Source organism: Homo sapiens, chromosome 5 (assembly GCF_000001405.40).
Source record: "Homo sapiens chromosome 5, GRCh38.p14 Primary Assembly".
Classification (NCBI taxonomy): domain Eukaryota; kingdom Metazoa; phylum Chordata; class Mammalia; order Primates; family Hominidae; genus Homo; species Homo sapiens.
Genome location: NC_000005.10, coordinates 118,629,629 through 119,783,061, shown reverse-complemented (window position 1 = coordinate 119,783,061; position 1,153,433 = coordinate 118,629,629). Strand labels below are relative to the sequence as shown.

General features: G+C 38.6%; 5 protein-coding genes, 4 long non-coding RNA genes, 4 other non-coding genes and 15 pseudogenes across 67 annotated transcripts, besides 68 other annotated features; 13 read left to right on the top strand and 15 right to left on the bottom strand.

Moving 5' to 3' along the window:
• Positions 2,594-3,185: an enhancer, noted in NCBI's record as "OCT4-NANOG-H3K27ac-H3K4me1 hESC enhancer chr5:119115572-119116163 (GRCh37/hg19 assembly coordinates)". NCBI's record gives its function as "activates a minimal SCP1, AML or CMV promoter by ChIP-STARR-seq in naive H9 embryonic stem cells {active_cell/tissue: H9 hESC(naive)}" and the evidence as "EXISTENCE:reporter gene assay evidence [ECO:0000049][PMID:30033119]".
• LOC348958 (mitochondrial ribosomal protein L10 pseudogene) lies at positions 101,054-102,890 on the bottom strand (annotated as a pseudogene).
• TUBAP15 (tubulin alpha pseudogene 15) lies at positions 130,063-130,540 on the top strand (annotated as a pseudogene).
• FAM170A (family with sequence similarity 170 member A) lies at positions 147,240-153,504 on the bottom strand. 3 transcript variants are annotated; one of them, NM_001367956.1, is made up of 5 exons: positions 153,224-153,504; positions 150,174-150,314; positions 148,328-149,102; positions 147,976-148,034; positions 147,240-147,362 (listed from the first exon to the last, which is right to left on the bottom strand). In NM_001367956.1, the coding sequence occupies exons 1-4, from the start codon at positions 153,291-153,293 to the stop codon at positions 148,028-148,030; spliced, it is 993 nt and encodes a 330-aa protein (NP_001354885.1). In that variant the 5' UTR covers positions 153,294-153,504; the 3' UTR covers positions 147,240-147,362; positions 147,976-148,027. The 3 variants fall into 3 exon arrangements, with proteins under 3 accessions (NP_001354885.1, NP_877438.2, NP_001157463.1); NM_182761.4 differs by having other exon boundaries at positions 147,976-148,031; NM_001163991.2 differs by lacking the exon at positions 150,174-150,314 and having other exon boundaries at positions 147,976-148,031.
• Positions 153,505-172,756: 19,252 nt separating this feature from the next.
• LOC124901198 (small nucleolar RNA U13) lies at positions 172,757-172,860 on the top strand. Its single transcript, XR_007059162.1, has one exon. It is a non-coding gene; the product is annotated as a small nucleolar RNA U13 (small nucleolar RNA).
• A 25,182-nt stretch (positions 172,861-198,042) lies between these two features.
• LOC107986444 (uncharacterized) lies at positions 198,043-203,718 on the bottom strand. Its single transcript, XR_001742859.2, has 3 exons — positions 202,978-203,718; positions 201,034-202,277; positions 198,043-198,647 (listed from the first exon to the last, which is right to left on the bottom strand). It is a non-coding gene; the product is annotated as an uncharacterized LOC107986444 (long non-coding RNA).
• Positions 203,781-203,850: an enhancer, noted in NCBI's record as "active region_22991". NCBI's record gives its function as "activates an Ori minimal core promoter by ATAC-STARR-seq in GM12878 lymphoblastoid cells {active_cell/tissue: GM12878}" and the evidence as "EXISTENCE:reporter gene assay evidence [ECO:0000049][PMID:35858748]".
• Positions 227,404-227,814, top strand: FABP5P6 (fatty acid binding protein 5 pseudogene 6; annotated as a pseudogene).
• On the top strand, positions 235,417-235,963 carry RPL21P58 (ribosomal protein L21 pseudogene 58; annotated as a pseudogene).
• On the bottom strand, positions 240,730-330,565 carry HSD17B4 (hydroxysteroid 17-beta dehydrogenase 4). 14 transcript variants are annotated; one of them, NR_164654.1, is made up of 25 exons: positions 330,241-330,565; positions 326,694-326,747; positions 309,047-309,154; positions 308,602-308,661; positions 307,335-307,356; positions 307,192-307,238; positions 305,561-305,645; positions 304,041-304,228; positions 293,779-293,870; positions 290,938-290,962; positions 289,116-289,244; positions 287,249-287,346; positions 286,416-286,519; positions 283,509-283,745; positions 280,970-281,021; positions 276,173-276,244; positions 273,818-273,921; positions 268,016-268,081; positions 257,777-257,846; positions 257,039-257,145; positions 255,843-255,929; positions 253,082-253,168; positions 251,658-251,796; positions 246,512-246,639; positions 240,730-241,157 (listed from the first exon to the last, which is right to left on the bottom strand). NR_164654.1 is itself a non-coding variant. In NM_001374503.1 (25 exons), the coding sequence occupies exons 8-25, from the start codon at positions 305,581-305,583 to the stop codon at positions 241,068-241,070; spliced, it is 1,800 nt and encodes a 599-aa protein (NP_001361432.1). In that variant the 5' UTR covers positions 305,584-305,645; positions 307,192-307,238; positions 307,335-307,356; positions 308,602-308,661; positions 309,042-309,154; positions 311,362-311,426; positions 326,694-326,747; positions 330,241-330,565; the 3' UTR covers positions 240,730-241,067. The 14 variants fall into 14 exon arrangements, 12 of the variants coding, with proteins under 12 accessions (NP_001361432.1, NP_001186220.1, NP_001361429.1 ...); NM_001374503.1 differs by lacking the exon at positions 287,249-287,346 and adding an exon at positions 311,362-311,426 and having other exon boundaries at positions 309,042-309,154; NM_001199291.3 differs by lacking the exon at positions 287,249-287,346 and adding an exon at positions 311,362-311,426.
• Positions 244,856-244,935: an enhancer, noted in NCBI's record as "active region_22990". NCBI's record gives its function as "activates an Ori minimal core promoter by ATAC-STARR-seq in GM12878 lymphoblastoid cells {active_cell/tissue: GM12878}" and the evidence as "EXISTENCE:reporter gene assay evidence [ECO:0000049][PMID:35858748]".
• Positions 267,514-267,808: a silencer, noted in NCBI's record as "tiled region #15152; HepG2 Repressive non-DNase unmatched - State 15:Elon". NCBI's record gives its function as "represses a minimal TATA promoter and a strong SV40 promoter by Sharpr-MPRA in HepG2 cells {active_cell/tissue: HepG2}" and the evidence as "EXISTENCE:reporter gene assay evidence [ECO:0000049][PMID:27701403]".
• Positions 301,655-302,238: an enhancer, noted in NCBI's record as "OCT4-NANOG hESC enhancer chr5:118816519-118817102 (GRCh37/hg19 assembly coordinates)". NCBI's record gives its function as "activates a minimal SCP1, AML or CMV promoter by ChIP-STARR-seq in primed H9 embryonic stem cells {active_cell/tissue: H9 hESC(primed)}" and the evidence as "EXISTENCE:reporter gene assay evidence [ECO:0000049][PMID:30033119]".
• Positions 302,239-302,822: an enhancer, noted in NCBI's record as "OCT4-NANOG hESC enhancer chr5:118815935-118816518 (GRCh37/hg19 assembly coordinates)". NCBI's record gives its function as "activates a minimal SCP1, AML or CMV promoter by ChIP-STARR-seq in naive and primed H9 embryonic stem cells {active_cell/tissue: H9 hESC(naive and primed)}" and the evidence as "EXISTENCE:reporter gene assay evidence [ECO:0000049][PMID:30033119]".
• Positions 311,773-312,504: an enhancer, noted in NCBI's record as "OCT4-NANOG-H3K27ac hESC enhancer chr5:118806253-118806984 (GRCh37/hg19 assembly coordinates)". NCBI's record gives its function as "activates a minimal SCP1, AML or CMV promoter by ChIP-STARR-seq in naive and primed H9 embryonic stem cells {active_cell/tissue: H9 hESC(naive and primed)}" and the evidence as "EXISTENCE:reporter gene assay evidence [ECO:0000049][PMID:30033119]".
• Positions 312,505-313,236: an enhancer, noted in NCBI's record as "OCT4-NANOG-H3K27ac hESC enhancer chr5:118805521-118806252 (GRCh37/hg19 assembly coordinates)". NCBI's record gives its function as "activates a minimal SCP1, AML or CMV promoter by ChIP-STARR-seq in naive and primed H9 embryonic stem cells {active_cell/tissue: H9 hESC(naive and primed)}" and the evidence as "EXISTENCE:reporter gene assay evidence [ECO:0000049][PMID:30033119]".
• On the top strand, positions 314,007-314,103 carry LOC124901215 (uncharacterized; annotated as a pseudogene).
• Positions 321,273-321,490: a silencer, noted in NCBI's record as "fragment chr5:118797267-118797484 (GRCh37/hg19 assembly coordinates)". NCBI's record gives its function as "represses an EF-1alpha promoter that drives an FKBP-Casp9 reporter gene in an ReSE screen in HepG2 liver carcinoma cells {active_cell/tissue: HepG2}" and the evidence as "EXISTENCE:reporter gene assay evidence [ECO:0000049][PMID:32094911]".
• Positions 323,636-324,288: an enhancer, noted in NCBI's record as "OCT4-NANOG hESC enhancer chr5:118794469-118795121 (GRCh37/hg19 assembly coordinates)". NCBI's record gives its function as "activates a minimal SCP1, AML or CMV promoter by ChIP-STARR-seq in primed H9 embryonic stem cells {active_cell/tissue: H9 hESC(primed)}" and the evidence as "EXISTENCE:reporter gene assay evidence [ECO:0000049][PMID:30033119]".
• Positions 330,415-330,464: an enhancer, noted in NCBI's record as "active region_22989". NCBI's record gives its function as "activates an Ori minimal core promoter by ATAC-STARR-seq in GM12878 lymphoblastoid cells {active_cell/tissue: GM12878}" and the evidence as "EXISTENCE:reporter gene assay evidence [ECO:0000049][PMID:35858748]".
• On the bottom strand, positions 337,229-337,346 carry RNA5SP190 (RNA, 5S ribosomal pseudogene 190; annotated as a pseudogene).
• Positions 370,714-371,008: a silencer, noted in NCBI's record as "tiled region #10011; HepG2 Repressive DNase matched - State 4:PromP". NCBI's record gives its function as "represses a minimal TATA promoter and a strong SV40 promoter by Sharpr-MPRA in HepG2 cells {active_cell/tissue: HepG2}" and the evidence as "EXISTENCE:reporter gene assay evidence [ECO:0000049][PMID:27701403]".
• Positions 370,714-371,094: a biological region, named in NCBI's record as "Sharpr-MPRA regulatory region 10011".
• Positions 370,965-371,094: an enhancer, noted in NCBI's record as "active region_22988". NCBI's record gives its function as "activates an Ori minimal core promoter by ATAC-STARR-seq in GM12878 lymphoblastoid cells {active_cell/tissue: GM12878}" and the evidence as "EXISTENCE:reporter gene assay evidence [ECO:0000049][PMID:35858748]".
• Positions 372,481-372,750: an enhancer, noted in NCBI's record as "active region_22987". NCBI's record gives its function as "activates an Ori minimal core promoter by ATAC-STARR-seq in GM12878 lymphoblastoid cells {active_cell/tissue: GM12878}" and the evidence as "EXISTENCE:reporter gene assay evidence [ECO:0000049][PMID:35858748]".
• Positions 378,165-378,665: an enhancer, noted in NCBI's record as "H3K4me1 hESC enhancer chr5:118740092-118740592 (GRCh37/hg19 assembly coordinates)". NCBI's record gives its function as "activates a minimal SCP1, AML or CMV promoter by ChIP-STARR-seq in primed H9 embryonic stem cells {active_cell/tissue: H9 hESC(primed)}" and the evidence as "EXISTENCE:reporter gene assay evidence [ECO:0000049][PMID:30033119]".
• Positions 380,473-381,041: an enhancer, noted in NCBI's record as "OCT4-NANOG hESC enhancer chr5:118737716-118738284 (GRCh37/hg19 assembly coordinates)". NCBI's record gives its function as "activates a minimal SCP1, AML or CMV promoter by ChIP-STARR-seq in naive H9 embryonic stem cells {active_cell/tissue: H9 hESC(naive)}" and the evidence as "EXISTENCE:reporter gene assay evidence [ECO:0000049][PMID:30033119]".
• Positions 383,374-514,303, bottom strand: TNFAIP8 (TNF alpha induced protein 8). 10 transcript variants are annotated; one of them, NM_001286817.2, is made up of 3 exons: positions 514,155-514,303; positions 466,760-466,881; positions 383,374-390,246 (listed from the first exon to the last, which is right to left on the bottom strand). In NM_001286817.2, the coding sequence occupies exon 3, from the start codon at positions 390,179-390,181 to the stop codon at positions 389,681-389,683; it is 501 nt and encodes a 166-aa protein (NP_001273746.1). In that variant the 5' UTR covers positions 390,182-390,246; positions 466,760-466,881; positions 514,155-514,303; the 3' UTR covers positions 383,374-389,680. The 10 variants fall into 10 exon arrangements, with proteins under 10 accessions (NP_001273746.1, NP_001273744.1, NP_001273742.1 ...); NM_001286815.2 differs by having other exon boundaries at positions 466,760-466,877; NM_001286813.2 differs by lacking the exons at positions 466,760-466,881; positions 514,155-514,303 and adding exons at positions 426,941-427,039; positions 427,670-428,289.
• Positions 385,162-385,211: an enhancer, noted in NCBI's record as "active region_22986". NCBI's record gives its function as "activates an Ori minimal core promoter by ATAC-STARR-seq in GM12878 lymphoblastoid cells {active_cell/tissue: GM12878}" and the evidence as "EXISTENCE:reporter gene assay evidence [ECO:0000049][PMID:35858748]".
• Positions 385,492-385,541: an enhancer, noted in NCBI's record as "active region_22985". NCBI's record gives its function as "activates an Ori minimal core promoter by ATAC-STARR-seq in GM12878 lymphoblastoid cells {active_cell/tissue: GM12878}" and the evidence as "EXISTENCE:reporter gene assay evidence [ECO:0000049][PMID:35858748]".
• Positions 387,976-388,025: an enhancer, noted in NCBI's record as "active region_22984". NCBI's record gives its function as "activates an Ori minimal core promoter by ATAC-STARR-seq in GM12878 lymphoblastoid cells {active_cell/tissue: GM12878}" and the evidence as "EXISTENCE:reporter gene assay evidence [ECO:0000049][PMID:35858748]".
• Positions 391,839-391,996: a silencer, noted in NCBI's record as "fragment chr5:118726761-118726918 (GRCh37/hg19 assembly coordinates)". NCBI's record gives its function as "represses an EF-1alpha promoter that drives an FKBP-Casp9 reporter gene in an ReSE screen in HepG2 liver carcinoma cells {active_cell/tissue: HepG2}" and the evidence as "EXISTENCE:reporter gene assay evidence [ECO:0000049][PMID:32094911]".
• Positions 397,519-397,588: an enhancer, noted in NCBI's record as "active region_22983". NCBI's record gives its function as "activates an Ori minimal core promoter by ATAC-STARR-seq in GM12878 lymphoblastoid cells {active_cell/tissue: GM12878}" and the evidence as "EXISTENCE:reporter gene assay evidence [ECO:0000049][PMID:35858748]".
• Positions 397,659-397,808: an enhancer, noted in NCBI's record as "active region_22982". NCBI's record gives its function as "activates an Ori minimal core promoter by ATAC-STARR-seq in GM12878 lymphoblastoid cells {active_cell/tissue: GM12878}" and the evidence as "EXISTENCE:reporter gene assay evidence [ECO:0000049][PMID:35858748]".
• Positions 397,819-397,868: an enhancer, noted in NCBI's record as "active region_22981". NCBI's record gives its function as "activates an Ori minimal core promoter by ATAC-STARR-seq in GM12878 lymphoblastoid cells {active_cell/tissue: GM12878}" and the evidence as "EXISTENCE:reporter gene assay evidence [ECO:0000049][PMID:35858748]".
• Positions 415,302-415,401: an enhancer, noted in NCBI's record as "active region_22980". NCBI's record gives its function as "activates an Ori minimal core promoter by ATAC-STARR-seq in GM12878 lymphoblastoid cells {active_cell/tissue: GM12878}" and the evidence as "EXISTENCE:reporter gene assay evidence [ECO:0000049][PMID:35858748]".
• Positions 416,513-416,572: an enhancer, noted in NCBI's record as "active region_22979". NCBI's record gives its function as "activates an Ori minimal core promoter by ATAC-STARR-seq in GM12878 lymphoblastoid cells {active_cell/tissue: GM12878}" and the evidence as "EXISTENCE:reporter gene assay evidence [ECO:0000049][PMID:35858748]".
• Positions 426,214-426,508: a silencer, noted in NCBI's record as "tiled region #6110; K562 Repressive non-DNase unmatched - State 23:Low". NCBI's record gives its function as "represses a minimal TATA promoter and a strong SV40 promoter by Sharpr-MPRA in K562 cells {active_cell/tissue: K562}" and the evidence as "EXISTENCE:reporter gene assay evidence [ECO:0000049][PMID:27701403]".
• Positions 426,357-426,416: a silencer, noted in NCBI's record as "silent region_16266". NCBI's record gives its function as "represses an Ori minimal core promoter by ATAC-STARR-seq in GM12878 lymphoblastoid cells {active_cell/tissue: GM12878}" and the evidence as "EXISTENCE:reporter gene assay evidence [ECO:0000049][PMID:35858748]".
• Positions 427,137-427,296: a silencer, noted in NCBI's record as "silent region_16265". NCBI's record gives its function as "represses an Ori minimal core promoter by ATAC-STARR-seq in GM12878 lymphoblastoid cells {active_cell/tissue: GM12878}" and the evidence as "EXISTENCE:reporter gene assay evidence [ECO:0000049][PMID:35858748]".
• LOC102723444 (uncharacterized) lies at positions 427,289-443,276 on the top strand. Of its 2 annotated transcripts, XR_007058912.1 has the most exons (5): positions 427,289-427,364; positions 428,696-428,807; positions 432,597-432,680; positions 433,938-434,095; positions 436,618-443,276. It is a non-coding gene; the product is annotated as an uncharacterized LOC102723444 (long non-coding RNA). The 2 variants fall into 2 exon arrangements; XR_001742858.2 differs by lacking the exon at positions 432,597-432,680.
• Positions 427,947-428,086: an enhancer, noted in NCBI's record as "active region_22978". NCBI's record gives its function as "activates an Ori minimal core promoter by ATAC-STARR-seq in GM12878 lymphoblastoid cells {active_cell/tissue: GM12878}" and the evidence as "EXISTENCE:reporter gene assay evidence [ECO:0000049][PMID:35858748]".
• Positions 441,938-441,987: an enhancer, noted in NCBI's record as "active region_22977". NCBI's record gives its function as "activates an Ori minimal core promoter by ATAC-STARR-seq in GM12878 lymphoblastoid cells {active_cell/tissue: GM12878}" and the evidence as "EXISTENCE:reporter gene assay evidence [ECO:0000049][PMID:35858748]".
• Positions 442,048-442,177: an enhancer, noted in NCBI's record as "active region_22976". NCBI's record gives its function as "activates an Ori minimal core promoter by ATAC-STARR-seq in GM12878 lymphoblastoid cells {active_cell/tissue: GM12878}" and the evidence as "EXISTENCE:reporter gene assay evidence [ECO:0000049][PMID:35858748]".
• Positions 442,438-442,567: an enhancer, noted in NCBI's record as "active region_22975". NCBI's record gives its function as "activates an Ori minimal core promoter by ATAC-STARR-seq in GM12878 lymphoblastoid cells {active_cell/tissue: GM12878}" and the evidence as "EXISTENCE:reporter gene assay evidence [ECO:0000049][PMID:35858748]".
• Positions 442,718-442,857: an enhancer, noted in NCBI's record as "active region_22974". NCBI's record gives its function as "activates an Ori minimal core promoter by ATAC-STARR-seq in GM12878 lymphoblastoid cells {active_cell/tissue: GM12878}" and the evidence as "EXISTENCE:reporter gene assay evidence [ECO:0000049][PMID:35858748]".
• Positions 448,176-448,235: an enhancer, noted in NCBI's record as "active region_22973". NCBI's record gives its function as "activates an Ori minimal core promoter by ATAC-STARR-seq in GM12878 lymphoblastoid cells {active_cell/tissue: GM12878}" and the evidence as "EXISTENCE:reporter gene assay evidence [ECO:0000049][PMID:35858748]".
• Positions 449,613-449,662: an enhancer, noted in NCBI's record as "active region_22972". NCBI's record gives its function as "activates an Ori minimal core promoter by ATAC-STARR-seq in GM12878 lymphoblastoid cells {active_cell/tissue: GM12878}" and the evidence as "EXISTENCE:reporter gene assay evidence [ECO:0000049][PMID:35858748]".
• Positions 450,273-450,322: an enhancer, noted in NCBI's record as "active region_22971". NCBI's record gives its function as "activates an Ori minimal core promoter by ATAC-STARR-seq in GM12878 lymphoblastoid cells {active_cell/tissue: GM12878}" and the evidence as "EXISTENCE:reporter gene assay evidence [ECO:0000049][PMID:35858748]".
• Positions 453,479-454,166: an enhancer, noted in NCBI's record as "H3K4me1 hESC enhancer chr5:118664591-118665278 (GRCh37/hg19 assembly coordinates)". NCBI's record gives its function as "activates a minimal SCP1, AML or CMV promoter by ChIP-STARR-seq in primed H9 embryonic stem cells {active_cell/tissue: H9 hESC(primed)}" and the evidence as "EXISTENCE:reporter gene assay evidence [ECO:0000049][PMID:30033119]".
• Positions 453,705-453,754: an enhancer, noted in NCBI's record as "active region_22970". NCBI's record gives its function as "activates an Ori minimal core promoter by ATAC-STARR-seq in GM12878 lymphoblastoid cells {active_cell/tissue: GM12878}" and the evidence as "EXISTENCE:reporter gene assay evidence [ECO:0000049][PMID:35858748]".
• Positions 464,482-464,741: an enhancer, noted in NCBI's record as "active region_22969". NCBI's record gives its function as "activates an Ori minimal core promoter by ATAC-STARR-seq in GM12878 lymphoblastoid cells {active_cell/tissue: GM12878}" and the evidence as "EXISTENCE:reporter gene assay evidence [ECO:0000049][PMID:35858748]".
• RN7SL174P (RNA, 7SL, cytoplasmic 174, pseudogene) lies at positions 476,431-476,719 on the top strand (annotated as a pseudogene).
• Positions 492,478-492,667: an enhancer, noted in NCBI's record as "active region_22968". NCBI's record gives its function as "activates an Ori minimal core promoter by ATAC-STARR-seq in GM12878 lymphoblastoid cells {active_cell/tissue: GM12878}" and the evidence as "EXISTENCE:reporter gene assay evidence [ECO:0000049][PMID:35858748]".
• Positions 492,908-492,957: an enhancer, noted in NCBI's record as "active region_22967". NCBI's record gives its function as "activates an Ori minimal core promoter by ATAC-STARR-seq in GM12878 lymphoblastoid cells {active_cell/tissue: GM12878}" and the evidence as "EXISTENCE:reporter gene assay evidence [ECO:0000049][PMID:35858748]".
• Positions 493,416-493,655: an enhancer, noted in NCBI's record as "active region_22966". NCBI's record gives its function as "activates an Ori minimal core promoter by ATAC-STARR-seq in GM12878 lymphoblastoid cells {active_cell/tissue: GM12878}" and the evidence as "EXISTENCE:reporter gene assay evidence [ECO:0000049][PMID:35858748]".
• Positions 508,231-508,280: an enhancer, noted in NCBI's record as "active region_22965". NCBI's record gives its function as "activates an Ori minimal core promoter by ATAC-STARR-seq in GM12878 lymphoblastoid cells {active_cell/tissue: GM12878}" and the evidence as "EXISTENCE:reporter gene assay evidence [ECO:0000049][PMID:35858748]".
• Positions 508,703-509,202: an enhancer, noted in NCBI's record as "H3K4me1 hESC enhancer chr5:118609555-118610054 (GRCh37/hg19 assembly coordinates)". NCBI's record gives its function as "activates a minimal SCP1, AML or CMV promoter by ChIP-STARR-seq in naive H9 embryonic stem cells {active_cell/tissue: H9 hESC(naive)}" and the evidence as "EXISTENCE:reporter gene assay evidence [ECO:0000049][PMID:30033119]".
• Positions 509,277-509,326: an enhancer, noted in NCBI's record as "active region_22964". NCBI's record gives its function as "activates an Ori minimal core promoter by ATAC-STARR-seq in GM12878 lymphoblastoid cells {active_cell/tissue: GM12878}" and the evidence as "EXISTENCE:reporter gene assay evidence [ECO:0000049][PMID:35858748]".
• Positions 509,447-509,536: an enhancer, noted in NCBI's record as "active region_22963". NCBI's record gives its function as "activates an Ori minimal core promoter by ATAC-STARR-seq in GM12878 lymphoblastoid cells {active_cell/tissue: GM12878}" and the evidence as "EXISTENCE:reporter gene assay evidence [ECO:0000049][PMID:35858748]".
• Positions 513,648-513,717: an enhancer, noted in NCBI's record as "active region_22962". NCBI's record gives its function as "activates an Ori minimal core promoter by ATAC-STARR-seq in GM12878 lymphoblastoid cells {active_cell/tissue: GM12878}" and the evidence as "EXISTENCE:reporter gene assay evidence [ECO:0000049][PMID:35858748]".
• Positions 514,238-514,487: a silencer, noted in NCBI's record as "silent region_16264". NCBI's record gives its function as "represses an Ori minimal core promoter by ATAC-STARR-seq in GM12878 lymphoblastoid cells {active_cell/tissue: GM12878}" and the evidence as "EXISTENCE:reporter gene assay evidence [ECO:0000049][PMID:35858748]".
• Positions 514,688-514,737: an enhancer, noted in NCBI's record as "active region_22961". NCBI's record gives its function as "activates an Ori minimal core promoter by ATAC-STARR-seq in GM12878 lymphoblastoid cells {active_cell/tissue: GM12878}" and the evidence as "EXISTENCE:reporter gene assay evidence [ECO:0000049][PMID:35858748]".
• Positions 515,158-515,207: an enhancer, noted in NCBI's record as "active region_22960". NCBI's record gives its function as "activates an Ori minimal core promoter by ATAC-STARR-seq in GM12878 lymphoblastoid cells {active_cell/tissue: GM12878}" and the evidence as "EXISTENCE:reporter gene assay evidence [ECO:0000049][PMID:35858748]".
• Positions 526,754-527,310: an enhancer, noted in NCBI's record as "H3K27ac hESC enhancer chr5:118591447-118592003 (GRCh37/hg19 assembly coordinates)". NCBI's record gives its function as "activates a minimal SCP1, AML or CMV promoter by ChIP-STARR-seq in naive H9 embryonic stem cells {active_cell/tissue: H9 hESC(naive)}" and the evidence as "EXISTENCE:reporter gene assay evidence [ECO:0000049][PMID:30033119]".
• Positions 533,935-712,035, bottom strand: DMXL1 (Dmx like 1). 26 transcript variants are annotated; one of them, XM_011543213.3, is made up of 46 exons: positions 711,965-712,035; positions 711,406-711,507; positions 684,958-685,083; positions 681,056-681,127; positions 677,804-677,882; positions 672,779-672,911; positions 668,521-668,587; positions 666,726-666,904; positions 664,058-664,247; positions 661,923-662,091; positions 653,639-653,851; positions 649,677-649,930; positions 648,884-649,568; positions 648,673-648,794; positions 639,132-639,221; positions 638,424-638,526; positions 636,106-636,225; positions 635,592-635,813; positions 632,641-634,323; positions 631,026-631,133; positions 618,386-618,555; positions 617,782-617,879; positions 616,281-616,446; positions 615,198-615,459; positions 611,782-612,872; positions 611,093-611,284; positions 607,725-607,801; positions 605,578-605,705; positions 604,818-605,066; positions 604,374-604,487; positions 593,176-593,354; positions 589,092-589,234; positions 586,606-586,691; positions 585,106-585,307; positions 579,626-579,743; positions 576,166-576,228; positions 566,075-566,161; positions 562,469-562,590; positions 561,981-562,122; positions 558,293-558,353; positions 549,595-549,722; positions 545,648-545,740; positions 543,982-544,073; positions 542,591-542,643; positions 538,486-538,703; positions 533,935-536,067 (listed from the first exon to the last, which is right to left on the bottom strand). In XM_011543213.3, the coding sequence occupies exons 2-46, from the start codon at positions 711,490-711,492 to the stop codon at positions 535,843-535,845; spliced, it is 9,261 nt and encodes a 3,086-aa protein (XP_011541515.1). In that variant the 5' UTR covers positions 711,493-711,507; positions 711,965-712,035; the 3' UTR covers positions 533,935-535,842. The 26 variants fall into 26 exon arrangements, 23 of the variants coding, with proteins under 23 accessions (XP_011541515.1, XP_005271969.1, XP_047272790.1 ...); XM_005271912.3 differs by adding an exon at positions 701,365-701,488 and having other exon boundaries at positions 711,406-711,975; XM_047416834.1 differs by having other exon boundaries at positions 711,734-711,975.
• On the bottom strand, positions 628,346-628,425 carry MIR5706 (microRNA 5706). The gene has a single exon (NR_049892.1). It is a non-coding gene; the product is annotated as a microRNA 5706 (primary transcript).
• On the bottom strand, positions 644,097-644,203 carry RNU6-701P (RNA, U6 small nuclear 701, pseudogene; annotated as a pseudogene).
• On the top strand, positions 650,160-650,377 carry LAMTOR3P2 (late endosomal/lysosomal adaptor, MAPK and MTOR activator 3 pseudogene 2; annotated as a pseudogene).
• SEPTIN7P10 (septin 7 pseudogene 10) lies at positions 654,589-656,503 on the top strand (annotated as a pseudogene).
• Positions 661,129-661,979: an enhancer, noted in NCBI's record as "NANOG-H3K27ac hESC enhancer chr5:118456778-118457628 (GRCh37/hg19 assembly coordinates)". NCBI's record gives its function as "activates a minimal SCP1, AML or CMV promoter by ChIP-STARR-seq in naive H9 embryonic stem cells {active_cell/tissue: H9 hESC(naive)}" and the evidence as "EXISTENCE:reporter gene assay evidence [ECO:0000049][PMID:30033119]".
• Positions 699,152-699,231: a silencer, noted in NCBI's record as "silent region_16263". NCBI's record gives its function as "represses an Ori minimal core promoter by ATAC-STARR-seq in GM12878 lymphoblastoid cells {active_cell/tissue: GM12878}" and the evidence as "EXISTENCE:reporter gene assay evidence [ECO:0000049][PMID:35858748]".
• Positions 704,700-704,869: an enhancer, noted in NCBI's record as "active region_22959". NCBI's record gives its function as "activates an Ori minimal core promoter by ATAC-STARR-seq in GM12878 lymphoblastoid cells {active_cell/tissue: GM12878}" and the evidence as "EXISTENCE:reporter gene assay evidence [ECO:0000049][PMID:35858748]".
• Positions 711,539-711,818: a silencer, noted in NCBI's record as "silent region_16262". NCBI's record gives its function as "represses an Ori minimal core promoter by ATAC-STARR-seq in GM12878 lymphoblastoid cells {active_cell/tissue: GM12878}" and the evidence as "EXISTENCE:reporter gene assay evidence [ECO:0000049][PMID:35858748]".
• Positions 712,129-712,208: a silencer, noted in NCBI's record as "silent region_16261". NCBI's record gives its function as "represses an Ori minimal core promoter by ATAC-STARR-seq in GM12878 lymphoblastoid cells {active_cell/tissue: GM12878}" and the evidence as "EXISTENCE:reporter gene assay evidence [ECO:0000049][PMID:35858748]".
• Positions 712,172-786,750, top strand: DMXL1-DT (DMXL1 divergent transcript). Of its 2 annotated transcripts, NR_134249.1 has the most exons (9): positions 745,401-745,444; positions 748,716-748,792; positions 762,822-762,985; positions 775,857-775,988; positions 776,201-776,304; positions 776,432-777,771; positions 778,214-778,422; positions 781,464-781,599; positions 786,689-786,750. It is a non-coding gene; the product is annotated as a DMXL1 divergent transcript (long non-coding RNA). The 2 variants fall into 2 exon arrangements; NR_134250.1 differs by lacking the exons at positions 745,401-745,444; positions 748,716-748,792; positions 775,857-775,988; ... (3 more) ...; positions 781,464-781,599; positions 786,689-786,750 and adding exons at positions 712,172-712,256; positions 770,984-771,259.
• Positions 713,662-713,765, top strand: LOC124901209 (small nucleolar RNA U13). Its single transcript, XR_007059173.1, has one exon. It is a non-coding gene; the product is annotated as a small nucleolar RNA U13 (small nucleolar RNA).
• Positions 719,090-719,199: an enhancer, noted in NCBI's record as "active region_22958". NCBI's record gives its function as "activates an Ori minimal core promoter by ATAC-STARR-seq in GM12878 lymphoblastoid cells {active_cell/tissue: GM12878}" and the evidence as "EXISTENCE:reporter gene assay evidence [ECO:0000049][PMID:35858748]".
• Positions 732,843-733,343: an enhancer, noted in NCBI's record as "OCT4-NANOG-H3K27ac hESC enhancer chr5:118385414-118385914 (GRCh37/hg19 assembly coordinates)". NCBI's record gives its function as "activates a minimal SCP1, AML or CMV promoter by ChIP-STARR-seq in primed H9 embryonic stem cells {active_cell/tissue: H9 hESC(primed)}" and the evidence as "EXISTENCE:reporter gene assay evidence [ECO:0000049][PMID:30033119]".
• Positions 744,235-744,740: an enhancer, noted in NCBI's record as "H3K27ac-H3K4me1 hESC enhancer chr5:118374017-118374522 (GRCh37/hg19 assembly coordinates)". NCBI's record gives its function as "activates a minimal SCP1, AML or CMV promoter by ChIP-STARR-seq in naive H9 embryonic stem cells {active_cell/tissue: H9 hESC(naive)}" and the evidence as "EXISTENCE:reporter gene assay evidence [ECO:0000049][PMID:30033119]".
• Positions 751,171-751,220: an enhancer, noted in NCBI's record as "active region_22957". NCBI's record gives its function as "activates an Ori minimal core promoter by ATAC-STARR-seq in GM12878 lymphoblastoid cells {active_cell/tissue: GM12878}" and the evidence as "EXISTENCE:reporter gene assay evidence [ECO:0000049][PMID:35858748]".
• Positions 770,250-773,231, bottom strand: NANPP2 (NANP pseudogene 2; annotated as a pseudogene).
• CATSPER2P2 (CATSPER2 pseudogene 2) lies at positions 770,904-771,607 on the bottom strand (annotated as a pseudogene).
• RNU6-373P (RNA, U6 small nuclear 373, pseudogene) lies at positions 775,394-775,491 on the bottom strand (annotated as a pseudogene).
• On the top strand, positions 794,515-946,988 carry DTWD2 (DTW motif tRNA-uridine aminocarboxypropyltransferase 2). Of its 4 annotated transcripts, none has more exons than XM_011543338.4 (7): positions 794,515-794,768; positions 838,413-838,503; positions 843,772-843,866; positions 854,333-854,525; positions 856,024-856,083; positions 934,844-934,972; positions 941,975-946,988. In XM_011543338.4, exons 1-7 carry the CDS (start codon positions 794,551-794,553, stop codon positions 942,143-942,145), a joined length of 957 nt encoding a protein of 318 aa, XP_011541640.3. In that variant the 5' UTR covers positions 794,515-794,550; the 3' UTR covers positions 942,146-946,988. The 4 variants fall into 4 exon arrangements, with proteins under 4 accessions (XP_011541640.3, NP_775937.1, XP_011541642.1 ...); XM_011543340.3 differs by lacking the exon at positions 794,515-794,768 and adding an exon at positions 794,842-794,932; NM_173666.4 differs by lacking the exon at positions 856,024-856,083.
• Positions 794,602-794,931: a silencer, noted in NCBI's record as "silent region_16260". NCBI's record gives its function as "represses an Ori minimal core promoter by ATAC-STARR-seq in GM12878 lymphoblastoid cells {active_cell/tissue: GM12878}" and the evidence as "EXISTENCE:reporter gene assay evidence [ECO:0000049][PMID:35858748]".
• Positions 808,242-809,500, bottom strand: PTMAP2 (prothymosin alpha pseudogene 2; annotated as a pseudogene).
• On the bottom strand, positions 808,392-808,476 carry MIR1244-2 (microRNA 1244-2). Its single transcript, NR_036262.1, has one exon. It is a non-coding gene; the product is annotated as a microRNA 1244-2 (primary transcript).
• Positions 831,467-832,357: an enhancer, noted in NCBI's record as "H3K27ac hESC enhancer chr5:118286400-118287290 (GRCh37/hg19 assembly coordinates)". NCBI's record gives its function as "activates a minimal SCP1, AML or CMV promoter by ChIP-STARR-seq in naive H9 embryonic stem cells {active_cell/tissue: H9 hESC(naive)}" and the evidence as "EXISTENCE:reporter gene assay evidence [ECO:0000049][PMID:30033119]".
• Positions 833,063-833,564: an enhancer, noted in NCBI's record as "H3K4me1 hESC enhancer chr5:118285193-118285694 (GRCh37/hg19 assembly coordinates)". NCBI's record gives its function as "activates a minimal SCP1, AML or CMV promoter by ChIP-STARR-seq in naive H9 embryonic stem cells {active_cell/tissue: H9 hESC(naive)}" and the evidence as "EXISTENCE:reporter gene assay evidence [ECO:0000049][PMID:30033119]".
• Positions 835,401-835,920: an enhancer, noted in NCBI's record as "H3K4me1 hESC enhancer chr5:118282837-118283356 (GRCh37/hg19 assembly coordinates)". NCBI's record gives its function as "activates a minimal SCP1, AML or CMV promoter by ChIP-STARR-seq in naive H9 embryonic stem cells {active_cell/tissue: H9 hESC(naive)}" and the evidence as "EXISTENCE:reporter gene assay evidence [ECO:0000049][PMID:30033119]".
• Positions 835,921-836,441: an enhancer, noted in NCBI's record as "H3K4me1 hESC enhancer chr5:118282316-118282836 (GRCh37/hg19 assembly coordinates)". NCBI's record gives its function as "activates a minimal SCP1, AML or CMV promoter by ChIP-STARR-seq in naive H9 embryonic stem cells {active_cell/tissue: H9 hESC(naive)}" and the evidence as "EXISTENCE:reporter gene assay evidence [ECO:0000049][PMID:30033119]".
• Positions 960,187-960,714: an enhancer, noted in NCBI's record as "NANOG hESC enhancer chr5:118158043-118158570 (GRCh37/hg19 assembly coordinates)". NCBI's record gives its function as "activates a minimal SCP1, AML or CMV promoter by ChIP-STARR-seq in naive H9 embryonic stem cells {active_cell/tissue: H9 hESC(naive)}" and the evidence as "EXISTENCE:reporter gene assay evidence [ECO:0000049][PMID:30033119]".
• Positions 982,700-983,899: an enhancer, noted in NCBI's record as "P300/CBP strongly-dependent group 1 enhancer chr5:118134858-118136057 (GRCh37/hg19 assembly coordinates)". NCBI's record gives its function as "activates an origin of replication core promoter dependent on BRD2, BRD4, P300/CBP, MED14 and CDK7 cofactors, with strong dependence on P300/CBP, by STARR-seq in HCT116 cells {active_cell/tissue: HCT116}" and the evidence as "EXISTENCE:reporter gene assay evidence [ECO:0000049][PMID:35650434]".
• On the top strand, positions 1,020,067-1,023,472 carry LOC124901052 (uncharacterized). Its single transcript, XR_007058911.1, has 2 exons — positions 1,020,067-1,020,402; positions 1,022,210-1,023,472. It is a non-coding gene; the product is annotated as an uncharacterized LOC124901052 (long non-coding RNA).
• Positions 1,024,789-1,024,850, bottom strand: RNU7-34P (RNA, U7 small nuclear 34 pseudogene; annotated as a pseudogene).

Below are 1,153,433 nucleotides of genomic sequence, written 5' to 3'. Positions count from 1 at the left end.
CACAAACCTCTGGGAATACAAGTACTCTGGTTTGAAGAAATATCCTACCTATATTCTGCCTCTATTCTAGCTCTTAACATATCAATTATGGCTATTAGTCTAATTGTTTTTCCTCCTCCTTGACTGTAAAATACTTCAGGCAGGAGCTGCATCTTCTTTAGCTATGTCTTCCAGTATCTAGCATGGTGTTTGATATATAGTACATGCTAATTAAGTATGTTTCATGAATAAATGACTGCCTCTGCAAAGTAAACAAAATTTAGTTGAATGTCATATATTAGTGAGTTAAAACAGACAAAAACAGTATTTTAGTATGATCCCACTGTGATCAAAAGAAGCATATGCAAATATGTGTACAGCTGTACATAAACATATATATATAAATATATATATATAAATATATATATATATATATATATATATATATATATATATATATATAAAACATATCAGTAGATATTACTAGGTAGATACATTTTTTGGCCACTTTCTTTTTGGCAATCTCATTTATCTACAATCAACTTAAGCATGTTTTATAACACTTCATAAAGTATACAAACAAAGAAATAAGTAGAAGAGACAGGACTTCCATTTAGTGAATATCCCAGAACTGCTGAATGCTGCCCTCAGCTCAAACAAGGGAAGCTCTTGGTTATTAAAGAATATGATGTCCTGCCTTCCTGATTCTCAGATAAGCCACCATGAGCATGACAGGGATCTGGGCAATTCATGCAATGACACCTCACACAAAAATACCCAGAAACTCTGTCACTCTTTTTACCCATGCTCAAAGAATAGTTCTTTTAAAGAATAACTGCCTTATTGGTTTGAAACTGAGGAACTTCATATTTCTCAACTAACAAATCCAGGATCCCTATGTGTAAATTGTCTACAACCATGTGGCTATGAGAAGGAAAACACTTTAAGTTGGAAATGCTCCCATCAGATTGTTCAGGAAGAAAAATCAAGCTATCCCTGCATGCACCATGACCAAACATTGTCAACTTCACATTATTTTGTTCTTTTCAATAAAGTAAATTTGTTAAACCTATCACCAAACATTATTTAATGTTGATGACTTTGTAAGATTTTTTATAGAAATAAATTCACAAATAAAAAATAATGATTCAATTATAGTTACATATATGAAGTATTACTTAATAACAATATTTTTCTCACTTCCAACTATTTCTAAATTTACATTATTTTAGACACTTGGGAAATTAGCAGCCAAATATATTCTAACACAGCTCAGAACTGATTGGATTTTTGTTGCTGCTATTGTTTTAGATTTTCCAATTTAAGCAGATAGAGTCATCCCAAGAAACATGCAAAACTTTAAAAATCTTTTAAACCATTTAAAAACCACAATAATTACATATCTGGGAACATGTCTTTTTTCACCACTGTAGAATCTAAGTTTCTAAAATAAAGAAACTAGGCTATATGGATCCGTCACACTGTAACAACACCATAAAATTGACTAAACAGGAAAATTAACTAAAAATGATAATGCATTATAACTTCCAGGTAAGAGATAATATGACTGCACCTCCTGAATCCCTCAATCCTAATTACTCATAAAGTGAGAAACAGAATTTAAAAATTGGAAAATCAAGCATAAGGAATGGAAGCCACAGAAGGATGACACCTACACGTCAAAAATTTCTGGGCTTTCAACCCATATTTCTATGAGATGTATCACAGATAGGAATATGGAATAAAGGGATAAATAATGTCTTCTCAAATATACTTGTGAAGAAAGACTGAAAAGCCAAGAGAGTGGCAGGAGTATCCCACTACTGCCCCACAATGAGAGAGAAAGCTGGTGAACTGAATGAAGCGACAACACTTGTCAGAAGCTGTGGAAGATTTTCTTGGCTTCAGGACTAATCTGAGAAGGGTGTCTAAACCACATAATCTTCTGGCATATACTTCACTATATGTTCCTAACTACTGGTTGCCACACAAAATATGGAGAGAAACTCTTCTAAAGAAAGAAAAGGATCTTTACTGCAACTATTTCTTACTACATTGACTCCAGTGTCTCATCTCCCTTCATCACACCACCCCTACACACATTTTGGCTTCTGGACTTCTGACCTGGAAAAGTAATGGACAGTTAACATGAAATTTTACCTTTATTTTCCATCAAGGCATTACGTATTCAGAAATGGACAGGGATGTCTTACCAAACTCACTTTATCTGCCAATGTAGACAAAAGTAAACCTCCTTCTGTAAGGATAAGTAAAGAATCTTAGGGGGGAGGAGCCAAGATGGCCGAATAGGAACAGCTCCGGTATACAGCTATACAGCTCCCAGCGTGGGCGACGCAGAAGACGGGTGATTTCTGCATTTCCATATGAGGTACCGGGTTCATCTCACTAGGGAGTGCCAGATAGTGGGTGCAGGACAGTGGGTGCAGCGCACCATGCGCAAGCCAAAGCAGGGTGAAGAACTGCCTCACTCGGGAAGCTCAAGGGGTCAGGGAGTTCCCTTTCCTAGTCAAACAAAGGGGTGACGGTTGTCACCTGGAAAATCAGGCCACTCCCACCCGAATACTGCGCTTTTCCGACGGGCTTAAAAAACGTCGCACCACGAGATTATATCCGGCACCTGGCTCGGAGGGTCCTCCGCCCACGGAGTCTCGCTGATTGCTAGCACAGCAGTCTGAGATCAAACTGCAAGGCAGCAGTGAGGCTGGGGGAGGGGCGCCCGCCATTGCCCAGGCTTGCTTAGGTAAACAAAGCAGCAGGGAAGCTCTAACTGGGTGGAGCCCACCACAGCTCAAGGAGGCCTGCCTGCCTCTGTAGGCTCCACATCTGGGGGCAGGGCACAGACAAATAAAAAGAAAGCAGTAACCTCTGCAGACTTAAATGTCCCTGTCTGACAGCTTTGAAGAGAGCAGTGGTTCTCCCAGTAGCAGCTGGAGATCTGAGAAGGGGCAGACTGCCTCCTCAAGTGGTTGCCTGACCCCTGACCCCCAAGCAGCCTAACTGGGAGGCACCCCCCAAGAGGGGCACACTGACACCTCACACGGCAGGGTACTCCAACAGACCTGCAGCTGAGGGTCCTGTCTGTTAGAAGGAAAACTAACAAACCGAAAGGACATCCACACCAAAAACCCATTTGTACATCACCATCATCAAAGATCAAAAGTAGATAAAACCACAAAGATGGGGAAAAAACAGAACAGAAGAACTGGAAACTCTAAAAAGCAGAGCACCTCTCCTCCTCCAAAGGAACGCAGCTCCTCACCAGTAATGGAACAAAGCTGGACGGAGAATGACTTTGATGAGCTGTGAGAAGAAGGCTTCAGACGATCAAATTACTCTGAGCTACAGGAGGACATTCAAACCAAAGGCAAAGAAGTTGAAAACTTTGAAAAAAATTTAGAAGAATGTATAACTAGAATAACCAATACAGAGAAGTGCTTAAAGGAGCTGATGGAGCTGAAAACCAAGGCTCAAGAACTACGTGAAGAATGCAGAAGCCTCAGGAGCCGATGCGATCAACTGGAAGAAAGGGTATCAGCCATGGAAGATGAAATGAATGAAATGAAGCGAGAAGGGAAGTTTAGAGAAAAAAGAATAAAAAGAAATGAGCAAAGCCTCCAAGAAATATGGGACTATGTGAAAAGACCAAATCTACGTCTGATTGGTGTACCTGAAAGTGATGGGGAGAATGGAACCAAGTTGGAAAACACTCTGCAGGATATTATCCAGGAGAACTTCCCCAATCTAGCAAGGCAGGCCAACGTTCAGATTCAGGAAATACAGAGAACGCCACAAAGATACTGCTTGAGAAGACCAACTCCAAGACACATAATTGTCAGATTCACCAAAGTTGAAATGAAGGAAAAAATGTTAAGGGCAGCCAGAGAGAAAGGTCGGGTTACCTCAAAGGGAAGCCCATCAGACTAACAGCTGATCTCTCGGCAGAAACCCTACAAGCCAGAAGAGAGTGGGGGCCAATATTCAACATTCTTAAAGAAAAGAATTTTCAACCCAGAATTTCATATCCAGCCAAACTAAGCTTCATAAGTGAAGGAGAAATAAAATACTTTACAGACAAGCAAATGCTGAGAGATTTTGTCACCACTAGGCCTGCCCTAAAAGAGCTCCTGAAGGAAGCGCTAAACATGGAAAGGAACAACCGGTACCAGCCGCTGCAAAATCATGCCAAAATGTAAAGACCATCGAGACTAGGAAGAAACTGCATCAACTAACGAGCAAAATCACCAGCTAACATCATAATGACAGGATCAAATTCACACATAACAATATTAACTTTAAATGTAAATGGACTAAATGCTCCAATTAAAAGACACAGACTGGCAAATTGGATAAAGAGTCAAGACCCATCAGTGTGCTGTATTCAGGAAACCCATCTCACGGGCAGAGACGCACATAGGCTCAAAATAAAAGGATGGAGGAAAATCTACCAAGCAAATGGAAAACAAAAAAAGGCAGGAGTTGCAATCCTAGTCTCTGATAAAACAGACTTTAAACCAACAAAGATCAAAAGAGACAAAGAAGGCCATTACATAATGGTAAAGGGACCAATTCAACAAGAAGAGCTAACTATCCTAAATATATATGCACCCAACACAGGAGCACCCAGATTCATAAAGCAAGTCCTGAGTGACCTACAAGGAGACTTAGACTCCCACACATTAATAATGGGAGACTTTAACACCCCACTGTCAACATTAGACAGATCAACGAGACAGAAAGTCAACAAGGATATCCAGGAATTGAACTCACCTCTGCACCAAGCGGACCTAATAGACATCTACAGAACTCACCACCCCAAATCAACAGAATATACATTTTTTTCAGCACCACACCACACCTATTCCAAAATTGACTACATACTTGGAAGTAAAGCTTTCCTCAGCAAATGTAAAAGAACAGAAATTATAACAAACTATCTCTCAGACCACAGTGCAATCAAACTACAACTCAGGATTAAGAATCTCACTCGAAACCACTCAACTACATGGAAACTGAACAGCCTGCTCCTGAATGACTACTGAGTACATAACAAAATGAAGGCAGAAATAAAGATGTTCTTTGAAACCAACGAAAACAAAGACACAACATACCAGAATCTCTGGGATGCATTCAAAGCAGTGTGTAGAGGGAAATTTATAGCACTAAATGCCCACAAGAGAAAGCAGGAAAGATCCAAAATTGACACCCTAACATCACAATTAAAAGAACTAGAAAGGCAAGAGCAAACACATTCAAAAGCTAGCAGAAGGCAAGAAATAACTAAAATCAGAGCAGAACTGAAGGAAATAGAGACACAAAAAACCCTTCAAAAAATTAATGAATCCAGGAGCTGGTTTTTTGAAAGGATCAACAAAATAGATAGACTGTTAGCAAGACTAATAAAGAAAAAAAGAGAAGAATCAAATAGAGGCAATAAAAAAATGATAAAGGGGATATCACCACCGATCCCACAGAAATACAAACTACCATCAGAGAATACTACAAACACCTCTACGCAAATAAACTAGAAAATCTAGAAGAAATGAATAAATTCCTTGACACATACACTCTCCCAAGACTAAACCAGGAAGAAGTTGAATCTCTGAATAGACCAATAACAGGAGCTGAAATTGTGGCAATAATCAATAGCTTACCAACCAAAAAGAGCCCAGGACCACATGGATTCACAGCCAAATTCTACCAGAGGTACAAGGAGGAACTGGTACCATTCCTTCTGAAACTGTTCCAATCAATAGAAAAAGAGGGAATCCTCCCTAACTCATTTTATGAGGCCAGCATCATTCTGATACCAAAGCCGGGCAGAGACACAACCAAAAAAGAGAATTTTAGACCAATATCCTTGATGAACATTGATGCAAAAATCCTCAATAAAATACTGGCAAAATGAATCCAGCAGCACATCAAAAAGGTTATCCACCATGAACAAGTGGGCTTCATCTCTGGGATGCAAGGCTGGTTCAATATACACAAATCAATAAATGTAATCCAGCATATAAACAGAGCCAAAGACAAAAACCACATGATTATCTCAATAGATGCAGAAAAGGCCTTTGACAAAATTCAACAACCATTCATGCTAAAAACTCTCAATAAATTAGGTATTGATGGGACGTATCTCAAAATAATAAGAGCTATCTATGACAAACCCACAGCCAATATCATACTGAATGGGCAAAAACTGGAAGCATTCCCTTTGAAAACTGGCACAAGACAGGGATGCCCTCTCTCACCGCTCCTATTCAACATAGTGTTGGAAGTTCTGGCCAGGGCAATTAGGCAGGAGAAGGAAATAAAGGGTATTCAATTAGGAAAAGAGAAAGTCAAATTGTCCCTGTTTGCAGATGACATGATTGTATATCTAGAAATCCCCATTGTCTCAGCCCAAAATCTCCTTAAGCTGATAAGCAACTTTAGCAAAGTCTCAGGATACAAAATCAATGTACAAAAATCACAAGCATTCTTTTTTTTTTTTTTTTTTGAGATGGAGTCTCGCTCTGTCGCCCAGGCTGGAGTGCAGTGGCGCGGTCTCGGCTCACTGCAAGCTCCGCCTCCCGGGTTCACGCCATTCTCCTGCCTCAGCCTCCCGCGTAGCTGGGACTACAGGCGCCCGCCACCACGCCCGGCTAATTTTTTTGTGTGCTTTTTAGTAGAGACGGGGTTTCACTGTGTTAGCCAGGATGGTCTCGATCTCGTGACCTCGTGATCCACCCGCCTCAGCCTCCCAAAGTGCTGGGATTACAAGCGTGAGCCACCGTGCCCGGCCAAATCACAAGCATTCTTATACACCAACAACAGACAAACAGAGAGCCAAATCATGAGTGAACTCCCATTCACAATTGCTTCAAAGAGAATAAAATACCTAGGAATCCAACTTACAAGGGATGTGAAGGACCTCTTCAAGGAGAACTACAAACCACTGCTCAAGGAAATAAAAGAGGATACAAACAAATGGAAGAACATTCCATGCTCATGGGTAGGAAGAATCAGTATCGTGAAAATGGCCATACTGCCCAAGGTAATTTACAGATTCAATGCCATCCCTATCAAGCTATCAATGCCTTTCTTCACAGAATTGGAAAAAACTACTTTAAAGTTCATATGGAACCAAAAAAGAGCCCACATCACCAAGTCAATCCTAAGCCAAAAGAACAAAGCTGGAGGCATCACACTACCTGACTTCAAACTATACTACAAGGCTACAGTAACCAAAACAGCATGGTACTGGTACCAAAACAGAGATATAGATCAATGGAACAGAACAGAGCCCTCAGAAATCACACCGCATATCTACAACTATCTGATCTTTGACAAACCTGAGAAAAACAAGCAATGGGGAAAGGATTCCCTATTTAATAAATGGTGCTGGGAAAATTGGCTGGCCATATGTAGAAAGCTGAAACTGGATCCCTTCCTTACACCTTATACAAAAATCAATTCAAGATGGATTAAAGACTTACGTGTTAGACCTAAAACCATAAAAACCCTAGAAGAAAACCTAGGCATTACCATTCAGGACATAGGCATGGGCAAGGGCTTCATGTCTAAAACACCAAAAGCAATGGCAACAAAAGACAAAATTGACAAATGGGATCTAATTAAACTAAAGAGCTTCTGCACAGCAAAAGAAACTACCATCAGAGTGAACAGGCAACCTACAAAATGGGAGAAAATTTTTGCAACCTACTCATCTGACAAAGGGCTAATATCCAGAATCTACAATGAACTCATACAAATTTACAAGAAAAAAACAAACAACCCCATCAAAAAGTGGGCGAAGGACATGAACAGACACTTCTCAAAAGAAGACATTTATGCAGCCAAAAAACACATGAAAACATGCTCATCATCACTGGCCATCAGAGAAATGCAAATCAAAACCACAATGAGATACCATCTCACACCAGTTAGAATGGCAATCATTAAAAAGTCAGGAAACAACAGGTGCTGGAGAGGATGTGGAGAAACAGAAACACTTTTACACTGTTGGTGGGACTGTAAACTAGTTCAACCATTGTGGAAGTCAGTGTGGTGATTCCTCAGAGATCTAGAACTAGAAATACCATTTGACCCAGCCATCCCATTACTGGGTATATACCCAAAGGACTATAAATCATGCTGCTATAAAGACACATGCACACGTATGTTTATTGAGGCATTATTCACAATAGCAAAGACTTGGAACCAACCCAAATGTCTAACAATGATAGACTGGATTAAGAAAATGTGGCACATATACACCATGGAATACTATGCAGCCATAAAAAATGATGAGTTCATGTCCTTTGTAGGGACATGGATGAAATTGGAAATCATCATTCTCAGTAAACTATCGCAAGATCAAAAAACCAAACACTGCATATTCTCACTTATAGGTGGGAATTGAACAATGAGATCACATGGACACAGGAAGGGGAACATCACACTCTGGGGACTGTTGTGGGGTGGGGGGAGAGGGGAGGGATAGCATTGGGAGATACACCTAATGCTAGATGACAAGTTAGTGGGTGCAGCACACCAGCATGGCACATGTATACATATGTAACTAACCTGCACAATGTGCACATGTACCCTAAAACTTAAAGTATAATAATAAAAGAAAAAAAAACTTAAAAAAAGAAAAGAACCTTAAAATCACTAAGAATATGATGCAGTTTAAATGAAATTTCACTTGGCACAATCAGAAATAATGATTTCCTGGCTAAGAAATTTAGGAAACTACTAAATTAGTATCAATATTTTTTAAATATTTTAATTTGAGTTTTTGACAGGTATCAAAAGAATATTTTGTCCATGAAACTAGATCAGGTAGTCATAATAAAAATCTACATATATGTGAGGTCATGTAAAACTGCACATAAATGGAAAAATCTAATGGAAAATTTTAAATTGTATGAAAGCAATTTAAGAAAATGAAAGAAAATATAGAACTGGCTATTATAAAATAACCAATTAGTATAGTAGGAGACAAGTTCAAGGTTTTCTTTAAAGATTTAAAGAAAATCATAAGGGAATAAAATGATAAAAGGAAAAATACAGAAAATAATAAAAAGATCAAAGGTTTGTATAATTGGAAGTCCAGAAGAAAAAAAATGTAAACAAATGGGGTGGTAGTAATTACAAAAATAAGAGAAGAAATCTTCTCTGAGTTGATGACAAAATTGGGACAGATGAATGACTTACAATGTTTAAAAAAAGATGAGTAAAAATAATGATATATAAACATGTTCAATATTGTGTTAATTTTAAGAATAAATTTAAAATGTTTCAAATAAAAAATGAAAATGTTAAAAACAACATGCTATATAAAAGAAATAAAAAACAGACTGACCTTGCACTTTTCTTTTAAAAAAAAATCTAGAGAGCTGGCTACAATAAAATAATGTTTATAGTGTAGTAAAGGGAAAGATTGTAACCCACAAACTGTATACCTAAGAGTCAAATTTTTCACTCACGAAATGTGTTTTTTCACCTATGTTTGTGGAAAACGCTCACTTCCCCTTTATGAAAAGTAACTCATAGACTTACTACCCCAAGTTAAGGATAACTCAATATAAAAAATTTCAAAAATAAAAATGTCATAGTACAAGAGAAATAATTACTATTATGAAAATACAGCAATCATTTTGGAAAAAAATCTGTTGAAAATAATCTTTATCTAATATCTAAGAATCAGCCTTGCATCCCAGGGATTAAGCCAACTTGATCATGGTGGATAAGCTTTTCGATGTGCTGCTGGATTTGATTTGCCAGTATTTTATTGAGCGTTTTTGCATTGATGTTTGTCAGGGATATTGGCCTGAAGTTTTCTTTTTTTGTTGTTGTTTTGTCTCTGCCAGATTTTGGTATCAGGATGATGCTGGCCTCATAAAATGAGTTAAGGAGGAGTCCCTCTTTTCCTATTGTTCGGAATAGTTTCAGAAGGAATAGTAGCAGCTCCTCTTCGAACCTCTGGTAGAATTCGGCTGTGAATCCATCTGATCCTGGGCTTTTTTTGGTTGGTAGGCTATTAATTACTCCCTCAATTTCAGAACATGTTATTGGTCTATGCAGGGATTCAACTTCTTCCTGGTTTAGTCTTGGGAGGGTGTATGCGTCCAGGAATTTATCCCTTTCTTCTAGATTTTCTAGTTTATTTGCATAGAGGTGTTTATGGTATTCTCTGATGGTAGTTTGTATTTCTGTGGGATCAGTGGTGATATTCCCCTTATCACTTTTTATTGTGTCTATTGATTCATCTCTCTTTTCTTTTTTATTAGTCTTGCTAGCAGTCTTTTCTGTTAATCTTTTCATAAAACAAACTCCTGGATTCATTGATTTTTTTTAAGGGTTTTTCGTGTCTCTATCACCTTCAATTCTGCTCTGATTTTAGTTTTTTCTTGTCTTCTGATAGCTTTTGAATTTGTTTGCTCTTGCTTCTCTAGTTCTTTTAATTGTGATGTTAGGGTGTCAGTTTTAGATCTTTCCCACTTTCTCACGTGGGCATTTAGTGCTATAAATTTCCCTCTAAACACTGCCTTAGCTGTGTCCCAGAGATTCTGGTACATTGTGTCTTTGTTCTCATTGGTTTCAAAGAACTTACTTATTTCTGCCTTAATTTGTTATTTACCCAGTAGTCATTCAGGAGCAGGTTGTTCAGCTTCCATGTAGTTGTGCAGTTTTGAGTGAGTTTCTTAATCCTGAGTTCTAATTTGATTGCACTGTGGTCTGAGAGACTGTTTGTTGTGATTTCCGTTCTTCTGCATTTGCTGAGGAGTGTTTTACTTCCAATTATGTGGTAAATTTTAGAATAAGTGCAATGTGGTGCTGAGAAAAATATATATTCTGTTGATTTGGGGTAGAGAATTCTGTAGATGTCTATTAGGTCTGCTTGGTCCAGAGCTGAGTTCAAGTCCTGAATATCCTTGTTAATTTCCTCTCTCGTTGATCTGTCTAATATTGACAGTGGGGTGTTAAAGTCTCCCACTATTATTGTGTGGGAGTCTAAGTATCTTTGTAGGTCTCCAAGAACTTGCTTTATGAAACTGGGTGCTCCTGTATTGGGTGCATATATATTTAGGATAGTTAGCTCTTCTTGTTGCATTGATCTCTTTACCATTATGTAATGCCCTTTTTTGTCTTTTTTTATCTTTGTTGGTTTAAAGTCTCTTTTACCAGAGAAGAGGATTGCAACCCCTGCTTTTTTTTTCTTTCCATTTGCTTGGTAAATATTCCTCCATTCCTTTATTTTGAGCCTATATTTGTCTTTGCACTTGAGATGGGTCTCCTGAATACAGCACACTGATGGGTCTGGAATTTTATCAAATTTGCCAGTCCATGTCTTTTAATTGGGACATGTAACCCATTTACAGTTAAAGTTAATATTGTTATGTGTGAATTTGATCCTGTCATTATGATGCTAGCTAGTTATTTTGCACATTATTTGATGCAGTTTCTTCATAGTGTCGATGGTCTTTACATTTTGGTATGTTTTTGCAGTGGCTGGTACCAGTTTTTCCTTTTCATATTTAGTGCTTTTTTCAGGAGCTCTTGTAAGGCAGGCCTGGTGGTGACAAAAATCCCTCAGCATTTGCTTGTCTGCAAAGGATTTTATTTCTCCTTTGCTTATGCAGCTTAGTTTGGCTGGATATGAAATTCTGGTTGAAAATTCTTTTATTTAAGAATGTTGAATATTGGCCCCCACTCTCTTCTGGCTTGTATGGTTTCTGCAGAGAGATCCACTGTTAGTCTGATGGTCTTCCCTTTGTGGGTAACCCGACCTTTCTCTCTGGCTGCCCTTAACATTTTTTCCTTCATTTCAACCTTAGTGAATCTGATGATCACATCTCTTAGGGTTGCTCTTCTCGAGGAGTATCTTTGTGGTGTTCTCTGTATTTCCTGAAGTTGAATGTTGGCCTACCTTGCTAGGTTGGGGAAGTTCTCCTGGATAATATCCTGAAGAGTGTTTTCCAACTTGGTTCCATTATCCCTGTCACTTTCAGGAACACCAATCAAACGTAGATTCGGTCTTTTCACATAGTCCCATATTTCTTGGAGGCTTTGTTCTTTCCTTTTCATTATTTTTCTCTAATCTTGTCTTCAGGCTTTACTTCATTAAGTTGATCTTCAATCTCTGATATCCTTTCTTCCACTTGATTGATTCGGCTATTGATACTTGTGTATGCTTCATGAAGTTCTCGTGCTGTGTTTTTCAGCTCCATCAGGTCATTTATGTCCTTCTTGATACTGGTTATTCTAGTTAGCAGTTCCTGTAACCTTTTGTCAAGGTTCTTAGCTTCCTTGCATTGGATTAGAACATGCTCCTTTAGCTTGGAGGAGTTTGTTATTACCCACCTTCTGAAGCCTACTTCTGTCAATTCGTCAAACTCATTCTCCGTCCAGTTTTGTTCCCTTGCTGGCGAGGAATTGTGATCCTTTGGAGGAGAAGAGGCATTCTGGTTTTCGGAATTTTAGCATTTTTGTTCTGGTTTTTCCTCATCTTTGTGGATTTATCTACCTTTGATCTTTGATATTTTTGACCTTCAGATGGGGTTTTTGCATGGGTGTCCTTTTTGCTGATGTTGATGTTTTTGCTTTCTGTTTGTTAGTTTTCCTTCTAACAGTTAGTTTTCCTCTTCTGCAGGTCTGCTGGAGTTTGCTAGAGGTCCACTCCAGACCCTGTTTGCCTGGGTATCACCAGCAGAGGCTGCAGAACAGCAAAGATTGCTGCCTGCTTCTTCCTCTGGAAGCTTCGTCCCAGAGGGGCACCTGCCAGATGCCAGCTGGAGCTCTCCTGTATGAGGTGTCGACTGACCCCTGCTGGGAGGTGTCTCCAAGTCAGGAGGGACAGGGGCCAGGGCCCCACTTGAGGAAACAGTCTGTCCCTTAGCAGAGCTTGAGCATTGTGCTGGGAGATCAACTGCTCTCTTCAGAGCCAGTCAGCAGGGACCTTTAAGCCTGCTGAAGCTGTGCCTACAGCCGTCCCTTCCCCCAGGTGCTCTGTCCCATGGAGATGGGGGTTTTATCTATAAGCCCCTGAGTGGGGCTGCTGCCTTTCTTTCAGACATGCCCTGCCCAGAGAGGAGGAATCTAGAGAGGCAGTCTGGCTACAGCAGCTTTGCAGAGCTGCAGTGGGATCTGCCCAGTTCGAACTTCCCGGCAGCTTTGTTTACACTGTGAGGGGAAAACCGCCTAGTCAAGCCTCAGTAATGGTGGATGCCCCTCCCACCACCAAGCTCGAGGATACCAGGTAGACTTCAGACTACTATGCTGGCAGCAAGAATTTCAAGCCAGTGGATCTTCACTTAATGGGCTTCCTGGGGGTGGGATCCACTCAGCAAGACCACTTGACTCCCTGGCTTCAGCCCCCTTTCCAGGGGAGTGAACAGTTCTGTCTCGTTGACATTCCAGGCGCCACTGGGGTACGAAAAAAAAACTCCTGCAGTTAGCTTGGTGTCTGCCCAAATAGCTGCCCAGTTTTGTGCTTAAAACCCAGGGCCCTGGTGGTGTAGGTGCCCAGGGGAATCTCCTAGTCTGCGGGTTGCAAAGACCATGGGAAAAGCATAGTATCTGGGCCAGATAACATGATCCCTCATGCACAGTACCTCCTGGCTTCCCTAGGCTAGAGGAGGGAGTTCCCTGACCCCTTGTGCTTCCTGGGTGAGGTGATGACCCACCCTGTTTTGGCTCACCCTCTGTGGACTGCACCCACTGTCTAACCAGTCCCAGTAAGATGAGCCAGGTACCTCAGTTGAAAATGCAGAAATCACCTACCTTCTGTGTTGGTCTTGCTGGGAGCTGCAGGACCAGAGCTGTTTCCATTCGACCATCTTGCTAGCTGCCCAGAGCATCTTTAAAATACTATTGAAATGCTCTTTTACCCTATAACTATAGGTGAAATTACATATGTGTATATTTGTAAATATTTTACATTTTTTGTATACAACCTATGAGCTCTAAGAATAAAATACTGTCTGAATAGCATGATTCATCTTTAAGGAAAAAGAAAAAGATCCCATAATTTTAGTCACACAAGATGGTACATAATAGGATTACGTCGTGCTATGAATCTAGTGAATGCAGTTTAGGATAAATTACAGAATTTCCTTTCTACACAAAGCAATTTTTTCCAAACAGAGCTTTTATTGATGTTCATACTATTATTATTTTTTGTTCATTTCATGGTAAATTCCCAGGTTATCTGAAGCAATAATAAACTAACTTCTCCTTTGATTCTTCTTAAGGCAATTTAAGAAAAAAAAATACAGTCTGGAAAATAAATGGAAAAGAGTGTCCTTCTGACTCTCTGAAGTAGTTTTTGTGTTATTCTTTCCCCTCTTCTCATTTTCCCAATCAAAGTAATGGCACCATCTTTCCACTAACCATCATCTCTTTAACAGCATCTCCTTTATTTCCATGAATGCAGTGAGCAGCAGTTATAGTGAGAATATCAGCAAACAACAGAAACATTATGCCTTTAACCCACCATGACCGAAATGGGGACTTAATGTTAAAATGTAATAAAGCTCAAATTGGAAGGCAGTCTTCTTCATGCCTACAGCCCCTCACCATCTCTGGACCCTGCTGGAATTTAAAACCAGCATCACAACACGGATGGGCCTGATTCTAATGTATGACATGCCAAACCTGTCCAAAGAGACTGAATATATAAGTCATGTGTACACTGCAATTAAAACCATTCCCTGTTGAGCAGGGAAAGAACTGGCTTTTTTTAAAGAGTCCTGTGGACATCCATAGTCCTGTGGACATCCATGGCAGGTGGGGTCCTGTGCCAGAGTCACCTTCTCAATATTGCAGGATCAGAAAGGTCAACTAGAGGGTCCATTGATGCTAGTCAATATATTAAACAGAGCACCTATATATGAACTTATAGCTAGGAACCTAACAGCCTAGTACATGTCTACTGATCAGCACCTTCTTTCTCCAACAAGAACATCTTCATAGGGAAACAATTACTGCAATGAGAATGTTCCTGGTGAACATACAATCAGAGCAAGGGGAACTAGATGGATTGGATACCACTGAGACAGAAGAATCATTAGTCAAATGAAAAAAGCAAAGAATCATTAGTCTACATTTCCATCTCTATTGCAGAGAAGCACCTGCCAAATCAACTAGTGGGTTAGCTCTTTCTGCTGGATCTCAGTTAAAGGAAAATTTAAGCATTTCTTGCCCATCGACCTCACCTATCCAGATTATACAGTTTCATGTCATTTTTTAACTGAATTATAATTTATAAACAATAAACCGCATTTGTCTTAAGTGTACCACTCCGTGAGTTGTGACAATTTTATAAGCCCATGTAATCTTTACTTCAATAAAGAGAATGATTCCATTACTCCAAAATTTCCATATGCTCTTTTGCACTCTATTGCCACTCTCACTCAGAGACAACCACTATTCTGATTTCTATTACTATAGGTTTATTTTGTTGGTCCTTGAACTTAACATATATAAAATCATATTTATGTCCTCTTTCTGTCGGACTTCTTTTAGCTTGACATAATATTTTTGAGAATCATTGGTTTATTGATTTTGTATTTCTTTCCTTTTTACTGCTGAATAACATTCTATATTATGAACAATACTACAATTTGTTTACATATTTGCCTGTTGATGAACAGCTACATTGCTGACAATTTTTGGTTAGTATGAGTAAAGTTGCTATTAATATTCTTGTATAAGTCTTTTGTAGGCATGTAGTTTTGTTTCTCTCTTGAGTAACTCTTAGGATGGAATTGCTGTGTTATAGGGTAGGTATTATATTTAACTTTATAAGCAGCTGTCAAATAGTTTCACAAAAGAGTTGTACAATTTTACATTCCCTCTAGTAGTATATGAGACTTCCAGTAGTTCTACAACTTGCCAATATTTGATATTATCCTCTTTTTTTTTAATTTACTTTAGCCACTCCAATGGGTATATAGTGGTGTCTTATTGTGGCTATATTTTGCATTTCTCTGGTGACCACTGATATAAACTCCCTTTTCATGTGCTTATTAGCCATACTTATCTCTTCTTTTAAGAAATATTGAAGCCTTTTGCTCATTTTTTATTGGGTTAGTTTTCTTTTCATCATTGAGTTGCAGCAATGGTCAGATATACATATTGTAGATATTTTCTCCCAGTCTGTGGTTTGCCTTTCATATTTTACTAATAGTTTTTTATTTCAATAAGAATAAGTATAATGTTTCCATTTCAATAAAGTCTAGTTTATGGCTAGTGCTCTTTTTGCCCTGTGTGTATCCTTTTATTTTTTTTTAACAACCTCATATCACAATACTGCCAGGTCATTAAAATATGATTGTTAATAGTTGCATAGTATTTCACCACAAAAATATATGGATTTGCTTATTTTTGTGGAGATATAAGTTGTTTCCAATTTTTCACAAATATAAATAACACTATTATGAATATTCCTTCACAGATGTCTCTGTTCATCATTGTTTTGAAGAGAATGTTACTATGGGGCATACTGAATCAAAAGGGAAATATTGTGAGACATATTGCTAAATTGATTTTACCAATTTGTACCCCCACCAGCAGAGCAAGTGCTTACTCTCAGTTTTAAGCGTATTTGCACATATTTATTGGCTTCTCACATTTCTTCTTTTATGAATCAACTTTGCCTCTCTTGAACATCTGGAGGGAGATTTATTAGATGTTAATCCTTTGGATTTTTATGCTGCAATTTTTTTCAGATTCATTATTAATATTGTCCAGCAGAATTTTAAGTCTTTGTGTATCCAGGGCTATCAGAATTTTCCTTTATGTTTTCTGCATTATATTCTGTCTTTACAAAAGTATTTCCCAGAACTAAATCAGGTATACTTATGGATATTAGTGCCAGAGTCTCCCACTACTGATGATCAATGGTGTCAACAAAGTAATGTAAAGACAGACAGAGAGATTAGATAGATAGATAGATAGATAGATAGATAGATAGATAAATAGATATAGATAGATAGATAGATAGATAGATAGATAGATAGATAGATAAATAGATAAATGAGAAAAAGAGATATCAGCAGAAAACAATATGTATCCACTGAGACGCTCTCCACTCACTTTACTGGGTAGCTCCGAGACATGCCTTAAGAACTCTCTGGCTTCCCAAATCAATGGGACCATGTTAGGTTCTCCCAGGAATCATCTTCCTGTACTCTCTGTGGATCCCTTGGCTGTACCAGGACTTTAGGGACTTCCGTAGCTCACCCACACCCTATGAATGGTTTGCTCAAGTTGTCTGTTCACTCAGCGAAAAGTGAGCAGAGACACAGAACTCCAGTAACGCTCTCCAATAAAATCTTCTCACTTAGAGTCTCCTTACTTCTCATGTACTCATGATGTGGTTGATGAACTAAAAATCACCAGATCTGTTTTTAGTATCAATTATTTGAAACTCTTCACAGATGATCTACACTCTTTAAAACATATGATCCTTGAATGCTTTTTGTCCTCAGCTTCGGAACCCAAATTATAATTATGAAACTCATGAAAAAAAATAGTATTTAGACTGCTACACCTAAATTAGCTTCTTAATAAAGATTTACCCCTTTCCTAAAGCCCTTGACCACCAATGCGTGAACGAAATGAGAGTCTAATAGCAGAAGGAAGTATGGGAAGGAGGTTGGGTAAGCAGCCAAGGGTGTCTGTCACAGTGACAGTGTGGTGCTTACTACTGCCTTTAAAAGAAAAGTTTCCCATAGTCAGGTTGAGGAATATGGAACTTCTGAGCCAAATTCTTAAGTGTATTTAGTAGCCAAATTCTTAATGATATATAATGTCCATTTTTTTTGTGCAGAGACATAAAAAGAAGTCTCCCATTCTACACATCTTCCTGTCTTTTTTGCCTTCTGCTTTTATTTTTCTTCAAATTCTTTAATACTCCACAGCTTAAGATGTAGGAGAAAAAGCAAAAGGGGAATGGAAAAAGAAGAAGCTTTTGACATCTCCTCAGTGCCTTTGAAACATTCATTTTTATCTATTAGAGATCATAAAAAGCAAGAAGCTAGTGTCTAAGTAGTATAGGCAGGTGTAAAATAACATGTCTCTCTGCTTTTTTCCTCAGCAAGCTGACCTCTACTAATGACACCACCTGGGTTCCCTTACCCTCTGGCTTCCTCATTGGTACTGGCAGGAGATGGAGGGTGGGAAAAGGGAGAGGTCAGGGAATTTACTGCTGCATCCCTCCCTGCTGAGTAGAAGTGTGGCAGTGGCTATATTTTTCTCTCAAGGGTAATTTGTCACTCTGGATCTCCTCTTGCAGCTACAATTCTCCCCATCTTCCAATAACTATCACTTCCTTCATTCCTTTAAGTTCAAGAGGAGCAATAGCTTCCTGCTTCACCATCCTTTGTCAGTTTCTTTAACCCTACCATTACCATTGAAAATTGCCCCTTTATTAAACCTTTTCTCTTTTTTTTCACTTACCCTTTTGAATTTTTCATCTGTTTTCTGATGAATACCTAACTGATACCTCAAGTTACAGGTTAAGAAGGTATGTATCTGAGGTCACAGTGGATAAAAGTTCTGAAACACAAGCCAAAAAATAAATCAAGTCACCAGGAATCTGACTGCCAAGATAAGAACCTGATTCTTCTTACCCAAGATCTGATTAAACAGCAAACCTCTTCTAAGACAAACCGAAGCCAACATTGGTATGGGAGAGAACAACAGTAAATTCTGACAGAAGACACATGTAGAAGAAATTGGTAACAAGATCAGAGATAAATTACAAGAAAAACTGAACTCCATTCATCTACAGACTACCACCTTATTCTTCTTTTCTCCAAGTCTTCCAGTCCCTATCCTCAAACTTTCTCTCATTCTCTAATTTCATCCATTCTTCTCAAGGCTTCAACCATTACCTCCAGGCAGAATATTGCAGTTAAATGTTTTCTCTACCCTAAACATTACTTGGTTATTTCCTGAGCACTCAAAATTAATTTATCCCAAACCTATTATATCTTCACCTTCTCACAGTAATTGACAACTCCCATTGACTTTCTTATTTCTAGCATCAGCTATCTCCCATTCCTCCACGCTCAACACCTCAGGCATTTTTTATTACCTTCTCCTACAATCCTCACACTAAATCTGTCACCAGATCTTCTGGAATCCAGATGTGAATCATTGTTTATATTCTCATGTGGTTTCAGTCTTCCTCTCCAGCCTCAGTTCCCACCTCTTCTCTTCATGGTCTTCATCCTATTCTTGGAATATAATCTAGGATTTGCCTCTCCATTATTTATTCTAATAGAAGAGCATTTTGCTAAGTAATTAGATCTGTTAAAAAAAAATGTAAGGCATAAATGTCAGTGTCACTTCCTTCACAGTCCTTCCTCTCTTTTCTTCCCCCAACCAAATGATCACCTCCCTCTCTGAACCTCTATAATATTTGACTTATACTGCTCTTATAGAACTTATGATGCATTATAATTATGTCGTACTTGATTATACAGCACTTTTTTCTGTGCTAGATTGAAAATTGCTTGAAAGCAGGAAAAGTTCTGTTTGTTTTATACTCTGCAGTACCTATCTTTAATAAATAATTTCTGAATTGGATTCTGTTGCATTGAGTTTTCTGACACACATGTCAAATTGTCTGGCAAAATTATTCCTTAGAAACAAAAATTATCAAAAATCCAAAGTTGTACCTTATTTGTCTTTCTATACCTTGGTATGAAATTTCATTTTTACTATTTAAAAAATAATCAAAGAAAACAAGAATAAATTCACAAACAATGTTTAATTTTGACATGTTAACCAAGTCAATCCCTTGTGACAAGGTTTTTGTCTATAGTTCCAGAGTGACAAGCTTTTGTCTATAGTTCAAGTTAATGGGACTTGGTAACAACATGTTTTTTCTCTCCATGACAAATTAAGTTATTCTGGACAAACATGCAGTATTTTACCAGCAAAATGAAGCCACTTGTGCCTGCATTACAATTTTATTGAATGGCATATAAATAAGCAGAGACTGAAAAACAAATGTTGTCTTGTGAGGATGTTTTCTGTTTTCACAAATACACCCACTCTTGCTAAGAACAAATAATTTGGACCTAAAAGTTTCTCCTCAAAAACTTTGAGAATCCTTTAGTTTGATCAATCCTCCTCATATTTTTCTAATTATTTAAGACCTTTGCATGAAAATATGTTCTTTGCTTTAGCTATTCATTCTCTTAATAACCATTAACCAGGTATTAGCATTATAATTTTCTGAATAGTTTTTTCTTTAGATTCTCCTATAAAGGCACCAATGCCTGGTTTATATTTTCCCTGAAGCCCTTACTCCCTTAAGGACCATTCTTCATCCTGATATTATTTGCAACCGTATGCCATCAGCCCTCTTAATTGCTTTTCAGCTTATTGGCCTATTTCCTCTATTGCCCATTCATCTGTTATCAGTTCCCAAGTTTCTCTGGGAGAGCTTCCCTTCCCCACTCCCTCAGTCCTTGTGGTCTGGATGGGTGGGGCCAATTCCATTCCAAGCTCAAAAATGGACAGAGCAGTCAGGTCATTGCATCCTCTGACTACACTGTTTAGCTCACAAAGGACTAATGAATCAATTTGGACTTACAAATATTAGTCCAGAAACTAATGCAAATTGTTAGAAAAGCAGCTCTCTTTCCATTAGGGTTGGGAAACAAGGCAAATACAGCTCAGAAGCTTCTGAGGAGAGCTCAGCTGAGGATGGAACCAACACAGGAAAACACAATCAAGAGGTGAAGAAAGAGACATTTCTGACACAATTATATGCTTGCCTTTAGAGATGCCTTCTCTGGATTTCAATTATGTAAGCCCATAATTTGTTTTAATTAAGCCAATTTGTAAGTCAGCAGATTTTCTTTTTAATTAAGTCAGTTTGAATTGATTTTCTGTCACTTGCAAATAGAAATATTGGTATCTGGTATGCCACAGAGCACTCCACACTCTTCAATTGCCTTCCTCTCCGATCTAAGGCCAGTGTTAACCTGGCCTCCTCCCCATCTGAAGCTGACAAAATCATGTCTCTTTACATGATCCAATATATAACCTTCATTCACAAACTCAGGAAGCCCATCTGAGCTTTATTCTAATTATCCTCTACTTCTCTCTACATACCAGTGCTCTGTGCAATGTCATTTTTTTAATGTGGATTGCCTGATTCATCTCTGAATGTGTTTTAATTCTTTCTGCTTAAAATTATTATAAACAGTCAGAAACACAAGAAAACATGGAAATAATTCACAGGAAGCATATAAATTAATAAGATCACTGATGAAGGCTTTGAGATACCTGCTCAAAACAATGGCGATTATAAAGTAGACAGAGCAAGTAGCTAGCGCAGGTTGAGGAGCATTTAGAAGGGCCCCACCTCACTCTGAAACTGTATTACCTTGCTGTTTATTCTTTTTTCTGTGGAACCACAGGAAGTATTAACCATTAATAATCCTACTATTTAAGTTAAAAAAAAGTGAGCTGAGTACTGACACATTGATCATGTTTTGTACACTAAAAATCCAGATACATTCATGATAATCATAAGCATATTCATAAAATAGATAAGAAGGTTAAGAAGATAAAACAGAAAATAAGAAATGAAAACATGAGTATTCAAGAAAATCTGCTATACATGGATTCCAAAGGATACCACCATTCAGCTCCATATTGCACATAAATAAAATTTTCAATATGTATGACTGATATACCTTTAGAAGATCTGAATTTTTCTAGTTGAAATTATAAAATACTAGAATAGGACTTGAAATAAATTACTCTGCCTTGCCAAAAGCAAAAAAACAATTGAGAAATATAAATTTCCCAAGCTTCCTTTTCTTTATCAAGCCTATTGACAAGAGACTTTATATTATTTCTGACTTTCATCTCACTATTCAGAAAAGATAATCGAAGCAACCTTAATAATAGATCAGTCTCATTAATAAAACCTCTGCTCTACTCCAATTTACATGAGCTTCATTATGAAAAGTAATTGGGCACACTGAATTTACTGTGGGAGTCAGCTAATGCTGAATACAAAACCACAGGGAAATTTAGGAGGAAGGCTAGATGCAAGGTCAAGTATGTTGTAAGAAAGCTGAGTAGTCCTCAGAAGAAAAAGAAAATTGGGTATACAGAAAGGCCCTCAACCTAAAATTAAGCTTTAAATTTTGAATAAATAAATGCCTTACTGGACAGAAAAGTCTAGTCCCCCAAACCAAATGAGCAAAAGAAGATGATTTTGTGACAGTGGCATTGACTTGACATCAATGCCATAATAATTAAAAACAGGTTAATGGCTAATTTTACTATCCCTCCTCTTGTATCTCCCATGTTCCAATTATGCAGTTAAGGTAGCTGTCAGAGCTAGGACTGCTGACAAGAGTTCCAGTTGCATCTCTGTTACACAGTTAACTTTAAAAGCTTTTAATTTCACATGCAATGCCAAACAAACTTTTAAGTGAATGAGATCACTGATGCTCTATTCCAATACAATATTCCTAGTTCAAAATGCATATGGGAAGACATTTGGCTACAAATTTTTAAATAGCAAGTGCTAAGGTTATAAGATAACATTAGTATTCCTTCTTTCCCGATCATGTTATTGAAAAATGATAAGGAACAACAGTTAGAATTCACTCCAGTTAAGGGTGTATACGAATCAGAATAATGTGTACATTCCTTTACTTGGCATTTAGAAGTAAGTTTCAAAGACGTATGTTTTGCCCTCACTTGCAGACTGGAAATTGAAACACTGGTATATATCAGATATGCAAAACTGGTATATATCAGGGAAGATTCTGAAGTCATGTATTAAGAAGTAAGGCACTACATGTACATATTATGTGTATGTTTGTAAACACACACAGGCCACACACACACAGACAGAATATGCATGCCTGACCAAAAATAGCACTTTGTAGACGGATCTCTCCTCCAACAACATAAATTCTACCAAATCCTCTGTGTCTGTTCAAGTTCTACTTTCTCTGTTGTCTTCCCTAATAAATCCAGACCATGTCTATTCTTTTTCTCAAAAGCAATTTCTACTTCACCACCACCATCACACATTTATCAAGAAATACAGGACCTTATTCGTAAAGCCAATAGAATTTCCCTAAACCTGAAATAGTTTAAAGCTAGTTACAAAGACAAGATGCAGACGTAAAAAGTATAAACGGCAGCCTTGAAGTAACTGGATTATGGGGTGGGTGAAAACAGGAATGAAAAGGAAGATGGGATCACAGAGGCAGGGATAGCCAGAAGTGGAAAAGGTTTATGGAGGAGGAAGCGCTCAAGTTTGTCCTTGAGGAAGGGCCCTTCTCAAAGTTCCAGAGTGGAACGAAGAGCCCTGGCGGTAGGAACGAGATGTGGAGACAGATGGACCAATACAGGACAGTCAGGAAGGTGTAACGTGGGCTGCACCTAGCAGCCTCCCTTAAGGGAAGCTCACATGTTCTCTTCATCTGTGGATTCATCAGTTACTAAATGTGATATTACCTGTGCTTGATATAAACATCACTAACCAAAGACTAAAAATACAATAGCAGGCACTTCTAAAAAATTTCAGTAGCATTAGAAAGACAGAAAAAAAAGGATGCCAAACTCATGCCCACACTAACTGGAGTTCACTTATACTGCTTGTCTAAATTTGGGCAATGCACTCAATAGTTGCAAATGAGTCCAATTAACTCTCACATTCGAAGTGGGAGCCTTTCACGTATAAGCCATAACATAGACAGCAAAGGGGGAATAAAATTTCCTTAAAAGTTACAGTTGAACTTGAAATCTTCAGTGCATGAGTTGAACTAAACTAAAGCAACCTAAAAAACAAACAAGGTTAACTCCCAAGTGCTAGTTACTACCCTTGATGAAAACATGGATAAATTCACAATTTAGACCTTGTTAAGAGCAACTCTGCTAAAACCAAAGCTTCCATACAGACAACCCAGTGAGTCTCAATCTTGGTTGCATGGTAAACGCACTTGGAGAGCTTTTAGCACCCAGTCAGGACAGGTCCTTACCTGATCCATTAAACCAGAATCTTCAGGTATGGAGCTCAGGCAGGGTGATTCTCACAAGCAGCAGAGTTGAGAATCACTGATATCTCCCCTCTTACAACCATCAGTGGCCTTACCAGATTAGGAAGAGTTCATCAGTTTGTTCATCATCACTTTGTGGAAATGGAGTTGATCACAGCATAGCATAGATAAGCTTTTTAACTTTTGTCCTAGTGAGCAATAATTGGCATAATTCACTAAGTAATTCACTAAGTAAAAGAACCAGTAAAAATTAAGTACTCATAGCTTTTAAGGAAAGTGGCAAAAGAAGGCAATTGAGCCAAGAAAAAGTAAAAGTAATGAAACATTTTTGGAAATAAAATATCTGGGCCAGGCACAGTGGCTCCCATTTGTAATCCCAGCACTTTGGGAGGCCAAGGAAGGCGGATCACCTGAGGTCAGGAGTTCCAGACCAGCCTGGCCAACATGGTGAAGCCCATCTCTACTAAAAATACAAAAATTAGCTGGGTATGGTGGTGCATGCCTGTGATTCCAGCTACTTGGGAGGCTGAGGCAGAAGAATCACTTGAACCCAAGAGGCGGAGGTTGTGGTGAGCCAAGATTAAGCCATTGCACTCAAGAGTGAAACTCCATCTCAAAAAAATAAATAAATAAGAAGAAAAGAAATAAAATGTCCTGAAATTTACAAGTGTGTCTAATGGTTCATATTAACTCATTCACTTAATGTTTAGGGTGATAGATATATTAACCATCTAACAACATAATACTGATTTTTAATTCTTACTAGAGGCCACTAACAGTACTAAACATATTTTATATTAAAATTATTTAATATTGTAATCTTATGAGAGAACATACCCCATCTTAAAGATGAAGAAATAAGGTTCATAATGATTACATGATTTTTGCCTAATATAACCTGGCTAGTAACCAATTTTCTAACTTCTAACTGCCTCAAGAGCAATTCAGTTCAGTTATCATAAACCACTGTTATCCAAGGCTTAGACTACAGTCCTGACAAAGATGTGTTGGGATTAGATACGAATTGTTATAAATGACTTTTGAATCTATTTACCCTTAATTCATGGCAAAACTTGCAGGACTTTTCATTTATAAGGAAATTCAGCCAGGGTGATTATAATTTCTGACTTATTGGGTGGGCATTTAAATATTCCTGCCAGTTTCAAACTCCCTTTCCTTTAGGTTGATTTCACTCAGGGACCCAGTTTGTCAAGAAGTTCCAATGTGTTTGGAATAAGAAAGACTGGCACTTGATTTTTGGTGCCAATTCTTTCCACAATAATAATCTTTCAAACATCGTTCATTTTCAAAATAGAGGGGTACTTATAACAAGCCAGACCTTCAACACAGATTTAAGGAAAAGGATCATACTGAAAAGCTTCATGTGATGGCTTCAATACTTTCTTGAAAGTGTGCATAGGCATTAACAAGGCTCTGTAAATGAGTGACTGCATTCTGTTTATAGAATGGAGAACTGAGGTACACACTCCAATCTAACTCATCCAAGAAGGGGCAAAGCAGAGAATAAAAACAACTCCCTATGAATAGCACTAGGCCCCCATCCCAAGAGTACTCTGCTATTTAATTTAAAGCCTGGCTCACTCTACTTTTCCATTCGAATGCCAAGAGAAAACAAGCTGAACGGTTCAAGCTTGAAGATGAGAATGGGGCTCCCATAAGAATGAAGGAAAAACCATTTCAACACTGAAGATAGGCCCCCTATAAACCCTAATGTGGTTTTCTCATTTGTTGCATGGCATATCGGTCTGCTCCTCTTAATTTATTCCAACTGTTTCTCCTGAAAAATACGAGGTTTGCAATTTGCTAAGGGCCTCAAAAAGCACAAAGAAATGGTAAATCATTGAATGATGATTACCAAGTCAAAGGAATGAATATTGCTTTTACTAGAAGACACAGGAATGGTTATTGGCCATTTGTCATGCTAGATAATAGATTATTTCTTTCTATGCACAAAAACTTGACAATTTCATGATTATATACTCCAAATGTATTGCATGCACAAGTATTAAAATATGAAGTGTATAATCTCAGGATATGTTGTTTTCTGAATATGATAATTTTAATTGGCATGAAATTTGCATTTCATATAACTTTGTCTGAATATGAGCATATTTGATAGGAATCCAATATCACTCATCATTTTTCTTTATTTTGTATTCACATCTTGATTTAAAAAAACAGAAATCTATAATGCTAAAATCGTAATTTTAAAATGTCTCTATCAGCTTGCTAATCTTTCAGACTGAAGTGTAGATAAGTACATTTTAGTAATATTGGTTTAAAACACAATTAAGGCTGAACTTTTATATATTTTTCCATTTAAATGTTCACACTTCCTTTATATGCTTATAGATTAATTCATTTCTACATTTTTTTTCCGACACAGGCTCTCATTCTGTCTCCTAGGCTGGAATGCAGTGATGCAATCACAGCTCACTGTAGCCTCAACCTCCCAGTCTCAAGCAATCCTCCCACCCCAACTTTCTGGGTAGCTGGGACTAAAAGTGTGTGACACCACACTCAGCTAATTTTTTGATTTTTCATAGAGATGAGGTATCACTATGTTACCCAGGCTGGTCCCAAACTACTGGACTCAAGTGATCTTCCCACCTCATCTTCCCTAAGTGTTGGGATCACAGGCATGAGCCACCATACCCACCCTCTACATCTTTTTAAAGCAAAGAGAGAGATAAAGAAAGAAAACCTCAGTGCTTAGAACAATGCCAACGTAGTGAAAAAAAAACTGAAATAATGAAAGGAAAAGGAAAAAATTTATGCACATATTTCAGGTTAATATCTTTTCCAAGAAAAATATTTTTTTAAAAAAGAGTGAACAACAGATTGCCTACTAGATGCATCTCCTCCATTAAAATGATTAAAGAACAAAACAGAGTATCTGAAGTGTCATGATAAAATAAAAGCTGTTCATACTCACATTACAGTCTGCCACAATTTTTTTTAAAGTCAGTTTTTTTTTTAATTTCCATAGGATTTTGGGGGAACAGGTGGTATTTGGTTACATGAGTAAGCTCTTTTATCAATATTTTATTTCCATAGGTTATTGGGGAATAGGTGGTGTTTGGTTACATGAATAAGTTCTTTAGCGGTGATTTGTGAGATTTAGGTGCAACCACCACCGAGCAGTATACATTGCACCCTACTTGTAGTCTTTTATGCCTAACCCCCTCCCATCTTTTCCCCAAGTCTCCAAAGTCCATTGTGTCATTCTTATGCCTTTGCGTCCTCATAGCTTAGCTTCCACTTATGAGTGAGACCATACAATGTTTAGCTTTCCACTCCTGAGTTACTTCACTTAGATTAAGTCTCCAATATAATCCAAGTTGCTGTGAATGCCATTAATTCATTCCTTTTATGGCTGAGTAGTATTCCATGATATATACATACCACAGTTTCTTTATCCACTCGTTGACTGATGGGCATTTGGGCTGGTTCCACATTTTTGCAATTGCAAATTGTGCTGCTATAAACATGTGTGTGCAAGTATGTTTTTTGTATAATGGCTTATTTTCCTCTGGGTACATACCCAGTAGTGAGATTGCTGAGTCAAATGGTAGTTCTACTTTTAGTTCTTCAAGGAATCTCCATACTGTTTTCCACAGTGTTTGTACTGTAGCAGGACGAGCCGCAGACAAAACCTCTCAGACACTGAATTGTAGAAGGAAGGGCTTTATTCAGCTGGGAGCATCAGCAAGCTACTGCCTTAAAATCCAAGCTCCCCAAATGCACAGTTTCTGTCCCTTTTAAGTGCTCACAACACTAAAGATTTCACATGAAAGGGTCGTGATTGATTTGAGCAAGCATGCGGTACGTGATGGGGCAGCATGCACCGGTGGTCAGAGAGAAACAGAACAGGGCAGGGAGTTTCACAATGTTCTTCTATACAATGTCTGGAATCTATGAATAACATTGGTTTCTAAGTTATGAGTTGATTTTTAACTACTGGGTTTAGGCCAGGCAGGCCCAGACCTGGTTTCGGGCCTGGCGCCCAGCTGCCTGTCTTGGGTTTTACGTCCTTGGTTTTTTTTTTTTTTAAAAAAAACAGGTACTGAGTATGAAACAATATAAAACAATATGAGAGGGTCTCTCTCTTCCCTCAGTACTAGTTCCCACCAGCAGTGTAAAAGTGTTCCTGTTTACCATACCCATGCCAACATCTATATTTTTTTTTATTATGGCCATTCTTGCAGGAGTAAGGTGGTATCACATTGTGGATTTGATATGCATTTCCCTGATCATTAGTGATGTTGAACATTTTTTCATATGTTTGTTGGCCATTGTATATCTTCCTTGGAGAATTGTCTATTCATGTCTATTCATGTCTATTTTTATGGGATTGTTTGTTTTTTTCCTGATAATTTGCTTGAGTTCCTTGTAGATTCTGGATATTAGTCCTTTGCTGGATGTACAGATTGTGAAGATTTTCTCCCACTCGTTGGGTTGTCTGTTTACTCTACTGACTGTTCCTTTCACCATGCAAAAGGTCTTTAGTTTAATTAAGTCCCAAATATGTTTCCCCAACTTTTAGATTTCTCTTCTTCCTCAAGAATGCCAATTATTCTTAGGTTTGGTTGTTTAACATAATCCCGAACTTCTGCGGGGCTTTGTTCACTTTTTAAAGTTCTTTTTTCTTTGTCTTTGTTGGATTGGGTTAAATCAAAAACCTTGTCTTTGAGCTCTGAAGTTCTTTCTTCTGCTTGTTCGATTCTATTGCTGAGACTTTCCAGAACATTTTGCGTTTCTCTAAGTGTGTCCTTTATTTCCTGAAGTTGTGACTGTTTTTCATTTATGCCATCTATTTCACTGAAGATTTCTACCCTCATATCTTCTATCATTTTTTTTTATTTCCTTAAATTGTACTTCTCCTTTCTCTGGTACCTCCTTGATTAGCTTAATAATTGACTTTCTGAATTCTTTTTCAGGTTAAATCAAGGATTTCTTCTTGGTTTGGATCCATTGCTGGTGAGCTAGTGTGATTTTGATGGTGGGGGGTGCTAAAGAGCCTTGTTTTGTTATGTTACCAGAATTGTTTTTCTGGTTCCTTCTTATTGGGGTAAGCTATGTCTGAGGGGAGATCTGGGGCTCAAGCCTGCTGTTTACATTCTTTTGTTCTGCTGTTCACCATGGGGTGCTCCCTTGATGTAGTACTCTCCCCCTTTTCCTAGGATGTGACTCCCTGAGAGCTGAACTGTAGTAATTGTTATTTCTTTTCTGCATCTAGCCACCCAGCAGGGCTACCAGGCTCTGGGCTGGTACTGGGAGTTGTCTGCAGAGTCCTGTGATGTGAATCATCTTCAGGTCTCTCGGCCACGGATACCAGCAACTGTTCCAGTGGAGGTGGAAAAGGAGTGAAATGGACTCTGTGAGTGTCCTTAGTTTTGGTTGTTTAATACACTATTTTTGTGCTGGTTGGCCTCCTGCCAGGAGGTGGTACTTTCAAGAGAGTATCAGCTATGGTAGAATATGGAGAATCAGGAAGTGGGCAGCGCCCTCGAACTCCCAACAGATTATGCTCTTTGTCTTCAGCTACCAGAGTGGGTAGGGAAGAACCATCAAGTGCGGGCAGGGTTAGGCTTGTCTGAGCTCAGACTCTCCTTGGGCAACTCCTGCCCAAGGGGTGGGGCCATGGCTGCTGTGGGGAATGGGAGTGTGGTTTCCAGGTCAATGGAGTTATGTTCCCAGGAGGATTATGGCTACCTCTGCTGTGTCATGCAGGTTGTCAGGGAAGTGGGGGAAAGCCAGCAGTTACAAGCCTCACCCAGCTCCTATACATCCCAAAAGGCTGGTCTCACTCCCACTGTGCTCCCCCTGAGTTTGTTTCCAAGTAGTGGGTATGGCTGAGAACTTGCCCCAGGCTACCAGCTTTCCATCTGAGAAAGCAAGCAGGGCTTTCACGCCTCCCAGCCTGTTGAGTCTGCATTGAATTCACACCCTCCCCCGAATTCTGGCCAGGAGACTTCGCCTTTGGTTGGAATTGTTACCAAGTTTAGCTGGAGGTTTCCTTCTCCCTGTGGTCTCTTCCCAGTTACTCTGGCAGCCCTCCTCAAGGACCCCTGTGAGAGAAGTCAGAAATGGCTTCTCTGGGGACCCAGAGAGACCACAGGGCTTTTCCCGCCGCTTCTTACACCCCTGTAGTTCTCTCAGCTCTCTAAACTGACTCAGATCCAGGTAAGGTCAAATCCATTTTCCATGATCTATACCTCCAGGTTCCCCAGTGAGGGTGTGTTTGGGGGCAGACAATCCTCTTTTCCCACTGTCACAGTTTGGGCACTCACAGTATTTGGGCTGTTTCTTGGGTCCTGCAGAAGCAATCCACTTCCTTCAGAGGGTCTGTGGATTCTCTCAGCTTTCCTAGTATATTCCTGCAGCAGTTCTGTAGCAAAAGTTCACAATATGAGTGTTTACGTGTCTGTCCGAGCTGGAGCTGCAAGCTGGTCCTGCCTCCTATCCACCATCTTGCTAAGATCCCTGATTCTTAAAAGCAGTTTTAAAGTTCTTCATTGTTCATTCTTCTTTGGGCCCATTTATCTTAGTTATTGAAGTCACTAGTAGCACAGGATCATGCAGAAAAAGTGCCTGCTGCTATGGTTGTATCCACATAAACAAACCAGTTAAGTATCTGTTGAATTGCTGGATACATCAGGCCAAAATTCCAAACTAGTTCCAGCTTTAAATTATTTTACTTAATTGCTGTGGTGACTGATCGATCTCTCAAACTTGTTTATCTGTGTAGACATGACCTATATTATGGCTGAGGTAAAAAAACCAGTAACTGAGAAGTTGACAGCAGCATAATTGAATTCATCAACATAAGAGGGGCATAAACTCTACCATCTCTCAATCTAAGAACCAATTCTCACAGCTCTATCAACTGGTAGGCTGGACAAAATGAAGAATTTCTAACAATATTTCATTATTCTGACAAAAAAATTAGATATGTAACAGCCCAAGAAGTCCTCAAAAAAGCATATTTAAATTTATATATTTATTTATATATATATAAATTTATATATTTACATCCCCAGTGGGGATGTTACCGGAGGGTCCTTGCTCCCAGAGCTCCCCAGACGGTGGTGGGCTGCTTCCAAGATGGTGGTGGGCTGCTTCCAAGATGGCAGCGGGCTGCTTCCAAAATGGTGGCAAGCCTTGTGTTCTCTGACCTGGGATTCTTGGCCGCAGGGATTCAAAGGAATGGAATCTTGGGCCATGCAGTGAGTGTTATAGCTCTATTAGAAGCCGTGGGTCACGGAAGAGAACCGTGGAACCTAGTGACGAGTGTTCAGCTCAATTAGGATGAACCCGGGCACTTAGCCATGCAGGAACAATGGCAAGCCTCTAGCCCGATCGGGAGCAGCAATGGGCGCCTTGCTGGATCAGAAGCACAGCGGACACCCTGCCGGATCTGGAGGGATGGAAGTCGGTGGCGGGTCTGTGAGGGTGGCAAACAGCAGTGGCAGATGGCGAGCGAAAGCTCAGCTCCAGCCGTGACAAACACAGACCAGAAGAGCGTGCAGTTGCAAGATTTAGTAGAGTGAAAACAGAGCTCCCATACAAACGGAGGCGACCAAAAGAGTGTACCCGATGCCGGCTCGATTGCCTGGGTTTATATCCCGATCATTGTCCCTCCAGCTAAACTGTTAGTCAATAGATGACTGGCTATTTCTTTACTTCCTGTTTTTGCCTAATCAGCTTTTTAGTGAGCTCTCTTTACCACCTGATTGGTCGGGTGTGAGCTAAGTTGCAAGCCCCATGTTTAAAGGTGGATGTGGTCACCTTCCCAGCTAGGCTTAGGGATTCTTAGTCAGCCTAGAAAATCCAGCTAGTCCTGTCTCTCAGGCGCAGGCAATACAAAGTCCCTGAAGGGTGAATGAGTATGCTTGGTGTGCGAAGAATAGCAAGGAGGCCAGTGTGACAGTGAAGTGGAGTGGAGTAAAGTGGAGTGGATATGGGAGAGAGTAAAAGATAAAGGCAGAGAGGTAATGAGAGCGGAAGAGGAAATCCCCCTCTTTTTCTTGTTCCTTTCTTTGATTTTATTCTGGTTCCCTAGCACTACCACTCTTAGGGTGGTTATACTACCCCCTTAATTCCACAAACAAATTTACTTTACACAGCCACCGTTTATATCATTGTGCCATTTATGCATAGAAGTTGTTTGGTGTGTTGGATTACTCTGTCTGATAACTGACTTGTCCTGCCAGGTTGGTAGCCCTAAGCTAGTGGATTTTCTTCCAAGAATATGAAAGCAAAATATGCTTCGGTATAATATTGTGTAAAAAATTAATTGTATTTTCTAATATATCAGAGAGACACCAGCTGCTATTAAATAAAACTTCCTGAATTATCACTGTGCTGGCATTTTTTTGTCTGTTTTTTAGAAAAAAGTCTACTTTTTTAAGATTTTTACAAGTCTGCTTTCTACAATGTCTTTTAAATTAAACATACTGTTACATCTTATGATCATTTAAATTCATAATTTTGCTCATCAATCCTAGATATATTGAATTCAGGTTGATAATTTAAGAAATAGTGAACATATTAAAGATCCCCTTTTATTCTGTAACTTTGCTCCTTAAATATTTGGCACAGTGGTACTTTACTTTGGTTTTGCTATTCAGAGGACAGTCTTGATATATGAACATGAAATTTTAGGAAATGTCATGAATAAATGTAATCTAATTCCATTCAAACCACATTTATTGAGTACCTACTATCTTCCATGATTGGTTCTAATATTTCTCAATACAGCAAAGACCAAAACTGCAAATGGTGCTGTCATGATGAAGCTTTTCATTCTATTACGGTTGTCACAATAAAATGAGGAAATGGACATCAAGTAATAATAAATATTTTGAAGGAAAAAGAATAGAGTAAGGGGAATTCATGAGGTTGAATAAAATACTCTTTATATATGGAGGGAAGAAAATTCCTCTTTATTAGAAAGATATTTAAGCTGAGATATAAAAGAAGGAAGAAAGCAAATCAAGCAGTATGAGGGGTAGTGAGGAAGTTCTAGACAGTGGGGACAGGCAACACAAAGGCCCTGAGGGTGAATGAGTATGCTTAGTGTGCAAAGAATAGCAAGAAGGCCAGTTTGAGAGTGAAGTGGAGTGGAGTGAAGCGGAGTGCATATGGGAGAGAGTAAGAGATAAGGGCAGAGAGATAATGAGAGTGGAAGAGGAATGGGGAATAGATCATGTTAGGCATCACAGGACAAAATAACAGTTGTAGATATATGAAGCCATCAGAAGATTTTGAAAAAGAAAACTGTCATCTGCCTCCCATTTTAAAATGCTATATGGAAAATTAGTTTTAAAGACCGAGTTAGAGAAAAGAGATACATTAAGATACTGTTGCACTTCTAGGCAAAAGATGAGGATACCTTGGACCAGCATAGTAGTGGTAGAAGTAGTGAAAAATAATTTGACTTGAGAGAGACTTTGCAGGGAGAATTCTTTAAAACATTGTAGATGGATTATTGCATGTGAAGAATGAGAGAAAAAGAGGTGCAAGGATGACTCCAAAACTTTTGCCTGATCAACTGGAAAAAAATGGAATTTCAGGTACTAAGAAAGAAAATAGAGAAACAAGTATAGAGAAATAATTAAGAATTTGGCTTTGAATAAAATTTGGGATTCCCAGTAGTCATTCACAAGGGGATAGATGTTGAATAGGAAGTTGGCTGTGCAAGTCCAGCACTTGGTATGGGATTTGGACTAAAAATTAGCAATATCAGTATATAGATAATATTTGGTTTGGTTGGAGGAAACAACTCCAGCAGTGACAATTATGAAGAAGAGAGAGGACTAAGGACTGCAGGACTGCATTGAAAACCCTTATTTTTCCATACTCAGAAAGCTGGCAAAAGGTGAGAAGGAAACCCCCAATTTTTATATAATTCAGTATACTTCTTAACGTTAGAGAGCTCTTTTATAGCTATATACAATTGGTAGTTATAATAAGTCCTCTCACTTTCAGAAGAACCAGTACTAATAGAGCTGACACCTAATTTATTTGCTTGCTAAGCATCAGCTGCTAATCCCAGCTGATCTGAATCTGAATGAAATTAGTTTGAGGCAGAGTTGGACTTCACTAAAGGACATTGTGCCTTTGAATGATGTTTTTTAAGATAGACCAAAGGCTCCGCCCAGACACCTGGTGTTTCAGAAATTGATAGGGCTGCTCTACAGAGTAGTTTGATTCCAATGTAAGTTCCTCAAGAAAGCCACAAGCCTGGGATTTCATTATTTAGCCTACCAAGCATCCACTTTTGAAATCAGGACAAATCATTTATTCATTAGTATCCCATTGTAGCAGCCAAGACAGTCCCAATGATCCTAAACTCTTGGCATTAAGACTTTCGTAGTCCCCTCTCACATTGAATAGGGCTGACCGATATAACAAATAAGATATTGTGGAAATATTGGCATATAACTTAAGAGGCTACATCATGAAAGACATCAGAGCATCTACATTGCTCTCTTGAATTACTCAGGGGAAGCCAGCTGCCATGTTTCAAGAACCATCAAGCAGCCCTAGAGAGAGACAAAAACCACTTAGCAAGAAGCTGATGCTTCCTTCTTACAGTCAGTGAGAAACTAACTAAGATTGCCTATCAATAGCCATGTGAGTGAGCTATCTTGGAAGCAAATCCCCAGCCCCATTCAAGCCTTAAGATGACTGCAGCCTTGGCCAACACCTTATCAATACCTTGACTGTTGCTGGGCGCAGTAGTTCATGCCTGTAATCCCAGCACTTTGGGAGGCCCAGTCGGGCAGACCATGAGGATCCGTGTTAGCCAGGATCAAGACCATCCTGGCTAACACGGTGAAACCCCGTCTCTACTAAAAATACAAAAAAATTAGCTGGGCGTGGTGGTGGGCGCCTGTAGTCCCAGCTACTCGGGAGGCTGAGGCAGGAGAATGGCGTGAACCTGGGAGGCAGAGCTTGCAGTGAGCTGAGATCGCGCCACTGCACTCCAGCCTGGGCGACAGAGGGAGACTCCGTCCCATAAAAAAAAGAAAAAAAAAATACCTTGACTGTAACCGCAAGAAACACCCTTAGCCATAACCACCCACTAAGAACACCTGCTAAGCTTCTCCCAGATTTCTGATCCATGGAATCATAAAGGCCTGTTGTTGTTCTAAGTTTACTTGGGAAGCTTTGAAAATATTCATGCTTGGTTTCTATCCCCAGAGATTCTGACTTAATTGGCCTGGGATACGGGCTGGACAACAGGATTGAGTCTATCATCAAAGTTATGGTGTTCAAATAATATGTCACTCAATTTCAGATGAGATATGGAGCCAACCTGACCTACTAGACATTTACTTCTTTCCAAAAGTGAGAGGCAGGGCAAGTATTATATGGGTCATGGTGTTCTAGATGTGGACTCTGCAAAAAGGGTCAACAATGGTGGTACATTTCCCATCATTTGCTGCTAATTCTATTAAAGCACTTTAAAATGGAGACCAAGCCTAAAGAATCCCTGAACAGACAAAGCCAGTTAGGCCCTCATAAGGAACCTTAACCTTGCTTGCTTTGCAAACGTAAGTGAAACTTAACTTGAACTATTTCTTGTAAATGCCTAAGTTAAAGAAAAACAGAATTTAAGCTCGACAAGTCAGAAGCAACCAACAAACATATACTTATGTAACTAGGCATTTTCCAATGGGATACACCAAATAAGGCAACTGTATGACTGCAACCAATCAAATATTTTCTTTGTATTACTTTTGAGTTTGTCCTATAAATGCCTCCCACTTGTATTCTCTCTGTGGATCTCCTGAACCACTTCTGGTTTGAAACTGCTACTCTTGATTCATGAATCACTGTTTGCTCAAATAAACTCTTTAAAATTTTACTGTGCCTCCCTTTACTTTTTAACAATCCATGCAGGGCAAATAAACGTATGGCAGGAGGTACAGAGGAAAATCCAGGTAGATGTGGGCTGTTTTCCACCTGTTCTCAGCTTACATACCACCTAACGTATGCTGCCATATCCCTTCCATTTCATGAGGGATGACCTTAACTATTTCCTTCCTTTCACTCTGACTTCTACTGTATTTAATCCTCCTTGCATTCCCACATGCATACACACTACACACTTACCTGTCAGGATACTTTCAGCAGCAAGTAAAGAAAACCCAACTCAAGCAGCTTAAAAATAAAGAAAGTGTATTCTCTCATATAACACAAAGCTTAGAGGTAATTGAGTGGTTTATTGGCATAATGCACTCAGGATCATTCCATCTCTGCTATACTCAGGTGTTGTCTAAAGCTTCAGACTAATTTATTGAATGGACATGGACAACTGCCTCAGCTTCAGACATGAAGACTGAAAGAACAGAACAGAGAAATTCTCTTCCAATGTATCCCCTCTTATCAGGAAAGGAAAAAAAAGTTTTACACATGCACACACGCACACACACACACAGAAAGCCTCGCCACACATCTCATTGGTGGAAAAAACTAAGTTACATGCTCATTCCAACCATCAACAGGAAAAAGAATAGGAAAACATAATTGCTAAAGCTATGCAGCACTTAGTCCCAGTGAGCTAAAGATAGGATCACACACACACTTCATATTATCAACGTCTGCTGAAATACTTTAAATTGCGTATAACAGATACATATCAGTTAGCTGTTCCCACAGTAATGCTGCAAAACATAGACATGAAATCTCAGTAGCATAAAACAAAGTCATGTATGTCTCAGGAATCTACAGGTTAGCATGAGAGGTTTGGTTCTGCTAAACTCAACTGAACTCACACATCATTGATTCTTTTGACAGCCAACTAGTCTAGACTGGGCTTGGCAAATGGTGCTGATTCAAGTTGTGGTTCCAGCTGGACTTTGATACTCACTGATGTTTGAGCAATTCAATAGGTATTCATTCTAGGGTGCAGGATAAAGGAACAGAAGGTATCAAGGAGGTAACAGCAAAAGCATGAGAAGGCAGGCAGAAATGCAATGCCTTCTAAGGTCTAAACTAAAAACTGACACACTCCCACTTCCACTCACATTCCATTAGACAAAGCAAGTTATGGCTAAGCCCAAAGTCAAGGTACGAGGAAGAACACATTGCAACTGTGGGAAGGACTGCAAAGCCACAAGGCAAAAGGTTTGGATGTAAGGGGAGGTTAAGAATAGAGGCCAGTATTCCTATTTACCACTGATACTAAATCTAGCTCTGTCAACCAAAAATAAAATTATTGGAAAAATATTGAGGACTCTCAGCATTGATGAAAACTTAAGGATCAGGCTTAGAAAATATATATCTGAAAAACCAAGAAGCCAGAAGCACACAAACATTTTTAGCAGTATTAACCTGCCAGGATATTTCCACCACAGGATTTTCAACATCACTGCCACTTCTGTGAAGGAAACGCTATCATCCTTTCTTTTGTTTACTCATTCAAGATTTAAAATCCTCGGCAGGAGCATCCAATCAACTCAGGCTGGGTTATGTCTAGGCAGTATTATCAGGATCAGAGAAAAAGAGGACCTAGCCCTTTGCATTTTCATATTGAGAAGTGGACACTGACCCCATCAAGATAACATCTAATTAGGGATTCTCCTAAGATATAAGTGGTCTTAGATGCCAGAGAGACAAAGACACAATGTTCAATGGCTACACGGAACTGGAATGAAATAGGAATTCGGTGAATGAAGGAAGGACTTTCAACTATAACACGAAAACATCCCTCATTAAGGGAAGTATTTCCTGTTCACCAACAGGAGGGGGAATCTTTTTTTTTTTTTTGAGACGGAGTCTTGCTCTGTTTCCCAGGCTGGAGTGCCGGGGCGCGATCTCAGCTCACTGCAAGCTCCGCCTCCCGGGTTCACGGCATTCTCCTGCCTCGGCCTCCCGAGTACCTGGGACTACAGGCGCCCGCCATCACGCCCGCCTAATTTTTTATATTTTTAGTAGAGACGGGGTTTCACCGTGTTAGCCAGGATGGTCTCGATCTCCTGACCTCGTGATCCACCCGCCTCGGCCTCCCAAAGTGCTGGGATTACAGGCGTGAGCCACTGCGCCCGGCCAGGAGGGGGAACCTTTAGATCATTCATTATAAATCCTCTGAGGCCTAGCCAGCACCTACTGGCAATACACATTTGAACAACAGTTTCTTTGGGATTATGGAGGAAAAAGTCTGTTAGCCTTACAAATGTTTTTATAATAGTTTTATGCTGCTGAATAGACTTAAGGAAATCAAATATGTTTCCAATTTTGCACTCAGCATTTAAATAATCCGATGTACAAGCAAGAGATATATGGTTACCTCATGTTTAAACATACTCAGGAAAAACCACTGGGCATTGAAATGTACTGCCTCAAATGAATTTTTATGCTGAGAGATCTACACTAACGTGATAGGTCTTCAATTCTACTCGTGGCTTTAGGAAATCTATAAATTCAAATCACTATTATGCTTAAATAATGCAATTGCACTCAAGGGACATAGACTGTAATATCGGATTAGGTCATGAGATTAATGGATTTGGAGGGTCTCTTTTTTTTCCTCCATAATTCATTTTTGTACTAAATATTTATAGTAAATCAAGTCTGTGTCACAAAATAGCCATTTGGGTTAGTGAACAGAAGTGGAACAGGAGCAGAAAGGAAAGTTAGAAAAGGGAAGGGAGGAGCGAGAGTTGGCAAGGGAAGGGGGTAAGAAGGAGGCAAAGGGAAGAAAAAAAACGCCTCCTGTCCATCACCTCTCACTACTCTCAGGCATGGTGATTCTCTGTGTTTTCATTCCTTACTTAGGCCAAGCATGTCTTCTTAAGCAATTTTCCACTCAACCAGTTGGGGTCACTGTTGTCAGGTAAAACAGTATGGCCCTCATTAATCACACCCACAATTGATGCCCAGATTCCTGTAATCCCAAACCTACTCTTTTTTTAATCTATTTTTTTCTTCCTCTTCTTCTTTCTCCTCCTTTTCCTCCTCCTCCTCCTTTCTTCTTCTTCTTCTTCTTCCTCTTCTTCTTCATCTTCTTCTTCTTTTCTCCTTCTTCTCCTTCTTCTTCCTTTTCTTCCTCTTTCTTCAAAGAAAGGATATCCTTTATTTTAAAAGGCATAGCAAAAATAGACTTATCAAGATGTCCACTCAGATAAACTAATAAGAGTGAAGAGAAAGAAATGCAAAGGTGGGGTACTGCCATTTAGAATATGATATTGCATCTAAACAACCCTCTGGGCAGTGGTTTGGTCCCTATTAGTGTCCTCTTATAGATGGACTGTCCCCACACCAGTTCTTTGGTCTTTAAGTTGTTCCCAACCATATTAAGCAGAGGTCACTTCATTTCTTTCCAAATTCTTCTACTAGATAAAGTGTGCTGGGATGAAAAGAGTGAACCACTATTTTCTTGACTGAAAATGATAATAGACTCAGGCATTTCAAGACACATAATGGAGATGGCCCAACAATGCCCCAAAAGGTGATATCATAGAATAAGAAGAATGAATGCAATGAACTAATTCTGTTTAGTTGTGTAATCTAATGAAGTCATGCCACAGTTTGGAGCCTTCAGCAGTAAAATAAACGGCTTTCAAATTGAGGCTATTTTTAAGTTTCTCCATTAAATATAAGTATTTTTTTGAACATATACTTTTAAATAGGCTACCTAGTTCTAACTGGATATAAAATGAAAGTAAGGAGAATAACTGAAATGTCCACCCTTTATGCTCAATAAACTACAGTAATTAAATTGGGTGAGTGGGTCCTTCTCTTAAAAAAAACTTTCTATTAAAAATGATGTGTCCTTTCCTCATCTAATGCAATCCAAAGACTCCAAATAACTAGAACATGGACATTCTTTATTTATTCTTGACAGAAACTGGGCACATAGGGTTTGAAATCATTATACTTCTGGCCTAGACAACTCACCAACAAATTATGGTTTCAATGGTTACTACCAACAATGGGTTTTAGTCCTCAATTTTGCTAGTGATAAAAAAAACCTGATGCTAAAAAAAAGGGCTTTTTCTTTTCTTTAATTCCAGAGAAGTATTGGATAGATATAAACTTCATTACTTTCTTATTGTTTTCAACAGTCATATGCCACATAATGACATTTTGGTCAATGACAAACTGCATATAAAATAGCGGTCCCATAAAATTACAATGGTGCTGAAAAACTAGTATAGCTTAGTGATGTCATAGCCATGTGGTGATGCTGGTGTAAACAAACCTGCTGAACTGCCAGTCATATAAAAATGTAGCACATACAACTATGTGTGGTACATAAAGGTTATTACAAAAGGGTCAAATAGTTTTTTAAATGTTAAGTTTATAAAGTAAAAAGTTTCCAGTAAGCTAAGGTTAATTTATCATTGAAGAAAGAAAAACACTTTTTAACGAATTTAGTCTCGCCTAAGTGTAAAGTGTTTATAAAGTCTACAGTAGTGGACAGTAATGTCCTAGGCCTTCACACTCACTCACTGACTCACCCAGAGCAACTTCCAGTCCTACAGCTTCCTCAAAACGTAACCCTATCATTAAACAATGCATGACTGTATTTAGAGCGTCCAAAAGAATCTTTGTCATCATGGTATTCCTTAATTTACTCCAATAAATGTTCCTACAAGACTCAGATGTACTCAATTATTTGCATGCTTTACCTCTACTATTTAAATTCCTGCCAAATTCCAAATTAATTTTATTCAGCATTATTTCCTATAGTCAAGCAGTAAAAGAATATTGTCTAAATGCTAATCTGCTGTTTATTCATTTTCCTTGTACAGCTTCAGTCCCCCAGAGTTTGACAGTTCAATAAATCCTTAAAAGAGATTGTAATGCTGCCTTGCTATATATTGTTTTCTCCAAGAAAATAAATTAAGAAACTTTCCCACCTGTCACCCTTTAAAAATGAGAAAGAAGTGTATCTTTCTGCCTATAGAAAACAGGCTTTGAATATGGAATTAATTACAAGAATCTGGAATAAAAAATAGTCCCTGGCTAACAGAAAATGATTTCAATAGATTCTGGCAAAAGCTTTTCTATAATTTGTTTCCTTCAGAACAATCTGATCAGCCTCATTCTCATAGGATGCTAAAGCAGAGAATCCCATATGTGCTTATGCAATATGCAAAAGGTCTTTGGATTTTTTCTGCAGCTTTAACTACAGCCCTTGGGTTTGCCTGTCATTGAAGACAATCTGTGCACAGTTGATTGAAAATGCAATTCATTATATGACTCTTCTTAATGTCACAAATTGAGAAGAGTGGTTAAACTTTGAGTCATGATTGGGGGAAAGAAGACTTAATATGCAGGAGCTAATTAATATGAAAACAGCTAATGAATTAAGAGTTATACACAGTTGACAGGCTAAAATAGAGCAGGTTATGTAGAACTCAATTCAATCCTGTTATTCTCCTCATGCCCTCATCACCAAATACCCACACTGGGCAGGTAAAGGCTGTGTGGTGCACAATTGCCTGTGCTTTAAGGTTTATTCCACTAAGTAATCTACTCCCTTCACACATACCAGGTTTACTTTACAACTGCCTGAATTCATAAAAGCCTCACCATTGCCTCAGGTTGCCAGATGTTCACAAAGCATGGTCAGTTGTTTTTGTTTTTTTGTTTTGTTTTGTTGAGACAGCGTTTCATTCTTATTGCCCAGGTTGGAGTGCAATGGCGTGATCTCGGCTCACTGCAACCTCCACCTCCTGGGTTCAAGCGATTCTGCTGCCTCAGCCTCCCGAGTAGCTGGGATTACAGGAGGCTGCCATCCCGCCTAGCTAATTTTTTTTTTATATTTTTAGTAGAGACAGGGTTTCACCATGTTGGCCAGGCTGGTCTCAAACTCCTGACCTCAGGAGATCCACCAGTCTCGACCTCCCAAAGTGCTGGGATTACAGGCGTGAGCCACCACACCCGGCCGGTCAACCTTATCAAGAGAATTAACCCCTACAGCCAAGTCATTTCTACAGTTTGGCACTGTTCCACACATGTGGTAAACCCAGCATTTTAACGTGTACATTTAATATGTAAATGTTACATTAAAAACATAGAAACAAATTTAAAATAAAAAAGAAAGAAAGAAGATTTGCAGAAAAAGAGATTTCCTCCCATAGGACAGCTATTGATTGGCTCAGGGAACAAATATTTCACTACAATCAAATCATACATGCCGAACCAGTGTGGACCATCCTTTATATGTCAGCCAGTTCAGGGATTCAAACTCCAGAAAAATGTACAGAGTGGAACTCACTTCCCATCTCCAGCTTCAGCCCCACACGTGGAGTGCCTACTGGCTTGGCTGAATCCTTTGCTATCACTTCCAGTTCAATTTGTGTCAGGCCATAACCTAGGGGCATTAGGTGAGGAAGTCAGGAGATGGCAGAAACCACAAGTCTAGTTAGAAAAGAGAGTTGCACATGAAGATTTATAGCCATATGTCAATTTGGACAGGAACGAGAGTGCAAGGACTGACCATAGGCTAGGGAAGACAGAGAATGTATAATATCACCTGAGAGGTTTTCTAATAAATAGGACAGGGATGGCGGGATGTTCTACCAATACTTCATGGCCCCACCTAACTGTGAGGGTGGCTGAGATATATAGTCTAGCTGTGTGCCAAGGATAAGAAATAAGTGGATTAGGAAATTAGATTTCATGAGTACATGGCAGTCTTTGGATCATCAGTCTAAAAATTAAATAATTTTAAGTCTATCCATCAAGGCTTCACTAAATCTAATCCTATTATGAAAGTTTTCTATTCTACTCATTCAGAGGAAGATCTGCCCAGCTTCGGAGCACAAACACTTACGTCTTGTTTGGCAAATAACTCAACCTTATAACAGCGCTTTATTTTTATCCCATTGCTATCTAATTATCATGTCGCTTTTAACATTCTAAGAATAGAAGTTCTCACTCCCCACGTTGATAATGAGCTACTTATAGGTGAGCAGTAAGTATCTTGTATTTCTAGATCAGGTACATGCATGCACACAAACACACACACACACACACACACACACACCCTGACTCTGTCTCTTACTCAGATTAGGTATTTGAAAAGAATATAGTAAGTGAAAGCATAAGGTTCTGGATTTGTAAAATGAAATCTATCATCTACCAAGATAAGTACCTCCACAAAAAATAAACAAACAGAATAAATATATATCATCGATAAACACTGTTGGGTTTACAATGCAAAGTTCAGTGTTAGGAAAACTAAAGATGCAATAGATGTCAGCCATGGTCTATATCCTTAATGAAATTTGTAAAGAATGAATAGATGCATAAAGTAATTTTATTTTTAGTTGAGAATTAGAAGTTCCACTTGAAATGGTTTGACTACATACATTTATTTCCTGAAATACCTTTAGCATAACATAAAGGAATAAAAAACATTATAAACCTTAAAGGACAATGAAAACAGGAAAGGAGACAATAGCAAGCAAGATATTTCCATAAAACGTTAGAAGATGGGAATGAATTGAGAAGTGGTAAATGACTCAATGCATTAAAAAAAGCTGAAACCTAGACAGAAGGATATTGATTGGAGTCAGAACGAGAAAATCTTTAGAACCCTGGAAAGTGCTCAGGAATTGGAAGCATGGGCATTTTGGGAGGCAGAGGATGGGACTGTATAAGGATTTATTAGATACTAGATACCTCTTCTACCTTGTGCCAGGTGAGTTCTCCCTCCCCTTACCCATCACTTCAAGAGAAGAGAAAATTTAATCTCTAGAGAAATTGAGTCCAGAAAGACTTGGGACTCAAGGATACTAAGCTCAGCAGAGTGAGACAAAGGTGCTGTGTTGAAGACAGGGGATTAAGAGAATGTCCGTGAATGGTGAGGGAGGGAGGCGACAGAGCATAAGTCAAGGGTGAGATGTAAGAATGACACTGTATTTCTCAGCAGCATGACTAAAAGCTGGAAGATAATGGAGTAATGTCTCCAAAATTATGAAAGAAAAGTATTTTCAAACTAGAATTCTATATTGAGCTAACTTAAAGTGTGAGGGTAGGCTCTAAACATTTTTAGATTCTTCCCAAAAAATTAATTCCCACATACTTTTTTTTTAGGAACATATACAGGATGTGCTCCAAGTAAAGCTGTAAGCCCAGAAAAAGACACCATGAGATCCTGTTGCCTCCAGACAATTATTTAACCTTCCACAGTTTTAAAGAAATTAAACTACAGTATAGACAATTATTTTGCAAAGGATCTTGGAATAAGAATTACAAACAAAAGAAGTGGGGATCTCTAAAACGGTAAGAAATAATGTTTCCCTCATGTTGAATTGAGAAAAAAAAAAAAGCATTACATTTTATTAAACTTGTTTTGCACCAGCATTCAATATAATTGTTTACTTGTGTGAGCTTTTCAGTTTCTGAGTCATGGTAACCTGATGAGCAATTTTTCTTTTATATTTTCATAGAAATACTACATTGTCTTAAAGAGGACATAGAATAGGAGCCACCTTTAATTCAATCAACATATTAGTTAAATACCTTTTGTTGTATAATATATGTACCTTATTCATGCTATTTTGGCAAATAAAGGATGTATTGATCACAGAAATTAAAAATTCACATAAATGAATATATATATGAGAATATATATTTATTTATACGAATTTTAAAACCATATATATATAGATGGTTTGAGCCCAGGGTTTAAACTATATCAGCAAAACCAGGCTCTTTCTTTCTCTCTGCCTTGTTCTCTGATATAATGGCTTATTCTCAGGCTCTATGAAGAGGTAAGATAGTCAGTCCATGCCTTCCATGTTCAAGTCCAGCAGAAAATAAAGAGCATCGCTTGTAGAAAGCATCCTTAAGACTCAAATAATTGACTTTGATTGGCCCACTTCAGTCAGATCCCTTTTCCTGAAACAAATATGATATCCTTGGGAATCACTGTCACATTCTTCATGCTATAGAGCCCCATCTGGACACTTGGCCAGAGACCATGGAATTTGTTACCCCAAAGGAAAACTCATGTACTTTTTCTCATCAAGTGAGGATAAATGCTCAGCAAGCAAAAATAGCATATATCCATTGCAACCTTTTAATACATTCACAAATCCATTGTTCCACTGTCTCCAATGAGCAGAATTCCTATAGAAAGAAGGCTTGTTCTAAAACCAACTTCTTAACATTTCTCTTGGTTAAAACAAAAAAAAAAAGCCAAGTATTGGCTGGGCACGGTGGCACACCTGTAATCCCAGCATTTTGGAAGGCCAAGGCGGGTGATCACCTAAGATCAGGAGTTCGAGACCAGCCTGGGTAATATGGCAAAACCCTGTCTCTACTAAAAATACAAAAATTAGCTGGGCATGGTGGTGCATGCCTGTAATCCCAGCTACTCAGGAGGCTGAGGCACAAGAATCGCTTGAACCCAGGAGGCAGAGGTTGCAGTGAGCCAAGATCACATGACTGCACTCCGGCCTAGGCAACAGAGTGAGACTCTGTCTCAAAAAACAAAAAAAAAGCATTAATGCATCATTTCCTTTTTAATTTATGATCAAATCACATGCAAGTGTACATTTTCAAGTTCCATATGATCATTTGGGGTCTTTATAGAGTCCTTGCTCAATAGCACAAGTTTGTAGTAGCTTGTAGTGATGACAGAAACTACCTTTAATTGTGCAGAGGATAATTGTAATTTTCTTTTTCTAGAGGACACGCATTTTCACCTGAAGCTTTCCCTTGAATATCATCACATTCCAACTTCAGCTTTGCAGATTAAATATAAGGGATTTCCTCTACATCAATGCCTCCTGGACTATTGACTATAATCTGCCTTAGCAGGAAGCCAAGTATTTTAGAGAGCTATATTGTGTATCTCTGAGACCAAAAAAGAAGAGCAGCTTCACCTAGGCCTCCTGCAAGTTCCACGAAATGGCTAAACTGATGTGGTTCTGTCTTTCCAAATAAAGGAATTAATTTTCAAAAACTGACAAGAATCTCTGGTATTCCTGCATTTGTCTGAGAAAAAGCTCTCCTGTCATGTGCAGCTACACACCTGCCTCCGGAACCTGGGAGAAGTTATACCTGTCATTGCCAACCATGAAGGCTTGATGAGGGCTTAGGAGCTTTATTTCTACAGAAATAATCCATTCTCTGCCATCTCATCTGAAGTTCGGAGAAACAAGAATTGCTTCTCTATTTTCAAACCTTATGTTTTCTTTTACAAATAAAAATACATCAAATTTATTTATTGAGTACCTACTAAAATTACGGGATCTATGTCCTTAAGGAAATCATGCTGCTGTAGAAATTCTGATGTGTTATACAATGATTTAGAAATGTACTGTGGAATCTTATAAACTGCATTTGATATGTGTGGCTAACCTCCTAAGATAAAACTTTGTCTTTCATAATAAATAACTATTAAAAAAAATCATTGCCTTATGTAGTCATGGCAATACTGTGGAAATGGGTTCCAAGGGATATATATATATATATATATATATATATATATATATATATATATATATATATATATATATCTCTCTCCTTACTTGAAACTGGTTTTTGGTTCCTGTTGAACAAACCCCTGATCTTTACTCTCATCAAATCATAATTATAATTTATAAATTTTAAAAATAAAATTCATTTTAAACTCTTTTTGGGTATAAACTCTCTTTGGGTATAAACAGTTTGATAACTGTACATCTTTTGATGCTATTATCAAGTACTCATAATTTTTTTCCTGATAAAAGAGATCATACCCCACCAGGAAAAAAATGATGCTCTGCAGGGTTCAACTGCATCCAGGGTTGAGTGGGAGAAACAATCAGTTTCTTCCATCTATTTTCATTTAAGAAAGAAAATAAGTGCACTGTGAGGGTGCAAATTATCTGTGTATACATACAACATGGAGAAGTAGCCCTACAGTATCTCAGAGCTGCAAAGAACCTTAAAAGCCACCTAGCCATCTAATTTTACCCACATTCAACCAATGCCCAACTCACATTTACAACCCTCACGTGCCCATTCAGTCTACTCGAAGCACGAAGCACGTCTAGAGAATTGTTTACCTCCTGAGGCAGCCCATTTTATCTTGTCATCCATAATAATAGGCTCTTAATTTGTGGCCCCAAATAGTTGTAGTGCTCTCCAGGTTCTAGTTTCCCTGAGTTGTATTTGATGCTCTTGCTTAAATGGGTCCAAATAGGTGCCTGTAAGATTGAGGACAGAAAGATAGTTTGGTTTATAGCTCCAACTTATTACAATACCCCGAGGTCATGGGTCTTAATTCTAGACAGCTTAGCTAAATAAACTGGGGAAAGACTACAAAGTGTGTTGTTTCCCAGCTCAGCTATTTGCCACTGTGCAATTTTCCCAACTCAGTCACATTCAGTCCTCTTCCCTTCTCCAATGCCAGAATGGGAATTGGGAATAATGGCATTTCTGGGTCACTTAATTAGGAAAGAGCATTCAATGACTTACTCTTCTACTCTAGACTCCCTTCTCTTCCTAAGTATGACAAACTTCACAGATCAGGACTTATTATGTTCCTTCCTCTGTTAAGTTCACAGTTAAAAAATTATCTATTTTTCAGGTGAACACCACCAACATGTATGTGCTCTTAGAGAATAAACAAATGCAAAGGGAATAGGCAGTTTGTGTCCAGACTTTAAGAAACCTGTCAGAGAAACTATGTGAGTCTTTGAGGATCTACTCTCAAGATAGAATTTGAAACTTTCACTGGATCCTGAAAGGCTGAGAAAGCCCCGGGCAATGAAATGCTGATGGATGAGGAAGTAGAAATATGCAAGAAAATGCTATCAGCCATATTGGGGGTCTGTGTGACAAAATGAAAAAAAAGTGTCATCAAGCCTAAGACAAGCTTAAAAAGCCTAAAAGAAGCCAGGTCCAAAAATGAGACTTAATATTTGGCTTCAAGGGAACTCACTTAATTTATTCCCCCAGCTCTGTCCACTGAAAGGGCTGAGAAGTCCAGAAGCAATTACACCCCAGAAGCAATGAATATACCTCATACTTAGATCCTTAAATGAATGTCATTCTCTATTAAAAGGACTCACAGGTGAAATGGCAGATTCCAAGACTGGAGCAGAAAATGCACACAAGATGAACCTGAAGCATTTTCTGCCAGAAAGCAAGGAGCTGCTAAAAATAAAACAAAATAATAATAATAATTTTAAAAATAATAATAATAATAATGAAGACATGGCAAAAGGATACATGAAGCACCATGAAGTGGTTCCCTCTGGCCAAGCCAGAGACAATTTGAGCAACCAAAATCAATAACAACTATAACACATTATAACCCACTGAATAAAATAAGAATACATGAGTCCATACTGATAATAAATAGGATTCTCCAGAGAGACAGAACTAATAGGACGTAGACAGATAGATAAGTAAGAGAGGCTTTTCCAGGGAATTGGTTCACGTGATTACAGAGGCTGAGAAGTACCACAATAGGTCACCTGCAAGCTGAAGAAACAGGGAGGTTGGTAGCATGGTTCAGTCTAAGCACAAAGGCCTGAGAATCAAGGAAACTAATGATGTAACTCTCAGTCTGAAGCCAAAGGATTAAGAGCTCCAGGAGTCCCAAAGTCCAAAGACTGAATAACCTGGAGTTCTGATGTCTAAGGGCAGGAGAAGAAAAGTGTCCTGCTCCAGAAGAAAGAGAGAATTCACCCTTCTTCTGCATTTTTTTCCATCCTAGTCCCCAGCTGATTGGATGGTGCCCATCCACATCGAGGGTGGATCTTCCCCACTCAGTCCACCAATTCACAGGCCAATCTCCAAAAACACCTTCACAGCACACCAAGAAATGGTGTTTTACCAGTTCTCTAGGTATTCTTTAATCTAGTCAAGTTGACAGCTAAAATTAACCATCACAGATAGATAGATCTTTCTACCTGTAGAATGCTGGCTAATAAATCTAGAAAGTACAATTAGAAAATCAGCATGAAATCACATGCAACTATTATGATAAAAATTGACTTAGGCAAAACTATTCAATGGATACTAAATCTGGTGCAATAGAGATAAAGGAAGAATCTGGTGAACTGTAAAGCAAAAAACTATACAGTGGAGAAAACAGCACCTTATCCAAATGATCAAAATTAATGTTATTGATAAGGTACAATTGGACATGGTGTCCTTTCAGATGTGTTACTCTGAGAAAGACATAAGATCACTTATGTAGTATTTGAGTCAAAAATGTGTAGCTTCAATTTGATCTTGAAGAAACATCAGACATATCCAATATAATCAATGTTGTATAAAATAAGTGGCCTGTACTCAAGAATATTAAGGTTATGAATGGCAAGGAAAGACAGAAGAAATAGTTCAGATTGACAGAAACTAAAGAGACACAGTAATTGCATACAATACATCTTCTGAACTGAATCCTGTATGGTAGGAGTGGAAGATGTCATAAGGGATATTATTGTGACAGTTGGCATAGATTAAAGGATTGTGTTAGTGTTTAATTTCCTGGATTTGATGGTATTCTGTGGTTATATAAGGAAATATCCTTATTCTTAGGAAACATGCACCAAAATATCAAGGGGTAAAAGTACACGCTGAACGTAACCAACTCTCAAATCGTTCAGAAACGAGTATTATATATGTATTTAAAGTGAAAGAAAGCTAAAACAAGTGTGGCAAAATAGTAAAAATTTGTGTATCTTGGTAAAGAAAATATGAGAGTTCTTGGTATATCCTTGCAACTCTCTGTAGTTTGAAATTATTCAAAACAAAAAGTTAAAAACAAAAAGTTTCAGGTCCACCATAAGTATCCTGCTTACCCTTGCACACCTAGAAAGACTCACCCAGTCTACCTTAGAGATAAGTGTGTTACTCAAGAGATAGTGTGTGTGGAAACAACCCTAAACTAGGAGCCAAAAGAGCAAATATTGCTATTAATCGGCTAGGAGATGGTGAACAAGCTAAGTCATCTTTCTGTACCTCTGTTCCCAAATCTGTAAGTGAGGAGGCATGGTTTGGTTCAGTTTAAAAAAGACCTTCACAACAGTTAGTGCCTTGTTTCTGTCTGATGGTCTCCACAAGTGCAAGTCTTTAAGGACAGGCTTTGCAATCATTTCTTGGGGGTGCCATTTGTAGGGAAGAAGGTGCCAGGCTTCAAAGTGGAACTTGAGAATAATCTACGACACCTCTTCCAACCCTGAGATTATATGAGTTTAAAAGTAAGTGCCCTAAAAGAATTGCTCTGTGGGTCCAAGAAGACTCCGCAGAATATTAAATAAATAAAACTATTAGTAAATAGCTTTAACAATAATAAATAAATAAAGCTAATAATGTTTTTCACTTCAGCTCCTTTGGGTTATTTATTCATAGAACAAATTGACAACTCATGCCCTTATTTTATGGCTTTTAGCACACATGTATAGACTCACCAGTAGCATTTTAAGATACAAATGAAAATAGATACACTAGATTTTTTTAATTCAGAAAAGGTAAAGGATTTACTGAACTCCAAGGCCTAAATTTGATTTCTTGTCTATAGCAGACTTAATCTAGGCTTTTTCTATCATGTTCCTCAAAATTTTCAGCCTTCACCAACTACATGATCATAAAGCCACTTCCACATTTTTAAGTATTTGTTACAACAGCATCCCACTTCTAGGTACCAAATTTTGTAACAATTAGGGTTCAACTACAGAAGCGTAACTAGTAGGAGAAGAGGATGATGATAGATAGATAGACGATAGATGGATAGATAGATGATAGATAGATAGACAGACAGACAGACAGACAGACAGACAGATAGATAGATATTACAAGAAATTGAATTACACAATTGTGGAGGCTGGCTAAACAAATCTGAAATCTGTAGGGCAGGATGTCACGAAGGGAAGATCACAGGCAGGCTGGAAACCACAGGCAGGGGCTGAAGCTGCTGTCCACAGCAGAATCTCTCTCTCTCTCTCTCTCTCTCTCTCTGTGTGTGTGTGTGTGTGTGTGTGTGTGTGTGTGTGTGTGTGTGTGTCTCACCCCTCCAGCCCTGCTCTCACGGCTGTTCAACTGATTTAATCAGGCCCTAGATTATCCAGGATAGTCTCCCATCTCCCATATTTAAAGTCAACTGATTGAGGATTTCAGTTTCATCTGAAAATTCCTTTTACAGCAACACCTAGAATAGTGTTTTACTGAATAACTGGGAACGTAGCTTAGTAAAGCTGGCACATCAAAAAGAAAAAAAAAATCATCACACTATGAAAACCCATACATGAGAAAAAGCAGGTTAATAAATTATTTAAATTTATAAATTACAACCTTTCATTCAACATCCCTGCCATTGTGGCAAAACTTTAGTGATAAAAAGTCAAACCTCAGATTTTCTCTTGTAAAAGAATAAAGATGTTTCAGTAAGAACAAATTATAATCAATATCATTTTTTCTTGAAACAAAAGCAAGAAATTATTTTAAAAAACAGTCAAACTCCTAGCCATTTGCAATTTATTGTTTCTGCTTTCAGAAGGAAAGCATTAGCTTCAATATGGCTTCTGTGTCAGGTTCATTGTGATAAAGGACCAGAAATTGGAAAATATGAGACATCATAAATGACACAGCGGTTGAGAAACTAGAAGTTGTCATATTTTATCATGATTCAAAACAAAAAAATTCTCAGTCCTACATCTTGAAGGGGACAGAGGTTAGAAAAAAAATTAGCAGTTGTTTTATGACCATTTTGGAAAAGAAGTCCCTCAGGACAAGCAAAGCCTCTTTTCTCCCGTGATTTGAGGACTGACAGCAACTTATCATGGTGCACGAGGCTGATCCTTGTCTTTTGATGATGCGTGATGTTGATGTTCCACTGATGGAGATAAAGACAATGCTTTATCAGTGGTATGACCCTTTTCCTCTTTTACCCTGAGCCTATAGTGGCTACATAGTCTTCACCCCAGTGACCATTCTCTACAACCCATAGTTCATCCTTTTTTCTTTTCTTTTTGTTTTTTTGGACAGTTCACATTGGGAAAGAAAGCTACATAACATTTTTGTGACTCTCTATTACCAGAACAAAAGGAGTAAGGACAAGCATCAACAGTCCTTTCATATGGATACTTTTTATAGACTAAATGTTCTCATGAGAAGATAAAAAAAAAGTCACTTAGAAATGTATTGTGCAGGGAGAAAATTCCAGATGGCTTCTACCACTGTGTTATTGTTTTCCCATTAGATTGCTAAAGTTGCCACTCCTCACATTGGTGTGGACAATGCTTAATAAAGCCCTGTGAGTGATAACACTGTGCTCTCAGATTATCATCAGGTTGATTCTGTATGCACTTCTAAGAAATACTGCCCATACTGCCTACACTGAAAGAAGCAGAGAACAAGAAAATCTTGCTGAGATGGAGAGATTTCAGAGTGGTCAACTGGTTCACTTACTAACAGGTCTACTCTTACCCACCGGCATCCCTGGTGAGTAGTCCAGATTTAGCTTCAAGGCTTGTGTGTTGAAAGGGAAGAAAGACTCTCATAGAGTTATAGGCTGAACTTCAATTTATCCAAACCAGCCTTCTGTGTGGAGAGGGTGGGTAAGCCTATAGAAATGATATTACTAATGAATTAAGACACTGCAATAGATTCTCCTACCACCACTAAAAGTAAAGAGCAGGACGCAGTGGTGAAAACTTATTTCTTATTCTCCAGATAAAGGAATGAGCATGTAAGATTCATTCATAGGAAAGATGGCAAAGAGCTTGTAGTGCAGGTGTAGAAAGAAGAGTCCACAAGGAGCCTGAGAGGTCAAGAGTGAGTCAATGTCAGTGAAGTGATAGAGCAGAGTGCTGGTGACACAGAAGACACTGCAGGTGACAATAATAGGACATATTTTAATAATGTCCTGGAGAGATGACAGAAGCAGAGGCTAGAGCAGTTAGAGGAAGAGGCACACGCAAGACTTCTACTTGGGGTCTCCCAGAAAGACAAACAAAAGAAGACTAAGGTCTTTACAACTGTCAGGTGGAGAACATTACTCCCCAGTCTTGAAAATAAACTGTTAATAGCATTCCAACACTTGAGATTCTTTTGGTGGTAGGCAACAAGAAACTACTTTTGGCTTAATCAAAAAGGGATGCTGACACTTACAACTGTAGGTCCAGGAGCAAGGTCCTGACTTCAAAGTCAGGTGTCACTGGATTCAGGACTCAAACAATAATAACATTCAGCTCTATCTTCTCACTTTGTGTTCTACTACACGGCCTTCAACCTCAGACATCAGGGCAGAGCAGTTGGCAGCAGAAACTCTTGCACATGCATTCCTTAATTTAGAGTTCAGAGACAAAGAACAAATTTCTCCAGCAAAAGAATCATTTATCTTATTTACTTTAATTGGATCATATGCCCATCTCTGAGCCAAATACAGCTGCCAGAGCAATTCGATACTCTGATCAACTTAGAACCTATGCTCTATTTCTGAGCTTCATGAAAATTCTACAGATAAGAATGGGAGAAAAAAATCAAGGTCTGGTTATTAGAAAAAAGGTTAATGAGCTTGTTGGCAAATACATAAGATGACAAATCTATAAGATCATGCATACATATATATATATATAATTGTGTATTCAATCACTTTAAATTATATTTGTAGAACAATAAAACTTTTTAAATTTTAGAATTAAATATTTTGACAAATAATAATTGTACACATTCATGGGGTACATAGTGATGTTTCCGTACATATAATGTTCATGATCAGATCAGGGAAATTAACATATCCATCATCTCAAATATTTATCATTTCTCTGTGTTGGGAACATTAAATATCCTCCTTCTAGCTATTTGAAAGTATATGTATTAATCCATTCTCACTCTTCTATAAAGAAATACCCAAGACTGGATAATTTATAAAGAAAAGAACTTTAATTGGTTCACAATTCCACAGGCTCTACAAGAAGCAGGACAGGATCTGCTTCTGTTGGGGCCTCAGCAAACTTACAATTGTGTCAGAAGGCAAAGGGGAAGCAGGCATGCCTTACATGGCCAGAGCAGGAGGGTGGGCAGGTGCTACACATTTTTAAAACAACCAGATCTTCTGATAACTCACTCACTAACTATCAGGAGAATAGCACTGAGGAGATGGAGCTAAAACGTTCATGAGAACTTCACCCCATGATCAAATCACCTCTCACCAGGCCCACCCTGCAATACTTGGGATAACAATTTGACATGAGATTTGATGGGGACACATATCCAAACTATATCAGCATATAATATATTATTGTTGACTATAGTCATCCTAAAGTAGTATAGAACACTAGCACTTATTCTTCCTATCTAGCTGTAATTTTCTATCCTTTAACAAGTCTTGCCCTATCCCTCTGTATTAATCCGTTCTCAGACTGCTATAAAGATAATACCTGAGACTATGTAATTTATAAACAAAAGAGGGTTTAATTGACTCACAGTTATGTATGGCGGGGAGGCCTCAGGAAGCTTACAATCATGGTGAAAGGCGAAGGGGAAGCAAGGCATGTGTTACATGGTGGCAGGAGAAAGAGAGCACAGGAGAAACTGCCACTTTTAAATCATCATTTTCCTGAGAACTCCCTCACTATCATGAGAACAGAATGAGGGAAACTGCCCCAATGATCCATCACCTCCCACCAGGTCCCTCCCTCAATGCAGGGGAATTAAAATTCAATATAAGATTTGGGTGTGGACATGGAGTCAAACTATATCATTCTACCCCGACGCCTCCCAAATCTCATGTCCTTTTCACATTTCAAAACCAATCATGTCTTCCCAACAGTATCCCCAAAGTCTAAACACATTCCAGCATTAACCCAAAAGTCCAAGTCCAAAGTCTCATCTGAGACAGGCGTGACGCTTCCACCTATAAGCCTAAAAAATCAAAAGCAAGTTAGTTACTTCCAAGATACAATAAGGGCACAGGTATTGAGTATTTGTTCCCATTCCAAATAGAAGAAATTGGCCAAAACAAAGGAGCCAAAGGCCCCCTGCAAGTCCAACGTCCAGCAGGGCAGTCATTAAACCTTAAAGCCCCAAAATAATTTCCTTTGACTCCACATCTCACATCCAGAGCACACTGATGCCCTGATGGGCTCCCAAGGGCTTGAGCAGCTCCACCCCTGTGGCTCTGCAGGGTACAGCCCATGCTTTCATGGGCTGACCTTGAGTGCCTGAAGCTTTCCCAGGCACACAGTACAAGCTTTCAGTGGATCTACTATTCTGGAATCTGGAGGATGGTAGCCCTTTCTCACAGCTCCACTAGGTGATGCCCTGGGGGGGACCCTGTGTGTGGGCTCCAATCCCACATTTTCCTTTCACACTGCCCTAGCAGAAGTTCTCCATTAGGACTCTGCCCCTGCAGGAGACTTCTGCCTGGATATCCAGGTGTTTTCATACATCCTCTGAAATCTAGGCAGAGACTCCCAAAGCTCAACTCTTGTTTTCTGTGCACCTGCAGGCCCAACACCACATGGAAACCACCAAGGCTTGGGGCTTGCACCCTCTGAAGCAATGACCCAAGTTGTACCTTGGCCTCTTTTAGCCGTGGCTGAAGCCGGAGAAGCTGGGATGCAGGGCACCAAGTCCCAAGGCTGCACAGAGCAGCAGGGCCCTGGGCCCAATTAAGCCATTTTTCCCTCCTATAACTCCATGCCTGTAATGGAAGAGGCTACTGTGAAGGTCTCTGACATTACCTGGACACATTTTCCTCATTGTCTTGGCTATTAACATTCAGTTCCTTGTCACTTATGCAAATTTCTGCAGCCAGCTTGAATTCTTCCCCAGAAAAAAAAAAATTTTTTCTAACACATGATCAGGTTGCAAATTTTCCAAACCTGTATGCTCTGCTTCCCTTTTAAACATAAGCTCCAATTCCAAACCATCTCTGTGTGATCGCATATAACTGAACACTTTCAGAATAAGCCAGGTCAGCTCTTGAATGCTTTGCTGCTTAGAAATTTCTTCTGCCAGATACCCTAAACCATCTCTCTCAGTTCAAAGTTCCACAAATCTCTAGGGCAGGGGCAAAATGCCACGTCTCTTTGCTAATGCACAGCATGAGTGACCTTTACTCCAGTTCCCAATAAGTTCCTCCTCTCCACCTGAGACCACCTCAGCCTGGACTTTATTGTCCATATAACTATGAGCATTTTTGTCAAAATCATTCAACAAGTCCCTAGGAAGTTTCACACTTTCCAACATCTTCCTGTCTTCTCCTGAGCCTTTCAAACTGTTCTGACCACTACATGTTACCCAGTTCCAAAGTTGCTTCCACATTTTCAGGTTGTCTTTGTAGCTGTACCCCACTTCTGGTACCAATTCTCTGTATTAGTTCATTCTCACACTGCTACAAAGATAATACCTGAGACAGAGTAATTTGTAAACAAAAGAGATTTAATTGACTCACTTTCCTGAGGGGAGGCCTTAGGAAAGTTACAATCATGGAGGAAAGCAAAGGGGAACCAAGGCATGTCTTACCTGGTGGCAGGAGAGAGAGAGAGTACACAGGGGAAAATGCCACATTTAAACCATCAGATCTCTGGAAAATTTCCTCACTATCACAAGAACAGCATGGAGGAAGCTGCCCCCATGATCCAATCACCTCCCTCCAGGCCCCATCATCTTTAATTGTGGGGATTATAATTGGAGATAATGAGATTTTGGTGGGGACACAGAGCCAAATGATATTACCCTCCCTGCCCTGTACCCTTCCCTGACTCTGGTATCCTCTGTTCTACTTTTTACTTCTATGAGATCAACTTTTTCCAACTTGCATATATGAATGAGAAAATGTGTTGTTTACCTCCAGTTTCATTCATGTTGCTAAAAATGACAGAATTGGATTATTTTTCTATGACTGAATAATATCCCATTGTATATACATGCCATGTTTTCTGTATTATTTGTTGAATAACTAAGGTGATTTCATATCTGTTGTGAACAGTGCTGCAATAAACATAGAGGTGCAGATGTCTCTTCAATATACTGATTTCCTTTCATTTGGATAAATCCCAGTAGTGCAATTGCTGGATCATATGGTGGCTCCATTCGCAGTTTTTGAGGAACGTCCATATTATTCTCTGGAGTGGTTGTACTAGTTTACATTCCCACAAACAATTGCATAAAGGTTCCCTTTTTTCCTCATCCTCACTAATATCTGGGGTTTTTTTGTTTGTTTTGTTTTGTTTTTTGTTTTTGTTTTTGAGACTGAGTCTCGCTCTGTCACCCAGGCTGGAGTGTGGTTGCCCAATCTCGGCTCATGGCAATGTCTGCCTCCAGGGTTCAAGCAATTCTCCTGCCTCAGCCTCCCAGGTAACTAGGATTACAGGCACATACCACCAGCCTGGCTAATTTTTGTATTTTTAGTAGAGACAGGGTTTCACCATGTTGGCAAGGCTGGTCTCGAACTCCTGAACTCAAGTGATCTGCCAATCTCAGCCTCCCAAAGTGCTGGGATTACAGGCATGAGCCATCATGCCCAATCTGTTTTGTCTTTTCTATAATAACCATCCTAACTGGGGTGAGATGATACCTCATTGTGGTTTTGATTTGCATTTCCCTGATGATTAGTCATGAGCATTTTTTCCCATATTTGTTAGCCGTTTGTAAGTGTTCTTCTAGTGAATGTCTATGCAAGTCATTTGACTATTTTTTAATTGGATAGTTTTATTTTTTGCTGTTGAGATGTTTTGATTATTTGTATATTCTGGATCTGAATCCACTGCTGGATGGGTAGTTTGCAAATATTTTCTACCATTACGTGGGTTGTCTTTTCCCTCTGTTTCCTTTGTTGTGAAGAAGCTTTTTAGTTTGATATTATCTCATTTGTTTTTTATTTTGTTGTCTGTGCTTTTGAGGTCTGACTCCTAAAATCTTTTTCCAGAACAATGTCCTAAAGCATTTCCCATGTTTTCTTCTAGTAGTTTTATAGTTTCAGGTCTTACAGTTAGGTCTTTGATCCAAATTGAATTGAATTTTGTATAGGGTAAGAGGTAGGAGTCTAGGTTTATTCTTCTGCGTATGGATATCCAGTTTTTGCAGCTGCATTTATTCACAGCTGTCCTTTCCCCTGTGAGTGTTCTTGACGCCTTTTTAAAAAGTCAGTTGGCTGTAGATATATAAATTAATTTCTGGGTTTTCTACCCTGCCCCATGGGTCTACATATCTCTTTTTGTGCCAGTATCACATTCTTTTGATTACTACACCTTTGTAATAAGTCTTGAGGTTGGTAGTGTAATAACTCAAGATTTGTTCTTTCTGCTTAGGATTACATTGGCTATTTGGAGTCTTTTGTGGATCCATACAACTTACTTACTTACTTATTTATTTGTTTATTTATTTTTGAGGCAGGGTCTCACTCTGTAACCTAGCCTGAAGTGCAGTGGCGTGATTTTGGCTCACTGCAATCTTTGCCTCCTGGGCTCAATGTGATTCTCCCGCCTCAGCCACCTGAGTAGCTAGCATTACAGGTGTGTACCACTGCGCTCAGCTAATTTTTTTATTTTTTGTACAGACAGGGTTTTGCCATGTTGCTCAGGCTGGTCTCAAACTCCTGGACTCAAATGATCCATTTGCTTTGGCCTCCCAAAGTGCTGGGATTACAGGCATGAGTCACCACACCCAGCTCCATATGAACTTGAGGATTTTTTTCCTATTTCTGTGAAGAATGTCATTGGTATTTTGATACGGATTGCATTGAATCTCTAGATTACTTTGGGTAGTACTGTCATTTAACAATATTAATTCTTCCAATCTATAAACATGAAATGTCTTTTGTTTGTATCCTCTTCAATTTCTTTCAGCCCTGTTTTGTAGTTTTCTTTATAGTTGTTTTCACCTCTTTGCTTAAAATTATGTATAGATATTTTATTTTTTATAGCTATTGTAAATGAGGTTTCCTTCTTGATTTTTCAGCTGCTTTGTTGTTCATGTATAGCAATGCTACTAATTTTTGTATGTTAATTTTAGATCTTGCAAATTTACTGAATTCTTTTGTCAGTTCGAAGAGTTTTTGGTTGAGTCTTTAGGTTTTCCTATATATAAGATTATGTCATCTGCAAAGAGGGATGATGTGGCATCCTCCTTTCCAACTTGAATGTCCTTTATTTCTCTCCCTCATAATTGCTCTGACTAGGACTTCCAGAACTATGTTGAATAAAAATCGTGAAAGTGGGCATCCTTATCTTTTCCCAGTTTTGTTTTGTTTTTTGCTTTCTGGTAATTTTTTGTTTTTTGTTTTTTGTTTTTGTTTTTGTTTTTGTTTTTCCGAGACAGGGTCTTAGTCTCTCATATGGGATGGAGTGCAGTGGCATGATCATAGCTCACAAAGCTTCAAATTCTGAGCTCACGTGGTCCTCCAACCTCAACCTCCCAGGTAACTGGGACTACAGGAGCATGTCACAATGCCAGACCAAGTTTTTTAAAAAATATTTTTGTAGAGATGATGTCTCATCACTTTGTTGCCCGGGCTGGTCTTGACTCCAGGCTTCAAGTGATCCTTCCATTTCAGCTTCCCGAAGTGCTGCAATTACAAGCATTAGCCACCATGCCTGGCTTTGTTTCTGTTCCTAGAGGTAAAGCTTTCAACTTTTTCTCATTCAGTAGGATGTTAGCTGTGGGTTTTTCATATAGTGAGTACTGTCACAAAAATGTTCAAAACCATGATAGGAAACAAAGGGCATAAGAAACATCAGTGCTCTCTATTTACAATAGCAAAAACTTGGAACCAACTCAAATGCCCATCAATGATAGACTGGATAAAGAAAATGTGGCACATATATACCATGGAACACTATGCAGCCATAAAAAAGAATGAGTTCATGTGCTTTGCAGAGACATGGATAAAGCTAGAAGCCATCATTCTCAGCAAACTAACACAGTAACAGAAAACCAAACACTGCATGTTCTCACTCATAAGTGGGAGTTGAACAATGAGAACACATAGACACAGGAAGGGGAACATCACACAACGGGGCCTGTTGGGAGGTGGGAGGGAAGGGGAGGGAGAGCATTAGGACTAATACCTAATGCATGCAAGGGTTAAAACCTAAAATGACAGGTTGATAGGTGCAGCAAACCACCATGGCACATGTATACCTATGTAACAAACCTGCACGTTCTGCACATGTACCCTAGAACTTAAAGTAAAATTTTAAAAGAAGGAAAAAGAAAAGAAACATCAGTGCTCCCTGGGAATATGATTACAGAGAATGTTTGGATAAAGGTGTTATGGCAGGGTGGGAAGTTATCACAACCTCAGGTAATGAATAAATCAGAAAAGCAACTGCCAGTAATTGCTGTCAATAATGCATCTCCAGGGACCAGGTAACAAGCCCATTAGGATATTGCCTCCATTTGCATGCCAGCAGCACTCACTCTTGCTTGCCTCTCCAAATCTATCTTCCCCCTCCTTTGCTGGCAGAGCATAAGGTTTGCTCTAATATTCATCCTTCTCCATGTGGTCCAGGGAAGATGGGTGGATGTGAAGATGCACCTCCCAGATTATTCTTCAAGGGAAAACTTTGTCCTTCAACTGTTGCATTGCTGTCAGCAAACAGCCTTCAGCTGTCAGCCTTTTTGAGAGTTTCCTCAACTTAGAGAATCACATCACCAAGGTCACACCCTTCCAGGGGCAATTCACACTTAATGACTGGTCACAGTGGGAATAGGAAGGCCTTGTCACTTTGGCCCAAATGTGAGCCCACTCTGCTGACCCATTTCCATTCCAGAGCTCCCATGAGGGTTGGGCTGAGGGTGTCAAACATGCATTACAGGTGTCCTTTCCAATTCTACTTTACCTCCCACCATCCCTAGGGTGCTAACAAAAATCCTAAAACCTAAACTGTGTTTTAATTATCTTCCTGAAGAGCCCAAACTACACTAGGGGGTGGAACTTGACTACTGAGCAATCACAGGGAAACACTATCACTTTACCAAAGATTGCCTCAGGAAGGCATATTTATGGCCCAATTCTGGCCGATGGAACATGAGCAGAAGTTCACTTGTAATCAGACAGGAACTTATGGGGAAAGAGCTGGTTCCTTTTATGTCTCTTGATTCTGGTGTGACAGAATGGGACACCTGGAGCTGTTGTTGTCAACTTACGGGCATAAGGAAGTTAGCCAGCAACACAAGGATGGCAGAGCAGGAAGATAGAAAGAACACAGGCCTTTGATGATGTTACTGAACCATCATGTAAGCCTTTTAAAGTTACATTTCTGATATCTCCAAAAGTATCCTAACCAAATGGAAAGGGTAAAAATAGCACTATTAATAATAATAATAATATACCTCTACTGCAACACTGATAAGCACACAGATTATTCTTCAGCTTTTTAAACATTCAGATAGCTTCCCTGATAAAAACCCTGGCACTTGGGCCTCAGCTCTTCAAAGTCCAGATCCCAGAAGCAAAGGTCCAGAGAGCACAGGCTTTTCTGCCAACCTGAGTGCCCCACTTCCTGTCTGAGGGAGCTCTTTGGTTGAATCCAAGAATGTTTGTCCTCCTTTCCAAGACAGATACCTCTGAACACAAGAGTGCCTTTAATGCATGGTTTACAATTTTATCACCTCATCTCAATGCAATGTTAAATAAGAGAGATGTACTTATAATTGGGAAGAGCAGGACAATATCTAGTAATGCAGAGTCTCCAATCAGCCAGCAGCAAGGCTAATTGGGTAACTAGTTACTTGAGACACTTACTTCCCTGTTTCTCATGTTCCCCTAAGCAGAAACTGGACTGATAATAGTCTTTTGGGCCAATTAACCACACATGTATTCTGTTGGCCAGGGCAGCATTTTAAATTTTGATTCAGAATATCTTTAACTTAAGCATGCACACTCCAGTTCTTCAGGGCCCTACCACTCTTGATTGTCTTTTAGCAAGCTCATATTTTTCTGTCTTGGTGGCATTAACATTTGAAAGCTCCTGCAGTATGAGGCTCAATGGTAGATGGTTTAAGGAAAGGCCAGTTAAACTGTTAGGGCAGCACACCTGCTACCCCAGTTAACACATTTAATGAAAAGCAAGCTGAACTATTTTTCATGCTCTTCCAGGCCTGTCATCCAGGATGCCTACCAGAAAAATATGTAATTATGATTGCTCTCTTATAAGATACCAACATTCACAGAATCTTTTCTGTGTGATCCACATAACCACAGCATACGTTCATCTGTTTTACAATTTATTTGTTTAATTTGAGGTAAATTCTTTCTGCATAAATTAATGGATGAAGTACAGTTGACTCTTGGACAATGCAGGGGTTAAGGGCACCAATGGGCACAGTCAAAAATCCACGTGTAAATTTTTAACTTTTCCCCAAAAACATACCTAATTGCCTGCTGTCGGTCAACTGACACATATTTTGTATATGGCATGTATTATATACTGCATTCTTTTTTTTTTCTGATGGTTAGTTTTTTTTTTTAATTATGCTTTAAGTTCTAGGGTACATGTGCACAACGTGTAGGTTTGTTACATATGTATACATATGCCATGTTGGTGTGCTGCACCCATTAACTCATCATTTACATTAGGTGTATCTCCTAATGCTTTCCCTCCCCTCTCCCCCCAGCCCATGACAGGCTCCGGTGTGTGATGTTCCCCTTCCTGTGTCCAAGTGTTCTCATTGTTCAATTCCCACCTATGAGTGAGAACATGCGGTGTTTGATTTTTTGTCCTTGCGATAGTTTGCTGAGAATGATGGTTTCCAGCTTCATCCCTGTCCCTACAAAGGACATGAACTCATCATTTTTTATGGCTGCATAGTATTCCACGGTGTATATGTGCCACATTTTCTTAATCCAGTCTATCATTGTTGGACATTTGGGTTGGTTCCAAGTCTTTGCTATTGTGAATAGTGCAGCAATAAACACACGTGGGCATGTATCTTTATAGCAGCATGATTTATAATCCTTTGGGTATATACCCAGTAATGGGATGGCTGGGTCAAATGGTATTTCTAGTTCTAGATCCTTGAGGAATCACCACACTGTCTTCCACAACGGTTGAACTAGTTTACAGTCCCACCAACAGTGTAAAAGTGTTCCTATTTCTCCACATCCTCTCCAGCACCTGTTGTTTCCTGACTTTTTAATGATCGCCATTCTAACTGGTGTGAGATGATATCTCATTGTGGTTTTGATTTGCATTTCTCTGATGGCCAGTGATGATGAGCATTTTTTCATGTGTCTTTTGGCTGCATAAATGTCTTCTTTTGAGAAGCGTCTGTTCATATCCTTCACCCATATTGTGATGCGGTTATTTTTTTCTTGTAAATTTGTTTGAGTTCTTTGTAGATTCTGGATATTAGCCCTTTGTCAGATGAGTAGATTGTAAAAATTTTCGCCCATTCTGTAGGTTGCCTGTTCACTCTGACGGTAGTTTCTTTTGCTGTGCAGAAGCTCTTTAGTTTAATTAGATCCCATTTGTCAATTTTGTCTTTTGTTGCCATTGCTTTTGGTGTTTTAGACATGAAGTCCTTGACCATGCCTATGTCTAGAGAGAAGAAAATGTTATCAAGAAAACAATAAGGAAGAGACAATATACTATTCATTAAGTGGCAGTGGAACATCATAAGTTCTTCATCCTCATGTTCACATTGAGTAGGTTGAAGAGGAGGAAGAGAAGGGATTGGTCTTGTTGTCTCAGGGTTGGCAGGAGCGAAATAAAGTTTGTCTTTAAGTAGACCCAGACAGTTCAAACCCATGCTGTCCAGGGTCAACTATACTTACAAATCCTGACACAAAAGTACTTAATGTTCCTTTTCAGCTTAGCAATGTACAAACAAAGGGAAAACACTGAGAGCTGAGTTATTCTGAAATTGGTCACACAGAATTTCCAACTTCTTGTCAGAGGATTCTAAGCAATAGATTATGCAAACAATGCATATATTTACATAAATTTGGGAACATTTTTGTAGCTTCCTACAGTTAAAATATAGTGAGCCATAACAAGCCTCTATTCAACACTAAGATAAGTTCTATAATTTAAGTCCCTATTTGCAATAACTTCAGAGAATAGCATAGACATCAAAACATCCAATATTTATTGGCAGCAGAGATTCCATTATTCATTTATTCAGAGATTTTTAGTGGCAAACAAAAGAAACTGTTGTAGCATGTTGAAACAAGAAAACAGACATAAGTGTCTGAACCTCTGGGAAAGCCCCAGAAGCCGTCTTGAAGGCCATTCTTTCAGGAACAAACCTCCAAAATACAACACATGACTGTGCCAGCACTAGTGCTACAATGAGGCACAACGCCACAGCTTGTACTGATGACTCCAGACACCAAAGACAGCTCCTGGAATCTCCTGGACTGTGGCTCTGGAAGACTAGCTGTCACTGCCACTCACTGAGCAGAATGGTTTCTGCACAGCACCTGCCTCGTCACCTGCCCAGCTCACAAAGCAAGTCTGCACAGAGGCTTTACATCCAATTGGCTGAGCCCAGGTCACATGCTTGCAACTGGCTTCAAGGTATGGTGGCTGGGAAAGTAAGTTTCTGGGTTCTGCCACTGTGACAGATGGGCTCATAAAATGAATTCCCCATACACAAGAAAACTGTACAAAGGTATACTTTTTTTTTTTGCTGAAGACTCCAAATAAGTGACTAATTCCCACAACAAGCAACAAGGCACTAGGTACAATGCGAGGAAATGGTAAGAAAAAAATTAAAATGGCATGCTAAGGAACACATTCTTATGGAATTTGCTAGGAAGAACAAGACAGAAGTTAAGAAAATAATCGTATCAATAAATCTATAATTATGAACTGCATGTGTAATCCAAAGGAGTGAGATCCGGTTCTCTGAGAGCTTACATCAATGGGAAGTGACATAAATTGGGGATCCAGAAAACTTGAGGCAATGATGTCAGTCCTGAGATCCAAGGAAAAAATAAGAGTTACATTGGTGAAAAGGACTGAAGAACTTTCCAGTCAGCAGAAACACATAAGCACAGGGCCTCTGGTGAGAGAGTAAGTTTGAGGAGGTAGAAGGACCTAGGTTTGTCTGCTCTAGATGAAGGTCAGGGAGCTGGGAGGTGGGAGGAGTTAGTAAACTAAGGTTCAAAAAGTGTATGGAACTAGATCAGAGACTATCCATGTCTTTATTCTGACAGCAAATGTGGGATATGCAGGATAACTCTGATTAATCTCTTTTGATTTTTTATGAGATCACTCTGCTGTGTACCAAATGAGCACTGGGACACAGTGGACACTGTGGTTCAGGTGAGAGGTGACAGTGAAGAAAGCTCACAGACCACTTTGCAGTAGATTCTTGTTGCTTTCTTCAGCACATGAGTTCTATTTTAATCGATTTTCTCACATATCTGTTATTTTGCAAAATTAAGCTACATACATGCCTAAAATTTTTCTGATTTTGAGAAGTTTAATCCCATAAATGTTTCTTTTGGGGACACTGCATCTAAAATGGCACTGCAGAGTATTTGCAACTCATAGCCTAATGCATTTGGACAAGTTGAAGCTCTCCTCGAAATTCAAAATTTATTATAAAAATGTATCATAGTTTCCAAACAGTGGATGACCAGGGAATTACATGATTTATCATTGCTTTTCAGACTTCCACTAGAAAATTGTCTTTCTCTGGTTGTCATATCTACTGACTCTTTACCAATTAATTCTTGGTTAGTTTCTGCATAAATAGCAACAGAAAGCTCTATGAGAATTGCATTAATTTTTTTCCTTGAAATTCAATTATGACAGAAGGTTTCTTTTTGTTAAAGCAGCCTGAAGCATTGGATCTTAAGAGTAAAGTTTGGAGCCAGAAAACCTGATTTTAAATACTACTTCAGTCACTCCCCAGATATGACATTTGAAAGTTATTTAGTCTCCCTGGGCCTTTGTTTCCTCAACTGCAAAAGAAGCATGATAGGGCCTCCAGTTGGGTTGTGAAGATGAAATAAGAGGATGTTTCATCAAAGTGATTTGCAAACCGGAAAACTACAGAAGCATGAGTTGTTAGTAAACATGAAGATGGTTTACCAAATAAGTAGGAAAGAAATGCAAAAACATCAAGGTGCTTGAAAACAAAGACAATTTCTAAAATTTGTGTAGCATAACAACATGCACAAAAGCAGAGATCAGAACTGTTTTGATTGTGCTTGTGTTCCTTCTTTCTTGGAATTTCTCTTGCTGGTCTCTGACCTCGAAGCATATGAAAACCCTGAACTGGCCCGCGGCAGCGTCCCAGATCAGCCATACTCCAGATGGCAATCATAGTGGTAAATTTAAACAGAGGCAAGGATTAAGCAAGGTACACCTCTTCAATAGCTATGAACACTTAGGTTCTTCCAGCACACTTAGATTTTGTTTTATTTTATTATTTTATTTTATTTGTTCATCAGTTACACAAGGATAAATTATAACAGTAATACTCCTCAGTTGGAGGCAATTTATCATTATCGATCCATATGAGGCTCTCTAGTTTTAATCTTAATTTATTCCATTTTATTCCCATTTCCAAAGTAACCATTCTGTTGTATTTATTCCTTGTAAGCACCGTAAAGTGCATACAAATGTGATTCGTGATTTTGTTGGCATTTATTTTAAAGTTCGAAAGTCCTTAAAGATCTCATTCAGTTTCTTACTTTTTTGGACTAGGCACTATCTTTTAAAGATCCAGCCTTATTTCTATGTTTATATCACATGTGTTCCTTCCAATTGCTGCATAATGCCCCATGGTATGTATTCTCCAAGTCTTGCCTATCTACTCCACCAAAACTGCCACCAACTATAAACAACACTGCAAGAAATATCTTTATGTATTTCATGCTATGAACATGTCTGAAAATGTCTTTGGGATAAATATTCAGGAGAGGTATTGCTGGGTCACAGCATATATATATGTTTAATTTGCCTGCATCATGCCAGACTGTTCAGAACAGCTACACCAGTCTACCTCCACATGAAACTTCCTGCATGGCATCTTCCCTGACAACACTCAGCATTATCCAGCTTTCTAGCCTTTGCAACTTAATATTTTTAATTTAACCTGCATTTCTTTGATTATTATCTTCAGCATGCCTGTAAGTACGTGTTGGTTGTGAGAGTTTTTCTGCAAATTCCTTGTTCGTATTCTTTACCTATTTTCCTACCACAGTGACTGACATTGATTTAGAGAAGGTTCTTAGTTATTATTAATCCCTTGCCACTTTTAGATATTGCAAATACCTTCTCCCATTCAGTTGTCTATTAATTTGGTCGATGGTATCTTCATTGAATGGAAAGGCTAAATTTTCATATAATAATATTTCTCAATCTATTGCTTTGTGGTTATTTTTGAACTTTTTTGAAGTGTTTCTCTATTTCTATAGCATAAACATTATCTCATACATTCTCTTCTATTAGCTTTATAATTTTTCTTTTCCTACTTATATCTTTAATCTATCTGGAAGCCACCTTTTGTGTGCAACTACATAAAAATCCAATTTCATTTCTCTCCATACAGTGAACCAATTTTCAAAAAAAAACTTCAACTAAATTTCCATTTATTTGTGGTAATTTTTTAAGGTTTATTACATTTTGACATATAAACGAATCTCTGAGTGCATTATTTTCTTCCACTTTTATCTACTTATCTGATCTTGCAACAATAGTGCATTGTTTTTATTACTTCGGCCTCGTAGTATGTTTAATATTTGACACAGCAAGCTCTCCCTCTTTATGACTTCCCATGAGGAATAGATAGCATGGAATTTTATTTTTCTCTACAAATTTTACTGCAAGTTTAATGAATTTCTCAAAAATGACAAATTGTGATCAATACTTTATTGCATTTATATACTGAATTGAAGAAAATGTATATCTTATAAAGTCAACTCATTAAAGAGCATGAAATGTCACTCTTTTTATTTAAGTCATCTCTTACGTTTTTTACTAAAATTTCAAAGTAAGTCAGGAAAATTATTTAAAACTTGAAAATGATGCAAAAAGATGGGTGACACATCCTTTAAATATTACATGGGGACAAAGGGTACACAAGGTTTACCATGGGATATACTTAGTTCATCTCATTGTTTACTATTAACAAATGGTCCCAAACTTACTGAAATTATCTGAAACTTTTAGAATTTTGTCCACTGGATTCAAATAGCTATGTGTCTGATGGAAAGATAACCAGATTTATGATCTGTTGGACATTAGTTTATAACTAATAACAATCTCATCTTAATTATTCTCTGTTTAATTGCCCATAAATCCCTGCCTTCTTAAGTGCTCTTCAAATTGATCATGACATCTTACTGATTCTCTCATTAATTAATGAGTTTTAAAGTATCAACATATGTTCAATTTACATTTACATGGAAGATTATTTTACCTGTTTGAAAATGATAATTTAGCAAGTTTTTTCATAAAGCTCTTAGAAATTCTAGGTTGCTTTAAGTCCTGAGTACTATATAATTTCATTGCAATTATAAATGAGATATTACTTTTCTGGAGTTTTCTATTGATTGTTGTTGGTGTAGAGAAATGTTATTAATTTTGGTAAGTTACTGTTCTATGCAATAACTTTGTTAAACTCATATTGGTTCTGATAGTTTGTCTCTGGATTTTATTAGTTCTTTTAGGTAGAAAACCATAATATCAGCAATTAATGAACAATTATATGCTCTACACGAATAAGTCTGAAAAGTTGTATAAAGTGGACAAATTCCTTTAAAAAATTATCAAATTCCAAAATTAACACTAATTTCACAAATACTTCTTTGGAGTTCAATCCTAGTTTCAGCTTCTCATTCTTAATAAAAATGTGTATTTATAGTGTGCTTTCACATGAATTACCTCACTAGATATCAACTGAAACCCTATGAGGTAAGTGTTACACCAATTATAAATTGAAGAAAATAAATATATAAAGCACCGGTGAGAGCACTGTGCCAAGTCACAACACTGGCTGGAGTGCAGCCTTGTCAAAAACACAGCTCCTGTGTCTTGAAATTGGTGCAGTTTTTCCTATGTTACACTTTTTGACTTCAGAGGCAGGAAAAGTTCAGAAGAAAACATCACTTGCCTGGGACTTGAAGTTCTGTTATCATTAAATACTGCTGCTTTTCTGCTATTTTTTGAACTTCTATCTTATTTTTTTGTTCACTCAATATTCTTACTGGTTTGGAGCCACATAAGCAAATATCAGAAAGAGAATTATACTGGATGAGTAGGATGAAACTCTTTAGCATAAATAACTGAATTTGGTAAGGATTCTCCTAGTTAAGTCAAAATCTTAAACATTGCACTTGACAATATAATATTTGAATTCAAGGTGATTATAGCATCTTTTCCTGATGATTGTGAAAACCAGTTGTTTTGTGAAGATTTTATTTGTTCTTCCTTTAACAACATGTAGCAAAACCATAAAAAGCTTTATTTTTAAAAATTAACAATCTTTCTTTATCCCTACCCATCTCCAAGATAATAAATGTTAACATGTTGGTATGTGTTTTCACACATTTTCCCAGCACATTCAAAGACACACACACACACACACACACACACACACACATATATAGGTTGTATTGTTGTTGCTGTTGCTATTTGTTGTAACAAAAATTTGATCATGTTATATGCAACTAATTTTTATATTTCTATTGATAAATGTCAATTATAACTTAAAGAAAGGATCAGTAAATTATGGCCCATGGGCCAAATATGGCCTGCCTCCTGTTTTTGTAAATGAAGTTTTATTGAAACACAATCATACTCATTCATTTACATGATTTCACACTGCAATAGTAGAGGTAAGTTCCCACTGAGGCTATGTGACCTGAAAAGCTTAAAATATATGCTATCTGTTCATTTACAGAAAAGGTTTGTTTTGACCCTTAATTGGGAGTTTTTTGCCACTATCACATGACACAATAAAACTAGTTGAACATATATCCTTATTTTCTAGTGCTTTTACTTTTATACTATTTTACTTCTGTATTACCTATTAGATAGCTATCAGAAGATGATATTTGAGGTTAATGGTTTGTATATTTTATAGTTTAACATAGAATTCCATACTTCTTTCTGAAAATATTTTAGCAATTTGAATTGTCACCAGCAATTTTATGTGAGTGTTCATTTTCCCATATCTTCATCACCATTGGATACCATCATTATATATTTTTTCCCAATTAGGTGAGCAAAAACATGGCATCATATTGTTCATTCTACATTTCCCTGACAGTCAGCAAAGATAGCTCTCACATCTGAAAGATATTTTCCTTTTTTCAAATGTGTTGCAAGTTCTTTTCCAGTTTACTGTTTGCTTTTTGACTTGATTTTTCATGTCTTTTGCTGTACATTTCTCTTTAATATGATTGTTTTGAGTAAACTGCAGTTAAAATCTGGAGCAGAAATTTTGTGTGTCCCCCTACCCATCCCTTCAGGTTGTTTTCTCCTCTAGCAAGTCCATAAAAAATCAAATTGATTATAACAAAGAACTGTTCGTCAGCTAACAAGGTAACCGTATTCACACAGGGTTTTGGTTTTGTCACCCTTGGATGCATAAAGGAAGACCAATTTGTTATTGGAGAAAAGCAGGGAAAGCAAAATGGTACGATGATGCATCATTACAGGTCTTGTTTCCTCTTTAGACTCTGGAGGACACACCTAGGTTCCTACAGCTGACTTAAGCAGCTTTTAGAATCTGCTTGGGGTAAAATTGCCAAATGGAGGAAATAAATATACAAGCTTCCCAGTTAAATTTCAAATTCAGATAAACAATGAACACTATTTTAGTATAAGCAAGCCCCATGCAATATTGTGGGCCTTCTTATAGTAAAAAAGCATCCATTGTTATCTGAAATTCAGATTTGACTGAGCATCCTATATTTTATCTGGCACTCCTAGCTTGTAGAGACTGCTCATTTACTAAGAGCCAAGTGGCCTCATTCACAGGAAATGTTTAGTGTTAACCTATACCTATTTCAAAAGGGGTCAAATCTATACCATATCTCCTATTGATGAACATTATTCCAAAAGATTGATAGATGTTGCCTCAAAAGATGTAAAAGAATTAATACTTTTATTTCAAATGTCTTTTACAACCTATATAATTGGAATGCTTCAATTATTTAATTCTTCAAACAGAAAATTCAGCCCAGTAGAATGTTCTAAAGAGGCACTCTCCTAAATTAACTAAACTTAAACTAACCCCACTAATACATGATTCCAGTAATCACTTTTAAATAATTTCTTTACAATTATCAAACCTGCTAATGAAGATTCAATATCACCTCTTGAAGGAACCATCACAAAGATTCCTGTCTAGAGCACATAAGTCAAACTGGAAACTTTCAATATCACCTCAGAACAGTTTACAATCATGTCTATCTTCTCCTTGGGCCTTGGGATTTCCTCTCTTATTTAGGAAGTTTTTCTCTATACCTCCCAATTAATGTTGTTTAATTTTATACATTTAAATATCAATAGAAGTTTAACTTATTATAAATTATATCCACTCTAAGTGATTATCACAACAGAATGTAATTTTTGGAAAGTATTTTGCCTCTAATTACAATTTATTGCCTAATTGCAATGTACCAGATACTGGAGATATATATTCATATGTATATATGTAGCATTTTATATAGTATGTCTATAATATATATTCTAGTCTTTACAGCAACCCTGAAAGATGGTTATTATGAACCCCTTAAGACAGATACGGAAGTTGAGGCTCAGAGTCATTAAGTAGATCATTCAAGGTCACCCAGTGGTAACTGGCAAAGCTGATCAAGGTCATCTAAAGTCCATGCTCTGATATTGCCTCCTTACTTCCTCAAACAATCCCCTGCGGCAGGTATCATTTTTAGTTAACCTCAATCTCATTTCTAACCCTTCCTTCCCTTGCCCTACTCCATGGAAGAGGCTGGGAAAGCTAAACATTCCCTTTCCAACCTCCATGGCAGTGAAAGAAGTCATGTGACACAGTTCTGGCTAGAGATGTATAAGCAGAAGTCCACTGGAACGTCTGGAAAATCCTCTATTCTCTTTTCACGCTCAAAAGGACCAACATGACTTACTGCTCTTGCCCTCCTCTTCCTCCCAAAATCATAGATTCAACAATGGTAGATGTAGTCCCTACCTTGTGACTATGAAGAATAGGAAAGACAATCTACAGAGATGCTTCCCAACCCTAAAGTTGTTGATTCCACAAACCAAGAAGAGCACTACCTACCTCTAAGCATCCTGTTAGGTAAAGGTAAACTACTTGTTTAGCTACTATTTGGCAAGGTGTGAATTCTCTTTCCATACTAATTATTTGGGTGTTAGTAATTCTCGATAGATTCAAATTCAACCAACATATATTAGATGCTTAATATTTCCAGACTCATTGATAGATATCATTATAATTTCACCCTTACAAGACCCCCACATGGTGGAAATTAACTATTTCACAAACCTGTAATTTAGATAAGCCCAGAAGTTTGTGCAAAGGCTACACATGTCTGGTGGCAAAGTCAGGATACAAACCCATGTCCTCTGAATCTTAATTTTAGGGTCCTCTATTGTAAGCATCTGGAAATACTCAAATAATATTGAGATAACAGTTTGGTTTCATTTTTAAAGTATGCATTCAAGAGAATTTTTCTAGTTTTCAGAGATAAATATCCTAAAACTCATATTAAATTCATGGTGTACATTAAAATGTCTTGTGGGTTTTCATTTTTATGTAGAGCAAGCTGTGGTCTCTACCATAGAAAAATGATTTGCTGTAAAATAAAGACTGAAATTCAAGAAGCATTTTTGCAAGCAAACAAGAAATTATACAAAAATGCTATGTAATAAATGTCAACAAACACATAACATCATGGTAATAGTTTCATCTCACATGGGCCAAGTATGGAATATGTAATGCTGGAGAATTCTCTTACAAATGTTTTACCCTAAATTTATAACACTACACGGGGTGGCAATCCCTCTACATACGGGGAGTCTTCCAGCAAAGGAAAAGAAAAATAAGTTGTCATCTTTAAAAAAAAGTACTACAGAAACAGAAACTACAGAAAAAGATTTGGCACAGGGCCGTATGATAACAAGTTGTGAAAAGCCTTTACAAAGTCAAAGAGAGCTGGATAACTACTCATTTGCCCATAGTCTTAATAGGATAAATTCCTTCAGGCTCTTAAAAGATAATGAGGACACCAATTATTTTCTTGGGGCATGGGAGTATGACAAAGAATTACTGCTGTTTTCAGATGAAATAACGACAAGCTGAACAACTCAGAAATGTCATCCTCAAGCAGTTGCTCTTATTTGAGCAGAGATGTTAATCACAGGTGAGTCTCACCAGTGTCTCTCCAATCATAGAAGTCAGGGTTCGTTTGCAGTTCAAGCATGATGCTCTCAAATCAAATCTGATATTAATGAGATATCACAATAAGGAGTTTGCAGCAACCATAAATCTTTTGATTTCCCAGTCAGTTGTCTATATATCCTTGTAGGCAGAGAGCACATATTTACTATGTTTTCCGGGCAAAGTAATTCAGATAGATGCCAGTGGTAGAAGAAGATAACGTTGATTAATGAACACAGGTTGTTATGCAGTAGCTCTTTTGACATAATAATAATTGCTCCTTATTTTATACATTAAGAATAATTGCCAGATACAAACAAAAGTATTGCATTCTGTTGACATCTATTAAACTTTCAGAGAAAGTAACATAGATATTTTGATGGTATCAGCACTCCTCTGCAGTTCATTTGTCATTATTTCTGTTGCTGCTTATCTTAGGCTTTTAACCTTAATTTTTTATTTTTTAATCTGTAAAAAAAAAAACTTGAAAGAACAGAACAATAAACACCTTTTAATGAGGAGGGTACTTCAAGGTGGCTGACTAAAAATACTTCATGCCCACCCCCTGCACTTAGAAGAACCAAAATAGTGTATAGACAGTCACACTTTGAATACATTATCCAAGGGGAAACACTGGAATTCAGCAGAGAAATAACAGAAAGCACCAAACACAGGGAATAAAAACGGAGAGAGGCAGCCTGCCTGGCCAGGATTGGCTGGGAGCTGGGAAAGGGTAGGTGACAGAGTTCCAGTGGCCCACATCCTCACTGTAGAATTGTGCAAACCTAGCCACGAGAGAACCTCTCAACCTTCCGAACCCCTGAAATTAACATATGGAGCTGCCAGGAGAACACGGGATGGAACTACTCCAGGGAGGGAGCTCACACTGGGACTGGGTCCTCACACCCTTTCTGATATCTAACTGGCTATAGTAAGGAGCCATTTTCAAACCTAGCCTTTGGCAGACTGCATGCTGTCCTAGGACCCAGTAGTGCCAGATCCGAGGCATTAGGGAAACTTGGGCTGTCACTGCTAGAACTGAGGAGTGAGCTGGGAATGCTGCTGCAGCCAAGGGTAAGAAGCAGGCAAGGCATGCACTGCAGCTGCTGGTGCTGAGAAGTGAGCACAGCCAGGATGGAGACTGGGACATGAGTAGGGTGGAGGTTCCTGCAGCCAGAGTGGGGACACAAGCTAGACACAGGCTACCACTGCAAGGGCTAGTGGGTGAGCCCTGCTGGGACTGCAGCATTAGAGAAACATGTGTTTCCCACCCAACAGACTAGGCTGTGGCCACTGAGGAAGACTTCATCCCTTCCAGTGGCAGAGTCTTAGCACAACTGCTACCACCCCTCACCTGAACACTCTGCCTGGGGCCTGAGAATTGCCCCATCTCCACCCACAACAGCTGGTGCATGCTTTCACCATTGTGGACCTGAACACAAACCCACGCAGCCTAGTTTCACTACCCCTTCCAAGAAAGAGCATATAGCCTGGAATGCTGGGGATTCCCCAACCCAACCCAGCACTTTGGAAACCTGAGCACTCCTCTTGAGCACCTGAGGTTGGGCCTAAACACATAGTCACTACCACCTCTGATGGCACCTACCTGCAGGAACCAACTAAAAGGCCTAGACACAGGCCTGCCCAGCTCATCACAGCATGAAATTGTCCCTCCACCACTACTGCCATCATCAATGCTATGCCAGGTTCCCAGGAGCCTAAGAACCCGTCCACCCACCTGGTCCACCACTACCACTACCAGCATCCAAGCAAGCCACCATGAGACCCAAAACTCAGCCTACCAGTAACCACCAACATGAGTGCCAGAACACACTTCCCTGGGCAAAAAGATAGGCACACTCACCCCACTACTGCAACTGCTGGGACCCAAAGAGTGCCTCACTGGGCATCCTGATCCCTGGAAGAACTTCACCATAGCCTCCACTAATAACTGCACTCTAACCCAATGAGGAAATCACAGATGCCACTAATGCTATTTGTAGCTAAAGAAATCATACGGTGACTGCACTACTGTATGCAACCAGAATAAAAGCTAAAATATCCTACCCAACCACACCATAGCTACAACTTCAGGAAAAAGTCTTCCTCTTTCCAAGTAAACTCAAAAATAGGAAGAAGTGACTGTTACACCAGATACACAGATATCAATGTAAGATCAATGTAAGGACACAAGGAACATGAAAAGGCAAGGAAATATGAAACCTCCAAAGCAACACAAAGATTTTCCAGCATTTTTTTTTTTTTTGAGATGGAGTCTCACTCTGTCACCCAGGCTGGAGTGCAGTGGAATGATCTCAGCTCACTGCAACCTCCACCTCCCAAGTTCAAGCAACTCTCCTGCTTCAGCCTCCCGAGTAGCTGGGACTACAGGCATGGGCCACCACTCTCGGCTAATTTTTTGTATATTTAGTAGAGACGGGGTTTCACTGTTTTAGCCAGGATGGTCTCAATCTCCTGACCTTGTGATCCACCCCCCTCAGCCTCCCAAAGCACTGGGATTACAGGCGTGAACCACCACGCCCGGCCAATAGATTTAATCAAAAAGAAATTTTTGAAATCCCAGATAAAGAATTCAAAATATTGATTTTAAAGAAACATAGATAAAAGAGAATTCTGAAAACCAATACAAAGAAATAAGAAAAACAATTCAGAATATAAATGAGAAACTTACCAAAAAGAAAGATATTTGAAAAAAGAACCAAATAGAGAATAACAGGTCATCATGGCAGATGGGAGGCAGTATTAGATTGCAGCTCCAGACAGAGCAGTATGTGGAGGCTCACATTTTAGCTGAATTTTAGCTCCAGATTTTAGTGAATTTTAGCTCCAGATCAACTGCAAGAATAAACCAGCAATTCTAAGAGGATTCACAGACCCTCTGAAGGAAGCAGACTGCTCCTGCAGGATCCAAAAGACACCCCAAATACTGTGAGTGCCCCAACTGTGGAAATGGGAAAGGGAGAGCCTCCTCTCCCAAACACACACCCCCACTGGAGAAACTCAAGGTCTGTTTGTGGGAGAAGGCTCCAAATTTACCTAGAGCTGAGTCAATTTAGAGAGTCAAGTGAAATATAGGGGTAGAGAAAGCAGTAGAAAGGCCCTGGGAGCTCACTGGGTTCCCTAGCAGGCCATTCCTGCCTAGCAATACAGGGATCCATCAGGAGGGTGGCCAGAGGAGCAGGGGGTAAAACTCCACAGGGAGAAGGAAATCTCTAGCTGAACTTTGTAACAATTTGAATGGGGTGAGAAGTCACTGGCCAGAACTCAGGGGAGGGCGCAAATCCAGTGTGCACACTCCACAGGTGGGGGAAGAACCAAGTGCTTTTTTTCCCCCGCAGCTGGGAGGCGGTCAGCCTGGGGCAACTTTTCAAGTCCGTCTCACCCTCTACCTGGAAACAGACTCGGGGCTACTGGCGGGGGCAGGGCACAGTGGGAGTGAGACCGGCCCTTCAGTTTTTTATGGGAGCTGGGTGAGGCCTGTGACTGCTGGCTTTCTCCCACTTCCCTGAAAGTCTGTTGACTCAGCAGAGGCAGCCATAATCCTCCTAGGTACACAACTCCAGTGACCTGGGAATCGCACCCCAATCCCCCACAGCAGCCGCAGCAGGACCTGCCCAAGGAAAGTCAGAGCTCAGACATGCATAGCCCTGCCTCCACCTGATGGTCCTTACCTACCCATCCTGGTAGCGGAAGAAAAAGGGCATATAATCTTGGGAGTTCTAGGGCTCCGCCCACTGCCAGTCCCTCTCCATACTACTACAGCTGATACTCTCTGGAAAATGCCACCTCCTGTCAGGAGGACAACCGGCACAAAACTAGAGCATTAAATCACTAATGCTAAGAACCCTCACAGAGTCCATTGCACCCCCCCACACCACCTCCACCAGAACAGGTGCTGGTATCCACGGCTGACAGACCCATAGATGGTTCACATCACAGGATTCTATGCAGACAACCCCCAGTACCAGTCTGAAGCTGGGTAGACACACTGGGTGGCTAGACCCAGAAGAGAGACAACAATCACTGCAGTTCAGCTCACAGGAAGCCACATCCATAGGAAAGGGGAGAGAGTACTACATCAAGAGAACACCGCATGGGACAAAAGAATCTGAACAACAGCCTTCAGCCCTAAACCTTCCCTCTGACAGAGCCTACCCAAATGAGAAGGACCTAGAAAACCAACCCTGGTAATATGACAAAACAAGGGTCTTCAACACTGCCAAAATAATACACTAGTTCACCAGCAATGGATCCAAACCAAGAAGAAATCCCTGATTTACCTGAAAAAATAATTCAGGAGGTTAGTTATTAAGCTAATCAGGGAGGCACCAGAGAAAAGTGAAGCCCAGTGCAAGAAAATCCAAAAAATGAAACAAGAAGTGAAGGAAGAAATATTCAAGGAAATAGATAGCTTAAAGAAAACACAATAAAAAATTTAGGAAACTTTGGACACACTTTTAGAAATGCAACATGCTCTGGAAAGTCTCAGCAATAGAACTGAACAGGAGAAGAAAGAAATTCAGAGCTTGAAGACAAGGTCTGTGAATTAACCCATTCCAACAGAGACAAAAAAAAAAGAATAAGAAAATATGAACAAAGCCTCCAAGAAGTCTGGGATTATGTTAAATGACCAAACCTAAGAATAATCAGTGTTCCTGAGGAAGAAAAGAATTCTAAAAACTTGGGGGAATAATTGAGGACAACTTCCCTGGCCTTGCTAGAGACCTAGACATCCAAATACAAGCATCACAAAGAACACCTGGGAAATTCATCACAAAAAGATTATTGCTGTCAATGAAAAGAGTCAAACTCTGTAAAATTTAAGGAGATTTATTCTGAGCCAAATATGAATGACCATGGCCCATAACACAGCCCTCAAGAAGTCCTGAGAACATGTCCCCAGGGTGGTCAGGATGCAGCTTGGTTTTACATATTTTAGAGAGGCATGAGACACCAATCAAATACATTTAAGAAATACTTTGGTTTGGTCCAGAAAGGTGGGACAACTCAAAGCAGGGGCTTCCAGGCTGTAGGTGAATTTAAACACTTTCTGGTTGACAATTGGTTGAGATTGTCTAAAGACCAGGGATTCATAGAAAGGGAATGTTCAGGTTAAGATAAAGACTGTGGAGAACAAAGTTCTTTTGAAGTCTTATAGTGGCTTCCCTTAGAGAAAATAGATGACAAATGTTTCCAATGAAGATCTTAGTTAATGTCTTTAGGATTGGGAGGGTCTAGAAGAAAAAGATCTAGCTAAGTTAATAGAGATTCTTTACAGATGCAAATTGTCCCCCACAAAGAACAGCTTTGCAAGGCCATTTCAAAATATGGCAAAGAAACATGTTTTAGGGTAAAATATTTTGATCTTCTTTGTCTCGTAATGCTGTGCCAGAATCAGGTTGGAAAGTAAATCACGACATATAGGGTTAAATAAAACTTATCCAATAAGAATTTATGATTTGTAGGGCATGATTCCTCAGACTCCCTTAGATAGGAATTTGGGCAAAATAAAAAAAATCAGAGTTTATTCCTCATTGCCTAGGCACATTGTCATCAGCTTATTGAAAGTTAAGATAAAGGAAGGAAACTTAAGAGCTGTGAGACAGAAGCACCAGGTAACCTATAAAAGAAAACCTATCAGATTCACAGCAGATTTCTCAGCAGAAACTTTACGAGCCAGAAAGCATTGGGGCCCTATCTTCAGCCTCCTCAAACAAAATAATTATCAGCCAAGAATTTTGTATCCAGTAAAACTAAGCATCATATATGAAGGGAAAGATACATTCTTTTTCAGACAAACAAATGCTAAGAGAATTTGCCACTACCATGCCATCACAAGACCTGCGAAAAGGAGATCTAAATCTTGAAACAAATCCTGGAAACATATCAAAACAAAATCTCTTAGGCCAGGCACAGTGGCTCACGCCTGTAATCCTGACTCACCTGAGGTCGGGAGTTCAGGACCAGCCTGACCAACATGGAGAAACACCATCTCTACTAAAAATATAAAATTAGCCAAGCATGGTGGCACATGCCTGTAATCCCAGCTACTCTGGAGGCTGAGTCAGGAGAATCGCTTGAACCCAGGAGGCAGAGGTTGCAGTGAGCTAAGATCGTGCCATTGCACTCCACTCTTGTTACCTAGGCAACGAGAGCAAAACTCTGTCTAAAAAAAAAAAAAAAGAGAGAGCGAGAGAAAAGAAAAACAGAACTTCTTTAAAGCATAAATCACATAGGACATATAAAACAAAAATACAAGTTAAAAAGCAAAAACAAAAAACAAGAAAACAAAAGTACACAGGTAACAAAGAGCATAATAACTGCAACATACCTCACATTTCAATACAAACATTGAATGTAAATGGCCCAAATGCTTGACTTAAAAGATACAGAACCACAGAATGGATAAGAACTCACCAACCAACTATCTGCTGCCTTTAGGAGACTCACCCAACACATAAGGACTCACATAAAGTAAAGGAGTAGAAAAGGGCATTTCATGCAAAAGGACACCAAAAGCGAGCATGGGTAGCTATTCTTATATCAGACAAAACAAACTTTAAAGCAACAGCAGTTAAAAGAGACAAAGAGGGACATTAATAATTATAAAAAGCCTTATCTAACAGGAAACTATCACAATCCTAAACATATATGCTCCTAACACTGGAACTCCCAAATTTATAAAACAATTAGTAAGAGACCTAAGAAATGAGATAGACAGCAATAAAATAATAGTGGGGGACTTCAATACTCCACTGACAGCACTAAACAAGTCATCAAGACAAAAAGTCAACAAAGAAACAATGGATTTAAACTATACCCTGGAGCAAATGGACTTAACAGATATGTAAAGAACATTTTATCCAACGACCACAGAATACACATTCTATTCAACAGTCCATGGAACTTTCTCCAAGATAGACCATATGATAGGCCATAAAATGAGCCTCAATAAATTTAAGAAAATTGAAATTATATCAAGCACTCTCTCAGACCACAGTGGAATAAAACTGGAAATCAACTCTAAAAGAAACTTTCAAAACCATGAAAATACATGGAAATTAAATAACCTCCTCCTGAATGAGCACTGGGTCAAAAATGAAATCAAGATGGAAATTTAAAAGTTCTTCAAACTGAATGACAATAATGACACATCCTTCCAAAACCTCTGGGATTCAGCAAAAGGTAGTGCTAAGAGGAAAGTTCATAGCCCTAAACACCTCCATCAGAAAGACTGAAAGAACACAAACTGACATTCTAAGGTCACAGCTCAAGGAACTAGAGAAACAAGAACAAACTAAATCCAAACCCAGCAAAAGAAAGAAAATAACGAAGTTTAGAGAAGAACTAAATGAAATTGAACAAACAAACAAAAAAAAATGAAAGATAAATGAAACAAAAATCTGGTTATTTAAAAAAATAAATAAATTGACAGACCATTAGCAAGATTAATCAAGAAGAGAGGAAATCCAAATAACCTCACTAAGAAACAAAACAGGAGATATTACAACTGACACCACTGAAATACAAAAGATCATTCAAGTGTACTATGAACATCTTTAGACACATAAACTAGAAAACCTAAAAGACATACATAAATTCCTGGGAAAAATACAACCCTCCTAGCTTAAATCAGGAAGAATTAGATGCCTTAGATGCCCTGAACAGACCAATAACAACTACCGAAATTTAAATGGTAATTTAAAAATTACCAACAAAAAATATGTCCAGAACCAGAAGGATTCACAGCAGAATTCTACCAGACATTCAAAGAAGAATTGGTACCAATTCTTTTGACATTATTCTACAAGATAGAGAAAAAAGAGACCCTCCTTAATTCATGTTATGAAGCCGGCATCAGTCTAATACCAAAGCCAGAAAGGACATAACAAAAAAAGAAAACTACAGATTGATATCCCTAATGAACATAGATGCTAAAATCCTTAAGAAAATACTAGCTAACCAAATCCAACAACATATCAAAAAGATAATCCACCATGATCAAGTGGGTTTCATAACAGGGATGCAGGGATGGTTTAGCATACACAAGTCAATAAATGTGATACACCACATAAACAGAATTAAAAACAAAAATAACATGATCATCTCAAAAGATGCAGAAAAAGCATTCAACAAAACCCAGCATTGCTTCATGATTAAAACTCAGCAAAATCAGCATACAAGGGGCATACCTTAATGTAATAAAAGCTATCTATGACAAACCCACAGCCAAAGTAATACTGAATGGGGAAAAGGTGAAAGCATTCCCTCTGAAAACTGGAACAAGACAAGAATGCCCACTTTCATCTCTCCTGTTCAACATAGCACTACAAGTCCTAGCCAAAGCAATCAGACGAGCGAAAGAAATAAAGGGCATCCAAATCGATAAAGAGGAAGTCAAACTGTCACTGTTTGTGGATGATATGGTTGTTTGCCTTGAAAACCCTAAAGACTTCTCCAGAAAGCTGCTAGAACTGATTTTAAAAATTCAGCAAAGTTTCTGCATACAAGATTAATGTACACAAGTCAGTAGCTCTTCTATACACCAACAATGACCAAGTGAAGAATCAAATCAAGAACTCAACCCCTTTTACAATAGCTGCAAAAAAATAAAATACTTAGGAATACACCTAACCAAGGAGGCAAATAAACTCTGCAAGGAAAACTAAAAAACACTGCTGAAACAAATCACAGATGACACGAACAAATGGAAACACATCCCATGCTCATGGATGGGTAGAATCAATATTGTGAAAATGCCCATACTGCCAAAAACAATCTACAAATTCCATGCAATCCCCATCAAAGTACCACCATCATTCTTCACAGAATTAGGAAAAAAAATTCTAAAATTCATATGGAAACAAAGAAGAGCCTGCATAGCCAAAGCAAGACTAAGCAAAAAGAACAAATCTAGACACATTACACTACCTGATTTCAAACTATACTAGAAGGCCATGGTCACCAAAACAGCAAGGTACTGGTATAAAAATAGGCACATAGATCAATGGAATAGAATAGAGAACCCAGAAATAAACCCAAATACTTACAGCCAACTGATCTTCAACAAAGCAAGCAAAAACATGAAGTGAGGAAAGGACACCCTATTCAACAAATGGTGTTGGGATAATTGGCTAGCCACATGTAGGAGAATGAAACTGGATCCTCATCTCTCACCTTATGCAAAAATTAACTCAAAATGGATTAAGGACTTAAACCTAAGACCTGAAACTACAAAAATTCTAGAAGATCACATTGGAAAACACTTCTAGACATTGGCTTAGGCAAGGATTTTATGACCAAGAACGGCAAAGCAAATGCAATAAAAACAAAGATAAACTGCTGGACCTAATTAAACTAAAGAGCATTTGCATGGCAAAAAGAACAGTCAGCAGAGTAAACAGACAATCCACAGAGTGGGAGAAAATCTTCACAGTCTATACATCTGACAAACGACTAATATCCCGAATCCACAACAAACTCAAACAAATCAGTAAGAAAAAAACAATCCCATCAAAAAGCGGGCTAAGGATATGAATAAACAATTCTCAAAAGAATATATACAAATGGCCAACCAACATAAGAAAAAATGCTCAACGTCACTAATGATCAGGGAAAATCAAATCAAAACCACAATGCAATACCACCTTATTCCTGCAAGAATGACCACAATCAAAAAAATCAAAAAACAGTAGATGTTGGCATGGATGCAGTGATCAGGGGACACTTCTACACTGCTTGTGGGAATGTAAACTAGAACAACCACTATAGAAAACAGTGTGGAGATTCCTTAAAGAAAAAAAGTAGAACTACCATTGAATCCAGCAATCCCACAACTAGATATCTACCTAGGGAAAAAGAAGTTATTACATGAAAAAGATATATACACACACATGTTTATAGCAGCACAATTCACAATTGCAAAATCGTGGAACCAACCCAAATGCCAATCAGTCAATGAGTGGATAAAGAAACTGTGATAGATAGATAGATAGATAGATAGATAGATAGATAGATAGATAGATAGATAATATATATCTCTCACATATATATCACATATATATCTCATGTATATATATGATGGAATACTACTCAGTCATAAAAAGGAATGAATTAACAGCATTTGCAGTGACCTGGATGAGATTGGAGACCATTATTCTGAGTAAAGTAACTCAGGAATGGAAAACCATACATCTTACATTCTCACTGATACATAGGAGCTAAGCTAAGAGGACACAAAGGCATAAGAATGATATAATGGACTTTGGGGACTTGAGGAGAATAGTGGGAGGGGGTGAGGGATAAAAGACTACAAATACAGGGCAGTGTATACTGCTAGGGTGATAGGGGCACCAAATCTCACAAATCACCGCTAAATTACTTACTCATGTAACCAAATACCACTTGTACCCCAATAACTTTTGTTATAATAATAACACAAATAAATTTTAAAAAAAGAACCAAATAGAAATGTTGGAACTGAAGAATTCATTGAAGGACATACAAAATATATTTAAAAGTCTCAACAATAGACTAGATGAGTCAGGAGAAAGAATCTCAGATTTTGAAAACAGATCTTTTCAAATAACCATGATCAGACAAAAATAAAGAAAAAAGAATGAGCAGCGCCTTCTTGACATTTGGGACAACATAAAGTGATCAAATATATGAATTCTCAGTATCTCTGAGGGCAAAGAAACAAAGGAAATATTAGAACACCTATTTAATATGATAATATATTTAAAGTTCCAAGTCTAATAATGTATTAGACATTAAAATACAGGAGGCTCAGTGGTTCACAAGAAGAGACAACACAAAGGGTCTTTTACGTGAGTGACACATTATAGTCAGATTGTCTAAAATGAAAGAGAAAGAATGCATTCTTAAAACAGCAAGAGAAAAGCCTCTAGTACCTATAAAGGAAATCCCATCAAACTAACGGTGAATTTCTTAGCAAAAACCTTGTAAGCCGGAAGAGAACGGTATAATATATTCAAAGTAGTGAAAGAAATAAACTGGCAGACAAGAATATTGTATTCAGTAAAATTATCCTTCATAAATGAAAGAGGAAAAAAAGAGTCTTTTCCAGACAAACAAATGCCGATGGAATTCATTCTCACTAGACCAACCCTAAAAGAAATATTCAAGGAAGTATTCAAGGAAGTCCTATATCTGGAAAGTAAAGGATGACATTTCCCATCATGAAACCACATAAAAATATAAAACTCATTGGTAAAGCAGTCACAAAGGAGGAATAGAAAGAACTCAAATGGTGCCATTACAGAAATCGTCTAAACCACAACAATCAATAAGAGAAAAAGAAAGGAACAAAGACTATATAAAACAACCAAAAAACAATTAACAATATGACAAGAACAAAGACTCACATATCAATAATCTTCAACATAATTGAATTAAATTATCCACTGACAAGATATAGAATGGTTACATTGATTGAAAAAAACATAATTCAAATATATACTGCTTACAAGAAATTCACCTTACTAGTAAAGACACATATAGACTGAAAGTAAGGAATGGAAAAAGATACTCCCTACAAATGGAAACCAAAAGCAAGCAAGAGTAGATATATTTATATCACATAAAACGACTTTAAGTCAAGAACAGTAGAAAAAAAGACAAAGAAGCTCATTATATAACAATAAAGGGATCAATACAGCGATGTGATATAACAATTCTAAATATGTATGTCACCAACACTGAAGCACCCAGATTCGTAAAGCACATATTAGTAGATCTAAATAGAGAGATAGACAGCAATACAATAATAGTAGGATTTCAACACCACACTCTCAACATTAGACCGATTATCTAGACAGAAAATAAACAAAGAAGCATTGGAATTAAACTACGTAATGTATGAAATGGACTTAAAAGATATTTGCAGAACATTCTATCCAACAACTTCAAAATAACATTCTTTTCATCAGCACATGGAACATTCTCCAGATAGATTATCCAGTATGCCACAAAATAAGTCTCAATAAATTTTTTAAATTTTAATTATATCCAGTATCTTCTGAGGCCACAAGGGAATACAATAAGAAATCAATGCCTCGAAAACTACAAATACACAGAAATTAAACAACATGCTCTAAAGTGACCATTGGGTCAACAAAAAAAAGATTAAGGAGCAAATCAAAACATTTCATGAAACAAATGAAAATGGAAACAACATACCAAAACCCGTGGGATAACAAAAGCCATGCTAAAAGGGAAGTTTATAACAATGAATACCTACATCAAAAAAAAAGTAGAGAGTACAAATTAATAATCTAACAAAGCACTTAAAGAAACTAGAAAGGGAAGAACAACTCAAGCCAAAATTAGCAGAAATAAATAATAAAGATCAGAGCAGAAATTAATTAAAAATTTGTCCTTTAAAAGGTAAACAAAATGTATAAACCACTAGCTAGACTATTCAAGAATAGACCCAAATAAACAAAATCAGAAATGAAAAAAGAGACACAGCAACTGATACAGGAATACAAAAGATCATCAGAGACTACTATGAACAACTGTACATTGACAAACTGAAAAACCTAGAAGAGATGGATAAATTCCTGAAAACATACAACCTACCAAAATTGAATCAGGAAGAAATAGGAAGCCGGAAAAGATCAATAATCAGATGTGAGATTGAATAGGTAATATAAAATCTCCCAACAAAGAAAAGCCCAGGACCACAAGAATTCACGGCCAATTCTACCAAAAGTACGAAGAACTAATTCTAGTCCTCCTAAAACTTTTCCAAAAAATTGAAGAGGAGGAAATTTTCCCTAACTTTTTCCATGAGGCCAGCATCTACCTTATCCCCAAACCAGGCAAGGACACAACAAAAAAAGAAAACCACAGGCCAATATCCCTGATGAATATAGAATCAAAAGTGCTTAACAAAATATTAGGAAACTAAATCCAACAGTATATCAAAAATACAACACCTCACAATCAAGTGGGATTCTTTCCAGAGATGCAAGGACAGTTTAACATTTCCAAATTTAAAAATGTGATGCACTACATCAACACAAGAAAAGACAAAAACCATATGATCATCTCAATAGATGAAAATAAAGAATTGGATAAAATTCAGCATCCCTTCATACTAAAAGCTCTCAACAAACTGGGCATAGAAAGAACATACCTCAAGGTAATAAAGACCATACACAACAAACCCACATTTAGCATCATACTGAATGGAGAAAAGTTGAAAGCCTTTTTGTAAGAACCGAAACCAGACAAGGATGCACGTTTTCACCACTCTTAATTCAACACATTACTAAAACTTTAGCCAGAGCAATCAGGTAATAGCAAGAAACAAAAGACATCCTAATTGGAAAAGAGGAATTCAAATTGTCCCTCTTTGCTGATAATATGATTTTACATCTAGAAAAACCTAAAGACTCCACCAAAAAACCTCTTAAATTTGATAAATGAATTCAATAAAGTTGAAAGATACAAATTCAACATACAAAAATCAGTAGCATTTATACACACCAATAATGATCCAGTCAAGAAAGAAATCAAGAAAGCAATCCCATTTATAATAGCTACCAAAAAAGTAAAATACCTAAGAGTAAATTTAACTAAATAGATGAAAGATCTCTACAACGAAAATTATAAAACACTGGTGAAAGAAACTGGAGATGACAAAAACAAATGGAAAAATTCTCATGCTCGTGGATCACAAGAATTAATATCATTAAATTGACCATATTCCCCAAAACAACTTAGAGATTCATTGCAATTGCTATCAAAATGCCAACATCATTCTTAAAGGAAATAGAAAAAAAATGGGCAAATAACCAACCTGGCAAACAGCCAAAGCAATTCCGAGCAAAAGGAATAAAGCTGGAAACATCAAATTACCTGACTTCAAAATATATAATAAGGCTACAGAAACCAAAACAGCATAGTACTGCTATAAAAACAGATACATAGACCAATGGAACAGAATAGAGAACTTATAAATAAAGCCACATATTTACAGCCAACTGATCTTTGAAAAAGCTGATAAAAATTTATATTGGGAACACCCCTTGTAAAGGGCCACCATTTTCAATAAATGGTACTGGGAAAATATGTTATATAACCACGTGCAGAAGAATTAAACTGTACCTCTATCTTTCAACATATACAAAAATCAACTCAGGGTGGATTAAATACTTAAACATAGGACACAAAAATATAAATATGCTGGAGAAAACCCTAGAGAACACCCTCTTGAACTTCAGTCTAGGCAAAGAATTTATGACTAAGACTTAAAAGCACAGGCAACAAAAACAAAAATAGAGAAAAGGGACTACAAATTTGAAATCTTCTGCAGAGCAAAGAAAATCATCAACCGAGTAAAGAGACAGCCTGTTGAGTGGAAGAATATATTTAGTTGGAATGCCAAGTTTGATGACACATACCATGAGGCTATGAGAAGCTTTATTACTTACCTGAGGCTTTCTGGGAAGCAGGGCTGGCTTCCCAAGCTGAACTGAAAATGGCTTGCAAGAACAGGGAAAGGAGACTGGCATGAGGTTTTTATGGTGGTTAGGGGCTGAGGCTGGCGTGAGGGTTCCTGTGCCCAGGCAGGGGCTTATGTGATTTGAACTTCCCACAGGGGCCAAAGGAGGAAGTATCCAGGCTTTCTTATCAATGTGCACAAAACTGGGGCAGAAGGGAAAGAGGGAGGGGTGGGGCTTAAGCTATCAGCAGTCAATCTTCAAAAAAATGAATCAAGCTCTTCATTACATTGGGCTGCACTTACGATCTTTTATATAAGGCTATGAGACAGAGATCTGTTACATAGATGCTGTGTGTGCCCTAATCTCCTTCAAAGAGAACATGTGGCTTAAATGGAATAAAAATAAGGGCACATCAAACTCTTTGGGGGGAAAACTACTTTTATAAATACACAGCATTATCAAAATCATTATTCCTCTTCAAGGTATTTGACTTTTTAAGTCATTTCTAAATCAGCTACGGGCAGCGATAAGGTTTGGCTTTGTGTCCCCACCCAAATCTCAAGTAGAACTGTAATCCCCACGTGTCAGGGGAGGGACCGGGTGGGAGATGATTGGATCATAGGGGTGGATTTCCCCTATGCTGTTCTCATGATAGTGAGCGAGTTCTCACAAGCTCTGATAGTTTTAAAGTGTGGCAATTTCCCCCTCACTTGCTCTCTCTTTTTCTCTCTCCTGCTACCATGTAAGATGACATGCCTTGCTTCCCCTTTGCCTTTCACAATGACTGAAAGTTTCCTGAGGTCTCTCCAGCCATGTGTAACTGTGACTCAAGCCTCTTTTCTTTATAAATTAGCCAGTCTCAGGTAGTTCTTTATAACAGTGCTGAAACAAACTAATACAGGCAGGGATATCATTTTTCTGTTTAGAAAACCAACTTTAGAAAGGCTAAGTGCTTTCACGATGTCAGAAGTATTATCAAAGGGTCAAAAGATTTTATACTTAATATCTCTCAGTCAGGACATTAAGACAACTCTCAGAGCCTTTATGTTTTATATAAAATGTTAGATTAGAGAAGCTCATTATTTAATTGAATTAATAGAAATAACCACTACATTTAAACCCTCAGAAAATAAAGCTGCAGATCTTTGTCAAACAAATGGTGATAATAATTGTAATAATAGCAGCTAACCCTTATTGAATGTCTTTAAGTTTCGAGAACTCTTCCAAAGACATTATAGTTATCCTCATAACAAGTCATTGGATTAAATATTAATATTCCAATTTTGCAATGAGGAACTTGAAGCCCAGAAAGGTTCAACAATATGACCAACATCCCATAGTGGCTGAGTGAAGAAGTGAGAATTCAAGCATAAAGCAGGAAGACAACGCATTAGATTAAACATTTCAAAGTTGTATTTTAGTTTGGAAAACACAGATTGATTTAAACTAAAGAATAGGAAGTGCCACACTGCCTCTCATTTTAACCTAGTTAGGATAAACTTTTATTCTGTTCTATTTAATTTTTACCTCAGAATATTAGGGGTAGAGCATCCAAGAAAGTAAGTAGCCAAATGAGTAGGCATTAAACAGATTAATTATTTGAGCTTTTACAATTCAATGATCACATCAATGTCAATTTGGAATTTAGTCCTGTATGCCCTGTTGGGTCTTCAAAGCAATTTTCTTGTGCTGAAATCCATGTACAGTTATATAGTGAACTAAGAGGAGGCACTGATTTCACAAGTAACTACAGACTGATGAGTTAAAAAAAAAAAGTTCAACCACTGTTTAACTTTCAACTTTGGAGAACTTAATATAAAATGAACAGTTCTATATATGATTTATATTTCAGGGCACTCTCACACACATCTCATTTAATCTCCTCATTGACATAGTTCTAATAACAGAAAATGTACATCAACACATGTAGAGCAAATAACTTACATAATCAAACTATGTGTATGCTAATGTAAAGGAGTGTGCCAAATACATTTTATAACCCATCTTACATCCCCTTGGCCTGTCACTTTACTCAAGCCATTTATGTGGCAATCAGTGGTGCCTCAGATACATCTTGATAAAATGACCCTCAAGCTGCACTGCCTCTCATTTGTTTTCTGCCCCAGGCTTCTCTGTCCAGTGAGGTTTGGTCTATGCTGAGTCATGAGCAAACCTAGAAGTGTGAGAGCATTAACAACCCTGGAACAACCTTCGATCAAAGAGGATAGTAACTGGTAGATAAATATTTCCATCTTCCCCATGAGAGGTGCACACATCCCCATGGATGGATGATTCTGAAGCACATTGTATAGAGAAGCTTTGACCTCCATCTCCCCCCAGACGTTTTCTTAAAAATGCATCCTTAGATGGGCTGTCTTCCTTCCCATTTCACTCTTCCCAATTCATCACGCTTATTCTGCTTTATTGGATTAGGTTATGATAGTTAACAGTGTACATATATATATATACACTATATACATGGGAACTATTTCTCAAGCCATTGACATAGGATCTGCTTTATGAAGGAATTCAAGCCAAATCAGAGCATTTAAGTAACTTACAAAAGAGACTGCTAATATTAGCATTAGAATTACAAACCAGGTCTTCTATCTCCTTAGAGTATGATATGGTTTGGCTGTGCCCCCAACCCTCCAAATCTCATCTTGAACTGTAGTTCCCATAATCCCCACGTGTCAGTGGGAGGTAATTGAATCATGGGGACGGTTTCCCCATGCTGAATGAGTTCTCACAAGTTCTGATGGTTTTATAAGCATCTGGCATTTCCCCCACTGTGTCATTCTCTCTCATGCCACCCAGTGAAGAGGTGCCTTCCACCATGATTGTAATTTTCCTGAAGCCTCCCCAGCCATGCAGAACTGTGAGTCAATTAAATCTCTTTTGTTTATAAATCACACAGTCTTGGGTATTTCTTCATAGCAGCATGACAACGGACTAACACAGTACGTTGCTACTGCAGAGAATAGGACAATTATGTAAAGATACCCGAAAATGTGAAAGTGACTTTGCAATTGGGTAACACGCAGAGATTGCAACAGTTTGGAGGGCTCAGAAGAAGAAAGATGTGGGGATGTTTGGAACTTCCCAGAGACTTGTTGAATGGCCTTGACCAAAATGCTGATAGTAATACAGACAATGAAGTCCAGGCTAAGGTGGCCTCAGATGGAGGTGGGAAATGTGTTGGGAACTGGAGTAAAGGTCATTCTTGCTCTGCTTCAGCAAAAAGACTGATGGCTTTTTGCCCCTGCCCTAAAGATCTGTGGAACTTTGAACTTGAGAGAGATGATTTAGGGTACCTGGCAGAAGAAATTTCTAAGCAAAGCATTCAAGTGAAGATAGAGTATAGAAGTTTGGAAAATTTGCAGCCTGACAATGCAGAAGAAAAGAAAAACCCATTTTCTGGGGAGAAATTCAAGCTGGCTGTAGAAATTTGCTTAAGTAATGAGGAGTCAAATGCTAATCACCAAGATAATGGGGAAAATGTCTCCAGGGCATCTCAGAGAACTTGGCAGCAGCCCCTCCCATCACAGGCCCAGAGGTCTAGGAGGGAAAAATGGTTTCCTGGGCCAGGCCTAGGGTCCAGGGCCTCCCTGCTGTGTGCAGCCTCTGGACTTGGTGCCCTGCATCCTAGCTGCTACAGCCATGGCGAAAAGGAGCCAAGGTATAGCTCAGGCCATTGCTTCAGAGGATGCCAGCCCAAAGCCTTAGCAGTTTCCACACTGTGTGGGTCCTGCAGGTGCACAGTAGACAAGAACTGAGGTTTGGGAACCTCCACCTAGATTCAGAGGATGTATGGAAATGCCTAGATATCTAGTCAGCAGTCTGCTGCAGGGGCAGAGCCCTCACGGAGAACCTCTGCTAGGGCAGTGCAGAAGGGAAATGTGGGGTCAGGGTCCCCACACAGAGTCCCCAGTGGGGCACTGCCTAGTGGAGTTGTCAAAAGAAGGCCACTGTCCTCCAGACCCCAGAATGGTAGATCCACCAACAGCTTGCACCATGCACCTGGAAAAGCCACAGACAGTCAATGTCAACTATGAAAGCAGTGAGGGGGGCTGTACCCTGCAAAACCACAGAGGCAGAGCTGCCCAAGACCATGAGAGCCCACCTCTTGCATCAGCGTGCCCTGAATGTGAGACATGGAGTCAAAGATCATTTTGGAACTTTAAGGTTAAATGACTGCCCTATTGGATTTTAGACTTGCCTGGGGCCTGTAGCCGTTTTGTTTTGGCCAATTTCTCCCACTTGGAACAGGTGTATTTACCCAATGCCTGTACCCATATTGTCTCTTGGAAGGAACTAACCTGTGTTTGATTCTACTAGCTCATAAGTGGAAAGAACTTGTTTGTCTCAGATGAGACTTTGGACGTGAACTTTTGAGTTAGTGCTGGAATGTGTTAAGAATTTGGAGAGGAGGAGCCAAGATGGCCGAATAGGAACAGCTCCGGTATACAGCTCCCAGCATGAGCAACGCAGAAGACAGGTGATTTCTGCATTTCCATCTGAGGTACCGGGTTCATCTCACTAGGGAGTGCCAGACAGTGGGCGCAGGCCAGTGTGTGCGTGCACCGTGCGCGAGCCGAAGCAGGGCGAGGCATTGCCTCACCTGGGAAGCGCAAGGGGTCAGGGAGTTCCCTTTCCTAGTCAAACAAAGGGGTGACGGACGCACCTGGAAAATCGGGTCACTCCCACCCGAATATTGCGCTTTTCAGACTGGCTTAAGAAACGGCGCACCACGAGACTATATCCCACACCCGGCTCAGAGGGTCCTACGCCCACGGAATCTCGCTGATTGCTAGCACAGCAGTCTGAGATCAAACTGCAAGGCGGCAACGAGGCTGGGGGAGGGGCGCCCGCCATTGCCCAGGCTTGCTTAGGTAAACAAAGCAGCCGGGAAGCTCGAACTGGGTGGAGCCCACCACAACTCAAGGAGGCCTGCCTGCCTCTGTAGGCTCCACCTCTGGGGGCAGGGCACAGACAAACAAAAAGACAGCAGTAACCTCTGCAGACTTAAGTGTCCCTGTCTGACAGCTTTGAAGAGAGCAGTGGTTCTCCCAGCACACAGCTGGAGATCTGAGAACGGGCAGACTGCCTCCTCAAGTGGGTCCCTGAACCCTGACCCCCGAGCAGCCTAACTGGGAGGCACCCCCCAGCAGGGGCACACTGACACCTCACACGGCAGGGTATTCCAACAGACCTGCAGCGGAGGGTCCTGTCTGTTAGAAGGAAAACTAACAACCAGAAAGGACATCTACACCGAAAACCCATCTGTACATCACCATCATCAAAGACCAAAAGTAGATAAAACCACAAAGATGGGGAAAAAACAGAACAGAAAAACTGGAAACTCTAAAACGCAGAGCACCTCTCCTCCTCCAAAGGAACGCAGTTCCTCACCAGCAACGGAACAAAGCTGGATGGAGAATGATTTTGACGAGCTGAGAGAAGAAGCCTTCAGACGATCAAATTACTCTAAGCTACGGGAGGACATTCAAACCAAAGGCAAAGAAGTTGAAAACTTTGAAAAAAATTTAGAAGAATGTATAACTAGAATAACCAATACAGAGAAGTGCTTAAAGGAGCTGATGGAGCTGAAAACCAAGGCTCGAGAACTACGTGAAGAATGCAGAAGCCTCAGGAGCCGATGCGATCAACTGGAAGAAAGGGTATCAGCAATGGAAGATGAAATGAATGAAATGAAGCGAGAAGGGAAGTTTAGAGAAAAAAGAATCAAAAGAAATGAGCAAAGCCTCCAAGAAATATGGGACTATGTGAAAAGACCAAATCTACGTCTGATTGGTGTACCTGAAAGTGATGTGGAGAATGGAACCAAGTTGGAAAACACTCTGCAGGATATTATCCAGGAGAACTTCCCCAATCTAGCAAGGCAGGCCAACGTTCAGATTCAGGAAATACAGAGAACACCACAAAGATACTCCTCGAGAAGAGCAACTCCAAGACACATAATTGTCAGATTCACCAAAGTTGAAATGAAGGAAAAAATGTTAAGGGCAGCCAGAGAGAAAGGTCGGGTTACCCTCAAAGGAAAGCCCATCAGACTAACAGCTGATCTCTCGGCAGAAACCCTACAAGCCAGAAGAGAGTGGGGGCCAATATTCAACATTCTTAAAGAAAAGAATTTTCAACCCAGAATTTCATATCCAGCCAAACTAAGCTTCATAAGTGAAGGAGAAATAAAATACTTTATAGACAAGCAAATGCTGAGAGATTTTGTCACCACTAGGCCTGCCCTAAAAGAGCTCCTGAAGGAAGCACTAAACATGGAAAGGAACAACCGGTACCAGCCGCTGCAAAATCATGCCAAAATGTAAAGACCATGGAGACTAGGAAGAAACTGCATCAACTAATGAGCAAAATCACCAGCTAACATCATAATGACAGGATCAAATTCACACATAACAATATTAACTTTAAATATAAATGGACTAAATTCTGCAAGTAAAAGACACAGACTGGCAAGTTGGATAAAGAGTCAAGACCTATCAGTGTGCTGTATTCAGGAAACCCATCTCACGTGCAGAGACACACATAGGCTCAAAATAAAAGGATGGAGGAAGATCTACAAGCCAATGGAAAACAAAAAAAGGCAGGGGTTGCAATCCTAGTCTCTGATAAAACAGACTTTAAACCAACAAAGATCAAAAGAGACAAAGAAGGCCATTACATAATGGTAAAGGGATCAATTCAACAAGAGGAGCTAACTATCCTAAATATTTATGCACCCAATACAGGAGCACCTAGATTCATAAAGCAAGTCCTGAGTGACCTACAAAGAGACTTAGACTCCCACACATTAATAATGGGAGACTTTAACACCCCACTGTCAACATTAGACAGATCAATGAGACAGAAAGTCAACAAGGATACCCAGGAATTGAACTCAGCTCTGCACCAAGCAGACCTAATAGACATCTACAGAACTCTCCACCCCAAATCAACAGAATATACATTTTTTTCAGCACCACACCACACCTATTCCAAAATTGACCACATACTTGGAAGTAAAGCTCTCCTCAGCAAATGTAAAAGAACAGAAATTATAACAAACTATCTCTCAGACCACAGTGCAATCAAACTAGAACTCAGGATTAAGAATCTCACTCAAAGCCGCTCAAATACATGGAAACTGAACAACCTGCTCCTGAATGACTACTGGGTACATAACGAAATGAAGGCAGAAATAACGATGTTCTTTGAAACCAACGAGAACAAAGACACCACATACCAGAATCTCTGGGATGCATTCAAAGCAGTGTGTAGAGGGAAATTTATAGCACTAAACGCCTACAAGAGAAAGCAGGAAAGATCCAAAATTGACACCCTAACATCACAATTAAAAGAACTAGAAAAGCAAGAGCAAACACATTCAAAAGCTGGCAGAAGGCAAGAAATAACTAAAATCAGAGCAGAACTGAAGGAAACAGAGACACAAAAAACCCTTCAAAAAATCAATGAATCCAGGAGCTGGTTTTTTGAAAGGATCAACAAAATTGATAGACCGCTAGCAAGACTAATAAAGAAAAAAAGAGAGAAGAATCAAATAGACACAATAAAAAATGATAAAGGGGATATCACCACCGATCCCACAGAAATACAAACTACCATCAGAGAATACTACAAACACCTCTACGCAAATAAACTAGAAAATCTAGAAGAAATGGATACATTCCTCGACACATACACTCTCCCAAGACTAAACCAGGAAGAAGTTGAATCTCTGAATAGACCAATAACAGGCTCTGAAATTGTGGCAATAATCAATAGCTTACCAACCAAAAAGAGTCCAGGACCAGATGGATTCACAGCCAAATTCTACCAGAGGTACAAGGAGGAACTGGTACCATTCCTTCTGAAATTATTCCAATCAATAGAAAAAGAGGGAATCCTCCCTAACTCATTTTATGAGGCCAGCATCATTCTGATACCAAAGCCGGGCAGAGACACAACCAAAAAAGAGAATTTTAGACCAATATCCTTGATGAACATTGATGCAAAAATCCTCAATAAAATACTGGCAAACCGAATCCAGCAGCACATCAAAAAGCTTATACACCATGATCAAGTGGGCTTCATCCCTCGGATGCAAGGCTGGTTCAATATACGCAAATCAATAAATGTAATCCAGCATATAAACAGAGCCAAAGACAAAAACCACATGATTATCTCAATAGATGCAGAAAAAGCCTTTGACAAAATTCAACAACCCTTCATGCTAAAAACTCTCAATAAATTAGGTATTGATGGGACGTATTTCAAAATAATAAGAGCTATCTATGACAAACCCACAGCCAATATCATACTGAATGGGCAAAAACTGGAAGCATTCCCTTTGAAAACTGGCACAAGACAGGGATGCCCTCTCTCACCGCTCCTATTCAACATAGTGTTGGAAGTTCTGGCCAGGGCAATCAGGCAGGAGAAGGAAATAAAGGGTATTCAATTAGGAAAAGAGGAAGTCAAATTGTCCCTGTTTGCAGATGACATGATTGTTTATCTAGAAAACCCCATCGTCTCAGCTCAAAATCTCCTTAAGCTGATAAGCAACTTCAGCAAAGTCTCAGGATACAAAATCAATGTACAAAAATCACAAGCATTCTTATACACCAACAACAGACAAACAGAGAGCCAAATCATGAGTGAACTCCCATTCACAATTGCCTCAAAGAGAATAAAATACCTAGGAATCCAACTTACAAGGGATGTGAAGGACCTCTTCAAGGAGAACTACAAACCACTGCTCAAGGAAATAAAAGAGGATACAAACAAATGGAAGAACATTCCATGCTCATGGGTAGGAAGAATCAATATCGTGAAAATGGCCATACTGCCCAAGGTAATCTACAGATTCAATGCCATCCCCATCAAGCTACCAATGACTTTCTTCACAGAATTGGAAAAAAACTACTTTAAAGTTCACATGGAACCAAAAAAGAGCCCGCATCGCCAAGTCAATCCTAAGCCAAAAGAACAAAGCTGGAGGCATCACACTACCTGACTTCAAACTATACTACAAGGCTACAGTAACCAAAACAGCATGGTACTGGTACCAAAACAGAGATATAGATCAATGGAACAGAACAGAGCCCTCAGAAATAATGCCGCATATCTACAAGTATCTGATCTTTGACAAACCTGAGAAAAACAAGCAATGGGGAAAGGATTCCCTAATTAATAAATGGTGCTGGGAAAACTGGCTAGCCATATGTAGAAAGCTGAAACTGGATCCCTTCCTTACACCTTATACAAAAATCAATTCAAGATGGATTAAAGATTTAAACGTTAGACCTAAAACCATAAAAACCCTAGAAGAAAACCTAGGCATTACCATTCAGGACATAGGCGTGGGCAAGGACTTCATGTCCAAAACACCAAAAGCAATGGCAACAAAAGCCAAAATTGACAAATGGGATCTAATTAAACTAAAGAGCTTCTGCACAGCAAAAGAAACTACCATCAGAGTGAACAGGCAACCTATAAAATGGGAGAAAATTTTCGCAACCTACTCATCTGACAAAGGGCTAATATCCAGAATCTACAATGAACTCAAACAAATTTACAAGAAAAAAACAAACAACCCCATCAAAAAGTGGGCGAAGGACATGAACAGACACTTCTCAAAAGAAGACATTTATGCAGCCAAAAAACACATGAAGAAATGCTCATCATCACTGGCCATCAGAGAAATGCAAATCAAAACCACTATGAGATATCATCTCACACCAGTTAGAATGGCAATCATTAAAAAGTCAGGAAACAACAGGTGCTGGAGAGGATGTGGAGAAATAGGAACACTTTTACACTGTTGGTGGGACTGTAAACTAGTTCAACCATTGTGGAAGTCAGTGTGGCGATTCCTCAGGGATCTAGAACTAGAAATACCATTTGACCCAGCCATCCCATTACTGGGTATATACCCAAAGGACTATAAATCATGCTGCTATAAAGACACATGCACACGTATGTTTATTGCGGCACTATTCACAATAGCAAAGACTTGGAACCAACCCAAATGTCCAACAATGATAGACTGGATTAAGAAAATGTGGCACATATACACCATGGAATACTATGCAGCCATAAAAAATGATGAGTTCATGTCCTTTGTAGGGACATGGATGAAATTGGAAACCATCATTCTCAGTAAACTATCGCAAGAACAAAAAACCAAACACCGCATATTCTCACTCATAGGTGGGAATTGAACAATGAGATCACATGGACACAGGAAGGGGAATATCACACTCTGGGGACTGTGGTGGGGTCGGGGGAGGGGGGAGGGATAGCATTGGGAGATATACCTAATGCTAGATGACACGTTAGTGGGTGCAGCGCACCAGCATGGCACATGTATACATATGTAACTAACCTGCACAATGTGCACATGTACCCTAAAACTTAGAGTATAATTAAAAAAAAAAAAAAATTAAAAAAAAAATTAAAAAAAAAAAAAGAATTTGGAGAACAGTTGGGAAGGTATGATTGTGTTTTGAAATGTGAGTACATGAGATATGGGATGGACCAGGGGCAGAATGATATGCTTTGACTGGGTCCCCACCCAAATCTCATCTTGAATTATAGTTTCCATAATCCCCACGTGTCATGGGAGGGACTCAGTGAAAGGTAATTGAATCTTGGGGGCAGTCTCCTTCTGTTCTCATAATAGTGAGTGAGTTCTTACAAGATCTGATGGTTTTATAAGAATCTGGCATTTCCCCTGCTAGCTCTCATTCTCTCTCCTGCTGTCCTGTGAAAAGCTGCCTTCCACCATGATTGTAAGTTTCCTGAGGTCTCCCCTGCCATGCGGAACTATGAGTCAATTAAACCTCTTTTCTTTATAAATTGCCAAGTCTCGGGTATTTCTTCATAGCAGCATGAGAACAGACTAATACGGAATACATGAATTAAATGCATGGATCTTTAAGACAAATTCACCTGGATTTGACACTTGTTAAGACCCCCCTGAGAACATGCCTTGACTTTTGTAATATCAACTATTAAACTGGAATACTAATAAAAATAAAAATAATGGTCAACCTTCATTGAGTGCTTCCATGTGTGGACTCTGCTCTAAATGCTCTGTATATTAATCCTCACCCACCTATTAATCCAATTAATCCTCACCAGCCTATTAACCTCACCATAACCTTGTTAAGTATATGCCATTAGTATTATCACCATTTTACAGATGAAGAAACTGGGATACAGAAAGTTTACTATGCCCAAGATCACAAAGCCAGTAAGTGGCACCTCAGGGATTCCAACCCAGATATTCAAGCTCTAGGGTTCACACATTTAACACTACTAGCCATCAGACACAGTGACTCATGTCTGTAATCTCAGCACTTTGGGAGGCCGAGGTGAGAGGATTGCTTGAAGTCAGGCGTTCCAAACCAGCCTAGGCAACATACAAAGATAAATAGGTTTAAAAATTTGCCAGGCATGGTGGCACACACCAGCAGGTCCAACTACTCAGGAGGCTTAGGTGGGAGGATCGCTTGAGCCCAGGAGGTCAAGGCTGCAAAGAGCTATAAGCATACCACTGCACTCCAGCTTGAGCAACAAAGCAAGACTCTGTCTCTAAACAAATAAATACATAAACAAACACTATTAGCTTCACTGCTTCCTTATATGGTTGTAACAAGAAAATGTAATAATAAATTAAAAGACAAAGCATTTAGTACAGTGCCTGGTGCACAGAAATTTCTAACAAAAATCAACAAAAGAAAAAACAAAGTTTGAAACCTGATTTTTTTAATGGCACCAAATATTTCTTTTCGGTCCATTTATCTTTGTTTCTCTAATTTCTTCTTTTCTTGGACTCTCTTCCATTAAAATGTTTGTTAGGGCCCTTCCATCACTCTGACTTGTTGATATATTATCTTTTCCTTGTCCCTCATCCCCAGTTGCCTTCTCCAACTTCTCCCATTGCTTCCTTTCAAATCTCATTTTTCTCAATTTCACAACCATTGACAGATCAGCATGAGAAACATCAGAGATAGTTTACTTTCATGACATTCGCTTCAGAATCTCACTAGAATAAATGTTTTTGTGGTATTTATGACAAAGCACCCCAACCTACCTGCACAAACACAATCAGAGTTTATCAGATCTCTCAATATGTAAATGGAGACTCTCCAGTGATCAAAAGGGACCAACAAAAAAGACCTCCTCCATGCTGTTCTGTGTCTTTGTGGCAGTGTGTGTGCTGGCTACAGTCTGAGGTACAGGGCAAAAACATCAAGTTAATTAGATAAACCCTTTCTTTGATTCATTGGCAAGATCTTCTCTTTCTTTTTAATCAATAGTCTAAATGCTAACTCATTCGCCTTAACCTTTCCTCCCAAATGATAAACACTGATCATAATTTGCATATGCGAAGTAGTCACAAGGAGACCTTCAATTAAGGTGCCTGACAACTACTCTGATTACTACGTTTTTCACAACTGCCAAGAAATGTCTAACTGCAGACTGGAATTCTTTCCCAGTGTAGAAGAATATTGCTTATAGAAATGTGAATGATTCTGGTGATTACTAGTAAACGTCAGCAGATGGCACAGAGATGGTTCCACAATGGATGCACTTTGTCTCCTTAGGCAACCTTGAATTATCCTAAATTACAGAAAAGTTACATCAATGCTGACTTTACACTTTTTGGAACTAAACAGAGTATGAATTAATTTAATTTACTTTAAGTTAGATATTTTCCAATGAAGAAACATTCCCAGGTGTGGTAAGTAAACCTGCAATTTAATATCTTCCATTGAACAATCTTCTCAAGGTGGCCACATTTCCAGAATTTAAAGTAGTTCTATTTCTGTAGCAAGCAGCTGTTTGCTATGATTTGTGGACAGTGGTTAATTAATAAAAAATTAATCTACACATCAAGAGACTTTAATGTACACATCTTACACTGAAATATAACCCCAAATTAAGAGTTTATACCTTATTTGCTCTTTCAGACATAACTTGTTTCAAGTTTCAAATAAGTAACTTTTTTGTTGTTGTTGTTGCTGTTTGTTTGTTTGTTTGTTTGTCTTTGTTTTTCAAGTTAAGCACCCTATCTCCTTTATTAGGAATTTCTGGTTCATGAAGACTTGCTTGAGGCCTCCTACTCTAGAGCCCTCAGAATCCTCCATTAACAGAGAATCCTAGTTTCCCCCCAGCCCTTTTGTTCAGAACCACCAGAGAAATGTTAGCTAGTGGGCACAGCTGTCAGCTGCCTTTAATAGAGCAAGCATGTGCGGGATGCCATTTGTGGGAACAGATACAGGGGAAGAGGATTTTCCTAGGAAGGGAAGTGAGAGTGAGGAAAGTCAGAGGACAGAGAAGCCCCTGAGAATAAGCCTACAGGAAGGACAACCATGTAAACCACAAAATAGAGGAAGTAGAATGTATTTCCTTTCATCGTAAAGCAGTGCTCCCAAACTTTCCATAGCATGGCACAAGGGTGGAGAACTAACATCCAAGCACACCTGGATGGTGGATGGGACCCACTTCTGGGTAACCTGATGAGGAAACTATAGTGTAGAAATTCAGGATGCCGTCTTCAGAGCAGAGTGGGCCTGGTTCAAGTCCCTGTTCTGCCACTTACTAACTGCATAACCTTGTGCAAGCTACTTAATTTCTCGGCTCCTTCTCTGTGACATGGGTACAACGTGGTCAGGAATAAAGGAACTAATGCATATGCAGTGCTCAGCACAAAGCCTGACACACAGCAGGCTCTCACCAGGTGCTATCCTCAGCACGACTGCTTGGTTGAGCTACTGTGGCAGTGGCAGGTTGTGCCCCAAGGGGGTGGGCTCAGGAGCCCGTGCAGCAAGGGGCAGTGACCAAGGCGGCAGGGAGTAGTAGCCTTATCTTTTCAGCCTCTCTGCCTTGGACTTTGCTTCTATTGGGTCCCAAGTTAGGAAAACTAAGGACGAAGCCAGTGACTGACAGCCTCCATTTGAAATGGAATCCTCTGCATCTCCGAGTGGCCCTATACCTGACAATATCATTGTTAGTGAAAGCCCAGTGACAAATGCACTCCCCCACCCCAAGTTCTTCCACATCTCCCATGGAGGACAGCACAGCCAATAGGACAGAGTGTATTTATGGGCAGGGCTGGCTAAACAGGCTGGGTACGAGTCCGGAACAGGGTCAGGAGGATCTGGCTTCCCATTGGCCGACACGACAGAATCCTTCTCGCTTTGCTGTCTGATGTACTGGTCCAATAGGGTGGTCAACTTCAGGGGCTGGTGCTGGAGCAGGGAGTGGGTCTGGGCCATGAGTAGGGTGAGGCCTCCCACAAGCTCCCCCTATGCCAGGGGCAGGCTGGGAAGGCTGGAGTAGTTGATAAAGCCCTGCCTGCTGAGGATGGCATCTACGTCATTGATGCAGCCACCTAGCAGCAGCAGGAATGGCACAGTCCTTAAGATCCTTACCATCTCCTTGACCTTGGGCTCTTCACTGACCAGCAGCATGTTGTGCCCCACAAAAAGGGGCAGGAGATTTTGGTACTTGGAGTCCTCCAGGAAGGGCTTCAGGACCTGGTTGTGGAAGACCTTCATCAGGATCTTGTGTTTCCGCAGCTGGTGTCGCATAAGAAGCTTGTCTGCTACGCTCAGAGCCACGCTCTGGCAGATAGCTATCATTCGGTTGTCCTGGAAAACTGCTGCTCTCTCCCGGCAGAGAAGCCTGATGAGGCCCGTCTCCTGAAATTGGAAAGCAATAACCAAGGGTACATCAGCCGTCACTGCTCCTGGCAACCTTGCTCCCTCTGGGTAAGTTCTAGGGCTTCCAGTGATGCCTCCTGTGGGGGGCCAGGAGGAGATGGCAGGCATGTTGGGTTGACGGCTGGTGTCGGGGGGATATATTCAGTCACAGCCATCAGCTTCTGTCGCTGAAAGTGCATCACACGACGGTGGTGGGTAACAGCCTTGGAGCCATAGCGGACAGTCTGGAGGGCTGGCAGCCGGCCTGCCTGGGGCAGGAGACCCCCTCGCAGCAGCCCCGCCACAGCCGCAGCCATCTCCACCCCAAGAATGGACAGAAGAGTAACTTTTTAAAAAGCAAATATTTAAGGGCCAGTAGAATCCACATATCTTCCATACGGATTTATCTAATGTCAATAATCTACATTTCTTTGCATCTTAGGAAGTAGTATTCTCAGGCTGAATCGCAATAAGCCTCCATGGTAATCACATCAGTTATCAATAATTTCAATTCTGTGGGGATTTTTTTTAGCTTAGTTAACTCAAATATAAATCCCCATATTAAATATTCTCAAACACTATGTTCTCTGGCTTTATCACTAGAAGAAAGTTGTACCATGCTTTAAAATATAATGAAATACAATTTTTTAAGAGTGGCATTTTTAGCACCACTTTTATAGAGCACTTGGTGCAGGAATCAAAATTATTAGCAGTGCCTTTTTTGCTTGTTAAAGAGACTTCTCGGCCGGGCGCGGTGGCTCACGCCTGTAATCCCAGCACTTTGGGAGGCCGAGGCGGGTGGATCATGAGGTCAGGAGATCGAGACCATCCTGGCTAACAAGGTGAAACCCCGTCTCTACTAAAAATACAAAAAATTAGCCGGGCGCGGTGGCGGGCGCCTGTAGTCCCAGCTACTGGGGAGGCTGAGGCAGGAGAATGGCGTTGAACCCGGGAAGCGGAGCTTGCAGTGAGCCGAGATTGCGCCACTGCAGTCCGCAGTCCAGCCTGGGCGACAGAGCGAGACTCCGTCTCAAAAAAAAAAAAAAAAAAAAAGAGACTTCTCACTTTTGGCTGATGGCTGCATCTCTAAATAGATTTTACACTCCCTGCTCAGAGATGGAAAAGCACATACAGCTCTCTTCACATTCAAATAACAATCTCTTCACTCATCACCACCGAAGTCCAATACCCATCCAGAACCTATCAAATTAATTACCAAAGCTTTTCTGCTCTCAGGTTCTCACAGATAAAGCATGCCTGTGAGGGCATTTTACACGTTTTATCCCACTATTCCACAGGATAGTCTTACATTCCAGAATGTACCTAAATGGACTTAAAAGTTCCTCTCCTGTGATCCTGTGAATTAATCATAATGACTGCCCTGGGGAAAAAAGAGAGTCCTCGATAGGAGAGATCCAAAAAGAACTGCTGCTTGGTAAAAGCTCCAGGTTAGGGATATGTCATCATTTAGCCATTGGGAGTTTAATTTACTAGAGTTCAAAACAAGAAAGGGGTTATCCGCAAAACCCCATTCAAGATAGCAACAATTAAAGACGAAAGTCAGATCAAGGGACACACTGGCACCAAAGTTAAGCAGAGTCTTAGAAAGTAGCCAATATCTGAGGTCAGTAACCAGGTCATAAAGCAAGGGTATAAACAATGAGCACAGTGGAAAATCAGCTCAGCGAACACCTGCTTGCCAGGTGTGATTCATTCCCACGGGTTCTTAAAGACCTACCGTGGCCACAGTGTCTGGCAGGGAATATTCAGAGACTATTAACAAAGTAGGCAGAAAATACAATTTTATTGTTTCTGAAGAATATAAGTATTTACATATATGTGTTAATGGCACATATTAAAGAGAAGAGCAAAAGAAAGCTGAGGAAAATTTAAAAGTAAGGACAAACCCATGAGCAAATTCACGAATAATAATCAGAGTTGAGAAAACAGTCTGGGCCAAAGCTGAGGTAAAGGAAAACAATACTTAAAACATGTTCTTTATTGTTTAGTAGGCAAAAAGTAGACTCGTTTCAGAAGAGGTAGAGAAGAAAAAAAAAAGTGTATTATTGGGAAGATGTGAAGGCACCGAATGAAAATGTAAAATACTATTTTTGTTGCTAAAACTAGTTGAAAGCAATTCATATGACTATACAGAATATTAAAACCTAACACACTGTAAAAGCCTTGATTTTTAAAATTTGTTAAGTATGTAAGATTTGTTAGGTATGTAAAGGTAAATATATATACAAAATAGAAGCCACTGAGCATTGAAAGAATATATAGTATATGTAAGATTTGTTAGGTATGTGAGATTTGTTAGGCATATAAAGGTAAATATACATACAAAATAGAAGCCATTGAGCATTGAAAGAATATACAGTCATTGAACCTAGTTATAAAATCCTAAAGTGAAAAACTGATTTTCACATATACATATCTAAACGTACTTGTTTTTAAACCTGAACTTGCTTTTAAATTATACAAGTAAACACTTTGCTACAAAAAGTCACTTTAAAGTACACAAAATACAGCCCTTTTGTCAGGATTTTTACAACCCACAGCATCGTTACAGGATGAATGTGGATGGATACCATGAAAATAATTTCTATCTTCAATTATTATACCCAGCTATGATTTTTATAAAAATGACAGGAATTTGTGCAATAGCTGATTAACTCTACTAAATTAGATAACTTGCTTAATTTGCAATATTTTAAGTCTCTGTGCATGTCATAATTTGAATAGTTAACACCAAATCCCAAGATAATAGTCCATTTTCTGTAAATAATTACACTAAATAAAATTACAAATTTTAGTAATGGTACTTCTTCTTAATCCTAAACTATCTCCCTCATTTCCAGTTAATTCTATATTTCATTTAGTTATAAAACATATTAAAGGACTTTAAAAGACAGTCTGTTGTGAAGTGCAATGATTATAGAATGTTTCAATAATGCAAAAAATAGAGGCTGAAACAAGTTTTAAACAACACTAAAATAAAGAAGAAACTGTTTGACACAATTTTGTAAAAGTGCTAAAGATACCTGGCTAGCTTCCATATAAATCTGTAATGGATAAGTCTTGAAGCATTCTACAGCTTATCCACAATACCTCTCCCTTTTATCTTTGTGAAAAAATTAGCCCTGCCAACTTGGCTATAAAAGACTAACTGGACTTTAAAGATGCGTTAGAACTCAAATATATTTCTAGTTCTTATAATACGTAGTCTTAAAATAAATTCCACTTTCTTACACTTGTATAAGAGAATCTCTGGTCTTTTGTTTCAGAAGGCCTTTGAGCTAGCTAGAAGAAATCCTGTATCTGGGGAAAAAAGGATGATAATTACCATAAGGAAAACAAGTGAAGGTATAAAACTCACTGCTATAGCAGATACACAAATGAGAGAAAGAAAAGAATCAAACTTTATCAATACAGAAACACACCAAACCACAAAAATAAACAATAAAAAAGGAATAAAGGAACAAAGAATATTCAAAACAACCAGAAAAAAAAAACTAAATAAATACTGCCTGCAAAAACATACACCTGGAATGTCACACATAGGCTTAAAGTAAAGGGATGGGAAAAGATATTCTATGCAAATGTATACCAAAACCAAAGAGAAGTAGCTATATTTATATGAGATAAAATAGAGTTTAAGTCAGAAACTGTAAAAAAGAGACAAAGAAGATCATTATATAATGATAAAAGGATGAATTCATCAAGACACTATAATAAATATATATGCCCCCAACAATGAAGCACCCAGACACATGAAGCAAATATTGATAGATCTAAATGGGGAGATAAGCCCTAATATAATAATACTAAGGGACTTCAACATTGCACTTTTCAGTATTAGGAAGACCATCTAGACAGAAAATCAACAAAGAAACCCTAGATTTGAACTCCTCTATAAAACAAATGGACCTAATAGACATTTATAGAATATTTCATTCACTTTGGGCAGAATACACACTCTTCTCATCAGCATAAAACATTCTCCAGGATAGACTATATGTTAGGCCAAAAGTCACAACAAGTTTACAAAAATATAAATCATGTTACGTATTTTTTCTGGACTTAATGGAATAAAACTAAAAATCAATAACAAGAAGACCTTTAGAAACTACAAATACATGGAAATTAAACAACATGCTCCTGAATAGCCAATGTGCCATTTAAACTTTTTGAAACAAATAAAAATATAAATACAACATAGTAAAACATATGGGGTATAGGAAAAGCAGATAAGAGGAAAGTTTATAACACTAAATTCCTGCATCAAAAAAGTAGAAAACTTTTAAAGAAACACCTTAATAATGTATCTCAAGGAATTAGAAAAGCAAGAACAAAACAAACCCAAAACTACTAGAAGGATACAAATAATAAAGATAAGAGGAGAAATAAATGAAATTGAAATTAAATATATAATACAAAAGATCAACAAAATTAAAATTAGTTTTTTGAAAAGATAAAAAATAGAGACTAAAAAATACTAAATAAGAAATGCAAAGTTAGTTTTGTTTTTAAAATCATTATTAACAATTTTTTGTGTATCCTTCCATAAAGTATGCATAAACAAGCATACATAAGCAATATTTCCTTTCTTGTCTTCATTTTTTTGTAAACAAATGATATTATACTGAACATGTTATTCTATAACTTCCTTTCTTCACTCAATGATATATCCTGAATGTTGCAACATAGCATCACAAAAATATATACCTAATTATCTTGAATACCTGCATGGTACTACATTACATGGACATTTTGAAATTGATTTTTACCAGAGTAAAGTTAATTTTTTGAAAAATTAAGCAATATTGACAAATCATTATCTAGACTAAAAAACAAGAGAAGAACAAAATAAATAAAATTAGAAACAAAAAAGACATTACAACTGATAACACAATAATACAAAGGATTGTCAGAGACTATTATGAACAACTATACACCAAAAAATTGGAAAATCTAGAGAAAATGGATAAATTCCTGGACACACGCAATACATCAAAATTAAATCAGAAAGAAAGAGATTTCTGAACAGATCAATAACAAGTAATGAGATTAAAGCAGTATTAAAAAGTCTTCCAACAAAGAAAGACCACGACTGGATGGTTTCGCTGTTGCTGACTTGTAGCAAATATTTTTTAAAGAACTAACGCTAATTCTCAAACTATTCCAAAAAATTGGAAGGAAGAGAATTCTTTCAAACTCATTTTAAAATGTCAGTTTTACCCTGATACCAAGGCCAGACAAGGAACTTCAAGGAAATAAAATTACAGGACTATATCTTTGATGAACATAGATGCAAAAATCCTCAAAAAAATCCTCAGGGATCTAGAACTATAAATACTATTTGACCCAGCCATCCCATTACTGGGTATATACCCAAAGGATTGTAAATCATGCTGCTATAAAGACACATGCCCACGTGTGTTCATTGCAGCACTATTCACAATAGCAAAGACTTGGAATCAACCCAAATGTCCAACAATGATAGACTGGATTAAGAAAATGTGGCACATATACACCACGGAATACTATGCAGCCATAAAAAATGATGAGTTCATGTCCTTTGTAGGGACATGGATGAAGCTGGAAACCATCATTCTCAGCAAACTATCGCAAGGACACAAAACCAAACACCACATGTTCTCACTTATAGATGGGAATTGAACAATGAGAACACTTGGACACAGGGTGGGGAACATCACACACCGGGGCCTGTTGTGGGGTGGCGGCAGGGGGGAGGGATAGCATTAGGAGATATACCTAATGTAAATGACGAGTTAATAGGTGCAGCACACCAAAATGGCACAGGTATACATATGTAACAAACTTGCACGTTGTGAACATGTACCCTAGAACTTAAAGTATAATAAAAATATATAAATATATAAAGAAAATCCCATTTACTATGGCACCCAAAAGCATAAAATACATAAGAATAAATTTAACTAAGAAGGTGTAAAACAGACACCAAAAACTACAAAATATTGCTTAAAGAAAATACACACAAATAGGCATCTCATGCTCATGGATTGGAAGACTTAATATTGTTAAAATGTCCATATTACCCAAAGTGATCTACAAATTTAATGCAATTCCTATCAAAATTGCCATAGCATATTTTATGGATGTATTACAGAAAAAGAATTCTAAAATTCATATGGAATCTCAAGGAAACCCAAATAACCAAAACAATCCTGAAAAAGAAAACAAGATTGGAGGCCTCACACTTCCTGATTTCAAAATTTATTACAAAGTGACAGTAAGCAAAACAGTATGTTATGGCCATAAGACAGACATATAGACCAATGAAACAGAGGAGAGTCCAGAATAAACCCACATGTATATGATCAAGTCGTCTTTGACAAGGGTGCCAAGAATATACAATGGAAAAAGGATAATCTCTGCAACAAATGGTATTGAAACAATAGGATAGCCACATGCAAATGAATGAAGTTGGACACTTACCTTACAGCATATATAAAAATTAACTGAAAATGAATTAAAGACCTAAACACAGGACTTAACACTGTAAAACGCCTAAAAGATATCATAGGGGAAATGCTACAGGATATTGAATTTGGCAATGATTTCTTAGATATGACATCAAAGCACAGACCAAAAAGCAAAACAGACAAATAGGACTATGTCACAATTTAAAACAATTTCTCATCAAAAGAATAATCAACAGATAGAAAAGGAAAGTTAGGGAACAGGAGAAAATATTCACAAATTGTTTTCTGAAAAGGGGTTAATAACCAGAATATATAAAGAACTTCTACAACTCAACAAAAAAAAAAAACAAATAACCTGATTTAAAAATTGATAAATAACTTGAATAGATAATTCTCCAAAGAAAATATACAAATGGCCAACTAGCATATGAAAAGATCAATAATCACAAGAGAAATGCACATTAAAACCACAGTGAAATACCCTCACCCCCTGTTAAGATGGCTATTATCAAAATAATGAAAAAAAAAAAGTCTTGGTGAGGATGTGGAGAAATGGAACACCTTTGCAACTTGGCTGGGATTGTAAAACAATGCAGCCACTGTGGCAAGAAGTGTAAAGTTTCCTTAAAAAATTAAAAATAATTACCATATGATACAGCAATCCCACTTTTGGGTATATATCTAAAAGAATTCAAGGCAGGATCTCAAAGAGATCTCTGCACACTTATGTTCATAGCAGCATTTTTTACAATAGCTAAGAGGTGGAAGCAATCCAAATGTCCATTAAAAGATGAATGGATGGGCCGGACGCAGTGGCTCCCACCTGTAATCCCAGCACTTTGAGAGGCTGAGGTGGGCAGATCACAGGGTCAGGAGATCGAGACCATCCTGGCTAACATGGTAAAACCCCGTCTCTACTAAAAATACAAAAAAATTAGCCGGGCATGGTGGTGGGCGCCTGTAGTCCCAGCTACTCAGGGGGCTGAGGCAGGAGAATGGCGTGAACCCGGGAGGCGGAGATTGCAGTGAGCCAAGATCACACCACTGTACTCCAGCCTGGGTGACAGAGCGAGACTCCGTCTCAAAAAAAAAAGAAAGAAAAAAGATGAATGGATAAAGATAAAGTGGTATATACAATGGACTATTATGCCATTTTTAATAATTTCAACTTTTAGGTTCAGGAGGTATATGTGCAGGTTTGTTACATGAGTATGTTGGGTGATGCTGAGATTTGGGGTATGAATAATTCCAACACCCAGGAAGTAAGCATAGTACAAAATCATTTTTCAACTCTTATCCCCTCCCTCCTCTAATAGTTCCCGGTGTCTATTGTGGCCATCTTTATGTCCATGAGTACCCAATGTTTTGCTCCACTTATAAGTGAGAAAACCAAATGTAGTATTTGGTTTTGTGTTCCTGAGTTAATTCACTTAGGATGATGGTCTCCAGTTGCATCCATGTTGCTGCAAAGACATGACTGCATTCTTTTTTATGGCTTCATAGTATTCAATGGTGTATTTGTACCAATTTTTCTTTAAACAATCTGCCACTGATACGCACCTGAGCTAATTTTGTGTCTTTGCTACTGTGAGTAGTGCTTCAAGAACACACAAGTGCATGTGTCTTTTTGGTAGAATAATTTATATTCCTTTGGTATATACCCAGTAATGGGATTTCTGGGTTCAATGGTTATTCTGTTTTAAGTGCTTTGAAAAATCTCCAAACTGCTTTCCACAGTGGTTGAACTAATTTACCTTCCCACCAACAGTATATAAGCATTTCCTTTTCTCTACAACCTCACTGGCATCTGTTATTTTATGACTTTTTAACAATAGCCATACTGACTGGTGTGAGATGGTATCTCATTGTGGCTTTGATTTGCATTTCTCTGATGATTAGTGATGTTGAGCATTTTATATATTTCTTGGCCACATGTACATCTTCTTTTGAGAAGTGTCCATTCTTATCTTTTTCTCCATTTTTTAATGGGGTTATTTGTTTTTTTGCTTGCTCAATTGCTTAAGTTCTTTATATATTATCTGAAATGCCTTTGAAGCCTTTTCCCCATTGTCTTAACTACTTGACTCCTTTTTACTTACGCAAACTTTTACATAAGTAAAACTTGCTTGAATTCCTTCCATGAAAATGGGCTTTTCTACCACAAGGCCAGGCTGCACATTTTTTACACTTTTACATCCTGTGCCCCTTTTAAGTATCAGTTCAACTTTAGGTCATTTCTTTACTAACACATATAAGAACAGGATTTTAGAAGCAACCAGGCCACTTCTGGAATGCTTTGTTGCTTACAAATTTCTGCTACCAGATACCCTAAATCACCACTATCAATTTCAAAGTTCCAGATCCCTAGGACAGGGGCAAAATGCAGCCAAGTTTTTGCTAAGACATAACAAAAGTAACCTTATTCTAGTTCCCAATAAGTTCCTCATTTCTATCTGAGACCTCATCAGCCTGGACTTCATTGTACATATCACTATCAGCATTTTGATTATGACCATCCAGTTAGTCCCTAGGAAGTGTCAAACTTTCCCTCATCTGTCCTCTTCTGAGCCCCACACATTCTTCCCACCGCTGCCCAATACCCAGTTCCAAAGTCACTTTCACATTTTCAGGTTTATCTATAGCAATGCCCCACTTCTCAGTACCAATTTTCTGTATTAGTCTGATCTCAAGTGGCTACAAAAATTGCTATAAAATTTTTCTGTATTAGTCTGTGTTCACATTGTTTCCTGAGACTGGGTAATTTATAAAGAAAATAGGTTTAATTGGCTCACAATTATGCAGCCTGTACATGAAGCATGATGCTGGCATTTGCTTGCCCTCTAGGAAGGCCTCAAGAAACTTACAATCACGGTGCAAGATAAAATGGAGCAGACCCTTCACATGGCTGGAGCAGAAGGAAGAGAGACTGAGGAGGGAGTTGCTGCACAGTTTTATCGAACCAGATCTCATGAGAACTCACTATCATGAGAACAGCATCAAGGGGATGGTGCCAAACTATTCATGAGAAATCCACCCCCATGATTGAACCACCTCCCACCAGACCCCACCCCCAACATTGGTGCCTACAATTCAACATGAGATTTGGTGGGGACACACATCCAAACCATCAGGAACATCCACTTGAAATTTGCTTTTTTTGTTGGGTCTTTGCCAGATTTTTCTTTTTTTTGTTGTATCTTTGCCAGATTTTGATATCAGAATGATACTGGTTTTATAGAATGAGTTAGAAAGGAGTCATTCCTGCTTGATTTTTGGGAATAGTAAGTAGGATTCATATCAGCTCCTCTTTGTATGTTTGGTAGAATTGGTCTATGAATACATCTTGTCCAGGGCTTTATTTGGTTGGTAGAATTTTTATTACTGATTTAATTTCATTACTCATTGTTGACCTATTCAGGATTTCTGTTTCTTCATGGTATAGTCTTAGGAAGTTGTGTGTTTCCAGGAATTTTCTATTTCTGTGGGATCAGTTGTAATATCACCTTTGCCATTTCTGATTATGCCTATTTGGATCTTCTCTTTTTTTCCTTGTTAATGTAGCTAGCAGTCTATCAATCTTGTTTATCCTCTCAAAAACCAACTTTTGGTTTATGATGGTTTGTATGGATTTTGGGGTCTCAATTTCATTCAGTTCTCTAATTTTAGTTGTTTTTCTCCTGCTAGCTTTGTGGTTAGTTTGTTCCTTTTTTCTATTTCATTAGGTGTGATGTTAGATTCTTAATTTGAGATCTTTCTAAGTTTTTGAGGTAGGCATTTAGTGCAAAAAACTTTTCTCTTAACACTTCCTTTGCAGCATCCAAGAGATTTTAGTATGTTGGGTCTTTATTTTCATTTATCTCAAAGACTTTTTTTAATTTCTGTCTTAATTACATTGTTTACCCAAAATTAATTCAGGAGCAAGTTGTTTAATTTCCATGCAATTGTGTGGTTTTGAGGGATCTTCTTGGTATTTATTTCTATTTTTATTCCATTGTGATTGGAGACTACAGTTGGAATTATTTCATTTTTATAAATTTATTGAGACTTGCTTTTGGCCAGCATGTTGTAATCTTGGAGTATTTACCACATACAGATGAGAAGAATGTATATTCTGTGGTTGATGAGTGGAGTATTCTACTAGGTCTTTTAAGTCCAATTGGTCAAACATCAAATTTAAGTCTAGAATTTATTTGTTAGTTTTCTGCCTTGATGATCTGTTCAATACTGTCAGTAGGGTGTTGAAGTCTCCTATTATTATTGAGTGGCAGTGTAAGTCTTTTTTAGGTCTACAAGTACTTGTTTTATTAATCTGGGTGCTCCAATGTTGGTTGCGTACATATTTAAGATAGTTGTTTTCTTGTTGAATTAAACCCTGCATCATTATGTAATGTCCTTCTTTGTCTTTTTTACTGTTGTTGGTTTAAAGTATGATTTATCTGATACAAGAATAGCAACCTCGTCTCTTTTTTTGTTTTGTGTTTGAACGATAGATCTTTCTCCAGCTTTACTTTGAGCCTATGAATGTTGTCAGTGAGATGGGTCTCTTGAAGATAGCAGACAGATGGGTCCTGGTTTTTAATCTAAATTGCCACTTTGAGCCTTTTAAGTAGAGCATTTAGACCATTTACATTCAAGGTTTATATTGATATGTGAGGTTTGATCCTATTGCAAACTTGTTAGGTGGTTGCTTTATATTTTCTATTGGGTGGTTGCTTTATAGGATCTATGGACTATTTACTTAAGCACATTTCTGCAGTAACAGGTATTATACTTTTGATTCTATGTTTAGAACTCCCTTAAATATCTCTTGTAATGCTGGTGTACTGGTAACAAATTCCCTTAACACGTCCTTGTCTGGAAAAGATTTTATTTCTCCTTCACTGATGAAGCTTAGTTTGGCAAGATATAAAATTATTGGTTGAAATCTTTTCTTTAATATTGTTGAAAGTAGGCCTCCACTTTTGAAAAAAATCAACAACCCTTCATGCTAAAAACTCTCAATAAATTAGGTATTGATGGGACGTATCTCAAAATAATAAGAGCTATCTATGACAAACCCACGGCCAATATCATACTGAATGGGCAAAAACTGGAAGCTTTCCCTTTGAAAACTGGCACAAGACAGGGATGCCCTCTCTCACCACTCCTATTCAACATAGTGTTGGAAGTTCTGGCCAGGGCAATGAGGCAGGAGAAGGAAATAAATGGTATTCAATTAGGAAAAGAGGAAGTCAAATTGTCCCTGTTTGCAGATGACATGATTGTATATCTAGAAAACCCCATTGTCTCAGCCCAAAATCTCCTTAAGCTGATAAGCAACTTCAGCAAAGTCTCAGGATACAAAATCAATGTACAAAAATCACAAGCATTCTTATACACCAATAACAGACAAACAGAGAGCCAAATCATGAGTGAACTCCCATTCAGAATTGCTTCAAAGAGAATAAAATACTTAGGAATCCAACTTACAAGGGATGTGAAGGACCTCTTCAAGGAGAACTACAAACCACTGCTCAATGAAATAAGAGGATACAAAGAAATGGAAGAACATTCCATGCTCATGGGTAGGAAGAGTCAATATCATGAAAATGGCCACACTGCCCAACTTAATTTATAGATTCAATGCCATCCCCATCAAGCTACCAATGACTTTCTTCACAGAATTGGAAAAAACTACTTTAAAGTTCACATGGAACCAAAAAAGAGCCCGCATCGCCAAATCAATCCTAAGCCAAAAGAACAAAGCTGGAGGCATCATGCTACCGGACTTCAAACTATACTACAAGGCTACAGTAACCAAAACAGCATGGTACTGGTACAAAAACAGAGATATAGATCAATGGAACAGAACAGAGCCCTCAGAAATAATGCTGCATATCTACAACTATCTGATCTTTGACAAACCTGACAAAAACAAGCAATGGGGAAAGGATTCCCTATTTAATAAATGGTGCTGGGAAAACTGGCTAGCCATATGTAGAAAGCTGAAACTGGATCCCTTCCTTACACCTTATACAAAAATTAATTCAAGATGGATTAAAGACTTAAATGTTAGACCTAAAACCATAAAAACCCTAGAAGAAAACCTAGGCATTACCATTCAGGACATAGGCATGGGAAGGACTTCATGTCTAAAGCACCAAAAGCAATGGCAACAAAAGCCAAAATTGACAAATGGGATCTAATTAAACTAAAGAGCTTCTGCACAGCAAAAGGAACTACCATCAGAGTGAACAGGCAACCTACAGAATGGGAGAAAATTTTCGCAACCTACTCATCTGACAAAGGGCTAATATCCAGAATCTGCAATGAACTCAAACAAATTTACAAGAAAAAAACAACCCCATCAAAAAGTGGGCAAAGGATATGAACAGACATTTCTCAAAAGAAAACATTTATGCAGCCAAAAGACACATGAAAAAATGCTCATCATCACTGGCCATCAGAGAAATGGAAATCAAAACCACAATGAGATACCATCTCACACCAGTTGGAATGGAGATCATTAAAAAGTCAGGAAACAACAGGTGCTGGAGAGGATGTGGAGAAACAGGAACACTTTTACACTGTTGGTGGGACTGTAAACTAGTTCAACCATTGTGGAAGTCAGTGTGGCGATTCCTCAGGGATCTAGAACTAGAAATACCATTTGACCCAGCCATCCCATTACTGGATATATACCCAAAGGACTATAAATCATGCTGCTATAAAGACACATGCACACGTATGTTTATTGTGGCACTATTCACAATAGCAAAGACTTGGAACAAACCCAAATGTCCAACAATGATAGACCAGATTAAGAAAATGTGGCACATGTACACCACGGAATACTATGCAGCCATAAAAAATGATGAGTTCATATCCTTTGTAGGGACATGGATGAAATTGGAAATCATCATTCTCAGTAAACTATCTCAAGGACAAAAAACCAAACACCGCATGTTCTCACTCACAGATGGGAATTGAACAATGAGAACACATGGACACAGGAAGGGGAACATCACACTCTGGGGACTGTTGTGGGGTGAGGGGAGAGGGGAGGGATAGCGTTAGGAGATATACCTAATGCTAAATGACGAGTTAATGGGTGCAGCACACCAGCATGGCACATGTATACATATGTAACTAACCTGCACATTGTGCACATGTACCCTAAAACTTAAAGTATAATAATAATAAAAAAATTAAAAATAATAAAAAAAAAAGAAATAAAGTAGGCCTCCAATCTCCCCTGGCTTGCAAGGCTTCTGCTGAGAAATCTGCTGTTAGTCTGATGGGGTTCCTATTGTATGTGATCTGACCTTTTTATCTAGCTGCTTTTAAGATTTTTTCTTTAGCATTGACCTTGGATAGTCTGGTGACTGTATATTTTGATGATGTTCATACTGCAAATATTACACCATTTTTAAAAAGAAGGAAATTTGATCACATGCTATAACATGGATGAATCTCAAGGGTATTATGTTAAGCACAAAAAGTTTATGGCAGATGATAGAAGAACCTGACAGTGATAACTTAAGCCTATTCTGAGAATGCCCAAGTATGACAGATGTATAGGTGGGCATTGTGAGTTCAGACTTTTGAGCATCACCAACCTGGAGATTCATTCCTTATCTATAAGAAACATCTGAGGCCCTTGCCCATCCCATGGAACACAGGCCATACAGGCAATCAAGGCCCTCTGTTTTGGATTAACAAAGATTGTCAGGTGGAGGTAGTTGAGGGAAGGATGATAAGTGACATTGCTATATAATCTGTATGATTTCTGCAAGCTGTGGCAGTTCTGTCCCGCCCCCTCCCACTGGACCAACCCTGTAGGTTTCAAAAAGCGCTATGTCTAATTTCTGATTTTTTTAATGCTGTTGACTAATTTTTTAAATGCTATGTATACCAACACATCATTTGCAGCTTCTGGGCTAGGTGATCTCTGAGTTCCCTTCCAGTTTACAATTTCTATAATCAAAACTAAGAGTTGTGTGTCTTAGTAACTGGTCTCTTTGCCAGGTGACCCTCCTCTGAGTTTTGAATCTTCCCTGTGTGAGCTATTCACCTGGGTTAGTATCCACACTGGGGTGTCATAGAGCTGTATCATGGTTACAAGTCCTCAGCTCTATATGGATTGACGTTTTGGCCTGTGAACTAGATTGGAGGTCTTTGAACAGCTATTTCACACGGAGAATCCTGTTGTTTAAGTTGAACGTTACATGGACTTCTAAACCCGTTTAACATATGAAAGCAGAATTGCTTTGATGTAAGTAGGGCTGGGAAAGAAGGAGTGAATGACTGTGTTCCATTTCCTACCTTATCAGTGGGTCTTTCTCTTCTGAGTAGACTCCACAAAGCCTCTATCGAAGTTCAGAAGAAAAGCTTTAGGAACTGGAGGAGGGAAAGCGGGCGTCTGAACTTCTTTATCCCTTGCCCCAAACAGAGCAGCTGCTGCTCTTATCAGCTGTACTGAGTTTTCGCTTAAGCTTCTGTTTGAAAAAGTGGGTTTAGCTGCTTTAAAATATATATATTTAAAAAAAAAAAAACCTGGCCTTACAGCCCCTATGCTCAGGCCCACTCCCACACTGTGGAGTGTACTTTCATTTTCAATAAATCCTTTTATTCCTTCCTTGCTTTGTTTGTGCATTTTGTCCAATTATTTGTTCAAGATGCCAAGAACCTGGACACCCTCCACCGTTAACATATTTTGGCGAGCCAGCCCAGAGAAAGAGTCTTACAGTGGCTGTTTCCTGTTCTTATAAACCTCATAATATGCTTTGGAGGGGAAACCTGCATGTGGCGCCCACCTAAGGTCAGAGATGTCTGGAACTCTAAGATTGAACCCCACAGGAGGATGCTCCGTGGGTTCTGTGGACCTCAAACTCTCAAAAGGAGATGCTCTTGGGAGAGGTTCTGAGGCCTAGTATTAAACCCTCCTTAGAATTTTCTCTTGCAGTTGCAATACTGCTTGGCCCCAAATTTGTTTAAAATCTGAAGTTTCCTGTCTAATGGGAAAGTGGGATGGCATTGCATGTGCTTTTGTGCTCCTGTTGTAAGCAGGAAGCCTGGTTAATGTGTGATGCCCTCCTTTTGTACAGTTTGGCCCTAGTGTTCCTGGAGTCTGGGGAGGTTTTAGCCTTTAAAAATCAAACGGCCATGGAGACTGCTTTACCCAAAATTTTGGTTCACAGCCTTCTTTGGATTATCTATTAGGGCAAAGTAAAACCAGCAAGCTTATATTGCTATCTCATGGCTAAGGTGTCAAGCTATTGGATCTTTGTGTGTGTATACATGTCTAGATGTGTTTATTTGTATGTACACTTATTGTTATATGTTATGTCTACCAAATTGGCTTATAAGTAAAAGAACACTTATAAATTAAGTAAGTCTAAGCAACTTTCAAGTTAATGTGACTTAAAGTAAAACTTTACTAAACAAGCTAGCCTTAAAATTATTGATGGAATAAAAATAGAAATGCCTTCAGAATTTTCAGGATACATTTTGTCTGAATTTTATGTTTGTCTTTGCTAAATATTTTAAAATATCAGTATTAATGCAAGCTAGGAGCTGCTTAGGGTAAGTCTGCCTCCCATTCTATTCAAAGTCTCACTGAGATAAATTCATGTCTGATTGCTTCCTTTGGAAAGGCTAATTGGAAACTCAAAAGAATGCAACCATTTGTCTCCAACCTGTGATCTGAAAGCCCCCAAGACTCCTCACCTCAAGTTGTCCCACCTTTCCAGAACAAACCAATGATTATTTTACATACGTTAGTTGATGTCTCATTTCTCGTTTGTTAAAAGTAATAAGTACAGTGAATGGGATAAATGTCTTCGGTAAACTTTTTGCATAAATTAAAATCTTAAAGTTATTTTTAATGCTCATTTAATATCTGGGTCATTTCCAATTAAGAAGAGTTGTAATATGGGGAAAATATGTTTCTAAAATTGTGAATTGTTCTTACCTATAAATGCCCACTATTATTCAGGATTTCTTCCTTTTTAGGGTTCCACTAAAGTTTTAGGTTACTAAGGATAAAAATTTTAGTTAACACGTAATTCTGTACGCAAAGTGTGCCAGAAAGGGTTATAAGTGAGAAAAAAAAAAAGAATAATTCTGTCTAATTCAGAAGTTATCTAAGAGTTAGTTCAAATTACAGATTTGAAAAGGTTATTTATGAAACAACGTGGTAAGAAATCATTAAGTAGGGGAGAAAGATGTGGAAAAAGTTTAAATAATAAAATATTCAAAAAAAAACCAAACCTGACCTAGATGAGAGTATCAGGTATGATCATTAATTTTTCAGATGACACAAATAGGGATTAAACAAACTGCACAAATTGAAATTATAAGCACCAGGGAATGGTGAATAAATAGATGTAAAAGATGGTGGAATCCTGAGGCTATCAAGCCAACCAAATAAAGTGTTGCCTTTTAGAATAGAACTCCAATTTTGAAGAGAACATAAATAGAAGTCAACTTGGCCTGTAAGGTCCCTTGGCCCCATTGTCTGCTTGCTGGCACTCCATAAGGAGCTACAATTCAGGCTGGACATCAAAATCTACAGGAATGAAAAGCATCTCAGACAGCGAGGTTAATTAAAGGTCTGTAACATAAAGCTTAAGAAAACAGCGAAGTAACCAAAATTTTTCCATCAGGATAAAAACACTATGAAGACAGTCAACATTCATAAAACATGATGAGTTCATGTCTTTTGTAGGGACATGGATGAAATTGGAAATTATCATTCTCAGTAAACTATCGCAAGGACAAAAAACCAAACACCACATGTTCTCACTCATAGATGGGAATTGAACAATGAGAACACATGGACACAGGAAGGGGAACATCACACTCTGGGAACTGTTGTGGGGTGGGGGGATGGGGGAGGGATAGCATTAGGAGATATACCTAATGCTAAATGACAAGTTAATGGGTGCAGCACACCAACATGGCACATGTATACATATGTAACTAACCTGCACATTGTGCATATGTACCCTAAAACTTGAAGTATAATAATAAAAATAATAATAATAATAATAATAATAAAGGCTGCAAAGCCAGCAAAGGGAAATAGATAAATTGGATTACATCAAAATCTAAAACTGTTATGTACGAAGGACACTATCAATAGAGTGAGAAGGTAACCCATGGAAAGGAAAAAAATATATATCTGAGGCTAGGATGATGTGTCATGCCTGTAATCTTGGCACTTTGGGAGGCCAGAGTGGGAAGATTACTTGAGGTCAGGAGTTGAAGTTTGCAGGGAGCTGTGATCACACAACTGGACTCCAAGCTTGGAAAACAGGGCAAGATCCTGTCTCAAAAATAAAATAAATATATATATATGTACATAATATTATATATATATATGATAAGGGGTTTTATATATATATATATGAGAAGGGGTTAATATTCAGATAATACAAAGAACTCACTCCTACAACTCAACAACAAGAAAAACAACAAATTAAAAATGGGCACAGGAGTTGAATAGACGTTTTTCTAAAGAAGACATGCAAATGGCCAATAAGCACATGAAAAAGTGCTCAACATCACTAATCATTAAAGAAATACAAATTAAAAACCACAATGAAATAACATTTCACATCCATTCAAATGGCTATTATCAAAAAAAGAAACAGAAATAAATGTTAGCAAGGATGTAGAGAAACTGGAACACTTGTGCACTTTTGGTGGGAACGTAAAATAGTGAAGGCACTGTGAAAAACAGCATAGCAGTTCCTCAAAAGCTAAAAATAGAATCACCATATAATCCAGCAATTCCATTTCTGGGTATATACCTAAAGGGATTGAAAACAAGAACTTGAGCAGATATTTGTATACCCATGTTCATAGCAGAATTATTCACAGTAGCCAAAAGGTAGAAGCAACTAAAATGTCCATCAACAGATGATGAATAAAAAAAAATGTAGTACATACATAAAATAGAATATTATTTAGCCTTAAAAAGGAAGGAAATTCTGATACGTGTTACAACGTGAGCGAATCTTGAAGACATTACGCCAAGTAAAATAACCTGGTCACAAAATGTCAAAAGCCACATGATTCCACTTATATGAGGTATATCAAGCAGTCAAATTCATAAAGATAGTAAAATAGTGGTTTCCAGGGGTTAGGGGAAGGGAGAGATGTGGAGTTCTTATACAATGGGTACACAGTTTCAGTTTTGCAAGATAAGAAATGTTTTGGAGATGGTTGGTGGTGATGGAAGCAGAACAATGTGAATGTTCTAAATGTGAATGTCGCTAAACTGTATAGTTTTAAAAAATAGATAAAATGGTAACTTTTATGTTATGTATTACTTTTTCCACAACTTAAAACTGTTTTTTCTAAAGACAAAGACTATGAGAATCTTAAAAGCATATTGGCCAATATGCCAAGAGAGTCTCATGAGATGCCAGCCAGAAGAACTTGACATATTCTCTTTTCACAGTATATTCCCACTGTGTCTGGTAGACATGGATATCTATGATCCATCAGGGTGAATGAACTTTGAGTGTACCTGCTTTGGCAGTACTGGTTATAGGGACTCCGACTTGGAGGGAAATCTGTGGAAACAAGTAAGGAAGCTTAGACAGGCTAAGTTGAGCACAATGAGGTGAGTAGGATCAATGAATACATTCCAGGCCAAAAAGATTTTAGTGGACCTGATAATTCCAGAACATTATTTGCAAGGCTACTTATAACAGGCACCAAACTACTTATTATAACAGCATAAACAAAAGTCCTTATTATAACAGCATAAACAAAAGTCAGCCTGTATAATTTGTGAGAATAAAGTCTTTAAACTCCTAACAGAATGAATGTACAGGCACGGGGGATTATTTATCAGACACTGTATGTAATACAGAGAAACTAAATGATGTCCTTCTGAAACAAACAAAACTGCACTATAGATGCTTAAACAGTCTTGTGGTTTTAAACAGCAATTATTTTACACATTCTAGAATACTGGAAGGTCTGGTCCCACTTCCTCTAGAAAAGTGAAGATTCTTATTTTTTTCCATCTTCCCTGTTATGGAGGGCTCTAAGAACCTCAAAATTGTTTGTAATGGCCACTGCCACCATGAAACATGCTTAAAGAAGTTTAAATATCCATAGATATTGAGTTACATGAAATGAATGACAAATAAAGGGCACATCAATTTTGGCACTTGTGTGAATGGAGAATTAATAGAAAATTCATAAAACAATAATAGAAAATGCCAACAAAATAAGCTGGTTAAACCTTTAAAAAAATTAGTTGTCAAATGTTAAGAATAAGTTTTAAGAAAATGTTGTGCTCATTTAGCTTCTGGCAAGGTTTAAGTGTACAAATATTAAATGCTTGACACAATCAGCTTCAAGGACAGATGCCATGCTCCCAGGTTCACGGTGGTGCCAGGGGATAAAGCATCTGCTGTGCCTGAGGTGAGCAGTAGAAGAAGATGAAGGCATGACACCTCCTGGAGGGTAAGAACAGTAAGAAGATGCACAAGGAGCTGCCAGTGAGCTCCATCAGCAAACAGTCCCCCTAATCCACTGGCAGCATAGCAGTAACGAAATACCTGCCCACAATGGCTAAAGCACATCATGACAGAAGGATGCACTGTGTCCAAAGACATGCCAAGCTTCAGAGGCAAACACCTGTCCAGATGAGCAAAATGTAATTGACCTATGTGCTTTTCCTCTTTTTATTGAAACTCCTCTTGACCTCAAGTTGCTGAACATTCCCATCATAAAAGCCATGTTCCATGTGGTAAGACAACCATTTCAGTGTTTGGGATCTTAAACAAATCCCTGCCTGCCTAACAAAGATCTATTTCACAACAACCATCCATAGGGCCATCATTTCTCAGCATTCAACCTTCCTAAGCCCTCCAAGACAACTACCACATTTGATCCCAAAGACATCTGCCAATCCACAGGAACAGTGCTTCTTGGGGGAGCAATTGCTGGCACTGCCTGTGACTCTCCAGCCACATTTCTCTGGAGTAGACGTCACTGCTGCTGAATGCACTTTCTGTCTAGAATACTGAGAAGAATAAAATTACATTCTGTAATTAGATCTATATTTGCCCTTAATACATAGCAATGGTGAAGAATCAAACATTCACTGACTGTCAAGTCTCAAAAGGTGTCTTTACATTCTTCAGCTTTAGGGCTCAGGGGTCTTTTTTTATTGAATCATCATCAATTCATATTTGATGAAACAGGCACAATGCTATGGGAATAGTAACTATTCCAATCCCTGAGAATGCCTTCCCTTCTTCATATTGTTTCTTATTTCATTAACTTAAAGGTATTTTGAGATTCAGATTTATGGAATTCCTTTTTAACTCAAGTCAAAGACTTGGTCTCTTTTTCTCTAAACTTTTTTAAAGAAAACATTGATTTAAAGTTGATGCGTATCAATCAGGTGGGAGTAAAAGGCTTTTGCAGTGAGACATGGATTTGAACCTCAGCTGTATCACTTACTAGTTACAGAAACTTGCATGAGTTTCTTTACTCTCTTAGCCTCAGTTTCCTTTCTGTAAAATGGTGCCAATAATGCTTACCTCTGTTGTTTGTTGAGGGCATTAAGTGAGGTGATTAAGACTATATGCTTAGCAGAGGGCCAGGCACATGGTAAATATTTAAAGATAAAAGGAGTTTAGAAAATTTCCGCCTTCTTCTGTATGTTCTAAGGAGAAGGAGGAGAATGGGGAGAGAATAAAAGGGGAGAAGTATCACAGCACAGTGCACTGTAATATTGTAAATCCCCTATGACATGTAACTACTATCTTAATGTTCTGTCTAATACAGTAACTCAGGCTAGATAAAAAGACCCAATGTATGTAGCCATCTTATAAAGTAAGTATAGGACTCCCACCGTATAATCAAGAGTCCAACGGGTTCCATTGTGTTTAACATTCAGACTCAAGGATAAAATCATTTCTTAAGAAACTTAAAGGAATTTTTAATATGTCACTTTACTCCCAGCTTCTAGTGTAAGGGCTAACCAATTTTCATATTTTTGTCTCTTTTCTACTCACTCTAGACATGCCCTGCTCCAGAATAGGATGTATTTATCCTATTTGTGTCACTTTCATCTGTGTTTGGGTGAAAATAATAATCCATTCATATGTTAATCTAGTCTTTTGGGCCATTTTTAATCAGTTTTTTTCATATAGCACCACAGAACGCTAACTTCAGGCAAGTCTTTAAGACTAAGCTAGAGCTGACTAGCAGATGACCAGTGATTAAAGTCAGCAGTCACTATTGAGACCAGAGCTTATTATTTGGACGTTAGAAATGTTTGTCATTAAAATGAAAAGCAGGGTTAGTCAGTTAATGAATCTGGCACAACAGCATCTGGAATGCAGGAAGGACAAAATACTGAATAAGTTCAGAAATCAAGGAGACATTATGAGCCAACAAGGTCATTGCCTACATGTTCCCTTTTCTCTCCATAAGATTTGAACTTCCTATAAATCCTGTCATTTAAGATGGCAGCCTGTTCCAGCTCTGGAAAGCTTGAATGCCTGTGAAATGCCAACATAAATGAAAATTTAATAGCTTTCCAACTGCAGCACCTGTGCAGATAAATTGTACCAGGCTTCAAACAAGTGGAAGAGCCTCAATATGTTATATATGGAGCAGCTGGTTCAGTCAAAGTTCATTTGCTGAATGGTTTCTGTAATCCCAGCTTGAGCTGGAAAGGAATCTCTATAAAAGTAGTTAACTCAGAGAGTCCATGCAAGAAGCACCTGTCATCTAAACAACTTTGTGGGAGATGCCTGCCTTCTCAGCTGTGGCAAATGATGAGAAAGACTGCCATCAGAAAGAGCAACAATGTTCGTCAACACGTGCTTTCCGAAGTGACACAGCAAGTCTCTTTTGCCACTAGCTCAGGTTGTTAACACCTGGCCCTAAATCAGAGTCATTTACCCAACATCCTCCCTGGAATAAAATGAACACTTGGTTATTCGTGATACTTTTTGGCCCTATCCAATCAAAAGCTACTTTAATAACCTGTTTATCTACTAAGAATATATATTCTGTCATTGTTTCTACTCTGCCAAGTCTGTAAGTATTCTTGTCAAAAAGAAGAATGAAGAAAGAAAGTCATGTTTGGGAGCAGAACGTTTGAAGCCCTGCAACAACCCAACAAACTGCATTACACTGTCTTACTCCCAGAATTATCCCACTGGGGGCAAATACATATTATAGGGATAGTATATTTTTGACATAAAATGTTTCCTTTGGAATATAAATCATTCTATTGTAAAGATACATGCACGCCTATGTTCATTGCAGCACTATTCACAATAGCAGAGACATGGAACCAGCCCAAATGCCCATCAATGATATAATAGATAAAGCAAATGTGGTACATATATACCATGGAATACTATGCAGCCATAAAAAGGAATAAGATCACGTCCTTTGCAGGGGCATCGATGGAGCTGGAAGCCATTATCCTCAGCAAACTAACACAGCTACAGAAAACCAAACACCACATGTTCTCATTTATAAGTGGGAGCTGAACAGCGAGAACACATGGACACAGGGAGGGGAACAACACACACTGGGGCCTGTTGGGAGGGTTGGGGAAGGGAGAGCATCAAGATAAAGAGGTAATGCATGCAGGGCATAATACCTAGGCAATGGGTTAATAGGTGCAGCAAACCACCATGGCACACATTTACTTATGTAACAAACCTGCACATCCTGTACATGTATTCTGGAACTTAAAATTTTTTAAAATGTATCCTCTGTTTGTATGCAATGGCCTAAACATGCCCTATCTTCTCATGTGATTATTAGTTATTAATATTCTTTAATTGAACTGGTTTATAAGATCTGTTCCTTTGTTGATTTATACCCACTAACTATCACTGACCCTAATCCCTACATTATATCAAGGACTCTCAGTAAAAGGAAAAGAATGATTGCACATACATAAACATATGTTTATACCTACCTTCCAAAACTAATAAAATCACATGCTTGAAAATCAATAAATGTACGAGACCCTTTTATGCTCCGTGTCCACCTGCTTTCACATTGTCTCAATTCTACTATTGACTTTGTCTTCCATTTCTAGATCCTTTTTCATCCTTTCAACTTATCTTTTGAGTGAGCAAACTAAATGGCTTTATTGAATACTCACCCCATGCCTTCCTCCACTACTGAAACCTTGTCATGCATTTCCAAGGTGAGCACCTTGCCTGAGCCACCCCTTAAATCCCCATGATAGGGAGAGGGGGTGGCTCAAAATTTCCCATGAGAATGAGATTAGATGCAAATAACCACCCAAACCTTCAGTCTACAGTAGATTGTTCAAAATTTTACTTTGAGGAAAAGGATTTCTTTAAATGATGGTCATGTAAAATGATCATCTATTGGGAATGTACTTTAGCATTTGTTAAGGAAAAGCAAATGACACTTGGTTTTTTACAAACCCTTTATAATCTACCTGATGGCTCAAAAACTATTAAGAAGATTATTATGGATGATTTTATAGCCAAAGACAGTGGCTTACAATTTCTGCCAGTACTGGTTCTGCCTTCATAGCCTAATGATTATTTCTACACATAGCTTTACATTTCAATTGTTTATCATTCCCAAGCCATCAGACATGGATTAGGAAAAAAGTCAAAGTAATAGGAAATTATATCTTAGTATTATTTTTAAACAATTAATAGTTCCCAGCTGAGTTAAATGAATTTTGTTTTACACCAAATTACAATAATGCAGCTCTAATCTGTAACTTCTGTGCTAGGCTCTACTTACTGGAAGTTTAGTTCATTTGATTCCTGGACTTCAGCACAGAAGACCTCAGTTCCACTTTTCATTTCTGCCACTGAGTTCCTGAGTAATCATGCCTGTGTCAACTGAAATTCCTTAGACTTTTTTTTTTTTAGGGGGAGATGTTTGTTTTTTCTTTCTTCATTTGTAAAATGGCAATAATCCAAATTCAATCTGCAAACAGCCACCCAAAGTCAGGGACCTCATTTTAGGATATATTTTCAAGCTATGTTTCTAGAAGCTCTAAAATTCTGCATAGTTCAACATGTTTCATACAAACAATTTCACTCAAATTTTTTATTTTAATATATTTTAACACTTTGGGAATATACCAGAAAATACTAACTCACATGTATTATAGACATTTGAACACATTTTGGTGAACATCCTTTCAAGGTATTGCCTTGTTAACCCATTCTTGTGTGCACATCTCAGTATAAAGCTTCTATAGGCCAGGCATGGTGGCTCACACCTGTAATCCCAACACTTTGGGAGGCTGAGGAGGGCAGATTGCTTGATTTGAGCTCAGGAGTTCAAGACCAGCCTGACCAATATGGTGAAACCCATCTCTACTAAAAATACAAAAATTAGCCAGGCATGGTAGCAGGCACCTGTAGTCCCAGCTACTCAGGAGGCTGGTGCACAAGAATCGTTTGAACCCAAGAGGTGGAGGTAGTAGTGAGCCTAGATCATGCCACTGTACTCTAGCCTGGAGGACAGGATGAGACTCCATCTCAAAAAAAAAAAAGCTTCTGTAAAAATCTGTATGTATAGATGACCTTCTGTTAAGTATTTCTTAGTAAAAATATAGATTAGCCCTGGTCTTTTTCTTTTTTCAAAGTCAGTGCCTGATTTACTTTCATTCTTCAGATGTACAAGCAAGTCCCCACATATGTGAATGGCTTTATTGAGGCCTATACGCTAGGCCAGCCCATAGTGGGCATGCGCAACACCTGGCCATTATTACATAATCTGTGGCAGTGTAGCAAGATGATGCTAGTGGTGAAGTAAAAAAAACAATGTGACTAAGTTACTACAAGGGTTGGTTAATGGGATTTTGCAATCATGTTAGGGAATCATGCTGGAGTTTCAGGGTGACAAATTTGAATTATAAAGGGTTAGAAGAGGCCCTATTCTGGGTTTTTTGCAACCAGATAGAATTGTGTACAGGGAGAACCAAGGAGAATAGAGAATCCATGATCCTTGAATATCCCCCAGCCTGATCTGATACCTGTTGGTATGATTTGCTAAGTGCACATCCTTTGAGCATATCACAGTAAACTGTATTTCTATAAGATTTATATGATAACTCATTTTTCCCATATCAGTAACCCAGTCATGCAATAACATGACCCTCCCATGTTTACACCAAATGATATTCAGACTCATCTGCTTGGAACATAGTCTTATCATGTAATAGTCAATTTTTCAATAAGAATTTAATTTCTAGCAGGTCATGTCTCAGTTTTGTTGAATTATAAATTTTAGTACGTATTACAAGTTTTATGTGCTACCTGTCTGACTTTGATGTTTACAATAAGAAATACAAGCAGCAGTTAGATATTGTTGGTGATTAAATTTTGAAATGAAAATTTCTTACCATCTCTTTCATGTTTCTGGATAAATAATGAATGCAGTGAGAGTATATAGCAGGCTGTTACCATTTTCAGCTACCTTTCTGTTGAATCAGTGTTTTCATATATAATTATGTTTTGGAGTTCTACAGAATATTATATCTGAAAAAATTATTCAATTGCTGGGAAAATAAGAGTTTGAAAACTGCTATTTTGAAGGTACAACCACTGATATCATTTGCAAACCATCCTGATAGGCAAACACAAAACACTGAATGTATGGTCCCAGGTGTATTTGGAAGGCAGAATCATCCTGTGAGTAGGCAACACTAGTGAGAGACTTTTTACCTCTTGCCAACCTGACACACAGATGGAACAGCTCCCCAGAATCAAATGTGCAGTCAATGCATGAAACTAGAAAAGTAAACCTGGGAAGACATGAAACCTCAGAAAGAATGAAAAATAGGTGTCATGATGATAATATGTTATCAACATGTACTATAAATGTGGGGTGCTTCTGGCCTCGCTTTTATATTTACGATAAGGAAGCAGTTGTAAGATACTGATCTGTGATTATATATGGTTTCCAGCTGAGCCCTTAACCGTCCTGTCCCCTTCAGTCCCTTCCTATTGGTCTCTATTCATTTGCCTCCTAGAGATGGGCTCCAAATTCAAAATCAAGCTACTCCAATAAGTTATGCAGGTATAACCTTCTAATTAAAGTTGTATTGAGAATATAATCTGCTTTTTACTAAGAAAGAACTTATACTTTGCTTCCATTTTCACTCCTTTTATTCCTCAAATAAGAGAACAAAGTGAGAAATGTAGAGTCGCACTTTTTACTTTGCTTTTTAAATAATAAAGTAGTAAAAGAATATGAACTGACAGTCAATTCCCCTCCCATATCCATTCTTCTAAACTTTGTTAATAGCTGTCAATTTAATCTAGTGTTCCTAAGTTACCGATCACTACTGTGTGCAGACAATTGAATTCAGCAAGACTCCATGACTGTAGATGATATTGGAATTAAATGACATTGGACCTGTTTATCTTAGATTATTTACCCCTTAGCATTTCACATAAGTGATGCCTACTGTATTAGTCCATTTTTACACTGCTGGAAAGAACTACCCAAGGCTGGTAATTTATAAAGGAAGGAGGTTTAATTGACTCTCAGTTCCACGTGGCTGGGGAAGCCTCAGGAAACTTACACAATCATGGTGGGGAAATGGGAAGCAAAGGCACATCTTCCCACGGTGGCAGGAGAGAGAGGGAGCAGGGGAAATGGCCACTTTTAAAACCATCAGATCTCATGAGAACTCACTCACTATCATAGGACAGCATGGGGGAAACTATCCCTAGGATCCCATCACTTCCTACCAGGGCTCTCCCTTGACATGTGAAGATTATAATTTTGAGATGAGATTTGAGTGGGGACACAGAGCCAAACCATATCACCTACTCTTATATGCTTAAAGTGAATGCATTTAATTATAAATTTAATAGAGCCATTATGCTTTTTATATCACCTTTACACTGTATAATTATTTAAACAATACTGTAAGTAAATAACGTGTATAGGGAAATGTAAGTTAACCATAAAGGTAACTAGCAAGATCACCAGTGCTTGCTTTGAGGTAACTAGCAAGATCACCAGTGCTTGCTTTGAGGTAACTAGCAAGATCACCAGTGCTTGCTTTGAGCCAGCCATCCAGGTAGTGAAATGTGACCCTCACCATGGTAAATACATGGCTTGCTGTCTGTCATACCATGGTGACATGGTTCCCAAAGATGTCAATGCTGCCATTGCCACCATCAAGACCAAGTGTACTATCCAGTTTGTGGATTAGTGCCCCACTGGCTTCAGGGTTGGTATTAACTACCAACCTCCCACTGTGGTGCCTAGTGGAGACCTAGCCAAAGTACAGAAAGTTGTGTGCATGTTGAACAACACCACAGCTGTCGCTGAGGCCTGGGCTCACCTGGACCAAAACTTTGACCTGATGTATGCAAAGCATGCCTTTGTTCACTGGTACGTGGGTGAGGGGATGGAGGAAGAAGAGTTTTCTGGAGCCCCTGAGGACATGGCTGCCCTTGAAAAGGATTATGAGGAGGTTGGAGCAGATAGTGCTGAGGGAAAGGATGAGAGTGAAGAGTATTAACCTGTGTGCTATACTTTTATACTCCATTGTCTTGGGACTGTCTCATTTTTGTTCTGTGAAAATGTCCATTATATCCCTAAATTGTCAATAAAAGTAATAATTCCATTTTAAGTGTCAAAAAAAACCTCACTAAGCATCCTAGTTCAAGTAGTTAAATGTGAGAAATGGGGTAGGGGGAATCCAACAGGGGAGTAAGATGGTGAGAAAGAGAAGAGAAAAAAAAATCATTAAAGGGTCTGTTATTCACTGGGTAATATTATAGGCAACCGGAGCTAATCCGCAGAGAAACTCTGGGAATCAGAAAATTCCACGTGAAGGAGAAGGGTGCTAGGGCACTTGCGTATCCCTCCCATCAATCCCTGGCTGAGGGCTGTTCCTGGAGGGTTCTTAGCTCCCATCCCTTCCTCCCTGCCATCTACACAGACAGAGCAGACGTCAATAGCTTATGGAAGCTCTTGGGCTGGAAGATGGCAGACACCATCTGCCAGTTGGAAGTCTGCCAGAGTGCACCAAAGAGGTAAGGTCTAAGAGATACTGGAGGGACACTGAAAGAATTGCCAATAAAAGACAAATGCCAAGTGTAAATTCAGAGGGGTTCACAAGTCATCTAAGCAACTGAGCAAAGATAATAAGTCTCTTTTGACAAAAGCCTAAGATGAATTACTCTCTATGATTTTAATAATAATTGCTGGTTACCATTTATTAAGCAGCTCCTATGTGCCAGGTATTGCTCTGAGCAACCAATATCCATGATCTCATTTAAAATTCATAGCAACCCTATTATGATCATCACCAATTTACAAATGAGGAAGTTAGGGTTAGAGGGATTAAGAAATTTCCTGAAGTAACAAACCAGAGTAAGTTCTCTTTCTGCCTCCCATTGCTTTCTTAGGTCCTCAGATTGAGAGAGAAATATTTTCCTTAGAATGAGTATACACTAAGCTCTAGAAATTGTATCTAAAGAATGTGACCATCCACAACCTTCAGAGAAAGACCTGTGTCTTCACATCTTTGAAATGCCAGCCTGTGTACCAAAAATGAAGAAATTTCCCACCCTGGTGGCCCTGCCGGAAGGGTAGACTTTTATGAGAAGTCTCTCATTTCACACACTGTACCTGCTTCTTTCAAGTTAGCACTTTTTCTTTTTTCTTTTTTTTTTTTTTTTTTTTTTTGAGACAGAGTCTGACTGTCTCACCCAGGCTGGAGTGCACTGGTGCGATTTCAGCTCTCTGCAACCTCCACCTCTCGAGTTCAAGCGATTCTCCTGCCTCAGCCTCCCAAGTAGCTGGGATAACAGGCGTGTGCCACTACGCCCAGCTAATTTTTATTGTATTGTTAGTAGAGATGGGGTTTCACCATGTTGACCAGGCTGGTGTTGAACTCCCGACCTCAAGTGATCTGCCCACCTCAGCCTCCCAAAGTGCTGGGATTACAGGCATGAGCCACCACGCCCAGCCAAGTTTAACATTTTTAAAGAGCTGCAAGCTCCATTAATTACAAGACCATCTCTGCATCTGTTTCCTTTCCCATCTGACTTCCATTCACACTGCCTGGTCATTGATGGTGAAGTTTATTTTTTGTAGCATCCTTCCAATCTGACTTTTCTTTTACCTCTTCACATTCTGGCAATTTTATTCTAAAATCTCCAGTTAGAACTTTAAAATAGATTTTTAAAGAACATCTGGATGTTAGAACTTCAAAGACCTAATGTGTAACCATCTTCTGTAATAAACCTAAATTCAAATCCATTTTAAGTAGCATTTTGGGCAAAATAATATTTCATACTCACATGCATTTGTTCTCTTTTACTCCTGATTCTCCAAATCTTTCTTAAAACTTTCAAACTTTAAGTCCTTTTATGCTATCATACCCAATTTTCAATTATTTGTATCAAAGGAAAAGGATATCATAGGGGAAAACCCTTCTATATTATTTTACCAGTCTAATTTCTAGACAAAAGCTTTGAAGTGGTAACAGAAGAAATGTATGTCCAAATAAGCCATAAGCTAGGAACACAGACCAACAATTAGCAATGAAGGTCAAATCCGAGTACAACAAAAGCCATGGAGAATACTGATATCCTTTGTTGGAGTGACATTTCACAGACATTGGTACCTTGTTAAAGATTACATTTCCAAGATCAAAATGGACAACGATGAAACATGCTCAGGAATAGAAAGCAAGAGGGTTTTACTAACAGTAGCCCTCTAGAATTTATAAATGGTACTGAATGACTGACAGGAAGATAAGTAGCATATTACCGTTCAGGGAATTCTGTTACTTTCAAACCACGTGGGGTAGCAGGGAGGCAGTGGGGGTGTCTGCCACGATTAGTCTTCCTTCTTACACCTTGGTTGTGAAACACAATTCAGTGTTAATCTAAATGTAGACATAGGTGTGTGTGCACGTACACACACACACACACACACACGTACGCATACATATGGAGAAAGGGAAACCTTTCATACAGTCTGTGCTTGACAGAACTGAAGGTCTTTTATCAATGTGACTGGAGGCTTCCTTTACACCCTGGAATTCATTCCACAGGAATATTTTACCTTCCTCAAAAGTGAAGCTAAAGAGTCTTCCAGGAGTGGCTTCCTCCCCTGAGGTAGGCCTAAGTTTTCTTCTCTTAAAATAAAAACAAGGTAAATATTTTAGAAAGCCAAGAGACTTAGACCAGTCTATACACTAAAATGCATTGAAATTCATTCATATGCAGAATTCATTTCTTATTTAACATTACTTCTGAACTGTTTGAGTAGATCTGGATCACACACACACACACACACACACACACACACACACACAGCCTTTGGTGGAGAAGAGAGGTATTAAATAAGTGATGTATTCAGCAACTAGTTTTAAGAGGAGAGATGTTTTCTGGCTTTTTGATAACTTCTTCTGAAGCAAAAAATGGTTACCTGTGGTGAGGTCCAATCAAAACTCCATTGCCTCCTTTGAGGTGAGCCCACAAGGTCTGTCCTGCTCTGTTCTAGGGGAGCAGCACTGCATGCTGAGCTGGTGCAGATTTGGACCAGAGAGATTTCTTACAAGAAATTTACAACTACTCCACATTCGCCACTGCTTACAACGTGTGGCATACATTGCCTCAGGCGGTGCAACTCATTTTATCATCACGATCATTAATTTAATCTTTTTCTCATAACAAAGAAAGAAGCTATTGAATGTGTAGGAAGGGCCCATAAAAAGGAATATGATCAAAGGTCACTAAAATACCCTTTCATCCTCACAAGCTTGTGGGGGATAGAAAGAAAAGAAGGTAAAGAGGACCAGGAGTCATAAAGCTAGAAATTCTGCAAGTGTCTTGGCCCTTACTGTTATATACTTCTAGGTCCCTGCCCCAGAATTCCTTAAATTTCATTTTTTTCCATCAGTTGTTATTTTCACTTGGCTACTGTTGGGAAAAAGCCGAGTGTTGGGAAAAAAGCTGAGGCAGGACTTGTGGGTCTGACATAATGCCCAGGACTTGGGGCATAAAACCCCTCGTGGCCCCTGGACTCGTTAGTCCAGACTTGCAGGCTCCTTGCTTCTAGCTTAAACTAGAAGAACATGCTCCCCATCATCTCAAGTAGCAGAATATGTTCCACATGCTTCAAAGGAAATGCTAAACCATCACAACTGTAGATCATGTGCTTGCCCTTTCGACCCCCACATTCTCATCACCTGTTTCTTTGTTTGATCACCAATAAATAGTCTGGGCTTCCAGAGCTCGGGGCCTTCACAGCCTCCATTCTCGCTTTGGCCACCTGGACCCACTTGCTCTCTCAAACTGTCTTTCCTCATTCCTTTGACTCTGCCAGACTTTGTCACCCCCAAGACCTGGTGTTGGGACCCGATCACCCTAACAGGCTACTACATGTACCAGACCCTTTTTCATTTTTCTTTTTTTTTTTTTTTTTTTTTGAGATAGAGTCTCACTCTGTCACCCAGGCTGGAGTGCAATGATGCAATCTCAGCTCACTGCAACCTCTGTCTCCCAGGTTCAAGCAATTCTCCTGCCTCAGCCTCCCAAGTAACTGGAATTACAGGTGCCCACCACCATGCCTGGCTAACTTTTGTATTTTTAGTAGAGACAGGGTTTCACCATGTTGGCCAGGCTGGTCTCAAACTCCTGACCTCCTGATCCACCTGCCTCAGCCTCCCAAAGTGATGGAATTACAGGCATGAGCCACTGCACCCAGCCACCAGACCCTTTTTCTACAGTGATGGCCCTTTTGGATCCTAAGGTAATTTAGAATAATACAAAGAAAGATCTGCCTTGCAGAATCAGGAAATTTACTGAGCATGTTACTCTTAGTGGAATCAATGTGGTGGTGTAGCCTCCTGTAAGAAACCGAAAAACAAAAAACAAAACTCACTGCCCCCTACCCTCCACCTTAGCTCCAGCGACCTACCTAGTCCCATATGGGACACTGGTCCACACACAGAAGAATTCGAGCTTACTCCATGTTGGCTGATGCTCAGTTAAATCCACTCCATACCCAGGTACCTTAGTGACTTCTCTAAAACACACATCTGATGATGTCCCTTTTCTGCTTATTAGCCCACAGAACAAGTCCAAGCTTGTTAACACAGTCAACAGAGCTCTGTCTTTCTTCCCAGCCACTCTCTCCCTTGGATTTTATGCCCAGCCATACTGAAGAATGTGCACATTGTCTTCATCTTAGAGATTCTGTACAGACTTTCCCTCTGTCCAAAACTTTTCCATTTCTCCATCTTTGCCTGAGAAAGTCCTTGAAAATTCTTAGTCACCCTGCAGAACTCCAATGTCACTTCCGCTGAGAGCCTTTCCTGGGTCCCCCATTCCCTACCCTAACAACTAGACTTAATTAGCTGACGCTCCTGTTTGCCTCCACAGTTTACACTTACCTCTTCTATCTCCTATATTGTCATTGCCTATTTATCAGTCTCTCTGACTGAACTATAAGCTCCTTAAAGCCTAATAATTCGTTTTCTTCACTGTTGTATCTCAAAACCCAGAATACTACCTAACACATGACAGTTACTCAGTAAATACCTAGGAACAGATGAATGAATGACAAGCTGGCCAATCCCTAATGCTATTCCTCACTCCCTGGCCTGCAACCCAAATCACAGACCACTACCATCCCTCTTCATGTGCCATTTGTGAATTTCCAGCAACATTCTTCCCATTCCACACATCCCTATTTCACATTGTTCCCAGAACTCCTCAAGCAACTTGTGACTATTCAAAAACCAGTTTTTACCTTCCCTTAGCTGCCTCTACTATGGTCCAAAATATCCCTAATAATTTGCTCTCCTTGGCTCCTGTAATACCAGTGTTACATAAATATCGGCTATTTGTGCCATGAAAGGGAACAAAACAGATGAAAATTCTTTTGCACTGTACAGGGAGCAGCACCACATCTTCAGGGTCTGGGCAGTGCCATTGTCAGCCCAGAAAATTCATGTCTTTTCTATAGCCTCAGCCCTTCTTTTTCTCAGAAAGTGAGAGAGTCCAAAGAGTATATCAGAGAATTTCCTGGACCTCCAGAGTTGTAAACAAACTCCGTCTTTGAAATACCATCTAGACAGAACCAAATATAAGAGCCTACATGTGATGAAGCCAAGATCTCCTCTGTGATTTCCCTTCTGGAAACTGTGTAGTTCATTGTTGTTTCCACAGGCCATAAAAGGTGATCTTCAAACTCAAGTCTGTACCTGGTCCCATCTTGAAACTTGGGTATGTACCTGATCCTTATAAACATCTAAGTTTGCATCTGTCTGTGCACTCTGACCCACTAGAGCCTGATCATGCATCTAGATGTATAACAGGACTTTTTCTGTCTATCTGGGAACCTGGAATCTTTCACATCAATCCCATTAAATCTCCCAAGACAGAAAAACCACATAGGCATCAAAGCTGTGTTCATCCAGTTTCACAAGCCTCATCATCTCTTGTTGGCCACATGCAGCTATTTTTAGGAAGATTCCATTTTGAACTGGAAACAAAGTCATGAGGGTGAGAGTCACTTTGAGGGTCCCCCTTAGATGTGGGCTTCCAGACTTACTAGAAAGCTCGTAAGAGGAAGGTCAGGAAAGGTCACCTTAACTCAGGGAAGCACAAGGAAGTACTTGCAGTCAAGATTTCACATTGTTCCCCGAACTCCTCAAGCAACTTGTGACTATTTGTACCTTCCCTTAGCTGCCTCTGCTGTGGTCCATCAGTAGGTTGCCAGATTTGACCAATAAAAATATGATACCCAGTTAAATTTGAATTTCAGATAAACAACAGATAATTATTTTAATATAAGTATATCCTTTGTAATACTTAGGCATACTTAGACTAAAAATGGACTCACTATTTTTTTGACCCTCAAATTTAACTAAACAGCCTGTATTTTATGTGTCAACCCTACTCATTGGAAATGGTGGAGGCTCACCAGGATCAGTAATAAGGACCCCAAAGATGCCCCAAATAATCCTTGTCTTTTATTTATAGACTCTGAATTAGTAAGCATGAGCTTTTCATTCCAATTAACAGGCTGTAATGAATATCTTCAGTTTTAGGGCTTTATATACTTATCATTATCACAATCTTTCTTATTTTAAAGAGATGGTTATTTTTTCCAACCTTAATATCTCATCAAAAAGTATTCAAAAGTTCACTAGACAAATGAAAAACATGTATCTGAAAAATGAAGGCAAAACCCCTGGTGTTTAGCAAAAAAACAAAAACTACCAGGAAGGCGGAAGAAAACTAACTTAATAAGCAAATCTCTCCAGGGATATTTCCATAGTTTGATGTTCTCCCACACTCTGAAAATATTATTGCATCAAGAATGTAGAACTGCTAACCAAATTTAAGGCGTCCTTACGATTCTATCAAATTGAGGATACTACTATATCAACAAATGGGCCGAGTAGCTGACCCAGGGACCATGGCAGTTGGTGGAGCATATCCAAAGGCCTGAAATGGAACCAGGCAAGCTACTTCTGTGCATTTCCACCTGGGCCCCAGTAATACTAAGCTCCTAGTACTTGCCAACTTTAAGTACTTTTCTATGTATCTCCATTTTTCCCTGATTATTTGGACTACATCCTAGACTTGACATTACGTGAACTGCATACAAGAAGCTATTTTCTATAAAAGGGGAGGGGGGGTAGTGGGAACCCTGAATCTGTAGCTGTTTTCCTTCATCCAGCTACATGGAGTTTTATAAAATAAAGGGTCAGCTTAGTTAACCTCTTCCATATAACAGTACCATGCTTGTCTTAAGAGATGTAAAAATCTAACATGATTTTTAACAGTTTTTGTGGCAAAACCATCGTCTCCCAGATGGCGGCAATAGAGCAAAGTAATTAAAGGCATGGATTTTGACTTGCTCTTATGTCTTGGAGGAGTCACTTGACATCTGTGTATTGTCTGTACTTATCTGCACTTATCTGTCACATGGGGTCAATAATTATACCTATTTTATAAGGATGTGAAAATTACATGTGATAATATGTAATATTATCAAATATAAAGTATATATAATATATATAGTATATATAAAGTAGCTAGAGGAGTGCCTGACACACAGTAAGCACTCGGCAGATATTAACTATTAGCTATTGGAATTATTTCTCCATGAAAAGGACTATATTATCAGTGGATGACTCAGTGAGAGACAGTGAATCACAGAATCACAGCATTTTGGAGGTGACCTAGTTCATACTCTATGTGAAAAAAGAAAATTATATGTGTGCATAGGAAAATGTCTGAAAGTTAGCATAGTAAATGGTTAATGAGGTCAACTTTGAGGACTAAAATAAATTGGGGAAGGAGTATGGAAAAAAGTTAAATTTTACTCAATTTTTAAATCGTTTGAGTTTTTACAGTGAGACTTTCAATATATTGGTTGTGTGATTTTTTTAAAATGTGGCAGGATAAATGTTTTGAAGTTTTCCTGGTATGTCTGTGTTTTTTTTTTTTCTTTTTTTTGGAATGGCTGGTATTTCTTTCATCTTTGGATAGAAAGAAATACCCCACTGAGTTAGCAGGCTGCAGGAAAGAGATGACAGAACAAAAATGAATGGAGAGAAAGGAGTCTAGGAAATGGGAAAAACTCACAATGACAGTATTTTGGAGAAAGGATATGATGAGGGAAAATGAGCAAATGTCCTACCTTTATGAAGATAGGGACTCCCTGGGCTGAGGATGGAGGAAGGTCAGAGGTGGCTGAACAAGGGAGCCAGGCAGAAAAGGACACACAAATAAGTGCAGAGCAAGCATCCTGAGACACTCTGCTTGCCCCCATGCAAGCATGCATTTCCAGCAGCCAGCACTTCACCCGTGACTCCCCAGCAAGAATGACACTCAGGGGTGTCCCATCCAACTTATTCTGGATCCACTATGTCAGGACACTTATAAGCCCAGAGTTGTGGATGGCTCCAACACCTATAGGGGTGATAATGGTATAAAGGGGGATCGCCTGAACCCAAACTTCATGGGAAGAAACAGAACAACCTCAGAACTCCCCCAGGCCAGAGGTTTTCTGCACATGATTTCTGTCTGAAATCATGTGCCTTATCTGGAACAGGTGCACCTCACTGATCTTAGAATTTTTTCTTAGTAGCTGATGTGACTACAGTGTACAGTAACCTCATGACTACAGTGTACAGTAACCTCATGACTACACTGTACAGTAACCTCAGGCATGAACAAACTCTTCCTCCACCTTTTGTATGCTTCAGACTAGTGTGGTCCGGTCTCAGATGAATTCAAGTCTGCAGAAAAAGAACAAAGTTCCCAGATGGTTCCAGGAGTTGTGCCCACATTTCCTTAGACCACTAAGGTGCTCATCCTAAGATGAAAATAGCATCTGCCTCCTAGAGTCATTCTTCAGACTGATTGCATGAGTCAAACAAAGCTTAGAAGAGTGCTTGGCTCATGATCAGTTCTCAGTAATATCTAGCTAAATTTATTATTATATGTCCCTCCTTATCAGAGAGGTTTGAAGATCAAACTCCCATGACCTCTAAAAAAAGATAAACTAGTTTACCTATTGACAGTGATTTTAGCCCTAGGTTTAATGAGCCATCAAAACTACTATTGAAAAATAGGGGACTTTACAGTTTTGAAGAAGAAGTAGAATGCCTTGGAGAGGAAGAGCTTGGCCAAGAGACTTGGACAAATATTCCCCAGGAATGAGAAGAGAAGGGTCTGGGGACCCAGAAGCATGATCATCAAATTATAAATTCCCTGCAGTGGCATTTTAGGGGAACACTGGAAAGGGACAATAAATGCTCATAAGACTAGAATAACAAGTAGAAAGTGGTTTCAGGAGAAGATCACTCTTGTAGAGTGTGTATCAACAGCAGAGAAGCTGGCAAAAGGACAAGCATGAGCAAGGAATGAAATAAAGGGGGTACCTGGTTCCTTCACTGAGTGAACCCAGCCCCATGGCCAGCAGGCCTCCAGGAAACACTTGCAGCCCTGGAGCTATCGATCATTCATCAACTTTTGAGAAAATACACCCAGCTCTGAGATTATCTCTTCAACACCATCTTTCCTTCTTGAGTTTAGTTTGACCTCCTCCCTCACCTTCAAGCTATGGACTAATGCTGCCTAGCAAGAAGAGTCATTCGTGTCCCTGGTCCTCTAGCTATCATGATTCACATTAGTGAAGTACAAAAGGCAGTGACCAAATAATGAGAAACAAGAGTGTATGAATAAGAAGAGATACGCATAAAGCAGCAGATTTTTGTGACAATATGGTCCATGTCAGCTGTATGTGTCTGGCACCACCTTAATTACTAGCATTCCTGGGAAAGAAGTTCTCAGAAGGCAGAGCCAGGCCATCTGGTTGCACAGTGCCCTCACACTCCACTCAGAGATCTCAATAACAGCTTCAGCCCCCAAGATCACTCCCTTGGTCTGCTCATGGTTTTCGGATTCTCCTTTTCTCCACATTTGTTTTGAGGAGAGGCAGAAGGATGGAGGCGCAGGCCAGCCCAGATTCTCCCGAGGGCCCAACAGGATGCCTAAAATTAACCTGTTACCTTCTGGGCAGTGGCTTAGATCTCCCCATGTGGGTGAATTTTCCTTTCATCTGTGCTTCAAATTCCTGACAACTGTCATCCATGCTTGAAGTGTCTGACTGGAGGAAGCCTATGGAAGGGGGCTAAAGGCAAGCAGCAATCCTTCAAACAGCCTGACACTTTCTGAGTCTCAGGAGAAGTCTACACAGTGTTCTATTAAATCCTGTGTGTTCCAGAGAAGTAATGGAAACAATTCAATTGTTCGATAATATTTTAATGGAAAATAAATTAGTCTACATGCATATGATGGAACAGTATCAAATTGTTAAATGGGTCTTGATCCATGATTGACATGGATAAATCTTGAAAACATGTTGATTGAAATAAAATATGTTTCATAATGTTATAACAATCATGTAAATAGTCACATGAATTCTAAATATTGCTATGGATATATACATGCAAGAAAATAATTAAAACATGGACTGGATATATGCAGATCTTTTATATTAGTTACCTCTGTGTGGGGGTGGGGGGGGGTAGTCCTAAAAATGTATGAAAAACAGTTATCATGAGTTTTAAAAGTATATAAGATGCACTATAATGAGCTAAATTTCTTCATGGAATACATTATTTACATTTGATATCATCATTTATCTAGGAAATCCAAAATAATCCACAGGTAAAATAGTAAAAACTAATAATATAGTTCACCAAGGCAGATGGTTACCAGATCAAAAATTTAAAAATCAATCAAGTCCCTCTACAATAGAAATAGCAAATTAGAAAATGTAAGAGAAAATACAATGCTATTTAAAATAGTACCAAGGGCTATATAAAGTATTTAGAGCTAAAAATGTATGTAACATAACGTATAACTAAAAAGCTGTGTATGATTAAATTCTGCCCAATTCAAGGTTAAACACAACAATAAATGTTAACTATTATGATGCTCATGCTTCATGAGAAAACACTCTCTTCTCAAATAGCAGACAATTAAATGAGGGGGATTCAAAGACACACAGCATTCTAAATGTGAGCTAGCCCAAACCTTTTGATAACACATAAAGCCGAGGCCAGAGAAGTTAAGTTCTTTGATCAAGGGCCCAATGTCCTGACTGCAAGACTAGCATTTTTCAGTAATTCACAAGACACAGTCAAAATTAGTACCCTGGAGGGAGAAAGTAATTATATGAATCATGTAATTACTCAAACTTAAGTGAAGAAATAGCTAACAAAATTCTAGATATTGAGAGAGAATTGAAGTGCAGAGTTTAAAATTTTACTAATCCGTAGGGAAACTGCAGACCATTTAAAGTATTTTATTAGACAATGGTGATAACCATTGAATACTTAGGAGAAATGCAATCTGGTTAACAAAGTCGAGAGACAACTGCAGGAGAAAGGAACACCTTTCTCAAAATGGCCATCAATTAGGGGATAGTTAATTATATTATGATTTCTCACTGGAAGTAAATAAATTACACTTGCTTAAAAAAATGGGATGAATCTATATTAAAGATCCATGTTAAATATCTATATTAAAGGCATTAAAAGATCTTCAACAAAAATGTTGATTTAGATTACACATAGTATGATACAATTTATGAATCAAAAATCTCTATAAAGCTACATATATCATATAAAACAGCTATGTATGTAAATACATGGACCTAAGATCTTGAAACTAAACAACTAACAAAATCTCTGCAAAAGGAAGTAGGCTTGGGAGGAGAGTAGGGATAATTTGAAGGAGACTTTAATTTTATTTTTATACGTTGATTACTTTAATATCATTTGCATTTTTATGATGACAATATTTCTATATTGCTCCTAAAATTTAAAAATATGTAGCTGGATGCTACTTTGAAAAATTAACTGAAATATTTTTTATCACTTCTCTTTGCTGCTGGATTTTTCCCCATCCAGTCAGCTAAGCACTTCAAGTTCATTGCATTAGGAAGATAAAGACCCAGCAGAAACAAAGGAGAAAAAAAGGAAAATTCTTGGCTATGGAATGTCAAAAGCAGAAACCACAGGAGAACAGAAAAGACTTCTGTGAACAAACAATAAATCTCACCTCAATTGTAGAAAGATTTCCCTGTACTAGAAGGTCAGAGAGAGGGAGAAAAGTGTTGAGGGAGAAAGGTTAGCATGGCCAGGGACAAGGAAAACTACTTTAAAGACTATACATACAAGAAGAGAATCAGTATCTACAGACTAGCCAGCCTGCACTTGACCTGTACTCCAGCCACCACTCCCAATCACAGACACTTGGAGAAACCTAGAGAACTCTGCCTGCAGCTCGTTTGGAACCCATTCCATTAAGCATTTTATGCCTGCAGAACAAGCAAGAACTATATTAGACCCTTCTGTTGAACTCTCCATCTTTTAGAAACCTAAATCCTCCACATACTTCAGCAAAAAGGAGAAGAGAGAAGACTTAGATCATGTGGAAGATTTGGGGGGTCGGGGGGGCATGCCTGGAAGTGTGGCATTTATCTCTTCTACCATATACTATCAGAAAGTTCTGCCACATGGCCCCACCTAACTGTAACAGAGGATAGGAAATATACTTTATGTAAATGCTCAGGAGGAAAAGAAATACAGATTTTATGAGCACATAGCAGTGTGACAGCCACAGATGGCATATCAGTATGGTGTGCCCAACTAAAAGCATCTTCAACAGTAATGACATTACTGTTTCATAAAGTTCAGATTTGAGAGGTAGGTGACTCAATGACTATGGGTCCCAGAGTTGGATTTTCTGTAATTCTTTTGGCTATCCCCTCATGTTTAAAAGACAGTTGTCATACCTGTAGGCATTACACCTTCCAACATCTACCTTCAAAAACAAGAAGGAGGGGGTCAGGGTTTTTCACCGTGAGCCACTCCCCTTTTATCAAAGAGGAAAATCTCTGCCAGAAGTTCCCCAGCCAACTTCCCCTTACTACTTATTTGGTAAAATCAATCACTAAAAAAGTGGAATGAAGCAATATGACCAGCTTCAGTAAATCAAGATTCATCTCCTGAGGCTGTGCCCAGTAAAGCTCAAAACCTGAACAAAATCAGAATTCAGCTAGCAGGAAGCAGAGAGTGATATTAGGACATGATCTACCATAGATGGTAAGTGAAAAACACAGATGGAGATGTAGAAATCATTCCAAACCTCTCAGTCTTTGAAATAAGTATAATCAGCTAAACTCACCTACTAAAAAGCAGATTGAATATTGTAAATACAGCAAAACAGTTCTTAGACAAAAAGCATATTAAAGCAGACTAAATGGAATTTAAAGCAAGAAAGGAATTAATAGAGAAAAAGTGGGGGGAAATATTTGACAATAAGAAAACCCACCAAAAAAAGTACAAAACATTAATTTTCACATGACTTGTAATATAATTTCAAAATATATTAGCTAAATCTGTACAAATATAAGGAGAAATTGACAAGTTCACAATCATTGTAAAATACTTCAGGCTACCAGAAACTGGAAGATCAGACTTAAAAATAGAAAGGATAAAAAATATTTGAATAAAATAAAGGAGACTGATTAACAGATATGCATATGAACTTGAATCCAATAGAGAATACACATTCTTTTCAAGTACATATGAAACACTTTTTAAATTGATTATGCACCAGGTTACAATAAAACTTTGGCAACTTTAAAATGTATTCCTATGTGATCACAGATTAAAAAGAATATCAGAATAGAAATTATAAAACATTTAGAAATAAATAACAATGAAAGTATAACACAAAACTTGTGGAATACTACTAAAATGGCATTTCAGAAAATTTGCATAGCTTCATATGCATTTATTTAAAAATAAGAATGATTAAAAATCAGTAAGTTAATTGTTCAATAGATGCTGGAAAAAGAAAACATTGAGTAAACCTATAAAAGAAGGAAAGAAATAATAAAGGTATGATTAGAAAATCAAAAAAAGGAAATAATACAAAATATCAACACTACTAAAAGATTTCATTTTCAATTATTAAAATAACAAATCTCTGGCAACACTAATCAGTTGAACTAGGTGAGTAAATGTGCAAATAAAAAATTAGAAAAAAATGCAAACATAATTACAATAGAAGATTTTTAAATCACAGACTACCATGATAAAACTATGAACTACTTTGTGTTATTAAATGTAATTTGTAAAAAATATAAATTTGTTTCCGGAAAAACTGAAAACTTTAAACAACAAATTGAAATAATAAGAAAAATTATTCTCAACCCTCTCTCTATCCAAGAAAAGAAAAATCCTACGTAAGGCTTTTAAAGAAAAACTTTACCTAAACTTCAAGCATTAAATGGGAGGGGAGGGGCCAAGATGGCCAACTACAAACAGCTGCAAGTCGGTGGCTCCCACCAAAAAGAATCAACACAGCGTGTGAATCCTGCACTGACTGGATAAAGAAAATGTGGTACATACACACCATAGGATACTATGCAGCCATAAAAAGGAACAAGATCATGTCCTTTTCAGGGACATGGATGGAGCTGGAAGCCATTATTCCCAGCAAACTAACACGGGAACAGAAAACCAAACACTGTATGTTCTCAATTGTAAGTGGGAGCTGAGCAATGAGAACACATGGACACAGGGATGGGAAAAACACACACTGGGGCCTGTTAGGAGGGAAGAAGGGAGAGCATCAGGATAAACAGCTAATGCATGCAGGGCTTAACACCTAGGTGATAGGTTGACAGGTGCAGCAAACCACCATGGCACATGTTTAGCTATGTAACAAACCTGCACAGCCTGCACATGTATCCTGGAACTTAAAATAAAATTAAATTTAAAAAAAAAAGGACTAAGTGAACTCCCATTCCACAGAAGCTCTTTCAGGGATGAGAGGAAAAAAATCATGGCATAGGAGATAGCTAATTTTGGTTTTTTTAAAAAAAAAATGGACAAGGGTAATGTAAGAAAAAAAATTATACTCTGATTTTATTTGTGAATAGTCATAGAAATCCTAAATTTCTTAATAGCAGAGTGAATTCAACAGTTTAGTAAAAGAAAACAATAATGGTAAAATGAGGTTTATTTCAGGGAGGCCAGGATGGTTCATCATCCAAAAACCTCTGACGCATTACACAAAATTAACAACTAAAGGAATGAAATCATCTGAATAGATGCATCAAACCCACATAAAATTCAACAATCATTCTCACCTTTTTTTAAAAATTAGGTTATTTTTATGGTCACTATTATTTTATATTGTACCAGAGGTCCTAGCCTGTTCAGTAACAGAAGAAAAATAAAAGTGCCGTCTAGAAATAAAAAGGAAAAAACTAATTCTTTTTATTTGTATTTAATATGATTGAATATAGAAAAATACAGAATACTATATAGAAATACTTACACCTGAAAAATTTCAAAAAGGTTGCTAGATGTGAAATGAAAATTTAAAATATGCATCAGTAATAACCAATTCTAAGATATAATAGAAAAAACATACCATTTACAAGGAGAATGAAAAGAAAAGATATCTTGGACTGCATCGAATAAAAATTGTATATAACATTTGTGCAGAAAAGCATTAATCATTATTGAAGAATGAAGAAAGAAAAAAAATGCTTGAACAAAGAAAGAAATACACCACGGCAGTAACTACTAAACTGAAATATCTATATAATTCAGCACAGCAATGGATGTCTGGGTATACATTCTAGAGAGAGACACACATTCTGTGGTAATAGAGGAAATTTGGATGCAACTGAAATTTCATCAAAAAGACAATAAATAAAAAGTTGGCATATTCATAGAATGAACTATAATACAGTAGTAAAAATTAGTTAACTACAGATATGTGTATGACAATGGATAATCTTAAAAACCTGTTTTTTAATAAAAACAAGTTGAAAACTAATAATGAAGTACAATAGTATGTGAAACTTTCAAGATATTCAAAACACTTTATATATTTATATAATAGTATAAAACATGCACAGAAGTATTAAAAAATACTCAAAATCCATATGTAAGGCAATGGAACAGGGGACTATGGCTGTATTTGTAATCATTTTTACTTCAAAGCCATCTGAAGCAAACGTAGAAAAATGCTAAGCTTAATAAAGCGGGATGATGGAAACATAGGTATGTAGTGGAGTTTGTCATGGTCTCATATGAAATGTGATATCCAGCCTTGAAAAAATTGTCACACAGAAGTCTAATCAAACCCAGGAGCTTGGCTATTGCTGCCTCTGGAAAAGGCTGGTAGATATCTTTAGTGCTGATGTAAAACTTCGTTCACAAACCACTGGAGAGATAGATGAAAATAATGAATAGGGCTGGGCGCCGTGGCTCACGCCTGCAAACCCAGCACTTTGGGAGGCCCAGGCGGGTAGAACACTTGAGCCCAGGAGTTCGAGACCAGCCTGACCAACATGGTGAAACCTCATCTCTACTAAAAAAATACAAAATTAGCTGTGTGTGCTGGCACATGCCTGTAATCCCAGCTACTTGGGAGGCTGAGGCAGGAGAATCACTTTAATTCAGGAGGCAGAGGTTGCAGTGAGCCGAGATCATGCCATCGCACTCCAGCCTGGGCAACAAAAATGAAACTCCATCTCAAAAAAAAAAAAAGAAGAAGAAGAAGAAAAAGAAAAAGGAAAAAAAAAGAAAATGATGAATAGATAGGTAGATTAATTTGTTAATTAAATAATATATCCAGGTAAGGTTTGAAACACAACCTTTATTACGTATGATGTTTACATGTTAGACTGAGTGCTGGTCCCTCATCTGCTTCATACCTTGGGCAGCCTGTCTGCTACTATCTCCATGGCTCTTTCTTCTCCCTGGAAGTGAAGAAAACAATTGAGGCAGAAGAGGAAGAGGCAAGAAACAATACAAGCATTGCTAGTCAGTTACCCTTCACCTTTGTTTTGAAGCTCAGAGTCATGCAACCCACAGTGAGTTCATTTCCAGATCAAATGCAGCAAAATGAAGGTTCTGAAACATTTCCAGTTCTCTTGGTGTCTCATCAGGATGATGTTGTTACCTCTCCAAATTCCCCTTTTCCCCAAGGGCTATATCTATGGGCTCAGGTGGGATCCCAGCTCAGGCCAAAGGCTCTCAGACTCCACACCTCTGATCTTGCTGGCATCCTGTCCTTTCAGGCCAATCCTGGCCCTTGAGGTTACACTGAGCTTCCGCTGCCTAGAAGAGCTGCAGCACCTCCTCTTAGAATTGAGGACAATCATGCAGACATTGAGAAAGTTCCCAGTCAATGCTCTTCACCTTGTCATCTAAGCAAATGGAGGACAATTCCCCCAGAAGCACCAGGTGCACGATAAGTTGATGTGGCTGCAGAGCCACCAGGTGACCCAGTGCATCCCTGCAGCTCCTTCCCTTGGATTCCTCTGGGCCCTCACAACACAGCCTCAGAAAACTGCAAGTCTCACTCCTTACCTCTTGCAAGAGAAGGCCACACCATCTTCCAGTATCTTCTGGCCCATAAGTCTCAGCTGCTGTGTGAAAATCAAACCAAAGAAAGACACTTCTTAGTTAATGCGACTTTTGAAATTCTCAGAATTTCCTGCAGGAGCTGGAAAGGTCAAGACAAATCCTGACTTACAATCGAGACTTTATTAGATGCCTAGGCAAGAAGCAGGGATCCCAGTTATGTCCCCCTCCATTGTTCCCTGAGCCAATAAAGCCCCCAAATCTTCCTTACAGAGACCTAAGCCTGAACTGGGGAGACAGTACTGGCTCGGGGAAGCCATTGCTCCCTCAGCAGACCCACAACCCAGGCTTTGCTCACTTCCTGTCCTTTGGAGAATGAAACACACAGCCTGGACATTGGCTCCAGGATCTCCTCAGGCCAAGGTCTTCTTCTGTGGGCTGCCCCTCCTCCTCCTTTGCTTCTGGTTTCTCTTCCTCCTCCTTCTCATTTCCATTTTCCTCCTCCTGCTCATCTTGGGTGCTCTCTGATTCCATGTTGCCTGTCAGCTGAGCCATGGTGAGATGAAAGACGTGGCAGCTGAAGCCCTCTCTGATCCCAAACTGCACATGCTCCTGGAGGGCTTCCATGGTGGTGAACACCCGGCAGCAGGCCATGCACCTGAAGCCGTTCTCCATGGTCACCAGCCAGTCAGGAGTCTTGGCTCTGGGTGTGTCCTCAACGGTGGGTGAGCCTGGCAGGCTGTCTGATTCTGTCCTTTCCTCATGCTCTTTCTCCTCCCCACTGGGCTCACTGTCAGACAGGAGGTTTCTGGTGGACACATCAGAGGGGGGAGTACCTACCCTCACAACCTCAGAAAGGGTCACTTCTTCCATCCTTGGCTGCTTTTCTAAGGACTCCAAAGTTTCCTCTGTCTCCCAGGAGACAGCCACACCTTTGTTCATTTGTACCTGCATGTAGTATATTTTCATGCCCCTTTCCTCTTTGTTTACACACAGAGAGGACACACAAGTCTTATAGGATGAATAGGACGACAAGGAGACATGTTGTGAGCGGGGAGGAGTCTCTCCTCGTTCCTGAACCTGGGCCAGGGGTGATTGAGGCTGGGGGCTGTCTCGATGTATTCTCTGGATTCCTGGGAAAGGAAATTAGAAACATGAGCAGATGCATGGGCCATGCTAGGAGCTGAGGGAACGTAAGTTAAATATGTGTGGTGCAGGAGACAGGGACTGTGGTGAGATGCAGCTGTGTAGTGAGCTTGGTATTTGTTGTTCATATTGTGGGGTAGTGATTCTAGTGTCATTTGCGTGTAGGGATGTTGGTGGGGTGTCCATATACAGGGGTGTGGAGTATGGTGGTGAGGACTGCAGCATATGTGGAATGTCGGCAGCATGTGTGTGCTATGAGGATGTGAGTTGGTGCCATCATTGATGTGTTATTTGTGGAATGTGGGAGGTAGTGTGGGAGAATGGCACTGCAGGTCATGCATTTGGGTGGTGTGTGTGCAGAAAGTGTACCTGTGGAGCGTGTGGCTGTATGTGTGAGGTGTGTGGGCCTGAGCTAGAGTCCCGCTGCAGTGCTGGAGGCCTGGGCTGAGGAAATCTGTCTTTCTCTGGAAGGCAAAGGCAGAGCCCAAATAGTTCCGATGAAAGTGCTTAATCTGGTCCTGTGGCCCTACACCCCAACAGCAGACTTTTCTGGCCTCTGCTCCCTGACTGCCTGACTGCACACCAGGGCTCATGCTCTCCTACACTGAGCTTATATCCATGCTCTTCTAACAGCTCTGTCATCTTGCCCAGACACCTCTGCAGAGCTCTGATCATATCCAACTGCCCTGGGTTTCTTCTTAGCCTCATCCTTGGATCTATGGGCCTCCTGCCCCCTACCCAAGGAGCCCTGCACCCAATCCCATGCCTAAGGAGTCCAGCACCCAAAGAGTCACATACCCATAGCGCCCTGCATCCAGAGTCTCATGCTCAAGGAACCTCACACCCAGAGAATGTCACATCCAAGGAGCCCCACACCCAAAGACTGTCACACCGAAGGAGCCCCAAACCCAAAAAGCCCCACTCCCAAAGAGTCTTACACCCAAGCAGCACTGCAACCAAAGAGTCTCATGCCCACAGAGCCCCACACTCAAATATTTTCATGCCCAATGAACCCCACAGCCAAGGAGCCACGTGCCGAAGGAACCCTGCACCCTTACCACTGTGGATGAGCTTGCGTGAAGAAGAAACGCAGGAGCAGTATTCGGAGGTAGAAGTAACTTCTCCCACCCCTTGGCTCCAGCCTTTGGCCACTCTAGTGGATCCAGGCTGCAGGGCATCCTCTTGGGACTTTGACATTCCTGAGAAAGGTATGAAGGGAACAGAGATATGATGGATGGGTAATGTTTGTGCATCATTTACCATCCAACAAATATTTACTGAGTGGCTGACCTATGTCAGGTGTAGTGAACACACATGGTTTGTGAGACAGGCTTCTGGTGGATACTCCAGTATTTAATTACAGTCAACAGGTATTTTGATAGTGTATCAATAGGAACATAGGCCTGTGTGGTGACTATGAGTACGTCTGAAGCGTAAGAGTGATACATACCAGATAGCCTTTGATATGTGTAGATTTGTGTGGGTATATTGTAGAAACATGTGTCTGTGTCTGTGGAGTTTGTGTGCATAGTTTTGTGTTTACAACCCTGAAATTATGCAATATGTAATTTTTCCTGATTGTATGGTGTGGCTTGTATTTATAATGTACATTAATTCATTCATCTGGCAATATTTTCATGAACAGCTACCATGAATCAGACACCAGTCCACTCTTCTAGGCTCTAGGAATACTGAACAAAACAGTCCTTCTTCTAAGTGGACTTTCCATTCTAGACAAGGAAGACAGACATTAAGCAGAAATATATAAGTATATCATAGGTCAGCTCATTATGAATTTATAAGGGTCATCAGATTTAGCAAACAAAAATAGCTGATGCCAAGTTAAATTTGAATTTTAGATAAATTACAAATAATTTTTTTAGCGTAAGTATGTCCCGTGCAATATTTGTCATACTTATTTTTAGTGTCAGTATGTTCCATAAAATATTTGGGACACACTTATACTAAAAAATCATTGGTGGTTTATCTGATATTCAAGTTTAACTGAACATCCTGTATTTTATCCGGCAACCCTAATAAGGGGATGGTGGTGAATCTTTGTTTCGTTGTGGTCTATGCAAAGCAGGCCTGGCTCTGCTACACAATGTGTTGCAGATATGGCATGTATGATGTGTGACTGGCTCTTAAAGAGGTATTTAGAGATAGTTTAACATAGATGTGTTTGTGTGAGAGTTGAGGAGACACACACACACACTCCCCACACACAAGAAATCTCTGTAGGAAGAAAAGACTGTCACACACATGGGTTGTGTGAGTATGTAATAGAGGAACGGTATGTGTATATAACTATATCCACTGTGTGTGGAGGTGTGTGACTCTTTCTCTGTATCAGAGTATATATGGGCATATGAGTGACTGTCTCCTGGAATACCCTTAACAAAAATTCGGTATACACTGTTATGTGTATTGAGTGTTGCCCAGGCCCAGGCATGGTGATAGGAAGTTCACCCCGCAGACCCCACCACTGTGCTCCCATTATCTCCAGTCCTCCCCCTCCCAACACACACACACATGTGCACACACAGACACACACACAGGCAGACAAAACATTCTGAAATGTAAGGGTAGATGAAGGAGAGGAAAACCATTGCCTTCCCCTTCCTGTCCCAGCCCCCTGCTCTCCATGCCTACTCTCCACGCCTCCATTCCCAGGGCTCAACCTACAGGTCTTTATGCCTCATAGGCGCTGCTGAGCTCTAATCGGGGCAGAAGCCTCCAGGGCCATCTCTGGGGCAGGCTCCTTTCTGCCCTGTCTCCTGCATGTGAGCATCCCCCTTTCAGGATAAGTGGCTTGTTTACATTTAATACATGCCATTATCATGCAGCCTGGGAAGTAAATTGACAGCGATCTGAGGCCCTTACCCTGTGCTTCATTTCCTCTGGGAAGTCCCACACTGTGGATTCACAAACTCTATTGGATTAATTGGTTAATTCTTCCCGCTGAAGCAATCAAACCTCCGTGGTTTCACTATGACGCCATCCCTAAACAAGTGTTTAATCTACTTTCTAACAAGCATTTCACTTCTCAAGATATTTTTCAACAAGGCCTTTAACTCATTGGGCTACTCTCGTTTCTGCTAAAAGGTGTAGTGCAAATCATAGACTTCTACCAGCACCCTTCACACCTTCCACCTCAGTCACCCCAGAGAAAGAGCAAATAAAGAGAATACGAGAGAAAGATGAGACTCAGGCTGCATCACTGGGTCTTTGTAAGTGGGTCCCCCGCCTGCCTGAGACTGGCATAGTTCCAGGTACCAGCAGCCCCAGAGCAAAAGTTCTCAGCCCAGCAGGGTTGGCTTTCTGTGTGCCAGTGGCATCTGAACTTCCTGTCCGTCTCACATCTGGGTACCCTCAAGATGGATGTGCGGGCATCAGCCAACAGCCAGGTCTTCCCCTCCCTACTGCATAGGTGGTACATTCTCCTCAGTTTCTCCTCCCTAAAGAAGGCTCAGGCTGGCCGGGAGCGATGGCTCACGCCTATAATCCCAGCACTTTGGGAGGCCGAGGCAGGTGGATCATGAGGTCAGGAGATCGAAACCATCCTGGCTAACACGGTGAAACCCTGTCTCTACTACAAATACAAAAAAAAAAAAAAAAAAAAAAATTAGCCAGGCGTGGTGGCGGGCGCCTATAGTCCCAGCTACTCGGGAGGCTGAGGCAGGTGAATGGCGTGAACCTGGGAGGCGGAGCTTGCAGTGAGCCGAGCTCACACCACTGCACTCCAGCCTGGGCGACAGAGCAAGACTCTGTCTCAGAAACGAAAAAAAAAAAAAAAAGGAGGCCGAGGCAGGCGGATCAGGAGGTCAGGAGATCGAGACCATCCTGGCTAACACGGTGAAACCCCGTCTCTACTAAAAATACAAAAAATTAGCCGGGCGTGGTGGTGGGCACCTGTAGTCCCAGCTACTCGGGAGGCTGAGGCAGGAGAATGGCGTGAACCCGAGAGGCAGAGCTTTCAGTGAGCCAAGATCGCGCCACTGCACTCCAGCCTGGGCGATAGAGCGAGACTCCGTCTCAAAAAAGAAAAAGAAGGCGGCTCAGGCTGGCCAGTGACGCTTGTGCCCCAGAAAGTTTGCCCCGCACATACCTCCTCCCTTCTCAGCGGTTTCCTGGGACTCTTCATTTTCCAAATGTTTCCTCTTTTGTCGTCGTTTCATGATATCAGCTAGAAGAGTTTCTAGAAGATGCTTAATGTCCACCTCCCACTTTTTCCTGTAGATTGGCCCTTCTTGGCTCTCAGGAAATTCATTAAAAAGATTCAGTACGAGTAAACGTAGTTGAATCTCCGAGATAGCTAAAGAACTCAGACCGCTTAGTGAAGGAGCAGCACTGCCCAGTGCCCACTACACTGCAGGGCTGTTAAGGTTCAAAGGTCACCAGGCCCATCGCAGATTCTCTGACATCAATGATGACATCACGGCGTTCTACGGACCTAGGTCCAACACAGTCTGTGCAACTGCAGAGACATCATTTTCAAAAACAATTCCTTTTTTCCAATAGAAGTCCTCTAATGAATTCAACTCTCCCGTATTTCAAATGTGGCAGAATATTTTGAGATGTTAACATGTTCTGTTTAATTTTTTTCTTTTCTTCTTTTTTTTTCACCCTTTCCCTTCTGGACTCAAGCAGGTAGCAGGCTTTGTGTTCATTGCTCAGAGGAGGGGTATGGCAGGGCTGAAAGCAGCAATAGCATGTTAATCATCTTGACTTTTCTTTCTTTTTTTTTTTTTTGTTGTTTTTATTTTGTTTTGTTTGTTCAGAGACAGGGTCTCTCTCTGTTGCCCAGGCTGGATTGCAGTGGTGTGATCATAGGGTCACTTCAGCCCCTAGGCTCAAGTGATCATCACACTTCAGCCTCCCGAGTAGCTGGGACAACAGGCACCAGACACGAGGCACCACACCCGGCTAATTTTTTTTTTTTTTTTTTTTTTTGAGAAACAGGGTCTCAGTATGTTGCCCAGGTTGGTCTTGAACTCCTAGCCTCAAGCTATCCTCCTGCCTCAGGCTCCCAAAGTGCTAGGATTGTAGGCATGAGCCACCACACCCCACCTGACTTTTATTTCTAAAATCTCAAACTCTGTAGGAAAGAGGAAAGTTAGCAGAAACATAACGGAAGCAGGATTTTTTTTAACTAGGCATGCCCCCTTCTTGCTCTACTATAGTGTTGAGAGGTACTGATTAGGTCAGAGAGAGAGAGGGATCTTCAAACTATGGAGGAGAGGAGCCCTCTAAAATGTGGCTGAAGAGGTACATGTGGCAAAAACTTCAAGAAGGGCTGCCTGTATTATGCGTACAGGCAGAATCATGGCGACCTATCTCACACATGGCATAGGAGCCACACCACCTAAAGACTCCCTGGCAGCTGAGCTGATGGGCATCTAAACTTCAGCTGTATGCTCCAATAACCAGAGACTATGCTCTCACCCCACCCTCAAAACCTCAGCCCTGTATGATTTCCAAATAGGGAGGGGTGGAAATCCAAAGAGGACATCAACAGAACCAAGGCTTAAATTACAAATTAAATGGAGTTACATAAGAAAATTGCATACTATTTCCTGCACATCTCTGCTCATGGGCTGAAATGTATACCAGTTATAAGTGGCAACCCATCTGGATCTTCCTGATTCCAATCTAAAATTAGAGACACCTTATTTGGGGCAGTGGCCCCAGTCCAGTGGGACTATTAGTTGACAAGTATGAGGGGGACTCCCAGAAATCACTGCATTAAAAAAGCAGTAGAAATACCCAGAGGACCAAGATGGGCCCAAATTTGAAAGGGCACTGCAGACTGTCCCCAGGCAGAAGGAGAATGAAGATAGGGCAAATGTAGCCTTGTAAAAATTTGCTGATGAGATTAAATCTCCAGTTTCTTAAAGAATCCCTAAAAAAGAGGGGCCAAAGAGCATTTTTTTGGGTGGTAGAAATTTTCAGACTAAAGTAGAGAGAATTGTATAATAGGAATGCAGTTTCATGTACACATAATCCAGTTTCAACAGTTATCAGTATTCTGCCATTCTTGTTCCAACCACCACACACACAGACTTTTAGTCTTTTGTTCATTTCTTTTTATTTAGGTGTTTGAGATAGAGGAGTGGGGGACTTGCTGTATTTTAAAGCAAATTCCAGACATTATGTCATTTCTCCTTGAATGCAGCAGTATGTACCTACAAAGATATGAACTTTTAAAAAGCATAACAGAAATATCATTATCTCACCAAATGAATTTAATCATAATTCTTTTATATAATTTCATAACCAAGCCATACTCAATTTCCTCCAAATATGCTAAAATATCTTTGTATAACTGTATTGTTGAGATCAAGATCCAAACAAAGTCCACACATTGTGATTGGTTGATACATCTTTTAGTCTATAACAGTTCTCCCTCCCTTTTTAAGGCATTCACCTGTTGGAAAAAACTGAGTAATTTATCTTCTAGAATTTTCCACAGTTTGGAAATGGTTAATTGTATTCTTGTGATGTTATCTAGATGTTCCCCTATGAGCTGAATTGCCTTGTAAACAGGTAGTTAGGTCTAGATAATTGATTAGTTTTAGATTCAGTGACATGGGAAGCTTGCAGAGTTTTGCAGGAGAAATTACATTTGAAAAGATCACTCTGGTAACTGTGTTGAGAATAGACTTTTAGAAGGCAAAGGCTGAATCAGAGAGAACAGTGGGCCTATTGCAATAATCCAGGAGAGAGATGAGACTGGTTTGGATCACAATGTTAGATGTGAAAATAATGGATAGTGGTCATCTTCTGGATGTATTTTGTAGGAAGAGACAACAGAATTTGCTGAAAGATCAGATATTTTCCAGAAGCTAGGCTTGTGGACTCCTTCATCTGGTACCCCACCAAAAGAGGCCATTCTACATCTGCCCCTGAAGTCATAGCCTTCATGTGGGGAACATGTGGGGACACTAGATCAAAGGAGCCTCCTCTTGTAGCCGACAAAGATGGCTGTTTGTTCCTCCCTCTGACCTCCCCCTCTGGCTTTCCTCTGTTCCTCTTTGACTTCCCCCACCACCAGATTCATCATCAAAACTCCTTCTGATCCTTGAAGAGTCAGGGAAAAAATGTCCACCAGGTGACCAAATATTACTTAGGGGTAGGAGTCACAGTCCTGGAAGACATACCCCAAACTGTTCACTTTCCTTACCTCTGAGTCAAGAAGGAGGATGAGAGGAACAGGTGCAGAAGATAATGAAAGAGAACTCTACTCCTTATATTTCATACTCTGGATGATTAGAATTCTATAACAAAAATGTACTAACATATAACTTGTGTAACTAAAAATATACACATATTAAGAACAAACCAGCGAGCCTGCCACTCCTAGAAAATTGACAATATTAAGAATAAAGCAGAAGATATAATTACAGACCCTGTAGACATCAAAAAAATAGCAAGGAAACCCCACAAACAGAGCTATGGACTTGAATTTGACAACTTAGATGAAATGGACAAATTTCTCAAAAAACACAAACTGCTACAACTCGCTCAGTATGAAATAAGTAAATTTCATGCCCTATAACTATAAAGGAAATTGAATTTGTAATTGTTAAACTCCCAAAAAAGAAATCTCCATGACTACATGGTTTCACTGGGAAATTCTGTCAAATGTTTAAAGAAGAATTAACATTAATTCTACACAATCTCTTCCAGAAAAAGAGGAAGAGAGATGATTTCTCAATTCATTTTATGAAGTTAGTAATACCCTGATACCAAATCAGACAAAGATAGCAACAAAAAAGAAAACTACATACCAATATTCCTAATAAATATAGACGCAAAAATTCTTAATAAAATATTAGAAAACAGAATTCAGCAATATGTATAAAGAATTACATACCATGACCAAGTGGGGTCTATTCCAAGGATGCAAGACTGATCTATTCCAAGGATGCAAGACTGATTAAACTTCAAAATTCAATCCATATAATCCACTGTATTTATAGGCTAAAAAAGAAAAATCGCATAGGTTGAAGAAGAAAAGAAAATCAACTGATGCAAAACTTTTTAAAGCATTTTAAAATATTCATTCTAGCTGGGTTGGTTTGGTACTCCTATAGTCCAAGCTACTGTGGGGCTGAGGTGAGAAGATCACTTGAGCCCAGGAGTTTGAGGCCATCCTGACAACACAGCAAGACCACATATCTTTTTTTTTTAAAAGTTGTTCTTATAAAAATAGGAATAGAGAGGAAATTTCACAACTCAGTAGAGAGAATCTACGTAAAGCCTACCGCTAACATTGATGGTAAAACTGAATGTTTTTCTCCTAAGAACAGGAACATGGCAAAGCTGTCTACTCTCAATGTTCTTAATAATAATGCTCTTAGCATAAAACTGGATGTTCAAGCCAGTGCAAAGGGCAAAAAAAGGAAAACAAAAGTGACACAAGAGAGAATAAAAGAAATAAAACTTCCTATTTCCAGGTGACATGATTGTGTAGAAAATCCCAGAAAATCTACAGAAAGAAGAGGAGGAGGAGGGGGAGGAGAAGGAGGAGGAGGAGGAGGAAGAGGAGGAACAAAGGTAGAGAAGGAAGAAAAAAGAAAAAAGAAAGAGAGAGAGAGAACTTCTATAAATGAATGCAGCAAAGTTACAGGGCAGAAGATAAAATTACATCAATTGTATTTCTATATATTACCAACAGACACATGAACACCAAAATTAAAACAATACCACTGGCCATGCAGAGTGGCTCATGCCTGTAATTCCAGCATTTTGAGAGGAGGAGGCGAGAGAATCCCTTGAGCCCAGGAGTTCCAGACCAACCTGGACAACATAGCAAGAACACTTCTCTACAAAAGAAATTTTTAAAAATTAGCTGGGGGTGGTAGCACATGGCTCTGGTCCTAGGTACTCGGGAGGCTAAGCACATGAAATGATATTCAATATCATTATCCATTAGGAAAAGGCAAAGTAAAACCACAGTGTATCACTACACAACTATTGGAATGACTACAATAAAAAAGTGACAACATCAAATATTGATGAGGATGTTGGATCATTCATACATTGCTGCTAGAAATGTAAAATGTTATAGCCAAAAGTATGGCAGCTGAAACATATAACTACCTTATTACCCAGCAATTACATTATTGGGCATTTATCCCAAAGAAATGAAAAACCTGCATACAAAAACCTACATAACAGCTTGTTCATAATAGCCAAAAACTAGAAACAACTCAGATGCCCTTCAAGGGGTGAATTATTAAACAAACTGTGGTACTTTCTTACTTTGAATACTACTTAGCAATAAAATGGATCAAACTTGGATGAATCTTCAGAGAATTACGCAGAGAGGGGGGAAAAAAGTCAATGCCAAAATGTTATATACCGTGTAATTCCACTTATAAAACATTCCTGGAATAAGGAAAGTATAAAAATGAAAAATCAATTAATGGTTGCCAGTGGTGAAAAAGGGGGTGAGAGTGAGAGAAAAGCAAATGTGGCTATAAAAGAGCAACATGCAATATGGCTATAAAAGAGCATCCCACTGCCACTCACACCATGGGGTGTGGCTCCTCTTCCTTTGGAAAGGGGAGAGAAGAGTGGGAAAGACTGCATCTTGTGGTTTGAGTGCCAGCTCAGCTGCACAACAATAGGACACCAGGTAAACTTCTAAGGTTTTTGACTCTAGTCCCTGACTTCTGGACAGCACCTCTGAAAATGCGTAGGGCCTCAGGGAACTCGCCACCCTGAAGGGAAGGACACAAGGCTCTCTGGCTTTACCACCTGCTGACAGTAGAGTCCCAGGGCCTTAAGTGAACATAAGTGGTAGCCAGGGAGTGGTTACAGTAGGCCTTCGGTGAGACCCAGTGCTGTGCTGCCTTCAGGTCTGACCCAGTACAATCATAGTGGTGGTGGCCTCGTGGGAGTTTGTGTCACTTCATCCCCAGCTCTAGGTGGCTAAGAATAGACAGACTGTGTTTGTTTGGGAGAAAGTAAGGGAAGAGAACAAAAGTATCTGCCTGATAATACAGAGAATTTTTCCAGATCTTGTCCAAGACCATCAAGGTGGTACCTCTAGGAGTCTGCAAGGACCACAGCGTTACTGGGCTTGGGGTGCCCCCTAAAGCAGATACAGCTTAGATCACAACACCAAAGTCCTTTCAAAAAAAGTATTCTCAAGAAGGACAAGTACTAAGTCCAGACTGAGAAGACAACAGTAAATACTTATCTCTTCAATGCCCACACAGACGAACATCTACAAGTATTAAGACCATCCGAGAAAACATAACCTCATCAAATGAACTAAATAAGGCACCAGGAATCAATCCTGGAGAAACAGAAATATGTGATCTTTCAGAAAAGGAATTCAAAGTAACTGTTTTGAGGAAATTCAAATAAATTCAAGACAGCATGCAGAAGGAACTCAGAATTCTATACGTCAAATTTAACAAAGAGATTGAAATAATTAAAAATAATTAAGCAGAAATTGAAGACAAGAAAAACACAACTGGCATACTGAAGAATACACCAGAGTCCTTTAATAGAAGAATTGAACAAGAAGAAGAAAAAATTCATTGAGCTTAAAGACAGGCTATTTGAAAATATACAGTCAGAGGAGACAAAAGAAAAAAGATTTTAAAAAAACAATGAAGCACACTTGCAGGATCTAGAAAATAGTCTCAAAAGGGCAAAACTAAGAGTTGTTGGCCTTAAAGAGGAGGTAGAGAATGAGATACGAGTTAAAAGTTTATTCAAATGAATAATAACAGAAAGCTTTCCAAACCTAGAGAAAGATATCAATATCCAAGTATAAGAAGGTTATAGAACACCAAGCAGATTTAACCCAAAGAAGACAAGCTCAAGGCATTTAATCATCAAACACCCAAAGGTCAAGAATAAAAAAAGGATCTTAAAAGCAGCAAGCAAAAAAGAAAAAAACAAATAACATACAATGGAGGTCCAATACATCTGGCACCAGACTTTTCAGTGGAAACCTTACAAACCAGGAGAGAGTGAGTGGCATGACATATTTAAAGTGCTGAAGGAGAAAAGTTTACCCTAGAATAATATATCCATGAAAATATCCTTCAAACATGAAGGAAAAATAAAGACTTTTTCAGACAAACAAAAGTTGAGGGATTTAATCAACACCACACCTGTTCTACAAGAAATGCTAAAGGGAGTGCTTCAGTCAGAAAGAAAGGATGTTAATGAGCAATAAGAAATCATCTGAAGGTAAAAAAAATAAAACTTACTGGTAATAGTAAGTACACAGAATATTAAAAAACTGTGGCTGCAGAGTATAAACTATCTTAAGTAGAAAGACTAAATGATGGACAAATCAAACATAATTACTACAACAACTTTTCAAGACATAGAAAGTACAATAAGATATAAATAGAAATAACAAAAAGTTAAAAATCAGGAGACAAAATTAAGGCATAACATCTTTATTAACTTTCCTTTGGCTTGCTTGTTTATGCAAACAGTTGTTATCAACTTAAAATAATGGGTTATAAGATACTATTTGCAAGCCACATGGTAAACTCAAACCAAAAAGCATACAATGAATACAGAAAAAATGAAAAGCAAGAAACTAAATCATATCACCAAAGAAAAGTACCTTCACTAAAAGGAAAACAGAAAGAGAAGAAAGAAGGGAGAGAAGACCAGAAAACAAATAAAAAAAATTGTAGGAGTAAGTCCTTACTTATCAATATTAGCAATGAATATAAATGGACTAAATCAGTCTATCAAAAGACATGGAATGGCTGTGTGGATTTTAAAAAAAACAGGACCTAGTGATCTGTTGCATACAGGAAATACAATTCACCTATGAAGACACACATAGAAATAAAAGAAAGGGGAGAAATAAGGTAATCCATGCCAATAGAAACTGAAAAGGAGCAGGAGTAGCTATACTTACATCAGACAAAATAGATTTTAAGACAAAAACTATGCAAGGAGACGAAAAAGGCCACCATACAATAATAAAGGGGTCAATTCAGCAAGATTTAACAATATTAAATATATATGCACCCAACACTGGAGCACATAGATAGATATATAAAGGAAATATTAGTAGAGCTGAAGAGAGAGATAGACATCAATATAATAATAGCTGATGGCTTCAACACCCCACATTCAGCATTGGAAAGATCTTGCAGATGAATAAACAAAGAAACATCAAACTTAGTCTGCACTATAGACCAAATTGACCTAATAGATATTCACAGAACATTTCATCCAGTAGCTACAGAATACAAATTTTTTTCCTCAGCACATGGATTATTCCCAAGGACAGATCATATGTTAAGTCACCAAGGACGTCTAAAAACATTCAAAAAGATGAAATCATATCAAGCATCTTCTCTGATCACAATGAAATAAAACCAGAAATCAATAACAAGAGGAATTTTGGAAGCTATACAAATACATGGAAATTAAATATATGCTCCTGAATGACCAGTGGGTCAATGAAGAAATTAAGAAGGAAATTGAAAAAATTTTTGAAGCAAATGATAATGGAAACACAACATACCAAAACCTATGAGGCACAGCAAAAGCAGCTCTAAGAGAGAAGTTTATACCTACAAGTGCCTACAACATCAAAAAGGAAGAAAAACTTCAAACAAGCTAACAATGCACATTAAAGAACTAGAAAAGCAAGAGCATGCCAAATGCAAAATTAACCAAATAAACAACAAAAATCAGAGTAGAAATAAGTGAAAGTGAATGAAAACAATACAAAATATCAATGAAACAAAAAGTTGGGTTTTTGAAAAGTTAAACAAAATTGACAAACCTTTGGCCAGAGTAAGAAAATAAGAGAAAAGATCCAAATAAATCAGAGATGAAAAAGGAGACATTACAACTTACAGTGCAGAAAGTCAGACGATCATTAGTGGCTAGTATGAACAACTATATGCCAATAAACTGGAAAACCTAGAAGAAATAGACAAATTCCGAGATACATACAACCTACAAGATTGAACCATGAAGAAATCCAAAACCTGAACAGACCAATAACAAGAAACAAGATGAAACCATAATAAAATTTCTCCCAGTAAAGAAAAGCCCAGAACTCAATGACTTTACTGCTGAATTCTACCAAACATTTAAAGAAAAACTAATATCAATCCTACTTAAACTATTCCAAAAAATAGAGAAGGGACTACCTCCAAACTCATTCTATGAGGCCAGTGTTACCCCGTTACCAAAACCAACAAAGACACATCAAAAAAGAAAACTGCAGGCCAATATCTCTGATGAATATTGATGCAAAAATCCTCAACAAAATACTAGCAAACCAAATTCGATATGTTAAAAAGATCATTCACCATGACCAAGTGGGATTTATCCCAGGGATGCAAGCATGGTTCAACATATGCAAATAAATCAGTGTGATACATCATAGCAACAGAATGAAGGACAAAAACTATATGATCCTTTTAATTGACATCAGAAAACCATCTGATAAAATTCAAAATCCCTTCATGATAAAACCCCTAGAAAAACTAGGTATAGAAGGAACATACCTCAACATAATAAAAGCCATATGCAACAGACCCACAGGTAATATCATACTGAATGGGGAAAAACTGAAAGCCTTTCCTCTAAGATTTGGAATATAAGGATGCCCACTTTCAACATTGTTATTCAACATAGTACAGGAAGTACTAGCTAGAGAAATGAGACAAGACAAAAAATAATGGGCATCCAAATCAGAGAGGAAGAAGTCAAATTATCCTATTTGCAGATGATATGCTCTTATATTTGGAAAAACCTAAAAACTCTACTGAAAAACTATTACAACTGATAAACAAATTCAGTAAAGTTGCAGGATACAAAATCAACATACAAAAATCAGCAGCATTTTTATATACCAATATTGAACAATCTGAAAAAAAATTTAAGTAATCTCATTTACAACAGCCACAAATGAAATTAAATACCTAGGAATTAACCAAAGAAGTGAAATATCTCTATAATGAAAACTATAAAACATTGATTAAAGAATTTGAAGAGGATACAAAAAAATGGAAAGTTATTCCATGTTAACGGATTGTAAAATCAGTATTATTAAAATGTCAATACTACCCAAAGCAATCTATTGATTCAGTGCTATTCCTATATAAATAGTAATGACATTCTTCACAGAAATAGAAAAAACAATCTTAAAATTTATATGAAACCATAAAAGACACAGAATAGCCAAAGCTTCCCTGAGCAAAAAGAACAAAACTAGAGGAATCACATTACCTGATTTCAAATTATACTATTGAGATACAGTAACCAAAACAGCATGGTACTAGCATAAAACAGACACATTGACCAATGGAACAGAATAAAGAACCCAAAAACAAATCTACACAACCACAGTGAACTCATTTTTGACAACAGTGCTAAAAACATACACTGGGGAAAAGACAATCTCCTCAGTAAGTCGTGCTGGGGAAACTGGATATCCAAATTCCGAAGAATGAAACTAGACTCCTATCTCTCACCATATACAAAAATCAAATTGAAATTGATTAAAGACTTAAATCTAAGACCTCAAACTATAAAACTACTAGAAGAAAACATAGGGGAAACTCTCGAGGCCGTTGGTCTGGACAAAAATTTCTTGAGGCAAACACAGTCAGTCAAAGCAAAAATGGACAAATGGGATTACATCAAGTTAAAAAGCTTCTGTACAGCAAAGGAAACAGTCAACAAAGTAAAGAGACAACCACAGAATGTGAGAAAATATTTGCAAACTACCGATCTGACAAGGGATTAATAATCAGAATATATAGGGAGCTCAAAAACTCTAAGGGAAAAATCTAATAATCTGATTTTACCATGGGCCAAATATTTGAATAGACATTTATGAAAAGAAAACATACAAATGACAAACAGGCATAGGAAAAGGTGGTCAACATCACATCATTGATCATCAGAGAAATACAAATCAGAACTATAATGAGATATTATCTCTCCCTAGTTAAAATGGCTTAAATCCAAAAGACAGGCAATAAAAAATGCTAGTGAGGATGTAAAGCAAAGGGGACCTTTGTACACTGTTGGTAGGAAGGTAAATTAGTACAACCACTATGGAGAATGGTTTGATCGTTCCTCAAAAAATTAAAAATAGAGCTACCATATGACCCAGCAGTCCCATTACTGAGTATATACCCAAAAGAAAGGAAATCAGTATATTGAAGAGATAGCTGCACTCCTATGTTTGTTGCAGCACTGCTCACAATAGCCATAATTTGGAGGCAATCTAAGTGTCCATCAACAGATGAATAGATAAAGAAAATGTGGCACATATACACAATGGAGTACTATTCAGCCATAAAAAAAGAATGATCCTGTTATTTGCAACAACATGATGGAACTGGAGGTCATTATGCTAATTGGAATAAGCCAGGCAGGGAAAGACAAATATCGCATATTCTCACTTATTTGGGGGATTTTAAAATCAAAACAATTGAATTCACAGAGATAGAGAGTAGGAGGATAATTACCAGAGGCTGGGAGGGGTCGCGGGAGGTTGAGGGGATGGTGGAGATAGTTAATGTGTACAAAAAAAAAAATAGCTAGGAAGAACAAATAAGACCTAGTACTTGATAGCACAGCAGGTTGACTATAGTCAATAATAATTTATTTGCACATTTTAAAATAACTAATAGAATGTAATTGGATTGTTTGTAACACAGGGATAATGCTTGAGGGGATGGATATTTCATTTTCCACGATGTGATTATTCCACATTGTATGCCTATAGCAAAACATCTCATGTACTCCATAAATATGTATACCTACTATATACTCACAAAAATTAAAAAAAAATTTTTTTTAAAAGATTGAGGTTGGTCACTATGGGATTCAGGTAAAGAATTATCTTGCTTCTCCTACAAAATACATTTTTCTTAACACCTGTGCAAGTCTCCATGGAAGGCACAGTAGATAAAATTTCTTGCTATTCACAGGAGAGCAAATAAGTTAACACTGGAGAAAGCATTTTATAAACTATACCTGCTGCAAAAATGTAAGGTGCGAGAGTTACCCTCAGGAATTGCAAATCTAAATACCTTTAAACTAGAATGAACTTTGAAATTCTCTAACCACCATTTATTCTTCAATTTCTATAGCAACCTCCATCAAGAGGTTGCCCAGTCCACATTTCAATATTCCCACTGATAGGAAGCTTGCTTCCCCTAAAAGTAGTTTTAACATCTATCTATAGAAAGGTCTGTAAAATTTTAATTTAAGAAAAAAGATCTTCTTAAGTATGAAACTTTCCCTCATTCATCACCATTACACTCTTTAGAGACTATGTCAATCAAGAATAAGCTTGCTTATTCTATTGTTAACAAATAACCCATAAAAATCTCAGTGGCTTAAAACAACCAAGGTTTCCTGCTCCTAGTGCATGCTCTCTGTGGGTCAGCTGGGAGCTTGCTCCTCATTGTCCTCACTCTTGCACCCAGGCTTATAAAACCACCACTTTCTGGAAAATTTCCAGGCATTACAGAAGGAAAGAGAATTCTGGAAAGTCTCACTTGGGCATTAAATGTTCTGACCTAGAAGTCATACAGATCACTTCCACTCAAAATCATTGACCAGGAAATACAATCTTATCATGTGCCACCCCATATTCTAGAGTCCTGAGTCAAAAATACTTGTGACCAGGCACAGAAGCTCATGCCTAAAATCCCAGCACTTTGGAGGCAGAGGTGGGAAAGTCACTTGAAACCAGGAGTTCAAGATCAGCCTGGGCAACATAGCAAGCCCCTGTCTCTACAAAAAATAAAATAAAAAATTAGCCAGATGTGGTGGTGCACACCTGTAGAATCCATTACTTGAAAGGAAGCAGGAGGATCACTTGAGCCCAGGAGTTCAAGGCTGCAGTGAGCTAAACTATGATTGCACCACTGCACGGAAGCCTGGGCAACAGAGCAAGACCCTGTCTCTATTTTTTTAAATGCTTGTGAACAGTACTGCTGAATAGCACAGACACCAGATAAAAAAATCCTAATTCCTTATCATTAAATACAAAACTTGACAAACCCATCAAGCTACATTTTCACAAAACTAGGGCTGGAACTCAGATCTCTGAGATCACAATTTGGAACTTTTTCCATCATGCTGTGTTAGGATGTTTACATGAGGACAATGTAGCTGGGATTATATGGCATTTACTTAGTTTTTTGTTTTGTTTTTCTTATTCATAAATAGGAGGAAGATTGGAAGTTCCTAAAGCACATGCCTTAAACTGAGAAGCAACTGCAAAATAATTTTACTCCATTTTGAAATGTTTGACCTAGTAAAGATTGGATTTCTGAGAGGCTTTTATATTCTGAATATAGGGAATACAAAGGAAACAATCTTTCTAAGACTTCAAGAAACAACGGAAAAACTCTTGACTCTCACTTTGCTATTTCGATTATTTTTTTGACACATTGGGTCTTTGAGTAATTGTGGCAGCAGCAGCCACAGAGTTTTACCCAAGATAAAAGTATATATAATAGCATGGCAGCCTCTGCAGAACCACACAATATGGTAAATGCCTTAGCTCAATCCTATTTGCTCATAGTTCTGTGCAAAATAACAAATGGTTCTGAAACAATTATTCCAAATATGTTTTGCTCTTATTACTTTAAAGACTTGGCTGCCAAATATTTGCTCCAAGATAAAAAAGGAACACATATATGGGACGAAGATTATGCATTAAGATATGCTGCTTATTTTGCTTCTGTAGATACAATGCACATCTTATGAATTAGAGGTAGTCTTCCACCGTTCCCCAAATGGTGGACAAATGAGCATATCATTCCATCACTTTAATCCATCCTGGCTGGAGACACTTTTTTAAAGAATATTACTTTCCTGCTCAAATCTTAAATGCCTTCCTAATATGAGGAGAATAAAGTCTAAAATATTCAACCAAACATTCAAAGCCCTGCAGGGGTGGAATCCTTACTGAATTTTCTAGCCTACAGCACAACACTCCCCTTTAGCTTCTATTCAAGTAAGCCAAGCTTCCCTCTTGAAATAGAGTGCAGGTCCTTGCTCAAGTTATTTCTTTCAATAGCACAAATGTTCAAAGTACAATTTGTTTTAAAGTTCCACTTTCTATAAGAAGCCTTTTCAGATATCCCATTGGGAATGGACTACACATTTCTGGTTTTTTGGTTTGTTTTGGTTTTTGTTTTGTTTTGATTTGTTATGTTTTGTTTGAGACAGAGTCTTACTCTGTTGCCCAGGCTAGAGTGCAGTGGCGCAATCTCAGCTCACTGCAACCTCCACCTCCCGGGTTCAAGCAATTCTCCTGCCTCAGCCTCCCAAGTAGCTGGGATTACAGGCACCAGCCACCACACCCAGCTAATTTTTGTATTTTTAGTAGAGACACGGTTTCACCATGTTGGCCAGGCTGGTCTTGAACTCCTGACCACAGGCCTGCCTTGGCCTCCCAAAGTGCTGTGATTACAGGCATAAGCCCCCACGCCCAGCCTGGACTACACATATCTATAGCATGTTAGTTGTTCTTCTATGATAGCCCTTTTCATATTCTGCCTTCAGGTCAGTCTATTAATGAACGTATCTGATTTCCCCACAACGCAGGATATAAATCCTTGGAAAGTAGAGGCTATAATTTCTCATCTCTGGATTCTCCACAGCTCCTTGAACTTAGTTTAAGCTCCCCTACTCGCCACCTGCCCCTCAAAATAAAAACGAAAGCCTAAATAAATTGCTAAAGTACTGGATCTTGTTTCTCCCTGGCCCAAACAATGTCCCAACTGGTTTCTCTTTTACTTTTCTTCACACAAGCACAGAAGTGTAATCTCTGCATTTATCTGTAAAAGGAGGGATTTGTCAGGCCTGTCACCATACCCACGTATCTGAAGCAAAGTGAGAATGCTGCTTGTCTTGCGTAATAAACCCAACTCCCTTTATCTTTACCAAAAACTATTTTTTCCACTGCCTAAAATTTAACCATGGAGAGTCAGCACTTTGAATATTTAACTTTCAAAGTTTCTTATTAAAATACAAGTACTTTTGTGAGAAGTGATACCTTAATTTAAACCATTATCAACCAATGTTTTAGCAATTATTAGAGGAAAACAAGTCAGGAATTAAGCCATTTCTTAATGGAATAAAAGGTATGGAAACAGGGAAGAGAGGGAATAGTATCTGGTTAGCAGGTAGATGACGGTGGTGGTGAGAAAACAACAAAAATATTCAACTTCTGCGTAAATTTGCAACAGACTAGATCTTCCTGAGATGGTGTGCCTGTATGAAGCAATGTATTAAGAACATAAGGAACATATTTTATATATATACCCATAGCCAAATTAATAATGTTAACAGACATTATTACTGTTCAGTAGAACAGAGATTCACAGAAGTTCAAATAACTACACAGCAATCAAAATTTAATTATAGAAGAGCCCAGAGATTTGGATAAAACGCACAATTGTAAAGGAAACCTTCCCATCAGACACTTTGTTGCTGTGTATAAATGAGAAGCAAGAGAAGCAACCCTTACAAAGCAGGCTCAGATGATTGCTGGTGCCTAGGAAAACTCCTGGCCCAAAAGGATTACTCTGAAGTGAGCCACATCTTCCACTGAACCTGTTTTGTAGAGTTTGAAAATCTCCATGGACCTGAACCCTTGACATCAATCCATGAAAGTAAATGGGATTAACAGGCTCTGGCCAAGGTTTCAGTGTCCCTTCCAAGAGATGGGCAGTGTATCCACAGTGATAGGGGGAATATGAATTGCTGGCAAATCCCATGCTTACAATGCCTCTTGGTCTATAAATCATGCCTTCCTGCTGTTTATAGTTCTATAAATGATTAGAGAGAAACTTGTTCCTAGATGCAATAACTGAGGTCACTGAAGATTACATGCTGCATGAGCTCACAATATCTGCCCTGAGAAAAACAATAAAGTGGTCAACCTCCTACTCCTTTTGCTGGAATACTTACTGTTTGTCACTAAAGGAGTTTAGCTGTAACCTATGAGCAAAAACCTTCTGTCATTCACATTCAGTTCTTTAGTGGGTAGAAAGGGGTCAGAGAAGCTTAAGAGTATCTGAACAGTTGAAGATTCCAACCTGACACAGAGCTGGGAGCAGTGCATCTACCATGTGGGTAATTTTTAAGACTGCTTGGATGTGTGGAACCTTTTTATTGGTTCTCTGTCTTTCAGGTGTCCCAAAATTTCTATCTCATTCCAATTTTGGAAATGACTCAAGTTCTGTCTTCCTCCAGAGAAAGGAAGCAGCCACAAGTTTTATAAACCTAAAATTAGAGTAGCCAAGTTAGACTGTCATACCATTGAAGCCTGACAATATTTAATACCTGATAACATCATTGTCAAATAACATTTCTAAGAACCCAATTGCATGACATATTGAAGTTCTAAGTTGAAGATCACAAATTACATTGTTGTAGTCTCTGGGCCTCCTAGTTCCCACAGTCTAAAGCAGGTGTGTGCAGTGTATAGAAAAGTCAAAATAAAAAATGGCAGACCAGAATTAGAATGGACAAAGCAACTGCTCTATCACTGTGGATTCTTTCCATCTCCTGCCATCCATCATTCTTCCCCCAAAAGTATATCACAACCCTGGTGACCAGTCCCACCTCATTGAGGTGGAGGCAAAGCCTGGAAAGATAATCCAGCAGTTGCTGAGATGCTCAGGATTGGGAAGGACTCTGGTGTTTGTGAAATCCAGTCCCCATGCTACCCTTGAATTTCCTCTACAATGGCTCCACCAAGTAGTTACCTGGCAAATATTCACACACTTTCAGGGGCTGGTAATTCACCACTTTCTAAAGAAAACTATATCTCTGGGCAAGTATGATAGAAAACTTTTCTTTGTAAGGCCAAATCTACTTCCCAGAGTCTGTTGTTTCTAGTTGCTTCCTTTGGGGCCACAGAGAACAAGTCTACATTCCTCTTCCATAAGTCAGCCCTCCTAATATCTCAAGACTATTATCTCAGCCCTTTAAGTCTTTTCATAAGCTACACAGTCCTATCCTCCAAGCATTCAGATTTTATTAGCCTGTTGCCATCCAAGTTTCCCCTAAATGTGTCCTAGTTGCTTTATATTTGTCTTAATGTACATTTCCCACAACTGCCCACGACATTCCAACTAAGCCCTGACCAAAACAAAGTAAGAGTTGTATTCTTACTTTCTCCATCGTAAATACTTCATCTAAGACTAGTTCTTTGGTATACACATCACATTAACTCTTGCTTACCTGATCTAGGCATTTTGAAGTAGCCAAGTCAAAATTCAAAACCATTATTTATTCCCAAGTAATCTAGCCAAATGATAACTAGGACTCTTCTATCCCCAACCTGAAGACCATCCATAAGCCTTAGCCCAGAAACATAAAGGCACAATAAATGGGTGAAAGGTTTTGTTGTGTACTTTCCTTTTATTTTTTATAAGTAGAAAAATCTTTTAAAAATCAGCAAAATAAAACATTCATTTATTCAGCATTTATTGAGGACCCACTATGTACAGCTCTCAAAATTACTGGGGCCACAAAGATAAATATTTGCAATCAGTGCTGTAGAAACTCTTACCACCTGGTTTCATGGTTATTTCTTTATCCTATTCTTGAGTAGGTGATAGAGTATACTCTTGTGTTTAATGTAATTGTTCCATGCACTGAACAGATTCTAATGTTTTATGCCAGCCTAATCTTAATGCAACATTGACAACAATAATAATACCTAATATTTGTTAAATGTTTATTACATATTTGCTTTGATTTCTAGATTTGATTTGCTCAAGAGTCTTCCAAATCTCCTCAGGTCAAAAATAATTGTCTCAAAATGTCATGCAACTTGGTGAGCTACCTACATAAACCTTTAACTCCTGTGAAGGCATGCCTAATAAGTTAAACCATTAATTGCCAGATAATATTCTGTTTGGTTGATAGCAAAATGTAGGAGAAAGAGCACAAGTCTGGCATTAGAACCACCTGGGTTTGAATTTCAGCTGCACTAATAAACAAGCCATCAGCCCAGCACAAGTTTCCCTCCTCCCTGGAAATGCGGATAATACCCTTTACCTTGCCATGTTCCTGTATAAAGCGCTTGACACAATACTTGTAAATAGGCAGTAAATGGCATGCTTCCCTCACAGCACAGATTATTACAGCTTACATCTCATTTCCCTTAAAAAGATTACTCGCTCATAAAGAAGGGACTGAGACTTGCTTTTCTTCATATCCCTCATATTCCCGACACCTAGCATAAGTAGACACCCACATTCTTCTTGAATATAAATGTGAGCATCTGGCTTCAAGTTCAGTTGTGTATCATCTAGAAATAATCACATTTCTGTTCTGGTCTCTCATTTTCACAAGGGATGTTTGAAGATTTTCAGGGATTATCTAAGATCAACTATTATTTAAAAAAAAAAAAAATGCCCTCCTCAAGTCCCAGACAGTCGTGTTGAAGCTCTAGGTCCAATCTATTTGACAAACAGGTTGGCATTGACATTTATTATATTTTTAATGTTGAGCCAACTTTAAGCTCAACTTCTCTCCTAAATTAATGGTGTTCCAAGACATGGCTAAAGCAAGAGGAACAAGAAGTGGTTGATGGGGAAAGCCAACACCTGATATGTCCCATTTCTGACCTGTACCTCAGCAAGCTAAAGGAAAATGTTGTTGGTCTCCAGTGTCTACCCTGAGCAATAAAATTAAGAGGTTCACTCCCACACTGCCTTAACTAGGCTGAGGTAATTGTTATTGTTATGGCTTTAGCAGGTTGAATGGGAGAAGATGAGAATTCTGAAAGAGACTTATTTACTGCAAAGCATCCCAAATATCTCATTAATCTGCTTTTCATTTGGCAAACTTTTATTTCATTAAAAGTGCCATGCTGTGTGGTTTAAAACAAAGCAAAAATGCCTCTGGGAAGACAAAGCAGCAAAGTGGAAAGAGCTTGGGATCTGAAATGATTTTGATATGAGTTTGATTTCCAGGTGCGCTACTTACTTGCTCTGTGACCACAGGCAGTTTTCCATAGTTAGTTAGAACCCCAATTTCCTCATCTACAAACATAGGACAACTGTTATGTTGTTTGTGAATACTGAGGCCAGCTCTAGGACCTTGGGCTCTCTTTTGTTTATCTGTTTATTTCTTCATTTGCAAAATGAAGATCATAATAGTACCAACTCCATAGAGTTTGTGATGAGGATTTAGACAGGTAATATATGTAAACTGATTAGAACAGTGTCTAGCACAGAATATGTGCAGTGTGTTTGTCATCATCATCATCATCATCATCATCGCCATCACTACTAAGTGACACACGTAAAGTGTGCCTTGCACAATACCTGATACCTAGGAGGTGCTCTATAAATGTAAGAGAAAACATCTCCCCTCACAACTAGAAACTTTCCACTGGGGTCTGAAGAAACTCACTGGGTAGGAAGGCCTATTCCACAATTGTAGACTCTGCATTTTGGAGAAGGTGGGATCATGTAGATGAAGCCTGTTTACAAAAGAAAAGACCAAGGGAGGTAGAGAAGGGAGTTAACCCTGAAGAGGTGGCACAGTTAATAAAAAAGAGAAATTCCAGGCCTCCTGCACCCAGATTACTGCATTGTTCTGCCTTCTAAAAGTGTTATTTGGTTGAGTGATCCTCTTGTAGCTCATGAGCATGATGACTGGGTGTTCAAGCACGTGTGAGAGATGTGCCACCCTTGAACTTTGTTATGACATTGACACATTACCTGTCTGACCTGAAAACAAAATAAAAATAAAAGTAAAAGTATTACTTGGTTGAGAAACACCTTCCAACAAATAATTTGCAAACTGTCAGATGGCATCTGATCCTCTGCGATTTTCGTGAGCTTGAGGTAGCTTGAAGAGATGCCAGGAATATAAAGGGAGAGGGTGGCTCCTCAGCAATTTTCTTAGCAGTTCCAATTCAGAAAGGGGACATTCACCTCTCTCCAGACAGTAAAACAAGAACAGGGCCTCTAGATACTTGCCACCCACAAATGCAAATTCAGCAAGCTCTGCCTCCCTGGGTTAATTTTAAACACTGCTTTTTAATCCAAGTTTAGATTTGTTTTGTTGTATATGTACAACATCACTGAGTTTCAGAGTTCTTATTTCTTATCCCTAGGTAATGATATCCTTTTTTAGCTGATTTGATGTCACTCACCACTAGAAGGAAATAGAATGTCCCTCTTCTAATTGGAAATACATAACTGCTTCAGTGGGTTTTCCTTCATTCCTTCCCTTTTGTCAGTGAGATAGACCTGACCTAAGGAGTTTTGGCTTTCAAAGCAGCTTTCACAAACCAAGGATAAAAGAAATTCAATTAACCAAAGAATCAGAAGTCAAGAATACAAGAAAGAGAACAGAAAATAGAAGGGGAAAAAAGTCAGCCCTGGGTTGAGCACAAAATACTGACATTTTTGGACGCCCAAGCTTGAGTCTAGGTTCTATTTAGTGCTGGGATTCTGAGCCGCTCTGGCAAACTAATGGAACAAGTAAAGCTAAAGTCTGTTTTCATGAGGAGCCAAACGGAGGACCAGGTGATGGTCTTAACACAGCATTTAAGCTTTTTTCCAGCTTTGTCCATACCATACCTGCCCTCATGGCCTCAGATCTCAGTACTAAAAAGAGAGAAGGCTGTACATCTAAAAATAAATATATATATATATACTAAAAACCTTGCTTTGAGATCCGCGTGTATCCCCAAAGGGAGAAGAAGGCATTATCCCACTTCCACCCAGCTTACATCAAGAACTCCAAGAAAGAAATCAGAGGCATAGGCAAAAATGGTACCAGGAGAGGGTACTGACTGAGAGCAAAGGCTATCACCCCTCCGAAGGCAGCGCGCCTATCAACATGAGGCCAGAAGCAGGGCGGGGGGGAAATAACATCAGAAATTCACGGGTGGTTGATAGAACTAGCCAGCACAGACACACCACCCCTGGGGACTCCACTGGGGGTGGGTAGAAAGGACATAGAGGTTTGTAATAGCCAGAAGGATCAAAAGCCAAAAAATATGGGTTATTACCATTTATATGACCCCTTTTAAAACTCCAAGTTCATGCAGCCTGAGAAAATGAGCTTATATTCGTAATATCACCTCCTTTCCTTTTCCTACAATTTAAACTGCATACAGTGTTATAATGAGGATCCCTACTGAGCTGTGCTCATACAAACTAACTCTTCTGATGCAGGTGTTCTCTGTCAAAGATATACAATTTTTGATGCTTTGAATTTAATTAGCTGCTGCTCTTTATATATTAAAGTAATTCAAACTATTGTACCACCGGGTTATATGATTTCTGTTACTTTTCTTGTAAGTATGATGGGCTGGTACTGAATTATCCATTTTGTCATTCAGGTTCCCTTGAAACTAATCACATGTGTTTGAAAAAGAATAGGTCAGGGTTAGGGACCATCTATGACCATGAGAGCATTTCTCTATAAAGAAGCAATATAATATGGAGAATTAAGCAGCACTCGTTCAGAGGATAACAAAAAACTCATTGTTATCTAGAGCCTCAGTCTGGGCTTCAGTTTCTTCATTAGTGTAAACACATTTTTTGCAGATAATATGTCCTATGCTTCCCCTAGGAGTTCTTGAGAGTCAGAGGAGATCATCTGAAAGCTTTATTAACCTATAAGGGATCATGAAAAATAAGGAGCTGCTTAGTCCATTGGAGAAATAGAAACTTGTTTTCAGGTGAGTTAAGATACCTGCTTCCCTAACTGTTGGTATTAAAATTTAGTAATTTATAAAATTTAGCACTCCAGCTCACAATTCTCATGTAATTACATGAAATTCAGAGGGAAAGAAAATAAAGACCAATCCCCTCCCATCACAGTTTCTGGGCAATTTTAGCTCATATTAGGCATCTTTAAGCAATGCTGCATTCTAACATCCAATGCTAGGAGTTCTTTTGGAGAACAAAGAAAATATGTACCAATACAAAGCTGCTTTTGCCATTGTTATCTTAAATGCACATGGATGTCTTCTTAAGGAACTTTGCAAATCAATACGCCACCAACTTAGTGAAATCTGGCACCATACGGTAAATGTATGACTAAAGAGAAGCATCTTTCCCATGAAAAAACTAGTGGCTTTTAGTGGCCAGAATAAAAACAAAATTAAATTGGAGTCTGGGGATGGTGATAGCAGGAGAAATAGGTCATCCTTATAAACCCCATTCCTTTCAAAAGTTTGTGTTAATAGAAGCCCAATCTCCAAAATATGAGTTTCTATATTACCTAGGGGTAAATGATGTCAAAGTAATTTGAATATTTTTCAAATAACTTTCCTTAATACTTTATGCAACTGTGAAATCCCACAGGCCTGTAAATCTTAGCAAAGCCACTGTTTCCAGCTCAAAACCCTGCCTTTGGGTCTGCCTTTCTCGCTTCTTTTCTGGATGAGTAACATTTTCAATCAAGTCGTTTTTCTTGTTACTCTGGGAAACAGGCTCTTTCTGAATAAACATAATCCCCCATTTCAGGCTCACTGGTATTACCTTCTTCTCTTTCTCATATCAGCTGGAACATGAGGATTTACATCGTAGCAACTGTGTGGGTAGAGAAGAGATGCTGTAGGGTGGGACAATTCACTTCAGCAATCTTAAGAGTAGGGTCACCTCAGAAAAAAAATGCTTTACTTCTCTGAGTTGGATCCCTCAACTGCCAACTGCGGACAACAGTAACATTAGTAAGAATCAAATAGGACTTCACTCTATATGTTTCTAATAAGAACAGCCCCCACTGCCTGCCTTGTGACCCCACTGTGGTGTATACAGACTTCAATCACAACATTTTAGTCCACTTACTTGTTTATATTTCTGTCTCCCCTCACTCAACTGAAAGCCTTTGGAGAACAAGACCTTTCCCTTATTTATTTTAGGAATCCCCAAATCAAGCTTGTTGATATTCATTATGTAATGGTTTTAAAGGAATTTCGGTTAAAAGATTAATTTGCTAATTGACTAGTTGATTGGTTGAATGAATTCTGCAGATGAACGCACTTTGTAAACATCTGAGCACTAGACAAATGTAAAGCATTATTACATGGAATTCCGTAATTAGCTTTGAACTTAAGGTAATTAGATAGTTGCTCAAAGTCAAAATGTAATGAGCCTTATAAGTGGTCTTATTTCATAGCATTCTTAGTTTTTGTTTGCTTAATCCAGACAGTTGCCAAAAATTTACACACCCCAAAATAATACACTAAAAAAGCAGTTCATGCAATCAAAATAGTGGAAAGTATTTTGCTAGTTAAATTAGCATTGCCTCATAAAAACCCAATGATGGAATGACATATTTTAAATTCTTCCTTGGGTATAAAGTGGTGTCCTGGAGAGACCATTAATGCTAACACCAACACAACACAAAACACTCAGGGGACTGTCCTCAGATGCCCATTTTGTTTCTACAAATTGTCCTCTATATGAGAGTATTTAAATAAACCAATTAGGTTTGGGATTTTTCCCCCTATTTGATTCAATATCACAAATATTAGATGCCAACTTCATGTTGGCTAAGTACAACAGGACAAATAAGGATTTTAGGATGGGACGTAGCTTGCAAGAGGGAGTCTTGACAAGAACACAAATACCATAACCAAGGCAGAATGTAAATGCCATAAGACAAATACATAACTCTCTAGAGCTATGAATCTAGAGACAGAGAAGTAACAGGCCGCTGGGGAAGATCAGAAAAGGCATCATGGCAGAGGAGGTATCTGTAATAAAAGTTAAGCTTTGAGCAATATTGCAAGCCACACAGATAGGGAGGACAGTATGGTAGGGCTAGAGGAGTGGGTATTCCAGAAAGGCGGAAGACCAACTCCTCCAGCTATCTTTAGTCTGCATTTCCAGAAGTATCTACTTCATTGGTTCCTGGAATATCAGCTTGACTTTGCTAATAACTAGTCTGAGAGTACTCACATTTGATGAAAAATAACACTGATGTGATTACTGCCAACATTACTCCCTTTTAACAACAGCAGGAAATATTATTTTTCAAAAATGGAACAACTGCATTTTTATAATATCCCTGAGAAAGAATTAAAAATGTGAAATACATTCTAGGTGATTGTTTTTTATTATACTTTAAGTTTTAGGGTACATGAGCACAACGTGTAGGTTTGTTACATATGTATACATGTGCCGTGTTGGTGTGCTGCACCCATTAACTCGTCATTTAACATTAGGCATATCTCCTAATGCTATCAGCCCCCCTGCCCCCACCCCACAACAGGCCCCGGTGTGTGATGTTCCCCTTCCTGTGTCCATGTGTTCTAATTATTCAATTCCTATCTACGAGTGAGAACATGCGGTGTTTGGTTTTTTGTCCTTGTGATAATTTACTGAGAATGATGGTTTCCAGCTTCATCCATGTCCCTACAAAGGACATGAACTCATCATTTTTTATGGCTGCATAGTATTCCATGGTGTATATGTGCCACATTTTCTTTTTTTTTTTTTTTTTTTTTTTTTTTATTATACTCTAAGTTTTAGGGTACATGTGCACATTGTGCAGGTTAGTTACATATGTATACATGTGCCATGCTGGTGCGCTGCACCCACTAATGTGTCATCTAGCATTAGGTATATCTCCCAATGCTATCCCTCCCCCCTCCCCCGACCCCACCACAGTCCCCAGAGTGTGATATTCCCCTTCCTGTGTCCATGTGATCTCATTGTTCAATTCCCACCTATGAGTGAGAACATGCGGTGTTTGGTTTTTTGTTCTTGCGATAGTTTACTGAGAATGATGGTTTCCAATTTCATCCATGTCCCTACAAAGGATATGAACTCATCATTTTTTATGGCTGCATAGTATTCCATGGTGTATATGTGCCACATTTTCTTAATCCAGTCTATCATTGTTGGACATTTGGGTTGGCTCCAAGTCTTTGCTATTGTGAATAGTTCCACAATAAATATACATGTGCATGTGTCTTTATAGCAGCATGATTTATAATCCTTTGAGTATATACCCAGTAATGGGATGGCTGGGTCAAATGGCATTTCTAGTTCTAGATCCCTGAGGAATAGCCACACTGACTTCCACAATGGTTGAACTAGTTTACAGTCCCACCAACAGTGTAAAAGTGTTCCTATTTCTCCACATCCTCTCCAGCACCTGTTGTTTCCTGACTTTTTAATGATCGCCATTCTAACCGGTGTGAGATGGTATCTCATTGTGGTTTTGATTTGCATTTCTCTGATGGCCAGTGATGAGCATTTTTTCATGTGTCTTTTGGCTGCATAAATGTCTTCTTTTGAGAAGTGTCTGTTCATATCCTTTGCCCACTTTTTGATGGGGTTGTTTGTCTTTTTCCTGTAAATTTGGTTGAGTTCATTGTAGATTCTGGATATTAGCCGTTTATCAGATGAGTAGATTGCAAAAATTTTCTCCCATTTTGTAGGTTGCCTCTTCACTCTGATGGTAGTTTCTTTTGCTGTGCAGAAGCTCTTTAGTTTAATTAGATCCCATTTGTCAATTTTGGCTTTTGTTGCCATGGCTTTTGGTGTTTTAGACATGAAGTCCTTCCCATGCCTATGTCCTGAATGTATTGCCTAGGTTTTCTTCTAGGGTTTTTATGGTTTTAGGTCTAACATTTAAGTCTTTAATCCATCTTGAATTAATTTTTGTATAAGGTGTAAGGAAGGGATCCAGTTTCAGCTTTCTACATATGGCTAGCCAGTTTTCCCAGCACCATTTATTAAATAGGGAATCCTTCCCCATTGCTTGTTTTTGTCAGGTTTGTCAAAGTTCAGATAGTTGTAGATATGTGGCATTATTTCTGAGGGCTCTGTTCTGTTCCATTGGTCTATATCTCTGTTTTGGTACCAGTACCATGCTGTTTTGGTTACTGTAGGCTTGTAGTATAGTTTGAAGTCAGGTAGCGTGATGCCTCCAGCTTTGTTCTTTTGGCTTAGGATTGACTTGGCGATGTGGACTCTTTTTTGGTTCCATATGAACTTTAAAGTAGTTTTTTCCAATTCTGTGAAGAAAGTCATTTGTAGCTTGATGGGGATGGCATTGAATCTATAATCTACCTTGGGCAGTATGGCCATTTTCACAATATTGATTCTTCCTACCCATGAGCATGGAATATTCTTCCATTTGTTTGTATCCTCTTTTATTTCATTGAGCAATGGTTTGTAGTTCTCCTTGAAGAGGTCCTTCACGTCCCTTGTAAGTTGGATTCTTAGGTATTTTATTCTCTTTGAAGCAATTGTGAATGGGAGTTCACTCATGATTTGGCTCTCTGTTTGTCTGTTATTGGTGTATAAGAATGCTTGTCATTTTTGCACATTGATTTTGTATCCTGAGACTTTGCTGAAGTTGCCTATCAGCTTAAGGAGATTTTGGGCTGAGATGATGGGGTTTTCTAGATATACAATCATGTCATCTGCAAACAGGGACAATTTGACTTCCTCTTTTCCTAATTGAATACCCTTTATTTCCTTCTCCTGCCTGATTGCCCTGGCCAGAACTTCCAACCCTATGTTGAATAGGAGTGGTGAGAGAGGGCATCCCTGTCTTGTGCCAGTTTTCAAAGGGAATACTTCCAGTTTTTGTCCATTCAGTATGATACTGGCTGTGGGTTTGTCATAGATAGCGCTTATTATTTTGAGATATGTCCCACCAATACCTAATTTATTGAGAGTTTTTAGCATGAAGCGTTGTTGAATTTTGTCAAAGGCCTTTTCTGCAACTATTGAGATAATCGTGTTTTTTGTAGTTGGTTCTGTTTATATGCTGGATTACGTTTATTGATTTGCATACATTGAACCAGCCTTGCATCCGAGGGATGAAGCCCATTTGATCACGGTGGATAAGCTTTTCGATGTGCTGCTGGATTCGGTTTGCCTGTATTTTACTGAGGATTTTTGCATCAATGTTCATCAGGAATATTGGTCTAAAATTATCTTTTTTTGTTGTGTCTCTGCCCGGCTTTGGTATCAGGATGTTGCTGGCCTCATAAAATGAGTTAGGGAGGATTCCCTCTTTTTCTATTGCTTGGAATAGTTTCAGAAGGAATGGTACCATCTGCTCCTGTACCTATGGTAGAATTCGGCTGTGAATCCATCTGGTCCTGGACTTTTTTTGGTGGGTAAGCCATTAATTATTGCCTCAATTTCAGAGCCTGTTATTGGTCTATACAGAGATTCAAATTCTTCCTGGTTTAGTCTTGGGAGGGTGTATGTGTCAAGGAATTTATCCATTTCCTCTAGATTTTCTAGTTTATTTGCGGAGAGGCATTTATAGTATTCTCTGATGGTAGTTTGTATTTCTGTGGGATCAGTGGTGATATCTCCTTTATCACTTTTTATTGCATCTATTGGATTCTTCTCTCTTTTCTTCTTTATTCGTCTTGCTAGCAGTCTATCAATTTTGTTGATCTTTTCAAAAAACCAGCTCCTGGATTCGTTGATTTTTTGAAGGGTTTTTTGTGTCTCTATTTCCATCAGTTCTGCTCTGATCTTACTTATTTCTTACCTTCTGCTAGCTTTTGAATGTGTTTGCTCTTGCTTTTCAAGTTCTTTTAATTGTGATGTTAGGGTGTCAATTTTAGATCTTTCCTGCTTTCTCTTGTGGGCATTTAGTGCTATAAATTTCCCTCTACACACTGCTTTGAAGGTGTCCCAGAGATTCTGGTATGTTGTGTCTCTGTTCTCCTTGGTTTCAAAGAACATCTTTATTTCTGCCTTCATTTCGTTATGTACCCAGTAGTCATTCAGGAGCAGGTTGTTCAGTTTCCATGTAGTTGAGCGGTTTTGAGTGAGTTTCTTAATCCTGAGTTCTAGTTTGATTGCACTGTGGTCTGAGAGATAGTTTGTTATAATTTCTCTTCTTTTACATTTGCTGAGGAGAGCTTTACTTCCAACTATGTGGTCAGTTTTGGAATAGGTGTGGTGCTGAAAAGAATGTATATTCTGTTGATTTGGGATGGAGAGTTCCACAGATGTCTATTAAGTCCACTTGGTGCAGAGCTAAATTCAATTCCTGGATATCCTTGTTAACTTTCTGTTTCGTCGATCTGTCTAATGTTGACAGTGGGGTGTTAAAGTCTCCCATTATTATTGTGTGGGAGTCTAAGTCTCTTTCTAGGTCTCTAAGGACTTGCTTTATGAATCTGGGTGCTCCTGTATTGGGTGCATATATATTTAGGATAGTTAGCTCTTCTTGTTGAATTGATCCCTTTACCATTATGTAATGGCCTTCTTTGTCTCTTTTGATCTTTGTTGGTTTAAAGGCTGTTTTATCAGAGACTAGGATTGCAACCCCTGCCTTTTTTTGTTTTCCATTGGCTTGGTAGATCTTCCTCCATCCCTTTATTTTGAGCCTATGTGTGTCTCTGCACGTGAGATGGGTTTCCTGAATACAGCACACTGATGGGTCTTGACTCTTTATCCAATTTGCCAGTCTGTGTCTTTTAATTGGAGCATTTAGTCCATTTACATTTAAGGTTAATATTGTTATGTGTGAATTTGATCCTGTCATTATGATGTTAGCTGGTTATTTTGCTCATTAGTTGATGCAGTTTCTTCCTAGCCTCGATGGTCTTTACAATTTGGCATGTTTTTGCATTGGCTGCTACTGGTTGTTCCTTTCCATGTTTAGTGCTTCCTTCAGGAGCTCTTTTAGGGCAGTCCTGGTGGTGACAAAATCTCAGCATTTGCTCGTCTGTAAAGGATTTTTTTTCTCCTTCACTTATGAAGCTTAGTTTGGCTGGATATGAAATTCTGGGTTGAAAATTCTTTTCTTTAAGAATGTTGAATATTGTCCCCAACTGTCTTCTGGCTTGTAGAGTTTCTGCCGAGAGATCAGCTGTTAGTCTGATGGGCTTCCCTTTGTGGGTAACCCAACCTTTCTCTCTGGCTGCCCTTAACATTTTTTCCTTCATTTCAACTTTGGTGAATCTGACAATTATGTGTCTTGGAGTTGCTCTTCTCGAGGAGTATCTTTGTGGTGTTCTCTGTATTTCCTGAATCTGAATGTTGGCCTGCCTTTCTAGATTGGGGAAGTTCTCCTGGAAAATATCCCAAAAAGTGTTTTCCAACTTGGTTCCATTCTCCCCATCACTTTCAGGTACACCAATCAGACGTAGATTTGGTCTTTTCACATAGTCCCATATTTCTTGGAGGCTTTGTTCGTTTCTTTTTATTCTTTTTTCTCTAAACTTCTCTTATTGCTTTATTTCATTCATTTGATCTTCCATCACTGATACCCTTTCTTCCAGTTGATTGAATCGGCTACTGAGGCTTGTGCATTCATCACGTAGTTCTCGTGCCATGGTTTTCAGCTCCATCAGGTCCTTTGAGGACTTCTCTGCATTGGTTATTCTAGTTAGCCATTCGTCTAATTTTTTTTCAAGGTTTTTAACTTCTTTGCCATGGGTTGAAACTTCCTCCTTTAGCTCAGAATAGTTTGATCATCTGAAGCCTTCTTCTCTCAACTCATCAAAGTCTTTCTCCATCCAGCTTTGTTCCATTGCTGGTGAGGAGCTGCATTCCTTTGGAGGAGGAGAGGCACTCTGATTTTTAGAGTTTCCAGTTTTTCTGCTCTGTTTTTTTCCCCATCTTTGTGGTTTTACCTACCTTTGGTCTTTGATGATGGTGATGTACAGATGGGATTTTGGGGTGGATGTCCTTTCTGTTTGTTAGTTTTCTTTCTAATAGTCAGGACCCTCAGCTGCAGGTCTGTTGGAGTTTGCTGGAGGTCCACTCCAGACCCTGTTTGCCTGGGTATCAGCAGTGGAGGCTGCAGAACAGCGGATATTGGTGAACAGCAAATGTTGCTGCCTGATCGTTCCTCTGGAAGTTTTGTCTCAGAGGAGTACCCGGCTGTGTGAGGTGTCAGTCTGCCCCTACTGGGGTGTACCTCCCAGTTAGGCTACTCGGGGGTCTGGGACCCACTTGAGGAGGCAATCTCTCCATTCTCAGATCTCCAGCTGCATGCTGGGAGAATCACTACTCTCTTCAAAGCTGTCAGACAGGGACATTTAAGTCTGCAGAGGTTTCTGCTGCCTTTTGTTTGGCTATGCCCTGCCCCCAGAGGTGGAGTCTACAGAGGCAGGCAGGCCTCCTTGAGCTGCGGTGGGCTCCACCCAGTTCGAGCTTCCCGGCTACGTTGTTTACCTACTCAAGCCTCAGCAATGGTGGGCACCCCTCCCCCAGCCTCGCTGCCACCTTGCAGTTTGATCTCAGACTGCTGTGCTAGCAATCAGCAAGACTCCGTGGGCATAGGACCCTCCGAGCCATGCTCAGGATATAATCTTCTGGTGTGCCGTTTGCTAAGACCATTGGAAAAGTGCAGTATTAGGGTGGGAGTGACCCAATTTTCCAGATGCCATCTGTCACTCCTTTCTTTGACTAGGAAAGGGAATTCCCTGACACCTTGCACTTCCCGAGTGAGGCGATGCTTCGCCCTGCTTCGGCTCACGCTCGATGCACTGCACCCACTGTCCTGCACCCACTTTCCGACACTCCCCAGTGAGATGAATCTGGTACCTCAGTTGGAAATGCAGAAATCACTCATCTTCTGCGTCACTCACGCTGGGAGCTGTAGACTGGAGCTGTTCCTATTCAGCCATCTTGGCTCCCGGTGATTTTTAATAATTGTATTTTCTTCCATTTTTATTAGAATTCAGAACATATACTTCTTGGTCTTTTCCAAAAATGATCTGTGCCTAACGTTAAAGGACAGCAGAGTCTGCCTCCCCAAAATATACCACTTTGATGTAGGGATTATTTTGAGTGGAAAGCAATTGAGAAGAAACAGATACAAAAACAAAATATCTGCCCTCTTCCTAATTGCCTAAAAGCAAGGCATTAAGGAAACAAAGGTGTCCCTTCCTCCGCATTTCTACCAGGTATAACAAAGTTTGATCACCAGAGGTGATCTTTATCAGCCTAGAGATGGCACCAAAGGAATCCATGTTAAAAAATTTACTGACAAGGGGCTAGGCATGGTGGCTCATGCCTGTAATCCCAGCACTTTGGGAGGCCAAAGTGAGCAGATCACCTGGGGTTGGCAGTTCGAGACCAGCCTGACCAACATGGAGAAACCCCATCTCTTTTAAAAATACAAAATTAGTCTGGTGTGGTGGTGGGTGCCTGTAATCCCAGCTACTTGGGAGGCTGAGGCAGGAGAATCCCTTGAACCGGGGAGGTGGAGGTTGCAGTGAGCCAAGATTGCGCCATTGAACTCTAGCCTGGGCAGCAAGACCAAAACTCCATCTCAAAAACAAACAAAAAAAATTACTGACTAGCCTCTATCTACCATCAGTTTCCCACATATTTCCCACCTCACAATTTTCTGCCCCTAGAGAGTCAAGGTCCTTCTGCTTTATGTTGCCAGTTCTCTAAAAATGTTTTGTTCTTTGTTGAAGACACCGCATAAGCCACCATTCTAAGCTACCTCTTTAAGAGTTAGTCTTTCCCTGAGTTTTCTCTCAGGTATATATGAAATATACATGTTAGTAAACCTCTGTTTGTTTTTCTCTTGTATTAAAAGAAAAACTTTAGACAAATTAAATTTAACAGAGTTTAAGTGAGCAAGAAAAAATACAAAAACGACTTGTGAATCAGGCGGCCACTGGGGCTGCCACATGGTGGGATAAGATTTATGAAGAGAAAAAGGAAAGTGACATGCAGAAAACAGAAGTGAGGTTCAGAAACAGCTGGATTGGTTGCAGCTTGGTGTTTGCCTTATTTGAACACCATTTAAATCACTGACTGACTGTGAGTGGCTGAAGTATGACTGTCATGATTGGCTGAAAGTCAGCTACTATTACAGACACATTCTCCTAAGTGAGGTTTTCAGTTTGTATATGTGCTAGGTTAGGTTGTGATTCATACATAAGAACTCAAGTATGCAAATATGGAGGCTTTCTCAAGCCAGACTTTGGTTTGATTTAACAATTTCCCTCCTTTTGGTCAGCCTCTCAACTTTAGATATTAACCAAAACTTCGGACATTGGTGCCACTCTCTGTCACCATCATAAATAACTTATTTGGTCTCAGTATGAAATTCACACATCTTCTTTGGTCTCATTGTGGAATTCACACGTCACAGTGTCACACCAGTTGAATAATTCTTTATGTTCTTGCTGATCTAGTCAAAGTAAAATCATAAGACCATTCAATACTCAATGGATGGCTAAATACAAAACATTTAAGACTTGAGAGGATACAGTGTTACCAGGGGGACTATTAAAATTACTATCAAGAGTGTAATATCAAAAAACCAAAGTGTACTTCTTAAACAGATTTCTTATGAAATTAACCAAGTCAAATCAAACAAGTCAAAGTTCAGCAATATAGGCAGTTCAACAGTATTTGAGTCTAATTGGTCATAGTCTTTGTTCAGGGTGCCATGGTAATTAAGGACCATCATTCACTGTAAAATGTTCTGATTTAAAGAGGTACCCATTTTTGTTGTTATCCTGGTCACACAAGTTATAATAACCTGGAGACCTACCAGAAGAAATATAAAGATAAGAAAACTTTGGAAAACACCAGGTTGCTATCCACCATTTAGGATATCTGCAAACCAACTGTTAGTTGTTCCCACGAACACATTCTATGTTCCTTTCTCTTGAAAGATTTCCTTAATTTATTTGGTGGCAGTGTCTAAGGAAAGAATAGTATCTACCAGATTTTTAATTAAGCCTTCTGTAGTAATAAAATTAGGGGAAAGATAGGTCCAACATTCGGTTTTGTTCAATAGCAAACATAAGGCCTCAACTTGAGCTAAAAGGAAACATAAAGCTGCATGATGTGTTTTTGTTGAACACTTATGGTATCATTTACCTTTCAGAGAGTGGCTCCTACGCACCTCAAACCGTGGGAAGTCTGATTGGCTATAAACTTCAAGATTTCTCTCAATTTATGAATTAGCTTTAAATTCCATACAACTAGTACCCACTACCACCAAGAGTGAGTCCCCAGGAACCACGATGGAATGTCTCCTCAGTAGAATCTAATTTATCTTTCATCTATTTCAAGATTGGTGCTAATTTCAGTTATTGACTGCTTTGGTTTCTGATCATAGGAGCTATTACAGGAACTCTCACGAGAAGCTATTTAAAAGGCAGGAGTGAGCCAGACCAAATAGCAAGATCCAAACCAGCAAGGAGGTAGAATGAAATTCTGTGCAGACCAAATATAGTCCCTAAGGGATTGGAAAAGAGGGCCATCTAGTTGTATTTGAGCAAGGGTTAGTTAAATTTTTCACCCTTGTTCTGCCTAGCTCCTGAACAAAGTCCAGTGGAAAATTTACTTTTTTGTGGCCCTTTCATAAAACGTTGTAAGGATGTATAACCATATTTAGTTACAAAAAAAAAAAAAAAACAGGGGGATGGGGCAGGGGGACCTACTGGATTTAATCTAGTGACTTTCTATGAGCGATTACTTGTACCCACACGGATAATTCCCAGGCCTTGAGTGTGTGATGCCAGGAAGCACAAAATACATTTTGCAGACATTACTTGGATAGGTTTCCTATATTTGGTAATGATCAGGTTATTAAATATAAAAGATAGAATGTTGTTTCTAGTGAGTACTGGAAAGCAAGTAGCAGTGATATTTAGAACACCAAAGATAGCTTTCCACTCTTCTTCTGGCATCTCACAGTGATTGTCATTGAGAATGCAGAGAGGCATTGGCATCAGTGGGACTGTTTCCTGATTTTTTGGCATTAGCCCACAAACCCAGCAATTGTTCTAGTTTTATGCTAGAATACAAGCTTGAGCTACAGCCATCCACTGATTATGGCCTCATGAATCTTCCTGTAGGAAAAAAGCATCAGGGCAGCAGAAAATGAGGGAAAAAGACAAAAGCATAACGTTTTCATGATGGTACAGAAGTCTTGATCTGTGAATTTGAGAAAGCTGTTAACATTTAAGATGCCATTTACTTCTAGGGAGAAATTTCCATGGTCAGCTTTACCTTAAAGTCCCAACAGGAGTACTGTTCCAAGAATCTGAAAGGGCTCTTTTGAATTGCAACGTGGACCTAGGATTTAAGGCCTTCATTGCAGTGTCAGTGGTGAGAAAAACTTGATATGGTCCCTTCCAATAGGGGTCAGGGGCAGTCTTACTCTGATGTTATTTCCAAAACACCCAATCTCCAAGTTCTAGACCACGAAGTATTTGATTGACCTCAGATGGTGGATCATGTAAAGCTTTTTTTACCTGGTGAAAATACACTTTGGCATAATGCTTAAAGCCTTGCAGCATTTAATCATATCAGAGTTTAAGAGAGCAAGGAATGTGTGAGCTTTTATTATTAGGGACATAGGTTTTCCAGTGACTGTTTCCTAAGAGCTCAACTTACGATTTCTAGTCAGAGTGAATCTGATTACCATTAAAGCCAACAGCAGTGTCTTAGGCCAAGAAAATGCAATTGACTTAGTTAGCATTGCCAATTTCAGTTCTAATATGCCATTTGTTCTTTCAACCTTTCCAGAAGACTGAGGATGATAGAAACAATGATAATGCCATTATGTTCACAATACATTCTTTAATTGCTTTATAAATTGCCCAGTAAAATGAGTTCCCCTACTGCTAGAGATTTCTCTAGGAATGCCCCTTAAGGAAACACATTTTCCAATAATTTCTTAGTTACTGTTACAGCACCAGCTTTCCTACATAGGAAAGCCTCTACCAACCAGGAAACACACAGACTATTACAAGAACATACTAATACCCCACTGAGAGTGGCAACTGAATAAAATCCATCTTTAAGTGTTCAAATAGCCCATCTTATGGTAGGAATATGCTACCTGAAGTTTTGATTGTTTTCCCAGGATTATAAGTTTGACAAACCAAAATATTGGTTATGAACCATTTTAGAAATGTTAGCACAGTAACCCCAACAATATTTTTTCATAACTTGTATCACTTTGTCTTTTCCATGTTGAGTTGTGAAGTGCATAGCTTTTAACAATAGAAGCTTCAAAGACTCAGGAAGGACCAGGTGGCCATCTGGGCCCTCTGTGAGTCCATGCTTAACAATGAATTTGGATCCTTTTTTAACAATGAATTTGTGTCCTTTCAGAGATCACTTTTGTTTCTCCAAATCAAGTGCATTATACTGTTTTCTAAATAGGTCATCATAAGGAAGTTGACTTGGATCGATCTTAGGAGGTTCATTCAGAAAGCATACCCTAACCGTTCCAGCACTAAACGATTGAGCATAAAAACCTACTAGAGAATTCTGTTTTATGTTCAGGTTCAGTTTTATATGCATGAGAGTCAATCTTAATAATGACAATCTGTGATGGTAACAGGATAGTGGAAAGGAGTTCATCCGCATGGAGTCTATTTTTGATGAAGTTCCCACTAGAAATGAGAAACCTTTGGTGTTTCTATAACATACCAAAATTGTGTGCTATGCCAAAGGTATATCAGCCATCTGCATAAATATTTACTGACTTGCCCTCAGCTATATGACAAGCTCAGGTGGGGGCAAAAAGCTCCATGTCCTGAGCTGACTTAAATTGAGGAAGAGCTCCCTTCTCTCTCAACTTATTTTGGGTGGCAATGGCATACCCTGCCCAATATTTTCCTTCTGAATTTTTGGCACAGGGCTCATTGACAAAAACTTATGATTATCCAATGGTGTATCTCATAAATCAACACAAGAGGCAACTATTTCTGATATTATCCTTACAAAATTATAGGCTTCACCATCATCAGACAGGAGTAATGGAATAGCAGAGTTAAGTATGTTGCAGAATTTTAAATAGAGATTAGAAGGAGATTAATTTAACAAGATGTTGGTCTACTTTCTGAAAAATACTGAGTTTGGTTGGCATGTAAAGGACTTCCCACAGTATGTGGGACTTGCAAATTAAGTTTATTCCCTAAAATCAGCTCAGATGAAGCTTCTATCAACTTGGCTGCAGCTGCTTTTAAACAATTAGCATGTACCTTCACTACTAGGTCTAATTGAGGGCTATAATATGCAATGGGCCTATGTTTTCCTCTACGTTCTTGGATAAGAGCTCCTAATTCCTGATTGTTACATTCATGGACAAACAAGGTAAAAGGTTTAGTGTAATTTGGAAGTCCCAAAGCTGGAGGCTGTCGTAAGGCAAAATTCATTTGGTTAAAAGCCTGCTCATGACTGTCTTCCCAAGGTAAAGGCTCTGGTACTGTGTTTCTATCAAGCTCTTACAATGGTGAGGCCATTCAGAAAAAATGCAAGACACAGAATTGGCAATATCCTGCAAGTCCAAGAAAACTTCTTAATTGTCTTCTGGTTACAAGCTGAGGAAAACTTTAAATAGTTTTATTCTTTCAGGCAAGAGGGAAATCCCTTTAGCCGTCAAGTCATAATGGACTTGCTCTTTTGAAAACTGAAGTTTTTTCATCGAAGCCTTGTGACCCTTATATGTGAGTTGCTGTAAAAGGTAAATTTAGTCCATTTTATAGCACTCTTAATGGGAGAGCCTAAGAACAGATCATCTATATACTAAGTAACAGCAGAATTTTGAAGAAACTATAGGGGTATTAAGTCCTGATGCAATATTGGGGAAAAATACAAAGGGCCTTCAGTAAACCCTTGTGACATTACAGTCAAGGTGTACTGCTGGTTTTTCTAAGTAAAAGCAAACAAGTATTGACTCTATTTATGGATTGAAGTGCTAAGGAAGGCTGAGCAGAGGTCTCTGACCTTCCTGTACCTGATGTTCCGCTAGGCCTTAAAAGGTTTCTATTATCATTTTTTTGAATAAGCTTTCTACTTCTTCCTTTTTCACAACTTTCTTGAATTCCAGTGACTCTTAGATTTGTTTTCATTTTGTTTTGTTTGAGGTTATTCTCTATATCTTGTAAGTATTCTTAATTCCTTTCATTATTTTTCTTTTTTCTCCTCTGTGTATTTTCAAATAGCCTGTCTTTGAGGTTACTGATTCTTCATTCTGCTTGATTCATTCTGTTTTTGAGAATCTCTAATGTATTTTACAGTTTAGCAAATGTATTTCTTGGTTCCAGGATTTCTGTTTGATTTTTTATTATTATTTTGATCTCTTTCTTAAATTTCTTTGATAAATTTCTGAATTGCTTTTCTGTGTTATCTTGGAGTTCCCTGAGTTTCCTTAGAATTGCTATTTTGAATTATTGATCTGAGAGCTCACACATCACCATCTCATTAGGAACAGTCACTGGCTCCTTGCTTTGTCTGTTTGGGAGGTCATTGTTCCTTGTTTGCTGTTGTTTCTTGTGGACATACAGCTATAGCGTCACATTGCAGGATTAGTTATTTTTTTCCAGTTTTCACTGTACAGTTTGTTTTGCTCTTAGAGGGTATATTTACTTAGGGTATGTTTATTAGAGTATGTTTACTTAGAGGTTCTTTGCAGTTTCCTATTGAGTCTCCTTAATCCTAGACCACTGCTTCCTTTATGGGACTACATGGCACCTTAAGCTTAGGTTTGCCTCAGCTCTCCCAAATGTTCAGAGCACTGCCTGTCCCATATGGGAAGGGGGTCCCAAATGGGATACACCTGTTCTATGTAAGAAGGTGGCTGGAGGTTGTGTCCAGAAGACCTATGGAAGGTGCCTCCTACAGCATGGTGCTGCAGAACAGCTACTCTGATTGGAAATCTCCTTTGGCTGAGATAAAGAGCAGAATTCACAGGCTGGGATTGCTAGACTCACCTCCCTATTTTGTCTCTAGCTGCTCTTTGGGATTTTTCTCCCTACAGGCACTTGCAATGCTTCCTATGGGTGGAGGCAGGAACAGTTTTCTTGTAAGCGTACCCAAGATGGTGCAGAAGCTGGCTGTCTGCCTCAATCTCACTTTTTCCAGAGTAGAAACCATAAGTCTGAGAAGAATTTTCCATGTGTAATCCCTGGCAGATTGGGAGAGGGGCGTCACGGAGAGAGACGTCACTTTCTCTTACTCTCTGCTCGGAGTTTTGCACTTCTTTGTGGCCCTGGGGATCATCTCAGCCTCATATTTGAGTTCTAGGATATTGCTGGTGATAATCTGGATGCTGGATATTTAGTTTTTTGATGGGAAGAGTGGAGCCAGAATGCTTCTACTCCATTACTTTTGTGACATTACTCCTCCTGAGTAGAGGTCTACTACAGTGAACCACTTCAAATAAGCAGGAACATTAGATAATAAAGTATTGGGATTTGCAATTACAGGAAACCTTGGTATTATAATTGTATTAATTAACTGTAAATCTTGAACAAATCTCCAGCCTCATTCATTTGGCTTTTTTTTTTTTTTTTAATGGAGTTTCACTCATGTTGCCCAGGCTGGAGTGGAATAGCATGATCTCAGCTCACTGCAACCTCCGCCTCCCAGGTTCAAGCAATTCTCCTGCCTCAGCCTCCCAAGTAGCTGGGATTACAGGCATGCACCACCATGCCTGGCTATCTTTTTGTATTTTTAGTAGAGACGGGGTTTCACTGTGGCCAGGCTGGTCTTGAACTCCTGACCTCAGGTGATCCACCTGCCTCAGCCTCCCAGAGTGCTGGGATTATAGGCATAAGCCACCACACCCGGCCTCATTTGGCTTTTTAACTGGTAAAATTGGAGCATTACAAGAACTGGTACACAGAATTATGTCTTTTTAAAAGTAAATCTTTTACAGTTGGTGATGGCCCCTGAATTGCTTCAAGTTTTAGTGGATATTACAGTAATTTAGGCAAAGGTTTAGAATGATCTACTTGAATTTGTATAGGTTCCGTACTTTTAATCCTTCCTATATCAGTTGAGGAAGGGGCCCATAACATTCAGGTGTTTTAGAAAGGTTAGGTATATAACAGACCTGAGTTTCAATCTTATCAATTTCTGCCTGTAGAGAGCATAACTCTCCTGGTTCAGGAGAATCTGGAAACTCTGTCTCCCTCTGAGTAGAATCATATATGTTCTTTTAGTTTTGAAAGTGAGGCTCACCCTAGCAAGTTTATTGGAGTAGTATCATATGGTGAAAAGGTATAATTTTCTGAAAATGGCCCAAAAGTAAGGTGAATGAGTTGATATATGACAATCTCATGAATTGATTTGAAACCCCCACCAGAGAAATGACTTTTTTGCGTCAAGGGATCTGATGGCTTAATAAAGTGGAGTTTATGGTTCATAAGGTGGCTACAGTATCCACCAGGATGTACAAGATTCCTTATTTATTTTAACTTGTTTCTCCATGTTTATGTAAGGGTATTATGTCAGGGGCAATTTAACAGAGAATCCTTGGAGCCTAATAAATATTGATTATCATCATTAATGTTAAAATCTCTTGGGCTCATTCTAGGGGTAAAATGATCTAGCCTAAAGAAAGGAGGCTTATTGCAGACTAATATAAAACCAAGAAACCTCTTTCCACATGTCCTTGTTGTTTGCAATGAAGGCAAACATCTCAGGATAAAGAATTTCTTGTTCTAGGACCTGTTTGTTGTGATTTAAAATAAAAATGAGAAGGTCCCTTTAGCCTCAGCCCCTGTAACTGTTGTAATTGACGAGTCATAATTGTTAGCATTTTGGATATTTTTTTTTTTTGCTCCAGAGTCCTCTCAAAATGTTCAGCTGAGGCCACCAGTTCATACCTGTAACTCTCCATCCAGGTTTGTGTTTCTTAATTAAACAGGTAAGTTCAGGATGAAGTCCATTTACAAATAGAGGAATTAATATCATTTCAGTCCCTGCAGGAAATACTTCTTGCTGTATTTGGAGTCCAGAATATTTTACAAACCGCATTTCTAAGTAAGTTCTGTAATCAGAAAATGATTCATCCTTTTTTTTGTCTGCAAGACTGTATGATGAACCAATCAACCTTTGTTGGGAAAATCTTAGGAATTAAATATAAATGGTTTTCAGCAATTTTTCTAGCTCCTTTTGGCCTTTCTCATGAGGAAGTTTTGGAGAAGTCTAATACATGCCTCAGATTTGTCTCATCCCACTCCTGCCATCCATTTTTAAGCTTCACCAAACGTCAATATTGTATGAATATATTAGTAAAGGTCAGGGAGTCATGGATTATAGACTCCTATGAGGATTCTAAATTCTTCAGTAAATGATTGAGGATTTTTCCCTTGGGTTAGGGAAGTCCTTTACAATGTCTCTAAGATGAGTTTTAGACCATGAAGTAAAAATGGTTACAGCAGGAAAAACCTGGCTGATCAGAAGGTTTTACTAACTCCTCTTTTTTCATCACCTTCAGGATGAAAGGATAATGTTGCAAAAAGGTTAGCAGATTCAGAGTATTGAGGTAGAGATGGATAAAGGGAAGGAACAGCTGAAGTTAGTTCAGTAGACAACAGTCCTCTTTTATCATGTCCTTAAGCTGTTGCTTAAGCTTTTCATTTGCTTTTGCAAAGAATCTTTGAAGGAAGCAATTTTGATTTGTTTAGCCTGTTAGATGCTTCTGTATCCCATTGTTTTGTGTGGGTTTTTGATCTCCTTCTTTCTAATATGCCTCACAATAAACAATTTTATCCAACTTGAAATGTTACTGGTGTCATCACAATTCTAAGTTGTCTCTTGTAAAATTAACTCATTTTTCTGAAAATGCACACATTCTGGGCCCATAAGTTTTGTAGAAAACATTAGCTGCAGTACCAGAAGGTAGAGTCTTAGACTCCCTGGATTGAGATAAACCCATTATCCAAAAGGTATCTACCCAAACCCTTAGGCCTCTCACAGAATCCAATCTTGTTAAATATTTAATTCAATTAAATCCTGCACCCAGTCCAGTCTAAATATTGTTCAAATAAATTCAGAGAGTTCAAATCACAAAATAGTGGAGCTCAGAATTCAAAAGAAAATTCACTCATGATCTCCAGTTACAAACAAGAGAATAGTGAACACAGCTGGCTTCATGGGTACTTTGCCTGGTTGCCTAGTGTTCCTAGGGGTCACTGGTGTTTTACTTCAAATCCTCACTTCTGACATCAAATCTGTTAAAAGAAGGGCTTTAAACAAATTAAATTTAACAGAGTTTAATTGAGCAAGAAAAAAGACAAAATGATTTGCAAATTGGGTAGCCCTCAGAATCAGAAGAGATTCAAAGAGACTCGGGCTGCAACATGGTGTGATAAGATTTATGGACAGAAAAAGAAAAGTGACATACTTAAAACAAGAGTGAGGTACAAAAACAGCTGGATTGGTTACAGTTTGGTGGTTGCCTTATTTGAAACAGTTTGAACAGTTGGCCACCTTTGAGTAGTTAAGGTATGGCTGCTGTGATTGGCTGAGACTCAACTGTTGTTACAGAAGCATTCTCTTAAGATAGATTTTCAGCAGAATTCATATAAGAGTATGGAGGCTTTCTAAGGCCAGATTTTAATTTGATTTAACACTGGTTAATGTGTCTTCTTGTTATAGGGGTCCCAGTCAAGAATTAAGAAGGATGGAAAGGAAAATTATTTTTTCCACTTCTATATTGAAAAAACTCATTTAATATTTATAGCATTACATCTTGCCAACTTCTTTGTTATTCCATCCTTGCCAAATTCTGATGTCTAGCGTTAGAATTAACTTCCTCAGAATATTTTTAAGAGCTGGAAAATGAAAATGTTTAACTGTATTATATTTCTTAACTTCCTCAAACTCCAGAGCAATCTCTTCAATCTGTGATAGAAATAAAGAATTGGTTTAATAGAATGTCTCCCAAACTGGCATTTGCAGGATATTAATAGGTGTTTCATTAGGAAATGGGAAATGTAAATTGACCAAAGTTAATAAGCAAGTTTTCATTTTATCTATAAGACTTCTCAGTCTCTTTAATATGTTCTCATAAGTTGTGACTCTCCAGAGAAAGGACATATGTCTCCATACTTATTTTACAATGAAACATTTCTTAGCTACACCTATTAATTCCCAGAATGTTGTTTCAGGAAATACCATTCTGAGAAACACTTAGCTAATGAATTACTCCAGCTTAAAGATAGTTCCACAAGTCAGCTTTAGGAGTTTAGTTGAGCCTATGGAAATTTTTTCTTCATCCAACAAAGAGCATACTTAGCCAAAAAACAAATAGCAATTTAAAAAAAGAATTATATGTATCATGTAGCAAACATCACTATAGGTAATTCTTTCAAGATGCCAAAAAAGAATATTTAATCACTACTTTCAAAGAAAGACAGCCACTTTATACGGGTTTCTTCACTTGTTGAATACTTACCATTGGAATATCTACTCTAACAACTTAAAAAAGTGTTCACTCAAAATTTACTCTCCAAGTGAAAAATTACTTCAATGAATCTGCATATGCATGCCAGAAAAAACATTTTAGTGTCTCGAAAAAGCCTTAGTGAAAAGTGAAAAGCCTTAGTCTCAACTGTTCTCCAGACAGGTTTGCGATTTACGCATTTTTTGATTAAAAGTTTTGTGCATTATCACTTTCACCTCCCCTACATCACTAAAAGAAAAAGTTTATTGAAAGAATAGAAAAGTATAAAGGTCTTTGAATAAAGCAGGTAAGTCTAAGAGATGTGGGAAAGCCCATATATTAGAAGAAAGAGGTGAATAATGAGGCACGTGAAGAATAAACATGTAAAAGACATATGCTTGGCATGCATTTGTTTTCATCTGCCAAATCTATGATTTTTTGTAAGCATGAAAAATTTTAAAAGACATTTGCAATTGTGGTTGGTCCCAGAAAGCTTTACTGTTTTTCATATGTACACAGAATGATTTTGTCATTGTTCGTGTGTTTTGGGGTGAGCTAGAAATACTTTATAATTTCCCCCATTTAAAATAATGAGATATAGGCTACCACTATTCAAAAATTGTATATCCAAAATATTTGCTTAGATTTGGATAAAGATGCCTGAATATGTATTTCAACTATTCATGGAATAAGCAGAACAATATATGCCAAAAGAAAGGGTTATACATTTTCCAAGTAGATGCCTGGGGAATCTGTGACCTTAGTCTCACAATCCTGACATTACTCAAAATATTTTGAACACCTTTTAAAAAATCACCTTTAGTTTCTGACATAGACTTTTAAATCTTCTAAGTGGTGAGAAATTTTCATCATCAATAGTTTGATTTTATTTGGAAAATAGACAAAGACATTCAGAGCCAGATCTGGCAAATAAGATAAATGATCTTTCCAAGAAATGGTATTTTGATCAACTGTAGTTTCCCTATAAAGTAAAGTCACCAAATTTCATGTAAGTCTTATAAACTGCTTTGAAATCAGTAGGACAGAAGGAATTCCAAAGTGTTTTAATTAATGGCAGCATCATAAGAAAAGATACATCTTTTTCCAAAATGAATGTGAACAATAAAACTTTTTTTTGTTATGAACATTTAAATTTGGATGTTCAAAACTGTTCTCATTACTTTTTTTTGCATTTTGTTCAAAAATAACTTGTCAATGTCAGTAATTTGTCAATGGCAACTTAAGGCATACTTCTAAACAACTGGCTACCTACCTATTTTCATCCAAATGGATTATTTTCTATTCCAGTATTATTTGGGAGGAGAGATGAGGACTTACTCTGTCTGTTCTGGCTCTCTTCTATTTAAACAGCAAAGAAAAACCCTATACACCATAGAATACTATGCAGCCATAAAAAAGAATGAGTTCATGTCCTTTGCAGGGACACGGATGAAGCTAGAAGCCATCGTTCTCAGCAAACTAACACAGGAACAGAAAAGCAAAAACCATATGTTCTCACTCATAAGTGGGAGTTGAACAATGAGAACCCATGTACACAGGGAGGGGAACATCACACACCAGGGCCTGTTGGAGGGGTGGCGGGGAAGGGGAGGGAGAGCATTAAGACAAATATCTAATGCAAACAGGGCTTAAAACCTACAAGACAGTTGACAGGTGCAGCAAACCACCATGGCACATGTATACCTATGTAAGAAACCTGCACATTCTGAACTTGTATCCCAGAACTAAAAGTAAAATTTTAAAAAAAGAAAGAAAAACCCAAGAATTGTTGAAGAGAAGACAGGGTTGGGGGAAAGGGAGGTGGCCAGCAGGTATTATTGAACTGTCATTTGATGTAGAGTTTGGTCAGATTCTTAAGACAAAGATTGTTCCGGAATCTCCCAATACCTCCCAAAGCAGACAAAACACTAATGTCTTTCAATCATAATATTTACCTCATTTGAATTCCAAGCAACCTTAAAGTTACAGTCTTTTTGACCCCAACAATATAGCAATGGCATTTAAGACACCTGGCTTCCAGTTTCAATCCTGCCCCTGTGGGTGAGTCCTTAAGCCCCTTGGGGTGGAAATTTTTAACTGTTTTGTTTACTATTAATCCTAAGCATTTAGAATGTGTACTTTGTAGGCGTACTTGTAAAAGAATGCTTAATCTCCCTTATCTGTTATTTGATAATAGTTTCCTTATCTGTTAAATGCAAATACTAGCTTAGACTAGAGATTCCAACCATACGGATGTGCTTAATGGTAAGCCTCATCTTTTTTTTCTCTCCTCCCCTTTCCAGAGGCAGAAATCCCTCCCCAAATTATACCAAAAGGCAGATGGTCAGCTGTCTCTTCATGCCTGGTTACCATCTATATTATCAACAAGCACATAAACTCAAGATTTTCCATAAATGAAAATAAAGCGGGTAGAAACTACCAATTGCCCACTGACTATTCTTTTCTTCTCTCTTAGTAACAGAATTCCATTTCATAGGGACCACAATATGTTCAGCTGAAACAACCCAACAAAAAATATTTTCCAGTCCCACTTGTGGATGCTGGAGTTATGCAACGCAGCTCTGGCTAAGAAATGAAAGCAGGAAGAATCTCTACAAGAAGAGCAGAATTAGCTGATAGTACCACTGTTTGCTGGAAACATGGGTACAGTGCTGAGATGCTGGAGGTGGGACAGCCATTTGCAACCTCAAGTAGACCACTAAGAAAGGGCCAAGAGAAGAACTGCCAGTGGGAACCTCCAGGAAGCAAACACTGAGTCAGAAGTAAGACTGGGAGAGCTTTATTGTGACTGTAGAGGCAAAAAGCAAGGTGGGAGTAGGGATGTGGAATAGGATTGGGTGAGAAAAGTCTTTAGATTACAATGCTGATTTGACGCTTTGACATGCTGGACCCCTATGACTTCAGCAGAAACCGCACCATGTTTAAGAGGCCCAAGAAGAGACCTAGAGCCAGTGAAGAATACATAGGGTTTGTTGAGGAAACTTACATACAGGGGTGGTCCAGTGGCAGTGGGCTGGAGAGGAGAACTGCAACCACTTATTAAAAGCATGCAATTTATACAGCATTTTCACTTAGCAACCTCCACTTGGAAATCTTCATTTAATCTAAAACAATGGGCCTTGGTCCCCTGTATTGCCTGCATTCCACAGGATGGGCTGAAGGCTCAGATGTCCCTCATAGACAAGGAATGAATCTCCAGGTTGGCCACACCCAGATTCTGTAGCTCCCAACTCTGAATATGCATTCTTCTTAGACCATATGGTCATTCTCAGGGTATGCTTAACTTGTTGCTGTCAGGTTCATCTGCCATACAGTGTCATTCTTGGGATACACTTATGTTATTGCTGTCAGGTTCATCTGCCATACACCTTTATGAAAAGAAAAGCGGAAGGAGACAATATTGAGCAGGAGGAGCCTTGAACAATGATGCACATCTAACAAAATTTCAGCAAGCCCAATAGCAACCTCCAGAGCAAAGGTTGCCCATTAGAGGAGGTCTGCATTGGGCAGAAATGGCCATGGCCATGCCCAAGTGTCCCCTGCATGCTCTGCCATTGCTTGGGAGCTACCTGAAAAAAAGTGTAGCCTTGGATCAAAAGCTGAGGCAGATTCTGAAGGCACTGAATTTGGGGGCTCTCAAGATGGCAAATTCTTCCTTGAAGGAAGATCCAAACAGCACACCTCCATAGCCAGGGCTACCACCACCATGAAGGTCTCAGCCCTGAGCTGACTTCCATCCTTGAGCTGAAATTACTGCCAGCAACCCCCATCTCTGGCTTCCTATTGTGCAAGAAAAAATAAACCCCTAATTTGTTTAGTTCTAGGTATTGGGGTTTCAGTTCTCTGTGCTTCTACGAATTATTGACCCAGATTCTTTCCACTGAGTCTCTAGTTAATAGTAAATTAGGTGTCTGGGGAGATGCATCCATCATTCCGGGCTATGAAGGCTCTATGCAGTGAATAATAGCATGTGAGTAATGCTGCAACTAGGCAAATATGAACACCAGTTTCCCAGGAGAACTTAGTTGTGACAGCAACTTAAGTAATTTCTTGCAAAAACAGAAATAACAGGCTGAATGAAGGTCGGCTTACAGGGGTTGATGAATTAGTATTAGTGCAAGAATTTTTGCTAGCTACTCCCATTAAAGATGTTACAGTTTTCTTACTCCTGGGTGTTTAAATGTGTTGTCAGTGATTGAAATTGCTAGAAATCTGACTTCCAGATAGCTTTAGGAGGCATACTTTAATTGCTCTGATCTTCATATTTTTTCTTTATAAAATGAGGAGGTTGGATTATGTACCACTGAAAGTATTTATAACAGGGAATTTAATGCACAGAATGAGTTACACAGGTTACAGAAAAGCTGAGAGCCAAATGGGATGATGCAGTAACTCAGACATTACCTACAAAAGGAAGCCACTACAACCACTAGGCTGGAGAACAAAGAGGGAAGGTGGTATTGCTGGAGTTCAGGAGATTCAATCATCCAACAAAGGCTTGACCCATGCTGGGCCTGTACAATGGGAGTTGGAGCCACGGGATTAATGTGCCTGCTGCCAGAGAATCAGCCCAAGGCAGAAAGGAAGAAGGAGAAATACCCTGGCTTCTCCCTTCTGCTGTATCCCAGCCTCCCTCCAATCTCTAACCAGTGCCTCCTACTGGCTACACTAAGTGAGAATCCAGCTAACACAGGAATTTGATAAACAACAGCCTTCATGGCTCAGCCCCTTTGTGAAAAAACACAGCAGGGAAAAAACAAGAAAAGTATCTGAGGACAAGCAGGTCCTAGACAACCATAGTCTAGATCAGAGGCACTGACAATTTTGTAAGTAGCAGGTCTTATGAAAATAAAAACACAAGTAGGAGGGCTGCTTGAACTGATGATAGTCATAGTTAGAGAAGATCGGTGATTGGCATATAAATATGGAATTTTACTCAAATATAAGACAAATGCATACCAAAGCTTATTCATATTCACAATCTATTCATCAAATGGGTCTGGTATAATTTTAGCTGAATTAAATAGTTCAAAATTATGTAATTAACAAAACTCATTTCCATCCCATCTGTAACATGAATCCTGGCAGCAGCCAGCTATACAACAGGAGCTAGTTTATATGCACGCTCTTGTTTGGTCATTTTTTAATTGAACCAAAATTTTCAGGCAGCCAGGACCCAAAGATCAGGTGGCTGTGCTGGTCTGAGAGCCTCTTACTGGCCAAGACACCAAGATTCCTTCTAGTTGCAATGGTCTCCATTCCTCCAGGCTAAGTAATGGTGCCTGGACCATACACTGAGGGAAGGCTTCCAGGAGATTGAAGGGAGGTGGTCACACCTGGTCATGTCAACATTGTCAACCTCCACCAGGCCACAGAGCACTGACTCTTGGTTGGGAAATTCTTTAAGCCTGGTTCCTACAATCATGCAAACAATTCAAAAGGGTCCCGGAAGAGTTAGAAGAACTTCCTGGAGCAGTGAGCACTTACCTATCCCTAGCCCTTTTGGGGGTCAGACTTCTAAAGTGAAATCTTTGGGTGTCAAGAAGAGCTAAGCCAAAACTAAAATTCCTCACCGATTCTGTTCATTGTTGTTTTTTTTTTTATCGAGAAGCCTGCTTGACACTACACATCAGCCAACGTTCTGAAAGCATGCAGTTGAGGCATGGTACTTCTTTTTGTTTTATATATGCATCATTTTTTATGTTCCCAAAAAAGCATATGAATTAAAAATTATCTGCATAAACATGAACTTACGATTTTTTCTATATGTCCAAGGAGAGCATATAATTTTATGAATAAATGAATGCCCCATCCCCATCCTTCAGGTTCTACCCCAAAAAAGCTCCTCCTCTTCATCCAGAATTCCAGCCTTGAGATGACACAGCAACTGTGGCTCCAGGAGGGCAATAAACACCTATTAGTGAGATCACAGGCAAACAAATTTTCTTTGTGCCTTAAAAAATATACCCTCATGCATCCCAGTGCGCTGAACACAAGAATTTAGAAACAGTATTTAGGAGTAAATACTGTTTGGCCAATTATCAGGTTAAGGAGAGAAATCTATGAATCTGGGAAAATTAATTTGAGAAACAGTTGTTTTTGTTTTTGTTTTTTAAGGAAGGCATTTATTTAAGGCAACATAAGAGTCTGTTTACATTTAACATTTTAATAGTTGGAAGGTTAAGATTTTGAATCAAGTATTATTGCTATTCAACCAGAAGCAATGGATTCTGTTTTAGTGAACTTTACCCTTTCACAGGTATTTAAGGAGCCTGTTACAATGTCAAGCAATGAACATTTTCCTGAAAGGAAGCAAAAGACATAAGAATTAACTCTAAAAAATGGCACTGTGTCACAGGAGAGCAGCCTGCCCATCTACCCTCGGGGGAGTTAAAAAGGCAGAAAGAGCAGATAGTGAGTCTGAAAGGACAAAGAGGCACCTCAGGACTCAAATTTCATGAAAAGTTCGCTCTGCAGAAAAACAAGAAGCCAATGCTGATGAGAGGACTTCAAGTTGGAGTTCTGCAGCTGATTTCTCTCTGTTCTTTTTTCCCTGTTCTTTGTTCCCTTTTCCTCCCAACTTCATTCTCTTCCCTGCAGGATGCAGATAATTAACAAGTGCCTATAGATGGAAGGTCTTGTAATCATCCCTTAATGGCTTTTCCAATTGTCAAAGTTAACAAGAATCTGGAGTTTTCTAAACCAGTTCAACATACAGAACAGAAAAAAAAAAACAAAACCCACCTTATTCTTAAGACTACTGAGGATGACCTTTTCACAGTTAAATGTGTTGTCTTCAATCTTGTGCTGCTATTTAAATAGCTTCTTCTACAGAAAATTGTCCCTTTGGAGAAAGTGCTGCGATTTCCCGTTTGAGGGGTTAACAAAGCACTTTAAGGCAATTGATCTCAAAGTGAGAACAATATTTCAGCAGCCAAAAGTAAAAGTACACACTACCTTTGACAAAGACAGCTCCGGTGTGGACACAGGGGAGAAAGCTTGGTTTGAAGAAAACACAAGGAGGAAAGGTCAGCATAAAAAGGCACTAAGCACCCATCTTTCTACCAGATAGGAAGTTAAAATACATAATCTCATAAGGCAAAAGGAAAAACTTTAGGTTGTCAGACCCAACTTTCCCAACCTAGGCGTCAACGGTACTTTTTACAACAGATGTTCTCAGCAATGGGGCCATATTGTATTCACCTGGGAGCTTTAAAAAAGAAATCTGATGTCTGGTTCCATGCCAGATCAATGAAATAAAAATATTTTAGGCTAAGGGGCAAGCCTTGGGAAGTTTTTTAAAAACTAGCAATATAGGTGAGGGAGGGATAAGATCCACTGGACTCCAATGCCTGCCTTGATCCAGCAGCTACATCATGGGCACTTCTGGTGACAAGGAATTGACTACCCTCCTAAAAATTAATTCCTTTTAAAGACCATTCTAAAATCATTCTCATTACTAAAGGTTTTCCTTATGTTGTGGCTAAACCTGCTTTTCTGTAACTTTCGCCAATTTTTTCCTAGCTCGGCCCAAGAAATCTACATGATACATTTATCAAATTTGGAAATGATACAAACCTGGAGGAAATTTTTTGATAACACAATGAACAGTCTGAGGGCAAATCTGAGGTCAAATTTAATAAAAATCTAACAGATATCTACATCCTATATTTTACTCAGGGCTAAGAAACAACTCACCAAGAGAGGATAGGAGAGAAAGGGCTTTAGCAGCAGAGTTACACGATAGATTTCCAGGGTAGGGATGGAGGCTGGGTGGGTGGCGACGTGGCTGCTGAAACCACCCATGTCTTCCCAGCCTGCATTCACAGATGTGCCATCTCCAGAAGAGGGACGCATCAGAAACATACTTTCAGTAGGGTACTAAGGTGACCATACTTCAAAAGAGAAAGAAAAAAACAGGGGAGAATGAACACAATGGTGAAGGGTTTTGAAAGATTTCAAATAAAGAACTACTAGGTGAAAGGCAGATGAAAAAGAAAATATTAAAATGAGGAAGAGGAAACCAGTATTTGAGTATATACTCAGTGACAGATGTCTTTATACATTAATTCAGGTAATCATCAGAACAGCCTCTGGGGTTACCTAATTATCTAACAAGGAGATGTTTAAATGGCCTAAAGAGATAAAACTAGGAAGAGGTGGGTGGGCCTGAAGCTTGAAAGAGACATATACAGCTTCATCTCTTTTCTTCTTTTGTTTTTGTGTCTCCATTGGAGAAGGGTAAGGCAATTATACTCCTCAATTAGTGGGACTCAGTTCTTTGGTTCATGCAGAACCCCTTTCTTATTTATTCATTACTTACTTTGTTTTTTCACATGCATATTTGTTAAATCTCTATGCCCCACTAGCATATTCTTTCCTCTTCATAGGTAACAATGTATATTATTTGTATTAGTCTGTGTTGCTATAGAGGAATACATGAGGCTGGATAATTTATTTTTTAAAAAGAAGTTTATTTGGCTCACAGTTCTGCAGGCTACACAAGAAGCAGATGCAAGCTTCTGCTTCTGGTGAGGGCTTCAGGCTGCTTCCACTAGTGGTGGAAAAGGAGAGTTGGTGCATGCAGAAATCACGTGGTGAACAAGGAGAGGTGCCATGCTCTTTTTAACTACCAGCTCTCAGGAGAACAGTGAGAACTCACTCACTCTGCCCCCTGGAGGTCATTAATCTATTTATAAAGCATCTGCCCTCATAACCCAGACACCTCCCACTAGGCCCCACCTCCAACACTGGATAACAAATTTCAACATGAGATTTAGAGGGGTCGAACAAACCAAACCCTAGCATTCTTTTATTTGCATACTTTCTTGTAGAAATTTTGTACGTAGTATGTAAATTTTCTTTTCATATACTTTGCCGTTTTCCACTAGGATTTCTACCTTTTTCTTGTTATTTTAGTTATCTGTGTGTTCTAGGTATTAGTCCTTTGTTGGCATTAGAAACTTTACTTACAGACTACTGACATTCTAATCTTTGTAATAACATTGCCCAGATATAATCAAAATCAACTTTTCTTTCTTATGGATTTTACATTTGAATTATTATTTACTAAATCTTTCCCCATCTTAAAGTCACAAAGATATTATCCTACATTTTTCTTTAATTAACTGTATGGTTTTAAGTTTTACATTTAGATCTTTAATTCATCTAGAATCCACTTTTATAATGTGGTGTTATGATAAGATCAATCTTTTTTACTCCATTTAATGAGCCTGTTTTTCTATTAGCATTTACTACAAAATCCTTCCTCTCACTGTTGACTTATGGTACCACCTTCCTATTATATAAATTTCCAATCAATATGAATTCATTGTTGAGCTCTCTATTCAGTTTCAGTGACCTATTTGACTGTCCTTGCACCAATATCACACTGTTTTTATTGTGTACCATGGCTGCTTTGTAGTATGTCTTAATACCTTCAAGGGAAAGTTACCCCATATACTCTTCTTTTTTCAAAACTGGCTTACTACGAAAAAACTCTAGAGATCTGCTGTACAACATTGTGCTTAGGTTAGCAACATTGTACTGGACACTTACAATTTTGATAAGAAGGTAGATCTCTTGTTCACCACAATAGAAAAAAAGATTGGTTTGCTATTTTTTGACTTTCATTATTCTGTAAAATTTTATAATAAATGCCATCATCAAAAATGTCCAACTGGAATTTTTATTGGGGTTAAACTAAAGATTATAGAAGAATAACCCTTATTGCATAAGTCATCTTATCCAAGAGCATGAAATGTCTATTTATTCAGATTATCTACTATGTCCTTTATTTATATTTTAAACTTTTCTTCACAGAGAGCATGTATATTCTTGGATAAATTAATTCCTAGATTAAATCTGTCTTGGAGGACTTCCCATACATGGGCTGATATAGAAATGACATCAGTATAACAGCCTCTGGTTTGTGTGGATATTTTTCCCAGCACATTAATATCATGTGCTACCCAGCAACAGCCACTGTACGTGAAAAAGCTAGCCCAGCTGCCCTTTGACCCCTCCAGTCAAGACCCCTTACTGTCTTGGTCGTCCTCCATCTGCTTCAAGTACCTGTTGTGTAGCAGCCAGCACCTTCTTGGCACTTGGTGGGTAACCTATGCCCTCAAATTCTGAAGTCCCTGTTTCTTCCCAGCCAGTTGATGTTCGCCTTCCCATAGTAGCTCAATCTGTTCATGTTCTCAGGGAACACCCCCAGGGAAGTAGATTTCAACTCAGTCAAAGAAGGACTTTCTGACCCAGCTATCTTGGGAGGGAGCAGCTCCCAAGTAGTAGTGACCTCACCCCAGGGAAGAGGACATTCACTCAGCCTGGTCAGAGAGAAGCAACACCTGCAGTGGCCCAGAAACCGACATGGTGATCTCTGCAGTCACTTCCAACTCAGACATTTGGTACATAATCAGGCTCCAGGTGTCTCTTTTCATCTCCAAGCCTCACATGCAAAGATGCACTCTTCTTCTATGTGCCTCAGTTTCTTCTAATCAGGAGGTTCCAGTTTGATATTCAGTCCCCACCCACCACACTCAACCACACTCAGATACCTGTATCCAGCATTCCCTGGATTTTGCTGTCCCAGTGCTGCCAAAGACGTGCCTTTGCTACAGATTTCTTCAATAAATCCCTATTTTTAGTCCATGATCTTGAGGCTATTCTTGATCCCTCTATACTTCATCTATAAAATGGAGATATTATCCCTAAAGCATTGCCTTGAAGATCGTATAATATATAGAAACACTTGGCTTATTGTTGAAATATTAGACCCTCTTCCCTTCAATTTTTATCCCACTTCCTGCCTTCCAATGTCTAAATCTTTTATATTCTCATTGCTTAACTATAATGAAGGTTTTGATCCCGTACTCTAAAGCACAAATATTTTGGCCTGCTATGGGAAAAGGTAAAGGTATCTTTACCTAGTTGGATAACTATATATGTGTGTGTGCATGTGTGTGTGTCTGTGTGTGTGTATAACTATATATGTATGTGTGCATATATATATAACTATATATGTATGTGTGTGTGTATTATATATATAGAGAGAGGGATATGGATATGGATAGATAGATATAGATATAACTATACATGGCAAATATATATGTGTGTGTTTATGTTCTACAAGGTTAAAAACCAGCTCTCAGTTAAGAGCTAGCCTTGTTTTTTGACTACATTTCTAATTATGGTTTGTTGCTTGTCATTTATTTCCTATTGGTGTTGCTGAATGGACTTTTACCCTGAAGCTTCATTTGTTAAAAAGAACATTAACATAAAAGAATCTTTACTAGAGCTCCAAGGAAGAAACATTACTCCATTTTTTTTCTAGACATCTAGTAGCAGAAAGCATGTATTTTATTTAAAAAGATTCAAAAGACTATTGTTTATAAAAATGACATGAAAATCTGATTTATGTTTCATTTCTAAAGCACATGATGAGAAGAGTAAGTCACAAAGTGGACATATGAAGAATTGAGGAAGCCTTTCTTAGTCCATGTCTGATATTATATCCAGCCTTCTAAAAAACAATTTGTGTGTTCACTATTTCAGAGCAGTCATGATAGGGAATCAATTCAGCCTAAAAGGATGCTCCAGAAGGAATAATTATTTCAGCATTTAATATACATAGAAAGAAAAAAGTCATTTTAGAAAATTAAGTGCCCCATATCCCAAAGGCAAAGCATCTACAAAGTGATATTTTTAGTTTTAGATATGGTTTCTCCTTTATACAAAAAGGCTCTCATTTTCAAAAGCTTAGAGTTTGGCTTGAAGTCAGGTTTTCTTGTTTATTTGCCTTTACTTTTGTATCCTTTTTATTCTGATGTTAACCTGTAGTCAAATAGCTTACTATTGTTCACATGAATTTTTCCTTGGAGAAAGGGAGAGAACATTCTTACCCATTACCCACATCACAGCCACTTAATAAGGGCTGGTTTCACTGATGAAGAAAAACATTCATAAAAGTCCATATTCCAGTTGGAATTCCTTACATTACCATATGAATCAACCTGAATGTGAAGAACAACATTACGTGTATAATGATATGCAAGAGGGGTTTCATATTTAATCCTTATGCCATCAGATTCCCAACCATGGACCTGTAATATAACTGATTCAAGGGTGAAGGACTAAAAACCCCATTACTCTTTTCTACCATTAATGTTGTCTATGAGCTGGTACGGAGATAAAAATGTGATTTCTACTAATGGAAACTGCCTCTACTGAAATTCAACAATTTGATGGTAATCAACCATCTGTATTTAATTTTATATGCTTCATTTTGATACAAAATTTTATTTACTCTCATCGAATAAATTCCCTTTTCATGTTATCAACTTGATTACCATTAGTCAGGTCTGTGTCTTGGTGTTTCCCAGAATCACTCTTTTCCCCTTTCTTTCTTAAGCCAGTACTTTCTTTCTTAGGTTCAGAAGTATATTATTATTATTATTATTATTATTATTATTATTGTAAAATTTCTGACTCAGATGAAAGCCTAATGAGGAAAAATATAATCATGCTTTCTAAAGGCAGATAAAACTGCTCACCAGGTCATGATTCCTCTGTAGCACAAGCTTTTTAAGAGTTCAACACTAATTAGCAATTCAGTAAGTCCCTGCACATCTTAAAACATCTCCAAAATCATAGGGAGGTGAAGTGTCTGATATTAGCTTTCACCACTGCAAATACTTTAATAGCTTGTGAACAATTCAGAGAGGCTACAACGTGTCCTCAATGAGCTCATGCCTGAAATGGGGACTGCAGAATGACAGGAGTAAGGATAAGGCTAAGACTGAGAGAAGATAAGGCTGAGACTCATGTCCCCTTTATAGCCAACTTGATTTATCCCTTCTCATTTCAAGCCACTTACAAGTACACTTAAAATATAACTTAGGCTCTGTTACAGTCCTTGGCACAAAGGACATTTTGTATGAGGCACTGTTATTTTGGTCATGAAGCAAAATTATGTATTGATTACCTTGTGTCTAATCCTGTATGTAAGATAGCTCAGGTAGTAGTCATGGGTAATCTTTATTTAAAAAAAAAATCCTTTCTGGAACTAAAAGTAGATCTGCCATTCAACCCAGCAATCCCACTACTGGGGGTATCTACCCAAAGGAAAAGAAGTCATTATATTAAAAAGACACATGTACACTCATGTTTATAGCAGCACAATTTGCAATGGCAAAGATGTGAAAACAACTTAAGTGCCCAGCAGCCAAGGTATGGATAAAGAAAATGTGGTATATAACACCATAGAATACTATTCAGCCATGAAAAGGAATGAATTAATGGCTTTTGCAGCAACTTGGATGGAGTTGGAGGCCATTATTCTAAGTGAAGTAACACAGGAATGGAAAACCAAGTACCTTATGTTCTCACTTCTAAGTGGGAGCTAAGCTATAAGGAAGCAAAGACATACAGAGTAATATAATGGACTTTGGGGACTCAGCATGGGGATGTTGGGAGGGTGCTGAGGGATAAAAGACTACGTATTGGGTACAGCATACATTGCTTGGGTGCTGGGTGCACTAAAATCTCAGAATTCACCACTATAGAACTCATCCATGTAACCAAAAACCACTTGTATCCCCAAAGATATAGAAATTTTAAAAATTCTTTCTGAATTATCTTCTCACAACAAACACAGCTTAAGACAGTATCAAAGCACATTAACAATTAGAGTTAATTTATAGCAAAGAGCAAGGATTTAAAAACACAAGCACCCATATTAGGAATCATAGCTCAGCTGTTTTACGTATGCAACCCCAGTCTCTATATAACACAACCAGAGATAAAAACTCAATTGTTACAATATCCAAATGAGGTGACCATCCTAGCACCTAAGTACAAAGAGAACATGTGCCAGCCTTCCTAATTTACACTTGCCTTCTCCGAAGCTCTGAGACCCCCTCCCCAGTCGCATTTGGAGAAAGGAAAACTTCATACTCCAAAGCCATTACATTTATTTCCATAGGCCAAATACAGCAAGGATCCTCTGTGCTTCAAAAGCACACCTCGGGCTTCCCCTCAGGTCTTCCTTGCCTTAGGCAAAAAGGGCCAGAGAAGTGAGAACCGTCTTTGTGAGTCCACAGAGGAGAGTCAGAGCAGCCTCTTCTGCTTTCTAGAAGAAAATCCATGCACCATCCCCACCACCTTCTTTCCCTATCATTAGGAGAAGCTCTGATATCGCCACTAAATACTTGAGGACTGATTAGCCTTCGGGGCAAAGGAATTCCAGTGCTTCGTTTCAACCACTGTTTGCTTTTATATATTTCATCAATGACTGCTGATTAAAATGTATTCTCTCCTTACAGGCATTTTGCCCATCAGCAAGTAGATGAAGGGAAAATGTGTAGGGAGCGCTTAACGATTTTCTGGAGATGGAGGGGGAAATGGTGGGTGGAAGGCATGAGCCAGGGGCAAGTGGCATGCCATAAACACAGCTTGAGGGACTGGAACCCTTCCTTCCCCAGCATGAGGAGCCCAGCTTTCACGCAGTCTCAGTCTGAGTGCAGAGACTGCTCCTTCTTTCCCATCCTCTCAGCCCTACCCACCCTAGAACTAGCTACCCACATGCCAGGGGCCTGGGCCAATTTGGACATCTGGGGGTCATTCTGGTTGTCACAAAAACTGGGAAGTAGCGCTGGCATTTCTCAGACTTCCCTAGGTCACTCTGTCAATAGCCTTTGCTAGGTGACACAAATGCCAAGTGATTTCCCTAAATGAGGGGCTCTGGTAAACAGAATTGGAAAACATAGCTTAGGTCTAAGGCCACAGCAGGGCCTTTTACCTGAATCTGCTATGTCCTGGAATTCAGGGTGTTAGGGAAGAGAATTTAGTGTTAAATTGATATCAAGAGCCTGGGTGATGGGAACCTAAGAATTATGCTGAGTAAAAGAAAAAAGCAAAAAAAGAGCCTGAGCAGAACAGTCCTAAGAAGGCGCTATGGGAGAACCAGCAATGACTGCCATCTTGAATACAGGGCCCATGACTGCAACCTCATATATGCGTGGATTAGATCCATGCTTTGCATTATAGCATGCACATATATGAGGGGGCTAACTTTTTATTATGAAAATGTTCAAATATGCACAAAAGTAGAGAGAGTAGTATAAACAACTATCATATCACTTCAATGCTATAAAATTCAGTGTGCTTTTATATAACATGAGGATTTTTTACATAATTACAACACCAAAATAAAATAGAATTTTTATTACTATACTTAATAAAATTCCGTGATATCATCTAATACCTAGTCCATATTCAATCCTGAATTGGAGAGAAATGTTTTTACTTTGTATGAATAAAATAAAAATTGATAATATTGAAAAATCGATTACAGTAATGCTGATTATAGATAATGAACAGCTATCAAAGAGAAATAAAACTTACACATTTGATTTGCTTGGCTGTGTAGAAATACCACCAATTAAAACAGTTTATTTCAACTCCTTGCCATTTTTCCCCAGTGACCACAATTCACAATAACAATTATGCATGTCATTAAATGTGTGCCACATTATAGTTGGAATTAAAGTGTACAAAAGTAGTACAGAAATCTGCTTGCAACTTTAAAAGAAAATTGTTTACCTGCAAATAAATTGCATTGACCTAGATAATCTATATTCAGACGCAGGGAAATGTAGTTGATATCAAGAATACAAAAATATTTGAACTTTAGCAAACTCATGACAACCTTCTCTCATTACCTTTACAATGATATATTATGCTCTTAGGTAGGTGACAGAAATGCTGAGATGAAACTTCAGCACAATTACAGAAAATAGTTGTTCTGGGATCTCTGAGGAGGAACTGTTTTCATATGAAAACGTTGGATCCTGAAAAAAGTTTTGCACCCTCTAGCTTGTTAATAACTCCTCATCCTCCTCCTCCTACTCCCTAAGCCCACCTCAATTTGCAGGACTGCACATAGATGGGGGTTCAGAAAACTGAGATTCTATTCTGTGTGACTTGAGCAAGTTACTTTTTGTGACTCAATTTGTCATTGGGAAACACTGATCAGAGGCTTTCTGCAATGTTATTGTACTAACTTCACAAGAAATTAGCACTAACTCCTTTCTAAATCTAAAAATAAAAAGGATGTACTTGGATCAAAGGAAAAAGGATTAAACAGAAGGTGAAGGGGAGCTCCGTGCATGTAAGTCCCCATCCACTCTGGCAGCGGTGGTTGCTGTTAAGGCAGCGCCAGACATTTGTTCTCATCCCTGCCAGACTTGTGGCCCCTTGGCTCTTTGGACAGATAACCTACTGAACTCAAGGACCCCTGCCTGCCTCATACACCTGCCCCGCTGGTCAACCAGACTGGCTTAGAATACCTCTGGGAGAACTAACCTCTGAAGTGTTGACCTCAGTTCATTAGTGAGGTTGTAAGCTTTTGCTAGATTCATATTAGCCTCAGCCTTCTGCAAAAGGGAAAGGAAGAAAGGGGGGAGAAAAGAAGGAAGGGAGGGAGGAAAGGAGGAAGAAAGAAGGGAAGGAGGAGGAAGGGAGGGGAAGAAGAAGGGAAGGAGAGAGGGAGGGAAATCAAAGCTTTGCTTGGAAATGGATTCTGAAACCAAAGCACTGGTGAACTCATTAAAGATTTGAAGTCTGACAGCTCAGCTTTCCCAAACCATGGCAGCTATAAAGGGAATATAATTACATTTAACAGAAGCCACCTGCATTTTGAAGTGGCCTAAATTTAAAGCTTCTGGGAGACTTAATTAAATTTAATGAAAACCATAGCAGCTAAACAAAGATGTATTGTAGCTCCCATTTTGTTATTCCTGAGGAAATTAAGTAGAACACATGAAGCCCCACCTTAGCTTTCACATTTAAACCTCTGGATATTAATGCCAAAAGTCTATAAATAAGGTAATGTTCTCTTTTTTTCATTGGCTAATAACATTGTCAGACTACTCATCTGTTCCTGTGAGAAGAAAGGAAAACACAACTAGAAGGAAAACGAAGAGGAGAAAAGAAGAAAGTACAGGAAAGTTATCTTACGTGTGAAATAGGCTATTACCCTAACTGACTTCCCGCCCTTTGTGCCCCCTCACCCCAAGTCCAACATCTTCAGTGGCCTTTCTTTCATTTTTGAAGGAACTGTATGTTATGTGTCATTGCAATATAAGTGCCCAGTTAATTCAGATCAGGATGGACATCTGTAAATTAGAGCATCAAAATATGTGGGTCAACATGCCCCTGCGGTACTCTTAACCTAGACTATTTACTTTTCTTTTTATGATTCTTTTTTGTTGTTGTTAACCTAGACTATTTATATATAGATACAGTGGTGATCCTTTTGATGGATTTTAACAACAGGCTGGTAGAAATGCAGTGCAAGCTGACATCAAGCAGAAACCCTTCTCTGTGACTAGGACAGGGAGAAGGAGGAGGTGATGTGGCCTAAATTGCCTGCACAGAGGGCAACCAGACAGTCCAAGACAGCGCTCTCAAACCTTAATCAGCATAGGAATCCCCTGAAGGGCTTGTTAAAATACAGACTTCTGGATTCTATCCCCAGAGTTTCTGATTCAGTAGATCTGGACCGGGACCCCAAAACTTGCCTTTCTAACAAGTTCCCAGGGGATGTTGATACTACTGATTCAGGGACTATATATTTTGAGGACCAGTGGTCTAAGACATAGAATCTCAGAAGTTTAAAAACCTGAAGCATTGTTTAGAAAATGGTTTGATATTAGCTGAATCCCATCCAAAAGCAGAACATAGTGTTAAGAAAACTAAGCCACCAATGACAGGAGGTAGGCAGATAATGGTTGAGTCTCCGAAATCTGCTCCATAGGTCAGGCCCTTCACCCTCATGTGGGGATTAAAGTCTCACTGTGGAAAAGGTGGACAAAACTAGGCCGGGTCCTATAGTCACAATCCACCTGCTGGAATCAATCAGGTCCACAACCCTCAAGGGAATCAGGCTAAGGAACACAGAGCCTCGCCTGGGATCATCACCCATGAGAAGGATCTGACCCATCTGCAGGTAGATTGGAACATGTGTTCCTTCTTCTGGTGTCAGACCTTTGACAACCAGAACCCACCCCCATCCCCACACAGACAAACTTATGCCCACAGTGTCCATGTCTTGACAATTCTTGTGTAATTAAAGTTTCTGAATTACTGAACTCTAGACTTATCTGCTTACATTTAGAGCACTGTCTGCACCAATTTTATAAACCATAAAGGACAGCTATCAGCTGCTGTTATTAAGACACTTTCATATTTATTCTCATTTGACTCTTAAAGCAACCCCATGAGATGGGCAAAGAGAACAGTCAAGAGAACAGATCCTCAGGTATCGTACAACTGGCCCTGAGACCCAAGTCTAACATCATTTCTATTGGACCACATTCCCTCCCTTTTAAAAAGGATTTAGGAACCAGGTACGGTGTCTCAGCCTGTAATCCCAGCAACTCAGGAGGCTGAGGCAGAAGGATCACTTGGGACCAGGAGTTCAAGACTGCAGTGAGCTATGATTGTGTCCCTGCACTCCAGCCTGGACAACAGAGCAAGACCACATTTCAAAAAACGAAGGATTTAAACCAACACTACAGAGCAGGATAAATTTATTCTCCCATTTCATTAAGCAAAATCCAAAATGAACAGAATATATCAGGAAACACATTTTATCACTGCACTGAATTTTCTAATACTCACGACAGCCTACTTGCCTAAGACAAAACAGAGTTCTCCATCCACAGAGGGGACCAAGCAGAGGCTGCACAAACACATGTCAGGTACTTCAAAAAAAGGGACTGAAGCATTCATTGGGATGGCCCCGATGCATTAGAGTCAATTGGTTCTAAATTCTTTTCATTTCTCTGGTGGGCTACTCATTAAGAACAGACTCAAATTGCCTGTCAGCCTTTTCTGTAATTTTTACAGGTAAAATATTTCTGTGGGCATTCTAATTTCAAAAGACAGCAAAAACTCCGTATTTTAGTTGCAACATTTAAAATAACAACAATGTATGTTTTCATACTTGCCAGTTAATTTTCATCAAGTTAAAGCACACAGTAAGATGTTTCCTACTAGAATCCATGGGTTTAAAATCCTGAAATTAGCATACTAGTACCTCACAATCCCAACTGTGTGCATTTCTTGCCCAATTGTATCTTTACTATCTAAAGGTGTTTTCTTTCATCTTCTTTGAAGCATTCCTTCTCCTTTTCTTTCTATTGTTTACACTGTAAACGTAATGTTCTTTTTTTTTGAGACGGAGTCTTGCTCTGTCACCCAGGCTGGAGTGCAGTGACGCGATCTCGGCTCACTGCAAGCTCCGCCTCCTGGGTTCACGCCATTCTCCTGCCTCAGCCTCCCAAGTAGCTGGGACCACAGGCGCCCGCCACCACGCCCGGCTAAATTTTTTTTTTTTTTTTTTTTGTATTTTTAGTAGAGACGGGGTTTCACCGTGTTAGCCAGGATGGCCTCGATTTCCTGACCTCGTGATGTGCTCGCCTCGGCCTCCCAAGGTGCTGGGATTACAGGCGTGAGCCACCGTGCCTGGCAACTTAATGTTCTTAAGGAGCAAATCTGTGATGTTTATTACAAAACCTTGCAAAATTTTTAATAAAATTATTATAAATTCTGCTTGTTAAACTCAAGTAAAAGTATAGGTACATTAATATTTTCAGTGGAAAGCCTATCATGCCACATAGACTTTGGAGCTGAGTGAGCTGGGTTTGATTCCTGGTGCCATTACATCCTAACTTTGTGACTTTGGAAAAGTTTACTTTTCAGAAAATAATGATGAAAATTGCACGTAGCTCATGGGAATAAAATGCAATAATGTACGTGCCAGACCAGCATAATAGACAAAGCAGCATTTTACAGTGATTAAGCAAAAAGACTGCCTATATTCAGATCTCAAGTCTGCCACTTAATAGCAATATGATGTTGAGCAACTTAACCTCCCCAAACCTGTGTACTCATCTTTATAATGGGGGGCAATTACATAATCTACCTCATAGGTAGATTATATTGTTGAGATGATTGACTGGGATAATATTTGTAAGACCCTCAACACAGCATGCTGCCAGTGGTGGGCAACTCAGGGATAGTATTTCCCTTTCTTGGCCTCCTTCTTTCCAAGCCACCTCCATGTTTCCTGCTCACTCTTTCCTACCTTGCCATCCCACTTTGCCTAGAAGGAAAAAAACTTGTAACCTAGAGGCAGAATTCCTCATATGGAGAGAAACGTCTTTGTTTAGTTATCTACGTGTTAACACCATCATCAGCTGTGAAAAGAAACACTCTCATGGCCTGGTTGAGAAACAGAGCTAAACACTTATGCATAATAAAGTGGGAGAAGTTGGGAGCTTCTGGAGGTATGGGATATGAGGAGGGCAGATGTGAGAGGGGTCTCTGGTTTGTGACTTTTCAGCAGTGGGATTGGCCAAGCACTTCAAAGAATTAGAGTGCAAACAGCCTGCTAAGCTTAGCTGTATGTTGAGCCTAACACTTCAGTAAGTCTAGTACATATGGTGTGGTTTGGTGGAAAATATCAATGAAAAAGAATGCTATTCCACATTTGGATTCAATGCAATGATGAAAGAAGGGAATAGCTGAATGAGGTGAGATGAGAGACTAATAACTTCATGAAATCAGAAGTCGGGGTTTTAATTTCTCATGTAAGCAGAATAAGGACTCAAGCAAGCTCTTTTGATTTAAATATTAAATGAGAGGTGACCAGGAGGGCTAAAAAACTTGGGTTTCCACCACCTTCGCCCCACCAGTACTGTTAACATGTTAATCATACCATTTTCTCCTTTTCATCACTTGCTTTTCGTTATGTATACATATACAGTGTAACTCTTACTTGATAAAGTAAAATACTTGATTTCAAAGCAAGGCTGAAACTCTAATGCTTATGGACTCCTAAAATCTTGAAACCAGAAGACGTTCTAGCCATGACTTAGTGCAAGCTCTTAAATTAACAGCTAGGAAGCAAGCCTGGAGAGTGACTTTCCCAGTTCTCATGGCAAGTTGCCAGCAGCAAATGGACTTGAGCTTTCAGCCAAGGGAGACCATTCCCTTCTTTAAGTGAGAAAGGGAATATATATAAGCCTGAGCAGGTAAGGTAGCTCACAAAACTAGGGAGCTATTCCTAGCTGTCTGCATATTTTCTTGAGTTGAGACATTCATTAATCCATTTTAGCAATGGACAATCTCTTTATATTAATTCTACCAATTAATTATGTCAATACATTATTATATCAGATACCTTTATAATGATAAATTAATGCTCTCCTTGGAGTGAAATATCATGATGAAACCCATTCTTTGACATATAAAAGTGAAATTAAGCATGAAAACAGGTCCCATTGATCATCAGAACTTCTAATATATTCATTTGCTTTCCTGTGTTTTGAGCTGATTTTCAGTGGAGTTGAGTTGAAGTGAACTTAGAAAATTCAATGCCTTTACAAAGAATATGAAGCTCTGAATAATTCATTTCTGTTGTAGTTTAATTGTTGAATAAATGATTAGACTAATTATCATTGAATTTATAAAAAGCAACTAAACATTTTAATTAATTTAATTAGGAGATTTGAAAACTGATTTTTTTAAATGGCTGAATGATAAAATCATAATTCTACAGCAATTCAGTGTGTTTATAATGGTAATTATTTTACTTTTAAGATCCACAAAGAAAATATAGATAAGCTATTGTATAGAAATCGGAGTAAATAGCCCATGTCTCAGACTTGTAGCTGTTATTCTTTAAAATAGTTATAAACTGAATTTAATTCAAGAGACAATTTATCTTTGCCAACTGTGATGGTTAATATTGAGTGTCAACTTGATTGGATTGAAGGATGCAAAGTATTGTTCCTGGGTGTGTCTGTGAGGATATTGCCAAAGGAGATTAACATTCGAGTCAGTGGACTGGGAGAGGCAGACCCACCCTCAGTCTGGGTGGGCACCATCTTATCTAATCAGCTGCCAGCTCTGCTAGGATAAAAGCAGACAGAAGAATGTGGAAGGACTTGACTTCCTGAGTCTTCCGGACTTCATCTTTCTGCCATGCTGGATGCTTCCTGCCCTTGAACATCAGAGTCCAAGTTCTTCAACTTTTGGACTCTTGGACTTACACCAAAGATTTCCAGGGGTTCTCAGGCCTTTGGCCACAGACTGAAGGCTGCACTGTGGGCTTCCCTACTTAAGAGGTTTCAGGACTCAGACTGGCTTCCTTGCTCCTCAGCTTGGAGACAGCCTATTGTGGGACTTCACCTCGTGATCGTGTGAGTCAACTCTCCTTAATAAACTCCTCTTTATATATACATCTCTCCTGTTCTGTCCCTCTAGAGAACCCTGACAAATACCAACTATAAGATTTTATCAGTAAAAATACAAAATATATTTGTTTGCATATGGAGTGTAAAAGAGGGGGGTGGAGGTCTAGAAGAGATGAGTCCCTGAGGTGTTGTAAAAAGACACTTAAGGAATGAAACCTTAATACATAAAGAAAGGCACTAACAAGGTATAAGCTAGGGGCACATTTTCAACTCTGTAAGGAAAGTCAGAAGTTTAAAATGTCAAAGATAAAGGGACTTCTTTGGTCCAAGAATACCACAAATACCAAGAAATACAATCCCCAGCCCTTCAGTTAGATAATGTTCTATAATTCCAAAATTATGGAGTGAAAGTACAGCTAGCTTTTAGAGACAGCCCTCTTCACAGCACATTCGCCTTAAGGAGAGATTTTAAGACAAAGCATATTATCCTTTAAAATGAGGCTGAAAAGATATGTTTAGAGGTATCGCTTAGAATGCTTAGTAGAATCAACACAAACTAAGAGGCAGGTGACCTTGCTTCTTGATCTAACTTTGATACCTCTATCTCTCCCACTGTGACCTGGAACAACTCATTTAACTTCTCAGAGTTTCATTGCCATTTGCCAGATGGGACTTTTTAAAATTATCAACAGTAAGAATAGAAACTGATAATTCACATGTGGAGAAATGCATATTTCTTAAACAACTGTTGGAAAAGAATTTATTCTCTAAATAATTTAAAAATGCAACTTAAACCTGAGAAACCACCAAATGTCTGCTAAAGAGTAAGAATGTCTTTAAATGATCATAATCTTTAAGAAATAACGATAAAGTTGGATTCACTCATTCAATGCAATCAGCTGCTCAAAAGCAGATATTCTCTCTTCCTTATTTATATAGAAATCGCCAGGGCCTGTAAACATTAGTTCAGTAAATATTTGTTCAATCAGTACTAGCCATTGGTGGTGTTGAAAACTGCTATTTGAGAATCAGTATAGCCACATGGAGCACATATTTCTGGTAGAGCCAACTAATTAAGCTTCAAGGTAAAGCATGAGAGAAAATGGTTTGTTTCAGTCTGTCCTGACCTGCCCTCATGTGCCAAACTGTGTATTCTTAACCAGGCATAGGAAAAAGAAGAGAAGACTATTTTATAGTGTGCAGCGGGCCAGAAAGTAGCAGTACCAATCACCTCTAATATGCCAATCTGGGCTCCAATGTGAAATCTTCTCACTGTTCTGGTGTCCTCCCTTGGGACATGAGGGTGACCTGGGCTGAGGTTTGGTTGTCAGTGAGCCCCAACTTCAACTGATTATTCAAAAGGGCGAAAGATTCAAGTCATTTTAGCACACAGAACTACCGATATCCTTATAATATATTCTGTGAGCAGGACGGAATATTCTGATAGTGTCCATTCCCAATCAGAAGCAGGAGTCTCCTCCTGGTCCATCATCTGCACACAGAATTAGTGTGCTTACTTCTTGTCTCAGTTACTCCCACAGCCACCTCATTTGAATCAGAGGTCTAAGTCTTACTGCCTTTTCCTACTTGGACACAAAATTTAATAAACCTGGGAAATAAAGAATGCCTAATCAATAGGCTTTGACTTGTATAGGGTGTTACTTTTATTTTATGACAGAACTCACCATTCATAAACATAAAAACACGTGGTCTCCAACAATTCCATTCCTAAATGTTTTAATCTAAGAAAACAATTCAGAAGTGAAACATCTACAGCAGTATTTCCTATAATAGAATGTAGTGATTCATAAATGTTGATCGGGATGAAAAGGGAAGATCCAAGACATTATCTGAGCAGCCAGTTGGAAAACCGAGTGGATGCTGGGGCTGGGGCCACTCACTGATCTAGGGAATGCATACGGGTGGGCAGGTAGGAGCAGGGCCACATCATGTGCTGTGCCATTTTAACTGCACTACTGTGGGAGTGGGATGACCTTTTCTAATTTTCACAAGGCCCTACTTACCTGCAGCGGTGAGCATGTATTTTTAACACAAAAGAGTGCCCTGTGGCCTACAGGCAGCTCTGGATGAGAGGGAAAAAGTGTGCTTTCAGTTGTGAGTGTGTTCCGTTTTTGAAACACCTGAGGTATCTAGGGGAATTGCAGGGTAGGAAGCAGTGATCAGGACCGAGGTTTAGCTGGAGTTACATAAATGTGGAGCCATCAGTGTGCAGGAGAAGCAGTAACTACCCCATTGTACAGGGCTATATCTTCTATCATGGCTCATTGCACCTAAGAATCATCAATTGTAAGATACAAACTAATTTCAGAGATGTGAGAATGTGAAAAAACAAGCATCTTAGAATTTATATATATGATTAAGGGAAAGAACTGCTATTGTCCCTGGATGCTGTCTGTTTTTTTCAAGAGTATCAAAATTAAAATGAAAACAGAGACAAATCTCTAAATGTAATATTTTATTTGGGAATCACAGAATTGCAATTCAGGGCATACACAGACCAGGCAGTCTTCGGCATGTCCAAAGAACAAAGAGAAGATTGGGAGTTTTATTAGAAAGATCAATGTTATGTACTGTTTTGAAAGAAATCTCATCAGCACTAGAGAAGCTTTCGAAAGCTGGCAAGCTCTGACTGGTAAGTGACGGTGGTAGGTACAACTAGTCTTAGCGTCACACCCAGTCATTTCAGCAGCTACAAGGTAAAACTGCTCTTTGGGTTACAGCTAGCTGTTTCAGCAGCCAGGCTTGTGGAAAATTCAGTTCTTGGAGCAGGTGCTCTGTGCCTCAAGTGATTTTCCCGCCTGCCCTCTTGACTCAGATTTAGTTGGCTATGACAAGAATGACACAATTCATATTATCAACTTTCACAAGAGCCAAATAGAAAAGATATGGGAAGACTATTTGGAGGAACAGATGAACAGCTGGAACAGAAAGGAAGAAGAAGCCTTCAACTGTCCTTGGAGTATGTAGCTCCTTCCTAATTCAACTCACCTTTTCTGTGTTCTCCCTGCTGGCCACTTTTTTTAATTAATTGTTACTTTTATTTCAATAGTTTTTGGAGTATAGGTGGTTTTTTGTTACATAGATAACCAGGTAACCCTGTGGGTGAGTCTTTTATCCCTCACCCACCTCCCAATCTTCCCCTCCAAGTCTCCAAAGTCCATTATATTATTCTTATGCCTTTGCATCCTCATAGTTTAGCTCCCACTTATAAGTGAGAACATATGATATTTGATTTTCCATTCCTGAGTTACTTCACTTGGAATAATGGCCTCCAGCTCCACCCAAGTTGCTGCAAAAGACACTATTTCATTCCTTTTTATGGCTGAATAGTATTCAACAGTGTATATATACCATATTTTATTTATCTACCCATGGGTTGATGGGGACTTAGGTTGGTTCCATATGTTTGCAATTATAAATTGTGCTGCTATGAACATGCATGTGCATGTATCTTTTTAATATAATGACTTATTTTCCTCTGAGTAGATATTCACTAGTGGGATTGCTGGATCAAATGGTATTTCTATCTTTTGTTCTTCAAGGACTCTCCATACTGCTTTCCATAGTGGTTGTACTAATATACATTCCCCCCAGCTGAGTAAAATTGTTTTTCACCACATCCACACCAACATCTATTGTTTTTAGACTTTTTAATTATGGACATTCTTGCAGAAGTAAGGTGGTATCTCACTGTGGTTTTAATTTGCATTTCTCTAATAATTTGTGATGCTGAGCATTTTTTTCATACGTTTGTTGTCCATTTATATATCTTCTTTTATTGTCTATTTATATCTTTAGCCCACTTTTTGATGGGATTATTTGTTTTTTTCTTGCTGATTAGTTTGAGTTCCATGTAGATTCTGGATATTAGTCCACTGTCAGATGCATAGTTTGTGAAGATTTTCTCCCACTCTATGGGTTGTCTTTTACTCTGCTAATTCTTTCTTTTGTTGTACAGAAGCTTTTTAGTTTAATTATGTACCATTTATTTATTTTTATTTTTGTTGCATTTGCTTTTGGGGTCTTAGTCATGAATTAATTTCCTAAGCCAATATCTACAATAGTTTTCCCAATGTTATCTTCTAGAATTTTTATGGTTTCAGGTCTTGGATTTAAGTCTTTGATCCATCTTGAGTCGATTTTTGTATAAGGTGAGAGATGAGGATCCAGTTTCATTCTTCTACATGTGGTTTGCCAGTTTTCCCAGCACCATTTATTGAATAGGGTGCCCTTTCCCTAACTTATATTTTTGTATACTTTGTCAAAGATCAGTTGGCTGTAAGTATTTGGCTTTATTTCTGTGTTCTCTATTCTATTCCATTGGTGTATGTGCCTATTTTTATACCAGTACCTTGCTGTTTTGGTAACTATAGCCTTGTAGTATAATTTGAAGTTGGGTAATGTGCTGTCTCCAGATTTGTTCTTTTTGCTTAGTATTGCTTTGGCTATGTGGGCTCTTTTTTGGTTCCATATGAATTTTAGGATTGTTTTTTCTAGTTCCGTAAAGAATGATGATGGTATTTTGATGGGAATTGCATTGAATCTGTAGATTTCTTTGGGCAATATGGTCATTTTCACAGTATTGATTCTTCCCATTCATGAGCATAGGGTGTTTTTCCATTTGTTTGTGTTATCTATGATTTCTTTCAGCAGTGTTTTGTCATTTTCCTTGTAGAGATCCTTCACCTCCTTTGTTAAGTATATTCCTAAGAATCTTTTCTGTAGCTGTTGTAAAAGAGATTGAGTTCTTGATTTGATTCTCAGCTTTGTCATTGTTGATGTACAGCAGTGCTACTGATTTGTGTACATTGATTTTGTATCCTGAGACTTCACTGAATTCATTTATCAGATCTAGGAGCTTTCCAGAGGAGTCTTTAAGGGTTTCTAGGTATACGATCATATCATCAGCAAACAGTAACAATTTGACTTCCTCTTTCCCGATTTGGATGCCCTTTATTTCTTTCTCTTGTCTGATTGATCAGGCCAGGACTTCCAGTACCATGTTGAATAGAAGTGGTGAGAGTGGGCATCCTTGTCTCATTCCAGTTCTCAGGGATAATGCTTTCAACTTTTGCCCATTCAGTACAATGTTGGCTATAATTTTGTCATAGATGGTTTTTATCACTTTGAAGTAAGTCCCTTCCATGCCTATTTCGTTGAGAGTTTTTATCATAAAAGGATGCTGGATTTTATCTAATGCTTTTTCCACAACTATAGAGATGATCATATGTTTTTGTTTTTAGTTCTGTTTATGTGATGTATCACATTTATTGACTTGCATATGTTAAACCACCCCTGCATCCCTGGTATGAAACCCACTTCATCATGATGTATTATATTTTTGATATGCAGTTGAATTTGGTTAGCTAGTATTTTGTTGAGAATTTTTGCATCTATGTTCATCAGGTATATAGGTCTGTAGTTTTCTTTCTTTGTTATGTCTTTTCTTGGTTTTGATATTAGTGAGATACTGGCTTCATAGAACAACTTAGGGAGGATTCTCTAATTCTCATCTTTTGAAATAGTTTCAGTAGGATAGGTACCAATTCTTCTTTAAATGTCTAATAGAATTCAGCTGTTAATCCATCTGGTCCTGGAATTTTTTTTTTTCGCAATTTTTTTTATTACTATTTCAATCTCACTACTTGTTATTGGTCTTTTAGAGTTTCTATTTCTTCCTGGTTTAGTCTAGGGGGGTTGTATATTTCCAGAAGTTTATCCGTCTCCTCTAGGTTTTCTAGTTTGTCCACATAAAGCTGTTTACAATAGCCTTGAATGATCTTTTGTATTTCTGTGATATTGGTTGCAGTATCCCAAGTTTCGTTTCTAATTGAGCTTATTTGGATCTTCTCTCTTTTTTTCTTGGTTAATACTGCTAATGGTCCATCAATTTTGTTTATCTTTTCAAAGAAACAGTTTTTTGTTTCATTTATCTTTTGTATTTTGTTTATTTCAATTTCATTTAGTTCTACTCTGATCTTTGTTATTTCTTTTCTTCTGCTGGGTTTGGGTTTAGTTAGTTCTTGTTTCTCTAGTTTCTTGAGGTGTGACATTATGTTGTCAATTTGTGTTCTTTCATACTTTTTGATGTAGGAATTTAATGCTATGAACTTTCCTCTTGGCACTGCTTCTGCTGTGTCCCAGAGGTTTTGATAAATTGTGTCACTGTCATAATTGATTTCAAAGAATTTTTAAATTTCCATCTTGATTTCATTGTTAACCCAAAAATCAATCAAGAGCAGACTATTTAATTTCCATTTATTTGTACAGTTTTGAGGGTTCTTTTTGTAGTTGATTTCCAGTTTTTTCCACTGTAGTCTGAGAGGGTGCTTGGTATAATTTCAATTTTCTTAAATTTATTGAGACTTTTGTGGCCTATCTTATAGTCCCTCTTGGAGAATGTTCCATGTGCTAATGAGAAGAATGTATATTCTGCAGTTGTTGGGTAGAATGTTCTGTAAATATCTGTTAAGTCCATTTGTTCTAGGGTATAGTTTAAGTCCACTGTTTCTTTGTTGACTTTCTGTCTTCATGATCTGTCTAGTGCTGTCATTAGAATATTGGTCCCCACTATTATTGTCTTGTTTTCTATCTCATTTTCTAGGTCTAGTAGTAATTGTTTTATAAATCTGGGAACTCTTGTGTTAGGATATAAATTTAGGATTGTAATATCTTCCTGTTGGACTAATCCTTTTATCATTATATAATATTTTTCTTTGTCTTTTTTTACTGTTATTGCTTTAAAGTCTGTTTTGTCTGATATAACAATAGCTACTCCTGCTCACCTTTGGTTTTCATTTGCATGAGATATCTTTTTCCACCCATTTACCTTATGTTTATGTGAGTTCTTATGTGTTAGATGAGTCTGTTGGAGACAGCAGATATTTGGTTCGTGATTTTTTATCCATTCTGCCCTTTTGTATCTTGTAAGTGGAGGATTTAGGCCATTTACATTCAATGTTAATATTGAGATGTGAGGCACTATTCTATTCATCATATTACTTGTTACCTAGATATTTTGTTTTTTTCCTTGTGTCTTTGATTATTAAGCTACTCAAGGAGGTACCAGAAAAAGGTGAGAACCAACATAAATAAATAAAAAAAAATCCAGGATAAGAATGAAAAAGTTTCCAGAGAACTAGATATCATAAAGAAAAACAATCAGAACTTCTGGAAATGAAAGACACTCTTAGGAATATACAAAATGCAGTAGAAAGTTTCAAAAATAGACTAGAACAAGTAGAAGAAGGAATGTCAGAGCTTGAAGACAAGGTGTTTGAATTAACCCAATCATAACCCAAAAATAATACAATGAAAAAAACAAAGTATCTAGGTAACAAGTAACATGATGAATAGAATAGCACCTCACATCTCAATATTAACATTGAATGTAAATTTATAGGCCCTATAACATTTATGCTTTCAGGAGGTTCTATTTTGGTGTATCTCAAACTTTTGTTTCAAGATTTAGAACTTCTTTTAGCATTTCTTGTAGTGCGGGTTTGACATCATTTGTTTGTCTGAAAAAGACTTTATCTCTGCTCATTTATGAAGCTTAGTTTTGCTGGATACAAAATTCTTGATGAAAATTATTTTGTTTAATGAGGCTAAAGATAAGACCCTAATCCCTTCTGGCTTATAAGGTTTCTGCTGAGGAATCTGTTGTTACTCTGACAGGTTTTCCAGTATAGATTATCTGATGCTTTTGTCTCACAATTATTAAAATTTTTTCCTTTGTCCTAACTTTAAATAAACTGATGACTATGTGCCATGGTGATATTTTTCCAATGAATTTCCTAGGTGTTCTTCGAGCTTTTTGTATTTACATGTCCAGATCTCTAGCAAGGTCAGGGAAGTTTTCCTCAATTATTCCCTCAAATAAGTTTTCCAAACTTTTAGACTTCTCTTCTCCCTCAGAAATACCAATTATTCTGAGAATGGCGTGAACCCGGGAGGCAGAGCTTTCAGTGAGCCGAGATCACACCACTGCACTCCAGCCTGGGCGACAGAGCGAGACTCCATCTCAAAAAAAAAAAAAACAAATACCAATTATTCTTAGGTTTGGCCATTTTACATAATCCCATATTTCTTGGAGACTTTGTTCAGTTTTTAAAATTCTTTTTTCTTTGTCTGATTGGGTTAATTCAAATGCCTTGTCTTCAAGCTCTGACTTTCCTTTTTCTTCTTGTTCTAGTCTATTTTTGAAACTTTCTACTGCATTTTATATATTCCTAAGAGTGTCTTTCATTTCCAGAAGTTCTGATTGTTTTTATGATATCTAGTTCTCTGGAAACATTTTCATTCATATCCTGGACTTTTTAAATTTATTTATGTTGGTTTTCACCTTTTTCTGGTACCTCGTTGAGTAGCTTAATAATCAACCTTCTGAAGTCTTTATCTGGCATTTCAGAGATTTGTTCTTGATTTGGATCCATTGCTGGAGAGCTAGTGTGATATTTTGGGGGGTGTTATAGAACTCTGTTTTGTCATATTAGCCAGATTTACTTTTCTGCTTCCTTCTCACTTGGGTAGACTATTTCTTCAAATTGTTCTTGAATTTATTTTTAATTGGACTGTGTTTTTTTAAGCATATGACTTTAATGCTTATAGTTTATTTTAGCCTAATTTGATTCTTGGTGCTTTTAAGAGTGAACACTCTATATGAATTCCTTAGTTACAGAGAGTCTTGTGCACTGGCTTTCCCAGATGCTGGTTGTAGTAGTTATATACTTGGTGCATGGGCAAGTTCACTGTCTCCTATAGGGTTGGAATGGCAGGGATCTCTTGAAGCTTATCTCATTCTCTCAAGGTATACAGTTTATTTATTTATTTACTTTTTCCCCAGTATTTTATTTACTGAGTTGATGATTCAGGCTTTAGACCAATTAGGGGAGGTGTCCTTGGGTAAGCACTGGTAGTAGCTAAGGCAGATGTGTAGATGTAATACCCAATGGTTGGCAGAGGTCCCAGGCTTGATGAAGGTGGCCGGGGGAGCTCTCAGTGAGATGTGCTGAGGTTTTATCAGGGTGAAGGGTGGGAGCTACCTCAGCTCCTCTGTCAGGCCCCTGTTGACCATTATTAAAGTGATAGATAATGAAGTAAAAATAATCAAATTATTATGATACAGAGGGTTTCTACCTATATGATACAGAGGGACAAAGATTCCAAATGAAACATGAATAAAGGAAATGTAAGAAATAAAATCAAAGCAAAAAGTTAAATTAATGAATATAGTTTAGATGAAGAAAATGAAACCTTACAGATACACCGAAATCATCTTTGATAACTTCTGCACGCTCATTCAACAGAAGCAACCACTCTCATGAAGCAGGTGTGGATCCTCTCCAGTCCATGCTTTATCCCTTTATTACATGTAAATATAGCCATAGAAAGTATAATGTTTTTAAATTTTTACATGAATTGCATCATTCTACACATTTCTGGAGTGATTTTTTTTATTTTGGCCAACAATTGTGTTTTAGTTGGTTATATATTTAGGACCACAAACATGTCTACTATGAAACTGGAATATTTGCCTTCTAATTAAACAAGAAATAACTATATAATAACTAACAGGATCAAAGTGTCCACACAGAACAGTAGCAGATGCAGGTGACTGCTGGACCTCTTCCCAGCCTCTAGCTCCCTAAGGTGGGCACCATATCCAGGGACAGAGTCCACACAGGAAGGATCCTGAAGCATCTGAGGACACAGCCACACTCTTGTCATGCCATTGCCCTTCTATTCTTTCCTTATAACATCATGTAAGAGGGCACAGCATGTTTCCCATGCTGGACCCTGCTCTGCTCACTCCACACACCTTCTGACACCCACCATGGACACTGTTCAGCAACTGGAAGAAAGAGGGCACCTGATGGACAGCAAAGGCTTTGATGAATAATAAATACATGAAGGAACTAGGAGTGGGACTAGCCCTCTGCGAAAAAAAGGGTGCTATGGCCAAAAAAGATTGTATTAGCTTTTTTGATGGCAAAAACCTCACCATAAAAATGGAGAGTACTTTAAAATCATACAGTTTTCTCACACTCAGGGGAGGGAAATTCAAAGAAACTACAGGTGACGGCAGAAAAACTCAGACTGCACCTTTACATATGGCACATTGGTTCGACATCAGAAGTGGAATGGAAAGGAAGGCAAAATAAGAAAATTGAAAGACAGGAAATTAGTGGTGGACTGCATCATAAACAATGTCACCTGTACTCAGATCTATGAAAAAGTAGAATAAAAACTCCATCATCACTTTGGACAAGAATTAGTTATCAGAATGAACAAGCTCAGTTCAATGGACAAATCCCCTTACTACTGCTTTTTTTGTCATTACTGTATTCAATTACCTTTATCAAAAACATTTTACATGCAACTATTTCAAAGTGTTGGTTTAATTAGAACCCTCTCCAGTCCATGCTTTATCCCTTTATTACATGTAAATATAGCCATAGAAATATGGCTTTGATTAATAAATAATTGTGTTTGTATAAAAGAAAGAGAGAAAAAGAAAAAAAGAGAAAGAAAGAAAAAAGAAAAGAAAGAGAAATCATGTAATAGAATGTTAGAATATTAACAAATATATCAGTTAGAACACAACCTCATGTGTCAGTACCCTAGGGTCCCTGAACACCATCCCTGACTCAGGCTTTCCAGCATGCTTGTATCACTCAGTGCAATCCCTGACTCTGATTTTAGTACATGTCTATTTATATATCTGTTTCCTTTCCCTTTCCCACTTGTACTCACGAGTGCCACGAGGACAATGTTAAATAGTAGTGGTGACAGTGGACTTATCTTCCTGTCTATAATGAAATGTCCTTTGTATTTTACCATTAAAGGACAAGGGAGAGATAGAACAATCACTCAACTTAGGTTAAAGAAGTATCCCTTTATACCTATCACATTAAATGTCTTTATCAGCAACAAAAAAAGAAAACTTCAGGCCACTATCCCTGATGAACATTGATGCAAAAAATACTGACAAATCGAATCTGGCAGCACATCCAGAAGCTTATCCACCACGATCAAGTTGGTTTCATCCCTGGGATGCAAGGTTTGTTCAACAGGCAAATCAATAAACGTAATTCATCACATAAACAGAACTAAAGACAAAAACCACAAGATTATCTCAATAGACACAGAAAAGGCCTAATTCAACATCTCTTCATGTTAAAAACTCTCAATAAACTAAGTATTGATGGAACGTATCTCAAAATAATGAGAGACATTTATGACAAACCCACAGCCAATATCATACTGAATAGGCAATAACTGGACGCATTCCCTTTGAAAACCAACACAAGACAAGAATGCCCTCTCTCACCACTCCTATTCAACATAGTATTGGAAGTTCTGGCCAGGGCAATCAGGCAAGAGAAAGAAATAAAGGGTATTCAGGATGGGCACGGTAGTTCATGTCTGTAATCTCAGCAGTTTGGGAGGCCATGGTGGGCAGATCACGTGAGCCCAGGAGTTCAAGACCAGCCTGAGCAACATGGCAAAACCGTGTCTCTCCCAAAAATGCAAAAATTAGCTGGGCGTGGTGGCACATGCCTGTAGTCCCAGCTACTCAGGAGGCTGAGGCAGGAGGATCACTTGAACCCAGGAGGCAGAGGTTGCAGTGAGCCAATATCATGCCACTGGACTCCAGCCTGGATGACAGAGTGAGACACTAAGAAAGAAAGAGAGTAAGAGAGAGAGAGAAAAGAAAGAAAGAGAGAGAGAGAGAAAGAAAAAGAAAGAAAGAAAGAGAAAAAAGGAAGGAAGGAAGGAAGGAAAGAAGGAAGGAAGGAGTCGAATAGGAAGAGAGAAAGTCAAACTCTCTCTTTTGCGGATGACATGATCATATATCAGAAAATCCCATTGTCTCGGCCCAAAAGCTCCTTAGGCTGATAAGCAACTTCAGCGAAGTCTCAGGATACAAAATCAACATGCAAAAATCACAAGCATTCCTATACACCAACAAAAGACAAGCAGAGAGCCAAATCATGACTTAACTCTCATTCACAATTGTTACAAAGAGAATAAAATACCTAGGAATACAGCTAACAAGGGATATGAAGGAACTCTTCACGAAGAATTACAAAGCACTGCTTTGTAATAAGCACTGCTTTGTAATAAGTATTTGCTTTGAAATAAGAGGGGACACAAACAAATTGAAAAACATCCTATGCCCATGGATACAAAGAATGAATATTGTGAAAATGGTCATACCGAACAAAGTAATTTATAGATTTAATGCTACTCCCATTCAACTACCATTGACATTCATCACAGGATTAGGAAAAACTACTTTAAAATTCATATAGAACCAGAAAAGAGCCCGTATAGCCAAGACAACCCTAAGCAAAGAGATGCTGGAGGCATCATGTTACCTGATTTCAAACTACACTACAAGGCAAACATGAACCTGATCACAACAGCATGGTACTGGTACCAAAACAGATACATAGACCAATGGAAGAGAATAGAGACCTCAGTAATAAGACCACACATCTATAACCATTTGATCTTCGACAAACCTGAGAAAAACAAGCAATGGGGAAAAGATTCCCTATTTAACAAACGGTGCTGGGGGTGCTGGCTAGCCATATGTAGAAAATGGAAACTGGACCCCTTTCTTACACCTTATATAAAAATCAACTCAAGATGGATTAAAGACTTAAATATCAAAACCCAAACTATAAAAACCCTAAAGAAAATCTAGGCAATACCATTCAGAACAGAGGCACAGGCAAGGATTTCATGATGAAAACACCAAAAGCAATTGCAACAAAAGTAAAAATTGATGAATGGAATCCAATTAAACTAATGAGCTTCTGCACAGCAAAAGAAACTATCATCAGAGTGAACAGACAACCTACAGAATGGGAGAAAATTTTTGCAATCGCTCCATTTGACAAAGGTCTAATATCCAGAATCTATAAGGAACTTAAGCAAATTTACAAGAAAAAAACAACTCCATCAAAAAGTGGGCAAAGGATATGAATAGATACTTTTCAAAAGAAGACATACATGGGGCCAACAAACATGCAAAAAAGCTCAGCATCACTGATCATTAGAGAAATGCAAATCAAAACCACAATGAGATACCATCTCACAACAGTTAGAATTGTGATTATTAAAAAGTCAAGAAACAACAGATGCTGGGGAGGCTGTGGAGAAATAGGAAGGCTTTTACACTGTTGGTGGGAGCGTAAATTAGTTCAACCATAGGGGAAGACAGTGTGGTGATTTCTTAAAGACCTAAAACCATAAACACCATTTGACCCAGCAATGCCATTACTGGGTATATACCCCAAGGAATATAAATCATTCTATTATCTGTGCACATTTATGTTCATTGCGGCGCTATTCACAATAGCAAAGACATGAAATCAACCAAAATGCCCATCAATTATAGACTGGATAAAGAAAATATGGCATATATACACAATGGAATACTATGCAGCCATAAAAAGGAATGAGATCATGTCCTTCGCAAGGACATGGATGGAGTTGAAAGCCATTATCCTCAGCAAATAACACAGGAAGAGAAAACCAAACACCGCATGTTCTCACCTGTAAGTGGGAGCTGAACAATGAGAACATATGAACACAGGGAGGGGAACAACACAAACTGAGGCTTGTCAGGGGAGGCAGGTAGAGGGAGAGCATCAGGAAAAATAGCTAATGCATGCTGGGCTTCATACCTAGGTGATGGGTTGATAGGTGCAGCAAACCACCATGGCACATGTTTACCTATGTAACGAACCTGCACGTCCTGCATATGTATTCCAGAACTTAAAATAAAATTAAATTAAAAGCAAATGATGCTGAATTTTAAGTGCTTTTTCCAAATCTATGGAGATAATATAAATTTTTCTCCTTGTCCCCAGTAGCTCACCATGATCAAATAGCGGTTAGTACTCTGCATCGCAATCTATTAATGTGATTAATCCTATTAATGGAGTTTCTAATATTGAACCATAAGGGGTACGCTTTTAATGTGCTATTAGACACTTTTTTTAAAGGCCATTAGTCCATACTTTCTTTTGATTCTGTCACCTTTGAAGTTTTAGTATTGTTATTATATCAACTTAATGGACAAACATGGCAGCTCTCATTCCGTGCCCTCCAGAACAACAGAAGTAAGATTGGCATTTTCTGTTCATTAAGGGTTTGGCTGAATTCACATGTGAATCTGAGGCTTAGGAACTCAGGGAGAATAGTCGTTTCTCAAACTTTCTCAAATTCTATTTTTCTTCTTCTTGAGACAGGGTCTCACTCTATCATGGGTTGGGGTGCAACGGCATGATTACAACTCACTGCAGCCTCCACCTCCTGGGCTCAATTGATCCACCTGCCTCAGCTTCCCCAGTAGCTAGGACTACAGGCATGTGCCAGGCTGGCAATTTTTTTCATTTTTTGGAGAAAAGAGTTTCACTATGTTGCCTAGGCTGGTCTTGAATTCCTGGATTCAAATGATCCTCCCACCTCAGCCTCCCAAAGTGCTGGGATTACAGGTGCGAGCCACAATGGCCAGCCTCAAATTCTTTTATGTCAAGCCATCTGTTTAGATTTTCTATTTTGTGTCAATGATGTAAAAAAATCATTAAATTTATACAGCATTTGAAGTTCATTGGCATACAGTTAAGCAAAATACTCTCCTTTTTAAAAATTAATTAGGTAAGATTGTGAGTTAGCTATTTATTACACTTTGTAAAGATCAGCCTGTTGATTTGTTTGTTCATTTAATTATTTATTTACGCTAGATTTTTTATTTTCAACTCTCTTCTTTTTCTGCTTTTATTATAAATAATTCCTTTGCTCCGCTTTCTTTGGGTTTGTTGTTTTTCTAACTTACTAAGTTGAATGCTTAATTCATTTATTTATATTCCTATAATTAGTATAAGAATTTTAAACTATGAAATTTTCCTTTGATTACTGCTTTAACTGTATCCTGCAGTGTTATACCATTTCCATATATTCCCGTATGCAGACATAATTTTATAAAATAAATGTAATAATATGCAAGCTTTGTTAATATACCTTTTTCCTTCTCCTTTTGCTTGGTCTCCCTTTCTCCCTCCACTCCTCTCCCCTCCACTATAATCACCATACCCTAACTGCCACGGTAATCTTTGCTAACGACATAATGTGTTGGGATACATTTTTCCTATAGTGAAAAATCTTTCTCCGTCATTCTGCTTTAGGTGTGTATTATTTTATAGCATATAGTTGAATTTTCTTTTTTTATGTCACTATTGTATTTTCCCAATATTTAAATTGCAAAAATGTTTGAAAATACAGTAAACCTGAAAGAATTTTACACTAAGCACCTCTATAACCACCTCCTGAATAATTAACGTTGTACTATTGTTACCAGTGGAGGGTGTCCAGGTACTTGGCGTTTTGAACAAAGAATTGGACAAAATGCACAAAGCAAGGAAAAAATGAAGCAACAAAAGCAGAGATTTATTGAAAACAAAAGTACACTCCACAGGCTGGGAGTGGGCTTGAAGATAGGGGCTCAAAAGCCCTTTTACAGAATTTTCTGGGGCTTAAATACCCTCTAGAGGTTTCCCATTGGTTACTTGGTGTGCGCCCTATGGAAATGAAGATGGCACACAACTACTTCAGAGCCTGAAGTGAAGTTACAAAGGTTACACCCTACGCAAGCATGTGATTGGTTGTGGAAAGCAACCAAACAGAGGCTAAAGTGAAGTTACAAAGTTATACTTCTATGCAAACGAAGACTGGGCCTGCAGTCAGTCTGATTGGTTGTGGAAAGCAACCAATCAGAGGCTGAAGTGAAGTTACAAAGTTACACAAACTTACAAAGTTACACTCCTATGCAAATGTCCGATTGATTGCAGAAAGCAACCAATCACAGATATTTTCAATTTTCCATCTGCCACGCAGAAAAAGGCGGGGAGGGGTTGCAAAGGGAGTAGTCTCCATTTTTTTTGTTACTTATGTGTGGAAAGTTGGGGTTTTCCTTTTGATTTAGTTCTAGGAAGTCAGCGTGAATTGGCCTTAGGTTCCTTGCCTCCAGACTCCATTTTTCTGCCTCATTACGCTTGTGGCGTCACATCTGTCCATCTGTCTATCCCTCTATACATCCCTCTTATTTTTTTATGCATTTCAAAGTAAATTGCAGATATCAGTGCACTTTATCCTTTAGTGCTTTGGCAAGCATATCATGGATGAGAGTTTAATATTTGTTTATAGTTTTTTCTCTTAAGAAAAATTTATATATACAATCAAAGGTATAAATCTTCAGTGTAAAACTCAATGTGTTTTGACAAATGTATTTACCTGTGTAATGCAAATTCCTATTCAAGATGTAGGATATAACTACCAGAGTTCTCTCATGGTCCTTCCCAAGCAATCCAACCTTTCCTCCTCAGTGCAACTACTTTCTGAACTTTTCCACCATATTTTAATTTTCTTGTTCTAGAATGCCATATACTTTTTTTTCTTGTTTTTGAGATGGAGTCTCGCTCTGTCTCCCAGGCTGGAGTGCAGTGGCACGATCTCGGCTCACTGCAAGCTCCGCCTCCCGGGTTCATGCCATTCTCCTGCCCCAGCCTCCCGAATAGCTGGGACTACAGGCGCCCGCCACCACGCCTGGCTGATTTTTTGTATTTTCAGTAGAGACGGGATTTCACTGCGTTAGCCAGAATGGTCTTGATCTCCTGACCTCGTGATCCGCCTACCTTGGCCTCCCAAAGTGCTGGAATTACAGGCGTGAGCCACCGCGCCTGGTCATTCAGTATATTTTTGAGACTTATTCATGCTGCTTAACTATTTATTTTAGAGATGTAGGGGCAGTGGCTCTTCACAGGCATGATCATTGCACACTGCAGCCTCGAGCTCCTGGGCTTAAGCGATCTTCCTGCCTCAACCTCCTAAGTAGCTGTGACTACATGTGCACACCACTGAACCTGGCTTGTTAACTTTTTAAATGGTTGAGTAGAATCCCACTGTATCATATACCATCATCTGTTTATCCATTCCCTAGTGGATGGATTTTAGCTATTAAAAACAAAACTGTTGTAAAAATTCTTATATAAGCCTTTTTGTAATATGTTTTCATTTCTCTTGAGAAAGTAGCTAGAAATTGAATTGACTCACAGGAAAAGTGTATACTAGTTATAAAAAAAAATGCTAAAACTTTTTTCTAGACTGGTCATACCATTTTACACTGCTACCAGTGTATAAGACTTCCAGTTGATCCACATGCTTACCAAGATTTGGTATTGTCAGTCTTTTTAACTTTAATCATCTCAGTTAGTATGTAATGGTAGCTTACTATGGTTTTCATTTTCATTTCCCTGACTTCTCATGGTGTTGAGTACTTCTAATGTGACACGTGGCATGTCCTAATCATTTGCCCATTTTTAAAAATTGGGTTATTAATGAGCCTTACTATTTTTAATATTTAAAAAACAGTGGGAAGAATGGGATAAATTGTATGCATGGTAGTTCCAACATCTCAACAAGAATCGCAAGTTGTATGCCAATCATTTTGTTTCATTAATATACTTTATTTGGTTTAAAGATTATGAGATAGAAAGAGCCTTAAAGGAACAGGAAGCATATGAAAAGACAAGTTAAATGATGAGCAAAGTGACTTAAAATAGCTATTCTCTAATGGTGAAAATTTTACGTGAACATATTTAAATAAGAATGGCAAAAACAAAGCTCCATTAGTAAGCAAAATATAAATAAGCAACTTTTTTAAGTATTTGTTTCTTGACCCTAGTTCTGTCCCTTGACATTCATAATTGAAAAAATTTTCCTGAAAGGCATTCATACTTTCATAAATTGTTTAAGGCAAATAAATATGACAGTTCTTTCGGCTGGAACCACCATCTTCCAGTAATTCACCAAAATGATGAAGACAAAGGCAAAGAGGAGAGGCACCCGATATATGGTCTCTAAGCGTTTTAGAAAACAAGAGTTTTTCCTTTGGCCATGTATATGCAAATCTATAAGAAAGGTGATATTGTAGACATCAAGGGAATGGGTACTGCTCAAAAAGGAATGCCCCACAAGTGTTATCATGGCAAAACTGGAAGAGTCTACAATGTTACCTGGCATGCTGTTGGCCTTATTGTAAACAAACAAGTTAAAGGCAAGATTCTTGCCAAGAGAATTAATGCGCTTATTGAACACATTAAGCACTCTAAGAGCCAAGATAGTTTCCTGAAACGCGTGAAGGAAAATAATCAGAAAAAGAAGCCAAAGACAAAGGTACCTGGATTCAACTGAAGCGCCAGTCTGCTCCACTCAGCGAAGTACACTGTGAGAACCGATGGGAAGGAGCCTGAGCTGCTGGAACTTATTCCCTATGAATTCATGGCATAGTAGGTGTTAAAAAAATAAAAGACCTCTGGACTGTAAAAATGTTTCTACTCATTGAGTAGAAGTGTGGTGTCCTCTTCCCGAAAGAAATATTTAAAGTAAATTTTAATTGTCTTTATCCATTGAGTAATGTCTTTACTATTCCAATTTAATGTATTTCTTGCTCAAAGAGGTGAGGTGGCTTACTGTGGAACATATTACTCAATTGGTTAGAAAACAGCCAGATATTATTTATGAAATATTTGTACTGGTTTGAAGATAGTCCCACTAAATCATCATGGAAGAAATAAAATAATTTACAAAAATTTTTTAAAAATTAAATTTTTAAAAAAAATAAAGCTGACAGTTGAAAATTTTGTTTTCTAAACCAGTGGCTCTCAGCACCTATATCCAGTTTCCACCCTGCAAGCTAAATCCAGTTCCTAGCCTGTTTTTTGTCCAGCTAGCAAACTAAGAATGGCTTTTTCAATTTTAGGTTTTTCTTTTTGTTTTGTTTTTTTTTTAAGAAATACGGTACAGAGACCAAATGTGGCCCACAACGCCAAAAGTCTTTACTGTGTGGCCCTTTACGGAAAATGTATGCTGACCCCTGATTTAACCCATCATTGTTCTTTACTGACAGTCCTGTAACTTCAAGAGATTAAGGTGTATAGAGCTGTTCAACCTCACTTCAAATGACACTTCTTAGTCTGTTTTCTGGGTTAATTTTATGACTTCTTCCATGCTGCCTACAAAAACTACCCCCAGCCAGTGCTCCCTGCAACAACACATGGTTCTTTCTACTTGACTGTTTTTCCATTCTTGTGAGCTGTAGGCTTAAAAGTTATGTAACCAAGCTTCTTAAAAGATGGATTTTGAATGAAGCTACAAACAGATCTTACATGGTTAAATTTTGAATTTTAGTGCCTCAACACTCGGCAATCTCAGGTTATCTTTTTTTTTAAGCTACGTTAACCCTGATGTCTAGAAATCACTTAATTGGGCAACTTCAACCAACATACCATGTATACATGTAATATAAATCTAGACTCATTTTTAGCTAAGGCTTGCAATTTCTGTATTTTGCCTATTTATGCATTGTAAAATAGGTTATTTTCTATCCTCTCCCCTCATAAAAATAGCTTAGTCCACATTGACCTAAAATGTTCTTCTCTTCAGAAAATCACTTTCCATAACTGTCAGCTTTTGAAGTTTCTGAACTTCAGAATTTCTCAGTGGAACTGGATTATCTTTCAGTTTTTCTGCTTTATTTGTTGACCTAACAGGCAAAGTTAAAATGTTGGGGTAATACTATTCAAATCTATTTATTTCCAATGAAAAAAAAATCAGCTTTCTTATTGTTTGCTTTAAAATATATACAAAGTTCTGTGAGAAGTCAAGAGATTATTCTGTTAGGATCGATTGAGAACAGTCTCACACAGGTGACACTTGGAAGGCTTAGGGATATATAGTTTACCTGATGTTAAGGTAAAGAAGCAAATTAAGAGAGCTAAAGAACCTGTGGGGTGGATATTTGAGATATGGCTTTCCAGTCCTCCAAATTTCCTGATATCACACCTGATTTGCTCTTAGGCCATGTGGCTTGGTTGGGGCTGATCCTATCAGTGTAGAAAAAGAGCTAACAAAGCAGACCTTGAGCCTGCTGCCCTTAGAATGCTTCTGAGGTTGATGCCTGGCTGGTATCTGGGAACTTAAATTTTGGGAAGCTTCCCACCATTCCCTCACTGAGTGGCTCTCTGTGCCATGTTTGTACAAACAACGTGGTTTATGCTAAACACCTGCTTTCCTCCTGAGTCTGGAATTTGGGGATGTGTTCAGGTAGAGGAGCCCATGTGAATAAGACCCCAGTAAAAACCTAGGGAACTGACTCTCTAAATGAACTTCACTGGTAGTCAAAGGAAATCACAAAATAGACAAGTAGAAGTCAGATTAACAGGTTCATTAAGAAGTTAATATATTTCTCATTGAAAGGTAAGAAGAATTAAGGAAGATGGGGCATTTGATAATATTAAATATTACAGAAGGGTTAAGGAGCATGACTGATAAGTTGCCAAATTTGGATATGAGTAGTTCTCTGACCATAAATATTGACAGAGATGTGTAAGAAAATTAAAACATAACTTCCTTAAGTTTTAAGTATCTAGGGTATATAATCAACACTTTCATTAATATACAGTGGCATTTATTTTAATATGCTATTTCTATTGGACACGAAAGCTTTCCCAAGCTCAATATAAACAACTATTTAGTACAATAATAGACCAACATTAAAAATACTGCCATTGACTATTCACAATAGCAAAGACTTGGAACCAACCCAAATGTCCAACAATTAACTCAATTAATTCAATTGGTATAACAACAGATCACTCTGAAATAAATTTAAAAATACTATACAGTTCATGAGACAAAGGCATAATTGCCAAAAATATAATTTCTTCCTATGCCTTCTACTTATTCTGTTCACTCATTAAAATAAGTAACATATTGAGGTCTTCTACTGTTCCATCACTGTTCTAAGTATCACAGTTCCAAATTTCTGAAACCTTCTCCCCTGATCCCTGAATTTGCATTCTTGTTTCCTCAAATAAAGTGTGCTGAGTTCTACAAAGCCCCATCAGGATTGAAAGACATATTCCTCAGCATGATACTGGTACAAAACAGACATACTGAGCAACGTAACTAAACAGGGAACTCAGAAATAAGACTGCCCACCTACAGCCATCTGATCTTTATGAAACTTGACAAAAACAAGCAATGGAAAAAAGATTCTCTAATAGGTTTAATAAATGATGCTGTGAGTGCTGGTTAGCCACATGCAGAAAATTGAAACTGGACCCCTTTCTTACACCTTATACAAAAACCAACTCAAGATGGGTTACAGACTTAAATTTAAAAACCCAAAACTATAAACCCTAGAAAAAAATCTAGGCAATAACATTCAGGGCATAGGCATGGGCAAAGATTTCATGACAAAAACGCCAAAAGCAATTGCAATAAAAGCAAAAACTGGCTAATGAGATCTAATTAAACTAAAGAGCATCTGCACAGCAAAAGAAACTATCATCAGAGTGAACAGACAACCTACAGAATGGGAGAAAATTTTTGCAATCTATCCATCTGACAAAGGTCTAATACCCATAGTCTACAAGGAACCTAAACAAATGTACAGGAAAAAAACAACCCAACTAAAAAGTGGGCAAAGGACATGAACAGATACTTCTCAAAAGAAGACACACATGTGGCCAACAAACATGAAAAAAAGTTCAACATCACTGATCATTAGAGAAATCAAATCACAATGAGATACCATCTCATGCCAGTCAGAATGGCGATTACTAAAAAATCAAGAAACAATAGATGCTGGTGAGGCTGTGAATAAATAAGAACACTTTTACACTGCTGGGGGGAGTATAAATTAATTCAACCATAGTGGAAGACAGTGTGGCAATTCCTCAAAGACTTAGAGGCAGAAATACCATTTGACCTAGCAATCCCATTACTGGGTATTTACCCAGAGGAATATAAATTATTCTATTATAAAGGTACACGCATATAAATGTTCACTGCAGCACTATTCACAACAGCAAAGACATGGAATCAACCCAAATGCCCATCAATGATAGACTGGATAAAGAAAATGTGGTAGCTATATACAATGGAATACTCTGCAGCCATAAAAAGGAGTGAGATCATATCCTTTGCAGGGACATGGATGGAGCTGGAGGCCATTATCCTTAGCAAACTAACGCAGGAACAGAAAACCAAACACCGCATGTTTTCACTTATAAGAGGGAACTGAATGATGAAAACACATGGACACATGGTGGGGAACAACTCACACTGGGGCCTGTTGCAGGGGTGAAGGTGGGAGGAGGGAGAGCATCAGCATGAATAGCTAATGGATGCTGGGCTTAATATCTAGGTGATGGTATGAGCTGTGCAGCAAACCACCACGGCACATGTTTACCTATGTAACAAACCAGTACATCCTGCACATGTACCCCTGAACTTAAAAGTTTTAAGGAAAAAAAAAAAGACATATTCCCCCAACTGCTGGGCAAGCCAACTCCAGGAATTGCTCTGCCGCTTTGACCAAGGTCATGGCCCCCTTGCAGGGCAGGTCATAACCAATGACTACTTGCCTCAGGACAATTCTGAATGGCCATCCCAGCTTCAGAGCTCCCCAAAAGATCAGTCCAGGCCTTATGGTAACTGCAACCACAGCCTAATGTCTCCATCTGCCCAGCTCTGCTTCCTTTGCTTCTCCTGGCAGGTGCTGCTCATAAAAGCACCTCCCAAATCAACTTCCTGCACATGAATCTCCATCTGAAAGTCAGCTTCCTGGGAAACTCAGCCCATACTAGCCACCCACACATATTCTCCTCAGCTGTGTTACCTGATTGAAATTTACTCCATCTCTGAGCTTAGCATACCACCTGCTGCTGGTCACCTCTGCAGCCAACTCATCCAAAGAGCATCTCCCAGTGCACTTCATCAGAGCTAAATGCTGAGGAAAACAGTGATGTGGCAGTACTTGCTAGTGACTATCTTTCTGTTTTGAGACTGCTGATTCTTCAAGAAAGCTACACTTGGTAGATTTATAAACATTATATGTAGTAAAGAATTTCCAGCAAAGGGGAGGGGAGAAGAAAGAAAACTATTTGGGAGCACAAAGACTTTTCTCTTGCTTTAAAAGAGAATACTATCAGAACAAAGTATGAAAAATGAGTGCATACATGGAAATTCACATAAAAACTGGGGTATCAATAAATAAAAAAACAGAAAATCACAAAAAAACAAAGGTATCAAAGGCCTTTATTGATTTAATTTTCCTTTCAACTTATCAATGCTATCACAAATTCTAAGGAAACAGGACTTGGGCAAAATTTTTTATTATGAAGATACAGATCTAAGAACAGAAGGATAATTATGTGCTAGCTTATATATAGTTCCTTGTAAAAATAATGATACATGAAAAATTAGTAGAAAATGAAAATCTGCAGTTATCTGATATCTGAAAATGTTAAGCAATTTCCCCTGCATCTTAGTTCTAATCACTTTTGCAGAATAATCAAGCATATTTGGGTGAAGAGAGTATTTAATGATTCCATTTTTATTAATAGTGTAGTGTGCCCTTCAGAGCTTGGCGTAGTCTTTAAGAATCATCTGAAGTTTCTGGCTCAGCATGATGTTCCCTCTGGCCTTCAGCCTGCCACTAAAGAATGCCTGCAAGGAGAGGAGGGAAAAAGAGTGCCAACTGTTACCATGTTATAGTTTATTTCTTTTTTTTTTTTTTAAGATTATTCAGACTGAATACAATTGAGCTAATAATTCTGGACAACAAAGGCAACCTTTATTTAGCAATGACAATTTAATAACTACAGATAGCACATTTTTTTAGACATCTAAAAAAAAGAAAAATCATTCCTGTGTATTTTAGAAAACTATACAATAATTTATCTGAACTCATGGATCTGGGAGTTCTGTTTCAACCTACGTTTCTGGCTTTACTTTATGTTCTTACAATTTGAGACCATATTAATAAAAGGCTACACTGTATTCCTAATAAAAATATTCAATTCAGAACTTCTAAAAGCAGATTTAAAATATTTACTACAGTTTCATGAACTAGAAAGCCACGAAATGACAAATTAGAGAATATAACACAATGTTGAATAGATCACAGCTGTAGCATCAGAATGCCTGAGTTAAAATCCAGGCTGTGCCCCTTAATAGCAAGGTGAGCTTGAGAAAATGCTTAGATACGTGGCCTCTGTGAGTTTCAATCTCCTCATCTATAAAAGGCATAACAACAGTCCCTAAATAACACAACTCTGTTGTGCGTGTTAAATAAAGTAATGTGTAGAGTGCTTAGCTTAGTAGTTTGACATGTGATAAGAGAGTATTAATTCATCATTACCAAGCAAAAGCTGGTGTGTTAAAAACGAAGGGTTCCTGTAGCAGTTTTGTATCTAACCTGATACAGAAACTGGTGCAAGTTCCTTAAGTTCTCCTTCAGTGTAAATTCCCTATCAGTAAAATAAAAATAATCAATCATAGTTTTTATAGCTTACATAAAATATGAAGTGAAAAAGCCTCTAGATTTCTAGCTAAATGGAAAAAATAGTGATACCTACATACACTGAGCATTACAAAGCAGCTCCACAAATATAATCTCATTTAAGAATTACAGCTGTCAATTTGAAGTGGGCACATCAGCAGTTCTTACCCCAGTTGACAGATGAGAAACTGAATTTCAGAGAGCTTATTAAATAACCTGCTCAAGTCTACAGAGCCAGCAAGAAGTAGGGCCAGGGCTTAAACTCAGGTGTTCTTTGCTCAGCAATGCTTGTTAACAATACTTGTTAACGAGCAGCACTTAGTCTCAGAAGCAAACCCTCGTGAACTGGAGAAAAGGCAACAACTTTTTATTCCAGAAATAGTCAGAGAGAGCTCATTCAGTCACAATCAAATGCATTCAAACAGGAGACCAGAATTTCAAAACTAAGATTTCTTTCACTATGCAGTTACAAAAAACAAACAAACAAAACGATGGTCTGCAACTCATGCAGGGAAGGAGTCAGTACTTAGGCCAGCCTGCTATGTACTAAACTCTGAAAGAGATTTACAACCTAAAACAAGAACACCTAATTACTAGAAGTAAAAATATCAATTTTGGACATTTTTGAGCAGAAGAATTTTGTACATAAATCTTTCCTCCTATCTATTTTCTTATTTCTTAAAGCCCTTAACCATACGTCCATATTGCCAGTTTCCAAACTCTGCACTGCCATGCACCGGACATCACAGCAAACTCTCTCAGGGACACTTTCCCAATACTGTTAATTTGGGAGGGAAATACAGTCATACTGGTTGAACACAAAAAACTAATTGTTTTGAACTACTTCATAAATGAAACTGTTAGGTATATGGTTTGGCCTAGGAGTGCCATGCAAAAAGTAGTAAGACTATAAACTGCCATAAAGGAAGAAGGTCTGGAAGCACTGTGCTTTCCAGAAAGGCTATACCAACTACTGATTGATTGACACAGGGTCTTGCTCTGTCACCCAGGCTACAGCTGCATGATCACACTCACTGCAGCCTAAGCCTCCTGGGCTCAAGTGATCCTCCCAACTCAGCCTCTCAAGTAGCTGGGACTACAGGTGTGTGCCACCACACCAGGCTAATTTTTTTTTTTTTTTTTTTTTGGTAGAGACAGGGTCTCACTGTCTCACCCAGGCTCAAACTCCTGGACTCAAGCAATCCTCCTGCCTTGGCCTCCCAAAGTGCTGGAACTACAGGCACGAGACATTGTCCCTGGCCTATACCAATTTTATATTCCCTCCAGTTGTGTGTAAATTATCTTATCCCAACCTTAAAAATACTATTTTCTTACACTTTGAAAATATGAGGCAAAAATAACATGCTTTAATTTGTATTTTTGGATACTGGGAAAAATTTTTTTCTTTTGTATGTTAGTCATTTCTATTTATTTCATTAATTATTGTTCCATACCTTTTGTCCACTTCTTCTTTTTTATTATTATTATTATACTTTAAGTTCTAGGGTACATGTGCACAATGCGCAGGTTTGTTACATATGTATACATGTGCCATGTTGGTGTGCTGCACCCGTTAACTCGTCATTTAGCATTAGGTATATCTCCTAATGCTATCCCTCCCCCCCTCCCCCAACCCCATGACAGGTCCCCGTGTGTGATGTTCCCCACCCTCTGTCCAGGTGTTCTCATTGTTCAATTCCCACATGTGAGAACATGCGGTGTTTGGTTTTTTGTCCTTGCAATAGTTTGCTGAGAATGATGGTTTCCAGCTTCATCCATGTCCCTACAAAGGACATGAACTCATCCATTTCTATGGCTGCATAGTATTCTATGGTGTGTATGTGCCACATTTTCTTAATGCAGTCTATCATTGATGGACTTTTGTCCACTTTTTCTATTGAGGTTGTAGTGCTTTCCAGAATTTTTAGAATGATACTCTGTATCATCATTTTATTTTTTTCCCTCGATTTATGGAAATATACTATAGAGTCTGACATGCAGAAGTTTCTAATTTCTATACAGCCTAAACTTCTGACATTGAACTTTCATTCCTTCTATATTTGCTTTAATCTACCTGAGTATGAATGTCTACAGTATACTAGGCAATATTCTAGGCTAGGCTGAATATCTGTCCCTGTTCTCACAGAGCTAACATTAAACTAGGGGAGTCAAAAAGTAAAATGTAAACAAATAATTAAAGCCTGTTATAAATACAATGAAGGAGAAAACAGGATGTTATCAGAATATAACAGGAAGAAACTACTTTGGATGAAATGAAGCCAGCCATGCAAACAGCTAGGAGGAGAAATTCCAGAAAAGGCAAATGCATAGACATTGAAGGAGTAAAAGCTGATGGGAAGGAACTGAAAGGAAGGACAAAATAACAACAAAATAACTAGAATTAGCATTACAGGTGATGGGGCAAGTGGCATGGGATGAAGCCTGAAAAAGGAGCAAGGGAAAGAAACATCATACACGACATGGTAACAGCTAACTTGGATTTTATACACGTGCAAAAGGAAATGCTGGAGATTTTTTATCAAATGGGATGATAAATATGAACCAGTAATTAATGAAAGTAGTAGAAATGACTAACATACATAAATAATCTAATCTGATTTACATTTTTAAAGGATTACTCTGGCTCCTGGGTGGAGAACAACAGACTGAATGGGAGAGACAAGACTGGAAGAAGTAAGACAGGTGAGAGATGACAGAGGCTAGGATCACAGTGATATCCCTAGAGAGGAAGAGAAGATGAATTCAAGATATATTTTGGAGAAAGATCAGACAGAAGTAAGGAAGGAAAGGATACAGAAGGGCAGAAGGAATCTAAGATAATTTTTACATTTCTGGGCTTATTAATTTGGGTAAATAGATGATGGTGCCACTAATTAAGAAGGAAGAGACTGGGGGAGAAAAATAAATCACAAGTTCTATTTTGGTCACAGTAAGTTTGACATGCCAGAAAGTTTCCCATCAGAGTGGTCAAGTAGAGGGATGGTTCTCTCACTGTGGAGCTCAGAGAAGACTAAGTGGAGCCAAGTTCCTCGCACGGCAGGCCTTTGTATTAGTTGTTTCCTTAGTCTGATGACTCATTCTGATACTCTGTTCAAATCTCTGTCAGGCATTTCAGGTACCTTAGAAAACCCCAGAAGGTATTTTAAACAACCTATTTAAAATAGTTCCCCTGTCCTGTCACATTCTAACTCAAGGGTTGGCAAACAACAGCTGGAGAACCAGATCTAGTGGCTGTGTGTTTCTGTAAATAAAGTTTTATTGGAACACAGTCACACTCCATTGTTTACATATTCTCTATGGCTACTTTAAGGCTACAATGGCAAAGCTGAAGAGCTGCAACAGAGACCATCTTGCCCACAAAGCCTAAAATATTTACTGTGTAACCCTTTACAGAAAAAGTTTGCCAGTCATTGCTCTAACACTATACTCAGGCTTACTCTTCTCTAACTTGAGATTTTATTTCTTTTGCATTAGTACACTAAAAGAAGCTCCATACAGTAGGGTTTTGTCTTAATTCAGCCAATACCTACAACCTGAATAGGTACTAAATAAATTCCTGGAAAGAAATTAACAGAGGGTTCACTGCATTGCCAAGCACTGTACTAAGCTCTTCATACATATTATTGGGTTTAGTTCTTATAATAAGCCTTGTAAACATTAAAATTATTAAACTCATTTTACAAATGAGAAAATTAAGGTTTTTGGATGAAGTGACAGGGGCAAGATTCAAATTTAGATTTTATCTGATGCCAAAGACTACTTTTTACCTACTATACTACTTTACAATTCCTTTTAGTCTTTCTATACAGGAAAATCATATATTTCCTCATTTATTCAAATTACTCCTATGTGAAAGCTATTTTTAAATAACTGCACTCAGCCATTTGTTTGAACTCCTTCATTCTAAGAATCAATAAGTTAGTTCCCTTGGAATTTCTAGCTACATAATCACAAATTGAAAATAACAAATTTTTCTCCTCCATTCTAATTGCCACATCAATTACTTTAATTTTGTATATTTGTGGATTGGTCAAAAGTTTCATAATAATATTAACTAAATAATCGTCACAGAAGGCACTCTTCTGTTAATCATGATTTTCCACTGAAATGCCTCTAAGATTCACCCTAAGTAAGACATGGGCTATTAGGTTAAAATATCCTTCTAGTTCCAATATTCAATGATTTCTTAATCTTATTTATTGGGAATGTCTAATTTTATGTAGTACCTACTAATGTCATATGGTTTTTCACCTTTGAACACATAACAGAATATATTAAAAAATCTAGATGTGGGTTCAGTCTTAAAAAGTGTCAGGTGAAACTCCATTAAAAAAGAAATATATGACCTGTCAACCAGAGTATCAGTAGCAACTGTGTCATCTTCAGAGTTGTAAGAAACCTGGCTTATAAATCAGAATTTGGGCATCAGCTTAAAAACTGCAATTGTCAAAAGAGGAAACAATAAAACAATGAATAAATGAACATTTGAGAACATTACCTTCTGAGGGTCAAGCTTGCCCAGGACCACCTCCATGAAATCTTCATCTGAAAGTATGATTGTTGTATCAGCAGCACCTTTTGCAGGGCCTTGGTACACTTTTCCAGAACCACTTTTCAGGTCAATAGCTGGGAAAAATAGGAAGAAACCAATGTGTATCTTTTTCTCTCCAACAAAATGAGGGTAAAATAAACCAAGTAAAATGCAGACATTTCTATAGTTTCCATGTTAATGTGGCACTTATTCTACACATATTCTATCTATCAATTATACATTATCTGTCATTTAGAAAAAAAGCAAAATATAGAAATACAAGAATACAGAAATTTGAGGTAAAGAAGTGGAACTTCCAGTTCTGTAGTGGCTCAGGTCATGGTCTGCAACCACCACCATCACCTTGAGTTTATAGACACCTATAAGATCACAGCTAATCTTATTTCAGAAGTGAAGAAAGAGATTGTATTCATTTTCTCTTAGTGGCAGAATTCATTACAGGCATCTTACTGTTGATTTTTAGCTCTGTATTTATTAATAACTAAGCTTCTGAAAGAGTCCATAACAATTTCAGTCATACTTCACAGCATTTAATGAGGGAGGGGTGAGGTAACAGATGAGAATATGGCATTTGAAAACTTGGAGACCCCTGAGGATCTTATTAAGATATATACTTTACAAATCACAAAGGGTCACTACAGGAGAAAGAAGGAACTGTTTTTGTTTATGCTACCTTCCCTTAATATTAGGTCTTTGCTGGCACAAACATGTTTTGTCTTTGTATCCCCTATACTTCCTTGAAGAGAAAATACTTAGGAATTATTTGATAAATGGAAAAGCACATGAAAGAAGGATGTCTACCCCCAAAAATATATATATATATATAAAATATATATTAGTAATAACAAACACAAAGAAAAAAACCCAGGTTAAAAATTAAGTTTTTAAAAATCACACCAAGAGCATATTACTTTTGTGTTATTCCTGCCAAAAGTTCATAAACTAAAACTAAACATGAAAAAAGCATCAACTAAAAACAAACCAAGAAACAAGCTATAAAATAATTGGTCTCCAGCCTTCAAATATCTCAAAATTGGGAAAAGCAAAGACTGAGGAACTCATCCAGATTAAAGCAGACTAGAGACCTAAGAACCAAATGTAATGTATAATCCCAGATGGGACCCTGATCAATTCTTTTTCTTTCTTCATTTTAGTAATGAATAATAATTATTATTGTTTTGCTATAAAGGACATTATTGGGACAATTGAAATATTAACAAGATCTGCAGATTAGCTAACATACTGCATCAATGTTAATCTCCTGATATTGATCTTTGTTGTGTGAATAGATAAGAGAATGTCTTTGTTCTTAGAAAATGCTAGTAGCATAGTCTCTTAGGCATAAAGGGACATCATGTCTGCAAGTTACTCTTAAATGCCTCAGAAGAAAAAAACACATATGATGGAAAAAAATAGTAAAGAAGATGAGATACAAATTTTAACAATTTGAGGAAACTGGATGAAAGACAAAAGTTCTCTAGTATTTTTGCAACTTTTCTATAATTCTCAAATTGTTTCAAACAAAAAAAAGTACAAAATGATGTTATTAAGATGAATAACACAGAGAAGATGGAAAGTCAGAAATTGTTTTAAATGATTTTGTGCACTTGTGTGTACTTTTGAAGATAAATGTACATGAGCACGCAGTCAGGAGCTGCTGTTAGTAAGAGAAGAAACAGTCACTGTTGCTTTGGGAATAGAGAGTAACCCTGAGGCAGATACACCTCCAACAAACAGGCCCCCATTCCTAACTGGAGAGCATATTCCTTTTCAAGGAAAATCTTTCAAGACTTTTCTATAAATGCATGAGACACTCATTTCAATCCAAATCCAATGTTTGGAACCAACACCCTTGAGATTTAGTTTATATCCAAGTTGAGAATCCTAAGCGGCAATCTGGTTTGACTGCTAGAAGATGAGCACCAACCCAGGAGCTCAGAGGTTTTAATGATCACATGGTATCCTCAAGAATTAATTATTCTGGTATCAAAAGAATGCCAGTTCCCAAACCTCTGTACATTCTTACATACTGTGGCAAATGTCTAAGATTCAAAATAGATAACCTCTAACAGTCAAAGAACATCCTCATCCAGTCACATCATCATACAGTACATATATAGTACATAATGGAGGCTTGGATTTAGTCCAGATATGCAGACTTAACTCTACACAACTAATTATAGTACGTGCCTTTTAAAACTCGGCTCATTTTATTATTTATTCAAACAAAAACAATATTCAAACAAAAATCCATAGTATCTTGCCAACTAAATGTAAATTCCACTTATGTTCCTATAATGGAAATGATTACAAACATGTGAAAGGAAACCAAATTTAAATTCAGGAGGAAAACAACCAAACTGCTCAATGCTAACCAGCTTAAACCTATCATCCTAAAGAAAACAAAACAGATTTTGCTCAGCAACATTGTATTCAACACATGGAAATAAATCTTTATAAAAAGTTTCAGTAATATTATTTTACAGGTATTGGATACATACAAACAATATATTTCTATTTGAAAGTATAGGATTGTCTTTGCCTAAAATACTGACAAATTGCATATTTAAAACCTGTGGGCCAAATTCTATGATATTCATTTTGTTTACAGACAAATGGAAATTTTAGAACCATTATTCCATAAAGTGAACAGGAACAGCAGGACCAACAAAGATTTTCCTTCCATTTTCTTCCTGCATGTCATGAAGCAAGGTGGTGAATGAAGCCAACGTTCTTGGTTCCAACTACTAATTCCTCAAATATGCTTTCCAACTCTCTGCCTCTAGCTATGAAGTTACTCTTAAATTCCAGGCCCACAGTCCCCACAATCTAGTCCAGATCTTGGTTGGCTACAGTGTTGGTACCACAACTTACCTTCTTCTCTCCCAAACCTCCCTCCTCTACCTGTTTCATACTTCTAGTAATGCAGTCAACATCCTCAAGCACACAAGCTCAAAACCACAGTATTAGTTTTGACTCTTTCTCATTCCTCTTGATTTTTAGACATAATCAGTAGCTAAGTTAGCCAATTCAATCTTAGCAATAGTTCCACATAGGCCCTCTCCTCTCCATTATTACTATTTCCTTAATTGAGGTCTTCCTTTCACTCTGCAATGCAACAACCTTTGTTTCCTCAACCCCAGTATTTCACCTTTCCTGACACACAGCCTGTAAATAATTATCCCTATGGATTTAAAAAAAAAAAAAGGCATCCTGTCAATGCATATTTGTAGTCTCCACCTAGCAGAGAACTTGGCATATAAATACTCAAATGTTCATTGAATGAACCAATCCTCCCATTCTCTGAAAGCAGAGAGCACTTTTTTCCATGTCTCTTATCACTTGTGTTCTACAAGAATTATTTATATACATGTACAGGTCCACAAGTCCTTATCTGAATGAACTGCTTCAGGCTGATGTGTTTTGGAATTTGGAATCAGATTTTAGAAAGGAAATATAATACATAAAACATGTATTCCATATTACAAAAGGCCCCCAATGGTGCAACAATCTATAAACGTGCATATTACTTCTATACTTGTCTAACTCACACTAGCTGAGTTAAAGACAATCAACAGCATCATATAAGTTCAAGTCACACTTCACCACCAGTGAATCATGAGAAAAAAAACTGTTTATTTTTAGAGCTTTTTGGTTTCTGGAGTTTCAGATAAGAGTACCTATGTTTTAATTTTCAAGAGCAGACTATTCTGTAGGCCACATAAATCCTCTGATTCTTTATCTCCCTTATGCCTTTATGTCATCTTTCATTTCCTCCGATTTTTTACCGTTGCTTAGAACAATAAAATAGGATTCAAAGGGTTTACTACAACAACTTCTGGCTGGGTTTAGAAATTAATAGTAATAAATACTATAAAATATGTTAGTTATTTATGAAATATCTCAGTATCATATTATACTTACATATTTCACTCATACTAAACAAAAAATAAACATCACTATCCATACAATAAACATTATTTTAATAGAAGGTAAAGCATCAATTTCAGAACCTTTTTTTTAAAAGGCAGCCATACTATTTTCTAAAACTATGCTTTCTACATGGCTTTTAGCACTCATTCCAACATATACAGAATCAGGCTAGTTATTATGTGTTATTGACTATACTAGAAGCTAGAAATAGACAAACTGCAGCCATTTCTCAGGATTAAGCCCAAAGTCAAATGAGAGAAAACATACAATTATAAATGACCATAATACAGTAAGATAACTGTGACAAGCAACAGACTCTGCTGAAAGGGAATTCAGGGACTTACTGCTCTACCTCCTATCCATTTTCATCTTTTCAACCTAATTGAAGAATCTCTAGGAAAATAAAGGTGAGGTTAGAATATTCCATAATTAAAGTGTGTGCCATGATTAAGGATGTGAGTTACACAGCAGATGCAAAAGATCTGACAGAATATTTTTTCTTTATTCTTTTTATCCTCTAATTTCTCTTTCTTCACAAAATGGTACCAGGGTCTCTTTGGACCTCCACATCAGTGAAAAGAAATATGACTGCTTTCTTTCTGCGGCAAGATGTTTTATATTGGGTGCATGGCACTCTAATAGATAATTTCCCTAGATTAGATAAACAAACACCTTTGACCATAATCTGTATATATCTAGAAAATAGTGATTTTATATTGATAATTAAGATAATCCAAATTATTGTTTTGGTATGAATAAAATAATTTTGTAACTGTCAAATATCATGACTTAAAAATACTTCATTTTGACTTGATGAATTTGCCTTATGTTTAAGAAGCTGAAGATTAGATAAAGATGCATATAGCCAAGATGACTGTTTAAACTACTTTCAAGGATTACAATGAAATCTTAAAACAGGTTATTTTCATTTCAATTGATTCCCTACATCTCTTACACACACACACAAACACACACACACACACACACACACACACCCCCCTTTGGACATTCCCAAACCTATTCATTCCCACGGGAAAAGAAAAAAAACTTACCTAAAAAGGTAAGATTTACCTACCTTCAAAGGTCTTTAATTGTTAAAAAGATACTTTATTTACTAAGAATTACCTTAGAATATTATAAAATCAGGGCTATAACTTACTCCACTTAGCCCCAATATTTCCGCCTTTGGTTATATGCCACTCAAATACAGCATTTACTTTCTTCACCACCTCAGGCCCAATATCCTTTAGGCGGCGTCCTATTTCCTCAAATACAAAGGTACTCTGAAGCTTCCCGCCCTAACAACGACAACAAAATAAACTTTAAAAGTTCTGTAAAAATAACTCATGGAGAAAAGTGATTATAAAACATGTGCAAAAAAAAGATTTTTTAAAACTCTGTACATAAGTCAGTTTTCTTCATACAATGTGTCTTTCATACTTTCTTATTTGTATACATCACTCAGAACCTCAGTCCTCTTAATAACAGGATTTTACTTTTATTAGAATTCAGAAATAATATTTTAAAAGAAAAATAGGAACTGGACAACCTATGTTTTAGCTAACTTTAGAAAGATCCTGATCAAATTAATCAACTTCTATGGTCTCATTTTTTTTATTTATAAAATAATACTAAATTACATGAAGTCTGAATTTCTTTACAGCTCTAAAACTTAAGTTTTGGGTTTTTTTTGTTTTTTGTTTTTTTTTTTTTTTTTTGAGACAGACTTGTCGCCCAGGCTAGAATGCAGTAGTGCAATCTTGGCTCACTGCAACCTCCACCTCCCGGGTTCCCGTGATTCTCCTGCTTCAGCTTCTTGAGTAGCTGGGATTACAGGAGCCTGCCACCAAGGCTGGCTAATTTTTGTATTTTTAGTAGAGATGGAGTCTCACCATGTTGGCCAGGCTGGTCTTGAACTCCTGACCTCAAGTGACCTAACCACTTCAGCCTCCCAAAGGGCTGGGATTACAGGCGTGAGGCACCGAGCCCGCTCTAAGTTTTTTTTTTTCTTAGACTATTCTTAAGGGATTTTAATTTTCAGTCAGTTATATGGTTTATGACAGACAATTAAAGATCATGGGTATCGAAACCTCAACATTACAAAGTTAATATTTCAGAGATAGAATATAAACATTTTTATCAAAAGTCTCAGCATGCTAATAAATAATACAATGTTTTAATAAATTATACACGCTGCTGGTTTATATATTTGCATACAAAACTTTATATAAACCTTTAAATCAAGAAAAAGGTACAGGATATTCAACTTTTTAATCTATTTTTCTCCAAAACGCTGTTTGCTTAAGATTCTGATTAAACAACTGATTTATTTATTCTAAAACTAGAAAATTATGTTCTCTTGAAAGATATCCTAGTATCCTGCAAAACGAGTTTTTTAAAGTTCATAAATTGCCAGAGTATTCCTTCTATTCCAAGCTGTTTTGAATTAATGTTTTTCACTTCAAGAATTAAGAATAGTTTCATGGTTGTTAATTTTCTAACGTAGCCTAACCACTCTTAAAGTCACCTTAACTGAAATTCCTAAATGAGGAAGTGGCTTGGATACTAATTTTTATAACCTACCTCAGAGGGTGTCTTAGCTGAAGTACCAGATGTTGGTGCAAGATCCACATATGCATTTGAAATGACAATGTCTCCAGTTTCTTGGACCTTAGGAGGAGAAGAAAAAAAAAAGATTTATTCTGATTACAATGGAAGTGTAATTTCACTGTGAAACAGTACAAAGTTTAAAATTTATTATTTTTGCCTCATATGAAAAAGAATATAATAATCCAGATAAAATAAAAGGCTGCTAAAGTAAATGTCAAGATGAACAAACATAAAGGCTTTCTGATTTAATACAACTGTTACTAAACCTGGCTTTATAATCAGCTGGAGCCCTTTAAAACAAACAAACAAAGAAACCCTATGAGGTCCCATCCCCCAAAATTCTAATGTAAATACACTGATAGAGACTGGGCCTTGGTATTTTGGGCATTTTTTGGGGGGGAAGTGGGGATCAGGGGATGCACTCTTATAAACAGAATTCAGTCCATGCTGAATCCTTATAAATAGTAAAAGGCATAGCACAATAGCCACATGAGGTAATGGTACTCAAAGTACATTTGTTCTGCTAATATAGAATAAAATTGGCTAGGAACAAATCATAATAGTGTTTTTTAAGTAGTAATTCCAGGTCTTATTTCAAGAGGAAGTGTACACAGCATGAACTAAATGTCTAAATAGGCTTTTATCAAAATAGTCATTAAAGGAATTCAAATTCTAATTCCCAGTCCTTCATTTCAAATTATTCCAATGGCTATTCTTTCATAAAAATTGTTATTGCTACAAATGTATAGGATAAGTTTCTAAAGTTTAACATAGCGTTTATTAAAACTTTGATTTTTAACAATCAAGAAGATCATTCTCTTGACTACATCTCATCATATTTTGGAGGAAAAAAGATCTTTCAAGTAATTTGTTCACTTTACTTCAAATTACATACATTGAAAAGCATGGAAAGAGATAATTAATGAACAAAATGCACTTCAGTAAATTACTTTATTGTTACCAAATCAAGCAAATCATTTTAAAACACTGGTTTAAAATGTTTCTTATATCTTAAGAATAGAAAGGAAAGGAGGAAGGGAGGGAGAAAGTGAGAAAAGGAGGCAGGGAGAGAAGGAGTCCTAAAACTAATAGAAAAAGAATATCTATAATCACTGAAGAAAAATATAGCAAATATGCTGAAAAGATAAGACAGCATGCTTAGAATTTAACAAAATGGCAAGAATACATTATATTTAGACATTTAATCATTTCTCAGCCCTTCAAGTTTGTATCCATAGAAATTATTTACATACTATTCATCACCAGAATTGCAGGAAAATAAAAACCTGTAATATAGTCATGGTCCTTAACACTTTTAGAGTTCATAATCTTAATCAAAAAGCAAAACTTACTCATACAAAACAAATTAGAAAATGTGAGGGCTCCAAAATATGTGGCACAGATATTAGCTGCAAAGGCTTTCAGAGAACACCAATTTGAGTGTATCTATGGGTAGGAAAGTGGGGAATAGTAAGAGACTGTCTCTAAGAGCAAAGTGGAGCTTGAACTTAAGCCTGAAGGACAGGAGGAATTTGAAAAGTAAAATAAACAATATGTACAAATTAAGCAGGAAAATGATATTGCAACCAGCAGAAAGGAATTAGGAGTAAAGCAACCATGTAAGAAGAATTTTGCAGTTATCTATTTGTGAAAGAAAACATGATACAGAAAAGACATTTGGGGCCTGTAATCAAAGCTTTGAAGCCATGCTGATCGGGTTTCTATCCCAGCTCAACCACTTGCTGTGTGACCATGAGCAAGTTATTTAGGACACCTAGATTAGATTTTCTTAGGAACCTAGATTTTCTTATATTTACATACAGATTTATTATGCATATTAAAGAAAATACTATTGCCAGTTTATAGGTTCTCAATAAATGAAAGCTGTTCCTATTATCATTGGAGTTGTTTAATATGCTCTATATAGCATGAAATGATCAAGCCAAAAAGTATTAGCCTGGTCAACTGTGTTAACAAAAACTGTCTTTTAATAACTTGCAAATAAAACAATGATTGCATGTCCTTTTAGTATTTTACTGGAGCATTGCTAACAGCCTCACCCCAAAATAACCTCATTTACTATTTGTTAGGCCCAGACTCTGTGATGTAACTTGTTAATTTGTGGATTTTTTGTGTAATCAAGATGCATATGATTTCTGTCCAGAGAAAACTCATAAAGGATAAGATTTTATTGTTCTATAGGATATTAACTAATTTTGTCTCTAACTCTGCAAAATTATTTTAGAATAACTTTCCTATTGGACCATATAAACTGTTGTTCTAATTTTTTTTCGAACATGTTTTATCATATTGCAAGATCCTTCATTAATGAGTCAGATAGATTTCTGTCATGTTTTCACTGTATATCTGTCTGAGTCATGCCTTTAAATTTTTTAAGATGATATTTTGACAATGACTTGATTGACTAGTTGAGCCAAAAAGACATGGTTGGCTGGGTTTTCAGAATAGCTGGGCCACTGCTACATAGATAGCTACCAATTTAGTTGAAAATAAAAGAGAAAATAAAACACAGGGTGCAAAACACTTCTATTTTATTAAGTGTTGCCTGATAAATAAAAATTTTGAAAACACCAGACAAGCTGTATCTTATTTTTAATTAAAATTTACCATTACTTAAAAAGAACTTTCTATCCATAGTACTAACCAAAAAAAAATGGTAAGATGGAACACAATGATAAAGCATGTGAGAAGGGTGAAAAAGCAAAATTCATACCTTGGTTTGAAAATGAATTCTGTTTCCTTCCTTCCACATCTCAGTTTGTAGAGTTTGTCCTGGATATACTGGTTTTGCAAAACGAGCCTTTAAAAAAGAATTGTGGGGTTAAAAATGTTTTAAAAGGAAACTCTTTTACTTGTAGGAGGAAAAAATTGGAAAGGAAACTAGAGAGCACAAAAGAAAAAAAAAATCAAGGTTTAAAGATATTTAAATTCATAAAAGACCTAAGTATAATATGATAAAATTAGTAAAATAAAGATGTAACTAATATAAGTAAGCCAATTCTTTGTCTTTCAAAGTATGGAATCAAAAAATAGTGTTTTTTATCTTGACAAATCAAGAAATAAAACCATAATCATATTAGGTGAGTTATATAGGTACATCAGAACAACTTAAAGAAACAGTTAAAAGTGGTACAAATTAAGTCTAAGGAATGAGGCCTGGGGTGAGTATGCAGGGCAAAATAATTCCACTTTTTATTTCATAATTTTTTATATTATTTTCTCTGTGTATATATTACTGGATAATAAAAAATAGTTGTAACAAAATGAAAAGCATGAGAGTAATTAGTGTTATCAAAGGCAATGCATCAGAAAATATATTTTCACTACTGCATGGAGGATAAATTAAAAGCTTTTGGAGCTATTTGACAACCCCTTAAACTTTTTTAAGTGTACATCTTTTGGCTTAAACATACACAAAAATAATATGGGCATGGATATTTTTCCTTGTTATTTATAATGGATAAAAATTTGAAATCAACTAAAAAGTACAGAGTTAAAACAATATGCAGTCATTATATTGCTGTAGATGTATGTTTATTGGACTTAATCAGCCACTTAACATTTTTAATTAAATTAATGAAAATGATAAAACAGTTAAAAAAAGCAAATCTTGAGTTTTCAAGGCATACGTACTGATATATATATATATAATATATGCACCTAATTAATTTATAAAGCAACCCAGTTAATCTGTCAAAATTGCAACTGTGCATCCTTCCTGGTGCATGTGCAACAGAGCTATTTATAGCTACAAAAAGAAAGTGTGCTGATTGCCAGGTCAATGAAATAATAAAAATGTACATTGCTGTAGTACAATATCTATTTTCAATTAAATCACTAAAACCCCTTTTCTTCTCTAAAGATAGAAAAAGGAAGTAATATTCAAATTACGTAGTAATACACATTTACCTTAATTGCCTTGAATCTTGACACATCATTATCTGCAAACTGCTGTAACACACGCCTGGCAGAAAATCCAAATGTACATAATCCATGTAATATGGGCTTGTCAAAACCTAGGAAAAGAGAGAACACTGAGTTAGATACAGGTACCTTTAAAGTTTAAAAATCAAGTGTAGTTAATTCAGGACTTTAAAAATGTCCTTAGACTGCATTAGCAGGAATTATACCATCTATTTTAAGAAACACAGTAGATATTTTTTAAAGAGTATTTCCTGGGAGGAAATTATGAAATAAAGAAAGAAAGAAAAAAAAAAAACAAAACAGGAAAAGAATGTGAGAGATCTGGAAACACAATTGTTTTGTTTAGTTTTGGTTGTAACCATGAAATCATCCAGGGTACTCTCAACATCCACACAGGTACATGATCCTTCCCTAACCTTTCAGTTCCTTGCTCTCTCTCCAATGACCTTGTCCTTTGTGATAACTCACACACCCACCCTCGTGGTCCTATCCTAGACCTCGCACTAGCGGGAACTTCCCTCCACCATAATCTGAATTTCAAGTGCACTATTTTCTGAACACATTTCCTACCTTTCCATATCCTTTGCATAAATGTAATAAATAAAATAACATTTTTTTAAATGCTACTCAAACTACCAGTCATAAGTAGTAGTGTCTTTACATTATTTAATTAAATATCGAATAGCTAATATTTTTCATTGATACATATTAAAGACAACTCACCTGCTAGACTAGCAAAGTTAGGATCAATGTGTAAGGGATTCCAGTCTCCACTGAGGCGGTACAAAGCAGCCTGTGGAGAAAGCATAAACATAACTAGAACTCAGTGTTTTGTTAGAATACATTAAATGAAAAATAGGAAACATGGCTGGTTATTGGTATAAGCATTGTATCATAATGTACCTGAGGCTCTGATTTTAAAAATAATTATTTTTAACAATAAAGATTACCTATAATGAAATGTTTTTTTAACACTTGCCACTAAAATCAGTGGGAGGGAAAAAAATGTAGAAAGGGAAGCCAAGAATTATATTTAGGTAAAACACTGTTACTACTACCTAAGGAGAAATTCACAAAAAGAAGTCAGTCAATCTACTCCCATTTATACACAGATAAGGTAAATGTTTATAGTCTGCTCTAAGCAAGCAAAATTTATGCCAACTTTCTTACTGGGGTGTTTTAAATTGAAGCTTCTAAGACAATATCGGACATAGAAACATCAAAGACTTCTCACTAACTTTCATTCTGCTGGTACACTAAATCCTGAACATTAGCTCACCCTGCAAGAAAACTGACTGAACTGATAGCTTGCTATTATGATAAAAGTTCTGCTGAGTCCAGATTTCCACATCACTAGTTTACTTAGATAAAGTAGGATTAGCAGCGTGGCCTGGATAACAATAGGGAAAAAGTCACCATACTTTCTGGCGTTTAAATGGTACATTCTTCCAAGTTAGAAAGCACTTACCAGCACTGAAAGGAAGAAATTCACCAAACAGCTAATAGTAAGTGTATTTAATGTATCTGTAAACTTGACCGACCCTTTTAGGTCAGCCTCAAGACTTCTTCCCTTTCTCATTAATTGCTGTGCTGTTTTCCAAAGACTACTGAAATGCTGTGTAAAGACTAGCCATATCTTTTTAAAATTACTGATCTTTTATTACTTTTAAACTACTGATTATTTTTAACAAGTTTTATTTATAGAAAATATTCTATAATTCATAAGAAAGCATCATTCTTTTTAATATGCTTTGTATAATTCCAATAAGCTCTTTTCCTTCCCCATGACTCCATATAATGGTTCTATAGATTATTTACTTTCCCAATGACTCAATATTCTTTCCTTTACATGTCTTCTTAATATAATGAAATCAAATAAACAATTATTGAATACTGGTGACTTGCAAGGTCCCATATGAGATGCTAAGAGAAGTAAATGATAATTTTTTAAAAGCACTTTATATAATAAAATGTTAGCAAATATATATCATGATGTATACAAATGAAAGAAAAACACATTTCAGGGCCTGAAATTGTGACAGGAAATTATCAAACACATGCTAGATCATGGGATTTGGTACTAGTCAGATCTAGATTCAAAGCCAGCTCTACCATTAATGGGCAAGTTTCTTCACCATTCGAAGCCTCAATTGCTCATTTAGAAACATTTAGAGGCTAACAGAACTTACTCTCACAGAGTAGTTGGAAAAAGGTGGGATAAAGCTTACAAGGTATTATCTTTGATAAATAATACCTCAATAAATGTTAGTTATTTTTTAAAGATTATAGCAACAATACAAACAACCAAGTTTCTAAGATTAGTACTAGTATTCTTATCCCACATATATCATTCCTATAAATGAATACAGTGTTCTGAAGAAATCGTATTAATATGAAATATCTCACATTATTTCAATGATAGCATTGCTTTCTATAGATAACAGAGTTAAACGAAGACAAAAAAGGTTCATTATGAGAAATGACAAAAGCCAACTGACTAGATGTTTGACCCATTCAATCATAACACAAAATAAGCATTGTTCAATTAATAATGACCACTGCCAAAGCTTATCTTCTACGTATTTTGAAGAAATGGCATATTTCAGAAGGAAAGCTAAAAGTTTCTTGTTTCGTTTCATTTCTGCCTGGAAATAAGTCATTATAAATAACAACCACCAAAAAAATAAGAAAAAGAAAAATAGCTATATATTATTTTGCATATTAAAAGTAGGTGGGAGGATAATCTGCATACAGGTAAACTATTCCTTAATTTGATTTTTTAAAATTGTACCATTAAGTTAAACTAAATGCTAAATAAATAGGCTCAGGAAACTAGTGCTTTTTAAGTCCTCATATCCTCGAAAAAAAAAATACAAATAATGAGAACAAATAAAACTACACAAATCTCAAGCCTACAGTGTAACTAGAAGACAGAGAACACTGCAGAGTTCAAATTCCAGTAAGTCTCAAAATAAACACCACTTTTCTATCAGTGCTAACTTTTGAGCACCCTCTGAAAGCTACTGCAGAGTGGCAGGGCTTGGGGGGTGCAAAAGCAGTGCATGGAAGAGGGAAAAGGAAAATCACTCCCAGATAAATCCATCTTAAGGGCAAAAATACTGAAATGAATCCTGGAAGATTACAGCACTGACTACAATGAAAATAATTAATAGTACACTAGTCTTCCAGTGGCAATTCCAGAAAGGTATCACTTTCGGGGAGAACAGAATAAAACAAAGATATCACCTTTGGAGACTGGATGAAGAAAAAAAGAAGCAAGAGAGGAAATTAATGATCCTGAAAGATAATTTATTTTATTTTTAAAAATAAAACACCTCCCCACAGTGCCCCTTCTTTAAAGCCACCCACTAAAGAAATTGCATGTTGCTACACAGAGAGAAAGGGCAATTTTGAACTAAGAATCTTGGAAACCACCCCAAACCACAAAACGCACAGAGGTAAATATTCTTCATCTGTACAACACTAACATAAAACTAAAATTGCAATTCCTCAGGGATCTAGAACTAGCAATACCATTTGACCCAGCCATCCCATTACTGGGTATATACCCAAAGGATTATAATCATGCTGCTATAAAGACACATGCACACGTATGTTTATTGCAGCACTACTCACAATAGCAAAGACTTGGAACCAACCCAAATGTCCAACAATGATAGACTGGATTAAAAAAATGTAGCACATATACACCATGAAATACTATGCAGTCATAAAAAAGGATGAGTTCATGTCTTTTGTAGGGACATGGATGAAGCTGGAAACCATCATTCTCAGAAAACTATTGCAAGGACAAAAAACCAAACACCACATGTTCTCACTCATACGTGGGAATTGAATAATGAGAACACTTGGACACAGGAAGGGGAACATCACACACCGGGGCCTGTTGTGGGGTGGGGGAGGAGGGAGGGATATCATTAGGAGATATACCTAACGTAAATGACGAGTTAACGGGTGCAGCACACCAACATGGCACATGTATACGTATGTAACAAACCTGCACATTGTGCACATGTACCCTAGAACTTAAAGTATAATAAAAATACATATATATTTAAAAAAAAAAAACCAAAACTGAAAATGCAAAACAAAACCTTTTAGTAAATAAAATCCACCCCCCCTCCAAATAAACAAACTGCCAAACAGAAGAAAACTGTAACAAAACACTCAAGCATTTGGGGATGTAAAACAAACACTCTGAATCCAAAATCCAAAAACTAAGAAAATAAATGGATGACATACATGAAGAAATAAATAAGTAATGATTAAATTCAAGAAAGAAATGGAAAGAAAAAATCAAAATCATATAAGAAATGAAGACTAAATTATAAGGTACCCAAAGGAGAACACATTCAAATAAAAATTAAATAAGGGGATGGCAGAAAGGGCAGAAATGAACCATGAGAATGAAAATGAGATCAAGAAGCAACTAAAAAAGAACAGAAGAAAAGTAGTTGAAAGACATGAAAAGATTCAACATACATATAAATGGATACCCAAAGAAAGAAAAGCAAAACAGTGAAAGAGAACTAATATTTAAAATTTTAATACTATAAAACTAAAAGACATGAATATACATATTAAAAAGGCCCACCAGGTATATAAGGAAGACTGACCTGCAACATGCAAGACTGAGACATATCCCAGCAAAACCATTAGACTTTAAAAACGAAAATAATCTTGAGGGCCTCAGGGTAAAGATCAAGTAACTTACAGGGGAAGATAATTAGATTGGCATCAGACTTTTCAAAGGCAACATACAAAGTAAGACAACAATGATGCACCATTTTTAAGAAATAAGATTTTATATCCAACAATGCTGTCCCTTCAAGTATCTAGGGTAAATAGTTTTAAAGATATAGAAACCAAGGCAACACTATACACAGGAGCCGTTCTTGGGAAACCTTCCACAGAAGGAGCTTCATCCAACTAAGAGCTGACTAAGAAGCTTTGGCAAAAGGGTTGACATATTCAACTGCAAATCTAAAACTAAAAGATACAGAAAAGTGGAAATAATACATAAATGTTAAATGCTCTAAACAGTAAAAATAATGCATCCCCCAAAATGGGAACAATAAGAGGGGAAAAAGTAAAATAACCTCTTTTGACTGTTATACAAGAAACGAAGCCAAAGAACAGCAATCAAAACTAAAAAACTAGATAGTCATGGATTAAATGGGAAAATGAGGCATTAAGGGCATTAAAAAAGGTATACACGACTTTTGCTTCTGGCCATAATGAAGGACCTCGAATGGACTTATTCTTCTACCATAAACAACTAGAAAAATTATAAAGAAAAAAAAAGGTGGGGGTTACCACTGTTCCTAGACATTGGACAGCAGGCAATGCAGGACTACAATTCTTTACAGAAAAGAAACAAACAAGATGAGTTCTACAATTGTACAGCTTCCTTCTGACAGCAGTTCCCAGACTGCAATTCAGAAATCTCGAATATAGCAAAGTGGTCTCAATGAGTTACAAATATAGATTAGAATTCTGAAAGTATGATGCAGCTGAATTTGTGTGTACTGAAGAGGAGGAAGTTACACAGAAAAATAACTCCAGAAATCTAAATGGGGGTCTCACTGAGGGCTATAAAAAAAGGTCCTGGAAGATGATACACCACATGAAGAAAGAGGCCATGTAGGGAAGATTCGAAGCACCCCAGCCAACAGCTAGCACTAAGACCCCAGATATGCAAAAGAAGCCATCTTGGAACCTTCCAGCCCTGCCCAGCTGCCATCTAAAAGCAGCTACACCATTTGTAGCAGAAAGATCACCCAGTCAACCCAGAGTCTTGGAAAATAATAAATCATTGTTTAAAAAAAAAAAAACAGGTAGTAGTTATAAAATGTATGGTAATTTTTTTGGTTTCTCAATGATTTATTTTTGATTCCCAGTGATTTATCTGAAACTTTCACCCACAAATAATCAGTGAAGTGAAGGTGACACGTATTGGAAACTAAAGGCGATGGGTGCTATGGTAGCCTAGAGAAAAAGTTCAAAGGAGTCTTTTCTGGAGCTGCGAGTGGGACCTAGAACGTGGCTGTCAGTAATATCTCAGATTATGAGACCAGAGGATGTAAAAGAAGTTTTTTCTTTTAAAAATTGACAATTGGTGTATCATACTGTGATCGTTTAGTAGAAGCAGAATTATAAAAAATTATGAAAATATTCTAGTGAAACTAAATTAAATGCTGGGACTCTTCTAGATAAGATGAATGCTTGTGTTGCTTTCTTAATGACTTTACATGAGTTCTTTATGGTCCTAAAGGTCCAAATAAAAATGAGAGAAAGAATACTCCAGGAAATATGACTTGATATTTGCAAAATCTGGAATGCAATCAGTCTCTGCATCTAAAACATGGGCTGATCAGCAGTTCACTTTAGATGATCCCATCAGATAGTAAGCACTTTCTGGCAGTTACATGCAAGTGACTCAGATGGTCCAACTAGCATCCATGATTTCTCTACAGCTTTGTGGCCCCACAAAGGGGTGTTCTAAATCTGCAAAGATCTCCCACTAGAAGACATGTTTTTGAGCCTATGTCTGTTTTCAGTTCAAGATGACAGTAACTGTAATAAAGAATTATATTTTACTGGATACTAGAACTGATATGCCAAATATTAACTTTACTTAATAGGATATGTATAGTATAAGATATGTATCTGGGGAAACTATGGATATTTGTTCTCATTTTCCTCAAATACAAAGCCTGACATCTGATATTTACTTGCTGTTTGGTCTGTCTAGATTATTGCAGTGGAATTGTCTGTCTATTAATAATTATGAAAAACTACAAAGTACACTTGTATTGTCATACTCGTTTGTTTTGTTTTGTTTTGTTTTGAGACAGGGTCTTGCTCTGTTACCTAGACTGGAGTGCAGTGGTGTAATCACAGCTCACTGCAGCCTCGATTTACCAGGCTCAAGTGATCCTCCACCTCAGCCTCCTGAGTAGCTGGGACAATAGGCGTATGCCACCATGCTCGGCTAATTTTTTTATTATTATTATTACTTTTAGTGGAGACAAGTTCTTGCCCCAGGCTGGTCTCAAACTCCTGAGCTCAAGTGACTCTCCTGCCTCAGCCTCCCAAAGTGCTGGGATTTAAGGTGTGAGCCACTGTGCAGGCCTGTCATACCAGTTTCAAGATGAAGAAACTCTCCTGAAGACATTATAAACAGACATTCCAGAAGTGATACTGGTATAGTTAAAAATATATATTGCCAGTTTTCTTAATGATTGAAAAGTTACTTAGTTAATATAAATACCTAGCATAAAGTTTATGTATAATGGCATAATTTTTCCTCATTTCCATATCTCTTAAAGATCTGCCCATGCACAATCATCCTACACTAGTCTCCAATGTGAATGCTCTAATTCTTACCCCTTATACACACGTCATGCTCTTCTCCTCTCTTACACTCCATCATTACTTCTCAACACACTGCAAGCCCTACATATCCGGAGAGAAAACACCCACATACCATCTCCACTAAGTCCCATTCTTACTATCGAACCCTTCTGTGTCCGGAATTGGTGGGTTCTTGGTCTCACTGACTTCAAGAATGAAGCCGCGGACCCTCACAGTGAGTGTTACAGCTCTTAAGGTGGCACGTCTGGAGTTTGTTCCTTCTGATGTTTGGAGTTTCTTCCTTCTGGTGGGTTCGTGGTCTCGCTGGCTCAGGAGTGAAGCTGCAGACCTTCGCGGTGAGTGTTACAGCTCTTAAGGCAGCACGTCTGGAGTTGTTCGTTCCTCCCGGTGGGCTCATGGTCTCGCTGGCTTCAGCTCATAAAAGCAGTGTGGACCCAAAGAGTGAGCAGTAGCAAGATTTATTGCAAAGAGTGAAAGAACAAAGCTTCCACAGTGTGGAAGGGGACCGGAGCGGGTTGCCACTGCTGGCTTGGGCAGCCTGCTTTTATTCTCTTATCTGGCCCCACCCACGTCCTGCTGATTGGTAGAGCTGAGTGGTCTGTTTTGACAGGGCGCTGATTGGTGCGTTTACAATCCCTGAGCTAGACATAAAGGTTCTCCACGTCCCCATCAGATTAGCTAGATACAGAGTATCAACACAAAGGTTCTCCAAGGCCCCACCAGAGTAGCTAAATACAGAGTATCAATTGGTGCATTCACAAACCCTGAGCTAGACACAGGGTGCTGATTGGTTTGTTTACAAACCTTGAGCTAGATACAGAGTGCCGATTGGTGCATTTACAATCCCTGAGCTAGACATAAAGGTTGTCCAAGGCCCCACCAGAGCAGCTAGATACAGAGTGTCCACTGGTGCATTCACAAACCCTGAGCTAGACACAGGGTGCTGACTGGTGTGTTTACAAACCTTGAGCTAGATACAGAGTGCCCATTGGTGTATTTACAATCCCTGACATAAAGGTTCTCCATGTCCCCACCAGACTCAGGAGCCCAGCTGGCTTCACCCAGTGGATCCCACACCAGGGCTGCAGGTGGAGCTGCCTGCCAGTCCCGCGCGGTACGCTCGCACTCCTCAGCCCTTGGGTGGTCGATGGGACTGGGCGCCGTGGAGCAGGGGGTGGCACTCCTCAGGGAGGCTCGAGCTGCACAGGAGCCCATGGAGGGGGTGGGAGGCTCAGGCATGGCGGGCTGCAGGTCCCGAGCCCTGCCCTGCGGGAAGGCAGCTAAGGTCCAGCGAGAAATCGAGCACAGCACCGGTGGGCTGGCACTGCTGCGGGACCCAGTACACCCTCCGCAGCCGCTGGCCTGGGTGCTAAGCCCCTCATTGCCCGGGGCCAGCAGGGCCGGCCAGCTGCTCTGAGTGCCGGGCCCGCCAAGCCCACGCCCACCCAGAACTCAAGCTGGCCTGCGAGCGCCGCGCGCAGCCCCGGTTCCCGCTAGCGCCTCTCCCTCCACACCACCCTGCAAGCTGAGGGAGCCGGCTCTGGCCTTGGCCAGCCCAGAAAGGGGCTCCCACAGTGCAGCGGTGGGCTGATGGGCTCCTCAAGTGCCGCCAAAGTGGGAGCCCAGGCAGAGGAGGCGCCGAGAGCGAGCGAGGGCTGTGAGGACTGCCAGCACGCTGTCACCTCTCACTTCTACATGTCATTCCCTAATAAGTATCCCTTCTCTGACTGTCTGTTACACCTATACTACAAATCAAAGCCTTGTATTTAAACATTCATTGCTTGGAATAGGTGCCCTAGTTATCTCAGACATCTATATCTTGAGTATCCAAGTGTTCCTTCCCTTCCTTGACAATAGATGACACTTCTTCTAATTGACTTGTATTTCTTATAGCATGCATCCAATTTCAAATGTCCCACAAATTCCCTGAAATTTATGCAAAGTTTTATGCAAAATGTTTTTTAGGGAACTGGTATATAGCCTCCATTATATTCTCTAATTATCATACAATACAAAATGGCCAAGAACCTCTGCCAAATGATGAGTGCCCATTATTCACACAAAAATATTGTTGATTTAAAAACCGTCTTTTGTCACGCAGCAAAATATTAAAACCTACCTTAAAACTAACAAAAAGTTTTAGTCATCTGAAAAAAAAACAAAAGAAAGAAAACCCCACTACTTACTGTGCGTAGAAATTCAAACCTTGGAAACTATTCAGCTTTTATTTGTAGCAGATATATTTTTTATTTCAGTATAATAAAGAGGCATTTCTTGGGTTTTCTGAACCATGAAACCATGAGCCTTTTCTGTTTTTTAGTACTCTAACAGAATTAGTTTCTCAATTAAGCCTTATGTAAACATAAATATGAGCACATTCTTAAGAAATTCATAAGAAACAGTAATGGATGGAAAAAATATTTAAAAGCAAGAATAAAACAATGTTCCCTCCATCACCTGATTATATGGTACAGAAAAAAAATACATATGTACCAACTTTAATTCTCTCTGGCTTATGAGATTACAATTCTATTTGCTAGGAAACATAAGTCCTGCAGAAGTTTTCATATCAAACATACCAAAAAAAATTTTTTAACTTTTAAGTCCAGGAGTACATGTGCAGGATTGTTACATAGATAATTGTGTGTCATGGGGGTTTGTTGTGCATATTATTTAATCACCCAGGTATTAAACCTACTACCCATTAGTTATTTTTCCTGATCCTCTCCCTTCTCCTATCCTCTACCCTCCAGTAGGCCCCACTGTGTTGTTCTCTTCTAAAATACAACCAAAAATTTTTTTAAAGTGACCTTTCTGAACAATTTGCTGTTATTACATGCACACACACTGCGTTACTCCAGAGGTTTAAGGATTTTATGCTATATCTGCATGGTTAGTCTACTAGCCATCTTAGAGAAGAATCTTAAGGTCTCTCAAAAATAAACTTGCTTTTCTCACTTTTATGGTTGCCTTTTGTTTCTTAAACAAATTTTTCTATGGTCACAGAATTTGTGAACTGACAGGACATTTTATCTCCTTCACCAGAAAACAAATTCTTTATGTCAAACAAAAAAGATTAAATCACCTACTGCTTCTAAGATGCTTTATTTGCCTATCCTTTACAGTTGGTATAAAATAATCTGTTTCCAAGCAGTGTGGCATTGCTTTCTTTCCCAAAGAGGAAAGGATGACTAATACTTACTTGCCTTTTACCTAATTTTTATCCTGCACTTACTCTGAGGCTTTCATGAAATTCTTCACTCTTAAAGTGGGCGGCCTCTCCAAAGAAAGCACTCCATTACCAACAACATGCAATGCTTTTTAAATTGACTAATAAAAAACCATTTTATATTTTATTTTGGTATCTAGTGGGAAAACATTAATAACTAAAAATTAAAAAAATAACGTGCAATCACAGGAAACATGTCTGTATGTTTATTATGTTGAATAATAACATATTATTCATTATGCATTAGATGCATAATGTTATAAGGTATCAGAGCTATAAATTAAAAAGTGTCATCAACCAGGTGGATTTATCATTTTTCAAAAATACAATCTTACCTGATTAAGAGAGGTGGTATCTGTAAGTACAGCATCAGGAGGTCTATTAGGTATGGCTACAGCTACCTAAAATTAAGACATTACATGTTAAATCTTAAATACAAATTATCATTATTCTCTTTAACCAAACTCACATTTGATACACAATCATGTTTCAATACAATAAACTCTGCAAATTGGATAAAAGGGTTTAAAAAAAATCATGCTCAGGAAATAATGATATTTAAAATTTCATAACTCCTAGCTTCATCTACTCTATGATTTGCCTGAAATGACCTTTCTAAATGTAAAGAATTATGTAATCAGATAAATCCTCCAGGCCACAATGGAGAAAAAGTTAAGGACAGTTACTCCCTATGTAAAAGATGAAAACAACTACAAGAATTAGACATATAATTCACATCTAAATTGATTCAGTCTTTAAAACTGGTCTTTTAAATCCTTGCATATTTTAATTTGCCATCTTAACAAAATAATACATTTTAAAGTTGGTTACCAAAAATATTTGAATTATTATGATCCCTTAATGCCAACACTTAAAATTCCTTTTTGATGAAAAGTCTGCAACATCTACAAAGTAAGTATCTGAGTGCCAGTTTAGGGTTGATTTAAACCAAAGTAAACATAAAAAATTCAAGTAGCTAATATCTACTTCTCAATCATTTATAATAGAGGCAAAATTTTATTATAGAATAATTTAAGTAAATTTTCCACAACAAAGTAAGCTTTTATCCTTTCAGAGAGTTAAGAAATTAGTGATTTTTCATTACTAAAATGCCACACTTAGATATATTCCCAAACTTATCCTCACAAACCCCGCCACACCCAAAACATAAAAAAAGATCATGAGGGAAGTTGCTGCTTCTAAAAGCAAACAAAAGTCAGGCTGCCGTTTTTCAAAAATCATTGCATCAATTACACTCCTTTGTTTCAGTTGCATCCAGTGTATTTTGCAGGTTTTATTTACAAATTCATTTTCAATGCATTCTACTAGGTTTTGGAGGACCTGACTTCAATCTATAGGTCCCGAGCAGTCTTTTAAAATTTCTGAGTACCAAGAGTTCTCTGAACCTGTCTTGATTCTGAGGGCTGCCTGATTAAAAATAAACAAATAAAAATTAAAAATTAAAAAATTCTGAGTACCTTTTATTCCACAAAATCCATTGTATGCCATGTATACAAAGGGCATTTAAGATGGACAGTGCCGCGATGGTAGTTTTACTGTTAACAGACTAGAAACTCGTTTATGGCACAGGGCTTCACCATGACTTGACATCATCTCTGATTTTTTTCTCAAAGCAACAAGTGATACTTGTGATAAGTGCTTAGAGAATGGTATCTAGTTTAGATTACTTTCTGGTCTACAGTAATTCATTATTGCCCAATATTAAAAAGAACATACAGGGAGCACGAGGTGGATGGGACACCTGAGGTCAGGATTTCGAGACCAGCCTGGCCAACATGGTGAAACCCCGTCTCTACTGAAAATACAAAAATTAGCCAGGTGTGGTGGCGGGCACCTGTAATCCCAGCTACTTGGGAGGCTGAGGCAGGAGGATCACCTGAGTCTGGGAGGCAGAGGCTGCAGTGAGCTGAGATTGCACCACTGCACTCCAGGCTGGGCGATACAGTGAGATTCCATCTCAAAAAGAAAAAAGAACAAAGAAAAAGAACATACAGTTAAAAAGGAAAAACAAATAGCATGTTATATTTACTTCATCTAATATAGCCTCAGACTTGTATTTTACCCTTTCTAAAATAATATCTTCACTAAAAGCTTGGATGTTTTAAGAGTGAATATAACATTTCCAAGCTTTTCATTCAGAGAATGCCACTGCATGTTTCTGCATTGCACAACTTGCCTTAGGGTTCTTAATAACTCATAATTTGCTACCTGTGAATAGATACAACTTCACGTAAATAATACCCATTTAATACCTGTCAAGGTAATTTTTTCACATCCAAGCAATAAGTGAGGACAACTTTTTTTTAAATGCGGGCCCAGGACATTGTTTTCATATAGTATTGATCAATACTAATTTTTCAAACAGCTTTACTGACACAATACACATATAATTCACCTCTTTAAAATGTAAAATCCAGTCATTTTTAGTATATTCATAGAGTTGTCCAACCATCACCAGAATCAACTTAGGCACATTTTCATGTCCCCAAAAGAAAACCCTATAGCCATCAGCAGTCACTCTCCCTTGTCTCCTTTCTCCTCCAGCCCTTGGCAACATCTAACCTACTTTCTGACTCTACAGATTTGCCTAACCTGGGTATTTCATATAAACACAGTATGTGGTCACTTGCTATCAATCTGAAGAACTTTATTTAGGATTTCTTATAAGGCAAGACTGCTAACAACAAATTCTCTCAGTTTTTGTTGTCCAGGAATGTCTTTATTTTATATTTATTTTAGAAAGCTCATTTTGCTGGTTATAAAATTCTTAGTTGACCTTGTGGTATTTTTTTTTTTTCCTTTCAGCACTCTGAATACATTAGCCCACTATCTTCTGACTTCCATTGTTTCTGATGAGAAGTCAGAGGTCAGCTCTTAATCTTATTAGGGTTCCTTTGTAAGTAATGAGTCATTTTTTCTCTGATTATTTTCAACCTTTTCGTTTCTGGCTTTCAACACTTTTACTACAATGAAGAGAATATGGATTTCTTTAGATATATAATCTATTTGGAGTTGACTGAGCTTCTTGGATGTATAATGTTTTTCATCAGAAGCCATTATTTCCTCAAAATTTTTTTCTGTTCCTTTCTCTGTCTCTGATACACCCATTATATGAATGTTAGTGTGCTTAGTGATACTCCATCTTTCTCTAAGGCTCTTCATTCTTTTTCCTTTTCTTCACTGTGGTTCTCTCTGTTCTTTAGTTTGTATAATCACTATCAATCTATCTTTAAGCTTTTTTGATTCTTTCTTTTGTCAAATCTACATTTGGCCCTTCAACAGTAAATTTTTCATCTCAGTTATTATACTTTCAGCTCCAAATTTCCTATTTGAGTCTTTGTAATAATTTATATATATTTAGTAACATTTAAGCATGGTTTCCTTTAGTTCTTTGAACATAAATAACAGCTGCTGTGAAGTCTGTCTACTAAGTTCTCTCAAAGGCAGTTTCTGTTGCCTGTTTGTTTCTTCCGTCTATGCATCACACTCTCCTGTTTCTTCCATATCTTATAATTTTTTGTTGCTAACTGGGCATTTCAGATAATAGATTATAACAACTCTAGACACTAATCCCCCACCCCTTCCAGGGCTTGTTGTTATTGTTTATTTATTTAGTAACTTAGCTAGACTCTTACATGTGAGTCTATTCTCCCAATAGTGTACAGCCTCTGATATTGCTCCTCAGAGAGTGTACCTTGAGTAGGTGCAGTCACCCTACGATGACACTGGTTTTAGCAGGCTCTCTTTGACTGTCTCTCGTTGGTCTCTCTGTTAAACTGTCTGCCTCTTTTGGTATCATACCCAGTTGTAAGGTTCCACTAATTGCTAGATTACTGTTCTATTTTTTTCAACAGTGTCCTGGGGTATAAATTGTTCAACAATCTGATCCAATTAAATTCAAGCCTCTTTGCAAGGGTAGTCGTTGAGGCCAGACTTTGAGGTTTGTTACAATCCCAGGAGGGCTTTTCTTAGCTATCTCTTTCCCTGGTTCTTTCTAGTAAATGTCTAGCTGGGCTACACTTTAGCTCCCTGCTGTTACGGAACTACCAGCCTTCTCTTAATTGCTTATCACTACAGTCACACCTTGTTTTTGAGGGCATCCCTATGCTTGAACTTCCAAATACTTAGTTACAAAAAGACTCTGTTTCCTTGTGAAGAGGGTCAGAACTTTGTGTTATTACAGCCTTCCTCTCCCTCTAGGCAGAATTTCTGCAGGAGTAGTGACATACTTCTTTCCAAATGATACACTTGCTTTACAAGAAGGAAGCAGGGCAGGTGTAGTAGCTTCTGTTCTTCTCTGCTGACTCTCCAACCACGGAACCTCCACGCTACGGGAAAGCTAGGGCAAGTGCAATCAGGGCCCCAGTATTCTCAACCTGCCACAGGTAGGGTAAAGTCTCCACTCTGTAAGTGGGGGCTGGATGGAGAAATAGAGGCTCACAAGTCAGTCACTTTTACCTGGAATAGAGCATCTGCAATTCAGAGCTAGTGGGAAGGATAAGAAAAGTTAATAGTCTGCCCATCCTGGGAAGACAGCATGGCAGAGGGCTCCTACGTTCTTGGCTGCAAACGCCTGGGGTACAGTTTCTGTCATGCTCAGCCAGGAGAGGAAGAACAAAGGGAGGGGTTGTGACTCAAATGCCACACAGTCTCACTGTTCTTACCAAAATATAATAGATTTTCTTGAATAAATGTTTCTTCATTTGCTCTATACCCTTAGAACAATTTCCAGAGACATTAAATAGCTGTGTTTTAAAATAATTTTTTACAAGTCATGGTTGTTTCACTGACAAGAAAGTCCAAGGAGCTTCTTACGTCACCATTCCAGAAGTCTTTTCCCAATACTGCTTTAAATAATACTTTATTTACTACAGAAGAATATTGACTACAGTATAATCTTATTACCACAAGTAACTTAAAGGTAAAGCCAGATTAACGTGAAATCCAAATTAAATATTTTTAGGAAAAATATGTTTCTAGAATTTGAGAACAAAAGAATAACCAGAATTATCTTGCATAAGAGAAATACTTAGGTCCTTTAATAAATGAAGATTTTAATCTATACAAGGATCACTTGTGTTCAATTTTTCTAAAAACTTTTGGGGTCTGCAAAGATTGTACAAGAAAATAACAAATATTCCCATAATTATCTCAGATACATTATACTTAACTCAGCAAGGCTTTTCTATATATAAAATATGTTGTACAGAGAATATATAAACATAAACAGCACTTCAAATTCAAGGAACACACACAATTTCAAAGTACGTATTACCAAGTCTCTATGCTATAAGATTACATATATGGTAATATAAGATCAATATACAGTTGACCCTTAAACAATGTGCAGCTTGGGAGCACTGACTATGCAGTCAAAAATTCACGTATAACTTTTGACTCCCTAAAATCTTAACAACTGATAGCCTACTGTTAACCAAAACCCTTACCAATAACATAAACCATCAATTGATACATATTTTGTGTTATTATATTCTGCATTATTACAATAAAATGAGCTAGGAAACGTTTTCTACACTGGCTGCCACCTCATCTGAAATCAGCACATTCCATGGAGGAAGGAGTCCTGCTTTGCTGCATCGTCTATCCAAGGGTTTAATGTTGGTAAATGAGCAAATCGAGCATTTGTACAAGGCTCCCTAAGACTCCTGCAGCAGTCGACCAAGCCTGGGGACATAATGGAATCTGGAGTTTCCTGGGGCCTTGTTTTGAAAAAGACTTGACATACACATAGGAAGAAAGGCACAAAAATAAACATTCACTTGTCTCTGAGAAAAAGAAGAAGAGGAAGAAGAAACTAGGAAAAATAAAATGTCATGAAAAACATAAAAAATGAAAGAATATTTACTATTCAGTAAGTGGAAGTAGATCATCATAAAGGTCTTCATCCTCATCATCCTCACATTGGGTAGGCTGAGGAGGAGGAAGAGGAGGAGGAAGAAGAGGGACTGGTCTTGGTGTCCCAGGGGTGGCAGATGTATAAGAAAATTTGCCTATAAGTGGGCTCATGCAGTTCAAACTCATGCTGTTCAAGTCTCAATTGTATAGGTAAGAATCCTTAACTACACATATATTTTGCTTACAAAGTCATGGCTTACCTTGACTTTGTCTGATGTCCGTTTTCCACCAAAGCCTCCAGAGCCAACAAGAAAGAGAGAGAACTGATTGTGGCATATAAGTTCCTTCTCAGAATAAGAATAGACTGAAAAGTAAATAAAAGAAAAAATAAAAGAAGTTACCACCAAAAGGCATAACTAGTTAACCAAGATAGGTTCAACAATTCCTGTCAAGGTTTCAAAAACAAAATCCAATTACTGAAAGAGTTCTAACATGTAAAGGTGTCCAAGTTTGGATTACAAAGCATTCATTTTAATCCATTCATACCAGAATCTGAAAGGCAGAGAGAAGAGGAGCTTCAAAAATCCTTTCTTAACTATGAAATAGCAGTTCTTTCACTTTTCTTAAGGCTCTCCAACTGCTATTCAGATCCCAATTATTTCCACCTTAAACATTTCAAATAATCCCACTAGAAAGTACAGGTAACCACACTCGAACTTTCAAACATTCTGCCAAAGCAGTCAAGAAGAGCATGGAGAGGAAATAAGTGGGAATGAAGGTATAAGCCACATGAGGGCAGGATCATGGCTGTTCTGCTCACTCTTATTTTCCCATCAACTAGAATAGTTCCTGTACAGAAAAAAAGGCACCTAATAAGTGTTTATTAATTAATAAATCAGTGAATAAATGATATGAGTGAGCAAGTTAGCAAATAAGTGAGCAAGTAATGAATAAGACAGCTGTCCCTCTATTTACTAACTTACTAGGGACAGATTATTATCTGTTTCATATCTAGCTCTGCAAAACTAGAAATATGATTTTAAATTGCATACTAAAGAAAAATCTAATTATAAACAAAAATAAGGAAAGGCATGCCAATGTAGTTCAAATAAGATTTTTATTTTTATCACATAGGCAACTGAATAACCAATTTCACTTTGTCTACAAATTCTAATATACTAAGGACCATTACCAAGTTGTATTTCAATAAATGGAGCAGATCAAGAGAGAACAGTAAAAATTAAAGAAAGGTTTCGGCAGGACTTTTTTTTTTTGGTATGTTACATTTGGTTCAATGGTGAGAAGACTAAAAGAGAACTGGGAGAATAGTAGCCAAGTGTTGGCCAACATCTGGAATGACAAGTATGAAAACCTAAAAAGAGAAGAGAAAGGAAGAGGAAAAGGAGGAGAAGGAAGATAAAGAACATACATAATATTTAAGAGCATCAAAAATGTTCTCAATTGATTATTAAGCAAAAATAAAGCAAGTTCCAAAACAGCATATATAGTATAACCTCCTATGTATTTACAAGAAAAATGATAAACTTATATTCCAAATATTAAATAATGTCAAACTTTATACTGTTCTTGGGTTCCAAAATCACTGACAACAAATATCTACTTTTTTGTTCTTAAACTTTAAAACTTACAAATTTAAACTTAAATTTAAATTTAATTTTTAAAATTTAATTTATAAAATGTACAAATTTTTTTTTTTTTTTGGTACAGAGTCTTGCTCAGTCACCCAGGCTGGAGTGCAGTGGCACAATCTCAGCTCACTGCATGCTCTGCCTCCAGGGTTCACGCCATTCTCCTGCCTCAGCCTCCCAAGTAGCCGGGACTACAGGCGCCCGCCACCATGCCCGGCTTTTTTTTTTGTATTTTAAGTAGAGACGGGGTTTCACCGTGTTAGCCAGGATGATCTCGATCTCCTGACCTCATGATCCGCCCGCCTCAGCCTCCCAAAGTGCTAGGATTACAGGCGTGAGCCACCGCACCCAGCGTAAAATTTACAAATTTTAAGCATCATATCTTCACCTTATGTTTAATTACTAGTATTTCAACATTTATTAAACTACTACAATCTTTTTTCCCACTGCAAATAAAATGTGGCTGTGGTGTTTAAACCACATCATAAGTTCAAGTCTAGAAACTTATAAAAGCACAAGTCTAGGAGCCTAACTACCACTTATAAGAATAATTTAGTGTTCAAATATGTTCCAAGTTCCAAATAGCTAACACATTAAAGAATACCTAAAACACAGCCTAATTGTCAAGTGAGGACTATCTAATATTCCTTCCTGCCAAAAACATACTCCAGCAAGCTTAATTCTCCTCTACATTATCAATACAAGCCACATTTATCACCTTTGTGCTTTGGTTATGTTGTCTTAAATCCAATGAAATGCCTCACCCTTCCCAGCCTAAGCCCAGAAATAAATGCTTCTCCCCCTCCTTCTTTATTTTTCTTAAAGAGTTTAAAAATGCTTATCTTGTTTTCTAACAAATTGGAAGACAAATACTAACTTATTAATCAACTTCTATGGTGAAGTATTATGTCATACACAAAGCCTATCAATCTAACAATATTATTATAAGAATTGTAAATAAATTACCATCCATAATAATCACTACACCGGATCCTTTATCTAGGACATCAGCAACAACTGCTTCACATTTTAATTTTCCTAGAAAGAAAAGTAAAAGAAATACAGTGTCTTAAAAACCAAAGATTACTATAATAAGATGTGAAAGAATTTAATAGCATTTCCACTGTAAGCTCAGCAAAACTAAAAAACTATGGTTTGAAATAGTGTTCCTGAACAACAGATGCTGCAGAGGATGTGGAGAAATAAGAACGCTTTTACACTGTTGGTGGGAGTGTAAATTAGTTCAACCACTGTGGAAGACAGTGTGGCGATTCCTCAAGGATCTAGAACTAGAAATACCATTTGACCCAGCAATCCCATTACTGGGTATGTACCCAAAGGATTATAAATCATTCTACTACAAAGACACATGCACACGTATATTTATTGTGGCACTATTCACAATAGCAAAGGCTTGGAACCAACCCAAATGTCCATCAATAATAGACTGGATAAAGAAAATGTGGCACATATACACCATGGAATACTATGCAGCCATAAAAAAGGATGAGTTCATGTCCTTTGCAGGGACATGGATGAAGCTGGAAACCATCATTCTCAGCAAACTATCACAAGATCAGAAAATCAAACAACGCACGTTCTCACTCATAAGTGGGAGTTGAACAACGAGAACACATGGACACAGGGAGGGGAACATCACACACCGGGGCCTGTCAAGGTGTGCAGGACAAGGGGAGGGATAACATTAGGAGAAATACCTAATATAGGTGACGGGTTGATGTGTGCAGCAAACCACCATGGCACGTGTATACCTATGTAACAAAACTGCACATTGTGCACATGTACCCCAGAACTTAAAGTATAATAAAAAATAATAATAATGTTCCTGAACTCACTAGAAAAAATAATTCAACAGTAAAAGCAGTCAGAATACCGGAATCGCTAAATTTCAAACATCAATATTTGATACATTAGATTTTTTTAAATAACCATTGGCAATGTCAAGGACTCCTCTTGGTGTCTTTTGACCCTGTTATTCAACAAACATTTGTTGAGCATACAACCAATACTGTTTACCCCATTCTTTCTTAAATTTCTACTCCTATTCAACACAATACTGCAACTCCTACCCAGAGCAATCTGGCAATAAAAAAAAAAAAATGTTAAGACATCCAAACAGGAAAAGAAGTCAAATTATCTCTCTTCACCAATGATATCATTCTATACCTAGAGAACACTAAAGACTCCATCTACCAAAAGGCTCCTAGAACTGATAATGAGTCAAGTAAAAGTTTCAGGATACAAAATCAATGAACAAAAAAGAGTAGCATTTCCATACACCAACAATATTCAAGCTGAGAGCCAAATTAAGAATGCAATCTCATTTACAATAGCACAAAAAAATAAAATATCTAGGAATACATCTAATCAAGGTGGTGTAAGGTCTCTACAAGGAGAACTATAAAACACTGCTGAAAGAAATCAGATAACACAAACAAATGGAAAAAACATTCCATACTCATGGGTTGGAAGAATCAATATTGTTAAAATGGTCGTACTACTCAAAGCAATCTGCAGATTCAATGCTGTTCCTATGAAACCACCAATGTCATTTTTTACAGAATTAGAAAAAACTATTCTAAAACTCATATGGTACCAGAAAGAGCCAGAATAGTCAAAGCAATCCCAAGTAAAAAAAAAAAACAAAGCTGGAAGTATCATATTAACTGACTTGAAACTATACTATAAAACTACAGTAACCAAAACAGCATGGCACTGGTACAAGAAAAGACCAATGGAAAAGAACAGAGAACCCAGAAGTAAACCCACACACCTACAACCATCTGATCTTTGACAAAGTTGACAAATATAGGGAATGGGGAAAGGACTCCCTATTCAATAAACGGTGCTGAGATAACTGGCTAGCCATATGCAGAAAAATGAAACTAGACTCCCACCTTTCATCATATACAAAAATTAACTCAAGATGGATTAAATATTTAGATGTAAGACCTCAAAGTATTAAAATTCTAGAATAAAACATAGGAAATACCATCCTGGACATCAGCCTTAGGAAATAATTTATGGCTAAGTCCTCAAAAGCAATTACGATCAAAACAAAGATTAACAAGTAGGACCTAATTAAACTATGAACAGAGTAAACAGACAACCTAAAGAATGGGAGAAAATATTCTCACACTATGTATCCAATAGAGGTCTAATGTCTAGAATCTATGAGGAACGTAGTTCAACAAGCAAAAAACAAATAATCCCATTAAGAAATGGGCAAAGGACATAACAGACACTTCTCAAAAGAAGACACACAAGTGGCCAACAAACATAAAAAAAATGCTTCATAACACTAATCATCAGAGAAATGCAAATCAAAACCACAATGAGATACCATGTCACATCAGTCAGAATGGCTATTACTAAAAAGTCAAAAAAATAACAGATGCTGGTGAGGCTGCAGATAAAACAGAACATTTATACACTGTTGGAGGGAATGTAAATTAGTACAGCTACCATGAAAAGCAGTCTGGAGATTTCTCAAAGAACTTAAAACAGAACTACCATTTGACCCAGCAATCTCATTACTGGATATATACCCAAAGGAAAAGAAATCATTCCACCAAAAAGACATATGCACTCATATGCTCACTGCAGCACTATTCACAATAGCAAAGACATGGAATCAATCTAGGTGCCCATCAATGGTGAAATGGATAAAGAAAATGTGGTACATATATACCATGGAATACTACGCAGCCATGAAAAAGAACAAAATCATGTGCTCCGCAGCAACATGGATACAGTTGGACGTCATTATCCTAAGTGAATTAATGCAGGAACAAAAAACCAAATACTGTGTGTTTTCACTTACAAGTGGGAGCTGAACTCTGGGTACACGTGGACATAAAGATGGGAACAACAGACAATGGGGACTACTAGAGTAGGGAGAGCAAGAACTGAAAAACTACCTATTGGGTACTATGCTCACTACCTGAGTGATGGGATCATTCATATCCCAAAGTTTAGCATCACACAATACACCCACGTAATAAATCTGCACAGGTACCTCCTGAATCTAAAATAAAAGTTAAAATTCTTTTTTAAAATAATAAAGTTTATATAAAACCAAAAAAAAAAAACAGACAGAAAAGAAAGTACTGCTGCGTTCCTTCACTCCTTCTAGTGGTTATTTTTAACATGATTAGGGTAAGTCAGCCTATGACACTACCACTATAGCCAACAAATGAGCCATTAAGAGATGTTGTTATCAGTCTCCTGATGCTTGACACTCTGTGTCTCATCAATTGGTGTGTTTTATAAACAGTAGTAGATTATAAACAGTAGTCGTGACCTTGGTTTTCTGCAGTTTAAAAGGTTCCAAACCACAAATATCTCATATTTTGAACATTCACATTTACTACACAGTAAATTTTAAAACTGCTTAAAGAAAATGCACAGGCTGAGAAAAAATAATTCATGAGAAATATAACTTGAGGCTAAGGAGGTAAAAAAAAATGAAAAAGTTATTCTCTACACCTTCCTATTCACATCACTGTTCAGTTATCATCACTCTGGAGTATACATCTAATCTCTCTTTTCGTATTTTAAAATCCCTAACGGCAGAAACCTATCTTGCACATTTCTACTTCCCTTATAACAATGGTTTCCAAGTGGACCCATAGGGCTGGGTACATATGAAACATGTAAGGAGCTTCCTAGCCACTGTCACCAACACCACCACCCCACCACATACATACATGCACACATACACACACACACACACACACACACACACACACACACACAATTTCCAAGGTTGGGATTGAGAATCTACATTTTACTTAAATTAACAGATAATATAATGTAATAACTCGGGTGATTTTGATATACAGACAGGTTAGAAAATTACCTACTACCTAATACTGTGCCTTGCAAATACTGGGTATCCAGCAGATATTTGATCAATGCACAATCACCACAAAGTGTACTGTTTCACATAAAAAGAGCTGTTTTGAAACCTTATGCTATAATACTTACACTGAAATAAAGCTATTCAGCTTCAAGCAATAAAAATCTCATACATTTTTTAGAAAAATAAAAAGGTTTAAGAAAAATATTCAAGTAGGATTCTAGCTACTTGCCGACCTCTACATTGTATAACATGAAATGACAAATATTAACAAAACATTCCTTTTTGTATTCTACCACCTTATATGACCAGTATATAATTAGACAACATTCAAACATCAAAGTAGAGAAATAAATATATCCAATTATAGTGAAAAAAATTAAAAGAGATTTACTAAACAAGTAAGATATTTTTGAGAAAAGTAAAAATGATTATTAAAGACTTGTTTTTATTTTCTCCAAAAAAAAAGAAAAAAATGAATTACAAGAAATTCTGTATCTTTTAACATTGTTTGCTTTATGAAAATCAGTATAAAGATAAATACCTGAGAAAAGAACAATAATCATAAGAACCATAACAGATTATATGCAATCACTAAGTCTAGAGCACATACACGAACGTTCCTTTCAGTTGTTAATAACACATACATCAACAGAGATAAATTATGAAATAAATTTTTAAGACTATTAAAGGACAAAGCTTAAGGTGACCAAAACAGATACTAGTTAACATCAGTCTACTCTAATGGCTCACATGTGCATAACAATTTGTGATATGTTTCATTAGGTCACTCTATACCAGTTTAACACACTGATGTTGTTTAAAAGGTTAATCTGGAAATAAAAGTATGGTATTATGGAATTAGTATATCAATAACTCACCTGCTCTGGGAAGTGGTTTATATAACTCTAAGTACTGCTCTCCATGAAGAACCTATGTTAGGGTAAACAAAATTTTATTAGCAAACTTTCTTGCTCCACAGGTTCTGCCTATGGATACTGTTACTCGCAAGTGACATTTTACCATCCACAGGCTCACATTTCTCTCCAAGTTATCTATCTCTGTTTGGCTTCTTCTTAATCATGTGATTGAAAAATAATCAATCCCCCAATCTCAAGACAGTCAGCTCTTCTGGAGCAGAGAAGATATATTTGTGTTCTTTCTTGGCGTTCATAAAGCCTTGTTGACTGTTAATTACATATTATTTGCCAAGAGACAATAAACTAGGCTGTATTCCCAGAACTTATAACAGTGCCTGGAACATATTGGGCATCCAATAAATATTCATTGAATAAGAATGAACAAATGCGCCAGTGCTAGTAATTTCAGGTCACATATACCAAATACAAACGACACAACTAAAACACAAAGAAAAACCTTACAACCATGTTCAAAATGAAAGCACTGTCAATGTGAATATCCCTTTCTTATAATACTTTGTAAATTATCTACAAAGAGTAGATACTAAGGACACTGTGTAACTTAATAGCCACTTAACCTCAATGTATCAAACAAAGAATGCACCAAGGTATATAGGAAAACAACAGGACAGGAAAACCAAAACTTGAAGCATACACTCAAATGATCCCACTTTCACTGCAGAGGGCCAGTTTACCAGTCTTCCTCAGAACCCAAAAGGATTTTAAAAAAAAAAAAAAAGGAAGAAGAAGAAGGGGAGGTGGTTGATGAGAAGACAAATGAAGGTCAGCTTTACTGTGTCATACGGCTTGAAAAAGTCAAGGTTAAGAAGACTAGGATTCAAGTTCCAAGATGCATGAACACCATTTACGATTTCCAATTGTTAGGGGGAATTTTGAAACATTTGTTTTAATTTTTTGCATTTACATTGTTCAGAGTATATAGTAACTAACCATGGGAGTGTGAATGAAACAGCAAACTGCCCAGCACATATTTCTTGTCTTCCTCCCAACTTCATGAAACACTCTAATAAAATAAGTGGCCATCAACTCAGAGCAGCAATGGGCTAACTGATCCACCAGTAAATAAGTTCTCCAATCAGTCAAAGTTACAGATACCAGCTCATAGCCCCATGATTCAAAAATTATTACCAGGCTCATAACCTGAATCTTACTCCAAGAAATAAAATATACCCTGTCTCAAAGAACTTCTCACCACTGTTCCCTCCTCCTTCTTGACACACTTCATTCATTTGGCTTCTCAAATACCCTATTCTCATGATACTCCTCATACCTCACCAACCATTCCTGTGCAGTCTCTTTTTGCTAGTTCCTCTGTATCTCTTTACCCTCTCAACATTTCAGGGCCTCTAAACTCAGGCCTCTTCTCTACTTACTCTCACACATTAGGTGACTTCATCTAATCTCCAGTATTTAAACATCACGTAAATGCTAAGGACCCAGTTAGACCCCTCCCTGAACTCTAGACTCATATATTCAACTGTCCATCTTATATTTCCACTTAAATGTGTAACAGACACCTCAAACATATTTAAAACCAACTCCTGATCAACCCCACCTTAAAATAAATGTGTATGTATAAATTATACATAATGCCATATGTAATTACTATACATATTAAATACACTATACATAATTATACATTACATATAGATATGTGTAATGTATAACTATATACAATGTATAACTATATACAATGTATATATATGCACCCATCTCTCTCTCTATATATATATACATATCCCAATTATCCAGAACAAACATCTTCATCCTTGACTCCTCTTTTCTAACCCTCATATGCAGCACTTTTACTTGGATTACTATAATAGACTCTTAAGTGGTTTCTCTGCTTTCATGCTTGACTCCCTTATAACCTAGTCTCCAAAAGCAACAAGCTTGTACCAGTCTGTGAACATAGCCAGATCATGTCACTACTCAGCTCAGATCAACAAATGGCTTCACATGTTCATCAAAGTATATGCTGAAATCTTTACAATTACTCCATGACCTTCTCCTACCATTGCCCCCTTGCTCACTCTACAGCTATGCTGGCCCTATTACTGTTCCAAAAACAAGTCAAGTATGTGCTATTTGCTTTAAATACTCCTCCCTGGCTTGCTTCTTCACCAATGTCATGAGGTGAGGATTATCATATCCATTTTATAGATAAGGAAACTGAAGCCTAGAGATGTTATTTACCCTTGGTCAAGAATCAAGTAAATGGCAGAGAGAGAATAACATTATGCCAGGGTTATGGGACTACACATACTTGTTATTTTCTTCTTTTTGCTGGCATTTTGAACTAACTCTCCCCTCTTTTATTCTTAAAAAGAAAAATCAAAAGATATGCTAAACTAACCACTATAAATAATTATATAAATATATATACACACACTACACACACATATATATAAGATATGACATTAATGAATAATATTTACAGAAATAGAAAAGCAAAATAAAGGTTTTTTATTAGGCATACCTTTGCAAAGTTGATTGAAAGTCCAGGAATTTCTGCTAATCCTCCACCCATCATAGATTTCTGACCTATGATAACTCCGAAGGTGGGCAAACAGGAGAAATCAGAACTTCCTTCATAAATAAATTTCAAATCTTTTGGATCCTTGATTGACGCTCCCACTCCAAGGGCATACATAATAGCTTCCAGTTCCGTATAAGCATAAGAAAATGGAGGGAGTTTCTGGCCAATAGCTCCAGCCTAAGAACAGTTTTAAAAAGTAATTTATTTCATTGATAACTTTTCAAAACTATTAACTTCTTACATACCTAGTTTTGTTTTTGAATAGATGTGACTAGAATGTTAGTGAATTTGATGGAGCATAATTATTGCAATTATATTTTATTTTTTAATAGAAACTAATTAGGTAATGTGTAGAAAAGGACTTCATTTACAGTTAAGAAGTTTTTTATTGCTTGCTTCTTGCTAACAGACAGTATGCCTCATACTCAACTTTCCTGTCTCTAATTCAGCAACTATTAGCTACCCAAAAATCCAAAAAATAATGAATTTGTTATTAAGGATAGTAAATTGCTTGTAAGATCTAATGTATAAAGTTCACTGTAAACAGATGAGTAAAACACTGCTTAATGGATGTAAATTTGATTGCCTCATAATGGTTTCTGTTTGTTTGTTTTGAGATGGAGTCTCGCTCTCTCGCCCAAGCTGGAGTGCAGTGGCATGATCTTGGCTCACTGCAACCTCTGCCTCTCAGGTTCATGCAATTCTCCTGCCTCAGCTTCCCGAGTAGCTGGGACTACAGGCCCGTGCCACCATGCCTGGCTAATTTTTTTTTATATTTTCAGTAGAGACAGGGTTTCACCATGTTGGCCAGGATGGTCTGGAACTCCTGACCTCGTGATCCACCCACCTCGGCCTCCCAAAGTGCTGGGATTACAGGCGTGAGCCACTGCGCCCAGTCCCTCATAATGTTAAGTAAAATAAAATTAACTTGAATTTCCTTCCCAGGAATATCCTTTGTCTAACTGGATGTTGTCTTTTTCTACTTAGTGATAATATGCGTAGCTAATAAGTGAAGTACATATAAAAGAATAATGTCCAATTTTTCAATCATTTTTATTCTAAAGTAGAAGTTGGCAAACAAGGACTAAGAGCTAAAATGGTTTATACAGGTTGATTAAAAATAAGAAAAAGAGAAAGAATATGTACTAGAATAGAAGCACTATGTAGCCCACAGAGCCTAAAATATTTACTATATGGCCCTTCATCAAAAAGGTTTGCCAACCCTTATTTTGAGGAAAAATCACATTTCTATACTGACCACATTCTCAGGCTTAAAATTAGAATTTTAATTTTCTTTATCACAATGCCTACCATAGGTTACAAAACAACAGAATCTAATATGGCATATGATTTACTTCTTCCTATTTATCCAGTACAGTTTTTTTAAGAAAGAATACAAACAGGAACAGTAAATAGGCAAATTTCACATGAGCTATCACAATTGTTCTCGAATTTCTGACTCAATGGGAAGCATTTTACTTGCAGCCATGTTGAAATAGTTCTAAAATACAATATCGATGCTTCCCTTAAAAGAAACGGACCCAAAAGAGCACTAAACTAGATATCCTTTTCTAAAGAGTCAGAAAATGTTACTAAAGTAGGATTACTGATGGTCAAGAAAAAAAAATGATACTTGTCATACAGTTAGATACAGAAATCTAATGGTACTGAAAAAGAAAAAGCAAAAGTTTAATATCTGAGCTTATGTTCAAATTCTATCAATATTTAGTACATATTTTATACAGTTTTATCATCACTCATTTAGCAATAAATAGCTTAGAAAATAATTTTTTTGTATGTGAAAAAAGTTTCAAAATTATTTACATTTCAAACAAAATTTTGCTGATTATAGGCACTTCACTTTCAACATAGAGGTTTAAAGCCTTATGGGCATTAGGTAAAGGGGTAAAAAACACAACAAAGAACCTGGGAGCATATAACCTCCAGAAGTCATGGTGTCATAGTCTCCCCTCCCAAATACAAATTCCCACACAACTCAAATCTACTTAAAGTCAATTTAAAGCTATCCTTAAAGAGATAAAGAACTATGAACGGGTAGAATGAGAACTGTATATGGAAGACAGACAGTCCAGGCAGGCATACATATCTGGACTAGATATCAGTTTAGCCACAGTTCATTTTATCAACAGTTGAGGTACTACTCCCTTTTTTCCTCTTCCATTCAGTACCTCCCTGAGTCAATTTCCAAACAGCATTGCAGGGGGTAAAAATGAGGTTGGCTAAAGCACCACTCAGGCAGCTAACCTGATTCATCACACCCCCCAATGGAGCCTACCAAAAATTATATGCAAGTAAGGAGTATCCCTCTAAAAAGTTCATGATAAGCTTTCAGCAGCTCTGTTTCCAACCAGGAGAAGAAGCTGAGTGGGTTACCTCCATTCTCCAAGCCCCACTCGGCTACTAGGCAAAACCTTGGAAACTGATACCCAATCGCTCTGATCTCCTTTCCCATTAGGGAAAAGAAATGCAGGGTACAGTCCAGAGAAATCTAAGAGAGGGAAAAGGAGAAACTAAAAAGACAAATAAAGTACTCTGGACAGTGTTAGAATTCATCCTGAGCCATCTCTTCATGTGGCTCAACTGTCCTGAATACTCTGTATGTTGAAATCAGGCTGTATGTTATAAAGTCAATCATAAACGATTCCTGAATAAATCCTCTATTTTAAATTATCTCTGCCACTGCTTCTCTCCATTATTAGAGACTGAAAGAAAGTAACTGCATCCAAAAGAAAAGAGAAAGAAGTAGGGGAGGAAGAAAGCAGGGAGGGAAGAAGGGAGGGAAAGTCTCCAGAGAAGGCAAACGCTTTAGGCTTTTTTCCCACTTACAAATCCTGATGTTGCTGTAGACGTTGCACGACTAGTATGATTTGCTGAAACTCCTCCTTCTGAATCTATTTTACTCAGAACTTCAATTATACTGCCAGTTGATTCTAAAATGAAAAATGAAAAACAAAAAAAATAAAGCTTTGTTAAAGATGTGACTAAGAAAAGCTACAATATGCTACATAATTATTCCTATAACATTCAGCAAACCTGCTACAGAGCCTCCATTGCCACTCATGAACTGAATGTATGTCAGGCTATTGAAGGAAAAAATTGCGAAAGACTGAAATAGGCCAAAAATAAATGGACATCTTCAATGAAATACAAGACATTGTCTAGCATATCCTTCCCTGGTTATCTGATTCTAAGGCGGCACTGGGCTTTCCAATGTCTTTAAGCTATTTTACAACCTTTAAAGTGAAATACTTGTCTATAGACATGCAATTTGTCTGATGGAGAGATCACTGATTCCTCCTCTCAACTGATTTCCATTCTTCCCAGGATGAAAGAATGCCAAGATTACCTCCTCACCCCTACTCCCAGTTCTTTGTACAAGTAATAGCTCTGAAGATAGTACCAAAAATTCTTCCAGAGAAAATCATCATCATAACCAATGACTCCAGACAGGGATCAAAAGCTGCTTTTCTGCAGGTCTAAAAGGTTAATAAAGGAGGCTCATGGGGCATCCACATCTCCATAAGATATTCTGAAGGCCCTGGGACCTTTCTCACAAACCTTAGAGACATGGGCTTCCTTCTGAACTCAGACAAAACCATAACCAAAAATTTTTAATTTTTGTAAAAATACAAAAATTAGCCAGGCGTGGGGGCACACACCTGTAATCCCAGCTACTTGGGAGGCTGAGGTGGGAGAATCGCTTGAACCCAAGGGGCAGAGGTTGTAGTGAGCTGAGATCATGCCACCATACTCCAGCCTGGGAGACAGAACAAGACTCTGTCTTAAAAATAAATAAATAAATAACCAAATTACAGAGTCTGAGAAGACCAGAGATATCTGCCATTCCTGATGACACCAGTAGAGAGGTTTCTTGCCTATTAATCTTCTCCCTACCATCCCATTCATATTGCTATCTAGAGGGAAGACTATTTAGTTGAAAGCCACCTCCTTCCAGAAATAGACAACATGAATTACTTCTTGGCTCAAACACTGGCTAGTTTAGGTTTTCCTGGGATTTAGTTCCATCATCTGTAAAATAAAAACAGTAGAAGAGATGCTCTGGAAAGTCAATTCTTATCGAAAAGATCATTTTTTAAAAATTGTGCTTCAAATAGAGGTATCTTTTCACTTACAATTAGTTATAATAATTCAATTAGATAGCTTTTTAATAAGTTTAACACTTTTGAGGCAGAAATACTTTTTGAGATAAATATCAGAGGAAAGTTTTTCCTATACTTTTCTTTCATTTGTTTTCATGGATAAGTGACTGTTATTCATAGAATAAATTTCTCAAATGTCTAAATATAAAATACAAAAATGTTAACCATTTATGACATAACAATCATGTTATCATCTGATTGAGAATAAGCATAATGAAAATTTCAGTGAGTATTCCAGTAGGTAGGAAAGTATCATTAAGGAGAAAAAAAAAACCGAATAGTCATTTTTCAAATATATTCTTCTATCAAACTTTAAATATTACATTACTATGAGAAAAAAAAGTTTTTCTACAAAATGACCCTGACTCATGATCTTTTCAGAAAAATACTTCAAATTTCATATATTACATGTATATGTGAGTTATACTAGAAAAAAATAATCTGACTTTTATTTGGTTATCTATTTCTGTGGTATGTAACAGGAGATTAAATAATTCAAGTTAATAAGCAATTATTAAGTCCCTTCTATGAGTTCAGCACTATGCTAACACCAAATATATACAAGAAGTACAAACAAGATACAGTCTCTGCCTCAAAGGAACTTACCAGGCAATTAAGAAACCATACATTCATGAAACAAAAGAAGTGGAGAACAGTTAAAATTAGATGCTCAAGTGGTAGGAGCTCAGCTAACAGAAAGATCAATATACCCTAGAATATCTGGGCGGTTTTGTTGAACATCTGGGGCTTGAGTTTTTCTAAAGAAGCATTAAGATTAGCAGAGGAGATCAAAGGTAGAAGAACTATGTTAGAAAAGCAAAGAAACAGTAGCAAAGACAAAGTGCTAAAACAAAGCCACATTTATGCACTAAACAGAAAAGAGCTAAGCCTAAATAATAAAAAGGCTTAAATAATCTTTTTGAGAAAGAAAGAAAGAAAGAAAGAAAGAAAGAAAGAAAGAAAGAAAGAAAGAAAGAAAGAAAGAAAAGAAAGAAAGAAAGGAAGAAAGAGAAAAATATGGTAAGATTGGGAGCATATAGGTAGGTAATGGAAGACTTTGAAACCAACCATCAGTGAGGATGTAAGTGCATTCAGCACAAATGAGTAAACATCTTATGCCATCCATCCCCCAATCACACATAAACCCAAAAAACAGGATTATAATAAAGCTGAAAAACTGACAGTGAGAATAACATAAATATCTTAAATGTGAAGAATTCTAATACCTACTAGAGCAGAAAATATGCTATAGACGATTCAAGTGTCTTAACACTACAGTTAACATAGAAGACAACTACATAAGAGAAGAAAATGCTTGCTGCCTCTGATTCCCCAACCAGGGCTAAGTGACGGGGACTCTCTTTACCTTGGATACTCTGAGGCTTGCTGGCATTCTCAAAGTCACAGATCTTCTTCCAGTTAGCCTTGACTGCCTCAGGAGTCATTGGGTGATTCTTTTGTCTTACAATAGCTCCAAGAGTCCGCTCCCAGCGTACTGGTTATAGAAACAAAACTAACATACTGAGCACATAGTTGAGAGACAGAAAGTAAGATGCATAAGAACCCTTTCATTTTTAAAGAGAAAGGAAATTCAGAAAAAAAGGGATTCTAACTCCTAAAGAGTTTTACCATAAGCCTTAAAATGAATTTTTCCCAACAAACCCACTAGGATAAGGTCAATTTAAAGAAACATTTGAAGCTGAAGGGAAAAATTTCTCCTCTGACTATGCCAGACAGTACTAAAGGTAGAATGTTATGCTGTATGTGAAAAAGTTTAATTATATAATAATCACATCAAAAGACTGACTTCATGACCACAGATCCCCAAAGTAATATACTTCATTCTTCTTGTTTATAAAATGAAGATAACTGAATAGAGCTTCGCTGAGTTAGCAAACTGAAGACTAATAGTAAATAATAGGTCAAAGACTTCAGTTAACAAAAATTTAGTGTAACAGGTGGCCCCAAATAATTCTCCCTTACCTTCTCTTTGCTCTACCTCTATTTCCACAAGAAGTCAGTTAGAATGCACAGATTCATAAAAACCATTACTGCTGCATAAGGAGAATTTTTAACATTGTTTTCTTTTTAAAAACCAGAGGTATAAACAACTACTAATAACCTTATTTAAACATAATAGTCAGACACTGATGATTGTTAAACTGAAGATTTGTCTTTGGGAATGACAGAAATGCCTGTGTCTAGAGCTTTCCTATTGATAAAGTGCCAGATATAGCTTTTACTGCAAAACCTTATGTTCCTTTTTTAAATGAATGCAATAAGACACTCAAAAATGCTTCAAGAATATAAGCCACTTTAACAATTAGAGAAAATGACCATTAATTCTAAAAATATTATACTACTACAGCAATGCCCTCCAGAGATAGCAACCTTTTAACTGATTCAGTTAATTGGATTAATTTTGATACCCATAGCCAACTAAATATAAGCTGAGACACAGAAATTTTCACAATTTTTTTAATGCCATAAAGCAATTCTCAAATTTGGAGTTCACAAGGTTTGAGAGATGGGGTAGGAGAGGGTTGAAGCCAAGTAAATTTACTATTTAACTATTTAAAATATTTAATTTAAATAGTTATTTAAAATAACTATTTAAAATAATTTTACTATCTAAAATAACTATTGGGCTAAAGCGGAATAATTCCCATAGATCAGCTGCAATTTCTGTCCCAGTAAGTTGTCCAATGTGATTCCTCACTCCCCTTGACGTCTCCTGCTTCATGGAAGAAAATAATTACATGGGAAAATTGGAGAACTTGCCTGCTGCTCTAGAATAGGCTCAACCCATCTTTTTCCAAAACAGCTCTCCCTCCCACTCACTTCTCTGCTGAAACAGCAAGAACGAGCATGTGGGAAGTCAAAGACATGGGAGGATGATTATCAATATATGCTGTCTGAAGGAATAGCCAGTTCTGAATAAAACAGGACAAGTCCTGAATAAGGACTACCTACAGGAAGAATAGATAGGGTCTTGAAAGGGCCACAGACCTATAGGACAATCACAATGTTTAAAAATACCTGTTGCTATAGCAATGTTTAAGTTTGAATATGCAAGCACTATATCCAATGGTTAGGCATTTGACAAAAATCTTACCCATCTCAACTGGATATGTAGGTTTAAAGATAAGGAAATAATCTATACAAACCAAAAACTGAGAGAGACTTACATTTTCCAATCCATCCTGCTCCAACCTACCAAAAAGAGGGGGAAAACATTATACCATCTAATGTGAAATCACTAATACAATTGTTTTAATTAGAAAAAAGTCAGCTCCTCTACTAGCAGTATTAGAATTCAAGGCAACAGGAGATGAAAATAATACAGCTCTGTAAGAGTCCACTGGCCCCCATGACTTTGCACTGCTCATGTTATCGGAGCACAAACGTAAAACAGTACAATGAAGTAGAAATGCATGTAATAGAAAAGAATGAATCTGATGTCAGAGACCAAGGCTTGATACAAATTTGTCTACTGACTACCCTGGCCAAATTATGTGATCCAAGTTTCCTCAAATGTAAAATAAAAATGACAGTACATATTTCATGTGGTTACCATGAAGCAAACAATATAAATAGTACACTGCCTAGCATATCATGAGATCCAAATAAATGTCCCTCTTGAAGGACCTACTGAATTACAAAGAAAACCAAAGCCAAATAAAATGAGTATTTGACTTAGTGAACTACATATACTCATTTTAATGAAACATCTTTATGCAGAGATAAGACAAATGACCAAATAATAACTGCTACCCAGAAAGATAAATTTTCACTGCTATAATTTTTTCTAGAGGTCATTCAAGAAAAATCCTAAAAAAAAAAAAAAAAAAGTCTGATGAGTCTGATGTAAAGAAAATCTGTTTGTCACTTCAAACACCACAACTACAGTGTACCCAAACTTACCACAAAAATTTCATATGCATATGATAGAAGAAATGTATCAGCAGACATCTTAGTGGCTCTAAGTTCAAGGGTGTGGCTTTTCATCATCCTTTGCCTCTATATTAATATGCCTACACCTTTTATGATACAACCAGTCAGCCTTGATAAAGTTACACTAGACAAATCAGCAGTGGTTTTGATAACAGGCAAAATAACTACCACTTTTTACTGTATTTTGGAAGCGAAGTAATAAGCTACAAGTTCCTCTCAGGTGCTAAAAACAATTGCTCCAGCTGAGCCAAAAAATATTTGTATCTGCCACTCTAGATATCTATCAGAACTTCAAAAAGTGGCAATTTACTTTCAAGGTTTAAGTCAGGATATTATGCACAGCTCTTAGTATAGTTTATCAATCATGCATGCTAAATGTTCCTCACTAAAAATGTTCACAATATAGTAAAAGAAAACAGCAACATAACAAAACTTCATCTGCAGCATTATCCTAATTGTCTGTGTGTTTGGGTGTATAAAACGCCTATCTAGGCCAGGTGCGGTAGCTCACGCCTATAATCCCAGGACTTTGGGAGGCCAAGGCGGGCAGATTATTTGAGGTCAGGAGTTCCAGACCAGCCTGACCAACATGGTGAAACCCATCTCTACTAAAAATACAAAAATTAGCTGGGTTTGGTGGTGGGTGCCTGTAATCCCAGATACTCAGGAGGCTAAGGCAGGAGAATCACTTGAGTCCGGGAGGCGGAGGTTGCAGTGAATGAACCAAGATCACGCCACTGCACTTCAGCCTGGGCAACAGAGAAAGACTCTGCCTCAAAAAAAATAAAAATAAAAAATAAAACACATATCTAATAAAAGACTGGAAGGAAAAACATAAAAATATTCATACTAGTTCTCTCTGGATAGTGATAATGTAGGCAATTTTTATTTTATTTTTTATATGGTCTTATATATTCGAAATTTTCACAAACAGCACATATTATTTTTGTTCACAAAGTTAGTAATAAACATAACTGTAAAAGATAAATAGTTTTTAAAAATTCCTTAATGAGGTAAAAGTAGAGCAGGCAAAATTCTGAATTACAGATGGCTTGAGATTATTAAATTTTCCTCTTCTATAAAACAGAGTTGTAAAGTTCTTTCTACCTCTACTATGCCACAATTCACACCCAATGGCTGTGATTAGGAAAGTGGAGGTGCATATATCTGCTCAGAGATATGCAAACTGTTTTTTTTGTCTTAACTTACCCATCAGCTTTTCATTCAAATGAAATAAGCTAATATATCCCTCACTTTAAATTGAGCCAGGTTTACAACAGGTTCTGTATACAACAGGTTCATTATTACCACAGATAATTTAAAATGGGGGGGGGTCTAATATACAACAGTTTAGGCTAGAAAAAAGAGATCAAACTCAAATGAGTAATCAAAAATATATAAATTGGCTTTAAAAGGTCTAAAAGAACTTTCATCAAAGAGTGAACAATGGATCTCACTGCATGATGGGATTATGTGTGGATAATTATTTTTATAATAAACATTTAAAGCTCTGCAATAAAAAAAACAGAAAAGTTCATTTTTTATGTAAAAATAAATAATGTTATATTTATTGACCTATCACACAAGATTAAATTCCTGCTATACTGATAATTAAAATTGGTGGTTGAGTGCTATGTATTAGGCCTTATGCCAAGGGTTTAAAATATGACTTGTAGTTGTCACAAGAAAGCCCCAGAAAACTAAAGCTCACGAAGGTCAAATCTGCAATTCCCAGAATAAGAATTCAAAATCTGGCCTGGTTGACTCTAAACTCCAAGCTTCATCTTTCCACCTTATCATTCAGCTTCTTAAATAATGAAATTCCCCACATTTTGACCGAACAGATCAAACCAGCCACATTTTCATTTGGTAGGAATGTTACAAATGTAGAACTAAGTAAAAACAGAATTTATAAAGTTACTATTACTTTCCAAAAAATGGATATTAGTCAACACTTTTAATTATAACATAGACACAATATTTAAAAATATACAAGTGATGTCCACTGGTACAGATTTTTACAAATGTAAGCAACTGGAGAAAACTAATAAGAGAAAACAGGAAGGTGCAAATACCTCAAACAAGCCACCATTCTCCTCACAACTCTCGTGACAAAGCCAAAGGACAAGAGGTGCCACATACTCTGGCTTCAGGGCTTCCACAAGATCTGAAATAAAGAATATACACATATCTTATCAATCATTTTACTTTCTAAGAATTTCTTACTTATAAAATTATAGGTAATTCAGAGACCTTTAAAATAGGAACAAAATTAGTATGTATATAACTAGTCTAACATTTAAGTCTTTGCGAAGAACTTTTTGTAATCTCAACTGAGCCATTTCTAAAGGGCTCTCAAGCTTCTAAAATTGTAAGTATCAGACACACCTTTCCAAGATGAGTAACATATTAATACTGTTCAGAAGAAGAAAAGTTAGAACTGCCTAGACAAAGATTGGTGAGCAAAACTGTATTTAACATGAGAAATCTGGGTACCATTCATTCCCAAAATTATTCTACTCTCCCAGCTATTAACAACAATCTAGAAAATCACAAAACAGCCTAGACCATTACAGTGGCAAATAATGATTGAGAGTGCTGAATCCTAACCACTAGACCACCAGGGTAGGCAGATAATGATTGAAATAGACCTTGAAGACATCACTGGTGAGTGCACAAAGTATAAGAACTAATTTCCCACTGCATATGTTACCTTTTGAACTTTTTAAAAATTAATATATAATAGTTGTACATATTTTGAAGGTGCATGTGATATTTTGATACCTTATACAATGTGTAACGACCAAATCAGGGTAACTGGTATATCCATCAACTCAAACATTTATCTTGTCTTTGTGTTGAGAACATTATAAATCTTCTCTTCTAGCTATTTTGAAATACACAATAAATTATAGTTATCTATAATTTCTCTATTGTACTATCAAATACTAGAATTTATTCCTTCTATCTAAGCTTACTTTCGTAGCCCTTAGCCAACTTCTCTTTACCACTGCACCTTTTCTGTGAGTACCTTGGTGAAGCAGAAAGGTACTACATGAAGAACATGAAGACTTTGATTTTGGTACTGAACCTGCTATGCAAGCAACTTAGGAACCTGAGCCCATCATTCAACTTCCCTGGGCCTGTATCTTCATCAGTAAGCTAGTAATTTAAATGCTTCTGCTTCCTATTCCACCAAGTTGTTCCAAGGCTCAAATGAGATACAATTTGTGTCTTACAAATCATACAATTTTATCTAAAAGATCAAATAAATGCAAAAATTGTGAAATGACAAAATACAATTTTGTATTAATGTGTTAAAGTAAAAAAGATGGTGTATATAGTCCTGTAAATTAAAAAGTAGTTGCAAAAACTCTTCACTTTATAGCCTCTAAAAGCTCTCAAAAGTACACAAGCATTCCAATGGCACCCTGTCTTCCATTTTTCATTATATGCACGAGGAAAAAACAAAAGGAAGACTCCAACCATCTCAAATTGTACATTAAAACAAATTATTAACTTAAATATCCATTCATCTCAATACATAACATTCCTCTAATTTCCCATACATCAATTGACAAAACTAAATGTTAAAGGATATTTATGTACAGGGATTTGGATATTTGAGTTGGCTAACTTCAAACTGAATGAGAAATAAACATATCTATAAAATGCAACAGAGTATCTATTACCTTACGTGAGAAAAAAGAAAAGAACATAAGCCACATACAAAAAAATACGTCTGCCTTGCAGTTTATTTTATATATTATCACTAATAATATAAGCAAATATTCTTGCTTTCCAGTTCATTCTCAAACTCCTAGGTTAGCCAGCATCTATTAAACTCAATGTTATAAATAAAAAACCAACCTTAAGAGAGTAAATAAAAGATCAGAGAAGTCCCATAGCTATTAAGATATAAAGTTATATGAAATCAAAAATAGAAAGGTTTACTTACTCAACCCAGTGTTTCTTCCACAATACTAGATGTCAGGATATCTAGCATTACAGTGAGCCAAGTACTCTGAGGAATACTTCTGCTTCCAGAAATGAGATTCTTTTAAAGCATTACTGAGATAAAGAAGGTATCCTCCAACCAGAAAAAAAAAAAAAAAAAATAGAAAAGAGTCCCTAGTGCTACATGCTACAGGGAAGGCAGGGTTGCCCTGAGAATGATACAAATAACAATACTGATACCTAGGTACTCAGAGATAGGCCAGCATCAAGATGGGGTCCTAAACCTAAACTGTTCTACGCTGAACTTCAACTTTTAAGGAAGACTGAAGCAGAACAAAATTGGCTATGCTTCCTGGTAATCAGCAGTAGCAAAGACAGATCCTCTCTGAAGAAAACATTGCCAATTTAGAACACAGAACAAATACAGAAAAAGATCAGGTAAAGAGCTGGTAATTAGAAATCACCAAGCACACAATGAAGGGAAGCCACTATGAGTAAAAGTTAAAAGAAACAGCAGATTTGAACTACAATGGAATAGAAATGTTGGAATTTAAAATATATTATAAAGAAAAGTTAACTATTGATTAGCATTTGTACCCTTCCTGACTCAACAATTTTACTTTGAAGTACATATCCTAGAAAAATTCTTGTTCTTGTAATCCAGAACACATGTACAAGAATAAAAGCAGATTAATTAAAAAGCAACCGATATGTTCATTAATAATAATTAAGTAAATTCACATAACAGTCTTGCAGCAATATAATCGAATGAGCTACAGCTTTATATAAATCTTAGAGCCCTAAAATTGCATGGAAAGACAAAGTACAATTCCCCCAAATTTTTTTAAATGACAAATGTCATAAAGATCAAAAACAAGAAAACCAAACAATAAAGTGTTTATTCATGCAATTTTTATTAAAAAAAATTAAAGGTAAGGGAATGAATATTCTCTTTAAGTGATTACCTCCTGGGGGAAGAAATGGGGTGAGGTAAAAAGGTAACAAAAATAGACACAAGTTATGGAAATGCTCCAGTTTGGGGGCTGCATGACAGCAAGTCATCAAGATGACCTCCAATGACCCCCATGTCCTTTAATTTATCCCTTTTTGTAGTCCTTTTTCACAGTGTACCAAGGCTAGTCTGTGTGATCAACAGGATAGGACAAACGTGATGGTACATCTCTTCTGAAGTAAGTTATAAAAGACACTGCAGCTTCTGTCTTGGTGACCCTCTCTTTCAAATCGTTAGCTCTGGGGAAAGCCAGCTGCCATGTCAAGAGCAGTCCTATGGAAAAGCCACATGGTGAGAAACTGAGGCCTCCTGACAACAGGTAGGAAGGAACGGAGGCCTCTTGGCAACTGCCATGTGCACAAATGAGCTTGGAAGTAAATCCTCCAAGCCAAGCTTTCAAATGACTTCAGTGCCAGCAAACATCTTAATTAAAACATCATTAAAGACCTAGAAGCAGAACCTCCTAGCCAGGCTAAATTCCTGACCCCAGAAATTGAGTGAGATAATAAATGTTTGCTGTTTTAATCCACTAAGTTTTAGAGTAGTTTACTGCAGAGCAGTAAATAACTAATACAGCTTGGAAAGTTAGTTCCTGGATACTCATTATAGGGTTTTATTTTATTTCATGTAAGAAACATGTAAGTTATACACATTATTTTTCACGTATCAAGTGTATTTCAAAGGGGAAATGAAATAGCAAAAATGTCTCCACACATTACTCATAATATCTGGTTCTTTAACAAATAATTCCTTTAATTGCCCATAAGGAAATATTTTAGAGGAGGAGAAGAAAAGCTTCAGATCAAAATAAATTTTCAGATATTCTAAACTATAAAAGAGTAAGAAAAAAGCAGAATAAAAATAATGGAATTTTAGGACTAGAAATAATAGTCCCAAAATTAAAGGAAATTTAAAAATGATCTATAACTTTCTTACTTTGTGGAAGAGAAAACAGATCCAGAAAGATTAAGTCATTTGTCTAAAGTAGACTTTATTTTCTAAACTTCTTTTACTAGAGCATGGTAGGCATAAAGGATTAAACATTTACCTAATGCCTTTAGTGGTCCAGATCTGTTCAAATAAATGATACCATATTCCCAAAGAAAAACAAATTTAAAATCTGAAGTTTTAAGTACTTTCTTGAAAACGTACGGCTTCCCAAAAAGTCTAGAACCGATGGCAAAAAGTGACTAAAGGTAAAAATCTAACAAAGGGATGATCAGCACAAATTCTAACTAGTGGTTTGTCTCTTGGTATGAAGCAGGGGGGTAGAAAGAAGGTACAAAGTTAGATGCAAGTTATTGGCAATGTTCCAATTCTTGGGTTGAGAAGTGAGTTCATGAATATTCATTACATTTTCATGCTTTATTTCTTATCTATAACCTATACTGTTTTGTGTCTATATAGTATCATACTTGAAACAAATAAATTATATATCTTTCACATAATATGATTCTTCAACAAGAATTCCTTTGACACGACTATGAGAACATAAAGAGTTTTTAAAGAATAAGAGGCTTTAAAAATGGCTCTGCTGTCAAGGAAACAGGGGAAAAAATTAGATCTCAGGTCCAAATAGGTATTCTACACTAAAGAAAATTGGTTAGACACAGCTCTTGGCAAAGACTGCAAAGTACTGCTGTAGTATTACAAATCCCAAGTTCTAAAATGAATGTTAGTTCAAATGTGGAAAATATATGGTACCATAAGTATTTGTGTTCCATGGAGTAGCTTATTTTAAAATAATTTCATCAATTATTTTGTACCTTTTCACAGAAGCTACTTTTAAAGTATTATGTAGATTTTCTTTTCAGAAATATATAAAAACCAAGAGTACCAAAAGCCACAGTTCTCCATAGTCAACTATTATATATATATTGCATAAGTAAATAAAGGTAGGCTCTCAATTATCCATTCAAATGTTTAAAGAAAGTGGAAAGACTCACACTATCTCATTCCAAGACTTAATATAAAACTAGAGTAATCAAAACATCATAATATTGCTGAAAGGACAGGCACACAGATCAATGGAATAGAACAGAGAAGCCAGAAATAGACCCAGGTGTAAGCAGTCGATTGATTTTCCACAAAGGTGAAAAGGCAACCCAAATCAAGAATGAGGAATAGTCTATAGAACAAAAGAATTAGATTCTTGAATAAACGAACAGCTTTTTTTCTTTTTAAGGGAGGGTCTCAGTCCATTACCCAGGCTGGAGTGCAGAGGTGCAACCGTAGCTCACTGTAGCCTCGAATTGCTGGGCTCAAGCAATCCTTTCACCTCAGCCTTCCAAGTAGCTGTGACCACAGGCACAAACCACCCTGTCCAGCTTGACTTTTTTTAAAAAAAGAGAAGATGAACTATTATGTTTTAAAGGAAACTTAAGAGCTATAACAACAAAAATGTCTGTGGACCTTGTTTGGATCCTTAGTGGAATAAACCAACTCGAAAAATATCTCTTTCTAGACAACTAGAAAATTTTAATATGAATTTGGTAGGTAATATTAGCAAGTTATTTTGTTTGGTTGTGATAATGGCATTATGGTTACAATGTCCATATCTGTTAGATATTCATTTCCAAGTGTTCATTAGATAAAATATAATGTCTAGGATTTACTTTGAAATAATGCAGAAGAAAAGGGAGAAGGTGATCAAAAAATGAAACAAAATTGGCTGTTGACCATTTGCTGAAGCTGAACGATGGGTACAAACAGTTCTTAACTTTCTTTACTCTTATGTATATTGGAAAGCTACACAAAAAAGTCTTTCCTTTTACACAAAGAAACTATGACCATAAAAAGCATTTTTTAAAATTATGGAACATGAATAAGGTAAAATACAATGCAACCATTAAAAGATACCCTGCACTATTTTATTAAATGGGAAAATGTTCATGATATGGGAAAAGATAATAATAATTAGACTTCCAGTTTGCACTCCAACATAAAAAGAGCTTGGAAGTTGTTACTTCCATCCTCAAACCAAGATAAAAGCTTAACAAGCTAAAAATCAACAACTCTGCTTATCAGCACCAGAGAATTCAGGTCACAGGGCAAACCACCATCAGGAAAACTGGAGACACAGGCAAATTCAGAAAACCCAGCTTACTGAGATAGAAGCCCCCAGAGCCCAAGCAGTTAGAACACTTAAACAGTAACCGACAAATTGCTAGAGGCTGAATGTGGACTTGTTTCATCTTAGGAGGGCCCAATCTTAGGAGGAGACTCCAACACTTTTATAAGTTTTACCTCCAGAATTTCCCATCACACAGTGAAGATCAGAGAAAAATCCCCTCATGCTTTGGACAAGACAAGGGGGAAGAAACCATTTTGAAATATGCCCAGAGTATTCTGTTCTACTTAAGGCCTGCTCTGAAGAGAAACTACTTTACCAGAGCCTTGTCTGACCTAGGGGAAGAGTGATTAGACAGTTGGAACTTCTCTAGCTTTCCCATCTCAAATAAGGGAAGGAAAAGAAAAAAAGAAAAAAAAAAAGGCTAAAAAAGTCTTCTGAAGGTCCCAACCCAGGACTCTGACCCACTCAAAAAATGGAGATTTAATAATAAGGGTACAGAACACTTCCCCTCCCCAATACCTTACCACTCCATCAACAGGGCTCCAGTATAATAACAATTACAAGTGAGAGCTGCAAGATACAAACTCTACTTAACAAAGAGTTTCTAAGGAAACTCAAAGACAACAGAGTATAAAAAAACAAGAACAGAGAGGAAACAGAAGCCTGTGATACCCATAGCTATAGTAAATAATAAACACGGCCTAACTCCTAACGAGATAAACATAAAACCTCACACTAAAAGCCTATTAATCTCACTTGCTATTATTACTCAATAGTATTATTTTTTACTTTCAACAAAAAAATTGCAACCCATGTTAAAAGGCAAGAAAAAGCACAGGCTAAAGAGACAAACATTAGAACCAGATTCATATATGGCAGAGATTTGGAGAGTACCAGACAAGGAATTTAAAATAACTATGATTACTGTGCTTAGGGCTCTAATGGAAAAAGTGGATAATACACAAGAACAGATGGTTACTTTAAGCAGAGAGATAAAACTCTAAAAAAAATTAAAAGAAAATGCTAGAAATCAAAACCATCGTAAAAGAAATGAAGAAAAAATCAGTGACCTTGAAGATATGTCAATACAAACTTCCTGCACGGAAACGCAAAAAAAGAATGAGAAAAATGGAACAGAATATCTAAGAACTGTGGGACAATTACAGAAGATGTAACATGCATACAATGAGAACCCGAGAAGAAGAAAAAGAGAATAAGCAGAAGTATTTGAAGGAGTGATGGCTGAGAATGTTCTAAAATTAATGACAGACACCAAACCACAGGAATCTCAGAGGACACCAGGCAGCATAAATATCAAAAATCTCCACCTAAATACATCATACGCAAACTGCAGAAAACCAAAGATAAGGAGAAAATCTTGGAAGAAGACAGAGGGGGAAAAAAAATGCCTTACCTATAGAGGAATAAGGATAAGAATTATGTCACACTTCCTTTCTGAAACCATGTAACCAAGAGGAAAGTGATGTGAAATACAGGCATATCTCATTTTATTATATTCCACTTTATCATGCTATGCAAATATTGCGTTTTTCACAAATTGAAGGTTTGTGGCAACTCTACATCAGGCAAGTCTATCAGTGTCATTTTTCCAACAGCATGTGCTCACTCCATTTATCCATACTGGCATTTTTTAACAATGAAGTGGTTTTTAATTAAGGCATGTATATGGTTTAGATCTACACATAATGCTATTGCACATCTAATAAACTACAGCATAGTGTAAATATAACTTTTACATGCACTGAGAAACCAAAAAATTTATATGACTTGCTTTATTGCAATCTTAGCTTTATTGTGGTGATCTACAATCAAACCTGCAACATCTCCAAGATATGCCTGTATTTAAAGTGTTGAAAGAAAAAAGCCACCAACAGAGAATTCTGTATCCAACGAACTTATCCTTCAAAAGTAAAGGAGATTAAGAGAATAGAAAGACAAGGTGTTGAGGGAAGTCAGGGACCCCAAACAGAGAGACCGGCTGAAACCATGGCAGAAGAACGTGAATTGTGAAGATTTTATGGACATTTATTAGTTCCCCAAATTAATACTTTTGTAATTTCTTATGCCTGTCTTTACTGCAATCTCTAAACATAAATTGTAAAGATTTCATGGACACTTATCACTTCCCCAGTCAATACCCTTATGATTTCCTATGCCTGTCTTTACTTTAATCTCTTAATCCTGTCAGCCGAGGAGGATGTATGTCGCCTCAGGACTATGTGATAATTGCATTAACTGCACCAATTGTACAGCATGTGTGTTTGTGCAATATGAAATCTGAGCACCTTGAAAAAAGAACAGGATAACAGCAATTGTTCGGGGAATAAGAGAGATAACCTTAAACTCTGACCGCTGGTGAGCCGAGCAGAACAGAGCCATTATTTCTCTTCTTTCAAAAGCAAATGGGAGAAATATTGCTGAATTCTTTTTCTCAGCATGGAACGTCCCTGAGAAAGAGAATGCGCACCTAGGGGTAGGTCTCTGAACTGGCCCCCCCGGGGCGTACCTGTCTCTTACGGTTGAGACTGCAGGGGTGAAATAAACTCCAGTCTCCCATAGCGCTCCCAGGCTTATTAGGAAGAGGAAATTCCCACCTAATAAATTTTGGTCAGACCGGTTGATCTCAAAACCCTGTCTCCTGATAAGATATTATCAATGACAATGGTGCCCAAAACTTCATTAGCAATTTTAATTTCGCCTCAGTCCTGTGGTCCTGTGATCTCGCCCTGCCTCCACTTGCCTTGTGATATTCTATTACCCTGTTAAGTACTTGATGTCTGTCACCCACACCTATTCACACACTCCCTCCCCTTTTGAAAATCCCTAATAAAAACTTGCTGGTTTTTGTGGCTTGTGGGGCATCACAGATCCTACCAATGTGTGATGTCTCCCCTGGACACCCAGCTTTAAAATTTCTCTCTTTTGTACTCTGTCCCTTTATTTCTCAAGCCAGCCGATGCTTAGGAAAATAGAAAAGAACCTACGTAATTATCGGGGCAGGACCCCGATAACAAGCCACAGACTGAAAAAAAAATTTCTAAAACATATATCTGATAAAGGACTTGTTTCTAAAATATACAAAGAACCCTTAAAATTCAAGAAAACAAACAATCCAATTTAAAAATGGGTGAAAGATGTGAATAGACATCTCAACAAAAAAGACAAATAAATGCCAAATAAGCATAGGAAAAAAATGTTCAATAACATATGTCACTAGGTAAGTGCAAATTAAAACAATAAGATATCACTACATATCTATTAGAAAACCTAAAATCCAAAATACTGACAATAAAAAATGCTGGCGAGGATGTGAAGCAACAAGAACTCTCATTAATTGCTGGTGGGAATGCAAAATGATACAATCATTTTGGAAGATAGTTTGGCAATTTCTTACAAAGCTAAACCTAGTCTTATCATAGCATCCATCCAGCAATCACACTCCATGGTATTTACACGACTTAAAAACTTATGTCCACACAAAAACCTGCACATGAATGCTTATGGCAGCTTTATTAATAAGTGCCAAAAACTGGAAGCAACCAAGATCTCCCCCAATAGGTGTATGAATAAACAAATTGTAGTACATTCATACCACGGAATATTACTGAAAAATAAAAAGAAATGAGCTTCAATCCCTGAGAATTCAGGAAGAAAAGGGGAGAGACAAACAGGTGAAGCACAGGGGATTTTTAGGGCAGTAAAACCATTCTGCATGACATTATAACAGTGGATACATAACTTTATGCATTTGTGAAAACCCATACATTTGTACAACACAAAGGGTGAATCCCAGTGTAAACGACGAACTTTAGCTTATCATAACGGCTCCATACTGGTTCATCAATTGTAATAAATATACCACTCTGACCAAAGATGTTAATAACAGGGGAAACTGTGGGAGGTAAAGTATAGAAGAATTCTCTGTACAATTTTTCTGTAAATCTAGAACTGCTCTAAAAAATAATGTATTTTTACAATAATTATTATGAAACAGGAAGAATATTACCCCATTGTGTAAAACAAAAAAAAAATTATGAATATGCAGAGAAAAAGAATGAAAGTTTTTATCGATGTGGTAGAATTATGGGTCATTTTTTATTTTTTCCTTTGTGCTTTTCTAAATTTTCCACAATGAACACAATTTACAGATAATGCTTTCGAAATTGAAAAAAATAATAATTTTTAAGTATTCAGAAAATTAAATACTTTTGTAAAGCTCATTCCACATAGGTTTGTAAGTAACAGCACTGAAAAATATAAGCTTGCTTACTTACCTTCAGGCATAACTGTCTGAGTCATCCGTGATCCCGCATTAGGAGCAATGGTGTTACAATGAATGTTGCTTTTCCTGCCTTCAATTGCAAGAGAATTTGCAAGGCCCAGAAGACCCAACTTTGCAGCACTATAATTGGCCTGGCCAAAGTTGCCATATATTCCTGAAGCTGATGAAGTCATAATAATCCTAAAAAGAAAATCAATCTCTCAATATCATCTTTTCCATAATTTGATAACATTGCAACTCTAACTCTGTTTTGGTACTACTGCACCTATCAAAAGCAACTATGTGTACTGTCATTAGCTTCTTACGATCATGATTTATGTAACTAAAATAATATTAATATATAAGTAATCTCTCAAAATTCAACTACAAGATTTAACTGTTTTAAAAAGATTCTCTGGCCAGAACCAAATGATCTTAGACTTATGCTTTACAACCATAAAATAACCTGGTAACATGTAAGTTAAAATTTTAGCAAGAAATATTAAATCGAACAGTTCTAATTTTTCAGTCCTCATCACTTTGCCTCTCTCCCTTTCTGAATAATATTAAATGCCTCATTAAAACAATGCCATCTCAAAATCTGACCCAACCTCACTCACTCTACTTAGGCTAAGTAAAATAAATCATATTATTTATTTTCAGAAACTGTCAGGACCAGGATAAACTAGAAATCTCCAACAAAAACAGGCATCACAAGCAATTTGCTTCTATTAGGTATGTATGAATCCTAAATTAACAGGAATGACCTCAGCACTAGAGTGCAACAGAGGACATGGACTAAAGCATACTAGCACTGCCACAATGAGTTACTTATCTAGGAGCAATCATGAGGGGTCCTACAGTTCCTAAACAGTTTATAAAGACTAACTCACGTCTGACTAGCACCAGCCAGCAGGGACTAGCCATTCATCTCTCCCCAGCTGGTAAGACATGAAATAATATTCGGGTTACAGAATAAGGTATAACCGAATCCTCAATGTGTATACTATCTTCTAAAATGCCAGAAACTAAGGCAGGAAGATTACTTGGGCCCAAGAGTTTGAGACCAGCCTGGGCAACAAAACGAGATACTGTCTCTACCAAAAAATTAAAAAACTTGCCAGGCATGGTGACACATACCTGCAGTCCCAGCTACTTGGGAGGCTGAGGTGGGAGGACTGCTTGAGCCCAGGAGGTAAGGCTACAGTGAGCCATGTTCATGCCACTGTACTCCAGCCTGGACAAGAATGAAACTATGTCTCAAAATAAAATAAAAATTGCCAGAGAGCAGCAAGAAAATCTTTAATAACAAAAAGAGGTAAAAAATAAATATAAAGCTTTCCAGCTCAGCCAATCTGTGACTAAATTATACCAATTTAATGAGGGTATGTGCCAAAACCATATGTTAAAAGGTTGTACATATTCCTCAATGTCATAAATCATTTCACAACACTTCACATAATCTTTCCCTGTACACAAGAACCCCCAGACACAACATCTTAAATCCCCCTTGACAACCACATGCAACTCTACCTTCCATACTTCTGTTTCTTCATGTGTTCCCATGCTGCCCGTGTCACTTGGAATGAACCCCGCAAATGAACTCTGTGGATTATATCTAAAACAATAAATTATTTTTATTAAATATTTTGTAAAAACTTAGGCATGTCTAAGAATCAACATAAGCAATGTTGTATTTATACAAAGATGTTCATTTTATACCTAATGTATAAAATTGCCTACTGTCACACCCCAATGAGTATTTTGCCTTTATTCCAGTTATGCTACTAATCAATACTTCACACTTAGAACTACAACAGCTCTCCTCATAATTTGTAAAATTAATGTAATGCCTATACACATCTAAATATAATGCTACGCCCTTATTTTATGCCTACTTCATATAAAAATTTTGCTAATATAAAATCCAAGATTTTTATAAATATAACTGGCACCCAACACTAACATCAGTTAAGGCATAATCATAAATCACATAGCTCATTAAGAAATATTTACAAAATACTCACTAGATCCCTATTGTTACCATTTGCAAATGAGTTAGTGAGAGGCCTGTTTTCACAAATTTCAATCTAACGAACAGACCACTTATGAAACATTCAGACAGACAATTCTAGATTTTAATTGTCAAGTTTTTTAAGCATTCTTACTTATTTTTGGTAAAACAAATGTTTTCATGTGTATATTAGAAGAAGAATGTAAGAGTGAAAAAAGGAACTAAAAAAAAGAAAGAGAGGGAGAAGGGTAGTCAGGAGTAGTGGCTTAGTAGGATGGAATCAGAGAAGGAAATACCTCAGTCCCGTTGCAGCACCAAGAAAAGCACCAACATAGGCCCCCTTTGCCAGCAAATCCTATCTTTCTCAGCTTCTTTTTTACCCCAGTTGTTACAAGGGAAGCAGAAACTAAAAGCTCTTCTTAGCTTAATTCTAAATCAAAGACACTAACTCTTCTTCCAAAAGACAGTCAGGCACTATTCCCCCAAAACACACTCTATAAACAATGATACAATTGTTTCACCTCAGTTGCCATGCTTCCCTCTGTCTCAGCCACCACTGTTCATTTTAGTTCTGATGGCCAATGAAAGTAAGCACAAAGAGGAGCAAAAGAAAAAAAAAATTCTTAACTGTGATTTGTTCATTATCTAAACTCAATCTTTCCAATTCAGAAAGAATGGAAAACTTTCCTATTTACTAGAAGCTTCAAAATTATATCCAGGTTTTGTCCTAACCTGTTCTAAAATCTCCATCATTTTTAGTGCACTAGACTCCCTTAAATATCCTGCTCCTGTTCTTGAAAAAGATTCACACAGCTGGATAAGCACGTTAAAGGCTGTTAAGAGTTAATACCTCTAGAAAATGCTGACAACCTCTTAAGGAGAAAAAAAGGGGAGAGGGAAACCTGAAGAAATAAAATCCTTTTAGATATCTTCTAAACAAATGATTTAACATTTTTTAAAAGTATTAAATGTTTTCTAAAAGAGGCTACTTCTAACTATTCATTGTCTTCAGTATACAGTTTACTCATCATTTATATTAGCAGCAAAAGTAGATAGAAGCAGGTTTTTCCTTAAATGTATAAATTTATCAAATACTAAAAAGGCTAAATGGATAAGTATGTTCCCCAGAGAAATACTAAAAACAACTTACCCCAGTCTTCATCACTTATCCTAGCAAAGGAACGATCCCTCAGAATTCTAAAAAATCAATGTTGTATAGGGTAAAAGGAGGAAAGTATATACTTTTTAAAAAAATTATACACACATCACTAAAAATGAAAAAGAAATACTCACCCAGCATTGTTGACCACAACATCTACAATATAAAAAGATACAAGTTACATCTAAAAGCAAGCATATTAGTTTGCATTTGCTTACAACTCACATTTCTCTCAAAACTGGCGTTTTTTAACCATGAAAAAGTAAATATAATAGGTAAAGAGTGCTTTCAAAACAAAAGTCTATACCTATATCAAAAAAAGTTGACTCACAAAAGCCTAAGTATCACATTATATCAAGCACCTTCCTCTCAAACTAACATCTATAAATTTTCCCACCTCTCTATCAAAATTCTATCCACTTAATTATAGAATTAGCCATTTTACAACTCTTAGGTTCTAAGGAATCAGAACCATAAGCCATTCTACACTTAACCTCAAAATTCACTTAGCAAGTTAAAGTTACATTTTTCCCTTGCCACTCAAAAGTAAAAAGTCCAAAAAGAAAACCATTAGAGTTACAAACTGATGCCTTATCTTGATACATAATTATTTTCTCACTATGAAAGAAAATAATTATTTTTTAAGGTTCAACCCTCTTGTGGCTATTTTCACCCTATGATTTCACATTTTTGTGGTTTCTATCCCTGTCAGACGATATGTGAACATGGTTCTTATGAGTTCAATCAAACAAAATTAGAAAAATAAGTGTAATAGACCAAACAAAAAAGGGAGAGCACATTCAATTAAGAATAAGTAATGTTTTTCAGATTGTAAACATGTTGGGCTTATGTTCCGTGATGTCTCCATCTAGTAGTTAAATAATCTTTTATTAAGAGTGTGTGGGACTAAACTGGGAAGATTAGCTACAGAAATAACAAACTCAACAATTTATTTGAAATACTTCTTAAAAATTAAGATTTTTATTATAGAGAAATCATCTTAAGTAATTTGCAAGATATTGGATTATTTTAATCCAAATTATTATAATTATCCAAAAGAATCCACTGGGTACTCTATTGCCAAAATATTGGTTTATTTTTTAATCTTATAAACATCTTTGAGGTTTAACTGAATTATTTTAAAAAGGGCACTGAGTAAACGCTCGTAAGTTTTTTAAAGCACTTAAGGTGCAAAAAAACAAACTCAACACTATATCCATAAAATTGCCACCTCAATTAAACCCTTTATGAAATAAGTACAATAATTAACTTATAAATCAAATTTTAAAATGTGATTATGAGGAAAGAGGTATCTGTTTAGTAAATGAAAGTCAACTTAAAAATATTTCATTAGGAAGGTAGAAGTTGCTCCACAAGAGCCATAACACAAAGAAACATCACCTATTCTTCCAAAAGCATCCAGGGCTGTCTTCACAACCTTCTCTCCTTCTTCCACTGAATCTGAGGGAAAGGAAAATTTGTATGAAATTTCGGCAACCTCCCTTCCAAAGGACTTCTAAATTCTGTGGGTCAGAGTACACGACAAATACTATTCACCCAACAGAACTCAGAAGAACATATCCATATCTACAATAATTTACTAATTATATCATGTGCTCACTAATAAAAATAGTAAACAATAGAACAAAGCTTAGAATCATGAAATAGTCTACATCAAAAGTTTTAACAATTCTCACATATATAAAATATGTAGTCAGAAAACTTTGGCAGACTTAGAAAATCATAATTATACTGGAATACTGAGATATTTGCTCAAAGATTATTAATGTGACAAATAGCATTAGTTGAAGGAAAATAAATAGTATAGTTCTCTCAAATACCATACCATAGTTGGCCACTGCTTTTCCACCTCTCCTTCTTATTTCTTCAACAACCTTATCAGCAGCTAAGGAGCCTTTACCAACTCCTTTGAAGTCCCCTCCCAAATCATTCACTGTAATGCAAAAACAAGCAAACAACAATTAATTATTCTAGACTTTCAAAATGTGTGTGTGTGTGTGTGGAAAATGAAATTCTAATTACTAGCACATCTCTTCAGTCATCTGCCCAGTTCCTTCCTACCCTATCCCATCTTACTAAACACAACACAGCCATTTTCAAAACATTCCTCTTCATTTTTGAATACAGACATAAAGAAACAGCAAAACTATTTAAATACAGGTTGTTCTCATGAAATTTTTAACTGTGCAGTGTTTTTCCTCTTTCAAAAAGTAAAGAAGACTGGGCATGGTGGCTTATACCCGTAATTCCACCACTTTGAGAGGCTAAGGTGGGAGGACTACCTGAGCTCAGGAGTCTAAGACCACCAGCCTGGGCAACATAGCAAGATTTCATCTCTACTAAAAACCAAAATAATTAGCTGGGCATTATGGCATGTATCTGTAGTCCCAGCTACTTGGGAGGCTGAGGTGGGAGGATTGCTTGAACCTGGGAAATCAAGGCTGCAGTGAGCTATGATCATGCCACTGCACTCCAGCCTGGGCAACAGAGCAAGACCCTTTCCAGGAAAAAAAAAAAAAAAAAAAAGGAGCAGGGAAGAAAAGTAAAAAAAAAAAAAAAAAAAAAAAGATTCATCCACTTTTCAGCAAAAGAAAAGAAAAAATGTGAAAATCGCTTTAAGATTAAATACACAGGAAAACAAAACTACTATAAGATCGATCAATCCTACTTCCACATCTTTATCCAAAAGAACTGAAATCAGAAGAAAAACTGACTTGAAATTCTCTTCAAATAACAAAGGATATTAGCACTCCAATGTTCACTGCAACACAATTCACAATAGCTAAGATGTGGAAACAACCTAAATGTCCATGGATAGGTGAATGAATAAAGAAAATGGGGTATATACAAGCAATGAAACGTAATTCTGCATTTAAAAAGAATAAAATACTGCAATATGTGATAATATGAATAAACTCTGAAGACACTATGTTAAACGAAATAAGTGAGTCACAAAAGGACAAATACTGGCATGATTCCACTTATGTGCGGTATCTAAAATATCAAAACTCATAGAATCACAAAATAGAATGATGGTTGCCAGGAACTAGTGAGATGCTGGAAATGGAGAGTTGATAACCAATGGGTATAAAGTACCAATTACGTTGGGCCGGGCGCGGTGGCTCATGCGTGTAATCCCAACACTTTGGGAGGTCGAGGCGGGTGGATCACCTGAGGTCAGGAATTCAAGACCAGCCTGGCCAACATGGTGAAACCCCGTCTCTACTAAAAATCCAAAAATTAGCTGGGCGTGATGATGCACACCTGTAATCCCAGCTACTCGGGAGGCTGAGGCAGGAGAATCGCTTGAACCCAGAAGGCAAAGGTTGCAGTGAACTGAGATCGTGCCACTGCACTCCAGCCTGGGCAGCAGAGTGGAAACTCTGTCTCAAAAAAAAAAAAAATTTCAATTATGCAAGATAAATAAGTTCTAGAGATCGGCTATACAACATACCTATAACAATACTATATTGTACACTTAAAACCTTGTGAAGAGGATAGATGTCATAAGTATTCTTACCACAATAAAAAAGTTTTTAAAGATTAAGCACACAATGTTGAAATATCTTCTCCATAAGAAAGTCTTTATGTATAAGAATGGTGATTTTAAAAGAAACACGCATGAGCTTAAAATATTAGAAAATCATATTTTAAGTTTTTACAACACACAGTGTCTAAAATGAAAGAAATAAAAACTATTTCTCAAAAGAGGTCAAAAATTACATACAGAACCAATATATGTTTAGTCACTAATTTATACCATAACTCCATGTTCATATGTTTAACTGATGACACTTACCATAAAACATCTCCCTATATCCAATTATATATTTACAAACATTAATTGATAATTTACTATTTGCAGGAAAATCTACAGAGGGACACACAAATGTATAAGAATGGTGTTTGCCCTCAAAGAGTTTATAATCTATTGAAAGTTAAGTATGCGATGGCCACAGTAATACACAGATTTTAGCATAAAGTGTATATCCAAGCCAACATAATCAAATAAGAACAAATATCAAAGTTAATTTACACAATAATTTATGAAAAAATTTACAAAATAACATGCAAAAACTAATAAAAAGATACATAGATAAATGCCAAATAACTTGGAAAAACAGAACTTAAGAGAATTACTTGAAACAAAGAATCTGCATTGTGAAATGATCTTCTCCATAGGGTTATTGCATAGATTTTGAAAGCTGTAACAATAAAAAAGTTACTAATTAATAAATAGCATAATGGTATACATGAAAATGTAATAGTTATGATTAACACAATTTTTTTTAAACAAGATTTTTTTTTCTTCTGAAAAACTGCTCTTTTTAAAACTGGGGTGAGAGTTGAAAGTGGAATTGGATAAATAAGTAATGGGATAATATGGAGAAAAAGCCAATGCCTAAAATTAGCTAAGGCATATATATTTTCACTTAACTTTTTAAAAACAGGAAATGAGTTTTTCAAAATGTGGACTGAGATTTTTTTTTGATAGTATAATATGATAAGTCTTACTGAAAATAAAAATGTTACAAGACACAAAATAATAGAAAGAGGCTTGTATTATCCCTCAAGAGATGGAAAAAGTGTTAGGATTCTCAAAAGACTGAATTCTTATTAATTGTTCATTTCAATGCAATTATTCAAATGACAGGAAACAACCAGTTAAAAAAATCAAGATTTTAAGACAGTTAACAGTCTTTTATGACCCTTTTTAAGCACAAGAAAGTTCAAAAGCAAATTAGAAAACGTGATACTTAAGTGAAGAAAGCATTGTTTGATTGTGCAATGAAACACTACCCCCAAGTGGAAATTTTACAAAGCGCAACCAGGCAGGCAAGCATTGAAAGCTGGATAAATAATTTATTGAGATCAATCATGGGTAGTTAAATAATATTGGGGTAAATTTATCTCAAACAAATCTCTACATTAGAGACCACTAAATTGACACTGACCCACTCAGCAATCCCATTATCACCAGAGCGAAATCACAGAAATTAAAATCTTAACTAGAAAATACTGGTTAGATGTCATCAAGATGGCCAACTAGAGGTGCCCAATCCTTGTCTCCTCCGCAGAGAAGAATCAAAACAACAAATAACAGCACTTCAGGTAGAATGTCTAAGAGAGAACATGAAAATTCAGCAAGGAAGTGACAAAAACCCTCTGAGGCACAGAAACTCTGCATGGCAGCTTAGAGGGGGAAGTGAAGCATCCAGATGGAATCAGCTTAGAGCTGACAGGGACTTCCCATTGTGGGCAAAAGGTTAAGTGGGGGACACCCAAGAGTCGCCATTACCATCACAAATACCTGTAATCACAGACCCTGAGCTCAGTATAGGAACCTGCCTGGAGTATACACAGCTGAATTGCTCCTGAAAAGAAACACAAGCTGAGTCCTCCCTATCCCATGAGACCCAAGCTGTTACAGTATGACACCATTTTGGTAATGGAACCACTGCTGGTGTGCATTCTGACCTGGAGGCCAATAGCCCAGACACCTCCACATCCTAGGGGTGCCATCTGCCATCATCCCACCATGCCCACACAGAAGGCTGCAGGATCATGACCCCAGCTAGTTTCAGTGGTACCACTATGACCTCAGCACCTGAGTCCATGCAGCACCCTACACTCCAAAAAAAAAAACAGACATTCAAGTACAATGGGGACGCTGCCACCAGGAAGAGAAAGGCTGACATACGCATTCCCCAGAGACTGAGAATTAGCCTGGCCAGCATCTATCACCTCAAGCAACCATGACCTATCTAGCAGTAGAGCAACCATGTGCCACATGTGCCCCATATGGACCAAGACAACTGACACCACCAGCAACCCTTCCCCCTCCCATGGAGGATCTACCATGCACCATGCTCACCCACCAGGGACAGACAACTAACCCATCTGGCAATCCCTGTTCCCAGCAAAACCATGCCACTGTCTCCACAAACCCCAAAGTCAAGGCCACTGAGGCACATACAGACACTGTTGATGTTGATTACAGCCAAAGAAATCACAAGGCAATTACACATCTGTGCCCAACCAGAAGCTAAACCAAACACCTAACCTAACTGATACATAGAGAAAAAAGTCTTTCCCTACAAAAGTTAATTCATAAAAGGGGAAGATACGACTGTTCTACTAGACACACAAATATCAATGTAGGAACAAAAGAAACATGGAAAAACAGGCCAGGTGCAGTGGCTCACGCCTGCAATCCCAGCACTTTGGGAGGCCCAGGCAGGTGGATCACTTGAGGTCAGGAGTTTGAGACCAGTATGGCCAACATGATGAAACTACATTTCTACTAAAAATAACAAAAATTAGCCAGGCGTGGTGGTGGACACCTGTAGTCCCAACTACTAAGGAGGCTGAGGCAGGAGAATTGCTTGAACCAGGAGGCAGAGGTTGCAATGAGCCGAGACCGCGCCACTGTACTCCAGCCTGGGCAACAGAGTGAGACCCTGTCTCTAGGTGGATAAATAAAGAAATAAAAATAGATACCTTTCTTTAAACACTTTTTTTAAGTTAAAAAAAAAAAAGAAACATGGAAAAACAGGGAAACACAACACCTCCAAAGAAACACAACTCTCCAGTAACAAACCTAAATAGAAGAAAATCTACGAAATTCCTGAAAGGGAATTCAAAATGATGATCTTAAGGAAATCCAGTGAGATACAAGAAAAATATAGATAGATAATACAAGAAAATCAGAAAAACAATTCATTATCTAAATGAGAAATTCAACAAAAAGATATATATATCATTAAAAAAAACAGAGCTTAAGAATACAATGAATAAAGTGTGATGACTGAGTGTTCACACTCGTGTAAGATATGCCTCCCTCAAACGTTGTCATGAAATAAGCACATTGCCCAACTGATAGGAAAAAGAAAAAAAAAAACAAGAATTCAATCAATGAAATTTAAAAATACAATTGAAAGCTTCAACAACAGACTACATCAAGCAAAAGAAAGAATATTTAAACTCAAAGACAGGACTTTTGAAATAACCCAGTCAGACAAAAAAAAAAAGGAAAGAGAAAAACATAAAAAAGAATGAAGAAAGCCTATGGTAGTAATGGGACACCATTAAGTAAACAAATTTTTACATATTGAGAGTTACAGAAGGAGCGAAGTTGGGCATAGAAAACATTTTAGCTGAAAACTCCCAAGTCCTGAAAGAAAGATGGACATCCATATCCAGGACACTCAAAGGTCTTCAAATGGATTCAACCCAAAAATGTCCTCTCCAAAGCACATTCTCCTAAAACTGTCAGAAGTCAAAGACAAAAAGAGAATATTAAAAACAGCAAGAAAAAAGCATCAAGTCACATATAAGACTTATTAGACTAACAGCAGATTTATCTGCAGAAACATTACAAGCCAGGAGAGAATGGAATGATAACATTCAAAATGCTGAAAGAAAAAAAAAAACAAAAACCTGCCAGCCAAGAACACTACTCCAGCAAGCTATCCTTCAGAAATAAAGGAGAAACAAAGTCTTTCCCAGACAAGAAAAAACTGAGAGAATTTATCACCACTAGACCCGTCTTAAAAGAAATGCTTATGGGAGTCCTACACTTGAAAGTGAAAGGATGAACTACCATCATGAAAACATATGAAAGCTTAAAACTCACTGGCAGAGCACATACACAAATGAGAAAGAGAAAAGAATCCAATTTCATCACTACAAAAAAACCACCAAACTGAAGAGATAGACAATAAAAGACAAAGAAAGGAACAAAGAACATACAAAAAAAAACAGAAAACAATTAACAAAATGACAGAAGTTCTTGCCTATTTATCTTGAATATAAATGAATTAAATTTCCCAATTAAATGATAAAGAGATTGGCTGGATAGATTTTTTTAAATACTCAACTATATGCTACCTACAAGAAACTCACTTTGCTTGTAAAGACACACATGGACTGAAAATGAAAGGACAGAAAAAGATATTCTATACAAATAGAAACCAAAAATAGGCAGAATAACTACATTCATAACTCAGTATATACAAGGCATTTGTTCCAGGACACTCCACGTGCATCAAAATCTGTGCCTACTCAAGTCCTGAAGTTGGCCCTGTGAAACCCACGTATACAAAAAGTAGGCCCTCCATATATGCAAATTTCATATCCTATGAATACTGTATTTTCTATTGATGTTTGGTTTTTAAAATATAAATGTATAAGTGAACCTGCACAATTCAAACCTATGTTGTTTAAGAGTCAACGATACACTTACATCAGATATAATAGACTTTAAGTCAAAAACAGTGCAAAGAGAAAAACAAGGTCATTATATAAAGATAAAGGTATCATTTCAGCAAGAGGACATAACAGTTGTAAATATATATGCACCCAACACTGGAACACCCAGATATATAAAGCAAATGCTACCAGATCTAATGAGAAAGATAGACTTCAACACAATAATAGTTGGGAACTTCAATACCTCACTCATGGCATTGGGCAGATCATCCAGAAAGAAAATCAACAAAGAAACTTTGGACTTAAACTGCTCTATAAACAAAATGGACCAAAAAGACCACTGCTCTAGAAATGAAATGGTCCTAATAGAAGTTAACAGAACATTTGATCCAACAGCTGCAGATACACATCAGCACATGGAACATTCTCCGCAACAGACCATAAGTCAGGCCACAAAATAAGCCTCAATAAATTTTTTATTTGATATGATTTTGGTTTTCTAATCACAATGAAGAAAAACTAGAAATCAATAACAAGAACTTTGGACACAGTACAAATACATGCAAACTAAACAACATATTCCTGAATAACCAACGGGTAGCAAAGAAATTAAGAAGAAAATGTAAACATTTCTTGAAACAAATGAAAATAAAAACACAATATACCAAAGCCTATGAAATACAGCAAAAGCAGTACTAAGAGGAAAGCCTATAGCAATAAATGCCTACATTGGAAAAGTAGAAAGAATTCAAATAAACAATCTAAAAATGCATCTAAAAGAACTAGAAAAGCAAGAACCAAATCCAAAATCAGTAGATAGAATTAATAAAGATCAGAGAAGAAATAAACAAAATTGAGACTAAAAAATTACAGAAGGTCACTGAAACAAAAAGTTGGTTTTTTGAAAAGATAAACAAAACTGACAATTCATTAGCTAGAATAAGAAAAAAAGAGAAAACACAAATAAAATCAGAAATGAAAAAAAGGCATTTACAACTGATACCACAGAAATAAAAAAGATCATTAACGACTACTACAACAACTCTACGCCAACAAACTGGAGGAAAACTGGACATAGACATATGACCTACTACCAAGATTCAACTCAGAAGAAATAGAAAATCTGAACAGGTCAATAACAAAGAACAAGATTGAAGCGGGTATAAAAAGTCTCCCAAGAAAGAAAAGAGCAGTAACAGACAGCTTCACTGCTGAATTTTACCAAACATTTAAAGAACTAATACAAATTCCTCTCAAACTATTTCAAAAAATTGAAGGGGGAGGGAACAGATTTCTTCCAAACTCATTCTATGAGGTGGGCATTATACTGATACCCAAACCAGACAAGGACAAAACAACAAAAAAAAGAAAACTGAAGTCCAATATCCCTGATGAACACAGTCACAAAAATCCTAAACAAAATACTAGCAAACTGAATCCAATTAGAAGATAATATATCACAATCAAGTGAGATTTAGCCAGAGATGTAACGATGGTTATGTGTATCAATAAATGTGATATCACATCAACAAAACAAAGGAGAAAAAAACCATCTGATCATCTCAAGAGAAAGCATGTGGTAACATTCAATATTCCTTCAGGATAAAAACTCTCAACAAATTAGGTACAGAAGGAATGTACCTCAATACAACAAAGGTCATATATTACAAACCTGCAGCTAACATCACACTCAACAGGGAACAGCTGAAAGCTTCTCCTCTAAAAACTGGAACAAAATAAAAATGCCCACTTTCACCGCTCTTATTCAACATAGTGCTGAAAGTACTAGCCAGGACAATTAGGCAAGAGAAAGAAACAAAGGGCATCCAAATTAAAAAGAAGGACATCAAACTGTTCCTGTTTACAGATGACACAATCCTACATATAGAAAAACCTAAAGACTCCATCAAAAAACTCTTAGAACTGATAAATGAATACAGTAAAGTTGCAGAATAGAAAATCAACATACAAAAATCAGTAGCATTTCTATACACCAATGTGTCAGGCTACTTCTGCATTGTTATAGGAAATACCTGAGGCTGGGTAATTTACAAAGAAAAGAGGTTTAATTGGAACATAGCTCTGTGGGCTGTACAGGCAGAGCTCCAGCATCTACTCCTCGTAAGGCCCTCAAGAAGCCTCCAATCATGGCAAAAGGCAAAGGGGGAGCAAGTGCATCACAATGGCAAGAGTGGCAGCAAGAGAGAGAAGGAGGTCCCAGACTGTTTTAAACAACCAGATCTCACATGAACTGAGTAAGAACTCACTTATCACCAATGGGTTGGTGTTAAGCCAATCACATTTCAACATGATTTGGAGGAGAAAAACATCCATACCATATAAACCAATACCAAACTAGCTGAAAAAGAAACCAGAAAGCAATCCCATTTACAATCACCAGAAAAATAAAATAAAGTACCTAGAAATAAATTAACCCATTCATGGATTGGAAGAATTAGTACTGTTAAGATGGCCATACCACCCAAAGTGATCTACAGGTTCAATGCAATCTCTATCAAAATGCCAGTGGCATTCTTTTTGCTGTTGTTCCTAGCCACTAGACAACCAGGGAACCAGTGATATTCTTCAAAGAAACAGAAAAAAAAAAAAATCCTAAAATTCACATGAAACCACAAAAGATCCCAAATAACCAAAGCAATACTGAGCAAAAAGAACAAAGCTGAAAGTATCACACTACTTGACTTCAAAATATACTATAAAGCTAGAGCTACCAAAGGCCGGGCGCGGTGGCTCACGCCTATAATCCCAGCACTTCAGGAGGCCAAGGCAGGCGGATCATGAGGTCAAAAGATCGAGACCATCCTGGCCAACATGGTGAAACCCCATCTCTATTAAAAAATATATAAAAATTAGCTGGGCGTGGTGGCGGGTGCCTGTAGTCCCAGCTACTCGGGAGGCTGAGGCAGGAGAATCACCTGAACCCAGGAGGTGAAGGTTGCAGTGAGCCGAGATCACACCATTGCACTCCAACCTGGGCGACAGAGCGAGATGCTGTCTCAAAAGAAGAAAAAAAAAAGCTATAGCTACTCAAACAGCAATGGTAGTGACATAAAAATAGATACATAGACCAATGGAACAGAATAGATAACACAGAAATAAATCCATGCATTTAAAACCAGTTGATTTTCTACAAAGGTGCCAAGAACATATGTGGGGGAAATGACAGTCTCTTCAATAAATGGTGCTGGGAAAACTGGATATCCATATGCAAAAGAATGAAAATAGACCCCTACCTCTCATCATATACAAAAATCAACACAAAATTTATTAAAAACCTAAACATAAGACCTGAAACTATGAAACTACTAGAAGAAAACATACGGGAAACACTTCAGGACATTGGTTTGGGCAAAGATTTTATAAATGAGACCTCGGAAGCATAGGCAACAAAAGCAAAAATAAACAAATGGGACTAGATCAAACTAAAAAGCTTCTGCACAGCAAAAAAACAATCAACAGTGAAGAGACAACTTGCAGAATGGGAGAAAATATTTGCAAACTATTCATCCAACAAGAGATTAATATCCAAAATACATAAAAAACTCAACACCAAAAATAAAAAATAAATAATCCTAATAAATAAATAATAAACAGTATATTTTTAAAATGGCAAATGAACTGAATAGGCATTTCTCAATGGCCAGGTGCAGTGGCTCACGCCTGTAATCCCCGCACTTTGGGAGGCCAAGGCAGGCGGATCATTTGAGATGAGGAGTTTGAGACCAGCCTGGCCAACATGGTGAAACCCCATCTCTACTAAAACTACAAAAAAAATAGCTGGGTGTGGTGGCAGGTGCCTGTAGTCCCAGTTACTAAGGAGGCTGAAGCAGGAGAATCGCTTGAACCCGGGATGTGGAGGCTGCAGTGAGCCAAGATGACACCACTTGCACTCTAGCCTGGGCAACGGAGTAACACTCTTTCTTAAAAAAAAAAAAAAAAAAAAAAAAAAAAAAGACATATAAATGGCCAAGAAGTATATGAAAAAATGTTCAACATCACTAATCATGAGGAAAATGCAAATCAAAATCACAATGAGATCATTTCAAGTTAGAATGGCTACTATCAAAAAGGCAAAAAAAAAAAAAATAACAAAGGATGACAAAAATGTGAAGAAAATGAAACTCTCATATATTATTGGTGGAAATGTAAATTAGTACAGCCATTATGGAAAATAGTATGGAGGTTATTCAAAAAAACTAAAAACAGAACTACCATATGAATTAATCCCATTGCTGGGTATATATAACCCAAAGGAAAGGAAATCAGTATGTCAAAGAGGTATCTGCATTCCCATGTTTACTGCAGCACTATTCACAATAGTCAAGATATGGAACCGGCCTAAGCGTTCATCAACAGATGCATGGATAAAGAAAATGTGGCACACAATACATAATGGAATACTATTTGGCCATTAAAAAAATGAAATCCTGTCATTTTCAGCAACATGGATGAGCCTGGAGGAAATTATGTTAAGTAAAATAAGCCAGGCACAGAAAGATAAATACATCATGTTTTCACTCATATGTGGAAGCTAAATAAGTTGATCTCACAGAAGTACAGAGTATAATACTGGTTACTAGAGGCTGGGAAGGGTAGCAGGGAAGAGGGGAATAGGAAGAGATTGATTAACCAATACAAAATTACAACTAAATAGAAGGAATAAGTTCTAGTGGTGTATAGTACTCTAGGGTGATTATGGCCAACAATAATTTATACTATATTTTCAAATAGCTAGAAGAGAGGATTTTGAATGTTCCCAATGCAAAGAAAGGATAAATGTTTGAGGCGATGGATATGCTAATTACTGATTTGATCATTACACACTGTATAAAGGTATGAAAATATCACACTGTACCCCATAAATATGTATGTGTCAATTAAAAATAATAAGAAAAGAAAATCATTGGTACATGCTGAAAAGCTTAGATATAGAAAGAACATTAAAAATACTTTTTGCAATTATATACAAAGAGAATTGTATCCATAACATGTGACACTGTTACCACTTAAACGTATAGCTAAAATTCTAGTAGTAATAATAATAACTTATACTGATATGTGTGTACTTCACATTTCAATAAAACTACTATGTACACTGATGCATTTAATCTCCAGATAGCTTTTTAAGAGAGTGGCAGTAACAATTGTTCCTACTTTCACAGATAAGAAAACAGTTTGGAAAAGATTATCCTACCACGGGTCCCTAAGTCTATAAGAAACGGCAAAATTTACACTAGAAATTGGACCTACTACAGTACCACTCTGCTCCTCAAATGTGTTAAGCAAGTTTCTTTTACCCTAAAAAGATCATTAGTTCCACTAAGCAAAAAAAAAAAAAAAAAAAAAAAAAAAAAAAAAAATCACATTTGTTGGGGGAGGATATGAAGCAAAAGATAAATCAACCACCCAACTCAAATAGCTTTCAAATAGGTAGCAAAAAATGGTAAGACTATGATAGTCAAGGGTCAAGTCTTTTCAGCTGAAACTATCAAAATGTTCCAAAGTGTGATACATTTGTACATTTTCCATATAAAATCTAGTTCATAACCCTGGAGGGTTTTTTTTAACATAAATCTTTTCCTTGTTTCTGTCATTTTAAATAAATCAGTGACTCGGACAGTCTATTAACTACAGAAGATTTTTCCTAAAAAGCATTCCCAAAATTTTGTCAAATACGTGCTATATTGGGAATGTACGAATATTGGGAAATCCTTTTCGTTTTTTCTTGAGACAGGGTATCACTGTCACCCAGGCTGAGTGCAGTGACACAATGATAGCTCATTGAAGTCTCAAACTCCCAGGCTCAAACCATCCTCCTGCCTCAGCCTCCTGAGTAGCTAAGACTACAGGCATGCACCACCACACGTGGCTTTTTTTTTTTTTTTTTGGCAAAGACAGCGGGCCTTGCTATGTTGCCCAGGCTGGTCTTAAACTCATGGCCTCAAGCAATCCTCCTGCCTCAGCCTCCCAAACTGTTGGGATTACAGGCGTGAGCCACTGCACCCAGCCAGGATCCAAGGAATTCTAAAACACACTTAGATCCGATAAAAAGTATTCTATAAGTAGGTAAATAGATAACTAAGTACAAGGTACCAAATTATCAGGCATCAATAGCCTGAAAATAGAACCACGTGTTTGTGAGAATGCCTGTTACCCCACATTCTCACAACATTGGTTATTATCATTGCCTTCAGTCTGACAATTACATGATTATAATTTGTAGCTCATTATTTTAGTCTACATTTTTTTGAGCACTAGTAAAGTAATATTTTATTTTCATGGCTTATATTTATATTTATTATTGTTTTGCCTATTTAGTTCACATTTTATTTGGGATACTTGCTTATAGATTTGTAAATGTCCTTTATTTATAAAAGATCTTAATTCTTTGTTACATAAGATATGAATCATAAATTCCTTTACTGAAATGTTGAGAGAGAAATAAAGTTCATATCTGAGCATCAATATTACTTGATGACTATTATGTACATTGCTTTTTACCCCATCTCAGGGTAAAAGTTAGTCCTTACTCTGAACTAAAGGTCCTATGTGATCTGGCCTTCTAGGACCCCTCTGCCCTCATCTCTCACTTTTGTCTCCCTTATGACCTTGCTCGCTATATAACCACACTGGCTCCCTTCCTAACCCTAAAACATACCATGCCTGCTGCAGCCTCAGTAACCTGGCTTCAGCTGCTTCTTCTGCCAGGGATGCCGCGACAGCAGATCTCCTCAAGGCGCACTCCTTCACTTCCTGCAGTCTCTCCTTAAAGCATTTTCTGTTCCATTCACTCATTTTTTTCTCCACAGCACCTACATCTATTATATTTTTACATATGTATTTCTTGATTATCTGTCCCTCCACTACTCCCCACTAGAATATATGCACCATGAAAGTAGGGACTCTGTTTTATTCCCACTATATTCCTCTGGCATCTAGAACAGTGTTTGCTACATAATAGACGCTTAATAAATACATGTTAGATGAATAAATGAATCTATTTGATGTTAAGTCTATTAACCTTATTACTTTTTTTAAAACTGGCAAATGACAAAATAACGACTTGCTAAGAACTACTCTAGCTCTTAAAATGACAAATAGCTAAGAGCTACTCTAAATTTATTCAAAGGTTTTCCCCCATAATCCAGATTGGTGATAGTCATGGAGGTATCCAAGGGAGATGTGGGTATTTCATGTACGGCTCATTTATTATCAGCTGGAATTCACATGTGCCTTCTTATGATCTTTCTCCCTGTATTATATCAGTTTCACTTATTCAATCAGTATATATTCTTGATTACTAAGTACTATACTTACCGTTGCGGAGAGTGTATCAGTGCCTAAAGCAGCCTGGGATGGTTTAAATATTTAGCCCCTCCAAAACTCACATTGAAATTTAATCCCTGATGTGACAGTATAGAGATGTGGGGCCTTGGCCGGGCACAGTGGCTCACACCTGTAATCCCTGCACTTTGGGAGGCCGAGGCGGGCGGATCACGAGGTCAGGAGATCGAGACCATCCTGGCTAACACAGTGAAACTCCATCTCTACTAAAAATACAAAAAAAAAAATTAGCTGGGCACGGTGGCAGGCACCTGTAGTCCCAGCTACTTAGGAGGCTGAGGCAGGAGAATGGCGTGAACCCGGGAGGTGGAGCTTGCAGTGAGCCGAGATAGCGCCACTGCAGTCCGGCCTGGGCAAAAGAGGGAGACTCCCTCTCAAAAAAAAAAAAAAAGAGATGTGGGGCCTTTAAAAAGTGATTGAATTGTGAGGGCTCTGCCCTTATAAATGCATTAATCTATTCATGGACTAATAGATTAATCGGGTAATGAATTAACAGGTTATCATGGGAGTGAGACTAGTGGCTTTATAAGAAGAGGAAAAGAGACGAGAGCCAGCACACTCAGCCTCTTGCCCTGTGACGCCCTGTGCCATCTCGGGACTCTACAGAGTCCCCACCAGAAAGGAGGCCCTCCTCACCAGATGTAGCCCCTCAGCACTGGCCTACTCAGCCTACATAACTATAAGAAATAAATTCCTTTTTTAAAATACATTACCCGGTTTTAAGTGTTCTGTTATAAGCAACAGAAAACAGACTAAGACACAGAGCTTTTCCTTTAAGCATCTAGGAGAAACATGTATAAGGGGGCTAGGATGTGCCTTGAGTCAACAAGACCTCAGTCAACAAGACCTTCACTTTGATATATCCAGTTCTTGAGCAGAGTGAGTCATATATGGTAAGCAGGGACTGATATTGGTTCCTTTCTCTTCCCTTTCCGAAAGTCTTTAATTTTTTGTCATTTACCCTCACCATAATCCCGGAAGTTAGCTAAGACAGCTATAAACAGAGAGGTCATATAATTAGGCAGCAGAGCCAGGATTTAAAACTTGGCCTGACTTCAAAGGCAATGCACCTTGCCCACTACAGTTCACCTTCCAGCTGTCAAGATCCCATAGGGGTTAAAAACAATGGCTCTAGCATCAGGCCACAGGAAGTTAAGACTCAGCTTTACCATTATTATGTAACTGTAGCACGGAAAAGTCATGTCAATCTTACTTAAAAAGATTGTAATTCAATTTACCCAAAGGTGTTACTTCAGTTCAAGAGTAGAACTCCCTTTCTTTTACTAAGGAGTTCTTTTTGCTCCTTTTTGTCAGTCCTTCTTGTGTTTATGTCCTCAAAATAAAACTTACTATTCAGAGAACTAGATATAGCTCACCTACTGAGGAAACCTCAAAACTACTGAATTCCCAATAACCTACTTAAGAAATGCACAAGCATTTCCTGAAAGATGTAATTTACACAAAAGCAAATGTCCCTTTTTACAGTATCAGCCTAAGGCTTAGCAGTTCTTATACCAAATTTAAATATCCCATAAGCTTTATATTATGGAATATAAAACATAGCAATCATATTAACACAAAATTGGAGACTATCTTAAATGATGCCCCTAACTTTTGGCTTAGCCAAATGATTTCCTTTGGCCAATGAAATGTCGGTAGAAGTGACATGCCACTTCTAAAAAGAGGTCAGGAGTTCAAGACCAGCCTGGCCAAGATGGTGAAACCGCATCTTTACTTAAAAAAAAAAAAAAAAAAATTAGCCAGGCTTGGTGGCAGGCGCCTGTAATCCCAGCTACTTGGGAGGCTAAGGCAGAGAACTGCTTGAACCCGGAGGCAGACGTTGCAGTGAGCCAAGATCACGCCACTGCACTCCAGCCTGGGCAACAGAGCAAGACTCCATCTCAAAAAAAAAAAAAAAATTAGTGTGTGTGATGCAACTTGGAAACACGGTGTCTATGGTGTACATGTAAAAAGGCTAACAGGTAAGACACAGACTTTAAAAAGGAATAGAAAACATCAGTCAAAATTTCTGCACTTCCACATGGATTGAATTCTCCTCCTTAATACTAAACTAAATCTGGCTCTTCATTCAAGTTTATGAAATATTTTTCTTCTATATTCTTGGACTTTTATCAGGACTTGACACAATTATCATCTCTACTATAATAATGCAATGACAAAATAGATAGACACAGCATCTCTGTTTAATTTTTTCTTAGAATTCAAATACTCCTAATCTGAATTTAAGAAATTGAGAGGGAACAGGGAAATAAAGGAAAATTGATGCACAGGAACACACTGTTATAAAATTTTTTACAAAACAGGTTTATAAACTAAGTTTATATCTTAGTCAAGAACAAAAAAAAGAAATGTATTCAACCAATCTCAAACACACCCTTCCCCCAGAAAAGTATATCAACAATAAAAGAACCAATGAACAAAGTACCTTCTTTGCACAAAGAAATATTCTAGGTCCTTTAGTAGATACAAAAGATAAAACAAGATCCTTGCCGTTATGGAATTGAGCAGAAAAGATGTAAATAAATAAAAACATATAAGGTAAAAATATTAAGAACTAAATAGCAACATAAAAAGGAAGGAAAATTAAAAATAGTAACAGCATGTGTCTTTAGGCCTCAACATGAGCTATTCTTGGGAAAATCTGACAAAGTGGGCCTGAAATATATACTCGCTGTCCAAATAATACAATGTCAAAATTCATCCCTGCCAGAAGAAGCAGATTGGATTAGCAGACAGTGCCTATGATCTTAAACAAGGAACATCCAAAGCGTCAGTGTTCCTTCCATAAAGATAAGCTACACATCCACAATGAAGGAGAAAAGTGTATCAAGTGCTCTGCTTAGGGCTTGTTTAGAAAACCTGGTTGCTTGCTTACTCTTTTGTTATATGTGTCTCCCTGAACAAACTGATGAAAATTCGTCTCTCTGTATTGCCTCGTTAAGATGTCAGAAAGCTGAAATTAGAAGATCATTGTGGGCCCACAGTTTTATCCCAGGAAATATGCTAATAAGTACTGGGTCCTACATATCCCCCTGCACTTAGCACCCATTTAGTTATTCCCCAGAAAGGCTCAGTTGTGGACAAATTCGTTTCTGTGTCCACACCAACTGTCAAGCACATTAGATCAGTCCAAACCATGCAGATTACTAAAACCTCCCACCTTTAGGATTCTTCAATACAGTATCTTCCATCTGACCCCTCCACAAACAAAAACTCATGTAACTGCCCCCTCAATTAAATTTTTTTAAAACACTTCCAGCTGAAAAGTTTTGATGAAAGAGTCAAGAAACCCATACTTTAGATTCCTTGACTCCAAACTTCCAGTTCTCAAAATTCAGTTATTTCTTACTTTTATCAATACACTTACAGGGGCTCTCTTTTGATCTCGCACCAGTAGACAAACCTCCTGTCTCAAAAAATTACAGCCTACAATTTACTGAAGTCAAGAATTTCCTTTTATACAATAAATGCTTGTCCCCACCCTTTTCTGTGAGAAACAGGGTTTTTTTTGCGCCATCACCCAGATTGGAGTGCAGTGGTATAATCATAGTTCTCTGCAGGCTCGAACTCCTGGTCTCAAGCGATCCTCCCACCTCAGCCTCCTGAGTCACTGGAGTTATAGCCACAAGCCAGCATGCCTACCCCCTAGCCCTTCGTTATCAATTCTGTTAAGCTGGGAATTCTGTGAAACTGGTTCCCTTTTAAAAGTAATTTAGACAGACAGCCTTAGTCGGGGTAAAAACCTTCTGGCAAAAGTAAAAATTAATAATAAAATTCAACCTTGACAAATTATTTGATAGAAAGACAAAGATAGCTTGTAAAGATTGTATTTCAGTTATCAGCTACAGATTAAAAAGAAAAACACACCAACTTACCAACAACTAACGCTCCTCTTTCTGCAAAAGCCAGGGCATAGGCTCGGCCCAATCCTAATCAAAAACAAAATAATCAGAAAGTTGAAGAAATGTCAGCATAATTTTTTTGGTCCGCTCAACTCAATCCCCATTTAAAGAAATTGGTGAACAATTAATTACATTTTAATGATACTCTCAACCTATCCTATCACTGACATTCTCAACCTATCCACTCTCTTCTGCTTGCAGAGGCTGGAAAGCTTAAAACTGTATTTTTCCACCTATTCTACTACCACTTCCTACCATTCTACTTAGCTGCTAGGATGCTGTGAATTGGGTTCCACCATCTGATGCATCTGCATAAAACTTAGAAGGTGTAAGTGAGACAGAGACCACCTTACTGGGAGTTCTGGCTGTTGTTGTTAAGAAGCTAGTTTTCTTGAAAGTTCCTAGGTATTCAGAAACTGACTATAGCAGCGACTTCTTCATTCAGCTCCCTAATCCCTGGATGGCAGCTTCCATACTTCAGGTCCCTAGTGCCAGTGCTACTTGGGCTGTGGCACAGCTCCAATGACAGCCTCAGAGGTATTGCCTCCTCTAATGGATCAATTTCCTATTGTTTCAGGAGTTATTCTAAGAAGACCTGCCTAAAACCTAATTGCCTGTATTGAATCCTTTGCTGCTTAAAATATCTAGTGGTTTCTGTATCCCACAGTGAACCCTGACTACACAGTCATCAAATACAGAAAATATTTAATTCTGACTCAAAGCTACAAGGTGTAAATTTATATATCCAAAAAGAAATTATATATATATATATAGAGAGAGAGAGAGAGAGAGAGAGAGAAAGTTTTGCTTTTTTTCTTTTTTTTTGAGATCCAGTCTCACTCTGTCGCCCAGGCTGGAGTGCAGTGGCATGATCTCGGCTCACTGCAACCTCCACCTCCCAGGTTCAGGTGATTGTCCTGCCTCAGCCTCGCGAGTAGCTGGGACTACAGGCGCCCGCCACCACGCCCAGCTAATTTTTGTATTTTTAGTAGAGATGGGGTTTCACCATGTTGGCCAGGATGGTCTCGATCTCTTGACCTCGTGATCAGCCCACCTCGGCCTCCCAAAGTGCTGGGATTACAGGCGTGAGCCACCACCATCCCCAGCCAAGAGAGAAGTTTTATAGGCATAGAGTATCTCGGGAAAAACACATTAGAAACTGGCAATTAGTGGTTACCTCTGGAGGACAGAACTATGTGGCTAGCAATAAGGGGTGGAAGGCTTACTTCTGGATTGTTTTTCTGTATTGTTTACATTTTTTAATATGTGTATATTTTTTACATTTTAAGTTAATTGATAAATTTCATTGACAAATGAATAAATTTAATTAACAATTTATATTTAGTATAAATTAATCAATAAGTATACAAATAACAAACTGAGATACATAAATTATTAGCCCCTTCCAAAAACAACCCAAGGCCAGGAGTAGTGACACACATCTGTAATCCCAACACTTTATGAGACAGAGGTGGGCGGATCATTTGAGGTCTGGAGTTCAAGACCAGCCTGGCCAACAGGGTGAAACCCCGTCTCTATTCAAACCACAAAAATCAGCTGGGCTTGGTGGTGTGCACCTGTACCCCCAGCTACTTGGGAGGCTGAGGTAGGAGAATTGTTTGAACCCGGAAGGCAGAGGTTGCAGTCAGCCAAGATCATGTCACTGCACTCCAGCCTCGGCAACAGAGCAAAACTCCCTCTCAAACAAAAACAAAAAGAACCAAAAATATACAGTTTTCCAAAACTAGGAAATTTCACCAAATAACTTATTTTAGAATTTAATCCAAGCAGAAGGATCACTTGAGGCCAGGAGTTTGAGACCAGCCTGGGCAACAAAGCGAGACTCCATCTCTTGAAAACATTTAAAAATTAGCTGGGCGTGGTGGCACATGCCTACAGTCCTAGCTAGTCTGGAAGCTGATGCAAAAGGATCACTTGAGCCCAGGAGTTCAAGGTTACAGTGAGCCATGATCGGGTCACTGCACTCCAGCCTGGGTACAGAGTAAAACCTTTAGCTCTGAAAAAAAAAAAAAATTTAATCAACTCTGAATGGGTAAGAGAGAATTTAACCAGTTTATGAACAGCAGGTGCTAAGTTCATAACTGTCTAGTCACAACTCATTGTTTCACAAAATCAATTTTGTGGGTTACAATTACAATTTATAAATAAAACAGAATAGAAAATAAATTTCAGGATGCATTGCCTGTACTACACACTATATCATGAACTGGTTTTAAATACAGATGTATGTGCTTGTGTAAGTGTACTGAGTACTGGTGTAAAATGTACTGCATACCATGTGTAAGTATGCTAATGGTGTCAAAAGAAGCAGTCCCTATCCTTGAATGATTTTCAGATATAGCCCCTGAAAAGGAAAGTCTCCTTAGCGATGGCAAAAACGTCTTAGAATGTAATCCCTGGACCTCCTGCATGAAAATTATCCAAGAGCTGTCAAAAAAGATTTAAAACACCAAGCGTTGTAAAATACATTATTTACAATAAAAGCAAAGTGTAAACAAAATGTTTTCCTAAAAACATTTAGAAGGTATGACTACACCCAAATACATGCCCATGCAGAGATAACCAGACAGCTATGGGTATAAAATACTTGGCTATTCATCAACACTGAAAGCATTTTCTGAAAGGCAGCATAAGAAGCCACTTTATCAATACAGATATGAAAGTACATAGGAATTAATTGACAGAATTCCAGTTTGTAACGTTTAATATATAACTCAAATAATTCATGCATTAGGGCCTTTCCAGGTATAAGGTACTACCAGTGGAGAATCAAAGGTGCATAATGTCAAGATCCCTGCACTTGGAGGTTACAGAGGTCACCCACTGGTGAGAAACTAATGTAAAATCTCACTGCACAGCATCTATGTTGGTATGAATGGTTTGTTTTAATTTTTTGTACTTTAAAAAATGGGGCTATTTCACATAACAATTTTCCATTTTGCCGCTCCTGAAATACAGGCAACTTTCCCACTGGCCGGTCCACTTCGGAATTCTCTGCTCTCCAGTTCCTCAGATGTGCCCATCCTACTCCCATTTTCTTTCTCCATCATACGCCTGACCCCTGTGCGCATTTGAGCTTACAACCTCTGCCAAGACTCCAGTGGATTTCGAGAACAGATTGTGACTTGCTAAGCATACAAACTCCAACGGGGAAGGGCTCTTATCAGACGCCCTCTTTAAAGAAGGTCCTCTCACGAACTTAAAATCTTACGACAGAGGGAAACAAACACTGAACGACCGAATGACTTTTCAGGAGCTGACATCTCTGCGCTTCAGGGGGCGAATTCCAGCCCCCGCCCCTCGCGGCTTTTCAGTCCTTTAAAAGACTAGGCAAAGATCTAAGAGAGTTAATTGCAGGAAGAGTAACAATCGATGCCCACAGATAAGGGTCAGGGAGAACTTTCACCCAGTTTTGCAATCAGCAGCCCAGCCTGGCCTCTCCTCTCAGGCAGGACCTTGGGAAGCCCACACCGGGGTGCTGGGGAGAAGCGGGCTGTACCTGCTTGAGAGACCAGGTGTTTCCGGCTCTTTCCTCCTCAAGAGATGCGGTGCCTCAAGAATAACCATTCCCCTCCCCACCACCTCAGCGGGGTGACCTCAGCTGCGGCTGCGCGCGTATGCCGGCCCGAAAAGAGCAGCCAGCTGCGCCTCAGCAAGGGGCGCGGCCTCCAACCTTCGCATGCTCACCTGCCCCCGCGCCGGTGACCAGTACCACCCGCCCGTCGAACCTCAGCGGTGAGCCCATGAATAAGGCCTGCAACGACACACACACGAACAAGCAGAGCCGCTGGACGCCGACTGCGGGACAGGAGGAGGCGGGGAATGGCGGGGGCGGGACGAGGGTCAGTGACTTGCCGATTTCTGGTAGGAAGATGAGCGCAGAGCGCGCGGCTCCCTTGGAATCCTGGGAAATGTAGTTAAGAGTGACTCCACTCGCTGGAAGACTTGCCTTCCAGGGGCCATTTCTGCGGCTGGAAGCAATGGGAGCTGCTAGGACTTGTGTAGAAGAATAGTTAACTCGACACCTTGCGTTCATCTATTCACCTGTCGTTTCATCATTCACTCAATAAACGTTTTCTGGGTTTAGTTGCTGACCTAGAGAAACAGCATGCGGCCCCTATCCTTGAGGGGCTTCCAGAGATAGCCCCTGGGAAGGAAAGTCCCCCTTAGGGATGGTAAAGATTTGTCAGTGTAATAATCCCTGCACTTCTACATGCAAACATCAGGGGACTGTCAAAATGCAGAGTCCTGGACCCCCACTGCTTACCTCCCAAAATAGAATCTCAAGGGGCAAAAACATTTTGACAAGTGTTCCTAAATGATCTTGCGTTTGTATGTTGAGAACAGTCATAGTTCAATCAACATTTACTGAGCATCTCCTGAGTTTTGATAGGATCCTCAAGCTACTCAGAGTCAGATGGTAAACTTTCAATAACGGTGCAGCCTAGACTTGTGACCAATGTGTGTAAGTGAGCTAATGGTGTCAAAATAAACAGACCCTATCCCCGCTGGGGAGAAAGAGGAAAAACTTTCTGAAGGAGGACCAGGACCTAAAGTGGCGACCCCTGCAAAGAAAGAAGGGCATTACAGGCAGCACAAACACTAGCTAGGTTTGGGGAGAAAGAGGGTAAAGCCACAAAAGCAAAGCCAGCAAGATCATGTTTAGATGTTTGAATTTTGTGCTGAAAACGGTTTTAAGTAGGATTACTCCAGAGAGTGGTGGGAACACATTTACACTATGGAAAGATCACTTTGCCCATTATGGAGGATTGATTGGATGTTGCGGGAAGTCATGGACCCCAAACAGAGGGACCTGCTAGAGCCGCAGCAGAGGAACATAAATTGTGAAGATTTCACGGACATTTATCAGTTCCCAAATAATACTTTTATAATTTCTTATGCCTGTCTTTACTTTAATCTCTTAATCCTGTTATCTTCGTAAGCTGAAGGTGTACGTCACCTCAGGACCACTGTGATAATTGTGTTAACTGTACAAATTGATTGTAAAACATGTGTGTTTGAACAATATGAAATCAGTGCACCTTGAAAAAGAACAGAATAACAGCAATTTTTAGGGAACAAGGGAAGTCAACCATATGGGCTGACTGCCTGCGGGGTTGGGCAAAAACAGCCATATTTTTCTTCTTGCAGAGAGCCTATAAACGGACGTGCAAGTAGGGAAGATATCACTAAATTCTTTTCCTAGCAAGGAATATTAATATTAATACCCTGGTAAAGGAATGCATTCCTGGGGGGAGGTCTATAAACGGCTGCTCTGTCTTATGTGGTTGAGATAAGGACTGAGATATGCCCTGGTCTCCTGCAGTACCCTCAGGCTTACTACGGTGGGGAAAAACCCGGCCCTGGTAAATTTGTGGTCAGACCAGTTGTCTGCTCTCGAACCCTGTTTCTGTTGTTTAAGATGTTTATCAAGATAATACATGCACTGCTGAACATAGACCCTTATCAGTAGCTCTGCTTTTGCCCTTTGTCTTGTGATCTTTGTTGGACCCTTATTAGTAGTTCTGCTTTTGCCCTTTGTCCTGTTCCCTCAGAAGCATATGATCTTTGTTCTGCTTTTTGCCCTTTGAAGCATGTGATGTTTGTACCTACTCTCTGTTCTTACACCCCCTTCCCTTTTGCAACCCTTAATAAAAAACTTGCTGGTTTGAGGCTCAGGTGGGCATCACGGTCCTACTGATATGTGATGTCACCCCCGGCAGCCCAGCTGTAAAATTCCTCCCTTTGTACTCTTTCTCTATTTCTCAGCTGACTGACACTTATGGAAAATAGAAAGAACCTATGTTGAAATATTGGGGGCAGGTTCCCCCAATAATTAGAGGTGGGCAAGGAGAACATAGAAAAGATTTGGGGGAAATTATGGAAACCAGAAGTAAGGCAGAGGAAATGTTGAAGAAGAAATGTTGAGATAAACTGTATTTGCAAATGGAACTGACAGGGATAGAAGGCAGGGAAATTCTGGGCAGAAGAGGGCAGGTCCCCAGTGAGGGCTCCAACCTCAAGCCTGAAAACACAGCCCAAAGTGAGAACATGCATCCCTGTTTTCCCTCTTGAATGTTGCCTTTTCCAAAACCACCTATGGTCCCCCTGCCCCCCATCCTGTGCCCATAAAAACCCCAGGCTCCAATGGCAGAGAGGAGAGGAGAGAAGAAACAGCTCGACTTCAGAGGTATGGCTTAATGGCGTTGCTCCTGGGGAAGATCACCTTCTCACTCCATCCCCTTTTCAGCTCCCCTTCCCATTGACAGCCACTCTCATCGGCAATAAAATCCTCTGCATTCACCATTATTCAATTTGTTCCTGTGACCTGATTTTTCCTGGATGCCAAACAAGAGCTCAGGTGCCACAGGTGTGACACTAAAGGCTGTCACACTGACCCTCTGCCCTCACTGGCAGAGAGCAAGTGCCTCACACCAAAAAACAGAGGGCCTACTGAGCTGTTTAACATTTAAGCCATCAGTGGATGGCAAAGTTAAAAGAGCACTGTAACACACACCCTCTGGGGCTTCAGGGGCCTTAGGTACCCCTCTAGACACTGCCAAGGGCCACATAGAGTTTTGCTCCTGCATGCACTGGCCCCAGCTCCTGCACCCACTCACCTGTGCTCCCCGTTCCTGTGGAACGCAGTGGGACCCAGTGAATGGAGTCCACCCCTGCCAGACCCAAAGCGGCCAGCTAGTTCTAGATCCTATGTGCTCCAGTTCCTGCCCCCACCCATGAAGGGGTCAGGAAAATTTCCTGCTTCAGAACTAGTCTTTTTGATTAATTAGATGTAGATATGAGAAAAGAGCAACTGAAATAATCCTATATTTTGATTTGAAAATCTAGATTACGATGGGCCATTCATCAAAATAAATAGTGGAGAAAGAGTGGCTTTGGAGGGGTTATGGCTTCAATTTTAGACAAACTGCATCTGTGAAGGGGAAGCAAAACTATGGCTAGAGACACCTAGCAGACAGCTATGGTTCCAGAGCTCTGACAGCTTGGTTTCTGTTATAAATAAAGTTTTGGTGCCACAGAAGAAATAGCACTCGAATATAAAATTTTTTTTTCTTCTCAGCAACGCAGTTTACTTCTATAGAAGGTTGCACTCTCACAGATGGAGCAATGGTGAGCGCACACCCGGACAAGGGAGGGGAAGGGGTCCTTATTCCTGATGCATGTGGCCCCTGCTGCTGTGTCATTCCCCTATTGCCTAGGGTTAGTCCACACAGGTTAAACTAATTCCAGTTGGCTAATTTAAAGAGAGTGACAGGGTGAGTGGTTTGGCAGGAAAAATGGTTATGACAGAGAGGACATCGGAATGAGCCAGGGTAGAGAATGAGCAGGTAATCAGAATGAGACAGGGTGGAGCAGGTAATCGGAAAAGGTTGCTTTACGAGGAAGTTAAGTTTCAAAGTAGAAGGCAAAGAATTGAATACACTGACATACTGATTCTTTTAAAAGAAATTTAGAACTCATATCTAACAACTCCTCCTCTTGCATTTCCTTACAGCTCTTTCTCTTCAAACTTCTTTAACATGTCTTGGCTTAGTTGTTCTGCTTGATTTTCCAAAAGAATAAGCTTCTCTGGATAAGGTGGAGGATAGTTAAGGGAGGATTTAGTAAGTGCCATTTCTATGAGCCTCTGCACCAACCCACAGATGTATGGTATGATACAGCACCCAACAAGAGTAAGTACACCCATTACGGCTGCAAGGGAAGTTAAGAATTGAGGCTATTATTCCTTTCCATTTACCAAACCACTTTTCTAGGCATCCTGTAAAGGGCCCATTTACCCTTAGTTGCTGGCTAACTCACTGGACAGAGCAGTCAGACCTTGCAATGCCTTTGTTATACTTCCATTAGGGGCGGTATTGTTTGGGATGAAGGTACAACACTGAGTTTTAATCATGATGCAAACTCCTCCTCTTTCTGCTAATATCATGTCTCAGGCTATCCTATTTTCCCAAGCCATCTGGCTAGTAGCCCCTAATTGCTCAGCTATTCTTTTAACAGCATCTCTAGGGTAGTTAATAAATCGCTGTTGGTTGCAATAAATGTAGTTTATCAAACCTACATTTTTATTAATTGTAACTTACCAAAATACTGGCTGAAATCCTGCAGCTATTTGATTTTGGGCTTTAAATTGATCTGGTATTCCCAGTGGGACTCCAATTGCGTCTAAATAGACATGAGAGTTGAAAGACCCATAAGGGGCCTCTTTCACTTTACGATGTCTTATTTTTCCTTCCTCCAGTTGATGAAATGCCAGAGTAAAAGAGATAACCAATTGAATTAGACCATAAGTACTGCTCTAATTATTTGGCAGAGTGTCCAGTAAAGGTCCTCCCTAATACCACCATACAACCAGTCAGGGATGAATAAGGGCAGACTGTTGGGTCAGCTCTTGGAAGTGCCTGACTTCCCTGCATCCTGTTAAGTCTCCAGGGAATGCCAAATTTTTCCCCTTGTCATTGGAGACATGAGGTAAAATTGGCTTTGGAAGATGGAGGCTGGATGGCCCTTGGGGGCTGACCCACAGCGTGTTGAACTTCAGGAAATAGCAGAGAAAGAGCTTGGCACAATTTGTTATTCCAGGCGGTAGAATCTTGAAAAAGAGCTACCATGCACTCCATGTCCAGTTGATTTGAGGACCATCCCAGTGGAAAGGGAACAACCTGGGCCTCTGGCCTACTGTGCACACAACAGTAACAGTCGCTTTTGTTTCAAGTGCGAACGGAATATTTAATCCATTTTAACCAGGGATTTACATCTTTTTACTCTGTTTCAATGGCTATGGTTTGCCTTAGGTCTTCTATTTCTACTACTGAGACCTTGCTTTTGTCATTTGGCATGAGGCGAGGCATAGTTTGATTTCATAGGTTTGGGAAAGGGGCAGTTGTAGGAGGTGGAGGAGGGAGAACAAACCACATCTTAAAGAAACCTATAGGATCCTTTCCAGTGACCTCTACTCCTAAACCATAAAAATGCTCAAAAGTGGGGTTAGAGTTGCTAGTGGTAGGAATAGTAATGGCTATAGGCACTGGATTCAGAAAGGAAAGGAAAAGATAGATAGACTACACTTTTCTTAGCTTTAGTTTGGTAGGGCTTGATCCAGGAACAATGGCCCATGATTCTGATGATAACGGCGCTTACTTGACTCGGGTGTGATGTGTCCAACCCCCTTCCGCGGTACGAACAACAGTCTCAGTGGTTAGCAGCACTAGGTAGGGTCCTTCCCAGGCTGGCACAAATTTTCCTTCTTTCCACCCTTTGACAAGAATGTGATCCCCAGGCTGGTGCTGATTTACTGGAAATTCTAGGGGTGGTACCTGTGCTAAAAGACATTTAGTTTTGAGAGAAAGGAAAGTGGAAGATAAACCAAGTGTATAATTTCTGAGAAACTGATCTTTTGTTTTAAATTTGGGAACACCAGCAGTGGACTTTATAGTCCTTAGTGCCTCCCTGCTGAGAAATTTCCTTTGGCACCTATTTTTATTAGTTGTTAGACCAAAGAAACCCAAACACCCTTTTACATTTGACAATGCTTCCTGTATGATTTTATACCAGATAAGCTAAATTTTACCTTTATATTAGTGTGTTATTAATGTTAAACTTGATTTTAATAAAACCCTATAGACATAATTATCAAATTTTAATGTCTGACCATAAGGTAAGATTTCCATAGACTCTATTTAACCTTTTATAATTTTGTTAAAGAGCAGTTAGTGTTTTAAGAAAAACCCACTGTGCTTTTATTTTAACGTCCAGTCCACGGAAAAACTGCATGATACCCCTTTAACTTTAGCTAATATGTTTACACATAGAATTTCCTTTACAATTAACGTTTTAAAACTTGCTTAAACCTTTAAAACAAAATATTTTTAACCTTTTAATGTAGGTAAAAATCCACATTCTTATGCCTCCTTATAATCTTTTAACCAAAAGTATATTTTATTTTTCTTACACACCTTGCACATAAAGTGTTTCTTCAATAGTTTTACACTCAGGAAGCCTAATTACTATTAAATTATGCAACATTTCTTGCATAAATTCTCTTTTATAACTTTTTTTTCACGACTTTCACAGACAATTCCTCAACATGCCTCAACTTTCTGACTTGTTGCAAACATCCCTTTCTTTAAACAACCAGTTAATTTATTTTAGGACAAGAATTTACCATATAACTTTTTTTTTAATTTTGAACAATTTTTATTGCTTTCTTACCTTTATAGTGTTGCTATGGAAATGTCTGATAATAATCTGATAGTTATTCATCTTTACTGAGCAATTTTATCTCTGGAACATTTTATAATTTTCTCTTTGAAATGTTTATTATAATGTATTTAATGTGGGGTATTTACTTATCCATTCTTTCTTTTTTCTTTTTCTTCTTTTTGGGTGAAAAAGGGGGAGAAGAGTCAGGAGGCGGTTGGTAAGCCCGGCGACAAAAGTGGGAAAGAGGGAGGGAGTGGGAAGCCAAAAGCCTACATCACCCAGCATTCCCGGTCGGAATCCCATCCAAGCACTAACCAGGCCTACCCTGCTTAGCTTCCGAGATCAGATGAGACTGGGTGCTTTCAGGCTGGTATGGCTGCCCACAGGCGGTCCCAGGCTCCTGCGGGGGCGCAGGCGGGTGGAAAAGGGGGAGAAGAGTCAAGGGGCAGTTGGGAAGCCTCGCAACAAAACGGGGAAAGAAGGAGGGAGCGGGAAGGCAAAAGCTTAATTATCCATTCTATTTGGAACTCTCTGAACACATTCAATCTGATGTCTTACATATTTGTTTAACTCAGGAAAATACTTGGTATTATTTTTTCAAGTAGTTCTTCTACTCCATTTACTGCTTTTTTCTCCTTTGGGGACTTCTTTGAGGCGATATTCACATTTCTATTTCTATCCACCATACCTCTTAATGTTTCTCTTACACTTTCTATCACTTTATTCCTTCCTAATGCCTTTAGGGAGTGCTTCTTGACTCTTTCCCTTACCTACTCATTCTTCTGCTAGTCATTGCGTTCACAGTTTTATTTCAACAATTATCATTTTCTTAATCAATATTTCTAATTTTTTCTTCTTCATTACTGCTTACTCCTTTTTTAATGTATATTCTAGATAGCCTGATTTTTTTTATTATACTCTAAGTTCTAGGATACATGTGTACAACGTGCAGGTTTCTTACATAGGTATAGATGTGCCACGTTAGTTGCTGCACCCATCAGCTCCTCATTTACATTAGGTATTTCTCCTAATGCTATCCCTCCCCTAGCCCCCCACCCCACGACAGGCCCCAGTGTGTAATGTTCCCTGCCCTGTCTACAAGTAATCTCATTGTTTAATTCCCACCTATGAATAACAATATGCGGTGTTTGGTTTTCTGTCCTTGTGATAGTTTGCTCAGAATGATGGTTTCCAGCTTCATCCATGTCCCTGCAAAGGACATGAACTCATCCTTTTTTATGGCTGCATAGTATTTCGTGATGTATATGTGCCACATTTTCTTAATCCAGTCTATCACTGATGGACATTTGGGTTGCTTCCAAGTCTTTGTTATTGTGAATAGTGCTTGCTGCAATAAACATATGTGTGCATGTGTCTTTATAGTAACATGATTTATAATCCTTTCGGTATATACCCAGTAATGGGATTGCTGGATCAAATGGTATTTCTAGTTCTAGATCCTTGAGGGATCACCACACTGTCTTCCACAATGGTTGAACTAATTTGCACTCCCACCAACAGTGTAAAAGCATTCCTATTTCTCCACATCCTCTCCAGCATCTCGTTTCCTGACTTTTTAATGATTGCCATTCTAACTGTCATGAGATGGTATCTCATTGCGGTTTTGATTTGCATTTCTCTGATGACCAGTGATGATGAGCATTTTTTCATGTGTCCGTTGGCTGCATAGATGTTTTCTTTAGAGAAGTGTCTGTTCATATTCTTTGACCACTTTTTGATGGGGCTGTTTGTCTTTTTCTTGCAAATTTGTTTGAGTTCTTTATAGATTCTGCATATTAGCCCTTTGTCAGATGGGTAGATTGCATAAATTTTCTCCCATTCTGTAGGTTGCCTGTTCACTCTGATGGTAGTTTCTTTTGCTGTGCAGAAGCTCTTTAGTTTAATTAGATCTCATTTGTCTATCTTGGCTTTTGTTGCCATTGCTTTTGTTGTTTTAGTCATGAAGTCCTTGCCCATGCCTATATCCTGGATGGTATTGCGTAGGTTTTCTTCTAGGATTTTTATGGTTTTAGATCTAACATTTAAGTCTTTAATCCATCGTGAATTAATTTTTGTATAAGGTGTAAGGAAGGAATCCAGTTTCAGCTTTCTACATATGGCTAGCCAGTTTTCCCAGCACCATTTATTAAATAGGGAATCCTTTCCCCATTGCTTGTTTTTGTCAGGTTTGTCAAAGATCAGATGGTTGTAGATGTGTGGTGTTATTTCTGAGGGCTCTGTTCTGTTCCATTGATCTATATCTCTGTTTTGGTACCAGTACCATGCTGTTTTGGTTACTGTAGCCTTGTAGTATAGTTTGAAGTCAGGTAGCATGATTCCTCCAGCTTTGTTCTCTTGGATTAGGATTGTTTTGGCAATGCGGGCTCTTTTTTGGTTACATATGAACTTTAAAGTAGTCTTTTCCAATTGTGTGAAGAAAGTCTTTGATAGCTTGATGGGGATGGCATTGAATCTATAAATTACATTGGGCAGTATGGCCATTTTCACAATATTGATTCTTCCTATCCATGAGCATGGAATGTTCTTCCATTTGTTTGTGTCCTCTTTTATTTTGTTGAGCAGTGGTTTTGTAGTTCTCCTTGAAGAGGTCCTTCACATCCCTTGTAAGTTGGATTCTTAGGTATTTTATTCTCTTTGTAGCAATTGTGAATGGGAGTTCACTCATGATTTGGCTCTCTGTTTGTCTGTTATTGGTATATAGGAATGCTTGTGATTTTTGCACATTGATTTTGTATCCTGAGACTTTGCTGAAATTGCTTATCAGCTTAAGGAGATTTTGGGCTGAGACGATGGGGTTTTCTAGATATACAATCATGTCATCTGAAAACAGGGACAATTTGACTGCCTCTTTTCCTAATTGAATACCCTTTATGTCTTTCTCTTGCCTGATTGCCCTGGCCAGAACTTCCAACACTATGTTGAATAGGAGTGGTGAGAGAGGGCATCCTTGTTTTGTGCCGGTTTTCAAAGGGAATGCTTCCAGTTTTTGCCCATTTAGTATGATATTGGTTGTGGGTTTGTCATAAATAGCTCTTATTATTTTGAGATACGTTCCATCAATACCTAGTTTACTGAGAATTTTTAGCATGAAGGGCTGTTGAATTTTGTCAAAGGCCTTGTCTACATCTACTGAGATAATCATGTGGTTTTTATTATTGGTTCTGTTTATGTGATGGATTATGTTTATTGATTTGTGTACATTGAACCAGCCTTGCATCCCAGGGATGAAGCTGACCTGATCATGGTGGATGAGCTTTTTGATGTGCTGCTGGATTCAGTTTCCAGTATTTTATTGAGGATTTTCACATCGATGTTCATCAGGGATATTGGTCTAAAATTCTCTTTTTTTGTTTTGTCTCTGCCAGGCTTTGGTATCAGGATGATGTTGGCCTCATAAAATGAGTTAGGGAGGATTCCCTCTTTTTCTATTGATTGGAATAGTTTCAGAAGGAATGGTACCAACTCCTCTTTGTACCTCTGGTAGAATTTGGCTGTGAATCCATCTGGTCCTGGACATTTTTTTTTTTTTTTGGTTGGTAGACTATTAATTATTGCCTCAATTTCAGAGCCTGTTATTTGTCTATCCAGAGATTCAACTTCTTCCTGGTTTAGTCTTGGGAGGGTGTATGTGTCCAGGAATTTACCCATTTCCTCTAGATTTTCTACTTTATTTTTGTAGAGGTGATTATAGTATTCTTTGATGGTAGTTTGTATTTCTGTGTGATTGGTGGTGATATCCCCTTTATCATTTTTTATTGTGTCAATTTGATTCTTCTCTCTTTTCTTCTTTATTAGTCTTGCTAGCAGTCTATCAATTTTGTTGATCTTTTCAAAAAACCAGCTCCTGGATCCATTGATTTTTTGAAGAGTTTTTTGTATCTCTGTATCTTTCAGTTCTGCTCTGATTTTAGTTATTTCTTGCCTTCTGCTAGCTTTTGAATTTGTTTGCTCTTGCTTCTCTAGTTCTTTTCACCATGATGTTAGGGTGTAAATTTTAGATCTTTCCTGCTTTCTCTTGTGGGCATTTAGTGCTATAAATTTCCTTCTACACACTGCTTTAAATGTGTCCCAGAGATTCTGGTACATTGTGTCTTTTTTCTCATTGCTTTCAAAGAACATCTTTATTTCTGCCTTCATTTCATTATTTACCCAGTAGTCATTCAGGAACAAGTTGTTCAGTTTCCATGTAGTTGTGCGGTTTTGAGTGAGTTTCTTCATCCTGAGTTCTAATTTCATTGCACTGCAGTTGGAGAGACTGTTGTAATTTCTGTTCTTTTGCACTTGCTAAGGAGTGCTTTACTTCCAACTATGTGGTCAATTTTAGAATAAGTGCAATGTGGTGCTGAGAAAAATGTATATTCTGTTGATTTGGGGTGGAGAGTTCTGTAGATGTCTATTAGGTCTGCTTGGTGCAGAGCTGAGTTCAAGCCCTGGGTATCGTTGTTAACCTTCTGTCTCGTTGATCTGTCTAATATTGACAGTGGGGTGTTAAAGTCTCCCATTATTATTGTGTGGGAGTCTAAGTGTCTTTGTAGGTCTCTAAGGACTAGCTTTATGAATCTGGGTGCTCCTGTATTGGGTGCATATTTAGAATAATTAGCTCTTCTTGTTGAATTGATCCCTTTACCATTATGTAATGGCCTTCTTTGTCTCTTTTGATCTTTGTTGGTTTAAAGTCTGTTTTATCAGAGACTAGGATTGCAACCCCTGCTTTTCTTTGCTTTTCATTTGCTTGGTAGATCTTCCTCCATCCCTTTATTTTGAGCCTATGTGTATCTTTGCATGTGAGATGGGTCTCCTGAATACAGCACACTGATGGGTCTTGACTCTTTATCCAATTTGCCAGTCCGTGTCTTTTAATTGGGGCAGTTAGCCCATTTACATTTAAGGTTAATATTGTTATGTGTGAATTTGATCCTGTCATTATGATGTTAGCTGGTTATTTTGCTCATTAGTTGATGCAGTTTCTTCCTAGCATTGATGGTCTTTACAATTTGGCATGTTTTTGCAGTGGCTGGTACCAGTTGTTCCTTTCCATGTTTAGTGCTTCCTCCAGGAGCTCTTTCTTGTAAGGCAGGCCTGGTGGTGACAAAATCTCTCAGCATTTGCTTGTCTGTAAAGGATTTTATTTCTCCTTCACTTATGAAGCTTAGTTTGGCTGGATATGAAATTCTGGGTTGAAAATTCTTTTCTTTAAGGATGTTGAATATTGGCCTCCACTCTCTTCCGGCTTGTAGGGTTTCTGCCGAGAGTTCTGCTATTAGTCCAATGGGCTTCCCTTTGTGGGAACCCGACCTTTCTCTCTGGCTGCCCTTAATGTTTTCCGTCATTTCAACTTTGGTTAATCTGACAATTATGTGTCTTGGGGTTGCTCTTCTCGAGGAGTATCTTTGTGGTGTTCTCTGTATTTCCTGAATTTGAATGTTGGCCTGTCTTGCTAGGTTGGGGAAGTTCTCCTGGATAATATCCTGCAGAGTGTTTTCCAACTTGGTTCCATTCTCCCCATCACTTTCAGGTACACCTATCAAACGTAGATTTGGTATTTTCACATAGTCCCATATTTCTTGGAGGCTTTGCTCATTTCTTTTTACTCTTTTTTCTCTAACCTTGTCTTCTCACTTTATTTCATTAATTTGATCTTCAATCACTGATACCCTTTCTTCCACTTGATCAAATCAGCTATTGAAGCTTCTGCGTGTGTCACAAAGTTCTCATGCCATGGTTTTCGGCTCCATCAGGTCATTTAAGGTCTTCTCTACACTGTTTATTCTAGTTAGCCATTCGTCTAACCTTTTTTCAAGGTTTTTAGCTTCCTTGCGATAGGTTCGAACATGCTCCTTTAGCTCAGAGAAGTTTGTTATTACCAACCTTCTGAAGCCTACTTCTGTCAGCTTGTCAAAGTCATTCTTTGTCCAGCTTTGTTCTATTGCTGGTGAGGACCTGTGATCCTTTGGAGGAGAAGAGACACTTGATTTTTAGAATTTTCAGCTTTTCTGCTCTGGTTTCTTCCCATCTTTGTGGTTTTATCTACCTTTGGTCTTTGATGTTGGTGACCTGCAGATAGGGTTTTGGTGTAGATGTCCTTTTTGTTTATGTTGTGCTATTGCTTTCTGTTTGTTAGTTTTCCTTTTCACGGTCAGGTCCCTCAGCTGCAGAGCTGTTGAAGTTTGTTGGAGGTCTCTTCCAAACCCTGTTTACCTGTTTGCCTGGGTATCACCAGCAGAGGCTGCAGAACAGCAAATATTGCAGAACAGCTTCATCCCAGAGGGGCACCCACCTACATGAGGCGTCTGTCGGCCCCTACTGGGAGATGTATCTGAGTTAGACTACACAGGGTTCAGGGACCCACTTGAGGAGGCAGTCTGTCCATTCTCAGAGCTCAAATGCCATGTTGGGAGAACCACTGCTCTCTTCAGAGCTGTCAGACAGGAACATTTAAGTCTGCAGAAGTTGTCTGCTGCCTTTTATTCAGCTAAGCCCTGCCCACAGAGGTGGAGTCTAGAGGCAGTAGGCTTTGCTGAGCTGCAGTGGGCTCCACCCAGTTCGAAATTCCCAGCCACTTTGTTTACCTACTCGAGCCTCAGCAATAGCACTTGTCTGCCAGTTGCTAAGACCTTGGGAAAAGTGCAGTATTTGGGTGGGAGTGTCCTGTTTTTCCAGGTACAGTTTGTCCCAGCTTCCCTTGGCTAAGAAAGGGAAATCCCCCTACCCATCACACTTTCCGGGTGAGGCAATGCCCTGCCCTGCTTCAGCTCGCCCTCTGTGGGCTGCACCAACTGTCCAGCCAGTCCCAGTGAGATTAACCAGGTACCTCAATTGGAAATGCAGAAATCACCCATCTTCTGCATCAGTCACGCTGGGCACTGCAGACCGAAGCTGTTCCGATTCAGCCATCTTGGAACAGATCTCTCTACCACGTAACTTTCTTTTTACATAAATTCTCCCCCCCGTTTTTTTTTCCCAAAGATGATAACCATTCTTTTCCAAAGCAAACTTCCTTCATGTCTGTGGACTAGACTGCCTAAGGCCACAAGATTAAAAGTTAGGAGAATACAGGTTACACTGCTAACTTTTAGCAAACTTTACCTTTATTGAAAACCTTGTAAGTTTGGGACTTCAATTATCCTTTGCTACTAATAACACTTTGTTTAGTTTAAATTAACTTAGAATTGGTATAGATGACCCCTTCCTGATTCTGTAAGTACTTTAAGGCTTATCTGAGTGCAAACAGCTTACCAACTATTAGGCAATTTTCCCAACCCTTCTTCTACAAAAGTTTCCCTATCACTTACTGAATACCCACTGTGGTTTTTTCCCTCAGTCACCCGGGAGGAACCATCTATCATCCTGTCCTGAAGGGAGTTCCTTCTATGTCTGGTCTGATCTTTGTATGGTAATTAATTATGATTTAGATCCCCTGTTAGGAAACCTGCTGGGTTAAGGGAATTATCAGTGGTTAATGTTAAATCATCTTTTTCTAACAGAATAGCCCCATACCTTAAGATTTTTGAGTTAGTAAGCCACCTTTTCGCTTTTTTGACTTAGGATAGTTCTGAACTGGTGAGGTGTGCTCACATTGAGGTTTCCTCTAAAAGTTATTTTTCTACTTTCTTCCTTTAGCAAAGCAGTTGCTGCTACAGAGTGAATGCATTTGGGCCATCCACGGGTTACTGAGTTAAGGGTTTTTGATAGGAAGGCTATGGGTTGTTAGTGGCCTCAGTGCTTTCAGGCTATGCCCTTGTTTACGCTGACAACAAGCTGGTATTGGAGTGTTATAGGGTCATGGAGAGGACCTTTAATTATCAATTATAGGTCTTAAATTCACCCTAGCTTTTAAAGGACAAGGGTACACTGTTTTCTCTTTACTACTTCTATCTCTCTCTTTCTCTCTTTGACTCTCTGTCTCTTTCTCTCTCTTTGTCTCTGTGTCTCTTTCTCTCTGCCTCTCTCTTTCTCTCTCTCTCTCTTTGACTCTCTGTCTCTTTCTCTCTCTTTGTCTCTGTGTCTCTTTCTCTCTGCCTCTCTCTTTCTCTCTCTCTCTCTTTGACTCTCTGTCTTTTTATCTCTTTCTGTCTCTCTCTGACTCCCTCTTTGACTCTCTGTATCTTTCTCTCTCTCTGCCTCTCTCTTTCTCTCTCTTCTTTGACTCTCTGTCTCTTTCACTCTTTCTCTCTCTCTCTGACTCCCTCTTTGACCTCTGTATCTTTCTCTCTCTCTCTCTTTGACTCTCTGTCTCTTTCTCTCTGACTTCCTCTCCCAATTTCTCTTTCCTCTCTGCTGGTCTTTCCCTGCCTCTGCCAGCTGCTTATGCTGCTGTTCTCCCCTGTCCTTCCCCCTTCCCTGGGGGGGACTGGCAGGAGTGGAGCTACTCTTTCTTCCCCTGAGAAGAAAGGAAAGGGGAGTTCTGAATATTTTTCTTACTACTGGAGGTTTGTGTGAGGTTCAACCCCCTGAAATATGTGGAAAGCTCAACCCCTCAAACCAGGGATGTCTTGCCTTGCCTGTCATGGAATGCTCAACCCCTCAAACCAAGGGGTGTCTTGCCTTTCCTGCCCCAGAAGTCTCAACCCCTCAAACCAGGGATGTCTTGCCTTGCCTGTCCCGGAAGTCTCAACCCCTCAAACCAGGGAGTGTCTTGCCTTGCCTGTCCCAGAAGGCTCAACCCCTCAAACCAGGGGGTGTCTTTCTTTGCCTGCCCTGGGAAGTGGCCCTGTTTCCTCCCTTTCCCCCTCTGAAGGTCCCTTGCACGCTTCCCACTCGTGATATTGGGAGAAATTCAGCCAGATATTGGGCAAAATTCACCCCCGATATTTCACGTAAGTTCTTTTCTATTTTCCCTAAGTGTCAGCCGGTCTGAGAAATAAAGGGACAGAGTACAAAAGAGAGAAATTTTAAACCTGGGTGTCCAGGGGAGACATCACATGTCAACAGGTTCCATGATGCCCCCTGAGCCTTAAAACCAGCAAGTTTTTATTAGTGATTTTCAAAAGAGGAGGGAGTGTACGAATAGGGTGTGGGTCACAGAGATCATGTGCTTCATGAGGTAATAGAATATCCCAAGGGAAATGGAGGCAGGGCGAGATCACAGGACCACAGGACCGGGACAAAATTAAAATTGCTAATGAAGTTTCGGGTACGCATTGTCATTGATAACATCTTATCAGGAGACAGGGTTTGAAAGCAGAAAACTGGTCTGACCAAAACTTATTAGGCGGGAATTTCCTAGTCCTAATAAGCCTAGGAGCACTACGGGATACTGGGGCTTTTTTCATCCCTACCGCTTCGACCATAAAAGACGGCTGAAGTGGCCATTTTAGATGCCTACCCTCAGGGACACATTCTCTTTCTCAGGGATGTTCTTTGCTGAGGAAAAGAATTCAGCAATATTTCTCCCATTTGCTTTTGAAAGAAGAGAAATATGGCTCTGTTCCACCTGGCTCACCAGCAGTCAGAGTTTAAGGTTATCTCTCTTGTTCCCTGAATGTTGTTGTTATCCTGTTCTTTTTTCAAGGTGTCCAGATTTCATATTGTTCAAACACATGTGCTCTACAAACAATTTGTGCAGTTAATGCAATCATCACAGGGTCCTGAGGCAACATACCTCCTCCTCAGCTTACAAAGATGATGGGATTAAGAGATTAAAGTAAAGACAGACATAGGAAATCACAAGGGTATTGATTGGGGAAGTGATAAGTGTCCATGAAATCTTCACAGTTTATGTTTGGAGATTGCAGTAAAGACAGGCGTAAGAAGTTATAAAAGTATTAATCTGGGGAACTAATAAATGTCCATGAAATCTTCACAATTTATGTTCTTCTGCCATGGCTTCAGCCAGTCCCTCTGTTTGGGGTCCCTGACTTCCCACAACACCAGGGATGCCTTGCCTTGCCTGTCCCAGAAGGTTCTACCCCTCAAACCAGGGGGTGTCTTGCCTTGCCTGCCCTGGGAGGTGGACCTGTGTCCTCCCTTTCCCCCTCTGAAGGTCCCTTGCACACTTCCCACTCGTGTTGTCCTCTCTGGTCACTCCCCCAAGGGAGAATTAGGCCCCTCTTAGAGTTGGCATGCCAGTATAAATCCCACAGCATGATCTGCCCTAAGCCATATGAGGTAGCCACAGAACCGCAGAGAGGACCCCCTTACTCCAGCAGTAGGACTTGTCACCATCCACACAAACAACACTGCAAGCAGGGTTGTTTGTGCTCATTCATGCACACACACATTCAGCCCTCCAGAATTTGACCACCAAGGAAGTATTTTACTGGCTCTCATGGCTTCTCCTTCCTTGGTCTGTGCACAGAGCCGTCACCACAGTATGTGAGGATCCTTTGCCCCAGGTTGCCGGCTGGTTTCTTTCCGCATTGCTGAGAGTGCAGGTTACTTCTCCAACTGGGTAGTTCCTGATTTCTCACTCCTGAGGCCGCCACAAGGGGGCGGGGCATGCCTCCTCACAAGAGAAAACCAGAGACCACTCAGGTGTCTGTAGCAAGAAAAATCTCTCTGTAACACAAGCCTAAAATTTCAAAAAGCACATCCTTCCATTGACAGCTCATCCCTAAACTAGCACCTTGCTCTCTTAGCCATTTGTCCACATCTACCTTAGGTTTGACCGCTGAATTCTGATGCTCACTAAAACTCATAGAGACAAGCTCTGAGAGCACAGGAGCCAAAGATAAGAAAGCTCTTGTGATAAGAGGTGCAGTCTACCAAGGGCACGTCCTTGGGCCAGGACCTCAACCAACTCAGTGCAGCCTCCTACTATGGGATGAAATGCCTAGAGGTGAGGCCCAATTCTCGGTCCCAAGCCACCCTGCCAGCACCTGACACACCTCTCTGCCCTTGGCGCATCTACTCCTGCTACTGTGCCTGGTTTAAACAAAGGACAAGCTTCTTTGCTTTCGGGTCACAAGAAAGCCCCTGGACATTTCGAATGCAAGCATAGACCAAGGTGTAAAAGTAAGCCTCCAGCACGGCCACTTGGTAATCCACAATTCAAGGGTAAACCTGTACTGCAACTCCTTAAACTTTGGTCTTCACACTCCTGTACCCTGCAGGAGAAGCTGATGCAGCTACAGAAACAGAGAATAACCAAACTTCTTCAAACAGATCCACTGAGGAAGCCTATTGAGCTGTGCATTCACTCCTTCACTAGCTCCACCTTGGAGCAAGTTCCCAGATCACCATGGCTGGATATCTGTTTCAATATTCCATTGTAATCTCTCTTGTTTAGCCCAATAAGCTTGCTCTTCTGTTTAATTTTTTAAGCCTAAAAAAATAAAAATAAAGAGGCAGAGCACATTACTCTTGTTTCTAGTGAAAGGTGTCCAGGTCCTTTGTGTCTTGAACAAAGCATTGGACAAAACACACAAAGCAAGGAAAGAATGAAGCAACAAAAGCAGAGATTTACTGAAAATGAAAGTATACTTCACAGGGTGGGAGCAGACCCGAGCATAGAGCCTTCAAGAGCTCCATTACAGAATTGTCTGGGGTTCAAATACCCTCTAGAGGTTTCCATTGGTTACCTGGTGTACGTGCTATGTAAATGAAGAAGATGAAGTAAAGCTACAAGAACATTTACTTGGTTTGCTTCCTATGTAAACAGAGAGGATCTTTCCTGTCATAGCTGAAGTGTTTCCATTTGATTTAGTTCTAGGAAATCAGCATGAATTCCCTGCCTGCAGACCCTATTCTCCTGTCTCACTCTTACTTTCAGAAATGTAAGTGCATAATTAACTCACTTGGCCAGGTGCAGTGGTTCATTCCTGTAATCCCAGCACTTTGGGAGGTCGATGTGGGTGGATCACAAGGTCAGGAGCTCAAGACCAGCCTGGCCAATAAGGTGAAACCCCGTCTCTACTAAAAATTCAAAAAAATTAGCCAGACTTGGTGGCATATGCCTGTAATCCCGGCTACTCAGGAGGCTGAGGCAGGAGAATTGCTTGAATCTGGGAGGTGGAGGTTGCAGTGAGCTGAGATCATGCCACTGCACTCCAGCGTGGGTGACAGAGTGAGACTCTATCTCAAAAAAAAGAAAAATAATTAACTCACTTATAACCTAAAAGGAAGTGCATTCACCCACAGGCCCACAATATGAGAGAGAATTAAGCCTCTCTCAGCCATTGCTGGGAAGGCAATAGTCCACTCCCTAGACTCAAAACTGGATATTGGCTAGTCCTAGACCAGAGTCAATGGGGATAGGTAAATGCTAATGCCTACTACAGTAAGTACCCAAATAAATGACTCGAATGTGAATGAGAGGCAATACAGATTAGAAATTACAGTCATCAAAGTACAATGACATATGTAATTTAGCACACTACAAAAGAATGTTGCTATAGAAGTGTAGATTATTTTCTCTAATGGTCTTACCTTGCTCTCAAATCCTCTTTCTTGTGGAAGCAGAGGCAGAAATAGAGTCTTAAAGTTGCCAGTTAAAAGTGACTCTGTTTAGAGTAAATGTTGTCTTTCTGTATTTCTTTCTTCTCTCTCGTCTAAATGTCACTGGAGCAGGTGATTTTTTGTCTGTTTGTTTGTTTGTTTTGTTTTTTTTGAGACAGAGTCTCACCCTGTTGCCCAGCCTGGAGTGCAGTGGTGCAATCTCAGCTCACTGCAACTTCCACCTCCCGGGTTGAAGCATTTCTCCTGCCTCAGCCTCCTGAGTAACTGGGATTACAGGCACATGCCACCATGCCCAGCTAATTTTTGTATTTTTTTAGTAGAGACAGGTTTCACCATGTTGGCCAGGCTGGTCTCAAACTCCTGACCTTGTAATCCACCCACCTCGGCCTCCCAAAGTGCTGGGATTGAGAGGTGAAGCCAGCTGGGCTTCTGGGTTGGGTGGGGACTTGGAGAACTTTTGTGTCTAGCTAAAGGATTGTAAATGCATCAATCAGCACTCTGTAAAAATGCACCAATCAGCACTCTGTAAAATGGACCAATCAGCGCTCTGTGTCTAGCTAAAGGATTCTAAATGCACCAATCAGCACTCTGTAAAAACGCACCAATCAGCACTCTGTGTCTAGCTAAAGGATTGTAAATGCACCAATCAGCACCCTGTAAAAATGCACCAATCAGCACTCTGTGTCTAGCTAAAAGATTGTAAATGCACCAATCAGCACTCTGTAAAAACGCACCAGTCAGTGCTCTGGGTCTAGCTAAAGGATTGTAAGCGCAGCAATCAGCACTCTATGAAATGGACCAATCAGCACTCTGTAAAATGGACCAATCAGCAGGATGTGGGCGGGGACAAATAAGGGAATAAAAGCTGGCCACTCCAGCCAGCAGTGGCAACCCGCTCGGGTCCCCTTCCACGCTTTGGAAGCTTTGTTCTTTCGCTCTTCATAATAAATCTTGGTGCTGCTCATTCTTTGGGTCCGCACTACCTTTATGAGCTGTAACACTCACTGCAAGAGTCTGTGGCTTCATTCCTGAAGTCAGCAAGGCCACGAACCCACCGGGAGGAACAAACAACTCCGGACGCACCACCTTTAAGAGCTGTAACACTCACTGCAAAGGTCTTCACTCCTGAAGTCACCAAGACCACGAACCCACCAGAAGGAAGAAACTCTGGATACATCTGAACTTCTGAAGGAACAAACTCCGGACACACCATCTTTAAGAGCTGTAACACTCACTGCAAGGGTCCATGGCTTCATTCTTGAGGTCAGCGAGACCAAGAACCCACTGGGAAGAATAAATTCCGGACACATTTTGGTGACCCAGATGGGACTATCACCAAGCGATGAGTACCATCGGACCCCTTTCACTTCCTATTCTGTCCTATTTTTCCTTAGAATTCAGGGGCTAAATACCGGGCATCTGTCAGCCAGTTAAAAGCAAGTAGCGTGGCTGCCAGACTAAAGACACAGGTGTCAGGCTTTCTGGGAAAGGGCTCTCTAACAACCCGTGACTCTTCGGAGTTGGGAGCGTTGGTTTTCCTGGAACCAGCTTCCAGTTTTCCTGTACTTCTGGGCTGAGCTGAGGGTCAACAGAGAGAAAAGTTATTCAGCTCTGGGGGTCCCAACAACAAGTTGGTTGACCCTGCAGCCATGAGCAGAACTCTCAAAGTCATGTTGCCCAAGCGAGACTCACCCATCTATCCTATCTATCCTGACCCTTGCCTCCTGGGTCCCAACGCCTGTCAGACAAACTTCCTCTTGCCTCTCTTCTCTGAGGCTAGTCCCACGTCTAAAAACCACTCCCTGCCTCTGGTGCTTTTCTAGTTTCTCCTATAAGATCAGGACTCTATTCCCTTCTTTAGGCACTTGGGCTCACCAATCAGAAAGACATAATTTTTGTCCAAAGTCCCATCAAGGTGGGGGACGATCTGGAATTTTAGGATCCCTCCTCAGACTAGCAGGCCTAACAAAACCTATTCCTGAAGCTAGGATATGGGAAGCTTCAGAAATGATATCCTTCCTATTCAAGTGAGGACAAAAGGCATCACTCTTCCAACCCTGGAGATCCCTTCCCTCCCTCAGGGTATGGACGTTCACTTCATTTTGGTGGCATAACATCTTTATAGGACAGGGGTAAAGTCCCAATACTCATAGAAGAATGCTTAGGACTCTAACAGGTTTTCGAGAATGCATCAGTAAGGGCCACTAAATCCGATTTTTCTCGGTCCTCTTTGTGGTCTCAGAAGACAGGCAAGGGTGCAGGTTTTCGAGAATGCGTCGGTAAGGGCCACTAAATCCGACCTTCCTTGGCCCTCCTTGTGGTCTAGGAGGAAAACTAGTGTTTCTACTGCTGTGTCAGTGAGTGCAACTATTCCAATCAGCAGGATCCAGGGACCATTGTGAGTTCTTGGGCAAGAGGTGTTTCTGCTGCTGTGTCGGTGAGCACAACTATTCTGATCAGCAGGGTCCAGGGACCATTGCAGGTTCTTGGGCAGGGGGAAAAACAAACAAACCAAAACCGCAGGCAGTTTTGTCTTTCAGGTGGGAAACACTCGGGCACCAACAGGCTCACCCTTGAAATGCATCCTAAGCTATTGGGACCAATTTGACCCACAGACCCTGAAAAAGAGATGGATCATTTTTTTCTGCATTATGGCCTGGCCCCAGTATTCTCTCTCTGGTGGGGAAAAATGGCCAAAATGGCCACCTGAGGGACATATAAATTACAAAACTATCCTGCAGCTTGACCTTTTCTGTAAGAGGGAAGGCAAATGGAGTGAAGTACCTTAGTTCAAGCTTTCTTTTCATTGAAGGTGAATCCTCAACTATGCAAAGATTGCAATTTACATCCCACAGGAGGACCTCTCAGTTTACCTCCATATCCTAGTCTCCCTATAGCTCCCCTTCCTATTAATGATAAGCCTCCTCTAATCTCCCCTGCCCAGAAGGAAATAAGCAAAGAAGTCTCCAAAGGACCACAAAAGCCCCTGGGCTATCAGTTATGTCCCCTTCAAGCTGTAGGGGGAGGGGAATTTGGCCCAACCCAGGTACATGTCCCCCTTTCCCTCTCTGATTTAAAGCAGATCAAGGCAGACCTGGAGAAGCTTTCAGATGATCCTGATAGATATATAGATGTCCTACAGGGTCTAGGGCAAACCTTTGACCTCACTTGGAGAGAAGTCATGCTATTAGATCAAACCCTGGCCTTTAATGAAAAGAATGCAGCTTTAGCTGCATCCCAAGAGTTTGGATATACCTGGTATCTTAGTCAAGTAAATGATAGAATGACAGCCGAAGAAAAGGACAAATTCCCTACCAGTCAGCAAGCCGTCCCCAGTATGGATCCCCAATGGGACCTTGACTCAGATCATGGGGACTGGAGTCACAAACATCTGTTGACCTGTGTTCTAGAAGGACTAAGGAGAATTAGGGAAAAGCCCATGAATTATTTAATGATGTCCACCATAACTCAGAGAAAGGAAGAAAATCCTTCTGCCTTCCTCGAGCGGCTACGGGAGGCCTTAAGGAAATATACTCTCCCCTGTGACTCCCTCAACAGTCAACTGATCCTAAAAGATAAGTTTATTACCCAATCAGCCACAGATATCAGGAGAAAGCTTCAAAAGTGAGCCCTGGGCCCTGAACAAAATCTGGAGGCATTATTAAACCTGGCAACCTCCGTGTTCTGTAATAGGGACCAAGAGGGACAGGAAAAGCGAGATCAGAGAAAGGCCACAGCCTTAGTCATGGCCCTCAGATAAACAAACCTTGGTGGTTCAAAGAGGACAGAAAATGGAGTAGACCAATCACCTGGTGGGGCTTATTATCAGTGTGGTTTGCAAGGACACTTTTAAAAAGATTGTCCAATGAGAAACAAGCTGCCCCCTCATCCATGTTCACTATGCCGAGGCAATCACTGGAAGGTGCACTGCCCCAGAGGACAAAGGTTCTCTGGGCCAGAAGCCCCCAACCAGATGATCCAACAACAGAATTGAGGGTGCCTGGGGCAAGTGCCAGCTCATGTCATCACCCTCACTGAGCCCCAGGTACATTTAACCACTGGGGGGTCAGGAAATTGACTTCCTCCTGGACACTGGTGCAGCCTTCTCAGTGTTAATCTCCTGTCCCAGACAGCTGTCCTCAAGGTCCGTTACCATCCGAGGAATCCTGGGACAGCCTGTAACCAGGTATTTCTCCCACCTCCTCAGTTGTAACTGGGAGACTGCTCTTTTCACATGCCTTTCTTGTTATGCCTGAAAGTCCCATACCCTTATTGGGGAAGGATATATTAGCCAAAGCTGGAGCTATTATCTACATGAATATGAGGAACAAGTTACCCATTTATTGTCCCCTGCTTGAGGAGGGAATCAACCCTGAAGACTGGGCATTGGAAGAAACAAACTCTAGCTCTAGCCTTAAGCCTTCCCACAGGATGAAACTTTTCTTTATACATCACAGAGAGAGCAGGAATAGCTCTTAGTGTCCTTACTCAGACTCGTGGGACAACCCCACAACCAGTGGCATACCTAAGTAAGGAACTTGATATGGTAGCAAAAGGCTGGCCTCACTGTTTACAGGTAGTTGTGATGGTGGCCATCTTAGTGTCAGAGGCTATCAAAATAATACAAGGAAAGGATCTCACTGTCTGGACTACTCATGATGTAAATGGCATACTGGGTGCCAAAGGAAGTTTATGGCTATCAGACAACTGCCTCCTTAGATACCAGGTGCTACTCCTTGAGGGACCAGTGCTTCAAATATGCTTGTGTGTGACCCTCAACCCTGCCACTTTTCTCCCAGAGGATGGGGAACCAATCGAGCATGACTGCCAACTAATTATAGTCCAGACTTATGCCACCCAAGAAGTCCCCTTAGTTATTCCTGACCTTAACCTATACAGCAATGAAAGTTCATTTGTGGAGAATGGGATACGAAGGACAGGTTACGCCATAGTAACAGTACTTGAAAGTAAGCCTCTTCCCCCAGGGACCAGAGCCCAGTTAGCAGAACTAGTGGCACTTACCCAAGCCTTAGAACTGGGAAAGGGAAGAAGAATAAATGTGTATACAGATAGCAAGTATGCTTATCTAATCCTACATGCCCATGCTGCAATATGGAAAGAAAGGGAGTTCCTAACCTCTGGGGGAACCCCCATTAAATATCACAAGGAAACCATGGAGTTATTGCACGCAGTGCAAAAACCCAAGGAGGTGGCAGTCTTACACCACCAAAGCCATCAGAAGGGAAAGGAGAGGAGAGAACAGCAGCATAAATAGCTGGCAGAGGCAGCAGAAAGGAAAGAGAGAAAGAGACAGAGAAAGAGAGACAGAGAGGAAGAAACAGACAGACAAAGAGAAGGAGACAGAGAGAGGAAGAGACAGAGACAAAGAAGGAGTCAAAGAGAGAGAGGAAGAGACAGAGAGACAGAAAGTCAAAGAAGGAAAGAGAGGAAGAGACAAAGAGGGAGTCAGAGAGAAAGAGAGAGACAGACAAAGAAGTCAAAGAGAGAAAGAGAGAGATAGAAGTAGTAAAGAAAAAACAGTGTACCCTATTCCTTTAAAAGCCAGGGTAAATTTAAAACCTATAATTGATAACTGAAGGTCTTCTCTCTAACCCTGTAACACTCCAATAGCACCTTGTTGTCAGTGTAAACAAGGGCATAGCCCGAAAGCACTGAGGCCACTGAAAAACCATAGCCTTCCTATCAAAAATCCTTAACCCAGCAGGTTTCCTAACAGGGGATGTAAATCTTAATTAATTACCATACAAAGGTCCGACCAGATCTAGGAGGAAACTCCCTTCAGGACAGCATGATAGATGGTTCCTCCCAGGCGATTAAGGGAAAAAGACACAATGGGTAAGTGATAAGGAAACTCTTGCAGAAGCAGAGTTAGGAAAATTGCCTAATAACTGGTCTGCTCAAATGTGTGAGTTGTTTGCACTCAGCCAAATCTTAAAGTACTTACAGAAACAGGAAGGAGCGATCTATACCAATTCTAAGTTAATATGAACTGAACGAGGTTTTGTAATAGCAAAGAAGAATTAAAATCCCAAACTTAGAAGGTTTTCAACTAAAGTTTGCCAATAGTTAACAGTGTAACATGTACTATCCTAATACCACACACTCTCAAAGGATTTCTCAGTTTGCAAGAAATAACAAAATCTATCCTTACTCTACAATCCCAAATAGACTCTTTGGCAGCAGTGACTCTCCAAAATCGCTGAGGCCTAGACCTCCTCACTCCTGAGAAAGGAGGACTCTGCACCTTCTTAGGGGAAGAGTGTTGTTTTTACACTAACCAGTCAAGGATAGTATGAGATGCTGCCCGGCGTTTAAGGGAAAAGGCTTCTGAAATCATTCATATTCCTGCAAAGGACATGACCTCATTCTTTTTTATGACTGCATAGTGTATATGTAAACAGGTGACATGTTTGACAGGAAAGGTTTGGCAGGGTTAGTGGTGTTCTTTAAGGCCATGCTGGCCTCTGCTTCTCCCTCAGCTACTCCCCAGCTACTGAGAAAGTATGTGGCAGATGAAACTTGTGCTTTATTCACATATTTGAGGGGTCCCAGGAGTCCTCAACCCATCTGCATTTGACTCCAACTCAAATCTATCTGGCCTCTGAATTATATTTTCATCAGTATGTGGGCTTAAGTAGTCCTAGAATATGCTGTGCTTTCTCTCTTTCTATACGATTTTTAACAACTTCTATGTGAGTCTAAAATTATTCCAAATAAAACATTATAAAAATAAAAATTTTAAATGAACAAAAATATATCTCTTCCATTCCATCCAGGAAGCAAAGGAGATAAGAATAGGATCTTCAGCTCACTTACGGCATAAATCAACAATAAGGCCATTGTCATTCTGCTACAGTCAACCTGTGATGCTTTAAGATCACCTGCAAGGCAATGTCTTCTCAAAGTCAAAATGTATCTAGTGTTTCTATCCTCTTCACTGCCCTATCTCTTCAGGTAGAGCCAGGAAAAAGAAAAATATGTTGATTCCCTGAAGAACCCAGGCAGACCACACCCCTATTATCCACCCTCCTAATCATCTTCATCCTTTTCACAGTAAGAATTCTACTGATCTTTGCTGGTTGTTAGAACTCCTCCCATGTTTGTTCTCCTTGCTCCCACCTTATGGATAGCTCTATTCTGAAGATTCACTCTTCTAAGGGAGACACTAGGCTTTTTGGCTTAGTCCGAACAGTGTATGGAAAGCTGGGAGAACATGAAGAGATATTACGATGAAACCGCATTCTTTTTCTTTTTTGCTGCCTAGTCTCTAAATTACCTTCCCATTGTTGGATAATACCTTACTTGTTTCCTACTTCAGAGTCTGAAAATACTGGGTACTCTTCTTCCCAGCCTCCACTGCAGCCAGGCATAGCACATGACCTAAGTTCTGCAAATCATGTACTTCCTCCCAAGGCACTGAATTGAGAAATAATGATTGATGGGGTGAATGACAAACTATACAGAATGCATTCTGGTGATGGATAGTTGGAGGAGAAATGGCATCAGTTCTAGCAGGAGTGAGCAGGATTCAGTGGTGGTAGTCTCAGGGGTGCAAGTGGCGTCATCTAATATCCAGCTGTGAGGATAACAGTATCTTCATCATACCAACTCTGTGGCATGATTTAGACATAGCTCCTGACTGCAGAGCCTCGGAATCTAGCTTTCTTCCCCCCACCTAGAGATTCTGGTGGCCACCTTGTGTCCTTTTAATAATCCTTCCGTACTTAAATCAGACAGAGTCAGTTTTTCTTGCTTATGAATAGGAACCCTAAGCAAGACAGTTATTTCCAAAGTATTATTCTTGTTACATAGGTCGTGGCTGAAGCCATAGTTCTTGTAATGATTTTAAACAGATTCTGTGCCTATCACTTCCCCCATCCCTTGCAGGGTCTCAGCGGCCTACCAATAGCAAGATTACATTGTTCTATTAACAGGTTTCCTCTGGGTATGAAGAAACCTTAGGTTGATTATTTTTACCAAAAATATTCCTAAATCAGCCACAATTTCCAACATCAGAGATTACATTTGGACATGTAGGAAAAAAAAAAACATTATATATACTAAGCACATACAATGGGATTCACAAGGCAGGGTGAATCCCATTGAGAGCCAATTCTCCATAGACCTTTCATGTTTCTGCTCATCTTATGACAAGAGGTACTAACTACCCTTTTGTCCTAGACTATCGTTTTAAGGATGTTTGTATAATGAATAAGACAATGAAATGGAAAATAGAGATAGCATTTGCTTATGGAACAAAGGACAGGTTTGTTTACTGTCCAGTGTCATAAATATAACATCTCCCTCTTGAGCAAAGTTCGGGAAGGTTTGCTTGCAGCCATTATAAAAGATCCAGGTTTCCTAGCCTCAGAGTTCTTCAGCTGTGGCACAAAACTGCTGCATGCTCAGCACCAACCTAGGCCCCTCTGCCTCTCACTCATGGAGCATGGCAAGGACAAGGAAACCAATGAAAACATGAAACTCATAGAACTTGTGCTGTAAGCAATAAAAGCATTTGTCTCTGACCCTGGAGTCTGGTATCTTGTCTCAGCATCCACTGAACTAGTTAGGCTAACTAGTCAGCTTGCCAGTAAGTTATAATCTCAGACCCTTCACAGTTCTTGACAAATCCATACTAAGAAAGAAAAATAAGCAACATATAGTGCAAAGAAAAGAGCTCATAATTCTAACCAAGGTGGCATGAAAGACTTCAAGAAGAAGGAGGCATTTGATTTAAGCTTGAAGGATTTAGGTAGGCATGCCATTAATTGGAATAGGAAACATCAGAAGAGGAGTGAGTTTATGGAGGGCAATGAGTAGAAAAATTGGGGGAACAGAGATGGAGTCAATAGATTTCGTTTAACATGTGGATTTTAAGATGCAAATGAGGACTTTTTGTAGACAACTCAGAAAGCATCTGGAAAATTAGTTTTAGAAATTAAGAGGGAATCAAGAGTTTAAGATATAAAAGAGAACAACATGAAAATAGAGTTGGTGTCTTGGAAGTGGACGAAATTATCCAGCCAGAATATGCAGAGCAAGAGAAAGACAGAGAAATAGAGAGATACACACAAAGAGAGAGACAGAGAGAGGAGATCCCCACATTTAAGACCCAGTTAGAGGAAAGGCAACAATAACAACTGAGGAAAAGTGAGTGAGAGCTGTGACAGTGACCAGAAAAATATAGCATTCACCAAAGGGAGAGTAGAAACTGAAGAGGTCAATAGTGTCGATGCTGCAGATAATATAATTAGAAAAAGTGTCATCTTAATGGACTTATCTTACTTGGGGAGAAGGAGAAATTTTCTGCATCTTAGGCCATGATTCAACCTTGGCTCAGTGAGGACAGACATAACTAGCCCCTCTTTTGTATGGCCCCACTTAGTATCTCTCCCCAGAGGAAGGAAGAAAGACCAATCTGACTGAAGAGAGCCAGAGGTATTCGCTGAACCACATTTACTAACGTGAGGATACCATGCTCTAAAGGCAGTAACAAGCCCCACCGTTTCTGTTCCACTTCCTACACCTATATGGTGGGCTTCCTTCTGCTTCCTTTATTCTGTCGCATGGATTATCAGCAAGCTGATCAAGACTGTTACTCAGCTAGTAAGAGGCTAAGCCATCTCCTTTCTGTTCTTTATCTTCCAGTATGGCAGTTTCGTCCAGACTATCACTTGAAACTATGGAGTGGCCAGCCTAGACCTGCCTGGCATTGGGCACTGGAACAAGCATACTCCTTTTTGTAATCTTATTTGTTTTCATTTGGTTCCTATGGGCATAGATTTCCTATCTCTGCAGTTACAGAACTTGAGGTATGAAATAGGGAGAGGCCCACACTGAATCCTGAACATTTTGGTGCTCAATGTGGCAACAAATGAGAGCTACCATCTGAAACCAAAATATGGCAAGGAGAGATGAAAACTTTTGTATTTACCATGGCTGATTTGAGCTGTCACTGAGCTGCAGCTGTCTTTAGATGGCAGCTATGCAGGCCAAAAGTATGCTTTAGCATTTTTAAACCACAGTATCTGAGTTTAATAAGAAAATGGATCCATCTGGGGATCAACATAGGCTTTCCAGGAACTCATATTGCATAAGTCAGGATCAAGTCTTGAATGGAGATAGAAATTCCTTTCCTGGGGTCACAAGAAGCTTTCTAAGGGGCTCTATACTGCAACGGCAGCTGGATTTTGCATGAACTGTAGAACCATTGCTAGAGCCAGGAACAGAGCTTAGACTTGCTCTTTTTCTCAAGCTCAGCTTACTAGGTGGAAATCTCATAGATTTTTTTTTCTGATTTTTTTCTCCTTTATCTTATTCCTTAGCCTTGGACAGATGATCCAGGTTGAACCTGCTGTAGCAAGAAAATGTTAGCAAGAAGGAAATTTTTAAGCATCCTTTGGAGTAGCAAAGTCAGTGTTACTAATCGATGCCTAGCAAATGTCATTGCACCCTAACTGGGCCTCTGAAACCTTGTTATGTTGGTAACAAAAGGTACAACACAGTGGGCCGGGCGCGGTGGCTCACACCTGTAATGCCAACACACTGGGAGGCCGAGGTGGGATCACGAGGTCAGGAGATCGAGACCATCCTGGCTAACACAGTGAAACCCCGTCTCTACTTAAAAAGTCCAAAAAATTAGCTGGGCATGGTGGCAGGCACCTGCGGTCCCAGCTACTCGGGAGGCTAAGGTAGAAGAATGGGGTGAACCCAGGAGGTGGAGCTTGCAGTGAGCCAAGATCATGCCACTGCATTCCAGCCTGGGTGACAGAGCAAGACTCTGTCAAAAAAAAGAAAAAAAGAGTACATAGAAACACAACTAGTCTTATTACACAAGATATTTCCCAATTGAGTTTAGGCTCACAGACCCTGGCCAACTGGCACAGTATGACTGGTAACCTGGCAAGCAACCTGACAAGCTCAAACAAGCTTTTCTGTTTTCTCCATTCTGCAAATTATCCTAAATCGCTTGGCTGGCAACTGCAATAAAGATCTAAATTGTGCTGGGATCTGGGAAATATCATTTTTGCTTGTGATAACTGCTGCTCATGTTTCCTAAGTATTGTGGGTGTGTAGCTGCTGCTACACTGGTCTTATGCATCCTGTGCTCTTTGGAAAAGTAAGACAAGTGAGAGAATTGCAGTTGAGTTCATCCCACTTTGGAGGTGCAAGAGGAGCTAGCATTCATTCTAGTATAACAGCACAAGATACGGTGATAGCATCCAGTGGTGACTAGTGTATAAAAGTGATGCTTTCACTGCATATTCTCACTCATAAGTAGAAGCTGAACAATGAGAAAACATGGACACAGAGAGGGAAACATCATACACTGGAGCCTGTTGGGGCATGGGGGGCAAGGGGAGGGAGAGCATTAGGACAAATACCTAATGCATGTGGGGCTTAAAACCTAGAGGACGGGTTGACAGGTGCAGCAAAACACCATGGCACACATATACTTGTGTAACAAACCTGCACATCCTGCACATATATCCCAGAACTTAAAGTAAAATAAAATAAAATAAATAAACATTTCCACATTTTTATAAAGTGGTGTTTTTAATAAAAGCAGTACCATGTTTTCCATTTTAAACTTATCTCTTGGGCACACAGATCCCTATGCAGGAGGTAAGATTTCATCATGCATACATTCAGCCTTTATTTATTAAGGGCTTGTATTAGTCTGTCCTCATGCTGCTAATAAAGACATACCCAAGACTGGGTAATTACAAAGGAAAGAGGTTTAATTGACTCATGATTCCACATGTCTGGGAAGGCCTTACAATCATGGTGGAAAGCAAATGAGGAGCAAAGCCACATCTTATATGTCGGCAGGCAAGAGAGAGCTTGTGCAAGGGAACTCCCATTTATAAAACCATCAGATTTTGTGAGACTTATTCACTACCACGAGAACAGTATGGGGAAAACCACCCCCATGATTCAATTATCTCCCACCAGGTCCCTCCCATGACACATGGGAGTTATGGAAGCTAGAGTTCAACATGAGATTTGAGTGGGGACACAGCCAAACCATATCATTTCACCCGTGGCCCCTTCCAAATCTCATGTCCTTACATTTCAAAACCAATCACACCAGCCAGGTGTGGTGGCTCACACCTGTAATCCCTGCTCTTTAGGAGACTGAGGTAGGTGGATCGCCTGAGGATAGGAGTTTTAGACCAGCCTGGCCAAGACGGTGAAACCCTGCCTCTATTAAAAATACAAAAATTAGCCAGGAATGGTGGTGCATGACCGTAGTCCCAGCTACTCAGGAGGCTGAGGCAGGAGAATTGCTTGAACCTGGGAGGAGGAGATTGCAGTGAGCTGAGATAGTGTCACTGCACTCTAATCTGGGTGAAAGAGTGAGACTCCATCTTAAAAAAACAAAAAACAATCATGCCTTCCCAACAGTCCCCCAAAGTCTTAACTCATTTCAGCATTAACTCAAAAGTCCACAGTCCAAAATCTCATCTGAGACAAGCAAGTCCCTTTTGCCTGTGAGCCTGTAAAATCAAAAGCAAGTTAGTTACTTCCCAGATACAATTGGGGTACTGGAATTGGGAAAATACACCTGTTCCAAATTGGAGAAATTGGCTAAAACAAAGGAGCCACAGAACCCATGCAAGTCCAAAATCCAGAGGGGCAGTCAAATCTGAAAGCTCCAAAATGATCTCCTTTGACTCCATGTCTCACATCCAGGTCATGGTGATGCAAGAGGTGGGTTCCTATGGTCTTGGGCAGCTCTGCCCCAGCTTTGCAGGGTACAGCCCCACTCCTGGCTGCTTTCACGGGCTGGCATTGAGTGTCTGTGGCTTTTTCAGGCACACAGTGCAAAGTGTCAGTGGACTTACCATTCTGAGGTCTGGAAGACGGTGGCCTCTTCTCACAGCTCCACTAGGCAGTGCCCCAGTGGGGGCTCTGTGTGGGGCCTCAACCCCACATTTTCTCTTCTGTACTGCTCTAGCAGAGGTTCTCCATGAGGTCCCCACCCCTGCAGCAAACATCTGTCTGGACATTCAGAGTTTCCATACATCTTCTGAAATCTAGGCAGACATTCCTAAACCTTAATTCTTGACTTCTGTGCACCCTCAGGCTCAATACCATGTGTAAGCTGCCAAGGCTTGGGGCTTACACCTTCTGAAGCCATGGCCTAAGCTATACTTTGGCCCCTTTTAGCCATGGCTAGAGCGACTGTGTGGTAGGGTATGAAGTCCCTAGACTGCCTACAGCAGAGGGACCCGGGGCCCAGTCCACAAAACCAGTTTTTCCTCCTAGGCTGCCAGGCCTGTGGTGAGAGACGCTGCTGTGAAGACCTCTGACATGCCCTGGAGACATTTTCCTCTTTCTCTTGGTGATTAACATTTGGTTCCTCATTTCTTACACAAATTCTGCAGCCAGCTTGAATTTCTTCTCAGAAAATGGGTTTTTCTTTTCTATCTCATTGTCAGGCTGCAAATTTTCCAAACTTATATGCTCTGCTTCCCTTTTAAACATAAGTTCCAATTTCAGATCATCTCTCTTAGGTTCAAAGTTCCACAGATTTCTAGGGCAGAAGCGAAATGCCACCAGTCTCTTTGCTAAAGCATAACAAGAGTGACCTTTGCTGTAGTTCCCAACAAGTTTCTCATCTTCATCTGAGACCACCTCAGCCTGGATTTCATTGTTTATATCATTATCATCATTTTGGTCAAAACCATTCAACAAGTCTCCAGGAAGTTCCAAACTTTCCTACATTTTTCTGTCTTCCTCTGAGCCCTCCAAACTGTTTCAACCTCTGCCTGTTACCCAGTTCCAAAGCCGCTTCCGCATCTTCGTGTGTCTTTACAGCAGTGCCCCACTCTACTGGTACCAATTTACTCTGTTAGTCTGTTCTCATGCTGCTAATAAAGACATACCCCAGACTGGGTAATTATAAAGGAAAGAGGTTTAATTGACTCACAGTTCCACGTGGCTGGAGAGGCCTCACAATCATGGCAGAAGGTGAATGAAAAGCAAAATCACATCTTACAAATCGGCAGGCAAGAGAGAGTTTGTTCATGGGAAATCCCACTTATAAAACCATCAGATCTCGTGAGACTTATTCACTACCAGGAGAACAGTATGGGGGAAACTGCTCCTGTGATTCAATTATCTCCCACCAAGTCCCTTCCACGACATGTGGAAATTATGGGAGCTACAATTCAAGATGAGATTTGTGTGGGGACACAGTCAAACCATATCAGGGCTGCTATGGGTCAGGCACTGTTCTTGGTGCTGCAAACAAAATAGACAAGGTCCCTGCATTTATAGATCTTATATTCTAGAGAGAAAAGAGTTGATAAACTACAAATAAATAATTCCAGATAACTGTAAGTGCTAAGGGAAGATATTTATTAATTTAACAGATGTCATTATTTTCTAGGCACTTTCTTAGTATTTTACAAATATTAACTTATCTGATTTCATAACGACCTAAAAAGTAGATTTTATAATTATCCTCATTTTCAGATGAGAAACCCTTCCACAAAAAGGTTAAATAACTGCTAGCATAGAGTGAAGTGAGAATTCAAACCCCAGTGATTTTTGCCTAAAACTGGATAATTCTATTCAAAAGAGACTGGAAGCAGAGACAGGGAGGGGAGGTACAAATCTACAGAAGGTATCCTGGAAAGGCTTACAGGGAGGTGAATTTTGAGCTGAGACCTGAATGTCAACAAGGAACCAGTCAAGCAAGCATTAGGACAGACCCTTCTGGGCAGAATGAAAAGCACATGCAAAAGCTCTGTGGGGAAAACACCTTGACTTCCTGGTACATGAGGAGGTCAAAGAAGTGGGCAAGGACCAGATTGTGTGGAGCCTTGTAGGCAATAGTTACAAGTATGGATTTTCTTCTAATTATAATAGAAATCCCTTGAAAAGCCAGGGAGTAAAATAATCTGATATGTAAAACCACAAATTTCATTACATATACTTATAAGAATGTATGTGCCTAGAGAAAAGCCCAGGGAGGGGCATACCAACTGATAACGGTGGTTAGTTCTGGAGATATGTTCGGGATCATGACAGTGATGAAAGAGACTTTCACTTTATCTTTTTTTGTTCACATGAAAATGTACTTGTGTAATTATACAAATGAATAATTTTAAAAAAACAATTTAAGCTCCTTAAAATACCATGTATTGCATAGCGTAAAACCTACTCAATTACAAGCAGATGCACCATGCTAAAGAAAACACAATATTGGGCAGCTTGTGTAGCCTGAGTTGTATGATGTGTATCTCCCTTAGAGAAACCACAAGCAGCCATGTGTATTGCATAATAAGCTAATCAGCTTAGGAAGCAGAGAATTTGGGAGTACTGAGGAGAAGCATGCTAAATAAAGCTGCATGCTGAGGCTGAGAAAATGCAATTTAGGAATAAGAACTTAGCTGGTTTCTCTAACTGGAAAGCCGTGGATGATCTGTGCGTTGTATAAACTATGAAAACCACTTTCAGTGTAAAGTTGAGCTACTGCCAGCATTTGTCTCTCTTTACAGAATGTACCCAGTGAAATGTTAATTAGGAGTAAAACTGGCTTACCTCATTCACCTATTCCTTTGACACTTAAGCCACTTGGGATTTACCACCCACTTTCACATTTTGTTACGTTCAGTCTTCCAACTTCCTGTTCACAACCCCTCTTTTATCACTTAGTTTATTTCCTGCTGTCTTGCGCTCCACCTCAACTGCTTTTATTCTGCTTGGGGACTTCAGAATCAATGTGCATTGGACCCACTGAATTGGACCCATCCAATACTTTGTATCCTAGTTAATGCTCTCATTTCCAGTGACTTTTTAAATTTAACAACTGCTAGCACTCTCGCCCATACTCACAACCCTGAATGTGTTCATTACCAAGAACCTTACCACTTCTGAAATCTCATGTCCGAATGTCCTGCCTTTCTAGCACAAGTGCTCCCACTGCAGAAGTCTCCAGCACCATGACCTCCAGTGCATCCTTGGCGCTCCTAATACCCAGACCCTTTTCTGTCTTACTTTCTTGTCTTGCTTAGACTCTATGACCCACCATTACAATCTACAGCCTTGCTTCTCTTTTCCTTCTATCATGCTTTCCTAGAAAACTTTGCAGTTTTCCAGTTTAAAATGTTTTCTAACTTCTAACATTTCTTTCTTGATGCATGAGTTATTTACAAGTTATCTTCTTAAAATCAAACAAGGAAATTTCCTAGTCATCTTTTTGTCAATGATTTTGAGCTTAATGCATTATTATCAAAAAACATTCCCTGATTTCAAGCCTTTTAAATATAGGGAAGCCGGCTTTATGATCCACCATACTGTCAATTTTAACAGGGATTCCATGTATACTTGAAAAGAATGGGTATTTGCAGTTTGGGGCTCAGGGTTCCATATGTGGTCATTAGGTCAAGTTTGTAGATCATATTGTTCAAGTCTTCTGTATCTTTATGGATATTTTATCTGCTTGCACTATCAGTTACTGACAGAAATATGTTTAAAATACCCCACTATGATTCAGGGTTTTTCTAAATCTCTTGTTATTCTTTCCATTTTTTTGCTTTATACGTATTTGAAGGTTTGCTATTGTCCTGTGATCCATTCTATACTATAGAAGACCAGACCCCAGGAAACTATCTACAACTTCCCGAGGATCATGAGGACCTTAGCAGGTTTACTTTTTTAAATTCTAGAGAAATTGTCTGTTTAGTGTCTCGCTGGAATACAATCACTATGGCCAAGGAGTGTCTTGGCAAGCCAATGCTGAGTCATAAGCTAATTCTTTTTTTTTTTTTTTTTTTTTTTTGAGACGGAATCTCACTCTGTCGCCCAGGCTGGAGTGCAGTGGTGCAATCTCAGCTCACTGCAAGCTCCGCTTCTCAGGTTCACATCATTCTCCTGCCTCAGCCTCCCGAGTAGCTGGAACTACAGGCACCCACCACCACACCTGGCTAATTTTTTGTATTTTTAGTAGAGACAGGGTTTCACTGTGTTAGCCAGGATGGTCTTGATCTCCTGACCTCATGATCCACCCGCCTCAGCCTCCCAAAGTTCTGGGAATACAGGCGTGAGCCACCCCATCTGGCCGTCATAAGCTAATTCTTTAGGGCAAGATCTAAGACTGTCAGCTCCTACAAAAACGTGGAGAAATTCCTCAAAAAAAAAGTGGACTACTGTTTTGCACAGACAATACATTTGCACTGCAACTAGCTTTTTACAATTGTAAATAGACAGCATGACAACTCTTTGGAGTTAGCATTAGCAACTCAGATTCAAAGCAGTAGCCCATCCACTGTAGACCGTGGGAGGGGCCTAAGTATTTAACATAGATGAGCAAAGAATATAGAATCAGAAAATGCAAGAAAATTTCTGGAAAGAGTGATACAAGTTACTTTTACTTAAAAGTCACACCTCAGTTTGAATTTCAACACCTTCCCTATCTATATAAACGTGTATAAATTATTGACCTACTCTAATCCCCTTCTGAAAGATATAATTTAAGTGCCTAGTAAATACTAACTGCTCAATAAAGGTTAATTTCCTACATAAGGAGGGAGAGTTTACTCTAGAACACCACAGTGATTATAACTTATATTCATAGATGATTGGATATATTTATGCTTAATTATGCATAGAGTTCATAGTATAAACTATCGGTTTAGTCTTTCTCATCTAAATCTCAGTTTTAAAGAATCTCTTCAACATTTGGATATGAGAGGTGGCTTCACAGGTATATTAGTTATTATGCTGTTTAACAAATCACTCCAAAACCTAGACACTTACATCACAAACACTCCTTTATTATCTCTGTTTATGTGGGTTGGAAATTTGGGCATAGCTTAGCCAGATACCTAAAGCTTGCAGTCTCTCAAAATGTGTCTCACAAGGCAATCAAGGTGTCCACTTCAACTGCAATCATTTCAAGACTCATCTGGGGGAGGACCCACTCTGAGTTCACTTCTGTGGCAATAGGCAGACCCCGGGTCTTTTCTGGCTGTTGGCTGGAGACATCAGTTCCTTGCCACCTGGACCACTCCATAAGGCCACTCACAGCCTGCAACTGGCAACTCAAGGTGAGAAAATGAGAGAGCAAGAGAAGACTCCCCCCAAAAGAAGCCACCATCTTAAAAAAAAAGACTTTATGTTTTAGAGCAGTTTTAGGTTCATAGCAAAATTGAGCAGAAAGTACAGAGTTCCCATATACACTCTGTTCCCCCAACACACACATAAATTCCCCCACTATCAACACCCTATCAGAGGGGTACATTTGTTACAATCAGTGAACCTACACTGGCACATCATTATCACTCAAAGTCTGTGGTTTACATAACCCCTAATGTAAACCCAGAAACCCAGAAACCCATCAGTGTACATTCTATGGGTTTTGACAAATGTGTAATGACATATATCCATCATTATAGTATCACACAAACTTTTTCATTGCCCTAAAATTCTTCTTTGCCTATTCATTCCTCCCTCTCCCCAAGCCCCTGACAACCATTGATCTTTTTATTTTATCCATAGGTTTTCCTTTCCAGAATGTCATATAGTTAAAATCATACAGTATGTTGCCTTTTTCAGATGGGCTTTCTTCACTTAGTAATATGAATTTCAGTTTCTTCCATGCCTTTTCATGGAAGTGCATTGACTCCATTGGCTCTCCTAATGCCAGCCTCTTTTCTGTCTTACTTTCTCCTCTTGCTTAGATTCTATGATCCACCATTACAATCCACAACCTTGCTTCTCCTTTCCTTCTATCATTCCCTCCTGGTTTCCAAAGAAAACTTTGAAGTTTTCCAGTTTAAAATGTTCTCTAACTTCTTTTTTTCCCCCTTTGGCAGTTTTTTTTTTAGAAAATTATTATTATACTTTAAGTTCTAGGGTACATGTGCACAACATGCAGGTTTGATACATAGGTACACATGTGCCATGTTGGTTTGCTGCACCCATTAACTCATCGTTTATGTTAGGTATTTCTTCTAATGCTATCCCTTCCCCAGTTCCGCACCCCACAACAGGCCCCGGTGTGTGATGTTCCCCACCATGTGTCCAAGTGATCTCATTGTTCAATTCCCACCTATGAGTGAGAACACATGGTGTTCGGTTTTCTGTCCTCGTGATAGTTTGCTGAGTATCGGGGGAATCTGCCCCCAATATTTCAATGTAGTTTCTTTCTATTTTCCATAAGTGTCAGCTGGCTGAGAAATAAAGAGAAAGAGTACAAAGAGAGGAATTTTATAGCTGGGTCCCTGGGGGTGACGTCACATATCGGTAGGACCGTGATGCCCAACTGAGCCTCAAACCAGCAAGTTTTTTATTAAGCGTTTCGAAAGGGGAGGGGGTGTAAGAACAGGGAGTAGATCACATGCTTCAAAGGGCAAAAAGCAGAACAAAGATCACAAGGCAAAAGGCAAAAGCAGAACTACTGATAAGGGTCTATGTTCAGCAGTGCACGTATTGTTTTAATAAACATCTTAAAGAACAGAAAAGAGGGTTCGAGAGCAGAGAACTGGTCTGACCACAAATTTACCAGGGCAGGGTTTTTCCCCACCCTAGTAAGCCTGAGGGTACTGAAGGAGACCAGGGCATATCTCAGTCCTTATCTCAACCACATAAGACAGACATTCCCAGAGCAGCCGTTTATAAACCTCCCCCCAGGAATGCATTCCTTTCCCAGGGTATTAATAATATTAATATTCCTTGCTAGGAAAAGAATTTAGTGATATCTTCCCTACTTGCATGTCCGTTTATAGGCTCTCTGCAAGAAGAAAAATATGGCTCTTTTTGCCCGACCCTGCAGGCAGTCAGACCTTATGGTTGTCTTCCTTTGTTCCCTAAAAATCGCTGTTATTCTGCTCTTTTTCAAAGTGTGCTGATTTCATATTGTTCAAACACACGTTTTACAATCGATTTGTACAGTTAACACAATTATCACAGTGGTCCTGAGGTGACGTACATCCTCAGCTTACAAAGATAACAAGATTAAGAGATTAAAGTAAGACAAGCATAAGAAATTATAAAAGTATTATTTGGGAACTGATAAATGTCCATGAAATCTTCACAACTTATGTTCCTCTGCCGCAGCTCCAGCCAGTCCCTCCATTCGGGGTCCCTGACTTCCCGCAGCAGCTGAGAATGATGGTTTCCAGCTTCTAACATTTCTTTCTTGATGTGTGAGCTATTTACAAGTTTGCTTCCTAATATCAAGCAAGGAAATTTCCTAGTAATCTTTTTATTAATGATTTTGAGTGTAATGCATTATCATCAAAGAACATTCCCTGATTTCAAGCCTTTTAAATATAGGGAAACTGGCTTTATGATCCACAATACTGTCAATTTTAACAGCGAAGATGAAGCTCTTTTTTTTTTAAGTGTTGAATAATGATCCATTCTGTGGATGTGCCACATCAGTAGAAGGACATCTTGGTTGCTTCCATTTTTGGCAAGCCATAGTCTTTTTGTAACCTAAGGAAATGATATCCCATAACTTTTGCAATATTCTCTTCATTTGAAGCAAGTCAATAAGTCCACCCCATGCTCAAAGGGGAGAGATTGTACAAGGGCATGGATACCAAGAGGGAAAGATTGTGGGGACAATTGTAGAGGCTGCCCACCCTACCAGGAAAGACAAATGTTTACAGTACCTTGACCACGCCCAAGCAGCCAGGCCAGTTAAAGAATGCCCTGTACAGAGTCCATACCTGTGAAAAAAGTATAGTATTTTTGTTTTAATGTCGCATAATTTACCAAAGTACTGAAAACTTTAAGCCACACTGCAGATGTACTTGGCCCTATTGAGAATAATCCTAAAGCAATGCATAGCACTTTAAAAATTGCTGCCAGCTCATTTTCCTTGAAAAACAGAATCTATTTCTAGTACATTTTCTTGGAGAGCTGCCCATCCTATTCAAGTTTTCAAAAAAGGGACCTTTCAATTAAATTGTCATTTGTTCCACTCCTGCCTGTGCTGCAGAGGAGAGCATGTTACAGAGAATACAATATGCAATAAGTAAAATAATTCCAAAAATATTACAAACATACATTACATCGCTGAGATGTATGTATGAATTCAGATCCTACGTTTTAATTCTTGTAGGGAAATTTTATATTATTTACCCTCAGCTGAAGTAAAAGAGTAAAATTCTTTTGCTTTCTTTCCTTCCCAAGTCGTATAATCCCTGTACTAGTCCAATATTTGGTGAAAAAGGTGTTTGTGAAGCTATATATTGGCAGGAACAATGGATCTACGTGCTAATTTACGACTTTTTACGACTGAATTCTTTAACTCTCTGAGAAGTGTGTCCAGATGCACATAGACCCTCTTTGCTTTGTGTCCTTAGATTATTACATCCAAACTAATTATATTCTCACGTTAAACAACAGAGTGATTGATGCAAACATGGTCTGTGATAGAAAACACTGGCACCATATGGCCACAAGAGGGAGTAAAGAGCCACAGAAACATTAGCGTCTTCAAGGCTAGGCTCTACCATTCCCGAGGAAATAGAGAACTTTTGTTGTTTCTATTTCCCCCACTCTCTTTTTCCTTCTAATAATTCAGAGACTTTCTTCTGACCAAAGGCAGAGCTAGTATCTACAGATCTCGCTGTTACGATGAGGCAAAGTTAGCCCGGAGCAGCTTCTTCTCCCGCTGCTGTCCTGGCTGACTTCCCCAAGGAACACTTTCCAATACCAAACTACCAGCAGTGGGCTCCTGTCTCCGTGCTGAGGGCACCCTCCGGTGCCTGTCTCTGCTCTCCGATTTGCCACCAGAGCCCAAATAGCTGGTTTATGGGAAGACTTGTTATGTTGAACGCTTCAATCGCTTCTTAAATTGATTTATCATGGCACTGAAGCAATTAGATGATATACAGACCAATGAATCCCTTGTAAAGGCTACAGTAAGCACTCAGTAAGAGGAGAAAAATCAGATTGAGAGCCTGGGGAAACATACTTTCCTAGGAATGACATAAATGGAAATCCCTCAATTACACTCCCCATCATTCCTGAGTCCTTGGCACCGGGCGGGGGGTAGGGGGTGGGGGGACGTTCTAAAACTCAGCCCCATAAATGGTGGCATGTTATATACCAAATTACCATACGGTTGTTTGGGGATTTGTTTTTTGTTGTTGCTATTAGTTCAGCTTGAACAAAGGAGTGATGAATAGAGCTGAGTAAGATATTTAGTCCCTCAGCAGAATTACTCAGAAGCTGCAGGCAGTATGTCAGGCAAAAAATACAGGGAGGAGTCAACACAATGGGAGATAAGTTATGACTGAGACAATAGAAATACAATTCCTTGAATCCTGGCTGTCGCTTATTCATGCACATGGATTCATCAGAACAGGTTGCCAAACTACAAGGGAAAAAACTGAAAATAAATTGCCAAATGTTTGCCACAGAGTTTATTTTCCTATTACATTTCTTTGATAAACTCTTCTCCAAAGGATTCAAAGAGTTGTGCTGAATGGAAATTTCTTTTAAACACTGCCAGAGATGAAGTGAAGTCTCACCTTGATGGTGGGAGAAAAGATGGGAGAAGGAAAAAACAATAACCAAGATGCCTTAAAGCAGAGAGGACTGGAGAAAGAGCAATGGCTAAATTCTTCAGTGTGCAAACATGCAGCTGGCTACAGGAAGGAGGGTGCAGCCAAGGCTCTTCACTACAGAGATCTTGAAAGCTTGGAGGAGCATATTGCAATTTTGGAGACTCATCACATTCCGCATCTTGGAATCCTCCAGCAGAGTTCAGATCCAGACTCCTCAAACCCGCCAGATGCCCCTCCCTAACACCCTTCTGCTCTTAACACTGGTCCCTCCTACACAATGCTTATTTATTATGGAGAAATCTGTGCCTCCAGCTCACCATAAACTTGTATTCCTGCCATGGTATATGTTCCTTCCCAGCTTGAGACCTGCTTGAATCAATATCATTTTACACCTGGGCCCCAAAGCTCAGGGACTTCTGAGAAGCAGGCCAGCCTTGTACTCTGGCTGAGAAGTCTCTGTGTCAAGAAGACTCATCTCAGAAGTCTCAGCAAAAGAGGAGGAAGTCCCGGTGGCCTGTCATTATCCATCTCTGATCCAATCACTGCAGTCAAGGGAATGTGAAGCTTTGATGGTCAAACATGGTCACATGCCACCCTTAGAGCTGGAAATCAGCTCCACTGGAACCCCCAGCCTTGAGAGTAGAAGCGTAGACTCCCTGAGAAGGTTGGAGGCTATTTTAAGTAGAGTAAGTGGATGCTGGGCTGTCAGGAAGCAAGACAAATCCACCTCAATCACTTTTCAGCCCTTCCCTCTCTGTAGTCTAGCACAGCCCAGGTGACTATGGAACCTTGTGTATTTGAATAGAGAGCAAATGGAGCTCTTGGTGTTGTGAAGTGTGGTGGCCCTGACTCTCAGCAATCATGTGCTGGTTGACCTGTGATAAGGATCATTAGTATTCATTTGCTCAGTACTGTTTCAGTCTCTGCCCATATCTTTCATTAATTTCTATAGTCACCAAGTCACATACACACAAATCTCAAGGAGACAAGCCAAGACAATGACAACATTTGATGACAACAACACAGATCTCAGATAATAACTGTTAAGGTGATAAGGGAAACTTCAGGAATCCCTGGGGTGATAGAAGATGTTTATTAGCACTGTCTTTAATTCATCGTAGTACAAGGCATGTTATCAATACAAAATTTACATGAAGTAAGTCATTTGTTTCAGGTGTTTACCTGAAACATATTGAGTTCCCTCTTTGAGCATTGCAATAAAGTAATTACCTTTTGCTCCCATCTGGTTCTTATATTAACTACATATAATCAAATCAATTATTAAGTGGTTCATCAGAAAGAAGCAATTGTCCTTCCTAATGAGACATCGTCCCCAAACTTGCAGAGCAACAAGCAGAAATAATGAAAATATAACAATTCTTCCCAGGAACAACATCCCTTTTCCTCAAAGTGATGCAGTTCTGTCCTGTCCTCTGCAGCTTGCCCCTGGAAAATCCCACTGTCAGCCTTGTGAGTGATTCTGGGAGTACTGACTCCTGGGAACTAGATCTCCTGATGAGCTCAGACTTTCAGTGAACTACTGTGAGCACAGGGGCCACGAGCAGGGGCTTTGGACTCAAATCCTGCTAGACTTGAGTGTGCACAGGGAAGGGGACGTCAGTGTGCACAGTGGCTACAAGAACAGGCACTGGATTCAAACCAGCTGCCACCATTTACCAGCAGGTGTCCTTCAACAAGTCCTTTCTTTCTGACCCAAGTTTTCTCTTCTGTAAAATGATGGTAAGAGTTCTCACCTTCTGGAGTTGTGACAGAGACAAGACAGTGCACAAGAGTGTTTAGCATACTGCCAGGCACATGGTACTAAATGAGGGTTAGTCTCAATTAGGCTTTTTGATTTGTGTTTTGTTGGGTTTTTTTTTTTCATTTGTGACCAAGAGGCAAAACTTGGCCTGACTCCTTCCTTCCATCAGGAGAAGGTCTGTCACTGACAACTTAACTGAGCAAGGGAAACACCATTGGATAACCTGGCCCCTCACTGAGACTAAGAAACAACCAGTATTTAGGTTTCCCTTTGCCTACCACCTTAGAAGAGCTAGAAAACAAATCTGTGAATCTAAGGAATGTTTCAAAAATCCAGAATCCTCTTTCTAGCGAGTTGGTGCTCCCAGTTTACATTTGACTCTAATTCTGACTCAAAGATGTGATATGATCCATCATCACTCAATCCAAAAAGGAAAAATTTAGAGCATTATTAATAGCGATAGCTTCTATTTATTGAGGATGTACTTGACATCTTGTTCTGAATGTTTAATATCAATTATCTCCTTTAATGATCCTTTGAGATAGGTCATTTTACAGATGAAGAAACAGAGGCTCAAATAAATGAGTAACTTTCCCAAGCTCCAGCTATTAATACAAGGCTTGTTTTCTTAACCTGAGGACACTTTGCAGACTTACAAAATATTTTAAATTAATGATCACAAATGCTTAAAAATAACAAATCTTGATTTGAATCCATACATTCTCATGATACTTCTGGATAGACTTTAATTCTGAGTTCTGGCTGGTCCGTCTCCACTGCCCATGCCAGGTGCTCTCTAGTCTGTTTCTAGGCAAAGTGTTCATGGACTAGAGGTTTCTTAGGTTCCCTCTCTCTTCTCTAAAAGAGCAAGAACTGACTGGGTGCAGTGGCTCACGCCTGTAATCCCAGCACTTTGGGAAGCCAAGGCGGGCAGACCACGAGGTCAGGAGATCGAGACCATCCTGGATAAAATGGGGAAACCCTGTCTCTACTAAAAATACAAAAAATTAGCTGGTCATGGTGGCACGTGCCTATAGTCCCAGCTACTCGGTAGGCTGAGGCAGGAGAATCGCTTGAACCCAGGAGGTGGAGGTTGCAGTGAGCCGAGATCGTGCCACTGTACTCCAGCCTGGGCGACAGAGCGAGACTCTGTCTCAAAAAAAAAAAAAAAAAAAGCAAGAACTTTCCACAGGGAATGCAAAATCAACCTAGCAATATCCTGTATCAATAAAGAGACTTTACTCAAATAGGCTTAAGTGAAACAAAAGAACCAAAATGTATTGTCTCTTGAACCTGAAGAAGCCCAGGGGAAGGCTGGCTGCAGGTGTGGCTGAAAGAGCAGCTCAGAGGACAGCATCAGGACTCCCTTTCTGCCCCTCTCTTGGCTCTGCCTTCCAGATTCACTTTTTTCTCAGGCTGGCTGTTTTTTCATGGGAGCACATTGATTGCAAGAATCTCCAGGTTCCTAACCTCATAGTTTCAAGTCCAGTGGGAAGAGAGAGTGTTTTCTTATATGTATCTCAAGCAGAAGTCCTAGGTGCTCTACAGTCTATCCATTATGTGTTCACCCCTGCATCAATCCCTGTGGTGAAAGGAATGAAATGCTGTGATTGGCCAGATCCAGCTCATGTGCCCAACTGTTATCAGAGGTGACATTGGCACATGGATAGAGCGTTGGGGAAGGGTGATAGCTCTAAAGAAAAACCGGAATGGGTTTGTTTTGTTTTGTTTTTTGAGACGGAGTCTTACTCTGTCACCCAGGCTGGAGTGCAGTGGCGAGATCTTGGCTCACTGCAACCTCCGCCTCCCGGGTTCAAGCGATTCTCGTGTCTCAGCCTCCCAAGTAACTGGGACTACAAACATGAGCCACCATGCCTGGCTAATTTTTTGTATTTTTAGCAGAGGCAGGGTTTCGCCATGTTGGCTAGGCTGGTCTCGAACTCCTGACCTCAGGTGATCTGCCCCCTTGGCCTCCCAAAGTGCTGGGATTACAGGTGTGAGCCACCATGCCCACCCCAGGATGTTTTGAACAGTAGAACAAGGAATGGATACTGAATAGTAAATGTAAACAACCACAAACATACATGACTATAGATCCAAATGCCCTATAAGTCTAGGGATTCAACCATATATATTTTTAACTAAACTCCAGGCATGCAGAAGAACAATAATATATAACATTAGAAATCAGGACAGTCCCTAAAATGCAGGCCAGATAACCAATGCCAACATATGGGCAGAGGTCCTATGTTCTGGCAAAGTACGGATTTAATCAGTTAATATAAAGCACCTTTCACTCAGCAATTATTATGCCAGAATTAATATGTGAATCCAGAGTAATGTAACAAGTGCCAATCATCCCTCTCCCCTCCCACCCTGCTACCTCCACACACTTGGTCAAGACCTTGGAAATTCCAAGATTTAAACAGAGGAGCCATAATAGAGACCAAAGGGGGCAGAGGTAAGCAGATAAGTTTCAGCTTGTCCTAAAGAGCTAACAGAGAAGAAAGACTTTTGTCAGATGGTGCTCATATGGCTGGTTTACATATTGCGTACATGGAATTTATGTCAAAGCTACAGCCAGAGACAAGGGTGACGCAGAAGGAACAGACCAATCACCTTTCTTGGAGCTGGAATCCACCAAGAACATGATCTCAGCCAGACATCAGGGAATGAGAAGGGTCATTGTTGAAGGGAGCCAGCAGAATGTTAAGACGGAATTTGGTTTTGGTCGGATGAAACTGTTAGCACAGCCCTGGTCCCCTTGGTTAAGTGTGTTATTATATTCCAAAGTAAAGAGAAAGACATGAAAAATGATAATTGGTGAATATTTTCAAAATGAAGATGAACATTTCACTCCAAATCTAAATCTTCTTCACATAAAAACTGCTCATTTAAAATGGTGCAAGGATTAAGCAAGTCTCCTAAATAAATTCCCTCTGCATCAGATTTCTTCTTTAAAACAGTCTGGATGATTGCTAAAGTGCATTTCAAATCTAAAATTCAACCACTAGAATATCCTTAGGAAAGGCAGCTGCCAACTACAGAGGTATCTCAGCCCAGAGACCTGGCTTCAGCCCACACTCAGCACCACTCCGTTACCTCCACATCCCCATCCACATCCTCCGGGCAATGACAACGATGGTGGTGGTGGTAACAGTAATTGAGCACTTGCTATATGTGAGGCACTCTTCTTTACACAAGTGCTTCATGTGGATTATATATAAATACTACAATGATCTCTCCTTAACAGGTGAAAATAACGAGGGGCAGAGAAAATAAGAAACCAGAACAAGATCACAGCCAGTAAGTGGCTCCCCCTTCATATGTTTAACAATCATCTGATCTGTGGATATGATAGTAAGGATCTCAATTTTCTGACTTTCAGCAACAAGCTAGTTGTTACATCTAATAAATATCAGCATTCTAACTTGGATCTTTGCATAAGCAAGCCACACATAGGTAAAGACAAGACTAAGGTGAGTTAGATAATTTTTTGAAGACAGCTTTCTTTGACCCACCATAGAACATACTGCAATTGAACATCTGGAACCAGAAGAGAATACTGAAGATTCACCTCAGCCACCCACCCTTCTGGGAGTGCTAGGGTGCTGTGCACAGAGCAGGGGTCTGTGTCAGTCCTGGGTTCAAGCCCTTGCTCTGCCCCCTGACCAGCTGTGTTGCTGAGAAAATGTGTAATCTTCTCAGTGTTAGTTTCTCTTCTGTAAAAGGGAATGACACCATATATCTCATGGTAAGAGGGTGCTGTATACAACATCTAGCAGCCTTATGTTAGCACACAGCAAATGGTTCGTGATCATGGCATCGTACTCAGGGTGGGGATGTCTGAATCCCGACATCACTATGAGAAGATAACTGCAGAAGGAACGGAATTGACTGCAGACAGGAAAGGATTAAAGTTAGAGATACTAATTTGATCTCTGCAAAAACTTATCTTGACTACCTCAGATGTGCCACTTTGTCTTTTCTGGAACAAAGAATAATTTTATCATCTGTGAGAACTCACGTCAAAGCGTCCCTTGATACACTCTCACTTGTAAACAAAAGTTTTCAGACTGGAACTTGCAGCAGCCCTGCTACTAGTGAGAAAAAGCAGAGGGTGGAACAGGCAGGACAATTGGCCTCTATTGTCATGCAAATAATTTCAGAAATGTCACTTCTTGAGATACTGAAAAGCTGATGGTGGTGGTTCATCGTACCTTAGGGAAACAGCATTTAAGCATCCCTGTTCAAGCTCATTAGTCTTCTTGATCATGTCTGCTTCCCCTTCACCAAAGTGATCCCTAAAAATAGCTGTTCCTCCCTTCAAAAGATGAACCAAGGGTGGGCGTGGTGGCTCACACCTGTAATCCCAGCACTTTGGGAGGCCAAGGCAGGCTGATCACCTGAGATCAGCAGTTTGAGACAAGCCTGGCCAACATGGCAAAACCCCATATCTACTAAAAATACAAAAATTAGCTGGGCGTGCTGGCATGTGTCTGTAATCCCAGCTACTCAGGAGGCCAAGGCAGGAGAAATGCTTGCACCCAGGAGGTAGAGATTGCAGTGAGCCAAGATTGTGCCACTACACTCCAGCCTGGGTAACAAAGCAAAACTCCTTCTCAAAAAAGAAAAAAAAAAAAAAAAAAAAAAAAAGATGAACCAAGGAGAAACTATACAAAGTAGGGGATTGGTTCAGTTGTTTGTATTTCAGCATATACTTATAAGCACCATGATCATCATCATCCCATACAGTATTTGGCGTTTGGTGTTTATCAGGCCTTAGAACTATTGTTGGCTTGATTGCTGGCATTAGGCTCAAGTGAGCAAGGAGCTGAGAGTGGTATTACACTCTTATATTTGACTTTACAACATACCTGGGAGAGCATCCTCATGGTGTTTGCTGCCTAAAATTGGTAGTCAGTCAGTCTTAGAGGTTATTTAAAAATATTTGATGAATCTTATAAGTAAAAGAAACCAGACACAAAAGAGTATATATATACTGAATGATTCCATTTACATGAAGTTCAAAAATAGGCAGAACAAATCTCTAGAAGTCAAAATAGTAGTTACCTTGGGTGGGGGACTTCTGGGTGATAGAAATGTTCTGCTTTTTAATGTGGTTGCTAGTTAATAGTTATGTTTACTCTGTGAGAAATTTCTCGAACTGTACGCTTATGATTTTCTGTATATTGAACTTCAGTAAGTTTACTGAGAGGAAGAGGAAGAAGAAGATGAGGAAGAGAAAGAAGAAAAGGGAAGAAGAGAAAGAGGGGGCAAGGAGGAAGAGGAGGGAAATAAATGAAAGAATGAACTAAAGGAAATGCATGGAATTTAAAACAAAACAGCACGCAAAAAAATAAGCACCTGAAAAGACATTCAATATCATAATTAAAATCACAATGCAATATCACTACCCACTTATTAGAACAGCTAAAGTAAACAATAATGGTAATGTCAAATAATGGCAAGGATGTAGAGAAACAGAGTCTCTCATACATTTCTAGTGTGAATGTAAAATGGCACAGCCACTCTGGAAAATAGTTTTTGCAGTCTTTACCATACAATTCAGCAATCACACCCTTGGCTATTTATTCCAGAGAAATGAAAAATTATGTTCACACAAAAACCTATGGATGAATATTCATAGCAGTTTTATTCATGCTAGAAAAATACTGGAAACAACCCAGATATCCTTCAATGGGTGAGTGGTTGAATAAACTCTAGTGCATCCATGCAATAGGATACTGCTCAGCAATAAAAAGGAATCAATTACTGATACATGCAACAACCTGGCTATGTCTCAAGGGTATTATGCTTAGTAAAAAAAAGCCAATCTGAAAAGATTACAACTGTATGGTTCCATTTATACAACAGTGAAAACTAAGGAAGTCTGTAGTCTAGCACCAACATACCAGTGTCAATTCCTGGTTTTGATATTGTACTACATTACAGGTCACCATTTGACAAAGCGGATGAAGGGACACAGGACTCTTCGTACTATTTTTACAACTTCTTATGAGTCTATAATAACTTTTTTAAGTTTAAAGGAAAAAGAAGAATCTTTGACCCTGTCCAATTTGAATTAGCCACACACGTTTATGAATGCCACTCCCCTCGGGCAGGGCTGGAACTCCCCAACTCCTGTAGTTTAGTGTGAAGCACGGTCAGTGGAAAACACAAGTCCTACTTGGAAGTACATTTACAGAAAATACTCACAAAAGATAAGGGAAAGGAGCAACCAAACCATGCTTCTTAGACACTCTGGTTGATCTCTTGCTCCTTGGGCTTGCGATGATTTATGTGACGAGAACCACATCAACATAGAACTTCAGGCTCTTTTTCTAAAATAGGAAACTTTATATACGAATGGAAGATTTATGAGAACTAAACAGAGGAATTAAAGATGAGCTATTAGGGAAAACAGATGTATTGAAATTACCATTGGAAAAAGACTGAAAAGCTTAGTTTGTCTTGAATTCCGAACTCAATTCTTGCTAACAGTAACCAGGAAGTCAGAGTCTCTTACCAAGACAGTAGCTTTCCCTTTCCTTAAGCTGAAAGGAGTGGGGAGCCAACGTCCGGTTGGTGGGTTTGTTTCTTTTAGAGTCTGGGGGAGGGGAGTGTGGCAAAGGCTACTTGAAGGCAGAATAGAGTAGAGTAGACATCTTTCTCGACCTGCTAATAAAAGCCAAATTGATTCTGAACATAGGGTAGGTTTTTAAGCAATCAGCCATGTTTATATTATTGTTCTTGGTTGAAATTACACAGTTTAGTCAAGAGATTACAATTTTTAAAACTAAAACTGGAACTACAAAAGCCCATATTTTTGTAAAATTCTTTCATGAATTAGCAAGTGTTAGAAAGTCTTGTAATTCATTCAAAAAAGGACCTTGCACTCCAACTCTCTGAATGTAAGGGAGTGAAAAGAAAAAGATCCTTGTCTTGTCTGGAGCCCCAGGGAAAGCCACAGCCTCAACCCCACACTGCGCTTTGTCCTCAGGGCTGTGTTCCTGAGCTTGATTGCCAGTCATTTGCCAGCAAGAGGATGGATTGTTTTGTTAATGTTTCTTCTTCAAGACTCAGGGAGCTCAGGGTAGTCATAGGGACAAGCCAACAGACAGAACCAAATGGTGAGCAGTACCCACTGAGATCTGGGCCTATGGCATGGCTAGTCACAAACTGAACCTCTTCAACCATGTACTTCTGTGTCCTGGCCTGAGGGGTCAAGGGACACACATATGCTTCACTGGGCACAAGGATATGAAGTCAGAGTTTATGCAGCTTCATAAATCAGGCTGCAATCTAATTTCTAGATAAACGATTTTAAAATGTTAAAAGCATCTCCCATGTTGCTATTACTCAGATAGTCCCAAGAATCAGAATGTTAAATAAGATGTTACTTAAATGTTGATTAAAAATTAATTGGGTGTGGTGGCAAGTGCCTAACGTCCTAGGAGGCTGAGGCAGGAGGATCGTTTGAGCCCGGGAGGCCGAGGCTGCAGTGAGCTATGATCACACCACTGCACTCTAGCCTGGGCAACAGAGCAAAACTCTGTTTTTTAACAAAATGAACCAAAAAAAGTGTTTAAAATATTATTTTACATTCTTCCATTCAGTAGAATTTATAATCTACATTTTGCCAGGGGCTTTTTATAACCATTATTATTTTGAAAAAAAAAAATAACTTGTAAGCTTTTTTTTTTTTTTTTTTTTCCCAGACAGGTGTTGCGCTCTGTGGCCCAGCCTGGAGTACAGTGGCAAGATCTTGGCTAACAGCAACCTCCGCCTCCCAGGCTCAAGCCATCCAAACTATCCTCCCACTTCCGCCTCCAGAGTAGCTGGGACTACAGGTGCATGTCACCATGCCCCGCTAATTTTTGTATTTTTAGTAGAGACAGGGTTTTGCCATGTTGTCCAGGCTGGTCTTAAACTCCTGGGCTCAAGTGACCTGCCCACTTCCCAAAGTGCTGGGATTACAGGTGTGAGCCACTGGGCCCAGGAACTAAAGGAAATGCATGGAACATGCATTTATAAAGGAAAATAAAGGAAAAATGGCCCATTTTATCTTCTACTTATACTGTCTCACATATACCACCTCCCCCACCCGCCCCCAGCACACATACTTGCCACTGATTTTGAAAAAGAAATCGGCCGCTACTTTGAGCTTATTGCTTTTAAAATATCAGTTTAAAGCTCAAAACACTGTTTGAAAATTGTTACATCAGAAAGCCTATGCTGGGCTAAAAAAGCCTTTCTTAGGTTCATCTGCATCGTGGGAAGCCCCGTTCGGTATTAAGTTACCTGTGCATTGTAAGTGTCCCCACCAGTCAGTAAAGAACTAGGTGTTACTGCATAGTTCCAGGGTACAGCCTGGCGTTAGGCACATAGTAGCTGTTTAATCATCATTTCTTGAATTACGTAGATTAACTTGTCAGGACTCACATGTTCACATGGACAGGAATGTAGTTATTAACTACATTCAGGTTAGTCCACCCTTATTTTATATATTTGTTTCCAATTAAAAACAAACTATTATGTGAAGAACTCCAGACTCCCCAAGAATTCTGTTTTTGCTGGAGCCAAGAGGGTGGGAAACAATCATATGGCATCTAGTCTTCGAAGATGGCCTCAAAGAGCCATGCATCCCAGAATTCATGCCCTTGTGTAGTTCCTCCTGTACTAAACCCAGGTTGAGCCTGTGTGCAGTAAAGGATTAACTCAGCAAGATTGGGAAGTTCGAACCCTGCAAATTCCAAAGAAAGGACTGGCCCTTGACTAGATCTTGGGAGACAGTCTCCAAGCCCTTGGAATATAGTGCTTGATAAGAGTGCCTTTGTATGCCTAGGGCTTGAGCCATGACACATTGTTTATGCTAACAATGTGATTTATGATATTCACCTGGAGCTCTGGGCCTCCCTGTTTCAGTTTGACTTCTGGAGGGGCTGGAGCCTGAGTAACTAAGGTTAGTCATGTGAGTGCTCCATGCCTCATTAACAACCCTGGACTCCCAAGGCTGGGGTGAGCTTCCCTGGTTGGCAATATTTTGTACATGTTGTCACACATCATTGCTAGGAAAATTTTGTGCTGTCTATAAAATTCTACTGGTCGAGGACAGCTGGAAGCTTGCACCTTCGTCTCTCCTGGCCTCTGCCCTATGTGCCTTCTTCCTTTGCTGATTTTCATCTGTATCCTTTTGCTATAATAAACCATAACTATGAGTACAATAGCTTTTCTGAGATTTCTGAGTCCTTCTAGAGAATCATCAAACCTGAGGGTGTCTTGGTGACCCCAATACAGCCTGTGATTTGATTTGACCAGTAGAATGAGGCAGAAATGATATTGTGCCTGTTCTGGGCATCAGCCTTAAGAATGCCTGGAAACTTCTGCTCTTGCAATTTGGGGTGCTCTTAGTAAGTAGTAAGTAGAGACCATGGGGAGAGGAGAGGCCCAGTCATCCAGGTGTCCCAGCCAAATCTTTGTAAGACTCCAGTCCCAGCCATGATCTGACCACAACCACATGATAGACCCCAAATCAGAGAACTGCCCAGGTGAGCACATTCAACGCACAGAATTGTGAGCGGGAACAAAATGGTTGTTGTTTTAAACCACTAAATTTTGGGGTGGCTTATAATACAGCAGTGGATAACTAAAACCAGCATGAATAATCAAGTGATTTAAGAGATTCAGAATTTAATTGGTTAAGAGATTATACATAAGTAGCTGCTAGAAATCATTACTTTCAACAATGCAACCCAAAACAATTTTCCTAAATTGAAAGCAAAAACCGATTTTTTTTTAAGGAGACTGGAATTGAACAAAATTCTCTCAGGCTGCTGAAGTCTGTTGCTTCATTTATTTTAGACTCAGTCTTCTTTTCATCGCTGATTTGGAAATAGTGAAAGGCCACCCGTAAACAATACCTCACATAGGAATAGCCTTCAGGAGGTCTCAGAGCCTTCCATGTCTTTAAAAATTGTATCTTTAAAATTAGAATATGAGGTAATTGCTCTTATGCAAATTTCAGAGACAACATGAGCGAGCTCCCTGGCAGGCAGAAGCTGGACGTCCTGGTTTCCTAACTGCTCCCACAAATGCCCTCTGTACCCTGCTGGGTTCCATCTGGCCACACTCCAGTGCCTCTCCCAGAGGAAGGCATGCCAAATTCCTGACACGTGGCGTTTGAAAATACCATGGAACGTTTCCACTCGTGGATTTCACCATGTTCTCCAGTGAATATTTTAGCAAGCTAAAAATGTGACTCCTCGGTCATGAGAACACTAAGTCCATATGATTCGAAAAGAGCAATAATGCTGGAACTTTGATCCAATTATCAGCAAGTCCTCTTCCAGGAGATTAAATGTCTTATAGTATTTTATAATTTGCTTAGCAGGTATTTATCCTTTAGTGAAAACCAATGGTCTTAGAAGAGAGCAGCAAAAGATGCTGACAAATCATTTAAATGGCTAAGTGGTCATTCTTGCTGGCCTAATAAAAGTCCATTTCTAGGAAGACGAAACCTCAGCTTCTTATAAATCATCAATTATCCCAGATAATGGTAACAATATAGATATTTATACTCTGAGTTTTTATTTCCGCGTCTTGTGTTTCAACTTCACATCAGGTTGGTTTTTAAAAATTTATTTATTTACTTCGAGACAGAGTTTCTTTTTTTTTTTTTGAGACAAAGTCTCACTCTTGTTGCCCAGGCTGGAGTGCAGTGGTGTAATCTTGGCTCACTGCAACCTCTGCCTCCTGGGTTCAAGTGGTTCTCCTGCCTCAGCCTCCCAAGTAGCTGGGATTACAGGCATGTGGCACTGCACCCGGCTAATTTTGTATTTTTAGTAGAGATGGGGTTTCACCATGTTGGTCAGGCTGGTCTTGAACTCTGGACCTCAGGTGATCCGCCCACCTCAGTCTCCCGAAGTGTTGGGATTACAGGCATGAGCCACCGCACTCAGCCTGGCAGTTTTAAACGAATGAATTCATCTGTAAGCTTTTGAATGGAAAAACCAAAGTAGAAAGAAACATATTGTCTTACATTATTCTACAAATCAAAACTTTTAAAAATCAAATTGTCTTTCTTGTATTAAGAACAAACCGCAAGTGCCTGATCATCTACTTTATTTCCACGAGGCAGAAATACAGTTATGCAGCTGATGTCAGGGAAGGCGGAGAATTTCCTCAGCCATCCATGAAGAAAGATAAGGGGCCTTATCCACTGGCTGTCTAATCTTATAAAGATCTCATGCAAATTTGGTGGACATAGGGCACAATTCTCTATCCTTGAAGAACATTTTCCAAAGCACAGATGTTTTTCTCTTAATTGTGAATGCTGACTGACTTGTCCATATCCTTTCTCAGTGCTCAGCAGATGGTACGATTTGGGACTCGCTTGTTCCCTATAACGTGGGGCTGATGTTCTTTGCTACGTGGAAAACACATCTTTGGTGAGACAGAAATGAATCAATATTACACAAAAATGTTTCCATTTCTGGAATTTCCCTGAGATAAAAATATCTTTCTGGCTTTGGGTATACATAAGTGACCGTGCAGACACTTAGTAAAAGAGAAAACAGATTTTCAATACTTCGTGGTGATGGTGACTATACGGGATTATAAGTAGTTAAAGGTTTTCCTGTTGCATCATTTTGGAAACAAAAAGCTGACTCATTTTCTGGTTAATGCTTCAATATTTTCATTAGGGAGTTTCTATAAAGTTTTTATCTGAATCACAGAAAGTACAATTATTTCAGAGGTAGGATAAAATTTTTTCTGTCATAAACAGCACTGTGTACTAAAACCTGCTATGAGTTTAACAAATCACCTAGAAGCCTAATGCTCAAGAATGCAATATATCAAGTAAAACACTGAAAAGTTCAACTAGTTTAGATAATGCAAGTATGGAAATGCAAGATTGACTAAAACTTTTAAATATTATCACTCTTATTAACATGCTAATTTAATTCATTTTACTGGAGTATTTTAATTTCCTGGCAATTGAATAGCACTTTTTACTACAAATATTTCATCATTTGGATAAACATATTCTTTTATTTACCATTTGTCAGGTTTTGTATGCTAAATTGCAACTGCTTATATACACTCATCAAGTATCTCAAGGATAAATTAAAATTCTTAGTAAAAATCCAACTGACCGGTACAGACCACAAAAAGTACTATTTTAAGCCTTTGGGGGCTTAAAAATTGTGTGTGTGTGTGTGTGTGTGTGTGTATTCACATGGTGGGAGAAAAAGAACTTTCCAGATAATTGTGAATGGCATACTATTATATAAGAGTTTAAAACGCAATATTTCTGTACGATCAAAGTTCTTAACTCATGCTTTTTTTTTTTTTTTTTTTTTTTGAGACGGGGTTTCGTTCTTGTTGCCCAGGCTGCAGTGCAGTGGTACAATCTCAGCTCACTGCAACCTCTGCCTCCCAGGTTCCAGCGATTCTCCTGCCTTAGCCTCCCAAGTAGCTGGGATTACAGGTGCCTGCCACCACATCTGGCTAATCTTGTGTATTTTTAGTAGCAGTGGGGTTTCACCACGTTGGCCAGGCTGGTCTCGAACTCCTCACCTCAAGTGATCCTCCCACCTCCGCCTCCCAAAGTTCTGGGCTTACAAGCATAAGCCACCGCACCCACCCCATGCTTTACTCTTAAACTAATTTTGAGTTGTATATGAAAGGCCTAATAATCAGAAAAAGGCTATTTCTTAACTTAACTTGCTCAAATATTTTGAGCCTCCAAATCTGGAAAATAATGTTGAAGTTTGAAACTGATGCCGTGCCTACTCTAGGGAGCACAGTACTGAACTGCTGCTTCCTTGCTTCTCTTGGTGAATGCACATTGAGTGCCTTGTCATGCTCTGAACCCACCACTGCTAGGGACAGCTGTGGGGGAGCAGCTCACTGCACCTCAGAAGTCAACGTTAAAAGTCATTGTGAGCACCTAGAAGTGAAGTTCCACGAGACAGAAAACTGAGCCACAAGATGCCCCCAAAGTAGGAGTCATGTTGAAAACTTTGAAAAATGTCTTTGTACAACATCTACACAGATCTTTAGAGAACAGGCCAGACCTGTGCTGACTTAGGTACTGCCTAAAATGTCACTATATGAGGAACCATTTCAGCAGCATACTGCCCACGCTTCTCTGAGCCAAAGATGTTCCTAGCACTGCCTTTAGCCATATCATCTTTAAGTGAAAATAAGATTTTATACATATTCCGGCTGGGACACCTCGAGCACATGTGACCTCAGGAAATTCCTTAACTTCTATTCCCCTAGTTTCCTTATCTATAAGATGGTGAAGATTGTGGCAGAATTAAATGAGTTAATGTGCCCGACACATAATACAAACTACTCTGCGTTAGTTGTCCATTAGTATTATCATCCACTTATCATATCCACTCATAATTTTTGCAGAGAAGCCACCAGCACAAAATAAAATCAATTACAACACAATTTTTTTCAAAACGTGAACAGATACTATTTTATAAAAAGGTTCATAGGATCCCCAAATTAGTATTAACTCGGCTCAGATTTATCTACCCTAAGCACGTGGGGATTCTTCCCAGCTCCCACGCTCCTTGCCACCCTAAATGCTCAAGGGGAGTCCTATTGTATTAGAAATGAACTTGCTAATCACGACTTTGGACCTGATCCAAGACATGCTTTTCAGGCACAGCACTGGTAAGGAGATGGGTCCCCTCCAGAAAATGCTGAGAAATGGTAGCAAACAGGATTCCCTCCTTCGGTCTACTCCTCACTGCCTTCCCTCTGTGGGAGATGAAGCATTGCTCCCCCAATCCCATGCACATTTGATTGCTAGCCTGCTGGCACAACCCTATGATCCAGTGTGTCCAGAGAGATCCAGATTTCTCCCTCCGTACGTTTTCTCTCTCTGGTTGGTCCTGTCTATAGCTACAGATGAGCAAGAAGCATCCATGGACTGCCCAGGGCTTTCGTTTCCCATACCTCTGCTGTTTGAGATCTGGAGAACAGAACACATCCAGTCAGTAGCTCACACCCCCCATCACATTCTCAGCCTTCACATGTGAGGAAAACAGCTGGTCAAGGAAGGCTGCTGAATTCCATTTATAAGCCACTTAGCAAGTTATGAAGCTAGAAGGGTCATTTCTGTAGTCACTGTGTTATTGTTACAGCATATACTGATCACCTACTGGCTCTAGGAAGTGAGAATGATACTTTCAGTTCAAATCTTAGTGTCAGGATTTAATATCAAACAGGAAGAAACTCTACACCTTTGCTGCTTGTCTTAGCCAAGCAAATGAGGGTGTCAGAGAAACTGACCACCCTCTCTAGGCTGAAATGGGTTAGAGCAGATCTCAACTTCTGGAATTTTTAGTTGTGGAACCTTTCCTGGTAAACTATTATTTTAATGTCAATATTCTGGGAGGCAGGCAAATTTAAGGCAAGAGAGTACACTAAATCATAGGCACAGTGGCTCACACCTGTAATCCCAACACTTTCGGAGGCCGAGGCAGGCAGATCATTTGAAGTCAGGAGTTCAAGACCAGCCTGGGCAACATGGTGAAACCCCATCTCGACTAAAAATACAAAAATTAGCTGGGTGTGGTGGTGCATGCCTGTAATCCCAGCTACTTGGGAGGCAGAGGCAGGAGAATCACTTGAACCTGGGAGGCAGAGGTTGCAGTGAGCCAAAATCATGCCACTGCATTCTAGCCTAAACAACAGAGCGAGACTCAAAAAAAAAAAAAAAAAAATCATAGACACAGTGACAATGGAAATGTTTATTGCTGGTGGTTGGGTCTGTCATTTCCTAGAGGACATAGCTGGCCAGCAGATTTTCATTTCTTTTTTACAAAATAAACAAATGCCTACTTTATTATTTATACACAGAAAATTATATAGAAACACCACACAAACTGCTTGAAATACAAATATTCTTTGGTTTACTTATCAAAGTAAAAAATAACAAAAATCTTATCAGTTAAATAAAAAAGTGACATTCTTTATCAAGCCTTCTTAAACACTGAAACGCACGCATTTTTATGCTCATGTTCTTTAGCAGTATTTCTCCCCTTTTGCCCCTCATTCCCCTAAATTGTTTCAATGAGTTCATCTGTAGAATGAAGATTGTTACCTTTCTTAATGCTACTTACTTTTTATTATCTCAATATCAAGACCAATCTAGACTTTTTTGTCTCTTACATGTGAAATGGATGTAAAAAATGGAAAATTCACCAGCACTTTTTAAGATAACATAAAAGAAGCCCTAAGCAAGCATTTCAAGGCAATGACACACCATTACATTTCTGAGAAATTTAAGTATCATTGGTACTTAAAAGGAGAACTCAATTCCAGAAGCATATTCTTATACTGGACATTATTCATAATAGCTAATATAGTTCATTTCCACAGTACTGATTTCAGATAAGCCATTTTTTTTTTCCTGAGGGTTGACTACCTCAGACTTAAATCCTGAATGTCGATGACTCAATCTTAACAAAACAGTCAGCTGTAGACATGAAAATTGAATTGTTTCAAAAGGAGCAATGATAGCAAGAGAAAGTTCTTGGCATTTTAAGAAAAGTACATATACATAGCAAGAAATGAAAGTAAATCAAAATACATAGCTTTGTACATGTTAGAAATATCCAATGTGCCACCAACACAACAACTGCCCTATTAAAAAGTCCTCAGGTCTGGAGACATCTGTATTTTTCTTTGTATAACTACATTTGCATTACCCAACCACATATCTCTCCCATGGTCTGTTACCCGTTAGGAAGCTTTTAACCAGAATTTTTGGCAATATGCTTTTCTTCAAATAAAACAAGCCTTCAAATAAATCATTATGTCTGACAACTGAATTGGGTAAAGTCTTTCTGAAATATGTGTAATCTTTAGAAAATTCTTCTTTTTTCCTTCATAAATCAGCAGTGCTCCATCTTCAAATAAATCATGATCAGTCACAATCTTAACTCATGTGCTCATATGTTCTCTTCATCCAACATTTTGTTGATACCATCACATAGTTTTTGTAAGTGGGGTTTAAAATTCCCAAAAGGATTATACAAGGCAGCCAAAAATTCACAATCTGAAAAATGATCAAACACATTATTAACCCGTCCATGTGACTTGGCAGTGAGGTGGCGCTGAATGATTTGGTGCAGCATCTCTCTGCATTCATTTAACAGCCTGGATAACACATTCCGGTCAAAGGTATAATCCACCTGATGGAAACTGACCACGGTCATAGCAAGCTGATGAACTTTCTTCTTAAATTTCTCCATCAATGCTAGCTCATCTTGATTAAACTGATTATTCCTATAAAGAATGGCCAGCTTGATGACTGTCTTGATGAGGTTCTTGATGATCTTCTCTGCCTCCTTCTTGTTTTGGGTGTACTCCCTGGTCACTCTGTAGAGCTCATCCAGCACCTCACTACTTGTGTCGTCTATTAAGGTGGTGGCGATGGATTTGGACACCATTTTACCCAAGATCTTCTTTTGTGCCTGAACGGCCAGGTTTTTGGAATTAAAGACATCTGTGGCCACTAAAAAAAAAAAAAGAGAGGAAAAGAATTAACAATTAGTAAATATCAGCAAGTGAAGCGAACTAAAAACAGGTATTTGGGAGCACTTTTTTTCCTCATTTTCCCACCATTTGTGGTTTGTCTTACATCTACCGACATTAGTCTCTGTTCAGAAAAGAATTTTTGGCTGGGTGGAGTGGCTCACACCTGTAATCCCAACACTTTGGGAGACTGAGGTGGGCAGACCACTTGAGATCAGGAGTTTGAGACCAGCCCGGCCTACATGGGCGTGGTGGTGGGCACCTATAATCCCAGCTACTCAGGAGGCTGAGGCAGAAGAATCGCTTGAACCCAGGAGGCGGAGGCTGCAGTGAGCTGAGATTGCTCCACTGCACTCCAGCCTGGGTGACACAGCGAGACTCTGTCTCAAAACAAAAAAAAAAATACAAAATCAACTCTATACCTGTCATCTGGGCAACAGCAACCACAAGCGATTTAAAAGAAATTCATTTAAATGGAAGAAGAACAAATGGCAAAGCCATAATATTGAGTAAAATGGCAGATTAAGCAAATCAAAAGGAAAGCCTTGTTTTATAATCCGGTTGCAAAAAGTCAAATTTCCCAAGACATTGGCCAGTGCCTACCAATTTGGCTGTCCTAAGTACCTTGAATTTCAGCCTCCAGAAGTCGAGTGTTGAAAAGAAGTGCTCCTTGGAGAGCTCATTGTCACTTGCTATTTCTGATGAATGGCCATTGTTCACTTTACATTTTTACACATTTTGGGGAAATAACCTTTTCATGAGCTAATGAAATGTGCTACATGAAAAATATACTTTGAAAAAGCTGTTGCTTAGAGTTTACTTTTGGAATTATAACTTCTGACAGATGTTTACAATATACATAATAATGGCTATACATATTAAATATTAAACAGACACTATATGTAATCTTCCCACCTTAGAGCTGGTCAAGTGAAAATGCTCAATAAATGTTTATTCTCCAAACCAAGTTTACTTTTCTTCTACCACAATTTTCCCCACTCCATGCATGTAGCAATCTTTTTTTTTTTTTTTTTTTGAGACGGAGTTTCACTCTTTTTGCCCAGGCTGGAGTGCAATGGCGTGATCTTGGCTCACTGCAACCTCCACCTCCCGGGTTCAAGTGATTCTCACAACTCAGTCTCCAGAGTAGCTGGGATTATAGGCACCCTCCACCATGCCCGGCTAATTGTGTATTTTCAGTAGAGACGGGGTTTCACCATGTTGGCCAGGCTGGTCTCGAACTCCTGGCCTCAGGTGATCTGCCCATCTCAGCCTCCCAAAGTGCTGGGATTACAGGCATGAGCCACCGCACCTGGCCCATTTCTCTCGCTTCTCCTAAGGCTTAAGAACTGCAGTTCTTTGGGTGTCTACTCAATCTCTGAGTCGAGTGGCAACTGTTCTCTCCATATATGCCAGTGTTTAAGCCTAGGCCTGGGTATCAGAAAGCAGTCATTTGGTAATGAAAGATAAAAAGTTTAAAAATACAGATACATACAAATGAGTCAAGGCATCAATGATTATATAAGATTATTTCTAGTTTGGATAGGCTAGCATCATTAGGAAGCAAAAAGGCAGCTGCTTCAAAATCCAGACTGGGAAGACATATAGGAAGAGTGACTCCCTTAATCCAGAACTGCCATGTTGGATTTAAAATTGGGGAAAGGCGGGGTGTGGTGGCTCACACTTGAAATCCCAGCACATTGGCAGGCCCAGGTAGGGAGAGGATCACTTGAGCCCAGGAGTTTGACACCAGCCTGGGCAACATAGCAAAACCCCATTGCAACAAAAAACTACAAAAAAAAAAAAAAAATTAGCCAGGTGTGGTGGCATGCACCTGTAGTCCCAGTTACTAGGGAGTTGGAGGTGGGAGAATAATCTGAGCCTGGGAAGTTGAGGCTGCAGTGAGCAGTGATTGCACTACTGCACTCCAGCCTGGGCAACAAAGTGAGACCCTGTCTCAGAAAAAATTAAAATTAAATAAAATTGAGGAAAAGAAGAACCAAATTAGATTTGAAATTTGGACCAAAGTAGTTCGTGGTATATAGTAGAGGCAGCTGCAAAATGGTTCCTTATGACCTGAACATCATTTATAAATATACAGTGCCATACATCCACTCAAAGAATGTCTTGATTGAATAAGAAAGGGTCCCCTCACAAATGTCGAAATTTAAACTTCTGAAACATGAACTGAAACTGCAGAAGAACTAAAATATATTTTGAAAAAGAGAAGGAAAGTGAAAATGTGTGAGAAACAGCCAACTTTATGGAGAAGTTTCCATCATTTAATGTTTTATGTTTTTATCATTTAAGCAGAAATCTGTTTCTATTCCTATTCTTCAATGATTTGCAAAAGAGTATAAAGATTAATTCACACTAAAGAATTTATGTCAAAAGAAATGGCATCCATGTAGCTAACAGTATCACATTAAAACCAGGGACCATATTTCATCTTAGAACTCCTGATATAGACCTCAAAAAAAATCAATAAACTTGATTTATATAGGGATACCCAACCATTTTCAGCTACTCAGCAGATAACCAGGATTTCAGTAATATATTACATATAAAGTTGAAATGTTATTGTGTTTTTTTTTAATGTTTTAGAACATGGCACAGTCTACAAATATCTTACCTGGGATTTACTACAAGTCTATCAGTTGGACATACTTTATGTTGTGAAATATTGAAACCAGAGGGAGAGGTATTCATAAGATTTCTCCTTTATCCAAGACTGGACTTTCATGTTTACACCTCTTCTCAGCTACTTTTCTGATTAAATCTCAATATCCCATTTAACTTCAAACATGGAAAACAAAAACTCTATGATACAGCACTTCAACTTCCTGCAAGAGAGTGTGTAACAGGCAAATCTACTGCCAACTAAGCAAGATCATTCCCCATTTACTGGTAATCAAGTATGAATCAAGATAGAGAAGTTGATCTCTGAGGCTTTCATATTTATCCTAGAGGAACTTCAAACCCCGCTCCAGAAACACAGCAGCTGTGTCACACTTTCCTTTTATTCTTTGGGTTATTCCAGTGAAGTCGTCTTTTTAAATGAGGTTGAAGCTCCTTGTTCCCCTCCACCATCTGAAGCTCTTTCTCCCCCTCCACCAAGAAGACATGCATGAGTAGATTTATTTTCCAGCATTAGAGAAAGTTTTTTTGAAGCCAACTGGGGCTTGTGGCTGAGAGTCGCTGGCCAGGGATGTGTGGTCTGTGCTCATGAAGTTTGTTTCTTTTTCTTGCAAATTAACTGCTGTTAGCCATTCCTGTGCAGGCTCATTTGTCAGTTCCACATGCTCTACCAGATCCCTTAAAAGTCTGGTGTATCTCAGAGCTAGTCCTGGATCAAGTTTTTCTCCTTCAGTCTATCCTCACCCCTGTGTGATCTCATCCACTGCCACAGCTTCAGATACCACCCATGTGCCAATGACTCCCATAGCCATAACTCAGCCCTGACCTCTTTTCTGGACTCATTTTGTAAGTGCATTCAAGATTTTTCTTTCCTTGACTATTTTGCAGGCATCTCAAATTTACCATATGCAAAACTGATCTTTGATTCTCTCCTGCCTCCCTACTAAGTGCTCCTCTTTCACTCTTTATGATCTCAATTAATAGCATCCCTTCCAACCTTTTGCTCAATCAAATCAGAGACCTGGGGATCATCCACCATACCATTCTCTCCCTCACCCAGTCCATTATTAAGTTCTTTCCATTCCACCTTCCTCCTGCATTTCTCTGAATTCTATCCATTTCCCTCCATCTCCACGGACAGCAGCCTAGTCCAAACCCCTTTCTATCTCTTTTCACATATCAGCCAGAGTTTCAAGAAATGAAATTTGCAAATGGGGCCGGGCGCAGTGGCTCACACCTGTAATCCCAGCACTTTAGGAGGATAAGGTGGGAGGATCACTTGAGCCCAGGACTTTGAGACCAGCCTGGGCAACATAGCAAGACCCTGTCTCTACAAAAAAAACTCAAAAAAAAAAAAAAATAGCTGGGCATGTAGTCCTATTTGCTCAGGGGGCTGAGGTGGGAGGACTGCCCGAGCCCAGGAGTTCAAGGCTACAGAGCTGCAGTGAGCTATAATCATGCCACTGTACTCCAGCCTGGGCGACACAGCAAGGCCCTGTCTCAGAAAAGAAAAGAAAAGAAAAGAAAAAAAAAGATGCTTCATGTAAGTTCTTTGCTAACTATCACACCTCCTTGTTCCTTAAATCCTCTTCATTTGCCTACATTTTTATTGTCTGCCTCTCCCTACTAGGATTTAAACTCTGAGAGCAAAGATTCTGTGTATCATGTTCACTGTGTCAACTTGCAGGCCTAGAGAGTGGCTGGTCCAGAAGCAGCAATCAATTTCCCCTATCTCATCCACAATATACTCAAATACTTTTCTATGAAAACATGTTGGCCTGTAAAACGAGAGTTGTAAATACATTAGTGGGTGTTTTTGTTTGTTGTATTAAAAGGTAGAAAAACAGGTATTTGTTTTACCTCACTAAACATGTGGTTTTTCTTCCCTCTAAGTGCGCTCCAGAGTATGATTTCTCTTACTGTCATCAACCAGTTCTTTTAAAGAGGAGAGATTTGTTGTGCATAATGGGAAAACATCCAAGGACAATAATGCAAATATTTAGAGTAAAAGCAAGGTGTAGTTCTGACTTGAACTGTAGCAGGAGATTAAACACAGGCCCACCTCTACTTCTGGCTGGATCTATGTTTAGACATGTGCCAGAGGGATACCTAAGGCATGTCCTGGGAAGCAACTAAGATGTAAACAGGAGATGTTCCCCAAGGAGAAAGTGCTGAAAATATTCATTCAGTTTTTTGCCTCTTAAGATCAATTCACTTGTGTTTGGAAACAGACATGTAAATTGTTCATTAATGAAGAATAATGCTGTATTTAAAAAAAAATACAAAGCATTACCACCACATTAAAACTGTTTAAGATTATTTTCTAGAAATAGGGTGTAAATGTTATTTTACATTACTTATCTTACCTCCCTCCCTCTCTGTCTCTGTATCTCCTCCCTTGGCCATTTCAGCAACATTTGCTGTAAGGCAAAGTGATATTTAGGGAATTCTGGCTTTAGCATCAAAATTATAAAGTTAGAGATAAATATGGTTAAAATATACTGACCCAAATATTCAAGAAAAAATATGCTCAGAAGGAAAAAAAAGTCCTTTGTTATTAATACTTAGTTTTATGAAAATTAACAAAAATGCCCCATAACATAACTACTCCCACTGAGAATTTTCTAATAAAGTACTCAAATCATTTTCTTTACAGTCTTACCAGTAAATACATAATTTTTTCCCCTCAAATCTATTATACTTGGGACTCTTTAACAGTGATGACAACAGATGTACATACATTGCAAATTCTTGCCTAGTTAAAACTCGATCCAGGTTTCCAATATTAGGAAGGATAGAAAAGATAATAATTTGGAAAGCATGTCTGGCTGTTGTCTGTTAATAAAAGTTCTTTAAATAAATATATAAAACCTTAGCTCTCTTGTATCTAAATAATTCTAAATCTAATGGGACTTAGTAAAAAGTCAGCTTTGGTGATAAGAAAGTGGCCAGAACAAACAACGAACCCTGTCATAAGAAGTCAGCAGGCGAAGAGTTGACCTCCCTACATGGAGATTTGGCAGTGCTCCAGAGAAAAGCAATGAACGCTCGGAGTAGCTAGTGATGTGTCAGTGTCACCAGCTTTCATACTCAAAATCCCAAAGTCAGAAATTCAACAGCATAGAGAAGAAACAACAGAGGGAAAGAGAGAGGGAGAAGGAAGGAAGGAAGGAAAGAGAGGGAGGGAGGGAGGGAGGGAGACCCAGTAGAAGCAGCACAGATATGAACTCTAAAGGGGGCTGCCCTGGAAGGGTCAGAAGCAACGACCATGGCAGCAAGCTGGAGGCAATCTTATCAACTAGAGAGAGAAGACAAGTGCCAGGCACCTTAATCCCAAAATTGGCCTTATGCCACACAGATGGAGGCTGTCACACAGAACATAGTCTTGGGAGAATCAATACATCTGAAGTCCTTAACCTGATACGGAATGCACATTTTGGGGTATATGCACATCCCCCCAAGTGGTTAAGAACCAGTGACAGGCACCATTACAGTGGCAAGCTAAGTCATTCACTCTGTTTCTTATACTCCAGAAAAATACATGCTAACCTTAAAAGGCAACATAGTAAAGAAGACATGTCAGAGAAAATGGTGACTTTGAAATACTCCTCCCCCGCAAAACAAAACAAAACAAAACAAAACACTGGGTTCTTTTGACGGGAGTATTAGGAATTGTCTAAGGCACTCTTCCAGATTCCCTTTATTGTCCTTCGCTTAGCTATTTTATACTCTGTAAATTGTAGAAAACTGATAATATTGCAAATGGCTCTTCTACATACAGACACAAATAAAATGTGTTCAGTGGAGCTGCATGCAATTGATTCCTGATTTTCTTGTTTGACTGCTCTTAAGATCCTCCTTGAACCAAATATAAGAGCTTACTGGTTCCCTCATTAATAAATGAGTTAAGTAAAATCTTCAATATGTGCAATTTGTATTTATATGAGAGTCATGAATTTATCCTCTTAAAAAACATACCTTGTAACACATATTAGAATGTTTTCCACCGAAAACATTTTTTTTAAAAAGACTGCAGTATGAACCTTTAATGCACTAGTGTTCTTTTTCTGTGGCAACTTATTTCCCCAGGGTCCTGGAAAACTATAGTATACTTATAAAAGTCCAAATACTCTGTAGCTAATGGTTCCATGAACTGCCACACTGCTCAGGGATATTACTGGTACTCGGCTTCCTCATCTGTAAGATAAGTACAATGATCCCCACTTTTTGGAGTTGTTCCAGAGATAAATGGACATGGACCACATAGATGTGTTTCACACAATCCCTATCACAGAACAGCCTTCTTCATAGGTTAAAGAACACAACAAATTAAACTTCAAATACATTCTGATGCTCTTTAGTACAGAATCACATTTGGCCAAAATTAATTCCTTCTGGTAGTATCATGAACTGAGAAATGCAAAATGCCAGATGGCTGGGTGAAAACGGAGACCTCACATAGTTCAGCTAATAAGGAGTTACATCTTCTCTTTCATAATGATATTTAAAATATATAACATATTAAAAACTTTCTTTAGAAGGGAATTTCTCTTTTTTTAAGGTGCTTACTTTCTTGTTAGCAATAGATTTAGTACTACGAGGACTCTGCTAGTTAAAATAGGGGTATTCTGCCTAGAGAAAACTGGCCTATCACGAACAGAATGAGAGCCTACTACAAGACAAGAGGAGAAGCCTAGTCAACATCCATGAAAAGCTATGCAACAGCAGCAAGATGCAAAGGTAATGGGCCAAAAATAAAGCCACAGTTAAAAGCCACAGGGGCTGACAAGGTCACTTTAGAAGTCACAGCGTTCTCATGCAGTTTCTGAAGCCTCCCAGAGAACCAGAGATCCAACAGCAGGGCGTGAAGCCAATTAAGAACAGCATGGATGGAAACAAAAGGCTCAAAGTCAAGAGTCCCAGGTTGTAAACTTGGGTGCAATTTATTTGAAACACAGTTTTCTCATCTTCTACACTGGAGGTCATTTCAAGTTGGTGTGGCTTAAATGAGATTTAATGACTTATAAATCTGAAAAGATCCAGCAGTGTACTAGGCCATTTCTCCTTACATCCCTTATTTGCCAAATTCGTGGACAAGAAAAATGATGCCTTGAAGAAAACAGGATGAAGCCTTTCCCTCTGTGATCTCAGGCTTTAATTCTGGAATCTCTTCATCATGATTTTGAGTTCAACCGTGTATCTTTTATTCCTGTGGCTTAGTTTTATGACGATTTTGAAAATGTCATTTCCTGAGTTTCAACTCCTCTAACTTCATATCAGACCCCATCTCTGCTCTTTTTCTATCAATTTGCCCCAGGAATCATATGATACCTTCTTTATGGCATAAACTCTGACAAAATATCCCTGCTGCTTCTAGGTTTCTGATACCAGTAATGGAAGAAAGTTTGGTGATGTTAGTATAAAGCAGTATGGTTGGACCTCAAAGACTGTCAGTCTCAAAATATTAGGATAGAGGTTATGGGAAATGAATTTTGTGGTTACCCAAAGTCAGAGCCAGAGGTTTATATCCACAAGACTCATTGGTTGCCCTAGGCAATAATGATTACAGTGATAACAATAATAACAGCAGCCCCCATTTTTTGAATTTGTACTACATTATCCCTGGAACCGCCTAGAACTTGTGTTATCTTACTTATTTATTTTTTATGTTTTTTTAAGATGGAGTGTCGCTCTTTTGCCCAGGCTGGAGTGAAATGGCACAATCTCGGCTCAATGCAACCTCCACCCCCCGGCTTCAAGCAACTGTCCTGCCTCAGTCTCCCAAGTAGCTGATTATAGGCACATGCCACCACGCCCAGCTAATTGTTGTATTTTTAGTAGAGAAGGGGTTTTGCCATGTTGGCCAGGCTGGTCTCGAACTCCTGACCTCAGGTGATCCACCCGCCTCGGTCTCCCAAAGTGCTAGGATTACAGGCGTGAGCCACCGTGCCGGGCCACGTTATCTTACTGAAGCTTTACGGCAACCCTAGGAAGGAGGTTATTATTATACTCATTTTAGAAATGAGGTGACTGAGGCCCAGAGAAATTAAGTTACTATCTCAAGGTCTTACAGTAAGTGGCAGAGATTAACTTGAACTCAGATATGTCCAACTCCAAGCTGTTACACTATAATACATGAGCTTAAGAAAAGAAGCTTCCTCTTCTTTTAGTATAGGAAGATCTAATAATGTCTAGCTAAGTGAAGTAAGATGAAAGAAAAGAAAGGGACCAGGTCTCCCTGCAGGGAAGAAACAGACCATAAGGAAGATCAACCCAGCTGGGCTTGAAATAGCTTCCAGGGAAGAACTTGAGCAGTTTATAAGCATTTTAAAATATAACCTAAAACGACAATATACTTACATTGTTCAAAAGTCAGAATATACAGAATGGAAAAGCTCTTTCTCATCTTTGCCACCCACTGCAGTTCTGACCCTCAACCCTTGCCCTTGCTTCCAAGAGACAACTTAGATTTGTTTTTTTTCTCCCTGCATAACTAAGCAAATACATGAATAGATACTGAGCAGTGCAAAGAAGTCTTGGAGGCTTGCAATTCTTAAGAAATGCAACTTTTGAGTGATGAAAGAATATAAACTGTATATGTGTCCATAATTCCACATAAAACTAGGACATAAAATGGTAAAATGCTGGAGAAATACGGGCTATGACCTTTGTTCCCACACACACATTATCAGTAAGGATCCTTCAGTAAGTGATGAGAAGGTAGCAAGTATGTAAAGTAGGTCTTTATTTAATGGTTGGGGGGCAAGTATTATGATTAGAGTGATCAGATAATTTATCATCCAAAGGGAATACTTTTGGAAACAGTGCTGTTAGTAATTACACCATGACAACAGATCTGTGACTGACCCAGAATGTAAGTGGTCACCCTATTTATGACTAAATAAGAAAGTGTCAAAAATAAGGATTTACCTAAATATTCAAGACCTGAGAAATTTCTTGGCAACCGCCCAAGGGCATTAGCTAGCTTCTCTTACAAACTACATTAAAAAAACAAAACCTTAATTCTTCAATAAGCTAAAAGAGTCTTATGGGGGAAAATTATCTCTAGTTAAATAAGTTTGGGAAACAGTGTACACAAAGGTCCCCTTTGGAGATGCACAAAATGCTTTAATAATACTAAAGGCTTTGAGGATTAGTGCAATAAAGAACCATTTTAACTTTGCTTACCCAAGTTTTGCAAATTAATTTCACAAAGGATACCATAACAAATTTGTAGAATAAAGTCAGTGAAAATAATTGGCTAACAAATTAACTAGGGTTCTTGGTATTCCTCTGGAATGAATTCACAATTATCAGATGCAAATAGGGGAGTACAAGACAGGCAGTCAGGTAAACCCAGGCATTATGGTAATTGCAAGCACCGGCTCTAGAGTCAGACTGGGTCAGGGGCCTTGCCCTGCTACTGAGTGCTCATGTGCCTGGAGCAAATTATCTAACCTCTCTATGCCTCAGTTTCCTCATCTGCAAATGGGACTACCAAGAGGATTAAATGAAAGTAATCCATATAAAGTGCTTAGAACAGCACCAAATATAAAATAATTGGGTCAACTGATGTAAGCAATTATTATTATTATTATCATTATTATGGTAGATACTGTAAACGTTCTGCTGGTATAGGATGCCACAGGTCTTATGATCAGGTCTTGTGAAAGGAGTGTGGCGAAAAGAGAGAACATAAACCCAAAGACATGAGTCAGTCAACAAAAACTTTTGTTGAGTGTGTATAATGTATAAGATACTGTGGTTTCAAAGATAAATAACACTATCCCTCTTCTCCACTCAAGACTCCCAGGGACTGGTCCGGGGATAGATGAGTACACAGCTAGGCAGAATGCACCATAAATTGTGTAACAGGAACATGTAAAAATGCAATGGTAGCAAAGAGTGGAAACATTAGTTTTTGCTGATGGGGTGATAGAGGGAGGTTAGGTTTGAGGAAAGTTTCACAAAAGGAGATTGACTTCAAAGAAAAAGAAGATTCTGCCTTATAGAAATAAATATGATTGTATTTCAGAGCAGATCTGTGGAATTCCTACTGGCTAATTAGGAATTAAAAAATTTTGTTCATCAGTGTACCTATATGTCAGAAACCCAAGGATGTATGTGTCTCCTATGAATTTTAGAAAAAATTGAAACATTATATATAGCTTGTTAAGACCCAGGAAATACTACAAAGGTACTCCGTTTTTTGTTCGGTGTTTTTTTTTATTTTTTTTGAGACGGAGTCTTGCAGGCTGGAGTACAATGGCGCGATCTTGGCTCACTGCAACCTCCACCTCCCGGGTTCAAGCGATTCTCCTGCCTCAGCCTTCTGAGTAGCTGGGACTACAGGTGCCCACCACCATGCCCGACTAATTTTGTATTTTTAGTAGAGACGGGGTTTCACCATATTGGCCACTCTGTCCCTGGTAAAACTCCTCTGGCCAAAGTGCCACCCTTATTGGGAGTATAACCAAGAAATCTTACCCGGGACCCTGGGACTGCTCACAGGAGTGGACCTTCTTACTACATCCTAGGAAAAAGAGACAGGGGAATGGCCTCTATACTGTGGTATATAGTCTCTGTACTCCGTTTTTTTAATTTTTATTTTTTATTTTTTGAGACAGGGTCTTGCTCTGTCACCCAGCTGGAGGGCAGTGGTGCAATCATGGCTCACTGCAGCCTCAACTTCCTGGGCTCAGGTAATCCTCCCACCTCAGCCTCCTGAGCAACAGGAACAGGCACACCACCATGCTTGGCTAATTTTCTGTATTTTTTTGGGTAGAGACAGGGTTTCAACATGTTGCCTACGATGGTCTTGAACCCCTGAGCTCACACAATCTGCCATCCTTTTCCTCCCAAAGTGCTGGGATTACAAGCGTGAACCACGGCACCCAGCCAATACTTGGTTTTCAAGAAGGCTTTGTTTGGCAGGGAGAGGATAGATATAGCAGGTATCTGAGGAAGAATTCTTAGTGTCATGGGCCGTCCACCACAGAAGCGCCGGAGGCCTCTTAGAAATGGCTAAACCAACGGAATCAGAATCTCCAGGATTGCAGTCTGAGAGCCAGCATTTGTAGGAAGCACCCTACCTGATTCTGATATATAGTAAAGTTGGAACACGCCTGCTCTGAGCTGTACTCCTAGAATGCCATACTTAAAATTTTCAGACGTACTCTGGCTATAAAGGCATGCTGTGAGTAGATTATGGACAGATTTAATTCCCTCTCAAGATTTTTTTCACAAAAATACAGATGTCAGCTTGTGCAAGGAATATAGATAAAATGTTTTCTAAACAGAGCTCACTATATTAAACATTTAAAAAAATTTGATAAAGTATCCAAGAGAATAGAAAAGTTAGCCCATTCTAGATAATACTGTAAACCAAAGTTTGAACAGAGCCTAACTCTACCGCTAGGCTACAAAATGGCTTTGAAATTAAATTAAAATATCCTACAATTGTTTATACAAAACTGAACTTAGTGAACTATCCTTTGTCTTTTGAAATTAAATGAATCTTCCTTATTTATTATGTTGAATTAGGATACATTAGTCTTTCTAAAGACTTTTCAATTAAGCTGGATTTATTTACATATTTTCTTGAAGACATAAAACCTTTCCACTGTTGATATAATCCAATCATCTACCAGAATGTAGAGGATAATCCTCTCAACAGCTCCGTGATTTTCTACACTTTTCCATCCCTAAATTCTCCCGTCCTGCCAGAGGCCCTGACTCTTGATGAATATTTATATTCATGCAGGGCTTAGAAAACCAGTAACATTTTAAAATCCAGCACACTAGAGTGAAGTTACTGAACCAGACCCACAGCTGGCATCAATGGTCAACACACCCTTTCTGGTTTCATCAGGTTGCTCCTGGCCACATAACAAAGACAAGAAAACTTACAGTTGATTTTTGTATAGTACTCTACAGTTTGCAAGATATTTTCACTAACACTTTTAAATGAATTTCTGGTTTGGTCCTGTTATTACTTAACCCTGGGGGACCCAGATAAGAGAAGTGAGGCTCAGAAGTCAAGTGACTTATCTAAGGGTGCATAAACAGTGGCAGAGCTGAGGCCCATTACTTCTTACTATAGCACACAGCTGCTCTATAAGAAAAGTGAAATTAGGATAATGTTCATTGTTTATAAATTGCCTACCAAATGCCATGAAGCTGCTTGCCAGCTGCAGAATCCCACTTCTTAGAGCCTGCCTGCTCCCCCAGATAAAGCAACTCCTCGAACTAAAAAGAAGGAGCACAGGCCAGCCACAGTGGCTCATGCCTATAATCCCAGCACTTTGGGAGGCTGAGGTGGGCAGATCACCTGAAGTCAGGAGTTTGAGACCAGCCTGGCCAACATGGAGAGACCCCATCTCTACTAAAAATACAAAAAAATTACCCAGGTGTTGTGGTGTATGCTTATGGTCCCAGCTACTCAAGAGGCTGGGCTGGGAGGATTGCTCAAGCCTGGGAGGTTGAGGCTGCAGTGAACTCAGATCACGCCACTCCACTCCAGCCTGAGTGACAGATGAGACCCTGTCTCAAATCAAATCAAATAAAAATAAAACAAATCAAATGAAGGAGCACAGGTCAAACACATCAGGGAACAGAAACTAAAGAAAAGCTATATATCTGCCTTCACCTTCCCCCTTCATCCCTGCCTGAAAGAGTGCTATTGATCCTGTAAAGCTCAATGTAAATGCCGCCCCTTCCAAAAAGCTTTTCCAAATCCAATGGCCAGAATAAATCTCTCCTAACCTGCTTTTCTGTCTTGTGAAAGAGTTAAATTCCTCTCTTATCTATTTAGAATCCTTGACAAGTAAGGTACAGGTACATGCCTTTTCATCTCTGTATTGTTCAAAGTGCTTAACACGTGCCCTCCAGCTAGCATGGGGTGCACTAAACCCTATGCTCTAATCTGCCTCCATGGAACCCTTCACTCTCTTTTACAGCAATTCATGAAGGTGTATCAGGAAATCAACTCAATTTCTTCTATTTAGAGCTTAATAAATGAATTTATCTGTACTCCATGAATAAACACATAACCCTAAATATGGATACAAACTATCTTTTGTTTTATTTATTTTTAAAAGACAATGTCTCACTCTGTCATCCAGGTTGGAGTGCAGTAGCCAGATCATAACTTACTGCAACCTTGAACTCCTGGGCTCAAGAGATCCTCCACCTTAGCCTCCTGAGTAGCTAGGATTACAGGCGCACACCACCATGCCAGGCTCTCTTTGTAGAGATGAGTTATCACTATGTTGGCCAGGCTGGTCTCAAACTCCCGGCCTCAAGTGATCCTCCTGTCTCAGCCTCCCAAAGCACTGGGATTACAGGCGTGAACCACTGCGCCCAGCCACCTTTTGCTTTAAAGGGGAGGAAGCTGTGTAAAAGAAATGCATTTTCATTTTTTTAATCTATTGCTTTTCTTCCCTGCCCTTTGCCAAAACATACAGAATAACCAGCTACTTTTGTTTGGAGAAGTGACCATATTTAGTTAACTCAATCCTTACAGCAAATGTTCTGGAATCTTCCATGCAAAGATCCCAAACCCATCTGTTTGAATATTTTAGGAGCAGTAACCTCTTGGCCTCAGCTTGGGCATCTCTCAAATATGCATCTTGGCACAACCTCTCAACATTCTTGTCACAATTTTTCCTCAATAACTGTATCCAAATGTTGTTAGGCATTTCATAGCCATGTTAATGTCAGGAGGCTAGATCCAGTTAAAGGTAAACAAAGAGTAAGATGGAATTTGCTAGGCTTTCATGTAAACGATCTCATTTTAAATATCAAGACACTCTGAAGCTCTGAAATTCTAGGAAAAAAAAACCCAGAGTTCTATAGAAGCAGTATTGCTCACCACCAGCACAGCATTTATATTCTCTGTGAAGTGGTTGTTACCCCTTTCTAACCTTTCCTCTCCGCATGCCCAGGCATCCCCGTTTTATTTAGATCAGGATGCCTTGCAGAAGTTGTAACCTGGATATCATATTATTTGGCCCATCCAGGATTGTACTTTAGGATTAGTGGTCCATGTTAGAAAATTGGGAAATTTAGCTTCAACATGTGTGTGTCTGATTTTCTTTGAACAATCAGATCTGACCAAATGGGCCCACGTTCTCATATGACAACAATGGATTTGAGCTAAATTATGGCTGCCTCCTTTAGAAGACTACCCTTTCCAGCTTACCACATCCCTCCTGGCCATCTACACATTTCTGTTCATTTCCTGGGTTCTGTAGGCATTTGCGTAGGTAATCACTGCCTTACAGAAATAAATGTGATTATATTTCAGTGGAACAACTCCTACTGGGTAGTCAGGAATTAAAAATCTGGCCCAGCAGTGTACCCGTATGTTGGAAACTGAGGGGCATGTGTGGGGTCTTGGATTTGTGAAATAATTTAAACACAACTTATATGAGGTTCTAACGAGGGGTTTGCAAGGTGAAGTGGTGGGAAGGTTAAGAGTGATCATGATTTGTTTTCATAACACTTGTTCATAGACTTCAGGAAGCTACATTTGAGTACCAAAATCTCCTTATTTCTATAGAATGTGTCAACTAAGTCACAGAGCGGTGGTAAATTTGACAAATTTACAATGATCCCAGGAGAAAACTGAACTTGGATTCTCCATACCAGTTTGGAGCTCTACACAGTCAAGAGCCTTATGGCAGAAAAACTTTCCCCCATTCATTCCCTCACTCTTTCTCCAACAAATTTTTATTTTTTATTTTTTTTTTACTTCTTATTTAATTATTTATTTGAGACAGGGTCTCACTCTGTTGCCCAGGCTGGAGTGCAATGTCACTCTGACCTCCTAAGCTCAAGTGATCCTTTCACCTCAGCCTCCTAAGTAGCTGGGACCACATGTGCATGCCACTATGCTTGGTTAATCTTTGCATTTTCTGATAGAGACAGGGTCTCGCTATGTTGCCCAGGCTGGTCTCAAACTCTTGGCCTCAAGCAATCCTCCTGTCTTGGCCTCCCAAAGTGCTGGATTACTGGATGAGCCACCAGGCCCAGCCTCATTCAATACACTTTTATTTTATTAAGCAACTGTTATGTGCCAGGCAAAGTGCCTACTCTCAGGAAGCACAGATTCTAGGACACCTAATATATAAACAAACAAACAAACATATATAAATACGTCAAGCAGCAATATAGGCTAAAAGAAAAATGAAATGTGTGTATGGGAGGGGGAACTATGTTATTTTATCTAGGGTACTTGATGTACTTGGGGAAGGCCTTTCCGAAAAGGCGACATTTGAGCAGAGGCATGAAGGAATCAAGGGGGACCTGTCTTGAGTTGGTGAAGTCTCCCACAGTCCCTCCCAAATATCACCTTCCAAATATCAGGAAGTCCTCATTGACCGTCCATTCAGAAATGCTCTATCCTGTCTCTAACTGCTGTTGGAAACTGCTTATCATACTTTTGTTTCCGTACTCCCTGAAAGTAAATCCTAGTGATTGGTTACAATTTATTGTTTATTCCTTGCAATAAATGACCAATTAATCTTTAATATGTATCTGCTGGATTAAAAGCATTCTCAGGTTGTTTCTGGGGGAGCAGAAAGACGGGGGGGGTGGGAAGACAATGAATACTGATTTTTATAAAACAACCGAAATAAGAGGCTACAAATAAATAACATTAGATTTAATTATATTTCAAATACTCTTACATATGAAATAAATATTCCAATGCAGTCCTTTTGAAAAAGTTTATTTTTGCCGGGTGCAGTGGCTCACACCTGTAATCCCAGCACTTTGGGAGGCTGAGGTGGGCGGATCACCTGAGGTGACAGAGAGCAGTTCGAGACCAGCCTGGCCAGCATGGTGAAAGCCCATCTCTACTAAAAATACAAAAATTAGCCAGCTGTGGTGGCACATGCCTGTAATCCTAGCTACTCAGGAGGCTAAGGTGGGAGAATCTCTTGAAGCCGGGACGGGGAGGTTGCAGTGAGCCGAGATTGCACCACTGCACTCCAGTCTGGGCAACAGAGCAAGATTTCATCTCAAAAAAAAAAACAAAAAAGAAAATTTAAGTTTATATATATTTTTTCATTTTAATTTCAGTGTTCTTTGGGTGGAAAGTGTTTATTCTAAATGCGACATTTCATCACTAAAGATAGGCATCCAAAAAGTCATCTGATAACATTTGGAACTGGCAAAAACTACTGAATAACCCACACTTTGAAAAATAATAATTGTTTTTAGTACAAATGTTGGTTCAAGATTTTTAAAAAGTCATATTCTTTAGGTTTAAGTCATAAGAAAAAGGCAGAAACTCTACCTTTCTTTGCTAGTTTGCTACGAAAGAAAAAAAGCTGAAGATTAACTAAGGATATAATCCTTACTTTAAGATCCTAAATTGAACATTTTGCCTCTATTGAAATCGGCAAACTTAAAATTATATTTAAAATTTAATAGAGCCTCCCAAAAGTTACAAAGACAAATTGTTTTATTAAAATAATTATATAATCCTTTGATGTTGATGACATATACTTGCTATATTAAACTCATTTTCCACTTGAAGAAAATAACTAAAAAGATCATTATAGTCGTTCCCTGGTAAGAACTGAAAAACGTTTTCCAAAATATACGAACTTGCTGTCTTGAAGATTAATTACTTCTCTAATGGTTAATATCTGGGTAAAATAAACTTTGGCAAGTAACATAACACAACCAATCAATGTTATAAGTAGTTGCAAAATAAAATAAATTTCTTCTCTAAAATACTTGAGCAGCCCCCACCTTTCGTAGCTGTGTCTTTTCACCTACTCACTCGTTACTCTAAAAGAAAGTCCACCACTCCACATCTCACCATTTCTATCATGGGTCCTATTTTAGGAGATAGAAGAAGCCGTGGAGACCACAGGAAGAAAAACAGAGGCCTAGAGGTTAACGTAGGGATCACAACATGACCCCCATTAATTCCCAATCACTTGCTCCCCTGTGGAAAGGTGCTTTCTGTTGGGATTATGAAAAGCAGCAAATAGCAATTCCTCCATTTGAAGCAAAGCTTACAAACTTTTGGCAGGCAACATGTTTTGGCTGGGCCCTCATAGTGTTTTTTTCTTTTTCTAATTAAGATAAAATTCATATCACATAAAATTCACCACTGTAAGCATTTTAAAAATCTACAATTCAGTGGTTTTTACTATATTCACAATGTTGTGCAACTATTACCACTATCTAACTCCAGGACATGTCCATCACCCCCAAAATTGGCCCCCAAAAGGTTCTAAGTTTTATTTCTGTAATTAGTATTTAAAAAAACTTGTAGAAGTTGGGAACTTTCAATAAAAATTCACATTTCTGGCTTCTCAGAAAAAAATCTGACCTTCTGGCAATACTGAGGGAGGAGAGTGGGAAACACAGGGTCCTCTCCAATTAGCCCCCCGGCCATTCCAGCACTTGGGTAATTTCCTGGCTCCCGTAGGCATATGCCCTAGCTACCCCGCATTGAAATGATCAGGGGCTCAAACCATTCTGAATCACTTTGCAGACAGCCTTGAGTATAAGATGCAAAGAGCTACAGCCCTCTGTTCCCTGCGCTGGCAACCAAGCTGAGCTAGAAGGCGTCCAACTCTGACTCTTCAACAGGACCCCCTGGGCTTCTGCCAACTTCTTACTCACCTTTCTCTCAAAATGTTACCTTCTCCATCCCAGGATCTTTGCTGGAATCTCTCTTCCCCTGAAAAGTCATGCTGTATCTATGTGAGGAACATCCTAACCCACTTGCCTTGTTTTCTATTTACTATCGGTACAGGTTGAGCATCTCAAATTTAAAAATCCAAACTCCAAAATATGCCAAAATTGGAAAGTTTTTGAGAGCTGATATGGCACTCACTAAAACAAAATGCTCATTGGAGCATTTCAGATTTCAAATTTTTGGATATAGGATGCTCAACCAGTAAGTATAATGCAAATATTCCAAAAATCTGAAAAAAAAAATCCAAAATCTAAAACACTTCAGTCCCAAGCATTTTGGATAAGCGATACGCTACCTGTATTTTACTTTAACTTATGGTTACTTAATGTATTTGTATTAAAAAAATTAATTCACATAAAAGGAAACCCTATATACTATGTGAATGGAAACTGATACTCCCCTAAATATATCATTAAAAATCATTAAAAAATGTTTAAAACCATAAGAAATAATTCAATGAGGAAAAAAAACACCAATACTATTAGTTTCTAGCCAGATATTGTTGCCTGCCAAAGGCTATGAATCCCCATCTACCTACATGGCACAAAAAGAGGTAAGCTTCTGTGAGCTGGCAGAGATCACATAGCCCAAAACGCAGGCATTCTCTGTGAATGATGTCAAGGACTCCAAGGACACTGAAAAGGAACTAATTTTTTTGTGATATGACTGAAGATGATTTAATACTATACCTGGGACCTCCTAAAATCAGTCACTGTACTACCAGTGGCATACGTACCATATTTGGGAAACAACCACACGTCCAGTCTTCCAAAGCTTCATGCCAATCCCTTCCGTCTCAACAGTTCTGCCTCAAAGATCTCAGCCACAGACAGCCCTTCTGAAACCTCTCTAACCCCCATGTAATATGTACTTTCTTGTATGCATGTTAACTCCTCTAGACTGAAAACTACTCAACAGCAGCAACAGGTCTTCCACATTGCATACTCCTCCTCTGGTGAAGGTACCAGTATTAACTTATCCCTAGTCACTTTCCCGTTGTATGCCTGTCTTGACGTCCCGGTGAGGAAAGTTTTGAAGTGACTTTTTAGAATTCCAAACAAGCTTCTAAATGAAATGAATGAAAAATGTCTTAGTACATGAAGTGCCTAACATAGGGAAAATATCTGCATCTCTTCACTCTCTCTTACATTTTGGGGTAAGAGTAATTTTACTATTGGGAAGTCATTCTTGGTGTACTAACAAGAGCTATCCCACATACGGCAGTTTTTATCTTATAGGAAAGTCAGTGTGGCCAGCAGGCTGTCGAAAAGGGGTTGGGTATGGTTATTAAGCTTTGTGTCTGGGGTGGATGAAGGGACTGAGTGTCTTCTGTAATGACTTCAGGTGTAATACATACCCAAGAAGAATCCAGTCATACTACCAAGGTCAGCATGGTAGAGATATAGGACAAAGATCATAAAAAATAAATGCAGTGTTAACTAACATAACTTTATTATTTATTTATTTTATTTTTGAGATGGAGTCTCAATCTTTCACCCAGGCTGGAGTGAAGTGGCGCCATCTTGGCTCACTGAAACCTCTGCCTCCCAGGTTCAAGCGATTCCCCTGCCTCAGCCTCCCGAGTAGCTGGGATTACAGGTGTGCGCCACCATGCCTGGCTAATTTGTGTATATTTTAGGAGAGATGGGGTTTCACCATGTTGACCAGTCTGGTCTCGAACTCCTGACCTCAGGTGATCCTCCTGCCTCGGCTTCCCAAAGTGCTGGGATTACAGGCATGAGCCATAGTGCCCAGCCACTAACATAATTTTTTAAAAAAATGTTAAGATACAATTTATGATGGTCAACTTGTATTTTTATGGTATGTGGGCTACTTTTTCTAAAAGACTGGAGCCTTTATAAAATCTGCACACATAGCGGTGGCCATTTAACAAAGCTAGGAATTTATTTTACTTAGTCAAATGATTAGCAAGGTTTACGGTCATATCTTTGTTCTTGGAAAATATTATATTATTGATCATATCTAGCTGTTATTTTATAAGTTCTTATAAATAATAAACTCTAAAACATCATTTCTATGAAGAAAGACAACCTATTTTATTGAACTTTTCTTCTTGATGTGATTTCTAGTATTCTTTTTTTTTTTTTTTTTGAGACAGGGTCTCACTCTGTTGCTAAGCTGGAGTGAAGTGGCACGATCTCTGCTCACCACAACCTCCACCTTCCAGGCTTAGGTGATCCACCTCAGCCTTCTGAGTAGCTAGTACTACAGGTGTGCCACCACAGTTGGCTAATTTAAAAATAATTTTTTTTGTGGAGATGGGTTTTTTTTTTTTTTGAGATGGAGTCTTGCTCTGTCGCCCAGGCTGGAGTGCCATGGCGCGATCTCGGCTCACTGCAAGCTCCGCCTCCCGGGTTCACGCCATTCTCCTGCCTCAGCCTCTTGAGTAGCTGGGACTGTAGGTGCCCGCCACCACGCCCGGCTAATTTTTTGTATTTTTAGCAGAGACGGGGTTTCACTGTGTTATCCAGGATGGTCTAGATCTCCTGACTTTGTGATCTGCCCGCTTCGGCCTCCCAAAGTGATGGGATTACAGGTGTGAGCCACCACGCCCGGCCGAGATGGGGTTTTGCCATGTTGCCCCGGCTGGTCTCGAACTCTTGGACCACCTCTGTCCACCTTGGCCTCCCAAAGTGCCAGGATTACAGGCATGAGCCACCACGCCTCGCTGATTTCTAGTATTCTCACTGCTACAAAAGGCAGAAAGTATCTTAGGAAAATAATACTGAATTTATCTCTCCGATGTTAGACAATGTATATTATAAAAAGTACATGCTTAGAGAAAAAAATGAATTCAAGTCTTTTGAATGTGTAATTTGATTCATTTTCCAAATCTGAAAATTAAATCTACCCTAACTGGAGAGTTTCCCCTTGAACTAGTATCCTGTTAATTGTTTAATTTATGCCATCCAGTCTAGCAGTTATGCTTGGAAAAGAACGGTGAGGGCAGTTAATGGACATGCCAAAAAGGAAGGTCTTTTTCTATCACATTTTCAGCATTCATCTTTAATGTTTTTTTTTGGTTTTGGAATGAAGGAAACAGACGCTACTGTTGGACAAGAAATGCAGTGTCATACAGTACTTTTAAGCTGTCAGCTGTACAGTTAGTCTTTATATAGGCAACGAACAAGTGCTTCTCTGTACCTTTATTTCCTTGAAACATACAAATACCAGACTCCACGCACAGTCCAATGCAGGGTATATTCTATAGCAAATACTCAAAATGAATGCTGTCTTATCTTCCTTGTTAATGTATCAAAATAAAATATTTTTTCACTACATCTACAGAATAAAATAAAACCATGTATGCTACCCCATCAAAATTTAGAAACCATGTTTAAACAAATGTTTTGACACTAGCTAACATGAAAAGGGGATTTAATTCTTGAATGTCTAGCATCTATGAAGTAATTTTCTTCCATTAAGTTTACATTATCACAAAATAGAGCAATCTTAGATACAGGCAAAAAAGCAAGCTACAGAATCCTTGAGTTGAGATTCCAGGTTCCCAAAGGAAAAGATTCCAGGTTCCAAATGTAGGCCTTAATAATCTCCCAGCTCTCTAAAGTTTTAATGGCATCTAATAAAGTATCAACGGGTTAGGCACTGGGTCATATTTTCTTGAGCTGACTTACTGCTCACTGCATTCTGATGGAGGGTAAAGAATGTGAAATATTTTTATATATTTTTAAATCATTAGGGATAGCAGAGAAGATGCTTGGAACTCTGGCTGCAGACTGATGTTGGGTCATAGTAACCACTATTCCTTTGTCTCTGGGCCCAAGCCCAGGAGGGGCCAGTGTTTTGCACCCTTCTGCTCTTAGAGGCAAGATTTTCTTTCCAGGCTTAATTCAGACCATTTTGACTAATAGCTTGCCTTTATTACCCATTATTTTATAGAACTTCCAGGCAGGAAGATAAAGGGTCTTTAATTTACTGTCAAAGTCTGATAAAGTCTATTTATCTTTTAACTTCTCTGTGTAAACTCAACATGGGAAAAGCTGGGATTTTAGTTGTTAAATGCATGAATTAGGGTTTGAAAGCCTCCTTTACTCAACTTAAAGAGTTTTATGTGTGGATTCATGCATTGTTTCTCTGTTGCTCAATCAAGTAATATCTTTCTCTTCTCCAATCTTTCTGCTGAAATTTGATTTTTATTTTAAATTAGAGTTAACTAGTAATAAGCTTCTGGACTGATTTGTGTTCCAGTGGCTAGAACCCAGGAAGAACTCCAAAGATGTTAAATTCCAACAAATTAAAACAGAGAGCTGCTTCTGTGGCAAAATAAACAAAAATCCATTTAAAAAACAATAAAAAAAAGAAAAGCAGGCATTTCAAACACAAGGGTTACCTAAAACATTCCCTTTTCCATTGCTGCCACAAGATGTGACAGAAGTTTTCAGACAATAAAGTGTGATTGGACCAAATTTGAAAGACAATTCATTTCAGTTTCCACCACTTTTCAAAAGAGTAAGAAGTGACCCCATTAGAGCCCTCCATCGGCCTAGACAAACCTGGTTAAGTCCCTCCCATGGGTCTGTCTGTTCTGACTTTAGGCGTGAGAACAGTGATCCAAAACACAGACTAGGAGATGGAATATCACTCACACTGGCTCGAAGGGAGCCAGCAAGAAAAAGGTCCTACCAAGCCTTCCTAAAGGTCACCCCATATGCACAATACATTATCAATGTCTGGTGTGGTTTTGACAGACTGTGGTACCATGGATGATACAACTACCTATTGAGTAAAACACAGTCCTATGCCTAAAAACCAAACAATGAGGCCAGAGGCACAAAAAATATCAATGTATGGATGATTTATGAATCTCATGAAAAACTGCCTAAGTTTTAATTCTGCAAAATATTTTACACTCTGAATCATATGCCTGTCCTCACACCTCACTGGTTATCAGGCATTTTCTGTTTGCCTACAATGTGCCCATCATCATAAAAACTAGAAGACGCTTACCAGCCACTTTCAGGTCCAAGAGTCTTGAGCACTACAAAGCTAAAGAAATTACAGTTTCAGACCAGGGATTCATTTAACTCAATGAAAGTTTGGGCCAGGTGCGGTGGCTCATGCCTGTAATCCCAGCACTTTGGGAGGCCCAGGCAGGCGGATCACTTGAGGTCATGAGTTCGAGACCAGCCTGGCCAACATGGTGAAATCCCATCTCTAATAAAAATACAAAAATTAGCTGGGCATGGTCATGGGTGCCCATAATCCCACCTACTTGGGAGGCTGAGGGAGGAGAATCACTTGAACCTGGGAGGCAGAGGTTGCAGTGAACCAAGATTGCACCACTGTACTCCAGCCTGGGTAACACAGCAAGATTCCCTCTCAAAAAAAAAAAAAAAAGAAAAGAAAAGAAAAGAAAGTTTGGCTTATGTTAACAGTTCCCTTTTTTTCCCTAAAAGCATCCTATTTGAACAGGTATAGGGTATTTAGGGTAGAGGATTCCAGTATTTTCAAAAGGCCGGAGTTTTATCAAGCTCAATGTACAGCATAGCAGGGGCTACTCAGGCCTGCTCCCATCATGAAAGAAGAGTCAAGGAGCTCCAGAGCACAAGCACCTCAGGGTCACAGCCATGTCCTGCCCCAGAACAAGAACTTAACCTCATTCTTTATAAACATGGTTTATTGCTAAGTTTGGCAAATGAAATTTAGTTGGGTCCCGAAAAATGTCCCAAAGAATCATTATTGACTTTACCTTACCCCAAACTAAAAACACTTGCAAGCATTTTGTATTTCAAATCATCTTTCCCTGGCACAGTTTCTTATTTGAAAAACAAATAGACGCTCAGAGATTGACACTTGCATGGAGTTAAGTCTTCAGAAAAAGAAAGTTTTTTGTTGTTGTAGACACTCTCATCTAATAAATGCTGTGACTAATTTAGTATTTCCAGGAAATGTGGTGTCAAGGCTTCTTAAACCCCAACACAAACACACACACGCACACACACACACACACACACACACACACGCTGCTTAGAATAGGTAAGTGAAAGAAAGAAGAGAAAGTGTGGGTTTTTTTTTTTAACAGACAGGAGGGAAAATTATATTATTTCGGGAGATAGCAAAAAAAGTATGAACTTACTTTTTAAGTCATAAAGCAATAACTGTAGGCAACAAGATGCCAAAAAACCTGTTAGTATCTGTCAAAATAGTATGATTCTTCCCAAGTTGCTAAGTGACTACCTGACAAATGAAATTAAGAACTACAAGACTGATGGGAAGCAACTTTTGGGGAAAAAAATGCTATTTCAAGTGGACCACAGATTCAAGAAGAGAAGTCATGTAGTGTACCTGGCACACACTTGCTACTTTTAATTTAAGCTGCTTTACAGGCAGGGAAACATTATTTCACCATTACCTACCTCAGTGGGGAGATGACTTAAAAGGAACTAAACATGAAAGAGATAACAAGGAGAGAATACTGACTCTAGCTGATTCTCATGACTATTCAAATATCCTCTTATTTCATTTTTAAAAACTGAACAAAACACCAGCATCATGAAATAAATTTCAATCTATATAATAGAATATGTCAGGTAAAGTGATGGCCTGAAAAAAAATGAGAAAGCAAAGGGATAGGCTTTGAACTTTAACACTCATCAGACATGTTGAAATGAGTGACAAAGACCTATTCTGTCCAGAAATCCCCGCTTTATTTTTAAGCCTGGAAACTGGTTTGTCATATCTATACTGAATACTTCCTGTCCAAGGGCATGCTAATGGCAACAAACTGCCAAGTTTAGTAGCTGCCTACATGTAGTCAATTGAGTCATTCATGGAATAAAAAACAACATCAAACATTTTTTTAAAAATCTGGCTAACTGAAGCTTTAAAAGATATACAATTAAAACATGTTTAACTAGTTCACAAGATAGGGATAGATGGTGCCATTTAAAAAAATAGAAAGGAAACAACAGACAATATTACTCTGAGACACTTTTGCTGGTAGGTTCTATACTATTCTAGTACCACTACCAAATATAACAGTTCTCTCCCTCCCATCCTCTACGACAAAATAGTCCAGTTGACATTCCACGTTTCATTTAGAAAATTGCCTAAGACCATAGAATGACTCAAATAACTAAACAACAGCAACAAAAAAATCAAATTATTCCTTTCTTTGCTTAATTTGGCCGAATTGCATTTTTAAAGGAAGGGTTATCTGAGAATTTAAAGAACTAGAAATGCAGAGGACTAAAACAAATCAGGAATGTAAACTTTATTAATGGGTCAATGGACCATGATGTTACATTAAGAACTCATCTTTGGGAAAGAGGAAAACAATTAAGGATTGCAAGAATGACCCTTTCCCCAGCAACCCTGAGGGCTGGGTGGGCTCAGCTAGGCTGCCTCTCCTAGCAGCAATTATAATTTACCCGATTAACCCTTACACATGTTGAAACTAGCCAGCTTGTTTCACTGCTGAGACCTACAATCAACATCTCCTCTCCCTCATGTCCCTCCCCATTTGCACAGAGAGGCAACCCCAAAGTATGCTGGAATAGGTAGGTGGCAAGGACAGGAATGTCAAGTAATCACCCCTATACTTCTAGGGTCATCAGCCTAATCACCAAGTCAGAGCTATGGCCAAGTAAGCCAAATAATTTAAACCAGTTCTACCCCTAAAAATCCTCTGCCTGAAATCCTTCAGGAGGCCTGCTTACCATCAGACTTGTTAATGAGGGAAACCCCCCGAAGTTAGGTACAGCTTCACTGGTTGGAAGTGATGGCTTTAACCCTCCAACAAACCACTCACCACTGGCCCTCCAGAAATGGGCATCACGATGTCACAGGCAGCTTTGAAATGATGCCCACAGGCAGACACCACTGCTTTTCTACTTCATCATTTGCCATTTTCAAGCTTTTTTGAGGAAATCATTTTTATAACCCAGTAAGAAAGTTGCTAGAAATCCAAGCCAACATAACACTGCCCTGGCTTCCGACTGGCCCCAATTTAGCAGTTGGAAGAGGGGCAGCATTCCTCAATGTCACATCCTTGTTTATGGGCCTCTGCATTAATCCTGCCTCAGAAGCACTAGAGAGCTTCTGTGTCCTCCAAATGCCACATTTCATTGGCTCCAAGTCTGCACAGTGCTTTGGACACCAGCACCCCACTTTCTCTCCTGTTAACTGCAAAATCAAACAAAATAAGCAAGCTGCCAAAACTTCTTAACCCAGTTACAATGGTCTCTTGCCTATTATACTGCTGGTCACTTCTTAAGTTTTGCACATATTACTTTTTTTTTTTTTCATTTTAGAGTTATTTCCTTACTCCTCCCTTCCTCTCTCTCTCCACTCCTACTTCTTCCCTCGGAGGCTCTCATCAGGCCTGGATCCCACCCACCCTGTTGCTCTCACACCCTCCTACTCCCCATCGCTCCCAACTGCTATGTCTCCCTCATTGTTCCTGCAGAACTGTGAAATCTGCCAAACTGCCACTCCCTTAACTTTCTTTGCTATTTTGATTTCCCAATAATTATTTCCTTTCCCTTACAGTGGGTGCTACTTGCCCCTGAATTCTGTCTACCTCTTGGAAAACTCTCTTGAGAGATTTCCTCTTTAATTCTCTTTTCTTCTGAAGATGTTGAGTCGAATGTTTAGACTTGTGATATTGAGGAGGCATGCATTTTCATTCTAGATATTTCATAACTGATGCAATTCTCATATTAATCCTTGAAAGGTGAAAATGGTTTTGTAAGTGCTTAATAATAAGAACACTCAGTGCACTAATATTTTGCTATCAAACAACTTTACAGGAGGAAAAAGTTTATTGGAGCAAGCCAACTCTTACCTGCTTTTTAGAGAATATGAAATGAGGACTTCTTAACTGAATGAAGAGGCAGGCCTGGGCAGGGTTCTGTCTTTTGGTGTGATTATAAGCCTCCTTATTTATACAGTACCTCCTGAGTGAAGCTGTCTGAGCACTGAGCTTTACACTAACATTATCTCATTGGTTCTCACAAGGAATAAGCCATCTAGCATATTTCCACTGGTGTAACAACTGCTTACCATCTCAGAGGGAATCTAAAATTTCTCAAAATGGCTCAGCTTACTAGTGTGGCCCAAATCCTAGTTAATATGTATAAGACTAAAGTCCTAAGAGTTCCAAATTATATGCCAAATCTAGGGTACCCCTGGCAGAAACATCAGTGGTATTCTAAGACATGCACTCCTGTCACAGGAAGAAAAAAATACGAGGAGAGAGGAAGTGAAGGCCAAAGGGAGCAAATAAAAATTCTCTGATTTTGGCTGGGTGCGGTGGCTCACACCTGTAATCCCAGCACTTTGGGAGGCCAAGGCAGGAGGATCACCTGAGGTCAGGAGTTTGAGACCAGCCTGGCCAACATGGTGAAACTTCATCTTTACTAAAAATACAAAAATTAGCTGGGCGTGGTGGTGAACGCCTGTAATCCCAGCTACTCGGGAGGCTGAGGCAGGGGAATCAGTTGAACCTGGGAGGCAGACATTGCAGTGAGCCAAGATGGCGCCACTGCACTCCAGCATGGGCGACAGAGCAAGACTCCATCTCAAAAAAAAAAAAAAAAAAAAAAAAAAAACTGAAAAGAAAAAAGGGGAAAAAACCCTTCATTACCTTAAAAAAATTATCTAATTTTGAGTGGCCAAAGCTTTCCCCCAGTATGAAGAGCTGTGTGATACTGTTATATAGTAAGAAATATACATTTGGTCTTCATCCCTAGCTCCTGGCTAGAGCTCTCAAAACTCTTGGAATTTCCTAAATGATAAGAGTGATAACTGGGCGCGGTGGCTCATCCCTGTGATTCTAGCACTTTGGTAGGCCAAGGTGGGAGGACTGCTTGAGCTCATGAGTTCATGACCAGCCTAGGCAACAAAGTGAGACCTTGTCTCTACAAAACAATTTAAAAATTAGCTGGGCAGGTGGTATGCACCTGTAGTCCCAGCTACTTGGCAGGGTAAGGTAGGAAGATTGCTTGAGCCCAGCTATGACCCCGCCACTGCACTCCAGCCTGGGTGACGGAGTGAGACTATCTCTAAAACAACAGAGTGATAGGTGCATCTTTTGTTGTAATATTTGGTCTTGGTCCCTAGTTCCTGGCACAGAGTTTCTAAAATTTTGGAATTTCCTGAGTGATAGTTGTGAGAGGGGTGCCTTTTGTTACTCATAATAAGCCTCTTTCAAACTTACCTGTTTATGTTAATGAGGTGACTCATAAACCAGAATGGGGAATGGTTAGCAGACGAACCAATCAGGTGATTAGAGGTTTAAAACTTTCAGTTCCCCCACTCTGGGCAGGGGAGACGGGCTGGAGACTGAGTTTAATCACCAATGGCCAATGACTTCATCCCACCTGGAGGTGCTGGGAGGGTGGCCTGCCTGGACAAGGCATGGAAGCTTGCATCCCTCTACTGTATTTTGTCCTACACATCTCTTCCAGTTGGCACTTCCTGAGTTGCATCCTTTAGAATAAATCAGTAAATGTTTCCCTGAGTTTCATGAGCTGTTCTAGGAAATTACTGAACCTGAGGGGCTGTCATGCAAATCCCCAATTTATACCCAGTTGGTCAAAAGTATGGGATGCCTGGCCTTGCAATTGCTGTCTCAAGTTGGAGGACAGTCTTGTGGGACTGAGCCCTTAACCTGTGGGGTCTGCCCTAACTCTGGACAATTAGTGTCAGAAATGAGTTAAATTATAGGACGTCTAGTCAACGTCCGCTGAAATTTGGAAAACTGGTTGGTGTAAGAAAGACCCTCTCACATTCGGTGTCAGCAATGTTGTGAATGTATAGGAAACCAGTTACTTTTCTTTTTAAGATGAATTAAATTTCCTGCCCATATTCACTTGTTACCCTCATGTACCACTGCATATTTTGTGTGATGCCACAGGAAGAGGCCTGTAGGCAAATGCTCTTCCAAATGCTGGTTGGAGGTGATGGTGTGACAATCTGGAAAGGAATCTACTGGCAACTAGGACTTGGAAAGCATGCAGAAATGGAGACGGCCAGCTTCTCAGGAGGCTGGGGCACTTGCTCTTGGCAGGGCAGTCACCTCCTGGGCCCCACATGCCTTCTTTCATGCCCTTGATCACCTGCTAAATACTAACTGAATACTGATGATATATTCCCATCCCTTAGAAGATGAGCTCCTCAAACCCAGGCTCCTGGTTTTAGCTGAGGCCCAAAAGGAAGACGAAGCAATCTTCAGCAGCTCTTCTCTACAGACAGGCTGACCACAGCCTCCACGGGGCTCTCGCCTTTCTGGCTTCCAAGGCCCCATGCTCTCCTTGTTTCTTCCTACCTCTTGAGCTACTCCATTTCTATTTCCTTTATTGGTTCCATCTACCTCTCTCCTTTGTAAAAGTGGATATTCTCAGAAGCTAAATCCATGGCCCAGTCCCCTCCTTTCCCTACAGTCTTGCTCTCAGAGACTACATATGGGGAATCAACTCTCCCTTTGTGACTGGCTACTCTCACACTTTCTTGGCGAGGCTCCTTATACTCAGGTTCAATCTTGCCCTCCAGACCAACTCATGGTTCTTGCCAGCTTGGCATTACTAAAACACTACTTTGCATCTGCCCTCCTCCATCCAGCTGAAAACCATCCTATTTCTTTTTTCTTTTTTTTTTTTTGAGACAGAATCTTGCTCTGACACCCAGGCTGGAATGCAATGGCACGACCATAGCTCACTGCAGCCTTGAACTCCTGGGCTCGAATGATCTTCCTGATTTTCCCAAGTAGCTGGGACTACAGGTGCATTCCACTGTGCCTAATTTTTAAATTTTTTTTGTAGAGATGGGGGGTCTCACTTTGTTGCCCAGGCCGGTCTTGAACTCCTGGGGTCAACTGACCCACCTCCTTCAACCTCTCAAAGTGCTGTAATTACAGGTGTGAGCCATTGTGCCTAGCCTTAATTTTTCCAATGGGGAAACTGAACTTCAGAAAGATTAAGTAGCTATTGAAGGTTGCACAGACAACCAGGAACAAAGTCATGAGTAGGATCAGTCTCCTGACTCACAGGGTCTTATCTCTGTTACCTACATACAATGTCCCCCTGGGAAAGTCCAGCTTCTAGACTGGCCCCATGTACCACTACAACATCACCACGAATGCCCACCATGATCACTGCTCTCCACACTTCTGTAGACATTCTTCCTGATCCCAGCACACAGCATAAGTAGGTTCCCTGTCACTCACTCTTTCTTTTTCTCTTCTCCATTTGCTTAAAGGAACTAGCTGGAATACAAGTTACCCCTCTTTGAAGTCACTTCTGTCCATCATGACTTTTGGTGAATACCCCCTCTTCTAGACTTTCATAGGGTCCACTGTCTGATCCTCTGAGCTGTACTCATCCCTCTCCATCATGTATTTTTGTACTATGGATGCACATGTGCTGTGTGTGATGCCCTGAACCAAAAACTCTCTGAAGATGGGGTTATCTACACACACATTTTTGCTTCTCCAGGCCCTGCAGAGGAGGTGCTATCTCAGTTAACATTTGTTGTTAGGAGTATCTGAGGCTCAAAGAAGGCAGCAGCAGGCAAGGGAGAGGGGCTGCACCCTGGAAGCAGGAGTCTACTGGACAGTCCATGACAGGCAGAACAGCCTGTGCCTCTGGGGACACCCCTGGTCCCCAGCTTCTCAGCCTGGCTGCGTAGGCCACATGAAAACACATATTGAAGCCAGGTGAGCTGGCACCAAGCATAAATGGCAGGTCAAACTGGAAGGAAAATTCATGAGCTGCTTATTCACTTCTTGACAGTCAACCCTGACTTCAACAAATGTGGTCTGGAGGCTTCAGGCACCTAAAGCTATCAGAGCCACGTAGGGAATTCTGCTTATAGTCTCTTTGCTTCATCACCTTCTTAGAAGAAACTCTGTTCCTAGTTACTTATAAAATTAACTATTATTCACTACAAAGCTGGAGAATGTATTATCATTAAGTCCACATAAACACAACTCCTCCCCTCCCCCATCTTCAAAACCATATAAATACCAGCTTAACTAACAGGCTTTACTCAATCTTACAGATTCCCAGGGCAGCACTCCCTTAGGCAATTTATTCCCAACTCAGCAGTTAGTCACTCAGGACATACTACATCCCTGTACCTCTTCTTCAAGGCTTATAAACTTTTAGAATAAAATTTAAGCAATTGCTCTTTCAGATATCTTGGTCAGCGGCTGGGGGGGCAGTGCGCTGCAGCCCCGCAAATGCTTCCTGAGAAAGGTGTCCTGACTCCCAGAGTGCACCGGGCCTGCTGCAATGTGCTCCAGAGAAAGAGAGGCTGTGGGATGTCTGCTTTTGCAATAGCACATTCTGTGTCAGAATGCTGACTCCCTTCCCACCCACACACATACATACCTTCTCCCCAAGGAAGAGTGTCTGTACCCAACCAACACCCTCAATAGCTAATTTTTCCTGAATGATATTCTCAAAGGAATGAAAACAAGTGAGCTCACTGTTTACCTGCCTCTCACTTGGTCTACAACTTTCAAAATCCGGGATCTAATAGGATCTACTTGCAGAGCTAAATTTTATTTCACAATGTCTCATGTTTTATTCTCTTGAGTTACACGTAGAAGGTGAAACAGGAAATCTTCATTTGTTTAAACATTCATCTGCGTTTTATAAATCCCCCCAAGAGGTAGTGAATGACAACTATACAAACAGACTAGGTCTGTCCTACTTCAAGGAGAGTGCATACAAATACCCAGGATGCTAAAACCTGTGTTTGCAAAAATCCTTGCTTGCAGAACATGTATTAAAGAGGATAGAAAGGGCTTGGCAATCACCTTGCTGGGCCTCAGTGCCTCACCTCTAAAATGAAGAGGTCAGAAAGAAGGATTGGCAAAGTCGCTTTTAGCTCTAAATCATGGTGATTCTATGTGTATTTGGTGGGAGAAGGGCACTTTAAATTACAGAAGACTTCTTACTACAGACCTTCCTTAAACATTAAAGATATACATATCATTTGGTTTTGTTTTAATTCAGCTTACACTATGTTTTAAAGAACAATCTTCTCTAAATGAAGACAGGTCTATAACCACACTAATCTCACTGACTTACAAGTTGCTAGCATAAAGACAGAAATGCTGACAAATAAATGATTTATAGGTAAATCCAGCAATTCTGCAGTGTTCTGAAATGCAATCGCTGGGTCCTGAGTTTTTCTGGCTCTACTGCATTCTCTTTCACCCACCCACTTTTTGGCTACTTCCTGGATCACCAACAGTCAGGAGCAGGAAATTTAATCATCCATATAATCCTGACTGTTCAATGGCGTAAGGTGGGGGCAAGAAAGGTAGGATGCATATTCAATATGATAAAAATTTCAGAAGTGAGGGGAAAAAAGCTCCAAATGCATTTAAGTTTACAGAGCTGGAGGTGTCTGGCAATGCCAAGTTATCAAGTGATGTCCACTGTAGAGGAGAGAGTATGATAGATCTCTAAATGGATTTTCCACTTTTAGTCCTTGTCAGCACACAACACTCCAAGCCTAATGACTACATAAAAGGAAACAGATAAGCACGTCAAAGTCCGGTGTTTAAGAGCATATGCTGTACCTTTTACATTATGTATGACATCAAGGTCAGCTATACCCCTTGGTTTCATCAGAGCTGAACCACTGCTTTAACCTCCTTTTCTCTTCATTCCCTCTGCAAAGCAAAGGCTGGGGAAGGGCAGGAATAGGGGAGAAAACTTACAAAATAGTCCTTAGTGATGAATGATATTATATAAGCTGCCACACCATGTGAGGTTAAAACAGAGTACTACACAGTGTGGTAGCTTATAAAATATCATTGGGATTCTTATTACAGAAGAGGATATTAATCACCACTACGGAACAACTAAACTTTTTTTTTTTTGCCAAGGATTAACTTTAAAGAATGGAGACCATTCACTCAATCTACAACATTTAATGAGCACCTTTTACTCTGTAGGTCCTAGACATACAGCGGGGAATAAAACAGACATTGTTTTTCCCTGCAGAGCTTGTGGTCTAGAAGAGATGTTAAGCAGTGTGGGGAGAGCCAGCAAGGAAAGGAACAGGTGCTCTGAGAGAGGGCGACAGGGGATCTGAGTTTAGGTTCAGAAAAAGCCTCTTTAAAGAGCTGACCAAGAAAAGGAGGTCAGGTGGAGAGAAGGATATTTTGGGCAGGAAGACCAGCAAGTGCCAATGTCCTAGAATGGGGAGCTTGAGTTCTTCTATATGCAGAAAAGAAGGAGCCAGGAAGGATATGGGCTGACTGGTGTAGGAGGAGCCCAAGGTGGAAGGCGGGGCATTCTGCAGTAGGAATGACACCTGTTCCACAGACACAGGGAGGATAGATGTGGACGGAGATGAGTCTGTCAGTCTGGGAACAGGACGTTGAGGGAGTTATCTAATGGCTACTGTTTTCTTTGTGAAATAGCAGGCCTGGTGAGGCATGAGAGTAAGAACTGGGTGAGGTGGTGGTGGGAAATGGCTACTATGGGCAATGGAGGAGCGAGCCAGACTCACTCACCACTCAATCCTCACTCTTTTCCAAGTCCCCACAAAGTGACACCTCGCCCACCCCTTAACAATGGCTTTCTCAATTTCTGGTATCAATGCTTCAACATCCAGAGCAAAGGAGCCCTGGATGCCTTGATGCTTAGCACTAGAAAGATTCTCAGAGATCTCAACTGCCACTCACTTTAACTACTTCATAATTAAGCAATTTACTCAGGAAACAACTAAATGCCAAATACACGGCTATCAGCCTATCTCCTCAGGAAGCCCCATCCACTGGAAACTGTTGATATCCTCTTTTTAATGGTAGTCACCTTTTTAAAAAAGTGAGTTTCTTCTTTCATTTCCCCTTCTTTCCTATTTATTCTATGTCTGAATAATTTAAACTCATTCAGTTTTTAATAAAGCAAGGCCTGGATTATTTTTCTCTGTTTAATACCCAAGCACAATCACTTATTCATTGTTAAGCAGGAAAAATTAAATCAATTATTTAGGAGATGGCTATAGGCTGGGGACAAATATCCAGCACCCCTGGCACAGAGTCAAGTATGTTTTAAGCTCTGATGGCTTAACAATATCCCCAGTCATTTGCTTCTACATTCACGCATATGCAAAAATATGCTGGCCTCCAAGGACTTAGATTCAACCCCAAAGTATACTAGTCTCTCACTACAGTTGAGAAAAATGACTTAAAAGTATCTCCTCTTACAGCGTATCAGGCATGAAGCATCCAAAGGCAGTTTTCTTGCAATACAGACATTCTTAAGAACTCATGGTGATCTCACACTAAATGGGATACATAAGTTCACCAGGATGAAAAAAAAAAAAAAAGCTACGTATAAGAGGAAAAGGACTAGTAACGATAGAGAAGATAACTGAGTTATTTACACAACATAGCTCGCTTCATCGACATCTGAGTGGTGGTAGCTAACCAGAAGGTTCTAGATTACAGCCAATGAACCAGCCTTGGAGAAAACACACCCAAAACACACAGACACCTATCCTTCATTTCCTGGCAGAAGCTATATGATTCTATCTGATTAATAAAGTGTTCAATCTCCCTCAAGAGTTATTCAGTATCCCACCCTAATTGCTATCAATTTAAAATTCTACTACCTCAGATTATTTTAAAAGAAACATTCTGGGCTTTCTTTAAAAAGCAGAGCGCCATATCATTTGTGGCCGATCTGCAGAATGTAAATGATGACAAGTGGAGGGAAGGTGAGGAACAAGCAGAAGGGGCCCCATTAACCTCTTCATAGGCCAGTTTGCAGGCTGCTTCCAAACTTAAAACCAGAGAGCTGGGCCCTCGAGGAGGGAAGACTGTGGATGTTGCTATGGGAATGTATAATACACACTTTGGGATACTGTTTTTCCACTTTCTCTCCCACTCTCTCTTTCTCAAAAGACAGGGAAAACACACCTGAGAGAAAACGCCAGCTTAAGTGCTACTTGTAATTCACACAGAAGTTCACCCTTGAGTTCTCTCAGCCTGGTTCCTATTTGCCTTCAACTACCTTTGACTTTGAATAAACTGCTGGTATAAAGACATAGAAAAGAAAAGCATCTATCAGCACACAGCTCCATCAGAACACAGGACACGGCAAGAAAGCATTACTCCCCCCATACTCCACATCAAACTCAAAAACAATGCTCCTGGCTGTCATTTTTCATTCATGCCAGCCCCGTATTTCTATTAAACAAACCTCCTTTTTATTGACTATTTCCCTCACACAGCATAATAAGGTAAACGTGAGCCCACAAAGACTACATGGTGAAACACAAAGCTTTCCTCTGGGAGGGGAATCAGTAAAAGGCAGAAGAGGACAAGTTTCAAGGGCTCTTCCTAACTGGTGTCTACCAAATGGAGAAATGATGGGGCTGCTCCTCTGCCAGAACTGCTGTGATTGACTTGAAATTAACCAGCTTTCCAAGAGACTACATGAAAAGAAAGAGTATTTCACAATCTTGAATAGTCTCCTCTCTTACTCTCTAATTTTCCCCAACCACCCTTACTCCCACCCCCCACTTACAAGAGAACTTTTGTATACATAAAGTTTCAAGGAACAAAGCATACAAACACTCACACACAAATAAACTCCCCAAACTAACACCAGCGTATAATTGTGTTTTGGTTGGAGCTTTTCCAGCCCTGTCACCTGTTCTCTGTTAGGAGTAAATGAAACCCTTTGCTTTTGCGAAGTTAGAAACAGACAAACTCTTCTCAGTTTCAAGCTGCACAAGGACCCCCTCATATCTTTCAGCCCCCTCAAACCCCCAACGAAATGAACTCACTGCTGAAAACCCAGCAATGAAAAAAAATTAATCTATTTCTCAAATACAGATTTTCGCTTCCCCTCACTCAGCTTCCCCTTTTAGCCGGAAACATATAGCGTTTCTAATTTCTCAAACCCCTTTTCAAGGGACCCTCCACTCAGGGCTCTTCCAGGGATCCCGCTTTCAGTCTTTCTGATGCAGGCAGGCAGCCCTTTTCCAAGCACATTTTGCATTCTTGGAGTCCAAGTGGGGCTCTTTCGTTTCCAGAGAAAGCTAAAAAGCAGACTTAGTGGGCTGGCTGAACTAGGTCCGACTTTTCCTCCCCTCCCCTCTGAACGGCTGCGGGGGGAGAAGGGAGCCCAAGATGAGACCCGGGCTCCGCTTATCCAGCTCCGACTTGGCTTCGAAGGCGCAGGGCAAGCGGACAAAGTGCCCACCGCTCACTTTAAAACTCCCATCCTCTTCTACCACTGCCTTCCTCCAAATTCCTCCGCAGAACTTGGCCGGCCCCCAGGAGAAACCAGAATCCTACCTTCCTTGGATTCTTCTGCTTCGGAGTGCATAATGTCAGGATAACCAGCTGCAGGGGCGATTACCGCTCACATGTACTCGGACGAGCCGCAAGTTCGCTCTGCAGCGAAATCCGCACACGACGGAAAATAAAAGGAAGAAAGCCACTAAAATCAAAACCTCCCCGGGGCGGGAGAGCGGGTTCTGGTGCAGGGATTTTCAGGGGGAAAGTTCTGCAAGAGTGACGAATCGCGTGTCAGCTGGGCGGCGGGAGTCCGCCCCCGGAGCCGCGCGCTCGGGCCGGCAGCCGGGCGGAGGCGACCTGGCGGGGCTGGCTCGGCCCGGGCGCACGCAGGTGGGGCACAGGCCCAGACGGCAGCCGACTCTCCCGAGACACAGGGCCGAGAAGAACCGTCGGCAAACGCACCAGACGGGCGGAAAAAAAGGTATAAAAAGAAAAAAAAAGTCTCATCTCAGAGCACACTGTAGTTTTACATAAATAGCAAATGCATATAGGGTAGAACCAATGCCTCTGTATTTTTGGATTACATTTTTTGATGCCCATTTGACTTTGTCTTGGAGTCTTGCAACCCAAAAATTACGGATTTTAAAGCGGCTTTGGTATGTTATTTTTGTAGGAAAGTCGCATGGATATCGTCCATGGGGTTGCAAGGACCAGCTTAAGAGAGCACAATTTCACAAGTCCCAGAGCGGGGCCTTTTGAAGAAAGTGGAGCGGCCTCCACCCTTACCTTTGCACAGCAAAAGCAGACGGGGCTGCTTACTCATTCAGTATAGCCCCGGGCGAGCACTGGTACTCCAAGCACAGCCCGGGCACTCATTGCTGCAGTTACTCCAAAGGGCCTTCCTCAGGGGGAGAGCACGGTTCCCTCCCGGCTACCAGCAAAAACTGGGGATGAATTCCTTCAAAATGCCAAAGGGGAGGTTTTCAGGATTTGAAATGCTGATAGAATAAAGAAGCCGGACAGCCTTCACAACAGATCTCAATTCTGCCCCCGGGTCTGGCCCACAGGCCCCTACAAATTGGCTGAGAGGAAGTCCCCTTAGCTCTGTGGAGCCTTGGTTTTCCCTTCTGCAAAGCGGGGACAAGAGCTGCCACTGATAGGCCTGTCTTACGGAGGTATTTTGTAGAACACTTGTTTTATCGCCAGTCTGAGGCAAAAAGTCCTCAAATAACATATCTGAAAGATCCGCTTGGAAATTATGAGAAAAAAATATACTCTTTTGACAAATTTATTTTCCAGTTCGTTTCTTTTTCTTCGTTTCCGATTTTATATAGGCAAAAACCAATAGAAACACTATGGCAAATTTAGTGAAAAGAACGTACAAAAGACATGGATTTAAGGAGTCTGAACTTAAATCCAGTTCTGCCATCTATCATTTGTATGACCTTATGCAAATTAACCTCTCTGAGCCTCCAGTTCCTCATTTGTAAAATGAAGATAAAAATAGTATTATTTACTTCACAGATTTATGTCTGTATTAAATAAGGTAATATAAGCACAAAGGGATTTGAAAACCATAAGGACTACATAGATTATTACCATTGCACCATTAAAAGTAAATTTTTATAAAACATACTCTTGGGTTTTATTTCAGTATTGACTTTGAACAGAAAAGAGTGCTTATGCTATTCACAAGCAGTGAAGGCTATTATAAATATTAATGTAAGAGGTCTAGATATTAAATCACATCCTACTGCTGAGAGATTCTAACCTGCCTAAGATTCTAACATGTTATCTCAATTTCACTGAAAGAGCAGGATGAAGGGAGGAAGATATAGCCAGCCAGAGAAGGGAGAAGAGGAGAAACATCTGGAAAATATCAGTGTTGCAGAGCCTCCCGGAAACTGACCTCGCCACCGAAAGGGTAACAGACTGCACCCTTCCGAAAGTCACAGTTAACTTCATGGTCCCCTCTGCCACACATCCTGAGTCAGGAGCTGCTGATATGTATACCTTGCACTCAGTAATCTCAGACTTATGGGGAGATACACTGAGATGAGGATGATTCTGAACCCAAAGAAATGCTCCCTCACCAGTCACAAGTGGCTTTTCCTGTCCTGCCCAAGTCAACATTCTGCCCCTCTCTCCCTATACCATCTATCCTTGCCCTTCCTCACTGCAACCCAGATGTCCACAGATAGTCCACAAGAGATCTTAAGGGATCTCACCAGGGCCGTGTGCTACACAAGAGAGCTTCCACTGATCTATAATTGGGGTAAAGCAACACCTTTTCAAGGTGATGATTATGCAAATCCAGACAACCCAAATTTCAGGCCCAATCTGCCTACAGCAGAATTACTTTCACTCTCTTCTTTTAGAAAGTACCCTTACAAGAAATATTTATTAAATGTCATTTTGCAAGTCCAACTGGGGACAAACCACATAAGATATGTTAAAATACATGTCCTTTAATGTGCTACTTGTTTTACAACTGCTGAATGAATAGTTCAAGCGCTCCGTCAGCCTTATAATTCATTTTAGATTCATGTTAGCTTCGTTGATCTTTGAACATTCACCATCGGCCTCAGGAAGCCTGGAGAGAAACTTCTTTTGTATTTAAATGCAAGCAAGCAGTCACCTTGGGGAAGAATGCTCTGTTTTAGCTCAAGAGCAATGAATGCTCAGCTTATTTTAAAAGGCTTTATGTGAATAAGTACATTCCTCAGTCTCCCGTATAACCTCAAAGCCATCTGCTCTGGGCAGGCTGCATTGCCCCATACCCCTACCCTGCAACATGGTGACAAAGGGCAGCTGATTCTCTAGGGCTCCCCTTGGCCTTCTGCTGCTCTCAGATATGTACTAGGTCATTTTGATTTTGCTGTGCTTTTATTCAAAAGGGGATAATTTACTTCTTAGCCCCAGTGAATAATGGTCCAGTACATCATAATGATTTGTTATCTCCTGTAGGTGGGACTTGTTGATTCTTGTATGTTTAAGAAACACCCCAAACATCCTTCACATGGCAACATGTATGGAAGTCATACCAACAAACTATTACCGCCCGCCTGATACAAAATTGCAACTAAGTTAGCAACACTTCTCATTTAATAACAAACTGTACTTAAATTTAAATACTATGTTGAACTCCTGCAAGTGTCTAATAATGGAACTCCCACCTTTTGTGTCAAGATGGAAGAATGAAAATGGTAGCTAAGATTCTGAAGGTTTATTCATTCATTGAGGTATAATCAAATATTTGTGTGTGTCATATGTAAATTGACCCTACTCACCTGGGGCTTATTGACATAATTTTGTTAATTTGACCACAGACCTAAAGAACTCAACTTTCCAAGTCACCTTGGTTCTAAGGAAGGTTTATTAACACCAACTCTCGACTGAACTTTATCACAGGGCAGCAGAAAAATCTCTTTCCAAATTATGCCTTAAATAAAGCTGTTCAAAGAGTTTTTTTTAAAGGCCTGACTTTTAGGCCTTTTGCTCACAGCTCCCCAGATGTCTGTTAAGAAAAGGGGAGATCAGTGAGTTTTCAGACTCACACAAATTAGAAGGCCAGCCGGCAGAACTGGGAAGACAAGGTACCTTTTAATTAGGAGGTATCAAATATTCCACTCACATTCAAGAATGTTATATGTTCTCTGCAGTGAAAAATATGAAGCACCTCTGTAAACTAGTTATGGACCTATAGCCTCTAGTTCGCAAAAACTTCAGGTCACCAAAAATGGTCATTTTTTTTTCTAACCTGCTGAGGCTGAATCTGCTTCCTTCAATTTCACTTTGAGACCTTCTTCAACTTCTCTTGTATCATTTTTGTCTACACCCTTGAAAGCCTTCGAAGGCTTCCGTGATCTATATAAAAAGTTGGCTGTCACTCCTGTTTCCCCATATGCGGGAGAGATCTGTGTCTTGGTCTCACCTGGTTAGGCCTGTAGGCTTTGAGTTCTTCCTATTATCCTCAGACACATTTACATTTACCCTTCCATAACACAAGTAAGCCTAAGTGGGTATCTCTCCATGGCCTCTCCCTGGCCCAGGTTATTTGGCTCTCTTAGCCTTAAGAAAATGGTATTTATGGCCGGGCACAGTGGCTCACCCCTGTAATCCCAGCACTTTGGGAGGCCGAGGCAGGTGGATCACAAGGTCAGGAGTTCGAGACCAGCCTGGCCAAGACAGTGAAATCTCATCTCTACTAAAAATACAAAAATTAACTGAGCACAGTGGCAGGCTCCTGTAATCCCAGCTACTTGTGAGGCTGAGGCAGAAGAATCGCTTGAACCCAGGAGGTGGAGGTTGCAGCAAGCTGAGATCGTGCCACTGCACTCTAGCCTGGGCAACAGAGTGAGACACCATCTCAAAAAAAAAAAGAAAAAAAGAAAAAGAAAAGAAAGAAAAGAAAAAGAAAAAAGAAAATTGTATATACTAGAATTGAAAAAGGGAATGCTAAAATGACAGTGGAGTCATTTATACACTTTTGCAGAAGATCAAGCTCTGTGCCTCAAGTAGCCTTAAGTGCTGAGTACAGATGCTCCTCAACTTAGCGATGGGGCTACATCAGGATAAAACCATCATAAGCTGAAAATATATTTAATACACCTAACATACTCAACACCATAGCTTAGCCTAGCCCACCTAAAATGTGTTCGGAACACTTACATTAGCCTACAGTTAGGCTAAATTATCTAGTACAAAGCCTATTTTATAATAAAATGTTGACTATCTCAGGTAACTTTTTAACACTGCACTGAAAGCAAAAAAAGCAGAATGGTTGTATGGGTGTTCAAAGTATAGTTTCTACTGAATGTGTATCACTTTTAGTACAATACAAATAGAGTAAGGCTGGGCACACTGGCTCATGAATTTAATCCCAGCACTTTGGGAGGCTGAGGTGCAAGGATTGTTTGTGGCCAGAAGTTTGAGACCAGCTTGGACAACATAGAGAGACCCTAACTCTACAAAAAAATTTTTAAAAGGTTAACCGAGTATGGTGGTGCATGCCTGTAGTCCTAGCCACTTGGGAGACTGAGGCAGGAGGATCACTCTTGCCCAGGAGTTCAAGGCTACAGTGAGCTATGATCATACACTGAATTCCAGCCTGGGCAACAGAGTGAGACCCCTCTCTCTCTCTACACACACACACACACACACACACACACACACACACAGAGTGAGACCCCTCTCTCTACACACACACACACACACACACACACAAATACACATAGAGTTAAAAAATTGTAAGTCAGGGACCATCTGCACTGGGATAAGACTGGGGAGGCTGATGTGGGCTGGGGCAGAACCATGTGAGAGGAAGATGCTGAGGATGAGTGTGGAGATGAGGGAAGGAGAAAGCCACTGGTGGCCAGTCCTGGGAGTTTGAAGTTATGGGTAATCCCTCTCCTCAGTCTGCCCAGTGACTTCTCCCATAAATTCTACACATTCACTAATGCTCTGGATGTGAGTGCCTAATTCTGAGAGAATGGGAAGAATTGCTGACATCGGAGATGAGCACACACAGAGAGACAATAATACATCTGGGATGTGCTTGTTTCCTAGGCTTTCTAGGTGTATTTCTCTTCTAAGAAATCTTCCTTGTTAAAAAGCTTTTAGCAGATGATAAAACACAAGCATACTCTCCAAATCAGGTCAGAAAATATTATCTGAACAATTTATGACCCACGGTCCTTCTTTTATAACACAGTCATTTCTCAGCATCTGTGGGAGATTGGTTCCAAGACCCTTGAGGATACCAAAATCCGAAGATGCTCAAGTCTCATATAAAATGGTGAAGTATTTGCATATAACTTACATATATCATCCCATATGCTTTAAATTATCTCTAGATTGCTTATAATTCCTAATACAATGGCTACATAGCACTTCATTCACGTAAATTCAACATAGTAGCGGCACATTCAAGTTTGGCTTTTTGGAACTTAGTGGAATTTTTTTTCCCTCAGAATATTATTGATCTGCTGTTGATTGAATCCACAGATGCCAAATCCATGAATATGGAACGCACAGATATGGAGGGCTGGATGTACTTAGCAGTAATGTCTTGTATTAGGTTTTATTTAGACTCCCAAATTAGCCCCCTTGGGTCATCATACTCATTTTACAGATATGTAATTAAAGAAATGGAGGTTACATGATTTGCTCAAGGTCACAAAACTAAGTAATAATGTTCTTTAGACCACAATGAATGCAATCTAAGCCTCCTGTCTCCTATATCCAGACTTTCTCACTGTATTAAACTGTTCCTATAAAATCCAAGTCCCTTATTTTGCAGAGGAGTAACTCAAAGATTGCTAATATTGGGAGGTCCCCATAGAGTTTATGGCTGGCCATGGTTCTAGCATTGAACCATCGTCAAATCTCTCTGTTCAAATGACTTGATCACAGCTTTAAACTGAAGCCATTCAATTCCTGATATTCAATGCTTTAAATATGCTATAAATTCAATAGCTTCTATTTATTCAGCTGCCTGAAACTATGAATCTTTTTTTTAAATCAAAAGTTCAGTAAGGACCTTAATTAAAAGTTCAGTAAGCCTCATCGGATATGGGCTGCCAGGAGCAAGGAAAAGAACACCAGACTCAATTTGGGAGACCTGGCCCTGATTACTGACACCCGCATCAGCGGAGCAAGCACTGGCTGTGCCTCATTTGCATTAAGATGGGTTTTCTTCCTATTCATTATTTCTTCATTTTTCCTCTAAAAATAGGCAAAGTCATTTAACCTCTCTGTGCTTTTGTTTGCACATCTGTACAATAAGAATGAAGTCACTTATTTAACAGGGTTGTTATAATGATGAAATGAGTAAAGAACATGATGGAACACTGAAAATCATGAGGTTCCCCTCTTCACTTTTCCAAATATAATCATGATTAAGGCCAGATTGTCCCAGATTGTTTAAGAGTGTCTATATGGAGGCCCTAAATGCTGGCTCTGTAAATATTCCAGATAGGTGTGGCAATTTAATGTGTGTGGTCTAGCAATGGAAAAGGAAAACAAAAGGGCTGAATTTCTTTCCTGTGCTCAGGTGAATGGGGTCAAAATGGAAACAGCATGAGAGGGGCCACAGAAGGGATTCACCAGGAAGAAGAGGAAAGGTGGGGCTGAGGTGGCCAGGACAGCACGACATCACATCTGACCAAGGCATCCTCAGCCTTCCTTCAGAAAAGCAGCAGAAGGAAAAAGGTATCAAAAATCACAGTGTGGAACTCAGGCTTGAAAGAAACCTTAGATGTTGTCTATTCTTTTTTTTTTTTTTTTTTTTTTTTTTTGAGATGGAGTTTTGCTTTGGTTGCCTAGTCTAGAGTGCAGTGGTGCAATCTCAGCTCACTGCAACGTCTGCCTCCCAGGTTCAAGCAATTCTCCTGCCTCAATCTCCCGAGTAGCTGAGATTACAGGCATGTGCCACCCTGCCTGGCTAATTTTGTATTTTTAGTAGAGACAAGGTTTCACCATGTTGGCCAGGCTGGTCTTGAACTCCTGACCTCAGGTGATCCACCCACCTCAGCCTCCCAAAGTGCTGGGATTACAAGCGTGAGACTCCGTGCCCAGCCAGAGATTGTTTAATCCTCTACCTGGCTGGTGAAGCAATCTCCTATCACATCACCGGCAACAGACATTCATCCAGAATTGCCTTGACAAACTTTATTACCAGAGACAGCCTCCTTGAAAAAACAACTCCATTTCCATCCTAACCGTTAGAAAGTTCCTGTGTATACTAAACTAAAATTCAAGTCTAAGGGCAGTAATTGTCAAATTATTTCCACTCTAACCACTGCCTTTACTCCTTATGGCAAGGAAATAATTTTGTGATGAGATAAACATAGGTTTTAAACTAAATTTTATTTTCAACAACCTAGTGGAGACCCCTCACATTGCCTGGCTGATGTAGCTGAATTCAGTGTGAGACAGTTATGCAACTTTCCAGTGCTTACCACACATCTGCTATTGATTATCGTGAGCATTCAGAAGCAAGCAGCTCTGCTCAAGACACCCAGTGATAATCTTTCTCCTCAGTGTGCTCACTCCAAGGGGGCAGAAAACAATGCCAAGACAGGTTGAGTAAGGGGCCCTACTTGACTGTATTTGAGCAGTTAAGAGCTTTATTCAAGTTTCTGAACAAAATTTGAAATGTGAAATGCACAAAGAAGACAAATGTAGTACTCCATTTGTGGAATCTGGACCACAGACTCCTGGTCTGAGATCTATTTGAAAGTCTAACCCACTTCTAGTTGCCATAATTTGATTTTGGCATTGAGTTTCTGACATGGGTAGAATCTATTAACAATTGTGCCAACTGATGACTGCTTAGGAGACAGAAAAGGCTGACATAGGCTTGCAGTTGCGAGTAGCCAAGGCTGACACTCAACAGAAAAACTCAGCAGGTGGTGAAAATGTGAACTGAAGCAGAACTTACCCAAACAGGGCTTCAGGAAAAATGGGAGGTTATTTTTGCAGGTAGCAGTGAAAGGCATGCATCAGAAGTTTTTCCTCTTGAATAGGTCAGGTTACAAAATTTAAGTTACTCAGCCTCTCCTTAAAGAAGAGCTGCAGAAATATATACTAGTTATGATTCACAAAGTTGTAGGCATCATGAAAATGAATGCATTTTCTGAGAAACTGCTCACCTGAACAATGTGCTAGCCTACCTAAAAAAGATGATATTAAGTCCATAAATTTCCTAGTACAAACAGGAGATCTAAAATTCACCAACCTTTTCAATCTGAAGTCTGTTTCAACAGACATTTTACTACTGAACTTAGCAAAGCCCCATCATATGCCATTTAATTTTCTCAATTTCAGTGATATATAATCAGCCCATATCAGATAGAAAGAAATGATCTAAATGGGTACATTGGCTACCATTCCCCCTAATGATTTTATGCTGCAGAGTAAGCATGAGAAGGAGCTGGGAATTTGCTGTTCCCTCTTCTCCCTCTAGTCTCTGCATGGACTTTTACACTGTGAGCATCTCACACACTGATAATGAATGTTGTGTTTAAGGCAAGGTATTGTTTCTTAGCAAAATGCCTCAAAGACAAGCTAACTCTAGTATCTGGTCTTAAAGAAATAGCAACCTGTTTCAATGCTAAGGAAACAGTGGCAGTAAGTCTTATACTTAATAGGAGATGGTATATCAGCCTCCAACCTGGTAACTTCCTAAGAGGATTTTTAAAATAATACTGACCCCATACAATTTTCACTTTACACATTACTCGTAGTCTTAACCAAATTGGCATCTTACAATCTCATATGTTACAGTGATGCGGTCAAGAGTTGCTGAAAAAGACATGATTTTAGTTCTGAGGTCCCCAAATTATGTGCCAGTGTACCTCAGGGCACTACAGCAAATTCACAGAGGTGTGCAGGATATTTTGTCTTTGAGGGAAACAAAGCAATACACAACATTTCTCAGATGCTTGCATGAATGACTATTTCAAGCGAATTCACAGTTTAACATATTGTGTTATTTTCCTTTTGATGATGTCATTTCTTTGCAAAGCTAGGTTGTTGGTGGTTGCTGTGATAAAAGGCAAGTATTAGTTGAAATGTGATGTGGAACAGGAAATTAGGGTATTGGGATTCAACCCAATTTCTAAGTTTGAGGAACTGCAATAAGTTTACTGCCTCACAGCTCGAAATTCACCCTTCATTACTCACTATGTGAAGACACAGAAGGGACCTTTACATATTTTTTCTTTTGTTAGCTGGTACCATTCTAAGCTTCATCAGTGGAGAGTACTGTAGAGACATTACAGAAAGAAGCAGTTTTCCTTCCTGGTTCCGGTACACTCTTTCTGCAGGCTGCTGCAAACACGCATGGCTCCTAGAGTATCCACACCTTCTTCAGCAACTGGCTCCTGCTGAACATGATGGTCAGCACCTCCCAGCCTCCAGCAGCTTCCACTGGCATCCCTCTCGGTTGATTTTGCAGCAGAATGCATCCAGTGAAAGACCTCCACATGAATAGCTTTCCTTAGCATCTTAGAGGGTAGATTTCTAGCAAGTTCTGCCAGCATAGCACCCCAGTGACTTCTCTGCCAGCCCAGGAGCCACAGCAGGCCATGACCTCTCCAGCAAGGTCTGGAGCAGAGAGAAGCATGTGTTTGGGTGCTCTATCAGACCCACGGCCCACGGGTAGGGGCTGCTCCTTATATCTGCTATTCCTCTGTTATTTAAAGTTCTCTTTACTTCCTGTTAGCTAGTCCCCATTATAGTGAACTACTTCTCTTTTTCTTAACAGTTTTCTTTTGTATTTTTTAAAAATTGTGGCAAAATACATATAGTATAAAATTTACCATCTTAATAATTTTAAATATACAGTTCAGGAGAATTAAGTACATTCACATTGTTGTACAATCATCACCACTATCCATCTCTAGAACTTTTTTCATCTTGCAAAACTGAAACTCTGTACCCACTGAAGACTAATTCGCCATTCTCTGCTCCTGTCAGCCCCTGGCAACCACCATTCTACTTTTTGTCTCTATAAATTTGACTACTCCAGGTAACTTACATTCAGTGGAATTAAAGAGTATTTGTCTTTTTGTGATGGCTTATCTCACTTAACATCCTCAAGATTCATCCACATGGTAGCAGGTCAGACTTTCCTTCCTTTCTTCCTTTTTAAGGCTGGGTGATATTCCATTGTATGTGTATATCACATTTTGTTTATACATCCTTCTGTAGATGGATACCTGGATTGCTACCACCTTTTGGGTTTTGGTTTACAAATATCTCTTTGAGATGCCTTTTCAATTCTTTTGAGTATATACCCAGAAGTAAAATTGCTAAATCATATGGTAATTCTATTTTTCATTTTTAAAGGAACTGTCATATTGTTTTCCTAGCTAATACTTGTTTATTTTAAACTTTCCTTTAAATTACTGTGTACTTTATATTCTCATTAGACCCTGACCAATATATGCAATGCCCAACAGGTACATACATTCCATTAAGAAATGAAGAGTAACGTAAAAACATTATTTTTAAATATTTCAATATATATGTATTATTTTGTACAACTACAAAGTTATCAATACAGAAATACTAAGTTGTTTGGAACTAAGTACTTAACAAATGAAACTGCTAAGTATTTCTTTTGTCCTAGAAATGGCATGAAAAAAATTACTGAGACCACTAAGGGTGCATGAGCCAAGAACATTTGGAAGGCTCTGCTCTAGCCTACATGTTTCCAGCTGCCATTAGGACCTGTCTGCTTGAATGGTTCCTTAGGCTCGCCCTATCTAGGGGTATCCCTGAAGGCACAGATGGAGCCTTAATATTAACCGTACTTAATATTATATTTCTTTATAAATTTTTCTCACTTAGGCACTGGGGGCTACAAACCTTACAATTATCTTTGACTTATGCTGCTCTGTCTCCCCTTATTTCTAATCTCACATCAAAATGTTTCCTGGATTGGCCTTTTTTTCTCTCCATTCCTGCAGCAGTCAGTAAAGCCATCATCTCTAGTTAGCGTTGCCTAACAGATTTTAAGCTAGTTTCCCTTAAACAAGACAGTGGGTTGAAAATTCAAATGCTCACTGAGGCTAGAAATATGTTAATTCATACCTGCCACACAAGAATTGGCTGCCTCAGTCCTTGCACCCATGAAGGCAACACCAATAGGACAGGCTGTGGGTGAGGCCCCATTCCCAGGATGCCAGCTATTACAGTGTGGATGTTTGTCCCTTCCAAGCCTCATGTTGAAATGTGATGGAGGTGGGGCCTGATAGGAGGTGTTTGGGTCATGGAGGTGGATCCTTAATGAATGGCTTGGTGCCCTCCCCATGGTAACGAGTGAGTCCTTGCTCTATGAGTTCATGCGAGAGCTGGTTCTTTAAAAGAGCCTGGTACCTCCTCCCCTCTCTCTTGCTCCCTCTCTGTGTGACACATCTGCTCCTTCTTCACCTCTGCCATGAGGAAAAACTTCCTGAAGCCTCAACAGAAACTGAGCAGATGCTGGTGCCATGCTTGCATAGCCTGCAGAATCAGGAGCCAAATAAACCTCTTTTCTTTATAAATTACTCAGGTTCTTCTTTTTGGCAATGCAAAACAGACTAATACACCAGCTGAAGTACCAACTTCTCACTCTCAAAGAAAGCAATGGCAATGCAAGTGAGTGTGAATGATGCTACTTGAGGCAAAATCATGAATGTGCGCCCACACACACATAGATATGAGTGGTTTGAAAAGGAATCATTCAGAAATTTTTGACACTTGTTTTCATTAACTGGAAATTACTTGAGACAAACCTTATGATGAATCATGACACCCTGTGTGGTCACACAGCGGGGGCAGCTGCTGCTGGTCTATTTTTTCAGCTGTTATATCCGCTTTTTACCCTACCCAAAGCCATACTCAGGTCCCAACTCCTCTTAAAAGCCTACTGAAGCCCACAGTGGACCTATACTTCTACAGTGAACTTGTGCTATACTTAAAGTTGATAATCTTGATGTTAGTTGTCTTTGAGGCAGCTCCATAAGCTATTTAAAACACAAGATTATACCTTGCATTTGTTTGTTCTCCTTTCTAGAGCATACAATGCATGCTGGACACTTTCAAAGCACTATATAACTAATAAAATAATCATTTAATAATTTCATAATACTGAATTATGATAGCATATAAGAATAATCTTAATCTCCTCTTCCCCAAAAAGTACCTTACAAGAAACTATGTACATAAATATCTGCTATCTTCAAAGAAAGAAAACAAGACAAGAAAATCTGCATGGCATCTGCAGAACCGAGGTTAGTAATTTTCGACAATCTATAAAACTATCAAGTTTACAAAAGTTCTGTCAGAAAAGGAGCCAAGAAAAAAATAAATCTGACAGCTGCAAACCTTCTGTTTTACAACATGCACAGAATGGACGCACTTCCTTCGACATCCTTATAAACAGAGTGCCGAGCAAATGCAAACATCCCCGGTAGAAGTCCAGTGGACTCCAGACTTAATTAATGGATTGTGCTTATCTTTACAGAGGCAACCTTACTAGCCACCTATCAACCCCACCACAATTGCTTTAGGAACTATTAATAAGATGGATTGAACAAAATTCCATTTCAGTTGATGGCATTTCCAGGGCAAGCAAGACACCAGCAGCGGCTGCCCACTGTAGAACAGCAGCAATCTCACCATCCTCGGATTGGAAACTTTGTTTCCTTTAAGTTAAGAACTAACATCCGGCACTGGACCACCTGAATATTTAGACTAATAAATCCCAGATGGGAATTCCAGACACCTCTTTGCTAAAGACATGCAGGCGATAAACATTCTATTAAGCAAGTCTCCTAGGAGTGAGCTTCCCTTCAGAGACTGAAAAAAGTAACGCCAGCCAAAGAAGAGGAAGAGAGGGAGAAAAGAAAGAAAAATGCCCCCAGGTAGAGAATAACCAGTCAGAAGTGAAGGCTGAAGACCAATGGCTATGATGGTTGGGTGACCAATGGAGATTCTTTGAGAAAGATAACTTAGTAACATGACTAGAGATAGCAGCCAAATTGCAAGAGGTTGCAGAATGATCTGGTGTTGAGAAAGCAGAGACAGCACTGGTGGACTATTCATTCAAGAAATTTTCCTGAAGGGAGTAAGTTGAGAGAGTACCCTGAGGAGAAAGCATTATCAAAAAAAAACCCTGCAAATTTAGCACAGCTTTAAGTGGCTTTGAGGAAGGAATATGACATTCCCATAACTCTCCCATTGGCCAACACCAAATACGGGGAAGCAGGGTGACACCCAGCTCTTACAAAAACACATTTGCAAGAATTTTCGTGGACTCTGACATGGGTCTGAATAATGCAAATTTAAAAAGATAAAGTCAAAACCTTCTTCATGTTCAGTGGCTGGTGCTGGTTCCGCAGCTCTAACCTAAAGGGGACAACACAAGGTGCTATCTCTGAGAGGCTACCAAGCCCCAGATTATGCTCTTAGCAGTACAGGAAATACTATCATTAGAAGGGTGATACCTTGGGTTAAACTCTGATTTTCTGTTCTACCATCAGGTTCTTTTAAAAACACTAAACATCCCTTGGAGGAAAAGCCGGTGGATGACTAACAGCTAAGAGTAAAGAATTCACTCATCTCTTTGTTCCTTCCCTTCAGAGATGAGGACTAGAGGGCACCCCAGATAGGAAACAGAGATACAGAAATTAAGGCTGTTACAAGGGTAGGGAGAAGAATGAACACAAACTTGTCCCATTCCCAGTTCTGCCCTGGCCACTAACCCCATGCCTGCCTAAGACCAAGAAGACAAAGAGGACTGAATATAGCCAGCAGACAACTTGCAAAGCAGAAGTGAGAGTTTCAAATGATTAGGGTTCCTTCTCTTCAGTGATGCAAATTTTTTTAAATGATGTAAAATACTCAGAACTGTTTTGATTGAGATTTCCATCTCTACTTCTCTAAACAGATTCAGCCCCTAAAGGCCAGGAACCAAAAAAAAATGACTTCCGTGAAGATATGATTTCTTTTGATGTGCTTCCAATCTGTGGGTGAAAATTTTGGTGGCACTCTTATCCCAGAGTTAGCCAGTCTTCTCATCTAAGGCAAAAGCTGAAATCAAGTATATAAATGAAACTATAAAAGGCTCACATCCATAAATACGGTACCTCTGAGACTGAGCAAACACAGCAGTGATAGTTGAAGTCAGATGGCTTATAGCCCAAGGATCGTAAGCTGGTAGCCTTGGGACCGAACCCACCTCATGTAGTTTTTTGTTTCTTTGTTTGTTTTAAGTTTTTTAACTGAACTTCAATGCCTTTAGATGAGACCTGTTGTTTCTAAATTTACCACAGGTCTCACGACTTGAGATTGTTCACATAGAGCACTATTTACACATTCATATTACTTGCCTGGTTCCTGTGGACATTTGAGTTTGGGACCATTGACTTATATAGACTAACATTAAAAACAAATAAGCAATCTCTCGCTTAGGTGGAGTTCTGGTGCTGTTTCAGAGCAGAGCACTGGAGGGTTATTGAGCAACAGGATCACTAAAAAACGATAAACCACAACAGTGTGCAACACCATTGTAATCAGATTTAAAAAAAAAAAAAAAAAAGCAGGAGACCAAAAACACCAGTGAAGCTTACCAGCCCTGAATAAAAGGTGTCTACGGCTTTGAAACCGCTTTATAACAGAAGTACCTGCCAGGAGTCACTGAGCTTCCTTCATGTGCACCGCTCCCACAATACCCCGACATCTGGATGTCCCAGAACACAAGCCTGGCAGCCAACATCCAATTCTGGTTCGGCAAAGGAAACGACCCCTCTATTCGGTGAACTAAGGCCATAAATGCACTATCTGTGGTATCCAACTAAAAATACTCAACTTGGTGCAATTCAAACCGCCACTCAGCCAGTCCAGCCACTTGGTGGCTATTTAAGACATCTGCAGCACATACCACAGAAACTGTGCCATCACCTGTCTGTTCATATGTCCGGATATGGAGGACCAAAGTCCCCACCCCTACCCCCACCTCAGCTCTCCATGACACTTCCTGCCACACCCTGCCCAGAACCCAAGAATCGGAAAGCTAATGCTCAAAGGAAGGTTTCGAGGTTGTCTTATTCAATCTCCCCATTCCTCAAACTTGTTCACAAATGAGAAAACAGGCCCAGCAAGTTGATATGGTGAGTATCTTAAGAGGAACTATTAATAGAATTAAATCTCCAGGACCTCCATGGTGGCCTCAGGAGCTCAGAGCTCCTTTCTGCAACCAGCCTCCCGGGAGCAGGGCATGCCTTTGGGCACAGTGGTCCTCTGCAGCCTAGCCCAATGTTCCTGAATCGAATTTCTGTGACCCACATGGGCAGTCTAGCTCACTCAAGTTCCTTGTTAGGGTCTGGGTGAAAGCCCCCCTGGTAATAAAGGGTTCCTCTGCTCTGGCTGGCCCCCTGTGCGTATATTTCCACACATTTCATGTGGTGGGGAAGATTGGCTGGCTAGGGACAACGCTGTGGAGTTTGGAATCCGATACTCCAGCCACAGATTTCATCTAAAAGATAAATGGCTACCTCTTCTGCTCCAACTGACTTACCACAAGATGGTGTTTTCTTGTGTCACTGTGACTTTCATTTTCACCAGCCTTCTGAATGTTGCCCCAGACCCTTCCCCTGCTCTAGACAGCCATCCTCCTGGAGCACTCATCTAGAGAAAACTAAATGAAACTCTCTATGACTGATTGCCCCATTTCATTTATTTGTGTGCAGCTTCCAAAGCTTTACATTATCCACAGCCCATTTATTTCCATTAAAATAGATAAAATAATTAATCAAATATGGTGATTAAGGTCATAGTTATGAAATGTAAGGCCATTCTTTGCAGAAACATATGGCCTTATTAAACAGTTTTTAAATACAAATTATATTGGACTTCAGTGTTTTATCGGAGCATGTAATTACCATAGATTGAAGAGCTGTCTATAATTAATTTGCTCTACTTCTTATTCTCATTGTTCAACTTACCAAACCTTCTAGTACCTTGGTGATGCTTTATCGACCTCTGAGAATCCCTTTGTGATCTGCAGTGCTACTGTGGTTCACAAAATCTGTGTTCTTGCTCTCCCTGATAGCATCTGACATTTGTCATCAGGGGTTGGCAATCCCATATACAGGGCCCCATTTACTACATACCATAGCCAGTCACCAAATTAGAGAAACTCAGTTTAAAAAAAAAAAAAAAAAAAAAAACACCACAAGAGGAGACCTGTGTAGTAGACATCGTGGCTGACCCAACAGCATGTCCATTTCTCTCTCCCTGGGTAGCAATCCTGATCATTTTAAATAAATCACAGAAATCCCATACCCCCTTGCCACAGAGTGACGAGTTTAGGCAACCCAAGCCTAAGCCAATCATCACAGCAGATGCCATAGCCAATAAGCTGGTCACTGAGGCATCAGAAATGTGTTGGGGGCTTCTGGAAAAAGTCACTTGCTTCTCTGACACAACTACAAGAAGCCAGTTCTCTCTCTCCTTCTGGACAGTGTATGGTGGATATGAAGTCTAGAATTGCTGTAGAATTTTATCAACATCAGAGACGCCAATTCAGGATGAAGCTCAATCACAGAAGGCAGAAAATGGGGCCTTTTTTTTTTGTTTTAAGAGACAAAGTCTTGCTCTATTTCCAGGCTGAAGTGCAGTAGCACAATCATAGCTCAATGCAGCCTCAAATTCCTGGGCTCAAGACATCCTCCCGCCTAAGCCTCCTGAGTAGCTGGGACTACAGGTACACACCACCATGCCAGGCTAATTCTTTTTTACTTTTTGTATATATAGAGTCTCAGTCTCACGATGTTGCCCAAGCTAGAAAATAGGTTCTTGACATCACTGAACTGCTAAATCAAAACTTTGTTCCAGTTATGTGAGCCAACAAAAAAATCTCTTTTGTATGAACAAGTCTAACTTGGGGTTTCTCTTTCTTGTACAGTAAAAGCCACAACGGATGTAACATCCTGGGCAGCTAAGGAGGAATAGTGCATGAAAATTTCTAATCTTGCTGCTGGCTTTACAACATTCCCAACACCTGAAGGACAGTGAGTGAAGGAGCCCAAGGATGCACAACTGATCAATGCTTTTGCCCATTTCCTCAAGCCTGCTGTCCAACAAAGGCCAGAGGGTAGCCCGAAAGCCTCCTCTCCAGCAGGGCCATGTCTGGCCTGTCTGGTGACTGATAGCAGAGAGCAGAGTCCTAAGGCTGGGGAAAAATGGGTGGATGCTAAGACACCACAGAGGCACAGATGGGGTAGGGGGTCTGTAAGGTAGGACCTGGGTCCCTGATCTTCCTCTCCGACTCACAGCTTGATGCTGCCCTACCCTTCCTGACGGGGCTTCCTGATAATCCCCATGTGAGAATATCCTTGTCATACTGGGGGTGGCTGCCTGCCTGACAGGAGCAAAAAGGACAAGACTTGTAGGGTGTGACTAGGTGCTGAGAAGGTGTGTGTGTGTGTGTGTGTGTGTGTGTGTGTGTGTGTGTGTGTGTCAAAGTTCCAGATTCCAATCTGGAATAAGGAGCCAGGAATGAGGATGTCAGGTCTGCCCTGGGATCTCTCCCAGGAGCTGAAGGTGTGGTGAGGAGCTCAGGGGCACATGTGGTGAAGGGGAGGAACATTATTCAGCAGTTAGCAGGAGAGGGGCAAATCAGCGGAAAGCCCTGGCCTATTAAGGTCTGGCCAGATTTTTGTCTTAGAATGTGCTCAAAGTCCACCTGCGGCTCCGCAGACAGCAAACTGCATTTCTGCACTTCTACTTGGCAGTCTTACAGCTGAGATGCTGAATTCCAACAGAAAGATTTTCTGGAAGCTGGGGAAATCAGTTAGGGTGTTAATGAGGCTTTCTTTGGTGGCAACTTTAACTGAGCACTCTCATTCTCCATCTCCCACATGCAGCAAATGCTGTAATGCTCCAGTTTAGATGGTAAACAGGAACTGGAGAAATGCTTCTTGTCAAGCTTTCTTACGGCCTACTGCTCACGGCAGCCCCGCATTAATATCTGCATTTCTGCATGTACTTTGTTGTCCTATTAGCCTTGGCATTTTTTATTTTATTTTTTTTTCTGGCTGCTAACTTCCAAGCACATGACCCTGAGTTTTGATAACGAAATTACCTCCAGCAAGCACTCATTCTTAGCTTCTCATCAAATCCAGCTCAGATAGCTCCCTGAGGAGCACCACTCTCCTAAAAATAGAAACCAAAAGACCACAGAGGTCTATGCCCTCAGGTTCTAGTGACAGGCAATTTTACTGAAAGGAGAAATGATACCAAAGGAAGCAAATCAATGCTAACCCTAATGGCTCAAGCTGGTGGGATGTCAAGCTCATTTATAGACAACATATACAAATAAACATGAAATCACCTTGGTTGGCAAAAAAGAAATAGTGCTATACAAACAAATGCAAGTGCAAGATATGATGATGAGGTAAATCTCATATAGTCTAGAATGGGAGCTCTGCTATAACAGGAAGGGAAAGAATGAGGCAAGAGAATTCAGGATGAGTTCTCTCCACAAGCAAATATTTCATGTCACTTTGTCCACTGGATACAGGCTAGGAGACAATTAAACAGGAGACAATGCCGATGACAGCACAAAGTCATTTTCTTCTATACTTAGCACTGGCCAGACTTTCATCATAAAGTGATATTAGAGGATTTGGCCTGTGTCCAGAGGACAATGGTCATAAGATCTAAAGGAGATAGAAGGGGAAAAAAAGGCTTGAGCTTTTTCAAAGTAAAACAAGAAGACAATGAGTATTGGGCCAAAATGGTCCATGTTAAGCTGTACTTGGTGGCGAGTTCACATTCTCTCCTCAACTAGTAATCCTGTTTTCAAATTCATTTTAAATAACATTTAATATTCAGTCTTACCAACTTTCAGGGTGAGGGGGTGATACTGAGAATGGGGTGATCAAACTTCTTAGGACTGTAGAAATTTTATATTTATTATATCCAAATAGCTTAAAAATGAATGCAAATAAGAAATAGGGGAGGCTTTATGAGACTGTAGGTTCTTGTGCTTCACAGCTAATGGGCAGAATACCATTGGGAAAACCTGAAGGATTTATCTCCATAGCAAAACAAAGCAAGGCAATATTCAGCAGAGTATTTCTCTGAAATAAGAAGTATAAGAAGTCTAAGGCTTTCTGTGTTTGTTATGAGGCCTCTATAGGTAGACAGAGACACAGCAGGGGAATATCTAAGATGAACCAGGTTGAAACACAGGTGCTGGAGGAGCCCACAGCACTTTTCTTCCTCTCAGACCACTGTACTTGGAAGTCTACAGCTGCATGTGGTTATGTATCCCCCAGGGCAGGCAGGGTGGCCGGAAGAGTGCCAGAGGCAGGAGGCAGGTTTTCATCCCAGCTCTCACACCATGAGGCTGGATGATCAGGGACACCTGCCTTGATTTCTTTGGCCTACGTTGCATTTGTAAATGAGAAGATTGGACTAAATCAAATGGCTTCTCATCTCATGCCCAGTACAAGTCAAATTCATTATAACTGTCCACAAGGTCCCACCATCTAGCCCCTCACCACCTCTCTGACTCATCTCTCCCCCTCCCTTAAGCCTCTGTACTGTTTCTGGAACACATCAGCCCATTCTCACCTCAGGGCCTTTGCAGCCGCTTGCCCTCTGTTTGGAAAGTTCTTCCCCCAGGATATCCACATCTGGCTTCCTCACACTTCTCAGGTGAGTCTAATATCAATCACATTCTCAGTGAGGATTCACTCACAATTGCAACCACAATTACCCACCTCCACCCCCTCACCCCCTGCAACAATCCCTATTTCCCTCTTCAGCTTGAAAATATCTTTTTCTACTTAGCACTCGGTTCTCCACTTATTATATATTTTACTTATTTATTTTGTTGATGTTTATTGCCCACACCTAGAATATCAGCTCTCCAAGAGCAGGGATTTCTATCTGCTTTGTTCACTGCCTTAGTACCTGGAAGGTGCCTGGGACATAATTCAAGAAGTATTTGCTGAATAGATATGTCCATGGATGGCTGGAAGGGAGGGCAGAAGGATTACAGACCTTTACAATGTCTTTGGTCTGGGGTCTGTGGGGTGTGGTGCTTATGGTCAGAGGGCTCTCTCTGCCATTGGGATGGACTCTGTAACCACATGACAAAAACAAGCCAGCCCAGGTGAAACATAAAGGGCCCAGAGCGAGATGCGGTATGCTTTCACTCCACTGCAGAACCTCCCAAGCACTGCTTCCTGCTCGCTCCATACCTTAAGCTGATGGACATTTACACCCAGCATTCTCAGCAGTCATGCCATGGACTCCAGACACTGTCTATGAGAAATTCCTTAAATTAATGTGATTTGGGGAGAGCACTCACCTCCTCTCTCTCGTTCATTTAAAATTCCTAGGCAAAAGAGAAGTACGTTTCCCTATTGCCAGGATATCACACTAGAGTTTATCCTGAATTGGGAAAAGGTGGTGATGCTCCCACAGGCAATTCAGCCAGTTCCACTAGATGGCAACATGGTCAGGATGTGCTGATATCCAAGAGTGAAATTTACCAGGAACAGAGTAGACAAGCTCCTACGCGCCACTCTGCCACTACGGTTCTCAGCTTGGCACGCACAACCTTGCCTCCCCTTCACTTCTAGCCTGGCTATTTTCAACCACGAATTTACAGTTCGTTCTCAAATGGTTCATGCTTACCCTTGAATGCTTATGACTTAATCACTCCAGCCTTGGAAGCTTTATGTACACGTCTTTCTGCCAAAGTACGCTACCTACCCTCCCTTTGGAACTCTACCCAAAACTCACTTCTTCCACAAAATCCTCCCAAGCAAAGCTGGCTCTGATCTCAACTCTATATATGCAATGACATACAGTCACAGACACATAACCATTTTTTTTGAGACGGAGTCTCACTCTGTCACCAGGCTGGAGTGCAGTGGTGCGATTCTCGGCTCACTGAAATCTCCACCTCCCAGGTTCAAGCAATTCTCCTGCCTCAGACTCCCAGGTATACACACACACACACACACACACACACACACACACACGAAAGGATCACATGCACAGCTCTAGGCATCTAGTAGACGAATGTACATTTACTATAAATGATATGCAGGTGACCACATTCCATACAAGAGAAGTCAGGACTCTATGAAATAATATTTATTGGCTGCCAAGGGTTCAATAATGGACCAAAAGATTAGCTATACCAACACCCACCTATGTCTTCCAAATTCTAGTTTTTCCCTAGTATTAAATTTAAGCTCCAAAAAATCTGTTGAGCAGAACAATTTTAAGTAAACCTAAGCAAATATTATATATCAACTTGAACAAAAGTGTATAAATACCAATATAACTTTAAGGGCTATTTAAAACACTCTATTCTAATCCTTGATAACTTTTTCAATTTACTTTAAAAATAAAATTAAGTCTACTTGTGGGAGCATTAAGTATGGCTAAAAACAAACCTAAGGTGTTATTTTAAAAGTACAAAATGCTTTATATGTAAGGTAAACCGTTTTTTTTTTTTTTTGGTTGTTAGAGAAAATGGCAACAGCAATATTCAAACAATTATCCAATAAGAGAATAGAAATAAACAGCCTTGTGTTTACGGGTTGCCCCACGGTGTTACCACTGCTACCAGACCACTGGGAACCAGAGGTGTCCTACAGTTAATAAACGCATGGAAAATGTAAAAGAGAAACTCTGAGTGAAAAAGCCATCCAATCTTTTCAGAGTCCCATCTCTGAAACATTTCAAATCTTTATCTGTTTACAAATGAAACTGTCTACATGCAAACTTTAAATGTCATTTTTCCACCCACAATACTCATACCTCTCCCTGCTTAACACTGGTTCCCCACACCCAGAGCCATAGCAAAACAAAACAAAACAGTGATTTGTTGAACACAGTAGCTCTAAAGCCACGACCAAACATTATTTCCTTGAAGACAGCAATACTATGTTAGTCATCTGAACATTTTACCAGATTTCAACAAAGACATTATATCTAAACATATTCTGAAGGCCGTTTTAACTCACCTAGTTTCAGCATTTTCTCCCCGTGTGCAATCAGAAGGACAACTTCACAGTATCTTGGTAGAGTCATACAGACTTGAGGAATGCATGCAACCACCCTGTTGACGTGTACACTATGGAACCTGCATCACCCTCGGGGAGACTCAGTCCTTCTCAAGAATAATTCAAAATAATTTATACTATTCTTTTGAAAAATCTACCATAAGCTTACCACATAAATGCACAGAAGGCACTGGTCAACTACAGTCACTTTGAAAGTTGTCTTGCTTGTTATTCTGGGAGCTAGGTTTCGTCACTTGTAGTGGAATGCATTAGGTAGCCTTTAATTGTGAGTCCAGAGAGGTCTCCACATTCACAACAGGGATGGACTGGTTGCTGCCTGCACTTGCTCCCTGTAAACTACAACTACATAGAAATGCAAGATTACCTGTGACAAGCAAACAGGAGTATATTCAAAATCAAGCAGAAACAGGAAGTCTAACGTTTCAACATGCTAGAAAATAGAAACAGATACTTAGAAAAAAAAAAAAACTAAAAAAAAGGGAGAGGCCCCATTCACAGATGCCTGAAAAAAAGAAAATAAAAAAAACACCTCATTCCTACCTGTATAAACATGAACGTCTATTAATAATACGTATTGCTCAGAGGTGTTTCTGTTCTCAGGAGAACTAAGAATAGAGTTTGGACAATGTTGCTACTTAAAATCATCAGCCTTTTGCTTTGGAAGAGTATATAAGGTTTTCATAATGAATGTAAGTGTGAGTGTATCCAGGCATACACAATACACACATGTACACATACACATACATGCATTTATACAATCTAATAGTTTCTTTAGGAGCCTGTTTATTTACGTGGGCATTTGGCAGTCATTGCCACCCACAAATCTTTCCTTATCCACTCCCCCAAGTAAGATTCAAGTGTACCACTTCTAAGAAGGCTTTTCTTTGGTGATCCCTATTAGGTATGTATGATCTCAATCTCTTCCTTTAGCCCCTACTGCACCTTGGTTGACCTTTCTTGGTAACACTTTTTGGTATCTATCACAGCTGTCCTTATATTATCTTCAGTTGTTTATCTATCTTACTCTCCCTACATGGTAAGCTTCTTGATTTTATTTCTATACTCTGTAGCAATAACACTCTACCTTGAAACTACCAAGCACCTAGCAAAAAAAGTGGAAGGTGATGGACAAACTCTCCAAGGTCTGGTTCAGAGTCTATTTATGCCACCTTCTGGTTGTGTATACGTGCAAGTTATTTAACACCCCTGAATAATTTTGCACTTCCGTAAGATGAGAATAACATCATCAATGTCACAGAATTGCTATTAAGATTTAACGAGAACCACGTGAAGCAAATAACATATTGCCTGATGCACATAGAGTTCTCAAGCAGTAATGAGCATTATTATTGACCTAAATTAAAATCAAATGCCCAATACTAATTTGGGAAGGAGGCCAAAAGAGATACCAAATCAACATCAATTTACAAACATATCTCTGTATTTCTTATTTTCTTTGGCCTACATTATCATGTGACTAACTCATAGCGATATGACACTTATACCTTAGAAACCATATTTTTGTGTTCTTTTGTGTTATCTCCCCAAATTCTGACTGGCCCTTCATGCCATGAAAACATCAGGGACTAAGGGTCAAAGAAGATGTCAAGAGAAAGCTCTTCCTGGAAGTGCAGGACCCTAAATCACAAGGACTTCGCAGGCTGTGACTCACTGGCAATTCCAAGGGTAAGCTACAAAGAGCAGAAATACTGCATCTAAACAGTGGAACAGGCCTCTCACATTTCCCTAAAATGTGACCTCAGTGGTGGCTGCATGGCTAGGTGGTCACTAGGAACCACTCTTTCCAGTTCTGCTAGGGGAGGATGGGGCAGTGCAGTGAGGCTGCAGGAAGACAAGGCTGGAGGAAGAATCCTGCAGTCCTATGTGAAAACAACTGCCTTCATGGCATCAGGGCCCTTACACATGCTCCAGGCCCAGTCGGGGAGGCACCAGCAAGGTCCCAACACCAGGCAAGGGCAGAGGACATGGTAGCCTCATGTATCCAGTGGGCACCTCTACACCCAGCAGGAAACTCCTGGTTTTGGAGAGAGCTCTCCAAAAACAGGAGAACAAAAAGCAAAGCATCTGCACAGACATTTCCCTAAGACACTCCTTTTCTCTCACTTGAGACTAGAATGCCCAAGATATCCCCGGATCTATTCAAAGTGTGCTGTTTAAACCAGTCCCAGCAGTTAGCATCCTGCTTATCCTACTTGATTTGGGAACAAAGAAGAGTCATCACAGACATAGGCTAGAGAGCAGGGAGATTCTCAAGTAAGTATTTGTGAAGCAGTCAAACCTTACAGAATAGCCTTATGTTTAAAAAAAAAAAAAAAAGCTAATATCTCTTTGTAGATATGACTATGCACAGCACTTCCATGCTTCCCTAGGACTTGTGAATTAAGACACTCTAGGTAGGTTCAGGGATCAACATTGTGATGATTGCCCAATGTGGATGCATCACCCATGCTTCAAGGCAAGGAGGAGAGTGGAGGCAGCCAGGACTTCCAGCCCTAGGAGCCCTGCCTGGTGGCCTAGTGGCTGAAGAATCTGTCCAGGCCTAGCTTCGTGAAAGCAATTTGTGCTCAGGAATATAGTTGGCTCTTGGCCTTTTTCTTGGTGGGCACAACTCTGCAGCAGAAGCGCAGGGCTAATCTGTACCCTAACCCCTAACCCCCAGCCCCTGAGAGTGCAACTGGCATTGGCAGTCATGGAGGTAGCCTGGAGTGTCACAGTAATACCAAATAAGCTGTCATTAGGGAAGTCTGCGGCCACCTTATCTGGTACTTCTTCTCTATCTCTCTGCAAACACATGATGGTGGCCATGAGAAAATGAGATCCTTCCCTTCCGTGTGTGTGTACTCCACGTTATCTCGGCATCTCAGAGCAAGAGACTATCACTTACATCATTTCACTCTCCCCACACCCTGCGAAAGTGGGTGGCAATCCCAGTTTCCAAAGCGAGTGTCAGAGCAGAGAGGTTAAGCAGCATATTCAGCAGGACCCTGCACAATAGGACAGGGCTGAGAGGAGAGGCCATGAGGCCTAACCCCTACCCTCCCAGAACAATCTCTAGACACACATGCTCTCGCTGGCCTAGTTTCATCAACTGCTTATCACATACCCCAAGAAAAATATTTCCTTTATAGCTACCCACATCCTTATCAGAAGCACATTCAACAAAATCATCAAAAGAGTGATGACATTTGTGTCTGCATAAAAAGATACTTTCATTTGTTTATTTCATCTAATTCTACAGCCTCAGACAGAACTGGAAATGTCTACAAAACACCTTGGCCTTTATGCTTTGGCATTCCCAGGACGTTCCCTAATCCCTAGTGCTTAATGCCATGGCTGCCAAGATTAATTTCATTTTCTTTCTGTTCAACCTTCCTCTCTTCCCATCAGTCCTCTCTGTACCCTCCTCGTATGCTGAATCCTGCCCATGCTAACTCTTTCAATGGCGTGCCTAAACCATGGCGCTAATTATAGCTTCCCCCTCCTCTATTCAACTTACTCCTCTTTGTCTCTCTCCTCTTCTTCAAAGAGGAAAGAGTCATTGGTGAAGCAGGGAGGAAGGCAGGCTGAGAAGGAATTATTCCAGGAGACTCAGGGACTGAGATAAACAATATGCTCAGAAGCGTTTTCCAGATGGCCTAACAGAGACGGCGGATGGTCAGACTCACTTCTCACATAAAGGAGGCCTTGCACAGCACAGGATTTCCCCAAACCTTGTCTGGACATGGACTTGCATGGTCCATGTCTAGACAAGGCTGGGGAAATCCTGCTGCTAAGCACCTGGAGATGTCCACAGTGTGCATGGTGCTCTCACTGTGGTCCACTCACTCCTCGCCAAAACCCTGGGAGGTGGGCGTCATTATCCTCGGATTACAGGTGTGGAAACCCAGCTCCATAAAGTTAACATATCTGTTCAGCAGAATGCTGGGATATGAGCCTACATCTGCTGGCTTTTTTCTCTTCATATCATATCGCAAAAGCATCCATGATTCACCAGACAGAAAGCACAAAAAGCAAACTGTGTGGAAAATAGGAAGAACACCTTTCTATTTAACAGAAAGGCAAAAGACCTCACAAGGCCAGGTAGAGTAGTGAGTTAAGCAGTGTGAACAGCTGCTGCTGAGGGCCAGCACAGGGGCAGAGACTGCTCAGGTCTGTCATCACCACAGCTGCCATTCACGTTGCCTGCCCAAATGGGTTGCACAAAAGGTAAGTGTGGGAAGGTAGGCCTTTTTATCATGTAGTACTTGTTTCTATGTTTTAAGTATAAATTGTGTAAAAATGTTGTTAGAAGCAAAAAAAGAAGACTATCTTCTAATTTCTCTTAGAATCAGATAACTTGGGTGTTGGCAAGACCGCTGATACCATCTAACCTCATTTCACAAGCGAGGAAAACAGGGCCATCCAAGGAGGCTGAAAGGCACGCCCAGAATCCCACCACTAGCTGTGAGCAGCACAGCTGCGGCACTCGCTGGGTCCTAGGCCTGCAGAATGAGCATCTACGTCTGTCTTCCTATGATTCATGCTCAAGTCTCTCTTCACACTTGCAGCACCAATGAAAACACTAAATCAGCATTTAGAAAGCAAAGAAACACCGAGTGCTGGCTGCAATAAATATGCTGGCACTTGAATGTGGTTTATTCTCTACTGAACTGAATATAAACAGAGGCCTGACATTTTATAGCATTCTTCCATTGCAAAACCTCATGTAAAACTGAACATGATCCCTCGTAATAAAATACTAAACTAATTAAACTCTCAATTTGCCAAGAAAAACTATCCAATTGTAAGGTAAGTTTCTCTGTAAATTTCTAGAAATTCTGGCTAATAAGGGAACATATGATATTTCCCAAGTTAAATTTCTCATCCTCCCTCCATCACCAACCTGTTATTTTTTTCTCTCTGTTTTAACCTCTCTGGCTCCCTTCACAACCTTGTCACTCAGTCATCACTGATTCCTCCCTTGGTTTGGGTGGTCACTTACTCACCAAGTTCTGCTGTCTTCTCATCTGTGTGTCTCCCATTCTCACTTCCATTTGCATTCTGTTAAACCTCCTTTTGTTTTTAAGGTAGCAGAAGGTGGTTTCTTGAAAAGACAACAATCCAGAGAATGCTAGCCAAGCACTTCTATTCTCCATTCCCTCTCTAGAGGACAGAGAGCTTTCTCATTATGTAGTTTTACCCATGTGGCTATTTTCAAACCAAATTTTTTTTGCGAAGTAAGTTTCAAAAACTTTTCCAGGCTGGACACAGTGGCTCATGCCTGTAATCCCAGCACTTTGGGAGGCCGAGTTGTCTCTTGGAAACAAGGGCAAGGGTTGAGGGTCAGAACTGCAGTGGGTGGCAAAGATAAGAGCGTTTCTGCTCTATAAATTTACATTCTGACTTTTGAACAATGTAAGTATATTGTCATTTTAGATTATATTTTAAAATGTTTATAAACTGCTGAGGTTCTTCCCTGGAAGCCATTTCAAGCCCAGCTGGGTTGATCTTCCTTATGGTCTGTTTCTTCCCTGCAGGGAGACCTGGTCCCTTTCTTTTCTTTCATCTTACTTCACTTAGCTAGACATTATTAGATCTTCCCATACTTTCAAGCAGAAGCTTCTTTTCTTAAGCTCATGTATTATAATGTAACAGCTTAGAGTTGGACATATCTGAGTTCAAGTTAATCTCTGCCACTTACTATATGACCTTGAAATAGTAACTTAATTTCTCTGTGCCTCAGTCACTTCATTTGTAAAGTGAATATAATAATAACCTCCTTCCTAGGGTTGCTGTAAAGCTTAAGATAACGCGGCCGGGCACGGTGGCTCACACGTGTAATCCCAGCACTTTGGGAGGCTGAGGCAGGCGGATCACCTGAGGTCAGGAGTTCGAGACCAGCCTGGCCAACATGGTGAAACCCCGTATCTACTAAAAATACAAAAATTAGCCAGGCGTGGTAGTGGGCACCTGTGGTCCCAGCTACTTGGGAGACTAAGGCAGGAGAATCGCTTGAGCCCAGGAGGCAGAGGTTGCAGTGAGCAGAGATCGCGCCACTGCACTCTAGCCTGGGTAACAGAGCGAGACTCTGTCTCAAAAAACAAACAAACAAAAAAACCCAAAACAATAAAACCTTTTCCAATTTAGAGAGCAATCAGAATTATAACGTCTTGAGTATTTTCCTTTTGATTTTTTCCCCTAAGAAAAGCACACATCATTTTTGAATGTTTGTGGGGAAAATATGATGTGTCACCCAGTTCTGGGCCTCTTCCCATCTGTACCCTGAGCCCACATGTTCATGTACTCCACAGTCAACACACATCCGCCCCCATCCGCCTCAGCCTAACAAAATGAAGAAATTTACTCAACGACAGGGCTGGCAGCAAATCATTCCCAATGGGGGTCTGGGAACAGACATTTCCAGGAAACAACATCTCATCTCCTGGAAAGGAGTTGGAGCCTCATTTCCCCTTTCCACAAATGCAGTCCTTTTCTTACAGAGGAGGAAGAGGCCATGGGAGCCCGAGCCCCTATCCTGTGGTATATACTTCTGTCTCCTCTATCTTCTTGTCACCCAAGCCCCTTCAGGACAATGGAGGGCACACGGGCTGGTTTAATCTGGAAGAGGCTCACTAATTCAGTAAAGGGATGGGTCAAAACTAAATTCATAAATGTTCTTACTTCCAAACAGCTTCTCTTCTAGGGCTCCATATCTCATCTTCCCATCAGTCATTCAAACTAAAACTCTCTGGCTCAGTGTCATCGTGGGTCCCACTCTCCCTCTTCCTCACCTTCAAAACACTCCTCTGCTTTCTCTTCATTTCCAGCCCCATCACCCCAACCTCCTTCAGGCTCATCCTCTGGCCTGAACTTCCTGTGCTTCTTACTTAGTTGTCCTCATGATACATTTTCTCAAAGCACAGCCCGATCACCCTTAACACTGCCATGTGTACCTAGAATTAAGTTTAAAAAGCACTTCCATATCCTCTCTCACCATGTTACCCTCTGATGAGGAGCACGCAATGCTTCCCTGCTGCTCAGGGGTCTGAGTCCATGAGTCAACATAGGACTTAAAGCAGTCCCCAGTCCTGCCCCCACCGTGCTTCACTGTTTTGCCTCTGGGCCTCTGCTCACCTGCTTTCCTCAGCCCCTCGGATTCTTTCCATCATCACCAGCTGCAAAACACTGCCAGTCTCCCAAGGCTCAGCTCAGATGGAGCCTTTCATGACACTGTAGCCAGTCACTGCTCCCACTCCTGCATCTCCGTGATATTTGGACACTTACAGCATTTCCCACATTTTGCTCCAAGAGATAGCCATGTTTGGCTCCAAGAGGTAACCATCACTATACACACCTCATCAGCCCTATTACACCACACATTCCTAAACGACAGGGTGATTTCTTCATTCATTCAGCATGAATGAATCCACCTGCATTTACCTAGTACCTACTGAATGGTAGGCATTGACTTAGATGCTGGGGACATGGGAAATGAAACATAAGGGGTTGCCTGTGTTACAAAACTGACATTCAGTGGGAAAAAGCGGCAGCAGACCAGTAAGCACATACATAAATGAAGGACGGATTGTGAAAGGTGCTAGGGCAAAAATAAACAGGAGGTTCTGACGGAGACCACTCTAGCAGAAGTGGCATTGGAGGTATATGCTGAAAGCCACAGGAATAATGGTCTGGGCAGCAGAAAGAGCAAGTGCTACAGCCCGAGACAGGACAAGCCAGGCATGCTTCAGGGGAAGGAGGGGACAGGGGCTGGTGTGGCTACAGTGACGGAAGCAAGGGGAGGAAAGCTGTAAGAAGCAGCTGGGAGGCCAGGCACGGTGGCTCACGCCTGTAATCCCAGCACTATGGGAGGCCGAGGCCGGCGGATCACGAGGTCAGGAGATCAAGACCATCCTGGCTAACATGGTGAAACCCCATCTCTACTAAAATACAAAAAAAATTAGCCGGGTATGGTGGCGGACGCCTGTAGTCCCAGCTACTCGGGAGGCTGAGGCAGGAGAATGGCGTGAGCCCGGGAGGCAGAGCTTGCAGTGAGCTGAGATCGCACCACTACACTCCAGCCTGGGCGACAGAGTGAGACTCCGTCTCAAAAATAAATAAATAAATAAACAAATTAAGTAATTAAATAAAATAGAGCAGCTGGGAGTTAGGCAAAGGCCAGAATATGTAGACCATATAGGACATGGTAAGGAGTTTATATTATATGACAGGAATGTAAAACAGGACAAACATCTGGAAGGCAAAGTGACAATAAAGATCAAAAACCTTAAAACTCCACAGGCCCTTTGAACCACTTACAGGAATACATCCCATGAAATAGACAGAAGTGTGGACAAGTGCAAGGAAACTGCGCGGGGTTATGACAATGACCCCATATGAAAACTTTTAGAGCCTAACTATCCACATGGGGACTGATTAAGTAAATTATGGCACATCCATATATGGCATGTAATGCAGTCTTTTTTTTTTTATTTTTTATTTTTTAAGAGACAGGGTCTTGCTATGTTGGCCAAGTTGGTCTTGAACCATTGGCCTCAAGCAATTCTCCTGCCTCAGCCTCCCAAAGGGCTAGGATTACAGGTGTGAGCCACTGCGGCTGGCCAGTAATGCAATCTTTAAAACCGATCTTGCAGAGTATTAATAACATGAGAACTCTTCACAAAGGCTACAAAACAATATATAAAAGCAAAGAAATTATATTAAGCCATATATAATTTTTAAAGAGAAAACTATAAGCACACAGAAAAGCGCCTGGAATGATGATATGCACAATATATTTTTTTCTGGGTAGTGACAATAAGGAGTGCCTCTTTTTTTTTTATTGGTCAAATTGTAGTTGATAAATACACTACACAAACATGTAATACTGCTGTGATAAGGAAAAAAGGTTTCAAAAACCCTGTGAGTTACAAGGCATAGCAGAGAGGATATCCCATGAAATCATATAAATAAATAGAGGCTGCCAATCAGGAGGCGGCTGGGGCAATCTTCTGTCTTTTCAGGGAATTTTCAAAGCGAAACAGAAAAACAAACCATAAAAACTCCCTAGAACTTGGGGCAGGAAGTGTGTCATTCCCTTTTTGCTTATCCCTGTGACTCAGCAGTGACTGGAGGCCCCTCTGATCCATGCACGAAGAAGTTAAAGATAGGAGTTCTGAGAGGATGGAGACTTAGAAACCTCACCCAGGAGCTCCCAGCCCCGAGGGGGAAGTTGGGAATGTTGAACTTGGAACTTCTTCTTTTTTTTTTTTTTTTTTTTTTTTTTTTTTTTTTTTTTTTGAGATGGCGTCTTGCTTTGTGGCTCAGGCTGGAGTGCAGTGGCGCGATCTCGGCTCACTGCAGCCTCCACCTCCTGGGTTCAGGTGATTTTCCTGCCTCAGCCTCTCGAGTAGCTGGGATTATAGACACTGGCCAACACACCTGGCTAATTTTTGAATTTTTGGTAGAGATGGGGTTTCATCATTGAACCTGGAACTTCTAAGGAAAAAAATATTCTCTATTCTTTTTTAGAGTCATTACAACAGCAACCAACAGTCTTACCTATAATGTTACAAATTAAACATGATTAAGCTTTTGTCTATTTCCTTTAAATAAGATTTACTTCACAAGACCCAAACCCACTGTTGTTCCAAGCCTTCTTCCCAAACAGGTTTGAAAGTTTAACAAACATTCTAGACAAGTCTCAACAAGTCTCAGGTATTTTGATCCTGGCTTACACAAGCTCAAATTGAAGGAGTTTTACTGCAGAAGCCCATTCAGCCAATTTATGCCCCTGTTCCCCACTGGGAAGCAAAGATGATTTGGTTCCTGTGTCCCCATCTGGCAGCCTCCTAAGCTCAGCACTCAGCCAAAGAACACAGATTACAACTGATTTGCTAACAGAAGCCCACATGCTTCTTTTAGTCCATTTTTAATAACCCTCTGGAAACTACAGAGTGGAGGGAAACATACAGAGCACTATAAAACAAAACAGCAACTTTTGACTCTGGAATCATTTACATTTTTAAGGTAAATTAAATTAAAATGTGAGGACATACAATTAAAATCCAGGACCACTGCCTTCCTACCTTTATTTAACAAATATTTATTGAGGCCTTACTGTGCCCTATGTTAGACTCTAGGGTAAATGACAAACAAGTGGCCAGAGATGTGTATGTATGCAGGGTGGGGTGGGAATGTGCTTGAGGGAGGCAGATATTTCCGAGAAACTCCAAGAAATGCAGCCAGCTTGGGAACAGGTTATTAAGGATCTTATAAGCCCTGTTAAAAAGTTTAGATTTTATCAAAACTCTAATGAGGCATTTTAAGCAAAGGATGATGCAATCAGATGGACATTTTATGAGGCCAATAGCAGCATAGGATGTTAGACTGGAGAAAGTGTAGGGGGTGCAACTGCCCTTTAAGTAACCTAGGAAAGAGATGGCAGCAGTGGCTTGGTCTTAGTTGGTGGCAGTGCACAGTGACAGGCAGTATATAGAGTGTACAGCTATTCACGGGAGAACTGACTATACTGACAACTGATTGGGCATAGGGGTAAGGCCAGAAGCAGCAGCCTTCCAAGTTTCGAGATAGTTACCTGGGTCATTGACTAAGGGGAAAAGTGAAAGAGAAGGCAAGTTCAGCTTTCTTCACATCAAATTTGAGTTGCCTATGAGACATCAAAGAACATTTTCTAGCTAGACACCCAGGTCTAGAACTTAGACAAGAGCTTGGGCCTGGAATGTAAGTTTGGGAGGCACCGGCATGTAGAGAATCTGAAACCCTAGAAATGGGCGGGATCACCAGGGAGAGAGTCGAATAAGAAGGGCAGAGAATCCAGGTGGAGCCTAAGAAATACCAACGTTTTGATATTGGACAAAGAGGAAGAAGCCTGCAAAGAAGACCAAGGAGGGGCACAGAGAAAACGGGGAGGAAAATCAGGAAAGTGGATTATGGAGGACCAGTCTGTCTACAGAAATGGGAGCAGCATGGACTCGTTTGGAATGGTCAGGAAGAGAAGTGAAAGGTCCCCACCTAGCATTAAAATGCCAGAGGCTGCTCAACTTCTCCACGCCTGTGTATTTCTGGAGTTATTGGTAAACAGCAGGGGGCCAAATGGGAGGCAGCAAGAAGAGAGCAGGTTCTGAGATAAACTTAGCAGGAGATCCTGGCCATAGCCAGCATGGTCTGCTCAGAGGCTGGAAAAGGGGCCAAGGTCCTGGGACCACTCCTCAAGGAGTAGCACTTCATCATTCAGCCACAAGTATGTATAGGTCATTTACTGCGTGTGAGCACTGCTGATGGTGCTGGGGATAGAGCAGTGACAAAAGTTCTAACAAAATAGCTGGAAAAACAGGATTTTGAGTGGAGATAAACGCTGTGGAGGGAAAAAACAAACCAGAGGCAGGGGCTAGAGAGTGGGTGGGAGAGAGGAGCATTTTGGATAGGCTTTCTCCTGGGGTAACATCTGAGCAGAAACCTGAGAAAAATTAGAGAGAGAGCCAAGGAACAATCTATAGGGAAGGGGCTTCCAGGCAGAGGGAGGGGTGTGTGCAAAGGCTCTGAAGTAGGAGGAAAGAGCTTGGGAAGTTTGAGGAACAGCATGGTGGTCAGTGTGGCCTGACTGAGGCAGGGAAGGAGGGAGTGGGAGGAAATTAGGTAGCAGAATTGGGCAGAGGCCACATGAAGGGGAGCCTGTAGCTCCTGGTAAGGAGTGGGGAGTTTGTCCGTTGGAATGGAAAGCCGTGGGGGGTTGGAGCAAGGGAATGACTGTGATCAGCGATAAGACCATTCTCATTGCACAAGGACTGTCTGAGAGTGACAGTGCAAGAGCACAGGGGAGTTAGGAGGCTTCTGAGGCTACCCAGAAGAGAAGTGATGGTGGGAGAAGCAGTGAGATTTAGGATGTGCGTATTTGCTAGGGCAAGTGGAAAGAACTTGCTGCCAGGTGAGCTGTGTGATGAGTGAACAGAGGAATCAGGATGCCTCCTGGGCTTGTGGCCTGAGAGCTGCATGCACGAAAGGCAAACCCAGGAAGGAGCCAGTGTGGGGTAAAGGGCATGCAATCAAGATGCCTATTTCTAGTGGAAATGTAAAACAGACAACAGAATAATCACATCTGGAGTTTGGGAAAAATGTGTTAAATACATTAATTTGGAAGTTATTAGTATTGTATTTATCCTCCAGGACTAGAAATCATCCAGATTCTCAATCTTGGCTGTATGCTGGTATACCCAGTAACAAAATATGAACAAAAAAAACCAATTCAAACCAAAACAAAACAAAAACTGATGCCCACAAGTCTTCCCCAAAGGTTCTCAATTAACTAGACTTGGTATCCAAGTCTAGTCTTTTTTTTGAGATGGAGTCTCACGGTGTTGCCCAGGCTGGAGTGCAGTGGCTCGATCTCGGCTCACTGCAAGCTCCGCCTCCCGGGTGCACACCATTCTCCTGCCTCAGCCTCCTGAGTAGCTGGGACTACAGGCACCGGCCACCACGCCCGCCTAGTTTTTTTGTGTTTTTAGTAGAGACGGGGTTTCACCGTGTTAAACAGGATGGCCTCAATCTCCTGACCTTGTGATCCGCCCACCTCGGCCTCCCGGAGTGTTGGGATTACAGGCATGAGCCACCGTGCCCAGCCAAGTCTAGTCTTTTTTAGTTTTTTGTTTTTCGTTTTTTGTTTTTTTTTTAGCAGGTTAAGAACCCTAGAGACAGTGTAGTATGAAGAAGAAAGTCAAGGACTAAGCCCTGGGGCAATTCCATCTGTAGAGGCCCTTGGAGAGAACAGTTATTCAGGTAGGAGAAAAAAAGGGGATGTGATGCCCTGGAAGTCAAGTCAGGACAGTGCTTCAAAGGGAAGTGAGGGGGTGGGGGTGGTTACAAGGTCATACTACAAAAAGAAAAAGAAGGGGGCCGGGATGGATGATGCCAACTACTACTGAGAGACTGAAAAAGATGAGGACTAGAACAGGCCATGGGATTTGTTAAAATGGAGGTCTTTGGTGACCTTAACAGAAAGGGTTTTTGAGGAGTAGTGGAGTGGGGAGGGGCAGCAGGAAGGGGAGATTGTACACACCCCAGGAGACAAGTCTTCTAGCAGTTCTGCCAGAATGGGCAGGAGAGAAGTGCCATAGAGCTGGAAGGCTACATTGAATAGAGAAATTTCTTTAACTTGTTTTTTAAGAAGGGTGATAAAAAGGCATGTTCTGATGGTGATAGGGATGTTTCCATAACTGGAAAGAAATTGATGTGCAAGAGAAAGAATATAATTGCAGGAGGACTTGAAGAAGTTGGAGAGAAAAAGCCTTTAGGGACCCTGAACCAATGAATCTGAAATTCCCCAACTGCCAGATGTATCTTCATTTTTCATTTTCCGGGAGATGTAATATGTCCTAAAAATCACAGTCGCTAGATTGAAATCAACCTTAAAAATCATCTAGTCCAATGTCTACTCCCAGTCCACTACTTGAATCCCCTGTGTCCCCTCCCAGTAGTCGTCTTGACAACCTCCACTGAAAGGCAATTTCTACACTCCATCCACCCCACCACCAACCCATGGTTCATGATCTCTTCGGACACTCCTTGAACTGAACAGAAATCTGTTTTCCTGTGCTTCAATCCACTGGTTCTGGTGCTGTGCCTTCGGGATACACAGAACATGTCTAATCCCTCTTTCACATCTTTCAAACAAACGAAAACTAGTAACTCCTGTCCCACCTTGTTAATTATGTACTTCCTAAACCAAGCCAGTTCTTTTCACATGTATGGACAAACAGATTCTATTCTAGAAAATATCTAGACATGGGCTACAAATCCACCTCGGCGTTCTTTAACATAAAGAAGGTACTGTCAAGCATAATAGAATAAAAGGTGCACCAATATACATAGAAATAACCCATAATAATCCTGGTTACCAAGAAACCAGAGAGGTTCCAGGCTAGTTGGACTTAATCCACTCAATCCTTAAGCACTCATTTAATTATCTCTCTCTCCATCTTGTTCCCCAATTCTAGCAGAGAACTCTCCCACAACATGTGTGTACGCATACACACCACACACTCAACATATGCACATTCACTCAGACTCTCAGATAGGAGAAAATTTGACCATCAACAGCTGCCGTGTTATTAAGCACACGTTGGAATGTTCTCATTAAATCAAGTTTTTAGGAAAGGGTCTCTACAGTATTAACTGATTATTTTCTCGAAACCTCATGTTGGAATACAAACTCCAAAGCCAGAAGAAAAACCTAAATGTTTACATATCCAAACGGATTATTTTATTTCATCTTATCTTATTTCAGGGACAGGGTCTCACTTCATTGCCCAGGCTGAAGTGTAGTAGTGCCATCACAGCTCACTGCAGCCTTGAACTCCTGGGTTCAAGTGACTCTCCCGCCTTCACCTCCCAAAGTGCTGGAATTATAGGTGTCAGCCACCACACCTGGCCAAGAATACTTTTAATGCAATTATAAATTAAGTTAAAAGCACAGTTACAAAAGCCAGGATTAGACTACAATTAAAGTATCCCTTGAATTATGGAGTCACTGCTAATATTCAATGAAGAAACAGGTATGTTGTTCCAAAACTGAAGGAGTATTCATGCCAAATATCATATGAGCTGTTATTCTTCTAGTCTTATTTTAAAACATTCCAACCACTGGAAGTGAAAGGGACCCAAACACGTAAGAGTACTGGCTTAGTGTCTCAAATAACCCTATAATAGGCTAAAACAATTTTTAAAACCAGTATAGTAATTAATGCAAAATGCACATGGTAGGTTCTGAAATGTTTTCTGAATTAATAAACTGCATTACGCTGGAGTCAAGGGTTCATGAGATGGTGAGGAGGAAGGGGAGGAGGGGCAGGAAGAGGGACAGGAGAGGGGAGGGGGCAGGAGGATGCGGGGGGAGGAAGAAAAAAAACTGAAAAACTATAACAGGTATCACTCCAGATTCATATGTACATCAATTTAGTTCTAGGCTAGGCACAGTGGCTCATGTCTGTAATCTCAGCATTTTGGGAGACTGAAGCACGAGGTTCACTTGAGTCAAGGAGTTCAAGACCAGCCTGGGCAACATAGGGGAACCCCGTCTCTACAAAAATAAAAAATAAAAAAAATTAGCCAAGCATGATGGCACATGCATATAGTCCCAGCGACACAGGAAGCTGACGTGGGAGGATTGCTGGAGCCCAGGAGGTCAAGGCTGCAGTGAGCTGTGATCACATTACTGCACTCCAGACTCCAGCCTGGCTAACAGAGGGAGACCTGTCTCAAAAAGAAATCCATTCTAGAACAAAAGGCTGATATAGAGCACTAAAGGTACCACTTGAAATCCCCGTTTAAAGGGACAAACTGAAAAAAAAAAAGAAGTGTCAATCAATCACCTGCAAAAGATCAATGAATTCAGAGCATTTCAAGAGCTGTGACTACTTTGATCAGTTTTGGGGAAGAAAACAGTTTGACTATAATTAATGTTTGACTATAATTAATTAATATAATTAATCAAGGTGGTAAGTCAATTAAATTCACCACCTTGATTAAAGACTAAATTTGACAACTGCATACAAGAAAAAAACACAACTTATTTATGACGAAGATCTTTTATGTGTCCCACACTCTGGAAAAGTGGATGTGTCCAAAGGAAATAAAGATCATGATATCAACTATATAAGGTAGGGCTGGGTGCAGGAGCTCACGCCTGTAATCCCAGCACTTTGGGAGCCAAGGCGGGCAGATTACTTGAGGTCAGGAGTTCAAGACCAGCCTGGCCAACATGGTGAAACCCCCGTCTCTACGAAAATTAAAAAATTAGCCAGCATGGTGGCCTATGCCTATAATCCCAGCTACTTGGGAGGCTGACGCAGGAGAATCATTTGAACCTGGGAGGTGGAGGTTGCAGTGAGCCGAAATCGCGCCACTGCACTCCAGCCTGGGCAAGAGAGTGAGACTCCATCTCAAATAATAATAATAATAATTATTATTATTATTATCATATAAGGTAAATATTTGATGATAAATATAGGTCAATATAACCTGCTATGAAAGCATCCTGAATATCTCAAAATTAAAGAAAACTGATTTTGATACAATTAAAAAATGCCTTTCTTAGCCTCCCCTTATCTAATCAAAAGGAAGAAAGAATAAAAAGTCTCTACAGCACATAGAATCAGATTTCTTATATAATTTCTTATATAATCACTTTCAAATGGTTCATTCTGTAATTTTAGAAAACTTTATATCAGGCCAAACAATTTAAAAGCATATTTAAAAATTATTTATTTTGGCTAATTTCTATTGGTTTAATGTTCTTAACTTGGGTCTTCTTCCAAGCCATTCAAGTACAATAAATTTATGGACTACAGGAAGAAGTCCTACCCAAGAAATCGGAACCAGGAGGTGCACCAGCCACAAGGACAGGCCTCCATGATGGCAGACGCAGAAGAGGCTCAAAGGGCAGAGGCAAAACTACTTCCTTTTTATTATCTTGCCGGGTGGCTAAAAATGTAAAGTTCTACATGCTATTATTTCCTCACAACAGGCATATACATTGCTCTGGCATTTCTTCAGCCTGATTTTTCTAGAACATTGTTTCTCAGCCTTGGTTCTACTGATATTTTGGCCCACATAATTGTTATGGGGAGCTTTTGGGTGCATTGTGGGATGCTTTGAAGCATCTCTGTCTTCTACCCACTAGATACCAGCAGCAAACCCCTCCCAGTTTGCTAAAATTGTCTTTGGATATTACCAAATGTCTCTTGCGGGCAGGGCAAAACTGCCCCCAGTTGAGAGCCATGTTCTCGAGCACTGGTTCTTAAATTGGCTACATGTTGGAAGCATCTGAGGAGGTTTTAAAAATACTGATACCTGAGTCTCACCCTCAGAGATTTTGACTTAATTAGTCTGGAGTAGGCCTGAGGCACCTGGATTTTTGAAAGAGATTCTAATGTGCAGCCAAGTGTGAGAATCTCTGCCTTAGAGTTTATCAATACCATCAAGTAAGTCATTTAATCAATTTAACCCAACTCAAAAATGCATTGTATCTCTCCACACTAGGGTCTTCTTTATCTTGGTACCAGAATCAACATGATTAGGGGACATAGAAAGAAGTGGAGAAGGCCAGGTGTGACGGCTCACGCCTGTAATCCTAGCACTTTGGGAGGTCGAGATGCGAGGATCACTTGAACCCAGGGGTTCGAAAAGAGCCTAGGCAACATGGCGAAACCGTTTCTTACAAAAAATATGAAACTTAGCTGGGCATGGTGACACATACCTGTGGTTCCAGCTACTCAGGAGACTGAGGTGGGAGGATCGCTTGAGCCCAGGAGTTAGAGGCTGCAGTGAGCTATGATCTCACCACTGCACTTCAGCCTGGGTGACACAGGAAGATCCTGTCTCAAAAAAAAAAAAAAAAAAGTGGAAGAACTAGAAAAAGGTCAACTGTAGTTCTAATCTGCAAAGTTCTTTACCCTTTTAGGTGAACAGGAACTAGTGCATAAAAATTTATTTCAGCTTTAACATTGCAACTAAAAACACTCCAGTTTTGGAGATTTAGAAAATAAGCCTCACAGGTAGGAAGACAGAATTACTTCCTCACATGGTAAAATGCCAGCTCTACAATGAAGAAACTCTGGAGCTGCCATCTCTTTAATGGGCACCATTAAACCAGCCTCAGAGAAATGCCAAGTTCATTTAAAATAATAAACAAATCTGTGTGTGTGAAGACACCCAGAGGACCCACACAGGAACTGCAATCAAGACTTCTGTGTGTGTGGGTGGTGGAGGTGGGGTTCATCTTCAGATAGACGACACTACCAGGAACCTGTCAGGAGCTGACAGCAAAGCTTGATTCCTGTAAAAAAGCTCCAAGGTCATGAACAGCCCACATGCTTCCCTCCTGTCCATTACACCTCGGGGTCTTCTGCCAGCTTCCTCAGTGTGTTCAACAACACTGGGCCTGACTCCAACTTCTGCAGACAGTGGCACAGCACTGCCCCTGAAAGGCACTGTTCCCCTGGGAGCTAGACTGTGGCTACAGTATTCTCATCAAATGTGTGCCAATCTACTGGTTATGCCAACACACATTGTCTGTTGTTTTTTTGATAAGAAAAAAGTAAGGAGACACACACATGCATACACACATAATAAGGATTCTTCTCCCATTTCAGGAATAAGAATTATCAGTAACTTATGGCCAGGTGAGATGGCTAATACCTGTAATCCCAGCACTTTGGGAGGCCAAGATAGGTGGATCATTTGAGGTCAGGGGTTCAAGACCAGCCTGGCCAACATGGTGAAACCCTGTCCCTACTAAAAATACAAAAAATAAGCTGGGCCTGGTGGCGGGCACCTGTAGTCCCAGCTACTCAGGAGGCTGAAGCAGGAGAATGGTGAGAACCCCGGAGGCGGAGCTTGTAGTGAGCTGAGATCGCACCACTGCACTCCAGCCTGGGCAACAAAGAGAGACTCCATCTCGAAAAACAAAACACAAAACAAAACAAAACAAAAAACCACACACACACAAAAATTAGCCGGGCGTAGTGGTGAGTGCCTGTGATCCCAGCTACTGGGGAGGCTGAAGCAGCAGAACTGCTTGAACCCGGGAGGTGGAGGCTGCAGTAAGCCGAAATCATGCCACTGCACTCCAGCCTAGGTGACAGAAAATAATGAAAAAAAATAAATAATTGGTAACTTGTAGTAAGTGGTTAGGATGAGTACAGTACTTTACTATGCGCCATACATGCTTTAATCTTACTAACTCCTGACAGCACTGAAAAGCAGGTCCTATTAATGTCCTCATTTTATAGATAAAGTAATTGAGGCTTATGCAGTCTTAAGAAATTTATCCAAGGCAAAGCCAGGACCTGGACCTATTTCTCTCTGGCTCCAAAGCTGATGCTTTTAACCACTACACAGTACTGTCTCTCTGGTTCTCAAAAACAAAAAAACAAATCCCAATCAGTGATATGAACTCAACTCTACCACCTGTGAGTGTTTCAAGTTCTTACTGATTTGGGTTGGACAAGGTTAGAAGAAAAGTTTGTGGATATGGAGAGGATGCATGATACACAAATTTTGTTCCAGACTCCATCAACAAGACCACAGGGCACCGTGTATGTCTTTGAATCTGTCTGTTTTTGTGTGTGTGTGCATGTGTATATGACAGAGAGAGGAAACATTTCACAGAACATATGAACATATCCGGGAAAACCTGGTCTTACCACTAGTTTGTAAGTTCCAAGAGGACAGGGACTATTTCTATCAGCATTTATTCAGTCAGCAACTAATACTGAGTGCTTACCACTGGCCAGACCCTGTCCCATGTGCTGGAGATTCACAAATGAACAAAACAGACGACAGACATGGTTTTTTTGTTTGTTTGTTTGTTTGTTTGTTTGTTTGTTTTTAGAGACAGCATCTCGCTATATTGCCTAGGCTAGATGCGAATTCCTGGGCTCAAGTAATCCTCCTGCCTCAGCCACCCAAGTAGCTGGGATTGTAATGCCAGGCATGTGTCATGACACAGGTCATTCTTAACCAGTAATTATGCTGCCTCTACTAGATTTTATGCTAGTTGCATTTACTCTGTCTATAGCAAGGAAAACTAACTTAATTTTGTTTGTCCCTTTAACCTCAAAACCCACACATGAATGCCTAGTGAATAATAAGCACTTTAATATTTGCTGAATAAATGAATTGGTCAGCAGCATACACTTTAGCACTTAATTCAAAAGCTAAGTGAGATGCAAAATGTTTCATGTGCTTGAGCCTTGTTGCTCCAGCTAGTGTATAAACTTCTTAAGCACAAGGATCACATTATGTTTATATGTACCAAATAAAAGCATTCCATCTTAAGGCTGCTTCACAACATACCAGTCCCAGAATTTAAAATAAGCACACATAATTTGTACTTCCATGAAATTATTAAAGGTACTGACAATTCTATTAATAAACATCATTTGTTAAAAAGGAGGCTATCATATTTTGGCAAGTACTAAACTTTAGCAAATGCATATCTTCCCTGTTGTAGGGCATCTTTAAAATAAAAGAAAATGTCAAAGCCCGTGCCTATTATGAGACCCTTAGGAACAGTATAACATCTCTGGATTTGGGGGTTTGGCAGCTCTGGCAATGGTGGTCTCAAGAAAGTGAAAGCAAAACCTACTCCCCTTCCTTCTCTCCCTCCACCCTGGCCCCCAAAGCCTCATGTTTCATTACAAGCTGAGTGCCCTCAGACTTCCAAGTACCTTTAAGGTTTCTGTAAAACTCCTTTGAGCTTGTGGCAGATTTCAAAAAGTGGGCTTTTAAAATAAGCAGAAGAATTTTCTTTGGAGCTGTTAAGTAGTCTTGAACTCAAATATAGATTCTTGGCTTTGAACTAATTATCTATAACAAAAATGACAAATACGAAGCTGACCACTCTTACCCAATTGTTCTGGAAATTTCTGAAGCACTGTCAACCATTTTCACTGCATATAATATCTTCTCAGTGTAATTCTTCCCCATCTTCATTGAGGTTCTTTTAATATAATTTAACCCTTCTTAATATTAAGCCAAGTAAGGATTATAATAATAATCAAAACAAGTATTTGTCCCGGTTTTTATTAGATAGCCTATTTTCCCAAGTACAGATTATCCTAGTGAACTTCATTTTCCCTTTTAAAAATGTACATTCTATTCAGAATCTACAGAACTTTTAATTACCACATTTGCCTATTCTGCATGATCTGAGAGCTAACCTCTGCCCTTTGGTATTCTTTCACTGTAGTTACCCAACATTTTCCTTCTGAATGTAGATCTTCATATTCTTTTTTTTTTTTTTTTTTTTTTGTATTTTTTGCAGGGACAGGGTTTCACCATATTGCTCAGGGTAGTCTCGAACTCCTGAGCTCAAGGGATCCACCCTGCCTTGGCCTCCCAGTGTGCTGGGATTTCACACGTGAGCCACCGAGCCCAGCTACATTCTTATTTCCTAAACTTTACAAGTTCACACTCTTCCCTTTAAACAAATGTGCCCCCTCTGGCGGTGTCATTTGAGTCCCGGTGTATGTCATTAAGCCTCTTAACCTCAACCACTACTTCCCACTGAAATAACTCTATTTTCTTTTTTTCTAATGAAAAAGTAAGACATGTTCTATGTAAAAATTAAAATATGGTGAGCACTTACCACTTACTATGAGCCAGGCATTGAACTAAGTATTTTTTAATCTTATTTTCATCCTCGTGATATGAGGTCAGTGCTTTGATGAGTTCCATTTTACGTAAGAAAGTAGTTAAGCAAATTGCCAAGTTACAATAGCAGAAAGAGCAGAGTCAGAATTTGAATCCAGCTCTGTTTCCAAACTCTGGCTCAAACTGCTGTGTCAAACCAGACTCCTCCCCAATCCATTCCCAGCTAGAATCCCAGATAATAATTTGGTTATTTTTTTTCCCAAAGTTTTAAATACCAAATAAGCATGCCTATCCTTTGCCCTACCACCTTCTTTCTTACTTAAACAGGACCATATTATATACATTAGTTTAAAAGTTAATACTATAGTGTATCTTTCATAGTCAATATATAAAGCTCTTTTTTCTTTCTGTCATGGTTCCACACTAGTCCATCCTGTGGTAGTACTGCAACAAAGTTAACCTTAGTTAAACTAGGTTTGGTTAAATTTGATGAACATTTAGGCTGTTAAGCACCACAGGTCTATGGATACTTTCATTCCTCTGCTTAACACTCAAACTCTATAAACCAGAGCTTTGTCCCTCCTTCACGGGTGAACACCCACAATGTCCCTTCATCAGCACTTCCTAATAATTTTACTCTGCTCTTGCTAATCACCTTATTTGCCCGTTCCATTGATATGAGTTCATTCACTGATTTTTTTTTTTTTTTTTTTTTGAGACGGAGTCTCACTCTGTCACCCAGGCTGGAGTGCAGTGGCGCAATTTTGGCTCACTGCAACCTCCACCTTCTGGGTTCAAGTGATTCTCCTGCCTCAGCCTCCCAAGTAGCTGGGACCACAGGTGCGCCACCACACCCAGTTAATTTTTTGTATTTTTAGTAGAGACGGGGTTTCACCATGTTAGCCAGGATGGTCTCAATCTCCTGACCTTGTGATCCACCTGCCTTGGCCTCCCAAAGTGCTGAGATTACAGGTGTGAGCCACCACGCCCAGCCCATTCATTGGGTTTTTAATATTTATTTGACTGTTCAAAATTCACAGTGCCATTTCAACCTTTTGTTTCCTTTAAAATGAACACCAAGGCCGGGCACAGTAACTCATGCCTGTAATCTCAGCACTTTGGGAGGCCAAGGCAGGAAGATCACTTGAGCCCAAGGGTTCAAGACCAGCTTGGGCATCATAGCAAGACCCCATGTCTATGAAAAATTTTAAAAATTAGCCAGGTGTGGTGATGTGTACCTATAGTCCCAACTACACTGGGGGCTGAAGTGGGAGGATCGCTCAAGGCCAGGAGGTTGAGGCTGCAGTGAGGTATAATCATGCCATTGCACTCCAGCCTAGGCAACAGAGCAAGACCTTGTCTCAAAAAATAAAACAAAACAAAACAAACAAAAAACAGATAAAATGAACACCAAAACAAAGCTAGGAATATTTAAGGCTTTGGAGTATAATGCTTTTGTTTGAAAACTCTTAAGTAGGTTTTAAGAGTATGGGGAAGGAGAAGGGGACCAGACAGGGGAGAGAAGGGCCAACCCCTGCTCTCAGAGAAATGTATTGATTGATTGATTGATTGATTGATTGGTGGAGTCTCGATCTGTCACCCAAGCTGGAGTGCAGTGGCGCAATCTCCACTCACTGTAACCTCCGCCTCCCCAGTTCAAGCAATTCTCCCGCCTCAGCCTCTCAAGTAACTGGGATTACAGGCACGTGCCACCACACCCAGCTAATTCTTAGTAGAGACAGGGTTTTACCATATTAGCCAGGATGGTGTCAAACTCCTGACCTCAAGTGATCTACCTGCCTCGGCCTCCCAAAGTGCTGGGATTACAGGTGTGAGCCACCGCACCTGGCCTCAAAGCATTTTAATAAGCCTTCAGGACTAGGCTTTGGCCCAGACCAGGTTTCGCTCTCTCTCCTCTCAAAGTTTTCTGAGATCTTCTTCCTTGTCCCTACCGTGAGAGGTGCCCTGTAGTCCTCCAGTGGGCGCTGCCTTGGCCTACAGCCTTTGGCCTTCTCCAGCGAAGTATCCCTGCTGGGGTAACTGTCCTAGGAGAAGTTCAATTTCTGGGAATTAGCACAGAATTCCCTCCACTCAGGGCTCTCCCAGGACGACCTTACCATGTTTCTAGCCTCAGCCCAGTGTCTACCAGCCGTAGTACCTCATCTTGTGGAGGGAGTCCAGGGAGCGAAAGAGTGACATCTGTTTCCTAACCTCTACATCAGCAAATGCATCTGAGTTCTGACAGATACAATTAGCCTCAATGTAGCTGATTTCCACAGCTCTAAAAACCATCTCCTTGGGGAAGAAAACCTCTCCCCATAAAAGAAATCAAAGATGGACAGAAGAAGGGAAAAGAACAGCCACTTTTTGAGATCCTACTAAGTGACAATGTGCCAGATGTTTTATTCAGGTCATCCCAGTTGGCCCTCCACAGTCCTGTGTGTCTGGTTTTATTTCTTCCCATTTTCAGTGGGAAAACAGTGGCTTAAAGAAGCAAATGACTTGACTAGCCAAAGCCTCACGCTTGGGAAGCATTAGAGCTGAAATTCAGGTAATGGTCCGCCCCAGACTTCTTGAGCCCGCATGTTAAATGCCAATAAGACAAGAGCAGAATTTTCCAACCTGAGGCCCACAGACTCCCTAGCAGCCCCTAGATGGGCTTTGGGGTTATCAGAATGTCCTGAGACTGGGGTGATGTGTCTTTTGTGAGTGGGGAGTCACTCTGAATGCTCCCACATTGCCTCCCCTGCTCCTCCCATAGTCTGAACACCGATGCTTCGATCACGTGCAGAACTACCCACCCTGCTCTTCTGCCATTTCCTCTATTGTTATCTTTTCATTATAGTCTTGAGAGCCATCTTCTTGCCATCTTATTTAAACAACTGTTGAAAGGGAATCCCTTTTGGAGAATGTGCTGGAGCGAGCCACAGCTGCCCCTGTGGCAGCTGCCCCTGTGACAAGCATCACCACCCTCAAGCTTTCATCAGATTCTCAAAAGGGTCCAGAAACCAAAAAAGGATTGAAATCTAGTCAGGAACACTTCTACAGTCTTTTTTTCCTTTAACAAATAAAAACTAAAAATGCTGCTGAAAGTATGGTAAGTGTCTTCCAAAGGTGTCCATTCAGAGATGCAGAGGCACCCACAGAAAAGCCCTCAAGTGACCACATTTCATCTTGGCACAATAAAATTATTATTTGTCACTGAAGGTGAGAAAGTAGAATACCAATGCATGTTGCAGAGGCTTTTAACACAGAGGAAGGAAGTTGTGGTTTGAGTAGAGGAGGAAACTGCAGTAAAGGTCTTTGATCTTTGTATTTCACAAAAAGCAACTGAAAATGTAAATAACTGTCTCCTTCAATGCCACTTGACAGTTAACAAGAAACAGTTTAGCAATTTTATCACATACATGCACAACTGCTTTTGCCTTTTTACCAGGCTATGATAGATAACTGGAGAGAGCATGAGTCAAATGGAGCAACAAGGAGCACGCTGGCTCAGATGCTCTTCCAGTGCAATATCAGAATGGTCTTTTTTTTTTTTTTTTTTTTGAGATGGAGTCTCACTCTGCAACCCAGGCTGGAGTGCAGTGGCACAATCTTGGCTCACTCTGCCACCTGGGTTCAAAAGATTCTCCTGCCTCAGCCTCCCGAGTAGCTGGGATTACAGGCACCTGCCACTGCACCTGGCTAATTTTTGTAGTTTTAGTAGAGATGGGGTTTCACCGTCCTGAAAGGCTGGTCTTCAACTCCTGACCTCGTGATCTACCCGCCTCGGCCTCCCAAAGTGGTGGATTACAGGCATGAGCCACTGTGCCCAGCCTAGAATGGTCTTAAGAAAGACCAAAAAAGCTTATACAGTCAAGACCATTTATTAAGTGCCAACTGTTTAAGACCTCCTCCCAAGGCCAACCCTGATGCAATGGAAACCTTTCAGTGCCAAGAGGCAGGAAGGCACAGCCTACATGATGCACTGCACACACAGCTGGGAAACCAAAAAAAAAAAAAAAAAAAGGTGGGAAACGTAGAAGAGAGAAAAATATAGATTTCAAAGCTAATTAAACAGAAAGAGAGAAACAGATGTGAGGGACAAAACTTGCCAACACCAAGCCCTTGGGAAATGATACAGATTCCCCTAGGAGAGTTCACAGGCGGCAGACTTCTGGAAAACCTGCAGGAAAGAGGGAATGCTGTCATTTGCAAGAACGCTATCAGTTCACAACTAGTGTGCCTTCCTGTAATATTTATCTAATAATATTATTTTAATATCAATTATCAGTTGGGCAAGAGGTGCAAAATGCCACATGTTGCACCACAAGAAGTTTGCTCATCTGTAAATTACAGGGGTTAGAATAAACTTCTAACTTCTCTAAGTAACATGATATTAGTATTTTTCAAGGTGCTGTTTGTGATTTGATTTTTCCTTGCAATGAGGCTCTTTAGCAAATGAAGGCTGGCTTTTAAATCACATGTGCAGACTCCAAAGGACAGTACTAGCTACTGATAAACATGGGGTGTCTGCAAAACTCTGGCTTGTTTCCAAGATTGCTCCAATGGGAAAACAATTAAAACTACATTCTCACTATTAAATTAGAATAATTTCCAAATAAATCTTGAAGGACATATACATATATACACACAGTCTTACTAAAATACACTTGCATTTCCATGATTCTAAAATACCATTGGTTGTAAGATGCACAATTTAACGCAGAATTTTTTGGGGAAAAGACTGTAGTATTATCTGTGCACCTGCATTATACAACATATCTCCAATTGAGAATTGTTAAAAAATGAAAAATATGCACCTTAGAATTGAAACACGATGGTATGAATGGATACATAGAGATGCTTAACTATATGCATCTATCCATCTTTCCAGAAATTTTTCTCTACAAGGAACCTTGGCAGAAGCTGCTCATTTGTGTGTTTGGTTCTTTCTAACACTGAAAAACACAGAAGCTAGCAAAAGATTTTTTTAAGTTGTACAAAAAAAGTACTGTATGTACACCTTCTGACTCAGCAATTACACTTCCAGAAACTTATAAATATAATTGCTTGTATGTAATGACATATAAACGTGGTTGTTTATTGCAGCATTATTTATAACATAAAAATCAGTAAAGAACAAGAATGTTCAACAATAAGCGAATTCTTAAACCATAGTATATTTGTGGACTTGGAATACAGAATACATATCTTAATATGGATTTAGAATATGGAATACTACGAAAGAAAAAGAATGAAGTAGATTTCTCTCCTTCCTAATATGAACTGATGTTCAAAGTATTTAATGTGGAAAAAAGGCGAGTCCCAAAGAGTAATTTTCTGTATGTCATCAACTATAAAATGTACATCATTTCATATTTTAACATATTTGAAATTGGGCTGTACCAATCAATAGCATCTTAAGAGTCCACAAAAAACAGTAGTTTGATCCTATTTGTACATATATGTATGAAACGTGCATGCCTTAATATGCATAGGAAATTTCTGGGAAGCTACTTTTAACTGTAAAGTAGAAAAAGAGAAAGATGTCTTATTTGTTTTATTTTACTTTACCCTATAGCCTTTATTTAAGTATGAGGTGTTTCCTTGAATACATATTACTTCTGAAACAAACCAACCAACCAACCAAGTATAAACCATTCTAGGCTCCTAAAAGGTAATGGCTTGGATAATCACTGGGACAGGGTATCCCTTTTGGGAAAATCACTCCTAGGAAAATTTTTTATTCATTAAAAAACATATTTCATAAAAAAAATGAAAAGCAAGGCCAGGCACGGTGGCATGTGCCCATAGTCCCAGCTACTTGGGAGGCCAAGACAGGAGGATCGCTTGAGCCCAGAAGTTCTGGGCTGTATGACGATCAGGCGTCCACACTAAGTTCAGCACCAATATGGTGACCTCCCAGGAGCAGGGGACCACCAGGTTGCCTAAGGAGGGTAGAACCAGCCCAGGTCAGAAACAGAGCAGATCAAAATCCTGTGCTGATCAGTAGTGGGATTGCGCCTATGAACAGCCACTGCTCTCCAGTTTGGGAAACATAGAGACACCCCATCTTGGAAAAAAAAAAAAAAAAGAAAAAGAAAGAAAGAAAGAAAAAAGAAAAGAGAAAAGCAAAGCAAAGCAAGGATCAAAGAAGGAAATGTAAGGATCAAAGAAAGAAGACATTCACTAGGAGATCCTAAGCACCTAGCTCTTCTGCTTCTTTTCTGTTTTCTGATCATTTAGGCAAGTTTTGCCAAAAGGTATAGCTTGTTCTCCACGCTAGAGGTAGAGGGGGTTGGTAATTCAGAGGAATTCATAGGAAGTCCTGTTTTCTGGAAGGATGGAGGTGTGAAACAGCAATATAGTCTCCTTATCTGGGAGGTGGTGGGCAGCGGGGTTGAGGGCAGGGCGGCGCAGGCAGTCCATTACAAGGCCAACCACACGCAACACTGGAGGGTGGCCAGAAGGATCCGGAGCCAGGTGCACGGCACAGGTAAGTGGGAACCCTCAAGAGCCCTCAGAGGATGGAGATTTTAGGGCAGTGTTGCTCACCCTGTGGCCCTCCATCCAAGAATGAACAAGGGACCCTTATTAACATGCAGGTTCCTCTGGCCTACCCATACCTCAGCAAAGTAATTTCCATAAACATTCCAACAGTATACCTGAGCTATCATGATTTGGGTATTTGTAATGTGTCATTTATAAAGCGAGGTCTAGAAATTTAGATAACCTTTATAAAGTGCAAAAAGTAGATTTGAGGCAATGGAGTTTAACAAACTTTGTTTCAAATGACTTAAAAAAAAAACTCTTAACAGATGGGATCTCACTGTGTTGCCAGGCTGCAGTGCAATGGCTATTCAAAGGTGTGATCAAGTGCACTACAGCCTTGAACTCCTGGGCTCATGTGATCCTCCTGCCTCAGCCTTCCGAGCAGCTGGGACTACAGGTGTACACCACCACACCCAGGCCCAAATGACCTTTAAAATTAGAATTGATATGACCACTCAAATAAAATGCATCTACATATTCTCAGATTAAAGCCTATACATTTTAATAGTTGTTAGAAACTGAAACAGATATTTGGAAATTTCATCTCCTCCTTGAGAACTAGAAAATATGTATCTTTCCCAACATATTCAATTAAGAAAATAGTCATTTGAAAAATCAGTTCATTTTTGAGGGAAGAAAGCCCGAAAATGACTATCAAAGAGGTTTTTTAAGATACCCCATATTTTCTGAAACCTTTTATTTTCCTTTGTAAATCAGCTTATTTAGATTCTGCTTACAGAGTGATCTTATAACTGGGAGTTCACAGCACTGGAATCTACACTTCCAATAGCTCTTCCTCTGTTATTCCAGCTTGGAGTTTACAGATTGACGTTCACCTCCCTCCTCCCTCCCAGGAATGTGGTATTTTCTCTTTATGTCAAGCAGAATGCAGATTACACTGACTCATTCATAAATGATTTTAATTATATATCATTTTTCAGATAATTTTCACCTCACCATTCTTTTGGGACTTTTCTGTTCTGGTACAATGCAGCTTCAAACACAGAGTTAGAATTTATCACTTCAATCAATTTGTATTAAACAGAAATATGCTGATTTGCTTCCTGATGCATCCAAAAGGGAAACCTGTGCTACACAGTTGATATAGAAGATAACTGAAAATAATTTCTAAAAGGATAGTATCAGTTTCACTGACAGGAAATTATCCTCTGGAAAGAAAACAGGAACAGTTATGTTACTTTCATCTCATAGAAGTGAGCTCATGCAATCGTGGTCTTTGCACAACATTCCCAACCAGAGAGTAACTGTGAGGACTAGGCATCATATTCAGGTAATTCTAAGGTGCAAGTTTTAAGGACTTTGCCTATGGTGTGTGCATGGTATCAGGGAAGGGGATCAGGTTTCCCTGTGGGTCACTGAGGGACCATTATAGGGAATTGTGTGTTTAGTTTAGAGGTAAGAAACAGTTCAGAATGGCAAAAGCACAGAGTGAGTGCCTTTGGAAAAGCAGGAGGAAATGAGGCTGCAAAGCTGGACAGGAACCAGATAAAGAGGCCTTTAATATGTTTGGTGAAGGAGTTTGAACTTGATTCTGAAAGCAGGAGGAGCACTTTTAAGAATTTCAGGCTGGGTTAGCCAAGCCACCTGTAATCCCAGCTACACAGGAGGCTGCGGCAGGAGGATCACTTGAGGCCAGGTATTTGGGGCTGCAGTGAGCTATGATCATGCCACTACACTCCAGCCTGGGCAACAGAGCAAGACCGTATCTCTACAAAAAATAAAAATTAAACTTAAATTTGAAAAAAAGGAAAAAAGAAAATCAGAAAGAATTTCAAGCTGGGGAATGACAGGATCCGATCTGTATCGTAGAAAGATCGCTCAAGCCATAAGAAAGGAGACTCAGGAGGGCAGTCACTCCATTTATACTCAGAAGACAGAGGGAGAAAAGGCTGAGAAAACCTCCATTCAAATACTGACATTTAGAACTCACTTACCGGGTATGTTTACTTAGGTAAAATATTTCACCCCTTTACAATAGTGGGGAGCTATCGCACAAGGTTCTAGAAACTAAGTGTGGCTGTTTCATATTTACTTCTTACTATAGGGTTCACTTAAACAATGTGACTAAAGAACTGGGAAGGGGAACCATCTCATGAATCTGTGTGGCCCTGCTTGGAAGAGGCTCTCTCTGTCTCCCTGTTGTTTGTGTTGCTGCTCATGGTTACTGCATGAAACTTCTACTTGAATTCAACTTGTTTTTATTTTATGTTCTACTTGTCTGAAGCAAGCATTCAACCTTTCCGGTTAATATGCCATTACACATCTTTTTGGATCTACTACACCCACTTCTACCCAAATGATAAGGGAAGCAAAAGCCCTGTCACCAACCTTTGAGAGCTCTGAGGTGCAAGTCAAGGTATGTAGCTTTACTGACCCACAAGAGGCACAGGTCCATCTAACTGAGCCCATTACAGAGCACACAGCACTGCTCATACTGTACCAGGAATGAGACAGCAGAGGGAGAAGGAAGGAGGTGAAACACCTTCTGCATAACATGTTGTCAGTGGCAAAACATTAACTGGGACCCAAGCCTCTGACTTCCAAACTCTGAGCATTTTCTAGATGACATACACTTTAAACAAAACACAGTACTCATTAAAGTAAGCATATTCTTCATGACCTCACTGGCATGGGTAATGGAAAACCAAGAAGTTATCTCTAATTGAATTGGAATGTTTACACTGGCTGCATAGCTGCTCCCCTAAAGGAATCTGTGGGGAAACCAGGCTCTGGTTTCCTCATTTCCTAGTGTGTGGTTTTTTCAGGGCACTAGGCACATGAAGGGAGTCTTTCTAACAGGGAGGAGGAGCTGAAGAGTGTGTCAGACATGAAAGGTCCTTCCAAGCAAAGTTCTAACACATGATAAAATCAAATGAATGACGGCAGAAATTGTACTTCTAATGGCTGACTGCGTAACAATTCGCAATAATGTCTCCACTCAGGAATGGGAAATCTCAATTAGGAAGCATCTCTCCTTCAACAATGATGCAAAATTAGGGCAGAGAGAAAGCCCAGGAATATATAAAAAGCATTCTCCTTTTCATCTCAGCATATGATAAGAGAGTTTGCTGTTTGGTGTTTTTGCTTGTTTTGGCAGGTGAACGATCTTAGGTCATAAGCTTTAAGTGTTAATTATGAATGGAAATTAACGCACTGATCCAGCTAACCTAATGAAAAGATGATGGTCAAGTGAGCAACACCCTCCAGATGAGCTCACGAAATGTCCACTGAAAGACTGTGGGGTAAAAGGAGTGGCAGAAGATGATGTTATTCAATATGATAAAGGTGAATAATTTGACAGTTCAGCAGAGCCAATTCTCAAGAGAAAAATAAATCATTTTCAAAACATCCTTCCCAAAGACAGGTGAATTTTTACTTTTACATTTACCCAGTGACTAGCTGAAAACATACTAGAAGCAGAGGAGAAAATGGGATTCTAGCAGGAAACATACTAAAAATAGAGGAGAAAAAAACTATTTAGTGTTCTCTAGAAATCATTTTCTCTAATAAAAGGATGTCCATATTTCTGGATTCTCTCTCTTGGAATGTAAGTTTCTTGAGGTTGTCACCCTTGAGAGCACAGATCTTCTATCTCATAAAGTACCAGTGAGCAGTTACAGGGAAGCTATACCTTAAAACCAAATTCAACAGGTGGTTTGAAGGTCAAGTTCAATGCACTGGCCAGTTAGCCTGACCCCAACTAGGACAACTAAATAATGGTCCTATGATTCAAAATATCTGGTGAGTGAATAACCAACTCCTCCCTTATTTGCTAAGAGATGGGGACTGAAACAACTAAAACTATTTCAGAGCATGACAGGACCTTGGAAATTATGTAATCAAAGTGGTACCTTCATTCCTGAAGATAAACTAGAAAATTCTTAGGAACATCTGTTTCACACCTCTCTAGTTCCTAGACTTTCATTTCTCCCATATCTTCCCCAATACAAAAAAGTTAAATGAGATCTTGGAGTAGGGAAGGTATAGTGGGAATATCCTCAGTATCTGGGTTGGCACTTGGAATATATTTTATCCTAAGAAATAGGACTGCGTTTCTGGTCCACTACAAATATGTGCCTTAATACTTCCAGGTTGATTCCTGGTTGTTTTTTTCACATAAAGATGACTTGTTAAATGTATTTTTATTTTCTATCTTTAAGATTGTTCATTTCAAAAATCATAAATCACAGTTCTACAAAAAAGTTAATTCCACCCATATTCCCTGAGGGCCTACCTCGTGCTAGACTCAGACCTGAGTAATGAGATACAGATGGGACTCCAATGTCTCCAGCCTGAAGGAGCTATGGCATATAAATAATGGCAAAACCACATATAATCAAGGTGTGCAGAAAGTGTCATGAAAACCCAGGGAAAGAAGCAGCTGCTGCTGCTGAGAGAGGACTGGAGAAGGCTTCCCATAGGAGATGATTTTTTTTTATTTGGGGCTTTGAAGACTGAATAGGATCTGGCCAGTAAAGAAGGCGGACAAGGGAATTATAGTCACTGGGAACAAGCCAACTGACAGAGGGGTAAGAATTGTGGAATATTCTAGATGGCATAAGCATAGAGTGCCCAATGGGGAACAATAGAAGGGAGGATAGAAAAACAGCATGAAGGAAGACATGAAGAGCTCTGAACACCAAACTACGAAGCTCAGATTTTAATCTGTAGGAACGTAAGGCCATTTCATTGAGGGTTTTTACATAAGAAGTAATGCAACTGGGTGGCAAGTCCAGGAATGGACCGGAAGCTGGGAGACTGGTTAGGAGACTTATGATAATCTTGCCAATGAATAAGGATCTGAATTCTGAATTGCAAACAACTGTTTCCACTACCTTCAAATCAAAGCTTGGGGCCCACTTGTAATGCTTTTAGTGTGAGGCACCCTAAAACTGTGCCTCGGAGATGGTCACTGCCTTTAACTCCCATCTGCACCTGCAATTCTTCCCTCTAGGAAAATATCACCTCCTCTTTCTCACCTACCTCACATAGATTCCATAAAGAAAGCATAACACATAGGTTAAACTGAAATTTGTGGGGAAAAGGCTTTTAATGAAAAATATGTTCCAATGCAACCATAAAGGGGTAACAGCATAGCCTGTAGAGTCAAGCAGAGCCAGCACTAACAGTGACTAGCTGCTGGATCTCAGGCAAGTTATTCAGTTTCTCTGTGCCTCAACCCTCCTCATTGCAAAACGGGAACAAAAAACTACCTTTTTAAGAATGTTAATTATGAGACTGGAAAACAGATCCTTAGAGAAGTACATAGTAAGCAAGAAAAAATGGTAACTATCACTCTTTTATATGCTTTGATAATAGACTGAGTCAGGAATGCAATATCGTTTCTAAGTTGCAAGGACATGCAAAAAAATTCCATTACTCAGTGCTTTTACAAATAACATTTGTTTTAGATGGTCTACTTTTTAAAGATTGAAGATTCTCCTGTAAAGCAGTAAAGCTCATTGTAATTTTACCCTTTCTAAAATGTACCACACTTAAAGAGAATACGCTGAACCAAATTTAACCTTCTTTCTGAGGATGTGATTACCATGATTTTCTCAAGTTCCTGCTAAGAAGGTACTGGGGGTGGCAGCCAAGATGGCTGATTAGGAACAGCTCCAGTCTACAGCTCCCGGCGTGAGCGACACAGAAGACAGGTGATTTCTGCATTTCCATCTGAGGTACCAGGTTCATCTCATTAGGGAGTGCCAGATAGTGGGCACAGGACAGTGGGTGCAGCGCACCGTGCGCGAGCCGAAGCAGGGCAAGGCATTGCCTCACTCGGGAAGCACAAGGGGTCAGGGAGTTCCCCTTCCTAGGCAAAGAAAGGGGTGACAGACGGCACCTGGAAAATCGGGTCACTCCCACGCTAATACTGCGCTTTTCCGACGGGCCTAAAAAACGGTGCACCAAGAGATTATAACCCGCACCTGACTCAGAGGGTCCTACGCCCACGGAGTCTTGCTGATTGCTAGCACAGCAGTCTGAGATCAAACTGCAAGGCAGCAGCGAGGCTGGGGGAAGGGCGCCCGCCATTTCCCAGGCTTGCTTAGGTAAACAAAGCAGCCAGGAAGCTCGAACTGGGTGGAGCCCACCACAGCTCAAGGAGGCCTGCCTGCCTCTGTAGACTCCACCTCTGGGGGCAGGGCACAACAAACAAAAAGACAGCAGTAACCTCTGCAGACTTAAAAGTCCCTGTCTGACAGCTTTGAAGAGAGCAGTGGTTCTCCCAGCACACAGCTGGAGATCTGAGAACGGACAGACTGCCTCCTCACGAGGGTCCCTGACCCCTGACCCCCAAGCAGCCTAACTGGGAGGCACCCCCCAGTAGAGGCAGACTGACACCTCACACGGCCGGGTACTCCTCTGAGACAAAACTTCCAGAGGAACGATCAGACAGCAGCATTCGCGGTTCACGAAAATCCACTGTTCTGCAGCCACCGCTGCTGATACCCAGGCAAACTGGGTCTGGAGTGGACCTCTAGCAAACTCCAACAGACCTGCAGCTGAGGGTCCTGACTGTTAGAAGGAAAACTAACAAACAGAAAGGACATCCACACCAAAAACCCATCTGTACATCACCATCATCAAAGACCAAAAGTAGATAAAACCACAAAGATGGGGAAAAAACAGAGCAGAAAAACTGGAAACTCTAAAAAGCAGAGCGCCTCTCCTCCTCCAAAGGAATGCAGTTCCTCACCAGGAACGGAACAAAGCTGGATGGAGAATGACTTTGATGAGTTGAGAGAAGAAAGCTTCAGACCATCAAACTCCTCTGAGCTACAGGAGGAAATTCAAACCAAAGGCAAAGAAGTTAAAAACTTTGAAAAAAATTTAGAAGAATGTATAACTAGAATAACCAATACAGAGAAGTGCTTAAAGGAGCTGATGGAGCTGAAAGCCAAGGCTTGAGAACTACATGAAGAATGCAGAAGCCTCAGGAGCCGATGAGATCAACTGGAAGAAAGGGTATCAGTGATGGAAGATGAAATGAATGAAATGAAGTGAGAAGGGAAGTTTAGAGAAAAAAGAATAAAAAGAAACGAACAAAGCCTCTAAGAAATATGGGACTATGTGAAAAGACCAAATCTATGTCAGATTGGTGTACCTGAAAGTGACGGGGAGAATGGAACCTAGTTGGAAAACACTCTGCAGGATAGTATCCAGGAGAACTTCCCCAATCCAGCAAGGCAGGCCAACATTCAGATTCAGGAAATACAGAGAATGCCACAAAGATACTCCTCGAGAAGAGCAACTCCAAGACACATAATTGTCAGATTCACCAAAGTTGAAATGAAGGAAAAAATGTTAAGGGCAGCCAGAGAGAAAGGTCGGGTTACCCACAAAGGGAAGCCCATCAGACTAACAGCTGATCTCTCGGCAGAAACTCTACAAGCCAGAAGAGAGTGGGGGCCAATATTCAACATTCTTAAAGAAAAGAATTTTCAACCCAGAATTTCATATCCAGCCCAACTAAGCTTCATAAGTGAAGGAGAAATAAAATCCTTTACAGACAAGCAAATGCTGAGAGATTTTGTCACCACCAGGCCTGCCCTAAAAGAGCTCCTGAAGGAAGCACTAAACATGGAAAGGAACAACCGGTACCAGCCACTGCAAAATCATGCCAAATTGTAAAGACCATCGAGGCTAGGAAGAAACTGCATCAACTAACGAGCAAAATAACCAGCTAACATCATAATGACAGGATCAAATTCACATATAACAATATTAATCGTAAATGTAAATGGACTAAATGCTCCAATTAAAAGACACAGACTGGCAAATTGGATAAAGAGTCAAGACCCATCAGTGTGCTGTATTCAGGAAATGCATCTCATGTGCAGAGACACACATAGGCTCAAAATAAAAGGATGGAGGAAGATCTACCAAGCAAATGGAAAACAAAAAAAGGCAGGGGTTGCAATCCTAGTCTCTGATAAAACAGACTTTAAACCAACAAAGATCAAAAGAGACAAAGAAGGCCATTACACAATGGTAAAGGGATCAATTCAACAAGAAGAGCTAACTATCCTAAATATATATGTGCCCAATACAGGAGCACCCACATTCATAAAGCAAGTCCTGAGTGACCTACAAAGAGACTTAGACTCCCACACAATAATAATGGGAGACTTTAACACCCAACTGTCAACATTAGACAGATCAACAAGACAGAAAGTTAACAAGGATACCCAGGAATTGAACTCAGCTCTGCACCAAGCGGACCTAATAGACATCTACAGAACTCTCCACCCTGAATCAACAGAATATACATTTTTTTCAGCACCACACCACACCTATTCCAAAATTGACCACATAGTTGGAAGTAAAGCTCTCCTCAGCAAATGTAAAAGAACAGAAATTATAACAAACTGTCTCTCAGACCACACTGCAATCAAACTAGAACTCAGGATTAAGAAACTCACTCAAAACCGCTCAACTACATGGAAACTGAACAACCTGCTCCTGAATGACTACTGGGTACATAACAAAATGAAGGCAGAAATAAAGATGTTCTTTGAAACCAACGAGAACAAAGACACAACATACCAGAATCTCTGGGACACTTTCAAAGCAGTGTGTAGAGGGAAATTTATAGCACTAAATGCCCACAAGAGAAAGCAGGAAAGATCCAAAATTGCCACCCTAACATCACAATTAAAAGAACTAGAAAAGCAAGAGCAAACACATTCAAAAGCTAGCAGAAGGCAAGACATAACTAAAATCAGAGCAGAACTGAAGGAAACAGAGACACATGAATCCAGGAGCTGGTTTTCTGAAAGGATCAACAAAATTGATAGACTGCTAGCAAGACTAATAAAGAAAAAAAGAGAGAAGAATCAAATAGACGCAATAAAAAATGATAAAGGGGATATCACCACCGATCCCACAGAAATACAAACTACCATCAGAGAATACTACAAACACCTCTACGCAAATAAACTAGAAAATCTAGAAGAAATGGATAAATTCCTCAACACATACACCCTCCCAAGACTAAACCAGGAAGAAGTTGAATCTCTGAATAGACCAATAACAGGCTCTGAAATTGTGGCAATAATCAATAGCTTACCAACCAAAAAGAGTCCAGGACCAGATGGATTCACAGCCGAATTCTACCAGAGGTACAAGGAGGAACTGGTACCATTCCTTCTGAAGCTATTCCAATCAATAGAAAAAGAGGGAATCCTCCCTAATTCGTTTTATGAGGCCAGCATCATCCTGATACCAAAGCCGGGCACAGGCACAACCAAAAAAGAGAATTTTAGACCAATATCCTTGATGAACATTGATGCAAAAATCCTCAATAAAATACTGGCAAACCAAATCCAACAGCACATCAAAAAGCTTATCCACCAAGATCAAGTGGGCTTCATCCCTGGGATGAAAGCCTGGTTCAATATAGGCAAATCAATAAATGTAATCCAGCATATAAACAGAACCAAAGACAAAAACCACATGATTATCTCAATAGATGCAGAAAAGGCCTTTGACAAAATTCAACAATGCTTCATGCTAAAAACTCTCAATAAATTAGGTATTGATGGGACGTAACTCAAATAATAAGAGCTATCTATGAAAAACCCACAGCCAATATCATACTGAATGGGCAAAAACTGGAAGCTTTCCCTTTGAAAACTGGCACAAGACAGGGATGCCCTCTCTCACCACTCCTATTCAACATAGTGTTGGAAGTTCTGGCCAGGGCAATTAGGCAGGAGAAGGAAATAAAGGGTATTCAATTAGGAAAAGAGGAAGTCAAATTGTCCCTGTTTGCAGATGACATGATTGTATATCTAGAAAACCCCATTGTCTCAGCCCAAAATCTCCTTAAGCTGATAAGCAACTTCAGCAAAGTCTCAGGATACAAAATCAATGTACAAAAATCACAAGCATTCTTATACACCAACAACAGACAGAGAGCCAAATCATGAGTGAACTCCCATTCACAATTGCTTCAAAGAGAATAAAATACCTAGGAATCCAACTTACAAGGGACGTGAAGGACCTCTTCAAGGAGAACTACAAACCACTGCTAAATGAAATAAAAGAGGATACAAACAAATGGAAGAACATTCCATGTTCATGGGTAGGAAGAATCAACATCGTGAAAATGGCCATACTGCCCAAGGTAATTTATAGATTCAATGCCATCCCCATCAAGCTAGCAATGACTTTCTTCACAGAATTGGAAAAAACTACTTTAAAGTTCATATGGAACCAAAAAAGAGCCCGCATAGCCAAGTCAATCCTAAGCCAAAAGAACAAAGCTGGAGACATCACGCTACCTGACTTCAAACTATACTACAAGGCTACAGTAACCAAAACAGCATGGTACTGGTACCAAAACAGAGATATAGATCAACAGAACAGAACAGAGCCCTCAGAAATAACGCCGCATATCTACAACTATCTGATCTTTGACAAACCTGAGATAAACAAGCAATGGGGAAAGGATTCCCTATTTAATAAATGGTGCTGGGAAAACTGGCTAGCCATATGTAGAAAGCTGAAACTGGATCCCTTCCTTACACCTTATACAAAAATTAATTCAAGATGGATTAAACGTTAGACCTATAGGTCTAACGTTAGACTAAACGTTAGACCTATAGGTCTAACGTTAGACTAAACGTTAGACCTATAGGTCTAACGTTAGACTAAACGTTAGACCTAAAACCATAAAATCCCTAGAAGAAAACCTAGGCATTACCATTGAGGACATAGGCACGGGCAAGGACTTCATGTCTAAAACACCAAAAGCAATGGCAACAAAATTCAAAATTGACAAATGGGATCTAATTAAAGTAAAGAGCTTCTGCACAGCAAAAGAAACTACCATTAGAGTGAACAGGCAACCTACAGAATGGGAGAAAATTTTCGCAACCTACTCATCTGACAAAGGGCTAATATCCAGAATCTACAATGAACTCAAACAAATTTACAAGAGAAAAACAATCAACCCCATCAAAAAGTGGGCAAAGGACATGAACAGACACTTCTCAAAAGAAGACATTTATGCAGCCAAAAGACACATGAAAAAATGCTCACCATCACTGGCCATCAGAGAAACGCAAATCAAAACCACAATGAGATACCATCTCACACCAGTTAGAATGGCAATCATTAAAAAGTCAGGAAACAACAGGTGCTGGAGAGGATGTGGAGAGGATGTGGAGTCCCACTGTTGGTGGGACTGTAAACTAGTTCTACCATTGTGGAAGTCAGTGTGGAGATGCCTCAGATCTAGATCTAGAAATACCATTTGACCCAGCCATCCATTACTGGGTATATACCCAAAGGACTATAAATCATGCTGCTATAAAGACACATGCACACGTATGTTTATTGCGGCACTATTCAGAATAGCAAAGACTTGGAACCAACCCAAATGTCCAACAATGATAGACTGGATTAAGAAAATGTGGCACATATACACCAGGGAATACTATGCAGCCATAAAAAATGATGAGTTCATGTTCTTTGTAGGGACATGGATGAAATTGGAAATCATCATTCTCAGTAAACTATGGCAAGGACAAAAAACCAAACACCGCATGTTCTCACTCATAGGTGGGAATTGAACAATGAGAACACATGGACACGGGAAGGGGAACATCACACTCTGGGGACTGTTGTGGGTTGGGGGGAGGGGGGAGGGATAGCATTAGGAGATATACCTAATGCTAAATGACGAGTTAATGGGTGCAGCGCACCAGCATGGCACATGTATACATATGTAACTAACCTGCACACTGTGCACATGTACCCTAAAACTTAAAGTATAATAAAATTTAAAAAAAAGAAAAAAAAGAAGGTATTGGGAAGAGCTAACACGTTAAAAGTGAATTGATATACTATGGATTTGGTTCCAATGAAGGTAAAATTATGTCCCAAGAGTGCCTAGAACATCCACCACTGTAAAGCGCTGCAAGTGTTATCTGACATCCATACAATAACATGCATGTGACTGCCCTTTTAAAAACTTTTTATTATTCAAATTTTCAAGCATTCATGAAAGTAGAAAGAGTATAATAAACTCTCATCTGTAACCCACCTTCAACAATAACCAGTATTTTGCCAATCTTGTTTCATTTGTACCTCTCTACCCCTTGACTCTTCTTTTGTTACCATTTTTCCCCATAGCCTTATTGAGATATAATTTATCATTGTAAGTGTACAATTAAATGATTTTTAGTAAATGTATACAGTTGCGTAACCATTACCACAATCCAATTTTTAGAACATTTCCTCATCCGGAATAAATAGTGACAATATAGTACACATACACAATGGAATACTGTTCAGCCTTAAAAAAGAAGAAATCCTGTCATTTATGACAACATGGATGAACCTGGAGAACATTATATTAAGTGAAATAAGCCAGGCACAGAAAGACAAACACCACATGATCTCACTCGTATGTGTAGTAAAAAAGCTGAACTCAGAAATGAGTAAAATGGAGGTGACTAGAGGTTGAAGGTTGGGGGATGGGGAGATGTTGCTCAAAAGACATAAAATTTCAATTAGACAGGAGGAACAAGTTCAAAAGGATCTACTGTACATCACAGTAGCAGCAGTTAATAACAATCTATTGTACATTTGAAAACTACTAGAAGAGTAGATTTTTCAGTATTGGCACCACATATGAAAAAAAAGGGATGTGACGTAATGCATGTGTTAAATGGCTTGATTTAGCCATTCCACAACATGCATATATATCAAAAATCATGTTGTACACACATGTATATACAGTTTTTAGTTGTCAATTAAAGTAAAATTTAAAAACAAAATTAAAAAGGACTCCTGCCATTGGTGACAACACAGATGAACCTGGAATAATGCTAAGTGAAATAAAAGTCAGACAGATAAAGATAAATACTATTTTTTTAAAAAAAAGAAGAAGAACATTTCATCATCCCACAGCAGCCATTTTTAGTTAATTCCCATTCTTACTTCAGCCTCAGGCAGCCACTAATCACTTGCTGTTTACAGATTCGCCTTTTCCAGGCATTTCACATGAACAGAACCACACAGTATGTAGCCTTTTGCATCTGGTTTATCTTACCTGGCACAATGTTTTTGAGATTCACCCATGCTGTAGCAGGTACAGTACTTTGTTCTTTTTTATTGCTAAATAGTATTTCATTGTGTGTGTGTGTATATATATATATATATATATATATATATATATATATATATGCTACATTGATTATTCATTCACTAATTGGTGGATATTTGAGCTGTTTCCAGTTTTTGGCTCTTATGTATAATCTTCTATTAACACTTGCTTATAAGTATTTGTATGGACATGTTTTCATTTTTTGGGGTAGACATCTGGAAGTAGACTTGCTGGGTTTTGTACTGTCTTTTACCCAACAGAATAACAAAATACCATATGATATAATGTTTTATTTAATAAATAAGGAAATGAAAAGTCCAAAGACATTAACTAATTTCCTCATACTCACAGTTCATTGGTGACAGAGAAAGAATTCAAACCCAGTACGGCCCATTCTTCTTTTTTTCTTCTTTTCTAATCAGTTTCATTCCTGCTCCTCCCAGAAACACTCCTCCTGGAGCCCTCCTCCTTCAGCTCTATTCTAGATGGGCTCTTCTCCTTGGGCCAGAGCTGCAATAGGGAACTTCCCTTCTCAAGTCCTTCTGGGGCTCCCCTTTACCTCCTGCAGACTTTCCCACCCCTACTCCCATCCTAAAGCCTCTGCTTCACCTATGCCTCTGGGGAACTGGGGAACTCTCATTTCTGAGCCTTCCTGGCATTCTGTGAGCAAATCAATCGCTTCCGGTCCTCTCCCGGTGAGCCCTGCAGGCATTTTATTCTTGACTTCACTTCTCCTCTCTGCAAATGCATTTGCCATCACTTCATCTGCTTTCTATCTTTAGGTCCTGTATGGGTCAGGGTTACAGATGTCTCCAAGGTTTATAAGGATACAGTCTGCATTCCTGATTTTCATTCTTTTAGTTTGAGGGAGATTTTCAAGAGACAAAAGCAAAAATGTCTTTGCTAGTTTGAAAGAAGAAATCTCCAACTTTCTTGAAACTATCTCTTGAGTGAAATACTTACCCGGGCAACGAAAATACAAGGACAATGAATGACTATTCCATTCAAACTAAGGGGCATAAGAGGGAAAAAACTCTGCCCCAAATCCTAAAAAGGAATTTTATCCCATAAACATATGCATGAAAGAGGCTGCCTTTCACTATTCAAAGATGAAAGCAGCCCTTCCTGCACTCCGTGGCTGGTACTGCCTCATTAGTTTAACTTACGCAAAATAAGAACACTCTTTGAAGCTAAAAATAATCCATGAGTTTTTAAAAATAAAATTATTATTCCAAATTTCCTAAAAATGTTATGGCAAATGCCAAGCACGCAGAACTGATTCTGAACACTTTTTTCCACTTACGTAAATCGAATCCACTGCAATTGCTCCCTCTTTTGAAAAATGCTTAACTGTAAATTATGCATGACAGGCCGAAAACAGTGGCTGTACACACATGTAGCAATTGGCTGCTATTATCCAAGCAGCTAGCAGGTAGTTATTGGGCACCCAGTGTGCTAGATACAGCAGGGGAAATAGAAACAGATAAAGACATGGCCCTATAGCCCTTGCTATCTACTTGTGATAACAAGATAAATACACGAAAAGTTAAATAGTACAAGGTAGTATGTGATCAAGGGACATGGGCAAAAGTGTTACACAATTTTAGAAATTAGAGAGCTGACTACCTGGATAATACTGGAAACAAACGAGAAGGGCACCAAAACCCTAAAGGTCATACACAAACTAAAGCTAAAATATGCCAATGATTATGTCAGTTGCCTGCTCAAAAACCTTCAAAGACCCATCACTAATAATCAAAGAAAGTCCAAACTCCTTAGCTTGGCATGCAAGACCCTACAGGCCCTGACCCCTTCCTACCTGACCAGGCTTTACTCCAGCCACACTGCTCCATTAATGTCCCTTGAACACACTGACACCAGCTGCTGTCCGCCCTGCTTTGCTCCTGATGCCCTATCTCAGCCAACACCCTTTCCCTCAACCTCAGCTACTGAAAATCCATCAATTTTACATTCTGCCTCCTTCCTTTGAGGCATCCCAACACTTCTTTCCATTATTATGCAGATCTTCGCCTCTTCATACAGCCAGTCTCCAAGATGCCCCCAATGATTCCCACCTCCTGATATTCATTCTTTTGTGTAATCCCCTCCCATATGACCTGTGTAACCAATAAGTCACACACCAACAGCAATGGAGATCAAGCAAAGCTTGATCATAGGAGACATCTGAGGCTTCCACCTTATGTTCCCTTGGATCACTCACTCTAAGAAGAGTCATCCACCATGTCATGAGGACACTCCAATAAACCTGTGAAGAGGTTTACATATTGAGGAAGTGAGATTTCCTGCCTAGAGCGACTACCACTTGCCAGCTGCATAAGTGAACCAGCTTAGAACTGGATTCTCCAGCCGCAGAGAATGTTCAGATATCTGTTGACCTGGCCAGCTCACCGACTACAATCCTATGGGAGACCTCAAGCCAGAACCAACCAGCTAAGTAGCTCTCAAATTCCTGACCCACAGAAAGTGTATGTAACCATAAATGTTTTTTGTTGTTTTTAGCTACTAAGTTTTAGTAATCTGTTATGCAGCAACAGACAACTACTACACTTCACTTATGTATGCTGTATTGCATTCCAATTATTTCTGTCCTAACATTTTTCTTACAACTAGATTAATAAGTCCTAGAGGGCAGAGAATTTCTTTCTTTAACATTTTTCAACTCTGCATGCTTTAGTAAGACATTTAGTAATCATTAGTTGACTGAATGATGAGAGAATTTTTAAACTTAATGAAATCGTTGGTGAAGCTGTGTCTTGGACTGACTTCATAATGGTTTTGAATGATTTTGTAATTTATTTTTAACTTTAAGGACTTAGTAGTGTGAAAGTAGTAACAGCTGGCAGCCTGAATTCTGATCCCAGCCCTGGCTTTTAGAAAATACTGCCAAAAATATAGAGAGATCTCGCCTCACTTCTACCTCGGACTTTTCTCCCACTCTGGCTTTCCTAACTTATCCCAGGGCAAGAGCAGCTTCAAAGTGTCAGAGGTGGTAAATGGGCATTGGAGCAAGGCAAGAATTAGTGATGGGAACAGGAGGAAGAGGCTGGCAATAATAAACAGCAGCCATGTACAGGATTTGGTGTCAGTCAGCCATGTCTAAGCAGCTTGAACCTGGTAGAATCCCCTTGTGCCAGGCACCCTGCCTCAGCCCCAGAAACTGATAGCATTTCATAAGTTTTTATTTGACAAGATTTCTTCTGAATTCTCCAATCTTTAAAAGAGGTTTCCAGCCCAATACAGGTCTTCTCTTGAAGTTATGGCTAAGTACAGCCTAGCACAGTCCTTCTCTTACAAACCTAACAGTCCTCTTAGGTCTTCTTGGGATCCAGTGAAACTGCTCTGGGTGACTAGTAAGACCGAATGCCTCTCTTTAAGTCATAAATAAAAACAGAAACAAACCTGGACCAATCTTTTGGCAGTTCTTTCACAAATAAAACCACAGATACCACACAAAGATACACACTATTGGGAACACAAGTCTGATAAGTATCCCTTTGCGAAATTATAGGAGATTTGATTGTATACAATAAGTATAGTAAGGTGTGATCATGATATAAAATACACTAATTCCTAACAGGTAAGCTGGCCCAGCAGGTAAATTTACTTTGAATCAACATTTGTATTAATGACTCTGCATGATGAAAGAAATAGCAAAATAATTAAGAACCTCCATAAAAGAAAGCTACAAAACCGTGCTAGGAAGCAGTTGGTTCTCACTGTAAAAAGGAGTGAATGTGGCTTTAAGCCAACAAAAGGAGCACAAATCTAGACAATTTAGCCTAGGGCCAAAGCAAGATTCATTCCAAGAATGAGTAGTAAGTGCTTGTTATAATTCTGTGCAGTTTAATTTTAAATGCCCTTCTCTCTCTTTGGAGACTACATCCACAAACTTCAAAGAGATTCTGGTATTTAGTCTAATTCTTTCCATATGTTAAACACACCTCATTGCCTATAGGCACCAGTCAGATTAGTTTCTTCTGAAAAAAGAGGTTAGAGATTGATCCTTCTATGTAAAATTATTTCATCCTATTAGTGTTAGGGACCTGAAATTTATTAGCAAACAACTTGGGGTTAGTTATACAAGCCTGTTGATAAGGAAAGGCTGCCTTCCAGCTGTTCCCAACAGCTTTTCTAAATAAAGAGCCATTGCTTGAGCAAAACTCTGTCTAATCTCTTAAAGATGTGTATTTAATTAAAGAAAACTTTTTTCCAGTGGCTCAAGACCTTAATCCCATTGATTGTGCTGCAAACATCAATCAAATCATTTGTTAATGTTTTTGCTCCAGTAAAATTTAGCAACATCAGAATAAGACCGTGCCTTTTAGGAATAGATGATGCTGACATTCCCTCAAGGTACACCTTTGTTTCACACTCTCCATTTCTCTCTCAGGAAAGGCAACAATCAACTGAACTCCAATTGTTTCATTTAGAAACATATCAAGTGTCCATAAAAACATGAAAAACTGTGTACAAAATAATGTTAAGAGGAAACAGAACATTAAACTGTGTATATTCTATGGTCACAGCTATATATAACCACAGATGAGGATGGAAAGGAATATGAGAAATGAAACAGATGTTTTCACACACACCTCTATAACCTTACTGTTTTTTCTTTATACATTTCCTTTACTTTTGCTGGGAGTTGTCTTAGTAATGGGGGTAGTATGTTTGCTTTTTAAATTATCAGGATAACATCTCACCTCATCAGACAAGAGCTTATGGGCCAATTACTCACGTACAAGGTGGTGACTGTCTAGACCAACTGAGATAAGATGCCTGCCTGGTCTCCTCCTAAAAATTCCTCAGGGTTAGTAAAGCCACAATTTTCAAGTTTAATCCCTGCATGGGGAAAGAAACTGTGTCTAGCCTGCTAAACAGAGTGGATTTCAAGGAAATGTTCTAATTTTTAGTTGAAACTAAAATAATCCCTTAAGTGAAAGTAAAAATGATATTTAGGCAAATCCTAAAAATGAAGTCATTCGTTAACACATATTTACTGAGAACACGGGCACAAAGATGAGTTCTAGAGATAACAAAACTGAGTTACTTCCTAGAAGCAGACAGCAGAACAGCAGCTGCCAGGGGCTGGGTTTGGAGGGTGGGGAATGGGGAGTTGTTGATACAAACCTTCAGTTATAAGATGAGTAAGTTCTGGAGATCTAATATACAGCACGGCGACTATAGTTAATAATTCTGTATTGTTTACTTGAAATTTACTAATAGAGCAGATTTTAAGTGTTCCCACCACACATACACACACACGGTAACTATGTGTGATGAAGGATGTGTTAATTAACTTGACTGTGGTAATCATTACACATCAAATCATCACATTCTACCCCTTGAATATATACAATTTTTATGTGTCAATTATATCTCAGTAAAGCTGGGGAAAAAAAGCAAAAAAAAAAAAAAAAAAAACTTGGTTACTGTCCCCTGGAAGCTATCCTAGTAAGGCACAGAAAGCTGCAAACTAAGGAGGAATGCTGTAAGTGATAGAATCAATATAAAGAAAGGAGACTAGAAAGAACTACACAAAACCTTAAGAGGAAGAGATGACTTCTGGACCAGAAAAGGTTTCCTGGAGGAGGCAGCATCTGAACTGGCTCCTAAAGGGTAGGCTAATGATGTCCAGGAAAGAGAAGCAATGGGCAGTGCAGGAAAGGGGCAATACAACCAGGCAAAGGAAGGGATGCTTGCGATGCGTTCTGGAACAATGCAGGGTTTAGAAATGGGAACCAAAGGAGACACTCAGAGGAGGAGTAGGCATCACATCTGGCCTTGGACATGGAGAGAAGGATGGGGCAAGCGAGCAAATATTGTCCTCTGGGCTCTGTGCATTTGTTGTTCTATTTAATCCTGACAACTTGTCTTGTAAGTGGGAAGACTGAGGCTAGAGGAAGTTGCATACAGTTTCACAGCATGCAGTTCACCTTTGTATTCCCGCACTAACACTGTGACTGGGGCATGGCAGAGCCACCACAAACATTGCCCAAATGCAAGATGACAAACTCACAGGGCAGGCCCATACCCTGTCTGCTCTGCCATGATGCTCTTTGGGACTTTTTTTTTTTTTTTTTGAGAGGGAGTCTTGCTCTGTCGCCCTGGCTGGAGCACAGGGGCTCATTCTTGGCTCTCTGCAAGCTCTGCCTCCCGGGTTCTCGCCATTCTCCTGCCTCAGCCTCCAGAGTAGCTGGAATTACAGGCGCCCGCCACTATGCCCAGATAATTTTTTTGCATTTTTAGTAGAGACGGGGTTTCACCGTGTTAGCCAGGATGGTCTCGATCTCCTGACCTCGTGATCCACCCACCTCGGCCTCCAAAAGTGCTGGGATTACAGGCGTGAGCCACCGTGCCAACCGGGACTTTTTTTTAATAGACACTAGGAGCCATTGACTATTCTGGGTTAGAGGAATCAATAACCAGAGATTTCTGTTTTGAGAAGAGGATAGTAAAGGCTGGGGAAGTGCAGTGAGGGAGTTACCCAACATTGGGAGCCTGAAGAGTTTCCAGACAATGCCCACCTTTTCTCAGCATGCACTTTTTACACAGATTTTTCTAAGGAAGTACTAGAATGCCTCAAAACCTGAACTGAAATCTAAATTCCCTCCTTTGCCAAATATATTTTTATTACACAATTTAAACACACAGACAGTATAAAATAAAAAGTTAAACTTTTTCTTTCAACTCATAGTTCTACTACTAACAGTATGTTGTTCATTCTTCTAAAAAAAAAGCGTATGTACTCATAAACTTACAATATGCCTTTTTACACATAATGAGATCAGTATTTTGTTTTTTAAGTTAATCTGTCTTGGAGATCTTTCCATATCAGTGCATAGAGACCAACCTTGTTCTAAAGCTGCACAGTGTTTCATCTCAAGGAAGCACCCTCATGTATGTAAGCAGCTGATGCATATTTAAGTGGTTTGAGTTTTTGTTTTGTTCATTCTTAAGAACAATGCTGTAATGAACGCTTTTTGTATCAAAATTAATTCACTTGTGGTCACTTGTATCAGCTTCTTGGATACTTTCACAGATAGGCTCTCTTGTGTAAAAGATAATTTAGCAAAGTTTCCTTGTATGTTAGTATAGTTAACAGTCACTTATCTTAGCAATGAGAGGGAACACAAATATAGCCTAAAAATAAATCTACTCACAAGATTATCTCAAGGCAACATTTTGTAGTTCTGGAGCCTCCTGGGAAGCCTCTGGGGCCAGAGTTCTTCCTGACTTCCCACCCAAAGCCACTTGTGCAGAATTCCTCATTCCACACTGGGGCAGTCAGCACTCCTTCCCACAGGGACCCAGGATACTACCCCTCTGGCTCTACCAGTAGCTTTGGACTCCCTGGTTCCCATGCTTAAAATGAGAATGAAAAGTACATGTGACAATTATCAGAATACAGAATTTTCACACTGAGGGATTAGAGATGATTTATAGTTGACAACTCACATTTCTTAGATATACCAATTATGGCCCAGAGGGGTTGAGCATCTCAGCAATATTATATACCCAGTCTGCTCGCCTGCTCGCCTCCTCCTGCTCGCCTGTCCAGAGCTTTTCCCATTACCTAGTACCAAATAATGGCTGCGTCCTTTGCTTAACTATTTCAAAAAGACCATGTAAGCAAAATTTCTCTATGATATTCCTCTGGGTATAAATGATGCTTTAAATTAGAAAAAAAAAGATTCTGACAACATATGGAGAGATGGCACAGATAGTAAGAAATTCAAAAACGTTATTTTTAGATAATTTTAACTTCTTTCTCCACCAAACTCACTACTAGAATGCCTAGCAAGTTTCAAAATTGGCACATTTAAGTTTCACCTCCCTTCTTCTTGTCCCTTATTGAGGTATTGTTAACAAGCAAATGCTAGTAACACTGCTGACTTGTTATCAGCAAGGCAGGTTGCTCTCAAGTTGTTTGCAGCCCTGACAATGGATTTATAAACCTGGGGCTACTCAGGCTGTGAGACTTAGAGTCATGTTTTTATGCTACAGAATTTTTTTTTTTTTTCTAGATGGAGCCTCGCTCTGTCACCCAGGCTGGAGTGCAGCGATGCAATCTTGGCTCACTGCAACCTCCTCATCCTGGGTTCAAGCGATTCTCCTGCCTCAGCCTCCCAAGGAGCTGGGACTACAGGCGTGCACCACCATGCCGGGCTAATTTTTGTATTTTTATTAGAGAGGGGGTTTTGCCATGTTGGTCAAGCTGGTCTTGAACTCCTGGCCTCAAGTGATCCACCCATCTCAGCCTCCCAAAGTGCTGGGATTATAGGTGCCTGGCCTAAATCAGGGATTTTTAAATAGCTCTGAGAAAAATCTGTTCAAAAGATTTTTTTTTTCTGTTGAAGAACTGTTCTACAATATTCAAGATCTCCATCCTGCAGCCTCTGGAACCCAGCTCTGTTACTGCCCTCCAGCAAGCCCCTGCAAGCTGGCTAGGTGGCATAGTTCCTGCAAGAGGAACTATGGCAATATGGTTAGAAACCACCGGATTTGAACATCAGATTGCCTCTGACCTTGGGTAACAACTTAAGTTCTTGCAGTCTGTTTTCCCATCTTTAAAATGGGGATAATAATGATAGAACTTATTTCAAACTGCCATTGAAGAATGTGGCAATGTACAGAGAGATCTTAGCACAGTGCCTGGCACATAGTAAGTGGTCAAAAACTACTCAGCCTTTACTGCCACACTTGGCACATACATGGGCTAACCAGAGGCAAAAGGCAAAAAGACAGGCAGCTGAGAACAGGCGAAGAACAAGTCTTCAGTATGACTTCTGCTGAATTAATAAAATGGAATAGAAACAGTTTTGTTTTGTTTTGTTTTTTTAACCCAAGTCCTTATTTGTCTCGAAGATTCTTAGGAGCAAAGAGTCATTTCCAGTACTGCTTCAATTGTGACCTGAAAAACTACACCTGGGAAGAAATTCACTAGGGCAGTCAGGCTCATGAGCTGCCTCCCACAGGCCCAGCCACAGCAGAGAAGAGCCCAACTCTACAACTCCTTACTTCAGGGCACTGACAAGGAACAGAAAAGGAGGGAGTAAGAGCAATTTCTCAAGTCACAGGCAGCTTTTCCATATCACCGACTCTCTTACAGCAAGCTCTCCCTGGTGTGACCAAGGCTAAGAGTTTCCCTTTTTCTTTATACCTGCAATAAGAGATCACCTAAGCATTCACATCCATCAGGGAAGAACCATTATTCCATTACTTTTTTTTAATTAATACAAACAGGGTCTTGCTATGTTGCCAGGCTGGTCTCAAACTCCTGGGCTCAAGGGATCCTTCCACCTCAGCCTCCAGAGTAGCTGGGACTTCAGGTTTGGGCCACTATGCCTAGCCTATCACTCCTTGATCATTTTCATCATTGTTTTTGTAGAATGAATGCTTTTAAAAGCTAAGTGTCATAAGATTGTTTTTTTCCTATTATTACATGTGATTGGGATCCTCAAGAGGATGAAAGAAAAAGTCGGAATGGCCCACAGGCCAGGACCTAACAGGGTGAGTGAACCAGGGCAAGAATGTCTTGCTGAACTAGTGCAGGTCATGAATAAAATAGGGCAGCCCAAGGTCATCACCACATGGTGAATGCTTTGAGAAGCAAGAGATACCAAAGTTCAGAGGTCACCAACTCACCTGTCTCTAGAAGCCAGGCAGATAAATGAAATGTATGACCGACCAGGAGGAACACAATAGGGAGCAGCAGAGTCTTTGGCCAAACTCGCACAAATGCCCCACTAAGTGAGATGAAAATTTTAAAAGCTGAACACAGTGTATAAGTTGAGCAAAATGCATCTGGGTCACATCTTGGCCAAGGGTCCCATTTTGTAGTGCCCTGCAAAAGGTTGTGATGGGCAAGAAATGAAGACCAAAAAGATCAGTCAAGAAAGGAAAGGGCAGGAAGGAAGAAAGGGCCTGTCTGGGCAGGTGGAATCCCTGGCACCCACTGATGCAGTGGTCAGAAAAGGAAGGTCACAGAGAGGCTGGGGTCTATGCCCCACATGCCAGGGGCCTAGGCTGTGAAACCCAGGAAGGAACAGATCAGGGTGTAGACAAAGAAAAGGGCAAGCAGGCGTGGGGACCACAGTGGCCTTACTGTGGAGTCAGACACTCTGTGCGCCAGGAGTTCCCAACATGCTAGTCCTGAAAATGCAATACAACAAGAACACAGTCTGAAAACCTGACACTGAATCCATGGGACAACCCAGAACCAATGGGTGCTGCACCCACATACCTTCTGCTCAGGGGAAGGGCCCGTTTCAAGGAGCACAAAGGCAAAGCCTCACCAGATCAGAGGAAAAGAGGCAAAGGGATGGGACAGTTCCCAACAGGCTAATAAGAAAAAGAAAAAAGCCCACATCCTTCCACAGCATTTATTTCATAAACAAATATATATTTAGTGTTAACTGAACTCTTTACAAGGTCCAGCAGATGTTACAAAGATAAAAAACCTACAGCTACTGAGAGTAAGTGGCTTATTCTGGGTCAAGAGCAGAAAGAGATTATTTGGGAACAGGGTTGACCAAGTCACACACTCAGATTTGGTAACATAACAGCTCACTAGTTACAGTACTGGAATGCTCATACTCTGTTGACTGAATGAAATGATATATAGTTGATACTCTGAAAAGTGCTAAAAGAGTAGCACGTATAGCAGGAAAACATTGAGATCATCATCATTAGACTCTTTCGGACAACAATAGTTTACGTCAGAAGAAAATGGAGTGACATATTTAAGATTCTCAAGGAAAGAAAATTTGAGCCAAGGATTTTATATCAGACAACAGTGACCCTTAATTATAAAGGTCACAGACCAAGTTTTATCAACTTGAAATTAGGGAATATTGTTCTCATGATCCCCTCCTATTAAATCTACTAGAGAAAGAGCTTCAATCAAAATGTCTAGAGACACTGATATGAGGACAAGTGATAAGCATGATATATACAACAACCTGTACAAATAAGACTAAATGAGTATTAAAAGGGAGATATTTTAATATATAACAATAATAAGATCTGATGATGCAGAAGTACTAAACCATTTTTTTAAGGTGGGAAAGAATTAGTATGGCATATGCCAAAGAAATTATTTTTATTGTTTTCAGTAATCATAGCTGGTAATGGTAGTATTAATGTCATTATTTGGAGACGATTTGTGTGTAATATGGGGTAATCAAATAGGTAATTACACAATAGTCTATTTCCCTTGTGACCAAAAAACCAGGATTCTAAGTGTGGAAGAAAAGGAATAAAAATGTAATATATAAGAGGTTAAACAGAAACCCTATAGTCTTGAACTTTAATTGGAAATAGCATTATGAACTCACAAAGTATTTTATCTTTATATGAGTATTTATGTTTGCATGTAAGTGTGAGAGAGAGAGAGTGTGTGTGTGTGTGTGTGTATGTGTGTGTGTTTCCCAGCTCTGACCGAGGAAAGGCCTATAAATACTAACCATTCCAGTGAATGAGGATTCCCAGCGTCTGGACTATAGTCTTGAAATACCATTTCTCGCTAAAAAATAACCAGGGTTTCTTGGGAAAATGGTTGACTCCAGGTATAGGCAAGAAATGTACAAGACAAGCATGGATCACCTTAACAAATCAAAGAGCAGGAAACTAACAAGAATACTAAGGTCAGGTCAGGAGGACTTAGGGGCCAACTGAAGAGGCTCCCATTGGTCAAAGATGGGACAATTTGAGTCTCAGTAAAAACTAAAATTTCAATAGACTAAAACCTATAAAAAAGATTTAATTCCATGAGCTCATAACAATTAAAAAAAAACCCTAATCAGTGATCTTCTGAGAATGACATGAAATCAATTCTTGAAAACTGAGTAAATCAAAGGAAAGAATCAAGCATTTATCATCCCTTTCCTATGTGAATTGTACCACTGGGCAATCAAATAACAGATTGAAAAGGCGTCTATCCTTATAAAATTATTCCAGCTAATAAATAAAATCAAAATGATAGAATTAGAGTATCACCATTCTGCAATTGCCCCCACTGAATTAACAGATCGAGACACTGAGGATCAACAGCTGCTAACATCAAAAGAGTGGAAAAACCAGACCCCATGTGTCTCCCAGTGAAAGAATACACCACCATCTGTAATCTTGCCAAAGGGATGAGACCTGAATCTGATCAAGTCTCTGGATCCAGATACAGGAAACAGAGGGAAAAGCAGTAAGTTAAACTGTACCGTGAGTGTGAATCTTTCTTGTTATCAACACTGTGGGAAACTCTACAAATTAAACAGCCCAGGTCCTGCAACAAATTAAAAAAAAAAATTTAAAGGAAGGAGACTCTGGTAGAGGGGTCTGTAGATTAAAAGAGACTTAAACATCTTTTTTTTTTTTTAATGGGTAAGACTAAAACTCAGTGGGTCAGGCTGCTCATTTGGGTAATAAAACCATAAAGAGATGCAAGGAAGTAATTACTATAAAGTCAGGATGGCATTTATTTTTGGAGGAACAGAGGGAAATGTGATCAGGATGGGATGTAAAATTTTGGTCCCTCTGGCAAAGTTCTATTTCTTGACCTAAATGCTAGTGATATATATGGGTGTTTGCTTTGTAATAATTCACTAAGTTGTGTACATTTGTTTTGTGTGGCTTTTTGATATTTATGTTTTACAATAAAAGTATTAAAAAAGCATTAAGAAAATCTAGGCATATCAGCACAGTAGCCAACTGACGGAAAAAATTGCAACGTGTCTCTCAGTGCTAGGTGGAAAAGTGTAGGGACCCAGTAATAAATCAGACAGGAACCAGCATCTTACGAACACTGTTTCAATGAACTTTTCACTTTGAAGGTAAATAACTGAATGTACACTGTTTAATTAAAATTTGCCTTATAACACTTTAAATTATTTTTAAAAGCATATAACAAATGACATGCTCCAAAATACCTCAAGAGCAATCTCAATTCAAAATGACTTCCTAGAGTTGGGTGTGGTGGCATGCACCTGTAGTCCCAGCTACACAAAAGGTTGAGGCGAGAGAACTGCTTGAAGCCAAGAGTTTGAGGTTGTAGTGTGCTATGATTGTGCCTGTGAATAGCCATTGCACTCCAGCCTGGGCAACAGAGCAAGACCCTATCTCTAACAAACACATATAATAAATAAAAAAAATAAAATAACAAAATAACCTCTTAGATATCTACCAGAATTGCAATGAACAGTCGGGCATTGGGTTCTCACAAATACAAGATGACACATCTCACACTCCATGAGGTATGGCATGACCAGCTCTGCACACCACCATGGTTCATCCTTCTACTATTAAAAACAACAAAATGTGAAGAATGAAACATGGAGACAAGCTTTGTAGCAGAACCAGACTGGTTGGAGAGGCAACAGCCTTTGAGAGTTCACAGAAAAAGAGGGTGTTTGTGGCAGTATTATTGAAGAGTAACACCCTGTAGCACAAGTATGGGAGGGCAGCTGAGCCACCAGAGTGTAAATCCCAGCGTGGCCAGGCATTCACAGCATGTTACTTAACCTCCTTAAGCCTCAATTCCTTATCTGCAAACAAGGCTTAACAATAGTATCTTTCTCATAGATTCCTCCTGAAGATGAAATTAAATAATGTGTATAAAGCACTCAGCACAGTGCCTGCTGGCCCACCCTACGTACTCAACAAGTGTTTGCCATGATTACTGGGATGGTAAACATTTCTGGAAAATTAAGGAATTCTCTATATGATGGATACCTTTCTGGCTGGAATGTAGGATGCTTTCCCCAAAGTAAGTAGTGCTATTTTATAAACCCATGACCTTTAACATCAAAAAATCACTGCTTCAAGATACTTCCAGTCAGTTTTAAAATGAAAAAGAATAAGAAAAAGTCACTGCTAGTAGTAATTATGTATATGTGATTTTCAACACCTTCCATATTATTATTTGGTTTTCTCCTCCCAACTACCATCATGGGTGGTTAGTTTTAACTCCAATGAAACCTGGGATTATTAGTATCAGGAATACTGATGGCTGTAACTGGCCTTTAGGGAATGGGAGCCCAGGGTTAGTACAGATGCTTCTTGTCCACCCTGTAACCATGCCCCTCCCCTTCCCCTATGGGCACAGCCAACCTCCCACAATAGAGGTTCTCCCTCAATGCCCAATACTCACTTTCACAGCTTCCCTTAAGGCTGTGACTCAGTTCTGGCCAATGAGGCTTAAAGAGGCTCCAGGAAAGATTTTACTCCCGGATGAAAAGGGATAGACACTACTAGAGAAGCAATTTATTGCTGCCCTCTGTGTCCACCCTTCACACACACACACACACACACACACACACACACACACACACACACTCTCTCTCTCTCTCTCTCTCTCTCCCCCTTCCTGTCTTAAAAAGAGGTTGGCAGGAACCTGTGATACCTGTTGCTGAGAAAGCTATTTCCGCCCACAAAGAGGCAAGTCTGCAGATAAAAATGTAACATGCTAAGGATGAGAATAGATAGAACTGGTCCCTGATGACACTGTTTAGCCAAGGATCCAATCCTGAATCTACCCAATCCCAGACTGCCCTTCATATAAGACAATTTAATGTCTTTACTATTCAAATCACTGTTCATTGGCATTTGCTTAATTGCAGTCTAAAACATCCCGATTGTTATGATCTGAATTGTGTCCCTCCTGCTATGGTCTGAAGGTGTATCTCCCCTCAAAATTCATATGTTGAAACCTAAACCCCAAGGTGGTGGTATTAAGAGGTGGTTAGAAGTGATTAAGTCATAAGGGCTCCACCCTTATGAGTGGATTAGTGCTTTTACAAAAGATGTTGAAAGGTGTACCCCAGTGCCTTTTGCCCCTCCACCTCCCATCTCATCTACCATGTGAGGACACAGCAAGAAAGCACCCTCTTGGAAGCCCAGAGCTGCCCTCACCAGACACTGAATCTGTGGGTGCCCTGATCTTGAATTCCCAGCCCCCAGAACTGTGGAAAATAAATTTCTGTTCTTTACAAATTACCCAGTCTCAGATATTTTGTTACAGCAGTACAAACAGACTAAGAAACACCAAAAAGTTCATATGCTGAAGACTTAACTCCCAATATCTCAGAAAGCAACTGCATTTGGAAACAGAATGTTTAAAGAGGTGACTCAGTTAAAATTAGTCTTAAGGTGGTCCCCAATCCAATTTGATTGGTATCCTTATAAGAGGAGAGCTGGACACACAGACGCCAAGTGTGCGCACAAACAACAAGCTGAGAGGATCTGTGGCCAGTAGACGTGAGCTATAATATTAAAAATTTTTATTCTTCAGGCTGAAGGACAAAAAAAAAATCCCTGATGGAAACTTGTGTCTACACTAAAAAATCAAAAGCCCCACACACAGTAAATGCGTATTTTTCTCCTGTTTTAATTTCTTCAAAAGATCATTGTTTAAAGAAAAAAGTAACTATAATTTGTAGGGATTATACATAGATACAGAAATAAACCATATGACAATCACAACACAAACGGTGTGGTCTCCTCAGTAGTCCCCCGTATCTATGGTCTCGGTTTCCACAGTTGCAGTGTGACCACAGACCATGCAGTCTGAAAACAGGTGAGTGCAGTATACAAGATATTTTGAGAGAAAGTGAAGACAGAAAGATCATTTTTATATAAATCTTATTACAATATATTGTTATAATTGTTCTATTTTATTATTCGGTATTATGGTTAATCTCTTACTGTGCTTAAATTATAAATTAAATTTTATCATAGGTACATATGTATAGGAAAAAATATAGCTTATATAGGGTTCAGTACTATGTGCAGTTTCAGGCATAGACTGCAGGTCCTGAAAAGATCCTCCCTGTGTAAAGGAGGACAACTAATATCCTTTATAAAGGCGATTGTTATAGACTGAAATGTACCACCCAAATTCATATACTGAAACCCTGATCTCTAGTATGGCTGTGTTTGGAGACAGGCTTTAATAAACAATTAAGGTTAAATAAGATCATAAGGGTGGGACCCTAATCTAATATGACTGGCACTCTATGAAGAGGGAGAGACACCAGGGTTGTGCACAGAGAAATGTTCTTGTGAGAATACAGCAGAAATGTGGCCATCTGAAAGGCAAGGAGGGAGGCCTCAGGGAAATCAAACCTGTTGACGTCTTGATCTTGAACTTCCAGTCTCCAGAACTGTGAGAATATAAATTTCTGTTGTTTAAGCCACCAGTCTGTGGTATTTTGTTATGGCAGCCCTTAAAAACTAATACACTTATATAGAACACTATCATCACTAAAGGCAACCATAAAAAAAACAGAACTTACAGGCCAGGTGCGGTGGCTCAAGCCTGTAATCCCAACACTTTGGGAGGCCAAGGCAGGTGGATCACTTGAGGTCAGGAGTTCGAGACCAGCCTGGCCAACATGGTGAAACCCTGTCTCTACTAAAAATACAAAAATTAGCCAGATGTGGTGGTGTTTGCCTGTAATCCCAGCTACTCGGGAGGCTGAGGTAGGAGCTTCGCTTGAACCCGGGAGTTAGAGGTTGCAGTGAGCCAAGTTTGCACCACTGCACTTCAGCCTGGGAGACAGAGCAAGACTCCAACTCAAAAAAAAGAAAAAAAAAAAAACAGAACTTAACGAAAGACTGATTAAAGCGTAAAATTCAGTGTGGATATGCTTGTTGGGCTTGGGTGGTTAATCCTCTGCCCCTGCCACCTGTCTCCGCAAGTCACTGCCCAACCTCCTCTATCTGCCTCATTTCCCTAATGGTAAGGCTGAAAGGCCCTGGTGTGCTCAACTCCAGGGCAGCAAACCTGGGGGATGGCTGACTACAGAGGAAGGCAGAGGCCAGACCTGAATTAGTCAGTTTCATAACCTGTTATTCTCTGTTCAAATATTTAAATCTAGAGGGGAAAAAAAAAGCTGTCAATCTACTAAAATTAATACTATGTTATGATCAGTAGCAAACCTTTATTATTCTAATTTCCATGGCCCCTATTAGAATGATAAATTAAAAACTGACTAAAATTCAGAAAAAGGGAAGTCTCAAGTACTGGCAAAACCCAAAATGCAAAAGAAGCAGGAGGAAGTTACAGAACATGGCTTCAAAGAAAAAAATGGTCTGTTTTTCATTTTCTCATTTTCTACCATTACAAAATGAGAGGGACACTCTGAGAACAGAATAGATTCCTGGAGGTACCAGGACCTCAGGACAGGAAACAGGCCTGGGTTAGGGGAAACGGTCCGCTTGGCAACTCCGAGTCCTGAGTTGGGCCCGTGCTCTTCCAAACATGCGCCGCTGTTGAAATAAGGATGCCCATCCCAGTTCAGTATCTACAAACCACCTGAGTTATCCTTAAGTCAGCTGGCATACTGGATTTATGATGTCAGCATTGTTGGTGACTCAAGTCTAGATTTTCAACTAATGAACACTGGGCAGACTCTCCAATGTCTCTGTTTCATGGCCTTCAATTTCTGGATCTATTTGTGGGACACCACTAATTGTTTTGGTTGTTATTTTTTGTTCTTGACCTGGTTGCTTGTTAATATTTTTCCACCCAGTGAAGACCTATAAAAACAACTTTGTTATTTCTTAAGATGGGTACATAGGTGTTCATTTTATATGTTGTGTTTATTTTATATGTTGTGTTCATTTTAATCTTCTTTAAACTTTAAAGCCACTCTGTACTTTCAAGAGCTCTTTCCACTGCCAAAAAAAAAAAAAAAATTAAAAAAAAATCCCTACAGCTAGCTGCTGCCTGAATAAGCTTCTTTCTAGAACAAGACAGGAAAATGAGTCACATAAGTCTCCCAGGCTAGGGGTTCTCAATTTGCATCAAGCTTCACTGGTGATTCTGACTTAACAGTCAGGTTCACAGGAATAGTCCCAGATGAGCCCTAAAATACAGCACATTGGATAAGTTCAAAGTTTCATTTGGTGTATCACTTTTGTAGCTGCCCAGATAATGATGTTCTCAAACTACCCTACCTGGGCAGAGCTTCCCTGCCAGGGAGGTGATAAGCACCACAGGTACACAGGGCAGGGAATCCTTGCTTCCTCAGGAGGCTCCCTATTTACACAGGGTCTCTTACCTTGAAAAGTAATAGCAGCCTGTTCCTTCAGGCACTATCAGTCATTCCAGGTCATAAAAGCAAAGGAGCAAAGTGGCTACGTGTGTGCAAACAGAGGTCATCACCGGATGTTGGGAAGGCCTGAGTTCACTCACCTCTTCCAGGTATACCTCATGAGTCACTAGCAGCCTAATTCTGCCTCAAGGCAAAAGGAATTCCATCACTAAGTGAGGACTGCTCTGCCCTTCAAGTGTAGCAAAACAGTATTTAACCAAACACCTGCCATTTTCCAGAAAACAATCTCAACCCTTTAAAGAGTGAAGAAGGAAAAATAAAAGAGTAGTTTCCTGACCACAGAATGATGGAATGAGGTACTGGACTTACTTCCCAAAGATTTACGTGACCAAAGTTTGTTCTGAAACTTGCACTGTTGCCAACACTGTCCATGCATTTTTTTCTCAGAAGACTGGCATTTTTTTTCGTGTCTGCATGTGTGTGAGGGTCTGAACACAGTCAGAAGAGAGCTCAGGACAGGAAAGACGAGTGTAGTTAGGTCTACATAGCACACACCACAATCTCTGTCTCCCCTATTTTTGTTGACAGCCATGTTGTAAAACCAAACAAACAAACAAACAAAAAACCTCATTTTGTTAAACAAATGATAAATAAGAGTAATAAATAAGAGTTAGGAATGAGGAAGGCTTGAGCTAAATGAATTTGGGTTGAAGGAGTAAGAGCCAGGCTTAGAGAGGGTATTGACAGAGTGAGCTGTTGCTTACTTTTTGGCTCCTTTAAAATATCCAAGAGTCTACTGTGTGCCTTGCTGAGTACTGTGTTCCCAAAAGACCTTGCCCCGGTGCCTAATCCTGCAGATGCGGTCCCTGCCCTGGGCCTCCCGGACCTCACGCAACTTCCCCTGAAGACATGCCAGCCCGATTCCCTTTGCAACACCAAGGGCAGCTGTCTGTCTTAAATAATCTGGTTTCATTCACTACCTGTTTTAAACATGGGAGTTGTGAAAGGCCAACCCACTGCTCACAATTTAACTGTAATAGGTCTTTTGAAAGCTTCCCTCATGCAGAGAAGCTTAATGGGTACTATGGCTCGTCTTCGTTCTCAGGCACATAAAACTCGAATGCCCTGCTCTGGCTCACTTATCTTTGGCAGCAGCGGTGACATTTCCCTTATATAATCATGTGACCCTGCAGCTAGCAATCACTGAAGTTGTGCTACATTCACCCCATTCTCTGGGCTCCTCTGGCATTGTTAAAGGAAAAAAGAATTCATGCTAAAATCACATATGACACAAGTTACTACTTTCCCTCTCTACTCCACTGTGGCTCAGTACTAACACTTACTGGAATGAGACCTATTTGGCCAATCTAACTAAGTCCTCCACTTAATGGGTGCCTTCTGCACACTGATACAGGAGAGGAACATCTGGCTTAATCTGCACAACAATCCTATAATATAAATACTATCCCCAGTTTTTACTCTGGTGAAGAAACAGGCTCAGAGAGCTAAGTAGATTGTCCAAAGCCACACAGCCAGCAGGGGCTGAGACATGAGCTGCTGATTCCAGCAAAGTCATTTGGACCAACTACTTCTTGACTAAAGTCATCTTTATTCCCAATGTTTAAGGAAACTACAAGTGGAATTTTGAACTTAATTCCATTCTGTTATTAAAGAAACGAACCCAGAGGTGTTTACGAGTTAGCCTGGAGTCTCAATCCTGTGACCACCTGCCCGCAACCCTTGTTTTTAGTGGAAAAGATCTGTACACCTAGCCCCCCGTCACCTTGACAGAAACATCACCATGTTGGTTTTTAATCCCCCTTGTCCTATACGGAAAAGGGCAAGCCTAGGAAAACAACCTTTTTGGCACACACCCAGCTTTGCAGCTGGTTCTGAACCTCAGCTACCTTAGTTCTGAACCATAAACACTTGCTTCCAGAGAAAAAACAACTGCTGTCTAAAAGGATGGGCTGGGTATTATTTGATTATTGCTGAGCCTGTGACATTTTCAAACAATTCTCAGGTAACTTATGTCTGATGTAAAACAAAATCCTATGGAATCAGGTTTGTTTCAGTAATACCACTGGTTATTTGAAACAGATGTTGGCAGAAATGTGCTTCTTTTGAGTTTCTTATTGTTGAGAAAGACAAATATTTTGAATATCATTCTACTGCCCTTGTGAAACACAACAGAATTCCAAACCCATTTTTGCCACTAGCAACTTACCTTCAGGGACTCCTTCTTATCAACAGACATCTTTACGCAAGTTACCTGCCTTCTCAAATCCCAAGGATTTCATGTAAACATGAGAAGGGTGTGCTGTACCAGGCACATAGCAGGAGCTCAATAAATGCCTGCTGTGTGAATGAATGGTGCTCTCCTCCTGCAAGCTGGACTTAAGGAGATGGACACCTCCAAAGTTGAGGAATAGCAACCATATGGTGTAAGGCCATAGACCAGGTGGTTTCCAAGATACCCCTTGGCTCTGCTATTCTAGAATTATCTACCCTCCACTTGTAGCTCATTTCCTCCTCTTCAGGCCAAAATGTAGGCTAAAAATGAACTGACCTCCTTTACATTTTGCAACATGGTTCTCTGTTTTTGTTTTTTACCCTCTACAAATTATTCATTTTCAGCTACTGGGCAGCACAACTGAAGTATAGAAGCCTAGAAACTGCAGTTGGCTCAGACTCCAGGGCCACAGTCATCAAAACCAGAGACAAGAGTATGGGAAGAAAATTCTTAGCCAGAGGGAAACATAAAGGTTGGGTGTTACGAGGGCCTTTTCAGTGTTTGTTGAGTTCTTGCTGTGTGCATTTGGTATTAAATGCAGGATGTGGGCAGTGTGAGGAGGGGTGAGGTGATAAAAGTTAATCTGGCACCACACAACTCCTTCCCTTAACTTCTGTATCAGAGCCAGAGATCCCTGAGAATGCCAAAGCAGGGAAAATTGTCCACTTTGTTATCCAGATTGGCCCCTGTGCATGTCGCCATTGCCAAAGTCAATGCCCCTGGCACTGGAATTGTACTAATAGCCCCTATGCCCTTCCCCTCTGTGAAAAAGCAGGTGGCCCTTATTTATCATCACTGCTTCTCCCGTCTCCTGGAGGTTATCCCATTTTCAGCCCCTTCAACTGCTATCACGCATAAATGGAGGCAGTGAGGAATGGACCATTCTACATGAGGTAGATCAAAGCTCAATTCTGAGAATGAATGAAATCTCCAGGAAGGGTGTTACTACCACATTGGGCTATCTTCTGCAAAAGAGGATTAATTGGATCAATTAAATATGAGACCTCTGCAGTGCCTGGCACTGTGGCAGACTCAACTTTAAAGATCACCTCTGTGAAGTTCTCCAAGCCGTAAGTCACATAGAAATCCACTCCTCCCCCAACTCAGCATTTCCTAATTAGTACTGTTTGGATGCAATCATTCCTCTCCACACACCCTTTCCTCCATTTCAACAGAATGAGAATTGCAAAGAACTGGCCTCATAAAATACTCTGTTCCTGGCCTCTGCAGTGTGTTCACCCCCAGGTTTCTGCTATTCTGTTTAGGATCCCAGGACAGCCTGTCCTCACGACAGCTCAACACGTAAACAAAGACTATGTCTAGCAATATAGTCTGAAATAGAAAATTAAGAGACAACAAACATGAGATTTCTCAACTCACACCAACTTTTCTTGGTGAGTTTAAACACACTGGAACAAAAGGTACACGGAGTAAAAGTTGCCCTTAAAGAAAGTGTTTAAAAGGCCCATTTGTGCAGGATCACTATGCTTTTGGTAGAACCTTGTTTTATTCACTGATTTATTAATAATTCTTAAATCATCACATAATCTAGATTAATATAATGGTTTATAAAGTCTACATATGTCAATCCAAAGAGCTTAACACAACACATTCAATATCTAAGGGATTCATATTTTACAGAGGAGTAGGTGGTAGTCTACTTCCCTAAACTTTATTTACTCAGATTACAAGTAAAAACTGAAAAGATGGGCAGTGAATGCCAGAGGCAATTAATGTGTATGGAGGACAAAAGGCATCCAAAAAATCTGCAAAAAAGCAAATTGTGTTACTAGCTAGAATATTAACAATTACTTGTGGGCCCCTGTAGTCCCAGTTACTCAGGAGGCTGAGGCAGGAGGATCACTTGAGCCCAGGAGTTCAAGACCACCTTGGACAACATAGCAAGACCCTGTCTCTAAAAACAACAACAACCATAGCTTGCTGACTTAACTGCTCATGACAGATCTAATTAGACGGTGGCAATAAACGTGTCTAAGTGTTTCATCAAACGTGATAATTATTTCTTTCCTTAAAGAGAGATGGAGTCATATGTTTACACTGCAAAGTATAATGTTTCCTTAGTTAAAACAGTGTGGAAACACTTCTGTGTAATACAGGATTCAAACCAGGATAAAAATATCGGCTGCGATAAGCAGCACTTACAGTGATTTATCAACTCTTACCTTTCATGTGCCAATGCACAATGGCTTCTTAAAGCCTACCCTTTTTGGTTATTTCCTTTGGCCACACAGCTTTGTTATCCTTACCCTCGAAGAATAATTTCTACTCAGAATGTGATTTTGAACATTTCATAAATGGATTATTATCAAGGAAGTAGGAGAATATTTTACTTTCATAGCAAGAAAGTAGCAAGAATAAACTGAAATGTAGAACTCAGAGAGACTATTAAAATTAGATAGGACCCCAGCAACCAGGCAATCATTTTATAGATGAAGAAACTATTTGTACAATACTGCTGTTATGATACCATAGCTTCCAATTAACTTTTTAAATGTAGAAATATGTCCTGCATTGAGGGAGTACTGACCCCCACCTCCCCCCATAAAAATAATTATGTAGGGATGGAATTATCAGTCTTAAGCAATCCAAGGATTTTCTTGTTTCAACACTGGGCACTGAACTACTGTTTGATTCCTTCCATGATTCCTCTAGGGATACTGCTTTTTCTACTTAGAGCTTCTGTGTTTTCGAAAATCTGTTGGTTTAGAAATACAGTGTCACTGAAGCAATAAACATATTCAAGGTGCCTAAGCCTGTTGGGTCAGCCTGGTCTTGAACGTGCCTATCAGTCGCGAGGAGTCCGTGGAGCCTGGGCGCTCATCAGGTGTCTTTGCAGCAGGTGCTGAGGGCTCCAGTGCGACATGTGCAGTCATGTACACACACACACATACACACACACACACACATTTTCTTCCTCAAAGGAAGTCTCCACCGAATGATCTCAAAGCAGGGCTCTGGTCTCTGCCCGTTTTACAATGCAAGGTTGGATTACAATCTCAGGCCAGCATCTCAGTCTGCAATCTGGGGCACCCTGATAACCCGGGCAGTGCTTTCGCCAGTATGTGCGGTTACAGGAGGACGTGACAAATAGCGGGAACCCAGTTACAAAGGGAGGGAAGGAATGAGGCTCACGGCAGGAGGTGGTTAAGAGGTCGCCCTGAATAGGTAAGGGTTCCTAAAAGGGGTCTTGGATCCTCAGTGCGGCACTGGAACCGAGTAAAATTTCGCGGAGTTTCCGAGGCTGTGCGCTCCTGCACACACTCGTACGCACACCCACCTAAACAAGTTGTTCAAACGCACCCACTCACACTCACTCACACTCGCTTCAGAAACTCTCTGAGCCGGAGGCGCTCCCCGAGAGCAGCCCGCAGCCCAGCGGCGGGAGAGGCGCGCTGGAGTGTGCGCGGGACGGGCGCGCCCAGGAGCCACTTACTCGGAGGAGTGGCGCGACGGCGCCGGGACGCTGAAGCGCGAGCTGGGCTGTTTGGCGGCGCCGAGTTCTCTGCTCTCTCGGTGGCTCACGGGTTCCCGCGGACCTTAGCCAAGCGCGGGTTAGAGCCGGCGGGAGAAAAGGAGGCAGAGGCCAGGGGCGGAACTTGCAGGAGGGACCAAGGGTGTGGCGGGCAGGCCGGGGAGGAGCCGGGAGGTCGGGGGCGGAGCGTGCAGGGAAGGAGGAGCCGAGCGGCTGGGGCGGGGCATGGCGGGGCGGAGTGGGTGAGGAGGAGCTGGGGACCGGACAGCAGGAGTCGGAAGTGGCCCAGGCGCAGGAGAGCGCGGAGAAGGGCTGGGCGGCGGCCCGGGAGCCGGACTCGGACCGCGAGGCCCAGATCGCTGGGCGCTGGAGAACAGGACCCTCTTGGGAGATGTGCATAGGATACGGTATTCCTGAGCCTCTCAGTTTCTTCCGTTGTAAAAATGAGACGCCAACCTCGTAGTGTGTTGAGATGGTTAAATGGGGCCATACACATTTGCACTGTGCCTTGCACTTAACAAGAACGCGTGAATGTTAGTGTCTGCTGCCATCATTATTGACTATTATGATGATGATCCGTGAAAGCCCCTGAATTCCGCCTGCTCTTTTGCTTTTAATTTTCTGCGGGCCTTAAGTCTACCCTACGATAGCTGACGCGCTCCCGATTCCTGGTTTCCATTTGCGGAGAATGCAGGGCTTCCTCTTGGAGTTAAAGACTCATTGGCTCCTGGAAAGCCCTCGCTCTCTGCCGCCCCCCGCGGACTTAGCTGTGACTGTCCTTGCCTGTGGAGCAGAAGGCTTGCCCTCCTCAGGGGCCACCCGAGACCGCCAGGATGGAGTAGGATCTGGACCTTCAGTCTGTTGAGGAGCCCTGGCCCGGGGTAGCCATTTTCAAGGGCGAGGGACCTTGGTGGGAGTACGATGAATCCATCCATACAATAAACATCCATTAAGCACCTAGTACATGGCAGCGGGGGGCAGAGGGCTGGAAATATTAATAATACTAGTAAAACTTAATATGTGTAGGTCACCGTTCTACTCCTTACAACAATCTATGATATAGATCCTGTCGCTATCCCTGTTTTACAAAGGGAAAGGGAGACATCGTGAAGTAAATAGCCTTCCCAAAGAAAGTTACACGTTTGGGAAATGGCTGAGTTTGGCTTGGAGAGAGGAAAGTAAACTCTTGATAGGTGAAATAGACAAAATCACAACACATTTGGGTTTAATGCAAAAGATAGAAACATACACAAGGTACGGAGGTTTTTAAAAGAGGACCTTGTCCTGTGGTTATAACTTTGGGGAAGGGCGTCAGGGAGATCTTCCTGGTGTAGGTGATGTCTGAGCTGGGTTTGGAAGAAGAAATGGGAGCTTCAAAGGCAGCTTATAAGTGAAGAAGAATCACAGTAAACTTTTTCAAGCCTGAATAAGGATGGAGGAGAAGTGGAATGGTGGCCGGAATAAAGCTAAAACAGTAAAACAGGACCAAACTCAAGGGCTGTTTTCCTATAGAAACTAAACAACATTAATTTGACCTTTGATTGGTAGGAAGCCAGAAGGGTTTTAAGCACAGGAGATATGTCAGGTGTGGTTCTAGAAAGTTTAATCTGGAAACATAGAAGATCCCAGAACCAAGAAACTTGCTTAGGAAATATTGAAATATGTCGGTGAGATACTTCAGTAGGCAGAATGAGTAGAGTTACAGAAAGAGGTCCACTTCTTAATCCCTGGAACCTGTAAATATGTTATCTTACATGGCAAAAGAATTTTTGCAGGTGTTACCTTCTCATTCGGTCATGGGAAAAAAAAGAATAAAGAAATTTTGCAGGTGTGATTAAGATTGATGCCATTGAGATGGGGGATTATCCTGGATTATTTCAGTGAGCCCAATCTAATCACATGAATCCCCTAAAATGGAAGAAGAGTGGGTCAAAGAGATTCAAAGTGTGAGAGGGACTCAACCTGAACCACGAACCAAGGACTGTGGATAACCTCCAGGAGCTGGGAAAGGACCTTAGCTGACAGCCAACAAAAAATTCACTTTCTTTATCTGGTCTAGACTTGTTTTTCTTCCACAGTCCTACAACAGCAGAAACTGAATTCTGCCAATAACCTAAATGAGCAAGGAAATGGATCCTCCCTTAGAGTCTTCAGAAAGTGATTGAGCTCTACTGACACCTTAATTTTATCCTGGTGAGACTAATACTGATTTATGGCCTACAGAACTGTAAAGTAATACATTTGTGTTATTTTAAACCCCTAAATTTGTGATCATTTGCTATGGCAATAGTAGAAAACTAATACAGATGCTGAGGGCCTAAACTATGTGGATGGAAAGGAGAATATGCATTCAAGACTTATAAAAGCCTGGAGATTGAGGGGATGGAGGGAGTGAAGGAAGGTGAGTCATGTAGGTAGATTTAAAGGGTTTCAGGACTGGCAGGGTCAGTCGTTGGTGGTGTCATTCAGTGGAAAGAAGGACAAAGATAGGTACTTTCTAAATACCTCTGGATTCTGCAGTAATGCAACTAAACTAGAATTTAAAGGATTAAAAGGGTTTGTAGACACCCAACCTCTCCCATCCCCAAATAATCAGAAACTATCTCTGAATGCCCATGGATAGTGATATTTGTTACCACCAATTGAGAATTCTAATACTGGAACTGCCTTGTGTAAGCTGGATGACTCTGGGCAAAGCCCAAAACCTTAATGAGACTTAGCTTCTACTGTGTGAGATAGAAGGAGAAGCTCCATCTGCATGATTGCTGTGAGAGTCACCCAGGATGTCATGGTGTTTGAAACCTCAACCCCAGTAACTTTCACCATTGCTTGATTTTAGTCTCCCTTGTCCCCGGCTGCACTCTGTAGCAGCACCCTCAGAGCCACCTCTACCTTTATTATCTGTATCTCTGACATTCTATACCCCAACTACAACCTCCCACCCTTGATCCCCACAATCTTCTTTTATCTGATCTAGATTTGCATTTCTTCCACTCAGCCTCTTTTCCTATCCAGCCTAACTCCGAGAGTCAACACATCAGTCACTCCCTTGCTTTATCCCATTGTCCTTTCCCTGTACCCACCTGGCAAATCTTTTTAGCCATCCACATTTTTTATATGGACTACTTAACAACCAAAAAGTGTGAAACTTGGTACCACTACAGATTTATGACCTCAAGTCTCCACTAAGCCATCCTGCAGCCTGCATATCCTCCAGCATCATGGATGGGAAGGAGAAGGGGTTTAATCTTTTTACCATGTCCTCAAGACATTTTTCCCACTCTCTTGATATATGATTTCACTTCCTAGTTCATAGGAAATTTAGAGATCATCAATAGAGAAGTTTCTTGACATCATGCCCCAGCCACCCAAAATGCTCTCTGCATCCACATTCATCTTGACTTCCTTTCTTCTTGTCTCAATGGATCAGAGCAAACTCATTCAGCAGTTCTCTGGGTCCTCGATGATCACTTTCTTCTATCTACAGAGGCCATATCCATTAACTATTCATTCACTTTTATCCTCAATCTTTCATTTCTGTACTTCCCCTGCAAAACATAAAAATGCTAAAATTTAAAAAATAATACAAAATTTAAAATTCTACATGGAGGTCCCACTCTCTCAGCATGATCCACTTTCTAGAACCATCTAAACTTAAGAGACGAGAGACTCTAATGGTAGAAACAATGCAGAGTGACCACTGTCTCAGTGTTTACTTTTGGGGAGGAATGGAGAGTGGGGCACCCCTGAAATCTTAGGCAACTTGCATCCTATCAGTGAGCTCACCGCCCAATGTGTTTAGAAAACAATTCTATGGCACTGGCTTTTGAAAAATGAGAAAGCTTTATTGCAAGTTGACTGGCAAGGTGATAGGATGCAATGCTCAAATCTGTCTCCCCAGGCTGGGGTCTGGAGGGAGGGTTTATAGGCAGAGGATAACTGTGAGAGAGACAGAACAATGCAAGGAGGCATGATCTGATTGGGTCATGCAAAGAGGTGATGCTGGGTCCTTGGCTCTTAAATCCATACTGCAGCAAAACACAGTACCCCTCACTTCTTAATTCCATTCCCATTCTTCAATCTGAGTACTTACATTCTGCTGTGGTTGGCTCCGGGGTCATGAATTGGGAACACTTGGTTTATGTGGGCATGCTCAGGTTATGTGACTTGCAACCCTGGGGTCCTTTGCATTGAAAATCAATTCATCATTTTGTTACTAATGAAATTGAATAGGGCTTTTTTTCCTCTCTGCCTTATTTCATAGTGTGATGATGTTTAGAAATTAGCAAGATAACTAACTTTGCTGTCTTATTTGGGCCAATAGATAATTGGGTCATTTCCTTTTCAAGCTATCTCTTGCATGTTTCCAATTTGGGGCCAATAAAACACATTGGAATCTAGAAGCTCCTAATAACTAGTCCATTACTCAATGGCTAAATATATTCTAAAATAATTGTAGCTACATCTAAATTGATGAATCCTCCCGGACCCAAAAACCCCCAAACTCCATAAATCACATGAAGTAGAGATAGCTGTTACTGTAGCTGCATGCCAAAAATACCTCTGTGCATGCCTTCTATTTTTGTTTCTGCCCAGCTGAAGGTAAGGAAACTAACTCCAGAGAAAGTTGTGAAGTTTTAAAAAATCTTCTAACCCAGTTTTCTTGTGTACTCTTCTCTTTTCCTCCAAGCCCCTACTCTGCTTACTCAGAAGAAAGCATCTTCTTTTTGAGTGTAAGGAAATAATTGTGTGGCACTGTGATACATGCAATAAAAAATGTATGCACAAATAGTCTGGGAGGAGAGAAAAGAAGTAGCTCACATTCCCTGGGAAAATGGGGAAGATTTCACAAAGGAGGTTCCATCCATTTGAGTTAAAAGGATGAACTGGAGTTCGCCAAGCAGAGGAGGATACTATGGGCAAAAGTAAGAGAAAAGGGAAAGATAGGTTTAACATTTTCCAGCAAGCTGCAAAGTACTGAAGCAAAGATGTGCAACTTAAATGCAGCCCACATAAAGGTTTATGTAGCCTTTGTGCCTTAACCACATCTTTGTGGGAATGTGCCAGTGAACCCGCCTGATTCAAAGCATGGCTGTAATTTCACCATTCTTCCAAATTACTCTTTAATTGTCCACTGTTTCAACTCTATCTTTCAAGTCCTATTTATTTTTGGAGGATTATCATAAAATCTTATCTTGTCCTCAAAGTAACCAGATGAGTGAGATGAAGAGTATAGTTTTTTTTTCTATTAAATAATAGAAACTCTGGGATAGAATAAGAATCAAGGTTTTAAGATAGTGATCTTTTCCCATTGCTTTAATAGACCTCAATCGCCTCTCATGGCTATTACATATCACTAGTGACTGTACCTCCATTTTAGAGTATTTTTCACTCTTTAAGCAGAATTATTTACCTCCTATGATAACGTGGGCACAAAAACACATCTCTTCCAAAGAAAGCTTGCTAGACTATAGGCTGCTTCAAAATGTGACTTTATCTACAACTGTCCCCAATTGGGTCAGCCACACTCCCCATGAAACCAAGTTCTTTGTGTGTTTCTAATTGGCCACCCCTTAAGACATTCTTAGGAATTATAGTGTTGTCTCTAGCCGGAATCCTTATTTTTCTATGATTGCACCATTAGTTTCTCTGCGTGGGTTCTTCCCCACCTGAACTATTTTCTCCTTTTGGACCGTCTCAAATCTCATGTGAATCTATCCCAAATACCACAATGACCAGTTTTGTTTTGTCTTGTTCTTGAAGACACAATTTTACTTTTTCAGCTCCTTTTAAGGCCTTTTAAAATAAATAAATATAGCTTAAAGTCCTGGCTCTATTGACAGAGCTATCTTGTATACCTCTACTCACCAAATGCTAGTCCACGTTGGGAATGCTCTACTTGATTTTAAACAAGACAAGTTCCCATCTTAGTCCTGTATTGCTTCAAGCACAGCACCCTTACCTAGTAGATTTTGACTTCCATGTTGTTCTCCTTCAATAGCCTTACTTCTTTCATTATAAATACCAATCCTCAGGGTAAAGAGTTGGTATACTGCTTACTATCATGTATGAGTTCTCACTCTTCATAGCAATGGTCTCCTGGACTTAAAAAATTTATTCAACATCGTTGTGGATTAAAAATTACCTCAGCCAGGCACGGTGGCTCACGCCTGTAATCCCAGCACTTTGGGAGGCCGAGGCAGGCGGATCCCAAGGTCAGGAGATCGAGACCATCCTGGCTAACACAGTGAAACCCCGTCTCTACTAAAAATACAAAAAATTAGCTGGGCATGGTGGTGGGCGCCTGTAGTCCCAGCTACTCAGGAGGCTGAGAAGAATGGCGTGAACCTGGGAGGCTGGAGCTTGCAGTCAGCCGAGATCGCGCCCACTGCACTCCAGCCTGGGTGACAGAGCGAGACTCCGTCTCCACAAAAAAAAGATCTCAAAGTAAAAATATAGCCGAGATTTTAGTTGTTATTCCCTTTGTTAAGATCTCAGAAGGATTTAAGGGTGTGCCATGTAGACCTTTTCTGTGAGACACTAGGATTTCTAAGAATCTGAAGGTGGTACACCACAGCAATCTCACAGGTGGCCCAAGGTAAAGAATAGCCTGTCTCAGAAAAAAAAAAATACTGGTGTGGCTTTTGTCAAGTGGAGTGGTTTATAATTCAGTATATAAGAAATCCACAAAGTTTTAAAAAGAATTTTACTAGATTGAACTGTAAAACACAGGAACCACATAAAATTTAAAGAAGCCTTTCAACCTTCAAACTTCTATGGCCAGAAATCAAGCTGAGAAGACTAATCAGTTGAAACCGTGGTCCACTTTTATGGAAAAGGAAGAATGACTGGGAGTGGGGATAGGGTGGTGGGAAGCCCAGAGGGAGGAGCCAAGATCTGTGGAGAGTAACTCCCAGGGAAAAGGGTTATTTAAGGAACTGGCAACAAGTGCCTATCTAAATTTTAGAATCTCTATGGACCAGGGACTGCTATGTAATTCTAATGTTTCCTTCTTTTTGAATGGGAGAGAGCTCTTCTTTGTTTCATCACTGTATGCTTGGTGTGTAGGAGGCACACAATTTGTCTCTTTAGTTCACCGGTCTTCAGAATGAAAGGTATCATACTTTTAAAACCTCACTTAAGAAGCCTAGTAGAGGCCGGGCACAGTGGCTTAGGCCTGCAATCCCAGCACTTTGGCAGGCCAAGGTGGGCGGATTACTTGAGGTGAGGAGTTCGACACCAGTCTGGCCAACTTGGCGAAACCCCATCTCTACGAAAATACAAAAATTAGCCAGGCGTGGTAGCGGGCACCTGTAATTCCAGCTACTCAGGAGGCTGAGATAGGAGAATCGCTTGAACCCAGGAGGCAGAGGTTGCAGTGAGCCGAGATCCCACCACTGCACTCCAGCTTGGGCGTTGAGACTGAGTCTCAAAAAAAAAAAAGCCTAATAGATACTTGGACCTGATTTAAATAATGGGGATCCTGAGGCTTGAGTCTGGTCCTAATGTCCTGATGATGTAGTAGGATGAAACTACTAGAGTTTTATAAGGAGGGAGTTTATTTTATATGTAAGAGAAACATAAATAATTTATGGACAGAGGATGGACTGTGGTAGATTTTAAGTGGACACAACTAGTTCTTTGACACTTTTACCCATCAGAGATGGAGGGTACGGCCTCCCCTCTTAAAGCTGGATGGGCTCTGTGAAGTTTTGACCAATAAAATATGATAGAAATGACATTGTGCAAGTTTCTAGGTCCAACCTTAAGAGACTGTTATCTTCAACTATCTCTTGGGACATTTATTCTTGGAGCCCTAAGCCATAATGTAAGATGTCTGGACCCTGTTGAAGAAACGGTATGGAAAGGCCCTGAAACTACATGTAGAGGGAGAGTTCCGCCTCAGCCCATACTTCTGGTCATGCCCTCCAAGGTGTGTTAGTAAACCTGTCTTTGGCACTCCAGACTAGCTATGCTGCCTGCTGAATATTACTGGGCCACCCCACTTGATGCCACATGGAGCAGGAGAATTACCCAGATGAGTCCTCTGAATTCCTGACTCACAAAGCCATGGAACATTACATTATCAAATGGTTGCTATTTTAAACCACTAAATTAGGGAGTAGTTGGTTACACAGCATACAAAGTTTAACATTTAATTAACATTACATTTGATGATCAAATTATTGTAAATTTGACCAGTGGAAATGCTTTTGGTTTGTTCTGGCACAACTAAAAAACTACATGATCACTACAACAGACCAGGTGGCTTAAACAACAGAAATTTATTTTCTCACAGTACTGAAGGCTGGAAGTCCAAGATCGAGGTAATACATCTGGTTTCTCTACAGGCCTCTCTCCTTAGCTTGCAGATGACCACTTTCTTGCTGTATCCTCACATGGTCTTTGGTTTGTGCATGCACATATCAAATGTCTCTCTCTCTCTTTAGTCTCTGTTCTTATAGGGAAATCAGTCATATTGAATTAGGGCCCCACCTGTAGGATCTCATTTAACCTTAATTACCTCTTTAAAGGCCTATCTCCAAATACAGTCACAGTGGGGCTTAGGGATTCAATATATGAATTTTGTCAGGGACACAATTCAAACCATAACAATCATCTTCATAAAGGATATTAAAAATAACACCCTTTGTATTATGATTGTCATACAGTTTACTTCTATTTATGCATATAATAACTATAAAAATATTTATTTTTTGCTTTAAACAAATATATATAAATATTTATATAAATATATAAATATATATTTATATAAATTTATATTTATATAAAATATAAAAATATATATATGTGTATATATATATATACACACACATTCATTTTTTTTTTTTTTTTTTTTTTTTTTTTTAGATGGAGTCTCGCTCTGTCACCCAGGCTGGACTGCAGTGGCGCAATCTCAGCTCACTGCAACCTCTGCCTCCTGGGTTCCAGTTCCAGCCATGATGCCCAGCCATCTTTTGAAAAAGTTAAAACAGAAGAAAAGTTTTAAAAATATATGCTCACTTATTTAGTATATTTGGGACTCTTAATTTTTACTGTAGATCCAAGTTTCCATCAGGTATTCCTTTTAGCCTTTAGCCTGAAGAAATTCCTTTTTTAATTTTCTTTTTTAAAAAAATTGGACTCCTTAAAAAAAGGAACTCTTGGCCAGGCACGGTGGCTTACGCCTGTAATCCTAGCACTTTGGGAGGCTGAGGCAGGCAAATCAGGAGGTCAGGAGTTCGAGACCAGTGTGGCCAATATGGTGAAACCCCGTCTATACTAGAAATACAAAAATTAGCCGGGCGTGGTGACGCGTGCCTGTAGTCCCCGCTACTCAGGATGCTGAGGCAGAAGAATCGCTTGAAGACAGGAGGCAGAGTTGCAGTGAGCCAAGATCGTGCCACTGTACTTTAACATTTCCTTTTTAACTTTCATTTTAGGTTCAGGGGTACCTGTGCAGGTTTGTTATATAGGCAGACTTGTGTCACAGGAGTTTGTTGTACAGATTATTTCATCACTCAGGTACAATAGTTATTTTTTCTGCTCCTCTCCTTTTTTCCACCCTCCACCCTCAAGTAGGCCCCAGTGTCTGTTGTTCCCTTCGTTCGTGTCCACGTGTTCTCATCATTTAGCTCCCACTGATAGGTGACAGCATGCAGTATTTGGTTTTCTGTTCCTGCATTAGTTTGCTAAGAATAATGGCCTTTTCCTCCATTCATGTTCCCACAAAAGACACAATCTCATTCTTTTTTATGACTGCATGATATTCCATGGCGTATGTATACCACATTTTCTTTATCCATTCTGTCATTGATGGGCATGTAGGTTGGTTCCATGTCTTTGCTATTGTGAATAATGCTGCTGCGTGAATAATTCACATGCTGTGAATACATGTGCATGTGTCTTTATGGTAGAATGATTTACATTTCTCTGGGTATATACCCAGTAATAGGACTGCCTGGTCAAATGATAGTTCATTTTTAGCTCACTGAGGAATCGCCACACTGCTTTCCACAATGGTTGAACTAATTTACACTTCCACCAACAGTGTCTGAGTGTTCCCTTTTCTCTGCAACATTGCCAGCATGTTGTTTTTTGATTTTATTAAAAAGTCAAAAAATGATAATAGTATCCCATTGTGGTTTTGATTTGCATTTCTCAAATGATCAGTGATTTTGAGCTTTTCTCATATGCTTGTTGGCTTCATGTATGTCTTCTTTTGCAAAGTGTCTGTTCATGTCCTTTGCTCACTTTTTAATGGGGTTGTTTGTCTTTCTCTTGTAAATCTGTTGAAGTTCCTTATAGATCCTGGATATTAGACCTTTGTCAGATGCCTAGTTTGCAAATATTTTCTCCCATTCTATAGGTTGTCTGTTTGCTCTGTGGATAGTTTCTTTTGCTGTGCAGAAGCTCTTAAGTTTAATTAGATCACTGTTGTTAATACTTGCTTTTGTTGCAATTGCTTCTTGGTGTCTTTGTCATAAAATCTTTGCCCATTCCTATATCCAGGATGGTATTGCCTAGGTTGTCTTCCAGGGTTTTTATAGTTTTGATTTTTACATGTAAGTCTTTAATCCATCTTGAGTTAATTTTTGTATATGGTGTAAGGAAGGGGTCCAGCTTCAATCTTCTGCATATAGCTAGCCAGTTATCCCAGCACCATTTATTGATGGGAAGTCCTTTCCTTTCCCCTGTTCTGGTTACTGTAGCCCTGTGATATAGTTTGAAGTCAGGTAATGTGATGCCTCCAGTTTTCTTCTTTTTGATTAGGATTTCCATGGCTATTTGGGCTCTTTTTTGGTTCTACATGAATTTTAAAATAGTTTTTTTCTAGTTTTGTGAAGAATGTCATTGGTAGTTTGACAGGAATAGCATTGAATCTTTAAAAAACATCCTTTTGTATTTCTTGTAGTTCAGATGCATTGGCAACAAATTACAAATTCACTAGTTTCTTTTGTCTAAAAGGGCTTTGTTTTGCCCTCATGTTTGAAGGATATTTTTGCTGGGTATAGATTTTTTGTTTGTCTTTGTTGTTTCCTCAGCACTTTAAAGGTATTGTTCCATTGTCTTCTGACTTGCATAATTTCTGAGAAAAGACTGGTTTATATTGTTTTTCGTTGCCTAATATATTGCTTTCTCTGGCTACATTTATCATTTCCTCATTATCACTGATTTTCAGCAATGCCATTATGAGGTATCATGGCGGTATGTATGTGTGTTAATCCAGTTATGGAGGCCAGGCACGGTGGCTCACACCTGTAATCTCAGCACTTTGGGAGGCTGAGGTGGGCAGATCGCTTGAGCTCAAGAGTTCGAGATCAACCTGGGCAACTGGCGAGAACCCATTTCTACTAAAAATACAAAAAAAAAAAAAAAAATAGCCAGGCGTGGTGGTGTGTGCCTGTAGTGCCAGCTACTCAGGAGGCTGAGGTGGGAGGATCACTTGAGCCTGGGAGATGGAGGCTGCAGTGAGCTGAGATCATGCCACTGCACTCCAGCCTGGGCAATAGAGCCAGACCTTGTCTCAACTATGGGTTTTTGAGTTTCCTGTATCTTCAGGTTTATAGTTTTCATCAAGTTTGGAAAATTTTAAAGCTATTTTTTAAAGTATTTTTTCTTCCTCTTATTTTCATTCTCCTGGGACTCTAAGTAGATGTATCATACCACTTGGTATTATAGCATCATTAATTAATCAGTGTTCCTTGCTCTCTTGTATTTTTTCTAATTTTTTTTTATTATGTTTGCTTTCTCTTGAATAGCTTCACTTGCCATGTCTTTAAATTCTCTGATCTTCTCTTCAAAAGTGTTTTAGAATTAAGCCCATCCAGTGAATTACTTCAGATATTGTATTTTTCATCTCTAAAAGTTCAACATAGTTCTACCATCTGCTTTCATTACATTAATGTTTTTCCTCAGATCTTGTGCATACTTACAATAGCTGTTTTACAGCCCTTTTCTATTAATTCCATTATGTGTCATTTCTGAGTCTTTTTTCTTTTATGCTTTTATTGTTTTTAATTGACACAATTATACATACTGATTTTTCCCCTCATATCTTGTGTCATTTTTTTTATTTCCTTAAGTTGGACTTCACATTTCTCTGGTGACTCCTTGATTAGCTTAATAATTGACCTTCTGAATTCTTTTTCTGGCAATTCAGGGATTTCGTCTTGGTTTGGATCCATTGCTGGTGAGCTAGTGTGATTTTTGGGGGGTGTTGACGAAACTTAATTTGTCACATTACAATTGTTTTTCTGTTTCCTTCTCATTTGGGTAGGCTATGTCAGAGGGAAAATCTGGGGCTCAAGGCTGCCATTCAGGTTCTTTTGTCCCATGAGGTGCTCCCTTGATGTAGTACTCTCCCCCTTTTCCTAGGGATGTGGCTTCCTGAGAGCCAAATTGTAGTAATTGTTATTTCTCTTCTGGATCTAGCCACTCAGCAGGGCTGCCAGGCTCTGGGCTGCTACTGGGGGGTGTCTGCACAGAGTCCTGTGATGTGAATCATCTTCAGGTCTGTCAGCCATGGATACCAGTACCTGCTTTTGTAGAGGTGGCAGATGAGTGAAATGGACTCTGAGTGTCTTTAGTTGTAGTTGTTTAATGCACTAGTTTTCTGCTGGTTGACCTCTTACCAGGAGGTGGTGCTATCTATCAAAAGAGCATCAGCTGTGGTAGTATGGAGGAGGATCAGCCAGTGGGCAGGGCCCTGGAACTCCCAAGAGAATATGACCTTTGTCTTTAGCTACCAGGTTGGGTAGGGAAGGACCATCAGGTAAGGGCAGGGTTAGGCGTGTCTGAGTTCAGACTCTCCTTGGGCGGGGCTTGCTGTGGTGGCTGTTGGGGATGGGGGTGTGGCTCCCAGGTCAATGGAGTTATGTTCCCAGGAGGATTATGGCTGTCTCTGCTGTGTCATGCAGGTTGTCAGGGAAGTGTGGGAAAGCTGGCAGTTACAGGCCTCACCCAGCTCCCATGTAATTGAAAAGGCTGATCTCACTCTCACCATGCCCCCCAACCAACAGCACCTAGTTGGTTTCCAGGCAGTGGGCAAGCAGGGCTGAGAACTTGCCCCAGGCTACCAGCCTCCTGGCTGAGGAAGCAAGCAGGGCTTTCACTCCTCCCCGCCTATCGGTCTGCACACTGGATTCACACCATCCCCAGAGTTCTGGCCAGGAGACTTTGTGTTTAGTTGGAATTGTTACAAAGTTCAGCTGGAGGTTTCTTTCTCCCTGTGGTCTTTTCCCTGTTCCTCTGGCGTACCTCCCCAAGGATCCCTGAGAGAAAAGTCAGAAATGGCTTTCGTGGGGACCCAGAGAGCCCACAGGGCTTTTCCCACTGCTTCCTCTACCCATGTAATTTGCTTGGCTTTCTAAATTGTCTCAGCTCCTGGTAAGTCAAATCCTTCTCCTATGACCTGAACCTTCAGGTTCCCCAGTGAGGGTATGTGTTCAGGGGCAGATGATCCCTCTTTCCCACTTTCACAGTTTGGGCACTCACAGTATTTGGGCTATCTCCTGGGTCCTGCAGGAGCAATCCACTTCCTTCAAAGGGTCTGTGGATTCGCTCATCTTTCCTGGTATATTCCTGCAGTAGTTCTTGGAGCAAGAGTTCACAATGTGTCTCCACCCAATGCTCTGTATGAGTGGGAGCTGTGATTTAGTCCTGCCTCCTATCCGTTTTTGTTTTGTTTTGTTTTGTTTTTTGGTGTCCAAAGTATTGATGGGAGTTGCTACCATCCTCATTCCTACCTCCTTATTGAAAGGAGAAGTTCCTCCTGGTTTTCAGCTAATCCTAGTTGGGGAATGGGGTGGTAGAGGCCCAATGTTTTCTTCTGTTTTCTAGGTGGCCATCTGTTTCTGTTCCCATCCAGATTTATGTTACTCCTCTGAGACACTTTGGAACTCTCCGTTTTATTTTTGTTTGTTGTTTTTAAAATGTTGTGTTTTCTTTTGAGACAGGATCTCACTGTTGTCCAGGCTGGAGTACAGTGGTGCAATCATAGCTCACTGTGATACACCTCAAACTCCTGGGCAATACTCCTATCTCAGCCTCCCTAGTAGCTAGGACTACAGGAATGCACCACCCACATCCAGCTAATTTTTAAGTAATTTTTTGTAGAGATGGAGTCTTGCTATGTTGCCTAGGCTGGTCTCAAACTCCTGGCTTCAAGGGATCCTTTCACTTCATCTTCCCAAAGTAGTGGGATTACAGACATGAGCCACCATGCCCAGATTAAATTGTAGTTTTCATCGTTTTGGTTGTCATTGTGAGAGAGACAAGTGCCAGAACTTCTAGTCTGCCATGTTTTCTGCTTTTTTTTTTTTTTTTTTTTGAGACGGAGTCTTGCTCTGTCTCCCAGGCTGGAGTGCAGTGGCGTGATCTCTGCTCACTGCAAACTCTGCCTCCCAGGTTCCTGCCATTCTCCTGCCTCAGCCTCCCGAGTAGCTGGGACTACAGGCGCCTGCCACTGTGCCCAGCTAATTTTTTTGTATTTTTTAGTAGAGACGGGGTTTCACCGTGTTAGCCAGGATGGTCTCGATCTCCTGACCTTGTGATCCACCCGCCTTGGCCTCCCAAAGTGCTGGGATTACAGGCGTGAGCCACTGCACCCGGCCCATGTTTTCTGTTTCTATTGACTGATATTTCTCTCGTATGAGTCACATTTTTCAGCTTCTGTTCCTGTCTGGTAATTTTTGATGGGGTGCTGACATTGTCCCAAGCAATTTCAAAGAACAGCAGGGAAAATTCCATTCAGCTTCAAGGCCTGAGAATAACCCTGTGATTCAAAGCTCTGCTCTCTGGGCTTGCAACTCCTGGCTCTGCACCCAGAGTTCTGCCTTCCCATAAACATTGCATATTTTTCTGTGTTCTATATCTATTATTTTCTCTACAACAATTTTTTACTTCATTTTTTGGCTCATTTAATTTCTATTCTCTCTGTTACATGTGTGCTTTCAGTCATATCTCTTCTCCCTTGGGCCATCTCTAATTTAGCCTTGATTTATGAGATAATTTTGCTGTTTTCATTCCTGAGTAAATGCAGGTCCTGTAAATGCAGCCTGGGCAAGAGTGAGACCCTGTCGATCAATTAGTAAGTTAGACTATTTTGAATTACTGCTTTCCTCTGTTTCATGAAATTATTGAGGGTGGTTTATATTTTTATGTTTGAGACTGTCTCACTCTATCACCCAGGCTGGAGTGCAGTGGCACAATCATGGCTCACTGCAGCCTTGGTCTCCTCAGGCTCAGGTAATCCTTTCATCTCAGCCTCCTGAGTAGCTGGGACTACAGGAACGTGACACCATGCATGACTAATTTTTCTATTTTTTTTTTCTTTTGTAGAAGGGGTTTCACCATGTTTCCCAGACTGGTCTTGAACTCCTGGACTCAAGCAATCCTCCCACTTTGACCTCTCAAAGTGCTGGGATTACAGACATGAGCCACCCCTCCTCCCCTGCTTTTTTTGAGACATGGTCTCACTTTGGACCCAGACTGAAGTAGTGGTATGATCACTACTCACTGCAGCCTCAACCTCCCCAGCTCAGACAATCCTCCTGCCTCAAGTAGCTGGGACCACAAGAATGTGCTACCATGCCCGGCTAATTTTTAAATTATTTGTAGAGATGGGGGTCTTCCTATGTTGCCCAGGCTGGTCTTGAACTCTTAGGCTCAAGCAATCCTCTTGCCTGGGCCTTCCAGTGCTGGGATTACAGGAACTGGCCACTGCACCTGGCCTAGCGTGTTTTTGTATGTTCAAAGAAACGTTTTGAGAGTAAATTTGTGTGGATTTTTTTTTCACATGTGGTATAAACTATTCACGTTACAATAGTAAACAATCTTATGGACAAGTGTAGGGGGGCTGTTTTTTTCATTCAGGAGCACAGTGCTTTATTTGTAAAATAAATCACGATTTCCTTTAAAAAAATCACACACCTTTATGGAGGATATTTTTGGATTCTTTGATATCTTGTTAAACGACACTTACCTTCATTTACTTCCTTCTCTCCCTTCACCAATAAGCCTCCAAAGGACATCAGTTCCTCTGAAGATGGCCTATTTCAGAACTAATTTCCCAAAATATTCACACCTAATCACATACAATTTCCAACTCTATTTTTCAGTAGCCAGTTATTTGTTCTATTTCACCATTCAGAATGAGACCCTCTCCTTCTAAACTCCAGTTCATATTGTGTCAGTACCAGTAGAATCCTGCACTCTTCTATGTACCCCTTTTCCAATCATTTTCTGCTACAGTGTGGGGTCTGGGAGACTCAGATATTTATTTCCTAAATTATATGTAATTTAAAGGTTGCTGTCTTCTCTGCCATCTAATATGCTTAGGTATGGTATCTGAGTGATTTGTTCTTTTTGTTCTTTAAAGGGATTTGTGAAACAGTTGAAATTTAGATGACTGTCATTACTGTATAAGAATCTTGGGCTTCTGACTATGAGGTACAGGGCCATGGTGAATGCTTATATAACTTATTAGGGGGATGTGTTGGGGTGAAGTCTAGCCCTCGCTTCATTTGCTGTTTCTTGTGGAACTGCATTATCAGAAGATATGCCTCATTTGTAGGGCTACATCCATGTAACTTCATCTACACATGAAGTTTTCTTTAATGTAAACTCCAGATGGGGCATTCCCCCCCGTCATAAAACTTCTCATTAGGAAAAAGCCCTATGAGATCTTAACATACACTGCAAGTATTGTAGCTTGCTTAGTTATCTTCATGTCTGAATGGCCATAGTAATCTGATGCATTTTCTGCAAAACACAGAATGAAACAACCCAAATACAGACAACCAGATCCTATTTTAAGGAATTATCTTTGCTTGTGTTCAGAATAAACTGAAAAAAAAAAAAAAAAGGTATGGCTTCAGAAAACAAATATGCTGCAATTTCAGAAATGATGCTAAGAGTAGATTCCAAAGGATTTTTAAAACTTATTTAACGTATGTCCAGGGATACACCATACTGGCTGAGTTCTGTTACACAGGTCATACCTGTACATTGCATAGAAAATTGATTGTCCATGAATAAAGCATTTTTTCCACTGTGGAGTGAAATGTGTTGTCACACCAATTGTTTCTATTAGTCATCTGTATTTGCAGTGGAAGAACTTAAAAGTGTTTTTGTTCCAAGGACCCCTGTGAAACAATGTGACACTCTCAGTGTTAGTTCCTTGAGTAATGGACCATATATGTGCAATGACAGCCAAGCAGAAAGAAAAAACATCTTGAAAAGCTCAAAAACAGATTCAGCTTTGAAAATAACTGGACTGAAATCTACACACATTTCTAGAATACTAACAGGCACATTCAAATAATCTATGATCAACTTTTTCCAGGTACTCCAATGCAGCAATCCCCAACCCTTTTGGCACCAGGGACTGGTTTCGTGGGAAGACAGTTATTCCATGGAGCCAGATGGTTTCAGGATGATTCAAGCGCATTACACGTATTGTGCAGTTTATTATTACATTGTAATATATGATGAAATAATTATACAACTCACCATGACATAAAATCAGTGGGAGTCTTGAGCTTGTTTTCCTACAACTGGATGGTCCCATCTGGGGGTGATGGGAGACAGTGACAGATCATCAGGCATCACTCTCATAATGAGCACACAACCTAGATCCCTTGCATGCGCAGTTCACAGTAGGGTTCCTGCTCCTATGAGAATCGAATGCCTCCACTGATCTGACAGGAGGCGGAGCTCAGGTGGTAATGCAAGCAATGGGGAGCAGCTATAAATACACATGAAGCTTTGCCCAACACTCACCTCCTGCTGTGCAACCCGGTACCAGTTGTCACCCATGGGCTGGGGACTCCTGCTCCAAAGGGTAACATTTTAACATTCAGCTTAAATAAATTTCACCAAAAATATCTCAACAATTCAAAGAGGAGTGTTCCTGACACCAGATCACTTTATTCAACAGAGCAGCTCCCAAAGTCATGAAGTACTACTTGGTTTAAAAATAAAGCTGTTTTTCCCACGTACACACATTCAACAAAACTATCTTTGGTATTACTTTACTGAGTGAGGTTTAAAGGAGTTTGGGAAAATATTACAGCCTTCTTCCTTTTCCCAATGCTAAAAGTTTTGTGTATTTTTTCCACATGCATTTCTTTGTTCATATATATTTTAAAAAGTCTAAACAATTAGGATATTGTATCTTTTGCTCTGTAATTTTTTTTCCTCATCAGCCTCTTCTCAGGCCAACATATACATATCTAACATTCTTTTTAGTGGTGAGAGAATATTCTATAATATTACATGTATGTACCATAATTTATTCAACCATTTACTTGCTAATTAACATTTAGATTTCCAGTTTTTTTTTTTTTTTTTTTTTCATTTTTATTTTTTGAGACAGACTTTTGCTCTGTCACCCAGGCTGGAGTGCAGTGGCATGATCTCGGCTCACTGCAACCTCCACCTCCTGGGTTCAAGTGGTTCTCCTGCCTCAGCCTCCTGAGTAGCTGGGACTACAGGCACACAACCCCATACTCCACTAATTTTTGTATTTTTAGTAGAGATGGGTTTCACCATGTTGGCCAGGCTGGCCACAAACTCCTGACCTCAAGTGACCTGTGCTTGCTTCAGCCTCCTAAAGTGCTGAGATTACAGGTGTGAGCCAACACATCTGGCCTCTAGAATATGTTTCAATAAACATCTGTGTCCTTACATTTTTATGCATGGAAGCTTTTATTTTTATAATTTCTCAGAAGGTTGTTCACTGAAAGTTATGTGTATTTGATTTTAATTCACACCCAGATAACTTTGCCAGCAATGTTTCTGCCAATTTCCTTGCATCTTCACCAAAATGGATATTGTCACTATTTAACCTTAAACCAATCTGATAAAAACTAGTATTACAGTAATACTTTTTAAAAAACAATCCATTAACCCTTATAATGAAGATGAACACACTTTATATTTGTTGACTTTTTCAATGTCCTGTTCTGTGAATTGCTTATTCACAGTGTGACCACTTCTCCAATAACTTAAACTTCTCTTTGTATACAGGGACACTGACATGTTTCCTATTACTATACAAATATTTCTTCTAGTCTACTTGTTGTTTTAACTTTGACTGTGGTCCCTGCCATATGACATTTAAATTTTTTATTAAGTAAAATATGTCTGTGTTTCCAATCTTGTTAAAAAGATCACTTCCACCCTAAGGTTGTATAGACTTTTCTTTGAATGTGTCTTTGTATTGTGTTTCCATTGTTGGGACCAATGTGAGAAATTTCTGCAATTCTTCTAAAAAATATTTTTTTTTTCAAAGAAGGGAGGGCAAGGGCAAAGAGCAAGAAAGGAGGATGGAGATGACTGGTCCATGGTTTTAGTTAAGAAAAATCCTAGATATCAGAAAATAAGATTTGTTAATGTTGTGAATCCTTATATGATCACAAAGCCACATTCTTAGGAAACACACAATTAAAAAATGTATTTTGATGTATCCACTCCATTAATGTGGATAATGAAATTTTACATATATGTATATCATTTTATATTTAAACATTTCAACAATTTTTATTCCCACCTTCCTTGAATGCTGCTTACCTATCAACTTAAAAAGACGGTAGAAAAGAACAGGGTATTCGGGAAAGTTATTCCATCCTCCTTACATTAACCAAATACAAATATGGAAATTCTTGATTTTAAAATGTCACATATTTTAAGTCAGCTAAATTGGCAACGATATTAAAACAATAGTATACCCCCTAAAAAAGTTTCTGCATGATTGTTTATTTAAAATATTATGACTCTGGATGTAAATACATATGGGCTTACATAATGTATGATTATCCATATAAATGCTCAATTAAAATATTTAGTTCATCCTTAAACACCTTTTGTTCTAATAAGCATAATAGTAAATATTTTATCTCATTGGAAGTGTTTAAAGCTGTTTGAATCTTGATTTGTGAAGAAATTACTGAAAAATAACTTAAGGTTAACTACATCAAACAATACTATTGTTTGCAATGCTGTCAGATTTCTCCATGGCAAAATAGTCGCATATGGTTATTGCACGATTTATAGGTACAGGTTATTATGTGCATATAAACTCTCTACATAATGACAGTGTTTGCACTGCAACTTGCTCAACACATTTAAAATTGTTGAAATACAATTTACAAAATCTTTAACAACATACTTTTAAGATAAAAGTATCCTGAGGATATTACAAAATTCATTTTACCAGCCCTTCATTTCTTTGCTTTGACTCTTTAATTTCCAAGATAATCGTTGCCCATATTTTATTACATAAAATGCTATTATTATATATTTCCTATTAAACAAAATATATTTAAGTTAAATAGTACATAATTGTCCCATAAACACTTAGTCCCATCTGCCTGTAGTCTCATTGGTTAAAATCAAGTATTTATCAAGTTTTCTATAATTCTGAATCAGAAAAGGTACAGCACAAAACAGACAGAAACAGGGTTAGCACATTTAAGTTAAAAGCATTGTGCATTTTAAATATTTTGGTCATATTTTATAATAAAATATTTTGGCAAAAATAAAATATAAGGTTTAGTTTATTTTCTATTAATGGTAGATCTGGAGAGTATTTTACATTTCTAAATAGTATCTACTTAATTTGACTGCTTTCACATTTGTTTCTGAAAACACTGCTATTCGCTTTTCAGAATTTTGAGATTAAAAGCACCTAAAAATAAGATAAAATAAAATTTAAGTAAAATATTTGTTTGATGCTCGAAAGTTGACAAATTCACAAACTTACTTTAAGTGTCTTACATGATATATGCCACCACAGAAACTTTATTGCCTGCTAAGACTTATTTGACTAAATCTAATCTTTAAAATAATAATCCTGATAGTCTCCTTGAAACTTATTTGAAAATTAGGATGGGAATTCAAAAATTTTTTAAAAATGAAAAGCACAGTTGCAAAAAAAAAGTTATTCTGGTGGCAATAGTTGTTATGGCACAAAAACACATGAAAAACCAGTTTTCGCTAATATATACAACTAAGTTCAAATAAGATGTGTAAGATACACACACACACACACACACACACGTATACATACATACAACTTGGGTTCCGGAGGGTAAACTACTGAAAACCTTACATATTGAGCCATCTAGCTCATTTATCACTGACGTCTCAATGACAATTTTAATGAAGATGTTCATTATTTTTTTCATTCTTACTCAAATACCTATCATTAATTAAGAGAAGAGTTTGAGATGTATAAGGCTAATAAAGGAAGTGAGAGTGTGGTGAATTAAGTGATGAGTATTATGTACAATTGCCTTTACAAAAAACGTATTTTTACTGTGGAAGAAATTCATGCAGAGATGCCTGTGGAAAAGTATCAATAAGAAAACAAAACACCTTTAACACTATGACATACTGATTATAATATACTATGATATGTATTATTACAGCATTACTTACACATTCTACTTTAGGCAATGTAATCTACTTCTGAATGACCTTGTTAATTTTTAAGGCATCAGTGCATCAAGGGCAAAGCTCCATAAAATAAATATAAAAACAAGAAAGCATTAGCTAATTTGTGGCATAGAGAATGATCACTGTATATTATATCTGTTGGCCACTTCCATATAGGTAATAAATTGTACATCTTATTGTAAAAATGTTATAGCATAAATTTCACATCATTTTTCAACACTTCATTTAAAGGGCTAAACTGATCTGGCAGTATTCTCATTTTCATTGTTCCATCAGCTCCACAGGAGAAAATGTGATTTGCAGGCCCTGTCTCAATTTGCATCACTCCAGTTCCAATATTTCTAAAAATGGACTGCCGAGCATGTTCACTGACAAAAGTATGGAGAAGACCAAAGGTAGAGAGACTCCAAATCTGAAAGATATTAAGAACAAACGGAAAATTAGGGTTGATGATGACCTTAAGAAATCAAATGAGGCCAGGTGCGGTGGCTCATGCCTGTAATCCCAGCACTTTGGGAGGTCAAGGCAGGCAGACCACCTAAGGTAAGGAGTTCAAGACCAGCCTGACCAACAAGGAGAAACCCCATCTCTACTAAAAATACAAAACTAGCCCGGCGAGGTGGCACATGCCTGTAATCCCAGCTACTCAGGAGGCTGGGGCAGGAGAACTGCTTCGACCCGGGAGGTGGAGTTTGTAGTGACCCAAGATCACACCATTGCGCTCCAGCCTGGGCAACAAGAGTGAAACTCCATCTCAAAAAAAAAAAAAAAAAAAAGGAAAAGAAAAGAAACCAAATAAAAATTTTAGGCCTGCATTCCTGTGCAGTAAGGAATTTCCAAAACAAAAATAGAGAAAAATCTGTGTAGGCCTAGGATCATAACACCTTGATTCTGTATAGAGTGTTGTAATCTACCAATTGCTTTAACACAAAATACTTAAAAATCCATCTAGTAAGAGAGTAAGAGAAACAATGTAGGTAACAAGGAGGTTAAGTGTACAATGCTACAGAAACTTACAATACTGTAGGGATTAAAATCAACGTTTCCTATCTCTCAGCAGAGCTTTTGCCGTATAGGTGTACAGTAAGGTAATCTCTTCTTTACATTATTGAATGCTCACCAGGGATCAGAACAGCTAGAAAGAGGGAAGTACTTGACACCTAGAGGCCCTCTGACCAGGCAAAGCTATATTTTAACTATAAGACAAAGTCAATTATTACAATTTCAGGATACTTAATTTACTAAGATTTTGTATTTCCAGCCCTTATCAAAATAAATGTGCCTGTAAAGCAAATTATACGCATCTTTACTTATGGGAAGAACGTAAATGCTTTCAGGACATGTATTTTAGGTTTAGCGAAACCTACTTATTTCCTGGTTTTATTGGAGATCATTTTTCTAAACGTTTCTTTACTCTAAGAAATTCATTAATTCATACTACCCTGCATATGAATTTGTTAAATTAGGGCTTCTGAATACATTGTATATTTTCAACTCTTTTTTTTTTTTAACCTTGATTAAACAATAAACCACAGGATCAAAGTACAAACTAAAGAACCAATCTAGGCCAGGTGCGGTGGCTCACAACTGTAATCCCAGCACTTTGGGAGGCAGAGGCAGGCAGGCGGATCACAAGGTCAGGAGATCGAGACCATCCTGGCCAACATGGCGAAACCCCATCTCTACTAAAACACAAAAAATTAGCAGGGTGTAGTGGCGCACGCCTGTAGTCCCAGCTACTCTGGAAGCTGAAGCAGGGAAATCGCTTGAACCCGGGAGGTGGAGGTTGCAGTGAGCCGAGATCGTGCCACTGTGCTCCAGCCTGGCGACAGAGTAAGACTCCGTCTCAAAAAAAAAAAAAAAAAGAACCGACTTAACTATGGCATATTCTAAACTAGAGAGTCAGTCCAAATAAGAAAGTAGTTTCAAACTGAAGGAAAATAATTCTGTTGGTATATATATATTTGATTTTAAGAAAAAGGCTTTTAAAAATTCCATAATTCTAGTCTTTTCCTGGTTGAGAATTATGAAAACAATTTGCTGGTTTTAAAAAACCCATCTGATTCTACTAAATAAGTGTAAGTGCTTAAATTAATAAATTCGATGAAACTAAACCCCCCTAGTCTAGGGTTGCTGACCATTAAAATAACATAGGGATTAGTCTAAACTGATTTACCAATTACCAAACAGGGCCAAAAGACCCTCCATTAAAATTACTAGGTGTGTTATTAAAATGCAGATCCCTGAGTCTTGGACTTACTTATCAACTGAGTATTTCTGGAGTGAGACCCAGCAATTTGCATATTTAATAAGCTGTTTAACATTTTTAACAAGCTGCTTAACATTTGAAAAAACCTGTCTTAAGTTTTCAACACAATGGACTCTGAAAAGGACTGCTAAAGGCAAGGTTTATCCAGAATTCTTGAATTAGGCACTGAGGGACTAGATAATAATATATATGAAAAACTGGCGAGCAATGTGGGATAAAAGAAAATATCAATACATTTCTCAGCCCCTGGAAATTAAATTCAGTAAATTATGTAACTCTGAACATGGAGTCAAGACAAATTCTAATATCTGAATTATGTTTATATTCATGGAAAATTTGGTGTTTTAGTATGAATTAAACATATTTTCAAACAACTGAAAAATAGAAAATTTTCAAGTTAAATATTCCATTCATTGAAAGATTAAATAGCAATTAGCACTGCTGACTACAAAGGAATTAATATAACTATTATTTAAATAGATTGATGTCATCAATACGATTAAAGAGCTAAGGTTTCTGAAGATTTCATTTTGTAGATGTTGTGGCATCAACTGTGTTTACCTTTATATTGCCTTCGGCAGATCCTGTAACAAAGTACTCTTCAGTTGGATCAACAGCAACGGCTTTAACAGGAGAATCATGGCTCTGGAAAAGCTGCCTCTGTTGTCGTTGACAAAGGTCAAATACATATGTAAAACCTTTTCTGCCACCTGATATTAGTAGCTGATGTTTTGGAGCATATGCTAAAACTGTGGCTCCACTGTCATGGCAGGTAAATGCTGAAAGTAAATTAAAAAAAAAACAAAAACACTTAACAATAAAAGAAATAGACTTCTGGCTTTTGGCTAAAGTGAAATAATAGACCAGATTTGCAATCCTGCCTGAAACAATTAAAAAATCAAATGAAATATAAAAACCAATGATTTCAGACACTGGATATAAGGTAATGAAGAATGATCTCTGAGAGATGGGAAACAAACTGGGTGAGTCATAAAACTGCCCTAGCTTACTACTTAGAGTTTCCTGACCATGGCACCAGGAGAGGAACCCTGGTTGAACTGGTTCCGTACCAGCCTCGGTGGAGTACTCAGAAGCATTTGACTCAGTAGCGGAGGAAAATCAGCCCTAGACCAAATGCTGCTTTGGTCCTGTTTAACCAAGGTCCCCCAGATTCAACTGTTTCCAAGTAAGTTGTCCCTGAGCAAAGCTCAAGAACATTTACAGAATACAAAAATAATAGGCACTTAATGAAGTAAAATTCACAATGCTTGCCATCTAATAATAAATTAACAGGAATGTGATAAAGCAGAAAATATAACCCATAAGGAGAAGAAAAATCCATCAATTGAAACTAACCCAGAAATAATAGAGATGACAGAATTAGTAGGTAAGGAAATTAAAAGTCCATTATAATTTTAAGTTAATTAGAGGCATGAAAGGCCTAAATCAAAATTTAACAGATTAAAAACAGCAAGGCTCAAGATAAAAAAGGAACTGGATGGGATTAACAGCAGATTAAGCCTTGTAAAATAAAAGATTCATGAATTTGAAGACACAGCAGTATGAGAAATATAAAAATATGATACTATTTTTCTTTAAAAAAGAGTCCAGCCTAACAAATTTTAGGGAAAAAAATCTGCATATAGCTCAAGGAGAATATTGCATAATGAACAGTGAGGATTCTGGAGTTAGATTGCCTGGGTTTCAATCCTGGTTTCTGTGTGGGATTAAATGTGTACTTCTGCTGAATTACTTACCTAAGTCTCAGTTTCATCATTTGTAAAAGAGATTATCACCTACCTAATAGGGTTGCCTGAGGATTTAATATATGCAGATCATGTATAGTCCATGGCATAAACTAAACACTTAGTTATTATTGTAAGACTTGAAATAAAATTAATTACAGAGAAGGAACTTTGACCAGCACTTTGAGATATAACTTCCCAGAGGAAAATGCACACTTTTTAAGTATATACCTTGATGAGCACTGACAAATGAATACATCTGTGTAACCATCACTAAGATCAAGGTACAGAATATTTTCATCATCCCAGAACGTTCCTTCATGCCCCTTCATGGTCAATTCTCCTCCCCAACAAAAGCAATCACTATTCTGACTTCTATCCAATTAGTTCATTCCAGAAGTTCTATTATTTTGCATATTACATGCAGGTTTATGGTCCATTTTGAGTTAATTTTTATGAAAGGTGAGGTCTGTATCTGGGTTCAATTTTTTATATGTTGACATTAAATTGTTCTGGCATTATTTGTTGAAAAGACTATCGTTTCTCCACTGAATTGCCTCTGTGACATATTAAACATAAGTCTACTATATATGTGAGTCTATTAGTGGGCTCCCCATTCTGTTCTATGATCTATATGTATATTCTTAAGCTAATACCACAATGTCTTGATTACTGTAGCTTATAAGTGTTGAAATCAGATAGTATAATGTGAGTCCCACAAGTGTGTTTTTCTCTAGTATTTGGTTGGCTATTCCTTTGCTTTCCCATATAAACTTCAGAATCAGTTTGTTGATATCTGCAAAGTAGCATGCTGGAATTTTGATTAGGATTGTGTTGAATCTATAAAATCAAGACGAACTGACATCTTAAGAATATTGTGTCTTCTAATCTGTGAATGTGGAGTATCACTCATTTATTTAGATCTTCTTTGATTTAAATCATTTTTATAGTTTTGTGCATACACACCCTGTACATATTTTGTTAGATTTATGTCTCAGTATTTCATTGTTTTGGGTGCTATTGTAAATGGTAATATTCTTTAAATTTCAAATTGCAATTGTTCATTGTTGATGCATCAAAAAGCAACTGAATTTAGTACAGCTGACCCTTCAACAACACTGGTTTGAAATGTGTGGGTCCACTTAGATGTGGTTTATTCAATAGATATATTGGAACATTTTTTAAAGATTTGAGATAATTTGAAAAAACTTGCAGACAACCCACATAGCCAAGAAATATCCAAAAAATTAAGAAAAAGTATGCCATGAATGCATAAAACATATGTAGATACTAGTCTATTTTATCATTTACTACCATAAAATATACACAAATTACAAAAAGTTAAATTTATTGAAACATACGCACACAAATACAGATTGTAAGTGGTGCCATCGACAGTCGAGAAATGTAAACAAAAATACAGTATGAAATCATAAGTACATAAAATTAATTATAGTACATACTGTACTACTGTTATAATTTAGTAGCCACCTCCTGTTGCTATTGCAGTTAGCTCAAGTGTTGCGAGTATATACTTAAAATGCTGTGTGATGCTCATCATCTCCATGTGAGCAGGTCTTCTCTCCAGTAAACTGTATATTGCAGTGAAAAGTGATCTCCTGTGGCACTTGTGAATTTTTCATTGTATTTAGTGCAACAGTGTAAACCTTGAATAACACCATGGGAACCATACAACATGCCACTAGTAATGCTGGAAGTGCTCCCAAAAAGCAGACCAAAGTCAAGACATTACAAGAAAAAAGTTGAATTGCTTGATATGCACCACAAATTGAGGTCTGCAGCTGTAGTTGCCTGCCATTTCAGACAGATAATTCATCTTTTTTTTTTTTTTTTTTTTGAGACGGAGTCTTGCTCTGTCGCCCAGGCTGGAGAGCAGTGGCTCCATCTCAGCTCACTGCAAGCTCCGCCTCCCGGGTTCACACCATTCTCCTGCCTCAGCCTCCCAAGTAGCTAGGACTACAGGCATCCACCACAACGCCTGGCTAATTTTTTTTTGGTATTTTAAGTAGAGATGGGGTTTCACCGTGTTAGCCAGGATTGTCTAGATCTCCTGACCTCGTGATCCACCCGCCTTGGCCTCCCAAAGTGCTGGGATTACAGGCATGAGCCACTGCGCCCGGCCTCAGACAGAAAATTCATCTTGTAAACAGATGACATAAACTTTACAATATCAATAAATACAGTACACTACTGTATGTACTCATGATTTTCATAACATTTTCTTTTTTCTAGCTTCCTATAAAACACATATACAAAATATGTGTTAATTGACTATATTAATAATAAGGTATCCAGTAAACACTAGGCTATTAGTAGTTAAATTCTGGGGGGAATAAAAAATTATGATTTTCATCTGTGCAGGGGTCAGCATCCCAATCCTTATGTTGTTCAAGGGTCAACTGTATATTGACCTTGTATCCTGGGACCTTGCTATACTTGTGAATTTATTTTGTAGATTCTTTGGGATATTTTATAGAAAATTATGTTTTCTGTGAATAAAGACAGTTTTATTTCTTCCCTTCCATTTATATACATTTTATTTCCTATTATTGTGTTACTGCATTAGCTAGGAATTCCAGTGCAATGTTGAATAGGAGTGGTAAGAGGGGACATAATATTGAGTTTACATCATGTTTACAACGATAACCTGTGGCTATCAGATTCAAAGTAAAGACAAATGATTTTTATATTATCGATGTCTCACTGTCCCCCATCAAGGTATAGTGAAGAGTTAATTACGTATATTGCATCTTTTTGCTTTCAAATCCTGCCATCCTGGGCAAAAGAAATCTCATGGGTTAATAAATATATGTGTCATCAGTAACAAATCCACTTATAAATAATATTTAGCTTATGAATTTCCTGACTTTCAAAATTTATAAAATGCTTTGAAAACTTACCATGGACTAAACTATTGGCAGGTGCTACAAGAGTATCCCACAAACATACGTTTCTGGAAAAAAAAAAAAAGATTACTTCTGAGTGACACAAAAGCTAACAATAAAAAATATGTCATATATAACTGTGTGACCTTTAAACCTTGCTGTCACAGAAGGTTCTTAAATTTATAAAAGCAACAAATACAAGTAACCAACAAATTTATATGAAACTAATTTTTATATAAAAAAAAGAATGCAGTGGTGGAATCTTGGCTCACTGCAGCCTCGACCTTCTGGGCTCAAGCAATCTTCCCACCTCAATGTCCCGAGTAGCTGGGACTACAGATGTGTGCCACCATGTCTGGCTAATTTTTTAAATTTTTTTTTGTAGAGATGGAGTCTCCCTATGTTGCCCAGGCTGGTCTCAAATTCCTGGGCTGAAATGATCCTCCTGCCTCAGCCTGCCAAGGCACTGGGATTACAGGCATGAGCCAACATGCTCTGGCTACAATTTTTTGTTTTTTTTTTTTTTTGAGATGGAGTTTTACACTCTTGTTGCCTAGGCTGGAGTGCAATGGTGTGATCTTGGCTCACTGCAACCTCTGCCTCCCAGGTTCAAGCGATTCTCCTGCCTCAGCCCCCAGAGTAGCTGGGATTACAGGCACCTGCCACCACGCCTGGCTAATTTTTTGTATTTTTAGTAGAGATAGGGTTTCACCATGTTGCCCAGGCTGGACTCAAACTCCTGGCCTCAAGTGATCCGCCCACCTCGGCCTCCCAAAGTGCTGGGATTACAAGCATGAGCCACTGTGCCCGACCCACAATTTTTACAGAAAATTTAAAGCTACTATTATAGCTTAAAAATTTGAATAACTTTAGATTAACATGCGTTTACAAATAATAATATATGAAGTCTGAATATGGAAACTTCTTTTTGTATTCACTGAATCTCTAACAGTTGGACTGACATACATTAACAGGAGAGATGCTGAATTTTCTTAAGCACAAAGAAAACTTGTTTCTACTGTGTGGGGGGACCAACATACGTAAGAAATATCTACGGAAGACGAGCTGAAGAATCTATAGTCTTACAATCCTGTTTCTAGTGCAAAGTGTGGCCTTACAGATAAATATATAAGCTAAGCAAACTCAGTGGGCCTTGATCTCAGAACTCAGTTATATAACAGAAATCAAAAGAGGCAGACAGATACTGGGGCAGGAGATGACACTTTCTTACAACCACAGCTTTTGGGGGTGGGGCTGGAATAACATGGCCAATAAATAATAGTTTTTAGAATAAAAATACTGTATCTAAAGCCATAAGTAAACTTTAGTCAAACACAAGGACAGAAACAATAAAAAAAAGTTCAGCTATACTTTCTCATACTTCAATTTTAGCTATCATCTCTTACCTATTGTCAGTTGAAAGACCAGCTGTAGCTATCAGAGAGGAGGAACTAACGAAGACAAAATCATTGGCTGTTTTGTTATGACACTGCCAAGTCTGGAATGGTTACAAACAATACGTGTTACTCCTCTCACTAAAAATGTCATAACCAGGTAAATGTATTCTTCGAAAAGTGATCATGTAGTTTCTGGCTTTCTTAAATCCTCTGTATCGTTTTTTTCCTTTGAACTTTAGAAAAATTGTAAAAGTAATACAGAGAACTTTCATATACCTTTTACCCAGATGCAGCAACTTTTTAACATTTTGGCACATTTGTTTTGCCTCTACTTCTCTTTCATATTTGTAGACACCCACGCATACACACACTTTTCCTGAACTATTTAAGTAGGCTGCATATATCATGACCCGTTATGAATCTCTTTGCTTTTGTTCAACCAAAAGTTCAAAGGAAAACATGAGGTTAAACTTAAAGACCTTCTCCTAGCATAGTGAAAATTTCTGTTTCAGAAGATAGAAACTAGAATTTTAGATGATACCAGACTTTTGTTAAATAATTGACATATATTTTTCAAAAATATTTAAGCTTTTAAAAATTCAAGTACATGAAAAAAATTACTAATAGTCATCAAAATTAGAAAACATATAGCATTTTTCAATATTCTACCAAACAGTACACTTAATTATGAGGTTTCTTCATTTATAAAAGCTTCAAAATTATGTTTTACATATTTCTCTTTAATAAAAAATGATTTTTTTTAAGTATCCCAAAATCACCACACCAAAGATTATTCCTTTGAGCCAACTCCCCATTTCCCCTGGAACACTACTGGAGCTGGGCTAGATGATGTGTCCTTAAAACAGACAAAATCCTCTTAATCTCCAAAAGCCAGTTATTCATAATTTAAACCAATTCATTTTTTTAAAAGTTAAAAAAAACAGTCCCTTAGAGAACAAACTTATACATCTAAATCTTTAAGCTTAATAAAAATATGAGAAACAGTTAATATTCTTTCAAGGTACCCTAATCAATCCTCCCATGCTTGCTTGCTTTTACTTAGATCAGTACTGTATTCTAGCAATTAACCTTGGGCAAATTACCAGAATCTTAACCTATATTCTTAACTTTTTTTCTGATAGGAATTGCTTAGTCCTATAAAGAGCTTCACTGAAGATATGAAATATAAATTCAGTATTCTATGAAGCCACAGAAAGTTCATAAAAGCCTGCATAATCCTAAATTAAAAGAGATGAACAAGAAAATAACAGTACCAGCTATAGGATGTCCTTTTCACTTTGTTTGTTCATAAGAGATAATTGCAGAAAAATAACCAGACGCATTGGTCTGGTAATCATTCTATTTAGGCATAATATAATAACCAGTTTAGTGAGGTTAGAAAAGGGCTCTAGTAATCCACAAGATGTATAGGTATCTGGGGGTATCATGTTGCTTCTATACATGTCAACTTCCCAAATTATCAGAGACTAAGGAATTTTATGCTTCACAGAGTAATTTTCACATAACACAAGGACAGAATCTTACAGCAAAGTGACTGAGAACACAGGACTATATTTTATTTATTAGTTCTATATTTCTTGTCTCAAATACGTATTCTTGGTTTATTTAAAATGAAAATTCAAATTTTATTTAAAGGTAGAAATTCTTGGCTTACCAGGTATGGCTTAGGCATGCTTCCAGTAACTGGACAACATTTCCAGTTTGTTTGATACAAACTTAAATATCCATCAGCATCAACTATTCCAAACTTAGAGAAAGAAAATATTTAAAAGTATTTAATATAAATATAAAAGCATATATTTATCCTTACCCTCAGTGTGACACCCATATTTTGACTCGTAAACATTTGACTGTATGTCATGTGATTTTTCACTTCACCTATACATGGATCTATTTCAGAAAAACATTCAGCTACTACTTTAAAAATCCCAGGGTGAACATAAAGAGAACAAACATCAGACACCCATTTTATTACAGTAGCCTCTAGCATAGTCTATATATTCTCTGTAAGTATTACAAAAACAGGATACTGGATTAACAGATTATGCTATGTGACAGAACTTTATCATATATAAGAAAGAAAACTGTTCATTTCCAGAAAGATAAAATAAGGATTTTCAGAAACAAACAATAAGGAAAACACATGAACAAGAGTACAAAGTAAAATGATATAAGGATTATCAAAGTAAAATAATTCCGCTATGGGAGCTCAGGGCAAGTCTGACTGGTAAGATGTCAAAATAATCCACTAAGGGAGGTATTCTTGATACAGATCTTGAAGGATGAGTAAGACAGCTAAATTTTTTCCCTTTGATTATAAAAATAACGCAGCTTATTATAAAGTATATAAAATAAATGTCTGCTTTGTACTCCCACCCTCCTCTGCCTCTAGATCTAACATCTATTAACAATTTGATGTGCTTCCTTTCAGATTTGTTTCTATGAGTATTCAAAAATTCACAATATAGCATTTAAAAAATTGGGATCATAATAATACCACTACACAATTACATTTTTTATTTATTATAGCTATCTTTCCCAGGTAATTACACATAAATTTAGATCATTCTTGTGCTGTGTGTAGTATTACACTGTACAGTGGTATTACAATTTAAAACTTTCCCCATACCGTTTTCAATTTTCTGTAATATAAAAAGGGCTGCTTTGAACATTCCTATATATACATATACCTTTGCATAATTATGTAGGATAGACATCTAGAAATGGGAAAGTTTTGTTAAAGAGCATCACTTAAAATTAATAGACTATGCCAAAATTAAATCCTATGTGGTAATATAAATTGATACAGCCATTTTTCTTACACTTTAGTTAACATGGGGTATTTTTAAAATCTAAAATACTTGTTAATTTTATGCAGACAAGAATAAGTCTCAATTTATTTGCACTTCTTCAATTATTAGTGAAGGTAGAAGGCTACTGGCCAGGCAAAGTTTCTTGGTAAACTGTTAAGATGTTTTATCTATTTCTCTACTATTTGTCTTTTAAAAAATTTAACTGATATGACTAATATTATGAATATTAACCTACTGTTTTTATATTTGTTAATAATATTTTCCCAGGTCTATTCCTTTTTCTAGTTTATCTTACATTTTCTGGAGTAGATCTAGGTATGTTCTTCAGAAAGGGTATACACATGGAATGTGTTAAGTCTCTGTATACCTAAAAATATGTTTATTTTGCTAGCAAATTTGAATGATAGTTTGGATGCACATCGACTCAGTTCCCATTCCTTGTCCATCAGAATTCTGTGGATATTGTTCTCCTATCTATTTGTGACAGGCCAACGACATTTAGTGGCAGGGTGGGATGTGGGTTGTAAATAACCTTTTTCATTCTCACTCCTTTTTAGAACCTTATAGGATTCTCTCTTTAACTCTAAAAACCAAAAGTTACACAAACAGGATGTGTGCAGGTACGTGTTGCTTCTCAATACTTGGTAGGCCCTTTCTCTTCCAATATTCTATTCTTTGCTTTGGGGAAGTATCTATTATTCCTTTGAATATTGTTTTTCCTCCATTTTTTTCTTCTGAAATATTTCCTAAATTATCATCATTATGGGATAGTTTCTTAATTTGTGCTTCCCAGCAACAAACCTGATTTTCAACTATTTCCATTCTGCTGTTCAGCTTTTCTAATAAGTAGTTCCCCCACTGACCACATTTTTGGGAATCGTATTTTTAATTTCCAATAACTCTTTTCTGTTTTCCTACTGTCCTTGTTTAATGCTAGCATGTTCTTGTTGTATAAATGTAATATATTCTTGAATCTCTGAGGAATTAGTCCTCATAGGTTATTTATTATTTATTCTGCTTAATACCCCTTTCCAGACACTTAGTTTTTCTGAAATATTCACTGGCTTTTGGCACTGTATTTCTATTCATAATTGAATATCCAATTCATCAGAATTACTGTGATACAGTGTGAGTTATCTCTTCCATTTACCTTAAGAGGCTTCCCTACTAGAAGAGATAGCATGCTTAGGGGCTGTGCTATTAGACTTCGTCAAGGCTAAGGTGAATGAATAGTAAGTTGACTGCCGGTCAAAGATACTTGTGCAGGCAAAGACAAGCAGTTTTTTGTGCCTTAAAATAGCCTATGCAGAAGGCTGTAGTGAGTGTTAAAGCTGAAAAATAGTCACATTATAGAAGGTCTTAAATACTTGTTAAAGAAGTTGACATGAGGAGCCTTGAAGGGTTCTTGAAAAAAATAATAATGTGATCTCACCTATATTGTAATCATGTAGCTATGTTTTTTGTTATATAATACTGTTGGCAAGATGCATTAGAGAGATAAGGGTTCAGGTATAGAGATTAGTTAGGAGCAATATAAAACTGACAACCCAAGTTGAAATGCACAAAAAGCACATTGATAGAGAATACAACTAAAAGTACAATAGAATTATACAGGCATCTGTACTAAGTTCCCTTAATTTCCCACTAAGGAGCTAAGAATGTTGCTAATTAGTATTAAGAAACAAGCTCTCAAAATTTTGTTTCACAACTACATAAAACTACTTTTGTGAAATGAAAATAGAGCCATGTGATAAACATGGTAGACAAAAAAGGTTGCAGCACACAATGATAAAAGGAATGTGTGAGGAGAATTTAATGTGTGAGGGAGGCTGAGGGGAAAGAAAAGGCAAGGTGAACCATCAGTTAGAGTCTGTGAGAGTAATTTTTGGTGCAGCATGGCCCTGAAGACAAAAAGAAGACTGATTTACTCTTTAATTATTTTGTAAAGGGCTAATAACATATTAGGAGCAAAAAGAGGCAGTTTGGGCTGGCTGTGGGTGCACTGCCTCTGAACTAGCCCTGCTTCACAAGGAGCAGTACTGTTCAATAAAAGATTGCTGTCTAACATAAAAGTGGGGAGGGGGGCAGTTTGAACAAAGGATTATGAGAAGTGAAGACAGTAAAGGATGCTCTAGAGCAGGTCTGGCAAACTTTTTCTTAGGTGGCCACATAATAAATATTTTATTTTGCCAGCTATAAGGTCTTTGTCCTCCTGAACTATGCTGCTGTAGTAGGAAGTAGCCAAAGAAAAATAATGAATGGGGGTAACTGTGGTCCAACAAAACTTTATTTATAAAGCAGGTGGCTAGGATGTAGTTTGCTGATGTTGTTCTGGAGCAGTACCTCTTAAAAAACTTTAATATTTGTAAAAATCACAACAATATCGGGTTAAAATGCAGATGGTGATTCAGCACATCTGGAGAAGGAACAATAATATGCATTTATAATAAGCTCTAGATGTTACTTGCTGCTGGATCACACACTGAGTAGGTTCCGAGGGATAAAGAGAGTAGGAGCATTTAATAATAAAAAGTGTGTAATATAAGGTGAACTTATAATCGTTTGGTCATTAAGAATCACTTAACTGAGTTTTAATGGACACCTATATAACATACTTCTAGGAAGAACAAGTGAAGTTAAGTGTTCTTTGAGAAGAATTTAAAAGCATCTATATAGATCAATACTTTACTACTACCCACGGAGCTGTTCTTTTCAGAAACCCAAACTAGTGGAATTTATAAACCTCCAACACAATAAATTTTTTACCATTTACATTTTTATATAATACCTTATTTCCCTGATAGTTAAATCTCATTCTTGTAACTCTTGAATTGCCACCAGATCGAAAACAGGTTATTTGTTGAGAATGGCCCCATTCAAACATTCTGACACTTCCATCTTGAGCTCCTGTCAGATCTGCATTACAAGAGGGCAAAAATTGCAGATTTATTTCAAGAATCTTTGGGAAAAGTTATTTCTTTATCCTATGTGAAAATCTTTATGAAAGAAACATCTAAATCAACTTATATAAATTTACCTTTGTATGAAATTTCAGTTGAATACTATTCATCATAAAAATAGTTATACAATACACTTTCATTTGACTAAGAACACATCCTCAAATACGATAGGAGCATTTAAATCATAGCTCCATAAATTTTATTTCCCTTTAAAGTTATCTCAATGATGTCTTAACAGCCTTTTATTTTTTATAATAAATTATATATTACTCATTATAAGAAATTCTTAGGTTAGAATCAATCCTTATTATACTATTAATGTGTAAATGTATACACATTTTTCTTTGAAAAAAATCAGATTAAAGAAGGTTTTAAATGTCATGCTAAAGAAAAAAATCAGTTCTAAAAGTTATCCTGATTGGCCTAATATCTCAAATATATGTTATCTGTTTTTTTTGTAATTTTGTAGTTAATTTTTTTTTTTTTTAGAGACAGGGTCTTGCAGTGTTGCCAAGGCTGGTCTTTAACTCTTGGCCTCAAGTGATCCTTCCACTTCAGCCTCTAAGAGGCTGGGATTTATAGGCACGTGCCACTGCACCGGACTTGTTTTACTGAGAAATATGAATAAGATAAATGACTATTGATTCTTCGCTTTGCCATTTATTATTTGTGTTATACTAGGAAATTTACTTAATCTCTCTGAGACCATTTCCTTCCTGTAAAAAGGGACTAATGATATATAAGTCACTGGACAGTTGTGAGTAGAAAATGAGATCACATATATAAGGCACCCAGAAATATGCCTAACATATAACACTCAATTTATAGAGTATCATTATCAATATTAATGTGGTATGGAGGTAGTAAAAAAAATACATTTATATAAAACATCTAGCACTTGCTAGTCACATATCAGTCAAGTTTCCCTCATTCCTTATCAAATATTTAAAATAAATGAACTTCAATTGGTTTGAAAGCTTTTACCATTGGGCAGCGGTAGGAGGTAGAGTTTTTTGAGACTAGGTATTTGACTGGCTCTACTCCCTTTCCCCCAATGCGCTTGCATAGCTTAATCAGAAAAATAAATTGGGGTGGTTGCACTAAAATCGCTCAACTTTTCTATTATTATTTATAACGTTAAAAAATTAAGAGCTGGGTTTGGTGGCACACACCTATAGTACTAGCTACTCAGGAGACTGAGGCAGAAGAATCACTTGAGCCCAGGAGTTCAAAGCTGTAGTGTGCCTTGATTGTGCTGTAAGTAGCCATAAAACTCCTGCCTGGGCAACATAATGAGACCCTGTCTCTTAAAAAAATCTTAAAAAAAAGAAATTAATTGGGAGGCTATTAGGCTAAGACAGCTCCAGGGCCTTGCATGCCTATACGAGCAAATCAAAACTCAATTCAATGTAAACAGTAAAATGAAGCTTAAGCTTAATCAATCAGAAACCACCAACTAACTTCTAACTAGATGCTTATCAATTAGAAACCCCCAACTAACTTCTAACTGAGGACTTTCCACTTAACCAATCAAATACTGTCTTTGTTGTGCTTCCTTGAACACCTTATAAAAGTTTTCCCCTCATGCCACCTCGGTGAAGCCTTAATGGCTTCTGGTCTGGTGTTGCCCAGTTCATGAATTTGAGCTGAAAGCTAAAATAAACTCATTAAATTTTTAATGTACCTATGTTTTAAGAGTTCTCAGCAGAGGAACATGAAGGAGATCCCCTGATGATGACCTCCAGGAGCAACAAGTAACCAGGCACAGTTACCTCCTGGTAGGCCCCTTGTGCCTACTGTTTCTCACTGTGCATTTGAAGGTTACCGCTTGACCTGAAACCTGCAACTTTTATCCTTTAAGCATTTTTCATTCAGATCAGGTCTAGAAGTCAGACTGAACCTGACTGGATTGGGTCCAGTCAGAGGCCTCAGGTAGATAAGATTTTGGAAGGACAAGAAATCATGGGTTCATCTGAATTTAAGGAATTCAAAAACTCCTCCAACTGGAACTCCAGCTAATTTTATGCATAAACATTATGGACCCAGAACCTGTGCTTTCCTAGAGAAATGAGTATATTTACCAAAGACAATTTAGAATTATGGTGGCCACAACAGGGAAGTTTTTAATTTACACAAAATTGTCCATCTACAGGAAGCACTAAATAAAAGGGAATCTCTAATGCTTCACAAACAGTGGGAGGCATTTTTTGATTGGTATGCAGAGGCTACTAGAAGACTAAATGAACTGTAAATTGTCTCTCTAAAAGAGTCTTTACAAAAGACAAATGAGAAATCTTAAAAGTCTTCAACAAATAATAGTAAAGTTTTAGCAATCTGGGTGGGTAATCTTGTCCCATTTTCAGAAACACAATTTGGATCCAGATATCCTATTTATTTATTTATTTATTTATTTTGAGACGGAGTCTTGTTCTGTTGCCCAGGCTGGAGTGCAATCGTGTGATCTCGGCTCACTGTAACCTCCACCTCCTGGGTTCAAGTGATTCTCCTGCCTCAGCCTCCTGAGTAGATGGGACTACAGGCGTGTGCCACCACGCCCAGCTAATTTTTTGTATTTTTAGTAGAGGTGGGGTTTTACCATGTTAGCCAGGTTGGTATCAATCTCCTTACCTTGTGATCTGCCCGCCTTGGCCTCCCAAAGTGCTGGGATTACAGGCGTGAGCCACTGTGCCCGGCCCAGATATCCTTTTTATAAACGACTGAGTTTGATATTTTGTATCTGGCAGATCGCCAAAATTTAGAAGGAAAACTATAGAATCTGCTTCTGCCTGTATGTTTGTGTATGACTTTATATATGTTAAATATATGTAATATTTTTCTATCACCAGATGGTATTGTCAAAATTAATTTTTAATAATTATATCTAACGCACTTAAAATAAGCACTTATATAAATTAAGTATTCCTTAAACTTTTAGAAAGATAGAAACAGACCCAAATGTTTTTCAAGTTCATCTGATGTGGGATAATCTTTGGTAAATGAAAGCAAATTTAAGTTTGTTGGTTTAATTAAAGCAGGCATATCCTTAAGAGTTACCAGCACTAAATATAATGTGATATACAACTTTTATTTTACTTAGGCTTACTAGTCAAATACACTCATGTTATCTTTGTTACAAAATTTGTCAGCAAAAAATAAATAATGACTAACTTGATGGCTGGCCTTGTCTGGTGTTATGTCTACTTCAAAACAGTTTTCCAAATCCCTTTGACAACTTATACCCTTAGTATTTCATTAAGTTAAATTAAATGATGGATATTAATTGAATATCTAGATCACTTCCAAATTACATAAAATACTAAAACATTAATTGCTAAACATAAGCTTATCTACTTTTGGCTTCTTATTGCAGAAGAATAAAGATATTTGGGTCTGTTAGTAAAGGTGTCCTGTGACACACTGAAAAACTATACTATGAAAAAGAACATGCTTCTGTAAATTATGAAAGATATAGATTTGCTACTCTATAGAATGCTGGTGTGACTGACAGTGCACAACTGCTTATTACCTAGTTTTCACTAGAAACTAACATTACTAACAGTTAAGAATTCTAATCAATATATGTAATTAAAACTACTGAAAATAGATAAATAATTTTGTATGTCAGGAAAGTAAGATGTTTTTGGAATGTGAAGCTATGAGGTATGAAGGATGTTTTTCTTATGGGAAAAAGAATAATTTTTGTCCTAAAGCAGACTGTTCCATATTGGGAAAGAGGAAGAGTACAGAACAAAATATGCATGGATACGAGAATGCTATACAGGGTTTGTGTAAGAGGAATTTGGAAAAATAATTTTATGTGTGGCCAAGCTGGCTAATATGTGTGTATTTATATATGTTATTAAAAGAATGATGAGCCTTAATATCAGAAGTACATTGGTGCAAAGTTTTACTGGAGTATTGGTTTTCTCTTGACAAGAGATTATGAAAGGTTTTCCTTTACCTTTTAAGCAATCTGACCACAAAATCGAGATTTTGTTTTATCAAGATAATTTCCTGTGCTTCATGTCTTTTTAGGTCTTTGATTACCTAGACCTAATGTTAATATTATTATTTTTACCTTTTAAGCAATCTGACTACAAAATCGAGATTTTGTTTTTTTGTCTTTTTTTTTTTTCCTTTATTGTGGAGAATGGGGTCTCCCTATATTGCCCAGGCAGGTCTTGAACTCCTGGGCTCAAGCTATCCCCACACCTCTGCCTCCCTAAGAGGTGGGATTACAGACATGAGTCACCGCGCCCAGCCGAGATTTTGTTTTATCAAGATAATTTCCTGTGCTTCATGTCTTTTTAGGTCTTTGATTACCTAAGACCTAATGTTAATATTAACATTATTATTAAATTAGCTATATTTCAATATTAAAATATCTAAGGTTTTTTTCCTACAACATTAAAATAGCTAAGGATTTTTCTACAACAACATAACTTTCTGTATTTGCCTTTGATGTCTTTTAATTATCACTCTGGTTAAATATTTTTCCACAGTAACCTTACTATAATCAAGTGTTTTAAACTGTTTGATATTTTTGACAAATTTCCCAAAAATACATTATAAATGAAGTACTTTTGACCTCACTCTAACTTTGCGAGTTTCCAAAGGGCCCTTGCAATATCTCAAAAAAAATTTGTTCTCACTCCCTCTAAAAAGAAGAATGTTAAAATAATTAGGCTTAATTGATATGTTAAATTGCATGGGAAGCATTGTCAAATAACGGTGATACCTTCTTATATTATATTTGTATGGGTATATACTATTAGATAAGTATTCCAGAAATTGCATGAAGGTTCTAAAAATCTGATGTGTCCTTGTATAATGTTATCAGCCATACTTTCAGTTATTTTGTTAAAATATTGTATGCCACAGAAGCAATCAAATTTACTTGTCAATTGTGCATTATGATAATGAATTGATCTTTAGTCATGGCCATGTTAAGTCTTTTGTCACTGACAGATGGTTATTGTTTCTCCTGATCTTCACTGAAAGTGTCTGCAAGTAACTATAATCCTAAAGTGCTCTGTCTTCAAGGAGATTCATAGAAAAGACTCTGAAAGGTACTGGTTTCTGATAACATTTAGATCCTATCATTGGACAGTGTAAGAACTTCCAGAACTCTAAGGGAAAAAACTTATAAATTCATTAAACTGCTAACCAAGATCAAGTCGAACAAGAATTAAGTATGAGAGGCTGAATAACTTATTGAAGAAAATCTATGGTTTTTTAATAATTATGGTTTTGAAACATTGCTAGGTCTTTATTTTGTTTTCCAGATTTAAGAAAACTTTTTTCTTTTCTCTTAAGCTATTCAGTAGTTTATGGAAATTTGGCAAAGTATGCCTTCGTGAACAAAGATAAAACAATTACTTTTTCTCTCTACCTGATCCCTCCAGAATTTGGAAGCTATTAGTGAGTATTCTTATTTTCATGGCAATATAGTTATTTGCATAAGTTCAGTAAGAATCTGTTCTTTACAGCTTGCCAGGAGTAAAAGCAAAAAGAACCTGTCCTTCTTATAGCAGGACATAATTGGAAACATCGGTCGTATTACCAAGGCTTTGACTCATATATCATATTGGAGACTATGCACAGAATCAGATATCACCCAGACAGCTTTAAGGAACCAAAGGCTGACAGAGCAAATAAGATACCTTGAAAAAAAACCAAAAAACAGAAAAACTGGCCTGGTACTGTACATATATAGTCCCTTACATGGTTGCCTTACAGAAGAGTAAAGACTATCACTTCCTGGCAGACAAAGGAACCCCAGGATTTTCTGAGGACCTCAAGAAAAGAGCAATCAACCCAAATCTATAGGACTGCAGGTGAAATCAGATGGCAAGTCCTTGGCTTGACTTCTGAGCCTCAAGAGGTTTTTAAAAATCTTATCTGAGATTCCTTATTAATGTTCCAGCAGAGCAGACTTCACTTTTACTCAGCTAGGCTTATATAGAACCTATCAAGTGTATGATTTCAACAAATACTTATTAAAAAGGGAAAACACATTAAACATTTTAGAAGGGGAAAAAAATTAAACAGGGAAAACACATTAAACATTTTAGAAGGGAAAAAAAATGACCCAGTGTGACATAAAATACATATTTGGTCTTTGTCCCTGGATCCTGGCATACAGCTACTAAAACCCATGGAAGAGCACCTGAATTTATGCTAATGCAGTGTCTTAGATGGGGTCCCACAGATAGCCTAAAGCATTGAAACTTTCAGTTCCACTCGCCAACCTCCAGAAAAGGGTGGGAAAGGGAGCTGGAGATTAAGTTCTATAAAAACTCTTGAACAAGGAGATCTGATGAGCTTCTTGGCTGGTGAACACATCCATGTGCCAGGTTTGTAGTGCACCCTAACTCCAAGGGGAGAGAAGCTCCTCTGCTTAGGAGTCTTACAGACCTCATTCTATGTACTTTTCATCTGTTTCTTTTATAATAAACTGATAAATGTAAGTAAAGCATTTTCCCTGAGTTCTGTGAATCAGTGTAACAAATTAATCAAACCCAAGGAGGGAGCTGTGGGCACTCTGATTTATAGCCAGTATGCCAGATGTGTAGGTGAAAACTGATAACCTGCGAGTGGTGTCTGAAGTAAGGAGCAGTTTTGTGGGACTGAGCCCTTAACCTGTAGGATATGATTCTAACTCCAGGTAGACTGTGTCATAATTAAACCAAATTATAAGGCACCCAGCCAGTACTTGGAGAGGTGGAGAATGGCTTGGAGTGGACAAAAGCCAACACATCTGGTATCAGAACTGTACATGACAGCATAGAGAAACAGTGTGTTTTCTACTCAGAAAATTATAAAATGTACTAGGCTAACTTCTAAAAAGTTCTTTAAGAATTTTTCAAAAGATCTATTCCAAGGAAAGAAAACAGCTATCTTGAGGTATCTGAACTTCAGACTAATATTTTTAAAAATCCTGTCTCATAACATTTTCACAACACGAAAAGTGTTTGTTATCAAACTAAATTACTACCTGTGGGACTTGTTTGTGACATGAAAAGATATACTGGAAAAAAAATCCAGTAATTAGCTTTTAATTTTTCAGGTGTCTTATCTGCTAGTTTTGGCAGTTCTCTAAACAGAGAAAGGATTTATCTCTCAAGACAGCAGTAATTGATGCTACCTAACACCTCTGACAATAGGTCCATCAATTACCTTTGAAGCTTTGAGCGTGGCCTCTTTAAGTTTATGGGATTAAGGTATAGGATATTTACACCTGCCAGGACACATGGTATGGGACTGAGAGAAAAATGAAGTCCCTTCAGTATCTCAGAAAACTTCCAACCAGACTGCATAGAATAGGGTAGTTTTAAGCAATATCAAGTATTTCCTGATGTAGAATAATATTATTTAAATTTTATATATAAAACACATTTTGACTCCTTACACTATAGGCTTCATGACTGCTTTTTAGTTCTCACCTGACATTAAACTTGTGGGTAAAAAATACACACTTCTAGCGATGAATAAATTTGATGTAGTGAAAACAGACAAATTTTTTATATTATGTTATACCTCTAGCATAAGTAACAGATGTTATTCTCTTCATTTTACATATACGGTTCTCTTGAGCCTTGTTTCGTACAGCGTACACAACTTTGATAATAGATTATTTGAGCATTTATCATAAATGAAGCAGAAAAGAATACTGATTTTGTTAACTGCATTTTATCAGAATATCTCCCAAGAGAAAAGTTTCTAAAGTTTTTAATAGGCTATTAAACTGGGGGACATGAATACCCATTAATTAACATGCATTATTCTTGTTACTATGTAGTAGGACAATTTGACGAAGGGCATAACTTAAAAAAAAATATTAAAAAACTTGGAATACTCACACACCAGTATGAGTATTGATTCCAACCCACCAGAATCAATACCTCCAATAAATTCCCCATTAATTAAGTTCTTGGTTGAAGGAAGAGAAACTTTTAAGATTCCTAGGAAGATTAACTGAAAACACATATATTCTGCCTTAGAATATAAAAACTAATAATAATTTCCTATGTTTACTATTAATGTGTCTCATAAAAGACCAACTGAAAAAAAGTAATAAAATACAAACTGAGTACGATGAGGTAATAAATAATTGAGGTACGGTTGTGGCTTATGTAATAAAGGTTGGCAGTGGTTCTATTATTAAAATAATTATTCACTATAATTTAGCATGATCAAAGAAATCCAGAAATGTTCAAAGATAAAATGTGTTAACTTAGAAATACACAAATTTTGTGTATTGGTAGTCGCAAATTTTGATTGGTAGTCAAAATGTCAAAAAATTTACTTCATTAAATCAGCTTTCTCTTTTAGGGAAATATCTTTTTCTATTTTTACCCAGTTTTGAAATCAAGATTTTATTTACTGGCAAATATTCGCTAGAAAAAAAGTCAAATAAATGCTTTCAATTAAAACAAAAAGGTTCCCACACATTTCTTATAATAAAATTACCAAAAATAGATTTAAGAATAAGAAAGGACAATTGCTAATTATTATTCAACTTACAGTAAGGAAGAGTTGGATGAGAAGTCATTCTTCTAACATTATTAATGGCTTTCTTAATCATCTGGTAAAATAGAAAAATTATTTTATAGGCATAATAAAAAGGATTAAACATTTAAATTGTGACAGGAAATTCAAATAACATTCATTTATTTATTTTTACATGAGTTCATAACTATCATTATGGGTGCTAAAAATACTAAACATGATAACAGAAATTTAATAGTGCAGCTCTTATATTTGCACATATATTTTGGGCATTACTGACTAGGATCTAAAGATAAATTCCTTTCAAGAATTTAGTCTTCCCTCCTTTCTTGTCAATTCTTTTCTGATCCCATTACATTTATTATTCAGTAATAATCCTGAATAGTGTAAGTTTAAAAGACAGGAGCATGTGAAAATAAAAGAAGAGAAAATTAAATAAATTTAAAAACAGTTTGGAACTATGTATTTACTCATTTTAAAGTTATGCTTTGAATAATTTAACTAGCCTGTCAAATAAGAGTAAAACAAACACATAAAATTAAAGGAAAAATTTATAGAACATTTCCAATTTATATAGCATCATAACTACAAATATATGTTATCTTAAATTTGTAGCATCAGTCTCAGGTAGGTTTTGTTATTGTTATTCTTTTGGATTTTAAATGGTTCAATTAGCCTAAAGTTGTGGAGAAGGTGGGGAGTTGGTAGGGAGAACAGAGACTAGGCCAGAGAAAAGAAGAGGGATAAATAAAACTGAAACACATATATTGATGCAGTTATACTCCAAAATAGCAGAAGCTGGTCATAATGATATTTTTTTGCTATTAGTTTTTATCATTTGATAAAATGAAAGGATAAAGAAAATATTTTATCAGTTCTCTAGAAAAAATAAAAACCTGCTGCATATGACTTCTGTTTAGTAAACTTCATATTTAAATTCCATGTTCTTCTTAATTAAAGAAATGCCTGAAGGTTCCTATTCTTGCTTTTGTCTTCTTTTTTTAATATTCACAGGAGAACCATACGTAAAAAAAATATACAAACACAGGTTTAAAAAAGTTTCTGAAAGCATATGTAAAATATGTAAAATCATTATTTTAGAAGATCCATGTAAAAAAGAACAACCTTATTCTACTGGTGTCTTTTTGTTGAGGGTAGAGTGAGGCAATCCGAACCCTCATGTTAACAAATCACAGTTATCCGAAATAAAAAGATGTCCTAAGATTTAGGTAGGAAGAAAATTCAATCCTTAGTGTTATGCCTATGGTAGATTTCTGTATTACAATGCTTTGGAGTATAAACACATTTTTCTGAACACCTACTATACGTCCAATACCATTCTAGTTAGAAATCATCAATCTGCAAGGCAGGCAGAATCCAAGCTCTCGAAGAGCTTAGATTCCAGGGCATATAAAAAAGACAACTTAAGGCAGGGCACGGTGGCTCATGCCTGTCATCCCAGCATTTTGGGAGGCCAAGCTGGGTGCATCACTTGAGGCCAGGAGTTCAAGACCAGCCTGGCCAACATGGCAAAACCCCATCTCTACTAAAAATACAAAAATTAGCCGGGCATGGTAGTGCATGCCTGTAATCCCAGCTACTAGGGAGGCTGAGGCAGGAGAATTGCTTGAACCTGTGGGGTGGAGGTTGCAGTGAGCCAATATTGCACCACTGCACTGCAGACTGGGCAATAGAGCGAGACTCCATCTCAAAAAAAAAAAAAAAAACACAACTAAGTAATGAATAATTTCAATAACTGGTAAGCGCAAGGGATAATAAAGATGATAAAATATAAGGTGACTGGGGGTAGAGTGGGTAGGGGCAAATGCCTTAATTAGGGAAGCCAGGGAAATGTGGGGGGATTTGAGTTGAGATGTGAATGGTACAACAGAGGGATAGAGCATTTTAAGCAGAAGGAAAGTCAAGGGCTCCTGACATAACCATGAGCTTAATAAGTTCAAGAGACAGAAAGAAGCCAGTGTAATTACAGCAAAGAGAATCAGATGTAGAATAAAGGGAGATGAGATGGCAGAAGGTTAAATTTTGTAGGGCCCTATTAATGACTTGTTATTTAAAAGCCGTATTGGGAAATCTGAAATTTTTTAGAAAGCGAGTGACAACCTGAATGATGTTTTAGAAAAGAGTAACTGGCTGCTGCTGTGTAAAGAATAGAAGTAGGAAGAGACCAACAAGAAAGATGTTACAGGAAGAACTATATTGTAATCTCTGAGGTTGGAATTCAAAAAAGTGCCTATTAGTCCTATGCACTTCTTTGGCATATATTCCCTTTGAGTTCTCCTTTAAAAGAATATAATATCAGTAAGTTTTACCAATGAATTGTAACATATCTGTCAGCTGGAAAAATTATTTAACCACCACTGAGCAAGTCATTTCATTTGAATAATTACTAGATTGCTTTTCAAGTTCATTTTAATCCTTAAAACACTGCTACTTGAAATCACTGAACTAAGGAGAACAGAGGGCTTTAAAACAAGCTCTACCATACATTTAACAAAGTGACATAAGTTGATCCACTTGACCTTTTTGGATCTCAAGCTTCATCTGAAGAATGTTTAAATACGAGTAAATAACAACTACAACAGATACTGCAAATTATAAGGTTATAGCAACTATAAAGGAACTCCATTAGGTACAAAATATTACAAGGTATTATTAAAGATAACTCAGATTTTACTTGAACAATTGCTCATACTAATTAATGAAAAATAATTTTTTTTTTGGCCAAGGAAAGCATTCTACAGTACTTATGAAATTCTGAAAAACCCTACCACCTTTCTTTGCTTCTTCAAATCCGTTCATTAGTTCCTATAACCTACGTAATAATAAAGGCTTGGAAGTACAAATATGAATCACATCTCTAGGTAATCAGGGCTAAAAAAGATCCTCCAACACTACAGAAAAATTATGTTTCAGTTCATTATTATATTGCTTTTTGCTTAACTTAAGAAATTATATATTGTTTTTGTTAAAAAAAAAAAAAGAATATTTGTCCTGGCATTTAAAAAAGTGATACTTAATATGGATATAGTTATTAATTGATATCCATTAAAAGATACCTAGACAAGGGGTTAGCAAACCTTTTTTTATAAAGGACTGGATAGCAAGTGTTTTGGCTTTATGGGCATTTACTTTCTGTTGCAGATACTCAATTCTGCCACTGTAGTGTGAAGGCATCCACAGACAAAATGGAAACAAATGACTGGCTGTGTTCCTATAAAACTTTATTTGTAAAAAAACACTGAAATCCAGTTTCATGTAATTTTCATGTGCCAAAAAATACTATGTTTGTTTTTTCAACTATTGAAAAAACAATGTATAAACCATTTCACTAAAATGTATACACCATTCTTAGCATATTAGCTATATAAAAACAGGTCATGGGTAATATTTGATCTATGGGGAACACCTTGCTGAAGCCTGATCTGAACCATGTTTCAAATAATTCTTAATTAAAATATAGCTCTTTGGTTTTCAAGCAAAGTATATTTTTAAAACAATTTATTATTACCCTTTCAAATGAAAACATACTAGTCTTCATTATCAAAATTTACAATTTCCAACATGTAAGACTTACTAAAACTTTAGGAATTAAGAAAAATGTTTTAAATCATCCTTTATCCATTAACCTAGAGGGAAAAATAAAAGTTACATATAACTTAAATTTATTTTTAACTTTACATACCACAGATGCTCCTCTGCCAGTCTGTGTACTACCAAGCCATGGCATGTTGATTGGAGTGCCAGGATTGCTATGTGTATATGGAGTTGTACCTTGAACAGCTGTTAAATCATCACGAGCATGTATAACCAAGAAATCTTCTGATCTATAAAGGAATGTCAACCAGAATAAAAACAACTCATCATTTCTTTCTTTTTTACACTTGAAAGGTCTAAAATTTGAATTTATAGTTCCCTTTAAAATTAATTTTCTTCAGCTCTTATTTGTAACTCACACACAATGACCTCATACCTCAACAATTTCTGTTCCCTTCACTTACTCTTCTCTCAGTTCCCTTATTTAAAGCTCTTGCCACCCCTCATTTAGCACATCAGCTTCTACTCTGCTTACAATCTATACATTGCTTTAAAGAATCTTTTGAAAGTTTTAGTTCAGTAAATATAGTCACTCATATTGCAACATTACTAAATAGAAACAAACTATGAAGGTACCCTTTGGTTTCCACTTCTATATCATCATCTACCCAAGTGTAGACCTGTGTGGCCAGAATTCCAGAAACATCCAGTTCTTGAACATCATGACTGGAAGCGATTGCTATGCAGTTTCTATTTGCCTGAAAAATAAGTCAAATGGTAATTTTAAAAGCAATAGGCAAAAGAGATAGTATATGAGCTGCTTTTGAAAATGGTAGTTTTGAAATAACCTCTAGCAGTGATAACTAAAGTACAGGATATACAGCATTCTTACTTTTAGTGAAATAATAAGCTTCAGTTTGGAGATACGTTTATGTTCTATGAAAAGTACATCCAATAGAAAGCCAGTATAAATGGCAATACATGCAGCATTTTATTTCCTCTCCCAGTACTGTTTTTCTAGACTGCTAGAATGCTATGATCGCTCTAAGGTATGCACAATTCAGAAATGTGGAGGAAGATGCTGAAAAAGATAGGAACCTGTAGGGTACAGAAAGGTGAGGGCAATAAGGAACTCCAAACTAAAAACATAATTATTAATTATTTAAATAAAACAAACTTTCTCCTAAAGCTTTTCAATCTTAGGCAAAAAAAAAAAAAAGAAGTGGGAAAGGGTCACAGAAAAAAGGTGTAGGGGCAGAAATATAGTGGGAGAAGTATGCCAGAAAAAGATCACAAATGAAAAGTTGCTAAGGTTAAATGACATGAAATTTTAAATGCCTATGAATCAAAAATGTACATCTTGGCTGGGGGCAGTGGCTCACGTCTATAATCCTAGCACTTTAGGAGGCTGAAGCAGGCAGACAGCTTGAGCTCAGGAGTTCGATAGTAGCCTGGGCAACATGGCAAAACACTGTCTCTACAAAAAATACAAAAATTAGTTGGGCATGGTGGCATGCACCTGCAGTCCCAGCTACTTGGGAGAATGAGGTGAAACGATTGCTTGAGCCCAGGAGGTCGAGGCTGCAGTGAGCTGACATTGCACCACAGCACTGGGCACCAGGCATGATACCCTGTCTCAATAAATAAATAAATAAATAAATTAATTAATTAATTAAATGTGTATCTTTGAAACAGAAAACAGGAAGATATTGACAGCAAAGAGAAAATAGGATTACCATTACTGTTATGTTAGATTTTAACACAAACTATTAAGAAAAAACTGAGACCTTAGAAATAAATGAAAAAATGATATAGCTAGATTATTGGGTGGTTATTCTCCATGGGTATCCCAAATTCTGCATGTTTTATAAGTGAGTCATGTCTGCCCTTTTTTCTGCAGTATAATTGCCAGGATGTTTGTATAACTATCGTCTCTCCCTCCAGAGCAAAGGGCAAGTATGCTTACTATCGATTATAAAAGATTTGGGTCCCCTAAACTCAGAGATCCTCTCCTGTAATATAACCTACTATGTGTGTAGGTAAGGTAGGTATCATCTGGCCCTCTTCCCGTCATTCTCTGGAAATTGTGGCTCAGGCAACCAGTGTAAAGTGCTGATTTTCTGGTTATTGCTTTTGCTGTTAGACATAAACTGTCCTTTGTCTCTGATCCAAGAGTCGTATGTCTTCTAACAGCATCCACTAAAATGTTTAATGGATCAATTAAATGGACTGTTTAAACAATCCACTGCCTGCCTCAAACAGAACTGTTTCTGTGGCAACAGAAACAGAAAGCTAACTGTTAGTTTTAATTTAAGGTAAAATCTGAGACCCTTCATAGTTTTTGACACAGGTAGTTCCCAACTAAACAAATGGCAAAAAAAATCTCAATGGCATTTAAAAAAATGCAACTTAAAGCAAGAGGTATTATTTCTCAGCTGCAAATTTAGTAAGGATATTAAAAATAGCATATCAGCTGGGTGCAGTGGCTCACGCCTGTAATCCCAGCACTTTGGGAGGCCGAGGCAGGCGGATCACGAGGTAAAGAGATCGAGACCATCCTGGCCAACCAACATGGTGAAACGCCGTCTCTACTAAAAATACAAAAATTAGCTGGGTGTAGTGGTGCACACCTGTAGTCCCAGCTACTTGGGAGGCTGAGGCAGGAGAATCGCTTGAACCCGGGAGGCAGAGGTTGCAGTAAGCCAAGATCGCGCCACTGCACTCCAGCCTGGGCAACAGAGCGAGACTCCGTCTCAAAATAAAATAAAATAAAATAAAGTAAAATAAAATAAAATAAAATAAATAAAAATAGCAAATCTGGGGAAATAAAAATTAAACAGGCATATTCATAGACAGTAACTTGTAGACTTTATATATGTGAATAGCTATTCATTACCAGTACTTATATATAAACCCTCAAGAAGAAAACAACTAGTTTCTTTTATAGCACAGACTATTTTAAATCATATTTTCTTCAAGAAAGAGCAGGTAATGCAGGTATAGATAATTTTTTTTTGTAGAGACAGGGTCTCACAATGTTGCCCAGGCTGGTATCAAACTCCTGGCCTCTAGTGATCCTACTGCCTTGGCCTCCCAAAGTGTTGGGATGACAGGTGTGAGCAACCACACCTGGCCAATAATTTTGTATTTGACATGTATATATAATATCATGTTATACAGATATTACAACTGGCTAAGGGGCTGACTCCAGATTTGCCTGTTTCAAACAGAACTGTTTCTTTGATAACAGAACTGTCTGAAGCAGGCAAATCTGGAATCAGCCCTTTAGCCAGTCATTGCTCAACGGTGTCTAAGAAGGAAATTAAGTGAAGCACACAGAACAACAAAGATACTGTCCAGAAGAATTCAGAGAAGACAGACATAGCACAGAAAGACAGAAAACCAACTGGTGAAAGGATTACTAAATGGGTAATTTCCCCGTATATCACACTTCCCTGTATTACATATTACATATACATATTACAGGGTATGTATCTACATAACATTTAACAATTATTTTAAAATTAGGAACATATGAACATCTTATATATATGTATACAATATCTCCTTTAGGTATCTTCTATGAATACATAAAAAGAAGATACACATATCCTTTAAGTTAATGGAAGGAAAACAAAAGAATAACTAGAAGTCATTAGGAACCATACAGTAAGGCAATTAGGGGAGACAGAAGGGGAAAATGATTAATAAGACAGATTTCAATCTTGGACTATAGTACCTAAGGCCACCTCTTCTGTGAGGAGTGTATAGACATCTAAGGAGGATGTTAAGTAGAAATTTAAGAAATACTAAGAAAATACACACGTTGGGCAGCTATCGGAGGTATAAATCAAAGAGGGAGAATTTGAGTCACATATAAGCTTAAATCTTACCAAATACCCAGAACCACATTTGACATATTCATAAGGAACATAAAAAACTTTTTCTGTGGGTTAACTACTATAGTACATTGTATAAATTCTAAAGCGATTGTCTATATATTTGGTACTTCTCTCTGCATAGTAATAAAACATTATGTATCAGCTGTATCTCCAAAATCATATAATAACAAAATCACATTATCAAATAATATCATTTTATAAAATTAAAAAAGTATCCAGATTGCAATTTAAGGAACTGGAAGCAGCTTTGGGAAAGAAATACTGGATAAACTGATAAAACAGAAGATATTATCCAACTATAAATACTTAATAAACAAAAGAAGAATGTCTATGTACTTACCTTATTAACAGCAAACGCAGTAATGATATCAGATTCCTTATGAATAATTCTTGCTTTACCTCCAGGATATCCCAAATCTGCTTCTATCTAAATAAAAGGAAACAAAACACAAAAATGCACTGATTTTAGTAATAGAACTAATAATATATGCCAATCTATCAATTAGTACTTGCATAAATTATTTTAAGAAAGTAGATATTTCAATTCTAAAGGTATTATTGTATATGCTAATTATCCCTAAAACAAAATTTGACATGGGAAATTTAAATTTCTTCAAACTTGCTTTTTTACACATAAAAAAACAGCTGATACAACATACAACTTCATTAAGTGGCTATCCTCCCGAGATACAGTTAATTAACTTTAAAGGATCAACACATTCTAATTATTAAAGCAAAATGTATTTACCAAGTTTCCTAGCATTATAATTCTTTCATATTATTTTTTAAAATTTAAAAGGTCAGATAGTCAATATTTTAGGTTTTGCAGACCACAAAGGGTCACTGTTGCATTTTTTCCAAACCCTTTAAAAATTCTCAGCTCATGGACTATATAGAAGCAGGTGAGATTTGGCCAGATGGCTGTAGTTAACCTTTGATTTATAGAGAAACCTGAAATTCTGAAAGGCAATGTAACTTGCCCAAGTGAGTAATCATTTTAGTAGCTAAATAAACCACCATTCTAAGTACTTTAGATGAGGGACATATATTTGACCTTCTGCTTACTCCAGACAAAGTGTATACATCTTTGGACTTAGAAAAGAATACTATATAAAATCGACACTTACTAAAATAAGCAGAAAAGAGGAGGCAATTAAAGAGTTGAAATGTTGCCTAATATAGGACATTATTTCATATTATCCTGCTTTTTTTTTTTTTTTTTTTTTTTTTTTTGAGATGGATGCTCTTGTCGCCCAGGCTGGAGGGCAGTGGCCCACAGTCTCAGCTCACTGCAACCTCTGCCTCCCAGGTTTAAGCAATTCTCCTGCTCCAGACTCCCAAGTAGCTGGGATTACAGGCACCTGCCACCACACCGGGCTAAGTTTTGTATTTTTAGTAGAGACAGGGTTTCACCATTTTGGCCAGGCTGGTCTGGAACTCCAGACTTCAGGTGATTTGGCCACCTTGGCCTCCCAAATGCTGGGATTATGGGCGTGAGCCACCACACCCAGCCATTCTAACTTTCAATCTTTTAAAATGAATTAGGTTTTCAGACTTATTGTGAAATGCATAAATTATCTGAAATCAGCATACAATAAATTTACTTACTGCAAAATTTTGATAGAAATATCACCAATGCCCGGCCATTGACCACAGAATGGATCAGAATATGCAGTGTTTTAAAAATAGCAACTAAGGTCAGGTGTGGTGGCTCACGCCTATAATCCCAGCACTTTGAGAGGCTGAGGTGAGTGGATCACTTGAGGTCAGGAGTGGCCAACATGGAGAAAAGTACAAAATTTTACTAAAATTACAAAAATTAACTAGAAATTACTTTACTAAAAATACAAAAATTAGCCAGGCGTGATGGTGCGCATCGGTAATCCCAGCTACTTGAGTGGCTGAGGCACGAGAATCACTTGAACCCAGGAGGCAGAGACTGCAGTAAGCCAAGATCGAGCCATTGTACTCCAGCCCAGGCAACAGAGCAAGACCCTGTCTCAAAAAAATAAATAAATAAAAGAAAGGCAATTAAGATCACTGTTCAATTGGAAAGTTCAAAGAGACCTACAAGATAACCAAACCAAAATATCCCTACACAAACAAAAATCAGTTGCCAGATATAAAGAGTCAAATATATTCTAATCTAAAGTATAACTTGCTTAGGAAGAATTTCAGTATTCGCTGAACATTCTGGCTGACTTGAGGATCAACTTGTCTTCTAAGGAAAGTCTCAGCTCTGACTACAAAACGCCGATCATCCGTTAATGATGTACAAGTCAAATTCCATAATTTTATGACAAAATTCCAACTTACCCACCAATCTGCCTGGCATCTAAAGTATACTAAATGTTCATTCTTAGGTTTTGAAGAAATTGGCGACAGAGAAAGATGATGGCTCCATGGAATAGAGGGATGTGCCACTTGCTGGTAATGGTTGGATAGGGCATCATACCAGTTTCACCTGGGGAGCTTTTTCGAACTTTACATGTAAAGTTTGGGAAGAAAGCTCCTGCAGGTATGAACTTCAAAAAACCTTTCTCTATGTAGGAATACATTCCTGTCCTCATTATTTACTAAAAACATTGTTTCTCAGTAAGGTGGTGTCAAGATAACCTGAATAAGAATCAACTGAGGTGATTTTTTTTTAAATACAAATACTCTGAACCCCATGTCAGATACATAATCAGAATGTCATGGGGGTGGGTCAAAGAAATAGTGGTATCTCAGAAGTCTTAAATTAAATTTGTGAATGACCATAAGTGGCAGAAGATAAGATTGGAGATAAAGGTAGAGGTTCAGTTCTTGCAGGGCCTTAAAAGACATAATAAAGAGTTCAAATCCTGTTCTAAGGCAGCGAAACCATTGGTGGATTTTGAAAAGCCAGGCTACTGTGAGATAAAACATAAAGGGTTTGAGAATGACTATCAGAAAACCAGTTAAAAGGCGACTACAGTAGCTGAAGTGAGAGATCATAGTGGGTTGGATTAGGGCAGTAGGAATGGTGATAGTGATAAGTGGCTGGAATTGGGATACATTTTGTTAATGGACTGTAATCATAGTGTGAATAAAAGAAGGAAAGAAAAAGGATGAATCCTAGTGTCAGGCCTGATAGGTGGGTGAGTAAAGGTACCATTTACTGAGATGGACAGAAGTGAAGGAAACAGTAGGGAGTAGGTTCGGAGCAGGCAATGTCTGGAGTTCGGGAAATTAGTTGAGAGAGATTTGAGAGTTGTCAGCATACAAATTATATTAATATTTAAACCGTAAGATAACCCAAGGAGAGAGTAAAGACAGGAAAGATAAAAAGTTAGAGAACTGAATTCTGGGGCAACCAATATTTCAAGGATGGGAAAAAGGACAATTCAGTAGTTATCAATTAGCTAATATAAGAAATAGATTAGTTTGATATTATGGAAACTAAGTGAGGAAACAATTTTAGAAAAATGTTATGCGTCAACACTACCAAATGATTATTAAGAAGTTGAATCATATGAAGATAGATAATTGACTACTAAATTTAGTATACTGGAAGTCAGTGGTGACTGTGTCTAGGACAATCTCAGTGGAGTGGGCTGGAGATAATAACCAAATTAGAGAGAATGTGATATCTGGTGAATAAGAAGGGGAGTCCACGGGGAAAGGATCACAGAGACATTCAACTGAATTGATAATGTTTTATTTCTTAAGCTGGGTGGTTTGTTTATGGTGTTTCAACATTATTGTTTAAATCTTGAAGGACTTTATAGGCAACTCTAAGTGAATTTTGCTACATAGGAGACTAGAGAAATGGAGTATTTTTTAAAGGCAAAACATTAAAATATATTTGCTCATGCTAATGAGAATAATTTGAGAGAGGTAAACATTTATTGACAAGGAGAGAGGGAGATGGGCTTCAGTTATTAAGAACTGAAGACAAGTTCTTGGGTAGGTGAAAGCAGATAAGAACTGTGCACAAGTGAAAGTTCTGGCCTTGAACAAAAAGGGTAACAGTTCACTCTGTTAGAGGAGGCAGAAGAAAATATCTGCATACAGAGCAGAAATTAGATGATGATGGGCAGGTTAGGCTAAATCACTGCTGACTACACTTATTTTGACAGCAAAATATATTGATCTGTGGGGAGTAGGAAACAAATACTGGAAGTTTCAGGAAACAAGGAAAAAGTATGAAAATGAAAATGAAAAAACAAATTTGCTACAGAGCAATTTATTATGACTGCAGGGTAGTTTTATATTAATTTTGGATTTGTGCTAATAAATGTAAAGTGAGGCAAGCTCCAGGGTTTGTGCTTTTCCTCCAAACATGTTCAGCTGCTTGAGTGCAGGCACAGAATAGGACAAAAAGTTGGGTTTAAGAAGGTTTGGGAATTTTCAAGGCAAGTAGGAAGAACAGGGATAAGGATGTTTGCAAGTGACTGATTGATTCCATGATGGATCATGAAATCTAAGCTGGGAAGGGAAGGAACTAGGAACATGATACAGTCAGCTAAAAATAGAGACAGAACTTGCATGTGCTATGAATGTAATTTTATTTGTTAAAGGCCTCACAACATAACATTATAGTTAAAAAAAAAATCACAATGAATATGGTCTTAAAAGATCTCCTAAAGTTTCAAGTCACACTCTGTAAAGATTTCATGCTTTGATTGGGCTGGACATGTGAAGAAAAAAGAATCCAAATATTAACGCTAAAAGAGATTTAAAGAGATTATGCAGATCAAAAACTAAACACAGAATTGCTATATGATCTAGCAATTCCACTTCTGTATATACCCCAAAAAACTGAAAGCAGAGATTCAGATATTTGTATATCAATGTTCATAGCACCATTATTCACAATAACCAAGACAGACACAACTCAAATGTCCACTAACTGACGAATGGATAAACAAAATGTATGAACATACATTAGAATACTATTCAGCCTTAAAAAGAAAGGAAATTCTGACACATGCTAAAATATGGATGAACCTCAAAGACATTATGCTTGGTGAAATAAACTAGTCACAAAAGGATAACTATTATACAATTCCATTTACATGAGGTACCTAGGGATAGTAAAATTCATAGATACAAAAAGCAGAATGGTGGTTGCCTGGAGTGGGCGCCAGAGGAATGGGGAGCTGTTGTTTAGCGGGCACAAAGTTTCAGTTTGGAGAGGATGAAAAAGTTCTGGAGATGGATGGTGTGTTGGTTGCAGAGCAGTGTAAATGTACTTATGGCCACTGGGCTGCTTTACAAATGGTTAAAATGGTAACTTTTATGTTATTTATATTTTACCACAAAAAGGAATTATGCAGAAACTGATCTGAACATTGCTTGGGTTCCACAGAGCTGCCCTTAGAAGCTGGAGGAGAAAGAGATAGTTACAATAGATTAACACCAGGATCCTACGGAATATTTCAATTAGAGAAGCAACAGGTTTAAAATTATCAGCCCTAATTTTACATGTCAGTAAATGAGGCTCCAAGAGTGGAAGAAGTGAAAGGTCATACAGCAGATCCATGGAAAAAGTGACTGAGACCCTGGGTAGTCAGTAGTGATTTTCATTTACTAAAACCTACAATATAAGGTTGTGTACTTGGAACACTTCATTGCCACTCTAATGACACAAATATGAAGTAAAATGATATCTAAAGAATGCCGAAGGCATAACTGAAAGAAAATAGGAAGCAATCAGGTGAACATAAAATGGTGTCAATACCCCAAATATTAGGGAATATAAATACTAAAGAAGACATAATTTGGTTTTCAAAGTCATAGCAGAAGAAGGAGAGGCAGCATCACCATGGATTCTACACATATTTTAATAGGGCAACATGATAACTTTATGCCAGTAAGTTTGACAACATAAATGAAATGTACACTTCTTGAAAGACATGTACTACCAAAACTGACTTAAGAAATAGATAAACCTGAATTGCCCTACATCTGTTAAAGAAATTAAATTTGTCATTTAAAAAACTTCAGGATTCTACCAAACACTTCAGAAATAACACTAATTCTATAAAAATTATTCCCCAAAATTAAAGAGGACAGAACCTTCGTCAATTCATTCTAAGAGTCTAGCACTAATCTGAGACCAACACAAACAACATTGTAAGAAAACTACAAACCAATATCCCTCATGAACATAGATGTAAAAATTCTTAAAATTTTATCAAATGTAACTATATATAAAAAGGATAACACATCACGACCAAGTATAGCTTATGCTGGGAATGCTAGATTGGTTTAACATTTTTTAAAAAAATCCTTAACCTATCATACTAAAAAAGAAAAAAGGATGATCATTTCAATAGTAGGCAAAAAAAAAAAAAAAATCATTTGATAAAATCCAACATCCTTTCCTTATGAAAACTCTTAACAAAGTAGGAATGCAAAGAAACGTCCTCAAACTTATAAAGGGCATCTACAACAAACTTAAAGAAAACATTATACTTAATAATAAAAGACTGCTTTCCCCAAGATCAGAAACAAGATAATAATGTCTGCTGGTGATCACTTCTATTCAACATTGGACTGGAAGTTCTAAGTCAGAGTGATAAGGCAAAAAAAAAAAAAAAAAAACGAAAGAAAAAAGAAAAAAGAACTTAGAAGAATAATATATTTGAATGACTTACAATACATGACTTCATGATTTATTATAAGGTTATAGTGATAAAGACAGTGAGCTATTACCATAAAGATGGATCAATGGCCCAAAACAGACTCCAGAATTAGACCTACTCATCTGTGTCAACTGATTTTTGAAAAGGTGAAAGAGGTAGTTTAGTGAAAGAAAAGATAATCTTTTCAAGAAATAATGCTGTAACAATTGACATACAGATGCAAAAACAACAACAGTAACAAAGAACTGAGGTCTATACTTCACACCATGTAAACAAATTAACTTGAAATGGATTAGACCTAAATGTAATACTGAAACTCAAAAACACTTAGAACAGGAGAAAGTTTTTGTGATCTTAGGTTAGGCAAAGATTTCTTAAATACAACACCCAAAAGAAAATGAATAACCAGAACTAATACATTAGACATCATCAAAATTAAGAACTTCTGCACTTCAAAAGAACTTGTGGCCGGCTGCGGTGGTTCACGCTCCTAATCCCAGCACTTTAGGAGGCCGAGGTGGGCAGATCACTTGAGCCCAGGAGTTTGAGACCAGCCTGGGTAACATGGTGAAACCCAGTCTACTCATCTACTAAAAATATAAAAATTAGCCGGGTGTGTTAGTGCACACCTGAGGTATGAGAATCGCTTGTACCCAGGAGGTGGAGATTGCAGTGAGCCAAGATCATACCACTGCACTCCAGCATAGGCAACAGAGCAAGACTTTGCTTAAAAAATAAATAAATAAAATGAAAACACCTTGTAAACAGAATGAAAAGACAAGCCATAGAGTAAGAGAAAATATTTGCAAATCACATTTCTGATAAATTACTTTTATCCAGAACATACAAATAACTGTTAAAATTGAATCAAGAAAACAAGCAACCTAATACAAAATAAACATAAGATTTGAAGGCAATTCATGCAGAAAGATAGACAAATGGCAAATAAGCATGTGATAAGATGCTTGATGCAAATTAAAACCACAATGAACTACTACTACATACCTACTAGAATGGTTAAAATGAAAATATAGACTACACACCAACTGTTGGTAAGAATGTGATGCAAGGCTGGGCATGGTGGGTCACACCTGTAATCCGAACACTTCAGGAGGCTGAGGTGGGAAGACTGCTTGAGCCCAGAAGTTTGAGACCAGCCTGAGCAACATGGAGAAACCCCATCTCTACAAAAAATAAAATTGAGCTGGGCATGGTGATGCATGCCTGTAGTCCCAGCTGCTCAGAAGGCTGAGGCAAGAGAACTGCTTGAGCCCAGGAGGTCAAGGCTGCAGTGAGCCGCAATCACACCACTACACCCAGCCTGGGAGACACAGTGAGACCCTGCCTTTTAAAAAAAAAAAAAAAAAATAGAATGGGATTTCGTACACAATCCATTGAGAATATACATAAATGGTACAACCACCTTGGAAAATATTTGAATAGTTTCACAAAACGTTTAACATATACCTACACATGATCCAGTCTTTCTACTCCTAGGCATTTACACAAGAGAAATGAAAGCATTTTTCCATAAAATGTGACTTTTGCATGAATATTCAAAGCAGTCTTATTTGGAATAGGTCCAAAATAAAATCAGCTCAAGTGTTCATTAACAGGTAAATAAACTATGGTATATCCATATAATGTAATAAGCATCAAAATAACAAGAATGAACTACTAAAACACACAACATAGATGAATCTTGAAATAATTATGCTAAGTCAATGGACACAGACTATAAACCAAAAATGATGTATTATATGATTCTATTTACATAAAATTCCAGAAAACAACAAATGAATCTTTAACACCAGGAAAAAGTTTGGTAGCTGCCTGGGGAAGAGGGCACAGGTGGGAGAGAAAAAAAAATGGAGGGATTAAATTCTGGGGACTGATGGATATAATCATTATCCTGGTTGTGGTGATGGCTTCGCTAGTGTATATACATGCCAAAATTGAACAAGTTGTACACTTTAAATATATGTAGTTATTTTAGGTCAGGCATACCTTACAAAGATTTTTTTTTTAAACTATATAGCAGTGGGCTTGGAAAAATGCTGGCCAAAATGATGTTAACCCTCCCCTCAAAAAGACTGTATTTTGACGTAGCATGAAGCTGACTATAGAAATACAACATTATGATTATTAGCATTTTATAAACAGCATCAAAACAAAAATGTTTGTATAAGAATTCCTGATATGTGGCTGGGCACGGTGTCTCACACCTGTAATCCCAGCACTTTGGGAGGCCAAGGCAGGCAGATCACCTGACGTTGGGAGTTCAAGACCAGCCGGACCAACATGGAGAAACCCTGTCTCTATTAAAAATACAAAAATTGGCTGGATGTGGTGGCCCATGCGTGTAATCCCAGCTACTCGGGAGGCTGAGGCAGGAGAATCGCTTGAACCCGGGAGGCGGAGCTTGCAGTAAGCTGAGATCGCGCCACTGCACTCCAGTCTGGGAAACCTGAGTGAAACTCTGTTTCCAAAAAAAAAAAAAAAAAAATTCCTGATAATGTGTAGACAGTAATAAGTAATCATCAAAACCCAGGCAAGGAAAATTGTTAACTGATTAAAAGTTTGAATTATATTCCCTCAAAACCCCCAAAGGCCACTAGATAGTTTGAAAGTATGAATGACATACAGACTTATTTTGCAAAAGTTTTAGTTATAATATACACCTGATATCAAATCAGGCTTTTTAATTAATTGCACAGAATTATTTCTCCTATTTTACCAAAGGATTCCCATTGGAAAGAATAAGGGGTAGAAATTAGTAACCTTAAAAATTTTTTTGAGCAATTTTTCACTTAAAAATCACTGCTGAGATTGTTTTAAATATAGAATATGAAAAACATGAGTTAAATATTAACCTCATAAAGTCGTAGTTGAATTGGCCAGGCGCGGTGGCTCACGCCTGTAATCCTAGCACTTTGGGAGGCCAAGGCAGGTGGATCACCTGAGGTCAGGAGTTTGACATCAGCCTGGCCAACATGGCAAAACCTCATCTCTACTAAAAATACAAAAAGAATTAGCCAGGTGTGGTGGTGGGCGCCTATAATCCCAGCTACTAGGGAGGTTGAGGCAGGAGAATCGCTTGAACCTGGGGGGCAGAGGTTGCACTGAACCAAGACTGTGACACTTCACTCCAGCCTGGGCAAAAGAGCGAAACTCCGTCTCAAAAATAAAATAAAATATAGTCATAGTTGAATATGCAATCACAGGACGCCTAGGAGTTTTTTCATAATTATACAGATTCTCATCTTTTGTGCTTTGGTTCTCAAGTACCATGAGTACTTACTATGTATCCTCTTAAGGCACTTTGCTACATGCTATTGCTACCAGTAAAATAAATGCTATGTAACAGTATTTACTATATTTTTAGGAATTAATATTAATTCCTAATTTGAATTTTTTAATATCATTAATTTTAATATCATTAATTCCTAATTTTAGTATCATTAATTCCTAATTTGAATTTTAACTTCAGAAGTGATATTTGCAGAATTAAAACAATACTACTAGACAATTGCTATTGTAATCACATGTATTAAGAACTTTAGTTGTATTTACTCAGAAAAATTTGTAGCCAAAACAAGATACATTCAACTCCCTTTAAAATTGCATTCTCTTATCTAACAAAACAGAAACCACTTTTACAACTGCAGTATTTAAGTTGTTAAAATAAAAGGAGAATAATTTGAGGGAACAATACTTTAAATCCATTGGAAACAAAGACCAGTTTAAAAGTAAAATGCAAATGCTTTGTTCTTTTGTGAAAGAATGCAATTTTTAATTTCAGTTGAATGATATTTTGTACCTTATTGATGTTTGGCTCCTCCATCATAGAATTTTTGATGGTTTCACTGTTGTCCTCTAATGACTTCATCAAGAAAGAATAACCACATGACAAAGAGTAAAGATGAGATGTAACATGCAAAATACTGGGGATTGTTTCAATGCTATATTTTAAACCAAATTTACTAGAAAAGAACATTATATGGAGTTACTATTCTCAAAATTTCATACACCTTATAAGAAGCATGTGTGAGGGTGCATGGTTAGGAAATGAGCAAAACTTAATCCCTCAGAACTCATTAACTACCACTATAAATTTTATTCTAACCCTAAGAAGTTTTTACTCAATTTCGAAATGTTGACATTAAAGCACGATTGAAACCAAAATACTTTATATTAAAATAATCAGAGCTACTGGTGTCAGAGTACTATGAACAAAGTCGAATTATTCTCTTACTCGCTGCTTTGTCTTATCTCCACATCTGAACCTTCAGGAAAATCTCTTGATTAGAAAATTTCAATTTCTACATGTATCTAATTCTCTTCCACTGATGAAGCCAGAAATAGTCAATAAATTGCTGGGAAGCACATACACTTCTTAAAAGGGAATAGTAGTACTTGTTAAAGAAAGAGTTGTTCCAAGACTTTTAGTTCTTCTCAGAAACTCAAACAAAACAAAACAAAAAAAAACAGAAAAAGGAATTGGGAACAATGATGGGAGTTGTCAAGTCCCAATTTTTTATTAAGAATGACTTAATCTAATTGCAGTTGTCTGTACTTTCTATTTAAATACAAAGGGAGGACATTCTATTTTAAAACACAGGTACCAGTAAACTTTACCAAACAGGAAAAGAAAAGATCTGAGAAAACCAGGATTTTAGGGTCAGATGAAGAAACTGTAAAATTTCATTTTCAAACACATAAAGAAATAAAGAAAGAGCAGTTCTCAGAATACTCTCCCATCACCTGCCATCCAAAATACAGGGCCTGTCATATATGTATCTCCTAACCATCTGGAAAATCACAGTGACTTTGACTAAAATATTTAAGCATAATCATCATTTTAGAAAAATAAGAGATGGAAGGTGATTTTGTTAATACTAAAAATAGGCTAGTAACCTTTCCGGTAAAGATTAATTTCACACAAACTCTATATTCTATTTAATTCCATTCAAATCTATGCTTTACTATGTAACATTTTTCTTTTCATATTCTCTATCAAAAAGACACTATTTTAAGAGTATCACTATCAAGAATAAAACAACAAAGCAATAACAACAAACTTTTAATAACTACCATTAATTGTGTCAAGGTTTAAATAAGTTAAATCTATTTATCAAAACATTGCAAAGTAAGGGCTATTATAGTCATTGTGCATTAAAAAAACAAAATTCAGAGAAAATATTCAGCTTACTGATAGTCACAAAACTGTTAGTCCAACATTCATATTCATGCTCCTGATTAAAATAATTACAATAAAAATAATTTTAAAATTTTCTTGAGATATCATGAAACTCCAAAGAATAACAGAAATTTTAAAATGTGTAGTTATACTTATTATTTGCTATGTTTACGTACTCTGGCTTGACTATACTACTCTATTTCTTTAATGAGTCTATTCCTGAATCAACTAGACAATCTAATGGCTCAATAGTTTTTTTGTATTGTTTTCAGAACTACTTCATTTCCCAAATACCCAAATATATCGGCAGTAGAAAAATAAGATTTTTCTAAGATTAATCAAATATGTCAATTTTTTTAAAAAAAGATCAAATAAACAAATGAAATACATTCATGTTTGTCTAAATTTCAATATTACACCAAGGTACTCAGGTCAAAAGTCTTCTAAGTCAGCAAGAACACTACATACTATTTCCTGACTTGGTCGATTTGAATATATTTACAAAATGAGGCAAATAGTAAATAACAGCATATACAGTTTCCACTTAAAATTGGTGCTTAAATTGAGAGACAATGAGATATATATGTAATTTTCCTTTAAGGTAGAAAGGTTAGATGTCAATCTTGCTTTTTGCTTACTTGTCTATTGTGAAGCCATTCAATTTATTTCTTCAACTGAAATATCTTCAGTGTTTCCTCCAACTTCAAAAACTGTACAAAGCTTGCTTTCAGACTAGTTCAATGCTACTCAAAATGTGGTTCACATACCAAATGTCAGTTCTGAACTCTTCGTTACCAGTCCAGGAGACAAAAAGAATTGACTACATCACTGCATCTACTGTTCAGTTCACCTGAACTTTTTAGTAACAAAACTTACCCAATGAAAGAAACAAGTTCCCCATATCATCAGACTGATATTTATTACTAGCACTAAACTAAATGACAAAAAAAAAAAAAAACCCATTATGATAATATCAAGGTATAAGCAACCAGTTACACTACAGGTTAATTTGGGTTTGTAAAATTTCATTAATTTAAGCATAATCCACAGAAAAGAAAATGTACATATTTAAAAAGTTGGCTGGGTGCAGTGGCTCAAGCCTGTAATCTCAGCACTTTGGGAGGCCAAGGCAGGTAGATCGCCTGGGCTCAGGAATTCAAGACCACCCTGGGCAATATGGTGAAACCCAGTCTCTACCAAAAATACAAAAAATTAGCCAGGCATGGTGGCGTTCATCTGCAGTCCCAGCTGCTAGGGAGGCTGAGGTGGGAGGATCGCTTGAGCCTGGGAGGCAGAGGTTGCAGTGAGCTGAAATGGTGCCACTGTACTCCAACCTGTGTGACAGAGTGAGACTCCATCTCAAAAAAGATAAATAAATACAATAAAAATTTTTCAGGCCGGGCGTGGTGGTTCACACCTGTAATCCTAGCACTTTGGGAGGCTGAGGCGGGTGGATCACCAGGTCAGGAGATCGAGACCATCCTGGCTAACACAGTGAAACCCCGTCTCTACTAAAAATACAAAAAATTAGTTGGGCGTGGTGGCGGGCACCTGTAGTCCCAGCTACTCGGGAGGCTGAGGCAGGAGAATGGTGTGAACCTGGGAGGTGCGGAGCTTGCAGTAAGCTGAGATCGCACCACTGCACTCCAGCCTGGGTGACAGAACAAGACTCCATCTCCAAAGAAAAAATAAATAAATAAATAAATAAAAAATTTTCAGTATACAATTAAACTTCTAAGTTACAATTAAACTTCTAAGATAGACTTCTTTTAACTGTCACATGAAAATCATAGAAAATTTCTATCTTGTCTCTTAAATTGATGATCATGACAATTCAAAACAAGATGCGGAATATTAAACATTTTTATCGAGAAAAAAGTCCCAAATACATTTGAATTAATTAAATTGATTTATGAAAATACTGCCCCTTTTATAAATTACACTGTTCTAAGCATTAATTGCCTATGTTTATGATACGTGTTTTCAAAAAATCTGTAAAATACAACTCATTTTAATGGTTACATGATAATATAAAAGACTTCAATAATAAAATAGTAAACAGGTTTTAACTTATACAGACCTCATTTAGACACCGTTTCTTTGTGAATATATTTTTGATAAAGGTTTCCTGAATTTCTTCCTGCTTCACCAAATACTGCCAAAGCCTCTTCACAGACAGTGCCAGATGGTGTTTGGATCTACAGAGAGAGACAGCAAATTTAATGATAAACTTCAGAAATTTCTGACTAACTTGATAACAATTCCTTGGTGCCATATAAATTATAATAAATTAACTGCAATCAGACTGTATGACTGGAGGCAGATCATATGGCCAACCTTTTCCTTAAAGGATTTCCTTAAAGGATTAGTACATAATTCAGGCTTTGTGGACCATATGGTCTCTGTCACAACTACTCAAGTCTGATAATGTACAGGTAAAGTATCCCTTAACTAAAGTACTTGGGACCAGAAGTATTTTGAATTTCATATGTTTTCAGATTTTGAAATATTTGAATATATATGTCTAAATTAAAAATTCATTTATGTTTCATATACATCTTATATGCATAACCTGAAGGTAAGAAATTATATATATATAAAAATATATAAATATATATATATATATATATAAAAATATATATATATATATATGTATGTATATTTTTGAGATGGAATCTCAATCTTTGGCCCAGACTGGAGTGCAACAGGGCGATCTTGGCTCACTGCAACCTCCACCTCCTGGGTTCAAGCGATTCTCCTGCCTCAGCCTCCCGAGTAGCTGGGATTACAGGCACCTGCCACCATGCCCAGCTAATTTTTGTATTTTTAGTAGAGACAGGGTTTCACCATGTTGGCAGGCTGGTCTTGAACTCCTGACCTCAGGTGATCCACCCACTTCGGCCTTCCAAAGTGCTGGCATTACAGGCAGTGAAGGTGAGAAATTATATTTTTAATAATTGTGTGCATGAAACAAAGTTTGTGTTAAATAGTTATATGTGGCATTTTCTACTTATAGCATCATGTTGGTACTCAAAAAATTTTGAATTTTGGAGCATTTCAGATTTGAATTAGGGACTGTCAACTTGCAGTGGGAAAGCAACTACTGGCAATATGCAATTGAGAGGATTTATGGCTATAATCCAATAAAACTTTATTTAAAGAAGCATGGAGAGGTCTGGATTTCACCTGTGGGGATGGCCATAGTTTGTTGATCCCTAACCTAGGGCCATAGGATCTAACAAAAGTAGGTATGCTTTAGCAAAATCTCTGGGACATAGCTAAGGCAGCATTAAGAGGGAAATTCACAGCACTAAATGTCCACATCAAAAGTTAGAAAGATCTCAAATTAACAACCTAACATCATAATGGAAAATATCAGAGAAGCAAGAACAAATAAACCCCAAAGCTAGCAGAAGATAAAAAATAACAAATATCAAAGCTGAAATGAAAGAAATTGAGACACACAAAACCATTCAAAAGATCAACGAATCCAGGAGTTGGTCTTTTGAAAAAATTAGTAAGACAGACAGACTGCCAGCTAGACTAATAAAAAAGAAAAGAGAGAAGATACAAATAAACACAATTAGAAATGACCAAGGAGATGTTACCACTGACCCCACAGAAATAAAAATAACCATCAGAAACTACTATGGACACCTCTATGCACACAGACTACAAAACCTACAAGAGATGGATAAATTCCTGGACACATACACCCTCCCAAGACTGAACCTGGAAGAAATGATTCCCTGACCAAACTAATAATGAGCTCTGAAATTCAATCAGTAATGAATAGCATACCAACCAAAAAAGGCATAGAACCAGATGGATTCGCAGCCAAATTCTACGAAATGTACAAAGAAAAGCTGGTACCATTCATACTAAAACTATACCAAAAAACTGAGGAGGTGGAACTCCTTCACACCTAATTCTATGAAGTCAACATTATCCTGATACCAAAACCTGGCAGAAGTAACAACAAAAAAAACAAAACTTCAAGCCAATATCCTTGATGAATGTCAACACAAAAATCCTCAACAAAATACTTGCAAACCAAACCCAGCAGCACATCAAAAAGCTAATTCACCATGATCAAGTAGGCTTCATTCCCAGGATGCAAGTTTGGTTCAACATATGCAAATCAACAAATGTGATGAATCACATAAACAGAACTAAAGACAAAAACCACATAATTATATCAATAGATGAAGAAAAGGCTTTTGATAAAATTCAACATCAATCCATGTAAAAACTCTCAATAAGCTAGGTATTGAAAGAACATACTTCAAAATAGTAAGAGCCATCTATGACAAACCCACAGCCAACATCATACTGAATGGGCAAAAGCAGGAAGCTTTCTCCTTGAAAACCAACACAAGACAAGGATGCTTTGTCTCACCACTCCTATTCAACCTAGTATTGAAAGTCCTGGCCAGAGCAAGCAGGAAAGAGGAAGAAATAAAAGGCATCCACATAGGAAGAGAGGAAGTAAAACTATGCCTGTTTGTAGATAACATGATTCTATATCTAGAAAACCCCATGTCTCAGCCCAAAAGCTCCTAGATCTGATAAACAACTTAGCAAAGTTTCAGGATACAAAAATCAGTGTACAAGAAATCACTAGCATTCCTATACACCAACAACAGCTAAGCTGAGAGCCAAATCAGGAAGGCAGCCCCATTCACAACTGCCACAAAAAGAATAAAATACCTAGGAATACAGCTAACCAGGAGGTGAAAGATCTCTACAATAATTACAAAACACTGTGCAAAGAAATCAGATAAGACACAAACAAATGGAAAAAACATCCCATGTTCATGGAGAAGAAGAATCAATATCATTAAACTGGCCATATTGCCCAAAGCAATTTACAGATTCAATGCTATTCCTAACAAACCACCACCAACATTCTTCACAGAACTAGAGAAACCTATTTTAAAATTAATATGGAACGTAAAAAGAGCCTGAATAGCAAGGCGATCCTAAGCAAAAAGAACAAAACTGGAATCACATTACCTGATTTCGATGTATGCTACAAAAACACAGTAACCAAAACAGAACAGTATTGGTACAAAAACAGGCACATTGACCACTGGAACAGAATAGAGAACTGGGAAGTAAGGTGACACGCCTCTGGCCATCTGATCTTTGACAAAGCTGACAAAAACAAGCAATCAAGAAAAGACTCCCTATTCTATAAATGGTGCTGGGATAACCGGCTAGCCAAATGCAGAAGATTGAAACTGAATGCCTTCCTTGCAACATACACAAAAATCAACTCAAGATGGATTAAAGACTTACATGTAAAACCAAAAGCTACAAAAATTTTAGCAAACAACCTAGGCAATACCACCCCGGACACAGGAACAGGCAAAGATTTTATGACAAGGACCCCAAAAGGAATTTCAACAAAAGCAAAAATTGACAAATAGGATCTAATTAAACTTAAGAGCTTCTGCAAAACAAAAGAAACTATCAACAGAGTAAACAGACAACCTACAGAAATGGGAGAAAATACTTTCTATGTACCTGATAAAGGTCTAATATCCAGCATCTATAACGAACTTCAACCAATTTAAAAAAGAAAAACAAACACCACCATTAAAAAGTGGGCAAAGGACATGAACAGACACTTTGCACAAGAAGACGTACGTGCCAATAAGCCTAAGAAAAAAGCTTAATATAACTGATCATTTGAGAAAAGCAAATCAAAAGCACAATGAGATACCATCTCACACCAGTCAGAATGGTTATCATTTAAAAATAACAGATTATTTATAAAAAATAACAGATGCTGGGAAGGTTGCAGAGAAAAGGGAACACTTACGCACTGTCAGTGGGAGTGTAAATTACTTCAATCATTGTGGAAAGCAGTATGGCGATTCCTCAAAGAGCTAAAAACAGAACTATCATTTGACCTAGCAAACCCATTACTGGGTATATACCTAGGGTAATATAAATCATTCTACCATAAAAAACACATGCACACAAGTGTTCGCTGCAGCATTATTCACAATAGCAAAGAAATGGAACCTAAACGCTCATCAGTGACAGACTGGATAAAGAAAATCTGGTACAGATACAAGAAATACTATGTAGCCATAAAAAAGAATGAGATCACATCTTTTGTGGGAACATGGATGGAGCTGGAGGTTACTATCCTTAGCAAACTAGCACAAGAACAGAAAACCAAACACTGTATGTTCTCACTTATAAGTGGGAACTAAATGTTGAGAACTCATGAACACAAAGAAGGGAACAACAGACAGTGGGGTCTACTTGAGGGGGAAGTGGGGAGGAGAAAGAGGATCACAAAAATAACTACTGGGGGCCAGGCATGGTGGCTCACAGCTAAAATCCCAGCACTTTGGGGGGCTGTGACAGGCGGACTGCTTGAGCACAGGAGTTTGAGACCAGCCTGAGTAACAAGGTGAAACCCTGTCTCTACAAAAAATACAAAAAATTAGCTGGGCATGGTGGTGTGTGCCTGTGATCCCAGCTATTCAGGAGGGTGAGACAGGAGGACTGTTTGTGCCTAGGAGGTGGAGGCTGCAGTGAGCTGTGATTGTGCCACTCTACTCCAGCCTGATTAATAGAGCAAGACTTTGTCTCCAAAAAAGGAAAAATAACTACTGGGTACCAGGCTTAGTACTACCTGAGTGATGAAATAATTTGTAGAACAAATCCTCACGATGTGAGTTTATTTCTGGGATCTCTATTTTGTTCCACTGGTCTATTTGTCTATTTTTGTACCAGTACCATGCTGTTTTGGTTACTGTTGCTTTGTAGTACAGTTTGAAGTCAGGTAATGTGATGCCTTGTTCTTTTTGCTGAGGATTGCTTTGGCTATTCCAGCTCTCTACTGGTTCCATCTGATTTTAGAATAATTTTTTTCTAATTCTGTTAAGAATGATGTTGGTAATTTGACAGGAATTGTGCTGAATCTGTTGACTGCTTGTTGTTTAGTGCTATAAACTTTCCTCTTAACACTTTTGTGACCAGCTATTTTGAAAAGCATCGTTCTAGAGCAGGCATCAATAAACTATAGCTCACAGTCCAAATCTAGCCTACCTACCATTTTAAGAAATAAAGTTTATTGGACAAAAACTGAATATATTTGTGTACATGTTGTCTATGGTTGCTTTTATTCTACAATGGCAGGGTTGAGTAGTTATGACAAGAATGTACAGCACAAAAAGTAAAACTCCTATCTTAAAAACAGTATTCAGGGCAGGTGCGGTGGCTCACGCCTGTAATCCCAGCACTTTGGGAGGCCGAGGCAGGTGGATCACCTGAGGTCAGGAGTTTGAGACCAGCCTGGCCAACATGGTGAAACCCCATCTCTACTAAAAATACAAAAATTAACCAGGCGTGGTGGCAGGCGCCTGTAATCCCAGCTACTCAGGAGACTGAGGCAGGAGAATCACTTGAACCCAGGAGGCAGAGGCTGCAGTGAGCTGAGATTGTGCCACTGCACTCCAGCCCGGATGACAGAGCGAGACACCATCTCAAAAAACAAACAAACAAAAAAACCCAAATAGCATTCATAAGAAAACCTACTTGAAAGGAGTGTTTGTAGGTTCCAGTAAAGCTTTGTGGCGAAGAATTGCAGGACCTGCAGACAAACTCTCTTCGGCGGTATGACTTGCGATATAATTTTGAGGTGGCCCACCATGGATTTCAAGTCGTCGGAGAAGAACTTGTTCCCAACATTGAAGAGTTTTTAGAACCGCATGACAAAGAGGTGAACTAACTGGAAGCTCTAAAATGGGAACATTGACTCATATTAATCTTATGCAGTAAAATGCCATATTCAATTTTAAGAAAGACTGAAATGAGAGAGGGGAGAGCAGATGCAGGAAAAAAAAAAAGACTGAGATGAAATATTAACATACACTTTGGCAGGGAAGATGTGCAAGGTGAGGTGGGCAAAGAAACCCAGTGGATTACAAAAGGTATGCCATAAATCTGTGTAAGTATTTCAACATTACTGCTTTTGACCTTAATATTACCAGAAAAATGTATCTGAAGATTATGAAAATATGTATGTGGGGAAAATTAATCGCTTTAAATCAAACTTGTCCAACCCATGGCCCACAGGCTGCATGCGGCCCAGACAGCTTTGAATAAAGCCCAACACAAATTCATAAACTTTCTTAAAACATTATGAAATTTTTTGTGATTTTTCTTTTTAGCTCATCATCTATTGTTAGTATCAATGTATTTTATGTGTGGCCCAAGGCAATTATTCTTCTTCCTGTGTGGCCCAGGGAAGCCAAAAGATTGGACACCCCTGCTTTAATTTGTATCAGACTAATTTCTGTATGGCATATAACTCTTTAAGATCTGTAGAAAATGAAAACAATACATAAAGTTAAAATTAAATAATACTTGCCATGGAACTCAGCACTTAGCAGTTCTGCCCATCCATACTCTTGAGTACTGATCTCAGTTTCAACTTTTAGTTATTCCTACTACTTACCTCCCTATATCTAAATAACATGCTTAATACTTAATTTTTCAATTTTAGAAATGACCTACTGATTTACTACTACGGCATAATGAGAATAAACTCCTCTGTCCATCATTATGATAGTGTCTTATAAAAATCTTTGGTTAAATTGGTATTTTTGTGTTTACCTTATCATATATAGGGAACTATAGTTCATAGCAGAATCACTTAGTATGTTATCATGCCCCTTTCTTTCCTGTACAATCTTTTCCTCCTTTGAAGTTAATAATTGCTAGCTTTTGCATTTGCTTAGTTTTCTCTCCATTGTAAAATCCCTCAACACTTGGCTAGAGTATAAATAGAGTCTCAAGACAGTCAATCACATCACATTCAGTGCCCTTGATTTCTTGGATGTTGCCATCCTCAAGCACCTAACAGTATGACGGATACATTTACAGATGGTTGGTTTAGTTAAAAGAAATCTAACTTCTGTAACAGGAAATCACTAAATTTTCCCCCCAGTCCAGACCAAAAAAAAAAAAAAAAAAACAACAGAGTAGTAAGTCAAAAGCAATGGCACCATTAGCTCATGTTGAGCTATTTATTACCTGCAAGATCATGACCTGCGAAGGGATAAAAAGTCTTCAAATTGTTGAGCACCAATTGCACCATCGCCAACCGCATCAAGGACCAACTAAAAATAAAGCAACGATGGATCTGTTAACTATTTCTATAGGGATTTAGAAGAGTATACTACCCTTTGACTCAACAAATTCCACTATCAGGAATCAACCTGAACATACCCCTCTATGAAAACAAAATAATATATGCATAGAGGTAGTCATGTCAGCTTTATCTACAATAGCAGAAGTGTAGAAATAACCAAAATTGTCCATGAGGAGAGTACTTGTTGAATAACTATTTTTGACCTATGGAATATTAGGGTAACCATAAGGAAGAATGAAGAAGGATCTCTAAGTGTTAATATGGAGTCAGTTTCGGTATGTAGTAATAAATAAAAAGCAGGTAGCAGAACACTGTATGTAGTATGCCACCCTCTCTGCAAGAAAGCAGGGGGAATAAATTTAGATAGATGCTTTTGCTTATTTTTGCAAACAGAAGGATAAACCAGAAGCTAATAAAAGTGGTTAGCTGTAGAGGATGTGCAGAAGAAATTGGATAGAGTAAAGAGAAGTTTAAGTAAAACTTGTGATTTCACATTTTTATATAGTTTGATTTTTAAAAAAGTCAGGTTCTCTTTTATTTCAAGTGGAACATATTTATTTCTTAAAGGATTGAATTTTTAGTAATTTTTTAATGGTAAAATACAAAAACATAAAATTTACCATTTTGGCCATTTTTAAGTTTATAGTTCAGGGGCATTAAGTACATTCACATTGCTGTGCAACCACCACCACCATCCAACTCCAGAATTCCTTTCATCTTGCAAAGCTGAAACTCTAAATTCATTCCCCATTCTCCCCCCACCACCAGCCCTTGAAAACCACTATTTTATTTTTATTCTTTATGTATTTCACTATTCTAGGTACCTCATGTAAGTGAAATCACATACTATAACCCTTTCTGTGACTGATTTATTTCACTTAGCATTATATCCATGTTGCAGCATGTGTCAGAATTTCCTTCCTAAGGCTGAATAATACTCCGTTGAACGTACATAGCACATTTTGTTTAGTAATTCATCTGTTAAAACACACTTGATTGTTTCTTCCCCTCAGTTACTGTAAATAATGCTGCTAAGAACATGGGAAGTACAAATACCTGTTTCAGTCCCTGTTTTCAATATTTTCAGGTATATATCCATAGTGGAAATGCTGGATCATATGGTAATTCTATTTTTAACTTTTTAAGGAACCAGTATACCGTTTTCCACAGTTGCTGCACGATTTTACGTTCCCACCAAAAGTGCACAAAGATTCCAATTTCTCCTCATCCTTGCCAGCACTGTTATTTTTTTTGTTTTTGTTTTTGTTTTTTTTTTGGTAGCCATCCTAATGCATATGAGATGTTGTCTCATTGGGAAACTGATCTGCATTTCTCTAATGATTAATGATATTGAGCATCTTTTCATATGCTTATTGGCTATTTTCATATCGTCTTTGGAGAAATGTCTATTCAAGTTTTTTGTTCATTAAAATTTTTTTTTTTAGAAATATAGATCGGGTTTTGCCATGTTGCCTGGGCTGGTCTTGAACTCCTGCGCTCAAGTGATCTGACCACCTCGGCCTCCCAATGTTCTGGGATTACAGGCATAGGCCACCATGCCCAGCCCTTTGTTCATTTTTTTAATTATTTACCTTTTTGTTGTTGAGTTGTGCAGTTTGACTTTTAAATGATTTATATATTCAAAAAGTAAAATTCATTCAGCAGGGGGAAAAACCTCAATAAACCAGGAAGTAAAAATCTCATGGTAACTTTCAAATAAAGAATGACTTCAATGTCCCTCATATATTTACTTCTTTTGGAAAATTCACATTTTTTATCACACCATTAACATACCATGTTTTAGTAAAACATACACGTTTTAGATGTAAACATATCAATAGAGACTAGATAATATTCCATCATTCATGAATGTAAGAATAACGCAGTATTGGAGCTAGAGGTGAGCATTTAGAACATGTGTATGACATACAGAGTACTTTTTGAAGATAGTACCTATTGACATCTTATAGTACTAGTGTTCTACTGAAAATATATTTTCCAGACAAAAACAGTAGAACTTGTTTATGTTAGAGCCCAAAATGCAAGGTATAATCTTGGAGCAAGATCTGTGAGGAATGATGCAAATTACGGATGGTCCATTAATGGACAACCAAAGGTATGTGATAAATTATTGTTAAGGAAAGGAATTTAACAATTTCAACTAAAGAAATCTGAGTTACAATGTGTTATAAAGTCAACAGAGAAATTATTGTTAAGGAAAGGAATTTAACAATTTCAACTAAAGAAATCTGGGTTATAATGTGTTATAAAGTCAACAAGCTATTAATTTCACATGTAATTTTTTCAAAAATATTATTTATATACACCATTATTTTTAAAAAGAAATTTAAAATAAAATATACCATACCTATATGAATTTGAATTAGAATGTTCCTGGAGATGGAAATCTGATGCTAAAACATCATCATCATCATCATTGTCATCATCATCACTTCCCAGACTCTCCTCTGAATCATATTCGGCTCTACTTTGAGAAGAGGGTAGAAAAGGCTAAAATAAAGAAATCATGAAATTTAGCAGCCACATATCTAATTTAATACATTCAAACATACAGTCTAATAGTAATAATTCATCTCATTTGCAGATACTTCATTATAAGAGAGTTAAGTAACTATTATCTTACCATCCTATGCCTTTGACATCAATTGATACTATTCCATTATTTATTCATCCATTCAGCAAAAATTTATTAAGTATCCACTGTGCGGCAAGAATTCTACCGGATTTAAGAATTTTTAAGACAGATACAATCACCACCCTCATTTACTTTTTACATGTTACTGGAAAAAAATAGGCAAATAACAGAAAACTAAATACAAACTGTATTATGTGCTACAAAGAAAAGAAATGGAGAATAAGGAGAATTGAGATAAGCTGACCATGGAAGGCCTCTTTGAAAAGTACGAGAACTAAATGACAAGAAGGAACAAGCCATATAATAAGAGGGAAGAAAAGCATTTTAGACAGGGGAAAAATAATGCAGAAAGAGTTTGGGAAAGAGTTTGGTTTGAAAATAGTAGTTTGATCAAGTCTGCTAAGCAAAAAAATGCTGGGAGAAAGGTTGGAGAGAATAGCAAATGACGGCTCAGACAGGGTCTTGTAGGCCATGGTAAAGGAATGTAAGGGAATGCCACCAATAAGTTGTACGTAGAAGACAGGTACTGAGGTTTATATGCTAAGTATATCACTACGATCACTCTCTTATGAGAGAAAAGCTAAACGGCAAGGGTAGAAATGGAGACATCAGTAACTAAAACAGGAGTTGGCAGGTTGGACATAGGTGGTTAGTAATGAAGCTAGAGACAAGTAGTAGATTTAAGATATATTTTGGAGAAAGAACCAACAGGTCTGCTGATAGATTTGGAGAACAAGAGAAGTTGAGGAAAAATGAATGACTCTTAGGTTTTTGGCCTGAGCAACTATAAGGGTGAATATACAATTTCATAAAATGGAAAGACTGGGTATGAGAGGGAAGGTTTTGGGAAAAATCGATATAAAATGCCCAAATCATGAAGACCAAGATTTATGTGTCAAACAGAAGAGGAAGGATGAAGAAAGAAGATTATGAAGGAATAAATAGTAAGTTTAAGAAAAAAAGCTACAAGAGATTGTCATCAAGAGAAAAGGAGAGAAAAGCATTTCAATATGGGAGTAGTGAAGAATGTTGAATGATGCTAAGAAGACAGATAAGAAAATAATTTAAAAGTTTCCACTACATTTGACATGGATATCACGTGAATCTCAACAAGATCAGTTTTAACGGGTGTAACTGGGTCAGAAAGTTATATAAGTAAGTATGAAAGGGGAAAAAGGCAGTAGAAAGCAAATGTGTCTAGTTTTGAAAAGCTGAATGTGAGTGGGAACAGAGAAATGGGATAGCAGCTGGAAAAAGTTTCAGGGTCAAAGCAGGGGTTTGGAATGGGAGATACTAAAGCACATTTCTGTCCTGATGTGAAGGATTCAACAGAGAGGAAGAGAACTGAAAACACAGGGGAGAGTAGAGAAGAAAAGAAAGAATGCAATTCAGAGTAAAACTCGAGAAAAGGTGTCTGATAGAAGGACTTTCTCCATTATAACAGGAGGAAATAAGACAGGAGCAAATGTAATTGATCTGTAACTTTAAATTGGGATGATGAAAAAGTTTTGTCTGATTTTATTTTTCTCAGTGACTTACAAGGTGAGGTCATCAATTAAGAGTGAGGATAGGATGGAAGGGGAGATGCAGGAAGTTTGAAAAAAAGGTTGGAAAACCTTGGAAGACCAACAAAGAAACACAGCAGGGAGAGTGGAACTTCTGGAACAGCTGAGTAAAGAGCTTGGTAAGTCCTTTCTCCAAAAAGCAACAATAAAATTGAACAAAATTGTAGAAAACAAACAATGGTTGACCCATGCATATAACACATAGAGAAGTATTTATTTTTAAAAATCTATGGGATCTGATCTGGGTAAAACAGTAAGAACTTGGTCAGGAGCTGTTCCCATCCCACCCCAATCTCTGTGGTGTAGGTGTTCCACCAGGGTCAGCAGGGAAGGCTGTGAAGACTGAGTTCTGATGCCCTGCCAGACAGGATTGTCTTTAAAATTCTAGGCCCACAGGCATTATCAAAAGCAACAGAGATCTCAGTAACAAACAATTAGGGAAGGTAACATCTCAACTACTTTGAGGTTGTGATATTGATTGGGTGGAAGGGCAGACACTAAATATTTAACAAAAAGATTCAGAAACAAGATAGCTAAAGAAGGCCTTGCTAACCAACAATCCTATATCCAGCAAAACTCTCCTTCAAAATATGGAGGTGAAATAAAGATATTCCTAGATAAATGAAGTGCTTAATAAACATTTGTTGAATATATGAATGAATAAATGACTCAAAAAAGGGCAGTGAGGAACAAGGAGACCCAAACTCCCTTCACTACCCTTAAACATTTAGGATATGAGAAAAATAAAAGCCATAGCTCAGCAGGCCTGGGAGACTTGTGTCACCAGAGAACAGTTACAGTTAGATGTCAATTTGTGCAGGAGAACGTCTGGAAATTGAGAATGTGAGGGATGTGGCTGATGACACAAAAAGTGAAAGATACTTATATAGGCAGTCCTTGTTTTGCACAGTATTGCATGCCTACAAAAATGACCACGCACGCATAAACTATACAGAGCAATAATAATCAATGGGAAAAGTTACAAATGTTTTGTGACCTTTAAAGATATTTGTCAAAACCCTAAAAACTCTTACCATTAGCTATAAATGTATAGAAAAAGTTTTTTTAAATAAACTAATTTTAACATACTGTAATTAAAACATTAGGAATACAAAGAAATAAAACATTTTATCAAGAGTAGTTTGAATAGCAATTGCCTTCTATCTCTGTAACTCAGGATATGAAGCAAGCATTTCTTCTGTGCCTTAAACAAACTGTCACATTTCTAAGATTTTATCAGCTTCCAACATACTGTTCTTTGCATTTTCAATGTTGTGAATCCCTTTAACGTAAAGTTTTTTGGCAAAGTCACTATCTCTGAACATCTTCATCATTTTATCACAACTACTTTCTACATTTATAAGTTCACTTTCACTAAATTCCTCTGGCTGTTCATCTAGAGTCTTTCAAATGGCAGCACTGTCAACATACCCACAGTTGGCTATTTTCTCTCTAACTTCATTTATGTTCAACTTGAATTTCACTCTCAGTACTATCACTTTTTTTATGGATGCACTTTCATCTTAGTTGGCCATTTCCCTCTTTTGATCAAATCCAATTTTGTACACTATCATATGGATTTATCACAGGAGATGAAGCAAAACAACTGCATGCTTTGCTGTGTATGAACTGAGTAACAGGTGCTACATAATCAATCACTGAAAGACTTTAAAAGAACTGACATGATTGGTCACTGATCAAAAAGTGCACATTTACGAAGTGATTTCTAGAATGAAGCGCTAGCAGGGAAGTTTACTCATATTTAATACACTGTGGTAACAAATGTGAACCATGTTGTTGAGGGAATAATGTTACTTAACACTGGTAATTGAAATTTATGGATTTCAGAATAATGAGAGACTGCTGTAGTATAAAAAAGAGTATATGGATAATAGATGACCAGAGCACTTTGATTCCTTAATCACCATCAAGTACATTAACATGAAGATGTTACGCAAATTCTCTTTTATCTTATAAGAAATATAATAAAATGCAAAAGCTATTGTTTAAAATGCAAATGTCATAATTTACCAAAAAACTGCCTTAAAAACTATATGAAATATGGTCAAAATATTCTAGGGTATATATTTTTGGAATGTAGCCTGATACTAATGAAAATTTTCTAAACCAAAGTGGGAAAACATTTGGAAGCACCAAAAATGACACTTATTTCTGATATTCTCATTTCTATTTGACTATGAAAATATTGATCTAGATAGCATTTTAATTACCTTAGCTATGAAATAGTCCCAGATACTGAGCTCAGGTGGGATGAACTTTTCTTTAACCGCCAGTGACTCCTGGCTTACTGGTGCCGAGGAAGGGGTCAGTGGGGCAGATTCTCTGCAAGACATTTTTGACGGCCTAAAACGTTTGTTCTGTTTTTCTCCTTCTTCAACTAGTGAAGAAACTAACAAAAAGAAAATAAAATGTTACTGAAGTACTATTTTCATTGCATTTATTTCACCTGTGTTTACATAAGAGCTAAGGTTAACTACAAATAAGCACACACAAAAAAATAAGATTGAGATTATGAAAGTACACAGCAGGTAAGAAAATAAGTAGAGGAAGACAAAAATCATTTCTGTCTAGCAACCTCTGCTTTTTCCTCAATTTGTCCCTCACTCTCTAAATGCTGACTTACCTATTGTATGTGAAAAATAGAAGGATGTAATATCCGCCCATAAATCAGTCCACAATTTAACTAGGAACACGATAGGAAATTTCCAACATCCTTCTACTTTGCTTTTTTTTAAAGATTATCATGGGATGTCAGTGTTAATTAAAAGCAACAACTCCCTTCTGAGATTCTTCGGTAATGATGTGGCCTTATATCTAAAACTATATTTTTCATTAGAAAATATAAACAAAATTCAGGCACCATAACTACTTAAACTGATTCAAACTTTCGGAAACGGCTCAGAGACAGAATTTTCCAGTCAATGGAATTACAAAGAAGAAAATAATGCAATTTTGTTGTTTTATTTTGTGAACACTCTATAATTAGATAGTATTTTTTTAGTATATTACCTCAGAATACTAAAGAGATTAGCATTAAAAAAATTATACAAATCTTTAATCAACCTTGAGTTACAAAATGCAAATCATCAGTAGACAATCAAGGATTTTGCAGACAAAGGCATGATCTAATACACAGGCAAAGAATTCCACATTAAGGCACACCAATATTCTCCTTTAATGGCTCCGATGAGATTTTACTCACCTTCCAAAGGAATGCAAATACTTGTGCTGTAATACAATTTGGTTTTATTGTTTGAAGCGTCTCAGCTTGCAGACACATCATGCACATGCATTATAACAAGCTATAGTCAAGCTGAGTTTAACAAAGTAATTTGGTTATTTCAGAAAAAGGGAAAGATGAATAAAATATTAGTATTCTAAGAGATTACTAAAAAGTGGCATGATTATTACTTAATCTTTCAAATGATTTTAAAAGGAACTGTGAGATTAAATGTGCAAATTTTTTTCTTTGTTCTTACTAACATTTGATAACCAACAATCAAGTTTCCAGTATTACTGCTGCATACATTAACACACATTCTAAAACTTAAACGGTAGTTTACCAACTTCTCATCAAGTGAAAAGTGAGAACTATAGAGATATTTTTTTACCTTTCAAAAACTTAATGCTAAGTTTTAAGATAAATATATCAATTTATCATTTGGCTTTAACATTACTGTTTTGTCTTTTTTAAGAGATGGAGGTCTCCTTATGTTGCCTAGGCTGGATTTAATCCCTTGACTCAAGGGATATCCACACCTCAGACGCCTGAGTAGCTGGGACTACAGGCTTGTGCCACTGCACCTGGCTGTTTTTGTTTTTATGTTATTAAAAAGCATGTGAACCAAGAAGTATAGACAATCTCTGAAAAAAAAACACGTACAATGTTAAATTAATAGATTTTTGCCAAGATTAGTATGTCATAAAAATAGTTTTCTTTTTTTCTTTTACTGACCCACTGGTAGATAAAAATAGTTTTAAAAGTAAAATATAAGAGAGTTTTTAAAGACAGAAACATTTGAAACTACAAGCTGTGAATCCAGTCACGTGACATGAAAATATTAACCACACTGGGAGGAAATGTTTAAAATTTACAGACTCAACACCAGGAAGTATAAAACCACTTATTAAAACACTTTTTGGCTGGGTGCGGTGGCTTACGCCTATAATCCCAGCACTTTGGGAGGCAGAGGTGGGCAGATCACCTGAGGTCAGGATCCAGCCTGGCCAACATGGTGAAACCCTGCCTTTACTAAAAATACAAAAATTAGCCAGGCATGGTGGCACGTGCCTGTAATCCCAGCTACTCGGGAGGCTGAGACAGGAGAATTGCTTGAACCTGGGAGGGGGAGGTTGCAGTGAGCCAAGATCGCACCACTGCACTCCAGCCTGGGCAACAGAGCAAGACTTCATCTCAAAAACAACAACAACAAAAACAACACTTTTAATGAAGCAGGACCAAAGGAAAAAAAATCGGCAGTTTCACAGTAATGAATGTGTATTACTTTAGATGCTTTAACTAAAAAGACCTTAGCGATGCCACCCAGTAAACAAGAAATGACCTGTGACTTGTCAATAGGGTAGTTACTCCCTCTTCTTTGTCCTCCAATTGTAGGAAGACTTAAGGCAATTTTATGCTTGAATCCTGCTGGGTCAGATTGGTCGTGAAGCTTAGGGGCACCGATAAAAACTATAGCTGCTGGGTGTTCAACTGGTTGTTTTTGAAAATGCTAATAATCAAATATCAAGAACGTTTGCCATTCCTTGGGTGCAAACTAACCCTATGGTTCTACTATTATGGGAAAACCGCTACTTTATTAGTAACAGAAGAAAGAAAATAGTATTAGGGAGAAATTAAGAGCAACTTGAATATAGAATTTATGAATTTTAAGAGGTATAGGGAGGCTACAAAGTGGCTGAAGAAAAACTAAGGCATTCACAGGAAAAACAGAATAATGTCCTGACATAAATTTTAAAAATAAGTTTCAGTTGCTTTCCCAGGAAGCACTTTTTTTTTTTTAAATTATACTTTAAGTTCTATCGTACATGTGCACAACGTGCAGGTTTGTTACATAAGTATACATGTGCCATGTTGGTGTGCTGCACCCATTAACTCGTCATTTACATTAGATATATCTCCTAATGCTATCCCTCCCCCATCCCCCCACCCCACGACAGGCCCCAGTGTGTGATGTTCCCCTTCCCGTACTTTTTAAAACAAAGCTTCCATGTCAAGATAGTAGACTGTACAGACAAATACACCTTCCTTCCCTTAACAATCCTTTCCTCACCCTCAGAATATCTGCACTGTGGTTTTCTAAGAATTATAAAAGTAACTCCCCAAAGAACCCAAAACAGAAATGGAGAAATGGCTAACAGGCTACACATAGGGAAGGGGAGGAGCAGAGGAATAAGACAACATTCCTTCCTATAAATTCTTCTGTACTGCTAGACTTGTTACCACACACATATATTGCTGTGATTAAAACTAAAATATAAGGGGAAGGTTATTAAGTTAATATTTACTTTTCAGTTTATCATTTAAAATCAGCACAATGAAATTAATATTCTGAATGTAGATTTAAATGTCATTTCTTTAAAAACTGAACTTAGAGTTCAAGACCAGCCTGGGCAACATGGTGAAACCCAGTCTCTACAAAAAAATAGAAAAATTAGCTGGGCATGGTGGCACATGCCTGTAGTCCCAGCCACTTGGGAGGATCACTTGAGCCCAGGAGGTGGAGGTTGCAGTGAGCTGAGATCACACCATTGCACTCCAGCCTGGGCAACAGAACAAGAACCTGTCTCAACAACAAAACAAACAACAAAATAACTGAACTTAAAGTAACCAGCAGGTCTCACTCTCTATTTCTCAATCTAAGGCACCCATATCCACAGAGCTATTCATGAGTGTGCCAGAGTATACACGAAGCTTCAGGAGGCACATTAGTCTGGACCTTCTAACTGAGCCCCCCAAATATGGAAAAGATAAAAGTCATGCAAGTTTAAGACAAACAGATTTCAAATTTATTTCTTGCTTTCAGCAAGCCAATTCAGTCTAAGTCCTCAGTCTCCTAAGAGGTATATGTTAACCTTTATCTTCAGGTAAAAAGTTTGAGAACTACAAATGTACGTGAACACTAAGTATAAAACAAATCCTCAAAATTAAATGTAAAACATGATTTTCCAAGTAAACTTCAAATATTCCAAAAATAAAAGGATTAAAGAAGCAATTAATTGAAGGTACTTCTTAATCATCAAAGAATAAGATTAGTGATTAAAAAAAAAAAGTCTGGCCAGGCACAGTGGATCATGCCTGTAATCCCAGCACTTTGGGAGGCTGAGACAGGCAGACCACGTGAGACCAGGAGTTTGAGACCAGCCAGGCCAAAATGGCAAAACCTCATCTCTACTAAAAATACAAAAATTAGCCAAGTGTCGTGGTGTGCACCTGTAGTCCCAGCTGCTTGGGAAGCTGAGGTACAAGAATCACCTGAACCTGGGAGGCAGAGGTTGCAGTGAGCCAGGATCATGCCAGTGCACTCCAGCCTGGGTGACAAAGTGAGACTCTGTCTCAAAAAAACAAACAAACAAACAAAAAAAGTCTGGAAGATGATACTATCCAGCTTTTAGAAAGACTGACCCTCAAAGTCTTCCTAGGATCATTACCATACACCGTATCTTGAACATGGCTCCATAAATATCTATAAAAATGAAATAATAAATATCTTAATAGAAAGTGGTGATTTGTCTCCAAACCACAGAGCAAGGGAGTCTCCACGGTAGTTGTACAAAATGATTCACCAGAATATGGAAGGAAAATACTACAACTTCTACTTAGATTTATTTTTTGATAAATAGGGGGAAAGGGCAGAAGGAGAAGGGAAGGAGGTAGAGGAGCAGAAAGTGACAGGGGAAGAAGTAGAGGGAAAGGAGAAGGGACAAGAAGAAAGGAGAGATGGGGGCAGGTGGAGGTGAAAGCAGAGGAAAGAAGGGGAAGAAGGAAAGTAAGGAGAAGAAACTAAATTTTGTCAATGTTTAACATCTGGATCGATAGTAGTAGACATCAATATACATATATTGAGAATTTGGTCAAGCATGTTTTATGGATAAGGTAATGTCTTCAAAAGCCTGAAGTCACTGCCCTAGAGTAGTACTTACTTTTCAATCACCCTGAATGCCACAACACGGTTCTGTATATAAGATTTCAACCCAAACTCAACAAACTTATTGAAAATGTGAATGGAGTATACACACACAACGGAACATTCAGCATTAAAAAGGAAGGAAATTCTGTCGCAAGCTACAACATGGAAGAACATTACACTAGGTGAAATAAGCCAGTCACAAAAAGACAAAACACTATATAATTCCACTTATATGAGGTATATAAAGTAATCAAATCCCTGGAAACAGAGTAGAATAGTGATTACCAGGGATTGTATGAAGTGGGGGAATTGTTTAATGGGTATAGTTTCAGATTTGCAAGATGAAAAAGTTACAGAGATTTGTTTCACCACATGATAGACTTACTACTAAACTATATACTTAAAAATGGTTCACTTGCTAAATTTTATATCATGTGTTTTTAGTCATAATAAAAAAACTATAATGGAAAAAATATATTCAAGCCATTTTGCTGCAGGACTTAGGACTTAGAAATATTAGAAAACTGGGTTGAAGAGAGAGATCACATGATTGGTCTCAGTAAGGTACACAGAAATACTGAATTAAGCAGGACATGGTGGCTCACACCTGTAATCCCAGCAATTTGGGAGGCTGAGGTGGGAAGATCACTTGAGTCCAGGAGTCCAAGACCAGCCTGGGTATAGTGAGACCTTGTCTCTATAAAAATAAAACTTAAAAAATTAACTAGGCTAATCAATGATGGCCTGCACCTATAGTCCCAGCTACTTGGGGCACTGAGGTGGAAGGATCACTTGAGCCCAAGAGGCCAAGGCTGTAAAATGAGCTGTGATCACACCACTGCATTCCAGCCTGGGCGACAGAGCAAGACCCTGTCTCAAAAAAAAAAAAGAGAAGAAAACATTGAATGAGGGAGTCTAGGTCAGATAAATGAATGTTGCATTTCTTATAGGGTTAGTTTCTTCTACTGTCATCAGGCTTTAGCAGTGAAATAAAAGAATAATTACATGTAAAAATCTATACATGCACATTTCTTGGAGTTTCTTTTATCTTCTACGCTTTCTCTACTCTTGTATAAAAATTTGCCTTCCTGACTCATTTGTAAAATGAATGAATAGAACACTTTTTAAACTTTAAATTAAAATTTATATTATATGGTCTTCAATGAAAAGTCTAACAAAAATGTACTCCTGGCCAGGCGTGGTGGCTCACACTTGTAATCCAAGCACTTTAGGAGGCCAGGGCAGGCGGATCACTGAAGGTCAGGAGATTGAGACCAGCCTAGCCCGTCTCTACCAAAAAACACAAAAATTAGCCAGGTGTGGTGGTGCACGCCTGTAATCCCAGCTACTTGGGAGGCTGAGGTGGGAGAATCACTTGAACCTGGGAGGCGGAGGCTGCAGTGAGCCGAGATCACGCCACTGCACTCCAGCCTGGGCGACGGTACGAGTCTCTGCCTCACAAAGAAAAGAAAAGGAAAGTATTCCCTTCCACAGAATTAGTTACTTTGAAGTTCAGCAGTCTTTTAAAAGTTCCTTATAATAAACCACCAGTTAAATGTTTGGCATATTCAATTATATTTTAAATCACCTATTTTGTTTTATATTTTAATATGCTCAAGTCTTTTCTGGTCAAGATATTTTGCTGTTTTGCTTACTTTGCTAAAGGAATGTTAGCAATGACATGTGATAATCACTGACTACTGAATACAGAACTTTTGTTTTTACACAAGTTTTATAAGAAAAAGCAAAAAGTGGATTTTCTGATCTGTTTTAGCGTAATAAGTCAGAAATAAACTTTATGTCTAGAATATCATTAGCAATCTCATAGTAAAAAATATATGACATGCTTACCACAAATAAAATGTTCATTTTATATTTCCATTCCTCAACTTGGAGACATAAAAAAGTCATTACTATGAATTTATTAAGATAAAGAGGTAATTCACAGTTCTTATAAATGCAAGTATCACAAAACACAATAACAATTCTTAAAAACACTGCTTTATTTATAATACAGAATAAAAAGCAAAAGTATGGATTTCTAACTGTTAGCAGAAAAAGTAATTTTTTGAAAATTGCTATTGCTTAGCTGGTTCTCTTCTTTAAAATTGACCATAACAAAACAATTCAGAGTTCCATGAACATATACCTGCACTGCAGTTTTAGTTAATTAGAAAAATCAAACTCTTCATTAATATATAATGTGGAATTCACCAAAAAAAATTTGATTAAGTTAATTTATGTACATTAACATTTTTGTTAAGAATTTTGACCTGCCAGACTAGAGTCTAATAAAAATCTATAATTTCCTTCAGTTATGAAGCTTATCTTTAAATATTATGTTACTACAAGAATACATTAAGTATATAATAGATATATAGAAAGAAATATAATCTAGTTCATGAGGCCATCATTGCAAAGAAAATTTAAATCCAAATTTATAACAGAACAAGGAAAACAAATGATGGCTTTCAAATTCCTCTCATAATACAGTACCTAAACTTATGGAACACTTTTAGAAAACATGTTTAAGGGTATTTCATCTTCAATATACAATGTATTTCATCTTCAATATACAATGTATTTCAATATGCACGTATTTCATCTTCAATATACAATGCTTTGACACGTTTGAGTAGTCAGGAAAATGAAATATTCTAGATTTGTCAGCTTTCACTGGCCAAATTTAAAAGATAAAAAATTTTAAATACACATTAATTTTAACTGGATTCAAGTCAACTTTTCTAAAATACACTGTTTTATTCCCTTGGTCAACAATGTATATTGAACATTACTTAATGCAATTAGACTCTTGGCACATCAATGATTATGATTAGCAGTAATCCAAACACACAGGACTGCTTACCTACAACCTAAAATTTATCAGGTTGCTGTCCTGCCTCGGTAAGTTTTCAGGGCAACATAATAATGCCTTAAAAAAACTGAGATTTCTGAACGTTACTTTATATTGAAAGCCAATGCTGCTAGTAGTTCCTTGTCTTGGTTGATTTTCTGTTCTGAGATTTTTCTCTCTCTAGTTTTCAGTGGATCCGTACTCCACAGGACCTTCGCTTCTTTCCCTTTCTCTTCGCTTCTTTCCTTTCCTCTTTCTGCCTGCTCCTTTTCTTTTCTTTTTTGAGATGGAGTCTCGCTCTGTCGCCCAGGCTGGAGTGCAGTGGCGCAATCTCAGCTCACTGCAACCTCCACCTCCCAGGTTCAAGCGATTCTCCTGCCTCAGCCTCCTGAGTAGCTGGGTCTACAGGCACATGCCACCACACCCGGCTAATTTTTGTAGAGACAGTGTTTCACTTGTTGGCCAGGCTGGTCTCAAACTCCTGACCTCAGGTGATCTGCCCACCTAGGCCTCCCAAAATGCTGGGATTACAGGTGTGAGCCACCACATCCAGCCCTCCTGCTCCTTTTCAAATTAGCTTGGCTTTGAAACCAGCAGGCCTTTAGTTTTCATCATTCAGTGAATATATTCCTTTTTTTCTGGTTAGCAAATGGACAAATCGTACCATTCATGTTTTCTTTAAGTACTCCTTCAGTTACTTCCATGATTGTATTTAGAATACTTTCTGGGTACTCAAGGACAGATGAGCACCATATAACCTGGATATGACTATATCCAGCCCTACCACTAAGTGAACAATACGTTTTAAGTATTCCTTATTATTGGCTGAGGTTAAACATATAGATGCAGATAATTTTAGGTCACTTTATTTTTTACTTGGGGTTAAATAAGTGGTAGGATACAGCTTATGACGGACTTATAATGGCCCCCCCAAAATAATTTATGTAATGGTATTTTTGCCTACAACCAACAACTAGAGTGGTTAATAAGATTGGTGCAAAAGTAACTGCAGTTTTGCCATTGCTTTTGCACCAACCTTATACAAAGATCAACCTGGACTTTCAATATGGTTCCTTACACATATCTGTGCTCAGGAAAAATGGATGAAATTGAGACCTGATGGCTAGTAAGAATGTATTTTTCATTTTCTTTTTTATGGATATCTGCACATTCCTTAGCAATAATTTATCCCTTTTTAACATTTTACATCAACAAGATCAAAGTCTTAACAAATGAATTTTTCTCAGAACATATTAAAAATATGGTCAAAATTAATTTGCCAATTTTTAATTTAAAATTAAACTCAACAGAGCTATGGATCCTACTTCCCTTAGACTTTGAAAGTTTTTCCTTAATTGAATTCAGATATCTCAAGTATAAATATAGTCCAAGGCAAATTTCATGTGAAATTAGTCTTTTAAAAAAATCTATACAAAAAGCACAATAAACAACTTTTTAAAAAACAGAAAAGGAATGTTACAAAAACAAAATACTTAATATTTTAATAAGCAAAGGTAAACTTGGCAAATAAGGTAAATTTGCATATGAAATCTGATGTGCATAAGAAGAAAAAGGAGAAGTAAATGAGTTTAATTTAAGGCAAATGGGAGGGACCACAGAGATAAAACAGCCATCAAAGTAGTAAGCAAAGTGTGGTAGGTGGATGAGTAATAGGCAGGATGGTATCAGGTTTCTGGAGAAGTCATGTTAGGATTCTACATTTTCAGTATTTTACAACAGCAAAAACTGAATTAGCCCCTAGATTGGCTAAAGGAAGCTAAGGGCCATGGCAGGGAAGATTACAAATTATCCCTCTGATGCCACTTATACTATTCCATAAGTACAATTTGTGGTTAGGTCAAATACGTTAAGAGACCCACAGTGAACTCTATCTCCCAAAATATTAACTTCAGTTGTTCTTAAAACCTGAAATTCCTTTAACAGGGAAGGCAAATATTCTATTCCAAATAGACCAATAATAAAATGCTTCTACTTGTAAAGCAGGGGTTGGCAAATTGCAATCCAACAAATAAATAATGTTTTCTTAGAACACAGCTGTACTCATCTGTTTACAAATGGTCTATGGCTGCCTTTGTGCTACAAGGGCAGAACTAAATAGTTGTGAGATACCAAATGGACTCCAAAACCTAAAATATATATTTGGCTTTTTACAGAAAAAGCTAGTTGAACTCTGCTGAAAGTTATAAACTGAATTTGCCTCATGGTAAGTATTATACATAAAGAAATTCCTGCCTGTTTTTTCTTGATGGAAGAAAGAGGCAGGACCCAGACTAGAAAGTATGAGAGTCCTAGCTAGGTAACTGAAGAAACAATTTCAATTAAGGAGAGGAAGTAGAAGCTAGGCCATCATGATTTTTTGCTATATAGTCATGCAGGGCCACAGGTTAGTGGAAACTGCTTTTGAAAAGTATAATATATGCCAACATTGCTACTAATAACTTTTAAATATTTTAACAAGGTAATAACTTTTCTAAATTCTTTTTAATATAGCTTCATTCAAAGAATATTCATCAATCATGGTAAAGATTTTGGCAATAATTTTTTTCCCAAATAATGAAGCCAAATTCAAGCTTTTCTTATTCTCTCATGTCCCTCACCAACTGCTTGACCTCCCAAAACATATATATCCAAGCCCACATACACCTATATGTACAAGCATATGTTCAGTGTAAACGTCAGGGAAGAAGTGAATGAAAGCTCATAAAGAGATAAATAACCTTGCTGAGCTTCTCTCAAATGTATGCATAGGGCTTTTTTTTTTTTTTTTGGAAAAACATTTAACATTTTCAATTTATTCAACACCAATATAGAATGAAATAAGTTTTCAAGTACTATGTATTAAAAATAAAGCTACTCCTCATGCCCTCCATAATTGGAAAACTAAGATTATCACACATGGGCTAATACATGAAAAAAATACAGTTTTAACATTAGAAAGTTTTTAAACGGGGATACAATTGTTTAAAATATTTACTTTTCATGGTATTATGAACACTTAGAAATCCAAAAACTCCAATGGCCGGAATCATAATATGCAAATCATAAAGCAGCCTAATTTGAAATGTTTTTCTAGTCATTTCAAGCCATAGTCTGATTTTCTATGATTAGCACTGACAGTGTTTTATTTTTACACACTTTAAAATGTTAAAGTCTAAGGGACAGAAATATAAAAAACAAAGAATTTAAAAGCAGAATAAAATAGCAGAGATAGTTTTCTAAACTGCTAATCATTGTTTTAAATCAAAAATATGGCTTGATCAAAGGAAACTTCTCAATTTTCTATAAATGCCAAACAAAATAAAACTGTCCCACTGTACCCCAACCCCTCAAAACAACACAAAGCAAGCTGAATGATAAAAGCCTATTTCTAAAGCTCATATCTTGCCTGCAAGACTGGGAGGGCTATGAGAACTGATGGCTGAAAGAGCTTTGGAAAAGCCCACACATTCCATGGAGAATACCACTACCTGGTGGGGGCTAGGCATAGCAAAGTGCCTTCCTGCCAAAGAAAGAAGAAAGAATCCGTATTTGGGATAGAACAAAAACCAATATTACAGTGTGTTTCAAAACAAATGAAAGTTTCAGTAGTAAAATATTTAATAAATTTACATAAGATCGTTCTAATTATTGGTACAGGAATATCTTAAAGATTAAAAACTGCACCAGAAACTTTAATACTGCATTTTCACTGTATGACTATTTGTTTATGCTTTTCGCAAATGGTCTCTAACCAGAACTTTCTATAACTAAATTAAAATGTAATTACGTTTGAGAATGATATCACTCAGATAAATAAAGCTTCAGTCCTAAAAAAATTTTTTAAACTCACCAGGTAAAGTTTTTGAATGTGTCTGTTCTTTGCTAGGAACATGTGCACCTCCACCAAACACAGCAGACCACATTTTCTCATTTAGAGGATGGGCCACAATCCGAAATAGCTCATTACTTGAATGTGTGGCCAGGCCATGGATGAAGAGACTAAGATACACTGCTGTGAGAATCTCACAGAGCAAGACTGTAAGCCCTGACTGGGCTTCCTCGCCAGAAGAATTCAAAAGTCGAATTAGACAAGTTATTCCTAGAACGACAAACAAACATAGCTGTCACTGACTATAAATTTTTAAAATTTTAAAAATTAACTATATTTTTCTAATTTCAGGAAAAAATGTATTGCATCAGGAGTTAATACTGTATTTTCTTCCCTAGATTCACAGACTAGTAGCGGTTATTATAGTTAAGCACAAATGAGTTACTTGAGAGAAACATTAAAAATCTTTAATATTAAACATTAAAATCTTTCATGACTAAGATGTCATAGATAAATTTTCATAGACGGGTTTTTCTAGTATGTCAAAAGCAAAATGATTTAAAAAACGGTATTACAAAACATTTGAGTTATATTAGTATAATGATCAAGGGAATACTAATGTTAAGTAACTGTAATTCAGAATGAGTGGTGAATACTTAACTGGTATCAATTCTAACAGTATTTAACAATGATTATCATGTGGCAAAACTAAAAGTCTTTCTACTTATCTAAGATTATAAATAAGACTAAGAAAAAACTGATCTATACATAAAAATTATACCTGGCCATTGAGCTGGTGACGTATTGGGAGTTAATGCTTCATCTAAGCTTCCTGTTTTCAAAGAAGGTCGATGAGGAAGCAGTACTGTCTGATATACCATTCCAGTAAACTGATTCGTCTGAAATGAACTAAGAGAAAAAAACAATATTTAAATCTATGATAAATTTTATATAATATTTTCATGTTTCAGATCTACTTTCAAGAGTATCAATTTTTGTTTATTAATTATACTGCTAGTACATCTAAGTAATATAATGTACAGTCTAGTGCTATATAAAAACAAAGTATCCTTTAAGTGTAAATATACACATTTTCTAAATTAAAACACATTTTAAGGGACAGAATAAGTACAAATGAGAAAACTAAATCGCTATGTACCACAAGTAGCAAGATTACATATTTGACTTAAAAACATAGTTATCTGGTTGAAAATGAAGTCCGTTTAGGCTCACTTTCATGTATAATGGCTAGCCTACCCTACATCAGGCACTGTAGCAGGTACTAGGCATATAAGGAATAACAATGTCTCTGTCCCCATAAAATTTAATAGTGGAACAAAACACAAATAATGTTATCATACTACTCTTAAAAGATGAAACCTATGCATATGACGCTATCAAGGCAATACAGAGGAGTATTTCACACAATTTGAGAATTCAGGATAAGCTTCCCCAAGTAAAAGATGCAAAGCTAAGACTAACAGATGAATGAACAAAAAAACCTGCAGCTTGACATAAACTATGAAATAATTCTGACAGAAAATGGTATAAGGAATTTCCTTTAGAAATTCCTATATCATACATTAAGTACATGAATATACTTAAATATAGCGCATTTATTGGTGTAAATGTGTTATGATTGGCAAATCTCATTGGTTATAACATTTTGATGCCTTTGTAGTTTCCCTTGCTTTACTTTCCAGTTTCAAGATGGCAGAGTAACAACAAAAAAAACTCCCTCATTCCTATAGAAATCATAGATAGGAAAGATAAAAAGAAGTTAATGAAAATAAAGCCTAAATAATAAGAAAGTGAATTCTTGAAGGATGAGGGTTAAAGAAATCAAGTTGAAGTTACCTTGGGAAATATACAACCAGAGTGGTAAGTAAGGCTACCCACAGAAAATTCAAAAACACAAACTGGACAGACAACCAAAAATTAACAAGGAAGGCTGACACCATGTAAGAAATAACAAACTCAACAAAAGATCTTCACCTGAGAAACCCAACTTATCAGTAAAGTACTCCATACTCAAAATAATTTTTTTTAATCAAGAAATGTTATAGAAACAGAAGCAAATACTAAATTCAACAAGAGATCCCGAAAATGAAAAACAGAATTTCTAAAATATAAATTCTTGCTAAATAAGACAGGACATTGCTGAATAATGAATCCGTGTTTGGAAAATGAAGCTAGAATTTCTCCTGAAATGAAACAAAAAGAGATAAAGAAATGGAATATAGGAGGGGAAAGTTAAAGAACATTAAGAAATGACCCAGAAGTTGCAATATCTGTTTAATAGGAAAGATAGAAGAGAGATGAGACAATACTTGAAGAAATAGAGTACTTCAAACAACTAAAGATAGATATAGAAAGACCCCAGAGGGTAACAAACTATTTTTTTGAAGCCTAGATAAATTTCAGTAAAACTTTATAACATAAAGAGAAATACAGAGAAATATCCTATACATCAATTATTTGGTAAAATTTTTCTCAATTCCAAGTTACTCCCTCCCATGTGGTCCCTGAGCCTTTTACTATCTACTGTCTTATTATAGTTACCATTTTAGTACTATGCCATATTATATACATATCATTTATCAACTCACATGTTTGTCTCTAACTAGACTGGCCCTAAGAAATAGACTTTATCATATTATTTGCGTTAAAATTCTCAGTGCCAATCACAATGTCTGACATAAGGCAGTGACCAGTAATAGGCTGCTAAATAAGTTATACAGAATAAGGGTTTGAGATTCATCTGCCATAAAAATTTCAAATATGAACAAAAAGTACTCAAAACCTCAACCATATGCTTTTTGCATTATTTAAAAGACTGTTATATATAGTTCTAAACCACTAACATACAAAATATGAAACCTCATTGCTTACTGTAAGCATTCTTAAATTTCATAAAAAGATAGTTACCTGTAGTTATGACTACCACAAAGGCACTGATAAATACAAGCAGAAAGTGAAGCTGCTAAAGTATGCATTACATACACCTGGAAAACAAAAACAAAATTACTTTAAGTATAACCTTTTTAAAGTGCAGATTTTTTTTCAAGACCTAATATAATCAGCATTTTTAAAAGAATGAAAAAATTTTTGATTCTTTGCCTTCATGAACTATTTCCTTTTTTTCTACAACACTCATTTTTATCTACATGAGTCTTACTACAGAAAATTTAAAGAAAACACGCTAAAGTCTTCAGCAGAAATTATAAAACACACATTTGCTACCTAATTTCTTTTTCTAGAGCAAAGGGGAACAGATGTCAGCTCTCCAGTAGAGCATGAACCATGTATTAAAGTAAGCCCTCCAACACTCAATCTGCTTTTTCCTCAACCAAAATGTGAAGAAACAGCCTGATAACTGACAGTTCACCAACGGACAGGTCACTGAAGAATATGCTACCACATATTCTAGTTACCTTAAAAACAATTTGAAGAGAGTGAAACTAGAGGAAAGAGAAAGAGAAAGGATATAAGGTATAAAAGGCAGTAACTGAAAGGCAGTGGAGTCAGGCATTTGTTTTAAGGAAGAGAAGACTCTAAACATGGCATGGCAAGGGCCATAACATTAGGCAGAACTGAGGATGAAGGAGAAACTTCAGCTAGGTAAGAAAGCAAACCAGACTAGAATATTAAAAGACCAGGTTCTTCATCTGATTGTGAAGTATGCCAGTCATTTTGTAGATAAAAATGGAGAATGACAGATCAAATCTAATTGCTAATTTTTCCTTCAAATGTCAATAAAACGTAGTATGAATTAAAAGATATTATATAATTGAAGATGACAAAAACTATATATGGGAGCTTGCAAAAATGATCACAGTATTTTGCAGCTTCTGCAAGAGAGAGTTGGACGTACTTCTCCACTCACTGAATCTGAGCTGGGCTTGACTTGTTCGACCAAGAGGACCCAACAGAAGTGAAGTGTGAGTTCCGAATCTACACCTCAAAAAGCCTTGCAAATTCTATTCTTGCTGCTCTTGAACCCCTGAAACTACCATTTGAAAAAAATCTAGGTGTGACTGGGCCATGGGGTGCACAGACATTTGACCAAACATTATTCTGGGTGTCTGTGAAATGTTTTCAGATGAGACAAACATTTGAATCAGACTGATTAAAGCAGATTGTGCTCTGTAATGTGAGTAGACTCAACTGGCAAGACCTGAACAGAACAAAAAGGCTGAGTAACTCGCATCTAACTGCACTGAGCTGGGTCATTGCTTTTCCTGTCTTCAGACTTGAACTAAAACATCAGCTCTTTTTGGGTCTTCAGCCTGCTGACTTTCTGACCTGAACTTAAATTATAGCTCTCCTGGTTCTCAGGCCTTCTGATTTGGACCGGAACTACACCATCAGCTCTCCTGGGTGTCCAACTTGCCAACTGCAGATCTTGGGACTTTTCAGCCTCCAAAACCACATAAAACAATTCCTTATAATAAATCTCTCTCTCATTATATATATATATATATATATACACACACACATATATATATATACACACACATATATATATACACACATATATATATATACACACACACATATATATATACACACACACACACACACACACACACATACATCCTACTGATTCTGTTTCTTTGGTGAATCCAGACAAATATATTAGGCTTGCCTGCTGGAGGATGAGATACATATGACCCAGATTCTCCTGTCAGTGCTGTCAACATGCGCCAACCACCAGAAATGTAAATGATGCCTTCTTAGATCATCTAGAACCTGACTAACCCACCAGTTGACCAAAGATGAATGAGAGAGTCCAGACATTAGTATAGCTGGCCCAAACCAAAGAACTAATGAACCAACTCACAGAATTATAAGCAAAATAAATGATGGCTTTTTAAGCCACTAATGTTTCAGGACAGTTTTTTTTTTTTTTTTGGCGGGGGGTGGGCGCGGAGTTTTGCTCTTGTTGCCCAGGTTGGAGTGTAATGGTGCGATCTTGGCTCACCGCAACCTCTGCCTCCTGGGTTCAAGTGATTCTCCTGCCTCAGCCTCCCAAACACCTGAGATTATAGGCATGTGCCACTACGCCTGGCTAATTTTTTGTATTTTTAGTAGAGACAAGGTTTCTCCATGTTGGTCAGGCTGGTCTTGAATTCCTGGCCTCAGGTGATCTGCCTGCCTCGACCTCCCAAAATGCTGGGATTAGAGGCGTGAACCACCACACTGGCCTCAGGACAGTTCTTAAGCAGCAAAAGGTAACTGATACACCACAGGTATGCTATAATTAGTTTTAAATATGAAATATAGTTTGGCTAAAATGAGCACAATCTGAAAGAAATTAAATTCCAAACTGTATAATAAGCACTATGGGCATTTATACTACAGAGCAGTACAGAAAAATAAGTAGTGAAATTTAATTACAAGGATTAAGGTAACTAAAGAGGGTAAAATTGTAGGACAGTCCACCATCAGGAAAACAGAAAATCGAATTGGTGTGATACAACCTGTGAGGTGGATGAGAGCTACATGATAGACTATTAAAAAAAAACAAAAACCACTAGGGATATATGAAAATGGTCAAAGTCAGTTATACTTCAAAGGATTTCAATATGTCTGAAAAGTAAAGATAAAATATGACATTAACAGCAGATAAAGTAATGATGAATAGGATGCTTTGGTTGATTAGACAATTAACTATAACAATATAATTAGTTGCATGCATTAGAATCACACAAGGAACTTCTTTAAAAATATACATTCCTGGGACATACTCTCACAAACTGATTGAATAAGTTTGGAGTGAACTTGAGAATCCAGACTTTTAACAAGCACTGCAGCTGATTCTGTTGTAGCTGGTTCACAAAGTACTGCCTATCCTAGAAGGATGACAGGGGCAAATAGTTCACATTATCCTTAAAATGTGGATTTCTTTAGTATTAACAAGGGAAAACTTCGTTTACATATTAGTGCCTTTACATTAAAATATTAAGTTTCTATATTTAAAAAACAATGAGCTTTTTGGTTAAATGTACTACTAAAGGACTCATACGTACCTATTTTTCTTAAAGCAGCTAGACTAAATAACTAGGCATTGTGATAAAAAATTCAAGAACTCTACCGGGTGTAAGTAACATGAGTAAGATAAGCCAGTCTACAACCAGAAGATTTCTTTAATAGGAATCAACATAAACTTGGCAATGTAACAATTGCTATGCTTAGTCTGATGTTTAAAATTACTTAAAAAAAAGCCTTAATATTTATCTTGTAGTTTTATCATTGTACAGATGAAGTAAAAGCTTGAAACCAAGCATACTTACTTTATTGCTTTGGATATCAGGGTGGGGTGGTGAATCAAAGTTTATTATGGCATGGAGAATATCATGTGTCAGATTACTAAGGTGCAATAATGGATTGGCAACTACTGTTTTGGCATTGGCTGTACAAGCAAAGAGGAGAGGCACTGAGGTTTGCTCTGACAGAGGGCTAGAAAATAGTGGTTCTGATGTTTCCTTAAAAACAAAGAGGGATAAAAGGTTAACCAACTATTTACAGTTACAAACCATTACTTCAGTAAATCAAGGGCTCTTTAAAACACTTCAAAACAATTAAAAAATAAAAGCATAATAGAAACTTAGAGTTAGAAGGGATGTGAAGAAGTCAGCATTTCAATAATCATATTTAAAAATAAGACATTTAGGGGCACAGAGAGGGAAAAAAAAAATAAGACAATATCCTCTTGCAATAAGAAGTCTGTCACCCTACAAAGGCATTCAGACAACACTTTGGAGTGTGAATTAAGCAGGTCATAAGGCCTGATACTGAATCGTCTGTAACTACTATAAATACACAACTCTATAATTCATAATATGAAGGACCACACAAAAGGGAGCTTTCCCTAAAGCAACCGTAATAAAGAAAATCAAGTCTTAGTATTCAAAACCAAAAAAGAAACACCAAAAACAGTTTTAGACATGTACCATTTTTGACTATCAAGTAAATTACATACCTGCTGAGATTCTTGCAAAAGCAAAATCAATTCCATTCTTACAGATGCAAGACCCCCACCATGGGATCCATGAAGTATGCAGTAACTAAGAAACATTCTCAAAAGTGACTGATACTTCAAGAGCCACTGTCTTTTTTCCTGAAAATTTTCTCTCAGTTGTTTCACTTTTGTTTGGTGAGGCAAATCTTCAGCATCCTCATTTAATCCAAATTCATCTTCATTTCTGCCAAATGCAGACTGTAGTTCTTCAGCATCTGAGCAAAAGTCACAAGTCCTCTGAAGAGCTATCACCTCTTTTTCAAGCCAGTGGTATAGTTGGTAACGCAATTTTCCACCATCTATTTCATAGCCAGTAGATAAAGTACGAAGTTCTACTGTGAGAATCTTTAAACATGCTCTAAATTTTAACTGAACTGCAATTATATCTTCTGATGGATTTAAAAGGTCATTTTCATCTAGTGTGCTGAAAGATTCTGTGTAGTTAGAACTTATGTCATCCAACTTTTTATCTGTTTTTCTCTGTAAAGGTTTTAGTTCTTTCATTGAAATAGGGACATCCTCATTTTCTTCATCATTATCACTGTCCCATTTTAACTCTAAAGAGTCATCCTGAAACACAACACTTGGTTGGCTCCAGTCAAAAGAAAGAGTGGAGTTTGATTGCTTCTCTGAGGAACCCTCTGAAGAAGATCCAAAACCATTTATCAGTGACTGTGACCAATCAACAGCAGAAGACTTATCTTCCCTTGCATCCAACTTTAATGGAGAAGAAGGAGAACAGTCTTTACTAGTATCCAGAAAACTAGAAGCCCTATAAAAAGGTCTTGTTTTCTTGATGACTTTAGGCATCTTTGATAATACTTCCAAAGCCAACATTGGGCAGCCAGCTTTTAAATGAGCACTGGCAGTGGTAAAAAATAAACGTCTTTCACTTAAATTAATTGTTCCTGCCAGTCCACTTTTTCCTGTTAGGCTCATATGTGTGGAAAATGTATCAGATGATCCAAAATGACGTCTCAGCAAAAGAGGATGTGTTCTTAGATAATTGTAGAAATTAAAAACTGTAGGATTACTGGCTGATAAAACTTGATCTGAAAGTAAATTCATTTTATGAGCCAAGAAAAGTTATGAACTGTGTGTTTCTATTGTAGTGTCTTTTCTCTATCTACTATGACACCTTTATCTAAAGAGTCTTTTGACAAAATTTTACTAATAGGCCACAATGATCCATGGCACTGAAGAGACAACAACACATTTATAATGAACATGTTCTAACAAAGTAGGAAAACAAAGATTATGATGCTTTCCCATTGAAACAAGTCTCTTCAGGTAATATTCTAGGATAATTTAAAACGTCCAGTTATAGACTCTTAGTTCTTTTTCTCCTACTTCCCTGAACACTTCTCCTCAGTCTGCTTTGCTAGTCCTCCTCATCTTCTCTACCTTTGAACACTGAGAGTCTCCTAGGGTTCAACTGCTGACTTATTTTCTATCTATATTCCCTGAGTTGAATTCATATAGTCCCCATGACTTTCAATAACATCTACACACTGATAACTTGGACATCATCTCTATCTCCAGTCCCAACTTCACACTGAAAACCTAAACTCCTATATCCAAAGGCCTACATTTCATTTTTACTTATGTGTATAAACTCTTGCTTTGGGGCCTTTTTATTTAGTGTGCCCTTGACCCAAACCACTCTTTACCTATATCTATACTGATTAACTCACTCATTTCAACCAGTTCTCTGATCAAAGTTCACCTTATCAGAGAAAGCTCCATGATCTAAAACAATTCTTCCCCATATCATCTACCTATTGTTCAATCTAAAAAGCCAGGAGTTACCTTTGACTCCTAATTCCTTTACACTCCTTATCAAATCCAGTCCTATGTAATCAATCTTAAAATCATATCCCAAATCCAACCACATCTCTCTGCCTCCATTCCAATCATTCTGGTCCAAGCCGCTATTATTTTTTGCAATTTTCTTCTAGAAGAATACAAGTTTAATTCATAATAAAAGTATGTAAAAATGTACTAGTCCCAAATCAAAATACAATTTTTACATGAATATGTGTTAAGTATAAGAAAGTGGGCCAGGGCCAGGTGTGGTGGCTCATGCCTGTAATCCCAGCACTTTGAGCTCAGGAGTTCAAGACCACCCTGGGCAACATGGTGAAACCCCATCTCCAGCAAAAATACAAAAAAATTAGCTAGGCATGGTGGCACACACCTGTGGTCCCCGCTACTCAGGACGCTGGGGTGGGAAGATTGCTTGAGCTTGGGAGGTGGAAGCTGCAGTGAGCTGAGATAGCCCCACTGCACTCCAGCCTGGGTGAGAGTGAGACTCCACCTCAAGAAAGAAGAAAAAGAAAGAAAAGAGAAAAGACAAGACAAAAGGAAAGAGGAAGGGAAAGGGAAAGGGGGCCAGGCACAGTAGCTCATGCCTGTAATTCCAGACTTTGGGAGGCTGAGGTGGGAGGACAGCTAGATGCCAGGTGTTTGAGATGAGCCAGGGCAACAAAGCAAGATACTGTGTCTAATTTTTTTTTTTTTAAATAAAAACACTAAAAAAAGAAAGTGGCTGGAAAAGGCATTTACATTTTCCCTTCATTACATAGAGGCTAGTTTGAAAATCTTTAGCTTAAATGGCTAGGAGACTTAAACAAATGAGTCACACAGCTTTCTCAAAGGTTTAGGAAGTAAGGCGAAGGCCACTTCCTGATTAAATGATAGCACATAAAAATCTATGAACTAGACCCTTTTCCAATTAGTATTCCAAATAATATAATACCTATTTTATCAGCTACCAAACACAATTCAATCTATGAAAACATATCTGAAAAGTAAATCTCATTTTTATATGCATCTATATAAAAAATTCCATTTTATACTGGCCTCTAAGAAAGCTTTAGCAAAGAGGATTTCTAAAAGAAAAGGTACTAGCAGACTCAAAAGAGTACATAAGCTCTACCAGTTCATAACAAGACAGTCAAAAGTTCATCTAGCTAAAGATTTTCTTATCACATCACTTAAGTCAACTTGTTTTTACACTGAACACATTTTTCACTGTAAGAATTCTAAAACTGATTGACAAACACACTAAATTCAACCTAAGATTTAAAAACTGGCTTTATAACAGTATTTCTTCAAAATGTTTATATTCAAGTGTTGACAATATTTATGTTCAATATTTATGTAAATCTATTTTGTAAAAACAGAAAATCCAACGTTCTTTGTTTTCAAAGGATTTATCTTTCTGGAGAAAAAAACCAAACAACCAACCAAAAACTGTTATAAAGACCATGAATTCAATTTGTTTGTATTACCCTTACCACCTAATAGAGTGATCTGCACATGTAGCAATTACCAATAATATTCTTAATCATTAACATCTTAGAAGTGCAGCTTACCATCATTCTCTCTGATAGGTTGCTTTATTAATGTTTCCAGAGCACCACTATAATCTTCCAAAATCCAATATGCCATGCTCCGAAGAAAAGGATCATGATGCATATTTATGTTCAATGAACACAGTTCACTGACAGGAGAATCGATTCCCAAAACTTTTTTACGTAAAATAGATTTATATGCTGCAGATGTATCAAATTCAGACTCATAGAGTCTTGCTATTACAAGAGCCAACTGAATGTCATTCAATTTCTCAAGACATACCTTTAAAAAAAAATATTGTTTTTAAATAAGCAGGAGCAGGTTTCATTTTAGGATAAATTCTGTTAACTCACTAATAACTAGAAAAATATAAAGGCTTATAAATATCCAAAATTAGCAAAGAAGGATAAGAAACAAAACATATGCTGCTTGCTTTTAGATTTTAGCAAATCTACTTGACAACATTTAATAACTGCAAACCTACCTTCTAGTACTAAATATATATATATGTGCAAAAATTAAACTAAATGAGGAAACAATGGATAATTTAAATGACGTCAATTTAAGCTATATTATTTTATTTCTGTCTTGAACCTCTACTATTCTCCATCCGCCCCTGGAGACTTTAGTCTCCATATTAAAAGGTTGTTTTGAATTACTTGTATGAAACTCTGAGCAAAAGGGCAATTTGAGACAGAAATGTTGTATCTTAAATATTCATAATTTTTTTAAGGTTTACTAAGAAATAATCAGTTAAGGATTTTCTAACATTCATCAAATAATAGAGAGCCAGATATGGGGTTCAAATATGTTTAAACTGGTAGGACAAACCCTTTAATTTTTTGAATATTCTCAAGAGTCAAATCAATTACCTATCTCTACCAACTAACAAACACCATTTGGTTAATCTTAATTCTGTATAAATACCGTTCAAGTTAACAGTCAAAATTTTAAATGTCTTTATTAAATATTAACAGTTATTTCAGATATTTGGCCTTGTGTTATTTCCAATAAAGTTGAATTTAAAAAAATAAAAATTTAAGCACTAAGGAGCTTTAAAAGATGACATTGCTATACTTTGTTATTTAAATTTCACTCATTACCTCAATTGCATCTCTGAGGCAACCAGCTAAAAGAAAAAATGCTGCAGAATGTTCAAATCTTTGTTTGCCTAGCAAAGAAAAAGCATTCTTTAAAGCTGCTTTACGCCACCTCTCATCCTCAAAATTGTGTCCAAAAAACTGTGTCATCCTGGTGTTTTTTTCAGCTCTATAAAGGAAAAAAAATGGTGTGAAAATTTTGGAATACAATTTTCTTTACATCAGAATCAATTTTCTAAAGTTAAGATTTGGCTAAGTCTAAATAGAAACATCTGCCAGTTCATAACTTACTATGTATCTGCTTCTTTTCCCAGTAAAAATTATATTAGGTAAACATTTGTTATATAAGTCTCAGAGATTACAAAAAATTTTTCTTTCTAAATACAAAGAAAACTACATTAGCAGGACTGTGAAAATTACTTTTAAATCCATGCAAAATGTTTGATTTATATTAACTTGGGTGCCACCATTGAAACTCATCAGTATCTTTTCACCCCTGCCATCTGAGAATGACCTAAGAGATAAAAATCTAAAGAATGTGCCTTGAATCAAAACAACCGTAAATCATCAAGTCTCTTAGAAAACCGATTTGTTATCGTGATTTTTCCCCCAAAGGTCGCTGTTCATGTGGGTCATCTGGAAATAAACTCAAAACAAATGATGAACTATTTATGATAATCATGTTCACCAGTCTTGCTCAGAAGTGAGAGAGAAAAATTCTAAGTGAATTCAGCTCAGAAAGAAGGTGGGGCCCACAGGAAGGAGATAGTTTTGTGGGGTAGGCTGGCCCATAGTGCAGAGGTAAATGCCTGTTCCAGACTCCACCATTTAATTCATCTTCTTCCCTGTCCCAAGCATAAGTTTCTGGTTTAGTTACCTGATATGGTTTGGCTGTGTCCCCACCCAAATCTCATCTTGAATTCCCAAGTGCTGTGGGAGGGACCCAGTGGGAGGTAACTGAATCATTGGGGCAAGTCTTTTCCATGCTATTCTTGTGATAGTGAATAAGCCTCAAGAGACTTGTTGGTTTTACAAACAGGAGTTTCCCCGCACAAGCTCTGTTTTGTCTTGTCTGCTGCCATGTGAGACATGCCTTTCACCTTGTGCCATGATTGTGAGGCCTTCCCAGCCACGTGGAACTGTAAGTCCAATAAACCTCTTTCTTTTGTAAATTGCCCAGTCTTGGGTATGTCTTTATTAGCAGCATGAAAACGGACTAATACATTACCTTTGTTTTATAGGAGCATAATGAGAAGTTCTTAAGCAAAATATTGTTTCTGGATTGATAAATCTGAAAACAAATTAAACTGACCTCATCAGGTTTCTTCCACTCTGAAAAACACTTGGGGCTTTTTCCTTACGAAATCTCTCTTTTAAATATAAAACAACTAAGAATCTACATGAATCAACATCAACAAGAACAACAAATCTTACTTCATTCATTTACTTCTTATGAACAGGTTTTCACATTGAAGCACCCTTTTTTTTTTTTTTTTTTACCTACCTATATAATCCCCAAATCACAGCTTTCTTTTTCATTGCAAGGTAAAAAATGGCAGCATCTAAAGGATCATTCTTTCTATAAAAGGCTGCTTTAGCTACCTATAATCAAAAAATATTGATCAAAATTTCACAGAAACAGTTTTGAACAAGTAATTTCTTTCATATGAAAGGCTGGCACATATCCATTGAATGTTTAATAAAATTTTAAAAATATGTATATGAATAATATGTGCATGTATATATAAAATAATAACAAAAGTGACTTACAGTGGTGGCTTCAATGGATACAGAGAATAATAGGACTATTGCCTTTCATTACAAGTTCTTCTGTACTATTTTTAAATTTTTCTAAACATATATATTATTTTGTAAAAATCAGACATATACTACTAACAAGTTTGTCAATTAAAAACTTGGGAATTAGAATATACATTTTAAAACTTTAGATATTTTGAAACACGTTATAAATGAAATGTAAAGACTATTCAAAAGCCTTTTGCTGCTTCAAAAACAAGAGGGAGTAATGGCAGAGAAGATATGAAATGCCATTTAAAGAAACGTCCAAAAAATATTAATTCACTTATACACCAAAATAAAACACTTACTTTTTCTATGCATTTGCGTAAGATGCGGGTATTCCGGACCCACCACCCCACACCCATAGCTCTTAGTTCAGACCAAGTGGGATCATCTTTCTGCATGGCTGGCAACATGTTCAGCAGTTCTTCTTCTGCTACTGAGTGAAATGCCCAAGCAAAATGACTTGTAGACAGGCCTGAAGAAATGTAAAAAATGATGTTTATAAGAATTATAAATATGCTTATATGATTATCAGAAATGTATGTTCCATATTTTCAATATAAATGTGTAAACTTCTATGAGACTCACAGTTTAAGATTGGAAATATGGGCTTTTTTAAGTTTTTCCTTCTTCAAATAACTGTATCACTCCAATGAGCACATATATGTTTTGCAAAAATAGCATTTTTTTGAAAGGAAAAGAAAAAATGCTTATGGCAAATTCCACTGTGCTGATGTATTTCGGATCCTTTTTAAAAAATGAGTAACACTTAAAGCATTATTTTATGTTGATATATTTCTGTCTTCAAAGCTGCTTTTCACCTTTGTTTGGTCAACATTTGTTTTGTGGATGTAATTCCATGGAATTAGTAAAAAAAAAAAAAAACATCAAGCAAGCAGTTCAGGTTGATGAATTAGGAATAGCACTGCAAAGACTCCAGAATCATAATGCATATGTTAAATTCCAGCTCTAGCAGGGTGCGGTGGCTTACGCTGTAATCCCAGCACTTTGGGAGGCCTAGGTGGGTGGATCACTTGAGGTCAGAAGTTCGAGACCAGTCTGGCCAACATGGTGAAACCCTGTCTCTACTCAAAAAACGTACAATTAGGCCGGGCGCGCTGGCTCATGCCTGTAATCCCAGCACTTTGGGAGGCCGAGGCGGGCGGATCACGAGGTCAGGAGATCGAGACCATCCTGGCTAACACGGTGAAACCCTATCTCTACTAAAAATACAAAAAATTAGCCGGGCATGGTAGTCCCAGCTACTCGATAGGCTGACGCAGGAGAATGGCGTGAACCCAGGAGGCAGAGCTTGCAGTGAGCCGAGATTGTGCCACTGCACTCCAGCCTGGGCAACAGAGTGAGACTCCGTCTTCAAAACAAAACAAAACCATACAATTAGCCAGGCATGGTGGTATGTGCCTGTAATCCCAGCTACTCAAGAAGCTGAGGCAGAAAAATCACTTGAACTGGGGAGGTAGACATGGCAGTGAGGCAAGATCGTGCCACTGCACTCCAGCCTCGGCAACAGAGTAAGGCTCTGTCTCAAAAATGAAAATAAAAACAAAAAATAAATTCCAGCTCTATTGTTGACTATTAAGTTGGTACAAAAGTAATTGCAGGTGGTTTCTGCCATCAAAAAAGGCAAAAACTGCAGTTGCTTTTGTACCAGCATAATATATTCATATAATCTTTGGATAAGTTACGTTGTCTCTTAATGCCTCAATCTCTCTGTATGTAAAAAATGCAAATAATCATGGAACTATCTTATAACATAGTTTTGATAATTAAATAATATAGTTATAAAATTTAGAATAGAATCTGGCACACAGTAATTATTACTCCATATCACCATATTAATAAGATATTTGTATATTTATACAACATCATTTATGTCAGTAATTCTCTCAACCCAGTGGCCTACACATGTTTATTGCTCAGCTTCTATTTTCACTTTTCATAATACATTTTGTTTAGCATTACTAGGTAAAGTAAATGATTAATTATAGCATGTGGCTTTGAGATATATGGCCTCAAATTTTTAACCTAAGCCAAGCAAGGAATCACCTCCCATGCCAAGCAATGTGAAATGCTTTCTATACGGAACACTTTGAAAATAAATGAAAGGTAAAAACAAAACAAAAAAACCCTACATTGTGAATGGACTATTATTCTAAATCAAATTTTTGGATTCCTGTTATCTCTCCAGCAACTTCAATACATTTTCATAAATAATTAAAGAATCTGATTTAGACATCAGTAAGATGGCAGGAATAGAAGTTCCAGGTTTCATTCCTTGCTATGATTTGCATATTTATATCCCTTCAGATTTCATGTTGAAACTTAACCTGCAATGTAACAGCATTAACAGGCAGAGCCTTAAGGAGATAACTAGCCATTGCCCTCGTGAATGGGATTAACATCCTTATAAAAGGGATCAAGAGACATAGGTAGTCCTTTTTACCAGTTCCATCATTTAAGGATGTAGCAAGAAGGTGTCAACTATGGAGCAGAGATCAAGCCCTTACCAGACACCAAATCTGCTGGTGTCTTGATCTTGGACTTCCCAGCCTGCAGAAATATGAAAAATAACTTGTTCCTATTTACAAATTACCCAGTCTAAGATATTTGTTATAGAAGCCCCAAAAGACAGACACCCCTGCACAAAGAGAGTTTAAGTAGCAACTAGCCACAGATTAGAAAATGCCATTTTACCCCCAAACTTGGGAATGAGCTGAGACACCTGCGAGGACCACAGAACCAAACAAAAACTGCAGTAGAAGGGTAAGAGTAACAGTCTCACTTTGAGCACATCACCTGTTCCCATCCCAGCTGATTTGCTTGCGGTACAAGAAGAAAATTCCCTAGATCCACAGTTTGTACAGTGGAAAAAGAAAGCCACGGTCAGACATTGAGCTTCCCCAGTGTTCTAAAATGTTTCCCAGGAAGCTCACGCTGGTCTCACCTCAAGGGAAACAATGTGGGCAATGTCACAGCTAGATCATCTGGTGTTGCGTAGAAACAAAGAAAGGAGGTAGACCTTATAGCAACTAGCCTGCAGACGTTGGTGGTAGCTCTGTGTTCCTGCCAGTGGTAGCATCCAATTAGAGGTAACAGCCAATAGCCTATCCTACCTGCAAAGTCAAGCTGGTTGCTTCCAGAAGCATGGTAAAAAATTCAACCTGGCTTCAGTCCTTAAATGGCCAACCTCCACAACCAGCCTCAGAGCCCACCCCAAAGCCCCGCCCAGACTGGTAGACATCTACCTCAGCATATTTCAGCAAAGCTCAGGGGCTAGACCTGCCCAACCAGAGAGTTCAAACAGTGGCTTGGCTCAGCCTCAAACACCACTCCCAGGTCCTACCCAGGCAGGGAGACACCGATCACTGTGTATTTCCTTAGAAGACAGGCCTGCCCAACCTGGGAGGCCAAACAGGGGCTTGGCCCAGCCCCAGACCTCACACCAAGGTTCCGTTCAGGCAGGAGGGCAAGCTTCAAACACGCATTTCTATAAAACATAGCCTCTGAATCTGTCCATCTGGAGTAACAACTCTGCCTAACCTCGGGGCCAGCCTGCAACCCTGCCCAACTTCAGAACCCAAACGATAATACTGCCTGGCCAGAGAACACATCCTGTAACCCAGCCCAATTAGAGGCTATCGCAGTGCCCAGCCAGCAGGTCTGACTGACTGCAGAGACCAGCCAGTGGTCTTGACAGTGGTCTTGCCAGACAGCAGAACCTAGAGAGCAGCAACATCCAACCTCAGAACCTAAAGGCAGGGGCCTAGCCACCTAGAGAACCCAACTGCAAGCCCTGCCTCCCTGGGGTCATTTCAGGCTGAACCACGCATAATCAGAGGCTAGGTTTAATAGTGAAGCTCTATCTTGGCCAGATAGCTTGCTCAAATGAGCAGACCCCAAAGCAAATACACGAGAATGGTGAAGAATCAGGGAATCATTATATCTCGAAACAAACTAATAAATTTCCAATAATGAACCCAAAGGAAACAGATCTATGAAATGACTGACGAATATTTGGAATAATCCACTTAAAAAGTTCAGTGAACTACCTGAATATATAGAGGAAAATTAAAATAAATTTATTCTTATTTAAATAAATCCTACTCAAATAGAAACCGAAATAGAATAGGGGTAGCTATACTTAGACAAAATAGACTTTAAGTCAAAAACTGTGAAAGGAGACAAAGAAGTATGTTACATAATGATAAAGGGGTCAATTCATCCAGAGGATATTAATAATTATAAATATATATGTACTCAACAACAGAGGCACTTAGACTTCGAAAACAAATATTAAAGAAACTAAAGGGAGAGATAGATTACAATACAGTAATAATAGGGGGATTCAATACCCTACTTGCAACAAAGGACAGACCATCCAGACAGAATGTTTAGTCTCTTAGACCAAATGTACCTAAAAGACATGTACAGAACATTCTACCAAACAGCAAGAGAATACGCATTCTTTTTTGTGCACACAAAGAATATTCCCCAGAATAGATACTGTGTTAGATTACAAAGCAAGTTTTAAAAAATTCAAGTGTATGTAAATCATATGAAGTATCTTTTCTGATCACAATAGTATGAAATGAGAAATAAATAACAGGAGAAATCTTGGAAAAGTCACCAATTTGTGGAAATTAAACAACATGCTCCTGAAAAAACAATGAGTCAAAGAAGAAACCAAAAGAGAAATTAAAAATTATCTTGAGACAAACAAATACAAAAACAGAATATGCTAAAATTTATGGGATGCAGCAAAACCATTTCTAAGAGAGAAAATTACAGCATTCAGTGCCTCCCCCCATATATATATATATATCTCTGTCAAATAAACAACCTACTATTATACATCAAGGAACAAAAATTGGAAGAAACTCAGCCCAAAGTTAGCAGAAGAAAGGAAATGAAAATCAGAGGAGAAATAAATAAAGTATAAACTAGAAAAATGACAGGGGAAAAAAACCTGAACACTTTCCAGTTTTCTGGAAAGATAAATATAATTGACAACTCCTTAGCAAGATTAAGAAAAAGAAAGGCTAGGCGCAGTGGCTCATGCCTGTAATACCAGCACTTTAGAAGACGGAGGCAGGCAGATCACTTGAGACCAGGAGTTCGAGACCAGCCTGGCCAACATGGCAAAACCCTGTTTCTACTAAAAATACAAAAATTAGCTGGGTGTGGTGGAGCAAACCTGTAATCCCAGCTACTTGAGAGATTGAGGCAGGAGAATCGCTTGGACCCACGAGGCACAGGTCGCAGTGAGCTGCGAGGCGCCACGGCACTCCAGCCTGGGCGACAGAGCAAGACTCTATCTCAATAAATAAATAAACCAAAGACTAAAAATAAAATTAGAAGTTAACGAAGAGACACTACAACTGATACCACAAATAATCATAAGAGATTAATATGCAGATATATGCCAACAAATTGGATAACCCAGAAGAAATAGATAACTTCCTAGACACAGACAACCTGCCAGAACTGAAATATGAAAAAATAAAATATCTGAACAGATTGATGATGAGTAAGGACATAAATCAGTAATACAAAGTTTCCCATCAGGCCGGGCATGGCGTCTCACGCCTGTAACCCCAGCATTTTGGGAGGCCAAGGCAGGCAGATTACTTGAGGTCAGAAGTTCCAAACCAGCCTTGCCAACATGGTGAAACTCTGTCTCTACTAAAAATACCCCAGCTACTCAGGAGGCTGAAGTAGGAGAATCACCTGAAACCCGGGGGCAGAAGTTGCAGTGAGCCGAGATTGCACCACTGCACTCCAGCGTTGGGTGACAGAAGCGAGACTCTGTCTCAAAGAAAAAAAAAAAGTCTCCCATCAACCCATCAAAACAAAAGCCTAGAATCTGATCGCATCACCGGTGAATTCTACTAAACATTTAAAGAAAAACTAACACCAATCCTTCTTGAACTCCTCCGAAGAACAGAAAGGAAAGAAAAGTTCCTCTTTTTATGAGACCAGGATTTCCCTTATGCCAATGCCAGGCAAAATGAATTAAAAAAAATTATAGGCCATTATCCCTGATAAATACAAATGTAAAACCCCCCACAAAATACCAGCAAACCAAATTAACAGCACAATAAAAGGATCACCCACTGTGATCAAGTAGGAATTATGCCATGGGTTCAAGATTAGCTCAACATGTGCAAATTAACTGATGTCATTCTGTTCATATTAACAAAATTAAGGACAAAACCATATGATCCTCTCAACTGATGCAAAAAAAGCATCTGATAAAATTCGACATCCTTTCATGACAAAAACTCTCCCAAATTAGGTGTAGAAGGAATGTTCCTCAACACAACAAAGGCCATAAATGACAAGCCCAGAGCTAAACATCATACCCAACAGTGACAATTCAAAAGCTTTTCCTCTAAGATCAGAAAGAGGACAAGGATGCACTCTCTCACAACTTCTACTCAATTATGATAGTACTAGAAGTCCCTGCCAGAGCATTTAGACAAGAGAAAGAAATAAAAAGGCATCCAAATAGGAAATAAAGAAGTGAAAATGTCACTGTTTGCTAACAACACAATCTTACATACAGAAAACACATAAGACTCCACCAAAGAAACAGTTAGAACTAATAAACAACTACATTAAACATGAAGGATACAAAATTAAAATGCAAAAAGCAGTGGCATTTCCATACAGTAACAACAAATTATCTGATCTGATTTTAAAAATAAACAAAACAATCTCATTAATCATTGCTACTTAAAAAAAAAAAAAAAAAACCTTAGAAATATATCGGCCAGGCCGGTGGCTCACATCTGTAATCCTAGCACTTTGGGAGGCCAGGGTGGGAGGATCATTTGAGCTCAGGAGTTTAAGAAAAGCCTGGGCAACACAGCAAGACCCCATCTCATTAAAAACAAAAATTTAACCAAGGAGATAAAAGAGCTCTAAAATAAAAACTATAAAATATTGATGAAAGAAATTTGAAGACACAAATAAATGGTAAGATATCCAGTGTTCACAGATTGGAAAAATTAATTTGTTAAATTTTTAATTTGTTAAAATGTCCAAACTATCCAAAATGATCTACAGATTCAACGCAATCTCTATCAAAATACTGATGTCATTTTTCACAGAAATAGAAGAAAAAAACCCTAAAATTCATTAGGAATACCAAGAAACACCAAATACTCAAAGTAAACTTGAGATGAAAGAACAAACCTAGAGACATCACACTACCTGATTTCAAACTATATTACAAAGCTAGGGTAACCAAAATAGCATGATACTGGTGTAAAAACAGAAACAGACCAATGGAACAGAATAGAAGGCACGGAAATCAACCCATACATTTATACTCAATTGATTTTTGTCAAACGTGCCAGGAACACACAATGGGAAAGGATAGTTTCTTCAAAAAATGGTGCTGGGAAAACTAGATAACCACATGCAGAAGAATGAAATTGGACCATTATCTTACACCATATACAAAAATAGGTCAAAATGGATTAAATACTTAAGCATAAGACCTGCATTGTAAAACTACTAGAGGAAAACACAGAGGGAAAACTACATGTCATCAGTCTGGGCAATGATTTTTTTGGATATCACACCAAAGGGACGGGCAACAAAAGCAAAAATGAACAAATGGGATGACATCAAACTGAAAATGTCTGCATAGCAAAGAATACAATTAGCAGAGTGAAGAGAAAAGCCGTGGATTGGGAAATAATATCTGCAATCTGTATATCTGATAAGGAGTTAATATCCAAAATATATCAAGAACTCAAGTAACCCAATAGCAAGAAAACAACTCAATTAAAAAATAGGCATGCCAGGCACAAGTGGTGCACACCTGTAGACCCAGCTATTTGAGAGGCTGAGGCAGGAGGATGGCTTGAGGCCAGGAGTTTGACTCCAGCCTGGGCAACAGAGTAAGACCCTCAACTCTTGGGGGAAAAAAAAAAAAACCAGAGGGGATAAATGAACTGAACAGATATTTCTCAAATGAAGACATATGAATGTCCAACAGATAAATGAAAAAAGCGCTTGATATCTATAATCATCAGGAAAATGCAAATTAAAGCCATAATGAGATAACAACTCACACCTGCTAGAATGTCTATTATCAGAAAGAGAAAAAAACAAACAGTTTTCATAAAGAAGTGGCGAAAAGGGGAGCCTGGTACACTGCTAATGGGAACATAAATTAGTACAGCCATTATGGAAGAGGGTATGAAGGTTCCTCAAATATCTAAAAATATTCTGGGACAATGTTTTATTAAAAGAGAAGAAAAGAAAAGAAATTTTAACTAAAAAAAAAAAGAAAAAATTTAAAAACAAAATTACCACATGATCCACCAATCCCACTTATGTGTATATAGTCAAAGGATGTGAAATCAGTATGTTGAAGAGATAGCTGCACTCCAATGTTAAGTGAAGTTTTCTTCACAATAGTTTAGTTATCAATTCAACCTAAGTATCCATCAATAAATTAATAAAGAAAATATCGTATATATAGGCAGACCTTGGAGATACCATGGGTTCGATTTCAGACCACCACAATAAAGCAAATATTGCAATAAAATGAGTAACACAATTTTTTGTTTCCCAGTGCATATACAAGCTATGGTTACATCATACTGTGGTCTATTAACTGTGCAATAGCGTTATGTCTAAAATGAGTGTACATACCTTAATTAAAAAATACATCATTGCTAAAACATAACAATCACCTGAGCCTTAAGCAAGTCATAATTTTTGCTGATGGAGAATCTTGCCTTGATGTTACCGGCTGCTGACTGATCAGGGTAGAGGTTACTGAAGGCTGGGATGGCTATAGCAATTTCTTAAAATAAGGCAACAATGAAGTGTGCCACATAGATGGACTCTTCCTTTTATGTAAGATTTCTCTATACCATGTAATTCTATTTGATAGAATTTAGAACTTCTTTCAAAATTGGAGTCAGTCCTCTCAAACCCTGCCAATGCTCTATCAACTAAGTTTACAGACTATTCTAAATCCTTTGTTGTCATTTCAACCATGTTCACTGCATCTTCACCAGGAATAGATTCCACCTTAAGAAACCACATTCATTGCTCATCCTTTAAGAAGCAACTCCTCATCTGCTGAAGTTTTGTTTTTTTTTTTTTTTTTTGAGACAGGGTCTCCTCCTGTTGCCCAGGCTGGAGTGCAGTGGTGTGATCATAGCTCGTTGCAGTCTTGACCTCCTGGACTCAAGTGATATTCCTATTCAGCTCCCTGAATAGCTAGGACTACAGGCACGTAACACTAAACCTACCTAAATTTTTTTCAGAGATGGCGTCTATGTTGCCCAGGCTGATCCTAAACTCCTGGCCTTAAGCGATCCTCCCACCTCAATATCCCAAAGTGTTGAGATTACAGGGATGAGCCATCGTGCCTGGCTCTGCTGAAGTTTTACCCTGAGATTGCAGCAATTCAGTCACATATTCAGGTTCTACTTTTAATTCTAGTTCCCCTGCTATTTCTACCGTATCTGCAATTACTTCCTCTACTGAAGTCTTGAACCTCTCAAAGTCATCTGTGAAGGCTGGAATCAACTTCTTCCAAACTCTTGTTAATGTTGATATTTTGACCTCCTCCCATGAATTACACATGTCCCCAATGGCATCTAGAATGGTGAAGCCTTTCCAGTGGTTTTCAATTTACTTTGTCCAGATCCATCAGAGGAATAATTATCTATAGCAGCTATAGCCTTATGAAATGTATTTCTTAAATGATAAGACTTAAAAGTTGGAGGCATTCTTTGATTCATGGACTGCAAAATGAATGTTGTGTTAGCAGGCATAAAAACTATATTAATCTCCTTGTACACCTGCATCAGAGCTCTTGCGTGAACAGGTCACTGTCAATAACAGCAATATTTCGAAAGGAAATCTTTCTTCTCAACAGAAGGTCTCAATAGTAGGCTGCAAATATTCAGTAAATTATGCTATAAACAGAGGTGCTGCCATTGGGCTTTGCTATTCCATGTGTAGAGCGCAGGCAGAATAGGTTTCACATAATTCTTAAACACTCTAGGATTTTCAGAATGGTAAATGGGCATTGGCTTCAACTTAGTTACCAGCTGCATTAGCCCCTAACAAGAGTCAGTCTGTTCTTTGAAGCCAGGCACTGACTGCTCTCTAACTACGAAAGTCCTAGATGGCATCTTCTTCCAACAGAAGGCTGTTCCATGTACTTTAAAAATCTGTCCTTTTGTGTAGCCACCTTCATCCATTATCTTAGCTAGATCCTCTGGAAAACATGCTGAAGCAAGTGCTGAATGACGTAGAAGCTTCAGCATGTTATCCAGAAGACCTAGCTTCACCTTGTACTTGTAGTTTACGGAGAAAGCTCCTTTCCTTAAACCTCATGGACCAACCTCTGCTAGCTTCAAACTTTAATTGTGCAGCTTCCTCACTTCTCTCAGCTTTCATGAAATTAAGACGAGTTACAGCCTTGTTCTGGATTAGGCTTTGGCATAAGAGAATCTTGTGGCTAGTTCGATCCATCTAGACCACTCAAACTTTCTCCACATAAGCAATAAGGCTACCTTGCTTTCTTATCATTTATGTGTTCAATGGAGAACGTTTAGTTTCCTTTGGACCTTGTCCTTTGCATTTACAATTTGGTAAACTGTTTGGCACAAGAGGCTTAGCTTTCAGCCTATCTCGGCTTTCAACATGCCTTCCTTACTAAGCTTAGTCCTTTCTAGCTTTTGATTTAAAGGGAGAGATATGCAGCTCTTCCTTTCACTTGAACACTTAGAAGACATTGTAGGGTTGTTAAACTGTCCTAATTTCTATATTGTTATGTCTCAGTGAATAGGGAGGTCTGAGCAGAGGGAGAAATACAGGGGAATGGCTGATCAGTGTTGTAGCCACAGTACACACAACATTTATTGATTAAATTCATTGTCCTACATAGGCGCAGTTCATGGCACTCCAAAACCATTATAATAGTAACAAAGATCACTGATCACAGATGACAGAAAAAGTTTGAAATATTGTGAGAATTACCAAAATGAGACACAGAGACATGAAGTGAACACATGCTGTTGGAAAAACGGTGCTGAAAGACTTGCTCAACAAACGGTTGCCACAAAGCTTCAATTTGTAAAAACTGCTGTATTTGCAAAATGCAACCTAGCAGAACACAATAAAAAGGAGTATGCCTGTATATACACTGGAGTACCAGTCAGCCTTAAAAAACGAAATCTTGTCATTTGCAACAACATGGATGAACCTGGAGAACATTACAGTAAGTGAAATAAGCCAGTCATAGACAAATATTGCATGATCTCACTTATCTGTGGAATCGAATACAATTGAAATCAAAGAAACAGAGAATAAACGGTATTTGCCCAAGGCTGGGGACAGGATGAGAAGGGAGACATTGGTCAAAGGGTAAAAAGTTTCAGTTAGGAGGAATACATTTTTGATATCTACTGCACAGCATGGTAGCTACCTTTAATAATAGTGTATTGTATATTTCAATATTGCTAAGAGAGTACATTTCAAATATTCTTACCACAAATATTTTACATATCTGAGGTGATGGATATGTTTAGTTTGACTTAATCATTCCACTTTGTATACATATATCAGAACATTACTTTGTACCCTATAAATACATACAATTTTAATGTGCTAAATTACAATCTAAAAATTTTAAAGAGAATTTGGCCTGGCAAGATGGCTCACGCCCATAATGCCCAGCACTTTGGGAGGCCGAGGCAGGTGGATTGCTTGAGGTCAGGAGTTCAAGACTAGCCTGGCCAATATGGTGAAACCCCATCTCTATTAAAAATACAAAAATTAGCCAGGCGTGGTGGTGTGCGCCTGTAGTCCCAGGTATTCGAGAGGCTGAGGCAGGAGAATCAGTTGAACCCAGGAAATGGAGGTTGCAGTGTGCGGAAATCACACCACTGTACTCCAGCCTGGGTGACAGAGCAAGACTCTATCTCAAAAAAGAAAAAAAAAAAACTAAAAAGAATTTGATTTAGAATTTTCAACTTTACTTTTTTCAAAGCTATATGCAAAATGAGAAAAAGAAAATAGTGAGAGAAACAAAGAGACAGAGACATAAGGTACGAGCAAGAGACTGAGACCAAGGAGCAGAGGCTAAAAGGCTAAACTGCAAAGTCCCAATAACACTTTTTAAACCTATAGTTCCAATAATGCTGAAAGTCAGCTCTATTTCTTGAACTTCCCGGGAGATGAGCCAAAAAACATGCTGTTTTGTTTAAGTGAACTTAAGTGAGATTTCTCTTACTTTGAACTCTCTAAGACAATGTTATTTTCTGGTACCTACAATAATCGTTTAATAAGAATCTATTACGTTATGCTAAGACAGTTCAAAGTCTAAGATAGTTCAAAGTAAGAGAACTAACAGTATCTGAAATACAGCACTAAATATAGAATACATGAAATATACTAAACTAATATCTGAAATACATATTTTATCAGTAGTTTTAAGTGTGGGTAAATTTACACTTTCAATATTCTGTACTCTGTGAAATATTTAAAATTTGAGAATGTATTATAACACAAATGTTATTCAATGTTTGGTGGAAAAACTGAATTTAGATAAATGTCAAAAAAAAGGAGAGAAAAGACAATCTAAAGAAGAAATTAAAGAAAATGAAACAATACTAATTTGCCTTGAACATATCATGCATTTAAAAACATAACACAGAACATCTCCAGTATGTTTCTTCATTAACTCCTTTTGCCTACCATTAAAAATTCCAATGTTTTAAGCAAAGATTATGACAAAATAAACATTTTAACAAATAAAGGAAACTTAAAATATGTTAAATATGTCATCATTATCATTTTTGGGTAAAAACAAGTTTAAAAACTCCCAAGTCTCTCATTTTCTACTCGCTTTATTTCCCTTTAATAGATTACTATCAAAATCACCTTGGTGAAGGAGTTGAGCTCGATAGGCTGGAAGGGAAGTTGTAAGAAAGGTATGGAGTCGAACAGCCAAAAGAAATTTTAACCCACATTCATCAAGAGTTTCTCCACCTGCAATGGGAGAAAGGGGAAGCAATGTATTAAAAAAAAAATTGTAAGCAAAAGAACACCCAATATAGGCATATAACATTCTTAACCTGACCAAGAAAAAAGTTATCAGTGTAAAATATTTTCTAACATTTATCTTTTTCTACAGAATTTTACATTACAGAAAAAATAGTATAAACAATTGGAAAAATAATAAAGAGAATAAAGAGAATCTGATACTCTTTATAAACTGACCTCTTCTGACTGAAATCTTATTTAAATTAAAATGTGACTGATTTTTGAACAGTTTAACCTTTTCTGTGGCACATGTACAGTATTATCTTTAACCAATACAGTTTGTTCGAATCATACATCCACCCCAATAATCTGCTGTTAACACTGGGAGAAACAGTTCTATGGTGGGAGGGCCTGATATTTTTTCCTTGAAGCAAAAACTAAAAACATAAAACACCTATAACATATTCACATCAAAAATAGTATCTACTAGTAATATCTCTAAAAGTGTCAAGATTCATAACCAACTTAATTTTTCTTAAATTTAAATTTTGTTATTATATTAAATTTACCCTATATTTTCCTTTCAAGTTTCATTCAAAGGGATACTGACGTATATATGGTCTACAAGGCTCAATTTGTTCATTTCAGAACTTACTTGAGATTTTATGGCAAACTGTTCATAACTTGGCAGTATTTTTTTTTTAAATGCTCTCTGGGTGAGGAAAAGACCTAATTACATTATGCTTTTCTAGGTAGGAGCATACATTAATGCTAATTTAAAAAAAACTCAATGTTTTAAAAACCAAATTATAATTGTTAATAGTGGATTATTACAAAATGAGGGGAAAAAACCCAGAAACCACATTTTTAGGTACTTAAAATAATTGTTTAATAAGAATCTGTTAAATTTTGCTAAACTCAGAAAGATTCAGTTGGATCTTTTATACTATTGAGCAGAAAATTAGTAAAAATGAACAGCATAACGAGTCTTTGTGCACTCGCTCATAGTACTATGATTTACAGGATAAATAGTGCATATTAAGAGTTTGCTGTTTATGATAGTCTCGGGGGGAAAAAAAGTTAAAACTGTTGTGAAGGTAGCAAAGATGTTTCCAAAAAAAACCTTCATGGTATTTTTTTTTTTAAGAGACAGGGTCTTGCTCTATTGTCCAGGCTGTAGTGCAGTGGCACAATCAGTTCACTGCCAGCTCAACCTCCTGGGCTCAAGCATCATCCCACCTCAGCCTCCTGAGTAGCTAGGACTATAGGCATGAGGCACCATATCTGGCTAATTTTTTTTTGTTTTCATAGAGATGGGGGTCTCAACTATGTTGCCCAGACTGGTCTTAAACTCCTAGGTTCAAGTGATCCTCCTGCCTCAGCCTCCCAAAGAGCTGAATTTACAGGCATAAGCCCCTGTGCCTAGCCAATGGCATCATTTTAATAAAAATTATTTAAAATTATTTTCTGTGAAAGTAAGTAAAAATGTTATCAGTACGGAGTTTAGTTTTACCTTGGCTTCTGTCTCGGCTTTCTCCAATATCAGTGCTTGTAGTTGCAATTGTATCTGCTAAGGCCATCAAAGACATCTGCTCCATCCGGCTGAGTCCTGGTAAACTAGAATGAAGTAAGTGGCCAGAAAGAACCTGAGCATGCTCAGGTCCAAAGTAAGTCGGACTGTACTGTGAAAGGTCAATAACTCTAGGCTTTGTATTTTCTTCATCTGTCTCTAACATATGAGTATCAGTCATTAGAAGTTGAGTCTGAAAAAGCTCATCATAACTTTCTTTAGATAATTGGTTTGATTTACTTAACGTACTCTCATTACTAGATTTCTCCAAAGATGAGTAACAGCTATCATCATCTGCTGCAAGTAAGGCATATAAAGGAAGTGGAGGAACAGAATCTATTTCTGTGTAATCTGTATTTTCAGCCTTGTTGAATGCCTGGGGGTCTCTGGTAGTGCTTCCACTAGCACTGATTGTGAGAGACCTAAGGCGGCGTTCATGATTAGATTCAGCTTCATTCAGAGCCACAACTTCCCCAGCAATGCACTTAACAAGATGGGACAAGATGGCCTTGGCTCTCCGAACTTTACCAAGATCCATGAGTTCCAAAAGCTGCAAGGGATGATACTGAGGTAGAGTCGGGGAAAGTACATGAGCTGCTTCAAAAAGACCTGAATCTTCCATATCCACTGAAGGATCGAATGCAGTTTTCTTTCCACAGATTTTCTGTGCAAGACTGGTCATGGATCGAGTCAGAGTTTTCTTTGGAGGATGTAACCCAGAACTGGAGTTACTCTGTTTTATTAAACTTGTTATAGATGGAGTGCTCCCACTGTACGAATCTGTTATAACAGGTTCTTGTTTAGAAGATGGTTGCCATTGGCAATACACATGCATTTCACAGTCCATTCCTACCACAAGGATGCCATCCCGGACCCACGATAAAGAAACAGGAAAAGGTGGGGAGCCATCTACAGAAGAAACTAGGTCCACACTTCGTAATAGTACAAATTTAGAAAGGGGCACAACTTTGGTACTCTCCCAGAGAGGAAATGCCAGGGTTTCCTTACCAGTTTGGTCTTGTACCTTGCCAGCCAGGGGTCCATACATAAAAAGTTTTGATCCAATTCCTACAGTCAGGATATGAGAACCGTCTTCTCTAGACATCCAATCTAAGTGAACTAAATGCTTTGTGTTTGATGTGATATTCTCTTTACTAGATAAATACATGTCTTGTTTATTATAGGCCACTAAATTGCTATCAACACTAATGCCAGAATCCAATACTGTGCTTAACTCATCTAAATGAATTGTCTGCTCAAGGACCCAACATGAACCTCCTGTTGACTCACATTCAAAAATACTTACATGCATCACAAAGTCCTGGGAAGATCTACTATTAGATGCAGGCTGCTTATAAGCTACTGCTAAACGATTTGTATGTGCACAGCTAACTTCTACAGGCCTACCAGGTACAGTTATACTACTATTGCTCTGAAGTCCATCTTCAATAAGTAATGGCCATTCTTCCCAAATGTATGCAAGATCAATTTTTCCATTCTTTGACGTGGCAGATTCTCCATCTGTTACTCTGCATCTCCAGAATCTTACTTTCTCATCTGAACATGAAGTTGCCAATAAATAAGGAGCACTGCATGCAGGATATATAGAAGATGAACTCAGATGTCCTAAAATAAAAATAATCCGTTAACAAAATGTCAAATTTGGTTAAATACTTCTGTTTTTATGTACTTACGATTTTAGTCTTTTGTATTAACTACTATAAATATGAACAAAATCAAAGGGGCATCTTGGCTGTATGTTTTTTAAACTGCATAATAGACAGCCTATATTTATTTAAGTTAAAAAGGGGCAGCAAGAATAGTAAGAAAGAGGCTTTTAATGACATCAGAAAGGTATATAAAAAGAAAGTATCACCAAAACCTAGAGTTGAAAGGGAACTCTGAGATAATTTACTTCAATTCTTGAAGGTTAAACATCTTGGGCCTAAATCAAACAACTTAGGCATAGGCAGAATTTAATTCTAGTTAATCCCGAATTTGTTTCACAGCTCTTTGCTAGTTTTATACATTATAAATCTAATTTTAAAGGTATCAATGCATTTTTTTAAATTTGTCAACACTCACTGGCTCCTTCTCTTTCACATTTTTCAATATAAATGTGAATGGCCTATGTTTACTTAAGTACTGAATGGTCACTTTACAGGGCCCTTCATGATTGAGGTATATTTGCCATAACAAATGCTGAGAAGATTCCTAACTACAACTTAACATTTGCTTAGACTTAAAGTAATCATGCACTATTAGTTTCCTAAAACATAAGCCTTAATTTGTATTTTTGATTAGTATTCTTGATACTCCAGAACAGTGGTTCTTGACCTTTTGCAAGCATAAGAATCACTTTAAAGGTTTGTAAGTCCAGGCCACTGGGCCCCATCCCAGAGTCTGAGATTCAGTAACCCTGGGTGGCCCAAGAAATGGAGTGGCCAATTTCTAACAAGTTTCCAGGACGCTGATGCTGCTGGCCTGGGGACACTTTGAAAACCACTGCTCTGGAATAAGGATAATAAATATATAGCAGAAACCACACAATCAGAATCATGGCTCCAGGCAGCTATTGCCAATACCATCAAAGTCTGCAAATAAAGTACAACTTAGTTACCATCTCCGCTCCAGAAACTGTCCCTTTGTCTTCCCAAAAAGACAAAGAAAATTTGTTTTAGAAATCAATATTTAAGACTAGAACTGGCTGATAAATGTCAGAGTAATCTGAAAACATAATGAGAACTATAAGTCTTCAATTTAGGGTACTTGAATATATTATTTCCATTTCTAGTTCTGTGTGGATTTAAGAGATAGTTGCAGCACCTATTTTTAAATACCTGGTAAATACTCATGTGTTACAAAATTAGTCTCTTTTCATAAAATTTACAAACCTGCTGATGGCTTAATACTTATTATCTCAACTCCTTCTGGTAAATGCAATTCTTGGCTATAAACCATTTCTGAAAACAGAGTCAACCTGCTGGTACTCTGGAGATTTGCTCTGCAAGCCTGATACTTTTGTGAAAAAGGAGATAGGATCTTCTCTGGAGAAGAAGAATAATGTTCTTCTGGCTGCCAAACCGCTTCGGATAATTTTGTATCTACTTTTTCATCTACAAAACATAAGAAAAGAACCAAAAACTGAGGCAGGGGAACCCTATAAATATTACGATTGTTACATTTTACAATCCAAAACTGCCTTGTAAAAGATAAAATAGTAAACATATTAATATGATTCTTCACAGAAAGAAAATAAGAAAAGCTTTTTGAATTAATTGAATAATCTACAGTTATCACCATTTAATGAGAATGGCTTTAAGAAATATGTCCCAAATTATCTAATTTTGTGTAATTTGTTAACTTACACCTATTAAAGTTGCACAAACACACACACAAAAGACTCACCTAATGAGACAGGAATTGACTTTAGATGTAAATTCCACATGTGTAACAGTGAACGGTTGTCTTGAGTGCATTCTATTACAATTAGGTAGAACTTCTCAGAAAATCCATTAGGTGAGCTGCCTGTTGGTATTAATGATATTTTTCACTGTTACTATGTGTAAAAGAGACAACTTGCTAAACATGCCAAGTTAAAATAATTGGACTTTAAAAAAAGAAGATTAAAAACTTTTACCTAAGGCTTCAAACACAAGTGGTATTATAAAATATATTCAAATCCTTTACCACATGAATTTGTATTAACTTAAAATTTTTACAATAATATGTATGCTATTTCATGTTTGAATTGATAGGTTTACAGTCATCATCATCAAATTGTTCACAAAGATTAAACCATAAGAAGTAGGAAATTTCTAAACAGATAGGAACTATGTAATATGTACTTCAACTCAACATATCATGATGAAATGGTGGTGCCAAACATTTTTCAAATGAATAAGTTCTATAATGGATGACTTCATGATATTTATCCAATGGCCAAACCATAAGTTTTCATTATAAAACATATCATTCAAGAAAATTTGTCTTCTCCCAAATTGCATAAACAGCACACGAGTTGCTCAAAATAAACATATCTTTTTAAAATACATCAGAAAAATCAATGATTTATTATTGCCTGAAAAACCTTTTTAACAATAGATTTTAATCCAAGTTTTCTTCATTATAATCTATTATTCACTATGTGCACAATTAGGTAAACGAAAATTACATTATAAAAACAAAATAAATCGTAGAACATGTAAAACATGAGAAAGCAGGTATTATTAGAGCACAAAGACTTTGCCCTTTTATAAATTTGCATAGCAAAAAAATTAAAAAAGGTAACCATAAATGTTTTAAATCATCTTGTATTGAGAGACTAAATGAAAAGGTAACTTTGGTAATGTATTCTAAGTTAGGCATCCAAAATACAGAAATTAAGAGAAAAGGATAAAGATTATAACAAAAGTAAACAGAATAGAAATCAATCCTAGTTTTGATAATTTCACTAACAACAAAAAATGCTCCAATAATGAAAATATTTGTAAAACATTTTTCTTCTTCATAATAGAGCAAAAGATATGAAACCATTAACTCCTTAGGTATTTTCTAGGAAACTCTAATAATGAACATAATAGTTTTTGGGTAAAAGTAAAAATTTCCTGAATATTTTAAGAAAAATCTTAGCCTTAAAGAGAATTAAAATACATTAAAAATTGAAGAATCCGAAAAAAGCAAATGCTAGAATACAAGAAGAACACAGAAAAACTCAACCTTATTATGCAAAGGAGAGTAACTTCTTTTAAAAGTTTTAAAGAGACTTAAATTGTTAACAATATTAACATGTTCATTAATATTTTAATATGAAAAGGATAGTTTTGTTTATACAATAAATAATCTTATCTCTTACGCCTGATATCTTTAATCCCCATTTTTAGCATACTTCCAACATGTTCAGAGTTTTAAAAAACACATAAAGTGTATTTGCACAGCTCATTAACTCAGAGAAAACTGATAGAAGACTAAAAGCAATGGTAAGAAATTAGATGTCAACATAAAAGTGCAGAACTCTAAGGAGTACTTCTCATAAAAGAAAAATGGAAAAGGTGGCAGAAAGACATGATGTAAAAGAGAAGAAAAAAGTCTGAACAAATGGAGAAGATATTTAACATATGAATCTTGATAACTTCTTTGTGCAACAGGCACATACTGTATAATTGATTTATAAGATTGTGATATTCAAGAATGCCATTTTTGAGTTTGGTTTGGCTCTGTAATCGCAAGTGATGACCAAGAGACTGTAGCTTTATTTTACTCAGTGTGCCTTCATGTAAAGTGTTGATGAGAGGAGTTTAACATTTTAAAAACTTTTATTATAAAAGCATTAATTAAGACAATTAGTTTTTAAATTAAGGACCTTCTAGCTTGAAGTTTTAAGCTACTTCTTTAAATTATAAATTTTCAAAAGGCAGGAGGTCCATAATATCCAAATGGATGGGTAGGACCCCATCCATGCAAAAAGCTCTCATATGTTAATAATAAAGCATTTCTATTATGCAGTTTAAAAAACATACAACCAAGATGCCCCTTTAATTTTGTTCGTATTTATTACCTGGTTAAGAATAAAAAGATACTCATATTTATGATAAATATTTAATAAACAAACCTACCCCAATTTTTACTTCAAATAGACAATGTAAAGCATTTTACCAATTCATCTTTATTAACTGCCTAACATACTGTACATAGTATTTCTCATTCCATAAATAATTCTTCCTTACCTGCATTAGATAAAATGCTGTCTTTGCCAAGGCTTTTCTTCTCAAGGTTATTCAAAATGAAGTCTTCTTCAAAAACATGAAGCAGTTGGGTTTTTCTGCCATGCTGAATATAAATAAATATCAACGTAAGTTGACCTATGTGTTATTTACCTAATGCTAAATAGCCAGAAAAATAATACTTCATAATGAGATATTTAAAGGCAGAATAAGAAGTCAAAAGTTCAGCAGAACGTAAGCGTATGGCACCTCCATTAGATTAAACAGATGAATATAAAAATTTAGGTCAAGATGATTTGCTTTCATTACAATGAGTCTTTATAAGTAAGAAATAATATCCACCAATGTTTTTTATTTAGCCACAAATTGGAACCTAGTTTTCTTTTCAGTGATTTTCAATAACCATGGATGAGGAACCTAACACCACTTTATTAAATCTAATGGTAATATGATAATATTTCTAATATGTTTGAGTCAAAGTTTGAAAATTTATTTGGCTGTGAATATAGTAATGAGGATAATTTGTTTTCTAGTTTGAAGTCTAGGAAGTAAAATATACAATAATATGTTATCTATTATGTGATGAGTTAATTACTGAATCTACCTGTAAATATATAGCAAATTTTCAAATTACATTAATATATAGATTTTATGCAAAATGCTTTCATAAACTTTTTTTTAATATACCTCCCCCCCAAAATTAATACTTACAAGTTTGGTAATGGGATCTAATGCAATAATGCATCCTGGCCTGGCTGTTGATTGTTGACTGACGATGTTAAAGACTTCACCAACATATTTCTGTTTTTTTTAAAAAAATTTATAATTTACTAAACAATTCATATGCAAATAAGAGTAAATAACAAAATTTCAAGCATAACAGATAAATAACAATAAAATTCAAGTGGGCCTAAATATAGTCCCTTTCAACTATAAAAATTCTAGGTCTTTAGTCTTTATAGGAATTAACAAACGAATGAAAAAGCATTACAGCTCAGTTGGTACAGAGAAAAATAAAAGTAATGCTTGATAACTGTTAAGGAAAAAAATTACATCCATAAATGTGAAAAATTGATTTCAATCTCCTAGAAATGTTCTAATAATTAGTGCTTTTTAAACATTAATTTTGAGATAGGAAGGATAGAGCTAAAGAAACAAGATTACATACTATTCAAATATGCTGATCTCTTGAGCCATTCATGTCCTGACTGCTTTAGTCAAGGTCACACTGCTAAATTCAGTGGTCTATTTTCAAATCTTTATCAGACTTCCTTTATCAGCAGTATCTGATCTTGGTAATCATTCCTTCTTCCTCCTTGAAATATTTTTTTTCTTTTGCCTTCCATTATACACCACATTCACCCTTGTATTTCCACCCTACTTTTAACCGAGCATTCCAGCATTCAATCTTTAATTTTTTTTAACTTTCATTGTAGGTTTGGGAGTACGTGTGCTAAACTCATGTCACAGGGCTTTGTTGTACAGATTATTTCATCATCCAGGTACTAAGCCCAGTACCCGAGAGTTATTTTTTCTGGTCCTCTCCCTCCTCCCAACTTCCAACATGAAGAAGTCCCCAGTGTCTGTTTTTCCATTCTTTGGGTTCATGAGTTCTCATTATTTAGCTCCCACTTGTAAGTGAGAACATGCAGTATCTGGTTTTCTATTCCTGTTAGTTTGCTAAGGATAATGGCCTCCTTAAAGAATGGCCTCCATAAAGAAGTTGCTTTATGAATGCCAGCTCCACCCATGTTCCTGCAAATTACATCATTTCATTCTTTTTTATGGCTGCACAGTATTCCATCATGTGTATGTACCACATTTTCTTAATCCAATCTGTCACTCATGGGCATTTGGGTTGATTCTATGTCTTTGCTATTGTGAATAATGCTGCAATGAACATTTGCCTGCATGTGCCCTTACCACAGAATGATTTATACTCCTCTAGGTACATAGCCAGTAATGGGATTGCTGGGTCAAAAGGCAGTTTTGTTTTTAGCTCTTTGAGGAATCACAGTACTGCTTTCCACAACGGTTGAATTAATTTACACTCCCATCAACACTGTGTAAGTGTTCCCTTTTCACTGCAACCTCATCAGCATCTTTTTTTTTTTTTTTTTTTTTACTTTTTAATAATAGCCATTCTGACTGGTGTGAGATGGTGCCACATTGCGGTTTTTATCTGCATTTCTCTAATGATCAGTGATTGAGCTTTTTATCATGTTTGTTGCCACACGTATGTCTTCTTTTGAAAAGTGCTCATGTCCTTTACTCACTTTTTGATGGAGCTGTTTTTCTCTTGTAAATTTAAGTTCCTTACAGATGTTGGATATTCAGACCTTTCTCAGATGCATAGTTTGCAAATATTTTCTCCTATTCTGTAGGTTGTCTATTTACTCTGTTATGATTGCTTTTGATGTCTTTGTCATGAAATCACTGCCCATTCCTATGTCCAGAATGGTATCGCCTAGATTGTCTTCCAGGGTTTTTAGAGTTTTAGGTTTTACATTTAAGTCTTTAATCCATTTTGAGTTGATTTCTGTATATGATGTAAGGAAGGGATCCAGTTTCAATTTTCTACATATGGCTAGCCAATTCTGCCAGCATCATTTATTAATGGAATCCTTTCCCCATTGCTTGTTTTTGTCAGGTTTGTCAAAGATCAGACAGTTGTAGGTGTGTGGTCTTATATCTGGATTCTCTATTGTGTTCCATTGGTCAATGTGCCTGTTTTTGTACCACTACTATGCTGTTTTGGCTACTGTATCCCTGCAGTATAGTTTGAAGTCGGGTAACATGATACCTCAAAGCTCTGTTCTTTTTTTTACGATTGCCTTGGCTACACAGCCTCTTATTTTGGTTCCATATGACTTTTAAAATAGGTTTCTCTAGTTCTGTGAACAATGTTGTTGGTAGTTTGATAGGAATAGCATTGAATCTGTAAATTTTTGGGCCATACTTTGGGCAGTATGGTCATTTTAATGATATTGATTCTTTCTATCCATCAACATAGGATGTTTTTCCCATGTGTTTGTGTCTTCTCTGATTTATCTGAGCAATGTTTTGTAATTCTCATTGTAGAGATCTTCCACCCCCCTGGATAGCTGTATTCCTAGGTATTTTATTCTTTTTGTGGCAGTTGGGAATGGGACTGTCTTCCTGAATTGGTTCTCAGATTAGCTGTTGTTGGTGTATAGGAATGCTAGTCATTTCTTCTACATTAATTTTTGTATCCTGAAACTTTACTGAAGCTGTTTATCAGATCTAGGAGCTTTTGGGCCAAGACATAGGGTTATCTAGATATAGAAACATGTCATGTACAAACAGTGATAGTTTTACTTCCTCTCTTCCTATTTAGATGCCTTTTATTCCTCTTTCCTGATTGCTGTGGCCAGCACTTCCAATAATATGCTGAATAGGAGTGGCAAGACAGGGCATCCTTTCCTTGTGTCAGTTTTCAGGGGGAATGCTTCCAGCTTTTGCCCATTCAGTATGATGTTGGCTGAGAGTCTGTCAAAGATAGCTCTTATTATTCTGAGGTATGTTCCTTCAACACCTAGTTTATTGAGAGTTTTTAACATGAAGGAATGTTGAATTTTATCAAAAACCTTTTCTGCATCTATCAAAAAAATTATGTGTTTTTTGTCTTCAGTTCTCCTTATGTGATAAATCACATTTAATTTTCATATGTTGAACAAAACTTGCATCCCGGGAATTAAGCCTACTTGATCACTGTGAACTAGCTTTTTAATGTGCTGCTGGATTTGGCTTGCCAGTATTTTGTCAAGGATTTTTGCATTGATATTCATAGAGGATATTGGGCTAAAGTTTTCTTTTTGTGTGTGTGTGTCTGCCAGGTTTTGGTATCAGGATAATGCTGGCCTCAAAAAATTAGTTGGGGAGGAGTCCCTCCTCCTCAATTTTTTGGAATAGTTTCAGTAGGAATGGTACCAGCTCTTCTTTGTGCATCTGGTGTAATTCAGCTATGAATCCCTCAGATCCTGGGTTTTTCGGTTGGTAGGCTATTTATTACTGACTCAATTTCGGAGCTCGTATTAGTCTGTTTAGGGAATCAATTTCTTCCTGGTTCAGTCTTAGGAGGGGGTATATGTCCAGGAATTTATCCATCCCTTGTAGGTTTTGTAGTCTGTGTGCACAGAGGTGTTCGTAGTAGTTTCTGATTATTGTTTTTATTTCTGTAGAGTCAGTGGTTAACATTCCCTTGGTAATTTCTAATTGGGTTTATTTGGATTTTCTATTGGCTTAGTTAGCAACGTACTTATCTTATTAATCTTTTCAAACAGCCATTTCCTGGAATTGCTGATCTTTTGAATGGTATTTTGTGTTTCGATTTCCTTCAGTTCATCTCTGATTTTGATTATTGCTTATCTTCTGCTAGCTTTGGGGTTGATTTGTTTTTCCTTCTCTAGTTCTTTCAGTAGTGATGTTAGGTTATTAGTTTGAGATCTTTCTGACTTTTTGATGTGGGCATTTAGTACTATAAATTTCCATCTTAACACTGCCTTAGTTGTGTCCCAGAGATTCTGGCATGTTATATCTTTATTCCCATTACTTTCAGAGAACTTCTTGGTTTCTGTCTTAATTTCACTATTTACCCAAAAGTCATTCAGGAGCATGTTTTTAATATCCATGTAATTGACTGGTTTAAGCTATTTTTTAAATCCTGACTTCTATTTTTATTGCACTGTGGTCCAACAGTGTGTTTGGTATGATTTTGGTTCTTCTGCATTTGCTGAGGATTGTTTTATGTCCAATTATGTGGTCCAATTTAGAGTATGTGACGTGGCAATGAGAGGAATATATATTCTGTTGTTTTGGGTGGAGAGTTCTGCAGCAGTCTGTCAGATACATTTGGTCCAATGTTGAGTTCAGGTCCGGAATATCTCTGTTACTCTTCTGCCTCGATGAGCTGTCTAATACTGACATTGAAGTGTTGAAGGCTCCCACTATTATTGTGTGGGAGTCTATGTCTCTTTGTAGGTTTCTAAGAAGTTGTTTTATGAATCTGGGTGCTCCTGTGTTGGTTGCATATATATTTACCATAGTTAGGTCTTCTTGTTGAATTGAACCCTTTACCATTGTGTAATGCCCTTCTTTGTCTTTTTCTAATCTTTGTTGGTTCAGAGTCTGCTTTGTCTGAAATCAGGATGGCAACCCGGCTTCTTTCTGATTTCCATTTACTTGGTAGATTTTTCTCCATCCCTTTATTTTGAGCCTATGGGTGTCATTACATGTGAGAGGGGTCTCTTGAAGACCACATACCATTGTTTTTTTAAATCCAGTGTGCCACTCTATACCTTTTACGTGGGGCATTAAGCCTGTTTACATTCAAGGTTAGCACTGACATGTGTGGATCTGATTGTGTTATTATGTTGTTAGCTGGTTACTATGCTGGCTTGTGTGGTTGCTTTATAGTGTTACTGGTCTGTGTATATTTAAGTGTGTTTTTATATTAGGTGGTAGTGATCTTTCCATTCAATATTTACTACTCCCTTCAAGACCTCTTGTAAGGCAAACTCCCTCAACATTGGTTTATCTAAAAAGGATCTTATTTCTTCTTCACTTCGGAAGCTTAGTTTGACTAGATATGAAATTCTTGGTTGAAGACTTTTTTTTCTTTAAGGATGTTGAATATAGGTCCCCAGTCTCTTCTGGAGAAATATGGAACACTTCATGAATTTGCATGTCATCCTTGCACAGGAGCCATGCTCATCTTCTCAGTATTATTCCAATTTCAGTTTATGTGCTGCTGAAGTGAGCACACATTCAATCTATTACTTCTTAAGATGGTGTCTCTCTCTGTCACCCAAGGCTGGAGTGCAGTCGTGTCATCTTGGCTCACTGCAACCTCTGCCTCCCAGTTTCAAGTGATTCTCCTGCCTCAGCCTCCCAGGTAGCTGAGACTACAGGTTCCTGCCACCACATCTGGCTAATTTTTATATTTTTAATAGATGGGGTTTCACCATGTTGGCCAAGCTGGTCTCAAACTTCTGACCTCAAGTGATCCACCTGCCACGGCCTCCAAAAGTGCTGGGACTACAGGCATGAGCCATCGTTCCTGGCTTAACACTTCTGTTTTCTAACTATAGTCTCACCCTTGGCAATCTCATTCACTTCCACAACTTCAAATTTATATGCTGACAACTACTGTATATTTTCAGGCCAGACCTCTCTCTGAACTCCAGATACTAACCTACTATGTCTTTTGGATGTCAAACAGGCATCTCAAAATTAATATGACCAAAGCCAGACTCTTGAATTTCCCTGCCCCTCAAAACCTGCTACTTCTACATTCTTCCACATCTCAATTCACAGCAATTCTGTTCTTCCTAATATTCAATCACAAACCTTGGGAGTCCTCTTTTTTTCTCACACATACCGCATCCAGTCCATTCATAGCTATTCAATGTTCTAAACAACATCTTGAATTTGGCCATTTTTATCATCTCTGCCATTACCACTTGCTATATTCTAAGCTCCTTTTTTCCCTCTCCTGGACTACTGTAATTGGTTCCTAAATTGGTCTCTCTGGATCTACTTCCGCATCCCACGTCTAATCTATATAGCCACCAGAGGAATCATTTAAAACCTAAATCATTTCATACCTCTTCTATAGTTTCCATGTTATTCAGAGTAAAACCTGAAGTTACCACAATGGCCTATCAGGCTTCATATGACCTGGCCAGGCTAACTTTCCGACTTTATCCCTGACTATTTTCCACCTCACATGCTCTGCTCCAGCCACAGTGGCCTTTTTGCTGTTCCTTTACATACTGTATTAGTCCATTTTCATACTGCTATAAATAAATACCTGAGACTGGGTAATTTTAACAGACTCACAGTTCTGCATGGCAGGGGAGCCCTCAGGAAACTTACAATCATGGCGGAAGATGAAGGAGAAGCAAGCACCTTCTTCACAAGGTGGCAGGAAAGAAAGCATGCAGGGGAAACTGACACTTTTTAAACCATCAGATCTTGTGAGAACTTGCTCACTATAATGCAAACAGCATAAGGGAAATGGCCACCATGTTCCTATCACCTCCCACCAGGTGCCTCCCTTGATATGTGGCAATTATAATTCGAAATGAGATTTGGGTGAGCACACAGCAATAAACCATATCAATCCACCCAAGCCCCTCCCAAATCCCCTTTTCACATTTCAAAACCAATCATGCCTTCCCAATAGTTCCCCAAAGTCTTAACTCCTTACAGCATTAACCCAAAAGTCCAAGTCCAAAGTATCATCTGAGACAAGGGAACTCCCTTCTGCCTATGAGCCTGTAAAATCAAAAGCAAGTTGGTTACTTCCAAGATACAATGCGAGCACAGGCATTGGGTAAATGTTCTGTTCCAAATAGAAGAAACTGGCCAAAACAAAGGGGCCATAAGCCCCATGCAAGTCTGAAACCTGGCCAGGCAGTCATTAAATCTTAAGCTCCAAAATCTCCTTTGACTACATGTCTTGCATCCAGGGCACATTGACACAGGTGTGGGTTCCCACGGCCTTGGGAAACTCTGCCCCTGTGGCTCTGCAGGGTACAGTGCCTGTGGCTGCTTTCACAGGCTAGTGTTGAGTGCTTATGGCTTTTCCAGGCACATGGTGCAAACTGTCAGTGGATCTACCTTTTTGGGGTCTGGAGGATGATGGTGGTCCTCTTCTCCCAGTTCCATGAGGCCCCAGTGGGGACTCTGTGGGACGCTCCAACTCCACTTTCTCCCTCTGCATTGCCCTAGTAGAAGTTTTCCATGAGGGCTTCGCCCCTGCCGCAGACCTCTGCCTGAACATCCAGGTGTTTCCATACATCCTCTGAAATCTAGGTGGTTGCTGCCAAGCCTCAACTCTCATCTTCTGCATACCCACAGGCCCAATACCATGTGGCAGCTGCCAAGGCTTGGGGCTTGCACTCTCTGAAGCAACAGCCGCAGCTGTACCACGGCCCCTTTTAGCCATGGCTGGAGCTAGAGCAGCTGGGAGGCAGGGCACTGAATCCCAAGGCTGCACAGAGCAGCTGGGCCCTGGGCCTGGCCCATGAAACCATTTTCCCGCTTAGGCCTCTGGACCTCTGATGGGAGGGGCTGCCATGAAGATCTTTGACATGTCCCAGAGACATTTTCCCCATTGCCTTGGCTATTAACATTCAGCTCCTGGTTACTTATGCAAATTTCTGTAGCCCTTGAATTCTTCTCCAGGAATGAGTTTTTCTTTTCTACCACATGGTCAGGCTGCATATTTTCTAAACCTTTATGCTCTGCTTCCCTTTTAAACGTAAGTTAACATAAATTTCAATTTCAAACCATCTCTTTGTAAACACATATAACTGAATGCATTCAGAATAAGCCAGGTGACCTCTTGAATGCTTTGCTGCTTAGAAATTTCTTCTGCCAGATAACCTAAATCATCTCTCAAGTTCAAAGTTCCACAGATCTCTAGAGCAGGGCCAAAATGCAACCAGTCTCTTTGCTAAAGCATTAACATGAGTGATCTTTGCTCCAGATCCCAGTAAGTTCGTCATCTCCATCAGAGACTACCTCAGCCGGGACTTCATTGTCCGTATCACTATCAGCATTTTGGTCAAAACCATTCAACAAGTCTCTAGGAAGTTCCAAACTTTCCCACATCTTCCTGTCTTCTTCTGAGCCCTCCAAACTATTCCAACCTCTGCCTGTTACCCAGTTCCAACACCGCTTCCACATTTTGGGTTATCCTTATAGCAGTGCCCCACTCCTGGTACCAATTATCTGTAGTAGGCTGTTTTTACACTCTATGAAGAAATACCTGAGACTGGGTAATTTATAAATAAGTTTAATTGATTCATAATTCTACATGGCTCAGGAGGCCTCAGGACTTACAATCATGGCAGAAGGCAAAGGAGAAGCAAGCACCTTCTTCACAGGTGTCAGGAGACGGCACGTGCACAGGGGAAACTGCCACTTTTAAGATCATCAGATCTTGTGAGAACTCCCTCACTATCATGAGAACAGGATGGGAGAACTGCCCCCATGATCCAATCACCTCCCACCAGGTCCCTCCCTCAACACGTGGGAAGTATAATTCAAGATGAGATTTGGGTGGGACACAGAGCCAAACCTTATCACATACCAAACATGCTCCGGCCTTGGGATCTCTGAACTGGCTGTCCGTTTTCCCAAATCACATTCTCTTTAATAAATATCTACGTATCTAGTTCCCACATCTCCTTCAGATCTTTAATCAAATAGTACTTTTTCTGTGAAATTTTCCCTGACCAGCAACTTACTTGGCAATTCCTAATTCTTCTGCAACACTGTTTCTATCCATAGTATTTTTAATTAATATATTTTTATCTGTTTTCTTCCTATCTCCCTTCACCCGAATATAAGCTCTATGATACAAATTTTTACCTGTTTTCTTCACATCTAAATTCCCATTACTTAAAAATGCCTGATAAATAGAAGACCCCCCCCAAAATATATACATTTCTACTGTAATACTATATACATGCTTTGGAAAACCTTGTGTTCTGCAAAATTATGCATTAAAATTAACTTACAGAAAAAAACAGGATTGGAACAGATCACTGACATTTATGCAACTCTGTAAGCCGAGCATTAACAAATACATTAATTGGTAGTCAGGGAGATGGCTTGAATCTCCTAAATAGAAAGCTTGGTACAGCCGAAGGCTGCCTCTGGGGATACCAAAAGAAAAATCGCCAAAACCAGAAAAGTGGAAACGCTTGCTTGTTGGATGTCCCAAGACAATGCAGTTAGAAGGTTGTTATTAGGTGGGTATGAGAACAAATGTGGCCTGTCATAAGGCAAAAGCCTTACAACAATACTGAAAGAACTCTTGTCTGAACTGTAACCAAGCTAAGGGCTCTTTCTTTTCATGTTTAAGATTAAAATTCTATTCCTGTTGTTCCAGCTCCTCCTGCCTATAAAATAATTGCAGGGGGGCCGATATAACTTCTACATTATACTGTCAGTAGTCCTCATTTATCTATGAGTAAAGAAGTGTTACAGAAACATATTACAGGAGATGAGACTCTACTTTCTTTCAAAGAGTGAAAGAAATGGTTTCCTTTTAAAGGAGCTTTAAATCATTACAAGAGTACAAATGTGAAAAAATAAAACAAAGATACAAATGCTTATTACAAATTATAGGTCACAATTGTAGAACATGCCCAATAAATATAAACTATCTGAAAACATAATATTATATACTTAAGCTGTTTTAAAAGACATTACTTACAGAAATTTCAGGGTTAGAAAGCTCAGATAAAAGTTTCTTAGCATCAATAACTGCTTCATATAATCTCAGATATTGTCCATCACTGGCTACAAAGCATGCACTAGGAGAGTTGCAGTATGCACCTAGAAAGTATTTACAAATATTAAAATTTCACCCTTTGATGATAATGTCAGCAAATCTAAATTACTGTAATAAAAACCAGAATACTTACCCAGACAATAACTGGGTATAAGAGTGGGCAGCCATGCCACATTGGAAAAGGCAGAAACATGAAGAGAATTAATCCGGGCAAGCTCAGAAACTCCTCCAGAAAAAGACAATGGCCCAACTGGGTCAACCCTCCACAGAATAAGCTCACTGTAAACTGCACTGGGATCCTGAAATGCCACGTCAACAGTGCTTTTATTTTGTTGTGTCAAAGAGCATTCTTCAATATTTAGAGCATCAAAAGGTTGCTCTGGGTTATCAACATCTGGTGTCCTTAATGCATTATGGTGTGATGTTGTCAGCAATAATGGTAATACTGAGTGGCAAGCTAAATCATTAAGATGAAAACGATGACCACAATATCTGGATTTGTGGGAAATACTGAGAACAGTAGAAAAAGCAGATTCCTCGGCAAAACTGACCAGCCACTGATTCAGAGAACCATCAGCATGTTTTGATATCATCATAACATTAGGCGTAAAAATACTTAATTTTAAACTATTAGATGATTTATTGTGACCAGAAGAAATAAGCATTGATGTGGAACGGGTGAGGCCAGAAGGTTTTTGTTTCCCCTGCTGAATAGCCAAGTCAACATTCTTGGTACAGGCATACATCATTATGCTTTTACAGAGAGAGTTTGCATCACCTGTGGGGAAAGCTACTGGAATTCTGGAAACAAAGGACACCTAGAATCAAGAAAGCAAGTGTTAGAACATATAAAATTATATAAAGAGGTATTAGAAAATAGTACCCACATAAACAAGGAAGTAGCTCTCCAGAAATAACAGTAGTACCTGTACTTGACGAAACATACCAGGCTGGTATTCATCCAGCCAATCCACATGCCAAACTAGCAAAGAACCATCCATGGGATGAATACTAAATAGCATATCTGCATTTTTACTCCATTCAGACAGAAGTACTTCAATCTGATGATCAATGGCAGCTGACGATAATGATGTAAAACTTGAGTTTGGTACCATTTTATCACAGCCTAATTCCTTCTTTTCGGGATTTATTTTCAGATCATCAACACCATCATCAGTTTCTATAAGCAAAAGAGTTCATGAACCAAGTAAATACAAACAGGTTATTACTATAAATTAAGAATTACCGAGCTTCTGGATAGCTGAACACATGGAGATCTCATGCCTAAGGAGAGCATGGAAGCTCTGTACCCCTTCCGCCACACCTCACCCTACACATCTCTTTATCCGTATTCTTTGCAATATACTTTAAGTAAACCAGTAAATGTAATGCTTAATGATAATGCTCCAGAGCATACTTTGAGATCTAGTTTCTTATCTACTTTTGCCCTTGCACAGATGAAAGGAGAAAACTTGGACTTTCAAAAAATAAAAGTATCATTTGTTACCATAACACCTACCAAGTAGTTCAAATTAATCGTTTACCTTTGGTGGTGAGTTTCATAGCCAGCAGCAATGCCAATATAGGACTAATTGTCAACCCAGAAAAGGGACTTGCTCCATTTTTTTTTTTTTTTTGAGACGGAGTCTTACTCTTGCCCCAGCTGGAGTACAGTGGCGTGATCTCAGCTCACTGCAACCTCTGCTGCCCGGGTCCAAGCAATTCCGCCTCAGCCTCCCAAGTAGCTGGGATTACAGGTGCCTGCCACTGCGCCCGGCTAATTTTTGTACTTTTTAGTAGAGACGGGGTTTCACCATCTTGGTCAAGCTGGTCTTGAACTCCTGACCTCGTGATCCACCTGCCTCGGCCTCCCAAAGTACTGGCATTACAGGCGTGAGCCACTGTGCCCGGCCAAGTTATGTAACTTTCTTAATCTGACAGTGGTATATGCACCTTATCTTCATTATAACAACACAAAATCAATCCAGCAATCTATAGATGACAATAATACTTTTATTAAACATGTGCTCAAGAAAGGGGCCTCTTTCGCCACCTTATAATAATAAAGAGCCTATAGACATAATTTATAGCCAGATCAATTGTCACATATTCTAGTGTAGAGCCTTTTCTTATTTAGTGAGATCTGGGGATATCACCAGAATGGTTCAATCTATCACAGCCCGCAAACAGTCCAGTCATCAAATATGAATGAGATTCTATTTAGTGAATCAGCATCAAACTGGTACTTTGATCCCCTTGAGCCATTAAGTATTGTACAATATGCCCAGATCTGCATAATGAAGAAGACTCTTTTTATTTTGAAGAAGTATATATTTTTCTTCAGATTATGTTTTATCTCTTTGCCTTGAGTGTGAGGAACATAAAATGCCTTAGCAAAACTAATACAATTAGTACAAACACACACACAAATATCTTTATAAATGGATTCAAGATGAAAAACATAACAGTTTTCATATTAATAAGAAATGGGCTCTGCATTAAAAGTAACTTTGCTCCAGGAATATAAGGTCACTGAAGTTCACTGAGTAATCAGTAGCCATACAGGACTGAGTCAGTGGATTACTGGTAGAAGACCTAATATTAAACTGGAAAATAAGTAAACTGGCTTCTCAATGCAGATGTTCTATATTTAACCACTCAGTTAACCTTTAGTAACACACACTACTTTTCTGGACCTCAGTTTTGCTCATGGTAAAAAGAAGGAATTGGAATTGGAACTAAAATTGGGACTGAGTTTTTAAAATACATTATTTGAGTGTAATTTGTACTTTATCTCTAAAGTACCAGGTTTATCCAAACCTCAGTATGCTACATTAGTTATCCTCTAGGTGTATGGACTTGTAACTGGTATGGCATCTTAAAGAAATCATTTCAAGGAAATGCATTTATGGTGCCAATTTCCAGGTTTCCTTCAACACCTTAGTAACAAAAAATAAACTGTGTATCAACTTATCAATACAGGTAAATATGTATATTCTTTCCTCTTTCAAAAATCCCAGTCCCCTCACCCTCCCCCAATTCCTGGTTAGCAATATAGAGCCTTTCTCTGAAGAGATATATTTTTTTTAAGTTTTGACTGTTTACCAGATTTAAAAAGTAAGTCAAGATATACAAATCAATAAGAAAAAAAAAAAAACTCAGCAGGAAATTAGATAAAGGGTATTAAAAGGCAAGCCACAGAAGGGCAAAAATATAATAAAAGATATTCTGCTTAATTTGCATCAAGAAAATGCAAAGTAAAACAAGATGTCCATTGTCCCGTTATCAACTGGCAAAAAAAAAAAAAAGTAATATAATGAAAACATCCAATGTTGATAAGGATGTAAAGCATATATTTAGATACACTTAGAGGAAGTATAAACTGGTAAAACATTTCTGGAGGGCAATTTGTCAGAAGTTATTGATATTTTAAATTGCTACACTCCCTGGAAATTCCCCATCTAGAAATCAAGATTATAGAAAAACTCACAGAAAAAAGAAAAAGACAAGTCATTGTACCTAGAATAATGAAAAACAATTTAAATTAATTTAAATGTTTATCAATAGAAGACCTGTTAGACATTTCTCTTAGACATGGAATACTCAGCAGCCGTTAAATACAATGATATGAAAAACTGCCCATTACTGACTGAATTAAAACAAAGCACAGGCCGAGCATGGTGTCTCACGCCTGTAATCCCAGCACTTTGGGAGGCCCAGGTGGATGGATCACCTGAGGTCAGGAGTTCGAGACCAGTCTGACTAACATGGTGAAACCCTGTCTTGACTAAAAATAAAAAAATTAGCCAGGTGTGGTGGCGGATGCCTGTAATCCTAGCTACTCGGGAGGCTGAGGCAGGAGAATTGCTTGAACCCGGGAGGTGGAGGCTGCAGTGAGCCAAGATTGTGCCACTGCACTCCAGCCTGGGTGACAGAGCAAGACCCCATCAAAAAAAAACAAACAAACAAAAAAAAAACACAAAGTGCAGAACATTATTTCTGTATAAAAATGCACACCCACAGTACAACTTTTAAGTGTCTGTATTTAGATGTTTGTGTGAGCATAAGCAAAGAATCAAACTGGAAGGATACTTATCAAACTTAACAATGTGGAAACTTCATAACTATCTGTGTACCTGTTTGATTTTTCTTACCTAATGATCATAAACCATCTTGAAATTAAAAATTAAACAAATTAAAACAAAACTTTAAAAAAAAAAACCAAACACATTTATGAACCACAGACTGTCACAGAGATGGCTAGCTGCACACCACAGTTTCTTACTTTCCATTTCTCAGCATATAAAGGCTACAGAGTCAGGAACTACACGGGCCCTGTGAATTCCAGCTGAATGTTCTTGCCAGCTGAATGACAGTGTAAGTGATATGCGTCAATCAAGGTAGCTGACAAATAGCTATGCTTTCTTTCTCTCTAACTCTCTCTCTATACCAACTGAAGGCCAAAGGCAGAGAAATTTAATGTCCTAGTTTCAATGCTTCTCAAACTTTAATGTACATACAAATCACCTGGAAATTTCATTAAATTGCAGATTCTGGTTTGGTGGGTCTGTGTGGACCTTGAGACATGCATTCTAACAAGCTCCTGGGTAACACCAATGCTGCTAGTCTACAGATAGTCCTTTATATAGGAAAGTCCTAAGGGCTAACAAAACCAGAAGAATGAGAACCCCCAGTCCTTAAATAACCATGTGGAAGAAAGCTACCTATAACAGAAATATCTACATTAGATTATTAAATGAGCTAGTCCATGTTTGGATCATGTCATTGCAACTTTAAAGTTTATTACAAGTAGCTAGTTTTACCCTAATATGAAAATGTTTGCTATTTTGAGCAAAACTTTAAATTTTCCTTTCCTCTTAAAGTTTACCTTCATCAGATTTTACATCTGCCTGATTAGAATCTTCTACACTGGCCTCAGAAGATGGTTGTTCAAAACTTTTTCTAAGTTGCTGTAAAAAAACTTCCATGGACAAAGTAAAATGCAGTTCTTTATTGTTTAGCCAGTGTACAACAAAAGGTCCGGTCTTCTCTTCATTTTCATTTAGACTCAGAGATGTAATAGATGGAAGAAGTGGAATGTCTATAAGAGAAAAAAAAGATAAAATTAAAATTTTTACCTTCTAGCATATGAAACATCCATGTTTCATATTTTTATTACTATTACATTTATATTTTGTTTGCCTGAAAGTCCTTCTCTTTCACTTTTTAATTTTATTTTGAGATTTTGTTTTTTTGAGACAGAGTTTCGCTCTGTTGCCAGGCTGGAGTGCACTGGTGTGATCTTGGCTTACTGCAAACTCCCTGGTTCAAGCCATTCTCCTGCCTCAGCCTCCCGAGTAGCTGTGATTACAGGCACACGCCACCACGCCCAGCTAATTTTTGTATTTTCAGTAGAGACAGGGTTTCACCACGCTGGCCAAGATGGTCTCGATCTCCCAACCTCGTGATCTACCTGCCTCAGCCTCCCAAAGTGCTGGGATTACAGACGTGAGCCACCGTGCCTGGCCTATTTTAAGATTTTTTAAATACTATTTTTTAGAGTATTTTTAAGTTCACAGCAAAATTCAAAGGTACAGCCATATTCCCCATCCTACATATGCATAGCCTCCCACATTATCAACATCCACTACCAAAAGTGGTACATTTATTACAATTGATGAATCTACACTGACACATCACTATCACCCAACGTCTACAGTTTACCTTAGGGTTCATTCTTGGTGTTGTACATTCTACGGGTCTGAACAAATTTATAATATTTCATTTATCTTTAAATCTCTGGAACACATTTTATTTAACCTCTAAATAAGATTTCCAGCTGGGGCTAGTCATGGAGTGGGGAGGGTATGTCAGTCAGCAAGAGATCTGCTGCTGAGGAGAGAAGCATCAACAGCAGCATGGTAGCTCAACGGAAGAACCCTGAAGTCTACGTGGGATTTTCCAGTCTCCCAAATCAAATATCCAGAAAATCAGTGAAGAGAGGGTTGGAATTCATACTTATGGCAGTGGGGAAATCTGGATTCAGAAACTTTACATTAATCAACTCATTATTCTTCACTCTGTATTCTCCAGAGTATCCAGATTCTTCTCACAGAATTAAAAAGACCGTGCAGGTGGAACTATGCAAAGTTTTAATCAAAGAAGGTGGTGTTCAGTTGCTGCTCACAAGAGTTGATATCCCATGATTTAGACTTGCAATGGGTAATAGTAATTGTTGGTTACTGACTACACTGATAGTAAATTGAGGACCACCTAAATGGAGAATCATGATAAAACAGATGTCAGATGCCTCATAACAGGGTGCAGGGTTGTTTATACTTCATTTCTCCTTCAGGACATGGACTTAAACCATTTGATACTAAGTTTATGAAGCTTTTGCTTGAAAAAGTGAATATCATTCCCACTTATTGCCAAAGCAGACATGCTGATACCAGAGAAATGCCAATAGTTTAAAAACAGATAATGAAAGAAATCTAAGAACATAAAATTAAATATATGAATTTCCAAAAACACATGATGAAGAAAATAAACTTGTTAAAAAGATAAAGGACTGGCTGGGTGCAGCAGCTCATGTCTGTAATCCCAGCACTCTGGGAGGCCAGAGCAGGCAAATCACTTGAGGCCAGGGGTTCGAGACCAGCCTGGTCAACATGACGAAACCCCATCTCTACTAAAAATACAAAAATTAGCCAGGCATGGTGGCATGTGCCTGTAATCCCAATTACTTGGGAGGCTGAGTCACAAGAATCACTTGAAGCCAGGAGGCAGAAGTTGCAGTGAGCTATCGGTCACTGCACTCCAGATTACCAGACTAAGTAAAATTCTGTGAGTAATTCGGTAAGTTTAAAGTTGAACTAAAATTCTATCCTGGACAACCAGCTATCACCAGGCTTGCCTGGGTGACAGAGCGAGACTCTGTCTCAAAAAAAAAAAAAAAAAAAGGATAAAGGACTGTTTACCACTTGCTGTGGTAGCCAATAATACTACCATTGAAGTTAATGGCAAGAGAGTCAGAGGAAGGCAGTATCCTAAGGGTGTTGCTGATGTTGAATATGGTGAGCACTGTAATTTTACAATTCTAAGGAGTATCTTGATAGGAACACACATACAAGACTTGAAAGATGTTCCTGATAATGCCCATTACGAAAACCACAGAAGCAGAAAAATGGCACCTGACTTACAATGGAGTTGAAAACAACAAGAATAAAGGGCAGCTTACTAAGAGCCCTCTGGCACAAATGGAAGAGGAAAGAAGACAGCATGTAGCTAAAATGAAGAAGATGGGGACAAAGATGAAGCAGGCGTTCAAGATGAAGGTCAAAAAAAAAAAAGTTCAAAAACTGAAGGACTCTGAAACTGAGCTCCAACGGTGCCAAGAGCAAAAAGGAATTTAAGCACAGCACAAAGAATTAGAGGAAAAACGTCACCAGTTTGAGAATGAAAAAGCAAACTGAGAAGCTCAACTCAACAACATATTTTAGAACAGAACTCTTCAAGACCCCTGGAAAAGAACAATAGAAAGTGAAGATCTTTCAAAATCTCTATTGACCACCAGTTATGCATTAGTTGCCAACGCCAGCTTGGACATCAGTGTTAGATGAATCTGTCTAATCAATCTTCACCAGTTTTGTCTATAATGATGGATTTTAACAGCAGGACAAAAATTTTTTTTGTTATTGTTATTTACAGAGATTACGATGCTTGAATTGTCCACGGTGTTGGGCACTTAGAAAGTAACAGCTCTAAGTACACTTCCTACATTTTCTTTTTTGTCTTTTATTGAATAGATATCCCCAATTTAATGCAAGAGAATATTTTATTGTTATACAGTCATGTCCTGGTGGTATGACTGTTGAGAGGATATTCCAAAATAAAAGGATGCTGCAAGGTTTTCAATGAGGATAAATTGCTATGACGCAAACTTTTTTGATAATTATAATATAAACGTTCCATTCAATGCAGCACATACAATAATGCTTTTATTTTATTTTACCTTATTTTATTTTTGAGACAGAGTTTCACTCTTGCTGCCCAGGGTGGAGGGCAATGGCGCAATCTCAGCTCACTACAACCTCCGCCTCCCAGGTTCAAGCGATTCTCCTGCCTCAGCCTCCCAAGTAGCTGGGATTAAAGGCAGACACCACCACGCCTGGCTAATTTTGTATTTTTAGCAGAGACGGGGTTTCACCATGTTGGCCAGGCTGGTTTCAAATTCCTGACTTCACCACCGCCTCGGCCTCCCAAAGTGCTGGGATTAGAGATGTGAGCCATCGAACCCAGTCAATAACATAATTTAGTCTAACACAGTTGACTCTTCCATTGTTTAAAAACACACATGAAAAAAAGAAAAAAACCTATATGCTTACAGTACATACAGAGCTTTTTTATAGCAACCTTTGTTTGTTTTGGATTTTTTAAATATATATTGGCCAGGCGCGGTGGCTCACGCCTGTATTCCCAATGCTTTGGGAGGTCAAGGTGGGTGGATCACGAGGTCAGGAGATTGAGACCATCCTTGCTAACATGGTGAAACCCCGCCTTTATTAAAAATACAAAAAAGTAGCCAGGAGTGGTGGCGGGCGTCTGTAGTCCCAGCTACTTGGGAGGCAGAGGCAGGAGAATGGCATGAACCCGGGAGGTGGAGTTTGCTGTGAGCCGAGATCACACCATTGCACTTCAGCCTGGGCAACAGAGTGAGACTTCATCTCAAAAATAATAACAATAATAATAATTACATATATATATACACACACAAAATCCACATTTAGTGCCCTCCTTAGCTAGAATCTCATTAGTAATTCATTTTTGTAACAACATTTAATTTAGATATTTTCCATATAGTGGCCCTGCTAAAATAGAATATAGCACCTTTCTTATGGTAGTAACCAACAAGGAAACTTTCCTTTAACTTCCTTTTTATACTTTCCGTAAGCAGCAGGTGGGGAAATGCATTTATAGATCATTCCTAGGCAAAACTGTAAAGCTAATGAATCAATCTTTTTCTATTTATGCAGTCTAATTCACTAGAAGAGAAAAAAAGTCTTTTTACCCTTGAAGAGAAAAAAGTCACCATTCTGTATTTAGCTATATTCATATATTGTAGTTCTCTATTTTTGTTTCTACTGTCAAAAATTCACATAACAATGTTGTGATGTAAAAGAAGACTTCCAACATAATGTTTGCCACTATTATTAACAGTAACAGATTTAAACGGTAAATTTAATGTATCTATTGCAAAGGAGATTAAATTATATGTCCTAGGTCATACAGTATAATTTATTTAACCATAAATGTTTAACAGTGAAAAATATTCACATGATAAAATGTCTATAATTTGTAGCTCTGTTAATAGAAGTATCTTAATTTATAACAAATTTTGGTAACAAGCAAATTTTAAACTGATCCACAATAAAAGAAAAATGTTGGTTGGGTGCAGTGACTCACGCCTGTAATCCCACCACCTTGGGAGGCCAAGGCAGGCAGATCACGAGGAGGTCAGGAGCTCGAGACCAGCCTGGCCAACATGGTGAAACACCATCTCTACTAAAAATACAAAAATTAGCCAGGCATGGTGGCTCATGCCTGTAATCCCAGCTACTCAGGAGGCTGAGGCAGAAGAATCACTTGAACCCGAGAGGCAGAGGTTGCAGTGAGCCTTGATTACACCACTGCACTCCAGCTTGGCGACAGAGCAAGACTCTGTCTCAAAAAAAAAAAAAAAAAAAAAGTCATCACCATAATGTCAAAGGAACTAGTAACATATGTATCTTAATATCAACAACAACTAGTTTTTACTTAATAGACTGACCTATCAACCTCTTTAATGAGCTAATTCTAAGATGGACTGCTTATTTGTTAGCATTAAGACTGAAGTTGAGGTTCCCTTCTCACGCTCAAGGAAAGCATTCAAGACAGTCACACAGCTAAAAAAGCATTTGTTCCTTGGTCTTTCTTACTTTTTTTTTTTTTTTTTGAGATGGAGTCTCGCTCTGCCACCCAGGAAGCTGGAGTGCAGTAGTGTAATCTCGGCTCACTACAACCTCTGCCTTCCAGGTTCAAGCAATTCTCCTGCCCCAGCCTCCCAAGTAGCTGGGACTACAGGTGCCTGCCACCACACCTGGCTAATTTTTTTTTTTGTATTTTTGGTAGAGACGGGGTTTTACCATGTTAGCCAGGCTGGTCTTGAACTCCTGGCCTCAGGTGATCTGCCTGCCTCAGCCTCCCAAAGTGTTGGGATTACAGGTATGAGTGACCATGCCCAGCTCCTTGGTGTTACTTTTGATATGAATGTTAAATTGAGTACACTGATGTACTAATCCAGTGAGTTGCTGCAAATAATCCCTAATTAGTAGAAGTAAGCAAAAATTTAAGTATCACATTAAATCAAACCTGGATCATGTTGGTGTCTGCTAAACTGTAAAGGCTAGAATGAACTCAAGGAGTGTAAACAATTTTCTCCAAAACAAATCTATGGTTTAAAAGAAAGGTAAAGAAAGGCCAGGCACAGTGGCTCCCGCCTGTAATCCCAGCACTTTGGGAGGCCAAGGCAAGAAGATTGCTTGAGGCCAAGAGTTTGACACCAGCCTGGGCAAAACAGTGAGACTCCATGCCTATAAAAAATAAAAATTAAAAAAATACAATACTATATCTGTAGTACTAACCTTTATTAAGTAACAGTTCAAATATCAATTTTTGAATAAACTAATAATGAACTTCAATGCCTTATCAAGATCCTAAATCACAAGTCAAGTCATGGCCTTAAAGGGCAAACAAACAGAAATCAGTGAGCTTGCTACAATGAAAAATAGGCCTCTCCCTCTCCCTCTACCTCTCCTCCTCTCCCTCCTCTCCCTCTCCCTCCTCTCCCTCTCCCTCCTCTCCCTCTCCCTCCCCCTCCTCTCCCTCCTCTCCCTCTCCCTCTCCCTCCTCTCCCTCTCCCTCCTCTCCCTCTCCCTCCTCTCCCTCTCCCCTTTCCACGGTCTCCCCTCTCCCTCTTTCCACGCTCTCCCTCTGATGCCGAGCCGAAGCTGGACTGTACTGCCGCCATCTCGGCTCACTGCAGCCTCCCTGCCTGATTCTCCTGCCTCAGCCTGCCGAGTGCCTGCGATTGCAGGCGCGCGCCGCTACGCCTGACTGGTTTTCGTATTTTTTTGGTGGAGACGGGATTTCGCTGTGTTGGCCGGGCCGGTCTCCAGCTCCTAACCACGAGTGATCCACCAGCCTCGGCCTCCCAGGTGCCGGGACTGCAGATGGAGTCTTGTTCACTCAGTGCTCAATGGTGCCCAGGCTGGAGTGCAGTGGCGTGATCTCCGCTCGCTACAACCTCCACCTCCCAGCTGCCTGCCTTGGCCTCCCAAAGTGCCGAGATTGCAGCCTCTGCCCGGCCGCCACCCCATCTGGGAAGTAAGGAGCGTCTCTGCCTGGCCGCCCATCGTCTGGGATGTGAGGAGCCCCTCTGCCTGGCTGCCCAGTCTGGAAAGTGAGGAGCATCTCTGCCCGGCCGCCATCCCATCTAGTAAGTGAGGAGCGCCTCTTCCCGGCCACCATCACATCTAGGAAGTGAGGAGCGTCTCTGCCCCGCCGCCCCGTCTGGGATGTGAGGAGCGCCTCTGCCCGGCAGCGACCCCGTCTGGGAGGGGAAGGGCGTCTCTGCCCGGCCGCCCCGTCTGAGAAGTGAGGAGACCCTCTGCCTGGCAACCGACCCGTCAGAGAAGTGAGGAGCCCCTCCGCCCGGCAGCCGCCCCATCTGAGAAGTGAGGAGCCTCTCCGCCCGGCAGCCACCCCGTCTGGGAAGTGAGGAGCATCTCCGCCTGGCAGCCACCCCGTCTGGGAGGGAGGTGGGGGGGGTTAGCCCCCCGCCCGGCCAGCTGCCCCATCCGGGAGGTGAGGGGCGCCTCTGCCCGGTCGCCCCTACTGGGAAGTGAGGAGCCCCTCTGCCCGGCCAGCCGCCCCCTCCGGGAGGGAGGTGGGGGGGTCAGCCCCCCGCCCGGCCAGCCGCCCCGTCCGGGAGGGAGGTGGGGTGGTCGGCCCCCCGCCCAGCCAGCCGCCCCGTCCGGGAGGTGAGGGGCGCCTCTGCCCGGCCGCCCCTACTGGGAAGTGAGGAGCCACTCTGCCCGGCCAGCCGCCCCGTCTGGGAGGGAGGTGGGGGGGTCAGCCCCCCGCCCGGCCAGCCGCCCCGTCCGGGAGGGAGGTGGGGGGGTCAGCCCCCCGCCCGGCCAGCCGCCCCGACCGGGAGGGAGGTTGGGGGGTCAGCCCCCTGCCCGGCCAGCCGCCCCGTCCGGGAGGTGAGGGGCGCCTCTGCCCGGCCGCCCCTACTGGGAAGTGAGGAGCCACTCTGCCCGGCCAGCCGCCCCGTCCGGGAGGGAGGTGGGGGGGGTCAGCCCCCCGCCCGGCCAGCCGCCCCGTCCAGGAGGTGAGGGGCGCCTCTGCCCGGCCACCCCTACTGGGAAGTGAGGAGCCCCTCTGCCCGGCCACCACCCCGTCTGGGAGGTGTACCCAACAGCTCATTGAGAACGGGCCAGGATGACAATGGCGGTTTTGTGGAACAGAAAGGGTGGAAAGGTGGGGAAAAGATTGAGAAATCGGATGGTTGCCGTGTCTGTGTAGAGAGAAGTAGACATGGGAGACTTTTCATGTTGTTCTGTACTAAGAAAAATTCTTCTGCCTTGGGATCCTGTTGATCTGTGACCTTACCCCCAACCCTGTGCTCTCTGAAACATGTGCTGTGTCCACTCAGGGTTAAATGGATTAAGGGCGGTGCAAGATGTGCTTTGTTAAACAGATGCCTGAAGGCAGCATGCTCGTTAAGAGTCATCACCACTCCCTAATCTCAAGTACCCAGGGACACAAACACAGCGGAAGGCCGCAGGGTCCTCTGCCTAGGAAAACCAGAGACCTTTGTTCACTTGTTGATCTGCTGACCTTCCCTCCACTATTGTCCTATGACCGTGCCAAACCTCCCTCTGCAAGAAACACCCAAGAATGATCAATAAAAATAAATAATAAATTAAAAAAAAAGAAAAAAAAAAGAAAAATAGGCTAAGACAGTCACCTCCAATATTTTACTTATTTGAAAACTAAAAGTATAACTTAGTTGTTATAAAATCAATCTATTCAATTTCAGAAACATGTTTTGAACAATGTTTCATTACCTGTGGCTGGGTTGATGCTGGCTGCAATATGAAAGTGGCAAAGTGCATTGGCATGCAGTGGAGTGTTCCTGTGAACATGATGAGGATCCTGCTGATGTGGTAGATATCCCGTATGTGCTACAAGAGCAAGTGATCTCCTCCGACCTCTACGAAAATGTCTCAGATTTACCTGTGTGAATAGAAACAAAACTAATACCTATATTGTCAAAAGTCATACACGTATAGGTTATATAATGATTGTCAGAAGTTACATATATCCTAGCTCAGAACATTTTACATGTTTTATATGTAAAAACGCCTTTTAACATTTTATATGTAAAAACACCTTTCAATATTTTGGTATAGCAAATTTGAATCCTGAAGAATAAAGTTATGACTTAAAGTACCTGGCTGTTCTCTTAATCCTCACACAGTGTTTTGCAATTTTTATTAGGCTTATTTTCTTAAAATGTATTTCCTAAAATCAAATGTTAAAAATTTTTTTCCCAATACTATTGTTTGTGACTGATATCTCTACATACACTGTCTTTTGTCTATAGCTAACTCCTTGTGACCACACAGTATTAAATAATATTACCACTGCACATGGAACATTTCATAATTTACAAAGCATTTTCATAGAGATCATCCCATTTGATGCCATGAGGCAGGCAGTGCAAATATTGTTATTCCCATCTTTCATATGATAAAATGGTCTATATAGAACCCAAGATCATCTAGCTAAGAAGAGGCAGGGCAAAAGGTAGAACAAGTCTTCAGATTCCTGGTCAGTAACTTCTTTCAGCTATTACTACATGTAACCATTCTATTCGTTGTTGAATCAATACAGAATTTATTATATTCTGAGGCATCAGAATACTATTCAAATTAGAAAAATTGTTGCTGCATAATCATACAAAGCATTCAAAGATAAATTGTTTCAAAATCACTTCTGTTTTCAGGGCCGGGCATGGTGGCTCACGCCTGTGATCCCAGCACTTTGGGAGGCCAAGGCAGTCAGATCACTTGAGGCCAGGAGTTCGAGACCAACCGGTGTGGGAGGATTACTTGAGCCAACATGGCAAAACCCCATCTCCACTTTAAATACAAAAATTAGCCAGGCGTGGTGGCACACACCTGTAATCCCAGCTACTCGGGAGGCTGAGGAGGGACTACTGCTTGAACCCGGGAAGCAGAGGTTGCAGTGAGCTGGTATCGCCCCACTACACTCCATCCTGGGTGACAGACAGAGACTCTGTCTCAAAAAACAACAACAAAACAACTCCCCCACCCAAAAAAAAAATCCACAAAAAATAAAATCACTTCGTTTTCAATATTAAGAAAATAATAGGCCGAGCGCCATGGCTTATGCCTGTAATCCCAGTCCTTTGGGAGGCCGAGGCAGGTAGATCACTTGAGGTCAAGAGTTCGAGACCAGCCCTGGCAAACATGGTAAAGCCCTCTCCCTACTAAAAATACAAAAATTAGCTGGGCGTGGTGATGCACACCTGTAATTCCAGCTACTCAGGAGTCTAAGGCCAGGAATACAGTGAGCCAAGATCATGCCACTGCACTCCAGCCTGGTTGACAGAGTGAGAATCTGTCTCAGAAAAAAAAAAAAAAAAATTGGAAGAATCTGTATTACTATTCTACTATTGTTTCTCAGCCTTTAGGCTACGATCAAATGTATTACTATTCTACCTTTAGCATGTCCAAAAATCAAAAATTGACTTTTACTTTCAATATTAATTTGTAAAGACCCCAAGTTCTGGGGGTGGGGTGGGTTTTCTAAAGATAAAATGGTAGAAGAACAGAATAGGACAAACTACTCAAGCTCTAAGAAAGAAAAAATAAGTTATTTTCAGAGTTAAATCTCTGCATTCTCAGATTTTACTTCATGTTACTTCAGCCAAGTCAAATGTAATCATCCTTTTATCATCATCAGTAAACCTAAGAGTAACTTCATAATTATAGGTAGTTTTGTGTTCCAGACAAAATCTAGATAAAAATATGTTTTTTGAACCAAATAGAACTGAAAATTTTCTAAGAATTATTTTCCTAGGATATAGTTTTTTTATAACATTACTGTGTTACCAAAAAGGCAATGTACCAAAGGTTTTAAAACTTGTAGTAAGTAATGTAACAAAAACACTCACTTCTAAAGCATTTTGAACTCGTTCTTTACTGGAAGCATTTCTCTTGAAGTTATTTGTTAAATTAATTGATTCAGTCCAATGGCTGCAGTCACCTCCGTATAGCAAACAATCATTTGGTAAAAATGTCTCTACCCAAAGACGACACACATTATCTTTGCAGCAAGTCAACAGTACATTACATACAGAAGCCCTAAGGAATGAAAAGATTTTAGAAGCAAAAATACAAATTTCACATAGTATCACAGAAATTCTACGATGTTTCTGTAATTACTTAAATGTACCAACTAAGGTACCAATGAAGAAAATATCAATATGTACAGATTTCATCACAGCAAATGCTTGCCAACCTATTTCTTTTCTGCCTAGAATTCAGTAGTTCTTGTTTCAATAATGTTGCCAAACGTTCTTTCTTTTTTTTAAGAGATGTGGTCTCACTATGTTGCCCAGGGTGCTCTCAAACTCCTGGATTCAAGCAATCCTCTGGCTCAAGTAATCCTCCCGCCTCATCCTGGGATTACAGGTGTGTGCCACCATCCCAGCACTCAATAAGATTCTTTTTACATCTAAAAAAACAAAGACTGAGATTAAGCCACAATCTCTCAGTTGACACATAAGAAATAACCACATCTTCTAATAAGATTTTCTGATTTATTGAGTGGATAGTTCTTTGAATTATATCATATGCTTCATTTCTACTTCCTATAAAGGCACCTGCACACTGTCACAAAAAGCTACAGTAACTACTGAGTACACTTATTCTCTCCTTACCTAACAGATGCCCAAAGCAGTGAAATGCAAGAATTGAATATTCATGATAAAGTACTAAACACTTCCCCCTCCTTAGTCATCCTTGACTTTCAGTTAATTTCCTTTTTGCCACCTCCTTAAAATAAAAGCAAAAATCAATTACATATATGTTAATAAGTCCAACAAGCAACAAGAGCTCAAAGCCTGAAACCCTATCAGCAAGGACTACCTTCCATCAGGGAATTCAGTAAGTTTAGAAGAAAGAAAGAAAAAGTCACAATATTTTGTAGTAGTAACTTGTTCCAGCATACATATCTGATTTTTAAAAACGGAACAATCAGCAGGTTTTATCAGTAACTCAGTGAGTTAAAGTAAATGAGAAATCAAAATATTGTCTAGTAGCCACTTTGTTAAACTTACCTAACTGACTAAAAAAGAAGTTGCAGAACAGAAGGGAGAACAGCATAATTTGTATTGGTTGCTCTCTCCTTCTCCTTCCCTCCTCCATTCTTGCATCTCTCTCCCTCTGGCGCCCTCTCCTCTTTCTGTCTACTTCCTTGTTTTCTTCTCCCTTTCTACCTCCTCTCCGGGCTTCTCTCTCCCACCATTCTTTGCTTTCACAGCCTTTCCAGGCCACCTTCCCTTTCTACCTCTCTCCTTCTGTCCCCTACCTCTCCCTTCCTAGCATCTTTTTCCTTTCCTTCCCCAACCCCTTGTTTCTCCTCCTTTCCCCATCCTCACACCCATCTCCCTCCATTTTTTCTCACTCTCTTTTCTCTATCCCTGTCCTGGCTATAGCTACACTATAGCTCAAAACATCTAGTCAGCAAAATTCATAGAACAGTGAAAAGCTAGGGAAAAAATGCCACATGGTGTGGCCAAGTTGAAAATGGCCATATAGTACAAAATGGGATTTCTGGCTGCGCACATGGCTCATGCTTGTAATTCCAGCACTTTGGGAGACTGAGGCAGGCAGATCGCCTGAGCTCAGGAGTTCAAGACAAGCCTGGGCAACATGGCAAAACCCCATCTCTACAAAAAATCCGAAAAGAAAAAAATATATTAGCCCAGCATGGTGGCACACACCTGTAGTCCCCGCTATTTGAGACGCTGAGGCGGGAGGATCACTTGAGCCCAGGAGGTAGAGGTTGCAGTGAGCCATGACTGGGGCACCGCACTCCAGTCTGGGTGACAAAGCAAGACCCTGTCTCAAAACTAAACAAAACAAAAACACATAAAAAACAAACAAAAATAGGGAATTTATACCTGTATTTAAGTAATAGGTCTCTATAACCTACTAAAATTCAGTATTACATTAACTCTTTCCAGAACTACAGAAAAAAAAAAGAAGATACTGAGGATATGTATGTGTGTGTCACTGTGTGCTTTTGTGGTTAAACTTATAGCTGTTTCAAAGAAGAATAAGGTAGGGTATTAACCTACTCTCTCTTTTCCTCACATATGCTGGGTGTAGTCAAATAAACATACAAGAACTCATGATATATCCTCTTAATAAAGCTATTTTTTAAAAGAAGAAAACCAGGGAAGACATACTAGAAGGTACAAGACGACAGAGTATTTATGTAAAAATATAAACAAACAACAATCTGGAGAAAATAGATGACAGAATTAGACACAAAACACAAAGAAAAAGAAAATATGTACAACTCTGTGACTTAAAGACATCTGATATGGAGTAAACTATCCCAGCTTAAACTCCTTTAATACGGCTCTTATCCTAAGCATCAAACATAGTTGAGCCACAGCCAGAGATGTGCAGGCCAGAGACGATTTAATATTACTCTAATCTTCATAGGCTCAGAAGTCCTGTAACTATGGACTCTCAAAAGTGAGAGAAGCAATCAAAGTAACAAAGATGATGCTCCCTTAATATGTGGAGGGAAATGACCAATCCACTGACCTAGGCATATATTTGCTTGTTTTACGCCAGGAAAATCCATTTACTGCTCGAGGATGGGCCAGATACACAAAAGAAAAGTCAATTTCTCCTTGGGATTGTTTTTCTGAACTTCCATCTGGAGAAGTAACAGCTGTCCGCCAGTTTTCTACATTATACCAAACCTTCAAAAGACAGTCATCCTAAGGAAAAAAAAAACAAAACAGAAAATCATGGAGATCAGAATTAAAGATTAAATCAAATAGCAAAAGTAAGAATTTTCTCCCCAATGGCAAGAACTTGGGGATGGGAAGAGACGTTGAGCACAGAGGAATTAAGAAAATTCTGATTCTGGCACTTTTCTATTAGCATTGCCTAACTGTGCTTTAAAAACTGAAGTGTGTGAATGTGTGTATTCTGTGTTCAAGAAAAATGCTTGCTAATTACTAGAGTAAGGGGAATGGAGTCATTCAGGAAACACTGAAAGATAAAATTAAGGACGTCTTTTCCAGTAAGCCAAATATTAAATAAGTAATCAACACCACTAGCAGACTTATGAAGACTGCTAATTATTGAAAAAAAGAGATACTTTTCATGAATTTTCATGTGACTTTTCAAAGAAAATGTTGATGGTGAAAAAAATGAGTTAATATATAAATACTATATAAAATATTCTTTGTACAATCAAATTTATAGTCATAATTTGGGAAATAAAGGAAAAGCAAAGGGGACTAGAATGTACCAGGTACTGCTTTTAAGCTATAACTGAGTTCCCACCTGTAAAGTCAATCAGAATAAACAGCTCAACTTCTCTCCTAAAAAACAAAAACCTTACTGTGGTTTTAGAGTAACTTACACTCTTAGTTTGCAGAATGCTTTGAGCCATGAGAACAATAATTTGACTTATTAGCAGCTCGTGAAATGCTCTATGAACCAATGAATAAAAATAACTTCAAAGAAATACATTGCTTTAAAATAGACAGGTAATAAAGTATACACACTAAAGAAATGGTTACTAGTATCTTTCTAGAAAGCCTATGAAGTCTTATATATTAAAAACAGCCTAATACACATCAGCTAAAAGGTAATATAAATTGAAGCTATGCTTTATTGATTGTATACTACATGAAAGGCACTGTGCCGGTCACTCTATACTGCATATATTGTCTAAATTAATCCTACGATTAATGACCTATGAGGTAGGTGTTTTTATCCTCATATTACACATGAGAAAAGAAAGGCTCAATAAGATTAACTTGCCCAAGGTGATAAAGCTGGTAAATGGCAGATTTATATCCAGATCTGCCCCTAAGTCTATGTAATTTCAATTATATCACACAGTCTTTTAACACCACAATAATGGAGTCAATTTTTGCTATTTAAAATTTTTAATGGCCGGGCATGGTGGCTCACGCCTATAATCTCAGCACTTTGGGAGGCCGAGGTGGGCGGATCACAAGGTCAGGGGTTCAAGACCAGCCTGGCCAATATGGTGAAATCCCGTCTCTATTAAAAAATACAAAAATTAGACGGGCATAGTGGTGTGGGGCTATAGTCCCAGCTACTTGAGAGGCTGAGGCAGGAGAATCGCTTTAACCTGGGAGGCAGAGGCTGCAGTGAGCCGAGATCGTGCCACTGCACTCCAGTCTGGATGACAGAGTGAGTCTCCATCACAAAACAAACAAACAAAAAAAACAATTTTTAATGGAAACTATTATTTTCAAGTTAAATAAATAAAAGAATGAAGCCAGTTGATGTTTTTAAAGTTTCAAAGTAAACTATAAACACATAATTTGGCAATAGCATTTTCACAATTTACCTTCCCAGCAGTGGCAAAAAATTCTCCATCTGGTGAAAATTTCATTAAATGAACTTGGGAAGCAGTTCTGTAAATTAAACAGATAAGGAATAATTTGCAATGAAAACTAAAAAGAAAAAGTTCAATATTCTCAAAATTATAAATCAGCAATTGGTTCAAAAGACAGAAAATGTTATAAGTTTCACACCCACATCTTTGTGTACCTGAAAAATGAACTAGTTAGTAAGATAAATTTTAAATATAAAAACATACACCCATAGACTCATGGAAGGAATGGCTTGTCAAAATCTTTAAAGCCTAAAACAAAAGTTGTAACTTTCATTCCCTTAGAATGAGAGAGAATGGTTTCATTTTTTAAATCTGAAAATCTAGTTTCCAGAACCATGGATCCCTATATGCCAACATACATTTTCATGGATAATATATAATAAGTTTGCCTTAGGGTAATACTTACCTAATTAAAGATTATGTGTGGGTTAACAGGGGACTTGCAACAATTAGGAATTCAGCCTACCAGCTTCACCTATATACTTGTTAGATACTTGCCTTTTCTTCTCAAAGGAACTTTGGTTCATTTCTCTTCATTGCCTTCCCTTACAGCTACTCATATATACTGATCTCAAGACACTCACCACTATCACTGCTTTCCTTTTCTTTGCTCAAATGCATGATTAGATAGGTCAATTCTAAATTTATTTATAAAGATATCCAAAGAGGAATTCTGTCACATTTCATTTCAGATACAAATAACTTTTTTTTCTGATTTTAAGCATAATACATTACAGAAAAGTTGATACAGGTAGATAAAAACCAAATGAAATCATTTACATTTTTCACCAGTACCACCACATCCTTTCCTCAGACAAAGCCAATGTTAACATTTTAATACATAAACTTCCAAATCCTTCTCTCCACTCTCTCTACTTTCTGCAGGAAAAGGTGGGAAAAGTAGGGCTAGAAACTGAAGTCACACTTATCACCCACTAAAAAAATATGTCATGGGCTGGGCACAGTGGCTCACGCCTGTAATCCCAGCACCTTGGGAGCCTGAAGTGGGCAGACCACAAGGTCAGGAGTTCGAGACCAGCCTGGCCAACATGATGAAACCCCATCTCTGCTAAAAATACAAAAAATTAGCCAGGCGTGGTGGCATGCCCCCGTAATCCCAGCTACTTGGAAGGCTGAGGCAGGAGAATTGCTTGAACCCAGGAGGTAGAGGTTGCAGTGAGCCAAGATCACGCCACCATACTCAGCCTGGGTGACAGAGCAAGACTCCGTCTCGAACAACAACAACAACAAAAATATGTCATGAACATCTTTGCATATAGATGCAAAAGATGTGTATATGTGTGCAGGTGTACAGATCTACATTATTACTTTACTGGCTTATATTCCACTGTATATGTTTACATATATATACATACAATGATTTCAAATAATTTTTCACTGCTGTTTTCTAATTTTTGCTGCAACAAGAACAAAAAAGAGAAGTGAACATGCCTGTACACACATTTTTAGAACATCTGGTTAATCCTAAGGATATCCTTAAGACAAAATACTATTATTATTTTTTTCTTTTTTTTACTGAGATGGAGTCTCACTCTATTGCCCAGGCTGGAGTGCAGTGGTGTGATCTCGGCTCATTGTAACCTCCACCACCGGGTTCAAGCTATTCTCATGCCTCAGCCTCCCAAGTAGCTGGGATTACAGGCATGCACCACCACGCCTGGCTAATTTTTGTATTTTTAGTAGAGACGGGGTTTCGCCATGGTGGCCAGGCTGGTCTTGAATTGCCGACCTCAGGTGATCCACCCACCTCGGCCTCCCAAAGTGTTCAGATTACAGGCGTGAGCCACCGAGCCCAGCCTACAGCTCTTTCTAAAGAATTATTTATGCAAAATTCTGTTCCCTTTCTACATGTTAACCCATTACCTATCTGAGGGGTGCAAAATACATGGAACGAGCTCCTTTGAAATCTCCTCTGTAAATTCTACATATGGGACGTCTGCCTTACTTTGGTATGTGATATTTATGCTATCACCACTTCATATAAACCTAGTCAGTTTCACTTAAATCCTGTTACACCAGTTTACTGGTTTATTTTCTATCTACCCCTATCTGTTCATAGCAATATTCTAAGCATCTTTAAAGCTGACTGGAACCATTCAACAAATATTTGTTGAATGAAGGAATGAAACCTGGCAATCTTATTTAAAGGGTATGAAAAAAATTAAGCCTGTTGAATCATACTTCCAAAATGTGCTCTAGAAAGATATTATCAGGCCGGGCACGGTGGCTCATGCCTGTAATCCCAGCACTTGGGGAGGCTGAGGCAGGCAGATCACGAGGTCAGGAGATTGAGACCATCATGGCTAACATGGTGAAACCTCGTTTCCACTAAAAACACAAAAAATTAGCCGGGCATGGTGGTAGAGCGCCTGTAGTCCCAACTACTTGGGAGGCCGAGGCAGGAGAATGGTATGAACCCGGGAGGCGGAGCTTGCAGTGAGCTGAGATCACACCACTGCATTCCAGGCTGGGCGACAGAGCGAGACTTCGTCTCAAAAAAAAAAAATAAAGATAATATCAACTGTACTGCTTTATTGACAGTATACAAGAGCACCTATTTCTCTAAACACTATTAGATAACATTCATCCTTTTTCTGAACATTTCACATTCTTGATTTCAAGTGAGATCACCTCTTATTGCACTTATTTTTAATATGTGCTATATCTTGTTAAAATTTTCTCTCCATTGCCCAATGTTGCTTACTATTGTTATACCTGTTCTTTTCTAACTAATTTAAGGCCTACTTTTAAAAACGCATTTGCCCAAAACTGCACATATTTCTCCTCATGTTTGTGTTTCTTCCCTTATGGACAATTTGCTTTATAGAAATGTTTTATTGATACGGTTAGAACTATTAATTTTTCCTATCCTATCCATTTCCAGTTTGGGTGTCATTCTTAGTCTTTCCCTAACTCTAAAGCAGCATTTCTTGTCGAACAGCAATATAACATAAATGACAAATGTTAGCCAAATATGTAATTTTAAATTTCCTATCAGCCACATTTTTAAAAAAAGTTAAAACAGGCAAAATTAATATTTTTTATTTAACCTAATATATAAAAACATCATTTCAACATATTTTTTAAAATGTTAGAGATATTTTACACTATTTTTAATACTAAATTTTTGAAGTCCAGCACATCTCAATTTGGACTAGTTGCATTTCAAGTGCTCAATAATAACATGTAATTAGTGGCTACCATACTGGACAATGTAGCTCTAAAATATAAAATTTCACCTGTATTTTCCTCTAATATTTTTGTTTCATTTTATAGAAATTTTTTCCATCTCACATTTGTTTTGGTATCAGGTATGAAAGACTCTAATTTAATTTCCCGTCTACAGAGCTAGCTAGTTTTCCCTGCTATAAAAGACTATCTTAAGGCTGAGCACGGTGGCTCACACCTGTAATGCCAGCACTTTGGGAGGCTGAGGCGGGCAGATCACCTGAGGTCAGGAGTTCAAGACCAGCCTGGCCAACATGGTGAAACCCCGTCTCTACTAAAAATACAAAAATTAGCCAGATGTGGTGGCGCGTGCCTGTAATCCCAGTGCCTCAGGAGGCTGAGGCAGGAGAATTGCTTGAACCAGGGAGGTGGAGGTTGCAGTAAGCCTCACATCATTGCACTCCAGAGTCTAATCCTGGATCCTAATCTGTCTGTTCCTACATCAATAACAAAATGCTTGATCATCTGTGGCATTAGAATTCATTTTACTATACTGCAAATCTTCATTCTTCTTTTCTTTCAGAATTTCTCTGACTTTCCCATATTTGTCCTTTTAAGTAGAGTTTAGAACTATGCTTAATAGAAATTCCACTCAGATTTTGGCAAGGATTATGTTCAATATATAGATTATGTGGGAAAAATAGATTTCTTCAGAATAGGAAGTCTTCCATTCAAAAGCATGAAAGTCATCTATCTTTTCATATAATTTGGCAAGTTTGTATTTAATGGTCTTCATGTAAGCCTTACACATTTGTTTCTTCCTATTTTAATTGACATTTTTAAAAAATGTATTTGTAGAACACGGGAAATAGAGAATTATCTGTGTATAAGAAAAAGCATATCATAGACTAAAAATCAATACTTTTTATGTCAGTGTGGTTTTACACAACTAAAATACATTTATAATAAAACCACATAGAACAACAGGTTTATCAGTTTACTCCCCTGATTAATTGCTTACTTGCAATGCCAAATGCATTTCCAATCTCCAAAGTTAAGATCTGTTTTATTTAAATTTTCATCTTCAGTTGGCTTCTCCAAGTTAGTATTGGACCAGAGTTGCAAATAGCTGGAACCAGTTAAAAGACGACTGCCTAAAAAAAATATTATTCCTCATTTATTATTTAGGTATTTAATAGTGACTTAATTTACATGCTCAAGAATTTCATATAAAACAACTTCTAAAAAAAAGTCAAATATCAAAAAAAATTTTGAAGAACGGAGGAGAAGGCTGTATTTTAATTTCGTTAAAATAGCTTGAGATAGAAAGGAAGAAATCTTATAATCTCTCACTTAACAAGTATTTAATGAGCATCTTCTTTGTCCCGGGCACTGTGCTAGACATTGGAAATACAATGACAAACAAAACATTGTCGTTTTTCATGAGTTCATATTTCAGCAGAAAGACATGGAAATATGATACCATGTGGAAGTGTTACATACATGATAGAAATGCATGCAAAGCTTTATGGAAGCCCACAGGAAGGAGACATTAATGTGTACCTGTAGTAAAAGTGCCAGGAAAAGTGAGGAAATGAAACCTGGTCCTTAATGGATGAATAAGCAGAAGAGACAGGCATTTCAGAAAGGAAACCTAACATGAACAAAGGCATGAAGACATATAAATTTATGTATTTTCCCAAGAATGCCTCTTAATCTGGTATAGGTTAACGAATAACGTACACAGATAGGCTAGAAAAAAAATTACTACGGAAAAAATGCCAAGGTGAGACTGTGAAGAGTTTTTCAAGTTCACAGCGTTTGGACTTTGTTATAGGTAGTTGGGAGTAAAAGATTTTCAAGTGGCAGTGGGGGATTGTGGGGGAGTTGTTACAAAATTGGATCTGTATTTCAGAACAAGAGGGCTTAACTGGAAGAGGGGCAGTCAACAGATGGAGAGGCCTGTGAGTCTCCCTCTATTGAGATAACATACAAAAATCACACATACAATATGTGCATTTTTCCAGAAAGATAATATGTAACTTACATCGAAATTTCAAAGACTCTAGTATACAAAGAAGGTTAAAAATACTTTTTAGAAAACAACTCCAGAGACAGACAACATCAGGGAAACCATAAGTGTGTGGTTAACCAACTATTAAACTATTAAACCTGGTTAATTAACTATAGAAATTCAGATGGTAGGCCAGGCACGGTGGCTCACACCTGCAATCCCAGCACTTTGGGAGGCCAAGGCGGGTGGATCACCTGAGGTCGGGAGTCCAAGATTAACCTGACCAACATGGAGAAACCCCATCTCTACTAAAAATACAAAATTAGCCGGGCATGGTGGAGCATGCCTGTAAACCCAGCTACTCAGGAGGCTGAGGCAGGAGAATCACTTGAACCCGGGAGGCAGAGGTTGCAGTGAGTTGAGATCACACCATTGCACTCCAGCCTGAGCAACAAGAGCGAAACACCACCTCAAAAAAAAAGGAAAAAAAATTCAGATGGTAAATAATGAGGATCTCAACCAAATATTTAAAAAGCAAGCATTTGAAAGCCATTTCAAAAAGTATTGTCAAGGCTGGGTGCAGTGGCTCACACCTGTAATCCCACCACTTTGGGAGGCCAAGGTGGGAGGACTGCTTGAGCCCAGGAGTTCAAGACCTGTCTGGGCAACATAGTGAAACCCTGCCTCTACAGAAAAAAATTACAAAAATTAGTTAGACACGCACTTGTAGTACCAGACACTAGGGAGGCTGAGGTGAAAGGATCACTCAAGCCTGGGGAGTCAAGGCTGCAGTGAGCTATGATTGTGCTACTGCAGTCTAGCCTGGGCAACAGAGCAAGACCCTGTCTCAAGAAAAAATGAAAAAAAGAATTGTCAAGATTTGACACCAAATAAATACAGAGAAAAAACAAGAGGGTTAAAGGACAGATTCCAACTCTATGACTTGGGAATTAAGTAGAAGGCCGTGCTATCATCCATACAAAAGACAAGCAATTTTGGCAAAAAAGCTGACAATAAAGATGGCATTCACCTTGGCAATTTAAGACTATAGATTTGTGTATTTCTAGAACAATCACTTTTTTAAATTTTTTGAAGAGACAGGGTCTTGCTATGTTGCCCAGGCTGGTCTCAAACTCCTGGGCTCAAGCGATCCTCCCAACTCAGCCTCCCAAACTGCTGGGATTACAGGTATGGGCCAGCATGCTTCGCCCTCGTTTTCTTGTTTCAAAAGGAAAGTGGATCTCTGGCATAGACTTTAGATCAGAAATCCCTGTGTCTAAATCCCAAGTAAGATGCTTAATTAGCCATGTGAATTTGATCTAGTTGGGTAATTTCTGAACTTCAATTTTCTCATCTATAAAATTTGAGGTTTAAATACAGTTGTTGTAAGGATTAGCTATATAATATGCACAAAGTCTCTAGCACAGGCCAGGCACTAAGCAGAAGCTCAATAAATAGTAGAGCAACTAGACAGAAGGTTTCATAGACAGGGGCCAAAAAAAAGCACAAGAAGTAATGAAACATTCCATTTAAATATGTTGATTATTCCACTTTTGAACTTACCAACAGATACAACTTTTCTTTTGCTTAATATAAACTGAAGATAACATTAAGATATCCCATAAAAGATTAAGAATTTAATACAGAATATAAACTTAATCCCAGGTATGGAATGGAACAAAAGTAGGTAAGATATAATATGGTATACTGATTTCAAACTCTAAGAATTAGATATTACAGATATTAAATTACAGATATTAAAGCAGGATATTATGGATAGTAAAGCAGGAAAAAAGCATAAAAAGTCTAAAACAGAAAATCTTATGAATTAGGCAACATAAAATATTAAATTTGGACACAAAAGAAAGGCATTAATCAGTTTACCAATAGTTTTATATCTCTCTCTGATGACTTCTATGTCTCAAAGATAACTTTTCTTTTTTTTTTTCTGAGACAAGTTCTTGCTCTGTCACCCAGGCTAGAAAGCAGTAGCACAATCATGGCTCACTGCAGCCTCAACCTCCTGGGCTCAAACAAGCCTCCCACCTCAGCCTCCTGAATAGCTGAGACCTCAGGTGCCAGCCACCAAGCCTGACTAACTTTTCAAAAATTTTTTTGTAGAGATGGAGTCTCCCTATGTTGCCCAGGCTGGTCTCAAACTCCTGGGCTCAAGCAATTCTCCCCACTCAGCCTCCTAAAGTGCTGATATTACAGGTTTGAACCACCGTGCCCAGCCCCAAAGATAACTTTTTATGTTCTAGATTCAAATGTCTATATATTGCTTTATGATATACAAGCTTCTCAAGGTCCACATATCCAATTAATACCTTATGTTCCACTACCTCTAACTCCTACATATTACTCTTTGTGTGGTCATAGATACTCTCAAAGTAATTTCAAATCCAGTTGTTAAGTAATGTCAATTCTACTGCCTAAACACATTTCATATCCATGTATACCTTTCACTATTCATTAATTCATTTAATATTAATTGAACACCTACTATGGAAAAGGCATTGAAATAAGTTCTTATTTCTCATCCAGACTAATGAGAATACAACCTCTCCAAAGGTCACTCCTTCTCCTGTTCCATTTGCCACTGACCCTTCTAACTCACTGCTAGCAGACAAATCTCGCAAAACCATAAATCTTGTATGACTAGCCTCTTTTGAAAACCTATAGTTTTTAGACAACCATAAAGAATTAAATTCAAATTTTTAGCATGACTTTAAAGGTCTCCTATAACATGGTAAGGTCTTATCTCCTTACCACCACTGAGACTCAGCCCAGTGAAATACTAATCCTTATTATAATGTATCTTATGCTTTCTCTCTCTGTGCCTTCCCTCACTTTCGTAGAATGGTAAAAATGGCTCCCAATAAATTATGTCTCTCTGTGTTGATGCCTCCATGTAATATGACTTTGCCATATCTTTCATCAAGAGGGGGAGTCTATGTCTCCCAACCCTTAATATTAGCTGGACCTGTGACCATATAATGTGGCAGCAATAACATTCTGGGACTTCCTTGCAGCTTCTACTTTCACTCTCAGAATGCAGCCACCATGTAAAATCCAGGCTGCCCTGCTACAGAGGGCCACAGAAGAGGCCATGTGGAGGAGAACAAAGGCATTCCAGTAGATAGCAAGCAGCAAGGCCCAGATATGTGAACAAAGCCTTTCTTGGATCTTTTAGCTGCAGATAAACTGCTTCAGTCACTACCACATGGAACAATAGACAAGCCATTCCCACAGAGTCTTCCTGACCAAAAGAATCATAAGCAATAAAATGATGGATGTTTTAAGCCATCCATCATTTTGGAGGATGCTTTTCTAATGCAGAAATAGATAACTGATACATATATTCATTATATTTTCTTCCTTTTTTTTTTTTTTTTGAGACAGTTTCACTCTTGTTGCCCAGGCTGAAGTGCAATGGCATGAGCTCAGCTCACTGCAACCTCCACCTTCCAGGTTCAAACGATTCTCTAGCCTCAGCCTCCCAAGTAGCTGGGATTACAGGCATGCGCCACTATGCCCAGCTAATTTTTTGTATTTTTAGTAGAGACAGGGTTTCTCCATGTTGGTCAGGCGGGTCTTGAACTCCCAACCTCAGGTGATCTGCCCACCTCAGCCTCCCAAAGTGCTGGGAATACAGGCGTGAGCCACCACGCCTGGCATATATTTTCTTAAATTTCACTTTTTTCCTGTTCCATCTACCCAACTCTCATTGCTAAAGTCTGTTTACTCTCAGGTCCAAAGGCTCCTTTTCAATGAAACGTTAATTCTCCAGAGAAATATCTCTTTCCAAAAACAATGGGTATCCTATTATGGCACTTAGAACATTCTCTCATTTCTTACAGTGCATATCTGTCTTCATTTCAGTATAAACTCTAAAAGGGCATAATCCATTTTACTTCTTTGGTATTCCCCACAACCTCACACCCAGCAGAAGTGAAATACATAAGAGTAATAAAAATAAGAACAACTAGGCAAGTGATATTTCATTTTAGTTAATCCTGCTTATTTTCTTACCTGTGGGATCCCAGGTTATATTGTGTGCTATTGATTCCAGAAAAAATTGGCCACTTTTCTGCCACTGACTATATAATTCCTAAAATTAAGAAAAGTCATTTAGCCCATTATGATTGGCATATTTTCTCTGTCAAATGTGTACGTTTATGCTTGTTATTCTTACAATAACACAGGCAGTCAATTTTAAAGATAACAAAATGTTCAGTTCAGTCAACAAAAATAGAGAACACATGATAAAGAAGGTATGTGAGAGAATATCCATAACTGGTGGTCAAAATGCTATCTTTAGTATAAACAATCAATAACCATACGCTACCTTGGATAACAGTCTTAATAGCCTCAGATTTAATTATTACTTTATTATTACAGTTAAAAAGTTAATTTTAAATGTGTCTGTGGCTTTACTATTTGACATTTCCTTCTCTTTTACTGTTTTGTCCCCATCTGAGATCATAATAGTATGTGGGAAAATTCAGAATAAAAGATGTAACATTTTGATACTACTATATAATTTATGGCCTTACAACTTCTTAAAGCGAAATTTTTCCCTTTTTTTCTGCCTGCAAATCAGTAAGAAATACACAATGTATGCTGACCCAGAACACACACACATACAAATAAATATAACCTATGTTTGTCCTTATTACATGTGACATACTCTGATATTTTCTCTATTTCATTCTCTTTTTAAATTCGGGTTGTGGCCTACACTAAGTTGAGTTCACAGCCCAATTACAGATTGAGATTCATACTCTCTTAATGTGGTGGCTCTCAAACTTTGGTACAACAAATAATAGCCTGAGATGTTACTAAAAATTCAAATTTCCGAGACCTGTGCCCAAAAATTCAGGTTCAAAAGCTTCAGGATGGGGCACAGAAACCTGTACTTTAACACCCCAGGTGATTTTGACATAGGTGACCTACAGAATATGCTTTCATGAAACACTGCCTTGCAGGAATGTCTTTCAATCACAGTACATACCAGAACCCTCTCTAGAACAAGACATATAAGTGCATAGACACAATCCCACAGCTACAGATGTAGAAATTCCCAGAGCAGGATTTGGGCACATGTATCCAATGGTAGTTGTGATGTGCAACTCTCATGAAGACCACCACCTCACAAGAATACTCCATAATATACAAAGAAAAGGAAAGAATATATTTTTACAAGGATCTAAACATTCTGAAACTATATTTTAGAATCATAGATTTTATACATCTTTCAAGTCTATAACTTCACCATTTGATCCACTTTTGCCCTTCTTCATCAAGTTTTTTATTGTCCTTTCTGCAAAGTCAGTGCTGATAAGCCAATAAACCAGCCTCTTTTTGAGTTTTATACATTACATTCATCAATTATAATTAGGAAAGGAGAAAATGGGCAAACATTGAAATTCTCTATTCTATCCTTCCCAATAAAGGCATTTTAACATAACATACTGATTTTCAAAAGCTACTTATTTTATTTAATAAATATTTATTGAGTACTGAAATACACTGTTCTGGGCTGGGTGGGGTAATCGCCTTAAAAAATTCTTTTTAGTACTGCCAATTACTAATTCTTAAGGCTTTAAGAGGCTCAAATAGTGGATTCACTAGGCAATCTATAAAAACAAATAGAAATCAGAAGTGTGAACACTATTTCTATGAAATTTAAAGATAAATATCAATTAACTCAGAAAATAGTTTTCATTAACACAAGGTAAGGAAAGAACACTCACACCTAGGAATCAATACAGATGGTTTTACTCTTAGTTCTGTGGCTTAACAGCTGCTTCACTTGTCAAGTCACTATATTCTTTGAGCCTACTCTACTGCCTTATTCATAAAAAGAAGAAATAATGGCTGCACAAACTAGGTTTGAAGTAATTTGTAAAATACTAATGAGCTAAGTGAAGATGACATGAAAACTATCAAAAGATATATAAAGGTATGTCTGCTATTAAAACAGTTTAGTCCTTTATAATTAATACATTCCTAAACCATCTTTGACATGTTAGCCTAATAATATTCCCATCAAGACTGAATAGATAGTAATCAATTTGAGAGTTAAGCAAAGAATTTCTTAAGGCTGACTTACCTAAGACCAACTAGCTAGATAGACCCAGAAATAGAAACCAGTCCTATGACTCCCAATACACTGCTCTTTCTTTTTTTTTAAAAAAAAAAAAAATCTTTTAATTTTAGGTTTGGGAGTACCTGTGAAGATTTGTTACATAGGTAAATTCGTGTCAAGGGATTTTCTTGTACAAATTATTTCATCACCCAGGTATTAAGCCCAGTACCCAATAGTTATCTTTTCTGCTCCCCTCCCTTCTGCCACACTCCACCCTCAAGTAGACCTCAGTGTCTGTTGTTTCCTTGTGTTCATAATTTCTCATCATTTAGCTCCCTTACACTGCTCTTTCAATGACACTACACTTATCTTCTTTCAGACGGTTTGCTTTTATTTTTATTTTTAGAGACAGGGTCTCACTGTGTCACCCTGGCTGGAATGCAGTGGTGCCATCATTGCTCACCACAACCTCAAATTTTTGGGCTCAAACGATCCTCCCATCTCAGCCTCCTGAGCAGGTGAGACTATAGGCATGTGCCACCATGCCTGGCTAAACTTTTTTTAAAATCTTGCCCAGGCTGGTTTCAAACTCCTGGCCTTATGCAATCCTCCTGCCTCAGCCTCCCAAATAGAGAGGATTACAGGCACAAGCATTAAAGAACCTATAAAATCTGCTAACATGATTCGAATATTTATAAATTATTGGGTAACCAGTTTTCAGAACTATTTCTGAGTACAGCTTGCTTATAAAGAAAAACATTCATTGACCTGTTAACGACTGTATTACATGATCTAAATAATGCAAGAAAGTTAAGCCCTGAAGAGGCAGAAAACCTGTATAAAGGTAGATTATAAAACAAAGGAAAGAGTACCACATATGGCTGGACAACGGTATTTGATACTAGCAATAAAGTAGTGCCAAACTTTAGGTTACTGACTCTTGAAATATTATAAAATTAAAAATGTCAGAAATAAAATAATAAAGCATTTCAACAATTCATTGGCACAATTTATTTTAGTTCTATTCCAATGAAAAATTTAAATATATTTTTAACATCAAAATGGAATTTAACATGTAGGTTCAATTACAGTATATAAGTAATACCGATTTACTCAATGATCACTCTGATTTTACACTCTTTCAATACTTAAAACATTTCAATTCCTAAAAGAAGAAATCATAAATTACTGACCAAATTTTTCTTTTGTTTTGGTAGGTTAACTGGTTCAAAAATGGAGATAACATTTCCATAAGACGCTGCAATCTTTTAAAAAGAAAAAAAGAATTTATTAGGGATATGTTAACTTACTTATGAATCAAAAAAAGCAAAGAAATGAATACTATAACTTTAAATATGCCAATACACACAATTTCATTCACTGATGCTTAAGAATGTCAGTTTTGAAGACTATCACATCTGCATTAGAATCCTAGAACTGCAACTTACTACGTTAACTAGCAACTTAATCTCTCCAAACGTTAGTTTCCATTACAGTGTTCATAATATGTACAACACTACCTTCCTAACAGCATTGAGGGTTGAAATAACATTTGTAAAACACCTAACATATAATAAGTGACATACAATATGCACAGTAAATGTTAATTGTCGTCATCCATCCTCTAAATTGACAATTCTGTCAGTGTACATTAACTTTTCAAAAATATAACTTAGGTCTATTCCTCTGGAAACTCCCTGAGTACATTTTAAAACATATTCTATTTTATCCTTTGAATTTACTCTTTAAATTGATGGATCATAACCTTTCCTGGCTCTGTTTTATAAGGTAACTACTACTATAACTTGAGTGAGTCTCATATAAAGAACATCAAAATATTGGAAATCAAACAGAGAGAGAGATTAAATGAATGAATCAGGGATAGAAAAAAAAACATATGATGTAGTAAAGAGAAGGTAAGAAATGAGGACACAACAAACATGGAGAAAAAACTGTGAATGGATATTTTAAGGCTTCTGAATTCTTAGGATATAGATATCACTTGTGCTGCATTGATCTGGAGGAAGTGTTTAGTTTGGGCCTTTAATTATGGGTGGGATTTCAAAAAGCAGTGAGTATTCAACTTTATAAATAGGGCATAGTATGAAAACAGGTGTAAGGCCGGCCGCGGTGGCTCACGCCTGTAATCCCAGCACTTTGGGAGGCCGAGGCGGGAGGATCATGAGGTCAGGAGATCGAGTCCATCCTGGCTAACACGGTGAAACCCCGTCTTTACTAAAAAATACAAAAAAAAATTAGCCGGGCGATGGCAGGCGCCTGTAGTCCCAGCTACTCGGGAGGCTGAGGCAGGAGAATGGCGTGAACCCGGGAGGCGGAGCTTGCAGTGAGCCGAGTTCACGCCACTGCACTCCAGCCTGGGCGACAAAGTGAGACTCCGTCTCAAAAAAAAAAAAAAAAAAAAAAAAAAAGAAAACAGATGTAAAGATTAAAAGAGGCAATGTATGTTTAGAGGTGAATGACCACCATCCCACCAAGAAGAGAGTGCTCCTTATAACACAATAGTGTACCTGAGACTAAAAAGGCAGATCTGAGCCAGGTTGTAAAAGGCCTCACACCAAGGTGAACAATTTGAACTTTTCCAAGGTAATGGGCTAAGAATACTTTGAAGCTGATGAATAAAAGGATAAATGAGGATTAATTTTCTCAGAAAAATGAATTAGGTGGTAGTACAGTACAAAGAAAAAAACAGTAATAATAAAAATACAGGTGCCTATGACATTTCCTTCTTTTTTTTTTTTTTTATGAGACGGAGTCTCACACTGTTACCCAGGTTGAAATGCAGTGGCACGATCTCAGCTCACTGCAACCTCTGCCTCCCGGGTTCAAGCGATTCTCCTGCCTCAGCCTCCTGAGTAGCTGGGATTACAGACGCCCGCCACCACGCCCAGCTAATGTTTTTTTTTTTATTTTGTAGTAGAGACGGGGTTTCTCTATTTTGGCCAGAATGGTCTTGAACTCCTGACCTCATGATCCACCTGCCTCGGCTTCCCAAAGAACATTTCCTTCTTAAATGTAAACAGTCAGAAGTCCCCAGGTACCAGAACCTGCCAATTTTCTTCCTGATACTTTAAGGAACCACTATGATAATACTGATATCTGTAAATGAAGAAAATATTTCTTCATTAAATGATTATAAAACCAAATGACTTCTTAATTCCTCTTTTTGTTTTTCTTTGTAGAGATGGGGTCTTGCTTTGTCACCCAGGCTGCAGTGCAGTGGTGCCACCAGAGCTGACTGCAGCCTGGAACTCCTGGGCTCAAGTGATTCTCCCGCCTCAGCTTCCCGGGTAGCTAGGACTACAGGAGCATACTACCATGTCCGGCTATTTACTTATTATTTTTATTTTTGTAGAGACAGGGTTGCCCCAAGCTGGTCTCAAACTTCTGGTCTCAAGCGATTTGCCCACCTTGACCCTCCTAAAGCTCTGGGATTACAGGCATGAGCCACCACACATGGCCATGATTTCTTCATTCTAACCTGGACTGTCATATAGTCTATCACAAAAAGATAGCTCATATTGGAAAGTATTAAATTATATTTTTAACATTAACCAGCTCCATGTGAGTCCAGATGGTATTAAGCAAGTTTTTATACAGTTAAGAAAGATTACAGAACAAAAGAGCTAGAAGATCAAACAAACATGAAGAGAATGAAAATAAAAATCTCAAGGATAGGCTGGGCGCAGTGGCTCACGTAATCCCAGCACTTTGGGAGGCCAAGGAGGGCAAATCGCTAGGTCAGGAGATTGAAACCAGACTTACCAACATGATGAAACCCCGTTTCTACTAAAAATACAAAAATTAGCCGGGTATGATGGCGAGCACCTGTAATTCCAGCTATTTGGGAGGCTGAGGCAGGAGAATTGCTTGAACCCGGAAGCCAGAGGCTGCAGTGAGCTGAGATTGCACCACTGCACTCCAGCCTGGGCAACAAAGCGAGACTCCATCTGAAAAACAAAAAACAAAACAAACAAACAAAAACAAACAAAAAACAAAAAAAAAACCCAAAGATTTCCAGCATTCCATAATAAAGATCATTTTTGTTGTACAGCGAGAAGTCATAAGAGGCCTCAACAAAAGATAGAGGACACCTGTAACTATATTAAAGGGAAGGAATACCATGTAACAAAAAGAACAGTAGTCCAACAAATATGTAAAGATTCAGAAAACAGAAACTCGTTTTATAATTAATATCTTTAAGTCCCAGATGGCAACTTTTAATCCTAGAAAGTTTACCTCAAATGAAGATTAGATTTAAAAACAAATGATTGGGTCCATGGACTCTTAATATGACCATTTTGATTCCTTACACAAAATGTTCTAGTGGAATCATATGAGTGTATTTGCGAAGTTCAGTCCAGTCTAGCTACAACTATATATAGGCCTTACCACCTATGCCTATATGGAGTTATTTTAAGCTATATATTATGCTGCCTTGCCTAGTAGTATGACTTTCTCATTCTGGTACTACAGGAACTGTATTTAACCTGATCTAGAAGAATTTTATACTTTGTTACTTTTGTTTATGTTGTTGCTATTTTACTTTCAAGGTTACCTTTCTACTTTTCATATGCAAATAGAAGTCCAGATAAAGTTTTTCACTTTTCTTATGGGCTTAGAATATTATAAACTCTCAAAGAGTTTTTCATTTCCACAAAAAGTTACACAGCCCTTGTTACATAGAAGTTACAAGGAGATAACTACCTGTTCACAGACAAAAAAAAAAAAATATTCTAAATCATTTCCTTTAGTTTATTTGTAAATATTGAAGATTCATTGTTACTCCTTTCCCCCAGTCCAATCACCTTTTAAATACGTAAGCTTTAGACTCATTCTATATCAGTAAGTATTGTATTTCTTTCTCAGAGAAGATGATGCTATAATTTAAAATTATATAAGAAGAGAATTTCTGGCACTCTATAGAATGCATCTTAGACAGCCAAAAATTCTTCTAGCTACACTATCTTTGAAACAAAGCCAAGTCTCTAATTCAATAGGAAATACACACTTCAGAGATTATCCTGACAAAAACCATATTCCAAACAAATTTGTATATTAGAAGAAGATTACAAACCTTGCCTTGTTGCATTGAACAGTCTACACATCCCACTTGAATATTTCCATGTTTAGCTCCTGGGATTATCTGTAATCTTTCAAAATCGCTTCCCAGTATTACAATGTCACATCCAGATGCATAAGCCTAAAAAAATAAATAAATAAAAATGATAAAAGTGTCAAGGAAACATTTACCATGTAGAATACTAGTATTAACTATCATGTTTTAAGGCAGGGAGAATAAATGTTTTAAAAGACCAATTTTAGGTGTTTTCTTAAAAAAAAAATCTACATTTGGCACTATTTCCCTTACCTCCCCATATACAGCCTATTAGCAAATTCTGTCAGTCCTTTCTGCAAAATATGCATCAACTCTGAACTCTGTCCACTTTTTTATTTTTTCTTTTGAGATGGAGTCTCACTCTGTCGCCCAGGCTGGAGTGCAGTGGCGCAATCTCGGCTCACTCCAAGTTCCGCCTCCCAGGTTCACGCCATTCTCCTGCCTCAATTTCCTGAGTAGCTGAGACTACAGGTGCCCACCACCACGCCCGGCTAGTTTTTTGTATTTTTAGTAGAGATGGGGTTTCACCGTGTTAGCCAGGATGGTCTTGATCTCCTGACCTCGTGATCCACCCGTCTCGGCCTCCCAAAGTGCTGGGATTACAGGCGTGAGCCACTGCGCCCGGCTCACTTTTTTCATCTCCAGTGAATGCTACCACCCTTGTCTAAACTGAACCATGATCATCTCTCTCCTATTCTACTAATAGCAAACTTCCATTCTTGCCTCCCTCTAATGCATTTCCACAAAGAGTGATATTTGAAGAATGTTTACTGCACCAAGTTATTTTCCCTGCTTAAACCCCTCAACAGTTTTCCACTGCACTTGGAATAAAATCTCAACACCTTACCATGGTCAATATCCTAAATGGTGGTCCTTCTATAAACCCATCTCAGGCTATTCTTTCCTTCTCTCAGCTGGCTCTTGTTTCTGTTCCTTTTTACATCTCAAGGTGTTTATCTGCCTTTTATCTGCCTGGTCTTTTCTAGTTAGCTGCTTTCCAGCATTCAGGCTACAATTCCCAACCACTATCTCTCCCATTACTTTCTATCACATTACTGTTTATTTTCTTCACGGCATATATCACAATTTTTAAATGTCTTTTGTCCCTATCTATTATTAAAAGTTAAATTCCAAAAAGGAAGGATTCAAGTTTATCTTGTTCTCTACTCTAGTCCTCAATTCTAACACAAGGGCCTAGAATGCAGCTAATAATTTATAAGTGGAATAAATGAAGCATTTAATTTCACAAAAACAGTCATCACAACAAAAGAAAGTATACATAGCTCAAGACTTGTTGCCAAGCATTTCATAGCTCTTTTTCAATTTTACAACAGTTAGCATAACTCTCCCAACTAGAACTCTTCTTTTGTGTGTCCTTTTCCCTACCACCTTCTTTGATCACGGGAGTTTTTTCCATTACAGGGTACATGGTTGTTCTCCTAGGATTCATATTATAGACTGGCACACGTTACAACAATAAGACATCTAACACAAACTGTTTTCCAACCTGAGTTCATAAAGTTTTTATCAACTCTCTACTTGCTCCTCATTTTTGCACACGCACATATATTTAAAAATTATACTTCAGGCTGGGCATGGTGGCTCATGCCTGTAATCCCAGCACTTTGGCAGGCTGAGGCAGGCGGATCACCTGAGGTCTGGAGTTCAAGACCAGCCTGACCTACATGCAGAAACCCCGTCTCTACTAAAAATACAAAATTAGCCGGGCATGGTCGTGCATGCCTGTAATCTCAGCTACTTGGGAGGCTGAGGCAGGAGAATCGCTTGAACCCGGGAGGTGGAGATTGCAGCAAGCTGAGATCGCGCCACTGCACTCCAGCCTAGGCAACAAGAGCAAAACTCCATCTCAAAAAAAAAAAAAAAATTATACTTCATATACACCTTAATTCCTACCAAAACCAAAATTATTCTGTATACTCTATCAAAAAATATTAAAAATGGGACTTGAGAGAACATACAAATGAATGTGCTATATGGAAAAGAAAATCAAGGCCCAAATAAGTTGATAACATCTTAGTGGCAGAGTGGGGCTTCAGAACCTGATCTCTTGATTTTTGGTCTCCTGCTATTTCCATGGTACCAACAGGGGCTTCCCTAGTTAACATGCTTGCCTGGAATTTTACCTAAAAATTAGAAAGAATAATCAATTATGATTCCACTAGTTTCACAAAGTGAAAAGAACTGGCTCAAACAAACAAAAAAATCACATGATGATCTCCTCTCCTATATAAATATCCATGATGGGATCATAAGGCTTGTCATAAGACCATTAGCAAGAATAAATTCCAAAGGCTAATTTTAAGAGAAGTTGTCTTTCAAATAATTTAGAAACTAATTTTTCTCCTTGATATTAAATTTTGAGAATACTGATTGTCACTGTTTCTCAAAATATTGTGTTGAATTTTACATGTTTACAATTTAGATTTGCTCCCTTCTAAACAACATTTTCAGTTTCCTTTCAGTGGAATAAAAAAACTCATGTCTTCACAACTTCACCTTTGTTGTACCTGAAATTATCTACCTAATTTCAGATATTACGTTGCAAGTATTTTGTCAAACATGACCCAAAATTTTCCCACATCAAGTCTATACTAATTTTGAAGCCCACACAAATTACTACTTAATACAAATATTACACTTGCAGAGTTGAGAAATGTAAAGTAATCCCAGAAATAAACACTTAGTACTATACAGAGGAAAATACCAACTAATAACAATTACCACTTCATCATTCAATGACTTATCTAGTTCTGAATTACCCTTGTTCTTTTGCTGCTGCTGCATCATACTACTACTATTTGACTTTTTCTCAGCGATGGTACTAGAAGTTAACAAAGCTGTCTCCGTAGTCTTGGTAAATTTTAAATCAAATAAAATTATTGAACTTGGCTGAGCATGGTGGCTCACATCTGTAATCCCAGAACCTTGGGAGGCCAAGACAGGTGAGTCGCTTGGGTCCAGGAGTTAAAGACTAGCTTGGGCAACATGGCAAAACCAGCTCTACAGAAAACACAAAAAATTAGCTGGTTGCAGTGGCGTACGCCTGTAGTCCCAGCTACCCAAAAGGCTGAGGTGGGAGGATAACCTGAGCCTAGAAGGTCAAGGCTGTGGTGAGCATCACTACACTCCAGCCCAGGCAACAGAGTGAGACCTTGTCTAAAAATAAAAAATTAAAAAAAAAAAAAAAAAAGATTGTGCAAGTCTGCAGTTACTTCCTCTACTGAAGACTTGAACCCCTCAAAGTAATTTGTGAAGGATGAAATCAACTTCTTCCATACTCTTGGTAATGTTGATATTTTGACCTCCTCCTATGCATTGCAAATGTCCCTAATGGCATCTAGAATGGTGAAGCCTTTCCAGAAGGTTTTCAATTTACTTTGTCCAGATCAATCAGAGGAATCATTATCTATAGCAGCTATAGCCTTATGAAATAACTTTCTTAAATAAGACTTTAAAAGTTGGAAGCATTTCTTGGTTCATGGACTACAGAATGAATGTTTTAGCAAGCATAAAAACTACATTAATCTCCTTGTACACCTGCCTGATCAGAGCACAGGTCATTGTCAATGAACAGCAATATTTTGAAAGGAAATCTTTTTTCTCAGCAGTAGGTCTCAACAGCGGGCTGGAAATATTTAGTAAACTGTGCTGTATACATAGGTGCTGTCATCCGGGCTTTGTTGTTCCACTTGTAGAGCACAGGCAGACTAGGTTTAGCATAATTCTTAAAGACTCTAGGATTCTCGGCATGATAAATGGGCATGGGCTTCAACTTAAAGTTACCAACTGCATTAGCCCCTAACAAGAGTCAGCCTGTCCTTTGAAGCTTTGAAGCCAGGCATTGACCTCTCCTCTCTAGTTATGAAAGGCCTAGATGGCATCTTCTTCCAACAGAAGGCTGTTTCATCTGCTTTAAAATCTGTTCTTTCACATAGCCACCTTCATCAATTATCTCAGCTAGATCTTCTGGATAACATGCCGAAGCTTCTACATCACTCAGCGCTTGCTGCTTTACCTTGCACTTATAGGTTATAAAGATGACTTCTTTTCTTATACCTCATGAACCAACCTCTGCTGGCTTCAAACTTTAATTTTGCAGCTTCCTCACCTCTCCCAGCCTTCACGGAATTGAGAAGAGTTAGGGTCCTGCTCTGGATTAGGCTTTGGCTTAAAGGAATGTTGTGGCTGGTCTGATCTTCTAGCCAGACCACTCAAACCTTCTCCATATAAGCAATAAGGCTATTTTGCTTCCTTATCATTCATGTGTTCAATGGAGCAGAACTTTAATTAATAGTTTCCTTTGGAATTTTCCCTTTGCATTTACAACAGCTAACTAGCACAATAGGCCTAGGTTTTGGCCCATCTTGACACACCCTCCTCACTAAACTTAATCATTTCTAGCTTTTGATTTAAAGAAAGAGATGTGTAACTCTTCCTTTCTGAACACTTAAAAGACACTGTAGGGTTGTCACTATTCATAATTTCTATATCATTGTGTCTCAGTGAATAGGGAGGTCTGAGCGCAGTTCATTGGCATTCCACAACCATTACAATAGTAACAAAGATCACTGATCATCATAACAGATATAATAATAATTTTAAAAGGGGCCAGGCATGGTGGCTCACACCTGTAATCCCAGCACTTTGGGAGGCCAAGGCAGGCAGATCACTTGAGGTCAGGAGTTCAAGACCAGCCTGGCCAACATGGTGAAATCCAGTCTCTACTAAAAATATGAAAATTAGCCAGGCGTGCTCATTTGAACCCAGGAGGCAGAGGTTGCACTGAGCCAAGATCGTGTTGCTGCACTCCAGCCTGGGTGACAGAGCAAGACTCTGTTCAAAAATAATAATAAAAAAAGTTTGAAATATTTTGAGAATTACCAAAATGCGACACAGAGACACAAAGTGAGCGCATGCAACTGGAAAAATAGTGCTGACAGATTTGCTCAACAAAGGGTTGCCACAAAACTTCAATTTGTAAAAATCATAATACTTGAAGTGCAATAAGGGAAAGAGCAAGAAAACAAGATATGCCTGTATTCAAGAAAACTGAAAACATGTCCACACAAAAACCTGTACATCAATGTTCATACCAGCATTATTCATAATGGCCACAAAGGGAAACAACTCAAATGTCCATCAACTGTCAATGGCTAAACAAAATATAGTATATATCCATACAATGGAATATTATTAAGCCATAAAAAGTACTAGTAAATGCTAGAACATGGATGAACTTTACAAAAGACCACATATTTTATTATTTCACTTATATGAAATGTCCAGAATAGACAAATCCATAGAGTCAGTAAGGCAGTTGGTGCAAATAAGCAAACAAGCAATGTAAGTGGCTGTAAGATAGCAGCTGCCAGTGGCTAGGGGTAGTGGCAAATAGACAGTGATTGGTAATAGACACGGGATTTCTCTTGGGGGTGAGGAAAATGTTCTATAATCAGATTGTGGTAATACACATTGTTAATACACTAAAACCACTAAAATTTACACTTTAAAAGGGTGAACTTTATGGTATGTAAATTATATTTCAATAAAGCTGTTATTTAAAAAATAATAACTGTGGCTCCAAAAAGGTGGTGTTTCACTTGCCTCCAAAGAAAATGAAAAACAGATTCATACAACATTGCACCTGTAATCCCACCGAATCAGGAGGCTAAGGAGAAAAGATCGCTTGAGCCCAGGAGTTTGAGATCAGCCTGGGCAACACAGCAAGACCCTATGTGAAAAAAAAAGAAAAAGAATTTTTCTTAAATAAAAGAAAAAGAAAACCCAAAACAAATATACAGTGCTGAAAGTATCACCAGAAATAACCCAGAACTCACATATGAAGACAAGACAGTTCCTGGGGCCACAGGAATGAAAAAAGACAATTTTCAGAAATGAAAAAAGACAAAGAGACTTCCACATTCACAACACCCCTCCCCCAATTCTGCCCAGCACTTAGGGCACAGAAAATTTCCCCAAACATTGTTTCTACACTGGAAAAAGGGAGATTATGGTGAACAGCCAGCTTCCCCACCATATTGGGTTCTCTAGCAGAATATCTGTCCCAGCCCTAACCCATAAGAAGCATCACAAGTGCCTAAAGAAATATCTCTGAGGACAGGGAGAAACAAAGAGGGCAGGCAGTATTATTATCTGCATCCCTGAAAATAGTGCTCCATAACTCAGCCAAAGGAGATGCCACATGAGAGAGGCTGTTCAGTAGTAACACCACCCTGTAGGAGGTTTGTCCCACAGGTTTCCAGCACATGAACCCTTAGCCAGCATTCCCCCTCTGCTGAGATACCTCCTGTGGGATCTCCTCACTTTAGGAACGGCAGCCCTTTGATGGTTTACTAGAGCCAAGGTGAACCTGGACTTAAGGCAACACCTGGAGCCTAAAAAGGGGCAGTGGCTTAGCAGTGAAGAATCTCCAAGTAAAGATATCCAATATAAACCAAAACAAGCCAAAGACTAGAATAAATAACTAATCCATAAATGCAAAGACATAGGTGTGCATCCACAAGAAACAGCAGGCCAAGCACAGTGGATCACGCCTGTAATCCCAACACTGGGAGGCCAAAACAGGAGGATCCCTTGAGCCTAGGAGTTTGAAACCAGGCTGGGCAGCACAGCAAGACTTGCCTCTACAAAAAAACAAAAATAAAAACATTAGCTGGGTGTGGTGGCATGTGCCTGTAGTCCCAGCTACCAAGGAGGCTGAGATGGGAGGACAACTTGAGCTGGTAAATTAAGGCTGCAGTGAGCTGTGATCTCACCACTGCACTCCAGCCTGGGCAACAGAGCAAGACACTGTCAAATAAATAAATAAATAAATAAATGCAGCAAACAGGGAACCATGATCTCACCAAACAAAGCAAGGAACCTGACCCCAACCAGTAGGCGATATGTGAGCTCTCTGACCAAGAATTCAAAATAGTTTTAAGGAAACAACTATTCAGTCATCTCTAAGATAAGACAAAAAGCAATTCAGAAATTTATCAGAAAAAGTTAATAAACAGATTGAAATATTTTTAAAAAATCAAACAGAAATCTTGGAACTGAGAAATACATTTGCTGAACTGAAAAATTCATTAGAGGCTCTCCATAGAAGAATGGATCAAGCAGAAGAAAGAATCAGTGAGCTCAAAGACAGGCTATTTAAAAACACACAGAGGACTGCCAGGCACGGTGGCTCACGCCTGTAATCCCAGCACTTTGGGAGGCCAAGGCGGGCTGATCACAAGGTTGAGAGATCGAGACCACCCTGGCCAACATGGTGAAACCCCGTCTCTACTAAAAATACAAAAAAAAATTAGCCAGGCATGGTAGCAGGCGCCGGTAATCCCAGCTACTTGGGAGGCTGAGGCAGGAGAATCGCTTGAACACGGGAGGCAGAGGTTGCGGTGAGCCGAGATCGCGCCATTGCACCCCAGCCTGGGCAAAAAGAGTGAAACTCTGTCTCAAAGAAAAAAAAAAAAAAAACAGAGGAGAAAAAAACAAAAAAGAAAAGTAATGAAGTTGCCTACAAGATACAAAAAATTACCTCAAAAATGAAATCTAAGAATTGGCATTCAAGAGGGATTTGAACAAGAGAAAGTAGAAAGCTTATCCAAAGAAGTAACAGAAAACTTTCTAAAACTTCAGAAAAGACATAAATATCCAGGTAGACAAAGGCCAAAAAACCCCAAACAGATTTGACCCAAATAATACTAACCCCAAGTGGCCGGGCACAGTGGCTCACACCTGTAATCCCAGTACTTTGGGAGGTTGAGGCAGGCAAATCACCTGAGGTCCGGAGTTCCAGACTAGCCTGGCCAACATGGTGAAACCCTGTCTCTACTAAAAACACAAAAATTAGCTGGGTGGGGTGGTGGGCGCCTATAATCCCAGCTACTCGGGAGGCTGAGGCAGGAGAATCACTTGAACCCGGGAGGCAGAGGTTGCAGTGAGCCGAGATCTCACCATTGCACTCCAGCATGGGCGACAAGAGCGAAAGTCCTTCTCAAAAAAAAAAAAAAAAAAAAAAAAAAAAAAAAAAAAAAGACTAACCCGAAGCATAAAATAATCAAACTCTCAAAGGTCAAGGACAAAGAGAAAATCCTAAAAGCAGTACAAAAGCTGGGTGCAGTGGCTCAAGTCTGTAATCCCAGCACTTCGGGAGGCCAAGGCGGGCGGATCACCTGAGGTGTGGAGTTCAAGACCAGCCTGACCAACCTGGAGAAACCCCATCTCTACTAAAAATACAAAATTAGCTGGGTATGGTGGCGTATGCCTGTAATCCCAGCTACTCAGGAAAGCTGAGCCAGAAGAATTGCTTGAACCCAGGAGGTGGAGGTTGCGGTGAGACAAGATTGCGCCATTGCACACCAGCCTGGGCAACAAGAGTGAAACTCTGTCTCAAAAAAAAAAAAAAAAGGCAGTACCAAAAATGAAGTCGCTGTGCACAAGACTGATGCTTGTAATCCCAGCACTTTGGGAGGCCAAGGTGGGTAGATCACTTGAGGCCAGGAGTTTGAGACCAGCCTGGCCAAAATGGCAAAACCCCATCTCTACTAAAAAAATACAAAAATGAGCAGGGTGTGGTGGTGCGCGCCTGTAATTCCAGCTACTCGGGAGGCTGAGGCATGAAAACTGCTTGAACCCAGGAGGCAGAGGTTGCAGTGAGCTGAGATCGTGCCACTGCACTCTAGCCTGGGTGATGGAATGAGACTCTGTCTCAAAAAAAAAAAAAAAAAAAAAAAAAAAAAAATATATATATATATATGTATATATATATATGCATATATAATGGAGCTCCAATTTGTCTGGCAAAAGATTCATCAAGAGAAACCACATAGGCCAGGAGGGAGCTAGATGACACTTTCAAAATGCTAAAAGACAAAATGTTGTCTTCTATAAATATTGTAGCCAGCAAAGTTATCCTTCTAATATGAAGGAGAGATAAAGTATTTCCCAGACAAAGGGTGACGAAATTCACCACCATTAAGACTTGCAAAAATGCTAAAGGGAGTTCTTCAACATGAAATTAAAAAAACCACTAATATGCAAAAAAAAAATTGTTTTGGAAGATATAAAACTCACTGGAAAAATTAAGTCACAGACAAATCTAGAAGAATACTGTAATTGTGGTGTGTAACCTATTCATAACTCTATTATGAAGCCCAAAAGACAAATCTATCAAAAACAATATCTACAATAACTTTTTAAGAGACAGGCAATATAAAAACAGGCAAATTAAGACAACTGAAAGCCAAAAATGTGAGTATAGCATTTTATTTTTATTTGTTTCTATTCTTTGAGATATAAGCTGTCATACCTTTAAGATAATAACGCACTTCAATAAGATGTTTTATGTGAGCCTCATGGTAGCCACAGTGCCAAAACCAATAATAAATACTTTAAAAATAAACAGTAACAAAGTAAAACACACTAACAGAGAAGAGCATTTAACCACAAAGGATAACAGTAAGAAAGGAAGAGAGGACTAGAAAAACAACCAGAAAAACAACAAAACGCTAGTAGTAAATCCTTACTTACCAATAATACTTTTTTAAAGGCAAAACTCACAATTACTTTTGCAGCAACCTAACAACACAATGTAAAGGGGCTTTATTCTCCCATTAGAAGGCACAGAGTGGCTGAATAAATGAAGAAAAAAGAACCAACTCTATACTGCCCACAAGAAACCCACCTTACCAACAAAAGCATACACAGACTGAAAGTAAAGGGGTGGAAGAAGATATTCCATGCAACTGAAAACCAAAAAATAGCTTGACTAGCTATACTTACATCAGATAAAATACGCTACAAATCAAAGACAGACTATAAAGAGACAAAGATTACTATATAACGATAAAGCAGTCAATCCAGAAATAGTATAAACAATTATAAATATCTCTATCGCCCAACACCAGAGCTCTCAAGCATATAAAGCAAACACTGCTGGGCTTGGTGCCTCACACCTGTAATCCCAGCACTTTGGGAGGCGGAGGCTGGCAGATCACCTGAAGTCAGGAGTTCGAGGCCAGTCTAGCCAACATGGTGAAACCCTGTCTCTACTAAAAATACAAAAATTAGCCAGGCATGGTGGAGGGTGCCTGTAATCCCAGCTACTTGGGAGGCTGAGGCAGGAGAATCACTTGAACCTGGGAGGCAGAGGGTGCAGTTAGCAGAGATAGCGCCATTGCACTCCAGCCTGGGCAACAGAACGAGACTCTGTCTCAAAAAAAAAATAATAAAAATAAAGCAAACATGAATAGATCTAAATAGAATGCAATACAATAACGTAGGAGAATTTAACGCCCCACTCTCAGTAATAGACAGATCTAACAGAAGAATCAACAAAGAACATCAGTTAAACGATACACTAGATCTAATAGGCCTGACATTTAAAGAACACCCACCTAACCGCTGCAGAATATACATTATTTTCATCAGCACATAGACTATTCCCAAGAAGAGACATATCTGAGGTCACAAAACAAGTCTGAACAATTTTTTGAAAAACAGAAATTATATCAAGTACCTTTTCTCACTACAATGGAATAAAACTAGAAATCAGTAAGAAAACCCTTGGAAACTTCACAAATATGCTCCTGAATGACCAATGGATCAATAACAAAATTAAGAAGGAAATTAAAACTTTCTTAAAACAAATGAAAATGGGAATACAACATAACAGAATCTATAGGATACAGCAAAAGCAGTACTAAGAAAAGTTGAAAGCAATAAATGCTTACATTAAAAAAGCAGAAAAAAGAAAAAAAGTAGAAAGACTTCAAATAACCTAATAATGCACCTCAAGGAACTTGAAAAACAAGAACAAATCAAACCCAAATTTGTATGAAGAAAAAATAAAGATCAGAGCATAAATAAATGAAATAGAGACAAAAAAAAAGATCAATGAAATGAAACTTTTTAATGAAAAGTTACAATCAACAAAACTGTGGCTTGACTAAGCAAAAAAGAGAAGACCCAAGTAAGTAACAAATTAAATAGAAGACAAAACAACTAGATCAAAGAACTAAAAAGAATCCTTATGAACAACCATATACCAGCAAATTCAATAAAATCCAGAAGTGAGTGGATAAATTCCTGGACACATACAACCTACCAAGATTGAACCATAAGGAAATAGAAAACCTCACCAAATCAATAATGAGTAATGAGATGGAAGCCATAATAAAAAGTATCTTATCAAAGAAAAGCTCAGGACCTATGGCTTCACTGCTGAATTCTATCAAACATTTAAAGAACTAATACCAACTCTACTCAAACTCTTCAAAAAAAATTCAAAACCTCAACAAATCAATAATGAGTAATGAGATGGAAGCCATAATAAAAAGTATTTTATCAAAGAAAAGCTCAGGACCTGATGGTTTCACTGCTGAATTCTATCAAACATTTAAAGAAGAACTAACACCAATTCTACTCAAACTCTTCAAAAAAACTGAAGAGAAAGGAAGACTTCCAAACTCATCCTATGAGACCAGCATTATCCTGACACCAAAACCAGACAAAGCAACAACAACAACAAAAAACTACAAGCCCATATCACACATGAAGACAGATACAAAAATTCTCAATAAAATACCTGCAAACCAAATTGAACAACACATTAAAAGATCATTCACCATGATAAAGTGGCATTCATCCCAGGGACCCAAGGATGGTTCAACATATGTGATATGGTTTGGCTCTGTGTCCCCACCCAAATCTCATCTTGAATGGTACTCCCATAATTTCCATGTGTTGTGGAAGGGACCAGGTGGGAGATAATTGAATCATGGGGGCGGTTTACCCCATACTGTTTTCACGGTAGTGAATAAGTCTCACGAGATCTGATGGTTTCATAAGGGGAAACCCATTTTGCTTGGCTCTCATTCTCTCTCTTGCCATTGCCATGTGAGATGTGCCTTTCACCTTCAGCCATGATTGTGAGGCCTCCCCAGTCATATGGAACTCTAAGTCCAATAAACCTCTTTTGTAACTTGCTCAGTCTTGGGTATGTCTTTATCAGCAGCATGAAGAGACTAATACAATATGTAAATCAATAAACGTGATATATCACCTTAACAGAACCAAGAACAAAAACCATATGATAGTTTCAATAGATCCTGGAAAAGCATTTGATAAAATTCAACATCCCTTTATGATAAAAACCCTCAACAAACTGGGCATAGGAGGAACATTCCTCACAATAATAAAGATTATTTATGAAAAACCCATAGCTAACGTCATTCTAAATAGGGAAAAACTGAAGATTTTTCCTCTAAGATATGGAACAAGAATGCCGACTTTCACCACTTTTATTCAGTATAGTACTAGAAGTCCTGGCCAGAGCAGTTAAGCAAGAGAAAAAAATAAAGGGTAACCAAATTGGAAAGGAAGAAGTCAAATTAGCCTTGTTCACAAATGATATGATTGTATACTCAGAACAGCCTTAAGATTGCACCAAAAAAACCTGTTAGAACGGATGAACAAATTCAGTAAAATTCCAGGATGCAAAATCAACATACAAAAATCAGCAGCATTTCTATACATCAATGGTGTATAGAATAGCATACACCATTGTATGCTCACCAATGGCGAGCAATCTTACAAAGAAATCAGAAAGCAATCCCATTACAATAGCTACGAAGAACAGAAAAAATCCAGAATTAATTATTATTATTATATTTATTTATTTATTTATTTATTTATTTATTTTTGAGACAAAGTCTCACTCTGTTGCCCAGGCTGGAGTGCAGTGGCACCAATCTTGGTTCACTGCAGCCTCTGCCTCCCGGGTTCAAGCGATTCTCACGCCTCAGTCTCACGAGTAGCTAGGACTACAGGTGCACACCACCATGCCTGGCTAATTTTTTTGTATTTTTAATAGAGACGGGGTTTCACCATGCTGGCTAGGGTGATCTTGAACTCTTGGCCTCATGTGATCTGCCCTCCTCAGCCTCCCAAAGTGATGAGATTACAGGAGTGAGCCCCTGTGACCAGCTGGAATTAATTTAACCAAAGAAGTGAAAGATTTGTACAAGGAAAACTATAAAACTCTGATGAAAGAAATTGATGCAGACACACAAAAAATGGAAAGATATTCCATGCTCATGGATTGGAAGAATTAATATTGTTAAAATGACCACACAGAAGACAATTTTAGGATCTTTTTTTTTTTTTTTTTGAGACGGAGTTTCACTCTTGTTGCCCAGGGTGGAGTGCAATGGCGTGATCTTGGCTCACCACAACCTCCACCTCCCAGGTTCAAGCAATTCTCCTGCCTCGCCTCCCGAGTAGCCGGAATTACAGGCATGTGCCACCACGCCGGGCTAATTTTGTATTTTTAGTAGAGATGGGGTTTTTCCATGTTGGTCACATGCTGGTCTCGAACTCACAGCCTCAGATGATCCACCCGCCTCAGCCTCCCAAAGTGCTAGGATTACAAGCATGAGCCACAGCACCCAGCCAAGGATCGTTTTTTCCATTTCTGTGAAGAGTATTTTTGGTATTCTGATACAGATTACATTCTTCAAAGAAATAGAAAAAAATGACCCTAAAATTTAGGTGGAGCCACAAACACCCCAAATAGCCAAAACAATTTTAAGCAAAAAGAACGCTTTTGGGGAAAAGGTCAGGCACAGTGGCTCACGCCTGAAATCCCAACATTTTGGGAGGCTGAGGCAGGTGAATCACTTGAGGTCAGGAGTTCGAGACCAGCCTGGCCAAAATGGCAAAACCCCGTCTCTACTATAAATACAAAAATTAGCCGGGCATGATGGTGTGCACCTGTAATCCCAGCTACCTGGAGGTTGAGGCAGGAGAATTGCTTCAACCCAGGAGGCAGAGGTTGCAGGGAGCCAAGAATGAGCCACCACACTCCAGCCTGGGCAACAGCACAAGACTCCGTCTTAAAAAAAAAAGGGGTGAGGGGGGGAATACATGAACAGACATTTCTAAAAAGAAGACATACAAATGGCCAACAGGTATATGAAAAAATGTTCAACATCACAAATCATCAGGAAAATGCAAATAAAAACTATAAACATATATCATCTCACCCCAGTTAAAATGGCTTTTAACAAGAAGACTGGAAATAGCAGATGTTCTCAAAAATGCAGAGAAAGGAGAACCCTGGTACTGTGTTGGTGGGAATGTAAATTAGTAAAACCACTACAGATAACTGTATGCAGGTTCTCAAAAACCTAAAAACTGGTCAGGCACGGTGGCTCAGGGCTGTAATGCCAGCATTTTGGGAGGCCAAGGCAGGCGGATCACCTGAGGCCAGGAGTTTGAGACCAGCCTGTCTCACATAAAACCCCATCTCTACTAAAAACACAAAAATTAGCCAGGCGTGGTGGCACACACCTGTAATCCCAGCTACTCCGAGGCAGAGGCAGGAGAATCGCTTGAACCTAGGAAGCAGAGGTTGCAGTGAGCCAAGGTTGTGTCACTGCACTCCAGCCTGGGCAACAGAGCAAGACTCTATCTCAAAAAATCCAAAAACCTAATAACTGAACAACCGTATGATCCAGCAATTCCATTACTGGGTATATATGCAAAAGAATGAAATTCAGTACATCAAAAAGACATCTATGTGCCCATGTTTTTGCAGCACTATTCACAGTACCCAAGATAATAAAATCAACCTGAGTGCCCATCAGTGGATGAAAAAAATGTAGTATATGTACACAATGAAATATTATTCAGCCATTAAAAAGAATGAAATCCTGCCATTTGCAGCAACAAGGATGGAACTACACTTTGGGAAGTCAAGGTGGGCAGATCACTTGAGGCCAGGAGTTTGAGACCAGCCTGGTCAACATGGCGAAACCCATCTCTACTAAAAAATATATATGTGTGTATATACAAAATTAGCCAGGCATGGTGACACATGCCTGTAATCACAGCTACTGGGGAGGCTGAGGCACAACAATCGCCTGAACCTGGGAAGCAGAGGTTGCAGTGAGCCAAGATCATGCCACTGCATTCCAGCCTTTTTGAGACTCTGACAAAACAAACAAACAAACAATAAAAAGGATGGAACTGGAGGTCATTCTAAGTGACATAAGCCAAGCTCAGAAAGACAAATATATCACATGTTCTCATTCATATGTGGGAGCTACAAAAGTGGATCTCATAAAGAGCAGACTGATGGTTACCAGAGGGCTAAGGAGGTTGGGGGAGACGATGAAGAGAAGTTGAATAATTGGAACTAATAAACGGTTTGATGGAAGTCATAAGACCTAGTGTTGGACAGATCACTACTGTAAATGTAGTTTACAATAATCTATTGTATATTTCAAAACAGCTAGACGAATTCAAATAGTTCTAGCATAAACACAAATATTTAAGGTGCTGGATATGCCAAGTACAGTGATTTAATCTTCACAAATTATATGAATGTATTAAATTATCACATTTACTTTGAAAGCATGTACATCTATTAGGCATCAATTAAAAAATAAAATAAGGCCAGGCATGGCAGCTCACATCTATAAATAATCCCAGCACTCTGGGAGGCCAATGTGGGAGGATTGCTTGAGCCCAGGAGTTCACGACCAGTCTGGGTAATACAGTGAGACCCCACTCTACAAAAAATTTTAAAAATTAGCCAGGCATGGTGGGACATGCCTGTCGTCCCAGCTACTTGGGACACTGCGGTGGGAGGATCTACTTGAGCCAAGGAAGTTGAAGCTACAGTGAGCTGAGTTCACACTATTGCACTCCAACCTGGGCAACAGAGTGAGACCCTGTCTCTAAAAAAATAAAATAAGCCAGGCATGGTGGCACATGTCTGTAGTCCCAGCTACTCAAGAGGCTGAGGTAGCATGACTGTTTAAACTCAAGAGTTTGAGGCTGCAGTGAGTTACGACTGCGCCACTACACTGCAGCCTGGGAAACACTGTAAGACTCTGTCTCTAAAAAAAATTAAAAATAAATAAAATAAAAATTGATTTTATAAAACATTCTAAGAACATGTATATACGTGTATGTGTGTGTGTGTGTGTGTGTGTGTGTGTGTGTGTGTATATATATATATATATATATATAACCTTAAGAAAACTTCCTCTGGGAAATAGTTATGACAGTCAGCAATCAATTCAGACAACAATAAAATCAGGCTCCTGAAGGGCAAGAATCATGTTTATTCGTAATTCTTTCTCATATTTTTAGATAGCAGGACCCCAAATGCAGTAAAAACTCAATTTTTATTTCCAAAGGAACTCTTTTCTTAAAACCTTTATAACTTATGGCCAAAAACTACCTTCAAATACACGTAAGAACAAAATTCTCCATGCACAGTCTCAATTTGTCCCCATTAGTTAAAACGAAAAGGTTAAGCAAGGGTACCTCTGGTTAAAATTGGTAAAGTCTAAGTTGGTCTTCAATCTTTGTTTCTGCGGCTCTATATCTTCTTCACATTAACTTCTCATCTACACTTCTTGCATCCAACACTTAGGAGTTCTTATTCCTCCTATAAAAACAAAACTTAACCAGAAGCCAACTATATATACCTGTTAATTGACTTAAGTGTGAAGATGTTTGAGTCAAAGTATGTTCTCAAGCAGTTTTTACACATTAAAATATGTTTTATTTTAAAAAGGTTCTGACTCAGGTAAAGATTTTAGCTACCAATAAACAATGCCTCGCACACATATGGCATCAATAAATGTTAGTTAAATGAATCAAGGAAGAGTGCTATTTCTGTGGGGAGTGAATAGAAAGCTGAAATGACACTTTCTTACCCTAAGGCCTTCCAAGAAGTCATCTGGATTTGACTTTTTGAGGATTTTAAGCTGGGAGTGAAGAAGGGGAGGCAGCCCAAACGCAGCTGTCTTCTTTGCCTTGCCCAGAACAGACAGCTTAGTCCTTGGAGCTCTTCTGACTCCAGCACAGGTTTTCTTTGTCCCATTTGTCCTCATGTATTTACTAGGCCCTACCTTGCCAGCTGTTTGGAATGCAATATGAAGTCACTGTCCCTAGAGGTAGTACAATTCTAGTGGGTAACATCTGAAAAAGGAATTATAAGATAGGCTACAAATAGGAAGATCATCTAGTCTGACTAGGGACATCAAAACCAAGCCTTTAGGGATGAGTTAGCCAGATTTACATCTTTTTTGCCTAGGGAGGGGTAATTGAAAAGTTTCCTGAAGAGCTTGTGAAATGGCTTGAAAATAAGAAAGCGTTTCTTACTGTGTAAATGGAAAGACGTTAGATATAGCTACAGTTTAGGGAGGCAGCTATTACAGAGAGGAGGAAAAGTGATGAGAGACTAGAAAAGTACAGTAAAATGCATTGGGAAGAATTCATACCTTATCCTAATCTGCCTTTTAAAATGATTCCCTCTGGCAATATTGTTTAAGTTGAAGACAAGTATGATTAAATACAGGGACAGAGGTTAAAAGGCTATTTCAACAGAGTAACTGCACTACTGAAAAGACAAGTGGAAATATATTAAAATTACTCAGGAGACAGAATCTACAGGGCTTGATTGATTGTATAAGAAAAATGTGGGAGGATTAGGTGTTAAGGATATTTCCAAATCTTTGGCTTAAAAAAAACCAGCTGGATAATGGAACCATTCACAGAGATAATGAACACAGGAGGACGAACAAAACAAATTGGGGTGTGGGTTGGAAGGTGCACCAAGGTAGGGGAGTTGACTGAGTATAGAACACTTTATTTTACTTATATTATTTTTGAGACGAAGTCTTGCTCTGTCGCCCAGGATGGAGTGCAGCGAGACAATCTTGGCTCACTGCAACCTCTGCCTCCTAGGTTCAAGCAATTATCCTGCCTCAACCTCCCGAGTAGCTGAGATCATAGGCACCCACCACCACACCTGGCTAATTTTTTGTATTTTTAGTAGAAACAGGTTTCATCATGTTGGCCAGGCTGGCCTAGAACTCCTGACCTCAAGCAATCCACCCGCCTCAGCCTCCCAAAGTGCTGGGATTACAGGCGTGCAGAACATTTTAAAATTGATTATTTGTAGCAACTTCAAGTGGAACAATCCAAGAGGTATTTAAAATTATCAATATGAAGCTAAAGACAGGGATCTCACCATCACAGACTATACACCAGGAGCTGCATGTAGAATGAAACGAGAAGAGGACCAAGGCCTGGTAGGCCTGACGGTCACCAATATTTAAGGGACAGACAAGAAAGATATCTTGCAAAGAACACTGAGAATGACTAAGAGGGTGGGGTTGGGGGCGAGTATGGTATAACTAAGCCAAGGAAAGTGAAGGAAAAAATGATCAACATGACAAATGCCAAAGAGAAAGCAAGGTACAAAGGAGATCTGTTGATTCAAATTAGCATCAATGTGGTTACCAGTGACTAAGGAGAAAATGATCAACATGACAAATGCCAAAGAGAAAGCAAGGTACAAAGGAGATCTGTTGATTCAAATTAGCATCAATGTGGTTACCAGTGACTAAGGAGAAAAAAGCTGCCAAAGTATAGTGAGTTAAGAAGTGAGCAGGACATAAAAGTGGCAACAAATACAGACAATTCAAGGACTTTGAAGTCAAAGATAAAGAGGGATGTGGCAGCAAAGGATTTTCAGGTTGGCTGTTTTTCAAGATGAGAATTTTAAGCATGTTTTAGAAACTCTGGAAAGAAAAAAGTAGAGATAACTTTAGGGCTGAGCTCCCAGAGACAGCCTGAATAGATAAGATCCACGGCACCAAGAAGACTGATTAACCCTGGACAATTCTGGGGGACATTTATTTTATTGTACCAGGAGGAGAGAAGGAAAGAATGGATGCTGATATAAGTGGATTTTTCAGCTTGTAGTCAAAAATGAGGGAGCTGCCATCTGAATGATTCCAGGTGGCAAGTTTATATGAGTTAAGAGAGCACTGGGATGGGAGGTTTCAGAAGGTACAAGAAAGGAAAAATGAGCAGACTGGTGGGAGGATTCCTGGAAAGCTTTGAGGTCCCATTTGAGGTTGGCAAACATGACTTTATTTTCCACAGGAATTTCTTTACATAGTCTAGTAGTGCTCATGAGATATACAGGAACAAGAAAGAACATGAGACTGATCAAGTGTGTGGAATTTCATCAGACTGGCGCAAACAAAAAGGGTCCAGACAGTTAAAGGATACTGGCAACAAAGACTGTTGCTAAATTAACTCATGCTAAATTATATAAATTGTAAAGTTAAAATGTGTAGCAATAACGGTGAAACAACAGGTAATAAGGTCAAGAATTAAAGTCTGATTTCCATATAGTTATCTTCATCTTGCAACACAGGCATGATAGGAACTCCTTGATCTGAATATCTCACAGACTGGGTGCAGTGGGTCATGTCTGTAATCCCAGCATTTTGAGAGGCCAAGGTGGGAGGATCACTGGAGCCCAGGAGTTTGAGACCAGCCTGGGCAACATAGTGGGACCCCATCTCCGCATAAAATAAAAAATTAGCTGGGCATGGTGTGGCACACACCTGTGGTCCCAGCTACTTGGGAGACTGAAGTGGGAAGACTGATTGAGCCTAGGAGATTGAGGCTGCAGTGAGCTGTGATCCCACAACTGCACTCCAGCCTGTGTGACAGAGCAAGACTCTGTCTCAAAAAAATAAATAAAATAAATATCTCACAAATATGTGCTAAGAACAGAGGCATCAGTGGCTGGACAAATAATTCAAGCTCCAAGTCCATATAAATGGTCTCATTTCTAAAAGAAAAGGGCATACTAAATCTCCAGTTTCAATGTTCTCCTTAATACTAGAAAGTTTGTGAAAATAAAAGTGAAAATATGAGCCAGGTGCAGCAGCACAGGCTTGTAGTCCCAGCTACTTGGAAGGCTGAGGCAGTAGGATCACTTGAGGCCAGAAGTTCCAGACTAGCCCTGGCAACACAGCAAGACCTCATCTTTAAAAACTTGTTTTAAATAAATAAATGAAACAGAATGGGCTGTGCATGATTTTAAAATAATCCTTGTACCACTAAATTCTTAAATAAAAAATAATCCGTCTACCTGATTTTAAATAAAAACCTAAAACATCCCAGGCATGGTGGTTCACACCTGTAATCCCAGCACTTTGGGAGGCTGAGGCAGGTGGACTGCTTGAGCTCAGGAATTTGAAAACAGCCTGGGTTACATGGAGAGACCCTATCTGTACTTAAAAAATATATACGTGTGTGTGTGTGTATATATATCTACACACACACACACACGTATATATACACACACACACACGTATATATTTTTTAAGTACAGATAGGGTCTCGCCAGGTAAGTACAGATATACACACACACACACACACACACACACACACACACTTAAAAAATAAATGTATATATGTACACATACATATATTTTTAAGTGTATATATACACATACACACACACACACACACACATATATATACACACACACATATACAAAAAAAAAAAAAAAAAGCCAGGAATGGTGGCACGTGTCTGTGGTCCCAGCCACGTGGGAGGATCGCTTCAGGCCAGGAGGCAGAGGCTGCAGTGAGCTGAGATCCACTGTACTCCAGCCTGGGTGACAGAGTGAGACCCTGTCTTAAAAAAAAAAAAAAAAAAAAAAAAAACCTAAGATGAAGATGTAATACAATACATGAAACTTCTAAATCAAAATGTAAAACTGGTTTTACAGATGTCTAAAATAAATTATTCACAAAAACTCATTTCAAGGTGCCCTGACTATAATATAGAAGGTTATCAAAACAATAATAGCAGCACTGGCTTATCAAATAAACTGTCGATGTCACCAGCTGCTTCTGTCAAAAGATCTATAATCACTGGGCACAGTGGGGCACACCTGTAATCACAGGGAGGCTCACCTGAGCCCAGGAGTTCCAAACCAGTCTGGGCAATATAACAAGATCCTGCCTCAAAAAAATAAAATAAAATAGCACTGGGCCTGTTGGTTCATCCCTGTAATCCCAGCACTTTGGGAGGCCAAGATGGGAGGATCACTTGAGGCCAGGAGTTCCTGGTCATGCCTGGTCAATACAGTGAGACCCCCATCTCTTTTTATTTAAAAATGTTTTAATTAAAAAATAATAAAAGATCTGTAATCAGAATAATCTATTACTAACCAATAAAATTAAATTGACAAATGAAAATCCTTCTATTAGGCACATACAACATTAGGTTTATCAACTTTAAGAATAAACACGATGCACAGGAAGAATTGAGTCACATGTGTGCTATCAAGCATATAATCAAAATATAACTTTCAACTTTAAATTTTGGCAGAGAATCTTCTCAAATATTCTAAATTTCAATAAAATTCAAGGCTGTAACAGTCAGTATTCTAGTTTTAATCAACAAAACCAGGTAAACACCCCCAAAGAATTCCTTTCTGGTATATGTCCTATTTAAATGACATAGGTTTTAAGTTTGGCATGCAGCAATTCTTATCTTTAAAATATAATAAAGTATTGAGAACTACTATCATTTCAATGATTTTAAAGGTACTTAAACACTGTAAAACTTTATGTTTTAAAACAGGCCAACATATTTTGAAGTCCACTTTAGTACTTGCAATATTTTATGCACCACAAACACCTTTCTCTTTCTTCACATGTGAATAGTAGCAATCTTTGCCCTTCTATATTCTCCCCACCAAAAAAGATTCACATGCCCCCTTTCAGAAAAAAAAAACAAACACCTTCCCATCCTCCCAATTTGGCAATTACACTTCTACCAATAAAGGTTTCCTTAAAGTAAACAAAACAGAGCTAAACTCAAGGATGCTTATTACAGAAAGCTGAAGACGACTACTTATTCAGCCCTATTTCTCTAATGACACTCACATAATTACAGTCTTTTGATTTCTAATCTAGATTCCCTTAGCTAGAAACACTGAGTTTTCTAATACTAAAGGGAAATTGGAGCTATAACATATTTGCTTTCCCTCCCATAGCTAAGATGTTTAAGTTCCAAATCAGAGACAGTTAGTCTTATATATTGGTACAATCTTTCTGTCTCTTGGAAATTATCTCCCTTTCCATATCATTCAAATCACAGTTTCAACCCTAAGTATAGATAAACCACAAAAGAAAAAGAAAAAAAAAGTATCATATCAATAGTATGCATAAAAGTAGAATCTATAAATGTAGATTCTAATTAACTAGTCTTCTTTTTAACTTGTTGCCTTTTATAAACAGAATACATTTAATTCTAAAAGCAAAAATTGCAGGGTGGACATGGCAGCTCACGTCTGTAATCCCAGCAGCCTGGGAGGCCAAGGCGGGAGGATCACTTGAGCCCAGGAGTTAGACATCAGCCTGGGCAACATAAGGAGACCCCAGCCTCCATTTTTTTTTGTTTTTTTTTTAAAAAAGACCAGATTTCTCACATACTAAGATCAGTAGGAAATTAACAAGGAAAAAGGCATGAAGGAAGCATTCCAGTAAATAAGGAAAAAATAAATAATTTTTGCTTAGCATACCTAAAGTCTCCCCTAGTTGCTCACTTGTTGATGATAAAATGCCTAACAACTGACTTTGAAAAAGAAACTAACAGGCAGGGCGCGGTGGCTCACGCCTGTAATCCCAGTACGTGGGGAGGCCGAGGTGGGCGGATCATTTGAGGTGAGGAGTTCAAGACCAGCCTGGCCAACATGATGAAACCCGTCTCTACTAAAAACACAAAAATTAGCTGGGCGTGGTGGTGTGCGCCTGTAATCCCAGCTGCTTGGGAGGCAGAGGCACGAGAACAGCTTGAACCCGGGAGGCGGAGGTTGCAGTGAGCTGAGATCACACCACTGCACTCTAGCCTGGGTGATAGAGTGATACTCAGTCTCCAAAAAAAAAAAAAAAGAAAAAAAAAGAAACTAACAGGAATATTTTATTTGGACTCAAATCTAAATGATTAAAGCTATTTTTAAATGTAGCAATTAATATTTATATTACTATAAGGTTTCTCTATCCATTTTTCATTAATTCAACCACGATTTATGAAGTACTTTCTATTGTTAGGCATTACAATAAATATAACCTTAATTTTATGAAAACTGACATTTTTGAGAGTTTTACATGTGCTAAACCATGGACTTACAGCTTAGCACTTTTTCATGTAGCAACTCTATGAATAATACTCTTTTAGTCCCATTTTACAGAAGAGAAAAAAAGAAATTCCAAGAGTATAACTTGCTAATGGATAAACAGCTAATTAAAAGGGACCACATTGGAAATCAACTCCAAGTAATGACCTTACTGTTAGGTTTAAACACTCTTTCAATCACTGTTCTAGGTGCTCACAATGAAGCGTGGGAAGTCATACACATACAATCCACAAGGCAAGACTGGTTAATGATAGAATAAAGATGCAAAGAAAGTGCTCTGAAAGCACAGGAGAGATGGTCATTGCCCACAAGAGGTTTTCTTACTAAGAGCAAAGTCAAAACAGCTTGATGCCTGATGAGGTAGTAAAAAAGTATCTAATACTTAAATAGACTAATCTGCGTTGGTAATTTCATATTTTCAAATCTAGAAAATAGGAGAAGTGGCATTCAGTTTCATTTCCATTTAAAACCTGTCAGGCTTTATGAGTAAAACAAGATCTCACATCTTGTAATCTTTCAAACCAAGAACACGTAAGTTATCTGCAAACATGCAAAGGGAGGAATTACAAAAGCAGGACTGTCCTAAAAGAAAACACAAAGTACCAAAAGGAATAAAAGAATTTTTCAAGGGGAACTGCAAGAGGAAGATGTCATGCTCCACTTCAAGTAAAATGCAACTGAGGGATATTTTAGTCTTCACATACCATCTACCATTAATGTTTACTATTTTCCTATCAAAGAAAAGTCAAAATCAAAAAAGGTTAAAAACAACACTCAAGGCTGGGTGCAGTGGCTCCCGCCTGTAATCCCAGCACTTTGGGAGGCCAAGACTGGTGGATCACCTGAGGTCAGGAGCTCCAGACCAGCCTGACCAACATGGTGAAACCCCACCTCTACTAAAAAATACAAAATTAGCAGGGCATGGTGGCACATGCCTGTAATCCCAGCTTCTCAGGAGGCTGAGGCAGGAGAATCTCTTGAACACAGGAGGCGGAAGTTGCAGTGAGCTAAGATCGCGCCATTGCACTCCAGCCTGGGCAACGACAGCGAAACTCCGTCTCAAAAAAAAAAAACAACACAAAACAACTCAAGAAGTAAACAATAGATTCTGCCTTTTAACATGAGAGAAGAAAAAAGGGCGATTTCAAGAGAGAAAAATTTAAGGTGTATATAAGTGTCCAGGATAATGAGCGTAAGCAACTTAAAGAGTCAAGGATGAACAGGCTGCAAAGGAAAACCATGACTGTTAAATCCTTAAAATTCCATCAAAACTAAAGAGAGCTGAACTCTCTTTATACTTAAAAATTTATTTTTAGTTTATTTACTGAATGCTTCCAGAGACCTGGAAGAAATCTGCAGTAGGCTTGGTGGGAGATTAAATCCTACTCAATGGAAATGAACTTTAAAATTCAGCAGAACTGAGCAACAAGCTACATGATGGTACAGGATGACCATCTATCTAATCCTCCTCGGCACATTAACTGATCTCTCCTTAAAAACAATACACAGACATTCACCAAGGTTTTATAGAGGAATGCATCCAGGTATATAAATAGGCCATCATACTGCATATGCTTTGAAGTTCACACCACTGCTTACATAGATTGTGAATGCCTTCTTAGAAAAAATTCTTAGGGCTGGGCATGGTGGCTCACGCCTCTAATCCTAGCATTTTGGGAGGCTGAAGTGGGAGGATCACTTGAGCCCAGGAAGTCAAGACCAGCCTGGGCAACATAAGGAGACCCCTCTCTACAAAAAATAGAAAACTTAGCCAGCCGTGGTGATTAGAATCTGTAGTCCTAGCTCCTCAGGAGCCTAAGGTGGAAGGACGGCTTGTGCCGGGGAGGTCGAGGCTGCAGTGAGCTGTGATCCCGCCACTGCACTCCAGCCTAGGTGACAGAGGGAGACCTCATTTCAAAAGTTTTTAAAAAGCAAAAGTTCTTAGAATTTACACTGGAGAAAGCACTCATATAAATTTAGGAAATGACAGAGAATGCAACAATATTATCCTATAATTTCCCACTAGGAAAACCTTCTAAGGATGATGTTTACTTTCCTCTCAAGCAGCAAGAGCAGAGAGCAATGCCCAGGTGTAAGGAAACTATAGTTGCTCACTGGGACCCTCAGAGCTCACTCTTTTCCCAAGTATTCAGGCTGGGCAAACATTTAGAATTGGAATCCCGATAATTAAGATGTGTATGAGTCAATCTAAAGGGGAGGTACAGTCTCTATTTGAAAACAAAATGCTTCTTGGCACAATTCTAAAAGTACAATTCAGGCATTAAATGCCTCCACCATTTTAAATGCTGAGTATTATTTATTCTGACCAACAAAGACCACAGAAAAATTAAAAGCAGAGAAAAAGATTAGAAATTTAACACTCCTAAACCTGGGGCATTGGTTACGTTGTTTACTTTGTGTCACTTATACAAAATTAAGTTTTACTTTTATTTTTTTTAAAGAAAAAAGCCTACAGCACTTAGTATTCCCAGGCAGTGACAAGTTTTACTTTTAATCACAACTAAAGAGGTATCTACACAAATTGTAGCAAAAATCATTAGCATTATAAATTTATGTAGATAAAAGTATCATGTGCAATTACTGACTTATATTTTGAAATTGTTATTAAAAAAAAACCTATAGTTAAGGTAGAAAAATGCCACTATACTGACAAGTAGCCCGAAATTTGGTGCCCTCTTCTTGTCAATATGTGACCAATGAAAAGCAAGTTAAGCAACCTTAACCTGGGATTACCAGGTTATTGTAAAATATCCAAGAAATATTTTTAAAAATGAAAAGGCTTTTTTTTCTTTCCGAAGTTATTTCTCAGGGAATTAGAAAAGAAAATAAATGAAAAACACTGTTCTCAAGGCTAGTTGTTGATGGCAAACAATTGGTAATTGTTTTGAGACACCCACTTTTTAACTACAAAGATACTTGACCTTAACTTAGAATACAAAATGAAACCAATCTCCACTATTCCTAAATTTGACAATTTGAACCTATAGAATGGTATAAAAAAGCCCCCAACTCGTTACTCAACAAAGATTTTTGAACAAACGACTTTGGCAAAGCACCCTGGCCCAAGGCAGACAGACCAAAAACTTTAAAAATCCTACAAAATATTCTAACTTGAGTTCAGGCTCCATACAGTACCTCACTGACCGACATGGTTTTGCTTCCTTAGTTCTCAAGGGCCAGGTCTGCTGGGTTCTGGGTGGTAAGGACCCCCCTGGGGAGACAAGACCTCGCGCCTCTGCCCGTCGTTCTGGGCCAAGCTCGGCCCAGAATGACGGGCAAAGGCCGGGCCACGGGCGACGCGAGGGCCTCCCTCACTCACCGTGAAGCGCTGGTCGCCAATGCTGCCCACGGAGAAGCAGTGGTCGCCAGGGTTCACAGCCCCGGTCAGCACCTGGTGCAGGTTCATGTCGGCGCCCTAGTCCTGCAACGGACACCGCATCCAGCTCATGCCACGGGTCAGCGGCTGCTTCCCTCCCTCCTTCCCTCAGGGGCGGCGGCCGCTCTTCGGTGGCGACGGCAGAAGCAGCGACAGGCGCCTGGAGCCGGAGCCGCTCAGCTGGGGCCCGCGACTCATCCCGAGCCCCGGAGGGCGAGGCCCGGAGGGGGCGGGTCGGCGAGAGGGCGGAGCGCCGCGCTCCTTCGCGCACCTGTCACTCCCCGCGCTAGCCCAGGTGAAGCTCAGGGTCCCCTCACCGGCCACGACCCGGGGCCGACTCACCGGCCAGGAAGGCCGCGCTGTCCACACACTTCCTCTGGACCTCGGGCAGCCGCTCCTGACCCAGCCCGAGTGGCGCAAGCAGTACGCGCTCGCACTCCCCGCCTGACCTGTCCCTTCCCGGCTCCGGTGCCCGCCACCCCCACAGTCCTCCGCCACTCACTACGCGCCTCTGGATCCCTGCGGCCGAAATATCGCGAGACTTCGCTCGGGGCAGCTGCTACTGTGGTAAAGAATTCACTTTTTTACCACAGCGTGCGTATCAGCAAGTGAACATAAAAACGCCTCTTCTAGTCAGAAACTGGCCAATCCCGACCCCCGGTCCACCTAGGGCTCCGCCCACCACCGAGAATAAGCCAATCTCTTTGAGGCTTCTACAGGAGAACGCCGTGCGTTTGAGCTTGAACCTGATAAGCCTGGCAGAAGCCTGATGAACCCAGAATGAGTGAGATGTGGTAAGTTGTGCTTTAGGTTAGGGCGTCATCTAACTGTTGGGCCAGAAAATTTAAAGGGGAGAAGTGCATCCTAAAGGGAGTTGCAGTTTCCTCGGTTCTGGTAGGACTACAAGTCCCAATATGCACCGCTCCCCCGGGCGACCTGAGTGTCTCTTGAGTAAATGTGACCCTTGAAACGTCTACGTTAGCAGCTTAATGGTTTCTCCAGCCTTGCGCGTGTTTCCAAGTCCCTAAACGGGATGGTTTTTGAAAGGCTCGAACACTTGACAAGTAGGAAAGTGGTATTTTCTTAGCCTAAGTTATCTTAACACGTGATTTGAAATAGTGCTGGTAATAACAACACACCAGCCCTGCATTGAGCGTTTGTTTTGGAAAAGAACCTAGGAATTCCAGAATGATCAGAGTCACAGCTACAAACTGAGATTCAACTCTCATTGTATTTTGACACAAGTTTTGTATTATAATTGACAAACATCTGTTTATATGTCTCCCCCTGTATACCGTAAGCCTCTTTGGAATACAGAGGAACAGGACACAAGTCTGTCCTTAATGTCTAGCACCGCACCAGTCCCACCCATTCAGGGTGTTCTGTAAATGTTGCATGAATGTGTATAGAAACTCTCCAAATAGGCCAGGCACGGTGACTCACGCCTATTATTCCAGAACTTTGGGAGGCCGAGGAGGGTGAATCACGAGGTCAGGAGTTCGAGACCAGCCTGGCCAACATAGTGAAACCCCCTTCTCTACTAAAAATACAAAAATTAGCCGGGCGTGGTGGCTCCCACCTGTAATCCCAGCTACTCGGGAGGTTGAGGCAGGAGAATCACTTGAACCCGGGAGGCAGAGGTTGTAGTGAGCCAAGACCCCCGTTGCACTCCAGCCTGGGTGACAGAGTGAGATCCCGTCTCAAAACAAACAACCCTCAAAACTCTCCAATAGGCCAGGCACGATGGCTCACGCCTGTAATCCCAGCACTTTGGTAAGTCGAGGTGGGGGCGGGGGGATCACCTGAGGTTGGGAGTTCGAGACCAGCCTGGCTAACATTGTGAAACCCAGTTTCTACTAAAAATTAAAAAATTAGCCTGGCATGGTGGCACGCGCCTGTAATCCCAGCTACTGGGAAGCTGAGGCGAGAGAATCGCTTGAACCTGGGAGACGGAGGTTGCAGTGAGCCAAGATCGTGTCATTGCACTCCAGCTTGGGCAACAAGAGAGAAAGTCAAAAAAAAAAAAAAAAAAGAGAGAAAAGAAAATAAAGAAACTCCCCCTTTTGTTGTAGTATGAAGACTTCAAACTATAATAATACTAGGGTGGGACGAGTACTAGTAAATTTATTTCCTTTTATTTTTACTACATTTTTTGCAATGTACATTTACTTTGTCTGACAATAAAAAGCTACTTACGAGATACTTTTTAGTTCATAAGTGGGATGATTGTGTGTTCACACTTGTGTGAGACGTCCCTCCCTCAAACCTTGTTGCGCCATCATCTGCACATTACCCATCTGATGTGGGGAAAAAAAAAAAACCCGAAACTTATTTAAAAAATGAATTTCATTATGTATTCCAGGCTTTTCATAAGATAAGGGACAAAACTTAATTTGTCTTTTTTTAAAATATACTTATTTTTTGAGGTCTAACATACCTACAGTTTGTCTTTTATTATTTCAAATTATACTTCAAGTGCTTTTTAATTTTATATTTTAGACCCAGAACCAGGATTGTTGTACTTGTGTGGCTCCCACATAAATTCTGTGGCTGGTTCATAATTTAACATGTTTACTCATTCTATTTTGCCCATTTGTTAGTTTTGAAGAGCATTCCACGTATTAGAATAAAACTGAGCAACAAGATGCGGGGCGCGGTGGCTCACGCCTGTAATCCCAGCACTTTGGGAGGCCAAGGCGGGCAGATCATGAGGTCAGGAGATCAAGACCGTCCTGGCTAACACAGTGAAACCCCGTCTCTACAGAAAATACAGAAAAAAAAATTAGCCAGGCGTGGTGGCGGGCACCTATAGTCCCAGCTATTTAGGAGGCTGAGGCAGGAGAATGGCGTGAACCCGGGAGGCGGAGCTTGCAGTGAGCAGAGCTTGCGCCACTGCACTCCAGCCTGGGCGACAGAGCAAGACTCCATCCCAAAAACAAAACAAAACAAAACAAAAAACAACAAACAAACAAAATTCCCTTTGCCTCCAAGATGCTGCCCCTCACAGATCATCTCCTAATGTCATAAAATTCCCCTACTAAGGTTCTGTCGAATCCTAAATCTATTCCTGATTTATTGTGCAACTTTGACATGACTCTGACCTTATGGGAAGATTAATAAGAAGGTGGAGGAGGTGAAAGTAAATTTTAGGTTGTTTGCCCCTCATCCTCCTGTTCCTGTTTCCTTACTGCGGGTCTAGAAGGCAGCACTGCATGCCTCCATTCCACTTGCTCAAAGTCTCCACATTCCTTCTACCAAAGGCTCACAAATCAACCTGCTAATCCAAGAAATCCAGGAGAAGGGCCTGGTGCAGTGGTTAACACCTGCAATCCCAGCGCTTTGGGAGGCTGAGGCAGGAAGATCCCTGAACTCAGGAGTTCCAGGTTGCAGTGAACTATGATCACGCCACTGTACTCTAACCTGGGCGATAGACCTTGTCTTAAAAAAAAAAAAAAAATCCCGGAGAATTATTGAGTCTAATTATCCCCTCAACTATAATTGAATTATATCCTTCCATCCTTTGAATGCTCACTGACTGTGTGCTTTGGTGGTTTTCTTTTTTAGTTTCTAAAAAAAAATAAGAGAGAAAGGATGGCTCTACAAAAAAAAAAAAAAAAAAGTCTTGCTGTATGCAGCGCCAGTAGTCCCAGTTACCCAAGAGGCTAAGGCAGGAGAATCGTTGAGAGTCCAGGAGTTCAAGTCCAGTCTAGGTAAAATAGATCACGTCTCTTAAAAACCAAATAAAAAATTAAAAATAAAATAAAGGAAGTCTTTTATTGTATAGTTTGCATTATTACTAGCAGCAAGATGTCTTACATAACCGACGTGCCATGTGGTTTCTGAGATTGGCAGGCCAAAGATAAGTTTTGGTTTTCAATGCTAGTCTTCAAGAGGAGGGGGAATTTTTTTTTTTTTTTTTGGGACAGAGTCTTGCTCTGTCACCCAGGCTGGAGAGCAGTGGCGCGATCTCAAGAAGAGGGGGAATTTTATAAGAGTCAGTGGGTGGTGATAGTTTAAAGAAACCCAAGCAGGCCAAATTCTGAGATTCTTGGAAAGAAAAGGAGCATATAGGAAGCTAGCTCAGATTGGGAAATAATCATGCCTCTTGCCCACTCTTGATTTCTTGAAATCCTTGTCATTACCCTCCTCCCCCACCCCAAATAGACCAATCTAAATCCCTATTCTTGGCCGGGGGCAGTGGCTCACATCTGTAATCCCAGCACTTTGGGAGGCCCAGGCGGGCGGATCACCTGAGGTCCAGCGACCAACATGGCAAAACCCTGTCTTACTAAAAAATACAAAAATTAGGGCTGGGGGCGGTGGCTCATGCCTGTAATCCCAGCACTTTGGGAGGCCGAGGCAGATGGATCATGAGGTCAGGAGTTTGAGACCAGCCCGGCCAACGCAGTAAAACCCTGTCTCTACTAAAAATACAACAAATTAGACAGGAGTGCTGGCAGGTGCCTGTAATTCCAGCTACTCTGGAGGCTGAGGCAGGAGAATCGCTTGAAGCTGTGAGGTGGAGGTTACAGTGAGCCAAGATCATGCCATTGCACTCCAGCCTGGGTAACAAGAGTGAAACTCCGTCTCATGAACAAACAAACAAACAAAAAATTATCAGGGTGTGGTGGCACGTGCCTGTAGTCCCAGCTACTTGGGAGGCTAAGTCAGGAGAATCGCTTGAACCTGGGAGGCGGAGGTTGCAGTGAGCCGAGATCACTCCACTGCACTACAGCTTGGGCAACAGAGCGAGACTTCCTTTCAAAAAAAAAAAAAAAAAAAAATCCCTATTCTCCCAGGGCCTCTGTCACTAGATCCACCTATAGGGGCTTCAGTCCCCACTGCCAACACCGATAGATGAGGGAAGTTAGCAGTAAGGGAAATTCTTAGTCTCATAACTAAGCCTAAATCAAGGGGAGTATGCTGCTTTAATTTCACAAGCATTCTAACCTCATTATCTCATAAAAATAATATGAGGGTCTCTGCAACGAAGATGTTAGTTGCTCTGGAAACTTGCCTCTACCGCCAAGAGCAACCTTGCCTACAGCAAAATTCATCAGGAATAGTATAGGTTAAATAGATATTTGATAGCCTGGGGTAGTGACGCATGCCTGTAGTCCTAGCTACTTCAGAGGCTGAGGTAGGAGGATCGCTTGAGCCCAAGAGATTGAGGCTGCGATGTTCCATGATTGGCACCACTGCACTCTAGCCTGGGTTACAGAGGAAGACCCTGTTTCAAAAAAAAAAAGAATTTGTACAAATAATCCAAATTTAGAAAGATGTGAACAGGCCGGGCACGGTGGCTCATGCCTGTAATCCCAGCACTTTGGGAGGCCGAGGCGGGCGGATCACAAGATCAAGAGTTCGAGACCACCCTGGCTAACACGGTGAAACCCCATCTCTACTAAAAATACAAAAAAAATTAGCTGGGCGTAGGTGGTGCATGACTGTAGTCCCAGCTACTCGGGAGGCTGAGGCAGAAGAATGGTGTAAAACCCGGGAGGTGGAGGTTGCAGTGAGTCGAGATCGCGCCACTGCACTCCAGCCTGGGAGACAGAGCGAGACTCCGTCTCAAAAAAAAAAAAAAAAAAAAAAAGATGTGAACTGGAACTACCGTATATTCTTATTTTTTATCTCTTCTGCCTGAGGGAAGTGGAAATAGCTGCTAGAGAGTGACAAAGAAAAAAGAATTATAAACACGTGCACACACACACACACACACACACTTTTTTTTTTTTTCTTGAGACAGAATCTCACTCTGTCACCCAGGCTGGAGTGGAGTGGCACCATCACGATTCACTGCAGCCTTGACCTCCTGGCAGGCTCAGGTGATCCTTCCGCCTCAGCCTCCCAAGTAGCTGGGACCACAGGTACGCGCCACCAAGCCCAGCAAATTTTTGTATTTTTTGTAGTGACGGGGTTTTGGCGTGTTGCCCAGACTGGTCTCGAACTCCTGGGCTCAAGTGATCCACCCACCTCGGCCTCCCAAAGTGCTGGGATTGTAGGTGTGAGTCACCATGCCTGGTCACACACACTTTTTATATGAGGAATGTAAGCCCTTTTAAATTATCAGGCCCAGGAAGGCATTAAAATGAGACACCATTCATATCCTATTTCTCTCCTTGAACTATGTAATCTCTTGAAACTGCTTTCGTGGCTGGGCACGGAGGCTCACGCCTGTAATCCTAACACTTTGGGAGGCCGAGGTGGGTGGATCACCTGAGGTTGGGAGTTCGAGACCAGCCTGGCCAACATGATGAAACCTGTCTCTACTAAAAATACAAAAATTAGCCAGGCATAGTAGTGGCAGCCGCCTATGATCCCAGCTACTGGGGAGGCTGAGGCAGGAGAATCGCTTGAACCCGCTGGAGATCGTGGTGAGCCAAGATCGCACTCCAGTCTGGGCAACAGAGTGAGACTCCATCTCAAAAAAAAAAAAAAAAAAAGAAACTACTAGCTATATTCGCTGTTTCTACAAGTAACTATAAATTAATCTAACAATGCCACATTCTGGACAGTATAACCCACACACTGTAGCTCAATAATGTATAGCCAATCACTAATCAATGTTATTTCTGTGAACTGATGAGAATTCCTGACAAACAATTTTGTATAAGCCCACTCCTTATCCTCTTTTTGCCTTCAAAAATCTGCTTGTAGCGCCGGGCGCGGTGGCTCACGCTCGTAATCCCAGCACTTTGGGAGGCCAAGGTGGGCGGATCACGAGGTCAGGAGATTGAGACCCTCCTAGCTAACACAGTGAAACCCCGTTTCTACTGAAAATACAAAAAAATTAGCCGGACGTGGTGGCACGCGCCTGTAGTCCCAGCTACTCGGGAGGCTGAGGCAGGAGAATGGCGTGAACCCAGGAGGCGGAGCTTGCAGTGAGCGGAGATCGCGCCACTGCACTCCAGCCTGGGTGACAGAGTGAGACTCTGTCTCAAAAAAAAAAAAAAAAAAAAAATCTGCTTGTAGCAAAGGTCTGAACGGAGCACTTCCCAAGACAATTTGGAAGTGTGTCCCAGGCAGCTGTTCTCTACTTTGGCCCAAATATACTCTATATTAATTCTGAGGCTCAGCTTCTTTTGTTTTAGTTTGACAAGAGAGATGAATAAAAAGAGAAATGAACAACCACAACCTGGGCTACCTCTCGTTAGCAAACACATAGGCTCCAGGGCCCTACACTGAATTAAGGGAACGGTCCAAATTCCAGTAGTAATTCCCATGTGAAGAGGATTATAAGTCTGGCAAGTATCAGAGAGCTCATTAGAAGTAGATTACATAAATCCTACACATTTCACAAAGTGGGACATGGGAACCAAGTCTAGCAGTATAGATACCAGTTAGATACCGTGGGCAAATTAAAAAGAAATATCAATTGTGTAATCATTGTAGTCATTAACATCAAGTGAATATTTAGTAAAGTACTATTCTAAGCATTCTGTATTGACTCATTTAATTCTCATGTCAACCTGAAGAGATAGATACTATTATTCCCTCCTCCCCCATTATTTTCCCCTATTATTTTCTAACTTGTACAAGTAAGGAAACTGAGACAGAGTAAATTTCCTTGCCCAAGTCACATAGTAAGGGGTAGAGGGAGAAGTTCTTAACTGTTATAGTATACTGCCTCTATACAAGAGAAAAAACGAACCCTCTACACTGTTCTCCATCTCCACTACCACCTCCTACTCATAGCAACCCCTCCCACTCAAACCACAAGGAAAGACACATGACCGATAATAAAACTACTCGGTAAGATTTATGCAATATATTCTGCTTGCCAGGGATTGTTCTGTGTATTTCTACACAGAATGTAATCTTTACAATATAATCCCTAGATTACAGATAAGGAAACGAAAACAGTAAAGGGCAGTAATTTCCCAAGGTCACACAGCTAGCTGGGATTTAAGTCCATTATGTCTGGCAACACAGAACACATGCCCTTTCCCAGGCAGGTCTATACTGCCTCACCTCTGTTTCCCTAGCTACTGTAATTGACTCAGGGATGAACCCCAGCTGGGTCAATCAGAATCTTTCTCCAGGATTTTCTGCTGCATCTATCAGGGAACTCTTGCATTTTTGAAGTAATTAAACATTGTCCCTGAACATAAATGACCCTTGAGTGTTTTAGGAAGAATGAAGAAAGAAAAGTAGAGCTGAACTCCATTTTTGATATTTACTACAGGGAGTAAAGGGAAGCCATGACAACCTCACTTGAACTCTTGGTCCAGTCCTGTTTAATGTCCATCCTACCCAATTATGTGAGCACAAAATCCTCCCCACCTACTTTACATATATATATAATATATATATTATATATATAATATATATATTTAATATATAATATATATATTATATATATTTAATATATAATATATATTATATATATTTAATATATAATATATATTATATATATTTAATATATAATATATAAAATATATATATAATATATATATTATATATATTTAATATATAATATATAAAATATATATATAATATATATAATATATATATTATATATATTTAATATATAATATATAAAATATATATATTATATATATATAATATATATATATATAGTGAGAGAGAGAGAGATGAGTCATGCTATGTTGGCCTCAAGCAATCCTCCCTCCTTGGCCTACCAAAGTGTTGGGATTACAGGTGTGAACCACCATGCCCAACCTCTACCTACTTTTTTTTTCTTAAGTTCGCTTGAATTCCATTTCTGTCACTTTGGATAACAAGACTAACACATGATAACTTAAATTCCCACCAACATGAGAATTCCAGTTTTTCTGCATCTTTAGAAAGTATTAAGCATATGAATTAACAGAGAGAACACTAGAGATTAGAGAAAAGCAAGAATATGATTCCTGAAAGGTGCTTAATACATAACTTGACAAAACTAACTTTAATTGCCAGCAGTAGGATTTTTAAACTTTTTTTTTTTTTGAGACAGATTCTTGCTCTGTTGCCCAGGCTGGAGTGCAGTGGCACCATCTCGGCTCACCGCAAGCTCCGCCTCCCAGGTTCACGCCATTCTCCTGCCTCAGCCTCCCAAGTAGCTGGGACTACAGGCGCCCGCCACCACACCCGGCTAATATTTTGTATTTTTAGTAGAGATGGGTTTCACTGTGTTAGCCAGGATTGTCTTGATCTCCTGACCTCGTGATCCGCCCGCCTTGGCCTCCCAAAGTGCTGGGATTACAAGCATGAGCCACCGCGCCCAGCCAGAAAAGGATTTTTAAAAACAAAAGTATAGACACAAGGTGAAAATTCTACAGAAAAATATGTAACAGAGTTCTGAATGAATAGAAGAAAGCAGAGTTGAGGAATGGGTGAATTGCTTAATCTTTCACCTGCTGAGTTTTCATTCCCTGTACAGCAGAAGGAAAAAAAAGAGAAAACTTTTTTAAGAAAGAAATTCAGTAAGCAGCTTTCTGAAAACACTCATTTCTGTCACTGAAATTGCTACAAATGCAAATATCCACAATACCTTTCCCTGTATTCTAGAAGAACACTTCCATATTCTCTGTGCAGAGGCTTTTGGTTATAATTCCTGGATTTAAAGCATCCAAAGAGAGAAAGCTCCAGGTTTGCACATACTGCTTTAATTAAACAATAATGGATTTTTAGTAAGTAGGGTCTTTTGCTCTCTAAATCTAAAGAACTAAAGGTAGATAAAAGAAACATCTTTTGCTGTAAGTGAAAAAGTAATTTTTGCTCTACTATATATATATTTCTGGGAAGAAAAAAAATCTCACCCTCAAGCTTGTGTTCTTTAAAATGAAATATTTTGACCAAGCAGAGTGGCCCATGCCTATAATCCCAGCAATTTGGAAGGGCAAGGCAGGATAGCTTGAGACCAGGAGTTCAAGACCAGCCTGGGCAACATAGAGAGAGACCTCATCTCTATTTTTAAAAAACGAAATGTTAAAATATATGATGGTAGTTTTACATATTTCTAATTTTTTATTATAGATAATGCAGTCTGGTGTCTGACATATTACATTTGTTTGCTTAATATTTTTTCTAGAAAAGGTTTTTATCCTGGAAAAAAAAGAGGGAAAACATTTTGAAGATTTCTTTTAGAAAAGTAATGGAAGCTGGGCGCGGTGGCTCATACCTGTAATCCCAGCACTTTGGGAGGCCAAGGTGGGTGGATCACCTGAGGTCAGGAATTTGAGACCAGCCTAGCCAACATGGTGAAACCCTGTCTCTACTAAAAATACAAAAATTAGCAGGGCATGGTGCAGGCACCTGTAATCCCAGTTACTCTGGAGGCTGAGGCAGGAGAATCACTTGAATCCGGGAGGCAGAGGTTGCAGTGAGCCAAGATCGTGCCATTCCACTCCAGCCTGGGCAACAGGAGTGAAACTCCATCTCAAAAAAAAAAAAAAAAAAAGAGAGAGAAAAGAAAAGTAGTAGTGGAAACTAGCCACTAATTAGCAGGGTTGGATGACTAAGGAAATGGTATTTTACTAATGTAGTAAGATAGGGAGAAAATAGTAGGATAAGCCATTTTGGGTAGGTAAGGCTAAGACTAATTTCAGCATTAGAAGTTGAAGTAATCATGGGGCGTCTATTACAGAAGATAGTTGGGAAGATGGGATTGGGGCTCAGGAATGCTGTCAGAGCAGGTAATACAAAACCAAGAGCTATCTTCTGTCAAGAGTTTAGCGTCATGAATGGAGGAGATTTCCAAGGGAGAAGGTGAAGAAAGTGGAGTAGAGAACTGAGAACTAAAGCTTAGTGACTACCCAATATTAGTAGTCAAGGGTTCAACTCTTCTAACGCAGTCAGGTGGATGGGAGGGGCATTGAGGAATAATGATTTTAGGAAGTGCCTGGGGGGGGGAAAAGGTTGCTGCTCAGAGAGTAAAAAGAATTGAAGTCTAAGAGAACATCGGATTTAGGATTTTAGAAAGTCATTAGTGACTGTCAGAAATGTACTTTGGTAAAGTGGAGGTTATCAATGTTAGATTAGATGATGAAGACATAAGGAGACCTTCACTGTGTAAATTGTCTTTGCCCTTTTACTTACTTTTTGCCCTTTTCTCAAGCGGGTTCCTGAAATAAGAAATCTATGAAGAAAATGACAAGACTCTGAAGAATTAGCTTGCCATGAGGGACTCAATCGGAGGCTTGAATCTGACCTGGAGACTGAGAACTCTTGAATAGATGAAGATAGTATCTTTCTTTTCCTTTCCTTCAATCTTTCTTTTTAAATATATTTGTTTGGTTGTTTTTTAGAGACTAAGAAGTTTTTAAATTGCCCTAATATCTACAAGGCTCTCACAGGGAAAGGTGCTGACTGGAGAATACCTACACTACAATAGATAAAAAGGCAGTGGCTTCCTAGGCTGCAGAGAACAAGTCCTTTCTAGCAGTGGCTCAGGACTACTGTTTTGAAAAGTCTAATTACTTTGCTTCTCTGACCTTGATTGCTACCTTTAAAAGAAGCTTTAAAGCCTGTTTGGTCTCCTAAACTTGCCAAGCCCTGCTGCCTGGGTCTAGTCAGTAATCTTGCCCTGCACAGACCTCTTACTGTCTGACCACAGGCCTTAGCTAACCCCATTTGTGTCACACCCCACTGCTATGCCTCCTTTGGAAAGGCCTATCTAAGAAGTAGCTCCTTATATAAATGGAAGGACACTAAAGACTCCTGATGGAGTAAACACAGAGGAGATAAGGAATCAAGGGTGGAGGGATTGGTCTTGGACATGGTAAATGTAGAGATAGAGACTATCTAGTCAGAAAGGTTAAACTTGATAGTCTTCATTCTACAAAGTAGGATGCAAATTCTTTTCAAAGAGGAACTGTGAATTGTATAGTATGTGAATTATCTTTCAATAAAGCTATTTTTAAACAGCAGAGAATGTAAGAGATGGACTAGAATTAGGAAAGTATTGGGTTTAAAAGTCACATTCATATTACGATGGCAATTCCTGGTTATGGATCTCTTTAATGATGTTTCTATACAGAGTGAATGTAGTAGTCTGTATGTTTCTCTCTTCCTTTTTAATTGAAATATTAGATTGCTCCAAAGGTTTCCATACAACCTGTTCAACTTTCTAGCAGTCATTCCAGAAAGGGAACAAATGAAGTGTAACCATATATTTACTAATCAACAAATGCAAACATGATGGCTATATTAAATATTCAAATGCATAAATAATATTTATATTATATGTGTTAGGCTGTACATAACAGACTAGGCAACTAGCAGTGGCTTAAATAAAAAATATTTATTATTAAATATATATTATTATAATATGTTATTATTAAATATATATTTTATAAATATTTATTATTAGGTTGTAGCATGTGCCTATATTCCCAGCTATGTATGCCAGAGGAGGCTGAGGCAGGAGGATCCCTTGAGCCCAGGACAGGAGTTTGTGACCAGCCTGGGCAACATAGCAAGACCCCATCTCTGAAAAATAAAAATAAAAATAAAGACATACAATTGAGTCATACAATAAAGATAGTTCCAGAATTGTTCAGCAGCAAAGTGTAGGCTTACCCCTGATGGGCACACATTGGCTATAGAAGCACCAAATGTTTTGTTCTCACCACACAACATACAGAAAAGCAGGAAGGTGGGGAAGGAAAAAGGCATGCTTCTCACTTTCTACTTTTCTTTTATCAGGAAGAAAAATCTTTCTAGGAAGTTACCAAGCAAACTTCCTATTATACATCAATGGCCAGAAGTGGGCCACATTGCAAACCCCTAGTTTCAAGGGTGGATGGCGAAGTGAAAAATTAGGTTTTTTAGCCTTAGAAAAAGAAGTGCATGAAAGGAGGGGCTGGAAATGGCTGTTGGATAGGCAACCAAACTGTCTGCTGTATTATTCATTGGGAAAAAGGATAATAAAACCAAGAAATATTTGCTTGAGGAACGTCAGATATGAACAGATTTCATTTAAACTCACAAAGCTGAGAAGCTGAGAACAAAGATTTGAGATGTGAGTAGCACACTTGAATAGCAAGCAAAACTTCAAAAACCAAAACATGAACCTGGTTATGAAAATAAATCTGATTAAGGTAGCTCTGTGTTTTAGATTCTACTGAGTTTGGGAGGACTGCAGATTTTTTGTAGTAGTGGCTAACTCTTCCTGGAATTCTCCCAGATGCGCAGGAGGCCAAGAGCCTGGGTATCTGCATCTGAAACAAATTAGCCTGGGATGTTTCTTTTTTTTTTTTTTTTTTGAGACGGAGTCTCGCCCTGTCACCCAGGCTGGAGTGTAGTGGTGCGATCTCGGCTCGCTGCAACGTCCGCCTCCCTGGTTCAAGCAATTCTCCTGCCTCAACCTCCCGAGTAGCTGAGATTACAGGCATGTGCCACCAGGCCTGGCTAATTTTGTATTTTTAGTAGAGACAGGGTTTCTCCATGTTGGTCAGGCTGGTCTCGAACTCCCGACCTCAGGTGATCTGCCCGCCTCGGCCTCCCAAAGTGCTGGGATTACAGTCGTGAGCCACCGTAGCCAGCCTCATTCCCCGTCTTAATCTGCCTTTTGTCAGTTTAATTGAAAGGCCCTAAAACTATGCTATCGGGGATAATTTCTATAGATCATTACCTAATTTATATAGATCATTAATATGCTATCAGGGATAATTTCTATAGATCATTTCTGTAAATCATTAATATAGAAATGATCATTTCTATAGGTCATTACTAGAGATCATTACTATAGATCATTACTAATTGAAAGGCCCTAAAACTATGCTACCAGGGATAATTTCTATAGATGATTACTAATTTCTATAGATCATTACTAATTTCTATAGATCATTGCTATGCTATCAGGGATAATTTCTATAGATCATTACTAATTTCTATAGATCATTGCTATGCTATCAGGGATAATTTCTATAGATCATTACTAGAGAAGCTTCTCTGTATGTGTGGAGCAAAAGTAAAAACAAAAACAAAAAAAAGAAAGGTCCCCATTGATGTACCTAAGAGGGTAGAGGAAAAGTTTTTATCCTCCTCAACAAGCCTGTCATTTTTCACAAGTAGTACTATTGGCATTTGGTGGGACAGTTCACTGTGTGGGACTAGTCCATAACCAGTAGTATACACACATTCCACTTCCCCACTGTCCCCCATCTTACAATATGTCACCAAAATTGCTCCACACATATCCTAAGTAAGATTGCCAGATAAAATACAGGAATCCCAGTCAAATTTGAATTTCAGATTATTTCAGAATAATTTTTTTTTTGAGACAGAGTCTTGCTCTATCGCCCAGGATGGAGTGTAGGGGTGAGATCTTAGCTCACTGCAACCTCCGCCTCCCAGGTTCAAACAATTCTCCTGCCTTAGCATCCTGAGTATCTGGGACTAGAGGTGCATGCCACCACACCAAGCTAATTTTCATATTTTCAGTAGAGACAAGGTTTTGCCATGTTGGCCAGGCCAGTCTCGAAACTCCTGATCTTAGGTGATCGGCCCACCTTGGCTTCCAAAGTGCTGGGATTACAAGACATGAGCCACCATGCCCCGCCCAGAATAATTTTTTTAATAAGTTTTAAATATTGCATGGGATATACTTCTTACTAAAAATTATTTGTTGTTTGTCTGAAATTCAAATTTTTTTTTTTTTGAGACAGAGTCTCCCTCTGTCACCCAGGCTGGAGGGCACTGGAGCGATCACCGCTCACTGCAACCTCTGCCTCCCAAGTTCAAGCAATTCTCCTGCCTCAGCCTCCCGAGTAGCTGGGACTCCAGGTGTGCGCCACCACAGTGGCTAATTTTTGTATTTTTAGTAGAGACAGGGTTTCACCATGTTGGCCTCCCAAAGTGCTGGGATTATAAGTGTGAGTCACCATGCCTGGCCTCTGAAATTCGGATTTAACTGGGCCTCCTGTATTTTTAAAATGTATTTTATTTTTTAGAGCAGTTTTAGGTGTACAGCAAAATTGAAAGGTAAAGTACAGAGATTTGCTGTAAATTTCCTTCTCCCACACAAGCACAGCCTCCCCAAGTATCAATATCCCCAACCAGAGTGGTGCATTTATTACAACTGATGCTCTTGGATTCATCATTATCACCAGGAGACCATAGTTTACATTAGGGTTCACTCTTGGTGTTGTATTATACATTCCACAGGTTTGGACAAATGTATTGTAGACCAAAAATAAAATTCTAAGATGCCCAACCATCCGCATGGACTTCCTTCTCAGCCAGGGCACTCTTAAAATTTAACCTGAGAGACTGGTTTAGGCCATGATGGGAAGTGGGGATTGGACATACCTCATTATACCTTTCCGGAATTAATAACACAGACCTTGAAGTCTGATAAGAAACATTTACAACTGATTCTCTCTAAAGCCTGCTATTTGAAGGCTTCCTCTCCACAACCTCTTACCTTAACCAGACATTCTTTTCTGTTAATCCCAGGTCTTTATATAAACTCAACAAATTGTTAACCAGAATTTTTTTCTTTTTTTTTTGAGATGTAGTCTCGGTCTGTCACCCAGGCTGGGTGACAGCACAAGCGGCTAATTTTTGTAATTTTAGTAGAGACAGGGTTTCACCATGTTGGCCAGACTGGTCTCGAACTCCTGACCTCAGGTGACCCGCCAGCCTCGGCCTCCCAAAGTACTGGGATTACAGGCGTGAGCCACTGCACCTGGCGTCAACCAGAAAATTTTTAAATCTACCTGTAAGCTGGAAGCCCTGCTTCAGCTTGTCCAGCCATTCTTAAATGTATTTGATTAAAGTCTCATGTCTCCCCAAAATGTATAAAAGCAAGCTGTGCCCCAACCACCTGGGGCATATGTTCTCAGGATCTCCTAAGGGCTATGCCATGGGCCATGGTCACTCATACTTGGCTCAGAATAAATCTCTTCAAATATGTTACATAGTTTGACTCTTTTCATCGACAGTATAATGATAATATACCCACTGTTACAGCATCATGCAGGGTAATATCACTTCCCTAAAAATCCTCTTTGCTCCAACTTGCTATATTTTCATATGTTAAATCTAACAACTGTAATCCTTAGGCTTCCTAGAGTGGTAACACCTCTTAGGAGAACCAACTCCTCTCAGAAAGCCTTGCCAACTTGCTCAACATTCTAGAGCTCAAAATGTTGCAATCATCCATTCATTCAGCAAATACTGATTTGCAACATTTTACGGTATTTACTGGTTGGGCATGTTGGTGCATGCCTGTAAATTCCAGCACTTTGGGAGGCCAAGACAGGAGGATCGTTTGAGCCCAGGAGTTTGAGACCAGCCTGAGCAACATAGAGAGACCCTGTCTCTACAAAAAATAAAAAATTAGCCAGGCATGGTGGCACGTGTCTGTATTCCTAGCTACTTGGGTGGCTAAAGTGGGAGGATCACTTGAGCCTGGGAGGCTGTGGCAGCAGTGAGCCATGATCACACCACCGCACTCCAGCAAGGGCAACAGATTGAGACCCTGTCTCAGTAAATAAATAAATAAATGTTTAGTAAGCATCTTATGCTTTACTAGATGTTATAAAACACGGAAATAAATAAGAAATAATCCTTGATCTTCAGGGACTGTCGAAAGCTGGCTCCCCCAAATCACCTAATCAACCTGTTAATAAGACAAAGTTGTTTATTGCTTACTGTAGTGAGAGAGAACACTACTTCAACAGTCTTAATAGTGTCTCAGAGAAGGAAGAACAGAGTTGGGATATTTATTGAGATGTTGAAATTTGATTTAAGGCAAACCTTTTAATTCCAGTATGTGTGATGGTGTTGACTAGGATTAGATATAGATCATTACATGAATTAAATGGATTTATAGTTTAGAATTGGTAGACACAGCAAGGTAAGAATTTTGTGGTGAGATTTGGGATGTAAGCTATTTGATAACTTCTATTAAAGAGTTGATGGTTCTCCCAGGAAATTCCACTGTTTGCTATTTTTTAAAATTAATTACTTAATTTAGAGAAAGGGTCTCACTCTGTTACCCAGGCTGGAATGCAGTGGCATTATCTTGGCTCACTGCAGCCTCAACCTCCTGGGCTCAAGCAATCTCCTACCTCAGGCTCCTGAGTAGCTGGGACTACAGGCACATGCCACCACACCTGGCTAATTTTTGAAATTTTTTCATAGAGATGGGGTCTCACCAGGTTGCTCAGGCTGGTCTTGAACTGCTGGCCTCAAGCAGTCCTCCTGCCTCACCCTCCCAAAATACTGGGATTACAGGTGTGAATCACCATGCCCAGCCCCTTGATATTTTAGATCAAGAGTTTATATTTGTTTGCCTTTTCCTGGGAAAATCAACAATAGTCCTGGGCAACTACGCCTAGAATTTTATTGAGGTACACTCCTACTTTTCACAATTCCTTAACCAAGAATTCAAAGAATGTAAGTTTCTCAGTGATTCTACCTGTATTCAAAATGGAAGCCAGGTGTGGTGGTGCATGCCTGTAGTCCCAGCTACTCTGGAGGCTGAGGTGGGAGGATTGCTTGAGACCAGGAGTTCGAGACCAGCCTGGGCAACATAATAAGATGCTATGTTTAAGTAAAAAAACAAATAAACAACAACAACAAAGATAAACAACATAAACCCCAAATGTAGATTACTTTTTGTTGTGTTCTAAAGATGAGGTAAATCCTAAGACTGATTCCATCTCTTTACTTGCTGTTTTAGCTCAGAAATGCCATAAGGTTTCCAAAGAGAAGTTATAATTTTATAAAAGTAAAGTTCATTAGCTAGGACATGATTTATCCTTAGTTGGTTCAATCTGCTATAACAAAATATCATAAACTAGATAGCTTATAAAAAACAGAAATTTATTTCTCACAGTTCTGGAGACTGGGAATTCCAGGATTAAGGCAGATTCAGTGTCTGCTGAGGGCCCTCATTCTCACTTCACTTCATAGTGCCTTCTCCATGTGTCTTTACATGGTGGAAGGGGCAAGGGTCTCTCTGTGTCTTTTTTTATTTTTAAACCAAACTTTCCTTACATAGAGTTTTTTAGAAATGGGGTCTCACTATCTTGCCCAGGCTGGACTCAAACTCCAGGGCTCAAGCGTCCTCCTGACTCAGCCTCCCTGATAGCTAGGACTACAGGCACATAACATTGCATCTGTTTTGTATCTCTTTTATAAAGGCACTAATGGCCAGGTGCAGTGGCTCACACCTGTAATCCCAGCACTTTGGGAGGCCGAGGCGGGTGGATCACCTGAGGTCAGGAGTTCGAGACCAGCCTGGCCAACATAGTGAAACCCCGTCTCTGCTAAAAATACAAAAAAAAAATTAGCCAGGCATGGTGGCAGGCGCCTGTAATCCCAGCTACTCGGGTGGCTGAGGCAGGAGAATCGCTTGAACCTGGGAGGCAGAGGTTGCAGTGAGCTGAGATCACGCCATTGCACTCCAGCCTGGGTGACAGAGCAAGACTCCATCTCAAAAAAAAAAAAAAAAAAAAAAAAAGGCACTAATCTCATTCATGAGGGCTCAGCCCAAATGACCTCATGACTTCAAAGGCCCTATCATCTAACACCATCACCTTGGGGCTTAGGATTTCAACATATACGGTTTTTGGGGGGTACAGAAACATTCAGACCATAGCACATCCCAAGGAGATAAATCCTTCTGACAGATTATAGGCCATTTGAAACTTTGCTAAGCCACTAACTAAGACACAATTAAGAAGACTCCTAGTTGACATTGGCTTTTTCAGGCAGTGGGCGCCCAACAGTGTGTAGAAGTCAAGGGAAAGCTTCCCCTCTGCCTTCTACATTTTCACTGAAAATTAACTTACAATAAGCAGATTAATAGGAGAAAAAGGCATGCAAAACTTACTAACATGCATATGGATACAGGAGCCATATACAAAGTATGAGACTAGAAGAGGAGCCAGATGGTCGAGGCTTATATAGATTTATGGCAGCAGATACTATTTTGTAAATGAGACTATTTTGTAGATGAGACCAAGAGTTGCAAGTTATGGGAGGGTGAGGGGCAGAATGGCACAGAAACAAAGCTTGTCTCATTACACAGATAAAGTCTTCCACATAATCTGTGGGCCCTGCCCTCAGATGAACAGACGAAAAGCCTGTCTGGGTGTGGTGATTCCTTGTAGCTTCTCCTCTCTAGGTGGCTAATTTTTCCTGGTTATTTGATGAGATTCCTGGGGAGGGGTTCTTAAGTCAATTGCATTTCTTTTTTTTTTTTTTTTTTTTTGAGACAGGGTCTCACTCTGTCACCCAGGCTAGAGTGCAGTGGCACGATCTCAACTCACTGCAACCTCTGCCTCCCAGGTTCAAGAGATTCTCCTGCCTCAGCCTCCCAAGTAGCTGGAATTACAGGCAAGTGCCATCGTGCCTGGCTAATTTTTGTATTTTCAGTACAGACGGGGTTTCAGTAGAGATGTTGGCCAGGCTGGGACAATTGCATTTCTGTTGGAAGAATTTTTCTTAGTCCCATATGAAAATTCCAGAGGAGAGTCCCTCTTGGTGCTTTGGGAAAGAGAATGAGAGACAGGGAGGTAGCATAGAGATAGACTTTAAGTCTGCTTCTTCAGTGTAGCATGTCAAAGCACCATATTTTGGGGTATCATTTTCTTTTTCTTTTTTTCTGAGACAGGGTCTCGCCCTGTTGCTCACTGCAGCCTCGAATTCCTGGGCTCAAGCAATCCTCCCACCTTAGCCTCCCAAGTAGTTGGGACTACAGGTACATACCACCACACCCAGCTAAATTTTTATTTTATTTTTTGTAGATACAGGGTTTCACTATGTTTCCTAGTCTGGTCTTAAACTTTAAACTCCTGGGCTCAAGTAGTCATCTTGCCCCAGCCTCCCAAAGTCCTGGGATTACAGGTGAGAGCCACTGTTCTTGGCTCAGATATTATTTTGTGAGTTCCAACAAGTGTCTGTTCAAAGAAGCTATATGAGTTAACCAGTCTTTGTAACAAACCGCTTCTTTGGGAATCTAAATATGAACGAGTCTTTCTTGAGTTAAAAATGAGCCCTTCCTCACACCTGTAATCCCAGCACTTTGAGAGGCCAAGGCAGGTGGATCACGAGGTCAGGAGATCAAGACCATCCTGGCTAACAAGGTGAAACCCCGTCTCTACTAAAAATACAAAAAATTAGCCGGGCATTGTGGCGGGCACCTGTAGTCCCAGCTACTCAGGAGGCTGAGGCAGGAGAATGGCGTGAACCTGGGAGTCGGAAGTTGCAGTGAGCCGAGATTGCGCCACTGCACTCCAGCCTGGGCAACAGAGTGAGACTCTGTCTCAAAAAAAACAAAAAACAAAAAGAGCCCTTCAGTAGCTTTGTGTGGTTAGTCTGAGTAGCCACAGCAGCAGCTAAACTAGCAGAGACTTCAGCAATTGTTTTTGTTTTTGGAGTCTCCTTTAAATTTCATGGTCCCTCACGCTGTGTAATCTTTGGTTCTCACTGAATATATACAACATTTCTTAGTAAATAAGCTTATCTCTTATGAAATCCTATTACCTTCTCTGTTACATATTTCTAATCATTGTTATAATCTTGGAAAATCCTATTACTTTCCTTCCATCACCTGAAGAAAAGGAAATTCTTGACTGTCTAACCTATGTTTGTGAAATATCTGTGCATTAAATAGATTAGAAATTCCTTTAGAAAATCCAGACTTAATCTTGTTTGTTCGTGGGTCATATTTTAACATTAAAACAGAAAAATGTCACTTAGACTACACTGTTAAAAAAATAACTAAATTCACCCCTAAAATATAACCCCTTGCCAGAAATGGCAAAACTTGTAACCATAATAGATCCATTTCCTGATGTACACAGCAAGTCAATATGCTGAGACACTATGTTGCAGCAGAGAAAGAGGTTTAATCAGAAGGCTGCCAAATGAGGGGATTGGAGGAAACTTCAATCCATCTCCTCAAGGGGCTTGGGGCTAGGATTTTTTTTCTTCTGTTTATTAGGGTTTCCATTAAAAGTATTACATTTCCATTCTTTACAACCATAAAAGAATAAATAATTTCAAAGGATTGCTTGATAGGAGACTTCTGTTTTAAATGGAACTTGGAAATATCCAGAAAATCACTGGAATAAATGTACTTAATAGACCCAATGCTGTGAAATTCTTTTTAACCGTTTTCTTAAGCACATAAAAATATATAACACTTCCTCCAACATTTTTTGAAATAAAATTTGGTTTGAGGTTTTTCTCTGTAATATTTGCCGTATAAATATTTCTTAAAATGCTTTCATTGCCTACCTGCCTGCCTTTCTGCCTTCCTGCCTTCCTTCTTTCTCTTAGTGCTGAGGCTGACTTCTTAACACCAGTAGATTCTGACCCCTTTCATTACTTTAATCTGCCAAGGAGGTGCAGTTCAGAAACCGAAGGGAAAAGCAGGGCTTGATCCCACAAAACACTCAATCTCAGTTCCACATGGCTGGGGAGGCTTCGCAATCATGGCAGAAGGTGAATGAGGGGCAAAGTCACATTTTACACGGTGTCAGGCAAGAGGGGGCTAGGAATTTTAAGGGTTTTAGATTGGGCTGAAGTATGGATATCATTGATTGAAGAAAGAGTGCAGGGTGAAATCATGTGACAGAGAGATGAAAAAACTGTATTATCATGCTGATTCAGTTCCTCTGTGGTTCCTAGGGAAGGATCTTTAAACTCATTGGCATCAGCTGTTCTGCTGGAATTCAGGCTATGCTTAAGCAATTCTTTTTTTTTTTTTTTTTTTCTGAGATGAAGTCTTGCTCTGTCGCCCAGGCTGGAGTGCAGTGGTTTCATCTCGGCTCACTGCAACCTCCGCCTCCTGGGTTCAAGTGATTCTCCTGCCTCAGCCTCCTGAGTAGCTGGGATTACAGGCACCCACCACCACGCCTGGCTAATTTTTGTATTTGTAGTAGAGACAGGGTTTCACCATGTTGGCCAGGCTGGTCTTGAACTCCTGACCTCAGGTGATCCGTCCGCCTCTGCCTCCCAAAGTGCTAGGATTACAGGCGTGACCATCCGTGTGACCTGCTTAAGCAATTCTTAAACAAAGCCTTATGATTCTAACATCAGAAATCCTATTGATAGGAAAAATGGGAATGCAAGTTGTCAGTATCTAGTGTTAGATGACTTTTGGGTACAAGGAAGTGGGTCAAAGTACAGCCTGATAATGCTTAATTATAACTATATTTCTCTCCAGAATTCTTGTTAACCTTGCGAGGACAGCTTTAAACTCACTGTGCTCACTAGAGCTTGTTAGCTAGATTAGAATGTTAACATTTACAGAGAAAGTAGATATGTTTGGGGATAGTTCATGAGTTAAAGTGCTCCTGAGGGTTCTTGACCTCAGGAGGAGCCCAATTAAGAATGGCCAGCTGGTTTGGATGCAGTGGCTCACACCTATAATCCCAAAACTTTGGAAGTCATGAGTTAAAGTGCTCCTGAGGGTTCTTGACCTCAGGAGGAGCCCAGTTAAGAATGACCAGCTGGGTTGGATGCAGTGGCTCACACCTATAATCCCAAAACTTTGGAAAGCTGAGGCAGGAGGATGGTTTGAGACCAGGAGTTCAAGACCAGCCTGGACAACATAGTGAGGCCCTGTCGCTACAAAAAAAAAAGTTTCAAAAAGTAGCTGGGCATGGTGGCATGCACCTGTAATCCTAGCTACTCAGGAGGCTGAGGCAGGAGGATTGTTTGAGTCCAGGAGTTTGAGGCTACTGTGAGCTATGATCATGTCTCTGCAGTCCAGCCTGGGCAACAGAATGAGACCCTGTCTTAACAACAACAAAAAGAATGGTCAGCTAATTAAAGAATTTTGAGTATTCTAGTGTTTCCTAAGGAGGTAGCTATTATTAAAATAGGAATGCTCTGGCACTCAACTAAGATCTTAGCCCTCATGATACTTCAAAAAGCTACATATTTGAAGAGGATCAAGGAGTCTGCAAAATGCCAGCATTCAAAAGAGCTCACAATCCAGCTATGTGGCAGAAGCATGTAATCAAGTAAATACAATAACCGATATAAATAATCTTAGAGAAGCAACCTGTCAGGCAAACAGGATTTGCCATATGAAGGAAATCATCAGTTCTTGAGAAAGGGAAGGAAATAGTAATGGATATGGAACAGTTTCTTCTGGACTTTTCTGGAAAGGGAAGGCTTTCCAGGCCAAGTGGGTAGCATAAGCAAAGGCAGCTTAAGCAAGGTTTATGAAGCAGCTCGGCCAGTCCAGGGACCTGCAAACAGTTTGTGTGGCAGGTCCAGGGATCTACAAACAGTATGTATTATCTCTTCTTTGTTACCAAAGAACATATTTTCCAAATGTGGAAAATATGTGCCCCTTGATCCCTACCTTAAATAAAGAAATTTGGAGTAAGGGAAAGGATTTGGTAAAAGCATAATTTTGTATTAGTACATAGAATGTTTTAGCTGAAAAGCTTCTGATTTTTACTGTTATAAATATATCTTGATTCTGATAGTCTCACTTATTTCTTAATTGCCCTAAAACTTAGCTTAAGAATTATGCCACATATTCAATTCTAATGACATACTTTCTCCCACCATCACCCAGTTGCTGCAATATTTTAAAACCTCATTCTGGATTCCAGATAAGCATAAATTCATGAGAATGTGTTTACTTTTAACCAGATGTTATTCAATTGGAAAGCAGTTATGTTCTGATATTCAGAATATTTACAAAGGTGGCCTGTATTCTTTTTTGTTGTTGTTGTTCGAGGCAGGGTCTCTCACTCTGTCGCCCAGGCTGGAGTGCAGTGGTGCTCAACGCAACCTCCACCTCCTGGGCACGAGCAATCCTCCCACTTCAGCTTCCTGAGTCGCTGGGACCACAGGCTCACGCCACCATGTCCAGCTAATTTATATATATTTAGTAGAAATGGGGTTTCACCATGTTGCCCAAGCTGTTCTTGAACTCCTGGACTCAAGCAATCTGCCCTCTTTCACCTCCCAAAGTGCTGGGATCACAGACGTGAGCCACCATGCCTGGCTGCCTGTATTCTTATACTTGAATAACAAATACATATTTTTTTATGTGCCTGTGTATGTGCTTGTATCTGTGTATGTGTACACACAAATATCATTTCTGTTTTTGTAGTATCATTTTGTAACCTAAACCCAACATTCCATGCTATCATCTGATGGTTTTCTAATTATTGTTATGTAGCACTGTTGTTAGTAAACACTGTACATGAAGAGAAGTATTACAGTAAGCCAACTGAACCATAATTCAATGCCCTTATTCAGTATTTTTTTAACTTTTTTTTTTTTTTTTTTTTTTTGAGACAGAGTCTCACTCTGTCGCCCAGGCTGGAGTGCAATGGCACAATCTTGGCTCACCAGAACCTCTGCTTCCCAGGTTTAAGGGCTTCTCCTGCCTCAGTCTCCTAAGTAGCTGGAATTACAGGCACCTGCCACCACACCTGGCTAAGTTTTGTATTTTTAGTAGAGCTGGGGTTTTGCCATGTTGGCCAGGCTGGTCTTCAACTCCTGACCTCAGGTGATCCTCCTGCCTTGGCCTCCCAAAGTGCTGGGATTACAGGTGGGAGCCACCACGCCCAGCCTTACTCAGTACTTTTACTGAGTAATATAAAGATATTGTCATATTAATATAAATATTACAAAGAGTATAAACATATTATTTTCAGAGTATAAGCAATGAAAAACCTAATGATGGAAACAGAAACATGTCATATCCTTTTTTTTCCTTTTAGTTTTGGATCTCAGGTTTAGAGGGTTAAGCTAACTTCCTTGTTCATGGCACATTGCCATTATTTGCTTTACTTTTTAGGTGAGAGAAATATTTTACATATGTTCTCCCATTCCCTAGGGTTTAGATCAAAATGAAATCCTAGAAATGCTCTGGAGTCAGAGAAACTAGGTTCTGTGCCACTTAATAAACATACAATCTTCGGAAAATGATTTGACATCTCTAAGAGTTAATTTTCTCTGAATTTTCAATATGAGCTGGATGTGGTGGCTCATGCCTGTAATTCCAGAACTTTGGGAGGCCAAGATGGGTGGATCACTTGGGCCCAAGAGTTCAAGACCAGAACCGGGCATCTAGTGAGACCTCATCTCTACAAAAATTATGAAAAAATTAGGCATGGTGGTGTGCACCTGTAGTTCCAGCTACTCAGGAGGCTGAGGTGCGAGGATTGCCTGAGCCCAGCGGGGTGAGGCTGCAATGAGCTTTGATCATGTCACTGCACTCCAGCCTGGGTGACAGACCAAGACCCTGTCTCAAAAAAAAAAAAAAAAAAAAGAACTTTGAATATGGACATATGGACAAAGAGTAGTCCAGGCTAGGAATCCCAACTAATATTATGCCATGAAACTTTAAGCAAGTTACTTTGCAAAACTGTGACTCTGATTCTGCAACTGAGGAATGAAAATGACATTGCAATTGTACATAAATAAGATTGTGAAAATTTAAAGCACTGAATCAATGTTAATTTATGTCATCTCATTGAAGAATCTAGTTATGTTTATAATCCTGAAGGTAAGTATAATTAATATTTTGTGTTTATAGTGTTTCTTCCACTCAGGTATTAATAAGCCATTTCAAAGGTGAACAAGCATAAAGCATTTAACCTGCCCAAAGTTATGGACTGAGTTAAGACAGTGACAGGAGGAGCAAGTAACTGATGGACAATTAGAAAGAAAATTCATCTTTTGTGAAGGAGTTCATGTTTATTCCTTAATAGTAAATTACAAGTCCTCAGTGAACCTTACCAGCTGCTCCATTAGGAAGAGGCTGGCACTAATGACCAGACTTTCAGTGTGAGCAGATATTAGGGGTGTCTAGGCTACTTGAATAACCACGGCCGTTCGTCTCTCTTTCAATGCCTAATTCTGACTAAAATTTAGCTCCCCCATAGGGCTAAAAGCAAAGGAGGAAAGATTTTGTTGTAAAAATGATGGAAATCCTGGCTCCTGTAAGGAACTGTGCTTTGACCCTCATTTCTCAAGGCACAAGATTCATCGTTATTGGCTCATTAGCCTCTTTTAGTTGAGGGGCTCTACAGAGCAGTGGTTAGGCTTGGGCCAGACTGCCTGTGTTTGAATCCTGGCTCTGGACTTCACTGGCCATGTAACTTTAAACTCTCAGGGCTTTACTAGGGATGTCCAAAACAGCACCTGCCTCACAAATTAGATCAGCACCTACACCATATTACAGGCTCAATTAATATTAACTATTAGTTTTATAGCCCAAACTGTATGCCTAATTGGAATGTGGTTACCTGAAAGGTAGAAGTTGGTAGATAAAATTAAATTAAATTGAAATAATTTATATGTGTAGTTACTATTAAGATACCAACATGTATCACCTTATTTTTACTTTTTTTTTTTTTTTTTTGAGACAGAGTCTCACTCTTTTGCCCAGACTGGAGCACAGTGGCGCAATCTTGGCTCGCTGCAACCTCCACCTCCCAGGTTCAAGCAGTTCTCCCGCCTTAGCCTCCAGAGTAGCTGGGACTACAGGCACACTCCACCATGCCTGGCTAAATTTTGTGTATTTAGTAGAGACAAGAATTCACCATGTTGGCCAGGCTGGTCTTGAACTCTGACCTCAGGTGATCCACCCACTTTGGCCTCCCAAAGTGTTGGGATTCAGGCGTGAGCCACCCCCACCAGCGTGTATCACTTCATAGTCATATAGATCATACCAATTTGTTCCTCTTCATCACTAAAATCCCAAAAGTTTGTACAGCAGGGTAAGTACATGGGCTTTTTGGTCAGCCATGATACTATGTGTCCTTGTCTTCGTTTCCCCATCTGTAAAATGGTAAAAACAGTGCCTTCGGCTGGGCGCGGTGGCTCACACCTGTAATCCCAGCACTTTAGGAGGCTGAGGTGGGCGGATCACTTGAGGTTGGTGGATCACTTAAGGTCAAGAGTTCGAGACCAGCCTGACCAATATGGTGAAACCCTGTCTCTACTAAAAGTACAGAAATTAGCCAGGCGTGGTGGTGAGCACCTGTAATCCCAGCTATTCGGGAGACTGAGGCAGGAGAATCACTTGAGCCCAGAAGGCGGAGGTTGCAGTGAGCCAAGATTATGCCACTGCACTCCAGCCTGGGTGACAGAGCAAGACTGTCTCAAAAACCAGTGCCTTCGTCATGGAGTTACTTAGATAAGAGAGGTTTAGATAAGTAAAGTGATTAGCTCAGTTTCTGAGAAACAGTAAATACTTAATATTATATTATTCATAGTAAATGTTAATGGTTGTCATTGTTATTTTCAATAAAATAACAAATTGGCTGAGGCAGTGGCTCACACCTGTAATCCTAGTACTTTGGGAGGCTGAGGCAGCAGGATCACTTGAGCTCAGGAGTTCTAGACCAGCCTGGGCAACATAGTGAGATACCTTCTCTATTAACAAAAGAAAAAAATAAAAATAAATAAAATAACAAGTCATATATGCCCCTTCTGGTATTTCCTCATTTTAACTATCATTATCAAATTTAATTGTGGTCAGAATTAGGGCCTGTCACTGTAAATTTAGTCATTTATAAACAATCCTAGAACAATCCTAAGTTTGGTCCGTAGTAGACACTCATATAAATATTGTTGATGAATGCCCCTGTTGGTACACTGAATGTTTAACTTTTCTCTGTGAACCTCACAGCTCAGTCTCTAAGATATTTTTGTTTTGTTTTACCTCACTATTTCAAGCCAGTTTAGCTGAGGGAGGTTGTTTATGCTATCACTAGATCCTGCTGTATCTAATCTCGTCTTCTAAGCTGAATGTTAGAAGCAGCTGAAAGAAGTATAGCAAGTTGGCGTTAGAGTAGACATCGAGAAAGTATGGAGGGTTTAGGAAAACATTTTTAATGGTAATAAGAAAAGAAGCCACGCATGGTGGTTCACGCCTGTAATCCCAGTACTTTGGGAGGCCGAGGCATGGTGGTTCACGCCTGTAATCCCAGTACTTTGGGAGGCCGAGGCGGGCGGATCACCTGAGGTCAGGAGTTTAAGACCAGCTTGGCCAACATGGTGAAACCCCGTCTCTACTAAACATACAAAAATTATCCAGGTGTGGTGGTGCATGCCTGTAATCCCAGCTACTCAGGAGGCTGAGGCAGGATAATCACTTGAACCCGGGAGGTGGATGTTGCCGTGAGCCGAGATCACGCCACTGCACTCCAGCCTGGATGAGAGAGTGAGACTCCGTCCAAAAAAAAAAAAAGAAAAGAATAAGATATTCTTTTCTTGGACTTAAATGCCTCATATGTATGTTGGAGTTTGAATTACCTTCTCTATGGGCCAACTCTGCGAAATTTTAGTTAGCATTTTCCTTCATCCAATTTACTCAGCTTAAACATCATTAATGTCTTAATAGATTAAAATTAATTGTTGTATTAGCTTAAGCAAAATGCAATAAGGAAGGTGAACATTTAGCTCCCTTCTTCCTCAAATGCATTTCAAAGCACAATAGAGGTTTTACATTATGAATTGCTCTCAAATACTCATAGTACTGCCACCCATCATTTAAAGAGAGAAACATTTTTTAAAATTGTAATAAGTTAACAAAATTTATTTTCTTTTTTTAATATTCTTTTATTTTTTTACTTCCTCTATGCGGGCCAAGAGGAGAAAACAAAAGATTTTAGCAGAAAAAAAATTACCATTAATTCCCAAGGGGAAGCAAAGTTGTATGTACCCATTCATATACTGTACTTACAATAGATTGTTTATTAAATTTTGTTTCCTTAATCTAAACTTTATCTAAACACAGCCCTTAATCTAAACTTTATCTTCATTTACAGTGGGTCAACGATGTTGCTATGGCAATGCCAGTACTCATAGCACTAGAAAGTGGCCAGGTCAGAATAACACCAGCTATGCTTCTCTGTGTCCATAGCGCTTTGTGCATGGTGTTTATCATTTATTAGCTGTATGATATTTGTTTGGTTATTTGTATACCTGTCCAGAGACAGTTTATATAATTCCTGCTGCCTGGGACAATCTATTGGAAGGCGGGAAGAAAAGTGTGTTGGTATAGAGCTAGAGATAGGGTCAGAGAAGTGGGCCTGAAAAAGTGCTATTGCCATTATGTTCTCCTGCCTCTTACATACACCCAGCTGCCTGCAGTTTTGTGTCTCTATCAAATTTCTTGATACTAGTATTAAAGAAAAGTAATTCCAAGATTTTTTTTGTTGTTACTAGTGGATTCAATCATTTTAATCCCCATCAGTAGTAACAATACTGAAAGTATATATATATATATATATATATATATATATATATATATATATATATATATTTTTTTTTTTTTTTTTTTTTTTTTTTTTTTGAGACGGAGTATCACTCTGTCGCTCAGGCTGGAGTGCAGTGGCACGATCTCAGCTCACTGCATCCTCTGCCTCCCGGGTTCAAGTACTTCTCCTGCCTTAGCCTCCTGAGTAGCTGGGATTACAGGCACGTGCCACCCCGCATGGCTATTTTATGTATTTTTAGTAGAGATGGGGTTTTACCATGTTGGTCAGGCTGGTCTCAAACTCCTGACCTCGTGATCCACTTGCCTTGGCCTCCCAAAGTGCTGGGATTACAGGCGTGAGCCACTGCATCTGTCAGAAGTATTTTTAAATGCAGGATTTAAAATAGGCTATACTGAATAATTCATAATCTATTATGTATGTTCTTGTCCATCTCCTTTATCAAAGTTTGGTTTTTGTGTCTGTCAGTCTTGAGATTAATAAAACCTTTTGAGGTTTAAAAACAAAAAGAAGCTTAACATTATTTTCCCTTTGTACTTTAACTTACCCTTTTATCCATAAAGGTGAAAGATTTAATTTTGGAACCACACCCATTTTTCACCCTAAGGAGTATATTAAATAACATATGATGGGACACAACAAAATATTACTGTTGATATGGCTTTTTGGAGTACTGTTCTTTGACTCCAAAAGACGCTTGATTGACTGCATTCTTCCTGATTGCAAGATAGCACAGCTTATTAACCTGAGGGATAGGATGGCATTTGCTGTGTATTTTACTGTTTTAACAATAGGGTTTTCGCAGTAGATTATGTTATCGGTCTTCATAATATTTCAAGGGAAACTGTTAGTTTAATTTAAAAAATTCTATTTCCTTTTTTTTGAATAGATAGTACATTCATATGGTTTAAAATTCAAAAGATTCAAAAGGGTATATAGTAAGATGTTTTTCTTTTGTCTTCCAGCCACCCAGTTCCTGGAGGTGATCACTGTTTTGGGTATTCTTCTAGACATATTTGAATATATATATTTTTTTTTTTTCACGAGACGGAGTCTTGCTCTATCCCCCAGGCTGGAATGCAGTGGCGCAATCCTGGCTCACTGCAACCTCTCCCTCCCAGGTTCAAGCAATTCTGCCTGCTCAGCCTCCCTAGTAGCTGGGATTACAGGCATGCGTCACCACGCCCAGTTAATTTTTGTATTTTTACTAGAGACAGGGTTTCACCATGTTGGTCAGGCTTGTCTTGGGCTCCTGACCTTGTGATCCACCTGCCTCGGTTTCCCAAAGTGCTGGGATTACAGGCGTGAACCACCATGCCCGGCCTAGACATATTCTAATACTGATTTTCATTTTATTTATTTAGATTTATTATTTTTTTTTATGGATGGGGTCTTGCATTTTGTCCAAGCTGGACTCAAATTCCTGGGCTTAAGAGATCTTCCCATCTTAGCCTCCCAAATAACTGGGACTACTGGCATGAGCCATCATGCCTGGATTGATTTTTTTAAAATTATTTTTTCTCACTACAAGGACAAGGACTCATACTGATTTTTGTCACATCTCATTTAATCTAAGCAGACATTTGGCTCAGCCCCTAAATGCGATTCAGTTTTTTCGTAGAAGAGTTGTTTCTCCCCACTGGCCATTTGCTATAAATTAGTTTAAGAAATGGAAAAATTCAGTATAATTAAACTCCCATTTGAACAAACTTAATAGGACGTTAAAATTGCTGGTTTTAAATAATGTTTAAAAGAAGCCAATTGCTAAAAGTGTAGATCACAAAGGTTTTTTCAAAAAATAATAAAATGGCTGGGCGTGGTGGCTCATGCCTGTAATCCCAGCACTTTGGGAGGCCAAGGCAGGCAGATCACCTGAGATCAGGAGTTCGAGACCAGCCTGACCAACATGGAGAAACCCCATCTCTACTAAAAATACAAAATTAGCTGGGCGTGGTGGCACATGCCGGTAATCCCAGCTACTCTGGAGGCTAAGGCAGGAGAATCGCTTGAACCCAGGAAGCGGAGGTTGCAGTGAGCTGAGATTGCGCCATTGCACTCCAGCCTGGGGTAACAAAAGCGAAACTCCGTATAAAAAAAAAAAAAAAAATATATATATATATATATATATATATATATATATATATATATATAAAATCATAATAAAGCAAGTGTCTTCTTGGGTTGGTTTGTTAGTGAAGAGGATGACTTTTATATCAGGAAATTCTTTGTTGTTGCTTTAATCTTGTCATGTGGGACAAAATTCATGTCAGATTAGGCTTCAAATCCATTTGCACAGTGCCCTTTCTTTTTTTTTTCTTGAGACAAGGTTTCATTCTGTCACCCAGGCTGGAGTGCAGTGGCATGATCACAGCTCACTGCAGCCACAATCTTCTGGGCTCAAGTGATCCTCCTCCCTCAGCTTCCCAGGTAGCTGGGACTACAGGCATGCACCACCATGCCCAGCTAATTTTTTCTTTTCTTTCTTCTTTTTTTTTTTTTTTTGAGACGAAGTCTTGCTCTTGTACCCCTGACTGGAGTGTGATGGTGCAATCTCGGCTCACTGCAACCTCTACCTCTTGGGTTCAAGCAATTCTTCTGCCTCGGCCCCCCGAGTAGCTGGGATTATAGGTGCCTGCCACCACGCCAGGCTAATTTTTGTATTTTTAGTAGAGATGGGATTTTACTACGTTGGCCAGGCTGGTCTAGAACTCCTGACCTCAGGTGATCCACCCGCCTTGGCCTCCCAAAGTGCTGGGATTACAGGCATGAGCCACCGCACCCGGCCAATTTTTTCTATTTTTTGTAGAGACAGGGATTTCAATACGTTCCCCAGCCTAGTCTGGAACTGCTAGACTCAAGTGATTCTCCTGTATCAGCATCCGAAAGTGCTGTGATTACAGGTATGTGTCACCACACCCAGCCCAGTATCCCTTCTTTTATCTCTACATCTCCCTGCACTTTAAAAGCAATCATGGTAGGTTGGGCGCGGTAACTCACGTCTGTAATCCCAGCACTTTGGGAGGCCAAGGTGGGTGGATCACCTGAGGTCAGAAGTTGGAGACTAGCCTGGCCAACATAGTGAAACCCCTGTCTCTACTAAAAATACAGAAATTAGCCAGGCGTGGTGACGGGTGCCTGTAATCCCAGCTACCGGGGAGGCTGAGACAGGAGAATCGTTTGAGCCCAGGAGGCAGAGGTTGCAGTGAGCGGAGATGGCGCCACTGCACTCCAGCCTGGGCAACAAAGAACAAAACTCCATCTAAATAAATAAATAAATAAATAAATAAATAAATAAGTAAATAAATAAATGCAAGCAATAAACGGCTAGGCATGGTGGCTCACACCTGTAATCCCAGCACTTTTGGAGGCCAAGGCTGGTGGATCACCTGAGGTCAGGAATTCAAGACCAGCCTAGCAAACATGGTGAAACCCTGTCTCTACTAAAAGTACAATAATTAGCTGGGCATGGTGGTGGGCACCTGTAATCCCAGCTACTTGGGAGGCTGAGGCAGGAGAATTGATTGAACCCCAGAGGTGGAGGTGAGCCAAGATCGTGCCATTGCACTCCAGCCTGGGCGACAAGAGCGAAACACAGTCTCAAAAAAAAAAAAAAAAAAAAAAAAGCAATAACCTTTTCCTTAGCCTAGCTCCTCTATCCTGCCAGCATTTGCATTTTACACGTTTTTAGAGTTGCCCAGTGGGTCTATTCCTGTTTACGTCACTTCTCTGTTCTTCTTTCCTGTTTTGCAGCCGATTAAGGTCCCAGCATACAAACACAGAGCATAAAGAATTAATTCCAGAGTAGTCACGTTGGATATTTTGGTGTTTGGGAACAAAACTTTTATATAGCGCTTTCCATTCAGTATAATTTGTTGAACCATGTAAACTGCCTTACGATTCATGGGTAATTTGTTTGGATATGGGAATTGGTTCATAAAATAGAAACTTAAATTGTACAGGTATTTAGTGAAATTGGACTTTCCTTGATGATACAGGTCTGTCTTAGACTCTACCAAGGAAAATTACTCGTGAGGTGATCCTGAAGAAAGGTACATGGTCCCACTCACAATGAGTTCCCTACTGGGGCCCTGCAAAGGGTATTAATGGTGAAGATATAAGGTAAGGTATTGTCCTCAGGGTACCTATTGGGTCCACAATAAGATTCCTTTCTCTTTTTTTGAGTCGGAGTTTCGCTATTGTCGCCCAGGCTGGAGTGCAATGGCGCGATCTCACCTCACTGCAACCTCCGCCTCCTGGGTTCAAGCGATTCTCCAGCCTCGGCCTCTGGAGTAGCTGGGATTACAGGCACCACCACCCCGCCCGGCTAATTTTTGTATTTTCAGTAGAGACAGGGTTTCACCACGTTGGTCAGGTTGGTCTCAAATTCCTGACCTCAGGTGATCCTCCTGCGTCGGCCTCCGAAAGTGCTGGGATTACAGGCGTGAGCCCCCGCGCCTAGCCAAGATTCCTTTCTAATGAGGGCTTTTGGGTATTTCATGTAGTTAATACCATTTTGCTGGATTCAACAAGGACTTACCTTACATTATGTTACATGTACTCTTAGGGCAAGGTCCCAGAGTTTTATTAGTTCTGTCACTATAAATTTATACTAACAGAACATGTACTAACTAAAAAGAACAAGGTTTTCATTTTTCATTATCAAATACTGTAACCAGGCAACCAGGAATTTGATTAGAATCTGCTGTTTGCTTGGCACACAATCTTACTGACCTCATAGGCCTCCACCAACAAGGTTAGAGATTCCTGTGCCAACATCATACTGTTCTAGAATTACTGGATCTCTTATGGTAACGTATCTTTTTCCCAGTGGGCTTTAGATCAAGTTTTTTTCTACTTATTCACTTTTTAAAACCACACTGCTTTAAATGGGTTGTCTGAAATACGTCTCTTACTAGCACAATCTTACATTTCATAATTTGAAAACAAGGGTATCTGGGCCCAACCTATTTTTTAGTCTATGTGAGAACTAATTATTATAAAAGTTTAGACTTGTATACAAAATATTAGTGCTTTATTTCTGGTATGTGTTTTCGTAAGAAACTTTATCACTAAAGGACAAAGTAGCAAAAACTCTGTGATCAGATGTTCTTGTTTTATAACATCTAATAATTTTATAATTATATTTTCTGCCACAGTGTTATTTGTTAGATTACTTATAAGGTGGTTATCTTACAAGCCAGGATACCAGATAGTAATGACGGAATTAGTAGAAAACTATTGACTTGTCACCGGGCGTAGTGGCTCACGCCTGTAATCCCAGCACTTTGGGAGGCTGAGGCGTGCAGATCACCTGAGGTCAGGAGTTTGTGACCAGCCTGGCCAACATGGTGAAACCCCGTCTTTGCTAAAAATGCAAAAATCAGCTGGGCGTGGTGGCGGGCATCTGTAATCCCACCTACTCAGGAGGTTGAGGCAGGACAATCGCTTGAACATGGGAGGCGGAGGTTGCAGTGAGCCGAGATCATGCCACTGCACTCCAGCCTGGGCGACAGAATAAGACTCCGTCTCAAAAAAAAAAAAAAAAAAAAAGGAAAAAAGAAAACTATTCATTTGTCTAATGTACTTCCTATGTAGGCTATCATAAATGCAACAGATATCAGTATATCTTGGGAGGCCAAGGTGGGCGAATCACCTGAAGTCAGGAGTTTGAGACCAGCCTGGCCAATATGGCAAAACCCTTTCTCTACTAAAAATACAAAAATTAGCGGGGCGTGGTGGCATGCGCCTGTAGTCCCAGCTACTTGGGAGACTGAGGCACGAGAATAGCTGGAACCTGGGAGGCAGAGGTTGCAGTGAGCCGAGATCATGCCACTGTACGCCAACCTGGGTGACAGAGTGAGACTCCGTTTCAAAACAAACAAGCAAACAAAAATCTATGTCTTTGCATTGCATTTTAACAATGTCTTTAGGTATTTGAATCCTTCTAAATTTATTCTCAAACAAGTTATTGTTAAAAACTAGTAGGAAAATAGCTATGTTTTAAAATGTTCTTTCCTTCTATGATTTCTGGGGTTTATGTTTAAATGATTCTCCTGACAATTACTTTAGAACTGATAGGTAATGACTCATTGGAACAGTCGTACCTCTGACTCATGGAGAATCTAGTATAAGTCATTTGACTCATCTGCTTCTCCCATTTAGGAAAAGTCACTATAAATGTATCATAAGGTGCTGTGAAATGCCTGACTGCACAGATAAAAGGTGCTAGAAAATTACAAGGTTGGAGAGTCTTATGTTAACATGTAGTTTTATAAAACTTCAAAAATGTTTTAATTTTGGTATAGATCAATTCTGTAATAACCTTTTTATGTAGGGGATAAAAACTTTTCCTCCCATATGAAATGTTTCGTTAAGAAATTTTATAGCTTCTGTAGGTTTCTGGTCATTGTGTTAAATAAAATAAATTGAAAGAAGGATTTCTTGTTGAATTTAATTTAGTTTTTTTGCTAATTAAAAAAATCCACACAATATCCAAAGCATACCATAAGTTAGATTAATTAAATCAGTTGCCTATTTCACTTTAAAGTAGAATTAAGCCTATCAGTAGCATAAATTTTTAAAGATTCAGAAATATTAGCCTCCTAAAATGACTTCAACTAACAGAAAGTATGATTTAATGTGGAAATGATATGCTTTTATTAGAATAACTGAAAACTTTTTAAAAATGATAGACTTTTTAAAGAACACTTATAGATTTACAGAAAAATTGAGAAGATAGTACAGTATTCCCATATACCCCATACCACTTTCTCTATTATTCACATTCATTAATATGGTATATTTGTAGGCCGGTTGCAGTGGCTCACGCCTGTAATCCCAGCACTTTGGGAGGCCGAGGCAGGTGGATCACCTGAGGTTGAGGGTTCAAGACCAGCCTGACCAACATGGAGAAACCCCGTCTCTACTAAAAACACAAAATTATCCGGGTGTGGTGGTGCATGCCTGTAACCCCAGCTACTCGGGAGGCTGAGGCAGGAGAATCACTTGAACCCGGGAGGCGGAGGTTGTGGTAAACCGAGATCGTGCCATTGCACTCCAGCCTGGGCAACAAGAGCAAAACTCTGTCTCAAAAAAAAAAAACCAAAAACAAAAAGGTATATTTGTTAAAATTAATGAACCAATATTGATACATTGTTCTTTACTAATGTCCATGGTTTATTTATATTTCTTGGACTTGATATGCTTTTTCTGTCCCAGGATTTCATTAAGCATATCACATTACATTTAGTTATTATGTGTCCTTAGGCTCCTCTTGCCTATGACACTTTCTCAGATATTTTCTGTTTTTGATGATTTTGACAATTTTGAGGAGTACTGGTAAAGTATTTTGTAGCATATCACTCTACGGAGGTTTCTCTGATTGTTTTCTCATGATTGTACTGAAGCTATACGATTTTGGGAGAATACCACAGAGGTGAAGTACTATTTTCTTTTTTTCTTTTTTGAGACAGAGTCGTGCTCCGTTACCTAGGCTGGAGTGCAATGGCGCGATCTCGGCTCACTGCAACCTCTGCCTCCCAGGTTTCAAGCGATTCTCCTGCCTCAGTCTCCTGAGTAGCTGGGATTACAGGCATGCACTACCACACCCAGCTAATTTTGTATTTTTAGTAGAGATGGGGTTTCTCCATGTTGGTCAGGCTGGTCTCGAACTCCTGAACTCAGGTAATCTGCCCGCCTTGGGAGACTCTGGAATTATCATTCAAGTCAATTTATATGCAATGATGCAGTCTCATACACTGTACTCAGCCTTCTTCTGGGCTGCTCACTGCACATATGCTGCAGAGGCTTTGGAGATGCAGTGGCCAGAAGCAAACTTGAACAGAATAGTTCCATTCCTGAGAAAGGCAAGGATTTTTTTTTCCATCCTGCCACCAAAAGTTTCTAATTGATGGGATAAATAGCAACCCTACATTATACCCCAATTTTTGCTTTCAGAAAGAAACGTATAGCCTTGCAGATTTGAAGGTTTTTAAATATAGTAAGCATTAAATGAGTGGACTTCTCTGTTGTTGGCCTATATATTATTATTATATTGTCTCTTTTTTTTCCTTATGAAAGCTAGGGCTGCTGGTCAAACCTGAGTTCCTGAAACCTTTAACCCTACTCAGCCAATACAACCGATAACATTCCTGAAGGTATAGTTAGATCCAGACTTTATGGCGCATGAAGATTATACAGTTTGAGAGGCTCTCTTCAAAATGATAGACAAAATTACATTCATTTCTTAGAAGGGGCCCAAACAATGCAAAGCACTGAAGCTTAAGGTTTGTTAGCTTTATGGATAAGTCTGCCACTACTAAGGAAATTTTTGAAAGTGAAATAATTAATGGATGTAAAATAATACCAAAAATATATATTCCTGTATATGTGTGTGTGGTTTCATATACATATATTTATATATATGAGAAACAAAAAACAACATATTCATAGGAACACTATTTCTATGTGAGGTTTTGTCTCCCATCTCCAATACAGAATCTAGTGAGTTAGATTGGACCATCTAAATGGTCAAATTTGAATCTCAGATTTTACAATTCTTTTTTTTTTTTTTTTTTTTTTTTGAGACAGAGTCTCGCTCAGTCGCCCAGGCTGGAGTGCAGTGGCGCCATCTCGGCTCACTGCAACCTCTGCCTCCTGGGTTCAAGCGATTCTCCTGCCTCAGTCTCCTGAGTAGCTGGGACTACCAGCACCCGCCACCACACCCAGCTAATTTTTGTATTTTTAGTAGAAACAGGGTTTCACCATATTGGCCAGGCTGGTCGAACTCCTGATCTTGTGATCCGCCCACCTCAGCCTCCCAAAGTGCTGGGATTACAAGCGTGAGCCACCGTGCTGGCCTACAACTCTTATGTAAAATGAGGTAGAGAGAAATGTGCTAGACTGGAAAAGAGCAAGTCCAAATACCTAAACTTAAGCTGGCCTGCATTACTAACCTAGACACTTCCCTGAATGAGGATCAGACCTATTTTACCTAAGCCTCCTAGAAGAGAGGACACCGAGAGAGATCACTCCTGTGAGTTCCATTTACCTTTGAAAGCATCTTCCTAAAACACCGTAGGTTATCTTTCGTCCTGTAGGGCAAGGGGCCAGGCAGGAGCCCTTTTGTGTGGCAGAGCTAAGCAGCAGAGCAAAGCAAGTTGGCTAGGTGGTACAGGGACATGGAAGCTACAGAAGCAAACATGGTTTTCTGCCTTCCCCATCTCCAGACTACAAAATTAATCCTTCCATTTACCCAATATCACTTTCCTAAAATTTAGAAACTATTGATATTTATTTTACAGAAGTTTTTGGATTGTTTGCTCTGATTGATCAAGATGTTTAATTCATATGCTATTAATATAGTATAAGTTCCAAAAAACAAAAACTCAGTCTAAAATAATGGGGGGTAAAGAAACTTATGGACTGCGAACTGGAACTACAGCTCTATCTCTCTCTTTCATGGGTCAGTTTCTATTTCCCTCTGTGTTTCTGTTCATTGTCTTCCTGGTGGCTAACTTCTGCTTATAGTTTCTGCTCCCTTTTAACTTCTGTGTGCACATGACTTGGACTTGTTATGGTACTATGCTCTGTGCTGGAAACGTAGCGGTGAGTAAGGCAGCCCTGACTTCTCAGCTCTGCATAGGACCCACAGTAGGGTAGGGAATAAACACACACACACACACACACACACACACACAGTTGTGATGTGCTATGAAACAATTTGTCAGATACAATGAAAGCTTACATTAAGACAGTGTAAACTGTGGATCATGATCTATGAGTGGGTCATGAAATCTATCTAGTGGCTTAAGACCAGTATTTTTAACAAACTAAATAATAAAACATCCTAGTAAATCACAGATAATAAGGATAAGTATTCTTTTGTGAAACTTTTATTTCTGCTTACGTTGTCAGTGAATGAATATATAAATCCAGGGGCTTATAGAGTATGCTTTCAAGAGGAAAGATAGAAAATAAACAAGATAAATTAGTAAAATATAGAATATGTTATAAGATGACAAGAAGCTGAAAAAAGGCAAGGAAGGGGAGTATATAAAATGTGAAGGGTGGGGGTTAAAATTTTAAAAAGGGTAGCCAGAGAAGACTTATTTGGGAAAGCGCCTTGTGGTTAAAGATCTCAAAGAATTGAGGGAGTTAGCCATATGGATACTTGGAGGAGGAACATTCCAGGCAGAAGGAATAGTCAGTGCAAAGGCCCTGAGTGTGGCTGGCCCGTCTGAAGAGAAGCAAGGCCAATATGACTGAAGGGGAGTGAATGGGAGGACTAGCAGGTGACGAGGAAAGAGGGTGAGTCATGGTCAGTGGGGCAGATCATGTAAGGCTACGTGATTTGTAGTAGGCAGGGCCTTGGTTTTGACTCTGAGTGAGATGGGAAGCCATTGGATGGCATTGAGGAAAAGAGTGACGTCTGATTTATGTTTTAATAGGATCACTTTGGCTGCAGGATTGAGAATAGTTTTAAGGAAGGCAAAGGCAGAAACAGAATTACTAGAATGTAAACTCCATTAAAGCAAAGTTTTTATACGTTTTATTCACTTTGTATCCCTAGTGGTTTATAATAGTGACTGGCAGATAGAGATAATCATTTGTTTAAGAATGCATATTTGCATATGTGTGCACCAGATCATGATATGAAATATATTTCTTATGGTAGATCAAGGTCAAAAGGATTGAAAACCCCTGTCTTAAAACTGACCTAGTCTTGGATCTCAGGAAAGGGATTCTCTGGGAATTGACCTTTTTTAGGCTGAGATCTGAAGAATGAACAGGAGGATGTGGGGGTGTCAGAAAAAAGACTTTTTCAGAAGTTGTAAATTTGAGAATCATCAGCACATGCATAGCATTTGAAGCTCTCTGCAGGTGTTTTTGTGTGAAAGTAAGGAGCCAAATTAAAGCCATTGCTAACCGCCTCCACTTTCTGTTTCTTATTTTGTATGCTCATTTCCTGTAGCATTCGTCCTGTTGAAAAATAGTGTAGTCATTTATTTTTTAAAAAGTATAAATCTTGAAGGACGCTTCCTGTCTCACATCATAGTAATAGGAAAAGTCAGTGAATTTGAAATTCAAATTTAGTTTATTTAAATGAGTAAGAAGATTCACGGATATTTTAGGTATGCCACATTTTTTGAGGCTATATCTTTTTACCTCTGAGTCTGATTCAATTTTGAATACTCAGAATATGCTTCTTCTATACAAGTATTGGTATGAGTTATATCATCTGCTCAAGGGACTGGCAATGATTTTCTTTATTTTTTTTCTTTTGGGGACTTTTGGGAAGGCATGATTGTGTGTTGAAATGTGAGAATGACATGAGATTTGGGAGAGGCCATGGGTGGAATGATATGGTTTAGCTCTGTGTCTCCACAGGGCAAAATAGGGACAGCAAGTCCTGAAGGAGAGGAGGCTCATACTTACATATCTGAGATAAGAACTGTTCCAAGAACTTTCTAAAAATCCTTTCACTTCTTTCATACACCCTTTGATAAGATTTATCACAAGATGGCCGGGCACGGTGGCTCACGCTTATAATCCCAGCACTTTGGGAGGCTGAGGCGGGCTGATCACTTGAGGTCAGGAGTTTGAGACCAGCCTGGTCAATGTGGTGAAACCTCATCTCTACTAAAAATACAAAAATTAGCCAGGTGTGGTGGCATGTGCCTGTAATCCTAGCTACTCAGGAGGCTGAGGCAAGAGAATTACTCGAACCCAGGAGGTGAAGGTTGCAGTGAGCTCACTACAGCGCTACTGTATCCAGCCTGGGCGACAGAGTGAGACTCCATCTCAAAAAAACAAACAAACAAACAAAAAAACGCAAAAGATTTATCACAAGACATTCTTTAAGACTGCAGTGATTAAGTTGAGCTGTTCTTGGAAAAACATTTGCCCAGTAATGGCATTTCTATCAATGAACTAACAGCAACTCTGGCTTAGAAACTCCATGACCAATGAGCCATTTCTAAGCAGCTCATGTAAATATTTTTTGCTAATAAAGGCTCTCCTTACCCTTTCTTCACTGAATGCTCTGGTGATTTGCCATGTCATGCATTCCAGATTATAATCCTTATTTCTTTTCTTTTTTCTTTTTTTTTTTTGAGACGGAGTCTTGCACTGTTGCCAGGCTGGAGTGCAGTGGCTTGATCTCGGCTCACTGCAAGCTCCGCCTCCTGGGTTCGCGCCATTCTCCTGCCTCAGCCTCCCAAGTAGTTGTGACCACAGGCGCCCGCCACCACCCCCGGCTAATTTTTTGTACTTTTAGTAGAGACGGGGTTTCACCGTGTTAGCCAGGATGGTCTCGATCTCCTGACTTCGTGATCCGCCCACCTCGGCCTCCCAAAGTGCTGGGATTACAGGCACCCGGCCTATAATCCTTATTTCTATTTCCAAGTAGACTCAACATATTTAGAGATAATTTTCTCTAGCATCTTTTGACAAACTCGTGACCTAAACACCTCTCATTAGGCCCCACCTCCCAACACTATTGCATTGGGAGTTAAGTTTTCAACACATGAAATGTGGGGGACACAGTCAAACTATATCACTTTGTCTGCCACTATTAGAATCAGATATCCACATTGTGTGTTTTTTTTAAAAAGAATCACTTCTTTTTTTTTTTTTTTTTGAGATGGAGTCTTGCTTTCTTGCCGAGGCTGGATTGCAGTGTCACCATCTCGGCTCACTGCAACCTCCGCCTTCTGGGTTCAAGTGATTCTCCTGTCTCAGCCTCCTGAGTAGCTGTGATTACAGGCGCACAACACCATGCCCAGCAAATTTTTGTATTTTTAGTAGAGACAGGATTTCACCATGTTGGCCAGGTTGGTCTCAAACTCCTGACCTCAAGTGATCCACCCATCTCAGCCTCCCAAAGTGCTGGGATTATAGGCATGAATCACCATGCCTGACTCAAATCTTTTAATTAATTAATTGATTTATTTATTAACAGATGTGGACTCACTCTGTCACTCAGGCTGGGGTGCAGTGGTGCAATCATAGATCATAGCTGAACTCCTGGACTCAAGTGATCCTCCTGCCTCAGCCTCCCAAGTAGCTAGAATTATAGGTGCATATCACCATGCCCAGCGAATTTATTTTTTGTAGAGATGGGTCTTGCTGTTTTGCCCAGGCTGGTCTTGAACTCCTGGCTTCGAGTGATCCTTCTGTTTTGGCCTCTCAGAGCACGGGATTGTAGGTGTGGGCCATTGCACCTGGCCTAAATCTTTTACTTAATGCTATACCTCCTCTTCCTACAACCCTCTTTAAAAAAAAAAAAAAATCAAATATTAAGTTTGCAAACTTATTCACTTATGTTTATTTTATGAAAGTGAAGACAAGCTTATTTTATGGCAAATGTTACCCTACTTTCTTGAACTGATTAAGAAAAAAGTGATTTCTTTCTCATTAGTATAGTGGTATTAAAATAAAAAGAAGAAAAAAGAAAATAAAATTATTTTTCAAGTGATCTCCTCATTAAATAAAAATGCAAAGTATTTCCTGTTCAGTGCAGAGAAGACCTCTTAAAGTATATTGTCCAAAAAGGAGGAGAAAACTTTTTACGTCTAGGTTTCCCCTTTGGGGATTTCTCGTTGTTTCAGGTCACTGCCACTTACGTTGTCTCCTTCAGAGATAGGCTCCTTCCTTTAAAACTTTGACCCAAATGTTGACAAAACCCTCAAACTCCCACTAGTTATGCTCTGTGCACATGTAAGTGTACGTATACACACACATTCACACACACGCTTTTAAAAAATGTTGAGTTCATACAGATGTCAATAATTCCATTCAAATACCACAGGATCTTTCTTATTCTCCCTCATTCCATATTTGTATCTCTCTTCTCCCTCATGGAGAGCCGTGGCTCTCCATGTGATCCCACTGATCACTCAACTACAACTTCTACCCGTCTGCCCGAGTTATCAACAGAATCGAGCCTCAATTGTCCACAACTGTAATCTGCCTTATGAAGGTAACATTATTGATTTTCTTTTTTCCCTTCCCTGGATCACTTCTCTATTCCTCTACTGGTGCTTCTGGGATTTAATTCTGAAGTAAACTACCTGTATTCAAATTCTTGTCTCAGTATATGCTTCTGGGGAAACACTGTGTAAGTCACACCCCCGACTCACTAACCTACTGATCCCAAGTACCAAGAAATGGTCTTGTAACAACTACAAATATACAAATGGTCTTGTAAAAACTACAAATATTCAAAACATAATATTACATTAGCAATATACTAAGATATATCTAGACTGTAAAATATAGTACAAATCTAGGAAGCAAAACTTTCTTATGATCATATTTTAATACTCAATTATTTCAACTTATCATAAAACATAACTGTATTAATATTAGTTTTGTTTATGAGTTAAATTATAGTGTGTACAGCTAAAAGAAGAAAAAAATGAAAGAAAGCAAGAAAGAAAGCGGTGAGAAAATAGAAGAAGGGAGAGAAAAAATAAATCTACATACAGGGTGAATGTTCTGTTTTTAAATGGCCTTTGTGATTCATAAACACTAGCAATGTGTCATTTGATTCACAGATCCATGCCTCCAAGGAGCAAATGTAGGAATAAATGAACACTAAGGCCCTGGTTTTGATCTCATGCAAAAAGGAGGTAATATTATTTCATCAAATGAGCCGTTTGTGAATAAAGAAATGAATTGAAAAAGCTTGATTTCCTGTCATCTTTGGTTCAATTTAGGGATGGAAAGGAATAAAAACAGGAGCATTCTTAGATCAGTACCAGTTTAGTAAGAACAGTTCTTCACAAGACATAACAAAACACCTCTCAACCTTTCAAAGAAAAAACAATGCAAGTCTTTGCTCCAAATCTATACAGAGGTAAAACACTAATATAATAGTCATAGAACTCTGTGAGCCTAGTATAAAGAAATCTGTATTTAAGAGCTCAGTTATGATTTCAAAATTAATTGAAGGCCAGGTGCAGTGGCTCACACTTGAAATCTCAGCACTTTGGGAGGCCAAGGCAGGTGGATCACCTGAGGTCAGGAGTTCAAGACCAGCCTGCCTAACATGATGAAACCCCGTCTGTACAAAAAATACAAAAATTAGCTGGGCATGGTGGCAGGTGCCTATAATCCCAGCTATTAGGGAGGCTAAGGCAGGATAATCGCTTGAACCTGGGAGGCAGAGGTTTCAGTGAGCTGAGATGGCGCCACTGCACTCCAGCCTGGGTGACAGAGAGGGACTCTGTCTCAAAAAAAAAAAAAAAAAAAAATTGTGGGATAGATATTTGCAAAAGTATTGGAAATTAAAAAAAAATTATGGAGTAGGTATTTACAAGAGTATTCACAATAAGACTTCTTATATACAGTCAACTTTATTTTAAAAGCAAAAATGACATAAATGAGTGAGAGAGATCCAAGCCTTGTAGAGTAGAAATGCTCTTTGAGCTCTTATATTTGTTTATATAGAAATTTTCTTCATAAAGAGACTTTTGGTGAAGAACAGTGAGTACAGTTATTTATGAAGTTGTCTTTTAATTCAAAAAATGAGTTTAACTGAAAAGGTTGAAAATTGAGTGATTTCCTAAACCAGGAAGAAGTTGAATCCCTGAATAAACCAATAACAAATTCTGAAATTGAGGCAGTAATTAATAGCTTACCCCCCAAAAAAAGCCCAGGACTAGACAGATTCACAGCCAAATTCCACCAGAGGTACAAAGAGGAGCTGGTACCATTCCTTCTGAAACTATTTCAAACAATAGAAAAAGATGAACTCCTCCCTAACTTATTTTATGAGGCCAGCATCATCCTGATTCCAAAACCTGGCAGAGACACAACAAAAAAAAGAACATTTCAGGCCAATATCCTTGATGAACATCAATGCGAAAATCCTCAATAAAATACTGGCAAACCAAATACAGCAGCACATCAAAAAGCTTATCCACCACAATCAAGTTGGCTTCATCCCTAAAATACAAGGCTGGTTCAGCATACTCAAATCAATAAACGTAATCTATCACATAAACAGAACCAGTCACAAAATCCACATGATTTTCTCAATAGATACAGAAAAGGCCTTTGATAAAATTCAACACCCTTTCATGCTAAAACTCTCAACAAACTGGTATTGATGGAACATATCTCAAAATAGTAAGAGCTATTTACGAAAACCCATAGCCAACATCATACTGAATAGGCAAAAGCTAGAAGCATTTGAAAACTGTCACAAGACAAGGATGCCCTCTCTCACCTCTCCTATTCAACATAGTATTGGAAGTTCTGGCCAGGGCAATCAAGCCAGAGAAAGAAATAAAGTGTATTCAAATAGGAAGAGGGGAAGTCAAATTGTCTCTGTTTGCAGATGACATGATTGTATATTTACAAAACCCCATCATCTCAGCCCCAAAACTCCTTAGGCTGATAAACAACTTCAGCAAAGTCTTGGGATACAAAATCAATGTGCAAAAATCACAAGCATTCCTATACTCCAATAATAGACAAACAGAGAGTCATATCATGAATGAACTCCCATTCACAATTGCTGCAAAGAAAATAAGGAATACAACTTACAAGGGATGTGGAGGACCTCTTCAAGGAGAACTACAAACCACTGCTCAAGGAAATAAGAGAGGACACAAACAAATGGAAAAACATTCCATGCTCATGGATAGGAAGAATCAATATTGTGAAAATGGCCATACTGCCGAAAGTAATTTATAGATTCAATGCTATTCCCATCAAGCTACCATTGACTTTCTTCATAGAACTAGAAAAAACTACTTTAAATTTCATATGGAACTGAAAAAGAGGCCATATAGCCAAGACAATCCTAAGCAAAAAGAACAAAGCTGGAGGGATCACACTACCTGACTTCAAACTATACTACAAGGCTACAGTAACCAAAACAGTATGGTACTGGTACTAAAACAGATATATAGACCAATGGAACAGAACAGAGGCCTCAGAAGTGACACCACACACCTACAACCATCTGGTCTTTGACAAACCTGACAAAAACAAGCAATAGGGAAAGGATTCCCTATGTAATAAATGGTATTGGGAAAACTGGCTAGCCATATGCAGAAAACAGAAACTGGACCCCTTCCTTACACCTTATACAAAAATTAACTTAAAATAGATTAAAGACTTAAAACCTAAAACCATAAAAACCCTAGAAGAAAACCTAGGCAGTACCATTCAGGACATCAGCATGGGCAAAGACTTTACGACTAAAACACCAAAAGCAATTGCAACAAAAGCCAAAATTGACAACTGGTATGTAATTAAACTAAAGAGCTTCTTCTCAGCAAGATAAACTATCACCACAGTGAACAGACAACCTACAGATTGGGAGAGCATTTTTGCAATCTATCCATCAGACAAAGATCTAATATCCAGAGTCTAAAAGGAACTTAAACAAATTTACAAGAAAAAAACAAACAATTCCATCAAAAAGTGGGCAAAGGATATGAACAGACACTTTTCAAAAGAAGACACTGTTGGTGGGAGTGTAAATTAGTTCAACCATTGTGGAAGACAGTGTGGCAATTCCTCAAAGATCTAGAACCAGAAATACCATTTGACTCAGCAATACCATTACTGAGTATATACCCAAAGGATTATAAATCATTCTACTATAAAGACACATGCACACATATGTTTATTGTAGCACTGTTCACAATAGCAAAGACTTAGAACCAACCCAAATGCCCATCAATGATAGACTGGATAAAGAAAATGGGGCACATATACACCATGGAATACTATGCAGCCATAAAAAAGAATGAGTTCATGTCCTTTGCAGGGACATGGATGAAGCTGGAAACCATCATCCTCAGCAGACTAACACAGGAACAGAAAACCAAACACCACATGTTCTCACTCATAAGTGGGAGTTGAACAATGAGAACACATGGACACAGGGAGGGGAATATCACACACCGGGGCCTGTCAGGGGGTGAGGGGAAAGGGGAGGGAGACCATTAGGAAAAATACCTAATGTATGGGGGGCTTAAAACCTAGATGACAGGTTGATAGGTGCCGCAAACCACCATGGCACATGTATACCTATGTAACAAACTTGCACGTTTAGCTCATGTATCCCAGAACTTAAAGTAAAAATAAAGTAAGCAAATAAATAAATAAGACAATTGAGTGATTCCTTTGTTAATCTCTGAGGTACCCTTTTCCTCCCAGTTCTTCCTTTTCATGTCCCTAGCCGTGTCTGGGGTGTTATGATTGAATCATTCTCTTGGAACCATTTCCTTGTTTGACACTCACCTGCCATTTGAACAACTGAAATCTAAAGTCATGTGAAACAACCTCAAATTTGCTATAGCTATTGGATTTGGCTGTTGTCCCTCACTTATGAAGGAATAGCTTTATAGCTCCTACCTGGATTCTGAGATAACGAAACCTGGATTCAAGTCCTGGCTCTGTCACTATTTTTGATGAATGATTAAAGACTTCTTGACACTAGAAGTTCTCTCTAGGTTGTTTGGATGAACTAGCTGAAGCTGGGGCCTCCTCTCCTTTTGCCAGTGAAAGTGGCTATGTCTGAAACAACTTGTCTTGGTAACTGTTGCTCCTTTTCTCCCAGTGGGCAGAGCTGTGACCAAAATCAACTTTCCATAGGAACTAATAAGCAGTGTTGCCAGATGACTGGCACCCAAATTCAGACCATTTAGTGTCCCAGACCAGACTTTATGTCCCTTGTTCATAATTCCACTTTCATCTTGCCCTATAAAGGGGAGAGGAACAGGGGTGGATTCCTCTCTTTAAGCACAGCCCTGTTATGCATCCAGCTGCACCCTGGCCCTACTTAGCTCACCTCTTTGCAAGATGCCCAGAGAATGGGGTAACCCTTCTGCCTGTGGCATACACACCCAGTGATACTGCAGATGTTTGCAAGAGCCCTTGGCTGTCAGCATGATGTTTTACTTTTGTGACCTTTAGTTTCCTCATCTGTGAAAATGGAAAACACAATACAGTCTTCCCTCATATCAGGGGAAGGATTGGTTCCAGGACTCCTTTAGATGCCAAAAGCCACTGATGCTTAAGTCCCTCATATAAAATGGCATAGTATTTGCATATAACCTATGCACATCTTCCTGTATACTTTAAATCATCTCTAGGTTACTTATAATCCATAATACAATGTAAATGCTATGTAAATAGTTGTTCTATATATATATTTTAACATTTGTATTATTTTTCATTTTAAAAACTATTTTTGATCTATGTTTGGTTGACTCTGTGGATGTGAAACTTATAGATAAGGAGGGCCAACTGTACCTCACAGGATTGTTTTCAAAGTTAAATTTATCTATTCCTCATGTGAAGTACTGTTGAGTTACCTCTTATGTAAAAGTTTGCTGCACAGATTAAAATAAATCACCTTTGAGAGAGTTGTGGTGTTATCAAAAGAGCATGGACTTGTGAGTCACATATTTGGCTTCACATACGTTCCAACTTTGTTGCTTTGAGCCCCTGTGACCTTTAGTAAGGTGTGAGCATTAAATGAAATGATATCTATAAAAGGATCAAGTACACATGTGTACATGCTCAATAAATTGTTAACTTGCTTTCCTGCTCCCCTGCCTTTCCTCCTCCCTTCCTCTTTTTTTTTTTTTTTTTTTCCCAGAGATGGGGTCTTACTTTGTGACCCAGCCTGGAGTGCAGTGGTATGATCATAGCTCACTGTAACCTTGAACTCCTGGGAACTCAGGAGCTCAAGGAATCATCCTTCCTCAGCCTCCTGAGTAGATGGGACCACACGTGTGCTCCACCATGCCTGGCTAATTAAAAAAATTCTTTTTGTAGAGTTACAGTCTTGCTTTGTTGCCCTGGCTGGTCTCGAATTCCTGGCTCCAAGCAATCCTCCCACTAGACCTCCCAAAGTGCTGGGATTATAGTTGTGAGCCACCATGCCTGGCCCCTCCCTTCCTCTTTACTTACACGCATGCTTGCTTGGTTGTTTCTTATTCTATTCTTACTTCTCCTTCAACGTTCTCCCTATCTGGACTCTTTCCTCCTCCAACTTTTCCCCTAACTGATATGCTATGTTTTCTCAAACTCAACAAATTCTCAATATGCAGTAGAGAATAAAGGATTGAATCCTTTATTCAATCCTTTAGTGAATGTGGGCCTGGGGCTGGGCGCATTTTCTGGACCTACTACATATGGAAAGGTTGGGCAATGAACATCCATCCTTGTGATAGTTGCTTAAAGTCATCAATAAGTGCAGTAATGCTTACTTCAGTAGCCATCAGATTTGTATGTTTCTGCAAATCTGGGCTGTTCTTTGCTTCCCTCTTCTGGTGAGTTTCTTTCTTTTTTTTTAGATTTCTTCAGAGAACAGCTATAATTTGGAGGGATGTAGTAAACAAGTCAGTAAGTCTAGAGTAGCATCCAATATCTTATCATCTTCCTAGCTCAATTTCTTGCAACTGAGGCAGTATTGTTATTTCACACAATGGACTTGCTGACATCAACGGAGCCAGAAAGACTAGGCAAAATTGAGACTTAGAATTAGACATTCTGTTGAGTTACTAGATAAGCAGAGCCCAGCTGAGATGGTAAGTTCTGTAGGGATAGTGGAGGGACTCTCTCCCTAAGGATCTAACTCAAATGACTTCATGTTCCAAGCAAGTAAGTAAACCAGTAAAGGGGCAGATATACAGTAGGGAGTACTGGAGGCTATGGCAAACTGGGGAACATATGTCTGGCCTAAGGACATTCAAATGTAAACATTTCAAACATTGAATGTGCCAAACCAAATATGTTAGCGGGCTAAATTTGCCCTATGCACCATCAGTTTGCAACCTCCTCAAGACTTACAGAACTTGGTCTCTAGGGAAAACAGCAACAGGTAGTAGTGGTGAGCCAGAAAAGCGGTTCCTAGCAGGAAGGTTCACACAGGTGTAACAGGATAACCTGAGCATGAGTGTTGTTATGGCATGCAATATGGGAGAAGTAAGCCGTTAGTTAACAGGGTCCCAGTTCCACAGATGAGAGTGGCAGGAGGCAGGGCTCAGTGAAGGGCTCTAAGTCCTCTGTGGTGGCAGAGGGAACAAGACAATTTCCAACCAGGAAGGCCTAGGTTATGAATATGGTAATTGTTATGGGAAATCAGAACAAGGATGCAACAAATGGCAAGATCACATATCACTTATTACTGAATCACTTGCAAATTGAATGTAAATCCCTTACAATATTTTTATTGCTTCTTAAAAACTGAGTTTTAAAATAGTTTATTATAGAACATTTAGAAAATACAAAAAAGCATAATAAAAAAATAACTTTTTGGCTGTCCTACCTGAGGAAAGGCAGCACTGTTTCCAAAGCTTGAAGCCAGGCAGGGAATCAAGAACTTCTGTCTTGGGAAGAGGACTTTGGAGTATGGGGACAGGAAACTGGACTAGGAGCCAGAAATGGGCTGGACAGCCTTTATGAATTATCTATAGCAGAGCTGATTTCAGACTATTTAAGATTATTTATCATAATTTTTTATTTGAAAATATTGTAATTAGGATGGCTGGCACGGTGGCTCATGCCTGTGATCGCAGCACTTTGGGAGGCCCAGGCAGGTGGTTCATCTGAGGTTAGGAGTTTGATACCAGCCTGGCCAACATGATGAAATTCCTGTCTCTACTAAAAATACAAAAATTAGCCGGGCATGGTGGTGGGGCCTGTAATCCCAGCTACTCAGGAGGCTGAGGCGGGAGAAGCACTTGAACCCGGGAGGTGGAGGTTGCAGTGAGCCGATCACACCACTGTACTCCAGCCTGGGTGACAGAGCAAGGCTCCTTCAAAAAAAAAAAAAAAAGAAGAAAGAAAATAAACATTGTAGTTAGGAGCCAGAATGTAAAACTTAGCTCTTATCTAGTCAGATCTTTAGTATTCATAATATACCTTCATCTTTTTAAGGAGGTATGAACTATCAGGATGTCAAATATTCATATCTTACCAAAATGCATGTCCTTAATTTCTCTTTCGGGGTTATGGACTATTCTGGATTATATACACTACTGATCTTCCACATTATGGATTATACTGTTTTAGAATAATTCTGGTTTAACTGAATATATGTATAGCGGAGTATGAATCTTTTCAATCTTCAATTATTAGTCTGTTTTATGTAATAGTTGTGGGTCACTGTGTGTGTTTTTAGTATAGGAGTAACTTTTTTTTTTTTTTAAGAGACAGAGTCTTGTTCTGTCGTGCATGCTGGCGTACAGTGCCACAATCACAGCTCACCGCAGCTTCCAACTTCTGGACTCACATGATCCTTCTGCCTCAGACTTCCAAGTACTTGGGACTACAGTCACGAATCACCACAGCCAGCTTGGAGTGACTTTCTAAGGGTAAATAACGAGTCAATTGAGACTGTAATTATATGACTTGGGGCAAAATTAACTGTGGTCAGCTGACTTGTTACCGTATTTAATTTTAATTTTGGAGCTTGTATTCAAAAGCTATTATATGAATATAAGAATAAATGATTTTTTTAACAAAAAAGAGTATTTTAGAAGAGAAACATGATATCTAGAAGAGAAACATTTCAACTTACTATTCTCTGGGCTTTTGTTAAACTACACTCACATCTCTCCTAAAATAAACAAAATCAATCATCCATCATACGCTCATATAATGGCATTTTCAGTGAATAGAGGTATTGTGCAGAACATGTCCCAAAATGTAAAATCTAAGATTTCCCATATGTGGCTGCCACAATAACTCCACTCATGCATTCTAACATCTAATAGTCTAACATTATTTCTATATTTAGTTTTTCTTTAAACTTCCTCTTTTTTTTTTTGTTTTTTTGGTAATTGCCACATCTGCTTTAGCAATTTTGTGATTTTTAAACTTCCTCCTGCAAAAAGGTTTTAAAAACATTTATGTTGCTTGTATAATATAACCATTATCTCTTTGGAAACTTGGAAAAATATAGTAAAATTAGTGGGAAATGGAATTATAAGCATTCTTTTTTTTTTCTTTTGATGGAGTCTCACTCTGTCGCCCAGGCTGGAGTGCAGTGGCACAATCTCAGTTCATTGCAACCTCCGCCTCCCGGGTTCAAGTGATTCTCCTGCCTCAGCCTCCTGAGTAGCTGGGATTACAGGTGTGCGCCAGCACACCTGACTAATTTTTGTATTTTTAGTAGAGAAGGAGTTTCGCCATGTTGGCCAGGCTTGTCTTGAACTCCAGACCTCAGGTGATCCACCTACCTCAGCTTCCCAAAGTGCTGGGATTACAGGTATGAGCCACCGCCCTTGGCCCAAGCATTCTTTCTTTTTCTTTTTCGTTTTCTTTTCTTTTCTTTTTTTTTTTTTGAGATGGAGTTTCACTCTTGATGCCCAGGCTGGAGTGCAATGGCTCACTGCAACCTCCGCCTCTGGGGTTCAAGCGATTCTCCTGCCTCAGCCTCCCGAGAAGCTGGGATTACAGGCATGTGCCACCACGCCCGGCTAATTTTGTATTTTTAGTAGAGACGAAATTTCTCATGTTGGTCAGGCTGGTCTTGAACTCCCAACCTCAGGTGATCCACCCATCTCGGCCTCCCAAAGTGCTGGGAATGCCAGGTATATTTTCCCCATAGTTTTAGCTCAAGGTATTACATAGTTATTGCCAAAAAAAAACAATGGTAAACATCTATAGCTGAGTCGTCCGTGAATATTTAATGGATTAGTTAAGAAATAGTGACTCAGGAAATATAAACTTTAATCTTAGCTATTTCTGATGTAATGTCATGTCAGTCATTCTTTTTACTCTACGTTATTTTGATTTTGTACCTCATAAAATTTGGGAAACTGCTAGTAAATAACTACACTCAACAATGTGGGAAGGATGAAAGAGGCTTTATGATGTCACAGAAAGAGCAGTTGGCCAGGAATTAGAAGATCTGGCTTCTAAATATAGTCTTTTCACTTAAAATTGCCATGTTACTTTAGGCAAGCCATTTCATTTTTCAGAGGCTGTCATTTTCTTCATCTATCAGATACAGATGATAATACATATCTTATTTATATTTTAAGGCTGTAGGGAAGTACAAAATTAAATAGTGTTGGTAAAAGGACTTTACAAATTGCAAAGTTATAATTTCAGAAATAACACCAGGGCTTTGCTATAGTACCATTTGCTACAGCATGGAATTCAACATAATGCTGCTCTATTTCAGACTATTGAAAGGGGTACGTCAGTGGCAAGGCTATATCATATTCATATTTGCAGGAATTTCTAGGTTGGTATAATGAAATTCAAAGGATATTTATTTTAGAATTCTGACTCATTTCTGTTAACTCATACATATACTATTTCAATGATTTACTTTTGTTTTGAGAATTACTTGATTTTCCCCTATTTGTTCTCCATTCCTTTGTCCACCAACTCCCACCCCCACAAACAGTAAACTAAAAACAGACGTTCTTCTTTTTCTTTTATGAGACAGGGTCTCACTCTATCACCCAGGCTGGAGTATGGTGGCACAATCTTGGCTTATTGCAGCCTCGACCTCCTAGGCTCAAGCAATCCTCCTGCCTCAGCCTCCTGAGTAGCTGGTACAACAGGTGTGAGCCACCGCGCCCAGCTTATTTTTTAGTTTTTGTAGAGACAGGGTTTTGCTGAGTTGCCCAGGCTAGTCTCGAACTCCCAGCCTCAAGTGACCCTCCTCCATCACCTCCCAAAGTCCTGGGATTACAGGCAGGCACCGCCACACCCGGCTCTGAAAACAGATGTTTATAGAAGAACCAATGGTCATTTTTGTGTTCCAGATCTGTTAGAAGTTTACAGTACAATCAAAGGGATTTGAAAAGATCTCATGGAGCTATTCTAGCTTTAGTAAAGCCTATATATAGGAAAATGATGGCTCATTTTATTTGCTGCCCTTCTGAAATCAGGCAAACAGTAGGTATTTCTAAGGTACACTTGAATGCCTGTTTTTTAAAAAAATCAAAGTCACTTTGAATAATGTTACCATTTATTTAAAATCTTTGTTTTTATCCCTGACTCTTTCATAATATAGCCATGCTCTCTCTCTCTCGTATATATATGCACACATACCTATACACATATATGTGTGCGTGTGTGTACGTATATACATATATGTGTATAGGTATGTGTGTATATATATGTATATGCATGCATATATATTTCTATATATATATATATATACACAGAACTGAATATTTGATATCTTGATGTGGTACTTTAAATACAGCATGAACAAAACAGAATTCTTGGTACCCTATTTTGTCACCCCTCTCCTCCAGACATGTTGATTACCCCAGTCTTCTCTATCTCATTTGATGATACCATTATCACTCAGTTACTCCAGTCCAAAATCTGTTTCCCATGATTCTTTTTCATTTAGCCATATATTTAAACCATCAGCTAATCTTTTGACTTTAGCTCTAAAACACATTTAATCTGTGCATTTCTTCCCATCTCTATTATCATCCTATTACAAAGCAATGTCTGTCTGTCTCTCTCTCTCTCTACACACACACACACACTTTCTGCCATTTAAGAGTAAGTTGCAGATATGATACTTCATTATCCCTAAATACTTCAGTGTTTAATTCCCAAATACAAGGACACTCTGTTATACCATTATAATTTTTTAAATAAATAAACATAGATACACTACTATAATCTGTAGATTTTGTTCAGCTATCTCTAATTGTCTAAATAAAACATATTCACTTTTAGCTACCCTAAATCTGCAGGACAAGCTTAAGCAATGTGTTGTACCTAGCACAGAATGATTGGTTCATAGATAGCACCATTATAGTTTCACTTCTCCTAATTGTTTATATGATACCTTTTTTTTTTTTTTTTTTTTTTAAGACAGAATCTCGCTCTGTTGCCCAGGCTAGAGTGTGGTGGCGTGATCTCGGCTCATTGCAACTTCTGCTTTCTGGTTCAAATTCTTGTGCCTCAACCCGTGGAGTAGCTGGGATTACAGGCGTGCACCACCATGCCTGGCTAATTTTTGTATTTTTAGTAGAGACAGGATTTCACCATGTTGGCCAGGCTGGTCTCAAACTCCTGGCCTTAACTGATCCTCCCTGCCTCGGTCTCCCAAAGTGCTGGGATTACAGGCGTGAACCACTATGCCCAGCCTATGTAGTACCTTTATGAAAATACATGAAAGGAAGTGGGGGCTTGGTTCTATCTACCACTGCCTTCTGTCAAATCTTTCACTAGTAACTTAAAATATCTGGTTCTTAGTTTCTTTAAGTATAAGGTTATACAAGATTATCACTGAGGAGCCTAGTGGTTCCAGAATTTCATAATTATATAAGGATGGTTTGTGTCCCCATATTTTAGTCTCAGACTGAATTCTAGCACAATTCTGAGGCTCTTTGTTAATAGTTAGGTTCACTACATGAAGGGCGGGTTGATAGAAGACAGTTCTTAATTTTAAGGTTCTTGCAGGCTACCATAGAAACTCACATACAGGGTTGTTGCTCTGGAGGAAGCAGATGAGCAAAAGTGGCCTCTTTGTGCTCAAGGATCTTGACTCTGTGTATACTGATTATGGAACTTGAACATTAAAGCCCAAAATCTACTAATAATTATTTTCCAACATTTTCTCTCAAGGATTTAAGGATAAAGAGCAAAAGGTAACTGCCAGGATGCTTTTAAACGAAGTTATACTTCTGTCTACATTTCATTTCAAAGCAGAATAATTCAAAAGGAGAGATAGGTTCAGGGCTTATGACTTTTAGTTATTGGCTAGAATGAGGAGATAACAGGTGACATGTTAGACCAAGGTGCTTATTGGGGCTCAAAATTTTGGGAGGGGATGTTCCTCAAGGAATTCCAAGGTTGGGATTTTTATCTCCTTAGATAGTTTAACATATGGAACAATATCCATAAGCCTAGACTATTGATACCAGCTTTGGAATCCCTGAGGAGAGGTAGTGTGAGTTGCCACAGACAAATAGGAGTCTATCTTCCATTACCTTTTTGTGGTGCCTTCCCATACATTGCCTTTGAGCTTTGCTCTTCTCTCTCTCCTCACTTCTCACCCCTATTGACAAATGTTTTATTTAGCATCACAGATAATTATTTTATTGAGTATTATTCCAGTCTCCTAATGCCGAACATTTTCAGTAAATAATGTTCTTTCTCATCCCTCCAGGTAATTACAAAAGTAAACTTCTTTAACATAGCTATATCACAGCACGAGTGGGAGGAAGGAAGATGAGGAGGAGATGGTTCTTCCTACTGGTCCTAAAAATGCTCTTGAGTGATATCTATACAATCAAGGATAATATTAAAATATTTAAGAATCAGTACCACATAGGACTCATTTGACCAATTGTAATGGATGCAAATAGCAGGGCTGGATCAGGGTTCTAGAGGCCTCTTTCTGTGCTAACCCTACCTCTTTGGTGCTGGATCAAAAGTAGGAAAAAATGGGGCTCCAGGCAGGGGATACTGTAAATCAGCATTTTAATAGGTTTTTGGTCATATCTGTGCACATTCGTTGATTATCAGGTCTGTGCTCAATGGTCTTATGATATAACTTCTCCAAATCTTTTCTTCTTCCATATCAGCAACCACTTCCAAGTTAAAGATATATCTGCTCCTTATGGGTGGGAGTGTAGCAGTGGATTTAAAAAAATTTCTTTTAAAAAAGATTTACTGAAAATAGAGATGGGGTCTTGCTCTGTTGCCCAGGCTTGTCTTGAACTCCTGGGCTCAAGTGATCAACCTACTTCGCTCTCCCAAAGTGCTGGGATTACAAATATGAGCCACAATGCCTCGTTTAGTAGTAGATTTTATTAGGTGTTTTAAAATTTTGTTTACATTGGTCTTGGCATACAAATGTTTTATGGTTTTATTAATCAAATAAACATTTTTCGTTTATGCTTTTGTTGCATTGCCTTTATGGTTATAAAGACCTTTCCTATAGAGATATCAACCAAATATTAAGGTATATTTTCTCTGAATTTACAAAAGATGTTATCTTTTTTTTTTCTTTTCTTTTTGAGACGGAGTCTCGCTCTGTCGCCAGGCTGGAGTGCAGTGGCGCTATCTGGGCTCACTGCAACCTCTGCCTCCCAGGTTCAAGCAATTCTACTGCCTCAGCCTCCTGAGTAGCTTGGACTACAGATGCATGCTACCATGCCCGGCTCATTTTTTGTATTTTTAGTAGAGACGGGGCTTCACCATGTTGGCCAGGATGATCTCAAACTCCAGACCTCGTGATCCGCCCGCCTCGGCCTCCTGAAGTACTGGGATTACAGGTGTGAGCCACCATGCCGAGCCCATTTTTTTTCATTTAAAAATTTTTATTTTTTTTTATTTTAAAAATAGAATGGAGGGGTCTCACTTTGTTGCCCAGATTGGCCTCGAACTCTTGAGCTCAAGTGATCCCCTGGCCTTGGCCTCACAAAGTGCTAGAATTACAGGCATGAGCCACCATGCTTGGCCTGGTGGTATCATTTTTAAATTCAACTTTTTCTCTGTGACCTGTTTTTTTGTTTTTGTTTTTGTTTTTTCATGTCATGTGTAGTTCTAACTTGCTTTTTATCCAAAGATATCATATTTTTTTTTCACTGTTATAACATTTTTTAATTTTAAGGGATCTTAGTCTAAAATGAAAAATTATTAATAAAATCATGGGTTTATTTCAATATTTAAAAATATCTTCAGTAACATTCCACTCAGAAGGTAGATAACCACAAAGTTCTTCCGTAAGGAAGGGTGCAAATGGAATTTAATATTGTCTTACTGTACTATGTAGAATACAAACTGTGAAGACAAGGAAATTAAATAATTCCATTTTTTTCTCCTACATTATTTTTGCTGAAGAACTGCTCACTTAACATCCTAGGAACTACCTTGTTGAGATTTGTCACCACTGTGTAAAAGGGATGAACCTTTATCCATAGTGTAATGAATGTGACACTGCCTATACATCCATCCTGTGGGACAGCTAAAAGAATGAGCCCCCAGCATCACACATGCCAACCAGTCTATTAGAGCAATCATCCACATAACTACTTTTGCCAAAATCCTCCAACTTAAGTTTTAAATAGCTAAAATATGATCAATGTCATATAGGTACTGTATCTGAAACTACAAATACACTCTGTTCACAAATGTTCAGTGGTATAGAAACAACACTTTGGGACAGTCAAGGGTACAATCACATTTTTAAAAATCAAGAGTAAGCAGTAAACACAAAAGGGCATTCACACAAGACAGAGAATCCTGTTTCTTGGCAGTAGACAGAAAAACAGCTGGCTAAAGAAATAAGTTCACAGATAGGTACAATATACAATTTGATTCTCTGACTATTAATCTTGGAGACATAGCTATACATCCAAACACACAATCTAATATTTTCCATTATTAGTTTATTTCATTTTTTGAGACGTAGTCTTGCTCTGTTGCCCAGGCTGGAGCTCAGTGGCACAATCTCAGCTCACTGCAATCTCCGCCTCCCAGGTTCAAGTGATTTCTGGCTAATTTTTGTATTTTTAGTAAAGACGGGGTTTTACCATGTTGGCCAGGCTGGCCTCGAACTCCTGACCTCAAGTGATCCACCCGCCTTGGCCTCCCAAAGTGGTAGGATTACAGGTGTGGGCCACCACAAACAGCTGTAATTATTTAGTAGTTTATTATCCAACGGTTAAAAGAAAAACCCACCAAAAACCAATCCAATTATATTTATTAACCACTTTAATAACCTCCTTTATTCTTTATCAACTACTTTACTCCAAGTTTGGTAAGTGTAATCGTGAGATTGTCCAGCCTAATGGTCCAGAGAAAATTCTCTGGTTGCAAGATGATGCCTTGCTACGGAGCCATTAATAATTAAGCTCCAAGTAAATCCTGAATTAGATATAGAAATCTGCAAAACAACGATATATTCAAAAATGTGAAAAACAGGAGATTTAAGGCTGATGGTAACTCTAAGAAGAGTCACTCAAGTATTAAAATGGCGCTCTGGAAATGGCTCATAGCGAAACCGAATTTTCTATTCGGTTCATCATATGGGTGAAACCACTGTCAGTAGAGAACAGAAGGGGGGCTGCATGCTTAGGCTGCACCAAGGAAATTTTGCTTTTATGGATCCACAGAAGAAAAATGACTTTTGGTGCCATGTGGCTTGCACTTATCTCCAGCAAGACAGCCTAGCTCCCTCAACCCCATTGTGTATCTGGGAAAAGATAGTAAAAACATTTCCTTGAGAGGTAAAGACTACAAGGAAGCTACAAGCTCACTGTGCACAGGTAAGAAAGGAGGACCATGTGTGGATTTTTTTTCTATCTGAACAGACATTTATGTTTTGAATTCTCTATTTCCAACAATTCCCTTCATTATCTTTTGCTGGGCCCAAGGATATTGAAGCCATCCATTGCTTTGTCTTCCAAGTTCATCAGTGCCTGCACAACATGGTAACAACAAAGTCAAAGACATTCCAGACACTCTTCCGGAAAAAGGAAAAGCTAGGATAGCCACATAAGAAGGATCTCCAGGATGAAAATAAACAAGATAAACCAAGTTGCCACCTCCAAGCTCAGCTTCAATAGCCACAGTTAGGTATTTGTGGATTCCAGCAATTCTATTTCAACCATCAATACGATCATATTCAAAAAGATGAGGAAGATGACGAAGTTTGTGAAGAGAGGACACTCAAGGACCCATCCGGCCCACAAAGAAAGAGGTGGCCTCTGAGTGCAGCGCACATGAAGCCTGCTCAACAGCCTCTGGGCATGTGAAATCTGTCCTATACGTTGAGGCTTTATGGAGAAGCACACTAGCTGGTGTTGATCTCCCAACATAAGTTTCTTCTGGTGGGAAGGATGAAGTAACTCCCTGATAGTGTGCCACGGCACAGCTTGGCTCAAGCCTTGCAAATGCTAGATGAGAAAGTATCGATGAGACATGAACGAATGGCATCAGCTAGGGGCAGCTGCATCTGCCCTTCTTGGTGATAAGTGGCCATGTCTGCTCAGCCCAGGTTCTCTTCACCCACTCAGTCCTGACTTCACGCTTCCGCCTCCAGCTCTGGCGCCCCCTGAGCCCCGCTCACCCGACGCAGGGCTGGCTCAGGGCCGGCTCACAGCCTCACTGCGCCCCATTCCCAGCCCCGGCCCCAGCCCAGGACTGGGCCCAGCCGTGCTCAGGTGAGCTGCCTCGCCCTACTCAGCCACCATGTGTAGATTTTAAGCTTTTATTTATTTATTTATTTTTTAACTGGAGGAATCTGTCACACACCACCAAGAAAATTGTGTTCTCCTCTGAAAAAAAAAGTCATGCAAAAAAATCAGATTCATAATAGAAAAGGAAGTATACCTCCAAAATAGGCAAAAATATGTTTTATGTTTTAAAAACATGCAAAATAATTTCATGATGAAATACCTTGATTTGCATGTGACTTAGAACTTATTTCATATTAACCAGATTCAGTTGCTGTGATAAATCTATTATGTGTTTTAGAAAATCTATTTTTAAAAAATATCTATTTTTAAGCCAGAAGAAAAACCTGGCATTTGTGTATCCATGTGTAAGCTAGCCTGCTTGGTATCATGCAGTCAAGGTACTAAAAGATTAATAAAATTAATTTTAAAAATCTCCTGTTACAGACTAACAAATAATATATTTCCTCAAATTTTCTGGGCTATACTACTTTGTATTAATGCAATCTGAATTTTCAGATACAAATACCAGTCAATGGTTGAACTTAAAAGCAATAGGGTTGGGAGGACCTTTGCAATATTGGTCATTAAATCATAAGTAAAATTATTCTGGACCATAGTAAGTGGAATGCCCTAACTTTTCTTAGTTCAAACTCTGCACATTGATTCTGAAGTTCATAATCATGCCCTTTTATGTGCTTTAAGCGGACATCCTGACTTTGTGGTGTATACTTTTTGTAAGAGAGCAGGTAACTCCAGCACAGAAGAAACCATGTAATGCAGAAGGGGGGAGGACTTCAGTGGCACTATTCCATTTTTATTGATCCAGACTGTTGCTTTCAGTCCTGCATTGAGGCCTCCTTGGACGTCGGTTTCTAACGTATCACTGACCATCATACAGTCCCCAGGTTGTACTTTGAGAAGATTGCAGCAGTAATAAAATATGGATGGTGCTGGCTTCTCTCTCTGCTCTCCACCTCCAATAGCGTGGAAATACGACTGACAGGCACAAGGCTCAATCTTCTCCCTCTGGATCTGTCTGTCCCCATTCCTTAATAAAAATAGGCAGACCTTCTTTCAAAGTTCGGTGAGCATGACTTTGATATTTTCTGCTAGTGTCATAAGCTGTAAACGTGTAGATTTCCAAAGGAAGTGACATTCTCCAGTCAATTTTCTATTGGCGGCACCATCTTTTGTTTCCTGGACTGCTTCTTCCCAATTGAAGTCCTTAGATCAGTAATGCATGTACTGTAAGGATGAAAACATTCCTTCCTGAGTTTAACTTGAACTTTATCACAGATGATTTCAGCCTTTTCTTAAAATGATATTTTGATTGTAAGAGCTTTATCACCTCCAACAGGTCTCTCCTGCTCACCCTGGCCATGTCGATGAGCATGCTGTCCAGGTCAAAGAAAGAGGCCAGCATGTGGCTCATCCCCATAGCCCCCATGGCTCCCGCCACCCTCGCACGTGTGAGGTGGGCGTCCCGGCAATGTCTTACTTTTAATAATGTGTGATTTTTTTCATTGATGGCTATTACATTTTTTATCATGTTTTAGGTTCTTCTATGTACTGTAATGAATTCTCTTCAACAGTTATCTATTTTTTTCAGTTGATTAGTCTTAATTATCATATCTTTACATGCCTATCTGGGAAATAATAAAATGCTCTCTAGAATTGTGCAACATGGCAGCCTTGTTTAGAAGAAATTGACAGTGTTGAATTTCACCTAAGTTCTGTGCTCCTGGAAAAGAGCAAGATGGAGAAATCCCCCACCCTTTTGTGTTTCAGAAAGGCCTTGCTGCAAAGAAGCACCCTTTCCCATATAATTTAGATAAAACTCATGTATACTGCCTTGTTTACCTATGACAAGGCCAGAAACAGACTCCAAATTCCCACTCTTTGCCTCATAAATGATTAACTAAGCTTGTTTGTACTAATGATCAATGGGAACAAAATGCTTGTTAATCACACTTTGGTTAAGATTCTATCTATCCGCCAGGTCTCTGAACCTTGGCCCATCCTCAGTCTGAGTCAGCATGTAACCCTTCTTCAACAGCATCTCTGGAGAGAAGGCTGGCTTCTGGGTAAAACATTCTTTAATCCCATTCTCTTATCCCACCTGCCCACATCCAAATCTTTCTAATCTAGTTTACTCCTCTCTATAAAAGAAAAACTCTTTTCACCTAACTCTTGAGAAGCTTGCAGGTATTATGGTCAAAGAGTTCCTGTTATTGCAATAGCTCCCCTTCTCCTATTGAAAGAGACCCTTTTCCTCTTAGAATAATCCTTCCAACAAAGTCTCCTTACTAAGTCTGAGTTTGCTTTTTGACAGGACCCACTCATTACCTTTCATTAAATTTTTTTTTCTTTCCTATTCTCAAATAAGAAAAAATTATTTTGCCATATCTGGCCCTTACCTGATTTAGGTTTTTAAAAAACTTTTTGGAGGTATAACTTACATACATACAAATGTATGTATAACTTGCATATATTTAAGAGGTAAAATTTGGTGATATTTGACAGATGTATAACCCCTGTGAAACTTGTATTACACAATGTATGGCACATTTCTGTCACCTCTGTTTTCTTGAGCCACTTTGCATATAACCTCCCTTCTGCCCTTGGCTCTTCGCAACCACTGATCTGTTCTCTGTCAGTATATGCTAGTTTGCATTTTCTAGAACTTTTTATGTGTGGAATTATATGGTGTGTCTGGCTTCTTTCACCAGCATAACGATTTCGAGATTCAACAATATTGTTGCAGTTATTAGTAGTTAATTCCTCTTTTGTTATCGGGTATTATTCCATTTGTATAGATATACCATATTCTTTATCCACTGATCTATTGATGAATATTTCTTATTTTTCCCCCAGTTTTAAGGTTGCTATAAGCTGAATGTTTGTGTCTTCCCAAAATTCATATGTTGAAAACTAATAATCCCTAATGTGACGGTGTTTGGAGGTGGGGCCTTTGGGAGATGATAGGTCATATGGTTGTTGGGAGGTGGGGCCTTTGGAGATGATAGGTCATATGGTTGGAGGCCACATGAATAGGATTGCTGTCCTTATAAAAAAGGCCTCAGAGAGTTCCTCTGCCTCTTCTGCTGTATGAAGAAACAATGAGAAGATGGCCATCTGTCTATGAACCAGGAAGTGGGACCTCACCAAAAACTGAATCTGCCTGTGGCTTAATCTTGGACTTGCCATCCTCCAGAACTGTGAGGAATAAATTTCTGTTGTTTATAAGCCATGCAGTATATGGTATTTTTGTTATAGCAGCCCCCACTGAGAGGGATATTGCAAATAAAATTACTATGAACATTTAAGAACAAGTGTTTGTGTGAACATATATTTTCATTTCTTTTGAGGAGGAGTAAAAGGGCTTGGTCCAAAGGTAGGTATATATTTGAATTCTAAGAAACTGTCATAGTACTACCATTTTACATTTTCACTAGCAGTGAATAAGCCCCTTTTAGGTTTGAATTAAGATTATATAGTTTGGGAAGAAACAACACGTTAGTGATATTCAGTTTTCTATAAAGGCAAATGCTATACATTTTTAGTTACTAAAAATGTTCACATTACTCAGTGAAGTTTTTCTTTTTTTAAAATTTTTAATTCCTTCATGTCATCCTTGTGCAGTGGCCATGTTAATCTTCTCTGTATCATTCCAATTTTTGTATATGTGCTGCTGAAGTGAGCACACTCTGAAGTTTTATGTCTTTTCATCACATAGGTCTTGTTAATTTCCTATTAGGATTAGTCCTAAGTATTTCATGTTTCTATTATGGAAGATACCTTTTGTTTTAGTTTACGTTTTAACTGCCTACAATTATCTTCTTTAAAAATATAAATTTTTTCAGATTGGTTTTAGATTTGCAGAAAAATTGTGAAGATAGTACAGAAAGTTTCTACATATCCAGTATCCAGTTTCTCTATTATAAACATCTTGTTAGTCTTGTACATTCATTATAATTTATGAGCCAATATTAATACATTATTGTTAACTAAAATCCGTACTTTATTCAGATGTCCTTTGTTTTTACCTAATGTCCTCTTTCTGTTCCAGGATTCCATCCAAGTTACCACATTATATTTGTTAATCACGTGTTCTTTGGCTTCTCTTGTTTGTGACAGTTTCTCAGACTTCTGTTTTGCTTTGTTCTCAATAACCTTGACAGTTTTGAGGAGTAGTGATAAGGTAATTTATAAAATACCCCACAACTGGGATTTGTCTGGTGTTTTTCTCATAATTAGGCTGGGGTTATTTTCATTTACATCACATGGTACAAGGGCACACACTACCATCATGACTTATATTGCTCATAATGACCTTGAGTTAGTGTTTGTCAAATTTTTCCACTGAAAAATTACTCTCTTCCCACTCCCTTTCCATGCTGTATTCTTTGGAAGAAAGTTACTATGCGCAGACCACTCTTAGGGAGTGAAGAATTATGATGCCCCTCCTTGAGAATGGAGTACTTACATAAATTACTTGGGACTCTTCTGCATAGGAGGTTTGTCTTTCCTCCCACATTTATTTATTCAAGTGTTTATTTATATCACTATAAACCCATGGGTTTTCATTTTACACATTGGGTTATAATCCAATATTTTTTTTTTTGTTTTTTTTTTTTGAGACAGGGTCTTGCTCAGGCTGGAGTACACTGGTGCAATCATGGCTCCCTGCAGCCTCAACCTCCTGGGATCAAGCAATCCTCCCACCTCAGCCTCCCAAGTAGCTGGGACTACAGGTGCATGCTATTATACCCAGCTAATTTTTTAAATTTTTTGTAGAGACAAGGTCTCACTATGTTTCCCAGGCTGGTCTTGAACGCCTGGGCTCAAACAATTCCCCTACCTTGGTTTCCCAAAGTGCTGGCATGAGCCACTGTGCCCAGACTCATTATTTATTAAACTATTTTGTGGCTCAAATTGTTCTAGCATTGGTCACTGGGAGCTCTTTCCATTGGCTTCTCTGTCCCTTTGATGTACCTACATCATTGTGCTTATGAATTATTTAAAATTATGTTTATTTTTATAATTCCTTACTTTCTGGCACTACAAGATGCTCAAGATTTATCTTATTTCCTGCCCCATTTTTGGAATTGACCATTTCTCCAAAGAGCCCTGGTTCCTTTAATTAAACAGTACTAAATATAAATGAATATATTTCAGCATATTAGAAACCAAGATCTGAGCCAGGCATGGTGGCTCATGCCTGTACTCCCAGCACTTTGGTAGGCTGAAGCAGAAGGATCACTTGAATCCAGGAATTTAAGGCTGCAGTGAGCCATAATCATGCCATTGTACTGGTGATAGAGTGCCTGGGTGATAGAGTGAGACCCTGCCTCAAAAATAAAATAAAATAAAATAAAATAAATAACTGAATAGCTTTCCATGTTTCCATGACAGTTTTAATCACATTTAATCTTTTAATGTTTGAAATTATGCATTTGCAGAATTATTTGAGCCTAGAGTATACTGGAGGCAATTCTTTGACACATTTTTCATGGTATTGGTTTATTCAGTTCTTCTATTTTGTTCCTGTGTCAAGTTTTGAAGCTAAAATTTCCAGAAAATCGTGAGGACAGCCAGCAGTCTTGAAAAATTGAGTTAATATAAAGTATAGAATATGAAAGTAGCTCAATGCCTTCTCAGTGGTTCTTCTTTGTACTCAATACTGCTAACTTCTAGAACTATTTGTGTCTATTCAGTGCTTTTAAGGAGACAGACAAGTTCCTTGGCCTTGGACATCTTTGTTAATGATTCCAATTTATAAATTCTGAAAGTTACTATTGTGTGACCGTGACCATGACCAAGTTACTCAATGTCTCTCTCTCTCTTTTTTTTTTTTTTGAGATGAAGTCTTGCTCTGTCTCTCAGGCTGGAGTGCAGTGGCAAGATCTTGGCTCACTGCAACCTCCACCTTCCAGGTTCAAGCAATTCTCCTGCCTCAGCCTCCCGAGTAGCTGGGATTACAGGTGCCTGCCATCATGCCCGGATAATTTTTGTAGTTTTAGTAGAGACTGGGTTTTGCCATGCTGGCCAGGCTGGTCTCGAACTCCTGGCTTCTAGTGATCCTCCCACCTCGGCCTCCCCAAGTGCTGGTATTACAGGTGTGAGCCACTGTGCCTGGTGTTATAATCTCTCTATGCTTCAGTCTTTTTCTTTGTAGAGGTAAACATAATATTTACCTTATAGAGTTAATCCTAAGATTATGAGATAGTCTTAGGATTACATGTAAAGTGCTTAGTATGGTGCCTGACAAATGGAGAGTTTTCAATAAATGTTCTTCTTGCTAAGACTTACTGAACTATTAATTAAATTATATTTTTCTAGACTAATTAAACAATTATATCTGCCAACGCCTTTGCAGCTATTTAGACATTCTAGTTTTAATCATTTTGCATCATATTTTTCCAGTTCAATTACTTATTGCCTCAGCTCAACATCTTGTAGAATTTAGGACTACAAAAAGAGAGGAAAAACAAAGGAAAGAAGAGTGGTTGTGGTAATGATTACTGCTGTGGTGAAAATGTCCCCCAAATTGGATTGCGGTACATTAAAAAAACAATAACAATATATCTAACAAAAACAAAGAGCCATTAATTTAAAAAATGGAAGACAGAAATGTAAGTTATATTTTTTTATATGATAAAAACCTCATTACTTTAGGTAACTTGCAATGTTTCTCAACTTTGGTGCTCATCTGGATTACCTAAGGAGTGACAAATTCTGCTTCATTAGGTTTGAGGTAGAACCTAGGACTTCATGAACAATTATGAATGCTCTAGAGAAGCCTTCGAACACCTCAAAGATGGAGAACAATCTGTGGAGTAGAAAACTCAGTAGGTTTGAAGTCAGGAGGCTTGAATTTTTTACCTGGTCGTTTTCCTTTGAGCTTTAACTTTTTCATCTGTAGAAGTAAAATCTTAGATTAGGTCAGCGGTTTTCAATTCAAGCTGCAGGACAGATTTCCCAGGAGTACTAATGCCTGCAAGTTTCCCCCTGATACCATGTTCTAATGTAATTGGCCTGGGGGTTCCTCACGTGATTCTAATGTGAGCCAGGCTGGAGGAGTACTGTGCTACGTAATCTTTAAATGCCTTTCTTGCTTGAAAATTAGATGATTCTAGTAATAGAGTTAATTTTTATTTCATTCAAATAGTTAAATTAAATTCCCAGTAATCAGAATTGGGTTTTACAATTTTAATTATTTAACTCCCAGTAGGAATATTTAATTCAAAATATAAAATTGGCTGGGTGTGGTGACTCATGCCTGTAATCCCAGCACTTTGGGAGACCAAGGCAGGCAGATCACTTGAGGTCAGGAGTTCGAGACCAACCTGGCCAACATGATGAAACCTTGTCTCTACTAAAAATACAAAAATTAGCTGGACATGGTGGTGTGCACCTATAGTCCCAGCTACTCAGGAGGCTGAGGCAGGAGAATGGCTTGAACCCAGGGGAAATTGAGCCACTGCACTCCAGCCTGGGTGACAGAGTGAGACTCTGTCTACAAAAAATACACATATATATATATATAAAATATATATTATATATAAATTTATATTATATGTAATTATAAATTTATATTATATATTTTACATATTTTATATATATATATATACACACCCTGTTATAAAACTGATTGGTGAAACAAACAAATCCAAGCAAATAAAGTGCTTTAAAAAAAAATCCCTGTATTCACCAAGATGGAGAAAAAAAAAAGGAAAAAAAAATCCTTTGCTGCAGTCGGTGCCTATAATTCCCACTAATCAGGAGGTAGAAAGATTGCTTGAGGCCAGGAGTTCTAGTTCAGCCTATGCAACATTCCTCTAAAAAGAAATCCTACAGGCAGAAGACTAAGATTATTTTAAGATTATATATTCTATATGTGGATAAGAAGTAATATAGTGGGTCTTCACATGTGAAAAAGAAGAAATAATAAATATCCAATTTAATTAACCTAGAATTTTAAGAAAATATAAAAGCAACACTGCACAGCCAAAAAATATAAAAATTAGAATAGATCCCTGAGGAAAATCAGGCAGAAAAAGACATTTTTATAGATAGCTAGTGTCAGGAAACTTAAAGAAACAAAAAGACAAGCATTATACCAATGGTATAACTAATAAAGAAACGGTTCAGGACATATTGGTGACAATTTGGGTGAAAGGGTGAAAGGCATGAAGCTGTGAAGGAAGGCCCTGCCCTAAGAAAAACTATCTCAACCTGGAGGTTGAGAGAAAGAAGGAGACCTCTCTATCATCAACGAAGTCATTTAAGAATAACTTATATAAAAATAATCATGATAGTTGTACTTGAGGACCTTGCATTAAATATTAGCATCACTGGACTCACTACTAACTCACATTAAAAAATTAGAAATATGGCTGGGTGTGGTGGCTCATGGCTGTAATCCCAGCACTTTGGGAGGCTGAGGCAGGTGGATTACCTGAGGTCAGGAGTTCGAGACCAGCTTGGACAGCATAGTGAAACCCTGTCTCTACTAAACCCTGTCTCTACTAAAAATACAAAAATTAGCCAGCTGTGGTGGCACACGCCTGTAATCCCAGCTACTTGGGAGGCTGAGGGAGGAGAATGGCTTGAATCTGGGAGGCAGAGGTTGCAGTGAGCTGAGATCATGCCACTGCATTTCCAGCCTGGGCAACAGCAGGCTCCGTCTCAAAAAAGAAAAGAAAAAATTAGAAATACATTATTAAGGAAAGGTCAGCAAGTTAACCAAAGAAGGGAATTAATAGAAACTATCTTCCACTTATATAGCTTGGTATTAAACAGACCATTATTAGATGTTGATGTCTAGTTAACGTTCCATATTCTTCTAAAAATAGTATTTACATGGTCATTGTGTAGAATATCTGTAAGATATAAGAAAAACACACCCAGACCTTTAATCTCAGTATCTTGATAGAAATATTGATTTTTTTGGTAAATATATTTCCATTTTTTTCATATGTAGTTTGTATGAATTTGCAAGCAGGAATTCAGGCGAGCAAATTTATGGTGGGCAGAATTTTGACCCCTGTGATCTTTGTCCTCTGGTATAAAGCCTTATGAATATGTTGCTTCACGGCAAAAGGGAATTCAGTTTGATAACCATTTGATTTTAAAATAGGGAGATTATCCTGGATTATCTGGGTAGAAATGGAAGTGGAAAAGGAAGGCAGAGAGTTGGTTAGAAAGATGTAATGGAAAAAGAGGCAGGAGAGATTCAGAACATGAGAAGGACTCAACCTGCCCCTGCTGGCTTCACAGATGGAGGATGGGGGCCATAAGCCAGAGAACATGGGTTACCTCTAGAAGCTGAGACTAGCCTTTAGCTGACAGCAGGAAAATAACCACCACAATGAACTGAATTCTGCCAACACCTAGATAAGCAAGAAAACAGATTATCCTTTAGAACCTCCAAAAGAATCCAGCCTGCCAACATCTAGATTTTAGTCCTGTGGGATCCATGTCAGATTTCTGACATACAGAGCTGTAAGATAAATAATGTATGTTGGTAGGAGGGGTTGGAGAAAAAAAGTATCTGTTAAAAAGCCACTAAATTGACTACTATGCCTATGGAGTAGCCATTCTCTATTCCTTTACTTTCCTAATAAACTTGCTTCCACTTTATGAATTTGCCTCAAACTCTTCTTTGTGTGAGGTCCAAGAACATTCTCTTGGGGTTTGGATCAGGACCCCTTTCTGGTAACATCTTCCTGATGAATCCCAAAGAAGTGATACTGAGGAGACCCCGGACTCAAAGGAAACAGACTGCAGCACTGATTGGCTGACTCTGGGTAAGTGGTGCTGTACCTGGGTAAAGGATGGGATTGGGTTAGAGGCCCAGCTTAGGGGAGTTAGAGTCTCTCCTAAGACAGAGTGGGTTAAAAGCCCCTCTTAATAAAAGGCAAGGATGCTTGACCAAACTTAGGGTCAAGGCTGAACTTAGGAAGGTTAGAGTCCTCCCTAAGATTTAGGGGGTTAGAGACCACCCTCTCAGTAAAGTCCCTTTTGGTTAAAAATAGATTTGTTATTATGGGAAGTTAACCACTATTCTCTTTGGATTAATCTGCCTTGCATTCTTTGCTGAAGGCTATGGGTGACAGGGTTAGTCATGTACAGGACCGTGGGGCATGGGGAGCTTTTTCATCCCCAAAGGGGGAAACTTTAGAGCTGACGGAGCTGCTGGAAAAGATCCCTCCCCAACTGACAAGTGGCTGCCTGAACTTTTGATTCAGTGTCACTGCATTGGGTGGGTCTTTCTCTGGCCTCCCTGAGCACCTTGCCTTCCCCACCCTGCCTCAGGCAATGCTTTTCTCCCTTTCCTTTCCCTTTCTTATCTTTTCTATTACTCAGGACAAACATCTTGCCCAGAGACCACACACTGAAAAATGTCCTTGTAATCATGTGGCAGTACTTTTGCTTGCTCTCCCCTTTCCAGGGAAAAGGAATTTTAGGGTTCATGTCATAGTCAGCTCTAAAAATTGTCTTGAGCAGTTAAAACCCATTGCAAAGCACAAAATTGGATGCTTTAGGCTCCTTCTGGGAAAAAGCATCAGAAACTGCCCAATGCTGTAGCTTAGTGGCTAAGGCTTTATCTTTTCTTAATGGTGGCCCAGGTTCAGGGTTCAATTCCTTGCTTAGTGAATGAGTCCTTTCTGGTTTGTCTGTGTGACCTTCACTATTTGTTGATTCTCTTCCCCTCCACTAACTGTCTTGAATTTTCCTTTCTCTGAGCACAAAAATATTGGCTGTTTGGCCTGGCTAAAGTCATGTAATAAGAGACTTAAAAAGATTTTTTAAAGAGTACTATGGTTAAAAGTCAGCTTTTTAAAAGTGGATATTCAAGTTTTATGGGACTCCCTGGGAAAAACAGAGGAGGCACCACAGACCCTGTTTTGGGAAAAACCTCTGTTTTCCTCATGAAACCCCTGGAATTGAAAGCAGATAAATCCTTCTCAAAATCTAAAGCTCTGTTGTATTTTGCATTGCCTTATCTAATGGTTTTGACTTTTGGGGTTAGCAGAAATTACTTCACACTATGAGAGAGCTTTGGTTGTAATAACTAGATAGGAAATGTACTTCTGGGGCTGGCTAATGGAAGTTATGGGGAGATAGCTCTTTGCATGTTTGGATTAGAGAAGCATGCCTTTGGCTACCTAAAAGAAATGAAAATGTCCCTACCCGCTACTGAGAGGTAAGACTCTCATGAAAGATGGGCTAATTACAGAATGGGCTGATTGGCTTTGTATTGCTTTGCAATCAAATGCATGGCAAAATCACTGCATTGTCTTATTCCATAGCACTTCTCTTTCTTTGGGATCCAGGATCTGGTAAAAAATGAGACCCTTAATTTTGAGGGATGTTTTGCCTTTCAGCTGTGCCTGCTTATTAGGCCATAGGAACTTCATGCTTTCCTGGCCCTGTTCCTCCAAGGGCTCCACCCTGGAGTCAGTAATTAAAAAAACTGGCAAATGAAAAATCTTAAAATTACTGGATCTTCTTCTGTCTATATTTATATGTGATGTGTGTATGATTTTTATTTTATTTTATTTTTTTTAGTATTTATTGATCATTCTTGGGTGTTTCTGGGAGAGGGGGATTTGGCAGGGTCATAGGACAATAGTGGAGGGAAGGTCAACAGATAAACATGTGAACAAAGGTCTCTGGTTTTCCTAGGCAGAGGGCCCTGCTGCCTTCCTCAGTGTTTGTGTCCCTGGGTACTTGAGATTAGGGAGTGGTGATGACCCTTAACGAGTAGGCTGCCTTCAAGCATCTGTTTAACAAAGCACATCTTGCACCGCCCTTAATCCATTTAACCCTTAGTGGACACAGCACATGTTTCAGAGAGCTGGGGGTAAGGTTATAGATTAACAGCATCCCAAGGCAGAAGAATTTTTCTTAGTACAGAACAAAATGGAGTCTCCTATGTCTACTTCTTTCTACACAGACACAGTAACAATCTGATCTCTCTTTCTTTTCCCCACATTTCCCCCTTTTCTATTCGACAAAACCGCCATTGTCATCATGGCCCGTTCTCAATGAGCTGTTGGGTACACCTCCCAGATGGGGCGGCTGCTGGGCGGAGGGGCTCCTCACTTCCCAGACGGGGTGGCTGCCGGGTGGAGGGGCTCCTCACTTCTCAGACGGGGCGGCTGGTCAGAGACGCTCCTCACCTCCCAGATGGGGTGGCGGCGGGGCAGAGACACTCCTCAGTTCCCAGACAGGGTTGCGGCCGGGCAGAGACGCTCCTCACTTCCTAGACGGGATGACGGCCGGGAAGAGGCGCTCCTCACATCACAGATGATGGGCGGCCAGGCAGAGATGCTCCTCACTTCCTAGACGGGGTGGCGGCCGGGCAGAGGCTGCAATCTCGGCACTTTGGGAGGCCAAGGCAGGCGGCTGGGAGGTGGAGGTTGTAGCGAGCCGAGATCACGCCACTGCACTCCAGTCTGGGCAACATTGAGCACTGAGTGAGCGAGACTCCATCTGCAATCCCGGCACCTCGGGAGGCCGAGGCTGGCAGATCACTCGCAGTCAGGAGCTGGAGACCAGCCTGGCCAACACGGCGAAACCCCGCCTCCACCAAAAAATACGAAAACCAGTCAGGCGTGGCGGCGCGTGCCTGCAATCCCAGGCACTCGGCAGGCTGAGGCAGGAGAATCAGCCAGGGAGGTTGCAGTGAGTCGAGATGGCGGCAGTACAGTCCAGCCTCGGCTCGGCATCAGAGGGAGACCGTGCGGAGAGGGAGGCGGAGGGGGAGGGGGAGGGGGAAAGGGAAAGGGAGAGGGAGAGGGAGATTGTATGATTTTTATTTACTTAGTTTTTCTCCCCGAGATGGAGTCTTGCTGTCACCCATGCTGGAGTGCAGTGGCATGATCTTGGCTTACTGCAACCTCCACCTCCTGGGTTCAAGCAATTCTCCTGCCTCAGCCTCCTGAGTAGCTGGGATTACAAGCACCCGCCATCATACCTGGCTAATATTTGTATCTTTAGTAGAGATGGGGTTTCACCATGTTGGCCAGGCTGGTCTCGAACTCCTGACCTCATGATCCACCTGCCTCGGCCTCCCAAAGTGCTGAGATTACAGGCGTGAGCCACCGCGCCTGGCCGTGTGTGTGATGTTTACATAAGAAAGAGCTTTATTTGTTTTAAAAATAATAAACGCTTAACTCAAATATTTTGTCAGAAAAGTAAAAACTTTAATGCCTTTTAGTTCACATGACTTTAGTAATCTTGGAAATAAAAACAGCTTTACATGCAAGATGTGTAAGGAAAGCGAAATGTGTTTTTTGTAAAAGATTATAAGATGTCATGAGAATGTAGATTTTTTTGTGTGCCTAAACGGTTAAAGGATTGTTTTAAGTTAAGTAGAATAAAGCTGAAGGTTTGAGTAAGTTGTGGAAGATTTGTGAAAAATTAATCTTGTAAAAGAAATTCTATGTGTGAACATATTGGCTAAAGTTAAAAGGGTATTCATTGGAATACCCTTTGGAATATTGGAATAAAGGCATAACAGGTTTTTCTTACAGCACTAATCTGTTCTTTAACAAAAATTTGTAAAGATTTGTAAAAGGTTTATGAGAATCTTACCTTATGATCAGACATAAAAATTGGATAGATTTGTCTATAAAGTTTTATTAAAAATTGGGGTTGACATTAATAGTACACTAACGCAAAGGGTAAAATTTGGTTTTCTCTCTTGAACAAGATTTTCATGTACTATCAAAAAAAAAGAAAGATTTTTGTTTGCCTTTTAAATAAACTATAGGAAAAAGAAAGAAAAGAAAAAAAAAGACACAGATTGTTTAGAAAGCTAAGTCTTCCCTCTTAATGAATAAAGGTTTTTGCCTCTAAAAATATTTTTAAGTCATCATTTTGCCTGAATGAATAACTTATGGTGGCCTGGGATTCTATTTTATGTTATCGTGTTTTAAACCTTTGATGTCTGACAAACTTTCCAAAATCATACTCTAAATTACGTTTTTCTCTGACCTAATTAATCTTTTAGATATTAGGTCCCCTAAAGTTCAAAAGAGACATATTTGGCTTATTTGGTACAAAAATCATGTAGAGCCGGGCATGGTGGCTTACACTGGTAATCCCAGCACTTTGGGGAGCTGAGGCAGATGGATCACCTGGGATCAGCAGTTTGAGATCAGCCTGGCCAACATGGTGAAACCTTGTCTCTACTAAAAACACAAAAATTAGCTGGGCGTGGTGGTATGTGCCTGTAATACCAGCTACTTGGGAGGCTGAGGCAGGAGAATCACTTGAACCCAGGAGGCAGAGGTTGCAGTGAGCTGAGATTGCACCACTGCACTCCAGCCTGGGTGACAGAGTGAGACTCTGACTCAAAAATAGAAATAAAAATAAAAATCATACAGGAAGTGTAGTCAAATATAAAATGGTATTTGGCTTTCTTTGGGCTGTATTTGTATAAATGTAATTGGTGTGTATTCCAAAATCATGTAAACTCATAATTCTAATATGACTTAGTTTTGTTATTAATAGTTATAATTGTTATGTAAAATTGTTGTATGCCAAAGAAGTAACCAAATTTTCTTGTCAATTGTGGCTCTTAATAGTGGCTGACCTAAGACTGTCATCCACAGACAATTGTCTAATTTTGATCCTCTTCAAAAGGTGGTTTATAATCAGCTATAGGACTTTGACAGGTGCTCTTAAGTGCACATTTCTAATAACTTTGGAGATTGTAACATTACAGTAGACGAAAAAAGTTTCAGGACTCGCATGGAGAGCTGAATGTTCATGAATATCAAGCACAACAGGAGTTAATTACATAGACTGAATTAATAGAAGACTGAAGTAATCTTTTTGACTTTTTTGTTTAAAACATTGCTGATCCTTTGTTTTGTGTTTCAGAGCCAAGAAAACTTTCAAGTTACTTACAGCTTTTATCAATTGAGTAAAGTCTATTCCTGTGAACAAAATTTGGAGCATATTTATTTCTCTCTACCTGATTTCTCCAGAATTGGAAATTATTTGTGAGCATTCTCAATTTATGGCAATATAGTTATTTGCATAAGTGCAATAAGTATCTGTTTTCTTTTGTAACGGGACACAATTGGAGACACTGGTTATTTTACCAAGGTTTTGACTGGAATAGCATGCTTTCTTTTAAGGAATCAAATTTGACTTATAAATCCAATAAAAACCCCTTGGGAAACTGGCCTCACCTCATACCCTGTCTACATAGTCCCTGTATAGAGTTCCAGACCTGTGGTAAGTAAAGAATGTCAGTTTTTGACAGGCCCAGAAGCCCCAAATTATCTTGGGATCTCAAGAGAAGAGGAACTTACCCAACTCATAGGTATTTGACAGTACAACCCCATAGCTGGGCTGGGCTTTTAAAAAAGTCTTATCTAAGATTCCTTTGATGGAACAAAAGTTCCATCAAAGCTAATTAAAATAAGCCTATGCGGCAAATAATTATTCCTGCTGCACTTTATACAAATAATCAGGCTAAGTATAATAAGGCAAATTGGTTTTACCATGATTTGTATTTAGTAAAAATGGGAGATTGAAGAGAGAAAAACTATGTTTCAAGAACTATGGTACAGTTATTATTAGATTGTAACCTCATCAGTTGTTTTTGAGGATGTTTTCCCTGCAATTTAGACTGAACACTCATTCCTGTGAACCAGTCAGTGATCTCTGCCTGCTGCTCAAACAAAACAAGGGGGATGGATAATGTAAAAATATAGATCAATATTGTAATTCTGGGCATATATTGGAATCAGGTAGTGACACCATATCAGCTTGGTTTCAAATTGCCCAGTTCATGGAAAGCTTTCTTAACTAGTTTACTTGGGATAGTTTTGTTTTACTGTTGCGGAATATGTTGCTGCTGTACTCTCCGTGTAAGAATTCAGGGTAAGTTTACTCAATGTTATCTTAAATTGGACACCTATTAATCTTCCAGATATCACCTTTTGCAGAGTTATGGATGGCCCTCACCATACTGATGCTTTCTGACTAAGCTCCTCTCTACCCCAAATACAAGAGACCCTAGTAGTTAGGCAGGAATATCATCACCCCTATTCAGCCTGAAGAAGCTACAGAAGATGGATCTTTGTCCCTCTAAAACCCTTAGCATTAAGGGTTCTCGTATGAAAGGAAGGTGGGAAATATGTCAGAGGCGTTTGAACCAGAGCAATTCCATCTTGAATAGGAGCTGGGTAAAATAAGGCTGAGACTTACTGAGCTGAATTCCCAGGAGGTTAGGCATTCTAAGTCACAGGATGAGACAGGAAGTCAGCACAAGGTACAGGTCATAAAGATGTGATAAAGAAGCTGGCCAATCGCATCAAAACCAATATGGCCAAGAAAGTGACCTCTGGTCGTCCTCAGCACTCATTATATGCTAATTATAATGCATTAGTATGCTAAAAGACACTCCCATCAGCACCATGACAGTTTGCAAATGCCAAGGCAACATCAGGAAGTAATCCTGTGTGGTCTGAGAAGGGGAGGAGCCCTCAGTTCTGGAAATTGCCCACCCCTTTCCTGGAAAACTCATAAATAATCCACCCCTTGTTTAACATATAATCAAGAAATAACTATAAATATTATTGGTGCACTAAACCAGGAAGAAGCTGAATCCCTGAATAGACAAATTAACAGGCTCTGAAACTGAGGCAATAATTAATAGCCTACCAACCAAAAAAAGTCCAGGAACAGATGGATTTGCAGCCAAAGTCTACCAGAGGTACAAGGAGGAGCTGGTACCATTCCTTCTGAAACGATTCCAATTGATAGAAAAAGAGGGAATCCTCCCTAACTCATTTTATGAGGCCAGCATCATCCTGATACCAAAGCCTGGCAGAGACACAACAAAAAAAGAGAATTTTAGACCAATATCCCTGATGAACATTGATGCAAAAATCCTCAATAAAATACTGGCAAACTGAATCCAGCAGCACATCAAAAAGCTTATCCACCATGATCAAGTGGGCTTCATCCCTGGGATGCAAGGCTTGTTCAACATACGAAAATCAATAAATGTAATCCATCATATAAACAGAACCAAAGACAAAAACCACATGATTATCTCAATAGATGCAGAAAAGGCCTTTGACAAAATTCAACAGCTCTTCATGCTAAAAACTCTCAATAAACTAGGTATTGATGGGACGTATCTCAAAATAATAAGAGGTATTTATGACAAACCCACAGCCAATATCATACTGAATGGGCAAAAACTAGAAGCATTCCCTTTGAAAAACTGGCACAAGACAGGGATGCCCTCTCTCACCACTCCTATTCAACATAGTGTTGGAAGTTCTGGCCAGGGCAATTAGGCAGGAGAAAGAAATAAAGGGTATTGAATTAGGAAAAGAGGAAGTCAAATTGTCCCTGTTTGCAGATGACATGATTGTATATTTAGAAAACCCCATCATCTCAGCCCAAAATCTCCTTAAGCTGATAAGCAACTTCAGCAAAGTCTCAGGATACAAAATCAATGTGCAAAAATCACAAGCGTTCCTATACATCAATAACAGACAAACAGAGAGCCAAATCATGAGTGAACTCCCATTCACAATTGCTTCAAAGAGAATAAAATACCTAGAAATCCAACTTACAAGGGATGTGAAGGACCTCTTCAAGGAGAACTACAAACCACTGCTCAATGAAATAAAAGAGGACAAAAACAAATGGAAGAACATTCCATGTTCATGGATAGGAAGAATCAATATCGTGAAAATGGCCATACTGCCCAAGGTAATTTACAGATTCAATGCCATCCCCATCAAGCTACAAATGACTTTCTTCACAGAATTGGAAAAAACTACTTTAAAGTTCATATGGAACCAAAAAAGAGCCCACATTGCCAAGACAATCCTAAGCAAAAAGAACAAAGCTGGAGGCATCATGCTACCTGAGTTCAAACTATATTACAAAGCTACAGTAACCAAAACAGCATGGTACTGGTACCAAAACAGAGATATAGACCAATGGAACAGAACAGAGTCCTCAGAAATAATACCACACATCTACAACCATCTGACCTTTGACAAACCTGACAAAAACAAGCAATGGGGAAAGGATTCCCTATTTAATAAATGGTGCTGGGAAAACTGGCTAGCCATATGTAGAAAGCTGAAACTGGATCTCTTCCTTACACCTTATACAAAAATTAATTCAAGATGGATTAAAGACTTAAACGTTAGACCTAAAACCATAAAAACCCTAGAAGAAAACCTAGGCAATACCATTCAGGACATAGGCATGGGCAAGGACTTCATGTCTAAAACACCAAAAGCAATGGCAACAAAAGCCAAAATTGATAAATGGGATCTAATTAAACTAAAGAGCTTCTGCACAGCAAAAGGAACTACCAGCAGAGTGAACAGGCAACCTACAGAATGGGAGAAAATTTCTGCAATCTACCCATCTGATAAAGGGCTAGTATCCAGAATCTACAAAGAGCTTAAACAAATTTACAAGAAAAAAATCAAACAACCCCATCAAAAAGTGGGCAAAGGATATGAACAGACACTTCTCAAAAGAAGACATTTATGCAGCCAAAAAACACATGAAAAAATGCTCATCATCACTGGCCATCAGAGAAATGGAAATCAAAACCACAATGAGATACCATCTCACATCAGTTAGAATAGCAATCATTAAAAAGTCAGGAAACAACTGGTGCTGGAGAGGATGTGGAGAAACAGGAACACTTTTACACTGTTGGTGGGACTGTAAACTAGTTCAACCACTGTGGAAGACAGTGTGGCTATTCCTCAAGGATCTAGAACTAGAAATACCATTTCACCCAGCCATCCCATTACTGGGTATATACCCAGAGGATTATAAATCATGCTGCTATAAAGACACATGCACACATATGTTTATTGCGGCACTATTCACATTAGCAAAGACTTGGAACCAACCCAAATGCCCATCAATGATAGACTGGATTAAGAAAATGTGGCACATATACACCATGGAATACTATGCAGCCATAAAAAAGGATGAGTTCATATCCTTTGTAGGGACATGGGTGAAGCTGGAAACCATCATTCTCAACAAACTATCGCAAGGACAGAAAACCAAACACTGCATGTTCTCACTCACAGGTGGGAATTGAACAATGAGAACACTTGGACACAGGAAGGGGAACATCACACACCAGGGCCTGTTGTGGGGTGAGGGGAGCGGGGAGGGATAGCATTAGGAGATAGACCTAATGTAAATGACGAGTTGATGGGTGCAGCACACCAACATGGCACATGTATACATATGTAACAAACCTGCATGTCGTGCACATGTACCCTAGAACTTAAAGTATAATAATAATTAAAAAAAAAAAAAGTATCCTTGATGAAGTAGCCTAAGCTGCTGCTCTGCCTGTGGAGTAGCCATTTGTTATTCTTTTGCTTGCCTAATAAACTTGGTTTTCACTTAAAAGAAAAATAAGTGGCCAGGCGCGGTGGCTCAGTCCTGTAATCCCAGCACTTTGGGAGGCCGAGGCGGGTGGATCACCTGAGGTCCGGAGTTCAAGACCAGCCTGATCAACACAGTAAAACCCTGTCTCTACTAAAAATACAGAACTGGGCCGGGCGCGGTGGCTCACGCCTGTAATCCCAGCACTTTGGGAGGCCGAGGCGGGTGGATCATGAGGTCAGGAGATCGAGACCATCCTGGCTAACAAGGTGAAACCCCGTCTCTACTAAAAATACAAAAAATTAGCCGGGCGCGGTGGCGGGCGCCTGTAGTCCCAGCTACTCGGGAGGCTGAGGCAGGAGAATGGCGTGAACCCGGGAAGCGGAGCTTGCAGTGAGCCGAGATTGCGCCACTGCAGTCCGCAGTCCGACCTGGGCAACAGAGCGAGACTCCGTCTCAAAAAAAAAAAAAAAAAAAAAAAAAAAAGAACTGGCCTGACATGGTGGCACGCAGCCTGTAGTCCCAGCTACTCGGGAGGCTGAGGCAGAATTGCTTGAACCCGGGAGGCGGAGGTCGCAGTGAGCCCAGATCACGCCACTACTCTCCAGCCTGGGCGGCAGAGCGAGACTCCATCTCAAAAAAAAAAAAAAAAACAAAGGAAAAAGCCACTAAATTTGTGGTTATTAGTTCCACAGTGATAGAAAATGAATATAGCAAAAAATACCATGTTTTTATTTCATTTAAATCAAATCTTATACAATGCTGAATCCTCATACTGCAGGCCTGGCAGGATATTCAATCCCTTACATTACTGAGGCCCTTTCCTCTACCAGTAACAGGATCTCCTTTTCCCACAACACCAGGCGTGGACCTAAGATTGTCCTCAGTCTTTACTACCCAAACTCCTCTGAGGCAAAGGAGCATAAAAGTCTGGTTTTCTACCTGAAGTTGGGAGATAAACAAAACATACATTAACACCTCAATACATTATCTTGACACTAGTAAGTTGTCTGTATCCCATAAAGGATATTTTACTTCCCTTTCTGGTGTCTTGGCACTTCCCAGAAGCTGAGTCACTGATGGTCTGATACCTGGGTCTGCCCCAAGGTGGTAACCTCACCTGCATGTTTCCTCAGGCGTCTGAAGGTCATTGTTCACAAACCTGGATATTGGGTGAATTTCTTGCTTCCTATAGAGGAAAATGGCTCTCCTTTCTCAACTCTGTGTCTTGCCTGGATGGAAGCTTTCTTTGATTTTGGTCAGCCTCTGAGACAATGGACTTGTAGGGGATTTTCTTCATAAGGAGCGGAGATGGAGCAGGAGACCACTTAGGTCTTTGGCAATATTCTATGCAAGAGATGACGGGGGCTTGAACCAGGGCAGAAGTAGTAGGTGAGATAAATGTTTGGATTTTGAATACTTTGAAGGGTAAAGCCAATAATCTGATATGGGGTGTTAAAAGGAAGCCCCAAGTAAGTAGGCTCACATCAACCTAAAAGGAAGGAGCAGAGGCAAAATTAATATAGAGAGTTTATTTGGGCCAACGTTGAGGACTGTAGCCTAGGTCGTACTTCCAGGTTGCTGTGGAGAGTGCTCTGGAGAACAAAATGGGCTGGAGTTTTTAAAGAAAAGAGAACGAATCAGCAGAGGGGGGCATTACAAAAGCTATGTCTCAGGAAGTGTCATTTATTTACAGAAATAACATTGGTTAGTGATTGGCTATACATATTGTTGAACTATAGGGTATACGGCGTTTTATGGCTACTCGGTGTCAGTCTAGGGCCTGCATAGCAAGTGCCTTCAAGAGGTAATTATTTAGCTCAAGGGAGAGTGAGACATGACTGCTCGCATTCCTTAGATAAAAAGTTTTTTTTTTTTTCCTTATCATCTGTCTTCTCACACCACACAATTGGGAGTCTCAAGGGACCTTAGAGGACTTGAGCACATTTCACCTCTTGAAATTAAAGATGAGCAGCTTCCTTTCGTTTAAAGATAAGTCACATGAGAATTTAATTTTGGCAGTTAAAGAATTGGTTCCCCAACCTAAATCTACAGACAAGATGAATTTTCTGATTCATCTCCTTTCCTACAGTTTCTGGATTTTGTTTATCCTCCGATTCCAAATGGCATAATTGCTAGTTCTTTCTCCCACTCTACGTCCATCACCAGGTGGGTGTTTCAGCCTTTTTCTATCCCTCACATAGGACGCTCCAAAGGAAAAGAGAGGTGCTGTTTCCGGGGGGAAAGAACGTAGGATAGTTGAAAACAGCACGGTATTTTATTCACAAACTTGATTTTAAGATGACTGAAAAATCTAATGTGAAATAAACATTTTAAGAAATACAGTATTTGCTCTATTACTGTGTTGTCTACTTTGCCTCACATTTAATCTATTACAACTATAGAGTTAAGACAACTGTGATTCCTAAGCTTAATTCACATGATTGATCAAAACCAAGCTTAATTCTGTTTTAATGTTGTGTATTGCTGGAAGTAACACAAAGCATTAATAAACAAAAGGAATTCGATACCCATTTTGGGTAAATAGTATTTCTGCCTTCATTCTAACATAGATTTCATTTTGGCTTTTAAAAAACAGCTGCTGTGCTATATACCGCCGTATCCAGTAGTTGTTAAATACCTGGGCAACGTTACCTTTCTAGGGCTTGTTTCCTCATACATAAAACCTATTGGTACCCCGGGCCAGCTCTCCTATTGCTTCCTGATCGGGGACGATCTAAAAATCTAATTTAACAAATATCTGGTGTCCAGTGTAAAATAGCATGCTTGATGTCTTATTAGCACAAGACATAGAAGAGCAGGAAATTCACATAAGGAAACGGACCAGCTGTGAGTAGTTCCCAGTGGATATAACCTCTCCTTTGTTGGCCTTTAAATAATAAGTGCATCAGCTGCCGCACCTGCGATGCATGCACGCGTGGAAATCCTGCAAATTCTTAAACTGCCATCCCAAGGCGGAAAATGCAGAATTCCATTTTATTTTAACTTTTAAAGGAGTTAAATTCGGGCTTGGTACTGGGGTCCTCTCGGGGAGGTTTCCCTTACCTCTCCCAATGACGCTACTTAACCTCACCAGCACTCCAACACTGCCCACACTTGCCTACCCAGTTCTAGGTGAACGGTCCCACTGGGCACGGACCAATGGGCTCGTTCCTTCCCAGCGGCAGGGTGGGACCTCCAGCCTGGGCTTCGGAGACCCGCCCCCCGTACGTGGCGTGCGGGCATTGCGCTACGCGGCGCGGGCCGGTTTCTACAGCGCGTGGCGCCCCCCGGCGGCAGCCGGGCTTCAATGCCACGGCCTGACCGGAGTGTCCGCCATGGAGTCGCAGAAAGAGGCACGAACACTCCAGGAGCCCGTTGCGCGGCCTTCTGGGGCCTCAAGCTCTCAGACGCCGAACGACAAGGAGCGGCGGGAGGGCGGCGCAGTGCCGGCGGCGGCTGCCCTGGGCGCAGAGGCGGACGACGACAGTGCGGACGGGCTGTGGGAGCTGCCGGTGGAGCCGGCCGAGCGGAGGCCTGAGTGCACCCGCTGCAGGTGACCGCGGGGCTGGGGGCGGGGACTGCAGCCGGCAGCGGCCTTCGGAGGAGGGTGCGGCGCCCCCTGCCGGGGAGTCGGCGGCTCGGGCAGCTCTGCGATTAGGGCGGCGGAGTTGGCGGGTGCACGTTGGAAATCTCGGAAATGCCAGGCACAGCTACCTAGTAAGAAGCCCTTTTTCCAGGTTCATGATTATCTAACCTTACTTCCTGCAATATGCTGAGCGTATCATGGGATGAGCAGACATCAGTTCTGTTTCCAAGAAACTTAAGCGTCCAATAGGGGAAGTAAGGGGTGATGACAGTAATACTTGTAAAATAGTTACACAGTCATATTTAAGTGGCATAGTTATATCACAGTTAAAAAGCATAAAGTGGATTGGAGGAGAGAGACAGTCTCCTTTACCTATCCTACCAGAACTCTAAATATAGGGCCTTTTCAGGTGTTCATTCTAGGTTCTCTTCAAACCCTACATACGTCCCACTGGTAATTTATAAAATCAGTTTTCATGGTAAATTATCATCTATATCCCAGTGTGTCTAGCTCAGACCTTTCTTCGGAACACCAGACCTGTGCATTAATTTATCAGGTGTTTATTGAGTGCTTTGGTAATCACTGACAATGCAGTGGAGTTCATGTTTTTGTAGAGTATTCTCTTACTGGATACGGATAATAAACCAGCAAACAAGCAATCAAATATGTAATTACAAACTGGGAAAAAAGCAGTGAAGGAAAGGAATGGGTTGCTACTGTAGAAAATAGCTCAATGGTGTCATGAACTATCTCTGAGATTTGAAAGATGAGAAGAATCCAGCCAGGGGAAAAGCATTCCAAGAAGGGGAACAGAAGGACTGAATATGGTTGAAGATCTTTACTGCTTGAATACTTGGAGTATCACACTTTGGACATTTTGACCTTTTCCTAGGGCTGGATTGTAAGACTTCAGAGGAAAGGATCTTGAATGTAGAATGTTTTTATATTTTCTAAATGTACTATGTATAGTTGACGCTCAGTAAACCTCTGAGGAGGATGGAAAATTTGTGATTAGAAGGGACTGTGAATTTGAACATAGGGGTTTGTGAATACAATTAATTTAAACAAGTCGTCTGAGGGGGTTGGGGAAGCATTTAAAAATGTTTGGAGGGGTCTCAATAGGATACTGGAGGAAAAGTGTTTCAAATATAAATCAAAGGCTAAATTACTGTGCTAGTTTTATTTAGTTTTTAGTCTGTTCAGAATTGTTAATTATAAATATATAGGTAAAAATCTGTTTAGCAGAGATTTATTTTATGATGCTTTTTTAAAAAAATGGCTTGCTGAATTTAATCTTTTTTTCAGTTACGTTTAGTTAATACCTTAGGATTACAATTTTCCCCAACATTTCTGCACTTTGCTTATTTCTGGTGAAATTTGCTACCTGTGAAAAGCTCTCCTCCCTCTTGCTATGCATTTTATTTGCTTTAATTAGGTAGACTATAATTCTACACTTTGCTTATTTCTTGTGAAATTTGCTACCTGTGAAAAGCTCTCCTCCCTCTTGCTATGCATTTTATTTGCTTTAACTAGGTAGAATATAATTCTAGAATTATGGAGAATATTTAGGTGTTGTCAATAAAATATAAATGAATTGATGGCTTTTTATATTTTATTTCATTATGCTATTAGAGTTCTACTAGTACCCTGGGTGAACTTCTTTACATTTATGGTTAAAATAGTTTTAAAAATGCATTCTTAGATTTGATTGATCATTGAGTCACAGTTATTTGGCTATTTACTTAAACTGTATTCATTTCTCTGAACACATTACTACAAATGTCACAGCCTAGGGGAGTTCCAGAAATTAGCTTTGTTCAGGAAGTGCAAACTCAGTTTAACTTTTCAGCAGAATCTTGCTCATTATAAATATAACATATCTTAAATATGAATGGAATATTCTTTAAAAGATCCCAAACTTGTAATTTATTATTGCAAGATATAGATTCTATAAATGTATTCTGTCCTTTATGTATGTCTTGTTTACAAAACCTGCCTGTATTCCATTTACCTCTTAGAATACCTTTCCTATCCCCCATTCCCAAACGTATATAATTTTTTTTTTCAGATAAAGACAAAACCTTGGCTGATCTCCCCAGAGTATGTATCATTAGCATTATTTGAGATAACATAAGAAGGCTGAGGGTCATGGGACATGGTAGGTGCACAAAAGATTTGTTGAACTACTTGGTAAAATTCAGTTGTTCAACAAATATTTTTGGAGACCCTTCTTCCAGACGGTGTGATAGGCTATGAAATACAAAGATGAAAAAGAGATGACTTCAGTTCTCCTGAATATCAGGATCTAGTGGAAAGTGGCATATCTATTTAAATGGGGAGCCCTCAGATTAAAAATCCTATGATGTAGGGCAGTTTTTTCAAATTATAGGTAATGAACCGCATCAAATTTTTGAAGCTCTGAAGAAAACAGCAAAAAGTGTTTTCTGAACTTTTCAAAGTAAAAGTATTTGTAAAATAACTTTGTTCAAGTTAAAATCATCTTGCTAATTTAAACATTCTTATTTAAATTATATGACATCAGAGTGGAAAGATTTAAACACTTTTTATATGTGTTTGATATCCTTTGGCAGTCTTCGAAATTAGGCCGTCGTGGAGTAAGAGTCAGAAGGCAAAAGGATGCATGTTCACCAAGTAGTGCTTCTGAGATTTTACTAGAGTCTTTAATTTTGTTAGGAAATAAAGTGTAATATACGTGTGTATATGTATGTATATATGTGTGTGTATATATATATATATATATATATATATAAAAATGCACATAAGCATGTGGTCTTTTTCTTGTTGAATTCTATACTATCAGCTTCTTTCTTAGATGGGTATATGTAAGGTGTTATAGGAACATATAAAAAGGTGCTCCTAACCCTAAGTTTGTATGGTGGAGATGAGGAAAAGATCTGGGAAATCTTGGAAGTGACATGTAAGCTGAGACTGAAGGACATAACGAAATATTTAATCTGGATTCTAATATTTAGGATTAATTAGGGAAGAGACTGGCTGAGGAGAGGGCTTGAGGGAGGAAAAAGTGAGCTCTGGTTGAGGAAACAGTATGTACGAGAGTTTAGTGTATAGAATATATAGTGTATTTGGGGAGTTTGGGAGAAGGGAGGGAGTGGTGAGAGACGAGGCTGCAGAGATTAGTGGTGGTTGCCCCAGGAAGGGCAAAATAAACTATGTCAGGGAGTTTGGGCCTAATGCTCTATAACCCAACAAGCCAGCCACTGTAATATTTTTATATTTGAAAGGTGGTGACAAGTTTGACTTTTGTACATGACTTTTGCTGTATAATTTATACTTTTTTATTTTATAAAAAAAGCAACTGGATGGTGATAAAAGGGTACAAGCTTGACTGGGAAGAATTAGGGCCTCATTCCAGAAATATTTTAGGCATCTTAATTATACTTTTATATCTTCTGTAGTTACTGCTATGCATTTGAGGATGAGTCATAAACCACTTGCAAATCATTGGTCATAGGAATAATGGAATAATGTCTAAAAACAGCATGTTTTAAAACCTGTTTAAGGGAAGAAACAGCAGGGAGAGCATGCACACAAACTGAATCAGATAGACCCTGAGATGGAAGTTTTTGTCTCTCCAGTGTTTTCTTTTCAAAAGTAACAAGCTGTAAGAATTATAATACACCATATCTATGTATTTAACACCCATTTACTAAACACCAGCCATCTGCCAGGCACATACTAGGCCTAGATATTTTATATATGATAATATTTTATTTAGTTCTTGTAACAAACTTTTAGATTGCTGCTTTTTTTTTTTTTTTGAAACGGAGTCTTGCTCTGTCACCCAGGCTGGATTGCAGTGGCGCAATCTCAGCTCACTGCAACCTCTGCCTCCCAGGTTCAAACCATTCTCCTGCTTCAGCCTCCAGAGTAGCTGGGACTACAGGTGCCTGCCACCACGCCTGGCTAAGTTTTGTATTTTTTTTTTTTTGAGATGGAGTTTTTGCTCTTGTTGCCCAGGCTGCAGTGCAATGGCATGATCTTGGCTGACCGCAACCTCTGCCACCCAGGTTCAAGCGATCCTCCTGCCTCAGCCTCCTGAGTAGCTGGGATTACAGGCATGCATCACCACCACGCCTCACTAATTTTGTATTTTTAGTAGAGATGGGGCTTCTCCATGTTGGTCAGGCTGGTCTCGAGCTTCCAACCTCAGGTGATCCGCCTGCCTTGGCCTCCCAAAGTGCTGGGATTACAGGCGTGAGCCACTGCGCCCAGCCTAGGTTTTGTATTGTTAGTAGAAGCAGGTTTTCTGCCCTGTTGGTCAGGCTGGTCTCGAACTCCTGACCTCAGGTGAGCCGCCTGCTTCAGCCTCCCAAGGTACTGGGATTACAGGTGAGAGCCACCGCGCCCAGCTACTGTTTGCTTTTAAATGATGAGGAAATACAGGTAACAGGCAGGTAGCAGAATTGGGTCTCTAGCTCCAGTCCACTTGGTTCCCTAGCTCATGCAAGTACTTGATCTCACTCCAGGCTCCTTGCTGAAGAAGCGTTAAGATTTTGTTTGCACAGTAGGTATTATCACCAGTTGAAATGGCATCACTAAGTCTGCAAGATTTTCAGACTTTTTAAGTTAGTAACAGGATGCTGAGTTTTGGTATTTTCTCTGGCTTTTTAATTCCACATATCATTACCTTTTCCTTATTCTTTAGGCTTGGATATTCTGGAGGAAAAAGTGATGGGAGGAACATCATAAGAGAGAGAGAGAGAGAGAAAATGGGGAAAGGAGAGAGAGAAGGGAAGAGTGCAGGTGTTTAAGAAGAATGCACGAGCCACAAACTGGCACTCTACAGATGTTTTGCTTTGAACTGTGTTTTATCAGCTTTTAAATTAGTTGTTAATAGTTCAAAATCAAGATGTTTCATATAAAAATCCAGATTTCTGGCTTTTGTGACAGTGGGAAGATCTGACAGCTTCAGAGACCACCTTCCTGAGCAGCAGTTGGTTAAGCTCAGTATTATTGGCTGTGCCCGTATATTGGGCATGATCTCTCCAGGTCACTGTAGCTCCCAGTCGTTCCTGCTTAACTCATTTGTGGTTAACTGCTGGCCCCCTATAGGCATTTATGTTTTGATTCTGGGTCTCCTGTACATCATTGTGGTTGTCTGACTGAGCAACTGGTAAATCAGTCTTCAAATTTGGTGGGAAAAGTGAAAAATGGTAATTCCTAGGGTAGTTAATGTAGAATAACTGAAACTGTTGAATCAGTATCAGCACTTAGAAAATAAACTATTTTGGGCCAGGCACAGTGGCTCATGCCTGTAGTCCCAGCACTTTGGGAGGCTGAGGCGGATGGATCACAAGGTCAGAGGAGATCGAGACCAGCCTGACCAGCATGGTGAAACCCTGTCTCTACTAAAAATACTAAAATTAGCCGGGCGTGGTGGTGAGTGCCTGTAATCCCAGCTACTTGGGAGGCTGAGGCAGGAGAATCGCTTGAACTTGGGAGGCGGAGGTTGCAGTGAGCCAAGATTGCTCCACTGCACTCCAGCCTCGGCGACAGAGCGAAACTCCGTCTCAAAAAAAAAAAAAAAAAAAAGAAAACAAACTATTTTGGTAAATTTAAAATCAGCTAGATTATTGATAACTTTTAGGGTAAAAATTTGGGTATTCTGAAGTTTAATTTTTGTATATATCAAAGATATATTCTCAAGAGAAAATTATTATATTAGTTTGTTCTTTCCTGTTAGTATAGAAAATATGTTTATTCTTTGAAATAGTTTATTCATAATATATGTGGAAAGCTAACTGATTTACAAATCATTGTGCAGGCTAATTGTATGTCCAAAGTTAAGCAATGATATATGTCAAGAGGGAATTTTTTCATAACCTTAATTAAGTCTTCAAAGAGGAATGGCCAGTTTTAAAAACCACATTAGAGCTTTCTAAGTGTTTGATTTATTTTCCCTAGGAAAAATAGGAATTATATTTTTACCCTCCGATAGGTAGAAGTTTTCTTCAAAGACTGTAAAAGCACATTAATTCCTTGAGTTCATTTTCCCAAAATTAATAATTCATAGTTTCTATTAGTGCTTATGTAGTCAGATAATATATTCAGAAATAGTCTAGCCTAAAATTTGGTATCACTTAAAAAGAGTTCACTGGCTACAAAGTACTTTTACATTTTTGTTTAATACATGAGACAACCTTACTATTTAAATAGTGTTATTCTCTTTTATAGACTCTTTAGGTCAGATGACTAATAAGAGGCAGAGCTGCTTTAGCTTTCATATTTTTATTGCTACACCACATAATAATGAATTATTGCTACACCACATAATAATGAACAGTATGACTGCATTTGTTTTTCTTGCATGTAGTAAGTATTTACATGAGGTGTTTCTCTGCCTTCTTCTAATCTAAAGATTCTTTTCCTTTACCTTTGGCCATGGGTATTTTTAATTATTTTGAGGTAAGCAATTTTTAAATTATTGTATTTCTTAAAGTCAAGCCTGTATCTCCTGAATTCTTTGTCTGTCTGTGATGAGATTCTCATTTCTATTGCTGGCTTTTCACTTTTATGTTAGAAAGGCAGATTCGGGGAGGCTGAGGTGGGAGGATCACTTGAGCCCAGGAGTTCGAGGCTGTAGTAAGGTAAGAAGGTGCCACTGTGCTCTTGCCTGGGTGACAGAGTAAGACCCCATCTCTTAGAGAGAGGGAGGGGTTGGATTTTTTTTTTCTGCTGAGTTTATTGTTTGTTTGCTTGTTTTTCATTTTTCACTATTGGAAACCTAGTTGAAAAGGTATGTATTGAGCCTGTTGACCTTGCAAAGGGTAGAGAAATTGACCTGATAGAAATGTCTCTGATCTGTTTATGTAGACAAGTTATTTGGCAGTCTAATTCTTTTTTCAAAAATTGTGGTAACATTTGCATAACGTAATATTTATCATTTTAATCATTTAAGTGTACAGTTTAGTGACATTAAATATATAATGTGTGTAGCCATCACCACGATGTAAATGGTATAAACCCCAAACCTTTTCATCATCCCAACATAAACTCTGTCCATTACACTGTAATTTCCTATTTTTCCCTCCCCTGAGACCCTGGTAACCTCTATTCTACTTTTTGTTTCTATGAATTTACTTATTCTAGATTTAAGTGGAATCATATATTTGTCTATCTGTGTCTGGCTAATTTCACCGAGTATAATGTTTTCAAGGTCCATCCATGTTGTAGCAAATGAATGAAAATTTCACTGAATTCTGTGGCTGAATTTTATGTGTATAACCACATTTTGTTGATCTATTATCCATTCATCTGTTGATGAATGCTTGGGTTGTTTTTACATTTTGGCTATTGTCAATAATGATGCAATGAACATTGGTATACAAATAATCTGTTCTAGTTCCTACTCTCAGTTTTTGTTTTAAATATATATTTTAGGTTGGTGCAAAAGTAATTGTGGTTTTTGCCATTACTGTCTAGGAGTGGAATAGCTGGGTCATATGGTTTTATGTTTAACTTTTTGAGGAATTGTCAAGCTATTTTCCACAGTAGCTGCACCACCTACATTCCCACCAGCAGTGTATGAGCTTTCTGTTTTTTCCACATTCCTGCCAACACTTACTATTATCCATTTTATTATGCCCATCTTAGGAGGCATGAAGTGATATTTCATTGTGGTTTTGATTTGTATTTTGCTGACTAATAATGTTGAACATCTTCTCATGTGCTTTTTGGCCATTTGCATATCTTCTTTGGAAAAATGTCTATTCAAGTCCTTTTGGTAGGCGAATTGCAAGTGGACAAGTTAGCCTGTCACAGTTTCATGGACACTGGCAAAAGACATGAAATTCCTGGGCCAAAGACAAAGGACTTTATTACTCAAGGCACAACAGGGAGTATGAGCTTCATGTTTGTGTTGTTTCTTTTGTTGTCCCCTCCCACTCCAAGCTCTACAGGGATTTCAGAGATAATTTGGTAGATGCTGTGCACACAGTGGGTTTGCGTCCTGGCTGAAGGACCTTGAACTTAGTGTGTTCCTGAATTTTTTACAATGGGTTGCAAGTAAACCTGCTCTTTTTCCAGAGGGAGACCTTATCTGTCTTTCAGGGCTATTCACCATGTAGATACCTTTGAAAAGATAGTCCAGAACAAAAGGTTATTGTCTCAGTCACAAAACATACAGAAATGTAAGAGACCCATGGAGAATTACCTCCAAAGTCCAGTTACGAAAATGAAGAAATGAACATTGGTACAGTACTATTTTTCTTTTCAACTTTTAAGTTCCAGGGTACATGTGCAGGATGGGCAGGTTTGTTACATAGGTAACATGTGCCATGGTGGTTTGCTGCACAGATCAACCCATCCCCTAGGTATTAAGCCCAGCATCCATTAGCTATTCTTCCTGATGCTCTCCCACCCCCTGCCCTCCTGACAGGCCCCAATTTGTGTTATTCCCCACTTTGTGTCTGTGTGTTCTCATTGTTCAGCTCCCGCTTATAAGTGAGAACATGCGGTGTTTGGTTTTCTGTTCCTGCATTAGTTTGCTGAGGATAAAGTATCCAGCTTCATCCATGTCCCTGCAAAGGACATGATCTCATTCCTTATGGCTGCATAGTATTCTATGATGTATGCCACATTTTCTATATCCAGTCTATTATTGATGGGCATGTGGATTGATTCCATGTCTTTGCTATTATGAATTGTGCTGCAGTGAACATACGCATGCATATATCTTTATAATAGAATGATTTATATTCCTTTGGTAATATACCCAGTAATGGGACTACTAGGTCACATGATATTTCTGCTTCTAGATCTTTGAGGAATTGCCCCATTATCTTCCACAATGGTTGAACTAATTTACACTTCCACCAATAGTATAAAAGTGTTCTTTTTTTCTCCACAACCTCACCAGCATCTGTTGTTTTTTGACCTTTTATTTATTTTTTATTATTTATTTATTTATTTTTTTGGGGATGGACTCTTGCTCTGTCGCCCAGGCTGGAGTGCAGTGGCACAGTCTTTGCTCACTGCAAGCTCTGCCTCCTGGGTTCACACCATTCTCCTGCCTCAGCCTCCCGAGTAGCTGGGACTACAGGTGCCCGCCACCATGCCTGGCTAATTTTTTGTATTTTTAGCAGAGATGGGGTTTCACCATGTTAGCCAGGATGGTCTTGATCTCCTGATCTTGTGATCCACCCGCCTTGGCCTCCCAAAGTGCTGGGATTATAGGCGTGAGCCACCGCGCCTGGCCTCTATTTTTTATTTTTTGAGATGGAGTCCCACTGTGTAACCCAGGCTGGAGCGCAGTGATGTGATCTTGGCTCACTGCAACCTCCATCTTCCCGGCTCAAGCATTCCTCCTGCTTCAGCCTCCCAGGTAGCTGGGACTACATGTGTGCACCACCATGCCCAGCTAATTTTTTTATTTTTGTTGGAGATGGGGTTTCACCATATTGCCCAGGCTGATCTCTAACTCCTGACCTCAAGTGATCCACCCTCCTTGGCCTCCTGAAGTGCTGGGATTACAGGTGTGAGCCACCGTGCCTGGCCATTTGTTGACGTTTTGATAGTCACCATTCTGACTGGCATGAGATGGTATCTCACTGTGGTTTTGATATGGATTTCCATAATCAGTGATGTTGAGCTTTTTTTCTTATGTTTGTTGGCCACATGAATGTCTTCTTTTGAGAAGTGTCTGTTCATGTCCTTTGCCCGCTTCTTAATGGGGTTGTTGGTTTTTTTCTGATACATTTATTTAAAATTCCTTGTGGACTCTGGATATTAGACCTTTGTCAGATGGGTAGATTGCCAAGTTTTTCTCCCATTCTGTAGGTTGTCTGTTCACTCTGATGATAGTTTCTTTTGGTGTGCAGAGATCTTTAGTTTAATTAGATCCCATTTATCAATTTTTGCTTTTGTTGCAAAATTGCTTTTGGTGTTTTTGTCATGAGATCTTGGCCCGTGCCAACGTCCTGAATGGTATTGCCTGGATTTTCTTCTAGGGTTTTTCTAGTTTTGGGTTTTACATTTACGTCTTTAATTCATCTTGAGTTAGTTTTTGTATAAGGTGTAAGGAAGAGGACCAGTTTCAACTTTCTGCTGCATATGGCTAGCCAGTTCTCCCAGCACCACGTAAAAAAAAGTTAAAAAAAAAAAAAGCAGGGAATCCTTTCCCCATTGCTTGTTTTTGTCAGGCTTGTGGAAGATCAGATGGTTGTAGGTGTGTAGTCTTGTTTCTGAGTTCTCTATTCTGTTCCATTGGTCTATGTGTCTGGTTTTGTACCAGTACCAGGCTGTTTTAATTACTGTAGCCTTGTAGTATAGTTTGAAGTCAGGTAGTGTAATGCCTCTCAGGTAGTGTAATGCCTCTCCAGTTTTCCTCTTTTCCTTAGGATTGTCTTGGCTATTTGGGTTCTTTTTTGGTTCCATATGAATTTTAAAATAGTTTTTCCTAATACTGTGAAGAATGTTAATGGTAGTTTAATTGGAATAGCATTGAATCTATAAATTGGGCAGTATGGCCATTTTCACAATATTGATTCTTCCTGTCCGTGAGCATGGAATGTTTTCCCATTTGTTTGTGTCCTCTCTGATTTCCTTGAGCAGTGGTTTGTAGTTCTCCTTAAAGAGGTCCTTCACTTCCCTTGTTAGCTCTATATCTAGGCATTTTATTCTCTTTGTAGCAATTGCGAATGGGAGTTCATTCATGATTTGGCTGTCTGCTTGCCTGTTGTTGGTACATAGGAATGCTTGTGATTTTTGCACATTGATTTTATATCCTGAGACTTTGCTGAAGTTGCTGATCAGCTTAAGGAGATTTTGGGCTGAGACAGTGGGGTTTTCTAAATATACAATCATGTCATCTGCAAACAGATACAATTTGACTTCCTCTCTTCCTATTTGAATACCCTTTCTTTCTTTCTCTTGCCTGATTGCCCTGACCAGAACTTCCAATACTATTTTGAATAGCAGTGGTGAGAGAGGGGATCCTTGTCTTGTGCCGATCTTCAAAGGAAATGCTTCCAGCGTTTGCCCATTCAGTATGATATTGGTTGTGGGTTTGTCATAAATAGCTCTTATTATTTTGAGATATGTTCCATCAATACCTAGTTTATTGAGAGTTTTAGCATGAAAGGGTGTTGAATTTTATCAAAGGCTTTTTGTGCATTTTTTGAGATAATCATGTGGTTTTTGTCATTGGTTCTGTTTATGTGATGGATTACATTTATTGATTTGCATATGTTGAACCAGCCTTGCATCCCAGGTATGAAGCTGACTTGATCATGGTGGATAACCTTTTTGATGTGCTACTGTATTCAGTTTCCCAGTATTTTATTGAGGATTTTCTCATTGATGTTCATCAGGGATATTGGCCTGAAATGTTCTTTTTTTTGTTGTATCTCTGCCAGGTTTTGGTATCAGGATGATGCTGGCCTCATAAAATGAGTTAGGGAGGAGTCCCTCTTTTTCTATTATTTGAAATAGTTTCAGAAGGAATGGTACCAGCTCCTCTTTGTACCTGTGGTAGAATTCGTCTGTGAATCTGGTTCTGAGCTGTTTTTGGTTGGTAGGCTATTAATTACTGCCTCAATTTCAGAACTTGTTATCGGTCTATTCAGGGATTCGACTTCTTCCTAGTTTAGTGTTGGGAGGGTGTATATGTCCAGGAATTTATCCATTTCTTCTAGATTTTCTAGTTTATGTGTGTAGAGGTGTTTAGAGTATTCTTTGATGGTAGTTTGTATTTCTGTGGGATCATTGGTGATACCCCCTTTATCATCTTTTACTGTGTCTATTTGATTCTTCTCTTTTTTCTTCTTTATTAGTCTGGCTAGCAGTCTATCTATTTTGTTAATCTTTTCAAAACACCAGCTCCTGGAGTCATAGATTTTTTTGAAGGGTTTTTTTGTGTCTCTATCTTCTTCAGTTCTGCTCTGATCTTAGTTGTTTCTTGTCTGTTGCTAGCTTTTGAATTTGTTTGCTCTTGCTTTAGTTCTTTTAATTGTGATATTAGGGTGTTGATTTTAGATCTTTCCCACTTTCTCCTGTGGGCATTTAGTACTATAAATTTCCCTCTAAACGCTGCGTTAGCTGTGTCCCAGATATACTGGTACGTTGTGTCTTTGTTCTCATTGGTTTCAGAGAACTTATTTATTTCTGCCTTAATTTCATTATTTACCCAGTAGTCATTCAGGAGCAGGTTGTTCAGTTTCCGTGTAGTTGTGAGGTTTTGAGTGAGTTTCTTAATTCTGAGTTCTAATTTGATTGCACTGTGGTCTGAGAGACTGTTATGATTTCCATTCTTTTGCATTTGCTGAAGAGTGTTTTGCTTCTAATTATGTGGTCAATTTTAGAATAAGTGTGATGTGGTGATGAGAAGAATGTATATTCTGTTGATTTGGGGTGGAGAGTTCTGTAGATGTCTATTAGGTCTACTTGGTCCAGAGCTGAGTTCAAGTCCTGCATATCCTTTTTAATTTTCTGTCTCATTGATCGGTCCAGTATTGATGGTGAGGTGTTAAAGTCTCTCACTGTTATTGTGTGGGAGTCTAAGTCTCTTACAGAAACCCCATCCAAAGGTCACCAGCGTCAAAGACCAAAGGTAGATAAATCCATGAAGATGAGGAAAAACCAGCACAAAAAGGCTGAAAATCCCAAAAACCAGAATGCCTCTTGTCCTCCAAAGGATCACAGCTCTTCACCACCAAGGGAACTAAACTGGATGGAGAATGAGTTTGATGTATTGACATAAGTAGGCTTCAGAAAGTGGGTAATATCAAATTCCTCCGAGCTAAAGGAGCATATTCTAACCCAATGTAAGGAAGCTAAGAACCTTGAAAAAAGGTTAGACGAATTGCTAAGTAGAATAACCAGTTTAGAGAATAACATAAATTACCTGATGGAGCTGAAATACACAGCATGAGAACTTCTTGAAGCATACACAAGTATCAGTAGCCAAATCGATCAAGCGGAAGAAAGGATATCAGAAATTGAAGATAAACTCAATGAAATAAAGCGTGAAGACAAGATTACAGAAAAAAGAATGAAAAGGAACGAACAAAGCCTCCAAGAAATATGGGACTATGTGAAAAGACCAAACCTATGTTTGATTGGTGTACGTGAAAGTGATGGGGAGAATGGAACCAAGTTGGAAAACACTCTTCAGGATATTATCCAGGAGAACTTCCCCAACCTAGCAAGACAGGCCAACATTCAAATTCAGGAAATACAGAGAACACCACAAAGATACTCCTTGAGAAGAGCAACCCCAAGACACATAATCATCAGATTCACCAAGGTTGAAATGAAGGAAAAAATGTTAAGGGCAGCCAGAGAGAAAGGTTGGGTTACCCACAAAGGGAAGCCTATCAGACTAACAGCAGATCTCTCAGCAGAAACTCTACAAGCCAGAAGAGAGTGGGGGCCAATATTCAACATTCTTAAATAAAAGAATTTTTTTTTTTGTTAGAACAACTCAGCAAAATAAAATTCCTGTTTATTGTTGGACAACATTGTTTCACACATACATCAAACAGGCCAAAAAAAATAAACAGCAACTTCATAGACAAAAAAGGAAAAAAAAGAAACCTTTTATCTTTGGCCTTTTTAACCATCTCATACAAACCAACTACTTATAGTACAGCTAAGTACATACACAAAAAAGTTACTGGAATGCTCGGAATAAGATTGTTTTTCTGTTGTCATTTTTGCTTTTTTTACAAGGTTTTTTTTCTCCTTTGAGATTATAATGAACATGGTCACACCACAAGTAAAGTCAGAAGTAGGACAGAGAACGCTCCGAAGGCTGGTTTGGTCATCGGAGATCATTAAAAATGGCTGACTCTAACAATATGTACAAAAATATAAAATGTAAATAAAAAATACAAACAAATTTCCTTTTTAAAGTACTTTTAAGAAAAAAAGCAGGGCCTTGGAAGTTTTGGTTCTTTTTTCCTCCCCTGTTGCAAATTCTCATGGTTTGGGTTGGGTGGTGGAGAGCGCGTGTCATCTGCGGGTGGCACTGTCCACGGTGGGCGGGCGGGCCTCTCTACTCGAAGGTGACCACGTTTAGATTCTGAGACGGGAAGTGGAGGGTGAATAGGTCAAGGCGGCCTTTTTTTTTAGTTTAACTTTTCCTTTTTTGCTGTCTAGTCATCCTCGTCGGTCTTCTGCTTCTTGGTATCGACATCGTCATCCTCATCATCTTCAGCTGCCCGCTTGCCCGTAGCTGTCTCAGCTTCCTCATCTTCATCTCCATCCTCTTCCTCACCATCACCTTCTTCCTCCTCCTCTTCCTCCCCACCTTCTTCCTCTTCTTCATCTACCTCATTGTCAGCCTCCTGCTCCCCATTTTCCTCATTAGCATTCCCGTTAGCAGGGGCGTCTCTTCCATTTTCTGCCTCTTCCACAACTTCCTTCTTCTCCTGTAAGTCCTTGGTGGTGATTTCGGAGCTGGTGTCTACGGCTGCGTCTGACATGGTGGGGCACGCCGGTGATCCGATGCAGGCGATTAAAAAGAAAGCGAGAGTTCAGGGACTCTGGCGATAAAGCTGCCGGAGTCCGCGGCGGCGGAGGAGGCGCGTGGCGGAGGCGGCTGCGGCGAGCAAGGAGGCTGCCGCGAGCAAGGAGGCTGCCGCGAGCAAGGAGGCTGCCGCGAGCAAGGAGGCGGACGAGGAACAATGCAAAGATGGCTTTTCAGAGCAGCCAGTGGGAATAAAAGAATTTTTAACCTAGAATTTCATCTCCAGCCAAACTAAGCTTCATAAGTGAAGGAGCAATAAAATCCTTTACAGATAAGCAAATGCTGAGAGATTTTGTCACCACCAGGCCTGCCTTACAAGAGCTCCTCAAGGAAGCACTAAATACGGAAAGGAAAAACAAGTACCAGCCACTGCAAAAACATACCAAATTGTGAAGACCATCGACGCTATGAAGAAACTGCATCAACTAAGGGGCAAAATAACCAGCTAACATCATAATGACAGGATCATATTCATACGTAACAACGTTAACCTTCAATGTAAATGGGTTAAATGCCCCAATTAAAAGACACAGACTGGCAAATTGGATAAAGAGTCAAGACCCATTGGTGTGTTGTATTCAGAAGACCCATCTCACGTGCAAAGACACACATAGGCTCAAAATGGAGGAAGATTTACCAAGCAAATGGAAAGCCAAAAAAAAAAAAAAAAAAGGGGGTTGCAATCCTAGTTTCTGATAAAACAGACTGTAAGTTTCTGATAAAACAGACTGTAAACCAACAAAGATAAAAAAAAGACAAAGAAGGGCATTACATAATGGCAAAGGGATCAAAGCAACAAGAAGAGCTAACTATCCTAAATATATATGCACCCAATACAGGGGCACCCAGATTCAAAAGCAAGGCCTTAGAATCATGTGGTTTTTGTCTTTAGTTTTGTTTATGCGGTGAATTACACTTATGGATTCACGTATGTTGAACCAACCTTGGATCCCAGGGATGAAGCCAACTTGATCATGACAGATAAGCTTTTTGATGTGCTGCTGGAATCAGTTTGCCAGTATTTTATTGAGGATTTTTGTGTTGATGTTCATCAGGGATATTGGAGGGCAATTTTTTATGTTTTTGTATCTCTACCAGGTTTTGGTATCAGGATGATGCTGGCTTCATAAAATGAGTTTGGGAGGAGTTCCTTCTTTTCAACTGTTTGGAATAGTTTCAGTAGAAATGGTACCAGCTCGTCTTTGTACCTCTGGTAGAATTCAGCTGTAAATTCATCCTTTCCTGGGCTTTCTTTTTGGGCTGATAGGCTATTTAATTACTGCCTTGGTTTCAGAACTCATTGTTGGTCTATTCAAGTACTCAATTTCTTCCTGGTTCGTCTTGGCAGGGTGTATGTGTCTAGGAATTTATCCATTTCTCCTAGATTTTCTAGTTTATGTGCATAGAGGTGTTTATAGTATTCTCTGATGATTGTTTGTATTTCTGTGTGGTCAGTGGTGATATCCCCCTTATCATTTCTGATTGTGTCTATGTGATTCTTCCACCTTTTCTTCTTTATTAGTCTACCTAGCAGTCTATTTATTGTTATTTTTTCTCCAAAAACCCAGCTCCTGGATTTGTTGATTTTTTGAAGGGGTTGTCATATCTCTGTCTCCTTCAGTTATGCTCTGATCTTGGTTATTTCTTGTATTCTGCTAGCTTTGGAGTTTGTTTGGTCTTGTTTCTCTAGTTCTTTTAGTTGTGATGTTCGGTTGTTGATTTGAGATCTTACTAGCTTTTTGATGTGGGCATTTAGTGCTATGTATTTTCCTCTAAACACTGTTTTGCAGTGTTACAGAGATTCTGGTGCAGTGTCTCTTTGTTCTCATTAGTTTTAAAGAACTTCTTGATGTCTGCCTTAATTTCGTAATTTATCAAGGAGTCATTCAGGTTGTTCAATTTCCATGTAGTTGTGTAGTTTTGAGTGAGTTTCTTAACCTTCAGTTCTAATTTGATTGCACTGTGGTCTGAGAGACTATTTGTTATCATTTCAGTTCTTTTGCATTTGCTGAGGAGTGATTTCCAATTATGTGATCAATTTTTGAGTAAGTGCCATGTGTCTAGGAGAAAAATATATATTCTGTTATTTTTGGATGGAGAGTTCTGTAGATCTCTATCAGGTCTGCTTGATCCAGAGCTAAGTTCAGGTCCTGAATATCTTTGTTAATTTTCTGTCTTGATCATCTGTCTAATATTGTCAGTGGGGTGTTAAAGTCTCTCACTATTATTGTGTGGGAGTCAGTCTCTTTGTAGATCTCTAAGAACTTGCTTTATGAATCTGGGTGCTACTGTATTGGGTGCATATATATTTAGGATAGTTAGCTCTCCTTGTTGAACTGAACCCTTTACCATATATAACGCCCTTCTTTGTCTTTTTTGATCTTTGTTGGTTTAAAGTCTGTTTTGTCAGAAACTAGAATTGTGACCCCTGCATTTTTCTGTTTTCCATTTGCTTGGTAAATTTTCCTTTATCCCTTTATTTTGAGGTTATATGTGTCTTTGCATGTGAGATGGGTCTCTTGAAGATAGCATACAGATGGATCTTGACTCTATCCAGCTTGCCATTCTGTGTCTTTTAGTTAGGGCATTTAGGCCATTTACACTTAAGGTTAATATTGTTATGTGTGAGTTTGATCCTGTCATCATGAAGCTAGCTGGTTATTTTGCAGACTTGTTTATGTGGTTGCTTTGTAGTGTCACTGATTTGCGTACTTCAGTGGATTTATGTAGTGACTGGTAATGATTTTTCCTTTCCATATTTAGTGCTTCCTTCAGGAGCTCTTGAAAGGCAGGCCTGGTGGTGACGAAGTCCCTCAGCATTTGCTTGTCTGAAAAGGATCTTATTTCTCCCTTGCTTATTAAGCTTATTTTGGCCAGATATGAAATTCTGGGCTGGAAATTCTTTTAAGAATGTTGAATATTGGCCCCTAATCTCTGCTGGCTAATAGGGTTTCCACTGAGGGTTTTGCTTTTAGTCTGATGGACTTCTCTTTGTAGGTTACCTGGCGTTTCTCTCTGGCTGCCCTTAACATTTTTTCTTTCATTTTGACCTTGGAGAATCTGTTGATTACGTGTCTTGGGGTAGATCTTCTCGTGGAGTATCTTTCTGGGGTTCCCTGAATTTCCTGAATTTGAATGTTGGCTTGTCTTGCTAGGTTGGGGAAGTTCTCCTGGATGAGATCCTGAAGTATGTTTTCCCACTTGTTTCCAATTTTCCTGTCTCTTTCAGGTACCCCAGTCAGTTGTAGGTTCGGTCCTTTTCCGTAATACTGTATTTCTCAGAGTTTTTGTTCATCGTCTTTTCTTTTTTCCTTTTTTCTTTTTCTGAGACAGAGTCTCGCTTTATTAGCAGGCTGGAGTGCCGTGGTGCAATCTTGGTTCACTGCAATCTCCACCTCCCGGGTTCAAGTGATTCTTGTGCCTCAGCCTCCTGAGTAGCTGGAATTATAGGTGCACACCACCATGCTTGGCTAATTTTTGTGTTTTTAGTAGAGACAGGGTTTTGCCATGTTGGCCAGGCTGGTCTCGAACTCCTGACCTCAGGTGATCTGCCTGCCTCGGCCTCCCAAAGTGATGGGATTGCAGGCGTGAGCCACTGTGCTCAGTCTCATTCTTTTTTCTCTATTCTTGTCTTTCTGTCCTGTTTTAGAAAGATAGTCTTACAGCTCTGAGATTCTTTCCTCTGCTTGGTCTATTTTGCTGTTGATACTTGTGATTGCATTGTGAATTTCTTATATTGTGTTTTTCAGCTCCATCAGGTCATTTATGTTCCTCTCTAAACTGGCTGTTCTCATTATCAACTCCTGTATTGTTTTATCATGATTCTTAGCTTCTTTGCATTGGGTTAGAACATGCTCCTTTAGCTCAGTGAAGCTTTTTATTACCCATTTTCTGAAGCCTCCTTCTGTCATTTCAGTCATCTCAGCTTCAGCCTAGTTCTGTACCCATGCTGGAGAGGTGTTGCAGTCATCTGGAGTCACTCTGGATTTTTGAGTTTTCAGCGTTTTTGCATTGATTCTTCCTCATCTTTGTGGGCTTATCTACCTTCTATCTTTGAGGTTGCTGACCTTTGAATGGTGTTTTTGTGGGATCTTCTTTGTTGATGTTATTGTTGTTGTTATTGTTTTCCGTTCGTTTGTTTTTCTTTTAACAGGTCACTCTTCCATAGGGCTGCTGTGGTTGTTGGGGTTCCACTCCAGACCCTAATCTCCTTGGTCCTCCCACACCTGGAGATATTACCGGTGAAGGCTGCAAAACAGCAAAGGTGACAGCCTCCTCTTTCTTCTCGGAGCTTTGTCCCAGGGGCACACTGAACAGATGTTGGCCTGAATGCTCCTGTAGAAGGTGTCTGGAGCCCCTACTGGGAGTTCTCACCCAGTCAGGGGGAACAGGATCAGGGACCTGCTTAAAGAAGCAGTCTGGCTGCCCTTTGGCTGAGTGGGTGTGCTGAGCTGAGGGGAATCCTCCTTGTACAGACTGCCTGGACTCTCCAGAGCCAGCAGGCTGGAAAGGCTAAGTTGGCTGAACTGCAAATACAGTCACCGCTTCCCCCCCGCCCCTCCCCTCTTGGTGGCTCAGTCCCAGGGAGTGATCAGAGATCTGTTCATATAACTCAGGCTAGTGTAGCTGAAATTCCTGCAGGGAAGCCCCACCTAGTGAGGAGGGATGAAGCAGGGTCCCACTTAGAGGAGCAGTCTGACCACAGTCTGCTGTGTTGTGGAAAACTCTTCCCGTTCCAGACCTCCTGGACTCCCCAGAGGAGCCGGCAGGCTGGAACCACAGAGATGGCAGCTGCCCCCACTCCCAAGCCCCTCAGGAACTTGGTTCATTTCAGGCAGTCTCCAGCTTCCTGCCACTGGCCAGCTGGAATTCCAAGCCAGTGGGTGTTAACATGTGAGGTGCCATGGGAGTGGGGCCTGCAGAACGATGCTGCTTGGCCCCCTGGATTCAGCCCCCTTCCTAGGGGAAGGCATGGATGGATTTCCCGCCTTGCTGGAATTCCCAGGGCCAGAGTATGCAAAATTCCTGGGTCTCTGTGCATACCAGAGCCACTCTGTTGAGACTCCGCATAGCGCTATGCTTTGGACCCAAGGTCCTGGTGGTGTGGGCTCAGGGGGGGATCTCCTGATCTGCAGGTTGCAAAGATCTATGGGAAAAACGTGGTTTCCTGGGTGGGGTCGCACACTCACTGCCTCCCTTGGCTGGGGTAGGGCCTTCCCTGGCTTCAGAAGGGGCCGTCTCCCCACCCTGCTTTTCCTCACTCTCTGTGGGTTTAGCCATCCACCTAGTGAGTCCCAGTGTGAGAACCTGGATACCTCAGTTGAAGGTTCAGAATTTCATTTGCCGTTTTCATTCTTCTCTGTGATAGCCACTGACTGCAGCTGCTTCTGGTACAGTACTGTTAACTATGTTCAGAATTCACCAGTTTTTCCACTCAAGTTCATTTTTTTCTGGTTCAGTATCTAACTCAGCATCCCACATTGCATTAATTGTCATGTCTTGTTAGTCCTCTCTAGTTTGTGATGATTCCTTAGGTTTTTCTTTTTTTTTTTTTCACGATTTTGTTACTTTTGAAGAATACTGGTCAGTTATTTTGTAGAATGTCTCTCAAGTTGGGTTTGACTTATGATTTCTCATGATTACAGCAAGGTTATACATTTTTGGTAAGACTAGCTACAAATTAATAGTCTAAAAATACTATATTTTTAGCAAATATATCAGAGGTACATGATATCAATATGCATTATTCTTGGCGAAATTAACATAGATCATTTGGTTAATGTAGTCTCTGCTGTGTTTTTCTACTATGCAGTTACTCCTGTTCCCTTTGTAGTTAATAAATATCTTGGGGAGGAATTTACTTTGAGACTTTGCAAATATACTGTTTCTGCTCAAATTTTTGCCCACTGATTTTAGTATCCATCTTGTCTGCAACAATTATGGCTATGGTGCTCTGATGGTGATTCTCTATTTTCCCCATTCTTTCTACATTTATTGATTGGAATGTTTCTATATGGAAGAGCTGTGTCTTTTTCTCCCCATTTATTTATTTATTCAGTTATTTGCTTATATCTGTATGGAATTATGGATATTTATTTTATTACTGGATTATAATCCAATACTATTTTTATTTCTTTTATTGCTCAAATTGTTCCCTCCTGGGTCATTGAGAACTCTTTCAGGTTGGTTCCTGGAACCTTTTGACAGGCTTATCCTTTTTTGAGAACTTTCTTACTTTCTGACACTGTAAGATGATCCAGGCTTATCTTATATTTTCCCTGCCCCAGCCCTAGAATCAACCACTTTTTCAGGAAGCCCTGGTTTATTGTAAAATGATATTCAAAACCAAGATCCGGGTGCTTGGTGTGCTTATTGCTACTGAGATGTTTATCTTATTAGTGGACAGATCTAGGATTTCTGTGTATATACTAACCCATGCATATACCTATATCTATTTCTAAATCTATATGTACACCTACACTTATGTAAAGAAACCATGAGTTTCATCCAATACCACAGAGTTCATTCTAGTCTTCCTCCCTTCTCTAATTGTAGTTTATTTCTTTGACAGTAAGAAATCTGACTCTCTTTATCTGCAACATGTTTGATTATTTGTTCAACCCTAATCTACACATACAGTTGTTTTGGAATTGCGAACCCATACTTCTGTTACTATTTGACTTTTTTTTTTTTTGAGTTACTGATTGTCTTTTTTTTTTTTTGAGATGGAGTCCCCCTCTGTTGCTCTGCTGGAGTGCAGTGGCGTAATCTTGGCTCACTGCAACCTCTACCTCCCAGGTTCAAGAGATTCTCCTGCTTTAGCCTCCCAAGTAGCTGGGACTTACAGGCACCTGCCACCGTGCCTGGCTAATTTTTGTATTTTTAATAGAGACGGGGTTTCACCACATTGGTCAGGCTGTTCTCGCACTCCTGACCTCAGGTGATCCTCACACCTCAGCCTCTCAAAGTGCTGGGATTACAGGTGTGAGCCACTGTGCCTGGCCTCTGATTGACTTTTAATTTGTAATTATGGAGAACTGTTAGGGAAAGCAACATACTAGGAGATGGATTTTGATAGTGATAACTTTTATCAGTTTAATTAACTTAGGTATCATTCCTATCAACTTTTCCTTCTATAGTTTACTTTGCCTTATGTAATGTACTAAAGATATAAGACTGGCATTATAGCATATCATCAACTAATTTGCCTGAGTATGATCATAAGAAAATATTAAACATCTTTTCTGTTGCAAAGATCTAAAAACCACAGATTGTTGGAGTAACTTTGAGGTGACAGATATTCAATGCTTCTTAAAAATATATATTTTTTCTGAACACAAAAGAGGTGTATACTCAGAAGAAAAAGTCACACTTTACAGAAATAAATGAAACATACAGAAATTCCTCATAACCCTTTATGACAACCACTGCGCACCCACATATACCAGATAACTGTTCAATGCTTTTTTAAACTTGAACATTTTATCATATTTTTTGAGGTTTACTTTTGTAAATTTGCCAGAATGATAAACGGCCAAATCCCACTGTACATCTAGGAAACTAATACAGATGTTAGGAGAAATTGTGGGATTTTGATAGTATTAAGGTATTTTTCTGGGCAGGGTTTTTTTCTAGGCAATGCATGACTGCACCCAAACCGTAGCTGATATCTTTATGAGTTTCTCAAGAGAAATAGTGGTATGTGCATAATGCCCAGTGGCAAGTGAAAAACAAGGAATTAAGAGATACTTCTTCCTGGCATCTCTTTTTTTTTTTCTTTTTCTTTTATTTATTTATTTATTTTTATTTATTTTTTTTATTGATCATTCTTGGGTGTTTCTCGCAGAGGGGGATTTGGCAGGGTCACAGGACAACAGTGGAGGGAAGGTCAGCAGACAAACAAGTGAACAAAGGTTTCTGGTTTTCCTAGGCAGAGGACCCTGGGGCCTTCCGCAATGTTTGTATCCCTGGGCACTTGAGATTAGGGAGTGGTGATGACTCTTAACGAGCATGCTGCCTTCAGGCATCTGTTTAACAAAGCACATCTTGCACCGCCCTTAATCCATTTAACCCTGAGTGGACACAGCACATGTTTCAGAGAGCACCGGGTTGGGGGTAAGGTCATAGATCTTACACCATACCCCAACAGCATCCCAAGGCAGAAGAATTTTTCTTAGTACAGAACAAAATGGAGTCTCCTATGTCTACTTCTTTCTACACAGACACAGCAACAATCTGATTTCTCTATCTTTTCCCCACATTTCCCCCTTTTGTATTCGACAAAACCGCATCATCATCATGGCCCGTTCTCAGTGAGCTGTTGGATACACCTCCCAGACGGGGTGGCGGCCGGGCAGAGGGGCTCCTCACTTCCCAGAAGGGGCGGCCGGGCAGAGGCGCCCCTCACCTCCCGGACGGGGTGGCGGCTGAGCGGAGACGCCCCCCACCTCCCGGACGGGGAGGCTGGCCGGGCGGGGGCTGCCCCCCACCTCCCGGACGGGGCGGCTGTCGGGCGGAGATGCTCCTCACTTCCCAGATGGGGCGGCTGCTGGGCGGAGGGGCTCCTCACTTCTCAGACAGGGCAGCTGCCGGGCGGAGGGGCTCCTTACTTCTCAGACGGGGCAGCTGGGCAGAGACGCTCCTCACCTCCCAGACGGGGTTGCGGCCGGGCAGTGGTGCTCCTCACATCCCAGACGGGGCGGCGGGGCAGAGGTGCTCCCCACATCTCAGACGATGGGCGGCCGGGCAGAGATGCTCCTCACTTCGTAGATGGGATGGCGGCCGGGAAGAGGCGCTCCTCACTTCCCAGACTGGGCAGCCGGGCAGAGGGGCTCCTCACATCCCAGACGATGGGCGGCCAGGCAGAGATGCTCCTCACTTCCCAGACGGGGTGGTGGCCGGGCAGAGGCTGCAATCTCGGCACTTTGGGAGGCCAAGGCAGGCGGCTGGGAGGTGGAGGTTGTAGCGAGCCGAGATCACGCCACTGCACTCCAGCCTGGGCAACATTGAGCACTGAGTGAACGAGACTCCATCTGCAGTCCTGGCACCTCGGGAGGCCGAGGCTGGCAGATCATTCGTGGTTAGGAGCTGGAGACCAGCCCGGCCAACACAGCGAAACCCCGTCTCCACCAAAAAAATACGAAAACCAGTCAGGCGTGGCGGCACGCGCCTGCAATCGCAGGCATTCGGCAGGCTGAGGCAGGAGCATCAGGCAGGGAGGTTGCAGTGAGCAGAGATGGCGGCAGTACAGTCCAGCTTCGGCTCGGCATCAGAGGGAGACCGTGGATAGAGAGGGAGACAGAGACTGTGGGGAGAGGGAGAGGGAGAGGGAGACCGTGGGGAGAAGGAGAGGGAGAGGGAGAGGGCAAAGTAGAGGAATTTTCCCCTGGCATCTCTTTCAGCCACCAAATGACCACAACTTGGTGCCTTATATGAAGTATAATTTGGAACCAATCTCATCCTGAAGTCATATCTCATTAATGAGTAAACACATCTGAGATGTTTCATTCTGCAAATTTTTTTTTTTTTTTTTTTGAGATGGAGTCTTGCTCTGTTGCTCAGGTTGGAGTGTAGTGGTGCAATCTCGGCTCACTGCAACCACCGCAACTCCACCTTCTGAGTTCAAGTGATTCTCCTGCCTCAGCCTCCCAAGTAGCTGGAATTACAAGCGTGAGCCACCACGCCTGGCTAATTTTTGTATTTTTAATAGAGATGAGGTTTTACCATGTTGGCCAGGCTGGTCTTGAACACCTGACCTCAAGTGGTCCACACGCCTCGGCCTCCCAAAGTACTGGGATTACAGGTGTGAAGCACTGCACCTGGCCTGCAAATGCTTATATCTTCTTTCACCAAGTTAGGTACTGGGGGTATTAAAATGAATGAAGGTTGGTTGTTACCATAAGGATCTTTAAGGGAAGAAACACAGGTAAGCCAATAATTGTAATATAACATGAATAGTGTGATTTAGGAGTGCAGAGGTGGGAGGGACCCCTGCTTGGAACTTTACAGGGGAGGTGGTATTTAAACTACTCTTTAGTACCTGGCTTCTCTCTGTGCCATCACTCGGCAATGAATTTTTTCAGTCCTGTGCTAATTGAAGTAGTTTTCTAAACTCCATTTTGTCATCTGTTCAATTCCCTTTTAATGAAGTTCTTTATATTTTTAACATGTCTGTCTGCTCATTTTATTCCTTTCCTGGAGAACTTCAATGCTTATATTTTAGGTAAAGAAGGGAGTTCAGAATCTTTTGTGTAACATCCAAGTCCTGCAGGTCAGTCCTCAGCCTGTCCACTCATCTCTTCCTCCTCCATACACCCCTTTCTCCAGCTACACTGAACTGCTCCCCCAAAACAGGTGCTTTTTAATGTTTGGCTCCATGCCTTTGTTCTGTTATTCTGTCTCTGTGAAAAGCTCCTCCCTCATCTGTGCTTTCTGCAATCATACTCTATTTCAAGGTCCAGCTCAAGTTCCATGTCTTGCATGAAACCATTTCTTATCCTTCTAGCTATCTCCCAAGTTTGAATAGTTTCTTCTTCTAACTCCTCACTTTGTCTTTTTTCTCTACTATATTGTTAGCTTCCTGTGGGTCAGCCTCTTCGTATTTCTTACGGTATCTTTAACCACATATCCTTAATTACTTTTTAGCCATTTTATACTGAGGAATTTTATGAATATCTTGGCTTTGATCTTTTGCTTCTGGATCCTCTTTAGACCCTCACGTTTGTTTATTTATCTCTAAATGTTTTAATTCTAGTGCTAGGTCTTCTGGGTTCTAGGACAGCTGGATAGAACTATGTGTTAAGACTTTTCATTGAACATTAACTGCTTATGTGGACTCAGTCAAATGTGTTGATTAAAGGCATGCATTTTGGAATCAGACAGAACCAAGCTCTAGCCCCAGCTCTGTTTTCTCTTGAAAAAGTTACTTAACCTCTCTAAGCCTTAGTTTCATCATCTTTAAGTTAGGCTAAAAATACTACCTCCTGCTGACAGGTTTTGTGAGAATTAAAGTATTTAGCATAGTGCCTAAAACATAAAAGTGTGCAATAAATGTTAAATTCTTTGTCTTTACCTGTCCCTTCTTTTCCTCTCCCTTCTCCTTTTCATTCCCTCTTTTATTTTTACTCCCTAATCCCACTTCCTTTTTCTTCTCCATGAAATATCATTACTGTTTATGAAATTAGTCTGTTTTGCTAATATCCAGCTTCTTTTAGGATTTTTTTTTGGATTCAGAAGTTATCGGCAAATTAATAATTTTTCATGTGTTAATGCGGCAGGTCACCATAAATAAATTGCCTCGTGATGGGAATTTTGTCATTCTGGTACTTTCAGTTGTACTCAATTCTTAGCTGTATATAGGTGTTGCATTGATGAAAACCACTTTTTTAGGGGAAAGGCATCAAAATCAGTGGCTTATTTGTAGCACTATTGTATTCTCTTATATAGTAATGTAATACTAACCTAAATCTTAATGTATTTTCTCTAATTTATAGCAAATAATTTTCTTTTTTTTTGAGACAGAGTTTTGCTCTTGTTGCCCAGGCTGGAGTGCAATGGCGTGATCTCGGCTCACCACAATCTCTGCCTCCCAGGTTCAAGCAATTCTCCTGCCTCAGCCTCCTGAGTAGCTGGGATTACAGGCATGCACCACCATGCCCAGCTAATTTTGTATTTTTAGTAGAGATGGGGTTTCTCCATGTTGAGACTGGTCTCGAACTCCTGACCTCAGATGATCCTCCCGCCTCAGCCTCCCAAAGTGCTGGGATTACCGGCATGAGCCACTGCGCCTGGCAGCAAAGAAAATTTTTAACTCTCAAAATCAATGGCTTATTCATAGCACTATTATATGCTCTTATGTAGTAATGTAATACTAACCTAAATCAATATATTTTCTTTACTTTGTAGCAAAGAAAATTTTTAACTGTCTTTGTGCTTTTTTGAGAAAATGGACATTGATGTAAAATGAGGAAGTATGCCCCCCCCAATAAAGCAAGTATACAAAAATCAGTGTTTTAAAATATAGACAGTTTTTAGATAAGAAAAGGAGATGAGAGAATAAGCAAAATATTCTATGCAGAATATCTTTACTTTAATCTTTGATTCCTGCTTATAAGGATGGATGTTCATGCAGCCAGTGAATAAGGAGCAGAGGATTCTGCTACATGAGGACCGGCAGGCTCAGTTTGAATAAATCATGTGGACATTCTTTATTTGTCCAATCATTATTTATTCAATATCTAGTACCCAGGAAATGCACAGCTGGGATAATACAAAAATGATTAAGAAATTGTTTCCTTTAGAACATATAGTGAATTAAGTATGAGAGAAAACATGTCTAAGTAATATTTAAGACAAACTATGGAAATATAAAATAATAGTTTGCAGAGGAAAGAGTGATTAAATTAATTTGCTGTTAAGAAAGCTGTTTGCTATATTTTATATTTGTTTATATTTCTATAAAAAGAAAGGAAGTAAGTAATAGGTTAACTGAACGTGAGATGATTATGATAAGATTCTCAGTCTTAGTTGATCCATAACTGTCATCACAGTTTTAGTAGGGGCTTTTCTAGCTGCTGTATATATTCATCTCTCTAGACATGAGACGTTTGTTCTCTAGGCATCTGGCCTCTCTTAAGCTTTCTCAATTATAACACTCACTAAAACTTTTTTTTTTAACTTTTAGTTTTGGGGGTACATGTGCAGGTTGGATCTATAGATAAATTGTGTATCATGGGGGTTTTATGTACATATTATTTTGTCACCCAGGTAAGTAGCATAGTATCTACTAGGTAATTTTTTGATCCTCACCCTCTTCCCACCCTCCACCCTCAATTAGGCCTCAATGTCTATTGTTTCCTTCTTGGCATCCATGTGTACTCAGTGTTTAGCTCCCACTGATAAGTGAGAATATGCAGTGTTTGGTTTTCTGTTCTTGCGTTAGTTCACTTAGGATAATGGCCTCCAGCTCCATGTTGCTCTAAAGGACATGATTTTGTTTTTTTTTATGGCTGCATACTATTCCATGGTATATATGTACCACATTTTCTTTATCCAGTCTACCACTGATGCTCATTTAGGTTAATTACATGTCTTTCCTTTGGTGAATAGGGCTGCATTGAACATACATGTGCATGGGTCTTTATGGTAGAAGAGTTTATATTCCTTTGGGTATATACCCAATAATGGGATTGCTGGATGGAATGTTAATTCTGTTTTAAGTTCTTTGAGAAATTGCTAAACCGCTTTCCATAGTGTCTGAGCTAATTTACATTCCCACCAGCAGTATATAAGCATTCCCTTTTATCTGCAGTCTTGCCAGCATCTCTTGTTTTTTTGACATTTTAATAGTAGCCATTCTTACTGGTGTGAGCTGGTATGTCATTGTGATTTTGATTTGCATTTCTCTGGTGATTAGTGATGTTGAGCATTTTTTCATATGCTTCTTTGCCGTATATATGTCTCATTTTGAAAAATGTTTATGTCTTTTGCTCACATTTTAATGGGTTTTTTTTGCTTGTAGATTTAAGTTTCTTGTAGATTCTGAATATTAGACCTTTGTCAGATGCATAGTTTGCAAATATTTTCTCCCATTTTGTGAGTTGTCTGTTTACTCTGTTGATAAGTTTCTTTTGCTTTGCAGAAACTTTTTAATTAAGTCCCATTTGTCAATTTTAATTTTTGTTGCAGTTGCTTTTAGCATCTTCATCATAAATTCTTTGCCAGTGCCTAGTCTATAGTGGTGTTTTCTAGTTTATCTTTCAGGATTTTTATAGTTTTAGGTTTTACATTGAAGTTTTTAATCCATCTTGATTGACTTTTATATATGGTGTAAGGAAGAGGTCTAGTTTCAGTCTTCTGCATACAGCTAGCTACTTATCCCAGCACCATTTATTGAATAGGGAATCCTTTCTCCATTGCTTGTTTTTGTCAGCTTTGTTGAAGATCAGAGGGTTGTAGGTATGTGGCTTTACTCTATTCTGTACCATTAATCTGTATGTCTGTTTTTGTACCAGTACCATGCTGTTTTGGTTACTGTAGCATTATAGTATAGTTTGAAGTCTGGTAATGTGTTTGCTCCAGCTTTGTTCTTTTTGCTTAGAATTGCAATTGTTATTTGGGCTCTTTTTTGGTTCCATATGAATTTTAGAATAGTTTTATTTTTCTAATTCTGTGAAGAATGTCATTGGTAGTTTGATAGAAATAGGATTGAATCTGTACATTGCTTTGGGTAATATGGTCATTTTAACAATGTTGACTCTTCCTATCCATGAGCTTGGGATGCTTTTCTATTTGTTTGTGTCATCTCTGATTTCTTTGAGCAGTGCTTTGTAATTCTCGTTGTAGAGATTTTTTTACCTCCTTGGTTAGCTATATTCCTAAGTATTTTTATTCTTTTTGTGTCTATTGTGAGTGGGATTGTGTTCTTGATTTGGCGCTCAGCTTGGACATTATTGGTGTATAGAAATGCTACTGATTTTTTTTACATTGATTTTGTATCCTGAAACTTTGCTGAAGTTGTTTATTAGATCTAGGAGCTTTTGGGCAGACTATGGGGTTTTCTAGGTAAAAAAGAATATTGTCTGCAAACAGAGATAGTTTGACTTTCTCTCTTCCTATTTGGACGTCTTTTATTTATTTCCCTTGCCGGATTTCTCTGGCCAGGACTTCCAATACAATGTTAAATAGGAGTGGTGAGAGTGAGCAGACTTGTCATGTTCCAGTTCTCAAGGGGAATGCTTTTGGTTTTTGCCCGTTCAGTATGATGTTGGCTGTGGGTTTGGCATAGATGGCTCTTATTATTTTGAGGTAAGTTCCTTTAGTGCCTAGTTTGTTGAGGATTTTTAACATGAAGGGATGCTGGATTTTATTGAAAGCCTTTTCTGCATCTATTGATATGATCATGTGGTTTTTGTTGTTCTCTTTGTGTGATGAATCACATTTATTGATTTGCGTATATTGAACCATTCTTGTATCCTAGGGATAAAACCTACTTGATCAGATTGCAGTGAATTTGTTTTTGATGTGCTGCTGGATTCGGTTTGCTAATTTTTTTTGAGGATTTTTGCATTTATGTTCATCAAGGATATTGGCTTGTAGGTTCCATTTCTTCTAGGTTTTCTAGTTTATGTGCGTGGAGGTGTTCATAATAGTCTTTTTTTTTTTTTTTTGTCTTTCTGTGGGGTTGGTGTTAATGTTATATTTGTCATTTCTGATTCTTTATTTGGATTTTCTTTTTTTCTTTATTAGTCTAGCCAGTGGTCTTTTGTTGTTGTTGTTGTTGTTGTTGTTGTTTTTCAGACGGAGTCTTGCTTTGTTGCCCTGGCTGGAGTGTAGTGGCGTGATCCCGGCTCACTGCAAACTCCACCTCCCGGATTCACGCCATTCTCCTGCCTCAGCCTCTGGAGTAGCTGGGACTACAGGCACCTGCCACCACACCCGGCTCATTTTGTTTTTGTATTTTTGGTAGAGACGGAGTTTCACTGTGTTAGCCAGGATGGTCTCGAGCTCCTGACCTCATGATCTGCCCACCTTGGCCCCCCAAAGTGCTGGGACTACAGGTGTGAGCCACCGCGCCTGGCCGCCAGTGGTCTGTCTGATTTATTCTTTCAAATAACCAACTTGTGGTTTCACATGAAAACTTATATTAATTATAGATCTAGTAGGAACAAACATGTCTAGGCCAGTGATATAATTATTTTGATTACATACTGCAGTTGATTTAAAAAAATTAGGGTGCATTTTAATAGATAGGCTTATTTTTCTCTAATTACACACACTTATTGTATATTAGTATATGATGCACCTCATAAAACATACACAAAACTAGATATCAAAAAAGGAAGAAGTATTGGTGAGATAAAGTCTTTAAAAATGTTTTGGTCAGTAATGATAGTATAATGGAGTCTCACTATTATTATTTATTATCTCAAAGCACAATATATATTTCGGGTGAGATTCCCTGTTAAGGATAGTAAGATGCAAGTCCACAATTCAAATAAACTTGATAATTTCTTCACTGCTCTAGGCATGCCCTCTGGGGCACAAGTCTCTGAAACTCTCATCTAAAGACATTTATTCTTGGGAGTGTTTCTGAATCTATTCCTTTGTGGGAGGCTGCCCAATTCGCAAAAAGAAAAACAAATGTGTATATATATTTAAAACAGATATATATTATATATATCACCGTTTTAGGATAGGACAACTTCACACTGTAATTAAAAAATCACAACAGTGGCCAGGTGCGGTGGCTCACACCTGTAATCCCAGCACTTTGTGAGGCCAAGGCAGGCAGATCACGAGGTCAGGAGTTCGAGACCAACCTTGCCAACATGGTGAAACCCCATCTCTACTAAAAATACAAAAATTAGCCAGGCATGGTGGCGCGCCCCTGTAATCCCAGCTACTTGGGAGGCTGAGGCAGGAGAATTGCTTGTACCCGGGATGTGGAGGTTGCAGTGAGCCGAGATCATGCCACTGCACTCCAGCCTGGGTGACAGAGCAAGACTATGTCTCAGAAAAAAAAAAATCACAACAGTATATTTTTTCTAAGTCTATCCTTCCTCCACTCCTAAAGCCAGTTATAAGAGAATCTAGTAAGGAAAACAATTTTGCAGGGTATGGGAATATTATTGTTATTTGTACTTGAAGCAGTCAGACATGGAAGATGTTATCTACTTCTGTTTTGGAGATGAAAATGTATTATAATGTTAATCATGTAAAGCTATTTCTACTTTTATTGGTTATGTTGGATATATAGTTTCAGAAATCTGACAATGACTTTATCTTACAGATCACGTTAGTTTCTTTAAAATGACAGCAGAGGGCACTATGGTATTTAGTTTTCCAAAGCCAGTTTTAAAATTGGAAAATTGTTGCCATTTTTATGTGTAATGCAGTGTATCTATTCAACTAGTTGAATGAATAGCTATGAAACTTTTTGTTCTTTGCTTTTTCGCTATGTTAGGAGTATAAAAATTTTGTTGAGTATTGGTAAAGTTGAGGTGCACTATTTTTCTGGGTTCCACATTTGCTTTTGTTTAGTACTCTTTAAAAAGAGTACTTGTAAATCTGTTCACTAATCTTTAAAGTTTACTTATTTGAATCACCTTGATTAAAATCAGTACTGTGAGAAAAAAGCTTTCAGTGAATATTATATAAGAAATTTAATTAAAGCTTTGAAAGATTTTTTTGTAGGTCCTAGCATCTCTAGTCATATGTCAGATATAATTTTATTAGCCCACAGGCTGTCAGAGATAGTATGCCCAGAGTGATACACATTACCTTTGTATTACAGCATTTGTTTAGGAAGCAAGTCAGTCTTAGTCTGACAGGAAGCCCATGTATTTATTTCTACATCCTTAATGAGAAAAGAAGAAAAAGCTTATTTCACAGAATTTCCTTGGGGAAATGATTTGAAGGTTTCATTTATATTTTAAGAATGTAATTACATTAATTGGGTTGTATAGGTTTTAAAGAAGATAAACCCCGATGAGCGGAAAAATACATTGTAAATACATTATAAATATAGAAAAGGGAAAAATCTCAGCACCTATTTTGGTCAGTCTGTTATAAATTAGCTCAAAATAATAGCCAGAATGTTTGCCTGTAATGCAGTAGTTATTCCCCAGAACTCTCTTGTTGCCTTATTGTTACCAGTTTTGTTCGGAAGGAAATTGAAAATCTGTGACATGCCCAAGGTCACATAGCAAGACAATAACATTGGTAGTGACATTATAATAGTTATTCCCCAAACCTATACCCAGTTGACCAGTGTATATTTCTTTAGATGTTAGTTTTTATTTCTCATATCTATATAAATTCTAGAAGTAGCTTGATTAAAAAAAAATGAATATTCATTATTTACAAATAATCAGTTTTGATATATAGTTATGTGATATTTTTTGCCTGTCAAGTATAATAGTTCATAGGAAGCAAGGAACTTTTTTTTTTTTTTAAGAGATAGGGGTCTTGCTGTGTTGTCCAGGCTGGAGCATAGTGGCTATTCACTGGTTGTACTACTACAGCCTCAAAGTGGGCTCAAGTGATCCTCCTGCCTTAGCCTCCTGAGTAGCTGCACCCTGCTATGTGCCTGGAGAAGCAAGGAACTTTTAAAAAATTATTTCTGGCACAGTGAGAACAAATAAGCTCCATGAGGGTAGGAATCTTTGTTCTTTTTATTGTCCCAAGTGCCTAATATCTGGCACTTAGGTATGCAGTAAATATTTGAATAAAAATTTGTTGAATTTATAAATTATTCAATCCATTATTAATTTAAATATTTAAACCTTCTAGAGAGATTTTAGAATGAGGAGAGCAGTTACTCTGCACTTACCCACTAGTTTAGGAAGAGATGGTTTAACAGTTGGTCAGCTAATCACCATTACCATGCATGCAGAGCATTGTCGGGGAGGAAAGATTGATAGTAAGGTAATAAAGCAGAAATGCGTCCTATAAAGTAACTTGCTAAATATAAAGCTAGTTGAGATGTTTTAAAGAGCTACAGTTTTATTAGTTTGAAGTAATTATAAGTAAAATTAGGTTAATAAAGAGAATATGCTTTAAAGTAAATAGAAAATGTTTTGTGAGCATATAAAATCATGAGTTAAAGCAATTAGTTTTAGGTTAAATCACGCTTATAGTGTTTACACATAAATTGTTTAGCTATTTTTTTAGTAACTGTTTTCTTCAGTAAATATTTTTGTCTTTTATGTGCGATCACTTATCAAAATGATCACAAAATATAATAAAGGAAGACCTGACACTCTGAATTTCATTTGTAATACAAATGAATTACTTAAGTACCAGAGAGGGCATAAAGGAGAAATTAAACTTTGATATATAAAAAAAAATTAACGAATGGGATAGAAAATTGTATAGGAGGAGAAAAGCATTCAAAGGTTTAGAGAAGACGGAATGTAAAGATATTCCTTCAGGCTGGGCACGGTGGCTCACGCCTGTAACTTCAGCACTTTGGGAGGCCGAAGCAGGTGGATCACTTGAGGCCAGGAATTTGAGAAACTTCACCTCTACAAAAAAAAATCCAAAAATAACATTAATTATTCAAATACAAAAATTAGCCAGATGTGGTGGTGCACACCTGTAACCTCAGCTACTCACGAGGCTGAGGCATGAGAATTGCTTGAATTGGGAGGCGGAGGTTGCAGTGAACTGAGATCATGCCACTGCACTCCAGCCTGGGTGACAGAGTGACACCTGTCTCAAAAAAAGAAAAAAATCCTTTATGTATTCAGCAATATCTATTGAGCACCTACTATGCCAGGTGCTGGGGATATAGCAGTGAAAAAGGTAGGCTAAGTCCTTGCCTCCCTGTAGCTTACATTTTAGAGAAGGAAACCCACATTCAGCTAACATAATGTCAAATAGTAGTAAAATGCTGTGAAGAAAAATCAGTCAGAATAAGGGGATAGAGAGTGATAGTGAGAGAAAAGGTGGATGATTTGATTGATTGATTGATTCATTGCTAGGGTTTTTCTCTCTCTGTTGCCCAGGCTGGAGTACAGTGGTGTGATCATAGCTCACTGCATCCTCAAACACCTGGGTATGAGCAGTCTTCCTGTTTCAGCCTCCCAAGTAGCTGGGACTACAGCTGTGCACCACCGTGTCTGGCTAATTTTTAAATTTTTAGTAGAGATGAGGTCTTGCTATGTTTCCTAGGCTGATCTCGAATTCCTGTGCTCAAGTGATCCTTTCTCCTCAGCTTCCCAAAATTCTGAGATTACAGGCATGAGCCACCATGCCTTGCCTTGGATTATTTTAGAATGGGGCATTGGAGCAAAGACCTGGTCTAAGTGAATCTTTAAGCTCTGCAGATATCTGGGATAAGATACCAGGCAGAGCACCAGTTGCTAGACACTCAGGTGCATAAGACTACTTTAGGCCACACCTAATACCAGAAAGATATAGGCCAGGAGCCACAAATTTGCATTTGTGGCATTGTAGAGCAACCTTAGATGACCCTTTTCTGCTGGCATCCTTGTGGCAGTCTGGCATAGCAGTCCAGCTCAGGTGGAAGGTGATATGTTCCACACTAGGCAGATAAGGTAGCCTAATAACTTTATGCTCTCAGGAGCCAACATCTTTTGTAACAACTCTCTAGCAAGTTTCTAGGGTTCCAATTTAGGGAAGTCCAAAGTATGGTGTCCCCATAGGGTCTTTATAGGTCTCTAGTCCATATGCAATCTACCAGTCAGTTGTCATTTAAATCACATACAGTGTTGCTTAGCAATATAGTTATCATGTTGCCAGGGTAACAGAGCTCGTTAGTTAAGGGAAGGTCAAATTTTCATGCAGGGGGAAGGGTTTTGGGTAAGCCATTTTGTCCATAGCTTTGTTGTTTATTATTCTTTGATTACTACTTCTCACAAAAGTTCATCAAGCTTTGCCAACCTTCAGATGTAGACAGGAATGGGTAAGTGGGCAGGATGTAGATACGAATGAATTCAAGTCACTTGAAAAATAAAACCCACTGGTGTGGACACCTCTAGAGCCTTGCACATCAAACTGTGGTCTTTACATTCTTCACCCCCTCACTCCTTACTCACTAGCAGCATCATCACCACCTAGGAATTTGTTAGAAATGCACATTCTCAGGCTTACTGAATCAGAAGCTCTGAGGGCTGGGGCTCAGCTGTCTAGTTTAATGAGTCCTCTAGGTGATTCTGATAACAGCAAAAGTTTGGGAATCACTGTACTAGGGGATACAAAAATTAAATGAAAACTCTGCTCTTAGAGGGTTCATCATCTAGAAGTGAGAGGAAGATGTGAAAACAAAATTTTGTCATATGATGTGGTCAAGTGTTTAAATGGAAGTATTAATAGGAATCTAAAGGAAATACATACGACTAAAATAAAAGAAAGTGAATTCAGCCCTGGGAGTAACAGAGACGTGCAAACAAGATGAGAGGCGTTGTCTTGGAGCATAAGCAATGTGGTCCTGGTTGGATACTGTACTTAAAATAATATTGTAAATATTGCAGATTTATGGGTTAAAGACTGCTGTTGTGGGCTGAGAATCTAACCACTTCCAGACAACCAACTTTTAAATAGACTTTTGGAGTAGAGTTTCTAAATGTTCTTAAAGGTTCCTGTCAGGCCTTTGAGCCCAAGCCTGCATGTTTACATCCAGATGGCATGAAGCAAGTGAAGAATCACAAAAGAAGTGAAAATGGCCAATTCCTGCCCTAACTGATGACATTACCTTGTGAAATTCCTTCTCCCGGCTCAGACGCTCCCCCACTGAGCACCTCATGACCCCCGCCCCTGCTTGCCGGAGAACAACCCCTTTGACTGTAATTTTCCACTACCTACCCAACTCCTATAAAATGGCCCCACCCCTATGTCCCTTTGCTGACTCTTTTTGGACTCAGCCTGCCTGCACCCAGGTGATTAAAAAGCTTTATTGCTCACACAAAGCCTCTTTGGTGGTCTCTTCACACGGACGCGCGTGACATTTGGTGTCGAAACATTTGGTGCCGTGACTCGGATTGGGGGACCTCCCTTGGGAGATCAATCCCCTGTCCTCCTGCTCTTTGCTCCGTGAGAAAGATCCATCTACGACCTCTGGTCCTCAGACCAACCAGCCCAAGGAACATCTCACCAATTTTAAATTGGGTAAGCGGCGTCTTTTTACTGTCTTCTCTGTCCTCTCACTATCCCTCAACCCCTTTCTCCTTTCAATTTCTGCGCCACCTTTCAATCTCTCCCTTCCCTTAATTTCAGTTCCTTTCTTTTTCTGGTAGAGACAGAGGAGACGCGTTTTATCCGTGAACCTAAAACTCCGGTGCCAGTCACAGACTTGGGAAGACAGTCTTTCCTTTGTGTTTAATCACGCGGGGACACCTGCCTGATTATTCAGCCACATTTCAGAGGTGTCTGATCACCATGGGGACGCCTGCCTTGATCCTTCACCTTGGTGGCAAGCACTACCTCCCCGAGGCGGGGCAAGTACCCTCCCACCCCTTCTCTCCATGTCTCTACCCTCTCTTTTCTCTGGGCTTGCTTCCTTCACTATGGGCAACCTTCCACCCTCCATTCCTCCTTCTTCTCCCTTAGCCTGTGTTCTCAAAAACTTAAAACCTCTTCAACTCACACCTGACCTAAAACCTAAATGCCTTATTTTCTTCTGCAACACCGCTTGACCCCAATACAAACTTGACAGTGTTTCCAAATAGCCAGAAAATGTCACTTTTGATTTCTCCATCCTACAAGATCTAGATAATTCTTCTCGTAAAATGGGCAAATGGTCTGAGGTGCCTGACGTCTAGGCATTCTTTTTCACATCAGTCCCTTTCTAATCTCTGCTCCCAATGCAACTCGTCCCAAATCTTTCTTCTTTCTCTCCTGTCTGTTCCTTCAGTCTCCACCCCAAGCTCTGAGTCCTTTGAATCCTCCTTTTCTACAGACCTATATGACCTCTCTCTTCCTCCCCAGGCTGCCCCTTGCCAGGCCGAGCCAGGTCCCACTTCTTCCTCGGCTTCTGCTCCTCCACCCTATAATCCTTCTATCACCTCCTCTCCTCACACCCAGTCCGGCTTACAGTTTCCTTCTGTGACTAGCCCTTCCCCACCTGCCCAACAATTTCCTCTTAAAGAGGTGTCTGGAGCTAAAGGCATGGTCAAGGTTATTGCTCCTTTTTCTTTATCCAGCCTCTCCCAAATCAGTTAGTGTTTAGGCTTTTTTTCATCAAATATGAAAACCCAGCCCAGTCCGTGGCTTGTTTGGCAACAACCCTTAGAGACTTTACCTTCCTAGACCCAGAAAGGCCAGAAGGCCGTCTTATTCTCAATATGCATTTTATTACCCAATCTGCTCCTGACGTTTAAAAAAAGCTCCAAAACTTAAATTCCAGCCCTCAAACCCCACAACAGGATTTAATTAACCTTGCCTTCAAGGTGTACAATAATTAAAAAGAGGCAGCCAAGCAGCAATGTATTTCTGAGTTGCAATTACTTGCCTCTGCTGTGAGAGAAACCCCAGCCACATCTTCAGCACAGAAGAACTTCAAAACGCCTAAGCCACAGTGGTCAGGCATTCCTTCAGGACCTCCTCCCCCAGGATCTTGCTTCAAGTGCTGGAAATCTGGCCACTGGGCCAAGGAATGCCTGCAGCCCGGGATTCCTCCTTAGTCATGTCCCATCTGTGCGGGACCCCACTGGAAATCGAACTGTCCAACTTGCCCGGCAGCCACTCCCAGAGCCCCTGGAATTCTGGCCCAAGGCTCTCTGACTCCTTCCCCGATCTTCTCGGCTTAGCAGCTGAAGACTGACACTGCCTGATTGCCTCAAAAGCCTCCTGGACCATCACAGGCGCTTGAGGTAACTCTTACAGTGGAGGGTAAGGCCGTCCCCTTCTTAATCAATACAGAGACTACCCACTCCACATTACCTTCTTTTCAAGGACCGTTTCCCTTGCCTCCATAACTGTTGTAGGTATTGATGGCCAGGCTTCTAAACCTCTTAAAACTCCCCAACTCTGGTGCCAACTTAGACAATATTCTTTTTTTTTTTTTTTTTTTTTTTTGGAGATGGAGTCTCACTCTGTCACCGAGGCTGGAGTGCAGTGGCGTGATCTCGGCTCAATAATACAAGCTCCGTCTCCTGGGTTCACACCATTCTCCCACCTCAACCTCCTGAATAGCTGGGATGACAGGCGTCCGCCACCATGCCCAGCTAATTTTTTGTATTTTTAATAGTGACGGGGTTTCACCATGTTAGCCAGGATGGTCTCGATCTCCTGACCTCGTGATCTGCCCGCCTTGGCCTCCCAAAGTGCTGGGATTACAGGCGTGAGCCATCGCGCCCGGCCGCTTAGACAATATTCTTTTGTGCACTCCTTTTTAGTTATCCCCACGTGCCCAGTTCCCTTATTAGGTCTAGGCATTTTAACTAACTTATCTGCTTTCCTGACTATTCCTAGGCTACAGCCACAACTCATTGCCGCCCTTTTCCCCAGTTCAAAGCCTCCTTCACATCCTCCCCTTGTGTCTCCCCATCTTAATCCACAAGTATGAGACACCTCTATTCCTACCTTGGCGAATGATCATGCACCCCTTAACATCCCATTAAAACCTAATCACCCTTACCCCACTCAATGCCAATATCCCATCCCACCGCATGCTTTAAAAGGTTAAAGCCTGTTATCACTCACTTGCTACAGCATGGGCTTCTAAAGCATATAAACTCTCCTTACAATTCTCCCATTTTACCCATCCAAAAACCAGACAAGTCTTACAGGTTGGTTCAGGATCTATGCCTTATCAACCAAATTGTTTTGCCTGTCCACCCTGTAGTGCCCAACCCGTACACTCTTGTCCTCAATACCTCCCTCCACAACCCATTTTTCTGTTCTGGATCTCAAGCATGCTTCCTTTACTATTCCTTTGCACCCTTCATCCCAGCCTCTCTTTGCTTTCACTTGGACTGACCCTGACACCCATCAGTCTCAGCAACTTACCTAGGCTATACTGCCACAAGGCTTCAGGAACAGCCCCCATTACTTCAGTCAAGCCGTTTCTCATGATTTACTTTCTTTCCATCCATCTGCTTCTCACTTTATTCAATATTTTGACAACCTTCTACTTTATAGCCCCTCCTACAAATCTTCCCAAAAGGACACCCTTCTGCTCCTCCAACATCTGTTCTCAAAAGAATATCGCGTATCCTCCTTCAAAGCCCAAATTTCTTCCTCATCTGTTACCTATCTCGGCATAATTCTTAATAAAAACACACGTTCTCTCCCTGCTGATCGTGTCTGGCTAATCTCCCAAACCCTAACCCCTTCTACAAAGCAACAACTCCTTTCCTTCCTAGCATGGTTAGGTACTTTCACCTTTGGATACCTGGTTTTGCCATCCTGACTAAACCGTTATATAAACTCACAAAAAGAAACTTAGCTGACCTCATAGATCCTAAATCCTTTCCCCACTCCTCTTTCCTTTCCTTAAAAACAGCCCTAGAAGCTGCTTCCACACTAGCTCTCCCTAACTAATCCCAACCCTTTTCATTACACACAGCCGAAGTGCAGGGCTGTGCGGTCAGAATTCTTACACGAGAGCCGGGACCGTGCCCTGTAGCCTTTCTGTCCAAACAACTTGACCTTACTGTTTTAGGCTGGCCCCCACATTATTCCTGATACCACACCTGACCCCCATGACCGTGTCTCTCTGATCCACCTGGCATTCACTCCATTTCCCCATATTTCATTTTTTCCTGTTCCCCACCCTGATCACAGTTTGTTTTTGTTTTTGTTTTTTTGAGATGGAGTCTTGCTTTGTCGCCCAGGCTGGAGTGCAGTGGCATGATCTCGGCTCACTGCAAGCTCCGCCTCCCGGGTTCATGCCATTCCCTGGCCTCAGCCTCCCAAGTAGCTGGGACTACAGGCACCTGCCATCATGCCCGGCTAATTTTTTTTTTTTGTATTTTTAGTAGAGACGGGGTTTCACCGTGTTAGCCAGGAAGGTCCCTAACTCCTGACCTTGTGATCCGCCCGCCTCGGCCTCCCAAAGTGCTGGGATTACAGGCGTGAGCCACCGTGCCTGGCCCACAGTTGGTTTATTAATGGCAGTTCCACCAGGCTTAATCGCCACTCACCAGCTAAGGCAGGCTATGCTATAGTATCTTCCACATCTGTCAACACTCTATGTTGCCCCAATAACATTTTACCTAAAAGGTTGATTTCTAACCTTTAGTAGATGAACTACCTATTACAATATGTTTTTATAATATATATTATCATTCATCAAATGTGTTATGCAACATTTGTTATTAAAGTGAGTCTAACTTCAATTCATTTTGGGGATTTTTAGAACTATACAAAACCACAATATAACTGAAGTTCCTCAATAGTATCACAAAATCAACTTATTTGAACTGCCCTTTTTAACTAAGTTTTACAGATAAAAGTTAGGACTTTTATCTGTAAAAGGTTAAAATTGGTTGAGTATGGTGGCTCATGCCTGTAATCCCAGTGATAGGAACAGGAGGCAGAGAAATTCTAGGCAGAAAAGGGCAAGGTCCCTGGCAAAGCCCCACCCTCAAGCCTGGAACTATGCCCCAAAGTGAGAACATGCATTCCTGTTTTCCCGCTCGAATGCTGTCTTTTCCAAAACCACACATGGCCCGTTCCACCCCCATCCTGTACCCATAAAAACCCCTGACTGTACTGGCAGAGAGAAGAGAAGGGGAGAGGAGGAAAGGCAGCTGTATGGTAGGGACTGCAGTTTGACGTTGGGGAAAAGCAGCTTGACATTAGAGGGATGGCTTGATGCTGTTGCTTCGGAGAGTCCAGCTCGGGACAGTCGGAATCCAGGGGAAGATCACCTTCCTGCTCCATCCCTCTTCCAGCTCTCCTTCCCGCTTAGAGCCACTTTCATCGGCAATAAAATCCTCCATATTTACCACCCTTCAATTCATTCCTGTGACCTGATTTTTACTGGACGCCGAACAAGAGCTTGGGTGCCACCAGTGTGGGCAGCAAAGCTAAAAGAGCACTGTATCACATGCCCTCTGGGGCTTCAGGGGTCACGAGTACTCACCTAGACACTGCCGGGGGGCCCCATGGAGTTTTGCACCTGCCGGCACCCAACAGTGCTAGCTCTGGCTCCTGCACTTGCTCACCTGCTGCTCCCCGTCCCACCAGGCGTTGAGAGCTGTGGGCTGAGTAAGTGAGGCAGGCACTCCTGTCATGATGCTCAGGAAGGGGTCAAGGAAAATTTTCTGTTTCACCAGTACTTTTTGAGGCTGAGGTGGGCGGATCACTTGAGGTCAGGAGTTCGAGACCAGCTTGGCCATAGTGGTGAAAACCTCTCTCTACTGAAAATATAAAAAATTAGCTGGACATGGTGATGTGTGCCTGTAATCTCAGCTATTCAGGAGGGTGAGACACGAGAATCGATTGAATCCGGGAGGCAGAGGTTGCAGTGAGCTGAGGTTGTGCCACTGCACTCCAGCCTGGGTGACAGAGTGAGATTCTGTTTTTTTTTGTTTGTTTGTTTTTAAAGATTAAAGCTAATGTTTGTAGACTTACAGCTTTTCTTCAGTCAAAATTTGAATAGATTTATTAAAAAAAATTCAAAGTCAAACTCTACCCCACCCGCCACATTGAAATACTATTAGCATAGAGATACTTTATTTAAATTTGCCTGGTTATGTTGGAGAAACATGTTTTTACTTGGTTCTTCTGTCCTATGATGTATTTATTCTTTGAATCATTTTAGTTTTTGGTTTTGATTAACTTAATAGAAAAAATCAGAATCTTGTTTTTTAGAATTTGAATGTACCTCATCCTGTTCCTGTTTCTACTGAGTGAGGAATCCTTTCTTATAGCAGTCCTCGATCTGTTTGTCATTGCACCCTGTTTCATCAGTTGGTGTCTGTCCCTCTTTTGTGTTTACTCCTGTGACCACAGAAAGACTTTCCATCTCAAAAATCTCCTCATATTCCTGAGAGGAAATCCAGTGTGGGGCAGAACAATCATTGGAAATCATCTCAGAAGTCACTGGAAATCAGGTGTATTGATTTTCCTTGGGTTAAACTTACATTCCAGGTTCAGTGGGGTTGGAAAGAGGAGGTGGAGTCATGTATAATATGATTTTACTTCTGCCTAAGATATCTAGATAATTTCTTCATCCAGAGCATAGATTTGGCAGTTTCTTGCAGAATGAGAGGGTGTGTTTAACAGATGTTTGAGCCAATTTACCCACACTGTATGGTTTATTAATAAGCATTTCTTAATCTCAGTCTAAAATTCCACAATAAGTAAAATTGAGGAAAGAGTTAACAGTGATCAGCTTGTATGTATGGTATTGGAAATTCCCTTTAATATAACATTTATTTGTATACTATTGTAATGGCATATAACATCTGCCTGTGATCGTTTGTGAAAAATTTACTCCCATATCTGGGATCTGGCCACTTAATGAATTTCTTTCTTTCTTTCTTTCTTTCTTTCTTTCTTTCTTTTTTTTTTTTTGAGTTGGAGTCTCGCTCTGTCGCCCAGGCTGGAGTGCAGTGGCACAATCCTGGCTCACTGCAACCTCCATCTCCTGGGTTCAAGCAACTCTCCTACCTCAACTTCCCGAGTTGCTGGGATTATAGGCACCCACCACCACTCCCAGCTAATTTTTGCATTTTTATTAGAGTTGGGGTTTCACCACATTGGCCAGGCTGGTCTTGAACTCTTGACCTCAGGTGATCTGCCCACCTCAGCCTCCCAAAGTGCTGGGATTACAGGCATGAGCCACCGTGCCTAGTCATGAATTTCATATTATAAATGCATATACCAAATATAGTATTTAATGGTAAAATACAAATGTTTATTCATACATTACCTTTGGAAGGACATAAAAAACCAGTCATTGGTTGCCCCTAAAGGAAGAGAATACTGTAGGCTGGAGGACAGAGATAGGAGGTATAGCCTTTAATTCTAATTGAACTTTATATTGTGTGTAAGAGTTACCTAAACAGTAGTAAAGCACTAAAATGTAAGTAAAATAAAAATGACAAGCAGTAAGAAAAGGTAAGTTAAATGGAAAAGGCAAATACTCTTCTAGTATAATTCTAGCCAAATATAATTTGGTGGCGTCTATTTGAGTTTCTTCTCACAATTGGTAAGTTCTCTGTATTGATTGATGGCTAAGTTTGATTAGTGTTTTTCTCTAGTTGGTAATTATATTCTAGTATTTTATCATCTTATTGTTTACTCAACTTAAAGTGACACAGAAGAGTTGCCAGGTTTCTCTTTGATATGAGATCTCTTTTTGATTTGGAATGCAAATCAGAAGTGTCATGTTTTGAATAAAGGGACCAGATGACTTATAGGTATTCTTTCTCTAAATATAACTAAGGTAAGATTTTTGTTTTGAGGTACTTAATCTATATAAGTGGTAAAGAATTTACTTGAATTTCTCCAAATTCTCATGTCTAAAGTCTGATTGATTAAATTCATTCTTGGTATTTCATTTTGAAAAGAATGTAGCTTTAGCAAACCTCTTTGTATAAATGCAGTGGGATTAAGGTCATTTAAAAAATTGTTATATCATTGTATTTTTAAAATTTACCAGTTTTATTTTTCTTTTTACCCTTTAGCCGGCCTCAGAAAGTGTGTTTGTGTCCATTTCTCCCAGCGCACCCTCTGCATATCTCTACCCACTTGTACATAATTCAGCATCCAGCAGAGGTAAGATTTTGTAAAATACAGGATTTCAAATAGAATATGAGTCCACAAGAGGAAACACGAAGATAAACATACTTATCCTTACCAGCTCTTTAGCATTTCTGAAAAGAAGTTGGTGATAAATGCTTTCTCTTTTGGAAAAAATAGTTTCTTTTTAATTTCAACTGATAGTATAGAGTCTTATGCTCTAGAGAGAGATACCATTTCACAAAATCTATGTTATTGAATAGTATAGAAATTTAAAACTCCCAACAATTTTGTATGAAGAAAAAATGAGGTTTTGTGAATAAAGAGCTAAGAAAATCATTGCTTTTTAAATTTTGGTCATAGCTTATGTTTCTTGATGCTTGATGTCTTTTCTTGCTCCAGTAGAAGTAACTTTGGCATTTTACTCTTACAAAGTGAATGTATAAATAAATTTTTGGTTTATTTTAGATGAATAGAAGAAACATGTATATTTTATAATGCATGTTATATGTAAAGATTTTAAAATTAATACTTTCTTGTGCAGGTAAAATACATATGTGCCAGTGTGTATATGTGTTTGTAACTCTTGATTAGCTGCATAATGAAGAGGGGAGGAAGTTATAATTAATACAAAGCTACTCAATGCATACTATGAAATTATTTGCTGTAAAATGCAGTTAAAACTCTTTCAGTATTTAGGAACTGAGGACATCATAGACGCAGTCAAGCTTTCTAAGAAGGAATAATTATTTTTTAAATTTCTCAAGTCTGGATCACTTGAAGACTTTAACAGAGGTATAAAAGAAATTAATCTTTTCTTTCTTTCAAATGATGAAACACTTATTTATTTATTTTTTGAGACAGAGTCTCCCTCTGTCACCCAGGCTGGAGTACAGTGGTACAATCTCAGCTCACTGCAATCTCTGCCTCCCGGGTACAAACAATTCTCATGCCTCAGCCTTGAAACATTTTTTCTTTTATTGCAAATTGTTAACTACTCCATTTGGTGGACAACCTTTTTCTCAGCCTTTTTTTTTTTTTTTTGAGACGGAGTCTTGCTCTGTTGCCCAAGCAGGAGTGCAGTGGCGCGATCTCAGCTCACTGCAAGCTCCACCTTCCAGGTTCATGCCATTCTCCTGCCTCGGCCTCCCGAGTAGCTGGGACTACAGGCGCCCACCACAACGCCCGGCTAACTTTTTGTATTTTTAGTAGAGACGGGGTTTCACCGTGTTAGCCAGGATGGTCTCGATCTCCTGATCTCATGATCCACCTGCCTCAGTCTCCCAAAGTGCTGGGATTACAGGCGTGAGCCACCGCACCTGGCCTAACCTTTTTCTCAGTCTTAGCAGCATCATGCTTTTGTCAGGATTATGACAATTTGGTCACTAGCAGTATTTTACTTCAATTAAACTTAAAACATTGTACAGCTCAAATTTATGTAAACTGATAGCTTGCCGGCCACAGCAATTTTGGTTAAAACCTGACTTTTGAGGCTGGGAGCGGTGGCTTATGCTTATAATTCCAGCACTTTGGGAGGCTGAAGAAGGAGGATAACTTGAGCCCACAAGTTTGAGACCAGCCTGGGCAACATAGCGAGACCCCATCTCTATAAACAAATAAAAAAATTAGCCAAGTGTGGTGGTGTATGCCTATAGGCCTAGCTACTTGGGAGGCTGAGGTGGGAGGATCCCTTCTGTACAGGAGTTTTAGGCTGCAATGAGCTATGATTGTGACATTGCACTCTAGCTTGGGCTGTACAGCAAGACCCTATCTTAAAAAAAAAACAACCCACACCACTTGACATTTGATGGCAAATACTGTGTTCATTTTGCAGTATACACAGTATGGTGCCTTTTCATTATTGTGTGGTTCCAGATATAAGATAGCTTTTTTAGTGTGGGTGTTTTCATTGATTTGTGGCAATATTAATGTTTTCTTTCTATTTTTTGTAGAGATAGGGTCTCACTATGTTGCCCAGGCTGGTCTTGAATTCCTGGCCTCGAGTGATCCTCCTGCCTCAGCCTCCCACAGTGCTAGGATTACGGGCGTGAGCCATCATGCTTGGCCTTTTTTTTTTAATGTTTTCAAATACCTTATTTTTAATTTATTTTTGACCATTATTAATCCATGGTTTAGATGATTCATTCATCACTGTGTGTGCTACAGATGTGTTTTATGCATGTAGAAATGCATCCATACAGTTTTTCCTTCTCAGCAAAGGAATTTTCTATTATTATTATTTTCTGTTTTTAAGAACGGGGTCTCGCTATATTGCCCAGGCAGGTCTCAAACCCATGGCTCAAGTTATCCTCCAACCTCTGCCTCCCTAAGAGCTGGGACTATAGGCGTGAACCACTGTGTCCAGCCATTCTTAGCAAAGGAATTTTCCAGTTTTCATCTAACTTATTAATACTGGGCTGCCTGTGCTTAACTTCAGCACACCATTTCCAATAAAAGGATTTGCTAGCCTACAGAATGAGAGAAAATTTTTGCAATCTACTCATCTGAAAAAGGGCTAATATCCAGAATCTACAAAGAACTCAAACAAATTTACAAGAAAAAAACAAAGAACCCCATCAAAAAGTGGACAAAGGATATGAACAGACACTTCTCAAAAGAAGACATTTATGCAGCCAACAGACACATGAAAAAATGCTCTTCATCACTGGCCATCAGAGAAATGCAAATCAAAACCACAATGAGATATCATCTCACACCAGTTAGAATGGCGATCATTAAAAAGTCAGGAAACAACAGGTGCTGGAGAGGATGTGGAGAAATAGGAACACTTTTACACTGTTGATGGGACTGTAAACTAGTTCAACCATTGTGGAAGTCTGTGTGGCGATTCCTCAGGGATCTAGAACTAGAAATACCATTTGACCCAGCCATCCCATTACTGGGTGTATACCCAAAGGAATATAAATCATGCTGCTATAAAGACACATGCACACGTATGTTTATTGCAGCACTACTCACAATAGCAAAGACTTGGAACCAACCTAAATGTCCAACAATGATAGACTGGATTAAGAAAATGTGGCACATATACACCATGGAATACTATGCAGCCATAAAAAATGATGAGTTCATGTCCTTTGTAGGACATGGATGAAGCTGGAAACCATCATTCTTAGCAAACTATATCACAAGGACAAGAAAACCAAACACTGCATGTTCTCACTCATAGGTGGGAATTGAACAATGAGAACACTTGGACACAGGAAGGGGAACATCACACACCGGGGCCTGTTGTAGGGTGAGGGGTGTGGGGAGGGATAGCATTAGGAGATAGACCTAATGTAAATGACGAGTTAATGGGTGCAGCACACCAACATGGCACATGTATACATATGTAACAAATCTGCACATTGTGCACATGTACCCTAGAACTTACAGTATAATAAAAATATATATATAATAAAAAGAAAAAAGGATTTGCTAGTTTTTGACTCTCCCATAGAAAAGTTATTAACCATTTAGATAGGCTCTAGGAGGGGGCTTTGGGAAAAGAAGACTTGGTGGAGTAGATGATATGGAGGTGATATGATGGAGCATTTCAAAGAGTAGGTATACATACATGTAAAATTACCTAAGGGTAAAAATAGAAAAGCTATCTCAAAAATAACAGAAAGCTTTACAAGAAAATAATCTTATGTTAAAGGACTTGGCCTTTGTGAACAATGTGTATTTAGTCGTGAAGATGCAAACACTGTTTATTGACTTAACTAATAATATTAGATGTGAGAGGAAGGAGTGGTATTAGAAAGCTAAATCCTCATTTGTTATGAGAGGCAGTACTTAAGGGCTGTGGAGCTAGACTGCCTGAGTTCAAATTCTTAATAGTTCTATAAACTCTGAAACTTTGAGCAAGTTAATTAACATCTCTGTGTTTCAGTTTCCTCATTAGTAAAATGGATATGACAAAAGATATATTTCTCTCTCTCTTTGTATTGTACTTAGAATTGTGTGCCTTAATATTAGCTGTTATGATGATGATAATTGGTAGTTTTTGGATAATATCTAAAATCGATAAATCAAGAAATAGAAAAACAACATATATTGTATGGTTATATGGAGATAACTACCAGAAGAAATAGCCAAAAGAGTTAAAGTGATTGCCTCCAGGATGTGGTACTGGGGAGTACATCTGGGAACAACTGTGGCATTTTAAATCTTATGGCACTATTTAATTTGACATATATACATGTATTACTTTGATAAAGGTTTAGAAACTGATTAAGTTTGTGTCACAGTCTCATGGTGATGGTAAAGAGAGAAGAACATTGTATTAAACATTGGAAAATGTCCTAAAACCACCTAAGGCGGAGTAACTAATCACTTGGCTCTATGGGATTCAAGGTAGAATTCTCGTGGCAACAAGAAAGATGGTTTCCAGTGATGGAAGCTAGGACATTGAAGAAACCACTGACGACAGTCAACTTAATGGCTTTTTCAGAAATGGCCACCAGATTTCTCCACTCTAAAGTTATTATTTTTGTTCTCTTTCCATACTCTATATTCTTTGGAAGCAAGGCCATAAATCCAGCCCACACTCAAGTGGGAGGAAGAGATTAAGTTCCACCTTCAGGAGGGGGGAGTATTTACATTTATTATTTGGAATTCTTTTGTAAGGAAGATTTGTTTCTTCTCCCCCATTTATTTATTAAGTCATTTATTTATATCATTCTGGACTCTAATTTGTACTTTGGGTTATAACCCAGTACTGTGTTATTTATTTTCTTGCTCAGATTGTTCAATTTTAGCCATTGGGAGCTCTTTAAGATTGGCTTCTGTGTCCCTTTGACATACCCCATTGTTTTGTTTTCTTTTTTAAAAAAATTTTTAATTTAAGTAAAGAGGCTATGCTGGGAAGAACCGATTGTTTTGTTTTCTGAGCACTTCCTTGCTTTTTTGGGCATAAAGATCTAGGCAATTATCTTCAAGCTGGCATAGTGCAAAATGTAATTACTTGTGAAATGAAAAACTTGTCAGAGTAAATGATTCAATTTAGTTAAACACAAATTTACATTTTAATAATCTTAATCATTATATATATTAATGTAATCTTCTTTGATCAGTAAACCTGTAAAACATACCCAAATAGAATAAAAATGTATGCTTGTGTTATGGTTAATACTGATAAATCAGAGAAATTTTACCTCTTTTTATTAAACTGTGGTCTTTAGTAAAAGACTTGTGAAAGTTATGCATAAAGTTATGAATCAGATGTTCATTATAAAATATTTAAAAGTGTGTATATCTAAGTAAAAATCTATGTTTCAATTCATTTTTTAATTAAAGGAAAACAAAGTGTTGCGTACAGTTCCTCTACTAGCAGCATGCCTCCCCCAGGACAAGTGTAAAGTGAAGATCGGTCGTCGCTTCAGTGAAGAAAGGTAAATTAACTGTTAGGGCAATGTAAATAATTCTTTTCTACACAGATCTTAAAAAATGGTTTCTTTCAGCTTATTTCTTTCAGCTTATTCATGGTCTAAAGAGTGGAAATTAGTCAAAAAATTTAGGTTCTGCTAACCCCTGACCACACAAAATAATACAAGACAAAACAAAACAAAACAAAATCAGAAATAAAAAAATAAATAATGTATAAGCAAAGGAATGATAGCATTATCTGAATTTCATAGTAATGTATGTTTAACTTAAAAGGCAAATATACTTAGTGTTTATATCATTTTTGTTAAAAGTGCCTTTCAGTTGGTAGATGGTAGGGTTCTTTTTTTTTTTTTTTCTTAAATATCTTCCACAACTTTTTTTTTTTTTTTTTTGGTAGGGTTCTTGTATTAGATTTAGTTCAGTTTTTTTTCCCCTATGGTGCCTAATATAGTGCTTACTCAGTAAATTGTTATTATTATTATTTTTTGAGGCAGGATCTCACTTTGTTGCCCAGTCTGGAGTGCAGTGGTGCAATTTTGGCTCACTGCAGCCTCCACCTCCTGGGCTCAAGTGATTCTCCCACCTCAGCTTCCTGAGCAGCTGGGACTACAGGCATGAGCCACTGGGCCTGGCCAGTAAATTATTATTTGCTGATGAATTTTAAATTAAAGCAAATTAGAACTATTAATATAAATGTGGTAATTGAATGATTAATTTAGGCTTTTGTTAGAGTACATGATGAAATCATCGGGGAATGATTAAGAGACATACTGCTTTTGGTGTCCTTTGTAAATTTTTGCCTCTAGTATATAAGAAAACAATTGGTTTTTATATATTAACCCCATATCCAGTAACTTTCTAAATTCGTCTGTTAGTTGTAGAAATTGTTTTGTAGATTCCCTGGAACTTTCTATGTAAGCAGCATTGTCATCTGCAAATGAGATCATTTATATTTCTTCCTTTCTGATACTTATCCTTTTTTTTTCCTTGCCGCATTGCAATAACTGATACCTTTAGTATAATGTTTATTGGAAGTGGTGAAAGCCAACATCTTTACCTTGGTCCCAAACTCTGTGGACGTTATTAACTATGATATCGGCTGTATGTTTCTCCCCACCAAGCATTATTGAGGTATAATTGATAGATAAAAGTTATATTTATCATGTACAGTGTGATGTTTTGATGTATGTATACATTGTGAAATGATTAGCACAATCAAGCTAATTAAATTTATCACCTCACATAGTTAAGATTTGTTCAAAACGTTCAGTAATATTGAGAATACTATAGTATGGCTGTGTCAGGAGAGACATAATGAGGAAGTGAAGCCAAAATGCATGAAAGGAAAGAAGTTTATTACACACAGATACCAGAGAGGTTAGGATGCCAGTGTGAGGCCAAAGGGAAGTCTGGAAACAACAGGGGATTCAACCGCTGGGTGGGTGGGAAGGGGAGACCTGTGGGATTATGCCTTTATTAAGGTCTGTGGGGATTATCCCTTGGGATTTCCCTGTGGGTTGTAGACTGGCTAGTTTAAAGAGAACAATGTGAAGGGGGAGCTTATTCATATGACTCTGGTATTGACCTTTAGGTTTTATTGTGGTCAGCAGCTATGTGATGTGTTGGGTTTTGGATTAGTGAGGAACAAGTAGGCTATATGGCAAACACCACACAGGGAGGGAAAGTTTTAACTAGGCCAAAGGTGATAGGGTTGGCTGGATTACAGATAACTTACGTCAGGCCTAAAATGGATGCCAAGGCAACAACTGTATTAAACAGATTTATAACAATAGTTTTATGGTTTTTTTTTTTTTTTTGCAGTGATAACATATAAGAGCTGCCTTCATGGCTGTTTTCAAGTATACAATACATTAACTGTAATAACCATGTTATACAATGTCATTTATCAGTTTCTAAAATGATGAGAGTTTTAATTATGAATGGGTGTTTGTTGAGTTTTGTGAAATGCATCTATTAAAATGATCATGTAGATTCTCTCCTTAATTCTGTTAATATAGTGTATTATATTGATTGATTTCTGCATGTTAAAACCCTTCTATTTCTAAGATAAAGCCCACCTGGTCATATTATAATTTGTGGGAAGGTTTTTTTCTTACAAATATAATTCATTTATTAAACATAAGGCATTTCATATTTTCCATTTATTTTTGTGTCAGTTTTTATATTTTGTACCTTTCAAAGAAATGGTACAAGTTATCTAAATTGTTGAATTTATTGTCATAAAGTTGCTTGTAGCATTTATTTATTGTTATTTTCATGTCTGTAGAATCTGTAGTGGTAACCTCTTTTAATTCCTGATTTAGGTAATTTGTGTCTTTTCTTTTTTCTTAGTCTGTTTTGGTCGATCTCTTTAAAGAATCAAGATTTGGCTTTGTGTTTTTCTTTGTTTGGTTTTCTAATTGATTTCTACTCTTTATTGTCAATTTTTTTCTTGCTTTGGATTTAATTTCTCTTTTTTCTTTTTTTAGTAGAAGATTAGATAACAGATTTTAAAACTTTTTGTTCATTCATATAAGCATAAATTTAAAAAAAAAATAAATTGAGATGGGGTCTTGCTATGTTGACTGGCCTCGTCTCAAACTCCTGGCCTCAAGTGATCCTCTCATCTTGGCCTTCCAAAGTGCTAGGATTACAGATGTGAGCTACTGTGCCTGGCCCGTGCATATAAACATTTCAGCTGTAAATCTATAAATTTTTCCTTTTTTTTTTTAGACAGGGTCTTGTTTTCCAGGCTTGAAGTACAGTGGCACACACATAGCTCACTGTAGCCTTGAACTCTTGGGCTCAATTAAAAGTTTTCTTTTGTAGAGACAGGGTCTCGCTATGTTGCCCAGGCTGGTCTTGAACTCCTGGCCTCAAAGTATCTTACCCCCTTTGGCCTCCCAAAGTGCTGGGATTACAAGTGAGAGCCACGATTCCTGGCCAAGTTTCTCTTCTTAACCATTGCTTTATATATCCCACCAATTCTGTTATATTGTGATTTTGGTTTGTTCAGTTCAAAATATTTTAAAATTACTTTTGTGATTTCTTCTTTCACACATGGATTGTTCAGGAGTGTGTCGCTTAATTTCCAGATATTTGGGGAAGTTTTAGATGTATCATGATTATGTTTATTTTGATTTCTACTCTTATTTGTTTATACTCTGTGATTTTAGGTTTAAAAATTTTATTGATACTTGTTTTGTGTTCTGGCATGTGATCTGTCTTTTGGTAAATATTCTATATGCACAAGAAAAGACTATATTCCTCAGTTGTCAGATGTAGTGTTACACAAACTATCAATTAGGTCAAGATGGTTGATAGTGTTATTCAAATCTTCTGTATTTTGACTGATTTTATGAGCATGTTTTCTCTCAAATATCAAGGAAATTGTGTTAAAATCTCCAGCTATGATTAGGGATTTGTTTATTTTTACATTTTGTTCTTTTGGTTCCTGTTTTATCTATTTGAAAACTCTTCAAGTAGGTGAATATGTATTTCGTATTATTATGTTAACTTGATGCACTAGTCCTTTTATCATTATTATGTGTTGTTGGAAAAACTCTCAACCATTTTTCCTCTGCTGTGGTGTCAACACCACAAACTTCAACACAGAAAACTTCCGAGACCCCCAAATATGTGAGGATTTCTCCCCACAAGCAAGCGAGCGAGCAAGCAAGCAAGCAAGCAAGCAGTCAATTTTGCAATAATACTAGTTGGGTGTCTTCCAGTTCAATTCTGACCCTGCCTACGTGGGGATAGTGTCACATCCCACAGGATGAGGGCTCAGTTCCCAAGACTGCCCCTTCCCCGCTTCAGACACCATTGGCAAGTCCGGGCCTCAGGAACTTCTGACTGATCAGCTTCAAGTTGGGGCTTCCACAACTCTTGGTTTGGGTTCAGTTAGTTAGAAACACTTAATGTTTACCAGTTTATGATAAAGGATATTACAAAGGGTACAGGTGAGATACGTAATGCAAGGTACAGAGAAAGGGCTGCAGAGCTTCCATGCCTTCCCTGGTGCACTACCCTCCAGGAATGGCCACATGTTCAGCTCTCTGAACCCTGTCTGCTTGGGTTTTTATTTAGGCTTCATCATTCAGGCATGATTGATTAAGCCATTGGCCACTGGTGATCAACTTGACCTTTAGCCTCTCTCCTTCCCCTTAGTCTTTCCAGTGACTAATCCCACCCTGGAGCTGTCAGTCAATATTAGCATACAAAAAAACAACACTTTGAAGATTCTAAGGATTTTAGGAGTTGTATTCCAGGAAACGGAAAGAAGACCAAATATATATTTCACAATATCACAAATGTCTTTCTTTATCTCTGGTAATACTCTTTGTCTTAAAGTCTACTATGTGTGGGTGCTAGTGTTTATATGGTATGGGTCTTGGTTTTTAAATTTAATCTAACAATCTCTGTTGTTTAATTGGGGAGTTTATTTCATTTTCCTGGATGTAGTTATTGACTTGTTTTCTTTTACATTACCAGTGAATACCATAGTGATATTTGTCTTCTATTAGTCCTATCAGTTATTTGATCTTTTGTTCCTCTTTTATGTCTTTCTTCTGGGTTACTAAGTTTTTCTTAGCGTTCCATTCTATTTCTTTGCTGGCTTTTTAGGTATGCCTTTTGTGGTTAGTCTTTGGATTATACTATGTATTCTTACTTTATCACTGTTTACCTTGAATTAATAACATTATACATTAAATATATAACATAAGAACCTTATAAAAATATAATTCCATGCAATCTCCTTCTATTTTTTGTGTTATTGTTTTCATGTATTTTACTTTTAGATAATAAGGGAAACTGGGTGTGGTGTATATAGGAATTCTCTGTACTATTTTTGCAATAATTCTGTAAATCTAAAGCAGTTATTTAGATATTCTTTGCTTTTTTTTTTTTTTTTTTTTTTTTTTTTTAATGGAGACAAGGTCTCACTATGTTGCCCAGGCCAGTCTTAAACTCCTAGGCTAAAGGGATCCACCTGCTTTGGCCTCCCAAAGTGCTGGGATTACAGATGTGAGCCACTGTGCCCAGTCCTTTTTGCTTTTTATCAGTGTTTTTTAGTGTTTCACATACAGGTACTTTACGTATTTTAATAGATTCACACCTAAGAATTTCATTTTTGCAGGGCTATTTTAATGGTATTTAAAACAATTACAAATGTGAATTTTTTGTTGCTAGTATGTGGGAAAGCAATTGACTTTTGTATATTAACCTTATATCTTGTGACCTTGCTGTACTTATTTACTTGTTCTTGGAGGTTATTTTTATTTATTTATTTATTTATTTATTTATTTATTTATTTATTTAGGTCAGTTCCCTGGACTTTTCTACATAGATGATTAGGTCTTCTGAGGAGTATATATGGTTTTGTTTCATCTTTCTAGTTTGTATATCTTTGGTTCCCTTTTCTTATTTCAATAGCTAGGGATTGAATAGCAGTGGTGAGAGGACATCCTTGTTTTGTTCTCAGTCTTAGAGAACAATTACGTATAATGCTAGCTATAGGTATTTTGGAAATGTTCTTTACTAAACTGAGGACATTCTCCCCTATTCCTAGTTTGTGGAGAGTTTTTATCATGAGTGGGCTTTGGGTTTTGTCAAATGCGTTTTCTTTGTGAATTGATACAGTCCTTTGATGTTTCTTCTTTAGTCCATTGATGTGGGTGATTACATTTATTGATTTTGAATGTTAAACCAACCTTCCATCCCTGTAATAAATCTGGTTTGTGATGATAGATAACTTTTTGGATTTAATTTGCTGATATTTTGTTGAGAATTTTTGCCTTTATATTCATAAGGGATATTGATCTATAGTTTTCCTTTCTTGTAATGCCTTTATTTGGTTTTGATATGAGGGTAATGCTGGCCTTATAGAATGAATTAGGCAATGTTCTGTCTGTTTTTAGGATCTGGAAGAGATTGTGGAGAATTGATACCATTTCTTCCTGAAATGTTTGAGAGAATTCACTGCTGAAACCACCTGGGCCTGGTGATTTCTTTTTTAGAAGATTATTAATTATCGATTCAATTTCTTTAATAGACATAGAGCTTTTCAGTTTTCGTATTTCTCCTTGTGTGAGTTTTGATAGTTTGTTTTTCAAGGAATTAGTTAATTTCCTCCTAACTATGAAATTTGTGGGCATTGAGTTTTTTGTAGTATTTATTATTTTCTTAATGACTTTGGAATCAGTAATGATCACCCTTTTTATTTCTGATATCAGTAATTGTGTCTTTGCTCTTTTTTTTTTGATTACCTCAGGTGTAGTTTTATCAATTTAATTGATCTTTTCAAAGAACCAGTGTATTAGTTTGCTAGGACTGCCATAATAAAATACCACATACTGGGTGGCCAAAGAGAAGTTTATTTTCCACAGTTCTTGAGTTTAGAACTCCAAGATCAAGAGGCCAGTAGATTTGGTTTCTCCTGAGGCCTCTCCTTGGCTTACAGTTGGTTGCCCTCTCATTGCCTGTTCATATGGTTGTCCCTCTGAACAGGTGTGCCCCTGCCATCTCTTCTTTTGTGTCCAAATTTCCTCTTCTTATAATCATACCAGTTAGATTAGAATAGGGACCACCCTAATGGCTTCATTTTAACTTAATCACTTCTTTAAAGGTGATTTTTCTATCTCTAAATACCATCATATTCTGAGCTACTAGGGGTTAGGACTTCAACATATGAATTTTGGGGAGGACACAATTCCTTCTATAACAGTCAGCTTTTGATTTCATTGATTTTTTCTGTTGTCTTCCTATTTTGAACTTCACTGATTTCCATCTTAGGTTTTACTCTTTCTTTTCTTTTTATAGTGCTTGCTTCAGGCTTAAATTGCTCGTCTTTCTCTAGCTTTTTTTTTTTTTTTTTAAATTTTTTTGTCAAGACAGAGTCTTGCTACATTGCTCAGGCTGGTCTTGAGCTCCTGGCCTCAAGTGACCCTCCTGCCTCTGGGATTAGAGGCATGAGCCACAATGCATGGCCCTATCTAGCTTTTGTTGTTGTTGTTGTTTTTGTTGTTGTTGTGTTTTTAAGGAGGAAGCTCAGACTGTTGATTTTCAGGTCTTTCCTTTTTCTTAATGTGCATTTTAATGCTATGAATATCTCTCTAAGCAGTGCTTTTGCTGCTTCCCACACATTTTGATAAGTTGTATTTTCATTTTCGTTTAGTTCAAAATATTTAAAAATTTCCCTTGGGACTTATCTCTTGACCCGTGGTTTACTTAGAAGTATGTTGTTTAATCTCCAATACTGCGGAGTTTTCCAGCAAGTTTTCTGGCTCTAATTTAATTCCATTGTAGTCTGAGAGCATACTTTGTATGATTTCTATTTTAAATTTGTCAGGGTATGTTTTATGGCCCAGAATGTGGTCTGTTTTGGTGAGTGTTTCATGTGAACTTGAGAAGAATGTGTATTTTGTTGTTGGTGGACTATTCTATAAATATCAATTAGATCAAGTTGATTGATAATGCTGTTCAGGCCAACAATATCCTTACTGATTTTTTTGTCTGCTTGATCTACCAGTTACTGACAAGGTTGTACTGAAGTCTCCAACTGTATTACTGGATTTGTCTGTTTCTTTTTTCAGTTCTATTGGTTTTTGCCTTACATGTTGTGAACAGTGAATTTTTAAGTACATACATGTTAAAAGATTGTTATGTCTTTTTGGAGAATTGACTCTTGTTATTATGTAATGCCTTTCTTCATCCTCATAAGTTTCCTTCTGATGTCTGCTTTGTCTGTAGTTTATATAGCTATTGCAGACTGCAGTTACTTTTTTTTTTTTTTTTTTTTTAAGACAAGGTCTCGTTCTGTTGCTCAAGCTTGAGTGTAGTGGCACAATCATGGTTCACTCACTGTAGCCTTGACCTCCCAGGCTCAAGCGATTCTCCTGCCTCCGCTTCCCGAGTAGCTGGGACCATAGGTGCACGCCACCATGCTTGGCTGATTTTTAAACATTTTTGGAGAGATGGGAGTCTCACTGTGTTGCCTAGGCTGATGTTGAACTCTTGGGCTTAAGCAGTGCTCCTGCCTTGGACTCCCAAAGTGCTGGGATTACAGGGGTGAGCCACTGCCTGGCCTGGAATTATCTTTTGATTAGTATTATCATATATCTTCATCCCTTTTTTTTTTCAAAAGGGCTTTATTGAGATGTAATTCACATACCATTTAACTTACCAATTTAAAATGTACAAATTAATTGGTTTCTAGTATATCCAAAGATATTTGCAACCATCACCAGTCAATTTAAAATATGTCATCACTTCAAAAAGAAACCCTCTACCTTTAACTGTCACCTACCTATCCCTATGCCCTCCGTCCTCTCCAACTCCCTGCGCCTTCCCAGTCCTAAGCAAACACTAGTCTACTCTGTGTTTCTATTGATTTTCCTATTTGTTATCCATATTTGATATCTGATATTCCATATAAATGAAATAATATATTTGGACTTTTGTGACTGGCTTCTTTCACTTAGCATAATGTTTTCAAGGTTGTAACATGTATGTTGTAACATATATTAGTACTTAATTTCTTTTTGTGGTTAAATAATAGGTAGAAAAAAGCTGTGGTAAGTAGTTTCTCTTGAGGGAAAGGCCTTTGTTATGGAGAATGCTGCGGGCTATTTCAAGATGGTTACTTTTCTTTTTTTTTCCTCTGGTTTTTGGAGTGTTTGCCCTGGAGCCTCAATTCTCTGACGAATCTAAGAAAAGTTGTTAATTTTCAGTTTGTTAGCATTTTTTTTTGTGAAGATGGGCTTGATGACTTTCAAACTCTTTATTTCTGAGCTGAATTTGGAAGTCCAAATTATATTTCAAAGAAAAATGATAATTTGTCTCCTTTCCCCTTAATAGCATTTTGTTTTGTTTTTTGCTTGTGGGCAAAGGGTGTCTCATTCATTGTTTTGTCTCCAGTACCAAAAAGCTTTGACACATTTTTGAATGAATGTTGAATCAACTAACTCTATAACGGAACTGGATGATGGTGTAGGGGCCAAGGGGAACGTTCCTCTTCACCCTCTGAAGGTCTGCTGAAAATCATCTGACAAAAGACAAATTAAAGGGAGAAAAGGCATACAAATTTATTGACGTGTAAGGGAGTCTTATGAAATATAAGAACTCAGAGAAATGGCCAGATGGTTGATGCTTTTATGTCATCTTGAGGTTTACAGAAAGAATAGGGGCTTAGAGCATGGCAAAGCTGGTTATTATGGCAAAAACATTTGGGACGGGGAGAAGAGGAGGCCTGGCTGGCAAAAGTGGTCTTGTTATGCAGATGAAACCGCACCGATAGCAGCCTTCATAGAGAATAGAGGGTAAATATTTCTTTCAGACCATTAAGGTTGTCAGACTTTCAGTTATTATTTCCTAGATCTGGACAAGGGAAGGTCCTCAGAGAAAGCCTGGCTGCCATGTGTTTTTCTCTACAGATGCAACAGCTTTTCAAGGCTACTGCTGTTTGCAAGCCCTCTAAACAGCTGTGTCAACATATGTCAAATAAGTATATTTTGAAGTGAAATATTTTGGTTTCCTTCAATAGATAATATACGATGTTATAAGAAAAACTTCAGCCAAATTAAATTTAAAGGAATTTAATTGAGCAATGAACAATTTGTGAATCGGGCAGTCCCCAGAATCACAGCAGATTCAGAGAGACCCCAGGGATGCCTCGTGGTCAGAACAAATTTGTGGACAAAAAAAAAAAAAGGGAAGTGACGTACAGAAATCAGCAATGAGGTACAGAAACAGCTGGATTGGTTACAGGTTGGGGTGTGCCTTATTTGAACACAGTTTGAACACTTAGCACTCTGTGAATGGTTGAAGTATGGCCACTGGGATTGGCCAAGACTCAGCCATTGTTACAGGTGCATACTCCTAAATTAGGTTTTCAATCTTGTCTGCCTATTAAGATAGGTTAGGGTTCATCCATAAGGACTCAAATATAGAAGTATGGAGTCCTTCTCAGGCCATATTTAGTTGGCTTTAACAAAGGTGAATTTGAGAATGTGGCTTGCCTATGCAACCGAACTTCTCTTTATGGTTCTTCCATTGCTACTCGATTTTGCCTTGGGATTGTTAGGATTGTTTGTGCTAGGATTGTTAGGCAGTGCCAGTTGTTTACTTTGATAAAGTGGATCAGATTACACATGAAGTATTAGTGAGGAAAGGAAGAATTCTTTGGAAGGGCTAAAGTTATGTCACTGGCAGTTGGATAGAAAAGCTTTGATAGAGAAGAATAGTGAGGATTGGAAAGCCTAGAGGAGAGTGGCAGAATTGTGGTGAATACATCAGTAGAGAGTACACAAAATTTTGAGTCTTTTTAATTCATACTTTATAAACTAATACTTATATTTGATTAGACAAATGACTACATATAGGGAAACTTTTATTAGGAAATTCAGTAAGCATAATAAAACCTTTTTTCCTCACAAGCTAATAAAGATATATTTTTAAAAAACTTTTTCAGAGATCCTGAACTTTCAACTGTTTGCCGGAAGTCTGGTACATTAATATTATATCCAGGGGCTGAAGCTGCTAATTTGGAAGAATTTATATTAGATTCTCCTGTTTATCCTTCTACAATCATCATCATTGATGGTACATGGAGCCAGGCTAAGGACATTTTCTATAAGAACTCCTTGTTCCGACATCCCAAACAGGTAAACTAGTAATTTTAACAGAGAATAAATATAAATATATAATTAGGTATATTGTGTATGTTTTCTGTGAAGGGATACACATAGATTTTTATATATGAATTTGGTGGTATTTCTATGTGTGAATATATAGTACCTAGATATATGTATGCTTATGTTTATGAGTTTGAATATATATGTATTTTGAATATATATATAAAATTTCAAATTTGTCATTTCTTCTCTCCTACTGCCAAATTTTACTGTAGTTGAGGCATTTGGCTATATTAAGAGTCTCTTAGACATTTAATCAGAGAAGTCTAAGGATTATTTTTATATGTATTAATGTGTTTTGTTAAGAAGCATTATCTTATTTAAATACTATTATTTGGTTACTGAATTACCTAGTTCTTACTAGGAATGACTAAGTTTTTATTAAATACTTTTTGTCATTCATTATTACAGTTATATGGTTTATTCTTCAGTTTTTTGATGTAATTAATTATGAAGACACCTTTCTTAATATTGGTCCATTCTTATATTCCTGGAATGGACTCAACTGAGTAAACTATTAAACATTTTTGATATATTGCTGAAAATTATATTTTATTTAGTGGCATTGAATTATGTGTATTTTTGGTCCACTGTCATGTTTGGTTATTAAAATAATGTTAACTTCCAAAGTAAATTGGAGAGATTTTAATATTTTTCTATGACCTGGAATAGTTTAAATAATACTAGAATTCCTTGCACCTTAGAAATTAGATGGAACTCATTGGTGAAATCACTTGGTTCTGTTCTCTTTAAAAATGGTAGCTTTTAAATTCTTCTTTCAAACTCTTCTAAGGAAATTATTCAAGCTTTCTACTTCTATTTAGATCAGTTTTTAATAACTTTTATATTTCTCTAGGGAATTATCTCTTTTCTCTAAGTTAGCAGATTGGTTGCCATATACTTATATACAGTCTTAAATAATTATTTTAATTACTCAGGAATGCATTTTTTTCTTGTTTTTAATCATACACACACAGACATAGACACACACACATACACAAACGTTTTTTACACAAACAGATTCAAAAGGGGTTTCTCTATTTTATAGAACTTTTAAAATATAAGCTTTTAGGTTGTTTATATTGGCTATTATAGTTTATTTTTATTTCATTACGTTGAACTTTTTTCTCGACCAATTTTATATTTCATCTTTTTGGGCTTATTTTCTTCTATTATTCTTCTGATTTTATAAGATTTTTACTAAGAGTACTTCTGTAGACTGAATTGTGTTCCCTGTCCCTCCCCCGACCCCATGCATATATTGGAGCCCTAACTTCCAATATAATGGTATTTGGAGATGGGACCTTTGGGAGGTGATTAGATTATGAAGGCAGAGCCCTCATGATGGGATTAGTACCTTTAGAAGAAGAGACATGAGAGATACTTCCTTTTTGCTCTCTGTCTCTCTCCGTCTCTCTTTGTCTCTCTCTCTCTCTTTCTCTGTCTCTCTCTGCATGTGAGGACACAGCAAGAAGACTTCCATTTGCAAGCCAGGAAGAGAGCTCTCACCAGGACCGTGACCATGCAGGTGCTCTGATTCAGACTTCCCAGCTTCTAGAACTGTGAGAAATGAATGTTACAACAGCCTAAGCTGACTAAAACAAGTACTAAATTTCTTTATTAAGATTTCTGAGTTCTGCTAGGCTTGGTGGCTTGTACCTATAACTCCAGCTACTTGTGAGGCTGAGGTGGGAGGATCACTTGAGCCCAGGAGTTTGAGGTTACAGTGAGCTATGATTGTGCCACTGCACTCCAGCCTGGGTGCCAGAGAGAGACCCTGTCTCCAAAAAAAAAAATCACTTTCTTTTTTGAACAAAAGGGGCGAGATGGATGCAATATTTCCGCTAGTATAACTGTCACTGTATCCCATTATTTTGGGTTAAAGTGTTCTTTTATCAGTAACATTGATATAAGTTGTTTTGATTTCTTTCTACCCATGGATTATCAATGAATTCTTTTTTTTAAAATTTCAATAGCTTTTGGGGTACAAGTGGTTTTTGGTTACATGGATGAATTCTGTAGTGGTGAATTCTGAGATTTTAGTGCACCCGTCACCTGAGCAGTGTACACTGTACCGAATATTTAGTGTTTTACTCCTCACCTCCCTCCTTCCACCCAGAGTCCCCAAAATTTATTATGTACATCTTTGCATCCTCATAGCTTAGCTCCCACTTATAAGTGAGAACATAACGGAATTTGGTTTTCCATTCCTGGGTTACTTCACTTAGAATAATGGCCTCCAGTTCCATCCAAGTTGCTGCAAAATGAACTTAGTTTGTTCATTTTTATGGCTGAGTAGTATTCCGTGGTATATATATACTACATTTTCTTTGTCCACTCATTGGTTGATGGGCACTTAGATTGGTTCCACGTCTTTGCAGTTGTGAATCGTGCTGCTATAAACATGCCTGCGCATGTGTCTTTTTTTTCTTTTTAAATTGAAATGAGGTCCCACTGTGTTGTCCAGGCTGGCCTTGAACTCCAGGGCTCAAGTGATCCTCTCCCTACCTCGGCTTCCCAAAGTGCTGGGGTTACAGGCATGAGGCATCACACTTTGTTTATGTGTTTTTTTCATATAATGACTTATTTTCCTTTGGGTAAATACCCAGTAGTGGGATTGCTTGACTGAACGGTAGATCTACTTTTAGTTCTTTTTTTTTTTGAGATGGAGTCTTGCTTTGTCACCCAGGCTGGAGTGCAGTGGCACAATCTCGGCTCACTGCCAGCTCCGCCTCCCGGGTTCACACCATTCTCCTGCCTCAGCCTCCTGAGTAGCTGGGACTACAGGTACCCGCCACTGCGCCCGGCTAATTTTTTGTATTTTTAGTAGAGACAGGGTTTCACCATGTTAGCCAGGATGGTCTCGATTTCCTGACCTTGTGATCCACCCGCCTCGGCCTCCCAAAGTGCTGGAATTACAGGCATGAGCCACCGTGCCTGGCCTACTTTTAGTTCTTTAAGGAATCTCCATACTATCAATGAGTTCTTAATTCTTAAGTGTTTTAACACTTTTCATCATTATTTTACTTTTATTTCTGATTTTTGGAATCGTGATAAAAGAGCATTAGCCACGCTATTTTGAATAAGTTTATGATTTCTGTGTGAATAGGTACCTGGTAGATTTTTGTTCATGTTCTATTACTATAAAAATGTACATTCTCTATTTAGGGATGTAAACATTCATACTATTGCTTTTAAGTTTGTTAATTGTATTTTTCTTTATGTTTTTATTTTTTGGTATACTTGGACTGTTTGATACTGTAAAAGGATTATGAAAAGCTTTAGTGCTTATGTATTTTTAACGATGTTATCCCTGCATTCCCAGTAGTTTTTGTGTTATCTGCTCTGTTGTTGGGTGCATACAAGCCATACACTTAGTGAAGAATAACAATGGAACCCTGACTTCTGAGGTTTTAAACTTAAATTCTTTATAGTTTTTATTCCCTTTGACCAAAATGCAGACATTGTTTTTAGATGAGACTAAAATACATAACACAATTCTAAAAAATAGCTAATGCATTGAGTGCTTTGATGGAGCAGGCCCGATTACAAATGTTTTACATGTATTTACATGTATTATCTTTCCCCAAATCCCATGAGGTAATAAGTATTGGCATCTTAGATAACAGATGAGGAAACCAAAGTACAGAGACATTAAATAACTTGCTTTAGATCTCATAACTATTTCATAGCATAGCCGCAATTTGAACCCATCTTGTTAGAGCTAAAGCCAGTAGTCTCAACCACAGTGGTATACTGTTTCTAAATGGAAAACTTCGATTGTAAAATGATAGTGGCAATTGTAGTGATTTTATGATGAATTCTAAACTACTTTATGTAACACTAAAAGTTTATTTTAAAATATATTTTTAAATTCTTGAAAAATTGCCTGTTCACATTTTTAGTATATTGCAAGATTTAGTTAATTAGTAACCCTGTTCCCCAGCTTTTCTGGATGAAGATAAATTCATTTAATTACATAATAGGCTTTCCTAGGGGCCTGCCTTAGTAGATGGATACAAATAAGTTAACATGCCCCTTTCATGGGTAACTGACAGAATTTCGACTCAAACTAACTTAAACGAGGACATATATAGATCATGTACCGGTGAGGTTCAGAGTGAGTAGGAGAGGCTTCAGGCTTTGCTGGATCTGGTTCTCAGGCAGTTCTGTTTTTGGGGTATGCTTCTCTTTGTTTTGGTCTGATTTTCTCTTATGAATGGACTTCTTTCCTGTACTGGAAATTATCTGTAGGAAGCAGGAGATTAATATCCTCCTGCTAGGAGATACTTCCAGTAGGATATGACATGCTTAGTAGCTAAACTGCTGATAAACAGCTGTGTGAGACCTGGACCGGTTAGAGGAGTTCACTGCCCCTGTCTGTTGGTCTGCCCTCTGCCTTTTTGGAAGACTCTTGAGAATCAACCAGAGGAGTTTTCCTGGAGGTCCCAGGTAGGGGAGGGATACAGAATCTGTGTCTTCTGACTAGTGTGAAGCCACACTGGGCTGCAGAAGCCAGTCTTCCCAGCAATTATGACAGCTCTTGAATTTTTTTTAGAATTTTTTATGCCCTTCCGAAGCATTTAAGTGTTGTCTAACATGTTCCAGTGTCTGTCTGAGGTGGCTTATAAAAGCAGGGACAAAACTTCTATCAGAGTCAGGCTGTTACCGGTGGAAGAGATCCGAGTTACCCTGAGTTACCAGCAGCACATCTGTGCGGGTCTGCAGCAACTTCAGTCCTTGCCTCCTCAGAGAAAGACTTTGAAGGACATAAAGCAGGAAAAGAGACCGAGGCACGTTTCAGAGTAGGAGTTGAAGTTTATTTAAAAGGCTTTAGAACAGGAAAGAAAGGAAAGCTTACTTGGAAGAGATCCAAGAGGGTGCCTGAAGGTCAAAGAGAATGTATTACCTTGATCCTAGGGCTTTATAGGTTCGCCTCTTTCCCAAGATTCTTCCGTTAGGGTGGGTTTCCCGCATGCGCAGTGCCTCCCTTACCCTTGGAGCTCATGCAGTGTGTTTAGCAAGTTGCATACATGCCTGTCTGAGGCTTTCTTCCCTTTTTCCGGTGGTGTATACCCGGAAGGTCATATTTCGCCATTTTGTCTCTTAGTGAGCATGACCAGGAAGTTTTTTCTCCCTGGCATCTGCATTCAACTAACACTTTAATGTTAGTAGCTGTGGATCATCAGGAAATGGCCTCGCTCTGGCGCCCTGAATGGGCTGCCAAATTATCATTTTTAGAGGGGGCAGTGTGATAATTGTCAAACCTCACCTGATATTCCTAGTGGTTAGGGGGAGAGCTCTCTCCTGCCCTGCTCATGCCTATCTAACTACCTGTAACAAGGTGAGAATGAGGTACAATTTATAAGGTGAAGTAAGGTGAAATTTCATTTCAGTGTTTCCAAAAACATGATTATCATTTCACTGAAATGAAATTTTCCCAGTGTTATAAATTGCCTATTAAAAAAAAAAGCTTATTGAATGCCTACCTGGCAGTATATACCAGGCAATGTGCTGGTTAAAAAAAAGAATAAGAATAAAAACTTTTGAGGAGTTCTCAAAAAAGAAAAATAACCTGCTGGTTTTATTTATGCTAACAGAAAGATGGTTTCTCTTTCCCAGAGTAGAATCCTGGATGGCCCTTTTATTGAGGTTGGGGTGGAGAGTGATACCCTTATTGACAAGAGGACTGCATGAATTAGGAAGTTCCTCAGAGGACGTGGGCTGTTGTTTTCAGAAGGATGATTTAAAAGTGTGACTAAGCAAACAAAAAACTCACTGTATGCTATAGTCTACTGTATATAGTTTATTTGTAAATATAGTCTTTTGCTTATTTTTTTGTTTACTCAAGGTGCTCTTTATAAATGTTTTAACAATTCTCTCTTATAGTCTTGTCTACAAAGTAAAAATGTTAAAAGAAAATTTAAATCAGTTTTTGCATAAGTTTCCCAAATCTATAATGTTGTTTAAAATAATTCGGTTTTATTTCTAAATGTAGTGTTATTTTTTCTTACTATGCTTCAATATGCATATACCCCCACCCCTGTTTTTTGCATAGAATTATTAGTTATTACTTAGGTGATCCATTCGGTTTCTTTAATAGTGTAAAAATTTTGCTCTAAATGTATGAGAGAAAAATGGCAGAAAGGAAACAAAAATCAGAATTCAAGTCCAGAGTGTTGTGTTTATAGAAGAAATATAGTTTTTTCGCCCTCCTAATCAGTAACTAGCCGTATGTGAACTTCATACTTACATAATTGAGGAATGAAAGAATTGTAATGCAAACCCATTAACTTGGCCTCCTTTTAATTTTGAATTCTAATATATCCAGACCATTTGGCAGTGAATCTCTTTCCCACAGGAATTTTATACACAAGACCCTTGACATTTGCTAGGAATAAATCCAAGGTGAATATGGAAATGTTTGTAGAGGCTCCTGGCTTTCTTCATAAACATATTTCCATGGAGTAGTTGCATATCCTTTCTCTACTGCTGTTAAAATGTCCACTAAAGCTTAATTTCTCGCTTGATAAGCAGAGCGCTGTTGGGAGCACTCATTGGGTAAAACACTTTTATGAGAACTTTTTCTTGTGTCCACATAGAGCTGTTACAGACTGCTTTATGTTATATATCTGATCTATTGCCAAACACGTCGTTATTCTTTTTATTTTATCCAAAACTTCAGTTTTTTAAATCTCTGTCAGCATTCAGAGTTGGTTTACATTTTAACACAGTCTCATTGAGATGTAGATTCTGAATAGGCTATTCTACTTACTGTTCGTTAAGTGACTTCTGTACTGTATTTTCCAGGAAATATGCTTTAAATTAGTGCCACAGCAAAATAATTTCATGTTTTGAAATGTCTTCCTCCTTTGGGGGAGAGCCACAACCCTTGAGTGTTAAATTCAAAATGCCCATGGTCTAACAAATCAGTGATTTACTTTTTACTTTTTTTTTCTTTTTCTTTCTTTCTTTTTTTTTTTTTAAGAGATGGGGTCTTGCTCTGTTGCCTAGACTGGAGTACACGGGTGTGATTATAGCTCACTGCAGCTTCCAACTCCTAGGCTCAAAGCGATCCACCCACCTCAGCCTCTGACCTCAGTGGTGGGACTAGTGGGTGTGTACCACCACACCTGACTAATTTTTAAACACTTTTTTTAAGAGAAGGGGTCTCGCCATGTTGTCTAGGCTGGTTTTGAACTCCTGGCTTCAAGCAATCCCCCTGCCTCAGCCTCTCAAGGGATTTACTTTTTTACCTTTGCATATTATTCATAATTTTGTTGGCAGAATATATCCACACCTCTGGATCTTTTTGGCTTCTGTTTTAGGGTGCTGTGTACCCCTCACAGCTAGGAGGCTTATCTCTGAGGTTGTAGATAGTATTTACAAATAGAACTTGAGTTAACTTGAAGGAACATTTGCTTCCATTGGGTGTATGATTTTGTGTGATAGAATAGGATATAATAGGAACTATGATCTTCCTATATGCAAAAGGATAATTTAAAAAGGGTTATTAGAGATCTTGACATGGAGTTCTCTGCCTCCCTACTTCCATCCATTCTTTATTGAATTCTTAACTGTGAACTCACTTCTCTTACTGGGTTACATAGATAATTAGTGGCAGATATGAAACTTGAATCCAAGTTTACTAACACAGGTCATGGAAAAAACAAAGAACGCTCCCCATTTACTTTATGAATGTAGCATAATATCAAAAATTGACAATAACACATAGATATAAACAGACTAATCTTATGAATATAACTGTAATATTTCTAAGTAGTATCCTGGCCCACAAAATCTATCATCATGTTTTATGAGTTAGTACTATATTTTATAGAAATACAATTTAGTTCAATATTTTTGAAATTGTGATTTCATTGATTGTTGCTGAAGAATTAGATAAAATCTAAAGTACATTTTTAATTTAAAAATGCCTAATAAAAAAAGGATTAGGAAGATGTGCATTTTCTTAATCTAGGTATTTCAACAAAATGAACTGTGTTTAAAGCAAAAGTTAATCTCTGCCCCCGTTCCAGGTAACCTCACACCTGTACTTCCCTACCCATACCTTTAGATATTTAGCGTTAAGAGTACGTTGTGTTTGCTTCCAAAAGTTTTTCTGTGTTCATATATACTACAATAATACTATATATATAATACAATAATATATCACAGATATAGTATTCTTTATCTCTTTTTTAAAAAAAGAAACAGGATGACAGTGTAATATATATGATACCCCAGTTTTCCTTTTCATGGGAGCATTCCTTGAAATTAATGTATGTAGATATGTCTTAGTTGGCTTGGGCTTTTTGTTTTTTCAGGGTGTTACAACAAAATACCAAAGACTGAGTGGCTTAAACCAGCAGTCCCCAGTCTTTTTGGCACCAGGGACAGGTTCTGTGGAAGACAATTTTTTTCATGGACTGGAGGTGGGGTGGTGGATGGTTTTGGGATGGTTCAAGCATGTTACATTTAATGTGCACTTTTTTTTTTTATTTTTATTACACTGTAATATACAATGAAACAAAGAAAGGAGACTAATTGGTGGGGATCCTAGTTTTCTACTACTGTTTCAAACAATCCAGCTTCAGGTGACTACATCTTACATGTATAAGCCTAAGATTTTATTTGAAGTGTGAAACGCCACTGTTTGTAGGACAATTTAATTATATGAGAATAAAATTTCAAATATAGTATAAATATGAGATGATCTTTGGTTCAATATAAGCATAGATGGTAGGAAAAAAACAGGAATGATAAACATCATAATGTTTAAACAGCATTGTGGTAGACAGCTATCATATGCATGGCTGAGTATAATCATTTCCTGGGAATTCCCTTGTTATGAACCTTATATATGATACAAATTACAGCTCAGATTGTAAATCTCCCATATGGGGAAACAATAGTCTGTGAATATTTTCATGTTTCTGCACACTCATGATTTTTTGAGCATAGAACACTTGGCCCCTCCATTAAAGGATGTATGAATGGTACACATGCCTTTGAAGTTTGAGATTGTGTGTTGATCCAGAGCCATTTGTTCACATTCTAAAGGTGGTAGACCTAAAGAAGCCATTAGTTTGCATTCTAATGGTAATAAAACCTGAGTCATTTGCTCATACTTCAAGGGTTTTAAAAACCTAGAGACCGTTTTCTTCTCTCCACAGAAGGGATTTGTTTACATTCTCTGTGAAGGAAAGGAGGAGCACATGTGCTGGCAGTTCCTATGTAAGCTCTGCATTTGATAATTTCAGAGTTCCTCTCCTTTGCTTCCAACTCTTGCACCAGCAGATGATGACATCTGCTTTCACTATTTTGCACCACAGGGAATCGGGGGAACTGGCATAAGATGCTCTGTGAGCAATTAAAAGTCTGTCTCTGATCTAGAACCCGTGTTTCCTGTCAGGATAATTAAATAAATATATGTATGTGTATAATATCCAGTCTCTCTTGCAGCTAGGCATCAGACAAATGACCTCTACTTTTCAGATCAGAGCCACCTGTGAGTGAGACTTTGGCAAGTGACAGGAAGGGGCCCTATTTAAAATCTCCGTTTTTGATGTATGAGTGGTGGCAAATGTGTCTTGTTTTTGGTTATGAGAGTAGCAGCAGTAGCATAGGTTTTCCAGTGGTTGTGAGGTCACATTCCTTTTCTTTTTTTTTTTTTTTCCTGGTAGAGACAGGGTCTTACCACGTTGCCCAGGCTGGTCTTGAACCCCTGGGCTCAAGTAATCCTTGTGCCTTGGCCTCTGAAAATGCTGGGATTACAGTTGTGAGCCACTAAGCCTGGCTGAGATCACATTCTTGATGCAAGAGTGGTGTTGGCATTGGTGGCAGTAGCAGTTGCAATAAAGTTGGGCTCTTGGCATTGGATGATGGTAAAAGTAAGAAAGCATCATCTTCATCAGGCCTTCTGTGGTAGCTTCAGATATTGCTTCTGGGAGTTTAACTTTGATTCTGTTTCTATAATTCTCTCAATGATTTTGTGAACTGCATAATAAAGCCCTGTTCTTTTTTTTTTTTTCTCTTGAGACGGAGTCTCACTCTGACTAACTTGTCACTCACTCTAGTGTTCACCAGGAGGCGGAGCTTGCAATGAGCCGAGATCGTGCCACTGCACTCTAGCCTGGGCAACAGAGCGAGACTCCATCTCAAAAAAAAAATAAAAAAAAACCTGACTGATATAAAATGTCATCTCTTGGCGGTCAGATTGTCCATTTGATGTTTCTTACCTTCTTTTATTTTCCAAACGTTTTCAGTGAGCAATGTATTACTTGTATATTTAGAAGAACAAACAAAAAGACTGAAGGGATTTAGGCTTCTGACTTCTCTGCTGCATCTGAAAATCTAAATAATGAATATATTAGTCCATGATATGGTTTGGCTGTGTCCCCACCCAAAATCTCATCTTGAATTCTAATCCCCATGTGTTGGGGGTGGGACCTCATTGGAGGTGATTAGATAATGGGGGCAGTTCCCCATGCTGTTTTTGTGATAGTGAATGAATTCTCATGAAATTGGATGGTTTTTTTTTTTTGAGAGTCTTGCCCCATTGCCCAGGCTAGAGTGCAGTGGTGCGATCTCGGCTCACTACAACGTCTGCCTCCTGGGTTCAAGCGATTCTCCTGCCTCAGACACTTGAGTAGCTGGGATTATAGTCACGCACTACTACTCCTGGCTAATAATTTAGTAGAGACAAGGTTTCACCATGTTTGTCACTCTGGTCTCGAACTCTTGACCTCAAGTGATCCACCCACCTCAGCCTCCCAAAGTGCTGGGATTATAGGCATGAGCCACTGTGCCCGGCCAATTGGATGATTTTACAAGGGGTTTTTCTCCCCTTTGCTTGGCACTTCTTTCTCCTGCCCCCATGTGAAGGACATGTTTGCTTCCCCTTCTGCCATGAATGTAAGTTTCCTAAGGCCTCCGGAGCCCTGTGGAACTATGAGTCAATTAAACCTATTTTCTTTATAAATTGCCCAGTCTTGGGTTTTTCTTCATAGCAGTGTGAGAACAGACTAATATTGTCTCTGAAATGGACTGTATTCTTGCATTTGAACATAGGTGCACTTATTTTGATAAATCCTTACTATGACCTAAGAGTCAAAAACCTGGCTGTTTCTTTTTCCCTTCCCTATTGTTTCTTTCCATGTGTTTTATTTTAGGGAAAGGGACCCTCATCACCTGTTAGAGCTACTCTTTTTGTAAGATGTCCTTTTGTAAAATGTCCTTCTTATTTTCTTTCAGTTATTAAGACATGCAAGTAAAAAGATTATAGTTCCTGCACTGTCATTGTCTGGTAATAGCACATCAGCAGTTAACTTAAACCCGAATTTGAGATTTCTTGTCTATCTCAACTATCTTGATACTTGGTTTGGTAGTCAAATTATAAGCATCTACATATAAATAATGCAATAAAACTAGGTTAGTATATTATTATATTTTTGTCAGTTTAAAATACTTTTTGTGATACCCAAGTTAGGATGAAGGGAGGAAACTCAATTTCCATAGATTTTCATGAGGTTCAGTTTTATTGATGAGTATAATTGTAATTAGTTGTAGTTCTAATGGGGTCAGAAAAAAAAGCAGGTATTCCTCTGGATCTTTCTGATCCAGAGTTAGTGACATTAGACTCTCGACACTAGAGTTAGTGACAAGTTAGTGACAAAGGCTATTTGGATTTTATTCTGAGTAATAACTATGACTAAAATTGTATCATTTTAGATACGTGAGGAAAGCTTCTTCCACATTAAATTGAAAGGCAAAATCATTTCTATTATGTTTCTGTTTTATTAGATTTACTTTCTTTTAATGTCTTTTTTTTTTTTTTTTGGGACAGAGTTTCACTTTTGTTGCCCAGGCTGCAGTGCAATGGTGCGATTGCCACTCACTGCAACCTCCGCATCCCGGGTTCAAGTGATTCTCCTGCCTCAACCTCCCAAGTAGCTGGGATTACAGGCATGTGCCACCATGCCTGGCTAATTTTGTATTTTTATTAGAGATGGGGTTTCTTCATGTTGATCAGGCTGGTCTCGAACTCCCGACCTCAGGTGATCCACCCACCTTGGCCTCCCAAAGTGCTGGGATCACAGACATGAGCCACTGCACCCGGCCTTAATGTCTTTTAATAGACTAGTGATGTATTATAAATCAGAGTATGGGATCTCTTTTATTTACTGCCACTAAATAACAACAAAAAAATAATCATGGACCACATATCCTTTGTTTCTGATTTTAGATAAAATGTGACGGTAAACACTAGAAGGTGACAGGCAAATCAGATAGGCAACAGAGTTGTCATTTTTATACAGCTAACCTTTTTATCCAACAGTCTTCATACTGTGGGTCTGAATGCTTCGTTGAGATATTAGTTGTCTGTCTTCCAGTTGGCCCAGATCTTCAACCAATTTCTCAAGTTTCTGAAATGTGAGTGAGTGGCTTCATTTAATGGCCTTAGTAGCTACCCTTCCCTCAACCCCAATCCCTTATTGGGAATTTACTTTCCCTTTTGTTGTTTATCCAACTTCTTTATCTTTAAGAGTGCTCATTCACATTGCATTACTGTTGTGGAGTAGTTCCTATTTGGATATCAGAACTTCCTCTTACTTTTAGAATTATCCTCCATATGTTGACACAGTCAGTCTTGATGGTAAAGGACAAGGGTAACCAGAGGACTAGATCCTGAAATACCTAGAAAACCATCAGCCACTTACTCTTTTACTCACACACCTAGATGGAATTCTTAGTGATTAGTTGAAATTGTAGGCTTCCACTCACTACACATGGGAAGAGTTTAATTGGATTCAGTTAAATTTCAAAGATTAGGCCGGGCGTAGTGGCTCACGCCTGTAATCCCAGCACTTTGAGAGGCCGAGGCAGGCTGATCACAAGGTCAGGAGATCGAGACCATCCTGGCTAACATGGTGAAACCCCATCTCTACTAAAAATACAAAAAATTAGCCAGGTGTGGTGGTGTGCGCCTGTATTCCCAGCTGCTAGGGAGGCTGAGGCAGGAGAATGGCGTGAACCTGGGAGGTGGAGCTTGCAGTGAGCCGAGATTGCGCCACTGCACTCCAGCCTGGGCGACAGAGCGAGACTCTGTCTGAAAAAAAAAAAAAAAAAATTCAAAGATTAGCTTACATATGGGTTATTTTGGGGGCTTGTCCTGGTTAGTGGGAATCCTTATTTTTATTTCTGATTTTAGTGAAAGCCTTCTAGTACCTGATCACTAAACATGATACAGGCTTTTTTTTCCATATTAAGAAAAATATATGTATTTTTTGAGACAGAGTCTCACTGTGTTGCCCAGGTGGAGTGCAGTAGCCCTGTCTTGGGTCACTGCAACCCCTGCCTCCTAGGTTCAAGTGATTCTCATGCCTCAACCTCCTAAGTAGCTGGGATTATAGGCGTGTGCTGCCACGCCCAGCTAATTTTTGTATTTTTAGTAGAGACAGGATTCTATCATGTTTGTCTCGATCCCTGGACTCATGTGATCCACCCACCTTAGCCTCCCACAGTGCTGGGATTATAGGCGTGAGCCAGAAAAATTAAATTTATATTAATATATTTTTGTTTTATAAGGATTTTTAAAAACCAGGAATGGTGACAAATTTTATTGAATGTGTATTCATCACCCAGGATGCTAGCCAAATGGCCTTACTCCTTTGATTTCATAATTTAGTGAATTATGTGAATGCTTCCTAATATTGAACTGTGCCTGCATTCCTGGAAGAAACCACCCTTACTTGTTTTATTTTACTTGTTTTAAGTGATAGAGTCCAGCTTTACTGCTTAAGCTGGAGTGCAGCTGTTATCTTTTTAATGTATTGCTGGATTATCTTTGCTAATATTTTGTTTTATATTTTGCCAATTAGACTGTAAATTCCATGAGAGCAGGATTGGTTGGTGCAAAATTAATTGCTTTTTTGCTGTTACTTTTAATGTCTTATTATATTTACTGTAGTCAAGGATTTTGCGTTGTACCTGTGCTCAATAAACATTTAAATAAGTAAATAATATAATTGATATGGGTGTGTCTTGGTTGGTTTGTGCTGTTGTAACAGAATACCACAGACTGGGTGTTCTGGCTCACAGTTCTGGAGGCTGGGAATTCTAATATTAAGGCACTGATAGGTTTGGTGATTCTGATTCCAAGATGGTGTGCTTTGTCCTCAACTGGTGAAAGGTGGAAGGACAGAAAGAGAGTAGGAGAAAGAACGCACTCCTAGAGCCTTTTTAATAATGATGGTATTAATCTATTCATGAGGTGGAGCTTCATGACAGAAATGCTTACATTAGACCCTACCTCATAACATTGTCACATTGGAGATTAAGTTTCCAACACATGAATTCTAGGGGACACATTTAAACCAGAGTAAGGCGAAACCACCAAGGATACAAAACTTCCCTAGGCTTTTATATATCTGATAAGAAGGCATATCTAAGGTCAGTGAGACAAAATCATAAACATAAAATACAAAGAAAAGGTCATGCATTAATACATATTAATTTATTTTATTTATATTTATTGTATGCTTGGTTTAACTTTCACTTTTTAATGTTCTTTTGCTTTTTTCCTTCTCATAAAATGAAAATAAAAACCACTATACTACCAGCCTAATCGGCAGTTTTTGTTAGTTGTATTTTATCAAGTTTATTACATTATTATTTTCATATGATACAGCTTTCTTTGAAAGATTAAACAGTTTTATTTGGTTTTATAATCATGTTTGCCAGTTATTTAAATTGTGTTTAAATTGATTTCTTGCTCACTACTAGTACTTTTTTCTGTAGTTTCCCAGTTTTTATGACTTACGGTTATTCACTTCTTTAGTTAGCTAGACTGTGTTTTTAACACAAACTTCAGGAAGATACAAAGATTTCATTCACTTCTTGAACTCTCATATACTTAAGAATCTTTGTTCTTGTGACAAGTGAAATACAGTTTGGTTTTGTATATAATTCTTACTTAACATCTTTTTAATTTTAAAACTCTATAGACCATACTCACTGATGAGTCAGTTCTCCAGAGAGAAACACACACACACGTGTGTGTGTGTGTGTGTATATATATATATCTATATATATCTATATATATCTATATATATATGGTTCATGTGATTATGGAAGCTTGATCAAAATTTGCAGAGTATACCAATAGGCTGAAGACCCAGGGAAGAGTTACAGTTTGAGTCCAAAGGCGATCTGCTGGCAGAAGTCCTTCGTGTTGAAGGAGCTCCAGGTTGGAGTACTTTCACCCTTCCCTAATGAGCCATGTCCCTGGCCCCTACCCTTCTAAGCTAGGGACAATTAGAAGAACGTTTAACCCATTTATACCTGAGGTGGCAATATTTTGAATTTTTGCAATCAGACCTTGGCGATGACCCTGAGCAGTAGGATATAAATAACTTCCACATGCTTAGCATCCCAATAATGGAACGCTAGGCATAAGTGGGTTAATTAGAATGTCTTCCACTTCGTAATGAGCCCTAACTATACCTGCAAACTATCAGCACCGAGTGTTGACTTTCGTTGTGGATCAAATTAAATTGCATCTTGTTGATAGCTTTGGTATGTTTAGTTTGTGTTTAGGACTTTTCTTGTTTTCAATATAGATCCATTAATTCACTGATTAATCCATACATTTACCCAATTCATTTGCAGTTCAGCTACGTTCCTTTAATGCTATAAGTTACTGGTGAATTCTACTGTTTTTCTCATGGAGTTTATAGTAAGCTGGGGAAAAAGACAAAAATAAACATAATAAATAAAATATTGCCATATATATTTCAAAGGGAAGCAGCAGGGGACTGAGATGGAGAATACCTGGAGAAGAGAAGGCCCTGTCAGAGGAGCTGACATTTGCTCTGAGTCTTGAAAGATGAGGCAGAATTAGCCATGAAAAAATTGAGGAAAACATTCCAGTAGAGTAAAACAATATGGGCAAAGGACCTGAAGTGAGAAAAAGCTCCGCATGTTTGAGGAACTGAATGAAGACCGGGGTGGTTGGAGCTTAGCGAGAGAGGAACAGAATGGGTCAAGATAGGTTTGTAGGGATAGGCTTGAGCCAAATGCAGGGCCTTGTGGCCTTAGTAAGAAGTTTGGATTTTTTTTTCTAAAGGTACTGTGAAGCCATGGACATTTGTTGTTTTTTCTATCTTATGTACAGTTCTCCCTTCCTTTGAAACAACACACTGATCTTGCTTTGGGTGGAAATCACTCCTGCCATTTTCAGTCCAAGTACTTCAGGTGGAGATTTTTAAAATCTAGGCTCTAGGCTATAGTGATTAGTTCAGAGACAGATCTGTGTCCCAAATCAAAACAATTACATTTAATCAGAGTGAATTTGGGATTTCTGTTTGAGTCAGGCTTCTGCTAGCTTACGTTATGTCTCTGTGAGAGTAATTACCAAACAGTGCCCCTCTGATGGATGAATTATAGAAAGGTGTCTTCTAATGCATAACTTGCTGAAGATGGCTTGGTGTGAAGAAAAATATGCCTCTTTCTCATAGATGCCAGAGCTGAGTGACGTGTTGGTTAGATTCAGTTCCTTTGCCCCCTTGTTTTGGTACTTTGTGTGGTGCACCAAATGCACACCCACACATATGCCCCTGAGTAGGGATAGAAATTTGGAGTTGCTGATGGCCATCTTGCCACTAGTGAGAGTTGGTCTGTGAGAGCAGAGCCAAGTACAGAGATAATAGCTGGACGAAGATTGGGTCCTGTTGATATTATTTGAGTTGTTCTCCAGTTTCATCCAGCTTGCCGCAAATGGCAGAATCCTTTTTTAAGGCTGAATAATATTACATTGTGTGTGTGTGTATATGTGTGTGCATGTATATATATACACACACCACATTTTATTTTTATCTTTTCTTCCATTGAAGGATATTTAGGTTGTTTCCATTACTTGGCTATTGTGAATAATGCTACTGTGAACATGGGAGTGCAGATGTCTTTTCATGATTCCGTTTTCAATTCCTTTGGATATATACCCAGAAGTAGGATTGCTGGATCATATGGTAGTTCTATATTTATTTCTTTGAGGAACTTCCTTACTGTTTTCCATACACTATACCAATTTACTTTCCCACCAACAGTGTATAAGGATTCACTTTTCTCCACATCCTTCCCAACACTTGTTATCTTTTGTCTTTGCTAATAGCTATTCTAACAGATGTAAGGTGATATCTCATTGTGGTTTTGCTTTATATTTTCTTGTTGATTAGAGATTATATACCTGTTGACCATCTGAATTTCTTCTTTTCGGGTGCTCCAGTGGCACAATCAGTTAGTGTGTAGTACTTACATGAATTTCTTCTTTTGAGAAATGTCTGTTTAGGTCATTTGCTGATTTATTAATTGGGTTGAGTTTTTGCTATTGAGTTATATAAGTTCCTTATGTATTTTGGAGTTTGTCATGATCAGATATATGGTGCTGTGCTCGAATTTTTATGTCTCTTCAAAATTTTTATTTGAAACCTAACCCCCGAAGGTGATGGTATTAAGAGGTGGGGACTTTGGAAGAGGTTAGGTCATGAGACCTCTGCCTTCATGAATTGGATTAGTGCCCTTATAAAAGAGGCCTGAGGGAGCTTATGTGTGCCTTCCCCCATTTGAGAGCACATAGAAGGTGCCATTTCTGAGAAGCAAGCCCTTACCAGACACCAGATCTGCTGGTGCCTTGATCTTGGACTTCTCAGACTCTGCTCCCGAACTGTGAACAATAAACTTCTGTTGTTTAATTACCCAGCCTAAGGTATTTTGTTATAGTAGCTTGAATGGACTGAGATGAAAATTGGTGCTGAGAAGTGGGGTGCTGTTGTAACAAATAACTAAAAATGTGGAGGCAGGTTCGGAACTGGATAATGGGGAGAGTCTGGAAGAATTTGGCATACATGCTAGAAAAAGCCTACACCGCCATGAACGGAGCATTAAGGGCAATTGTGGTGAGGCCTCAGAAGAAGATAACTGCAGAGAAAGCCCCAGTTTTCTTAGAGATGGCCTAAGTAGTCATGATTAAAATGTTGGTAAAAATGTGGATAGTAAATGCCATTCTGATGAGGTCTCAGATGGAAATGGGAAGATTTTATTGGAAATGAGAGGAAAGGCTATTGTTGTTATAAAGTAATAAAGACCTTGGCAGAATTGTGTTGGTGTCCTAGTGATTTGTGGAAGGCAGTACTACTGAGCAGTGAAAAAGTATATTTGGTGGAAGAAATCTCTAAGCGAAGTGTTGAGGGTGAGGCATGACTTCTCTTAAATGCTTATAGTAAAATGCAAAAAGAAACAAATTAAAGATGGAATTTATAATCAAAAGAGGAGCAGAACTTTTAAAGATTTGGAAAATTGTCACCCTGGCCATGTTTTAAACAATGAAAAAGTGTGTTTGGGAGAGAGCACCAAGGGTATGGCTAAATGAATGTTCACATGTTATAAGGAGATTGGTATGGATGGGCAGAAGCCAGGTGCTGTTCACCAAGACAAGGAAAGAATAACCCTGAAGTCATTTTGGAGACCACTGGGCCTGCTACTCTCATCACAAGCTTCAGTAAATGAATATCTTATGTGCAGGAGGAGAGCACTGATGGGCTGACTGGAGGGCATATTGTGTAGCATGCTATGGAACCAGGTCTAGTGGCATGGAGTGCTAAGTACGGGGGAATACAGTGGCTTCAGGTCTGAGGCAGGGGCACAGTGTCTCGTCATTTCAGGCAGCTCTCTGTGTTATTGTTAGCTACATAGTCATTGGTGGCAAGAATTGTGGGAGGTCCTTGGTAGCTGTGAGGGCTGTTTGGACTCTTATCTGTGCTTATGGATCTGGCACTGGGGCTTCAGCCCTGAAATCTGCATGTGTGCGCTTGCAGGGTCTGATTGCAGCAGTGTGCACACTGGTGGAAGCTGAACCTGGTGGCAGGGCCCTGGGGTGGTAGTGGACATGTGTGGGGTGGCTGCCCTGGTTCCCAGGGCTGGGTTGCCCATGGTGATGCTTACTAAGGTAGCTTAGGCAAGTGAAGTCTGAGAAGGTGAAAAACTGGTAGGCCCTTGTTAGTAAAAGCTGTTGGGGGTCTGCAGTGGCTTGGCTGGCTATTGGTTTCCTCAGTGGTGAAAGCTTCTTGAGTCCTCTGCAAAGCAGGCCTCTGGGGTTCATGATTATGAACACTTGAGGTCCTCAGTGCTCACAACTGTGGGGCATCTGCAGTGACCCCAAGGGCTGTTGAGTTGAGTTTCTCCATGTTGAAAGGTGTTAGAGTCTTTTGCTGAGAAGGCCACAACCTGCCATGTGGTTGATGCCAATAGGCCACACACTTCTTTGTTCCTAGCTGTTTCCAGGTGACTCAGCTATGCGGGTCTCCCCATTGATCTGGGTGGAGTATAACTGCAGCAGAACCCTAAAAGGATGGAGAAACTGGTGCTTACCTTAATCTTTTCTCTTGTGAAGGGAACTCGGGTCAGGGAGTTTCCTTGTATTGCTAAGCACCGTTGGCTTCATTCAGGAAAAATGAGACTGTTTTTACCATCTTTGGGCAGTTATTTTTGGGCTTTTGCTCTACTGTGTTGCTGCAGCTCCTTAACTCCTGAGCTCTTTTAGAGCTATTTTCGTTTGTGGATAATAGTTTTTTGTGGGTGGAGGAAGGCTGGTATCTCCTACTTTGCCTTCTCACTGACGTTCTTTCTGATCAATTGTGTTTTAGCTTAAGTGATTTGAGTTTAATTTTTCATCACCCGCAACTGAAATGTTTTAACCAGAAGGGCAGTGCAGTCTTCAGGTTACATTTTCTTTTCTATTACTTTTGTTCATTTTGATGGGTATCAGTGAGTTGGTTTCTTTTTTTTTTTTTGGTGGTGGTGGTGGGTGTGGGATGCATTTGTTTTGTCGGTTTCCCTAGAAGTTGGTTTATCTTGCATTCATAATTCAGTCTCTACAAATTTGAATTTACTCATTTGTTATTTATTCTAGGCTATATAAGACACGGTTTGACATTAGAAGATATGTGTTTGAAATCTGTTTTCTTAATTACTAGCTCTTTGACTAACACAACTCATTTAATTTCTCTGAGCCATAGTTTACCCAGAAATGCAATGAAGCTTGGGTTTTTTGTTTTTGTTTTTGGCACTCATTGATGTATCTAGGGTGTTAGATACACTGGCTGCCAGCTGTTTTAGCTCCAAGCCAGGCATATATGAGGCAAAATGAAAATCCAGGGAACTCACCCGTATCACTCCTTGGTCCTGAGGATCCTGAGGTCCCTATGCAGGTCTTCTTTCTTCTCATCACTTTTCAGTCTTTTCAGGTTATTTTTTATATGTAATGTCCAGTTTTTTGTTGTACTTAGGAGGAAAAACAGGGAAAACTACATCTGTTTCATCTTCATGGACACAGAAGTCCTGAGCTCATTTTTAATAAACATGAAATTAAATAATTTTAGAGGTGCAAGGCATCTTCATCTTCAAGGCAAGTTTATATGGTCCAGTGATGGTTAGTTTTATGTGTCCACTTGAGTGAGCCACTGGGTGCCCAAATATTTGTTTAAAAATTATTCTGAGTATTTCTCTAAGTATTTTGCAGGAGATTAACATTTTTATTGATCGAGTAAAGCAGATTGTCTGCCATAATATGGGTGGGCTTTATCCAGTCAGTTGAAGGCTTGAATAGAACATAAAGACCGACCCTCCCCTGAGTAAGAGAAGAATTCTCCAGCAGACTGCCTTTGGACTTCATCTGTGCCACTGACTCCTGGGTGACCTTTGGACTTTTTTTTTTTTTTTTGATATGGAGTCTCGCTGTCACCCAGGCTGAGTGCAGTGGCACAATCTTGGCTCACTGCAGTCTTCGCCTCTCAGGTTCAAGTGATTGTCCTGCCTTAGCCTCCCGAGTAGCTGGGATTGCAGGCATGTGCCACCATGCCTGGCTAATTTTTGTATTTTTAGTAGAGATGGAGTTTCACCATGTTGGCCAGGCTGGTCTCGAACTGCTGACCTCAAGTGATCTGCCCGCCTTGGCCTCCCAAAGTGCTGGGTTTACAGGTGTGAGCCACCATGCCCAGCCTCTTGGGTCTTGAACCTGCTGGCTCACACTGCAGATTTGGGCTGGTCATCCTCCATAATCATGTGTCAATTCCTTATAAGAAATCTCTTTCTCTCTCTCTCTATATATATCCTAATAGTTCTGTTTCTGGGGAGAACCCTGACTAATACAAGTCTAAAATAACCACTTGAAATGTTGAACAAAAATTAATCCCAGTGCAGTTAAATGAATTCCTAATTAGGGTCAGCTAGTTAATGGCAAAGCTATATTTGAAAGGAGAAGTGGGGAAACTTTCTAATTCATAGGAAATGATGTTGTAATATACTTCATGGTCCACTTGATGTGAGTACCTTTAAGCATAGTTTCTATTGGAGCATGGTTCTGTGGATTATCATTTAAAGTAAACAGGAAAATTTCCAGGTGAAGAAATGTTAGCATAGTTTGTCATCATGTTCCCAGTCTCATTTTCTTTGCCTTTGGAAAGCCTGATAATTCTAATTTGTCCCTCTAATTCAGTGTTTAATTACCTTTTCTTTCCATAAAGTCTACTAAAAATGTGATGTAACATTGCCTTATATTTATTTTGGGACTCAATAATTCTTTTTCCATTTTTTATAACCCACATGCAATAAACTGCACATGTTTAAAGTGTGCAGTTTGCTAAGTTTTGACATACATGCACACTTGTAAAACCATTAATGCAATCAAGATAATGAAGATATCCGTTGCTCCCTAAATGATTATCAAGGGATTATCCCTTTGGTAATCTTTTCTTCCTACCCTTTCCCTGTCTTTAGGCAACCATGATCTTATGTCACTATCGATTAGTTTGAATTTTATGGAATTTTATATAAATATAATCATAGATTATGTACTCTTAATGGCTTCATTTTATTAAGCATAATTATTGGACAATTAATTTTTGTTGTATGTATCAGAAGTTCATTGTTTTTATTTCTTAATGGTATTCCATTGTTTGCATATTCTACAATTTGTTTATCTGGGCATCTGCAAATGACCATTTGGGTTGTTTTCTGTTTTTGGCTGTTACAAATGAAATGGTTATTAACGTTCATATGCAAGTATTTGTGTGGACGCATGCTTTCTTTTTTTATGGATAACTACCCAGGTGTAGAATGGCTCAATTCTGTGGTAGGTGCATTTTAAACTTTAACAAACCAAACTGTTTTCCAAAATGGCTGTAGTATTTAACATTTTACACTCCTACCAGTAGTTTATGAGAAATCTTGTTTCTTCTTATCTCCAACAACACTTGGTATGGGTGGTCTTTGAAATTTTTGCTATTCTAATAGTTGAGTAGGGATATCTCATTTTGGTTTTACTTTTCATTTGCTATTGACTAATAATGTGGAACATCTTTTCATGTGCTTATTTGTCATCTTTGGTGAAGTGTACATTCACATCTTTTGCTCATTTTTATATTGTTTTGTTTTCTTGTTAACGAGCCTGAGAGTTGTTTACATATTCTGGATACAAGTCTTCAGTATATGACTTGCAAATGTTTTCTCCTAGTCTGTCTTCTTATCCTCTAAGCAGTCTCTTGGGATGTGCAGAATTTCTTAATTTTGATGAAATTCAGTTAATCAATTTAAAAAGTCATATACATGATGTTAAAAAATAAGGAATCTACCAGATTAGTTAGCTCATTTTACTTTTATGCATGAAGGGTGGGAAGAGATAAAATTTTAAAGCCTTTCTGGTTAGCAAAGCCATATTTATAAAAAATATAGTTATCCAAAGACAAATATTTTTATCTTCATAAATAGAAATGTCATTAAAATAGTCTTACCAGGGCGATCACTTTTGAAACGAGACAACCAATTAAAAAACCAGAGTTTTTTAGATATGGGTTAGAATCACAGGACATAGTAAGATTCTTTGAATCCAGATGGCTTGAGAAACAAATAACATTTGTAAGAACTGTTTTATCTTAGAAAATAGAGCAGGATGATTGCAGTTATAACTTTATACACAGCTTCTATACTAGACTTATGATGTGAATGCTTTCAGTTCTATATCTTATCAGGACAGGCCCTCTTACTCAGAATGTTATACGCTCTGCAGCTGCAGGGGAGAGAGCAGGAGCATCTCTTCTCATCTTTCTGAGACTCCTTTCTGAATTCCTAATTAGCAATTCCTCCAGTTGCTAATTAGGAGGGCCTGTGTTCTTAAAGCTAAACTGGAAATTCCATTAGTTATTAGTTCCTTGGAAAAAGGAGCATTAAATATTTACAATGTGAAATAAAAGAGAAAATATATTTTAACAAATCAAATGTGGGTAATGTAGTGTTTTATTTTTAAAACATATGCTTATACTTATACATTAATATAGCACAGACACATATCCACACATGTACATACATATGCAGTTGTTAGCAGAGGTTGCTCTGTCTTTTGAGATTTAAATAAAATTATGTCAAGGTGATTATCAAATATGCTTTGGAAGTTTCTTGGTTAGGGTAACCTCTTTCTTGGAGTTCTTATACTGCTAAACTCTTACCTTCCCTGAATGTTCTCTGTTCTCTGCTTCCTGCCTATTCAGAGGTGAAATGTAGCTCCTTGGCTCAGTTTACCCAGTGTCACTCTCACAAAGCCTTTGTTTGTATTGTAGACTTTAGTGAATGTTGGAGTAGCCATAGTGGTGAGGAGAGGGTTGTAACAAGGTGAACTATTCAAAATTGAACGTTTAATAACCCTGTTCTTTCTCCACATGTTATCAGTTCTTGTTTCTTGCCATATTCTCCCTCTTTTTCTCTGTATGTCTGTTTCTTCTATCAATTTCTTATTTTATTTTCTTTTGCTTCTTAACTTGCTGCTATTTCCAAATTCAGGGGAGATACTACTGGTCTTTGATTATCTGTCTATGTACCCGTCTTATGTAAGGAATTTTTCTAAACACAGGCAGAAACCTTAATGTCAGTCGATTAAAAAACAGACAAAAAATGTTTTATTCCTGCTACATAAACGTGTGTGCGTGCACATGTTATACAAAAAATGGTGCCATTCTTACATATATTGTTCAGGAACTTGCTTTTTATTTTTATACTATGCCATGGAAATTTTTCTATGTCAGTCCAGTATATAAGTATGATAATACACTTAGCTATTCTTTTTATTAGACACTGAGGATGTTATTGGTATATGTTAGTGAATATCTTTGAAAACATTAACTTTTTGAACATGTGGGTGTTTTTATTAGATTTCTGGAAGTGAATTTTGGGTTAAAACATGTGTATATTTTATATCTTAAAGGATTCTGTCAGGCCAGTGTCCACTAACAGTCTGTGACAGCATAGGTGGTCTCATAATCTCAACAGCCCTGGGTATTTATTAGTATTGTAAATTTTGTGAAGTGGTATCTGATCATTGTTTTAAATGTCTTTCTGATTGAATCACCAACCTTGGTGTAACCCTAAATTTAGTACAGACACTATAGTGTACATTAAAAATGTTGGTTATAGTCCTAATTAAGGAAATACAGAGCTTTAGATCCTCTATCCTTTTGACATAATTTCATACTAATATATATGTAAAATTCTCTGATATGAATGCTGTATTTTTAGAGATAACTTATTTCTTTTTAACTCTATTTCATTTGATTGAATTTCAAATATATATAAGCAGACAAGATTATGATGATGATCAAGATGGTAGAGATTTTATTATTTCGCTTTTGTTGCCCCTCGTAACTTTTTTTTTACATTTCCAGGAAATTCAATTTTATTTTTAATGGGATTTCATCTTCATAATGACGGAACATAATGTTTGTAATACTTAATGAGCTTTTAAAGAACATATGTGGGTGGTAAGAATCTGCTTAACATGTTAGCTAGAGATTTAGAGATCCTAGTATTCTCCTTGAAAATTCTGCTTGGCTTCTGGAGACAAGATCATACTTGTATTAGTATTTTGAAGCCAGCTTCAAGCATAATTTAATTTTCACTGTGTGCAATTGGAATATTTTCAACCCTTTAACACTGATTAATATTCTGACTAGATTATAGTTTTGATATTGCAAGAAAAAGCAAAAGTGGAACTATGTGAAGAAGGTTATTTATTACTTCTTAGTTAATAAGGTGTACCTTCTCCATTTGTCTCTCATAATTTCTGTCCCTGTCTCTTTAGACAAAGAAATAGCTATATTTTTTGTACTTATGAAAACACATTGATAATGCTTAACATTTGTGTAGCAGTTTATAGTTTTCCCAGCTGTTCAATGTTTATCTTGTTTCCCAGAGAAACCTTGTAGGCAATATTGTCACTATGTTAGAGGCATACTGACTCAAGTTTTTTTTTTTTTTTACCATTTTAGCACAATGAATATTAATAAACAAATTTTTGGTGAAAAATGTGGAATTTTAGGATATATTATTTTCACTAGGACTGTAATTTTAAATATCATTTTAATGACTAAGTTGAAAACATAGAAATTTATTAGTACTAAAATCTGTTTTAGTTATGATGTGCTACAACATAGATATACCCAAAGGATGTAATATAATGTCAGATATTTTTAAACATCTATTTATTTATGTGGTATAAACTATGTGGTATAAAAGGATATTAATAACATTGTAATGATTCATAAGCTTAGAGCATCTGGTCCTTTGATATCATTAGCAGCTTTGCATATAGTCCACATCTCAAGATCCATATGGCAACCATTTGTGTATACATGGTAGAAGATATCTCAAAAATTGCTATATGAGTTCCAGTAGTTATTAAGAACACTGTAAATAATATGATGATTGCCATAGAGAGTAACAGGCTTACTTTTTCCAGATGGGTGTTTGCAGGGGTGGTTGTAATTGAAAAAAAAGTTTCATGCTTTTACTGTTTACATTGATCAGAAACTTTAAAAACATATATATTTTCTAAGTATAAAGAAAACCCATTGAGATAATTATGTTGAAGAATAATTATGATAAATGTGTGGGTATAACTAAATTTAACTGTAAAGATTCTGTTATCTGAAGATATAATTATTTGATTTACAGAAATCTGGGTACTTTTACCAGTTTGTGATACATTATTTGATCTATTTTAAAGTATAAATAGATTATGGTTGTTATATATTCATGTGCGCTATAATTTTAGCTATACATTTCCACAGATGTACCTACTTATATTTTACTCATTCTATACATATTTATTGAGTTTCTACTATGTTTCAGGTACTATTTAACAGAAAGGACTTATTTTTTTCTTTTTGGCTTTGAACATTTGATAATTGATATTTCAAGTAGCACATTTGTAGCTTTCCACTATTCAGTACTTCATCAGTTTAAATAATTATATTTTCATAACTTATTTTGTTTCTCAGGATCACTAGATATAGTGATATGTGTTGATATAAGGTGAGAGAAGGGATTGTTATGTGATTATATAGACACATTATTAGAATATGTTTAATGGTAAATTGTTCAAAATACTTAAATAATAAAAAGTAATTAAGTATGAATTATTAAAAAGAATTGGAGGTTATAGTCAATCACCTGATTTAATTATGAGTTTAGCTTGGGTTAAAAATAAACATTTCTGAGCCAGATGCAGTGGCTTGTGCCTGAAATCCCAGCTACATGGGAGGCTGAGGCAAGAGGATCGCTTGGGCCTGGGAGTTCAAGATCAGCCTGAGCAACACAGTGAGACCACCATTTCTTTAAAAAATAATAATAATAATTCCCAATGAAGCAATTTTAATCTTTTGATAATCTGAGGAAATAATCTACTTTATGGATAGTTAGGACACATTTAATTATTATTTTAATTTTTATTGACAGGTCTCAGATTTAACTTGTAGCCCATGGTAATACTTACTAGATACTCTCTTAGCTGGATACAAGATTTTCTTTTTCTTTTAAGCCCATGTGGTATACTCTAATATACTCTAATATATATGATATTTTCTTAAACTACATGAAAGTTGTGACTTAGGCAAGATAGCAAGCTTTAGAAAAAGAATCATCAGAGAGGCATTCTGGCATCTGTATTACTTTGATTTTCAGTAGAGAAGATCAAATTTTTAAAAATGAAATTAGAGATTGTGAAACTGTATTGTCTGGTTTTTCTCAAATTTGATTGTTTCAGTGCTGCTTCATTGTTTTTATTATGTTTGTTGAATCCCTGGATTATCAGGAATACTTACTGTGCAATGTAAACACTTATGTGTGTTTGGAATTCTCCCCTCCCCTTTTTTACTATTTAGAATATTACCATGTAAAGGGAAGTCATAGGGTGTTGATTGTCTTGTGACTACCAAAAAATACAGGTAAAATATCTTAAATAAAATACATAAACTGAGTGGCATTAGAAGTTCTAAAAATCTTTATGATAAGTAATTATAAATGTAATTATATTCACATATTTTATAATGTAGCTGAATCTTTGCAGAATATAAAATATATGTGAATACATAAATATTTGGGTAGTGATAATTATTCTGATAATCATTATCACTGATTACCTCCACTAAAAGTAGAGCAGGAAATATGATTTTGAGTCATTTTTTCTTTTTTTTTTTTTTTGAGACGCAGTCTCACTCTGTTGCCCAGGCTGGAGGGCAGTGGCGTGATCTCGGGTCACTGCAAGCTCTGCCTCCTGGGTTCACCCCATTCTCCTGCCTCAGCCTCCCGAGTAGCTGGGACTACAGACATCTGCCACCACGCCTGGCTAATTTTTTGTGTTTTTAGTAGGACGGGGTTTCACCATGTTAGCCAGGATGGTCTCGATCTCCTGACCTTGTGATCTGCCCGTCTTGGCCTCCCAAAGTGCTGGGATTACAGGCGTGAGCCACCCCGCCTGGCCCTTGATTTTGAGTCATTTTTTCATCACTGGTTTTAGTTTAATCTATTAGCTCTGTTATCCAGTCTATCTTAAGACAAAATACTTTATCTTTTTTGTATATCAGGATATGACTATAGTTTTAGATACATTTTTTTCTATAAAATGAGTGCTTCTTTATTTAGCTCACTGCCACAACTTTATACTTCTTTTCTTCATTCCTGTACCATCTCTGTTAACTTGCCTGCAGTTTTGTAGCATTATTGTGTTTACATCTACTGATTTAGAGATGTTTATATGACAAGTAGCTTTTTTTAATATTTGCATTTAATGTAATTAAGGGAAAAAGTTTTTAAAAATATTAAGCTAGCAAGTTATTAACACTATTCGTATTAACACTGTCTGTAATAACCCCAGTTCCTGTCAACAACAGAATGAACAAATGGTGGTATATGTAATGGAATGCTCTACAGCAGTAAAAACTAAACTACACATAACAACATGAATGAATTACATAAACATAATGTTGGTGAAAGAAGCCAGACATAAAGAAGTATGACTTGGCCGTGCATGGTGGCTTGTGCCTGTAATCCCAGCACTTTGGGAGGCCGAGGTGGGCAGATCAATTTGGGTCAGGAATTTGAGACCAGGTAACTTGGTCAACATAGTGAAATCCCCTCTCTACCAAAAAGTATAAAAAATTTCAGGGTGTGGTGACGTGCGCCTGTAATGCCAGCTACTTGGGAGGCTGAAGCAGGAGAATCGCTTGAACCCGAGAGGCGGAGGTTGCAGTGAGCCGAGATCGTGCCACTGTACTCCAGCCCGGGCAACAGAGTGAGACTCCGTCTCAAAAAAAAAAAAAAAAAAAAGAAAAAACGAAGTATGACTTATATGATTCAATGATTCAATTTCTATAAAATTTAAAACTGACAGAACTATGGTTTTGGATGTCAAGGTAGTAGTTTCTTTTGTAGGGAGGGCATAATGACAGGAATGGAGTATGAAGAGGTCTGTGGATTCTGGTTATATTTTGCTTCTTGACTTGGGTACTAGTTACACAAGTGTGTTTGTTTTGTAGATTCATGGAGCTGTACAGTTATGATTTGGGCACTTTGGTATATATATTCGGCTTCCAGAAAACGCTTATGTATGCAGTCAGTGCTTGTTATTTGTGATAGTTAGGTTCTAGAAAGTTTCTGTGAACACTGAGTTAGTGAATACCGAACCATTGTCTCTAGGGAAAATACAGGATTAGGTTCCTACTAGCCTTTGATTGCATTTTAGTTAACCAAGCAGTACAACATGGCCTTGTTTTACATGTGTTTCTGTTTACATACACCATATTTCATAAATATCATTGATTCATTAACATTGAACTTATGCCCAATAGCACTATAACTCATGTCTGAATTAAGCTTATCTGACATGTGTTTTCTTCATGAGACACATCACAGTCTTCTTGAGCTCAGGAACTCTAGACAGCACTTCAGTGCTACAAGTTGCGGGCCACGTAGTGGAATCGCCAACAAAAAGCACAACAGTGCAAAAATGTGGCACTAAATAGGCTGTGAAAAAGACACATATTTACAGTATGAGAGCTGAAACAAGATACAGCATCACTGAATTCTACCTCAGCTGGGAATGTGTGCATTGGGCAACTCTAAATTTTTGCTGTTCTGTGCTTGTGCATGTTGGGTTTATACATAAATTTTAGTAAGCAGGCGATTTCACAGATACAGAATTGGCAAATAATATCTAAATACATAGCTGCTAGTACCTGAGTAAATATTTACTTCTCAATCAAGTGTGCAAGTAGGCTAAGGATAACCTTTTCCTCTTAAACTAAATGTCTTAATAACAATTTTTTTGTGATTAAAATTAGAGCTGTTCTAGGGTGCCAATTTTGTAATTTTTTTGTACCATACTGTAGATTTTCGTAACTGTTTTGATGCCAAGCTTTATTAGATTTTAAAATTTATCTTCTCATTCTCATTTTTTTTTTTTTTTTTTGAGATGGAGTCTCACTTTGTTGCCCAGGCAGGAGTGCAGTGGTATGATCTCAGCTCACTGCAACCTCCGCCTCCCAGGTTCAAGCGATTCTCTTGCCTCAGCCTCCTGAGAAGTTGAGATTACAGGCACCCGCCACCATGCCCGGCTAATTTTTTTTTTTTTCAGTAGCGACGGGGTTTCACCATGTTGGCCAGGCTGGTCTTGAACTCCCAACCTCAAGTGATCTGCCTACCTCAGCCTCCCAAAGTGCTGGGATTACAGGCGTGAGCCACTGTGCTCGGCCATAAAATTTATCTTCTCATTCTTTGCTGATCAGGGATTCATTGTAATGTTGTACATTAATTTTTTTGTTTTTGCCCAGTAGCAACTGACCATTAAATGATTACGTATCAAGTGGTGTAATATAGTTTCTTCAGAATGAAATTGTATCAAAGTTTACCTAGAAGACTTCAAATGTACCAATATAAAAGACTGGGATTAAGATTTAATTTTTTGGCTGGGCATGGTGGCTCATGCCTATAATCTCAGCACTTTGGGAGGTCAAGGCAGGTGGATCACTTGAGTCCAGGGGTTTGAGACCAGCCTGGGCAACACGGCAAAAACCCATCTCTACTAAAAGTTTAAAAAATTAGCTGGGCATGGTGGCACATGCCTGTGGTCCCAGCTACTTGGGAAGCTGAGGTGGGAGGATCACCTGAGCTCAGGAAGTCAAGGCTGAGCCATGATTGTGACACTGCACTCCACCCTGGGCGTAGGAGTGAGACCCTGTCTCAAAAAAAAGAAATTATTTAATTTTCAAATATTAATTTTACTCTGGAGGTCATATGCAGTGGTACCTGTTTCAAAAATAATATTACATAGTACATTTGTTTTACACAAAGATTCCTTTGAATTACTTTTAATTTAATTTTCTGACAGGAAGAGGAGATAAGCCATTTTATGTCAGGTCTGGCCAGTGGTTTGTATGGTTTGTATGGTCTGTATTGTTTTTAACACTGATGTGTGGCTATTGTTGCAGTTATCTATTGCTGCATGTGCACACAATAATTAACATAGCAGGTTGGAGGCTACTCTCCTTGGAAACAAGCTTAGAAGGTTGACCTTTGTCTGGGATCTGAGAATGTAAATGGTAAAATTTCCTGCACTGATACAAAGCTTTTCCTAAGTGATAGGAGTGGCTCACTGTGCCTAAACTATTTGTGCAAAGAATTATGTATATGAACACCAGTTTTCTTCTGGGAGTCTGAAATTTTGATACATGCCAGGCAAAGGGTGCCTAGGTGACTAACCTCCAGTAAACCTCAAATTAGAGACATTCTGTCTCTAATGAGCTTCTGTTGTAGATAACACTTCACACATGTTACAATTCAGTACTGGAAGATTTAAGTAAATACATCTTATGTGATTTCACTGGGAGAAGACACTTGGAAACTTGTGCCTGGTTTCCTCTGAGCTGTGTCCCATGTGAGTTTTCTCCTGGCTGATTTTGCTTTGTATTCTTTCACTGTAATAAATATTAACCGTGAGTTCCACTATATACTGAGTTCTGTGAGTCCCAGAGAATCACTAAACCTGACTGTGGTCTTGGGTCCTCCTGAAATATTGCATAACAAACTCCCACAAAATGTTGTCTTAAAGCAACAACCATTTAATTGTATCTTATGAATTTGTTAAGAGTTTAGTCATGGTTTGATTTGATGTCCATAGAGGTTACTTGGTGGTTTTCGTCTAATGGTTAGGCTGGGCAAGAGAATCCAAGACAGCTTTAGGCACATACCTGGCACTTTGGCAGGGATGGGTGAAAGGTTGTACTCAGCTGGGTCCATTGACTGGAATGCCTACATGTGGCCTCTCCAGTATTAGAGCCCTGAAATGCCATTTAAAAAATCAGATTACCCTGACTAGGCAGATCATTTGTTCAATAATCTTATACTTCTGAAATAGCTCATATTTTTATTCTGAGCAGTATTAATTGATGTAATGAACTCCCTATTCGGCCACATATTTTATAAATACTTTGTGTTAGTTTTTAGAATTTGTCCCTGAACCATCTTTTTCAAGTGTTAAGGAATTTATTTTTCATTCTTTGAATAATTCTGTGCTTATGTTATCTATACCTTCTCTGGTTTTATTAACATGTTACATCTTTTTTTGGCTCTTATGTTTGTAAGAGAATTAATGTTTTTTTTTTTCTATCCTCCTCAGAGAGTATATGTTCTAGTTGTTTTTATCTTAACCTTTTTCAGACTCATGTTTTTCATCTGAAAATGAAAAATCTGACCTACATGTAGTATTACAGGCTCAGATGTACTATAATTTTTATTCTCCAGAAGAACTATGGAAGCATGAATTCTCTTTGTAGAAAATATTATTGCTTTTTATTACTGGAAATAATTATTAATATGGAAACTTTGCAACCTGTGATTAGAAGTGTTTCTTGTTTATTCACTGGTTTGTAGTTCCTGAGAGCCCTTGGAGCCGCCTTTATGAATAACATGAAAAATCCTTGAATCCTGTCAGTGGCTGTTTCACATTTTCGCTCATAGTTTGATAATTTTACATTTGAGTATGTTCAGGACTCCTGAGTGAATGTTATTCAACCATTATTTTTTTATATTCAGTAATCATGTTTATTTTTGTGTATTAATAGCAGCAAATGACATCTTCATGGGATATTACTGCATATTAGAAAAGAAAATAGTTTTGTATGAATTATATAATTTTATTCCTTAAACAAATTGTAAGGTGGTTTGAATGAGTATTATTAATGGTTCCATGTTATATGAGGAACTGAGGCTTGGTAGTATAGTGAAAAATAGGGATATATAATAGTTCTATCCTTCTGCATGTGGATATCCAGTTTTCCCATCACCATTTATTAAAGAGACTGCCCTTTCCCCAATGTATGTTCTTGGTGCCTCTGTTGAAAAGGAGTTGTCTGTAAGTAAGTGTGTGGACTTATTTCTGGGTACTGTATTCTGTTCCACTGGTCTATGTGTCCTTTTATGCTAGTGCCATACTATTTTGGTTGCTATAGCTTTATAGTGTAATTTGGAATCAGACAATGTGATGCCTTCAGCTTTGTTGTTCTTGCTCAAAATTGCTTTAGCTATTCACCATCTTTTGTGGTTCCATATGAATTGCAGGATTTCCTTTTTCTGTTTCTGTGAAGAATGTCATTAGTATTTGGTAAGGATTGCATTGAATCTGAAGATTGCTTAGGGCAGTATGGTCATTTTGACAATATTAATTCTTCCAATCCATGAGCACGGGATATCTTTCCATTTTTTTGTATGTCCTCTTCAATTACTTTCCTCAGTGTTTTACAGGTTTCCTTATATAGATCTGTAACATCCTTGATGAAATGTATTCATCGGTGTTTTTTTCTTTGTAGCTATTATAAATGGCATTGCTTTCTTGATTTTTTCAGGTTGATCACTGCTAGTATATGGAAATGCTGATCATTTTTGCGTGTTGATTTTGTACCCATCTTGCAACTTTACTTAATGTATCAATTCTAAGTGTTTTCTGTGGAGTCTTTAGATTTTTTTTAAATATAAGGACATGTAGTCTGCAAACAAGGCTAATTTGACTTGACTTTTTCCTTTTCAGTTTGGAGGTTCTTTATTTCTTCCTTTGCCTAATTTTTCTGGCCAGGACTTTCAGTACTATGTTGCATAACGGTGGTGTAAATGTGCTTTCTTGTCTTGTTCCAGTTCTTACTGGAAAGGCTTTCAGTTGTCCCCCATTCAGTGTGATAATAGCTGTGGTTTTGTGATATATGGCCCTTATGATGTTGAGGTATGTTTTTTCTGTACCAGGTTTGTTGAGGGTTTTTATCATGAAAGGATGTTGAATTTTGTTGAAATCTTTTTTAGCATCTGTTGAAACATTTGGTCTTGGTTCTGTTAATGTGATGTATTATGTTTATTGATTTGCATATGTTGAACATGCTTGTATTCCTTGGATGAATCCCACTTGATCATGGTAAATGGTCTTTTTAATGTGTTGTTAAATTCTGTTTGCTAGTATTTTGTTGAGACTTTTTACATTTGTGTTCATCAGGGATACCTTGATTTCATTTTTTGAAAATACCTTGAACAAGTATGTGTGAGTATATTTTTGGGTTCTTTTTCCTGTTCTATTTATTTATATATCTGTCTTTAAATAGCAATACCACACTGCTATGATTATTGTAGCTTTGTGGGAATAGTTGAAATCAGGTAGTATGTCCCTTAAGCTCTATTCTTTCTCTTTTTTTGATCAAAATTGTTTTGTATTTTTATTCCGCATTTCTGTGTATAAATTTTAGAATCAGTTTTTTGTTTTCCAACAAAAATCTTGCTAGGAGTTGGATTGGGATTGTACATATTGAATTACAGGTGGGGATGGATAGAGAGTGAAGTGGCCTTTTCTAATCAGATTTACATTTTAGAAGGGTCGCTCTTCTATCAGAGTTTAAAAGTGGATTAGAAGAGAGCAGGATTGAAGTCAGAGCAGTTTGCCAGAGTTTAAGTCATAGATGATGAAGACTAGAAGAAAGACACTGGTGGTATGTTATATAGGGGATTATAGATACTTTTGAAACCTGTGTCAGTTTCCTTTTTTTTTTTTTTTTGAGACAGAGTCTCCCTCTGTCACCCAGGCTGGGTGCCTGGTGCAGCACAAATTTATTATTCTGCCCTTCTCACTGGACTAAAATCAGTTTGTTAACCAACGGTGCTCCTTTATGGAGGATCTGAGATAGAAACTGTTCCCTTGTCATTTGGCTTGTTGGCAGAATTCAGTTCTTTGTGCTTGTAGATCTGAGATTTCTGTCTTCTTGCTGGGTCCAGCTGATGGCTGTTCCCGGATTCTAGAGGCTATCTGTGCTCCTTGGCTTGTGGTCCTCTCCATTCATTTTTAAAGCCAGCAATGGTGGGTTGATTCCCTTCGTGCTTTCTCCTCCTTTTTCAGTCTCCTCTTTCTGACCCAACTGGTAAAAGTTCTGGGAAGGGTTTTAAGGACTCATGTGACTAGATTGGGACCATTCATGTAATCTAGTATAATCTCCCCATCTGAACATCTTTAATTTGATCACATCTACAAAAATTGAAAAACTATAAAAATATATACTCAGAAGTCTCATTTCTTTCTATATCCCTTCTTTCTTATTTCCACATATCCTCTATGGGTAATCAATTTCATTGGCTTCTTGTTTATTTTTCCTCTATTGCATTTTTCAGAAAACTAGCAGATACACACACACACACGTATACATTTATAGTCTCATTTCCACTTTTTTTTTTTTTTTTTTTTGAGACTGTGTCTTAGTGTGTTGCCCAGGCTAGAGTGCAGTGGTGCGATCTCAGCTCACTGCAACCTCCACTTCCCAGGTTCAAGCGATTCTCGTGCCTCAGCCTCCCAAGTAGTTGGACCACAGGAGCATACTAATTTTTGTATTTTTAGTAGAGACAGGGTTTCACCATGTTGGCGAGGCTAGTCTCGAACTCCTGATCTTAAGCATTGGCTCGCCTTGGCCTCCCAAAGTGCTGGGATTACAGGCATGAGCCACCACGCTTGGCCTTTCATTTCCACTTTTTTTTATATAGAAGTACAGTACTGTATATATTCCTTTGCGTATATATATATATATTTTTAACTTAACAATATTTTCCTAGTAACCACTCCCATATCTGTTCAGAGATCTTCCTTATTCTTTTTATAGCCTCTGTATTCTTTCTTACATTCTGTAAGTGGATAAACTACAGTTATTCAACCAGTTTCCATAGAAATGTGTTTAGATTGTTTCTAATGTTTGCCCTGACAAATAATGCTGCATTGAATAATGTTTGTACATATGTTGTTTCATATTTATGGAGCTGGGTTTTTTTTTACCTCCTAGAAGTAGGATCAGATGGAAAATACATATGTAGTTTTGTTAAATACTATACAATTTCCTTCCATTGATTTTCTGCCATTTTATGACAATGTGTATTTCCCAGCAGCCTTTCCCACAAATTTGTTGTTAAGATTTTGAATGTTTTTTGTCGATTGGACAGGTGAGAAATGGTATTTCAAATTAATTTAAGTATAATTTATATAAAATAAAATGAATTTATTTAAAATGTAGAATGTTTTTTGTCAAATATACATTTCATGTAACCATCACAACAATTAAAATGTAGAATCCTCAGTAAAGATGTAGAACAATTTCTGTCATACCTCATTATGGTTTTAGTGAGTTTACTTACTGTGAACAGGCATAGTTTTTAAACCGATATACTTTTGCTTCTGAGTTAAATTGGTGATTTTAAAAAGATGAACCAATTTTGTCAATGTGTTTGTGAATATTAAAGGAAAGTATTTATTTGAAGGTGTTTACATGATTATCTTATTGTAAAATTTGAGGTATGCTTGTCACAACTTAGATATGTGAACTACTTTTTTCAACTGTATTTGATAAAATCTAAATATAGATTAAATATTTTTGATTAAAATTGAGCTTCCTAATGAAAATGCTCTGTATAGATAAAATACACACTGGATATCAAAGATTATTTGGAAAAGAAAAATAAAATCTCTTACTAATAATCTGTAATGATTACATGTTAAAATATTTTATTTTGGATCTGTTAGGTTAAATAAAATATTATTAAAATAATTTCACCTTTTTTACTCCTTTAAATATGGCTGTTAGAAAATTTAACATTACACATATAACTTACGTGATATATTTTAGTAGCATTGAGCTAGATTATTTTATTTTCTTGCTTGTATAAAAGTTTGTGGGTTTTCTTTCTGGATGTTTGAGGCTAAGAGACCGAAAGGCAGTTTGTTCTTAATTCAGTCACTAGTAGTTTCTTAGTTATCCTCATTATTTCAACCATTCTGTTAGTAAAGGTTTGTAATACATTTCATTTATTTATTAAATATTAGTGCTGTCATTCAGTGTATCTTATAGACTGTGTATGACTGTGTTGCATTCATATCTGAAAGCATCTAATAAAGTGAAATGACTTTGTGTTTATATATATCAATTACTGTAACTTCTAGTGAGCTATGTTATGAGACTGCTGGTGTTTAAGCCTCTAATTGCTTGCATTCTTTCAGAGGAGTACATTATTCAGAGATGTTTTGCATAGCCACAATTGAGAGTAGGCTGTGAGCAGCAGTGTATGCCTTGTAGACTTTCTTACCACAGCTGTCACAGTTGGCAAAGGTAATGGTGGAGAAGCACTGTATTAAATTGGTCCAGTAGTCATAATTAATTCAGAGAAAGAAGAGCTGTTTGCATAGCAGGCGTGCTTGGCATAGTTAGGCAGCTGATATGATTATGTGCCTCAATTATAGGGCATCGTGGGTAAAACTGCCTCTGTTTATGAGTGATGTGGATTGCATAGTGGGAACAGATGGCTAAAAAAAAAATACTTGACCTTCTAGTACATTGCCATACTAATAATGAAATTTTTTTTTTCTAAAAAATCAGGATAATTTTCTTATGGATTTTGAAAACAACCTAAATACAAATGGAAAAATTTAGCCAAATTTAATCAGAGGAAAGAAGTTATAGTAAAAAATCTCTTCCATTGCATCTGGAAATTACTAATGAAATCTCTTTATTGGTAAAGTTGTTGTATAAATATGTACGTATTTTTCACCTTACAGAATTTTATATTTAGCTCTCATCATATTCCTGCTCTATTCTTCTATCTGCTTACTAAGGAACTTGCACATTTTATTTATTTAAAAATTTTACCTTCAAACTATTTAACACAAATGAACTAGGCACATTTTAAAACACACATTTGGGCTGGGTTCAGTGGCCCACGCCTGTAATCCCAGCACTTTGGGAGGTCGAGGTGGGTGGATCACAAGGTCAAGAGATCGAGACCATCCTGGCCAACATGGCGAAACCCCGTCTCTACTAAAAATACAAAAATTACCTGGGTGTGGTGGCGTGCGCCTGTAGTCCCAGCTACTTTGGAGGCTGAGGCAGAAGAATCGCTTGAACCTGGGAGGCGGAGGTTGCAGTGAGCCAAGATTGTGCCACTGCACTCCAGCCTGGTGACAGAGGGAGACTCTGTCTCAAAAAAAAAAAAAAAAAAAAAAAAAAAGGAAAACCTAAAAGCCCCACTTTTTTACATATACATTTATTTGACTTCTGAAATAGAGAAATTTATGTAATTAGAGCACAAAACTCATGAAATCAGGAGTTTGATTGCTTTAATTTACATCATTAGGATTGCATTCTGTCTAAAATAAAGTCCACTTGTTTTCAAAGGTACGTGGAAATTTACATGAATTAATTTAAAATCTAAGAACCTTAAAATGTATAAAATGTGAATTACTGAAGTATATATAAGACTATTTGTTTAGAACTTTATTGTACCTAGTGTAATGAAATGTGTAGGACAAACAATATGACTTAATGCTTAGGAGCCCAGGCTTTGATGTCAGACTGACTTTATTCCTGTCTCCACAGCTTATCTGCTTTTTGACATGGCAAATTACCTCTCTGCCCTTAGTTTCCTCATTTGTAAAATGGTAATAATATAGCATTTACTTAACAGATGGTTGTGAGATAATATGTGCAAAACACTTCAGATGGCTTCTGATTGTACTGAGTACTCACCAAGTATTATTTATTGATATTTTATATAATGACATTTACTTTCTTTTGTCAGAAAATGGACTTACCCACTTCAATTTATTTTTTCTTGGTTAATAGATTTTACTTTGTATTATATTATTACCAGATTGTAACAGAATGATGCATACGTTTTTGAAGCCAGAGGATCTTGAGTTTTAGGGGATAGCTAAGTAGATTTTCATTCTTTCATGAAAAATTGTATTTCTTAAGAGATACATTTTAGTCTTAGAAAGCAGTGACTTAATCACTTTCTTACATCACACTAATGAAATAATTGTTGAAAAAACTATCGTTTTTTGAGATTTAAAATTTTTTGTAAAAGTAATATATTTACATGGCGGAAAAATCAGAAGATGAGAGAGTATACAGTGAAGAGCCTTTCTCTGACTGTTGTGCTTCATCTACCCAGTTCTCCTTCTTAGAGACAACCTATATATCAAGACTCTTGTTTATTTTTCAAAATTATTTTATTTATATACAAATAAATATACATGCATATCCCCCCGTGTTAGATATGTGATAAGTATCTGCTGTTTTGCTTTTTTCAATTTATAATGGATTTTAGGGCCTGTTCTGTGTCTGTATATGAAGAGCTTCTTTATTCATTTTTATAGCTGTCTCGAATTTCATGTCTGAATGTAATTTATTGCTTGATGTTAAATTATTCTGCCTTAGCCATTTGTTTTTCCAGTTTATTTTTCTCCTTATTTTCTGGTATTAGCTTTATATGGATTCTGTGCTGTTTTATTTATTGATTGAGTACTTATCTTTATATGAGATGAATTTTTCTTGGCTTGTTATTTGCAGGAAGTACCAGGGAAGGACCAGGTCAGGGCCCTAAGAGGAATTTTCACTGTAACCTTGGGTTTGTCTATGATTTCACCAAAAGCATGAGCCATAAAAGAACACATTGACTTGGACTTTCATTAAAATTAAAAATCTCTTCGAAAGACACAAAGGTCATACATTAAGAGAATGAAAAGACAAATCACATACTGAGAAATGTCTTCAAGGAATTATCTGAGAAAAAACTTGTATTCAGAATGTATAATTAACTTTCCATACTTAGTTATAAGTAAACATCTCAGTTAAAAATCCATAAGAGTTTTGAACATACACTTTATTAGTGAAGATATATGAAAAACAAATACACACGAAAAGATATTAGTAACATTAGTCATTAGAGAAATGCAAATAAAACCACATGAGATACCATTACACCCCTGTTAGAATGGTTAAAATTAAAAGCTGTCATGCCATGTGTTGGCAAAGCTGTGGAGAGTAACTGAAACTCTCAAACATAGCTAGTGGTAATGTAAAATGATAGTATCACTCTGAAACGTATTTTGGCAGTTTCTTGAAAAGTTAAATATGCAGGTAACATGTGATCCAGCCATTTCACTCCTAGATATTTAACCAAGAGAAATGAAAAGTATATGTCTATACAAAGACTTGCATGTAAATGCTCATACAGCTTTAATTGTAATAGCCCCAAACTAGGAACAACCCAAATGTCCATCAATAGGTGCATGGATAAACAGTGTGGCATATACATGTAATGAAAAACTACTAAGTAGTAAAAAAACAGTGCACTATTGATACACACTATAACACAGGTGAATGTGAAAATAATTATACTCAGTGAAAGAATCCAGATAAACATGAGTACCTATTGTATAATTTCATTTATATAAAATTGTAGGAAATTCAAACTAATGTATAGTCAGGAAGCAGATCCATTGCTAGCCTTGATGGATGAAGGAAGAAGGAAAGAGAAGGAGAGACGCAAGAAGTAGAGATTACAAAGGGTTAGGTGTGCCATGCTTATGTTCATTATCTTGATGGTAGTGATGATTTCACAGGTATATACATATGTCAAATCTTATCAAATTGGATACTTGAAATATATGCAGTTTATGTCAATTTTACTTTAGTAAAGTACTAAAAACATAAATGGAACAGATGAAAGTGTGTCATAGCTAAAGAGATCAGGAATAGTCCCCAGCCTCAGAATTCTTGCTGGGGTGTGCACAGTTGCAGATGGTATTGTCCAGTGAGTAAGGGTTGCATTAAGACACCTAGAACTGGCCAGGCATGGTAACTCATGCCTGTAATCCCACAACTTTGGGAGGCCAAGGCAGGAGGGTCACTTGAGCTTAGGAGTTTGAGACAAGCCTGGGCAGCATAGAGAGACCTCGTCTCTTCTAAAAAACCAAACCAAACCAAAACAAAACAGAACAATTAGTCAAGTGTGGTGGCACATGTCTGTGGTCCTAGGTACTCAGGAGGCTGAGGCAGGAGAATTGCTTGAGCCCAGGAGTTTGAGGCTGCGGTGAGCCATGACTGCACTCCTGCCCTCCGTCCTGTGTAAAACAGCGAGTCCCTGTCTTAAACAAAACAAAACGCCAGCCAACCAAACAAAAACATCTAGAAGTTCAACCATTCCCCTTCAGACCCATGCTTTTGTATACAGAAGGCTAGGGCAAGATACTGATTTTGATATATGGAGGGAACCATCTCATGTGGTTGGGTGTACTCCATCTGTCTTAGGGATAGTCAGTATTTATTGTAATAGTGTAGATCTTTACATTTGGACATGTACACAGTCTTTATTGATCACCCTTAGCCTTCCCAAACAATCAAAACCTGGTCCAAGCACATGTCCAAACTTAGTGCCAATTATCTAGAACAAATGTCAGTTGAGCTGGGAATCTCTGTGAATCACTCTATAGAGCCATGGACTAACTTTATTAGGGTATATCCCTGTATCTGATATTCTTGCACAAACTTTTAGAGAATAGAATATTTTTATCACGAATTTTAAATTAAAAGACCCCCTAGCAAGTTAAGAAAGTGGCAGATCCAGGATTTGAAACTGACATAAACTGCTCATTATATCCACTATACCATATAGTTTCTAGCCACCCAAACCACTCAGAAAAATTTTTTTGCTAGTAATAGCAATTTCAAATTGCTTTCCTCTAACTTCTTTTTGGGAGAGGATCCTGAATGGATCAACACATTGTAAAATAGATAAACACGGTACTTTTCCTATTGTTAATTCGGGTTTCTTTATTGGCATTAATTTCTTACCCAAATTTTCTACCCTTATAAAATTATTGGAGTTATGAAATCAAAGGATTACATTTTCTTACTGAAATTATGCTTAAAAATGAAATCCTAATCTATTTTGAAAAATCCCCATCTAGCTTTTTAAAATTAAACTTTTTATTTTGAGATAATTGTAGATTCACATGCAGTTGTAAGAAATATTTCATAGAAACATTCAGCTTTTTAAGCTATATAAAGTGAATATAGATGAAATAATAATGGATAAATAATAGAACTTGTATTACACAATGTAGTATACAGCATTCTCTCTCCATTAGCCACCTAAATTCTATGTTCATTAATAATAGACTCTGTAATTCCCTCACTTCTATATGAATTTTCTTACCTCTTCGCTTTACCTGCCATTCCCTGTATATCTAGAAGTCTCATATTCCTCAGATTAACTTATATTTGTCCCATAAACCCAGTTTTCAACTGCATTTCCTCTACTTGATTTCCTTGTTATGCTATTATAAGGTTAGACTTTTCTTCCCACTATTTCCATAGTACCCACAACATATTCCTTCACAGGGATTTATTTCATGCTTTAATAGTTGTCCATTGAGTTGCCTGCATTTCTTTGTAGACTACAAGATAACTGAGGAAGGAATTTTCTCTTGATCATCCTCAATCTCCAATAACCGTAAACTCTTTGAAGGCACACATTTCACTTATTTTTTTCCAGTGCCCTAGAACAGTGCCTGTTACGTACAGAGACTTGGTAAATATTAGAGGATAGATGAGAAATTATTGTACAGGATGGATAGACAGTATGTTAATTAATAATTCCAGTGAATAAGCACAATTTATAATAAAACATAAACCAGATTAAAGTGGATAGTGGTTTCTGTATGGGTCTGGCTTATTAGGTAGTTCCCCCAAGGTCCCCTTTCTTTTCACAGGTGGTGATTAGGAAAGTTTTTTTGTGTGTGTGTGTTTCTTTGAGACAGGGGTCTAATTTCTCACTCTGTTACCTAGGCTGGGGTGTAGTGGTGTGATCACAGCTTATTGCAGCCTCAACCTGCCAGGTAAAAGGGATCCTTACACCTCAGCCCCCTAAGTAGCTGGGACTACAGTTGCATGTTACCATGCCTGGCTAATTTATTTATTTTTTATATTTATTTTTTATTATTTTTATTTTTTTTTTTAAATACAGAGTTTCACTCTTTTTGCCCAGGCTGGAGTGCAATGGCACAATTTTGGCTCACTATAACCTCTGCCTCCCGAGTTCAAGAAACTCTCCTGCCCACAGCCTCCCGAGTAGCTGGGATTACAGGTGCATGCCACCACGCCTGGCTAATTTTGTATTTTTAGTAGAGACGAGATTTCGCCCTGTTGGCCAGGCTGGTCTCAAACTCCTGACTTCAGGTGATCCGCCCACCTCGGCCTCCCAAAGTGCTGGGATTACAGGTGTGAGCCACTGCGCCTGGCCAATTTTTTTTTTTTTTTTTTTTTTTTTGAGGTGGAGTCTTGCTCTGTCGCCCAGGCTGGAGTGCAGTGCAGTGGCTCGATCTCGGCTCGCTGCTACCTCCACCTCCCGGGTTCAAGCGATTCTTCCGCCACAGCCTCCTGATAGCTGGGACTGCAGGTGCCCGCCACCACACCCAGCTAATTTTTTGTATTTTTAGTAGAGATAGGGTTTCACTGTGTTGGCCAGGATGGTCTCGATCTCTTGACCTTGTGGTCTGCCCACCTGGGCCTCCCAAAATGTTGGGATTACAGGCATGAGACACTGCACCCGGCCAATTTTTTTTTTTTTTTTAATTTTTTGTAGAGACTTCATCTCCCTATGTTGCCGAGGCTGGTCTTGAACTCTTGGGCTTAAGCAGTCCTCCTGCCTTGGCTTCCCAAAGTGTTGGGATCACAGGCATGAGCCACTATACCCAACCTGGACGATTTTTTTTTTTTTTTTTTTTTTTGGAGATGGAGTCTCACTCTGTCCCCCAGACTGGAGTGCAGTGGCGTAGTCTCGGCTCACTGCAAGCTCCGCCTCCTAGGTTCATGCCATTCTCCTGCCTCAGCCTCCCAAGTAGCTGGGACTGCCACCACGCCCGGCTAATTTTTTGTATTTTAAGTAGAGGCCGGGTTTCACCGTGTTAGCCAGGATGGTCTGGATCTCCTAACCTTGTGATCTTCCTGCCTCGGCCTCCCAAAGTGCTGGGATTACAGGCATGAGCCACCACGCCCAGCCCCAACCTGGAAGGTTTTTAAAAGCTTATTTTGACCATCCGGAGAAATAGGATACAAAGTGTTAGAGGATATTTGAAGAAATAATTTTTGTGAAAGGAAAAAGCTATGCATATGATTAAAAAAATTTTAATTGGCTAAAGTGTGAAATATTTTCAGAAAGTAAATTTTTTTGAGTTGGGTAAAGTACAGTACCCTGTACTAAGATAAATTTAAATATGTATTTGATGAACTTTGTGTATGAGTGTGTCGATAATTTAGTTCACCTTTAGTTACAGCAAATTTATGTGACATGGAATTATCTTCTAGTGTTACTGATGTGGTTCATAGACACTGATTTCTGAAGGAGAGTGGGAGGTTAATAGTATATTACAAACTTAACATTTCTAGAACTCAGGATAAGCAAGACAGCATAATATTTCTTGAAGTAGCCAATGGGAGTGAAGAATTTAGTATTGTTCAGGTTCTGTGGGTGAGTTTTTGAAAAACATACAAAAGGAACTACATGTATGTATGTATGTAAAAGCACAGATCTGTTAGTGAAGTGAGAAGTATACATTACTCTCAAATGTTAGTGCTTCTGGAAGAATTTTATTAAGAACATTCTAGATTTGATTAAACAGAGATGAGAAATGTTCATCATAGTCTTCATGTTTCTTTTTGCCTGTTCCTTTTTAATCTAGTAACTGCAAAATTGTATCTACAGAAAAAGAGCTTTTACAAATTTACAAAAATCTGCTGTCTAATTTTGAACTACACTATTCTGTCTCTTCTGCTCATTACTTACAGAACTATAAATATTTGTGAAGTTCATAGCCCCACCATTTTCAAGTGTCATTTTTGTTAGCTTTATTTATTTTCTCTCTCCTGTAAAAAGATTTTGAAATAAGTTTTATCTTGTGATATGGTTTGGCTCTGTGTCTCCACCCAAATCTCATCTCCAATTGTAATCCCCATATGTTGAGGGAGGGACCTGGTGGGAGGTGATTGGATCATGGGGGTGCTGTTTTTGTGATAGTGAGGGAATTCTCATGAAATCTGATGGTTATAAAAGTGTCAGTCTCCCCTTGTGTGCTCTCTCTCCTGTGGCCATGTAAGAGGTGCCTACTTCCCCTTTGTCCTCTACCATGATCGTAAGTTTCCTGAGGCCTCCTCAGCTATGCGGGGAACTGTGAGTCAATTACACTGCTTTTGTTTAGAAATCACTCAGTCTCAGGTAGTGTCTTTATAGCAATGTGAAAATGGACTAATATAGGAAATTGGTACTGGCAGAGTGGGTACTGCTATAAAGATAATCTGAAAATGTGAAAGCAGCTTTGGAATTTGGTAACAGGCAGAGGTTGGAACAGTTTGGAGGGCTCAGAAAAAGACAGGAAGATGTGGAAAAATTTGGGACTTCCTAGAGACTTGTTGAATGGTTTTGACCAAAATGCTGGTAATGAAATAGACAATGAAGTCCAGGCTGAGGTGGTCTCAAATGGAGATGAGGAACTTATTGGGAACTGGAGCAAAGGTCACTCTTGCTATGCTTTAGCAAAGAGACTGGCTGAATTTTGTCCCTGCCCTAGAGATCTGTGGAACTTTTAACTTGAAAGAGATGATTTAGGGTACCTGGCAGAACAAATTTCTAAGCAGCAAAGCATTCAGGATGTAGGTATTCTCAAAGAGATGGTTTGATATTGGAACTTTTGTTAACTTATGTTTAAAAGAGAAGCAGAACATAAAGGTTTGGAAAATTTGCGGCCTGACCATGAGGTGGGAAACAAAAACCCATTTTCTGGGGAGGAATTCAAGCTGGCTGCATAAATTTGCATAAGTAATGAGGAGCTGAGTGTTAGTAGGCAAGACAATGGGGAAAGTGTCTCCAGGGCATGTCAGATATCTTCGTGGCAGACTTTCCTATGAATGGTTTTGTGGGCTGGCCCCAGGGCCCTGCTGCTCTGTGCAGCCTCAGGGCTTGGTGCCCTGTGCCCCGAAGCTCCATCTCCAGCCATTGCTAAAGGGTAGGCTAAGGTACAGCTCAGAACATTGTTTCAGAGGGTGCAAGCCCCAAGCTTTGGCAATTTCCATGTGCCTTGGGCCTGCAGGTGTGCAGAAGTCAAGAGTTGAGTTATGGGAGCCTAGATTTCAAAGGATGTATGGAAACGACTGGATGTACAGGCAGAAGTCTGCTGCAGGTGCAGAGCCCTCATGGAGAACCTCTGCTAAGGCAGTGCAGAAGGGAAATGTGGGTTTGGAGCCCCCACACAGAGTCCCCAGTGGAGCACTGCCTAGTGGAGCTCTGAAAAGAGGGCCACTGTCCTCAAGACCCCAGAATGTAGATCCACTGACAGCTTGCACCATGCACCTGGAAAAGCCACAGATACTCAATGCCAGCCCATGAAAGCAGCCGTAGGGACTGTGCCCTGCAGAGCCACAGGGGCTGAGATGTGCAAGACTTTGGAAGCCCTCCTGTTGCATCAACTTGCCCTGCATGTGAGACCTGGAGTCAAAGGATATTTTGGAGCTTTAAGATTTAATGACTGCCCAGCTGGGTTTTGGACTTGCATGCGGCCTGTGGTCCCTTTGTTTTGGCCAATTTCTCCCATTTGGGATGGGAACATTTACCCAATGCCTGTACTCCCATTGTATCTTGGAAGTAACTAACTTGTTTTTGATTGTACTGGCTCATAGGCGGAAGGTACTTGTCTCAGATGAGGCTTTGAACTTGGACTTTTGGGTTAATGTGGAAATGAGTTAAGACTTTGGGGGACTGTTATGAAGGCGAGATTGGCTTTGAAATGTGCAAATTACATGAGATTTGCAAGGGGGCAGGGACGGAATGATATAGTTTGACTCTGTGTCCCCACCCAAATCTTATGTCAAATTTTAATTCCCAGTGTTGGAGGACGGACCTGTTGGGAAGTGATCGAATAATGGGGCTGGTTTTTCTCTTGCCATTCTCATGATGGTGAGGGATTTCTTACGAGATCTGATGGTTTTAAAAGTGGCAGTTTTCTATTGTGCTCTCTCTCTCTCCTGCTGTTGTGTAAGAGGCGCCTGCTTCCCCTTCACTTTCTACCGTAATTGTAAGTTTCCTGAAGGCTCCCCAGCCATGTGGAACTCTGAGTCAATTAAACCTTTTTCTTTTATAAGTTACCTAGTCTCAGGTAGTATCTTTATAGCAGTATGTAAACAGACTAATACATCCTCTAAGACCAGTAGTATTTGTTTTTCATTTCTTTATTAAAAGAAATATTGAGGTTCTAGAAATATATCAGTTTCAAATAATGCTGATAGCTATTAGAAAGAAATAATACTTTCAAATTATTAATACTCATATAAGCCATGTTATTTCTTAGGCGTATGAACTTTTCAAATACTCAAATTATATTTTTTTGAAATTAGCAATGAAGGTTTTAAAAAATTATATCTTAGATTATGGTATTTAGAGGCATATTAACTTATGATAAAACAGAAAGCAAAGGTATCAGTTGAATCAAATTCTTGTGAAATTCATGTGACTTAACAGATATTTTAAAAATGGTACCTACACCTTTAGTACTGTATTTGCTTTTTCTGTATGAATTTAAACATAGTATGAGAAACACAAGGTAGCTAGCATGTTAAGTATTTTGTTGCAGGAATAAAGTATTTTTCTCCAAAATAGATGTATGTTAGAATGCATTCAAAATCTAATATATAACATTAAAACTAAAACTATGAGTTTAATTCTGTTGGATGAAGTTACTAATCAGTTAAGATCAAATCATTTGCATGCAACACGTTTTGCTGATAGCATTAGAGCTTTAAGGTGATTGAAGTGGTTTTCAGCGAGTTCCAAAAAGCTGTATAAAAATATTGAGAAATGTATTTGTTTTAATTGTTAAAGAAACCCCCAAACAAAATACTTCTTCAAACTAAAGAGCTTAAGGTCTTGGTTCATGTATAAGTTTAGCCGTGACTTTTGATGGTTATTTCAATATTTAAACATTTTAGACTAGCCTGCTAGGAAAGAGTATGAAATGTATGAGAAAGATAATATTATTTTTATATGTAAAAAATAAATAACTAGTTTGATAGCCTTTTGTTTTCAGAATAATGAATACACTTTACATGAAGAGTAGCACCATTTAAATGCATTTTAGTATATATTTTCCAGTGGTATGTGTTTGTAGAGATGCCATAGCCCAACAAATATATGAGAATTGAGATAATCTGTAAATGGAAAAAAGCTGAGATGTATTTTCTAAAAGGAAATAAGTAAATATAATAACGGTTTTGTTGTGCCCAGAATCTAATGAAAAAACAAAACAAAACCCCATTCCACTTGAAAATCAGGTGGCATGCTTTAAAGAGAGTTTTTAAAATTCCAAAGGGAATCCCAACTGTTACACGCATCTGATTGATAAGTGTTTTTGAGCTCATTAATTTTTAAAACAGGTTGTATTTGATGTTTGGGAATCTAAAATTCTGTTTATTATAAGACATATCCTAATTTTAGAGATGGTAAAATGTGGAGGAAAATGTGGGTCTAAGAATTAGACAGATACAAGATTATTGTTCACAACAGAAAAATGTCAAATAGCTTACAGTGACAAAAATACTGCAGTCTGGATGTGAATTGAGCACTAGTGCAACTTTAAAACTCTCTTTTAACTGTCAAAATATAATTCTTCATTTGTAGTTATCTTTCTGTGTCGGTGCATAAGATATAGAGGCATACCACTTTTGTATTGTATTCACTCTATCGCGCTTTGCAGATAGTGTGATTAAAAGTTTTCTTTAACTTGTATTTTAAGTTTAGGGGTACATGGGCAGGTTTGTTACAAAGGTAAATGTGTGTCATGGGGTTTCTTTGTACAGATTATTTCATCACCCAGATATTAATCCTAGTATTCATTAGTTATTTTTCCTGATCTTCTCCCTCCTCCCACTCTCTACCCTCCAGTAGGCCCCAATGTGTGTTGTTTCCCTCTATGTATTCCTGTGTTCTCATCACTTAGCTCTACGTATAAGTAAGAACATGTGGTATTTGATTTTCTAATCCTGCGTTAGTTTACTAAGGATAAGGGCCTTTAGCTCCATCCATGTCCCTGCAAAGGACATGATCTCGTTCTTTTTTTTTTTTTTTTTTTTTGAGCTGTAGTCTCGCTCTGTCGCCCAGGCTGGAGTGTAGTGGTGCGATCTTGGCTCACTGCAACCTCTGCCTCCTGGGTTCAAGTGATTCTCCTGCCTCAGCCTACCAAGTAGCTGGGACTACAGGTGTGCGCCTCCATGCCCAGCTAATTTTAATATTTTTAGTAGAGACAGGTTTCACCGTGCTGGCCAGGCTGCTCTCGAACTCTTGACCTCCCAAAGTCAAAGGCCCAATATCAGCCTCCCAAAGTGCTGATATTACAGGCATGAGCCACCGCAGTTGGCCCATCTTGTTCTTTTTAATGGCTGCGTAATATTCCATGGTGTATATGTACTGCATTTTCCTTATTCAGTCTATCACTAATAGGCATTTAGGTTGATTCCATGACTTTGCTATTGTGAATAGTGCTGCAGTGAAGATACACGTGCATGTATCTTTATAATAGAATGATTTATATTCCATTGGGTATATAGCCAGTAATGGGACCTCTGGGTCAAATGATATTTCTGACTTTAGGTCTTTGAGTCATCTCGAAACTGCCTTTCACAGTGATTGAGCTGATTTACAGCCCCCCAACAGTGTAGAAGTGTTCCTTTTCCTCTACAACCTTGCTAGCATCTGTTATTTTTTGACTTTTTAATAATAACCATTTTGATTGGTGTGAGATGGCATCTCATTGTGCTTTTGATTTGCATTTCTCTAATGATCAGTGATATTGAGCTTTCTTTCATATGACTGTTGGCCACATGTATGTCTTCTTTTGAAGTGTTCATATCCTTTATCCACTTTTTAATAGGATTTTTTTTTCTTGTGAATTTGTTTAATAGATAGCATTCCTTTTTTGGATGCATAATTTGCAAAAATTTTCTCACATTCTGTAGATTGTCTGTTTGCTCTGATGATAGTTTCTTTTACTATGCAGAAACTCTTCAGTTTAATTAGATCCCATTTGTCAATTTTTGCTTTTGTTGCAATTGCTTTTGACATTGTCAACAAAGATTTTTGTTATGAAATCTCTGCCTGTGCCTGTGTCCTGAATGGTTGTCTTTCAGGGTTTTTATAGTTTTGAGTTTTACAGTTAAGTTTTTAATTCATCTTGAGTTAATTTTTTATATGGTATAATGAAGGGGTCCAGTATCAATCTTCTGCATATGACTAGCCAGTTATCCTAGCACCATTTATTGAATAGGGACTCCTTTCCCCATTGCTTGTTTTTGTGAGGTTTGACAAAGATCAGATAGTTGTAAGTGTGTGGGCTTACTTCTGGGTTCTTTACTCTGTTCCATTGGTTTATGTGTCTGTTTTCATACCAATACCATGCTGTTTTGGTTACTGTAGCCCTGTAGTATAGTTCAGAGTCAGATAGTGTGATGCTTCCAGCTTTGTCCTTTTTGCTTAGGATTGCCTTGGCTATTTGGGCTCTTTTTTGGTTCCATATGCACTTTAAATTAGTTTTTTTCTAGTTCTGTGAAGAATCTCAATGAGAATTTAATAGGAATAGCATTGAATGTATAAATTACTTTGGGTAGTATGCCCATTTTAATGTTTTTCCATTTGTTTGTGAGATCTCTGGTTTCTTTGAGCAGTGTTTTGTAGTTCTCCTTGTAGAGATCTTTCACCTCCCTAGTTAGTTGTATTCCTAGGTATTTTATTCTTTTTGTAGCAGTTGTGAATGGGAGTAGGTTTCTGAATTGGCTCTCAGCTTAACTGTTGTTGGTGTATAGGAATGCTAGTGATTTTTGCATATTTATTTTGTATCCTGAAACTTTGCTTAAGTTGTTTATGAGCTTAAGCTTTTGGGATGAGACTCTGGGGTTTTCTAGCTATAGGATCATGTTATCATGTTGTTTACAAACATGGATTGTTTGACTTTCTCTCTTCCTTTTTGGATGCCCTTTATTTCTTTCTCTTGCTCGATTGTCCTGGCCTGGACGTCAAATACTGTGTTGAATAGGAGTAGTGAAAGAGGGCATCTTTGTGTTTTGCTGGTTTTCAAGGGGTATACTTCCCTCTTTTGCCCATTCAGTATGATGTTGGCTGCTGGTTTGTCATATATGGCTCTTATTATTTTGAGGTATGTTTCTTCAATGACTGGTTTCTTGAGAGCTTTTTTTATTTTTTTTATTTTTTTTATTTTTGAGACGGAGTCTTGCTCTGTCACCCGGGCTGGAGTGCAGTGGTGTGATCTCCGCTCACTGCAAGCTCCATCTCCTGGGTTCATGCCATTCTCCTGCCTCAGCCTCCCAAGTACCTGGGACTACAGGCACCCGCCACCACGCCTGGCTAATTTTTTGTACTTTTAGTAGAGATGGGGTTTCACCATGTTAGCCAGGATGGTCTCGATCTCCTGACCTTGTGATCCACCTGCCTCGGTCTCCCAAAGTGCTGGGATTATAGGCATGAGCCACTGTACCCGGCCACTTGAGAGTTTTTAACATGAATGGATGTTGAATTTTATTGAAAGCCTTTTCTGCATCTATTGAGATAAGGAGTATATTTGCCTTTAGTTCTGTTTTCACATTTATTGATTTGCATGTGTTGAACTAACCTTGCATTCCAGGGATAAAGCCTACTTGATTATGGTGGATAAGCTTTTTGATGTGCTGTTGAATTTGGTTTTCCAGTATTGTGTTAGGCATTTTTGCATTGATGTTCATCAAGAATAGTTGCCTGTAGTTTTCTTTTTTTATTGTGTCTCTGCCAGGTTTTGGTATCACGATGATGCTGGCCTTGCAGAATGAGTTTGGGAGGAGTCCCTCCTCCTCAATCTTTTGGAATAGTTTTAGTTGGAATGATACCAGCTCTTCTTGTACATTTGGCAGAGTTCAGCTGTGAATCCATCTGGTCCTTGGCTTTTTTTGGTTGGTAGGCTATTTATTACTGCCTCAATTTCAGAGCTCATTATTGGTCTGTTTAAGGACTTCTTCCTGTTTCAGTCTTGGGAGGGTGTATGTGTCCAGGAATGTATCCATTTCTTTTAGATTTTCTAGTTTATGTGCATAGAGGTGTTCATACTACTCTGTGATAGTTGTTTGTACTTCTGTGGGGTCAGTGGTAATACCCCTCTTGTCGTTTCTGATTGTATTTATTTGAATCATATCTCTTTTCTTGTTTATAAGTCTAGCTAGTGGTCTATTCTTTTTTTAAATTTTTTCAAAACATCAACTCCTGGATTCCTTGGTCTTTTGAATGGTTTTTCATGTCTTAGTCTCCTTCAATTCACGGTTTTTCATGTCTTAGCCTCCTTCAGCTCTGATTGTGGTTATTTCTTGTCTTCTGCTGGCTTTGGAATTTGTTTGCTCTTGGTCCTCTAGTTCTTTTAGTTGAGATGTTAGGTTGTTAATTTGAGATCTTTGTAACTTTTTGATGTGGGCATTTAGTGCTATATATTTTCCTTTTAACACTGCCTTACCTGTGTCCCAGAGGTTCTGGTATGTTGTAGCTTTGTTCTGATTAGTTTCAAAGAAGTTCTTGATTTCTGCCTTCATTTCATTATTTACCCAAAAGTCATTCAGGAGCAGGTTATTTAATTTCCATGTAATTGTATGGTTTAGAGTGAATTTTCTTTGTCTTGATTTTAATTTTGATTGTGTTGTGGTCCAAGAGACTACTTGTTGTAATTTTAGTTCTTTTGCATTTGCCGAAGAGTGTTTTACTTCTGATTATGTGATAATTTTAGAGTATGTGTTATGTGGCGAAGAAAAGAATATATATTCTGTTGTTTTTCACAGAGAGTGGATACCCGTTGGGTCCGTTCGATCCAGTGCTGAGTTCAGGTCCTTAATATCTTTGTTAGTTTTTTGTCTTGATCTGTGTAAGATTGTCCGTGGGGTGTTAAAGTCTCCACTATTATTGTGTGGAAGTCTAAGTCTCCTTGAAGGTCTCTGAGAACTTGCTTTATAAATCTGGATGCTCCTGTGTTGGGCACATACATATTTAGGATAGTTAGCTCTTGTTGAATTGAACCCTTTACCATTATGTAATGCACCTTTTTGTCTTTTATGATCTTTGTTGGTTTAAAGTCTTTTTTTTTTTTTTTTTTTTTTCAGAAACTAGGATTGCAACCCCTACCTTTTTTCTATTTTTTATTTGCTTGGTAGATTTTTCTCCCTCCCTTTATTTTGAGCCCATGTATATCACTGCATGTGAGATGGTCTCTTGAAGACAACATACCAATAGGTCTTGGTTCTTTATACAGGTTGCCATGCTGTGTCTTTTTATTGGGGCATTTAGCCCATTTACATTTAAGGATAGTATTGATATATGTGGATTTGTTCCTGTCATCATGATGCTAGCTGGTTATTTTGCAGACTTGTTTATGTGGTTGCTTTATAGTGTCACTGGTCTGCATACTTCAGTTTGTTTTTGTAGTGGCTGTAGTGGTCTTTCCTTTCCATATTTAGTGCTTCCTTCAGGAACTCTCATAAGGCAGTTGGCAACAATTTCCCTCAGCATTTGCTTGTTTGAAAATGATCTTACTTTTTTCTCCGTATGAATCTTAGTTTGGTAGTTATGAAATTCTGGGTTGGATTTCTTTTCTTTAAGAAATATTGAATATTGGCCTCCAATTTCTTCTGGCTTGTACAGTTTCTGTGGAGAGGTTCACTGTCTGATGGGTTTCTCTTTGTAGGTGACCTGGCCTTTTTCTCTGACTGCCTTTAACATTTTTTTTCTTTAATTTTGATCTTGGAGGATCTGATGATTATCAGTCTTGTGGTTGATCTTCTTATGGAGTATCTTACTGGGGCTCTCTGCATTTCTGGAATTTGAATGTTGGCCTCTCTAGCTAGCTTTGGGAAGTTCTCCTGGATGATATCCTGAAATATGTTTTCCAAGTTGGTTCCTTTCTCCCCGTTTCTTTCAGGTACCCCAATCAGTCATAGATTTGTTCTCTTTTTGTAATCCCATATTTTTTGGCGGTTTTGTTCATTCCTTTTCTTTTCTTTTTTCTCTATTCTTGTCGGCCTGTTTTATTTTAGAAAGCCAGTCTTCAAGCTCTGAGATTCTTTCCTCCACTTGGTCTGTTCTGCTGTTAATACTTTTGATTGCATTGTGAAATTCTTATGGTGTGTTTTTCAGCTCTATCATGTTGCTTACAGTCTTCTCTATATTGGCTCTTTTGTCTATCAGCACCTGCATTGTGTTATGATGATTTTTAGCTTCCTTGCATTGGGTTTTAATGTACTTCTGTAAATAACAAACTTTGTTCATATTCATATTCTAAATTATATTTCTCTCATTTCAGCCATCTCAGCCTCACCCTGGTTCCAAACCATTGTTGGAAAGGTGATGTGGTCATTTGGAGGAAAGAACATACTCTGGCTTTATGAGTTTTCAGCATTCTTGCACTGATTCTTTCCCATCTTTGTGGTCTTATCTATATTCAGTCTTTGAGATTGCTCACCCTTGGATGGGTTTTCTTTTTCTTTTATCTTGTTTGATGACCTTGAGGGTTTTATTGTGGAATAAGGTGGATTCAGTCGACTGGTTTTGTTTCTGGGAGTTTTTACAGGGCCAATGCTCAACTCCCACCTCTTAGACTGAGTGCTGTAACTCCTGGGGACTTGTATTGCACCCAGACTTTGTTCTCTGGCTCCTTAAGCCTTGGAATCCACTGCACTTGGGGGTCCAAGCTGCAGCAGTTGCAACAGAGTGCTGGTGGATGCAGGGGTGCCTGCCTCCCTGCTGGCATTCACCACAGTGGTGAAGGCAAGTTGTGTGGGGTGAGTAGAGGGGTTGCAAAGTCTCCTCCTGGAGACTCTGCTCTGTTGCAGTTGAGATGGAGTTGGCTTGGGGCAGGATGCTGGTTGGTACAGGTCTAGGTGCCTTCTCTGTGCCCCTCAAGATGGAGTGTCTCTAAGGTTGTGGGAGGATTCCTTGTTCTCTGTCAGGGTTAGCGCAAGTGTGAGTTGCTGGTGAAAGCGGGCCATGCTGGCTGTGTGCCCACCAAGGGAGCCGTCAGTGGGGATTGGCAGGGGCGATGGGCATCCTGCATTCTCACATGTGGGTGGTGCAAGTAAAGCAAAACTCACCATGCAGACATGTACCAGCAAAGTGAGGTGGGGAGTTGCTGTGGGCTTGCAGGTATGCTGCAGTATGAAGAAGCCGCATGCAGGCTGATGTATGGCTGTAGGAGCCGCCCTGCTGAAGCTCTCTACCAGACAGGCACAGTCTGTCTGTGCAGAAGGTATGGTATAGGCCCCCAGGGCACTGGAGGCTGCTCTTTAAGCAAGTGTGACTAGGCTGGGGCCCTGGGAGAGGCCAGCCAACTGAGGGGTGCTCAGGTCAGACCAGCCCCATCTAACGTGCAAGACTGCCCTGCAGAGTTCATGTGTGACATTTCCCCTAGGGCTAAAGTCTCTTATGGGAGCAAGTTGAGCCTAGCGGGATGGCTGTTCCGGGCTGTGCTCCACTATAGACACTCCTGCACCAAACCCTCTGGGTTCTCTAAGCAGCTTTTCCTGCTACCTCAGTGTCCATGGTGATCAAGGGGTCCCCTTCTGCCAGGGATCCAGAGGCCCATAGTGAGAGCAGATTGCTCCTTGCCTTTTCACCTCACCTGCTTCCCTGGAGCTGTTGTGGCTCAAAAATGAGTCCCAGTGCATGTTAGTGTTTTCAGTGTTCCTGTCTTTCTCCTCCTTCTGCCCAGCTTCTGTGTCTTCCCTCCATTCACTCTCGGCGCCATCCCTCTGAAGATCTGTTTCAAGCATGCCTGTCATTCCAGTCCCTCTGTGGGAGCTATTCTACTTGCTTCTGTCTAGTTGGCCATCTTCTAGTGCGATTTTTACAAATTGAAGATTTGTAGCAACTCTGCTTCGTGTAAATCTGTCAGCACCGTTTTTCCAACAGCATGTGCTCAGATCATGTCTGTTTAACATTTTGGTAATTCTTACAATGTTTCAAACTTTTTCATTGGTATTATTTCTGTTATGGTGGTGGTCTGTGATCAGTGATATTTGATGTTACTTTTGTGATTGTTTTGGGGTGCCACAAACCTCACCTATAGAAGAAGGCAAACTTAATCAATGTTTTGTGTGTTTTGATTGTTCCACCTACTGGCCTTTCTCTTTCTTCCTCTTCTCAGGCTGTCCTATTTTCTGAGATACAACAATTTTGAAATTAGGCCAATTAATATCCTAGAATGGCCTCTAAGCGTTCAAGTGAAAGGAAGAGTCACATGTCACTTACTTTAAATCAAAGGCTAGAAATGATTAAGCTTATTGAGGAAGGCATGACAAAAGCAGAGATAGACTGAAAACTAGGCCTCTTGTACCAAGCTAGATAGCCAAGTTGTGAATGCAAAAGAAAATTTATTGAAGGAAATTAAAAGTGTTACTCCAGTGAACACATAAATGATAAAAAAGTGAAAATAACCTTATTGCTGATAGGGAGAAAATTTGAGTGGTCTGGATAGAAGATCAAACCAGCTATAACATTCCCTTAGGCAAAGCTTAATCTACAGCAAGGCTCTAACTCTCTTCAATTCTGTTAAGATTGAGAGAGGTGATGAAGCTACAGGAGAAAAGTTTGAAGCTATCAGTGGTTGGTTCATGAGGTTTGAGAAGCTATCTCTTTAACAAAAAAGTGCAAGGTGAATCGTCAAGTGCTGATGTAGAAGTTGCATCAAGCTATCCAGAATATCTAGCTAATATTATTGATGCAGGTGTCTACACTAAACAGTAGGTTTTTAATGTAGACAAAATAGACTTCTATTAGAAGGACTTTGATAGCAAGAGAGAAATCAGTGCCTGGGTTTCAGAGCTTCAAAATATAGGCCGACTTGCTTGTTAGGGGATAATGCAGCTGGTGAGTTTCAGGTTGATGCCAGTGGTCATTTACCATTCTGAAAAACCTAAGGTCCTTAAAAATCATGCAAAATCTACTCTGTCTGTGCTTTGTAACTGGAAAAAGAAAGCCTGGATGATGGCTCATCTGTTTACAGCATGGATTATTGAATATTTTTAGCTCCTTTTTGACACCTATTGCTCAGAGAAAAAGATACCTTTCAAAATATTACTGTTCACGCAAGAGATCTGATGAAGATGTATAAAGGAGATTCACGTTATTTTCACTCCTGCTGATACAACGTCCTTTCTGCAGCCGTGGATCAAGGAGTAAATCTGACTTTCAAGTCTTATAATTTAAGAAATACATTTCATAAGGCTATAGTTGCCATAAATAGTGATTCCTCTGATGGATCTGGAAAAAGTAAGTTCAAAACCTGCTAGAAAGGATTCACCATTCTCGATGTCATTAAGAACATTTGTGATTCGTGGGAGGAGGTCAAAATAATAACAGGAGTTTGGAAGAAGTTGATTCCAACTCTCGTGGATGACTTTGAGGGGTTCAAGACTTCAGTGAGGAAGTTATTGCAGATATAGTGAAAATAACAAGAGAACTAAAATTAGAAGTGGAACCTAAAGATGCAAATGAATTGTTGAAATCTCATAATTTAACTTGAACAGATGAGGATTTGCTTCTTATGAATGAGCAAAGAACATAGTTTCTTGAGATGGAATCTACTCCTGGTGAAGATGCTGTGAACATTGTTGAGATGACTACAAAAGATTTAGAATATTATGTAAGATTTGGAATATTAAAATTTAGAATATTATATAAGATTTAGAATATTATATAAGCTTAGTTATATGTTATATGTACATTATATATTATATAAGTTATTATATAAGATTTAGAATATTATATAAGCAGCAGTAGGGGTTGAGAGGATTGACTCCAGTTTTGAAAAAAGTTTACTGTGGAAAAAAAGAAGTTCTCCTGTGTGTAAAATGCTGTCAAACAGCATCACATGCTACAGAGAAGTCCTTCATGGAAGGAAGAGTCCATTGATGCAGCAAACTTCATTATTGTCTTATTCTATGAAATTGCCACAGCCTACCCAACCTTTAGCAACCTCCACTCTGATCAGTTAGCAGACATCAACTTTGAGACAAGACCCTCCACCAAAGGAGGATGACTCACTGAAGGCTCAGATGAGTGTAAGCATTTTTTAGCCATAAAGTATTTTAAAATTAAGATATATCATTTTTTTGACAAAATGCTATTGCATACCTAATAGACTGCAAAACTTTTATATGTGCTGGGAAACCAAAAAATTTGTGTGACTTGTTTGTTTGTGGTATTTGCTTCATTGCCATTGTCTGGAACTTAAACCTGCTATATCTCTGAGGAATGCTGGTACAAATTAAAATATACAAAGAAATAACCAACCAATCAAGTGTTTCATGACATTCCATTGAATGATTGTACAGTAGTTTATTCAGCTATTCTGATGTATGTTTAGTTTATGTCTAGTTCGTTACTATTATGTAAGCAGTGCTATAGTAAACGTCATTATGCATATGTGTATGTGAGTATTTTATCTGTGATACATAATGTATTAGGCTGTTTGCATTGCTATATGGAATACCTAAGGCTGGGTAATTTATAAAGAAAAGAGATTTATTTAGCTCATGGTTCTTCAGGCTGTACACAAAGCACAGTGTTGGCTTCTGCTTCTGGGGAGGGCAAGCTTCAGGAAGCTTACAATCATGGTGGAAGGGAAGCTAGTAGGTCACATGGCAAGAGAGGGAGCAAGAGGGAGAGGAGGTGCCAGGCTCCTTTTAAACCACCAGCTCTTGTGTGAAGCGGTGATAAAGCAAGGATCACACATCATCAAGGGGATGGTTCTAAGCTTTTCATGAGGTATCTGCCTCCGTGATCCAACACCTCTTACAAGGCCCCCACCTCCAACATTGGAGCATGAGACATTTCAGCATGAGATTTGGAGAGACACACATCCAGGCCGTATAAGATAATTAGAAGTAAAATGGCTCAGTTGAAGAGTATTTATATTTAAATTGTATAGAAACTATAAGTTACCATAACAAAGGCTATGTTAACATATTGGAGTATCTTTTTCCATACCTACAGAATTAATGATTAAAATCTGACCAAATTGTTTGTGGAAAGAGATCTCACTGACTTTGGATTTCCTGATTTACTGGGGAGGATGAACATTATGTTATGGTATGCTGTTATTTATAAAGAGAGCAGCTCTTGTTTTTCAGGTTGGCAACAAAAATTTCTCTGTTCCTTGAAGCTTAGGATATGGGGGAGGGTTTTAGTATGGGTATGGGTGGTCTAGGTTCCTTAGTATTGTTTAATTATCCTAAAGATTGCAGTAGGAACCCCTCCTCAATCTTTGTATTATTTCTTCTGAGCGTGGAATTTTTGTGGATCTGCTGTAGTTTTCTCTAGCAGTTTTGTGTTGTGGTTGACTTCATTTCTACCAATCAGATCCCATCCACTCACCAGCTATTTTCTGTCCCAACGATTTCTGATCAACTGATATCTCTTTTAATGCTTTGTAAAAAAAGTTGTGGTAAAATACACATATAAAATTTACAGTCTGAACCATTTTTAAATATATAGTTCGGTGGAATTAGGTACACTCATATTTTACAACCACCACCACCACCACCACCACCATCCATTTTCGCAACTCTTTTTCTCTTGCAAAACTAACTGTATGCATTAAATAATAACTTTCCTTTTTTTTGTGCTCCAACTCCTGGGAACCACCATTCTGCCTCCTTTCTCTATAACTTTGACTCCTCTAGTTACCTCATATGAGTAGAATTATACAATATTAGTCTTTTTGTGACTAGCTTATTTTGCTTAGCGTAATGTTCTCCAAGATTTTCCATGCTGTGGCATAGCCAAAATCTCCTCCCCTCCCACCCCATCTTTTTTTTTTTTTTTTTTTTTTAAGAGACAGGGTCTTGATCTCTCATTCAGGCTGGAATGCAGTGGCAATCACGGTTCACTGCAGCCTCGACTTCCCAGGCTGAAGTGATCCTTCTGCCTCAGTCTCCTGAGTAGCTGGGGCTACAGGTACATGCCACCACAACTGGCTAATTTTTAATGTTTTTGGTAGAGACAGAGTCTCACTGTCTTGCCCAGGCTGGTCTCAAACTCCTGGATTCAAGTGATCCTTCTGCCTCAGCCTCCCAAAGTGTTGGGATTAGAGGCATTATTTGTTTGTTGTTGAGTTGTAGGAATTTTTAATATGTTCTGGATATTAACCTCTTATTAGATGTATGATTTGCAAATATTTTCTCCCATTCTGTGAGTTGCCTTTTCACTTTCTTGATTGTGTTTTTTGATGCAGTTTTAAAATTTGAGGTTGTATAATTTATCTATTTTTTTGTTGTTGTTGCCGGTACGTTTGGTGTCATATCCAAGAAAGCAATCCCAAGTCCAATGTTGTAAAGATTTCCCCCTATTTTTTTTCTAAGAATTTTATAGTTTTAGCACTTATGGTTTAGTCCGTGATTCATTTTGAGTGAATTTTTTGTGTATGGTGTAAGCTAAGGGCCCAACAACATTCTTTTGCATGTGGGTATCTCGTATTTCTGACACCATTTGTTGAAAAGATTGTTCTTTTCCCATTGAATGGTCTTGTAACCTGTATTGAAAATCATTTTACCATTATGCCAGAATTTATTTTTGGGCTCTTTAATCTGTTTCATTGGTTTTAATCAGCTTTTATTCCAGTACCACACTATTTGATTACCATAGTTTAAGTTGTGAAATCAGAAAGTATGGGATATCCAACTTAGTTCTTTTTCAAGATTGCTTTGACTATTTGCAGTTTATTGAGATTTCATATGAATTTTAGGGTTGTTTTGTTTTGTTTTTTACTTCTGCAAAAAGGACTTGGGATTTTGATAGGAATTGCGTTGGTTTGTAGATTTCTTTGGGTAGTATTGACATTTTAACAATATTAAGTCTTTTAACCCATGAACATGGGGTATTTTTCCATTTATTGGTGTCTTCGTTAATTTCTTTCAGCAGTGTGGTTTATGGTTTTTAAGTGTTGTTATAGATGACTGCATGTTCATGTGTATTTTTCTTTTCTATCAATTAAGACATTTTAGGTAGGAGGGAATACATTCTTGGGCTCAGTCCGACAACCTGATTTAACCATATGTATTTTTTTGAGATGCTTCCATAATATTTAGTTAAGAAAATGGAAGACCAGAGAGGTTAGGTAACTTGCTCAAGGACATGCTGTTAGAAAGTGACAGTCCTGGTTTCAAAGACAGTCTGGCTCAAGAGAGTTTTTAATCATTCTGCTGTCTTGAAAAATTGTCTTGCTAAAAAGGTGTAGGATAGATAATGTAAATTATTAATTAGAGAACAGATGTTTAGCTGGAGTATAGTTGTAAGGAGTTTTTTTTTTCTCCTGTGGAATTCTTTAGAGTCTTTTGGAGTAAGTAATTCTATCTTGGATCCATAGAATTAATTTTTTCCTTTTGATCAGTTATTTTGAGGTAAATTAGATTATGTATGCTGTTCAATTTTAAACTAAGATATTATATATTCTGCCTGTAAAGTTTATAAATCATTACCTCATTCCATTATTCTATTTTGTAATATGCTTGTCTGTTTCAGGCCAATATAAATTTAGTTTTCTTTAACTGTAAGTTTTTAATGTATTTTTGTAGATTAGTAGAATATTTAGTAAATTAGTCATTACTACATTTGTCAGAATTTTCCTGTTTTTTTCAGCCTAAAAATGTCTTTTCAACTCTAATTATAACAACAACAACTATAATGTATTTGTTGGTGTTTCTTTGAAATCATATTGAATTTGTAGTTTATTTTTTTATTTTCATTTTTTTTTTTGAGACAGAGTCTCACTCTGTCACCCAGGCTGGAGTGCAGTGGCATGATCTTGGCTCACTGCAACCTCTGCCTCCCAGGTTCAAGTGATTCTCCTGCCTTAGCCTCCTGAGTAGCTGGGATTACAGGCACGTGCCATCACGCCTGGCTAATATTTGTATTTTTAGTAGAGATGGGGTTTCACCACGTTGGTCAGGCTGGTCTCGAACTCCTGACCTCATGATTCGCCCTTCTTGGGCTCCCAAAGTGCTGGGATTACAGCCATGAGCCACCACCCCCGGCCTGAATTTGTAGTTTAATTGAAGAAGAATTTATATTTTTAAAACATAAAATTCTTCCTTTCCTTACATATTTTACCTTTCAATTTATTTCAAGTCTTTTGTGTTTCCTTGTAGAGTATTAATGTTCATTTATGTTTTCCCATCTTTTGAACTCCATTTTTGTCACACTGCTGGATTCAATTTGCTTATGAAGACTGCAGAATTTTTGCATCAGTGTTATTATGAGTGTAATTGACCCATGGCTTTCTTGTGGGAAATAGTATGTGTCTGATTCTGTAATCACTAGTATGCTGTCTGTAGAAATGATTTGAAAGTTTGGATGCTTTTGATGATTTTTTTTAAAGAATCATAAAATTTTTAAACTGTAAGGTCTTTGGTACTTTCACAAATTTCTCTGTGAGGAAACTAATTCAAGAACTTTAAGTGACTTCTCTGGCGTTAAACAACTAATTAATTTTAAGTGGGAGAGACTTTTTTAAAGGCAGGCTACAATTTAGCAGTTTTTAGATTCATAACTTTCATGCCTGGTTGTTCTAAAATGGAATAAGTTAAGGCATTTTGGTTCTAAGGGTCATCAGTTACTCTCCTTCCCAGAAATCACTAACAGACACACACACAGACACACACACACACACACACACACGCAGACACACGTACCTCTTTTAGACCTTTGGTATATTTCATACACTTTTACTGGTTGTCAGCTGCTCTGGAGCAAGCTTTGATGATATTAAGGTCTACAAGAGAGGTAAGGTCGTTGCTTAAGTATGTGTTGCAAATCAAAAGTGGTTCATATTTTTTAGGTTTATTGAAACCTAAGGAGATAGGTTATATTCTTTATGAAAAAAATGAAAATTCATTATTTCCATTTTTGGAGTGTTTATTGTGAATCAATGAGATAAAATGAGGACACTTTTGCTCTCATCAGTTTGCTAGCTTTAAAAAATGAGGCTAAAGTAAGGCAAAATAGGGAGCATAATTTTTCCTTGAGATATAGTCGCTATTCATCTACTCTTGTCTTTCTTAAAATTTTCATTTGTGTGTATTTAGACAGTTTTTAAACATTAACTTCAAAGGAAGTTTGAGAAAACATGGCCATGCCAAAATGTAAAGTTTCAAATTTTAAGCTTTATTTTCGCTCACTTTTCAAATATGTATGTATTTATATGTATGATTCTTTTTATTTATTTTTTTTTTACATAGACCATATTTTTGGTATATAGTATATTTAGGAACGAACTGAAGGGAAAGTAAAGATAGAAGTACTTATTTATACTCATGAGTCCAAAGCAGTGTTTCTTGAGTCAGCAAGTGCTTTATTCCTTTATGCTGTATTTGCATAAAGTATAAGACAGTTGTAATGTCATTTAACATGTTTTACATTGCTTTTGTATCTTATTTTAAAGTGATTATCATTAGTGAAGCTAGAATCAGCCTAGATTGAAGGTTACCGGTTGTGAAGGAATGCTTTTTCTCAAATTCAAATTCAGATGTATTTCAGAAATTGTAAGTACTCACTTGTGGGTGTATCATACGTAAGGTTATGAAGTAAATAATTAGTCATGAGATTGGAAAGCCATGTACATTATATGCTCTGTGTGTGTGTTTGTGTGTGTGTGTTTAAATTTTTCAGACAGTATTTGCTTTCATTAACACTTTCTGTAGGCAAAAAGGATTTTATTTGCATTTAAGAGGAGGGAGGGCTGCTATTCTGTGTTTATGAGAAAATACGCAATATGGCTTTGGCAGCCTAGCAATTAAAAAGAAAAGTTCTGTAAGTGAGCATTATGATACATGGTAACATAGCACTGTGCAGTTTTTACACATAATAAGTCTGCTAGAATTTTAGAATTAGGAATAGGTGAAAAACATATGGCTTTATCTACTTTGATATTTTTAATAGCATCCGTTTCTGTTTTGCCACTAGTATTTTAAGTACACACACATGTACCCTAACACTTAAGGTATAATAATAATATAATAAAATAAAAAAAAAATAAAATAAAATAAAAAAAGAAAGATAGGGCCCCTATCTCCCAATCTCCATGGGAGGTTAGGAGCCCAACTTTTCTGGGCTTAAAACTGCCTTCTGTCTTTTTTTTTTTTTTTAATACTCTAAGTTTTAGGGTACATGTGCACAATGTACAGGTTAGTTACATATGTATACATGTGCCATGCTGGTGTGCTGCACCCATTAACTCGTCATTTAGCATTAGGTATATCTCCTAATGCTAACCCTCCCTCCTTCCCCCCACCCCACAACAGTCCCCAGAGTGTGATGTTCCCCTTCCTGTGTCCATGTGTTCTCATTGTTCAGTTCTCATCTGTGAGTGAGAACATGCAGTGTTTGGTTTTTTGTCCTTGCAATAGTTTACTGAGAATGATAATTTCCAGTTTCATCCATGTCCCTACAAAGGACATGAACTCATCATTTTTTATGGCTGCATAGTATTCCATGGTGTATATGTGCCACATTTTCTTAATCCAGTCTATCATTGTTGGACATTTGGGTTGGTTCCAAGTCTTTGCTATTGTGAATAGTGCCGCAATAAACATACATGTGGGTTTTGCAGAACATCAGGGTTCTGCAAAATAAGGTGCAACTAAGGAAATGGCAAGAAAAGAGGCCGGAGAGTAAGATAGGGCCCAGATTATGGAGGACTTTTTAATGCCATCTTTGGTATTAATGCCTGATATTGTGTAAGGGTAAGATCCTTGGCTGGACAGACATGGGTTCAACCCTTTTATTAGCCAGTGGCTTTGGGCGTGTTGTGTACTCTGTTTTTGAGCCTTAGTCTTCTAATTTGGACACAGGAACTATTATATATACTTGGAAACTAATTAAATGAGATAATAGTATTTATTAAAGGCCTATTAGGTACTTTGTAAATGTACAATATTAGGGCTCTGGATCTGCTCCTTCCATGAGAATGTCCAAAATTACCTTTTCATCTCAAGCTGCATGTCTTCTATGTCCAAAAATGCTATAATACAATGACTCAAAACCTTTTTGAACTGGAAATTTTTTTATTAACTTAAAAGTCATAGGTCTCTTTTCTGTATGAAGTGACACACACATTACTCACCCACAGAAATTATAGTAACTGTATCTGCTTTTAAGGACTTCTTTATGCAGTAGATATGCAGTTGACTCAAAAGAATGGAAGTGCTTTGAAATGTGTATTCCTTCTTATAGGAAAGGACTTCTTGAATAAGATGTTTTCTTCTATGGTTTAGTGCCTACTTGGTTTGGTGCATGATGACATGTAATTAATTTAAGATAGAATGCACAGTGGAAAGGATTCAGAAGAATATAGGCAGCATATAATATATGCATACTTGATTTACAGTATGCATTCCCTTGTGGAGTCTGTGGAACTTCTGCCTTTTCTGGGGACAACTATTTGTTTTTATAATTTGGAACATTTAGGGGAATACAAAGTATAAAGTTAAATAACCTAAAGTAAAAGCTATGAACTGAAAAACGTAACGCAGTGTCCACTTGTGTTATTGAGGTTGCCATTGCCTATATATAACAGAATATGTTACTAAACGTGGCTTGAAAAAATATGGGCTTTCTCATAAAAAGTCCAGAGGTAGGTAGTTCAGGTTTGGCTAAGTCAGCAGTTCAGCAAGATCAGGTCTCTGGATCAGCTTTTCACATGAGAATGTCCAAAGCAAGAAGAAAAAGGGATATAGCCTTTTCAACATCTCTCTCTCCTTTTATCAGATAAAACTTTTCCAAAACTGCCACATCAGACTTCCTGTTATGTCTCATTAACCAAAATTGGCTCATATGATGACCCCTAAACTAATCACTGGGAAAGAATAATGGGATAGTCATAGTTTGCTTGTACTTACAGTTCATTCCCTGAGGCTAGCCCCACCTTCTCTGAGTACTTTGTTAATTGAACATCTGAACAAATTGGGGGTTCTGGTGGCAAGGAAGGTTGGGTAAATGATAGGTAGAAAACCAAGACTGTTTTACCAGCTAAGAAGTACTATGGTATAAATTGGTATATATGTATAGTATTTTGTGTTTCTTCAAAGTAAATAATATTTTAAGTGGCTTCCCTGTTTTGAGATGCAAATTCAAGATCTTCACTTTTTTTTTAGTTTTAAATCACACTAAAGACCTGTGTATAAACAAAGACAATAAAGTAACCAAAGCTGCCTTGATACCTTCTCATTTACATCGGCCCTATTTCTAACATTCTTTTTGCTTTACCCTAGGAATAGGTATCTAAAACTCCCTGGATGTAAAAGGATGCCCTCCTTTACTCACTATGCTGCAGACACTCCAGCTTTCTAGCTGTTCTTTGCACATGCCACTATTGCTTAGCCCAGTAGTCCCCAACCTTTTTGGCACCCAGGGACTGGTTTCCTGGAAGACAGTTTTTCCACGAATGGAGCGATGGTTTTGGGATGAAACTATTCCACTTCAGATCATCAGATCATCAGGCATTAGTTAGATCCTCATAAGGAATGTGCAACCTAGATCCCTGTCATGTGCAATTCATGATAGGGTTGGCGCTTCTACGAGAATCTAGTGCTGTGGTGGATCTGACAGAAGGCACAGCTCAGGCAGTAATGCCTGCTCACCCACCTGCTGCCACTCACATCCTGCGAGACCACAGAACGGTACCGGTCCATGGCCTGGGGGCTGGGGATCCCTGGCTTAGCCCCTTTACTGTTGTTACTCGCTCTGCCTGGAACTTGCTTCTCCATATCCCTGTGATTTTGGCTCTTCAGCTCTCAGCTCAAATGTTACCTCCCTCAGCAGAGTCGTTCTAATTGAGCCTCTCCAGTTACTCTCTATCAGTCCATTTTATTTTCTTTTTGGGACCTACCACTAAGTACTATTATTTATTTGCGTTTATGTTCATTTTCTGCTCTTTTCGCTATACTGACCCATGACACAGGGAACTTCTCCCCTGCTGTCTCTGCCTTATCCCAGTCTCTTTTCTAGGTACCAGGCACATAGTTGGTACTCAATAAATGTTTATTGAAAGAAAAAAATACTGAGAAATAGTGAGTTTGAAAGTATTCTTTTTTAAAAAAAAATCAGTTTCGTTAAAACCTATGTATTTGGGTTATCAGCCAAACTGAGGGTGAGATTGAGGATCTTATAGGGCAGCTATTGCAGTAGAAGGCTATGCTACCTCTGTAAGTAGGACAAATAAAGATAATACTTTAATACCTTTGAGCAGGGCCAACATTTGCCTCAGGGAAAATTTTTAAATTTCTGTACCTGCTTTCAGCACTGTTGAAATGGGTAGATGAAGCCCCAAGAATGAAACTATTTTAGTTTGGACATCTTTTAAGTGGGCTTCACCAAATGCTTACTCTAATCATAAACTTCAATCTCATGGTATCATTAGAACATCAAACTTTAGGCTAAGTAACTTCCAGGTGAACCCACCAATAAAAACTGCATTGCACAATGTCTGCTTAAATGATTTAACTCTAATCCAGGTAACCATTGGGAGACATTTAGCAACAACCATCATTTCATTTTTAGAACCCTTCTATGTGAAGGCATTTTCAAACATTAATTAGTAATTAGAGAAAATTGTCCTTTAAAGCCCAATTCTAGTGTAAAGCAATGAAGTCATGCATACAAATGAATTCTCATCCTGACTTAACTATTGAGAAATGGAGGCAGTTTGCACTTAGCTTACCCCAAAATGGATGTGGATTTAAAGTCAAAAGACAAGAGATAAACCAGGAAAAAAATTTGCGACTTATATAATGCAAAATCATTTCTAAAAGTGAAAAGACCATTAATCTTATAGAAGAATAGGCAGAAGATATTAATAGACAAAGAAAAAAATAAGTTTAAATGAGCCCTTAGATATATGGCAAGGAGGCTCAACCTCTGTCCTAACAAGAATACTGCATATTAAAATTATACTGAGATACCATTTCTGACCTAACAGATTGTCAAAAGTCCTAAACAATATGCTCTATTATGAACTTGTGGGGAAACTTGTGCTTTCATGTATTGTTTGTAGGAATGCAAAATGTTACCACTCTATTGAGGGTAACTTGATAATATTTAATGAATATTTACATAAATTTTCCCTTTGACCCAGCCATCCCTAGGATTCCAGCAGGAAGATTAACACAAAGCTATTTATTATTTTTCTTAAAATAGCAAATGACTAGAAAAACAACCCAAATATCAAAAATGTGGACTGTTTGAATAAACTATGGTATAGCTATACAATCAAGTATTATACTATTATAAAAAGAAATATAAAAAATATGAAAAGGAATGATATTTAGATACTTTTAAGAGTAATTTAAATGAAAAGTGCAAGGTACAGAACAATGTTTATAGCATACATTTTGTGTAAGAAAGCCATGTTAATTTATATGATATATTCATTTAAGATTATAATATATTAATAAATACAATACATATTATAAACATACTATGCTTTTATATAATATATAATGAGTTATAGCAGTATAACTAATATAACATATATTTATATATATTTTTATTTATTTTTTGAGACAGGGTCTCACTCTGTAATAGTCTGGCTGGAGTACAGTGGAATGATCATGGCTCACTGCAGCCTCAACTTCCTGGGCTCAAGCTATCCTCCCACCTCAGCTCCCCACGTATCTGGGACTGCAGGTGCATGCTACCACACATGGCTAATTTTTGTGTTTTTTGTAGAGATAGGGATTTATCATGTTGCCTAGGCTGGTTTTGAACTCCTGGGCTCAAGTGATCCTCCTGTCTTGGCCTCCCAAAGTGGTGAGATTACAAGTGTGAGCCATGGTGTCTGGCCTATATTTTTATATACTAAGTATTTATTCCTATTTTTATAAAAAAGTGGTAGTCAGGCAAACCAAAAATGTTACCTATGAGGGAGGAAAGCAATAAGTAGAGGGGACAGACCTTGAAACCAAACTTCTATAAGCTTATCTTATTACACAATTTGACTATGCAACTGTGTGACTATTTCATATTAATAAATCATTTACATAAAAATGGCAGTCATTAAAAATAAAAGGAAACAAATGAACCTAATTATTGGTGCTGGGGCAAAGAAGACATCAAAACTAATGATATTATAGCAAAAGGCTGCAGGAGCCAATTGAACGGATCCATAAGATGGGATAATTTGAGTATCTAAAATATTAATGTCTGGAATGGATCAAAACATTTCAAAAATGTATACTATATGCAACATGTAAAACATATGCCATTAATTCATAATACTTTATGATACTTTAAAATGATACTTTAAAAATAAGTGAAAAATCAAATATTGATCTTCATTGACATTTATGAGATTATTAACTCATTAATCTGAAAATAATGAATATGTGATTCTTTCTCTTTATTTATCCTGCCTTTTCTACAGAAACTGTATTTCAGTGTTACCAGGTACTTGAAGAGGTTTTTTTTTTTTTTCCTTCAAGAATTCCAGCTAGATACCGAGGAAATCTAGACTTAGAAAAATTATAGTCATGCAATCCTCCGCTGAAATAATAGTTTTAGGAAGAGATTATCAATAGATGCTCAACCATTAGGTGAGTGGGTGGAAAACTTTATTATGGAGGGGTCAGGGTGTTGATCCAAACTAATGATGAATTTTAGCACCACTAAAGGTGGGATGACCAGACATTATGTACTTCATAATGTGATACAATGGGAAATACTCAGCACATCACCTTTGAAATTTTCTTACTTAAAAGAAGGAATTGGATGGTATAAAGGAGGCTTAAGAAACCTAACAGCTAACTGCAATGTGTGGACCTTGTTTGGATCATAGTTTGAAAATACCAGCTGTATTTGTTTTGAGACAGTTGAGAAATTTGTTTGATGATACTAGGGTATAATTGCTAATTCTGTTAGGTGTAATAAAAGTGTGGTAATGATTTTAAATAGTAATCACCTATGCTTGTATACAGAAGCTTATAGGAATAAAATAGCAAGAAGTTTGTAATTTGCTTTAATATAGTTTTAAAAAAAGAGCAAGGAACTAGGGGTTACAACAGGCAGGATTGGCAAAATGTTGATAATTCTGGAATCTGCATAATACATACATAGGTCTTCATTATATTATTTTACTTTTGGGTATGTTTGAAAAGTTCAGTAATACAAAGTTTTTAAGAGTTGGTGAAGAACCTCTAACTCACATGCTATTCTAAAACAGACACCGAAAAGACAATCACACTTTTCTCCTGAGAGACTTCTCACCAGCTCAAACAGTTCTTGTGTTATTAAAGTACTGGTCTGTGTCAACATTAGAAACTTGGGTGGGGAAAGCTTTTATTGAAATTATATAGCTTATCTGAATATAGATATTCTTTTCTGAAACCCTTAAATTCCATTGAGTACCTTTTCTCTAAATCAACCCCCTTATTTTAAATGACAGAAAATCTCATTTTGAAGTATTGCAAAGCTCTGCAGTCATTCTAAGGCAAGAAATCTTTTTTTTTTTTGCCATGTGAAAGTATCAGTTACACATTGCCACAATACTGTTGTGTGACAAATAACCACAAAATCTTAGTAGCATTATAACAATAAGCTTATTGCTCCCACATGGGGGTCAGTTGGGTGTCTTCTAGGCAGTTCTGCTAATCTTGGTTGGTTTACTGTTATAACGAGCACAGGCTGGTTAGGCCACTGATAAGATTCAATTCTGTTCTGCTTGCTTTTCATACATCTGTAAACTATCCCAGGCGTAGTCGCTTGATGATGGCAGATATGTAAGAGGAAGCAGTAAGTCCAGTTGCACAACCACTTTTCAAGTGTTAATTCTAGAGCTACCTATTCTCTGCTACAGAGGAAAGACTTCTGTGTACTTCACTCAATACTGTGTGAATCATCAGATTTTCCACTCTGGCTAGTGGGAACAGGCACATGCCCAGCACTGTGTATCTGCTAGTTACTGTTTCCTTTTCTTTTAGGTGACTTTGGTGTTTAAGATTCCTTAAACACAATATGAAAAGCAGTAACCATAAAGTAAAATATTTATAAATTATGTTTCATTAAAATCAATAACTTCTAGTCATCAAAAGACAGTAGAGTGAAAGCATAATTCACAGTGAGAAGATATTTGTAATATATAAAGACTCCGAAAAATTAATAAGAAGACAGCCCAATTTTTGTAAAATGGGTAAAAGACTTAAACAGCCATTTCACAAAAAACGATATATGGCCAATGAGCATATGACAAAAGTCTTAATAGCATTTGTCATTAGGAAACTGCAAAAAACCCCCAACATATGGCCAAAGTAAAAATTTTCATTTTGTAAAATATATCAAGCCCAACACATATTAAGAGTTATACACGCTATATTATGTATGTATACGTATGTACACATAGAGGTTATACTTAATTTAAAAAACCACAAAAGCTTAACACACACATATACACACCCCCACACACATGAATAGGAAAGTTCACTCATCTAGTTAGTGGCAGAGTAGAGACTGCTGTTAAGATCGCTTACAATTTTCAAACTTTTTTTTAATGGAAGTGTACGTGTGCATCTACATTTCTTCGTTTATAACATGAACAGTAAAAATCTAAGCTGCCGGGTGCGGTGGCTCATGCCTGTAATCCCAGCACTTTGGGAGGCTGAGGTGGGCAGATCACCTGAGGTCAGGTGTTCGAGACCAGCCTGGCCAACATGTTGAAACCCCGTCTCTACTAAAAATACAAAAAAAAATTAATTGGGCGTGGTGGCAGGTACCTGTAATCTCAGCTACTTGGGAGGCTGAGGCAGGAGAGTCCCTTGAGCCCAGGAGGCAGAGGTTGCAGTGAGCTGAGATTGCGCCATTGTACTCCAGCCTGGGCAACAAAGAGCAAAACTCCATCTCAAAAAAAAAAAAAAAAAAAAAAAAGTAAGCCTCAATGGAGTGAAGGTAAAGGATATAAAATAGCTTTATAAACTGATGACTAATTTAGTAAAGAAAAATACAAAATATGGCAAACATTTTTAAAAGTCTGATAATACTAAATGTAGGAGATGACATGGAACAGACGGAACTCTTATTCAGAACTGATGGGTGTATATAATGTAACTACTTTGGAACGCAGTTTGTCTTTGTTTCATGATATTGCAAATGTGCTTAACCTAGTACTTAAATCAGTTCCACTCCTAGGGGTGTACTGTAGTGACACTCTTGTACTTCTAGACCAAGATAGGTTAATTTTTATTACTTTGTTTATAATAGCAAATAACTTTAAAGATCCCAAATATTTCAATGAATACATAAATTGTGGCAAATTCACAGACAGGGATACTGTAAGATAGACATAAAATAAATACACTGCAGCTATAGGAATAATATGGATGAATACCTGAGATAACAGTGTTAAAAAGACAAGTTATAGAAGAATATATAACCTAAATTTTTATAAAGTTCAAAAATAGGCAAAATTGAACAATTGTCTTATTTAGGATACCAAAAAGTAAGAGAATTATTAAAAATTTAGAGTAATGGCTATTTCAGAAAAGGTGGGGTTTATTAGGAGAACTTTTACTGTTTTATTATGGACATCCGTAAGTGAACTTGGATGGATCTTGATTCTCTTTCTCTGGAGTATACTGGGAGGAGCATACTGACGGTGTCAGTCATTTTGGATATATTCAGTTTCTTAAATGGTTATTAGAAGATTCAAGGATGTCAGTTTTAGTCTTATACTTCCTAACTCAACTATTACCTATTCTATTTTATAAATATTAAAAATTTTGTAATCATATTTTGAAAATTAAGGTGTTGTAAAAGTAAATACCTTGAAGTAAATAGTCGTTTTCTCTGGCTGGTGATATTATAGGGCACTTCACTTTTTATATTATGCATTTCTAAATCTTGTAAGTCTTTAATAATTAACATGCATTTTTTATGTTTAGAAAAGATAATTATAGAAAGTAAAATAACAAATGCAAAATGTTTACAATATATTTCTAACAAGGGTGGTAACCTTGAGTTATATGCTATCCTATTAAGCTGTCATGTCAGTCTTGATACTAAAGATATTCTTGCCAATCACTAGGCCCAATATTTACTCCCATTGCAGACTTTCAGATGAACATCTTTATCTTTCATCAGTATTTTAATAAGTCGAAATTTAGGTTAGTGTTTTCTTTATTGGTATAATATACTTGGTATCCATTTATATGCAGTATTATCAAACAGTTGCCTGCAATCAACAGGAATGGGCTAAATAAAGAAAATAAATAAAATTTTAAAAATTCCCATATCACTTGTTTTAAGTAAAAGTTAATTTTAAAAGCTGTGCGATAAATATCCCTTGCCTGCAAGACACTGCCTCTGCAAGACACTGTCTTTTTTTGGAATTTCTTTTAGGACCTGTAACTTAGTGTAAATATGTAATTACAAGAAGTTGCGGTAAAAAGTTTTACCGCAACTTCTTGTAATTACATATTTACACTAAGTTACAGGTCCGAAAATGATGATGATTATTTTTTTTTTTTGAGACAGAGTTTTGCTCTGTCATCCAGGCTGGAGTGCAGTGGCACAGTCATGGCTCACTGCAGCCTGAACCTCCCAGGCGCAGGTGATCCTCTTGCCTCAGACTCCCGAGTAACTGGGACCACAGGTGCATGCCACCACGCTTGGCTAACTATGGCTAATACCTGGGCACTGGCCTGTTGCCCAGGCTAGTCTCAAACTCTTCCCACCTCGGCCTCCTGCTGCTGAGATTACAGGTGTGAGCCACTGTGCCCAGTCAACATTTTAATTTTAAAGGAACAACATATAAGTTATATGGTTATTAAAACCATATTTCTATGATTAATGTAAAATCTTTAAGAAAGTATAACTTTATATAGAATGTGAAATATTTTAGAAACATATGAATGATGTAATTGATAATGAAACACTAGTTTCCCATAGTATCAAGTTTATACCTATTTCTTGAGTTGACTACCTTGAAGATTATGGTATATCTCCATTTTTGTGGGAGAATAAATCTCCATTTTGATGTTTTTGTGTGTGTTTGCTTTTGTGTGTATGTGATTAGACAAATATAATGGTTGTAGAAAAGGTCTTTTTAACATCCACTTTTCTTATATGACTATATAATTTAAAAAATTACATGTTTATTCTCTTTAGAATTTTTTTTTTCTAAATGAGTGCTCTAAAAATGTCACTTTAAATTGAGGCATAATGTTTGGAAAACATTATTTATTTATATTCTTGATGTCGATTTCAATAACATGCTAAGTTTTGCTCTGGTTGAATTTTTCCTGTATCCTAAGAGAAATTAATGACAATATTTTGACATAAGGTTTTCAGATTTTGCATTATTAAAAAAAGATTACAGTTGCATAGAATAAAAGAAAGCAATCCTTTAATAGTCCTAGGAAAGGATTAGATAAGCATGACATATTTTATAAATTAAACACAATTCTTATTTGGATCAAAAGTCTAAGCACTTTTTATAGATTTCTCAGATTAAATGGAAATGTATTCCATTTTTCATAATGTGAAAAAATGTCTAAATTTGTAATTTTTATAATATTTGTATGCTGTAAGTGAGCTACCTCAACTTTATTAACTTACCAAAGTTCCTCCAGAGATATAAATTATGACTAATAATACTTGTTTACCAATTTAAAATTTTCCAACTAAAAGTTAATACATGATTAAAGTAGTTGTTTAACACAAATGCTTAACCTTCTTAAACAGTCCCTTTCTCCACTCCTTATCCCCACATCTTCTTCCCCAGTAAAGTCACAAAACCCCCTAAACTTAAGTATTAAAAATTTTTAACTTCGTAGATTCAGAGGGTACATGTGCAGGTTTGTTACAAGGGTATATTGCCTGACGTTTAGATTTGGGGTCACCTAAGTAGTGAGCATAGTACCCAATACGTAGTTTTTCAATCCTTGCCCTCCTCCCCTCTGTGTCTGTGGGTCCTATCTTTATTTCTGTGTGTACCCATTGTTTAGCTCCCAATTATAAGGGAGAACATGCAGTATTTGATTTTCGTTTTCTGTATTAATTTGCTTAGGATAATGGCCTCCAGCAGCATCACGTTGCTGCAAAGGACATGATTTCATTCTTTCTATGGCTGTGTAGTATTCCATAATGCAAATGTACCACATTTTTTTTATCCAATTTACCAGTGATGGGCACCTAGGTTGATTCCATGTCTTTGCTATTATGAATAGGGCTGCAGTGAACATATAAGTGCATGTATCTTTTTGGTAGAATGATTTATTTTCCTTTGTGTGTATAGCCAGTAATTGGATTGCTGAGCTGAATGGTGGTTCTATTTTCATTTCTTTGAGAAATCTCTAAACTAATTTCTATAGAGGCTGAACTAATTTACATTCTTAACAACAGTGTATAAGCATCTCCTTTTCTCTGCAGCGTTGCCAACATCTGTTATTTTTTAACTTAAAAAAACAATTTCAACTTGTATTTTAGATCAAGAGGTATATGTGCAGGTTTGTTGCATGGGTATATTGTGTGATGCTGAGGTTTAGGGTATGAATGATACTGTTACCCAGGTAGTGAGCATAATACCTGATAGGTAGTTTTTTAGCACTTGCCCCACTTCCTCTCTCCTCTCTCTAGTAGTCTCCAGTGTCTGTGTTCCTGTCTTTATGCCCATGTGTACCCAGTACTTAACTTTCACTTACATATGAGAACATGTGGTTTGGTTTTCTGTTCCTGCATTAATTCACATAGGATAATGGCGTCCAGCTGCATCCATGTTGCTGCAAAGGACATGATTTCATTTTTTTTTATGAATGCATAGTGTTCCATGATGTATATGTACCACGTTTTCTTTATTCAATCCATCATGATTGATTCCATGCCTTTGCTATTGTGAATAGTGCTGCAGTCAACATACAAGTACCTGTGTCATTATGATAGAACAATTTATATTCCTTTAGATATATATATATATATCCAGTTATGAGATTTCTGGGTCAATTGATAGTTCGGTTTTAATTTCTTTGAGAAATCACCACACCGCTTTCGACAGTGGCTGAATTAATTTACATTCCCACAAGCAGTGTATAAACATTTCCTTTTCTCCATAACCTCTTCCTAGCATCTGCTATTTTTTGACTTTTTAATAATAGCCCTTCTGACTTGTGTGAGGTGGTATCTCATTGTGATTTTTTGTTGTGGGAATTCAGGGACCCTGAACGGAGGGACCAGCTGGAGTCGCAGCACAGGAACATAAATTGTGAAGATTTCATGGACATTTATCACTTCCTTAGTAATACTCTTATAATTTCTTACACCTGTCTTACTTTAATCTCTTAATCCTCTTATCTTCATAAGCTGAGGATGTACATCACGTCAGGACTCTGTGATGATTGCGTTAACTGTACAAATTGATTGTAAAACATGTGTTTGAATGATATGAAACCAGTGCACCTTGGAAATAAACAGAATAACAGTGATTTTAGGGAACAACAGAAGACAACCATAAGGTCTGACTGCTTCCCGGGTTGGGCAAAAAGAGCCATATTTTTCTTCTTGCAGAGAGCCTATAAACGGAGGTGCAAGTAGGAGAGATATCACTAAATTCTTTTCCTAGCAAGGAATATTGATATTAATACTCTAGGAAGAGAATTGCATTTCTGGAGGGAGGTCTATAAACCGCCACTCTGGGAGTGTCTGTCCTCTGCGGTTGAGATAAGGACTGAGATATGCCCTGGTCTCCTGCAGTACCCTCAGGCTTACTAGGATTGGGAAAACCCCAGCCCTGGTAAATTTGAGGTCAGACCTGTTCTATGCTCTTGAACCCTGTTTTCTTTTTTCTTTTTTTTTTTTTTATTATACTTTAAGTTTTAGGGTACATGTGCACAATGTGCAGGTTAGTTACATATGTATACATGTGCCATGTTGGTGTGCTGCACCCAGTAACTCATCATTTAACATTAGGTGTATCTCCAAATGCTATCCCTCCCCCCTCCCCCCACCCCACAACAGGCCCCGGTGTGTGATGTTCCCCTTCCTGTGTCCATGTGTTCTCATTGTCGAACGCTGTTTTCTGTTAAGATGTTTATCAAGACAATACGTGCACAGCTGAACATAGACACTTATCAGGAGTTCCCGATTTTGTCCTTGCCCTGTTTCCTCAGAAGCATGTGATCTTTGTTCTTTTTGCCCTTTGAAGCATGTAATCTTTGTGACCTACTCCCTGTTCATACACCCCCTCCCCTTTTGAAATCCTTAATAAAACTTGCTGGTTTTGTGACTCAGGTGGGCATCACGGTCCTACCGATATGTGATGTTGCCCCCGGCGGCCCAGATGTAAAATTCCTCTCTTTGTACTCTTTCTCTTTATTTCTCAGACCAGCCGACATTTAAGGAAAATAGAAAGAACCTATGTTGAAATATTGGGGGTGGGTTACCCTGATAGTTTTTTCTTTCTTTTTTTTTTTTTTTTTTTTGAGATAGGGTCTCACTCTTTTGCCCAGGCTGGAGTGCAGTGGCATGATCTTGGCTCACTGTAATCTCTGCCTCTCAGGTTCAAGTGATTCTCCACAGATGTGTACCACCATGCCCAGCTAATTTTTGTATTTTTAGTAGAGATTGGGTTTCACCATGTTGGCCAGGCTGGTCTTGAACTCCCAACCTCATGTGATCCACCCACCTCGGCCTCCGAAAGTGCTGGGATTGCAGGCCTGAGCCACTGCACCCAGCCCCATTGTGGTTTTGATTTGCATTTCTCTAAAGATTAATGATACTGAGCATTTTTTCATCTGCTTGTTGGCCACATGTATGTCCTCTTTTGAAAAATGTATTTTCACATCCTTTGCCCACATTTTAATGGGGTTCTTTGTTTTTTGCTTGAAATTTGTTTAAGCTTCTTGTAGATTCTGGATATTAGAGCTTTGTTGGATGCATAGTTTGCAAATAATTTCACCCATTCTGTAGGTTTTCGGATTGCTGTGTTGATAATTTCTTTTTCCTTGCAGAAGCTTTTTAGTTTAATTAGATTCCACTTGCCAACTCTTGCTTTTGTAGCAGTTGCTTTTGAGGACTTAGTAATAAATTCTTTGCCAAGGTTGATATCCAGAGGGTATTACCTAGGTTTTCTTCCAGGATTTCTATAGTCCTTGGCCTTACATTTTAATCTTTAATCCATCTTGAATTAATTTTTTTTTTTTTTTTTTTTTTTTTTTTTTTTTGTGGTGGGGTCTGGCTCTGTCACCCAGTCTGGAGTGCAGTGGTACCATCTTGACTCACTGCAACCTCTGCCTCCAGAGCTCAAGTGATTCTCCTGCCTCAGGCTCCCAAGTAGCTGGGATTATAGGCGCATGCACCACACCTGGCAATGTTTTTTTTTTTTTTTTTTTGTATTTTTGGTAGAGACAGGGTTTCACCATGTGAGCCATGCTGGTCTCAAACTCCTGGCCTCAAGTGATCTGCCAGCCTCGGCCTCCCAAAGTGCTGGGATTACAGGTGTGAGCCACTCCACCTGGCCATCTTGAATTAATTTTTGTGTATGGTGATATGTAGAGATCCAGTTTCATTCTTTGGCATATAGTTAACCAGTTATCCCAGCACCATTTATTGACTAGGGAGTTCTTTCCCCATTTTTTATTTTTTATTTTATTTTATTTTTTTTCATTTTCTTTTTTATTATTATTATGCTCTAAGTTCTGGGATACATGTGCAGGATGTGCAGGTTTGCTACATAGGTATACACGTGCCGTGGTGGTTTGCTCAACCCATCATCTACATTAGGTATTTCTCCTAATGTTATCCCTCCCATAGCCCCCACACCCCCCAACAGGCCCTGGTGTGTGATGTTCCCCTCCTGATGTCCATGTGTTCTCATTGTTCAACTCCCACTTACAAGTGAAAACATGTGGTGTTTGGTTTTCGATTCCTGTGTTAGTTTGCTGAGAATGATGGTTTCCAGCTTCAGCCATGTCCCTGCAAAGGACTTGAACTCATCCTTTTTTATGGCTGCATAGTATTCCAGGGTGTATATGTGCCACATTTTCTTTATCCAGTCTGTCATTGATAGGCATTTGGGTTGGTTTCAAGTCTTTGCTATTGTGAATAATGCTGCAATAAACATATGTGTGCATGCATCTTTATAGTAGAATGATTTATAATCCTTTGGGTATATACCCAGTAATGGGATTGCTGGGTCAAATGGTGTTTCTGGTTGTAGATCGTTGAGGAATTGCCACGCTGTCTTCTACAGTGATTGAACTAGTTTACAGTCCCACCAACAGTGTAAAAGTGTTCCCATTTCTCCAGATCCTCTCTAGTATATATTGTTTCCTGACTTTTTAATGATCACCATTCCAACTGGAGTGAGGTGGTATCTCATTGTGGTTTTGATTTGTATTTCTCTAATGACCAGTGATGATGAGATTTTTTTCTTATGTTTGTTGGCCACATAAATGTATACTTTTGAGATGTGTCTGTTCATATCCTTTGCCCACTTTTTGATGGGTTGTTTTCCTTTTTTCTCGTAAATTTGTGTAAGTTCCTTGTAGATTCTGGATACTAGCCCTTTGTCAGATGGACAGATTGCAAAATTTTTCTCCCATTCTGTAGGTTGCCTGTTCACTCTGATGATAGTTTCATTTGCTGTGCAGAAGCTCTTTAGTTTAATTAGATCCCATTTGTCAATTTTGGCTTTTGCTGCCATTGCTTTGGTGTTTTAGTCATAAAGTCTTTGCCCATGCCTGTGTCCTGGATGGTATTGCCTAGGTTTTCTTCTAGGGTTTTTATGGATTTAGGTTTTATGCTTAAGTCTTTAATCCCTCTTGAGTTAATTTTTGTATAAGGTTTAAGGAAGGGGTCCAGTTTCAGTTTTCTGTGTATGGCTAGCCAGTTTTCCCAACACCATTTATTAAATAGGGAATCCTTTCCCCATTGCTTGTTTGTGTCAGGTTTGTCAAAGATCAGATGGTTGTAGATGTGTGGCATTATTTCTGAGGCCTCTGTTCTGTTTCATTGGTTTATATATCTGTTTTGGTACCAGTACCTTGCTATTTTGGTTACTGTAGCCTTGTAGCCTTTTTGATTTTAGCTGCAGCCTTTTTTATTTTAGCTACTCTGTTGAGTGTGAAATGTTACCCCATTGTGGTTTTAATTTACATTAGATCATGTTGAACACTTTTTTGTGTACCTATTTGCCATTCTTATAACTTCTTTTGTGAAGTGTATATTCACTCTTTACTGCAAGGGGATTATTAGTCTTTTTATTTTGGTTGTATATATTGTGGATATGTCTTCTTCTATATAGCTATCTTCTACTATTTAACAATTGCAACAAAAGGATGTTATACATAAAAGATATTGACACATTTAGTACTTCTAAGCTGCTGGCAGTTTTGGAAGGAAAGTAATTAGTATTTAAAACACAAACTTTATAATTTTAAATTTAAAACAAAAATTATGTTCTATTTTGTTTTTGATTTCAGGTGCAATTAAAAACTAGCATTTCTAGTCAGTATGTAATTCGGATGCAGCCGACTAATAGATGCCTTTCTACACTGGAGTGTGCAGCTGTTGCTCTTTCCATCTTGGAGAAAAATAATTACATACAAGAGGTACGTCTTTGTAAGGTTATAGTTTTTCAAAGTGGGAGTTTTCTTAGATTTTACCTAGAAGATTTAGACATGCTTGTTAAATTTGTAACTCATGTGACAAGTAGAATCTTCTGTGTTAGAAATTTATGTACTTTTATAACCTTGTTTCCTCTCTGGTGTTTTTCTGTGTGTGTGTTTAGCATTCCAGATTATATTATTTAAATATTCATACTAAACTGTGCAAACAGCATTTGTAATATGCTAAATTACATTTAAGTAGCACAACATTAAGTAGTTTTTTGGCTAGATTTTTCTTTTAGTGTTTTCTCTTCTCTTTTTGGTATTTTGTGTTCTCTTGTGCTCAGCCTTTTCTTCTTTTTGGTTAAAAGAACATTCTATAGCAACATTTTTATTTTTGCCTTGGTGCCGTATACTAACTTTCTGTTTCTCGTGTTAACCTTGCTTAGAATGTAAAAAAGACATTTTTCTTGAAAAAAAAAATGCCTAGAGAATATGAAAGTATTATAACCTGCAATTATTTCATTTAATTTCTATGAAAGCATGATGATTTCATATATAATTAATAATCATCAGCAAAGAATAATGTTTCAGTGTGCTTACTAACATCTCAGTCTTTTGGAACATGCAAGAAACAGCATTTGTAGCAAAAGAAAAAATAGTAAAATAAAACCTAAATTGTTAGGGTTTTTTAATTATTGAAAAGTTTTGATAAATACAACTCATGAAGAAAGTCAGAGGATAATGAGCACAACTAAAAGGGATTTATAACTCCCCCTTCAAAACACAGCATGAACACATGGATGCACACACGCACATACACACGCGAAAGAGGTACTCTTTCCTGCCTTCTTTCTTTCTCATTATCCATTATGGTTACAGTTATGAGTATGCCTTAAACACGAAGGAAATTTCAATAATAGATGAAAGCTCAGTTCAGAGTAAATGTATTAGCTACCAAGATATTAATCCTAAAGAGAACAAAAAGATAGCAAAAGCAAGGAGTGTTAAAGAATGTTAGAAGCAGGCCTTGAATTACTTTTTTCCTCTCCTCTACCCTAAGCTGTGGAATATGTCAGAGTTGGAGACTTTTCTTCTTTTGAAAAAACTAGGATTTTCGTGTGTATGTGTGTGTGTGTGTGTGTGTGTGTGTGTGTGTGTGTGTGTGTGTGCCTGTGTGTTTGAGTAGACTTTGTTTAGGGTCTAGGCAATTTCACTTTCTCTGCTTTTGAAAAAAAATTCATGAAGGAACATAGATTCTTACTTTAAATGAGCAGGGAGTGTTCTCAGACACCTTTCCATCTCCTCTAACCATGTCACCTACTCCCATGTCCCTAGCCATAAACATAGTACTTTATATACCCCATATGTGTCTTTCTGTTTTATTTACCATCATCTCTGTATATTCTTAAGCAAATATATATACATACACACTTTTCACAGGTGTCTTAATAGAATTATGTAACCCAGTGCTGTTGTTTAAACTTGCTTTCTCTACAGTCTCTGCGTTTTCTTTTTTGTTGATGTAAAACTCTAGGATCAGACAACATCAGACCAAACAAGGACCCATTGAAAGTTCAAATTTTGAGGGAAAAGTATATTCCTTAGCTATAGATTTAAAGCTTACTTTTCTCCCCTTTTGGGTTCTGGAAAGAATTCTCTGTGGACTTATATCTCTTATTCCCACAACTGGAATTGGATCTTTACTGCAATCCTAAATATAACCTTTAATGTTAGTAATGGTGGTGGTTATGGTAATAGTGGTTGTAGAATAATAGGGTTACAGTTAAGGATAGGGTTTGTACTACTACTACTACTAATTCTGCTGGTGCTCCCTTCTCTCCAATTTTATATTATTTTGTACATTATATTAATTAATATACCATCTACTTGTAAAAAAAGATAAATTTAAAAATCAATATACCATTATATTAGGAATCCTATTAGCTAAGAATGTTTCAGGCTTTATTTTACAAATGTTCTAGACTCAACAAAGTATTAGAGTGAATTCTTTCAAAGTTAACTAATGAGGAACTTTTTGAAAAAATGATATAACATTATATAGTTAGGACAACTTTACGTTGTTTTAGGGCCTCTTCTCCATCAGCATTTTTTCATTCTTTCATTACTTCTATTGTTTTATATAACCCGAGGCATTTATTGATGACATAAAGCCACAGGCTGACTTGAATCTTGCTAGATTGTGCTTTGTGATGTGATATCTTAAAAACAAACAAACAAAAAAAAGGAATCCTTATTGTGACAACTTGAGACTTGCAAAATACATTCTGAGTGTAATATCTAACAAAAGGCAAAGTTTAAGACAACAGAATGGTGACAGGACCCATTATCTCTTCAGCTTTTGTTATTGTTGTCTGTAGATAAAATTAAACATAAAGTCCCAAAGTAATAGTGAGGTCTTAGAGCCCTCATTCTGCTTGCTTTGGTTGCCAGGAGTAATTGTACTGCAGTGGCCAGGAGTAGAAAAAGGATATTTGACAGTCAAACCTGGGATTTGGGAGGTACTGATAACATGGTGGGAGAGTGAGCAGAAGAAATACATAATAAAACATCTCAAGTTGCTTATTATTACAGATGGCAAAAATTGCTTCCAGCCACAATTTATAGTGAAAGCTGTTTTCTTAGTGGGGGAACCCCACATCCAGCCTTTTCAAATCTAGTTATGAGAAAAAAATTAGCATCTAGTTGCGATAATAAATTAGCATCTTTGTGAAATGCAGTATCAGTCTGCCCTAAACATAGGTGTTTTCTTTCCCTCCTGGGGAGGAAAGTGATGACATACACTTTTTCCCAATAACCTTTTATCAGGGGCATTCTAATAAAACCTTAAGATGGTGGGGGAGAATAGTAAATTTTCTTTTTCTTTTTCCTCTTTTCTTTGCTTCACTTTCCTTCACTTTTCTTTTTCTTTTTTCTTTTTCTTTTCCAACAGAGTCTTGCTCTGTCACCCAGGCTGGAGTGCAGTGGCATGATCTTGATTCACTGCAACTTCTGCCTCCTGGGTTTAAGTGATCCTCCCACCTCAGCCTCCCAAGTAGCTGGGACTACAGGTGCATACCACCATGCCCAGCTAATTTTTGTATTTTTTGTAGAGATGGGAGAGGCGGGGGGAGTCTCAAGTTGCCCAGATTGGTCTTGAACTCCTAGGGGATTTAAGCGATCCACCTGCCTTCGCCTGCCAAAATGTTGGAATTACAGGTCTGAGCTACTGTGCCTGCCAGAGAAGAGTAAATTTTCACTTGGCTTCATTCTATAGAGGCAGGGTTCCTCAAAATAAAGAACTTGGCACAGAATAGCTTTGTTAATCTGTTGTCTCATCCTCACTCTTTATTCTAGAGCAGTTTTTCAAGCACCTGAAAGCATGGCTACATGAAAGTAGCACAATGTGGATTTTGAAGTAGTTTTGAATTACAACTTATTATCATCACTTTTTGCAAGTGGGCAGACCACATAATTTTTTGTACTTGTGTTCTTATCTGTAATATACAAAATGTTACCTCATAGTATTTCAAGAACTGAGATAATAATGAGTAATCGCCACAGTTGTCAACACAGGCACTCAAAAAGAGTTAATCCTCTTGCCCCTCTTTTCCTCTCTAATTTTTGCCTGTAGATTGGCAAAAGAAAGTCTGAACTAAAAGATAGTGGCTTTCATTAGCTACTACAGTATTTACCAGGACTTTTCATACCTTGGAAGCCTTTAGCTTGGGGTTCTTTTTTATTACAGAACCTTTTCTACTTACGAAGTTTTATCATAGGAATTTTTAAAGATAGATGTGGCAAAACCTCCTGCTATAACCTGAATGTTTTGGCTCTACCCAATATCTGCAGTTGGTAGTAATGGTTCCTTGAAAACTGTCACTTTTCACATGCAGCAAAAAGGATTTACTAGGATAGGCTACAACTTTAAAACTCTGAAGTTGAAATCAGATAAGATGACAAAAGTTTATGCATCTCTCATGCTGTTTGTCCAGTGGGATTACCCTGAGGACCTCTGCTGATTTGCAGTCACTCAGGCACCCAACCTGATGGAGGAACTATCTAGATAATTCATCCCACTTTCATCAAGGAAGGAGCAAGGAAGGTGGTGTATCCTATACCACTTTTAATGCTTCTGCCCTAAGGTGACACGTATTAGTTGTACTCACATTTCATTAACCAAAGCAAGTTATATGGCTGTGCCTAAATTTGAAAAGGGATAGAAAATGCCAATCTGCTCATGTATCAGGAAGGAGGCTGGCCTATTTGTGAACAGCTGTAGGGAGTACCAACAGAGATGGAGTAGGGATCTAATCCAGATCTGCCTGTTTCCAAAATTCATTCTCTTCATTACCTCAGTAAATTGATAGAATCTTATCTTCAGGATGTAAAAGTTGGAATCTTTTGACCATAAGAATATGAGTTTTCTTCTGTTTACAAGAATATAATAAATGTCATAAAATATCAATAGAATCTTCAGTTGTCTTGGTCTGTATGTCATCCTAGGTATGTTTCCTGGGTTCAGTGTTTCAGAATACAGTCCACTGTGGTGACTCTGTAAAGTACGTAAAGTCATATATAGTTATTTTAGCATTCCCTCTCTTATTTTCCTCATTAAAATAAATTACGGGAACATGCATAAGGAGTTTTCTACAATAATATTGTGCAGAGCCTTTCCAAGATATTTACCTTTTTTCTTTCTATCTCTCTCCTTCCTTCCTCCCTTCCTCCCTTCCTCCCTCCCTGCCTCCCTCCCTCCCTCGCTTCCTTCCTTTTCCCTTCCCTTTCCCTTCCTTTCCCTTCCTTCCTTTTCTTTCTTTTCTTTCATTTCTATTCTGGGCCGGATGCGGTGGCTCACACCTGTAATCCCAGCACTTTGGGAGGCCGAGGCAGGTGGATCACGAGGTCAGGAGTTCGAGACCAGCCTGGCCAATATGGTGAAACCCCGTCTCTACTAAAAATACAAAAATAAGCTGGGCATGGTGGCATGCACCTATAGTCCCAGCTACTTGGGAGGCTGAGGCAGAAGAATCACTTGAACCCAGGAGGCGGAGGTTGCAGTGAGCTGAGATTGTGCCACTGCACTCCAGCCTGGGTGACAGAACAAGACTCCATCTCAAAAAAAAAAAAAAAAAAAAAGAGGAAGAAGAAAGTTTCTCATTCTGTCACCAAGGCTGGAGTGCAGTGGTATGATCGTGGCTCACTGCCGCCTTGACCTCCCAGGCTCAAGCGATCCTCCTGCCTCAGCCTCCCGAGTAGCTGGGACCACAGGTGCACACCACCATGTCTGGCTAATTTTTTCTATTTTCTTTTTTTTTTTTTAATAGAAACAGGGTCTTGCCATGTTGCCTGGGCTGGTCTCAAACTGCTGGGCTCAAGCAATCCTCCTGCATCAGCCTCCCAAAATGCTGGGATTACAGATGTGGGGGTGTATATTACAGTAAGGAATTATATTTGCCTGCATGTAAGAGAGCCCTTACTGCAGTGGTTAATTCACATGGGGTTTTCTTTTTCTCCTGTAAATCAGAAATGCTGAGGTGGGCAGTCCTGACTGGGAATGCAGCTTGAAAAAGAATTCAGGGACAAGTTTTCTTTTCTTTCTGTCCATCATCTTTTGTATTTGGCTTTAATCTTCATGTTTGTTGCCTAGTAGTCACATGATGCTTGTCCTACCTTCAACAGTTATTTTCTAGGCAGGAAAAAAGGACAAAAACCTATGCCTGCTAAGTTTGTCCCCTTTAAAGAGTATCTCTAGAAGCCCCATCCAAGGACTTCTAGTTACATCTTCTTGGATAGATTGGGTCATTAGTGAATGTAATATTAGTAGCTGGACACATTGCTACCTTGAATATAATTTGAATTATTTTAATAAGGGAGAAAATAATACGAAGAAGCAACTACTAGTGACTATCACAATAAATAAATTTAATTTCATTATAAATTAAAGCTATTAAGCCCTTTTTCTACCACTTATGTTGTGCATCAGCCTCCCAAAATGCTGGGATTACAGATGTGAGAGTGTGTATTATAGTTAGGAATGATATTTGGCCGCATGTAAGAGAACCCTTACTACATTTGTTAATTCATGTGGGGTTTTCTTTGTGGGTTAATACATTTTCACGTAGACATTGTGAATTTTTTGTAGTTAAATCTATCAGTTTTTTCTTTGTTTCTTTTGTGCTCCTTTAACAATCTGTTTAATTAAGTTTTTTTGCTGTTATTTTTGAAAATATCTTCATCAGGGGTCTCAGGCCCAAGGAAGGAATCTCACCCAAAATATGTTTAAAACACTGGCATAGTGTTGTTTTTTTTTTAATTTTTGAATTTGAATAACTTCAGGTAGAGCGTATACTCCAGTTGTATTACAGCCGCCACTATTCTCTGTTGGCTTGTAAAGATCCACCCAGTTTACGTGTTTCTGTTACATGGCTGGCCTATAGGTATTTGAATTTAGACAGTTCAGATATTGTTAGAATAATTTCAAACGCACCAAGACCTGGGCATCTAACTTGTATGTGGTCCATGGCACTAATGTGAGAGAAATAGCAAACCGTTTACCCATTGCTGCCATCATCTAATTGTTGTCAGGTGTCAGTAAGCTTGCATTAATTTGTCATAGAAACTGAATTGACTATTTTGGTGTACTTATCTTTGTATTTAAATGTCTCATTTAGTCTCCTTGTTATGGATTCAATTATAATGGCAACAATTTTTTGTGGTGTTTGAATAATGTATAAAACTAATGCCAGACTTTATTACCTATGTGGAAAATCAGTATTTGTATCTTTTTAATAAAATTCCTTAGTGTAATATTAAGGCATGAATTTTAAAGACATTATTTATCTAGAAATAATTATATATTTATCAGAGTGCCTAGTGTTTCTCATAGTTAAAAGCCAATCATAATAAAAGAAACATAGTAACTCCTATTTCTGAATGAAAAATATAGATAGAATATCATGATTTGTCACAGATACTTTTTTAGTGTCTTTTTTCTCTTGACAGACTTTGCTTCGCCCTCTTCAAGCTTTATGCTCCTTTCAACTTCAGCATGGTGCCCAAATTCGCCTCAGCAAGGAACACCTTCTGAAAAATGGATTATATCCTAAACCAATGCCAAAGAACAAACGCAAACTCAGGAAAATGGAATTGTTAATGAATAGTGTTAAAATTTAGTACAGTTATTCTTTTGGTGCTAGCTTAACTGTCTTCATCTAACAATACCAAATTAAGTTTTCATATAGTTAAGGTCTGTAGGTTTTTGACTTGCTAAAGAAGGAGAATTGCATACTAATCTTACCCAGAAGAAGGAAGTAAACCAAATATTCATAAATACAAATAAACAGAAATTCACTGGCTCACTGAAAAGCAGGATTTCCTACTGTACTTGTTTTTAAAAATGTGCCTCTAATACATGTTTTCAAACCCAAATTTAAAATATGATTTGTTGTTGTGATAGGTTAGAAGTTCTTACTTGTAAAATAGAAGAAAATTGTTGTAGTGGATTGGAACGGTGTTGTGTCCATTAATGTTTATAAATAATTAGGTGTAGACCAATAATATAAGATTCCTACATCAGTTTGCAGTCCTGACTTTACAGTTTGAAATAAGTAGCAAAAGAAAATTATGATAATCAAGTAATTTATTATTTTGTAAAATAGTATAAAGGAATAAGGAAATTTTAAGTATTGTTTAGGGGCCAAATTTGAACTCAGCTAATATGATTTAAGCGCTCTATTAATTGCCCTGATTTTTAAAGAGGTGCATGTAATTTTGAAATAGCACACATTTTCATTTGTAATCACTCTGGATAAATTTGTATTTTTCAGTGTTCATTGAACAGGCTTATTGACTCTGGTAAACTTATTTTATTGATGTTTTCATATGGAAAATAATAAGTGGAATATGATACAATTGTTATTTTCAGAACATATTTCTTTAGGGCTATTTAATATAACCTTTTTAACGAGCAAAAACTTTCCATTTGAGAGAAAAAATTCTTCCTGCTCTGTGGGAAAATATTTGCTGAGATTTTGTATAGAATAAGAGACATGTATGTAACATATATGTATATTCAGCACAAGTCTACTGCAATTATGTACACATTTTGGCAGGAAGAGGGGATTTTGTTTAGTCTTTGTTTATGAGTTCTAGAGTTTCCTGTATCTAGTGTTAAGTTGTAAGGAAAAACTAAACATGCCATTTAAAGGTAAACTTGGTAACTATTTATAGAGCATACACCAATGATTATTTCTCACAGTTTTCATGATCATTTGTTTATTATTTACTTGGATTAGACTCATTAAAAGGTATAATGCTGGTCACAATTAGAATGCTAATATTTGGGGAAACTATGCAGAAAATATTTTAAAATATTAAAAGAGTGCTGGCTTCTATTGTTGATTTATTTTTGGATTTAAAAACAAATTAGGGCTGGGCCCATTAGCTCACACCTGTAATCCCAGCACTTTGGGAGGCTGAGATGTGAGAATTGCTTGAGCCCAGGAGTTTGAGACCAGCCTGGGCAATATGGTGAGACTCCATCTCCATACAAAATTAAAAAAAAAATAATTAGCCAGATGTGGTGGTGTGCACTTGTAGTCCTAGCTACTTGGGAGGCTAAGGTGGGAGGATCGCTGGAGCCCAGGACATCAAGGTTGCAAGGAGCTATGTTCATTCCACTGCACTCCAGCCTGGGCTACAGAGTGAGACCTGTCTAAAATAAATAAATAAATAAACAAACTAGCTCATTTACAATGTAAAGCACTTAATATCAAATGATTATTTGGTGTACTAGAAAAGAAACAGCATATAATAATGTATAATAGTTTCTTAACAAGTGGGGCTAAAATCATTTTGTAGTAATTTTTCACATTGATATTAAACTTCATGAGTTTCTTTTAGTCATTATTATTATTATTATTATTATTTGAGATGGAATCTCGCTCTGTCGCCCAGGCTGGAGTGCAGTGGCGCAATCTTGGCTCACTGAAAGCTCTGCCTCCTGGGTTCACGCCATTCTTCTGCCTCAGCCTCCTGAGTAGCTGGGACTACAGGTGCCCACCACCACGCCCGGCTAATTTTTTGTATTTTTAGTAGAGATGGGGTTTCACCGTATTAGCCAGGATGGTCTCGATCTCCTGACCTCGTGATCTGTCTGCCTTGGCCTCCAAAAGTGCTGGGACCGTGCCCAGCCATCATTATTATTTTTTAAAAAGAAAACTCCCCCTACCCCCAGTATACCATTTTGTATCTCAAAATTTTACTTTATTGATTTTTAAGAGTAATTTCTACTTTTATCTTTTAAATAAAACATTTTAGAGTATTTTTGAAGACTTAAAAAGCTTAAAATTTAGTGTTTTTGGAAATGTATAAAATTTTCTTGAAGTATGTATAGTTTTCCAAATTACTTTACTGACCTGTTAACTCACTGTACTTGTTTTTTACTTATTTTTTCCTGACCTCTTAACAAGGTGAGTCCATTTAATCATCTGTGGTATAAAATGCTTCTCTAGTCACCTGTTCTCATTAAACAGTTGTAAGTAAGTTTTAAAAGCCATTATTTTAATTACTAAAAGTTCTCAAGTGTGTAGTATTATCTGAGTATTTTAATTGAAAAATTAATCAGGCTTTTAAAAATTACTTTTTTATTGTATTAGTTGGCTTTTAAATTCAGATTCTTTATATTTGCTTGATTTTTCCTGGAAGTTCCAAGTTTTATGAATTTGTAGCTGATAGTAGGTTTTACTTGTGTACCCCATCTGCACTTTGATGTTGTGTAGATCGTTTTGTGAGTTATTTGAACCGTGTAACTCAGAGAATAGTATTTCCTCATACATAAAGTGACCTCACTTTTAATCAGCTCCTTTATAGTATGTTGAAAATCACTGCGTGTAATGAGAGGTATTGAGAGTTTCTTGCACACATGAGTGTAAAAGGTTGAGAACTAGATTATACAAAGTAGTAAGTCACAGTGCATGGCAACTTTCTACAGGTTGGATTATAAGACTTATGTGGAATAGGAGAATTATATTGGGAAAAAATTATTTTCTCTAACTTGAAGACTCCAGAGACACTTTTCTTAGTCATGACCAGTAATATTTTTCATATATTTTGGAAGAAATAAGCTCCTCACTATACCACCAGTTAGTGATTTATTTATTTATGTATTTTAGAGACAGGGCCTCCTTCTGTCACCCAGTTTGGAGTGCAGTGGTGTAATCATAGCTTACTGCAGCATCAAACTCCTGGGCTCAAGTGTTCCTCCTGCCTCAGCCTCCCAAGTAGCTAGAACCTCAGCCCCATGCCACCACACTCAGCTAATTTTAAATTTTACTAATTTCATTTAATTTTTGTGGAGATGGGGGTCTTGCTGTGTTGTTTAGGCTGGTCCTGAACTCCTGGCCTCAAGCGATCCTTCTGCCTTGGCCTCTCAGTAAATTATATAGAAGAGCACTTCTGTATAATTTACTCAGTTTCTTCATCACATATTTCCAACTGTTGCCCTAAATAGGTTTAAAAATGTGATCATGTTATTAGAAAATCCTTTCCATTGAATTTCAGGGATGCTGAATTTCAGGGAGCTAAATTGTTGACCCTTGCCTGTAGTTGTTATTGGTTCAGAAGTAAATTTTATTGATGCTACAAGTAAAAAATTAGATCTGACTTAGTAAACTCAAAAGTTTTACAAAACTGTATTTTACTATGTAGATGTATTTCTTTAAAATAGGTATGGATGGATATTTTTATGAATAAATAATATTGCATTATAGATGGAATGAAACTTTGCATTTAATTTGCCCCATAAGTAGGCTTTTTGTAGAATGAATTACTCTCTTAAATTGTCCAATCTAAATTTTTATTAGCTACATTAACTTAAAGCATATTCTCTCTCTTTTCTCTTCACACTTTCTTCCTCCTTCCCAGGGTCTTCCTCTCCCTCTTTCATCACCTACATTGTTCCCCTTCCCTTTTATACTATTCTTATTGTATGTACTAGCTGTTGTTATTTATACAAATACTCATACATCCTTACATAGCATGTTTTTAAACAAAAGATACTGTAGTGGTCTTAACAGTTTACAATTTTATATTTAAAAATTATTCAGGAAATCTGGAAATCCCTGACTTTTTACACCGTGCTGATCACTTGACTCCTGTCTTAGTCCATTCTGGCTGCTCTCTCAGAATACCAGAGACTGGATAGCTTATAAAAAACAGAAATTTATTTCTTCTAAGTCTGGAGGCTGGGAAATACAATATCAAGGTGCCAGCAGATTTGGTGTCTGGTGAGGGGCCCACTCACTGGTTCATAGATGGTGCATTCTAGCTGTGTCTTCACCTAGTGGAAGGGTCGAGCTAGCTCTCTGAGACCCTTATGACCTAATCATCCCCCAAAGGTTCCACTTCCTAATACTATACCTCGGGAATTAAGGTTTCAACCTGTGAGTTTTGTGGGGACACAAATATTCAGACCATAGCAACTCCTGTACTCTACTAAAAAGCATATTAGAGAAATAAGTAATTGTTTTTCAATTTTTAAGAATTATTCACTTGAGCCAAGCGTGGTGGCTCACATCTGTAATTCCAGCACTTTGGGAGGCCGAGGTGGGTAGATCACGAGGTCAGGAGTTCAAGACCAGCCTGGCCAAGATGGTGAAACCTCATCTGTACTAAAAATACAAAAATTAGCCAGGCGTAGTGGCAGGCACCTGTAATCCCAGCTACTCAGGAGGCTGAGGCAGAGAATTGCTTGAACCTGGGAGGCAGAGGTTGCAGTGAGCTGAGATGTACCACTGCACTCTAGCCTGGGCGACAGAGTGAGACAGTGTCTCAAATAAATAAATAAATAAATAAAAATAAGATTCACTTGAACTAACAACGTAAGAATTATTTTTAAAAGAAACTTTTTAATGTAAGGTTTTTTAAAAAAATTATTCGAATAAGAAATTTTACTATATGTCTTACTGTTATTGTTACTTAGAAGTATATTAAAGAATTAAAACATTTTTTAAAAGTGTACCTGCCTCAGGATTATTTTCATTACAGAGTACTCCTTACTGATTTTGCATACAAATATCATTTACTCATTTCTGCCTCCAAATGTGTTATTTGCAAGGGGAAAATTTCCTCATTTTTTTTGTGTGTATAAATGTAATTTTATGGGAAACAGTTGTTAGGAAAACTGGCAGTGATTTACAATATGATCATTTAATTTTATAAACTTACTGTTTAGTATTTTCGCTTTATTAAATAGCTTTATTTCTAAAGTTGCTTCTTAGTAAAATCAATGAAGAAAGATTTTTAAATATACGTGATTTTGGGTCTAAAATGTATACTTCCCTTTTTTCCATTTCTAGAATTGTCTGTAGTTATTTAAAGGAAACCAATGTTTTAGCATCATATTTTAATACTTTTTTGGCAACTCTCCGAACTCTTGCAAATTCAAATTCTATGTGGCAAGCAGTGATAGATAGTTTTATCCAAGACATATACGGTCTCCTATAAAAGAAAAAAATCCTCTTAGTGCATAAGGTAAAAGTAAAGATTGGTAGACACAATGAGTATCTTTAAAGTAAAATACATCATTAACAAAGTGACTAATTCTTTAATTTGTAAAGTGTTTAGTAAGTTAAAGTAGGGAAAGTGAATTATAGTGTCACTTTTTGGCTTTTCACTTGTGCTAATTGATTTCATTTCTTTAAAGAGTATCAGTCATCATTTAGCTTAGTTCATTAATATCTTTGCTGATGGGATATAGTAATAGTTTACTTAGAACTAAACATCTGTGGTTTCTAATATCTAATAGTACATTCCTAATATAATGCTAAACCTCATTTTCATTTAAAAATAGTTAAATCACTAATAATGGTTTTTTGTTATATGCGCTTACTATTAATTGTTAATAACAAAAGTTATTTGAATTGTTTTTAAAAATGTAATTGCCATAGATTTTCACTGATGATTCTCATTAATCCTATTATTAAAATATAATATTTAATTTGAAATATGTGAATTATATCTAGTATTTAGCAGCAAAGAGCAGAGTCTGTTAATATTATCTCCCCATGCATGTACCATTAATTTGGATAATGAATATAATATGTTAGTAGTGAAATAAGGTTGGATTTCCATAAAATATCAGGTTTTAGTATATATTAGCATTTTCTGTAACTTCTATCTTTTATGTTTAGTCGACAGATTTTAGTTTCTTTAGTAATTCTCAGTAGTCCAATAAGCTATACATGTATTCAATAGATATTTTAATTAGCACTTACTATGTGCCAGTCACAATTTTAGGTACTAGAGAATACAGTGATGTAGAAGACAGAATTTCTGTGTTAAAAAAGTTGAAGTTCTGATGGTTGATCATAATAAAATAATTTCAGGTGTTGATAACTGATATGAAAGTGCTCCTATAGTAGAGAGCATAATGAAACTTCAGTCACAGTAGTTTGGAAAAGCCTTGCTGGAGGAGGTGACTTTTCAGAGAAATAATAGATCAAAGGAATCAATCATCAATATTGTGATATTCACTTTATTGTGATGGTCTGGAACTGAACCCACAATATCTCAAAGGTATGCCTGTATTAGAAGGTAAGTTTAAAATAAGTGATCTACTGTGGTTTGAATGTCCCCTCATGGGCGGATTGGTGCCATTATGAAAGGGTGGGTTTGTTCCCCTGTTACACTCTTGCCCTTTTGCCTTCCATTATGGGATAATGCAGCAAGAAGGCCCTCACAAGATGCCAGCTCCTCAATCTTGGACTTCCCAGCCTCCAGAGCTGTGAGGAAAATAAATTTCTGTTCTTTATAAACTACCCAGTTTATGGTATTCTGTTACAGCAGCTCAAAATAGACTAAGATATGTTCTGTGCTTTGGCCTTGCCTTAGAGTTTAGTCTGGGAAACAGAACCAATATGAGTGTTACGGAAAAGGGATTTACTGTAGGTATTAGACCTTACGCAATTATGAGTGGAACTAGGAAAGTGAAGATCCAAAAGGGGGAGTTAGAGGATCAGAAAAGGAGTCACTACTCAGTCCTCCTGAAGCACTGGCATAGGTGAGCAAGTGAGATCTTAAAGGAAATTTCTGAGAAGCCAAGCACTTTTGGCCACCAAAGTGGGAATGTGAGGAGATGTTAGTTGCCTCAGAGTAGCTGCTGTCTCTGTAGGTTCCCGTCAAGGTATCTGCTAGTGGGCCTAGTGCTGCTCTTGGTCAGGTGGACTAGCAGGCAGGAAGAAAAGGAAAGAAGAGTCAGGACAAGCTGGAAACTGCTGCGCTGCATAGCCTTGCTAAGTTGCCCAGACTTGTCTTGAACTCTCGGCCTCAAGCAGTCCTCCTACCTTGGCCTCCCAAAGTCCTAGAATTACATACGTGAACCACATTCCTGGCCCCAGACCTCACACTATAAAACTAATGGGAGAAAACTTTGAGGAAACACTTCAGGACATGTGTTGGGGCAAACATTTTTTGGAGTAAGACCTCAAAAGCACAGGCAAGAAAAGGAAAATCAACAAATGGGATTACAGTAAGCTAAAAAGCTTCTGTACAGCAAAGTAATCAACAGAGTGAAGAAACAACCTATAGAATGGAAGAAAATATTTGCAAATTACACATCTAAGAATTGATAACCAGAATATATACAGAACTCAAACAATAGCAAAAAATAATAATTCAATTACTAAATGGGCAAAATAACTGAATAGACATTTCACAAAAGAAGACATACAAATGGCCAGCAGGTAAATGAAAAAAAAATGCTCAACATCACTAATCAGGGAAATGGAAATGGAAACCACAATGAGATATTATCTCAGCCTAGTTAAAATGACTATTATTAAAAAGACTAAAAATAACAAATGCTGGCAAAGATGCAGAGGAAGTGGAACACTAGCTAGGATACTGTTGGTCAGAATGTATATTAGTATCCTTGTGGTACTCTCAGTGGTTCCTGTGGGCAGGAGTGGACTCCCCACAAACACTCTCAAACCATTGGGGAGAGTGTATGTTCACCTGAAATTTTTGGAAATCATGAGTCTAGGGAAATTTTTTGTGAATGATGTTATACAGGATCTGGGGAGAGGGCTGCACAATCTGAAATGGTTGTTTCTCTTACTGGTCGTGGCCTCTACATTCTATGGGCCAAGGGAGTTTCTGTGCTCCTCCCATAAGTTCTTGTTAATTTAGAGTGGTATTCTTGTCTTTAAATAGTTTCTGCTTCTGTTTTTTTGAGAGGTGTGATACTGGGGGATCTTCTATTTTGCCATCTTGCTGATGCCACTCTTCCATTAACTTTTGTCACAGGACACATGAGAACTAAGAAACACAGTAGAGGATCTTCATTCTAGACATACTTTTTCTCACTCACATTTTGTATTTTGCAACCCAGTTGCCCTTGATAGTCAGGATCAGTTACCTCAGTCAGTACTATAATCTTCTTCTTATTTGCTTGTTGGTTTTCTGGCATGAGGAACTGAAATAGCTAGGTGGAAGTCTCAGCTTCCAGTTTAGTGGAACCACTGTTGTATGCCCTTATGGAAGCATCACTCCTTTGGGAACTAAGACATCTAAACCAGCTGGACCTAGAATTGCAGGGACAGGAAACAAAAATTTTGCTAGTTGATCTTTGGGGTTAAGGGTTAAGGAGGAGCCTTTTCCACTTCTACCCCTGTGATTCCCAGAGCCATGGATCCTAGCAATTGGAGAAATGGTACCATATTTTTGTTGCTGATTCAGGACATGTACCACCTTCGGGAGGACATTATCTCAGCCATACAATTATCCTACACTGTGCTGTAACTGAATTTTCAAAAGGTTTCATTATTTTATCAAGCCATCTGCTTCAGGGTGATGGGAAATGTGGTAATACCAGTGAGTTCCATAAGCAAGAGCCCATTGCCAGATTTCATTTGCTACAAAAGAAGTTTCCTGGTCAGTAACAATGATGTGTGGAATATCACAGTAGTGAATATGTGTTTCTCTTAAGTCCACAGATGGTTGTTTTGGCAGAAGCATTGCAGGCAGAGAAGAAAAATTTCTGTCCAGGGTAAATGTCTGTTTCAATGAGAACAAAACACTGAGCTTCCTGTGATGCCAGTATAATCAACCTGGCACTAAGTGACTGGCTGATCTAGACATGGAATGGTATGGAGTTAAATGTTGGTCTCTGCTATTGGCATTTTGGGTACTCAGCAGTGACTGTAGTCAGATCAGCCTTGGGAAATGAAAATCCATGTTGCTGAACCCATGTGTAATTTTTATCCTTGTCTTTATGGTCACTTTGTTCATGGGCCAATTGGGCAAGGGCATGGGTGGTTGGAGAAAAAGACTAATATCCATAGATTGTGTCATCTTGTGCACCTGATTATTAAGATCCTCCTCTTACTGAAGTTGCTCTTTGGCAGTTATTTACGTGGCTCACAAATATCATCACACTTAGTTATCTACTGCTTTATAACAAACCACCTCAAACTTAATGCTTTAAAGCAACCACCATTTATTTGCTCATCATTTTGATAGCTGTATTGCACTCAGTTGGACTAGTCTCAAGTATGCTGTTCCTCTGCTAGTCTTATGGGATTGCTCTTACAGCTGTAGTCATCTGGAGACTTGACTAGAGCTAGGTGATCCAAGATGGCTTCATTTACATGTCTTTTACCTCAGCTGGAATGGCTGAAACAGGCTCTCTTTGCCTTTTTCCATGTGACCTATTGAACGGGATGGCCAGACTACTTGACATGGTGCCTCAGGCCCTCAAGGGAATGAAAGCAGAAGCTTCCAGCCCTCTTGTAGCTGAAGTCTTGGAATTCACACGATGTAATTCCTACCATATTCTAGCAGTTGATACAAGTTATGAGGGGATTTGAGTTTCATACAAGGTTATAAACTCGATCTCTTGACAAAAAGATTGGCATACACACATGGGAATGGTAGGAATTCTTGGCAGCTATTTTTGCAGACAACCTACTTCAGTTTGCCTTTTGGGGCAACAATTCACATCTTTCCATATTCAAGACTCGCTAATTCCTTTCCATGATCCCAAAAGACTCATATTATGGCATCAGCTCAAAATCCATGATATCTGCATCTGTATGAAACCTAGAAGTGGATAAGGTTCATCAGGTGTGGCTTCTCTTGATTTTGACACCAGTTCTCTTTTGAAAGTTATAAATCTTCTCCCACTGTGACTATATTTTGAGAATAGTATATATTCTAGAGTAAATTTAATTGTTAATGTTATCAACTGTATCAATGTAAGTTGTGCTTTTGGTCTTAAGAAGTTATTCTCTATCACATTATTCACCTTATCAACAAATGTAAATTACCTCATAATATCTAGCTTATCTTTCTTCCATAACAACAGTACTCTACAAAGTCTACCACACTAAAAAATTATATTGTCTAGCATCTTTTGCAGCTGGGTATGGATGATACATAAAAGAAAGTTGTTGGGTGGGACTTCCAGCAAAATTCTGTAAAGAAGTACACACATATTTCTCATTAAAGGCACCCAGCACTCCCTGGAGAAATAGCTAATTCTAGGACTGCAGTAGAGAATGTACATGAATAAACCTGGAATATCTTGTTGTAGCAGAAGTTTCAAAAGTGTTTTAAGGCCAGGCGCGGTGGCTTACGCCTGTAATCCCAGCACTTTGGGAGGCCAAGGCGAGTGGATCACAAGGTCAGGAGATCGAGACCATCCTGGCTAACACAGTGAAACCCCGTCTCTACTAAAAATACAAAAAATTAGCCGGGTGTGGTGGCGCACGCCTGTAGTCCCAGCTACTTGGGAGGCTGAGGCAGAAGAATTGTTTGAATCCGGGAGGCGGAGGTTGCAGTGAGCTGAGATTGCACCACTGCACTCCAGCCGGGTGACAGAGCAAGACTCCATCTCAAAAAAAAAAAAAAGTGTTTTAAAAATAAAAGATGATTCTAAAAAGGTACAAATGCAATTCAGTAAGAGAGGATAGTCTTTTCAACAAATAATGCCAGAACAATTTAATACACACATGTAACTTCTACGTAAACCTCATATTTTATACAGAAGTTAACTGTAAATGGATCCTAGATGTAAATGTAAGACTTCAAAACAGAGAAAATCTTTGTGACCTTATATTTGTCTAAAATGTCTCAGATGCAACACCAAAAGCATGATCTATAAAAGAAAAGAGCATATTTGTATCAAAATTAAGATTTCTTCTCTTTGAAAGATGAGACACAAACTGTGAGAAAAGATTTACAAGTCACATATATGGTGAAGGACTTGTATCCAGAGAAGTAGGGAAGAAGACTGTTGCTATTTATTATCAGCTCTTCTGTACTCTTTTATAGTGTATACACACACACACACACACACACACACACACATAGGTACATATGTAGTAAGATATTTTTTATTTCTTTTAAAATACTTTAACCTTTGTAAAAAAACAATAATAAATGTTTAGTATGCATTTGGATCCTACAAAGTTTTTAAGTGCATTATTTCACTTAATATTCATAATGAACCCTATGAAGTTTGTTCTGTTGTTATATGCATTTTACAAATGAAGCTGAGGCTTTTTTTTATTATTTTAAAGAAAATGGCAAATCCTAGCAAATGGTGGTATAATCAGCATTTGGACTTAGGTTTTTATGACTCCTGAGCCTTTCATATTAACTGTCACACCCTACTTTCTATGCTGTGTGATAAATTTTCCTATATTCTCACCATGCTTCATATCCCAGTTTGATGACATTGGTAATCCTACAAGTACAACTTTGTTAGAACTTTAATGGACTCATGTACACTCAAATATTTAAGTTCAAGGAAATGAATCCTGGCTAAAAGTTATAACTGGATCATAAGCCTAAGGATAAGAAGGAGTTGAATTGAGATAGGAGTAGAATTGATGAAGACTTACAAGAAATACTGACATGAATTAGGCAAGAATTTTTTTCTTTCTCTTTGTACCAATTATTAATGAAGTATGAATTTCTTCATTCCCCACTGAATGAAGAAGGGGCATCAAGTTTTATACTCTTTCTGCTCCTTTCAGGTTTTGATAGCAGCCTGCCTGATATCGTGTTATGGCCTCGAAGATTTTTAACCTCCACATCCTCAATAACTTCCTCCACTTCTCACCCTCCCATTTCATGGCCCTGTGTTCCACCATTTCACTTGTAAAGCTATAACTTGAAAATGATCTTTTAGTATCTTACCACCTCCCTTCTTCCATCTTGTTCAAGTATTAATAGTTTCACTGTAATCCTTCTTTGACCTCAACCAGTCTTTAAGTTTATTTATCCCTGTACTGTCTTTTGCTCAATCAGACCCCGACTTTGTTTTCTAAACCATCTTATTCATTCATTCAACAAATATATGCTTAGCATCTAATAACTGTCAGGCACTGATCTAAGCGTTGGAGATCCAGCAGTAAATTAACTGATAAACTCTTGCCAATATCCTGAAATCCTGTGCCCCTCTCTTTCTTTGAGTCACATTATCTAGCAAAACTGTAACCCTAGCTGAGACCAAGTATTGACTTTTTTATACCTCTCTTAAAGAGATGAGTGCGCTAAAAAAAAGTTTAAAGAGAGGACACTGATAGTGTTATGAATACATGATCAACATCAAGAAAGGCCACCTTATTTGTCCAATTTGTTCTTATTTTTCTCTTAAGTTACTCTTCTGCTCTTCTCAACGAATATTTCATCCATTTCTTTTATCACTGAGACTCCCTCATTAAAACTGCTCTGCTGACGCTCTGAGGGGTCCTCTAATAAACAGCATGCCTCTTTTGGCCTGGACTATAAGCAATATAATAAAACAAGGAATAGAGGTAAAAGAAGAACGAAAATATTATCCTTATCACTGCAGGTGGTACATAGAGAATGTGGTTTATATGAGAACTAAATAGAAAACTGTGCTTCAGAATCAGGCAGGTTTGCCCACGCATCCCTGGGCAGTACTGGACCGGGTAGCCTGCCTTCATGCGAGGTCTGCCAAAGTAAGATTTACATTGTAACTTCTTCTGAGGCGAGCCTACTTGCAAAGAGAAGAAGGACTTTTGAGCTGAACTACTCACGTCTAGATATTCTTCCCAAATTGGTTATTAGATAAAGCATTCTGTTTTCCCTGGAACACGGTGAGAGAAAGGTCAGTGGAAAGCCTGTAGGTGATTAGGATAAAAGAATGGAAAGTGGAGGTATGTCTCCTATCTAACATCTTTAATGGCTTCTTATTGCACTTAGAATAAAAACAAAGTCAAAGCATAATATGTGCTAAAATACTCTATATGGTCAACCTACATCTACAGCCTCATCTTATGCCCTGTTCCCTTCTTTGCTACCCCTTCTCTCCCAGATATAGAATATCTTCTTTTAGGCCCTCATGTTTGCCATGTTCCCTCCCACTGTAAGACATTTGCACATGTCGTATCTTTCTCTCTTTCATGTTTTTGCTTTCTTATTGGCCTGGTTAGTGTCTCACATCCTTCAGATGTTGGGTTACTAACAATTTTCTTGGTGGAACCTTCCTGACCAACTTCATCAAGTCACATAGCCCTATTATATACAGTTTACATAAAGCTATGTTCTTTTTGATACTGATAGGGTTTGGCTGTGTCCCCACCCAGATCTCATCTTGAATTGTAGTTCTCATAATCCCCACGTGTCATGAGAGGGACCTGGTGGGAGGTAATTGAATAATGGGGGCAGTTACTCCCCTGCTGTTGTTCTCATGATAGTGAGTGAGTTCTCCTGAGATCTGATGGTTTTATAAGGGGCTTTTCTCTCTTTGCTCATTCTTCTCCTTGTTGCTGCCATGTGAAGAAGGACTTGTTTGCATCCCCTTCCACCAGGATTGTAAGTTTCCTGAGGCCTCCCCAACCATGCTGAATTAAGAGTCAATTAAACCTCTTTCCTTTATAAATTACCCAGTCTTGCATATGTCTTTATTAGCAGCATGAGAATGGACTAATACAGATACCATTTTGCAGGTACAGTATTTTTTATTTGGGTAACTATTTGATTAATATCCATCTCCTTGATTGTACTGCAAGTTCTGCCAAGTTTTTGCTTGCCATTGTCTCCTCACGTGTCTACCATATTGCTTAGCCCTTAAAGTTCAATGTGAATAGTTGTCAAATTAAAGAATAAGGAATAGTATGGTTTTTAAAAAGACATTTTGTTCTTGGTGTTTAAAATATCTTGACATCATATATGTTTAGTATAGAATAGGGATACTTATTTTAGCATGAATTAGAAACGATAAGCAAGTTCATGTTTACTGCTGCAAAGAAATAATTATCTGAATTTCTTCTGTAAGGTACAGAAGTACTTTTTTGCATCTAAGATAAAGATACAGAAGAGACTATTCTGAATAATAAAACAAATGGGCTCTCTTCTTTCATCTCGTAAGATGGATTTTGCTCTAGTCCATCTACTGGGAGCCATCAAAACAAATCTTGCAAAAGAATTCCTTTTGGAATTCCTTTTGGGTTTCACTCTTGAAGATTTATTGACAGCTCTAAAAGTACAGTACAACTTGCATTTATTTAGAATGGTTGGAGAACATTATTGCTATTTGCATTAATTATTTAAGAGTTAAGACACATACAGTGTATCCGTTTTCAAATAATTTAAATGTATTTAACATTTAAAAGTTATCAATCATGATCAGTATTTTTCTAACTCAAATTGTATTTTGGAATGCTGGAGCACTGTTTCAGGGTCATCAAAATGGCTACTTTTGCAACGATGTATGCAAAAATCTAGCTATTTGGATTTTCCAATATTTGGAGTTTAGATAGGAAAAATTAGTAGGGCTAGGATATTTTAATATAGATATTTATTCCTAAAATAAACCTTGTTATTAAAAGAAGAAAGCCACCTTGTATGACATGACCATCCAGTTAATACTTTTTTTGTAGCTATAAATGTCTAGTCGAAAAAAACATAATGTTAATTTCAGGCAAATGACCTATTACTTTTCTTTCATTTTTTATCACAGTGGTAGGCATCAGTAGTCTTTAGTAAATCCTTTAATCCTGTCTTGGTCTTTGTAAGGAAGGATATAACAACAGTAATATTTTATATATACTTGTTAGATTAAAATGTTTGTCTCAATCCTTGTGATCTAGTCATTAATTCCCTAATTTATCACCTTAAAAACCATGTCACATCTACTTCCTTTTTGAGTGGGGAATAGAATCTGAATTTTTCTTTGAGCCCAGAATGTTCTCATCATGTGGTAAATCTCTGTCATAAGTGAATAAAAGCTTCATTAGGTGTTTCTTATAATAAAATTAATTTTCTTTTTTTAAACTACTTCAGTTTATTATCATCAGAATATAATTCAGAAAAAGGAGTGTAATACGTGTTGTTAGGGCCTTCCTGCACAGAGGTTGTTCTAGTTACTTGCTGCTTTCTACAGGAAAATGCCTTACCTAGTGCATAATTCAGGTAAGATAGTAGCAAGAGATTGGACTGACCACTGATTCCAGAGAAGAAATCATGTTGGAACCAAAATATTCTATGTAAAATGTATGATATTCTTAATGCTCATATTTCATATTTAATAAATACATTCCTGAAGGTTAGTCTTTGAAATGCAAGTTCAGCTACCCAACTGGCATTTCTGTATGCCATAATTAGAGCTGTCAAAACAATCTCTTTAAAAATAGAACCCGAAGGAGCTTGAGAGCTTCCTGTCTGAAGTTGTACCAGCATTCCTTGATGTGAATACAGAGACTCCCCAAAAGGTAAAACTTTTCTGGTTATAAGAACAGCACTATGCATAAACACACATGTACATAAGCACACACACACATACACACACACATGCCAAAGGAAGTGATATATTTTTTGAAGCTAATAGTGAGATCTTTTTTCTTAAATTGATTTAGATATTTATCAAACATACAGAAAAACATTTCTGAAATTAAGTTATGGAATAAAGAGCCCTCAAATATATTGTCATAATATGGAAAATTAAAATGGGGTGATATATGAAGAATCCTAAAATAATTGCTCATTAATAGGCATTATACATCTGATTGCTGCTTTTAACTTTTTATCTTAGGCCTGCATGGAGTATATAAGAAGAGGAGTAAGGTAAGGAATGGCTCATAGATCTCTAATGTCTTTTTTTTTTTTTTACAAAGGATTTTCTCAAATGATAAAAATATGAAACCCGAGTTTTCTAATTTACAAATAAAATTCTCATTGTGCATTGCTAGGATCCCACCAATCAGCTGTACACAATTCTAGTATTTCACAAATTATAGGGTTTTTTTTCCCAGGATTCTGAGACTGCAATGAGAACTTCTTTCTCCTCTTTCAACTTGTTTGCTCATGTATTAAAAAAAGTTCCCCCAAAGTTCTCTCTAATTTATAGAGAACTTATTCTGATTTTATTGCAAACTGGGCTCCTGATTCTCAGGTTTTAAAATTCTGATAGAAATTCTGGAACAGATTCTGTGGGAGCATCTTAAACATAATGTCAATAGTGGATCTTCCCACTCCTTTTAAGTAGGAAATGAATGATAAAATCTATATCATAATATCAAGTATGGTGCTCTCAACTTGTCTGACTTGATCAAAAGTCAGGAATAGCAAAGAGAAACAATGGCTTTTGCTATGTGCTGAATTTTAAGATGTGTATGCTGCCTTTTGAGGAAAAGGCCACATTTATTGCTTAAGGGCTTTAAACTTAAAGCCTTACTGTTCATTCCCCAATTATTCCCCCTTGACAATGTATTATGGCTATCTCCAGCTGAGTGTTGAAGATGAAGCAGCTAATGATTTGTCGTGGTGTTAGAGTTCAGGGAGTTAACCCAAGCCAAGGAGAACTATTAGGAAAACTCTTGTGATTAGCAGAAGAGAAACCCTGAGGGGCACTTGACAGTTACATTAGCAGTTAAACCACACAGAGGAAACATGGATCCTGGAGCAGGCAGCTAACACTGATCCCCACTGTGCAGAAAGGGGGATCATGTGTATGCTGCCCAGAATCCTTACATCCTGTGAATGATATCAGGATTGCCTTTCTAGATGGGGAGATTTCCTCATTGCATCTCTAGAGCTCATAATGAAAAATGAATGCGTTTTCTCAAAAGGGCCAAACATATATGACAAACCAAGAAAAAAGTGTTTACTAGTCTACGGAGACCCTCGTAAACAGGAGGTAGCAGGAGAGAAGAGAGGCATAAAGGTAGTTCAGACAAGGAAGAGTTCTAGCCTTATAAAGTGCTGCACCTGTAGCCATCGGTCTCGAGAATATCCATCCCCTCCTTGAGCCATACAGATTCCTTTATGAAGTACTCATGGTAGAAAATCTTAAATAAAATTATTAAAGTGATTTCTTAAAAATATACCTGGTTATATACATCCAAAGGAGCAGTGTCCTCATCAGAATAATAAGATTGGAAGGTTGTACACGTATTCTGCAATATTTTAGTAATGTTCCTGGAATTGTGCTCAGAACCAAAACCCCCTTTTTTCACATTTTGAAAGGTAAGAAAATTATCTCTTGATTGTTCATTTTGGTTTATTAAAGTATTCAAAAATTTTAGCTCAGGATATGAAGAAAATTGAAATCAACCTAGTTTTACTGTGAAAGTGTGGTGAAGAAATTATAGTTTGTTTCTTTTGAATTACTAAGAAAACCCAAACACTTCACCATTTCTGTCCATCAAGCCTAATTACCTGTGTAGCACGAATTCTTTATGAAGGATTCCACTGATTTGAAATAAAAAGTCAACATTTACACTACCTACGAGTCTAGCACTTGAACATTATAAAACTTCAGGATATTGGGGATTCATTCTGATTTGTTTCATTACTGATTAATTTCTGTACTGTACCACTAAATGTTTTGGCCAAAAAAAAATCAAGTCTTCATTTTTTGCTCAATGCCTGTGACAAAGGAATTACCAATCTTTATCATGTTAATTTTAATTTCACAGTCATCTTTATTTTCATTTGATCAATAATCCAATCTTTCTTAATGAACTAAGTCACCTTTTCAACATTTTCACGTTGAAAATTTTTACAGATCTTAACCAGGCTCAGTGGCTTATGCCTGTAATCCCAGCACTTTGAGAGGTCAAAGTGGGTGGATTGCCTGAGCACAGGAATTTGAGACCAGCCTAGGTAACATGGCAAAACCCCATCTTTACTTTATAAAAATTTTGAATTAAAAATTTTTCAAGCATCTTGTGGGTGATTAGACAATTTACCAGTTCATGCCTAGTTGGTGGACATCATTTCTTCTTACTTTAAACCTTCCAGAGAGCCTCAAAGCCCTACACTGACATGACTTTATCTGTATAAACTGCTTTTAACGGGACAAAATACCTTTCAAGGAAAACTTACTGTTTTTTGACCAGTATTATAATCAGTCATTTTTATGCTGACCTGAAACAGCAGGAATGTAGAAGAACAATAGTAAGACTTTACTAACTGATCTTTGCTGATGATCTAGCTGCAGGTTGTGATGTTGCGGCATTCTTTGCATTAGGCAGTCTGCTTTTCTACAATAAAAATAATAAGCTTCCCACTGTTAGTTGTGAATCCCAGCTCACTTTCCTTTCATTGGACCTTGTTTTTTCACCTATTACTGAGAGTTCTGACTCAGGGGAATTGCTAGTAAATGCATTTGTGGCTGTATTTCTGTCCTGCCTTAATCAACATTTAACCTTCAGTCCTAGGGAACTGGGCTTGATCATATTCAAACCACAAAGTCTCTCCTTTCATCATTCTGATTTGAAGCCTCAACCTGCATATTGAGCTTCTCCTCGCTTCCTTTCTGAAGCCTCTGCTAGGTCGTTTAAAGGCCTTGCAAGATTGAGTCACCTGACAGTGCACCTAGGCCTGTAATAACATCTGTTGGAGAAAACTTAGAGGAGAGGAGCAGTAGGAGGTATGCAGTTCCTCATTGTCCTTTACCTCTGGAACTGTGCACAGAAATATAACATGGCATGTAACATGGCTGGATGGTAGGCTCCTAGCAAGATACTCAGCTCTTGGTATGTGGGGTTTAGAAGATGAATTATTGGGGGGAAACACTAGCCCTTCCCCTGGCAAGACCAGGAGTTAGGATCTAAGCCTTAGGGTTACAGATATATGATATGGTGGTACCTTGGCCTTTAGCTCTGTTCTATCACCTCATCATTCTATACACATGTTTGCTAAATCGTCTTTCTCCAAGAGGCCAGCTACCTTTCTGTAGAGCCTCACTGCATTCTCAGCCTACTTCACCTTTATCTCTCACACACTAAGTTGATCATAAATAGAAGAAAGTGAGTATTGCCTTAGTCCACTTCTAATCATGGTCCCATATTCCTCTTACCAAAATATGCAATCATTAGTCCTAAGGCAGGTGATAGATGGGACATAATTCTTGCTTTGGTTTTATCACAGACTTATTCAAGAGTTGCTCCATGATGATAGAGTTGGAAGGGCTATGATGAATAATTTCTTTAGAGTAGATATGACAGACTGGTAACTCGTGGACTAACATTTTTTTTTTAAAGCAACATGCACACTTATTTAATTGTTTAAAAATTAGTTACTAGCATTTCATGTTGGGTAATCTCACTTTAAAAATCCAGATTTCTGGCTTCTTTCAAAAATTAAAAGATTTTGGCCTCACTGGGCCCATATTCCTTCATGGAAACAGTCAGTTGGAGGTCCTCCTAGTCAAAGAAGATGCCAAGAAAGGCACTTTCATGCTCCCAACACTATTCTGTAGGTTGTTTGTTGTAGGTATATATGCTGATGTATTACTCTCAACACATCTGTCTGATCTAATGGTGCAGAAATGGAATAAAATAATATTGTATCTGTTTAAGGTTTTTTTCAGTTTTTCTGTGAATGTGGAGGTTTTTTAGATGTACATGTCTTTTTGGTAAAAAAAATCATATTTCAATAGTTAAATTTGAACTGAGTTGCTTGTTTGAGAATCTTTGTTCCTTGTGGCTGAGGCAGCATTAGTATAGACATTCTGCTGCTTCTGTCTGCACTTGAAACATTTTACATGCTTTTATTTCCAATTGGAGTACTTGAGGAAAATTTCCATTATATAGACATAATAAACAAATTGGTTTGAAGGAATAGTGTCTGTCTTGAACAGACACTAAGGAATGTATAGCAAACAACTAAAGAATGAATAGACTCTAAGAGTTTATTAGTACTATCATAAGGGACAACAGAAGCAGCAGGTTAGTGAAACTCTATGAAGTACTGAATCTAATTGATCCCAGATTCAGAGGCAGCTCACCTTCCATTGTTATATTTATTTATTTTTTGAGTTAGGGTCTTGCTCTGTTGCCCAGGCTGGAGTGCAGTGGCATGATCATGACTCACTGCAGCCTTGAACTCCTGGGCTCGAGTGATTCTTCCACCTCAGCTTTCCAAGTAGCTGGGACTACAGATGTGTGCCACCACATCTGATTAATTTTTTAAAAAATGTTTGTAGAGATGGAGTCTTGCTATATTGCCCAGGCTGGCCTTGAAGTCTTAGCCTCAAGCATTTCGACCTCAGCCTCCCAAAGTGCTAAGATTGTAGGCAGGATCCACAGCGCTTACCCCATCGTTCTTTTTATCTCTATAGTATGTTTGTAGGGGATACTGGCGATTCCTGACAGAGACTAAAGCAAAAGTGGTTATATTTCTGTTGCTTTCCTGTAAATTGGAAGAGTTTTTATGTGAGATCTTAATGTTTTCTTTTCTTTTTATTTTTACTCCTAATTGAAACTGTGTTAAAAGAATATGTTATAGAGTGAGCATCTGAAGAAGTAATCTAATGTTGGAAGATGAATGTAAAAATGTTGAAGGGGCTAGCCTTTCTGGAGAGCATCAAGAGTAGGGTGGGTGTGGAACAGTAAATGAGAGTGAGTGAATGAAGGAGAGGAGATTGAAAGAAAGGGAGAAGGGAGATTTCAGGGAATAATTCAGACAGAATTGGAAATAACACAGGGTACCTATGAGATAAACTGAGTATAGAGTTCAAATGCCAAAGCCTTATTTTCTTGTCTACATTTCTACACATCTGCTCTCCTGACTGCTGTTGACATTTGCATAATTTTTGAGTGTCTTTCAAGGAATTTTAAGGTTGGATAATTAATCAAATCAGTAAGAATCACTCAGAATGGGACAAATCAAAGTTTCATTGCTTTTTTGAAAACTGTTTATCTGCATGTGAAGTGGTACCTAAGAGGCAAATGGGGCAGAGCTGCTAACAGACTGTAGACAGACTCATTTCCAAGACCACGTGATTATTTCAATGTTGACTGAGGTCTGCAAAAGCTGTGCAGAAGTATTTGCTTCTTTTTTATTTTCAAGCTCTAACAGACCATTAAGTTGCACTAAATTTTGGAATCATTAATCACTTTTCATGATAAAATCAAAGATATATAATTTGAGCTCTTAATATACACATTTTATTTCTGAAATCATCTCAAATGATTATATTCCTTCAAAACACTTCCATTTATAACTTGAAGATATAAAAATATACTGATTAGTTTATTTGGTTAGTCACAAAACAATCTAGAATAATGACAAAAATTGATGGTAAACAATGTGATATAATATATGGCAGCCTGGTCTGTGTATTTTTATATTAAACATTAAAGAGAAAAAACCTTAATTAGGTGATTTAGAAGCTAAGCTTTAATTGGAATAGTTGCTAATCTAACTGTGGGTGCTTGAAAATATAAGACAAGTAAAATCTCACAGATGTCAGACCATCTTTATGGAAGCTTAACTCTGAGGAAAGAATTATCCTAATGTTCTGGTCATAGGAATACTTCAGAAACCCTAAAAACTGATGTATAAATAATCATGTTTATGAACATATGTTTAATTACAGGGGTCAGTCTCTCTAAACCAGCTTCAAGTAATGAAATAATCTTATTAATCCTTATATCCAATATTGTCACATATAAATATTATCAAATTAATGACAAGGAGAATGAATGATTTATTTTCTCACTCTGGTTTCTGGAGCTTCCTTCTCCCCATGCACTCATTGGTTGTCACCTTTCATCAGCAAATTACTGCCTGATGGCAAATCAGTCCCATACTTGTTTTCTTATAGCCCTGGAGCTAAGAATTTTTTTTTTTTACATTTTTAAGTAGTTAAAAAAAATCAAAAGAATAATTTTTAGTAACATGTCAAAATAATATAAAATCTAAATTTCAGTGTCCGTAACTACATTGTTATTGGTACATAGTAACATTCATTCATTTACATATGATCCATGGCTGCTTTCACACTGCAACAGTGAAGATGAGTAATTGCGATAGAAACTGTATGACTGTTGAAGCCTAAAATATTAACTATCTAATACTTTACAGAGAAAGTTTGCCAATCCCTGTCCTACAGCATGGAACTTAGGAAGAGCACCTGACATTCTTTCTTAAGATTTGGACATCAAAGTCATAAAATCACCTGTGGCGATTGTAAAAATGAAGATTGCTGGGTTCCAATGTTATAGTCTCTATTGAATAGAAATCTTTGGAGCCTTGCAGAGTATGGAGTCTGCATTTTTAACTAATGCCCCAGGTGGTTTTTCTGCACATCATGAAATGAGAATCTCTGTTTTGTGCAGGGAAAGGACACTGGACTGCTGGATTCCTAGAGCTCAGTCTAGGCAGACTACGTGGTTCAATATGAAAGGTCTTTCATGCATTATTTGAGATTTCTGGAGTATTCTCTCTGTATTCTCTTTCTATGACCCCTTCTCAGTTACAGAGCTCCTACAAAGTCTTGCTGTTGAAATAGGTTCTTATTTGTCATATTGTTTAAAATGGTGGTCTCCAAAGTAGAGTATACACACAGTTTAGTTCACAATCCTCTGGGTTCTAAAAGAAAATATTAGAATTATTATTTTTTTCTGTAACATTTTGGTGTATAAATTAAATACATATAAAGAGTGTAAAAATAAAAAAAGTTTATAACAGAAGTATAGTGTTGTCCATTTACACCCATTACCACCCCTATTCCTTTTCCCCAAAGGTAGTTTCTTTTGCCATTTACCTCTATATTTCTTTTTTTTTTTTTGGTAGGGGGTGGGGAAGGAGTACATGTAATAGTTTAATGCATTCATATGAGTTGTAGAGATCAAATCAGTGAAATTGGGATATCCATCACCTTAAATTTGTCTTCTTTATGTTGAAATAATTCAAATTCTTCTGTAGCTATTTTGAAAATACAATGGATTATTGTAAACTGTAGTCACCATATTGATCTATCAAACACTAGGCCTTATTTATTCTACCAAACTGTGTGTTTGTACCCATTAATCAACCTTTGTACATCCCCTCATACTCCCTACCCTTTCCAGCCTCTGATAACCACTGGTCTACTCTCAATCTTCATAAGATCCACTTTTCTAGCTTCCACATATGTGTGAGAACACGAGACATTTGTCTTTCTGGGCTTGGCTTTTTTCACTTAATAACCTCCAATTCCATCTATGTTGTTGTAAGTGACAGGATTTCATTTTTTATAGCTGAGTGTAATGTTCCATTGTGCACATACACCACATTTTCTATATCTATTCATCTGTATATAGACACTTACGTTAATTCCATATTTTGACTATTGTGAATAGTGCCGCAGTAAACATGGAATGCAGATGTCTTTCTGATGTATTGATTTCCTTTTGGATATATACCCAATAGAAGAATTGCTGGATCATATGGTAGTTCTGTTTTTAGTTTTTTGGGGAACCTCCATTCTGTTCTTCATAGTGGCAGTACTAATTTACATTCCCACCAACAGTGTATGGGGGTTCCCCTTTCTCTGTATCTTTGCCATCATCTGTTATTTCATATCTTCTTGATAAAAATCCTTTTAACTGGGGAGAAATGATATCTCATTGTGGTTTTGATTTGCTTTTCTCTGATGATTAGTGATGTTGAGCATTTGTTCATATACCTGTAGGCTGTGTGTATGCCTTCTTTTGAGAAGTATCTATTCAGGTCTTTGGCCCATTTTTTAATAGAATTATTTATGTTTTTTGTTGTTGATTTGTTGAAGCTTTTTACATATTCTGTTTATTAATCCCTTATCAGATGGATAGTTGACAAATATTTTCTCCCATTCTATGGGTTGTCTCTTCACTTTGTTGTGTCCTTTGATGTGCTTTTTAGTTTGATGTGATCCCATTTGTCTATTTCTGCTTAGCTTGCCTGTGCTTTTACGGTTTTACCTAAAGAAATCTTTGCCTAGACCAATGACCTGAAGCATTTCACCAATGTGGTTTTTCTAGTAGTTTCATAGTTTCAAGTCTTATATTTAACTCTTTAATCAATTTTGATTTAATTTTTGTGTATGTTGAGACATAGGGGTATAGTTTCTTTCTTCTGCATATGGTTATTTAGTTTACCCAGCACTATTTTTTTATTTTTTATTTGTTTAGAGTCAGTGTCTGGCTCTGTTGCCCAGACAGGAGTACAGTGACACAATTACCACTCACAATAGCCTCAAACTACTGGGCTCAAATAATCCTCCCACCTAATCCTCCCAAACAGATGGGAATACTGGCATGCACCATCATGTCTAGCTCACCATTTATTGAGATTGTCCTTTGCTCATTGTATGCTCTTGGTGCCTTTTTTGAAAATGAGTTGGATATAAATGTGGGGATTTAGATCTGTGTCTTCTGTTCTGTTCCATTGGTCTATGTGTCTGTTTCTATGTCAGCATCATGCTGGTTTGGCTATTACAGCTTTGTGGTATATTTTGAAGTCAGATAACGTCATGCCTTCAGCTTTGTTCCTTTTGCTATTTTGGATTACTTTTGGATTGCTTTGGCTATTTGAGGTTTTTTGTGTGGTTCCTTATCAATTTTAGGATTGTTTCTTTTATTTCTATGAAGAATGTCATTGGTATTTTATCATTGATATATTGACTTTGTATATTGCTTTGGGTAGTAGAAACATTTGTATAACATTAATTCTTTCAATCCATGAGCATGGGATATCTTTCCTTTTTTGTGTGTGTTCTCTTCAATTTCTTTCATTGGTGTTTTATAGTTTTTCTTGTATAGATCTTTCACTTCTTTAATTAAATTTATTTCTAGGTATTTTACATTCTTTGTAGTTATTGTAAATAGGATTGTTTTCTTGATTTCTTTTTCAGATTGTTTGTCATTTGCCTATATAAATGCTACTAATTTTTGCATGTTGATTTTGTATCCTGCAACTTTACTGAATTTGTTGATCAGTTCTAGCAGTTCTTTGGTGGAATTTTTAGGTTTTTCCAAGTATAAGATCATGTCGTCTGCAAGCAAGGCTAATTTGATTTCTTCCTTTCCAGTTTGGATGCCCTTTATTTCTTTCACTTGTCTAATTCCTCTGACAAAGACTTCGAGTATTATGTTGAAAAGAAGTGGTGAAAGTGGACATCTTTGTCTTGTTTCAGATCTTAAAGAAAATGTTTTTAATTTTCCCCCATTTCATGCAGTATTAGCTGTGGTTTTGTTACATATGGCCTTAGTTATTTTGAGGTATGTTTCTTCTATGCCCAGTTTGTTGAGGGATTTTATCATAAGGACATATTGAATTTCATCAAATGCTTTTTAGCATCTATTAAAATGATCATATGAATTTTGTTCTTGGTTCTGTTAATTGTGTATATTATGTTTATTAATTTACATACATTAAGCCATTCTTGCATCCCTAGTATGAATCCAGTTAATCATAGTGAGTGATCTTTTTAATGGGTTGTTAAATTTAGTTTGCTGGTGTTTGGATGTAATCTCATTTGTCTATTTTGTTGAATGTGCTTTTGGGACCATGTCCAGAAAATCACTGCCCAAACCAATGTCAAATAGCTATTCCCCTAAGTTTTCTTCTAATACTTTTACAGTTTCATGTTTTATGTAACTATTTAATCCATTTTGAGTTGCTTTTTGTTTATGATGTGGGATCAGAATCCAATTTTATTCTTCTAAATGTGGATATCTAGTTTGTCTAGCACCATTTATTGAAGAGACCAGTTGTTTCCCATTTTGCATTCTTGGCAACTTCGCCTAAGATCAATTTTGCATAAATGTGTAGATTTATTTCTGAACTGTCTACTGTGTTCCATTGGTCTACCGTCTTTTTTATGCTGGTATCATACTGATTTGATTACCATAGCTTCATAGTATATTTTAATATTGGGTAATGTGTTTCCTCTAGGTTTGTTCTTGCTTAAGATTGCTTTGGCTAGTCTGGGTCTTTTGTGCTAATGTATGGATTTTAGGGTTGTTTTTTGTATTTCTGTGAAAAATTTCATTGGAATTTGATAGGGATTACACTGAATCTGTAGATCACTTTGGGTTATATGACATTGTAGCAATATTAATTCTTCCAATTAATGAACACAGGATACTTTTCTATTGATTTTTATCTTCTTCACTTTCTTTTATAGGCATTTTATAATTTTTATCTTCTTTAGTTTCTTTTATAGGTATTTTATAATTTTCAGTGTATAGATATTTTACCTTCTTGATAAAATTTATTACTAAATATTTTATTTTTTGGTGCTATTGTAATGGCATTATTTTCTTAATTTCTATTTCTGAGTTCATACTTGCTGTACAGGAATGTAGCTAGTTTTTGTATGTTGATTTTGTATTCTGCAACTTTATTGAATTTGTGTATTAGTTCTAACAGTGTTCTGGTTGAGTCTTTAGGATTTTCTATATGTATGATTATGTCATTTGCAAAGAGGCTATTTTACTACCTTTCTAATTTGGATGCCTTTAATTTCTTACTCTTGCCTAATTCCTCTGGCTTGGAGCTTCAATACTATATTGAATAAAAATGGCGAGTGGTCATCTTGTTTTATTCCTGTTTATGGAGAAAAAACTTTTGGCTTTTTACTACTGACTATGATATTGGCTGTGGCCTTGTCATATGACAGGGTGTATTCCTTCTATACCTGATTTATTGAGAGTTTTCATCATGAAAAGACATCGAATTATATAAATTTTTTTCTGCATTTTTATTCTTCATTCTGTTAATATGGTTTATCATACTTATTGATTTGCATATGTTGAACTATCCTTGTATGTCTGAATAAGTCTCACTTGATCACAGTGAATGATCTTTTTAATGTGCTGGTGAATTCCATTTGCTAGTATTTTGCTGAAAAATTGTTCATCAGTATTTGCCAGGGATATTGTTCTGTAATTTTCTTTTTCTTTGTACTGTCCTTGTGTGGCTTTGGTATCAGTGTAATGCTGGCCTTACACAATGAATTTGGAAATGTCCCCTCCAGTTCAATTTTTTGGAAGAGTTTGAGAAAAATTGGCATAGATTAATCTTTAAAAGTTTGATAGAATTAATGAGTGAAGCCATCGAGTCCTGGGCTTTTCTTTCTTCAGATAATTTTGACTACTAATTTAATCTCCTTACTGATTTCTCTGTTCACATTTTCTATTTCTTTGTGATTCAGCCTTGGTTGGTTGTATGTTTCTCATAATTTAACTCTTTCTGCTAGCTTGTCCAATTGGTTGGTATATAGCTGTTCACAGTAGTCTCTTGTGACTCTTTTCTTTTCTTTTTTTTTTTTTTTTTCACTGGGACTTGCTCTGTTGCCCAGGCTGGAGTACAGTGGTGCGATCATGGCTCACTGCAGCCTTTATCTCCTGGGCTCAAGCAATCTTCCTGTCTCAGTCTCCTGAGTAGCTGGGACTACAGGCACATTCCACCATACCTGGCTAATTTCTTTAATTTTAATTTTTGTAGAGATGGGGTTCCACTATATTGCCCAGGCTGGTCTTGAACTCCTAGGCTTAGGTGATCCTCATACTTCTGCCTTCCGAAGTGTTAGGATTACAGTTGTGAGCCACCGTGCCCTGCAATCCTTTATATTTATTTTCTTTCAGTTGTAATGTTCCTTTTTTCATTTAAAATTTTATTTATTTGAGTCTTCTTTCTCTTTTTCTTAGGGAATCTAAAGGTTTGTCAATTTTGTTCATCTTTTCAGAAAATCTCTTAATTTTATTGATCTCTGACTCTTTTTTTAGTCACTATTTCATTTATTTTGGTTCTGATCTTTATTTCTTTCCTTCTGCTATATTTGATGTTCATTTGTTTTTCTTCTTCTAGTTCTTTGAGGTTGAAAGTTAGGTTTTTATATTTGAGTTCTGTCTTTTATCTAAATGTAGGCATTTATCAGTGTAAACTTGCCTCTTAGTACTGCTTTCGCTGCATGTTCTAAGTTTTGGTATGTTGTGTTTCCATTTTCCCTTTACTCACGATATTTTAAAACATTTTTGTTGTGATGTTTTTTGATTGGTTGTTCAGGAATGTATTGGTTGATTCCTACATATTTGTGTATTTTCCAATTTTTCTTCTATTATTGATTTCTGCTTTCATATCATTATGGAGTATTTAATATAATGTCAGTTTTCTTAAAATTTTCAAGACTTATTTTCTGGACTAATAGATGATCTATATTGGAGAAATTTTGTGTGTGCTTGAGAAGAATGTGTCTTCTGCTACTGTTGGATGGAATATATGCATATGCCTGTCAGGTACATTGGGTCTACTGTGTTGTTCAAGTCCACTATTTCCTTATTGATTTTCCATTTCAATGATCTGTTCGTTGTTGCAAGTGGGTTATTTATGTTTTCCACTGTTATTGTATTGCTGCATATTTTTTTCCTTTAGTTCTATTAATGTTTGCTTATATATGTTTAGGTGCTCTGATGTTGGGTGCATATATATTCATAATTTTTATATCTTCTTGATGAATTGACCCCTTTATCATTATGTAATTACCTTCTTTGTCTCTTTTTATGGTTTTTGACTTAAAGTTTATTTTTCTGATACATAGGTACCCCTGCTCTCTTTTGGTTACCATTTACATGGAATATCTTTTTCCATCTCTTCATTTTTAGCATATGTGTATGCTTAAATCTAAAATTAATCTCTTATAGGCAGCATAAGGTTTGATCTTGTTTTTAAATTCATTCAGCCACTGTATGTCTTTTGATTGGAGAGTTTAGTCCATTTGCATTTAAAGAAATTATTGATAGATAAGGGCTTACTAATGCTATTTGTTAATTGTTTTGAACTGTTTTGTTTTTAAATTATACTTTAAGTTCTGGGATACATGTGAAGAATGTGCAGGTTTGTTACATAGGAATACATGTGCTATGGTGGTTTGTTGCACCCATCAACCTGTCATCTACATTAGGTATTTCTCCTAATGCTATCCCTCCCCTAGCCCCTGACTCCCTGACAGGCCCCAGTGTGTGATGTTCCCCACCATGTGTCCATGTGTTCTCACTGATTGTTTTGAACTGTTTTATAGTTACTTGTTCTTTTCTTCTTCTTTTGTCTGTTTATCTTTTGTGTATCTAGTGCAGATTTTGTGTGTGTGTGGGTTTACCATGAGGCTTACATAAAATATTTTATAGTTAAAATAGTCCATTTTAAGCTGATAACAACTTAACTTTGATAACCTACAAAAACTCAACATTTTAACTTCTCCTTACTCCAAAGGTAACAATTTACACATTTTTATATTGTGTATCCATTAACACCTTTCAAAAACTCTAGTTATTTGGAATACTTTTGCCTTTTAGTATTTACATCAGAGTCAAAAATTATTTATGCATCACCATTATAGTATTAGTGTATTCTGAATTTGACTATATTTTTACCTTTACAGTGAGTTGTATACTTTCATATGTTTTTATTTTGTTAGTGTTCTTTCATTTCAACTTGAAGAACTCCTGTTGTCATTTCCTGTAAGGCAATTTTAGTGGTAATGATCTCTCTCAGCTTATTTTTGTCTAAGAGTCTTCATCTCTCTTTCATTCTGAAAAACAGATTTGCTAAGTATAGTATTCTTGGTTGGCAGCCCCCCTTTTTTTTTTCCAGCACTTTGAATATATTAGCCCATGCTGTCCTGGTCTGCAAAGTTTCTGATAAGAAAGCTGGTGATAATCTAATGGGGATTATTTTATATGTGACAAGATGCTTTTCTGTTGCTGCTTTCAAGATTCTTTTTTTTCCTTTGACTTTGAGAATTTGATTATAATGTGTCTTGGTGAATATCTCTTTATATTTAATCTATTTGCTATTCTTTGGGCTTCATGGGTCTGGATATTTATTTCCCTTCCTTGATTTGGGAAGTTTTCTGTCATTATTTCTTTAATTATGCTTTTTACTTTTAAATATGCTTCTTTCTTCTTCTTTTCTCCATCTGGAACTTCCACCTTATGTATGTTGGTTTATTTGATGGTGTTCCATAGGTTTCTTTACTTTTCAATTTTTTTTCCTTTCTGTCGTCTGACTGGGTGGCTAATTTCAAATGACCTGTTTTTGAGCTTCCTGTTTCTTTCATCCATTTGACTGAGTTGGCTATTGAAGCTCCCGATGGAATTTTTCAGTGAAGCCATTCTATTCTTCAGCTCCAGAATTTCCTTTTGGTTCTTTTTTACGGTTTCTTTTTGTAGAACTTTTCGTTTTGCTCAAGTATTGTTTTGCTGATATTATTTAGTTGTCTTTCTATGTTCTCCTGCTCACTGAACTTCTTTAAGACAATTATTTTGAGTTTTTTGCCACTCACTTCATAGATCTCCATTTCTTTAGGGTCAGTTACTGGTGCTTTATTTTGTTCTGTTGGTTGTTTTATTCATTATCCTTATTGCCTTGTGTTGGCGTTTTCACATTTGAAGAAGTAGACGTCTATTCCAGTCTTTAAAGACTGGGTTTGGCAGGTAAAAACCTTTACCAGTCAGCTCATTCAGAGATTCTTGATGGGCTGACTGGTGGGGTTCATGTCTGTGGTTGCCACTGAATTCCTTGGGTGGGCTTGCCTGATGTCTGAATCAGCAGGTATGTGGTTTTGGTACCTGAGTCCACAGGGGCCAGCCTAGTGCCTGAGTTACCTGGGGTGGTCCTGAGTACTGGTTCCACTGGAGTAGGCCTGAAGTTGGATCTGTGTGGACAGGTATGGTGGCTAGGTCTTTGAAGGTGGGCCTGGAGCCTGGGTGTGTAGGTACTGGTCTGGTGCAGGGTCCACTGGGTCCTTGGTGGGACATCCCTCTGGAATACATCTGGGTTCATGAGGATGGGCCCGGGGTTTGGGTCCTTGCGGGGGGCTATCCTGAAGTCTGAGTCCATAGAAGCTGGTCTGGTTCTGGGGCAGGCCTGGGTCTGTAGCTCTAAGTCTTCCTGCAAATTTGTGTTGTGAACTGACTTGCTGCCTTTCCGGTTACTTCACTTCTTTGAATAAGCCCCCTCCCTCCATGACTTACAAGATTTCAGTTTTTTGTCATCTCTAAATCTTTTACTGTCATTTTTATGAGGATAGAGATAAATGTGTATGTATAACCTACTGTGTTTAATGGGTGGTTTAGAACTCTTTATTTTTCTAAATGACATTATTAAAAATTTATATTGGTATATGTCTTATACTAATTTAATAGTATAAAAACAGGTATGCAATTTATATATATAAATATATTTTTGAGAGCATGCTTTAAAATATTTACTAATGGAGGTATTGGATGAAAAATGTCTAAAAACCACTCATTTTGAGAATAATGAAATATTTGAAAAATCTTAGTATGTAAAGATAGAAAATGATCTGAGGCTTCCTTAAATAACAAATACTAAAAGTTTCACAAGAGCAAAGTGTAACAAGATCAGTTATACAGCTTGGTATACACACAAGACCAAATATCCTAGATTAATCAGATGAATTTCCAGAAGGTGCCACTGAGTAGAATTTCAGGAATCTTATTTAGCCTGACTTTATGGGAGAATTTTCTTATAATTAGAACGATTCAGAAATGAAATGGGCTGATTTGAGTTTTTTTAACTTTAATAATCTGTTTTATTCTCTTTTCATCATGTACATTTACATGTGATCTTCAGAGATACTGTATATGAGGTTTCTTTTTTAGGTGACTTATTAGGCTAGAAAAGTTCTGAAGTCCCTCCTAAGTCTGATATTCTATGATTTAAAATGGATCTAAAGTTATAAAGTACCATAGTATGATCAGTTTTGAATAGGCAAAACGGAATTCAGAGTGATAGTTATGTGTGCAATGTATTTTGTAGTTATAGCTTCATCTTCACTGTTTATAGCTAAAATTTTATCTCACTGACATGACTTATAGAAGGTGTTCTCAACAGGGCTTATACAGAGCTCCTTGATTCTTTCAAAGCAAGGGCTCGTCTTGGTGAGAAAGACGTCCATCCATTTCACTGGGCTGTTTTTCATGTGGTACAAAAGTAATTAGATGTCAGGCTTTAGTAGTATAGTTTTAAGTCTTATCTTGAGGACACCTAAGGCTTATATAATACCCAGGCATCAGTCAATTAGACCAAAAAAAAAAAAGTCAATTTTTTAAGTCTACATGAGTCAGGCATTTGATTATCCTGAGAAAACAGGGGTCTGTCTTCTTTCACTGAAGCTTTCCTTCTGCTATCGATTAACTGCTGACTCTTGTTCTATTGACCCTCACTAATTTGTTGCATGATCTGTCATTCCTTATCTAGAGTAGAAGGAGACTCTTCTGTAAATATAAACAACTGATGAGGTTAAGGGAAACTCAATCTATTCTGGTGTCAGTTAACGTTCATAGTGTGTATCTGTGTGGAGGGCCAGGTCTTGGAGCTTACTGCACTGCACATTTTCCAAGATCGAATTACAAGTTATGCCTTTCTGTTTTTACAAACACCAATAGTGGTTGAACAGCCAATACCAGCATGGATATCTACAAACTAAATTTTGACTTTGTCTTCATATTATTATTTTTTTTTACATTATATTTTTACTAATGTAAGATCCTGCCTTTATGTGGAAATAGCATTTAGAGACTTAATAATTAATTTGCTCTTGCCAGCTAAGGAATAGATGCTGCTATTGCTTCATTTTACTCTCAAGTATATGCATATCAAAAAATTTTGTGGCTTGTTTAAAACAACTTTGGATCTAATCCTATAATTAGTATAAACAATTAGTACACCCTTTTAAAGGTTATTGCTGCTGGTTTCATGTTTGTTGGCTATCATTCAGATCTCTATATCCATATCCCAAATCTTGCTAAATTTTTTCGTGGGTTAAGTCATATCACATTTCCATAAAAATCTTAAGAACATTTTTCTAAAATTTTGCTGAATTAGATGTTTAGATATTAGACATACAATGAGGAATTTGCTGGAATGAACTTATGAGCTATCCAAGGTGAGATACGACCTAACACTGCTGAATACTTTTCCTGTTAATACCTTATCACCTATGTTCAAACTGAAATGTGACACTTATAAGACCATTGATGCATTTAGATGCTGCAGAAATATATTGGAAATTTTAGAGAGGCAGTATAGTGTAGACTTAAGAGCACAAACTGACTTCTATTCTGACATTCTCACCTAAAATCCATAAAATGGGGTACTAAGAATTTACTTAATCCTTATCTGAGTCTAAAATGCTTCATCTTTTGATTCTCTCCAACAGCTACCTTTACTTTTACTGTATGAAATCATACACAGGCTTCTGAACATCCTGTTGATTTCTCACCTCTACACCTTCATTGTTTTCTGTACCTATTTGAATCTTTTTATTTTTAGTTAGTTGGATTATCTTTCAAGACAAAATTCATGTTTTTTCTTTTCTGTGAAGTCTTTGACTAACCAAAGCAGAGGACTCCTTCCTTTGTGTCCTTACCTGTCAAATATTACAGCTCTTTCCACACCATAGTTATCTTGATTTAATATGCAAGTCTTTTTTTCAGGGTTGTGCATTCTAAGAACTCAGTAAGTGCTGAATGAGTGCCATTTCTTATCCTAGAGTGTGTTGGATCAGTTATCAATTGCTGCGTAACAAACCGTCTAAATTTGTCGCTGTGAAAACGACACTAATGTGACTGGGTGATATTTTCATTAGTCTCCTTTATGCTCACTCACGTGGCTGTAGTCAGCTGGTAGCTTGGTTGGGACTAGATGGTCTAACATGGGCTTACTTGTGTGTCTGGTGCCTCAGTTGAGATTGGAATGACTAAACTTCTTTCTCTTTGTGTCTTTCCCCTGGGCTTTTTCACATGATGGTGGGCAAATTCCATTGGACAAGTGCTTATAAAGGCTCTGCTCTGTTGTGTTTGCTGATGTTCCCTTGGCCAAAGCAGGTCATGAACTAAGCTCAGAGTCAGTGTGTGAGAGGGCTATGAAAGGACCTGGGACTGGGCACGGTGGCTGATGCCTGTGATTCCAGCACTTTGGGAGGCTGAGGTGGGAGGATTGCTTGAGTCCAGGAATTTGAGGCCGGCTTGGGCAATACAGTGAGACACCATCTCTAAAAAAAATAAAAAGAAAAGCAAGAAAGGACCTGGATGCCAGGATATGTGACTCACTGATGCAATGCCGTAACAGTCGAGCACATGCATTTACCTTCATTGTCTGCCTGTTAAACAACATTCATTGAAAACTCCTTTTGATTATTTTTCTTCTCCAAAACATCTTCTGTGTTCTCTCCAAAGTTTTTCTTACATGTTTCTGTTACACATGGGACAGTCTTCCTCTATCTCTCCTGGCAGCACTAGTGAGGTGCACATTAAGAACATGGAGGATGCATTAATTTTGTTTAAAAAAATGTTGTTAAAAATTCATTGTTTAAAAAAAATGTAAGGTATCAACTTGGACATAGGTAACATAGGGTCACCCTGGAAACTTTAACTGTATAATTTATTATATAGGATTTAATACATGTTGCCTCCCAGGTCAAGTCAGTGCTTATTGAAAGTAATAAAATATCCAAAAGAAATATATTACTTCTCAAATTTCAATTTTGAAAAGATAAAAAACCTCCAGTACTCTGTGTAAATAAGGGTTCAGGTAGAAGGGCACATTTATGTGCAGTGGGAATGAAATTGTTGCAACTGTTCTATAAAGCAATTTGGCAGTCTATATTGAGACCTTAAAAAGTTCATATTGAGTCAAGTCCAATGGTCCTACTTTTAGAAAATCATTCTAAAGGAATATCTTAGATATACAATCATGTGCAGTGATGTTTATTGCTGCATTATATATGCAGACAAAAGTAAAAAAAAATCCATATAGTGAAGTGATGAAGTTATGGTACAGCTCTATAGCAGAATATTATGCAACCAGTAAGAAGTTGTCTGTAGAAAATAATTGTAATGACTTAGAAAATTGCTCACTGTGTACAATGTAAGTGATTGAAAGGTATACAGAGGATTAAATTCTGTAAAACATCGTGTGTAGGTATGAGTGTGTGTGTGTGAACGTGTTCAGTGAACTATATTTAATGCATTCTTCTTCACACTGGGATGCAGAGGGAAAGAAGAAAGACATGGTTATTTCTCTCACTCTGCCTACCGATTAGTGGGGAAGACATGCTAAAGAACACTGATGCTTATTGGAATAACAGCCACATTTGATATGGAAAAGGACCAAAAAGAAAGTGGAGTGAGGAAGAAGTGTTGTTGGTTTGAAGGGACTGAGCGAGGGGGTAAGTATTTATCTGGGGTAGGGGAGAATTGTAGGTGTGAGAGATTGAATGACTAATTCAAAGGAACTAAAAGCATTTTTAAGAATTTCCACTGCTGGGCGTGATGGCTCACGCGTGTAATCCCAGCACTTTGGGAGGCCGAGGCTGGTGGATCGCCTGAGGTTGGGAGTTCGAGACCAGCCTGGCCAACCAACATGGCGAAACCCCATCTCTAGTAAAAATACAAAAATTAGCCGGGCATGGTGGTACGTGCCTGTAATCCCAGCTACTTGTGAGGCTGAGGCAGGTGAATTGCTTGAACCCAGGAGCTGGAGGTTGCAGTGAGCTGAGATTGCGTCACTGCACTCCAGCCTGGGTGACAGAGTAAGACTCTGTCAAAAAAAAAAAAAAAGATTTTCCACTAAATATATTTCTTTATCATTTTTTTGCAAGTGAGTATTATAAATATTTATTTTTCAAGTATTTTAGATGCAAAACTAAAATATCTTTTGGTATGACACCATGCTAGCATAAAACACTGAAGAGCCCATAGCTTACTGTGGGACACACACACACACACACACACACACACACACACACACATATACAACTTTCGACAAATTAAAATTTTAAAATTGTTGCATAACAGATATACATAGTTTTGGGGGCACATATGACAATATAATACATTCACATAATTTGTAAAGATCAAACCAGTGAAATTGGGATATCTGTCACTTTAAATATTTGTCTTTTCTTTTTGCTGGAACCATTCAGTCCTCCTCTTCTAGCTATTTTGAAATGTACAATAGGTTACTGTAAACAATAGTTAACCCACTGATTTATCTAACACTGGGTCTTATTTCTTCTATCAAACTACATATTTGTACTCATTAATTGACTTCTCTTCATCCTTCATCTCCCCACCATTCCTGGCCTCTGGTAATCACGAGTCTACCCTCCATCTTCATGAGATCCACTTTTTTTGCTCCCACATATGAATGAGAACATGCAATATTTGTTTTTATGTGCCTGGCCTATTTCACTTGACATAAAGATGTACATTTCCACCCATGTTGCTGCAAATGACAGAATTTCACTCTTTTTTATGCCCAAATAATATTCCTTTGTGCATATATACCACATTTTCTATATTCATTCATCTGTTAATGGATACTTTGATTCCATATTTTGGCTATTGTGAATAGTGCTACAATAAACCTGGAGTGCAGATGTCTTTCTGATGTATTGATTTCCTTTCTTTTGGATATATGCCCAATACTAGAATTGCTGGGTCATATGGTAGTTCTGTTTTTAGTTTTTTGGAGAACCTCCATACTGTTCTTCATAGTGGCTGTACTAATTTACATTCCCACCAACAGTGTATGAGGGTTCCCCTTTCTCTGTATCTTTGCCAGCATCTGTTATTTCATGTCTTCTTTATAAAAGCCATTTTAACTGGGGTGAAATGGTATCTCACTGTGGTTTTGATTTGCTTTTCTCTGATGATTAGTGATGTTGAGCGTTTGTTCATATACCTGTAGGCTGTGTGTATGTCTTTTGAGAAACGTCTATTCAGATCTTTGGCCCGTTTTTTAATAGAATTATTTATGTTTTTTGCTATTGATATGTTGAAGTTTCTTATATATTCTGTTTATTAATCCCTTGTCAGGTAGATAATTGGCAAATACTTCCCCCCATTCTGTGGGTTGTCTCTTCACTTTGTTGATTGTGTCCTTTGTTGTGCAGAAGCCTTTTAGTGTGATGTGATCCCATTTGTCTATTTCTGCTTGGCTTGCCTGTGCTTTTGAGGTTTTACATAAAAAAAACTTTGCCTAGACCAATGTCCTGAATGTTCTCCTCAACATTTTCATCTACTAGTCTCATACTTCACATCTTAGATTTAAATCTTTTACCCGTTTTGATTTTTGTGTATGGTGAGAGATAGTCTCATTTCATTTTTCTGTGTATAGTTACATAATTTTCCAAGCACCATTTATTAAAGAGACCGTCCTTTCCCCATTGTATGTTCTGGCACCTTTGTTGAACATGAGTTGGCTGTAAATGTGAGGATTTATATCTGTGTTTTCTATTCTGTTCCATTGGTTTGTGTGTCTTTTTTCATGCCAGTGTCATGCTGATATGATTACTATAGCTTTGTAGTAAATTTTGAAGTCAAGTAGTGTAATATCTCCAGCTTTGTTCTTTTTGCTCACAATTACTTTGGCTATTTGGGGTCTTTTGTGGTTATATATCAATTTTAGGATTTTTTTCTATTTCTGTAAAAAAATCATTGATATTTTGATAGGGATTGCACTGAATCTATAAATTGCCTTGGGTAGTATTTTTATTTTAACTATATTAAATATTCCAATCTATGGGCATGGGATAATATTCCACTTTTTTGTGTCCTCTTCAATTTCTTTTTTTAGTGTTTTATAGTTTTCCTTTTGTAAATCTTCACTTTTTTAGGTTAAGTTGATTCTCAGGGATTTTATATTTTTTGTAGCTAGAGCACGTGGGATTGCTTTCTTGATTTATTTTTTCAGATTCTTTGCTATTGGCATATATAAATGCTACTGATCTTTGTATGTTGATTTTGTATCATGTGGCTTTACTGAATTCATTTATCAGTTCTAATGGTTTTTTGGTGGATTATTTAGTTTTTTTCTAAATATAAGATCATGTCATCTGTAAGCAAGGCTAACTTGACTTCTTCATTTCCAATTTGGAAACACTTCATTTTTTTCTTCTTTTTTTGCTAAATTGCTTTGGCTGAGACTTCCAGTCCTATGCTGACTAAAGTGGTAAAGGTACATACCTTTTCCTTGTTTTAGATTTTATAAAAAAAGGCTTTCAATTTTTCTCTGGTCAGTATGATTTAGCTGTTGGTTTGTAATATTTGGCCTTTCGAGGAATGTTCCTTCTATACCCAGTTTGATAATGGTTTTTTTTTTTTTTTTTAAAATAAGGGGATGTTGAATTTTATCAAGTGCTTTTTTAAGCATCTATTGAAATGATCATATGGATTTTGTTCTTCATTCTGTTAATGTGATGTGTCACCTTCATTGATTTGCATATGTTCAACCATGCTTGCATCCCTGGTATGAATCCCTTTTGGTCATGGTGAGACCATTTAAATGTGTTGTTGAATTGGACTTCCTAGTATTTTGTTGAGAAGTTTTGCACTATATTCATGTGGGATATTTGCCTATAGTTTTCTTTTTGGTTGTGTTCTTGTCTCGTTTTGTTATCAGGGTAATGCTGGCCTTGTAGAATGAGTTTGGAAGTATTCCCTCTTCTTCAATATTTTTTGAAGAGTTTGAGTAGAATTGGTATTAGTTCTTCTTTAAACTTAAAAATTTAGTTAATGAAGATGTAGTTTGGTCAGCAGGAAAAGTGTGCCTTTGCCTTGGCTTGGGTTATGGTGACTGTTGTCTTAACAAATTAGGTATTTTTAGCATGTGTCTCTAATGTGAAGGTGGATAGTCAGGTTGTTACAGCCCGAAGTCATCAAACACGTGTTGCATTAAAACAATTACCCTAATTGTGATTCTATACGAATCTAAACACTCTTTTGAGTGTATAGTATAACCAAAATTGAGAATGTGGTAGATCTGTCTTCAGAAGCAGAATGAGCTGGCTATATAATCTCAATTCCTCTGTCCATGATCTACAAGACAACGCTGTTTCATTGTAAATTGGCAAATTAAAATTCTGGGCTATGCCTTAGTGTTGATAAGCTCAGTTAATATAAGTTGATGTCCCACAGGTAGATTCATGCTTAGTATGCTGAAAGAAAAAAATCAGATTTCTGAATTTTCTAGGAAGCAGACCAGGCCAAGTACATGAAAATGGACCTAGGTAAGGCTCTTGAAAGTCTTCTTGTCTGGTAGCCGTTTGACCCATTCTGGTGACATATGCACCTAAATACATGCACATCTTTTTTTTCCTCAAAATTCTATGATATTTACTTACTTTATAAAATTTTTTCTGTTCTCTTGTTTTCCTTATCAGAGGGTTAAGCCTTCGAAGGTAGTTATTCCTTCTTCATTTTTTTTGTGTGTATTTATCACCTAGCACAGTACCTGGCATAAAGTAAGCATTTTAATTAATACTTAGTGAGTGAAAGCATATACATTAATTGAAGTAAATGATCAGACATAAACATATAAATACAAAAGGGAAAATATAGATGGATTTGGGAACATCCACTCTTTTGGATTTTTTATACCTTACTTTACAAACATTAGCCTAATAATCAAATACCTGAATTTGTAAACAGAATTCTGTTTTCTTCTCATCCCCTATGTAGCTCTTTATGTGAGCAGTGTTTCAGTACTACCAGAGGTGGGAGATATTTAAGGATGTGGTAGGCCATAAATGCCTACTACTACTCTGTACTGACAGAGCATTACTTGTAATGTAGCAGGACAAGCTGCAGACAACACTCCTCAGACACCGAGTTAAAGAAGGAAGGGCTTTATTCAGCCAGGAGCTTCGGCAAGACTCATGTCTCCAACAACCGAGCTCCCTGAGTGAGCAATTCTTGTCCCTTTTAAGGGCTCACAACTCTAAGGGGGTCTGTGTGAGAGGGTTGTGATCGATTGAGCAAGCAGGGGGTACGTGACTGGGGGCTGCATGCACTGGTAACTAGAACGGAACAGAACAGGACAGGGATTTTTACAGTGCTTTTCTATACAATGTCTATAATCTATAGATAACATAACCGATTAGGTCAGGGGTGGATCTTTAACTACCAGGCCCAGGGTGTGGTGCCGGGCTGTCTGCTTGTGGATTTCATTTCTGCCTTTTAGTTTTTACTTCTTTCTTTGGAGGCAGAAATTGGGCATAATACACTATGAGGGGTGGTCTCCTCCCTTAGTAAGAAATGACAGGACTAGGTGAATGTAATCCAGTCTAAGCCAAGGAATGAAATCTATCTTAAGTCAAAGTAAAGCTTAAGTCTATTCCAATGACATTTTCTTTTGTTGTTTTAAAAGTCTACCCTTGTATTAAAAAAATCTGCAGAACGAATGCACCAAGGGCTCAAGAATGAGCATTGGCATTGGCATTTTCACTCCTTCTCTATAAAACAGATTGAAACAGACAGGGAAGAAAGGTAAATACCTGTGACCTTCTTTAAATTGGCTTCCACAGAAGTCATTGGGAATGAAATGAGGCCTGCAGTGAATAGTACTCAGGGAGGCCCCTCAGGTTTCCCCTCCTCCAATGGGACTTCTTTTCACTCTCAATAACTTTTTTGTGTTCTCAGGAGAAAAACAGCTAATATGCTTAGATATGAACAATTGGCTCCACATGTATCATGCAAATTTCTCAAATTTCATACGCAAAAAACTGCTGAATGACATTTCCTCAGCTGTAGCTACTGTCCATACCTCTGGGGAATGTGGACACAGTGGTAAGGTCAACCCCACAATAAGGAGGCTTTCTTGGTCTCAATAGGCACTTTATGCTCATTCAAAAAGAAATACTTCGAAAGCTTTTTTGGCCAGGGTGTGTGAGCATTGCTGTGCAAAGAGAAAGAGCCAGCTTGGGCTGGGCCAAGGGAAATTAGGCTGACCCGTGGAGGGTCCTAGAACTGGCTCTGAGGTGAGGTGGGTTGATGTGGGTTTGAAGATGACCTGCTAATACCTGGTCAGTTTACAGTAACCCTTTGCACTCGACTCACACTGGTGGATGCGAGACATGTCTAAAACATGTTTGACTGTTTTACTCACAGGCAGTTTTTCTTTGTTCTAGATTGGGCCCCTAACCATGTTTTAAACTACTGTATATTTTACCACTATTTAGGGTTATGTAGGCCAGACAAAATAATTATTCCTGAGAATAATCCTTAAGAATAGTTTATGAATTATCTATCATTTCAAAGCCAATGTTTTCACTTCTTGCAATTTTCAGGGAAAGTTTTCATCTAGAGAAAATACTACATAGTAGATTTCAGTGAAATATAGTAAAGAAATTTTAGGGAAAAATTAACTAAATTTTGGTGAGAAAAAATTTAGGGAAATTTCAGTAAGAAATTATAATTCCTATTTTGGGGTTATAAGAAGACAAGAAGGAATAGTCCAATGTGCTTTAGGTTACAGCTACAAAAAATAGTAGTCTTACGTTCAGGAAGAATTCATAATTCCTGAAGTTTAGTATAAGAGGAAAATAGAATCTGGGGATAGAAGTATTAATTGATACACGCTTATATTGGCTTGATAAATATTGATTTCCATATAGTAACATCTGACTTATCTGAAATCATTATAGCCAGTAATTTTAGTGGTTAGTAACAGAAAACCAACCAAAATGGGCTTAGCAAAAGGAGTATTTAATGGCAGTTGAAAGTGAAAAATACAAGTAGGGATGTTTGATGGAGGGGCTCAGATGGGATCACCAGGACTCTCTTCTCTCCATCTCTCATTTCTGCTTCATCTGGATTAAATTCCCCATGGTCAGTAGCATTGCTATAGCTGTTCTAGCCTTACAGACTTACTACTCTCTGCCTCTTTTCCAGGTGATCCTATAAAACTTGTGGGATTAATTCTGGTTGAACTGATTTAGGTCATGCCCACTTCTTCATCTTGACTCTGATGTGGGGAAATGCTGTGCACTGGTTGACTTAGGTCTGGGTCACTGACTTCTCTCCTGGGGCTGGGCTGGAGACCTGAAGCATCCAGTGGACTGTAAGAGAGCAAGGGATAAGTTCTCAGATGAAAATCAAAGGCATAAGACAGCATAATGGAAATGAGAAAGATCAATGTCTACCAAGTGTCCCAAAATGTATCTTATTTTAAAACATGATTTTCCTGTTTTCCATGATAGTTTATTGAGAAAAATATTTTGTAAAAAGCCTAGCTTGGTCAATAAAATGTACTTTCTCAGTACTTGATCATTTTCAAATTCCCCTGTTGACACCTTTGAAACCAATATATTGAACATTCTCCACATACAGGCTTTTCTAAAAATGTATATTGAGATAGAGTATACTAAATAGTCTCCTCCCTGTCTGAGTCCTAGGAATCTCAGCAATCCTTTCACAAATGGTGTTCTGTGAGCTGGTGTGTCTTTGGTATGAACCCACTGTGGGTGGAATGAGCTCTTTTCAGACCTGTGTGTGTTACTTCTCTTAGTCAAAGGACAAAATCCCTTACACCAGCTGGCTTATAAACAACAAACATGGATTACTCACAGTTCTAGAGGCTGGGAAGTTCAAGATCAATGTGCCAGCAAGTTTGGTGTTGGATATGGGCCCATTTCCTGGTTGATAGATCGCTCCCTTTCACTGTATCCTTACATGGTGGGAAGGATAAATGAGCTCCCTTGGGTTCATTTTTTAAGGGCATTAATCCCATTTGTGAAGACTGCCATCATGACCTAATTGCCCTCCAGAAGGCCCTACCTCCTAATACCATTGTCTTGGGGATTAGCATTTCATCATATGAATTTTGAGGGGATACAAACATGCAGACAATAGCATTCTCTCTGGGAAATACCTAAGTCAGGGTCAGGTCTTGGTAGGTGAGTTAGAATAAAACCCTTACCCAGTGGTCCTGACTACAGGATTTGGTCAGGAGCTTCTGTGCTCTCACACTCTGCACTCTACTCCTTGGCTTCAAAGTGAGGGATTGTTGTAGTTAGGTCAGTTTGGTGATTCCAGTCCTTTTCCTCTGGAATCTTTTTGTACCATATTATTTCTACAGCAAATTATTATTATTATTATTATTATTATTGTTTGAGACAGGATCTCACTCTGTCAGCCATGCTGGAGTGTAGTGGTGCAAACATGGCTCATTGCAGCCTTGAACTCCTGGGCTCCAGTTATCCTCCAGCCTCAGCCTCCCAAGTAGCTGAGACTACAGATGCACACCACCACACTTGGCTAATTTTTTTTTTTTTTTTTTTTTTTTGTAACAACAGGGTCTTGCCATCTTGTTCAGACTGGTCTTGAACACCTGAGCTCAAGCAGTCTTCCTGCCTCAGCCTCCCAAAGTTTTGGGATTACAGATGTGAGCCACCTCGCCCAGCCAACAAACTCTCTTTCTTCATATTTGTTGAGAGATACTTGTGTCTTATTCATAGCTGAACTTGCATAGCATATTAAACCTTTCCTTATTTTTTTTCTGAGTATAGCACCTTATTTGCCTCTCATCAGTCCAGGACTTGGGTTAAGTAATTGTTTAACTTTATTTTTATTTATTTATTTATTTATTTGAGACAGAGTCTTACTCTGTCACTGAGGCTGGAGTGCAGTGGCACGATCTCGGCTCACTGCAAGCTCCGCCCCCCGGGTTCATGCCATTCTCCTGCCTCAGCCTCTTGAGTAGCTGGGACAACAGGTGCCCCCCACCACGCCCGGCTAATTTTTTTGTATTTTTAGTAGAGACGGAGTTTTACCGTGTTAGCCAGGATGGTCTCGATTTCCTGACCTCGTGATCTGCCCGCCTCGGCCTCCAAAGTGCTGAGATTATAGGCGTGAGCCACCGCCCCCGGCCTAACTTTATTAACTCTAGCCCGTCCAGGGATACAATCTAAGACACCAAATAATTTCAGTTACTAGAAGGGCACCAATATGGGATGCAGATAGTAAAGGTTGTTAGGCTTAAATGGAGGTAAGTATTCCTACAATCATTTAATCTCATTCTTTTTTAAATAACTGAGCCTGAAATGTGAACTTTAATCTTCCAATGTCCTCAAGATTTTGATACAACTAGAGCTCTTTCCTTCTGTACCGAAGACCCTAGGTTGTTAGCTTTCTACTTGGTTTATGATATTTTCTATTTTTGTCTTATAACTGTTACTTCTTAAAACAATCAGTATACCTAATTTGAAGAGATTCCTGGGCTTCCCTGTTGTTTTATATTTTTAAGATAAGGAAAACTTGAGTGATTTACATGTAATTCCAGTGCATATGTTTAATACACTGACTTTGGAGCATTTAGTTTGGCTTGCTGGATATCTGCCTCCATCCCCTTATTTTCTAGTTACTTTCTGGGTCCTGAGTATGAAAAATAGGTGGAGGGAGTTTGGCCCTTGCATTTTGCAAAAGGCAAATGTGTACTTTTTAGTTTTAAGGACCTCAAGAAAAGCTGTCTAATCTTGGAGACTATGTTTCATGAATGAACAAGTGGTTTCTTTCAGCTATTCTGTTAAGAACAATTTTTCAAATGATCGAATAAATTTGCTGAGTGAATGCATGTGCATTTTGCTGTTGTCAGAAAGATGTGAAATACAGCAGCAGTGGGTGGGCCTGGCTCTCAGTTGAACTGTCATGTAGATGAGGTTTGCCTTCAGGGCCCTCACACATTCCCTTCTGTTACCAATCTCCTGTTTCCTGGGCTTCATCCTCCACCTGTCCTGGCTCCCAGATACCTAGGATTCTCAGGCCACTCAGCAGTCTGGGCTCCTTTTTGCTCTGCTCTGCCTGCAAAGGTCTTCTCGCCCTAGGCAGTGCATAATGCCCTCGTTTGGCCCTCCCAGCCAGTCATCTAAGCTAAACAAAGCAGATTCCTAATCTACTTGGATCCCAGCTAGCTGCCACTACTGGAAATGAGTGCCACTACTGGAACTTAGCCTCATTAAGGTGTTAATACATTGAAATGGTTTAATAAACTATTTTTCCTGAGATTACAGGCATTATGGTAAGAAAGACTTAAGGTCCATTTACATTTAAGTCAAGGGAATTATCATACTAAGTTGGAATTTCAGGCAAGTCCATGGTCCAATAGGCCTAGCAAGGGGGCAGCTTTCTGTATTTCCCCTGAGGCAGACTAATCCCCTTCTTCATGGGCTTTCTCCCTGTCTTGCTCTGTTAGTACGGTGTTTGGGATATGGATATCTCCCTTATCACCAGGATGGCTGGGTATTGGTTTCCAGCTGTGTTCCTTCTGGGTTCATATCTAGGGGTTGGGCCTGTTTATGACCATTGCCACCATCTCCTGGACTGATTTCCCTGGATACAGCCCTGCACCAGATTTGGCTGTCTTACCATCTCTGCCCCACTTGACCATTCTGAAGCCACATTCTCTGTACTTCTTTGTGATAGAACCCTATTGCCTTCCATTTGGACTTGCACCAGAGATAGCATATGTGGAATATGGACTTACTTTGTGACTATTAACTCCTCCCTGGGGCTGCTGATTCTTCTCCCACATTTCCTACATTTGCTATCTACCCCCTTTTCTCTAGCTCTGGCTCTGTGTCTCCCAGCAGCCTGCACTGCTCACCTGCCCTGTAGATATTGTGGAGAACCATAGAGTTATAATACATACAGTGTATGGGGAGGACATTTTGTAGTAAAGAAAAATTCATGATTTGAACCTTGGTTGCCTCCCAGAGATACTCATTCCACTTTATCACGGATGCATACCCTTTACCCTACTTCACCCAGAGTCTTCATTTTTCCAAGATAAAATATCCATTCCTTCTTCGATCGGATTACCAGATTCTTCATTAAACCAGTTATTCTCTTACAGGAAATCCACTTTGCTAATGTCTCCCTGAAAATTTGGTGTCCAAAGAGGAACAAAATATAGGCAGCACGAGAGTTCACATAAGTGTTTTACCAACTGGCCTGCATTGCTCCATCTTGTCCTCAAAGACATGATGGGAAACGTAAAAAAAAATGCCTTACTGAAATCCAGATTGACCTTGTCAAAAAGGAGCTATTTCACATAAAACATGCGTACAAACACACACGTAAAAATCGGACAACATTTATACATTACAACTTAAATATGCAAAATAAAAAGGTAGTATCCTTTATTTCTTATAAGTGCTCTCATTTTGTCCTCAATCCCATATTCCATTCAGTAGCAAGAAAAAAATCAATCGAAAACTTGTCAGTTCTTGGTATCTTGATAACTTGGCCTCTTTGGTTTTTAAATAGACTCTGTTGGGTTAGCTCAAGTGTCTTTCAGATAAGTATTCATTTAAATTCAAGGTTCAAACTTCTTACAAGAAAAGGATATTTCTTTTTTTTTTCCCAAGGATTTGCCCCTCCACTTTCTGCTCCCTAAGGCGCTATATGGGTATCAGCGAGGGCAGACTCAAGGATGCCAGTGTATGGTAATGAGTTATTGTCTGGGTGTTTGTGCTGTCTTTGGAGTCTTCTCTGGTCACTGTGGAGATGTTTCTTATCTGTCTGGATCATCGAGCTGCTGGTGTCTGCTGTAGAAAAACTGTGGCTGATAACACTGTGTATCAGGGACAAGGGTAAAACAACTACCTGTTATAGATCATGACCTCTTCTCTCACCCTAGTGAAGTCCAGGTAAAAAGTGAAGGACACAGAAAAAGATGGCAATGAGATGATGACTGTGTGGGGCTGAGATGAGCAGTGCATTTTCAGCCCGCTAACTTGGTACAATGGGCTGAATATTTGTGTCCTCCTAAAATTACACATTGAAATTGTAACCTGCAGTGTATTAGGAGATGGGGACTTTGGGAGGTAATTAGGTCATGAGAGTACAGCACTCATGAGCAAGATTAGTGTCATTATAAAAAGAACTTCAGGTAACTCTCTTGCCCTGTTTCTTCTATGTAAGGATACAATGAGAAGTCAGCAGTCTGCAACCTGGAAGAGGCCCTTCACCATGCTGGCACCCTGATCTCAGATTTCTAGCTTCCAGAACTGCAAGAAATAAATTTCTGTTGTTTATAACCCACCCAATCTATGCAGCTTGAACTAAGACTCTTGGCAGAGGATAGCTACTGTGGCTTTATTCTGGCTGCAAGAAGAGCTGTTGCTAAAGCCAGCTCCTAAGCCCGTGGTCCGTTTCAGTTGGGAGTTTACAGGTCAGGAGTCAGTTGTCCACAGGAACACTTCTGCAATTCTCCCAGTGTGGAAATCCATGTTTCAGGTTCTTTGTTCCAGAAATGCAGACAACTCAATACAGGTGCTCATTTTTAGACTTTATATTGTGAGAGAAAACCACCTGCTCTAAAGAAGGGGGGCATGGAGCAGAGTGGACAGAGTACAGGCTTTGGAGACAGTGCTAGGTTTTCTTTTCCCTGTTCCCTTTGACCTTGAACATTTCTGAGTTTCATTATCAGTAAAACAGAGGTAACAAATGCCAATCTGATTTAAGAAAACAGTGTCTGTCAATAAATTGAAGCTATAATTATAAATCATAACAATATCTTCTAAGCCCAAATACTGTTTTTCAAACACTCCAAAGAGATGGCAGCTTGCTTCCTTTATCATTGGTTGGCTTAATTAAGTATGACATTTACCCCCAGTACAACCATTTTTCGTTGAGACAAATGCCTTGTCTCCTCAGAGGATCTCCCTCTTCCTGACAGAGCCCAGAGGATCCCCATGAACATCCTTCCGCTCCCTCCCCTGGGGATCCGGGACCATACTAGCCCTGTCTCATTGCCCTCATTACTCAGCCCAGGGAGGACTGGTAGGAACTCCCTTTGTGGCTTGTTGACATCAACTCTGAGGATGTGCAAGATGGATTAAGAAAAGGCCTCTGATAGCTTTTTCTTTTCAGGAAGCTGAATGTTTTTCAAATCAGAAGCAAAAGGATTTAGCACAGGGAGGCTAGGACTGCATTTCTGTCAAGGTGGAGAAAGCTAAACTCCCTTTCCCCTGAGGCCCTTCTGTATTTCCCACTGGGCTGTACCTCCCTGTCATGCTTTAAGCCTTCCCTTCCTGGTCTTCCTCCTCAAAGCCTCTCAGCTGAGTCCTGCTCTTCTGTCGATCCAATGTGTGAGACTGAACCTGAAGACAGGGAGGATAGAGAGGTCCTGTTCTGGGAGGAATAAGGTCGGTTGTATACTTGCGTTGTGTAGGAGGGCTTTGCCCAGCAGTTTTTGGGTGCTTCCTCTGCTTATTTATTTAATCAAATTTCTGCAGCAAGAGTTACAAAACAGAAGAGCAACAAGCTTTCCTACCATTCTTTGGCCCCCAAAATACTCCCAGGGCGGGCATGGCATCCTGGCTAAAGAAACATGGTCCAAATTCTGAGTGGTGTTGGGCTTCCTTTCCTCCTTGTCTGGGGAAAGTGGCTCCAAATAGTGACTTACTTCTTGTCTTCTCCAGTGACTTGCCCTTTGCCTGGCTGTCTCTGGGGATGTGAGGAGAGCTGGGAGGGAGTGAAATCTCAGTTGCATAGTTGTATTTCTCTTGCTGACAGAGAGTTCTCAAGCTTTTGGAGCCAAGAATTAGGAGTGGAAATGTTCGTGGTTTTTCCAGTGAGGCTAAACCATTGTCTTGAAGTATATGAAATCTTAAAAGTGCAGCTTGGTCTGGGCGGTCTGTAATCTGTAACGACCTCTAGAGAACCCTGCAGATCTCTTTTGTAGGAGTCCATGATTGTACAATACACATCATTTGCTGGATTGGGGAAAGTGAGGCCTTGTGACAGGAGGCCTGCCATAGAATCAGATGACCAGAAGGTGGCACTAGTAGTATTTATAAGGAGCCACTGCAGAAGATTTGGTCAATGATACAGCACTTGCTTCTTTCCAACTCTCTAAAGTGAAACAACTGTGTTTTGTTAACACCATGTTACACAGAGCTTTTTTTGTGGATTTCTGCTTTCACCCAAACCGTCACAGCCTACTTTCTTGCCGTGTTAGGAGTGTTACTTACAATGAATTCAAAGGCCGGAAGGTTTTGTTTGTTGAAGTTTGCTCCATGTATTTAATATGCTTTCTATTCTTTGAAGCTTTGACAAAAACAGTCTTGAATTCTCTGGGAAAAAAGAGACCCCGTTTGTTTGGCAACTGTTCTCCCTGCTCCCTTCACCCACTTTGGGACTGTTCCAGAGGTCTAGATGCAAGGTTGATGTTGTCTGCCCTGCCAAGCTTTTAGCTTGTCAAGGCTTTTAATATTCTTTGTATGAGTTTAATGTAAAAAGGCACCAAGTTATTCCTGCCTTTACATGACTAATAGACTGCCTCATAAATAAGTAACTCTGTCTATATAGTTTTTAACAGTAAAATAACCTACTTAAAAGGAACTTGAAAGCCATTAAGAAACTTGAGAGAAACTCAGCAAGAAGCCTCCCTTTCTGTGTCGGTTTGTTTAGCAGAGGAAGATTTTTCCAGTGGAAGCAGTTGGCAACAGTCCTATTAATGGTAACATAGAAACCTACATCTTATCCATTTGTTGGTAGCTCTCTAGAACAAGGGGCTACCAGTCATGGCATGAGGAACGACAGCAGAGGTGGCAAACTTTTCTGTAAAGACCCAAATAATAAATATTTTAGGCTCTGCAGGCCATAAGGTCTCAGTTGCGGCTACCCAACTCTGCCACTTTAGCTCAAAAGTAGCCATGGGTGATATATAGATGAATGGGTATAGCTTTGTTCTAATAAAACTTTCTTCACAAAAATAGGCAGCAGGCTGGATTTGACTTATGGGCCATAGTTTGCAGAACCCTGAACTAGAAAAAGGGAGAATTAATTTTTTTCCTTCTCCATTATGGACATTTCCTTTTTCATCCTCTTGTTTTGCTAGGATAGTAGCTGAGGGTTGTCCACGTGTGTTTGGCCTCGTCCTGGCTGATTTCCCACTATTACAGGAACACAAGGAGCAGAGAAGCTTCTGTTTCTGCTATGGCCACTGCAAGTAGGGAAAATCACTGACAAAAGTAGGGGATGGGGGATGGGTGTGTTATCTCCTTCTTAGTTCTTAAAGGTAAGGGTTTGTATTGGATCAAGTGGATTCAGCATAATCTTCTGGTGGCATTGTATTTGGCTAACGCTGGTCCTCTAAATTAGGAGTCAGCACAGGACATGGGCCAAATCTGACCCTCTACCTATTTTGATAAGTAAAGTTTTATTGAAACACAGTCATGCACATTTCCTTACATATGGCCCATTGCCATTTTACAGTGATGAAGCTGAATGGTTGTGACAGAGGCCTTATGACTTACAGAGCTTAAGAGATTTATTATCTGTCCCTTTATAGAAAAAATTTGCTGACCCATGCTCTAGAGTAGTGCTTTTCAGACACTGTGATAGGCTACTTTCCCTCTTTCATTTCCTTTAAAAAATCCATCATGACGATGTGTAGTTCTGTTGTCCATGACTGATAGCAACTTGTGTCACATCCAACTGACCACATCAGGCCTGAAGCCTCCCCGGGTCCATTCCTATCGAAGGAGATGAGTCTTCACTGTGTATGTGCTTTGGATGTGACCACAAGGTCAAATGACTATAAATGTTTTAATTCCTTACACCCAAATTCTGTACTCATCTAGTAATGGACTAGGAACACTTTGCAGATCAGCAGCATGGTTCTAGGGCACTGCTACTCAAAGCGTGGTCCTTGATCCATCAGTATTACTTAAGTGTCTTGTTGAAATGCAATTTCTGATTCATTTCAAAAATCTCATGTGGGGCTTGTCATTCAGAATTTCTAGTAGATTTCCAGATGAGGTTGATGCCACTGGTCCTTGGACCATACTTTGCCTTTGCTCTAGAGGTATTTATAAAGGGGTCAAATTTAATATCAGATGCTGCCTATACTCACAGAATGGTGCTGGCTACATTATTCCCATTTTACTGATTAGGACTATCTTATATAGAAAAGTGAAGCAATTTGCAATGGGCAACCAAGAATGAAACACAGATGCCATTAACTAAGAGATGCCTAAGAAATATAGGCACTCTTACATTAACTTATACATAATATTTTAATCTGGTAGTCAGTTTTCCTAGTGCTGAAACCAGCTGTGCTTGCAACTTAGCTGGAACAAAATCAGTAGTGATATTGATTATAGCCTGTTAAACAAGTACGGAACATAAAAAGAAATGCAGATTGCTCTTAACCCCGAACCCCTCCTCAACCCCTACCTTCTTCATTTCCTTCCTCCTCTCATGTTATTGTGGGTTGTTTGGAGAGTTTTCAGATCTTCACTTGGACATGCAAATCATTGGGAATGAATATGTCAAGTAGGAAATGAAATCCTTTTTTATGTGTTTATAATGGTAACACATGAAAAATATACTTAAATAAAGAAATCAGACAAATGCTTTTCTGTGTCATTTGGGGGCACTGTTGTAGCCACATATCCAGGATTGGGATTTGCATGTGGAGATTTATGTCACTAGAGCTGAATTCTGCCCATTTCCTGTCCTCCCTTAGCTGCTGTTTATCAACTGCTGCTTATCACTTTAAAAGATCTGGGCCATTGAGAAGAACAGAAAAAGAGGCTAATAAGGGAACTTAACTTTCTGGGTTGCTTACCATGAAGTTTATTTAGGAGACAAATCTCTTTATAAAAGATTCACCCTGTGTAGGGCATTAAAAATGCTGATGATGTTTGCTCATCTATTCTACAACAACATTGCTTTGCTTTTATATCTATACCATTGTTCCATAATTTTCCTGTTCAGAAATCAGTTTCCATTGGAATTAATTTGTAATGTATCAAAGGGAGGTTGTAGCCATGTTCTCTAGGATAAAGTGCCAACCTAGGGCAAAGCCTTTTGTATCAGCTTCTTTGAAAGGACCCACATCCTTCTCCTTATGGTACGTTGGCCCTCCCATGTTTTTTTTTTTTTAATTGCCCTCCAGAGATAATATCAAAACCATGACAACTTTTCATTGGTAGTTTGACCAATGTTCAAGTATTGTCACAATGGCATTTGAAATGAGGAATTCTGTTTTGACAAAGCACAGCTGAGTTGTTTGTGATGCTTTGTGTGTTGAATAAATTACCTAAGGTGATAGGGATCAAAATCTAAGTGTCTTTGTCATTTGAATTCCCAGAAAATTTGAATTCTGAATTGGAAAATTCAGAAAACTATGAAGATGAAATAGATTTCCATAGGCTAAGTTCTTAAACTAACCAACAAGAAGACACCCACAACTCAACCCTTCCAAACTTTTTTCTTCCCAGCAAGGAAGGTGAAAGCCCATCCTTCTGTCTTCTCTTTTCTTCAGCTGTGGGACCATCCACCCAGGCTTCCTACATACAATTCAGCCCCTCCCTGTCCCTCCTTCCACTCCTCCAGTTCAGGTGCATTTTCTCATCTCTATCTTGATTTCTGACATAGCTCCTGAGTGGTCCAGCTGCCAAAAGTCTTACTCTTCCCATATCCTCTTACCATCTGTCTGAAATTCAAATCTGACTGTGTCATTCCCTTTCTGAGACTTACCATCACCATAGGGATGCCATTCCATAACATCTGCAATCCCGACCAGATGTTCCATTATCAGGCTTCCATATTTGTCATTGCTATCTCCCATTATGCCCGGCATTGCACTTTGTACTTGAGTAATATAGAACTATGTGTAGTTTTCAGAAATATCATGCTGTTCCATACCTGGTGCCTTTGGTTACAATTTTTTCCTCTACCTATAAAACTCTACCCCAGTGATTTTCAACCAGGGACAATTTTGTCCCTTGAAGAGACAGTTGGCAACATCTGCAGACATTTTTGTTTGTCATAACTTGGGGAGGGGTGCTACTGGCACATAGTGCATAGAGTCCAAGAATGTCACCCTTCCATAACAAAGAATTATCTGGCCCAAATGTCAATATTGCCAAGGTTGATTAACCTTCCTCTACCTCTTCATTTCCAGTAGGATAATTTCTACTTTCCGATTATGATTTAGGTAAGACTTTCTCTTCTTTAGCAAATTGTTCATGATCCTTCCTTTTGTAGGATTGGGGAAGTAGCCCTTTGCTGTTCTATGAAAGTGTTCTCTGTGTATACCTATACCATATTTTCATAGGCCATATGTTATTATAATTTTTTATTTTTAATAAAGAAAATACAAGTGTTAACAAATAAGCTGTCAGATTGTACCAGAATAATGGCTAAATCCCACATTTTTAGTTCAAAGCAAAGCCAACAGGTGGTTCAGCTACCACTCCTCAGGCTTAAGATGGAAACAAATACAGAAACCAGCTCTACAACCAACCACCCTCCTTCCACACTGTCAACACAAGAAGAAAGTCTATCCCCTCACTCACATTTTGGAGAGAAGATGCTTTCTTTCCCCAAGGATAAGAGGAGGTCCTGAAAGAATTTCCATTAAAAAAAAAAAAGGGTTGGGAGGGCAACCTTCCAAAAGGGTAACTATCATTTTTATTTCTTTTTGGGATGTCTGCTTTGCCAGGGAATTGGGGAAAATCAGATGTGGGTAGTGAGCTTTTTACCAGTGGGCCATGTTGGAGTAACCAGCCATCCATACCAACTGCCCTGAGTGTATATACAATGAGTGAAAACAGCAATTAATACTACCAAACTAAGGCAAGACTGCAACAAATCAGTCAAGACCGGCCCAGTCAGGAGGGTAGTTTTTGTTCCTTTCTTGCTCCCTCAGCCACACCCTGACAGGGTAGCAAGCAACAGTGGGTAGAGGAAGAGGAGAGGAGAGGTGTGGAAGTCAAACCCTCCACTTCAGAGGAGTAAAATCAAAGCTCTTGCGTATGCTTGGGGCTGGGGTGGGAGTAGAGAGAAGAGATTTGAATCAGATGTGTTACTGAAGTTTTTTAAATAAATAGGACTAAATCATGGAAACAGAAAGGGTACTGTTTGTATAAGTCAGAGTGTCTTAAAACTTATGGAACTGGGTCAAGATTATATGAAGGAAGGCATTACTTATATAAGACATCTAGGAATAGCTACTGCCAAAAAAAGTCACCTTTATATCCCAGTGAGTTGACAGGGTTCAATAAGCCATTCACAAATATCTATGATAAAAAATTTCAAACAGCACAAGAAGAAATCATAATTATACTGTATAATAATGCCATAATCTATATGTCAACACAACACTGGGGGTCTTAGAGTCCTTCCTTCTTCTTATGGGGAAATCGTCACATGGGATGGGTGAGTCATGAAGTTCGGAGCGTCTTGGGTCCCTCCTACATTAGGGAGTCTCCATTACTGCAGAAGGCCTCTTGCAGGCCTGGAGTGTGAGTAGACAGGAAGGTCAGCAACAATGCCTTTCTACACCGGAGCTCAGAAGGAAAGCTCCATTAGCCTTCACCAGACCCACATGACTTACTTTAATGTCAGTATATAAGATCTTTTTTGAAGGTTTGAGTATTCTAAGAAAGGTTTTATAGAGGTCAAAGTTCTAGTTAACTGGGAACTTCCTAAGGGAAGGCATTTCAAATTAGTGATGTGGATGCTGCCTGTACCCCTGACTGGGCTCATACCCTGCCACACAGACACACACACACAGACACGCACACACACACACACACACACACACACACACATTATGCAATCCCATTTTTTGGTGTCTTGGTCTAGAAGACAACTCTATTCCCTTCCATGGGAGATTTCTCTCTCTGGGTTTCTTTTGGCTTCTCCTATGTTGCAAAATGTCTGAGGCTGCATCCTTCTGAGCATTACCCTTCTCTGCCCTTCATGAAGGCTCTGGACAGAAAGGGGCTGTGTCCTTCCACCTCTGCAGGACTTGCTACCTACCTAATTTTCTGGGCCTGGTGTAAAATGATAATGTTAAACCTCTTGTTAAAAAAATTATTAACAATTTTGAGATAGTGGCAGCAGAGCCCTAAACAGGAGCCCTTCTCAGCATGGCATCCTGTGTGACTGCACTGGTCTCATGCCCAGGAAGCTGGCCCTGCCCTTCTGTGGGAGCTGAAGCCCAGCAGCTGCCTTTACTGGGTCATCTCTAAAGAGGGTACACTTTTCAAAATCATTAGTTAATTTTCCTCAGAGACACTGTAGTCAGTACATTTCCAGGAAAGAACATTACCCCCTGGCATGACTCTGACTTTGTCCTTCAGGAACAATACGCAGCCTGTGATGGTGCTGAGATGCCTTTGAGTGTTTACCATCTGCCTAGACCTGACAGCATCCCAAATGGGAAAAACACACACATTGGCTTCTAATTCTCTTGCCCAAGGAATGGTGCTGGTGCCACTTGATTTATTTTGATTCATCTTTCTCTGACAGAAGAAGGAGAGGAGAGAGTTTCTAATTCCTTCTTTTTGTGTGTGTGATAAAATATACATAACATAAAATCTACCATCTCAACCATTTTCTGGTGCATAGTACAGTGGCCTCAAGTACATTCATACTATTGTGCAGCAATCACCACTATTCATCTCCAGAACTTTTTCATCACCCTAAATTTAATTCCTTTTATTGCATCTATTTGCCTGGACCAGAAACCCCTTGAAGGCTGAGAACATGACTTTCTCATCTTTTAATATCCATGGCCTTCTATATAGTAGACACTCAAAATGCTTATTAAACTGCATTTACATTCAGCAGAGATAAACAGAGTGGAAAGCTGCCATAGCATTACCTGTGGAAATGAATGAAAGCCTGTGATTCGGTGAGTGCTGCTTGCCTTTGTTATCAATGCCACCCTTTCCTTTCCCGGGAAATAATGTGAATTTTTTTGATATATACACTATTAATATCCTTTATGATGTCCTGCTGCCTTCTAGTTTATAAAACATTCAGGAATTTCCAGTAAACTGAGTAACATGCAATTAAACAAATAAAGCTCATGCCTTAAATCCTTTCATCAAAACAAAACAAAACACCACCCTGCCAAAAAAAAAAACAAAAAAAAACAGAATAATTAACTACTAATATTTACTTGCATTACATCCTGAATTCTTCCATGGGTCCATTCCTTTTTCTAATTAACAAGAATTTTACTTTACCTAAAGTTTTTGTTGCATAATGTGAGGAAACCACTTTTTGTCTGTTTGAAAACTATTTAAATGTGAAAACTATTTAAATGTGTCTAAAATGCATTTCTAAAATGTGTCTAAAATGCAGATTTAGGAAAGAAAGGACTCAGTCCAATCAATATTCACCTCTTAAAGGATCATCTAAAAGAATTCAGTAAATATTTTTATATGATTCTTTGAAGTTCAGAGGCTGGAGACAAGTTTAGCAAATTAGTAAAAGCAGATGTTGAGGAAATGTTTTGACTGGAGGAAGATGGTCAGGGGGTTCTCATAGTCCTGGATTCAAATAAATGGTTTGAAATGAAAACTGAAAAGATACCAAAGGGAGGGATGTTGCAATTGTTAAATAGAAATATGTCCAAAAAGAATTATTCCTTTCTGAAAAATTTAAGCAAACGGGTATAGGCCAAAACAAGGCAGCCTATAGGCTTTTTGAAGCAAAGCTGCTCTGATGTACTGCTGTGATACATATTTCTTAGACACGTTTTTGATTGTTTAGAATAGATTGAGGAAAAATATACTTGGGCCAAGAAAGGATTCTCAATTGAACTGTCATGGGGAGCAAGCTATATCTCCCCTCTTCTTCCTAAGAGGCATTGATATTATCTTTTTGTCATTTTATTGGATACTCACTATTATATCTAGGAATTTATCATAGTTCTCAATGTGTGGGAAAAAATAAAGAACCATTTGTCTCTAAGAATCACATTGTTGGAGTCAGCTGATTATAATAATCATGTATGAAGCTTACTCAGGAATTTCTTAACATTTGCTGTTGAGCACCATTCCTTTATATCTTGTTCTAAATTATGGCTATGTTAGAGAAAGATTTGTAATTATGTGTAAATTAGGAATTAAACTTTTGTATTTGTTAGAGTAATAGCTGGTGCAGCAAATTAGCCACAAAATTTCAGCTGTGTAATACAGTGGGTTTTCCTGGTTAGTAGGCAGATAGCTTTCCTCCATGTGGTAACATGGGGACCCAGGCTCTTTCTGTCTTCTGGTTCTACCATATCCTAGGGTCTTAAAGTCCTTTTCATGAGGCCGGTGGAAGTGGGAAGGCTATGAGGAGAAGGCACACCAGAATTGATACACATTACTTTTACTCACATTCCGTTAGCAAGATCTAGTCAAACGATCACCCCTGAATGCAAGGAAGGCTGGTAAATGTAATTGCTCACCTGAACTACTTTTCTGCCTTACGGAAGAGTTTTTGGTGGGCAGTTTTCTTTCTCTCAGTTTTTCTTCATATTGTTATAGTAAGGCAACCCGATTAGTCTCTTTCTATCAGCTAGTTACCTCGCCAACTATTAAATAGTATAACCATGCACCTAGTTATTAAATAGTGAACTGTGTAGTAATAGTACTTGGGAATATTGAAATGACTTATTTGAGGCTATAGATCCATATAAACCCACAAATAAATGGGATCACCATTCTCTCAAAGAGGTGCAGTACAGCAAAGAAATAATCCTTATATTAGATTTTTAATTCATGTAGTGCTGTAATTACAGTACTTGATCAGAAACAGACGACCACGTTTCTTTATTGGGGGCTGCTAAATCTGCCTTTTTTTTTTTTTGAGACGGAGTCTTGCTGTGTAGCCCAGGCTGGAGTGCAGTGGCGCGATCTCGGCTCACTGCAACCTCCACCTCCCGGGTTCACACCATTCTCCTGCCTCAGCCTCCCGAGTAGCTGGGAGTACAGGGGCCTGCCACCACACCTGGCTAATTGTTTGTATTTTTAGTAGAGACAGGGTTTCACCATGTTAGCCAGGATGGTCTCGATCTCCTGACCTTGTGATCCGCCCAGCTCAGCCTCCCAAAGTGCTGGGATTACAGGCGTGAGCCACCACCCCTGGCCAAATCTGTCTTATACTATAGTATTCATAGTTATTATTATTAGCAGTAGTGGTAGTAAGAGCAACTGATATTTATTGAGCACTTACTGTGTACTAGGTATTGAGCTAACTGCTATGTAAAGAAAATGTCATTTAGTCTTCCCACTGCCTCCATGAGGTGTGTACTACAACTGTTGTAATTAGGAATTTTATGAGCAATAGAAACAGACTCTGGATGACTTAACTAAGAATAGAATTTACTAGAAATATGTAAGATGGCTCATATCAAAGGAAAAAAAAAATCCAGACGAGTCTCAGACAAGGCAGAAATAAGGGAAGCCCCAAGGACCCAGGTAGAAGGAATAAAGGGACACTTGGGAAGGATCTGCTTCAACTTTTCTTGGCAGGGGTGCCAGGATACCCTGACTGACCATCCCACCAGGATCACACACCATGAAGAAAGAGTATGTCTCCAGTGAAAAATATAAACCCTGTTACCAGTAAGGGTTAATAGGTAGCAGAGACAGGGTTCAAAATCCAGGGGAATGCCCAGTTTAGTGGAAAAACTATAAGTTTTGAAGACAGACCCTTGTGTGAACGCTGGCTCTGGCACTGTGCCTGGTGTGCAACCTCTTTGAGCCTCAGTCTTCTCACTTGTAAAACTGGACAGCAATGTTATCAGAATGCCAGGCAACATTGGTCTTGGTCTTGCTCCTTGCTGCACAGAAAGCCAGTCTCTGAGAGAATAAGTCCTGCCAGGGAAGAAGGCTTTTTATTCAGGTGACGTCAGCCAGAAAGTTGGGAGATCAGTCTCAAATCCGCCTCTCCCAACCAACTAAAATTGGGGGTTCCTATAGCAGGGAAGGAATGTAGCTACATGTGGGAAAACAGAAATCAGGAATGGGTAAAGCAGCAATCATGCCATATGAAGGCTCTGGTATCTCATTGGATGGGTGATCCGGTGTTTCAGTTCCTTGCCTGAGGGTCAGTTTCCTGAGGAAGGAACTCAAGTAAGACAAATGTAAGTTTCACGTTTCAACATCAGAGAGGGCCAATTTCTATATTTATTTTAAAAACTGTAAACATCAGTTTTTTGGGCCAATTTGGCCAATTTCAGTCCCCTCTATTTATCAACCCCTCAATCATATGGAACCTGATCATTGATCCTCCTGGTTGCTTCATGCTGAAGAGGAGCACTGTGGGATAATGATGAGGAATGAAAACATCACATCTGCAATTGAAAGTACTCATGAGTACCTGGTTGGCATCTGGCTTGTTGGAGCACCAGGATCTGGGTACTTCTATTAATGGTTTTAGAAACTCAGATGATTAATAACATAGATAAATCAAATTTAAAAATACCAGAGAATATAGAGTGGATCTCCTGGGGAGTCCAAGAGAATAATCCTAAACCTACCAAAGGTCTTCCTGATTCATTACATCCTGCATGCAAAAAGATGTCTTTTTTTGGAGAGCAATAACAGTCTGAAAAGTGCATGTTCACTTTATGGTTTCACATCTACGGTCTTTGGCTGGGTTTTGAATATCAACTCAAGGCTGTCTAAGGTTTCAGAAAACCATAACTGTTACCCCTGGAAGGGTCCCAGAGGCACTGGTTGTATCTGAGTATGATGAATCCCAGAGGCACTAGTTTTACTTGAGTATGATGAATCCATGGCTTAACACCAGCTAACAGAACAGATGAGTGAGTGGTCAGCAACACCTCAAAAGAGCTGACCCATGTGGTTGCAGCTGGTCATCACCCTGGTGTAATTTCTAGGTCTTGGACATGGTCTGCATTTTCAGAGAGTGGAGAGGCACTTCTATAGGGAACTGGAGCCTGTTGGAAAAAAACTCTGAGAGACTAGTTGGTATATTTCCTTATTGTTTTACATAGGATCTAGCTTCTGTTTCAGAAGAGAAACAATCCTCAAGTGACAGGGAGTCTGGTGAAATGGTCCTCACACATTTCAAAGGGGATAAGAGCCAACCCACTTATGAGGGCTACTCAGATCCTCAGCAGGGCAAAAAGCAAGCTTTTTTCCCAGATAAAATTTGTCTTTTGGCAATGGGGGTCTCCTTGGCCAAAAGTAGGTCCAGTTAGTCAGATGGGGGACTTAGGACTCTATTTTTAGTTTGGCCCCTTTTTGTCAATGCATGCCAGAGGCAGCATCCATGTCCAAACTTTTATTTTGTCCTATATTGTTGCTGGGGTGGTGTGGCTATGTGCCCTGGGTCCATCCTGTCCCTCAGTGGGAACCCTATGGCCAAAGAACTTAGAGTCAGAAGACTTATAGCCAATTAAATGTTCTAGTCCTGACAGAAATGGAAGTGGACAGGCACTCATTAACCCTTAAAGCCCTTTAAGTAACAAAGAAGCCCAAAACCAAAAGCCGAAAAGTAAGTTTAATATTCCTGTCATTATACAGCCAGTCTCCCATGGTTTGCATACAAAAGCACACCAGCTGCTTCATCTGAGGTGCTTCACTTGTCATTGATAGGTGAAATCGAGCAGTTCTTTTTCTGAGGGCAAGCAGCTCTTATAGTGGCTTTTACCCAGTCCAAAAGGCTGGCTGTTCTCTTGGGAATAATGTCCCATGTGTCTAGTTTACATATACATCCATCTGTGATTGCTCAATTGTGAGCTATGGATCCTGCATCCACCAAAACATGCTCTTCCACTCTGCTGCATTTAAAAGACATTGCTCCCAAATTAGTTACTCTCACAATTGATTTTAGTAAGGATTTCTTAGGAAACTGATGATACCAATCTACAAAATGGAATAATTTCTTCACATTATACCTTCTGGTTGTAATAGTTACTCTCTACTCTGTTTTGCCCTTCCCCCCACATTGACTACCTTCTTGGAAATCACAGATTTCAGAGGTAATTTTAGTACGTTGGCATATTCTCCCCTTTTGTGGTAGCTTTGAGGCTAGTGATCTGAGCTCAGACAGACCCACATCTGAGCCTGGTCCAGACTCCAGACCCAACCCAGCACTCTCTTACTTCCATTGTAGCTATTATAGATAACAGTAACAAAGGGATTCAATATTTTGCTTTTTCCTTATTAGTTTGTACTTCCTTTTACATCCAGGGAACCAACTCCCCAGGAGTTGAATTCATATCTAAATTTCACTGGTAACTTTACCTTTAATAACTGAATGCAGCACAGTTGCAGCTCCATACCATGGCCACCCAGGAAGCAAAGGTTAATGTAACATACATTATTCTAACACAGGGGCCTAGATTCTGGCCTTGCATCAGCGTGTTCTTGATATTAACATTTAATTTATAGAAAAACCCTTAACAGATTTTATTCCTCAAAATTGGCCCTTACAATCTCATACCTCTTTCTTCTATGATAGTCCTGAGCCTAGAGGGATTCAGTAGTTTGTTTCTGGCCCTGTGTCTCATGAAAGCAGTTCACTTTGATTGTCACCTTCTCCTGGGTCTGAAGACGAGGTTTTGACTGGTGTCAATGTTCAAGATTTAGTAGGAGTTGGTGCCATTTTCAGATCCAGGAGTGAAAGCTCTGTAACTTAATGGCACAAGGACTTTAAAAGCAATACAGAAAGTTTCATGTTTGTAAAAGCCTTAATTCTTTTAAATCTCAGTTTTTTTAAGCAATCAAAAAGCTAATAACAATGACATAGAAATTATCTTGATGAAATGTAAAATCTGTTTCTTAGGCTAGTTACCAAAAGGCAAAGAAAGATCTTCTGCAGTGTGATTGCTTCTCCTTATAGGAAGCCCATTTAGATAACCTGATGAAAAGGGTACTGGAATTGATCAGACACAGGAGGCATGTGTTCAGAGTCATGAGTGAACATTATATTACAGAGGAAACAAGAAACTAGAAAACTGGTACCTTGAGCAGGGGAACAGCATGAGAAGTTTTCTGGTTACGTGGAGCAATTCAGACGTTATCAAGAAAAGCCAAGAGTACAGCATCAAGTTATACTGGAGGAAAGCATTGCTTTCTAATCCTTTAAGATAAACATTCCAGACACAACTGTGGTTAGAACCAGAGGAAAAAAATTACAGGAGCTGGTGAAAAAGTTGAAGGAGAGGGCTATTATCTCAGGCCTTTGCAAGGGGACGAAACAGCTAAAATAGCAAGGCACAACAGAGTTCCACTTCTGAGATACGAATCTGATAAGTTTTCAAAAAGTGGTTATAGCATCAAAATCAAAACCTCTTGTAGTTTTAGTAACAGCAAGGCAAAATTTTAAAGAAACCTTGTTCTAATACAGGGGACCAATCTTTTTTACATCTCTCTCCTCTACTTACTGGTTCCTTTCTACCTTGTTTCATACATAACCTTCCAAGTCCATAATTTGAATTAATCTTTAGATAACTTCTGAATTAAAGAAAATTATTCTTTTTCTCAATAAAAGCATATCTTTTATGGCACATTTTATATACAGAATTATATATTACTTAGAATTCTTGTGCTTAGTAACTTTAAATTTTAGTGAAAATCTAGGAAGAAAAAACCTGAACTATCAGATATTAGCGTTTTATAGATGAAAACATTCCACTATTTGAAAAACAACCTGTTTCCCCATATCATAATCCTTTCTTACTTAGAATGACACAGACATCTAATGAGCATCCAAAATAATTTCAATATTTTAAATTACATAAAGAGTTTACCTATAACATTTATCCTCTTTACATTTCATTCATTTTAGCAGTTTATCTAGGTTACTTATGAGAACTGAGATATTAGACAAAGCTAGTTATCATTTCCTTGTTAACCATTTTTATAACCTGTGAGTATCAGGTGTTCATCTCAGTAAGAAGTTTAAATACATGGATATTTTCCCAATAACCCAGATTCAACTGTTTTTGAAAATTACACTAACAATATTAAATTAGCCTTATTTATTAAAAAAAATCACACAAAGATCATTCTGTCCATGACTGGGTTTATAGTCTTATAACCTTTTGTGCCAAACCATAGTTTAAATACCAAGCAGAGAGAAATATAAAACCCATACAAAAAGGTATGCTGATAATTCTGAAGACATTTCTATTTTGATTTTACCAGTAATTTTAAAGCCAACGTGTTTATTAAGGATTCACTTAATTCGCAGTAACTTGAAAATGCTTAAACTTATTTACTTAATTTATGAGTGCTCATTTGTTTATATGTGTATTATTATTATTTTTTTGAGACAGGGTCTTACTCTGTCAACCAGGCTGGAGTGCAGTGGTGCAATCTCAGCTTACTGCAACTTCTACCTCCTGGGCTCAAGTGATCCTCCTACCCCAGCCTCCCAAGTACTTGGGAGTACAGCTTGCACCACCATGCCCAGCTGATTTTTACATTTTCTGTAGAGATGCAGTTTCGGCATGTTGGCAAGGCTGGTCTTGAACTCCTGGGCTCAAGTGATCTGCCTGCCTCAGCCTCCCAAAGTGCTGAGATTACAGGAGTGAGCCACCATGCCTGGCCAGAGTACTCCTTTATTTAAAAGCCAATTTGGTACTCTGTAAAAACAACACATGACATTTAGACACATGTACCCACTTACAAAGAAAGATCCAATAGCTTTTACCTTGGAATTCTAGCCGTGAGTTATGAATATGTTCACATGGCTAAACTTTGCCCTAATAGGTAATCCAATGAAGGCTGTGAGCCAAGATTTTGGGTAAAGCAGTTTTCATAGAAGTTTAATTTTTAAAGGCCAAGTTTCTTCACACTCCAAAGAATACTAGGGCCAAACAGCAACGCAGAACATCATGTAATAACTAGGCCTGACCCTGCTTAGAACAGCAGCATAAAAGCCTGGATGCAAGGAACTATATCCTGCTTTCCCATTAAGGACAGTACTACAATTCAAAGACTTTCCAAGATTGGGTAAAGTCAGGCACATTCCGGGTGGTATGGCCATAGATTTTCCCTTACTCCATTGGCCCACAACTACCTTCAGACCAACCCTGAAATGCACCCAAGTGGGCTGCACTCTGGGATCGAACCCCAGCCTCCCATGTCTGCATTGACATACACATAAGCAGTCACCAAGACACAATCCAACTGCAGCAGTGATCAACAAGCCCCAAGAGTGTCCAGACTGAGTCAGGGTGCTTTCCTCTCTCAGCTGCTTGGCTTGTTCAACCTCAAATGGAAATTCCTTCAGAATTCCCCAAATCAAGAGGAGCAGTTCCTGCTTTTTGGACTCACAGAAGACACTCACTTGTCCAGATGCAGATGTGCACATACAGACACAAATAAGCAATTATTAACAAGCCTCAAGAGTGTCCAAACTGAGACAGGGAGCTTTCCTCTCTTCATTGGTTAGGCTTGTTCAACCTGCAAATAGATTCCTCAAATCTAGAGGAGCCATATTTGCTGTCAGCTACCCACAAAAGACACTTATCTGTCCAGAGACAGACGTCAATTTTTTCTTTCTTCCTTTTCTTTCTTTCTTTCTTTCTTTCTTTCTTTCTTTCTTTCTTTCTTTCTTTCTTTCTTTCTTTCTTTCTTTCTTTCTTTCTTCTTTCTTTCTTTCTTTCTCTTTCTTTCTTCCTTCCTTCCTTTCTTTCTTTTTTTTTTTTTTTTGACAGAGTCTTGCTCTGTCACCCAGGCTGGAGTGCAGTGACGCAATCTCGGCTCACTGCAAGCTCCGCCTCCTGGGTTCACACAATTCTCTTGCCTCAGCCTCCCCAGATGTCAGTTTTCAAGGGTGATTCTTCCTAGGCAATCAGGATGATGGCTGGGGCTGGCAATGGTGGGCCAGAGAGAGAAAGACTGAAACTTACCTTTGGCCAAAAAAACAAAGACAGGCAGCTGCCTAGGAGGTCTTCTGAAACTCTTCTGGCCTGTGGCCAGTGAACTGTGAGCAACACATTCCCAGTCAGGAAACCAAAATCTGTTACTGAAGTACCAGGGGAGGACCCTGTTGCTTCCTGCACAGAAAGCCAATCACTGAAACAATGAGTATTGCCAGGGAAGAAGGCTTTTTATTCAGGTGACATCAGCTAGAGAGAGAGGCGATCAGTCTCAAATCCATCTCTCTCAACTGATTAAAATTGGGAGTTTATAAAGCAGCAAAGGAATGTAGCTACATAAAGTCATGATGGATTAGAGATCTGGCATCTCATTTTCTGGTCACGGTGATCTGGTGTTTTAGTTCCTTGCCTGAGGGTCAGTTTCCTGAGGAAGCAACTCCAATAAGATAAATGTAAGTTTCAAGTTTTAACACCAGGGAGGGTCAATTTCTATGTTTATTCAAAAACTGTTAACATCAGTTCTATGGGCCAGTTGGGCCAGTTTCAATAACTAGCTATCAAGAATGTCAAATATTTTTAAAAATGCTTTATCCAAAAGAAGAGGTGAAAACCTAAAGCAAAACCATAACTTGAAAATGTACCTTACTTGCAAAACAGATAAACTTCACCAGACCCAGACAAGATGTGCATCACAGATGATCTATATTCAAACTTTTTTAACACTGATTTTTTTCAGGCTCATATGTTGTAGATAAGACCACAGAAAAGCTGACCTAATAGTAACTCTGTACGGACTTATGTTCTAAAAATGTAACTACTAACACTTCCAGCAGCTCCCTAATTTACAAATTCTGAGAAATCTCTACCAAGACCATCCTACAATTAAGTGTAATTACGCCAGCCCTTATAAGTGCCCTTCCTAATAGTCTTTAGATACCGGTTTTCTCAGGTGGATTTTGTACTGAAATTTGGTCAGACTCTCTTTGCAACAGACTGGGATCTCAACTAGTAACAGTGTACACAGTTAAGATTCCTTGAGTCAGTCTCTATCTACTAAAAGCTGGTCTGCCCATGGCTATGAGGTAAATTTAGCACTGATTTAAGCTTGGATTATTTAGTTGAGCCCTATAGCAATGATAAGATTATCTTATATATATTCTTGTAGCAGCTCTTCTTGATTTTGCCTTTCTCAATTTCAGAAAAACGAACTGGTAAGATATCCTTGGGTTTTAAAAATGTTCATTAGATAATGATGAGGTTTAAAATAAGCTATCCCAAAATATGTCACCTTGACATTTGAAAAACCCTTGGAGTCAGGGTTTCCAAGATGATTTGGGCCACAAAGCAGAAGACAACATGAAATGGTTGGTTTCTGCCTGAGACCATCACAACAAGATAAGCCAGGTATAAACAATTTTTTTTCTAACCATTACTTCAACTTTATAGCTAAGAAAACTGAAGCTCAGAAAGTGCAAGGAAATAGCAAAAGTCATTGGTTATTGAGTGGTGGAACTGAGGAGTAGAGGACTTTGGTTTGTCTGATGCCAATTTTTGTTCGTTGCTTGCTTTTTAATTATACGTATGGCCAACATGCCTAGAAGAAGTAAGGACTTCTGGATGACTCCTGAGAGCCTGGAAAAGGCCTTGCTGGGGGGAATAGTTTGGCATCCAGAAGTTGGTTTGAAGGCTCTTGAAAGCCACTTCCTTGCTCAGAGAAGAGACCTGAACTGCCAAGGCCAAGAAGGCCTAGTCAAGCTTTACCTTTCTGTGTCACTGGTGGTGAGAATGTGAAACAGTTGGGGAATGGAATAGATGTCAAGGACACTCTGGCTCACAGGCCAGTCTGACTGTCCTTCACGTGAACTTGGGATTGTTAGTTGTTTGGGTGTGCCTTTTGAATACAAAGGAAGGTATCCTTTGCCTCATTATGATAACATCAGTAGGATGTTCTTAAAGCCAACAGACCAATATCACCAACCTCAGTCATTATCACTAGAACTAAATTAGTTACCTAGTCTGTTAAGCTTCTGGTGGCACTTGAGAAAAACCCTAGCAAAGACAGTTTCTACATCTTTTAGATGATGAAGACAATGACAAACAACAACAACAACACAGCAACAACTAACGCTTCTATAATGCTGCCTATTTTCCAGGTTCTGTTCTAAGTATTTCCCCTATGTTAACTCACTGAATTCTCATAATAATCTACTGTGGTTAGGGACTTCCATGAGGTCACACAGGCAGAGAAAGATGGAATGGAGATTTGAGTCTATAGTCCATTATGCCATTTCTCATTCAGATATTTTTAAATCAAAGTCAAATAAAGCATTGATATTACTTACTGTGAAGTACATTCAAAATATTAACTGTTGTCATATAAGAGGCTTAAGTTTACAGTAGTTGTTTTCTTAAAAGTAATTAAGTTGAGACTACTATTTGAAATATATTCCCAGCTTTAAAAATAGTAACAATGTACTATTTGAAGAAATGAAATCTTTTCTATATCCTCCACTTTCATCATTTTACACAGTTATCTTGGAGTATAATTGCTCTTGCTCATGGTTTATTAGAAATTAAAAATATTTCATTTTTATGGAACACATTACACCAATAAGTAGATAAATACACATTCATTTTCTACAAAATAGATTCTGTCTGTGTCTCAGAGTAGAAACTGATCTAGGTTTTATGCTTCTTGTTTCTACAAGAATTTTTAGCAAATGTTGCAGAATCTGTATCAATTTCTATACACATACCTACATATCTATGTCTGTAATGACAATATTTTTAAATTAAGGTAACTTCCAGGTGACACTTTTGGTTCTATTATTGACATTAATTATTTGGACCTTCCTTCATTCCACAAAAGGAACTTAAGGTCGCTAAAATATATTTGCCCAGTAAGGTATGATAATAAAAGATAAAATTAAAGAAAAGAGAAAATACAAATAAATCAATATGATGGATTCCGGGTAATTCTTACACCCAAATATGTGCCATAAAGACCTGTACACTGAATCATAGTGTGCTGCAGTTTTAGCTCCACATTTCTTAACAATGGATTTAAATGTCATAGAACTTGCTGAGTTCCTAAGATAACAAACCAAGTAGTAGGTTAAGAGAGGTACAGCTGTCCTTGGTATGGAGGCCTGAAAATAAACAAACCATGGGAATATGTCAAACATCTACTGTGTGTTTACAGAGAATACAAAGATGGTTCCTGCCCATATTTTGGGACAAGATACCACATTCACAGTCAATATTCAGGAATATTAAACACACCTCTTAATTGTGCCCTCAACCCTGACTAGAATCTCTGTGTTTCTTGTTTCTTATTCTCCCACTTCCCACAGTGACTTTTAAAAATCTTTCCCGGCTGGGTGCAGTGGCTCACACCTGTAATCCCAACACTTTGGGAGGTCGGGGCTGGGGGATTGCTTGAGGCCAGGAGTCCAACACCAGCCTGGGCAACATGGCAAAACACTGTCTCTCCAAAAATACAAAAATTAGCTGGGTATGGTGGTGCATGCCTATAGTCCTGGTTACTTGGGAGACTGAGGTGGGAGGATCACCTGAGCCTGGGAAGTTAATGATGCAGTGAGCTGTGATGGCTCTGCTGCACTTCAGCCTGAGTGACAGAGCAGGACCCTGTCTCAAAAACAAAAACAAAAACCAACACAGAAAACCCCAACTTCTCTACTTCTTTAAATTTCCTAATTCTCCTTACGTACCTCCCACTCCTCCCTCATCTCAGAAAATGACCTACTTCAAAACCAAGTAGAAGCCATCACCTGGGAACTGCATTTGTTTACTACCATCACAGAGGACTCACCTTGCATCTGTACCTCCTTCCCCGTTTTGGGAGGCATAGAGGAGCTGTTCCTCCTTATTGCTAAGAACAATGCTTCCAGGTGTGCTGCAAATTCCTTTCCTTCCTGAATATGCTAAACATTATCCTTTCTCTCTTGTCTACTCAACCATTCTTTTTCATTGCCATTGAACTATTTTTCAGACTTTTTTTTTTTTTTTTTTTTTTTTTTTTGAGACGGAGTCTCGCTCTGTCGCCCAGGCTGGAGTGCAGTGGCGGGATCTCGGCTCACTGCAAGCTCCGCCTCTCCAGTTCACGCCATTCTCCTACCTCAGCCTCCCGAGTAGCTGAGATTACAGGCACCCGCCACCATGCCCGGCTAATTTTTTGTATTTTTTGTAGAGACAGGGTTTCACCATGTTAGCCAGGATGGTCTCGATCTCCTGACCTTGTGATCCGCCTGCCTCGGCCCCCCAAAGTGCTGGGGTTACAGGCATGAGCCACTGTGCTTGGCCTATTTTTCAGACTTCTTAATCTTAAAAAGAGTGTGCCTTGACCCTGCACCCATATCCTGGACCAATGCTTTCTCTCTGATCTCCTCAGTTACAGCCAGACTTCCCAAACACAGTGTGTGCCTGCTTCCTCCTTCACCCTACTTCCCAATAACCCCTCAGGCCATTTGACTCTGGAGCCACCAAAACTGCACTTGTAAGATGACCAGTGACCTTGGTTGTGCTACATCCAATGAACATCTTTCAACTTTTTGAGTTCTTTAGTGTATTTGAATAAAACAAGTCTCTCCTTATTTTGATGAGTGAGACAGAGTTAACTTCTTTGGCTCACAAGCAAAGATCCCCAACTCGGATAGTCCAGCTCTCCAGCCTTGTCTGGCACTGGTCTCTTCTGTGCTCTTCTTGCTCCACTCATACTGCCCTTCTCTCAGTTCCATGAGTTGGCTCTTCTCTTTCCTGCCTCAGGGCCCTGCACATGCTGTTTTTCTTGTCTAGAAATCCCTTCCTCTTCCTCTTCACTTGAGAATTTTAGTTCTTCAGATTCAGGTTAAGTGCCTCTTCTGAGGAAACTTCCTTAAACCCCCAAACTCAATCAGTTTCTCTATTATATATTCTCAAAGGCCAGAGATAAGTTTATTATCCCCACAAATTACTGAACAGGAGTGAAAATGGCCCTCTCCCCGGTTCATTGGTAGTGTCTGAATTTTAATTCCAACCACATTGTGATTTTTCCAAAAGACATTTAATGGAATTCTTCAAATAGGATATGTGTGGCTGGTGTAATTGAACAGTAGTTTAACATCCTTTTAAGTCATAGTGCTTATTTCCTATGACTTGTGGGCCTTTCAAGGACATCTGATTACAGCTCCGCTCATTGTGATTATTATGATCATGACACTTGCAGAAACATAATATGAACCAGGTCAGAGGCCTTGAACCTAGATGAGCCATGGCAGAGGGAGCCTAGATGCTATGGTGGAAGGTCCTTCCTTGAGTGATTTGTAGTTGCTGCTCTGATCGTCATGTTTATTGCTTCCGGGAATTTTATTAGCAGGTTATCCAATGCCTTAAAGAATGGTTCTTCCTTCAATACATGCTTCCCATATTTCATTTTGTTTTGCTTATCCCCCCAGGTTGCAAAAGTTCCTCGATCTGGCATACTTACTGGGTAGGTCTAGGAAGAAGAATACAGAAAAGTGATATCCTATATGACACTTTGCAATTCATATTTATTCATAATTAAAATCTGAAAGATAAGGGCAGGAGTAATAATCTCCATTTTCCACATGGGGAAACTGAGGTCCAATAAGCAATAACTAGTGAAGACAGTTATAGAACCTAGGTGTGCCAACTTTTGGTACAATGCTCTTTTCTGCCATGTCATTAATTTGAAAGCGTTTTTAATTCTTCTTCATCTTTTTTTTCACAAAAGTTCTTATGTCTATTCATATTATTATCAATTTTCAACTCAATGTAGCAAAATTGAGTGCTGGTTATATAGAACATTCTGGGAGGTATAAAACAATGATACAAATTCTTCAAGCTTGTAATTTGGTGGGAGTGGAGTTGGGGACAAGATTCACTTACTCTATTACTTCTGTCCTCATGCCCAACCTTCATAGAATTCAAATTAGGCTTGATTTTAGACTTTGTTTCTCTTATATCCCATTCTTTTATTATTATATATCTCATGAATGTCTATTAATCTATCTGAGACCAAGTCAGATGACAAAAGAATTTTGAGAAGATGTTGATGACAAATGACATTATCTCTCACCTTGAACCAAAGTGTGGGGCAAGTGGCAATTGAGACTTGAAATGGGTCTTAAACTTGGAAGAATAAAAGGATTACTTATTAGTATTTTGTACAGTTTGATGACCTATTAAAAAATCTCAGTTTTGCTTTTAACTATTACCAACTTATGATGAAAGAACAGAATGAATGTTCACCCTTCAAAGAATAGACTGCTAGTTGCCTTTCCCAAAATCCAAGATGGCCATGTAGGATAAGGCTATGGTTTTCATCTTCCCTTGTACTAGTCTGGCTATGTGACTTGCCAGTGAGCTGTAATGAAAGATTATGGCTGCCCAAGGGAATTTTTAAAAATATCTGTCATGTACCCTTTACCCTTTTTCTTTCTGTTTATTAGCATATGGCCAATACATGAACAATCATCTTGGATCATGTGGTGGCATGGTAAAGTTGGTGGAATATAGGATAGGAGCCTCTATACCAGCACTGGGAGCTATCTCAGGACTTCTTCTAAGGGAGATAAAACAAATGTTTGTCTTCTTAAGGCCATTGTTGTTTTGGAGCTTTGGTTACAAGCAGCTGAACCCAATCCTACCTGAAATTCCCTACTTCACCACCTAAATCAAGAATGTCCTAAAACCTGGCTTTTATTTGTTCCTTAAAGACAAGTCAAATATTTTTGTTTCTAGGGTCTGTGTTCTGTCCATCTGTAAGAATAGGTGATTACACACCATTATGAGATATAGCAAAGCAGGTATGAATACATTTTTTTGTTTATTTGTTTGAGAGGTGGGAAGGGAGAGAATTAAGAGGAAAATGAAAGAAACTCTGGAATATTAGATGATACTTGAGAACTAGGAAAGGAATCAGGGTTTGTAGTTTCTGTTAATGATAGATATCTGATCCCACTGGAAAGCAATGCCTTTGTGGATGCAAGAATTTTACATGGTGATGGCCATGTGGTGCCTATATAGACTGGAAACTATATCCTATCATCTTGGGTGCTTCAGTAGTGTCCCCATGGCTGAACTTGGGATGAAGGGAGAAGAACTATGGGTGGAACCATTTCTTTTACTATATACCAAAAGCATCAGAAACCAAAATAGAGTACCAACAACCCCTGTTTCATTTTTCTGAACTCTATAGCTCTAGAATTGTTGTTTGAAAATGAGAGGGGAGGTAATCCAAAAGGTGGCTTTTATTGGGTTTCTCAAAAAACTTTTTCTGTGGGTATTGAGCCAGATTTGATTCAATTTGGAACACAAGAAATGTCATGTTTCTTGCTCCTCACGGAGTAATTCATACCATTAGAGTAGGATGGACTGATCATGATCTCCTTTTACTCTTCCCTCAAAGCTCATGAAGTATTTCTCAATTCAAACTGTACATCTTGTTTCAACATAATAAGTGCCAAAGCATTCAGGTTAAATTTTTATAGCAGAAGATTAATTGCTTAACAAATTTAACAAATATTTACTGAACTTACACTTTGGGCCAGGGCCTGTTATAGGCCAATGGAATGGATTAACCAGAGACCAAAGATAATCCCTGCCCTCCTTGTCACTTACCTGCTAGTCACTGGACAGACAGTAAACACAAGACATGAATAAATATATAATAGCATGCTAGGGGATGATTTAGTAGTATCTTCAAGAGACACAATATACTATTTTTCCTGCCTGCACTAAACTTGGAGACTTGGAGAGAGACAAATTTGTCTGTGTTAGAGAAAATGTACCAAATAAGAGGGGGCAATCCAGTGCGTTTTAAGAGAATGGCCCTTCATAAGCTTACAAAGAGAATTCCTGAAATTGTCCAAAACAGTACCCTGAGGTATTACTGAAAACCCTCCCAAAAGTAGCAGATTTTAAGAGCAGACATCTAATCCCAAACATTTTGCAGCTTATAAACAGAGCAGCACATTGACAAGTGGTAAAGACGTTAAAAATACAACAGATGAATCAATTACTTGCTTTCCTGAGGCTAAGGACTGTCGTGAACTTGGGGTGTCAGTGACAGTCTCCAAGCACAGAGATTCATTTCTGTTGGACTTCAGTTTTTTTTCTATTACAGTAAACTTCCTGAAATGTATGGGGATCGAGAACACTTTCATCTGGTCGGTTAAGCATGATGATATTGCCTTTAGTGTAGATTAATATCTGTACAGAGTGAGGATTCCTTGGCCGCTCCTGTTGAGATGAATCAACTGAATTTGGAGTGTTGGTCTCAGGAGGTGGCTCTGAGAGGAGGTGCCTAAAGAGTAGAGAATTAGATGTTATAAGAAAAGGTAGAATCATTAAAAAGTGTGGGGGTATAGGGCAAGGTTTAAGGGTCCCTGACCATCTTGGAAAAGAGTACAGAATAGAAGGTCTAGAAAAAGGGAGAGCTGAGAAACCATTTTTATTCATCCAGAGCTGAGTACAGCCAGGCCAGAGGGAGTGTTCAAGGGATTCGAGAGGCAAGTAAGGTTAGAAATGAAGATCTGCTGGCCGGAGTTGGAAGAAGGTGACTCTGGGCAACAGTGATTTGACTAGGAACTGAGAGTTGAGGCTGAGGGCTAACAAAGAATATTGAGGAGATTCTGAGGTTTGCGGGCTAACTCTGAACACTGCCATAAAAGGGCACTTTAATCCATGCCTGAAGGGTGAAAAAAATTGGCTGCTGAAGTACCTGCCATGCTTTGACTGTGGGCATTACTGTTTGTTTGTTTGTTTGTTTGTTTGTTTGTTTTTCTTCTTGCAACTTTTAAGTTCCAGGGTACATGGACAGGATGTTCAGGTTTGTTACATAGGTAAACGTGTGCCATGGTGATTTGCTGCACAGATCAACCCATCACCTAGGTATTAAGCCCAGCATCCATTAGCTATTCTTCCTGATGCTCTCTCACCCCTCATCCTACCCAACAGACCCCAGTGTGTGTTGTTCCCCTCCCTATATCCATGTGTTTGCATTGTTCAACCCCCACTTGTAAGTGAGAACATGTAGTGTTTGGTTTTCTGTTCCTGGGTTAGTTTGCTGAGGATGATGGATTGTAATTCCATCTATTTCCCTGCAAAGGATATGATCTTGTTCCTTTATATGGCTGCATAGTATTCCATGGTGTATATGTACCACATTTTCTTTATCCAGCCTATCACTGATGGGCATTAGAGTTGATTCCATATCTTGGCTATTGTGAATAGTGCTGCAATGAATATAGTCGTGCATGTATTTTTATAATAGAATGATTTATATTCCTTTGGTTATATACCCAGTAATGGGATTGCTAGGTCAAATGGCATTTCTGCTTCTAGATCTTTGAGGAATCACCACACTATCTTGCACAAGGAATGAACTAATTTACATTCCCACCAACAGTGTAAAAGCATTTCTTTTTCTCCAGAACCACACCAGCATCTGTTGTTTCTTTACTTTTTAATAATTGCCATTCTGACTGGTGTGAGATGGTATTTCACTGTGGTTTTGATTTGCATTTCTCTAATGATCAGTGATGTTGAGCTTTTTTTCATATGTTTGTTGGCTGCGTGAATGTCTTCTTTTGAGAGTGTCTTTTCATGTTCTTTGCCCATGTTTTAATGGGGTTGTTTTTTTCTTATAAATTTGTTTAAGTTTCTTGTAGACTCTGGATATTAGACCTTTGTCAGTTGGATAGATTGCAAAAATTTTCTCCCATTCTGTAGGTTGTCTGTCCACTCTAATAATAGTTTCTTTTGCTGTGTGGAAGCTCTTTAGTTTAATTAGATCCCATTTGTCAAATTTTGCTTTTATTGCAATTCCTTTTGGCATCTTCATTATGAAATATTTGGCTGTGCCTATGTCTTGAATGGTATTTCCTAGACTTTCTTCTCTGGTTTTTGTAGTTTTGGGTTTTACATTTTAAGTCTTTAATCCATCTTGAGTTAATTACTGTATATGGAGTAAGGAAGGGGTCCAGTTTCAATCTTTTGCATATGGCTAGCCGGTTCTCCCAGCAACATTTATTAAATAGGGAGTCCTTCCCTCATTGCTTGTTTTTGTCAGGTTTGTCAAAGACCAGGTGGTTGTAGGTGTGTGGTCTTACTTCAGAGTTCTCCATTCTGTTGGATTGGTCTATGTGTCTGTTTTTTTTTTTTTTTTTTTTTTTTTTTTTTTTTTTTACCAGTACCATCCTGTTTTGGTTTCTGTAACCTTGTAGTATAGTTTGAAGATGGGTGATATGATGCCTCCAGCTTTGATCTTTTTGCTTAGGATTGTCTTGGCTATTCGAGCTCTTTTTTGGTTCCATATGAATTTTAAAAGAGTTTTTTCCAATTCTGTGAGGAATGTCAATGGTAGTTTGATGGGAATAGCATTGAATCTATAAATAACTTTGGGCAGTATGGCCATTTTCATGATATTGTGCATGGAATGTTTTTCGATTTGTTTGTGTCCTTGCTGATTTCCTTGAGCAGTGGTTTGTAGCTCTCCTTGAAGATGTCCTGTATTTCCCTTGTTAGCTGTATTTCTAGGTATTTTATTCTCTTGGTAGCATTTGTGCTTGGGAGTTCATTCATGATTTGGCTCTCTGCTTGCCTGTTGTTGGTGTAAAGGAATGTTAGCGATTTTTGCACATTGATTTTATATCCTGAGACTTTGCTGAAGTTGCTTATAAGTTTTAAGAAGCTTTTGGGCTGAGAGGATGGGGTTTTCTAGATACAGGATTATATCATCTGCAAACGATGATAATTTGACTTCCCCTCTACCTATGTGAATACCCTTTATTTCTTTCTCTTGCCTGATTTTCCTGACCAGAACTTCCAATACTATGTGGAATAGGAGTGGTGAGAGAGGGCATTCTTGTCTTGTGCCAGTTTTCAAGGGGAATGTTTCTAACTTTTGGCCATTCAGTACGATATTGGTTGTGGGTTTGTCATATATGGCTCTTATTATTTTGAGGTATGGTCCTTCAATACCTAGTTTATTGAGAGTTTTTAACACAAAGGGATGTTGAATTTTATCGAAGGCCTTTTCTGCATATATGGAGATAATCATGTGGTTTTTGTCTTTAGTTCTGTTTATGTGACGAATCATGTTTATTGATTTGTGTATGTTGAACCAACATCCCAGGGATGAAGCCAACTTGATCATGAGCTTTTTGATGTGCTACTGGATTTGGTTTGCCAGTATTTTATTAAGGACTTTTGCATTGATGTTCATCAGGGATATTGGAGGGAAGTTTTCCTTAGTTGTATCTCTGCCAGCTTTTGGTATCAGGATGATGCTGGCCTCATAAAATGAGTTAGGGAGGAATTCTTCCTTTTCAATTGTTTGGAGTAGTTTCAGAAGAAATGGTACCAGCTCCTCTTTGTACCTCTGGTAGAATTCAGCTCTAAATCCATCGGGTCCCGGGCTTTTTTTTTGGTTGGTGGGCTATTTGTTACTGCCTCAATTTCAGAGCTTGTTATTGGTCTATTCTGGGATTCAATTTCTTCCTGGTTCAGTCTTGGTTCAGTCAGGTTGTATGTGTCCAGGAATTTACCCATTTTTCCTAGGTTTTCTAATTTATGTGCATAGAGGTGTTTATAGTATTCTCTGATGGTTGTTTGTATTTCTGTGTGGTCAGTGGTGATATCCCCCTTATCATTTCTGATTGTGTCTATTTGGTTCTTGTCTCTTTTCTTCTTTATTAGTCTAGCTAGCAGTCTATTTATTTTATTAATTTTCTCAAAAAAAAACTCCTGAATTTGTTGATTTTTTGAAGGGATTTTGGTGTTTATCTCCTTCAGCTTTGCTCTGATCTTGATTATTTTTTGCCTTCTGCTGTCTGCTGCTTTAGTTGCATCCCAGAGATTCTGGTATGTTGTCCTTTTGTTCTCATTAGTTTCAAAGAGCTTCTTAATTTCTGCCTTAATTTCATAATTTACCAAGGAGTCATTCAGGAGCAGACTGTTCAATTTATTTATTTGTTTATTTATTTATGAGGTGGAGTCCCACTCTGTTGCCCAGGCTGGAGTGCAGTGGCACGATCTCGGCTCACTGCAACTTCTGCCTTCCTAGTTCAAGTGATTCTCCTGCCTAAGCCTCCTGGGTAGCTAGGATTACAGGTGCCCACCACCATGCCCAGCTAATTTTTGTATTTTTAGTAGAGACAGGGTTTTACCATGTTGGCCAGGGTGGTTTCAAACTCCTGACCTCAGGTGATCTGCCTATCTCAGCCTCCCAAGGTGCTGGGATTGCAGACATGTGCCACTGCATTCAGCCAGGTTGTTCAGTTTCTATGTAGTTGTTTGGTTTTGAGTGAGTTTCTTAACCTTGATTTCTAATTTGATTGCACTGTGGTCTGAGAGACTATTTGTTATGATTTCAGTTCTTTTGCATTTGCTGAGGAGTGTTTCACTTCTGATTATGTGATCAGTTTTAGAGTAAGTGCCATGTGGTGATTAGAAGAATGTAAATTCTGTTTTTTCTCTGCTTGGTCTATTTGGCTATTGACACTCGTGATTTCATTGTGAAGTTCTTGTGTTGTTTTTCCATCAGGTCATTTATAGTCCTCTTTTAACTGGCTCTTCTGGTTATCAGCTCTTGTATTGTTTTATCATGATTCTGAGCTTCTTTGTATTGGGTTAGAACGTGCTCCTTTAGCTCAATGAAGTACGTTATTACCCATCTTCTGAAGCCTACTTCTGTCAATTTAGCCATCTCATCCTCACCCCAGTTCTTTGCCCTTGCTAGAGAGGTGTTCGATCATTTGGAGGAGAGGAAACACTCTGGCTTTTTGAGTTTTCAGCATTTTTGCATTGATTCTTTCTCATCTTTGTGGGCTTATCTACCTTTGATCTTTGAGGTTGCTGACCTTTGAAAGGGTTTCTTTTTTATTATACTTTAAGTTTTAGGGTACATGTGCACATTGTGCAGGTTAGTTACATATGTATACATGTGCCATGCTGGTGCGCTGCACCCACTAACTCGTCATCTAGCATTAGGTATATCTCCCAGTGCTATCCCTCCCCCCTCCCCCCACCCCACCACAGTCCCCAGAGTGTGATATTCCCCTTCCTGTGTCCATGTGATCTCATTGTTCAATTCCCACCTATGAGTGAGAATATGCGGTGTTTGGTTTTTTGCTCTTGCGATAGTTTACTGAGAATGATGCTTTCCAATTTCTTCCATGTCCCTGCAAAGGACATGAACTCATCATTTTTTATGGCTGCATAGTATTCCATGGTGTATATGTGCCACATTTTCTTAATCCAGTCTATCGAAAGGGGTTTTTATGGGGTCTCTTTTGTCTATGTTGTTGTTGTTGTTGCTTTCTGTTTTTTTTTTTTTGTTTTTTTTTTTTAACAGTCAGACCTTTCTTCTGTAGGGCTGCTGCAGTTTGTTGGGTGTGCACTCCAGACCCTAATCACCTGGGTTTCCACTGCACCTGGAGGTATCACCAGTGGAGGCTGCAAAACAGCAAAGATGGCAGCCTGCTCCTTCTTCTGGGAGGTCCTTTCCAGATGGGCACCAAACTGATGCCGGCCCAAACGCTTCTGTAGGAAGTGCCTGGAGACCTCTGTTGGGAGGTCTCACCCAGTCAGGAGGAAAAGGATCAGGGATCTGCTTAAAGAAGCAGTCTGGCTTCCCCTTGTTGGAGTGGGTGCACTGCGCTGGTGGAAACCCCCTTTTGTACAGAAGCCCCCAGACTCTTCGGAGCCAGCAGGTGGGAAAGGCTAAGTTAGCTGAGCCTTAGATACCATGACCGCTCCCTTCCCCAGGGGGCTGTGTCCCAGGGAGATCAGAGTTCTGTCCATAAAACCCTGGCTGCAGTTGCCAAAATTGCCATGGGGAGGCCCCACCTGGTGAGAAGGGATGGATTAGAGCCCCACTTAAAGCAGTCTGGCCATGATCTGCCACAGCAAATGTGCTGTGCTGTGGGGAATTCCTCCCAGCCTGGACCACCCAGACTCCCTAGAGCCAGCAGGCCAGAACAGGCTGACTCCAGCCGCAGAGATGTTGGCTATCCTTCCCCCACTGGGAACTTGGTCATCTCAGGCATTCTCCAACCTGCTGCTGCCGGTTGACTGGAATTCCAAACCAGTGTGAGGTGTCGTGGAAGTGGGGCCCACTGAACGACACTACTTGGCTACCTGGCTTCAGCCCCCTTCCGAGAGGAATGGGTGAATCTCCTACTTCGCTGGAATTCCTGGGGCCAGAGTACGCAAAAACTCCTGGTCTCCCTGCATGCCTGAGTGGCAGCTGAGATTCCACACAGCTCTGTGCTTGGGACCCAAGACCTTGGTGGCATGGGCTCATGAGGGGATCTCCCGATCCACTGGTTGCAAGGATCTGTGTGAAAAGCATGGTTTCCTGGGCTGGGTTGCACAATCACTCACCACCACCCCGGTGGGCTGTCTGATATTGCTGTTCTAAAGAGAGATGCTGACTTCATCATGCATGTGGGTATCTCAGAATATAAATGATTTAATATAACCTGACTGCAAAGAGTAGGCAGTAAAAATATTTCTGGAATTTTGGATTCAATGCAGCCATTCAGTCAAAGCTGCAGTTCAATGCCTCCCTCATCTTTTGATTGTTTTGTGATCTGATTTGAGAAATCAGAATGTTTTCTCTTGGCATAGTATATGAAGAGTTCAATTAAAACCCGCAAATGTTTTTGTCACTTTGTGTGTGTATGTGTGTGTCTGTGGGCATAAATGTATATATATATACTTACATATATTTATAATTATATATACAGTTATCATAATATATATAGCTATAGCTATTTATAACCATACATTATCTATAACTGTACATTTAAATTTACAACTATAGCTCTCTCTCTATATATATAACTGTATAGTGTTTTATAAATTTAAAACATTTCATGTGCTTTAAAAAAGATTTAAAAGCTAAACTTATAATTTGGAAAGGCCATTATTAAGTGCCAGATGCCTGGTGATTGAACCCAGGATTTTAATTTTTCCCGATTCAGATGAGGTTCTCTGTTCAAGCTCTTGCAGTTTGCCTCTCTGTCACTCTCAATATTACATGTATATGTAAATATACACACATATATAGACACAGAGATATATATATGCACTCACACATACACACATACATATTCACACATAAATCTTTAAAAGTAGTAGAATATTTTAATTATTGAAAACAATAGCCTTGGTATGTTTAAATATGGCACTTTAGAGCAATCTTCTAATGAAATAATTTGGAACATTTTCTAACAATTTTTATCTGTCACCATTTTTTCTAATTTTAGTATATTTTATACCCAGATATTAATTACCAAATGTGATTTAAAACCCACCCTATTTCTCTTCCTGGGGTGATTTCATGACTCTGGGACTTCAAGCTCTTGGATCAAAGCTTTGGTACATCTCAGCAGATGTCTTAACTACTCCAGAGAGAGTAGTTTGAGTCCTTCTAAGCTCATCAAAGAGAAGGTGTGAATTTGCCTTTTCTCACATCCGTTCTCATAACATCTGCTTCCCATCTCCCATATGCAGGATCCTAATGGGAGAAAAGTGCCATGGCAGAAGGAGATTCTGTTGAGAAGATAAATGCCCTCTGACTATGTCTTCTTCAATCCTCAAAAATATTGCCATTATGTTTGAGAGCAGTTGATAAAGCATAGTGTGCTGGGAAGAGTGCTGGAGAAGGAGTCAGTTGACCTTCACGACTGTCCAATTCTGCAATGAGCAAGCTGTGTCACTTTGGGCAAATCATGGGTTCTCTGTTTCTCTGTTTCATCTATAAAGTGAGGCAATGAAATATTATGATCTTAAATTATTTCTTTACAGTTATATGACATTAATCAATTCCTGACTTCCTTCTTCCATTGGTCATAAATATGTGTATGTATGTATAATATATTCATAGATAATGTGTGTGTGTGTAGTGATTTTTTTTCCCAACTCATGGCTGACTTCAGTCTTAATAATTACTTTGATTACACAGTTTTCTACATAAAAATTTAAATTACAAAATTCTTGTACATAACCAAACAAAACCCTCTGAGCAAATTTAAACTGAAGATTTAGTTGAATAATTTTATTTTATATTTTTGCTCCAGAATTTTCTACTGTGGCATCTTTATCAGATATTTGTTGAAAGGTTGTTATTATGCACTAATGAATGATAGTGTTGAGAACTTGGTCACAGACCTTCACTACAGTGTTACAAACTATCTTAGAAATGAAAAATGTGAAGTCTTATGACTAATAATTGAATGATTGTTTTAACAAATGTAAATGTGATTGTGATGGTTAATATTCAGTGTCAACTTGATTGGATTGAAGGATGCCAAGTATTTTTCCTAGGTGTGTCTGTGAGGGTGTTGCCAAAGGAGATTAACATTTGAGTCAGTGGACTGGAAGAGGCAGACCCACCCTCAATCTGGGTGGGCACCATCTAATCAGCTGCCAGTGTGGCTAGAGTAAAGCAGGCAGGAGAAGATGGAAGAGCAGACTTGCTGAGTCTCCTGGCCTTCATCTTTCTCCCATGCTGAATGCTTCCTGCCCTCGTACATCAGACTCCAAGTTCTTCAGTTTTTAGACTCTTGGACTTACACCAGTGGTTTGCCAGGGTCTCTCGGACCTTTGGCCACAGACCGAAGGCCACACTGTCGTCTCTTCTACTTTTGAGGTTTTGGGACTCGGACTGATCCACCCCTGGCTTCCTTGCTCCTCAACTTGCAGACGAACTATCGTGGGACTTTACTTTGTGATCACGTGAGTCAGTTCTCCTGAATAAACTCCCTTTCATATATACATATATCCTATTAGCTCTGTCCTTCCAGAGAACCCTAATACAGTGATTTTCCAAAAATTCACATTAGTTGGGCAGAATTAAATCCCAAGAGTTTGCAGCTAGATTGGAGTTGAAGACATGACAGTGGGTAAAGTGTCCAGGGAGTGTGGACCAAAGCCAACAGGGGAATTTCAGTCACCTTCACATTTAACAGATTGGCAGAGGAAGAGAAGCCACTGAAGGAGACTGAGAAGAAATGAGAGGTATCAATAGAAGATGAAGCAGAGGCTCCTCCTGTCGGAGAAGCAAGGTGGGAGAAACTTTCAAGAGAGGGATTGGTCAATATTGCAAAATACTATAAGGAGGCAAAATGAAATAAGGGTTAAAAGAACTTTTTGCTAAGAAAAAAAATCCCCTCACATTATAGTAATAGGGATTCATTTTAAGGATACTTTATAGAATTGTATATAAATCTGAGACAAAAGCCAAGCACAACTGGACCACAAAAAGACTGGCCACTGGGTCTGGAAGGCCAGTAGGAACCAAAGCTATTCACTCTACCCCTTCTCCAGAGGTCATCTCTGAGTTGCTGCCCAGTTACCTGTTCTCAGCTAATACCTTGCTCTGTGGTTTCTTGTATATGGCCGTAGTGCTGACCCAGTTCCAATTTTTCATAGACTCCTAGGACCATTTCCTCGTCATCAAATGCCAACTTTCCTTTGATCTTAGCTCAAATTCATGAGAGAAAGAAAACCTAGCCGAGATCCTTTTCTTGAACCTGTACACAAATCCCAATTTTCTGGCCTTTCCTATGGATTGGTTGCCTTTAGATTAGCTGTCTTCTCATGGCTAATCAGCTGTGCCTGATTTGGGGAGTTTCTTGGGGGAGTCTCATGGTGGAAAGTACATCCAAGTCTATGTAATGGAGCCTGTAGGCCAAGGCACAGCAGATTCATTCAGAAGGGCTGGGAATGGGCCATTTTAAGAAAGAAGAAGAAGTATGTACAGAGGAAAATAGGCCAGCTTGTCCAGTACAGGGTCCATTCAGTTTAGCACCTGAGTGCACATATAATTTTGGGAAGAATGCTGTCGTAGAATGGTGTGAGGTGGCTATGAGATTATGATGGGATGAAGAGTAAATGGGAAGAGTGCAAGTGAATGCAGTACATAAAGACTATATTGTTCAAGCAAGGCAGTAGGCCTTGACCCACTTGTGTTTTATAAGGGAAAGACATAAAGATGGAAGCTATGGAGATATATAGGATCAATAATGGACATTTTTAAAAGATTGAAAATATGGGGTTACTTTTAACAATTTTTTTTTATTAGTCCGTGTGGGGCATTTTATGGTGAAAACCAGAAAGCCTGCTAGACAAATTCTAAAAAAGCTGTAACACTACTTTAAACAAATTTTTATACTAAATGGAATGAAGGAAAGGTTTAAAGATACATGCAGAATGAAGGAAAGGTTGAGGATATATATATAAAATATATGTGTGTGTATATATATACACACACATATATACATACACACACAGACACACACACATATATATACATACATACACACGATATATAAGAGAGACAGAATGATTGATGGAACAGCATCTCTGAGGATGGAGAACAAGTGGAAGGATACATCTGAGAGATGACAGGGGAGACACAATATTTTGTGATGTAAGAGAAAAGATGTATCAGTGAGAATAGGCTATATTATGCAACAATAACAAACACTTCAAAATCTTAGTTTTTTTTTTTAACGAGTTTAATTCTTATTCATGCTACGTGTCTACTTCTGCTTTGTTCATTATAGTCACCTAGATGGAACTGAGATATTGTTGGTTTCCATGACAGAGGGGAAGAAAGTTCTGGAGGAGCCCTCACTGGCAATGAAATGCCCTGGTCCGAAAGCAACACATGTCATTTCCCCTCACTATTGGTGAGAGTTCGTTAACCACTGTCCAAGTACTAGAGGATCAGCTAGTGTGATCTTAACAAATGCTATAAAGGTGGATCGTTGGGGTATTTAGTGAACAACTTAATGATTACAATCAATAAAGACAATGGTGAGAGTGAATACGGGTAACTGTGAGTGGCTGCTGAGAAACTGAGGGAGTCCTATAAAGCAGAAATGAGATGTACATAGACAGGGAGGGATGAGTTGGTGAAGGCTTGAAACAGTTGTTGGGAGAGTGACTAGCTAGAGATGCAGAGAAGGATTATAGGTTATTCCTTAGGACTGAACTGAGAATGCAGACTGAATTTGTGATGACACTAATCTGTTGATTCTATGATTTTCTCTGGTGATATTCAGGATCCTAGATACGGATGGGAAATGTGGATGATTGATTGATCTAGGATGGGGTTTTGCTGAGCCAGTGCAGCAGAAGGATAAGGGTGTGAGGGAGTTAAAAATGTTATAGTAAGTGTATGGTTGAATGATGAACCATGTGATCTAAGTTCAGAGGAAAGTTGATGAAAAGAGAAAAAGGTTGTTGGATTATAGAAAATATAGGAGAAGCAGGACTGGTTAAATTTTAAATTATCCTTGCCTAAATGTCTAAGAGTTGTTATAGATAGTTAGGATGCTTTGGGGAGCACTTATCAGAGAGCCTTACATAACTGTAAATCATGAGGGCTTTTATTTACTCACTCAATAAGACATGGAGATAAACCATCTGCAGATAGGTTCAGTGACTCAGTGTTACCATCAAGGACCCAGGTCCTTTCATTTGCTCAACATCATAGCATTGGTGTTCCTTCACAGGCTTGTCACCTCATGATTGCAAAATGGCTGCCACACCTCTACATAGCATATCCACACCACACACAGATAGGAAGGGAGGGTAGGAGGTGTGAGCTCTTTGTCCTTGCATTCCTGACTGTATCCCAAAAGAAAATGCTTTCTTTACTTCTGTTTAGCCAGAAGTAGGGCATATATCCACTTGTAGGCTAATCACCAGCCAAGAGCAATGGAATGCCCTTGACTGATTATTATACATTTCCTTACTCATCCCATGGGACTGGGCATAGGGCTGCCTGAACTACATGGGGTTCTGTTAGCAAGGAGGATGGGAGAAATGACTATTAGAGAATTAATAGTGACTGCTACAAAAAGAACCTCTCTTCTCAATGAATGATATGACCTCATGCTCAGGATGCAAAATAATTATCTTTGTTTATTCAGTTAAAAAAAAAGTACAGATCTAGGCTTTGAGCCAGGAAAGAAATTTTCACCAATTTTCACTGAGGGTAAGACATAGAGATATCATGTAAAATTTGAATTCCTTTTATGGAAAGTTGATCTAGCCCCCCAGGGCATGTAATGTTTCTTGAGTAAAGCCTGCTGATTGAGTAAAACTTCTACTGGATGATCAATCTAGATGATTTTTTTGCATTTCAGATTGCTTTTAGTTGAAATGGATACCATACATCTAGTGAAGCCTGTGCCATTGTGGAGTGCAAATATGAGCATATTGTATCAGTCTGTTCTCACATTGCTATAAAGATCTACCTGAGGCTGGATAATTTGTAAATGAAAGAGACTTACTTTGCTCATGGTTCAGCAGGCTGTAAAGGAAGTATGGCTGGGGAGGCCTCAGGAAACTTACAATCATGGCAGAAGGGGAAGGGGAAGCAGGCATGTTTTACATGGCTAGAGCAGGAGGAAGAAAGAGAAGAGGGAGGTGCTACATACTTTTAAACAACCAGATCTTGTGAGAACTCACTCACTATCATGAGAACAGCAAGGGAGAAGTCTGCCCTCTTGATCCAATCAAGCCCTCCCAACAGCCCCCTCCTCCAACACTGGGGACTACAATTTGATATGAAATTTGGGTAGAGAGACAAATCCAAACTATACCACATACTAAATGTTCATGAGTATAGATTATTCTTTTAAAAGTATCGCGTGTAAGTTTGTTCTCTTGATTATTTTTTCACAGAAATGCTATATATGATGACATATTCCCCAAATTCAGGTCTTCTATAAGTTACTTGAATTTATGTTTCTTGTTCTGTCAGATATTGCTTTACAATTTCTGTGATACATATTAATATTGAAAGAAAATTAATGTTATTTGTTTTAATTCTTTCCAATTTGAATAGGAATCATACAGAATTTACCAAAATTGTTCCATTCAACAGGAATTTATTTTGCCATTTCCATAGGAAATACAGTTTGTGTTTCCTGGGATGTAAACATGAAAGACCTGCTTTCATGTAAACATGTAAGATACAGTGCCTGCTATCAGGGAGCTTACATTATCACTGCTAACTAGATAAGTAGGCAATTAAATAGGTAACTATTTAAGCACATCTTCCTCCACTACTTGAAACATGTTAGCTATTCAAGACCCACCGTGCTCTTTGGGTGTGCTACCATCTTTTAATACTCTGTCTCAGTGCTTGGACTAGTTTTAGTTTGTTTATCTTTAAAAACTGATTTTTTTAAAACTCCAGGAACTTGGATCCTCTCAATCACCATAAAATTGTTAGTTTTCTCATGGTTTGTTCTCTCTTCACAGATTCTGGCTGTGAAACTGAATATTGACTTAGAAAATCACACCCTATAACCTGAGTCTGTAGATTGCTTTTATATGCCCCTGATCTTAAGTACATGAATCCTCAGTCTCCCAAGTCTGAAGAAAACCTGCAGGACTCTGGATCTTTACTCTGCATTATTCAGATGCTTAGAGAGTATTGGTCTCTTGCAAAGAACATGAAACCAAAGATCACACCAACAGTGCACTTTATGAAAAGGGAGTTAATTTTAAAAACAGATGCTGTATTTGAAAAATAAATTCTAGCCAGTTATATTTAAAGCTTCCAAAAGTTAGATGCATGGATACAGGATCTTCTTCTGGGCACCCACAGCACCAGTACATTGCTTTTTCGTTGCATTTTAGTTTGCTCACATTATTATTATTATTATTATTATTATTATTATTATTATTATTTCTGAGACAGGGTCTCATTCTATTGGCCAGGCTGGAGTCCAGTAGCACAATCATGGCTTACTGCAGCCTTGACCTCTCAGGCTCAAGCAATCCTTCTACTTCAGCCTCCTGAGAAGCTGGGACCACAGGCACATGACACCATGCCTGGCTAATTTTCTTTTATTTTTTTGTGGAGAGGGGGTCTCTCTACATTGCCCAGGCTGGTCTCAAACTCTTAGGCTCAAGGGATCCACCTTCCTCGGCCTCCCAAAGTGCTGGGATTACAGGTATGAGCCATTGCACCTGGCCTAGTTACTTACTTCTATTTGTTTCTCATAGTTGGCAATTTCTTAAGAGCAGGTGCTATTTTTTTTTTTTATTGTGAACTGGACTCTAAGCATTGTGTCTTTTTTCGATGCTTTGTCCTAAGAGCTCCACACACCATATTTCAGTATTATGATTTGTCTACAATTAGCCTTGTGCTCTTTCTGCAATTGTTGCAATGTGAACTTTGGCCCAAATTCATACTTTCTCCACCCCAACTTCTAGGCTAGTTCTAGGGTGACACATTTTTTCTGCTGTCATTATCCTCCCTGGATCTTTCATTCAACTGTGACATTACCAGTTGGACAGATTTACTGGTTACCCACCTGGTGTGATTTTATGAACATTAATGAGGTTATTAAATTCTCTGCTGGATCATCAGGGTCGATGATGCCATCATTGAAGATAAACTTTGTTGGGTTGAGTGTTGCCTTCTTTTATTGTGCTACCTCTATGACTTCCCTAAAGAATAACACATTTGCCTAAGTCAGATCACGCTGGTTTCATTGTGCCTGCTGCCACTAGCCATGATCTGTGGTCTTGAGCTATCCACAGCTCAGGTGGGTGAGGGTTGTGGGCTGTTGCTGTGCCAATCTTGCCCTGAGACCAGGTTGCCATGCATAGTCAGACCATAGGCTGTCAGCATAAACATTACCTGGTTACAGAGGAAAACTTTTTTTTTTTCCAGCCATTTGAAGCATGTTGAGAGTGTTCTTCTTCATGCCACCCTTTTCTTTTTTTCTTCTTTTTTTGAGATGGAGTTTTGCTCTTGTTGCCCAGGCTGGAGTGCAATGGCACGATCTCGGCTCACTGCACCCTCCGCCTCCCTGGTTCATGCCATTCTCCTGCTTCAGCCTACCAAGTAGCTGGGATTTCAGGTGCCTGCCACCATGCCTGGCTAATTTTTGTATTCTTAGTAGAGACAGGGTTTCACCATGTTAGCCAGGCTTGTCTTGAACTCCTGACCTCAAGTAATCCACCTGCCTCGGCTTCCCAAAGTGTTGGGATTACAGGCGTGAGCCACCGGGCCCGACCCATGCCACCCTTTTCTATGCAGCCATAAATGTTTAGCTGACCAGGACTTTCTCACCAACGCTCCCTCCAAGATGAACTATCCTTCTGAGATGGTTCTTAGATTTCTGTCTCAGATTTTTAGCACACTCAGCTGTAAATGATATGGTTTGAAAGTAAACATATGTGAAAGTTTCCTTTTCCTTGTGCAATAGCTGTTTATGTAAAAAGTTGTCAATTGAATTTTTGGAAATGTAAATCATTTTAAATGCTCCAAGGGAAATTTTTATTTAAAGGAATCTAGCAGTAAAACTTTTAGAAAGTAAAGAACCCCCTTTTTAGATATAAAGAACCACAAATTTATCTGTTCTGTGAGTTTGGAGTTTAAAGAGTCTCTCTCTTTCTCTCTCTTTTTAATCTTTATGAGTTTGGGATTGTGGCCTCATTAATTGTTGGAGATTATTTTCAAATTGTGAGGCAATAGTACACAGCATAAACCTGAATTAATTCTCAGAATCAACCAGTAACTCTATCTCTTTCTGTCACACACACCCACACACACACACACACACACATACACGCACAAACCCTTATGATGTAAATATAGATTACACTGCTATGTGAACTGTGGAAGGAAGAGAAGGATTGTTTAATTAGTCCCAAGTACGGAAGGAGACTGAGCAACTTGAGGAATTTTGAAGCGTGAAAGTCATAATTGACAAGATGATTTGCAGATCTTGATAGGAATTTTCTGTGGGGACTCTAGTTATTGCTAGTAGCTAGTTTGAATTTTTTTTTTATTATGAAATGTCAATTTCATTTCCAAACCGTAATGATTTATGATTCTCTTAGCACAGTTAGTACCATCACTTTTTGCTTGTAACCTGTGTTGCATCTACACCTGGGAATTTATCAGGAAGTCAGAGCCAACTTTTTCTAACTGGTCTTTCCGCCAGAGTGCAGTGATATTTCTATTAAAAACAAACCAAAAATGGGCAAGCTCATTTATTCTCCATATATTATGAAGTTCCCTTTTTTGTGATACTGATTTTGTTGTCTTTAATGACCTAATTGCTCAGATTGTTAAAGGAACTGGGACAAGGAGGTTGGTTTTTATATTACAGGTCCTTAGACATCCTGCTGCATCTTCCTGGTCTCAGACAGCCACGGTTCTTGGTGGGAAGATCTCAATAGATGATTATTGCCCATCTAAATGAAATTAGTACTATGTTGTGGCTGAGCACACCTTCCCCCAATGTAGAATTTGATTTGTCTCCTTTTAGATCTGCAGATCCCAGTGAGAGAGACATTGGAGAATGAAGATAAAACCTAAACAAAGAGTATCAGCTGTATGTCTCCTGCAAAGAACACAACTGTTACAGAGTGAGAAGGATTCTCTCTGAGGTTGCTTTACATCATCTTAGTTACCTGGCTTTGAATTTTTCAAAGGGGCATAAAACCTAGAAACAAACGTCCTGGATTTCATTTGTGGCAGCCCAAAGATTCTAGTAGAGCGTGAGCAACCAAAAGTTCTCATGAGGATACTACCCTTTATGCATTTTGCTAAGCATAAGTGATCAATTATATTAATCATGTGCTGGTGGCCACAGAGAGAGACCATAGGCTTCCTGAAATTCTCATTGCTCTTAAGTAACCACAGGGAAAGGGGATTATTTTGTTATTTTTAATAGGATATTAGTAGGAACCCAGTATATCAAAAATTATAAACCAGTGGGAAAAGAATGGGTTAGTTTACAAACAATGTTAGGAGACAAGTTAAAGTTAGTCTCCCTCCCACCCTTATATATAAAAATAAATCCCCCAAATGTTAAAGGGTTAAGTGTAAAATATAAACATTTAAAACATACAGAAGAAATATACAGGTGATTACTAAAAGAGAAAGATAGAATTCTAAGTACAAAAGGCAATAGAAGAGACGATGAAAGAGAAGTTGTTTTATTTGACTCTAACGTTTGACCTGGTTTGGAACCATGGGAAGATGGTCTCCAACAAGTGTGAAGTCTACTTAGTTTTTGGGTTGTGGATGAGCTGTTGTTGTAACTTTCAAAGGTGTGGTTCTCACAGGCATTGCTGGTAGACTAAATAAAGGTAATGTGTCGGCCCTGGAAGGTGAGCTGGGAAAAAGTCATGTGAACAGCCTTGTAAATATATTTTCATCTATTTGTTTTCTGAAGTCATATAGGAGTAGCACAAATTTTACTCACTTCAATGTCATTTCTGCATTTCCCCTACTCTCCCTACTAGAATAATTTGTCAAAATTCCACATTTATAAAATTATAGTATTGAAGGTTAGAGTAGAAGGAGGGAGAAGGAGATAAAGGAGAGAAAGCACAAAAGGAGAGAAAAGAAAAGGAGGAAGAAATGACAGGAAGGAAAATGAGGAGATATTCCCTATGCTAACATGACTTTAGAAAAGCAGACTAGAGGATAAAAGAACAGGAGAGATGGAGGGTGGTGGAGCAGATGAGGTGGAACTGGATCCTTTCAGTCCTCGGCAAGGTGTGGTCCCATGACTGGAAGCCAGATTCCTCATAAACCTAGAACCTCTGTTTCTAGGATGTCAAGACACTCGGTTCTCTTCTTTTGTTCCTAGTATCCTGTGTGTGTGCCTTCCTGTCTTGGCATTCTTGGTTGACATCCCTTTCTTCATACTTTAGGCCTTGGGCCTCTTCTATGTTAAGGCCCAAGTCTTCCCTTGCCAGTCCCCTTGCCAGCCTCCCAAGCTAGCAAATCTTTCCTCTGTACAGACTCCAGACCTTGTTCAGCCTGGTTTGCAGCTGGTCTTTGCAGAGAAGCTGATCTTCCTGCTTCTCTTGTCATATATTGGCTATTTGTCTCAAATTGCAGTCTTTTGGCTGGTTTAGTTTACATGTTGTTCTGGTCTCAGCCTTTTGGGGGGCTTTATCTGATACCTTACAGATTTCTGGGACCTCCCCGACCTCCATGACCTCCATGTTAATAAGAGAACTTTGGCTTTCTGTGTCCACCAACCAAGCCTTTGGTTCTTTCTCTTCAGCTTGCTTTGGATTTCCATCTCACTTCGTTCCCTTGCAGCCCAAACTACTATTACAATCAGCCTCATGGAGTAGAAAACTACCTGGCTTTATCCCCGAGAGCCTGATTTTCCCTCTACTTATCCCATCCCATGACCCTCAGGGTGTCACCCTGAGAGGTGGTGGTAACTGTGGATAGGCAGATGGAAATTAGGGAATTCTGTGCCTTCTCACTGACTAGTGCCCATCAGGGAAGACTTAACTATGCAAGAGATGGAAGTAGCTAGTGAAGAGAAAGGTGTATGTGTTTGACTGGCTGATATATAATTCACTGTTAATTACCATTGCTTATTCAATCTGCAGAGTTTTTACAATGCCACAGATTGTTCTAGCTCATTAAAAATTTTAGTCTTTGGCTGCAGTATCTGGAATGAGCTAACTGCTTGAAAAGGTCATGATCATGTAGTGCAGTGGCATACAAGCACTTCCTCTAAGGTAACCGCTGAGATAGTAGGTAGAACTTCAAGACCAATTCCAGTGCCAGTCTTAAAACATGCACCTTTTTTTTTTCATGGCTTTGCCAGCTGGACAACCCTACACTTTAAACTACTCTCCATCTTGGCAAATACTTTCATCCTCATTCTTCAATAGACAAAAGCTGCCTGCCTAGTATTTTCAGAGTGGCTGAGAGAACCTAAGATCCAGGGGCGTTCCATCTGATTAGAGTTGCTGAACAATTATTCTTGAATATTACCAGCTGAGTATGCAAAAATCTAGCCAGGCAAGTGAGGGCAGTTGAAGCTCTTTCTGCAGAATTATATAACTGGCCCACATAAAGAATCACCCAGTGGTTCTTCCTGCTTCTTTCTGGCCCTCTCCATGCATTTTGTTTTTGCTTCCTCTACCCGTCTGCCCTCTGACACTTTCTAACATACTGTGTTTTCTCATTAATATCCTCTCTCATGGTAGTCTTTTTGATTTCTTAAGCATGGCTTATTGTAAAACTTAAAGACTGTGGGTCTTTAGTTATGAATCTGCTTTCATCCTGGGCCAACGCTTTTCTTTCAAAAGGATCTTCTTGAATAAATACATTAAAATTACTGAAGGGATTCTTTACACTGACCTGACATGGTGAAGAGAGAGGGCTGCTCCTTCCAGAAACCAAGATTGGCCTCCTGAGCAACAGATTGCTGTGGATGTTGATAGTGGCTTAAGTTCCCACCTTTATTTAGTTTCAAAAACAGGGCTGGGCAACTTAGGTGGACAAGTGGTGTTAGGTAAATCTTTTAAAAGGCAGGAAACTGTGGACCAGGATGGGATCGAGGAACAGGAATTTAGGATGTAATTTATGGCTCATATTTTTTGTGGGAGGAAAAATATGACTATATTGACTGGAAAATTAAAAGCTCTTATACTTGGACAATCTATCTAAGTAGGCAATTGATAAGAATACACCAAATGTTTTATACATTTGAAAATAAAATATGAGTTATAGCCACCCTCAGAGTTTGAGGTTTTTGAGATTACTTGTGGGGTTCGAATTTTGAAAATGTACCAGGTGATATGCTCCTTCCTCTAGTCTTGTTAAAGATTTGGTTTGCTAATAACTCTGCTTTCTAAGTCATCAGCTACCAGACATGTGAAAAGATAGAATTTTAAGGAATATAGGCACATATTCAATGGCCAAAGCTACTAAGTGCCATATTCTGACATTAGTTGGCATTATTTTTGGGTGGTACAAACTAATTTTAAAAAGGGGAGTTAAAATAGGTTGAAAAACTAGAGACTGTTGTCTCATGTTTGGTTTGTGTGAATGGATTATAAATTCACATTACAAAACTGAAAGAAATACTGAGCTGTAAAAATGTGGGAATTATGAGGTTAAAACTGAACCATGAGTTGTGCTAAATTTGAAGTCCAGGCTATGTGGATAGTAAACAGGACAAAGGAAACATTCAGGAACCCAGACATGCCCCTGAATGACGGTCACATTGCCTCTTAAAATGCACGTGAACTGACGGTAAAAATATCACTATTTTTTTCCCCTGAACTTCTGTTATTAGTTTCCCATCATAAAGTATACAAATAGTATTGGCTCCTAAAACACATTTACTAAGACAATTTGCAGCTCTGAAGTATGCTTATCTATAGTTACCATGTTAAATTCATGTTTATATTGTTTTTATATCTCAGGGATATATTTCAGTTATCTATCACACTTCTGATTCACTTATGTTGCTCACATGTAAAGTGTGACTCCATAATTATAAATTTCAGGTTGAGTATCCCTTATCCAAAATGCTTGGAAACTGAAGTGTTTCAGATTTTGGATTTTTTTTCAGATTTTGGAATATTGGCATATACATATACATAATGAGATATCTTTGGAATTCACCCAAGTCTAAACACAGATTTTATTTATGCTTCATATATACCCTGTTCACATAGCCTGAAGGTAATTTTATACAATACTTTTAACAATTTTGTGTGTGAAACTGAAACAAAGTCTGTGTACATTGAACCATCAGGAAGCAAAGGTGTCACTATTTCAGCCAACCATGTGGTTGTTTGGCATCACTGTCACTCCGGACTCTGAATTTATATTATATGCTACTGATAAATAATTGTTTTCCTACACTTATTCACACATAAATACTTAACAGTAAAAAATGTGATGTACCATTAATACAGTGAAAAAAATGATGTGTTCAGGTTAACTAAACAGAACAGTATAATCACCAGAATACCCGTATCAACTATTTTGTTTTTGTTTTTGTTTTTTTTTTGAGATGGAGTCTCGCTCTGTTGCCCAGGCTGGAGTGCAGTGGCACAATCTCGGCTCACTGCAACCTCCGCCTCCTGAGTTCAAGTGATTTCCGGCTAATTTTTGTATTTGTAATAGAGAGGGGGTTTCACCATGTTGGCCTGCCTGGTCTCGAACTTCTGAGGTCAAGTGGTCTGCCAGCCTAGGTCCCAAAGTGCTGGGATTACAGGTGTGAGCCACTGCGCCTGGCTTGTATCAACTGTTAAACAATAGCAGCTGAAGTGGGTTGGAAGGGTGTCTTTCCTTGGGGATGCTGAGCAAACTGCATCATGTGCCTGTCACAGATGAAGCTGGTGTGGAATTTTGCACTTGTGGTGTCATGTTGGTGTTCAAGATGTTTCAGATTTTGGAGCATTTTGGGTTTCAAATTTTGGGATTAGGGATGCTCAACCTGTATGTTAATTTATAAGCAAATACAAATATATCTGAAATATATATTGTATTATCAAAACTTATCAGTACACTTAGTAGAAAGAAACCAACTTTGGTGTCAATTCCATTGCATATCTCAGGCTAAATTGCTTATTAGCAATTACTCTTTTCTCATTCAGGGAAATATATTCTAAATCATAGAAGGTGGAGAATGAATCAAAGACAGAGAAAGCATTTGCAACAGGAGAAGAACCTAGGTCTCATGCCTAACCCTCTTGAATGGCTGTTAAAATCCTCTGCCCCTCCTCCACACTCACATTTTAAATATTTTGATATTTATGTGAGTATATTGTCTTTACAATTCCAAAGAAAAATTTAAATTAGGATTTGTTTTTGGAATTAGAAGATGCTAATTTGCAAAGCATTTCATCCTAAACAAACTTTTTTATAATAGGTTGAACTTTGGATGTAAACTTGCCATAGGTAAACCATGGCTCAGGTAAATGGTCATATGGATTATTTTTTGGCATGATTTTTAGTGGGAAAGACAGAAGTTTATCAAATATCTCAAGAGTGAAAAATTCAATTTAAAAACTAATTTGTGGGAAGCTATCATTTCCTACAAAATCCCCCAAACTTTTGCCTTTTTGAATGTAAGATGTTCTAAAGTCATCAATTTTCTGAGGGACGACTCATCTGTTAGGGGGAAGAATGACTTTTCTACCCACTTCTTTGCTAGCTTTTATCGTAGTTATGGCAAACAGTCTGCTCCCTGACCACCTCCAGTTCCATGAATGGGCTTTGTTTTTTAATCAAGGAATTTGTGATCCTTGATATGTGGACTCAAGAGGCTTAGTGTTTGATGCACATCCCTGAACAAAGGGAGTCTGGATTTTACCCACAAAAGGGGAAGAAATACTTGCATCCGATTCCACTGGGGACTAATGTTCAGGAAGCTTGTGTGGTGTTGTGGAACTGTCATTCACCTGTGATTCTGCAGAGAGAAAAGGAAATTCATGCAGTGAGAACTTAAAAGCTATAGGGGGAGAAAATACATTACGCTTTCCTCTGCCCTCCTCTGTTCCTCCCAGTACAGCAAGAAACGAATAAAACCTGTTGATTGATTGACCAAGATACACAGGCACACTGTGAAAGATTTGATTTACAGTCACTGTGATCTAAATTTCATCTTCTTTAAGGTAAGGGCTGTAGACAAGATTGCTGGACTCGAACAGCAAACTAATTGCAGTTCTGGATTGAGGACCCAACTTTTGAGTGCAGAAGGGTAGAGAAGCACACTGCAATTCCATGAGGCACATTTGCCAAGTGGGGTTATGAAACAGTATAGTGAAATATCTACAGTCAAACTTTGCATATTCCTCTACTATATAATTACTGAGTAGTCAAGACTTTTCTAGAATCAGATCTGGTGTGAGAACAGCTAGCACAGTGTTTTTGTGAGTATAATACATAACACCGGCATATGAGAGATGACTTTGGGGCACATGGACAGACATTAAATAACTTTGAATCACTTGGTGAGAAGGCTATTCCTATTTCATTTCTTTTTAAATTATTTTGATTGCTTGGAAGAGGAACCCTCTGTTGGGGCTGGTCTGAAGCCCTTATCCCTAACATGTACTAGCCTTTCAGAGAAAGGGGGCTTCAGCCCAAAGCCTTTAGCATATCAATATCTAGTTAGAATTTAATACCACTAATTAGTATTTATTTATTTATTTTTGATACAGGGTCTTACTCTGTCACTGAGGCTGGAGTGCAGTGGAGCAATCATGGCTCACTGCATCCTCGAACTCCAGGGCCTAAGCAATCCTCTTATTTCAGCCTCCCGAGTAGCTGGGGCTACAAATATGTGCCACCATGTCTGGCTAATATTTTATTTTTTGTAGAGACAGGGTCTTGCTATATTATCCAGGCTGGTCTTAAACTTCTGGGCTCAAACAATCCTCTCACCTTGGCCTCCCAGAGTGCTGGAATTACATGCATGAGCCACTGTTCCTGGCCTAGAATAATCATTTTTACCTTACACTGATGTGTTGATGTGTGTGGGTGTATGTGTGTGTGTGTGTGTGTGTGTGTGTATCTCTATATATATACACACATGCATATATACTATATAATTTTTACTTTACATTTTTATGTATGTATAAAAGATGTATATACCTGTATATATCAGTATAAGGTTTTATATATATGTGTATATGTGTGTGTGTGTGTGTGTGTGTATATATATATATATATATGTATATATATATGAGAGAGAGAGAGAGAGTGATAGAAGATGACATACAGTATATTATATATCTGTATAGTTTAAAAATAATTACTGGGGGAGTGAGTGCTAATGGGTACTGGGTTTCTTTTTGGTGTGATGGAAGTGCTCCCAAAATAGTGTGGTGATGATTGCACAACTGTGAATATATGATAACCCATTGTCTTGTATATTTTAAATGAGTGAATTGTATGGTAGGTGACATATATTAATAAAGGTATTATAAAAAACAAAACCATCCATCAGGTCAAGGAATCAAACATTTATTGTATTTGTTTTCACAGTTGCTGGCCATTTATGTTAACTGACAATGGTTTTGCATTTACTATAGTCATATAAAATTTTCTTTCAAATGAATCCTTATTTAGTAAAACCATGGAGCAGTATGAAGAAAAATATTATAATATTTATATTATATTATAATATAATATATGAAACTTATTATAATAGAATGTAGATATCTGAAGTTTGGGAAACCTAGAACATGCACGATATATTATTGTTGAGTTCATTTGCTTCAGAATGCAGCCATTTTCATATGTTTATTTCTTCATTAATTTATTTAGTTTTGTGAGTGACTACCATGCATCAAGCATGTGTCTACTGCCTTCCTGTAGCTCACTTTCTAGTAGAGGCTATAGGCAAGACTAAGGATCCTAATAAGATTGTAAATCCTGAGATGCAAGCTCCTTGTTTTGGAGAAGACTCTTGCAATGTTTTAGGAATACATGAGCCAAACAAGAAAGGGAATAAAAATGAACAGGGAAATAAAAATGGGTAGAAAACACTATCATCAACATATTGTGAAGTTTCCTTCCTCCTTCTCTTCTTCCCTCCCTCACTCCCTCCCTGTCTGTCTCTCTGTCTTTCTCCTTCCCTTCCTTCCTTGCTGTCTTCCTTCCCTTCTTCCTTTCCCATAGCATCCACCTGGCTTGAAAAATTTAATGCCTACTAAGTTTACTTTGGGTTTCTTATTAATCCAAATAAAGCCCACTATTTCAGGTAGGATTTTAAAAAGCTACACAAACAAACAAAAAATCAAGTGCAACAACTATAAAACCTACTTTTAACCATAGTTGGTGAAACCTGAGTGTTCCTTGGTAATGTTTCTGGATTCCAGCTTAAGCTTAGCTATTGAACCTGGGAGACCAAATGCTTTTATTCTGAGATATAAAGCACTGGAGTTCAGAAATCCCTTCCTTCAATATTGATAAATGAGAGATCTTCTTGATATTGATTTCTGGTTTTATTGCACTGTAGTCTGAGAGTATGCTTGGTGTGATTTCGATTTTTTGGAATTTATTGAGACTTGCTTTATGACCTGGCATGTGGTCGATCTTAGACTATATTCTGTGTGCACATAAGAATAATGTATATTCTGTGGTTGTTGGGTGAAGTGTTCTGTAGATGTCTATTAGGTCCAATTGGTCAAGCATTGAATTTAAGTCCAGAGTTTCATTGTTAGTTTTCTGTCTCGATGATCTGCCTAATGCTGTCAGTGGAGTTTTGAAGTCTTCCACTACTATTGTGTGGCTAAGTGTTTTCGTAGTTCACAAAGAACTTGTTTTATGAATCTGGGTGCTCCAATGTTGGGTGTGTATTGATTTAGGATAGTTAAGACTTTTAGATGGATTGTACCCTTTATAATTATGTAATGTCCTTTTTAAGTGTTAAAGGTTTAATGTCTGTTTTGTCTGATATAAGAGTAGCAACTTCTGCTCTTTGTTTTTCTTTTGCATGGTAGTTCTTTCTCCAGTCCTTCTCTTTAAGCCCGTGGGTGTCAATATATGTGAGATAGGTCTCTTGAAGGCAGCATCTATGTCTTTTAGGTGGCATATACAAAAATTAACTCAAAATGGACCAAAGATTCAAATATAAGACCTCAAACTATAAAAATACTAGATGAAAACCTAGGAAATACTCTTCTTGACATTGATCTTGACAAATAATTTTTGGCTAAGAACCCCAAAGCAATAGCGACAAAAACAAAAATAGGCAAGTGGGACCTAATTAAACTGAAGAGCTTCTGCACAGCAAAATAAACTATCAACAGAGTAAACAGACAACCTACAGAGCAGCAGAAGATATTCACAAACTATGTATCTGACAAAGGCCTAATATCCACAGTCTATAGAGAACTGAGAGAAATCAACAAGCAAACCCAAAGAACCCTATTTAAAAATGTGCACAAAGGATATGAACAGACACTTCTCAGAAGAAGACATACAGTGGCCAACAAACATGTGAAAAGATGCTCGACATTACTAATCATTGGAGAAATGCAAATGAAAACTGCAGTGAGATTCCATCTCACACCAGTCAGAATGGCTATTATCAAAAAGTCAAACCGCAACAGATGCTGGCAAAGCTGCAGAGAAAAGGGAATGCTTATATACTGTTGGTAGGAATGTAAATTAGTCTGTCTACTGTGGAAAGCAGTCTAGATATTTCTCAAATAACTGAAAACAGAGCTACCATTAGACCTAGCAGTCCCATTACTGGGTCTATAGCCAAAGGGAAATAAATCAGTCTACCAAAAAGACAGGCACTTATGTTCATCACTATGCTATTTACAATACAAAGACATGGAATCAACCTAGGTACCTATCAATGATAGATTGGATAAAGAAAATGTGGTACATATATATCATGGAATACTATGTAGCCATCAAAAAGAATGAAATCATGTTTTTTTGCAGCAAGATAGATGCAGTTGGAGGCCATAATCCTAAGCAAATTAATGCAGGAACAGAAAACCAAATACTGCATGCTTTCACTAATAAGTGGGAGCTAAACATTGAGCACACATGGACATAAACATGGGAACAATAAACCCTGTGGACTACTAGATGGGGGAGGCAAGAAGATGGGCACAGGCTGAAAAACTACCTATCATGTATTATGCTCACTAACTGGGTGATGGGATCTGTACCCCAAACCTTAGCATCACACAATATTGCCATGTAACAAACTTGCACATGTTTATCTAAAATAAAAACTGAAATTTAAAAAACCCACAAAAGGCCTGGTCTGGTGACTTATGACTGTAAGCCCAGCAATTTGGGAGGCCGAGGTGGGCAGATCACTTGAGGCCAGGAATTTGAGACCAGCCTGGCCAACATGATGAAATCCCGCTTCTACTGAAAACACAAAAATTAGCCAGATGTGGTGACACGCGGCTGTAATCCCAGCTATTTGGGAGGCAGAGGCATGAGAATCACTTCAACCCCAGAGGCAGAGGTTGCAGTGAGCCAAGATCATGTCACTGCACTCCAGTCTGGGCAGCAGTGAGACTCTGTCTCAAACAAAACAAAACAAAACAAAAACAAAACAAAAAAACCCCAAACCCCCCCCCCAAAAAAACCCCAAAGAAACTCTAAAATAACAAAGAGGCAAAGGAACATTCAAGGAGACTTCAAAAAGAGAGAGAAAAAAATGAAAATGAATGTTTTTCTAGGCTTAGTGGTTTATATTTTTAGTTTTGCAGGAGCATCTCTGTATTCCAGGTGAAATCAACTACATTGACATTCCCACTATAATGAATGAAATCTTGTACATTTCTAACAGAATTGAAGTCAGAACAAAGGCCAGATAACAAATAGTTATCATTAGCCTGGTTTGGTCCACTAAAATGACAGCTACATTAAAAAAATTTAAATTCAAAATATAAACATTTGGTTAGGAGATTATGACATATTGCAAACTATATATTTAAAACTTCATCTAGTCAGAGCCCAGACCTGTTTATTAAATTGATACATTTTAATTGAATATTAATTAATATTAATATTAACCAAATATTTATTGAATATTTGTGGTATATTGGGAAATGAACAAAGTGTTAAATCTGATCTCATCTTCCTTGCCTGGTTTCTTCCCTTTATTTTACTACTTCTGTTGCTCTTTTTCTTTTCCTGGAAGCTCATTTTTTACACATATGAATTCCTCTATCCCTGTCCTTTCATTCTAGATCAGAAAGCTTCTCCCTCAAATGTGGCTGTTGCTCTAGCATCTCTACTGGTCTCTGTGCTGTTGGACTTGGAGGATTGTTGCTGATAGGCCAGGGCAGCCCACTGAGGGTGCTTTAAATCAAGATTTTGGGAGTGGTATGATGGCAAGGTCTAGAGTGAGTGGATAAGGTAAGAGATTTTTGGAAGCAAGGAAGTCCAGGTACAGAGAGGCCAAGGTATAAGAAACAAGGCATTCATGGATACTGAGATCAACAACAATGTTGAAAGAGTGTATTAGAAAGAGAAACATCAATCCAGATATTGTGTTTTTCCCCACGCAGGGGAAGGGAAGTGACTGCAAGTCAGTAGATGACAGCAGCACATGTCTGATGATAAAGCTGTGTCACGGGCTTCAGATGAACAGAGGAGAGAAGGAAGGCGATGTCTTAGCAGTGGTAGGTAGAGGTCAAAAATCTTCAGCTCAGAGGTTCAAGAGTTGCAGGAGAAGATCACTTGAGAAGGCCTCAGGGAAGTAGTGTACTTGAGATGTAGCCACATTGCAGTTGGAGCAAGAAGACACTGAGGATAAAGAGGAGTCTGTTGAAACTGGCCATGAATTTCACAGGGTATAGTTGGGTTTAGGAGTTTGGGGAAAATATATAAAATGAGAACACATTAGAGAATACACAAATACAGTGTGAGGATTAAAAGTGGGGTGAGATGGGTAACCTAGAAGTTGATTGTATTAAAAAGTATCAGGACACTGGACAATGATCAGCTTGTAGCTCAGGTGGTGTGGTGGTTTTGGGGTAGGCGAGAGCCTCCCCCATGAAACAGGTTTCCTAGGCAGCCCATCTGGCTGTGGTGACCCTGAGAGGCTGTAATTAAAAGTGATGTGAGGGCCTCTGTGTGGTCTATTCTATGTGTTTCAAAACCGTTCCGCCTAGGGCAGATTACATAGGTCCTTGTCAGAAAATGAGAACAGAAAAACACTGGATTCTTTTTGCTCCTATGCATACTAAATGTATATACATGAATGCCCCTTATGCTCCTTGGCTTCACCTCTTGGCCAAAAGAATGGCACCTCATATAAAGCAAAACTAGAGGCCAAGTGCAGTGGCTCATGCCTCTAATCCCAGCACTTTGGGAGGCCAAGGCAGACAGATCACCTGGGGTCAGGAGTTTGAGAACAGCCTGCCCAACATGGTAAAACCCTGTCTTTACTAAAAATACAAAAATTAGCCGGTCATGATGATATGCAACTGTAGTCCCAGCTACTAGGGAGGCTGAGACAGGAGAATTGCTTGAACCTGGGAGGTGGAGATTGCAGTGAGCCAAGATCTGCCACTGCACTCCAGCCTGGGCAACAGAGTGAGACTCTGTCTCAAACAAACAAACAAACAAAAACTAGAAATCAACTGTGCTGAGCTTCCTATGACTTGGGTAACAAGAAGTTCTGTCTTTTTTTCCCCATCCTGCTCCCCAGATGCTCATTTTATAGGTCATTGGAGAGTAGAGCTTCTCCCACGTTGGAGAGTAGAGCTTCTCCCATGTAAGAAATTTCTGTCTGTGGTCTGCTGTCAGGCATTCTGCAGCTCGTGGTGGCTGACCTTGTTGCTCCCCATGCCACTACTGACCTCCTCCAGAACCACTGACCCCTGGTGTTCTCTCTCTGCCCAACCACACAGCCCCTTGTATTTCTGTCTGCATAGAACCACAGGGTACAGGGTACTAAATGACCTTATGGATTTATAGACTGCAACAGGAGCTATGAATTCTACTAGTATTCAGGCCAGCTGCTTAGTTCAATCCATGCTACTCGCCTTCTCTTTGGTGATATTCTTTGAAGAGGCCGTGATCACATCTTTATCTTGCCAGACACCCAATTGGGAACTGTGTTCTCATTCTCTTCCATGAGCTTCTAGGCCCTGTGCTAATAAATGCATGTGGCTAGGTATCTGTTTTAGAGCTCCTTAATAATCAATAATCAATTAACCAACTACTGAATAGTCCATGATAGTTGACATACTGTTTAGTTTAAAGAGTGGTGCTCAAATTTTGACCTGTATCAGAATCATCTGGAGAACTATTAAATTACAAATTGCTGGGTCCCATCCCCAGGACTTCTTATTCTGTGGGCTTGGGATAGAGAGAGCCTGCCTGACAAGGTCTCATGTGATGCTAATGCTGCTGGTCCTGGATTCTCACTTTGAGAACCATTGGACTGGAACATTCTGAAAATTTCTACAAAATTATATTGCCTAATGCTGAATGTCAGCCCAGCAGAGTGCTATCTATGATTCAGCCAAAATATTCATATATAAGTTGAATAAAAATTGAATCTATATTCTTAACTGTGATGTTCTTGAGAGTAGTTACCATTTCTTTTTTCATCTCTATATACTCGAGTAGAAGTCAGAATGAAAAGAGCAAAGATGCCAAGATTAGGGGATATGGTTGATGTCCCCACATATCTCGCACAAGAATTTGACTGCATTCAGGCAAAAGAGGTTAAATAGTGAATGGCTTCAGAGCCTAGGTGCTATGGGAGGACTGCCTTTCTTAAAGGGAGTTAACACTCATCTAGCCATTAGTCAATCTCACTTCTGGGTTTATGGGTCAATCTTATTTCTTTCTTCCTCACAGGTAGATGAGATCAGTTGTGTTGAAATGAAGGTTTTGACTACTGGATAATACGAGCAAAAACACATAAAAGCACTACTACGCTAGAAGATTGAAGCAAAAAGAATTTTTTTTTTAAAACAAAAGATGATAATTCTAGAATGGAGAGCAAGAAAATAACATATTGGGGCTGGGTGTGGTGGCTCACACCTTTAATCCCAGCACTTTGGGAGGCCGAGGCAGGTGGATCACCTGAGGTCGGGTGTTTGAGACCAGCCTGGCTAACATGGTGAAACCCTGTCTCTCTACTAAAAATACAAAAATTAGCTGGGTGTGGTGGCACATATCTGTAATCCCAGCTACTCGGGAGGCTGAGGCAGGAGAATTGCTTGAACCCGGGAGCCAGAGGTTGCAGTCAGCTGAGATTGCATCACTGCACTCCAGCCTGGCCTGGGCGACAGAGTGAGACTTCGTCCCAAAAAAGAGAGAGAGAAAGAAAGAGAGAGAGAGAGAAAGAGAGAAAGAAAGAAAAGAAAGAAAGAAAGAAAAGAAAGAAAGAAAGAAAGGAAAGAAAGGAAAGAAAGAAAGAAAGAAAGAAAGAAAGAAAGAAAAAGGAAATAACACATTGGGAATCAGAGTCTGTAGTCACATGTTCTACAAAGGTGAGACTCTTGGGGCTGGAGGGGTAGTCAGCTATAGTGAACAGGTAGCATTCCTAGCTCTTCTCACCTGGAAAAAGGAAAAATTATCATATCATTCTCATGATTCCTAGGCTTCTCATATCTTAAAGATTCCATAATTAGTTAGTTAGATGGTTAGTTTTAAAGCCAAGCTCCTCCTTCTATGACACTTTTTGTTGTTTAAGAATTTGCAATCTGTCCTTGACTCCCTTGCCTGGCAGAGGCTAAGTCCCAGAGAATTGAGTAAAACCATTGCAATACCTGCCATTGTGTTAGAATTCATTCATTGTTCAGTGAGGATGGGATGGAGGGGAGCAGCCAGAATGGGACTCTGAAGTGAGTTGTAAACAGAGGCCCATGAGGGTGCTCAAGAAGTAGGGAAAGGAAGGGAGAAACAGAAGGGAGCAAGATGTGTAGGAGGGGAAAGGTCAGAGCTTTGAAATAAAAGACTTTGAAGATGCATTTAGTAAATTTTTAAAAACATGGTATTTTTCCCACTGTGGAAATAAAAACTGGTGGCTTCTGTTTGGGGGAATGAATAGCAGCATAGAAGTGGATAGTGAGTCACTGACTTATCAGGGAGAGTTCAAACACTTGGTGCAATCTGTTTCTGCAATGCCTTATTCTGTCAAAAAAATTAAATGAGGGGTTCCTTTCATCACTCTGTCACTGTATCAGCATCTTTCTTGCAAATGCAGAGTATGGTGCATTGACTTCCACTGATATTCTCTTCCCCTTTAGGAACTAATGTTCTCTTCTTCTGATTTCCAAGGACACTTGTTTAGTGGTTTTGAGTTTCAATTATCAAAACTCTAAGTTCAAAAGGCGGAATCAGTGTCACTGCATAATAGTTCACCAACACGATCCATTTATTTGCAATGCTTAAAAATGTTCCCCGGAGAACTTAGCAGAGTTTGAGTTTCTATAAGTGGTTGCCTGGCATATCTGATACCTTAGCAGAGCTTTTCATCTTAGCTAATCTCTTCCTGAGATTACTTAACAGTCCATTTGCTCGGTCAAGGGCTACAATGTCCTGAGTCTCTAACTATGTGTTGAGGGTGAATGTGAATACTGAAGCAGAAGGCTAAAATGTGAGTTTATTATACTTGATGTTGTTCTCTATTATAATTCCTCAGGCTTATTTAGGAACAAGAAACAAAGTGCAGTAGATGGTTGTATGATTACTATATCCACCCCTCAGCAACCTTAGAAAGTATAGATAGTAATTCTACAATGGCATATGTGCTACAAATTTTATTTTACCCCATACACTTATAGGGACTATGCTTGGGCATCCACTTACATGTCTGTGAACAACTGTTTTTAGCCAAGTGACAGATAGGAAGGATGTTTCTACCCAAGGTGTGTTATACATAAGAGAACTAATCACTTTTTTCAAACTTTATGCAAATAAAGCCAAATTAGATTTATTAAGGTGATGAAAGAGAGTAGGGACTTTTTAATGGGTAGCAATGCTGTGCGTTATCTAAATGCAATGCAGATGTAATGATGCATTAGAAATGCTGAGAAAATTTAATCAGTGTAGAAAAAATATAATGAAATGGTTGTTTAAACACTGTAAAGCAATGTTAGAGTAATTACTTCCCATTGAGCAGGGCGTGGAACACATTACCCAGGCTGTTTGATTAGTCATCCTGCCTGCAACATCTGGCTTTTTGATCCATTTTGATTTTAATATAATTTCTAAACTTCCCAATTGAAGTTTTAGAATGAATGAATAAATAAAATAACTTCGATAGGAGACAAAGTTTTGACTCACTCATGACAGATTAAAACTACCCGCTACTCACTCACCTTTACCTCTCTGTCATGAAAGAGAACCCCAAACGCCGGGATGGTGGACTTTCTTTTTTTGTTTGTTTGTTTTGTTTGTTTGTTTGTTTGAGATGGAGTCTTCCTCTGTTGCCCAGCCTGGAGTGCAATGGTGTGATCTTGGCTCACTTGGACTTTCTTGTTTTTAAGATTAGGTGTCAAATATTTAAAATGTGTTGGTTTTCTTTGGGTGGTCTTTCTATTGGTATATAGGTGGGAGTAGGGGTGATTTTTAGAACAATTATCATCTTACAGATAGGAAAGGAATGGAAAGAATGGGTCATAAAAACTAATATTTCTGCTTTCTCTTTGTGTAAGTTTACATATTTCTTGTAGAAAATTTAGAAAGTACCGATAAGAAAAATAAGAAAATACATATCATTCATAATTCTATTTCCCAGAAGTAAACATTATTAATATTTTGGGGAATTTTTTACTAATAACTGATGGTTAATCTACTCTACTCTAATAATTGTACAATTCAGAAATTAGCAGCACTGCAGTTAAGAGAGTAGGAGCTGGAGTTCAGATGACCTGGGTCCAAATCCTGACTTCACCTTGAGTAAGTATCTTGTTTCTTGCTGCCTCATTTTCCCCATCTACAAAATGAAGGTAATAATAATAACTCCTTCATAACTTTGTTGTGAGAATTAAAAGAGATAATATACCCAATGAGCCTAGAAAAAATGCCAAGCACTTAGTAAGTTTTGATAAATATTAGCTATTATTACAGCTATTATTATCATGATTGCTGTCTATAAGAATTATATGCTGCATATATTTGTATAATTTACCTTTTTCATTTAGCATTATAGTGTATCTATCTTTTATGTCAGCAGATGTTCTATGATATTCTCCTAATGGATACATTGTAGGCCATTATAAGGACTCACTGTATCAGTCTGTTTTCAAGCTACTGATAAATGCATACCTGTGACTGGACAATTTACAAAAGAAAAAGGTTTAATGGACTTACAGTTCCACATGGCTGGGAAAGCCTCACAATCAGGGCAGAAGGTAAAAGGCACATCTCACATGGAGGCAGACAAGAAAAGAGAGCTTGTGCAGGGAAACTCTCATTTGTAAAACCATCAGATCTCATGAGACTTATTCACTATCATGAGAACAGCACAGGAAAGACTTGCCCCCATGATTCAGTTTATCTCCCACTGGGTCCCTCCCACAACATGTGAGAATTCAAGATGAGATTTGGGTGTGGACACAGGCAAACAATATCATTCCACCTGTGGCCCCTCCCACATCTCATGTCCTCACATTTCAAAACCAATCATGCCTTCCCAACAGTCCCCCAAAGTCTTAACTCATTTCAGCATTAACTCAAAAGTCCACAGTTCAAAGTCTCATCCAAGACAAGGCAAGTCCCTTCCACCTATAAGCCTATAAAATCAAAAGCAAGTTAGTTACTTTCTAGATACAAGGGGGTACAGGCATTGGGTAAATACATTCTAAATGGGAGAAATTAGCCAAAACAAAGGGGCTACAGGCCCCATGCAAATCTGAAATCCAGCAGGGCAGTCAAATCATAAAGCTCCAAAATGATCTCCTGTGACTGCGTGTCTCACATCCATGTCACAATGATGCAAGAGGAGGGTTCCCATGATCTAGGGCAGCTTCAACCCTGTGGCTTTGTGGGGTACAGCCTCCCTCCTGGCTGCTTTCATGGGCTGGTGTTGAGTATCTGTGGCTTTTCCAGGTGCACGGTGCAAGCTGTCAGTGGATCTACCATTCTGGGGTCTGGAGGATGGTGGCCTTCTTCTCATAGCTCCACTAGGTGGTTTCCCAGTAGGGACTCAGTGTTGGGGCTCCAACCCCACATTTCCCCTCTGCACTGACCTAGCAAAGATTCTCCATGAAAGCTCCACCAGCAAAATTCTGCCTGGATATCCAGGCATTTCCATACATCTTCTGAAATCTAGGCAGCGGTTCCCAACCCCCATTTCTTGACATCTGTGTACCCGCAGTCTCAGCATCATATGCAAGCTGTCAAGGCTTGAGACTTGCACCCTCTGAAGCCATGGCCCATGCTCTATGTTTGCTTCTTTCAGCCATGGCTGGAGCAGCTGGGATGCAGGGCACCAAGTCCCTAGGTTGCAAACAGCATGGGGACCCTGGGCCTGGCCCAGGAAACCACTCTTTCCTCCTAGCCTATGATGGGAGGGGTTGATGTGAAGACCTCCGACATGCCCTGGAGACATTTTCCCCATTGTCTTGGGGATTAACTTTTGGCTCCTTGTTACGCAAATTTCTCCAGCTGACTGGAATATCTCCTCAGAAAATGGGATTTTATTTTCTATTGTATTTTCTGGCTGCAAATTTTCTGAACTTTTATGCTCTACTTCCCTTATAAAATGGAATGCCTTTACCAGCACTGAAGTCACCTCTTGAATGCTTTGCTGCTTAGAAATTTCTTCCACCAGATACTCTAAATCATCTCTCTCAAGTTCAAAGTTCCATCAGTTTCTAGGGTAGGGGCAAAATGACACCAGTCTCTTTGCTAAAACATAACAAGAGTTACCTTTGCTCCAGTTCCCAACAAGTTCCTCAGCTTCATGTGAGATCACTTCAGCCTGGACTTTATTGTCCATATGGCTATCAGCATTTTGGACAAGGCCATTCAACAAGTCTCTAGGAAGTTCCAAACTTTCCCACATTTTCCTGTCTTTTGAGCCCTCTAAACTGTTCCAACCTCTGCCTGTTACCCAGCTCCAAAATCACTTCCACATTTTCAGGTATATTTTTAGCAGTGCTGTGCTCTACTGGTACCAATTTACTGTATTAGTCTGTTTTCATGCTGCTGATAAAGACATATCTGAGACTGGGCAATTTACAAAAGAAAGAGGTTTAATAGACTTACAGTTCCACATGGCTGGGGAGGCCTCACAATTATGACAGAAGGTGAAAGTCATGTCTCACATGGTGGCAGACAAGAGAAGAGAGATTGTGCAGGGGAACTTCCATTTTTAAAATCACCAGATCTCATGAGACTTATTCATTATCATGAAAAAAGCATGGGAAAGACTTATCCCCATGACTCAATTACCTCTCAATGGGTCCCTCCTACAACATGTAGGAATTCAAGATGAGATCTGAGTGGGGACACAGCCAAAACAAATCACTCACAATAGTTTATTTAACTAACCTCTGATTGGTGGGTTTTTGATTGTTTACAATTGTTTGAATTTATAGATGATGTTTCCTTATAAATCATTTTTAGAATGAAATTGATGGTCCAAAGGTGTGAACATTTAATCATTTTGGATATGTATAGGTAAATTGCCTCTTTATTCAACACTGGATGTTATTAGCTCATAAAAAACCTTACTGGCTAGAAAGTAATATGTCATGTTTACTTTAATTTGCATTTATTTTTTCCCTTTGTGTCTGGAGTTTCTCTTCTATCAATTCTGTGTTCTACCTCTGTTCCTATATCTTTTGGAGCATTTGTCTTTTACTTTTTGAATTATTTGCATTTAGAGCTAAAGGAGACTAACTTTTTGCCATATATATTGCAAATATTCCCCCCAGTTTATAGTTTGCTTTTAATCTTGTTTAATTGTTTTAATTCGGTTATGTAGATGTTTTAAAAGTTTTATGTAGTCACATTACTCATTATTTTTGTTTAAAATTTCCAGGTTTGGAGTCAAGTTTAGAAAGTTTAGAAAGTCTTTACATGTGTTTTCTGGTAACATTTTTAGAGCTTTGTTTTTGGGAATTTAATCTTTTAAGTCAGTTTGACCTTTCTTGTGTAGAGTGAGGCTGAATACTTTTGCTTGCATTTTATATGACAATTTTATGATCTAGCCTTCTTCAGAGAGAATAAGACACACCAGTCCTTCCTCTAGCATGCTTTGTTTAAGGAGAAGTTTTGGGGGGAAAGGAAACACATAATTGGGAGTGCTAGAGGTGGTATGACAATACAGATGTGGCCTATGGCACCTGGCACTGGAAGTATGTGGGTAGTAGAAGGGATGTATGAAGGTGACTGTGACCCATATAAATATATCCCATCCATCCCAAACAAAATATATCCTCATTCTACTTTCCCACGTCCAGATCCTCAAAATGTCATCGGCAACTCTAATATCATCCCACATAAAAAGAGTGATAAAGGGGGAATTTAAGATCTGGAAAGAACACCAGTCTTAATCAATTGCTGTTAAAAAAAAAATCTTACTTTTTCAAATTTTACAAAAACATGTTGTATTAGTCTACTTTCATGCTGCTATAAGGAACTACCTGAGACTGGGTTATTTATAAACCAAAGAGGCTTAATTGACTTACAGTTCCACATGGCTTGGGAGGCCTCAGGAAACTTACAATCATGGCAGAAGGCAAAAGGGGAAGCAAGGCATGTCTTACATGGTGGCAGGAGAGAGACAGAGAGTGAGCAAAGGGGGAAGTGCCACTTTTAAACCATCAGATCTTGTGAGAACTCACTCACTATCCAGAGAACACCATGGGAGAAACTGCCCCCATAATCCAATCACCTCTCACAGGTCTCTCCCTTGATACATGGGGATTAAAATTTGGGATGAGATTTGGGTGGGGAAACAGAGCCAAACCATATCACATGTGATCTTGTGAATTCACCGCCAACCAAGGCTCTTCCTAGGGCTTTGGAAGTGTCCCATGCAAATGAGGGGTGCTGAGGCTTAAGCTTCATCAGCTTCATAGTAAATCTACCTGTGTATCAGATATTCTATTCAAATGTTTAATGTCTTCGTTATTTAATGTCTAAGTCTTGCTTAGAAATGACTTCCATCATAGTTCTTGAGATGCTAAATAATTTGAATAATTGACAGAGAAAATACATTAGATATCACTCCAAGTGAGTAGGTATTCCCTAATATGCAGGATCTCTTAGTTTTAACTCTTTCTAAAAACTATGTCAAAACATTAGAAAATTTTTTTTGAGCACTGTGAATTATCTCCTTTAGCTTCTCCTTTTTGTGCTTTAGTGCTTTTCTCTCTTACACACAACCTAACTGAACCCTTTTATTAAAAGTTGTCCCATTTGGCCTTACATCTTATAAAAATCAACTTTATTGAGATACAATTCACATACCATACAATTCGCTCATTGAAAATATACAATTCAGTGGCTTTATTATATTTACAATGTTGTACATCCATCATTGCAATCAATAACTGAACATTTTCATTGCCCCAGAAAGAATTCTAGCATTCCTTATGCATTATTGCCTAAGTCCCTATCACCCCATCCCTAAGCAACTGATACGGTTTGGCTCTGTGTCCCCACCTAAATCTCACCTTGAATTGTAATAATCCCCACATGTCAGGGGTGGGACCAGGTGGAAGTAATTTGAATCATGGAGGCGGTTTCTCTTATGCTGTTCTCATAATAATGAGTGAGTCTCACGAGATCTGATGGTTTTATACGTGTCTGGCATTTCCCCTGCTTTCACTCATTCTCTCTCCCGCCACCCTGTGAAGAGGTCCCTTTCCCCACGCTTGTTAAGTTTTCTGACGCATCCACAGCCATGCAGAACTGTGAGTCAATTAAACCTCTTTTCTTTATAAATTACCCAGTCTCGATGTATTAGTCCATTCTCACGCTGCTATGAAGAAATGCCTGAGAAGGGGTAATTTATAAAGAAAAGAGGTTTGTTTCACAGTTCTATGAATGGGGAGGCCTCAGGAAACTTATAATCATGGTGGAAAGGGAAGCAAACATGTCCTTCACATGGCAGCAGGAGAGAGAAGAATGAGAGCCAAGTGAAGGGGGAAGCCCCTTATAAAAACACCAGATCTTGTGAGAACTTACTATCACGACAATAGCATGGGGAAACTGCCACCGTGATTCAGTTACCTCCCACTGGGCCCCTCCCACTACATGTGGAAATTATGGGAACTACAATTCAAGATGAGATTTGGCTGGGGACACTGCCAAACCATAACATTTGGGTATTTCTTCATGGCAGCATGAGAATGGACTAATATGGCAACCATTGATCTACTTGCTGCCTTTTATGGACATTTCATATAAATGAAATCACACAATGTGTGGCCTTTTGTGACTGGCTTCTTTCATTTTGCATAATGTTTTCAAGTTCATCCATGATGTACTTTATTTTTATTGCTGAATAATATTTCATTGTATAGATATGCCACATTTTATTAATCCAATTATCACTTGATGGACATTCAGATTATGTCTACTTTTTGATTATTAATAATGCCGCTATGAACGTTGTGCATACATTTTGTGTAAGTGTATGTTTTCCCTTCTCTTGAGTATATACCTAGGTGTGGAATTGCTGGGTCATAAGGTAACTCTATGTTTAACATTTTGAGAAACTGCCAAACTGTTTTCCGAAGTGACTTCATTATTTCCACATTTCCATTCTTAGTATATTAGGGTTCTAATTTTCACACATCATCATTAATACTTGTTATTGTCTCTTTTTAAAAAAATTATGACTATCCTAGTCAGTGCAAAGTGGTACGCCATTGTGGTTTTGATTTGCATTTTCCCGATGACTAATGCCAAGTTTACTTTGTTAAAATTTTCTCTCTCTTAAAGGTGCCAGCAGAAAAATCTGTACTCTTCTTTCCTTGAGTTTTGTTTTATGTTCTTCCTATAGAGCTGAGAATATTATGTAGTTCAGGGCAGGACAGAGAAACCACTTCATTTATTTCATTCAGGAAGGATTCACTAAAAGGATTTAGACACTTAAAAGGACTGAAAGAGCAGAAGTCAGGGGGCTGCCTCTTATCTATTGATTTCAATGGTTTAGACTGTAACTGGAATGCAAAGATCAGGAAACTGGTCTGGCTATGGTTTCTGCTGCTGCCACATTACCTGTAATGCTGAGTTCTGGCCACAGACTCTTTGACCCTTTTAGTTAGCATCCAACTTGCATCCAAACTCCAGCTAAGTTCCCTTATGACCTGTTTGAAAATACTGAGGTGGTCCCATCATACTGAATCTATTCTTCTCTTGTCCTTATGAACTATACAGTATTACTTCCCAATTACTGATATAACAGATTATCTCAGACTTAGTGGTTTAAAATAACACAAATGTATTATGTTATAGTTTTGTACTTAATAGTTCTCAATATGCACAGCTTACCCCTTCCTCATCTCCTGAATATGTAACTGAACTCAGGAACAAACCACTCATCACCTGAAAGCCAAAACCTCCAGACAAGCTTTGGTGAAAGGAAAGTTAGCTTTACTGGAGAAGCTGGCAATCCAGAGAAGGCAGTCAACTAGCATTCAAAGATCACCTCTGTCTGAGTTCTGCCTCTGGATCAGAAGTTTTTAAGGAAAATTACTGGAAATGATGATTAAAACATTCTTGTGCACGTGCATAGTCTCAGGCAGGCAGTTAATCATTGCTTTCTTGGTCAATGTGTTTGTGGCCTTCTGCAGGTGCCATCAGCATATTCTTATATATTCTAAATATGCAATCATGTCATCTGCCAACAGAGATAATTTGACTTCCTTTCTTCCTATTTGAATACCCTTTATTTCTTTGTCTTGCCTGATTGCCCTGGCCAAAGGTCGGATGGGTAACCCGACCTTTCTCTCTGGCTGCCCTTAACATTTTTTCCTTTATTTCAACCTTGGTGAATCTGACAATTATGTGTCTTGGGGTTGCTCCTCTCGAGGAGTATCTTTGTGGTGTTCTCTGTATTTCCTGAATTTGAATGCTGGCCTGTCTTGCTAGGTTGGGGAAGTTATCCTGGATAATATCCTGAAGAGTGTTTTGTAACTTGATTCCATTCTCCCTGTCACTTTCAGGTACACCAATCAAACGTAGGTTTGGTCTTTTCACATAGTCCCATGTTTCGTGGAGGCTTTGTTTGTTCCTTTTCATTCTTTTTTCTCTAATCTTGTCTTCGTGCTTTATTTCATTAAGTTGATCTTCAATCTTTGATATCGTTTCTTCCACTTGATCGATTCAGCTATTGTTACTTTTGTATGCTTCATGAAGTTCTCGTGCTGTGTTTTTCAGCTCCATCAGGTCTTTCATGTTCTTCTTTAAACTGGTTATTCTAGTTAGCAGTTCCTGTAACCTTTTTTCAAGGTTCTTAGCTTCCTTGCATTGGGTTACAACATGCTCCTTTAGCTCAGAGGAGTTTGTTATTACCCACCTTCTGAAGCCTGCTCCTGTCAATTCGTCAAATTCATTCTCTGTCCAGTTTTGTTCCCTTGCTGGCAAGGAGTTGTGATCCTCTGGAGGAGAAGAGCCATTCTGGTTTTTGAAATTTTCAGCCTTTTTCTACTGTTTTTTCCTCATCTTCATAGATTTATCTAACTTTGCTCTTTGATGTTGGTGACCATCGGATGGGGCTTTTGCATGGCCATCCTTTTTGTTGATGTTGATGCTATTGCTTTCTCTTTGTTAGTTTTCCTTCCAACAGTCAGGCCTGTCTTCTATAGGTCTGCTGGAGTTTGCTGGAGGTCCACTCCAGAACCTCTTTGCCTGGGTGTCACCAGTGGAGGCTGCAGAACAGCAAAGATTGCTGCCTGTTCCTTCCTCTGGAAGCTTTTTCTCGATAGGCACCCACCAGATGCCAGCCAGAGCTCTCCTGTATGAGGTGTCTGTCGACTCCTGCTAGGAGGTATCTTTCTGTCAAGAAGCACAGGTGTCAGGAACCCACTTGAGGAGGCTGGCTGTACTTCAGCAGAGCTCAAGTGCTGTGCTGGGAGATCGCTGCTCTCTTCAGAGCTGGCAGTCAGGAGCATTTAAGTCTCAATATATTTTTCTGAATGTCAAATTTTGGTGGGCCTGGCCATGAGGGAACCCACTGTTATTCTAGGGGCATCCCCACTTTTCTAATTATTATTAACAAGAATGGCTTAATATTTATGTGAACTAAACTGATACTTTCATGGTTAGGAGAGAAGTCATTCAGATATAAAAATACTAGATCTTCCAGGTACTAGATATATTTGAAAAGACATATCTATTCCAAATATAGTTTGCTGGATCTCTCTTCTCACATACCTCTGACAGAGGCTCCCTGACATCATTCCTTAGCCTATAATATGTCTGAGCTTTGTGGTTGAGGTGGAGAAGAAGATGGGTAAGGGAGGAAGGAGACATTTGACTGTCATTGGAATAACATTCATTATTTTAAATCTGGCCAATGAGAACCTCTTTGTAATTAATCTATTCTGTAAATTGTGTTTGAAGTTTGTTTTCTTTAATATTCAAGATATATTGAAAGGTATTCATTGTGAAAAAGTTTTGACACTTGGAAGAACAGACTCAAGAAACTTTTTTTGTAGTAGAATAAAAATACTTACAATGGAAGAGTCTTGAGAGTAGAGTTAATTAGTTATTTTTTAATACAGGGCTTAAAGTGTTCTCACCACACAGGTAAGTTTCAGAAGAGGCATTGTCTGATTGGATGCTTGCCAAGTAGAATGAATGTAAACTTTGATTCTCTTCTGGGGAAAAATTAATCATGAGGATGTTAAATTTTTTGCCCTAGATTCCATTTTTGTTTTAGGTACTGAATCAGGTTAGAGGAGTATTAGTTTCTAATCTCAAAGAGAATCTACAAACACCTTGGAATTCAGGAGAAAGAAGAATTAAATTAGACACTGGAAGGCAGAGGTGGGAGGCTTCCTTTCCTCTAAGATTTCAGGAATTGCCAAAAGAATCATGCATTTCTTTTAGCAAACACAGATTGAATATTAGAATCAAAAGCAGTTACAAAATTTTGGGATTGGAATAGACTTCAGAATTTATCTAGTCTAGTTTCTTCGTGTTTCTGACGAGGAAGTCGAAAAGTCAGAAGGGTGAAAATTGTCCTCAAGATCATGCAACTTGAATTTTGCCTCTGGTGCCCTTGACCCTCTACTGCACTAGGACCTATGTACTGAGGAGGCCAGAAGGGAATTCAGTGGTGTCTCCTTTACATGAAAGCCAGACTGGTGATGCAATTGAGTAGTCAAGCCATTCAGAGTAATGACATGATTTAGAAGATTTCACTTTAAGGAAATACCTAAGTATGTTTGCTATCCAAGATTGAAAGTGGAGGCTGACAATAAGTAGAATCAGAATTAGGGTTGTGCCTTAATATGATCTCTCTACAACTTACTAAAGTGTGTAACCTTTTGTTGATTTATGTCTTATAGAGAGTAATTTACACATCAAATCAAAATTTTTAAAAGATACTGCTTGACTAAGTTGTCTATTTTTAGCTTGGCTCTCAGTTTGTCCTGTTTAAACTAGAAGATACCAGAATTTTAGAATTGTGTTCTCTATGAAGTTTTTGTTTATTTGCTTTTCTAATATATGAAGGTAGAAGTTGCTTTTATACAATATGGCTTTCTTTTCAAAGATACCTCACCAACTGGTCCATTACTAGTGTCCGAATGCCACCAATAAAGAGACATTCCTTTGATTAAAACTTTTCTTCTTTTGTTTTTGTTTCAAAATGCACATAACCCTGGAAGGGGTAAATAAAGGAAAAGGGAGTGTGAAAAAACAATTTTCACCTGCTTGACAATTTGCTCTGCATCCTGATGTTTTGAATACTGGCCTTCAGGCATTGCAAGATCCTGAATTAGTTTTGTTCTCTGTACTTCTATTACTAAAGCAGGTTCCAGTTCTTAAATTACTGGGTTCTTGTGCTTCACAGCATATGTTTCACATGTATTTCTTTGCATATATCAAACACTAATTAGTAGAATATTTTAAAATTAAGTTGCTGGTTGAAACAGAGACTTGAGAATAGAGATCATTTTAAATTTTCACATGTCAGTATTTTAAACAAAGCAGTTAAAATATCTTGGTTAAAAGCACATCATACCTTGAAAGTCAGCATCTGAATAAGAAACATCTTTTCAAATCCTTCCTGTGTTTTCATCTAATGATTCTTACTGTGGTGTAGTGTAGTTAATGCATTGTATCATTTAGTTCCAAGAGTCACAGTGGTTCTTAGGCCTTTTGAAATACTCCATGACAGATTTCAGACTGGATATGTGATGGCTGTTGGTTCCACACCCAAACTTGAAGTTGCAGAATATTCAAATTTTGAGAAATCTAATTCAGAGGATTAGAACTAATAATAATAGTTTATTATTATTATTTCTAATTATTATTACATGTAATTATTATTATTATCCTCAATACTATTCATTATTTATTTTGGAAACACTTTGCATGATATTCAGTAAATGTGTAGTCCTAGGTTTTAATGTGGCAAAAAATAGAGAATGGGGAGAGGACTCTCTTGCTCTGGGTAGCTGATGTTATGGAAATGCAATGCCAGCCAAGTTCAGCTACCTCAAGAGGAATGATGCCCAGTTCCACTCTTCTTTCATCTATTTTGATCATATTACCCAGGGTTTGAATGTTATTCATGTTATGACTATGACTTTCCCTGGGAAAATGGATGCCATCATTGGGATTTTCTCTATATCGGTTGCATGCTTTTCTGCAAAGCAGCGGAAGTGAGTCTGGTATAAGTGCAAAGCATTGTATGAAACTGCCCACTAATATTACTCTTCTAGGTGTGAAGTATTTTACTCCCTATAAAAATGTGCTCTCATGCTTTATTTAATTGGATCCTCCATCGACTCTGATAATTATGTGTTTCAGTTTTTAAAATTTTCATCTTATAGGTGATTAAACTGAGGTTCAGAGAGCTGAAGTGGCTTGCCCAAGATCACTTGGCTATTAAGTGGCAGAGCTGGATCTTGATGACATGTCTTCTGATGGCTAGTATTATTCTCTCTAACTGATAAAAACGTGTTTCTGAGTTGACCACCCTGACCATATGCTCTAGTAACTCTGCGTTCTGCTTTCAACTTCTAAAGGGCATTGGGGAAAGGCAGAAATGCCACGTGAACTGATACTTCTCTAGATTATTAATAAGATGCTCCATACACTTTTTGGCATCATATAATAAGTGACAAAACTTTCAGAATTTCTGCAAGTACCTAATGTAGAACCATGGAGAATTTTAGTTTATGGAAGTTAGTCTGCTTGTCCTCTCTTTTATGGTATCATTCTGCAGGGCCAGTTAAAGTGGATTTGGGCCTCAGTGGAAAAAATTGAGATTCTCTCAACAAGACAGAGACTTTGTGCTGAAATGCAAATTGTCAATCAATACCACTTTATCAGGTTTCTGGGTTTCCCCCAAAGTGTGAGTTCCGTACCAATATACAACATCAACATGCAGGTATCATCAAGTCCTGATAATTTGTACTTGCTTCTCTCCTAATTTGTACCTAGGTTATCTCTGGTTGCAGGGACAGTGTATGCTAGGTGTGTTTGTGTATCCTAAAAGACCAAAACATTACTGCATGTTGCTTCCCGTAGTATGCAAAGGAAATCTGCTTTGATTTACACCTGTAGTCGGTACTGCAGCACTTTTAGAATCCCTGACCTGTCCTAAGTCTTAATTCTAGAAGCTCCTTGTTCTTTGTGTCTGCCTGCTAGAGTGGACTGGCAGTGTTTTTTACTTCCAAGTAGACCACAGCTGCAGTGAACTGTTGCTCTTATGTTTCCCCTGTCTGTCACCAGCTTGTGGTCATTTATGACAGCTCCCCAAAGAGCAGCTGCTCAGGTCAGATGTTAGTGAGGTCAATAGAAATAACAAGAAAAATGAAACACTTAAAGGGTCATTGAACTTCTCAAAATGAAACTGTTATGTAATCACAGATTCTATTTTATGGCTCTCATTGGGCTGGAAATGATTCAATGTATGCACATACAATTAAAACTATCAGACAACCTGGGAGAATTGGACAGAGCCTTTTGGATAGAGGCTGTTTTCTCCCATTTTTAGAGTGAAAGGCTGCTCTCTACTCCTTTACATGTATCCACCTTGGGAGACTTATTTCTTTTACTTATGGTCATCTCTTGTGTCCTTCAAAAGGTACAAACAAGGTTACCAAAGTCAAATATCGACAGAGGACAATGGGTAACTTGAGTGAGCAGGGTTATCTGAACAGTGGCTGCAGTTGACTACAGAAGGTTGCCACACCCAAAACTGGCAGTGAATCCTCTCATCCAGCAGACCAATGGCCCTTAGTAATGCAGGCCCTGTGTTGTCATATCTTCTGCTTTTTACTCAAATCAGAAGTTGACTTTTACATTTTGTGTGTGTGTGCACGTGCGCTCAGACCAACCGGAACATATCTGTAATCTCTGTGGGCCAGGGTTGCTGGTGTGCAACTTCTGGATTTTGCTTTTCTTCAGACTGTAACCTTACCATATAAAATCCCTTTCTGTTTTTCTATTTTCCCTTCTCCCATGGCCATACAGCAGTCATTGATTAAAAGTGCAACAGACAACTAATGGTAGAAGCACTCTGGACAACATTCTGGCCTTTTCTCACTTATGTTTTTCTCATGCCTGCCTCTGCACGTAGCCTAGTTTTACTTTTTAGCCATTTCCTGTTTTACCTGTGGCCTACCCAGATACCTCTCTCTCTGTGAGATCATGCCTAGAAAATTCCTAGGTCTCAGACCTGGCAGCTGGTTAAATTTGCCTAGAGTAGCTGGAATTTTTAATCTGAATAAGCTTTTTCTCAACTCTGGAACGCAGAGCCTCTACCGGTTCCAGAACTCAGGGCATTTATCTCTGGTTTTCTCTTATTGTCACATTTTCTTCAGTTCTTCTCTCTCTCTCTCTCTCTTTTTTTTTTTTAAACTTTTAAGTTCAGGGGTACATGTGGAGGTTTGTTATGTAGGTAAACTTACGTCATGGGGCTTTGCCATACAGATTATTTCATCACTCGGATATTAAGCCTAGTGCTTAATAGTAATTTTTTTCTGATCTTCTGCCTCCTCCAGCCCTCCACAGTCAAGTAGGCCCCAGTGTCTGTTGTTCCCCTCTGTGCCCTTGTGTTCTCATCATTTAGCTCCCACTTATAAGTGAGAACATGTGGTATTTGGTTTTCTGTTCCTTTGTTAGTTTGCTAAGGATAATGGCTTCCAGCTCCATTCATGTCCCTGCAAAGGACATGATCTCATTCCTTTTTATGGCTGCATAGTAATCCATGGTTTATATGTACCACATTATCTTTTTTTTTTTTTTAAGAGACAGAGTCTCACTTGGTCCATCAGGCTGGAGTGCAGTGGTGCCATCTTGGCTCACTGCAACCTCCATCCCCCAGGCTCAAGAGATTCTTGTGCCTCAGCCTCCCAAGGAGTAGCTGGGATTACAGGTGTGCACCACCATGCCTGGCTAATTTTTGTATTTTTAGAGATGGGGTTTTGCCATTTTGGCCAGACAGGTCTCAAACTCCTGACCTCAAGTGATCTGCCCGCCTCAGCCTCCCAAAGTGCTGAGATTATAGGCATAAGCCACGGCACCCAGCCTCACAGTTTTTTTTTTTAATTTTTAAAACATTTTTCCATAGGTTATTGGGGTACAGGTGGTGTTTGGTTACACAAGTAAGTTCTTTAGTGGTGATTTGTGAGATTTTGGTGCACCGATCATCCAAGAAGTATACACTGCACCCTATTTGTAGCCTTTTATCTCTCGCCCCCCTCCCTCCTTCCCCCCAATTCCCCAAAGTCCATTGTATCATTCTTATGCCTTTGTATCCTCAGAGCTTAGCTCCCACCTATCAGTGAGAACATATGATGTTTGGTTTTCCATTCCTTCACTTAGAATAATAGTCTCCCATCTCATCCAGGTCACTGCAAATGCCTTTAATTCATCCTTTTTATGGCTGAGTAGTATTCCATCATAGATAGATAGATATAGATATAGATATAGATATAGTTATATATACCACAGTTTCTTTATTGACTCTTTGATTGGTGGACATTTGGGTTGGCTCCATGATTTTGCAGTTGCAAATTTTGCTACTATAAACGTGTGTGCAAATATCTTTTTCTATAATGGCTTCTTTTCCTCTTGGTAGATACCCAGTAGTGGGATTGCTGGATCAAATGGATAGTTCTACTTTTAGTTCTTTAAGGAATATTCACACTGTTTTCCACAGTGGCTGTACTAGTTTACATTCCCATCAGCAGTGAAGAAGTGTTCCTTGATCACCACATCCACGCCAACATCTACTGTTTTTTGATTTTTTGATTATGGCCATTTTTGCAGAAGTAATGTGGTGTCACATTGTGATTTTGATTTGCATTTCCCTGATCATTAGTGATGTGCAGCATTTTTTCATATGTTTGTTGGCCATTTATCTATCTTCTTTTGATAATTCTGCATTCATCTCCTTAGCCCACTTTTTGATGGGATTTTTTTTTTTTCTTGATGATTTGTTTGACTTTCATAGTAGATTCTGGATATTAGTCCTTTGTTGGATGTGAAGATTTTCTCCCACTCTGTGGGTTGTCTGTTTACTCTGCTGACTGTTCCTTTTACTGTGCAAAGCCCTACAGTTAATTAAATCCCAGCTATTTATCTTTGTTTTTATTGCATTTGCTTTTGGGTTCTTGGTTATGAAATCCTTGCCTAAGTCAGTGTCTAGAAGGGTTTTTCAAATGTTACCTTCTAGAATTTTTATAGTTTTAGGTCTTAGATTTCAGTCCTTAACCCTTCTTGAGTTGATTTTTGTATAAGGTGAGAGACGGGGATCCAGTTTCATTCTCCTACATGTGGCTAGCCAATTATTCCAGCACCATTTGTTGAAAAGGGTGTCCTTTCCCCACTTTATGTTTTTGTTTGCTTTGTTGAAGTTCAGTTGGCTGTAAGTATTTGGGCTTATTTCTGGGTTCTTTATTCTCTTCCATTGGTCTATGTGCCTATTTTTACACCAATACCATGCTGTTTTGGTGACTGTGTCCTTATAGTATAGTTTGAAATCAGGTAGTGTGATGTCTCTAGATTTGTTGTTTTGCTTAGTCTTGCATTGGCTATGTGGGCTCTTTTTTGGTTCCATATGAATTTTAGAATTGTTTTTTCTAACTCTGTGAATAATGATGGTGGTATTTTGAAGGGAATTTTGTTGAATTTCTAGATTGCTTTTGGCAGTATGGTCATTTTTACAATATTGATTCTACCCATCCATGAGCGTGGGTTGTGTTTCCATTTGTTTATGTCATCTATAATTTCTTTCAGCGATGTTTTGTAGTTTTCCTTGTGGAGGTCTTTTGCCTCCTTGTTTAGGTATATTCCTAAGTATTTTATTTTATTTTTTGCTGTTATTGTAAAAGGGGTTGAGTTCTTGATTTGATTTTCAGCTTGGTCTGTACGTGTGTAGAAGAGCTACTGATTTGTGTACATTAATATTGTATCCAGAAATTTTGCTGAATTTTTTTTATCAGTTCTAGCAGCTTTCTGGAGGAGTCTTTAGGGTTTTCGAGGAAAATGATCATATAGTGAGCAATCAGTGACAGTTTGACTTCCTCTTTACTGATTTGGATGCCCTTTATTTCTTTCTCATGTCTGATTGCTCTGGCTAGGACTTCCAGTACTATACTGAAAAGGAGTGGTGAGAGTGGGCATCTTTGTCTTGTTCCAGTTCTCAGAGGAAATGCTTTCAACTTTTCTGCATTCAGTATTATGTTGGCTGTGGGTTTTTCATAGATGGCTTTTATTATATTGAGGTATGTCGCTTGTATGCTGATTTTGCTGAGAGTCTTAATCATAAATGGATGCTGGATTTTGTCAAATGCTTTTTCTGCATCTATTGAGATGATCATGTGATTTTTGTTTGTAATTCTGTTTATGTAGTGTATCACATTTATTGAGTTGTGTATACGGTAAAACCATCCCTGCATCCCTGGTATGAAACCCACTTGATCATGGTGGATTATCTTTTTTATATGTTGCTGGATTTGGTTAGCTAGTGTTTTGTTAAGGATTTATCTATGTTTATCAAAGATATTAGTCTGCAGTTTTCTTTCTCAGTTATGTCCTTTCCTGGTTTTGGTATTAGGGTGATGCTGGCTTCATAGAATGAATTAGGGAGGGTTCCCCCTTTATCTTGTGGAATAGTGTCAAAAGGGTTGGTACCAATTGTTCTTTGAATGTCTAGTAGAATTCTGCTATGACTTTGTCTGGTCTTGGACTTTTTTGTTGTTGGTAATTTTTTAATTACCATTTCAATCTCACTACTTGTTCTCGGTCTGTTCAGTGTATCTAATTCTTCCTGATTTAAGCTAGAAGAGTTGTATTTTTTCAGGAATTTATCCATCTCTTTGAGGTTTTCTAGTTTATGTGTGTAAAGGTGTTCATAATAGCCTTGAATGATCTTTTGTATTTCTGTGATGTCAGTTGTAATACCTCCTCATTTGTTTATTACTGAAGTTGTTTGGATTTTCTCTATTCTTTTCTTGATTAATCTTGCTAATGGTCTATCAATTTTATTTATCTTTTCAAAGAACCAGATTTTTGTCTCATTTATCTTTTGTATATTTTTTGTTTCAATTTCATTCAGTTCTGCTCTGATCTTGGTTATTTCCTTTCTTCTGCTGGGTTTAGGTTTGATTTGTTTTTGTTTTTCTAGTTCCTTGAGATGTGACCTTAGAATGTCAGTGTGTGCTCTTTCAGTCTTTTTGAAGTAGATGTTTAGGGCTATGAACTTTCCTTTTAGCACCACGTTTGCTGTATCCCAGAGGTTTTGATAGGTTGTGTCCCTATTGTCATTCAGTTTGAAGAATTTTTAAATTTCCATCTTGATTTCGTTTTTGATCCAATGCTCATTCTAGAGCAGGTTATTTAATTTCCATGTATTTGCATGGTTTTGAAGGTTCCTTTTGGAATTGATTTCCAGTTTTATTCTAATGTGGTCTGATAGAGTGCTTGATATAATTTCAATTTTCCTAAATTTATTGAGGCTCATTTTTTGGCTTATCATATGGTCTATCTTGGAGAAAGTTCCATGTGATGTTGCATAGAGTGTGTATTCTGCAGTTCTTGGGTAAAATATTCTGTATATGTCTGTTGAGTGCATTTGTTCCACGGTATAGTTTAAATCCATTATTTCTTCGTTGACATTCTGTCTTGATAACCTGTCTAGTGCTGTCAGTGGAGTATTGAAGTCCCCCACTATTATTGTATTGCTGTCCATCTCATTTCTTAGGTCTATTAGTAACTGTTTTATAAATTTGGGATCTCCAGTGTTAAGTGCATATTTAGGATTGTGATGTTTTCCTGTTGGACAAGGTCTTTTACCAGCATATAATGTCCCTTTTTGTCTTTTTTTTAACTGCTGTTGCTTTAAAGTTTGTTTTGTTTGATATAAGAATAGCTACCCCTGCTTGCTTTTGGTGTCCATTTGCATGAAATGCCCTTTTCCACCCCTTTGAGTGTATGTGAGTCCTTTTGTATGTGAGTCTCTCGAAGGCAGCAGCTAGTTGGTTGGTGAGTTCTTATCCATTCTGCAGTTCTGTATATTTTAAGTGGAACGTTTAGGCCATTTACATTCAATATTAGTATTGAGATATGAGGTACCATTCCATTCATCATGCTGTTTGTTGCCTGTGTACCTTGGTTTTTTGTTATTGCTTTTTAAATTGCATTTTTTTAGGTCCTATGAGATTTATGCTTTAAAGAGGTTATGTTTGGATGTGTTTCCAAGATTTATTTCAAGATTTAGAGCCCCCTTTAGCAGTTTTTGTAGTGGTAGCTTGGCAGTGGCGAATTCTCTCAGCATTTGTTTGTCTGAAGAAGACTGTCTTTCCTTCATATATGATGCTCAGTTTCACTAGATACGAAATTCTTGGCTGATAATTGTTTTGTTTGAGGAGGCTGAAGATAGGGCCCCAGTCCCTTCTAGCTTGTAGGATTTCTGTTGAGAAATCTGCTGTTAATCTGATAGGTTTTCCTTTATAGGTTACCTGGTGCTTTTGTTTTACAGCTCTTAAGATTCTTTCTTTCGTCTTAACTTTAGATAACCTGATGACAGTGTGCCTAGGCTATGATCTTTTTGTAATGAATTTCCCAGGTATTTTTGTGCTTCTTGTACTTGGATGTCTAGGTCTCTAGCAAGGCTAGGGATGTTTTCCTCGATTATTCCCCAAAATATGTTTTCCAAACTTTTAGATATCTCTTCTTCCTCCGGAATGCCGATTATTCTTAGGTTTGGTTGTTTAACATAATCCCAGACTCGAAGGCTTTGTTCACATTTTCTTATTCTTTTTTCTTTGGCTTTGTTGAATTGGGTTAATTTGTTTTTTTATTTTTATTTTTTAATTTATATATATTTTATTATACTTTAAGTTCTAGTGTACATGCGCACAACGTGCAGGTTTGTTATATATGTATACATGTGCCATGTTTGTGTGCTGCACCCATTAACTCATCATTTACATTAGATGTATCTCCTAATGCTATCCCTCCCCCCTCCCCCCACCCCACAACAGGCCCTGGTGTGTGATGTTCCCCTTCCTGTGTCCAAGTGTTCTCATTGTTCAATTCCCACTTATGAGTAAGAACATGTGGTGTTTGGTTTTTTTGTCCTTGCGATAGTTTGCTGAGAATGATGGTTTCCAGCTTCATTCATGTCCCTACAAAGAACATGAACTCATCATTTTTTATGGCTGCATAGTATTCCATGGTGTATATGTGCCACATTGTCTTAATCCAGTCTATCATTGTTGGACATTTGGGTTGGTTCCAAGTCTTTGCTATTGTGAATAGTGCCACAATAAACATACATGTGCATGTGTCTTTATAGCAGCATGATTTATAATCCTTTGGGTGTATACCCAGTAATGGGATGGCTGGGTCAAATGGTATTTCTAGTTCTAGATCCCTGAGGAATCGCCACACTGACTTCCACAGTGGTTGAACTAGTTTACAGTCCCACCAGCAGTGTAAAAGTGTTCCTATTTCTCTACATCCTCTCCAGTACCTGTTGTTTCCTGACTTTTTAATGATCGCCATTCTAACTGGTGTGAGATGGTATCTCATTGTGGTTTTGATTTACATTTCTCTGATGGCCAGTGATGGTGATTATTTTTTCATGTGTCTGTTGGCTGCATAAATGTCTTCTTTTGAGAAGTGTCTGTTCATATCCTCGCCCACTTGTTGATGGGGTTGTTTGTTTTTTTCTTGTAAATTTGTTTGAGTTCATTGTAGATTCTGGATATTAGCCCTTTTTGTCAGATGAGTAGATTGCAAAAATTTTCTCCCATTTTGTAGGTTGCCTGTTCACTCTGATGGTAGTTTCTTTTGCTGTGCAGAAGCTCTTTAGTTTAATTAGATCCCATTTGTCAATTTTGGCTTTCATTGCCATTGCTTTTGGTGTTTTAGAGATGAAGTCCTTGCCCATGCCTATGTCCTGAATGGTATTGCCTAGGTTTTCTCCTAGGGTTTTTATGGTTTTAGATCTAACATTTAAGTCTTTAATCCATCTTGAATTAATTTTTGTATGAGGTGTAAGGAAGGCATCCAGTTTCAGCTTTCTACTTATGGCTAGCCAATTTTCCCAGCACCATTTATTAAATAGGGAATCCTTTCCCCATTTCTTGTTTTTGTCAGGTTTGTCAAAGATCAGATAGTTGTAGATGTGTGGTATTATTTCTGAGGGCTCTGTTCTGTTCCATTGGTCTATATCTCTGTTTTGGTACCACTACCATGCTGTTTTGGTTACTGTAGCCTTGTAGTATAGTTTGAAGTCAGGTAGCGTGACACCTCCAGCTTTGTTCTTTTGGCTTAGGATTGACTTGGCAATGCGGGCTCTTTTTTGGTTCCATATGAACTTTAAAGTAGTTTTTACCATGAATTGGGTTAATTTGAAGACCTTGTCTGCAAGCTCTGAATTTCTTTCTTCTACTTGTTCAGTTCTATTGCTGAGGCTTTCCAGAGCATTTTGCATTTCTATAAGTGTGTCCAGTGTTTCCTGGAATTTTGATTGTTTTTTCATTATTCTATCTATTTTCTTGAATATTTCTCCCTTTACTTCTTGTATCTTTTTGTTTGTTTGTTTGTTTTTGTTTTTGTTTTTTTTGGATTTCCATGCACTGGGCTTTGACTTCCCCTGGTGCCTCCCTGATTAGCTTAATAACTAACCTCCTGAATTCTTTTTCAGGTAAATCAGGGATTTCTTCTTGGTTGAATCCATTGCTGGTGAGCTAGTGTGATTTTTTGGGGGTGTTAAAAAGCCTTGTTTTGTCATATTACCACAGTTGGTTTTCTGGTTCCTTCTCATTTGGGTAGGTTCCGTCAGAGAGAAGGTCTAGGGCTGAAGGCTGTTGTTCAGGTTATTTTGTCCCATGTGATGTTGCCTTGATGTAGTACTCTCCCCCTTTTCCTATGGATGTGGCTTCCTGAGAGCTGAGCTGCAGTGATTGTTATCTCTCTTCTGGGTCTAGCCACCCAGCAAGTCTACCAGGCTCTGGGCTGGTACTGGGGGTTGTCTGCACAGAGTCCTGTGGTGTGAACAATCTATGGGTCTCTCATCCATGGATACCAGTACCTGTTCTGCTGGAGGTGGCAGGGGGGTTAAATTGATTCTGTGAGGGTTCTTAACTTTTGGGCCTAATGTATTCTTATTTTTCTAGTTTTCTGAGGTGCAACATGTTTGAGATTTTTCTTTTTTATATAGGTATTTATTGCTATAGGCTTTCCTCTGCTTTGTTGCATCTCATAAGTTTTGGTGTGTTGTGTTTCCATTTTTTTCTCTCAAGATATTTTTAAAATTTTCTTTTAATTTCTTCATTGACCCATGGTTATTCAGGAACATGTTAATTTCCATGTATTTGTAAATTTTCTGAAATTCTTCCTGTTTTAGACCTCTAGTTTCATATTATTGTGGTCAGAAAAGATACTTGATATTATTTCAGTCTTTTAAAAATTGTGAAGACTTATCTTGTGATCTAATATATAACTTATCTCACTTTTTCTTAACAGTAAGAAAGTTTTCTTACTTTTTCTTACATTTTTCTTACTTTTACCAGGGAGTTTTATACTTTTCAGATGTTTTTGTATTACTCATTGGCATTCTTTTCTTTTACCTTGAAGAACTACCTTTAGTTCTGTTGGTGATGAACTTCCTCAGGTTTTGTTTCTCTAAGGAAGTCTTTATCTCTCTTCCAACATTTTCTGAAGAACAGCTTTGTTGTGTACTGTTGGATACTGTATAATGGAGGAGAGATTTTTTCCTTAAGCACTTTGAATATATCATACTAGTCTCTCCCAGGCTGTCAAATTTCTGTTAGTCTGTTGCCAGGGAATATTGGAATTCCCTTGTATTCTTTTTTTTTTTAGATGGAGTCTCGCTCTGTTGCCCAGCCTGGAGTGCAGTGGTATGATCTTGGCTCACTGCAAGCAGAATTCCCTTATATTCTATTATAAGGGAATGCTTCTTTTCTCTTGCTGCTTTCAGGATCCTCTCTTTATCTTTGATTTTTGACAGTTTGATTATAATACGTCTTGAGGTAGCCCTGTTTTAATTGGATCTGATTAGAGACTTTTGACCTTTATGTACTTGGATATTTATATTTTTCTCCAGGTTTGGAATGTTTTATTCTATTATTTCTTTAAATAAGCTTTCCATGCCTGTATTTTTCTCTTCTCCATCTTGACTCCTGTGACTTGAAAATGTGCTTTTTTGCATTATGCTAAACAAAATTCTGGAAAAGGGAAAACTCTAATTACTGAAACTGACCAGCAGTTGCTAGGGCCCAAGAATGAGAAAGGGCATTGACCTAAAAAAAACCATGAACAAATTTTTTGCAGTGGTAGAAATGTTTTTTTTTTCCTCTCTCTCCCTCATTTTTTTTTTTTTTTTAGACAGGGTCTTGCTCTGTCACCCAGGCTGGAATTCAGTGGCATGATCACAGCTCACTGCAGCCTCTACTTCCCAGGCTCAAGTGATCCTCCCACCTCAGCCTCCCACATAGCTGGGACCACAGGCACATGCCACCATGCCTGACTAATTTTTAAATTTTTTGCAAAGAGAGGGTCTTGCCATTTTGCCCAGGCTTGTCTTGAACTTCTGGGCTCAAGCAGTTCACCCACCTCAGCCTCCCAAAGTTCTGGGATTATACATGTGAGCCACCATGCCCAGCCTGTTCTCTATCTTAATTGTGGTGGTGTTTACATGACTGCATACATTTCTTAAAGCTCATAGAAATGTATATTAAAATTACTGAATTTTATTTATGTAAATTGTTTTTCAATGAAGCTGATAAAATAAAACTAAGCATAAAAATAAAAGTGCTCTTTTGATGTTATGCCATAAATTCTGTAAGATTCCTTCATTTCTTTTTATTCTTTATTCTTTTTTTCCCTTTGACTGTATATGTTAAAATAATCCATCTTTGAGTTTACAGATTTTTCCTTTAGCTTGATCATTTCTGTTCTTGATACTGTTTATTGCATTTTTATATCTTTCATTGTATTTTTCACCTCTAAGATTTATGTTGGGTTTTCATTATTTCATATCTTTGTGAAATTTCTCATTCTGGTCATTTATTATTTTTCTCATTTTCTTGAATTGTTTCTCTGTATTTTATTGAAGTTTGCTGAACTTCCCTAAAACAGTTATTTTAAATTTTTTGTCAACCAGTTTACATATCTCCATTTTAAGGGACAATCCCTGGCACCTTATTTTGTTCATTTGGGTATGCCATGTTTCCTTGATTATTCTTGATCCTATGGGCATTTGTTGATATTTGCTCATTTAAAGAAGTAAGTACTTTTCCAGTGTTTGCAGACTAGCTTTTTCTGGGAAAGCCCTTCAACAGTGAGCCTATCCAGAGAGTCTGAGCAAGCTGTCTGGTGTGGTCCCTAAGCCCAGGACCACTGTGGCTGGTGAGGCACTGGGCTGGAATCTTGTGGTTGCTGAGGCTGGTGTGGAGGGAGCTAGGGCATGTCCAAAGCCCATGGCTGAGGAGGCTGGCATATCACTAGCTTGCACCTGAAGTCTGTGGACACTGGGGCCTGCCTGCCACTGAGGGTTGCCTGAAGCCCAGTGCTGCTCTAATTGGCCAGTGGGTATGTGGACTGGTTTGAACCCACCTCACTGGGGTTATAGGTTACCACCTGGCACTGGGACAGGTCTGGGGGCTTGGTTTGCAGGTACCAGACTGGAGTCGGGGGTCATGAGGGTCTGCTTGGTGCTGGGTCTTACTGTGGTTGACCTCTTGTTATTGTCCAAGGTAAAGTCTTACCCTCACTTCCCTCTCTTTTCCACAGCTAGACAATATCTCTCCCAGTGTTGAGTTGGGAGAAGGGTGATGTGGTTAATGTAAAAGTGTCCTTTCTACCCTTTCCAATGCATCTTTCTTGTTATTTTCCTATAACCAGATACTGCAAAGTCTCCCTTGGTTTCCTTAGCAATTGTGAAGGTATTTTTGTGTATGAATAGTTGTTTAAATTGATATTTCTATGAAGAAGTGATCACTGAAGAGTCCTGTTCTGCCATTCTGCTCTGGCTATTTCCCTACCCAGGAAATATAGAAAGTTTCCAGTACCTTTTAAGGCCCTTCAAAGAGCCCATCCCCCTTTCTTTGGTCTCTCAGTGGTAACCATTATGCTTAATTTTGTGTTTATTATTATTTTGGTTTGTTTGAATATGTAAACATTTGTTCAGTTTTGCAGGTTTTGAACTGTGTCTTTTTTTTTTTTTTTGATGGAGTCTCACTCTGGCACCAGGCTGGAGTGCAGTGGTGCAATCTCGGCTCACTGCAACCTCCGACTCCCTGGTTCAAGCAATTCTCCTGCCTCAGCCTCCCGAGTAGCTGAGATTACAGACACACACCACCATGCCCAGCTAATTTTTGTATTTTTAGTAGAGACGGGGTTTCGCCATGTTGGCCAGGATGATCTCGATCTCCTGACTTCATGATCTGCCTGCCTCAGCCTCCCAAACTGCTGGGATTACAGGAATGAGCCACCGTGCCCAGCCTGAACTGTATAAGTCTTTATACTATATGTATTTCTCTTGACTTACAGTTTTCCTGAATTTACTAGTGTTTTGAGATTTATCTGTGTTGATGAGGCTACCTGTAGTTAATTATTTTCTATTTCTGTATAGTATTTCATTGACGAAAAATTCTACAATTTGTCTTCGCATCTACTGGTGATGGATATTGAAGCCATTTCTTTATTTTCCCTATTACAAATAATGTTATAATGAATTACTCTACAGGTCTTTTGCCATAGCTAGTTAGGAGTAAACTGTATATATATATGTGGTAGTACTTGCTAGATTATTTTATACACACACACACACACACACATGCACACACACATACATATATAAAATACGTGATTTCCCATTTTGAGCAGCAGGGGCTTCAACTCTGCTGGCTGGCAATGCAGAACCAGATCATTCATCACTTTAAACAACGCCAAATTGTTTCCCAGAGCAATTGCAAACATTTGCACTCCCACTAATATATAAATATTTATTGCTTTACATCCTTGCTAACTTTTGGCATTTCTAGATTTTTTTTTTATTTTTGCCTGTCTGATGAGCCTAAAATAATATTATTGTGTGGGTCTACTTTTATTTAATGATGTTCAGGTTGAGCATCCTTTCAGGTACTTGTATTTCCTTTTCTATAAAGGTACTGTTCCTGTCTTGGCCTATTTCCCCACTTTTGTTTTGTATATTCTAGTTGATGTATAAGAGTTCTCTGTGTATTCTAAATAAGAATCCTTTGACAATTCTGTGTTACAAATTTTCTTTCAGTTTGTAGATTGTCCTTTTACCTGTCTATGGTATCTTTCTGATAATAGCAGTTCTTAATTGCTCTATTTAATTTAGTCAAATATGTTGAGCTTTTCCTTTATGACTTGTGGCTGTGTTTGTGTGTGTGTGTGTGTGTGTGTGTGTTTCTGTATGTATGTTTAGAGAAATCCATCCACTGCCAAGATTATATTTTCCTTTTTATGGTACCTATTCCTATCCGATAAGGTGTCTGTCTACCTTGTTCTTCTTCTTTAGGAGCATCTTGACTATTTTTGACCTTTGCTTTTTTATATAAATTGGTTTTATGTTTTCTAGTTTGTTAATTTCTCATCTAGTTACGTTCTATTTATATTTTGGAGTGTAGTTGGAGATTTTTTTTAACCAAATTCTCAAGTCAAATGCTTAATTAATTTTGAGCTTTTCATTTTTTCTAATAAAAGTCCTTAAAGCTATATAATTCTTTCTAAGTAACATATAGCTGTATCATAATACTTTATGTAATAATTTGATATGTAGAAATTTAAACTTTTCTGGTTTATTTTTAACATGTGTTATTCAAAAGTATGTTTTAAAAATTTCAAACTTATGCATTTTGTTCTATTTATCACTCAGTTATTAACATCTAACATAACGGCATCATAGTCTGAGAATATCCTCTGTATGAAAGCTTTGTGATAATAGATGTCCTGGTTTCATTTCTACTAATTTGTTTTGTGCTTTCTAGTTATCCTTTTCTGTATTTCTTTTTTTTTCCCTTTCTTATCTTCTTTTGGGGTTGTTGTCTTTTTTCTTCTTTCATTTTTCTTCTTCATACTCTAGCTTGAGTATTATTCTATTTTTGTAGAGGTTAACCTCTAGAAAATATGGATGTTTAACATTGTCTAAAATGAATGTCTACTCTTCTCTAGAACAATACATTAATCCAAGGATGCTTTAATTTTGCTTATCTCCCATCTGATTCATACTCCATTTTTGGATGGTATTTTAGTCTCTTCTTCTTTTAAACTTTCAGTTTAGACAATACTGTTGTTTTATAGAATTATTTAGATTTGCCCACATATATGCCATGTTCTTTTTGAACTATTTCATTTTACATTTCAGACCTTCCTATTGGCATTATTTTTTCTTTCTGCCTCAAGTACATCCTTTAGGATTTCCTTTCAAAAGTGTATATATAGGCAAACTCAGTTTTTGTTTGTCTAAAATATCTGTATTTCACCTGTGATTATTTCAAAGGAGTTTTAAATAAGGCACATAATTTTAGCTTGTGGTTCTATTCTCCTAGAATTTTAAAGATATTGCTTCATTGTCTTCTGTTTTCTATTGTTGGTATTGAAGATTTTGCTATCAGTTTAATAGTAGGTCCCTTGTAAGTAATCTGTATTTTCTCTCTGGCTCAATATTATATATTCTTTCTCTTTGCAGTCCCCAAGTTTCCCTGTGATATATCTAGAAGTGGAGTAAAACAATTCTTATTTTTCTGGTAATTCAATAGAATTCCTGAACCTGAGATTTACTGTCTTATTTCAAATCTGGGAGATTCTCAACCATTCTCTCTTTGTATATTTTATCTCTCTTATTCTTCCTCTTTCCTGGCTGATATCTTAATAGATTACACTAGATTTTATCAGTCTATCCTTCATACTTTTAAACATTTGATTGATTTTTTATTATTCTGTCTATTTCTGCTATTGAAGAAGACATAAATGGAAAGATATCCCATGTTCATGAACTGGAAGTTAATCTGTAGATCATTTTGGGACATATTAACAATTCTTCCAATTCTTTTAATTACTAAAATGTTTATACTACACAAAGCAATCTACAGATTCAATGCAATACCTATCAAGATTTGGATAATCTCTTCATATCTATCTTCTAGCTTGCAAATCTTCTCTTCAGCTGTGTCTAATGTGCTATTGATCTCATGTATAGATTTTAAGTTTTTAATTATTATTTTTTATTTGTTAGTTTTGTTTTCTTCTGATTGTCTTCATTTATTTTATAGTAACTTTCTCTCATATTTAAGTGTCCTCTTTTACATCTTTAAACATTAAATGTACTTATTTTATATCTGAGCTGTCAACTGAAGCTCAAAGTCTCTGGGCTAATTAGATATCCTCTGGATAGAAACCTCCCTCAGAACTCTCCTTACTTTCCTGGATTCCAGCTTTCACTTATTATTTTTTTTCCTCTGATGAGTCATTATTTCATTGCCAGCTCAGTGTTGAATTTTAAAAGATCCTTTTAATATATTATTCAGTATTTTTTGGTTATCATCAGGGGGCTGGGTGGCTGTTGACAGTATCCATTCTACCATACTGTTGGAAATTAAGTCCAGTTATTCCTGTTTTTAAAAATGAGGAAATTCAAGTCCAGAGAGGCCAAATTTCTGCCCCAGTTCACGGAACTTGAAGGTGTCAGGGTGGAGAATTGCTGACCCCATGCCCATTGCTTTTGTGATTTAATGGCTCTCTGAAGACTTTGTCCGTTAAAAGGAATGTGCATAATAAACATACAATTAGAGAAATCACTTTCTACAAGATTTTAAAGCACTTTTTCCTAAATTAAAAGGTTTTTTACAGCTGATTTTCAAATAATCTTTTATTAAGAAAACAGAATAAGCAGGAATAGTGTTTGACTTAGAAACTAACATAGCAGGAATTCACAAACAGCTAAGGGGGATCCAAGTCAATTTTGGGAAGCTTGAAAGTAGCTTTTAATTTTCAAATAACTAGACAAAAATCTTCAATATAATGTCTGATGATCATTATGTAATTTTGATATTTGTTCCTGGTAAATGAATAGCAAATTATACAAGTATATTATTTATTTATTTATTATGCAAGTATTTTTTTAAAACAAATAACATGGAGATAAATTTTGTGACTTTGAGGAGTACTTCATATTAAAGAATGTATTAGAGGACCCTTTTAGTAAATTTCTGGGTTTAAGGCAAACTTTTATTTCCTTAGACTATTCTGTAAGAATTGATCAGAGCATATGAGGTGAGCAAAGGGTTATAGCCAGTTCCATATTCCTGATGTCTGGGTGCCAGTTGGTACAGTTGATATGGCTGATATAACCCTATAATATAAAAGGCAATTATAGGATAATTTGAGATGGGAACAGGTGAAGCTCACATAATTTGGAGCTGAGAAGAGATGAGCAAATGGCAGCTATTCCAAGCAGCACTGGAACTGTTACTGTGGTGTTTGGACAGGCATGTCTCCTAATGTGATTTCATTATGCTCAGGTTAAAGACTTGGGCTTTAGATCAACAATGTGCAAATTTGGTTTATCATCTGAGTTCATAAAAAAGATGACAGAATTCCAGCAGAAGAGCTTCAGCATTTGCCAAGAGCACAAGTAGAAAATTGTTCTTTTTAGATCTCTCACATTGCAAAAACTCTGACTAGAAATATGAAGTTTTCTGTATTGAAGAATAAGGAATAGCGAATATTCCAAGAATACTCCTGAAACAATATTTTTCCTGGGTATGCATCTTTGTGTGATTATATATTTAAATATAAGAGTCAGTCTCCATTTGCTGATTTTATCCCTTCAGTACTTTGTGGTTTTTCAGTAATTGTCCTCAAAATGAATGAATTGCAGAGAAATACTCAATGCTAATACTACCCAGCCTTTCCTGTAATCACTGGCACTGCAAAGAATAGGGACCAAATACTACAGCCCGATTTGTCCTTGTCAGAAGAGCAACAATGCTTAGGCCCACAACCCAAACTTATACATGATTCTAAAAAGAGCAATTTGTCAAGCGTTTCATTGGCACAAATTGAAATGAAATGAGGTTTTGGGCTCTTGAGGTCACTTTGCAACAGGAAGAATTCATTATCTAACTATACACAGAGGAAAATGCCTCACAATTGTATTTGCTTGTAAAGGATGAGTGCCCACACATAAAGCCAAAGTGGCAGAGGTCACTTACAAGAAATAAACTACATGAAAGCAGGGACGCAAGTGCCCCTTAGTTATAGCCGCCTACTTTTTCTTTCTGGTTAGGGTTTCTTTGGGGCATATTGCTCAATGCACTGAGGGAAATACTTGCAGAGCTCTTTGTTGTTTATGTAAAATCACTTGCACAAGCCTTGCTAGTTTGTCTATTGAAAGCACAATGCAATCTTTTATGTCTTTTCCCCTTGGGGTAAGAGGAGTTTGTTCTCTCTGTATGTTCCATATTATTCTGAGGTGTATATTTTCTCATAAGACCACATTCTTCCTACTATGTGGAGAAGATGCAGTCTTGAATATTGAACAATTCATTGGGTGGTTATTGATGCGGATTGGTTTCAGTTTAAGGAGCAGGGAGAAGGGAAGTATATGTTAAACACATCAATTCTGAGAATAAAAAATTTCAATATATTTATAAATCACTTAGAACAGAGAGTTGATTTTTATGTTTTCAGTTGGTCTGAGCTGAGAAAGATAACAGAAATCAAGTCATTTTTAATGAGAGAGAAAAATAGCATGGCTAAAGAGGATGAATTTAAATAGGGACAGATGTGTGGAAGTAGATATAGAGATATGCTTCATTAATCCCTTCCCACACTTCAACCTTTCCCAAACTCAGATATTTAGAAAAAAGGACTAGAAAGGCTTGCATATCAAGTCCAGTGGCCATTTTTCACTCCTGTTCATTTCCTGTAATCCAATCAAGTCTCCAAGACTTTTAAGTTCTTTCAAAGTTCTTTTCTAATAATGTGGCCTCCCATTTGTCCCTTTTCTCATCTTTTTATGGCTACCATCCTTGACGTGGATTGCAGTGAATCTGCAGATTGCTTTGGATAGTATGGATATTTTAACAATACTAAGTCTTCCAATTTAAGAACGTGAGATGTCTTCCCATTTACTTTTGTCTTTTAAAATTTCTTCCAGCAGCATTTTTTTTTTGTGGTTTTCAAGTATTGTTACATAGTAGATTAGCACATTTTGTGTGTTGTAGGTTTTTTGGGTGGTGGGTGGTTTTAGACATGATGATGGTGCCTTTCATGGAGATACAGGATACATGAAGAAAGCAGAACGCAAGGCATAGCCAGGAACATTAACCCAGTACTGGCCCTGTTGAATTTCATATCCTAGTATGGCATCTTCAAATGTTCTTGGAAACAGATATCTGGAGCTAGACATTGATGATGGATAAAACCTTAAGAATGGATAAAGATCCTTGGAGAATGTATATACAGAAAGAGAGAAAAAAAATCATTTTTTTCATGTTCATTATCCCCAGTGACTAAACTATTTAAATGAGACAGTGTCCCAGCCTGCTAACCCTACTTCTGTGCAATTTGAGTGCAAGCCACAGCAGCCAAGAGGAAAGGAGGAGAGAGAACATTAAAGAGAGAATTCAGACAAGTAGTACCACGTATTAAGGTGGCAAAAGTATGAATACCTGCTTATTGCCTCCTTCTAGCTGCCTGAAGACCATATTTAGCAATGATGTTTTATTTAGTAAGATCTCATTCTAAAGCCTGTAAGTCATGTGACTCTTCTCATTTTTTTTCAATGACAGAAATAACTGTTGGCTTTGAAAGTTTGGGAGGAAGAGATTGAGATCCCCTTCTCCTTGTTTAATAATCTTTTCATTATTTTCTCTGGTCTCCAATTCATTCGATGGGCCCAAATAATTTCATTAAGGGCCTTTTTTTTTTTTTTTTTTTTTTTTGTCTAATGGGTTCCAGTCTCTTTGTAATACCAGGTGATATGTTCTGACTCTGTGTCCCCACCCAAATCTCATTTTGAATTGTACTCCCATAATTCCCAGTGTTGTGGTAGGAACACAGTGGGAGATAATTGAATCATGGGGGAAGTTTCCCCCATACTGTTCTCATGGTAGTGAGTAAGTCTCACAAGATCTGATGGTTTTATCAGGAGTTTCCGCTTTTACGTCTTTCTCTTTCCTTCTTTGCCTGCTGCCATCCATGTAAGATGGGACTTGCTCCTCCTTGCGTTCTGCCATGATTGTTAGGCTTCCCCAGCCACATGGAACTAAAAGTCCAATTAAAAATTGCCCAGTCTAGGGTATGTCTTTATCAGTAGTGTGAAAGTGGACTAATACAGTAAATTGGTACTGAGAGTGGGGTGTTGCTGAAAAGATACCCAAAAATGTGGAAGTGACTTTAGAACTGGGTAACAGGAAGAGGTTGGAACAGTTTAGAGGGATCAGAAGAAGACAGGAAAATGTGGGAAAGTTTGGAACTTCCTAGAGACTTGTTGAATGGCTTTGCCCAAAATGCTGATAGCCATATGGACAATAATGTCCAGGCTGAGATGGTCTCAAATGGAGTTGAAGAACTTGTTGGGAACTGGAGCAAAGGTGACTTTTGTTATGTTTTAACAAGGAGATTGGTGACATTTTGCCCCTGCCCTAGAGATATGTGGAACTTTGAACTTGAGATAGATGATTTAGGGATCTGGCAGAAGAAATTTCTAAGCAGCAACACATTCAAGAGGTGACTTGGGTGCTGTTAAAAAGCATTCAGTTTTAAAAGGGAAACAGAGCATAAAAGTGTGAAAAATTTGCAGCCTGACAATGTGATAGAAAAGAAAATCCCATTTTCTCAGGAGAAATTGAAGCCAAGCCTGCTGCAGAAATTTGCACAAGTAATGAGGAACCAAATGTTAATCCCCAAGACAATGGGGAAAATGTCTGCAGGGCATGTCAGAGGTCTTCACGGCAGCCCCTCCCATCACAGGCCTGGAGGCCTAGGAGGACAAAATAGTTTCATGGGCCTGGCCCAGGGTCCCCAAATTGTGGGCAACCTAGGGAGTTGGTGCCCTTCATCCCAGCTGCTCCAGCCTTGGCTGAAAGGGGCCAACGTAGAGCTCAGGGCATGGCTTCAGATGGTGCAAGACATGAGACTTGGCAGCTTCCATGTGGTGTTGAGACTGTAGGTGCACAGAAGTCAAGGATTGAGTTTTGGGAGCCTCCGCCTAGATTTCAGAAGATGTGTGGAAATGCCTGGATACCCAGGCAGAAGTTTGCTGCAGGGGCAGGGCTGTCATGGAGAACCTGTGCTAGGGCAGTACGGAAGGGAAAAGTGGGGTCAGAGCCCCCATGCAGAGTCCCTATGGGGCACCGCCTAGTGGTGCTGTGGGAAAAGGGCCACTGTCCTCCAGAGCCAAGAATGGTAAATCCACTGACAGCTTGCACCTTGCACCTGGAAAAGCCTCAGACACTGAATGCCAGCCCATGAAAGCAGCTGGGAGGGAGGCTGTACCCTGCAAAGCCACAGGCGTGGAGCTGCCAAGACCATGGGAACCCACCTCTTGCATCAGCGTGACCTGGATGTGAGACATGGAGTCAAAGGATATCATTTTGGAGCTTTAAGATTTGACTGCCCCACTGGATTTGGACTTGCATGGGCCCTGTAGCCCCTCTGTTTTGGCCAATTTCTCCCATTTGGAATAGTTGTATTTATCCAATGTCTGTACCCTCATTGTATCTAGTAAATAACTAGCTTGCTTTTGATTTTATAGGCCCATAGGTGGAAGGGACTTGCCTTGTCTCAGATGAGACTTTTGAGTTAATGCTGAAATGAGTTAAGACTTTAGGGGACCGTCGGGAAGGCATGATTGGTTTTGAAACATGAGGACATGAGATTTGGCAGGGGCCAGGGGCAGAATGATATGGTTTGGCTCTGTGTCCCCACCCAAATCTCATCTTGAATTGTACTCCCATAATTCCCATGTGTTGTGGGAGGGACCTAGTGGGAGATAATTGAATCATGGGGGCTGTTTTTTCCCATACTGTTCTCATGGTAGTAAGTCTCATGAGATCTGATGGTTTTATCAGTGGTTTCTGCTTCTGTGTCTTTCTCATTCTTTGTCTGCTGCCATCCGTGCAAGACGGACTTGCTCCTGCTTGCCTTCCACTATGATTGTGAGGCTTCCCCAGCCACATGGAACTATAAGTCCAATTTAGCCTCTTTCTTTTGTAAATTGCCCAGTCTGAGGTAAATTGCCCTATCTTTATCAGCAGTGTGAAAATGACTAATACATCATGTAAAACATTAAAAGTGGAATAGATTCTCTCTAGTCTAGATTGATTTAGATGTGACTTGGCATTGAAGGATCCTGGACTGAGTGTGTAGGCAGCTCCCTCATTCAATCAGTGATGTGATAGATGACTACACAGAGAATGAGTCCCTTCAGCTCCCCCTCACCCCTCCTTCCAAAGGAATGCTGGAATTTCTTAATTCTTAGCATTTTTTTGTTCAATTCTTAGCCCTTTACACTGTTTTCCAATGATTCAGATGTGATTTCAATGTGAAGGGCATGAAAGAGATGTGACAATGATACTCATTTTTCTCATAGCACTTACAATTATGGAATATTATGTTGTATATCTATTTGTTATTAGAATGTAACCTCCATAAAGCCGGGAATTTACTTGTTTTGTTTACTACTTCATTATTTGACCACCCCACTGGATTTGGACTTGCCTGGGCAGGGTTGAGAGTGGTGCCTAGTATTCAACAGTCATTCATTGAAGAGTTATGGTTAGACTATGTATTGGATATGTGCTCATTTTTGGTTTGGAAAATATGGTAACTGTGGCCATGTGATCTTGCATTAAATACATTTTAATAATTTATTTTACAGTTGCTTTGATGATGTTTTCCTAATGTCTTAGTTTACCATTGGTTCTTGGGTCTGCCATTTGATACTGCTATCAGATGTGAAAAGGTAGCTCTGTCTTTTTGGCAAATTTGATTTAAACCTCTAATTCATTCTTACTTGCCTGTCCTACAAAGAGAACTTGGTAATTGACAGTTGTATTCAAGTCTTGAAAGAACTCAGAGAGCTGGTGATTAGGAGTGCCTTCTAGCTGTCACTTTGATTTCAGTGGGATTGTACTTCAATGCTTTGCCTAGGAGCACTAGGAGAGAGAGTTTTCCTTTACAGACTCCCTGTAGAAAAACTTCACCAGCATGAAAAAAAAAAGACACCCACTGACTTACTTTTCATCTGGAATTAATGTGATCAGCAATGTCTAAAGACGGTAGATAAGGCATGTTTTCATTTCAATGAAATGAAGATTTTCAAAGCTTTTGAGCTGCTAATCCTTCTCTCTCATTTTTGCTACTTTTTCCTCTTTACTCCAATGCAATCTCTGCATCAAAGCTACATCACTGACATGACCAGAACAATCAGAGGCAAGGTGAACATGCAATGTATGATGGCCGAAAACCATTACTCCACAAAGCAGCAGCAGATCTAGGATGGGGTTTGCGGTAATGCCCCATCCTGATTACCAGCACACCAGGAAATCGCATGAAAGGTGACATGTTGGATTATCCAGAGGCTCCTGGCAGCCATGGAACTTGGAAATGTATACTCTTTAATGAGAGGCAAAACTTTTTTTTTTTTAAAGTCACATGCCAGAAAATGGAGGGGATGTGACTGTTTTTTCTGTGGTCAAGACCAGTTTCCATTTATACTTTCACAGTTTTTGGATATAGCTTTACATTGACAACTAAGAGCAGTGCAGCTGAAAGGCTAGAAGATGGGAAAATGCTATGAGAATCAGGTGCTCTAGATTGCTAATTAGGTTAATTTTAGGCAGTGTGGCGTGTTTGTAAATAAAATACTGTTATAGTAGAAGAGGTGGCTATAATCTTCCAGCAGAAACAGGCAAACCAAAGTATTATATTGGGAATGCATAGTTGTTTAAATCAACATTAGGCAATTTTGGTCTTCTATATTGTGGAAACTGGGCTATTTAAAATGAGAATACTAACTGAGTGAAAGAAAATGCTAATTCAGAAAATGTTTTAGCCTGTGCATTGTAGAAAATAATCTTTTAGAAAAGTAGCTTGTTTTTAAAAGAATAGGTTAGGGGGACAACCTCTCACTAAATTAAAAAAAAAAAAAAGCATCGTTTTCAGCTGGGAGAGCCAAAGAGGGAGCTTGCTCTGCAGACTTCCTTAGTTTCTCTTCTTCTAATTTTCAGTTCTGGGCCTCAGGAAATCTCAACCTGTTGCTGTACCACTGACTTGGCATGCCACTGACAATACTTTGAGAAAGGAGAGAGAGATGGAGTTAGGAGAGATTCTGTTAATATAAGATCTATTCCCTACAGGCAGAAAGCAGATGGCTTTGTCTTGTTTACTTAAAATTCTGTATGGCAGTTTGGAGGCAAAATCTTTATTTGAGCCATCTTCCCAGTGAAAAGCCAGGCCTAAGTAAGAGAGGATGTATAGGTTGTGGTAGGAGTCTTAGGGTAAGGAGGTAGTAATGGTTAACCATAGGAGACAGCTGAGTGGAGCAGTTGGGCGAGGAGGTTCTGATGTCATTCTGCTTGTGTCTGTATCCTCGCTATGGGTCCTTGGGTCCTTGGGTCCTTGGGCAAGTTAGTTGGTGTTCCAGGTTGGATTTTCCAGAAAGCAGACTCCGAGTGAGTTTAGTTTGCCTGTCATTTATTTGGGAATGTCCTTGGCCCAATATCTAAGGGAAGGGGAGGACAAAGCAAGATTGGGTAAAGGGCTATTCCAGTGGCCATGCAGTGGGGCTCTGGAGCTGGAATGGCCCTTCAGAATTATTTCAAGTTGAGTGGAATTACCGCCATACTGATCAGTCACTGGAATTGGGTGACTGTGGAAAGGGGTGTGACTGTGAACAAGGGCACTTTGCAGCTGAAGCATTCTGGAGGGTAGGGAACCAAAGGCTCTCCATCAGCTGTGTTTCCATCTGCTGCTGGGGCAGCAGGTTTTTCAGAGAAGGGGGATCTGGCTGCATAAGCATCCACACTTAGCTTCTCTGGGCCTTAGTTTCTGAAGCATATTTTATTGAGAACTAAATGAGATGATACACAGAAAGTGCTTAGAGCTGTGCCTGACATGGAGTAAATATTTAGTGATCACTGTGTACCAAGCACAGGTGAAATTATTTGCCCGGGTCTTATAGGCGGTAAGTAGTGGCCTTGGAACTGAGATCTGACTCACTCCAGTCTGTTTTTAGTCACTACATTAAATATCTTAACATGCTAGAATTCACATCAGTTTGAAGAGGTTTACTTCAGCCTTGTTTGCTCAGTGAATGCATCTCACATAAGAAAGGCCTCCCCAGCCAAGCCTGGCTGCAGGAACTCTCCTTCCCATTGCTGGGCAACAGTGTGTTCTTCCACTTTCCTTCTTCTCTTTCTCTTGACGGACCTCTCCTCCCACCTGTCGCCCCCTTCTCTGGCTTCCTACTGACCTCTAGTGATTGGCTTGGGCATGATTTGGAGCAGGAAGCTGACCTAAGTAGCAAGGATGGAAGGAGGGAGGAGAAGTGAAAACCCTGGACTGCTCTTCCAGTCTCCAGGACCACAGCACACTGCCCCTCTCCTGCTATTCCCCATATCCACTTGCCAAGGTTTGATTCTTTACATTTAGTGTCCTATATTAGGTCCAAAAATGAAATGCCCAGAGTATTCTTTATGGAGTGAGCTATTATCTGAACCTTAGATAAATTTTACTTTAGTGTTTTGTGTGTGCGTGTGTGTGTGTGTGTGTGTGTGTGAGTGTGTGCTTTTGTATCAAAAGACCTACCTTTCAGACCTTCTATAGGAAAATCTTTTCCTATCTCCCCAAACTGACATATAAATGAATAAGTTGAACACAGTCTATCTGTAAGTTGTGGCTTCCTCTATTTTCTTCCTCCTTGAACTACATGTTGAAGAGCCAATGAGATTTATTTTTTGTTTATTATTTTTTCTTCATGCATGCATTGATGGAAAAACCTTTGTAAATAAATTATCATACGCATTGTATTCTAAGGAATGCCATGAAGTAAAAGGAGCTGCATTTTCAAGGAGCTTACAGCCTGGGTCAGGGCTGTATGACATGAAAAGAAGTAGGGTTGAACTTGATGGAATACTTAGTTCTGGATTTGCAGCACAAACTTAAAACTGAACATTTTAAATTATTGATATTAAATGCAACTATATACATTCTACAGATAAGTGAGCAATAGGAATGTAGATCATTTGTGATAGCCAAGCGGACAACTCAATGATGAAATTTACTAGCTGTTATCATTCCTACCAAAGCCTTCTCTTCATGACTTTCTGGTTCTCATTCACCTCAGAGTACTAGAAGGGAGAGGGCCAAAATTCTATGGCCTTTACTATCTTTTCATTTACTCTTCAACAGGGGAGGAAGAGTGGCTTAGTTTCATTTGTATGTTTGGAAACAGATAATGGGCATGGGCTTCCAATCTGTCTTTTCTTTTTAGGCACAGACCTGACTATAGAAAGCCTGAGTTCTCCAACCAGGGGAAAACACTTCCTAGAACTGCGTATATGTGTCTGTCTAAGGATGAACTTCAGGTATGTAAAACTCATTGACTCAAAAATATAAATCACATTCTCCAATATCAGCTTAATCAGTAAGATGGTGATACTGTGTTTTGGATTCCACCTGTCTTATTCTTGTTATAACTTAATTGATTCAAAGCCTAGGTGGGGATTAGGGATGTCATTTATCAATCTCCACTCATTCCTAAAGATTAGATGTTAGAGTTTCCTAAGGCATTAACTCCATACCCAGACCACTTCACGCTAGATGGAATAGCATTTATTTTTCACAATTCATCATTGTGAGTGAGTGTGTGTGGTATGTGTGTGTGTTTCTTCTGAAGAGAAACTCTTGGGAGACAAGAATTAGGTAGAAACTGCCTATTTGGGTAGGCCCTCTTCAGTTCAACTAAACAAAACCTTATTAAGCCCTAAGATGGGCTAGATGGTGCACCAGACACAGGGCATAGGCATTAATAGGACATATCCAAGGAGCTTTGGGTCCTACTAAAGATAGTGTCATGAGGGGGGGCAACCCAGGGGTCAGTGTGGAAGAGCAATTGTTCCTTTTCTCTACTTATAATACCATTACTGAAGGAGCAGTGCTTGAGTTAGGCTGTAGGATTGAGCTTCATCCTGCTAATAAGATTAGTGAAAGGTTATCTGTTGCTCTTCTCCTCATGCCAAGTTTTGTATAGTGGATCAAGTCATTATATTAATTACACAGAGCAGTATAGATAAGAGTTAGAGACTATGTGCCCTGGAGCTTGACTGACTAGATTTGTCTCCTTGCTTTCTAGCTGTGTAACTTTGGGAAAGTTGTTTAACTCTTCTGTGTTTCAGATTCCTTATAGAAGAAACAGGGATGATAATACTACCTGCGTGGTAGCATTATGCTGAAGATAAGTGAGTTAATACAAACAGAGTGCTGAGAACAGTGCCTGGCACAGAGCGGTTCTCAACAGGTATTAGCTCCTGTTATTATTAACTATTATCAATAATTGGCATGTGGCATGGAAATGGGAAGGAGGGATGATAACAAGGAGAAGATATACTGGAAAGACAAAAAGGGTAGCTCTTCACAGCTCATTGGAAGGCTTTTGGTCTAAAACTTTCATAAGTCATGGTGGGAACAGATAAAATAGCAGAAATGGCTTCCACATGCAGAGAGCAAAATCAATTACTGACCAACCTGTTCATTTTACCCCAAGTTTTTGTTTTCCATCTACTTGTCATAGCAGAAAAGCTTGCTGTCTGTCATCAGTGTCAATGTGGTGGGGAGAGGTAGAGTGTTTTGCAGCTTTCACCAAATCCTACTTGTTTGGGATGAGCAGTGAGATAGGAAGCCAAGCCCTAGTGTTTTCTTATTCACTTGAGAGCTGTAGATATTTATTTTAAATGCTCATTCTGACTGTGTTTGAAAAGTTGGACAAAATGCTTATCAGCGAATTAAAAAAGCATTTATTAAATGCCCACTAGGTACATAGATGAATTCTAGGAACTTGCATAGTTACTGTATAGTTTAACCTCATAAAAATCATTTGAGGGGATTACCCTGACTGGGTCATTACATATGGTGTGCATGTATCAAAGTATCAGCTGGGCATGGTGGCTCATGCCTATAAGCCTAATGATTAAGGAGACTGAAAAGGGGCGATCCCTTAAGCCCAGGAGTTCAAGGCTGCAGTCAGCTATGATTGCACCACTGCACTCTAGTCTGGGTGATGGAGTAAGACCCTGTCTTTTAAGAAAAATCACATGCATCCCATAAGTACTCAAAAATATGTACATCTATTATCTATCAATTTTAAAAAGAAGGTTTTTTAAGCATATAGATTTTTCTCTGATACCTAGTTAGGAAAAATTAAAAGTAGCCTATCTATCCTAAACCCCACCCCCCAAAATCATTTGAGGTAAATATTGTTATTTTGGTTTTCCAGGTGAGGAAATCAAAGTTTAGACAGATAATGTGTTTTTCCAAAGACATTGAAATAGAGCTTGCTGGAATTTGAGTTCAGGTCTTCTGAAAATGTATTAAAATTTACACAGATTTATTGAGGTCATTAGCAAATTGTCTACTCCCTTTATGAACTTTATGAAATTTTAGAAGTACAGGAAATCATAAAGAATAAAATCAAAATCATCTATAATATCACAACTCAGAAATAGCTACTGTTTAAATTTTGGAGTGTTTTTATCTAATTTTAATGCATAGGTATATGTCTATTTTTTTCTCCAAAGAAAACTTCTGGGCCGGGCACGGTGGCTCATGCCTGTAATCCCAGCACTTTGGGAGGCCGAGGTGGGTGGATCATGAGGTCAGGAGATCGAGACTATCCTGGCTAACACGGTGAAAACCTGTCTCTACTAAAAATACAAAAAATTAGCCGGGTGCGGTGGCGGGCGCCTGTAGTCCCAGCTACTCGGGAGACTGAGGCAGGAGAATGGCATGAACCCGGGAGGCGGAGCTTGCAGTGAGCCTAGATAGCGCCACTGCAGTCAGGCCTGGGTGAAAGAGCAAGACTCCGTCTCAAAAAAAGAGAAAACTTCTGCTATCTATGTTATTTAAAAACCCCCCTTTAAACAATATGTTTTGAGGACTTTTTATATTCTTAAATAGTCTTCCAAAACCTGATTTTAAATTGCTGCTTTTCATCATGGGGATGAAAAAAATCCTTATTGTTCATATTTATGTTTTAAATTTTCCCCTGTCTTAAACAATGATGCACTCAACATCTTTGTTCATAATTCTTTTTGCGTATCTCTAATTATTCCCTTAGATTTCCGGAAGAATAATTACTGCATAAGAGTTTGTTCCACTTATTGATTGCTGTTTAACAAACTGACCCAAAACTTAGTGACATAAAACAACTACCACTTTATTATGCCCATGGATACTGTGGGTTAAAAATTCAGAAAGAGCACAGTAGGGATGATTGTTCTCTGCTCCATGATGCTGGGACCTCAGCTGATAAGACGCCAAGACTGGGCTTAGCTAGGACTGTCGACTGTTGTTCCTAGATATGGCCTCTCTGTATAATTGTACTTAGGCAATGGCTCAGGGCTCCAAGAGTGAGGAGTCCAGTGGTGTGAGGCAGAGGTTCATGGGCTGTATCAACTAACCTTAGAGGTCTTGTGGTATCACTTTTGCCGTACTCTGTTGGTCAAGGCAGTCACAATCACACCTCAGTTCATACGGAAGGGATGCAGACGCCACTACTTAATGTGAAGAGTACCAAAGAATTTATAGCCATGTTTTAAACTACCATAGAGGATATAAACCACTTTCAGGATTTTGACATACATTATCAAATTGCCCCTAGAAATATAAAAATCAACACTTCTTCCAGGGGTGGCTGATAGTACACTCTCACCTATACTGGATGTTATAACTTTGAGAGATAGTCGTTAATTTGATAGGTAAAAGATAGCATATCATGTCATTTTAATTTTCAAATATTTGAGTACTAGTGAGATTTTACATGAATTTTTGTTCACTTGTCAAAATTTTATGTGGATTTTCTATTTTTTGCTTATTTCTCCATTAGAGTAGTCATCTTTTTCTCATTAACTGGTAGGTGTTGTTTACATGGTAAGACTAAGTCAAGGTGTTCTGACTTAAATTGAGTTATTTCACCACTAGCCTTCAGCAGCTCTAATCAATATACATTTTTAGTACTAATGATGTATAAGATACTCTTAACTTGTAATCCCAATTCTGCCTTTTCCAAACTGTGTGACTTGGACAATTTAATAAAGCCTTTGGACCTTTGTTTCCTCCCCTGTAATAGTGGTTAATAATATTCCCATTTCATTGGTTATTGTGAGTACTCAGTAATGTCCATGCAAATGCTTCAAAGAAGGCTTATTACATGCAAAGTGTCCAATAAATGTTAGTGGTTATTCTTCATATTATTGCTGTCACCATACCTGGATATTTGTGAGTATTTTAGCAATTATCTAATTATTGCCCAATTTGCAACTATATGAATCTGCTAGTCATGTCAAAATCATCTGGCTTTTGAATTTGAAAAAGCTGTGGTTGTTCTGAAAAAAGTTTTATCTCTTGCTTATTATTATAACTTGGTTCTCAAGTTTCCCAAAGGAGGTAAGTCACTTACAACGCTGGGTGGGCTGGGGCACATGGTTGTAGGGGCAACTTAGTTAATGGATGAGACACTTGGCAGTAATCACTACCCTCAATTGCCTTGCCAAAATAATTAGAAAGAGAGGAGGAAATAACTCATTTCTCTGTGAAACTCCTGAGACAAAACTAAATTTGATGGCATTTCCTCTGCCTCTTTGATTTTTTTTCCATTCAATCACACTGATTGAGCACAGAATCAAGCCTTATAGAGCACATTGTAGAGTAACAATGATGAAAGAAAAATAAAACCGTCTTCTTTAGGAGGATAAATCCCAAAGGGCTTGCCTTGCTTTGACTTGGGAGAGGCTGTTGAAACAAAAGGCTAGGGGCCTGGGTCTGAAAGGAACCTAGGCAGGGCTCAGCCCCCAGGCTGGAATTACCTGGAATTGTGTGCCTTCTTCCCAATGTGGAATAGCCTCCCTGAGCTCCTTCCTTCTGGAGCCTCATGGTGGTAGTGTTGGAGCACCATGCATTGATGTATGGAAGTAGTGGGGTGGGGCCTGGCTGGCTCTATCCCCACCACCCTGGGGGCATTGAACATGTGTTGTCTCCAAAGAGGGCTTCCCTGGCCTCCAGCCCAGCTGTCCCTTTGTGATAACCACCATTGCTAATATTCTGGTGATGAGCCACTTTGGTCCCTGCCTCACCGCTTCTGATCACTCTGTGAAATATGAGTTGGGGGAGTTTTCTGTGACAAATGCCTGCTTGACTGAGTCCCTATTCAGGCATCCGGTATCAGCTCTTGCCGCAGACAACCCTTTCAGCCCTGCCAGCCAGACAGTGACAGATTCAGCCTCCTGCTCAGACTGTCAGGGGAGTCTCCCTTTCAGGCCCCAGCTTGTCACAGGAACGCCTGGCCAAATCCTGCCAGGGCTCTGGGCTGCACCTGTGATTCCAAATGTCAGTGGGCTTGAGAGCCAGGCACTTTCCACCTCTCTTCCTGTCAAGGTTAGCTGGCCGTCGTGAGGGAGGGGGAACTCCTGAGTCCAGGCTGGCCTGTCTCTTTTGTCCTTTGCCCTGCATCAGAAGACAGATCTTTCAATACCAAGGGTCCCTGGACTTGTCGAAGAAAGCATTGACGAGATCTTGGGTAAAATTTCTCCCTGGAGATCATTAGTCCAGGCAAATTTACTTCTCTGAAATGTCCTTTCCAAGTTCTCCTTAGCTTTATTTTGTTGGTGTTTGTTGAGTACAAAGCGAAGGAGAACAAAACCAGTTATGGGTGGTAATGAAGAAGTGGCTCACGTTCATGACCACTTTTGAGATTCTGCCAGGGTCAGCCATGTGGTTTATAAATCATGATGATTTATAAATGAGAAGTTGCAACCTGATGGTCCATGGACTGAATTTGGCACAAATGATTCTTATTTGGCCTATAGGGTGTGTTTGTTTTTAATCGAACTTGATGCTAATGTTTAGAATTCAGAAAATTTCACAAACAACTTCTGGCTTCTCTTCAAAAACTAAAAGCTCTAGCATCATTGGGCTTACATCCTTGCATGGAGACAGTTGGGGTAAACCAAGTTGTTGCCACTGCTCGCTTTAGAGTTTGCCATCATTCTCATCTTTTCCTACTGTTATGCCCAAGCTGCTTCTCTTATTTCTATTACCGGGATGATCCCTGTAGATATTTGAGTTGGTGATCCCTGGCACAAACACTGTGCTTCATTTCTGCACTCAATCTTGAATGAACTTTATAGTAAGTTCACCCCCTCCACCCCACCACTACTAGGATTTTCAAGATTTAAATGCAGTAAATAACAGGAAAGAAGAAAAATCGTGGATTTGCTGATATGTGAGGACTGTAGTTCAGCATTGCTAACTCTTAGCTCTTGACCTTAGACAAATGTTCCGTAAGTGACAAACCTCATGACAAGTTTTGGTGTTGCTACTGAGAGGGGAAAAGAAACACATTAGTTGAGACCCATTACATTATCTCATTTGAAATCTTTATAAAAACCTGTCCAGGTCAATGATATGGTTTCTTTTATACAAACGAGGAAATGGGGATTAGAGTTAAGAAACCTTCTCAATTTTTTAAAGCTGAAAATTAAGGGAACCAAGACTCATATTTATTCCAAAGTCCTTGCTGTTCTCCACAGCAAACTGCCCCACTCAATGGAATTCCATGACATCTATTTAGGCTTAAATTCAGGTATTGCTAAAGAGGCAAAGTGTACCAGCCTCATTAAACAGACTGCATTTGGACTTTAGCATCTTTTATAATTAAGGAAAAATAAAAAGCTGTACTTACCACGAGGACTTGTTTTTCCTTAAGATAATTTTTTTAACCCACATGATTTTCAGATCAAATGGTGCTTTATTGATTTCAACAATGAAAATAAGAGCAAACTTTTATAGAGCACTTACTATGTATTCATATGTTACTTTATTTAACTCTCTCAGCAACCATCTTGGGCAGGTATAGTTATTATCCATATTTTAAGGATGAGGAAACTGAGGCACAGAGAGATAATGCTGAGAGACATGAACAGACTGCTTGACAAACTAGCTATTAGGTAGATTGATATCATAACTGTAAAGGCAGCTTATGTTTCCAACTTTCTGACCAATTTCTGGTGAATATTGACCAAGATATTGGAGATACTCTAGTCATTGTCTTTCTGCAGTCTATACTTAGCATTCGCCTGTTCTCCAAGGTCATGCTGGAAAAACCCCTGGAGGACTGGTTTGCCCAAATAGAAATCTTAAAAGTGTTTCCATAAATGACAATTTGGGAAGGCCATTAGTAGTAAATAAAAAAATAAATTTCTGTAAATACATTTTTTTTCAAAGTGGTTGATATGTGCTATAGAAATTGTCTGAATTTTCATATACAATGAGTTTTATTGACTGTGAGAAAAAGTTTTGGATGCTCAACTCCACTGTGTTAGGTTTGCTGTTTTAACTTTGCATAGCTGGGGTTAGTTTAAATATTTGAATGAAAAGCATTTCTCTATCCTTACCACTGAGGGACCATAAGGGGTCACATTGCCCTCCCTGAATTGGAGAAGTCACCTCAAATAGATTGGCAGAACTAGTTCCTGATGCCTGTTTTTGAAAAAGAGTTCCTTGTCGCAATTTTCTCTTAGCAATTGCAGGTTGGCCTATGTCTTATGGATCCCAGGATCGAGTGACTGCTCTAGCCCTTGACTATCAGAGAGAGCATGTAAGCAACAGTTATATCATCCTGCTTTTTCTGTCACTCCTTCTCACATTTCTGGACCAATCTGAGTTCTAAGAGGTGTCCATAATGCTTGGGTGCATACAACCATACCATTGGCTACTGTACATTCCTTTGTAGGAACCAAAGTGTTCTTGTTTTGGGGGTAATTAGGTAGAAAACAACCTGAACAATTCATGGCTAAAGCTTATAAACCTCTCACTACAGATTTGACTGGCAGCGTCTGATATACTGTCCTTCTCTTCTCCTCTTAAGAGACATAATGGATTAGAATCAGCAGAAAAGCTACACTTGCACTAAATCTCATCTTCAGAAAAACTATGCTTACTCTAGGTCCCATCTCAGCTGGTTTACTGAAAGCCAGGGCTGAACTCTGTACTTTTTGTACTATTACCTGCCATGTTTCCTGTTCTACTTTTCAGTGTTCCCAGGATTAGTCTTGGACTTTTTGTTCTTGCTTCCTTTCTATTCCCTCTCAGGATGATTTTATTTAAAATCTGTAGCTATCTCTTAAAGGTGTTGACTCTTAAAGAAGACAACCTCAGATTGCATGTGTCCCCTGACCTGGAGTCCTATATACTCTCTGCTGGTAGAACCCATCCCTTTGGATGTTCCTTTGGCTTCTCAAAATCAACAGGCTTTAAACTAAGCTTATTACCTGCCTTACTGTCTCACCTACTCTTCTTTCTGTTTTCTGCAGTGGGTATCAAACTTCAGCATGTGTAAATTCTGACTCATTAAGTTCTAGAATGGGGCAAGGAATTGACATTGTTTGCACATATCTCTAGTGATTCTGATGTCTGCGGTCCATGTGCAACACTAACAAAGGCAATGTGGTGAATGTGCTTGTCTCCATCTGGTCACATAAGCTAGAAATCTTAGAATCACCCTGGACTCCTCTTCTCTCTCAACCCATGTCCAAAAGTCTACTGTGTCCTATTGATTGTCCTTTTTTGTGTCCTAAATCAGTCCCTTTCTCCCTATTTCCACTGCTGCTTTCTTCATTCTATTCTAGGTCATCTCAACCTACTCCTTCTTTCTCCTTGGCTTACTCTTGCCTCCTCCTATCTTCTTTCTACCATACCAGCAGAGTGATCTTTCCAAAATGCAAATATCATATGGCTACTATACGTCCCAAAGTTCTCAATGACTCTATTTTAGAGGATAAAGGCCAAACTTCTTAGTATGGCATATTAGGTCATTGGTAATCAGGCCCCAGCATTTGCGTCTAGCTTCACCTCTTTGTCAGTCCCTCATTTCAACATACACTCCAGGAACATCAGAATATCTTTAAGCCTGGGCATGTTTTAGTCCTGTATTCTCCATGCTGTTGCATAGGTTGATCCTTTTGCTTCAATTACTGTTCCTCTTCTTTGGCTGGCTAGATTTTACTCTGTCATACAGTGAATCAGGTCAAACATTTCCACTTTGGGGAAGCCTTCTATGAACTTTGTTGGCTGAATTAAAGATTTCTCTATAGAACTAGAACTCTGTGTCTGTGGATATTACATAGTTTTGATTTTATTGTTTTACTTTTTTTTCAAGCTAGAATGTGATTTTATTGAAAGCTTTGACTGTGTTTTTAATCTCTGTATGCATAGTACCTACCTCAGTGCCTGGTGTTTAGTAGGCGTTTCAAAGATGTTTGAGAATGAATGGCCAAATGTTTTAAAAAAACTTGGTAAGATGTTAGCCACATTAGGATTCAAAATCAAGAGGAATGTCCTTCTGTCATGGCCCTTGCAACATCAATGGCTCTCATATCTTAGGGAGGTGTATGTGAAGATCAGCTTATTACCTAGTTGCCTTTTCCAGTGTTCATTTACCAGATTCAAGTTCCTGGGGTGAGCAAAGAAAGCTGGTGTTCCACTGCTAAAATCAAAAGTCAAGCTTGGTCTCCAAGGTGATTTTAAGATGTGGATGTCAAGCCTAATTTGTACCAAATCAAATGGAAATTTCAAGGAAGCTGCTTTCAACTCAATATAAGCAGTTGGGTTGTCTAGAGCTAGGGAGTGGCAAACAAACTTCTTGCCACTAGAACTCACACAGAAGCGAGGATATTGTAAAAGCGATTCCTGCTTTGGGTGGGAGTCTGGGAGTAAATGACTAACTTGGTTATGCAAATATTGTTGTAAGCATCTCTAGGATATCCTGTTTCGTATTAAGCATGGTCAATCAGCCAGCATTCAAAAGGCATTTATTAAGCAATTGTAAAGAATCTGTAATTGTATAGAAATAAACAGTACACTGTCCTTGTCACAGAGACCAGCATGTAAACATACAACTTAGCCTTTAGAAGTCTTGTGCTGGCAATTTATCAAAATTCTCTTTCACATCAAAAGAATAAGAACAGAGAGTTGAGAATCAGTATGAAAGAAACTTCTGTTTCCTGTTGTGAAACAAAAATTCCCTAAGGGGAGGTGACATCTGTAATATTTTAAGTGAGGGACACCTCATCCTGCGTTTTTTTTTTAAGAAGAGTATTTCAGAGGGAAGACATGTTTGATTGGTTATGATAAAGGTGCTCCTAGAAAAGACCATGTTCACAGAACAAGAAAGCCGGTGTGGGTTCTGTCCATGGAACAGGAAAGCCAGGTGGCCTTTTGGTGGAGGGCACTATGGGAGGAGCTGCCTCAGTGTAGAACTAGTCTTGGGAAAGTCCAGGGAGCAGGGTCAGTGTCTTTCTGTGGGTAGCCCCAACAGAACTATGTGATCAAATGAGGATGGAATTCAGCATGAAAACCACAGCACAAAGAAGGGGGTACATAGCAGGATATCTTTGGTTAATAGAGAATTGCCTCATCTGTAAGTGAATCCTATTTTAGATTTTAAAACAAAAAAATGTTTTAAACAAAAGAAGTTTAAAACAAAAGAAGTTAGTTTAGGAGCAGGACATTTCTAAGCATTTCCAGTGTTGTTGTCTCCTAAGGGAAGCTGTTTTCCAAGTGACCATGGGTACTTTGATGATGGAAGGCAAAAAACTTCCGTTTGCCTGCAACTGGGCCAAAAGGGATGGACAATGCTGTAGCCCCTTGCTAGGGAGCAAGAGAGCCAAAGGAGTGGAAGTAGGGTTCTTCTGAACTCAGGAAAACTCTCAAAAAGAGATTATTTTGAAAGGTGGAACTTTTAAAAAAAATTGATAATGAATTTTAACTCTCATTCTTGTCAATACAAGAGGATGGGAGTTGGCTCAATGGAATCCTACAGAACACTATTAAGGGCAATAACTTCTGACTTCCTGCTGAATCCAGAGAGCAGCATAATATTACTCATTCTGTCACTCAACCAGCTAGTGCCTAACAATCAGGGGCCTCTGATTGTTCACCCACTGCCTAGTATCAGGGGCACTTACCTCCCTCTGCTCTCAGGTCACTGCAACTGCGAAAGAATCTGGGAGTTGAATTCAGCTTCCAGATGAATTATTTGTAAAATACAATCCACTCAATTTAAAGAATTTGCAGCAATTTGGATTATAACATACAATTAAAATAAATCTCCAGCCAGGACGTGGTGGCTCACACCTGTAATCCCAGCAATTGGTGAGGCTGAGGCAGGAGGATTGCTTGAATTCAGGAGTTCAAGAGCAGCCTGGGCAACATAGCATGACCTCATGTCTACTAAAAATAAAAAAAGCTGGCAGGGTACTTTTTTGGTGGTCGTGTACACCTGTAGTCCCAGCTAATTAGGAGGCTCAGGCGGGAGGACCACTTGAGCCCGAAAGATTGAGGCTGCAGTGAGCTATGATTGCACCACTGCACTCCAGTCTGACTGACAGAGCAAGACCCTGTCTCAGAGAAATTATGAATAAATAAATAACTGAACCTCCATAGGAAGCAAATGTGGTATTAGGAATTTGTTATTGTCCTACAGATAATAGTCACAAATCAACTTGTCACAAATTACTCAATAAATCCTACAATAGAACTTAGAGGGAAAGCCAAAGATTTCTCTTGCTACTCTTTAGTATGTTAAAATATAAAGGGGTTTTGAGGGTACTATGATGGCATAACAGCCTGATGCTCCTTGTCCATTCTTTCAACATGGAGCAAGAAGAACTTGAAAGAATTACATGGACTCCTTAGAGCGTGTGTCTATGCAATATTATATACCGAGCAGAATAGGTTCAAGATGAGGTTTCTCCTAGAGAAAACACTACCACTGTGCTACTGAATTTTGGTCTGATTTGAGGATAGAGCTTAAGGATCCTATCATGAAATAAAAAATTATCCTATTAATGATAGATTCTTTAAGTTTTTGGTGTCTGCATGAGCTCTTGCAGGGGAATTTAGGGACATGAGTTTTTCACTCAGGCTGGGATTTCAATTGCCAACCAAACTATCACTTACCTTCTCTGGACTCCAATTCCTTTATCTCTAAAGGCAAGAGGGTCGAATTGGATGCTTTATTAGATATCTTCTTGATCTAAAACTTAGTTATAGGAAAGTTCTTTACTCATTTTTGATGCTGATTCACTTAGCTGTCATACATTCATCTGATAGATATTTAAGGCTACATACTTATTTGTCAAGCACTATGCTAGGTTAAAAGAGAAGTCTATAATGGTGAATAGCACAGTCGTACTTCCAAGGACCTCAAAATACAATGTGTATGTGGAGAGTGAGGAGCAATAATTAATAAAATAAATAGCAAGCATAATATAATGCAATGCACAATAATTTATGGGAAGTATAAAGTGCTTTGGAAACTCGAATGAGGGATAGCTTACTTAGTCTTTGGAAGTGGATCAGATAAAGATGGCTTCTCGGAGAAAATGACATTTAAATTGAGCCCTGAAAGGGTTCTGCTGTGCAAGAGAATGAGGAGTTAGAGCTGTAGAGCAGGTTATATTCAGAGGAAGGCATTTGCACAAAGGCTTAAGGGTGGGGGAGCAAAAAAGAATATCAGCAATGTGCTTATGAAGCTGGAGGGAATTCAGCATGGAAAACACATCATAGAGAAGGGTGGGGGTATAGCAGGAGACAATTGAAAGTGGAGTGAGGGCAGGTCATGCAGTGAAGCAGGGAGTTTGGATCTTACTTTGAAAATTGGTGGGGAAATGGGAGCTGTTGAAGCAGGGGAGTGAAGTGATCAGTGCTTTGTTTTAGAAAGATCTTTGGCTGCAATGTGTAGAAGGGGTTAGGGGCAGGGGCTTTGGCTTGGCTGGGCAACTCTGAGCTGGAGGGTGACACCAGTGAAGATGCTTTCATTTTTTGACAAGGCCACCAGCTGTGTAATTGGAGGAGTTTTCCAGGCTAGTGGATGTGGATCCTGAGGCTGCGAGCTAGGAGTGACTAATGAGAAGGTACCAGATGCTGCTCTCTAGACTTGGGCCCCCTCTGTGAACACCTCAGCAGGCCAGAGAGGAGCTGCTTGCTGCTTTTTCTAACCTGGGCACTAACTGAGTTGAGCCTCCTATCCAGATTGGGGCTGGCATTTGCAGCCTCACCAGGAGCAGAGAAAGAAGAGCCAACTCCCTTGCAGGCAGATAGGAAGGAGCTGAGGCTCCACAGGACACTATCAGTCAGGATTTTCTCATTGCCTGGCTGGTGTTCAAATGGGTTCATATGCCCCACAGTTTCTGTCCATACCCTTGGATGACCTTGAGACTCTCAGCTTTTGTTTTATTGCTTCATAAAATACTTGGACTTTCTAGAAAATGTGCAAACTCCTCCTTTGTCGGAAGAGGACATCTTGGCCATTCTTGCGAGGACTATAGGCCCCTGGAGGAGGGACCTGTCAAGCACAGAAAGATTCAGAGCTACAAAGGGAAACGGCTTGGCTTTCTGTCTCAGGGCCCTTCTGAGCTCTGGTAGACAGAAGAAACACATGTGTAAATAACACAAACATTTGATAGCTGTACCACATCCCACTCATGCTTGGAGACCAGAAAGTTCAGAAGGCATGGTCTGGGGCTGAGGAACAAGAGTTGTCAATCTCTCTATCCAAAGGGATCTATTCTTGTGGCTCTTCTTTGGTGTGCTTTAATTCTGGGCCTGAAGCATATCCACTGGGTGTTAGTGCTTGGGGAGCCTGTGCAAAGCCCATGGGAGGGCTGTGCTTTCACAGGCATACATTTCACTCTGTAAATGTATCATCTTGGATTGTATTTTGCCTGTCATCACTGTGTATAACTATGTATAACTCTTTTAGTAGGTTGTAATTCGTTGAAAATAGCAAAGGTACTTACCCAATCTGGTTTTCCCAGAAGCACTAAAGCATGATGACTTACACCCAGTAGGTGCTCAATAAGTGCTTCTTGAAATAAAAGGGAGTATATGTCTAGGTTTGCTCACTCAACTTTTAAGAGTTTAGTAGGGTGGTCCTAGTTAGGGTATGCTGCCACCATTCACATAATTGAAATGATTGGATTCTAACCTTGGGCATTTTCCTGAAATTGAAGAGATCTCAGATATGTAACATTTCTGGGGTGCTCCACAGCCATGGGTGGGTCTAGGGTAAGCACAGCCTTAAGTATTTGCAATGGCCTTGGAGACCGTTCACTGATTATTAATTGTCTTATCACAACAATTCACTCGGTGCTCCCCACATGCCAGTCCTCAGTACGAGGTCCTGTATTCAGGACTTTACATCTATTGTCTTCATTAGTCCTCACTGCAACCTGTGTAAGTCTTATTGCTATTTTTTACATGAGGTCATCTAGGCCTCTGGAGGTTATGCGATTTGCTGAAGGCCAGCTAATCATGCTACAGCCAGGACTCATGCCTGGGTCTGTCTGACTCCATAGCTCATGCCCATTCTATAGCTCATTACATAGTTTCACTGGTTGTGTTAGTTGGGTTGGGTTCTGGGCAGGTGGACCTGTGATTATGGAAGCTCCACTGAGCCTGGAGGACTGAGGATAGCATGTATGTGAAGGGATTTTCTTCCTGGGAGATGACATAGCAAATGGAAGGCTTACACAAACTCCAGACTCTCTCCTCCTGGCCCAGGGACAACTCTGGCCAGTTCCTGCCAGAACTCCCACGTATGTCTAGATATGATCCAGAAAAGAAAGAAATGAGATGTGATTCTGGAAGAGGGGCCATTTATGGGCAGGACAGTAGAAAGCAATGGTGTGTGAGTGTGTGTGTGTGTGTGTGTGTGTGTGTGTGTGTGTGTGTTAGGGGGGCAGTTGTTGAGTGCTTTTCTCTGGAGCCTCTGGCTAACAGCTACAGAGGTGTAAATAGCAACCTTGAGAGTTTGGCGAGCTTTTTAAATCTCTGAGAAAAATGACTTGCAGTAGGTGGTTCCTAGTCTATTGCAAATTGTCACACCTGAGCCACTATACAAGGAAAAGATCATTTGGGGGATGACAAGAACTACAGTCTATGGAGCAGAGAGACTATTCTCCTGGATGCTTTACCCAGATTTTGAGGTAGGAGGGGAAAAGCAGCAGGGAAGGAGAAGGTCCAGAAGTCAGAAAGCCTAGAAGCAAGAATACAACAGTCAGAGCCACAAATTACTTGTGTTAAGTTATTCTGTGTTTCACCTCAGGGTCTGTGAAGACCCCTTCCTTCTGGGGTCTCGGGCACATGGAAAAGACAATATTATCAAATGCATTTGAAGTGTAGCAGAGTTGTATGAACCTAAGATGTTATTACTGTAATGTAGCAATTTTGTTCTGCCAACAAACATGATATTTTCTTGTGAACATGGTCAAGATGTTAAGACATAATCTTCCAAAGTTTATGTTGGAAAGTAAAAAATGCTGCTCAATGTCACATTCGTAATTCTAGTGAAAGTTCTCCTTTCTTCCCCTGCAATGTTCCCCATGGACTATATTTTGGAAGATATAGAACTGAGCAGAGAGCTTTGATTTATCTGTTTTAATTATTTTTTCTTGGTTGTGGAGAAGGGGAATTTTTGTTTAGGAAGGATCTGGAAAACAAAACCCCAATCTAATTAAACACATTTTGCTGGTGATGTTAGATGTAGTTTTTTTGTTTGTTTGTTTTTGTTTGTTTGTTTGTTTTAGAAATCTTTGCCATTGACAGAAGAAATGTTTAGGAATTTTGGGGGATCAGCCTTCCAAAAACATTGAATTGTCTGTTTCTACCAGCATAGTGAGCATACATTAATCCCTGTTTCCCTGGCAGGCTTAATTTATCCAGTGAAGCTGTGAGTGGTCACTTTTAGGTATGGTTATTACATGATTGAGGCAGTCCTGACAGGGAGAAAACAAAAGGATATATTGTGGCCATGCAGCAGAACAAATGGTTATAGCCCTACCTGGCTCCACTATATTCCCCTTAACAAAATAAATGATGTGAGAATTGATCTGCTTACAGAGAGACACCTTTTGAGTATAATGGCCCATTCCTGGCTTACCACATACCCTAGACTCACTCAATGTATTTCTCCTTTTTCTCCCCTTTTTTTTTTTTTTGAAAAAGCTCTCAATTGCACTAATGACTGAAAAAACTCAAATTAGTAACTTGGCTTTTGAGAATCTATATTATTTGGTTAGTATCTGTACAACTCATTTAATTGATTTAAATTAAAGAAAATTGCACAAGACTTAACCTTACAAAATAAATACATTTGAAACAAACCTTTTGATTAAATTTTGGTGGCACTTTTCTAATGGCATCTCTCATTTTGAAGTCTCTTTAAAACTGAACAAACCCCACAGTTTTGAATGGCAGTAGTTTTGGCAGCCAGAGCTTATTTGGATCGATTCTTATGGTCAAATGTCCATCTGCGGCCTGTGTCTGAAATCTTCCATTTGTCCTCCTTTTCTGCAGAGTAAGTACAATTACTAGCAGACTTCAAACATGGGCTTCAGAGGCAGAAAGCTATGCTTCTGAGATGTAAAATATCTTGAAATAAGATTTTGTTCAAAGACCACTATGGGTACTTTTTAACCATTCTTTTGGAATCATTAAAATGATTCTTAGCTAAGATATGGATACACAGGAATGGTATGATTAAGTCTCACAGAAGTTTATATTCTGCTGCGTGAACTTCTGGCCTTATGTTGCTTCAAGTCAGTGAGAGCCTTTGGACAAAAATGCATCTGTGATGTTGCCAAACCTAAAATCAAAATCAAAATTAAAACCTTTTATGCTTCAACGAATGTCACAAAAAAGGGAAAGGACAGCTCACAGAAGGGGAGAAAAGCTTAAAAATCGTATCTCTGATAAGGGATTTGTGTCTAGAATATATAAAGAATTATTACAACTCAATGATAAAAAGACAAGCCAATTAAAAAAAAATTGGTGGATCATGAGGTCAGGAAATTGAGACCATCCTCGATAACACGGTGAAACCCCATCTCTACTAAAAATAGAAAAAACTTAGCTGGGCGTGGTGGGGGTCACCTGCAGTCTCAGCTACTTGGGAGGCTGAGGCAGGAGAATGACGTGAACCCAGGAGGCGGATCTTGCAGTGAACCTAGATTGCACTACTGCACTCCAGCCTGGGTGACAGAGCAAGACTCCATGTCAATAAAAATGGGCAAATGGCCAGGCGTGGTGGTCACGCCTGTAATCTCAGCACTTTGGGAGGCAGAGGCAGGCAGATCACTTGAGGTCAGGAGTTTGAGATCAGCCTGGACAACATGGTGAAACCCCCTCTCTACTGAAAAAAAAAAAATTAGCTGAGCTTGACGGCAGGTACCTGTAATTCCAGCTACTCAGGAGGTTGAGGCAGGAGAATTGCTTGAACCCGGGAGGTGGAGGTTGCAGTGAGCCAAGATCGCGCCACTGCATTCCAGCCTGGGTGACAGAATGAGATTCTATCTCAAAAAAACAAAACAAAACAAAACAAAACAAAGCAAAACAAAGGGCAAATGATCTGAATCGACATTTCTCCAAAGGAGATAGACAGATAGCCAGTAAGCACATGAAAAGGTTAGCTATCATGAAAATGTAAGTCAAAATGACAATGAGATACTACCTAACATACACTAAGTTGGCTATAATAAAAAAGACAAATAATATAAAATGTTGGTGAGGAAGTAGAGAAATCAGAACCCTTATACAATGCTGGTGGGAATGTAAAATGATGCAATTGCTTTGCAAACTAGCCTGACAGATCTTCAAATGGTTAAACATAGAGATTATCATATGATCCAGCAATTCCACTTTTAGGTGTATTCTTAAGGAAATGAAAACATATATCCACCAAAAAATTGTACATAAATCTTCCTAAATGCTGCTAAACATTTTTCATCATGGCCAAAAAGTAGAAACAACCCTAATGCCAATCAACTGATGAATGGATAAACAAAATGTGATATATCCATACACTGAAATATTCTGCCACAAAAAGGAATGACATATTGATACATGCTACAACATCGATGAATGTTAAAAACATTATATTATGCTAAGTGAAATAAGCCAGTTACAAAGGACCACATATTGTATGATTCCATTTATATGGAATGTAGGAATAGATCGGTGAATTGTATGGTATGTGTTATGTTTCCATAAAGCTCTTAAGAAAAATAATGCATTTATGATGTGTCTCTATGTCCTTTTTTTATCTCCTTTGTTTTGTACTTGACTCTTAGAAAAGAAAAGGGATATATCTTAAAATTATAGAAAAAACTAATTGAAAATCTTCAAGGGAGGAAAAATACAAGAATTATGTGTGAAACCCACCAAGGTCAAACTTCTGATTGACTAAGCACAGATAAACCCTGGAGTTGGGTGAGATGCCACAGAGAAATTGTCCTTCAGTGCTTTCTGCTTTTGAGACTAAGGAAAACATATTATGGGAAATGCAACAGGTAGTCCCAGTAATGGCCAAAGCAGGTAGTGCACAGACTAGGAACTGAAAAGAAAAACAGACAGAAAAAGACCCATTTCTAAAGTGCAAGTAGCCTTTGAATCTGATGTTTTTGTTCCACCTGGTTCACGGGTGTGTGGTGACTTTCTGTGGACCTGTTTGTCTGTCGCTAGGAGATAAAGAATCAAAGCTCTGCCCACGGCTACTCTCCTTAAAACTACACCTTACTGAAGTTTTTATATGTCAGCTGCTGCTGTAGTGTGTTTGGGATGGAAATTGTTAAAACGAAATTATAACAGAGAGTCTACAGGCTGAGGCAGCATTGGAAATTGTCCAGCCATCCTGCAGAGCATGCACAAAAGAGATGTTTAAAGCAAGACTTCATTTTGAAAGCAAACCCTTAAGGGAACATGTTTTAAAATACTTTAAAAAGTCTTTGTTTGGCACATGAAAGTGAAAACGACCAGAGGGAAGATGAAGTTAGAGGCAGCCAAAGTCTGAACTTCAGGGCAGTCACTTGTTTTCTGTTCCTCCGTATTGTCTTTCTCATTGGATCAGCTACTATTCACTACTTTAGTGATTAATGAAGGAGAAAAAGGAATCTCAGAAGAAAATGGCATAAAATCTCTATCAATGAATTGGATATAATAGCACCAGGTGGATGGCAAAGAAACAACCCAATGGCACAATCAGAAATCTGCTTTAGTTTGTAAGCCCTACTTAGGCTTAAGGCAAAAAATTCAGATTATTGAAATGTTTGCCCTCCCACCCTCCCTGTTTATTTGGTACAAGTGTGTATTTAAAGGGCTTAATTGAAAAAAAATGAAAACAAAAGCAGTGCTGAGGGAGACTAAAACAGACGTTTTTTCAGGGCCAGAGTCCAAAACAACCTGCCCTGTGCTTTCTGAATGTGCCTCGTCTATGCTGTGTGTTTGTTGGCATGTTGTTTTGTTAATTGGTGCTGGCTTTTCTGCATGCTAATTGTGAGCAGCACATGGAGATACTGATGTTAATTAGTGTTTTGTTTTGTTTTTTTTAAAAAAAGCAAAAAACAAACCCCTTCCCGTGTGAGGCACCCTTTGGAATGCACATTTTAAAAAATTAAATTGGTCACTTGGGGTGATCTCTTATTAACAAAAAATTTAGTTTGGTGTTAACAACTTCTATGCTGTGGATGTTTCTGCAAAGGAATTATCACCAGGACTATAGAAAAGCCAAGTGGCCTATTAAATACTTCTGATGTGCATTGAAATAGTTGACCAAAGATTGAATTTTCAGTCTTGGAGAACAGACAGCATCTCACTGCGTCTCATTTCATCCAGAACTCAGAGAAACAGGTAGACAACTCTATCCCATGATCACATTGTCATGTCCACCTTAGGCCTCTGGTGTACCTAGCACCTGCTGATGGGGCATTGATTCTGGAGGGGGATGTAGTGAAGGTAGATTCCAGACACTGGCACTTTGACTTAGACAAGCCTTTTAATGCTATTTGAACCATGATTTCCCTTTCTGAAATAAGATTGGACCAGATAAACTCTCATATCCCTTTGAGCTCTCAGATTTCATTGTTCTGTGATTTATATGATGCTGCCTCAGGACTCAGCTGCCATTCTTAGAACAGTTTAGATCTAATCACATAAATTAAAATATAAAATAGGTAAAGTATGTAGGAAAGGGAAATTATGCTTATTTTTTCTTAATAAAAAGTTTTAATTAAGATATAGACCTATAAACACACATATCCACACACATTAAAATAATGTTATTTTCGTTAGCAACAGGTCCGCAAATAACATTGTTTTGCTCAATGTTGTTTCTATAATGTTGAGGAAAAATAATCAATTCCCGCAGGGGCCACTGTCTGTGTAGAGTTTGCACCTTCACCCCATGTCTGTGTGGGTTTCTTTCATGGATTTTGGTTCCCTCCTACATCCCAAAGATGTGCATATCTGGTTAATTGGCATGTCTGAATTGTCCCAGTTTGAGCGAGTGAGTGTGACAGAGTGTGACAGTGCATCCTGTGATGGGATGGCATCTTGTACAGAGTTGGCTCCTGCCTAGGACCCTGACCTTCCAGGATAGATTCTGGCCACCCGAGACTCTGAACTAGAATAAGTACAATGAATAATGAATAATATAATAAATACAAGTTATTGTAAAATGAAAATTCATAAAGTATATGATAATCATACAAATGCACAGCAATAAATGATGCAGTAAGGAAATGCTCAGTGAGTCGTCATATTTGTTATTATTTACTTTTGAACTGCAAGGAGATAAGAGGTAATCCTGACAATTTTCACTTTGCAAACATTTATTCTTTGAATTAACTCACCATCACTACAACTGTCATCACTCACTAATTCACCAAAAATTTGGTAAATGATTATCTGATTTGTTTTTATTAATCTTTCTTAACTGTGTGTATAGCTCACATTTATTTTAATATTTAATATTAGAAGTACTTTGTGTCTTTATTAGAAGTTTGGTGATGTTTTCATGATCAGAAATATGATATAGTAACTTAACTCTTGTTTAGATCAATTAGCCTATGGTAAAATTGGCATTTTCATATGTCACTTTGCTTGAAGTCATAGTTTCCAAGAACCTATTGATGATGTTAAGTAAGGACTGACTATAATTCAACTGAACCTTGCAGGTAAATTTTCATTCTATTAGCCCAATTGTCTATCATCCTCTTACAAATTTCACCAGCATGCAAAACAAGTAGCCCACAAAAGCCAGCTTCTAGGAATCTCTTTCTCAATTAACAAGCAATTGTTGTGCATTCAGTATGTGCTCACACTGCTCTATGAACTCTAGGGTAATTGAATGAATTTAAAACTTAGTTCAATTGAGAAAAAAACAGTGATGCTTTCTTTGGGTATGAATTGTTTTCACAATAGGGATTTAGGAAGGAGGAGAAGACAGAAAGTGGTTCTAGTTAGAGAAATCTTCACTGAGTATGTGACACATGAGTTAGACTCCAAAAGTTAGGCAAGGTAAGGGCATCCCAATAGAAGGATGGGAGAAAGTAACATTAGAAAATAAATGGAGATGACACCAACCATCTCCACTGAGGAAGTAAGTGGAGGGGGTTTACTGATACAAACAACACTGCTATGGCACATCACCATGGTATTTAGACTTAAGGCTATGGCTAACATGAATAAGTTGTTTTGAGAAATTACCATGGAGTGTGTGCAGAATGAATCCTCATGCCCTAAAATTATCACCTCTCTGGAGCATTCTAGATGTTCCTAGATGGAATTAAAGTGTCCATTGCATGTTCTTCTTCCATGTATTTTATAAGTGTTGGATTGCAATTAAGATGGTGTTTGTCAAAAAAACCTAAAATATGTGAGCCTGAGGCCAAAAAGGGAGATATAATATACAGAGTGGTCTTTTAAAAACATAAGGCATAGAACACAATATTATTCCTGTGCTAACAACCTTTCAATGGGCTGCCCATCTGCATTCTGATATGTAAAAAGCTTGAAAGTCATAACTCTTATCCTTACAACAAGAAAAATTTGGACACACTGGAAATCAATGACTTTTCATGGACCTGTCAGAGAATTGAGGTCTTGGGACAAATGGCCATCATGAAACCTGGAGGGACAAGTACATCCAGAGAGACATATCCAAATCTGTTTACCTCAGGCAAAAGCTGCCGAAACCATAAAGTAGAAGGAACACAAGTAATTTTGATGGATTGCTAGAGGCTGGACTAATTTGAGAGTGATAAACATTTGCGGGGCCATAGCCTAGAAAAGGGGATCACATTTTCATGAAATTTGCCTCCAAGAAAGTACCAGGTTCTCATGGTGAATATCTGAGGAAAATCTCTGTGTCTCTGCCAGATGGAGAGGAAGAGCAATCACTGAAAAATATACCCAGAACGTTCTCTGTAACCAAGCCCCACTCTCCAGGGAAAAGGGCTTGCCTTAGTCCATCTGGGGTAAAGGCATTTCTTACACTTTAGTTTCCTCTAGCTTTCTTATTTGAGTGTGAAACAGGAAGACATAAAGGAGTCAGGGCTTTAAGGAAATAGATTAGAAATCCTGAAATTAGGAAGAAAGTAGTAAGCAGGGATGGAACAGAGCTATATTTGTGGGAAAACACTGTAAAGATCACAGCTCTGAGACAGGTCAGCTAGAAGACTGGTGAAGTTTAATTGGAGAATTATAGAATGCTCCTTTATACTGCCACACCAATAGAAATCAGTATGCTAAGAGTGGATTATAGTTGAAAAAGCTGCCAGACAAAGACTCTTTTTGAGGAAGGGAGAGTTCTTAGTGAAATCAAAGTCAAGAGGAGAGACAACAAAAGGACATCACAGGAATTTGAAGCCTCTGGCACCTGTAGCTACAGCAAACATTAAACTTGGCCCAACTCCTAGCCAGATTACATAAATTCTTATACTAAAGATCTATTTATTAAGTCCATGTTACCTAATACATGTGATACTTTTAACAAAAAATCGCAAGTAATGCCAAAGGGCAATAAAAAAACACAGTCTGAAGAGAGAAAGCAGCAATCAGAACCAGACTCTGATACAACATAAGATGTTGAAATTATAAAATAGGAATTTAAAATAACTATAATTGATATGTTAGGAATTCTATTCAAAATAGAGAACATAGATGAACATATGTTCATGAGGCAAGCATGCCCACTCCTACCACTTCTATTCAATGTAGTATTGAAAGTTCTAGACAGAGCAATTATGCAGGAAAAATAAATAAAAGGTATCCACATAATAAAAGAAGAATTAAAATTGTCCCTGTTTGCAGATGATATAATCTTATATATAGAAAATCCTAAAGACCCCATCAAAACACTATTAGAACAAGGAAACACATTCAATAAGTTTGCAGGATACAAAATTAACATACAAAAATCAGTTGCAGTTCTACATACTAACAACAAAACCTCTGGAAAGGAAATGAATCAAACAATCTTATTTACAATAGCACTAAAAAGGATAAATTTAACAAAGGAGATGAAGAATTTGTATACCGAAAACTACAAAACATTGATGGAAGAAATCAAACAAGACGCAAACAAGTGGAAAGATATCCCATGTTCATGGATTGGAAGACTTAATATTGTTAAATATCCGTACTATCCATACTATCTAAAGTAATCTACAGATTCAGTGCAACTCCTCTCAGAATTCCAATGGCATTTTTTACAGAAATTGAAAAAAAAAACTATGAAATTTATATGGAACTACAAAAGACCATGAATAGCTAAATCAATCTTGAGAAAAAAAGAACACTTTTTGATTTCAAAACATATCACAAAACTACAGTAATTAAAAGAGTATAGTACCGGCATGAAGACAGACACATAGATCAATGGAACAGAATATAGAGCCCAGAAATAAATTCAGGCATATATAATCAACTGATCTTCAACAAGTGTGGCAAGAATACACAATAAAGAAAGGACAGTCTCTTCAAAAAATGATATTGAGAAAACTGGATATCCACATGTAAGAGAATGAAATTGGACCCTGATTTTATACTATACACAAAAATAAACTGAAAATAGATTAAAGACTTACACATAAGACCAGAAACTGTAAAACTCTTTGAAGAAAACAAAAACAGAAGGGTAGAGACAGATGGCAGAACAGGATTTTCCAGTGCCTGTGTCCCTGCAGAAGCATCATTGACCAACTATCCACACATGAAAATACCTTTACAAAAAAGCAAAGAAAACCAGGTGAGGGATAACAGCACCTAAGTGTAGCAAGGAAATAAGAAAAGATATATTAAACAGGGTAGAATGTGCACTTTTACATTACCTATGTCACCCCTCCCCTAATCTCAGGCCCCACAGCACTGGGGGAGACACTCTCTGCTTAAAGAAAAGATACAGAAGTGAACACTGGACTTTGCCTCAGGCTTCAACACTGGGCCCACAGCAGTAAAACCCTACAATGAGCAGACTCCAATAGCCCTAGACCTCAAGTTTACAGGGTCTTTCTTCTGATTGGTCATTTTCACTATTGATGCTCTGTATTGCACTTTTCATCTTGTGCATAGTAATTTTCAGCTTCAGGGTTTCTGTTTGATTTTAAAATAATTTTAATCTTGTTAAATTTCCCATTTTGGTCTTTTATTGTTTTCCTCATTTAAAAAATTATTTCCCTGTATATTCTTTTACTTCCTATACTTGTGGTAACCACAAAACAAAAACCTATGTTAGATAAACAAAAAATAAAAAGTAAGGAATCAAAGCTTATTGCTAGAGAAATTTCCTTAATCACAAAGGAAGAAAGGAAGAAAGTAACAAAACATCTACAAATCAACTAGAAAGCAACTAACAAAATGGCAATAGTGACTACTTACCTATCACTAATTACCTTGAATATAAATAGATTAAATTCTCCAATCAAAAAACACAGAGTGCCTGAATGAAAACAAGTTCCAGTTATATGTTCCAGTTATATGTTGCCTACAAGATACTAACTTCACTTGTGAGGACACATATACATAGACAAAAGTAATGGGACAGAAAAAGGTATTTCATGCAAATGAAAACCAAAAGGAAAAAAGAATAGCAATACTTATATCAGATAAAATAGACTTTAAGTCAAAAACTGTGAAAAGGAAAAAGCGTTATATAATGATAAAAGTGTCAGTCAAGAGAGGATATAACAATTATATATATATTTTTATATAAATACACATATATAAACATATAAGTGTATAGATATATAATATGATTATGTAAAAATATACGTGTATATATTATATATATACACACACACACATATGCAATCAACATTAGAATGCCTAAATATATAAAACAAATATTAGTAGATCTGAAGGGAGACATAGAATGTAATACAATAATAGTAGGGGACATCAATACTCCAATTTAAGCAATGGATAGATAATCCAGACAGAAAGTCATTAAGGAAGTATAGAACTTAACGTGCACTTTAGGCCAAATGGACATAACAGAACCTTTTATCCAATAGCAGCAGAATACATACCCTTCTCAAGTGCACACACAAAATTCTCCAGGATATATTATGTGTTAGATCACAAAGTAAGTCTTAACACATTTAAGAAGAATGAAATAATATCAAGTATAATTTCTCATCATAAAGGTACAAAATTAAAAAACAATAAGAGGAGAAACTTCAGAAAGTTTACAAATATATCAAAATTAAACATGCTCCTGGATGATAAGTAGGTCAATGAAGAAATTAAAAGGGAAATTTAAGAATATCTTGAGACAAACCAAAATGAAAACATAATATCCCAAAATATACAGTATGCAGCAAAAGCAATTTTAAGACTGAAGTCTGTAGCAATAAATCATCCTATGTGAAAAAAAGAGAGAAAGATCTCACATCTAAGAACCTAACATTACATCTCAAGGAACTAGAAAAGAAAGAACAAACTAAGACCAAAGTTAGAAGAAAAAGAAACATAATAAAGATTCAAAGCAGAAATGAATAAAACAGAGACTAGATAAACAATAGACAAGATCAAAGCAAAACTAAGAGTTGGTGTTATGAAAAGATTGACAAAACTGACAAACCCTTAGCTAGACTAAGAAAACAATCGAGATGATTTAAATAAATAATCAGAAATAAAAAAGGAGGCATTACAATGGAGACAACAGAAATACAAAGGTCTAAAAGAGACTTATGAACAGTGATATGTCAACAAACTGGATAAACTAGAACAAATAGATAAATTCCTAGACACAACATACCAAGTTTGAATTATAGAGAACTGGAAAATCGAAGTAGAACAATAATGAGTAAGGAGATTGTATCAGTAATAAAACTCTTCCATTAAAAAAAGTGTAGGATCTGATGGCTTCACTGATGAATTCTACCGAACATTGATAGAACTAATACTAATCCTTTTCAAACTCTTATCAAAAATTGAAGAGGAGGAAAGGCTTGCAATGCCACTTTATAAGGTCAGTATTACACTGATACCAAAACCATGCAAAAACTCTACAAAAAAAGAAAATTACAGGTCAATATTCCTAATGAACATAGATGCAGAAATCCTCGAGAAAATATTAGCAAATTGAATTCAACAATGCATTAAAAAGATTATTCACCATGATCAAGTGGGACTTATTCCTGGTATGCAAGGGTAGTTCAACATACACAAATGTGTAAATGTGATATACCACAATAACAGAAAGAAGGAGAAAAACCACATGACCATCTCAATAGATGCAGAAAAAATACTTGACAAAATTTAACATTCTTTCATTATAACAAGTCACAACAAATTAGGTAAAGAAGAATTGTACCTCAACACAATAAAGGCCATATATGACAGACTCACAACTAACATCATACTTAAAGGTTATAAGTTAAAGCTTTTTCTTTAAGATCAAGAAAAAGACAAGGATGTCCACTCTTGAAACTTCTATTCAAAGTAATACTGGAAGTGCTAGCGAGAGCAATTAAGCAAGAGAAAGAAATAAAAACTATCCAGTTAGGAAAGAAAGAATTTAATTGTTCCTGTTTGCAGACAACATGGTCATATATGTAGAATACCCTAAATAATTCATCAAAAAACTGTTAGAACCACTGAAACAATTTAGTAAAGTTGCAGGATACAAAATCAACTTACAAAAGTCAGTAGCATTTCTATACATTAAGAGAAAATTATCAGAAAAAATTCAAGAAAACAATCTCATTTAAAATAACTGCAAAAAGGATAAAATACTTAGAAACTTAAGCAAGAAGGTGAAATATCTGTGCAGTGAGAAGTATAAGACATTACTGAAAGAAATGGAAGAAGATACAAATAAATAGAAATCTCATGGTAATAGATTAGAATTAATATTGTTAAAATGTCCATACAGTTCAAAGCAATGTGTAGATTCAATGCAATCCCTATAAAAATATGAACAAATTTTTTTGCAGAAATAAAAGATGTCATAAAATTCATATGGAACTATAAAAGACCCTGAATGGCCAAAGCAGTCATGAGCAAAAGAGCAAAGCTGGGGGAATCACACTACCTGACTCCAAAATATACTACAGAGCAATAATAATCAACACAGCATGGTATTCTCATAAAAACCGAAGCATAGACCAATGGAACATAATAAATAGCCCAGAAGTGAATCATGCATTTACAGCTAATTCATTTTTGGTAATGTTGTCAAGAACACACAATAGGGAAAGGACATTCTCTTCAATTAATGGTGCTGGGGAAACAGAACATCCACATGCAGAAGAATAAAATTAAACCCTTATCTCACACCATATACAAAAGTCAACTCAAAATGGATTAAATACCTGAATGTATGAACTGAAACTGTAAAACTCTAGAAGAAAACATAGGGGAAGAGCTCCATGACATTGGCCTGGGCCAAGATATTTTTCATTGCATAAAACTAAAATGCTGCTGTACTGCAAAGGAAATACTTAACAGAATGAAGAGACAACCTAAAAGTTTGGGGAAAGTATTTGCAAATCATACATTGGATAAGGAGCTAGCATATTAAATATTTAAGAAACTCAATCTATCTAATAACAGAAAAGATAACTCGATTAACAAATGAACAAACACCTGAATATACAAGTCTCAAAAGAAGACATAAAAATGGCCAACAGATACATTAAAAAAATTTCAACATTACTAGTCAACAGGGAAATGCAAATCAAACCATAATGATCTAACACCTCAAACCTGTTGGAATTATTATCATCAAAATGATGAAAGATAACCAGTGTTGTCATGGATGTGAAGAAAAGAAAACCGTTTTACACTGTTGATGGGAATATGTATTAGTACAGCCATTATGGAAAACTGTATGGAAGTTTTTCAAATAACTAAAAATAGAATTATGACATGATCCAGAAAGCCTGCTACTGGGTGTATATCCCAAGGAACTGAAATACATATATTAAAGAGATGTCTGCACCCCATGTTCATTGCAGCATTATTCATGATAGCCAAAATATGAAAACAACTGATGTACTCATTAATGTATGGATGTGTTAAAAATGTGTTATATAAATACAGCAAAATATGATTCAGCCTTAAAAAGGTAAGAAATTCTGCCATTTGTGACATTGATTAATTTAGAAGAAATCATGGTAAATGAAATAATTTAGGCACAGAAAGACAAATTCGACATGATCTCACTTACATGTGGAATCTACAAGAGTTGAACTCATAGAAGTAGAGTAGATTAGTGGTTACTAGAGGTTGAGTGAGTGAGCATAGGAAACAAGGAAAGAAGAGATATTTGTCAAACAGCACAAAGTTTTAGTTAGACAAAAGGATAATTTCTGGTAATCTATTGCACATGACTATATTTAACAGTAATGTATTTTATATTTTAAAATTGCTATAAGAGTATATTTTAAATGTTCTCATCACAAGGAGATGATAACTATGTGAAGTGATGGATATTTTAATTAACCTGATTTGATTATTTTCACAATGTATACGTGTTTTGAAACATCACATTGTACTCCTTAAATATTTTTTATTTGTCAATTAAAAATAAAATTAAATAAAAAAGAAAACATAGAGAAGAAAATTCATGACACTGGGCTGGGCAATGATTTCATGGATATGACACCAAAAGCACAGGCAACAAAAGCGAAAATAAACAATGGGACTAAATCAAACTAAAAGGCCTCTGTACAACAAAGGAAACAATCAACAGGGTAAAAAGGTAACCTGCAGAATGGGACAAAAGATTTGCAAATCATCTATCTAATAAGGGGTTACTATTCAAAGTATATGAAAACGCCTATAACTCAATAGTAAAAAAACTAATAACCCTATTAAAATGGGCTAATAGATATTTTTTCCGAGAAGATATATAAACAGGCAGTAGGTGTATGAAAAAATGTTCAATGTCACTAATCATTAAGGAAATGTAAATAAAAGCTACAACAAAATATCACTTCACATTTGTCAGGATGGCTATTATTAAAAGAAAACGAACCCCTCCCAAAACCCCAAAAAACAAGTGTTGAAGATGTGGAGGAAGTGAAACCCTTGCACACTGTTAGTAGGAATGGTGCAGCCTTCTCAAAAAAATTAAAAATAGAACTAATGTGTGATCTAGGAATTCAAATTTGAATAATTATCCAAAGGAAATGAAATCAAAGTATTGAAGACATATTAGCACTCTATGTCACTAGACTCATGGCTACGGAAAGAATAAGAGGGCCTTTACATAGGACAATGAAAACTTCCCGAACTGAAATAAAAAGAAAAAAGAAAAAATAATAAAATCCAAACAGAACATCAAAAACTTCAAGAACTGTGGAGCAATTACAAAAAGTATAACCTAAGTATAGTTAGAATACCGGAAGGAAAAAAAGGAAAGAAGCAGAAAAAATATTTTAAGCAATAATATTTGGGAACATTCCAAAATTAATGACAAATACCAAGTCACAGATCCATGAATCTCAGAGAACATCAAGCAGGATTTTAAAAAGCCATCTCAGGTACCCCACAAATATATACACCTACTATCTACCCATAAAAATGAAAAATTAAAAAAATGCCCCAAACACCCCCCCACCGGCTGCCACCCCAAACACAACTAGGCATATTGTAGTCAAATTACAGAAAACCAAATAAAATTTTTAGCCAGACTAAAAAAAAAAAAGCAAACCTAAAAATACAGCACATATATAGAGAAATGATGGTAAGATTTGCAGGACATTGAACATTGGAAACCATGCAAACGAGAAGAGAGCAGAGTAAAACATTTAAAGTGTTGAGGGAAAAAACTCACCAACCTAGAATTCTATATTAAGCCAAATTATCCTTCAAAATTGAAAGAGAAATAAAGACTTTCCCAAACAAACAAAAACTGAGAGCATTTATTGCAAGCAGATCTGCCCTACAAAAAATGTTAAAAGATATTCCTCAGGGAGAAGAAAAATGATATAGATCAGAAATTTGGATCTACATATAGACAGGACAAGCATCAAGGAACAGTAAGTGAATGGAAAGTAAAAACTTTTATTTTTCTTACCAATAGTTTGTTTAAAATAATAATAGCAATAATGTATTTATGTGTGTTCTCATATATATATATTTTTTGTTTGTTTTGTTTTGTTTTGTTTTGTTTTTGAGATGGAGTCTTGCTCTGTCGCTCAGGCTGGAGTGCAGTGGCGTGATCTCAGCTCACTGCAAGTTCCACCTCCTGGGTTCATGCCATTCTCCTGCCTCAGCCTCCTGAGTAGCTGGGACTACAGGTGCCCACCACCACGCCTGGCTAATTTTTTGTATTTTTAGTAGAGATGGGGTTTCACCATGTTATCCAGGATGGTCTCGATCTCCTGACCTCGTGATCTACCTGCCTCGGCCTCCCAAAGTGCTGGGATTACAGGTGTGAGCCACTGCTCCTGGCTGTATGTTTATATATATTTTTAATGTACATATATGTGCTTATCTATGCTTATGTATAAGTGAAATTAGTAACAGCAATGATATAATTAATGGAAGAGGATAATAGGATTATTTTATTTTTATGAAGTATTCATACTATCCATGAGGGGATACAGTATTATTAGAAAGTGGACTTGGATTAGTTGTATATTGCAATCTCAAGGGCGACACTAATAAAAATAAAAGACAAAGTATAACTGATATGTGAAGAAGGAGAGAACATGAAATCATTAATACCAGAAGAAAAGACAAAAATGGGAACAAAGAATAAGGGCAACAAATAGAAAAACAATACAAATATGATAGATAATAATACAACTATGTCAATAATCATTTTGAATGTCAATGATCTAAATATAATTAAAAGACAGAGTTTGTCCGATTGGTTCAAGAAACAAGACTCAACTATATGTTCTCTACAGGGGGCACACTTAAAAAAATCAACCTCTGTGTTAGATTCAGGTGGGTACATGTACAGGTTTGTTACATAGGTGTATCGTGTGATGCTGAAGTTTGGAATATTAATGATCCTGTCACCAAAGTAGCGAGCATACTGTCCAACAAGTAGTTTTCAACCATTGTCCTACTCTTTCCCTCCTGCCTCTAGTTGTTTCCAATGTCTATTGTTGTCATCTTGATGTCCATGAGTACCTAGTGTTTAGCTCTCACTTGTAAGTGAGAACATATGGTATTTGCTTTTGCGTTCCCACATTAGTTTGTTTAGGTTAATGGTCTCCAGCTGCTTCCATGTTGCTGCAAAGGACAAAATTACATTCTTTTCTATGGCTGTGTAGTATTCCATGGTGCATATGTATTATATTTTGTTTAGCTGTCCACCACTGATGGGTACCTAGGTTGATTTCATGCCTTTGCTATTGTAAATGGTGCTGTGATGAACATACATATGAGTGAATGTGTCTTTTTGGTAGAATAATTTATTTTCCTATGGATATATACTCAGTAATGGGATTGTTGGGTCACATGGTAGTTCTGTTTTAAGTTCCTTGAGAAATCTCCAAACCACTTTCCACAGTGCTTGAACTAATTTGCATTCCCATCAACAATGTGTAGGTATTCCCTTTTCTCTGCAGCCTCATCAGCATCTGTTGTTTTTTGACTTTTTGTTAATAGCCATTCTGACTGGTATGAGATAGTATCTCATTATGGTTTTGATTTTCATTTCTCCAATGGTTACTGATGTTGAGCATTTTTTCATTTGTTTCTTGGCCACTTGTATCTCTTTTGAGAAGTGTCTGTTCTTGTCTTCTGCCCACTTTTTAATGGCATTCTTTGTTTTCTGCTTGCTGAATTGTTCCTTATAGATTGTGGATATTAGGCCTTTTTTGCATGCATAGTTTGCAAATATCTGCTGCCATTCTGTAGGTTATCTGTTTACTCTGTTGGTAGTTTCTTTTGCTGTCCAGAGCTCTTTAGTGTAATTAGATCCTACTTGTCGATTTTTGTTGTTGTTGTTGTAATTGCTTTTGAGGAGTTAGTCATAAATTCCTTCCTAAGGCCAATGTTTAGAATCGTGATTCCTAGGTTTTCTTCAAGTATTCTTATAGTTTGATGTCTTATATCTAAATCTTTACTACATCTTGAGTTAGTTTTTGTATAGGATGAAAGGTAAAAGTCCAGTTTCATTCTTCTGCATATGCTAGCCAGATATGCCAGCATCATTTCTTGAATATGGAGTCCTTTTCCCTTTGCATATTTTTGTCAGCCTTGTCAAAGAAAGATCAGATGGTTGCAGTTATGCACCTTTAATTCTGGGTTATCTATTCTGTTCCATTGGTCTACGGGTCTGTTTTTGTACCAGTATCACGCTATTTTGATTACTGTAGCTTTATAGTATGGTTTAAAGTTGGGTATTGTGATGCCTCTGGTTTGTCTTTTTTTTTTTTTTTTTTGAGATGGGGTCTCACTCTGTCACCCAGGCTGGAGTGCAGTTGTGCAATCTTGGCTCACTGCAACCTCTGCCTCCCGGGTTCAAGCGATTCTCATGTGTCAGCCTCCCAAGAAGCTGGGATCACAGGCATGCACCACCATGCCTGGGTAATTTTTGTATTTTTGGTAGAGATGGAGTTTCACCATATTGGCCAGGCTGGTCTCGAACTCCTGACCTCAAGCAATCCACCTGCATTGGCTTCCCAAAGTGCTGGATTACAGGCTTTGTCCTTTTAGCTTAGTATTGATTTGGCTTTTCAGGCTCTTTTTTTCCATTTCTTATAAATTTTAGAATAGTTCTTTTCTAATTCTCTGAAGAATGACATAGGTAGTTTGACAAGAATAAAACTGAATCTGTAGATTGCTTTGGGCAGTATGGCCATTTTAATGATATTGATTCTTCCATTCCATGAGCATGGAATATTTTTCCATTTGTTTGTGTCCTCTATGGTTTCTTTCAGCTGTGTTTTGTGGTTCTCCCTGCAGAGGTCTTTCACCTTCTTTGTTAGATGTATTCCTACGTATTTGTGTGTGTGTGTGTGTGTGTGTGTGTGTGGCGATTGTAAATGGGATTGCATTCTTGATTTGGCTCTCAGCTGGAATGTTATTGGTGTGTAAAAATAATTCCAATTTTTGTACATTGATTTTGTATCCTGAAACTTTACTAAAGTCATTTATCAGTTCCAGGATCCTTTTTATGGAGTCTTTAGAGTTTTCTAGGCATAAGTATAGAATCATATCACCTATGAAGAGAGGTAGTTTGACTTATTCTTTTCCTGTTTGGATGCCTTTTATTTCCTTCTCTTGCCTGAGTGCTCTGGCCAGCACTTCCAGTGCTATTTGAACAGGAGTGGTGAGAGTGGATACACATCCTTGTCTTGTTCCAGTTCTCAAGGAGAATGGTTCCAGCTTTTGCCTGTTCAGTATGATGTGGGTTTGGCTGTGGGTTTGTCATAGATGGCTCTTATTATTTTCAGATATATTTCTTTGATGCCTAGTTTGTTGTCAGTTTTTATCATGAAGAGATGGAACTCATTTTAAATATAAAAACCCATATAGATGAAAAATAAATGGGTGAGGAAAGATGTACCATGCTAACCCTAATCAAAAGAAAGCAGGAGTACCTGTATTCATTTCAGTTGGGGCAGACTTGAAAGCAAGGAAAGTTATCAGCGATTATACAAATATTACATAAAGATTAAATAATTATTTAGGAAGACATAACAATATTTAACATGTATACACTTAATAACAGTGTGTCAAACTATGTGATGCAAAAACTAATAGAACTGCAAGGAGAAATGGATAAATCCCCTATTACAGTTGGAGACTTTAACCCCTCTCTATCAGAAATGAATTCAGCAAGCAGAAAGTCAATAAGGACAGAGTCGAACTCAACAATACCATCAACCAACTGTATAGAATTAACATCTATAGATTAGTTCATCCAACGACAGCAGAATACACATTATTCTCAAACTCACATGGAATAATGACAAAGATAGGCCACATTCTAGGTCATAAAATACAGCTTAACAAATTAAAAAATATAGAAATTATACAATGTGTAATCTCAGACCACAGTGGAATTAAATAAGAAATAAATAATGGAATAACTAAATAATTCCAAAACATTTGGAGAATAAACAACATCCTTTTAAATAGCACTTAGTTCAAAGAAGCCATCTTAAGAGAAATTAAAAAAGTATTTTGAACTAAATAAGGATGAAAACAATTTATTAAAACTTGTGGAATGTAGAGAAAACAGTACTTAGAGATACATTTATAATATTAAATGCTTATATAAGAAAAGGAGAAAGATCTAAAATCAATAATCTAATATTCTACCTTAGGAAACTAGAAAAAGAGGAGCAAATTAAATCCAAAATGAGAAGAAAAGAAGTATAAAAATTAGAGCATAAATAAATTAAAGCAAAAACAGGAAACCAGTAGAGAAAATCAATAAAACCAACAGTGGTTTTTGAAAAATCAAGAACAACAAAAAACCCTGATAAGCCTCTCTCAAGCCAAACTAAGAAAACAGAGAATGTTAAATGATAAACGTTAAAATGATAATAAGAGAATACTATGAAAAACAGCATCTCCACAAATTTTGTAACATAGATGAAATGGACCAATTCCTTGAAAGATAATCTTCCAAAACTCACACAAGAAGAAATAAGCAATCTGAATAGGTCTGTATCTATTAAAGAAATTAAATTATTAATTAATAACTTTCCAAACAGAAAGCATGAAGCCCAGAGAGATTTCTTGGTAAATTCCACCAAACATCAAGAAATAAATTGTATAAATTTTCTGTAATCTCTTTCAGAGGATAGAAGGAGATGAATATTTTCTAACAGATTCATAGATCAGCATTACCTTAATACCAAAACCAGGCAAGACATTACAAAAAAGATCAATATTTCCCACGAATGAAGTACACAGGTCAATATTTCCCACGAATGACTACAGATCACTATCTCTCATGAATGTGGATGCAAACATCCTCAACAAATATTAGCAAATTAAATCTAACGGTGTCTGAAAATAATTATATACTTCCCAAAGTGAGATTTATTTCAGGTGTGCAAGGCTGGTTCAATATTTTAAAATCAAGTAATAAAATTCCTCACATCAGAAGGCTAAAGAAGAAAAATCACATGATTATATAAACAAATGTAGAAAATTTATTTGACAAATCTAACACTCGTTCATGATAAAAACTCTTAGTTAACAACAAATAGAGGGAACCTTTTAAACTTGAGAAAAAATAATCTACAAAAATCCTACAGCAACATCATACTACTGGTAAGACACTAGAAGTTCTCTTACTTACATTGGGAACAATGCAAGGATATGTCCTCCCACCACTCCTTTTCAACATCATGCTGGAAGTTCTGGCTAATGCAATAAGACAAGAAAAGATGATAACAGGTATACTAATTGGGAAAAAATAAATAAAACTATCTTTGTTTGCAGATGATTTGATCGTCTATATAGAAAATCTGAATGACTGACAAAACATTCTCCTGGAACTAATAAGGGATTATAGATATGTTCCAGAATATAGGGTGAATATAACAAAGTTAACTGCCTTTCTGTGTAACAGCATTGAACAAATGGAATTTAAAAATAAAAACACAATACCATTACTCTAGTACCAAAAAAGAAACACTTAGATATAAATCTATCAAAATATGTGTAAGGCCTGTATGAGGAAAACTACAAACCTCAAATGAAGGAAATAAAAGAAGACTGAAATAAATAAATAAATAAATAAATTAATTAATAGATATCCCATAACCATGGATAGTTAGACTCAATATTGTCAAACTGTCATTTCTTTCCAACTTGATGTATAGATTCAAAGCAATCTCAAAACAAATTCCAATAATTTAGTTTGTGGATATTGACAAATTACTTCTAAGGTTTATATGAAATGACAAAAGACCCAGAATAGCTAACACAATATTGTAGGAGAAAAACAAAATTGGAAGACTGACACAAAAGTAAACATACTTTTATAATATGATTCAGCAATATGATCCAGTTTTTACCTGACATCAAGGCTGACTATAAAGCTACAGTAATCAAGATATAGAATAGAATTGACAAAAGAATAGACAAATAGATCTATGGAACAGAATAGAGAGCCTAGAAATAGACCCACGTAAGTATAGTAAACTTCTTTGACAACAGAACAAAGGTAATGTAATGGAGTAAAGATAGTCTTTTCAGCAGATTGTGGTGTTCTTCTCAAACATACATGGCACAATCTCCAGGACAGGTCACCTGTTGGGGCACAAAACAAGCCTTAAATTTAAGAAGACTGGAATTGTATCGAATATATTTTCTGATTATCATGGTTTGAAACTAGAAATCAATAACAGGAGGAATTTCAAAAAATTCACAAATGGGTGGAAATTAAACAACACTCTCCTGAACAATCAGTGCATCAATGAAGAATTTAAAGGGGAAATAAAAAACATCTTAAGACAAACAAAAATGGAAACACAACATACCAAAAGCTTATGAAATACAGCAAAAGCAGTAAGATCAATGTTTGCAGCAATAAATGCCTATATCAAAAAGAAGAAAGAGCTCAAATAACATAATGTTGCTCCTCAAGGAACTAAGAAGAGAACAAACTAAGACCAAAGTTAGTAGAAGGGAGGAAATAATAAAGATTAGAGCAGAAATAAATAAAATGGAGAGTAAAAGAAATAGAAGAAATAAAAAAACTGAGTTTTTTTTTAGAGTTAAACAAAATCAACAAATGTTTAGCTAGACCAAGGAAAAAAAGAAGACTCAAATAAATTAAATTAGAAATGAAAGAGGAGACATTACAACTGAGACAGCAGGGATACCAAAGATCACAAGAGACTACGATGAACAATTATAGGCCAACAAATAGGATAACCTAGAAGAAATGCATAAGTTCCTAGAAATATACAACCTACCAAGACTGAATCATGATGAAATAGAAAACCCGAACCACCAATAATTAAATTAGGAGATTGAATCAGTAATAAATAGTCTCATATGAATGAAATGCCCAGGATCTAATGGCTTCAACTGCTTAATTCTACCAATATTTAAACATAAACTAATACTAATGTTTCTCAAGCTGTTTCAAACATTGAAGTGAAAGAAATACTTCCAATATCTTTTTACAAGGCCAGCAGTACCCTGATACCAAAGCCAGACAAGGCCATTAGAAGAAAAGAAAATTACAGGTCACTATTCTTGATAAACATAGATGTAAAACTCTTCAACAAAATACTAGCAAACCAAATTCAACAACACATTAAGAGGGTCATCTACTATTGTCAAGTGGGGTTTATCCCTGGGATACAAGAATGGTTCAACATACACAAATCAATAAATGTGATAGACCACATTAACAGAAAGAAGAACAAAAACTGTATGACCACCTGATTAGACACAGAAAGAGCATTTGACAAAATTCAACATCTTTCCGTAATAAAAACTCCCTAAATAAGAGGCAGAAGGAATGTACCTCAACACAATAAAGGCCATCTATGAGAAGCCTACATTGAGCATTATGCTCAATGGCAAAATTTGAAAGCCTTTCCTCTAATATCAGGAACAAGATGAGGATGTCCATTGTTACCAATTCTATTCAGTGTAGTATTGAAAGTCCTTGTCAGAGCAATTAGGGAAGAAGTAAAAGGCATCCAAATAGGAAAGGAAAAAATGAAATTGTCACTGTTTGCTGATGACAAGATCTTATATATGGAAAACCCTAAAGACTACCAAAAAACTGTTAAAACTAATAAATTTAGTAAAGTTGCAGGATACAAAACAATATACAAAAATCATCAGTGTTTTTATACACCACCAACAAACTGTCTGAAAAAAGAAATCAAGAGAGCAACCCTTTTTACAACAGCTACAAAAATAAAATGGGATACTTAGGAATAAATTTAATTAAGGAGATGAAAGACCCGTACACTCAAAACTGTAAGACATTGATGAAGAAAATTGAAGAAGACACAAATAAATGGAAAGATAACTCATGTTTACAGATTGTAAGAATTAATATTGTTAAAATGTTCATACTACCAAAGTGATCTCAGATTCAATGCAATCCCTATAGAAAAACCAATGAAATTTTTCATAGAATAAGTGATTCCAAAATACAGATGGAGCTATAAACCTTCAAATAGCCAAAGCAATTGTAAGCAAAAAGTACAAAGATGGAGGTATAACATCACATGATTTAAAACTGTACTGCAAAGCTATTGTAATCAAAATAACACAGTACTGGCAAAAAAAAAAAAAAGACAGATTGACCCAATAGAACAGAACAGACATCCCAGAAACATACCTATGCATTATGGTCAGTTGATTTTTGACAAAGGTGCCAAGGATACACAATAGGAAAAGAATAATCTCTTCAATAAATGGTGCTGGGAAAACTGGATACTCACATGCAAAATAATAAAATTGAGCCCTTCTCTCACCATATATACAAAAATAAAATGGATTGATGACTAAAATGTAAGACACTAAACTGTAATCTAATCTAAGAAAACGAAGGAGAAAATCTCAGTGACATTAGTCTGACAATGATTTCCAGGTTATGACCCCAGAAGGGCAAGCAACAAAAGCAAAAAGAAACAAATGAGGTTTCATAAAACTAAAAATCTTCTGTGTATCATAGGAAACAATTAACAGATTGAAGAGACAACTTACAGATTGGGAGAAAATATTTGTATGCTATATATCTGATAAAGGGTTAATATCCGAAGTCTATAAGGAACTCAAACAACTCGATAGCAAGAAAACAAAAATCCCAACTAAAAAGTGGGCAATGGATTTGAATAGCCATTTCTCAAAAGAAGACATACAAGTGACCAACAGTGATATGAATAGAAGCTATCATGGCTAATTATTAGAGAAATACAAATTAAAACCACAATGAGATACTATTTCACACACATCAGAATGGTTATTACCCAAAAGATAAAAAGTGTTGGTGAGGATGTGGAGAAAAGGAAACCCTTGTACATTGTTGGTGAGAATGTAAATTAGTGCCACCTGATATAGTTTGACTCTGTGTCCCCACCCAAATCTCATGTCGAATTGTAATTCCCAATGTTGGGGAGGGATCTGATGGGAGGTAATTGGATCGTGGGGGCAGATTTCCCCCTTGCTGTTCTCATGATAGTGAGTGAGTTCTCATGACATCTGGTTCTTTGGAAGTGTGTAGCACCTCCCCCTTCACTCTCTCTTTCTCCTGACGCTATGTGAAGACATGCTTGCTTCCCCTCACCCTTCCACCATGATTGTGAGGCCTCCGCAGCCATGCCTCCTGTACAGTCTGTGAAACTGTGAGTCAAATCTATTTTCTTTATAAATTATCCAATCTTAGGTAGTTCTTTATAGCAATGTGAGAAGAGATTATTGCAGAAAATTGGTGCAAGAGAAGTGGGGTATTGCTATAAAGATACCTGGAAATGTGGATGCAACTGGGTAACAGGCAGAGATTGGAATAGTCTGGAGGGCTCAGAAGATCACAAGAAAATGAAGGAAAAGTTGGAATTTCCTAGAGACTTGTTGAATGGCTGTGAGCAAAATGCTGATAGTGATATGGACAGTGAAGTCCAAGTGGAGGTGGTCCCAGATGGGGATGAGGATCTTATTGAGAACCAGAGTAAAGGCCACTCTTGCTATGCTTTAGCGAAGAGACTGGAAACATTGTGCCCCTGCTCTCAGGATCTGTGGAACTTTGGACCTGAGAGAGATGATTTGGGATGTTGGGTAGAAGAAATTTCTAAGCAGCAAAGCATTAAAGATGTAACCTGGTGTTTCTAAAAGTGTATGCTCATATGCATGAAGAAGGAGATGGTCTGAAATTGGAACTTATATTCAAAAAGGAAGCAGAGAATAGAAGTTTGGAAAATTTGTGACCTGAGCATGTGGTAGAAAAGAAAAGCCCATTTTCTGGGAATAAATTCAAGCTGGCTGCAGATATTTGCATAAATAGAGAGGAGCCTAATGTTAATAGCTAAGACAATGGGAAAAATATCTCCAGGACATTTCAGAGAACTTCTCAGTAGCCTCTCTTATCACAGGCCCAGAGGCCTAGGAGGACAAAATGGTTTTGTGGGCCAGGCTCTGGGCCCTGCTGCTCTGTACAGCCTTGAGACATGGCATCCTTTGTCCCAGCCACTCCAGCTCCAGCCATGGCTAAAAGGGGCCAAGTTGCAGCTCAGGCTGTGGCTTCAGACGGTGCAAGCCCTAAGTCTTGGCAGATTCCATGTGGTGTTGTGCCTGCAGGTGAACAGAAGACAAGAGACAAGAGTTTGAGGCTTGGAAGCTTCTGCCTAGATTTCAGAGGATATATGGAAAGATCTGGATGTCCAGGCAGAAGTCCATGGAGAACCTCTACTATGGCAGTGTGAAGGGGAAATGTAGGGTTGGAGCTCCTACACCAAGTCCCCACTGGGGCACTGCCTAGTGGAGCTGTAAGAAGAGGGCCACTGTCCTCTAGACCCCAGAATGGTAGATCCACTGACATCTTGCACTATGTGCCTGGAAAAGACGCAGACACTCAACACCAGCTCGTGAAAGTAGCCATGGGGGCTGTAACCTGCAGAGCCACAGGGGAGCTTCCCAAGGCCTTGGCAGCACAGCCCTTGCATCAGTGTGGTCTGGATGTGAGGCATGGAGTCAAAGGAGATTAGTTTGGAGCTTTGAGATTTAATGACTACCCTGCTGGGTTTTGAACTTGCATAGGGCCTGTAGCCCCTTTGTTTTGGCCAGTTTCTCCCTTTTGGAATGGAGGCATTTAACCAATGTCATACCCCAGTTTTATCTTGGAACTAACTTGTTTTTTATTTTTTTAGGCTCATAAGCAGAAGGGACTTGCCTTGTCTCAGATAAGACTTTGGACTTGGACTTTTGAGTTAATGCTGGAATAAGTTAAGACTTTGGAGGACTGTTGGGAAGGCATGATTGTGTTTTGAAACGTGAGAAGGACCTGAGATTTGGGAGGGGCCAGGGGCAGAATGATATGGTTTGGCTCTGTGTCCCCACCCAAATCTCATGTTGAATTGCAATGCCCATGCTGGGGGAGGAACCTGGTGGGAGGTTATTGGATCACGGCGATAGATTTCCCCTTTGCTGTTCTTGTGATAGTGAGTTCTCCCAAGATCTGGATGTTTAAAAGTGTGTAGCACTTCCCCCTTTGCTCACTCTCTCATACTGCCACATGAAGATGTGCTTGCTGCCCCTTCACCCTTCGCCCTTCACCATGATTGTGTTTCCTGAGGCCTCCTCATCCATGCCTCCTGTACAACCTGTGGAACTGTGAGCCAATTAAACCTCTTTATAAATTACTCAGTCTCAGGTAGTTCTTTTAGCAATGTGAGAACAGACTAATATACTGCCATTATGGAAAACATTATGAAAGTTCCTCAAAAGGATAAAAACAAAACTATCATATGATCCAGAAATTCCACTTGTGAGTGTTTTCTCAAAATATTTGAAATTACTTTGTCAAAGAGATGTCTACACTCTCATGTTTATTGCAGCACTATTCACAATAGCCAAATTTTGGAATCAATATAAGTGTCCATCAATAGATGAGTGGATAAGGAAAATATGGAACATATACATAATGGGATTCTATTCAGCCTTTAAAAAGAAGGAAATTGTCATTTGCGACAAATTGATGAAATCGGAGAACATTATCCTAAGTGAAATAAGCCAGGCCCAGAAAGACGATACTGCACTGTTCTCACTTATATGTGGAATCTAAAATGTTTGAATTCATGGAAGCAGAGAGTGGAATGATATCTGTAGAGGATGGGGTTGGGGGAAACGGGGACACGATAGTCAAAGGGGACAAAATCTCAGACATGAGAAATAAGGTTTTTTTTTGAGAATTATTACACAGCATTGTGAATATAGTTAATATTAGTGTGCTGTACTATTCTAAAATGCTGAGAGTTAATTTCAAATTTTCTCAACACAATGAATAATACATATTTGAGATGATGCATAGGTTAATTAGCTTGATTTAATTATTCCACATTTTATCACAAATTGGTAACATCACTTTGTACATAAATATATGCAATTATAAATAGTTAATTTGCAATTTAAAAAATTGTGATTGAATAATTGGATATCCACATTTGAAAAAGTGAATCTGGACATAGACCTTACTCTTCACAAAAATGAACTCAAAATAGGTTACAGACTGAAATGTGAAATATAAAACTACTAGGAAATAGCATAGGAGAAAACCTAGGGTTATTTCAATGTAATATGCATATTAGATAGAGCACCAAAGACAAGAGCCATGAAATAAATAATTGGTAAACTGGACTTCATTAAAATTAAAAACTTCTGCCCTGCAAAAGACAATATCAAGAGAATGAGAAGACAAGCTGCAGACTGGGAGAAAATATTTGCAAAATACATGTCTGATAAAGGACTGTTATCAAAAATAGACAAAGAACTCTTAAAACTCCACAGTAAGAACTCAAACAACCCAATTTATGAAATGGTTCAAAGACCCTGACAGACAACTCTCCAAAGATTTACAGATGGTAATTAAGCATATGAAAAGATGCTCCTCATTACAGATCATCAGGGAAATACAAATTAAAACAACAGTGAGATGCCTTTGCATACTTATTACAATGGCCAAAACTCAGAACACTAAACACTAAATGCTGACTAGGCTGTGGAACAACAGAAACTCTCATTCATTGCTGGTGGGAATGCAAAATGCTATGGCGACTTTGGAAGACAATTTGGAGGTCTTAAAAAACTAGAAATACTCCTACCATATGATCCAGCAATAGTGCTCCTTGCTATTTACCCAAAGGAGTTGAAAACTTATGTCCACACAAAAACCTGCACACAGATGTTGATAGCATGCTTTTTTTTTTTTTTTTTTTTTTTTTGTATTTGCTAAACCTTGGAAGCAACCAAGATATCCTTCAGTAGGTAAGTAGATAAACTGTGGTACCTCCAGGCAATGGAATACTTTTTAGCGATAAAAAGTATCAGTAGTTGAAAAAAGAAATCTGAAAAGACTACATGCTGTATGACTCTAACTATATGACATTCTGAAAAAGGAAAAAGTATGGCTACAGTAAAAAGATTAGTGGTTGCCAGGGATTGGGGGTGGGAGGTGGGGGAGAGGGAGGAATAGATAGAGCACAGATGTTTAAGTCAGTGAAATTACTTTATGTGATAGTGTAATTATGGATACAAGTCATTGTATATTTGTCCGAACTCAGAGAATGTGCAACACCAAGAATTAACACTGATGTAAACTATGGACTTTGGGTTATAATGTGCCAGTGAAGGTTTATCAGTTGTAACAAATGTACCACTCCGGTGGGGGAGGCTTATAATGGGGGAGGCTTTGCAAGTGTGCAGCAGAGGGTATATGGGAAATATCTGTACCTATCCTCTAAATTTTGCTGTAAACCTAAAACTTCTCTAAAAAATAAAAGTTATTTAAAATGTTTAACCACAACGGAAAGATTTACCCTCCCAATGGTGACAAAAAATCATAATTTAGACCTTCTTCAACTAGAGCAGAGAAAAGAAAACTCAAGTCACACTCAGCAGACTATCCATCTACACTTTCGTTTTCTGCCTCTAGGCAGGGACTGAATCTACTTTGCCTTTCCATTCCCAGGATCTAGCACAATGTTTGCCACATAGAAGGTCCAAATAAGCTTTTATTCCATTCAGTTGCTAGTGCATGCACATGTGCAGAAGTCCTTACAGACTATCCTGCCTCCCAGCTGAGGGAGATCCTTAGATTGGAAAGACTCTGGAGACCTTTCTTGGGCAATCTACAATAGAATTCAGTTTCTGAGCAAGATCTTTAAATGGCCTAGGAAAATCCAGCTTTGCTTCTTCTCAGTCTTCTAAAACTATCACATGCTAAATTTCAGTATCACTTCTTGGCATAGCATGAGTATATTCATTCCAGCATTCTTTTTTTGCTGCTGAAACGTAAAAAATGTCTCTTTTAAGTGATAATAAACTACCTCCCAATTTTTCTAAGAAATTTTCATGTTCATTTTAAGTGTGTAGGTAAAACCAGCTACCTGTCATGGGGCTGGTCACAGATAAAGCACCTCCCTGTTTCAGCATAAAAAAAGCTGGCAGTAAACATCGTTTTCCCATCACATTGTAGAGCCCTGTTACTGCTTTCAGGGGAGCACCCCTCTCAAATGGCAGCTTTTTGGCTCCATATTTGCCCCTGAAAGGCCCACTGACACCATGAAAGTTGTTACTTTTTATAATCCCAGATGATCAGATTCTGTTAAAATCTAACCAATAGGGAATTCCGGCATTAGAACAAATTCAGTTCTCAGAGTTGCTAGATTCTTTATTTCTAGTCCACTTCATTCTCCAGCTCAGGAGCAATCATCTTTGTAAAGTGTCTTAAGAGCCTTAGAGTAAATAAAAATGATAAATGTTGACCTTCCTGGTCTCTTTCCAACCCTAAAATTCTATGATTCATTTCTTCTTAAGGCCTCACATTTTCAAGGCCCAAAGAGGTTTAAATAACAAGCCAATGTAAATAGCAGGTAATGGGCCCTGATAAGTGTCCTGAACTGAAGGAATAGCTAAAGGAAAAAAAAATGTAAGAAAATGAAATACAACAGGAAATATCTTTATAGTTGCCATCAGAGATGGTAGGAAGCCTCAAAAACTGCCCTTGAGAGCAACTCAAAACTAAGCAGGCTGTTAACAACAACAACAACAACAAGCAGATATCATTTACTGCCTTCCCCAAACTGTTCTTTCAGAAGGTCGGTACTTTTAACTTCACCATTCCAAGCGTCATGATGAGGCATTAGGCAGCCAGCTGTCCCCAGCACACTATGCTATCAAGACCTGGATTTGCTAAAGGCGCGTGGATTGTTAGCAGCCCACGGGTGAGTTGTATTCTGGCCAAGCATTCAGCCTGGCAATAAGAAATGCATTTCCATTTTTCCCCCATCACAAAAGGAAGTTTTACCTAGAAATTGGACAAAACAAAAAAGTCAAATCTATTTTTGGCTACTGGAGTCTTCCCACAGCTTCCTTATCTTTCCTCAAGCCATCTTCCTGGCCAGTCTTCCCTTTAGATATTCTCAGACGCATAGCTAACATTGTCATTCTACCTTTTTGCGTCTGCTAAAAATAAAATTTTCCACCAACACCTTGAACAATGTCTCTGAAGTTCCCACAACATGCTTTCCTTGCCGTACTTCCTGCTTCCATTTTCCTGAACCTTTCACACTCAGAATCTATAACTAATACCTCGTATTTGGGGACAGCTTTTATTCTTGGCTTTTTATTTTCCTCCATTGTCTTTTTTCTTTTGTAGATATCGCCCAAGGTGCTCACCAATGGTCAGCACTGATAGAAGTCAATAAAAGTAGTAGTAAAACTGTCCACTGTTTACGTTAAAAATGTTCATACCAGAAGCCAGGCTGTGCAGAGGGTACAAGAATATTTATTTTTTTCCTTCCCTTTCAGGTTGAAATGGAAACAATGGCCTTAAAAAACAGGCCTTTTGCATGCTGGTCCATGTTTTTGCTTAGAATTATCACTATGACATCTAGAATATTGAGTATTTTCCTGTCATAATTTTTATTTAAAGAGCTAAAAAGTATAATAAGCAATATTCATTTGGCAACTGATATGAAGTGAGTTTCTAAATTCTGTGTGTTTTTGATTCAACAAAGCAATCTTTTTTTTGCAATTTTTTGGTGTAATACACACTCAAAGGGCTAATGTGCTTGGTGTTTAATCTGCTGATATTATCTATGTTGCTCTCTTTTATCCTTTAGTATATGTCTTTGGGTCAGGGAGAGCATGATGTTCTGTCTTCCAGCTTTCTAAGTTTTATTTCCCAAAGCACCAAAGAGTAAATAACTTAGAAGAAGAGAAAAGGCTGCCACAGTATCTTACTAATGAAGAGGATATTGCCTGTTTTCAGAATGTTCTTCACAATAAGATACATCAGATTAAGTGTGCCATTTCTCAATAAGCACATAAATACAGCTTGGCCTTATTAATCCTATAAAAACAGCAACACAGTCTTCTCATATGCTATCTTTCTCCCTTTCAGTTTCCAGTCTTCAGTGCATAATAACGTTGTATACATATCTGTCCTTTCATGAGGCCAATTTATTCCCTATTAATTAACCTCGATGCTAATTAGTTTATTTGAGCTCTACTGGTAGAGTTTACAGAAAATAACAACATATCCATTATGTCAGCAATCAAAGCAAAACAAGATTGGGATGATGCCAGTGATCAAAGCTCATCAGCGAGATTCAGGGACAAGGAGAAGAAGGTGTTTTGACTTCAAAAGACTTTTTATGATAGTGTTAGCAGTCATTTTCTTATTTTAAAGAGCCATTTCAGAAGCAATCATCTGAAGAATAAAATGAAGGGGGAAGCTTTAGCTTTACCCAGTGTCACTTTACCTTGATCCTTCAAGCCATTCATCCTCCCCTCCTCCCAAAACGCTGAGTCTGGAGACAGGTGGAATTGTTTGACTTATCAGAAATGTCCTGATTTGTCTGGAGTAGAAAATTTTAAAAAAAGATGACTGTTGCTCACTTTTGCTGAGGACTCAACAGTGGCAGGCAGCTTTTTAGAGAAACTCCTTCCCCTGGTAAGACTTACAAAACGCTGATGTTTAAGCAGGTTCATGTAATCAATAAGGTGATATTACCTAATAGTCCGAGGTCAGCCTGCAGTTCTTTCCCAGTGTAGGGTGGGGTGGGGCGGGGAACTATAGCAATTACTTTTGAAATCCTACTCTTCTTAAACCCTTTGCCAAAAATACTCCTTATATCACTAGCCATCCCCAGATATCAATGTTACCAATTTCAAGTACTTATCACTCTGCTAAATTCCACAAGGCAAACAGGAATAGTATAAAGTATGGTCTCTACTGATCTTGACTGGGTAAACAGCAATTAGAAGTGTGTGTGTGTATGTGTGTGTGTGTGTGTGTGTGTGTGTGTGAAGTAGTGCTATCTCATATCCTTGATTTTGGTCCCCCCATCTATATACTCCCCTGTTTCTAATATCCCTAGAGATATTGCTTCTAGATTGCCTCCTCCACACTTACCCAGCTACAAACATTGATTGTTCAGAGCAGTGCAGCACACACAAGCCAGATGAACAGCCAGAGAGTGGCGAAATTTCAGACACAAATCATATTCCCCTGATGTAGCCTAATACTTATACTTTCACATTGTACGGTCAGCATAGCTCAGATTTAATTAAAGCACTCAATCGCACCATTACCATTTTTGGTGACAGCTCAGGTATAAATATATTAAGCACAATTCTTCCCAGGCCCAGCTTGTCGGCACTCTCCTTAAATGCCCTTTTGTCTTCTCTAGCCTTTTTCGAAAGCCCTGAACTTTTAGCTTATAAATGATTAGTACCTATACACTTCCACCTCCAATTCCTAAGTTAAATTACTGTCTTCAGCCTTTCTCTGGATTCCTCAGGAGTAATAAGTCTCTTCCATTGGACCATAATTTTTCCATTTTAACTTTAACCAAAACTGCATTGACATCTCAACCTCCTTCCTCATAGCTGACTTCTTTATATCTCCTCTGTCACTGGCATGGATATAGGTTTTCTCTCTCTCCATGTATCTTATTTTCTCCATATTATGCTCTTATTGCTTAGTTCCATAGTTTCTTACTATAGCATCATTCTCTGTGTTTCTTTAGTTTCGATTGAAATTCTTTTTCCTCATTCATTTATTTAAAAAATATTTTTTGAGTACAACCTCTGTGCCAGGATCTGTCCTGGGAGCTTGAGGTACTTCAGTGAACAAAACAGACAAAGATCTCTGCTCTTGCAGGACTTAACATTCATTCTAGCAGCTGGAGTAAAAAATTAAAAAAATGAAACTCTTATGTGTTACCATATTGTGGTTAGTACCTTAGGAAAAAAGAAGTAGAGAACGGTAAGGGGAACAGGAGCATGGTGGGGATCACCACATGGAGAAAGACTTGCATTTGGTGAGGGAGATAGCTCAGTAGACATCTTGGGGAATAGCAATTGAGATGAAGAAACAACCAGCTGGATCAAAGGCCTGCAGGCAGAAGAATGCTTGGCCTTGCCTGGAATGTTTACAGAGAAGAAGGTGGTCACTGTAGCCAGAGCAGTGTGAATGAGGGAAAAAAGCAGGGAGTCATTGACTCCTCTTGAAAATCACCTGCCTTCTCTACCCGCTGATGGATCAGTGTCTCCCACTCAAAGTAGAATCATATCCCTTTAAAACCTCACAATACACATCTATGTCTAGGTAACTCCTATACATATAAAAAAGTAGCTGCTGATTAGTGGGAATGTAAATTGTACAGCCATTTTGGAAATCGGTATGAAGGTTCCTCAAAAAATTAAAGATAGAAGTATCATGTAAGAAACAACATCAGTATCTCAAAGAGCTATCTATGCTCCTATGTTCACTGCAGCATTATTCACAATAGCCAAGATATGGAAACAAACTAACTGTCCATCAATAGATGAATGGGTAAAGAAAAACACACTGTAATGTTGTTCAGCTGTAAAAAGAAGGAAATCCTGCCATTTGTGATGACATGAATGAAACTGCAGGTCATTATGCTAAGTGAAACAAGCCAGACAGAAGGACGAACACTGCACGATCTCATATGTGGAATCTAAAAAAGTCAAGCTCATAGAAACAGAATAGAATGGTGGTTGCCAGGAGCTGGGAGTTGGGGTGGAGAAAACGAGGATGTGCTGGTCAAAGGGTAAAATCTTGCAGTTTTATAAGTTCTGGGTATCTAAAGCACAGCATGGTGACTATAGTTCACAAGTTTTATATACTTGACATTTGCTAGGAGATTAGATCTTAAGTGTTTCACCACACCAAAAAGAATAAGAAAAAAAGGTAACTGTGAGGTGACAGATGTGTTAACTAACTGGATTATAGTAATAATGTCACAATATATAAGTATAGCAAATCATCACATTGTATACCATATATATATATATATATATATATGCAACTTTATTTGTCAATTATACCTCAATAAAGATGGAAAAAAGTAAAAATGCAAATAAAAAGTAGTTGCCCACATTAAAAAAAAAACAAAACTTGACACAGACTACTTTGTACCACCTTCCTCTGGCTGTGGGCCATTTTCTCAATTTACAACACCCACATTGCTGGGGAATATGGAACACTCTTACTCTGAACGGAATATGCTGTATATCCTATAGGATGTATTAGGCGAAGGCAGAGACTGAAGTGGAGCACAACACAAGGGTGAAATTCACGAAGGAAATGGGTTAACTAACAGGGAAGTGAGACGATGGATGAAGCAGTTTTCCTCTCCCACTGAAATGACTCAGTCCTTCTCTGTGCCCTCCCTTGATGCCTCTAACAAGTTTTTAAGGGTCCACAGGCATTAGAAATATTTCATTCATCATGTAGAGAACAGTGTTGAGATGAATTGTGTAAACAAGAGTGTTTTTAAAAAAGTGTTTATTCATGCATTAAACAAATATTTATTACACATTGTCCTGTGGTGAGAAAGATAAGCAAAATATGGCCCTGAACTTGAGGAACTCACAGTCTTTTTAGGTTGAGAAGGACACACACGAACAGAATATAAATTAAAAAGTCCATGCAGTTTTAAAGATAGGAGGCCAAAATTAGGGGTGCTCTTTAACTGGAAATGTTTTAATAAACACACTTGGATCCCATCCTGAAACCGCTAACAGTGTTTTTCAACCTTGACTGCACATTGGAATCACCTGAAGAGTTTTCAGTACAAGACTGCCTAGGTCCCAGCTCAGAAATTCTGACTTAACTGTTCTGAGATGCAGCCTGGGCATCAGGATTTTTAAGCTCTCCAGGTGACTCTAGTGTTCAGCAGTGTTTGAAAACCATTTGTGGTAGGTTGTATAAAGGTTCTGAAAGTATCCGTGCCCTAATCTTCAACACCTGTGACGATTTTACCTTGTCTGGTAAAGGAATTTTGCAGATATGATTACATTAAGGACCTGGAGGTGAGTAGGTCATTCAGGTGAGCCCAGTGTAATCACAAGCGTTCTTAAGAGAGAGAGGGAGGAGGCTCAGAGTCCACAGTGGGAGATGTGGTGATAAAAGGAAGGCGCTGCAGTGATAAGAGGAATGGCCTGTGAGGCAAGGAACGTAGGTGGCCTCTAAATGCTGAGAAAAGCCTAACAAAACAAAACACCCAAAAAACAACAACACGAAGAAAAACCCAGATTCTTTCTCGAAGCCTCCAGGAAGAGGAACATAGCCTTGCTGACACCTTGATTTTAGACTCTGACCTTCACAACTGTGTAAGAATAAGTTTTTGTTGTTTTAAGCCATTAAGTTCGTGGCAATTTGTTACAGCAGCAATAGAAAACTAATATATCACTGCTTTAACCCAGTAGGTCCGAATGGAACCCAGGTATTGGATGTTTGCGTGTGTGTGTATTTTAGGTTCCCCAAGTAAGTCAAAATTCATGTCCTCCTTTACTATGTAACAAAGAGAAAATTCCTCCTGCCTTCTTCCAGCCCCCACTGCTGGGCTAGTAAAACGGCAGCTTTCCAAGCCAGGGGAGTGAGGGGAGCATAGGAGTGTGGTGATGGGGGGCGGGCAACACTAATTTGTAGGGTCTGCCACTTTCTGTGATGTAAATAGTCCCATCATGGTCCAAACTGGCTCCAGTACACCACTGGTGGGACACTGCGGAAAAAACAATGCAGATCTCATGGCCTATTTGGTCTGAGCCTATCTGAGGCCAGCCCTGCTTAAGAAAAGGAATCCTCCACATGGAGCAGCAGCCTAGCTCACTTAAGTTTGCTGGAGTTTCTCTCCAAAGCTCAGCTAATAAATAATGCGGTGTTACTTCGACTCATTCAACAAGTTTTTTTTTTTTTTTTTTTTTTTAGCTCCGATTCTTCTAGGTATTATTTTAGGCACTAAGGAAACAGCATTTAACAAAACAATTTTTCCTTCAAACATGCAATGCACACTTACTGAGACCAACTCTGTGCCAAGCACTATTCTAAGCCCTAGGGATATAACATTAGAAATATATATATATTTTTATTATATATATAGCATTATTTATTATACATAGGATTAGAAAAATTATATTTCTGAAGAGATATATATATAGCTTTTTCATGGGCTTTTATTCTAGTTAATAAAGACCTTTATAAACAAAAAAGTAAAATGTAAGAACATCAAATAGGTTATAGCTATGGAGAAATGAAGCAGGGTAAGGACATATGTGGCGGGGGCAGTTAAGATTTTAAACAAGGGATTATGAAAGGCCTTCTGAAAAAGTAACATTTGCTTAATGATCTAAAGGCAGTGATGGAGCAAGTCCTGACGACATCCGAGCATGTCAAGTGAAGGGAACAGCGTATGGAAAGGTCAGAAAGTGGAAGTACGCCTAGAAAATTCCATCTTGGAGCAGAATAACAAAAGACAAGAGCAATAAGAAATGAAGTCATAAAGATAGCAGGGGCCAGACAACAGAACTTGTAGCCCTTAGTAAGGAATGTGGCATATTATTCTAAGTACCATGAAAAGTCATTAAAAGATTTTAACATGTCTAAGTCTTTATAATTGAAATGGATTTCTTGTAGAAAACATGCAGTTGTGTCTTTTTTTTTTTTTTTTTTTTTTTGAGACGGAGTCTCGCTCTGTCGCCCAGGCTGGAGTGCAATGGCACAATCTCAGCTCACTACAACCGCTGCCTCCTGGGTTCAAGTGATTCTCCTCCCTCAACCTCCTGAGTAGCTGGGATTACAGGTGTGAGCCACCATGTCCAGCTAATTTTTGTATTTTTAGTAGAGACAGGGTTTCACCATGTTGGTCAGGCTGGTCTCGAACTCCTGACCTTGTGATCTGCCCACCTTGGCCTCCCAAAGTGGTGGGATTACAGGCATGGACTACTGCGTCCGGCCTTCCTTTTTTTTATCCACTCTGACAATCTCCTTTTTTTTAAGTTGGTGTATTCAGACCATTCACATTTATTTTTATTTCATTATTTTTATTTTATGTTCAGAGGCAGATGTACAAGTTTGTTATATAAGTAGATTTCATGTCTTCTTTTCTTTATTTTTTTCTTCTTCTTCTTCTTTTTTTTTTTTTTTTTTTGAGACAGAGTTTTGCTGTTGTTGCCCAGGCTGGAGTGCAATGGCACGATCTCGGCCCACTGCAACCTCCGCCTCCCGGGTTCAAGCGATTCTCCTGCCTCAGCCTCCCGAGTAGCTGGGATTACAAGCATGCACCACCATGCCAGACTAATTTTTGTATTTTTAGTAGAGACGAGTCTTCTGCATGTTGTTCAGGCTGGTCTCGAACTCCTGACCTCAGGTGATCTGCCCGCCTTGGTCTCCCAAAGTACTGGGATTACAGGCGTGAGCCACTGCGCCCGCTGGTAGATTTCATGTCACAGGGGTTTAGTGTACAGATTATTTCATCACCCAGGTAATGAGCATAGTACCTGATAGGCAGTTTTTCCATTCTCACCCTCCTTCCATTCTCTATTCTCAACTAGGCCCCAGGGTCTGTTGTTCCCTTCTTCTCATCCATATGTACTCAGTGTTTAGTTCCCACTTGTAAATACATTCGGCATTTGGTTTTCTGTTCTTGTGTTAGTTTGCTTAGGATAATGGCTCTCGGCTCCATCCATGTTGCTGCAAAGGGCATGATCTCATTCTTTATTACGGCTAAGCAGTATTTCATGATACCACATTTTCTTTATCAGGTCTACCGTTGATGGGCGTGTAAGTTGATTCCATATCTTTGCTATTGCGAAAGGCACTGAGATGAACTTTGTGCATACATGCATTATTATAGACAATTCACATTTAAAGGGATAATTGATATAATTTGATTAATAATTTCCATGTTTGTAACTGTTTTATATTCATTGCATTTGTTGTTTATTTCTTTACCCTTTCTTTTTCTGTCTCTTTTTAGCTGAGCCTTTATAGGATTGTATTTTATTTCCTCTCATAGAGTATCAATTATACTTCTTTTTAATAGTTTCAGTGGTTTCCATAAAATTTGAAACATACATTTTTAATTAATTGAAGTCACCTTTAAATAATACTATATTGCTTTACATGTAGTACAGGTACCTTAGTAAAGAACATTCCCAATTCCTAATTTCTATTTCTGTGACATTGCTGTCATTAATTTCACTTATCCATATGTGTAATCACCCAATGCATCGTTATTATTGTCACTTAAAAAATTTCAATAGGTTTTTGGGCAACAGGTGGTGTTTGGTTACGTGATAGGTTCTTTAGTGGTGATTTCTGAGATTTTGGTGCACCTGTCACTGAGCAGTGTACACTGTACCCAATGTGTGGTCTTTTATCTCTCATCTCCCTCCCACCCTTTTCCCCAAGTCCCCGAAGTCCATTGTATCATTTTTATGCTTTTGTGTTCCGATAGCTTAGCTCCCACTTATAAGTAAGAACATACAATGTTTGCTTTTCCATTTCTGAGTTACGTCGCTTAGAATAATGGTCTCCAATTCCAACCAGGTTGCTGTGAATACCATTATTTCATTCCTTTTTATGGCTGAGTAGTATTCCATGGTGTGTGTATATATATCCACTTGTTGGTTGATGGGCATTTGGGCTGGTTCTATATTTTTGCAATTGTGAATTGTGCCACTATAAACATGCATGTGCAAGTATCTTTTCATATAATGACTTCTTTTCCTCTTGGTAGATACCCAGTAGTGGGATTGCTGAATCAAATTTTGGATCTACTTTTAGTCCTTTAGAGGTTCTCCACACTGTTTTCCACATGGGTTGTACTAGTTTACATTACCACCAGCAGTGTAAAAGTGTTCGCTTTCACAACATCCACATCAACATCTGTTATTTTTGATTTTTTGATTATGGCCTTTTTACAGGAGTGAGGTGGTATTGCATTGTGGTTTTGATCTCTGATCATTAGTGATGTTGAGCATTTTTTCATAAGTTTGTTGGCCATTTGTGTATCTTCTTCTGAGAATTGTCTATTCATGTCCTTAGTCCACTTGTTGATGGAATTGTTTGTTTTTTTCTTGCTGATTTGATTGCATACCTTGTAAATACTGGGTATTAGTCCTTTGTTAGATGCATAGTTGGTGAAGATTTTCTCCCACTCTGTGGGTTGTCAGTTTATGCTGCTATTTCTTTTGTTGTGCAGAAGCTTTTTAGTTTAATTTATTCCCATCTGTTTATCTTTGTATTTGTTCTGTTTGCTTTTGGGTTCTTGGTCATGAAGTCTATGCCTAAGCCAATGTCTAGAAGGGTTTTTCTGATGATATCTTCTACAATTTTTATGGTTTCAGGTCTTAGATTTAAGTCTTTGATCCATTTTGAATTTATTTTTGTGTAAGGTGAGAGATAAGGATCCAGTTTCATTCTCCTACATGTGACTTGCCAATTATCCCAGCACCATTTGTTGAAAAGGGTATCCTTTCCCCATTTTATGTTTTTTTTTTTTTTTTTTTTTTTTTTTGTGTGTGTGTTTTTGTTGAAGATCAGTTGACTGTAAATATTTGGCTTTTTTTCTGGGTTTGCTATTTTGTTACATTGGTCTATGTGACTATTTTTTTTTTATTACTATACTTTAAGTTTTAGGGTACATGTGCACAATGTGCAGGTTAGTTACATATGTATACATGTGCCATGCTGGTGTGCTGCACCCATTAACTCGTCATTTAGCATTAGGTATATCTCCTAATGCTATCCCTCCCCCCTCCCCCCACCCCACAACAGTCCCCAGAGTGTGATGTTCCCCTTCCTGTGTCCATGTGTTCTCACTGTTCAATTCCCATCTATGAGTGAGAACGTGCGGTGTTTGGTTTTTTGTCCTTGCGATAGTTTACTGAGAATGATGATTTCCAGCCTCATCCATGTCCCTACAAAGGACATGAACTCATCATTTTTTATGGATGCATAGTATTCCATGGTGTATATGTGCCACATTTTCTTAATCCAGTCTATCATTGTTGGACATTTGGGTTGGTTCCAAGTCTTTGCTATTGTGAATAGTGCCACAATAAACATACATGTGCATGTGTCTTTATAGCAGCATGATTTATAATCCTTTGGGTATATACCCAGTAATGGGATGGCTGGGTCAAATGGTATTTCTAGTTCTAGATCCCTGAGGAATCGCCACACTGACTTCCACAGTGGTTGAACTAGTTGACAGTCCCACCAACAGTGTAAAAGTGTTCCTATTTCTCCACATCCTCTCCAGCACCTGTTGTTTCCTGACTTTTTAATGATCGCCATTCTAACTGGTGTGAGATGGTATCTCATTGTTGTTTTGATTTGCATTTCTCTGATGGCCAGTGATGATGAGCATTTTTTCATGTGTCTGTTGGCTGCATAAATGTCTTCTTTTGAGAAGTGTCTGTTCATATCCTTCACCCACTTTTTGATGGGGTTGTTTGTTTTTTTCTTGTAAATTTGTTTGAGTTCATTGTAGATTCTAGATATTAGCCCTTTGTCAGATGAGTAGCTTGCGAAAATTTTGTCCCATATTTTAGGTTGCCTGTTCACTCTGATGGTAGTTTCTTTTGCTGTGCAGAAGCTCTTTAGTTTAATTAGATCCAATTTTTCAATTTTGGCTTTTGTTGCCTATTTTTTATGCTAGTACCATGCTGTGTTGGTGACTATAGCCTTATAGTATAGTTTGAAGTTGGGTCATGTTATGCCTCCAGATTTGTTCTTTTTGTTTAGTCTTGCTTTGGCTATGTGGAATCTTTTTGGGTTCCATATGAATTTTAGGATTGTTCTTTCTAGTTCTGTGAAGAACTAGCAAAAAATACCATCGTGGTATTATGATGGGAATTGCATTGAATTTGTAGATAGCTTTTGGCAGTATGGTCATTTTCACAATATCAATTCTACCCATCCATGAGCATGGGATGTGTTTACATTTGTTTGTGTTGTCTATGATTTTCTTTCAGCAATGTTTTCTAGTTTTCCTTGTAGAAGTCTTTCACCTCCTTTGTTAGGTATATTCCTAAGTATTTTATTTCTTTTTGCAGCTATTGTAAAGTGGTTGAGTTCTTGATTTGATTCTCAGCTTAGTCGCTGTTGGTGTATAGCAGTACTACTGATTTGTGTATATTGATTTTGTATCCTGAAACTTTACTGAATTTATTTATCAGTTCTAGGAGCTTTTTTGATTAGTCTTTAGGGTTTTCTAAGTATACGATCATATTATCGGTGAACAGCAACAATCTGACTTCCTCTTTACCGATTTGGATGCCCTTTATTCCTTTCTCTTGTCTGTTTGCTTCAGCTAGGGCTTCCAGTACTATGCTGAATAGAATGGTAAGAGTGGGCATCCTTGTCTTGTTCCAGTTCTCAGGGGAAATGCTTTCAACCTTTCCCCATTCAGTATAATGTTGGCTGTGGGTTTGTCATAGATGGCTTTGCTACCTTAAGGTATGTCCCTTCTATGCTGATTTTGCTGAGGTTTTTAATAATAAAGGGATGCTGGATTTTGTCAAATGCTTTCTCTGCATCTATTGAGATTATGTAATTTTTGTTTTTAGCTCTGCTTATCTTGTGTATCATATTTATTGACTTGCATATGTTAAACCATCCCTGCCTCCCTGGTATAAGGCCCACTTGTCCATCGTGGATTAGCTTTTTCATATGCTGTTGGATTAAGTTAGCTAGTATTTTGCTGAGGATTTTTGCATCTATGTTCATCAGGGATATTGGTCTGTAGTTTTCCTGTTTTGTTATATTTTTTCCTGATTTTGATATTAGAGAACTGGCTTCATAGAATGATTTAGGGAGGATTCCCTCTTTCTCTTTTTTTGGAATAATGTCAATAGTATTGGTACCAATTCTTCTTTGAATATCTGATAGAATTCAGCTGTGAAGTCTAGTCCTCGACTTTTTTTTTTTTTTTTTTGGCAATTTTTCAATTACCATTTCAATCTTGCTGCTTGCTGTTGGTCTGTTCAGAGTTTCTGCTTCTTCCTGGTTTAATCTAGGAAGGTATTGTGTTTCCAGGAATGTATCCATCTCTTCTAGGTTTTCTAGTTTGTGCGCATAAAGGTGTTCATAGTAGCCTTGAATAATCTTTTGTATTTCTGTGGCATTTGTTGTAATAACTCCCATTTCTTTTTGAATTGAGCTTATTTGGATCTTCTCTCTTGTTTTCTTGGTTAATCTTGTTAATGTTCTATCAATTTTATCTTTTCAAAGAACCATCTTTTTGTTTCATTTATCTTTTTTTGTTTCAATTTTATTTAGTTCTGCCCTGATCTCTGTTATTTCTTTTCTTCTGCTGGATTTGGGTTTGATTTATTCTTGTTTTTCTAGTTCCTTGTGGTGTGACCTTAGATTATTTATTTGTGCTCTTTCAGACTTTTTGATGTAGGTATGTAATGCTATGAACTTTCCTTTTAGCACCGTTTTTGCCATAGCCCAGAGGTTTTGATAGGCTGTGTCACTATTATTATTCAGTTCAAAGAATCTTAAAATTTCCATCTTGATTTCATTGTTGACCTCATGATCGTTCAGGAGCAAGTTATTTAATTTCCATGTATTTGCGTGGTTTTAAAGGTTACTTTTGGAGCTGATTTCCAGTTTTATTCCATTGTGGTCTGGAAGAGTGGCTTGATATAATTTCAATTTTCTTAAACTTATCAAGGCTTGTTTTGTGGCCTGTCGTACGGTCTGTCTTGGGGAAAGTTCCATGTGCTGATGAATAGAATGTATATTCTGCAGTTGTTGGGTAGAATGTTCTATAAATATCTGTTAAGTCCATTTGTTCTAGGTTATAGTTTAAATCCATCCTAGGGTATGGTTTAAATCCCTTCTAGTTTGTAGGATTTCCTTCGTCTTGACTTTTGATAACCTGATGACTATGTGCCTATGCGATGACCTTTCTGCAATGAATTTCCCAAGTGTTCTTTGAGCTTCATGTATTTGAATGTCTAGATCTCCAGCAAGACCAGTGAAGTTATCTTTGGTTATTCCATCAATTATGTTTTCCAAACTTTCAGATTTCTCTTCTTCCTTAGGAATACCAATTATTCTTAGGTTTGGTCATTTAATGTAATCCCAAACTTCTTGGAGGTTTCATTCACTTTATTTTTACTTTTTGATCTTTTTTCTTTGTAGGATTGGGTTAATTCAAAAGCCTTGTCTTTGAGCTCTGAAGTTATTTCTTCTACTTGTTTGATTCTATTATTGATACTTTCCAGTGTATTTTACATTTCTGTAAATGTGTTCTTCATTTCCAGAAGCTGTGATTATTTTTTATTTATGTTATTTATTTCTCTGGAGATTTTTCCATTTATATCCTGTATCATTTAAAAAATTTCTTTAAGTTGGTATTCACCTTTCTCTGGTGCCTCCTTGAGTAGCTTAATAATTGACCTTCTGAATTCTTTTTATGGCAATTCAGAGATTGTTCTTGGTTTGGATTCATTGCTGGTGAGCTACTGTGATCTTTTGCGGGTGTTAAGGAACCATGCTTTGTCATATTACCAGAATTGCTTTTCTGGTTTCTTCTCTTTTGGATAGACTATGTTGGAGGGGACATCTGAGGCTCAAGGGCTGCTATTCAGATTTTAGCCCATGGGGCTTCTCCCTTGGTGTGGTGCTCTCTCCCTTCCCCTAGGGATGGAGCTTCTTAAAAGTCAAACTGCAGTGCTTATTATTTACCTTCTGGGTGTAGCCACCCAGTGGAGCTACCAGGCTCCAGGCTGGTACTGGGGAGTGTCTGCAAAGAGTCCTGTGACGTGATCTGTCTTCAGGTCTCTCAGCCATGGATACCAGCATCTGTTCTGGTGGAGAGAGCAGGGGAATGAAGTGGACTTTGTGAGTGTCCTTGTAGTTTTGTTCAGTGCATGCATTTTGTGTTGGTCGGCCTTCAGCCAGGAGGTGGCACTTTCAAGACAGCATTAGCTGCAGTAGTATAGGGAGGATACAAGCTTGCCCCAGGGTCACCTGGATAAGTATTCGGGTTTCTCAGGTGGAAGGTGGGGCCATGGAGCTTCCAAGAGATATGTTCTTTGTCTTCGGCTACCAGGGTGGGTAGAGAAAGACCATCAGGTAGGGGTAGGGTTAGGCATGTCTGAGTTCTGACTCTTCTTGGGCAGGGCTTACTGTGGCTGCTGTGGGGAGTGCACATGTGGTTCTCAGGCCAATGGAGTTATGTTCTGAGGAGGATTATGGCTGCCTCTGCTGTGTCCTACAGGTTTCCAGGGAAGTAGGGGAAAGTCAGCAGTGACAGGCCTCATCCAGTTTCCACACAACCCGAAAGTCCAGTCTCACTTCCACCGGGCCCCCAACTACAGCACTGAGTTTATTTTCTGGCAGCAGGTGAGCAGGGCTGAGAATTTGCTTTGGACTGCAAGCCTCCCTGCTGAAAAAGCAAGCAGGGCTTTCAGGTTTTGAGCCTCCCTGCCTGCCAAGGCTTCTGTGCTAGTATCTCCACTTCCTGTTCACCCCATTACAAAGTTCAGCTGGAAGTTTCCTTCTCCCTGTGGTCTTTCCCTAATTCCACTGGTAGCCCTCCGCAGGGACCCCTGTGAGACAAAGTCATAAATGGCTTCCTTGGGGAACAAGAATGCCCACAGGGCTCTTACCGCTGCTTCCTCTACCCCTGTATTTCTCTTGGCTCTCTAAATTTGTCTCGGCTCCAGGTGAGGTTAGATCCTTCTCCCGTGATCTGGACTTTCAGGTTCCCGGTAAGGATGTGTGTTCAGCGGTGGACTTTCCTCCTTACACACTTTGAGCACTCACAGCTTTTTGGCTGCAGCCCCAAGCTGTTTCTTTCAAAGGATCTGTTGATTCTCTTGGCTTGCCTGGTATGTTCCTTGTAGTAGTTCTTGGAGCAAAAGGTCACGATGTAAGTCTTCACATGCTGCTTTGTCTATCTGAGTGGGAGTTGCAAATTAGTCCAGCCTTCTATCTGCCATTTTTTCCTATTATCACTTTTTGCAAAAAGCTTTTAAAGAAAATTTTAAAAAAATGGTTTTAGGTAAACAGCAAAATTGAAGGAAGGTACAGAGTTCTTTGTATATTTTAGATAACAGTTTTTTATTAGATGTGTCTTTGGCAGATATTCTCTGCCAGCCTGAGGCCTGTCTTCTCATTCTCTGGGCATTGTCCTTTTTAGAACAGATGTTTTCCATTTTAATAAAGTCCAGGTTATTAATTATTTCTTTCATGAATTGTACTTTTGTTGTCATATCTAAAATATTATTGCCAATCCAAGGCCATCTAAATTTTTTCTCTTATGATGCCTTTTAGGAGACTTATAGTTTTAGATTTCACATTTAGATCTGTGACCCATTTTGAGTTAATTTTTTGTGAAGGGTATGAGGTCTCTGTCAAGATTCACCCCTTTTGTTTTGTGAAAGTGGATGTCCAGGTGAGGTGTAGTGATTCATTCCTGCAATTCCAGAAATTTGGGAGGCTGAGATGGAAGGATCACTTGAGGCTAGAAGTTTGAGACCGTCCTGGGCAACATAGTGAGATACCATCTCTACAAAAAATACAGATAAAAAAATGAGCTGGGTGTGGTGGTGTGTGCCTGTAGTCTTAGCTACAGCTTAATCTGCTGGGGCATTATCAAAACCTAACTGACCTGAGGGAATGGAAATACCCAACTATACACCTATAGCCTTCACTTGGGAGAAGAGAAATAACAACTTCAGCTTATTCCATCCTTCCCGTTTCGCCTAAGAGGGCAAGTGAAAAGCAAGTATGGAGTTCACTGTCCAGAGACACAAACTTCCTAAAAGACTGAGATGTAATCATAGGCCTATAGAACACTCCCAGCACCACCTTACCACCACATTACTAAAGGACTATTTGCAACAGTTCCTTTTACACAGTATGTCGTGTGTATCTCTCAAGAAAAAAATTAGAAGACATACTAAAAAGCAAAATATATATATATATATATATATATACTTTGAAAAGACAGAACAAGCATCAAAACTACATTCAGATATGACAGGGATGTTGGAATGATCAGACCAGGAATTTAAAACAACCATGATTAACATACTAAGGGCCCTAATGGATAAAGTAGACAGCATGAAAGAACAGATGAGCAACATGAGCAGAGAGATGGAAATTCTGAGAAAGAACCAAAAAGAAATGCTAAAGAACACTGTAACAGAAATGAAGAATGCTTTTTATAAAATTTTTGAATTATTTATTATTTTTAATTTTGATGGGTATATAGTATGTGTATATATTTATGGGGTATAGGAGATATTTTGATACAGGCATGCATTGTGTAATAATCACATAATGGAAAATGGGGTACCTATCAACTCAAGCATTTATCCTCTGTATGACAATTCAATTATACTCTTTCAGTTATTTTTAAATGTATAATTTAATTATTATTGACTATAGCCATCGTGTTGTGCTATCAAATACTAAATGTTATTCATTTTGTGCTGATTACTTTTTGTACCCACTAACCATCATCACTTTTTCCTCACCCCTGGCAACCCTTTCCAGCCTCTGCTAACCATCCTTCTACTCTCTATCTCCATGAGTTCAATTGTTTTAGTCTATAGCTCCCACAAACAAGTGAGAGCACATGAAGTTTCTCGTTTTATGCTTGGATTATTTCACTTAACATAATGACTTCCAGTTCTATCCATGTTGTTGCAAATTACAGGATCTCATTTCTTTTATGGCTGAATAGTACTCCATTGTGTATACATACCACATTTTCCTTATCAATTCATCTATCGATGAACACTTATGTTGCTTCAAAATCTTGGTTATTGTGAAAACTGCTGCAATAAACATGAGAGTGCAGATAACTCTTTGATATACTGCTTTCCCTTCTTTTGGGTATATACCTAGCACAGGGATTGCTAGATCACATATTAGCTCTATTTTTAGTTTTTTGAGGAACCTCCAAATTTTTCTCCATAGTGGTTGTACTAATTTACATTCCCACCAACAGTGTAAAGGGTTCCCTTTTCTCCACATTCTCTCTGGCATTTATTAGGCTGGTGCAAATGTTTTATTTTTTTTCAGTTTCTTTTAATTGCCTGTCTTTTAGAAAAAAGCCACTTTAGCTGGGGTAAGATGACATCTCATTGTAGTTTTGACTTGCATTTCTCTGATGATCAATGATGTTGAACACTTTTTCACATACCTGTTTGCCATTCATATGTGTTTTTTTGAAAAATGTCTGTTCAGATCTTTTATTCATTTTAAATCAGATTATTAGATTATTTTCCTATAGAGTTGTTTCAGCTCCTTATATATTCTGATTATAGATTCCTTGAGAGATAGGTAGTTTTCAAATATTTTCTCTTGTTCTGTGGGTTGTCTCTTCACTTTGTTGATTGTATTCTTTGCTATACAGAAGCTTTTCAACTTGATGTGATCCCATTTGTCCATTTTTGTTTCGGTTGCCTGTGCTTGTGGGGTTTTGCTCAAGAAATCTTTGCCCAGGCCAATGTCCTGGAGATTTTCCTGAAAGTATTGTTTTACTAATTTCATAGTCTGAGGTCTTAGATTTAAGTCTTTAATCCATTTTCATTTGATTTTTGTATATGGTGAGAGAAGTCTAGTTTCATTCTTTGGCATATAGATATCCAGTTTTCCCAGAACCATTTATTGAAGAGTGCATGTTCTTTTCCCAGTGTGTGTTCTTGGCAGTTTTGTCAAAAATGAGTTCACTGTAGATGTATGGATTGGCTTCTGGATTCTCCATTCTGTTCCATTGGTCTCTGTGTCTGCTTTTATGCCAGTAGCATGCTGTTTTGGTTACTATAGCTCTGTAATATAATTTGAAGTCAGATAATGTGATTCCTCCAGTTTTGTTATTTTTGCTCAAGATAGCTTTGGCTACTCTGGGTCTTTTGTGATTTCGTATAAATTTTAAGATTGCTTTTTGTATTTCTGTGAAGAATGTCATTTGTATTTTGATAGGGATTGTATAGATCCTGTAGATTTCTTTGGGCAGTATGAACATTTTAACAATACCGATTCTTCCATTTCATGGACATGGAATATATTTTCTTTCTTTGTGTGTGCACTCTTCAATTTCTTGCATCAATGTTTTATAGTTTTCACTGCAGAGATCTTTCACTTCTTTGGTTAATTCCTAGGTATTTAATTTCATTTGCAGCTATTATAATTGGGATTGCTTTCTTGATTTCTTTTTCAGATTGCTCATTGTTGGCATATAGAAATACTACTGATTTTTCTATGTAAATTTTGTATCCTGCAACCTTACTGAATTTATCAGTTCTAATAGTTATTTTTTTTTGAAAGAATCTTTAGGTTTTTCCAAATGTAAGATCATATAATCCATAAATGAAGATAATTTGATTTCTTTCTTTCCAGTTTGGATGCCCTTTATTTCATTCTCTAGTCTAATTCCTGTATCAAGAACTTCTTGAAGAATGCTTTTGATAGGCTTATTGGTAGACTAGATAAGGCTGAGAAAAGAATCTCTGAGCTTGAATATATATCAGTACAAACCTCCAAAACTGAAAAGCAAAGAAAATAATGACTAAAAACAATAGGAACAGAATATTCAGGAACTGTGGGACAACTGCAAAAGGTGTAAATACACATAATGAGGATACTCAAAGAAGAGAAAGAAAAAAAATAGAAGAAATATTTGAATAATGACAACTGGGAGTTTCCCCCAAATTAATGTCAGACACCAAGCCACAGATGTAGGAAGCTCAGACAACAATAAGCAAGATATATGCAAAGAAAACTATGCCTAGAGAAGTTGTTTTCAAACAACAAAAAGTTAAAGAAAAAATCTTGAGGGAATCCAGAGGAAATAAAAACACCTTATTTATTAAGGAGCAAACATAAGAATTTCATCCAGCTTCTCAGACCTGCAAATAAGCAGAGAGTGAAGTGAAATATTTACAATGCTGAGAAAAAAACTCCCACCTAGAATTCTGTTCCCTGAAAAATAATTCTTCAAAAGAGGAGGAATAAAGACTTTCTCAGACAAACAAAAATGGAGCAAATTTGTTGCCAGTAGACCTACCTTGCCAGAAATGTTAAAAAGAAGTCCTTTAGAAATAAGGAAAATGTTCTAGGTCAGAAATATAAGGAAAATATGAACATTAAAGAAGGAATAAGTGGAGGCAAATAAAAACCTTTATTTTTCTTATTGTTATTTGATCTAACAGGTAAGTTTGTTCAAAACAGGGGTAGCCACAGTATATTAAATTACATATATATATATATATATACATATATATGCTTATGTATGCCTACATATAAGTAAAGTGAATAACAGCAGGAGGGAAGAATTAGGATTAATTTGTTATTATAAAGTGCTCACACTACCTATGAAGCACTATAATGTTATTTGAAAGTAGACTTGGGATAGCTGTAAATACATATTGCAAACTCTAGGGCAACCACTAAAAAATGTTTCAAAAGAAGTATAACTTATATGCAAAGAAAGGAGAGAAAATAAAATTATAGGCTATGTGTTTCTGCTTAAAACAAGGCTATGCATTGATCAGTTGATGGAAAGGTAACCAGAGGCTCACAGGAACCTAATCCTGTATTTCCTCTAGGAGCAGTGGTTCAGTGTTCTCTAATTTACTGTTCATGACACTTTATAGAACATAGCTAGCATGAAAATGAGAATGAACTGTGCTTTTTTTTTAAGTTTGAATGTGAAATAAGATAGGACTATATTCATACATTTAAGTTGTGGAAATGTTTATAAGGTTGGTTAACAAGAAATATTTATAGATTCTCTGACAGAAACTATACAGCCAGGTATATAATTATACTACCCTATCATTTTTAAGAAAAGAGAACAGATGGTGCCTCCACCCTCCCACTACATTCTCCTCTCATCCCTAGCTCCATCCTACACCACGTAGAACCTTGCATCCATATATAGACACTTCAAATTTCATGCTTAATTTTATTCCTCGTCTACCCCCTTAGTCCAAATAATTAGCCCTTTTTGATCCCTGTGGCTGAGGGATGAGTATGTTGATAGTATGGGACCCTTGGGAGTCAGATGAAAAGAGGCCTTTGCAGGCTCTGGAAGAGGGATCAGGACCACCGAGCAGAGAATTCTGAGACCCAAGTTATTGGGTCTACAAGGTAGGGGAGACACAGGTTTCTAGTTTTGTGTTGCTCAAGTCCTTGTTTTTTCTTTTGGATTCCTTGCTCCATGGGGAAGATCACAGTCAAATAAAAGACAGAGTAGTACTGGGCCTGGCTCAGAAACCTTAGTTGGCTAGGTCTAAGGTAAGTACTGTGTATGGAGTATGGTGTATGACACAAAAAGTAGTTTTCTTTCTGAATTAGGAAGAGGAAATGGGTGTTGGGGGAAGTAACAGGAAATTCTTAATAGAGGAAATGTCTTTCAAAACTCAGCTCATAAGTTAACTAGGGAGATTTCTAGGTGTGCTGAAATAAGGACTGAGTTGGAAGAAGATATTTCAGGCCATAGTAGTCCCTTTACACACTGCTGATAAAGATATACCAGAGACTAGGTGCTTTATAAAAAAGAAGAGGTTTAATGGACTCACAGTTCCACGTGGCTGGGGAGGCCTCACAATCATGGCAGAAGGTAAAAGGCATGTCTTACATGGTGGCAGGTAAGACAGAGAATGAGAGCCAAGTGAAAAGGGTTTCCCCTTCTAAAACTATCAGATCTTGTGAGACTTATTTACTACCATGAGAATAGTTTTGGGGAAACGGCCCCCATGATTCATTTATCTCCCACCAGGTGCCTCCCACAACATGTGGGAATTATGGGAGCTACAATTCAAGATGAGACTTGGGTGGGGACACAGCCAAACCATATCACAGGCAGAGGCAGGAGTGTGAACAAAATCACTAAACCAAATAATATATGCTCTTTTCAGCAAGCTGTGAGTAATTCAGTAGAGCTACAGCACAACACGAGAGGGATGGGAGATACAGATAATAGAATAGGCTAAGTTATGGAGAACCTTGAATGCTGTACTGAAGGGTTTGTCCTTTATCGTGCTAATGCTGAGGAATTATAGAGTGACACCATCAAATCTCTGCTTTGGTTTAGCATATGCAGCTTGGATTGGAGAAATGGGGTTGGAAGGAGGACTTTGGAAGTAGCTATGAGTGTGCTATAATTTGCTCAAGTGAAAGGTAAAGAGGGACTGAACCTGTCATAGCACCGTGGTGGTGATAAAAAAGAACATGAACAAGAGTGATAAAAACATACATTTATTATGTAAAAGGCACTGTTCCAAGTGCTTTCAGGCATAAATTTAATTCTTACATCAACCCTGAGCAATAGGTACAGTAGTCCCCTTGTCTGCGGTTTTACTTTACTGTGTCAATCATGGCCTAAAAAAAATTAAATGGAAAATTCGTAAGTTAAACATTCATATATCTTCAATGGCATGCCATTCTGAATAGGGTGATGAAATCTTGTGTCATCCCGTTCTGTCCCACCTGAGACATGAATCGTCCCTTTATCAGCAAATATTCACCATCTATGTTCCCTGCCCATTAGCTGTCCTGGTTATAAGATCGACTATTGTGGTATCACAAGGCTTGTGTTCAAGCAACCTTGATTTACTTAATAATCCCAAGGTACAAGAATAGTGATGCCGGAAATTCAGATATGCCACAGAGAATCCATAAAGTACCTCCTTTAAGTGAAAAGATGAAAGTTCTCAACTTAAAGAAAGAAAAAATATTGTATGCTGAGTTGGCTAATATCTATAAGAACAAATCTTCTATCTGTGAAATGGTAAAGAAGGAAAGAAAATGCATGCCAGTTTTCTTATCAGAGTTCAAACTGAAAAAGTTACAGCCATAGTGTGTGATAAGTGCTGAGTAAACACAGAAAAAGCATTAAATTTGTGGATGGAAGACATGAACAGAAATGTGTTCGGATTGATGGCAGTGGGCTTCAGTACAATCTGCAGTTTCAGGCATCCGCTGGGGGTCTTGGAACATATCCGCTGTGGCTAAGGGGGAACTACCGTACTGTTATTTATTCTTATTTTACAGATGGGGAAGCTAAGACAATGGCAGGTTAAATGAATCACTCGAGGTCATGTATCTAGGAAGCAGTGGAGTCAGGATTTTAACTAGTTCCAGTTCTAGAGCCCATATTCTTAACCCTTAAGTTGAGATGAAAGGAGAGATGAGTCAGAATGTGAGAGGTTAGAGAGAGGTTGATTGTATAGGACCTGATGACAGATTAGATGTAGAGGATGAGAAACCAAGGATGGTTCTAAGATTAATTCTGGGTATGGCTTGAGAAGATGCTGGTGCCAATTAGAAATGGAGAACACAAAAATAAGAGTGATTCTGGGAGGAAGAGGCTGTGTTGGTCTTGCAGCCTGCCAAGTTGGATGTGTTGATGACACATTCAAGTGGAAACATCCCTCAATGAGGTCCTGGAGCTCAAGGGAGAGGTCTGTCAGAGGAGTGGGCCCACTGAAAGGTGAAGGCTCATCTTTGATGAGCAACCCCTAGCTAACAGAGGTAAAGTAGAGAAGTGGACAGATTTAGCCTAGAAATGACTTATTTTACTAAAGAAGGCACATAGAGTAGATGATAAGAGTATAAACCATGGAGCTTTGCTACATACCAGCTGTACAATGAGTAGCTTAATCTTTCCAGACATCAGTTTTTGAATCTGTAAAATGGAGGGTATAAATTCTCCCTCGTGGGGTAATTATGAGAATTTAATGAGTTCATTCTTGAAAGTATTTAAAACAGTGCTTGGCACATATTAAGAAAGAGGCAATACTTTAAGTCATGGCAGATTTCTCTACAAAGAAACTTTAATGCCAAAGCAGGGTCTCTCTCATTCTCTCTCTCTTTCTGTGTGTGTCTATTTCTCTATCTTTGTCTTTCGCTCTCTTTCTCTCCTTTTCTCTGCCACAACATGACAATCTGAGAAAATGCCTTTATAAAGTGGGTCCCTTTGTAAGGCAGATCCCATTTTGCCACAGGAAATACTGAATTGAAGTAACAAGAACATTCAAATCACACACATACCAAATATAGCTTATTTTTTTTTCTGTACATTTCTTCTTTCTCCTGAGCTCTTCCCTGCTGAATACATGAAGGCAAGTAAAATTTAATCCAACATAAAAATTATAGTCCTTTTCAAGAATTTAAAACAGTGGTAACTCAGTCTCTTTGAGGTAAGTGCTAACAACTTTCAGATATTCTTCCCCTTCCAGACTTGTCTCCAAGATGGAGTCGGTGTAGGGCATTTGGGGTAG

Excerpts from the sequence above, each read along its gene's own strand:
- TNFAIP8 (NM_001286814.1), bottom strand. The coding sequence starts at position 449,497 with ATGACTCTACCAAGATACTGTGAAGTTGTCCTTCTGATTGCACACGGG. Across the intron at positions 390,247-449,430 it reads GGAGAAAATGCTGAAACTAG|TGGCCACAGATGTCTTTAAT; the intron begins GTGAGTTAAAAC and ends TTTTTTTTTTAG.
- DMXL1 (XM_011543213.3), bottom strand. The coding sequence starts at position 711,492 with ATGAACCTGCACCAGGTGCTGACCGGGGCTGTGAACCCTGGCGACCAC. Across the intron at positions 593,355-604,373 it reads TAGCCCTCCCAGTCTTGCAG|TTTCTTCACTAGTTGAAGAA; the intron begins GCAAGATATGAG and ends TCTTTTTGTTAG. Across the intron at positions 585,308-586,605 it reads CGCAGGTCATGATCTTGCAG|AGCTTCCAGTTAGTTCACCT; the intron begins GTAATAAATAGC and ends TTCCCATTTTAG.
- FAM170A (NM_001367956.1), bottom strand. The coding sequence starts at position 153,293 with ATGAAACGACGACAAAAGAGGAAACATTTGGAAAATGAAGAGTCCCAG. Across the intron at positions 150,315-153,223 it reads AACCGCTGAGAAGGGAGGAG|GAATGTCAAAGTCCCAAGAG; the intron begins GTATGTGCGGGG and ends TACCTTTCTCAG. Across the intron at positions 149,103-150,173 it reads ACGCAAGCTCATCCACAGTG|GAATCCAGAGAATACATCGA; the intron begins GTAAGGGTGCAG and ends TTCCTTTCCCAG.
- DTWD2 (XM_011543338.4), top strand. The coding sequence starts at position 794,551 with ATGGAGTCGCAGAAAGAGGCACGAACACTCCAGGAGCCCGTTGCGCGG. Across the intron at positions 854,526-856,023 it reads TGTTCCGACATCCCAAACAG|CAAGAAGACTTCCATTTGCA; the intron begins GTAAACTAGTAA and ends GTGAGGACACAG. Across the intron at positions 934,973-941,974 it reads AAAATAATTACATACAAGAG|ACTTTGCTTCGCCCTCTTCA; the intron begins GTACGTCTTTGT and ends TTCTCTTGACAG.
- HSD17B4 (NM_001199291.3), bottom strand. The coding sequence starts at position 330,308 with ATGGTTATTCTTGAGGCACCGCATCTCTTGAGGAGGAAAGAGCCGGAA. Across the intron at positions 308,662-309,046 it reads AAAAGCAGTGGCCAACTATG|ATTCAGTGGAAGAAGGAGAG; the intron begins GTATGGTATTTG and ends CCTTTCCCTCAG. Across the intron at positions 257,146-257,776 it reads TAACTTTGCTAGTCTAGCAG|GTTTTGACAAGCCCATATTA; the intron begins GTGAGTTGTCTT and ends CTCTTTTCCTAG.